The sequence below is a fragment of the Staurois parvus genome, unplaced genomic scaffold (genome assembly GCF_062004578.1).
Source record: "Staurois parvus isolate SC_StPar_1 unplaced genomic scaffold, SC_StPar_1.0 ptg000133l, whole genome shotgun sequence".
Lineage (NCBI taxonomy): Eukaryota > Metazoa > Chordata > Amphibia > Anura > Ranidae > Staurois > Staurois parvus.
The window spans coordinates 12,568,767-13,722,199 of NW_028317929.1; the positions used below are offsets into that span (position 1 = coordinate 12,568,767).

Sequence of the window (1,153,433 nt, forward strand, 5' to 3'; positions counted from 1 at the left end):
CACTTAGATTTAATGTTTAGAATTCTCAACCCACTTAAGCCTAGAATCATCCAGATTCTTACTAGCAAATGTAAGTCATTAGGAAGGAGGCATTTTAGAAACCCTAAAGCTCATTGGCTAGTACTTTTGACTTTTTAACTCTTCTTGGTTTTTCAACATTTAGTCTGCCACTCCTGTTTTTACCCCTTATCAGCTTTGTCTAGTGCTGTGGTTGTCCATCACTATCCCTTAACATCACTGCCAGGGTGTGACATATGAAAACAGGTGGATATTTCTCTACCCCAATTGTTGCCTGCAACAGGACTGCAGTTGTGCCAAGGCCCTAACATCTTCTATTCCAACAATTTCCAAAAGGCATTATGGGTATAGTAAATTATATACTTAATTAAAACATGATGCAATAACATGTGATTTGTGATAGAAATAATACAAAAGACAAACAAGAAAGAAGGCAGTGCATAACAAATTTCAAAGAATTAGACACGCATTGTAGCTTGTATATATATTTATTTTGAGATGTATTGTAAAATCACAGAATGTTTGTGAACCCAGGATCTTCAAAGTGATTGCTTCCTTAAGGAAATTTACTTAAAAACTATAAGCTTGAGAATCATTTAGAATATATCTGAACACAGTTTTTTCAACTTGGTATCTTTGACAACTGAGAGAACAGAGGCATCAGAAACAAAATAAAATACAGACAGATATTAGTGTGCCACAAACGTTGGCACTGGATTATAAAATGATATAGTGAACTGCAGAAAAGAGCTACACTGTGATCCCACAGCACTTCACTAATTGCACCATTATATGTGTTATGTGCCTACAGGACAGCTACAAGCTGATGTTTCTGTGATCACCTATTAAATTAAGCACTTTAGTGAACAATAAAGAGGCTTGTGGCTGGCAGTCAGGCTCAGCAAACAAACAAGACACTTTGCAGCAATGACTAGTGCCAGATAAAGTATTCTAGTGTGCCACAGCAGATAATGCAAATTGTCTATTAACTGGAAATATATTCAATAGATTTAGGTAAGGTCTTTCACATGACAAATGGTATGTGGTAAAATGGTAAAAGGTATTTGAGCTGCCCTTTTTCTGAAATATCGAACACCTAGTTCCATCAGCACTAATACAGAAGACAAGGAAGGATTGCTGCATGTTTAAATTCATTGTGTTACCTGTCTGAACTGAAAAAATGGCAGTTAAAAATGAGCTGTATCTCACCATTAGGCCAAAGAACTGTTGTTGAACAGTGTTAGAAATATCTCCAGTTCCTTCAGTCTACAATTTTCTAAAATTAAATAAGTTTAAAATTAAGGTTCACATTGAGTAAACTGATGGTACTGTTGCTGTGACACAGAAAAACTAAAACAAGTATGTAATGTTCAGACATTAAAGGCCTATCACAAGAGCACAGGTAAATGCAAATAGATGACAGACATGTCTATATTTTCAATAGTGTACAAAAAAAATAAATAAATAACAGAATGTTATCAGTAGGGCACTCAGCCAACATTACTTGTGCGCCTGCATCCCATTGATAGAGAACTTACTTACCACCCACCCCTTGGACTGTGGCTTCTCTAAGAAAAAACAACCAGATGGCACCAGAAATACAGAAAGCTTAATATGTGGGATAGCACGTTCCCCCATTGGGTGCTGCGGTTCCCTCCAGCTGGCTGCTATGTCACTACAAAACACACACTTAGAAACCACTCCATTAATCGGGAAACCCACTATTTGACACACCCAGAAGTGGCAGACAGCAGCTGATTCCAATGAAGACCGCATCCAGGGGAGAATCAAATATTCAGCTTCTTGTATCATAAGGAACCACAGGCTGTTTTTTCTTAGAGCAGCAACAGGGTCACTTTTACACTAGAAGACCTCTAATGGACATCCAGTAATTGTAGACAGACTATTTAAACGCCATCAGAATGTATCTAAATCTCTGACTGGTCAACTCCTTGAAGCCACTTGGAAGTATCTGCATCTGCACAGCACTGACAAAATCTGCAGACCTCTAAGTCACATCTCATAGCTGATAAACCATCACATGTACAAATCCTAGGCAGATGCAACTTCCTACATTCCTCCAGTTTTCATAATGTCCCATTAGAATGCTACAAAAGAGAAACAAATTGTCAAAAAGTTTAAAATATTGAGCTTTGGTTACCTCATTCCTTTCTAGTATATTCTTGTCAATTAATAAAATTAACTTACTGCACGCAACACCTATAATTACACCTTGAAACAATAAATCAAGTTAAACAAAATACTAAAAAGGAAGAGCAAACTAGAAAACAGTATTTTAATACATGTTTTCATTCATGAAAGCTATATTTCATATGAAAAAATTAAAACATCATGAAGATCCATTTTACCACAAACAAACCAAAACTATTTACCCCAAGCATGATTGGCAAAGCTACTTATTCTTGGGTGTGACTTGACTTGCCTGCCTGGCAAACATGAAATGAAGGCACTTACTTTGTAGTCTTAGGCCATGAGAAGACAGCCTCTACAGTCTTAACTTGCCAACTTTTCTGAATTTAAGGTGTTCTGAGCAGACAAAAGGTGAGCCTAAATTGGATAAGGGCTGTCATAAATAACAAAGAACAGGTATATAAGATTTTTTTTTATCAGTCTGATTGCTGTTCCTCAAATCTCTTGATAAGTTTTTTAATAGAACCTAATAAAAGATGCCTTTAATATACTGTATAGGCTGGTAAACAAAGGCGCAGCTACTTTAGGACACACAAAGCTGGACTAGGTCTGACACCATGTCTTGTGTGTTCAGTACAGAATGAGGGCCCCAGTGCTTAGGGAAACTTACAATATATTTGTTTATTGTATCCATATACACGCAAAATCTCTGGATGTGCAAAAAAACAGAAGGCATAGTGGACACAGTTTGATGTCATCATATCACTTCCATATACATGCAAAAGTGCTGGATGTGCAAAAAAAACAGAAGGCATAGTGGACACAGCTTGATGTCATCATTCCACTTCCATATACATGCAAAAGCACTGGATGTGCAAAAAGAAAAAAGCCAGAAGGCATAGTGGACACAGCTTGGTGTTATCATGCCACATCCATAAACATGCAAAAGTGATGTATGTGGAAAAAAACAGAAGGCATAGTGAACATAGCTTGATGTCATCATGCCACTTCAGCAATATTGTTATTTTCAGGGCCAGAGGAGACGGCTGTGCTATATATTGTTGAATTTCATAATGCAAACACAACTTCAGAAAGAACTGAAAATTAAGGAAATATAGAAATCTCTGGCTCTTATCAAAAAAGGAACACATTTACTACTGTCATTGTGAAGGTAGCAAAGCCACCATGTGCAACTTTTAACTGTTTTTTTTTCCTACATTATAGGGTTAGTTCACGTTAACCCTATAGTTATGTTTTTGATTGATGCAGGAGAAATTTCATTAGCTTCTTTTAATATCCCTTGCAACTCCTTTGGCCAGATTCAGACCCTTAAATTATCCTGTATATTTGTAGGGACAGTAGTTCATTTTACACAGCTATTGTATATAGTCTGCCAGAGCTCTTAAAAGGATCCTATTATTTTATGGTACCGCCACTTACAACTGTGTACAACTACAACTTTAAAACCTGCAAGTTCTTTGTATGTCATTCTTATCCTCCATTTTCACATCTTACCAAGTAGCAGAGCCAGAATAGGCATGCAACCAGTGAATTTAGAACTCCCATCATAGGAGATCAGCAATGGTATCTGCAATATTTGTCACAAAATGTTCCCTTTAAACTCTGTATTGACTGATTGAGATTGGATTGATTCAATGGGGTTGAGTTACTAAAACGGTAAAGTGCAAAATCTGGTGCAGCTAAGCATGATAGCCAATCAGCTTGTAACTCTTTAAGCTTTGGCAAAAAACCTGGAAGCAGATTGGTTTCTGTGCATAGCTGCACCAGATTTTGCACTCTCCAGTTTTATTAAATCAATCCCAATGTGTATTTTATGGTATACCAGTGAAATCAATGTAATATACAAAAAAGATCAGATGACTGTAAGGTACAGTATATGCACAATCTAGTTTTCTCAATTCAGCCCCACTGCTTGACTTCTGTAACCAGTCTGGCTTCTATATATTTCTTTAAGATCAACAATAACTATATGGCTATAAAACATTTAAAAAAATTGAATGTTTCCCCAGTGAGCGGAATTAGTGCACAATATATCAAATATAGAACTTTACCTCACAGTACTTCACATAAATCTCTATTTACAACATTATATTTGAAAAATAAAATATACAGCAATTTATAAACTCAAGTACTTAAAAAAAAAATTAAAAAATGTTAAAGACAAAGAAGAGATGGGGAAAAGCATTAACTGCAGAGCACATACAGTGCAACGTACAAGTTTTATTTGAGAGCAGAAACCAATGCCTCACACTTAAAATATAATGCAACTTAAACACATTTTAAATCTATTTCCAATTATGGTTAAATTTAATTGACATCTGTTAAGAGCTTCACAATCAAGAGACTTTTTAACAGTGATAGTCAGTGCTGTGTTCTGCAGTCATCAAGAGCATGGGTAAAAGCTTTGTTTTCTAACAGTAAAAAATGGACCTGGACATAGTCATTTATGAGTTGCATTTAATAAGTGCAGTAACCCATGATACCAATCAGAAATCATCTTTTACTGGTCTGGCTTCTACATATACTCAACTTCCTTCACTCTATCGCTGTTCCATATGCTTGAAGCAATGTGAAATACTGGTATTTCCAAGTATGGGGATACATGTATCTTATGGGGTGCATGTGTATCTCCCCTCCCCCTCCCATAATTCAGCAACAAATGTTTGATTGACTATCTGCAATGCCTGAACACTACCATACAGCAGCAAGGAGAGAGTCCTCAACTCTATGTGAGTTCTGACTGGATCAAGGTCAAACAGTTTAACGTTTGCAGGGTGCTATGTCACTAAACCGCTGAAAAAATTCACTAAACATAAAATGTAACCTGTGTACAGTTGTGTCCAAAATTATTCAACCCCCACTGAAATTGAGTGTTTTGGCCAGTTTGACATTGCTTTTGATCATTCAGTCATCTTGCTTACATTTACATTAAAGAGGCACTTGTAGGTCAGACAAATATAACATAACAGTTATAATGAAATAACCACAAATGTCTTTTCTGTGCTCACAGCATTATCAGTTTTATTCAACCCCCAAGTGACATTCAATCTTAGTACTTAGTACAGCATCCTTTTACAGTTATAACAGCTTTTAAACGTGAAGCATAGCTTGACACAAGTGTCTTGCAGCGATCTACGGGTATCTTCGCCCATTCTTCATGGGCAAAGGCCTCCAGTTCAGTCACATTCTTAGGCTTGCGCACTGCAACTGCTTTCTTTAAGTCCCACCAGAGGTTCTCAATCGGATTTAAGTCTGGTGACTGCGATGGCCACTCCAAAATGTTCCAGCCTTTCCTCTGCAACCATGCTCTAGTGGACTTGGAGGTATGCTTGGGATCATTGTCCTGTTGAAAGGTCCAACGTCTCCCAAGCCTCAGGTGTGTGACGGACTGCATCACGTTTCCATCCAATATCTCCTGGTACTGAAGAGAATTCATGGTACCTTGCACACGCTGAAGCTTCCCTGTACCTGCAGAAGCAAAACAGCCCCAAAGCATGATTGACCCTCCACCATGCTTCACAGTAGGCAAGGTGTTCTTTTCTTCATAGGCCTTGTTCTTCCTCCTCCAAACATAGCGTTGATCCATGGGCCCAAACAGTTCTAATTTTGTTTCATCAGTCCACAGAACACTATCCCACAACTTTTGTGGTTTGTCCACATGGCTTTTGGCATACTGCAGTCGACTCTTCTTATTCTTTGGAGACAGCAAGGGGGTACGCCTGGGAGTTCTGGCACGGAGGCCTTCATTACGCAGTGTGCGTCTTATTGTCTGGGCTGAAACTTCTGTACCCACATCTGACAAATCTTTTCTCAGTTCCTCAGCAGTCACACGGGGACTTCTCTCCACTCTACGCTTCAGGTAGCGCACAGCAGTCGAAGTCAGCATCTTCTTTCTGCCACGACCAGGTAGCGTTTCAACAGTGCCCTTTGCCTTGAATTTGCGAATGATGCTTCCTAAGGTGTCTCTTGGTATGTTTAACATCTTTGCAATCTTCTTATAGCCATTGCCCTTCCTGTGAAGAGAAATCACCTCTTCTCTTGTCTTCCTGGACCATTCTCTTGCCTTCACCATGTTTGTAACCACACCAGTAAATGTCTAGAAGGAGCTGAGTATCACAGTCATTTTAAAGCTGCCTAATTGGTGCTTATTATGCTTGATTGCTGCTCGGTGACATCCACAGGTGTTTTCAATACCTGATGGAAAGCACCTGTATGAACCTCTGTTCTTCAGAGTGGTAGTCTTTAAGGGGTTGAATAATTGTGGCAATGAAGAAACCACATAAGAACCATTTACTACTGTATTACATAAACAATTGATGTCATTTTAGTTGCATTTGGGTAGTTACAACGTCCTTGTAGGATTTGATTCTGAATACAATTCCAAATGTACACTATAGTCCCTAAACCCCTTTACAGCATTGGGGGTTGAATAATTTTGGACACAACTGTACATACTAAGCAATCAATCCATACACATGGATTTTTTAAGTTAAAACCCAAATATTTGCAGTTACTGTAATCTTTGAATTGGGAATGATTTAGAAGATCCTGCTGTCTCTCTGGGCAGTTATAGCTGAAGGCTCTATACATGGGCATTGTGAAGGAAAAAATGTTTCCTAATCAAAATTAAAACAAAGAAAACAGCAATAGCATGGATAAGCCTCATGTTCAGATAGTGAACATACTTAAAATCAGCTTTATAAACTAATGCCATTCCTCTATGAAGAGCATTTAAAAATACATTTTGTGTATAGGAAAACAGTGGGATATGTTTTCATATTCTCCTGTTTTTATCATTTTAATTCATTATTAAAATATGGTCACCATAAGATACAAGGAAACTAAAAATCATTTTATCAACCACAGTGCCTATACATGCTATACTACTCAGTGATTAGGGCTCTCAAGCTTAAAAGACAAAATTTGAGATTTTTTCATATATATGTCCACCGGGGTGTTGTAAAAAAAAATAAAAACAAAAAATAATGGCTAAACTGTAATACTCATCTTTAAACAACAGCTGTCCCCCAACTCTCTTCGGCAACAAGAAGTCCTCTATCCACTCAACCTGGAGACTGAAAAATAACTGCAAATGCAGGGCAACATGGCCCCACTCACTAAGAACTGTGCCCCATACCACCAGCATACTGATACAGAAAGCAGCACTGATGAGATCACATCACCTTTGTCTACATCATTCAAGACTGCTAGGAGAAGACCGATGAGGCAAGGATCCAGTGCATCATGTGATAGGTCAGAAGACATTAGAAGATGAGGAGCATAGAGAACCATAAGTACTATGGAATCAAGTGGAACCATCAAACATTCCATCAAACATTCTGGTAGTTCCCCAGAAACAGGGAAATACAAAGGGAGACATATGGAACAAAGAATGAGTGGTTTTCCATTGGGTGACTAGCCACTGATACACCGTTACCTTATCTTGCTATAGAAAGTTAACAAAACTATATTTAATTCTTTTGAAATTAAGATTAAAAACGTTGCAATTTTTAAAATGTCATAATAAATTTGTTTGCAAAATATAAGTAAATGTACATTTATTATAAGTGTGGAAGCATTAAGTCTGCTCTCAAGGCATGTCTGATTTCGCATACATAAAAAATACAGAGAAGTCTAGTATAATTACCTAAGCAGCCCATAAGATAATCTTTTTAGTCCAGTCTGGTACAGTATACGTATAGTCAAATTTAGTGGTTACAAAATACAGTGAATTATAGCAGTAAAACAACAGCAAAATAAAATGGTCCCTTACTAAAAAATAATAAAAATCTTTCATTTCTGTATACATCTCACCACCATAAAACATTTCAAACATGTACATTACTATAAAACACACATATTCACTGCAACAGGTAATGAGAGGTCTTTCACCCTGTAATTCATAGAGGTAAAGAGAGACAATCTTCAACACCGTCAGCAGTTGTCATGGATACCATGTAAAGCTTAGCGCTGATTGCAGGGTGTAAAGCTATAGGAATTCCACATAGTTTTCAGGGATAAGTCCAGTCTTTCCATTGAGCGTCCCTTCTAGCCAGCCTGGTTCCTGAGATGGGTGAACTGTGCAAAACAAACAAGCACAAAAAGGTTATATAGTCATTCTGCTACATTCTGGCAGATTCATATATACCTTGATGTAGCACACAAATACTGCAACTGACTTAATAAAAAGACACTTACCTTTTGATTATCAATCAGGTCTGCAAGCTCCCCCGTTTTATTTTGTTTAGGTGTCGTTGTTGGAGTGCTTTCCCAACTAGTGTAGACTGCACCTGTCACTTAGTTTCCATTAGTTATCATTTTTGGTGCCTACCAACACTTCAACCCCAACCCCTGCTATACTTCCCTTAGAGAGGCACTGACAATGTGCATCAGACTGTAATACCCCTTTGGTACAAATTATCAGTTATTTCACAGGACGTCAAATTCTACCTTGTGATGTGGGGACCCCTGCACTCCCACTCCACCTGCTCGACACTTCTTTAATTGAATATTACGAGTTCAAACTCCTCTACATATACTTATCCCACTTGAATGGAAGTCAATGGACTTCCTTATTATATGCTAATGAGTCAAAGTCTGATGTTGCAATTGTGCACTGTGCCTTTTCTATTCTATTTTCCCTTGGGTCACTTCCTCTGTGTTTGTTAAATAATAAAACCATTAATAAGGAATGCAAAAAAACAAAAAAAAAAAACTTCCAGCGCTGTCTTCACTTGATCTGGTTCTTTGCCAATCTTTAGGTCCCCAGCACAGGCATCTTAACTGTAGGAGGCTGGCTGTGACTTCCTGATGCTTTACAAGCTGGCTCGCTACTGTGCATGCACAAGCAGTGTTGCATGATCCTGCAGTCTCCTGGAAGATGTGATGTGTCCCAGGAGGTTGCGGGTGGGAAAAGGGAGGCAGCATACCACTTGGCTCGCCTAAGCGAGCTGAGCAGAAGTGCGAACAGGTACCTGAAAATAAAAGTTTGCAATACAGGCAGAAGAAGGGAGAGAAGGAGGATCTGTGAAACTTCCTTTTCTTAAGTGAAGTTCCAGTTTAAAGAAAGGAAACAGAAAAAGAAAGGGGCCAATAGACTGGGCCATGTATTGTAAAATCTTGGATGAGAACCTTCTGTCCTCAGCCAGAACACTGAAAATGGGTCGTGGATGGATCTTCCAGCATGACAATGGCCCAAAACATACCACCAAGGCAACAAAGGAGTGGCTCAAGAAGAAGCACATTAACCACTTCCGGTCCGGCCCATGTATAAAAACGGACGGACAGTGGCAGTGCAGGGTCAGGTGGCCGTTTATAAACGGCCTCCCCACACCATGCTTGTGCGCGCTCCCTGGGAGTGAGCAGCACCGCGATCCGGTTCTCGCTGTGTCTTCCGGACACAGAGGAATACCGATCGTCGGACGGGATTTAGAGAAGATCTGTAAAGAAGAGTGGACCAAAATCCTTCCTGTGATGTGTGCAAACCTGGTAGCCAACTACAAGAAACGTCTTACCTCTGTGCTTGCCAAAAAGGGTTTCTCCACCAAGTACTAAGTCATGTTTTGCTTGGAGATCAAATTCTTATTTTACTCACTGAATTGCAACTCAATTTATAACATTTATATCACGTTTTTTCTGGATTTATGGTTAATATTCTGCCTCTATCATTTAAAATACACCTATGATAAAAAATTATAGATCCTTCATTTCTCTGTAAGTGGGCAAACTTACAACATCTGCAGGAGATCAAATAATTATTTTCCCCAATGTAGCCCGGGTTCACAGGCACACAACCTCCATGCACACAGATGCCTAATGAGAAGGATAATGAACCTGGACACATAAACCTAGCAGAGCAAATGAAGATAGTAAATAATATGCCCAGGGTAAATTAATGATAGAGTCTCTCACTGCATTGATTTGACCTGGCTCATGTGGCCTTTTACCCACTGAGTGTAGAACATGCTAAATCACATGCTAATTGATTTACACACAGAGATCTCAAGTATATGAGTGTCTAAGTGATGTAGTTAGGATCCAACCATACACACAGGACATAAATTGACCAGACTGCTTTCAAAGAATTGCACAGAGAGCTCTCAAATTTAGCGGCCTAAACCTATGTTGGTAATCCCGTGGATACAGCTAACAGCAGGAGTTCGTAAATGCAGCGGTGAGAGCAAAGCAGAAACACAGGAATATAAATCAGCGATAAGAAGCAGGAGATAGCAGACATGCACATAGTCTCTAATGGGTGACCGCACTGCGGCAAGCTGTTCCAATGGGGAGCCTGCATACTCACATGACGGACTCAGTATGGGCTCCTATGTAAATCACCTCTCAAAGCAAACACATACGTGATGCTGTGGGTTATATCACAGAGAGTGTGCATTTACCACTCGCCACACTCCACTCGTATATGGGTGATGGTCCCACTTTTCCTGCATGTGCTGCCGTACTTCCCGATGGTGCTGTGCTGGTCTCACCACCGTTCAGGTAGTTTGATTCCCGTTCATGGGCAGTATCTGTCAGCATGGAGCGGCTACATGGTATGCCATGTGTGGCTGGGCATACTTCCTGAAGAAGTTCACGTGACCAGGTGAGCGAAATGTGTTGATATCAGTACATCATCACACCAAGCTACTGCCTGTGAACGGGAATTCCAACTACCTGAATGGCGGTGACACTGGCACAGCCCCATCTGGAAGTACGGTAGCACACGCAGGACCAGTACCCATACGAGTGGAGTGCGGTGAGTAGGAAATGCACCTTCTCTGAGATATAACCCACTGCATCACGTGTGTGTTTGCTTTGAGGGGTGATTTACATAGAATCCCATACTGAATCCATCATGTGAATATACAGTCGCCCCCACTGGAACAGCTTACCACACTACGGTCATCCAGTGGAGACTATGTGCATGTCTGCTATCTCCTGCTTCCTATTGCTGATTTAGCCTTTGTGTTTCTGCTTTGCTGTTGCTGTTACATTGCTCTACTAACTCCTGCTGTTAGTTGTATCCACGGGATTACCAGCATAGCTTTAAGCCACTCAAATTGAGAACTCTCTGTGCAATACTTTGAAAGCAGTCTGACCAATCTATGCCCTGTGTGTATGGATGGATCCCAACTACATCCCTTAGACACTCATATACTTGAGATCTCTGTATATAAATCAATTAGCATGTGAAGATCCTGATTGTACACTCAGTGAGTAAAAGACAGAGTGAGCCGAATTAAATCAATGCAGTGAGAGACCGTAAATAATATGCCCAGGGTAAATTATTGATAATCTTCATTTGCTACTGCTGGTTCTCCATTAGGTTTTTGTGTCCCATTTTTTATATCCTTCTTATTAGGCATCTATGTGCATGGAGTTGTGTACCTGTGAGCCAGGCTTTCATTACATCTGATAACATTGTCATTTGTGGTTTATATGGTGTTTGGTGGAAGTGTTTCTTTTGATATTTATCATGATTTTACAACTATATTTGTAATCAAAGATAAGTATGTTTATATATACACTGCAGTTCTCTTTGGAACCTTCTCTGGTGGAGAACCCCCTTTGAGTTCCCGCACTTATTTTTTTTACAATGTCCAACAAAATATAGTATGTCAGTAATGGGGAAAAAAAAAATCAGCTGCACGGGACCACAGGCAATATTGCTGATTAGTTCTTTTGCCATTTGCTCATTTTGTTTGGGGGAACAGTTTCCACAATACAGGTCCCCTTTAAGCACCCAGACCTTGTTATGCTGTAAGATTTAAACATCAGTCATGTTAAAGTTATTTTGGGTCAATGTTACAACAGGTGTGAATTTGGATGCTAGCAAAAAAAAACTGTTCGCTGTAAAGCATTACCATAAATCAACACCAAAGAATGGTACGGAGCAAAACACCAAGTGATCATTCATCTACAGGACACAATAAAATTTTAATATAGCAGGTGCAATGGCGTATTTAGGGATCTATAACAGTGGTGTAGCTATAACATGTGTAAGTGTGTGCAGTACACACAGGCTCCAAGGGCATAGGGCCCACTGTGCACTCTCTCCTTGCCCACACTGGGAAATGGAATTCATTTTGAGGCTGAAGCTACACCTGTTTCTAGCAGGTACAAGGAGATCCATGACACATATGCTGGCACTGCCCTCTATAGGGACCATTGCAGTGCTGACTATACACTGATCTCACGTGTCCGACTGAAATGGCTAAACTCCCCGGAAACCTAAGTGTGAGAATGGAAGCCAGAGACAGAAGGTGTACATGGGGTGTTGTGTGGGAGGCAGCCAGTCTACTCATTTGTACCAGTCTTCCCCAGACCATCTACAGATGTCCCCATTCTCCTTCCCTGCTCACTATACACACAGGAGGTGGAGAAGGAGCTGAACCTATACAGCCTCTCTTTTCCTGTTTAGTTTGAAACAAAAGGTACTGCTTTACTAGCTGGCCTGCCAAGTTCCTCCCACTACTGCTTATTTCTTCCTAGCAGATTGTTGTTAAAAGTTTACAGAGAACATTGTGACTTTTCTGCTTCCCTGTATGGAGCTTCTACAGCTACATCCCTATGAATAAAGGGAATATCTCCATGGATTACAGTAGGCTTATGAACAGCACTGATCTTGGCTAATTCTTTACATTGTATATTTTAGAATAACAAGACCCCTGCACGGTGTACATTACACACTTCTGACCCCCTGCACTCTGTCTGTTAGATACTCCTGACACATACATGCTTAAATACTTTGGCCCCCTGCATAAAGGCTCACGTTTTCAGCTTCTCCCACTGTTGGTATTTTGCCACAGCCCAGCCTCATTCTTCTCCTCTGGGTTTCTTTTCTTGAGGAATTGAGCTGAACCTGTGATTTTGCACACAGCACAACTGCATTCAGAAAACACTCTGATCTAGAAAAATGAGTGTTAGTCCCTGGTCACACTGGTGCAAATTGTCATGCAATTTGCGAATTTCAAATCGCATGACAAGTCACACCCCATTGTCCGCAATGGAAGAAATCAAATCAAATTTTGAAAGTAATTCATGCATTACTTTTTGCAAGTTCAGCTGCAACTTCCATAGACATCTTAGATTGTAAGGTCTAACAAGCTTGGCCCTCTGATCCCGCCTGTAATCATTTGTATTGTAATTATACTGTCTGTCCTTATGTTGTAAAGTGCTGGGTTAACTGTTGGCGCTATATAAATCCTGTATAATATTAATAATAATCATCTGTGCATGAAGTCGCACAGATGTCTTTCAAGACGCACCTGCAGTTGCACTGATATCAGACTGTGAAATCGTGCGAATTCAAGTGAAGTTGCACAATTTCAAAGTCGGATGCAGTGTGATCAAAGCCTGAGAGATAATCCCCCTCTCCTTGTTTCTACATATTAATGAGAAACCTTAGGATAGTTAAAGCAAAAACTGCAGACAATTATGGCTACTTGATGAGTGCTCTTTGCTGTTGTCTTGGGAGCAATCTGTTATAGTGGTGCATAGCACAGCAGCACCTTATATTCCCAACAACAGGGTTCTTATCTTCCAACACAAAGTCACAGCTAAAACACCATACTGACATGTGATCGTATTTTCAACAATGAATAAGATTCTGAAGGAGATTCATCAATTCTGAAATATGGCAAGGTAGTTCAAACCAGAAAAAGTGAGACAATTTCTCTTTTAGATCTTACTGCAAATCCTTTGCTAAATAAGACAGACTGATTTGCACTAGATCTGCCTCGGATTCTTTTAGTAACTTGCTTGATAAATCTACAGCACTGTGTAACACAGTGCACACTCAGTTGTAGGAATTGCTTTCTGCCCCTCGCTGGCTTTTCTATAAAGAGTTTAATGTAGCAAGGTAGGAGGTTCCACTTAAATCGGAATTCAACCCAAAACCAAAAAGGTAAGATAATGCAGATAACCAAACATTAGATGTAGTGGCTGCATTATTCTTTGTCGGTTATTTCCCTCAGTTTTCATCTGGCCAGTTAACACACCTCCTGAATTAGGCTGGCTACACTCTGAATGAAGGAGCACAGGGGCTCCATTGGACCAAAGCATTGACAGCCTGGGGGGAGGGTAGTTTTGCATGTACTAGCAGATTTAAATGCACTAACAAAGAGAAGCCAAACTCCAGCTAACACTTTCTAAGCAGTTACAGCAAACTGTTTTGTTTTCCTTTTGGGATAAAGGTGTTTTTTTTTTTTTTTACTACGCAGGATTGCTTTATTGAAGGAGTAAATTAACACATGACATGGCAGAAAAACAACAGCCTGACGTGGTTAGATATAACAATCAGAATACCATAACACACCTAGATATAGAGTCCATCAATACAAGCAACATAAACAAAGTAAATACTCGTAGGTCATATCAAAGAATAATTAGTGAGACCAAGTCTAACGAACATCCAGTCAAGCCCAGTGAGACCCAAGCTGTTGGAAAAAAGATGGAAGAGGGTAAGGGAGGGGGAGGGAAGGGAAAAAAGAAGAAATGGCAGAAAAACCAGGACTCACTGAGCAGGTGAGGGGGACAACAGCAGGGCAGATCGTCTGCAGATCATGGAGGATATATCTGGGTCAGCACAGTCCTAGCAGCTACTGGGAGGGTCATGGGAGCTGGACTCTACGAAATGTACTGTCCAAGGGCAGCCATGGTTGATATAAGTTTCTATAATGGTAATGCTGCTTTCATCATTGGCTTCCAGTTGGATGAAGGTTTTATGTAAATAAAAGCCTATCATCGTAAGCACCTCTGTCTGTTTTAAATGGTTTGTCTCAACCCTCTAACTGCTACATCTAAAGGATAGCTTGTTCTGTGGAAAAGCAAATTACTTACTGGTTGGGTAACCAGATGAAAAGAAAGAAAGACTAAAAAAAGAAAACTAATGCAGCCATTACAGAATCATTTATTAGCTGCACTATAATACATGTTTGCCTTTGGGATGTTTTTACTGCTTTCAAGCTAAAATCTGGGTAATACAAGTATTGTATGCTTACTATTTTTTATTTATTTTAGATTTCTGCAGTAATCCAGCATGAAACAAGTGCACTTTGCTGGAGTTTCCAGCAACAAAGAGCTTTCACTGCTGTCCTTTGTTTCTATACAGGGTGACTGGTCTTGTAGCTTTCTGCAGGCAGTGTGCAGTGGGTGGACCCACTGGGTCTTTGCACAGGCTATGTGCAGCACAGGAATAATGCCACTTCTACTTTTACAGGCTAATATGGGTATGCAAAGGCATTTGGCGCTTGCAATGTGGATTTATATCCTTTGTGCATTTGAGGTTTATATTTCAAGGAAATTTTTTACGCAGGAAGTTCAGCTTTTACCTCTTTATTTTGTCACTTTGTAATCATGTAGATGAGAATAAATAAGAAAAACTGAGAAAATTCTAAAATCGCTCTGAAAATAATGCATTATTTGTATGCCACAAATATTATATGTCATAACTAAACTCTGGCAAATAAAAAAAAAAAAGAATAACACATTAAAAATAAATAGAACTCTTGTAATCTTTTGTAGGAGAGTGAAGATGAATTACGAAAGAGTAGAAAATGCTCCACTTATATGAACTCTTACAGAAATACATTAAGGGCTCTGGTTAGTCTGGTTTTGGCTCATTTATATGTCTGGGGATCACAGACACTTGGTACATAATTCTATTCAGCCATTATAGAATATTGATTTTGTTTACTAAAAAAAATTTTTTTTCAGTCAAATAAAAACTGAGGTTGAAACTTAATTTGGATTGACCCACTCTCTGCTTTGCCACTGTTGATCATCTCTCTGTTGCAACACAGCATCTGGGTAACTGCCTGGCCTTATTTTATTAACCTAGAAGGACCTCTAGCCATATTTTACCCTGATGCTTTTTTTTTCCACAAGTCTGAGGACTAAGCACTAACAGTAATTGAACTGCATTAATCTTTATCCATAGGAAAACATTATAAATCAAACACTATATACTATTCTGCAGCATTCTGGACACGCATTTATAACCGCAGTCAAGAGAGGAAGAAGGATGTGGCTAAATCATTCATTACTAATTACAACCACAGCAGTCTGTGAATAACTGCTAAGGGGAGACAGCCGTGAAGGACCCAAGAGCAAGAGGAAAGTGTGATCCTATAAGAGACCCCTCTGGCTGCCTACAGATCTATTTGGCTGGTAATTTTGTCAGCTTCTGAGGTTAAAATGAATCTTTATTTAGTAGTCTTGACAGTAATTACATCACCACATATTACATGTCGAATTTACTATAGACAGGCTGTCCCTCCAAAGCACATTATGCTGCCATTTTCACATTTTTGTTTATAAAAGGTAGAGCAAAATGTTTCTAAAACTGTATCCATGCTAAATGGTTTACACACACACACACATATATACATATATATATATATATATATACATATATATATATATATATATATATATATATATATATATATAGATACAGACCATACAGCCTCCATCAAAGGATGTATGCCGGTTTATTTAACCTCTTCAAGGCCTGTGGTAAGTTAAAACTTTGTGATTTTGCAGTTTTGGTGTGTGCACATGCACAAGGATTTCAGGATAATCTGGGAGCAGATCAGGGCAGTTTGAAAACATGAGGAAGGCAGGTATAGCCTGTCTATTGTTCCTCCTAGAAAGCAAACCTGAAACACTGGTTTGTACTTAAAAAAGCCTGTAGAAAGTGACTATTCATTTGCTGTTCAGAACACTTGGATTTAGAGAGGTTTGTGGGGTTTTATTTATAGGCTCCCTTTAGTTCTGCTGAGAATGTACATGTAAGGGTGTTAAGTGGTTTGAACAGGTAAAAAGTACATTTTGATAATCAAAGCCTGACCAGGCACATAGCCCCAGTTGGTCATTCACACTGACTGATTTAGAGGTCAATCATTTATGAATGGAGGGGGTGCAACTATCAATCATCCGCCCATCCTACACTCTTAAATCCTGTTCCATTCATAGAAGCTGTAGAATGGTGTCTATTGATAGAAGAGCAGGGCAGAAAGGTTGGGCATAGTCAGGCTCTCTTAATGAGAGTCTATGACAGGCCTTTAGTTCAATGTATTAACTCTCACCGCAGCTGAGGAAGTTGCATTCAGATGACAAGCGCATAGGAAAGGGCTTCCGATGATGTCACTTCTGCTTTATTTGAACACGCTGGAGAGCACAGCAGCAGTTTCAGTTTCTGTTTTGGGCTCTTGCTTTTAACATACATGTAAGTAGAATTACATTTTTTTATGCAAGTTCAACCCCCATGAGAGGCTTTCCCATTTTCTTTTGATGGTCCTTTGAGGGTCTTAAAGGGACAGCAGAATACTGAACGTATTAATGGGGGACCTAGCGTATGGAGCATTGGTTGTAAAAAGCTTAGTTCGACGTCTTTGCTTATACAACGAGTCAACATTATCCAGTGCGTGCGATGTGTGAAACATGGGCAAATCAGAGTGACACACATGTTTTTTCCTAGAACACATGTATTTTGTATCTACTTCTCACACAGTGCACCTTTTTCACGTGGACTTAGTAATTAAATGTCAGAGGAAAAGACGAGGAAGCCCAGGCAAATGCGCCAATGAGCAATATGGCCACGCCAATTCGTGCAAAGAAGTGCGCATGTGCATAGGCGTGTGACACGTAATCATGCATTCCTGTGCACGAAAACACACCGGCACACGCAGGGTACACTAATTGCTGATACTCAGTGGCCTTTATAAGGACTGCAGCTCTGCTCAATGATTGCTGGATTATTGTCAACCCCTCCCATTCCTGAGTTTACTGCTGATTACCCATTACTGACCTGGCTTGATCCTGACCTTGTTCCTGTCTACTGCTCTGTGTATGACCCTGGCTTGCTCATGAACTTGCTCCTGTCTGCTGCTACTCTGTGTATGACCCTGGCTTGCTCCTGTCTGCTGCTACTCTGTGTATGACCCCGGCTTGATCCTGACATTGCTCTTGTCTGCTGTTCCATATTGATCCTGGCTCTGGCTACTGACTACTCTACCCATCCTCCGGGATCCACGTGTTCTCTGGAGAAACTCATCCTGCAACTGGAGTACCCACGGGTTCCATCTCATCAGGCATTTCCAAGCAGCAACACCACTGGCAACCCGTGCTTCTTTGGGCACTGCACCTCCTGTTTTTACCTCCAGGGGTGCTCTGCACTTAGCCGTAAGGGGAGCCCCCTCTCTATTGCAGCCTCTGGTCAGGTATGTGACATTAAATTTGCATATTAATTCAGGCTTTTGGGCATATCGTTTATTATTGAATATGTAATTAGCACTTAGTGGCTATTAAGCGCTGTCTTCCTTAGGTCTTTATTTGTTCAAAAGGGAGGATGTGTGATGTTGAAGGGAGATATTACAGGTAAACTAAAAGCCATACATTGTAAGGCTATAAAAGCAGTCATCATCACTATAGTGAATGTTTGTCAGTAGACACCAGTTTAAATTGAAATTCAATGTACAGAACTAGCTGTAAGTATGCTTTTTGTACTTTCACATACATATATGCGTGCACAGCCTTGGAATTATGAAAGAAATGAAGCACTGGTAAATAGAAAGACATGTTACCTTGAAAGAAGACAGGTGTGCCTAGAGAATTTGATTAAATTATATGATGAAATGTAATAGTGACTCACCGTTTTCAAACAATGTTCCAGCTGTGAATGAGAGTTCAGAGTCATGCTCAGCTTTACATGCGTACAAGGCTTTTGCTTTCCTTGGCAAACTAAAAAAAAGAGAAGTGCAAAGGTCAACTGTCTTTAAAGTGTTAGTAGATGTATATTTAGAAAAGCTTAAAATTTAAAAACATGGGCAGTAATGCATGAGACCATATTAAGGGTGGTACAGTGGTGAAGCGGTTACTCTTACTTTAAAGCAATGGGTTTCTAAACTCAGTGTACACCATGAAAACTATCACAAAAAGGCGCTGTTTCCCTGTTTTGTTAGGGTTTCCATCCACAACCTAAAAACATGCGGATGATATACCTGGATCCTGATCAAACAGGTCCTAGAGTGTGCATGTACTTGGCAAAGCATATTGTAATTTCCAATAATTATGTATAGATCACACAATTACATTTCTGAGGTGCATAAAGCCATGGTATTTGGTGCAATACTCAGAACTTCAGTTACTTACAGATATCTGCCAAAATGGATGTTTTCTCACATTGTACTGGAAGTACTAACATAAATAGGGAGTTTTGACAGACTACTGGTATTAGAGGCAGGGTTTTTATTTGCACTGAACTTTGCACTTTGGTGAGTGCAGTAAGACCTGTAAGCAGCGACACCTTATCAACTATAGAAAACAAGTAAGGTAAACACTTTCAAAGAATATGCACTGAAATGCCCAGCTCAGAATTTCTCAGACAGACCTTGGCATAGAATCAGACGTCCATCAGAACATGCCCTAACTTGCTCCCAAAAAAGAAAATAATCAAGATGCTGATTCAGGAAACTGTGGAGAATAAAATCGGTTCAGTTTAGCAGAGATGCAAAAGAAAAAAAAAATTCTCGTGCATTCATTTCCCAGACAGACAATCAGAAATCCTTACTGACACCTTCATTTAAATAAAAAAAAAATTTTTTTGACTTTCAGTTGTTCAGTGTTAGTCTGTGCTTGTTAAGTCTTGGAACTTTTACAACAATATTTGTGAATTGAGCATTTTGTTGACAAAATTAGGGTGAAATTTAAAAAAACAAAAACTGCTGTTGCTTAATGAATCGACTTGTTACTCAAAACAGATTAAGGCCCCATCCCCATGCACACTGGCTTAAAAAAACACCAGTGCTCTTGGCAGAAAAAACAAAAAATAAAAACACGCTAATTCTGAGAATTTTTTGCACTAGAGTTTAGGAGCGTGTTGTGTTTTTTTTCTGCCAGAAAATGGCAAAACAGAAGGGTTTTTTTTTCTACCTCTAAATGCTGAGCTTAAAAAACACCTCTACACTACCTAATGTGCATGGACACAAAAAAAAAACACACTAGTTGCTTCTACAGTCAAAACGCTAAACTCCTCTATGAGCAGTGTTTTTTTTCAAGCCAGTGTGCATGGAGCCGAATAGGAAATCTTTATGGCAGTGAGTCAGTTATAACCAGATTTGTACATATTGTAATAATATTTTCTACTTTGACAAAGCAAAGTTGTTGTTTTTTTTTTTTGTTTTTCGAACCCATGTGAAGTGGCAACTTGGTAATATACTAGCATTACATTTTTAGCTTCTTACGCACAGATGCCTAAATATGCCACATTTCAGGTATTCAAGGTGTGTGTTTTTTAAACTAATCTAAATGCAGCCCACTGTTTTTATTGAGCCTGTACACACAGGTGTGTAAACTTGTGCTGTGGATACATCAGTAGGAAAGGGAATAAAAAAAAAGCACAAAAATCTGCATTGCTGGTCAGTATTTTTAAGCCCATAAGTGCAATCATGCTTCCTTGATTAACCACTTCAGCTCCGGAAGGTTTTCCCCCTTCCTGACCAAGCCATTTTTTGCTAAATAGCACTGCGCTAGTTCAACTGGTAATTGCGTGGGTCATGTAATGTTGTACCCAAATGAAATTTAATGTCCTCTTTTTCACACAAATAGTGCTTTCTTTTGGTGGTATTTTATCACCATTGGGTTTTTTTTTTTTTAAACAAATTTTGAAAAAACCCTATATTTTCTACTTTTGGTTATAAAAAAAATCCAATAAACTCAAACTTGGTCAAAAATGTAGGCCAAAATGTATTCTGCTATATGTCTTTGGTAAAAATCCCAATACTTGTATATTAATTGGTTTGTGTGAAAGTTATAGCGTACACAAACTACAGTATTATATTGGAATTTACGTGGCTTTTACTTTCTGACTGCCTATCACATTTCTTGAGGGGCTAAAATGCCAGGGCAGTACGAAAACCCCCAAATGACCCCTTTGTGGAAAGTAAACACCCAAAGGAACTTGCTGAGAGGCATGTTAAGTCCATGGAAGATTTTATTTTTTGGCATAAATTTTTGGAAAATGACAAGGTTTGTGTTTTTTTTTTTTTAAACACAAAGTTCTCACTTAAAATTATATATTGCTCACACAAGCCATGGGAATATGTGGAATAATACCCCAAAACACATTCTGCTATTTCTCCCAAGTCTAGGGATACCACATACTCACACATGAGAGACTTTTTAGCAGCCTAGCCAGTTACAGGCCCCCAAATCCAATGACAACCTTCAGGCTTTCAAAGGGCATATTTCCACATGTCAATTTCTCACTACCTATCACAGTTTCAGAGGCCCTAAAATACCAGGATAATACAAACACCCTCCAAATGACCCCCCCTTTTTAGAAAGTAGACACCCCCAGGAATTTGATAAGAGGCACGGTAAGTATTTTTGAGATATTTTTGTCACAGAGTGTTGAAAACAGAAAAAAAATACACTTTCCTCTCTTCTTATCCAAAAACTTGTGGCAACAAATGGGATTTGCAAAATACTCATCACGCCCCTTAGCAAATACATTGGAGTGTCTACTTTCTAAAAAGGGGTCATTTGGGGAGGGGGGTGCTTCTACTATCCTGGCAATTCATGGCCAACAGTAGAAGCTTATGCGACGCATCACCCACTCTTCTAACCACTTGAAGAAACACTTTTTGTCTACATGAAAAATCTTTTTTTTTCCTAGAAAAACCCCCAAACTTTGAACCCCCAAACAGTATATATATATTTTTTTAAAGCATAGGCCCTAGAGAATAAAATGGTGGGTGTTGCAATTTTTTTATGGGACACAGTATTTGCACAGTGGTGTCACAATTTTTTTTTGTTATATAAAAGCACATTTTTCATTTTAATGCACAAAAACACAATATATTGCTCAATTGTTTGATCAAATATAAAAGATGATGTTATGAGTAAATAGATACCAAACATGACATGCTTTGACCACTTTACATCCACCCTATAGCAGTTTTACTGCTACAGGGCAGTATTCCTGTGCAAAATCACGTGTGTCCATGTGATTTTGCACTTCCGCCACACGGGGGCGCACACACGCTGCCAGAGGATCACTTCTGCTGTGAAATGTCACAGCAAAAACCGATCTACAAGTCCCGGCAAACACCTGCAGATCATTGGGTCAGGGAGGAAGAACAGAGCTGTGTCTATGTTTACACAGTTCTGTTGTGATGGGGGGAGTCATGAATTCTGTCTCTCTGCAGAGCTGAGAACATGATCTATCACTTCCCATAGTAAAAGCACCACCTAGTGTAAACCAAGCACATAGCAAGGCACACACTTAACCACTTAGCACCGATCACTGTATTAGTGTCACTGGTTCCCACAAAGTGTCAGTGTAAAAATGTACGCCGCAATATCGCAGTCTCACAATAAGTCGTTGATTGCCGCCATTACTAGTTATATATTAAAATATAAAAATAAAAAAGAACCAGTATATGTACCATAGTTTGTAGACAGTATAACTTTTTGTGCAAAATAATCAATATACAATTATTTGGATTTTTACCAAAATATGTAGCAGAATACATTTTGGCCTTAATTTATGAAAAAATTTGATTTTTAAATTTTGTTATCGGTTTTATGTTTATATATATATATACATACATACAGTCAGGTCCATAAATATTGGGACATCGACACAATTCTAACATTTTTGGCTCTATAACACCACCACAATAGATTTGAAATAAAACGAACAAGATGTGCTTTAACTGCAGACTGTCAGCTTTAATTTGAGGGTATTTACATCCAAATCAGGTGAACGGTGTAGGAATTACAACAGTTTGCATATGTGCCTCCCACTTGTTAAGGGGCCAAAAGTAATGGGACAGAATAATAATCATAAATCAAACTTTCACTTTTTAATACTTGGTTGCAAATCCTTTGCAGTCAATTACAGCCTGAAGTCTGGAACGCATAGACATCACCTGACGCTGGGTTTTATCCCTGGTGATGCTCTGCCAGGCCTCTACTGCAACTGTCTTCAGTTCCTGCTTGTTCTTGGGGTATTTTCCCTTCGGTTTTGTCTTCAGCAAGTGAAATGCATGCTCAATCGGATTCAGGTCAGGTGATTGACTTGGCCATTGCATAACATTCCACTTCTTTCCCTTAAAAAACTCTTTGGTTGCTTTTGCAGTATGCTTTGGGTCATTGTCCATCTGCACTGTGAAGCGGCGTCCAATGAGTTCTGAAGCATTTGGCTGAATATGAGCAGATAATATTGCCCGAAACACTTCAGAATTCATCCTGCTGCTTTTGTCAGCAGTCACATCATCAATAAATACAAGAGAACCAGTTCCATTGGCAGCCATACATGCCAACGCCATGACACTACCACCACCATGCTTCACTGATGAGGTGGTATGCTTAGGATCATGAGCAGTTGCTTTCCTTCTCCATATTCTTCTCTTCCCATCATTCTGGTACAAGTTGATCTTGGTCTCATCTGTCCATAGGATGTTGTTCCAGAACTGTGAAGGCTTTTTTAGATGTCGTTTGGCAAACTCTAATCTGGGCTTCCTGTTTTTGAGGCTCACCAATGGTTTACATCTTGTGGTGAACCCTCTGTATTCACTCTGGTGAAGTCTTCTCTTGATTGTTGACTTTGACACACACACACCTACCTCCTGGAGAGTGTTCGTGATCTGGCCAACTGTTGTGAAGGGTGTTTTCTTCACCAGGGAAAGAATTCTTCGGTCATCCACCACAGTTGTTTTCCGTGGTCTTCCAGGTCTTTTGGTGTTGCTGAGCTCACCGGTGCGTTCCTTCTTTTTAAGAAGGTTCCAAACAGTTGTTTTGGCCACGCCTAATGTTTTTGCTATCTCTCTGATGGGTTTGTTTTGTTTTTTCAGCCTAATGATGGCTTGCTTCACTGATAGTGACAGCTCTTTGGATCTCATCTTGAGAGTTGACAGCAACAGATTCCAAATGCAAATAGCACACTTGAAATTAACTCTGGACCTTTTATCCGCTCATTGTAATTGGGATTATGAGGGAAAAACACACACCTGGCCATGGAACAGCTGAGAAGCTAATTGTCCCATTACTTTTGGTCCCTTAACAAGTGGGAGGCACATATGAAAACTGTTGTAATTCCTACACCGTTCACCTGATTTGGATGTAAATACCCTCAAATTAAAGCTGATAGTCTGCAGTTAAAGCACATCTTGTTCGTTTAATTTCAAATCCATTGTGGTGGTGTATAGAGCCAAAAATGTTAGAATTGTGTCGATGTCCCAATATTTATGGACCTGACTGTATATATATATATATATATATATATATATATATATATATATATATATATTTATTTCATGGCAGAAAATAACAAATATTGTTTTTTTTTTCTCAAATAGCATAAAGAGTAAAAACCGCAGAGATAATCAAATGCCACCAAAGAAAGCTCTATTTGTGGGAAAATACATAAAGGATATACATTTCATTTGGGTACAGCATTGCATGACTGCACAATTGTCAGTTAAAGTAACAGTGTCGTATCAAAAAAAATGGCCTCGTCAGGAAGGGGGGTAACTCTTCTGGAGGGCAAGTGGTTAAATTACGCACGCCCATGCAACGGCGACAAACTGAATACATATATAATATCCTTCCTAGAGTGTAAGCTCCAAAGAGCAGGGCCCTCCTATCCCTCTTGTATTGAACTGTATTGTTGCTGTATTGTCTCCCGTTATATTGTAAAGCGCTGAGCAAACTGTTGGTGCTATATAAATCCTGTATAATAATAATAATATCCATAGGCGACACTTTAAAGGCCTTTACAGGTTACCGCTTTAGATTTACACAGGAGGTCTAGTGAAAGAATTACTGCCCTCGATCTGACATTTGCAGTGATACCTCACATGCATGGTGCAATCTCTGTTTACACACTGACATCGGATTGATGCTTGCATTTGCCTTTGCATGAGAGCACAGGAATGATTGGAGGCATTCGGGTCTCCGATCAGCTTTATGGTTAGCCAGCGGAAATCCATGGAATGGAAGGGATGTCCCTTCTCACTGCTAGTTAGCCACTAGAATTGCTTTTTACTTGAAAGCCGACTGCCAGCTGAAAAAAATGATACCATGATTAAGCCTGTAGTTGCAGGCATCATCTCGGTATAACCTCTAAAAGTCCAACTGTCATGCCAATGGTAGTGAGCTCTATAGGTCCACAGCTTGGTGTTCCCCAGGGTGCGGAGTCTAAGCCACAGCCTGCTTGTTCACCAGGGCCCCTGATGGTGGGGATGGACTTGTAGCAGGCTAGGACTAGGTCGCGGCCCCCAGGTACACCCAGCTGAGGTGGAGGAGACTGCTAGTGGGAGCAGGGTACAATGGGAGAAGACACAGGGAATCCAATGGGCAAGCTGAGGTCAGGACATGCTGAAAACAAGCAGGATCAGGAACGAAGCCAGGGTCGGTACACAGACTTCACAGAGGAACCACACGGGAGCTCCAACAACATGAAGTTGCTCAGGTAAAGTGGGACAGACTGAGCATGTCTTAAATAGACAAGCCAGCTTGGAGGCGGGTCAGGAAGTGATGAAAGGGAAGGACATAAAACCCAGGGAATAGCAGACGACGCCCACAGGTGAGCACAGACAAAAACATATGTGAAGGAATCAAGAGCAGCAAGGAGGTAAGAGTAAACATACAAGAGGCTGCAGGCTAACTTGTGACAGTACCCCCCTCTTACGAAATCTCCCCACTTTTTTAGGGCCAGGCTTAAGGGGAAACTTCTGATGAAAAAATTCCACCAGACGGGGTGCAGAAACATCAGTAGAAGGAATCCAACACCTCTCCTCAGTACCATATCCCTTCCAGTCAATTAGATACAAGAGCTTCCCTCTGATGAATTTAGAATCCAAGATTTGCTAGACTTCCTACTGATCCGAAGTATTCACTATTGGGGAAGAATGATGATGAGGACAGGAAAATCTGTTCATGATATAAGGTCTCAGAAGAGAAACATGGAAAACATTAGGGATTCTCAGATGTGAAGGGAGGCGGAGTTTGAAAGCAACAGGATGGACCTGGCGAAGGATGGTAAGGAGAACAATGAACCGAGGAGCAAATTTCTTAAAGGGTACTCGTAAACAGATACTCTTGGTAGAGAGCCAAACCTGATCACCCGGGAAATATTTGGGACTCACCCGGAGATGACAATCTGCAGCTACTTGTACAGATGTAAGCTCTTGGAAACATTTGCCTCAAAAGGAGTAAGAATAGGAGAACATACGACAGGAAGCTGGGCTGGAGCAGACACCAATAACCAGGATGAAGGGTCTGGTGAGGAGGCTGCCAGGGAGGGCACAGGGGCAGGCGTGAAGGCTTTGATTTGTACAGTGGGCAAAACAGGCTGTGCAGAACAGGAAGCTGGGGTAATACAAGGAACAGAGGGCACGGTAGGATATAGGGGGGCAGGACAGGGGAGAGAGGGTACAGTAGCTACTAATGTGGAAACCACAGCTGGATCCAAAGCAGCTGAAGGGAGTATTGGGGTCTCAGCATGCAGAGCACATGAATCTGGGAACTCAGATGGTACAGAGGTCACAGATGTTGGGACCTCCACCCATCCAGAAGGTTGCGATATAGGAGCTCTGAGCTGCAACATATGTATAGGGACTGAAGATTTGGGCAGCAAAGAGGGTAAAGAACTAGGAGGTGGACAACACTGGAAGGGGGCCTGCAATAGGAGTAGGCAGGGGAGCACAAGAAACATCTTGTAAGGTCTGGTAATGTTGAGGGCGCATCAGAGCAGTGGTGGCCTTAGCCACAGGCACACTGCGAGGTGGGCGGACAGAACGTGCCTTAAATAGACAAGCCAGCTAGGAGGCGGGTCAGGAAGTGATGAAAGGGAAGGACATAAAACCCAGGGAATAGTAGACGATGCCCACAGGTGAGCACAGACAGACACACATGTGAAGGAATCAAGAGGCTGCAGGCTAACTTGTGACACCAGCAATGTACAAGCATGCTGTATGTAACTGCAGAGAACATGTGAAGGGGCTAAACGCTAGTGCAGGCAGAGAACGGGGCTAATCCTGCTAACACTATGTTTTTAGGGACACTATACTAAGGAGGCAAAAGTACAGTCAATATATTGATCTGTACAAACACTATACAAGTAATGGGGTGATCAGCGACCTAAAGCATAAGTGCAATAGTCTGCAGGCAATCCAACGCTACCTGACCCTGGCTGGGTGGAGTGCTAACTTACCTGATGCTATCTGATGTCGCTAGTGTGACAGTAATAGAGATCAGTGACAAATTCTACATACTGACACTGTACTAATGGCACTGGCTGGGTGATGGGGGGATCAAATGGTTAAAAGGGGAGATCAAAGGGTTAGATGTGCTAAAATAACGTGTGTGTGTGTGTACAATGTAGTGCTTTTACTCAGTGTTGTGTTCTCTCTTGGACCGACAGGTGGGGTGCATGCATGCGTGCTCACACTTGGAAACAAAGCGACATAAGGGTACGTTGCTTTGCCCAGAGCCGTCGCTCGTCCACACATTGGGGGTGTGTGGTCAGCAAGTAGTTAAAAAAAAATAAAAAATGTTCTCAATATTTTATTTATTTTTTTAACATTATTTTTTTTTAATGCTTTCTTCAGTGTAGTTCAATGTTACTATAGTATGGCCGATGGCTACTGCTGCTCTCTCAGCCAAATGAGGAGGGAGAGAACCTGGAGGCTCTCATGCACGTTGCTGGATTAAGAGGGGGCTAAGATAGGTTTTATGGGGGCTGGTGCACACAGGTTTTTTTACCTTCATGCACAGAATGTATGAAGGTAAAAAACCTTGAACCTTTATAAACCTTTCATAGTGGCAGAAGACTGCCATTCAAAGCTGCCACCAGCAGGTAATGGGATACACACCATTGCACATACTGCCTAATGCGTTAATCCTGTACACCAAAATAAATATGTACTAACTTCAGCTTTAAATATCACAATAGGAAAACCTCCAATGTGTCATATCTAAATACATTACAATAGAGTGCTAGATTCTCAATAGGCACAGTAAGACGTACTGCTGCCAGTGGCGTTCTGAGGCAGGTGCGGAGAGTCAGCATGCAACCTATACGGGGTAACATCGGACCCGCTCCAAGAAAAGGTAAGTTGTAAAGAGAGCCGACGATCCCCGCAGGATGGATCGGATCTGCGGATTGGGCATAATGGATCGGAGTCTGATCCATTATGCTCAATCCACAGATCTGATCCATTCTGCGGGGATCGTCGGAGGGGGTGTCACCAAGTGTTACCGCACCAAGTGACACAAACCTTAGGGACGCCTCTAACTGCTGCTACAAGTTTGTCCAGAAAAGCTCAACCCTTTCCCCACTTCTTTCTGGGTGTTAATCACATTAGAGGCACCATACTAACTCTCCTAGCGGGTTTCTAAGGATATAGCACCTATCTGCCATATGCATTATGATCACTTTACTTAAGTGCAGGGCCAATCACACAACTCACATTCATGCAGTCAGCTAAGTGAAGCAGCGCTTGTTAAAAGTGCAGGCTTAAAGTCAGTGAATAAAAGTCTCTACCTGACAACTGCACCGATCACACTCCCTGATGCATCTTTAATATAATTTTCAAAATGAGCAATGAGGGATATGTATAATGTGTGTAACATACAACAGGCCTGCAACACACACAAACTCAATGATGGGAGTGAAGCTTTATACTGTGCATCTGTAAATCCTTTGTTTAAATAGTGTTTTCATGCCAGTAGTACATAAATCAAAGACAATCTTCTTCTTTATTTAACTATTATACAATTCCAAACCTGGGCATCATAATTATAATTTAACTCCTAAATAATCCAAAAGTCCCTGCTTCTAATCTAGATTGTGATAAATGTGTGATATTGTTTCAGCTCTTTATTGAGATAAATGAGATGCGACTATAGGGTACAATTAAATGAGAAAGGGAGAGTGTTTGGGGCCTTAGTGCCTAAATTTGGCCCTGGCTCCTATAATTAAGGTAATCAAATTGTTTATAAGACAAATTGTGAACTTTTTCTATTGGGTGAAATATATTCCCAGACAAACAAATCCAGCACTGACCTGCTTTATCTTCAGTACTGAAAAAAATAGGCGCTGTGGAAAATGCTCTCAGAAAAGCTTAATGAAGGTGCATCTTTATTGGGTGAGACAAAGTAGCAAATATAATAAAATTTGACCAGCCTTAAGTGGACAGTGTGACTCCAACAAACGGCCCGTCCGCTTTGAAGGGAGCTGAGATCGGAGAACGCTCCTGTTGACTTCAAATCACGTGGTGTCAGCGTCCCGGGTGGTGTCACCATGGCAAGCGGAGGCAGTGTCCGGCATTGGCTTCAGCTGGGAGCATGTGTAGGGTTACCAAGACGACATGTTTCGCACAGTTGCGCTTTGTCAAGCCTCTGGTAACCCGGGCCGGCGGCCATTATATAGAAGACCATTAAAGGGAAGGCTGGCTGAGTGTAATTAGCAGGGGATAGGGTGTCAATCAGAGCGCACGGCTCATCCTGAAGCAATGCTGAATACAAATTTAAAAGTACAAATTGCAAATTATAGAAAGTGGTGCCAATTAATGAAGTGATATGTATAAGAACACTATTGTAAAGCATGATATACTTTTATCTTTAGCAGAATAAATGTAATAATAAAACAAAATAATTAAAAGAAAAAAAACTTTTCTTGTGGGAGAACCCTAAGTTAAAAATGACATCGCTGGTTCATGGAAGCTATGTCAAAAAATGGGTTTATAGTGAGGTAATTATGAGTATATGGACAAACAATGGGGTGGGGAGAGGTGAAAGCTTAGCATACGAAAATAAAAATAATTGTATAAAAAGTACTGCTAAAAGGAATATAGTAAAATCACATTTTTTACATTCCTTGACCAATATTACTTGCAAACAAAAGGGACTGCGATGGGAGCGAATTTCGCCCCTTGTTACACCAATCTCACAATGGGATTTTGGGAGAAACTATACATACAAGTAAACAACCACTTTGCTAAATATATCGTTTTTTTTGGGCGCTATATTGACAACATTTTATTAATCTGGGATGGTGATTTGAAGGAATTTTTATCTTTTGTCGCATATTGCAATTCAAACTACCTTGGACGTTCTTTTACTCATGTTTTTAACTCCCAAGATATAATCTTTTTAGACTTGGTTTTATCAGCCACAGATAATGAAATTTGTAGTACAAATTACACCAAACCCACTAGTGGGAACCTATATCTACACTATTCCAGTTGTCACCATCCAGCCTGGAAAAATAATATTCCCAGTGGCCAATTCCAAAGACTAAGGAAGAACTGTTCAAAATTATGTGACTACCAAGAACAAGGGTCTCTCCTTTCAAAAAAGTTTTCTGAGAAAGGCTATCCCTCTTCCCTTATTAAAAACGCATACACCAAACACAGCGTATTGAAAGACCAAATACACACTCAGGCCCGTGACCAGTCCAACTCAGTGAGGTTCAGCACTGGTTTCAACACATCACATCATGACATTACAAACATCATTTGCAAACACTGGCACATTTTACAATTAGATCCTAGACTAGTACCTATTCTCCCACGCGCCCCACAAGTAACTTTCAAGAGAGCCCATACTTTGAAAAACATCCCATGGCAAATCACAGGTTTTGGACTACCACATTCGTCAGTTTACTACGTGTGCAACTGACCACGTCATATACGTCCTCACATGCCCGTGTAAGCTCCTATATGTAGGCCGAACCACATGCCCTCTTTGCAAACGCATAGGGGAGCATAGAAGACTTATAAGAGATGGTTGCGATAAGCATAGTGTCCCCAGGCACTTTTTGCAATCCCATCAAAATAATTTCACTCTTCTTGAGGTCTTAGCATTAGTACATATTCCAAAGGGTACATTTACTGACAATGAAAGACTAGCCCGTGTATGTAAGAGAGAGACATTCTGGATCTACAAGTTAGGTTCTATGACACCCAATGGTCTCAATGAGGATCTTGAAATCCATAGCATTATCTAACAAGTATGACTTATAGTCCCCGGAACTAGGATCCTCCTGATATTTCTTATATATACATTATTGTCTTCTTTTAACACTTGTTTTTTTAATTCTCACTGTTTCCATGTATATATTGTGCTTACTCAATTATGAATACATGTTACTACGCATCTATTGCGTTTATTTGATTACGAACATATGAGCTACCTAATTTGATACCCGTATTGATTTTACTATATTCCTTTTAGCAGTACTTTTTATACAGTTATTTTTATTTTCATATGCCAAGCTTTCACCTCTCCATACCCCCGTATTTGTCCATATACCCATAATTACCTCACTATAAACCCATTTTTTGACATAGCTTCCATGAACCAGCGATGTCATTTTTAACTTAGAGTTCTCCCACAAGAAAAGTTTTTTTTCTTTTAATTATTTTGTTTTATTATTACATTTATTCTGCTAAAGATAAAAGTATATCATGCTTTACAATAGTGTTCTTATACATATCACTTCATTAATTGGCACCACTTTCTATAATTTGCACTTTTAAATTTGTATTCAGCATTGCTTCACGACGAGCCGTCTGCTCTGATTGACACCCTATCCCCTGCTAATTACACTCAGCCAGCCTTCCCTTTAATGGTCTTCTATATAATGGCCGCCGGTCCGGGTTACCAGGGAATTGACAAAGCGCAACTGCGCGAAACATGTCATCTTGGTAACCCTACACATGCTCCCGGCTGAAGCCAACGCCGGACACTGCCTTCGCTTGCCATGGTGACACCACGTGATTTGAAGTCGACAGGAGCGATTCCGATCTCAGCTCCCTTCAGAGCGGACGGGCCGTCCGTTAAAGTCACACTTAGGTTGGTCAAATTTTATTATATTTGCTACTTTGTCTCGCCCAATAAAGATGCACCTTCATTAAGGTGATTGTCTGAGAGCATTTTCCACAGCGTCTATTTTTTTTGGTTCTCTTCATCATGCAAATGATTAGCAAGGCAGCAGTGGTGAGCTCATGATTAACTGTTCACATGTTTCCACCTGGAGTGGCCTCTCTGCGCTCATTTGTATGAGTTTCCCTTTATCTTCAGTACCTCTTTCATACCAACTTTATAAATGTAATATAGTTCCACAGAGGAAGATAACAGGCAGTAAAAACACCTGTGCTGTTGGCAGGTTTTATAGCAAACTACCCAACAAGGAAACCAGGCCAGGTAGTAACATTTCTCACAAGACGGATACCCATATGCACATAATCTTAGCAGTCTTGGTCTGCATGTCAAGGACACCCCTCCTACTGGGTCTTGTCAAAACAGTTAAAGTGGTATTAACCCCAAAAGCAAAATGTAATATACAGTTAGGTCCATATATATTTGGACACAGGCACAATTTTTTTTTTTTTTCAAGTATTTACTAAAACATATTCAAGCTATAGTTCTATAATAGATATGGGTTGAAAGTGCACACTCGCAGTTTTAATTTGAGGGTATGTACATCCAAATTGGAGGAAGGGTTTAAGAATTACAGCCCTTAAGAGTAGCCATCCCCCTTTTTGAAGGGACCAAAAGTAATTGAACAATTGAATCTTCATCAATTAAGCAGGTAAAAGGTCTGGAGTTGATTCTAAGTGTGGTATTTACATTTGGAATCTATTGCTGTGAACCTACATCATGCATTCAGGAGTTGTCCATGCAAGTAAAACAGGCCATTGTAGGGCTTCAAAAACAAAACAAATCCATCAGAAAGATAGCAGCAACATTAGGAGTGGCCAAATCAACAGTTTGATACATTCTGAGGAAAGAAGAACGCACCGATGAGCTCAGCAACATAAAAAGGCATTGACATCCACGGAAGACAACAGTAGTGTATAAGCGCAGGATCCTCTCTATGTTAAAGAAAAAACAATTCTTAACGTTCAGAAAAGTGAAGGACACTCTCCAGGAGGTGGGCGTATCATTGTCAAAGTCTACAATCAAGAGAAGACTTCACGAGCGCAAATACAGAGGGCTCACCACAATGTGCAAACCATTCATAAGCCTGAAGAATAGAAAAACCAGATTAGACTGTCGAAAAACCTCTAAAAAAGCCAGACCAGTTCTGGAAAAGCATTCTTTGGGTGGATGAAACTAAGATTAATCTGTACCAGAATGACGGGAAGAAAAAAGTGTGGAGAAGGCTTGGAACAGCTCATAATCCAAAGCACACACCGTCATCTGTAAAACATGGTGGATGCAGTGTGATGACATGGGCATGCATGGCTTCCAGTGGCACTGGGTCATTGGTGTTTATTGATGATGTGACAGAAGACAGAAGCAGCCGGATGAATTCTGCAGTGTTTAGAGATATACTGTCATCCCAGATTCAGCCAAATGCAGCAAAGTTGATTGGATGGCGCTTCACAGTACAGATGGACAATGATCCAAAAACACATTGCAAAAGCAACCCAGGAGCTTTTGAAGGAAAAGAAATGGAATATTCTGCAATGGCTGAGTCAATCACCTGATCTCAAAAGGCAAAACTAAAGGCAGAAAGACCCACAAACAAAGAACAACTGAAGACAGCAAAAGTTAGCACCTGGCAAAGCATCAGAAAGGAGGAAACCCAGTCTTTGGTAATGTCCAGACTTCAGGCAATCATTGCCAGTAAAGGATTCTCAACAAAATATTAAAAATTTACATTTTATTTATGATTATATTCATTTGTCCAATTACATTTGAGCCCTTGAAAAAGGAGGGACTGTGTATAAAAATGGTTGCAGCTCCTAAAATTTGTACTTGATATTTATATTCAACCCCTTGAATTAAAGCTGAAAGTCTGCACTTCAAATTAATTTGCATTGTTTAATTTTCATTTATTCTGGTGGCATACAGAGCCAAAAGTATGAAAATTGTGCCTGTGTTCAAATATATATGGACCTAACTGTATTGCGGCTTACCTGTGTCTTAGATGTCGTGGCTGCATTAGTTTTCTTTTTAGGCTTCCTTTCTCTTATTTTTACATGATGATCCTGGCAGTAAGTGTTATTTTTCAAAAGAACAAGTTCTCTTGCAGATATAACAGTTACAGGAATGAGACAAACCATTTACTACACTACACTGATCAGCTTTTATTTATTTCTGTAAAACCTTTATCCCAAAAGGAAAAACGGTTTGTTGTAACTACTTATAAAGTATGAACTGGAGTTTGGCTTCAATTTGTTAGTGTATCTAAATCTCCTAGTACATATAAAGTTGTCCATAAATTTTTATTTTTTTTTCATTCAACCCACTGGTTGAATGAAAAAAATGACTAAGACCCAATTCCCAACAACACATTCAAGGTGGATGGGGGAATACTTCCAGCTGAGTAATTGTATTCTGATGGCAGAGAGACTTCCCTACTGCTGGAATACAGTGGTAAGCACTGCCAGATATACCCTGTGGCGCTGATCAAATGTAAAAACACCAATAGGCTGGTTGTACACAAGTCGATCAGTAGACCAGCCTGCCCATACATGGATCAAAATTCGTCCGGTCCCTACTAAACTGGCAGAATTTTTATCCGTGTATGCCCGGCTTCATCCGGTGCCCCTTCATCCAGAGTGGGGGCACTGTAATACAGGAGGTGTGTTACTGGTCAGATGAAAATAAAGGGAAAAAAAGCCTAAAAAAAAAAAAGAAAACTAACGCAGCCACCACATTTAAGGATTGGTAAGCTGCAATATATTACATTTTGGATTTGGGTTTAATACTGCTTTAATTAGAGGTTTCCTTACTTGAGACCGACTCACTAGCATTGTATACCTCTTCGACAACTCAAAAACACATTGGGGTTTATTTACTAAAGGCAATTATACTGTGCACTGCAAGTGCACTTGCTCCAGAGCTTACTAAATGAGGTAAAGCTTTGCAAAAAATTCCCACTCACATCCCAAAAACAAAAACAGCATTTTTGCATGCACATGATTGGATAAAAGAAATCAGCACAACTTCCCTTCATTTCAGTGCTTCCCCTCTGATCTAGAGCAACTGTTTTTGCAGTGCACAGTATATTTGTAAACTGAAGAACGAGGGCCTCTGCATAACATACTGTATTTGAACCAAAAACAGTACATACCAGCTACCTCTGTACCCACAGCAGCCTTAGGCACCTTTTACCACAACTCAGGTGGAAAGAATTCTGTGGAATCCATTGCGACTTATGTAGCCTTACAAGCAAAAAAAAAGTTATACCTCTTCACTTACAAATATATATCTCTTACTAAGCAAGCTTCTCAATTTTTAAACCACCATGGCTATTTTCCCTATTTAATACAAAAGGAGAAGATAAATTACTTGATTAAGGAAATTATCTTTCAACAGGCATCTATCTGATAACAAAAATATAAACACTGTGAATGCCATCTCCAGTACAAAACACAAACAGTAGACTATGTGTAAATAGGGAAGTGACCAAGTTGGAGAATAAGGAACAATACCAAAAAAAGGAAATGAAAAACGTGTCATGATGAGCATTTTGGGAGATGGAGAGCCTGAAGAACTGATAAGCAACTTGTTGAGTCACATAAGCAAACACTAAAACCCTGTATTAACCACTGACCGCAAATGGCTACCCGTTACCCAAGCAAGGTTATGTAACAGCAGTAAAATATAGATTCTTCTTGTTCTGCTTTTTGGAAACTACCAATCTTCAACTGAAGATATTGTGACTTTCTACCAGAAGTCGTATTTTTAAATAATGAGAAGTGATATTGTTTTGCTTGTTATGCTGGGTTAAAAAGTGGAGCCAATTAAAGGTGGTAGAGCAATCAAATGCTGGAAGGAAGATGGGGGCCGATATGCCACGTTTCTTTTTGGCTGACTACTACTAGAACTTAGCCTTAGAACAATAGCACTATATTAATTTTGTGTTATGTATTTTTAGCTAGTGTAAATCTTTTCTGAAATACTATCTATCTATGGTCTTATAACAGCATTGAAGTGCAATAAAGGATGAAAAACCCCCCCATAAAAACAAGTCTTTTGTTAAGAATTATGTTAATACACAGCGGTTAACCTCTTGCTCCCCTTACAACGCATACAGAAAAAGTGACCCACTTAAACACGTGCATTATCTAGTTATTCATTTTCCAAGGGCTTGTGATACTGCCATTGGCTTTGGTAATATTGAGAGGGAGGACACAAAAAATAACTAGACAGAGGATATATTTCTCTCTATCCAAGACAAAAACAATATGGGTGATGCCTGACATACGTTTAAGTTAGAATACTGACCTTAGTCTGGGTTAGGCTATTTTGAATATTTATTTGCAGTATCTATGCATAGCTTCTGCCTCCCTGAAGGTTTAATATCACAACCACCTGAGCTCCTGAAGAGAGTATTAGATGAAGAGTCGACAACTCATTCTCCCGATAAAGGATACAGTGTTCACGTTCCAGCAATTTTGGCAAAAAAAAATATTCATAAACACGCAAGCTGCTGAAACGTGCACTGTACCTTTTATTAATAAATTCCTTTTATCGGGAGAACGAGTCGCCGGCTTTTCACCTTATACTCTCATGTTGTTTCAAGGTCCAGGAAGACACTGTGAGCTTTGGAGCACTGTTGGTCTACCTCAGGGAAAATCAACCTAGGCGTACACTTTCATTTATGAGCTCCGGTAGGTTTTACCCCCTTTATGACCAGGCCAGGTTTTTGCTATTCAGCACTGTGCTACTTTAACTGGAAATTACGTGGTCATGCAACACTGTACCCAAAAAAGATTTATATATTTTCTTAACACAAATAGAGCTTTCTTTTGGTGATATTTGATCACCACTAGATGTTTTTTTTTTATTATATAAATGAAAAAAAATTAAGTGAAAGTGTCTACAAACTATGGTATAAATATTTGAATCAATTGATCAATTTGAATTGGTCAATCCTGATGTACAGACAGCCGATCTAATGTCTTGAAGCCCTAAAATGCCAGGACAGTACAAATGCCCCCCGAATTACCCTTTTTTGGAAAATAGACAGTCTAAGGTATTTAGTAAGAGGTATTTAGTCAGTTTTTTGAAGTTGTAATTAAATTTTGTCACAATTGTTTTTGAAAATAAAGGAATTAAATACCCTTTTTTCCCTCCATACTCACCATCATATGACTGGTATGGTGGTGATCAGACATACTGACTGATGACAATACGTACAAAAAAATATATATATTTTAGTCAATATTTAAAATATATATATTTTTTTTTACGATTTTTTTTTTTACAACCTGTCATCAGAGCAGCTCAGTGTCACCATAGTGACACTGTACTACTCAATAAGGGGATAGGGGCGGGGATGATCAGGGATTTTTTTTCTTTATACACAATTATACATATTGCTTATTCAGTGACGTGGGTTTCCCATTCATGAACAGCTTTGGTTTTCAATGTGATCTGTGATTGGCTAAGCTAATCACATGGAACAGGTAACCAGGTACCATGGAAAGCCATTCATAGCAGGTTATTTACATTGTTATGTGATACGGATGACCAATCATAGTGATCACATGATACCAGGTTACAGGTAACAGTGATCCACTCTGTCTGGTGGACACAGAGTTACACGTGCCGCCAGAGCGGCAATCTACTGCGCCAGAGAGGCAAGTGGTTAAACATGTATAGCTTGGTCACTGTGCAGTGAACGTGCTTTTAGCATGTTGAACTCTGCTGCCCATGGACACGTGCTGCAGCAAAGAGAGTAGGCTTTAAATCTATCACCAGTCCTTAGAAAATTCAATATCTGGATAATGCATCTTGTTAATTGTGACAGCCAGGATCTGCCAGCGACAGCAGCAGGTGAAACAACAATAAAAAGAAGACAGAGGCAGGACATAGTGGGAGAGATTTACTAAAACTGGAGGGTATAAAATATGGTGCAAGCTCTGCAATAAACCGATCAGCTTCCAATTTTTTTGTTGTTAAGGCCTCGTAAAAAGCATGGGAAAACCGCGCAATTGCACTTGCAGCAACACGAGTTTACATCAGTTTTTATGCACGTTTCAGTGAGTTTTAGGCCTGGTTCACACCTATGCATTTTTTGTGCATTTTGCAAAAACACACTACATGTAACATGGTTTCCTATGGGACACGTTACAGAATTCTGCACAAAAAAAATCTGCATGTGATACTAGTGTTGTGGTGTGATTGTTTTCTTTGTGCCCTGGCAGAATGCATGCAGGAAAACTCATGTCTCTGCACCATGGTGTGAACAAGACCTAAGAGCACCACTACTGACCTCAATACCCCATTTAACCAATTGGTGGACCAGCAAGTTACAGTCAAGATCGGGATACCCTGAGGTCCAGTAATCTTTCTAAATTGTAGAAATCAACGCAAAAATACCAGAACATTTTCAGGTGTGAAGAACCAGTGATCATTAATTCAGATGCAGAAGTGATCTAACATCCTTCTATTCTATTTACTGCTCTACACTGGAGTTTCTCAAATGACAAGACATCAATTTGCAATATATCTGATGAAACATCAAGGGTACACTAAAACTGTAAATCTTTATTCTATCATAGTAAAAATATAGCCGATGGTTGAATGTCGCACACATTTTATTACAGTCTGTGTTCCCATTGGAGCGATGCTGTTCACTTTCTTGCTTGTTGACCACACATGATGTGAGGGGAAATCTCAATTGCAGCACAGCGATATAAACCAAAAAACGGAGGTTCTAACCTTGCTATTTTCTGTATCAAACAAACACTTTTTGGCTACAGTTAAACTTTAACTGTATCAAAATCCAGACCACGCAGCCCATTAGTGAAATAATATATATATAAAGCCTGAGTTTTCACTCCAGCTACTGTACTTGCTGTTGCTTTGTAGAAAACACCATTTGATATTGTATGTATTTTTGTTACTGTTACCGTGCGTCTGGCACCTTGGACAGCCTTGTCAGATGATGTAAGAGCTGTGATATTCTGGCCGCTGTAACACTTCTCCAATCCTGCTGAGATTTTAAGGGCACGAACTAGCTCTAATACTCTTCTTATTTGTTTTGGCCTGAAAGTATGGCACGGGGCCAAGAATGGATTACTCAACTTTCTTTCTGCCCCTCTGGTGCATAAAATTATATTCTACCACATATGGCAGTTTACCAAGATAGGGATAGATGCAGATTTCTTACTGTATGTGCCTTTTTTATGTTTAAATTCCCTACTGTAAATGCATGAATGTATACAGGAAAACTGGCGTCGCTAAAGTAAAAAGAATAAAATTTGCAAATGTAAAGTGTCAATCAAATATGTAGGGTGCCCTCTCCTGCTGAGAATGCTAACTGTCATGCTGATCCAAGGGCTCCAATACTTTGACTCACTGATCCACAGGAAGAATAGAGAGAAGAATTTCTGACTTTTGTCCAACTTTCATTTGCTGCATGCTTCTTCTGGGTCTATAATTCAGAAGTACTGAAGCAAGACACAGCCCACCATCTAGCAATTTACATAGAAGGTAGTATAAGCAGTCCCCAATATTTAAAGAACTTCAGTCTAATTAATGGGATACTGCTTTAAAATAATGGGGGAGGTTTACTAAAAATTGTGCACTCAGAATCTGGTGCAGCTGTGCATGGCAGCCAAACAGTATCGAACTTCAATTTGTTCAATTAAGCTTTGGCAATAAATTCTGGAAACTGATGAACAATAAATTAACATATTTTCTTAAATAGGAGTGTAAAAGTATGCAACTTCACTACAAATATATTATAATAAAATAATAATTAAAAAAAATCACTGCACCCACACACACCTGTCGCCACTGCATTAACTTGCCCACTGTCAATGCACTAGCATCATTTTCTGCACCTGCCACCACTTGCACAGACACACACGTTGCACTTCTTACTGTTGCACACGTTTACATTCACTGTAACTACACCAATACATGTTTCTTCACTACCTCTCACTAGTTCTCTAATCACCACTGCACCAGCTTGCACTTCCATATTTATCCCATTTTGCAAATGTGACTGATAGCTCCCTGCTTGCCACAAAGCTATACTAAAAAAAAAAAAAAAAAAAGGACACAGCTGTAAATCAGGACTTCAGTCACACCTCAGACAAGTCCCAACACCACTTGGTTTGTAATGATAAATAATGGAGGTGAAAAGAAAGCCGAATAATCTACTACGTGTAACATTTTAAGGGTGACGTGCAATGCCTTAATACAAAACTGTGTAAACTAAATCAAAATTGCGCCATAGAACTTTTGTGAGTGAGTTAGCCTATACATATTTAAATTGTGCAGCTGCTATCCTATTGATCCAATAACAAAAAAATTTGATACATTTTAGACAGTGCTATCACAAAACGTGCATCAATATAACTTGCAATTAAAAGTGCATATGTGCAATGTAACATAAAAAGAAGATATATAGAATAAAGTGCAAAGTCTCTTATGAAAAGTGTCCAGTGCTGTAAACATGAAAATACACTCGCCAGCCACTTTATTAGGTACACCGTGCTAGTACTGAGTTGGACCCCCTTTTGCCTTCACAACTGCCCTAATTCTTCATGGGATACATTCAGCAAGGTGTTGGAAACATTCCTCAGAGATTTTGGTCCATATTGACATAATAGCATAATGCAGTAGCTGCAGATTTGTCGCCTAAACCGTTGATACAAGTCAGGATGGATCCATGCTTTCATGTTGTTTATGCCAGATTCTGACCCTACCATCCAAATGTTGCAGCCAAAATCGAGACTGATCAGACCAGGCAACGTTTTTACAATCTTCTATTGTCCAATTTTGGCAAGCCTGTGTGAACTGTAGCTTACGTTTTCTGTTCTTAGCTGACAGGAGTGGCACCTGGTGTGGTCTTCTGCAGCTGTAGCCCATCTGCTTCAAGGTTCAACGTGTTGTGCGTTCAAAGATGGTGTCCTGCATACCTTGGTTGTAATGAGTGGTTATTTGAGTTACTGTTGCCTTTTTTTCATCTCAAACCAGTCTGCCCATTCTCCTCCGATGTCAACAAGGCATTTTCATCCACACAACTGCCACTTACTGGATATTTTCTCTTTGAACGGGTGTACTTGATAAAGTGGCCGGTGAGTGTATATTCGTTCAGAAACAAAAATATATCAGTTTCTTCAATTAAGTGTTCCATGCATATAATGGAAGCAATCCTTATTCCTCTGATGTGAACATCCACTATTTTTCATACTTCAACCCCATGTGTGTACTTAACATAATTGGTGGTGGAGTACATGTACTGAAAATCTGCTGGTTCCAGATGAATCCGTCTACTTTACAGCTGTTGTCAGAGAGGAAGGCAGGATGGACCTCATAACTAGACTTTGGAAGCAGCTAGCATCATGGCACAAAGTACTACATGTAATTTGTCCCAAAAGGGACGTAACCGTGTAAAAAATTGTAATGACAGTTCTTCTTTAACTAAGTGGAAAAAATTGCAGAAGCATAGGCATTTATGATATTAATGAAGTCTCATGCGCACATGTGGGAGTTATGTAATTCCAGCCAAGCCAATAATATGGCTCAAGATCCTGAATCTGGAAAAAGGCTGGGTGAAGATTTTAAAGCTGGCAAGGTGAATTTAGTTCTGCTTAAATACAAAGCACGTTAACAGAAATGTGATACTGCACTCATGTGAATATGTACCTAAAAAAAATCTGTTGAGCTCAATAAAACATATTAGGCTCAATTCACAAGTCTTAAAAGGAAAATAAATAATCTATTTGTGCTATGTGACTGCAATTTGTAAATCTCCATGGTTTTGGTCCGGTGACACTGGGACTAGTGTGGCAGTGGTAAGGGACACTGTTGCTGGCTGCATTGACCATGTTGACATGTGCACTGGTATTGCTAGTGATCAGAACATTGTTGCTGGCTTACACTGGTCTACTGACACTGGGACTGGTGTTGTGGAGATCAGGAACACTTTTGCTGGCTGCACTAGTTTTGAGTCATTGGCACTGGTGTGGCGGTGATCAGGAACACTGTTGTTGGCTTACACTGATCTAGTGGGACTCGGGGGGTGGTGATCAGGAACAATTTTTAAAGGCTGCACTGGGCATTATCTTAAACACCCAGCAACCTGGCCATTTAAGTATGGATGGACAGTAAGTGGTTAAGGCCTGTTCTAAGCAGCAGCACCTTGACTCTACCATTGACTGCTGTTTGCATCTACCTGAGAAGTGACACTGCTATATGATCTGTACTTTGTTAGTAAGCTGTAACCCCTGGTCACACAAGGGGGCCAAAGTCCGTCACAGTCTGTTTGCAATATCAGAGGCACAACAAGAGAATACAAGCGCAATTACATCAGAATCGAACATTTTCATTAACTGACCTTGTCGGGGAAGAATCATTCGATGTTGAAGATGTTGGCATAGGGCTTGATGGGGCAGAAAACATTGGGCAAGTCAGTGGCGATGTTGGACTTGGATTTAATGAGCTGATCAAAGGAAAAAAAAAATCCATGTAAAAAAAAAATAAGCGCAACACATTAAAACTACACAAATATTTTTATATGTACAATTTTTCTGGCAAATTTAGAGCTTTTTGGAAAAAAATGCTATTTTTTTTTATTTACATGCTTAGCACAATACATTGCACCACTCTTTCATCCCCTTCACACCTTAGTCTGTTTAAACCAAATTTCAGCTGGAGTTAGATGTGCTGTTGACAGTTAAACCACAAAAAATGAATGTGCACCATTGTTAAGGCAATGCTCAAGTAGAAAATAACAGCTGGGTAGCTGAGAAAACCCATATTATGGAATGCACATTTCCAGCCTTTGATACTGAGCCAAAACTGGGTTTCTCCAGACATAAGCTGGTCTTATAATTAACTAGACCTTCATTACTCATTTGTGGTACAGTGCACAGTTTCGAGAAGGGAATTATATGTGGAGGATGCAGACAATAAAAGAAAAAAAAGAAAAAACTAACACTGGTAATATGACTGTTACAGCTGTAACTGCAAATTAAATAAAAGGAAATGTTTTGCTGCATGCACTTCTGTGGTGTCTGAAGACTGTTTCCCTGTTAGAGAGGGTTTTCCCTCACTGCCAGTGGCAATGTTGATATTTTATCATCAACCTAAAATTCAAAACTAAAGTTGGCTTGTAAAGCTTTGTTCCAAGCAAAAATGTGTGTATTTTTTTCTTTTTAGTTTTGAGTAGAGCGTGGAGGGCTAGAACCTCTCTCAGGTTCTTGGGTTCTACTTGCAGTCTAAAGGATTCTTCTTGCTTCCTCTTTCAGGAAAAAGTGTCCCCAGTTGAGAAAGTATTTTTCAAATAGGATAGAGACATACTGTACATTAAACATTGTTCTAAGTAAAACTGAAAAGGGTGGGAATCTCTGCTAGGTGTTTATTGCAATCTGTGTCTCCACTAGAATATTCCTTTCTCAGTTCCTGCACAGGTGATGGGTAAAGCTGGGTATACATATTCAGTTCTTTCTTAATCAGAGGGTTGACCTGAAAAAGAAAAAAACTGAAAGATCCCTGCATCAACACAACAAAGCGTGATGCGGGGATCTCTCCCGCTTTGCTACTGTATTCTGACAGGCGACTCTTCCCCCACCAGAATGCACTAGTCAGTACTTGCAGCCATTGGGTGAGAGCGCTGACTCTGGCCTCCCAGAAAGACTGTTGGACAGAAGCCCATCCACTAACTGGCTTCTGTTGAACAGACAGTGTTACACATGTAACAAAAGTCAGCCGGTTTTTGCTGAATCTCTTTTACAGCTGTTGTCAGAGAGGAAGGTTGGTTGGACCTCATAACTAGACTTTGGAAGTACCTAGCATCATGGCACAAATTACTACATGTACTTTGTCCCATGAGGGACATAACAATGTAAAAAATTGTAATAATAGTTCTTTAACTAAGCAGCTGACCAAATGCTGCTTTTCCAGCAATACTGTTGAACAGAAGCCGATCTAATGACCAGCTTTTGTTAAACAGACAATGCTACACATGTACCGAAAGTCTGCCAGTTACTACTCAACTAGCTGACTTTCGGGACATGTGCACCAGGCTTTACATTAGGAAAGAATGCAAGCAGAACCCCATTCTATGCAAAAAAAATCTAGCAAGAGTTGGGCTTTCATTTTTAAAAAAAATTAACAAAAATAGTTTCTAACATAGAAGACCAGATCATCCACACTAAACACCATATGAGCTTAGCCAAGCTTTGTTTAAAAGCATTAACCTTTGGACGTCTGCTACGTGCTGTTTAATGCAGTATTCTAAAACACGTACACCATTGATCCTATTGACTAAACAAGGTGAAAAAAGCAATAAAGCACAGTAAATCGGATCAGCTTTCATCAGTCAATCTGTTCTGAAGTTGCCAATAAAAAGGTCCATTATCATTCAAGCTGAAATAATTTAGAATAGTATTACCAGAAATTGTTTTTTCAAGGGTCACTTGCTTAGATACTGTTTGAGGTAAATGAAAATCTGGTTGTAAAAATGAAGATCTAAGTCATCTCTTTTGACTGCATAATTGTGAAGTTTATTTACCACACTACCAAATCACAAGCTATAAGTGTATGTGAAGGATTGAGTTGAGCTCAATGATTATTCTAATTTGTATATGGTCTGGCTCTCATCGCTTACTGCATATTATTGTTGTTTGCATTTTGCTAAAAAATTATATCTAAATCATATGTCAAATCACTCAGAACAACCCCTTTCAAATAAATAAATAAAAATATCAGTGGAAAGTTTGCCACAAAAACTACTGAAAAGCAGTGCCATTTTTTCAATAGTCTTAAGTCGAACCTTCATTAAGGAATAAAAAATGCTTTTAATATTGTTTTTTAGGTTCCTGTGCATTCCCCTGTAGATGCAAGCAATGCCAGTATCTTGAAGGTTAATGCTTAAAGGCTTATGAATGACGGCATCAATCTAAGTCCTTCCTATGTCCTCAGCTGCCCTCCATGAAAAGACAAGAGTTGCGTTATATGAACTGTTTGAGGATCAGATCACAAAGACCAAACGGATTTTAATGTATTGCACTTTCTGAAAACATTGAAAGGATATTGAAGAAAGCATCAATGCAAAACCATGATGGGACTGCTGCCAATGTGGAGAGAGGACCAATTACTCATGCTCTGTAGCTAAGCACAATTGGTCTATATCTGTCAAACATAACTGATCACTGAGTAATAGTAGCCCCAGTTGGGACATTGGATGCTAACAAATCTTAGTTTGCAACAGTTCCGTGTATATGAGATAAAGTGTCTGACATTCAATCTACACAAACCTGCTCATTAACTGTGCAAGTCCCTTACACAACATTTTCTAATCCTTTAGAAAATATATATTTTTTTTTATTATAAAGTTGTGAAGAAAGTGAAGGGATGCTAGAACCTTAGACTTCACCACTTGCTGTACTGCTGTGTTACAAATCTCACTGTGGTTTACGCTTAGGGGTCCCTTAGGGTTTCCTCCAAGATTCACACTGCTTTCATCTCAGATTCAAACATTTTTGTAACTGTACAGCTGCTGTACAGCAGGGGTCAGAGAGAGGGAGAGAGAAGCAGCATAAGAGTAGAGTTGGGTACGCTGCAGTGCAAGTGCAGATAGAAGACAGCAGATGAATGAGAGAGTGAGATGAGCTCATCAGTGTGCGGATTCTCCTTTCATTATTGGGTAGTAAGAAGATCTGTAAGTGAAATTGCAACTGCAGCAGTCATATCCCTTTCCCTACCTTATGTGTTAGTATTGCAATTTTCTACATGTTCTTCTACTTTTATCCCCTGCATGGGAATCTTTTGTTGTGTATACCTTTTTTAGTTTGTTTCCAAAAAATGTTGTAACAGAAAAAAGAAACAAGTCCATCCAGTTCAACCCACAGAAAAAAACAAACAAACAAACACACAAATAGAAAACCTCCATATACCCAATTCTATACCCACAGTTGATCCAGAGAAAGGTGAAAACCCCCCAATAAAGCATGATTCAATTTGCTCAAGCGGGGAAAAAACATTCCTACCTGATCCCCGGGAGACTTTTAGATTCCTTTAGTCTACACACCTATGGGTATACTTTTCTATCAGTGCCATTAAAAATACTGGAAATAAATAATTACAGACTGTATTACATTATACCAAGAGCACTTTTTACAATACTATGGGGGTTATTTACTAAAACTGGTGCACTCAGAATCTGGTCCAGCTGTGCATGATAGCCAATCAGCTTGTTCAGTTAAGCTTTGGCAATAAAACCTGGAAGCTGATTGGTTTCTCTGCAGAGTTGCACCAGATTTTGCACTCTCCAGCCTTAAAGTGGAACTTCACTCAAAATGGGAAATTTTACTTATTTACATACTCTTCCCTCCACTGCTACATTTAGTACTTTTTTTGGGGGGGAACAGGTACGTGGTTTTGACAGATACCCACTCCCAGTCAGTTGCACTGTGGTGATCTGAACTGGAAGTTTGGCTCCCCATCCTTCACCTACAGCCTTTTAGGACACTTCACAGATTCCAGAAGAGTGAGGGACCATTCACAATATGAATTGCCGGTTTCCCTTATTGAAGATGTTGACACCTGCACCCGAAGCTGACTGAGGAATTGGCTCAGGTGAGGACATCACTGGTTCCCTGGACAGGTAAGTATCCTTATACTAAAAGTCAGCAGCTACAGTATTTGTATTTAATTGGGGGAAGCCTGGAGCTCCACTTTAATAAATTACCCCAATCCTTTTCCATCAGACCTATGTTCTTTTTAATATAAATACAGCCACATTCAGTATAGTTAAACCAAGAGATAAATTGTAAATACAGCCTTCTACTGTATAGAGTATGGCATGATATATTTCTCATATAATAATCTATGTGGAGCATAAGCTGACATCCCAACAGTGATTTATGTAAACGGCTTAGCCGTGAAGCCAGCAATATAAATCATCTCTCGGCCCCGGTAATGCAATCCCCTTCAGAATTTAATGTATGAAAAACCTCATCAGCTTGCCATTTCCACCCCCAGAATTGCTGTGTCGTACAGTACTGTACCTCAAGTATGTAGTACTTGCTGGGCAAACCGATAACTTGTTGTTACAGAGATCTCATGCACAACGACCACATAAAAGACATGTTTGTCTCAGAAAGAATGTGAGCTTGGAGACACTTGAAAGGCCAAACTTGCTATTTTAGCAAAAATGTCTGGAAGTACTTAGTAATTTCTGTGTATTGCAAATGATTACGAAACAATACTAAGGGGGTTACCATAACATCAACATACTGGCAAACCAGAGTAGATATGCAGTTACCTGTAATAGCCACTATATTTATGACTTAAGTTTTAAAATACTCAACAATCTAATTCCAGAGGATAGGCAAGCTTAAGTTCATGCTATTGTGGGCTGTGCAGCCCATGTTTACTCAGGCATAGCAGCCCATTCATTTGAATGAGCTGCTGTGACCATGTTTCCTACAGGAAAAAGGTGCACCTTTTTAAAAATGCAGCTACAGGTTTCAAAAACAGTTATACTTCTGGCATGCCAGAAATACTAACTGTCACATTTTCTTGTGCTCTCAATCAAACTGTTAAACCATCAAACGGCTGGTGTCATAACTGATCACATGTGCAGTACCATGGCAGTTGCAGATCAACAGAGGCAAAGATGGCAGTTTCCTTTGTTTAAAGGATATGATTGTTTCTTTCCACTTTAAGCATCAGCAGTTGATTGTTATTGCCCTTTTCTCACTTAGAAATGGTCCAACTATCAAAGTGAAGCTCAGAATTATGGCCACACTCATTCCAAGGAAGTTCTGCTCATGTCAGCTGGTGGTCTCATGCACATGGATGCTTACCAGCTTCTGGATGCTGAAGCATAAAAATACAGGCCCTTGGGGAGTTACATGTGCTGCATACTAGTGGTGCACGGAAATGAAAACTCTGGTGCCGAAAACGAAAATTCAAAATCCACTTGGCTGAAAACCGAAACAGAAATGTGCAGTTTTTAAAAATGAGAATTATTGCTTTTGCTCTGACGTTCGTGGCGATACCTCACGTGTGTGGTTTGAACACCATTTACATATATGGGCATGGCCTACGTATGCGTTCACCACTGTGTGCGAGCACAGGGCACTTTAAAAATTAAAAAAAAAAAAATTATTTTGCGCTGTTCTATTAAAAAAAATTGTAATCACTTTTATTCTTATCACAAGAAATGCATGCATCCCTTGTGATGGAAATAATTAGTGACAGGTCCTCTTTATGGCGAGATATGGGGTCAATAAGACCCCATATCTCTCCTCTGCAATGTAAATAATTGGATTAAAAAAAAGCATTGATCTAGTGCTTTAAAAAAAAAAAAAAAATGGCCAGATTGGGAAGTAACATCACTCTGGTCCTCCAAGGGCATAGAGATGTGTGGCGGCCATCTTTCTTTCACTCATCTCTATGCCCAGCGCTGGGATCGATGGTTTCTCAGATATGTCTGAACTACCGAGCGGCTGCTGGTGGCGGCGAAGGGCGGGGTTTTTTCAGCACCTGTATCTGTGCTTTTTTTTTTTTTCATTTCGGCCGACAGCCGAAAGGGGTGTTTTCGGCCGAAACGTTTCGGCCACCAAAATTTTGGTGCATCCCTACTGCATACGGTCATCAATGCAAGCAAACAGATGTACTTGGGTAAGTGCCAATGTTTTCTGCATCAGCGTTTACCTGAGCATGCGCATAACAGCAATTCTCCGCAGATACGCCAGTTTCAGCATGCAGAAACCTAGCCATAACTGCTTTTTCTTCAAATGTCTTTCCTGAAATTATTTTCCTACAGTTCACCCAATGCCAGAATTTTTGTCAGGCTGGGATAACATGTTTTTGATGTACTTACAAGTAGTGGGCAACTTCATAATATCTTGTTCTTCATTTAGTTATGGTATGCATATTTGTCCCTGCATGTGTGTGTGGTATGCCTGAGCTGTTTTTTTTTTTACAACGTTGTCATCTTTTTTTAACGGTGTTGGGTGAAGGGGGAATCGTTTTTTGCCTGATTTCATTTTTCTAATAAAATTGTTACATTTGACTGGTTCAAGCCGCAGTTTTGTTTTTTTGGGACCTCATTTTTTTGTGAATCTGTTTTTACATATCGTACTTTTGGGATAACATGTGGGCTGCCTATAAGGTATAAATGTTCAATGCCGAATAAAATTTTAGGCAGATAAAAAGGCACAAACTAATGCAAATCTGTATTTTTTTATTACATTATTCAATGCATTATTTTTAAATGCAAGCTGTATCCTGAATTTAGCCTAGTATCAGCTTATTGCAATCCCCTATATAGCAGAGATCAGATTGGGAGATAAACAAGCATCCCAAGGAGCCAGTTAACTGTACTACAGTGCTCACGTGCTAATAAGGAACTTGCTGATAGACAATAGCAGACAAAAAGAGAGATGAGTTCATCAGCCTGTTACTTCTATTTTCATTGTCCAGCCAAAGGCCTGGGAGTCTTTCTAAATTGAAGCAAAGAAAAAGCAGGCCTTGTGCATTGCCATATTGAGCTGTACAGTGTTGGCAGAGCTGTGTTAATCTTTGGATGGACAGAAATTAAAATGTTTAGCCAAGTAAACAGCTCTCATACAGTGCCTTGAAAAACAGTTCATACCCCTTGGAATTTAACACATTTTGTCATGTTACAGCTAAAAACGTAAATGTATTTTATTGGGATTTTATGTGATAAACCAACACAAAGTGGCACAAAATTGTGAAGTGGAAGGAAAATAATAAATGGTTTTCAAAATTTTTTACAAATAAATATGTGAAAGTGTGGCGTGCATTTGTATTCAGCCCCCCGGAGTCAATACTTTGTAGAACCACCTTTCGCTGCAATTACAGCTGCAAGTCTTTTTGTGTATGTCTCTACCAGCTTTGCACATCTAGAGTGACATTTTTGTCCATCCTTCATTGCGAAATAGCTCAAGCTCTAATAGACTGAATGGAAATCATCTGTGAACAGCAATTTTCAAGTCTTGCCACAGATTTTCAATTGGATTTAAGTCTGGACTTTGACTGAGCCATTCTAACACATGAATATGCTTTGATCTAAACCATTCCATTGTAGTTCTGGCTGTATGTTTAGGGTTTTTCTCCTGCTGGAAGGTGAACTGCCGCCCCAGTCTCAAGTCTTTTGCAGACTCTAACAGGTTTTATTCTAAGATTGCTTTGTATTTGGCTCCATCCATCTTCCCATCAACCTCAACCAGCTTCCCTGTCCCTGCTGAAGGAAAGCTTCCCCACAAAATGATGCTGCCACCACCATGTTTCCCGGTGGGGACGGTGTGTTCAGGGTGATGTGCAATGTTAGTTTTCCGCCACACATAGCTTTTTGCTTTTATGCCAAACAGTTCAATTTTGGTCTCATCTGACCAGAGCACCTTCTTCCATATTTTTGCTGTGTCCCCCACATGGCTTCTGGCAAACTGCAAATGGGACTTCTTATAGCTTTCTTTCAACAATGGCGCTCTTCCATAAAGGTCAGATTTGTGGAGTGCACGACTAATAGTTGTCCTGTGGACAGATTCTCCCACCTGAGCTGTGGATCTCTGCAGCTCATCCAGAGTTACCATGGGCCTCTTGGCTGCTTGTCTGATTAATGCTCTTCTTGCCTGGCCTGTCCGTTTAGGTGGACAGTCATTTCTTGGTAGGTTTGCAGCTGTATCCTACTCTTTCCATTTGATGGATTGAACAGTGCTCCATTAGATAACCTAATCCTTCTTTAACTTTCTCCACAATTTTATCCCTGACCTGTCTGGTGTATTAGTCCTTGGCCTTCATGACACTGTTTGTTCACTAATGTTCTGTAACAAACCTCTGAGGACTTCACAGAACAGCTGTATTTATACTGAGATTACATTACACACAGGTAGATTATATTTACTAATTAGGCGACTTCTGAAGGCATTTGGTTCCACTAGATTTTAAAATCCCAATAGAATACATTTACATTTTGGTTATAACATGACAAAATGTGAAAAAATTTTAAGGGGTATGAATACTTTTTCAAGGCACTGTATGTATTTCATCTTTGTATTCAGCGCTTTTCTTTTGAGTTCAGCTCATTTGATGACTGATGAACAACATTTCTACAAACCTATGTTCATCCTATTTTCTAATTCCTGACTGTTTACGTTTGCATATGTTTACAATTTATCAGTTCTGACTATCCCTTTACTTCCCCTTTTCTTTTAATATTGATATTAGAAGGGTTACCATGAGCAACAATATAGCCATTTTCTTTTCATTTTCATAAGGCCAGCTGTCTTTACCAGAACTCAGTAAGCTAAGAAATTCAAAGTGCATAAGTCCTTGTTCTGTGTTTTTTTTTAATAATTTTTTTTAAGCATTTTGCATTTAGTTTTATAACATTTCAGTTTTCTTCTAAACAAATCCAGAGATATTACCTGAATTCATAGAGAGAATTTAACAAACAATGAAATATTTTTCTACTATACAGTCACAACTTCCTCTATCACACGAAAATAGCAGCAGCGGATGTGGCCAAATTGCATAATGACTAAAAATCACACTATACAGCGTATCATTGCAAAAAACAAAAAAAAACATTGTCCTGCTATTTTCTCTGATAAGGTGAAAAAGCCTCTTCTGCTCACCTTCATAACTCCTTCATAAACCTGGCAAAACACCATGATATGGTTGTACAATCTACTTTAGATCTACCAACAACCATGACAATGCCTGCCTAACTAGATACAAACTGCATGGATTTTTAGATTTCATATTACATTATTTTGGTAAATCTAAAGGAGATTGTACAGATACTGTACAATCAGATAGTATAGTTAATGGCCAGTTTAAGGTTAGAGCTTGGCAAACCTGACACTGCAACTAAACTCCACCAATCCAACTCTTTGTCCAGTAGCAGCACATTTATCATCATCCTTAAAGGTGCCATGCTCAATGTTTTTCTAGAGCGCCCTGGATGCCTTAAGTCTGAGGTGTTCTATTATACAATTATGGAGCGTAGCCTCCATGGTTTCCCCCTGGCCAATCCCTTAGCACCCTGCATTATCTACTGAATTGACCTCAAATGTGATGATTTTGATAAGGTTCTCATTGTCCAATATCAAGACAGAGACAGGGCATGAGCCATAATGACTCCATGCAGGGCTTTTTTGTCTGTAATGGTGTGGGGTAATGAGGTAAGCTGGACGATCTATTGTTTCTGGGAGGGTCAGTTGTTGCTGGGAGGCGCCTACTGTTGGCTGCTGGAAGATCAAATGTTGCGTGGGGACTTTTGATGCTGGAAGGATCTATTGTTGAAAGGGGGTGTATTGTTGCAGGCTGCATAGAATCTATTATCATTAACAAATTCTATAAAATACAAAATGATTCTCTAAAAGATGTAGTACCGGAAGGTGGGTATGGGGTAGAACCAAGGGACAGTGCTCAGAGACAAGCGGTGACTCAAAATGGGGAGTTCCTGCACCTTTCTTAAAAAAGCCCTGACTCCATGGATGCTATGGTATAATAATAAAAAAATTATCCCCTGGCTTTTACAGGTCACAGATTTATTTTAAATATAAGTGATCCATATGCTCCTCACACACTTAAAGTAACTATCAAGGCGTTAAAAAAAAAAAATCACATTAAGTCCTCATGCACACTGGACATTTTTACAGCTGCTGTTTTTGGCTTTATTTTCTACTGCCAATAAACTCCCCAGCATATTATCCTATGTGTACACTCACATATAAGCTTCAATCAGATTTTTTGGCAGGGGTGTTTTTTAGCTGGAAAACCCCCCAGAACTAGTGGGTTTCTAGAGGAGTTTTTTTAGCTGTAAAAACGTTCCAACGCTGGTAAACGTGGTAAAACTGGGTTTTTTCTTTTAGCCAAAATGTTATTTTTTTGTGTGTAAAAAATGCTAAAAACTGCAAACACGGAAAAACACAGCTAAATGCTAATGCAAAAACGCTAAAAAAAATGCGGAAAAATGTGCGTTTTTAATGTGACTTTACACAGCTAATGCTACTGGCGCTTTTAAAACGCCCAGTGCGCATGAGGACTAAAACTAACCTGAAGCTAAACGGCTTTATATGACCTGTCTATGGGGCTGCTTGCTAAAAATTCAGACTGTAGTGAAGCTCCTGGCACTGATCCGCTTTCACACTTCTGGTTGTGTGGAATAGCATTTCCCCCTCTGGGTGCTGTGGTTCCTCCCATCAACCCTTAAAGTGGTATTAATCTCAAAACCAAACATTTAATATATTGCAGCTCATCAATCATTAGATGTAGTGGCTGTATTCATTTTCTTTTTGTTAGGCTTTTTCCTGACCTCTGTTGTACTCTGGTAATCTGGACAAAACATACTGCCTGTATTATACAGACACCACTCTGGATGAATGAGTACAGTGGGCACATTTGGACAGCAGCATTGTCAGTCTGGGTGGAGGAGAAGGTTAGTTGTATTAGCAGATTTAGATACACTAACAAATTTAAGATGAACTCCAGCTAATATTTTATAAATCACTTACAGCAGTTTTTCTTCCTTTTGGGGTTAAAGTTTTACATAAATAACAGCTGATCATTTTAAGCTCCCCTGTCAGTGTTCAATGGTTTCTCTCAACCCTGTAACCGCAAGAGAGCTTGTTGAAAAAACAACACAGTTACTGGCTGGATCACCGGATGAAAATAGAAAAAAAAGACTGAAATGAATGCAGCCATTACATCCAACAATGGGTAAGCTGCAATAAAATAAATGTTTGCTTTTGCTTTTACTGCTTTTTTACTATTGTATCTAGCAGTGACTAGGCGTCAGCAGGAGAGCGTTTCTTTCAGTGTATGAACACCCTTAGCTTTGGTTATGTACTAATATTTCAACTGCATGTAACTTGACTTTTGTTGAGAAAAAAAAAACATTCCCCTCTAGGTCATCAATGTACAGTTGTGTTCAAAATAATAGCAGTGTGTTGAAAAAAGTGAATAAAGCTCAAAATCCTTCTAAAAGCTTTTATTTCCATACACACAAATGCATTGGGAACGCTACACATTCTATTCCAAATCAAAACATGAAGAAAAATATATCAAATTTGTGTTGTTCCTCTAAAAAAAATTGAAGAAAAGTGATTAGACTGTTCAAAAAAAATAGCAGTGTTTGTATTCTGCTTTACAAACTCCAACATTCACTATATAAACTGAAAAATGTTTGACGATTTTGCTTTCCTTTGAATCACTTAATTAATATTTAGTTGTATAAGCACTGTTTCTGAGAATTGCTGTACATCTGTGTTGCATGCAGTCAACCAACTTCTGGCACCTGTGAACAGGTATTCCAGCCCAGGATGATTGGACTACATTCCACAGTTCTCTATTTCTTGGTTTTGCCTCAGAAACTGCATTTTTAATGTCACCCCACAAGTTTTCTATTGGATTAAGATCCGGGGATTGGGCTGGCCACTCCATAACGTCAATCTTGTTGGTCTGGAACCAAGATGTTGCACGTTTACTGGTGTGTTTGGAGTCGTTGTCTTGTTGGAACACCCATTTCAAGGGCATTTCCTCTTCAGCATAAGGCAGCATGACCTCTTCAAGTATTCTGATGTATTCAAACTGATCCATGATCCCTGGTATGCAATAAATAGGCCCAACACCGTAGTATGAGAAACATCCCTATATCATGATGCTTGCGCAACCATGCTTCACTGTCTTCACAGTGTACTGTGGCTTGAATTCAGTGTTCGGGGGTCATCTGACAAACTGTCTCCGGCCACTAGACCCAAAAAGAACAATCTTACTTTCATCAGTCCACAAAATGTTGCGCCATTTCTCTTTAGGCCAGTCAATGTGCTCTTTGGCAAATTGTAACCTCTTCAGCACGTCTTTTTTTCAACAGTGGGACTTTGCGGGGGCTTCTTGCAGATAGCTTTGCTTCACATAGGCGTCTTCTAATTGTAACAGTACTCACAGGGAACTTTAGACCTTCTTTGATCTTCCTGGAGCTGATTGCTGGCTGAGTCCTTGCCATTTTGGCTATTCTTCTATTTATTTGAATGGTAGTTTTTCGCTTTCTTCCACGTCTTTCAGGTTTTGGTTGCCATTTTAAAGCATTTGTGATCATTTTAGCTGAGCAGCCTATCATTTTCTGCACTTCTTTATATGTTTTCCTCCTCTACAATCAACTTTTTAATCAAGGTATGCTGTTCTTCTGAACAATGTCTGGAACGACCCATTTTCCTCAGAATTTCAGAGAGAAATGCTCTGTAACCAGCATGTACAACATTTGCTGCCTTCCTTCTTTAAATAAGGGCAATAATTGCCACCTGTTTTTCAAAGAATGAATGACCTCACTAATAGAACTCCACACTGCTATTATTTTGAACATGCCCTTTCAATTAGTGATTCAATTACACAGAATCAGCAGTATGCATGTCATGACTGTTGGATTTCTATTACTCTACTACACCTGCTAGTAAATTATTTGCCATGTAGAAATATAATTTCTACCAAAAACAGTGATTGCGCAAAAAGCACTGCAGAAACTGATCAAACGCAAACTGCATAGGTGTGAACCTAGCCTAAAATGAAGCCCTTCATTGCCAGCACTTCCATCTTCACCCGGTCTTCCTTCCAGGTTTGCGGGCTCTGGCAGTTTGAATGGCCAGGCCACGATTATGTCAATCCTGCGTGCGGAGGAGTCATACTTGTGGCACGAAGCTCTCAAAGGATGGCATTATCCAGTATGCTGTCCATCACTGGCCTCTACAAATGTGAATATCTTCTAAACGGTACATGTTTAGGAATTATTCACTGTACCTACAGATAAACCTTATTATGGGTTTATCTGTAGGTACAAATCATAAAGCGGACTTTACTACTTCTTTAAATTTTCAGTCTTACACAGTTGTACAGACTCCTCTCCTGTACTGAAATGGTTTTCTCTGATTTCACTGCACATACGCTTCCCAGAGTGACACTTTGCAGTATTCTCTGCTTTCCCCCCTCATCCCAAGCAGCTACATAAAAAGTTATATAGAGAGGTGGGGGAAGGGAAAGTGGACCTTGGCCAGTTAGACATTCCCAGCAGAAGAGGTCTGTGACATGCAAGGAGGGAAGAGGATGTGCTAGGGAAATCACTAGTCACATTTTCAAAAAGGTAAAGTGAATGAAAAACTATTTATGGAAAGATAAATGCTACAAGTAAGTAAAATACTTGGGATTCTTTTGCGATTTACCTGGATTTTCCAAAATTAGTGACAAGGTCTATTTCATATTGTTATAGTTTCACCTTTAAACCCGTAATCACAGTGCTGGCAATCAAAAACATAAAAAATAACTGAATAATCATACAGACACTCTAATCTGAAACAAACACATTATGGCATGACTTTAACGGAAATGAATATCAGGAATAAAGAGACATCGGCAAACAGCTCCAGGTGTAGATTGCATAGCAGCCAAACAAATGTTTGTTTTGCAGTTAGATAAATCTCAAAGTTCAGTTTTCAGTCATGGCTACAGGACTGGCCATCTATATACCTAACGAAGGAGTAGCCCACACCTGGCCATGAAACCACTTTTGATTCAATTGTTCAATTACTTTTGGTCCCTTGAAAAAGGAGGATGGTTACTATTAAAAGCTGTAATTCCTGAACCCTTCCAATTTGGATGTACATACCCTCAAATTAAACCTGAGACTGTGCACTTTCAGCCCATATCCATTATATAACTATAGCTTGAATATGTTTTGGTAAATACCTGAAAAAACAAAAATTGTGCCGGTGTCCAAATATATATGGACCTAACTGTAATTTCCAAGGGTTCTCAAAACAATAAAACTGCAATATATCTCCTTTTAAAGGTGGTTGCACCTTTAAATAATAAAACATTAGACAACAAATGCCATGAAGAGAAGGGAGACAAAGAAAAAAGCAGTAACTATTGAGATACTTTATAGGATCTGGTATACACATCCTTTAATTCAGGGGTCCTCAAACTTATTAAACAGGGGGCCAGTTCACTGTCCCTCAGACCGTTGGAGGACCGGACTATAGTTTAAAAAAAAAAACTATGAACAAATGCGGACACAGTACAGGAGATGACCAGAGACTGCGGACATAGTACACAAGATGACCAGAGACTGCGGACACAGTACAGGAGATGACCAGAGACTGCGGACATACTACAGGAGATGACCAGAGACTGCGGACACAGTACAGGAGATGACCAGTGACTGCGGACACAGTACAGGAGATGACCAGAGACTGCGGACACAGTACAGGGGATGACCAGAGACTGCGGACACAGTACAGGGGATGACCAGAGACTGCGGACATAGTACAGGAGATGACCAGAGACTGCGGACACAGTACAGGGGATGACCAGAGACTGCGGACACAGTACAGGGGATGACCAGAGACTGCGGACATAGTACAGGAGATGACCAGAGACTGCAGACACAGTACATGAGATGACCAGAGCCTGCGGACATACAACAGCGGCGGGAATACTGGGCCGGCTGCTCCATAAGACGCACAGATATTTCCCCCCAAGTGTGTTTTATGGAGCGAAATATACTGTAAATGCAGGACACCTTGTTGGGTGAGGAGGGGGTGAGGAGGAGGGGAGGGGGGGGAGAGGAGGAGGGGAGGGGGGGGAGAGGAGGAGGGGAGGAGGGGGAGAGGAGGAGGGGAGGGGGGGAGAGAAGGAGGGGAGGGGGGGAGAGAGGGAAGGAGGGGAGGAGGGGAGAGGGGAGGAGGGGAGAGGGAAGGAGGGAAGGAGGGGAGGGGGGGAGAGGGAAGGAGGGGAGGGGGAGAGTGGAGGGGGGGAGAGAGAGGAGGAGGGGGACGAGAGAAGGAGGGGGGAGAGAGGAGGAGGAGGGAGAGAGAAAGAGGAGGAGGGAGAGAGAGGGGGGAGAGAAAGAGGAGGGAGAAAGAGGGGGGAGAGAGAGGAGGGGGGTAGAGAGGAGGGGGGTGAGAGGAGGGGGGAAGAGAGAGAGGAGGGGGGAAGAGAGAGAGAGAGAGAGGGAGGGGGGAGGGGGGAGAGAGAGGGAGGGGGGGAGAGAGGGGGAGAGAGAGGGGGAGAGGAGGGGGGGTGGGGGGAGATGGGGGGGATGGAAGAGAAGGGGGAAAGAGAGAGGAAGATCGATCATCTATCAAAGGGGGAGAGGAGGAAAGGGGGAGAGGAGGAAAGGGGGAGAGAGAGGAGGGGGGAAGAGAGAGAGGAGGGGGGAAGAGAGAGAGGGGGAGAGAGAGAGGAGGGGGGATAGGAAGGGGGGGAGAGAGGGAGGAAGGGGGGGAGAGAGGAGGGGGGGGAAAAGAGGAGGGGGGATAGGAAGGGGGAGAGAGAGGGAGGAAGGGGGGAGAGAGAGAGGAAGGGGGGGAGAGGAAGGGGGGGAGAGAGAGGAAGGGGGAGAGAGAGAGGAAGGGGGAGAGAGGAAGGGGGGGAGAGAGGAAGGGGGGAGGGGGGGAGAGGAAGGGGGGGGAGGGGGGAGAGGAAGGGGGGGAGGGGGGAGAGGAAGGGGGGGAGAGGGAAGGGGGGAGAGGGAGGGGGGGAGGGAGGGGGGGAGGGGGGGGAGAGGGAGGGGGGGAGGGGGGGAGAGGGAGGGGGGGAGGGGGGGGAGGGAAGGGGGGAGGAAGGGGGGGGGAGGAAGGGGGGGAGAGAGAGGAGGGGGAAGGGGGGGGGAAGGGGGGGAGAGAGAGGAGGGGGGAGGGAGAGAGGGGGGGAAAGAGATCGATCATCTATTGCACTTATCTAGGGTCCGTGGCCGTGATATCCGACATGCAGCGATGGAGTCTCCTCTCTTGCTCCCCCCCCCTCTTCATGGTCAGCTCTAGGCTCCGCCTGTGACGGTTGCATGCACTGATCAGAATAGATGGACTGCTGGCTGCAGAGAGGCTATGTGAGTGGTGCGGGTTCATAAGCTGAGCCCACCTTCCCGTTCCAGAATTGCTGATCCCGCCCGAGCCCTGCCAAGCTCTCCCGACCTGCCAAACCCTAGTCCCTTGCCTCGCGGCAGATAAGCCCCTGCCCGGCGGGCCAGATAAATGTCCTCGGCGGGCCGCATTTGACCTGCGGGCCGTAGATTGAGTAACCCGGCTTTAATTCATTAGCAAATATAGGGAAAAGGCAGCCAGAAAAAATAAGACCCTTACATGTTTCCTATCCACCTATCCATCCTTGGATTTATACTTAAAGTAGAACTTCACTCTCTCAAAGAACATGGACTATGTTTAATCCTTATGCTGCTAGCATTAGTAATGGTTTCCAGGCCTAGGCAAATGATGTCATACATCCCAGGAGTCTTCAGGAGGGGAGGGAGGGTTCTCAGCTCAGCCTATTGCTAAGCTAAGGGCAGTTGGATTCCAGGAAGAAAATGCAAAATTTATCATCTGCCCTTACTTAAGATGGCCACTGCCAGAAATGCAAGGGAGTGTTTCTCAAAATGATTTCTTAGCAAAATAAAACATGTAGACATGGATGAGTTTGCTTTGAATAATAAAAATTATTAAATAGCATTTTTGGCTTGTGATGCAAAGATGCAGTGCAGTTCCAATTTAAGATGATTAGAAAAAAATATGAAGTTGTGTACTCAGAATATCACAAGAATAATTACTGCACATCCAAGATATTATCTCATCTAATAAATACTGTACATAATGTATTCAATCATCACTGTTGCTTATAAAACAGATTATTACAAATTTCAATACAGCCTTTCTAAAAGAACATGATTTAAGGAGGTGTTTTTCCTAAAAACAGCTCTTACCAAAATTATTGTGAAGATGGCTACACTGCGAAAGCTGCTATATGAACAACACCCTTCAAACTGTTAAAACAGGTATATTACTATAAAGATCAGAAGTAATGTAAATATGAGCTTACCGAATCACAGTCAGCATACAGTATTTCAATTAAAATAATACAGGTTCTATCTAGAGATTTGTGTATGTCTCTATAACGGCATAATGCTCAGCTTTAAGAGCATAAAACCATTCCAGGCTGGGTGACAAAAGTGAAAAAATCTAATAGATGGAAAGTGATGAAATTCCACATCAACTCAGCTTTGGAAAAAGATATTTACCAAAGAAATGAGAAAGAAAAAAGTTTGGAAAATTCCACATTTCTCTTAGAGGATATTTAAATGTAAAATTATGAAATAGTGCATGCAGCTTTTAAAATTGAATGAGCTCTTTTTTTCAAAGAGCACCAGTCTCAGAAACAATAAAATGATTACTCTTCTTATTATTCTCAGCTACAAAACAAAGCTGTTAATTTTAATTATTTCATTGATGTACCTAGACATGTTTTAATACATGTAGTCTATCAGTGTTTGGAAATAGTGTGCTTAAAGTAAAACTGCACTGCATCTGAGCACCACAAAGCAAAAATGCTATTTAATTCATTTTTAATGTTCAATACAAATGTACCCATCCATCTATGTCTCCATGCTTTATTTTGCTTAACCACTTCAATATCGGGCACTTTTACCCCCTTCCTGTCCAGGCAAATTTTCAGCTTTCAGTGTTGTTGCACTTTGAATGAAAATTGCGAGGTCATGCAACACTGTACCCATTAAAAAAAAGTTTCTTTTTTTCACACAAAAAGAGCTTTCTTTTGGTGGTATTTAACCACCACTGAGTTTCTTTTTTTTTTTTTTTGCTAAAATAAACAAAAAAAATCTGAAACTTTTGAAAAAAAACTAACTTTTCTTCGTTCTTGTTATAAAATTTAGCAAATAAATAACATTTCTTTATAAAATTATGTCAAAATTTATTCTGCTACATTTCTTTGTTGAAAATACTCCAAATTACTGTATATTATTTTGTCTGTAAGAAAAGTTATAGAGTCCACAAACCAAGGTATATATATCTGACAATCGGTCAATCAATGCACTGATCTCATTTCTTGAGACCTGAAAATGCCAGCATAGTACCAATACCCCAAAAATTACCCATTTTTGGAAAATAGACAGTGCAAGGCATTTAACCACTTGCCCTCCAGAGGATTTACCCCCCTTAATGACCAGGCCCCTTTTTGCTACTAATTGTGCGGTCATGCAATGCTGCACCCAAACAAAATTTACTTCCTTTTTTTCACACAAATAGAGCTTTCTTTCGATGGTATTTGATCACCCGTGCGCTTTTTATTTTTCGTGCTATAAACAAAAAAAGACCGTAAATTTTGAAGAAAAACAATATTTTTTACTTTCGGCTATAAAAAATATATAGTAAACTCAAAGTTAATTAGAAATTTAGGCCAAAATGTATTCTGCTACATGTTTTTTGTAAAAAAAATCCTAATAAGTGCATATTGATTGCTTTGTGTGAACTTTATAGCATCTACAAACTATGGTATAGATACCGCAATTTTTTTGAAAAAACAAAAAAAATATATTTTCTCATTTCGGTCATAAAATATATCCAAAAAAACTAAAATTTTGTCATAAATTTAGGCCAGAATGTATTCTGCTACATGTTTTTGGTTAAATAAATCCCAATAAGCGTATATTGATTGCTTTGTTTGAAAGTTATAGCATCTACAAACTATCATATAGATAATGGAATTTACAGTTTTTACTTTCTGACTGCTTATCACATTTCTTGAGGTGCTAAAATACCAGGATAGTACAAACACCCCCAAATGACCCCTTTTCGGAAAGTAGACACCCTAAGCTATCTGCTGAGAGGCATATTGAGTCCATGGAAGATTTTTTTTTTTTTCCACAAGTTTCCAGAAAATGACAGACATTTTTTTTACACAAAGTTGTCATTTAAAATATTTATTTCTCGCACAAGCCATGGGTATATGTGGAATTACACCCCAAAATACATTCTGCTACTTCTACCGAGTATGGGGATACCACGTGTGAGAATTTGTGGGAGCCTAGCCACATACAGGAGCCTGAAATCCAATAAGCACTTTGAAAGCCTGAAGGTGCGTAACTTCCTCACTACGTATCACAGTTTCGGAGGCCCTGAAATGCCAGCATAGTACCAAAATTACCCCTTTTTGGAAAGTAGACACCCCAAGGAATTTAAAAAGAGGCATGATGAGTAACTTCCTCGCTTCACTTCCTCACTACCTATCACAGTTTCAGAGGCCCTGAAATGCCAGGATAGCACCAAACCCCCCTACAGTAAATTACCCTTTTTTGGAAAGTAGACACCACAAGGAATTTAAAAAGAGGCATGCTGAATATTTTGCAGATCTAATTTTTTCTCACAAGGTTTTAAAATATAAAAACAGAAAAGAAAAAATGTTTATGTTTTTCTTAATTTTCCAAAAACTTGTGGCAACAATCGAGATCTGCAAAATACTCACCATGCTTCTTATCAAATTCCTTGGGGTGTCTACTTTCCAAAAAGGGGTAATTTGGGGGGGGGGGTTGGTGCTATCCTGGCATTTCAGGGCCTCCGAAACTGTGATAGGTAGTCAGGAAGTGTAATGAGGAAATAAAGCCCTTTAAAAGCCTGACGGTGCTTATTGGATTTTGGGGTCCTGTACTTTGCTAGACTGCCAAAAAGTCTCTCACATGTGGTACCTCCATACTCGGGAGAAGTAGCAGAATGTATTTTGGGGAGTAATTCCACATATAACCATGGCATGTATGAGCAGTAAACCATATAAGTGACAATTTTGTGTAAAAAAAAATAAATTTTTTTTGTCATTTTACAAAAACTTATGGTAAAAAATAAAATTCTTCTATTGATTCAACATGCCTCTCAGCAAATAGTTTGGAGTGTCTACTTTCTAAAAAGGTCATTTTGGGGGGTGGGGGCATTTTATGCCCAGCATTAAAAGTTTATGCCATACATCACTCACTCTTCTAACCACCTGAAGATCAAGCCTTTTCTGACACTTTTTGTTCACATGAAAAAAAACCTGTATTTTTTGGTAGGAAATTAATTTAAACCCCCAAACATTATATATTTTTTTAAAGCAGACACCCTAGTGAATAAAATGGTGGGTGCTACAATTTTTTGTGTCACACAGTACTCTCGCAGCGATTTTTCAAAAGCAAATTTAAAAGAAACAAAAATAAAAAAACACTTTTTTTTTCTTATAATGCACAAAAAACAATATATTGCCCAATTATTTGGTAAAATATAAAAGATGATGGTATGCCGAGTAAATGGATACCAAACATGACATGATTTAAAACTGCGCATGCCCTGTGCAATGGCGACAAACTGCATACAATTTTAATATCCATAGGCAACGCTTTAAAAGCCTTTACAAGCTACCATTTTAGATTTACAGAGATCAAGTGTTGGAATTGTTGCCTTTGATCCGACGTTTGTGGCGATACCTCACATGCATGGTGCAACCGCTGTTTACATACCAGCACAGCGTCAACGCTTGCGCACACAGGTGTGCGCGCATGAAGGGGGTGAGGTTTTTTTTGTTTTTTTTTTAAGTTATTTTGATTCTTTTAATTATTTTTACACTGTCCTTCATTTTTTTTTTATCACTTTTAATGCTATCACAGGGAATGCAAATATCCCCTATAACTTCAATGGGCATTGTCAAATATTCTTTTTTGAGAAATCTGGGGTCTATTAGACTCTAGATATCTCCTCTGCACTTAAAACCAAACCAAGATCGGTGTGATCAGATGCTTTCCCAATTTACAAATCGCGCTGTTTATATCCTGCGAAACTGAAGTGATGCTTCCGAATTCTTAGATTATAGCGATGATTGGCACCATTCTGGTCTCCAATCAGCTCTATGGTCAGCTGGCAAAAACACCGGCTGTATTCTCAGGTTACTCGATGGCACGGGACTGCCCGAGAAGGCCGTGGAAGGCAGAGGGGGAGGGGGGGCATCATCTCCTGTTGCTTTTAAAAGCAATCCTGCAGCTAATTAGCCACTAGGATTGCTTTTACATGAAAGCTGATCGCCGGCTGAAAAAAATGATAACAGAATGATGCCTGCAGCTGTAGGCATCATCCTGGTATAACCATTCAAAGTCCAGTGATGTATCAGTACATCCCTTATCCTTGTTGGGTATATATGCTATGTTCTTTTTTTTTTTTTGTCTTCAGCCAGAAAAAGTGTGTGGTATGCCCACCATTCGAATATACCGCCCTGCATCCACCGCCTTCTAATGATGGGTACACATTAGGTCACACGGTGCCACATGCTCCAGTTCCAAGATTGTACAAATGTCTAAATAGTGGCACACTTGAATAAAAATTGTCCATGTAAATAAATGGTACCCCATATGGAAAAAGGATGACACCAAGTCCCAAACTATCTTGCCACTGCTCCCCATGTAGTCTGCGCATCCAGGGGGCTCCACATGACTATCTTTTCCCTCATAAATCCAAAACTTATAAGTATAGCCTGTTGCCCTCTCAGAGGTCTTCTACATCTTGACCCCATATCTGGCACGCTTGCTGGGGAGAAATTCTTTGAATGTAATGCGGCCAGAAAAATTTCTGAAATTAAACATCAACGCAGATGTTTTGCTGGGGAGTATAAACATCTGCAAATTTTTGGTTAAGGTGATTTGCGAGGGGCTGAATTTTGTGGAGCAGGTTAAATTCAAGGTCACCTCGAGGATGACAGAGTGTATTGTCATTGAAATGCATAAAAAACATTATACTCTCATATCTATGCCTGGCCATGGCAGCAAAGAACACGGGCATATGAAGAATTGTGTCTGTGGACCAATACAACCACAATTCATTTTTTTTTTAGTAATGCCCATGTTGAGGGTTAGGTCCAAAAAAAAAATTTAAATTCGGAAACCGTAATGAGTTTCCATGCGAATGGTCTGGCAAGGTTTGAATTTTGGTTGGCGGCAAAAATTGTTGTGCATATAAATTGCTTTGATCCAAAATGGATGCATACAGATCTTCCGTGAAAAACAGCTCCAAAAAATCAAGGGGAGTAGTTAAATTTACTGTTTCCACCTGAATTCCAGGTTGGACAGTGAATGGGTGAAGTATGGGTGCTGCAGAATTTGTGGGCTGCCAATCGGGATTTGCAAGCACATCCGTAAGGATAATAGGGGCTCTACAGGCCTATGTGTGAAATCTTCGTGGCTGCGGGAAAATACTTGTGCTCGTCACTGCACCAGCTTGTACTGCACTTATGGGACTCGCCACATCACCAAGTCAAACTGCAGTGTTGGTATTATTATTATACAGGATTTATATAGCGCCAACAGTTTGCTCAGCGTTTTACAATACAATGGGAGACAATACAGCAACAATACAGTTCAATACAAGAGGGTTAGGAGGGCCCTGCTCCTTGGAGCTTACAATCTAAGAGGTATGTGAAAGACCAGGATGTACTAGGCCACTAGTGCTCACCAGTTCACCAAAAGGTAGCTGGCACTAGTACTGGCACTCTTCTGCATATGAGAGTCATCAAAATTTACCGACAAGTGCTAACAGAGATCAGGCCTGATTCTGCCACCACTGCGGTTTTGTGTGAAATGTATCAAGTGACAGTGACCTACTGACACTGCACTTGCCGGGGGAGAAGAAGGGGGGGTAAGCGTAGGGGCTAAACGCAGGTGCTGGGGCTGATCCCGTTAATGCTGAATTTTTGGGGACGATATACTAATGTGAACGCTGGTGTAGTGCTGATCTGATCAGAGATATTGATCCGTTCAGACACTATACTAGCAATGGAGGTTTATAGTGTATGAGCGTCTTGCTGGCAATCAAGGGGTTAAATATGATCATATATATATATATATATATATATATATATATATATATAAGACTGACAATTTTGAGAAAAAAAAACATGTCCAGTAAAAAAAAATGTAAAAATCTAATTTTGTCATAAATTGCGGCCAAAATGTATTCTGCAACATGTCTTTGCTAAAAAAAAAAATCCCAATATGTGTAAATTAATCGGTTTACGTGAAAGTTATAACGTTTACAAATGACGGTATATATACTGGAATTTTAATTTTTTTTATACTAATAATGGCGACGAGCAGCGACTTATGTCAGTGATCAGCGACTTATGGCGGGACTGCAGTGGACTGACACTGGGGGGGACTGACTTGGGGTCATTGACATCCACAGTGACACCAATACAGTGATCAGTGCAAAAAAAAAAAAACACTGACGCTGTACTAATGGCACTGGGGAAGAAGGGGTTAACATTTTAGGCAATCAAAGGGTTAACTGTGTGATGGGAGTGTTTTACAAGTGGGCGAGGGGTGTGTGCTTCACAGGAACACACTGTCCTGGAAAGCTGAACTCCGCTCTCTGGAACAGTGTGCTGGAAACCAACAGGGAGGAGAGCTGCAGCGTAAACACTACAGCCTTCCCCTCTGTCACTGTTTGCCGGTAATCGCCAGGCTCTGGCGGGTAATCACCGGTCGGGACCCGGTGACTGACACCTGCAGCCACAACCGCGGTTGTGCGCCCCCTACCCGATATGCAAAATCACATGTATATATACACGTGATTTTGCGCAGCGGTGCCGCCTTGCCGCAGTATATGTACTGTGGCTGGTCGGCAACTGGTTAATGAGAGGCATGGTGAGTTTTTTGGAGGTGGTAATCTTTTGTTACAATTTTTTTGATAATTTAGAAATTAAAAAAATATATATATATCACAATTTGACTGGTGACAGTATGTAAAAAAATAAAAATAATAATTTGTTTTGTTTGTTTTTTTCAAATTTTTCAATTTTTTTTTATTACATTATTTTTTCATTGAACTACTCTGGGCAAGTGATCATGATTTTTTTTTTTTACAAATTATGATTGCTAATACCAATGTATTCCATTGATATTTGCAATCATTGTTACTGAATGAAACTGATTCATTCAGTCTTTTGTTGTGATTAGCTGTGATTGGGCAAAGCTCATCACATGATACAGATGGGCTGTGAATGGCCCTGTCTGTACTATGTGATGAATCACAGAGAACAACACAATTGTATACAATGAATGGCATGACAGGAAGCCATCCATTGTATACAAATCGACATGTGATCTGCTGTGATTGGTCACAGTGGTCACATGACACTGGCAATGGGTCGGTGTAGTGATATGTCATTGGCTGTGTCCCGTGGACACAGCCGGTGACAGATTGCGCTGCTGCGCGGCCCCGCAGCCACGTGCATGGCTGCTTTTGACAGGACATCATATGGTGCCGTGTTACAAGGTGAATGTCCCACCCGGCCATCAATCTGCTATAGGCTTGGGCGGGAAGGTGTTAAAAATCACTTTGAAAAACATCCCATAGCATTTCTGGCAATGGCCATCTTGAGTAAGGGCAGAATATTCATTTAGCAGTTACTTCCTGGAATCCATCTGCCCTTAGCTCTGGCATGCAGGCAGGAGGGTATGCTTAATGTGAGAAAACCTCCCCCCCCCCCCCCCCCCCCCGAAGATTCCTGGGATGTATGACATTATTTGCCTAGGCAATAAACCAGGAAGTAACTAAAGAAACAAATAGTTTAACACAAGTAAATATTATATGTTTTCCCATCTATTTACTAGCTAGCAACACAAGGATTAACAATAGACATAGATAGTGCCCCTTTTAATTTCAGGATTCATTCTAGGTTTGTTGCAAGTATACCTTTTTTGGATATTTACTGAAAATGGAAGATAAAGTGAAGACTGTGACAATAGGGATAAAAATAGAAAAACAGGACCCAAATGGTGTTCAGAGAAGTTTCCCAATTCTCATTGTAGGTACGGACACGACTCCTTCAGGCATCAAGAGGCTGATTTACCAAAGCTGGAGAGTGCAAAATCTGGTGCAGCTCTGCATAGAAACCAATCAGCTTCAAGGTGTTTTCTTTTTTGTCAAAGCTTAACTGCTTGCCCTCCACCCTATAGCAGAAGTACTGCTACAGGGCGGCAGGGCTGCGCAAAATAATGCATATATATATATATATATCATTTATATATATATATATATATATATATATATATATATATATATATATAATTTCTGGGTAAGAGATGCGTGCACTGCCCTACCTGCGCCGCTATTGGCAGCTAGAGATGTCAATCACCGGGTTCTGGCCGGTACTCTGCGATTGTTGGGGAAAGCTGGCAGGGGAAAGACCAGTGTGTAAACACAGGTCTCTCTCCTGTCAGCATGGACATGCTGTTTTGCATCTCTCTGCACAGCAGAGAGATACAAAACAGCCTGTCTCCTTAGTAAAACACAGCACACAGATAACCCTTTGATCGTCCCAGATGTTAACCCCTTCCTGCCCAGTGTCATTAGTACAGTGTCAGTGCTTTTTATTAGCACTGATCACTGTATTCATGTTACTAGAGATGTCAGTGGCAGTTAGTCAGTTCCCACCCGGTGTCAGAGTGCCCACCGCAGTCATTGATAGCTGCCATTACTAGTATAAAAAAAATTTTAAATTCCAGTTTATATACCGCCATTTGTAGACGCTATAGCTTTCATGTAAACCAATTAATTTACATGTATTGAGATTTTTTTTTAGCACAGACATGTAGTAGAAGCCATTATGAAGAAATTTGATATTTAACATTTTTTTTTATTGTATATGTTTTTATAGCAAAAAGTTATTTTTTTCAAAATTGTTGGTCTTTTTTTGTTTATAGCGCAAAAAATAAAAAACACAGAGGTGACCAAATTCCACCGATAGAAAGCTCTATTTGTGGGGAAAAAAGGACATATATTTAATTTATGTACAGCATTGCATGGCCGCGCAATTGTCAGTTAAAGTAACGCAGCGCCGTATCGCAAAAAATGGCCTGGTCAGGATGGGGGGTAAATCCTCTGGAGAGGAAGTGGTTAACTGATCAAGCTGAAGTTAGAAGCTGATTGGCCACCATGCAAAGCTGCACTAGATTTTGCACACTCCAGCTTTGGTAAATCAACCCCCAACTGTCCATAAGTGCATCTTCACTTGTGAAGTGCCTGTGAGGTGCAAAGGTTTTACCAATTGTACTATCCCTCTGGTTTATTGCAAAATGGGGACCCTAAACATCTACTTGGTCCTGGGATCCTGGCTAGTTTGCTTTGTAAATGAACATACCAAACAAATGGAAAGCTCTGTGCAAATATATATCAAAAATCGTTTATATTATGTTGCAGCTCCTCACTGTTGTGCATTCAAATAATAGAAATCAATATAAAAGTGTTTCGCTACACTTTTTCCATATTGCTTTGTGAATGATTTGCTTCTGCTCATTTTTATAAGATGGTTCTATATATTAAGAAGTTCATCCTCAGCTTGTGGTGAAGCCATTCAGCACTATGGTAATGGGTGAGACATTATAATTATCAAAGAATAATGATATTAAATACAAGTTAATACACTTACAATCATACAATTTAAAGCTCTCATTAAAAACACACCTTTAATCTTACGAATAAAAACGTAATCTTGGCCAGAAACTCTTTCTGGATTAAAAAAAAAAGGTAATGGATAGTTTTACATCAATAATTTGCTTGAACTGATAAACATTTCCGTTAAATAGTTCCAATAATAAGAAGGGAACATTTCCAGAGTTCGAACTCTGTGGCAGACATCTAAAATTGCTCACAAAAACAGGTATCAATCTGCAGGGTACTATTAAACCAATTACAATATTATCCTCAGTGAAGAAAATGATATTTGTCGCTCAGTGTTTCTGACCCACTGATAATAGCACATCAGCGCTATCATCCAGGAATCAACAAAATAGAAAAGTTCTACACAGAGAAACTTTTGTGTCTGTTGTGTGAACATTAAATGTAACAGAAGATTGAGGTTAAAGTGCTGGTAAAGGTTCAAAGTCTTTACCTTCATGCATCTATGCATGAAGGTAAAAAAACAAAAAGGAAAAACCTACTGTAAGCTGCAGCCCCCCCAATACTTACCTGAGTCCAATCTTGATTCAGTTATATGAACGAGAGCTTTGGCTGTCCCGGTTCTCTCTCTCCTTATTGGCTGAGACAACAGCAGGAATAATTGGCTGTCAATCACAGCCAGTAAGCCAATGAGGAGAGAGTGAGGGGCTTGAATGAATACGCAGAGCAATAGCAGAAGCAAGCCTGCCCCCATAGAAAGCTGCTTGCTGTGGGGAACATGGCTGGAGGGAGGGGCCAGGAGCAGCAGTGGGGGACTTACAAAAAGGAGGATCGCGGCTGCTCTGTGCAAAACTACTGCACAAAGCAGGTAGGTACAACATGTTTGGTATAAAAAAAAAAAAAATAAAAAAAATCGGCTTTTACAAATCACTTTAACCACTTGCCTACCTGGCACCTTTACCATGCCCAGGCCAATTCTCAGCTTTCAGTTCGGTCACATCTTGAATGACAACTGTACGGTCATGCAACACTGTACTTTTCTTAGTTTCTATTCTAAAATTTGGAAAACAGGTAATTTTTCTCTTTCGTTGATGAGGCATTGATAAGTACTGATGAGGCGGCACTGATAGGCAGCACTGATGGGCATTGATAGGCTGCACTGACAAGAACGGCACTGGTGGGCATTGATGAGGTGGGCATTGATGGGCAATGATAGGCAGCACTAAAGGGCACTGACAGGCAGCACTGATGGGCACAGATTGGAAGCACTGCTGGGCACTGATTGGGCTGTGATTGGCCCTTTACTGTGACATGTGATCAGCTGTGTCCGACATGTGCAGGCTCCACAAATGTAGGACACTCAACATTAGTGGTAGTTTATGTTGGGTGTCTGATTGGTATTCCAGCATTTCTTCTTCCTCATTTTCTCTCCCCTTCACAGCTAACATGACCCCAGTGATGACAAGGGTGGGAGTTCAAACAAAGATGCTTTGCAGGTGCCCAATGCCCTCCATATCAACCAATAATGTCACTGGGCATTTTTTAGGTATTTTGCCAAGGCACTCCTGAAGAACTCAGATGGCATCACAGGGTGACTGGGCACCCTGGTTGAAAAAGGCTGGTCTAGTTATGTATTCACTTTACAAAATAACTCAGTTAAGGGCCACTTTTCAACTGTGTGGTGAGTTTTTGGTGCATTGCATCTTAGGCGTATTACAATTGAATGCTATAGAACATGCGATTTGATCAAAGCACATAAAAGATGCAGCATGCAGGAATTTTTTTTTTAATGAAATGCACCTAAACTGCACATAAAACACAGACTCCTGGAACCTGTCTTATTTAAAAGATAGGCATGGAAAAACTTTTTTCTTAAATCAAACTTACCTAGGTGGATGCAGAATTGGTCCGCTGCATTGAGACACAGACACGCACACACACACGGAAGCAGCTGGGCTTAGGCCCTCACGGCTTGCTGAGATGCTAAGCCAGGTGCCGCTTCCCTAGTGTGGACCAGATATGTGACTTCAGTCTGCTTTCCTCTGAAAACAAGTCACAGTGCAGAACGAAATGCACTCCTGTGATCCATAGGAGAAGTACAATCAAAATCTCTAATGTCTATGGTCTATTGACACGTGTGCTGCAAATATGCCAAGATCAAAAAAGCTTTAGAAGGCTCTCAAAAAAGTTGTGGACATTTATGAACCTGGCAAAAGATTTAAAAAGTCACCACATTATTTGAACTCAACCACTGCAATGTAAGGAAAATGCTACAAGTAGCATAGGTTTCAGACTGTTAATTTGTCCAGAACCAGCTGGCCCAGGGACTGACCGTTTGATGCTAAAGGAATTCTCCAGGAACCCCAAAATTTAATCACAAGATATGCAGGTAACTCTTGCAACAGTTGTGTCAAAGTGCATGAATCTACAACCACAAAGAGTGTTCAGGGACTGCTGTTTCACACCAGGAGCGTGTTCCTGTGCAATTAAGTCAATTCACATGGAGTTCAGTGGATCGCACCAAAAGTAGTGCATGCACTACTTTTGAAAACACACTGTAAGCAGATCACATGGTATTGTTGTACCATGTGAACCTGTGCAGGCAAATGCACTGTGTTTGCAACCTGCATTTGGGGTGTCATTAGGAATCTACTGCCACCTGCAGCAGATTTCACACCCAGCTCATTTGGAATGTGGTTGGGAAATGTGGGCTTCCTGTGCCGTTACATGTGTACTCAAAATGTTTTACGGTTTAGGGGGTTTTGCCCCTTATATTCCCAGGAGTTTAGTATGGGTGTATTCCAGCAATAGACCACCAGCATTTTGCTGTCTCTTGTAAATGAAGGCAATACATATAACAGAAATAAAAGACCTATTGGGAAGAGACCATTCATAAATAATTGTGTTTTTATTTGTAAAAATACCTTTTTAGTGTATCTGTATGTCCATAAATACAATGATGTACAAGTGTAATAGAATTTTTTTCTATAAATAAAAACACAATTATTTATGAATAGCTCATCACCAGTAGGGTTCCACTGGTTTCATAACTGGAGCTTACAAGCTTTTAATTGGTGGAATGCATGCATGGAGCTTAATAAAGTTTGCATAATATATGCATTGCCTCCTGTCCCCGACAATGGCTTTGTGGAGTTCTTTCGAAAACATAGTCACCCAAAGAAAAAAAATAAGCTATATCCACTGAATTGGTCTTAAAGTAGAACTAAAGCCAACATAAGGGAGGATTATAACCCATGACATTCCCCCCCCCCTCCATCTGTGCCCCATGTCCCACTGGGAAGTCCCATTTCTCTTTACATCCTGTCCCATAGCCAAAACAGGAAGTGGGAGGAAATCCCTCCAAAGTAAGGGAAGCCCAAGGAGTCACCAGAACTATTGTCTAGTATCTAAAATATAAAAAAAAGTATCTAATAAAAAAGTTGTCTTTAGCCTTAGGTCCCTTTCACATGGTTTGACCGTCTGCCCATTATTCATCCATCTGTTGATGGATGAAAAATGGACAGCAATGTACACTCACCAGCCACTTTATTAGGTACACCTTGCTGGTGCCAAGAAAATCTCCCCCATAGCACCACCACCAGCCTGAACCGTTGACACAATGTAGGATAGATCCATGCTTTAATGTTGTTTACAAATTCTGACCCTACCATCTGAATATTGCAGCAACCAGTCTGCCCATTCTCCTCTGACATCAGCAAGGCATTTTCGTCTACACGACTGCCGCTAACCAGATAATTTCTCTTTTTCGGACCATTCTCTGTAAACCCTACAAATGGTTGTGCGTGAAAATCCCAGTAGATCAGCAGTTTTTGAAATACTCAGACCAGCCTGTCTGGCACCAACAACCATGCCACATTCAAAGTCACTTAAATCCCCTTTCTTCCCCATTCTGATGCTCAGTTTGAACTTCAGCAAGTCGTCTTCAACACATCTAGATGCCTAAATGCATTGAGTTGCTGCCATGTGGACAGCACCTCAATGTACCTGATAAAGCAGCCAGTGAGTGTATTTCTATGGACCAACAGATGTGAACAGATGATCATCCATTTACATCCGTGTCCGTTCCTGTCCATTTTTTTTAAATGTTGAAATGGATGTAAACAGATACCATCCATTTATATTAATTCCTCTGATGTTTGTTTTTAGGCAAGAAAACATTTTGTTTATACTTTTATCACCTCTGATTGGTCTATGCAACAACTAAGTAAAAAGATATGCCAGAACAGATGTAGACTGATGTAAACTGAACTGAAATAAATGGAAGTGAAAACTGAAGTAAACTGCCATAAACTGAATGGAAAACTGATGTAAAAACTGATCAAAACTGATATAAAATGTTTAAGTTTTTTATTTGAAAAAACATGACTGAATGGAATATTCCCATGTGAAAGGGGCCATGCTTTAAAGTTGTTACTGTAAAGTATTCAGATCATTTATACCAAATCTTCTCAGATAGAAGATATTAGAAATGCTGTACCTTGAACATATTTCAGCTATATGTACATACTTAAAGTGGTTCTAAAGGTAAAACACGCATCATGAATAAATGCATTTTCCTGCATTATGGTAAGAAACATTTTGCCACTTGCTGCCCCCCCCCTCCCAAATACTCACCCAAGTCTTGTATCGATTCTCTCTCCGTGCTCTCACAAGCTTGGATGAGAGCATCGGGAGCCATTTGCTTGCTATGGGGGCAGACATAGAAGAGGAAGAGCCAAGATCTTCGGTGGGGGACCCCATTTAGTTTGGAGCAAACAATTTATTATTGTAGTAAACAAACAAAATTGCCTTTAAAGCCGCATTGAAAAAGCAGCAACGACACAGCCTTATTTACGTTGTAGCAATGAATCTAATAGTGAAATTACAAAAAAAGAAGGTTTAAATGAGAGCAGTGCTTCTGCATTTGTGTGTTGGGTCCAAAGTTCCTCAGAAATGATTAGGCTCTATGCACAAAGCTTTGCATTGGTTGGAAATAATAGCAGTCTAATAGAGTCTTTAAAGACAGACATAAAGAGCTACAGTTTGATGCTGTCATTTAAACAGAGGTTATTCTTCTAAGGATTTTGTTCTTATTTTCTTTGTTGGCAAAGAAGACATAATTGCTTCAAATGGACATTTTACTTCCTGTTTTTGTTTAAAGGCCAGAAATGTATTTCTCAATTTTTCTCCAACAATTATGTAATACTCACTCAATGCACACACTTCATACATCTGCTGAGCATGATGTAAAATGCATAAACAGACACAATTACCAAATGCTTTATGACTTTAACCAGAGGATTTACCCCCCTTCTTGACCAGGCCATTTTTTGCGATACGGTGCTGCATTACTTTAACTGACAATTGCGTGGTCATGCAATGCTGTACCCAAATTAAATTTATGTTCATTTTTCCCCACAAATAGAGCTTTCTTTCGGTGGTATTCGATCACCTGTGCATTTTAAATTTTTTGTGCTATAAACAATTTTGAAAAAAAACAATATTTTTGACTTTTTTGCTATAAAACTTACACAGTAAAAAAAATTTTAAAAAATGAAATTTCATCATAAATTTAGACCAAAATGTATTCTGCTACATGTCTCTGCTAAAAAAAAATCCAATACATGTAAATTAATTGGTTTACATGAAAGTTATAGCGTCTTCAAATGGAGGTACAGTATATACTGGAATTTTTTTTTTAAATTTTTATACTAGTAATGGTGGCAAACAGCGACTTATAGCTTCGGAGGGCATTCTGACACTGGGGGGGAACTATCTGCCACTGACATCCCAATGACACTAATACAGTGATCAGTGCTAATAAAAAGCACTGACACTATACTAATGACATTGGGCAGGAAGGGGTTATCATCTGGGACCTGTGTTGTTTACACACAGATCTCTCCCCTGTCACTGTTCCTTTGCATTCACCAGGTGCTGCAGGAAAACCCTGGCTGGTGAAAGACATCTGTAGCCACCAATGGCGGCACAGGTAGGGTTGGGCATGCGCACCCCTACCCGGAAATGCAAAATCACATATATATATATATATATATATATATATATATATATATATATATGTGATTTTGCACAGCTCTGCCGCCCTGTAGCAGTGGTTCTGCTATAGGGCGGTAGGGAAGTAGTTAAAAAGGGTTCCAATCAAAACAATCCAAACTGTTATAATTGTACTTGGCAACCTAAAAGATATCCTCTTTTTCTGTGTAATTCATCAAAAATTAAACTTTTGTTTTTCTTACCATGCAAGTATTTTTCCATATGATCTTTGAAGCAGCCTAAACACATTTTGCAATCATTCATAGTACTGACAAATGTTTCAAGCAGAGCTCAACAGTATCTGAGTACCACAAACTAAAATCGCTATTCTAAACCTTTAATTTTTTTTTCTTAAAAATAAGAAACAGGTTATACTTACCTGCTCTGTGCAATGGTTTTGCACCGAGTGTCCCAGATCAACCTCTTCGAGGGCTCCCCACTGGCAACCTTGGCTATTCCTGCCTTCCGAGTACCCTTCCAGTAAGAAGCTTGCTGAGGGGTTACTTGTGTGAGCCCACTCTTGAGCCCCGCTGCTTGCGTCAATAGACATAAACAGGGCTTTGCCCCGCCCCTTCTCCCTTGTCATAGGATCTGATTGACAGCAATCTGCCCTGTGAAGAGGGAGAAAGCTGCTGCTCTCGTGCACAGTGCTGGATCGAGATCGGGCTCAGATAAGTATAGGTGGAGCTGAATGGGGGGGGAGACCTGGACACAAAGTTTTTTTCAAATCACAAGTTGCACCCTATTATCCGCAATGAAAGCAGTCAGATTCACACAGATTCAGAAATCACTTCATGCACTACTTTTTGCAAGTTCATTTGTGACTTGCATAGACATCTGTGCATGAAGTTGCACAGATATCTTCCAAGTCGCACCTGAAGTCAGCCTGACATCCAAGTTTGAAATTGTGCAAATTCAAGTGATGTCGCATGATTTTAAAGACGGATTCACTGTGACAGAAGTCTTATGCAGAGAATGCATCAAGGCATAAAAAAATGTTTAAGGCTTTAGAAAAACTTTAATTCAGTTTAATAATCAAAGCAGACGTGCCCATCCATCCATGTCTCCATGCATTATTTTGTTGAGAAATCACTTTGAAAAACACCAAAGTTGAGTAAGGGCAGATGATTTATTTAGCATTTACTTCCTGGAATCCATCCACCCTTAGCTTAGGCATGCAGACAGGAGGATGTCCTTAGCCTAGAAAGCCCCTCCTCTAGAAAAAAAGAAAAATACTGTAAATGCCCATGAAAACTCCTGGGATGTATGATTTGGCCTAGGCCAAAAACCAGCCAGAAATTTAAAAAAAATTATTATGAATAGCATCGGCTCTTAAGGCAAAGACAAACCTAGCACAAGCAGTTTTTATTTGAACATTTCAGGTTAATGTGTATTAGGTGCTCGAGGTGCACTCTTTTTACTTCAGTTGTCACTATTTGTTGTAATAACTGTTTTCTCATCTGCTATGCATAGTATAATAGGCATGGGCTGGAGAAGTACAAAAGCTTCTTTATACTTCCACAAGAGATTGAAATGCTTTGTCTTAAGCTTCAATGATGCAACTGAGTGTATGCAGGAAAACACAGGGTTGCAACTATTAAAAGCATCTGTAAGCTATATAAAGACCTTATTGATACAGTTGTTTGCAAAAAGCGGTTTTCTAAAATCATAAATTACTGCTGCCAAACAATACAATACATAACCAAGGCAGTCCTTGTTTCCTATTATTGACCCGTTATTCTGTGATGCAGCTATTATTTCTTTAAAGGCCCAAAATGTATGAATCATTATTTACCAAAATTCACTCTCTGTAGCAAACCTTAAGGGCCGGTTCACACTGTAGAAACACAGTTCAGATGTATTCCGGATGCGTTTCTGCATGTGCGTTTTTGACGCGTTTCGGTGCGGTTTTTTATGTGTTCCAGTTAATTTTTTCCCCTCGTTTTTTTTTCAATTTAAATAGGGACATGTGTATTCCAGGGCATTTTTTGTGTGTTACAGTACATTTTTGATGCATTTTACTGCGTTCCAATACAGTTATATGTAGGAAAAATGCTGCCTGTTCTACTTTTTTTTTTCTGCATCAAGCGCACTGGAACTGCAAGCACTGATGTGAACTATGACATTGACAACAATATAATCTACTTTCTGTGCGTTTTGGATGCAGGAAAAAAAGCAACTGAAACGCATGTAGTGTGAGCTGGCCCTCAGAATCATAGTGACTTTAAGGGTCCATGAACACTGGCTTAATAAAACTTTAAGCGTTTAAAATTTTTTTATGCCAGAATTTTTTTTAAACAACTATAATATACATTCCACACTGTGTGCACAATTATTAGGTAAGTTGTATTTTTGAGGATTATTTTCATTATTCAATAAGTAGTGCTATTCAGTCAACCCAAAATGTTAATAAACCTCAAACCTGAATATTTAAGAAAGTAAAAGGTTTGGGATTTCTTAGCAGAATATCTATGTGTGCACAATTATTAACTGTTAAGTGTGCAGAATTATAATTCCTGACCAGGCCAATTTTTGTGTTTATTTTAACTGACAATTGCGCAGTCATGCAACGTTGCACCCAAATTAAATTTACATCCTTTTTTACCCACAAATTGAGCTTTATTTTGGTGGTTTTTGATCGTCTATGTGTTTTTTAATTTTTTGCTCTATAAAAAAAAAGCAACAATTTTGAGGAGAAAAACTATATTTTTGACTTTTTGCTATTAAACATGTCCAGTAAAAATTAAAAAAAAAAAAAAGTAAAATTTCTTCACAAATTAAAGGCCAAAATACATTCTGCTATGTCTTTAAAAATAAAAAAAAATCCCAGCATATATACCGCGATTTGTAAACGCTATAACTTTCACGTAAACCAATTAATTTCCACGCATTGGGATTTTTATCTTAGCATTTTTTATTTTTACTAGTAATGGCGATGATCAGCGACTTATAGCAGGACTGCGGCGGGCATCCTTACACTGGAGGGAACTGACTTCCAAGGTGTGTGACACCAATAAAGTGATCAGTGCTAAAAAAAAAAAAAAAAAAAAAAAGCACTGACACTGTACTAATGGCACTGGGCAGGAAGGGGTTAACATGAAGGGATATCAAAGGGTTAACTGCTGTGTACTGTTTTACTAAGTGCTGTGTCCCTGTGCTTCACTGTAAGCAAGCTGACAGGAAGGAGAACTGTTTTGTTTACAAATAGTTCTCCTCCCCATCAGAGATGCTTGGCAATCACTGGGCGCCGGTGAGTAATCACCGGCCGGGTCCCAGTAATTGACAGCAACAGCCGCGAATGGTGGTACGGGTAGGACATGCACATATATATATATATATATATATATATATATATATATATATATATATATACATACACACACACACATATATATATACACACACGTGTGATTTTGTGCACACGTGCCGCCCTGTAGCAGTATTTCTGCTATAGGGTGGTCGTGAAGCGGTTAAACAACTCAAAACTCACAAATAAACACTTCTGACATTTCAAAAAAAAAAAAAAGATCAGTGACCGATATAGCCACCTTTCTTTTCAATGAAAGTCATAAGCCTTCCATTCATGGAGTCTGTCAGTGTCTTGAGCTGTTGATGATCAACTTCTAGTGCAGCAGCAACCACATCCTCCCAGATACAGTTCAAAGAGGTGTTCTGTTTTCCTTCACCAAAAATCTCCCATTTAAGGAGGACCCACAAGTTCTCAATAGGATTTAGGTCAGGTGAGGAAGGGGGCCATGTCATTCTTCTTTCATTCTTTCATCTTTAAGGACTTTACTGGCTAGCTACACAGTGGAGTACTTCGATGCATGCGATGGAGCATTGTTCTGCATAAATATCACTTCCTGTGACCACTGCTTGAAGAAAGTATCTTCTAAAAACTGGCAGTAGGTTTGGGAGTTGATTTTGAGTCCATCTTCAACCTGAAAAGGTCCAACCAGCTCATCTTTAATAATACCAGCACCCCACCTCCTTGCTGGATTCTGAGTCAAACTGGAGCTCTGTGCCTGTTACTGATCTAGCCACGGGCCCATAGAAAGTCACTCATCTCATCAGTCCATAAAACCTTTGAAAAATCTGTCTTCAGATATTTCTTGGTCCAGTCTTGATGTTTCAACTTACTGTATGTGTCTTGTTCAGTGACGGTCAGGTTTTAGCCTTCCTTCCCATATGGAAGAAAAATATATTTGAAATATATTTTTTCAATATTCTTCCCAAATATACTGCCATATATTTGAAATGCTACAATTTATAAATATATATATATATATATATATACACATACACACACACACTCGAAAAATTAGAATATCGTGCAAAAGTTCATTTATTTCAGTAATGCAACTTAAAAGGTGAAACTAATATATGAGATAGACTCATTACATGCAAAGCAAGATAGTTCAAGCCGTGATTTGTCATAATTGTGATGATTATGGCTAACAGCTCATGAAAACCCCAAATCCACAATCTCAGAAAATTAGAATATTACATGCAATCAATTTCCCCTTTTGCAGCAATTACTGCCTCAAAGCGGCATGGCATGGAAGCTATCAGCCTGTGGTGAGGTGTTATGGAAGACCAGGATGCTTCAATAGCGGCCTTCAGCTCTTCTGCATTGTTCGGTCTCATGTCTCTCATCTTTCTCTTGGCAATGCCCCATAAATTCTCTATGGGGTTCAGGTCAGGCGAGTTTGCTGGCCAATCAAGCACAGTAATCCCATGGTCATTGAACCGGGTGCTTTTGGCAATGTGCGCAGGTGCCAAGTCCTGCTGGAAAAATAAATCAGCATTCCCATAAAGCTAGTCTGCGGAAGGAAGCATGAAGTGCTCCAAAACCTCCTGGTAGATGGCTGCGTTGACCCTGGACTTAATGAAGCACAATGGACCAACACCAGCAGATGACATGGCTCCCCAAATCAACACAGACTGTGGAAACTTCACACTGGACTTCAAGCATCTTGCAGTGTGTGCCTCTCCATTCTTCCTCCAAACTCTGGGTCCTTGGTTTCCAAATGAGATGCAAAAGTTGCGCTCATCAGAAAAGAGGACTTTGGACCACTGAGCAACAGACCAGGTCTGTTTTTCTTTAGCCCAGGTAAGACGGCTTGACAAGAGGAATACGACATTTGAAGCCCATGTCCAGAATCCGTCTGTGTTTGGTGGCTCTTGATGCACTGACTCCAGCCTCAGTCCAACGCTTTTGAATGGCCTTCTCCAGGCTGCGGTCATCCCTGCTGCTTGTGCACCTTTTTCTTCCACACTTTTCCCTTCCACATAACTTTGTATTAATGTGCTTTGATACAGCACTTTGGGAACATCCAACTTCTTTTGCAATTACCTTTTGAGGCTTTCCCTCCTTATGGAGGGTGTCAATGATGGTTTTCTGCACAACTGTCAGGTCAGCAGTCTTTCCCATGATTGTGATTCCTACTGAACCAGACTGAGAGACCATTTAAAGGCTCAGGAAACCTTTGCAGGTGTTATGGCTTAATTAGCTGATTAGAGTGGGACACTATGAGCCTAGAATATTTCACCTTTTCACAATATTCTAATTTTCTGAGATTGTGGATTTGGGGTTTTCATGAGCTGTAAGCCATAATCATCACAATTATGACAAATCACGGCTTGAACTATCTTGCTTTGCATGTAATGAGTCTGTCTCATATATTAAGTTTCACCTTTTAAGTTGTATTACTGAAATAAATGAACTTTTGCACGATATTCACATTTTTTGAGTTTCACCTGTATACACACACACACACATACATATATGTATATATATATATATATATATATATATACACATATATAAACACACACATACACATGTTGAAATGCAATTTTATTACAAAATATATGAAAAATATTTTTAAAAATATATAAATATATTCTTCAAATTTTTTTTACATATAAAAAAGTCATAACATATATTTTTATATACATTTATAAATGCATTCCAAATATATATATATATATATATATATATACAGTCATGGCCGAAATTGTTGGCACCCTTGATATTTCTCCAGGAAATCATGTATTTCTCACGAAACGTATTGCATTAACACATGTTTTGCTATACACATGTTTATTCCCTTTGTGTGTATTGGGACAAAACAAAAAAAGGGAGGAAAGAAAGCAAATTCGACATAATGTCACACAAACCTCCAAAAATGGGCTGGACAAAAGTATTGGCACCCTTTCACAACTGCGGATAAATAAGAATGTTACAAGCATGTGATGCTCCTGTAAACTCACCTGGGGCAAGTAACAGGTGTGGGCAATATAGAAATCACACCTGAAAGCAGATAAAAAGGAGAGACGTTCACTTAACCTTTGCATTGTGTGTCTGTCTGTGCCACACTAAGCATGGACAACAGAAAGAGGAGACGAGAACTGTCTGAGGACCTGAGAACCAAAATTGTGGCAAAATATCAACAATCTCAAGGTTACAAGTCCATCTCCAGAGAACTAGATTTGCCTTTGTCCACAGTGCGCAACATTATCAAGAAGTTTGCAACCCATGGCACTGTAGCTAATCTCCCTGGTCGTGGACGGATGAGGAAAATTGATGAAAGATTGCAACGCAGAATAGTCCGGATGGTGGATAAGCAGCCCCAAACATGTTCCAAAGACATTCAAGCTGTCCTGCAGGCTCAGGGAGCATCAGTGTCAGCGCGAACTATCCGTCGACATTTAAATGAAATGAAACGCTATGGCAGGAGACCCAGGAGGACCCCACTGCTGACACAGAGACATAAAAAAGCAAGACTACAGTTTGCCAAAATGTACTTGAGTAAGCCAAAAGCCTTCTGGGAAAACGTCTTGTGGACAGATGAGACCAAGATAGAGCTTTTCGGTAAAGCACATCATTCTACTGTTTACCGAAAACGGAATGAGGCCTACAAAGAACAAAACACAGTACCTACGGTAAAATATGGTGGAGGTTCAATGATGTTTTGGGGTTGTTTTGCTGCCTCTGGCACTGGGTGCCTTGACTGTGTGCAAGGCATCATGAAATCTGAGGATTACCAAAGGATTTTGGGTCGCACTGTAGGGCCCAGTGTCAGAAAGCTGGGTTTGCGTCCAAGATCCTGGGTCTTCCAGCAGGACAATGACCCCAAACATACGTCAAAAAGCACTCAGAAATGGATGGCAAAGAAGCGCTGGAGAGTTCTGAAGTGGCCAGCAATGAGCCCAGATCTAAATCCCATTGAACACCTGTGGAGAGATCTTAAAATTGCTGTTGGGAAAAGGTGTCCTTCCAATAAGAGAGACCTGGAGCTGTTTGCAAAGGAAGAGTGGTCCAAAATTCCGGGTGAGAGGTGTCAGAAGCTTATTGATGGTTATAGGAAGCGACTGATTTCAGTTATGTTTTCCAAAGGGTGTGCAACCAAATATTAAGTTAAGGGTGCCAATACTTTTGTCCAGCCCATTTTTGGGGTTTTGTGTGACATTATGTCATATTTGCTTTTCTGCCTCTGTTTTATATTTGTTCCAATACATACAAAGGGAATAAACATGTGTATAGCAAAACATGTGTTAATGCAATACCTTTTTTGTGTGAAATACTTGATTTTCAGGAAAAATATCAAGGGTGCCAACAATTTCGGCCATGACTGTATATATATAAAAATAATATGGCCAAAATTGTAGCATTTCAAATATATGGCAATACATTTGGGAAGAATATTTTAAAATATATTTTTCTTCCATATGGGTTACCTTGGCCATGTCTCTGAGCACTGAACACCTTGTACTTTTGGACTCTCCAGGTAGGTTGCAGTTCTGGACTATGACAGCACTGGAGGATAATGGGTTCCTGGTAGCTTCATGTTTGACTCTTCTCTTTGGTTGTTAATTTGCATCTTTCACCCCCCCTCAACCAACACATTTCTTGCGACCCTGTTGACTGCAACAAAATATTTGATGGTTCTGTGATCACGCCCCAATATCTTAGCAATTTCAAAAGTGCTGCATCCCTCTGAAAAACTTTTTACAATTTTTGACTTTTTAGAGTCAGTTAAATCTCATTTTTGGCCCATTTTGCCTGAGAAAAAGAAGCTACCTAAAAATTATGCACACTTTGATATAGAGTGTTTAGCTCCGAAGGCCACACCCTCCCTCATCACGCAAATACACATCACCTGATACGCTTAAATCCAATAAGCGTTCAAGTTTACATAGCTTGGAGTTGGACAATATGCATAAAAATGACAATTTGGTCAAAATACTCACTTGCCTAATAATTGTGAACATAGTGTATTTACTAATGCTAGCACCATAAGGATTAAAAATAATTAATGTTGACAGAGTGTTAAATTTGGCTTTCAGTTGACATTTTTTCCCTCAAATTCGCAAGAGCTTATAACATGTTTTATAAAATATGTTGATCTGTAGGTGCTGCTGTCAGTGTAGTCATTTCTGAAGCTGTACTGGGAACTCACCCTGCTCTCCTCCAATGATCAGACTTGTCCTGACCACTCCCTCCCCCCCCCCGCACAGTCTTTCACTGTGAAATTCAATGTGCTGCAGTTTCTCCTCTTCCATCTCCTATGCAGCTGAGAACAAAGGGAATGTGATCACTTATTAAAAAAAGGGGGGGGGGGGAGTGTTTATAAGTACTTTTTTATATCTATGCACAAATGTTTTGCCTTTCATTTCTATTTTAAACTGAATGGGTTTGTTTTACAAGGCGAGGATTTGCATATACTTTCATGCAGAGAAAGTTTTAAGGTAAAAAACCTCCTGCCTTTGGAACCACTTAAAAAAATAAATTTTCCTTTTTTGTCAAAATTTCTACAATGCATGCTCCAAAACTATCACTTTTTCTTTGTCTGGCGCTAATTGTTCTTCATGCAAAGAAAGATCCACTAGGGTTATCAGAGAAACAGAAGACCCCTGCCAAACCCTGTACTAGCGAAATGACTTCATGCACAAAATTGTACTGTAGTAATCAACAGCCTTTCTGGACAACTCCTTTTGAATTTAACAAATGTTGAACTTTGGCAAAAGACTTTGGAAGTGCCAATCATGCAAGCAGGGTTTGTCTGGATGGCTGCAAGTAATCAGAGGGTAAACTCATGGGCAACGAGGATCCCAACAGGAAATGGCATAAAAAATATGTAAAACCCCAATATGTTTGCTGTGCTTTGTCCTTTGGCAGGCACATTTTCTATTTAATTTTGATCTCCTCCATTGGATAAACAGAGGCATTGTGCCAGGATACTGTTACTTAACAGTTAGTCAGTCTGATGCTGCATAAACAAGCTTAAACATTCAACTGTGGAATGAAAATATGAGTATACTCTCTAGGTTAAAGTGCACGCTAAGCATAACTTGTAATTAAATACATACATGGCAGCTGATATGTTTTTGATCAATACATATAAAACTTGTGTTTCCTGCTATTTTTTGTGAAATAGTCTTGACCTTTGCAATAGATGCACATTTCTTTATGCTTTGTCCCTTAACCCTAGGTTCACACTTACCCGCCGTTTGCAGGGTGGTTGCGGGTGCAGGAATTGCATCTGTTGCAGTACCCACCTGCAGCCAAATCTCAGCCTGCAACGCATTTTCAAATGCAGGAAGTGTAGGGAAATCGCATGGTCAAATAGACTTTGTGGGTTTCCCTGAGGCCAAATTTTAAAAAGGTGCATGCACCTCTTTTCTGTGGGAAAAGTGGGCACAGTAGCCCATTTGAAAGAATGGGATGCTGTGCCCTAGCAAATGCAGGCTGCACAGCCCGCAATAGAGTGACCAAGCCTAAATACCGGTTGATCTGCTAGAAAACCAATGAGCTTCTTACAGCGGAGCTCCACTTGTTTGCACCCCCCCCCACACACACACACACACACATTGCCACATTTGGTTACTTTTTTTTGGGAGGGGGAGCAGATACCTGGTTTTGACAGGTACCAAGTCCCACTTTGGGCTCAGTTTGCCATGGCTGAACCGGAGGTTCGGCCTCCTCCTTCCCCCCAACAGTCTTCTGGGACACCTCCCAGAAGACTATGGGACCAATCAGAAAGAGCAGCACGACTCGCACATGAGCAGTAGAAAATTGGCTGTTTCCCTTACTTGCAATGCCGGCGCTGGGAACTTGGAGGCTAGTGAAGACCTAGCCCTGGTGATGAAAGCACTAGACCCTGGATAGGTAAGTGTCCTTATATTAAAAGTCAACCACTACAGTATTTGTAGGTGCTGACTTTTAATTCTTTGGGGGGAGCCTGGAACGCCTCTAATTCCTGCTTGAACTGACATCCCTGCTTCAGCTGCACTGAAATCCCAAGCAGTGTTAATAGTCCTACTTGAATTCTCCTCTGCTGAAACGCAGAGAACCCTCCACCATCCCTAACATTATGAAGATGAGTAAAAGGGGTGAGGAGTTCTGTCAGCTCTTATTTGCTGTCTGTTATCCGATTACAGATTTATCAGTCAGGTGTTTTTACAGATAGCAGTAAAAACTCAACAGCGTTTGTAATAGTTCTATCCAGAGCTATTTAGCATGCCTAGAGTTCAAAATCCATAGTTCCAACAAACGTGAGTGGGGAGGCAATTTTACAGCTAATATTTTTAATTTTTTTTAAAGCCAAGGCCCTAGAGAATAAATTGGTAGGTGTTGCAATTTTTTATGTCACACAATATTTGAGTGGCAGTTTTTCAAATGCAATTTTATTTTAGAGAAAATACACTTTTTTGAATTTGTAGTGCAAAAACAATAGTGCATAACAAATGTTTGGTAAAATAAAAAAGATAATGTTACGCTGAATAAATAGATACCAAACATGTCACACTTTAAAACTGCGCACAGCCCCGTGCAACAGTGACAAATGATGAAAATTTTACTATCCATAGGTGACATTTTAAAAGCCTTTACAGGTTACCACTTTAGATTTACAGAGGCCTAGTGCTAGAATTACTGTCCATGCCCTGACGTTCACAGTGATACCTCACATGTGTGGGATGATTGCCACTTGCGTTCGTTGGGGACGGTCATGCGCGTTTGCCTTTGCATGCGAGCACAGGGGGGGGTGAGGACACTTTAAAATTGTAGTTATTTATTTTTTTAAACTGTCGCTTTAAATTATTTTTTTTTCATAATTTTTATTCCTGTCACAAGGAATGTAAACATCCCTTGTGAGAGCAATAGGCATGTGACAGGTACTCTTTATGGATAGATCTGGGGTCATTGAGACCCCACATCCCTCCTCTGCCCTTAAAAGCATTTGATCACACCTAGATCTGTGTGATCAAATGCGGTTCATTTTTAAAAATGGTGTTGTTTACAGCCGGATAAACAAGAAGTGATGTAAGGTCATCGCTTCCAGTTCCCTATATTATAGAGCTGAACGGAGCAGTTCTGCTCTTTGTTCAGCTCTATGATCACCCGCCAGAAGTGCCATCTGGTTCATTGCGTGTCCTGGTGGTGACGTCTCCTCCTATTTCTTGTAATAGCAATCCAGAGACTTGTAAGGATATTTTTTGGGGGGATACAGTGTACCTGCTTTCTTTTTTTTTTTATATTGAAGTTTTTTTGTTTCTGTAATTTATTTTTTCCCACTTTTTCCCGCTAACGAGAACCACCTTTTTCTAGAGACCATTATCTCCATTATATTTTACAGCTCCCCGCCAGAGCAAGGGGTGAGGAGAAATCTTAGACACAAGAGTTGTTGACAACGGGCTAAATCCAGCTATAGATGGATCAAAATTTCTGTTGAACTGGCCCGAATTCCGATCCATCTGGGCAGATGGGCAGGCTGGTTATCCTGTAGTGGATCCATCACCTCAACTTCAGTACTATCAGCCTGTTGGGTTTATTTGCCGCTACAGCGACCAGTGATCATTGTATTTTGCAGGTGGGGAAGGCTCCTTGCAGGCAGAATACAACAGCGATGTGGTAGGCATTGAACCAGTGGTTAAAGGGAAGAAAACAGTATACTGTAGAGAGGATTTATATTACTTTATAAAAAAATTCCTCTTTCCTCTTTCTTACTGTTGCATTTCTGATACAAGAAGAAAAGTGAAATCTCACACACTAAAACAGGGCAAAATATAATCTGGCAGGAGTTTTCATCCTTTCTTACTCTATCCAAAAGTTAAAAAAAAGTCTGGCTATAAGTATACTTTTAGCTGTCTAGGTTGTAATAATAATTGGAAGCTATAATAGTTTGGAGAAATTTTTTTTTTAATTTACAGGTTTTTAAACTGACCTATTCTATGTACTTTACTATTTATATAAAAATTTATTTTTTTTAAAGAAATACCCATTCCACTAGCAAACCTTGAGCAAAGAACAGCTGTAACTCTGTTGAGATTGTGTCTCTCTCTCTACTTGAAAATGAGCATAAAAGCATGGAGGCAGGCAGGGAGAAAATTCATTTCTCTGACTCATTCAGATGGGTATTTAATTTGAACTTAAACTATTCAGCTCTGTAAACAAAAGGTTTTTTTTTTTTGTTTTTTTTTTAGCAAAGCAGTTACAGTTTGCCTAGTAGACATATGAAAAGAAGGCTAGAGTTCCACCTGCTGGCAAGAAATAATTTTCTATGCAATATTTCCTGAGTAAAATTAAACACATTTTTATTTTAAAATTCCTTTTAATGCAAGATTTTTCACTTTACGGTAGACTATAGAGAAGTGGCAGTAAAAGCAATGAAAACGTCTGGAAACATGCCTCTGGGTTAATGCTTGCTGACCAGGCAGTGCACTGGTGTCACCTTATGATTTTGCTTAGCAGAGATTCACCATGTGTATAATATGTAATTTTATCTCGAGAAATCAAAAACAGCTGTAATCCTGGCTGCCTGGGAAATGGAAAGCTGGAATGACTCAACTGTTCAAGTTCTCATGGTAAAGACAGAAAAGAAATACAATTCTGTTCTGTCCGCCAAAAGAAACTTACACACAGAATTATGGCTAATAAATTACTAAACATCATTTCTAAACATAGGAATTAAAGCTATTTAACACAGAAAAATACTTTTTTATAAAGAAAAAGCAAACTGGCAATCTGACAAACTTTTTTTTTTTGTATGCAAATAGTAGCTGATCATAGAGCCATAATCCCAGCTGTGCAGATACAATTTACAGCTCTCCAAGAAGATTCCAACCCTGATACTGTACAAATAGGAGTAATAAAATAGTGCTGGCACATTTACCCATAGGACAAAGAGTGACTTCTAAACGACTACAATATAATGAGCTGTGTGACATCTGTGGTTTTGTCTCAGGGACTAGATTACTAAGTGTTTGCTTTGTTATGTTCATTTTGGCTTACACAACAGTAAACTCAGACTCCTTGGCCAGAAGATATCTTGGCATTACATCTAATTTTGGCTTTAAAATTTAACAAGTATTATTGTTTGTAATTTTTCTGCATCACCAAACAACGAAGTCCTGCACACCACAGAATATAAAGAAGGCATCTGCCAAGTGTTCACTTGTTTCACTTGCGGTTTAAAGGGCATTCAGAACATTATCAGACTACTTTGTCAGTAACCAAAAAACTGTTTTGTTTCCCAACAGCCGTCAAATCACTTCAATCTGAACTTCAGGCAGATATTTAAAAATGGCATTTAAAGTGTTACTAAACCCGCAACAGTAAAATCAGTCTGTATATTTCAGTGATGGTGAACATTTTCGAGACTTGAGTGCCCAAACTGCAACCCAAAACCCACTTATTTATAGCAAAGTGCCAACACTGCAATTAAACATGAATACTGAGGTGTTAATTTAGAAAAAAACAACCCACTGACCACCAGCACAAGCGGGCAAAGTTTCACTGACCAGCAGCACAAGGGGGCAAAGTTCAAGTGACAACCAGCACAAGGGGGCAAAAATCCACTGACCACCAGCACAAGGAGGCAAAGTTCCACTGAGCACCAGCACAAGCTAAAATCTTGTGTTAATAAAAATTAATTATTAAAACTCACAGCCAGTCATATATATATATATATATATATATATATATATATATATATGTATATATATATATCCTTGGCAGTGCACTGACCGGCCATGAGAATGCTCGGATGAGTTGCAGCTAATGAGTCATGGCTCGTGATGTCATTGCACTGCGGCACGCGTGCCATAGGCTCGCCATCGTTGGTATATGCAGTAAAGCATGCTTGTTGTACTCACTGTGGAACCTAAGGGGTTAATCCTCTGCATTGTGTAAAAAGGATGTTTAACTGTTACTTATCTGATCCTCCCCTTTTTCCAGTGTCTACCTCTTATCTCCTGATAGGACATATGGTGTGGAGACACTGCATGTGCTCAAGTTTTTTTTTTCCTTGGAGAGTGCATGTGATCAGCACAGGGCCAACCAGCACTGCCCAGACAGAGGTCAGGGGTTCTACATCCTCCTAGAGAAAACTCCTCCTATAAGCTTTAACCAGTGCTTGGCTGGACACTGATCGAAGTCACAAGACTGCGCTAACTGCTGATGAGAAAAGGTATTTAGCCGTTTATATTTACTAAAATAATTGCATGTCCATGTGTACTGTTGGAGACAAGATATAGTAAATGAAGGGTCCTGGGTTTAGTAACACTTAATGCAGCTATATATTCCTTTAAAATAATTCAATTTATTTTTATCTACAGCTAGCATAATTACTTGCATCTGTCTTGATACCAGACTCCAATCACTTCTTGCACAGCAACAACCAGACCTGAAGTAATGACAGCACTAGCAGCTGCTAATCAGATTCTGCTACATGTGCTGAAAAGGAACATGCCGACAGAAGAACAGAGCAGAGTGAGCAAAGCTGGGTGGAATGTCTGGCAGAGGTATACGAGTCACAAAAGTGTCTGGACTACATATGTGTATTTCAACTCTATATATCATCCTGCATGTAATACAGTTTACAGCTATGCTACATGAGCGTTTAATACTCTTTGCTACCGAGAGATTTAACCACTTGTTAGTCATCTCATCTCCACAATAAATAAGATTTAACAAAGATAACTGTCAACAAGCAGTTAAATCAGTAGTTAAAGCAGAACTAAACTGTATTTAAGCACCACAAACTGAACATGTTTAATATTCACAGCAAACTCAGCCATCCATCCATGTCTCCATGCTTTATTTCATAGAAAAATCACTTTAAAAAAACACCCTTCTAGCATTTCTAGCAGAGGAAATCTTGAGTAAAGCTGGTCATACATGGATTGCATTTTTATCCATGCATGGTCCTTCTACATTGTGTGCTTGACTCTATCCAAAGCATTGAGTGTAATTTCTCTCTGCTGTCTAGTTCCTCTGCTACCTGTAGTGACTTCTGACAGCTTTTCCCTGGCACCAAGAGGAGAAAAAAGGTGGTGGGAATGGAGAGCTCTAGCACACAACCTGTGATTGACATCCACAGCTGTGCTTGTTCGTCGTGTAGTGTGATGAGAGGCAATCAGGCTCAGAGTTCTTCTCCCTGAGCTGCGCAGTGTGTGAGACCCCTGCTTTGTGCTTCTGAAGGACGCTGACAAATTTGTGTAAATTCTGTGTTTTGTAGGAGGCTGTAGAGGAGAGAGTGCTACAGATAAACAGGTACAACATATGAAGCAGGATTTGTTTCATCTCTGTGTATATCACCTGAGGCTTGTTACTTCACTAGCTATATGTAAGGGTTTTCAACCACTTTAAGTGCAGATGATTCATGTAGCATGTACGTCCTTTCATACAAGCAGTAGGGTGTGTATAGCTGAGAAAGTCCCTCCTCAAGATGAAAGAAAAAGAAAATGTCCATGAAGACTCCTGGGACGTATGACAACATTTGGGCCTAGACCAGAAACCAGGATGCAACTGAAGAGATGTAAGGAAACAAAAAGAGGCTAAGAGAAAAAGCATATGAAAAATAGCTACTTTTTGTTGAGAGAGTTTGGGTCCACTTTATCTGTGCAGCAAAAGTCTTAAAGCAGAACTCCACCCAAAAGGGGAAAATTCTGCTTGTTTCCCCTGCAGCCTTCTGGAACATTTCACATGTCCTAGAAGACTGCAGCCTGCGCAGTAGGAATCTGGCTGTGAAGCTGCAAAGTTTCCCTTATTCAAGATAGTGGCACCAGCACCTGATAGGCGATTGAAGAATCGGCTCGGGTAAGGACACCGCTGGATGCCTGGACAGGTAAGTGCCTTAATATTAAAAATCAACAGTTACAGTATTTGTAGCTGATGACTTGTAATTTTTTTCATGGACGAGGGGGGGTGGGGGGGACTCCTCTTTAAACTACATGAGCAATTTTGATCTTTGCTTGCTGCCCATCACCTCACTGGGCTATACTATACAGGATATTTTTAGTATCTGTCTAAATCATGCTACTAAAATGGATCGCTAAACAGATGGCACACAAGTAGCATACATTATTAAGAATTCTTACAGTATGCACAATGGTCCAATCATATGACTGATCGCTACATGATTCTACTACATGTTACTTTTGTAATTTACACCATAGGGAGCTATCTGTTCTCCTTGTTTAGAGATTAATTGCGGACTTCTACTGATTAACTGCTTGCAGTCTTAGTGGTGTGATTGCGCTACTGAAAATCTCCAGCGTAACTCTAGCTTAATGAGGTGTTTACCAGCAAGTTGTTAAATGTATCAATAGCAAGCAAATAAAATCAAACATGTGGCTTAGCTTCTGCATAGGAAAATTATAGCTAGAAAAGAGAAGCTTGCTGTTTAAAACTGAATGTGTTTAATCTTTTGATTTAGTATTCTTCACTTATCCCTGCAGCATGGCCTTATCAAAGCAATTCTAAAGGTTTGGTTTTTTTTGTGAGAAATAAAAAACACGTCTATACTTACCTACTGTGTGCAGTGGTTTTGCACAGAGCAGCCTGGATCCTCAGCTTCTCGGGTCCACCACAGGTTCTCCCGGCTCCTCCTGTCTGTCGGGTGCCCCCACAGCAAGCAGCTTGCAGAGGCTGTCATTCACATCGCTGGATTGCAACGAGGCTCAGGTAAGTATTGAGAGGGTTTGGGGCACAGCGGCATACAGGTTTTTTTACCTTCATGCATAGAATGCAAGAAGGTAAAAAACCTTCAGCCTTTACAACCGCTTTAATTCTCTTTGTTTTGATAAGCGTATAGTCCAACTCTGTATTGATAAAAAAAAATATCCCTAGCAGTGGGGCTGTGCCAGCACTGCAAGCGTTAATTGCTCGTTTTTTCTAGGGGAGAAGAGAAACGGTTTCACTTACTAGATCCTGCGGTCCCTTGGCAGGCGCTCCCCCAGTGGACTGTTCCTTAGGCATCCTCACAAACAGAGCAGGGCTATGGACCCTGCACTGGTCTAAATGAGGTCTGCACACTAGACCATGTTGGTGCACAAGCTGTGGGGACTGTTCCAGCTTCAGGGAGGAGTGGAGGATTGGGTAAGTAAATGTCCTTTACTGTTCTCCTAGACAAGAAAGAGCAACTAACCCACGCAGTGTGGACCAGGTCGCACTGCAAGGGATGTTTTATGCTTATCAGAGAAACTAACAAAGTCATGCTGCATGACTTAAAAATATCTAATCAAAAAACATTAATGTTCTAGATACAGTGGGGAAAATAAAATATTTGATCCCCTGCAGATTTTGTAAGTTTGCCTGCCCACTTACTTAGAAATTAAGGGTCTATAATTATTATCATAGGTGTATTTTAAATGGTAGAGACAGAATATCAACCAAAAATCCACAAAAACACAATACAAATGTTATAAATTGAGTTCCATTTCATTAATTAAAAATTAGATTTTTTTTTTCGTACTCACTGTAAAATCCCTTTCTCTGAGTTTGTTGACGTACACAGCATCTCTTTATCCATAACAAAGTAGGGTTTTATAGCCCCACTTACAGGAGTAGGACACTAAGCAGAAAAAAATGACTGGGCACCTCCTATGGGCAGTCCTTTCTGGGTATAAAACCCCCTCTCTGTTATAGGCCTCCAGTCAGTCACAAGCAGTGTCAAAGGAGAAATCTCCCTAGAGGGGTGAGTGCTGTGTCCGTTAATGAACTCAGAGAAAAAAATTTTATGGCGAGTACAAAAAAGTCCCATTTTCTCTTATGTTCATTGACAGAGACAACATCTCCTTCATATCCATAACAAAGTAGGAATGTCCTCAAGCAGTGCCATGAGGGGTAGGCAAACCAATCAAAGGAGAAAGAAAAAACCCAGGGCAAGAAGCCAAAACTCTGAAAGACCCCAAAGAGGGTGCCCAGGAAACCTAAACAGCCACTTGAAAAACTTTGCAGCCAAAACCAGCATCAGAAGATGCCAACACATCAACCCTACAGAACTTAGTAAACGTGTGCACAGACAACCAGGTCAGCGCTTTGCAAACTTGAGAAACAGACGACGGATGTCGAAGTGCCCAGGAGGCGCTGACCGCGCTAGTGGAGAGCACCATAACTGGGAAGGGAGGTTGCTGCCCCTTAATGGCATACAATCGTCTGTCAAATCCAACAGGAAATAGTGGCAGAGGAGGCTGCAAGGCCCTTCTTCAGAACATCCGTGATAACGAAGAAAGAATTGGAGCTCCGAAACGCAACTGTTACCACAAGGTACACGCGAATTGCGCGAATTACATCCAGGAAGTGCAGTGTCACCTCTTCAGGATGCGTTGGTCCAGGACACAGGGAAGGAAGGACAATATCCTCAAATGAAAATCTAATACCACCTTTGGCAGAAAAGAAGGGGGAGGTCGAAGTACTACCTTGTGCAAAACCATATAAGGCAGCTTACAGGATAAAGACACCAACTCTGACACCTGCCATGCAGAAGTGATAGCGACAAAGAAGGCAACTTCTTGCCTGAAAGCAGGGGTATATTCTGAATGCTCTCAAAGAGATGCTTCTGAAGAACTGACAGCACCAAATTAAAATCCCACAGTGGCAAAGGGGAGGTCACGGAAGGGCTCACATGACAAACCCCCTGAATGAATGTGCAAATCAAAGAATGTGTGGCCAAGGGTCGCTGAAAGAAAACAGCCAGAGCAGAAACTTGACACTTGATCGTACTCAACGCAAGCTTCTGATCCACACCATGGTGAAGGAAGGCCAACACCCGAGCCACAATGAAGGAATGAGGATGGAACCCCAAGACTTCACATCAACCCCATGCAGATTCCACCTCTGCAACATCTCCAAAATATGCACATTCCTAACTCCAGAAACTACAAAGCAACTCATTCACTCCCTTATCATACCACGACTTGACTACTGCAACTCCCTCCTCGCCGGCCTACCCCAACACAGGCTATCCCCGCTTCAGTCTATCCTGAATTCTGTGGCCAGACTCATCCACCTTACCAACCACTCCGTATCCACCTTACCAACCACTCCGTATCCGCCACCTCCCTCTGCCAATCCCTCCACTGGCTTCCGATTGCCCAACACATAAAATTCAAAATATTAACAGTGACGTACAAAGCTATTCATAACACTGCCCCAAACTACATCACCGACCTGATATCCATCTACCACCCAAAATGCACTCTCCGCTCCTCACAAGACCTCCTACACTCCAGTTCCCTGGTCTCCTCCTCCCATGCCCATCTCCAGGACTTCTCCAGGGCTTCCCCCATCCTCTGGAACTCACTACCCCAATCCATCAGACTGTCACCTACCCTCCTCACCTTTAGGCGCACCCTGAAAACCCACCTCTTCAGAGAAGCCTACCCCACCCTCACCTAATTGCTGATCTCTTCCGCTCTTCCCACCACTCCATCCCTCATAGTTATTTCCTCCTATACCACTCTCCCCTCCCTCCTAGATTGTAAGCTCCAAGGAGCAGGGCCCTCGAACCCCTCGTGTATTGTATTGTTACTGTACTGTCTTGTGTACTGTCTCCCATTATAATGTACAGTGCTGAGCAAACTGTTGGCACTACTTAAATACTGTATAATAATAATAATCAATCAATACAGGCTCTCCAGGTGCGAAGATAAATCTTTCAGGAAGTAGAGTTACAGGCCTTTATCATAGTTGGGATCACTGAGCCAGATAACCCCCTGTCCTTCAGAACCTGTCTCTCAATAGCTATGCCATCAAAGTCAGCAATGGTAAAGCAGGGTGGAAGACCGCCCTCAAGACAGAAGGTCTTCCCAAAGAGGCAGCCTCCAGGGAGCGTCCGCTACCAATCGCACCATGTCGGCATACCACAGATGACAAGGTCAGTCCAGAGCCCAGGGATGACCGGGATCCCTTCAACCTCTATCCTGGGTAGTAAATGAGAAATCAGAAGAGCAGTGGGAAGGTGTAGATGAGAGTTAACTGATCCCAAGGCGCCACTAGCGCATCCGTCGCGACTGCCAAGGGATCCAACACAAACTTGCCAAGGGATCTTGTCACAAACCGTGGAACCTTTTGATTGAGGTGGAAAGCTGGCAGATCCAGTGAATGCAGAGCTGATGAAATACCTACAGTTGTAGGGATCACTCACCCTGATCCAGCATCTGATGGCGGAGATAATCTGCTTGCCAATTTTTAATGCCTGGAATGTGTATGGTGGACAGAACCTGAACAACCCTCTCTGCCCATTGCAGAATGTGAGATGCCTCCAGCACCGCTGCTGCGCTTCTCATGCCCCCCCCCCCGGAAGCTCAGTCCATAGAGCCGGAGACCTCCTCTACCAAAGAAGGGATGCCCTTGTCGACCGCTCCAGGTGAATCTGAATGTCCAAGGAGACAGAAGCCTTGTTCCATTTTGATAGGATTTCCCTCTGCAGAGTTCTCGTGCGAAATTGGGCATACGGAACTGCTTCAAAAAGGTAGCCACCAGCAAGCAACAACACAGGGATGGCCGACTGTAGGCCAAGAGCTGCTGGACTGCTGACTGGAGCTTAAAAAGTTTTTCTGACTGAAGGAACATCTTGGCTTGTTCCGAATCGAGAATGATCCTCAGATACTTCAGGCGCTTGGCCAGGGTCAACACTGACTTCCTGAGGTTCAGGTTCCACCCAGAGTCCCGTTAAGAACGCATGGTGATCTCCACACTATCTAGTAAGGACCTGCGAGTCTCTGTATGCAGGAGCAAATCATCCAGGTAGCGATCACCGCGTTCCCCCGTTGTCTCAGTAAGGCCAAGACCGGGGCTAGGACCTTGGTAAACACCCGGGATGTGAAAGCTAGACCAAAGGGGAGTGCCACAATTGGTAATGCACATCCCCGATGGCAAAATGTAGGAACGGCAAATGCCCCTCGGAAATGGGGATATGAAAGTAAGCGTCCTTGATATCCAAGGGGGCCAGGAAACTCCTCAACGGAGGGAGGCTACCACTGAGCGCACAGATTCCATCTTGAATCCACACAAATATAATTAGGGCCTTGAGAAACAGGATTGGGCAAACTCCATCCACCTTGGAAACTGTGAACAGATAGGAGTAAAAGCCTCGACAACGCTACAAGGCAGGCACCGGGATGGTCACTCCACGAAGGAACAGTTTCTGCACAGCCCCATACAGGGCCTATATGTGGCACAACGAGAGCCGCCGCCAAAAAGACATTCGCCCTGAAAGGGCAGGTCTACCAGGGCTTTTTTGGAGGTCTGGTCCACCAACCAACACTTGAGCCAATGGACCTGCCAGAGCACCATGGCTGAGACGAACAGTTTAGAGAGAAGTGGAGCTGCATCAAGGGAGGCATCACAAGTGTACTTCAATCCCTGGACCAACTGATCCATCAGTTCCACATATGCTTGGGACAACTGACTAGCAGTTAAGGCTAGTTGCAGAGTCTAGGCCCATTCAGTCAGTGACAGGGATTCCAAGGCCGTAGTCAACATCGGCCTCAGTGCCAATAGGGAACATCGCCTCCACCCTGCGGTCTGCAGGATCCTTAAAAGAGGTAGATTCCTCCACCGGGATCAACGTGGCCTTGGTAAGCCTGAAGATGGGAAGAACCACCACCGGCAGGGAGGTCCACTTCTTCAGCAGGGCATCCTATAAGGGCAACACACTGAAGCATTTGGGGAGTACAAATGGATGCTTCAGCCAACTCCAATCAATATAGACAAATTTGTCAAAATACTGAGGGTAAGGAAAAAACCTTGGCTGCCCGAGCCAGCGTGTGTGTACCAAAGGGACAGGCACCACATCAGCCAAGTCTTCAATCTTTAGCAATTCATGCACTGAAGCAGTAAGTGCCGCTACCAATGAATTCTCCTGTGCCGCTACAGAGGCCCCGTCGTCCTCATCCGGGGAATCAGGGGATGCGTCATCCGGATACGCGGCGGCTGGATCTGGTCTCAGAATTGTCCGAGGGCGATGACAGGAGGTGCTTCTTGTTTACCTTGTGGCCGCCCGCTGCCTCCACACGGGACACGAACGACTCCAAGACGGCTGACCACCTGTAAAGGGGAACCAAGGGATCCAGGACCTCCGGGGGGGGGGTCCTATGACCAGCCCCTCCAATAGGCACAACTGCAAAACAATGACCCCAACATGGGCAAAATCCAGAAGACCACCCCTAGGGATCACCAGAAGGTAAACAGGAGAGAGAGAGACCCCCAGAGAGGACTCAACACTAGCAGAAACTGCCAAGGTGCCCATGTGTCACCGCCTTCTGGCCTGCACAAAAGATCCAAGCACTGCTCCCACAAGCCCGAGGTGCAATGAGATGTCCCTGCCGTGGGCTATGAGAAAATGGCCACCAAGGACCTCCCCCAGCCAGCCTCTGTCGCCTGAGCTTCTCAGACACCAACAAAAAGGCTGCTGTGCCAGATACTAGAAGCTGCCGGCCACAGCTACAGTATCATGGCCGCCTTCTGTTTGAGCCACATGGCGGCACGGCCCGTGCCCCTCAACTTTAGGTAGGCCAGTCAAACAGCACAGGCAACCCACCACAGCAGGGCAAAGCCCCCCCCCCCAGGTTTCCCCAGACTGCACCGCAGGAGGGGAGGCAGGCTCAGTGGGTGAACAGACACTACCAGGGCCTGGTTAACACAGGCACCCAGGCCCAAGCCATCACTGTGACTGGCATCGACCTCCCCCCCACCAGGTAATCTAGGGTGTTGTTGTGTGGGGAAAAGGGGGGATGGGTAGGGTGAGAAGGGATCCCGTAGGACTGACCACCCCAGGGGAGCACCCGCGCTCCACACCACGTCCTGGGAAAGAGGGGAGGTGGCACTACTTACCAATCCAGTAGAGATTGCAGGTGAAGCTCCAGTGACAGATCTTCCACTCCACCGAAGTGGGGGGGGGGGGGGTGTCGGCCAGGGGAAGCTGTGTCCTTGTGAGACATTTAACTCACTGGTCTCCCAGGTCTGTGGGGTATAGTTGCAGCCGACTGACCAAGGAGCTAGCGGTCTGTGTGCGTTTGCTGGACAGACTGGGGTGACCAATGGATCTAGACTATCCAACCCGACTGTTGACAGAAGATCTCTGCAGGAACACAAAATTCCAGGAAAAATAAAAAGGAAAAAAAAGAAAGAAAGGTCGTGGGACCACAAGTTCCAGCAAACCTTCACGTCAATACTAATCAGAAAAGATTGAAGGCCTATAGCAGAGGACTGCTCACAGGAGGTGCCAAGTCATCTTTTTCTGCCTAGTGTCCTAGTCCTTTAGCTACGGCTATAAAACCCTACTTTGTTATGGATAAGAAGGAGATGCTGTGTCTGTCAATGAACATAAGAGAAAAAAGGTATTTGATCACCTACCAACCAACAATAATTCTGGCTCCCACAAAATGGCTATGTGCTCATGTGGTACACAGATTAGTACAGTCAATTTAAGAAGATGCTCCTAACATGTTATGTGTATAAAAGACACCTGTCCACAGAATCTCTTTCTTGAGCACCACCATGGGCAATACCAAAGAGCTGTCAAAGGACAGGATTGTAGACCTGCACAAGGCTGGAATGGGCTACAAGACCATCAGCAAGAAGCTTGGTGAGAAGGAGACAACTGTTAGAGCGATTATCCGCAAATGGAAGAAAATAACCATCAAACACCCTCGTTCTGGAGCTCCATGCAAGATTTCACCTACTGGGATAAGGATAATCGTGAGAAAAGTGAGAGATCATTCCAGAACCACATGGGAGGAGCTTGTGATCTCAAGGCAGTTAGGACCACATTGTAATCACTTAGATACTACTACTAAATGATAAAACTGTATTAGACAATACAAAAACCACAGTCACAAAAACCATTAGTAACACTACTCCGCCATCGACAGCAATCCTGCAGCTCCCACAAGGTTCCCCTCTTCAAGAAGGCACATGTATAGGTCCATCTGAAGTTTGCCAATGAACATCTAAATGATTTACAGAAGGAATGGGAGAAAGTGCTGTGCTCAGATGAGACCAAAATTGAGCACTTTGGTATTAACTTGACTCACCATAGTTGGAGGAAGAAAAATGCTGACTATGATCCTAGGAACACCATCCCTACAGTCAAGGACAGAGGTGGAAATATTATGCTTTGAGGCTGTTTCTCTGCTAAAAGGTACAGGCTGACTTTACCACACTGATGGGCCAATAGATGGGGCCATGTATTGTAAAATCTTGGATAAGAACCTTCTTCCCTCCGCCAGAAAACTGGACATGGGTCGTGAATGGGTCTTCCAGCATGACAATGACCCAAAACATACCACCACCAATACAGCAATGGAGTGGCTCACTAAGTACTAAGTCATGTTTTGCTTGGGGATCAAATACTTATTTTACTCACTGAACTGCAACTCAATTTATAACATTTGTATAATGTGTTTTTATGGACTTTTGGTTGATATTCTGTCTCTATTATTTGAAATACACCTATGATAAAAAAAATTATAGACCCTTCATTTCTTTGTAAGTGGGAAATTTGCAAAATCTGCAGGGGATCAAATAATTATTTTCCCCACTGTATATAATGGGAAAGATTTAAAAACTTCTGGTATTTTCGTCTTTGGCCCACTGGGGAGATTTCTCCTCACTTCCTGTTAAGATCATTGGTACCACAACAGGAAAAGTGTGACAATCTCCAAGGGGGGAACAGACAGCAATAAAAACTGATATATAGTGTAGCCTACTCCCTTTTTAGTAGAAAAGTGCTTTTATATCAGTGTTCCCCTCCCTTCCTGTCTCAGTGACAACTTGGTTCAGAAGGGGTGAAAGCTGAGTGTTGCTAGCATGCTAGAATGCCCTAGTTGCAGGTGTCCCAGACTGCTCTACAATAGACCAAGACTGGCAAGAAGGAGCAATAAAAAAAATAGACACTGGCTGAAATTGTATGACGCATTTCAAGCTGCTTACTCTATTTTGATTTCCAATTAAATATTGAATATGTTGCCCTTTGTTTATGCACATCAAGGTGGAGAGAAGGAAACAGGAGGTATTTCAAGCTATCTTCTACAATTTCACTTTAAATAATAACTATTACAGAAATATTGTACAAAAAGTATATACAAGAGTCTCATTCACAACAATTAAAATACAAAAATGTAACAAATTAAGTTTATTAGCACAAATTCTGTTTTGAACACCTCTTTGATACATTTTGTTACTTGGGATCTGACTTCACTGACTCCCTGGACTATACTTTGCTTAATTTGTCATCACCCTGTACCATGGAAGCCCTTCAGTAGACATTGAAAGTTTGTTTATTAGACAAGTGTAGGTCCAGGGTTTTGCACAGATATCAGGGACTTTGACCACTAACAACAAAGTGGAACCCAAAACAGAAAGGTCACATAGAGAATCATTTTTTTTTCCTGCAGACTGTCAGTGTAAGGCAGTTACAGAATGTCAGGAAGAATCAATGGACTAGTAGAGCACTCACCAGCGTCCTCACAGTCCATTGAGAACTACAAGCCGTCAGCTGTAAAGGCTGTTGGTACTTGTAGTTCATTTATTTTATTTATAGATCTCTGTGAATGAATGGCGCAGCCACGTGCTCCATTGAAGGGTCTTTAGAGCATGAAATTCCTGCAAGTAATTAAAGGATAAGTACACCTTTGGTAACATGTTACATGTTTCACCCCTTTTTGGGGTAGAACATGTAAAATATTCCTGCTCCTGCAGCTGCTCCCCAATCCCCACACTCACTGTGGCAGCAAGTCGGGGATCTTCTCCCTGTACCAGCTGTCACTATTTGAAAATAGTCTGAAGGAGCCTGACACTGCACCCACGACTTGATGATCGTGGATGCAATGCTCTGCAGATTCCTAAGAAAGAAAAAAATAAATGTGCATTTTTTAACCTTTTTTTTTTTTACAAAAGTGAACTTATCCTTTACATCTTACATTGACCAGAAAATGACATGTTTATACAGAAATGTAATGCATTCATCTTCTGACTTTTTGGCAAATGAATTATTCATTTAAGAAAGTACAAAAAAAAAAAAAAGAAAGAAAAGTGTAAACCTGCAAGAGGAAATGAGATGGCTGTAGTTTTGATCTAGTAGGTTTTCATTAACTCAAGTGAATCTGTCAAAATAATGCATTTGCTGATTAAAGCCTACAAATTTATGTACAGTAAGATCCTGAAAATCTGCACTGCTAATGAGGATCACCAGGTCGTAAACTGCAATGTTGGCAGGCAAAAACAAGGAGGTCTTAAAATGTCAGAGTGAGTGTCTACAGCTGTCAAGTGCCAGGCACGAGACATAATTCTAGTTCAAGGTGACTTCTCAGAATAGTTTAGTCACTTCATATATAACACAGCTTAAGCATTTGTTTTTATGGAGTGGTTTTTATTACCATCGAATTCTATCATCCATTTGGCTTGAACTCAGGAGAAGGAAAGTAAAAATACAAATTCAAAGGAAAGTGGAATATGACCTCTACTAAGTTGTCCACTGCTAACAAACCATTTGTTTCTTATTAATTCAAAGCCCTGGCTGGACAGACATATCAAATATGTTGTTACGAGTCTCGTCTGCCTCCACCCAAGTTAAACCGAATGCATGACTCAGCAAAGGAAAACTGTCCAGTCCTAGAAAAGAATGATTCAGTGGTACAGAAAGCAAACAAATTATGGTCAGATGTGACCTCATTGCATTTGGAAAAATCCACAACGGGATGCAGTTTTCCACTAAAAGATTCATACCTTTTTCAAGCATTCAAAGGAATTTACTGTAAAATCAATATCTGTTGTTGGCTAACTGAATATATGTTGTACTGCAAGCTTAAGAGAATATTCACTGCTTGTCTTCATCACCAGACATGACGTCATATGAACAGAATACATTTGAATGCTTACACTACAATTATTTTCACCTAATCAATAAAAGGTATCACATATACAGTGGATATAAAAAGTTTACACACCCCTGTTAAATTGTCAGGTTTCTGTGATGTAAAAAAATTACAAAGATAAATCATTGCAGAACTTTTTCCACCTTTAATGTCGACCTATAAACTGTACAAATCAATTGAAAAACAAACTGAAATATTTTAGGGGGGGTGGGGGGTAAACATAAAAGACTAAAATAATGTGTTGCATAAGTGTGCAAACCCTCTTATACCTGGGGATGTAGCTGTGTTCAGAATTAAGCAATCACATTCAAAATCATGTTAAATAGGATTCAGTACACACCTGTCATCATTTAAAGTGCCTCTGATTAACCCCAAATAAAGTTCAGCTGTTCCAGTAGGTCTTTCCTGACATTTTCTTAGTCGCATCGTACAGCAAAAGCCATGGTCTGCAGAGAGCTTCCAAAGCACCAGAGGGATCTCGCTGTTAAAAGGAATCAGTCAGGAGAAGGGTACAAAAGAATTTCCTGCTAATTCATTTAAAATAAAAATATTTTCTGAACTTTATATCCCTGACCAAAATATCTGTGTGGACGAATCTCTTGTCCACTTTACTGGCTGGCTGGGAATAAAGCAACACATTCCCAGTAAAAGGGCCAGATATAGACTTAAGCTCAACAAGCCACAGGATTTGTGTATGCCTTCCATGTGTATGAAGGCAAAGACTTCCAGCTCCAGCCCCCTGGGTGCCCAACCTATATTGGCAAAAGTTGAAAGATTGTCTGGGACCTGGTCTTTCCACTTTTCCAAAAGGGTTATCACATCTACCTAGACAACTATTACACAAGCCTGCCCCTTTTCCGCCACCTGTACCTTGAGAAAACGATTGCCTGCGGTACAACCCGAACAAACAGGAAGGGCTTCCTACAAAATTTAGTGAACACAAGGCTACAAAGGGGGGAATTTGCAAGTCTGAGGAACGAGGAAGTGTTGGCCATGAAGTGGAGGGATAGGAGAGATGTTTATGCCCTTTCCACCAACCATAATGACACTATGGTGGAAATTCATGGAAGACTAGGTCCCATCTGAAAGCCAGAGTGTATCCACAATTACAATCGATTCATGGGTCGGGGGTGGATTTAAACTATCAGATGCTGCAACCCCATTTATCAACAAGAAAGTCCCTCTTCTGGTACAAAAAAGTTGCAATATACTTTGTCCACATGGCCATAGATACATCACCTATCAAAAGTCAGTAGAAAGGCCTACCACCTTTCTCAAATGTTGTCACTGCCCCAATCTATCAGCAAGGATCTCCACCACAAAACATTTGCTCCGTTTGTGTCAGCAGACTTCATGAACGCCATTTCCCTGAGAACATTCCACCATCAGAAACAGGAAGAAGACGCCCCATAAAATGTAGGGTATGCAACAGAGGGGGAATTGGGAAAGACACCAGTTTTCATTGTCCCCAATGTCCCTCCCAACCAGGCCTATGCATCGGAGACTGCTTCAGATGTTATCACACGTTCATAAAATATTAGTTCCCCATATATTTAACAGCCTGCAATTTCCCCATTTTTATTATCTGTGCTGATCTTTTGCCTGCTGCCTTGACTGACCATGCCTCTGCCTTCCACCTTAACTGACCCTGGCTTGTTTACAGACAATGCCCTGCCTGCCATCTGAGTTGTTTCTAAACCACATTTCTGCCTTCCACTGGAACTGACCCTGGCCTGATTATTGACTATGCTTCTGCCTGCCATCTGGATTATCAACAACGTTTATGCCTTCTTCCTGGACTGACCTCGGCCTGTTAAAACAATGTTTTTTGCCTGCTGCTTTGATTGATCTTTTGCCCTGCTACTGCAGTAGTGGTATTCAAGAAAACACAGGGGTCTCACATATGTGAGGGGCTTCAGAGTAGATAAAACAGTTTTTGGTTTTCTCCAGGTTTTATAATTTCCGGAACAGGGTCTGTTTGTCTGGAGGCTTCAAAGAGACCGGGTGGGACAAAGCCTATACCCCTGTGCCCTGGTCCTACCTGACCAAGGCCCTAAGCCTGATGTTCCTGCCTGTTGCCTGGACCAATACTTTGGCTGTGCTGACCATATCTCCTCTTGCTACCTGTACTGATCCAAGACTTTTTTGGACCATGTTCCTGCCTGCTGCCTGGACCAATACTTTGACTGTGCTGAACATATCTCTGCCGGCTGCTTGTGCTGACCCAGGACTTTTTATGGACCATGTTCCTGCCTGTTGCCTGGACCAATACTTTGACTGTGCTGATCATATCTCCTTTTGCTACGTGTACTGACCCAAGACTTTATCGGACCATGTTTCTGCTTGCTGCCTGGACCAATACTGACCCAGTACTTTTATGGACCATGTTTCTGCCTGAATCTCAGCCTGCTGTCTGTTCTGACCCTGGCTTGTTTATACACCATATTCCTGTGGTTGTTTCCGGCTTTCTGGTCCAATGCTCTCCTAAAACTACAGGTAATCTTTTGCTTATCCTTTCTTCAGCTAGGCTGTGAAAAAGTCTCACATGTGGTATTGTCATGTTCAGGAGGAGTAGCAAAATGTATTTTTGAGTATAGAAGAAATATTCTATAAATTGACAACTTTGTGTAAAAAAATGCTTTTTCATTTTCTTTCCACATTTTCCAAAAACTTATAGAAAAAAATGATGTTCAAAAGACTCATTATGCCTCATAGAATATATGTTGGAGTGTTTACTTCCCAAAATGGGGTAATTTTGTGGGTGTTTCCACCGTCCTGGTGCTCCAGGGCCTTCAAAACTGTGATAGCTAGTCAGGAAATTAGATGTGTAATTTATGCCCCTTTTATGCTCCTAGAACGCGTTAATGTTCTACTTGGATGTTGGGCCTCTGTATGTGGCCAGGTTGTAAAAAAGTGTCACACGTGGTATCACCATACTCAGAAGGAGTAGCAGAATGTATTTTGGAGCATAATTTTTGGTATGTACATGCTGTGTGTTAGAAATATGTTATAAATTGACAACATTGTGTGAAAAAAGTGTCTCACACATGTGGTATCACAATACTCAAGAGGAGTAGCAGAATGTGTTTTGGGGTGCAATTGCAGGTATGTCTATGCCAGGTGTGAGAAATAAACTTGTTATTTGACAATTACAGTGAGGAACAGAAGTATTTTAACACCCTGCGATTTAGCAAGTTCTCCCACTTAGAAATCATGGAGGGGTCTGAAATTGTAGGTGCATTCCCACTCAGAGACAGAATTTAAAAAAAAATTCAGGAAATCACATTGTATGATTTTTAAAGAATGTATTTGTCTTGCACTGCTGAACATAAGTATTTGAACACCTGAGAAAATCAGTGTTAATATTTGGTACAGAAGCCTTTGTTTGCAATTACAGAGGTCAAACGTTTCCTGTAGTTCTTGACCAGGTTTCCACACACCGCAACAGGGATTTTGGCCCACTCCTCCACACAGATCTCCTCTAGATCTGTCAGGTTTCGGGGCTGTCGCTGAGCAACACGGAGTTTCAGCTCCCTCCAAAGATGTTCTATTGGATTTAGGTCTGGAGACTGGCTCCAGAACCTTGATATGCTTCTTACGGAGCCACTCCTTGGTTATCCTGGCTGTGTGCTTCGGGTCGTTGTCATGTTGGAAGACACAGCCACGACCCATCTTCAATGCTCTGACTGAGGGAAGGAGGTTGTTGCTCAAAATCTCACAATAAATGGCCCCATTCATCCTCTCCTTAATACAGTGCAGTCATCCTGTCCCCTTCGCAGAAAAGCACCCCCAAGGCATGATGTTACCACCCCCATGCTTCACAGTAGGGATGGTGTTCTTGGCATGCAACTCATCCTTTTTCCTCCAAATATGACGAGTGAAGTTTAGACCAAAAAGTTCTACTTTGGTCTCATCTGACCACATGACTTTCTCCCATGCCTCCTCTGGATCATCCAGATGGTCATTGGAAAACTTCAGACGGGCCTGGACATGTGATGAGTTGAGCAGGGGAACCTTCCGTGCAATGCATGATTTGAAACCATGACGGCGTAGTGTTCTACCGACAGTGACCTTTGAAACTGTGGTCCCAGCTCTCTTCATGTCATTGACCAGCTCCTCCCTTGTAGTTCTGGGCAGATTCCTCACTTTTCTTATTATCAGTGATACCCCACGAGGTAAAATCTTGAATGGAGCCCCAGTCCGAGGGAGACTGAAAGTCTTTAGCCTTTTCCATTTTCTAACAATTGCTCCAACAGTTGATCTATTTTCACCAAGCTGCTTGGCAATTGCCCCGTAGCCCTTTCCAGCCTTGTGGAGGTCCACAATTTTGTCTCTGGTGTCTCTTGACAGCTCTTTGGTCTTGCCCATGGTAGTAGTTGGTGTCTGACTGACTGTGGGGTGGACAGGTGTCTTTTTAAAGAGCTCAGACAGGTGCTACTAAGTTAGATTAATGAGTGGAGTAGAGGTGGACTTTTTATAGGCACAGTAACAGGTCTTTGAGAGCCAGAATTCTTGCGGTTTCTTAGGTGTTCAAATACTTATGTTCAGCAGTGCAAGACAAATAAATTCTTTAAAAATCATACAATGTGATTTCCTGAATTTTTTTTTAATTCTGTCTCTCAGAGTGGGAATGCACCTACAATGTGAATTTCAGACCCCTCCATGATTTCTAAGTAGGAGAACTTGCAAAATCACAGGGTGTTCAAATACTTCTGTACTCACTGTATGTGTGAAAAAGAATAATAATACATTCTTCATTTTCCAAAGAATTGTGGGAAAAACTTACAACTTCAAAAAACTCACCATGTCTTTTACTAAATACCTTGGACTGTCTATTTTCCAAAAAGGGGTCTTTTGGGGGCTATTTGTACTTTCCTTAGCATGTTAGGGCCTCAAGAAATGAAATAGGCCCTCGGTGCTTCAGGTGTGATCAATTGTCAATGATTACAGATAAAATGGTATAAAGTGAGCGCTCCTAGTGCAGCGCTAAAATATATAAAGTGCAAAAGAAAATGGTCCGTGATTAATATATTGATTCATATGTGCAAGTCCCAAAAGATAGCTGATGAAACCAGGAAACAATGGAAAAAATGCACACTCACCGGACGTGCATGGAAAATGCGCATATAATTAATATCCACTGGAATCTTTATAGTAGATGAAGAGGGTAAACTTCAATCTGTAGGTCAATCAGCCTGGGAAAATATATAGGAAGTCTACACTATGGGCACCTGTCTCTTTGGCTCCTATTGGGAGCTAAATCAACTTGCAGGATTCCTGTAGTTTGACCTACCACCACCAGAGGGACGGAGCTTTGGATTCTGGCTGAGCACCATACCATCCTTAAAGGGACCTCCAGACTTCCTATATATTTTCCCAGGCTGATTGACCTACAGATTGAAGTTTACCCTCTTCATCTACTATACAGATTCCAGTGGATATTAATTATATGCACATGTTCCATGCGCGTCCGGTGAGTGCGCATTTTTTCCATTGTTTCCTGGTTTCATCAGCTATCTTTTGGGACTTGCTCATATGAATCAATATATTAATCACGGACCATTTTCTTTTGCACTTTATATATTTTAGCGCTGCACTCGGTTTTAATTGTCAATGATTGGTGCAATAGGTTGTAGACTCTAACTTTCACACAGACTAAATAATATACACTGATTTGGGTTATTTTTACCAAAGTTATGTAGCAGTATAAATGTGTGTAAATTTATGAAGAAAATTTACTTATTTGCAAAATGTTATAATAGAAACAAAGAAAACTTTTTTTTTTAATTTTCGTTTTGCTTATAGTGCACGAAATCAAAAACCCAATGGTGATTAATTACCACCAAAGAAAAGCTCTATTTGTGTGAAAAAAATGATAAAAAAGTCATATGGGTACAATGTTGCATGACCGCGCAATTGTCATTCAAGGTGCGACAGCACTAAAAGCTGAAAATTCGCATGGGCAGGAAGGGGGTAAAAGTGCTCTGTATGGAAGTGGTTAAAGGTGGAAAAAGTTCTGAAATAATTTATCTTTGTCTCTTTTTTTACATCACAGAAACCTGACATTTTAACAGGGGTGTGTAGACTTTTTATATCCACTGTACCTGTACTTTCTTGTTACTATACAGTATATGGCTTAGACCCCTTGCACACTGCAGCTTGAAAAAGCTCAGTACAGGGTTTTTTTTTTTTTTTTTTTTTTACTGATCTGAAATGCAGCCCATTGTTTACAAGCATGTACACACAAGCATGTAAACAAGCGTTGTGTATTCTTACGTTAAAAAAAAAACAAATAGAAAAATGTGCGTTCCTGGTCAGTATTTTGCGCCAGTACTTGCAAATATGCACATGACATAAATATAGTATTATTGGATTTTGCCTAGGAATGTATTGTACGCATGCAAAACAAACATTTGAAATTACATTAAGAAATGCTGGTGCTCAATCATCAGTACCATGAGCAAGAGGCCTAATACAGTGCCTCAATTTGCTAAAAGGATTATTATTTGCACCACTCACTATGACCAGATACCTCTTGGCACCACAGCTTTCACTTACCTTGGTAAAAGGCTTGTTATATTCTTGGGGTTCAGTCTGTAAAAGATATTAAAGGGGAGCATGAAACGGTAGTGGCTTTTCTGAAAACATGTCAAACAACTTTGTTCAGACATGGAAAAGTACACATGACAACAACCCATTACCACAATGACTACCAAGATAGCCTTGCATTCATTCCAGGTTAAGGTATGTTTGCTGCTTAAAAAAAAACCAAAAAAAAAAAAACAGCCATTTACACAAAAGGTTGCCATCAGCCTATTATGAAAGTTGTAAAACTAAAAGTTAAGGGTTACTTCTGTTTCAGCTATAAATGCCACATGCAGCTAAGATAATGCACATCCTACAGCCATGCTAGGCTCACAACAATATACACAAAAGAGTAGCAAGTGCAACCTTTGTATTTTGGTGATACTGTACACCTACAGTACCTAAAAAAAAAAAAATATATAAAAAAAAAAACAAAAAAAAAACACATGCACCAGCTCCACAGTCTCTGCTGTCATTGTCACCCTCCCTGCCTGCTGAATATTTTTGTCATCCTCTCTTTTCTTTGGTGCCATATCACACCAAGGGGTACCAAGCATAATTTCTGAAAAAAAAAGCAAAGCAAAAATTATTTTAAAATTCGACATCCTTCTGTGATTAGGATATCTGAGCCCTCAGTGGGTGCAGCAAGAATGGTTCCATATACATATAAAGGAGCTATGCCTAAATAAAGTCAAATGTCAGTATTTTAAAATCCACCTCAAGCTTATATGGCCAAGCATGGTTCAGCATGTAAAAACAAAATATGGCAAACACTGGCCCTATATCATAAAGTTCAACCAGATCCACTGCTACATGGGTACAGCCTCTGAAACAGTCTTTATTGATGAAACATGGCATTGGGTGTTAACCAGAGGACATGATCTGGCATATTTAAAACTCTGTGCTTCCTCCTTTTCTGGTGAGTATGAGACCTTTTTTTTTTTCTTTCAGGAATGAATAATAATCACACCTTTACTGGATTACATTCAGTGTTCATGCTCCTCTATATAATTAAACTGTGAAGATCGTTTACCCAAAAAAGCCTGATGATGGCCCTAGGTAACTAAGTGCTTTTTGGCAATTTGGTGAATATTGCAGGATTGTTTCCTTCATCAATCTGTTGGTGATATTAGACACCTTTCTATTACTAGCACACTTGACTGCTGTGTTTGTTTTGCTACTAGAAAATGTTCATACAAACCTTAAAGTGTTACTAAACCCACAATGGTAAATCAGTCCGTATATGCCATAAAGCATGCTTGTTATACTCGCTGTGGAACCTAAGGGGTTAATCCTCTGCATTGTGTAAAAAGGCTGTTTGATCCTGTCTTCTCTGATCCTCCCTTCTACCGTCCCCAATACATTTGCTGATAGAACAGAGCCTTGGGAGCAAGCTTCACGTGCTCAGTTTGATGTATATTGCTAGAGAGTTTTTTTTTTTAATTAGCAGAGTGCATGTGATCAGCACAGGGACAATCAGCGCTGTCCGGACAGAGGGTCAGGGGTCTTGCAGCTTCATAGGACAATCAGGGAAGAATGAAAACTCCTCCTACAAGCTTTAACCGGGGCTCTGTTGGACACTGATAGAAGTCAAATGACTGCTAACTGCTGATGAGAAAAGGTATTTAGCAGTTTATATTTACTAAAATAATTGCATTCCCATTTTCTGTGTACTGTGGCAGACCAGATATAGAGAATGCAGGCTCCTAGGTTTAGTAAAACTTATCTCCAGTTGACAATGTACTTAAACAAGGCAACGCAGCACAAAACAAGCATGTTAAAGATGTCTTTTCACCAAATACATTTATTAGTTCTAAACACCCTACAGAGGGGAAATAGTGGCTTTGTAAACCTTAAAACAGAAGTTTAGAAAAAAAACCAAATCTCTATAGCTTAAGTGAGTTAATTTAACAGTAATGAGGTATGTTGTATGCAGTGTAGACAGCTGAATCCTGTAGAAATCTTCAAAGCAGGACGTCCTGTTCTCTTCCCGTCTCTGAACTTTTAGTGCTGAGGGGGTTAATATTTCTGTTTGCTACAATGTGAGTGATGCTTTTATTTATGCGAGTACATTTTTAATAAATTATTGCTGTTTTTTAAATACTACACTATGGTGGTCTTTCTGTGGATCTGAGTTACATATAGAGTGGTGCAGAGGTGCCGTAACACAGCAGGGGTCAGAGGAGACAGACCTCTGATCCACATAGGGAGAAGGAGGGAGCCTGAGATTGATGAGATACCTGCCCTGAGAGGAAGGGATGATTTCTGCACACATTGACCTATTATAATTTGTAAGTCAATGTCCTGAATCCACCTATACAGCACGTGTGGTGGTGCACAGTGATGCATTAACAGCACCGGAATTGCAGGAGCACTGTACCAGCAGGAATCCACATTCTTCACACTAAGAGTTTTTTCATTTGAATTGTTTTTGACACTGGAGACTTTATTACACATATGAAATCGTTATATTTGTTTTTTTGGATGTGTGCACACATTGATTAAGGATTTTGGTTACATGTCACTCTATTTCAGCAGCACTACACTTATTCTTATATTTTATGCAGAGATCAGATTTGTGATTTTGGAGTTCCGACTCTAATTTAGCAGTGCAACACTCATATTTTTTTTATTTGTTTCAGGATTATGTGAGGAACACACGTTTTTGGTGTTTGCAGCAGCTTAACTTGATTTTATTTAGCACTGTATTTTCTTTGTTGGCAGCACAAAATTACTTCATTTCTATTTACTTTTATTGCTTTCACAGCCTGAAACACAATGTGTGAATGGGGGAGAGTGATGTGTCATAGGATTTTCTTCCCATTCATAGATTGTGTTAGAGGCAGTGAAAGCAATGAAATGAGAGAGAAGATGGCAGTTCTTCATTGAAATGTTTTAGCAGAAGCTTCACAGAAGACACAAAGCTATTATCTCCCTGCAGCGCCAGAAGTTCAGAGACTGGAAGAAGACAGGGCATCCTGCACTGAAGATTTCTTCAGGATCCAGTGCCAAAACAGATAGTAAAATAAACACGGTACAGTGAAACACAGGTTTATTGTACAGTATTAAGAAGCTAAAAGGTCAGTCTTAGAAAACATTTATGGAGAGTATTCATCTCTGCATTAAATTTCGTAAGCTCTGTTTTTTTAATAAAATCTTGCGATGCTTACACATTCATATGATCATATAAGTGTAAAATCTACTTGCTTATGAGATCATGTACGCTCCATGCATGGCTGTGTAAAAAAAAGTACATAAAAGTCTCACTTAGATCCTGGCAATCTCTTACCTAACATTTCCAAATATGTGCTATGTTATTTAATCCATCGCAGCAAAGAGGATTACAACATTTTCTGTTTGGAAAGCATTTCCCACAAGCAACCCAGCAGTTCTCTGATAAAATGTATGTCTGCTCCCAACATATATATTTCTTTGTCACCTCACAGCTGTCTCGTAAAGATATTACAGGATGAATAGGTCCGTACAGATGGGAACATATTTCAGAATGAAAGCCTTCATTTATTGAAGGCCTGGCATGCAAGTTGCCTTAATACTTGGTGATTTCATTGTGAATACTAGTGCTAGGAATGCTGAGCTCCAGGGTTGCAGTAAAAAAAAAAAAAAAGTTTAGGTTGCTGGCCTAAACTATACTATCTTCAAACTCCGAACACACCACCTCAAATGGCCATATTGTTTTAGCAGTGTGTCATTAGACCTGATTAAAGAGCGCTAGGAAGATGGCACATTAGACTGAGTAATCCGGCAGAAGATAACCCTCCTGGTGGGAAAAGGGAAAACTATGTACTTATTATTTATTTATTACAGGTACTTATATAACGCTGTCAATTTAGGCAGCACTTTACATATACATTGTACATTCACATCAGTGCCTAACCCTCAAGGGGTGTACTATCTAAGATCCCTAACTTAATGTCAAACATACACATACTAGAGCCAATTTAGACAGGATCCAATTAACCTACCAGCAATTCTTTGGAGTGTGGGAGGAAACCCACGCAGGCACAGGGAGAACATGCAAACTCCAGGCAGGTGGTGCCGTGGTTGGGATTCAAACCAACGACCCTAGTACTGCCAGGCGGAAGTGCTAACCATTTAGCCACTGTGCTGCCAGATTAGTCTCAAACCACACCAAGTACTCATGAATGCAATGGGGGAGATGTACTAAAACTGGAGCACTCAGAATCTGGTGCAGCTGTGTATGGTAGCCAATTAGTTTCTAATGTTGGCCATACATGGTTAGAAAATCATTCAAAAAAAAAAAAAAGGTTGAATTCATAACGATCTGTCCAACATGCATGTGAAAAACCCCATCATTGTATCAAAAATTTTTCCCAAATTGTCAACATATTAACAAAACAAATGGTGCACATTTGGTCGATTCGTAGGAAATAATGTAAAGATTTTTTTGACCTTTGTGAACCCTCCTACTTGCCAACTGTATTTAAAAGAAAGATCTTTCTTTTCATTGCTTGTTCATCTAATGTTACATTTTAAGACGCACATGCACTATAAATTTTTTCTGTTTTTGACTGATTCCACTACTAATGTTTAGATAATTGATCATTTTGGCTCAAAAAAATCAGACATGACAGTTCATTCATTTGCCATAAAACTCTGCATTTTGATAATCAAAATTAGCCCCGTAATGTTTCAAAAGTTGAACGATCGAGCATATCGTGTGCTTTTTCTAATGAATTTCTAACTGTGTATGGCCAGAATAACTTCAGCTTATTCAATGAAGCTTTGACAATAAAACCTGGAAGCTGACTTATTTCTATGCAGAGCTGCACCATATTTTGTACGCTCCAGTTTTAGTAAATCCACCCAATAGGTGAACCACATCCGACAAAGTATCTAATTTTTGGGCTATCTTACTCGTTCCAGCATTTGCTATGGCAGACACCACTAATGTCTATGATGAACTGAGCTGCTTTTCAAACGCATAGGAAAAAAATCACAGTACAAGTGTTTGATGTGGTTTTCCATGCAGATTATATTGATATTATATAAGTATATATCAGATTATGCTGACAACCACTAAAATTCTTGCCTATGAAAAGCAATTTAAATAAATGTGTATTCTGTGTAAATCTATGTTGCGCTATCCCTGATTGCTCATAGAAACAGTTTTTCCCTTTCACTTTCCAGCGTGAGCTAAATAGGGAGAATGGTTATTATGGGCACAATAAACAGTTATTTCAAATACTTGTAGCTCTGACAGAATCCATTACAATTGTATACAATATGGTGTGTTTGAACCCAACAAAACATGCTCAGTAGGAGAAGAAATTGAACCTGGAATGAAGGCAAACATAATAAAACAAAAGCGAACACCAGATGTCAGAATAAAGTAGAAGATACTGTGCAACAACTACAGCCTACACTCTCAACCAACTGCCAAAATGTGTCTAAAACATCAGTACATCCAACTTATCAAAATCACTCCATTACAAGGTGCTTCAGATTATTTAGAAAATAATTTATCATGCAGCAAAGCAAGTCAAGAGATGGAAACAAATTAAAATGAACACTAAAGAATGACCATTTAACAGAATGCTGATGATCTACTTTGGTTAACAGATATAGTTTTGTTGCCAGTAATGACAAACAATAGGTGTCCCTAATGACAAAAAAAATGTTTAACAAATAAAATTAGTTTATACATACTAATTAAGATGTGTGGTGCTCCGCCGTGGTCCTCAAGGCCCCAAGAGTACGTGCTTGTCACTTCTCTTTAAAAACTCAGGTAATTAGTGCTGTTCAGTGATATGGGTTGCTAATTAATGCTGATGTGCTGCTGTGTAGTTGTGGGGAAAACATGCACTGTTAAAGGGTCTTAATGACCACATGTGAGAACTACTGATTTTTACATTAGAGTGATATGCTAAACAAAAACTCCATTTGCCAAAAAAAAAAAAAAAATCGGCACAAATACAATGTTAATATAAAGGCACATGCATATAATGGGAATCTTCCTCAGCAAAAAAAAGGAGTTGAAATCAGTGGCAAAGAGGTCCCTGTATGGACTTTTTATTTTTCCAGAGCACCCTTGGAGTTCTAAACATGAAGTACTCCATGTTTGTGAAGTGTGACAACTTTACAGCAGCTTCTACTTCAAAAAATGGCACTTTGGCAGACAACTTTTTCTTACCCCAATGTAATGTCTTGTGCCTTTATGAACAACAGGCATGTACTACTGGGGCGAGCCAGAGATCTGACTACAGAGCTGGAATTCAATTTACATACTGAGTGGTGCAGTAATGTCAGATTTTACCTCCTGCAAAAGAAAACTAGTGCCACAAATTGTATGGGTATCAATATGTCCAGATGGAAGGTCCTAAAAAAATGAACTGCAGGTACTACACTGTACATTATGAGAAACAAACTCCTAATGCAAGTTGTGCATCTAGGCAAGTCTGCATGGAAAATAAAGGCACCTTAACCAAAGATCAAGGGGAGGAGACACTAAACCGAGAATTAAGAGGCGATATGTCAAAGTGAAGTTAAGAAATACATCAGCCATGATATTTGTATTTTTTTACATTTCAAAGCAGCCATTTCCTCTCCTTTATGCTCCCTAAACTTTTTCACCTAATTTAGAACATTTTGAAGATGTACCTGTAGCCAACGAAAAGTACACTCTGAATTACAATTTCAGTGTATCAACTACACCTAGCAAAGACTGTGATGGCAGTACAAAATAAAATGTGGCTATTGTAATGCAGATGGCACTGTGTGACAACCAGGGCTACATTTACTACAGTAGGCTTGAACTTATGGGCAGCAGAGGCAAATACGTGGCCTTTACTTATATAATTATAGAGCACACATTTGTCCATTATTTGGAATAGTCATCTCATTATTATTATTATATTATTATACAGTATTTATAAAGCGCCGATAGTTCACTCAGCGCTGTACATTATAAAGGGGGACAGAACATGTGACAGAACAATAACAATACAATGCAAAACATGAGGGGATTATTATGATAAGGTTATTTATTGTGATCCTTTAAGCCAGGTTAGGACCAGGAAAACAAGTAAATGTTTTGAGTAAAAGTGGAAATCTTAGAACAGGGTGCATCAAATATAGCGTGCCTACAGGCTTCAGTGAAAATCTGGCCCTGGTGAAACTGTGTTGTATGCAATCACCCAGGATGAAAGAAGCAACAATCACTAGTTTAAGAAATGGATTCAAACACTGATTTTGACAATAAGTTGGAAGTACATCAGTTAATTTAACATACCACCATATTCACCATTATCACCTTTTCATCAGTTTTGAAGGGAGTGTTGTATTATCAAGGAACAGACCTCTAAAAGGGAATGAAGCATAGATTGAGTTTACAGCATTTGAACTGATATGAAGATACTTTTTGAATTAAACCAGCATTAGACAGTATTTCATATTCTCTCTCTCTCATTTTTTCTTTTTTTTTTTACAGAATTACGCCCTCACACCCTAAGGGTTTGTGATCCAACTATCTCTGTGCTCTTTTCAACACTGATGCACTAATAATCCCTTGATTTCTTTTGCAGTGTTAAAACACCATAGTAGGGAGACCATGGCATCTCACCAAAAAAAAAAAAAATGTTGGATTCTGAAGATTGTAGCAGCAGCTCTAGCTCTAAAAAGCAAAGATCAGAGTTAACAGATGTACTTATGGTTAGTATTATACATTTCTTTTCTAATAGAGAGGGAATGGAAAGTGAGGGAATGTGAAGGCAAAGGAAGGGAGGGATAGGGTGGAGTAGGAAGTGAGGGATAGGGTGGAGTAGGAAGGGAGGGATAGGGTGGAGTAGGAAGGGAGGGATAGGGTGGAGTAGGAAGGGAGGGATAAGGTGGAGTAGGAAGGGAGGGATAGGGTGGGGTATGAAGGGAGGGATAGGGTGGGGTATGAAGGGAGGGATAGGGTGGGGTAGGAAGGAAGGGATGGGGTGGGAAGGGAAAGGAAGGGAGGGATAGGGTGGGGTAGGGAGGGATAGGGTGGGGTGGGAAGGGAGGGAGAGGGTGGGGAGGGAAGGGAGGAATAGGGTGGGGAGGGAAGGGAGGGGAGGGATAGGGTGGGGTGGGAAGTGAGGGATGGGGTGGGAAAGGAGGGATAGGGTGGGGTGGGAAGGGAAAGGAAGGGAGGGATGGGGTGGGAAGGAAGGGATAGGGTGGGGTTGGAGGGAGGGATGAAGTGGGGAGGGATGGGGTGGGAAGGGAGGGATGGGGTGGGAAAGGAGGGATAGGGTGGGGTGAGAAAGGAGGGATAGGGTGGGGTGGGAAGGGAAAGGAAGGGTGGGAAGGGAAAGGAAGGGAGGGATAGGGTGGGGTGGGAAGGGGAAGGGAGGGATAGGGTGGGGTGGGAAGGGGAAGGGAGGGATAGGGTGGGGTGGGAAGGGAGGGATAGGGTAGGGAGGGATAGGGTGGGGTGGGAAGGGAGGGATAGGGTGGGATGGGAAGGGAGGGATGGGGTTGGGAGGGATGGGAAGGAAAGGGAGGGATAGGGTAGGGTGGGAAAGGAGGGATAGGGTGGGGTGAGGAGGGATAGGGTGGGGTGGGAAGGGAGGGATAGGGTGGGAAGGATAGGGTGGGATGGGAAGGGAAGGGAGGGATGGGGAAGGGAGGGATGGGGAAGGGAAGGGAGGGATGGGGAAGGGAGGGATGGGGAAGGGAAGGGAGGGATGGGGAAGGGAAGGGAGGGATGGGGCTGGGAGGGATGGGAAGGAAAGGGAGGGATAGGAAGGAAAGGGAGGGATAGGAAGGAAAGGGAGGGATAGGGTGGGGTGGGATGGAAAGGGAGGGATAGGGTGGGATGGGATGGAAAGGGAGGGAAAGGGAGGAAGGAAGAGAGGGAGGGAGGAAGGAAGAGGAGGGAAGAAGGGAGGAAGGAAGAGAGGGAGGGAGGGAGGAAGGAAGAGAGGGAAGGAGGGAGGGAGGGAGGAAGGAAGGGAGGGAGGAATTGAGGAAGGAAGGGAGGAATTGAGGAAGGAGGGAGGGAAGGAAGGAGGGAGGGAAGGAAGGAGGGAAGGAAGGAAGGAGGGAGGGAGGAAGGAGGGAGGGAGGGAAGGAAGGAAGGAGGGAGGGAGGGAGGGAAGGAAGGAGGGAGGGAGGGAGGGAAGGAAGGAGGGAGGGAGGGAGGGAAGGAAGGAAGGAGGGAGGGAGGGAGGGAGGGAAGGAAGGAGGGAGGGAGGGAGGGAGGGAAGGAAGGAGGGAGGGAGGGAGGGAGGGAAGGAAGGAGGGAGGGAGGGAGGGAAGGAAGGCGGGAGGGAGGGAGGGAAGGAGGAGGGAGGGAGGGAAGGAAGGAGGGAGGGAGGGAAGGAAGGAGGGAGGGAGGGAGGGAGGGAGGAGGGAGGGAAGGAGGGAGGGAGGGAGGGAAGGAGGGAAGGAAGGAGGGAGGGAGGGAGGGAAGGAAGGAGGAAGGAGGGAGGGAGGGAGGGAGGGAGGGAGGGAGGGAGGGAGGGAGGGAAGGAAGGAGGGAGGGAAGGGAGGGAGGGAGGGAGGGAAGGGAGGGAGGGAAGGGAGGGAGGGAGGGAGGGAAGGGAGGGAGGGAGGGAGGGAGGGAGGGAGGGAGGGAGGGAAGGAAGGAGGGAGGGAAGGAGGGAGGGAAGGAAGGAGGGAGGGAGGGAAGGAGGGAGGGAGGGAAGGAAGGAAGGAGGGAGGAAGGGAAGGAGGGAGGAAGGGAGGGAGGGAGGGAGGGAGGGAAGGAAGGAAGGAAGGAGGGAGGGAGGGAGGGAGGGAGGGAGGGAGGGAAGGAAGGAAGGAGGGAGGGAGGGAGGGAAGGAAGGGAGTTAGGGAGCGATGGGAAGGGAGGGGGGAGGGGAAGGGAGTGGGGGGTGGGAAGGGAGTGGGGGATGGGAAGGGAATGGGGGATGGGAAGGGAGTGGGGGATGGGATAGAGGGGCTAGGAAGGGATGGAGGATGGATGGGAAGGGAGGGAGGGAGAGGGATGGGGAAGGAGGGAGAGGGATGGGAAGGGAGGGAGAGAGAGGGAGGGAAAGGGATGGGAAGAGAGGGATGGGAAGCGATGGAGGGATGGGAAGCGATGGAGGGATGGGAAGCGATGGAGGGATGGGAAGCGATGGAGGGATGGGAAGAGATGGAGGGATGGGAAGAGATGGAGGGATGGGAAGAGATGGAGGGATGGGAAGAGATGGAGGGATGGGAAGAGATGGAGGGATGGGAAGAGATGGGGGGATGGGAAGGAAAGGGAGAGATGGGAAAGAATGGGGTGGGGTGGGGGTAATGGTAGTGGCAGATTATAGCACAAAAGGCAGCTGGGCAGACAACAAAAGCAGATGGGCAAGGAGGAAAAAAACAAACATTTTCGGGGCATGGTCGAACAATGGCGGAATAAAGATGTGTATTCACTGAGCCAGCAAAGTTTAAAAACAGAAGAGCTCCATTCAGGCCTCACGCAGACCGACTTCAGGGTGGATACGGATACACTGGCACAGGACAGGGACGCCATCCATAGGCTGATCAGGGAACTCTCCAACGTAAGCTAGAATGCCACTTCTTCCAGCTAAAATTACACCTTGATGACATAAAAACACAGAAGCAAGCGTAATAATGACAAAGTCAGGGTTATCCCTGAGACATGCATTGGCAGGGACCTCAAAATTGAGTAAAAGTCATCCTTAACACCTAACTTAGTCAGTTGTATTAGACTGATTGCATAGAAACCCATTGTCCATGGTGCATCTAGACCTAAAGATGTTCTGCTATACTCATGAGCATGCATGACTTGCACAGACTGCGCATGGTTAAAGCCAAAAGGTGTTACCATCTTATTAAACACCTTGGATCAGACCTTCAACACCACCATTTGCAAAGGGCCATCCAGTTCCTGCAGTTAGACCCTCTATCAATACCTTAGTGGACTGAACCCTCGATTTTTAGCCTCACTTCCTCAGCTGCTATATCCCTGGCTAACAATGACCAGTAAGTCTAAACCAACACAACTCCTGGCTTGATGAGTCTGTACAGTCCATCTTTCAATTAACCCTTGCAAAGAGGTATAACAAGCTACCCGTTTTACAGCTTCCTGGCCTATGCATAACTAGCAGGATGCTTTATTATGGGGACAACGATTTTGACCACTGCAAGCTTGGAACTACTACTCCAGGTTGAAGGCTAATGGAAGTGCTAAACCATCTATACCCAAATGATCCCCCCCACCCCTGTAGCATCCTTGTATGAAGGAGTCACAACCAAGGGGTCTCCCTTGACTGGACATCTCACACCAGAAGTAACCCCTTCATTAGGATTTTGTAGCATATGGAGTTACCCACTAGGTATGATATTCATACAATCTCTACATCAACGCAAATCCCCTGTTGAGACTGACAAGAGAAACACTCTCTGCAGAACACATCCATCACCACGCTGGTTTGGCCATTCGACTGGTACATCACTTCAGTGGGCACTCTTGGGCTCTACTACTCAGGACATGACTGAAACTTAAAGACCTCAGATTCCTTTGGCTGCCAGTCTTGGCCTACCCTTGGCAAGTACTAGCTATCTGCCATGGTATACAGTTGTGACCAAAATTATTCAACCCCCACTGAAATTGAGTGTTTTGGCCAGTTTGACATTGCTTTTGATCATTCAGTCATCTTGCTTACATTTACATTAAAGAGGCACTTGTAGGTCAGACAAATATAACATAACAGTTATAATGAAATAACCACAAATGTCTTTTCTGTGCTCACAGCATTATCAGTTTTATTCAACCCCCAAGTGACATTCAATCTTAGTACTTAGTACAGCATCCTTTTACAGTTATAACAGCTTTTAAACGTGAAGCATAGCTTGACACAAGTGTCTTGCAGCGATCTACGGGTATCTTCGCCCATTCTTCATGGGCAAAGGCCTCCAGTTCAGTCACATTCTTAGGCTTGCGCACTGCAACTGCTTTCTTTAAGTCCCACCAGAGGTTCTCAATCGGATTTAAGTCTGGTGACTGCGATGGCCACTCCAAAATGTTCCAGCCTTTCCTCTGCAACCATGCTCTAGTGGACTTGGAGGTATGCTTGGGATCATTGTCCTGTTGAAAGGTCCAACGTCTCCCAAGCCTCAGGTGTGTGACGGACTGCATCACGTTTCCATCCAATATCTCCTGGTACTGAAGAGAATTCATGGTACCTTGCACACGCTGAAGCTTCCCTGTACCTGCAGAAGCAAAACAGCCCCAAAGCATGATTGACCCTCCACCATGCTTCACAGTAGGCAAGGTGTTCTTTTCATCAAAGGCCTTGTTCTTCCTCCTCCAAACATAGCGTTGATCCATGGGCCCAAACAGTTCTAATTTTGTTTCATCAGTCCACAGAACACTATCCCACAACTTTTGTGGTTTGTCCACATGGCTTTTGGCATACTCTTCTTATTCTTTGGAGACAGCAAGGGGGTACGCCTGGGAGTTCTGGCACGGAGGCCTTCATTACGCAGTGTGCGTCTTATTGTCTGGGCTGAAACTTCTGTACCCACATCTGACAAATCTTTTCTCAGTTCCTCAGCAGTCACACGGGGACTTCTCTCCACTCTACGCTTCAGGTAGCGCACAGCAGTCGAAGTCAGCATCTTCTTTCTGCCACGACCAGGTAGCGTTTCAACAGTGCCCTTTGCCTTGAATTTGCGAATGATGCTTCCTAAGGTGTCTCTTGGTATGTTTAACATCTTTGCAATCTTCTTATAGCCATTGCCCTTCCTGTGAAGAGAAATCACCTCTTCTCTTGTCTTCCTGGACCATTCTCTTGCCTTCACCATGTTTGTAACCACACCAGTAAATGTCTAGAAGGAGCTGAGTATCACAGTCATTTTAAAGCTGCCTAATTGGTGCTTATTATGCTTGATTGCTGCTCGGTGACATCCACAGGTGTTTTCAATACCTGATGGAAAGCACCTGTATGAACCTCTGTTCTTCAGAGTGGTAGTCTTTAAGGGGTTGAATAATTGTGGCAATGAAGAAACCACATAAGAACCATTTACTACTGTATTACATAAACAATTGATGTCATTTTAGTTGCATTTGGGTAGTTACAACGTCCTTGTAGGATTTGATTCTGAATACAATTCCAAATGTACACTATAGTCCCTAAACCCCTTTACAGCATTGGGGGTTGAATAATTTTGGTCACAACTGTAGATCCTTCTGTATGACCCAGTGACTATGCCGCACAGATTTCATGTGGTCCTACTGAGAATGTAATTGGCCGTTCAGCAGCCACCTACTTATGCTTTCAAGTGGGTCCACTATCCAAGAAGACCATCGTACTGGTTGGCTGGCTCTATATATATATATAGTGGACAGTTGAAAGTTACCATAATGTCTATGTCAAAGGTCTAATGTCTACGAATTTAGATCCAGACTGCTGAATGACCTCACTATGAAGAAAACCAAAAGGGGTCAGTATCCTACCCATTTACCCTTACTCACACCAGATGCTAGTGATCATCCCTATTTGTGGCATTGAACTAGAATTGGCTTTGAAATAAGCAAAACCAAGCAAATCATCTGGCTGTAATGGTATCACCAGGGTATACTACAAAACCTTCTTGCACACCGTCTCCTCCAAATTCACCAAAGCTTTTAATGCCTTGTCAGATGACACCCCTATTTCATAAGATGAGGTGGCAGTAAACTAACTGGATGCAGCCGCTGTTTGGTCACCAATTTTCTACCTGGTACCTTTGATCTTTCAGATGAATGATCACGGGAGGAAGGGTGCCAAGAGGGAAACCCCAGAAGTGTATTTCGGTTGGTTCTCTGGCCAAAACTTACTCTGTTTTGCTCTCAGAGCCAACATCACAGTGATCCCTAAAGAAGGAAAATAATGAACACCCTCTGTGCCAGCTATTAACCCATCTAACTACTCAATACAGACTTTATAACTGTTCATCTAAAGTCTAGCCAATAGACTCATGCCCTACATTTCCTATCATAGACCAAACTTGGCTTTATACCTTAAGGGTACAGAATTTAATCCAAGAATTCCCTTCCCACATAAACTTGGGTACACACATGAGCTTCAGATTACAAGCCATATATTCTCATCCATCGGCTGCAGTCAGGATAAGCAAGGGTCAGGGTACACAAAACCCTCTCTGGGTATCTCAACATCATAAACAGAACTCAACAGGGTTACCAGGCTTCCCATTAATATTCATGGTAACAATGCAACCTCTTCAGGAGGGGAGCAAAGCCAAAAAGCCATGGCTTTATGACGCCCCCAGGTTTTCACAAAGCTGCTTCATTTGTTGACAATCTCCTGGTTTTTGTTTTTAATCTCGTTTCTAAATGTCACAATTCCAGTCTTACTTACTGATCTAAATAGGTTTACCTCCCTTTTCGATGAATATAAATCTTAGCAAATCCAAGACCCTCAGTATCCAACTCTTGAAAGATACCTGAATAGAATTTAGAGAAATTTCTCCTTCAAATGGACATCATCTTACATAAAATGCCTAGTACAGTCAATGTGATTGATCTCCAGAAACTCTTTCACCTAGACTTTAAACCTCTATTGCGAACAATCCAACAACACCTTGCAAACTGACATAACAAAGCCATAGCAACATTATTAATATGATTGTTCTGCCTCAACTGCTCTACTTCAGCCTTACCTATTGTCCTTCCATTTCAATTTCTCGATCTGTGTTTGGGCTTCATCTGTGCAAAGCAGAACACCAGACTTAAAAGAACAATTCTCAAAATGCCCAAGAGTGAGGGAGGTATAAGCTCCCCAGTTCTGCTTTGCTGCAACACAGCAGTCCACCTGACCAGAGCAGACTGGTGCAATCATGGCAACAAGAAACAATGGATCCAACTGGAGCAAGACTCCTGCCCTTTTAATTTAGCAGGCTTCCCCCCGATCCCTGCTCGATACACCCTGGAGGTCATAACCCACTGCCCAATCTCAATCTCCACTTCGTTGTCTCTAACTTTAGGCACACCTTGCTCTACTGACCCTGACTTTCGCAAACTAACCTGTAGAGGCATCTTCCGCACACTTAATTTCACAAAATCGATTTAAAAAACTTAGCCTGACCTGATCTCTGACCATAGTCCAGCTGTTACATTACCTATGTACCACTCCACCACCTTTGAAAACTATGGCTGCAATTCAATAAAGCATTTGCAACACTTGGTAGTACTCTGGCACTTAATTAATGGAAACTATGTGACAGGTCCATTGACAGTTCTGACACGTGCAACAGATTCAGGTAAATATCATTTGTGCCACTTTCACAATCTACCCCATGACTGTGACAAATTAAAAAAAAGAATTACTGCCAGTTCATAGATAAGGAAACTGAAGATAAAACAAAAGACCCAACTATAACTAGCCATACAGAGTCAGATGATGAACTGATGAAGCTATGCATCATAGCCAGGTTACTCAGCCCTGGGGATGAACATGCACTAAGTGAGTGTCCAGTATGGAGGTGCTGCCCCTAACATGCCTCCATGCAATTTGTGTATTTGTACATTGTGGTTATGAGCATATTTATGTGTTGAGGTGCTATTTAATGGGCTCCCAACATGCCTGAATGCACGTAGAAATACACCTGTGGTATAGATGAACAGAGCATTTACATCTGTGTGTTGAGATGAGATATAGCTGGCTAAGGCCACCTCAGTGCGTTTGTGGAACTACAAGTTTCATGAGGTATTGCAAGACTCTGAAAGGCAGTGGCATGACTCTTAGAGGCCCTTAAAGCATATTTCCTATTGAGTAATGGAGAAATTTAAGTGCATGTGGCCAGAAAATGTCACAGCAATTGACTGTCAGGACAAAGTTTCAACCCAAAGTTGAAAACACAACACATTTTTCTTCTAAGTACAATGTTTAACTCAAGCCATATACAACTTCTAAAAACATTGGGTTCTTCAAGCATTCTTCCATCACACAGAGATAACAATCCTCCCTTGTAGACCCATCTGGACGGTCTAACTATGCCAGACTTCTATAATGCATGTCTTTTTTACAGTGCTTTAAGAACACTGACTGATGACAAAGAACAACGCATGGCAATTAAGAAATATACTGTAAGGAAACTCAAAAGAGATTGCACACAAGTTCTCCACAGTATCTCTACAGAGGTCAGTTGGCAAATAATCGTGTTTTTGTGATGCTCTTACCTCTGAAATAGCGTGTACCATGAACTTAAAAAATAATCATCGCTGATCAAAAGCACTGGTGAGAATAACAACATAGCAATTTTGTAAATATTAAACTCTTTACAAGTACAGTCAAGGGTCCATTTCAAAAAGACATTACAAATTCAATAACAAGCAAAACACAAGCTAATTGCCAAAAAGGCTAGGCTTATCAGTATATGGGTTGAGGTACAAAAACTTCTCTTTTCCAAAAAGTAATAAACATACATTTCTGGAAAAATATTGGACATCACCTTTAAAATAGAACTACTTTTGAAAAAGAAACACTAAAACAAATAGAATTGCTGCAAAAGCCTGTTTTTGTAATTCAATATTTATAAAAATTACTTTTTTAGTTTATATGAATATTTAAAATGTATGCCTAAAATTCCAATATGGCCTCTTTGTATAGGGAAAATCTGCACATTCTATTATATCCTACTCATATGATTGGTTCACTCCATGTTATCCCAAGTAGCTTCTCTCATAACTTAATACTAGTACAGAGCAATTGGCTAAAGCTGGAATGCCCTACCACTTAGGATGCAGGTACTGGCTGCAAGAAAAAAGGAGTTGATTAGACTCTGGATGAGCTTCAATACAAAAAGGTTGGCAGTAGGTTGGACTCCCCACTTAAATTTGTTAAAAACTCTACAATTCATGAAAATGGTTCCTAAATAGGTGAATATTAGATGCACAGGGGGTGAGGCTTTACACAGATCATGCCATTTTGCTCTAAATAGAGAAGGTGACCATGTAACTCACTAGTAAATGTCACATTTTGATGTTGAGTATTTCAAATAAACCTGTCAGGACAGAAATATGGAAGATGCCATTGTAGCCTAGTTTTTGATGGTATGTGTTTCAGGCTTGTACTTTGATTACCATTTTGTGGGTCAATGACCTGGAATAGGCCTGTGCACATTAAATGTCTTTCTACCTTATAAGCACACTATTGTTTCATGTCAGTGACTTACTAAGTAGTGGAACAAGGATAAGGATAATTGTCCCAAAGCATGTACGTTCAATAACAAGTCAACAATAGCTGCTTCCTATATTCTTATCCTGACAGATTTCCTTTTAATATAAAAGTTTTGGATGGACTAACCCTTTAAAGTCACATGGGGATTATGTTCTACAAGTTAGATTTTCAAGGAAAAATCAAGAGAGACTGTAATAAATGAATAGTTGTCATATTTGTCTTAACACATGTCAAAATTCTGATCCTGCCAGAAGAAAAATCAGTAAAATAACTGAATCTAAGAAATCCAAAAGATGTACTCAATGGTAAGGAATCTAAAAACGCAAAGTGCTTAAAAAAAACAATAAAACAACATATGATGCGACAATCATTCTGTATTTTAAAGCACCAGTGAAAATACTCACAAATAGCATAAATGTACTTTATATTAAACAAAGCCTCTATTACGTTGCTGGAGATTAGATATAATAACAGTCACAAGGAAGAAACTACACTTTAAGATACACACAAGACCGAACCACTATTATAAAGACATGTTAAGCATGGGGATTAAAAATATGCACCAAAGCTACAACAAAGCAAAAATTATATATATTTATTTATAATAGCCCTTAATGGTTCAACTTTCAAAATAAATAAATGCACATATTTTTGCAGGTAAAAAAAACTTGAATTTATTATTATTATTTTTTTACTGGAGCCTGACGAGCACTGTATCAGCAGAATGTCAGGCTCCTGCACAGTCTTCCTATAGCTTTGTGCCCGTATCCCTGGACTTTCAGTTACAAAGCTAGAGGAAGACTGAATTAACTACGAGCGTGCTGAGCAGCTCACTCGCAGCCTATTCAAACTACAAGTACTTCTACCACGTTGACAGACGATACTTGTTTTTTTCATTCACAGGAATTTGTGATGAATGGTGCAAATGTGTGGGAGGAGCCCCGCACACCCACCCTGTTTTCAAAATACTATATTAGCCGCTTGCTACTGGGCACCTTTACCACCTTCCTGCCCAGGCCAATTTTTAGGTTTCAGCGCTGTTGCACTTTGAATGACAATTGCATTATATCCATATGACATTTTGATAATTTTTTTTCACACAAATAGAGCTTTATTTTGGTGGTATTTAATCACCACTGTTTTTTTTGCTAAATAAATAAAATTTGGAAAAAAAAAAAAGTTTTCTTTGTTTCTATTAGAAAATTTTGCAAACAGGTAACTTTGTTCTTGTAAAATGTATGTTGGTGCAGCGCCAAGAAAGTAAGTAGAAACAACCAATCTCAATGACAAACGCATATAGGTAATAAATGCATTTTGCTCACAACATATACTAAAATAATAATTGTGGTCTAAAAATAGTTATATAGAGGTGCAAGTGTCCATATAAGACGCATAATCACAACATGTGTGAGGATCATAAAAAGTCCATAAATTCTTAAAATCAGATGTAATCTCCAAGTGATTCTATTAAAATCCCAGTGTGCTATTTTCTTCTTAGGTGGGTGTGCCAATAAATATATAAAATGCGCACTCACCAGATGCGTTAATAAAAAGCGCATTGTATCATATAATCATTCACGGGTCCCTTAGGGGTAGTTCGGGATGTAGCCTGGGGGTAGATGGTCTCCCTTGGGTGCCAGGATATGATGGTCAATGTAAATGGCTCAGCCTCTTCGGGACGCTGGGACATTCACTGGAGATAGTACTGGGGGATTTAAGATGCTCAATTCTGAGCAAAAATAAGGGATAATCCCATAGTGTAGTATTCCATGTTACTTTATTCTTGGTAATGTTAAAAAAAATAGGTCAAAAGAACGTACAGTACTGCAGTAATGAAAAGAAATATCACAATGGTAATCACATAAAAAAACTGACCAGCTGGTATAATGAAGTGGCCGTCAGATCCCCGTGATCCGACAGCTTGACGTCAACGGCTTGCAAGGGCTCCTCAACGCGTTTCAAACTCAGCGGTCATCCTCAAAAGGGGTATGCCTGTGTCTGTGCCTCTGTGTCTGTGTGATCAAATGCTTTCCTTTTTTAAAAATGGCGCCATTTACATCCAGAGAAACCGTAAATGATGTATGCTCATCGCTTCCTGTTTCCTATAACAGAGCGGAAGCACCAGATGGTCGATTGGGTGTCCTGGTGCGACAGGACAGCCCATGGAAAGGGTGGGGATGTCCTTTCCCGCTGCTTTTAAAAGCAATCCAGTGACTAGTTAGCTGCTTGGATCCATTTTACAAGAGAGCTGACCATTGGCTCTAATTCTGCAGTAGGGCTAAATAAGGAAAAACCTCTTGCCTGGCACCCGGAACTGCATGTCCCGGGTATCAGACTATAGGAATTGCCCATCCCTGCAGCAAGAGAAAATACCATATTACACAGTTGTCACCAAAACACCTCCTGTTTCGGTAAAAGCTTAAAAGTTTTAGATTATTACCTTTTGTACTGGAGACAATAGTCCCAATAGAATATCATGAGTAGGGAGATAGACAGCTACAAAACCTGACAGGGGTTTAAAGCGATATTAGATTTTTTTTTGTAAAATAACAAACATGTCTATATTTACCTGCTGTGTACAGTGGTTTTGCTCAGAGCAGTTTTGATCCTCCTCTTCTCAGGTCCCCCACAGGCTCTCCTGGCTTCTCCTTTCTGGTGGGTGCCCCCACAGCAAGTAGCTTGCTATTTGGGCACCCGCTGTTCTGTGTGTCCATTCACACACAGAGCCGTGCTTGGCTCTGCCCCCCCTCTCTTATTGGCTGACTGGCTGTGACTGACAGCAGTGGGAGCCTATGGCTCCTACTTGCTCTTTCAGCCAATAAAGGAGGCAGAGACCTGGGACAGCCGAGGCTGTTCTGCACATGGATACATTGCGTTGGGGCTCAGGTAAGTATTGAAGGGGCTGGGGGCACTGCTGCACACAGAAGGTTTTTTACCTTCATGCATAGAAACCTTGAGCCTTTACAACCGCTTTAACACTTTACCTTCACCACTCTATTCTAAATAAAATAAATAAATCAATTTCAACCATCTTTAAATCACAACACATGCTATACAGATCAAGGCACCCTAAAGCAGGAAGTAAACGTTTCTGGTGCTTGTGAAACCAACCACCTTCTCAAGTAATGTCCTGGTGCGGGATTAGACTTGGCATTCCCTTAGCAAATAAATGATCCACAAATTGCACATCAGGAAAATGCTTTTTGGGATGATTATTTATAGAAAGCAATTTCAGATTTTTAATTCAAGGCACCCTACTACTAAACATTTATATAGATTTAAAGCAGGAATGCTAGTAGATTGTCTTAATTTATTTTCTTGTTTTTGAGTTTGAAATTGCAATATAATTGCCTTTGTGTATGACCAACATAACAGGGCAAAAGCATTTTTAGCACTTACCCTCTGTTTTGTCTTGCATCCACATCTGTGCAAAACCACTAATATGATCAGTCTTAGGCACCATAATTTGTGGCCCCAAATTTTTTCAGGACAAGGTAAGATTTCCATATATATCTTCAGCTGTCTACATTTTTAGATCAGATGATCATTTCGATGTAGTTATATCTCTTGCACTCACTTCAAAACTATTACTTATAGAAAATTTACCCATTTTAAATATACCTCTGGGAATTTAATCTCATGGCACTAATCCATCAACAACTGCCCAAAAATGTTTTTCAGTGGAATTCAAGAACATTGGTAATTTACACAGACAAAAATTACAGCACTTCCGCTGTCTACATCTCTGGATCTAAAGATAATTTTGACCTGTTTTTATTTACTGTAATGTCTGCCTGTATATTTTTCATCATATGCTCAGTTTGAATTGCCCAGGTTTGTAACAGTTTTAACCTAATGATTAACATGTAACTTAGTGATTCAGCCTAATGATTCACGACTTAACTGTATTTAATTATTCCTAATTGTGTCAGTTGTCACAGAAGGTGGAAAGTATTGTAATTCTGCTTGTGAAAAAAACTTTCACCAGCAGTCAAACACTGGTCTACAGATCAGTCCTTAGACCAATTGACACCAGTTGTATTACCCAGGCAAATGCAGGTTAAAATAATTTATAAGAATAACTTATAACCTTTAATTGATCATTAAAACCTATTTTACCAAGTTATTCTTTCACAAATATAAAGCAGGGCAGCTTTACAGAAATAATGTCATAATTGGGTGGTTTAGGCTGCAGGCACTGCAGTCTTCTAGACTTTATTGGTTTAGTCAGTGAACCAACAAAGAGAATGTATAGTGGTTCTGTTATCCAGGAAGACTAGAACTGTGCAAACATCAAAAAGTCCACTCGATTGACCTTTCAGTGATTTAAGTGCAGACAAAATGTTTTCTTTTCTTTAGTTTTAGATTTTGTTGGAAAGGATTAGAACCCAGTCACAGATCACAGATGTGAACTAGCACTGTGTAAAATAGTGGCTAGCCTGTGCACGTGTTGATATATGTTAAAAGTGTGAATGGGCCCTCAGAATGCATTAAGGTCTCATGCACACAGGACACACAAAAAAAACTCTCCTGGAAACTTTCCTCCTGGCAGCAGCATTTTTTTTTTTTTTTTTAAAAAAATGCCTGGTGCTTGTAAAAGGATCTAACTTTTACATGTGTTTAGGCACGTTTATAAGCGTCAAGAACTTGAGTGTTAATTCATTTAATTGGCCAGAATAATAATTTAGGCCTCATGTACACTGGTGCTCCTAAACATGAGTTTAGGAGCTTGTGGCTTTTTTTTTGCCAAAGCACCTGAACTCAACTCAATAAAAGCCCATGTGTCCATGTACACATAGGCTTTTACCGGAGTTTAGGAGCAGCAGAATTTAGGGGCAATTAAACGTTCCTCTCCTGAACACAGAAGAATCACATTCAGGGGAGGACTGTTTTGGCCAAAAAACGCTAAAGGCCGCAAAAACGTGTGTAAACGCTAGCTGTGTTTAGAGCCTGGACATGTATTCATGTCAATGTAAAATATTCTGGCCAATCAAATGAATAAACGTCCAAGCGCTAAACATGGGTAAAAGCAGTACTGTGTGTGGTACGTTTAGTATTTTTCCACTGCCAGGAAAGCTAAACGTCTAGGAAAGTTCATGTGTACATGAGGCTTTATTCTGGGCATTGAAATGAATTAACGTTCAAGCGATAAACACACCTAGCATTAACATGCATTTATATGTGTCAAGTGTTCTTTCTGCCAAAATGCTGCTGCTCCTGGATGCTCTGGTCCTGGGCTTTTCTTCCTGACTGTAAATGCTCCTCCCACTAAAAGCTCCTAAAAGTGTATGTGCGCATGCAGGTCTGGTGCTAGATTATTTAGCACCCTAGGCAAGACCAGCTAATTGCGCCCCCCCCCCCCAAAAAAAAAAAAGTACAAAATGATAAATCAACAAAACATGAAACTGCTGAATTTCTTTTAATTTGCAAAAATAAGTGCCATAAGATACCACCAGCACCAATATTACAGAAAAAAAAAAAGAGAGAGTTACAAAACTTCACAGTGATCAGCAGCCGCCGACAGGATTGCAGTAAGGGACTGAGTCTGAGAGAAACACTGGACGGAGCAGCAGCTCAGCTGCTACACTGGCCCCAGAAGCTAAATGGTCATTTGTGTGAACAGGCTGTGAGACAATTGTGCAGAGTAAAGATACCATCATTCCCTCATAATTCACTGTGTATGAGGAGAGGGGGGCTCTGTAGAGAAATAAAGAATTCATACAAGAGGTCCACAGGCCACACAGAGAAAATGCTGGCCTGTGCTGCACCCAGGTGCCCCTAGGTGGTAGTGTGCTCTAGGCAGCTGCCTAGTTTGCCTAGTGGAAGCATCGGCCATAAATGCATGGACACAGGATAACATGGAGGGTCATTTACAAGCAGATGAAAAAAAAAAAAAAAACATGACAGACAAAACTGACACACAGTTAAATACGACAGGATAAATTGCAACAAGGACACAAATGGGTTTTAAAACTTTACCCACACTACCAAAAAAGCATTTTTATGTGTTGTGTTGCATTGAATGAAAAAAAAAACCTCAAAAAAAACAAAAAGGTGTTGATGCCCAGCTTAAGTGCAGGTAAATCTTTCTAATGTAGCACTTAAATAGCAATAAAAGCCCAGCGATTTTTCAAAATTTTCCCCATTCCATAAAAAAAAAAAAATCTTGGCATCCAATTTAATCTTTTTTTAAATATATTTTTCGAGCAAAAGTCATTTTTTAACTGACATTTATTTAGGTCAATACTATCAACTGCAAGTGATGAGGAGACCCTTGTATAACCATACACCTGGCTCCAATCTAATTTGTCACATAAATGCACACATGAAATACAATAAAGGCAATGAAAGCAAATCTAAAAATGATGCACTTTTGGCAGGTAATACAAAACATAACACTCCCCCAATTTCTTAAGCAATTTGTACCAATAAATACATTTACACTGGTGTATAAAATGAGTGAATGTGAATAGTAAAAAAATGGGAAGGCTCACTGGGGCGATTGTTCAAACTATAACTACAAAATAAAAGTAAAAATATTTACCATGCAATGATGGTGCATATGCTCAAGTCCATACATTTATCAATGCAATGGCATTAGTGCTAGAGACAAAATGGGTTTGAACAGACATACTTGAATTGGGAGCTTTATTGGGTCTAATGCATTTAACTACCACAAAATAAACTTTTGCAAATATATTTTGTGAGAACATACACTGAGTTAGCTTGTTAAATATATAAATACTGCATTTCCAAAGAATTTGAATACAATTCAAGATGACTTTAACCATGACCAGTCTTAATCATACTTTTTGCAGTAACATTTTACTAAAACTCCACTGGGGTAGAGTGAGATGTGCGCATAGTAACTGGCAAATTCGCAACTAAAAAAAAAAAAAAAAAAAAAAGAAGAACTTTGGAAATACTGATGTGTTCATAGCATTTTTCAACTCTGGCCTCATGGTGCCCTGTGAACTAAGCAACTATCTGAAAAACAAGTTGTGTACGACCAGCCTGTCGGGTTTTTCCTGAACAATCAGTGCCACCAGCAACCCTGATCATTGTATTCTGCCAGCGGGGAAGGCTCCCCCTGGCAGAATAGCACAGAGGAAGTGATTCCCCCATCCACATCGAATGTGTGCATAGGGGAATTGGATCTTTTTTTTTTCTTTTTCGACCCACTGGCTGAACAAAAAATAATGAATTATGTATGGACTGCCTTAGTTACCTGTGTGGCTTCAAATGCTGGGGTGTGTTCCTGACACTCATGAGAACTAAAGAAGTGGCTCTGACAAGTTGCAAAACACCTTCAACATTATCGAACAAGACCAGCTCGTGACTAACTACTACTAGCTGCCCCTACAAAGATAACTTTTATTTCAAACATCTTGTAAGTTTCTGAAATGTATTCTTGACTTCCAAATGTACCAGTCGTTTCAAACCAAAAATGCCACTGATTTGGGCCTAAAACAATATGTTATATGCCAAAGAAAAACAGCAGATGACAGGAAATGGTATTTGTGACTTGATGCCTTTGACTAGCCAGTAATCATTTTAAAGAAAATAAAGGAAACGATCTCCCTTCCCTGCTTCACACTTCAAAGAATTTACATAATATAACCCAACAGATTTTCCAAATTAATTTCAGCTTAAACCTAAATAGAAAAGAAAAAAATATTTACATCGTAAGTTTCCAATGTAGTGGGTAGCCACTGGCAAAATACTCTGTTTTATATATATATATATATATATATATATATATATAAATTAATACAATTCTGTGCTATGGTATATGCAGTTAATAATGTAAGTGGATGATAAAACCCACATAAGCAGCCACAACAATATTGCAGGCAACAATATAAAGTGAATATAGTATATGGAGTGTGCTGCACTCCATATACTATACTCTTTTATATATGACTAGGAATACTACACAGTGTCAGATTGATATTGTACAAATCCACATCTGTGAACAATCAGTGTCTGAAAATGCTGATTGAATTGAATTCACAATTAGTTGATTTGCATGTTTATGTCAAGTCTCATGTGTGTTAGAGATTGTACAACCATCATCTCAAAAGGATTCTGTCAGGTGAGGTGTCCAAGTTGTCAGTTTTAATTTTCAATCATCTATCTGTCTTTTATCAATGTCCAGCTTCTGAAAGCCATATAGAGTAATGAATAGGTAATACTCTGTGTGTTTTACAGTAATGCTTATGTCCACTAGGTGGCAATGAGAAAACTCAATCAACTTTCTACTAACCTTAGATTCGTTCTACTATGCACAGCTATTGTCTATGTACTGTATTTTACTCATTTAATGAAGTGCCACCATAATGCGGTGTTTAGATGGTTTTGCAATTGCTTGTATTCATTTGTGACAGTTTTGCTATAGATTTCATTTCAGATTTAGGACTCTGAAATCCCATGTTTGAGCACAACTGAAATAACTATTATATCTGTGCAACAAAGCCCAAAAAAGAAGAGACTCATGGGATGTAACAGCACTTAAAATATAAATGGGTTATGGCAAACAAATACGATAGATTGATGCAATGGATATAGCCAAGCAATTCAAATATAAAAGGGACAAAATCTACTAAAAACATGATAAATTAACATTTTCAATATTAATATTACAGTTTTCCCATTATAATACAATGTTAAATCTTTTTAATGGTTTTAAGAATTTTTTTTTCAAAAGTGGTATTTTTAAACTAGTTGTTCTGTGTGTCAGGAGGTTGCACCACCATCATCAGCAGGCATGTTCCAGGATCACAGATTACAGACAAAGGGTTTTGGGGTGGACTGGGGAATGAAGTACAAGGTCTGCATTAAAAATTGAACTACTCAGCAAACAGACTGTGCCTATTGTGTGCATCTCAAGGTTTAAATCTTATTATTTCATATTCTCTATTTAAAGAAATTACACCCAGACAGGCAACAAAATCTCTCTTCCTTGCCCTTTAGGGCTGCTGTCATGCATTGCATTGAGTGAATCTCTGCCACCTTACCCAACCACATCGATAGTGTGGGGGGCGGGGGGGGGTGTCTCCTGATTTCACAGCATAGGTATACAGGCCTTAGCTGCATTAAAACAAGTGAATCAACATGGAGTGCTTGTATTTTTCATTTTCAATTTTGACTGTAGTGTACTATTATTCCAAACACCATGAAATTAAGTTGAAGCTTTAAAAGGATAAGATCACCCTTGGGAACATATTATAGTTCCATCCATTTTTAGGGTGGAACATGCAACATGTTCTCAGTGCCCTTAATCTCCCCCCCCCCCCCATGACAGCAGTACAGGGAGAAGATCCCTGTACTAGATGTCCCTTTTTAAAAACAGCTCCGCCCACACGACTGCATCATTCATTCAAAGAGTTCTGTGAATTACAAAAATAAAAGTCCGACAGCCTTAGCGGCTGTCAGCTTGTGGTTCTCAATGAACTACAATGGCTCTGTGGAGCGCCGTGGTTGTTCATTGATTCTTCTTGTCAGTATATCTGCTTGTCAGTACATCCGTAAGAACAAGCAGATATACTGACAGTATTAATACAAAAAAACCTGTGCCAAAAAATATTTAACTCCTAAACCAATGCTGCTGCTCTTTGCTGACAAACCATAAAACAAAATTAATGAAAATATAAAAACACAGCACAAAAAAATATAAATAAATAATATAAAACGTATTAAACAGGCAAATAAAAAAAGTAAATAATATATGAAATAATGTCCAAATAAAAGTGCAAAATAAAAGTCCCAACCCAAAGAATGAAAAAATCTTAAATCCAATGTGCTCCAAAAAATAAATGAAAAATGAACTCGGAAATCTTCATTGGCAGAAAGGGATTTGACGGTCATATGTAATTGACCCAAGACGTTTCTTGTTGTTTAAACATGTGAGTGTAATTGATGCATCTGTTCTTAGTAATTAAATTCTTTTGACAATATTACACTATCAGTTTTTTTTCTTTATAACACTGATCGAATTGTGTGGGAAATCCTTCTATTGGAGCATTCTTCTGAGCAGTGTGAACCCCTATTGGGAGGATATATAATATCCACAAAGCGTATTTGACTCTTAATCACTGAGAGTCAACTATATTTGCTGAGTGCAGTATATGTTGGTTATCACGGATGGTGTCAATACACTGCAGTTTCTGCATATGGCACTTTTTCATTTATTTTTTGGAGCACGTTGGATTTAAGATTTTTTCATTCTTTGGATTGGTACTTTTATTTTGAACTTTTATTTGGACATTATTTCATATGTTATTTACTTTTTTATTTGTATGTTTAATAAGTTTTTTATTTTAATTATTTGTATTTTTTGCGCTGTGCTTTTATTTTCAGATATACGGACAGGTCTGCAGGAGACCTGCATGGCACCAGTGATCCGCTGATTGCTGGTGCAATGCTTTACAGGCTCCTGCAACAAAAAATGAATAAGTGCACATTTTTTACCTGCAAAAAAATGTGCAATAAAAAAACAACCATCCTCCCAAATGAGTTTATGAAGATGGTGAGGTTCCACAAATTAAAATGTTAAAAATCCTTCAAACTTTATGAGCATGTATGAGGAGAAGTAAGACAAGTAAAGCAGAACATCTAATGGGTGACACTAAACTACAGTTTTAAAAAAAATATATTTTCCAGCTATGTATTCTTAACTCAAGGAGGTACCTTCTATTGCTCTCGGCCTTGTCCAGATCTCCAAATTTAATTTGTTTTTTGTTTTTTTGCTGCTGTTGCTGTGAACTGAATTTCTCTTAGAAGGTGGCTACGTTCATTCTCCATGATACTACTGTATATAGTAAAGTAGACACCCTCCTATCTTGCTCACTTCTAAGACTGAGTAGGGACTATGGGATTTGTGGCATGCACACAGCAGTGCACATAACCGCAACTAATGTGCACTACTTGTTCCAAACAAATGGAAGTGAAGATGGAAAAAGAAAGGTTCTGGAGCTCACAGAGGCTAAAACAAAGAGGCAGAAAAATAAATAATTTTATGAAAAACAGATTAAAGGGTCATTAAGTAGTGGATAAGTATGGATTATTTTTGGAGAATAAGGATATCCCATTCTCTTTAATGTTTCTTTCCATATGTCTCTTACCTTTAAAACTCCTTTATACAAGAAAAACATACTCAATAGCCCAGTGAACCTTGCATTATCCTTTTCTCACCCTTTCTTCTTCTACCATAGGTTTCGTCCCACTCCACCACCTTGAATCGGGAGTTGGCCATCTTTTCCTCACTTGCACAGACAACCCCCTGATTGATCAAATGCATGCCCAGATACACTGTGGTCTTGAATATGATTCAGGTTTAAAATAATAGGATACTTTGGATGCACAGCTTCCTGGTATATGTGATGTATAATCCAGGATGCAGCAGGTGGCCAATATACACTATATTGCCAAAAGTATTGGGACACCCCTTCAAATCATTGGATTAAGGCATTCCAATCACCTTAATGGCCACAGGTGTATAAAATCAAGTACCTAGGCATGCAGACTGCTTCTACAAACATTTGTGAAAGAATGGGTCACTTTCAGGAGCTCAGTGAATTCAAGCATGGTACTGTGATAGATTGCCACCTGTCTATCCGTGAAATTTCCTTGCTACTAAATATTCTACGGTCAGCTGTTAGTGGTATTATAACAAAGTGCAAGCAACTGAGAACAAAAGCAACTCAGCCATGAAGCAGTAGGCCAGGTAAAATGACAGAGTGGGGTCAGCACATGAGAAAGCACACAGTGTGCAGAAGTCGCCAACTGTCTACAGAGTCAATCGCTAAAGACCTCCAAACTTTGTGTGGCCTTCAGATTAGCATAATAGTGCATAGAAATCTTCATGAAATGGGTTTCCATGGCTGAGCAGCTGCATCCAAGCCTTTCATCACCAAGTGCAATGCAAAGTGTCGGATGCAGTGGCGTAAAGCACATTGCCACTGCACTTTAGAGCAGTGGAGATGTGTCCTCTGGAGTGACTAATCACACTTCTCTGTCTGACAATCTGATAGGCGTGTCTGGGTTTGGTGGTTGCCAGGAGAATGGTACTTGCCTGACTGTATTGTGCCAAGTGTAAAGTTTGGTGGAGGGGGAATTATGGTGTGGGGTTGTTTTCCAAGGGTTGAGCTTGGCCCCTTAGTTCCAGTCAAGGGAACTCTTAAGGTGTCAGCATACCAAGGCATTTTGGACAATTTCATGCCCCCAACTTTGTGGGAAGAGTTTGGGGATGGTCTCTTCCTGTTCCAAGATGTCTGCGCACCAGTCCACAAAGCAAGGTCCATAAAGATATGGATGAGTGAGTGTGGGTTGGAGTAACTTGACTGGCCTGCACACAGTCCTGACCTCAACCCGATAGAACACCTTTGGGATGAATTAGAGCAGAGACTGCAATCCAGGCCTTCTCATCCGACATCGGTGCCCGACCTCTCAAATGCGCTTCTGGAAGAATGGTCAAACATTCCCATAGGCACACTCCTAAACCTTGTGGACAGCCTTCCCAGAAGAGTTGAAGCTATTATAGCTTGGCAATATAGAGTGTGTGTGTGTATACACACACATATACACACACATACAGTGAAGGAAATAAGTATTTGATCCCCTGCTGATTTTGAATGCTTGCCCACTCACAAAGAAATGATCGGTCTAAAAATCGAATGGTAGGTGTATTGTAACACAGAGACAAAATAGCAAGAAAACATTCAAAAGAAATGCATGTCTAGCAAATTATGCACTGATTTGCATGTTCATAAGGGAAATAAGTATTTGATCCCCTATTATTCAGCAGGATTTCTTACTACCAGATGTCTTTTATACAGGGAACAAGCTGAGATTAGAAGCAGTCTCTTAAAGGGAGTGCTGCTAATCTCATTTTGTTACCTGTATAAAAGACACCTGTCCACAGGAGCATTCAAACAATCAGATTCCAAACTCTCCACCATGGCAAAGACCAAAGAGCTGTCCAAGGATGTCAGGGACAAGATTGTAGACCTACACAAGGCTGGACTGGGCTAACAAATGATTGCCAAGCAGCTTGGTGAGAAGGTGATAACAGTTGGTGCAATCATTTGCAAATGGTAGAAACACAAAACAACTGTCAGTCTCCCTAGGTCTGGTGCACCAAACAAGATCTCACCTCGTGGGGTGTCAATGATCATGAGAACAGTGAGGAATCATCCCAGAACTACACGAGGATCTTGTCAAGAAGAAGCACATTAAGGTCCTGGAGTGGCCTAGCCAGTCTTCAGACCTTAATCAGATTGAAAATCTGTGGATGAAGCTGAAAGTTCGAGTTGCCAAACATCAGCCACCAAACCTTAATGACTTGGAGAGGATCTGCCAAGAGGAGTGGGCCAAAATTCCTCCTGAGATGTGTGCAAACCTGGTAGCCAACTACAGGAAATGTCTGACCTCTGTGATTGACAACAAGGGACTTGCCACCAAGTACTAAATCATGTTTTGTGAAGGGGATCAAATACTTATTTCCCTCATGAACATGCAAATCCGTGCATAATTTGTTAGACATTCATTTCTTTTGATTTTTTTGTTGCTATTCTGTCTCTCAGTGTTACAATACACCTACCATTCAATTTTATACTGATCATTTCTTTGTGAGTGGGCAAACATTCAAAATCAGCAGGGGATCAAATACTTATTTCCTTCACTAATATAAAAGTTAGGCTTATTTACTTTTGTATACAGGTCTCGGGATTGCTTTTCCTTTTCAGAGCATCGCGGACCGGAGACGCACATCATTTTGCCGGTGAACATCAGTGTTTCCACAGGAAGTAAATGCAAGCCAATACTTGGCAGCATAACGTCACCTCCCTCTTCCCATTGCCCCCCGCCCATCCTTCAAGAGAGGAGAGATGTGCAGGGGGTTACAAACTGACCACAGACGATACAGGCACTCTGTGTGCCAGGATGAGAAGGGAAGCAAACTGACCACAATAGCATGGACTGGTTTCCGTGCTTTGCATGATCAGCTTACAACTAGGAAATGGGGAACTGATATGATCAACCAGGTATTACAATAGAATTAAAGCAGAATTCCACTCAACCTATCAAAAAATAAAAAGTCAGCAACTACAAAAACTGTAGCTGCTGACTTTTAAAAAACAGCCACTTACCTGTCCCTTGGTCCTGTGGTGTGTCCCCCGCAGCCCATTTCACCGGCCGCCCTTGTTGCTTCACAGCCGGGTACCCACTGCACATGTGTTACTAGTGCTGCGCTTCGTGAATGGTCCTGTAGTCTTCTGGGACCTGTCATGTGTCCCAAAAGACTACAGGGAGGGAGGACACCTTCCGCTTCCGATCGCACCGGAAGTAGGAGTGGGTACCTGTCAAATTCGGGTACCCGCTCCCCCCACCCCACAAAGGTGCCAACCCTTAATGGGGAGCAGTCCTTAAAGCAGAACTTCCCCTTTTGGGTGGAGCTTTAAATAACATTAAAAACCTTAAAGAGACAAATTTATTAAATGTAATTTTTAAGGATAGAAACACTTAAGTTAAGGTTTGAGTTAAAAACATTAAACATTATTAGGCACAACATAGATTCCAAAATTACGAATTGCCATCACTGATTCTCAGACTGGTCCAGAATTTACACATCATGTTATTTCCCCTGTAGCCCAAATTATCTTGTAAACACATATCCATTGCAATAATAATCCACAGAAGCAAACAAGAGTTAAAAAATAAATAAATAAAACTGAGCAAAGCAGAGAAGTCAATAAAAGATATGTGATTTCTAGGATAAGCTATAGACACATGAATGTATAAACATCCTGGCCAGGTTTCAACAGCTTAGTAATAAGCATGTTGTAAAGTGCTAATTCACTGTCATTATTAGCATTAAACCAGAGACTCTTTATGAAGCCCTATAGTCAGATAGCTGTAAAACATTCCTTGGCCTGGTGTTTTCCTATATGGCTAATTGGATGCTATTAAACCCATTAGTAGGATATCTCTTAAGAATACCTGCTAATAGCCATTGTAATGCTCCTAATGGATGCTGTAATTATTTTAGCATAGCCATTAAAGGAATATACAATTGAATCTTGCTCTACATGACCTGAAGCTGCCCATTTTGTACAACCCAGCTCTCAAAATCTATTCATATTCCATAAATCCTGCCAAGATAAAATAACAGTTATAACAAGCGTCCACCCTGAGGTGTAGGAGCTCAATATCATGTTTGATATCCAAGAAATCACGATTTTATGCTATTCATTAATTTGTTGGTTTCTCAGATTGTAAAACAGTCATCTGGAAATATTACTAGAAAAACTTGCATAAAGGGAGGGCGTGCAAAAATATTATAAATCTTTTAGCATGCATATCCTATACCCCTCAGCCTTTTGATTGACATCAGCCTCTAGAAGTCGGGAGAGCATAAGGGAATTTACTCCAGACACAAAAAATGCCTGTAAAAGTCCATGTGCAAATCTAAAAAATGTTGTTAAAACACATGATGGCAGATCCTGTTGAAGTGCATGAAGAATCAGCTGTGGAGTTAACGGACACCTGTAGCGATCAATCTCAGTTTGCTGATGAGAGTGCCATCATACCAGGTAGCAGGATTCTTGGATAAAGGCAAATTACACAGATCTTTGAATTTTAAGAACTGAGACTTTTATCTGGGAACCTTATCCAAAGGGTCATTTAAATCACAATGGTCAGTTTAACAGGATTCCACAAAGAATTTCCAAATAGACAATGGACAATAAGCTTGCCACATTATCATACATAATCTACATAAAGAAGGAAAATTCCTAAGGTAGCCCATACATTCATCATTTTTTTTTCCTTCAACCAGCGGGTTGAACAAAAAACAAAAAACAAAAAAAAAGATCCGATTCCCCCATCCACATCGAGTATGAAATATCAAATCCTCCCATTGTGCTATTGAGTTCTGACAGCAGGGAGCCTTCCCTGCCATCAGAATACAATGATCACTGTTGCTGGTTATAGCAGGCAGCATTGATCGAATGAGAAAAGCGTAACAGGCTGGTTGTACAGAAGCCAACCTTCAGATCGACTTCTGTACAACCACGGTGCCCATACATGGATAGAAATTCGGCTGGTACCTGCTAAACCGTTTGAATTTTGATCAATTTAAGTCTGGGCCAATTCTGACATTCCTCTCCTGCATGTAAGAGGCTCTAGGGAATAAAATAGTGGGCGTTGCATATTTTTATGTCACATGATATTTACACTCACTGGACACTGTATTAGGTACATCTTGCTAGTGCCAAAAAAATATCCCCCACGTCATTACACAGCCACCACCAGCCTAAACTGTTGATACAAAGCAGGAAGGATCCATGCTTTCATGTTATTTATGCCAAATTCTGACCCTACCATCTGAATGTTGCAGCAACCAGTCTGCCCATTCTCCTCTAACATCCACAAGGCATTTTCGTCCACACAACTACTGCTCACTGGATATTTTCTCTTTTCGGGACCATTCTTTGTAAACCCTAGAGATGGTTGTGCGTAAAAATCCGAGTAGATCAGAAGTTTTTGAAATACTCAGACCAGCCCGTCTGGCACCAACAACCATGCCACATTCAAAGTCACTTAAATCTTCTTTTTTCCCCATTTTGATGCTCCATTTGAACTTCAGCAAGACATCTTCACCACGTCTAGATGCCTAAATGCATTGAGTTGCTGCCATGTGATTGGCTGCTTAGCAATTTGTGTTGCCAAGCAGTTGAACAGGTGTACCTAATAAAGTGGCCGTTGAGTGTATATCGCTTTAATGAATTTTAATGCACAAAAACACAATAGAATACCCAATAGTTTGGTAAAATATAAAAGATGATGTTATGCCGAGTAAACAGACACCAAACATGTCACACTTTAAAATTGCATCTGCCCATGAAATGGTGCTAAACTACGGTACCTAAAACTCTCCATAGGTGATGCTTTAGGTTATCAGTTTAGAGTTACAGAGGAAGCCTGGTGCTAAAATTATATAAAATTACATGTGGATCGATCGCTGTTTACATATTTATATACGTTCACTTTTCCTCCTGAGCATGGGGGGGAACAAGTTTGCTTTAATTTTTTTTTTTCTATTATTTTACACTGTATCTTAATTTTTTTTTCTGCTATCAGAAGGGCCCTTACGATAGCATGGGCCAGGACAGGTCCTCTTTATGGAGAGATCTGGGGTCTATTAGATTCCAGATCTCTCCTATGGCCTCCAAAGCATCTGATCAAACCAAGATCAGCTTGTTCAGATGCTTGTTCAAGCTGGTAACGACTTGTTTACATGAGACCGCAACTGGAAATGACAAAAACCTTGTCGCTTCTGGTTTCTGATGTCACAAAGTGGGAGGAACAACATCAGTTCATCTCACTGTGTACCAAGAACAGGATGGCGCCGGTCGTTTATTTACCGGGTTCCCCAATTGCACGGGAGAGCCCAGTAAAGGCGGTGGTTCATCAGGAACCGGACAAAATTTGCACTTTGTATGGTCAGCTTTATCGGGAGCTGTATAAATATCTACAATTAAAGTGGTTGTAAATCCAAAAACATATACATGGTAAAGCAACTAGTCTTAGGTGATACACAGAGATGAAACAGATCCTTCTACACCTATTTATCTGCAGCCTTCTATTTAAAGTCCCAAATTTACACAGCTTTTCTGAGCTACCTGAGGCTGAGGAGGGGTTCTAATGTCTCACACTGCATATATCTCAGAGAGGAGAGACCTGAGTGAAGGGAAGGGACACACCCACTCTACACAATCTCATAGGAAAACATGCACATCTGAGACTGTCAATCACAAACTGTGTGCAGAAGGTTTAAAACCACTTTAAGTATAAACATATTATTTGGCATATTGAGGCCCACAGAGGAAGGAGGCTTCAAACACAAGCACATAATGTACAAAACAACATAACGCTCACATAAATCAGAATGAGGCATGGGGTTACATTGATTGAGGCTTCATTTCACTATTGACACCAAACATATTCTCTAGTAGGCTCATTCTATATCTAGCTCTATAACTATAATTTGCTACAAATTCTTTGAATCCCCTCACCTATAGGAAAAAATCAGGTATTTGTTGGAGAAACTAAAGAGTCTACTTGCAATAAATAATTCAAGAAGCACAAATGATCTCTTTTAAAAAACAATCATCTATGCCACTGATTGCAAAAAAAAAAGTCTCCAAATAAAACGGCATTTTAAATTTACATGCATCCATATGGAAAAAACAAAAGTATTTGTGGCACCACATGCAGTTTATCAATATCAACATAACAAAAATAAAATCTGTACTGAGTGATGAAATACTGCCATGCAAGGCATATAACCTCCACACAGGTCACAGTACTTACAGTGAATTTGGTCTGCTCATTTTGATTACTTCCAGATCAGGGTCGCTGGAGTTGAGATTATTCATGTTGGACCGCTGAACACAGCTGGAGCCCACGGAGCTGTTTGCATTGGATGAATTGACTGATTCTGCACTGGAATTTACACTGTTTCTTTTCTCATCTGGAAGAAAAAAAAATGTAACCTGACCTTCAATGTGAAAAGGTTTGGCAGCATCACTTCTTATGCTTTTCTTTTCATACTATGTGCAAGTCAGTATTTGTTATACAGTTGTGACCAAAATTATTCAACCCCCAATGCTGTAAAGGGGTTTAGGGACTATAGTGTACATTTGGAATTGTATTCAGAATCAAATCCTACAAGGACGTTGTAACTACCCAAATGCAACTAAAATGACATCAATTGTTTATGTAATACAGTAGTAAATGGTTCTTATGTGGTTTCTTCATTGCCACAATTATTCAACCCCTTAAAGACTACCACTCTGAAGAACAGAGGTTCATACAGGTGCTTTCCATCAGGTATTGAAAACACCTGTGGATGTCACCGAGCAGCAATCAAGCATAATAAGCACCAATTAGGCAGCTTTAAAATGACTGTGATACTCAGCTCCTTCTAGACATTTACTGGTGTGGTTACAAACATGGTGAAGGCAAGAGAATGGTCCAGGAAGACAAGAGAAGAGGTGATTTCTCTTCACAGGAAGGGCAATGGCTATAAGAAGATTGCAAAGATGTTAAACATACCAAGAGACACCTTAGGAAGCATCATTCGCAAATTCAAGGCAAAGGGCACTGTTGAAACGCTACCTGGTCGTGGCAGAAAGAAGATGCTGACTTCGACTGCTGTGCGCTACCTGAAGCGTAGAGTGGAGAGAAGTCCCCGTGTGACTGCTGAGGAACTGAGAAAAGATTTGTCAGATGTGGGTACAGAAGTTTCAGCCCAGACAATAAGACGCACACTGCGTAATGAAGGCCTCCGTGCCAGAACTCCCAGGCGTACCCCCTTGCTGTCTCCAAAGAATAAGAAGAGTCGACTGCAGTATGCCAAAAGCCATGTGGACAAACCACAAAAGTTGTGGGATAGTGTTCTGTGGACTGATGAAACAAAATTAGAACTGTTTGGGCCCATGGATCAACGCTATGTTTGGAGGAGGAAGAACAAGGCCTATGATGAAAAGAACACCTTGCCTACTGTGAAGCATGGTGGAGGGTCAATCATGCTTTGGGGCTGTTTTGCTTCTGCAGGTACAGGGAAGCTTCAGCGTGTGCAAGGTACCATGAATTCTCTTCAGTACCAGGAGATATTGGATGGAAACGTGATGCAGTCCGTCACACACCTGAGGCTTGGGAGACGTTGGACCTTTCAACAGGACAATGATCCCAAGCATACCTCCAAGTCCACTAGAGCATGGTTGCAGAGGAAAGGCTGGAACATTTTGGAGTGGCCATCGCAGTCACCAGACTTAAATCCGATTGAGAACCTCTGGTGGGACTTAAAGAAAGCAGTTGCAGTGCGCAAGCCTAAGAATGTGACTGAACTGGAGGCCTTTGCCCATGAAGAATGGGCGAAGATACCCGTAGATCGCTGCAAGACACTTGTGTCAAGCTATGCTTCACGTTTAAAAGCTGTTATAACTGTAAAAGGATGCTGTACTAAGTACTAAGATTGAATGTCACTTGGGGGTTGAATAAAACTGATAATGCTGTGAGCACAGAAAAGACATTTGTGGTTATTTCATTATAACTGTTATGTTATATTTGTCTGACCTACAAGTGCCTCTTTAATGTAAATGTAAGCAAGATGACTGAATGATCAAAAGCAATGTCAAACTGGCCAAAACACTCAATTTCAGTGGGGGTTGAATAATTTTGGTCACAACTGTATGATGTGTTCAAGTTGCTGGATTTTCTAACAGTTAAGCAAATGCTGGCATTAATGTTGTTGTGTTCAAACAACACAAATATTATCTATCAATTTGTAATAGAAGTACTTTCAACTAAACGAGCTGTAACAAGATATTCATTGAACTACACACAAGGGAACAGTTAGATCTTCCCATTCCCATTGTAACTTTTTCTCTCACTTCACCTTGATTGTTCTCCATAGACTAAACCTATAAAAGGCAGTGACTGTGTTACATGAATGGCTTCAGGAGTTACAGAGTCCATAGATTCCTTAGAGGGGAAAAAAGGTGGTAGCTGGCATAAAGTGCAGGTACCTGTTAAAATTCTGTTCCCCCTCCCCCTCTCCAAAAGTGCCATTTCTTTACCAGGAATTGGGGAGGAGGCCTTAAAGCAGAATTTCTCCTTTTGGGTGGAGCTCCGCTTTAAGTTTTGCGAATATTAAAGTATAAAAGAACAGTGTCCATGAAAGAACTGGGTGAATTTCTATCTTCCTATGGCCAGCTTAAGCACTTGCCTACTGGGCACTTACACCCACTTCCTGCCAGGCCAATTTTTAGCTGTCAGTGCTCTCACACTTGGTGGTATTTAATCACCACTTTTTTTTATTTTTTGCACTATAAACAAAAAAGAAAAACCAAAAAGAAAATTTAGAAAAAAGATGTTACGGTTATAAAATTTTGCAAATAAGTAATTTTTCTTCATAAAATTCTGACCATAATGTATACTGCTACAGTGTATATTATTTGGTCTGTTTGAAAGCTATAGAGTCTATAAGCTATAGTACCAATCACTGAAGATTGATCACACCTGATGTACTGATGGCCTATCTCATTTCTTGAGGCCTTAACATGCCAGGACAGTACAAATACCCCCAAAATTACCCATTTTTGGAAAGTAGACATTCCAAAATGTTTAGTAAGAGGCATGGTGAGTTTTTTGAAGATGTAATTTTTTCCCACAATTCTTTGGAAAATTAAGATTTTTTTTTTTCCACAAAAAATTGTCATATTATCAAGTTATTTCTCACACACAGCACAGGCAAACTTGCAACTACACACAAAAACACATTTTGCTACTCCTCCTGAATATGGCGATGCCACATGTGTGAGACTTTTCCACAGCTTGGCTACATAGAGAGGCCCAACATGCAAGGAGCACCATCAGGTCTTCTATGGACATAAATTACACATCTAATATCTTGACTACCTATTACACTTTTGAAGGCCCTGAAGCACCAGGACAATGGAATTACCCACAAAATAACCCCTTTTTAAGAGGCAAACACCCACATGTATATTCTAGGAGGCATAATGAGTCTTTTGAACATGTCATTTGTTTCCACAAGTTTTAGGAATATGTGGAAAGAAATACATTCTGCTACTTGTTCTAAGTATGGCAATACCACATGTGAGAGACTTTTTTACAGCCTGGCCACATACAGAGGCCCAACATCAAAGTAGCACCATCAGGTGTTCTAGAGACATAAATTACAGAGTGTCCTGACAACCTATCATTTTTAAAGGCCCTTTATATTTCTAACACACAGCATGTACATACCAAGAAATACACCCCTAAAATGCATTCTGTTGAGCAAAAGGGTAAACAAAAGTTTACCTAGGGTTTTAGCAGTGCAGCAGTTGTCCACAGAGGAGAGCATTGGTCCAGGCAGCAGGCAGGGATGTTGTCAGCGACATCCAGAGAACTGTCCAGGCAGCAGGCAGGAATGCTGTCCAAAATCAGTACAGGTAGCAGGCAAAGATATTGTCAGCACAACCAAAGCATTGTTCCAGGCAGCAGGCAGAGATGGGGTCAGCAGCAGCCAAAGGAATCGTCCAGGCAGAGACATGGTCAGTACAGCCAAAATAATCAGTCTTGGTAGTAGGCAGGAACATGGTCCATAGTACAGGTAGCAGGTACAGGTGTGGTCAGTTCATGCAGCAGACAGAGGCTTGACGGCAGTAAGTCGGCAGTAGGCAGAAATATCAGGCTTAGGGCCTCGGTCAGGTAAGACCTGGGCACAGGAATAGAGGCTTTGTCCCACCCAATCTCTTTGAAGACTCCGGACTAACAGACCCTTTTCATAACCCATAGAAAACCAAAAACTTAGTTTCCTCCACTCCAAAAAACTATTCAGAAGCCCCTCACCTATGTGAGACCCCTGTGTTATTTTGAATCCTACTACTACAGTAGCAGGGCAAAAGATCAGTCCAAGCGGCAAGCAAAAAACAGTCAATTAACAAGCCGAGGTCAGTTCAGATGGAAGGCAGAAAGGGGGTTGATAGTTTAGATGGCAAGCAGAGGCATCATCAATAAACAGGCGAAGGTCAGTTCTAGAGCAGGCAGAGGTATGGTCAGTTTTGGGGGCAGGTAGTGGCATGGTCAAATAACAGTCTAGGGTCAGTTCAGGAGCAGGCAGAGGCATGAGTGTGATGGCAAATGGCAGGAATTCACAATTACGTTTACCATACTTCACTAGTATTGTACAGAAGTATGATAATGGCAGAAACAGTCACCTATGCAGAGGCCTGGTTGGGAAGGACACTGAGGACAATAAAACTAGTGTCTTGTCTAACTCCTCTTCTGGAGCACACCCAATGTTTTTTTTTTACATCTTTGCCCTCTTTCTCTGGGATGGACTTTTTTGGAAAAATGGTGTTCGTGGAGTCTTCACATTGCATCTGAATTAATGCTTTCTGGTGGGCCTCCAGGGTACAAAAGGGCAGTGACAATTTCCTCTTGATAGCAAAGAAAGGACATACAGTTGCAAGAAAAAGTATGTGAACCCCTTGGGATTACGTGGAGTTTTGCATGAATTGGGCATAAAATGTGCTCTGAACATCATCTAAGTCACAACAGTAGAAGAACACAGTCTGCTGAACATAATACTACACAAACATTAGATGTTGCCATGGTTTAATTGCACATAACATGTAAACATTCACAGTGCAGGGAGGAAAAAGTATGTGAACCTTTGGACTTAATAACTGGTTGACCCTCCTTTGGCAGCAATAACCTCAACCAAACGTTTCCTGTAGTTGCAGATTAGACCTGCACAACGATCTGGAGTAATTTTGGACCACTCCTCTTCACAAAACTGTTTCAGTGTAGCAATATTCTTGGGATGTCTGGTGTGAATCGCTCTCTTAAGGTCATGCCACAGCATTTCAATCGGGTTGAGGTCAGGACTCTGACTGGGCCACTCCAGAAGGCGTATTCTGTGCTGTTGCAGCCATTGTTTTGTTGAATTACTTGTATGCTTTGGGTCATTGTTCTGTTGCATCATCCATCCTCTGTGGAGCTTCAGTTGGCAGACAGATGGTCGTACGTTTTCCTGCAAAATGTCTCGATAAACTCTGGAATTCATTTTCCCATCAATGACAACAATCCGTCCAGGCCCTGAAGTGGCAAAGTAGCCCCAAACCATGATGCTCCCTCTGCCATGTTTTACAGTGGGGATGAGGTTTTGATGTTGGTGTGCTGTGCCTTTTTTTCTCCACACATAGTGTTGTGTGTTCTTCCCAAACAACTCAATCTTGGTTTCATCTGTCCACAGTATATTTTGCCAGTAGTGCTGTGGAACATCCAGGTGCTCTTTTGCAAACTTCAAACGTGCTGCAATATTCTTTTTGGACAGCAATGGTTTCCTCCGTGGTGTCCTTCCATGTACTCCATTCTTGTTTAATGTTTTCCTTATTGTAGATGTGTCAACAGAAATGTTAGCATGTGCCAGAGATTTCTGTAGGTCTTTAGCTGACACTCTGGGATTCTTCTTTACCTCATGCAGCATTCTGCGTTGTGCTCTTGCAGTCATTTATACAGGAAAACCACGCCTAGGGAGAGTAGCAACAGTGCTAAACTTTCTCCATTTGTAGACAGTCTGTCTTACCGTGGACACATGAACATCAAGGCTTTTGGAGATACTTTTGTAACCCTTTCCAGCTTCATGCAAGTCAACAATTCTGTATCGTAGGTCTTCTAAGAGCTCCCTTCTGCGAGGCATGGTTCACATCAGACAGTGCTTCTTGAAACCAGTAAACCCAAAACAGGTGTGTGTTTTTTAAGGGCAGGACAGCTGTCAGCAACACATCCAATATCATCACACTGATTGGAGTCAAGGTTGGCTCACTCCTGGCTCCAATTAGCTCTGGGAGAAGTCATTAAACTAGGGTCTCACATACTTTTTCCTCCCTGCACTGTGAATGTTTACATGTTATGTGCAATCAAACCATGGCAACATCTAATGTTTGTGTAGTATTATGTTCAGCAGACTGTGTTCTTCTATTGTTGTGACTTAGATGACGTTCAGAGCACATTTTATGCCCAATTCATGCAAAACTCCACGTAATCCCAAGGGGTTCACATACTTTTTCTTGCAACTGTAGGTGTCTTGGTGAATTTGCGGTAGATCACATATGTATTATAAATGGCCAAATTGAAAAAATAAATGGAAACTTTTTTGTACCAATAGTGGGTTCTTTTTACAACAAGGTAGGACTGGATCACCTGATCATTGAAGTCGACTCCCCCCCCCCCCATGAGCAAATTGTAATCATGGACACATTCTGGTTTTTGGATTGTGCCATTCCTTCTGGTGATGTACACATGGTTGTCATTGTGAATTGAGGAGAGCATGTAGATGTCCTGTTTGTCCCTCCATTTCATAGCCAAAATCTCTTTTTTCTGCAAACTCACCGACTCTCCTCGTAGTCTTGTGTTCTCCATGTTTTGTGGGAAGACCTTCCTACTAGCTCTCACAAAACCACATGCTAGTGTTTTCCTTCGGTGAAGGTTGCAGAAAAGGGGCAAGCTGGTGTAGAAATTATCAACATAGACATGATAACCCTTTTCAAGGAGTGGAAATACAAGCTCCCAAACGACTCTTCCACTTGATCCAATGTAATCTGAGCATTCAGGGGGATGCAGCTGGGTGTCCTTTCCTTCATACATGAGGAAGGCATACATATGTACCCCAATGGCTTTGTTGTATAATTTGTAGAGTTTAGCCCCATATCTGGCCCGTTTTCTGAGGATAAACTGCTTGAAGCTTAGCCTGCCAGTGAAGGGGACAAGCAACTCATCCATGCAAATGTTTTTGTCAGGGATAAATAGTTGGGCAAATTTCTCTGAGAAAAAAAATTAAGAAGTGGCTGAATTTTATACAATTTATTATATGCTGGGTAATTTCAGGGAAGGCACTAGGTGTTATTGTTGTAATGGAGGAACCGCATGGTCATTAAAAATCTTGTTCTGGGCATGACTGATGAGTAAATGGACATATGATGGATGGGGAGTGTATACCGGTAGAAGTGTAATTAATTTTTTTATTTTTTGTGAGTCCCATATTAAAAGTGAGGCCCAATAAGGTTCTAAATTCCTCCACTGTTGAGGGGGAGGAGCCTGAGCATGGCACTGACCGGGAGCTCAGTGTGAGAGCTCCCTGATAGCTGGCACTCCCTGTGACTCATGAGATAGGAGTACTCAGGAAGTTCTAACTTACCTGGGGTTCGGGGCCACTGCCGCTTGGGGACCTGGTTTGCAAGTAGGCCCCCTGTATGGAGGACCGTTGGAGACAGAGGTAGGGAGGCAGAGGACGGAGAGAGAGAGAGGAGGTGGCTGCCTGGAGGGAAGACGGACCCTGCCAGAGGCTGGAGTGTTGGACGTCTGGTGGCCACCACGGAGGAGCATTGAGCAGTGGAGACACCGGCCGGCTCCGTATGGAGGAGTGCCTTACCCCACTGATCTTTATGTTACAAGCCTGCTCCGAATGTCTAGGAGCCCCAGGACCAGAGAAATTGCATTGAGGGTGACCCCCTCAAAACAGCTTGCCATTGCTGCATGGGAGATCTGCTGTCTGGCAGTGTGAGAGGTCCCTGTGACAAAAGTAAGCCCATTCATAGCTGAAGTAACCTTAATGGGAGGAAAGTGGCAAGAAGGAGACTTAGAGGGGCTACAAGGGATGGTGAGCTTCCAAAATTTTAAAAGGATCTGCACTGTTTGAAGCGTAATTGGGGGGGGGGATCACCCGGGAGGCCAGAAGGAGCAGGCATAAAGACATAAGAAAAGGGAAGATATCGGAGATCCCTAGGGAAAGGAAAATTTAAGAGACTATTTTTGGAGAGAAATATCCCTAATTTGCCCAACAGAGGTAAACCCCTAGCGGGGGGGGGGGGGGTCAAAGACTTCCCAAACCCCAAACAAGATCAATTAAACAATATATACACCCACAAGAAAAAAGAAAAAAAACTTGGAGGAACAGACCCCAGAGAGACGACAAGAAGTATCAGTCGGGAGATGGAGACCACCAATGGGGATCGTTCCAGAATATCTATGGGAATGTCCAACATTAGCGAAAATGCTAATGAAGACGATATGGAAAACTTTGAAGAGCAAGGGAGGACCCCACACATGCTTACTAAAGCGGATATAGCTTGTCACGAGTAGAAGAGACTGAGGGGACATTGGATAAGCAAGCCCAAGTAATAATAAAATTAGAAAAACAGATGAAAGATGTGAGAAAGGAGCAAAAGGAGTCTGCTATATAAACTGGAAGACCAGGAGAACAGAGACAGAAGGTGTAATTTGAGGATACAGAGCTTACCTGTGACCACAGAAGGAGAAGATCTGATGGAGACTATGGTGAAAATGTTTAACATAGCAACGGATAGATCAGGAACACAGCACCTGAAGACTGATAGAGTGCACAGAGTAGGAACATATTGTATGATTCCATCATTATAAAGACAAAGCGGAGTTATGGAAGAAGATAAAGGGAAAACCAGTAATAAAACTCGGAGAAGTAAATATACAGATTTTTGCATATATATCTCATCAGAAACACTGGCTAGAAGGAGAATGTTGAAACCATTACTGGAACAAATGAAAAAACAAAATGTGCAAAACAGTTGGGGGTTTCCTACATGCCTAATTGGCTGGAAAGACGGTCGCTCTATAACATTAAAATTTCCGGAAGACCTGAGAGACTTTTGTGAGAGACTTGATTTACAGAATGTGGACATTCCAGGATGGGAGAAGGGGGTGGAAGAGAATAGGGGAAGAGAAAGCGATAGCTGGCATATAGTTCCCAAAATGAGAATGCACCATAGATAAAATAGGGGAGGGACGAAGGAATTTTGTGGAAGTATGTAATTTGTTTTTTTTTTGCCTCTCTGTCATTATGCCCCTCCCTCGGTATTGCTTCCTAAATAAAGGGTAAATAAAGGGAAAATTTAAGAAGAAAGGTAGGAAACGGAGCTGCAGATACATCCAGACATGCGCCCTAGGGTCTGGGAACGTGGTCTGGATGAGCGGTGGGATAAGGACCACAAAACATTCAAAGACAATACATGAGCATAGGGGGGTAGGTGTGGGATATGGAAGGTAGAACTATATAAGATATTGCTCCGAGCTCCCTCGAAGAGGCTGATGGAACCCTGGGTGGGAAGAAGGTAAATGGAGAGAAAGGGGAAAGGGAGAAGAGGAGGAAAGGAGAGGGAAAGAGAAGAAAAAAATATATATACACAAGAGATGGAGGTCAATTTTATGACTTATAATGTAAAGGGATTGAATATACTGGGGAAAAGGCATAAGATCCTTAGAGAATTACAACGATCTACTGGAAAACCATTTCTACAAGAGACACATTCATTGCAGGAAACAATCATAAAACTATATTCTAGATCAGGGATTGAAATTTCCACTCGCCTGCTTGCCAATGGCGAGTGGAATTTATGGTGGGGGCGATTGTGTCCCCCAGGGCAGGGGCATATCTACTGCAAGGCAAACAAGGCGTTTGCCTAGGGCGGCAATTTTTAGGGGGGTCGGCACCGTCACCCGGAAGAAAGGACATTTTGGGCAGCAGCGGACAGAGCCATACAGTGCCGCCAGCAGAGGGGTTGCACCGATACCCTTGCAGTGGCCCGAACAGCAAGAGAATCGATGCGGGGGAGGGCAGTTGCAGAGCGATGCTCCTGTACCTCTCCCTCCAGCAGCTGACAAGCCAGGACCAGAGGACAGCCTGGAGCAGGTAGAGAAGTGTCGGAGATGAATAAGCCCGCAGCAGGTGAGCTGTGCTGTGTTCTGTGGGATCTCCCTGCCTCCCTCCCTACACTGATGGATCGTATGGGGCTGCAACCCCCCCCTGCTGCCTGGAGATCAGCAGCCCTTGGAGAAGGTGTTTGTGTGCAGCCCCATATGATGTGAGAAAGAAAGAGAGAGAGAACGGGAAGAGAGGGAGAGAAGGAGAGCGGAAGAGAGAGAGAGAGGGAAGAGAGAGGGAAGAGAGAGAAAGGGGAGAGAGAGAAAGGGGAGAGAGAGAAAGGGGAGAGAGAGAAAGGGGAGAGAGAGAAAGGGGAGAGAGAGAAAGGGGAGAGAGAGAAAGGGGAGAGAGAGAAAGGGGAGAGAGAGAAAGGGGAGAGAGAGGGGGAAGAGAGAGGGGGGAGCGAGAGAGAGAGAAGGGAGAGGGGGGAGCGAGAGAGAGGGGGGGAAGAGAAGACAGAGAGAAGAGAGAAAGAGGGGGATAGAGGGAGAGAGGGGGGAGAGAGAAGATGTGTATTTGTGTGTATGCGTGTCTGTATTTGCCTGTTTGTGTGTACATGTGTCTGTATGTGTGTGTGTGTGTGTGTGTGTACAGGTGTCTCTGTTTGTGTGTGTTTGTTGGTGGCGAGTAACTCTAAGGCCTGGTTAGTAGCTCAGGACTTGAAATTTTAAGCCCTGTTCTAGATATTACCCAACCTGGTATTATGCGGATTCACCTACTAAGTGGGCTAAAGGAGTGGCAATTGGGATAGCTAAGAATTTAAGATTAAAGCTGGAGGATAGGATGGAGGACCCTGAAGGGCAGTTCTTATTCTTGAAGGGGAAATTACAGGAAATTGAGTGTACATTGGCAAATATTTTTTATCCTAACAGAAATCCAGTGGCCTATCTTAAGAATATACTGGGATGACTCCTGGATTTCAAAATGGGCAAACTGATTGTGGCATGGAATTTACATTTTTGTATAGATCCTCAGATTGTTACAATGTCGCATGTACAGAGAGAAGGAAGTAGAAGTTGGAAAGCAATGCGAAAAATGTTACATCAGTGCCAACTAGTGGATGTATGGAGAATTAAACATCCCAGAGATAGAGACTATACATTCTATTCTCCAGCTCATGCGACGTTCTCAAGATTAGATTATATACTGATTGAACATAGACTATTGGAGTCATTTGTTAACACCTTCGCACCGGCGCCTCCCGGCCCTTTAAGGGTTTCAGAAGCCGGGGCGGGGTTTAGGGTCATGTGACCACCGTGACATGCCGTCACATGATCGTGAAAGGTCCTGATCGAAAGAGGAGATCGGGACCTTTCCGTGAGTACCGGACATGTGTGCTGGGAGCGCGCTGGGAGAGCGCTCACAGCACATATGTTCTTTTTTAATAGAACTTAACTTTAATAAATGTGCGACCGCGGCGTCTAGGCCCAGACGTCGGGAGGCTGCACATTTGCGTTTGGCCAGCGTGAAGAGGTTAAAGAAAATATAAAAGTTACAACCATATCGGACCAATCAACAGTTACAGTAAAGCTACTATGGGGGGGGAGAGCAGAGTAAGATAAATACGTGGAAGTTAAATGAGACACTCCTTCAGGACCAGGAAACGGAAGTGAGAATAAAAAAAGAAATAGAACAGTATTTTGAAAGAAATGAGACTGAAGGAGTTTCAATAGCCACAGTTTGGGAAGCCCATAAGGCATGGCAAAAGAAAATTAGCACGCTATTAAGGGAATTATATTAACTTGAACAATCACATAAAAAAAAAAAAAAAGAAAAAAAAAAAAAAAAAAAAGAATAGTAACAGACACACAGCAGCAAATAAAAAAAAAAGAGAGAGGAATTAAGTATTTGAATGGAGGAAGAAACAAGAGCAACTTTTAACAAGATGGCAAGAGAGAGATATCAGTGGGAATAAACCTGGTAAATATCTAATGAGAGCACAGAGAAAGAAGAAATCTAGGAATTATATTGAGATAATTAAGGATAATGGAGAACTGGTGTATTTGACCACTGATATCGCTAAGGTATTTAAAAAAATATTATAGTAAACTATATGACAAACAGTTAAAAGGGGGGGGGGGGATTTAAAGAACAATTAGTCCCTAAATTGAGTGTATATATGAATGAATTAGGGGATGGGATGAAAATGAGAGAGGAATCATTGCTAGCATAATATATTATGCTTATACAAAAAAAAGGGAAAAGATGTACTAGTTACCAGCCTCACTGTTAAATACGGATACTAAATTATTTGCAAAGGTCCTGGCAACAAGTTTGAAAGACCAAATACCAGAGTGGATTCATCTGAATCAAGTGGGATATGTCCCCAAGAGGGAGGGAAGAGATAATGGGTTAAGATCATTACTCCTTTTACAGAAAAGCAAAAGAGAAACCCCCCCTGTACTGATTCTGTCAATCGATGTAGAGAAGGCTTTGATAGAGTAGATTGGAGCTTTACGTTAGACACACTGGAGATTTTGGGAATTGGTCCCAAGATGAGAGAGTGGATAGGAAACCTCTATAGCCAACCCTCAGCTGCAATAAAGGTCAATGATTCGTTATCAGTTTTTCAGGATGTATAAAAACGGGACAAGACATTGGGGTCCGCTTTCACCTCTGTTGTTTGTTCTATCCTTAGAACCCCTCTTGGCAACAGTAAGAAACAGTGTAGATATAAAAGGGGTCTGAAAAGGTGAGATAGAACACAAAGTGGCAGCATGTGCGGATGATAAGCTGTTTTATGTGGCTAACCATAGGTTGACATTACCTAATTTAATGCAAATAAATAAATACTATGGATGGCTGTAAAATTTAAAAATTAACCTGGTAAAAAATCAAAGATTTTAAATGTTAGCATCCCAATAATGGAGAAAAAAAAATTCTGCAAAGAGAATTTCCTTTCCTACAGAGAGAAAGAGAATTAAAATATATGGGATAAAATTGACCTTGTCCTTAAAGAACTTATATAACAAACTACCGTATATCTCACTAATAAACGAGATAAAGGAGGAACTGAGAAGATTATCGGTAGGGCCACTTTCCTGGATAGGATGAATAGATTTGATAAAAATAATAATCGTCCCGAAAATTATTTAAATTCCAAATGCTGCCTATAAAGCTCCCGGCAGCCCATTTTAAAATAATTTATAAAATTATACAGAGGTATATTTGGGGAAATGCACTATAATATGCACTAAGGAAAAGTTGGGTGAATATAGAAAGCACATTAAGTGGGACACAATTGGATAAGATAGTATGGATTCCACATCAATACCGTATGTTAGAAGATGGTATAAGCACTTATACACGAAATGCAATTAGGGTTTGGGATATGATTCACAAACAAATGGGATGGGAGTTTAATTCTACGTTAATGCAGTTGGTATATATAGATTTCTTCCCTCCAGGAAGGGAAAATATTTCAGGCAAATGGATAATAAAAGGGAATGCACAGTTAAAGGATATAATGGATGGGGTAAAAATTCGCTCCTTTCAGGAGTTTAAAAAAAGAAAAGGAGAAGTTGTTTTTACGTTAAATAAGTGGAGATATCTTCAGTTAAAACATTTTGTGGTAACGCTCCGTAAGTCATTAAGACCAATGACAGATTTAAATTCATTAGAACAACTATTTAATATACAGTATCTCACAGACGTGAGTACACCCCTCACATTTTTGTAAATATTTTATTATATCTTTTCATGTGACAACACTGAAGAAATGACACTTTGCTACAATGTAAAGCAGTGACTGTACAGCTTGTATAACAGTGTAAATTTGCTGTCCCCTCAAAATAACTCAATACACAGCCATTAATGTCTAAATCGCTGGCAACAAAAGTGAGTACACCCCTAAGTGAAAATGTCCAAATTGGGCCCAAAGTGTCAATATTTTGTGTGGCCACCATTATTTTCCAGCACTGCCTTAACCCTATTGGGCATGGAGTTCACCAGAGCTTCACATGTTGCCACTGGAGTCCTCTTCCACTCCTCCATGACGACATCACAAAGCTGGTGGATGTTAGAGACTTTGCGCTCCTCCACCTTCTGTTTGAGGATGCCCCACAGATGCTCAATTGGGTTTAGGTCTGGAGACATGCTTGGCCAGTCCATCACCTTTACTCTCAGCTTCTTTAGCAAGCCAGTGGTCATCTTGTAAGTGTGTTTAGGGTCATTATGTTGGAATACTGCCCTGCGGCCTAGTCTCCGAAGGGAGGGGATCATGCGCTGCTTTAGTATGTCACAGTACATGTTGACATTCATGGTTCCCCAGTGCCAGCAGCATTCATGCAGCCCCAGACCATGACACTCCCACCACCATGCTTGACTGAAGGCAAGACACACTTGTCTTTGTACTCCTCACCTGGTTGCCGCCACACACGCTTGACACCATCTGAACCAACCAAGTTTATCTTGGTCTCATCAGATCACAGGACATGGTTCCAGTAATCCATGTCCTTAGTCTGCTTGTCTTTAGCAAACTGCAGGCTTTCTTGTGCATCATCTTTAGAAGAGGCTTCCTTCAGGGACTACAGCCATGCAGACCAATTTGATGCAGTGTGCGGTGTATGGTCTGAGCACTGACAGGCTGACCCCCCACCCTTCAATCTCTGCAGCAATGCTGACAGCACTCATACGTCTATTTCCCAAAGACAACCTCTGGATATGACGCTGAGCACGTGCACTCAACTTCTTTGGTCGACCATGGCGAGGCCTGTTCTGAGTGGAACCGGTCCTGTTAAACTGCTGTATGGCCTTGGCCACCGTGTTGCAGCTCAGTTTCAGGATCTTGGCAATCTTCTTATAGCCTAGGCCATCTTTATGTAGAGCTACAATTCTGTTTTTCAGATCCTCAGAGAGTTCTTTGCCATGAGGTGCTATGTTGAACTTCCTGTGACCAGTATGAGAGAGTGAGAGCGATAACATTAAATTTAACACGCCTGCTCCCCATTCACACCTGAGACCTTGTAGCATTAACGAGTCACATGATACCGGGGAGGGAAAATGGCTAACAGGGCACAATTTGGACATTTTCACTTAGGGGTGTACTCACTTTTGTTGCCAGTGGTTTAGACATTAATGGCTGTGTGTTGAGTTGTTTCGAGGAGAAACCAAATTTACACTGTTATACAAACTGTACACTCACTACTTTACATTGTAGCAAAGTGTCATTTCTTCAAAGTTGTAACATGAAAAGATAGAATAAAATATTTACAAAAATGTGAGAGGTGTACTCACTTCTGTAAGATACTGTAAATTAAACAAGGAAATATGGTACCTCTCGGATTTATAAAAATCTTACCAAAATAATAGAAGTTACCCCTCTTTTGTACATGGAGAAGTGGGAAAGGAAACTTGGATTATCGTTTTATGAGTAACAGAAAGAACATTTTTTGATTAGCACATGAGGTAGTAGATATGAGGGTGGTGGAAATAAACTACAAATGTTTGGCTAGGTGGTATATTACACCAAGTGTGCCACATAAGCGGCAAATAGATAAATCACTTTTATGTTGGAGAGGATGTGGGACGAAGGGCACAATGGCACATATATGGTGGAAGTGTCCCAAAATTCAGGAGTATTGGGGATAAATAATTTATCAAATTCGGAAGATAACGGGAGTTGATGTCCCAAAAGAGCCAGGCACATGCTTATTCCATAAAACTGAGACTACAGTAGAAAAATGTATGAACTCGATGGTATTTCATTTGATAAATGTGACAAAGGGATTGATACCTAAATTTTAGTAGGAATAGGAAGCACCAAAAATAAAAGATTGGATAAGTATAGTTGACTATGTGTACAAGATGGAGGAACTCTACCACTTGGAAGATAGAATGGAGAGATTCAGAGAAAGGTAGGAAAATGGGATTTAAAGAGCAATTCAAAGAATAAACAAAATAGCTGAAACAGGAAAAACAGAGAATAGACAAAGGAAGAAGGAGAAGGGTGCTGTGAGAGAGAAGGAAAAGATGAGGAGCGGGGAGGTAAAGGAGACAAAGAGAAAAACTTGCAGTGGACTGGGGAAGAGGGGGAGGGAATGGGAGGGTTGCGCTTTTTTAGAATGAACATATATAAGTAAATTGTTTATTTGTAAATATTTTTGATACTTAATGGGTGTAAAGTGATATATTTAAAATGAATAAAATATATATATAAAAATATAAATACATCCCTCCACTGTTAACTGCTTCCATTCATAGGGATGGGCATAATTTGAATCTGGCTTGTTGACTATGGATTGTTGGGCATAGAGTTTGCACTGGTCCACAATTGAATTTAGTAAGTAATTGGTAAAAAGTAAAAAAAAAAAAAAAAACTTAATGGGGGCAAAAGTTTCCATGTCCACCTGGACTTCAGGATGGGCAGTAAAGGGGAATCCATAGAAGTTTTGAAGACTATATGGAAGACCAGCATGGGTCCTAACCCTTTGGGGCTGAGGTGACACGCCACTAGTACCTGGCCTTTGAGGTTCTCCATTTCTGGTAGATGCCATTACACTACTGGAGGATACCTGCTCCTCACCAGAATGCCTTTGTTTGGTGGGCACATTTTCCTTCTCATCTGATTCTGTAGCAGCCCCACTTGCTCAAAATGGGCTCGTAATCCAAATCAGAATCGCACTCAGAGAGCTCCCCACTTCTCAGTAATACTTAGGATCAGGTATGCCTCCTCACAGGAAAATAATTTTTTTTAGACATACTGGGACAGATGTGGCTGCACTGCTGGGGGGTTAAGAGGCTGCACTGCTGGGTGCTGATGAGGGTGCACTGATGGGGGTGCACAGATGGGTGCTAATGTGAATTGATGAGGCTGCACTAATGGGCACTGACGTGAAAGAATGAACTGCACTGATAAGCGGATGAGGCGGCACTGACAGGTGCTAATGAGGATCCACTGATAGGGCAGCACTGATGTGCATTGATAAGCGGCACTGATGTACAATGATAAGCTGCAGTAATGAGGCAGCACTGTTGTAAACTGGTGAGCACTGATAAGCTTCAGTGATCAGGTAGCACTGATGGGCTCTGATAAGCTGCAGTGATGAGGCAGCACTGATAAGTTGCAGTCATAAGGCAGCACTGATGGGCACTAATGAGCCTTCACTGATGGACACTGACAAGCTGCAGTGATGAGGCAACACCAATGTGAACTGATGGGCACTGACTGCTTGGCACTATAGGGGACTGATAGGGAACTTATGTAAAGAAAACTCACTCTGCTGTAACTGATTCTCCCACGCATGAACTCTGTATGTTTTCATTTGTGATCGCTCGTCACTAGACAGAGCGATCACTTGGTAAAGGGCCGCTGTGATTGGCCCTTTACCACTATTCGTGATGCGCTGTGTCCAAAGGAGACAGCCAACACTGACAGTTCCTGATGCGTGCTGTCAGGCGTGCGTGGGAAGAGCGATCACGGGAGGACGTCATATGATGCCCTCCCAGAACTGGCTGGCTGCAGTGTAGCCGTCAAACGCTTACTACCCAGTCAGTAAAAAATGTTTGCAGTAACTGTTTAAAAAGGTATTAGCTGGAGTTCAGCTTCCATGTGTTAGTGTATCTAAATCTGCTAATACTTCTAAAACTCCCCTCCCTCTAGCCTGACAATGCTGCTGTCCAAAAGAAGTGTTACTGGCCAGATTACCAGGGGAAAACAGAGGGGGGAAAAATGGCCTAAAAAATTAAAACAAATACAGCCACTACATCCAATGAATGATAAGCTGTAATATATTACATTTTGGTTTGGGGTTTAAAACCTCTAACAGTACTGAGTGACCACAACTGATTTAAAAGAAACTTTACAGCTCAAAAGATGCACTTGTATTAGTAAGTACACAATGGGGTCTTATTGATCAATGTTTTCATGCAGATTTCACACAATTGCTTTCACCCAAGATTCCATTACGAAAATGCGTGAATCTTGGGTGATAGTTATGTAGTTCTGGGTGAAAAATAGATCCCAATAGGTTTTCAGGATAATCCTTGTAATAAAGTAAAAAAACTTGCAGAAATTATTATTCTCTAAACATGTACACTAAGCAAATGTGAGCCAATAGGGTGCTTTTTTGTCTTTACCTTATTACACTGCAGTAGATGTGGTGCACACACAGACTCTGGCAATTGGATTTGCACCCAAATTATGCAGAAGATGGTGAGCATCCTTCATTGCTACTGGGAAGAATAGGATCTTTGAAATACCAGGCATTGGGATTTTATTTCAACACATTTTAAAGCACATACAGTACTTACAGTGAGCAAGGATAAAACACAACAGAAATGCATTTTTATTATGTATTCTTTTTCTTATAAAAAAGAAAAACAGATTTAGGACAGCTTGGCTTTTTGAGAGAGTGTTATTTAGAGTCAGTGTCAGAGATGCTTTTAAAATATCACGGGCCACAGTGCTATTAGGGCTCTTCTACTCAAATATCACTTCTAGCAATCATACTGACATAACTTGCTGGTTTTGAGGTCGAGGCTGTTGGCCGACATTTCTTTTATTACACATCACATTATACAGTATATTTATGTTGCAAAAGTGGCAGATATTTTCCCTGTTTCTGTCAAAACCAACAAATCTAAAGCACATCTACTTTCTCCCTCAGAGACTGATATTAATCATGTTTTTTTTCTATTGCATTCCTTGTATGTGAAGTAAGATTCCCAAATGAGACCTAAGTATAGGCTACATACTGTCTTTTCGAAGCATTAAGCTTAGCATCCATCCATCTAAGACAGTAAAGGGGCAGAACGGTCAACCTTGCCTTGGCCAACAAAGAAAATTGTACATTACTTTTTTTTTTTTAATAAACAAGTTCCCCCATCCATCATTACTCTATAATTTGTATTATATATGTCTGATAGAGAGATATAAAAACAAAAGTATTATTTAACCATAAAATGTACATTATACTTCAGACATTTTTCCGGTGTTTAAATTATTGCATGTTTTCAGCTAAATCCACATCATGAAAAAATTATCAATAAATGCTGTTCATACTCTCTTTCACTGTGCGATTCAATTTCTGTATTCTGCAAAAAACTTGGCTGATCCTGCTGTCCTCCATCTCCCCCTTCTGTCCATGTTCCCAATGCAGTTGGGGATTTTGTAGAGCCATGTTGGCAACTCTGCACATGTTCAGTTTTCAGTGACTTTCTATGCTGAGCACTTCCTCCCTATTACATCTGAGCAGCCCATGTGACTGCAGAGTCACAAGTGTGGGTGTATACACCGTGGTAAATGACAGCCAACTCCCCCCCTCCTCCTCTATGCCCACTAACTACCTAACACAATGGGGGCAGGATATTACATGTAGATTGATGGCGGCTTCACCTCCCTTTTATTGCAACACACAGGCTGGAGGGGCAACAGTCTGTGACTGGCAGAAATTTGCACACACCATGTTATTGCCAAAAAAGAATAAAGATTTGATTTCACATATATTTGTATGACAGTTGATTGAGATTATTTATATTTACTCTGTATCCCAAAGATTTTTTTTTGAACATGTGACCAGCAGTAGAGGACTAGAAGCTCCTCCTGCTTATATTTCCCTGCAGAAATGCTGGGAAAGAGCTGGGTTATGTGACAACTGTATATAGATTAGGAAAAAGGTACTTAGATTTTTTTTTGTTTTTTTTTTATTAAAATAATTAGAGTGCCATCATCCACATACAAAAATATAAGGGATAAAGTAAATTAAACAGTATGTTTAGTATCACTGTAAGGATAATTATTTGTTAAAAAGTTCAATGGTGTTTAGGTGACTTGCATTTCTTTTTACATGTTGGCCATAAAGGCATTTCTAACTATACTAGAAGGACAACTGCCCTTTGTTTTAAAAATCAGTATTAAAATGAGTCTAGCACACTGCTAAAAGCTAAAGTTTTTTATGCTGCAGATACTTGCTTACCCTGCCATACACTGTGGTTCCTCCCACAAGCTTGTATATCTTGCAGTGATAGAGAAGCTGGCAGGAAGAAATACAGAGGTATTACAAGAGTTTAAAGGCACATTCTTGAAGTGAGCTGAAAAAAAACAAAACAAAAACAAAACACAAATACGCCTAGACATGTAGAGCGTATGCATGCGAATGCATTCCACGGGTCAGAAAAAATTAATATACACTCACTGGCCTCTTTATTAGGTACACCTGTTCAATTGCATGGTAACACAAATTGCTAACCAGTCAAACACATGGCAGCAACTCAATGAATTTAGGCATCTAGACGTGGTCAAGATTACTTGCTGAAGTTCAAACCAAGCATCAGAATGGGGAAGAAAGGGGATTTAAGTGAACTTGGCATGGCTGTTGATGCCAGATGGGCTGGTCTGAGTATTTCAAAAACTGCTGATCTACTGGGATTTTTACACATCACCATCTCTAGGGTTTACAGAGAATGGTCTGAAAAAAGAGAAAATATCCAGTGTACAGCAGTTGTGTGGACAAAAATGCTCTGTCGATGTCAGAGGTCAGAGGAGAATGGGCAGACTGGTTTGAGATGATAAAATGGTAACAGTAACTCAAATAACCACTTGTTACGTCCAAGGTATGCAGAATACCATCTCTGAACGCACAACACAACAAACCTTGAAGAAGATGGGCTACAGCAACAGAAGACCACACTGGGTGTCACTCCTGTCAGCTAAAAACAGGAAACGGAGGCTACAATCTGCACAGGCTCACCAAAATTGGACAAAAGAAGATTGGAAACACGTTGTCTGGTCTGATGAGTCTCGATTTCAGCTGCAACTTTCAGATAGTAGGGTCAGAATTTGGCATAAACATGAAAGCATGGATCCATCCTGCCTTGTATGAACAGTTCAGGCTGGTGGTAGTTCATTTGGTGGTTCTTAATTACCACTTTTTTTTAGCTATATAAATAAGAAAAAATATTGCTAAATTTTGGGAGAAATGTTTTAGTTTCTGTTATACAATTTTGCAAATAAACAATCTTTCTTCATAAATTTAGGCCAAAATGTATGCTGCTACATTTCTTTGGTAAATATAACACAAATATATTATTTAGTCTGTGTGAAAATTATAGAGTCTACAAACTGCGGTAAATAAATTTGAAAAATGATCAATCCTGATGTACTGATCTCACTTCTTGGGGCCCTTTTCTATTCCACAATTTTTTTTCCATGCTCTTACCAGTGAAGTGCAGCATCATCACATGACTGGTGTGGCAGTGATCAGGGATACTGACTGGTGACTGTGTGTGTATATATATATATATATATATATATATATATATATATATATATAAAATGTATTAAATTTTTAATCATTTAAACACCAAAGTGACACTGTACTACTCTGGGGGGGGGGGGGGGGTTATTTTTACACGGTGATTGATGTTACAGTGATCATCACTGTGACAGCAATCGTTTGAATGGTCATGAATGGATTCCATTCATAACCGGTATGCCTATTGTTGACATGCTGTGATTGACCACAGCCAATCACATGGTGCAGGGTGATGTATTTGGCCCAGGTACCATGCGATAGCTGTGGGCCAATCACAACATCACTATAAGAAGCACAGCTGTTATGAAATAAATTAATTCATAACAGCTTTGTTGACATAGTGCTCTTGTGATAGCATAGCTCTTACTGACTTGTACAGTACTACAAGATGTACAAGATGGCAAGACAAACAACAGAGTGTGGAAAGGTAAGCAAGTATAAGTGCTTTTACAAGTGAGAATTCACAAATGATCCTGTATATCCCTACTGGCCAACATGAAGCCCTTTGGGTTTTGCAGTGCGTCCCCCAGTCCCAGCAGTAGGAGTTTTGAGTTGTAAGTGGTCTGTAATAGCTGTAATCGCTGGCAGTTTCATGTAACATCCCCAGTTTCTGACAGCTTGATTCCAGTCTCCAACAACTCCTTTAGCACAGTCTATGACCATCTCCTCTTGAAAGTCTTCAATCTTTGACAAACTTTTGTAGCAATACCTATAATAAATACTGTATGCGGCCCTCAAGTGATAACAGGGGCAGCATTTGAGGCCCAATATACCTTGCAAGTTGTATATACTGTAAAGCAGGGGGTGGGGATCTGAATTTACACACTGTACAAGAACTATGAGAGCTGACTGGAGTGAAGGGACACCCCTCTCCTCCCAGCACACAGATATGATGCAGAGCTGAAGATATGAATCACAAGCTGTGTGCTGGAGCTCTCCTCCCTCGTTATCTTTTTGGCCTCATGTATTTTGGGTGTTTGCCCAGCTCTTCTAAATGCCTTTCTCCTGGCAGGAGTAAAGCAGCTTTAAAAATGTGCCAAAAGCTGCAGTTTTGCAAACACATTTACTGTAGGTGAATTACTGGGCAATTAATATTCCTGGCTATGTTCTCTTTTGGAGAGACAGGGTAAATAGGAAAGGTGGTGGTGTCTGTCTCTATGTGAGAAGTGATCTCAGAGCAAGTGTGAAAGAGGACCTAATTGATGGAGAGTGTGATGGAGGCTGTAGTATTATAGGTTTACTGCACATGGGGGTCTGTACTACAAAGGTAATCATTGGAGTTTGTTATAGACCTCCCAGTGTTAATGAGGAGGTGGAGACTCAGCTGCTTGCACAAATAGAAAGGGCTGCAAGGACTGGGACAGTGATAATAACGGGGGATTTTAACTACCCGGAAATTGACTGGAGTAATGGTACTGCAGGAACAGTTAAAAGACAGAATGTTTAAAACCTACTACAGGACAATTTTATGGTACAGTTCATAGAGGCCCCTACTAGGAATGATGCTGTGCTGGACCTGGTAATCTCAAACCATGCAGAGCTTATTACGAATGTCCCTACAAAAGAACATCTGGGTAGCAGTGAACATGATTTCATTGTTAGCTGTAAACAGCGAGCACATACGGGAAAAATAAAACCGCTCAATTTTAAGAGAGCTAATTTTCCAAGGCTGAGAGCTGCATGTGAACACACTGCAAAATATATTCCCATGGGCAACAAGTTTAAAAGGTTAAAAATCAAACCTATGTGGCTTACGGACAAAGTTAAAAAAGCTATAGATAATAAGAAAAGAGCTTTTATTAAATATAAAAATCAAGGAACGCTATCATTGTTTAAACATTACAAAGAATATAACAGAATATGCAAAAAGGAAATAAAGGCAGCAAAGATTGAAAACGAACAACAGATTGCAAAAGATAGAAGGACCAAGACCCAAAAATTCTTCAAATATATTAGTAGTAAAAAGCATGCAGGCCCTTTACAAAATAATCTAGAGTGGGTGACTGGGGACAAAGAGAAGGCAAATGTATTAAATAACTTCTTCAGCTCTGTGTATACAAAGGAGCATGGGGGAGCACTTGTCCATAAAAAGCATGGTATTGACACAGCTCCAGATGATCCAAATTGGCTCACAACTGATATGATCCAAAAATATTTAGATATTTAAAGGCATTGTTTCTAATTTTTGACTTGCATAGAACCAGTGGATTAGTGTAAGGCCAATGTGGTGCCACTATTTAAGATGGGGTGAAAATCTTTACCAAGTAATTATAGACCTGTTAGTTTAACTTCTATAGTTGGGGAGATACTGGAGAGTTTAATAACAGATCACATAGATGAGTTCTTCCTGGAAAAAAAAATTTTAAGCAATAGACAGCATGGATTCAAGAAAGAGAGAAGTTGTCAAACAAATCTGATTTCTTTTTATGAGGAGGTGAGCAAAACCTTGGACAGAGGGGTGGCGGTGGACGTGGTATACTTGGATTTTGCAAAAACGTTTGACAAAGTTTCCCACACATGGCTAATGTGTAAGGTAAAGTCTACAGGCTTGGAAAAATCTGTATGTAAATGGATAGAAAACTGGCTAAAAGATCGTATTCAAAGAGTAGTGGTTAATGATTCATACTCTGAATGGTCTAGGGTTGCCAGTGGTGTACCCCAAGGCTCCGTGTTGGGACCCTTGCTTTTTAATATATTTATAAACAATATAGGGTCTGGGATCAAAAATACAATTTCAGTCTTTGCAGACGATACCAAGATGTGCAGTGGAATAAAATCCTTACAGGATGTCTTCAACTTACAAGCTGACCTCAACGCACTGTTTAATTGGCATTGACAACTATGTGGCAAATGAGGTTTAATGTTGATAAATGTAAGGTTATGCACTTGGGGGCTAAGAATATCATAAATAATAGCATAAATCATACATACTGGGGAAAGGGGGGGGGGGGGGGGAGTACAACTGAGGGAATGAATAGTGGAGAAGGATCTGGGGAGTTCTGATAGATCACAATCTTAATGATGGCATGCAATGCCAAGCTGCGGTTTCTAAAGCGAGCAAAATCCTCTCTTGTATTAAAAGAGGTATAGACTCCAGAGAGAGAGATATCATATTACCCCTGTACAAATCATTAGTAATTCCTAATCTGGAATATGCAGTTCAGTTTTGGGCACCAATTCACAAAAAGAACATTAGGGAACTGGAGAAAGTACAGAGAAGGGCAACCAAACTGATAAGAGGCATAGAGGAGCTCAGCTATGAGGAAAGATTAGAGCAACTGAATTTATTCTCTCTTGAGAAGGAGATTAAGGGGGGATATGATCAACATGTATAAATAAATCAGTGGTTCATATAGTGAACTCAGTGTAGAGCTGTTCACAATGAGGTCATCACAGGGGGCACTCTTTACGTCTGGAGGAAGAGTTGATTCTGACCAGCTCAGTGGATTGCTTTAAAAAGGCCTGGATTGTTTCTTAGATACACAGAATATAACTGGTTACTAACATTTATAGGTAAAGTTGATCCAGGGAATATCTGATTGCCTCTCAGTGGATCAGGAAGGAATTTTTTTCCCCTGCAGGTGCAAATTGGATCATGCTTTGCTGGGGGGGGGGGTTTCTTCCTCTGGATCAACTGTGGGTATAGTACTATAACTTTTTTTTTTTTTTTTATTAATGGTTGAACTGGATAGACTTTTTTCAGCCAGACTAACTATGACCTCTGTGATTGTCAACAAGGGATTTGCCACCAAGTACTAAGTCATGGTTTGTGAAGGGGATCAAATACTTATTTCCCTCATGAACATGCAAATCAGTGCATAATTTGTTAGACATGCATTTCTTTTGAATTTTGTGTTGCTATTCTGTCTCTCAGTGTTACAATACACCTACCATTCGATTTTTAGACTGATCATTTCTTTGTGAGTGGGAAAACATTCAAAATCAGCAGGGGATCAAATACTTATTTTCTTCAGTGCATGTAACTATGTAGGTGTATTAAAGCAAGTCAAGCACTTGGGTGTTTATTCATTTCAATGGCCATAATAAATTCATATTCTGCCCAATGAATAAACACCCTAGCACATAAGCATGTTTACACGTGTTTATGTGCGTAAACATTTTTTCCTGCCAAACTGCTGCTCCTTCTTAATGCACTGGTAGTGGGGGGGGGGGGGGGGGGGGTTTCTGCTTCTAGACACCTGTAAACGCCTATGTGTGCATGGACACATAGGCCAACACTGAGGTGTGTTTAGAGGCTGAAAAAAAAGTGCAAGACGTCTCTAGAAGCAGAGTTTAAAACTCCCAGTGTGCATGAGGCCTTTATCTCTTGGTGATGGGAAAACCTGTCAGAAGTGACTCTTGCTGATAGAGGAACTAGACAGCAGAGGGAAATCACACTCAGTGCATTGGAACAAGTACAGATATAGCAGGATGTGCTTTGTTCATATTTCATGCCTGAGGTTTACAACCTCTAACATTACATTATACAGTATATTCACGTGGGTATTATATTTTGTAACATCTGAATTTCTTCCTACACCAGAAGGTACCTTGTTGTAGGATTGCGGAGGTGTGGCAATTGGCTCCAGCAAGTAAAAACCTCAGTGTGTATTTTTCAAAGAAGCGTAATTACATCTTACATATCAGAATAGAAAAAAATATACATTTTTGTGCTGAAGAGCTGTGTCTTTTAGGGGGCTTAGACAGATGATTTATGGACAGAGCCCCCAATGATGTCATTTCAGCATTGGGTATTAAGGAAACTCACCCTCACTAGGAAACAATTACTACACTGCCAAGGTAACAGGATCAGAGGGGTCAGAAACAAGCCACAAATTGTATATATTGAATTAACTGTTTCTATTATTCCTTCTGTTTGCATCTAGAAATCTGTGAATATATTCAGAAACAGGACAATTGAGATCACGCTATTCAGAGGCTAATGACGGGATGTATTATACGGTACATTAAAAAAAAAATCAATAGTAAAAAAAAAAAATATCGGGGGGCCTTATGACATATGTGATGAAATGCGTAAGGAAGAGCTGGGACTCCTAGATTGTAAGCTCCAAGGTGCAGGGCCCTCCTTTCCCTCTTGTATTGAACTGTATTGTTGCTGTATTGTCTCCCGCTATATTGTAAAGCGCTGAGCAAACTGTTGGCGCTATATAATCCTGTATAATAATAACAATAATAATAATACATGTTAGCAAGCATGCACGCCAATTTGTGGCCATCTTTGTTACTGGCATTGAGTTTTGTAACACTATATATGCAGCATGCTCTACACGATTTTGTGAGTGTACTTTAATAAATTCATTTTTATGTGCATTTACACTATGGAGGTGTGTTCTTTTATACTATATTGTGACATACATTGCTGGTCCTAATAAGAAATGGGGGCGGAGTGTTGGTTTAGAGATCCGGAGGCAGGCTGAGGGAGCCATACACCATACCATCCCGGGGATCCAGGGAGGTGCTATTAAGGAGCAAGAGGCCTTTGTGGATACATTAAGCCATATATGACCACTCTATTAGTCATACAAGTCTGGTAAGCCTTGATAGTATAATGTGGGTGGTGTGAGACACATGGAGCTCGAAGGTGGACTACTTCTCATTGAGATTCACATACTTAAAAAGGGGCTATCCCTATTTTTCATCCATTGCATTGAAACGGTTATCAACATATGCAGAGTTTTAAATGTAGACTCTGACACATTTGATTATAAGTTTAGCATTTTTGCACATTGGTCACTTTTTGCACTTTGCTTATTTGTGCACTAATTTTTGTAATTTTTCAGTGACTAATTATTGACATAGATATCTGCATAATTGCACCATTGGATCACTGTATATGGTACACTGACATTTGTATAATTGCACTATTTCTTTGTTTTTGGGAGTTTTTTTGCATTTAGCATATTCATTTGCAGGATAATAGTTGCTGCTGCTATTGGTACAGATATTTGCATACTTGCACTTATGTTGCGTTGATATTTGCATAAATGCACAAGTTTTTTAGGGTTGTCGTTATATTCTGATAACTACAAATTTTTTTACTATTGATTCAAACTTCTTTTTTTTATAGAGCCCTGCACTTTAGTATTTTGTATAAGTTTTGTAGTTTGTATCATTGCTAGCTGTTGTTTCTTTTGACACATTTTTTGCCCTAGCATAGATTTTCATTTGCTTCAAATATAATAGACAGTAAGTCCCCTACTTACGAATGACTTCTGTTCTGGGAGTTCGTTCGTAAGCCCAATTTGTTTGCAAGTCCAACAAAGTAAGGTTTATAGTACTTTTCACACAAATAATGCATAAAAAACAAACAAAAGAACTACTGTAAAGAAAGAATGTTTAATCTTACAGTACTTTGAAAGGTAAAGTAGTACAGTACAACAGCTGACATACAGGGGCTGGCATTGAGTGACTAGACAAGACCACTGCTTTTATGCTTGCTTCTAGACATCCTTGGCTTGAAATCAACACTGTACTACTGTACATTATTGTACTATAGAGTAAAGTACATAGCAGAATAACCGCTTGTTGCAGAGGGTGCACACAGCTGACAATGTCCAGCAGACACGTGAGCTACTTTCATGATTTGGCATGTGAATGCATCTTCACATCTTTGAAAGTTTGCAACTTGGAGGTTGTCCGTATCTTTGAAAGTTCGCAACTCGAATGTTCATAAGTAGAGGACTTACTGTACTGTATATAAGGCAGCATTAACCCATTTTCACTTTCTCTTGACCGGTGGTTTGTACAGCTGAAGAGGAACTCTGAGTAAAAAGCAGTGTGCTACCTCTAATAGCACATTCAGACTTTATTTTTTAAAAGCTAATCAGCATGTACTGTAATCCTCAAAAGAAAGAATTTGTCTGCATTCAAGATAGAAAGAAGAGCCACACGCTGCTTTGGAGTGTTTCACTTAGTCACACAATGCAATAAAAATGGCCAAGACCCATGAAGTGCTTTGTTTTATTACTCAGCAATTACCCAGCGCAATACACGATCACAGGTCACAGATAGCCAACAACATCTTGTGCTGTACATGTCTCACTATCCTAAATCACACCTCCTCCAGCCAATTCAGGTTTATTTTTCTTTCGATATGTATGAGCGATGAGCCTGTCACGCTCGCTCCCTGATAAATAGGAACTAGAAATGATGAAATTGCTGTAAGTAAACAATCTTCATAGCCCCTGATCATATGCTGCTCTAGACTGGAAACCACTCTGTCTTTTTGCAACCAGAGCAAACAGCTCAATAAGCTAGATATATGGCTAAGACTTGCCAGTGTAACTCTATTAATGTGTCTCTTCTCCATGTCTCCGTTTAACTGAGGGAAATTGGTCTCCAACTGCACTTGTCCTCTACACATACTGTATCTTCTAAAAATAAAGACGTGCAACAAGCAAATGAGCTCGCACTTTACTGCAGTGAGAACAAAGTTGAGGCTTTTCTTTATATGATTATACAACTCTGTATTTCTGGAGTTCTATAAAGGTCTAGCAAATGCTTTTGGAAATAAAATAACTCCAGTTAACATCAACCATGCAGGGTGAAACAACAAGTTTGCTTTAATCTCCCCTTTAATGCCTTCTCAGTAGCACCTTTAATTAGTACCTCTGCCACCTGCAGAAAAGAAAATATTCAATACTTTCAGGAATGGAGGAACAATATGACTCAATTCCATTGCTCTCATATGAAAAGACAGTTTTTTAGGGCGGATTCACACATGCGTGGTGCGGTTAGGTTTCACAGCTAATTGATACAGTAGTTGTTCACAGGTTCACGTCAGGTTCAGGAGAGGTTTAGATCAGGTCCAGGTTAGGATTTTACACCAAGGGAGACAACCACTTTTCTGCCCAATACCAAGAGGGGGAGAGTCTGTTAAAGGTGGCCCAGCTCATCCATCCCATGAGGGGGACCTCTGGTTATTGATTATATGAGTATTGAAAGATACGCATCTGGTGAGTGCGTATTTTTAACTATTTTATCACCTCGCTACTGGAACGTGAAGTCACCAACATCTTCTGTTGCCTACCACAGACGGTCACCATTTTAATAAATATATTTTAATATATTGTGATCTTATCAATTCATGATTTTACGTTTAGCTTGATTATGGACTTGGATTTGAATAAGTTTTATTAATACGGATCTGCATTTGTTTTAGCGCTGCACTTTAATTATCAGGATTTTATCCTGTTCACAACTGATGACATGTGCAGTTTAGAAACGGTTCCCATAGAAGTCAACAGCCTGTAATCTGCACCTGAACAGGACCACAATGCTCAGAAATCGGACATGGCTTTTTCAATCCACACCACCAGTGCACCAGACATATGTGAACAGGCACCACAGGAAGCAATGTTATTTCACATGTCATGCAGATTGAATGCGGTTCAAACCACATCCAATCCGCATATATGTGAACCGCCACTTAGTCTGCTACAAGGAAGAAATAATAAAGATATGAGGCATCATGTGGTACCTGGTCCCAGGCAAGACTTTGCATTTTAGGCCCCTTGCACATAGGCATCATAATTTACTGATTTTACTCAGGAACTTGTGCCGTCTGTGTGCAAGGGGTCACAAACTGTGAGTAAAGACCTGAGTAATGTTGAGTATAGGTGAGTAAAGGTGTGTAAGCCTACAGATGAGTATAGAGGAGTAAAATTCTTCTTCAATGCCAGTATTGTGGCCCTTGCACATGGGCAGCACAAGTTCCTGAGTAAAAATCAGTAAAATTATGACTCTCGTGTGCAAGGGGCCTAATCGAGTAAACATGCGAGTAAATTACTGCACTCAAATGAAAAATGTTCTATTTTTGTTTTACTGCTCTGTCCTCAATGATGTATTACTGATCTTTACTCAGCTGTGTGCACTGTCCCATCAACAACAATGCGTCTCATTTCAGATTAGTGAAAAACTCAGCATTTTTACTTTTTTGCAACAGGTCTTAAAAGTTTAAAATGGTTGACAGGTCTGCAGTATAACTCAAGGAAAACCATGTTCTGTTTTCAGGTCTGTTTTAAAAAGCAAGGATTTCTCAGGAATGACTTGATATTTAAATAAAATGTTACTGAAGAATAAGAAACCTGCCAGCCTTTCCTTTTCTGCAGGAAAACACATTTACATGACACTCTGCTAAGCTGCCGATTATTCTGTCAATTTACAATGTGTGAAAAATATCCTTCCTTAGACCTGACTGGGAAAAGCAAAACATGCCTGAGTGGGTTTCTAAATGTGTTTCTTCCCCCCCCCCTCCCCTCCCAACCAAACAAAATAATAATTATCCTCATAAAGCAACAGAATGAGTGCTTTTCAGAGAAATCAGTTTAACACGTGAAGCATCTGGAGTGTGGTGTGTGCCTTCTGGCCAGGGAATCATGGGAGTGTGAATAAGGTACTCAACACTGCTCCCCACCTGTCAGTAACAGTCTAAAAACCTGTCAGCAGCCAAGTCATAGCTCCAGCTTCACATCTGAGAGCTGAATATAGGTTATTTCAATGAATAAGTAAAAGCCCTTCTGTGCACTAAGCTTGAGCTCTGAGAACCGCTGGGGCACCGCCAGAGCACAGAGGCTTTTCATACCGCGCACACAGGTGCTGCTGACTATTAATAAGTTGGGAACAGATATCACAGAATAGCTGCCTTGTCCCTAATGTTATTTATTTTCCTTGCATTTACCCACAGCCTTTACAGCAATCTTTATCTCCTAACAGTTGGTCTTGGGATAAATTCAACAATTCAATCCTTGCGCATTTTAGTTATTAGTTTAATCCACAAATTTTTTTAGCTGTTACTTAGGCAACTAATTGCTAAGCATACGTGTGAGTGATCAGAATTAGCAGTTATTTCTGAACACTATTAGTCCACTTCATACTCTTCTGCTGCACAGAATCTGGATTTACAATTAATTTCAAATGAGCTGAGGGAAGCCCATGTGTCAACAAAGCATTGGTCAGCAATTCCAATTGCTAATCCAAAACATGGATTTCCTGCTAGGCTTCATGGAACAACCAAACTACAACCTTGAGGAGGACAAGTGGAGATAAAATGGTACAAGCATGGGTAAGAGAAAGGTGAAATGCAAAGGTGAGAGCAGAACAATCCCATTGGTTAAAGCTAAAATTATACTCGTTTTAGTGTTCTTAATATAGGCATCCAGACTTACATTTGACATGCCCCCTCCCATCTCCCATGTTTGACTATTGTTCAGTAAGAATAGCCACATCATTTTAACAACACAATGCAACGTAGTAAAGCCATATAACACTATATACTACCTACTCCTGCCTACATGTACATCAGGATGAGTTAATATTGTTGAGATATATTTTGCAATACGTTTAATTAACAAACACTGCTTAGTATCCAATCTGCTATACCAACTGCAGCCCTCCAGCTGTTGCGAAACTGCAACTACCTTTGGGAGTCATGCTTGTAACTGTCAGCCTTGCAATGCCTCATGGGAACTGTAGGGCCGCAGTTTGACACCCCCGTGCTATGCTATCCTTAGAACATCTAGTATCTTATAAAAGATTGGATAGATTACCCCACATGGATAATATAATACCCACTGAAAATCATTTAGTGGAAATTTCAGTGACATATGCTGAATGTTGTGGCTTATAACTGGACTTGTACCCCAAAGTCTGAACAGAGGAAAAGTTTTGATACACAAGATTTGCAATATGTTTTGTTATTTGGAAGACATCAAGTCTTTCTATCAAGGTTGGAATGTTGGCAATATGTCTTAGTTTACTGCATACTATGGTATTATATAAGCTATATATGGGTGCCTGAAAGTCGTTAGTGTGTGTTTTTTTTCTTTTTTTATTGAAAAAAATTGCACACACAAAATACACTTGTCAAGCCAATACAGAGGTGAAGTATTGTTCAACAAACAGTGTATACAAAAGGGAATTGTCACAGTACTGGAGTATCAAAGCCTGTAAATTCTGTATACACCAAAGCAGCAAATCGGTACAATCAGAAAAAAAAAAAAAAAAACCCAGGAAGAAAAAAAAACGTACATTAAACATGTAACAAAGACCAGAGTAAGCCATGGGACATAAGAATCCTGCACTCAGGTATGTTATTAGACTGAGTGGGGTTTATTTACTAAAGCTAGAGAGTCCAAAATCAGACTCCCTTCTGCATAGAAACCAATCAGCTTCTAACCTCAGCTTGTTCAATGAAGCTTTGGCAATGAAACCTGGAAGCTGATTGGTTTCTATGCAGAAGGGAGTCTGATTTTGGACTCTCCAGCTTTAGTAAATAAACCCCAGTGTGTCCACCCAGGTGCCCATCACCACAAAAAGTTACTTAAAAAACCCCCAAAAAACTAAGAGAAGGGTACAATGCTAGTCATTGTCCTAAAAGTCATAACGACACTCTGATTTCCAGTCAAAAAGGGGGTAGTAGCAAGAGCAGAGGGGAGAGTTTGACTTAAAAACAGAAGTTAACAAAGTTATATGGTCGGAGACTAAATGTAGAAGAAAGTCACTGGTGTTTTGTGTGTCAAGCCAAGGTTCCCAGAGTCTAGTAAACTTCCCTGGACACTCTCTTGCCTCATAAGTTAGCTTAAAAAATGGGAGGTTCTGATTAAATGTTTCCATTAACCAATGTGTAGGGGATCAGAACATATCCAATATAATGCAATGGTCTTCCTGGCGTAATAGACCAGTATTCAAAAGGAAGTGTGTGGTTTTAGGTATAGTTTTATGTTGAAGATTTTAAGGATTTCAATATACCATTGATATTTTAGGTTAAAGAGCATGCCTAGTTTTTACAAATATTATATCTAATCATTATAGGAGCATCATTTATCAGACATTCTGTACTTTTCTACAACTTTTTGGAGATCTTTTTTGTCTTTATACAATAGTGTGAAAATCCTTAATGCTGCAGGGTTAACATATACTGATTCATCAACTCAGGCTTGAGCAGTAAAAAAAAAAAAAAAAAAAAAAAAAAATGTATATCACACTTTCCTGTTTCATAGCTGAATGTTTATCCACTTTTTATTGCTCAGTAAGCACCACTACCTCTTTTTATTGACAAAGAGCACGGTATTGAAGATGGGAGTTACTGGTAGAAGGTATAAAATGGAGAAAATATCAGGAGTCAGGAGAGAAGAGAAAAAATGGTAAGTTAAACTTCTATATTCGGGAAGATACTTGAAAGTTCGCTAAAATAAACAAAAAAAAAAAAAAAACAGTTGACCACTTGCCCTCCTGAGGATTTACCCCCCTTCCTGATCAGGCCATTTTTTGCATTACGGCACTGTGTTACTTTAACTGACAATTGTGCAGTCATGCAACGCTGTACCCAATGAAAATTTGGTCCTTTTTTTCTCACAAATTGAGCTTTTTTTGGTGGTATTTTATTACCTGTGCGTTTTTTTTATTTTTTGCGCTATGAATAAAAAATGAAAATTTTGAGAGAAAAAAATATTTTGACTATTTGCTATTAAAAACACGTCTAGTAAAAAAAATTTAAAAATCAAATTTCGTCATAAATTTAAACCAAAATGTATTCTGCTACATGTCTTTGCTCAAAAAAAAAATCCCAATAAGTGTAAATTAATTGGTTTACGTAAAAGTTATAGCGTTTACAAATGGCAGTATATATAATGGAATTTTTAATTTTTTTTTATGGTTTACTAGTAATGGCGGCAATCAGTGATTTATAGCGGGGCTGTGGCGGGCATTCTGATACTGGGGGGAACGGACTTGGTGACACCAATACAGTGATAAGTGCTATAAGAAAGAAAAAAAAAAAAAAGCACAGCCATGCAAAGCAGTGTGCACAAGCTGACAGGGAGGAGAACAGTTTTGTTTACAAACGGTTCTCTTCCCTGTTGGAAATCCTCGGCAATCACCGGGCGCTGGCATCTATACGTGATTTTGTGTACCTGTGCTGTCCTGTAGCAGTATTTATGCTATAGGGTGGACGGGAAGTAAGCAAAAACAAAGGAGTGACTGTAGATATAGTATACGTGGACTTTTCAAAAGCATTTGACACAGTTCCCCAGAGGGGTAAATTACCAAATTCTTGAGAAAAATCTGCTGCCCTTTGCCAGAAAGTTGTCTTTGGGAAAAAGGTTTACCTTCCAACATGACAATGACCCAAAGCACACAGCAAAAAATGGCCACACAGTGGTTTAAGGAGAAAAAGGTGAATGTCCTTGCATTGCCTAGTCAAAGCCCAGACTTCAGTGGAATGACTGCAGTCCACAAACTGTCACCATCAAATTTAACTGTACTTCAGCAGTTCTGCAAAGAAGAGTGGGCAAATATTGCAAAGTCTAGATGTGCAAAGTTAGTAGAGAACATATCCCAACAGACTAAAGGCTGTAATTAAAGCAAAAGCTGGTTCAACCAAACACAAGGGGACACAAAGGGTGATCCTTTTTCCAACTCGGTTATTCTGTTTTTTAATTTAAATTTTTTTCTGATGTGTGTGTGTGTTTTATCTTTCAATTGGATGTTATACGTTGCACTACGTAAATACAGCTGGATAAAACAAAAAATGTGTGTCTTCATTTTAGGCTTCAAGGCAACAACATGTGATTATTTTAAAGGGGGGGTTGATTCTTTACTTTACCCATTGTATGTGAACCAAGTCTTGCGGATTACATTGTACCAGGATTAGGTGTCACATCGTACGGCATCTTGAGGACCAATGGGTATTAGAAGAAGGGATGATGTTCATTTACATGGGAGACATTTACAAAAATTGGTGTGCACAGAATCTGGTGCAGCTATGCATAGTAACCAATCAGCGTCTAACTTCAACTTGTTCAAATAAGCTTTGACAATAAAACTTGGAAGCTGATTGGTTACTATGCACAGCTGAACCAGATTCTCTGTGCACCAGTTTTAATAAATCTCCCTCACTTTGCACTTTTAGAAGCACCTTTTGGGTCTCAATCTCACGCAGTGCAACAAAGCAAAGGTTTAGATTTATTTCTAAAGGAAATCAGCATTAACGTCTTAGATTCATGTAAAACTGGAATTTCCCAGAAATAAACAAATGGAAGATTACTTCAATCCTTACGTTTATTATTTAGCTTTTATCAGGTGGCCATGTAAGTGGGTTTACAGTTCAATAACTGAGGACTTTACAGTGTCAATTTAGGATACAGATCCAGCCAGCCACTGCAAGATGTGCAGAAACCATTCTGAAGCCATGAAATGAAAGCTTTATAAAAATCCAGGCTGCTGAATGCTCGGTGAAAGCAGTTCTGATTGATTCCAGCTTTTGTCGAGAACCCAAGAAACTACCAAAGTAGGCATGCAACAAAACATTTTGATAAATCTTTCCACCTCCTCCCTGCAAAAAATCATGTGGAACAATCATGCCACATATTCAAAAAAGGCCTGCTTTTCATACCATCTCTGTGAAACTATAAAGCCGCAACAGAATACAAATTTGCAATTATGAACACTTAAGATGAAAGTAAACATTATGCCAAAAAAGAACACAGTTATACATTGTTCCTCAGTTATCTTCACAAAAAATTGAGAATTATACTAAAAGTGGTATTAAACCCAAAAGCAAATATTTATTATATTACAGCTTACCATTTCTTTGATGTGATGGTTGTATTGGTTTCCTTTTTTAGGCTTCATTTCCTTTTTTCACCTGGTGATCCAGGCAGTACGTCTGTTGTTTTTCAATAGAATAAGCTGTCCTACAGATGTATCAGTTAAGAGGGCTGAAAAAATCCATGTACTACTGACAGGGTTGCTTGCAATGATCAGGTTTCATTCATTCTACACTATATTGCCAAAAGTATTGGGACACCTGCCTTTACCCGCACATGAACTTCAATGGCATCCCAGTCTTAGTCCGTAGGGTTTAGTATAGTGTTGGCCCACCCTTTGCAGCTATAACAGCTTCAACTCTTCTGGAAAGGCTGTCCACAAGGTTTAGGAGTGTGTCTATGGGAATGTTTGACCATTCTTCCAGAAGCGCATTTGTGAGGTCAGACACTGATGTTGGACAAGAAGGCCTGGCTCGCAGTCTCCACTCTAATTCTTCCCAAAGTTGTTCTATGTCTGGTTGACGTTAGGACTCTGTGCAGGCCAGTCAAGTTCCTCCATCCCAAACTTGCTGATCCATATCTTTATGGATCTTGCTTTGTGCACTGGTGTGCAGTCATGCTGGAACAGGAAGGGGCCATCCCTAAACTGTTCAAAGTTGGGAGCATGAAATTGTCCAAAATGTGTTGGTATGTTGACGGCTTAAGAGTTCCCTTTACTAGAATTAAGGGGCCAAGCCCAATCCCTGAAAAACAACCCCATACCATAATCCTCCCTCCACCAAACTTCACTTGGCACAATGCAGTCAGGCAAGTACCATTCTCCTGGCAACCATCAAACCCAGACACAGCCATCGGATTGCCAAAGAGAGAAGTATGATTCATCACTCTACAGAACATGTCTCCACTGCTCTAGAGCATCCGACGCATTGCATTTAAACTACTTTAACATATATTATATGCATATACTAAATAGAGGTGGTAGGAAATTGCAGAAATGTAGGATTTTAAATAAGTTTGTACATTCTCACCAATTTTGTTTGACGTTTCCCTATGTGTTCTAGCTTCACCCATAGTCCAAGGAAAACCAGACATAAATGAACAAAAACTGATCATTTTAAGCACCCCTGACAGTGTTAAATGGTTTGTCTCAGCCCTAACTAACTGATACATCTGCAGGACAGTTTCTTCTGTTGAAAAAACATTTATTGGCCAGATCACCTGGTGAATATAAAAGAATGTCTAAAAACGAAAACTTACACAGCCACCACATCTAAGAACTGGACAACTGCAATATAAGGGCACATGCACACTAAACATTTTCCTGACATCTTTCCTCCTTGCAATGGATTTTGGCAGAAAAAAATGATTGACGATTTGAGGTAAAAGTGTGTAATGCGTTTAGGAGCATTTAGCCACATCAAGCTGTTGGGCTTTAATTAAATTCATTGGGCAGAAAAAAAATGAATACTAAAGCACTGAACACACCTAGCATAAATGCACGTTCAACTGCATCAAGCATTTATTCTTCTAAAACACTGCTGCTCCTGGTTGCACTGGCAATAGGTATTTTCTGCCTCTAAAAGTTTAGAGGCAAAAAAAAATTGACAGATGCCGCTAGGCAGCTGAAAATACATCCCACGTGCACGAGGCCTAATAAGTGTTTTCTTTTGGGTTCAATACCACTTTAACTCAGATCAGATGTATACTGGTTCTGGAGGGGCATGGTTGTAGTGAAAGCTGAATTTAAGATAAATGCAGTTGCAGAAGGAAGAATTGTAACAAATGAATACTATTGACAGCTTGGATTACTTTTGTGAGGTAAACAGAAACAATTTAGTACTGTCCGTGATACCTTTTTTTATTTGCACGAACATACAATTTTGAGGACAAGCTTTCGGGGAGTGTCCACTTCAAGGACCAAGCAGCACTTTTGTGAGGTAAGAAATTTCCCACTTTAAACATTCAACACCAATTAAATTAGCCCTCTAAATGAATTCATCAAGAGAACACAACCTTACCTTGAACATCCTTTTTCTTGTTAACTACTTCTTGAGCACCCCAGACGCCTCAAACAAAGGCACACTCGTTATAATAATCACAGATTTATTCCAACCAATAAGATGCTTCAGCACCCCCCACCCACACCCTTCCTCATGTATGTACCTCTCTCACTTGCATACACAACAGGGTGAGATATAGAGAGATGGGTGCCAAAGTTTTGCCAGCACTCAAACTTTGGAGCCAAAAATTGCAATCCGTAAAACTACACCTGGGAACAATGGCTCCTGCATATCTCCTGCTTGAAAGAAATAAAAAAAAAAAAGAAAAAAAAAAAAAGAGGAATTTTGACTTGCCTCTAAATTCTGTATCTTGGAGTACAGGACACAGGATGAGTATTCATAGATGCTGGGTTATCTGCTGGTACCTTCAGATGGTTAGACATTGGCAAAGCTTTGTTGGACCCCCCCCCCCTTTCCCAGGTGTACCCCTATAACCTTGCAGAGTAACACAGCAACAAAGGGAAGGATGGACTGTGTTCCTATTCTCTACTCTAAGTTATAGAATTTACATGTAAGTCAACATTTCTCTGTCTCTAAAGTAGACAATACAGTGCACAGGATGGGTATTCATAGACCCCGGGACTTCCCCAAACAATGAATAAGAAGGCTGGGCAACAACAAGGCAAACAGAAATGTGTCAACAGGCCCAACTAAGGCTTCTATAGGAGCTTTGTGTTTTGCCTGTAGAAGCGGCTCAGTGTTATCCTATGTGTCCATGCACATTAGAAGGGGTAGAGGCATATTTTAAGCTCAAAAACCCTTTTGTATTGCGTTTTTGATTTGAGCTTTCTGGCAGAAAAAATGCTAAACTCTCCTAAACTGTGTACAAAAAAGCTCTATATCAGATGTTTTTTTTTCTGCCAATGGAACTGTTTTTTTTTTAAGCCTGGTGTGCATGGAGCCTTAGAGTGCTGCTGCAAAAACTGTGAGATTGAAAGCTGTATCCATTGAAGTCTAAATGTCCACCCGGTAGAACTCAAGGAACGTATGAACAGAAGACCAGGTGGTAACCTTGCCAGACTGGACAACTGAGGTTTGATGCTGAAATGCCCAGGAACACCCACCAATTAGTGGAGTGAGCACAAATGTGTGCTGGAGAGGTCTTATCCTTGTGGGTGCAAGCTCTTGAGATGAGCTGTCATATCCACTTGGCCATAGTAGTTTTTGATGCAGGATGTCTTTTGCATGGTCCTGACAACAAGACAAAGAAATTTAGTCTTTCATAGAGAAGCTGTGGCTTTTAGATACGGTACCTAGGAGTGCTTAGGAGTAGGGCAAAGAGGAAAGGGCTATGATGTCACTAAGGTGGAAGTTAGATACCACCTGAGGCAGAAAGTTAGGTCTTGGGTGCAAGACTATTTTTCCTTTGTAAAGGATTGGGCATTACTCCTTACAAGAGAGCTGCTAGTTCAAAGACATGTCTGACAGATGTGATAACCACTAAGAAGGCCAGTTTACAAAAAAGATTATCCAAAGAGAGTAGTGTGGGAGGACCTTGTTCTGTTTCTAGGCTTCTACCTCTCTGATTGCAACAAAAATAGCACTCAATTATAAAATGCGAAGTCAGAGCTTAGTGGACAAAAGAAGCAGCTAGCACCAGAGAATTATATGCCCAACTCAGTGTATGTAAAAATATATTGGTGCAGCTCTAAACAAAGTCAAACTCAAAAATTATATGTCATTAATCAGTGAAAAAAACCCCAGTGCAAGTAAAAAAATTATTATATAAAACTAAATTCACAAGAAAAAAATGTAATGTGAAAAAAATGATGAATATGAGACCAATCAATAGTCCATTTATCAGTGTGTATAATAAGTTCATCAGTTCCTAAACATAAGGGGCATAAATTCCTTCTTTACTTCATTCAAGATGTGTGAATTCCACTGAAATTCCACTGGGCCAAAACCATATATACATATACAAAATATATATATATATATATATATATATATATATATATATATATATACAGTTGCAAGAAAAAGTATGTGAACCCCTTGGGATTACGTGGAGTTTTGCATGAATTGGGCATAAAATGTGCTCTGAACGTCATCTAAGTCACAACAATAGAAGAACACAGTCTGCTGAACATAATACTACACAAACATTAGATGTTGCCATGGTTTAATTGCACATAACATGTAAACATTCACAGTGCAGGGAGGAAAAAGTATGTGAGGCCCTAGCTTAATGACTTCTCCCAGAGCCAATTGGAGCCAGGAGTGAGCCAACCTTGCCTCCAATCAGTGTGATGATATTGGATGTGTTGCTGACAGCTGTCCTGCCCTTAATAAACACACACCTGTTTTGGGTTTACTGGTTTCAAGAAGCACTGTCTGATGTGAACCATGCCTAGCAGAAAAGAGCTCTCAGAAGACCTACGATCAAGAATTGTTGACTTGCATGAAGCTGGAAAGGGTTACAAAAGTATCTCCAAAAGCCTTGGTGTTCATGTGTCCACGGTAAGACAGACTGTCTACCAATGGAGAAAGTTTAGCACTGTTGCTACTCTCCCTAGGCGCGGTCGTCCTGTAAAAATGACTGCAAGAGCACAGCGCAGAATGCTGCATGAGGTAAAGAAGAATCCCAGAGTGTCAGCTAAAGACCTACAGAAATCTCTGGCACATGCTAACATTTTTGTTGACACATCTACAATAAGGAAAACATTAAACAAGAATGGAGTACATGGGAGGACACCACGGAGGAAGCCATTGCTGTCCAAAAAGAATATTGCAGCACGTTTGAAGTTTGCAAAAGAGCACCTGGATGTTCCACAGCACTACTGGCAAAATATACTGTGGACAGATGAAACCAAGATTGAGTTGTTTGGGAAGAACACACAACACTATGTGTGGGGAAAAAAAGGCACAGCACACCAATATCAAAACCTCATCCCCACTGTAAAACATGGCGGAGGGAGCATCATGGTTTGGGGCTGCTTTGCTGCCTCAGGGCCTGGACGGATTGTTGTCATTGATGGGAAAATGAATTCCAGAGTTTATCAAGACATTTTGCAGGAAAACGTACAACCATCTGTCCACCAACTGAAGCTCCGCAGAGGATGGGTGAGGCAACAGGACAATGACCCAAAGCATACAAGTAATTCAACAAAACAATGGCTGCAACAGCACAGAATACGCCTTCTGGAGTGGCCCAGTCAGAGTCCTGACCTCAACCCGATTGAAATGCTGTGGCATGACCTTAAGAGAGCGATTCACACCAGACATCCCAAGAATATTGCTACACTGAAACAGTTTTGTGAAGAGGAGTGGTCCAAAATGACTCCAGATCGTTGTGCAGGTCTGATCTGCAACTACAGGAAATGTTTGGATGAGGTTATTGCTGCCAAAGGAGGGTCAACCAGTTATTAAGTCCAAAGGTTCACATACTTTTTCCTCCCTGCACTGTGAATGTTTACATGTTATGTGCAATTAAACCACGGCAACATCTAATGTTTGTGTAGTATTATGTTCAGCAGACTGTGTTCTTCTATTGTTGTGACTTAGATGACGTTCAGAGCACATTTTATGCCCAATTCATGCAAAACTCCACGTAATCCCAAGGGGTTCACATACTTTTTCTTGCAACTGTATATATAGATAGCAACAGCATTCTATGTAATCACCAAGATGACAAAAGCTCTCTCATGGAAGCCGTCCCTTTAAATGGATCCACTGACCAGATCTTTATGGTCCAGGGTGCATGAATATAGAGTGTGGTTGTATGGAATGTAACTTCCATAGTGTAGTATTTATTTAAAAATTATTATTATGGGGGCATGGCTAGGCGCATGACGAGCTAGGCAACAACACTGCACAGCTCCCGGCCCGGACCTCCGTAACAGGCATCCCTCTCCCTCCCAGGCTATCCGCAGCCCTCATGGGCAAGAAGCAACACCGGACCCCCCGGGGAGCAACGGGGGACCGGTCTGGCGGCACATTAAGCCGGTTCCAGGCCTGATCCACGGCCGAAGCATCGGGAACCCCGGCATCCAAGATGGCGCCGACGGCTTCCCCCTCCTCATCCCACATGGACACAGAGCTGCCGGAGCTGCCAGACGATGGGCAGGTAAGCGCGTGGGGCTCTATATCTCCCTTTCTCCCTGGGGAACCTACAAAACCACCTACCCCTGTACCGAGGACACAGGACATGCAGGAGTCCCGCAGCCCTTATCCCATGCTGAGATCACGGGACACACAGGAGTCCCGCAGCCCCTCATCCACTATGCATCTACAAGAAACACAGGGGTCCCACAGCTCCTCTAATACACCGAGACCACAAGCCACCCAGGGGTCCTGCAATCCCTACCCACCACGGAGCACTCAAGGCTCCCCACAGGGGTCCCGCAGCCCCTCTCCCACACTGAGACCACAAGACACACGAGTCCCGCAGCCCTTCCTCGGCATCTCTTTGTTCTGAAGATGGCTGGGACCTGCAGTCCCACAAGATCCTTACACAAATACATTAAATCTCTCCCTACAAAGACGGATTTTGAGCACTGTGTGAAACATATTGAGCGTACAGACAAACAGGAAGTTTCTGCTCTTAAACAAGACGTCTGTACACGTTTAGAAGACATTGAAAACACTGCTGACGGTCTTAGTAACGCCCTACAAACCCACGAAGAGACCCTTAACTTGCATACAGTGCTTATACAACAGCTCATGTACCAACAAGATGATATTGAGAATAAAAACCGTCATAACAATATTTGGATTAGGGGCATCCCAGAATCTGTTGAATCTAAAGATCTAGCTGTGGCGGTTTCCACTATCTTCAATCAACTCCTACAGCAACCTAAAGATACTCCTATAGAGCTGGATCGCGTACATCACACGATGGGCCCCAGAAATCCTGATCCATCTTTTGTTCGCGATACCTTGTGCAGGGTTCACTACTTCAACATTAAAGACGCCATTATGTGTGCAGCCAGCTTGCAGGATACCATTCTATTTAACGGAGTGCTGGTGATACTACTTCATGACCTCTCCCGCCAAAGTCTGGCCATGTGCAGGGCTTTGCGCCCCCTCACCCAGATGTTGCAGGAAAGGAACATCCGCTATCACTGGCGATTTCCGTTTCAACTTCAAGCTTCGCAACATGGTAAATCCGCTCACTTTCGCACACTCGGAGACTTGCCCACATTTCTAGGTGTGTTCAGGCTACCTCAAGTGTCCCTCCCGGACTGGCCCTTTCAGCTCCCAACCCCAGGCCCCCCACCTCCCTCTACCTGGCAGCGGTCCACCCTAAAGAAGAAGAAGAAGCGTTCTGGGCCCTCTTCCCAGAAAATCCCAGAAGGATGACCTACTGTCCGAGTAATCTGAGACGTTCTCACCATCTTGCCTATCCTTCCCGGATTGATTACCTCTTTTTGTTACTTCTATTGGTTCAGTGACTTTTATATTTGCGCCTGTTGCCTTTCGGGCCCTGGGACTGTGGCTCGAGGATTATCCTCAGGTGACACTGTCGCTGCTTGCTGTGGCAGACTGGGATACCTCCGGCCATGGTCAGGGGCCTTAGACCCTCCCTCTATTTACCTCATCTGCGCCTGGTTAGTACCGGGTTATGTTTTTTATGCTTATGTTTATTTGTTGAGGGTAGAGTTTAATTGTTTTATGCCTGTTTGAGGGTTCTTTGAATATGTTTTATAAGAGGGGGTCACTCTCGTCTGAGGGGGACCCTCCCTGAAGTTGCCAATTGGCAGTGGGAGGCCTGGATCGGGATTGGATTCGTGCGCCTTTGACATTCCCCACCTAGGCCTTCATTGTATTGTGTTGTACCACACTGTATGTTTTTTCAGACAGCTTGTCTGTCTGGTAGTTTTTTCTTCTGCTTTTCATTCTTTTTCTGCCCCTCTCTTCCCCCTCTGGTTTTTTTTTTCTCCTTTCTTCAGAGTTCAGGAGAGGTATTACGCAGCGTTGTTGGTGACGCATTCTATTCCTATCTGCTTCACTGCCATTGACTATTACTCCGATCAAATTTTCTTCTATTAATTGTAGGGGCTTCAACACTCCGGAGAAGCGGGGCCAGATGCTCTATCATTTCCACAAACATGGCTCACAGATACTGCTCCTTCAAGAGACTCATTTTCGCTCTGATGGTATCCCAGTCCTCCGTAATCATCATTATACTCAATGGCATCATAGTACTAACCCACTGGCTAGGTCTCGGGGGGTGTCGATTGCTTTCATCATACCTTTGGCCCAAAGGTCTTGGACTCACTCATAGACCCAACGGGACGATACTTCTTCCTCAAAATAAAGTTCCAAGATTTTGTTTTCACGGTGGCGAATGTATACGCTCCCAACCAAGATCAAGTCTCATTTCTTGCAAAAGTCCTCTCTAAGTTGTCAGATTTTGGTGGTCCCTATTACATAGTTGGAGGGGATTTTAACGTAGCTCTCTCTCTAGACCTGGACACCTCCATGGGTAAATCCTCCCTCCCTTCTTCGACCTTATCCCTTATTAAGTCGCGCCTGCATGACTTACACCTAGTGGACATTTGGCGAACCCAATACCCTTCGGAGCGAGATTACAGCTATTATTCTCCGGCTCACACGTCATACAGTCGTATTGACTTCTTCTTTATGTCACAGTATTTTCTCGATTGCCCGACTTCCTCCTCCATCGGCCACTTCTTGTGGTCTGACCCTACCCCAATACATCTTACGATCCAAGACCGACCACCATCTTGGCGCCACTTTTCTTGGCGCTTGAATGATACCCTGCTCAAGGATTCTTTGTGTATCGCAGAGGTTTCGCAGACTATAAAACATTTTGCTCTTGATCACTCCTCGGACACAACCAGCTCGCTTAATCAATGGGAGACTCTTAAATGTGTTATTAGAGGGGTTCTTATTAAGCATGGCTCCCGTTTAAAAAAGGCTCCAACGGCGGAGACGCGTCGCTTGTTCTCACTTATCGCGCACCTGGAATCTTCTCACAAGATCACGTTAGATCCGAGGGTTACGGTGGACTTAACTAATGCTCGCAGAGATTTACTCCAACTGTTGTTTTCTTCCTCTCTTGTTGCACTAGCTAAAGCACGCAACACCCACTACTCCTTAGCAAATAAATGTGGTCAACACTTGTCTCGTGTACTCCACCCCTGCCCATACCGTCGTCCGATCCAACACATCAAGGCGCCCGATAATACTAAACTCTACCATAACTGGGGAATTTCATCCGCGTTCGAGTGCTACTACTCTCGACTTTATAACCTACTCCCAGTGCATCCCGATACTCCTCCCGCCTCCTCCCTTACAGCTATGTCCCAATACATTGAGGAGACGGCACTGCCTGTCTTAGACAGCATGCATTGGCTTAGATGCATTGGCTCTGGAAGAGCCCTTCTCGACTATGGAAGTCCTTGGGGCGATCAAGGCCCTGAAGGTTGGTAAATGCATGGACCCGGATGGGTTCACCTCTCGCTTTTACAAAACGTTTGCCGCCCCTCTAGCCCCGCTTTTAGCCCAAGCTTTTAATGTCATCGACGATCGGAATGTGCCTTCCCAGCCATTTTGTCAGCCAACATTTAGGTTATCCCGAAACCGGATAAAGACCCATCTCTTTGCGGTAGCTACCGCCCAATCTCTCTACTTAACCTGGATGCTCAGCTTTTTGCAAGGCTCCTAGCGAATCGCCTATCACCTTTTTTTATCCACTTTGGTCCATTGTGATCAGGTTGGCTTTGTCCCGGGTCTTGAGGCTAGAGATAACACTTCTAAAACTATCCATCTTATCTCTTACATCAAGCGACATGGCTTAAAGGCATGCCTCCTATTATTTGACGCTGAGAAGGCGTTTGATCGCGTTGATTGGCATTTCCTACGTCTTACTTTAGAACAGATAGGGGTGGGCTCACGGTTTTTAGCTTGGATTATGTCCCTCTACTCTCGCCCCTCGGCATCAGTGCTGGTGAATGGTACAGCCTCTTCATCCTTCCCTATTTCGAATGGGACTAGAGAGGGTTGCCCACTCTCGCCCCTTCTCTTCGTCTTGGTAATGGAACACCTTGCGAGAACCATACGAGCAAATGACTCGGGCATCCGCACTCCCTCCGCGCATCACAAACTGTCTTTATACACAGACGACCTCTTAGTATATGTCCAACAACCAATTATATCACTCCCCTGTCTTTTTCATGAATTCCGCAGATTCGGTTTCTTCAGTAACTTCAAACTTAATATTTCTAAAACAGAGGCCCTGAATGTATCACTACCTGCCCATATGTTGATGAACTTACGCTCCAGTTTCTCTTTTCAATGGTGCCCAACGGCTAATAAATACCTGGGGATTATGATTCCTGCTGATCTTACTGCTTTGTATTCCCTTATTTACCCTTACTCTCTAGTATCCTTTATAGCTATGGTTGGATTCGTATTCCTCCATCCCCATAGATCACTCTAATTCCTATATTGTTTTTTATTCTCGCCCATTCCACTGTAGATATTCTTATCATTTTCCAGCTATGTACTGTTTGATTTGATGCAAAATCTAATAAAGACAAATTTGCCTTTAAATAGTTAAAACAAAAAAAAAAATATTATTCTCTGTATGCAGTGCAAAACAAAAAGTTGGAAACAAAAAACCCACCAGCATTTACAAATGTGCCATGTGGCGGCTTGATGTCAGCACTCCACCCAACATGTTTTACACTCGAGTGTTAAACCGCATTGGGTAGAGTGTAGAGATTTGACCCCTAAAAATGTGCTAGAGTGTGAAATGCTTTGGGTAAAGTTTAGAGTACTGACATCAAGCTGCAACAAACTGTTTTGTACTGCATGCAGATATTTTGAACTAAAATATACACTATGGAAGTTATACTTGGCTATGTTTGGTAGGCATCTACCCACCAATCAGCCACACTCTATATTCATCTACCCTGGACCGTAAAGATCTAGTCAGTGGATTAATTTAAAGGGACCGCTTCCATGCTGCTTATAACTTTTGGCATCCACATGTTCCAGTGAGTGTGGAGTGCTAGTGGTGGTTTTGGCACAGTGGATTTTTACAGTGTAATTTACACATCTTGAGTGAAGTAGAGGAGGAATTTATGCACCATATGTTCAGGAATTGGTGGACCTATTATACACACACAGATATATGGAATATAAATTGGTCTCATATTTGTTCATCTTTTTTCACACATCTTTTCTTGTAAATTTAGTTTTGTATAATATTTTTTTACTTGCACTGAAGTTTTTTCCCTGATTAATGGTATATAATTTTCTTTATTTTCAAATTTAACGGTGCACACATATAGAGTGCTGTGAAAACGTTTTTCGTCCCCTTCCTGATGTATAAATGATTCAGATCATTAAAAAAAAAAAATCAATATTACACAAAGATAACCCAAGTAAATATAAAATGCAGTTATTAAATGATGATTTTATTTAATACAGGAAAAAATCTGTCCAAACTTGCCTTGCCCTATGTGAAAAAGTAGTTGCCCCCTAAACTCCCTGCTGCATAACCCAAGTGCATTTGGGCTTGAGCTCACAAACTGATGGCTGGACATTCTCTTTCAGGATTTTCTGGTAGAGCACAGAATTAATGGTTCCATCAATTATGGCAAGTTGTCCAGGTCCTGAAGCTGCAAAGCAGCCCCAGACTATTACACTACCACCACCATGTTTGACTGTTGGTATGATGTACTTTATATGAAAATTACTTTTTCACAGGTTTGAACAGCTTTTTTCGCTTAATAAATGAAATCTTCATTTAAAAAGTGCATTTCATATTTACTCGAGTATCTTTGTGTAATACTAAATTTGTTTGATGTTCTGAAACATTTAAGAATGACAAGTGCACAAAAAATTAAAAACAGCAAGAAGAGGGCAAATACTTTTTCATAGCACTGTATCTCTACACAAATAGAACACTCAGCAGATGATAAATTCTGGGGTGGGTATTAAGGAGCACCTAGTATAAAAGTTACATTATAACACAGTTCATAGGGCCATTAAGGTTTAAGAGTTTTTATCAAACTCCAACATAAATCTTCTATTGCATGTCATTGTGATCATCATAACATCCAGAGCTCAAGCCCTAAGGAAGGGGTCTTTACCCCAAAATGCATCACATGTATTTGATGCTCTTAGCCAATAAACGGTTCAAAAAGACCTCTTAACAATATGAACTTTTGTATGAGGCGCTCCTCAATATCCATCCCAGGGATCATCTCCTAGAAGTTTGAGTATGACTGTGTACCAGGTGATGAGAATCACCGGTTTCTTCTCTTGCTCTATTTTGTAGAGAAGTCAAGGCAGAATACACACTGGGGACGTCTCTTTCACCTTACCATCTAAGCATGAGATCTTAAGAGAGAATTTTGTTTTCTGGAAGAAAGACCTTAGCCTGGGCTGTGTCCAGAATGAGGTCTAAGTATTCTCGGTACAAAAAAAGGATGGAGAGCAGATGTTTGAAAGTTGAATACCCAACAGAAAGCCTGAAGCATCTGAATAGTTCTTTGGACATTTGTAGATAGTTGAAGAGGAGAGGAGTATCTCAGAAGAAGGTTTTCTATGTATCATGTTATCTGAATTCCCAGAGTTCTTAAGAGGGCAAGAAGAGGTGCAAATACCTGTGTGAATACTCTGTGTGCAGAAGATAGGCCAAATGGCATTGCAACAAATCGGAATTGTATGTCTCTTATTGTAAAGTGCAGGAAGCTTTGATGAGGTAGGTAATTAGGAATATGTAGATAAGCAATTTGGATGTCTACTGATGCTAAGTATACCCCTTGACTCAGAGAGGCAATACCTGACCTTACAGACTCCATAAGAAACTTTGAGATGTGAAAGTACTCATTTAGGGATTTTAAATTTGGATTAGGACGAATAACCCCTTTGGGTATTGACACCATGATCAGGTTTGAATAGAATCCTTTGAACCTGTCCCCTGGAGGGGTACTAGAATGACCATTACCTGGGCAAAAGATAGTTCAGCGTGACCTGCAGATCTGACAGTCCTTGAGAAGATTTAGGTTGGTATGAGAGAAGAAAACGATGAGGTGGTTTTACCTATATTTTATACCCCTTTGAATCCACCAATTGAACCCACAAGTCTGGAACGTCTGTGACCCAGAGAAAGGCAAATATAACACGCTTTCCCCCGCTCTTAAGAGTGAAAACACCCCTTCATTGTGAAGACAGTTTTGGGTTGAACTTGGCAAGTTTTTTGAGTCAACTCTTGCGTCAAAACAAAAAACTGAGTGGTTTTAAAGACATAGCCTGAGGAAAGTGATAAGGCACTTTTCTTCTTGAGGAGGTAGATGTCCCCAAGGAAGGGTGTTTAGAAACTTTCTGTTGTGGAAGAAGTACTACTTCTGTGATATGTCTGATGAATTTGGCAAGTGCCTCATCAAACATCCTCCTTCATAGAGCACACATGTGAGATGCTTGTAAGCAGCTTCAGCAGTCCAGACTTTTAGCCATAAGATTCTGTACATATGGGAAGAAATGAGAGCCATTTTGGAGATCTGTGTCATGACTTGTTATAAGGAATCAACACAAAAAGGGTAGCAGTGTCTCTAAATGTTAGCAGAATCTTTAAATGAAGGAACATCATCTACAGACACAGTAAGATATTTGTTCAAGACTGAGACAGCAGGGTATACTTATAGTACGTACGTACTTTTTTTTATTGAACTCTTTTTTTCACTGGATAGAGTTTGGCAATGAGGGATGAAAATCTTTTCAGGGTTAACCCAATCGTCGCAAATTGTACATTCTACCTGAAAATGAATGAGGAATGTCTTTTTTGATTAACCTGGTTCTGTTAGGCCCCAAGGAGGCATAACAAGTGGAGAATCAACTTTGGCAATGCCGAGGAGTTTGCGCACAGCAGAAGTGAGCATATCTACATTGGCAAGCATCTTGCATGAAGCCATTACAACAGCTGTATGAGAGGCAGGGGGTGAGAATTCTTCTGTGACCTCTTCAAACACTGCCTCTCAATCCTGTTCATTCTCCTCAATGTCAGTATCCTCTAAAAGGAGTCATTTCACTTTCCGATTCAAGGAAAATAGCAGAAGTAGAGAAGGAGCTTGGCACTTTTGTGCTCTGGACAGTGATGGCTGTATTATAGCAGTTAGTAGGTCCGAGAAAGCCTGACATAGTTGCAGAAACATCTGCCTTGGTCAGGTTGGTCACATGTTGTGTGCCTGAGGAGTTAGAATTGATTGCAGAGATTAGTGCAAGGGAAGCTTTGTTACTCTAAGCAGTTTGAGCGTTATGCAGACCCTCGGCAGAGCGAATGTTCTTCTGAACGTTTGCTGTGGTTTCCTTGTGCGTGGTTTCCACCATTGCTATGGGTGAGGGTGTTTCCTTATGGGTACTCATGGCGGAGGATGATGAAAAGGGGTATGTCCGAGAAGGATTACACAGTGAGCCAGGTGTAAATGGCCCAATAGCAAAGTCCTCATGGAAAAGTGTGGTAGGAAGCGAGTACCTTATAAAGGGCTCCAGACAGAAGTGGTGGTAATGGTTTAACCTGTGGTTTGATGTAACAGGTGGATGTCATCCACCTGAGACTACACTCTGAATAGTAGAATTTATTGTCAACTTTGAAAAGCTTAACACTGCTTAAGTGAATAAATTTCAAATACAAGTCCCAGTTCCCTTAAAGTTTTATTGTAGAACAGATGCTAATTTGGAAAAATGTAAATAGTGAGGCTACAGTATCAGTCTAGTGCAGGGTAAACCTGTCTTATCTGTTCATATCGCTGGTCTCTAATCAGGGTCCAGGCTTCAACCATCACAGTAGCCATACCCCCTGGAGGGTTCTTCAGGGTCTGGGTTCCATAGAGATGGACCAAGGCCCTGGACCTGTATAGAACACTGTGACAACTGAAAAGGTCCATAGCCTTAGGACACTAGCAAAAAATTGAGCTCTCATGGAGTGAAGTAGGGTTATAGGAGTACAACAAGGGGGGCATGACCAGAAAAGCTTTGCCAGTGTCCAACTGTCTGAAGGTACCAGCCTAATCCAGACTCTAAAAATATCCCGCCTTTGTCTTGTACTGTGCGATTAACATAAGTGTATATAGGCCCATTACAGTTTGTTTATTAATTATCTTAATCCAGTTTAAAGGTTTAGCTCCCCAAACTCTGCAGCTCTGAATAAAGTTGATTAATGCCATTGCTATAAGTGCAGGTAATTTACATACCTCTCAAAGCCCGATTTGAATACTCCCAGGATATTGCTAAGATACTGCTAAGTGATGCCTAGTCGTTACTGCTCACCCCAACCATCACAGGAGTGAGCTCTCAAATACTGAGCTCAGAGCTATTGCGTCAGGAGAGAGAAAGATAATGTTAGGGGTTTGAATCAGAGAAAAAACTCACTCTTGCGATTGTGGAGGTGAGCAGTGCTGACTAAACCTCACTTAGCAGCACCCCAGCAACATCCGGGGAGTATTCCAGTAATTGTTTGTTAGGTATATAAATGGCCTACACCTATTCAACTTTATTCAGTGCTGCACAGTTTGTGTAGTTTATCTACAGACTTCCCTTACATGCTTAGCCAATTTTTTGTAAAAGGTGAACTAACCCTTTAATAAAAAGCTTATTGTACTTTCCTTTTTTGGTTCCTAATTTCACTTTGGCAGAAGGCAGCTTAATATCACGTTTCTTTCATATGCCAAAGTACTTGGAGGAAATTCATGCATTTGGGAGAGAGAACTACAAATACAAAGTACCAAAATGCAAAGCAGCAATACAACTAAAACACCATGACAAGATATTTTTGAGAGTGGCTGAAAAGGCAATATAGGCTTATGTGTTTGCATGGAAACAATTGAGTACTGTCCGTGATACTTTTTTTATTTGCACTAACATACAATTTTGAGGACAAGCTTTCAGGGAGTGTCCCCTTCTTCAAGGTCCAAGCAGTACTGCTTGGACCTTGAAGGAGGGGACACTCCCTGAAAGCTTGTCCTCAAAATTGTATGTTAGTGCAAATAAAAAAAGTATCACGGACAGTACTCAATTGTTTGTCGCAAATGCACTAATACGGCTAAAATCACCTCAAGCAAAATGTGTTTGCATGAAAATTGAAATAAAAATGAAAATTACAATAATAGAAAGTTTATAGTAAAAATGTAATAAAGCATTGCTTAAAGGTGAAGAACCTACTAAATAGCTGCTGCTGTGCAGTTTGCAAGATGCAGAATGGCTTTATTTAGGAAAAAGAATGGCATTAAAAAGACACAAATTGTGGAGGGTTGAGGAGAGATGACACACCCACCTTTCTCTGTGGAATGCGTTGTGTGGAAAAGCGTTAAAGGCCTCTCACTGCAGGAAGGCGGCTTTGAGTCAGTGCTCCTTTTACGAGACAAATGCAGCTGGGAGTTTGTCTGTGGCATCTCCGGCACTGTGGAAAACATCTATAAATAAAATGAGATTCAAAAGGTCAGCTGTTTATAAAACACATAGGGGAAATGGAAGAAAACTAGTTGAAACACATTTCTAATAAAGTATATTGCTATTAACTCTGTCATGGCAGCCAGGTCAATAGTCCTGATCCAGGTAGCACAAAGAAAACTATGTTAAAAGCAACACTGAACCTAAAATACATGTTACTTTAATGCAGTGTTTCTCAACTCCAGTCCTCATGGACCTCCAACAGGTCATGTTTTCAGGATTTCCCTCAGATGAAACAGCTGTGGTAATTACTAAGGCAGTGAAACTGATCAAATCACCTGTGCAAAATAATGGAAATCCTGAAAACATGACCTGTTGGGGGTCCATGAGGACTGGAGTTGAGAAACACTGCTTTAATGGAAGAGATGCCACAGTTGTCCATACCTGTGCAGAATACGTCTAAAGTAAATTTGTTTGAGATCTCTGCAAAGATTGTCCTGTTTTTGTCCACCAACATTTTAGATTGATGTCCACACTGATATGAATCAAAATAAAGATGAAACATGTATGTTTCTTTCCAGTGATCACCAACAATCTCTCTCGAAAGATAGGGTTCCTCAGAACCTGCCAATACTTCCTAGATCACTGTAGATTAACCAAACCAGTAGCAGATCAGCCCACCCAACTACTAAGAAAAAGAAACTTTGTACAGCATCCTCTTCAGGTGTTTTTACACTAAAAATATTCACAAATACTTAAACTGCAAGAGCTATCATATCTTTTTGACCCATGAGATTATCTGCAGAAGCTATACTATCTGTATGACACAGGACACATCTGGCTAGACAAAGAGACATGATTAATATCGGCCATATATGCATCAGTTTTTCATCAAACTCATGCCTCCCTACTTTCTGAAATGACATAAGGAAACATCCTTTTGTACAAAGTATCTAGGCAAAGGCCACACCCCTGCCAAGCCCCAATCACCAATTATGAAGACTCCAAAGAATATGCAGAAAATGATTGTTTATACCCACAGGTGATTTTTTCTCTCCAATATTTATCATTTTATGTTTTTTTAAAATACGAAATTAAATGATTTAGAAGTTGGATATCATTTTTTGTGCAGTAAAAGACTTTAGGCAATTAATTAGTAAATAGTTATAGAGTTCAATACATCAGACCAAAATGAGGGACAACTGAGAATAAAAGAGGGCCAGAGGGGTTTCAATGCAAAAGAGTGACAGTTGGAAGCTATGCAAACCTTTGATCCTACTATGTAATCAAACATGTTGAAAGCTCTCACTTGATTCAATGCTAACAGAAATCTTTTTTGTCAGATGTTGCCCTGTGAAAATTATTAATTTTGTTTCAATTGATTGGTTTGTTAGATCTTCAAGGACACAAATCATGATTCATCTCTACCTAAATTAAGTAAAATTATATTAGGATAATCTCTTATGTGTTCTTTAAACAAGCAAATTCAAAATTTCTAACCCATTGTTTTTATCTTCAATTTGGTGTTGTAAAGTCAAATAAAAGAATATAAATAATGACTAAAATAATTGATATTAGCCAGATTTTAACAGTTCATTAAAGAGTAAATATGTGAGTGACCAACAGTATAGACACAGAATATTAATGTCTAGTTATTGACCTTTACCCTCAAGCTAACAGTATCCCTAAACTTTAGGCAAAATTTAAACTTACGAGCATTTAATCATTTCAGTTTTGCAAGATATAAACAGAACCATTTGTAAATTGGGAAAGCATCTGATCACACCGATCTTGGTGAGATTAGATAATGTAAGGGCAGAGGCGAGATTTAGAGTCTCATAGACCCCAGATTTCTTAAAAAAGAATATATGATAATGCCCATTGAAGTTATAGGGGATATTTGCATTCCCTGTGATAGCATTAAAAGTCATTAAAAAAAAAAAAGAAAAAATAAAAAAAGAAGAAAATGAAAAGGGACAGTGTAAAAATAATAAGAAAATAAAATCAAAACAACTTAAAAAAAAAATAAAATAAAAACAATTCACCCTCGTCGCCCCCCCCCCCTGCGTGCACGAGCATTGACCATGTGGCGGTATGTAAAAAGCGGTTGCACCATGCATGTGAGGTATCGCCGCGAACGTCAATTCAAGGGCAGTAATTCCAACACTTGATCTCTGTAAACCTAAAACGGTAGCTTGTAAAGGCCTTTAAAGCGTTGGCTATGAATATTAAAAATGTATGCAGTTTGTCACCATTGCACGGGGTATGCGCAGTTTTAAAGCATGTCATGTTTGGTATCTATTTACTCGGCATAGCATCATCATATTCATATACAATCAGTTAATGTTCATGGAAGTATTTTTACCCGGCATGAATCCAGTTTGGTCAGGCTGTATAAGAGATAGGATAACCTGACTGATGTTTAAGGCCAGAATTTTAGCCAAGATCTTATTACCTACCTGTAATAGGGAGATAGGGCAATAGGATTCTGGGAGGGAAGGGTCCTTGCCAGGTTTAGGAATCACTGTAATCAGGGCTTCTCTCATAGAATCCAGCAGGACTCCCTCTTTGAAAATGCATTCATAGAGGGATTGCAGTTCCGGAATCAGGACTGCCGAGTATGTGGAATAGAAATCCAGGGGGGAGACCGTTCTGGCCGGGAGCCAGGGTAGAAATAGCCATGGCGATTTCCTCTGCGGAGATGGGGACCTATAGGCATCATCCTGGTATAACCATTCAAAGAACAGTGATGTACCAGTACATCACTGATCCTTGTTGGCTAAATATGCAATTTTTTTTTTTAATGCAGCCTGTGGGCCAGAAAAGAAGTGTGTGGTATGCCCACCATTAGAATATACCGCCCTGTATCCATCCATTTCTAATGGTGGGCACACAGTAGGTCGCACGTTGCCACATGCGCCAATTCCAAGATTTTACAAATGTCTAAATGCTGGCATGCTTGAATAAAAATTGTCCACGTATAAGTGGTAACCCATATGGAAAAAGGATGACATCAAGTCCCAAACTATCTTGCCACTGCTCCCCATGTAGTCTGGGCATCTGGGGGGCTCCACGTGACTATCTTTTCCCTCGTAAATCCAACATTTATATATATAGCCTGTTGCCCTCTCACAGATCTTATACATCTTGACCCCATATCTGGTACGCTTGCTGGGGATAAATTGTTTGAATGCAAGGCTGCCAGAAAAATCAATGAGGGACTCATCAATGCAGATGTTTTACTGGGGAGTATAGACATCTGGAAATTTTTGGTTAAGGTGATTTACGAGGGATCGAATTTTGTGCATCCGGTCAAATTCAGGGTCTCCCCGAGGACGACAGAGTGTGCTGTCATTGAAATGCATAAAACACATTATGCTCTCATCTATGCCTGGCCATGGCAGCAGAGAACACGGGCATATAATGAATCGGGTCTGTGAACCAATACAACTGTAATTCATTTTTTTTAGTAATGCCCATGTTGAGGATTAGGCCAAAAAAAAATTTAAATTCGGAAACCGTAATGAATTTTCATGCGAATGGTCTGGCAAGGCTTGGATTTGGGTTGGCGGCGATAAATTGTTGTGCATATAAATTGCTTTGATCCACAATCAATGCATACAGATCTTCTGTGAAAAACAGCTCCAAAAAATCAAGGGGAGTAGTCAAATTTGCTGTTTCCATCTGAATTCCAGGTTGGGCAGTGAATGGGGGAAGTATGGGAGCTGCAGAATTTGTGGGCTATCAATCGGGATTTCCAAGCACATCCGGAAGGATACTAGGGGATCTTCGGGCCTGTGTGCGAAATTCTTGCTGTTTGCGGGACAATACTTGTGCTCGCCACCGCACCACTTTGTACTGCACTTATGGGACTCACAACGTCACCAAGTGATACACCAGTGCTGGTATGTGAAAGACCAGGATGTACTAGGCCACTGGTGCCCGCCAGTTCACCAAAAGGTAGCGTGGCACTAGTACTGGCACTCTGCTGCATATGAGAGTCATCAACATTTACCGGCAAGTGCGAACAGATATCAGGCCTGATCCTGTGAACACTGTGGTTTTGTGTGCAATGAATCAAGTGACAGTGACCTGCTGACACTGCACTTGCTGAGGGAGAAGGGGGGGGGGGGAATAAGCATAGGGGCTAAACTCAGGTGCTGGCAGGTGCCAGGGCTGATCCGGCTAACACTTTGTTTTTGGGGACACTATACTAATGTGAACGCTGGTGTAGTGCTGATTTGATCAAAGATATTGATCCGTTCAGACACTATACTAGAAATGGAGGTTTATTGTTTTATGAGCGTGTTCCTGGCAATCAAGGGGTTAAATGTGATTACTGGTGTACTGACGGGCAATCTGGGAGGGATGGGAAAACCACAGGAGCGCGAATCTCGTATATATACGTGATTTTGCGCACCCGTGCTGCCCTGTAGCAGTATTTCTGCTATAGGGCGGTCAGGAAGCTGTTAAAGAAGTGGCTTGCGTTACGGCACTGTGTTACTTTAACTGACAATTACACGGGCATGCAACGCTGCACCCAAATTAAATTTACGTCCTTTTTTTCCCCATGAATTAAGCTTTCTTTCGGTGGTATTTGATCCCCTGTGCGATTTTTATTTTTTGCGCCAAAAAAAAGCGACAATTTTGAGAAAAAAAACCTATATTTTGGACTTTGTTATTAAGCATGTCCAGTAAAAAATTTTAAAAATCAAATTTCATCATAAATTTAGGCCAACATGTATTCTGCTCCATGTATTTGCTAAAAAAAAATCCCAATACGTGCAAATTAATTGGTTTATGTGAAACTTATAGCGTTTACAAATGGCAGTATAGATACTGGAATTTTTTTATTTTTCATACTAATAATGGCGGTGATCAGCGACTTATAGTGGGTCAGCAGCGGACATTCTGACACTGGGGGCAATGGACTTGGTGTCACTGACTTCTCCAATGTCACCAATACAGTGATCAGTGCTAAAAAAAAAAAAAAAAAAGCACTGACACTGCACTAATGGCACTGGGCAGGAATGGATTAACATGAGGGGCAATCAAAGGGTTAACTGTGTGCTGGATTGTTTTACTAGGGGGCTGGGGGGTGTTCTTCACTGTAAGCACACTGCTCTGGATGGCGGTGCTCAGCCATCCAGAGCAGTGTGCCCAAACCGACAGGGAGGACTGTTGGTAAACAAAGCAGCCCTCTTCCCTGTCAGTGATCGCCGGCAATCACTGGGGCGCCGGCAGGTTATCACCGGCCGGGACCCGATAATTGACACCCGTGGCCATGAATGGCTCACACGCCCTCTAATCGGAGATGCAAAATGACATATATATATATATATATATATATATATACACACGATTTTGCACACAGGGGGCTCTCTGTAGCAGTATATCTACTATAGGGCGGTCCTTAAGCGGTTAAAGGATGGCCTAATTTGAGATATGGATATATAGTTAGGCATACCACTGGATACTATGCAACTTATGATATTCAACACACTGCAACAGGGTGAAACGTTACTTGTGTTTCCATTTTAGAGACTTTTCCAATTATTTAACAGTTGTGTATTCTTCAAAAAACACTATTTTTAAAATGTGTGAATAACTAAAATTATTATTTACAGGACTGAATTTGAAGTGATTTTGGCTAGTATTATATTTTTCGGATTGTGGTGATCATACCTTACCAATACCTGTGATGTGTACACACACACAAACACACACGCAGTTTTGATAATTACATACATTCAATAGAAGCACAGGGTTTAGGTACTTTTTATTAGAGGTCTTATTTTATGTGCCTTGACAAAATAGGTTTTAGTATCTAATATATTTTACGTTAACAGTAATTTCTATAGGTTTTGTTAAAAAATGTATTGTAAATTTATTAATTGGAGGATCTTATGTGCTACTAAGTATTTTCGAAGGTTAACTGCCACATTGCTAGAACCACCACAACCATTCTCTGAATGACTTTATTAGATAGTATTCAATTTTGTGTGAAAAGAAACATGCAACAAAGTTGAAGTTCTGCAAGTTACGAACCAAAAAATAAAACTTACCCGGACCCTACACCCAAAACTAAACAAATCAAAATTTCTTAGTAAACAGCTCGATACAAATGGCAGATGTTAATCTAATCTGAGAGCTATGATAATCAATTTAATTACAGCAAGATATGCAGATCTCTGCAGCTGAGCTACTTCACAATAATGAACTCTGGCTTGCCAGCTCTTCTTTTTAATCGTGAGTGATATAGGTCAGCTGATATTGGATAGCATAGTCATTGTGTCTGCCACTGACAATCTGTGGATTCAATCAGCACTGAACCAGTGTGCTTTGTGCATGATAATCCTCAAGGCTGCTGCCTGCAGATGTCTTCTAAATTTAAGAAGTAATAGGCTTAGGTCTTGATTATCACACCTTAGCACCAAGGAAATCAGATACATTTTATCCAAGCAGTGAAAATAGATAGAGAAATTCAATTCTATACTTTAAAGTGCTTGTAAACCTAATGTCCAACAATTATCAAACACACATCTCCCTACAGTTTGTGGAACAAACATGAAAAGCACATTATGTGTCCCTCAGTATTTTTATGTGTTTAAGCTCTGGTTCATACTGATGCGGTGCGAAATTTGCAGCATTTTCTGTGCTAATTCTACGCCGCATCAGAATTGCACCGTTCATGCGATCCACTGTGGGTGTGTATGTTAAGTTAAAAACACCCCGAAAGCGGTCCGCAAAATGCAGAATCGGATTGCATAGTTGTGAATACCCATGCGATCCAATTCTAGTACGGACCCAAAAAAAGGGTCCTGTATGTGATTGGTGCAGGTGCGGTGTGATTAGAGCCATACAGAATGTATGGCTCCAATCGCACTGCACACAAATCGCAAGTGATCTGCACAGGAATGTGGTGCGGTTCCTTTACGAATCACATGCGATATACCGCACCACATATATATCCCCAGGCTTAGTGTTACAGCCCGCTGAATATTTCTGAATCTGTGGGCGTGTCCATGAGGTCAGTGGACTTCCCTCCCAGCTGTACACACGCCATAAATCTCCATAGCGTGGCTTAATAGCACGCATGGTAGGGGGAGGCATGGCGACAATTTTTTTTTTTTTTGCAAGTGTCGGATTTTTTCACTGTAGCAAAATGGGGAGGATTACAGATGACAGGCTGCTCTTTTCCCGGCCAGACTATGGACAGGTGAGTTCTGCTACTTTACGGAGTTAGATGGCATGTTCAGTTCACTTTTGTTTTTTGGGGCTTACATCCGCTTTAAAGTATAGTAGTGTGTAAAATATCCTGTTTTCACAAATTTCATTATGTAGTACATAGACCATAATTTGCTTCTGTTCATTTTTAAAAGATATGAAGGACTTATATACTGGTCCACGCAAAAGAGGTTACCTAGTTGCAGGCAGAGCTTGGTAGGCCAAGTCAGGCCTTTTCTTCTTCTATGTCTCCTCTATACTCCAACATTAAATTTTCCCCGACTTTATTCCCATTCCTTCCCCCCCCAGGTTTTTTTGGCTGTTTAGGGCAAAATCTAATAAGGAGTGTGAGAATCCTTTGCAGGGCTATTGTATTGCTATAATATCTAATCATCATATTAAGCCATTAGTTTGGATTGTATTTAAGCCAGGAATAGAATTCACAGGGCAACAATCATGGTTAATACAGAGCAACCAAATTAACAGTAGCTGTTCGGACAAAATCAGAATGATAAATACCTAAATACCTTTTTCCCCGTTTTATAAATGACAGCATACCCTCCAAGCTCCTGATGAAGCTGAGAACAGGGAACTAGGGGAGGAGAAACAACAGAACCCTGAACTTCCCAGCCAATGGCTGTGCAGGGAGGGGGGGGCAGCCTGATCACTGGAGGAGAGCAAACACTGACCACACTGTGCTCTCCCATCTAGTGTGGTCAGTTTTTACAAGGAAAGCAGAGGGACTAACAGGAACACCGAGGATTTCACACAAAGGAAGCAATACAGAGAACAGGATACTTTGTACCATGTACTTGTACAGCTGACACAAATCAGGAATATGAAAAGTTGGGTTTACTTACTCTTTAAGCATCTAGACTGCCTCCCACATTTAAAGGTCTGAGAGTAAACTGATGAGTTGCTTTTAACACTATAAGACCAAGAATCAAAAGTGATGGGAAAAATGCCATCATAACTATTAAAACTAAGTAAATTTCTGGGCAAGATTGCAGGTCAGGGCTCCTACTGAGAAAAGAACAAAGCCAGAGATAGCTTTTTTTCTAACCTATTTTCTGTTATCAGTTAAGAAAACATGTTTTCATTCATTTAACCACTTTCTGTCTGCCCTATGGTAGATTTAGTACTACAGGGCAGATGTTCACAAACGCACCGCCAGAGCGCCGCTTCTGCTGTTACTGGACACAGCAGAAACTGATCAACATGTGCCACCCAATGGATGAGCACTGGCACCCACTGATCATTGAGGAGAGTGGCAGGACACAGCTTTGCCTATGTAAACAAGGCAGAGCTGTGTCCTGTCAGCAGCGATCTGCTAGATTTTGTTTCCCTGCAAAGCAGGTAATAAAATCTAGTAGATTGCATAGTAAAAACAGCACATTGTGTACACAAAACTCATAGCTAGGCACACATTTGATTGCCCTAGATGTTTAAACCCTTCCCAGCCAGTGGCCTTAATACAGTGACAGTGTATACAGTCATGGCCAAAAATATTGGCACCCCTACATTTCTGTCAGATAATGCAACACTTCACTCAGAAAATAGTTGCAATTACAAATGTTTCAGCATTCTCATGTTTATTTATTTTGTTTGTATTGGTAGGACACAAAAAAGTGGATAAACAAAAAGCCAAATAAAAATAACTGAAATCAATTGCTTCCTGTAGCCACCAATGAGTTTCTTACACCTCTCTACTGGCATTTTGGACCACTGTTCTTTTGCCAATTACTCCATGTCTCCCAGATTGGATGGATACTTTTCCCACCCCAGAATTCTTTGGTAGTCTTCAGATTTCATAATGCCATGTACACAGTCAAGACATCCAGTGCCTGAAGCAACAAAGCAACCCCAAAACATCAGTGAACCTTCACCATGTTTGACTGCAGGGACTGTATTCTTTTTTTTAAAGACCTCATTTCTTTTTCTGAAAACAGCAGAATGATGGGCTTTACAAAAAAGCTGAAATTTCTTCTGTCCACAGCAGATTCTCCCAAAAAGATTTTGGCTTCCTCAGGCAAGTAGTTTTGGCAAACTCCAATCTGGCTTTTTTATGTTTCTGTGTCAGCAGTAGGGTCCTCCTGGGTCTCCTACCATAGCATCCCTTTTCATTCAGATGGCGAGATATAGTGTGAGCTGACACAGTTGTACCCTGTGCCTGACAGTCAGCTTGCATTTGTCTGGAAGTTGATTGAGGTTCTTTATCCACCATTCGAACAATCCTTCGTTGCAATCTTTGATCAATTTTTCTCTTTCGTCCACGTCCAGGGAGATTAGCTACAGTATCATGGGCTGTAAACTTCTTCACAACGTTGCACACAGTGGACAAAGGAACATTAAAATCTTTGGAGATGGACTTGGAACTTTGAGATTTTCCAAGCTTTTCCACAATTTTTGTTCTCAAATCCTCAGACAATTCTTTGCTACTCTTGCTCTTCTTTATGTGCCTCACAGAGACAAACAGAAAGGTTGAGTCAGTTTTTCACCATTTTACCTGGTTGCCGATGTCATTCTACATTGTCAGCACCTGAAATAATCATGAAAAGGCCTAAACATTTGTAATTACAATTTTCTGGGTGACGGAATTCCAATATTTTTGGCCATGACTATTTTTTTTAGCACTGATCACTGTATAAGTGTCACTGGTTCCAACAAAGTGCCAGTTATTGTCAGACAAGTCGTTGATCGCTGCCATTACTAGTATTAAAAAAAAAAAAAAAATTCCAGTACATACACACCATTGTTTGTAGACGCTATAACTTTTGAGCAAACCAATCAATATTCGCTTACTGGGATTTTTTTTTACCAAAAATATATAGCACAATACATTTTGGCCTCAATTTATGAAGAAGTTTGATTTAACTTTTTTATTGGATAGGTTTTATAGCAGAAAGTAAAAAAACATTGTTTTTAAATATTTCTGTCTTTTTTTATAGCGCAAAAAAAAACCCCAAAAAAAAACATGATCAAATACCACCAAAAGAAAGCTCTATTTGTGGGGGGAAAATTATACAAAATGTAATTTATTTACAGTGTTGCATGACCTCACAATTGTTAGTTAAGATAATGTAGCACCATATAACAAAAAATGGTCTGGTCATGAAGGGGGGGGTTCAATCTTCCAGAGCTGAAATGGTTTAAGTGTGTGTGTGTGCGCGATTTTACCAGTACTATGTCAAGAGATTTAAAGCGGTTGTAAAGGCTCATGGCTTTTTACCTTCATGCATTCTATGCATGAAGGTAGAAAACCTTCTGTGCACAGAAGTGCCCCCAGCCCTCTCGCAATCTAGTGATGTGCACGACAGCCTTGGCTGTCCCGGGTCTCTGCCTCCTCATTGGCTGAGACAGCAAGCAAGAGCCATTGGCTCCCACTACTGTCAATCAGAGCTATTCAGCCAATGAGGAGAGAGAGGGGGCAGGGCCATGCCGCAGCTCCCTGTGTGAATAGACACATGGAGCAGTGGGTACCCCCATAGCAAGCTGCTTGCTGTTGGGGCACCCGAGAAAAAGGAGGAGCCAGGAGAGCCTGCAGGGGACCCGAGAAGAGGAGGATCTGGACTGCTCTGTGCAACCTTTAGTATCACTTTAAAATATACATGTATAAATATTATTTTTCTTGGGTTAACTGCAAATAAATTTAAGGTGAACAGTGCCAGGTAACTGAAGATCACTTCAGGATCTCTTTATTGAAATAAAAGTCTTAGTACCAAGCACTACAATGGCAGCAGGTTTCCTTTATTTCAGGTCATGAGATTAAGAGCTGTAGCACTACAATGGTGGCAGTAGTGGGATTGGGAGGATTGAGGATAAAAATACAGTGAAGAGTATACCAGCATGAAAACAATTTGCTATAATTTGAAGACAAAGTTACCAGGCTAAGATTGGAGAATCTGAGAAAAACCCCAGGATGCTCCGCTCCTTCTAGAGGTAAATAGACAAAGTCAATTATTTGCTTCAGAGATGTGTTTGATCTATGGTGAAATACAAATTCCAGTTTGTCAAGCCTGTAGATGAGCAGAATGAGAGCCAGATCAGAGAAATGACAAGAGTTGGCCCCTAGTATAAGTCGTATAATAACGGATCAGCACTGGCAAAAATACTCTGAAAATAATTATGAATGCAAGGAGAACAGAGGCTAGTGGAATGCTAGCAGAAAAAGCACCAGAGCAGGTAGAGTGGGGTGTCATAATTTCTTACAATGAACATACTAATATGATCAGCTAGAGATATTGATGTAACTAATGTGAATGAAAACAAAGACAAGGAAAACAGGATAAAAATTAAAATGTAAGAAGGAGAGCATGGAGGGATGACATACAGGGGAAACATCATAGTTGTATTTTTAAAGCTGATCTCAGGGCAATCCATCCCCCACCAATAAAAAATCCCCCATTTACATTTGTAAAAACTCAAATGCAAAATCCCCATTTATTTACCTGAATCCACGGTTACATGAAACTACACCATGAGTTATTCTTCCTCCAAACTATAGAAATAAAAGGGTGCCCACTGCTGGTGAAGTGGACACTTCCTATTTACTGTCCATTGCTGAGTTCTCACACTGTCCCTCACTTCCACAAAAGGGCACTACAGTGGATTACAAGATGGCAGTGAAAACCTGTTGAGTGAAAATCTGCTGTGGGGGTCTTTGAAAAAAATAAATAAAAAGGGAAAATGGTGATGAATGATGAAAACAGGTCAGGGGGTGATCTTTGCCTGAAGATAGACTTTAAATGTATAGTCATAGAAAAGTTGAGGATACTCAGTGGATAGTAAGGGAAAGCAAAGGGTCTGGCATGCCGTCTCTAAAAGTGAAAAAAAAACAACTTTATAATGGGGTAAAAGGGTTAGTGATACTTGATAGAAGCAGGCCGAAGAAGGCAGCTGTAGTCTTTAACCCCTTCATGCCTAAGGGTAAAACAAATCTTAATGCCTAAGCACAGTTGTCCAATGTTGACATGTGCTAGTAAAACTACATATCATCACAACCACTTTGTACATCCAACTGAATTATACCTTCTTTTTTTTTCCAGGACAAATTGGGCTTTCATTTGGTGGTAAATGGTAATAGTTATCTCCTGATTTTGTTTATTATCAAAAGGAAAACTGGCCCAAAATAGTAAATAAAAAAATTTATTTTTTTTTATTTAGCGGTTTGTTTCTTGTTACTACCATAACCTACCACCAACGGACAACCCAAAAATACATTTTCCAGCTCTTGACGATTGCAGCGATACCATATATGTGTATGTTGACCCAAACACTTACCCTGGCACTGAACTAGATCAAACCTTGACCTAGGAATTTTTTTTTTTAATTTTTCTTTTCTTTTATTATTTATTTAATTTATCTTTATTTTTTTTTCTCTATGGCAGGAGTTAAAGATACAATGTATCTCTCTCCTCCATTCATAAAGAAAAAAAAACAAGGTGGGTGGGCTATACAGTGACTGATCACTGAGTTGGCCAATTAGAGGCTATCACAGTGATCATGTGACTTGGAATCGGGAGTCATGGGTCCCGATCGTTAGAACAAGACCCGGGGCTCTCAGTGACACCCCAGTCTTTGTGCTGTGCGGCGCATTCCCAGCAGAAAGACTGGTATGCAAATATGCTTCCTCACAGGAAAAAGCCCAGTTCTGTGAGGCCACATATTTGTGTGACGTTGGTGTCAAGGGATTAAAGTGCACCTGCCAGACAGAAACAACATATTCTTAACATGCAGTAAAATATCTATGTGGCCATATTAGGTCAATGATGTCCCAAGCATCCCCGCCCCTTTGTATATGTTCAGCTGCAAGGGGGAAATCTTTCAACTACAGCTCATTGACCCAGCAATTGCAGAGAGATCTTGGGTTCGGACCAAATCCTAAGCACAACAAAGACTCTAAAGTCGGGTTTCAGCTGTAGTTTTTGTTATCAGTATAGAAACACCTGCTGTAAGTTTGCTTTAGAGGACTGACAGGGTACAAGATCTGCTCTCATGAAAAAAAAGCTCATTTTTCACTGCTTGCTTTGTACTCTTTGTAAAATTAATGTATCCCCAATCCTTATAGATACAGAGATAAATGAGGACTGTTGTAGGTTAACTTTAAAGCTTAACTTTAGTCAAGACTTTTTATTTTGTTTTGGATAAAGCAGAAAAGGTTTAGAGCTTCTGTCAACTGGTGTGCTTCCACATACAGTACAAGCACATAAAACAACCAGAGACGTGGTTTACGGATATCCAGTTTAACAGTTTCCCGAAAAACTGCTCTTTTTCCTAATCTCACAAGGCAGGGAAAAAAAAGGCACATCTTGACCAAAAAACGTGTTCTTGCAAGTCTGTCTATTTAGCTCATGCTCCCAGGGAATGCAACACATCTTCGAATTGAATGATAAATAGAAGCAGAGAGGAAAGCATATTTTACATGATCCTGCTTTTGTTAGGGTATTCTGGGAATGCAGGAAGGCGATAAATCAGTTTAACGTGTAATTTTCTGAAAAGATAGAGAATTTTGGCATCATATTCACTCACGGATATCAGTTACATCAATACAGATAACCTTGTGATGTAACCTTCATGAAAAGCACTTATTCACTCCACTGACAAGTCACCTTGTCATTTAAACTGTTAAATTAAGTATCACTGCTCAGTTCAAAATGGTAAAAATGAATCTTGTGCAATTCATCAGGCTGAAGGTTTATATAGAACAATGACTGCTTTTATTATCAGCTCTTCCTAAGATCCTCTCTTTCCCCAACAAGTCACCATAAACAATAGCGAGTTTATGCTCCACACTACATACAATAAGTTATAGCTTTGAGACAACCCAGATTAACCCTCCAGATGGGTTCACACATCTGCAGTACTTTCATGCAAATTTGTTAATGCTTGTTGCCCTAAGACAGCCTATTCATTTCAATAGGCTTCCTAGACCACCCAAAAAAGTTTTGGAACACATTGCATCTCCGGAAATGCCCACTATGCATTGTACTGCGCATCTTTTGGCAAAGTGTGTCAGATGCCATTAGGAATGAAGAACTCCACAGCAAACCAATGTACAAAATATGCATTGCGGTAACTCATGCAGCAATATGTGTGTCACCAAGAACAAAAGCTTTATCAATAAATAGTAAAAGGCGCTTGCTACACTTGCAGTTTACTACACTTAATGCTGCTGGCTTCTGTTCTCTCAATGTTTCTACCCTGAAATTCTGGTCTTCACAGGAAACAGTGAAGAACAGTGAACAGTGCAGTCTCCAGTCAGCCTGTTTGTTGGAAAAGGATGAATAGGAAGGAGCAGGGGAGTGTATTGCCATCTTAGACTATGGGACTGTGTGTTTCTATTGATGAGACACAATTCTAGTTCTTGCATGTAAGGGTGGCTTCAAAAGTTGCAGCAAAATAAAGGAGCCACCCTGAAACATGAATCCGGGGGCAGCGATAACTGCATCAGCCTAAATTGTAATATATGCAAGGATTAAGAAAAAAAAAGGCTGCACGTTCAGCTGCTGAAAGTGCTTAAAAACTGAGGGTTTAGTATCACTTTAACAACTTTTCCATTTGGTAAAAGCTATGAAAATAATAATAGCTATTTTCAAACCTACATGTTTTTAACCACTTCCCGTCCGGCCCATGTAGATAAACGCCCCCTCACACCCATTGCCTGTGCACGCACCCTGGGAGCGCGCGGCACCACTCCGGACACAGCGGAACAAAGATCGCTGTACGAGACCTCTGTGTGAGGTCCTGATTCATGTGATCACTGATTGGCCAGTCAGTGATCACATAATTAGTAGTAAACAAGACGTCACTTTCTGACATCATTGCTCACTACTTGTGAAATCTGTGAATGAACACAGAGGTCACACATGGTACAAGTCTATTCACAACAGCCTTGTACCATGTGAAAAGCTGTGACCAATCACAGCTCTCACAGTATTTCTCAATGGCTGCAGGAATGCAGCCAGAGAGAAGGAAAAATTATTGCTTTTACAGCCTTTACGGGTGTAAAAGCAGTGTAAAAAAAGAAAAAAAATATTCATCACCCCCCACAAGTAGTACAGTGGGCCAGCTTATGATATATAATTCCTTGAATGTGATGCTTATATAAAAAGAAAAGTCACAATGCAGTGAGAAGTTCTTATCTGTGTATTTGTTCTACATCAGTGACTCATAGTACTGAAGCAAAAGGATCAACACAACAGCCATTTTCAGTTTCTATCATGACAGATTTCCTATAAAAACTTTTAAGCTGAACAAAACTCAGAAAACAAAAAAATTACATGGGGGTATTTTAAGAGAAATGTAAAGTTTCATTTGCCAAAAAATTCTTCCTTCTTCACCGACTACAGACTATAGCGAGGTACAGAAACACAAGTGAAAGAAAAAAGCTCAGGGAGAGATACACAATGGAGCTCATTAAAATGCACAAAGAGGAAACACGTTTAATTCACAGCACTGGCTAAAAGGAGAAAAATAGTGGAATAACAATAATATTATATAATGTTCTAAAACTGAACAATGGAGGCAGAATCTAAATAGAACTTATAGAAAATTGTAATTCTGCAGAAATGATAATGTTGGCAAAAAAGCTTATTAGAAAGTACGATAACTAGTTGTTTGCCATAAAGTTAGAAAATGTCAGGGCTCAGATTCAAAATTAGACCTAACAGAGGGGGGTCCAGAAGTGATGTTCCTGGATTATTAATGTCATATAAGACATCTTGTGGTATCTCCTCTTGGGGAAGTGCTTCTGAAATTAAACATGGGGCAAGAGTTCACTCTAAAACAGTTAATTGCCACTTATGCCTTGCTAATGATTTTCTTCACAGTGGCAGGAAATACAAGTTGAACAACACCTTATTATATAGAATAGGGGGTTTACAACTGAACACACACACACACACACACAAGACTTGAATAATGTGTTGAAGATACATAGTACATAAACACAAACAATTTTTGCTCAGTTTTAGTTAACCCTATGACACTTGAAAGTAGAACAAAAGGGGAAAAAAATGTTTTCATTTTGGACAGAGTGGTGGAGGTTTAACCCCATCATATTTTTTTTTTTTTTTTTGCTATCTTTTTCTCCCATTGCAGAGATTTCCCTTTACTTCCTGTCCCATAGCCAAACAGGAAGTGAGAGAAAATCTCTGCAAATTAGGAGAATTCTTTGGGGAGCCCAAGGTCACCAGAAGCAGTGTCCCCGTTGAAAAATGTCCCCTCTGTTACTTTTCTGGGGACAACCCAAAATTTGGGATTTTCTTTTACTTTCATTTTCAATGATAATGGTAAACAGGGCAAATAGAGAGGGTGAATCTCCCTACCGAGGGCACAGACTGCTAGAAAAACTGACAAGTGTTCTAATCCCTCTGCACTCCATGTATTTTAATACATGTATCCCAACAAAAGGCAAGACAAGTATCCCAATGCCATCTTATGGCTGCTGACAGACTGCTACAGACAGAGAAGAACACAGTTTTCAACTGGGCACAATGGTCAACAGTCCGTACCAAAAGCAACAAACTAAAAATATAACAAGAAAGCTAAAATATTTTGTTGCTCTCAAAAGGTGTGGAAAATAAAAAATACACTTTTTCTAGATGCTAATGATATTGTCATCATTGCGCAACAGTTTTTATAGTGCATGCTCAAGATTTTTATAATACATGTTCAAGGGGCTATAACAGATGAACACTGAAAATTTACTATAAAAAATTATTTAGCCTAGTAGGAAATTTTGAGGAGCATGCAAGGAAAACCTGATCTAATGTTCAAATACTTCAGCATTTTTGAAATTATACAGAATAGTGAGAAAATTAGTTTGGTAAAATATGTTAGCTTTTAATAGTAAGATAGTTTTGTGAAAAGAATAAACAAAATCCAAATAAACTGACTTTACCGTGATCTCTCGCTACTGTTCAGCTATGCCAAGGCACAGTGCTATGATGGCTTTATGATGTCTTTGAGTTACCTTTGGATTCCGGGTACTCAAATCTTCTATAAAAGACCTGAAATGCTACTGTGGAAATACCAGGATCTATCCAAAACCTACAAATAGGCTCAGGCTACATTATACTCCCCCCAGTTCTTCTGAAAGATTAGGAAAAGAGCCAAACCATGTTGCCAAGACAATCTAGATAATGAAGGCTATACAAAGACTACAGTGAACCGAGACACTGAAGCCTTCAAGGAGAATGAGTCCTCAGAGACTCTCAATTAAATACACAGTTTTAGTGTTATTGATAATGCTATCAAAATTTTGGAAGGTATAGTTGAAATTTCATTAATAGCCAACAGTGATTTAACTTTGCTGATTGCACTGTATGCTGTTGCTTATTGCCTCTCAGCTGATGTATGCAAAGGCTACACATTGATCTGCTTATGGCCCAAAATGAACTCTGAGCCATGCCTGCATTGATTAATAGAAGATTATCAGTCTTAAAATGCAAGTTCATGATTCACTTAATCAATAATGAACTTTTAGGCTGATGTCACTGCATTCTCCAATACTTCCGACTACAAACCCTTGAAAACATCTATAAGCCTCTTGGCAGTCTGCATGCATAAACACCCCATCCTAAGGAATACTCTTGGCCTAATTACATGTTTGATGTCTCTTTCTTGGATTTTATTCTGTCAAATCACTTTGTCCTTGTGGTTTCCACTAATCTAGTCAATGTAATCTGGTCATTTATGGTTTGGCCTTATGCCCAGTCCATTCAGTTTGTAGGAGGTACATTGCCAGAACTTCAGATTTCACAGTATTCAATTCATACCACTTATCAATTTACTGTATATATTACTCCTGGGCGATTATGTACCCCTACAGTCTTAAAGAGCACCTGTCATACTGTCATGGAAATTTTGTATTGTTGGTCGAACTTTAAATGTGTCATATATTCGTGTTATTCATATGTCTCTCGTGTGGCTTAATTAAAGCTCTGAAGGCTGCAATTGGGCCATGCGCATGTACAATGTATGTATTACAGTACTCAGCTTGGTAATGGATGAGATGGCAGATCTGCGCTTATAGACCGGCGTGTATACCACCACGGAATTCGATGCGAATGCTGCTGTCAGTAGACCGTGGGCCTGTATCCACATATCAGCAGCATAGTACCACGTGGGCTTCATAACGCAAGGCGCCAAGCGGTGTGAACTCCACGTGTAGGCTTATGCATATCTTACAACCCATTACTAATCTGAACTGTATCTTGGATGGATGTGTTTTAATAAAGATCGTATCGGGCCCATCCAGGTACAGACTGATATTTTTAGGAGATGCTTGTGCAGAGAATTTACATACCAATAGAAGCTAGTAGGACAGGAAATATGACCTCAGATGGCTCATAGGGGGGAAGGGGAGGAAGTCTGCTGACCTCAGAAGACTCATGGGGGAGGACCAGTGATAGATAATAGGAAAGGCTATGCTCCAATTGGAATGTACATCCTGTGTATAGGCAATCCCCATTGCATTGTTCGGTGGGAGGGGATTGACTTTATTCATGTGGGGGGCATGTGTGTATTTTTAATAAAACAGAGAGCTGGGTCTAAAATCAGCCCTTATGTGGATTGCAACCAGCCTTAGAGTGTCGTGTGATCATTCTAGGGTAACGGAGCTCCAATCACCCACATTTCAACAGAACCAAAGTATTTGGATGGGCAGGAATCGTGTAGTTTAGCTGCAGTCGTGGTAAGCGAGATTCGCACAGCTTTATGGGGGATTTCTGCGCATCCAACTGCGAGTACTCACGGTAAGGAGAAATTCGTTAAAGCGAATTTCCAAGACAGTTTGGCGAGCCTGGTGGATACTAACGCGTATTCTTGCGTAGCTAACCAAGAACGAGGGGGGAATGAACTATCATGAACTAGCAAAAAGTATGCCGGCACATTTCAGGTCTCTCTGCCATTAAGAGGATCGCTTTTTGCGTGTTCGTGTGGCTGATTTCGCTCTCTGTTAGCTAACAAGAAATACCGCTTAACAAGGACCTCGTTTTTTGTCCTAAACTCTTGATTTGTGGGTGAAAGACAAGGGTTTGTCTCTGCGGAGAGCAGCAGAGGGGTGGGTTTGGTTGGCTGGATTTGGTCAAGTTTAAAAATCTTCCAACCAAAAATTAAACGGGTATATGTTTTAGTGGGTAAAAGTTGTTGCATAGTGTTAGGTAAGTATTTGTGGGCTGTAGGTACTGTGGTAATTGCTTTACCCCCTCCACGTGAGGTAATTATTACAGTGCTGAAAGGCTTAGGTTAATTAACTGTTGTAAGATCTCTGTGTGTATGTAGTCTGTACAATGTTTTGTGGTACTACTGCTCCCAGCAAGCATGCAGCAGGGGGTCCTTTCTGTTACATGTGCATGTTAGTGTGATATGTTGGTGTTTTATGTCCGTTCTGTGATTGTGCCCAAATTGTGTTGTATGTGTGCTTCATATTGTTGTGTAATTGTCCAGTGTATGTTCTGTCTAAAAGTCTGTTTTATGTAAGGGGTTAGAGGCAATTTTGAGGCTAGAGTCTGCCGTGTGCTTCCCTGTGGGGGGCCATTCTAGTGTTACCATGTGCTTCCCTGTGGGGGGTCATTCTAGTAATGACCATGTGCTTTCCCTGTTGGTGGCCATTTTGTTGACTACCATATGTGCAGTAATCTCTATGCAATGTGTATGCAGCTTCCTATATGCATTTGACCCATATTGTGTTTTTAATCCAAATTTTTTTACAGTTTCATTTGTTTGCTTTTAGCTTTAAATTTGCGTATTGCCAGCCAATTTAAAGTGTGTTAAGCGAGTTTTCCCTTTACGTGTTCCACATTTAGTGAGCGCAGTGAAGTCTGGGTTTTTGCACATAGATTTCTTGTATAGTGATTATGTTTTTCTTGTGTTTTTCCTGTTAAAAGTAGTTCCTTATTGTAAAGCGGGTTTGTTTTAAGCTGCTGTGTCGCGTGTTTCACGTCCAGCAGACTTTTTGTGTAAACGGTTCTAGGTGGTTGCAGTGAAGATTGCGTGTGTAGCGCAGATCGTTTAGCGGTGCTGATAGGAGTGATTTTTGCGTCAGCAACAAGGTTACTTTTGGCGCAGTTTTTCGGTTTACCTCTGTGTAATTGTTTTACTGTGAAACGTCCCGTGTTTTTCATAAGGATCCACTTTGTCCTTTTTAACAGTTTTTCAGGTTGAAAAAGGGTTTTTCTGTGTGTATTAGGAAAGTTTTTTTCTTTACACAAATTTCCTAAAGGTCAGTTAGCAGGTTTCTGCCCAACCAGTGACCCCTAAGTAACATCCAAGAACCCCTCTTTTTGTTTTGACTTGTGTTAGCTACTGTGTGCAGGGAGAGAAAAGCCACTTTCATCATTGTGCGGTGTGGCCTGCCAAACACAGTGGGTGATGAGAACCACATAAATTACGCTGTGGGAGTGGGCGGTCCAGGGAAGTAACACTTAGCCTGGTCACCACAAACACTTCGGGTGGTCAGGATCGCATAAATTGCGCTGTGGGAGTGGGAGGTGTGCTCTCAGTCTGACCGCCACTTGATGCGCTTCGGGTGATCGATAAGTATCACATAAATTATGCTGTGCTGGGAAAGTGGTGGAATCAGGCCTCTCGGTAGGATCCCACCGAGTGTTCCAGGGGGTAAACAGGTACCCGGACGCGGGATATATACCAGTGACTAGTCACGATGGGCAGTAGTCAGTCCATGAAGAGAGAGGGGGAAACAGCCCTCTTCAGGGTAAGGACAGCTGCACAACTGATGAAGGTGAGTTTGGGGGGGGAAGTCTACAGAACCCCTCAAAAGGTGGAATAAATGGTCGAAGGGTACCAGATGGGAAATTCCCCGGGAAGGTACATTTGACGCATGGAGGTGGGAAAAATTCATCTCTGAATTTGAACCACGGATGCAGGCGTCAGAACTAGAGATCGCACAGCTATGGCTTCACAGGTCAATCCGATTAGGGAAGCAGGGCATACATAAACTGGTGTCTGTCCGGAAGAACCAGGTGATGTATACCTGGCCTCCAGAGGGAATAAAACAGGAAGATCCGGTGTCAGAGGTGGAGGAAGCTCTTTCAGGGCTGACTCTACTAAGGCAGGCAGGATCAGGGTCTGCTGGGGTTCCCCAACAACCAACAGTGGCTGAGATAAGTATAACTGCACCTGTCTCTTCTGTTAGTGACGTCACTCTTGACATACCATCTGTGTCTTCTGTATCTATGCCTCAGCCTCTGCCTCTACCTCTCCCTTCTTCCTGCTTCACCCCAGCTCCTTCTGTTTCCAACTATGAAGCCTTCTCAACAACCGATTTGCAGACTATCTGTGAATCAAGGGGAATAGACACCCCGTTAAGAAACAGGGCGGATTGCATCAAAGCGCTACGAACCACTGATCAGACCCCTGCCCCCCAGCTATACCCTGATCTGAGGGACCTCAAACCTGAAGGTGCAGTAAGCGAGGTGGTTAATCTAAGCCCACCGATGATGCTGGGTCAGCCCTTGCACTCTTCCCGGACCGAGGCCTATCCAGTCAGGGTGCAGCAATTTGAAGGTCCTCCCAATGCACGGGGGGAACGGACTTTAGGGGAACGGGTAGTTTGGCATGTCCCCTTCACCCCGGCAGAGATCCGCACTATTCTGGCTGAGCTCCCGGACTATCGAGTCAATCCGAGAGGATTTGCTCGAATGTTTGGACAAAACCAGTTCAGCTATGGTATGAGCGGGTCAGATTGTGCGCAGATCCTGCGGGCTAAGGTGGGCATGGAAGTGGCCAGTACAGTGATTGCAGGGTGCTCTATAACCACTCATGAGGAGATGACTTCAGGGGGCAAAGAGTTCTGTACACAGCTAAAGGCAAAGCTTCCAGAAATGTATGGTGCTACCTCTACTACGGACATGATGAAGCTCACCCAGGGTCCTAATGAGGAAAGCGCCTGCTTCTGGCGCTGTCTCAAGCAGACGGCACTGGATGCAGATCTGGAAGTTGGACCTGATGCTCCAACTGAAGGGGTAAAGGTGACCGCGACGCACATTCTGTTGCGGGCCAAATTTTTGGAAGGCATCAATATTAAAATTCGGGAAAGGCTGGTTCTGGCCCGACCCGAATATAATGAGATGTCTATCCCTGCTATCCTTTCCACTCTTGCGGCAATAGAGAGGGAAATGGATAGAAGAAAGCAAGACAAGGCCAAAGTTCTTATGTCCCAGACCCCACACGAAAAACCAAGGGATCTGGGTCACAGGAAGGATAGGCCCCCACCCAGGTGCTTCCAGTGCCACCAAACGGGGCACATGAGGAGGAGCTGTCCCCAATTACCTAAAGGTCGGTGGCAGTTCATTCCTGATGAGTCCTCCGCCCCTATGACCACCATGGTAAGTAACTCCTATGAATTCTCATAGGAAGTTGACAAATCGGTGTTGGCCCAGATCCATCTTTTTCTAGAGGAATTAAAATATCCCCTCCCTTGCCTCACTGACACCGGTGCAGCAAGAACGGTCCTGCGAAAACAGGACATCCAAGGCAAGGTACCCCTCTCAGGGGAAAGCCCTCCTAACCCCTACTAACCTCACTATCAAACGATGCACTATTCTTAACCCAGCTTCTCTTCTTCCTGTGTCGGAAGATGAGAAGGGGGGGAGGACAGCAATGACAGTGCTGAGTTTTGCAACACGACTAACAATACTAACACCTCTTCTGCTAACATGTCTTCTTTGTCCACTATTAACCTCTCTTCCAAAGGACACGACTGCATTTCTTTGGTGGAACTGGAGTCAGCGGCGACACACCCCATATCACCCCGAGAATAGCGGTAAGGTTGAACGTCTTCCGATACCCAAAAACCTTGGCCTGAGTGTCTCCCCATTGCCCCCTATTCCATCCGGAATGCCCCTCGGCAACCACATGGGCTGTCACCCTACGAGGTGTTGTTTGGGGGACCTCCCAAAACAGGGTTGTACTTTCCTCAACAGTTGTCGTCTTTGCATTCACAGCTTACAGGTTATGTGCAATCTCTGCAACGGGAGCTGCAGAAGATACACCATCGGGTTCGCGAATCGCTCCCCGATCCAAATACAATAACAGGTGTTCTTTCTATTGAGCCAGGTGATTGGGTCGTCCTAAAGAAACATCAAAGAACCGGACTCGAGCCACGGTTCACCGGACCATACCAAGTCCAGCTGACGACACCTACCTCACTCAAACTCGAGGGACGAGACAACTGGGTGCACGCAAGCCACTGCAAGAAGCTTTTCAGCTACACCAGAGAATGAGGGGTGTCATTTTCCTTTTTCTTTTTGTTTGTATGTCTTACATGTGTGTGAACGGAGGAAAAGACGGCAGATACCCCAACCTTTTATTTAAAATGCACCTGCGTTTAGCCAGAACCGCCAACAAAACCAACTGTTGGGTATGCTCTAAGCCCCCACCCAGTCATCACATGTCCGCAATGGCCGCTGTTCATGCCCTATATGACATCCGCGTCGGCATGAAAAAGCAAGGGACCCCTGGTCAGCCCCCACGTAGACATTTGTCGGTAGAACTTAATGACACATTTTTAGCAGGTAACATCAGTTTTAGCACCAATATTAGCTCTAGCTCCTGTAGGACCCTCGCCAGTCCATTATGGGTAACTGGACAGCTAGGCAGCCCTCAGGTGTGCTTTAACATCAGCTTTGGCACAGGTAACAAGTTTGTTGGGATTACCACCTGCGAGGGAGGTATAACTGTCAATCTGACTAACCAGACTTCCCTTCTGAGTAACCACACTGACCGACCAGACCACGTGTGTTGGAAGGACGGATGTGATGTGCAGACTGAGGGAGCAATCCCCCAGTCTGTGCAACTGTTGCTCAGTGCCAGAGGCCGAACGAGGAACTCCTCCTGTTCTGCTCTGACAGGTCCATACTATTTTCTGTGTGGTTCGGCAGCCTATAGAACATTTCCCCAGAACGCGAAAGGTTCGTGTGCCCTCATAAAGCTAGTCCCCGCATCCTATGTAGTGATGGATCATGAAGAGTTGATGGTCCACAAGATGGTAAGGATGGCAGGGAGAGTTCGCAGGGAACTGTTCTCTGAGGGCGACCAGGCATGGGCTTGGTTCCCCTCATGGACAGGATGGGGAATAGAACTTATGAAGCGCCTGAACAATTTTTCTGTCATCGTGGATAGTATGTTTAACGAGACCGTAGAGGCTGTCAGAGAAATTGCCCAAGAACAACGGCAGATGGGAATTTTAGTGCTTCAGGAGAAGATGGCCCTTGATTATCTTTTAGCCACCAAAGGGGGGTTCTGTGAGTTCATCGGAGAGGATTGTTGTACTTGGATAGAAGACACCGATGACAAGGTCCAGGCCCATATGGACAAAGTTAGTGAACTACAGGGAAAAGCTAGAGCTATAGCTAGTGAGGGTTGGAATCCGTTCAAGGGTTTGGGAGGATTGGGAGATTTCCTGTTCTCCATCGGATCTTGGTTGAAGGAAGTGGGAGTGTATATCCTGATGCTTCTCTTTTTCATCTGCCTTTTATATGCCGTGGTGAGATGTTCCTGTTGCCTCATCGACCGTGTAAGCCAAGCTCGGGCAGACGACCACATCTCCATGCCCGCTCCTGGGATCCCACTCCAACCACTGATCGGAGGAAGACCTCACCAACCATCCACCTTCTCTACAGATTACGTCCTGGCTTCCCTCTAATTTATCTCTCTGAAGACCACATTCTCCAAGACCTTCAAGCAAGCTTCAAGCCTCATCATGGTTTGTGTCTGCGATTTGGAAAACTGTCTGGGTCGAGACCAGCCTTGTGTGGCCCCGTCTGCAGGGGCAATTTGAGAATCTATTGCTGGATCTCCCCAGACCACCGTGGGATCACAAGCTTTATTCATACCACAAGTCTGTTTGTGGTTTTTGCAAGAGCCTTCCTGTAGTGAAGGTTCCAACGCTCTTGAGGATCATCGCTTCAATCAAGCCTGTTTGCGTCGAGTCTGCGTCGGGTCTTGTTGTTTCAGGTACCCCGTGGAGCTTTATTCTCAGGGACAACTACAGGAACTCTTTGAAGTTTGAGACTACACCCATCGAGCTGAAGAAGATCAAGAAGGGACACGAGGAGAATATGATAAAACAGGAGGGAATGTCATGGAAATTTTGTATTGTTGGTCGAACTTTAAATGTGTCATATATTCGTGTTATTCATATGTCTCTCGTGTGGCTTAATTAAAGCTCTGAAGGCTGCAATTGGGCCATGCGCATGTACAATGTATGTATTACAGTACTTAGCTTGGTAATGGATGAGATGGCAGATCTGCGCTTATAGACCGGCGTGTATACCACCACGGCATTCGATGCGAATGCTGCTGTCAGTAGACCGTGGGCCTGTATCCACATATCAGCAGCATAGTACCACGTGGGCTTCATAACGCAAGGCGCCAAGCAGTGTGAACTCCACGTGTAGGCTTATGCATATCTTACAACCCATTACTAATCTGAACTGTATCTTGGATGGATGTGTTTTAATAAAGATCGTATCGGGCCCATCCAGGTACAGACTGATATTTTTAGGAGATGCTTGTGCAGAGAATTTACATACCAATAGAAGCTAGTAGGACAGGAAATATGACCTCAGATGGCTCATAGGGGGGAAGGGGAGGAAGTCTGCTGACCTCAGAAGACTCATGGGGGAGGACCAGTGATAGATAATAGGAAAGGCTATGCTCCAATTGGAATGTACATCCTGTGTATAGGCAATCCCCATTGCATTGTTCGGTGGGAGGGGATTGACTTTATTCATGTGGGGGGCATGTGTGTATTTTTAATAAAACAGAGAGCTGGGTCTAAAATCAGCCCTTATGTGGATTGCAACCAGCCTTAGAGTGTCGTGTGATCATTCTAGGGTAACGGAGCTCCAATCACCCACATTTCAACAGAACCAAAGTATTTGGATGGGCAGGAATCGTGTAGTTTAGCTGCAGTCGTGGTAAGGGAGATTCGCACAGCTTTATGGGGGATTTCTGCGCATCCAACTGCGAGTACTCACGGTAAGGAGAAATTCGTTAAAGCGAATTTCCAAGACAATACCAGTACAATTTATGAGCAGAACAAGATCCTGTTGGGGTAATAGATCTATACTCCAGTATATACTATAGGGTTGATTTACTAAAGCTGAAAAGTGCTAAATATGGTGCAGCTCTGCATAAAAACCAATCAGCTTCCAGGTTTTTTGTCAAAGCTTAGTTGAACAAGCTGACGTTAGAAGCGGATTGGTTACCATGCACAGCTGTTCTAGATTTAGTACTTTCCAGTTTTAATAAATCAACCCCTATGTTTCTCCACATTGAACATCCACTGTATGTAAATAGCAATAGGATGTCTTTAACCACCACTTCCCGCCTGCCCTGTAGCAGATATACTGCTACAGGGCGGCACTGGTGCGGAAAATCACATACACACGTGTGTACGTGTGTGTGTGTGTGTGTAATTTTGCATTTCTGGGTCCCAGCAGGTGATTGCCAAGGATCTCCAATCAGGAGGTTGTGGGGGGGGGGGGGGGGGGGAGAACTGTTAGTAAACAAAAGAGTTCTCCTCCTCAGCTCGTTTACACTGCTTTGAATGGCTGTGCACAGCGTGCTTGAATTTGATTTGGTGTCAGGATAAAGCAGTACAAGGAATCAATGGGGTTTATTTACTAAAGACAAACAGACTTTGCATTTTTGCAAGTGCTTCACTTTGCACAGAATACCCAATCACACACAAGGAAAAAAGCGCATTTTTGCTTGCACATGATTGGATGATGGAAGTCAGCAGAGCTTTATTAAATCATACCCTATACCTCGGGACTGAGCTTGCACCTAGTGTGAATGGCCCTTAGTAATACAACCCCAATCAGTTCATGTGCTGGCAAGAAGCATGATGGCAGGGAAAGAAAGAGTGAAATACAGATGAGCTAATTACTGTGTTGCTTCTACTTTCACTATTTTCACAATTACTGGCTGGGGTGGGTCCAGGATGACCTGGGCTCAGAGGAATGGGTAGAAGAAAAAAAAAAAAGGAAGAGTACAGCAGGGGAGACCTGTGGATTGAAGGTATATGATGCAGAAAAAGAAGGTTTTGTCATTTTCTTTTACTGGAATATTTGTACTTTTTTTTGTAATTAATTTTTATTAACCACTTGCCATCCAGAAGATTTACCCCACTTCCTGACCAGCCCATTTTTGTTATACGGGGCTGCATTACTTTAACTGACAATTGCGCGGTCATGCAACATTGTAGCAAAATAGAATGTATGCCCTTTTTTCCCCACAAATAGAGCTCTCTTTTGGTGGTATTTATCACCTCTGCGGTTTTTATTTTTTGCATTATAAACAAAAAAAAATACTATTTTGAAAAACACCATTTTTTATTTTCTACTATAAAACCTATCAAATAAAAAAAAAATTAAAAATCAAATGTCTTCAGAAATGTAGGCCAAAATGTATGATGCTACATATTTTTGGTAAACAAAAATCCCAATAAGCGTATTTTGATTAGTATGCATAAAAGTTATAGCGTCTACAAACTATGGGACAAATACTGGAATTTTCTTTTTTTTTTACTAGTAATGGCGGCGATCAGCGACTTATAGCAGGACTGTGATATTGCAGCAGACATTTTTACACTGATACTGACACTTTGTGGGAACCAGTGACACTAATACAGTGATCAGTGCTAAAAATATACACGTATCACTGTACTAATGACACTGGTTGGCAAGGGGTTAACATCTAGGGTGATCAAAGCGTTAACTGTGTGCTTAGCTATGTGCTTCGTGTACTCTAGGTGGCGCTGTTACTAGGGGAAGTGGAGGATTGTGTTCCCAGCCTTGCAGGGACACATGATCTTTTATCTCCCTCCCTGTCAGAACAGAGCTCTGTTCTTTGTCCTGCCTGACGATCAGTGGGTGCTGGTGAACATCCGTTCACTGGGACTCCGTTCACAGCGGAAGGGAGCCGCCAGTGGTGTGAACTCGCCCCACATAGCGGAACTGCTAAAGTACGTATATATGTGATTTTGCACAGGAGGGCCACCCCTGTGTAAACTGTTATAGGGCAATCTTCAAGTGTTTAAAGACAATAAAAATAAATGCAAGACAAAATAGAATTTAGAACAACGGATATTACAGCAACACGATCACAACCAATTAAAGCAGCAACAACACACTGATAATGTCTCATAAATTTACAATTATGAGTACATGCAGTACATCACACATATATTACAATACACCTCAAATAAAAAAAACCTGTAAAAAAAAAACAAATGAAAACCACAGATTTGAATAATCTCAAACCACTATGCAAATTGAAACTATACTGTGGCTTTGAATCAAGTGGGGAGTAATGGAGAAGGACTAGAGGAACAATCTGCTAAAGTAGGCAATAACCAAGGAAACCATACTTATTTACATTTTTGTGGGGCAGCCCCTGTGCTGGTATGTCAATCTCATGCTCTCTAAGAGAGCATTAAAAGACTTTTGCCATTGTGCAAATGTAGGAGGACAAGAGACAACCACCTTTGAGCTATAAGTTTACAGGCAAGAAAAAAAAGTTGCATCTCAATATTAACCTAAATATCGGTGGTATAAAATACCAAGAATCACCATCTTAGGGCCTGGTAATAATGTTATACTGCAAAGATTTTAAGCTGCATCAAAATCAGTGGTCCAGTATCTATTGAGCTTCAGGCAATGCCAGGGCATAAGTATTAAAGAGCTCTCAGTGTCACAGCATCTCAGGTGACAAGGCGAGTCAGTTCTGCCCCATGAATGTATTTTCTGGGGGTATAATAGACCCTATATAATATAAAAAGTTGATTCATTTTCTGGGATGAGGATATGGATACAATGGGTTCTACCTCTCGTGACATTGTCCATAGATCATTATCAAATTCTCTTATATCTTGCCTCCATTTCTCTGCACAGCACAGATGTGCCTTAGAAGAAGCAGCCACAAAAAGAACAGAATAAAGATCTCCAATTAGACCTGTTTTAGTAACATTTGGATGGAGAAAGGGTTATACACTAGTGGGGATTGGCAAGACTACATTTGTACAGCATGGCGCAGATATTAGTTGAAAAACGTATGCGAAAGTTGAACTTGATCGATGAATGCCTGATAAGGAAGTAGTGTATTATTGTCAAGTAACTGACAGATACTTAACACCTGCCTGCTTCCAATGGCTACAGCCTTCTAATTTTTACAAATCCAGATATCCAGGGTTGTCCCATATGGGGATATATTGAGAGTAACCTAAGTAGCCCACTACTGTTTGCATAGCTTTCTAAGTCTTATTGATCAGCAAAAAGGTGGTGAATTGCTGCAGAGTATAAAAACGTCCAGCCTACAAAAGAGAGACCAATGGATCTTGTGGTCATTGGGATAGCAACAATCTTTGTATGGGGTCTTGCAATAAAAATTCCCCCCCATCCAGCAAAATGCTAAGCCTAAGTGGACAAAAAATACAATTTGGGGGGGAAAAAAAGCCAACCCCCTACCATCCTTTGGGAGTTGCAGCTCCTCCAATTTGATCCTAGGCTGTCCACCTTTCCAGATGAGATTTCTATAATATTTGTATCTTATAATTTTGGCTAGGGTTCTGCTCTAAAGAAACCCTTTCTAATAAAATCATGACAAACACAATGCCAAATACCAGATAATATAAAATGAATCGATAGGATTAGAATATGAGAACTCCTGTTGTGCATTTGTTTTTCATAGTACATTCTAAACAGTTGTTTTCCCAATCCTTCCTTCAATACTAGATTAATCATTGACCTGCCACAAGCATGTGCATCTCTCATTAGGACACCTAATAGGCACATGAATCTCAGCTCTTTCTGCATGAGTCGACTGTCAGAGCACTCTGTGAAGACGCGGGGGCTACAGTGAAAAGGTTATCAGCTAGGTAGCAAGAGGAAATTTTTTCCTAAACATTTTCCTATAACTGAAAATCAAAATAAAGTGCCGTGCAATATGATGCTAACAAACCAATATCACCATGTACCAAATAAAATATAGATAATATAATAACGTTGTGTGATCTATAATTGGAGTCCAACATTAAAAACCATCAGTCCTTAATAATGCAGCATATTCCTTCTTTCATTTCGTATATGGTGATCCTCCACTTCAATACTATGTGCTCATAAACACCCTCATGTGTACTTCCTCCAATGACATACATACATACATACAGATAGGTCCATATATATTTGGACACAGGCATAATTTTAGATTTTTTAAGCTAACAACATATTCAAGTTATAGTTATATAATGGATATGGGCTGAAAGTGCACACTCTCGGGTTTAATTTGAGGATATGTACATCCAAATTGGAGGAAGGGTTTAGGAATTACAGCTCTTAAGAGTAGCCATCACCCCTTTTTCAAGGGACCAAAAATAATTGGACAATTGAATCAAAAGCTGTTTCATGGCCAGGTATGGGCTGCTCCTTTGTTATTTCATTATCAATTAAGCAGGTAAAAGGGCTGGAGTTGATTCCATAGAAGACAACAGTGGTGGATGATCGCATGATCCTCTCTATGGTAAGGAAAAACCCATTCAAAACATCCAGACAAGTGAAGGACACTCTCCAGGAGGTGGGCGTTTCATTGTCAGTCTACAATCAAGAGAAGACTTCACAAGAGCAAATACAGAGGGTTCACCACAAGGTGCAAACCATTCATAAGCCTGAAGAATAGAAAAGTCAGATTAGACTTTGCCAAAAAGCATCTAATAAAGCCAAACCAGTTCTAGAAAAGAATTCTTTGGACAGATGAAACGAAGATGAATCTGTGCCAGAATGACGGGAAGAAAAAAAAGTGTGGAGAACGCTTGGAACAGCTCATGATCCAAAGCACACGTCATCTGTAAAACATGGTGGAGGCAGTGTGATGGCATGGGCATGCATGGCTTCCAGTGGCACTGGGTAATTGGTGTTTATTGATGATGTGACAGAAAATAGAAGCAGCCGGATGAAGTCTGCAGTGTTTAGAGATATACGGTCATCCCAGATTCAGCCAAATGCAGCAAAATTGATTGGATGGTGCTTCACAGTACAGATGGACAATGATCCAAAACACACTGCAAAAGCAACCCACTAGCTTTTGAAGGAAAAGAAGTGGAATATTCTGCAATGGCCGAGTCCATCACCTGATCTCAACCCAATTGAGCATGCATTTCACTTGCTGAAGGCAAAACTAAACGGCAGAAAGACCCACAAACAAAGAACAACTGAAGACAGCTGCAGTTAGAGCCTGGCAAAGCATCAGAAAAGAGGAAACCCATTCTTTGGTAATGTCCATGGGTTCCAGACTTCATGCAGTCATTGCCAGTGAAGTAATATCAACAAAATATTACAAATAAACATTTTATTTATGATTATATTCAATTGTCCAATTACTTTTGGTCCCTTGAAAAAGGGGTGGGGGGGGGGCTACTCTTAAGAGCTGTAATTCCTAAACCCTTCCTCCAGTTTGGATGTACATAACCTCAAATTAAACCTGAGAGTGTGCACTTTCAGCCCCTATCCATTATATAACTATAGCTTGAATATGTTTTGTTAAATAGCTGAAAAAAACTAAAATTGTTGCCTGTGTCCAAATATATATGGACCTAACTGTATATATTCTTACTTCCTGTATATGACCTGTTACTTTAGGTCAAATAGCGCTTTTTCCCTTTAACCTGGGTAGGTGTAGCCTCCTGCACTCTCCAGCATCCAATCTCCGGTATACTTTAATCCATATCCATCCTCTTGAACCATACACGATCTATACATGTGCTAGCACACCTCGGCTGAGACCTGGTCCGTCAGTTTAATCAGCTCGGTGAAAGCAAAGAAGAAGCCCAGGAGAACTCTTATTGCAGTGAACACAACAGCCATTGTGATTTTCTCTTTGTTAAAATAATAAACAGGTCTATATTTACCAGCTCTGTGCAATGGTATTGCACAGAGCGGCACCGAACCTCCTCTTCTGGGGTCCACCTCCTTAACTTTTGGCTCCTTTTTTTCCTGTGTCTGCCCCATAGCATAGCTTGCTATGGAGGCAGACATGCAGGCTTGATCCTGATCTAGGCTCTGTGTGTCCATAGACACACACAGTGCAGGCTACGCCCCAACCCCTGGTCACTGGGTTTGACTGATAGCGGCAGAAGCCAAATGGCTCCCACTGTTCTCAGCAAGCCTTTGAGACTAGGAAGAGAAGACCTGAAGTCGGCAACAGCACTGGATCGATATAGGACTCAGGTAAGTGCTAGGAAGGGAACGCACAATGCAAGTTTTTTTTTTTACCTTAATGCAGAAAATGCATTACAGTAAAATAGACTTTAGATTTTAGAACCACTTTAAACAAAAGCTACTGTAAAAGTACATATTTAAAGTCCAATTAAACTCCGCCAAATATATTCTGGGTGCATCAAAACAAAATATGCTTCATGTCTTAGTTTGTTTTCTTTCCAAAGCAGCAACAGCCTGAGTATAAAAGCCTATCCCCCACCAGCAGCTACAAAGTGGGACCCATGCTCTCTGTGTGGACACACTGGCCATGCTGCAGAGGTTAGTTATGCCCCCTTCTGTGTCAGACTTTAGCTCTGAATTTGGCAAATCTCACTGATTGGTGAGCACTGGCTCTGACTCGGAGGGGGGCATATCAACCTCTGCAAAGAAATTACTGCCACTGTCCCCCAGAGAGAGTGTTCCATTCTGCATCATGCTGAAAGGAACAAGCTTTTTTACCACGGTTCAGTCTTCTTTTGTGACGGAATGAACCGAATAGTCTTGGAACCTCTTTTGTATTCATGCACCAGGAATATATTAGCGGATTTAAACTGAAAGCTTAGTCGGGCTTTACACACAGCAAACACTATATAGACATACCATAGTTTTTCCATATTACCTGATAGGAGCAACTTACTTTTAGAAGTGATTATACAGTGCTAAAACATTTGTCAAATTGACATTAGGCCTTCCTCAATGTGAAGATGAGTAGCTAGAATAACTGCTTGACCATCAAAATTAAGTCATACCAACTTAAAAAGGAACTGAACACGGCCTTCCAATATTTGAGCACAATTTCCAAAGGGTAACTAACTAGTCACTAGCATTGTCTGTGGTCTCACTGTAGAGACACAGATGCAATATATACAGTCTTGTGACCATATAGCATAAGCTATGCACTGTGCAAAATACATTTTTTTAAGTACATGCTTGAAGGCAAATAAAATCGACTATAATAATATATAATATGTAAGTGCAATTGCTGTATACATAGAAAGGCAATACAATCTGAAAGTTCTGGACAAAAAACACATGGAAGCATTCATATCTTGTTTTGGCTGTTATCTGTGTATTATCTTTTATAAAACAAGAACCATTATTGGGAAAGAAAATACAGTTTTTATGCAAAACTAAAACTTTTCTCTTTTCATGCGGTCTCTTTTGCATAATATGATAAAAAAAATAGCCTGAAAATACTGTGCTCATTTGACTTTTCTAGCAGTTGTCAACATGCGGGAACTGCAGGAGGACTAATTAAAGCAGTATTAAACCCCAAACCAAAAACATTTCAGCTTATTAATCATTAGATGAGGTGCCTGTAATTAGTTTTCTTTTTTTTCTTTTAGTTTTTTTGGCCAGTAATACAGCTCTTTTTAGCGCCCCCACTTTGGGTGAATGATCACAGGGAGCAACTTTGGACAACAGCATTGCCTGCCTGGAGGAAGTGGAGTGTCAGGTATACTAGCAGACACTAAACAAACTGAAGCCAAACCCAAACTACCTCTTTATAATCATTTACAGCTACAGTTTTTTTTCCTTTTGGGATATAGGTTTTACAGAATAAAAGCTGATCACTGTAAGCACCCTTGCCAGTGTTGAATCGTTTTTCTCATCTCTGTAACTGATACAGTACATCTGCAAGACAGTTTGTTCTTTTTGAAAAACAACAAACATACTGACTGGATCACCAGATGAAAATAAAAGAAAGGAAGCTTACAAAAGAAAATTAATGTATCAATTACAACGAACAATTTGTAAGCTGCAATAAAATAAATGTTTGTTTTGGGGTTGATACCGCTTTAATTTCCATGGCCTAGGTTGAGCTTCGCTGATAGGAAATTCCCAGAGGTCATATACTTTTCCCTACCTCTTCATGATCATGGCAGTCCCTTTTTAGCTGCACCCACTCGCCTTTGTAGCCTGGTTTTGCAATGTGTCTGCACTTTTTCACTATCTCCTACATTGTGTAGGCGGCATCTGATGCATAGTATCTCTGGTGAAGTTAAAAAACAAAACACTGAATAAGTAGCTAAAGCATTAACTCAACAGCTATTCAAACGTTTTCAATAAGGCTGCATAAAAAGGGAAAGAACTGTATGTCAGCAGAGCCACCCTAAAACACACTCATTTGCTGTCAAACAAGTAATTGCTGCAGATTACTTCCTGTAAAGGAAAAATTACTTTGCTTCCCTTTCACATAATGACCTCCTTCACAAGCTTAGAGAAATGACTGAAGTTTCTTGAATATGGTCATTTTTTTAAATACAGCCTCAAGAAAAAAGTTTTTCAAGTATGCATGGCTTATTTTTATCCATTTTACAGGCTTTCGATGAAAAGAAATACATTTAGCTCTGCTTTAAACATTACTGCACCTTTAAATGTCAAAATCACAGTTCCCAGCAATCTCAAAGCTGTCAGTGTATTTAGATCGTGACCAGAATAAGCACGGTCTGTGCAAGCATGATAAACTGCAGCAGAGTGTGGGAGGGTTGGGGATGTATCCCTGTTTTATCATTGGAAATGGTTGAAAGTATGGCAAGTTCGTATATCAAAGTCAATGATGGATTAAATAAAGAGTATGGATAATCCGTGTCTATGCGTTAATGGAGTGTAAATACACTCTATTAACCCTACAGCTATTTAAATATCAACCCAATTAAAAATATTTTCACACAACATACCTGAAGAGTATTTCTGTGCAGCTACATCCCTATCCAAAAACTACTTTAGTCTGAAGATCATGACTTCATTTTCTGTGCCTGAACCCTCTTGCTATAAGTCACAGCCTTAACTAATGGAACATCCCTAGGGCCTCTTTGAACACAATATACTGTGCATGTGAAAGTTTTGTTTGTTTTTTTCACAGAAAACATTTTTCCAGCAGCAGCACAGAACATCAGAGTGGTCTTTAGAAAAAAGGGGGTAAAGCAGAAATTCTCTTAACTAGTTGAGAATAGTGTACGTGCTACACACTCCCCAAAACAGTCATCATAATAACAGGATGTGTGTAGCATGTCCACTGCTGCCACAACCCATCCTCCCACACCCTGCCATTTTTTGGCCAGAAATACTGCTACAGCATATATACGTGATTTTGCAGTTCCTGGGAGGGGTAGGGGGCGCGCGCATTCACGGCCTCGGCTGTCAATCACTGGGTCCCGGTCGGTGATCACTCACCGACGCTCGGTGATCAACGAGTATTACCGAGGGAGATAACTGTATGTAAACAGTACAGCTCTCTCTCCTGTCAGCTCCTACACACTACTTTGAATGGCTCTGCAGTGGAAAGCACACACACAGCATACTGTGAAACAGCACACAGTTAACCCTTTGATCGCCCCAGATGTTAACCTCTTCCTGCGCAGTGCCATAAGTACAGTATCAGTGCTTTTTATTAGCACGGATTACTGTATTGGTGTCACTGGGGATGTCAGTGACACCAAGTCAGTTCCCCCCAGTGTCAGTTCCCCGCAGTGTCAGTATACATACAGCCATTTGTAGACACTATAACATTCACTTAAACCAATTAATTTGCACGTATTAGGATTTATTTTAAGCAAAGACATGTAGCAGAATACATTTTGGCCTAAATTTATGACGAAATTTGATTTTTAAATTTTTTTATTGGGCATATTTAATAGCAAAAAGTCAAAAGTATTGTTTTTTTCTCAAAATTGTAGGTTTATAGTGGAAAAAATTAAAAACAGGCGATCAATTACCACCGAAAGAAAGCTCTATTTGTGGGAATAAAGGACAAATTTCATTTGGGTGCAGCGTTGCATGACCACGTAATTGTCAGTTAAAGTAATGCAGCACTGTAATGCAAAAAATGGCCTGGTCAGGAAAGGGGGTAAATCCTCTGGAGGGCAAGTGGTTAATCGAGGCCGGGTGCTGCTGTGCACATAGAACAGCTATAGCAGCTACTGCTGTCAAAAAATGACTGTGTGATTCGGTGTTTATCAAAACTGTTCAGAAACCAAACAGAGAGATACAAACGAATGTTTTTAAATTTGTATCTACTCAGTTTCATTCACCTGCAGATCAATGGGACCTGACAAGTAAAAAAAAAAAAAAAAAAGTTTAAATAAAATTGTTTACTTCCTTATAAACCCGTAGTTTAGTCTAGTCATACCTGCCCTTAGTCTATCCATTGTTAGTATATACAGCTGTGCTCAAAAGTTTGCATACCTTGACAGAAATGGTGAAAATATTCTCCTAAGTCTTTTATTGAAGGATAGGGATCATATGAAGCCATTTATTATCACATAGTTGTTTGGCTCCTTTTTAACCACCTCAATACCAGACACTTTCCTTTCCTGCCCAGACCAATTTTCAGTGCTGTCACATTTTCAAAAACAAGTGCGCGGTCATGCAACACAGATTAAATTCTTATTTTTTTTTAGACAAACCATTTTCTTTTGGTGGCATTTAACCACTTGAGCCCCAGAGGATTTACCCCCCTTAATGACCAGGCCTTTTTTTGCTGTTTGGCGCTGCACTAATTCAAATGATATTTGCGTGGTCATGCAATGCTGTACCCAAACAAAATTTACGTCCTTTTTTTCACACAAATAGAGCTTTCTTTTGGTGGTATTTTATCACCAGTGCGCTTTTTATTTTTTGCGCTATAAACAAAAAAACCACGAAAATTTTGAAAAAAAACAATATTTTCTACTTTCAGCTATAAAAAATATATCGTAAACTCAAAGTTAGTCATAAATTTAAGCCAAAATGTATTCTGCTACATGTTTTTGGTAAAAAAAATCCCAATAAGTGTATATTGATTGCTTTGTGTGAACGTTATAGCGTCTACACGCTATGGTATAGATACTGTAATGTATGCCTTTTTTTGCTATACAGCGCTGCACTAATTCAAATGATAATTGCGCGGTCATGCAATGCTGTACCCAAACAAAATTTATGTCCTTTTTTTCACACAAATAGCGCTTTCTTTTGGTGGTATTTGATCACCTGTGCGCTTTTTATTTTTTGCGCTATAAACAAAAAAAACACGAAAATTTTGAAAAAAAACAATATTTTCTACTTTAAGCTATAAAAAAATATATCGTAAACTCAAAGTTAGTCATAAATTTAAGCCAAAATGTACTCTGCTACATGTTTTTGGTAAAAAAAATCCCGTGCATTAGCGGGCAAACTGGCGCTATCTAGGAGGGGCGCTAACACTATCGGAAGTCACCAGTGACACTAATACAGTGATCAGTAAAAATCTGTTCATTGTAATCAATGACACTGGTGACAGGGCAGTGAAGGGGTTAACTGGGGGGGGGGAGGGGGGCGATCAAGGGGTCAAATGGGATTTCTGGTGCACTAGCGGGCAAACTGGCACTATCTGGGAGGGGCGCTAACACTATCGGAAGTCGCCAGCGACACTGATACAGTGATCAGTAAAAATTTGTTCACTGATCAATGACACTGGTGACAGGGCAGTGAAGGGGTTAACTGGGGGGGGGATTAAGGGGTTAAATGGGATTACTGGTGTACTAGCGGGCAATCTGGCGCTATCTGGGAGGGGCGCTAACACTATCGGAAGTCGCCAGCGACACTGATACAGTGATCGGTAAAAATTGGTTCACTGATCAGTGACACTGGTGACAGGGCAGTGAAGGGGTCAACTCAGGGGGGGCGATCAAGGGGTTAGACAGGATTATTGGTGTATTTGCGGGCAATCTGGCGCTATCTGGGAGGGGCGCTAACTCTATCGGAAGTCGCCAGCGACACTGATACAGTGATCAGTAAAAATCGCTTCACTGATCAGTGACACTGGTGACAGGGCAGTGAAGGGGTTAACTGGGGGGGGGGCGCGATCAGGGGGTTAAATGTGTCCTAGGTGTGTTCTAACTGTAGTGTAGTGCTTGTGTACTCACTTTTACTGTGTCTTCTTCTCTGTCTGGAACGGAATGTGTCCAGGCAGAGAAGAATGACATCATATCCTGCCCTGTGTATATGTCAACACAGGACAGGATAGGACAGGGACCGATCATGTGATTTCAGCCAGAAATCACTGGCTGAAATCTAATGATTGATCCCTCCAGGATCAAATCGTGTCACCCGCGGGTCGGCGGGAGCGCGCGCCCCCTGCCGGCGAAAGTGTCGGGAGCGCGGAACCCGTTTTAAAACGTGGTTTTGCGCTCCACTGCCGCCCTGCACACGTATATACACAGTGGCAGGGCGGAAAGCGGTTAATCAACACGGGGCTTTCTTATTTTTTGTGATATAAGCATAAATATACTGAAGATTTTGAAAGAAAAAAAAAAAAAAAAACACACTTTTTTTTCAGGTTTCTGTTATAAAATGTTGCAAATAGTCTTTTTTGCACAAATTTAGGCCAAAATTTATTCTGCTACATTTCTTTGGTAAAATAACCCAAATCAGTGTATATTGTTTCGTCTGTGTGAAGTTATAAAGTCTACAAAGTATGGTGTGTATATATTTATATATTTTTTTTGTAAATTGATTAACCTCTTCAATACTGGGCACTTTTACCCCCTTCCTGCCCAGGCCAATTTTCAGTTTTCAGCGCTCTCACACTTTGAATGACAATTGCGCGGTCATACAACACTGTGCCCAAACTAAATTTTTATAATTTTAGTCACACAACTAGAGCTTTCTTTTGGTGGTTTTTAATCACCACTGGGGTTTTTATTTATAGCAAAATTAACAAAAAAAAAAGACCAAAAATTTTGAAGAAAAAAAAACAAAACATGTTTTCTTGGTTTCTGTTATAAAAGTTTGCAAATAAATAATTGTGCTTCATAAATTTAGGCCAAGCTGTATTCTGCTACATTTATTTGGTGAAAATAACCCAAATCAGTATTTATTATTTAGACTGTAGGAAAGTTAAAGAGCTCACAAACTATGGGATATATCTGAAAATTGATCAATCCTGAAGTACTGACAGAAATCAATTTCTTGAGACCAAAAAATGTTAGAACTGTCCATATATCACCCAAATGACCCCTTTTTGCAAAGTAGACAGTCCGACGTATTTCATAAGAGGCATGGCGAGTTTTTTGAAGTTGTAATTTTTTTTTTCATATTTTTTGGAAAATTAAATTTAAAAAATGTTCACAAATTTGTTTATTACATACTGTCACCAATGCAGTATAGCGTGACAGGTGACAGTACGAAAAAAAATTTTATTACTTTTTTTCTCTTTTTTAAAGATTTGTTTTCACATTACACTATCACCAAAAGTAGTATATTCTTACCATAATAACTTTGTACTACTTTGGGGAAGTGATCTCAGTTTTTTTTTTCTTGCACAATTTTACTGCATATAGCAAAACATTTCTTTGCTATAAGCAAGCATTTAACTTAATGAAATCAATTAAATTCAGGTTTTTTTTGTTGTGATTAGCTGTGATTGGCCACGGCTAATTACATGACACAGATGGGCTGTGATTAGCCCAGTCTGTGCGTGTGATCACTGTGACCATTCACAACTAGACACACTTGTATACAATGGATGGTATGAAAGGAAGCCATCCATTGTTTACAACTGTCATGTGACCTGCTGTGATTGGTCACAGCAGGTAACATGGTACTGGCAACGGGGCCGGTATACAGATCTGACAGATGTCACCACAGCGTGGCCTTGCGGGCATGCGCAAGGAGCATTCCAGGAAGGACGTCATTTGACGCCCTCCTGGATCGACTAGAGTCCCGCCCAGCCGTCATTTTACTATAGGACGGGGGGGGGGGGGGGGGGAAGTGGTTATTCCTGATGTACTGATGGCCTATCTCATTTCCTTAGGCCTTAAAATGCCAGGACAGTACAAATATCCCGCTTTTTGGAAAGTAGACAGTCCAACTTATTTAGTAAGAGGCATGGCAAGTTTTTGGAAGTTATTTTTTGGGTGCAATTTTTTGGAAGATTCAGAAATTAAATAAAATGTATTTTGTTTTTTATTCAAAGTTGTCATTTTACCATGTTTTTTTCTCTCACACAGTATAGGCATACTTATAATTACACCCTACAACACAATCTACTACTCCAAATCCAAGGAGCACCTTCAGGTGTTCTAGGGGGATCAATTACACATCTAAATTTCTTGGGGGCACTGGAGCACCAGGACAGCAGAAACACCCACATTTTGGAAAGCAAACACCCCAAGGAATTTTTTAGGAGGCATGGTGAGTGTTTTGAAGACTTCATTTTTTGACACACGTCTTTGGAAAATGCAACAGAAAAAAAAAATGCATTTTTTTTTTTTTTATATACAAAGTTGTCAATGCAATAGGATATGTCTCACACGTCGCATAGGCATACTTAAAAGGGCACCCCAAAACACATTTTGGTACTTGAGTGAGTATGGCGATACCACATGTGAGACTATTTCACTATCTGGGCTGATTATATACCCACCGTTGTATCTTGTGTATCTCACAAATCAACCAATTATATAAAAACCAATATATTGTAATGGTCGCATCTATATGAGTAGTCAGGGAATATAACTTTGTGAATTTTCACCTATAGCAGTACCAAGGGATGGCTGGGACTGGTGTTTTAAAGGAACACAGTCAGTTGGACAATGCAGATGGGTCAGTTCAGGTCGCAGGCAGAAACTTGGCCAGCAAACCGGCAAAGATTCGGTCCAGGAAAAAGACAGAAATGTGGTCAACAAACAGGCCAGGGTCGTAACAGGTTGCAGGCAGAGGCAACACTGCACTGGTGTGATGGTGATCAGGAACATTGTTGCTGACTGCACTGGTCTGGTGACACTGGGACTAGCGTAGTAACAATCAGGAACACCATTGCTGGCTTACACTGGTGTACTGACACTGCAACTGGTATGACGATGACCAGGAACATTGTAATTGCTGTGGCAATGATCAGGGACAATATGACTATTGTGGCATTGAACAGGGACAATGAGTGGTGCGGCGGTGATTGTGGACAAATGATTGGTGTGGCATGATGTCACCATAGTGTAAGGCCCCTTTCACATGGGGCAGACTATCTGGGACATCTGGGATCCACTTGCTTAGTGGGGGACCTGTTCACTGATGTGTCCAGTGGACACAGTGGTCACACAATCGGGGAAGCACAGGAGGAACAGTTTTGAGGGATGTACGGGTAGGTCCAATCAGTATGGCACTTGTCCCACCTGGACATTTATGTGCATTGGCCGGGTGGGAAGAAGTTAAATCATAATAAAAAAAATCACACAAACGGCCCTGATCAAAAGTTGAAATACCCTGAAATGTTTGCCAGGATAGATACTAAAGCCATGGGGAGTAGAAAAGAACTGTCAAAATACCTGTGTAGCAAGGTAATGGAACTTTAAAAAGAAGGAAAGGCCTGTAGAAAAAAAATCCAAAGTCTTGAAAATGCCAGTCAGTACTGCTTAATCACTGAAGAAGTGGAAAATTTGGGAATCTCTGAATAACAAGACAAGGTCAGGTAGAACAAGAAAGATTGCAGCCACAACTGCCAGAAGAATTGTTCAAGATACAAAGAAAACCCAGAGGTAACCTCAGGAGAACTATAGGCTGCACTGGAAAAAGACAGCATGGCAGGAGGACAATATGACAATACTTGGAACAAAAATGAGGTGCATGGTCACGTTGCCATAAAGAAGCCTTTACTGTACGAATGCCGCAAAAAAAGTCAATCCAAAGCATGGACAAAGCATATTCAAGGCTTTGGATATTTTTATATCCTTTTTCATCTTTATAATTTTTCATTGCCTTGCTACGCTGGTCTTTTGACAGCTCTTTTCTAATCCCCATGGCTTAGTATCTAGCCTGCTCAGTGCATCCACACAAGAGCTAATAAAGCCATTGATTATTTATACACAGATAGTAATTGAAATTGAAGCACCACAGAGGCGGGAAAATAATCTATATTTGCCATTTTAACCTGAGTGTGTCACCTTGTGTGTCTACACCAAGGCTAAACATTCCAGGGTATGTAAACTTTTGATAAGGGCTATTTGGGTGATTTCTGTTATCATTATGATTTAAAAAGGAGCAACTATGTGTTAATAAATGTCTTCATATGATCACTGTCCTTAAAATAAGATAGCTTTTTGGCATGATGAGTCATATTTTCAATATCAATGCCAAAATTTCACAATTTTTGCCAGGGTATGAAAAGTTTTGAGCACAACTGTATGTGCTCCAACTTTGGAGCATATTTATAGCGTTAGGACTGCAATACACTGGGGTGCTGTGACGTGGCCTCTGCAGCCTACGTGTATATTTGCAAATGTATGCAAATTTAACCCCTGGTTTTAACGTGACATGTTAAGACATGACAGTTCAGTTTGTTGGAGGCTGGCTGGTATGTCAGCTGGGAGTTTTTCTTTGTTGTTTTTTGACATGCGTCACCCTTCCATATGCTCCTTGCTGCAGAGGCCATTTAGAGGTTGGGGTGGTTGCCATTTGTCCTAATTAACTATATCTGCTCCTTTTCCCCTCCGCTCTTACTTTCCTATCCTATCCTTTACAGCCACGGAAGCTGCCATCTTAGCCTCTGTTTGATCTGCAGCTGCCATGGTGCTGCACATGTGATCAGTTATGACAATGGACATTTGATGGCTTGACATTGTCAATGAAAGCACCAGCAACTGTGACAGCTATCATTCAGGGCATTCCTTGAATATAACCATTTTGGGAAATGGTTAAATCTACGGGCTTAGCTCAACTTTAATTTCTGTTTTTTACTATTATGTATTTTTTAACTAGCACTGGCCAAAAAAAAGAAAATGTGCTTTGTTTTGTTTTTTTTTAGTTTAGTTTTTTTTTTTGTCTAAAAATTGAGGAAGAAAAATAATTTTTTGCAATTCAATATCACAAAAAGAAAGCCTGGTTTGTCCTTGAAAATCAATATACATTACTTTGTTACCTTAAACAATGACAATATTATTTTCGAATACACAGGTCCATAGCAGAAATTTAAAAATTAGTTCATAGAGGATGTACAGGTGTGAGGCATGAAGTGGCTCATAGCAGCCAGTTTTAACATGTAATAGAAATGCACAATGGTCGTTAATTAAAATTGCCTTTACAGAGTTTTCCTCGCAACTGCATGTATGCATAAATGCATCCACACATGGACACGTACTAAATGGTAATTTATACCTCGCTCAATTTACAACATCCCACAACTACAAATAATAACAGTTAGGTTTAAAGCCTTTATTTATGGCTGTGAATATGGAATACATGCAAAGCTGTGTGAGGTTACAAGGATTACCAGCCTGGAGCATGTCTTTTTATTGACAGCTTAAAGATTAGCAGTTGTTAATTACATTGGAAAGAATCAATAGTTGCTAATAATACATGACACTGGCAATGAAAACACAATAGGCGTAAGGCTGAAGATTGAGACCTTTTTCCAGTGAAGACATATGTTTTGAATAATGCAGCAGTTCTTTTTAAGCAGCGCTGGCAGCATGCACACACATGATGAGCGCAGACACTTGAGTGCTTGCACAAAACACCAGTTTCAAAATACCACAGAAAATAAATCATCAAACCAGACTGCAGTTTAGTCACCTGTGCTTAAGCTGAGGTGTGGATTGAGTAAATGTTTGTTTAGCTGGGACTTATTTCCTCTTGGCTTTTTCACATTCTACAATACCCTAACGTAGACATGAACTCAAAAAGTGAGAATCTGCTATGTGATGGGGAGCATCTAGAAAATGTTTATGCCAAAGAGGTACTCTTTAACACATTCCCTTTGTCTTGAATTTCTCCTGAAAAACAGCACTAAACTCACTGGTATGTGAGGTTGCTTAGGCAGGGGTGGGGCTCTGGTGACCAGAGTCCACCTTACCTCAGTGTTCCCCTTTTTACTAAGGGGCCACAGAGTTCCCCTTTACAACAGTACAACTAAACTAACCTACAATCTGATCTACCTGGGCAACTAGATTAAAAGGTTTTGGAGCTTGTAACATAACAGAAAGCAGTTAGGGCTGTTTCTTGAGCTCCATTTATTTCCATTAGAAATGGTCCTTAAATCATTTTTCTCCCCAGTTAGCTTCACAGTCAGCTAATAATCACGTTGTTTGAACATTTGTTTCCAAAGTTATAATGGGAGATGCACACTAAGAAAATTGGACAGATATTTCTGCATTTGGAACGATTGCTTGATTTTGCTTATAGTGTGTAAGCTTCTTTCCATAACTGATTCGGACCTTCCAAAACGAAAACTTCCAAAAGGGGCAAACTACAAAATTTTTCTCGTTAGTGAACATAACTTACGATTATGAATCCTGTGTACTGTCTCTGCTTAAAAAATGTTAATTGGAATGGGGCTTTACTTACAGTCACTTACTTACAGTGCCTGGAAAAAGTATTCATGCCCCTTGAAATTTTCCACATTTTGTCATGTTACAACCAAAAACATAAATGTATTTTATTGGGATTTTATGTAATAGACCAACATAAAGTGGCAAATAATTGTGAAGTGGAATGAAAATGATAAATGGTTTTCAACATTTTTTACAAATAAATATCTGAAAAGTGTGGCATGCATTTGTATTCAGCCCCCGAGTCAATACTTTGTAGAACCACCTTTTGCTGCAATTACAGCTGCAAGTCTCTTTGGGTATATCTCTACCAGCTTTGCACATCTAGAGAGTGAAATTTTTGCCCAGTCTCAAGTCTTCTGCAGACTAACTCTTTCTTGTAAGATTGCCCTGTATTTGGCTACATCCATCTTCCCATAAACTCTGACTAGCTTTTCTGTCCCTGCTCAAGAAAAGCATCCCCACAACATGATGCTGCCACCACCATGTTTCACAGTGAGGATAGTGTGTTCAGGGTGATGTGCAGTGTTAGTTTTCTGCCACCCAAAGCGTTTTGCTTTTAGGCCAAAAAGTTAAATTTTGGTCTCATCTGACCAGAGCACCTTCTTCCACATGTATGCTGTCGTCCCCCCCCCCCCCCCCCCCATGGCTTCTCAAGAACTGCAAACGGGACTTCTTATGGCTTTCTTTCAACAATGGCTTTCTTCTTGCCACTCTTCCATAAAGGCCAGATTTGTGGAGTGCACAACTATTAGTGGACAGATTCTCTTACCTGAGCTGTGGATCTCTGCAACTCCTCCAGAGTTACCATGGGCCTCTTGGCTGCTTCTCTGATTAATGCTCTCCTTGCCTGGCCTGTCAGTTTAGGTGGATGGCCATGTCTTGGTAGGTTTGTAGTTGTGCCATGCTATTTTCATTTTTGGATGATGGATTGAACAGTGCTCTGTGAGATGTTCAAAGCTTGAGATATTTTTTATAACCTAACCCTGCTTTAAACTTCTCAAAAACATTATCCCTGACCTGTCTGCTGTGATCCTTGGAATTCATGATACTGTTTGTTCACTAATGTTCTCTAACAAACCTTTGAGGGCTTCACAGAACAGCTGTATTCATACTGAGAGTTACCGTAGTTTTCGCTCCATAAGATGCACCTAGGTTTTAGAGGAGGAAAACAAGAAAAAAAATATTTGTAACCAAGACTGCAGACATGGTACAGGAGATGACCAGAGACTGCAGACATCGTACAGGAGATGACCAGAGACTGCAGACATCGTACAGGAGATGACCAGAGACTGCAGACACAGTACAGGAGATGACTGCAGACACAGTACAGGAGATGACTGCAGACACAGTACAGGAGATGACTGCAGACACAGTACAGGAGATGACTGCAGACACAGTACAGGAGATGACTGCAGACACAGTACAGGAGATGACTGCAGACACAGTACAGGAGATGACCAGAGACTGCAGACATATTACCGGGGATGAAGAAAGTTCTTTCAGCAATGTACATATGTACAGTTTGTAAAAAACAGCTCAGGGTTTGATATAAAAGTCCACATGCAGTCTAGGGGGGGGAGGGCATACCTGGCCAGCAGTCCGGGGGTGGACCTCACACTCACATCAAAACCTCTACTACAGCAGCTCCCTCTCGAGCATACAGGCTGCATTGGGCGGGGTCAGTGGAGCTTCCAGACCTGGCCCTGCCCCCTCCCTGCTGGCTGGCCTGGTATTCTAACACGACGGCGGCCGGGGGGGGGGGGGGGAAGATCGGGTTGGGGTTTGGGTTGGCCTGGTCAATATTCGCTCCATAAGATGCACAGACATTTTCTCCCATTTTTTGGGGTAAAAAAAGTGCGTCTTATGGAGCGTGAAAAATACGGTACTTACACACAGGTGGACTCTATGTACTAATTAGGTGACTGAAGGCAATTGTTCTACTAGAATTTAGTTAGGGGTATCAGAGTAAAGGGGGCTGAATGTAAATGCATGTAAATCCACACTTTTCAGATATTTAATTGTAAAAAATTTTGAAAATCATTTAACATTTTCGTTCCACTTCACAATTACAGTATGTACCACTTTGTGTTACTCTATCACAAAAAATCCCAATAAAATACATTTACGTTTTTGGTTGTAACATGACAAAATGTGGAAAATCTCAAAGGGTATGAATACTTTTTCACTGTACGTCCACCTAAAATGTCCAAAAGGCGACAATGCATCAGTGAATTCATACCAGAACAAACAGAATTGTCGCCCTGCTAAAGTAAGCCAAAAATCAATGTCTCTATTGACAGGAGACAGGATGAGAACCTGGTAAAACGATGTAAAAGGGGAAACTCAGATAAACAATAAATTCCAGTTTATCGCTACTAACAGACATCATACACTCACTGGCCTCTTTATTAGATTCACATCATGGATGTGCAGCTGACAAATCTTCAGCAACTGCGTGATGCTATCATGTCAATATGGACCAAAATCTCTGAGGAATGCTTCCAACACCTTGTTGAATCCATGCCACAAAGAAATAAGACAGTTCTGAAGGAAAAAGGGGGTCCAACTTGGTACTAACAAGGTGTACCTAATAAAGTGGCCAGTGAATGTATGTTCCATTTTCTTCTTTGACCATAGTTCTAATTAAGTGCTCTTGTTTTTTGCTGTCCCAACTTGATAAACTCTGGAATTCATTTTCCCATCAATGACAACAATCCGTCCAGGCCCTGAGGCAGCAAAGCAGCCCCAAACCATGATGCTCCCTCCGCCATGTTTTACAGTGGGGATGAGGTTTTGATGTTGGTGTGCTGTGCCTTTTTTTCTACACACATAGTGTTGTGTGTTCTTCCCAAACAACTCAATCTTGGTTTCATCTGTCCACAGTATATTTTGCCAGTAGTGCTGTGGAACATCCAGGTGCTCTTTTGCAAATGTCAAACGCGCTACAATATTCTTTTTGGACAGCAATGGCTTCCTCCGTGGTGTCCTCCCATGTACTCCATTCTTGTTTAAGGTTTTCCTTATTGTAGATGTGTCAACAAAAATGCTAGCATGTGCCAGAGATTTCTGTAGGTCTTTAGCTGACACTCTGGGATTCTTCTTTACCTCATGCAGCATTCTGCGCTGTGCTCTTGCAGTCATTTTTACAGGACGACAACGCCTAGGGAGAGTAGCAACAGTGCTAAACTTTCTCCATTTGTAGACAGTCTGTCTTACCGTGGACACATGAACATCAAGGCTTTTGGAGATACTTTTGTAACCCTTTCCAGCTTCATGCAAGTCAACAATTCTTGATCGTATGTCTTCTGAGAGCTCTTTTCTGCGAGGCATGGTTCACATCAGACAGTGCTTCTTGAAACCAGTAAACCCAAAACAGGTGTGTGTTTTTTAAGGGCAGGACAGCTATCAGCAACACATCCAATATCATCACACTGATTGGAGTCAAGGTTGGCTCACTCCTGGCTCCAATTAGCTCTGGGAGAAGTCATTAAGCTAGGGCCTCACATACTTTTTCCTCCCTGCACTGTGAATGTTTACATGTTATGTGCAATTAAACCATGGCAACATCGAATGTTTGTGCAGTATTATGCTCAACAGACTGTGTTCTTCTATTGCTGTGACTTAGATGACGTTCAGAGCACATTTTATGCCCAATTCATGCAAAACTCCACGTAATCCCAAGGGGTTCACATACTTTTTCTTGCAACTGTATCCACACCTCAGTGCAAAAAGCAAACAAATGAATCATTCACCAGACCTATATGACCCCTATTACAGTGGTCATATATCGCATTGTGTGTTATAAATCTCTGGAGGTTCCTCCCCGTATGATCACCAACACCTGCACTTCCAGGTTGGCTATCCAACCTGGAAGTGCAGGTGTTGGTGATCATACGTTTGCTTTTTGCAATGAGGTGTGGATACATGGATTTCTATGTCACCAAATTTTGAAGTCAAAGAAGGACTGTCACAATTTGAATTCATGCAGCACTTGGTGGAAGCATAAGGACGTTTTATAAAATTGGGAATATTCAGTCACTTTATATGTTTAATTAATTTATGTTTGGTATATGTATTGTCTGATAATTATTTGTTGGTATTGATCCACAAAACTCATTACTTCGCTATTATATGGGGAGTATAGGGTGCATACCTACACTTTATGCTACTTACCCTATTTGAGCACAGCGCCTATCTATTCATCACATATTTTAGTTGCTATAGACAGGAGAATTGCCATGGCGAGGTGTTGCAGGGAGCCCCATCAAAATTCTGCTAGGGAGAACCATAAACTGTAGTTCCGCCTCTGGTGGGCAACAGCTTTGCATATGTTCTCCAAATGTTGACACTTTTGAAACACTTGTCATTGACTACACAACTAAATATCACAACTCATGTTTTCATTTATAACATTACTTGTTCATAGTCTAGGGCATGATAGGCAATGGTAGGGAGGACTACCTTGACAGCAGGTGGAAATAGATACTGCTGGCATAAATGCTTGAGAAAATGCAGCCTGTTGGCATTGCCACCTGCTTTTAGGGACACAAAATGAACAGACAGTATAGGATTCATCAACGCTTAGACTAAGGCAAATATATTCATACATATTGTAGAAGCAGCCAAACATAGACTGCCAAAATGTTTGTCAAGATGGAAGTATCATCTGACATTTCACAATCATATAAACAGGTAAGCACATTACTTACAAAGAAAATAGTCATATTTTCAAGACGTATGCTATTGCATTATTAAATGTCTGAAGATTTGAACAAGGAACAGATTGGCAAACAAAGGCTCAGCCATGATAAACCACCATTACATGTAAAACATGTGTTGATCATGTAATACATTTTGAAGGCACACAAACATTTAAAACTGAAATGTATAGGATTATACAGAACAGATGAAATAATTGGGGCAATGAAAGGGTCAATTGTCAATTGCAGACCCAAAGAAAAATATAGAATATTACAGAAGTAATCTGGGGGCAACCATAATAAAAGATGAATATAGACATACCATCTGTGTCTCAGAAATATGGGTGCATTACACAAGTATTCAAGCCACAGACTCATGTGTCACCTTGCAGTCTGCTTTGTTCCTGGTCTCTGCTTTGTTTACAGTTGTTGCGCACATAGCATCCGGGAACAGTTTGTCGATTGGACAGCAATTAATGCATTTAACTGGCTGTAATCCATGTAAAATCTAAGTGAACTAATATAAACAGACATTTTTTTTTTTACCTTTTCATGATTTTCAATAATTATTTCAACAACAATATTCTGGAATTTGATATCCATGATGGCTGCTACAGTTTCCTCTTGGGGACGCAAAAGTGTTGGCCCAAAAACCACTCCCAGGTTGGCTACAGTCATCAAGTTTTGCTTATGATTAGCAGCAACGCTGAAAGCAAACAAAAATAAAATAAAATGTCATTCGAAGCTAAATTTTTTTTAAATGAACAACAAACACATCAGGTGCAGAAGGCACTTTTATGAACATAAATAAAAGCTAAAGAATATACATGGGCCTGCTCACCTGTCTATGCAAGCCTATCAATACAGGACAATCATCTGTCTCCATACAGTTGCTGCATCCACACAGAGAAATATAGGCTGCCTGAACGCAGCTCCAGCTGTATAAACAAGGGGTTCATTCACACTGTGTGAATGAGGCCTAAAATGTGATGGTCCAAAGATTGATGACATTTACATCTTAAGTGTTTTAATACGAACAACCTTCTTTCCACACACTTAAATTAAACTGTATGTCAGAGCAAAATAAGAAATGCATATGCAGTACATCTCTGCAATTCATGCAGTACATGCATATTTGCCTATGTTTCATTTCTTTATAGGCCCTGCAAGTACAGAAAAATTAAAAAAAATCATGTGTCAAAAAGACGCCACCTAAATTTATGTACAATGAAAAAGAAAAGCGGCCCCTTCGGTGAAAGCAAACACTATATATGAAAATCAATAATTAAAGATAGACGCTACTCCTAGAATAAGTGGTACTAACCTCATAAATTAAGTGGAAAATATCATCAGAATCTGTGAAAAATAATCAATACATCTAATCCAAAAATAGTCACAAAGTGTCCATACAACAATTCCGCAGAAAACCCAAGCACTGTGTTCACAGGGATCGATGGTAAGTGTTCATTCTGTAGTCCAAACCCAGTAATACACCATGTGTGGTAAGATTAACATTTTACCAGACCTCTATATCCAATTATTATTATCCAATAAGCCTGTCACACCTCTCAATTGAGACCATCAGCAAGAAGAGGAAACGGAACAGGGAACACCACAGTCTTCTAATAGATAGCTTCTCTAGGTGAAGGTGACACACACATACTCAGAGAGATAAAACTTTCATGATGTAGTATATTTATTTAATTAAAAGAAGAAACCAATAAAGAAATTGCACTCACATTTTGTTGTGCCTAGACGGCACTAACACACAGAGTAGGGTAGAATCAAACACCACGCACCGCCGCTTGCAATCCCTGATGTGCATTTCACAGCTCGGAACTAGTTCACCATAAGTGACGTAGATGAAAACCAGAAATGATGGAAATGGCCAAGCTTCAATGCATTTTGCGGGATGCAAAGTTCACGGGAAGTCTGATTCAAGTACTTACATTTTTTACAGAAAAAAAAAACCATACATAGCTGCACTTATTTGTATGTTTTATATCTGCCTGGAATTCAGCTTTAAGGTTACCAGACCTTAGGTCCACAGTCATTAAGCAGCTAAAGCAGGTAATCATGATATATAAATAATCACAACAGTGAGCATTTACAGCTCTGTATATTCAGTATAACAATTACCAAAAATTTACTTTCTGAATATCACAAAACTAACTCAAAATGTGTATTTACCAAGAATACCCTATAGTTTCCCTTTAATGGAAAAGTACAGTAACATAATTCTGCTGTAAAACACAAAGCTAGGAATAAAAATTCTTACTTTAGTGCGTAATGGGTTTAAAAAAAACTGTTCAGATGAATGCGGACAACTTAACATTTTTTATTCATTAACAATCAAAGCTATTTAAAAATGTTACAGCACTTGGCAATCATGCTGCCTGGCTTACTGCCACTATTGGCAGGTCAGTGCAACAGAAAATTTCAGAGAAAGGAGAATTGGTTCAGACGTATAACTCCCAGATAGTGAGGTGATGATCGTCTCAGAATGCTTGGTGATAAAACAAGACAAAATAAGGGTTTTGACCTCACTTCCTGACCTAGACCAGGATCTTCTACAGAATCTTCCCTTACAGGAAGTGGAGAATTTGACACCCCCTCCTGTCATCTGAATGATAATTAGTACTCAAGAACTGCATGAGAAAAAAGAAAAGCCCTTGGGTTTTGGAAAAGTGAGTAGTACAATCTTCAAAAGTAGGTCCTTCCTCAAACAGTAAGAATACAACATCCTTGCCTTGGTATACAAGGTGCTTCAAGGAAAGCTATTGATGTACTGTATTTCTCAGCATAAATATGGGGTACCTACATTTAGTAGTTTGGTAACTCTATGCCACTAAGATCCTACACTAGTTATAGATAAAAACATATGGAGAAGAACTCTGCCTCACCTACTACTGACCTCTGAACTCTCCATTACTTATTACTGACCCCTAAACTCTGCCTCACTTACTACTGACCTCTGAACTCTCCATTACTTACTATTGGCATTTGAACTCTCCATAACCCTGCCTCACCTTAATAATGACCCCAGAGTCACTACTGACCCCCACACTCTGCCTCACCTACTACTGACCTCTGAACTCTCCATTACTTACTACTGACTTATGAGCCCTCTGTTACTTACTACTAGTATTTGTACTCTAAATTACTTGCTGACCCCTGAACTCTCAGGTAATTACTACTGACCTCTGAGTCACTTACCACTGATGCCTGAACTCTGCCTCACCTACTACTGTCCCTTGAACTCAGCCTTAACTACTACTGACCTCTGCCTCACCTACTACTAACCTCCGAACTATGCCTCACCTACTACTGACCTCTGAAAGTTGCATCACATATTACTGACCAATGCACTCTGCCTCACCTACTAGTGACCTCTGAACATTGCATCACCTATTTACTGACCATTGAACTCTGCCTCACCTACTACTTACCTCTGAACTTTGCATCACCTATTACTAACCAATGAACTCTACTTCGGCTACTACTGACCCCTGAACGTTGCATCACCTATTACTGACCATTGAACTCTGCCTCACCTACTACTGACCTCTGAACGTTGCATCACCTATTACTGACCAATGAACTCTGCCTCGCCTACTACTGACCTCTGAACGTTGCATTACCTATTACTGACCAATGAACTCTGCCTCACCTACTAGTGACCTCTGAACATTGCATCACCTATTACTGACCAATGAACTCTGCCTCACCTACTACTGACCTCTGAACGTTGCATCACCTATTACTGACCAATGAACTCTGCATCATTTACCACTGTCCCCTGAACTCAGTCTTACTTACTACTGACCTCTGAACCTTCCATTAGTTACGATTGACCTGAGCCGCTTACTACAGGGTTCAGCGGTGAGTCAGAGTTCAGGGGTCAGTAGTGACACAAAGTACAGAGTGCAGTAGTAAGTGACCCTCCAACTCACCTCTGCTTTGCTTACTTCTCCTTCTCCCGGAGACACTTCACAGTACTAAGTGTACTGCAGCTCTGGCTCCTCTGTCCTTTCTACTCCTTGGTCCAGTAGGTGGGGCTAAATTACAGCTAATCGTAGCCTCGCCTACTTGTCCAGGGAATAGGGGAAGAGTTGGAGGTAAGTGCTGTGAAGAGTCCCAGGGAGAAGTACAGAACAGAAGTCTACCCTCCTTATGTGTCTCAGCTGCGCTTGTCACAGGCAGCTACAGAGGCAACACTGTTCATTTATGTCGGGGAGGGGGTGGGTGCCACAAGCCAGCATAGGGAGTACTGGGCAGGGATTTGCTTATAGCCCTGCCCCCTACTCCTGTGTTGGCCTTTAGCACCTACACCCTCCCATGCATAAACAGTGTTTCTTCTGTAGTTGCCTGTGACATGTGCAGCTGCAGGGGAAACAGAGGAGGGGGAATGGAACAGAATGTTGCCATTGCCTAGCTGATTAGTAGAGCTGAGAGCTGGAACTTGTTCTGGTACTGGGCCTCAGGATTCAGCCTGGAGTCAGAAGATGCTGTAATTTAGTTCAAAACTTGGGACAGTCCCGCTGATTCTAGGATGGTATGTCAACAGCATTTAAAAAGAACACCAGACTATTCATTTCAGTCCCTGCCAAGAGGAATGTTTGCACTAAAATATCCCTACTAAAGTCGATAAATACATTTTAGAATCAATTTAGTCTATGCTTAAAGTAGAACTAAAGGCACTTTTTTCATTGTGGATAGAGTAAGGGAGACTTATAACCCCTGTCAGTTTTTTTTTTTTTGCAATCTGTGTCTCATTGGGGAGATTTACCTTCACTTTTTATCCCATAGCCAAAACAGGAAATCCCTGCAAATTAGGGGATCCCTTGGGGCCCCCCAGGTCCCCAGAACTACTGTCCCCATTGTAAAATTCCCCCTCTATTACTTCATTGTTGACAACCCAAAATTTGGGATTTTCTTTTGCTTTTAATTCAAACCCAAAAACAGAAATGTAATATTGCAGCTTATTAGTCCTTAGATGTGGTGGCTGAATTACTTCTCTAGTAATACAGAAAAGCACGGTTCTATGTTGGTCACCTTTTTCAGTTCTCAATCCACAGAAGGGTGCAGGTTCAGCTCGTGACGGACGGTATACACATTAAGATCAATGAAGACGGATAAGTGTACATCAGTTGCTATATAGAACTTCAATTCCTTTACTCTAGCTGTGAATTTGCAGAACATTTTTGTGCAGCAATGATAGATATACATTTACAATGTACAAGTGAAACTCGAAAAATTTGAATATTGTGCCAAAGTTAATTTATTTCAGTAATGTAGCTTAAAAGGTGAAACTAATATATGAGATAGACTCATTACATGCAAAGCAAGATAGTTCAAGCTGTGATTTGTCATAATTGTGATGATTATGGCTTACAGCTCATGAAAACCCCAAATTTTTTCGAGTTTCACCTGTATATGTATTATGGTTGTTATGATATTCTCATTTTTAGGGGGTTGATTCATTGATTTTATGTTGTTTTAAACTTTATTTTGTGTAGAACCAACACCATGTTGCTGATTATTATTAATGGTTAATTGGTTGCTTTTTTTAATAGGTATGATCTATGTGATTGCATTGTGTTATGAGTAAACCCCTCAAGGTGTGAAGCGCATTAACAGGCCTCTCTGAGAGTTTGTGATGCTGTCCCTAAATATACTTTTAATTTTAACACGTTTGAACAGTGTGTTGGTATCCGTCTTCATTGATCTTCATTTGTTAGTTTTCTGTTTTAGGCTTTTTTCCTTTTATTTACACCTGCTAATCCGCTCAGTAAAACACTTCCTGTTTTAGGTTGTCTCCTTTACCTATAAAGGGGCAAAGGAGACACCTTTGGACAGCAACATTGTCTAGAGATGGTAGTAGATGGACTAGCCGATTTACATGGACTTGACTAACATTAGCTGAACTCCAGCTAGCAGTTACAAAAACAGTTTTTTTAATAGCTCATCTGTCAACTGTCAGTGTTAAATGGTTTGTCTAAATCCTCTAACTGCCATATTTGCTGGACAGCTTGGTCTGTTATAAGACGATGAAAATGACAGATTTACTGGCAGGATCACCAGGTGAAAATAAAGCCCAAACAAAGAAAACTAATGCAGCCCCCAAGAACTGATAAGAAGCCATATATTAAAGTTTTGCTTTTTTCTGAATTCAGATATACTTCAATCTACAAAGGAAAGAACATACAAATCCACAAGGTTTTGTGTTGTTTTACATGAGTGAGAACCATGCGGTTAAAACCACATTATATTTTTAATTGTAATCTTTCTAGGGAAAGCATCCAATCCCCTCCCCCATATTTCTTTGGAATGGGAAATTCATCTAATGTGTGCCAGCCCTTAAAAGTCATAATTCGTTCGGTTTTGGCAGTCATTTCATTGTAAAATAAAAATACAACCACATATAAAACAAACAGATGGCAGAAACAATGCAAGGTACTAGATGGCGTGTGGATAAACAAGCCTGAGACACATTGCATTAAGCAATATTCAGTTGACCTTCCTGTTACTGGAAATCTAAATGAAAACTCTACTGTACCCCTCAGCATAGAAATGAAAGAGAAAGGCCACATAAATTCATAACTTTACAGTGTTATTAAAGCAGGCCATACATGGGTCAAATTCTGAATGATTTTTCGACTGAAAATCGAAAACATTGTTCGTTCTGTAATCTGCTGGTGCCACCAATGATTTCGAAAATTGGTTGTTTTTCATGAATTTTCCAGCATGCCCGATAAACTAAATAGGGAGGAACCACGAAAATTGGCCGGTGCCATTGCCCCACTAACAGAGTGAAAATCGGCCAATTATTCTTGGGTTAAATTTTTGAACGAAAAATTGTTCGAAAATCGACCCATGTATGGCCGGCCTAAGACTAATGTTTATTGAAATACACTGTAGATGTAGCAATGCACTGCAGGTCTTTTTATTAATCCATTCACTGAGTTCATTTAGCTGGAGTCAGACAAGATAATGGATAAATATTCTTCTCTACAATTCTTGAGCCTGCATGTCGACTATATTTACATCTCATTATATTCTTCTCCAGCTAAGGCTAGGTTCACATATGTGCGGGTAGTGCCGCTGTGGATCCACACAAAACTCTGTGAACTCGCACCACCCGCACAAAAGAATGCAGACCTGCGGGCCGGTGCCATTAGTAGTAATGACACGCCGCCCGCACTGGAAACCGCAACCATACTGGGAACCGAGGTTCATGTGCGGGCTGCGTTTTCAGAAGTGCAGGGACTTCCTCCCTGCGTGTCCCGAGGCACGGGAGTCCATTCAAATGAATGGGCTCTCGTGCCCACACAGAATGTGGACCGCAGGAACGTAGATACGTGAACCAGGGGTAAAAGTGTGAAATCATCCTTCAGACTAATCCAACGTTGGCCAAACTGTATAATAAATTTGTGCAAAGCGTCTGTTCATAACATTTTTGTTTTTGTAGTTTATGCATTGCTTTGAAAACACAGGTTCTTGCTTCTCTAAATGCTTGTGATTTACAAAACGTCTGAACTTTTTTTTCAGTTCTGTGTGAAGACAGCATTTTCTGCCTCATGCTGGAGAGAGGTAGGGAGGGGAAGCACTGGTGTTAGTCCTGCTGCCCACCTAGTTATTCTAAATAAAATACTGCCACATCAGGTAAAAGATGCATTTAAGGGGGGCGTGGTCTGCCGCGGCTGGAAGATGGCCTAATAGAGAGGGAGCTCCCGCCGGCCGGATCCCTCTATATCGCCGCACGACGGAGCGGGGTGAGAGGGAGCTGTCACGTCATGGGGAAGACTGACCGGACCTCATCCGGTGCCCGATCGCGCTCCCCACGGGGCCAGGGTGTGCAGGGGAGACACATAAAGGAGCTTTTCCGCTCCCAGCAGCAAAGGGAAGGGCCGCAGCCATCTCCTTCTCCTGCTGGATCTTCCTCCCCCCCCCCTCCCTACGGCTGCTGACACAATTAACCCTCACTGCTCTGACATGCAGGCAGCTCCAGACACAGTGCCTCAGCATGATGTCCCCTCTGCCTCACAATCTCTGTCCCTGAGGGATCTTCAGGCTGTAGCTGCTGACATTAAGGCCACCCTGACAGCCACACTCACTGCAGCATTAGGGGATCTGCATAATGATTTAAGGGCCATGGGTTCACGATTGGACCACGTGGAATCCGCATCCAGGCAAAATGGTTCCGCAATTCTTGATTTACAACATCAGTCAACGATACACGCGTCAACTATCAGAGAGCTCCACAGGCATATTGAGGATTTAGATAACCGTGGCCGCAGGCGTAACATCAGAATCCGCGGTCTCCCAGAATCAGTAGAAAATACTGATATTCCCAAGGCAGCAATGGCCATATTCAATAACCTCCTTGGTCGCCCGCAAGCAACCCCGACTGACATCGAACGTGTGCACAGAGCGATCCGCCCCAGGAGGGGAGATGCAGACCCACCCAGGGATATCGTTTGCTGCCTAGTCAGTTTCCCGCTCAAAGAAGATGTCCTCCGATTTGCTAGAGACAGAGGGCGCCTTTTATATGAGGGGACAGAAATACAACTGTTTCAGGACTTATCTAGCACCACCCTGCGCCAACGGCGCGCCTTACGCCCTCTTCTGGATACGCTCCGATCGCGTAACATTCCGTACAGATGGAGGTTTCCCTTCTGTCTCTCTGTACAAGTTAGTGGCCGTTCTTACAACCTGCGAACCCCTGAAGAACTGCCCTCTTTCTGTGCCTCCATAGACGTCCCGCTGATTGACCTGCCTGATTGGTTCAGCTCCATGAGATTGCCGCTATCCCAGGATTTGGTAGCCGAGGATAGTGCTATGGATTGGCGCGGTCAGTCTTCTCGTAGAGGGCGGATGGCCCCATTGACCCCTCCGAGACCCCTCATGGGGGACGCCACGACTACCGTCAGTCCGACGGCCTCGCCAGCACACAGGAGGCCAAGACGCGAAACCTAATGGTCCCTGTTCTTCCCTCAACATTGCTACTTTGATGCATACCCTGCTGAGTATTTACGTTCTACTGTTACTGCACACCTTTTTTCGTCCACCTGCCTCATATGTTCCAGTTGCGCACTTGCGCTCTCTGATCAATGATCGTCGGACTCCTACTTTACTACCTTTACTACTTATCCGTCAAGATTGCAGCCTGTGATTCATGGAACTCTGTCACTGCCCTATGCGCAAATAGTGGGCCTCCACAGTTCCTTCATGCCTTACAAGGGGTTGGGAGTTGGCCCCATTCTAGCTGTCTCGTCCTCATACAAGGGGGATCAGTTTTTGGGCTCTGCCTTACTAATCGTCACCTGGTTCTCCGCACTCCACAGCGAGTCCTCCGCCTCCAGTTGGTTATCGATTGGTGCCTTCTCCTAGCCTTCTATTTCATATTACCATCTGGAGGCATCCTGGGCGATGAACATCCTCCGACATCATCTTACTGGCAAGCTCTGAACTTCGCCCTCACATCTTTGCGGACGTCCTGCTGCTCGCTTGGGGCTGATCGGTGATGAATTGTTCACCCCCCCCATCCTCTCCGTGGACATTGGAACGCTTGGCCTTCCCGATCCTCTGGAAGTGATCCCTGCTCAATTTGTAATGTATAATTTCTGCGTGAATATGTTATTGTCTCTAAATTTCCACCGGGGGGTGGTTTGAGGGGAGGTGGGTATTATATGCGGGGACGGATAACTGCTTTTTTCGGGGAGTGTAAATGTTCGTATAGTCAGTGGAATCTGATTGTGTGGACGAGCATCACCTCTCCCCGCTACTGGCTAGACATTTCAGAATGGAACCATGTCATTCTCTTAAACCCGGCTTTTACTTGGCCGAAATGGCATACCTGAGGGCCTGCGTGCCTTTGATCACTCCCATGCTCACTTCCCTCCTCCTCCTCCCCACTCCTACGCCATTCCGAGAGAGGTGATGCTTGTACCCTTTGTTTCCCTGGGGACGCTAGCTACTATCTTTGTGTGAGGGGGTAGGGGGAGGAGGGTTTTCTATGTCTTATTTAGTCCCCTTGATACTCATATATTTGTGGGATGATGACGGGCCTTGATCTTAGGGGGCTTCATTAGTAACAGCTGAACAGGGGCTTATTGACGTTTTATCTGTTTTTGTCATGCTCCTTCATGTTTTGATATTGTTGACTTGTTATGTTTGTGCCTTGTGATGTGGTTTGCCTGTAATATGTGCAGGGGTCTTCCGATATTCTCCGTTCAGTGCGGTGCCCCTTTACTATCTCGCGCCCACCTTGGCATAGGCTGCTCTTCCCAATGTGGTCACTCTGTAAGTGCCTTACACTTATTTAATACTAAGCGTAGCTAGACCCCTCGTTCGGCAACATTTCACGTGTGATACACCTACTAAATTTGCCCAGGTCTTCTTCCTCTGCATGTCACATACCACTTCATCTCCCACGGAAGACCGGTACCCAAACCTTTATATGCCCCACCCCTGCGGACTTCTGACACCACTTACCTCTCTTGAACCCCGCCCCCTTGTTCTTGCCTTTTGTTTTTTAATTTCTCATAGGGGGCTACCGGCCGGCGGATGCGCACTTCCTGGTTTCACGCCGACCTCGTTCCCCACACAGTGAGCTCGGTGAGCTTCCACTGACCCTTCTCTTTCGGCTTCTATCCGTATCCTTTTTTCTGAGCTTCTCTTCTTTCTTTTTGCTCCTCTTCTTTTTCTCCGACCCTTTCCCCTCTTCCTGTTTTCTTTCTCTCACGTGGAACAGCGTATACTATCTAGCCGTATACTATCTATATTCTTTTTTTATTTCTCCTTCATCATCATCCCATCTCCATGACGCTACGGTTCCCCATCTTGCACCCGCGCTCCAAATACTGGCGTTTGGATGCTTCCCTTCTTACGGATGCCGCTATTGTTCAAGAGCTCCGCTCTAATATGGCTGAATATTTTTCCTTGAATAGCTCATCAGACACCTCACCCATCACACAATGGGAGGCCCACAACTGTGTCATACGGGGTAGCCTCATAGCCCTTGCGACGAGACGTAAGAAAGCCAAACAGGAGCATCTGAAGCTGCTCTCAGATAGGATCCGCTCTTTGGAGAGAGTACACAAATGGACTCTGGCTGCGTCGACCCTTTCGGAACTCACGCATGCACGCACACAGCTTCTCACGGAACTGGGTAAAGTGGTTAGAAAAAGATACATTCTTACACATAAGCTCTATTACGAGTTCGCAAATAAGAGCGGGAAATTTCTAGCAAGAGCTCTTCGGGAGAAACGGGCTAGTATGACGGTTCATAAAATCAGAGGCTCTAATGGCATTGAGGCTACATCCAACCCCGATATTGCCGCCCATTTTGAACGCTACTATAAATCTTTGTACAACCTCCCTCCAAAACGTCCCCCCATACATTCGGACAAATCTAGAACTACCTTGATCTCTGAATCTCTCCATCTCTACGGTTCACCCGCCTTCTCCGAGAATCTGGTGCATGCTATGGAAAATGATCTCACCCTACTTGAACTGCAATCCGCAGTAAAACAGATGAAACCGGGGAAGAGCCCAGGCCCTGATGGTTTTTCAGTAGCCTATTACAAATCCTTTTTAGATATACTGGGTACTCCATTTCTTGCTGCTTTTAACACTCTCGCTCAACCTTCAGGGCCGCCTAACCACCTGTTGGAAGCTCACATTACAGTTATCCCCAAAGACGGGAAGGACAACACCCAGGTCTCCAATTATAGACCCATTTCCTTGCTGAACGTGGACGTCAAACTATTCGCGAAGATCATTGCTAATCGTCTTCTTCCCTCGCTTCCCTCCCTGGTCGATTTGGACCAAGCAGGATTTATCCCTGGTAGAGAAGCAAGGGACAACACTATCAAGGCCCTTAATCTCCATCACTGGCTTCGCAGGTCTAACACGCTGGGTTTTTTCCTCTCCTTGGATGCAGAAAAGGCCTTTGACAGGATTGCCTGGGATTACTTGAACGCGTCTTTGGTGGCACTGGGTTTGGGTGAGAAGATGCTCAACTTTATCATGGCCCTCTATTCTGCCCCTACTGCCCGGGTCCGGGTGAACGGCCATCTGTCAAACTCCTTTCCTTTACGGAACGGCACACATCAGGGATGCCCCCTCTCCCCACTTTTGTTTGTCCTATCCCTTGAGCCCCTGTTGCGGAAAATTCATTTCAACCCTGATGTTAAAGGAATCACGGTGGCAGACAAGGAATATAAGCTTGCAGCTTATGCGGATGATATTCTTTTGTTCCTGGCGGACCCTCACATCACTCTTCCGAACCTACTGAAAGACTTTGCCCTTTTCAGATATTTGTCGAATTTTAAAATACATTTTTCCAAATCTGCCGCCCTTAACATTACCTTGTCTGCTGAGCTAGTCTCTGCTTGTGAGGCCCAATTCCCATTTCACTGGGAAAGGGATTCCCTAACTTATCTTGGTATCCAGCTCACCAGCAACCTTGATGACCTTTACGTGAAAAACTTTCTTCCCGCTCTTCGCTCTATGCAAGAAGACCTCAATAAATGGCACCGTCCTTGTTTCTCGTGGTTTGGAAGGGCAGCGATCATTAAAATGAATGTACTTCCCCGTCTCCTGTATCTCTTCCAAACATTACCAATTCACTTACCTCTTGCTTTCTTTGCTTCTTGCAAAAGACTGTGTTCACTGTTCCTTTGGAGCCACAAACGTCCGCGTATTGCCTACTCCCAATTAACCCTCTCTAAACTTAAAGGGGGTATAGGATTCCCTGATCTTTATCGCTACTATTGGGCGTGTCATCTTTCCCGGATAGTTGATTCGTTCACACTGCCTCTAAAGACTGGATATCTATAGAGAATGCTTGCTCGCCCTTCCCCCTGGCATCGATTCCTTGGCTTTCGCCGAAACACACGCCACAAGTTCTTCTCACCCATCCTTTGGTGGGACCTACGTTAAAAATTTTCCGTTCGGCTTGTAGATCTGCAGCCATTTCTGGCACACCCAACCCCCTGACCCCCATACGCCTCAACCCTGACTTTCCCCCTGGAATGCATAAAGACTTTTTAATGAAACACTGGCCACACAAACAGATCTTAGTGAAACATTTTCTCCACAAGGGCAAGGTGAAAACACTCCGAGAATTGCAAGAAAGCCTGGGTATTCTCGAATTCCCTTTCTGGGTATATTTCCAGATCAGACATTATCTGCTCTCTCATAAACCCCCTCATAACTGGCATCGCTCTCTTACCCCATTTGAATCTGCATGCGCGAAGGCTGAACCGCGGAAACATCTGATCTCGGAGATCTACCCACTTCTAGTGGAGAGCCGGTCTTACGACTCCCTCCCCGCATGTCGGGCTTGGAAGAGAGATCTTAATGCTGAGCTGTCGGACTCAGACTGGGACCTGGTCTTCCAATACTCTCATAAATGTTCCCTCAATGTCTCGACACAAGAAAACAGCTACAAAATAGCCTCTAGATGGTACCGAACTCCCTCAAGAATTCATAATTTTAACCCCGCCTTCCCCAACAGCTGCTGGAGATGCGGGACCCTGGATGGGTCCTTTCTTCACATTTGGTGGTCTTGCCCGATTCTTCAACCATTTTGGCAGGAGATCCATAGGTTAGTAGTGTCTATAAGTACCTTACCCTTAGCTCTCTCTCCTGCTCAATTCCTCCTCCATCATTCTTCCCTTCCCAGGGCTCAGTACTTTAAATCATTAGCCATGCACATGATCAACGCAGCCAGACTCTGTATTCCGGTTCTGTGGGGCTCCACTCGCTCTCCCTCTATACGTGAATGGCTCACCCGAGTGGGTAAAACGGCGGACATGGAAGAAATGGTTGCGACTGCCCTCGACACTCCTACGAAATTCTCTCACGTATGGGGCTGTTGGACCCATTTTCTGACTACCCCGGAGTATCGATCCCTCATGGACCAGCCCGTCTGAACCTGATTTGGACTTCTCGATAGTGTTATTTAGTAGTATTTGACCTGAGGGTGCTATCATACTCCCCCCTGTGTTACACGCGCATTCTTTCGACGCCGATGAAAGCGTAGGTTCCACCCACTCCCGCTACTGTTTGTATTGAGGATAAGATATTTTTGACGGTTGTCCCCTCTCTTATTATACCCTCCATATTTTCTTCCCTTCCTCCCCCCCCTCCTCCCCCCCCCTTTTTTTTTTTTTCTCTCTTTCTTTCTTTCCCTTCCTCTTTCTTTCCCTTTTTTCTCGCCTTCTCTTTTCTTTTCTTTTCATATGCTTACACACGTTTCGGACAATTTTTCCAATAGAACATTGAGTAGGTGGTCAGCATCACCTCCCGCAATTCGTCAGCGGTTCCCACGACAATTACTCCTACATTCGCACAATTCCATCATCGTATTCTGTAGTATTGACTTCTACTTAGGCATCGTATTTGCTCGTCTCCCCCCTACAGATTTTTACCGCAAGACAATATGGTAGGAGGCCAAACGTCTCTTTCTTTTTAGCACTTGACAAGCATACCTAAATATTACAGGCACAACCCTGTCGTGGCCTAGTTCATCCACACTATTTGGTTTTGCGTTGGACCTCATTTGCCTTTGTATGATACATGCTTTGCTGTATGTCCTATGTACACTTCATCTGTACATTTTCGTGTGATAATTTGTATTTTGTTTTCAATAAACTTTGTTTTTTTTGGCAAAAAAAAAGATGCATTTAAAACTATAATCAACCCTCCAACAAACCCAATAACAAGAGAGCGTTATTGATGAAAGGTAATTAAAAATACTGACTGCTGTAAAAGGGAAAAAATTAGCCTCAAAACAGTTTTGTTGAATATTTATCCCCAAAGTGCCTAACAGTCACATAGACAGTTGAAGTGCAGACTTCATTACTGACATCAGGATATTCCCACCACACACTATTCCACATTAGAACCTGAAAGTTTCAGTGTGCTGTATCAACTTCCAACTGGTATTAGTACAGACTGCTGATAAAATATATCGCTAGGGCCAAATTTCTGATAATTGGGTTCTGCATGGCCCTGAAACATTCAGGTTGATTTACTAAAACTGGAGAGTGCAAAATCTGGTGCAGCTCTGCATGGTAGCCAATCATCTTTTAAGCTTGTTCAATTAAACTTTGACAAAAATAAATGGAAATTGATTGGTTTCTATGCAGAACTGCACCAAATGTTTCCCTCTCCAGTTTTAGTAAATCAACGCCATTGCATTTCATTGTGATCTTTTAGTCAGAAAAAGTTGGCCTCTGCAACAAACTCTTGGGTATGCTCTTGACATTTTATATTCACTACTGACATATGATTCATATATAAACAGTGCTTCAATGTAAATGACGTTTTTGCAAATAGGGAATAAATAGAATTTCTAAACTGTGTTAATAGCACCTGTTTCAGTATCACAGTGATTGAGATGCATTGCGCACATTAACCACTTGTCTACTGGGCACTTATACGCCCTTGTGCCCAGGCCAATTTTCAGCTTTCAGCGCTCTCATACTTTGAATGACAATCGCACGATCATGCAACATTGTACCCATATGAAGATTTTATCATTTTTTTTCACACAAATACAGCTTTCATTTGGAGGTACTTAATCGCCAGTGTTTTATTTTTTGCACTATAAACAAAAAACAAAAGATTTGAAAAAAAAAGGTTTTTCTTTGCTTCTATTTTAAAATTTTGCAAACAGGTAATTTCTCTCCTTCACTTATGTGTGTTGATGAGGCTGCACTGATATGCAGCACTGACAGGAACGGATGGGCACTGATGAGGTAGCATGGATAGGCAGCACTGATGAGGTGGCACTGGTGGGCATTGATGAGACACTGATGCTGCTGCACTGATATGCAGCAATGATCAGCACTGATAGGCGGCACTGATGGGCGAAGCTGACTGGCAGCATTGCTGGGCACTGATCATTAGTGCCCTGGTGATCATTGCTGACCTGCTCTGTGACAGATGTCGGTTATTGGCAGTACTTTCCTCACGTTGTGACAGTGTGATGAAAGTGCAGCCGATCACGTGGTAAAAGGCCACTGTGAATGGCCCTTTACCTCATCACTTGATCAGCTGTGTCCGATCAGTGATTAGCAGTCGTGATCACTGAGCTCTCACACTTTACACCGGCGGGGGACAAATGCAGCATCAGACCGATGCTGCATCCACCTAGGTAAGTATAAATGGGGGTGGGGGTCCACACATCTCTTTTAACCACGTCGCCTCTCACACCTGTTCACTCCCTGTGGACCAGAGCAATTTTTACGATTCTGCTACTGACCTGTTTCTTCGGCCTTTGCCATCACTACATATAACAAGGTAATACATATATAGTTTTTTTTGTGTTTTTTTTAAGGACAAACAAGGCTTTCTTTTCATGATATTTTCTTGCACAATTATATTTTTCCACAATCTTTAGAGAATAAAATGCAACAAAACTAAACAAAAGCACTTTTTCTGTAGTGTTAGTTTAAAGATAAATAGTGGTGCTGCACATAAAATGCAGATTTTATTCTTTCATTTTTCCTGTTTAAAATGACACTAAAATTATGATTCTGGTACAAAGCATTGCAAAGTTATTTACAAATGAAATAAAGTGGGGGGTTTTTTTTCATTGTCGTGCTTTTTTTAAAAAATAGGAAATGTGTAAATATATGTTAAACATGTAAAAATATTAAAGAACAAAAGCAAAAAAACTTTACCAATTCAATATTGGGCACTTTTACCCCCTTCCTGCCCAGGCCAATTTTCAGCTTTCAGTGTTGTCGCACTTTGAATGACAATTGTGCAATCATGCAATACTGTACCCATAAAAAAAATTTTCATCATTTTATTCACACAAATAGAGCTTTTTTTGGTGGTATTTAATCACCACTGAGTTTTTTTTATCTTTTTGCTAAATAAAACAAAAAAAAACCCCTGAAACTTGAAATAAAAATGCATTTTTTTTCATTTCTGTTATAAAATTTTACAAATAAATAAAATTTCTACATAAATTTAGGTCAAAATGCATTCTTCTATATTTCTTTGATGAAAAAACCCCATATTAGTGTATATTATTTAGTCTGTAATAAAGCTATAGAGTCCACAAATCATGGTATATATATCTGACAATCGATCAATCCTGGTGTACTGACAGTCCATCTCATTTCTTGAGGCTCGAACATGCCAGGACAGTACAAATACCCCGAAAATTACCCTTTTTTGGAAAATTGACAGTTCTATGTATTTAGTAAGAGGCATGGTGATTTTTTTGGAGGTTGCAATTTTTTGTTTAAATATTCTGGAAAATGTAGAAATTAAAAAAAAAAAAAACTACAAAAACACAGTATGTAAAAAAAAAAAGTTTTTTTTAAATTTTTCTATTATTCAATAATAATTTTTAAAATAATTTTTTTATTACATTATATTTTCTTTTTTTTACTATTTTTATTTTCAATACACTGTGACCAAAACAATACAATGTTAGCATAGTAACATTGAAATACTCTGGGCAAGTGATCAGGTTTTTTGTTTTTTTTTTTTGTTAATTTAACACATTATGCTATGTATTTCATTAATCTTTGCACTGAAATACATTGAAACAGATTAATTCAGTCTTTTGTTGTGATTACCTGTGATTGAGCAAAGCTCATCACATGATACAGATGGGCTGTGATTGGCCCTGTCTGTACCATGTGACTGCTTTGACCAATCACAGCTAATAACACAATTGTATACAATGGATGGCATGACAGGAAGCAGGACACTGGCAACAGGTAGGTGTAGTGATGTGTCATCGGCTGTGTCCACGGGACACACACGGTGACAGATCGCACGGCCACGTGAGCGGCTACTTTTGACAGGACGTCATATGATGTCCAATCACAAGGAGGAGTGTTCCGCTCGGCCGTCAATCTGCTATAGACCGGGTAGGAATAATCGGATTACACTATTTTGGCTGCCTCTCTCCATTCCTTACATGCATATACCTTACCGGCTCCATATCTGAATCACTGGGTATGACAAGCAATCCTTAACCAGGAGGATTACAAGCCCCAGATTGACTTCCTATGTCCCACCAAAAGCGTGAATGACTCTTATTTCACTATAGGAGTCCATTGATGTTGGGGAGTTAGGGGCACACAGGAAGGGAGCACAGAGCACTTATCACCTTCTGGATGTGAAAGGAATTTTTTTTACACTTGCTGATTTTACATTGAGGACTTTATTTCACAATCAACTATTATGTGTTTTATTATTTAAATTTATAATTTAAAATTATTTAAATTAGTTGTTTTTTGTTATACAACATATATTGCGGCGGTGCTCCTGTCACTTTGTGTATTATGTTGATAAGGTTGTACCTTTATAGGAGCAGCAGCCTTTTTTGTTCCAATATTGAGTGTGCACTATTGGTTGGTGTGTCCTAAGCGCAGGTGATCATTATCGAACATTAAATATTAATAGTTAATAAAATAGAAAAACAAAAAAAATAAGCACGAAAATAATAATTGAACAGAGGAGGTTAATTAGGGATGATTAAAGTAAACCAAGGGTTAATAAAGGGTTATACAGAGGAACACTTTTTTCACTTGTTAGGTTGCTTTAACTGACATTTGCAGATCTAAGTTCATTCCTCTGATTTGCAGATAAATGAACAGAAACATACAAATGTTTCTTTATACAATGGAGGTCTGGAGCAGTTCTGGAACACAGAACCAGACTGTTTTTTTGACTACAGCTGCCGAGTATAGGGTATAGAGCAGCCTTTCTCAACACAGAGGAACCCTGAAATAACTTTCTGGTCTCAGGGAACCCCTGCTAAAAATTACTATGTCTAAAAATCATGATACATTGATACATAGTGTGATGGTAAGTGGGAAGAATGCTCCTTACACTTGTGTCATTAGGAAGAATTACCCCCCCCCCCTTACAGGTAGCTAAAAAGATTATTATTATTATTATACAGGATTTATATAGTGCCGACAGTTTGCTCAGCGCTTTACATTATGGTGGGAGACAGTACACGAGACAGTACAGTAACAATACAATTCAATACAAGAAGGGTTCGAGGGCCCTGCTCCTTGGAGCTTACAATCTAGGAGGGAGGGGATAGTGGTACAGGAGGAAATAGCTGTGGGGGATGGAGTGGTTGGAAGAGTAGAGGAGTTCAGTTTAGCTGAGGGCGGGGTAGGCTTCCCTGAAGAGAGAGGTTTTCAGAGTGCGTCTAAAGGTGAGCAGAGTAGATGATAGTCTGATGGATTTGGGGTAGGGAGTTCCAGAGGATGGGGGAAGCCCTGGAGAAGCCCTGAAGACGAGCATGGGAGGAGGAGACAAGGGAGATAGAGAGTAGGGGGTCTTGTGAGGAGCAGAGAATACGGTTTGGGTGATATTTGGAGACAAGGTCGGTGATGTAGTTTGGGGCAGTATTATGAACTGCTTTATACGTCAGTATTAGCATTTTGAATTTTATCCGTTGGGCAATTGGAAGCCAGTGGAGGGATTGGCAGAGAGGGGTGGCAGATACGGAACGGTTAGTAAGGTGGATGAGTCTGGCCACAGGATTTATGATAGACTAAAGCGGGGATAGCCTGCGATGAGGTAGGCCAATGAGGAGGGAGTTATGGTAGTCGAGGCGTGATATAACAAGGGAGTGAATGAGTTGCTTAGTGGTTTCCGAGGTCAGGAACAGTCGTATCTTGGAGATGTTGCGGAGGTGGAGTCTACATGAGTTTGGCAGTGATTGGACCAGGGGCTGACAGGACAGATTGGAGTCTAGGATGACACCTAGTAGTCTGGCGTGAGGGGAGGGACTGATGATAGTGTTGTTGGTCTTGATGGAGAAGTCGGGGGGGGGGGGCGGGCTGGGGGGAATACTAGGAGCTCAGTTTTGGAAAGATTTAGTCTGAGGAAGTGGAGTGAAATCCAATCCGATATGTCGCTTAGTAGGCTTGCAATACGAGCGGAGACTGAGGGGGTGAGGTGAGGGGTAGAGAGATAGATCTGTGTGTCGTCAGCATAGAGATGGTAAATGAAGCTGTGGGAATTTATCAATTGGCCAAGGGAGGAGGTGTAGATGGAGAAGAGAAGGGGTCCGAGGACAGAACCTTGAGGGACCTCAACAGAGAGAGGGAGTGAAGAGGAGGTAGAAGCGTTATAGGCAACAATCATTATAGGAAAAAGATCATTGGTATCAGTAGAAATGTATCTGAGAGTCGGAAATTTCTCATTGCTCAAGGAACCCCTAGCAACCTCTGGAGGAAAGCCAGTTGAGAAACCCTGGTATAGAGTAATGCGGCTTTGATTAAACACAGCTAACAATTACTGTATGCTGGAGGGGGGTTCCAGAAGCAGGACGGTAAGACTGAACATGTTACACATGCCCTATGTACAACGATGACGTTTTTTCAGGCATGTGTTGCCCAAAATCTGCAACTAGTTAAACAATTTTTTTTTTAAAACATAAAATACTATGGTATTGTGTCCAAAACGGACAATCTGCACTAACACGAATGTGAATAGCATAGCACATGTTTTTACTTGGCCTCTCTAGAGGGAGTTTTATCAAGCAATTAGGATCAGGAACATTTCTAGTGCAAATCCAGCTGTCTTCACGGTGACTTTTTCTGATGCTCAAATTGGTCTAGTATCAGAAATCTGAATGTACTGAAGGCATAAACAAGCAGGCAAACTGCATTTACCTTCAGAATGTCTTTTTTGTGAGTCGACATATTATTTCTAATACAGGATTCCTTAAATGAAGTGGTCAGAATGGTTAAAAAGAAACTTCAAACAATGCCTGAATAAAATAAAAGTTACAGACTGTGGTATACAAAAATTGTTTTTATAAAGCATGTCATTGCCCAAGCACATCACTCATGGATGTGCCTATGAAGACACTTCCCTTAGGTGAAAATAACTAACTCATCAAGTTGTGGGAAGACTTTCATAAAAAAATATATATTTAAAATAATCACCCTTTAAGAGAGCGAATACTTACCTGTTCTGCTACCCGTACTCCCAATCTTAACCTCCATGTAGAGCTGAACTGGCTGAAGAATTTTTAGCATATAATAAATACACTTCCAGGAGTGTCGATACTTGGTCCCTCACTGTACTGTAAATCCAGTGGTCTGCACTATATCTTTACTGTGTCCTTAAATGGTGCTGTGACCAGTGCGTAGAACTACAGGACTCAGCAGGGGATCAGACATTAAACATTGTGGGCTAAACTAATAAACTGTTTCACTCTAATGCTGCAGAAGGTTGAGTCCTGTGGCTGGTGACATTGTATGCTGATGCTGGTCAGGATGTAAGGCGTGTCTGTAAGGCTTGTAAACCTGAGTTTAAACTGCTTAAATTGTGTTAGATTATTTTTATTATACCGGATTTATATAGCGCCAACAGTTTGCTCAGCGCTTTACAATACAGTAATGATACAGTTCAATACAAGAGGGTTAGGAGGGCCCTGCTCCTTGAAGCTTACAATCTAAGAGGCTAAAGATGTTTCGGCTAACGTAGCTCCGCAAAACACTGGGACATTAAATCTATTACATTAAAACTATTAAAAAAAAAAAAAAAAAAAAAAACAACATTTAATTCAGTTATGCATTTACTTGTAAAGCTGACAAAACATGACTTATTTATTTCTGGTACTTTTATAGCGCCATCAATTTACGCAGCGCTTTACATATATATTGTACATTCATATCAGTCCCTAACCCTCAAGGGGTGTACAATCTAAGGTCCTTAACTCACATTCATGCAGACACATACTAGGGCCACTTTAGAAAGGATCCAATTAAACTACCATCATGTCTTTGGAGTGTGGGTGGAAACCAGAGTACCTGGAGGAAACCCACGCAGGCACAGGGAGAACATGCAAACTTCAGGCAGATGGGGCCATGGTTGGGATTCGAACCAACGACCCTAGTACTGCCAGGTGGAAGTGCTAACCATTTAGCCACTGTGCTGCCCTACTTGGGTTTTTCGTTTAGGCAAAAAAAACTAAGCCGATTCCTCCATCCACATGTTCGAGGAGGATGCAGGAATCCTCCCCACTGTCATCTCATTCTGACAGTGTGCACCTCCACTGTCAAAAGATGGCGACAACCAGCATGCAACAGACAACTGAAGAGTCTGCACGGGGTGAAGACACAGCTGAATCGATGGACAGGTAAGTGCCCTAATATTAAAAGTCAGCAGCTACAGCATTTGTAGCTGCTAACTTTTCATATTTTTGGGGGCTTATGGGGGCTGGAATGCCATTTTAAAAGTGTACTAAAGTGGCTTTTCACACAATATAATACAAAATGGCTTGAGATTTTATTGTAGCATGCCTTAAAAAGTTACAAGCATGCTTGTTATACACGCTGTAAAAACTAAGGGGTTAATCCTCTGCATTGTGTAAAAAGAATGTTTGGTCCTGACTTCTCTGATCCTCCCCTTTTTCCAGTATCTACCTCAAATCTCCTGATAAGACCTATTGTGTGGAGACACTGCACTTGCTCAATTTGGTGTGTATTGCTATAGAGGTTTGTATTTTATTTTTTACTTGGGAGAGTGCATGTGATCAGCACAGGGCCAATCAGCACTGCGCAGACAGAAGTCAGGGGTTCTACATCCTCCTAGAGAAAATTCCTCCTACAAGCTTTAACTAATGCATGGCTGGACACTGATAAAAGTCACAAGACTGCTCTAACTGCTGATGGGATAAGGTATTTAACAGTTTAGATTTACTAAAATAATTGCACTTCCATGTTCTGTGTACTGTGGGAGACCAGATCTAGTGAATGCAGGGTCCTGGGTTTAGTAACAAGTATGGTGTGAACAGAGAACATAGAACAAGTCCTGAGTCTGCAGGGGCTGCTGACATTGCATCCAAGATGCCCCGCAGCAGAATATGAGCTTTCAGAGAGGCTTTTACAGGTAAAAAAAACATGTCTAAACTATGTTAAATGCACATATAATCTTATGGAAAAACTTTAGTTGAATGGTCTGGAAACAGGGTTTCTCTACGTGGTTATTTGCATAGTTTATCTGGCTGAAAAAAAGACAAGTTCATTTAGTTCAATCATAAAAAGGGAAGAAAAAAAAATTATAATCCTATACCCACAGTTGATCTTTGCTGTTGATGTTACGAGCTGTATCATCCAATATTAGACTGGATTAACACGTTATCCTAAAGTGGATGCTAGATGCTTGTTAATGCACATTTTGACACATGGATGTGTGATATGGGCTTAGCCAAATTCCCAGCCAGGTATGCACATATTGTTCTGTATGTTTTATATACCACACCTCTCTACTCTGTGTATTTTTTTTACACCACACTGCTTTATTTTCCACACTATGTTCTTGACACCTTACACTATTTCATTCTGTGTACTGTAATATAGATTCCATACTTCACACAATCTATTCCATACATTCTTCTGTAGTTACATAATCCAATCCCCTCCACTGTATACACTCTTCTCTATGGCATATGCCTTGCCACAATCTGTGGTCTTAGACTCATCAGACAGCAGATTGCACTCATTGAATGGAATATATCAAAATTGAAGCTGCTAAAATCTAGAGCAACTGTGCATGGCAACCAATCAACTTCTATCATTTTAAAGCTTAACTGAACAGGCTGATGATAGATGTTTATTGGGTACTATGCACAGCTGCTCAAGATTCTGTTTGCTCCAGTTTTGATAAATATCCGACACCATCACAGACCATTCTGTGTTCACACTTTTGTTTGTCAGCTAAAAAACATAACAGTGAATGAAGCCTGTATCAATTATTTCCAGTCTTGGACATTCCCATACACAAGTAGACTGACATGGAAGATCTAAAGCCATATATATCTACAAATTATCTGCACTTTACTTCAAGCTAGAGTCAGACAGATGAGTCTTTTCTGATAGCAAGGGAAAACTGACAATTTTTTTTAGTATTTTACTGGTAGTAAAAAGTTGAAACCATGTCTTGCTCATAAAATGATCATATTAGATACATCACAATCTCTTGCATATATTATTCATAATGCATAAAGGAATATTTGGATGTTTATACTTGCTATAAAATCCTTTTCTTGGAGTTCATCGAGGTACACAGGATTCAGAGAAAATTGGGTTTTACGGACTACAGGAGGATGTGGACCAAAAAAAAGTGACCATTCCCAGCTTACGTCTGTTTTGTAGCTAGCAGTGCCCAGAGCAAGACCATAAACACTGAGGGGTGGGACCTGCGTCCCTCAATACATCAAAGAAAAAGTACAAAAATCATATTTCCTTTCCCATTTATTGAGGGGCACAGAGACAATTGGGATGTCCAAAAGCAGTCCAAATGTTGGGTAGACAATGCAGCAAACAAAACATCAACAGGCCCAGCTATAAATAAGTTAGGAATGGGAGTGAAAGTTGGTAGACTGTGGAAACCCCCTCCTACAACCAAGCATCTTAGATGCCCAGGTGTGCACAAAGGCTAACAAACTCTTGCCGGCTACTTTATTAGGTACACCTTGCTAGTGCCAAAAAAATATCCTGTACACCATTTCACCACCACCAGCCTGAACCGTTGATACAAAGAAGGATGGATCCATGCTTTCATGTTGTGTACGCCAAAATATGACCCTACCATCTGAATATCACAGGTGAACCTCTGTCATCAGCAAGGCATTTTTGTCTACACAACTGTCGTTTATTGTATTTTTTACTCTTTTACAGACCATTCTCTGTAAACCCTAGAGATGGTTATGTGTGAAAATCCCAATAGATCAGCAGTCTTTGAAATACTCAGACCAGCCCATCTGGCACCAACAACCATGCCAAGTTAAAGTCACTTAAATCCCCTTTCTTCCCCATTCTGATACTCGGTTTGAACTTTAGCAAGTCGTCTTCACCACGTCTACATGCTTAAATACATTGAGTTGCTGCCATGTGATTGGCTGATTAGCAATTTCTGTTACCAAGCAATTGAACAGGTGAACCTAATAAAGTGGCCAGTGAGTGTACGTCACCCTACTTTGGAAAGGGGGAAGGGGGGGCTCCCCTTTATGCCCTAAAGGACTTGTCAACAGATTGGGGAATTTAGTAGAGTTTGCAGTAAAACTGGACTTCCTGGTTTGGGTTTTGCTTTGAAGGTTGAAGCCTAGGAGCTATGAAAGGAACTTTTCTTGGCTTTGAGGGGAAGAGGTGGGGGATGGTTCTGCCCAACTTCAGGCTTACTTCTGCCTGGATAGAGTAGTACGCTTACCCCCGTGACATGCTTGATCTAAGTGTCCAAGGCAGCTCCAAAGAGACAACGCTCAAAAAGCATGTGTAAAAAAAAAACAAACAGGATTTTTGACTGACTGGTTAAGTCCAATCCCATTCAAATCCCAACGAAGCTTAAACCTGATCCAACCCCATTCTATTTACTATTCTATTTACACTGTAAAAAGGAAAGATGTGTATGCTTACCTATTCTAAAGTCGCACTGGTCCAGGCACACGATCTCTCCAGCAGCGGTTTCAGTGTAGTGGAGAAAGCAGCAAATACAGCTGCAGAGCCTGGGGCGATGATATCACCTCTAGACTATCACCCCCTCCTGTACACTGAAGTCGGCGCAGGGAGATGATCATGTGACCAGACCAGAGAGAATTCAGAATAGGCAAGTATAGACTTCTTTCCTTCCACAGGGTGGAACAGCCCAATATTTTGTTCCCATGTTAACTGATAGCAGACTCATTTTGAAAATAAGACAGGAGACATTCACTATTCCATCTACACTGAAGTGAAGGGATGTTGGCATGAACTCTAATTGCTCAACAAATAGAGGATTAGTGTTGAATAAAGCTGGAACTTTTCACATGAGTTTATTCCATTCCTTTAATGCTTGACAGACTAACATCATGACCATGGCAGGATGCAATGCAGAGCATGCGAGAGAAGACAAGGTTTTGGTGGGAATCTCCAAACGTTTATCTATGGGATCCTTTAATACTGACACATTCTCTACAGTAATCGTAAGTGCTTTACTAAGACAGGACATTGACGAATCAACTGTGGGGCCAGCCCACACAGGAAGGTGCTGAATGGCAGGAACAGGAGCACAAAGTGTGCACACAGGGCACTCCATCCAGACCTTGGCCCACATGGCCTACTCATAAAATGAGTGTTTAAAGACTGAGTCACACCAGAGGCTATGTCATGGCTCTGGGCCTGGAAAATGCTCTGTGGCTATTTAGCACAGTACACAGAGGTCTGAAAAGGAAACCACAATGTAGAGTTCCAGAGAGGCATCATTGCTGTCAGTCCAGTGGGGTTTGTGTGCCGCCTCCAAAGCTATGGTTGGGGATACACTGATTCAGATAGCTGCAAAAGAGGGGCTCAAGTAGCCTGCATATGAAGTCTTGTTTGAAGAAAAAATATTGTGGGAATAAAAATGGTTAACAAAAGACATCCAGTCTCCTAGGACACTAGCAAAAACTGAGGCATGACACTGGAATCGGGGTTTTTTTTTTTTTTATAGTGTTCCAACATCATAAAAGGGAGCAGTATAACCCAATTGTCTAAGATAATTTAGACTTCCTGTGTCCCTCAATGGAGGATAAAAAAAAGAAATACACTGCTCAAAAAAAAAAGTTAAGGAACACTTTGAAAACACATCAGATCTCAATGGGGAAAATATCATGCTGGATATCTATACTGATATGGATTGGGTAATGTGTTAGGAACGTAAGGATACCCCATCATTTGATGAAAAATGATCAACCTACAGAGGACTGAATTCAAATACACCCTGAAAATCAAAGTGAAAAAAATTATGCAGCAGGCTAGTCCATTTTGCTGAAATTTCATTGCAGCAATGCAAAATGGTACTCAGTAGTTTGTATGGCCCCCACGTGCTTGTATGCATGTCTGACAATGTTGGGGCATGCTCCTAATGAGACGACGGATGGTGTCCTGGGGTATTTCCTCCCAGATCTGGACCAGGGCATCACTGAGCTCCTGGACAGTCAAGGGTGCAACGTGGCAGCGTTGGATGGACCGAAACATGATATCCCAGAGGTGTTCTATCAGATTTAGGTCAGGCAAGCGTGGGGGCCATCAATTCCTTCATCCGCAAGGAACAGCCTGCATACTCTTGCCACATGAAGCAAGGCATTGTCGTGCTCCAGGAGGAACCCAGGACCCACTGCACAAGTGTAGGGTCTAAGTATTTCATCCCGATACCCAATGGCAGTCAGGGTGCCATTGTCTAGCGGCTCTAGTCTGAGGTCTAAGCGTCCCTCCATGGATATGCCTCCTCAGACCATCACTGACCCACCACCAAAACGGTCATGCTGAACGATGTTACAGGCAGCATAATGTTCTCCATGGCTTCTCCAGACCCTTTCACGTCTGTCACATGTGCGCAGGGTGAACTTGCTCTCATCTGTGAAAAGCACAGGCCACCATTGATGGACTTGCCAATTCTGGTGTTCAATGGCAAATGCCAATCGAACTCTATGGTGCCGGGCAGTGAGCACAGGGCCCACTAGAGGATATCAGGCCCTCAGGCCACTCTCATGAAGTCGGTTTTCGATTGTTTGGTCAGAGACATTCATACCAGTGGCTTGCTGGAGGTCATTTTGTAGGCCTCTGGCAATGTTCATCCTGTTCCTCCTTGCACAAAAGGAGCAGATACCGGTCTTGCTGGGTTAAGGACCTTCTACGGCCCTGTCCAGCTCTCCTACAGTAACTGCATGTCTTCTGGAATCTCCTCCATGCTCTTGAGACCCTTCTGGCAATGGCACGTATCGATGTGCCATCCTGGAGGAGTTGGACTGCCTGTGCAACCTCTGTAAGGTATAGGTATCGCCTCATGCTACCAGTAGTGACACTGACCCTAGCCAAATGCAAAACTAGTGAAAAACCGAAAAGGTGAGTAGAGAAAAAATGTCAGTGGCCTCCACTTGTAAAACCATTCCGGTTTTGGGAGTCGTCTCATTGGTGCCCATCTAGTGCACCTGTTGTTAATTTAATTAACACCAAAGCAGCTGAAAATGATTAACAAACCCTTCTGTTACTTAACTGACCATATCAATATCCCAGGATTAAAAAGTGTTCCTTTAATTTTTTGAGCAGTGTATTTTGCTTGTAGTGACTTTTAGTATCATTGATCAATACAAAAAGTTTAACTGTGGTTTCTAGTCATTGGTTTTAATGCAAAAGAAAAACAGAACCCGTTACAACAGAAATCTTTTGGAAAGAGGGTACCACAACTACCAGCGTCAGAAGTTATTTTTGGACTTCAAAGCCAGAGAGAATTTCTTACAATGCCTTACAGATGAGGACTGTGTTTAGCCACCTACACAGCACTGCAGTGGCATGCGTTACCATGGCAAAAACTTTCAAATAGAGGATTATGGAGGTTACAAGTTCAATACACGTCTAGAGTGGGGATTTCAAAAGGCATTATTAGAGCAAATTAAAAAAAAAATGTGCAAAGTGTGAATGTTTTCTGTGCTTTTCTAAAGTCAGTTATTGCAAAGGAACCATTGCACCAATGTCTGTCCGAAGTGTAATTTCATGTATTTTTCACATATTATGCCAAAATAAACTTTGATGTTTCCCGTAGCACAGGAGAGAGAAAAGCAGACAGCAATTCAAAACATCCTTTGTTATCATATCTTAATGCCTAGCTCTGTGCTCACCCTCCTTCTCCTTTGCATCACCCCTGCGCCCTTGGGAAAAAAAAAAAAAAAAACACAATATACTTACCTTTTCTCCAGGTGTTACAGGTTCTCTTCACCACTTCTTCCTCTGGTTATGGATAGATCCTAGTTGCTGAAGAGCCCAGTGTCATGTAAAGACATCATGTTGCTCTCTACAGCATTCTCCTATGAGCCCTGGGCAGGGCATGGAGACCCAGAATATGGGCATCATTAAACTCAAAAGAGGAGTGGCATTGGATACCTGAGCATGTAAGTATGCTAAGTACATTGTCGAAAACAAAGTGAGTATAGTAGCTGAAGATTGTTTTTTATTTTTCTAACCTGCAAACTGATGTGATTATAGCCAATCACAATGGGGAATGCTTGGGGTGTGACGCATTGCTCCCAAGTGAGTTTAAGCATTTATTCTTTAGTGCTGCATGAAGCACTAGTGCATTGCAAGTGTATTTTAAATCCGTTTCTTAATTTTAATAAAAATACATTATGAAAGCCTCTCTATTCTGCTTTGTGTAATTAAATCAGAGCTGACCTGAGGAGTACATTTTGACCTACTTATTGATTTAAGTGGTAACTTCTCATTGGTGAGTCAACTTGGCGTAGAGGCACAAGGTGGAAAAGTGGACACCCAAACCACTGACTGGAGAAGGATACAATTTTCCTGAATCTAAGAAACTATTATTTGCACTTCCTTTAGCACGTTGAGATTGGTTTAGAAGTGGATTTTTCTACATCAAGTTGATGTACACTATATTTTAATGTTTAATATTTAATAATTACTGACATCCATTAAATATTTGTGTTGTCTGGTGGTTTAATTCTGCACAGCCGATTTATTGGTTTTATATTGCACATTGTTTTTATATTCTTGTATAGTAGATTTACTGCACTGTTTTTATACTGTACTTATTTGTTATTGTTTAGTTTTTATTGCTGTATTTGTACACATACAATATAATCACATTATTCATACATATACAGACAACAAAACATTCCCAGAGTATAGCCCATTTTCTTTCATCTTCTCAGTACTCCTACATAGCAGAATCCTGGGATAGGCACAGATAGTGGACATGCACCACCCAGTAACATTTGGTTTGAAATGTTCCTCAGATGTCATCCACTGGTTGCTTCCGTTATGGGCATATCATTAACCATTAGTGGGATTCCTACAGAGGAGGTCACAGGGAAGAGTCTAACTATAGGCATAGCAGACCATGCAACTGCTATGGGCCAACGAGAACAAGGGAGTTACAGTAGGTTATGCATGGAGAGGTTGAATCAAAGACATTTAGATAACATAAATGTACACAGTGTTAAAACAAAGAAATTAGCATTTGCTATCCTTACAGAAATTACGTTTGAGATGGAATGACTCTATAAAAAACAAATGAAGAAAAGCAGCCTGTAAAAATACCATCTTGCAATGCTTGTTCTTTTGCAAACATGCACCCACTGCTGCAATGTTCAGTATTTGACATTAAACAATCTGGTTGTCAGATGGTCTCCCTCAACCAAAATGCTCTCTTTGGATTCGCCTTAGCACTGGTTCCCTGTGCCAGAATCCACCGAGTTAAAAAGATCAAAATTGACTGCTCTATGGGCATTTAACATTTTTTTAGCCGATTAGCAATGTTCCCATCCTGCTTAATATCAAGGAGCCACGTCTACAACTGTCCACAGGTTTACTATTGAAAATCCTCATACATGCAGCATAAACTTGTTTACATGTTACCAAACAACATTTGAAACTGTATTTGTTCATTGAAAGATTCAATATATATATCAAATATTTGCCTATTGACCTGTAAACAAATTTATGCTGCATGTATGAGGGTATTCTATAGCTAAATTGTGGACGCTCTAGACTTGGTTCCATGACATCAAGCAAGATGGGAACATTTCCAATAGGGTAAATAAATATGTCAAAAACCTGTAAGGACTTACATAAATACATAAGCTAATAAAAACTATTTACAAACTGTTTTACTGCAGTATCTTGTTTTGAAATAACATATTTGTCCCAGAGGTGAAGTTACATTATAAAAGCATTTGAAGCATCTGTTTTGCAAATGAATATGTGCATGCCAACATTCTCATCCTATTTTCCAAATATGAGGAACTCAGATTTCAAGGTATACTGTAATAGCAGAATGCAGAACTATGATATTTATCAACAAAAACAGAAAACAAGTGTTAACCAAATTTAAAGCCACACAAAGAAAAAAAAAAATTGTTAAAAAAAAAGTTCGGGATTAAAAAAAAAAAAAAAAAAAAATTCATACTTACCAAGGTCGATGCAGCATTGATCCAATGCTGCATCTGTTCCCCGCTGGCTGTGTGCTGAGAACTGAGCGATCAAACACTGCTGATCGCTCAGTTCTCAGCATTCTGTGAGTAGACAGCTGGGCATTGTCAGTCCCTGGATCTCTGCTCTGCCCCTCTAGCGCTCACTGGAGCAGTGAGCTGTGGAGGGGGTTGGAGTGGCTTGCTCAGGCTCCCTCCTTTATGGGAGAGGTATAGGGTATATAATATAACAAACACACATACTCACCTCTACTGACGCTACAGCTGTCCCACATGAATTCTAAGCCCAAAAACTGAGTGATCACATGACCACTGATTGCTCAATTATTGGTCCACTCAGTGTGGAGAGAAGTGAGTGTCAGTCACCACTCTCCACACTGCTTCTCCAGCGCTCACTGGAGCACCAAGCTGGGGAGAGGGTGCATACAGCTGACTGACAGCCAGCTATCATTCAGGCATCTGGTTGGATCCTGACAACTTTGTCAGGATAATTTTAGAGCCTGGAGCAGCTCTGCCGCATTAGCCGAGAGCAGGATTTAACCCACTGTCAGCCAACTCTGGGTCACAGAAGTGCAAAATGCATGCCTGTGACCTATAAGAGTAATAGGCCAAAAAAGGTTTACGCTTCTCTGTTAAAGCTTATGGGCCTCATTTATCACAGTTCTTAACACAAAAAGCCTTGCTCATGGCAACCAATCCAATTTCAATCAACAGGCTTCTAGTGCAGACTTATAATTAAGAGAAAAGTTGATTGTTTTGGTCACCTTAGAATTCTTTCAGATATTTTGACATACAAGGCTTACTTTCTCTTTTCACCATGCAAAAAGTCTGTCACTGATGATAGGTGCTTTCAATATTGTCTCCATGAGAGTATATGTATATATGCATATGGATGGTTGTTATACACTACATTACTCCAGGCATGGCTTTAAATATATTTGAATTTGCAATAGTAGAAAAAGCCTAGCAAGAGAGATTTAAAGATTGCATGTCTTGCTTGTATAGCACAGTCTACTGCTTCACTAATTCTGTGAAAGTTGAATCCTTTCCAAGCTTTGAAGGAAAGTTGAGATATTAGACACAATTAGGGAAACCCACACTTATATAATACCATGAGCTCATCCTCACTAAACCAAGTAAGCCAACCAAGTCCGAGCCAAAGAATGTTCTGAGGAACAAAAATGAATTTGACTAATTTGGATGTCTCATAACTTTTCAATCAAATTGCTCTTTAATGAAATGTCAACAAATAGCACTTTTATTTCACAAAAAATTTATTGGCATATCAGACGTATGACAGTAAAGAGATGCAATGTCCTGTAGTCTAGCTATCAATAAGAGTGGTAATACAAGAACATAGAGCGTATCCAGAAAAGCACGATGTTTCATTCATAAAAGGCATGAGCAAAAACATCACTTTTAACAGCATGTGACATTTCGTTCTTGCCTCTAAACACCACTCTACACCCTGTTCCAAATTCTGCAAATTCTATTTAAGTGTCACAAAGATTAAATATTTTGTTTTTCAGTGTAACTCATGGATGGCATTGTGTGTCAGGGCTCTTTTGATCACTGAAAACAATCTCGGACACCTGTGATAATTAGATTGGCAGGTGAGCCCAATTTAAGGAAAAACTACTAAAGGAGGGTGTTCCACATTATTAAGCAGAGCACCTATTTCAAGCAATATGGGGAAGAAAAAGGATCTCTCTGCTGCCGAAAAGAGTGAAATAGTTCAATGCCTTGGACTAGGTATGAAAACATTAGATATTTCACGAAAACGTAAGCGTGATCATCGCACTATTAAGAGATTTGTGGCTGATTCAGAGCACAGACGGGTTCGTGCGGATAAAGGCACATTGAGGAAGATTTCTGCCAGATCCATGCAACGGATCAAGAGAGAAGCTGCTAAAATACCATTACATAGCAGCAAACAGATATTTGAAGCTGGTGGTGCCTCTGGAGTCTCACGGACATCAAGGTGTAGAGTTCTCCAGAGTCTTGCAACTGTGCATAAACCTTCTATTCGGCCACCACTAACCAATGCTCACAAGCAGAAACGGCTGCATTGGGCAGAAAAATACATGAAGACTAATTTTCAAACAGTCCTGTTCACTGATGAGTGCCGTGCAACTCTGGATGGTCCAGATGGATGCAGTAGTGGATGGTTGGTGGAAGGCCACCCTGTTCCAACAAGGCTGTGACGTCAGCCAGGCGGTGGTGGAGTCATGTTTTGGGCCGGAATCATGGGAACAGAGCTGGTCGGCCCCTTTAGGGTCCCCGAAGGTGTAAAGATGACCTCTGCAAAGTATGTGGAGTTTATGACTGACCACTTTCTTCCTTGGTACAGAAGGAAGAACTATGCTTTCTGTAATAAAATCATCTTCATGCATGAGAATGCGCCATCTCATGCTGCAAAGAATACCTCTGCATCAATGGCTGCTATGGGGATAAAAGGAGAGACAGTTCCCCTGACCTCAATCCTATTGAGAACCTTTGGAGCATCCTCAAGCAAAAGATCTAGGAGGGTGGGAGGCAGTTTACATCCAAACAGCAGCTCTGGGAGGCTATTCTGACATCTTGCAAACAAATTCAAGCAGAAACTGTCCAAAAACTCACAAGTTCAATGGATGCAAGACTTGTGAAGCTGCTATCAAATAAGGGGTCCTATGTTACAATGTAACGTGACCTGTTAAAATGTTTAAAAAAGTTAAAATGTTGTTAAAAGTTTCATTGAAATAGCTTTTGATTTCAGTAAATATGCTCCAAACACAACAAATGAAAATTTTCAGTTCTTTACAACCTATAATTTTGAAACTTACTGTGCGTAATAATTTGGAACAGTGCATTGTAAGTTTTTTATGTTTAAAAAAAAATCCTGTTATCATTAGGAGGTTTGTGCAATAAAATTTGAATTGTACTCTTAATATTTGATAACATGAGAATTATGCTGACTGTTATTTACATCAATTACTTAGGTAAATGAGAAAAATATCATTTGCATAATAATTTGGAACAGGGTGTATATTAGCCTACATATGTGCCCTGGCACACATAGGCATGTACAGGCATTTAGAGGCAGAAATAAAAGCAGTGTTGGCACATTCAGGAGATGAGCATTTTGCCGCGCAAAATTAAAAAAAAAATTTTGACGCGCCTAAACACATGTAAAACACACTTACATGCTAGGTGCATTTAGCACTTGAGCATTCATTTATTACAACAGCCATAATAAATGAGTATTCTGGCCAATGGAATGAATGAATGTCCAGGTGCTTGACGCACCTAAATGTGTGTGCAAAATGCAGTTTTTTATTTTCTTATTTTTTTAAGCTGCTTTTTCCTACCCTGGGGCGAAAGCAATCAGGGAAGGAAAAAAAATGTCTGGTGCATGAGGCCTTCCATTGTATAATAAACTGGCCGTGTTGGGATCTATATCTTGACATCCTACATCTGTATTTAAATCCTATTGGCACTTCCCCAATTGATAAACTATTATACTCACTTCTTAGGCCACCCGTATCTTCTACCTGCCCTTTTTTCCAATGCCGCAGCCTTCGGCAGTGGGGGGTATCTAAGAGTTGATCGAGAAGGTCAGAGAACCTTTCCTGATCTAACTTGTTTCTTATCTGATAAGCCTGTGTGAGCTCCCAATGCCAATTTTGCCTATTCCCATCACGAGAAAGGATCCTTGTAAGACTGTCTGAGCCAGAATTGTGCTTGCATGATCAATCCCACCATGAAGTCTATAAGCACTTTATTTTATGTTTGTGGCTCAAGTATTGTAATCCACACAAGCATCTTAGAATAGAAAAAAAAAAGAGTAATGGTAATATGCAAACTTCTGAAATCAGCAGTTCTATGGTATACATTGGTATACCATTATTGCCATTGCAGTTTAAGCTTCAAATCATGTTCTTACCACACATGGCTGGTTTTTGGGCAGTTTTTATGGTATTTGTGATCAGTAATAATTAACAGTTTGCATGCACACGAAAACCACAAATGTGTCACTGGATGGCAACATGCAACAACAGTAAAGAGAAGAAGAAGATGTATTCAAACAGAAAGATGCAGTTATAAAACAAAGCCGCACGTAGGTCACTAAATCTAGAACATGACCTGAAATGACACATAATTGTTACCATTGTCTATACAACATGATGGAAACAAATTAGAACATACAACAGAGCTGGTAGTTCCTGAAATTATGCTTTCAGTGCTTATAATTTGGATTACAAAAAAAAAACATAACAAGAAAAAGTGAATGAATATTTGTAAATGAAGGTAACTGGTGGCTGCAAAATGTTCAAAATGCAAAAGTTTGTGGGGCATAGAAGGGTCTCTTAGCATTATACAGTAAAATGAGATTAATGTAACCTATTCCCCCAAACAGGATGACACCTTTCCAATTCCCAGCTAAAAAAGGGTTCCGTGTGATGGTCTACTGTGTAACTACACTTGTTTCAATAGAAATATCTCCCAGTTTATGAAAAATACACTGTATTGACTGAATTGACAGACACAGACAACAGCAGTTTTAGCTTTGAACTTAACTGAACAAAGCATAAACCTGATTACTCAATGGTTTCATCAAATGGGAAGCGCACAAAGCACAGGTGAATGTGGACACTAATAACATCAGTGTTGGGTTTGCCACATGCATTATGTTAGGTCCCTTTCACACTGACAGTCCAATCGGGTCCACCTGTCAGTTTTTCAGGCGGACCCAATCGGACTATGTCCGCTGACACCCACCTCGCATATGATCCGATCCTGTACGCTAAAAACAGACCAATGGGGATCCGTTCCCCATCCGTCTGGCAAATTGGATGACAGCCAGGTGGAAACGGACAGGTAATCCATTTCCATCCGACCGCCCCATAGAAAACAGCGGGCTGTGTCCGCTCTGCAGCAGTGGAATGGACACAGACCTGCCATCCACTTGCATGGGGGGGAGATCAGCTGAGAGATCCCATGCTCAGCAAGCCAATCCTGCTGATGGGTCTGCCTCGTCTGAAAGATTTACCTTTCACATTGTATTGTCTCAAACATTCTCATTCCTTCAGTGAAAAAAAATCTCTCTCACATTCTGCTTCTTTATCACCTATATTTACAATTTATCAAAGCTATTTAGAAAGCTTTAAAGAGTTTGTAAAGGATCAAGGTTTTTTCTATGCATAAAGGCAACAAAACGTCTGTGTGCAGAAGCCCACCCAAATACTTACCTGAGCCCTATCGTGATCCAGAGATGTGCACAAGAGCCTCAGCTCTCCGGGGGCTCTCCCTCCTTATTGGCTGAGACGCTGGCTCCCATTGCTGTCAATTACAACCAGTAAACCAATGAGGAGAGAGGCGGCAGGGCTGACCCGCAGGGGTGTGTGTGAATGGACACGCAGAGCAGTGGCTCGGGAGTGCGCCTGCATGGGTGCCCCCATAGGAATTTGCATGTTGGGCGGAGAGGCCAAGAGCGCCAGAGCGGGACCCGAGAAGAGGAGCATAGTGACTGCTGGGTGCAACACTGCAGCACAGAGCAGGTAAGGATGACATGTTTGTTATTTTTCTTTTTTTTTTTTAATTACCTTTAATATCACTAAGTATATGTAAACCCAAACTTTAAGTGCACCTAAACTCAGGAACAAAAATTTAATATTGCAGCTCAGCAGCCCTCAGATGTGATAGCTGCATTATTTTTACTTTTTAACCACTTACGTTCTGGAAGGTTTTACCCCCTTTATGACCAGAGCATTTTGTGCTATTCGGCACTGTGCTACTTGAACACGGTCATGCAACACTGCACTAATTTTTTTTTCACAAATAAGAGCTTCCTTTTGGTGGTATTTGATCACCACAGATTTTTAAATTTTTTTTATTTAAAAATCTTGCAAAAATTTTTTTCTACTCTGTCATAAAACATACCCAATCAAAAAATAAAATTTCTTCATAAATTTAGGCCAAAGTATATAACTGCTACATGTCAAATTCAAAAGCGTATATTAATTGGTTTTTGTGAAAGTTATAGCATCTACAAACTGTGGTACATACTATAGCTATAGACATTATACTGTAATGGCGGCAATCAGCGACTTATAGGAGGCCTGCGCTAGTGTGGTGGGCAATCTGGCACTAGCTGACACTGGCTGGGAGGGACACAAACTGACTAACACACTGACATCAATAGTGACACTAATACAGTGATCAGTGCTAATACTGTACACTGTCACTGTACTAATGACACTGGTTGGGAAGGGGTTAACATCTAAGCGCAATCAAAGGGTTAACTGTGTGCCTAACAATGTTTAGTGTTTGCTGAATTTACTAACAGATCTGTTTTTTCTCTCTGCTCTGTTCTGTGATTAGCTAAGCCGATCAGCAGGTCCCAGCCATAAATCATTGGCCAGAACCTGCTGACCAACTTGTGCTGTAACGAAGCATAGATTGGGTGGGGGATGAGGGATGCCCTATACCCAGAAATGCTGGATTACATACATGTACTTGATCCAGTGCAGTGGAGCCACCCACCCGCTGAATTTATATAGTGTGGGTGGTCCTTAAGAAGTTCAAGCTGTTTTATTGTTACCTTGATATCCTGTCAGCAACACATTTCCCATCCTAGTTGACAGCAGTCACTCTGCACTGTATCTATAGGGTAGAATCATTGTCACCCTAGGACAGAGTTAATAGGGGGTCGAGGGAGCAGCTATTCTCGTCCGATTTCATGTAATCGCTCATGCAGTCTGTGTCCAGGTCCAATAATTCAAAAGGAAACTGCTGCATGAGCAGTTACAGTGGATATAAAAAGTCTACACACCCCTGTTAAAATGTTAGGTTTCTGTGATGTAACAAATGAGACAAAGAAATAATTTCAAAACCTTTTCCACCTTTAATGTGACCTATAAATTGTACAACACAAATGAAAAACAAAACGGAAATCTTTTGGGGGGGAAGTAAACATAAAAAACTAAAATAATGTGGTTGCATAAGTGTGCACACCCTCTTATAACTGGGGATGTAGCTGTGTTCAGAATTAAGCAATCACATTCAAAATCATGTTAAATAAGAGTCAGTACACACCTGCCATCATTTAAAGTGCCTCTGATTAACCCCAAATAAAGTTCAGGTGTTCTAGTAGGTCTTTCCTGACATTTTCTTAGTCGCATCCTACAGCAAAAGCCATGGTCCGCAGACAGCTTCCAAAGCATCAGAGGGATTTCACTGTTAAAAGGTATCAGTCAGAAGAATGGTACAAAAGAATTTCCAAGGCATTAGATATACCATGGAACACAGTCATCATCAAGTGGAGAAAATATGGCGCAACAGTGACATTGCCAAGAACTGGACATCCCTCCAAAATTGATAAGACGAGAAGAAAGGTCCCAGAGGGTCTGGGAGGCTGCCAAAAGGTCAACAGCAAACATTAAAGGAGCTGCAAGATTATCTTGCAAGTACTGTGTGGTACATGTAACAACAATCTCCCGGATTCTTCAAATGTCTGGGCTATGGGGTAGAGTGGCAAGACGGAAGCCTTTTCTTACAAAGAAAAACATCCAAGCCCGACCAAATTTTGAAAAAAAAAAACACATCTGAAGTCTCCCAAAAGCATGTGGGAAAATGTGTTCTGGTCTGATGAAACCAAGGTTGAACATTTTGGCCATAACTCCAAAAGATATGTTTGGCACAAAAACAACACTGCATATCAATAAGAGAACATCATACATGTGAAGCATGGTGGTGGCAGCATTATGCTTTGGGGCTGTTTTTCTTCAGCTGGAACTGGAGCCTTAGTCAAGGTAGAGGGAATTATGAGCCGTTCCAAATATTAGTCAATATTGGCACAAAACCTTCAGGCTTCTGCTAGAAAGCGGAACATGAAGAGGAACTTCATCTTTCAGCATGTCAACGACCCAAAGCATACATCCAAATCAACAAAGGAATGGTTTCACCAGAAGAAGATGAAAGTTTTGGAATGGCCTAGCCACAGCATAGACCTGAATCTGATCGAACATCTGTGGGGTGATCTGAAGAGGGCTGTGCACAGGAGATGCCTTCGCAACCTGACAGATTTGGAGTTATTTTGCAAGGAAGAGTGGGCGAATATTGCTAAGTCAAAATGTGCCATGCTGATAGACTCATACCCGAAAAGACTGAGTGCTGGAATCAAATCAAAAGGTGCTTCAACAAAGTATTAGTTTAAGGGTGTGCATACTTATGCAACCATATTATTTTAGGTTTTTATTTTTACTTCCCTCCACCTAAAAATTTTCAGTTTGTTGTTCAACTGAGTTGTACAGTTTATAGGTTACATTAAAAGGTGGAAAAAGTTCTGAAATTATTTAGCTTTGTCTCATTTTTTTACATCACAGAAACCTGACATTTTAACAGGGGTGTGTGGACTTTTTTATATCCAGTGTACATGTGATTGGCTGCGAATGGCTGTCAGCTTCTCTTTGCTTTCAATGGAGCTTCCTGCCCATAGATAACCACAGAGGACCCTGCTGAGTAGCCCACAACAACCAGTCCCATTAGCAAGTGTGAATGGAGCCATAAGATTATACTACACCTTCCAGGCATGGTTGATAACAGTGCATGAGATAACATTGCAGAATGCAAGAGGACAGGAGAACAGCACTGGATTTTTTTAGGCCTGAAAGAGAAACTGAAAATATTCTGGGTGTAAAAATCCAGATGTCTTCCTGTACACAGGGAGTCACAGGTGCCCCGTACAGCCTGCCACACAAGTGAATCACTGTACAAGACCACACTCATATAATGCCAATGCTTTCCTGCATTGATGTTTACACGTGCATATGACGTGTTTTGCTTTTAGGAAACGTGTCATATTTATACTTCTAAAAATAAAGAAAAATATTCCCCACTAACTATCCCCAGGTCATAACAATGATGACAGAGGTACTGGATATCGCTTGCTTTTACTGTGTAAGCATCAGCTGCTCATGTAATTGAACACAATGTCATTCGAATAATTAGCAATAACAATCCTGTGAAATGGGTCCTTGTGTTCTCATCTGTGCTCTTGTTAACCCAACTTAATCTAATCTTAATGGTATGCTAACAGATTACACAATCCACTTCTTCCCTTTGTATGTATCACAATGTAACACCCATAAGGGAATAAATCTCTGTTAAAATAAAACACATACATTCACTTGTGCCTTTACTATCCTGCTATGTTACATAAATGACACACTAATGTGATATAATTATAACATGCAAACACTGCAGATTACATTTTGAAGTACATACTTTCCAATAATAACCAAGGAAATACAACGATAAGTATCGACATTTGCTACCAAATTAAAGCCTCATCTGTCTCAAAAAGAGAGTATAATACCTTAAGGTACAATACAAATGCTAAAAGGCATAATGTCCTGAACCGAGACATCACTAAAACAGAAAAAAAAAAAAAAAAAAAAGGTATGTGTGTGGTGGTGAAGAGGGATTGGGGTACAAAGGCTTGGGCACTCAAATGGTTAAATGGACAAAAACAATTTTGTAGACACTTTCCTTTTTGACACAGCAGAGTGATGAGCTCATCAGTGTGGTATTTTTTTTTGTGGTCTGGTACTTTTTACTTTTGGCTCACTTCCAGACAAGTGGTGACACATATGTGGACATACTGTATGTATCAGATCTAAGGGATGGGAATGAATGCTAGATGCCTACAACATAAAACCGACATATATGAAATTAACAGATATTTATGCTTACATTTCAAAAATGATTTATTGCACCCCATCTGATGCCTAAAATTCAGATGACCATTTATTGCTACAGTCTGATTTATTTTCCAGCTGGCAGCATTGTAGGCAATTGACTAGTTTGCCTTAGCCAAGTCAGGGTCCTGCTGTCCACTGACAATGAACTTTATGGTAAGCTCTAGATAGTGATAAGGAGTACAACAAAGTGGGAGAGAAACTTAAAAGGATAAAGTAATAACTCACACACGAAAAAAAAAAAAACAGTTTCTACTCTCCAAAGAATTAGCTGGTACAGGAAACACACAAGAACTTACTTTGCCAAGTGTTTTATTAATAAGTGCAACATCTGTCGATTCTTCTCCGGCAAGCGGTGAACCAGACAATGGATTTCCTTTATGCGGGATTCCTGGTTTTCAAGTTCTTTAATGAGAATGAAAATGTTACTTCAAAAGGTGCATGCATGAAAAATAAATCTAAAGAAATTAAACATATACACTTAAAACTAAACCCTAGATATAAAAGTAGCAAATGAATGCAGTTCTGTATTATTAATATATAATTACCAGGGGCGGACTGACCATTCATGCACTCGGGCACTGCCCGAGGGTCCAGGCTCAGTAGGGGGACCCATGAGATTCCCCTGGTACCTTTCATTGGCTTTTTCATAGGCTTTTTTTGGGTATGGGCGAGGAAACAGGGGCCCCATGATCCCCTATTGCGCAGGGGCCCCATGAGTTGTCAGTCCACCCCGGATCATTACATGTATTTTTTTTTTTTTTAATCAAGCTTTTGCAAGTAACTGAATCTGACCTGGTATCAGCCCCTTGCATTGCCTTGTACAGCAGAAGAAACAGGAGGAGAAACACAAGGAGCATGGAGACAAGAGGGAGAAGCAATGTGACAAGAGGAACGAGCTTTACTACTTTGCTGCTTCTGATTCCCTAGCAGTCCTAGGCTGAGTGCAAACCTTTGACAGCCTTTGCTCAAGGGAATTGGTTTGAAAGATGCTGGCTGGCTGTCATTTAACTTGTAAAACTGAGGACATTTAGGGATGGAAAAGAATAACTGTGGGGGGCAGTTCCAGATTGAAGGTGAGTACTGAAGCAAGAGCTGTCATTTTATTTAAGCTTTTGATGGGCTATTTTGCTTTCTTAAATTTTGGCTGGATCTATGCTTTAGGCTCCATGTACACTGGGCATTTTAATAATGCTGGTAGCATTAGCTATGTAAAGTTATGTTAAAAACGTTTTTAACATAAAACAAGTTTTGTAGCGTTTTTGTACTAGCGTTTAGCTGCGTTAGCGTTTTTACACACAAAAAAAAAATGTCCAAAAACGCAGGTTTGGCGCATTTTACTGCGTTTTTCAGCGTTAGAACCTTTTTTTCCAGCCAAAAAATGCTGATTAAAGCCTGTGTGCGCATGGACACATAGGATAACATGCTGGGGAGTTTATTGGCTGTAGAAAAAAAATGTCAAAAGCCAAAAACAGCAGCTGTAAAGACATCCAGTGTGCATGAGGACTTAAAAGCCGCAGACTTCTCAGGACCAACAACAATAAACAGATATACAGTGCCTTGGAAAAGTATTCATACCCCTTGAAATTTTCCACGTTTTGTCATGTTGCAACCAAAAACATAAATGTATTTTATTGGGATTTTCTGTGATAGACCAACACAAAGTGGCACATAATTGTGAAGTAGAAGGAAAATTATAAATGGTTTTCAAAATTTTTTACAAATATTTGAAAAGTGTGGCGTGCATTTGTATTCAGCCCGCTTGTGTCAATATTTTGTAGAACCACCTTTTGCTGCAATTGCAGCTGGAAGTCTTTTTGGTGATGTCTCCACCAGCTTTGCACATCTAGAGAGTAAAATGTTTGCCCATTCTTTGCAAAATAGCTCAAGCTCTCTCAAATTGGATGGACGGCGTCTGTGAACAGCACTTTTCAAGTCTTCCCACAGATTCTCAATTGGATTTAGGTCTGGACTTTGACTGGGGTATTCTAACACATGAATATGCTTTGATCTAAACCATTTCATTGTAGCTCTGGCTGTATGTTTAGGGTCGTTGTCCTGCTGGAATGTGAACCTCCTCTCCAAGTCTTTTGAGGACTATCAGGTTTTCTTCTAAGATTGTCTTGTATTTGGCTCCATCCATCTTTCCATCATCAACTCTGATCAGCTTCCCTGTCCCTGCTGAAGAAAAGCATCCCCACAACACGATGCTTCCACCACCATGTTTCTTGGTGGGGATGGTGTGTTCAGGGTGATGTGCAGAGTTAATTTTCCGCCACACATACAGTGAAGGAAATAAGTATTTGATCCCCTGCTGATTTTGAATGTTTGCCCACTCACAAAGAAATGATCAGTCTAAAAATCGAATGGTAGGTGTATTGTAACAATGAGAGACAGAATTGCAACAAAAATTGAAAATAAATGCATGTCTAGCAAATTATGCACGGATTTGCATGTTCATGAGGGAAATAAGTATTTGAACCCCTACCATTCAGCAGGATTTCTGGCTAGCAGGTGTCTTTCATACAGGTAACAAGCTGAGATTAGAAGCAGTCTCTTAAAGGGAGTGCTGCTAATCTCATTTTGTTACCTGTATAAAAGACACCTGTCCACAGGAGAAATCAAACAATCAGATTCCAAACTCTCCACCATGGCAAACATCAAACAGCTGTCCAAGATGTCAGGGACAAGATTGTAGATCTACACAAGGCTGATGTATTTGTGTACATCCTCTACATGGTGGTGTTTACAATGTGCTTGTGCTGCATATACATTAGACCTTGTGCCATAGTCTTTACAGCACAATCATATTCATGGCCGGTCATGATGTCTTTCTTTTATAATTTTTTGTTTTAGGTCTATTCCTTTGGTATTGTCTCATCTTGTGGTGATGGCTGTGGTATTTACCTAAATGTCTAAATATGTGCAAAATTTGCAATAAAGCATAATTTTTTGATACAATTTTTGGGTATCGCTTTCTGTCCATTTTGTAACCACTTTTTCTTGTGAATTTCTTTTCACATCCCCCCTTTTTTGTGGGCTGGGCTACCAAACTATCACCAAGCTTGGTGAGAAGGTGACAACAGTTGGTGCAATCATTTGCAAATGGAAGAAACACAAAACAACTGTCAGTCTCTCTAGGTCTGGTGCACCATGCAAGATCTCACCTCGTGGAGTGTTAATGATCATGAGAACATTAAGGAATCATCCCAGAACTACACGTGAGGATCTTGTCAATGATCTCCAGGCAGCTGGGACCACAGTCACCAAGAAAACAATTGGTAACACACTATGCCGACAAGGATTGAAATCCTGCAGTTCCCGCAAGGTCCCTCTGCTCAAGAAAGCACATGTCCAGGCCTGTCTGAAGTTTGCCACTGAACATCTGAATGATGCAGAGGAGGACTGGATGAAAGTGTTGTGGTCAGATGAGACCAAAATCGAGCTATTTGGCATCAACTCAACTTGCCCTGTTTGGAGGAGGAGGAATGCTGCCTATGACTCCAAGAACACCATACTGTCAAACATGGTGTTGGAAAAATTCCGCTTTGGGGGTGTTTTTCTGCTAAGGGGACAGGACAACTACACCACATCAAAAGGGACGATGAACGGGGCAATGTACCGTCAAATCTTGGGTGAGAACCTTCTTCCCTCGGCCAGGGCATTGAAAATGGGTCATGGATGGGCGTTCCAGCATGACAATGACCCAAAACACATGGCCAAGGCAACAAAGCAGTGGCTCAAGAAGAAGCACATTAAGGTCCTGGAGTGGCCTAGCCAGTCTCCAGACCTTAATTTGATGAAAAATCTGTGAAGGGAGCTGAAAGTTCGAGTTGCCAAACGTCAACCACCAAACCTTAAAGACTTGGAGAGGATCTGCCAAGAGGAGTGGGCCAAAATCCCTCCTGAGATGTGTGAAAACCTGGTGGCCAACTACAGGAAACGTCTGACCTCGGTTATTGCCAACAAGGGATTTGCCACCAAGTACTAAGTCATGTTTTGTGAAGGGGATCAAATACTTATTTTCCCTCATGAACATGCACATCAGTGCATAATTTGTTAAACATGCATTTCTTTTAAATCTTGTGTTGCTATTCTGTCTCTCAGTGTTACAATACACCTACCATTTGATTTTTAGACTGATCATTTCTTTGTGAGTGGGAAAACATTCAAAATCAGCAGGGAATCAAACACTTATTTCCTTCACTGCAGTGTTTTGCTTTTAGGCCAAAAAGGTCAATTTTGGTCTCATCTGACCAGAGCACCTTCTTCCACATGTTTGCTGTGTTCCCCACATGGCTTCTCACAAACTGCTAACAGGACTTCTTATGGCTTTCTTTCAACAATGGCTTTCTTCTTGCCACTCTTCCATAAAAGCCAGATTTGTGGAGTGCATGACTAATAGTTGTCCTGTGGACAGACTCTCCCACCTTAGCTATGGATCTCTGCAGCTCCCCCAGAGTCACCATGGGCCTCTTAGCTGCTTCTCTGAATGATGCTCTCTTTGCTCGGCCTGTCAGTTTAGGTGGACGGCCATGTCTTGGTAGGTTTGCAGTTGTGCCATACTCTTTCCATTTTCGGATGATGCATTGAACAGTACTCTGTGAGATGTTAAAAGCTTAGGATATTTTTTTTATAACCTAACTCTACTTTAAACCTCTCCACAGCTTTTTCCTGGACCTGTCTAGTGTGTTCCTTGAGCTTCATGATGCGGTTTGTTCACTAGTCTTTCCTAACAAACCTCTGAGGGCTTCACAGAACAATTGTATTTATACGGAGATTAAATTACACAGAGGTGGACTCTATTTACTTATTAGGTGACTTCTGAAGGCAATTGGTTCCACTAGATTTTAGTTAGGGGTATCAGAATAAAGGGGGTTGAATACAAACGCAAGCCACACTTTTCACATATTTATTTGTAAAACATTTTGAAAACCATTTATCATTTTCCTTCCACTTCACAATTATGTGCCACTTTGTGTTGGTCTATGACATAAAATCCCAATAAAATACATTTACATTTTTGGTTGTAACATGACAAAATGTGGAAAATTTTAAAATGGGTATGAATACTTTTTTCAAGGCACTGTAGAAAATACAGATCTAAGGTTGTGGGAAAGATATGATTGTGTATAAAAAAAACTTACAGTGAAAGCTAAAATCACCAGATCCTCCATTTTATTGGATATATTACCTCATCAATATTTTATTTGACCTCTTCAGGCAAGCTAACCCCATTACACAGCCCAATTTCTCATATGTGTCCCTGGATCCAAATGTTCCACAGACAGCAATAAGATGAAAACGAAAAATCACTTCTGTTGGCTAGGTGTTTGACAGACATTGCTTCATAAAAGATTCTTTTACAAAGAACTCTCCTAATGGAGAACTTACTAGCAGCCTTGATGAAACTTCTCTGAAACTGGTAAGTCATGAGGGGCCCTGGAAGCATCCTGCAATATAAAAATGTATTATGCGATGCGAACAGCACAATCTTCACGGTTCAAATTACATACACAAAAGCTCATTGTTTTCAATACGGTAGCACAGGAAGAGAAAAAAAATCTGAATTTAAAAAATACAAATTCTGAAACATGATTATTTGTAATAATTTCATATACAATCAAATAGCAGACTTGGAAAACTATAATGGTTATGAGTTCACTGGATTAAAATGTTCACATTTATGTGTTTTAACCACTTGCCCTCCAGAGGATTTACCCCCCATCCTGACCAGACCATTTTTTGCGATACGGTGCTGCGTTACTTTAACTGACAATTGCGTAGTCATGCAATGCTGCACCCAAATTAAATTTAAGTCTTTTTTTTCTACAAATAGTGCTTTCTTTCGGTGGTATTTGATTGCCTGTGTGGTTTTTATTTTTTGCGCTATAAAAAAAAAAAAAAGACCGTCAATTTTGAGAAAAAAATATAAGATATTTTTGATTTTTTGCTATTAAACATGTCCAGTAAAAATATTAAAAAATCAAATATCATAAATTTAGGCCCAAATGTATTCTGCTACATGTCTTTGCTACAAAAAAATGCCAATACATGTAAATAATCAGTTTACATGAAGGTTATAGGTTTTTCTTGGAATTGGGGCAATCAGCGACTTATAGCGGGACTGCGGCTGGCATTCTGACACTGGGGGGAACTGACTTGGTGTCACTGACATCCCCAGTGACATCAATACAGTGAACAGTGCTAATAAAAAGCACGGACACTGTACTAATGGCACTGGGCAGGAAGGGGTTAACATCTGGGGCAATCAAACTGTGTGCCTTTTTACTGTAAGCTCTGTGTGTTTTCAACTGTAACACTGCTTTGTATGGCTCTGCTATGCACAACCATACAAAGCATTGTACAGGATCTGACAGGGGAGAGAACTGTATTGTTTACATACAGTTCTCTAATGCTTGGCAATCACCAGCCAGGACCCCAGTATATAGGTTTTATTTAAATAAGTTATTTTACTAATAAACATTTAATACACCAGTGGGTTTACAGAGCACTCTGAAAGCACAGAAGAAACGGTTTGCTTTCAGACTTTATTTCTAAAGGAAAATCAACAAGACCCCTATGAACAGAACAGGCAGAAAGGTGGAGTGACTCACTCCTCAGAGCTATTGATTTCTGCAGTATGAACTATTGAGCTCTATAAACTACATGCCTTTTTTATCACATGCATCGCATTGCAAAAATTGATATATGAAAAATGTACTAACTTGAGCGGATGACCACTCACAGATGCTGACATTCAAAGTTTAAAGCCAACTCCCTGACATACTAATTTATAGCAACAGTTCCGATGCAGTGAAAAGTTCTTACAGTGCTTTCTTCTGCATTAAGTTGTGTTGTGCTACTGCCATGCTTGGGTGGAGTGAGGCAGGTCAGGTTTTTTTTTTTTTTTTTTTTTTTTAACCACTGCAACAATTTTACCATCCATCAACCAGTTTTGTGTTTTCGCTAATATTTAATATAGAAGCTTTCACCATTAATTCACTGACCAAATGCAAGCAAACAGAACAAACAGAACACATAATAAAGATGCCAGCCAACTACAGTTTTGGAGTATAGAGAAACATACAAGTCACTGGAATGAAGATAACAAAATCAGGGAACTTAGCAAAAAGGAATTAAAAGGGGAATGTTTGGCACCACTGGGTCTTAATAAGGAATTTGATTTGACATGCTTCAATAGTAATACTTCATATTCATACAAAAGAAGGCAGGACATCATTTAACAAAAATTAATGGTGTTTAACACCATAAAATAATTTAAACATTATGATTAGTCTTTTAAAAATATTTCGCATAAAAATATACAAAAATAGTAGGTTTGCAGTTGTGCCATACTTGTGCCAAATTAATGTATTTAGATACATGATTCATGTATCTAAATACATTAATTTTCCTTGAACATATACTCACTTTACTATTTTTTATTAATTTTAATAAATTAAATTTGTAATTTACATTTATTTTTTATTTGTGGATTGTATTAAAAAAATTTTTAACTACCAATTGCACTCAGTAGGTGTGTAGGTTTACACTAGCATGTATAACCCACCGTACGCTAAAATATCACACAATGTTCCATACATATTGCCGTTGGTCCTTTGGCAGTAGTGATTAATGTTGTTGACATCCCAGAGTAGGTGGTATGGTAACAGTCGGCATTCCAGATCACTTTGTGGATGTAAGCACCGATACAAAACCCAAATTGGACCATGGGGCTAGCCATAAAAGGTACATATCGATTTTGCACAATTAACAAGATAGTAATAGCAGAGATGTTAGTTTATTGTTTAATGTCCAGCAGACCATAGGAACATGGCTATTGCCATGTAGGCTTCTACAATATGGAGCTGAGGCGGTGTGCTAACAGTAGGCATTCCAGATCACTTTGTGGATGTAAACGCCGATACAAAACCCAAATTGAACTATGGGGTTAGCCATAAAAGATTCAATAGATTTTTCACAATGAATTAATAATATAACATTACTGGTCAGTTTATTGTTTAATGTTCAGCATACCATAGGAACATGGCTATCGCCATGCAGGCTTCTAGAAAATGGTGCTGAGGCATCCCCTATATAAGGATGAACGAGCGGAGTGTCGTCCAACCATTCCCCCTGATGAGGCCATGTGACCCAGTGGCGTAATGTGTAGGGGAGGGGCTTTGACGTCACGATGCTCGAAGGTTCCATAGTGACACCAGCTGGCTACACACAGGATATCACCACTGCTAATAATTCAGGAAGCAATCGATTTCACAAAGTGCTTCTGTATATTGATCATGTGAGTGTAATACTTTATACTAATAAAAGAGTGTATAAGGATAAAGCACTATGATCTGGTTATTCTCTTAACATACCCACCGATGGAGGAGAGCCACTAGATGAACGAAGGGGATCTTATTCAGCTGGATACCATCCCATCCACACTTAGCCCAATTACAGGGACAAAGGCTTTATATGACCTCACTTAACGGTTTGGTCATATATTTGAGGTGAGAGCACAACCGGCGAGGGTGTACAAGTTTTGAAGTGAATTTAGACACTGAAGGTGGATTAGGAAGCACTGAATATATAATATTAAAGTGAATACAAGAATTTGAAGAATCATATATGGACAATTTTCTGTTATTTATATGGCGGATTTATGCATATATTGCACTTATATTTTTATTTTGAGTGAAACTACACATATATATAATTTTTATAGCATATTGGAAAAAGTAGAGTGCGGCACATTTTGGTAATGTATGTAACAGGCATACTTGTATGAGTATGTATAAGGTGCAGGCGATCTGCTAATTTGTACTGTGGTTTGGCACAGAGAATTTGACATAGCAGCTCACAAGTTTTGATTATAATTAAGCAAACAGAAATGATTTCTGAAAATTATCAGGGGCCATATAAGCTCAAAACTAAAGCTTACTGTCCATTAGCACTGACTGTATTCCAATTGAAAAACATTCTATAACAACTTGCAAATAATGTGCTTCATACATTAATTATTTTAAAAGGCATGCATCTATGTTTGACTTTTATCTTTATCATTCTGCTACATAGTGTGGCTTTAACTTACCTCAAATAGGTCTTCAAAGCACTTGTAATTGTCTTTATTTCCCATTCTGTAGAGATCTCAGTTTCAGCTTCAGCAATTTTAGGATCTGAAAACAAAAAATACATCAATACAAAGAAATAATCCCTAACACAATTTAAAGTAAACCTATAAAAACTCTGCAAATTCAAGCTTAAGGAGTAACAAAAAAAATGACATAACCAAAAGTTTTGTTCTGAAAAGCACATGGTCAATAGGCAGTTACAGTCAAGTTGTAAATAAAGCTTTCCTATTGCTCACTAAGTTCACCAATCACATTAAAAGTGTCTATGCATGACCTACTGCTCCATTAAGTCTACAGAAATAGCTACGATCCAGGCTGGATGCACACCTTTCTGTGCACATTTCCATAACTTTTTATGTGCATTATCAACAGTCATGCAATAACTGTCATTAATAGGTTCAATAATAGTCATTATTGCATAAATGATCAAGCCATTGCATAGAAGTGAAGCACTATTTAAGACCATGGCGAACTGTATATTTGTATGACATGCATTAAAATGCACTGAATGAGGCTAAGGATTATTGCTTTCAGTAATCAGATGTATTTTTCACATCAACGGCTCTCAGCATAAAACAATGGTCATATGGTAAAACAAGGATCCTTATCCTGGTATGTTAACTTTGTACATTGAGCCTGATAGATTATATACAGTACTGTGCAAACGTTTTAGAAAAGTGTGAATAAATGCTGTAAAGTAAGTACGTTTCAAAAATATATATTTAAATTGTTAATTTTTATCAATTTACAAAATATAAAGCTGGCGAACAGAAGAAAAACCTAAATTTAATCAATATATGGTGTGACCATATATTAAACTAGTAATAATTCTTAAACTTGCAGAAAGTCCGAAATTTTGTAGGATTAGAGTCAGGTGTATAATTAACCAAATAACCCAAGCAAGTGCTAATTGCTAACGATTATCAATTTCATATTTAGACTGAAACACTACCTGAAAGAGAAACAACTGTGTAAGAGGCTTAAACCTGGGTGGAGAACAGCCAAACTCTGCTACTAGGGTGAGATTGTGGAAGACAGTTCCATGTCATACGCCATACACCATGGCAAGACTGCACATCAAGACACAAGGTAGTTATGCTGCATCAGCAAAGTCTCTCCCGGGCAAAGATTTCAAAGCAGACAGGGTTTCAAGCTCTTTTAAAGAAGCACAAAGAAATGGGCAACGCTGAAGACTGTAGAAGCAATGGTCAGCCAAGCAAACAATGCAACAGATGAAAGACACATCATGCTTACTTCCCTTTGACATCAGACGATATCCAGCAGTACCATCAACACAACTGGCGCAAACCACAGGGACTCAGATGTATCCATCTACTAGAAGTTTTGCTAGAATTGTGGCCAAAAAGCTATGCCTCTGACGTGGAAACAAGCGTAAGCAACTCAACTATGCAGGAAAACATAGGAACTGGGGTGCAGGAAAAGTCGCAGCAGGTGCTCTGGACTGATGAGTCAAAATTTTAAAATATCAGGCTTTAACAGGAGGCAGTTTGTTCACTGAAGGGCTGGAGAGGGGTACAATAAAGAGTGTCTGCAGGCAACAGTGAAGCATGGTGGAGGTTCCTTGCAAGTTTAGTCTGCATTTCTGCAAATGGAGTTTGTGTACTCAATGCTGAGATATACAGGCAGATACATATCTATCATCACATGAAGGCATGTGATTGGCTCCAAATTTATTCTGCAGCAGGAAAAACGACCGCATACATACTATCCTAGCAAGAAGTCTTGGAAGTGATGGTTTGGCCACCACAGAGTCCTGATCTCAACATCATCAAGTCTCTTTGGGATTACATGAAAAGACAGAAGGAGCTGAGGCAGCCAACATCCAAACAAGATCTGTGGTTAGTTCTCCAAGATATTTGGAACAGCCCACCCGCTGAGTTACTTCAAAAACGGTGTGCAAGTGTACCTAAAAGAATTGATGCTGTTTTGAAGGCAAAAGGTGGTCACACCAAATATTAATTTGGATTTCTCTTCTTTTAATCTACTTTCCATTTTGTTAATTGATAAAAATAAACTATTGCAGCATTTTTTCACACCTGCCCAAACCGTTGCACAGTAGTGTATGTTTACTTGAAAGCAGAATTACTTCCATCTATTTATTAAAAAGATTTAATTGCCTCTTAAGGTTTGAATCTACAACTTGATTAAAAAGCAAAGTTTAGATTAAAGTACATCCAAAGGCTCTAGTATACCAGTCTAAACAGGTCCCGAATCAACATACTATTTGATGCACAAGCTTTATAAAGAAAACAAAAGTTCCTTTACCTTCCCTGACTTATCACTTGCTTCACATGCTTCAATTCCCAGACACAGCTGGTGTGGTGCCTCACTGAAAGTAGGAGGGTTTCAGCAACAGACGCAGTGTTGTCAACCCAAAAAGCAGTAAACAGGATTAACACCCCAGTCAAACTTGTACGACTTGTCATGCGACTTTGGGCATCGGAGTTGCAGGACAAGTTGTACCCCAAGTTTTCCAATGATAACCATGATAATATGTGATAACCATGATAATATGTGCGACTTAAAGTTGCAGCGACCTCAAAGTACTTCATGCGCTACTTTGGTCTGACTTTCAGACTTTGGTCTGAAAGTTGTACCAGAATGTTTTACATGCAACAGTGGTGAAACAGCGGGTCTGGCTTTGCAGGGGGCAACAAGTCACATCCAAGTCTCACCCGTCCAAAGGTGGGTCAAAATTGGACTTTGGAGTCGCACAAGTGTGAATGGAGCCTAAGTGTGGCCAGCTACTAATTGACAGCAAAGCTAAGAGCTTATGAATGAGCAGTGACAATGGTGATAGTGAACCCCCACAACTTTTACTGTACTGAAAGCTAGCACAGCTTACAAGAGAGTAGAAACTATGCTCTCAATTCAGGAGCAGTGCAGCATCAATGCCACACTATCATTGGAAAGTGCTTTGGTGGACTTCACTGGCAGGCCCAACAGATATTTGTGAGATTTTACAGAGGAACTGAGGGAAAACAGTATATACAGATGTATCCATAATTACAGTATGTGTTGAATTACTAATTTATTAAATTAGAGGCCATAGTATTACTTTAGCCCTGGCTGACAAATGCTCCAATTGAAAAAGTAAATTGCAAATGAGGCAACTTTCTGCAAGGGTTAAAGCTGAACTCCCGGATAAGCAAATATCATCTAAATACAAAGTATGTATATTTGTGCTTGAATCTTGGTATGCTTTGTGTATTTCTTCCAGATCTGCCCATGAACCTAACATGAAACTGTCTCTGTGAAGAACTTCCTGTATTAGGACTAGTCACTGATGTTATTTTGCTATATTGGGACCTGTCACATCACTAGGAAAAAATGAGACCATGTATCGCCAGCCTGAAAAAGGGAAATTATGCTGCACTCGCTGGGAAACCTGGCTACACTTCTAAACACCAAAAATATATTTTCATTCAGCAATTATTTGAAACACAGCAAGAAAAACACTGCGGCTAATTATGACACTAAAAACTTAGTGCTGAACTGCATACAGATAAAAACACATAAATGAATGTTGCTATGTTTTCATGATTAAATCATAAAATGTAATAAATTTAATTCAATACATATTTATTGGTTTTTGGTTCCAAAAAAATAAGCACATACCAAGTATAATCAGAGCGTGAGGAATTTGACTTTGTACAAAATAAGTCGTCAAATTAAAATAGTTAAACTATGCTATAAAAACTACAGTAATACAATAGTTTCACCCCCTGGAAGAGGGCAGGAATAAAGAGACCCCCAAGAAAGGGAATGGTCTAGGCTTTCCATGCATGGACAATTACTCTTATTGCTGCTGTAAAAATGTGTGTGAAGAGTTTGAAAGACCTGCCTTGAGAAGAACATTTGATAGACCCAGACCATTTTCACTTTTGGACAGTTTGACCAAATATCTCTAAAAAAGCCCTCTACTTGGCAACACCAGAAGCCCCATGAGTTGGGGTAAAGTGCATTTTTTTTACTGCAATTAATTTAGGTGTCTGGATTGTACTTTGCATCCAGCTGTTATAATCTACTGTACAGCAGCACTCTGTGACTGGGAGAAGAAAAGGCAGTCTCCTAGCCTAGTGGGTTCACACAAATATACCGACAAAGATCAAGTTGCCGGGATGAAAGTGCAGATTGACGATTTCATGCATTTACCACTGCTCTTTCACAATTCAGTAAACTGCTATGGGTGGAGAGAGTATTTCTTTAAAGTGTACACTACACCTCACCTATTTAATCACATTTTTAATATTTAAAGCAATTTCCCCCATTCATCCATGTCCCCATGATTTACGTTGCTGAGAAATCACTTTGAAAAAAAAAAACCCCAGCATTTCTGGTTGTGGCCATCTTGAGTAAGGGCAGGTGATTCATGTAGTATTTATTTCCTGGAATCCATTTGTCCTTAGCTCAGGCATGCAGGCTGGAGGGTGTGCTTAGCTGAGAAAACCCACCCCCCCTCCTGAAGACTCCTGGGACGTCTGACATAATTTGCCTAGGCTTGGAAACCAGGAAGTAACTGAAGAAATGAACAAAAAAAAAAAAAAAGTTTGAAACAAGTAAATACTATATACTTTCCTATCTATTTACTAATGCTAGCAGCATAATGATTTTTAAATGGCCAATGTTGATTGAGAGAGTGGAGTTCCACTTTAACTGTAAGTGATGTCATCCACCTGGCTGTGCTGTGTTGGGGGTTATGTAATGCTCTGGACTGAATGAAGAGCATTCTTTTGACAAGTAAACCTTCTCTATTATATGTATTTTGTTTATTTAGTGGTTTGTCTGGTATTCAGCTGTCATGAAACATTGTCCACACCGCAAAAACAAACAAAATGACCAAACTAACATTGCCAAGCCAAAAACTGTTGCAATTTTCAGCAGTATGAAAGCAGAATCACTTAGCAGTCCAGTTTATCTTGACTAATTGTTTCCCTTCATATAAGATCCTCTTAAGTAACATTACCATGCATGTCTCTGGCCAGAGGGTTTTTTATAGCACATACGAGTCTGATCTGTAAAAGCTGAAGCTCATTCATTTAGATTATTCCTTTCCCAGTGTTGGCAGGGATTTCACATATTCCCTAACAATCTTTGCAGGCTTCTGCTAGCTCAAACAAGTGGCAATTTAGGTCTAATTTCCCCCCCTCAAAGTAACTAAAATGCAAACTAACAGGAAAAACAAAGCCGGTGTAGAACTAGCTCCTGGTATGTGCCGATGTCCTATTAATCATTAGTTATGATGACAAGTGAATCTGAATTATGAATGTGTAGGTGAAATATGACCGTACAGTCTAAGATGGATATCTGCATTGGTTGAAATGGAAGGAAAGGATATGGAAAAAAAAAAATAAAAATACATAAAAAAAATGTCAATTACTGAGGCCAGAATTGTACAGACTCAATATAGCAGAGAAAAAGGGGAACCTGATAATGTGACTGTGCTGGGCATAGCAACGTGCTTTGGGAGATCTCCCCTTTTGTCTATGTATTCTTTCACCACTTGCCCTCTGGAAGATTTATTCCCCTTCATGACCAGGCCATTTTTTGCTATACGGCGTTCATGCAACACTGCACAAAAAGGAAAATTATATTTATATGTTTTTCACACAAATAGAGCTTTCTATTGGTGGTATTTAATGCAACACAGGGTTTTTTATTTTTTGCGCCATAAACGAAAAAATACCTACAGTTAAATATATATATATATATATATATATATATATATATATATATATTTTTTTTTTTTTTTTACTTTTTGTTATAAAACATATCCAATAAAAAAAACTACAAAAATAAAATTTCTACATAAATTTAGGCCAAAATGTATTCTGCTGGCAGAAGAAAAATCCTAATAAGAGTATATTAAATAGTTTGCATGAAAATTATAGTGTCTACAAACAATGGTATATACACTAGAATTTGTATTTATTTTTTATACTAGTAATGGTGGTGATCAGTGACTTATAGTGGGATTGTAATAATATGGTGGGCATTTTAACACTTACACTGGGTGGGAACTGATATCTCCAGTAACGCTAATAAAAAAAGTGCAAATAAAAAGTACTCTCACTGTACTAATGACACTGGGCAGGAAGGGGTTAACATCTGGGCTGATCAAAGGGTTAAGGAGTGCTTTTACAGTTTACTGTGTTGTGTTTTACTAGGGAATATGCTGCTTTTTACTTTACTGCTTTGCAGGGAGATAAAAACTAGCACATACCGGCTGACATTTGTGTTTACATTCACAGACCTCTGTTCTGTCAGCTCCTCCACCGATTGCCAGATCCCGAATATGTATCGCTGCCTGGTACCCAGTGATTGACATCTGCAGGAGCCAATGACAGCACAGGTAGGCAGGCACGCACCCTACCTGGAAGTGCGGAATCACGTACTGTATATATTTCTGATTGTGCAGCGGCTGTCCTGTAATGTAAGCACCTGAATTTCATTTCATCTGGTATCAACCAGTTGAAATGCCATGTACAGCAAAGCTCAGACTGTGAGAAGGAGAAGCAGCATAAAGCGCTATTTTTTTTCTATGATTAAAGTTTGAGTTTTCAAACAACACAAAAGAGAAAAGGGAAGTACAAAGCATCAATTACAATGAACAGGTATTTTACAACATACCACTAAAGTACTGGGGTATACAACATCCACTTGTGTATAGACAGCCCAGGGACAGGCCGGCCTTAGCATCTGCATGGCCGCATATGTCCATCAAAGCACTGCAAAACTGCAGTAAGGCAAAATAAACAATGTGGAGATCCAGTGTGCAAGCACTGTGCAGGATAAAGCAATATAGATTATACCCTATATTGCCAAAAGTATTTGACCTGCCTTTACCCACACAAACTTTAATGGCATCCCAGACTTAGTCCGTAGGGTTCAATATTGAGTTGGCACACCCTTTGCAGCTATAACAGCTTTAGCTCTTCTGGGAAAGCTGTCCACAAGGCTTAGGAGTGTCTCTATGGCAATGTTTGACCATTCTTCCAGAAGCGCATTTGTGAGGTCAGGCACTGATGTCAGAAGAGAAGGCCTGGCCTGCAGCCTCCTCTCTACTTCATCCCAAAGGTTTTCTATCATGTTGAGGTCCAGGCCAGTCAAGTTCCTCCACCCCAAACTCTGTCATCCATGTCTCTATGGACTTTGCTTTGTGCACTGGTGCGCAGTCATGTTGGAACAGGAAGGGGCCATCCCCAAACTGTTCCCACAAAGTTGGGACCATGAAATTGTCCAAAATATCTTGGTGCATTGACGCCTTAAAAGTTCGCTTCACTGGAACTAAGGGGCCAAGCCCAACCCCTGAAAAACAACCCCACACCATAATCCTCCCTACACCAAACTTTACATTTGGCACAATGCAGTCAGACAAGTACTGTTCTCCTGGCAACCATAAAACCCAGATATGTCCATCAGATTGCTGGACAGAGAAGGGTGATTTGTCACTCCAGAGAACATGTCTCCACTGCTCTAGAGTCCAGTGTCGGCGTGCTTTAACCCACTGCATCAGACGCTTTACATTGCACTTGATGATGTAAGGCTTGGATGCAGCTGGATGGCCATGGAAACCCATTTCATGAAGCTCTCTATGCACTGTTGTTGTGCTAATCTGAAGGCCACATGAAGTTTAGAGATCTTTAGCTATTGACTCTGCAGACAGTTGGCGACTTCTGCGAACTGTCCACTTCAGCATGCACTGACCCCGCTCTGTCATTTGACATGGCCGAGTTGCTGTTCTCAGTTGCTTCTACTTTGTTATAATAGCACTAACAGTTGACCGTGGAATATTTAGTAGTAAGTAAATTTCACCGATAGACTTATTGCATAGGTGGCAACCTATCATGGTACCACGCTTGAATTCACTGAGCTCCTGAGAACGACCCATTCTATCACAAATGTTTGTAAAAGCAGTTTGCATGCCCAGGTGCTTGATTTTATACACCTGTGACCATGGAGGTGATTGGAACACCTGAATACAATGATTTGCAGGGGTGTCCCAATACTTGTGGCAATATAGTGTATATAGTTATATACAGTTACAAGTCGGATCTTATGAACTGTGTTTTCCTTGTGCATTTATTTGTTCAGTTTTTGTAAAAGAAATGGTGCACATTAGTGCTGATATGTTATAATAATACATTTTATGATAATAAATGTGTCCATTTTTGTAGCATTCAATATTGGAATACAGACAAGGAAAAAACATTGTAAAAAGAAGCAAAAACTAGGGAGGAAAAAGACACAGTCCAACTTCACAATTATCAGCCTTAGAGTCTACACTACTAGATATTGCCTTTCTAGTCAGTATCTTCACCTATTGAACGAGGAAATAACCTGTGTTGCCACGGTGATCAGCGTAGCACTGACAATGTGCTGACGCATGGACATCATAAGGCCAAGCAGGAAATATATTTAACTATTTGTGAAATATATGGGTAGAAAAAAAACAAAACACACGCACGCTTTTACTGAAAATGATAATGATGTATAAAACTGCTACATATTCAGACAATACCAATGACCTGTCTCTCTTCAGAAGCTAGAGGCACATTAGAGCGGGTCTCTTACTTTAGATCAGCATCAAACCTGCCTGTATCCTGTAAATTGACAATACTAGCAACCAATTTTGTTTTGCTTCTGTAATCTAATGACTTTCATTCTGCAATTTTACTTAAGTCCTGTGATGACTGCCACAGGAAGTGGCATGTTACTACAGAGTTGTCATGTTATAGTAGAATGCTATAACAGATAGATGCCACAGTTCAAGAGTCTTATGTTAGAGATGCATATTATATATATATATATATATATATATATATATATATATCAAAAGATGATTCTAAATGACAGGTAACTGCAAGAGACTGTTGAAAGGATACACCAGGTCCACATTATGATTATCAACCCACTGCAGGGACTTTCACATACTTGTATATCATACAGGTTTATCATATTTTAAAGAATTACAATTTATAAATTAAATATTCTGATAACTGTATTTTCTTTGGGAAAAGTTCACTAGTAAGTTGGCAGAATAAAAAAGATTTAATCAGTTGTAACTTTAGGTATATACACTTTTGCAGCCAGCGGACTGTGGCAGACCAATGTTAGATCTATGGGTTACCAGATGTAAACAGACTTGTGTCCGTTTACATCAGGCTACCTCTGACTGTAACCTTTAGGTCCAGAAAAATGGAAAATGATGTAGTTCTTTTTTCCCCAGAAAGTAACGGTGTTAGAATTACATGGATGTAAACAGACTATTTACTTCTGCTTGCCCAAAGGCCTGCATAGAGCTTCTGATCAGGTTGCCCTGAAAAACGGACAAGCAGACCTGATCAAAAAAGCCCATTTGAAAGGGGCCTTAAAAGGATCAACAGGGAAAAATACTAAGTTACAGCGGGGACTAGTGCAAGTGATAAACTGCATCACATATAATTTTTTACTTTAGCACTAGTACCACTTTCAAAAGGGGGCTGGGGAGTGATGTTCACCATAATTAAACCTGTCTGTATTGTGCTGGCAGATCTTCATTATCAGTTACCAGTAAATTAGATGTGCAAACTGCCTGTCCTTACAAAGGATTAATGATCTCAAAGCTTGGGTGATGCATTGTATGTTGAGGCACTTTGTCCATAATTGCACACTTCAACCTATTCTAAACAATAAAAGCTGGCTATAGAATCCTGCATACAACCTGCTAGAAAGGAAAAACATTTTTTTATTATTTATAGGTGTACTGTGTAAAAGGAAACACAAACATACAGAGGGGATTTCTAAAATGTGACTGTAAAAATGGAAATAACTTTTAAGAAAGATAATTTGCAATATTTGGCATCATTTACTATAGTTTTAAAAGTTACTACACCTGTTAAAAAAATCTCCTAAAGAATATGTGAACCCTCATTTTATAAAACAATCAATTTAGTTTAACCACTTTCCAACCACCTGTAGTACTTGTGGACAGACGGCAACTACAGGCAGAGCGACGTACTGGTACATCGCTCTGGCTGTACTAACATAGGGGGGCGCTGCACCAGTAATCAGGATCTGTTGATCACATGATCACAATGTTAGCAAAGCTGTTTTTCTCTTCCTGGTGAACTGTCATTGGTCCATAGCTCTTACATGGTTCATGGTCCAATCACAGCACCCTGTACCATATGATTAGCTGTAGCCAAACACAGATCACTAGTATTTTGAACGGTCATGAATTTAACCCATTCATGACAGTTCAATGTAAGCACTGCTTTGCAGAAGCAATTATCTTTCTTGCTCCCACAATGCAAAGCGTAAAAAAAAAAAAAAAACCTGATCACCCCCCCCAAAGTAGTACAATGTTACTATGTTAACACTTAACTACTCTGATGAAAGTATTTTTTTTAATAGTTAAAAAAAAAAAAAAGTTAAAAAAATATTGAGAAAAACATTTTTTTAAAGTTTTTTTTTTTAAACTACTTGCCGACCGCTCGCCTTGTGCAGGCGAGCAAAAGCTCTGGGCAAAGCAACGTACCCTTGTGTCACTTTCTATTTACGTGTATGCGTCCGCCCCCTGCTGCCCCTCCAGGGAGAGAAGAGAACACCACACTGAGTAAATGCACTACATTTTACACACACGTTAGATTACCACATTTAACCCTTTGATCGCCCCTATTAACCCAGTCCCCCAGTCAGTGCCATTAGTACAGTGTCAGTATATAGAATTTTTCAGTGATCACTTTATTACTGTACCAGCAGCATCAGATAGCGTCAGGGTTAGTTAGCGCCCCTCCCAACCAGGGTCAGCTAGAGTTGGATTGCCTGAACACTATAGGTCACTGATCATTACTACCATTACTAGTATAGTGTTTGTACGGATCATTATATTGATCACAAACAGGATCATTATATTGATCACAAACAGAACTATACTAGTGCCTCCTTAGAATAGTGTACCCAAAAATGTGTCAGCAGGATTTATTTATTTATTTATTTATCGAGTTTATATAGCGCCAAAGGGTTTGCTCAGCGCTGTACAATAGAGGGGGGACAATACATGAAACAGAACAGTAACATCAAACAGTACACAAGGGGTAAGAGGGCCCTACTCTTTCGAGCTTACAATCTAGGAGGGAGGGGGTAGAGGCACGGCACAGGAGGAAACGGCTGTGGGGGATGGAGGGGTAGGAGGAGGGAAGGGCAGCGGCTGTTAGGTGAGGGTGGGGTAGGATCAGCCCCGTTCGCTGCCAGCACTAGCATTTAGCCCCCTTGCTTTTAACATATTCTTTAAGAAAATCATAGTTGTTAAATGAAAAAGGATGTGCCTTTAAGCAAATTTCATCTTAATCCCAACATGCTTGTAATGCCTGGTACACATGGGCCACATTTCTATTGAACCGGTCAACATTCGGGCCCATGTGTACAGCAGCCTCTCCGACAGAAGCTGGCCGAACATCTGGCTTCTCTAGAGCAGGCATGCTGGAAAAACAATTGCCGATTGGCATCTGATCAACAAGCGATGACCAGTGTGTTCTGGTAGGGGTGCAGTCCTCCGTGAGTACAGCAATCTCCCCGCTGAGATATTGTGTTATAACATCGCATAGTTAGTACAGAGACCTCCTCGTGAGCTCCAGGTTTCTTTCCACTGAGCCCGCTGGGTAGAATGAACAAAAAAAAAAAAAAAAAAATCATAGTGTGTACCAGGCTTTAGTTTAGATTACCAGCCACAGCAATTCATTGCTGTGCCTAAATGCTTGTTGGATGAAAGATGACCCTAAATTGTAATCCAATTGCTGAAGGTAATCACTGCTATGGAAGATAGAAACCGCCTATTGTTGAAATAATCTTGATCAGATAATCCTGCCCTTGGCTTTATTAAAGCGCTGCAGTTCTCTCTGTCGTGATGGTTTAAGACATTTACAGAAGATACTCAACCACACTGAAATACGATAAAAACACAGCTAGTAAATCAGAATGGAAAAACTTACCCAATGTCTCATTTTAAGAATAGTGACAAAAGAAAGAGTTTGCTTTAAAAGAAGCTATGTAACCAAATTAACATTCAAGATTGGTACTTGTGGAGTTCACTGCCTAACATAGTCGCTGTTATTTATCTTTATTTGCCCATTAATCCTTAAACAATGAAAACGGCATGTTAGACAGAGGCCATAGAAGGAAATCCTTCTTTATTCACCAAGGCTTCAACGGAGCAGTGATCTGAGTCTTTAGATGCAAGTCGCTGCTCTGACACTTTATCACATGGGATTCTAATTAGTGAAAGCCTCTTATTCATTTTTATGGATGAACAGAACTGCCTTGCAGAAAATTTAGGGTTAACGCATGTTTGGACATCAGCATGCACAGAACACAATCCAGTGCATTTTTGAGTGCTAATGTCCAGGCTTGCATGAACTTCCAATGCGTCTAAATGTTAGCTCAGCTAAACCATAAAAATTAAAGGAACCAGTCACATCTGCTTTAAATCTCATTTAAAGTAAATGTAAATCCTAACTGGAAAACATTTTTTTTCGCCAAAGTACTGCATTTCCATGTTTTTTATTCCATGCAATGCTGTTTTTATCTATTTTGCATGTTTATCTCAGTGCTGCTAATCTCCTCCAGCCTCTTTTAGCCACTTTCTGTCTACATATACTTGGTCCTGTGTTGGCTGCAGATCAAGGCTCTGGAATATCTTCTGATGGTGACAATGGTAGACCATATCTGAACAATGTGCATCAGCACAGCTGCTCATGTTCCTAGCCAAGGGACTGGTTACTGCAATCAGAGGGGCAACATACCATTTACACCAGCTCTGTTCGCAATGTGATTTGTCTGCACGGTTTGTTGCACTTACCTATAATGATGGATTAGTTTGCTCAGTTTGTGTGGATAAGAGAAATGGTGATCCATGAACTGTGACTTGCAAAACAGCTTGCGAGGACATCAACTATGGTTGCATACTTCACTGATATTATTGTAAACACTGGGGATTCAAATGTATACTATGATTTATAGAATTCTAGAAAAATGAATTATATCAGCTCAGATGGACATATGTTTTACTTTTCAGCAAATTAGCGTATAGATATCTTTTGGATATAGAAAAATAGTGCACTTTAGTTGAGAAAGAATTTATTGATGTCTTAAAGAAAGCATAGGCTTGAGAAAAGCACCAGTCCCCTAAAAAAGGTGTTGCCTTGCCCACATATGCTACAGAAGCACTTTTTAATCAGTTGGTATCAGTATCTTTGCCATTGTGTCTGATGTGCACTACAGTGTCTGGTGCTTTTTTGGAAAGTTATATGGTTTTTACTGCATTCCCAAAAGGACAGAGGAAAAGGAGTGGAACCAGAGCCTGAAGTTAAAGAACTCCCTGATTTAAGTACATTATCTTCTAAAGATGCCTTCACATTAAAAAACTTAGAGGAATTATTAAATGAAGACGGTAACAGTAGTTCGGATAAGGGTGAGCAGGACCTAAACCCAGTCAAGTTATCTTAAATTTAAAAATACGGTACATATAAAAAATATGCAGTTTTATATGCTGACAAGTATATGTAAGCCCTCACCTTGTAAAACAACCCATCCAGTTTAAAACAGAAATGAATGGCAAAACATTTATGTATACATACAAAAAAAACATTATAAATTCCCTTTTACCCCTTTTTAGAAGTGATCCTATACCCCTGTTTTCAGCTGCATAAGGAACTGGGGGAGGAGAATCAGCAGCACACCGATCTTCACAGCGATAGGCTGTGCAGGGGGGACGTACAAATCTAATTATTGGAGGAGAGTAGGCTAGAGAAGCTAGAGAAATGACCACGATGTGCTCTCATGTCTAGTGTGGTCAGTTTTTAATAGGAAAGCTGAGGGATGGCAGAAACACCAGGGATTTCACACAAAGTAAGAAATACAAAGAGCGCAAGATACTTTTTCACACATGTGCATGGTATAGTGGTCATATCAGGAATATGAAATGTTGGGTTTACAAATTCTTTAAGGACATTGTTTAATTTTTTTTTTCTCTAACAGTACACATGCTTTTCGTTCAGGAATGCCCATTCATAACAAAATGGATTGGTAAAAGCAAAATTCTGAAGTATATTTTAAACGACATTCATTAAGTCTTCAATTATATGGAGACATTTTGTACAAATGTTTGTTCAAAAATCTACTAGTGTATGGCTAGGTTTAGGTACAAATACCACGTCCAATTATTTATGGAACCAATAGCAAAATATATTAAACAAGTTAACTGCTCTGGATTTATGGGATAACCTCATGGTTGGGGACAGAAGAATCCTTGAAAAACTAAAATCCCTTAAAGGGGTAGTAAGCAAAGCCAGCAACAAATGAGGTGCTGTGGTCCTCATGACAACTGAGTATTTTGAAGCAGAAGCTGGGAGACAGCTCAATGACAAATTAAATTATGAACAGATCAGTGGAAACTCATTCCCCTTCCTTTTTGAAGAGGTTAATGGATTGTTGTCAATATTTTACCTTTTCCCCAAAGGTCCAAAAAACCCTGCTGCACCACCTGGTATACCAATTGTCTTTGTAACTGGAAGTCCTACAGCGAGCTGTGGTTGTTACTCTGAAACCACTGCTATGTAGGTTCCCCTGGTTTGTGGATTTATGGTGGATGAGGGTTGGTTTTAAAATGGAATCTTTGTATGTGTCGATCCTACACCAGGTTAGTCTACAGGTCATGGCATACATGTAAATTTCAAAAGCTCTAAAAGTGAAGAATGCGCATGTGTACTGTTGATATTTGTGGGGGTGTTTTTGTTTTTTTATTTAATTTTCTTAACGTTTTCCTGGCTTTTGAAAAAATGTGAAAAACTCCAAAACAGATTACAAATAAAAGTACTGAATGCCATTTTTCTGGAAATTTTACAAGTGATCTTATGTCAAAACTTTTTTGTATTTGTTCACTAATATTATCATCAGGTATGTGGTACCTCAGTGGGAGCAACATGTACCCTTTCCTATACCTGCCTTTACTTTGGCTGGTGGGAGAAACAGGTGGTGTATGGCAAGTAGTTTTTCAGATTACGTCACCCTATGGTTGTTTTTTGATGTGTTCGTTGTGTGGAGGGGTACCCAGGAGTCCTTGGATGATTTTATGTAAATACAATTCCAACTCTAATAACATTTACCTCACTTACTATGCTGGCCATTATAGAATTACTGTAGACAGCTTAGAGCCTGTAGGTCTAAAGCTCTCAAAGGGAACGCAGGATAATTTGTACAAAGGAGAGGATTATGACTAAGTCTAATGATATAATGCCTTTCATTCAGACAACTACACCTTATGGTTCACACTGAGACAGCTACACAGATTGCTTATTCTAAGTTGGCATATTGAATTGGCCAATCCTCAGGTAGCAGACACCAAGGCCTTTATGACAGTCCAATGGACAAATAATTTAAAGGTTCATTCAATAATATCAGAATATAGTTTAAGAAATTAGATGTGGTTAAGCAAATATTTTTCTCGATACATATTGATGCAGAGGTTGTTCTGTCTGTCCATATGCTGACAAGTCAAAAAATGTCTCCAGTTGTGAAGGATCACATATGCTCATAATCAAATTCTGTCTTGCAGAACTAAAAACATATATACATTTATCAAACATACTGTCTGTGTGGCAAATTATGTATATGTAAGAAAACAAAGTGTAAATTGAGCATCTTAATCAGGGAACAAGGTTGTGATATAATGACCTAAGAAACCATAAGTTCATTTGTGCAACATTTTAAGGCGTTTCACTATCCAAGTCTATGAACTTTGAAGGTAAGGGGGATCGATTATCTGTGCCTGCCACCAAGGAAAGGGTATTTTGATAAGGAACTCCTTATCAAAGAGACAGTGTGGACCTTCTTTTAGGGATCTTTATGCCCACTGGCATGAATATTGGGATGAGTTTTCATGCCTTTCTGTAGTATCTAATTTCCACTCTCCATAATAAGGGTTTCTTCCTCTGTTCAAATATTGAAAATATTCAGTACATTCCACGGCTTGACAAATGTTGTTTAAAAGTAGTTCAAAACTGAGTTTGCCTTTAACATTCAGTTTTGGAGTATAAGAACTTTATCAAATGAATATCATATGCACAGTTAGAAATTTGTTTGAGAAAATCCTGCTCCTTCAAATTTGTTTGTCTCTGTGGCCAAAAATGAATGACATTTTACCCAGTAAGGATTAGAAAATTAAACAAATGTTCTTAAAATGAACATTTTTTAATCAAAATCTACTAGTGTATACCCACAGTGTATATTTTAACGTATTATACAGTTCCCTATATCTGTGTGTTTTTTTTCTACCATTTGGAGTATTGAATTATAGCAAACATTGTTTATTGTATTAACCCACTAGAAATCTACTGATATACATTGGGTAAAATAAGTATTGAACATGTCACCATTTTTTTAGGTAAATATATTTCTAAAGGTGCTATTGACATGAAATTTTCACCACGTCGGTAACAACCCATGCAATCCATACATACAAAGAAACCAAAACAAATAAGTTCAGAAATTAAGGTATGTGTAAAAAAAAATGGAATAACACAGGGGAAAAAGTATTGAACACATGAAGAAAGGGAGGAGCAAAAAGGCATGGATAGTCAAGACACCAGCTGAAATCTATCAGTAATTAGAAAGCAATCCTGCCCCTTGTCAGTGCAAATTAATATCAGCTGGTTCAGTCTCAACTAATGGCCTATAAAAAGGTTTCTCATTACCAAAGTGTCACACAAGATCATCTCATGATGGGTAAAAGCAAAGAGCTCTCTCAAGACCTTCACAACCTTATTGTTGAAAAACATACTGATGGCATTGGTCACAGAAGGATTTCTAAACTTCTGAATGTTCCAATGAGAACTGTTGTGGCCATAATCCTGAAGTGGAAAGAACATCATTTCACCATAAAACGGCAACAGCCAGGTGCTCCTCGTGAGACTTCTGACAGAGAAGTGAAAAGAATTATCAGAAGAGTTGTCTAAGAGCCAAGGAGCATTTGTGGAGAGCTTCAGAAAGACCTAGAATTAGCAGGTACAATTGTTTCAAAGAAAACAATCAGTTATGCACTCAACCGCCATGGCATGTATGCACGCTCACTCCGCAAGACTCCATTGCTGAAGAAAAAGTATGCTGAAGCTTGCTTAAAATTTGCTGCCGAAAATTTAGACAAGCCTGTGAAATACTGGGAGAATATAGTCTGGTCAGATGAGACCAAAATTGAACTCATTGGATGCCATAATACACACCATGTTTGGAGGTCAAATGGCACTGCACATCACCCTAAAAACACCATACCAACAGTGAAGTTGGGAGGTGAAAACATCATGATGTGGGGCTGTTGCTCAGCATACGGTACTGGCAAACTTCATGTCATTGACGGAAGGATGAATGGAAACATTCTTGATAAAAATCTACTGTCTTCTACCAGGATAGTGAAGATGAACCAAGGGTGAACATTTCAGCAAGACAATGATCCCAAACACAAAGCCAAGGAAACTGTCAACTGGTTTCAAAGAAAGAAAAAGCTGCTTGAATGGCCCAGCCAATCACCTGACTTGAATCCAACAGAAAATCTATGGAAAGAACTAAAGATCAGAGTTCACAGATGAGGAAACAGGTCACCTGTAGTCTGTTTAGTATTTGAAGTTGTCTGCTGTAGTTTCTCTCTTTGTGCTTTCGCTTTGTGTAGAGCTGAAGTGCAATGCTTAATCCAAGATCAATACTTTATCCAATATGATAGTTGCCAATGCTACCCCTGGCTGTGGTGAAGTGCAGTGTTAGTTTTCCGCCACACATAGCATTTTGCTTCTTCAAAAAGTTCAATTTTGGTCTCATCTGACCAAAGCACCTTCTTCCACATGTTTGCTGTCCCCCCCCCACATGGCTTCTCGCAAACTGCAAAAGGGACTTCTTACGGCTTTCTTTCAACAATGGCTATCTTCTTGCCACTCTTCCATAAAGGCCAGATTTCTGGAGTGCATGACTAATAGTTGTCCTGTTGACAGATTCTCCCACCTGAGCTATATATCTCTGCAGCTCCTCCAGAGGTACCATGGGAATCTTGGCTGCTTCTCTGATTAATGTTCTCCTTGCCCCGCCTGTCAGTTTAGGTGGATGATCATGTCTTGGTAGGTTTGCAGTTGTGAAAATACGCTTTCCATTTGCGGATGATAGATTGAACAGTGCTCATGAGATGTTCAAAGCTTGGGATATATTTTTATAACCTAACATTGCTTCAAACTTCTCCACAACTTTATCACAGACCTGTCTGGTGTGTTCCTTGGCCTTCATGATGCGGTTTGCTCACTAATGTTCTCTAGCAAACCTCTGAGGGCTGTATTTATACTGAGATTAGGTGACTTTTAAAGGCAATTTGTTCAACTAGATTTTAGTTGGGGGTATCAAAGTAAAGGGAGCCTAATACAAATGCATGCTACGCTTTTCAGATATTTGTAAAAAAAAATTTTGAAAACCATTTATCATTTTCCTTTAACTTCACAATTATGTGCCACTTTGTGTTGGTCTATCACATAAAATCCCAATAAAATACATTTACGTTTTTTGTTGTACCATGACAAAATGTGGAAAATTTCAAGGGGTATGAATACTTTTTCAAGGCACTGTACCTATGAAAAAAGTATAGGATATCAAATGGGCAAACAGAAAACATTTCATGAACCTTGGGATCTGCGGCTACTGTTTATACTAGTGACTGCAGATAATACAGTTTGTTTGCCATTTTTTGTATGTTTAAATCAAAAAATAGCTGCCCTGTACACTCAATGAGAACATTGGACAAATGTCTGAGGTTTTTTTTGCATGCTTTTCTCATATCGAAAGTGAAGAGGTTACGAAACTTCTTAATTCAGAAGTGATGTAATGTATTTGTATTGTATTTTTGGTTGAAAATTGTACTTAGCAAACGAAATTCGCACATCTGGTATTGTACGAGGACAATTTTCATACTTGTCCCTTTGATCAGTTTCGGACGAAAGCTGTGTACCAATGATCAGACTATCGTACGATCACTTTGAAAGTAGTATTTTTCATACAATTTTCTGATCGAGTGTACTAGGCTTTAGAATAAATTAATAATCCTCAGCAGCTGCTTGTAGATATTATCCTTGATATCAAACCAGCATAATAAATTAAAACAGCAGCGTTATACCCACATTCACATACTGATACTTATTAAAGCTGTATTAATCCCAAAATCAAATATTTATTATTGCAGCTTACTAACTCTTAGATGTGATGGCTGCAATAGTTTTCTTTTTCAGGCTTGCCTTCACCTGACCCATGGGGCACTATTCCAACTACTGATACCAATGATGAGTCATCATCTCTTCTAATGATAACAATACTATAGTATAATTCCTACCACTGATACCAGTGATGGGCACTATACCTAGGACACCATTGATGAGGCACCATTCCATTCAATGACCCCAAGAGTATGGCATAATTCATCTCACTGACAAAAACAACAGGGCACTATTAGTCTGATTGGCATCAAGGATGGGCAGTATTCCTCCCAGTGACCCCAATGAATTATTCCTCTCACTCACCTGAAGGATTTGGTACTATTTCTCCTACTGTCCAGAAGCGTAATTTTTTTTTTTTTACCAACGCTAGGGTATTTTCTATTCCCAGTGGCCACAGTCTGGCCCTTCCTAAAGGCTGAAAGCCAGAAAACTGGGCTTTGTTTAGAAAGTTTGGAGACCCCTGCTTTAGACAATTACCCTTTCTTTGTTATTATATGACAAAACCGAGAAACAGCTGAGAATCAGTTGTCACCCCATATCAGGAACTGCCTGAACAAGAAATAATACATAAAGTATTCATTTTAATAAAAGCTGCAGATTTAAAATTATTGGAATGAATGTCTTAACTTACAATAACACATTCAAGCATTTATGAGATTTTAATGACTGGACTAAAGCTAGCCATAAATGACTGAGCAGCAGACTGATCAGAAAAAAAAAAAAAAAAAAAGACTAGATTCCCCATTCACACAAGTGAGGAGGATGGAGGAACCTTTCCACTGTCAGAATACCCTGATCTGCACTGCAGCCAATCAGATGATCAAATGAGGTCCCATTCAGGAGGAATCAATCATTAGATCAATTTCCCTCTAACAAAAATGGCCATAGATGGATAAAATTTGGCCAGTCTCTGCTGAACTATTACTTCAATTGCAGAAATGGGTCAGAGAAGAGACGCATGTTTACACATGCAGATGACTGCATCTATGGAAGTCTCATGTCTACAAGGAGGCCCCAAGCAGTCACCATTACAAGAAACATTAATCAAGCAATTTAGAAATCTTGTCCAGGTATCTTCTGTTTCAATCTTCTGTTGGTAGTGCCTGACAGTCTCACTCATATCTTCCCCTCCCATCCCCATAGATATTAACAGCTACATTCCACTAAAAAGAACATTACTAGTCATGAGACAGCCAGGCAATCAATATGCCCGAGGGTGTTTGGATTGTGCATGCAAATCAGACAATCCACTATAGTCTATGGGATGCTTCAGAGTGCCCTTACGTGACCTGAGACAGAAATCACCTCTTAAACTGTAAAACAAAATGGGTGATATAAATAGGGTCAATAAAGGGAAACCAATGGGCATATATCCTGCATGGTCTCTTTTTCACAGAAGTTACCCAATGATTTATCCTTCATAGATATAATGCATTTCAAACCTGCTTTACACTCTGGGCTTTAGCCATAAATTGTGATGTGCTAGATGTGGCCAACTCAGAAAATCTCATCTACTTGTGTGTAATAAAATATTGCAGGAATGTTGTGGTTACTGTGATCAAATTAATTCGAAATGTCTGATTACATAAAGAAAAATGCTCACAAACAAATCTTAAAAGCCTTAACTGGCTTTAATAGCGGGCTCAAGAAGAGATAATCTGGTAGTCCTTTAGCCTAGGTTCACACTAAATGTCGCATGTGAATCACACAGGAACCGCACTGCATTGCAATTCATTCATATGCGATTCTGTGCAGTGCGATTTGTACCCATTCATTTTAATGGCTCAAATCGCACCGCATCCACACCAAAAAAGTACAGGCACCTTTTTTTTTTTTTTTTTTTTTAAAGCTGCATCAGAACCGGATGGCACACTGTTTATACCAATGTGATCCAGTTCAGGCAAACCTACTTTTGGGGTGCCGTTAACTTTCAACTGATACCTGCAGCAGATCGTAGGACACAGTGCAATTGCAATGTGGTGCGGGAAACACACAGGGATCATTTAGTTTCCCACAATGCATATGTGTGAACCGGGGCTTACTGTATCAGGCATGATTTTCATCTCCTAATCCTGAAAGGGACTAATTAGAGTAGGGTCCCTTTAAAGTGTATGTAAATCATAACAATAAACTTCCCTTGTTGGCTCCCTTTTGGTCTGTTCAGCTACCTCAATATTAGCATGTGATACTCCCTTCCTTTCCAGACCATCTCTTAGCCCTTTGAGGACCGTAAGGTTTTGGAACGCCAAAAGAATAAATTTTTTTGTTTTTAAAGTTCGTACACTTCAGTTGAAATAATTGGCAAAAAGCTAGATCCATTTGTTGTTTGTTGATAAGAACTAATATTTTGACTCAAACCAAAAAAAAAAAAAAAGTTTAAAGTTCTTAATCAGATGATACACGCAATTAAAAACATGGGACAAATACGTCCCTTGGTCCTCAAAGGGTTCAATAGAGTTTTCTTTTAGCAGTATTTAATAACCACTGTTTTTTTTTATTTTTATATCAACTAAATTTTTTTTTTTTTTTGGTAATGCAGAAACATGTCAGTTTTGAGATGATTAAGGTGTGCTTATTTAAAGGTGGCCCCTTGAACCCAAGAGCAAATCTTCCTTTAAATGTGGAAGAAAGTTTCCTGGAGGATGAAACTGCATTGAAGTAAAACTGCACTGTGTGAGACAGCTAGATGTCACTCTATTCCCATGTCCCCACCCCCCACAGACAGGAATAGGTGTCCCCTTATCCACTAACATCTTTGTAGAGGAAGGAGGCTTTTCTTCCATTTGTTAGAGCTGCCCCTGCTGATCACTGGCAGTCTGATGACTAGAGGGGGGAACAATTCCGGAGCAGGAGAGGAGGAAAAAGTACAAATCCACAGAATGAATGAAGCAAGAGCAGGGGGATGCTTGCCTTCACGTCCTCAGCAAGGAGAACATTAAGTATCACAGACACTAAATCTCAATCCAAATCTATTAAGACTAGTAGTCAGAGGCACAGTTTCTCTTGATGTGTCTTGATAATCTCATTCTGAAAACACAGCTATAGGCAGGGGAATGTCTAGGCGTGAGAAGGGCACTGCTAATTTTCATTTACATTAAAAAGACTCATTTTTCAGGGTACCAATTAGGCACAATTACCATTTTTAGATGTTCCTATAAGATAGCATATCTTCACTTTTTGAGTTCATGTCCATGTCAACCTAAAAGCATAGGGATACCAATCTTATGGTTTTGGGGGATCTGCTTCAGGTGGCTAGAATACCTTGGATTGGCTTACTTTGACTTAAAGCTGAACTTTGGGCAGATATAAAATAAACACATTACTGCAGCTTTTCATCCAATAATACATACTATAATTAATTTTTTAACTGCAAACTGTGTAAGTACTTAAATATTGTCTTGGAATACACTTATAGCATTCCCTGTACAGCAGAGCTCAGACTGGGAGAGGGGTAAGCAGCACAAGGAATCAATGAGCTGTGCTGCATAAAGTAGCATGCCAGTAGGAGGAGATAACATAGTGAGAGAGTTAAACTCATAATTCTGCTGCTTTTCTTTCCTCCTGCCTAGTCACCACCTGGGGGAGGGACAAGACCTGTAAGTACTACTTCAATGAAAAAAGAAAAATCAGGTCTTTTTCCCTTCCAGACAGGGTTGTGCTATGAGGTGTAGCTGTGTAAATGTCTGAACTGGAAAGACAGAAATACAAATCTTTGGGCAGGAAGACCAGCTCTCGAATATAGAATACAAGTTCCACACAAAGATGGTAACAAAATATACCCTTACAAATTTTGATTGCAAAGGTTAGTACCCATGCAGAACTGGTATAAGTAAATGAGTGATGCTAAATATTTTTACACATTATGATATAGATCTATTTATCTAGTGATTTTTTCATATATATTACACGTGCAATTTGTTAAGCTTTCTTGCTGCTTCAAAGTCATGCAATTGTGTTTTATACTGAAATGGTGGGAGGAGGTGTTAGACTAAGACACCAGGAAATTGGGGATGGGGTGGGATAGGGTTGGTTTGTATTTTTTGGTAAAAAGAAAAAAAAATGTTTCAGAACCGATTACAAAATAGACCACAGCTACAATTACCCATTAAGATGCTCAGAAGTTTTTGAACTCTGGAGTTGACACCAACAATTCGGTAAAGTCCCTGTTCGCCGATTCCTGCAAAAAGCAAACATGTTATTATTGACACAGTTACATAAAAAGGCAGTTTTTTTTGTTTTTGATTTACCACACTTAAAGTGAAACTACAGTATCTGATTTTTTTTTTTTTATATGGAAATGTCAAAAATCAGCTCAACAAATAATTTTATTAGTGTGTAAATCTTTTAAAAAAGTTATTTCTATACATAGTTTGTAAGTATACACAGTATGTGCAATTTTGCAGTGATTAAGCTAAAATAAGGTTATTCTAGCACCTCAGCATTGCATGCCTTAAGGCTTGTTATGTAGGGGTTTCAAATGCAGGACATCGTGATAATGCAGCAGAGCAGGAGACAGTGTTAGGATATAATTTAGGATTAGGGTAAACGCCCTTTCGGGATTAGGGTAGGGGGAAATAAATGTTAGGAGACTGCTTTGTGGTTAAAGTGAAATTTACAATATGGTACATTTTCCTCTGGGTGTGTTCTCCTCCATCAATGGGAGTTCAAGCTCCCGCCTCAATTCTGTTGCTGCCATCTTCTTCCAGGTGAAGTGCATTCTTGCTTTGATCATTGTATGGCCACTGATAACGTAAATTCACATGCAGTGGTCCCTGGATTTTAGGGGGGACTGCATTTGACTGCATGTGAGCCTCAGTCAGTGTACAAATAACATACATTTGCTGGCAAACCAGAGATTTTTTTTCTTTATAGACTCAAAGTCTCTTCTATCAAAAAAACTTGGTTTTGTCATTTTGTGGTAAGGTCAATTCTAAGGTTTAGATTTGGGGGGAAGGGGGGGGGAATTAAGTGTTAAGGGCTCTTTTTTTTTTTTTTTTAGGCAATAGATTAAGTGTTAGGGTTGAGGTGGCTACCTTTAAGAGTTAAGTGATGGCGGGAGGAAAGGTAAAAAGTGACTTTACTCCTCCTGTGTTTTTATTTTTCCTATCCCTTCTTACCTTTTCCTTCAATAAAATATAATCATACATCACTGAATCCAGCATTAGTCTGCTGTGATCTGTTATTTCGCTCTGCACACTGGGTCCCACACTGCCATCTTAGTTTTGGGACATCGGGAGCTGGCTGTCTCTTCCTAAATCAGGCAGCCAACCCCTCGATGATACATCTCCAGGTCCACATTACTCAGCCTGTTGTATTGAAGCTGATACCTTCTGGAATATGTGATGTGTATATCACAGGAAGCTTCAAAAGTAGAGAAGACGTTGGGCTAGGCTGGAACATGAAAAAAGGTGTGTAAAAGGAAAAAAACAAAAAACTCAGCATTGTTCATTGTGGGGGAAGTGGGGGGGGGGAGTGGAGATATTCCACTAAAGTCAAATTTATTACTGAATTATTGGAGTGAAGGTCAACTTTAAGTATTAAGGGTTTGTTTTAGGGAATTAACCACTCGCCCTCCAGAGGATATGGAGCTGCATTACTTTAACGGACAATTGTCATGCAATGATGTACATAAATTAAATTCATGTCCTTTATTTCCCCACAAACAGAGCTTTCTTATTTGATCACCTCTGCGGGGTTTTTTTTGCGCTATAAACAAAGAAAGACTGCCAATTCTGAATAAAAAATTTTTTTTGACTTTTTGCTATAAAACATATCCAGTAAAAAAAATTTAAAAAAATATAATTTCTTAATAAATGTATGCCAAAATCTATTCTGTTACATGTCTTTGCTAAAAAAAAAATCCCAATACATGGAAATTAATTGGTTTAAAAAAAGTGAAAGTAATAGCGTCTACAAATGACAGTATATATACTAGAATTTATTTTTTATTATTTTTTTATACTATTAATGGCAGTGGTCAGCGACTTATAGCGGAACTGCAGCGGGCATACAGTGATGTATGATTATATTTTATTGAAGGAAAAGGTAAGAAGGGATAGGAAAAATAAAAAGCACTGACACTGTACTGACACTGAACAGGTAGGAGATAACATCTGGGTCGATCAAAGTTTTAAGTGTGTGCTGTTTTACTAAGTGTGCTATGTGTGTTCTACTAGAGAAACATATTGCTGTGTTTTTCTCTGCTGTGCAGAGAAATACACAGCAGTATGTTACTGGTGGCAGGAGAGAGACCTGTATCGTTTACACAAAGGTCTCTACCCTATCAGTGATACTCGGCGGTTGCTGGGACCCGGTGATCGACATCTGTAGCAACCAATGGCGGCAGAGGTAGGGCGACGCGCGTGTCCACTACCCAGAAATTCTAAATCACACACACATACATATATATATATATATATATATATATATATATATATATATATACACACACATATATATATATATATGTGATTTTGTGCAGTCCTGCCGCCCTGTAGCAGTAGTTCTGCTATAGGGTGGTAGGGAAGATGTTAATCACACCAATCTTTGTGCATCTGCATCTACTTTAACACTTTAGTGAAATAAACTGCATGCTAACACTTGTATTACAACTTCAGCATTTTTTTTTTCTGTCATACTGTATGTCTTGTTTCAATGTCAGCTTGTAAAAACCAGTCTGAAAGAGAAACTATAATGGTTTTGGTCAGTTTATACTTTAGTTAAGTTTATAAACTGTTTTATCTAGGTTTCTTTATTATACAGCTCATAAATGTTTTTTAAATTTTGTTATGTTGCAGCCAGATATTACTGTTATTTAAATAAATTTTTTTCTCAATCTACAATCAGTTCCCCATAATGACAAAGTAAAAACAGAATTTTAGAAATACTAGCATAAAAAACCTGCGCTTGGGAATTTCCAAATAAAATTAGCAGCTGACACAATATATAGGCGAAAATAAACACTTAGTGTAGCTCTTGTGATTAACAAATAAAGAGTAATAATGTCCAAATCATCACAAGAAAAGGATGATGGTGAAACAATATTGTAACAGCGTATACCCAGAGATGGACGCGGTTCAACCATTTTGGCTTCAACCTCCATCTTGGCAAAGGGATTAACCATCCTGACAAATATATTTCTCCCTCATTCTTCCCCCCTCCCTCCTTAGAGAGGCCCAGCGACATTTTGCCAGTATGTGTGTGAGTTGGGAATGTCACAGGAGGGTCATAGGAGCTATAAAGCCACCCAAGGGAGCTGGGGCCTCCCTGTCCAAAGAACCTGCAAATATTAACACCTCATAAAAGATAAGGCAAGCTTTTCCAGGAGTTGAAAGATTCCAACCTAATAAACCTAACTCAGTGTAGGTGACAGAATCAGATCAACACTTTTCAAAATCCATTTCTCCCCTATGTCTCATATCTTGGAATATGAGAGACTTACATAAAAACCGGACCTATTGTCAGATTGGCCACGAGAAGGCGAACAGTTTGATAGGTCACTCTCATTGTCTCGAATACATAGGAAAACAGAAAATAGATCTCGTTAACCGTATACTGTATAATTTCATAAATCATATCTAATCAATCCTCAGACGTGTCTGCATAATAATCTACCCGCGGGTGGAATGTCACTTGTGCAGCTGGAAATTTATGGGCCAAAATATGAGTTATGGGAGATTTTGGCTCTAGTTGAGGTATCCACCCATACCTCCATGCCCTAAGCGGGGTATTGGTCCTTGACTTCAGAGACACCCACTGCTGTGGACTACAAAATAGGCTCTCAGGCCTAAGACTCGAAGTTGAAGACGTCTCCCATTTTAACATCAATACCACCTGGGGAGACCCGTGCCCTTTTGCTCTGAAACTTGGATCTGCTAATCCAGGACTTTGGCAAGTACCTGTTAGGAATGGACTGGCCAGCAATGGTGGGACTCACCTGCCTTTTGATCTGCAGTACCAGGGCTGGCCAGCGGGTGCTCCCAGCAATCAGAGACTCAACCTTTCAGCCAGCTAACGCCTGGAACTGATGATGCTGGGGTATTTAAGGGATGGCCAGACTTGCAGACTCTGCCTTGGTGTTGTGTTTGTCCTGGGCCCTGTATCTGTCCTGCATCCTGTTTCTGTTCCTTTGCTGACTTCTCCTGCTCTGATCCTGGCTTGTGACCCTGACCATTCCTCTGTCTGACCCTCTGTACTACGCTGCTTGCTACCTGTTCTGATCCCTGGCTTGTGACCCGGACCATCCCTCTGTCTGACCCTCTGTACTATGCTGCTTGCTACCTGCTGAACCTGGCCTGTGACCCCGACTATTCTCCGCTTGCTCCCCCTTTACCTACCTGCCCAATTGATATTGACCCGGCCTGCCTGACGACGCTTGCTTGTATATACTGTTATCTGTGGGTGGTTTGGTTTGGTTTGTTTGCACTGTATTATGTTTAGTATTGCCCTGCGTTTATGTTTGTACTGTTAGTGTTAATAAATTATATTGTTTATAACATATCTGAGGTCTGCGTTTCCCTGCTTCAGTCACACACCTCTGGTCATACCTGGGAGCCCTGACATTACACCAAGGCCAATCCTGACCAGAAGTGGCTGCACAGGGAAGCCATCTTGGCTTGTTGATGGGAAGGATGGATCTAGATGAGGTTGAGTATTTATCTCTGCTAGTGCTTGATGACAGAGAGTATGCTTATCAGACTCTGAAGGAGTATACCCGGGATGAACTGCTAGAATGTATACGGCTCGCTCATGTTCTAGTAGATCAGGGCACAGTTTTCTCTATGGTGCAGCCATTGATTCAGGTTTGTGTTAAGTTGGTTTCATCTGGTTTCCCCGAATGCAGGGATGAATTTTTGCCACCATTTAGTGCAGACCAGGTAGAGTCCCTGGTGTGGTTATTAGAGGATGATGTGGGTTACTTTCTGGAGCGTTATTCCACATGTTCACCACAGACACTGAGAGATTGTATAAACGCAGTGCAGTCATTGACCAGACAGGCTTTGTGTAAACTCAGCTTTGTTCAACCCCTACTGCAGACATGGACAGATTTGTTGCACCCAGCCTCAGTCAGCTTACAAAGACCTAGTCCTGCTTCTAACTCTACTCCTGTATTCCCACCAGCTCCTCCAGTTACAGCCCAGTATACTTTGCTATCTACCGCATGTCAGTACCCTGTTCCCACTCGCTGCACCTACCCTGCCTTTAACCCTGTAAAAAAGCCCTCTGTAGCAACTGCTCCCTCTCCTGTTCCATCCTCCAGTTCTTCTCTGTCTCCAGCTGCTCCATTCGTTTGCAGACCTGCGTTTACTTGCAGTGCTCCAGTAGTTAAAACCAGAAAAAAGCGAAAATTCTTTCCAACCAATACCATCCTGCCAGTATCCAAACCGGTGAGCCTGCCTTCCGTGGTTCAGACTGATGCCTGTACGCGGCCTGAAGCCTCTACTCGGCCTGAAGCCTCTACTCGGCCTGAAGCCTCTACTCGGCCTGAAGCCTCTACGCGGCCTGAAGCCTCTACGCGGCCTGAAGCCTCTACGCGGCCTGAAGCCTCTACGCGGCCTGAAGCCTCTACGCGGCCTGAAGCCTCTCCTCAGCCTGAAGCCTCTACGCGGCCTGATGCCTGTACTCGGCCTGATGCCTGTACTCGGCCTGATGCCTCTACTCGGCCTGATGCCTCTACTCGGCCTGATGCCTGCATTCAGCCTGATGCCGCTACTCAGCAGGATGAACTGATCCAGCCCGACGATCCTATTAGGCCAGTTGACTCGATGCCCGCTGTTGATCCAGATGATCCGGTACCTGATCCAGTGCCCGCTGTCGTGCCAATTGACTCAGAGCCCGCTGTCATACCTGGTGACCCGGTGCCCACTGCCTTGCCAGATGACGCGGTGCCCGCTGGCAAGCCAAATGACCTGATGCCTGGTGACCCAGTGCCCGCTGTCATACCTGGTGACCCGATGCCCGCTGTCGAGCCAGACGATCCAATGCCTGGTGACGCGGTGCCCACTGCCTTGCCAGATGACCTGATGCCTGGCGACCCAGTGCCCGCTGTCATACCTGGTGACCCGATGCCCGCTGTCGAGCCAGACAATCCGGTACCTGATGCCCCGGTGCTCACTGTCGTGCCTGTTGACTCGGAGCCCACTGCCTTGCCAGATGACGCGGTGCCCGCTGTCGAGCCAAATGACCTGATGCCTGGTGACCCAGTGCCCGCTGTCCAGTCAGACGATCCAATGTCTGACCCAGTGCCCGCGGTCATACCAGTTGACTCGGAGCCCACTGCCTTGCCAGATGACGCGGTGCCCGCTGACAAGCCAAATGACCTGATGCCTGGTGACCCAGTGCCCGCTGTCATACCTGGTGACCCGATGCCCGCTGTCGAGCCAGACAATCCGGTACCTGATGCCCCGGTGCTCACTGTCGTGCCTGTTGACTCGGAGCCCACTGCCTTGCCAGATGACGCGGTGCCCGCTGTCGAGCCAAATGACCTGATGCCTGGTGACCCAGTGCCCGCTGTCCAGTCAGACGATCCAATGTCTGACCCAGTGCCCGCGGTCATACCAGTTGACTCGGAGCCCACTGCCTTGCCAGATGACGCGGTGCCCGCTGTCGAGCCAAATGACCTGATGCCTGGTGACCCGATGCCCGCTGTCCAGCCAGACGATCCAATGTCTGACCCAGTGCCAGCGGTCATCCCAGTTGACTCGGAGCCCACTGTTGTGCCTGGTGACTCGGTGCCCGCCGCCCCGCCTGGGGGCCCGAGACCTGTCGTTCCGCCTAAGGGCCCGAGACCTGTCGCTCCGCCTGGGGGTCCGGCACCTGCCACTCCGCTTGAGGGCCCGAAACCTGTCGCTCCATCTGGGGGTCCGGCGCCCGCCGCTCCGCCTGAGGGCCCGAGACCTGTCGCTCCACCTGGGGGTCCGGCGCCCGCCGCTCCGCCTGAGGGCCCGAGACCTGTCGCTCCTCCTGGGGGTCCGGCGCCCGCCGCTCCGCCTGAGGGCCCGAGACCTGTCGCTCCACCTGGGGGTCCGGCGCCCGCCGCTCCGCCTGAGGGCCCGAGACCTGTCGCTCCAGCTGGGGGTCCGGCGCCCGCCGCTCCGCCTGAGGGCCCGAGACCTATCGCTCCATCTAGGGGTCCGGCGCCCGCCGCTCCGCCTGAGGGCCTGAGGCCTATCGCTCCAGCTGGGGGTCCGGCGCCCGCCGCTCCGCCTGAGGGCCCGAGACCTATCGCTCCGCCTGGGGGTCCGGCGCCCGCCGCTCTGCCTGGGGGCCCGATGCCCGTCGCCCCGCCTGGGGGCCCGAGGCCCGTCGCCCCGCCTGGGGGCCCGGTGCCCGTCGCCCCGCCCGGGGGCCCGGTGCCTGCTGCTCCGCCCGGGGGCCCGGTGCCTGCTGCTCCGCCCGGGGGCCCGGTGCCTGCTGCCCCGCCCGGGGGCCCGGTGCCTGCTGCCCCGCCCGGGGGCCCGGTGCCTGCTGCTCCGCCCGGGGGCCCGGTGCCTGCTGCTCCGCCCGGGGGCCCGGTGCCTGCTGCTCCGCCCGGGGGCCCGGTGCCTGCTGCCCCGCCCGGGGGCCCGGTGCCTGCTGCCCCGCCCGGGGGCCCGGTGCCTGCTGCTCCGTCTGGGGGCCCGGTGCCTGCTGCTCCGCCCGGGGGCCCGGTGCCTGCTGCTCCGTCCGGGGGCCCGGTGCCTGCTGCTCCGCCCGGGGGCCCGGTGCCTGTCGCCCCGCCCGGGGGCCCGGTGCCTGCCGCCCCGCCCGGGGGCCCGGTGCCGGCCGCTCCGCCTGGGGGCCCGGTGCCTGCTGCTTCACCTGGTAATCCGATGTGCCTCTGCCCGGAGTCCTGCCCGATGTACCTCTGCCCGGAATCCTGCCCGATGTGCCTCTGCCCGGAGTCCTGCCCGATGTGCCTCTGCCTGGAGTCCTGCCCGATGTGCCTCTGCCCGGTGTGCCTCTGCCCGGAGTCCTGCCCGATGTGCCTCTGCCCGGAGTCCTGCCCGATGTGCCTCTGCTCGATGTGCCTCTGCTCGATGTGCCTCTGCTCGATGTGCCTCTGCCCGGAGTCCTGCCCGGTGTGCCAGTCTTTGATATCCCGCCAGTTGCCAGACCCGGGCGGTGGAACATTTTGCCCAGCTAGGACTGTTTGGAGCGTCCTGAGGCCGCTCCTTGAGGGGGGGGTACTGTTAGGAATGGACTGGCCAGCAATGGTGGGACTCACCTGCCTTTTGATCTGCAGTACCAGGGCTGGCCAGCGGGTGCTCCCAGCAATCAGAGACTCAACCTTTCAGCCAGCTAACACCTGGAACTGATGATACTGGTGTATTTAAGGGATGGCCAGACTTGCAGACTCTGCCTTGGTGTTGTGTTTGTCCTGGGCCCTGTATCTGTCCTGCATCCTGTTTCTGTTCCTTTGCTGACTTCTCCTGCTCTGATCCTGGCTTGTGACCCTGACCATTCCTCTGTCTGACCCTCTGTACTACGCTGCTTGCTACCTGTTCTGATCCCTGGCTTGTGACCCGGACCATCCCTCTGTCTGACCCTCTGTACTATGCTGCTTGCTACCTGCTGAACCTGGCCTGTGACCCCGACTATTCTCCGCTTGCTCCCCCTTTACCTACCTGCCCAATTGATATTGACCCGGCCTGCCTGACGACGCTTGCTTGTATATACTGTTATCTGTGGGTGGTTTGGTTTGGTTTGTTTGCACTGTATTATGTTTAGTATTGCCCTGCGTTTATGTTTGTACTGTTAGTGTTAATAAATTATATTGTTTATAACATATCTGAGGTCTGCGTTTCCCTGCTTCAGTCACACACCTCTGGTCATACCTGGGAGCCCTGACAGTACCTTAACCCTTTCACCGCTCTCGGATATCTCTTTGCTGTGCTGTTAGCCACTGTATATTTATATATATATATATATATATATATATATATATATATCTTAGTTACAGTATTTTCTGGCGTAGAAGACTACTTTTTATACTTAAAAATATACCCCAAAAATTGGGGGTCGTCTTATACGCGGGGTATAAAATGTGAACCTTGAGTTTGTTTGGATCAAGCTGGCTGGATGTGTGGTAATACTGTACATACAGTATACTGCGCTGAGCCAAGCTGGCTCAAAACAAATGTCCCTATGACAGATTCATCTGGCAGCCCGCTGGATGTGCGATATATACAGTATACTGCGCTGAGCCAAGCGGTTTCAAAACGTACCAGTACGTCCCTACTGTAATCAGTCCGCTGGATGCGTGTATGTACGGTAGCTGCGGCTACATACAGTATACACTGGGCCAATCACGGCGAGTGATGTATTCTACTAATGAATAAAAAGCCTGCTCGGAGTCAGAAAGGTGGGCTAATGATGTCACAGGTTTTGAAACAGCTTGGCTCAGTATACTGTATATACCACACATCCAGCGGGCTGACAGATTAAAATGTCATAGGGACATTTGTTTTGAGCCAGCTTGGCTCAGCGCGGTATACTGTATGTACATTACTGCACATCCAGCGGGCTGTATATATACTGTATGTAGCCGAAGCTATCGTATTACCGCACATCCATATGATGACTGTCTTACAAATGTATCACAAGATGTCATTCATGAACTTATGATGTCAGAGGATGAACATGAGGATTTTGAAGGATTTTAAGTACCGGTAAGTCATAACCATTTCAATTAAAAAATCCGATGTTTTTAAATGGTGTTGCCTTGGAAGGGGGGTAGTCTTATACGGCGAGTATAGCCCAAAACCTATGTTTTAACTGGAAAATTAGGGGGTCGTCTGATAAACCCAGTTGCCTTATACGCCGGAAAATACGGTACATCTTTTTCTGTAAATATTGTTATTGCACCCGTTTGACCTTTTAGTAATAAATCTTTCCTTCTGAAAGTGTTGAACTGTTTCTATAGCGCTTTATTACAATTTACGAATTCCTGCCTCTAAAGAGAACGCTACTGTGTTTGTTTAACCTTCTGTATAACCGTGTTTTACAGACGATTACCTCAACCGTTTCCTCTTTCTCTGTACAAAAAGGAGGTGGTGGCAATGTGAAGGGTTAATTGCGTAATTACCTGACCCAGCAACAATTGCTCAGGCTGCCGGTACATCGATTGTGGTCCAATTAGCTTGAAAATCATTGTGCAGGGTGCAGCTGGGTGTGGCATTGTTACGCCGTGACATCGCGGTTTTAGATCGTCTAGTCCTTCGGTCACGAGTTTGGTTTGAAGGGCTGCGGTCTGACGCCGTGATCATGACAAATATAATACATAAAAAGTCTCTACAAAATTCTTCTGTTCCAGTAATAATGGTGCCAAGTGAAACCAAAACCAGAAAAAGAATCCTTCACCTTTCACCCAATCATTTGGCCTCTTACCGGAAAGTTTGACCACCCGAAGGACTGGTCAAACAAAGCAGATATCAAGCCTGCCGATTTCTACTCATGCTGTTGTAAGTGCATTACTTAAATAAATGACATCTTTTATTCAATTACTACACTATGAGCGGTTATACTTTTTCCCTATGTGGTGCTCACTATGTGGAGAGGTATTTACCATCCTAGACCGCATTGTTCAGTGAGAAGTTTGTAATTCATCCTGGTATCTAGGGATATCCTTCTGGGAATCCTAGACTCATCTGTTGGGCTTGATATGTGCTTTGTTTGACCAGTCCTTAGGGGGGTCAAACTTTCAGGCAAGAGGCCAAATGATTGGGTGAAAGGTGCAAAATTTTATAATAGAAACAAAGAAAAACTTTTTTTTTCCACATTTTTGACTTTTTTTTTGTTTATAGCGGAAAAAATAAAACCCAAGTGACAATTAAATACCACCAAAAGAAAGCTCTATTTGTGTGAAAAAAATTAAGAAAATTTTATACGGGTGCAATGTTGCATGACCACACAATTGTCAAAGTGCGATAGTGCTGACAGCTGAAAATTGGTATGGGCAGGAAAGGGGTATAAGTGCCCAGTAGGCAAGTGGTTAATCCAAGGTCATATGTTGCTGCAATCCCAAGTCTTCCTGCATGGGCCCTTCTGCAGGTGTCCACATCAGTACCTGCATGATGTGGAAATTTTCTATTCAATGTCCAGCAGTGGGGTCCTCTCTGGATTCGAAATAGGATTGACATCATCACAAAGGGATGATAGGGAACTGGCGATCTTGGGCTCCAAGGCACCTTTGGATCTGTAGTACTCCACACCCGGAGCCAGTGGTGGTGAGGGACCTTCAAGGGGAGGGCCTTAGGTGAGTATATCCAGCTTAGGGGGAAAAAAAAGCCTATTAGGATGGGTTAGAGGTGGGTGGAAGAGAGGGCTAGGAAACATATTTCCAATAGGAAATGTGAGACTAAGGGTCCATTCACACCTATGCATTGCATTAACAAACATGTTACCAAAACACATGGGAGCGCAATTTAATTAATTTGCAGATGAAACACTTGAATTTGCTCTGCATATGAGGTTAGTTAAAGCAACCTTTCAAGTAAAAAACAAAAATGTTTAACAAACCGTAATCCCTTTAGTGAAACCTAATCATGCCCAATTAACTCCCTCACCCTTTTCCCCTTAAATTCATTTTCTCTGCTGATTTTTGCAAACATTCTTTGTTTCATTTTTGTTTTATTCATTTTTTGTTGCATTTGATCTTTTTTTAGTGTATGTCACCTAACAAAAAAATAAATAGCAACGTTGGAAAACCATATTGGGTCCCCACAAAAAATTTTAATATTTCCTATAGCAAATCTCCTGTGAGGAAATATTCACTTCCCTCAAACAGTAGTAACACCTTTATCACCTCCCGTTAATACTTTGGAACAGCCTCTACAGCAGTGTTTCTCAACCTTTTTTGTCAAGGCACTCTTTAAAATTATGGACAATGTCAAGTCAGCTTGTAAAAATATGGACAGTCCCAAGGCAATGTAAAAAACTATTCTAATAGTTTTATATAATGCAGCAACATCCATACATGTAGGACACCCATCATTAGAGGTGATTTATTCTTCCAAAGAAAAAACACTTTTGCACACAGGTACTAACTAGTTTTTCTCTTCTCCCCCAGTGTTTCTCCATCACGGACCTGATGTGACCCCAGCACTGATGGAAAGGGCAGGGGAGGGTCAAACAAGGATGCTATGCAGGCAACCGACATCCTCCTTATCAACCGATGATATTATTGGTTGTCAGGATACTGGCATCTGGAAGGTCATATTGGTGCACAATGAAAACCTGTGGCTTTGTGTAACTAAAATGCAGGCATGTTCCACTTGCTGGCTTGTATACAAGATTTGGCCAATTATTAGACAATTGCCAAGGCACCCTGGTTGAAAAAGGCTGCTCTACAGTATGGCATATAGATAATATGAAATTTGAGCTATAACTTACTGTTGCGTTTAAAGAAAATTACTCCAATGGTACACAGAAAGCAAGAAAAAAAACAAAAAAAAAACCCAAAAGAAACACAAAATAACCCGGCAGGGGTTTTAACTACCACAAACTCTATCCAAAAAAAAGACTTTTAAATTGTATAGATACAATTTAAAGTGGTTATAAAGGCAGAAGATTTTTTACCTTAATGCATTCTATAAAATTCTGAATGCAGCTCCCCCCCCCCCCCAGGCTTTGGCTCCTGCTGCTGTCAATCACAGCCAGTAAGAGAGAGAGAGGGGACAGGGGCTGAGCCAGCTCTGCGTTTCAACGGACACACAAAGTCATCTCAGGATGGCTTGCTATGGGAACACTCGGCAGGGGGGGATGGGTCAGGAGTGCAGGTGGGGGACCTGAGAAGGGAAGGATCAGGGCTGCTCTGTGCAAATCTATTGCACAGAGCAGGTAAGTATAATATGTTTGTTATTTTTAAAAAAAATCTAATTTTTGCCTTTACAAATCATTTTAAGTAACAAAATAAACATTGAACAGGGCCATAGCAAAATTCTAAAAAAAAAATCTCTGGTCCACAAAATGTATACAGATACGAGAGATAAAGAGGTTAAACATACCTACAGTACATACAGTAAGAAGCTCATGACATGAGCCAACAATGAACAAATAAACACCTAAAACACTGCCAAACATATAGTAGACTAATTCTAACACCATACAAGATATTACAACAGAATCATCATCTAATCATATCAAACAGGCAATTTCATCTAATATCGATGGACATTGTTAAAGTGGAACTATGGTCAAAGCTCTTTTTCATTGTGGATAGAGTAAGGAAGGGTTATAAACTCCTGTAAGGTTTTTTTTTTGCCATCTGTGTCCCATTAGGTGAATTTCCATTCACTTTCTGTCCCACAGCCAAAACAGGACGTGAGAGGAAGTCCCTGCAAATTAAAGAATTCCCTTGGAGCACCCCCAAGTCAACAGAACTAGTATCCCCATTGGAAGATTTCCTCTCTATTACTTTTCAGGGGACAACCCAAAATGTGGGATTTTCTTTTACTTTCAATAATAACGGTAAACAGGACAAATAGGGTGAATCTCCCTAATGGGACACTAAGAGCAATAATAACTGACAGAGGTTCTAATCCCTCTTCCCTCTATCCAAAACTTAAAGGTTTTGCAATTATATATACATTAGTTGCTACTGGGTTCTCCTGACTGATGGCAGAATTTGACCAAGAAACACATATATTGAATCTAACTGCAGTCAAATCAAGGTCCAGTTAACTTAAGGGACAAGTTCTTCAAGTAAAAGCCTGATCACAGCAGAATCCTTCTGAAGCAGTAGATGTAAATTACAATAGCAACTACCCATTTCAATATTCACAAAAGACTTTTTAAACAGTCAAGCGGTTTTAAAACCTGCAATTGTTCATTTATGTCCTGATTATGGCTGTCAATTGTAGCAGAATAATGACACATATTCACCGTCATTATTTATGCACATCATTGTTACAGTGTCAAGTCAAATTAATTCTCCAGATTTTTTCCTTTGACATTTTGTAGTATAGACTGATTATAATGGTTGTATCTCCTTAGCAGTCTTCTGTCATTCATGGGATTGAAAACCAGAAATGAAAAATACCTTGGGGTGAAAATGATGGCAAGGCACATGGGGCAGCAGTTATATGTGGTGTAGAATAATTTTCTGTATATGAGCACATTGGCATACACTCCCTCCCCAAGCATTGTGTAAGCCTGTCAAGATGGCATGAATTTGAAAATGGCCATTATGGCAGGTACTGTAATGGATTGTAAGCTCCAAAGAGCAGGGCCCTCGAACCCCTTGTGTATTGTATCTGTATTTTCTCATGTACTGTCCCCCACTACAATGTACAGCGCTGAGCAAACTTTTCAGCGCCATATAAATACTGTATAATAATAATAATAATGGTATAACATGGCATCGCTGTATCTGTTGACTAATACTTGCTTTGATACAGAAGAATATGGTGTCTAGAGTAACTAATGAAAATAGGGTTTTTACTTCCTGATGTGAACAAGAAGAATCTAGTCTTTAAAATAAAACTGATCATTTGCGCAGTTTGATTGTCATACAGGTTATCAGGTATGTAATGGTAAATGCTATCCATTGCATGCAGTCACTGATCAATGCTTGAATGAATAGTAACACACACACACACACACACACTATATCTTCCTCCATGACGATGTATCAGCTCCACAGTAGTGGAGTCACTATAAACCTCGTCAAGCAATATTCTTTGCATATCAACACAAGAAGCTGCATATCTATCCCTCTAGCAATATATCTATCACAGGGCTTGAAAAAGCCGCTCGCCTAATGCGAGGAGAAATTCCTCTGTGGCAAGCACAGATAAAGCATGGAGCGACTGCACCTGCACTACAAGCCTCATTGTGAAGCTGAGTTCCGGTTTACAACTTCCGGTTTCCGGCTTCTTCGGCTCCGCTGAGAGGAGACACCCTCTCCACCGCCGCGGGGGACTCGGAGGGACTAGGAGTAAGTACTGTGTACAACATGTCATATCACTATAATGGAATACAGGGGAGCTGGGATATACATTACTCAGTAATGTATATCCCAGCTCCCCTGTACTCCATTATAGTGATATGACATGTATACAGTAATGTATATCCCAGCTCCCCTGTACTCCATTATAGTGATGACATGTATACAGTAATTATTACTGTATACATGTCATATCACTATAATGGAGTACAGGGAAGCTGGGATATACATTACTGTGTACAGTTTTATATTTTGGACTCTTTATTCTAAAGAAAAATGTAATTTCCTAAGCTTTAAGGGGGCATGGTTGGGGGCGGACATGGGCAAGGTTGGGTGGGAGAACTCGTGGAGATTAAGTTTTGTGACCGGCTAGTAGGTCTGGACTCGAAACTTTAACCCCTGATCTATCACCTCTAGATATATTGAATAGTAGTCTGTCACTTTCAACTGGATTTGTTTTGTACTATTGAAGCTTATCCAAAACACTTGTTCAGTTCTAATGAGTGTCAGGAAAACTCTAGGATTCCTATCATACCTCCAACAGCAACATATCTAGCTCCCCAGCACTATAGCTTCCAGAGTACTGATCAGCACTGTAGGTCCCATCCTCTGAAGGATGAATGAGCCAGTCAGAATATAATCTATTATACCTTTACCATCACTAAAGGGAATGTACAAATCATCATTCCTGGAGAAAACACAGACAGAAGCTTGGCATCCCACAGCACATTTCGTGCGCTCTATCCTAATGCAATAAGTTGAGTTTTTTTTTAGAATTCTGTGACTTGCCAGAGGAAGTGCTGCATTGGGTATGCACTGCCTGGAACGGATAGTGTCCATGAGTCATGATACATGGTCTAGTGTTGTTCGATCACCACCTTATGCCGCTAGTGCTGAAGGATTCATCTAGGATTGCAATGCATGTGATAGTGCTTGAACTGACATATTCACATGCCATAGTAGAACAAAATGGATAAAGTATTTATCCACCACTCTGAGCATTATTTTATGGGGACTGATATTGTTGCGATATTCCCTCAGGCTGAAGGAGGCCAATTTTGTTCTCAGATTAGGGGCCGGGTGCCTAAGTCTCTCATATGAGCAAAGTGGAGATTTGCCTAACTATCTACAGTGCAAGTGCACAACATTTTACATGGCTGCAAGTATTTGAATATAGCTAAAATCTATGATTTGATTTCATTGGTGCATATCTATAATGGCAACTACAATCAATTGTGATTTTGCATCAATTAATAAACACATGGTTTTGGAGAACTTACTGATACCCTTTTATACTTTGATGTAATTACACTGTTGATTTGGGATGTGGCCTTTCCAATGTTTATATTATTCTGCCAATGCTTTTGAATACATGCCTTTTATGCTGGAGTTTTTGTGGCTTTTCAAAATTTTGTATTGGGGAAGAAGCACAGAAAACAGTTTGAGTGTCCCCGGAGCCCTGTAGCAGCTGCTTTGGCTATAGTTTTGATCTTGCTGAACCAGTCGTGGAGTGATCAAATAAGATTAATTTTAGGTTGTATTCAACAAAAAATTTTATACTAATAACTGGCTTGGTTTATGTTTGTTTTCCAAAATGTTCAGACTGCTACCCTAATACAAAGGTGAGCAATGCTAAACTGCCAACTGTTATGTGTATATATTAGCTATCATCATAGAATATCCCTGATACTAGTGCTTTACAACACGTGGTTCATCTTGGGGGTTCCTTCCAGAAAATCAGGGGACTGTCAAATAATTATTCAATATCCTGGATAGAAGGTTAAGTGCATACTAAATAGTATTCAGAATATACAAGATTGGTTCATTTCAGCATTTTCAATGGCGTAAAGCAGTGGTCTCCAAACTGTGACCTGGGAACTGTCTGTGGCCCTTTGCTTGCCTCTTATCTGGCCCTTGGGGCACTATTTCTCCTACGGATATGAACAATGAGGGGATAATTCTTATCATTGATACCACCATGGGGGCACTACTCCTTCCACTGATACCAATGACAGACACTACTCCCCCCCACTGACACCAACAATGGGGCACTATTGCTCTCACTGACACAATGAGCCACTATTTCTCCCACTGACACCAATGATGGGGCACTATTCCTCCCAATAACACCAGGACTTTTTCTACTTCCACTGGCCAAAGTCTGGCCCTCCTAAAGGTCAGTAAACTGGCCCATTGTTTAGCAAGTTGGGAGACCCCAGGCATAAAGGATTACATAGAAATGATATTTAGCAGTACTTGTCAAAAATTAACACAGTTAAGGGCATAATTAGGATAAACTAACACTTGGTAAATACTCTATGTGCTGTAATTAACGCCCCACTCCTGGCTAAATCTCTCTTCACTAGTTTGGCAGAGATATGTAAACATATTATTCATCCTTTCTCTATTTACCTTACTTAAGCATCATTCTCCTTCAATCATTTATTAGTGTCATGGTTCAAAGTCTTTAATTCTCTGTCCAGGAGACTGGACCCTAGTGGCTCCTCTATCTTCATTAGGATAATTGGTTACCAGAACAGTTCCTGTTTATTTCCAGCAGCTATGTTGCTAATATAATCACATCAGCATGGAATAAACTGTAGGCAATGCTACTAAAATTCTGCAGAAACTTACTGTTTACTTATAGTAATCTCTGCCCTGCTCCATCCACTGTTTAATCGGCTAACTTATGGTTCCCTTACACTAGACATAAAAATATTTCGAAAATCTGTCATTTGGACCATTTGTTCGTTTTTCTTCCAGTTAATGGGCACAAATAGAAAATAATTTTTGACTTTTCAGAGCCAAAAAAAATTGAAGGAATGGGTTGGAAAACTTCTGCCGTACAAACGATAAATTGAAAGATTAATGTGTTTCTCGCCTGTTAAAACGGCTTCTACTGTGCATATGTGACAGAACAAACGAAAAGCTGATTAATATATGCCCATTGAACAATTTATCGTTCGAAATTCAGTCATTACATGATGGCACTATAGTTTGCTCTCACGACCGAGTGTTTGATATTCAAAGCAAGTTTGAATTTTTTTTTTTGGCTAGTGTAAAGTTAGCAGTACCCTCAGTGCAATTAAATTACTATCCTGTAGGAGATTCAAAACAGATGTGTAGTGAGGTAGTGATTACTAGTGCTGCTGATCTGGGGTTTGAATTTATGTACCTGTACCTATTTACTTTTCATTTTCAAGTGCTGCTCATTTGGGATAATTGCTTCTTCACCAATCTTTCCATGCAAAACGTATTGAGCTGCTGATCTCTGCTCTCATGCATTTCATTATTGCATATAAAAGCTGCAAAGCTGGGGTGTGATGCGTTTCTATCAATATTTTTAAATGTGCACCTAGAAAAACATGATCTATACATCTAAATTAAAACTGGCATAACAGGTGGTGCTGTAGTGTAATGGTTAGAGCTCCTATTTGGTATACAGAAGTGTCATGTTTCACATGACTGTCATATGCCTTTAAGTGTTTTCTATATTTTGTCTCTGCTTCTCCCTTTCCTTTGGTTTAGTTAATGCTGTATAGATAGCCCACCCCCTTCCCAGTAATGCATTGCAGCAAGCCTCATGTCTCATGAAGCAGAGCACATTATGATCTTTTGACCTATCAGATGTTCATTGTTGTAAGATTCTCTCAGTTTATGGAATAAACTTCACAAGATCTACAAGATATCATCTCAATTGAGTCACCTACTGTGGTATCCAACTGAGATTGGAGTTATTGCTATCATCACAACTGTAAGTTACAGAGATCACACTTTCAATGCTTAGATTGGAGAGACAGGCTGTGAGTTTAGTGCTGTCCATTTTTATTAATAATGCTGAGCTTTACCGAAAAGCTCTATTTTTTAAATAGTAATATCAAAGATTTGTATTTCTAAATTAAATACTATATTTTTCAATTTCTTGGAAAAAACATCTTTTACTCACAGACATTTGTATGTCAAGTAGGAGCTCTGACCATTACACTACAACACAATTTATTAAGCCAATATTAATTTTGATGTATATAACATGTTTTACTAGGAGCTAATTTAGGGGGAAAAATATTGAAAGGAATGCATCACACCCCAGATATGCAGCTCTCACAAACAATAATGAAGTGCACAAGAGCACCAATCAGCAACATTTGTAAAAAATAAGACCCCAAAACAGCAGCACCCAAAAATGGTAAATAAATATAGGTACATAAATCTAGTCCCAAATCAGCAGCACAGAAAAGGAAAACTTGCTAAAGAAAGATTTGTGCTGGAACAGACCCCCAGATCTACAATAGTAGAAATTACTACACAAAAAGTCTATACTCAGCTGCTTGCAGCCAAACTGGTCAAGGGGTATTGGGGACAATGACAAATTACAAGATCGCTCTCCCATACACCACCCATGGGCCTGCAACACCAGTAACAACCACTTAGGAAATGAACATCCCATTGCATAATGGAATGTGTAGTTCTATGTGTGTCATGGAGAGATGGGGGAAAGTTACTATTTTTCCTCCCATACCAGACTAGGGAGAGAAGATATAAAAATTGTCAGTTGTAGGTAGCTGTATAATGTTTTTTTATTTTTAATTTTTTTTTGCATCTCGGTTTTTAAACTACTTTACAAAATCCAGCACAATTTGTATAAATGGAATACCAGAATATTGTGTGATTTGTTGATTGTATCCCAGAGTGGGGCTTTACGGGATACATAATATTTAAACTAGATAAATGTTGCCTTAGTAGAAATGTTTGTATAAAAAAAATACAGTACTGAAAATGCAAGAAGTTAACCTGAAATATTTTTGTTAAAGACATATAAAACTAAGGCAGTAGATAACGCTTATGAAAAGGTTAAGAAGTATATCCACTGCTTATCTCTCTGGATGAAAGGATGAAATAAAGAATTTTCACTTTAATTCATTATAATTTATACTACAGTAGTATGAAAAATAACAGTTATTAGGCATAAATATTGGACTGCTGAAAGATGCATTATCTCAGCAACCCAAAATTGTTATTGAAAGAACAAAGATATTACATACTTTCCTAGCAATTAACTTTTTTTTTTTTAGGAGGTTGAACTAGATTTGATCATTTTAGCAGATGTATTGTGTGTAACCCCCTGAACCCTAAGAAGCAGAATATAAAGGAATTTAAGTCACGAGATGAAAAGAAGGAATATAGTTTAAACTATTTTATTTCCTGAAATATACAAAATTGAGTCAACTCACTGGATCGCACAAATGGCCTCAAGTATAGAGGTGAAAAAAATCACGAAGATCAATTTGCAGAGTGCTGACTTTATATTTTTCATCAAAACAAGGTCATGACTATAAGGCTAAGTTCACACTTGTTCATTATCTGAGAAGCGATCCAGGGTAGATTGCTTTTTAAAGTGCGAGTAATCACTATCAGGTGTTCAGGGGGCGATCCTACCATCTCATTAATACTTTTTTTTTTTTCCTGAATAGCTACTTTCCATGCTGCTCAACTGCCTGGTTTTACCATCCCCTGTAAAGTAATGTACCTGTGGTCATAAAAACATGCAATCAACACAAATTCTAGAAGTACAACTGGAAGAATCAATGAGAGAGAGAGAGAGAGAGAGAGAGAGAGAGAGAGAGAGAGAGAGGATGAAAGAGAGAGAGAGAGAGAGAGAGAGAGAGAGGATGAGAGAGAGAGAGAGAGGATGAGAGAGAGAGAGAGAGAGAGAGAGAGAGATGAAGATGAGAGAAGAGAGAGATAGAGAGATGAGGGAGGGGTGAGAGAGGGGGTGTGTGAGAGAGAGAGAGAGAGATAGGGGGTGCGAGAGAGGGGGGGGGAGATATGAGAGAGGGGGGAAGAGAGAGATATGAGAGAGAGAGAGGGGGGGTGATGATGAGGATGAGAGAGAGAGAGAGGGATGAGAGAGAGGGATGAGAGAGGGGGGGGGTGAGAGAGATGGGGGAGATGAGAGAGGGGGGGTGAGAGAGATGGGGGAGATGAGAGAGAGGGGGAATGAGAGAGCGAGAGAGGTGAGGATGAGAGAGGTGGGTGAGAGAGGGAGGATGAGAGAGGTGGGTGAGAGAGGGAGGATGAGAGAGGGAGAGAGGGGGGGAGGATGAGAGAGCGAGAGAGAGAGATGGGTGAGAGATAGGATGAGAGAGGGGAGATGAGAGGGGGGTGAGAGAGCGAGAGAGAGAGGGGGGTGAGAGAGCGAGAGAGAGAGGGGGGTGAGAGAGGGAGAGGGGGTGAGAGAGGGAGAGAGAGAGAGGGAGGGAGGGAGGGTGAGAGAGAGGGAGGGAGGGAGGGTGAGAGAGAGGGAGGGAGGGAGGGTGAGAGAGAGGGAGGGAGGGAGGGTGAGAGAGAGAGGGGGGAGAGGGAGATAGAGAGATGGAGGGAGGGGGAGGGAGGGGGGGAGGGAGGGAGGGAGGGAGGGGGGAGGGAGGGGGGGAGGGAGGGAGGGAGGGGGGGAGGGGGGAGGGAGGGGGGGAGGGAGGGAGGGAGGGAGGGAGGGGGAGGGGGGGTGATAGAGAGAGATAAGAGAGACAGAGAGAGAGACGAGAGAGAGAGAGAGAGAGAGAGAGAGAGAGAGATGAGAGAGAGAACAAATTTTGCCCTTGTATACAAAATTAGTAAGACATCATTTGGAATATTCAGTAGTGTTTTGGGCTCCAGTTCCCAAAAAAGGTTATTGGGTACTGGAGAAAGAGCCGTGAAGGGCAACCAAACTAGTAAGATGCATGGAGGACCTAAAAATATGAAAAAGATTAGCTAAACTGAATTTATTCTCTCTTCAGAAAAGGCAATTAAGGGGGATATGATCAACATGTGTAACTACACAAGTGGCCCATATAATGAACTTGGTGTAGAGTTATTCATTTTAAAGCGAAACTTCCCCCTAAAGGTGAAGTTCCACTTTATGCCTGCCTCTTTTACTTTTGGAATTTTTTTTGAGGAGGGGAGGGGGAACCTGGTTTTCACAGGTACCAGCTTCCCACGTATGGTCACATTGCCATGGCGATTCCAGCGGATGCTCTTTGCTCCCCGCAACTTCCTGGGAAACATTATGGGTCCCAGAAGGCTGCTATTCACAAAACACAGTGCGGCTCACACAAGTGCAGTGGGAAGCTGGTTATTAAGCTGCAAGGCATCACAGCCGACTTCCAACAGTAAACATATCTGCGCCAGGGACCTGAAGACATGTGAAGAACTAGCCCGGATGAGGAAGGACGCTGGATCTCTGGATAGGTAAGTGTCCTTTTAGTAAAAGTCAGCAGCTAATTTTTCTCGAAAAGACTGCAGCTCCTCTTTAAGGGGGCATTGCTTACATCTGGAATAAAAAGAGATTTACCCTGCACATATGGAAAGGCTTTTTCACAGTAAGAGGTGTAAAAATGTGGAATAGACTCCATTCAGAACTAGTTCTTGAGGAAGTTGAGAACTAAATCGGTAGATTGTTTAAAAAAGGGATGACTGAACTAGATAGGCTTGTGGTTTTTTTTCAACTTGACTATGTAACTATGTAAACAGAAAACTCAGGGCAGTGGTCATGGCACCAGCTAAATTTGCAACATAGGTAAGGATTAAATGATACATAAAATGCATAGCCATAACTGATTAAATCAGCTGAAGAGTACTTAAAAACTAAGGGTTTAATATCACTTTAATACATAATGCCATTTGAACTTAAGATGTGGTGGTAGCCATCTGTACGAGTCCCCAACAATAGTCTTGAGAGTCTTAAGCATCTGACTGTGAAACATTGAATAGAACTATTGTGTGATGTAAAAGTAAGCTAAGAGCTGTCTGCATCCTTACTTTGGATATTAACCGTAACCATCTCTGAGAATGCTCCATATGCACCATGCAAATTATATTCTTAGTTCCATGTTCTTTACAGAGCTCAAACAAAATAACCAGGAGGGTGTTTCAATTGCTTCACATTTGTATTCTGCAGGCTGTTATTTAATTGTTGGCATCACAACATGCGCTATTTCTGGATAATCAAACTCAATGAAGAAAATGAATATAAATGTCTATGACTCACTCATGCATGACCCTATAGAGCATATAGCCCATTAATATCTTTGTTTATATAGTTTGCTTGTAACCAAATTATGTCCTAACTGCCCTAATCTATCTAACAACAGCCAATGTAAGTATTAAAAAACAAAACAAAAAAAAGTACAGCTAGGAACTCACAATATAATGGAACTGTTTAAAAAATATATATAAAAGTAAATGTAGGACGCATTAAATGAAAGCACAATTGAGTGTAGTCAAAATAATAAAAATCTAATTTGGTCAGAACTTGAAAACGTTTGCAGACATCATCTATTGATGATTTATCATAACCATTTCCTAAGCACATGAGAAGCACCATGTTATACACAGCTGTACAGCCTTGATTGTGATAATGAAATTGACCTAAGCTTTATGCCATCTGTTGCAATCACTCTTCCTTACCTCTTGTTTCCACTGCTTGGATACACTTCCGGATAATGCTGAAGCCAATGTTGTCCAGCTGAGCAGCTAGTGAAGAAAATATACATAGGTCAACATGTGTAACTTGTAAATGGCTGAATACTATTATACATATTTCATTTATGAAAATTATTATTTTTGAACAGAACCTGTGACTAAATAATTGTGTTGTCCATCCCAAACACATTGTACAAATGCGAACTGCAAGGTAAGCTGCTTGGTAAGTTACTGATCTCAAACACGTAAATCAGTCAAGAATTTCTCAATTTTCATGTTTTCTTAAACACATTTTAAAACATGGGGGTAAGAAAGGGGAAAAAACCCAAATGTATAAAAGCTGTATATAAGAACAAACAATTTACATACACTGAAAACACAGAAAACTATTAGACAAAAAAAATGCTTTAAGGCAAGATAGCTCTCCCAGTCTGCGGTATATCACATTTATAGGGGATGTCCAAACAATCAAATCCGTATGCACTGCTATAAATAATTCCAAACCCTATTGTGCTATACACACAATAAATTGACAAAAATGATATTAAATATAATCCAAATAGTATACAAAAGTAGTGTCTAGCCCAGCAATGGGCAAACTACGGCCCGCGGGCCGTATACGGCCCGGCGGACCTTTTAATCCGGCCCGCAGAGCTAGGCTCCCGCTAGGCTCCTCTCACAGTCCGCCCTGAAGACCGGTGTAGCATGAAAATCTGTCTCCTATGAGGATCTGTCCCCCTCGACGTATCTGCGCATGTGCCGGAGATCGATCGGTTGCTAATGCCTGAAACTGGCACATGCGCAGATACGTCGTGGGGGACAGATCCTCATAGGAGACAGATTTTCATGCTACACCGGAACGGCGCGGGAACACGGCGAGAGGAACGCGCGGAGCAAAGGTAAGTGAATTGACACAGGGGGGACTTGGGGACTTAATATGGGGGATGAATTAATATGTGGAATGAATTACTATAGGGGGGATGAATTACTATATGGGGGATGAATTACTATATGGGGGATGAATTAATATGGGGGATGAATTACTATGGGGGATGAATTACTATATGGGGGATGAATTACTATATGGGGGATGAATTACTATATGGGGGATTAATTACTATGCTTACTATGGGGGAATATTACTATACTTACTATGGATGACACATACACATCATTCATCTACTCTTGGTCCGGCCCCCGGGTCCAATATATGAACCCATTGCGGCCCTCAAGTCAAAAAGTTTGCCCACCCCTGGTCTAGCCGCAATGCACTCAGAGACCTCTCATACTAGTCATGAAGAACTATAACATATCAAAAATAGTGCTGCGCTAGTCCCACAATGGTATGTGTGAAATTAAACCCCACAAAATATGCTTCACATAATACATCTACTGTAATAATATACTCCTGTGCATATAAATCAATACATATATAAATGAATAACAATGAAGTGAAGAAATGTTCCAATCTCAAACCACAATGTGCAAATAAAAGTCCAATTATAAGCTGAAAAAGCAGCCTTGCTTCAAAATGAAGCCTCACCTCCATGTAGTAAAATTCACTACAAATTCCACAGCTCAATCATCACCAGGTGAACTCTCACCTTAAAAATGTGACCTCCCACCAAGTGTTCAGTAGCACATTGCAATGCAGGCTACTGTGATGCTGCATGTTGTGCTGCAACTCATATCCATTAATAGGTGTGTTGGGGTGTTACTCGGAACAAATAGCACTGCATTGCACCAACACATTTAATATGCATTGCCTCAAGGCCTAAACGTCTACTTTAATAGAGCTAATACAGCTAGAGGCTTGCAGGTTTTCATTGAAACAATCTATAGTTATAGGTATACGCAGTTTTAAACGTATTGCCAAAATAACGCATCTGCTCAAAATGTACTTTGAGGACTTACTTACAGTACACTTCCACATTGCAGTAATGCATTATACATGCATTGTGGTGCTATTTATTTTAAACATTTTGAATGGCACTTCACTGCACTAAGGCAAAGAACCTACATCGCAATGTACTGCAATGCATGGTAGCTCACAGTAGTGTATTTCAGTGCCAAAAAAACCAGTGCATGTCTGATTTTGGGCACATTAGCGTGTGTTGGCACACACAACATAACTCAAAAATGTAAATGGACCCTTAACTATGAACACTAAAATTTTTTATTACAAAACTTGCCAAATGCCATTTCTAAATTGCCCATAATGACAATCTGGTCGAAGGCTAGGTTCACACCTATGCAGTTTGCATTTGTTGCATTTGGTCTGTTTCTGCAGTGTGTTTTTGCCACATTTTGCATTTTTGTTTTTAAAAATGTTCTTGTTGCTAGCAGATTCAAAATGCAAAACACATCAAAAATGCACTACGTGCTTTTCTGTAGCATTTCCATTAAGTCTATAGAACCAAAAACGCAACTTTTTGCATTAAAAAAAAAAAATCCCTGACCCTTTCGAAAAATGCACCGGATAAAACCATGGAGATGTGGACGTATCCCATAGGAAATCATGCTAAATGGACTGTAATGTGTTTCTGGAAACCGCTTAGGTGTGAACCTAGGGTGACAGTGATGCTGTATTAGTAACATTTAATAATGGTAGTCTGTGTTAACACGTGCCTATTCTGCATGGCAACAGCAATAATCCCTCAAAATTGCATCACACTTTGAAGAAATGTGTGGCATATCGAGCGATCTCCCCAACATTATAAACCCTGTAATACATTTTCTTATGATAAAAGCACCTCAAGCAGCTAATACTCCAAAGCAGTAATATATAAATATATATTTTAATGGAGGTTCAGGGGGCAAACGTAAACAGTATGCTCTTATTTTCTCTTTTACATACTTTCCATACATTTTTTGCAGTTGTTCTCCCTGCCTATTAATACTAATATTTATTTATTATTAGCATACAAAACAGTCAGATTTAGGAAATTTTAGAGTATAGTCTCAGCTATTGTGGGTACCACACCAAATTAATTGTCAGGTAGCAATGAACCCTTTGTGCTTTTTTCAGTGATTTCAGTGACAAAAAAGTATCTTCTTGTAGTCATTTTCATTAAAAAAAGAAAAAAAAAAAAAAAGGGAGTATGAGACTATGATAACTACATATAGCAAAATGTATTCATCCCAGTGGAATATCAATAGGATCTTATTACTTTCCATAACCGACCTCTATTATACTGAAAAGCTGCAAAGTGAAAGTCACGTCTGGGAATTTATTAGAGGGAGATAAAATATTTATTTTGTGCAAAATTATGATACCCTAAAGGCATTCAGCTTACATCCTGAAAGTGAGATCTGAAACAGTCAAGCTAATAAATTATAAGACTCTGTTAAGCAGTTCTGCGATAGGGACTTTGTTTCCTCTCTCTCTTTAATTCTGATTTATTTTAAATGATGGAATAGAATACAAAACGGACACCTGCCAGTCTTAAAAAGACTTCTTATTTCATCTCTTTGCCATTTGTGCACATTCAACTATATAGTAGTGCTGAAGCTTACAAAAGGTTTATAAAGAACAATTTATATTACTTTTAAAAATTTTGAATTTAAAGCACCAGTACAATACCAAAATATTGTACAAGTTAGTCATTGTAGACCTGCCAGTAAATCACACCCAAGGTGATGCTTTGCAGATTATCCACTTGAGTACTAAATGGTTGCAGCACAAGGTATACGGGTATGTCTTCATATGTCCGTTACTACTGTCTCATGTACAGTACAAGTTCTGCATAGTGTCATGAACAAATAGCACAGTGGCCAAATGGTTAGCACTTCCACCTGGCAGTACTAGGGTCGTTGGTTTGAATCCCAACCACGGCACCACCTGCCTGGAGTTTGCATGTTCTCCCTGTGTCTGCATGGGTTTCCTTCAGGTACTCCCATTTCCTCCCACATTCCAAAGACATGCTTGTAGCTTAATTGGATCCTGTCTAAATTGGCCCTAGTATGTGTATATATGAATGCAAGTGAGGGATTGATGTGAATGTACAATATACAGTTGTGTTCAAAATAATAACAGTCAGACATCACTAACCTGATCAATCACTGTTTTTGGTAGAAATGATATTTCTACATGGCAAATAATTTATTATAAGGTGTAGTAGAGTAATAGAAATCCAACAGACCCAACAGTCATGACAATCATGCTGCTGATTCTGTGTAATTGAATCACTAATTGAAAGGGGCATATTCAAAATAATAGCAGTGTGGAGTTCTATTAGTGAGGTCATTCATTTTTTGAAAAACAGGTGGCAATTATTGCCCTTATTTAAGGAAGGAAGGCAGCAAATGTTGCACATGCTGGTTACAGGGCATTTCTCTCTGAAATTCTGAGGAAAATGGGTCGTTCCAGACATTGTTCAGAAGAACAGCGTACCTTGATTAAAAAGTTGATTGGAGAGGGGAAAACATAAAGAAGTGCAGAAAACGATAGGCTGCTCAGCTAAAATGATCGCAAATGCTTTAAAATGGCAACCAAAACCTGAAAGACGTGGAAGAAAGCGAAAAACTACCATTCGAATGGATAGAATAGCCAAAATGGCAAAGACTCAGCCAACAATCAGCTCCAGGAAGATCAGAGAAGGTCTAAAGTTACCTGTGAGTACTGTTACAATTAGAAGACGCCTACGTGAAGCCAAGCTATCTGCAAGAAGCCCCCGCAAAGTCCCACTGTTGAAAAAAAGACGTGCTGAAGAGGTTACAATTTGCCAAAGAGCATACTGACTGGCCTAAAGAGAAATGGCGCAACATTTTGTGGACTGATGAAAGTAAGATTGTTCTTTTTGGGTCTAGTGGCCGGAGACAGTTTGTCAGATGACCCCCAAACACTGAATTCAAGCCACAGTACACTGTGAAGGCAGTGAAGCATGGTTGCGCAAGCATCATGATATGGGGATGTTTCTCATACTACGGTGTTGGGCCTATTTATCGCATACCAGGGATCATGGATCAGTTTGAATACATCAGAATACTTGAAGAGGTCATGCTGCCTTATGCTGAGGAGGAAATGCCCTTGAAATGGGTGTTCCAACAAGACAACGACCCCAAACACACCAGTAAATGTGCAACATCTTGGTTCCAGACCAACAAGATTGACGTTATGGAGTGGCCAGACCAATCCCCAGATCTTAATCCAATAGAAAACTTGTGGGGTGACATCAAAAATGCAGTTTCTGAGGCAAAACCAAGAAATAGAGAAGAACTGTGGAATGTAATCCAATCATCCTGGGCTGGAATACCTGTTCACAGGTGCCAGAAGTTGGTTGACTCCATGCAACACAGATGTACAGCAGTTCTCAGAAACAGTGCTTATACAACTAAATATTAATTAAGTGATTCAAAAGGAAAGCAAAATCTTCAAACATTTTTCAGTTTATATAGTGAATGTTTGAGTTTTTAAAGAAAAATACAAACACTGCTATTTTTTTTTTTTTTTGAACAGTCTAATATTCACTTTTCTTCACTTTTTTTTTTTTTAGAGTAACACCACCTATTTGATATATTTTTCTTCATGTTTTGATTTGGAATAGAATGTGTAGTGTTCCCAATGCATTTGTGGGTATGTAAATAAAAGCTATTAGAAGGATTTTGAGCTTTATTCACTTTTTTCAACACACTATTATTTTGAACTGTATATGTAAAGTGCTGCGTAAATTGATGGCGCTACACAAGTACCTGTAATAAATAAATAAAATGTTATATCTCAGGGTTCAATCTGTGTATGTACACCTAGATAATATTTGCAGGTTTTAGGGTTCTACGTTGATTCAAGATTTTTTCCTTAGGAAAAATACTTTTTTTAAGTCTGATTTTCAAGGAAAATATGGTCTAAATTCTATATTGTAAACCATGACAACGGAGTCCCTTTTTGTTGGTAATCTGATTATACGGGAACCCTTGTTTGTGATACAGGAGAGGTGTTCTCAAAGTCTCATACTGTAGGCTCCTTGCTGACTCTTACATGCAGATAGAATTCTGAAAAAAATTATACAAAAGTACACAATAACAGTAAAAGTTTCTTAAAGCTGTCAATCAGATTCAACACTGTCCTGCAAAACTAAATATGACTGATGGGAACACAAAAGGAAGCATAGAGAGGGAGGGAAAGGCAAGAGAAGGAATGACAGAAAAAGACAAGATTCGGAAGGGGGAAAAAATAGGGGAAGGAAAACTAAGTTATGCACAGGCTTCAGGAAGTACACTCCTAGGGAACCTGTAGAAGGACGGAAGTAAATCAAGTGAAGTTTCTAACTGAAGGGCACTTGCAGTGTTTGCCTGATCATTGATTGCTTTAATTTGATGCCTGGAATTGTTCTTTGTGGTTGTGTCAAACTCAATTTCATCGCGGGCCACATCAGTATTATGGTTGCCCTCAAAGGGCCGGTAAGACCGGAGAAGGACCAGAGAAGGAATGGAGTCAGCTGCCAGAATATGCTGAATGTTAAGACCAAGGGAGGTGGAGACGGGGTGGGGGTGCTGTAGCTGCACAAAGAGTTACAAGATCTGTAGGAGTTATGTCTTCCTCTCTGCTGCCAATTGCTGAAACAAGGTGGGGCCTTGTGTTTGACACATGCAATTTACAGTGTTACAAATAAAAAAAAAACAAAAAAAACTAAAAATAATTGTAACTGCACTTACAGTTCTAAAATACAACTTTATATTTTGGTTTGTGCCCAGTAAATCTTAATGTGTCTGCGTTGTGCTGATATGGTAAAGTATCACATATTGAATCACAAGGAAGGAATCCTTGGAAAAATAATGGCTACAGACCCTAAATCACTGCCAGGTATTTTACAACCATAAAATATAACTGGCAGATAGATGTCGATAGTAAATTAATCTGCAACTTCACGGGAAAAAAACAGCAATGTTGATATATGTACTTTGATCTCTATTTAAAACATTTTATGTAGCTTTTTAAATAGGAAGGGTTTGAATCCTCCATTAAGCAATTAATGCTCTGTGTGACGCTGATGGAAAGGATTCCCCCAATATCTGAATTTTCTATTTCCCCCTTTTAGAATGCCTTGTGCATATATCCCTGAGAAGAAACCAGCAACTGACTCTTTACAGAAATATACTGTATGGAGAAAGTAACTACTTCAAATCGAGAAGATCAGCTCATAGCAGAACCCTGATTCACAGGTGGGGCCTGGGAGAAGACCCTTTCACCAAACAGCAACAAAGTGGAATTTGTTTTAAAAACACTTCTTACTTGCATAGTTTGAACACAGAAAAACCATAATACAGCAAACTCCATGGCAAATAAAGAGATAAAAAGTAACACAAAATAATTTGAAAAAATACACACAGTAAACTAAATAAAAACACAAATAAAAAAAAATAAAGAAAATAAGCACTCATGTATTAGTCAACATGTGACTGAACTACTTAATGCTGAAACAAATGAGCATTTTGTTATATTAGTACATAGGATCAGAGCTGAAATAAGAAAGCAAATCAGTGGATACTTCCAGTATATCATATTCATAGATATAAATTGGCCTAGTCATTATGTTCTAAAATATCATAGAGGTACAAGATACAAGCATAGATGTCTTGAAACTTCAGAGACTTTATACATTTCATGGCTGTCATCTACTGACCAGTGTTTATGAGTACCATTATACCTCAAATGCACACTGGATAAAGTGCATTATGCAAGAACAACTGAGTGATGAAAATGGTGCTAGGTCTTCATTTATCATGGTAACAATTTACAATATTCAACCTCAAGGCTATATTGAATATCTAATTATATATATACATACACATATACACATATATATATATATATATATATATATATATATATATATATATACACACACACACACACATATACATACATACACACACTCTTTATTCTCCTAGACCAGTAGTCTCCAAAGTGCGGCCCTTTGCCTGCCTGTATCCAGCTTTTGGGACACTCTTTCTCCCACGAACACCGGCATTGAGGCACTATTCCTCCCACTGACACCAACGATGGGGAATTGTGTACTCCCATTGACACCAAGGCATTTTCTACTCGCACTGACAGACTGGCCTCCCAAAGTCAGAAAACAGCAAACTGGCCTTTTATTTAGAAAGTTTGAAGGCCCTGTACTAGAGATTCACCATGATCATTCCTTTTGCATAAACCACAGTCATGTGAAAAAAGTATGTAGACCTATGGAGTATGTTGAATCTGCAACATACTTGAAAAGGTAAACATTATACAGAAATAAAATATATAGGTCACTTCTTGAGTGTTTTAACAATGTTTCATTTTTTACCTACTTTGGATTTTCAAGGCACCATAATTTTTATTCAATTTATTTGAATACAATTTTTTTTTATTATTGAGGGATGTGGAACCTTTTAATTTTGCTGTCAAACAGGACCCACTTATTTCTATAGAATTGAAATGCTTATTCAAATGATGTCTACAGTTAAAGGTGAGAGGCTTGAATAAAGGAAAAAGGTGCCTTTTTGATAAATTATTCAACAACATCAGTGCATGTAATGGTGTACTGTGGAAAAGGTAACACCATCTAGGCATCTAAGGTGGTACTGCCTCCTTTTGCAGAAATGACTTCTTATAGGCATTTTGCATAACTGCACACAAATATATTTATCTTTTTAATTATAATTATATATTTTATTAATTTTTTTCATTACAAGAACACAGCCATATACCATTTACAACAAAAAACAATTCTTCTAAAATTTCCCATCCCAATCTCCCCTCTCCCTCCCCCCCTCCCTGCCCTCACCCTCCGCACAACCCACCCCAGCCCATATCTCTCCAACAATCCAATGCATGTCTATACCCTCTTTTTCTTATTATTCTTTCTTTCCCTCCAACCTTTCTTTTCCCTTTTCCTGTGTCGCTACGGTCATGATACAAGGGATCCCCGTTAAATCTCCTACCGCAGGTCAGGTCACTAGGCCTTCCACTACTTCCAGATATTTTCCGGATGTCTTAAAATCAAACCATCTTCCCCATTCCTTTCTAAATTTTTCTATTTTACCTTCATCTATATGGTACAACTCCTCAATCTTGTTTATATAGTCAACCCTGTCTAACCAGTTCCTCATAGTTGGAGGTTCCTGTAACTGCCAAAATTTGGGAATAAGCCCTTTGGTCGTGCTAATTAGATGGTATAATGCACTATGTTTATACTGCTTCACCGGTACCATCTGACCTATAAAATAAACACACCCACGGATCCTTCTGTATGGTTATCCCCAATATCTCTTGTATAACTTGGATTATATCTTGCCAAAAACCCTGTATTTTTGGACAATCCCACCATATATGAGCCATTGTTCCCTTAGCTCCACATCCCGTCCAACAGAGCGGTGAGGCTTCTGCTCATTGCCTATGTGCAACACTTGGTATGAAATACCATCTCACTAAACATTTGTAATTCATTTCAACTGTGTTCATATTTGCCACCCCATGTGTTAATTTAAACATTTTATTCTTCTGTGCTTCATTAATTTTTGTTCCCAGTTCCCTTTCCCATTTCTCTAAGAACAGAGGAGGACCCACCCCCTCAATTCAGTAGGAATCTTATAAATCCCAGAAGTGACTTGTTTTGGAGCCAAACCACAGCCCAATATCTTTTTGAACAGGAGCATATCCTCCGCCATCCTCAGGGGGTAGAGCAACTTCAAAACAAAATGTCTTAATTGATAATCTCTCAATTCACCGAATACTACAAATATCTCTTCTTTTGTCTTTAAATCTTGAAAAGTGCACAACTCCCCCTTAACTACTATACCCCCCAACGGTGCATCTATATCCTTAAACAAATTCCCCGAGATATTATCCTTTCCTGGTGGAAAATAATCCTGTACTACTAGTCTCATCCATAACTGAACACCAATCTCTAACATCAACTTGGTGACATTCATTTTTATTCACTCCTCCATGAAAATTCCTTCAATTGAAAGAATTTTGTGGTTTTCATATGGTTTTTTCCCATGACTCTAGGTACTGAGACAGTTTTGAGAGCAACCAAACATATTTTTCTGTTAGTACAGCTACTCTCAACTGGTGGATTTATCTTCTGTTTTGCTGCTGGGTAGATGCTGCTTAAGTCCATATGAATTGTGGAAATATGATTTTTTTTTGGAAGAAGGAGAAAAAAAATCCCTCAGGATAGTCACAGACAAACATGATCTTTTTGTTCATTTCATATTATCAAAGGTCAGAGAGTCTTATGCAGTTCTGTACCCTTTTAATTGCAGAAATATTATCTAATTAAATATCCAAGCTACTTTTATCAGCTTCTAATTTCACTTTTAATGAGGCACTACAGGGATGAGGATTTATATGTGAGAGCTTGTTTTGTTAGCCTTTGTACAAAAGAATTGACTTTATCTGTCTCCATGGAGCCAGAGTCTAATTCATTTGAAGCTCTATACTGTGGAGGACAACAGGCCTGCTGATGAGTACTGACACTCTACAATCCCATCACTCAGAAGTCCACTTCTCATGCTAAATAGTTACTATATTTACCATGCTTCTACCAAGATGAACATTCACACGGAATTCAAGGTGAAAACTCCTCTAATGTGGTGTACCCAACCTATTTGACACTCAAGGCAGATAATCTTGTTGTATACAGAAGTGGAGCGGGGAAGAGGTGTTAAAAAATTAGCTTTAGTAATAGACATAAGACTGCCAAGAAAATTAAAACTGTAGTGCCCACTTACATTGGTAATCAGTATAATGCCCTTCTCTCTATTGCAGATTGAAGGAACACAGTTTTTCACAGATGGCATTAAAGTTTTACTAAACCCAGGTCCCTGCATTCACTATATCTGGTCTCCCACAGTACGCACTACATGGAAATGCAGTTATTTTAGTAAATATAAACTGTTAAATAACTTCTCTCATCAGCAGTTATAGCAGTCTTGTGACTTCTATCAGTGTTCAGCAGAACACTGGTTAAGGCTTGTAAAAGGAGTTTTCTTTCTGCTGCAGGAGGATGCAGGATCCCTGACCTTTGTCTAGACAGTGCTGACTGGCCCTGGTCTGATCACATGCACTCTCCCAAGAAAAAAAAAAAAAACCTCTCAAGCAATACACACCAAACTGAGCATGTGCAGAGTGACTCCACATGATATGTCTCATCAGGAGGTAAGAGGGGGGACACTGGAAGAAGGGGAGGATCAGAGAAATCAGGATCAAATAGCATTTTTAGACAATGCAAAGGATTAACCCCTTAGGTCCCACAGTGAGTATATCAAGCATGCTTTACTGTGTATACAGACTGATTTTACTGTTGTGGATTTAGTAATACTTTAAAATGTAACTACCAAGATTCAGCTTCAAGGCAAATTCCATACATGCATTGCGACTGAGTAGTAGAACGCATTTCAGAAAGCAAAATCTACTGTGTTGGGTGACTGTCTTTGTTGAGATGCAATGATATTCTGAGCTATTCAAATGTTTGCCTTATACCCTGTGTTCATCACAGAGATGAATGTTGGCTGCTATGCCTGTTCAGACATATGCATGTGCCTTCCCAGTGACTGAGACAGAAGCAGAAAGGTGCAGAGAGCAAGAAAAAAAAAATGCTTTAAACTCATCTCATCTGTGCAGGTGCTGCCACTGCGGGACCTGCACAAATGCCTGCAGCTGCACCACCCACACAGAGGAATGCGGGTGGGTGCCATTAGTTGTAATGGCATGCCGCCCGCACTGCAAATCGCAACTGTACTCGGAACCTCAGTTCTCATGCGGCCTGCGATTTGCAAAGTAGTGCAGGGATTTCTTCCCTGCGTGTCCCAGGGCACTTGAGTCCATTCAAATGAATGGGCTCTTGTGCCCACGCAAATCACAGCCCACACGACTGTACAGATGTGAACTAGGGTTAAGAGTGTGTGCAAGCTGGGCAGCAAGCAAGCTTGCTTGCCATCTATAATATTGGTCCTGAGACGTCACTCTTCTACACATTTAAGTACAAAACAAAGCCAAACAACAAAACAAGATTCCTAACCTAGTATGCACCGTGGCCACAGGCAACAAAAATTATTTCTACAGTTCAAGAGGGAATGCTTTGGATTCAGATCTGTTACAAGTGATAAATCATGTATTGTGAAATAGGTTGACAAATAAACATTTGTAGTAGCACAGCTGTTTTCATAGGTCATTGTTTCAGTCTGCAATTTACTGCAAACACAATATTTTACATGTTCCTGATGTGCTTTATTGAAACAATAAGAAACTAAAAATGGTTAATTATGAAATAGCAGCTGGTACGAGCAAACAAGTCCCGCTTCATCAGTTTGACTATGGTTTTGTAGTCTTTCAAAGGGAATCTTTCAAGATAGGAAAATTGGAGCTGCCACGACACCTAATATGTATATCAGCTTTTCTCAACCTTTTCAACACAGAGGAACCCTTGAAATAACTTTCTGGTCTCAGGGAACCCCTGCTAAAAAATCCTATATCTACAGCTCATGATACATTAGTGTGATGTCTAGTGGGAAGAATGCTCCTTACATTGGAAGTCATTGGTAAGAATGACCCCCTTACAGATAGCTAAAAATATCAATGGTGTAAGTGGGATCTTATCTGAGTGGCAGAAATTGCTCAAGGAAGCCCTAGCAACCTTTGGAGGAATCCTGGTTGAGAATCCTTGATGTACATGCTTGTTCTGCATCAGTGTCCAACCAGTAAAGAAGGTAGTGAAGAAAGAAAGGTACCATTAAAGTGGTTGTAAACCTCTGAAATTAAATATATCCCTCTACAGTGTGTACTTGTCTCAATCCAGGGCACTGAGTGTGGTTCCTATTTGCGCTATCTGTATGAATCACTTCTGGCAAGTTTTCCTGACACCAAGTGAAAAAAGGGAAGAGGAGGAAGCCCCAGCACACAGCCTATGATTGACAACCTCAGCTATGTTCCTGTGTGCTGCATGAAGAGGGGTGTGTTCCTTCCCTCCAATCAGCTCTCACTGAGCTTTACTGAGATTACCTTCAGATCCATGCCCCCTGCTTTATGAAATATCAAACAAGCTGTATAAATTATGGTTTTTGAATGGATGTAGAGAAGAAAAGACCTAGGCTAAAGAGGTACAACTTATCTAGGAGCATTTGTTTCATCTTTGTTTATCACCTGACGCCAGTCACTTCATTGGGTACATATTTAAGCTTACACTTCTAAACACAAAAGTTAGCAATTTTAGCTCCAATATTTCTGATCCGACAGTTTCTCCTTAAAATGAAACCAGCAAACATTACCAGTTTCCCTTGAACACAAGAACACTATCAACAACCCACATAATGTGCCGTGTCGTGATTTTTGGAAATTCTTAAGAGGGTGTTGGTGTTTTAAGGAAGGCAGGGTGTTGGTGTTTTAAGAAAGATATATACAACAACACTCCAAGCCAGTCTTCCCACCAGCCATGATCTGCCAGTGTTGCCTAGAGAGACACAAAGACACAGTGGTTATGTCACTGGGTCTAAAATGAAGCAATAAAACTGAAAAGGTTTTATTTAAACCATTTGTTAGCATGTTAATAGGGAGAAGTGGATTAAGCAGTCAAAGCAGATTACAATTGTGCATAAAAATGAAACACAAAAAAACAGTCAAAGTTGTGGCAACATACTGTACATGCATAGTACATCCATAAGTCCAATGTAACATGAAAGAAGTTGAAAACTCCAATCATGTGCATATAGTATAAAGACCTCTGGCAAATTATAGGTTAACATTCATCCTGCAGCACCTTCAGATCAGGATCAAGGAGGATCTGCACTGATGAAGGCAAAATGAAAAAAAAGGAGCACAGGGATGTAGGCAACTAGTAACTCTAATAAAAAAAAAATAATAATCACAGTAAGCATGTACATTGTAACAAATGATGATTTACAATCATCAAGCAATACAGAAACTCACACAGCGCTGTATGCACTCAAAAGACAGAATGCAAGCTGCCAGTCAGAGCGATGAAACACTCCAATGAGCACGGAGTCTGTAAAGAGACTTGGCACACCAACCAACCGACAGGGGTGGGTGAGGACACAGGAAGCAACGCATTTCTGGGTATAAGCACCATTGTCAAGCCTCTCTAGATACAATGAGCTATGTTATTTTAAACCACCATTGTTCATTACACATAAAAAATTAACCACTTGTCAACTGCTCTATAGCCGAATGACAGCTACAGTGCGGTTGTCCAGATCTGAGAGGGCGTCATGCGATGTCCTCCCGGAACACACCCTCCCTCGCGCCCCCAGCAGCGCACACCCAGCGTTCTCAGTGATCGCTGTGTCCTATGGACGCAGCTTATCACATGAGGTAAAAGGTTAATCACAGTGGCCTTTTACCATGTGATCAGCTATGTCCAATGACAGCAAATTACAATGTAAATGAAGTCACTGCATGAGGAAAGTACTGCCAATAAATGGCAAATGACACAGAGGACATCTGCACCGATCATCAGGGAACGGATGGTCAGTGTCCAGCAGTGCTGCCCAGCAATGCCACCCATCAGTGCTGCCAGGCAGTGCCGCCAGTCAGCAGCACCCATTGGTGATGCCCATCAGTGACCATCATTGCTGCATATCAGTGCCTCTTCATCAATGCCCACCAGTGCCGCCTCATCAGTGCAGTATGTCAGTGCCCATCAGTGCTGCCTATCCATTCCACCTCATCAGTGTCCATCAGTGCTACCTATCAGTGCAGCCTCATCAATGCACATCAGTGAAGGAGATAAATTACCTGTTTGCAAAATTGTATTAACCTCCTTGGCGGTATGATTCCTTCCGATTTTTTGTGCTGAAAGCGGTACCATTTTTTCGCATGGAAATAGTTTTTTTATTGTAGGCTGTAATTTTTAGGAAAATTTCCCCACAAATCAATATCACTCAATTCTGTAAGTGGTTCTGATTTACTATCACTGTTCTCTAGCCGGTCTAAAACCGCTTTTGACGTAAAGGGACGCTTTTTGGACGCCATGGACTTTTCTAAGTTTCCAGGCAGAAAGAACAGACAAAATGCAGGCAGGGCACAGGACAAAGCACTAGGGACAATATGTATGTGAAATGGGATGAAACAGCAATGTTTTACGGTTTAAAATTGAAAAAAAAAAAATGACATTTTTAACATTTTTTACATTTCCCGCCGCCGGCGGCGCCCGTACGTCCCGACGTCACGGGGACCGGAACACAGAAGCCGGATGCCGGCATCGGCCGGAGGAGATGGCCGGGGACGCTGCAGGGGACACATCCTGGGAACGAAGGACAAGGTAAGTGCTGCAGGGACCCCCAGAGCAGCGCCGCATGGTAAGCCCGAGTGTAGCTCGGGGTTACCGCTTGTGGTATAGAAATTCTACCCCGAGCTACACTCGGGAAAACCGCCAGGGAGGTTAAAGAAACAAAGAAAAACTTTTTATTTTCAAATTATTTGTTCTTTTTTGTTTATAGTGAAAAAAATAAAATACCCAGTGGTTATTAACCATTTGACGCTCGGCCAATAGCCGTATGGCGTCCAGAAAAATGCACTAGCTTTCCGGAAGGCCGCCATATGGCGTACTCCCGCACATGCGCAGTTCGCATGCTTGCAGAGCCGCACAGCGGCGCGATCTGTCACCGGCCGTGTACCTCGGACACGGCCGATGACAGAACTGAGTATCGGCCCCGTTGCCGGTACCATGTGACCTGCTGTGACCAATCACAGCAGGTCACATGACAGTTGTATACAATGGATGGCTTCATTCATGCCATCCATTGTATACTAGTGTCTAGCTGTGAATGGTCACAGCTAATCACATGTCATGTGATTAGCTGTGGCCAAATCACAGCTAAGCACAAAAAAAAAAACCCTGAATGAATCAATGTCATTCAGGTAAATGCTTGCTTATAGCAAAGTAATTCTTTGCTATAAGCAAATTGTGTAAAAAAAAAAATAAATACTGATCACTTCCCCAAAGTAGTACAATGTTACTATGGTAACATTGTACTACTTTGGACATAGTGAAATATGAAAAAAAATCTTAAAAAAAAAGAAAAAAATGTAATAAAAAAAATTTAAAATAAAAAATAAATATAATTTTTTTTTCCACACTGTCACCAGTCAGTGTCCCTGATCACTGCCATGCCAGTTATATGATGACAGTATGTAAAAAAAAAGTGAAAATTATTTAATTTTTTTATTTTCCAAAAAATTATGACAAAACAAATACAACTTCAAAAAACTCGCCATGCCTCTTAGGAAGTATGTCGGACTGTCTACTTTGCAAAAAGGGGTCATTTGGGGGATATCTGTACTATTCTGACATTCTTGGACCTCAAGAAATTAGATTGGCTGTCAGTACTTCAGGATTGATCAATATTCAGAACTATCCCATAGTTTGTGAACTCTATAACTTTCCTACAAACTAAAAAATATATCCTAATTTGGGTTATTTTCACCAAATACATGTAGCAGAATACATCTTGGCCTAAATTTATGAAGAACAATTATTTATTTGTAAACTATTATAACAAAAACAAAGAAAAATTAGGTTTTTTTTCAAAATTTTTGTTTTTTTTTGTTAATTTAGCAAAAAATAAAACCCCCGGCAGTGATTAAATACCACCAAAAGAAAGCTCTAGTTGTGTGAAGAAAATGATAAAATTTTAGTTTGGGTACAATGTTGTATGACCGCACAATTGTCAAAGTGTGAGAGCGCTGAAACCTGAAAAATGGCCTGGGCAGGAAGGTGTAAAATTGCCCGATATTGAATTGGTTAAATACCACCAAAAGAAAGCTCTATGTGTGTGAAAAAAATTATAAAACTGTCATATGTTGCATGACCGCGCAACTGTCAGTGTGAAAGCACTGAAAGCTGAAAACTGTCCTGAGCACGAAGGGGTAAAAGTGCCTAGTAGGCTAGTGGTTAAAAAAATTAATTTACATACTGAAAATATAAGTAACAAAAACAAGTGTCAATGCCTTGAAATGTCAAAAATGTTAACAAGAGCATATACAACTTTTTTATATTAGATAGATCATTCTGTACGATGGTATATGTATAAAATTATGATTAAAAAGTATATTATAAATAAAAGTTGAATAACACTAATAAAAATGTGTATGTATTCTACAAAAAAATAAATACTCATAAAAAAAAAAAAAAATTATTTTAATGTGCAGAGATCCAATGTCTTTTTCATGTGACTTGAGTATGGATCCTCTCTGATCCTGGTCTGAAAGTGTTGCGGGATAAATGTTAATCCATAATCTGGCAAAGGTCTTTCAGCTTGGACTATACGCGCTTCATTGGAGTTTTCAAGTTCTTCCATGTTACATTGGAATTATCAAAGGACTATGCACATACGTTGCTGCAACTTTGAATGTGTGGTTGCTTGCGAGTGCCACATCTTTTGTATTTTTTTAATGCATATTGATGTTGGGACTCTACATGTTGCTGCAGCCAGTTATACTGTACTTCTAATGCAGCCTTTCTCAACGTTTTCAACGCAGAGGAACCCTTGACATACCTTTCCGGTCTCAGGGAACCCCTGCTAAAAATTACTTTATCTACAATTCATGATACATTAGTGTGATAGTCAGAGGTAAGAATGCTCCTTATACTTGTGGTAATTGGGAAAAATTATCCCCTTACAGATAGCTAAAAAGATCAATGGTGTCAGTGGGAACTTACCTGAGAGGCAAAAATTTCTCAAGAACCACTGGCAACATCTGGAGGAACTGTAGTTGAGAAACCCTGTTGTAATGTATCCCAGCTTTTTGATAGAATACAATTAGGGATATATTACAACTTTAGATTCCAATTGTTTAGACAAAGAGAAAGAACTTTTGTCTATTTATTTACCACTTGAGGTAGATACCAACCCCTGTACATCTTGTACCTATATAGCACATACATGTGTACAAGATGTTAGAAAGCTGTTTGTTACATTGGAAGATCATACGAATGCTGTTAACACTCAGTGGTGGTATGTTTTCATTTTTAGAAGGTATTTGGAACTTAACATCACCCCTAAGGGGTTGAGAATTATCAAACATTGTGATTTTTTTTTTAGACGGAGATTTGAGAAGTTGGCAACAACTTCCAAAGTTCTGCACTACGAAATAGATAACGGTCATTATTCAGCAAAGAGAGAAGAAACTAGAATTCCATCATAAAATGATCCTTTTCCTAATAAGAGAGTCAGAAGACCATTTTACTTTTAGCCTGATCCAACAATGGCTGTCCACGTAGAAGATCAAGAAATATGAGGACTTGCTTTTAACAAAAAGGCGAGAGAACTTAATAGAGATTTAAATGATTACTAAATGAGAAACCTTCTCTCTTGGAAATGTCTTAAAAGCAGTAGTACGAATTCTAACACTTCCACAATTAAGTAGATCGACTTGTGAGCCTCAGATCCACTCCTAATTTTATTCCCCTCTCCGGCCTGCCAAAACCAAAAAGAAAACTAAAGCAAGGAGAAAGATGTGTGGAAACACAAACAAAAAAGAACAAATACAGGTGAATTAAGCACTTTGATTTAGCTTTACTTGGATATTGCTCCAACATGCAAGCCCAACCCATTCACAATGTTTAAAGATCTTAATATTTTGTTAGGGATCTAATGGTACAGAGTTTCTATAGCTCGAGTATGTCTAAACGTAAAGATTGATAAATATAATGATCTACAGGGACTAGCTATAATTTGGGACTATAATTGCAATAAGACCCTTGTCAAAAAGAATAACCTGATGGGGGGCACAGTCTCTGATGGGGGTGCTGCATTGCGTGAGTGCTGCATTGATGGAGTGCTAAGAAGAAGCAGTTAAACACAGCAGTCTAATTATGCCTTCTCTGCTTTCACAGGTAAATGCACCATCTCCTATCTCCACTCTTAACTAGGAAACGCATTGACTCCTGCTGCTTTTCTCTGGGTAAATGCACCATCTCCTATCTCCACTCTTAACTAGGAAACGCATTGACTCCTGCTAAATTCAGAACAAACAGTGTATTTATATTTGTGTATATGTTGACCAGTTCTCACCTCTTGCTGCACCCGTTTTATGACTGTAGTCTGTTTCATGAGAAACATCCCCCACTATTCATGTGATCCTTATCAGCTTCTAATTGGGGTGGAGTTGAATGTTCATTTGAGCATCTCCCTATACATTTAGATCAGCTCATGGGGGGAATCGTCATCATTGATGGGGGGGCTGCATTAGGTGAGTGCTGCGTTGGACTGCTAAGAAGAAGCAGTTAAACACAGCAGTTGAAATCAAGCAGCAGGAAGATACAACAGCAAGAAACTCTACTGCATGCTGGACAGACTGCAAGCAAACACCCTGGGAAACATCTCTTACAAGTCCGAGTGCCACTCCGAGTACCTTTTTAATATGTCCCCTCTACTCCTCCTTTTCATATCACTTTCTTGTGTTCCCAAAATCTCATTTCTTTACCCCTCTGCTCCACCCCAAAACTTGTACATCTCACCCTCACTGCTACCATCTCCCTACTACTGCTCTCATCACCTACTGCTGATACTTCACTCTCCTCCTGACCCAAACACCAGGCCTGGAAGGCATGTGCGCTCATGTACATCCCACTCCCATGTTACTTTCCTCACCCTTCTTCTCCTAACCTCTGGGGATATTTCCCCAAACCCTGGTCCTTCTCCACCTCACTTACCCACTAGGCACCCTACTACCCCCACGAACCGCCTCAACCTTATACCTCCCTGGACCCCACCGACCTGAACAACCTTAGACCTATCTCCCTGCTGCCATTTACTTCCAAGCTCCTTGAGCGCTTAGTCTACAATCGCCTAAGCGCCCACCTCACTGACAACAACCTCCTCGATCCACTACAGTCTGGCTTCCGTCCCCTACACTACACCGAAACCGACCCTACTCAAAATCACTAATGACCTGCTAACCGCCAAAGCTAATGGCCACTGCTCAGTCCTCTTACTCCTCAACCTTTCTGCGGCCTTCAACACAGTCGACCACCCCCTCCTCAACAAACTACACTTCCTCAGCATCAGGAGACTCTGCTCTCTCCTGGCTCTCCTCCTATCTATCCCAATGCTCCTTCAGCATTAACTATAATGCTACCACCTCCCCCTCTCTGTTGGGGTCCCCCAAGGCTTGGTCCTCGGGCCCCTTCTCTTCTCCACCTACACCCTCCCTCAGCAAACTGATACACTCCCACGGCTTCAACTATCACCTCTACGCCAATGACATGCAAATTTACCTCTCCACCCCTCGCCTCACCCCTTCAGTCTCTGCCCGTATCACCCACCTACTGAACGACATATCAGACTGGATGTCGCTCCATTTCCTCAAATTGAACCTTTCCAAAACCGAGCTCCTAATTTTCCTCCCAGCTCGCCCCCCCCCCCCCCTCTCCATCACGACCAACAACGCCACCATCAGTCCCCACCCCGCAAGCCAAAGTCCTAGGTGTCACTCTAGACTCGAACCTGTCCTTCCAACCCCATGTCCAATCGTTGGCAAATTCATGCAGGCTCCACCTCCGCAACATCTCCAAAATACGTTCGTTCCTAACCCCAGACACTACTAAACAACTCATTCACTCCCTTATCTCACGTCTAGACTACTGCAACTCCCTTCTCACTGGCCTAACTTATCGCAGACTATCCCCGCTTCAGTCTATCCTGAACTCAGCGGCCAGACTCATCCACCTTACAAACCACTCCGCTTCTGCCACCCCCCTCTGTCATTCCCTCCACTGGCTCCCGATTGCCCAATGCATTAACTTCAAATTACTAACACAGACATACATAGCCATTCATAATGCTGCTCCAAACTACCTCACCGACCTGATACCCAAATACCACCCTACCCGTAATCTTCGCTCCTCACAAGACCACCTACTTTTAAGCTCCCTGGTCTCCACCTCCCACGCCCGACTGCAGGACTTCTCCAGGACTTCCCCCATCCTCTGGAACTCACTACCCCAATCCATCAGACTGTCACCTACCCTCCTCATCTTTAGGCGCACCCTGAAAACCCATCTCTTCAGGGAAGCCTACCACTCCCTCACCTAACAGCCGATCTCCTCCACTCCTCCTACCACTCCATCCCCCACAGCCACTTCCTCCTGTACCACTATCCCCTCCCTCCTAGATTGTAAGCTCGAAAGAGCAGGGCCCTTGAATCCCTCATGTTTTGTTACTGTATTGTCTCATGTTCTGTCCCCCACTATAATGTAAAGCGCTGAGCAAACCTTTTAGCGCTTTATAAATACTGTATAATAATAATAATAACTTTAGCAAACCACAATGGCAAGGTCTTAAAACATTAACTGCTAATACATAAATGATCATAAAACAGGCTGACAAAGATGGTGTTACAAGACAGAATGTATTATCTGAAAGAAGCCCGTCAACTACAGGTGAAACTCAAAAAATTACAGTATCGTGCAAAAGTTCATTTATTTCAGTAATGCAACTTAAAATGTGAAACTAATATATGAGATAGACTCATTACATGCAAAGCAAGATAGTTCAAGCCGTGATTTTTCATAATTGTGATGATTATGGCTTACAGCTCATGAAAACCCCAAATCCACAATTTCAGAAAATTAGAATATTACATGCAATCAATGAAACAAGGATTGTACATAAAACAATATCGGACCTCTGAAAAGTATAAGCATGCATATGTACTCAGTACTTGGTTTGGGCCCCTTTTGCAGCAATTACTGCCTCAATGTGGCGTGGCATGGAAGCTATCAGCCTGCTGAGGTGTTATGGAAGACCAGGATGCTTCAATAGCGGCCTTCAGCTCTTCTGCATTGTTCGGTCTCATGTCTCTCATCTTTCTCTTGGCAATGCCCCATAGATTCTCTATGGGGTTCAGATCAGGCGAGTTTGCTGGCCAATCAAGCACAGTAATCCCACGGTCATTGAACCAGGTTTTGGTGTTTTTGGCAGTGTGGGCAGGTGCCAAGTCCTGCTGGAAAATGAAGTCAGCATCCCCATAAAGCTCATCTGTGGAAGGAAGCATGAAGTGCTCCAAAATCTCCTGGTAGACAGCTGCGTTGACCCTGGACTTAATGAAGCACAGTGGACCAAAACCAGCAGATGACATGGCTCCCCAAATCAACACAGACGGCAGAAACTTCACTCTGGACTTCAAGCATCTTGCAGTGTGTGTCTCTCCATTCTTCCTCCATACTCTGGGTCCTTGGTTTCCAAAATGAGATGCAAAAGTTGCTCTCATCAGAAAAGAGGACTTTGGACCACTGAGCAACAGACCAGGTCTGTTTTTCTTTAGCCCAGGTAAGACGCTTCTGACGTTTGTTGTTCAGGAGCTGCTTGACAAGAGGAATATGACATTTGAAGCCCATGTCCAGGATCCATCTGTGTGTGGTGGCTCTTGATGCACTGACTCCAGCCTCAGTCCACTCCTTGTGAAAGTCCCCAACACTTTTGAATGGCCTTTTCCTGACAATCCTCTCCAGGCTGCGGTCATCCCTGCTGCTTGTTCACCTTTTTCTTCCACATTTTTCCCTTCCACATAACTTTCTATTAATGTGCTTTGATAAAGCACTTTGGGAATATCAAACATCTTTTGCAATTACCTTTTGAGGCTTTCCCTCCTTATGGAGGGTGTCAATATTCTAATTTTCTGAGATTGTGCATTTGGGGTTTTCATGAGCTTTAAGCCATAATCATCACAATTATGACAAATCACGGCTTGAACTATCTTGCTTTGCATGTAATGAGTCTATCTCATATATTAGTTTCACCTTTTAAATTGCATTACTGAAATAAATGAACTTTTGCATGATATTCAAATTTTTTGAGTTTCATCTGTACCTGCTGATGGAATTTAATAAAAGACCACATAGATGAGTTTTTGCTAAAAAAAATAAAAATAAAAATATTTTAACCACTTCCGTACTGGACACTTTTGCCCCCTTTCTGCCCAGGCAGATTCCAGCACAGTCACACTTTGAATGATAATTACACGGTCATGCAAACTTGTACCTAGATTAACTTTTTTTTATATATATTTTTTTAGGCAGATTGTGCTTTCTTTTGGTGGTATGTAATCCACACTTTTTTTTGCTAAATAAATGAAAGATCGAAACTTTAAAAAAAATAAAAATGTTTTTCTTACTTTCTGTTAAATAATTTTGCAAATAAGTAATGTTTCTTCTTCACAGATGTGTGCTAATGAGGTGACACTGATGGGCGCTGGTGAGGCGGCATTGATGAGTTGCACCAATGGGGCTGCACTGATCATCAGGGCACTGATAAGATTGCATTGATGATCACAGCACTGTATCAGTGTAAATTCAGTACTCACTGTGCCCCTCAGAGATCTTCTCTCCTCCCCTCACATGTGGTTTCAGTGTGAAGAAATGAGAGCAGATTACCAGAAAAAGGAATGAAGTCTGATTACAATGTGATTACGGTGATTGGACACAACTTATCACATAGTAAGGGGCTACCATGATTGGCCCTTTATCCCGATCTGTGATCTGCTGTGTCCAAGGCACACAGTGGTCACAGAGTGTTCCCAATGCGCACCCCAAGGAACACGCAGGAGGTGAGCAAGTAGAACGTCCAGGGAAATCCTCCCAGAACTGAAAAGCCATGCTGTAGCCGTGTATGGTTAAGCGACAGACAGCATGGATCATGAAATATAGATGTTATTTTTATGAGGTGGTAAGCAAAAATGTAGACAAAAGGAGTGGCTGTGGATATTGCATGCTTGGACTTTGACACAGTTCCCTATATACAGCTAAGGTATAAGGTATAGTAAGTGTGGGGGGGCATCCCTGCCAGGAGAACTTAGTTATAATTGCTAGAGGCTATAGCTGCTAGCAATAATTGCATTAAAAATCTGACAGACTGGTTGTACCCAAGTCGTACAATCGAATTGGGTACAATTAGTCTGCCCACAGATGGTTTGAATCTCGGCCTGTCCCTGCTGAACTGGTCGAAATTTGAACCATCTAATAACTGGCTTAAATAGATAGAAAGCTGGCTAAAAGACCATATTCAGAGAGTAGTAGTTAATGATTCATACTCTGAATGATTAAGGTTATTAGTGGTGTACCCCAAGGATCAGTGTTGGGACCCTTTTTAATATATTTATAAATGATATAGAGTCTGGGATTAAAAGTACTATATCAGTCTTTGTAGATGACACCAATCTATGCAGTGGAATAACGTCCTTACAGGATGTCTCCAATTTACAAACCGACCTCAATGCACTGTTTAATTGAGCAACTGTGTGGCAAATGAGGTTTAATGTTTATAAATGTAAAGTTATGCACTTCAGGCAAAAATATGCATGTAGCACACATACTACGAGTACACCTGGGGGAATCAATGGTGGAGAAGGATCTGGGTGTTCTGGTAGATTATAGGCTTAATAATAGAAGCCAAGCTGTGGTTTCCAAAGTGAGCAAAAACCTTTGTATTAATAGAGGTATGGCCTACAGAGAAGGAGAGACATCATTTTGCCCCTGTACAAACCATTAGCAAGACCACATCTAGAATGTGCAGTTCAGTTTTGGGCACCAGTTCACAAAAAGGATACTGGGGAACTGAAGAAAGTGCAGAGAAGGGCAACCAAACTAATAAGTGGTATAGAGTGGTTCAGCTATGAAGAAACATCAGCAGAACTGAATGTAATCTCTCTTGAGAAGAGGAGACTAAAGTGATTGTAAACCCTTACCTTAAAGATAACCCATTCAGTTTAAAATAGAAACGAGAGGCAAAACTATTGTGTACAGATACATATTCCATACATGTAATCAAAACATTATAAATACTCCCCCCCCCCCCTTTTTTTTTTTTATAAGTGATCACATTCACTCTGTTCACAGCTCCAGAGATTTTGGGGGGGGGGGGGGGGAGCGTCTGGGCAAGTCTTATCATTGTAGGACAGCACACTGGAGAACTGACCGCGCTGTCCTCTCCAACCTAGTGTGGTCCGTTTTTAAGTAGAAAAGCAGAGGGACAGGCAGAAGCACCAGTGATTTAACACAAAGGAAGCAATCGTTTTTCATACATGTACATGCACATATCAGAAATGTGAAATGTTTGGTTTACATACTTTTTAAGGGGGGGGGGGGGGGGAGAATTATTAACATGTATAAATACATGGTACATAGAATGTATACTAAGTGGTCCATATAGTGAACTTGGCCTGAATTCTTTTCTAAATTAACAAAATATAACTGGATACGTTTAGGTTTTAGGTAAAGGTGATTCAGGGAATATCTATTGCCTCTTGGGGGATTAAGTAGGATTTTGATTCATACTTTATTTGGGTTTTTTTCGCCTTCCTCTGGATCAACTGTGGGTATAGGATTGTGTAAATGGAGGTTTTCTGTGTGTGTTTTATCTCTGAGGGTTGAACCAGTGTTATTTTTCAACCAAAAATTATCCATGACCAAGGCCCACTGGATCACCATAAGGTGGAACTGAAATATGTGGTTGACAGTGCTCTTATGGATAGAATGATCAGCAAAAAGTTCTAGTCGATGCACCATTCTAGTTTCTGAGGAAGATTTGAAATTGAAATTCGTTGGGCTATTCCACATCGATGTATTTACTCTAAAGCAAGATTTGATATTGATCTTGCTTTAGTGCAAATACATCCATGTGGTTATAGCGTCTGTTCCATGTGGATTTAATGGGTGATCTAATTGCATTAGTTTGTAAATGAGGGCTGTAGTACTATATGTCAACCATACAGTTTCTATGTGCAAGCTTTTAACCACCTCCCGTCCGGCCGTTGTATATAAACGGCCGGACGGTGGCAGTACAGGGTCGGGTGTCCGTTTATAAACGGCCTCTCCGCCCCCTGCTTGTGCATGCTCCAGTGCGCATTGTGTCCTCTGGACACACTGGAACACTGATCGTCGTACGGGACCTCTGTGCGAGGTCCTGATCATGTGATCACTGATTGGCCAATCAGTGATCACATGCAGAGTAGTAAGCAAGATGTCACTTCTGAGGTCATTGCTTACTACGTGTGAAATCTGTTAATGATCAGAGAGGTCACATGGTGCAAGGCTATTCACAACAGCCTTGTACCATGTTACAAGCTGTGACCAATCACAGCTCACACAGTAGTTCTCAATGGCTGCAAGAATGCAGCCAGAGAGAAGGAGAAATGATTGCTTTTACAGCCTGTGTGTGTGTAAAAGCAATCAGTGTAAAAAAAAAAAAAATCTTCATCAACCCCACAAGTAGTACAGTGTCACCATGGTGACACTGTACTGCTAGGGTGACAGTATGTAAAAAGAAAAAAAAAACAAATATAAAAAAATAAAAATGTTAAAAAAGTTTAAAAGTTATAATGTTTGGTTAAACTAATTTTGGTTATTTTTTTTTTTACTAAAAAGATAATGGAATTTTGGCCAAGATTTATGATGAAATATTATTTATTTGCAAAATTATATAAGAAAAAACACTTTTTTTACATTTTTGGACTTTATTTACATAGCAAAATAAAATAAAAATCCCAGTGGTGAATAAATGCCACCAAAATAAAGCTTTATCTGTCTCAAAAAATGCTAAAAAGTTCATATGGGTACAGTGTTGCATGACCGCGCAATTGTCATTCAAAGTGTGATAGCACTGAAAGCTGAAAATTGGTCTGGACAGGAAGGCGGTAAAAGTGTCCGGACTTGAAGTGGTTAAAGTTTGTCAAAAACTAATAAAATTAATTTTATTTATAGATTTATAAAAAAAAAAAAAGTTATCTTCTATTGAAAGCTTATCCTGCCCGCACCTAACAACTGTACATGTATTTTCTCCATCAGCCCATCCCCCCCAGTCATTACCTTTTATATCTCTTTATCTTCCCTCTTAGATTGTAAACTCTAATCTAACGAGCAAGGCCCTCTGCCTGATCCTGTATCAAACTGTATTGTAAATGTACTGTCTGACCTTACAGTGGGGAAAATTATTATTTAATCCCCTGCAGATTTTGAAAATTAGCCCACTTACAAAGAAATGAAGGGTCTATAATTTTTATCATAAGTATATTTTAAATGAGAGAGACAGAATATCAACCAAAAATCCAGAAAACAAATACATGATACAAAAGTTATAAATTGAGTTGCAGTTCAGTGAGTAAAATAAGTATTTGATCCCCAAGCAAAACATGACTTAGTACTTGGTGGAGAAACCCTTTTTGGCAAGCACAGAGGTAAGACTCTTCTTGTAGTTGGTTACCAGGTTTGCACACATCTCAGGAGGGATTTTGGTCCACTCTTCTTTACAGATCTAAATACTCAAGGTTTCTTGGCTGCCACTTGGCAACTCGAAGTTTCAGCTCTCTCCATAAATGTTCTATAGAATTAAGATCTGGAGACTGGCTCGGCCATTCAATGATCTTAAGGTGCTTCTTCTTGAACCAGTCCTTTGTTGCCTTATTTTACTTACTGAACTGCAACTCAATTTATAACATTTGTATCGTGCTTTTTCTGGCTTTTTGGTTGACTGTTGATTATTTTCATCTAATTTCCATGTATTTTGGTGTGCTGAAAACAAATAAAATATTGAAAAAACTCCTAGACGTCATGATTTGCCACAAAATGCAACATTGTCCTCAAATTTATCAAATTTTTGTTATTTTTTTTATATTATGGGTTTTTAACCTCCCTAGTGGTATGATTATTTCAGATTTTTGGTGCTGAAAGCGGTACCATTATTTTGCATGGAAATATGTAGTTTTTTTATTGTAGGCTGTAATTTTTAGGAATAACTCACTGAAATCTGTCCGAACAAGAGTCTATTAAACATCCCGGGTATGATAAAATTTGAAACATGAAATCATAAATTATAATTTAATAAATAATCATAAAATAATATAATAATAATACATTTAATTCAATAATATAATCAAACCGAAAACACTGAAATTTGAAATAGAGCGCCAAGTTCGTACATTGCTGAGCAAAGTAGTTTTCAGTGTCTGATGACGAATTTCCCCACGAATCATTATCACTCAATTCTGCAAGTGGTTCTGATTTATTTTCGCTGTTCTCTAGCTGATTTAAACCCGCTTTTGACCTAAAGGGACAATTTTTGGACGCCATGGCCGTTTCTCAGTATCCAGGCAGAAAGAACAGACAAAATGCAGGCAGGGCACACGACAAAGCACTAGGGACAATATGTATGTGAAATGGGTTGAAACAGCAATGTTTTACTATGAAAAATTTGTTTTGAAAAAAAATGACATTTTTTAAAATTTTCAAATTTCCCGCCGCCGCCCGTACGTCCCGACGTCACAGGGACCGGAACACAGAAGCCGGATGCCGGCATCGGCCGGAGGAGATGGCCGGGGACGCTGCAGGGGACACATTGCGGGAGCGAAGGACAAGGTAAGCTCTGCAGGGACTCACTATGCAGCGCCGCATGTTAAGCCCGAGTGTAGCTCGGGGTTACCGCTTTTGGTACTGACATTTTACCCCGAGCTACACTCGGGAATACCGCTAGGGAGGTTAAAGCCCAAATTACTATTAATTAATTCACACAAGTGCATTTAAGATATAAAATGGCAAAAAAAACCTTAAAGGGGTTGTCCGAATTATGTAAAAAAAAATATAGCACTGTAAATCTGATGGTCAGCAATATATATATAAGCTAAGCAAGTTTTAGGGCAAAAAAAATTCTATTTCCTCATCTCCCTAGTTCTCTTCTGGCCCTTTGTTGTTATTTGCAGGTAAACAATCTCTGCCCCTCCCCCCCTGCAAAGGGGGTGAATACAAGTGCTGCTCTGAGTGACATGTCTGACTACTGGGATACTCAGCAGCATGCTGTATGTGTAAGCCTCAGCCCTGAGACCGTGCTTCTAATGGTAGAAGGGGTTAATCTTTCCTGAAGAATCCAGTGGGAGGGAGACACAGGGCAGATAGCAGCAGCTCCGGTCAGTGCAGGGGGGCGTGTCCAGCACTGTGACATCTCGTGTACAGACACAGAGCTGCGCTCTCCTGCAGTCCACACTTGTGCACGAATCATCATCAGGTTTTTGGTTCTAGGCTGTTCACACTTTTTCATCGCAGTTCGTGTTAGCTCATCATTCTTCAACCGTTATGTTAGGGCTCCGCGAAAGTGTATTAATTCGCCAGTTTCTGTTTCATCTGTGGTGAATATACAGTGTTGAAGCAACAGCAGAATATTACAGACTTTGTGAAAAAAAGTATACCTTGCATACTTTGGACTAAAAATTGGAGATCAAGATAAAGTTTGGGCGCTTTATAAAGTGTGCAAACGGTGTGTTGAGGACCTCTGAAACTGGTTCAAGGGTAAGAAAAAATCTTTCCGTTATGGGATTCCTATGGTATGGTGATAGCAAAAGAACCATAGTGACGACTGTTACTTTTGTTCATGTGATGTGAAAAGATTTTATTCCAAATGGAAGCATTCCATTTCATACCCCAATCTTCACTCAGCAATTTGTCCCATCCCCCATGGCACAGATATACCAGTACCCAAGCCCCCTGCTACCTTGGAAGAGATACCTAGCTCCGATGAAGATGAAGTCATACCTAAACCAGATGACGAATCAAGTTCTGACTTTGAAGATGACACAAGACCAAAATTGTTTTCTCAGGAGGACATGAATGATTTGGTAAGAGACTTGAATCTTCCCGAAGGTGCCACTGAGTTACTTGGATCAAGGCTGAAAAGCAAGAATTTATTGTTGCCAGGAGTGTCATCTTCATGGTTCAGACAACGTGAAAAGGAGTTCGTTCCTTACTTCGCCCAGGAAGACAAGTTGGTTTATTGCATCGATGTTGAAGGTCTGATGGGTCAATTTAAAATTCAATATGATTCAGAGCAATGGCGTCTTTTTATAGATTCTTCAAAATGAAGTCTCAAAGCAGTTTTACTCCACAACGGTGGTTTTTACGCTTCCATACCTGTAGGTCATTCCGTACACTTGAAGAAAACCAACAAGAACTTGGAATTGGTTCTTCGTAAACGTAATGGTTGGCAAGTGTGTGGGGACTTGAAGTTCTTGTGCATGCTGCTCGGGCAACAACCTGGGTATACCAAATACCCTTGTTTTCTGTGTCTATGGGACAGTCGAGACCGACAAAATCACTGGACCAAGAAGAGTTGGTAGCCGAAGGTGCTAACAGTCGGTGAAAAAAATGTCCTCCGAGAAACTTTGGTACCTTCCCATAAAGTTCTTCTACCACCTCTCCACATAAAATTGGGATTGATGAAGCAATTCGTAAAATCACTTCCAAGAGATGGAGAATGCTTAAAATACTTGGTCACCAAGTTTCCAGGCCTGTCGGAGGCAAAATTGAAGGAAGGTGTGTTCATCGGACCAGACATTAGAAGGCTTATAGTTGATCAAGAGTTTGTCAATACCATGACGGATCCTCAAAAAGAAGGGTGGATTGCATATAAAGAAGTCGTACAGAAATTTTTAGGCAATAACAAAGATCCTCACTACAAAAAAGATCGTCGGACGACTGCTGAAAGCATTTCAAGCTTTAGGTTGCCTGATGAGTTTGAAAGTGCATTTCATCCAGTCCCACCTTGACTACTTTCCTGAAAATTTTGGAGCTGTGAGTGAGGAACAAGGTGAACGATTCCACCAAGACATTAAAGAGATGGAAAGGAGATACCAGGGAAAATGGAGCATTACAATGATGGCAAACTACTGTTGGATGCTTCAGAGAGACATTCCAGATGCTACTCACAAGCGTAAATGCACCAAGAGGAGCCTCACAGGGAAGAGGAATCGAGTTTAGTGTGTGTAGGTGAGCTCATTTCAGTTCAAAAAAGGATTTTCATGAAAAAATTGTAATAAAACTTTAATTTTATAAGTCTATTTCCATTTATTTTGAGGTATTGCCTTATTTAACATCGTTACCTAAATTGTCAGGAAACGTGATGTGCTATGACAAAATGGAGGTCATTTTCGGATTCAGCGCACCAAAAAACAAAGATTATGTGGAATAACCAAACCAGCTCTAGAAAAAAAATTTTTTTGCAGACCTGTGTAATAGAAAGAAGTTCAATGACTGGAACATGGTCTATGACCACAGTGAATTTAAAGTGTTACTAAAACCACAAAAGTAAAATCAGTCTGTATAAGCAGTAAAGCATTCTTGCTATAGTCACTGTGGAACCTAAGAGGTTAATCCTCTCCAGCCTAATAGGACAATCAAGGGAGAATGAAAACTATAACAAGTCATAGCATGTGCTTTTTGCCCATAGAGGTGCAAATGAGTAAGTCAAGGTGAAGCCACTGCCTCTCACGTGGAAAATGCAGGGAAAGCACGAAGGTAAAAAAATGTCTTGCCTTTAGAACTACTTTAACACTTTTGGATTTAGAGCTGTTAAAATTCATGCAGCAGCTCCCATTGTGCAACACATCTAAGGCAGAATCATGCACGCAGAAGTAGAAGAAAAAGTATAAGAACATAATTGAACTATAAGTTAAACTCTAATGTCATAAGTCATCTGTAAAGTTTTATAAATCGTTGTCTACTTACAATTTTGTGTATCGTAGTTTTGTGGCCTTTTCCAAGCGCACACAATTTTGACCCTATTAAATTACAGTTTCCCCTTTTATATATAAAAGTCCTTATTAAAACTACTTATTACTACCATTATTAAAATGACACAGTTTCATCTTTTATTTATAAAATTAAAATTTAGACCTTACACTACAGTTATGGAAAAAGCATATATGTTTCTAAAAATATAGATTTCATTAGGATTTGTTCAAGGATTCCACTTCTCATGATTTTACAAAGAAATTCCTGGACCACCTGGCCATATTTTCATCACATCCAGCTGTAATTCCTTTTGGAGGGCAAACACTGGAAATCCGGAGTTTTAGGGAGTCTGCTCTTTGAGAAAAAAATGAGCATTGCATAGCACTGCAAAGCAGAAATCAGATCCTGAGAATGTATTGAGCAATAATGGCTGCCCACGTCTGCCACAAGTGGCACCTATACAGGGAATACAGTGATATTAAAACATCACCACACTGATAAGATTTGCACCAAGCTGACCTTTTTTACTTACATAACTTAAAAATAATGGGAAAAATTGTACATTCGTATTAAAGCATTGCTAAACCCACAACAGTAAAATCACTATGTATATGCAGTAAAGCATGCTTGTTATGCTCACTGTGGAACCCAAGGGGTTAATCGTCCGCATTGTGTAAAAAGGCTGTTTGATCTCATTATTTCTGATCCGCCCCTTCTGCTGTCTCCAATCCATCTGCTGATAGTACAGAGGTCTAAGAGTCACTCTGCACATGGTGTATATTGCTAGAGAGAGGGTTTTTTTTTTTTCCCCTTCAAGAGGGTGCATGTAATCAGCACAGGGCCAATCAGCACTGTCCAGACAGGGGATCAGGGGTCATGCAGCCTCATAGGACAGTCAGAGCAGAATTAAAAACACTCCTAAAAGCTTTAACTAGTGCTCAGCTGGACACTAATAGAAGTCACAAGTCTGCTATATAATGCTGATGAGAAAATGTATTTATTTATATTTACAAAAATGATTACATTTCCATGTTCTGTGTACTGTGGGAGACCAGATATAGTGAATACAGGGTGCTGGGTTTAACAGAATTAGAAAAAAAACCCAAAACAATAAAATAATAAAAACACAAACACCAGGGATAAGGCTGGATGGGATGATGCTGGATAGAAAAAGCAAAAAAAAATATGTTTGATTATTCCATTTAAGGAATTTTGTGGCAAGTCATATGGATTTTACCATAGTTCTTCACAGCCAATAATATGTTTGTAAATCTTGTCCTGTATCAGGTCATTTTCCGCATCTACATATAAATTTACTTATGTCCAAGTAGAATACACTGAGCAGGGCACAGAGTAAAGAGCTCAGTTTGCTTTGTCCGCCTTCTGAATACATGTTACACAACAAACTGGCAATTGATACACTGCTTCCCAGCAGCCTAGTTAAACACTGAACTATAAAACATTACCACCCTTCTAGTAAAACATTGGGCAAATTTAAAAGAATGTTAGTTGTCAAATGTAAGCAATAGGCAAGCTTATATTTGGAAATAAATGACTGCTGACATAGCTGAGAACCCAACTATTTAATGTTATACAAGAAAAGGAATTCCGTGCTCATGCAGGAAAAAGGAGCAAGTTCACTTTAAAGCCAACCCCTGCAGCTTTGCCTACTTACCTGTATTTTCTCATCACTCCTTGCAGCTGCTGCCAGGAACAAGTAAAGGCTGCCCTGTGCAAGCTCAGAGTAATTCCAAATCAGTCTACAAAGAACTGAAAATATCCCCCTCACCCCAACTTAAAGTGTTACTAAACCCTGGACCCTGCATTCACTATATCTGGTCTACCACAGTACACAGAACATGGAAATGCAATTATTTTAGTAAATATAAACTGCTACATACCTTTTCTCATCAGCAATCAGAGCAGTCTTGTGACTTCTATCAGTGTCCAGCAGAGCACTGGTTAAAGCTTGTAATATGAGTTTTCATTCTCCTCTAGGAGGATGCAGGACCCCTGACCTCTGTCTGGACAGTGCTGATTGGCCCTGTTCTGATCACATACACCCTCAAAAAGAAAACCAAAAAAAAAAAAAACAACACTCTAGCAATACACTCCAAACTGAGCATGCGCATAGCGACTCCAAACCTATATTCTAGCAGGAAATATTTAGGGGACAATGAAAGAAGGGGAGGATCAGAGAAGAAAGGACCAAACAGACTTTTTATACAATGTGTAGAATTAACCCCTTAGGTTCCACAATGAGTATAACAAGAACGCTTTACTGCATACAGTATACAGACTGATTTTATGGTTGTGGGTTTAGGAACACTTTAACAGCGCTGGTGGCAGAGCAGTGAACTGCAAAAAAAAAAAAAACAGCACTGGTAAGTGATAGCAAGGAAAGTCCTTGCAGGAACAGGGGTCAGCATTAACGTGATCCTGCTGATTTTCCCTGCATGGTAAATACATATTTACTTTAAAGGGTCAGTTCACCTTTACCAAAAAACTGCCTACTCAGATAAGGGGCATTTGTAGATAAAAACAAACTGTACACATTTGACCACAATTGAATAATGCCTTTGCTATAGGTACAGGCAGTTGCATACCTCATGAAGCCTGGCGGACAAACTCCCAGGATATTGCTAAGAGATGCCTAGCCATCACAGTAGTGAGCTCTCAAATGCTGAGATACTGCATCAAGGGAGAGAAATTGCATATGGGATGGGGTGGGGGTGGGGGGATAAAAAAAAAGAGCTGACTGCCAGGAGATTTTCAGCCAGGCTTCATGTAAATAGCTTACACCTATAAGGAAGAGCATTATTCAACTTTGGTCAAAGCAGCACAGCTTGTTTTTATCTACAAACATTCCCTGTGTGCATAAGCAATTTAGTAAAGGTAAACTATGACTTTAAATCCAACAGTAGGATATGATAAAAAATAAAAAGAGAAGAGATACAATAGAGAGAAGTCAAAAGACTGACATTTAAAGCTGAATTCTAGGCAGAAATAAAAATGATTTAATCAAATTCTGTATTTCATTTAAAAAGTGTATGTTTGCATACAGTTGTGGCCAAAATTATTCAACCCCCAATGCTGTAAAGGGGTTTAGGGACTATAGTGTACATTTGGAATTGTATTCAGAATCAAATCCTACAAGGACGTTGTAACTACCCAAATGCAACTAAAATGACATCAATTGTTTATGTAATACAGTAGTAAATGGTTCTTATGTGGTTTCTTCATTGCCACAATTATTCAACCCCTTAAAGACTACCACTCTGAAGAACAGAGGTTCATACAGGTGCTTTCCATCAGGTATTGAAAACACCTGTGGATGTCACCGAGCAGCAATCAAGCATAATAAGCACCAATTAGGCAGCTTTAAAATGACTGTGATACTCAGCTCCTTCTAGACATTTACTGGTGTGGTTACAAACATGGTGAAGGCAAGAGAATGGTCCAGGAAGACAAGAGAAGAGGTGATTTCTCTTCACAGGAAGGGCAATGGCTATAAGAAGATTGCAAAGATGTTAAACATACCAAGAGACACCTTAGGAAGCATCATTCGCAAATTCAAGGCAAAGGGCACTGTTGAAACGCTACCTGGTCGTGGCAGAAAGAAGATGCTGACTTCGACTGCTGTGCGCTACCTGAAGCGTAGAGTGGAGAGAAGTCCCCGTGTGACTGCTGAGGAACTGAGAAAAGATTTGTCAGATGTGGGTACAGAAGTTTCAGCCCAGACAATAAGACGCACACTGCGTAATGAAGGCCTCCGTGCCAGAACTCCCAGGCGTACCCCCTTGCTGTCTCCAAAGAATAAGAAGAGTCGACTGCAGTATGCCAAAAGCCATGTGGACAAACCACAAAAGTTGTGGGATAGTGTTCTGTGGACTGATGAAACAAAATTAGAACTGTTTGGGCCCATGGATCAACGCTATGTTTGGAGGAGGAAGAACAAGGCCTATGATGAAAAGAACACCTTGCCTACTGTGAAGCATGGTGGAGGGTCAATCATGCTTTGGGGCTGTTTTGCTTCTGCAGGTACAGGGAAGCTTCAGCGTGTGCAAGGTACCATGAATTCTCTTCAGTACCAGGAGATATTGGATGGAAACGTGATGCAGTCCGTCACACACCTGAGGCTTGGGAGACGTTGGACCTTTCAACAGGACAATGATCCCAAGCATACCTCCAAGTCCACTAGAGCATGGTTGCAGAGGAAAGGCTGGAACATTTTGGAGTGGCCATCGCAGTCACCAGACTTAAATCCGATTGAGAACCTCTGGTGGGACTTAAAGAAAGCAGTTGCAGTGCGCAAGCCTAAGAATGTGACTGAACTGGAGGCCTTTGCCCATGAAGAATGGGCGAAGATACCCGTAGATCGCTGCAAGACACTTGTGTCAAGCTATGCTTCACGTTTAAAAGCTGTTATAACTGTAAAAGGATGCTGTACTAAGTACTAAGATTGAATGTCACTTGGGGGTTGAATAAAACTGATAATGCTGTGAGCACAGAAAAGACATTTGTGGTTATTTCATTATAACTGTTATGTTATATTTGTCTGACCTACAAGTGCCTCTTTAATGTAAATGTAAGCAAGATGACTGAATGATCAAAAGCAATGTCAAACTGGCCAAAACACTCAATTTCAGTGGGGGTTGAATAATTTTGGCCACAACTGTATAACTAGTGTACATATGTGATTCCCACCTCTGTGATTCTCTTGATAACAGAACTCGGAAGGGACCGAGAGACAAAGAATGGGCAGTACTAGGAGCAAATCATGCTCTACTGCACTGCCCATGTGGTGAGCGGACACAGCCAGACAGGACGAGAGAGCAGAGCTGATGACTTATCACCTTTATCAATGTCCATTTGGGAGATGGATAGAGGGAGAGGCACCAAATGGAATTCCTTCACCCTTATAGAGAATGTGTGTAACATGTAGGAGTTCTTAAAGCAGGATTAAACTGCATCTGAGTAACACAATGCCGAAAATGCTGTTTAATTAATTTTTTATATGCAAAGAAAACTCACCCATCCATTCATGCCTACATGGTTTATAATGAGAAATCATTTTGAAAAACACCTCCCTAGCATTTCTAGCTGTGGCCATCTTGAGTTAAGGTAGATTAGCATTTACTAACTGGAATCAAGCTGACCTTAGCTCACGCATGCAGGCAGGAGGGTAAGCTTATCTGAGAAAACCCCTCCTCACCTCCTCCAGATGAAAGAAAAACAAAAATGCCCATGAAGACTCCTGGGATGTATTTTGGCCTAGCCCAGAAACCAGGAAGCAACTGAAAAAATTAAAAAAAAAGTTTAAAACAGGTAAATGAATCTGTATCGGTATCTGTTTATGAATGCTAGCAGAATAAGGAATAAAAATAGTATCATGGATAGTAAAACTACTGATATAAAATCGGTAGTATACAAAAAGAAAATCCAGTATCACTGGCTTCAAAGAGCAGTTAGGGTTTATGAAGGGAAAGTACATTTCCTTTGAGACTGTCATTCTATGGTGCCATACACAGCAAAAAGGAGAGAACGGGAGCAAGAATGAGTCACTCAGCTGTATGTGTAATCTGAGCTTCAGCTACTGAGTTCTGTAAAACAACCAGCTTTTATCAGCAAAGCAGTTAAAGATGGACTACTGAAAAACTAAAAGTGTCCCAGCACTACAAGGGTTAACTGCTCTGTTCATTTCATCTAGGGGACAGTAAGCGCACTTTTATTTACCTAATCCTCTGCTAATATGGCAAACAATGCTCCTCTCAGCGTCCTTACATCCAGCGCAGGGCTATGGTCCATGCATCGGCCTTGGTGATGTCAGAGAATCTTAGAACGCAAGATTGCAGGGGAGAATAGGCTGTGGGGATCAGCAGTGCAGAGGAGCCTGCAGGAGGTCAGGATCAGGTACGTAAAACTGCTGTACCCGGTCTCTTAGGTAAAAATGAGTCATTAACCACTGCAGTGCAAGTACAGCCCCAATGCAAGGGAAAAACCATTAGTTTTCCTGAAGTTCAGCTTTATATATTACCATTGTAATGCTGAAGCATACCTGCAAGTTATGACACTGAACAATTGATGCAACATGTCATATTTACTTGACAAAATAGAATGTTTGAAAGATTTAGATTTTGGCCCTGAACATAAGAAAATAAACCGTATGTTAACTTTATCTATGTCTGAAAAAAGTCTGAGATGGTTAGATCACTTTTTTTTTTTTAATTGCTTTTAATTCATCTGGAGAGTTAATATAGCTTATTTTTCAACATTTACAAAACAGTCAAATATAACATCACAAAAAAACATATAGTTCAAATACAGATACAAGTATGCAGACAAACAGCCAACTTCCTATGATGACATCCATGGACATCTACAGCTCAATATATTGAAGGAATTGCTGCCATCTAACAAGAAGTTTCTTTTGTTTTGGTAATAGACCCTACCTAGATTGATGACCCAGGAGTTTGGCAGGATAATACATGCTGTAAGGCAGTGTTTCTCAACTCCAGTCCTCATGGACCCCCAACAGGTCATGTTTTCAGGATTTCCATTATTTTGCACAGGTGATTTGATCAGTTTCACTGCCTTAGTAATTACCACAGCTGTTTCATCTGAGGGAAATCCTGAAAACATGACCTGTTGGGGGTCCATGAGGACTGGAGTTGAGAAACACTGCTGTAAGGTAAGTTGTATAATGAGCCATTTTTTTTGAAAGGGTGCGCTCTCTCTCTTTGTGACTACTCATAAGTTGTGATAGATCAAAACCATATTGTATGTGAGGTCCCTGATAAACCTGGCAATCTGGAGAATGGTGTCTCTGGTTTAGAAATGTGAGTGTTTTAGCCTTAGGAGGAGGTGGTCAGTCCTCCAGAAAATGTTCTGTTACATGACCCTCAAGTTCCTCCAGGAATTTTGGTTTTCTGCTCTGACGACTTTAATATTAGAAGATATAAGGGCAATAGTATCCTCATCTTCCCTAATGTGCTGCTCTGTAGCAGTAGCTCTTCATTTTCAAATCTTTTTAAAAAGGGAGATCTATACTTGCAGATTAAACCTTTGACACCAACGTAACACAAATATGCAGCCTCACAGAATTGGGCCTTTTTCCATGGACCCGCATATTTGCGTACCTGTCTTTGTGATGGGTGCACGCCACACACCACGCTCCCAGCACAAAAACTAGGGCGTCACAGAGCCCCGAGTCTCGTTCTAACGATCGGTGTGATAGCTTCTGATTGGCTATCACAGTGATCAGTCACTGTTCAGCCCTCAACCCTTTTTTTTCTCTCTGAATGGAGGAGAGAGAAAAAAAAAAAAAAAAAAAGATAAATATTCAAAAATAAAAGAAAAAATAAAGAAAACATTTTTGGGCTATTTTGGGCCAGTTTTCCTTTGATAATAAAAAAAAAATCAGGAGATATCCATTACCATTTACCACCAAATGAAATCCCAATTTGTCCTGAAATAAACAAGATATAATTCACCTGGATGTACAAAGTAGTTGTGATGATATGTACAGTTTTACGAACACATGTCAAAGTTGGAAAATTGTGCTTCGATGTTAAAATTTGGTTTACCCTTAGGCGTGAAGGGGTTCAATCTCCAAGGTCAGTGGGGTTTGACAGTATTAAAATGCCACCATTATTTGTGAAAGTGATGGTTCCACAGAGTACTCGTCAGTTGAGGCAGTGGTTTTAATAATGTCCAGCAAGCATCAGGACCGTCTCCTAAAGTTGATACAGATGGGGGATTGGGGCAGCACTAGTGCAGAGTTCAGGAATGGCAGCACGCAGGTGCGAATACATCTGCACGCACAGTGAGGTAAAGACTTTTGGAGGATGGCCTGGTGTTAAGAAGGGAAGCAAAAAAGCCACTTCTCCCCAGTAAAAACATCAGGGACAGACAGATATTTTGCAAAAGATACAGGGATTGGATTGCTGAGGACTAGGGTAAAGTCATTTTCTCTGATGAACTTCCTTTTCGACGGTTTGGGGCATCCGGTAAAAACCTTGTCCAGAAAAAGATAAGGTGAGCTCTACCATCAGTGTCATGCCAACAGTAAAGCATCCCGAGACCATTCATGTGTTTCTTCTCAGCCAAGGGAGTGGGCTCACTCACAATTTTGCCTAAGAACACAACCATAAATAAAGAATGCTACAAAAACATTTTTCGAAAGCAACTTCTTCTAACCATCCAAGAACAGTTTGGTGACAAACAATGCCTTTTCCAGCATGATGGAGCACCTTGCAATAAGGCAGAAGTGATAATTAAGTGGCTTGGTGAACAAAACATCAAAATATTGGGTCCATGGCCAGGAAACTCCCCAGACCTTCATCCCATTGAGAACTTGCAGTCAAATCTCAAGAGGCAAGTGAACAAAAAAAAAAACCCCACAGATTCTGACAAACTCCAAACATCGAAAATGCAAGAATGGGCTGCCATCATTTAGGATGTGGCACAAAAGTTGATACAACATGACAGCATGCCAGAGTTAATTACAGAGGTCTTGAAAAAGAAGGGTCAACACTGCAAATATTGACTCTTTCCATAAACTTAATGCAATTGTCATAAAATGCCTTTGACACTTATGAAATGCTTGTAATTATACTTCAGTATACCATAGTAGCATCTGACAAAAAGATCTAAACACACTGAAGCAGTAGACTTTGTGAAAATTAATATTTGTGTCTGTCTCAAAACTTTTGCCCACAGCTGTACATACCAGGCAAACAAAGAAACATTCTGCTTGTGTACTATTCAAACATTTGTAGAAAGCACTTCTACATGTAACAGGCATTTAGACTAATGTGCGAGGAATCTGCAAGCAATCTCATAATCATGTCACAAAGGGAAAAGCAAGCAACATTTTATAGAGGGAATAAAAGCAAATGAATGGAGAAAATGTAATTTTCTACTGATCTCACTCTTGCTTCAGGCAAAGGGACTGTCTTTTTACATTCATGAAAATGGGGGAATAAATAGCTTATTTGTACCATCAGCAGGCTGCATTTCCACAGTAAACACAGGAAAAGTTACACAATACATAAAGCCTGAAAATTCAAAAATCAATGTATAACGTGGTCACTTACTGTGGAAACTATATATCAAAGAAGGAGTGATGCATTGAATCACCACGCATCTAAACCACAATGACCTAAAATGTAATTAAACTGCATTAAAACCCTATTAAGAAAAAGAGTGATGGTAATGGGGCTAAATAAGGAACAGGGAAACTCTGTACTCATAATAGGGAAAATGTATCTTCTTTGGTACAGAAATCCACATGGCCATTTGCCACGTTGCATTATCGATGTTTGTTATTTTATTTGCACTTCAAACCTTTGTATTAAAATCTAAACATGTCGGGTTTCAAGGTCAGTGTTGGGGAAGTTTTTACCACTTATATGGTATTTATCATGGGAACTTTCCTGTTCTGAGAAATTTTGAGATACGATACTCCCAAATATAACTGAGAAAGATTTAGCTCAGGAAAAAGTGACATTGATTTCTGTACGAAATAGAGATTTTCCTTATGAGAACATAGCTCCACTGTTCGATATTTAGTCACATTACCATCACACTTTTTTCTTAATAACATTATAATGCAGTTAAAAGTTAAAGTTTTAGGTCACAGTGGTTTAGATGTGCAGTGATTTAGCGCATCTTCCCTGCTTTGAGACCAGAAAATATTACCAACAATGGGAAAAAAAGGGTTCACTTAGCTGCCTGGATAGACAATCCTAGCATGCATATTAATATAGTTTATTGTGCAATCATTTAATTTTATGTGGAACCTTAAAGGTGCCCAACCAGCGTTAGCTGGCTGGCTCAGTGCAACAAATCTTAAAAGTGTAAAAGAGCATTCCAAAAACTTACAATGTTGGCTCTGAAGATATCTGGGGTATACATACTTGTTCTAGGTAACTAACTGATAAGTGCATGCACAAAAAAGATCATGCCCTGGAGTGTGCACACTTAAAAAACGAGTCCACAGCTGCTCCAATAATTCCAGTATTCCTAATTTTAAACTGGTCAAAGAAACAACATACTTGTAATTGTACTCTTTTGCCCATCCCGTAAGCACAAAGATAATTACAGATTGCAAACGTAAAACCTGAGATAGTGTCCAAAGCATCCAATCACTGAGACAATAACGACACATCTCTTCGTAAACATGTACAATCATTTCAGACAAAAATGCACATATATAGTAAGACGGTCAAAATCAATTATTTCCAGTCTGTGGTATAAAAGTCACAGGTCTCAGCTACAATTACTGCTCCTTGTAGCAGCCTGCAAGCATATCCTCAGCTTTTTTTTTTTTTTATATCTTTATTCATTCTTATAATACAAATCCACGTTATACCAACATCATGCAGTACAAAAAAAATCCATACTTCATTACATCCCCCATCCCTGTATTTACCCCCCCCCCTCCCCGTCCCACACATACCACCCTCCCCTCATCTTCTAGGTCTTTCCATTTACTTCTTGTTCTTCATTTGTTGTTCTGTCTTACCATTTCCCTAACTTAGCGTTTTCCTCTTCCTTTCCTATCATTCCCAAACGCTTATTTATTTTCTTTTTTCACTACACTCCAACCGCTTCTAAAAATCTTTTTGATTTTTTGAAATTATACCATCCTTCCCAGGCTCTTACATTTTTCCACTTTATCCTCATCTATGTGCTATAATTCTTCCATCTTGTATATATACTCAACTCTATCCATCCAATCTTTTATTTTTGGGGACTCGGTTTGCCAATATTTAGGAATAAGGCTTTTGGCCGCATTTAAAGATGGAACAGAATCATGTTTTTATATTGATTCACCAAATGCTATGATTTATAAAATAGGCAAACCCACGGGTCTGTCAGTACACTAATCTTCTGAATCTCTTATATTGCATACAGTGAGAAACAGAAGTATTTGAACTCCCTGTGATTTTGCAAGTTCTCCCACTTCATGGAGAAATCATGGAGGGGTCTGAAATTCACACTGTAGGTGCATTCCCACTCAGAGACAGAATTAAAAAAAAAATTCAGGAAATCACATTGTATGATTTTTAAAGAAATTATTTGTCTTGCACTGCTAAACATAAGTATTTGAACACCTGAGAACACCTGAGAAAATCAGTGTTATTATTTGGTACAGAAGCCTTTGTTTGCAATTACAGTGGTCAAACGTTTCCTGTAGTTCTTGACCAGGTTTGCACACACTGCAACAAGGATTTTGGCTCACTCCTCCACACAGATCTCCTCTAGATCTGTCAGGCTTCAGGGCTGTCGCTGAGCAACATGGCGTTTCAGCTCCCTCCAAAGATGTTCTATTGGATTTAGGTCTGGAGACTGGCTACGCCACTCCAGAACCTTGATATGCTTCTTACGGAGCCACTCCTTGGTTATCCTGGCTGTGTGCTTCGGGTCGTTGTCATGTTGGAAGACCCAGCCACGACCCATCTTCAATGCTCTGACTGAGGGAAGGAGGTTGTTGCTCAAAATCTCACAATAAATGGCCCCATTCATCCTCTCCTAAATACAGTGCAGTCGTCCTGTCCCCTTCGCAGAAAAGCACCCCCAAAGCATGATGTTACCACCCCCATGCTTCACAGTAGGGATGCAACTCATCCTTTTTCCTTCAAACACGACGAGTGAAGTTTAGACCAAAAAGTTCTACTTTGGTCTCATCGGACCACATGACTTTCTCCCATGCCTCCTCTGGATCATCCAGATGGTCACTGGCAGACTTCAGACAGGCCTGGACATGTGATGACTTGAGCAGGGGAACCTTCCGTGCAATGCATGATTTGAAACCATGACGGAGTAGTGTTCTATCGACAGTGACCTTTGAAACTGTGGTCCCAGCTCTCTTCATGTCATTGACCAGTTCCTCCCTTGTAGTTCTGGGCTGATTCCTCACCTTTCTTATCATCAGTGATACCCCACGAGAAGAGATCTTGCATGGAGCCCCAGTCCGTGGGAGACTGACAGTCATCTTTAGCCTCTTCCATTTTCTAACAATTTCTCCAACAGTTGATCTATTTTCACCAAGCTGCTTGGCAATTGCCCCGTAGCCCTTTCCAGCCTTGTGGAGGTCCACAATTTTGTCTCTGGTGTCTTTTGACAGCTCTTTGGTCTTGCCCATAGTAGCAGTTGGCGTCTGACTGACTGTGGGGTGGACAGGTGTCTTTAAAGAGCTCAGACAGGTGCTACTAAGTTAGATTAATGAGTGGAGTAGAGGTGGACTTTTTAAAAAGGCACAGTAACAGGTCTTTGAGAGCCAGAATTCTTGCTGTTTCTTAGGTGTTCAAATACTTATGTTCAGCAGTGCAAGACAAATAAATTCTTTAAAAAGCATACAATGTGATTTCCTGAATTTTTTTAAAAAAATTCTGTCTCTCAGAGTGGGAATGCACCTACAATGTGAATTTCAGACCCCTCCATGATTTCTAAGTGGGAGAACTTGCAAAATCACAGGGTGTTCAAATACGTTTGTTCCTCACTGTATTTATATTGCATTATCTCCCTCCAAAACTCCTGTATTTTAGGATAATCCCACCAGCTATGTGCCATTGCGCACTTACTCCCGCATCCCCTCCAACACTGGGGTGAGACCTCTGGCCTTAGTTTATGCATCAGATTAGGTGTAATATACCATCTTACTAGACATTTATAATTCATTTCAACTATATTCATATTCACTGCACCGTGTATTAACCAAAATTTTTATTTTATTGTTGCTCGTTCAATTTTGTTCCAAGCTCCATTTCCCACTTCTCCAAAAATGTTTGGGATAATGGTCCCTCTATATCAGTAAAGATTTCATAAATACTAGAGGTAATGTGTTTTTGTATTTTATTTGTACTACACAATTGCTCTAAAGTATACATTTCTTCCTCGGTCCTTAGTGGTTGTGGGAGCTTTGCAACAAAATGTCTTATTTGACAATACCGCTAGTCATTCAATGTGGAAAATATTTCTCTCTTATTTTTCAAACCATGTAAAGACCATAAAAGCCCTTTATCCATAATATCTTTTAAACATGCATTTCTAGCAATTATCCATTTCCCTGAAATATTATCATTCCCGGGTGGGAAAAACTTCCCAAACTTCGTTCTCACGAACGGGATTGACAAAGTGTTAAACTTCCAATCCTTCTGCTAGTGCATTTCATCCCAAATCCTAACTACATTCCATGTCAAAGTGCTTGTGTCCTCATCCCAAGTGCGGAATTCCTGTGGTATCCAAATAGACTTATCCAATGGTGCCTTACTAAATGAACTCTCCATTTTTACACAACTTCCCTCCTGTGCATTATATATCCAGTCTACAATTCGAGATAGTGACACCGAATTATATCTCTTAAAATCTGGCATATTTAAACCCCCTTTTTCTTGTTTCTGCATAAAACCTCATATTTAACTCTTGGTTTTTTGTTATCCCACACATATTCGAGTATAATTTTTTTGAGAAACCTAAAAAAAGACCCTGGTAGAGATATCGGAAGCATATTAAATTTGTATAAAATTTTTGGTACTATAATCATCTTAATAATATTTATCCGTCCTATCCAAGACAGCCTTCCCATGGAGGCTTTCCTCAATTCATCGTTTATCTGATATAGATTTTTTTTTATAGGCAATGTTAATTTTATTCCCAAGTACTTTAGTTCTTTTTCTCTCCATGTAAAGGGGAATTCTTTTTGTAAAATTTGTTTCTCAGCCTTTGGGATGTTTAGATTTAAAATCTCACTTTTCAGGGAATTAATTTTTAGGTTGAATAGCTCTCCATATTTTTTCAATTTTCTCATTACGATTGGTAATGTCAGTCTGGGGTTTGCGCTATAAAACAGCAGATCGTCTGCATATGCTGCCACTTTATGTTTAACCTCCCCTATCCACATTCCTTTTACGTCTGCACTATTTCTAACAGTTGCTAATAGCGGTTCCAAAGAAATCACAAACAGCAACAGGGATAGAGGACATCCCTGTCTGGTTCCATTATACATCCTAAAAAATTTTGATAGTGATCCATTTACCTTCACTGCGGCTGAGTGATCCCTATATAACCGTTTTATCCACTGCATCATTCTAGGCCCAATTCATAATGTTCTCAGCGTGTCAGTCATAAATCCCGAATCTACTCTATCGTAGGCCTTTTTAGCGTCAACTGATAAAATGATTCACGATACCCCTCCTCTTTCATTCTTTTGCATGCTGAGTAATGTTCTTAGGCCATTGTCCTTTCCCTCTCTATCTGGGATAAATCCCACTTGGTCTAAGTGTATCCAGTTAGACATCAACTCTTTCATCTTTGTTGCTAGTACCTTCGCGTACAGCTTTGTATCAGCATTCAACAAAGATATAGGTCTTTAGCTGGCACTCTGAGAACAATCTTTCCCCTCCTTGGGTAGCACTGTGATATATTCCTGCAGCAATTCCTCCCTCATCTGTCTCCTCTCCCAGTGCATTCATATAAATACAGTTTGGGGACTAGATGTTCTTTAAACTTCTTATAATATTCCACGGTGAATCCATCAGGTCCGGGGCTCGTTCCTACAGCTGTACTCTTTAGTGCCAAGTTGACTTCTTCTATTGACAATAAGCCATCTAAAGCTGTTAATCTAGCTTTATCCAATCTAGGTAAACCGGCCTCCTGCAAATAAATCTGCCTCTTCACCCTCCTCTCTTCTTCTGATTCCTTCTGTTTCTTCTCTTCTACTCCATATAGACCACTATAGTATCTCTGGAATGTATTGGCAAAGTCGGTGGTTGAATACACCATTTCACCTTTTTCATTTTATCTATAAAGTTCCTTGATTTCTTTTCCTTCAACTTCATTAGGTATTTCCCTGGTTTATTCCACCACCGATATCTTTCTTTCGAAACCCCATTAAACATCTTCCTTGTTTCTTTTTCCATATAATCCTTTAACTCTTTTTAATATTATCTGTTTGTAACTCTATATTTATTTTTTTTTTATATATACATTTTTCCAGCTGATGTAGTTCTTCCATTAATACCCTGATTCTTTTTCCCCGTTCTCCCTTTATCTCTTACCCCTAATATAGGCTTTATGTGCTTCCCATACCGTGCTGATAGAAACCTCCTTGGATTAATTTAACTTAAAATACTGATCTATGTCCTTCTTTACACTTGTTTCCTCTTCCGGATCTTGTAAAATGGTCTAATTTAGTCTCCACATATTTATTTTATTCTGTTCCCTTCCAAACTGTAGTCTCATTGTGACAGGGGCATGGTCTGATATAGATACTACATCTATATTAGTTTTCAACAGAGACTCCAGAAGTCTATGCTAAATCAAAATATAATCCAGTCTTGAATACATCCTATGCGCCGCAGAGAAGGTTTAGTCTTTTTCTTGGGTATTCAACCCTCCAGGTGTCCATTAGCTGACATTGATGTAGTTTTTATTTTTTAAATATTCATTAGACTATCTCCCTCTCTCCGGGCGCACGATGCGGCATTTATTCTCTGGGTCCATGCAAAAAAAGTAAATTCCCTGCCACAATCCTACTACCCCTTTAAAGTGGATACGTTTTGCCAATTTTCCTTCCAAATATACCATCGGGTTATTAGGGCAATAAATATTTGCTAATGTACACTCTCAGGTTCCTCTTAGAAATAAATAGCGGACTGCTGGATATACCAGCTTTTCATCCAAAGAAAATTTAATAATTTTTCCAAAACCTATCGCCACTCCCTTTGCCCATCTTATTGGTGAGTCAGCATAATACCAGGTTGGTAGATATTTAGAATATAGCTAATATTTGAATCCTGGGGTATATGTGTCTCCTGGAGAAACATCACTTCAATAGATCGTTGGTATATTTCCCTTAACCATTAGCCGCCCGGCCTATAGCCGTTTGGCGGCCGCAAAAATGCTGCAGATTTTCGGGGTATACGCCATTTGGCGTCCTCCCGCACATGCGCCGTTCACGCGGTTGCAGAGCCGCGCAGCGGCGCGATCGGACACGGCCGATGACAGATCTGAGTACCGGCCCCCGTTGCCGGTACCATGTGACCTGCTGTGACCAATCACAGCAGGTCACATGACAGTTGTATACAATGGATGGCTTCATTCATGCCATCCATTGTATAATAGTGCCTAGCTGTGAATGGTCACAGCAGGTCACATGCACATGTCATGTGATTAGCTGTGGCCAAATCACAGCTAAGTACAAAAAAAAAAAAAAAAAACCTGAATGAATGTCATTCAGGTAAATGCTTGCTTATAGCAAAGTAATTCTTTGCTATAAGCAAATTGTGTAAAAAAAAAATGAAAAAAATACTGATCACTTCCCCAAAGTAGTACAAGGTTTTGGTCATAGTAAAATATGAAAAAAAATCTTAAAAAAAATTAAAAATAAAAAAAATATATATATATATTTTTTTTTTTTTCATACTGTCACCAGTCAGTGTCCCTGTTCACCGCTATGCCAGTTATATGATGACGCTGTACTGCACTGGTGACAGTATGTAAAAAAAAGTGAAAATAATTTTTTTAATTTTTTCATTTTCCAAAAAATTATGACAAAAAAAATACAACTTCAAAAAACTCGCCATTCCTCTTATGAAGTACGTCGGACTGCCTACTCTGCAAAAAGGGGTCATTTGGGGATATCTGTACTATTTTGACTTTCTTGGACCTCAAGAAATTAGATTGGCTGTCAGTACTTCAGGACTGATCAATTTTCAGATCTATACCATAGTTTGTGAACTCTATAACTTTCCTACAAACTAAATAATACATCCTAATTTGGGTTATTTTCACCAAAGACATGTAGCAGAATACATCTTGGCCTAAATTTATGAACAATTATTTATTTGTAAACATTTATAACAGAAACAAAGAAAACCGTGTTTTTTTTTCAAAATTTTTGGTGTTTTTTGTTAATTTAGCAAAAAAAAACCCCAGCGGTGATTAAATACCACCAAAAGAAAGCTCTATTGGTGTGAAGAAAATTATAAAATTTTAGTTTGGGTACAATGTTGTATGACCACGCAATTGTCATTCAAAGTGTGAGAGCGCTGAAACGTGAAAACTGGCCTGGGCAGGAAGGTGTAAAATTGCCCGGTATTGAAATGGTTAAAACCTTACATCTTGTTGGAGTATTTAATCCTTTTACATTATATGTCAAAGTTAAGTATATTCCTTCCTCCCATTTTTTGTTTTCCTCCATGTATCTTTTGTGGGGGTAGAAGAAAACAAAGTTTTGGAACAAGAAGACCTTCCCTTTTTTCTCTTCCCCCCTCCCCCTCCTTCCCTCCCCATCCCTTCCTCTTCCCCTTCTCCTCCCCTTGAAGGCCCCAATGACCTATTTTTGGTTCTTGAATCAATTGTGACCTGTAGTCACAGTTGATTCCTTCTTCTGGGTAAGACTCTAAGCACAAAGTATATAAAGTGCTGATTACTATAAATAGCAATATATAACAGATAAATTCTTAATACTAATAATGTCCAAAAAAAAAAAAAAATAGATATATATATATATATATCTCTCTATCTCCTCTCTTTTCCGCAAGTGATCTCTCTGATGACCTCACTTGTGGAAAAGAGAGGAGTGTGGATTTCCTGCAGAGAGAGAGCTCAGACTTATCTAGGTCTGCCATTATAACTTGGCCAGTGGCATTAAGTGAACGGATATATGGATGGAGGATTTATGTTCCATTTGCCGAATGTACAAAGTGGTCTCTTGATTGGGATTTACATGCTGGTTTATATTTACATTCTGGTAATGGTATATAATCCATATACTTAGACGTGGACACTTTCACGGTTTGAACACTGCATGCAAGTGTTACTAGTGTTTTCACACACTTGTTCACATTTACTCACCTTATTTGATCACGTGTGGCTTAGTGTGATTCACATGCGTTTGCAGTGTTGTTCGCTTGACTCCATGTTTTTATGGTATTACACTATGTGAGTTCTCTTTTCTTTGAGGTCTGATCTCCAGGAACAATTGGGACTATCACTTTGCTGGATATTACTCTGTGGACTGTTCTTTGGAGGACTTCATATACAGTTGCAAGAAAAAGTATGTGAACCTCTTGGGATTACGTGGAGTTTTGCATGAATTGGGCATAAAATGTGCTCTGAACGTCATCTAAGTCACAACAATAGCAGAACACAGTCTGCTGAACATAATACTACACAAACATTAGATGTTGCCATGGTTTAATTGCACATAACATGTAAACATTCACAGTGCAGGGAAGAAAAAGTATGTGAGGCCCTAGCTTAATGACTTCTCCCAGAGCTAATTGGAGCCAGGAGTGAGCCAACCTTGACTCCAATCAGTGTGATGATATTGGATGTGTTGCTGACAGCTGTCCCGCCCTTAAAAAACACACATCTGTTTTGGGTTTACTGGTTTCAAGAAGCACTGTCTGATGTGAACCATGCCTCGCAGAAAAGAGCTCTCAGAAGACCTATGATCAAGAATTGTTGACTTGCATGAAGCTGGAAAGGGTTACAAAAGTATCTCCAAAAGCCTCGATGTTCATGTGTCCACGGTAAGACAGACTGTCTACAAATGGAGAAAGTTTAGCACTGTTGCTACTCTCCCTAGGCGTGGTCGTCCTGTAAAAATGACTGCAAGAGCACAGCGGAGAATGCTGCATGAGGTAAAGAAGAATCCCAGAGTGTCAGCTAAAGACCTACAGAAATCTCTGGCACATGCTAACATTTTTGTTGACACATCTACAATAAGGAAAACATTAAACAAGAATGGAGTACATGGGAGGACACCACGGAGGAAGCCATTGCTGTCCAAAAAGAATATTTCAGCACGTTTGAAGTTTGCAAAAGAGCACCTGGATGTTCCACAGCACTACTGGCAAAATATACTGTGGACAGATGAAACCAAGATTGAGTTGTTTGGGAAGAACACACAACACTATGTGTGGAGAAAAAAAAAGGCACAGCACACCAATATCAAAACCTCATCCCCACTGTAAAACATGGCAGAGGGAGCATCATGGTTTGGGGCTGCTTTGCTGCCTCAGGGCCTGGACGGATTGTTATCATTGATGGGAAAATGAATTCCAGAGTTTATCAAGACATTTTGCAGGAAAACGTACGACCATCTGTCCGCCAACTGAAGCTCCGCAGAGGATGGGTGAGGCAACAGGACAATGACCCAAAGCATACAAGTAATTCAACAAAACAATGGCTGCAACAGCACAGAATACGCCTTCTGGAGTGGCCCAGTCAGAATCCTGACCTCAACCCGATTGAAATGCTGTGGCATGACCTTAAGAGAGCGATTCACACCAGACATCCCAAGAATATTGCTACACTGAAACAGTTTTGTGAAGAGGAGTGGTCCAAAATTACTCCAGATCGTTGTGCAGGTCGGATCTGCAACTACAGGAAACGTTTGGTTGAGGTTATTGCTGCCAAAGGAGGGTCAACCAGTTATTAAGTCCAAAGGTTCACATACTTTTTCCTCCCTGCACTGTGAATGTTTACATGTTATGTGCAATTAAACCATGGCAACATTTAATGTTTGTGTAGTATTATGTTCAGCAGACTGCGTTCTTCTATTAGTGTGACTTAGATGACGTTCAGAGCACATTTTATGCCCAATTCATGCAAAACTCCACGTAATCCCAAGGGGTTCACATACTTTTTCTTGCAACTGTATATTTTGGATAATATATATATATAAAATATATATTTTTTTTTTTTGGACATTATTAGTATTAAGAATTTATTGGTTATATATTGCTATTTATAGTAATCAGCACTTTATATACTTTGATTCATACACTTTTTGGGGTGAAAGTGTTCATGTGCATTTAGGGTATTATATATAGGAGGAACACCGTATATTTCTGTTATTTAGGACTCTAAACACGCACGCTCATTCAGACCCGATCTCTCACATTTAGGTCCGAAGTTTGGTGGCATGTTTGGCCTCTCTACTACCCGCCATGGTACTCCATCTTCTTCGCCCACCTGCCCAATCTTCTTTATTACAGTTCTATAGCTTGTCTAATACATATTTTCCCCTAACCTAAGGGCCCCATTTAATCTGTCCTCCAAGGAGGGGTATTTTTCCCTGAGGTGTTTCCCAACAGATGGGAGGAATAGGGCTGTGGAGGGAGGCGAGAGGGGAAAAAAAAGGGGGGGGGGAAAGAAGGAGGGGTATATTAAGGGGAGTAGAGAACACCATACTTGGGTCCACCACCTTCCAGATCTCCCTCACCTCCCTTCCATGCCATCGCCCCCCAATTTGCCTCTTTTTAGAGACTCTTTGTCATTTCTCCTGGTCTATTCATATATTTTCTTTCCCCCCTGCAGACCACCCAGTAATGTTTAAAGTTTGTAATTCTAATTTTTCACAAAAGTCATTTAAATCTTCTGGGAATCTCAGTTTCGCCAATTTGCTGTCCTTCCCCCCCCCGATCAAGGATGCCAGGAATCCCCAATTATAGCAGATATTTTTATTCCTAATCTGATCTAACAATGGTTTCAAAGATCTTCTTCTAGCAAGTGTCTCCTGTGCTAAGTCTGCAAAAATTTGCACCTTTGTCTCTCCGTACTCTATATCTGGCATCCCACGTAACTTCTTCCAGATGTTTTCTCTATCTTCAAAGTGGTGGAACCTTACAATAACATCCCCAGGGGTATCTGATGTAACTTTTTGGGATCTTTTTATCCTATGCACTCTATTTTTAATTGCTCTCTCTCTCTCCTTCCCGTTATTGGATTAAACAATCTTCTCATAGTGTCCCTTAGATATTCTCCTTGAGACATTTCTGGTAAACCTCTGATCCTTAAATTATTCCTTCTGTCTCTGTTTTCCTGATAGTCTAATTTATAGGAAAACAATTTCTGTTCTCTTTTCATTTCCTCCATTTGCTCTTCTAATTTATTAATTACTTGTGCTTGTTTCTCCAATTTCCCTTCCATTTCTTCTACTCGTGACAGGACTTTTGCGGTGTAAAACCGCCATTTGACAATTTATGGAATTTTCTAATTTTGCAAACATATCTGCGATTTCCGCTTTTGTGGACATTTGTAACTTTGCTTCTTGCTCCTCCATATTTCTTTATCCCCTATCACTCTCCGCCTTTGAGATTTCTTTGAAGTGATTTTTATCCGATACCTCAAAAGATAATCTCACTTGACCTCCGATACAATTTTCCTCTCCATGATTCCACAGTAGCATACAGGGATTCAACTTTGGGGATTTACCGCCTCCCGCAGCCACTCATCCACTCCTTTGTGATGTTTACTCTGGCCTGCCATCGGTTGTTCTTTGTTTTCTTCCTGGGTCTCACAGCCTCTCCTTTGGTGTTTGGAGGCTCCCAGGCATGGTGGTGTCTGCTTCTTGTCTCGTGACCAGTTCTGCAATGCAATCCTCTTGTGCCATATACTGCCGCTGAAACCTCTCCTCACTCTGCATCTTCACATGGAATCCGCCACACTGTAGAGGGTGACAAGCCAGGGGCCCGTTAGAGAAGGCGCGGCAAGACTCCGTCCTCCTATCACTGGCCCTTGGCTCCCAGGCTTCCCTGCCCGGTCACCTGGGTCATCCCAATCCTCCGCTGGATCCTTCTCATCCTAGTGACAGGTGGCCGCCTCCCGTTCTTCCACTGCCGCATGTGTCTCTGTCCCCCAAATCAACCAGCCGCACAAGACTCCAAGGCTTCTCTGCGGCAGGACAGGCAGACGGAAGAATCAGGTAAGCACCATTACTCGGCGGGCATGGGAGCTCCTAGCACATAGCCATAGAGCGCCATTCTCATGCCCCTCCTCCAAGGGATTACCAATATTTCATCCTGCATGTCTCCCTGGTCCGTGGTTGAGATTGTGACTCAAAAATTGTAAAAGGTCACCTAACAACTTTTTACTGCTAGAAAATAACATTTTATACATTAGAATTATTGTACCGTCCTTTGTATGGATTGGGTACTGGTGAGATCATTTCCAAGCTGGATTTCCTATCTTATTGGGTCACCAAATAATAATAGCTTACTAAGATTCGCAGTTTTGCCAAGTTCCCTTACTACAACCCTAAATGCGGTTGTCACACTAGTACATTGATCAATAATTAGATCCCCAGGCAGTTACCCAATAGTGAACATAAGTTTTACATAGATTTAGCCCTTGCTTGTTATTTCAGACATTTGCTTAATTTCTGAATATACTATTTACATGACCTTTATATATCCTACAGGATTCAATATTGCCGGCTGAAATGCATGTTTAAAGATCTATCTGCAGAGATGAGGATTTGCGCACTTGGGATGACGAAGAACGCCACTATACCACGTGAAGGATGCGCACCTGAGATGATGCAAGATGCCACAATACCATGTGAAGGATGCGCACCTGAGATGAAGCACGATGCCACAATACCATGTGAAGGATGCGCACCTGAGATGACACAAGACACCACTATGCCACATGAAGGATGTGCACCTAGGATAGCGCACGACGCCACTATACCACATGAAGGATGCACACCTGTGATGGAGCAAGACGCCACTATGCCACATGAAGGATGCGAACCAGGGATGGCGAAAGACGCCACTATACCACATGAAGGATGCGCACCTGGGATGAAGCTAGACGCCACTATGCCACATGAAGGATCCGCAATTGGGATGGCGCAAGACGCCATTATACCACATGAAGGATGCGCCCCTGGGACAGTGAAGAACGTCACTATGCAACAAGAAGGATGCACACCTGGAATGATGGAGGATGTAATTTTACCACATGAAGAAAACGCACCTGGAATGATGGAGGTTATCACTATACCACATGAAAGATGAGCACCTGGGATAGCGCAGGATGCCACTACACAACATGAAGGATGCACACCTGGAATGATGGAGGATGTCACTATACTGCATGATGGATGCGCACCTGGAATGACAGAGAATGTCACTCTATCGCATTAAAGATGCACACCTGGAATGACAGAGGATGTAACTATACCACAGGAGGAAGACAGGTTCTCCCCCCTTCATCGCCCATCCACCCATTCTCCCTCTTAACCCCTTAGTAGCTGCCTTCTTCCCGTCTGCCCATCCCCCCACCCGTTCTTCCTTCCCTCCACTTTCTCCCACCCCCTATAATTTACCCCTTCTTCCTCGCTCATTCTTCCCCCCCCTACTTCCCCCCCCTTTTATCTTCAACCCCTATGCCCCCTCCACCCTGTCCCCCACTCAATCTTCCCTCCCCTCCCACTTCACCCCCCTCTATGCCCTTCCCCTACTCCACCCCTTTTTTCTCCCCTCCAACCCCCTCCACTCCTCCCTCTACCCCTTCACCTCTTTCTCCCTCCCCTCCTCCTCCCTCCACCCCTTCTTCCTCCTCTCCACCCCCCACACCTTCTCCCCCTGTCACTCTCCCCCCATCATCCACCCTCTCGTCCTTCTTCCCTCATCTGCCCTTCTCCTTGCATCATCCGCCTTGTCCCTCTTCTCTCCTCATTCACTTCTGTTTGCTTCCCACTCTTCTTCCTGACTCCCTTTCACCAACATTCTCCTCTCCAAAATGCCTTCGTTCTTCCCCACCTTCTCCCCCCAACCCCCACTTCTCTCCCCCCCCCATCTTTTTTGCACTCCTTTCCATCCCCCTCTTCTCCCCATCATACATCTCCCCCCTTCTATCTCCTTAGCTCTCCTTTTCATCCCCCCTTCTTCCCTTCCAACCTCCTCCTTTCCTAGCCCCCATAGGCCCACCTCCTCTTTCACTTCCTTCCTTCCCTCTCCCTCATTATCCAGCCTCTCCTTCTTCCTGTTCTTCTATTCCCTCTATTTCCATCCCATCCTCTATCATCTTCTCCTCCCCCAAAAATCTCCCCTCCTCCCCTTGCAATTCAAGTCCAGCCTCTCCTATCGCTTTTATTCCCTCTGTCGCTATCCCATCCTCTATTTTCTCCCTCCACGCCACTATACAACATGAAGGATGAGCACCTGGAATGACTGACAATGTCACTCTACCACATGAAGGATGCACACTTGGAATAACGGAGAATGTCACTAAACCACAGGAGGAAGACACAAGTTCTCTCTCTCTTAACTCCTTAGCAGCCGCCTTCTTCCCGTCCACCCATCTCCCCACCCATTCTTCCTTCCCTCCACTTTCTCCCACCCTCATTCTTACCTCCCCCCTATATTTTCACCCTATTCCCCATTCATTCTTCCCTCCCCCCCACTTCACCCCCTTCTCCTCCCTCCACTCAACTCCCCTCCCCCCTCACATCTTCTTTCATCCCATCATCCACCCTCTTGTCCTACTTCCCTCACCTGCCCTACCTTGCATCATCTGCCCTGTCCCTTCTCCCCTCATTCATTTGTCTTTGCCTCCCACTCTTCTTCCCCGACTCCCTTTCACCAACCCCTTCACCACCTTTCTGCCCTCCGACATACCTTCATTCCTCCCCACCTTCTCCCTGCTCACCCTTCTCCTCCTTCGCTCTCCTTTCCATCCCCCACTTTTCCCCTACGCACCCCTTCTACCTCCTTCACTCTCCTTTCCATCCCCCTTTCTCTTCTATTCCCTCTGTTTCCATCCCACCTTCTATCTCATCTTCCCCCCTAAAGTCTCCTCTGCTCCCCTTTCACAGCATGTCCACCCTCTCCTTCTTCCTACCACTCAGCCTCTCCCCCCTAGTCTCTGCATCCGATCTTCAGCCTTACTTTATTCTTCCCGCAACCCCTTTGCCTCCTCCTTCTTACCCTCTACCTCCCTTCACCCTCCTTCCTTCCTTTCCCCCTTCTTACCCTCTACCTCCCTCCACTCTCCTTCCTTTCACACCATAGCCCCACCTCCTCCCCTTCCCCTTCTCACCTCCCACCCTACTTCCCTCTTCCCAATCATCCACCATCTCCTTCTCCCTCTTTTTCCCTCTCAAACTCGCCCCTCTCTCTCCCTCTATAATCTCCACTCATCTCCTCCCCCCACCTTCCTTCTTCCCCTTCCACCATCTCCTTCCCTAACCCCCATGGTCCCCTTTCCTCCCTATCTACCCTACCTCTTCCCTCTCCATCATTCACCCTCTCTTTCTACCAATTCTCAAATGCGGCCAACATATTGGTGGAGTAACAAAACATAAGTGTCACGTGTGCCGCCTGCTCACTCCCTTCCTCCCCCCTTGCCGCACACAGCCTTGAAGCAGGCTGTGCGGGATGAGGGGAGGGGACCCCTGTGGCAAGGGTCACAGCTCCCTCGGCAATTCAGCCGAAGAGCTGTGACCCCCCCCCCCCCAGGCCAGGAAATACCGGGGGGGGCCGCTAGGAGGTATCTGCGCGCCCCCGGTGGACACAGGGCTTCCCACGCTTGGTGCCCCGCCGGAGACAAAGGCTGCGCTCTCTGCGCATGGCCGGAGTGAGGGGGGCGTGCAACCCGGAAGCATCCCGCACGGCTTTTAAAAGACCAGCGCGAGACCAGGCTCGCTCTCTCTTTCCTTCCTCCTGCGCTGTCCGGCCGCTCTCCCTTGGCCCGCCGCCACTGCTGTCGTGGGAGGTCCAGGTGGGGACCCGACCTCCGCAGCCATCCCTGCTGAGCGCTCTGCATTAACCCCCATCCTCAAAGGTCAGACCCCACAGCCATGACTCCCGCTGCTGTGCCTAGCAAGCTGGCCGCTGTGAGGGCCCCTGCTTGCTGATCGCTGGGCCCCTGGAGAAGCTGGCCGCTTTGAGGGCCCTTGCCTGCTGATCGCTGGGCCCCTGGAGAAGCTGGCCGCTGTGAGGGCCCCTGCCTGCTGATCGCTGCTGTCCCCTGAAACGCTGGCCGCTGTCCGTTGCTAAGGGGCCCTGGGAAGCCGCCCTGTCTGCTGATTGCTGGGTCCCTGGAAGCTGCCTGCAGCTGAGCGTCCGCAAGTCGCCTACCTCCCTGGAAGCCACCTGCTGCTGAGCGTCCGCAAGTCGCCTACCCCCGTCCCTGGAAGCCGCCTGCTGCTGAGCATCTGTAAGACGCCTATCGTGAGTGTCCCTAGAAGCCATGATCTGCCCCTAGTGGGCGCACAGACCACCCGTGTCCTGAACTGCCCCTGTTGTGCGCAGAGACCCGTGTCATGAACTATCCCTATTGTGCACACAGACCACCCGTGTCATGAACTGTCCCTATTGTGCGCACAGACCACCCTTGCCCTGAACTGTCCCTTTTGCACGCACAGACCACCCGTGTCACGAACTGTCCCTATTGTGCGCACAGACCACCCGTGTCCTGAGCTGCCCCTATTGCACACCCAGACTACCCTTACTTGAACCACCCCATGGCGTGCCCTGAGTATAGCTACCTGGGATGCCCCTGAGTGCTTGAGCCATCGCTACCTGCTGAGTCCCCGAGAGCCTGATGTCCCTAGAAAGCTGGGTGTGAGCTGTGCTGAGGTCAGTCCCCCTAGTCAAAGTCCCTTTGAGTCCCCGTGAGCCTGATGTTGTCCCTAGTACGCTGTGTGGGAGCTGTGTGGAGGCCAGACTCCACAGCCAAAGTCCCATTGAGTCCCCGTGAGCCTGATGTTGTCCCTAGTATGCTGTGTGGGAGCTGTGTTGAGGCCAGACTCCACAGCCAGAGTCCCATTGAGTCCCCGTGAGCCGGATGTTGTCCCTAGTACGCTGGGTTGAGGCCAGACTCCACAGCCAAAGTCCGTTGAGTCCCCGTGAGCCAATGTTGTCCCTAGAAAGCTGTGTGGGGGTTGTGCTGAGGTCAGACCCCATCGCCAAGGCCCCGTGGAGTCCCTGTGAGCCAATGTTGTCCCTAGAAAGCTGTGTGGGGGTTGTGCTGAGGTCAGACCCCATCGCCAAGGCCCCGTGGAGTCCCCGTGAGCCCGCTTACCGTGGGTGTCCCTACAAGCCGCATTTTGCGGAGTGCCATGAATGGTCCTAATTGAGTGTCTTTCATAGTTCAATAAAGCTTTGTGTGTTCCCCATCTTCTTTGTGTGTTCTGTCCTGCCTACGCTTCCGTCACACTAACACAAGTAAAACAGAAAACAGTGCGGCATTTATCCTCAACAGTATGCTCTCAAAGACGGTACTAAAGTACAATACTATTAGTAATAGAGGCATCTCAATCCTTCTATAGAGAAGGCCAATCAATGTCACCTCAACAACAACCGCTGAAGATGAGGATGTAGAGTTCTTTTACAAACAACTTCAAAATGCAATAAATGAAGCAGTGAAGCAAGATCTATTGCTCATCATGGGGGACTTCAACGCAATGTAGACTGCAATCTGAAGATGAAATGAAGCCAGTGATAACTTCATACAGTTTTAGAAAACTAACCAACCGCCCTTCACGTATACATGATTCCAGCACCACAAGTGTCAGCTATACGCATGGACCTCTCCAAATGGCATGCATTGTAATCAAATTGACTACTTCTCTTAGGACAGAGGTGGAAATCTGACAATAAAGACTAAACCAGAAGCTTATTGTGGCAGCGACCAGGAGCTTTTTACGTGCACAATCAAGGTAAAGCTTTGGAAGAAGAAGATCATTAGAGGCCCTCCAAGATATGATAAATGAGAATATTCCGCAAGATTACTGGAATCAACTAAACAACAGATTTGCAGTTCTGGGTACAGGAGGCCGAAAGCCCGAAGAGTTATGGAATGACATCAAACCCATAATTACTGAAGAAGCTGAAAGAATATTACAGAAGAGGGAAAAAGCCAAGAAGTCAATTTGGATTTCAGAAGAAACTAGAAAAATGGCAGAACAAAGAAGACAAGCCAACATTTCTGTTGATAGTAAAAGTATCTCAAATGAATCAAATGCATGCTGGTAGGTTAATTGGTTCCTGTCTAAATTGGCCTTAGTATATGCATCAATGACCTGAGATAGTAAGCTGCTTGAGTTCAGGGGCTGATGTGAATGTACAACATATATGTAAAGCACTGCATAACTGATGGTGCTATATAAGCAACTGTAATAAATACATTGAGCGAGAGCTACCTGAAGCGAAGCTCAAGCTGGGTTCCGAGAACATTGAGGAACAAGAGACATTATTGTGAATGTCAGATGAACACCTAAACTTACAGGTGGCTCCCTGCTTCTAAAATAGAACAAAATACTTATGAAATGCCCAAATACAAAGCAGATCTACTTCTAGGCATAGATATGGCCTACATATTGTCAGAATACCTCAGGCACTCACAGCACATGTGAGCATACGTTATTTGCATTTTGTAGAGTAGAGTAGGGACTGGCCAGAAAGGGATTACTTTGACGTAAACTTTAAAAAGCATGAGAACCAAAAATCCCTGTTTTCATTCAACATTTTTAGAGTCAACTGCAATTTGAGACGCTTTGGAGATTCATTGAAGAATTAAAAAAAAAAAATTGTAAATTTTAATATTGTTGCCTAAAGCCAGGGGATCAGTTCTAGTAAACGCCTCCCCTGCTAACTTGGTATTTCTTTTCTTTGTTCCTCCTTTTTTTCTGCTGCCTGGCCCTTCCCCGAAGTGCTCCCCTTTCAACAGGGCTCCTAAAGAAATTGTGAAAAAATATTAAAAAATAAAAAAAAAAAAAAATGTAAAAAACAAAAATTACTGCCACCATCCACTACCCTACTGAAACCAACCTCTGCCCTACTGAAACCATCCACTACTCTACTGACTGACAACAACCTCTGCCCTACTGACTGACACTGTCCATTTTTAACGTAGGCAAAGTTTGTATTTTTACAGTGACATTGGTTTTATTATATTTTCTAAACTAAGCCTTGCTAGTTTTTTTTTTGTTTTTGTTTAATGGTGCTGAACCCCGGTGATCTCTTTCATGTTGTTGACATAGAGCTCCAACTCTCAAAGGTTGCCTACCCTTGACCTACACTGTTCTGATATAACATAGCACACCAGCTGCTTCATTTTAATGAAGAGTCTGGTGTGAACAGACCCTCAGCTGACAAGACAGAAGTGGGTGGTGTACACATGCTGCAGCCACTTTGCTTTGCAGCTGCAGAAAGGATTATACCCTTTGTTGCATTTGGCAGACACTACTGAACAATGAACATGACCCATTCAAATAAAAAAGGTAAGTGTTGCAACCTCCCTATAACTGTGTGCAATGCACGTGGTTGTGGTGGTAACAGCATTTAGGGTGTTAAACCAGGTGGAGAGGAGGCAATTTATCGCCTCCTCACCACCTGTGAAATGCATCTGAAAAGTAGTCTGTGTGTGAATTACTTTTCAGAGGAGCAGCATTCCTTTTCAGCCAGAACAGCAGAGTGAGGGACATCCATGGGGGGTGGGGGGGAAGGGGCGGTGTTCATCAGTATGCCAGGACTGATCAATTACTTCCTCAGCCTCAATATCTACAGCTACTGCCTGCACTCTGTATGCAATCCAACTTTGAGCCGCATATATACAGCACGCTCTCTCACTGCTGTGTGTGCACATCAGGGGAGTGGAGTGTGGCCGGGGTAGACTGGCTGCTCCGTTCTATTCATTCACTCCACAGTGCTGTGCTCTGACCATCCTCTCTCTCTGATAGGATTCATGAGAGTGAGAGATTGAGCAACAGGATCAGTACAGCACACTGCACCTGCAGCCAGCTTTCAGCCTGAAATTCTGACAATTGCAGGGGATTAAAGATGCTGCTGCACTGCTGAATAAGGCTAGGTTCAAACCTATGCAGTTTGTGTTTGATACGTTTCTCCAGTGCTTTTTGTAGTGTGTTTTGTGGTTTTTGACCATGCGTTTTTGCCATTTTTTTAATGTGTTTTTTTTTTTTAAACGCATTAAAAAACGCATCAAAAACGCACTACATGCTTTTCTGCAGCATCTCCATTGAAGTCTATAGAACCAAAAATGAAATATTTTGCATTTAGAAAAGTCCCTAACCCTTTCCAAAAAACACACCGGGTGAAAAACATGGAGATGTGAACGTGTCCCATAGGAAATCATGTTAAATGGACTGCTGTGCTTTTCTGCAAAACGCAACGGAAAACGCATAGGTGTGAACCTAGACTAAATTTCTAATATTTGGTGAGTGATCCAATCGTCACAGATTGCACATTCGTATTTATACATGAACAGGGAACATCTTTGAGGGTTTTACAGGTCTATTTGTACCCAAATGGGCATGCAAGACAAAAGGAAAATCAAGCTGCACAATGCAAAGGACTTGGCGGGCAACAGCAGTCAGCTTTTTCACATTAGCAAGCAGCATGTTTGAAGTTCCCTCTTCAATAATACGGCAACCTGAAGTAAGAAAAATATTTCACAGCTTCCTGCAATACTACCTCAGCATCCTCTTCATTCTTTTCTGTATCTTCCTCGTCAAGGTCAAGGATATTAGGATCCACTAAAGTAGAAGAGGCCGTGACTTGGGGTAAGAGGGAATAAAGGGGACTTCTTTGATGTACTTTCACAGCCCGCACTACCTCTTGGCCACCACCAGAGTGAGACTCCACTCCAATCCAGATGGCTGACCACATACTGGCAGATACAAATCTTATATACAATCTGGTGCACCGTTTAGAGTTGAGGGGCAGCTTATCAATCACACACCCTTCTAGGATCCCTCCAGCTATCCTACAGCTAGAACCCCGGTGTTAATCACTCTTCCACTGTCCAAACCCCTCCACACCAGACACACCACAAACGGTAGCTGGCCACCACCCAACAGTTTATCCGCAGAACGGTCTGTTGGGACACCACACACACACAGATCTCCATCTGGCAGATCTGCTACCTTAATCTGCACGCAATCTGCCTACACGCAGTGCAATTGCATACAGATTGGCAATGAGCTTGACCGAGCAAATAAAGTGTGGCAGTGCGGTATCCTGCCACGGTGGAAAGCACGATGGAGACCCAGGATTCTCAACCTTACAGGTTGAGGGGCTCCAGGCAGATCTCCTAATGCAGAGGAAACTGGTTTATCAGTTTCCTCTTTGGTTGGTAAAGCCTGTTTTGGGACCTGTAGCCTGGAGATTTCTTAGAGATTTGGGAGGACTCCACCCCGGCAGGACTCCACCCCGGCAGTTAGGAGGACTCCACCCAGGCAGACGGGAGGTCTCTGCCGTGGAGTCAGGTGGGCTACACCTAGGAGAGGTGGAAGCCGGACTAGCTGTGTGCTAGTGCCATACTTTGGGAAGAGTCTGCAGGAGGCAGACTTAAAACTGCGTACAAGCCAGGAGGCTGAATACTGTTCATTTGAATTCGTGTGATGGTGGATACCCCTGCATGGGAAACCTTTATGTTATTGAACTGACATTTAAATAAAAGTGGGCAAACAGGCCCTTAAAAAATAAGCGAGTTGCCGTGTGCTTTGAAGAAGCTTTACCACTTGAAGCGAGGTCCCACAAAAGGTACTAAAATACAACACAATCTAATCACTCCGATGTAATCTCTCCGGAGATATGAGCCTGCTTAAATACACAGAAGTCACTTATTAATTTTAAGATTTAATATCCCAAAAGTGGGCAGTGCATAAAATATGTACAAAATATAAAAAGTTACAGAAAATACAAAAACTACAAGAAGACACACGTAGACTATTCACTATAAAATAAGAGGGAATAAGAAAACGGAGATAAAAACTTTTACCAAGGTCTATCCTGCCATTGGAGCAAGTCAGGGAGAGTCAGCAATCCGACAGTCAAGTCGACCTGGCTCCATACGAATCACACTACCCAAATGTCCGTGTCCTCAATTTGTGGGGATATGGACGTAAACTGGACAGGAGTTCTTAGCCAACTGACTCTAGGGGGTGTTCCTGTACCCGCCCACAGGCTGTTCTGGGTGCCGAACTGCCCAAAGTCAATTGGACCAAGACCGGCTTGAATCATCAAGTCGGGGATTGAATTTCCGACACCAGCGCATCAGTGCGATCGGGACAGTACTAATCACTGTTCCACTATCGCACTCCAGCGCCACATAACCATTTCCTGCATTTTCCTGGCATTCTGCATAGGCCACAAATATAGTTTTGATATGCTGATGTAGCCTACAGAGTGCCCCATCAGAAGGAAGTATTTTCATCTCTCTGCAACTAATATTTTAGCTTTTATGAGGGATGAAACATACTCCTTTGATGTATGTATATACTTTTAGAGCTCCGTAGACAGCTCGGAGACCCCCTGGTGTCATGAAGCCAAAACGTCTGCGTTTCTCTTTTCAGCTTCAGGAAAATGGCAGAGTCTGATTATGTATAGGTGACAAAATCTTATTAGCACCCAGGTGCCACTTCCAGAGGAAGCTAGTCCCGTCTGATGCTAATTGATGACCATCTGTCTCTGAATACCTATGACTGAATACATCTTTAATGACAAGGACTGAATCTACATTTAGGATTACATATTGCTACAGGTCACCTCTAAGCTACTCACATCTGCACATTTATGTTTCATTCCTTTCTGTATCTTCCTCGTCAAGGTCAAGGGTATTAGGATCCACTAAAGTAGAAGAGCTGTGGCACTTTTGAACCTTTGCTTTTGTCGGGTAGACTGCTTGCTGTGTGCCTAAAATAAAGCTATAATCGGATTCAGAGACCGTTGTTAAGATTTTGCTCCTGCTTTGGTACGGGGGGGGAATCAACACTTTGATATTGAGTGTTCTGCAAGGCCTTCAGCAAATGTACTCCTGCAGTATTGGAATGGTCACCTTTCACAAGGTCTGTGTCATAGCTACATGTGAGGGTATTACTTTGAGGGAAGGGAGAAAAAGGAGAACACAGAAGCCTGGGCATAGACCATCCTGTAGCAAATCTTTATTGTAAAAGGGCGGGAGGGAGTAAGCACTTGAGTACCATATAAGGGCATAGGCAGAAGTGGTGGTAAAATATGCAACCTGTAGTGTGGTGTCACACTTGGTCATCCATCTGAGACTAAGCTCTGAGTTTTAGCACCAAAATTTGAAAAGTTTACACTGTAAAAGATCAGGGTTATATATGAATAGTATTGAATACAATAACAGTACAATAATGTGGACTGTATACAAAAGTCCAAGCTTTGCACCTCTAGTTGGGCATACTCTCAAAGGAGTCCTCAGGGACTGGGTTCCATAGGAAAGGACCACATCCCAGAACCTGTATAGTACCCTGCAGTTCTCTACATGCATTGCACTGTGCCAAGGTAAGAGCCCATGTGGGAGTAAGAGCCCAGAGCAACATTACAGGCCTTCCCCACAGAGTGGGGTTTGTGTACAGCTCCCAAGGTTTACCAGGGTTGCGCTAATCCACATGCACAGCTTCAATTTGTAGCATTAAAAGACAGTGAGAAGTGAATTGAAGAATCCAAAGATAAAATAATAAAGTTAAAAAAAAAAAATCTGTTAAGCCTAAGAGTGATTTCTCTGATTTCACTATGAAGAGGTCCATTGCCTTAGAACACTGGCACAAAACTCAGGGTTCTACATGAATACTTTTTGCCAGTATACTATACAATTAAAAGATACAAATTACATCTTAAAATGAAACTCTGTGCTTCTCTTTAATGCTTGGGTTTAATGATAAAGATTAGGATCTCCCACTAAGCTATTGTTTGAGCCCTATTGTGATAGCCAAAGCTCAACTCAAACATAATTTCTTGGGACCTCTATCTGAAGTGGACTAAGCCTCCCTTGTTTTCTCCATAGGAAGATAGGGACCAGCAAGTTTTTCTTACAGCAGTTTCCTGGCTATACCACTAGGATCTGAGGTAGTAGGGGATTTCTGCCTATTTTACCAGATCATTTTTTTTAATCAGCTACAAGGGGTGAGGTTGTACTTACTTCCTTCACTTTGGCTGTCTTTGTTGGAATTGTAAACCTACAAAATAAAACACAAGATAATTAAAAATATTATCAGAGTGTCATCTAAATTTCAACTCATCCAACACATAAAAGTCTGTAAAATACAATAGATTACATTTTTAAAACACGCCATAAATTTTTCATGTGTTCTTTTTCACTGTGTGATTATAATATGTACTTAAAGCGTTATTAAACCCAAAAGCAAACATTATATTGCAGCTTACCAATTCATAGATGTGAAGGACATATTAGTTTCCTTTTTTAGGCTCTCTTTTTTTTCTATTTCCATCTGGTGATCCAGCCAGCAAGTCTGATATTTTTCAAAAGCACAGACTTTACAGCTGAATGTAGCAGTATACATAAACAAATGAAAAATCAGAAGGCACAACCATCTAAGTGTATAAATTTATACAAAGCATTAACACAAAAGGATTAAAAAGCACTCACAATAGAGAAAGAAAGCAGGCTTATCAGTCCTTTAGTCAGGGGCTCAATATAAGGATGTGACAGGCAGATGAGCGCCTGCGGACAGCTGTGTAGTGAAGTCGAGATCCAACTGAGGAGAGGTGCAGGGATTGGGTAATGTCTGCCGGTAAGGGCTCGTGCACACTTGACTGTTTTACCAACTCTTGCCAAACGCCCCTATAGCGTTTGGCAAGCGTTGGTCCGGCGTTTGCGGAGCGTTTTTAACTCTCGGCAAATGCTCCGCAAACGCCGCATGCGCGATTCAGCGGCGGTTGCCGAGAGTTAAAAACACCCCACAAACGCCTATAATGAAGTTTGAATGTTGTTACCGCTCCGCAAACGCCCGCAACCACACACGCCGGCCCTTTGCGGAGCGGCACCATAGACTAGAATAGGAGGCTTCAACGCCTCCTGACTCGACCAGAGGCGTCCGTTTTGCCGCACCGCGACACTACCGCTCCCGTTAGAACAGCGCCATGTGCTGCAATGGGCAGAATTGTCCGAGGCGTTTGGGAAGCGGTAAAAACGCTTCCCAAACGCCTTTCTGCTACTTGCAAACAAGACTAGTGTGAACGTAGCCTTAGAGCAGTAACCATGCTGGAACGCAAGTCAGCATTGGAAACAGAACAGGAAATTATGTCAATAGTATGTGGGTGGTAACATGTTTCAGAGCTACAGAACACTCCTTTGTCAAACCATAAGTAGAAATAGAAAAAAAAAAAAAGAAACAGAGGCTAAATTACATCTATACAAAAAACGAGGGAGGGGCAAAGAACGAGAGAGGGCTGGATACTATGTGATAGTAATCTACTATCTATAAAGATTTGATCAGCTGAGGGGAGCGTCATAAATCTAAAGACTAAGAGGGATATAAAAGGGAATAAAGGGGAACTCTAGACCAATGACAAAATTACATATAATCCTACAATCATCCAAAAATAAATTATTGGACAGTACTAACGTATTAAAATAATGTGATATTAGGTGGATTCTATTAGTAACTTTCTGAAGGCTATTAATCATGATGTTATGCTGTAAACAAAAATTAACAAAACATTTTTGAAAAAGAGGGGCAGAAATTTTATAATAAAACGACATGAATTATATGATAGCGTTAATTTCAAATTCTTTGTTGACCCCTGCTGGAGTCAGGGTATTCAGAGAAAAGATCCAGTAAGTCTGCTGTTCACACAATTTTTTTTAATCTTTCAGCTTTGGAAAGATTATTGGGAACCTGGTCTATAATCCAAATTTCTAATCCTACTGTGGATTTGGCATGCACTTCTTTAAAGTGTCTGGGTACACTGTATTTATGGTTTGTTCCACTTTGCTTAATGGCTCTTCTATGTTCTCGAATCTAGTGTGTAGAACCATGATGGTCCTACCAATATAAAGTAGTTCACAAGGGCACCTAAGGGCATAAATGACAAAATCAGCAGAACGTGTAAAAATTTGAAAATTAGGTCATTTTTTCCCATTGGCCTCAAATGACTTAAGACCATTTGGAATGAAAGAACAAGTAAGGAATTTTTTTTTCTTGTGACATCTAAACATTCCTCTGAAGTTGAAAAAGGACCACCCAGCACTGGACGAGCAGCCCTCAGATCTGGAAGCTATCTGGCTCATATTGCGTGCCCTAAAATAGGTGAACTTGGGTTGGGGTGGTAATGTGTCTCAGTATAGGGTTTTGTAACAGGATTCCCCATTGTTTCCTGAAGATCCTTTCCATCCATTATATTGGAAGTGAAACTGTGATAAATCTAGTGAGATTATCGTCTTTAGGGGGACTTTGAGGTCTCTGGGGGATTTCGATATGTGGCAAGTGTTATTAATATGGTTGGCACAATAACCTTGTTTTGCTAGATTTTTGTTGTAGAACTTGTCCCTGATCCAGGCAATCTGCATCCAAGGTACAATTTTTCCAGGGCCAATGGAATTGGCTTTTGGGAATGTTATATTTCCATCTAGGACAGGGGTATTTAAAAAATTCAAGGAGGCTCAGTCACTAAAATTTTCTTCTGGCCGAGGTCCGAATAGGATGTGCCCATCAGTGTGCCCCCTTATATTAGGTGTCGCCATCAAAGTGCAACTTTACATCATGTACTCCCATCACATCAGGTGTGCCCATCAGAGCGCCCATTTACATCAGGTATCCCCATCACATTGCCACCTTACATCAGGTATTCCTGTTAGAGTGCCCCCTTACAATCAAAGTACCCTTTTCTATCATAATTCCCCATCAGAGCGCCCATTTCCATCACATGTGCCCATCGGTGTTCCTGTCCACAGTATGTGCCCATTTGTGCCCCCTTAACATAAAATGGATCTGTCAGAGTGCCCCTTAATATAAAATGTGCCCATCAGAGTGCCCCTTAACATAACATAAGGGGCATGCTAATGGGCAAGTTTTATGTTAAGGAACACTCTGATGGGCACATTTATATTAAGGGGCACTCTGATGGATACATTTTATGTTAAGGGGCACTCTGATGGGCACATCTTATGTTGTGGCCATCAGAGTGCCCCGTAACACTAAATGTGCCCATCAGGGTGCTCCTTAACATAAAATGTGCTCATCAGGGTGCTCCTTAACATAAAATAAGGGGAATGCTGATGGGCACATTTATATTAAGGGGCATTCTGATGGGCACATTCTATGGTGTGCCCATCAGAGTACCCCTTAACATTCAATGTGCCCATCAGAGTGCCCCTGTAAGACTACACTCTACCTTGAGGGCAGACAGGAGCTGTGCCAGGATCCTTGCTGGACGCTTGTATACAGGCAAGGAGCGGGAGCCAGTGAGACAGTGAGCTGAAGGGGGAGGGGGCGCACACATGATGTTATGTTGCCATGATTGCCACCCTGCTCAGCAGCAGATCCGTCATTGTGGGCTGGCGGTCCGGGTGGCAGCGCTTCTGGGGACGTTCGCAGACTGCGGTCCGCCATTCAGTGACCGCTGATCTAGGGTGATGGCAACTGCTGGCATGAACGTAAGCATTCCCAGAGGTCTCTGAAAAAATTCTTAGTAATAATCTAGGTGTCGATGGAGCCGAATAACAGATCCAGTAAGATGAGAGATTGAGTGTCAATTACATGAGTGAAGGATAGCTCAAATGGGTTTTGATTACAATACTGTACAAAATCTAAAACCGTGGCGGGTGGGTCACCCCAGATGATGACAATGTCGTCAATATACCTTCCATAGAAAATGGTATGTCATGCAAAGGGTTTGTGGTTGCAAATATGATGTTCCCACATCCCCATTGTTAGATTAGCAAAACTAACAGTTTTTAATTCTACCGTAAAATTATCTGTAGAATCCCTGTGTAATTTATGATATGTGCAGCACAGTGGCTAAATGGTTAGCACTTCCGCCTGGAAGTAATAGGGTCGTTGGTTCGAATCCCAGCCACGGCACTACCTGCCTGGAGTTTGCATGTTCTCCCTGTGCCTGCGTGGGTTTCCTCCGGGTACTCCGGTTTCCTCCCACGCTCCAAAGAAATGCTGGTAGGTGACTTGGATCCTGTCTAAATTGGCCCTAGTATGTGTGTGTATGAATGTGAGTTAGGGACCTTAGATTGTACACCCCTTGAGGGTTAGGGACTGAGGTGAATGTACAATATATATATATATATATGTATATGTATATGTAAAGCACTGCGCAAATTGACAGCGCTATATAAATACCTGAAATAAATATGTATGGGAGTCAGGCAATAATCTCTGGGCTTCTGTGGTGTATTCTGCCTTCTTAAATATAACTATACCTCCTTTGTCTGAGGGTTTATTCACAATCTCCCAATTTTCTTTTAGGGATTGGGGAGGCCCAATTTCAGAAGTTAAGTTGGGATGGCCTCTTGGTCTATTTGAACACATTTTGGTGGTCTGTATATACCATAGTGAAGAAAATATCAATAAAGGCCCCTTTGATATGTGTGAGGTTAGATACTGATTTAGGTTTAAAAATCATGTTGTATTGGTAGTGTCTATGATCATGTAAAAGGAGGGTCTCTGAAAAACTGGGTGGATTCCACAGGAGCACAAATTGGTGGATTTATTTGAACAATTACCTGAAGAAAAGTATTGATTAGGAATTACCAGGCAAGAGATTTATGGAATAGAATGGCAAATGCAGAAACCTGTGGTGTAAGGGTGCTCAGGGCTAAATGCTGGCCAAGGCCAGGCAGAAGAAAAGCCAAAATCCGGGTAGAGTATTCCCTGGGAATCCACTTCTCATCCCTGCACCAAGTCTTTCATGTGCGATAGTAAATCTTGGGGATGTTGGATCTTTTTTCTCTGAGCTAGGTGAATATAAATTAAAAATTAACCCTATCCCTTAGGACTTGGGTTTCAACAGCCATGCCATTAAAGCCAGCCACTGAGAAGTAGGATGGAACAGGGCGGCTTGGATTAGTAAGTCTGAACTGTTTGGAAGAAGCCAAGGCTCATCCGCCAAAATTCTGTATGTCTGTATATCAAGTCTTTTTGGGCCATTTTGTTACAGTGATACCAACCGCAACCCTTTCCTCCTCTAACTTGCATAACAGTCAAGGAAAGATCTTTATTAGAGTGAAGCCATAAACTAGCTTTAATTATGTCCCTGTTCAGCTAGTTGTTAATCCTGGAGGCCAGGATGTCCACATCTGGTTTTTCTCATCCTTGAAAGCGATTTTGAAAGATCTGAAGGTGCGAAACCCATCCCCTCCAGGTCTAGGTATTGAAGTCCATTTACAAACTGTCCACTCCAGGGATGTGGACAACCAAGAAAATTGGAATATTAGTTCTGGTGCCCCCTTGATGATTTATGTAGGCCCCTGCTGTCTGTCTGTACTCTGACTGGGTGATCTTGTAGAATGAAGGTCCAGTGTTGCAGAGGTAATCTGATAGATCTTAGAACCAGACAATTGATGGAAAGGTTTGATTTCTTCTTGTTTCTTATACTACAAATCCCCCTTATTACTTTGGTGTAAAACCTAAAAGAAGACCCTGACAGGGAAACTGTCAATCATAGTAAAGACCCAGGATGAACAAACCATTTCCTAAGCTTGAGTACTGCTCTAATGTTAAATTTTGTGTTTTCTAATGATCGTATCTTACTTTCGACTGTTCTTTCTTGTTCCATGACATGGTTTTATACCTCCTGTACTGAAATGGCTGCCCTGTCATTGGTTAAACTAAACTAATTAAAAAAACAAACAGCTTTGACTCCTGTAGGGATCATATCCCCTGGACAGTAAGGCAATTGTAAACTCTGTTTCAGGCTGTAAGGCTGGCATCCAGCATAACACCCTTCCAGAGCATATGAAGGAAGGACTTTCCCAATTCCAGGGCAAGATTGGAGAGCCATCATGCCGGAGAGAGCTTTGGCTGGCTGGTCAGAAGCATTAGGGGATCTATGGATAGGATCCGCTTCATCCAGGTCATATGTATATTGGATTCAAGAGATCTTGAGTGACACTTGAGGGAGCTTCCTCAAAAGGAGGCTACCATAAAAGCCAAGAACCCACATACAGAGGGGATGACATTTTCTTTAAAAATATTATGTCCATGTAAGAAAAATTAAAAAAGTCCAATAAAGCATTTAATAAACTAACAATGTCCGTGTCCTGTTGCGCACATGATGTATAAATATCACACAGAGAAACTGGTTTACATAAATTCAAAATAAGGTACAGTGACAAACTGTGGGCTACAGAGAACCCAGCCAGGGTAGGCAGTAAGGAGAAACCGGGTCTATGGACCCAATATTTTTATCAAAGCATTACAGCAGGAGTGCTCAACCTGTGGCCCTCAGAGCCCTTTGATGTGGTCCTCCACCTCAAAATGAAGGCATGAGTTTTGGTGCACTTTCAGAAGTGCACAACACCCGCAAGATATATTAGAAGTCTATGACAAAGAGGAGCTAACTCACAGGAAAGCCATAGGTGCACTGTCCGAGGGTGCATGTAAACCACAGAACATCAATGTGAAAGACAGCTTTATAAGGGGCTCAGGACAGTGAGGGTTTGTTTACATTTGCGGTTTGGGGGCAGTAAAACCCCACAGTTGAGACTATCAGCCCTCCCCCAATGATCGCTGATAGCTGGCTTCTCCTCCACTCGCTCTTGCTGGCATACAGCAGTTGTAGGAGGAAAATGTTCATTATGCTATTCAAAATTAAAAAGTGGCCCTCGCTCTTCCAGAGGTTGAGCACCCCTGCATTATAGGGTACATCTAACAGTATATGTAAGTTGGTATAATGGTAGAGCTGCATTTATCAGTTGTTTCTATTCTGAGAGGGTTGGAGAGAAGGGTTGCTTCCAAATGATTAAGATAATGGTTTTGCATTTTTTGCATAGAAATGCTCAATAGTATTTTGTATGAGAACTAACTTGGTCTTCCACCAATCCCAGCAAGCACACCTTAGGTCAGTTAACATTTGGTGGACCAATGGCAGATTTAAGAAATCCACGTGTCCAAAAGGTTTGAATCTGGGGGCATGACCACAGGGTGTGATAAAAATCTGAGAGGGGTGCAATTTTTATTTGCGGATTCTCATGTGGGACCTTATGGAAGCTTTTTCCTGAGAGGGGAAGGTTCTGACCAAGATTAGACCCAGGTAATCCAGAGAGAAGACTTTAGAAAGTTCATTATCCAGCCAAAGGTTTAAAGGAGCTGAATCATTGTCTGGACATTGGGAGACAAGGTTGTTGCAACAGAGTTCTTCAGTAGGAGGTCCTCCACGTAACCTGTGACATGAATACCCTAGGTTTTCAGAGCCAGAAGCAAGGCAAGCACTTTTGTAAATACTCTGGATGCAGGGAAGATGCTTGAATGGTAGTGATACAAACTGGAAGTGGTGGTAGCAACATGTTTTGGGGACCATTCATCATCTTGATCAGGGCTGAGAAGCTCTGTGGATCTTGATCACTTGTGTGGTAAGGAAGTGTTGTTTCTGAGCTCTCAGAGCATATTTCTCTGCAATGTTCTCTGTGGGTTTTTTTTACCAAATGCTGTGGCAGTTCAGAGTCTTTGAACTCATCAACACACAAGTGTTCGAGATGCACTGAACTACTCAACCCTGATGAATGGGCTGCTGTTTGGTCCCCAAAATGCATTGGCTGTTGCAACAATTTTATATTTTGGGAATAAAACCTTCTTTTGGACTTTTGGAATAAAATGGTGTGGCATTTCAATACCTAAATTTATATATTACCTTTTCCACAACACTAGGTCTACTAAGGTTACAGGTTTCACCTGTCACAATGGGAATCTCAAGGTGTGGAAACCATAGCATTGGGACCACGGCCCTAGACCTATATAGTAAGGTGAGTGCCTAACGCAAGATCCAGCACTATAAGCAAACCTCACAGGCCAGCAACATATAGTGGGGTATGGGTACAGCTCCAAGGTACACACTAAGGGTAACTGATCTGGAAACTGCTAGAAAGCCAAAGGCAGTAGGCAGCCGGATCTTGAAAGAAGCCAAAAGGGAAAAAAATTTAAGTAAAAAAAGAACAATACTTCTTTATAGGAGGACATTTCCATGACCTAAACATCATATATCCCATTATCTATGAATGGAAGTCCTGTCTCCTGTACTGTATGTTTAGGATAATGGATTTTTACATACAATTAGAGTGTGTACTTTATTCTATTTTGATGTCAGCTGCCTATAATCTCCTGCATAGTAGCACTGATTGTGAAAGAGGGAAGGGTAGAACTCTGAAACAATCAGACTGTGTTACATCTTCCCATGCTGTCTGGCAAGGGTGCCTGAATCACAAAACTGTCTGTGTAAAATTATAAATTTGTTGTTAGATAAAATAGGGTCATGCAATCACCATATCTAATAACCAGTAATATGCCCACTGGTAGGAGAGTTACATGAGTGTCTGCACTTTGTGGTCTTTGAGAAGACCAGGGAGGCCACTGCAAAAGTCCCTAAGTGAGCTATGTATAGGTCGTCCAGTCCAAGTCCTCTAAAGGATAAGTTCACCTTTTGGAACATATTGCTTGTTCCACCCATATTTAGGGTGAAACAGGTCACATGTTCCAGTAGCTGCAGCCTCTCCCCCTCGCCTCCCTCCCTTAGTGACAGGAAGCACGGGATCTTCTCTCGGCACCCGCTGTAACTCCATGCACATGGCCACATTTATTCATAGTTTCTGGTGAATGACTTGAACTACAAGTACAGTCAACTGGCTTGTAGTTCTGAATGAACTGTGGGAGTTGCTGATGAGCTGCCTTGGAGTTCATTTACAAGTTCTGCAGCTTGTCAGCACGTGTGAAGGTAGGGCATTGCTGCAGGGCATTGCACCACTCATCCACTGATCATGGGTGCAATGCTTTCCAGGCTCCTTAGGGAACAAAAATAAATGTACTTTTTTTTTTTTTTTTTAGTGCACAAATATGTGCATTCTTTATTTTTTCCCCAAGAGGTTAACTTATCCTTTAAATGGCCTGGTGTTACAATTGAACCCATAAGGAAAGTTAAGAATCATCAGGTGTGATGAGTGGCAGTCAAGCAACTACAGTTGAGCAATTACTTAAAATGTCCTATCTAACACATGGCCGAGCTAGAAAGGGGTGGTCTAGCGTGCAGGACTGGGGTCCCTGCTTGGCTGGTGTCAGTATTAAAAATAAAATGATGCAACTTTCAATTACAAAAAATACAAACTGCCAAGATAAAGCTGCTAAAGCACTTCAAAAAACTGCATCCCTCTTTTATCAGAAAGCATCTATAGTATAACGGGCACATTTTTGCAATGAAAATAGCGCTCATTAGAGACCTGGAAAGCCTTGTATGGTAGGGAAACCTTCTGGCAGGGAAGATATTCAAAGAAGCTGGGGATCGAGAGATGACCCAGCAAGCTTGATGTCAGCTGCCACAACCATTGACCAGTGACTTAGTAATCAGAGTGCTGGGCCCCAGAGCCGTCCCTGGGACAGAGATGTTTGCTAAAATCACTAGACTGAGAGGAAGCTGTACACACTATAGTGCAAAATGAGAGCTGAGTGCTTGGCAAATTATATGATGAAATATACCCATTGTAGTACTTCTGATAGTGGTAGGATATGGTATCAGGTGCTCATGGGTTGGAATTGGGTTTCCAGAAATGTGGCAAGTTGCAGGTAGGGCTTGGGTGGAGAAGGAAAAAGGTCAAGACATATTTTAGGGTGAGATCTGCCCAAGTTGACCGATTAAAGAGGGTAAATAACTGGCTTAGCACCAAGCTTGTAAGGCAGAATTGTCCCTATCCAGCTTCAGGAGTCTGGAAGCTCCAGGTTCATCACGTCTCCTCTGTAATTGTGGAGTAATGCAAGCTGGAAAGTAAGAATGGTGTTTCTGGCACTGAGGGAGCCCAGTGGACAAGATTGATTTCGAGGGTGGGATTAAAGATAGCTCTCAATAGTTGCTCTCAGTTCGGGGCCTGTGGTTGACTCTGGTATTCCTGGTCTGGTATAATTCCACTGGCTTTTGTTCTAACCTTCAGTCCTTAGTTGGAGATGGATGAGCAGCTGCTTCTGAATCATTCAGGTTGGGTTTAAGGGCTGTTATGGGGTCTCATTTGAGAAAGATGTGGTTTTCGGGGCTGTAACCCTGGATTTCTTTCAGGTAGTTTACTCAACTTCCCATTTCAAAAGAAATTTCAATATACTATGCTCACAGTTATAAATCTGCTCTGATGGCCAGCGAAAGGAGCAAAGTGCTGATGTCATTCAGCATGGGAGTAATGCCGGCCAAAAGAATGGCTCAGGTTCCGGGGGAATTCCTGAATTGTCCATATCCACCAGGGAACCAGGTGCTCTCAGGTCTAGGGTAATGATCGTAAGTCTGGTCTTTTCTACAGCTGAGGCTGATGTTGCTGTGAGAGGTCTCTGATTCATCTCTGGGCTGTCTAGAAAAAGATTGTGCTACCTTAGGTCCTGTAGTCTTCATGGTATCATGAATGTTTCTGGGGTATGAAAAAAGTAGTGCATGTCCAGTGTCTGAGAGATACAGTTTTCTGGGTTTTACAGCACTTTTGCACGTCCCAACTCTTCTATGGTCTGCCATGCCCCCAGTGTGCTAGTGTTTATAAGACTATAAATATTCAAAGTACCCTGCACTCTGCTGCAGAACATGTGTGAATATATCAAGAAAAAAATTACATCTACTAGAGCACTTATGTTTAATGGGTTTTTTTTTTAAAAGGTTGCTGCAGAATAAACTTTTCTGGTAGGACCTACATGAAACAATGATGTTTCTGTCTCCTTAGTTTAGTTTGTCTTGGCATGTACAGCACTAGGAAGTTTCCCTTTTTCCCCTCTGGTATTATTTCCTTCTACAGCGAATTCAAATATAATAGAGAATTTGGCAAATGTAAGAACCATCCATCACATGTGAGATAAGATACTTCACAAGGTGTTGAGAAGTGCAGATATGGCAATACAGTTCACAAAGAGGACAATCATGCAGAAATCAAACTAATTTAAATCCTACAGTATCTGGACATATTTGGGTTGCTTTATTGAATGAGTGTAAAGAAAAATAAATGAAGACTGAGTCACCATGATTTCCTGTGCTTTGCACATCACTGCAGGCCTCTGTACTAATTTATTTAATAAGCCCAAATGTTGTTTTAATGTGTCTAATTTGATTCAAGAAATTGCTTTTTTTCACTGGTCAGCAAATGGTGGATATGTATTTTCTATTACAAAAAAAAAAAAAAAAAGACAACGAAAAAGGGGAAGCTGCAAACACTCAAATAATCATCAAAAATAATAAAGTAGATTATCTTTGATTCTTAAATAGAATAAAATAAATATGGTATTGCTGCAGCATATTTATCTAAAAGATATTTGGCAGAAATTTCTGCTGCTTGCAGTCTCATTGGGGAAGAATTATGCAAACCCCTCCTGCTCCAATTGGCTAACACACTCCTCACACCTCGTCAGTATACTCACTGGATACATGCTGTTCTCCTTCCTTCTACTGTCACTCTGCCGGCTCAGGGCTACAAGTAACAGTCAAAAAATTATTTAATGTCACTTAATATAAATAACCAGAATTGTGGGAAGAGGTGGTCAGAGCAGTGCTGGATTACCAAACAGGCAGAGTAGGCACTGGCCTATAGGCCTTATGCTATTTAATGGCCCCATAATAATGGGTCAAAATAATAACCGATTTGATTTTGAAAGAAATTTTCAATGAAGTTTTCAAAAGATAGAAAAGAAAATGAAGCAACTCAAAGAAACGAAAACTTTACATTAAAGACTCAATAGAGAAAATACTTTATTCAAGTAGTGTACCCAATAACTTAAAGTACATATATCATAGACATCAGCTTCAGATTACAGTTTCTCTTAAAAGCTCATCTTCTTTCAGCTTTCAGAAAAATTTAGGTGCAACCTAGGTACGTGTAATGTACATTAGTGATGGTCATCTCCATCTAGCAGCTGACATGCACACTACTTAGTTCAATGTTATTCCAATAGAGTGAGAAACTCCAGAAACCTGCAGGGGGGGGGGGGGCACAAGGGTTCGACTGCCAGGGGCCTCCACGGGTTTTAATCCGGCACTAGGTCAGGGGCAGGTTTCATTCAATTGCAAGTGCGACTTTAGAGCAGCCAGAGGATACATTTATAATTCAGGCTGTAACTTTGTAATACATCTTTTTCATCATGCATCTCCCTGCTCCTGTTTAGAAAGGTTTTGCCTTGATACAGGATTGTTAAATGTCCCAAGTACAGATTATTTTCTGTGAGTATCATTCACATTTTTACCCTGTGGAAATGTCTGGATTTCTGCAGGAAATGCTCCTAAAGTTAAATTTTATACCATATAATATAGAAAAATAAGCACTTACAATATTCATGCACACAGCACACTTTGAATCATACAACAAACACAGAAACACCACAAAAACCGAAGGTGCAAGCTAAAAAATTGTACATTGAACACAACCGATTTTCGCTCAGTGTGTACAGTAATCGTATGGAAATAATCAAATAGAAAAAAACAGCAAGATCAGAAGCAAACAACCACCCTTCAATTCCTCTTCTACTACTCTAGTATGTAGCTAGGTTTAGACAAGAATTTTTGTACACGTTAATACAATTCTCGACTACACACTTTTGTAGAAAATCAGATGATCATTCACCTGATTTTCTCATAATGTGTACTATGCTTAAGACAGAGTGCAAACAATCACAATCTGTCTATCGACACCCACGCACATATTGTCAGAGCACTCAAATAATTTTCAATACCACCTATTATTTTCCAAGTAACTCTGTCCTGATGTAGTATGGATGTTGAAGGTATTATGAGCTTTAAAAAAAAAAAAAAAAGATATATATATCTATATATATACATATATATACATACACACACACACACACACACACACACACACACACACACACACACACACACATATATTAAAGTGGAACTTTAACCAAAAAAATGTAATCAGTAACAAACCCAAAAGCATACAGTTGTTATATTGCAGCTTACCTTTTTTTTTTTTTTTGATATGATGGCTGCATTAGTCTCCTTTTTTAAGCTAGCTTTCTTCTATTTTCATCTGGTGGTCCAGCTAACAAGTCTGTTTTTCCACAGAAAAACTCTTGCAGTTAGGGATTAGACAAGCCATTTAACACAGAGGAGTGCTTTAAATGATCAGTTTTTATTTAGTTATGTTAAACCTTTACACCAAAAAGAAAAAAGAAATGTTTGCAGTGACTGATTAAAAAGTATTAGCTGGAGTTTGGCTTCAATGTTTAACTGTATTTAGATCTGCTAGTACATCTAACAACCCCCTTCCGTACTGATAATGCTGCTGTTCAAATCTGCCCCCTGTGCTTACCCATCGAGGGTTGGACAGTCTAATATAGGAGGTGCGTTACTGAACAGATCACCATTAAAAAAACCCTAAAAAAGAAACCTAACAGAGCCACTACATCGAATGATAGGTAAGTTGCAATATATTATATTTTTGGTTTTGGGTTTAATATCCAAGTCCTTATAGATCACTTCATGCTGGGCTCTTCTGCAGGTATAGCTATGTAAAACATTAAAATAAGTACCTATTGTGGTTCTTGGATCGGTCAAAGGATGCAGCAGCAAACTGCATCTAATTTCATTGAAACCATCTGTGCGTCCCCCAATTCGCTCATGCACAAACCTAGTGACTTTTTTTCAGTATATTCTGTTCAGCGCTTTATAACATTAGGGGAAATGTGCTGGTCTCCCTCAGGATCAACCTCAGGCTCACATCAAAGTGTATATCTTGGAGCAACAGCTCTTCCTACCCTATCCCAAGACATAGTTGAAGAATTAGAGTCTCCATTCTCTGAAGTAGAACTCTCCTCTGTAGTCTTCTCCTTACCACTCAATAAGAGCCCAAAACCAGACGGCTACTCTGTCAGATTTTACAAGATATTCTGCGACCAACTGTCTCCAATATTACTCAAAGCCTTTAATTCAATCTTGCCAAACTATGTATTCCTCCCACAAATGTTGGAGGCTCATATTAATCTAATACATAAATCTGGCAAGGCCCGACGAGCTACAAACCAATCTCGCTTACCAACATCGATGCAAAACAGTTTGCCAAAATAATTGCAAATCGCATCCAGCTTCATCTCCCATCTTTGATACATGGCGATCAGGTCAGCTTCATAAACGTCCAGAAGGCAAGAGATAATACCTCTAGAGTTTAAGATCTAATAGACTATGCTTGCTCCCACCACTTCCCTCTGTCTTCTTTCTGTAGAAGCAGAGAAGGCCTATGGTAGAGTTAGTTGGCCCTTTCTAGAAGCCTCCCTGATCCATCTTGGTCTCGGAAAGAACCTAATTTATAGAATCATGGTCCTCTATCATAACCCTCCTGCCAGAATAAAAACTAATGGGTACTGTCAGATTCTCTCTGTAATGGGACTTGGCAAGGATGTCCCTTTTCCCCCTTGCTCTATGTCCTGGTAGTGGAGGACTTGGCAGTAGCTTTGAGAACCAATGACCCCATTAAAGGCATCCAAGTAGGTTCTAACTCACATAAGTTGGTCCTATTTGCTAAAGACCCTCTACTATTCATTACCCAACCCTCCATTAGTCTACTGAGCATGCTAAGGAAATTCATACATTTCAAACAGTACCCCCTCTCATCCCATGGCACAGAGCCATAGTCCCACAAGGCCTGACTCACAGACCATGACCCATTAACCCCCATCTTTGACAACCCCCTCTTTGGCCCAGGGGATCATTCAACTACAGTTGCAGCCCAAGTATGCAGTGTTTATCCAGGCCTCCTTATGCACCAAGATGCGTCACTCCCCCAACCTGCCTGCCAGCAAAGCGGCCACTGGCTTGCCAGAACACAGCTGATGTTTTTGCACAAACGCTGGATAGACCCCCAGGCTTCCTTTACTTGTACACTACTGGGGAAGCTTCTATTGCAGGATACTGTCCCTGACCATACAGTTTCTACATTATATAGCCTGTTGAGAGAGGGGACTTCCATCGTGGATCCTACCTTTGTTGCTAAGTGGGAGACCTACCTAGGTGTTTTGTTTTTAGAAGACACCTGGAAAAACTGCTTCCTTTTTACTCAATCTTTCTATGTCTTCCTTGTTTCAAGAAAAAAAGCTATAAGATAATGTCTTTATGGGACAGGACCCCATATGTCTTGCATCACATATATCCCACCCACCACCTCAAATGTCTATTGGCAATGTTTGGAGGAAGTGGGAACCTACCCTTTACATATGGTGGAGTTGCTGCTTGCTTACACCGTTCTGGGAGAAATGTTTTACTGCTTACAAATCTATGTGCATTTTGAATGTTCAAGCTGTCCATGAAATCATCTGTACTGTCTATGTATTTTCAGTATGTCACTTGATATTAAATAACAAACAGTTGTAACCTATATTTTGAAAATATTACATAAAAACTTAAATTGACAAAAAAAAAAAAAAAAAGTGCCCATGTTTAAAATCCAGTAAGGCACTGTCTGTACTTTGCACAGGCTCAGTTATGCCTAAAATCATAGCCTCTAGAGGCCGATTAGCTGACAGCCTAAAGATTTACTGTTGCTGAGGAGAGGGGAGGAAACAACTGGAATGACACATACTGTGCCAAGGGAACACCGATTAGGGAGGGAGAAAAGAAAAGCAGGTGACAGGACAAACTTTGCTGCCAGGGAGACACAAGGACAATGTCTTATCTTAACAATGTCAATCAGCCTTCCTATCTAGTTGAGCCAAGACAAACAATCGAGGCTGGAAATGCACATATTTTAATTACAGAAAGTGACAGTTCATTAATGTTCTCTAACAAACCTCTGAGAGCCTCACAGAACAGCTCTATTTATACTGAGATTAAACGTCTTGACTTCTGAAAGCAATTAGTTCGACTAGATTTTAGTTAGGGGTATCAGAGTAAACGGGGCTGAATACAAAAACACACCCTACTTTTCAGATGTTTGTAAAAAATTTTGAAAACCATTTATCATTTTCCTTCCACTTCACAATTATGTGCAACTTTGTTTTGGTCTATCACATAAAATCCCAATAAAATATATTTACGTTTTTGGTTGTAACATGACAAAATGTGGAAAATTTCAAGGGGTATGAATACTTTCTCGAGGCACTATAACTAACAAAACATAAGAAATCACTTATAGTGTTCTTTAGAAGAATCTGCAGGTTAGGTTATTAAGACCATGAAACAAGCAGTCCCTTACATACAAGCGCACCATTATTATATCACATGACACAAATGTTCCTACTTCAGTCTAGTTGGGATTTTTCCCTTATTAAACCTTTTAATGCAGAGAATCTAGATGTAAACCATCACCTTAAAAAAACTGTTAAAGTGTCACTAAATCCAGGACCCTGCATTCACTATATCTGGTCTCCCACAGTACACAGAACATGTAAACACAATTATTTTAGCAAATCTTAACTGCTAAATACCTTTTCTCATCAGCAGTATAAATCACTCTTGTGACTTCTATCAGTGTTCAGCCAAACACTGGCTAAACCTGTAGGAGGAGTTTTCGTTCTCCTCTGACTGTCCTATGAGGCTGCATGACTCCTGACCCTCTGTCAGGACAGTGCTGATTGGACCTGTGTTGATCACATGCACCCTCCCGCCCCAAAAAGAAACTCTCCAGCAACGCACACCAAACTGGACATGTGCAGAGTGACTCCTTGGGCTCTGTACTAATCAGATGTTTTGGGGACTGTGGAAGAAGGGGAGGATCAAAGATGGCATTATCCATCAGCCTTTTTAAACAATGCAAAGGCTTAACCCCTTAGGTTCCACAGTGATATAAGAAGCATACTTTACTGCATATACAGACTGATTTTACTGTTGAGGGTTTAGTAACAATTTAATGTCTCTAACAGAGGGAAGTGGGAATTTATTTGTATGGAAAGTAGGTTGGTTGTGTTTTTTTGGTGGATTTATGGCTGCTCACTGGGTCATCTTGCAATCCCTCACTGACATTTGTCCCGTCATCCAGAGTAGCTAATATATTTCAGCATTTAGCAGAGACCAAGTAGTGGGACAAGCTTTACACCTCAACATCAGTGTGCTGCTCTAGATGCGAGAAACCCCCATCGTTATCCCTGACCCCTTACCTGTTTCCTTATACTAGTACCTGGATCCTAACCTCCTTATAATTCCTGACCCCTACCCCACCTCTGTCCTTGTACTCTATCCCTCACCCATATGTATCCACTCCCTCATATCTGGCCAATAATATGCTGCTTAGAATGTGAGTGAGAGACCCATCATCCATTATCTATCATTGTCCTCCACCCCCAATCTTCAACTTTTCTTTCTCCTATATTATCCAGCTTACCTGTACATCAGCTGAAGATCGGTAACACTATTTCCATGCCACCCTTTCTCTCCACTAATCATATCACTTGTAACCCTGCTCTTTTACGGTCATGGTACTTCTTACTTGCTTCTTTATATCTCCCAATTTACAAACAGTTTCTCTGACAGATTTTAGCCAGGTGGTTGTGCTATAGGTGACCTATTGATCTGTCACTATCACAGGCTGCTGGCTCCCACTGTTTAATTTTCTTGGTATAGTTCTTAAGTTCACAGACTGATTTTGTATTTTGAACTTTGTCTAAATACTTTATGTTGCACATAAACCTTTATTTCAGGAAGTATCCTTAGCTTGGATAGCATGTTGGACTATCTTTTAATAGGTCTGGCATTTCCTCCATGCTTGCTGCCAGCCTGTTACAAATTTAAAATTAAAGGTAATAAGTCAAGAGATAAATATTGGGGTTCCCATTGTTGACCTCTTCATAAAAATGCTAGGTGACTGCTTATGATTAGAATCAACTGCCTTTAGTACTCCCTTTAGTACTCCCTGGGTCACTAACCCAAAATAATTAAGCAAATTAGGAAAGTCCGGGTAAACTCATAAATCTTTATCCACATATTTGTCCCAGGTCAGTAACAAAGTTACTGAAGCAAGAGGGTCAGCATGACAGGTCGGGCAACTAGTATTGTCAATATCATAGTAATAGAAATAGTAGTTTGTGTGTTTCTCTCAAGACAGCTTTCCATTAGAATGGTCCCGCCTCTCATATGAGAAAGGGAGGCTTAATGTCCCTCCTCTGAGTCATTTGGTATATTTTTACAGAACAGTTGTAGACAGTGCCTCCAGGGAACTCTGGTCCTCGCATAGAGCTCACTACTTGCTAGCTTCAAAAGCTGCTAGCTTCAAAAGTTTAATATACAACACATACTTTAAAGCAGAAACAGAAAGGTGGTGGTGACAGCCAGCAGTTTCAATAAGGTGCAAGTATGCTCAGCAAACATGCACATTATGATACATTTACGTCTGGGTCTGCTTTTCTCCAGCGATGTGAGGCTCTAGCTGCCTGCATGTACTCTCTCTTTGCTATTGCCATGCCCTTATCTTCTTACACATCCACCGGGTTTTTTTTATGCAGGCATTGATGATGCAACTCCTGCACATGTATGCTGAAGTTAAATTATCTTGGCACCCAAAACATGCAACACTGTGTACTGATTAAAAAAGTAAAGTAAGTTAAAGTTTCTTTTGGAAGAAGAGAATTTACTAGATAGTCTATCTGCTGGCTATAGTTTGCTTTCTGGCTTTATTCCTGATTTAATATTAGTAGCATTATTATCTTTAAAAAGAATTAAGGAAAGCAAAAACACTTTTTTTGGGGAAATAAACTAAAAGAAACTTCTCTCTCTTTTAGCTGGAGGGGGAAAGTGACAGATGAATTTCTGAACTACTGTATAGTGAAGGTAAAAAAAAACACAAAAAAAACCAAAAAAAAACCCAACGGTAATTACATTTAAAAACTGGCACCTGACAGCTGAGTGTTAAATAATTTTTTTAATTGCCAGCAATTCTTTTACATTCAGCTGTCAGTGGGGAACCCCGCTGACAGCTGAAACATTAACACATGGTTGTCACTACTAAAATACTGCATGAGTTAATAAAATAACTCATGCAGTATTTTAGTGGCGTCTACTGTTTTTCTGACCTTCGGAACGGATTAATTGGTTTTCAATGCATTCCTATGGGAAACAGGGTTTCAGTTTCCGAATTCTATGCTATTCAAAATGTCCTGCAGGACCAATTAAATTCGTAATCCGAGGTATTAATGTATACTAAAATGCTGCTAAGAGCTTTTTTTTCTCTCTACATATACTGTAAAAACGCTAATAAAACCCTAATGCTGTTAAACACTACTAAAACGCTACTACCAGGTGAAGACAAGGAAGTGCTCCTGAGTTTAGTACCCACCATGCATGCCAGTTTTTTTGTTCTACTTAGTTATTAACTGAATTCTTCACAGTTAGGCTGAGCGCTCACTAATGGTTTGGCAGTGCATGTCTCAGCAACTGCAGTGTATAAGTTTGCAAGTGAAACTAAAAGGACAGTATACAGTGGTAGCACAGTGAATCATTTTTAGGTGATCACTATGGCCTGTTCCAAGCAGGCTCCAGCTTATATAAGAGCAGTGTAAACAGCAAGCTTTGAAAAAGTAAAAGTTGCAACGCTTTCAGCAAGCTATGTTGAAGCTTTTAAAGTACCATTCAGATCCAAATGTGACTGCCAATTGCTTCTTTAAGCAAGCTGCTAACAGGCTTTCAACAAGTGTCAAGAAAAGCCTGCTAGCAGCTTGCTTAAAGTGGCAATAAGCACTCCCATTAGGATCTGTGTTCAACATTTACAAACTGGAGCTGAATGGTATTTTAAAAGGATTCAAAGCTTGCGGACAGCTCTGAAATGCTTGGTCAAAGCTTGCTGTTCACACTGCTCTTATACAAGCTGAAGCCAGTGTGAAACAGACCTAAATCAATCTTTGAACCCTTCTGTAGTCATCAACTGCTCATATGACTCATGCTCATTCCAGCCAACCACTTTCAAAATAATCCAAAAGAGGGGACAACTACAAGCATGTGGGTAAATAGGTAAACAACCCGTGTATGAGTTCTCAGCCCAAGAACTGTCACACTAGCAATCATGATAACAACATACCAACAGCAAGATGGAGAAAAACGAGCACTCACTTGCTTCTATGGTATCACTCCGTGGCTGACCGTAACAAAACCTGGGTTTTAGCCAGTGAAGGAGTGCCAATGAAGAAGCAACAATGCAGAAGAGGTGACTTTTCTCTCTGCTCTCTTGACAAACTTGTCACTGGCTTGTTGATGCCTGTAACAATATATATAAAATTCCGCTCTGTGAAAAAAACAATACTAATAGCTGCCTGCACACAGATTAATAACCTAAAAAGGTGGCAATCAATAATGAAAACTAGATTGGTGTGGCACTCAATATTAAACAATCTTTAAAAGGATCATGTTATGTATACTATTTTTCCAGAAAGTGAAAATTACTCCATAAAAACCAATATTCTTCAATAACCATTTCTAAGCTACTCAATACGTAATTCTTCCACAAGATTAAGTGTTTTTGTGCATATGTACATCAATATAACAGTGCTCTTAATAAATGTGCAATCCTATACAAATCTGCAGATTAGCAAACCAATTAAAGTGCTCACAAAATCAATTCATATAAAAAATGTCCATTAAACAATAAAAAATGTCTAATATAAAAATAGAAATTTCCAATATCACAATTACCCACTTGTGAAATAGTGACTTTTGAGCAAAAAATATATAATCTTCAGTGCGCTGTGCTGAATCCACTCTGTGTTCCCTTCCTACTGTACTGGACTCACTGAGATCTATAGCGCTTCAAACATGGGTACTCTCAGCTCCGTTAGTCCCAATGGTCTGTATTGCAGGTATACTTCCCGTTCATGCTCTCCGGGGATGCATGCATGTGAAGGTGATACAAAACCACAGGCAGCCTCCAATAGCATAATACTGTATTTATTCAAGAGTTAAATAAAATCCACTTACAAAATATGGATGTTTGCATCTATACAAGTTACATGCACATTGCTATCTCTTATCACCATCTGCATTCCATACAAAGGAAGTTTGGAATCAGAAATGACGCAACACGTCCCGCCCAGTGACTGGATCAAATCTGGAGTTCACGCAGCATATTTTAGAATACTGAGTAATTAAACACATCTCATTTAAATCTGGACAAATTATTTATCTTCAAAATGGCCATTACAATTTTTAAAGGAGTATGTTTTCATAGAATGAAATGGGAGAGCAATAGATCCCCTATTAAGAGTTATCCTGAGGATTTAACTCCTCCTATCACTGTATTACAAGCAGCAACAAAACCTCTGTCAGAAGGCAAGTCTTCCACTGAAGGATCTAAGAAGCATTTAAATTAAATCTATAGCACAACACTGAGCTGCCGGCCAAGGTCCCTATTTTTCTGAAGCTTAAAAAAATAATAATAATAAATAAGACTGCCCTAATTAGATTCAAGCCCACATTTCATGAAGAGGGCAGGAAACCCATCGCACATCCAAAGCAGAAGTTGTCTGGGACACTTGCCAGCCATCTGGCTATTGCTCTCAGATCAGTTATATAACAAAGTCTCTTTACAAACCAAAAAAAGAAAAGCAGTGAATTAAATCATATGTATAAACGCAGCAAGAGAGTTCTACATCTTCATCGAATATCCACATTTCACAGAGGAGAAAAATAAATCTGCCCTGCAAAGCAATCCAAAGCAGACAGAGCCTCGCCAATAATTTACAGTATCTAAAGGTCAACCAGGCTGGAAAATATGATTTTTCTGTACAGTGGGCAGCACATTTAATATTTTACAGATCACTGTTCTAGCTTTAACAGATGGCAGCAGAGCATGTCTGCGAAAATGACGGAAATGGAGGTTTTGATGGCCACTAAAAATAACAAGTGTGTGTGTGTGTGTGTGTGTGTGTGTGTGTGTGTGTGTGTACAGCAAGTTGCAATAGGGCCCCTCCACTCTGTAAGCATCCCACACAAGCTTACTGTAGTCAGACAGCCAGACACCGGAACTACAGAAAGCAGCAACTGTAACTTAATTTTAGAAAATGTGCAGCCCTCATGCCTAAAAATAATCTAATCTAATCACAGTAACCTCTAGCAACTATGTCTATATTTCTCCTAAATCCAATCATGGCTCCTTCACAGAAAAAAAATTACATTAAAAAGAATTGGAGGTGGGAAATATAAAGAGAAGCCTTTGAGGCATTTTAGGACAGAGAACTATTTCTACTGTGATAAAGACGCTTTGTTTACTGGTGCAGAAAACCACAAAACCAAGTAATGGTTACAACTGTAAAATCCAGAGTCTAGAATTCAGTCATATAAGGCTGCAAGCAAGCAATACTTCCTTTGGTAAGATCCACAGACCCCAATATCAGTCACGCATATAAACAGGAGGCTTACCTAGATGTATCACCGTGACCTGAGTTGCTTTTCTGACTCCTACAGTATCTCACAGAAGTGAGTACACCCCTCACATTTTTGCAAATATTTTATTCTATCTTTTCATGTGACAACACTGGAGAAATAACACTTTGCTACAATGTAGTAGTGAGTGTACAGTTTGTATAACAGTGTAAATTTGCTGTCCCCTCAAAATAACTCAATACACAGCCATTAATGTCTAAACTGCTGGCAACAAAAGTGAGTACACCCCTAGAGTGAAAATGTCCAAATTGGGCCCAAAGTGTCAATATTTTGTGTGTCCTCCATTATTTTCCAGTACTGCCTTAACCCGCTTGGGCATGGAGTTCACCAGAGCTTCACAGGTTGTCACTGGAGTCCTCTTCCACTCCTCCATGACGACATCACGGAGCTGGTGTATGTTAGAGACCTTGCACTCCTCCACCTTCCATTTGAGGATGCCCCACAGATGCTCAATACGGTTTAGGTCTGTAATCCATGTCCTTAGTCTGCTTGTCTTCAGCAAATGGTTTGCTGGCTTTCTTGTGCATTATCTTTAGAAGAGGCTTCCTTTTTGGATGACAGCCATGCAAACCAATTTTGATGCAGCGTATGGTGTGAGTACTGACAGGCTGAGCCCCACCCCTTCAACCTCTGCAGCAATGCTGGCAGCACTTATACATCTATTTCCCAAAGACAACCTCTGGTGGATATGACACGGAGCACGTGAGCTTCTTTGGTCGACCATGGCGAGGCCTGTTCTGAGTGGAACCTGTCTTGTTAAACCGCTGTATGGTCTTGGCCACCGTGCTGCAGCTCAGTTTCAAGATCTTGGCAATCTTCTTATAAAACTTAGGCCATCTTTATGTAGAGCAACAATTCTTTTTTTCAGATCCTCAGAGACTTCTTTGCCATGAGGTGCCATGTGGAACTTCCTGTGACCAGTATGAGAGAGTGAGAGCGATAACATCAACACAGCTAAGACCTTGTAACACTAACGAGTCACGTGGCACCGGGGAGGGAAAATGGCTAATTGGGCCCAATTTGGACATTTTCACGTAGGGGTGTACTCACATTTGTTGCCAGCAGTTTAGACATTAATGGCTGTGTGTTGAGTTATTTTGAGGGGACAGAAAATATACACGGTTATACAAGCTGTACACTCACTACTTTACATTGCAGCAAAGTGTCATTTATTCAGTGTTGTCACATGAAAAGATAGAATAAAATATTTACAAAAATGTGAGCGGTGTACTCACTTCTGTGAGATATTGTATGTTTTAATACAAAAGATTCAAATTTAACCAGCTGAGGACACTGTACGTACTACACACGTCACAAAAAACATGTAGCAAATCTAGTCCTTACCCTGCTCACATCCCCACTTCCCAAAAATGAAGCTAGGAGTTGCTGTGTTCACACAGAAGCTCTAGGAGCTGCTGCCGTAAAAAAAAAAAATGATCTAACTCAGTCTTTAACCAGGGAGCCTAGGCATCATGCAGTGCCTTCTGGGTTCTTCGGGGATGCCTTGGCAAATGACAAAAAAAATTGTTCCAAATGGATAGATTAAGCTTGCTATTTGTTACACAACGCCACAGGTTTTCATTGTGCAAAATTACAAACTTGGGCACTGGACAGGCCAGCCACCAGTGTCCTAACAACCGTTGACATCATTGGTTAATAAGGAGAACATCGGACACCTGCACAGCATCCTTGTTTGACTCCTGTGTCCCTCTGTGTCAGCATTGGAATTATGATAGCTGAATGGGGGACAGAGAATGAAAGGGAAGCAATGCTGGAATATTAATCATTACCACTGTACAAAAGTGTATTTGCTTTGAAAGAATGGATCACTTCTAATGTTGAGTATCTTACATGTATGGATGCTGCTAAAAATGTGTCAAACTATTAATTTCATTTTTTACATTTTAGAATGGGGTGCCTCAAAATCATCCATAATTTTAAAGGGTGCCTTGACTGGAAAATGTTTGAGAAACACTGACTGTTTCTCAATAAAGTTTACACTCAAAATATAGGAGATACAAAGTAATATTACTTTGTATCTACTCTGCTTCATTCTTCTTCAGATCAAAGGGATGCTTTGAGCTAATGTGCAGATGAGGTCAGTTAGGCTCCGTTCACACTAATGCAATGCAATTTTAGCACAATTTTCAGTACGGTTATGTGGTGCAACTTGGTTGTGTTTTGCATATTCTATAGGGCCAAGTAGCACAGAAGTCGCACCAAAGTAGCATATGAATCTTTTCTAAAATTGCACTACATTGAGTCGCACTAATGTGAACGGGCACCACTGACAATGTGACTTCCCTTGTAATGTGATTCTGTGCATCTCAAGTCACATTAGTGTGAACACTTAAAAGTGGCTTTAAACCAATAACCAAGCATTTATTATATTATAGCTTACCAATTCTTAGATGTGATGCTTGCAATAGTTTTTTTGTAGGCTTTTTCTTTTCTTTTCATCTGATGTTCCTGCCAGTAAGCCTGTTATTTTTTCAACTTACTTTAACAGACCAAACTGTCGAGACAAAGTAGTAGAGAGTTGAGACAACCCATTTACCACCAACAGGGCTGATCGCAATAGTCAGCTTTTATTCATTTATGTAAAACGTTATTGCCCCCCCATCCTTGTTACTCAAGCCCATCTAAATCTTTTAAGCCAGCCATAGATGGTTAGAATCTCAAACAGTTCTAATCTCGGCCAGTTCAGCAGGGACCGGCCAAGATTCGAACCATGTATGGGCAGACTGAATGTACCAAAGTTGACTGATCGATCAATTTGGGTGCAAACAACCTCCCAGATTTTACATGTGATTATAGCTAGCGGCTATTATAGCCCCTAGGAATAAACACGGTCATCTCCCGGTGGGAAAACCAAACGAATTTCTTCCCCACAACCCGTGATTGCAGGAAAGAAATTCACACTGTCTATGGCCTGCCTTAAGTCTAATACTACCCTCTCCCCAGACTGACAATGCAGTTATCCAAAGGCACCTACATTACTACTTCTTCCAGAATGAAGACTCTCTAAGACAGGAAGTGTGTTCCTTGCTGGAATCCCAAGGGAAATAAATGGGAACAGAAGAAAAAAAAAAAAAAAAAACTAAAAATGAAAAAGAAAACTTATGCAGTCACCACATCTAGGTATTGGTAAGCTGCAATATATTAAATTTTATGTTTTTGGGTTTAATACTGCTTTCATTTGTAAATAACAATGCAATGCTTTGTAACACAATCATAATTTAGTGTAATTTTAAAACAGGACAAAATTATACTTTTGTTCTAAAGTAACACAATTTCTTTTTTAACACTGTTCAAAATAAAAGTGCATTTTTGTAGGTTTGTTACTTTTATTTTTTGAAAGACAATATCATGAAAAAAAACCAAAAAAAACAAAACTTGTCCTTATAAAAAAAAATAACTTGTCCAACATATGTATTACTTATCTTAGGTATTGCCAAATAGCAAAAATGTAAAAAATGCTCTGGTCCTCAAGGGGTGTAAAGGTGTGAGAGGGGAAATGCTATTGAAATACTAAAAAAAAAAAGAATTAACAAAATGTAAATGTAAGAAAAACAAACCAAAGAAGTAACGGTAAAAAAAAAACAAACATATGCAAGCAAAATCTGAGCTGGCCCTCCCCATAGGTGATGTAATGGATATCTCACAAAGACAGTTTACAGATTCACGATTACTGTTCTGTTTGCTGAGCACGTGACATTAGCCTTTATCCTGATTACCTTTAAGAGATAATTACCTTGGGCAAAACTGCTTCACAATACAGAAGCTCTACTTTCCAATGCACACATTGTTCAGTATATTAAGCAGTATTCTATCAGGATTTCTATCCAATAAGTTGCTGTTAGATCAAAATATTATGGCACACACCCTGGAAAATTCCCTGCTTTTGTTTCAGTGAATTTGGGAAGACTAAGAACTAAAAATCTAATAAAGACTTAGTCATCCATAAAATGTTACAACAGACCTACTCATCTCTCTTCCTTCTGCCATACACCTAACAAACCATGAAGTAATGTCAATTAAAGTGTTATTGAATTGATCTCTAATTTGTACAATTCTGATACAATCTGCTCTATCCCAAATACACTGCTGTGTGTAATAGTGCAACACTAGTGTATCTCAAATGTAACAGACTGCGTGTTTTGCAGATTTTTGCAGGATTAGTTACCATATAAAATCCTTGCTATTGCACAGGTTTTTGTTTAGTTTTTTTATTTAATTTGAGAAGGGAACTGGATAAATTATTTTAAATCAAGGTGGAACTTAAAATTACTGCTGAGCAACATGCTTTTCTGGGCAGCCAAGGTGACATTCATAAATCTCTTCTACCAAGGTAGCTGGTATTCAGTGAAGACTGACAAGCATATACGGTATATAGAAATATAGACAACAAAAGGGGTTGTGTTACTAAAACTGGACAGTGCAAAATCTGGTGTAGCTCTACATAGAAACCAGTCAGCTTCCAGTTTTTCTTGTCATAGCTTAAATGAACAAGCTGAAGTTAAAAGCGGATTGGCTGCAATGGACAGCTGCACCAGATTTTGCAGTCTCCAGTTTTAATAAATCTCCCCAGCCCCACCCAAGAGATTTTCCTGTGTGAGGTTCCTGACAATTACAGTCCAAGAAGATGAAGGATGATGGCCACGTGATCGAGCAATCCAGTCAAGAGATGCAGAAAAATGAACACTTATCAGGATAGATATTTATTTCCATCACACCAAAAACTGATATGCAGCTCAAAGATTAGAAAGTAAAATTAAATGGGTAATTACAATGCCATTACCTGAAAAAATGACATATGCTGCAAAAAGAGGAAACAAAAAAAAAAATCACTATATTACAAAATTGCCATTCCAGTTTTAGTAAAAATTGTTTTGACTACAAAATGGTATTATAGTTGCCTTTAAAAACTAAGCTGTTTGCACATAAAAGCAGGCACTGCCCCTTATGAATCACCTACTCAAATACTGACTTTCCCAGAATCAATTTTTGTATAAGGATAGGCATCCCTTCCCCCTCCAGGTGCCAATGCTTGGGCCTGGTGATAGGCTGCCCTGGCAGAGAGAGGAACCATGGGATGTAGAGTGAAGGTAGGCTTATGTCTTACAATCGAAAAGTGGAGCATTGCTCTGGAGATTTGCAGGACTCCACAGGCACAGCAGAAAGACTGAAACGAAATGTAATGGTATGCGGCCTGATTTTATGTATAGATCTAGATTTATGTTCTGGGCAGTAGCTGGATGAAGTGAATAGGGCCAACTGATAGGAACAGTGGAGATTTTTATACATACTCAGCTGCCTGTATCTCTGGATCCACTGTCTATTTGGATATGCAGACACCCATTATTTTCATTATATACTCATCTTGAATTAAGCGTTGGTTAGTGGCAGGGTTCTTTAAAATCGCTTTTTTTGGTTTAGCTTGATAATAGCTATAGATAAGCTAATAGATAAAGATACAATTTTCATATTCACCTGAATGGCAGATTTGGGATATTGGATATAGAAAAAAACCTGTTCCAATAAAACTAAAATAAACACCTCATAATTCTGCGAATAGATGAAGGGCAGCACAGTAGCTAAATGGTTAGCACTTCCATCTGGCAGTACTAGGGTTGTTGGTTTGAATCCCAACCACAGTACCACCTGCCTGGAGTTTGCATGTTCTCTCTGTGCCTTCGTGAGTTTCCTCTAGGTAAATGTTACCTAAATACAGGTAAGCACAAAGTGTGAATAGGACCACTGAAAAAAAAAACAAATCATTGTATGCATTTAAATGTTTAGAAATGCACTCTAAACATTGTGATATGAGTAGATTAAGCTCAGTGTGGTAGTTGTGTTTGTAGTACTGCATGTCACTCTCAGTCCAAACTGTGGTTAAGGGCTTTCTGGTTCAGTTTTACTAGGCAAAATGGAAACAAAAATTCATATAAAAGATTCCCACACTGGGGTTTCAACTTCACAAAAGGAGAAAAAAAAATGAAAAACACCAAGCTACCTGGCTCCCGTCAGCAGAACTGCTGCTATTGGCACTTGTCCCTCAAACCTGATCGTTGGCATTTTGGGGCTCATTCAGCATAGTGCCCCAGCTGTACAGAACCACTCTCGGCCTTTTGGTAGGGTTCTCTCGGCATCCCAGGCGCTTTCACTCTTCCAGAGAGACTTACTGGCTCCCTCCAGCACCCTGTATTTACTAGCCGCCTCAGCTTTCTCAGTAGCCAAAGACATAACTGTCCCAACTTCCTGTTGCAAGGAATCCGCCCCCCAACATGAGGCGCAGTCTTTTGGCAGGAACACACAGCTGTACACACAGCTCTCTCTACAGACAGAGCTCTGTCTACAAAATGGGAGGTCTGAGCTATCCTCAGGCTTGGCATATAACAAGCTTGCAAACCTGCATGCTATCACAACCTGCAGGCTACTAATAAGATCTGGACACAGGATGGGAGACTTCTCACCCAAATCTCTTTTGAGATTTCCATGCTCCAGACCCCAAACTGAGATTACAAAACTCAGAGAAGGCTTTCTCCACTCACAATAAACATGCTGGAGGCTCTCAAAGTATAACTTTGCAACTCCTGTGTCATCTCTATATCTATTTCCATAGTGGTAGGGCCTACCACTGTCACAATGTATACAATCCCAGGTTTGACCATGCCAGCATGAATGAGGCCACAGGCCCTTTGCACATTGGGCAGTCTAGAAGCAGTGCACCTGGAAGGCACAGGTGCGGCATTCAGCTTCACTGCAGGCAACCTGACAAGATATAACCTTCCCTTAAGCCGCCCACACACGGGTCAAATTCCGAAAGAATTTGCTTCCGAAAATCTTTTCTAAGAATTTTCATTCGAATTTCTCACCATTAGTGGGCCACAGAAATGTCTGATTTTCATGTAAACATCGAATTTGAGTGATCAGGTATGTTGGAAATTTTTTAAAAAAACAAACGAATTTCAAACCAATGATGGGAGAATCGTGCAAGAAATATAAAATGAAAAAGAAATAAGCCTGAGCTGTGACCTGGAACGAAAAGAAAATTATTTTCTGTAGCAACATGAGGTGAAATTAAAGGCTTGGTTGGTTGAATTTCGAAAGCAATGGTGGCACCATCAGATTACAAAATGCAAGAAAATTCAGATTTTCTAAAGAAAATTTGTTTGCAATTCGACCCATGTAGGCCTGCATTACTCTATCCAAAATTAAAACAGATTTTGCCTTTAGTCCTATCTCAAAGCATAGGCACAGTTACATACTGCCTGTAAAACATGGCAACCTAGCTCAAGAAAGCACTAAAATATATCAGTCAGTCTCTGGATATACTGGTTGTGCTTGTAGTGTTTTAAATGTAAACGGTGCTAAAAGTTAAACATAAAACACTCCACCTAGTCCTGACATGTTCACAGTAAACAACAAATACAACATACATGTAGCCTCAGTTTTGGAGACCGCTACCAGTTGCTTGCCCTTTGACTTACAAATATGGTGCATATTCACAGCCAAAACTGTGAATGGTGGTCTATAGCAGACAGTGGTCCACAGCAGACAAGAATTTAGAACACAGCCCTTTTATTTTTAAAACGCTTTATAGTATAAAAAGAAATGCACTAAACACTATGAGGGTGATTCAATAAATCACTTTTGACACTTGTTTTGATGGTATAGGCACTTAAAAAAGTCCTAAATTCCTAAAAACCTTATGACAGTTTCTTTAAAGTATAAGTTCACCTTTTCAGGCAGAATTTCACTTTTCATAATAAATAGAAGCTTTTTCCAATGCCATTTCTGGCCCAACCATCCCAATGTGCTTTTCTCTCACTTAACCTATCCAAAAGGAGGTTTAAAATCTTGTCAGTTTCTTTTAATTTTTTTAATGATTTTCATATTCCATCATTCCTGTAGATGGTCTCTCAGCATTCACTTCCTGTAGGCCATCTACCAGAAGCCTTCACTTCCTTGTTGCATCACAGACGTGGGTGTGATAGGGTGTGTTCACCATTCTGGACCACACATCCCTCAATACTATACTACCTTCAACCCACTTTCCATACAATCTGATTGTACAATATCCTTAAAATTAAATAGATTGTTCAGATGTGCTCTTTCCTACTCCATAGTTCTGGTAAATCTAAAGTAAATTCTACAGAGATAGTACAATCAGACTGCATAGTGTATGGCCATCTAAATATAAGTACATAGGAGGGAGTGGACGGAGACACTCAGTTGTCAGGCCCCGTTCACATCTCCACGTAGAGAAAACTCAAATTCCCCCATGTTTGTTCTGGGTATTTTGGAGCATTTTCACTCATCATGCACAGGGCAGCCCATTTATTTGAATGGGCTGCCCACACGCAACAATTGCCCCAGAGAAGATCCAGAACTTATTTTGGACCAGAGCTTGATGAGTTACTGTAGTTTTCAGTGCATTTGTTGCACTTGGGGTGCCTTTAACATGCAATGACAACACAAATGTAACGCACATTTGCAGCTTATTTCTGAAACGTATGGCAAAGCTTGCAGTTTCTGTGCAGTTTGCCATGCGTTCAAAAACACATTTGTGAATGGAGCCTCATTGTTCTTGAACAATGTGTTCATTGTTCTTACGGCTGTATCAAATTCAGAAAGAATTATGGCCAGTTTGCAAATAAACTGGTGGAAATTAAAACCAACTCTAAGCTGGCATACTCTACTCTGAGCACGTTTGAGTTGGGAAGCAGTTATGAATATGACCGCTTCCTGCGCAGGTTTTATTGTTTCCAGATTTCACACTAATCCACACAGGCAGTGGCCTAGAGTGCCAATGCCACCAGAGTCTTAACCTATCTGCCCAGTCTTTAAATATCTGACTACAAATTTCCATATGCTGCACGCCCCCCTCTCCCCTTCGTTTACAATAGTTTTTTTTTTTTTTAATACTGGCCAATAAAAGAACAGAGTGTTACAATGGCACTAGTAGCAATACAATGTGAAACTACTTGCAGAAAGGGCTAATAAAAGCATATTACGTATCTTTCTGAGCTGAGATTTAAGAGGAGTAGGTAAGGAGTGTTATCGTGAAAATAATAGTCAAACATGATAAAAACAACTCAGTGAATTCAGCCTAGCCTGTGAAGCTGTGCTTTGCCAAAGTAGGTTTTGTCATTGAAGACCCTAACGCAAGTGCAAGAAAATATCTTCTGAACATCAAATTTATCATCAAAACAATAGTAGGCATAATAAACCATAGAACATCTTGAATGAGCGGCCAATGCACCATAACAGAAATTGGAATATTAATGCATTCAAATAAAACATGCTGAAATGGACATTCACTGTGGTGGACTTGCAAAGTGTATTGGGGTGCCACCTAAAATGAATGGTACTGCAACACACTGCAGTTCAAATATTAGGATACACCACTGTAATGTGTGTTACCATACACATTTTTACTACAACTACTACCTCAACTCATAGGTTAAATGTTTAGGCTCCCATTTAACATCTGACGATGGCTTCCGGTAGTTGGGAATAAGAATGCTGCATGGTGTTACAAAACACCATTTTAATAGGTCTGATTAAGACAGGGATGCTCAACCTTTTGAAGAGCAGAGCCACTTAAGTGATTTGGTAACCAGTTTTGGGCCACAGTGAAATTAAATGGTTCAGAATTTTAAATGTTTTATTTTGAATAACATAATGAACATTTTCCTCATACAGTCGCTGAATGCCGGTGGGAATGTCGGCGGTTGCAGGATGAAAATAAATAAGATTGGTTCCTCTATATGCCTCCCTTCCTGTCCATGTATAAAACTGAATGTGACAAGGAGGCCACACAGGCCCCCTTGAGCATGGGGCGGGGTCACCATTGTTATCCCTGATGCCACACCAGTGTTTGGGAAAGGGGGGGGGGGAGGGTTTACCACCCCCAAACCACAAATGTAAACGAGCCCTGTCCTGAGCCCCATATAAGCTGCTTTCACAATGATGCTCTGCAGTTTATCAGCACTGCAGGTGCAGCGCAGTGCACCTGCAGCTTTCCAGTGGGTTAGCTGCGCTTTGCCATAGATTTCTATTATATTTTGCGGGTGTGCTGCACTTTCAGGCTCGATGCAATATGATGCTTTGGGATGGCGGGTCGGCAAGCCCAGATCGCAAACAACAAATTGCCGACCCTGAGCATGTGCTTCCCTGGTTTGAGGTCAAGGATCACATCAGAGGGCTCTGAAGACGACAGGTTGAGCACCACTGGACTAAGAACTCATTCACATGGGGGGGTTGGGGAGGGGGGCAAGATTGAGCTGCAGTTTTACCCTTTCAAGAAAGGAGAAGAGAGCGTGCAAAGGAAAAAAAAATTAGACATTTTATCTGTCAGATTTATATGTTCAGAACAAGGCCGTTATGTGTTTCACCCCATCACACTGAGCTTTTGTTTAGTCTGGAAAGCCATTTTTTTTTCATTTAATTCTGACAAATAGAGCATTTTACAGCAAATGCAGAACTCAAACTCTGTTCTGTAGACACACAGCTAAATCTTTATAGGAGGTCAGATTTAGCAATGCGACCATAGTAATCTCTATAGCAACATGAGGGCTTGGCAGTGTCACACTGCACTTTGCAAAGCCATTTGATTTACCTTTGAACAGATGGAGCATGCTCGGTGAAGCATGTCTGAAATTCATTTTATTATGTTGTGTAAACTTGACACTAATCCAAGGGACATGCCATATTACCCAGGTATCCTTTCCCTGTCACCATGGCAAAATAATCTATTCTACTTTAAAAAACCTGTAGCCTAATGCACTTTGATGCAGAGGGACTGAGTCCGTTCATGTGGTTGTTTTTTGTTTTTTTTACTTTATCCCTTGCCATGTGCTTGGATTTTTAAATGTAACATTTTCATAAACACCAAGCAGCAACAGACAGGCAGGAAAAAAACAGAAAGATGCTTTTCCAAGTGGGTAGACCTCAACTTGGTAAAAAAAAAAAAAAAATGAAGTGATGGCGCCCATAAGGATCTAACAGGGCAAAACTGAAAAGGAAACAAAAACTGAATTTTTCTCCTCTATAGCCTATGAATACTAAGCATCTCAGTTTATTTAGTGTAGCCTGCCACCTAGTGGAAACAGGACCGTGGTGCAGAGAAGAAAGCAGGTATTCATGGAAAACCAAAGCTCACTTTATGAAGATCTGGCATGACCTCTAATGACTGTTTTACCTCATGCACATGTTTGTTCTATCAACTTAACAGTGTCTACTTTGCAATGAAAAATATATAAAGTAAATATACTTCATGTTGCTTCACTTCCTGAAAAAAAGCTGAATGGCCTTTCCGGTAGGAGTTAACATGCTTCTACTTGCAAGTCATGCTCTTTGGGCTGGTTCTGCATGCAACAGTACAGGTTTTACAGCGCACATCTTTGAATGGGTTTTCATATGAAAATGCAAATTGTACGTTTTAAACTGATAAAATGTAAAAACCTCTCTCAAAAGAAAGTAAAAAACCTCCCTTGCAGTGGCGCTGCCCCTGTATTGCAAGGGTTAAAATGGTTGATTTGGTCAAATGGACCAGGAAAAGCATTTTTACTTTTTGATCTCTGCTCCACTGGCACTCTTTGCTCCAGCTGTGGACTGTGCCTTAGCATCCTTGAATCTAATGCCATGCATTGTGCTTGATGATGTCAGGAGGAAGAAGAGGTGGTGGTGACCAGTCCAGCAACCTGGAGGGAGGAGGAGAGGAACTGTCCGGTAAGTAAAATGCTTTTCTCAGTTCCCTGGACAAAAAAAAAAGTGTGTTTAACCCTTGCAGTGTAAAGATTTGTACTTTGCCTGGCATCCAACACATTCCGGAAATGTCACATGAAGAGTCTTTGGACTGCAGAATGTCTTTACAGAACAAAGATCATCAATGCAGTGCAGCAGGATAGGTATTAACTATGATCTTTTACAGGGACTTTTTAAATTTTTTTTTTTTTTTTTTTTAACCACTTCCAGACCGGACACTTTTACCCCCTTCCTGACCAGGGCAATTTTCAGCTTTTAGCGCTATCACACTTTGAATGACAATTGCGCGGTCATGCAACACTGTACCCAAATGAATTTTTTACCATTTTTTTTAGATAAAGCTTTATTTTGGTGGTATTTATTCACCACTGGGATTTGTATTTTTTTGCTATGTAAATGAAATGTCCAAAAAAAATTTAAAAAAGTGTTTTTTTTATAAAATTTTGCAAATAAATAATATTTCATCATAAATCTTATCCAAAATTTATTCCGTTATTTTTTTAGTAAAAAAAAAAAAATCCAAATTAGTTTATAAGCAAAAATTATAAATTTTTAAACATTTTTTTTTTCATTTTTATTTTATTTTTTTATATTATTATTTTATTTTTATTTTTTTTTTACATACTGTCACCCTAGCAGTACAGTGTCACCATGGTGACACTGTACTACTTGTGGGGGGTGATAAAGATTTTTTTTTTTTTTTACACTGATTGCTTTTACACCCATATAGGATGTAAAAGCAATCATTTCTCTTTCTCTCTGTGTGCATTCCTGCACTCATTGAGAAATACAGAGTGAGCTGTGATTGGTCACAGCTTGTCACATGGTACAAGGCTTTTGTGAATAGCCTTGTACCATGTGACCTCTGTGATCATTCACAGATTTCACACATAGTAAGCAATGATGTCAGAAGTGACATCTTGCTTACTACTTTGCATGTGATCACTGATTCGCCAATCAGTGATCACATGATCGGGACCTCGTACAGAGGTCCCGTCCGACGATCGGTGTTTCACTGTGTCCGGAGGACACAGCGGGCACCGGATCGCGGTGCTGCGCGCTCCCAGGGAGCGCGCACAAGCAGGGTGCGGGGAGGCCGTTTATAGACGGCCACCCGACCCTGCAGTGCCACCGTCCGGCCGTTTATATACAACGGCCGGTCGGGAAGTGGTTAAGAAGTGATAGTGTCACTGAACTTTTTTCTTAAAGAAGGCCCCCTGCAGGTTTATGCCATAAAACAGCTGTGCTGTCACTGCTCCTGGTGCTTCCATCTTTACCCAATCTTCTTCCAGGTTTGCTCTCTGGTCCTCTGAATGGTCAAGTCGCAATGATGTCACTCCTGTACATGTACAAAAGAGTTACCGATTCTGCCTGGAATACAGAACATATTTGTACATGTGTAGTAAGGTCATCGCCTGCAGACGATGTGAATATCTGCTAAATAGCGTAGGTTTACCAGATATTCATGGTAGCTACAGGTAAGACTTGTTATACAACATAAGCTTACCTGTAGGTACAAGTAATCCAAGCAGTTATACAGCAGCAGGCTGTTCCTCTCTTCCCCCCACTGTTTCAGCCTTTACTGGAATCTCCTGTCTCACCTGGGAGTCTGGGACTTATTCGAACCACATCGCTGTGATGTTTGGAAAGAACCGAAGTTCCTTCCTTTCATCTGTGAGTCAGAACCCAAAAAGTGACGAGGATTTCTTCACTTCCAGTTTTGGTTTCTCTGGTTTGTCATTGTGGTGATTGTGGAAGCTATAGTGTTGGCAAAACTAAACTTGAATTTTGGAAAAGTGCAAACAGGCATACACTATATTGCCAAAAGTATTGGAACGCCTGCCTTTACACGCACATGAACTTTAATGGCATCCCAGTCTTAGTCTGTAGGGTTCAATATTGAGTTGGTCCACCCTTTGCAGCTATAACAACTTTAACATTTCTGGGAAGGTTGTACACAATGTTTAGGAGTGTGTCTATGGAAAATGTTTGACCATTTTTCCAGAAGTGCAAGTTTGAGGTCAGGCACTGATGTCGGACGATAAAGCCCAGCTTGCAGTCTCCACTCTAATTCATCCCAATGGTGTTCTGTCGGGTTGAGGTCAGGACTCTGTGCAGGTCAGTCAAGTTCCTCCACCCCAAACTCGCTCATCCATGTCTTTATGGTCCTTGCTTTGTGCACTAGTGCGCAGTCATGTTGGCACAGGAAGAGGTCATCCCCAAACTGTTCCCACAAAGTTGTGAGCATGAAATTGTCCAAAATGTCTTGGTATGCTGATGCCTTAGGAGTTCCCTTCACTGGAACTAAGGGGCCAAGCCCAACCTCTGAAAAACAACCCCACAGCATAATCCCCCCTCCACCAAACTTTACATTTGGCACAATGCAGCCAGGTAAGTATCGTTCTCCTGGTACCCGGCAAACCCAGACGCATCCATCAGATTGCCAAACAGAGAAACATGATTCATCACTCCAGAGAACACGTCTCCACTGCTCTAGAGTCCAGTGGCGGCGTGCTTTATACCACTGCATCTGACGCTTTACATTGCACTTAGTGGTTTAAGGCTTGGATGCAGCTGTTCAGCCATGGAAACCAATTTGATGAAGCTCTCTGCGCACTGTTGTGTTAATCTGAAGGCCACATGAAGTTTGGAGGTCTTTAGCTATTGACTCTGCAGACAGTTGGCTACTTCTGCGCACTGTGCGCTTCAGCATACGCTGACCCCGCTCTGTCATTTAACATGGCCTACCACTTCGTGACTGGGTTGCAAATGGACTTATTGTACAGGTGGCAACCTATGACGTACCACGCTTGAATTCACTGAGCTCCTGAGAGCAATCCATTCTTTCACAAATGTTTGTTGAAGCAGTCTGCATGCCTAAGTGGTTGATTTTATACACCTGTGGCCATAAAGGTGATTGGAATCCCTGAATCCAATGATTTGGAGGGATGTCCCAAAATGTTTGGCAATACAGAGCATCTCCAGTATGAGGTCCTCCAATCCTGATCATTTGTTAAGCAAACTTGTGGGAATCCGACATGAGGTGGTTTTTCCCAAAATACAATTTGTAACCCTAGGTCTTGTGCATCCAGGCCCCAGAGGAGGCGATTGGAATAAAATTCTCCTAGAATGAGCAGAGATGGATTTTCAGTGCCACTATCCAACATGGTTTAAATGAAACTAGCTCCTTTAGACCAATCCTAGAGGGCTTCTCAAAAGGGGGTTGGGAGGAACATAAGGCTTTCCTCCGCCTGGGTTTCCACCATTCCCTCGTCGTCATGGACTCTTTTCCCTCTTCCTCTCTAATCTTACTTTTACTGCTCATGTATATCTATATATCTATATCTATATATATCTATATCTATATATATCTATATCTATATACAGTATATCTATATATCTATATATATCTATATATATATATATATATATATATATATATATATATATATATCTCTATCTATCTCACATGGCAGAAACCCAATGTATTTAGGCATCTATACGTTGTAAAGACGGCTTGCTGAAGTTCAAACCGAGCATCAGAATAGGGAAGAAAGGGGATTTAAGTGACTTTGAACATGGCATGGTTTTTGGTGCCAGATTACCTGGTCTGAGTATTTCAAAAACTGCTGATCTACTTGGATTTTCTCACACAACCATCTCTAGGGTTTACAGAGAATGGTCTGAAAAAGGGAAACTATCCAGTGAGTGGCAGTTGTGTGGATGAAAATACCTTGTTGATGTCAGAGAGGTCAGAGGAGAAAGGACCGATTGGCTTGAGATGACAGAAAGGCAACAGTAACTCAAATAACCATTAGTTACAACCAAGGTATGCAGAATACTATCTCTGAACATAGAACACGTCGAATTTTGAAGCAGATGGGCTACAGCAGCAGAAGACCAGGTGCCACTTCTGTCAGCTAAGAATAGGAAACGAGGCTACAATCGCACAGGCTCATCAGAATTGGACAATAGAAGATTGGAAAAACATTGCCTGGTTTGATGAGTCTCGATTTCAGCTGCAAAGTTCAGATGGTAGGGTCAGAATTTGGTACAAACAACATAAAAGCATGGATCAGTCCTGCCTTGTATCAACGGTTCAGGCTGGTGGTATAAACAACCATGCCACGTTCAGAGTCACTTTAATTCCCTTTTTTTTCCCCATTTTGATGCTCGGTTTGAATTTCAGCAAGTTGTGTTCAGCACGTCTAGAGGCTTAAATGCATTGAGTTGCTGCCACATGATTGGCTGATTAGCAATTTGTGTTACCAAGCAATTGAACAGGTGTACCTAAAAAAAGAGGCCAGTGAGTGTATATACATATATTGGTTTTTGTGTTATTATATCTTTTGTATTATTTTTTGCATTTGTATTCATTGTGCTTAATGTATACGTTTGCTTTTCTTGATAATTTTGGTGTAATGTTTATTGTTGCCGTTAGGTAGTGTGCACTGAGCTTTGATGCACCTGGTCTTGGATTGCATCTACACCCACCCGGTGCACTGGGGGCCCCTTTGGTTTACCTAAAGGGGCCTTCTAATTGGCTCTTTTATTGGGCATTTCCATCCGGAGAGAAGGCTTGGTTCTCACCAAGCCTAGTTTCCACTATGCACTCAGACCAAACTGATCCAGTGTGTTGTGTGATGTCATCACGCTGCAGCTGGTGCTCTCGTGCTGTGCATCCTGCGGGCGGGGGTGCCTCCTATAAGAGGAGACCCTGCTTGGAGCGGTTATCCACTCCTGGTGCCCAATTGGTTGGCTTTCAAGCAGACCGTTCATACTTTACGCCCCTTACTTTGTCTATCAGACGCCATGCTTGCCAACATGAGCGATGGAGGTACTTCTACTCAGTATGTTTCAAATTTAAGCTGATCCTTCTTTGCCTCTGGCTGCATTGGCTGTATGGGCTGACCATCCCACTATCTGTTGCACTATTTCTCTTTCTGCTTTTTACATATTTATAGGTTACTATTAACATCTTTTTCCCATTTTTGGGAAATGGTGGCTACAACTGATCTAAGTTCTGACATCTGATGGCAAGTCTCTGTTACCATCTCACTCTCATGGACACTATGTACCATGTAAGCTGTGCTTTCTAGGGAATAGCAATTGAGACGTACATCCACCCCTTTTTTTTTTTCCTATAGCGTTACTGACATCTTCAGGCCCCCATTCTTTCTCTTGGTGATCCCAATGGTTATAGATGTTTGGGATTCTGGCGCATCTCCTTTGGTGTGACCACATGTAGCGACAACATACTTTTTCTATCATGTGATTTTATTTTGGCGATCTCATGTAATTCTGTGAATACAGGCTAGTGCATACTGCTCCCACCTATGCTATACCAATACTTTCTATGTATAATGACTTCCTGAACCAGCAAGCATACACCGCTGAAGAAGAAATAATCTGGAAACACGTCGGGTGTCATTTCATGCTTCTCATGTTTGGGTTCGGTTTACGTGTAATATTTATGTATTCCACCTCATTTGGTCGCCTCTTCAATATATTGTACTATGCATTTGATCTGATGTTTTTAGATTATTTGTAATACAATTCAATATATATTATTATATATCACCAGGTGTTTTTTGGACATTTTGCTGCATTAAAAGTCTCCACCTCTAGAGGACACCACTCTATCCATATGTAATATTGGGATGATTATAGCCTCAGATTCCCATACTCCACTGCATAATACATAGTACCTAAACCAAACTTCTAAATCATACAGGGACCAAAAAAAAAAATAGGGAAAAAAACTTATGTTCCATTCATTTAGGCAATATAGCATTAAATTTATACATAGAGTTTCACAAGGGATATATTTATTTAGATCCATTATCCACTCGGAGAGAGTTGGTAGGCGAGGCAAGGTCCATTTAATTGCAATCAACCTGAGAGCTATAAAGAAAGCTCTAGAGATAGTAAGCACCAGATCATGATCCGCAGAAGAGGGGTCAATATATCCTACCAGGCATGTCAGCAACTCAGCTAACATATTCCTCCCCAGTAGTCCATTAAAAGTACCTACAACCTCAGTCCAATATTTCTTCAACTTGGGACATTGCCACATAAGATGGAAATGGGGTCCTGAAAGATGACTGCACCAACTACAACACAAGTTATCTCTCAAGCAAACAGTATACAAAAATCCAGGCGTTCTGTATACCCTGTGTAGAATATATATCTGAGTCAATCTACGATGTACAGGTAGGCAGTTTCACACTGACAGGAAGAATCAATAAGCTACCACAGCCCTCAACAGCACCATGGTAGGCTGTTGGTATTTGTAATGTTCCCATTCACAGAACCCTGAATAAATGGCGTGACCAGGCAGACGGAGCTTTAAATTGATTTTGGAATCTAGCTAGTAAAGGTATAATAATAATAATATCTGAGATATAATCTCCTGGAAAGTTAGTTACAGTAATACCCAGATATTTTAGGGCAGAGACCACTGCAAACAAGGAAGGCCAAGGAGCAGGAGATAGATCCAAAGGCAACAACATAGATTTCTCCCAATTTGATGTGTATTCCAGAGAATTTCCCTAACTTCCCTGTGGTACATAACTAATGGTAAAGAAGACTGGATATTTGAAAGAAATAATAATATATCATCCGCATACAGTGCGATTTTTTTTCTTACAGTAAACCCAGCACACAAGCCAAAGTTTAAATCACAAAAGCAAAAAGAAAGAGAAAGTGCGGCAGCATATAGCAGTTTCACCCAGTTACAAAAATTAAATCCCACTTGTAACTTATCTAGAACAGTCCAAAGATAGCACCACTCAACGCTATCAAATGCCTTTTTTGCATCTAATGCAAAAATGGCTCTATCGGTTTTAACAATTGTCAGAATTTGCACAATCAAATAGGCATGCCTAACTGTTTGGAAGTTCTAAGAAATTTTCTAGCAAAAAAAATTAAGATTTTTCCATGTATCCTAGAAATGTCAGAATTGGTCTGGTTTTGAAGTGGTAAAAATCAATATTTACAACCACTTTAAGGACATTTGGTGCAGGGCGTGTTTCGTATGCACAGTCCCGCCTCCCTCGCAGCGCTCTAGCAGCATTTAATGGCATTCATGGCAAATGCAAGGGGTGACCTTTGATTGCAGGAAAAACGAGAGTACAGGCTGCCCCTGGGGGGTGAAGGATAAGGAAAAGTGAAGCTGCTTCTCAATGGTAAACTAGATATCAATAAGCATTTAACACTTGTAGCATTGGGGGGGGGGGGGCACTGCAAGGGTACTTTAAAGCTTAGCTCCATGCAAAGCTTTGTCCAGTGCAAAGAGAATGTCACAGTTCATGTAACAGGGCTCTTCTCCAGTCAGGGACTCTTTGTGGTGGCTCTCCACACACATATAATATGTAAAATACTAATGCAGTGAAGATTACTGGAAGTGTTATGCCATTGTGCGGAGAATGGATACTGCTCTTCTTTATAAATAGGCTTGCTGACAGTTTGCCACACACAAGATCAAGGATGTCGGGCATATGCATGTGGGTCTCGAGTCACAGTTTGTTGAGCAAAGCCTATTGAACCAGACCACCCTATTTCATTATTCTATTTAAATGTTTCAACATGAGGATACTTACTGGTTCCCGTCCATCCATGGCTTCCATCCACAGCCTTCTGTCTTCTTCTGAAAGAGCCTGCATAGTTATTACAGTTGGCCTAAACAAACAAAAATAGTCAAAGTTACTTCTTCAATTATTTGCCATATGTTATAGCTGTGGCAGATAATGATCTAGTGACTGTTTAATTGATAGTAGCAAATTACAATATGACATTCAGTTCTTAAATTCGATTTACTCATTGCCATCTAACAAATTGACTTGATGTGCACTTCCCATGCATTCACATGCATAACTGCTGCAATGCACTAATATCACATGAACAATCCTTGATCAAATATTATTGCCAATAAACCATAAGAAAAACCAACTTGTTAGAGATTCATATCCAGATTAACTGCATTTTTCTACACCTATATTAAAGATAATAATTTACAGGATTCAACGGTTTTAAAGGAAGAAGGGATAAATAGTGGGGCTGTATTTTTAATAAGTTGCTTAAATAAAAGAAATAAAGAATACATTTGGAAGCTGGACTTCTAGAAAAACCTGCTGCTTTGGAAAGGTTCCTGGTAATGGAGGTGGGTAACTCAATGTTTGCCTTCCCTCCTCCTTCCCATGTCCTTGCAAAGGTGACAAGGAGGAGCAGGGACTTAAACTTCCATACTTAATAAATCTCAGCTGCTAGATCATATGTTTGACATCCTAGCAAATATAAAACCGTTTAATATGCTGGACGCTATGATTGTTAAAAGTCTGGTAAATGATTTATCCAGCAATCTTCAGCTCCCGGTACATGAAGTCTCCCGTCGCTAATCACTTTTTGTTGCAGTTTAGAAGAGATCAGCAGTAAGATCTCCAAATCCACTCTGGGGTACTATAGTGTCTTTGGGATAAGCCAAAATGTCACCAATAATGCAGTAGCAGCAGGAAGATAAGAATATTGTGTCAGTACTACACAAGTGTGGTCGAATTACAGCAGACAGCACCTCGCAGAGGTACTACCCACCACCATGCCTGCCACCAGCCCCCTCATCACCACTTGCCAGCCCCCCTCCTTCACCATTGTGCCTGCACTCCCCTTCTCCCATCCATGCCTGAAACCTCCCCACCACTGCACCTTACACCAGACAGCTCACTCTCTCATGACAACGTACCCCCATTCCACACCATACCTGCACACCAACCCCTACTCTCACTACTGCATCTGATCTCTGTCCTGTCACCACCTCTACTATGCACCCACAACTTAACTTGCCATTGCACCAATGCCTACCTCTACGCTTGCTACTAGTGAACTGATACATGCCTCAAAACTTGCCGCCATTGTAACATTGAGTAGTTCTGTGTTTTCCACCACTACAGTGATGCCCTCTTCTATATGCAGCCCCTACAATGAACAAGTACACTTTTGCTAGTCTATATTAAAAGACAAGCTTTTCATCTTTAAAATTGATGGGGAAAGGGCATCTATTGTGGACCAACTGAAAATATTGCAATCCAATTTCTGTCATACCTTTTGTCATTGCTTATTTCACATGCATGCAATTATATTACATTTACTGCTTTGGGCATGTTATTGTTTTTTAAAAATAAATAAGGGCATGTATACGAGGAAACTAGGCATTGTCTATAGGAGAAATATATTACAAAAGAAAATGAAGGTTCTGTCAAGAGATTTCAGCTGCTATTGCTTAATATTGAAAAATAAAAAAAAGGAACATCTTTCTCTCTGCTATGAGCAAACCCAATAATTTTCCTTTGTGACAGAACCTAGAAATGAACACTCCATTTTCAAGACCCTATTAAGAGTGTTACATATCTGACAAGTCAAACAATCTCATATTTGAAGTCTAGATATGCTAGCACAGATTACTGTATATATGTATATGAATGATCTGCATATACCTACACTTATTTTTATACACATACATTCATACTGCAAACAAATAAATCATTTATAAAAAGTCATAATGAAGGGATTCACATATCAGAATTAAAGTGTATCAAGGCAATTTTTTTCTACTTTCGGAAAGCTTTAGGAAGGATTAGAACTCCTGTCTACTTTTATTGCTATCTGGGGCTCTTTTTTATGTGACAGTTTACCCTTTCTACCTGTACTGCTGACAACTAAATTTCACTAAACAGTGAGTGACAGAAAATCTACAACAGTAACAAATAAAAATTCTATCCTTCACCTACCTTAGTAAAGAAAAGCATTTTTATCCATTTGTGTTGCTGCAGGTAAAACATTGTAAACAGGAGGGCTTATCTAGACTTGCCTTATGCTGCAAAGGCAGTTAATGGGGATGTTCACATGCTACATAAAAAAATTATCCAAATATTCCAGCAAATGGAGCAAGCCAACATCCCTGTGCAATGCACACGGTTGCAGCTCAGCTGTGCGGCATTCACGGGACTTAGATGGTGAGCAGGAGACATATCACCTCACAGCCTTTAAAATGCTGCTGTAAAGCAATCTTGCCACATCTAAAAACTTAGCCTTACTGAACCTTGGATAACAGTAATAAACACAACGGTTATAACCCTTCGTCACTCTATCCTGACCTAAGAAAGTTTTAAATAGGCATATACTTTAAATTTTACATTAGAGAAATGTAATGATTTAATGAACAGTGTCTTTATGGTTGACAGGAATACAATTTTTTGTCTAGTCTGGTTATTGTTGCAGATTAACATTTTGTATATTTTTTTTTATTCCAGCAGGTAGAACTTAAGTGTTCATTTCACAAGTATTCCAGAGACTTAGCAGTAGATGTAAAAATCCAGCACTTTACAGAGCTCCGTAGCTCAAGCTACATTAAAAGCTCCACACTATAGACTCATTCCAGTAATCAACGTATTTTTAAGACTGCTCATTTCAAAGATATAAATCACACAAAACCTTTAACAAGGCAGGTTGCTACTGCTATATTTTTGTTTTGATTTTCAAAAAGATAAGGATTTACTTTGACTCACTTTGAGATCACAAAGCTCTAAACCAGGCATGTCCAAAGTCCGGCCCGCGGGCCATTTACGGCCCGAGGGTCGGTTTAATACAGCCCTCCATGTCAGTGTGTCAGTGTGTCTTATGGAGCGAATATGGAGCGGCCGGTCCGGTATTTCCACCGCGGCCGTGTCAGAATACCGGGCCGGCCGCTCAGCTCTGCAGCGGGACCTTACCTGTTCCTCTATCCAGCGGCGCGCTGTCTTCCCGGCTTCTGTAGTGTGGGCGCTGGGCATGACAGCCGGGTGCCAAGTGCGCATGCGCAAGAAGCGGTGCTTTTTGTGAATGGTAAGGCGGTACCTGGGACACATGACAGATCCCAGAAGCCGCCGGACCAATCACAAAGCGCAAGTGCTTCTCGCTCATGCGCACTGGGCACCCGGCTGTCATGCCGAGCGCCATTACAGAAGCCGGGAAGACAGCCCGCAGCTGGATCGAGGAACAGGTAAGATCAAAGAACAACTGTGGAAGTAAGAGCGGGCACCTGTCAAATTCAGGTACCCGCTCCCCACCTCCCCAAAGGTCAGCAGTCATCTGTACTGTCCGCAGTCTCTGGTCATCCCCTGTGCTGTCCGCAGTCTCTGGTCATCCCCTGTGCTGTCCGCAGTCTCTGGTCATCCCCTGTGCTGTCCGCAGTCTCTGGTCATCCCCTGTGCTGTCCGCAGTCTCTGGTCATCCCCTGTGCTGTCCGCAGTCTCTGGTCATCCCCTGCGCTGTCCGCAGTCTCTGGTCATCCCCTGCGCTGTCCGCAGTCTCTGGTCATCCCCTGCGCTGTCCGCAGTCTCTGGTCATCCCCTGCGCTGTCCGCAGTCTCTGGTCATCCCCTGCGCTGTCCGCAGTCTCTGGTCATCCCCTGCGCTGTCCGCAGTCTCTGGTCATCCCCTGCGCTGTCCGCAGTCTCTGGTCATCCCCTGCGCTGTCCGCAGTCTCTGGTCATCCCCTGCGCTGTCCGCAGTCTCTGGTCATCCCCTGCGCTGTCCGCAGTCTCTGGTCATCCCCTGCGCTGTCCGCAGTCTCTGGTCATCCCTGCGCTGTCCGCAGTCTCTGGTCATCCCTGCGCTGTCCGCAGTCTCTGGTCATCCCTGCGCTGTCCGCAGTCTCTGGTCATCCCTGCGCTGTCCGCAGTCTCTGGTCATCCCTGCGCTGTCCGCAGTCTCTGGTCATCCCTGCGCTGTCCGCAGTCTCTGGTCATCCCTGCGCTGTCCGCAGTCTCTGGTCATCCCTGTGCTGTCCGCAGTCTCTGGTCATCCCTGTGCTGTCCGCAGTCTCTGGTCATCTCCTGTACTGTGTCTGCAGTCCATTAGTTCAGAATTTTTTTTTTCCTGTTTTCTGCCTCTAAAACCTAGGTGCGTCTTATGGTCAGGTGCGTCTTATACGGCGAAAATTACGGTAACTTGGCATAAAATAATTTATTTGCATTTAATTGTAATGGTTCAAAGAATGTTTGGAAAAATGTTCGGCCCTCCACCATGTTCACTTCATCCAATCTGACCCTCTTTGAAAAAAGTTTGGACACCCCTGCTCTAAACTAAAACCTAATCGGCTGTAACATCCTATTGCCCTTTTTTAATCATCATTACTCTTTGCACTCCTTTTGTTTACAAAAACACCATTGCCCAGACAACCAAATGAAACCCAGGCACTCATAGCCATTTAGAAATTGTGCACAGTGTTTGACTTAATAAACTCCTGATAGGAGATATCAAGAAGGACTTCCAATTTTTCTAGATATACAATGATAATAGAAACACACCAAATCACAATAAGATTAGTCTTATGGGACTGAATGCAATAAAATAAAGTTTGAGGCCACTCTAGTCCAGTCAAGTGATCCAGCTCCCCTGGGTCAGTCAGTGGCCACAGTAGAGGAAACGAGGGAGTGCAGACTATGGATGGGTGGGTCATAGTATGCCTATGGGCAACGTTCCCAGATATAACTAACCATTGTTGAGAGCTCTCTCCTCCCCCTGCAGCTAGCACTGCTTGACATAGAGGAGATACACAGGTATTGGGGTGGAGGCATTTTTAAGACTAGTTAGGTAAAAACACAGAATTCCACTCTAACAAAGTACACAAAACGTTTATTATTTAAAAACAAGGGCATTGCTTCTCTAGATTCCTCCTAAGCAGCATAGATGCTGTTATGGTAAAGTATACCTTTTGAAAAGGGAGTTTGTAAGGTCCAGGGAGATGCAAGACCGAGTTGCATCTTTGTAGAGGAAGCAATGATCTATAACTAATGCAAACAGCCTTCAATTACTGCTGTCTATAAAGGTACATTTTCTGAATAAAGCTGCACAGAATGACATTGATTTATGGGTGCATGACTATCCAATTTGTCAGCTCTTCTTTTCTCCGTTTTGTCACCTCTTAATCTCATCTTTTAAATGAACTGACTGTTGTATGATCAGAAATAAGTATCTGGTAAGTGTGCCCTGCAGCTAAAAGCAGCAAGTCAGAGAGAAAAAATGAAGGCAGGATTGCACACAATGGTTCACATCTCTTACATCTTTAGTTTTCCAGTGATATGGCTGCCGACAATAGCACTTACCAGGAAGACATCAGAAAACGTAACTTCTTTTGTAACAGACTGCTACCCATCAGACATTCTGCAAATTGCTGGGAAGGTACTAACTGAAAAAGGACACTACCTTCATAAAAGAAATTATTGTGGTTCTAGGTTAGTCTTGTATTTACTGTTTCTGAAAAAATGTTACACATTTCATGTGTTAATGTCTGTTACACAACAGCTCGAAGCAGCAACAAGAACAAAAATCCAAGAATGTCACCTTGTCACCTCAACCAAACAAGTGAAAAATAAAAAAAAATAAAAACATAAATAAAAAAAAAAACACACATCAACATCTTGATCCTTTGATCTCCTTTTAAATTAATTATGCAGTTATTATGAACCACATGGTAACCATGCCATGGCAATCTCATAGAATTGCAAAGACTATAATTTGAACTCGACTTTTTTCTGCACAAAAATAATAATCAACACTACTGAGATTTTCTAAATAGGCCACCCTCTGTCTCAGTAGTTTTGCTTGTTATTTTTGTTTTGTTATCTATTATTTTTTATTTTCATTTTGGTTATAAAGTAATTAAGTGATTATACTGGAGACTCCTTTAGTTGCAAAGATTATAGAAGTAATGCCTATACAGTACAGTAGTCCACCAGGTTTCCATATACGGAGTATAAAGGTGGATAACAAAAAATGTTGTGACTAATAAGAACTTGGGGAAATTACACTGGCTAGTCTGACCTGTCCAACATACATTAGTTCAGGTCTGGCTGCCAAGGTGAGTGCACTTCCAACAGCGGGGGGAAACACAGTTGGTAATGAGAAGTGTTGCTACTAGCCAGGCCTTAGAGTTACTCGCCACCAACAAACACACACAAACAAACAGACACCTTTACATACACACATACACACACAGAAACATGTACACACACGCACAAAGACATGTACACACACACACGTATACACACACAGGCACGTACAGACACAGATACATGTACATACACAGAAAAAAACACGCACAAACACATGTACATACATACACAGACACATGTACATACAAAAGACACATGTACATGTGCACACACATACATGTACATACACGCACTGTCAGGCTCCGCCCAACGGGATCTCTAGTGGTCCACAGAACGGGATTCCCCAGGACGCGGAGTCTAAGTCCCAGTCTGCCTTTTCACCAGAGCCCCTGATGGTGGGGATGGACTTGGTGCAAGACTGGAACCAGGTCGCGACCCCTGGGTGCACCCAACTATGGTAGAGGGGTCCCGCTGAGGGTATGTGCCCGGGATGAGCCTGCTGTGAAGGGGCTGACAGGTCCAGGTCTGAGCGGGATGGATGGATGACTGCCAGGAGTGAGCGTAGTCAGACTAGCCGGGTCGGTAACAGTGGGGACAGGTGCGGTACCAAGCAGCAGACAAAGAGTAGTCAGGTCACACGCCGGGTTCAGTAACAGAGGGTCCAAATAATAGGAACGTCAGGCAGAGGAATGGTCAGGGACGAGCCGGGGGTCAGAGCAGGAGAAGGTCAGCATAGATCAGAATAGGCAGGGTTGGCAACAAGGAACGCACTTACAGGAACAAGACCTTGCGGCAATGAGGACATTGCCTGGCCAGTTTAAATAGCGCGCAATGCACCGTCATTGGTGCCAGGAGCGCGCCCGCGAGTGCGCATGCACGGCCGAAATTGCCGCTGCGGACGCCCAGGTCCCAATGCCCGCACGCTGATGTGCCTGGGCAATCCGCACATACGCAGACTCGCTCACCACGGCGAAGACCGGGATCCCTGACACGCACACACATGTACATGTACACAGACACGTACAATTGTACATGCATACACACACACATGTACGTGTATACACACAGACCCCCCCCCCCCCCATAAAAAGTTGCAGTACTTCATTGTTCACTCACAGAGCCAGGTACTGCACTCTAGGGGGGAGGCAGATAGCACAGCACACACTCCTTGATTTGCTTTCACTGCGCTCAGCTATTGAGCGGTCTGAGGGCTCCCAGTGCCAATGACAGATCCGGCCTGAGCTCCAAGCCTGCTCAGCAAGACGGCCCTGGGGGCACACTCGCCCCCACCATAATTTTCACTCACCATTGGTGAGCAGGCAAGTGGAAATTTCAAGCCCTGGTATAGAGGGGATCAGAAGTGCAGAAGGGCACAGTCACATGAAAGAGTATATTTTGTTCATGGTAAGAGTAGTATATGGTTTCATAACGTATGTGCAATATTTACATTATATATTTTTCTGATATAGCAGGTTAATGGAGGCTTGAAGTGCCTCCCCACATCTATTCATATTATTCATGTTATCTTTTAATGGGCATCGGCAGCTGAGATATTTACAGATTTGTGTTTACGGTAGCGCACAATGGTCCATTAGAGCCATCAGGGCTACAGGTGGTAAAGCCACTTAGAACTTTCAACCCAACCCTGAGTTTGTTTGCCTTTACCTTCGATCACATGACACCGCAGCCCCGAGTCTTCTCTTCTGTTTGATTCATGCTTAGGTCTCTCCTTGTTGGTGCCTCTGTGACATGAACACTTCCTATTGGAAGTCCCATGGCAGGGCCCTCTCAGGATGCAGAAGAGGACAATATCACGGGGGGGGGGGGGGGGGGGAGAATGGGGACTAGTGATCTCCAGCACCATCCACACAGCTGAATTTACTGCTCACAGCAGGGATTAGATTTTGGTGGTGAGCATATCTAACTTCAGAAGGTAAAGGGGAACATGCCTTGTGAATTAGAGGGGGGTGGGAGGGAACGGTGGGGGGAAAAAAAAGGTCTTAGCTCAGAAAGGGGCTTTAACAAATGTGTGAACCAAAGACTGGGTTGCAGCCATGCAAATCTGGGAAACAGAAGACAGATGCTAAAAACTAGATGAAATACAAACAGATCTAGTTGGGTTTGCTCTAAGGGGGAACCTTGTCCCATATACAAGGCCTAAGTTATGAGTTTTCTAATCCACTAGGCATTTGGAGGCATGGTGACCCATATAGGAATTCTTAAGAACGACAAAAATCCAATTGTCTAGGGATGTCGTAGCAGAGAGGTAGACTCTCACACAGTATGCAATATCCAGACAGTGAAGAGAAAAATCTCTGGAGGGCGACAGGTAGCAGTTTTTGACAGGTACCTGCTCCCATTTCAGATCAGATCGCTGCAGCAATCTGAATTGAATTACCTCCCTCTTCCCCAGCTGCCTTCTGGGAGCCATCACAGATCCCAGAAAGCTGTGGGATCATTCACAAACACCACACACTCGCGCAAGTGCAGAGGGACGCCGGCTATGAAGCCACAAGCAATCACAGCTAGCTTCCCAAAGTAAACATACCAAAGCCGGGGACCCAAACAGCCATCTTGGGTAAGGACTGTGTTGGATCCCTGGAGAGGTAAGTGTTCTATTATAAAAAGTCAGCAGCTTCAGTATTTGTAGCTCCTGACTTAATTTTTTTTGTTTCTAGGGTGAATTGCTTTAATTCTAAGCTAATGACCTTGTAAAGACCTGATAAGCTGTAAAGCATGCCCTGTGGAAAATTTTGAGTAACAAGGTCTGTTGCTATTTCACATCTAAGGTTTGACATACTGGATACCTATACATTAAGTGCAACCTCCTCTTTTATAGTTTACCAGGTGGGCAAAATTGTGTTTGCAAACTTGAGTGTATTTTGTATGAACAATGTCCATTTGATAAACAGTTGTGCTAGTATTGTTTAGCATAAAAAAAACTTTTACTTGGTCTCTGCTTTCAGAAAATATATAATATCTGGAAAGGTTTTAACTAATCTTCAGGACTAATATGAGCAATTTAACATACACTATATTGCCAAACGTATTGGGACGCCTGCCTTTACAAGCAAATGTCCTTTAATTGCATCCCAGTCTTAGTCCAAAGGGTCTGTAGGGATATTTATTCTAGACTTACTATATCTACTTACCGATCAACACCTTCAACATCAAAGCAAAACCTCTTCTCTATGGAATCCGTTTTTCTTCGTATACAGGACTTCAAGTGAACTACTTCTTCTTCCCCCTGCAAATACCACAGTCACTTTACTGGTGGAAGATGTGTCACATATAAGGAATTTATAATTATTAACATTTGTTAGCCCTCTAGCCAGACAGAAAAGCCAAGTCGTTGACATCCAAAAACACACACTCACCAGCCACTATATTAGGTACACCTGTTCAATTGCTTGGTAACACAAATTACTAATCAGCCAATCACATGGTAGCATCTCAATGCATTTAGGCATCTAGACGTGGTGAATACGACTTGCTTAAATTTAAACCAAGCATCACAATGGGGAAGAAACAGGATTTAAAGGGACTTTGAATTTGGCATGGTTGTTGGTGCCAGATGGGCTAATCTGAGTATTTCAGTATCTGCTGATCTACTGGGATTTTCACACACAACCATCCCTAAGGTTTACATAGAATGGTCCAAATAAGAGAAAATATCCAGTGAGCGGCAGCTGTATGGACAAAAATGCCTGGTTGATGTCAGAGGAGAATGGGCAGAATGGTTCGAGATGACAGAGAGGCAACAGTAATTCAAATTATTATGATTATTATTATACAGGATTTATATAGCGCCAACAGTTTGCTCAGCGCTTTACAATATAACGTGAGACAATACAGCAACAGTACAGTTCAATACAAGAGGGATAGGAGGGCCCTGCTCCTCGGAGCTTACAATCTAGGAGCAAGTAACCACTCATTACAACCAAGGTATGCAGAATACCATCTCTGAACCCACAACACATTGAACCTTGAAGCAGATGGGCTACAGCAACAGAAGACCACACTGGGTGCCACTCCTGTCAGCTAAGAACAGGAAGCAGGCTTGAACATTGGACAATAGAAGACTGTAAAAATGTTGCCTGATCTGATGAGTCTCAATTTCTCTAGAAATGGTTGTGCATGAAAATCCAAGTATATCAGCAGTTTTTCAAAATACTCAGAGCAGCCCATCTGGCATCAACAACCATGCCACATTCAAAGTCACTTAAATCCCCTTTCTTCCCCGTTCTAATACCTGGTTTGAACTTCAGCAAATCGCCTTTACCACATCTAGATGCCTAAATGCACTGAGTTTCTGCCATGTGATTGACTGATTAGCAATTTGTTTTGCCAAACAATTTAACAGGTGTACCTAATAAAGTGGTCGGTGAGTGTATGAATGGACAGAGAAGGAGTAGCAGCACATTGATAAGGTAATCCTTCCGCTCAATCTGTTCTCACATCCTGGAAATATGTTCCCTGTAAACGAATGCGTAAGGAGCAGAATCTGATTACCATGGTTTCTAATTTACGCCATGTTTCTCATTTAGGTTTTTTTATAAATAAAACTGAACCAACATTTCGAGCAGCAAAATTCAGAATCTAATAAGTAAAAGAACAAATTTAATTGAGAAAATTATCAGGAACATAAATAACAGGTGGCTTGTTTAACTGAGAAACATTTTTTTATTTTGGTGTAAAACATCTGGGCTTATTTATTATAACCAAGCAAACATCAATAATGCTGTGAAAAATGAAATAACACAATTAACCATAACATCTTTTGTCAATTGAAAGCAGTGAGAAAAATGGCAGATAATTACAGACTGGCTGCTACAGTTTACTGCACATGGCAGATTAAGCTCCGTAATGTAATGTATTGTATTTTCGGAAGAAAACTGTGCTGATTAAAAGAAAATCATAGGATCGGGTATCGTATGAGGAACATTTTCATACTTGTTCCTTCGAATAATTTCAGACGAACAATCAGCTTATCGTACGATTGCTTCGAAATCTGTTTTTTGGGGTTTTTTTGTGCGATTTTCTGACTGCATGTATTAGGCTTAAGTCCTCTGTTTAAGGGAGAACAACAGATTTACTGGGGTTTTCCACGGTCAACAAGAAAGTGATCTACTACTGAGTTCCAATGTGGACCAGCTGGAGACTGCCCCATCAATCACCTACTTGCTGGGAGCCTATTGACATTCAAAGATATGGACAGATGTCTGACAAACAATACAAAAGGTTAGTTGCAAGTACTGGAGAAGACTCAGAAATGGTTGCGTAAAGTCAGTAAAACAGCAGATAGCAACTAGAAGGAGGGCTCTCGGAGAGTATATGCAATAAAGAAGCGAGGACATGTGTGCAGAGGAGCCAGGTGAAGGTGTCAGTGTGCAGAGGAGCCAGGAGGAGCCATCAATATGCAAGGGACCCGGGTTACAGCGTCAATGTCCAGGGGAGTTGGGTGATGGGGTCACTGTGTAGAGGATCCAGAAGAGATCAGTATGTATGGAAGCAAAGAACAGAGGTCAGTGTGAAGTTAAGATGGAAGCAGGGGTCAGTACGATGAGGAGCTTTCTTTCTACTGAGAAAGGGTCAGTGTTCATGGGATGCAGGAGCAGGGGTCAGTGCACTGGAGAGCTAAAGACAGTGGACATTGTGCAGGAGAGCCGAAATAAGGGATCAGTGTGTAGGGAAACTGGGAGCAGGAATCGTTCTGAACGGAAGCTGAAGTCAGAAACACAGCAGCTTGGCCTGTTTCAGTTAGTTGTTTCTTGACACGTTCCTTCAGATTGTTTTTAATACTATATGATAGATTTATAAAATAAGGTGATCAGCCACCATTTTGTTTTCCTAATTTTCTCTTTGTGCTTGTATAGTCACTTTATCCAATATCATCACAACAATGTCTAAATGTTTACAGTGAAGACAAACAAACACGGAATAGTAAATCGAGGCTGAAGAGGTAAAGGCTCACTTCACTCTCCAAGGCATGTGTAACAAAGCACAGTAATCAATTCATTTTGAAAGGTGTATTCTTTGGAGTTTATGATAAGGATAATTTACTTCCGGAGCTTACACTGGATTCCCTTGTGCAACTTCCTAGGAAGGCCAGTTTATAAACAAGGGGCGGAATCAGCTCTGTGTTTGGAAGGCAGGAACACTTCACTGGTTTCAGATCTGCATTGATGGTATAGGTTCTGATCCTCCGAGGCCTGATAACTATATGTACTATGAGTATTGTCCCTAGTTGAAAATATTACTGTCTGCCCATAGGAGTGACCTTCTAATGGTTCTGGTTCAAATGAAGTAACACATAAAATATCACTCTCCTTTTCTGAAGAAGAATAAAGAATAAAACTGTCTGCAAAACACGTTAAAAATGGGATGCATCGGGGGGGGCGCTCGTGAGCAGCCTGAAGAATGGCTGCTATTTAAATTTGGCCGCTTGACCACTGGCACATCGGCCGATTTTAAGCCCTCGGGGGGGGGGGTTTCTCGCCTCTCCTCCAACCTCTCCTGGCCCCTCGTCCCCTGGTGCCCCAATGGGGAAAAAAACAGCCTCCTCCCGCGCTTCCAGCGCCCGGCAGCCCGTTTTTAAAGTTGCGGCCTACCCGCCGGAGATCGCGGGTGAAGCCGCGGCCTCGATTTTTGGCCTGCCGCCGGAGAGTTCCAGAGCCCCGGGATCGAGTCTTCCCCCGGAGACCACGGTTGAAGCCCGGTCTTGATTTCGGGTCCCCCGCTGCCCATACCCCCAGGTGGGCTGAATCCCAGGGGTGAAGATGACCTGGCATCAGTGGCATCCCTGCGGTCTTCCCCTCCAAGTCTGAGAGATGCTGAGCTTCTGCACCGTTTCAAGACAATGCTACAGTTGTAACTGTCCTCCGCTACCTCCAAGCTTGCTAACCGACTTTCACGTGAAATCCGAGAATTGGGCAATCGGACGAATGATCTTGAGGATAAAGCGGCCACGGTCATTGAGGGTCATGAGCACGACTTGTGTGACCTCAAGAAAGAATTAGCGGATGTGCTGCTCCGACTTGAGGATTTCGAGAACCGTTCCCGTCGCGGCAATTTGCGGTTAAGGGGTATACCTGAAACGATCACAGATCTCACCTCCACCGCTACTGCTCTGTTTCAGGAGCTGACGCCTGCAATTCCCATCGACCGGCTCGAATTTGACCGCATCCATCGTGCATTGGGCCCCAGACGACCGGATGGGCCCCTGAGGGACATCATCATCAGGTTCACTTTCTACCGCACTAAGGAAACCATTCTCTTGGCGGCCAGAAACAAACCAGATCTCAGATTCCAGGGACATCGCTATCAGCTCTTCGCGGACCTCTCCCAGACCACTCTGCAGAAACGACGTCAGTTCAAGCCCTTCACTTCGGTCCTGGTGAACCACGGAATTAAATACGCCTGGGGCTTTCCGTTCCGCCTCACCTTTAACTACCAGGGCCGCGGTCATTCTGTTGTTACGCCGGAGGAGGCCCATTTGCTCCTGAAATATTTGCACCTTCTTCCGCCGGGGGTCGCTGCTCGGAGCCCGGCTCACTCCACTGGATCCCCAGCAAGGCTGCTTCCACCAGGCCACCTCTGGGAGCAGTCATCCAACAGAAAGAGGGCCCTCTCTCAGACCCCTCAACGATCAAGTCCATCCTGCTCTTCTCCGGGCTGAAGATGCATCTCTGATTTCCCGCGTTGTGTTTCACTGTTGGACTCTCCTGGTGGGACTGTGAGTTTGGCCCCTAGGGCTCTTCCAGTTGTTAGCGTTCCAGGCTAGGCCTGATCCAGCCTACTCCCTTGGGTTCCGCCACTAAATAGGGGGGGGGGGTCTCCTTTTGGACTCGTAGATTATGACTTTTCGCTGTCCTGGCCTATCTCGGGTCCGGGTGCCGTTGTTCGGATTCCCGTTTGGGTATGGGGTGATGGCTCCTTCGGGCTCCGGTGGGAGGTTGGCCTGGTGGGCCTGCTCGAATGTTGGCCTTTTTGGGAGGTGGGTGGGGGACCACCTGGGCTGTGTAGAGGTTCTATGGCGGCCTGTGGCCGTCCTCCTGGAGGGGGTTAGCCCCTAGTTTATCTGGGTTTTCTGACGGGAGGTTGATGCGGAAGTGCTCACTTCTGGGACTCTTAGTTATTACTTTAGTGTTCTGTTCTACTGTGTCAATTGCCTTTTTGCCCCCTGGGGGCTTATGTTTTTGTTGTTTTCATTTGCAGCCATGTGTCCGGTGGTAGAGCCACCCCCAACCGGTATCCTTTAGGTATAGGTGGATGCATGTCACCATTGACGTGACACGTTTGTACTGTTATATATATTTCTTGTTTCTTTTTTTTCTCCCTTCTTTTCCTTTCTGTTTTTTTTTGTTTTCTCCTCATGCAGGGTTTTGGGATGTCATAGTCCGTGCGCCATTGGGAGTGGTAACTGGTGGCCAAGCTATGCTTTTTCTGCTGAGCGTGCTGTGCTGATACCGCCATGGCCTCACCCCTTCTGAAAGTATACTCACAGAACGTTCAAGGTTTCAATTCGCCTCAGAAGCGGGCTAAAGTTTTTCATCACCTCAAATCGCAACAAATTGATGTGGTATGTTTACAGGAGACCAGGTTTTCCCAGTCCTATGCTCCACGGTATCTTTCGCCTCACTTTCCCACCTTTTACACTGCCTCGGCCCCTGAGAAACGCCGGGGTGTACTAATAGCTTTCAAGCGCAATCTTCCTTTTGTCTGTGCTCGGAATATAGCGGACCACACGGGTAGGTACTTACTTCTGCAGGGCACCCTCTGGGATCAGGAGGTTACCTTTGTCTCATATTATGCACCCAATCGCTTTCAACATAAATTCTTCTCATCTTTGCACCATTGTCTCCCGACACTCCAAGGGTCTTCTTTTTCTTCTGGGAGATTCTAATGTTACCTTGGATTCTACATTGGATAGGCGCTATGCCCAGGGGACGGCCCCTTCTCACGACTTAGTGCTAGAGGAACGTATGCGCTCTCTGAGGACGGCGGGGCTGGCGGACGTTTGGAGAGAATTTCACCCAACTGAGCGCGACTTTACATTCTACTCTAACCCTCATGACAGTTTTTGTAGAATTGACCATATATTCATGCGTGTTCAGCAGCTTCCTTTGGTCAGGTGGATAACTATTCCCTCCTCGCCCTGGTTGGACCATGATCCCTTGGTACTCCTCCTGGCCCTTTCTGGGTCGGTGCGGCGCCCTTTTTTACTGGCGCATTAATGATTCCTTATTGACCACTCAGGTCACTTGCCAACAAATAGAATGTTTTGTACGCACATATTTTGCGGAAAACTCGGGATCTGTTTCTTCGGCAGTTCCCCTGTGGGAGGCGCATAAAGCCACGATGCGGGGTCAGGTTATACAGCTGGCGGCGGTTCGGAAGCGGGAACGGGAGCGGCGACTTTTGAAGCTTCATTCTCTGTTGGCCTCTGCGGACGCTCGTTGGAAGTGATTCCCATCCATGGCCCGTAAACGTGCCCGGGACACCCTGGCAGCAGAGTTGGATCTACTCGCCTCTTCAGAGGCGGAGCGGGCCCTGCGTTGGACCAAACACAAATTTTATTCCTGTGCGAATAAGCCTGGTCCGATGCTGGCCAGGAAACTCAATTCTGTGTGGAAACCCCACAAACCGATCCGATTGCGACTTCCCGTGCGTGGCTGTACTTCTAATCCCCAGCAGACTGTCTCCAGTTTTGCAGACTTTCTCTCGCGTCTTTATGCTAAACCAGATCCCTTCCCTGTGGCTCAGGCAGAGGCATTTTTTCAAGACCTCCAACTCCCTGGACTATCTGAGGCAGCACAGAAGGCTCTCAATGCCGGTGTTACCGTACTGGAAGTGCTACAAGCTATTAAATCTCTACGGTCCACCGCGGCCCCAGGTCCAGATGGCTTTTCCGGCCTCTACTATAAGAAATTTGTAACTCTGTTGGCACCCTTGTTGACTGATTATTTTAATGAGTTACAACAGGGCTCCTTGCCCTCTCCAGACGCGCTTAGAGCTCATATCTCTATGATTCCTAAGACGACCGATGATGTGCAGGAACCGCAAGCCTTTCGGCCCATTTCTCTTCTTAATGAAGACCTGAAGATATTAGGCAAGATTCTCAGCTGTCGTTTCAATAAATATTTGCGTAGCCTGATTCACAGGGATCAAGTGGGTTTCATCCCTGGGAGACAGGCGGGTGATAACGTTCGTAAGGTGGTTCATCTTATACATTTTCTACAACAACGGAAAATACCGGGATTCTTACTGTCCTTAGACATATATAAAGCCTTTGATTCTCTATCCTGGGACTATCTGCGGTTTGTGCTGGGGTTTTGGGGATTCTATTCTTTCTTGGATTCAGGCCTCTTACTCTTCCCCGTCGGCTTCCGTTAAATACGCTGGGTATTTCTCAGATTACTTTCCTATTTGGCGAGGCACGAGACAGGGATGCCCCCTGTCCCCAGCACTCTTTGTCCTGGCGCTTGAGCCGTTGGCTATGGCGCTCCGGACTGATTGCAATAGATCGGGGGTTCCATACGCTGGACAGGAGTTCAAGTTGAACCTTTTTGCAGACGATGCCCTCTTGACTCTCACTAACCCCTTGACGACGCTTCCAAATTTGCAACAGGTTCTTGAGCGCTTCTCCTTGATTTCGGGTCTCTGTATCAATTTGGATAAGACTGTCGCGCTTAATATTACTTTGGCCTCAGATTTGGTTTTGCGCCTACAGTCCCACTTCCCTTATAAATGGGCTTCTTCTTCTCTTGAATATCTAGGCATCCGCTTGACCCCCACCTATGACTCACTGTTTGCTGCAAACTACTATCCACTGCTTCGCTCTGTGTCCTCTCTTATGCATTCTTGGCAATTTCCGCACCTGTCATGGATTGGACGGATTAATTCAGTAAAAATGACCATCTTGCCGAAACTGCTATACTATTTTCGCACCCTCCCAGTGCGGGTTCCTCCTCATTTCCTTCGGTTACTTCAGGCAAATATTATGCGTTTCATCTGGGCCAATAAACGCCCCAGAGTTTCCAGAACTACGCTTTTTGTCCAAAAGACTTCAGGGTGGCCTTGGGGTTCCCAATGTTACTAAATATTATCAGGCGAGCCAGATCGCCCCGCTATCTATGTTGCATGCTTCCTCAGACATACCTCTCTGGGTCCTCCTGGAACTACCTAATTGTGCCCCTATTGCGATATCAACACTTCTATGGCTTCCCTCTGCCCTGCGTCCCACGGCACTGAGTCCGATTTTGCTCCATGGCTTGCAAGTGTGGGACTCGGTACGTTACTCCAGTGGCCTAATGTCACCTTTTTTGCCTTTACTCCCAATCACTAACAACCCCCTCTTCCCACCAGGTTTAGATCAACCAAGGGCGTTTTCTTGGTGGGTGACCAATGGTTTTTCCCAGGTACGACACTTTTTGACCTCTCGGTCCTTCCCTACCTGGAATTCTCTTCAGGAGTCACGGGATGTCCCTTCGGCGGAGTTTTTTCGTTACCTTCAATTGCGGCATTGGCTGATCTCATTGCGGGGCACGTCTGTCTTCCCGTACCAGAAATCTGCCTTTGAACTGCTTTGCCAACAACGGCCAGGCGCCCCAGGCCTTACTTCCCTTCTTTATGCAGCTTTGAATAGACGCTCGCCGCATACTTCTCTTTCATATGTCGTTCAGTGGGAGCGCGACCTGGGAGTGGCCGTGGATCCGGAGGACTGGAATAAGGCCTGGTCACTCATAGCTAAATGCTCATTTAATACGACCACGCTGGAGGCAGCCTATAAGGTATTGTTTTGCTGGTACTGGGTTCCGGCTCGGTTGGCCCGGGCTAACCCTGCCTGTAGTGATCAGTGTTTTCGGGGTTGTGGCCATCGTGGAGATGTATTGCATATCTGGTGGTCATGCCACCGAGACTGTTTAGTTTTTGGTCTCGTGTGTTTGGCCTCCTTTTCACCTTGTTCCATCTCTCCATTCGCCGGGATGCTCGGTATGCTTTGCTTCATTGCCCCATACCGGGCCTCTTGGCTCATCAGCAGAAGTTGGCTTCCTATCTGTTTTTATCGGCCACTAGAACAATTGCTCAGGCCTGGAAGAGTCTGGTTGTCCCTCTTCAGGGGGTGCAGGATCGTATGACCACTATGATGCTCAACGAACAGATGTCGAGTATCCAAAACGACTCCCAACATAAATTTTTGAAAATATGGGAGCCGTGGTTGCAATATGCCTTTCCCACACTCTCCCCGGCTAGTCTGGGGATGTAATGGCGTTCGGTATTGGCGCTCTTGGACCCCTGCCCCTTTCCCCTCTCTTTTTTTTTTCTTTCTCGCTTTCTTTTTCTTCCCCTCTTTCTTCTTTTTTCATTCTCTCTGTTTTGGTGTGACTGGCCTGCTGCATTTAGTTGTTATAGTCAGTTACAGTAATGTTTTGTAACTTATGTGCCATTGATAGCCTCTGTGTGGGCGTACCTTTTGCCCTGTTGGCATTAGAGCACTGTTTTTCCTTTTTTTTTTATTTTGCATTTTATTTATCTGTGCAATTGATAGCCCCTGCGTGGGCGTGTTTTATTGCCTCTCTTTTATACGGTTTAAAAATTAATAAAAACCATTGAAATAGAAAAATGGGATGCATCTCACCATTTAGGAGTATGCTGTGTATTGAGATTTGTGGTTACATACATTGTAATAATTAGGTATTGAACAGGAACAGTAGGTGGATCCAAATATTCTTTTGGGATAATAGTACAAAGGTGTAAGTATAACATTAAGAGCAGTGTCTACATATTTGTCTTACAGTGACCGACCAACCACAAAGAACCTTATAAAATTAAAATGCTATGTTGTTAATTACTACATGCGGCTGATTAAAAAAACTACTGTTTTTATGGAGATATATTATTTTGAGTGGTACTTATAAAGTCTGACTATATTTTGTTGAAAAACTGGTAAATGTAGAAAACATAAAACATACCACTTTCCCCCCTGACTTCTGATCAAATGGAATCATAGTGAGCAGTCTTGTCTCCCGTTGATAAGTGCAGTAATGTTTAACCCAGGATGTCCCAAAGTGTCCTGCAAAAAAAAAAAACAACAAAATATTAGTGTCTGCTTTTATGAATGCATGCCCATTCTCCAAGTCTGTGTTACTATCTACTTAGTTTTCTTCAGACAACAATGAATATCTAACATTAGGAAAGTCACAAGGGCAGCCATATACAACCAAGTTCATTATGTAAGAACCCGCTTTCTAAGGTGTAGTAGGTCTGTACTGACAGTTCAAGAAGTATATGAGAAAGGTGGAGGAGACACCAAGACATGTAGGGGGCAGTCCATAGGGACTCTGCTGTGGAGATTTCTGGGGAAGTTTTGGTAAATCTCATGCGTCATGTCTCATGGAGATGTGCACAAAACTGTACATGCTTGAATAGAACCACAAAAATAATTACTCTAAGAAGCATTTCACAGGCGATTTGCATTCAACTTCATGGAATTCAAAATCAGAACGCACTGATCTAAAAATACACACAACCATTTTTCAAAACACATTGTGTCTGGACTGCAGGAGATGTGAATGACCTCCATAGGAATTAATTTTATTTTCCATGTCATACGAATCACTGCGGTCTAAAATGCATCCAAAAGTGTATCAGTGTGAACCAGGTCTTCAGGACTTCAAAGTATGTGTTCCTTAAAAAACTGAGTAAAACAATACTTTTTTTTATTTTATTTTTTTTTGCATGGTTAAGTGATGTGAACTGTAGGCTGTTCGAAAATTACTTGTGATGCAAGTTTACTGATGTTTAGAAAAGTACACAATGTTGTTGTTATATAGGTATTTTTAAAACACTATTAACTAAAATGCACTGTATTGTAATAACATATGTTTCAAAATTGTGTAACGTTAGAAATTTAAAATTTCAAGTAAAATTAAAGTTCAATTCCAACCAAAACTTTCAGTCTGTCAGGGATTTTTTTGTCATCTATAGCATGTTCTTATTGGAAACTATTTTCCTCACTTCCTTTCAGGACAGGTAGTGATGGGAAATCTCTACAACAGGAACAACAAAAACTTAGACATAGAGGAGGGCAGTCTATGGGTGGGACTGTTGTATTTCCTGCGTCTGTGCTTAACTTTCAATAAAGAAGTTATCAACGTGTAACCTTTATTTCAATGAACAGAAATAGACACATTTTAGAAGAGCTAAAACATCTAACAATGTTTTCCTACTGCATGTGCCTTCCTGTCCAGGTCCCTTTATTTCTTGTATGAGCATCACAGGGATAAAACAAATTAAGGTAAATCCCCCAAATAGGGTCACAGGCAGAAATAAAACTCTGACAGCAAGTGTAATTCCTCCCCACTCTATCCAAAGCAAAACAAAGACCTCTGCTACATCCGGTAGTTGCTCTCCTTGCTGAGCCACCTCAGATGCTGGACAGCATCCTGTCTGAACCCTTGGATAATCTTGCCTTGTACCTCATTTCTGATTAACCTTGAACACCTTGCCCCTCCCAAGAATTTCCTGTTTAAACCATGTCTTTGCACTTCCAGCCAATAGCTTGCTCCTTTGCAATTCTGCAGTTGTACCTACCTCCACTACCACTCATTACCGCCAGGGGTGTATTTACCACAAGGCAAACAAGGCATTTGCCTAGGGCGGCATTTTTCAGGGGGGCAGCACTGCCCCTTGGAAGAAGGGTCGGAAGTACGGACACACACGGCATGGGGACCTGGTGGGTTCCGAGACATGCTGTGGGTTTCATGACGCTATATGCACAGCCCGATTCTTGTTACTGGGGATGTCCGAAGCTGTGAAGGTGAGTGTCTCTCTCTCACCATGGGGGATGGTGGCTGGTGTATGGGGGGGCAGTGGTAGTGGAAGGCTCAGGTGGAGGGCAGGGGTGTTCTTGGTCAATGTCAGGCTCTTTCTGCGGGAAGGGGGGGGCAATTTTTGTGTTGCCTAGGGCAGCACAAAACCTAAATACACCACTGATTACCGCCGTTTGAATTGCTGCTCGACTGGGTTTCTGCTTGATCCCAACCTGCAACCACTTGTTACCAACCTTTGGTTTATTTTCTGACTACGCTTCTGCTTGATCCGTACCTGTTATATCTGCTCCTGGACCCCAGCTTTCTCACCTCCTGGTGAGGCAATCCTGAGGGCTGCAACCTGGTACAGGTTGCAGCAAAACCCGTTTCCACCATCAGGAGCTCTGCTGACTACAGATTAGTGCTTAACCACTTTACAACTGAGCTAAGGCCGGAATACGGCTACAGTGCAGTTGTCCAGTTCTGAGAGGGTGTCCTTCCAGAATGCGCTGCCAATGGCGCACACCCAGCGTGGTCAATGATCACTGGGTCCTACATACACAGCTGATCACGACTAGGTAAAAGGCCAATCACAGCGGCCTTTTACCATGTGATCAGCTGTGTCCAATGACACAGCAGATCACAAAGTAAATACAGTTGCCGATTATCGGCAGCACTTTCCTCACACTGTCACAGCATGAGAAAAGTACTGCCGATAACCCGTTATTGTCACAGAGCAGATTTGCACTGATAATCAGGGCATGGATTATCAGTGCCCTGATCATCAGTGCCCAGCAATGCCACCCATCAGTGCCTAGAAGTGCCAACCATCAGTGCCCAGAAGTGCCACCCACCAGTCCCACCCAGCAGTTGCTCCCATCAGTGCCCGTCATTGTTGCATATCAGTGCCCGTCATTGTTGCATATCAGTGCAGCATCATCAGTGTCTCATCAATGCCCAGCAGTGCCACCTATCAGTGCCCATCAGTGCTGCCTATCCGTGCCACCCCATCAGTGCCCATCAGTGCTGCCTATCAGTGTAGCCTCACCAACACACATCAGAGAAAGAGAAAAATTACCTTTTTGCAAAATTTTATAATAGGAACAAAGAAAAACTTTTTATTTATTTTTTTTCAAATTTTTTGCTCTTTTTTTGTTTATAGTGCAAAAAATAAAAACCCCATTGGTAATTAAATACTACCAAAAGAAAGCTCTATTTGTGTGAAAAAAAAATGATAAAAATTTCATATGGCTACAATGTTGCATAACCACGTTTAAAATGCAATAGCTCTGAAAGCTGAAAATTGTCCTGGGCAGGAAGGGGGTAAAAGTGCCCGGCTTTAAAGGAATTTCCAACTTAAGATAGACCTGAATTTCATGCAGGTTCACCTAACCAACTTAAAAATGCACATTTATACCATACTCCCAAACTAGGACAATTCACTACATAAAACGTCTCATTTTACGAAAAAAATTATTTTCTGAAAGGAGTAAGTATGTCTCTGAATGCCCAATAAGAAAATATTTCAAACTGAAAATTGGTTGTTCAACATCAGGCATTTAATGTGTCCAATGCTAGAAGTATCAGATTTTTCTTTTGGTATTAGTGGCAGATTAGGGAGACGGGGGGAGCAATGTTTAAAGGTAAAAGGGTGTAACTTGCACTTACCACAGGTTATACTAAAAATCGGAATCCCCTATAAGCTTCCCTGTGAACTTCTCCTAGTAAATCAGAGGTCCCCCCTTCCATGCCCTTGCAAGCAACAGCAGTCTCTTTATCGTACTACTGGTGAAATATGTAATTGCAGCTTACAGTGCAGCAGGAAGAGGCAGATTGCCCACAAGAACGATTAACAAAAGGTATACCCACGTTTTTCCTGGACATAGAGATAACCTTCCATTGTGTAGGGACTCATCATTTGCTGCTCATGAGGGTTTTCTTTCATCTTCTGCATTAGAGCTTCTACTTCAGAGCGTGTGCCTTCAAACCGATCCCGTGTCTTAAAATAATATATACAGAACAAGTAAAACCACTTATCAAAAATATTTGCCTGTTATATAAATAAACTGGCCATAAAAATTCAGAGTGATGTAGATGTAGCGTGATGTAGGCCCAGGAGGAGCAATAGATTCTACTTACATTTTGGATGCTAATCGTTAGTTGCGTTTTGAAGTCACCAAAGTCTTTTGCCAGTTCATAGCCATGATGGTAAAATGTAAACAGACCTTGCAAAAAAGCCAGCAGCTGAAAACAGAAAATATGAAGTACAGCAAAATAAAATGAGTTTACTTATTTAAAACCACATAAGCAAATTGTCAAAATTAGTCACCTATCATATGGGAACACATCACTCTCAGAAGATTTAATAGGGCTGCTGGTCCACATTAATATAATGGACAGGATTGTGTTATAGCAGGTCATCAGCTCAAAGCATTGAGAGACTGGGGTGAAGGGTGCAAACTGCTGCAGGCATTAACTGAAGGTACCTATTTGTGCACATACCTACTGTAGCCTTCTGAACGTTCCTGTAATGGCAAACACCAGGCTGTTTTGGCAGGTAAAGTTCAGGCACTACCAGAGTGTGTGAGCTTTCTGCTAACCTCATGCCACACGTGTTTTGGGCCACTAGTAAAATAGATAGTTTCACAGGTATGCACAGGAGGCAAGAAGGGGTGCGCAAGCTTTGACGCTATTAGGAACGACTTGAATGTAGCCAATGTAGTTTGGCAGGCTGCTGCAGGTGTGTGCTTGCAATTCATACCTGCAGCATTTTCCCCCCTTCCTCCAGTGATAAAGTCTCTTTAAAGAAAAACTAAAGAATCTTCCAGGAAACAAAAGCCTGAAAGGAATTCTTCAAAGAGTCCATAGCTGATGTTTTTTTCATTTTTGGAGGGGTTGCAATCTGGGACAAATAATTGAATGTGAAAACATGATTTTGCTGAAAAAATAATATAACAATGCTAATAATCAGTCAGTTGGCAACCCGAGTGTCAAAACTGGAGAGCATCTGATCTCTTCCGAAATGAGGGTTCAGCCAAGGTTTGTGACAGTGAAAAGTGTCTGTCCTCTGGGGGTCAATGTCTTTATTCTTTCCCTTCAGGATAAGGCAACCCCAGTTCTATGCATAGAAGCCAATGTGCATAGTGTGGGTCATTTTAAGTATCAATGAGACAGGTCAATCTGTAGGAGTATGATGCAAGTCAATAGTTGTAAGCTGGTCCTTGCCATCCTGAGCTGCTCACTAGTTCTCACCAGGAAGAGGTGTGGGTCATACGTTGCCAGGGTTGAGAGGTAAAAGCAGCTCTAATTTTATAAGGGACTCAAAGGTCATTAGTGAAAAGGAGGTAGATCTCATTTGCAGCCATCAGCGAGATGCGGTCAGTTCAGAAAGGCAGGGTATAGGCAGAAGTTTATTAGTTATGTTGAATGGTCTGATGCTGGACTCTAATATAGGGGATCTGCAGTCCTTTAAATTGTAAAAGGTGGTGGCAGTAATGGCTTCTCTTTTGTAATGATGAAATCATGGGTGGTTAGTTCAGGTGGGGGCTAGCAAGGGTCATCAGGTCATCCTCATCAGTGGAGGATATTGCAGGTCACACCTCATGAGTTACAGGTGTAAGGGAAAGTGTTTTGTTATTGCTGGGTAATCCTAGCTGGGGAAGGGGGTCCTAGATCATTAGTCAAGCAGGATGAGAGTCAAAGGTCTTCATTCCATCTGGAGAACAGAATTGCATATTTAGTGGCAGACACATCCATGTGAAAGCATCTGTAGTATTATGAAATATATACAGTACATGTAACATTCAGGGTGTGACGGACAGCAGAAATATGGTTGTATTTTTGTGTTGTTTTATTAAGACGTGTGGCCAACAGTCAGCTTGTCTGCTTTGTTTATAATTTGAAGTTCCTATGCCCCGCAGGGGGTGGGAGGTGAGAGTTATCCCAGCAGGAAGCGCAGACAGCATGGTTTCCTGTGGCTGTGAAAAGCCAGATGTGTCCACACTGGGGGCTTGAGGCTTGGGGAAATGGAAAAGACATATGTGGGGAGAAGGACTCTTAGAATGGGCAGAGCTTGAGTCAGGATGGACAGAGCTGCTCATGGCTGCAGGCCTAACTAGGAGATGCATTGAACTGAGCTTTGCGCATGGTTGGGACTTGTGGTTCTACATTGCCTGTGTAGTCTTGAAACTGAGGCCAAGACACACAGCCCTCTGAAGACCCGTGAAGAGTTGGTGCCTATCTGCCTAGACTTCCTCTGCTGAGGCCACTGCTGGCTGTTGAGTCCCTGAATTGCTACACTTTGAACTGCCCTCTGCTGTGTGTCCAGACCTTACCCATTGCCTGCCTGAACTGTCTTCTGCTGTGTGCCCGGACTTTACCCATTGCCTGCCAGCCTGCCCTCTGCTGTGTGACTGGCCTAATATGCAATATTTAAAGTGAGAGACAGAAGCAAAAGACATAGCAGTATGGGATATGGATGAAAAACCATTGGGGTCTCCAAGAAAAGTAGCAATAGTAGTAGCAGGTATAGTATGGGATGTGTGCTGTAGAAGTGTTGGTGTCTTATTGTCCTACATAATAATTGCAATATTTTTACTTCAGTGTGGTTGCAACATTTAGCAGACAGCCATTCCCTGTTCTCATCTATAGATTCCTCTGGAGAGCTCTAAGCAGTCAGCATCTCACACACTACTATAGATGATATACTTCATACCCAAACAACTCCCACTTTGACAAACAGGAGGGTTCCATCTCTTATCCAAAACCAGAAGCTGCAGTAAAAGTAAACCGAGTTCTGACGAAAGAGGTGGCCAAAAGATGGCATTATGCATATCTTAGCTGTTTGAACTTGCACATTCATCCTAAAGATCCCCAAAAATTCTTAAATTGCAAAATGAACTGTGGATAATGATTGTCGTTGCTGCAAAGTAAGGGAAAGGAGAGTACAGCGGTCTTTCTCTTATTACCCTGTGCAGTAGTCCAGTGAGACAGGTAGCCAGAAATCTACTATCCAAACGCATAATGGATTTTATATAACTTAATGTTACAAAGAAAATATCAAGGACATCCCCTTCTTTCTTTGGAATGCAAAGATTAAACTTAAAATTGTTTTTTTCTGTTATTGCTCAACTTCCTCCATCCATCGAAACATGCTTTTTGTTTTTTAAAGGTTATTTGAATTTCCAAAGTGCCCCATCAGCACGAGAGATATGTGATAAAAATAAAGTTGCTAACTAGGAATGACAGCAAGTGAATTTAAACAAAAATGTTCAATGGCTTTTGTTCGCTTCAGACCGCTTCCCATACAAGTCTACGGAAATGCGAAAAAGCTTGAAGCAGATCAAATACACCTGTAATGAATTTTGAATAATCAGAAGCGCCAAAAACAGGTAGGGACCTTAGGTTGTACACCGCTTGAGGGTTAGGGACTGATGTGAATGTACAATATATATGTAAAGCGCTGTGTAAATTGACAGCTCTATACAAGTACCTGTAATAAATCAATATATAAAAACATGTCTAAATCATGCTGCATTTGCAGCCCAAGGCCTATGCACACAAGCCCTTAGCCTTTTTTTCTCCAGTAATAGTGATGCTGGACCTACTTTATATGTTCCACATACTGCAGAGTTTTCAAATAATAATGCTCAAGTTGCTCTTATTACGCAATGCTCTCTTTACTCGCTTGACCAAGGTTAGCTAAGAGCTCATTTCTCAGCAGAGTGCCTCTACACATGAAAGCCTAAGTACGTTTTGCGTGCACATGGAGACTGAAATGCTTGTTTACTCATGTCAGCACAAACAGGAAACATATAAACAGAGCATTAAAGGCCTTGGTCAGTGTGGTAGTTATTTATATCCAAGGCTGTGTACTAGTTTATGCAAGAACTTCTGTTCTCTTGTGTGAACAGGAAATGGGAAGATGCAGACTTCATTCCAAATCCATGTGAAAATCAAATAAGCACCACATGGAAAAGAAATAGAGCTTGTTTCAATGATTTTACATTTTTCATTTAAACCCACAGGATAGCCTACCAGCCAAGAAGCATACATTTCTTTATCCTATTCATCTTGAGCAACTGGTAATTCTACTAATTAAATGGCTATAACTACAATCCTCCTTCCTAATGGTCCTAAACCTGAACCATGGTTCTGTACATTTACTTCTATGATCACCAAAGAGAGAAGCAGCACAGCATATATTTGTGGAAATACAGGGCAGCAGCCCATCCAGAGCCACTTGAAAAAGTTTATTTCTTAGTTGTGTTATTCTTTAAAGATATGTTCTGTGATATGGGGGTTGGGTAGCTCAATGTGGTAGATGTGTTTTAATGAGACATGTCAATCCGAACTTCAGTTTAAGGGCATGGCAGCCCACTTTTATTAAAATTGAATTTGAAATCTCTGTGTGCGCAACGTTGGATGAAACTTTAGAGCAAACAAATGGAGAGATGCCAAGCCACCTGGCTCCTTTGTCAGCAGCACCACTACTCTCTTAGGTCTCCCAGACCATTGGTTCTTCAGACTCACTCAGCCTATTATCACAGCACCTTGTTATACAGGCCCACTCCTGGCCTCCAGGTAGGGTTCTCCCAGCACTCTGGGCGCTCTCACATTTCTCAGGAACACAGAACTCCCTCCAGCTGACTTGCTAGTCACCTCAGCTTTCTCAAATCTCTCCAAACCTGCATAGCTGTCCTGACTCACCCAGTCCTGCGGGCAAGTAGTTCCCACAAAATAGGGTCTTATCTGCTGAGAATGTCGCTCCTCCTGGCTAGAGCACACTGCTATCTTCACACGAAGACTGTGTCTCTGAATGGCAGCAACTGCCTTGAGTTCTCATTAGGTCTTCATTATAAGGGCTGTGTGTACCTGGAAACACACCCTGCTGCTCTTCAACAAACCCTGGAAAGTGGCTTTGAGATTCCCTCTCTCCCAAGACACTATGAAATCGCCAAACTACAGAGCTCAATCCGGGAACACAAAATCCAGAGAAAGCTGTAAAAACAGTTTTCTCTGCTCAAAGTTGGTACTCCGGAGTCCCGCACTCTGCACACATGCAAACAATGTGTCCGTTTTCCAACCAATTTCACAGTGGCAGGGCCGACCTTGCACTGTCACAGTCCACAAGAATTGGAAGCCAATAATTGACTATTTCACAGAATATGCCTATGGCTGTGGTGGAGAGCTGTAAACAGTAGGGAAGTAGCAAGCCATTCTCACCAAGAGCCAACAGCCACTGACTTTAAAGCGTACTTCATGACTGGAATTGTAGTTCCATAATGCAGCATCGGTTAGGGAAAATGATGATGCTTCCACAATCCCTCCTCACAGTGCCCAGGCATTGCAGGTTTTAGGCTGGTACCCACCAACACGTTTATGGGGCTTTTTGTAGAAAGGCACTACTGTCCATTTCCTAGGAGATATGTTCACATCTATGTTTTTTCAGCCGCTGTGTTTTTGGAAAGGGTTAGGGACATTTATAAAATGCAAAACTGGGTGCTTTTGGTTCAATAGACTTCAAAGGAGATGCTGCAGAAAATAAATGTAGTGTGTTTTTGATGCATTTTTTATGCCTTTTGTGTTTTTCAATCTGTCCAACAATAAACTGGTCAAAAAAAAAAAAAAAGCATAAAAAAACACATGAAATAATACTTGAAAATCATGTAAAAAATGCATGTACAAAAAAACAAAATACACCGCAGAAAGCACTGCAGAAATGGCTCAAAAGCAAACTGCATAGATGTTAACCAGGCCATAGATGGATCTAGTGATGATGTCATATAGATTAAAAAGGCATATTCTGAAAAGAAAAAAAAAAAGAAAAAAAAACAAAAAACAAAATGCAGATATAATAAAATGCTTGTTTTTCGCTGCAGCAAAAGGGCACAAAGGCACAATGAGACTGTCTAAGGATCCTGGAGCTCAGGTCTAAAGTATGTTTACTGCTTGTTCAAAATATGTAAATATTGTGCATGACCTGGACACAGGTCCCCGTTAATGACAATCAAATCTTCACAGTTTACCTCTGGTTTCTAATGAAGAAAACACAGCCCCTTTTACACACAGGATATTTGAAAAAATACATTTATAATTTTTTGCCATTTATTTTCCTGTTCAGTGAACTCGTTATTCCAAACTCTTTGCATGAAATCATGTACAACAATTAAAAGTGAGGTTTAATGATTTACCACGAATTAAGAGTGCCTCATGTGCTCTTGGTTGCTCTGTTAATTCCTCTGCCTCCAGATACCCCCACAGCGGTGATCTTTTGGTACTGTGGAGGTTACAATGAACAGCTGCAGCTGTGACAGGTACTCGTCAAGTGCCAACTATACTTACCCTTTCTGCCCCTGCATCATTCATGGAAAGCTCTATTAGCTCCCAATATGAACATCACTACATGAACGCAGGAGGCTGATAATGCAGTTTCTATGACTGGAGCACAGGGGCAGAAAGAAGGCATAATTGGCACTTAACAAGTGACTCATAGCTACAGCTGCTCATAATAAACCCGCAGTACCAGAAGATCACCGCACAGGGGTATATGGGGCAAAGGACTTCAGAAACTAATTAACATAACAGTCACCCATACACAGGACACTCTTCATTCATGGTAAGTACCATCCCTGGTGCTGTTTTTTTAAATAAAAATATTTTTCACTAAACTTCATAAGATACCAACTCAAAAATACTCCATGAACAAACTTACCGGCTCCACAAATTCAAACATTTTCCTCTCCTGGACTTCATGCACTTTCAAAACATATTCCAGTGACACCTCATAGAAATGCTGCCTCATCTGATCCACTTGACTATCCGCCTATCAGGAAAAAAAAAAACAAAACGCATAATTAAAATAAAAAATTTGTGTTAAGAAATAATAGCCAATATGTTATTGAATAATAATATGATAACTTTAGATCTCCCCTGTTACAGACATGGGAACAGTTTCTGTAAAAGTACTTTGTTGATGTTAACATAACCAACTGACTGTGCAGGCCACTATATTTTATATTCCAGCAATCTGAACAACAATATGCTACTGAAACATTAACATTTTTTCATACAAATACTTTGAAAACAAATGTACAAGTAGATAGGAACATGATTGATGATGTAAACCATAACTATGATTATTCTTTGCTTCCTTTCGGTCTGCTAAATATACCACTAAAAGTGTTCTATTATATCTGCTTGATAAGTGCAAAAATTAAAAACAAAAAAAGTTGATCCTGCCAGAAATTAAGTGAGGTCTGTAGTAAGAGTACAATGCTGCACTGAAATCTAAAACATCGTTATCAGACCTGTTAAGTTCACTTCTGTAAACTACAGAACACTCCCTCCATGTTATGAAAGTAGGAAATGGGAAGAGGTTTTATCAATGGAAAAGCAGCGTTGTCACCATAATGCAAAACTATGGTGAGTGAGTGTTATCACCTTAGGGCAGAGAGTATGTTACTGACAGAGTAAAAACAAATTAAAATAAAAAAAATAAAAAAAAAAGACTGAGAAAACATGATGCAACTGTCAAATCTACATCGGTAAGGTGCAATAGATCACATTTTGTTCCTGGGTTTAGATACACTAAAAGCAGAAGAAAAATGCATCCATCTCAATGGAACTATTCACACGTGAACAAAAGTGCATCAAAAACTGATCCGTATGAAAGGGCCATTTAAACATGCAAGTGAAACGCAACTAACTGGTGTGAAGAGTTCCATAGCATTTAAAGGGATGCATTTTTCTTCAGTTTTTCAGTTAAAAATGTGGAAGAAAAGCGAATCAGTGTCAAAGGGTCCTTAATCAATGGCAAGGCATCAAAAATTGATCAGTGTGAAAGGGACCTTAAAGTGGAAGTAAACCCACTATTGTATCTTTTATCTACAGGTAAGCTTATAATATAAGGTAAAATGAATATCTCCTAAACTTGCACCGTTTAGGAGATATTCACCATTTATGACAGATGGAAAATGCTCTCTGAAGGAACGGCATGCCTGCGCTGTTCCCTCAGAGAACTGTGCCGTGGCCCGAGACCCCAGCGTGCATGCACAGGAATGACATCATCGTGGCTCGGTCAGTCATACGGCCGGAGCTTGTGAACTCAGAAGGAAGACCGGGTGAAGATGGAAGTCCTGTTAGTGGTGACAGCGAGCTGCTGGAGGGCTTCATTTTAAGGAAAGTCTTTCATAATGTGCTAGTTATGTGATGCATACTAGAACATTAAGACATCACATTGCAGGGAATTTTTTTTCTTAAGTTGTGCTTTACTACCGCTTTAAGCCGAAACAAAAGTGCATCAAAAACTGATCAGTGTGAAAACAGCCTAAGTCTAACAGAAGAGAACACAATATCCACTAGGATATGTAGGAAGTTGCAAATGTTTTATGGAAAGGCACCATTTCACTATATGCAGAATCACTTACTTGATCACACTAATCTGTGAATCCAATAAATATGGGCAAGGTGACAAAAAAAATGCATATCTGGACCAAGAAGAAGATTGTTCATGGGCAATTATTGTCTATATGTTAAATGCAATTTATTTTTAAAAACTTCCAGTTTAGTGCCTTTCACTTTCAAGGACTAGAATTGTTTTATCCACTAGATGTCAGCGTCAGTTCATGTATTTCAGAAAGGACATGCCTTGTTCAAAAACCCGAGTCAATTTTTGCTAATAAATGAAAATGGCCAATTAGCTTACAAGTGCTAAATAATAATGACAATGATGAATGATTATAACTATGATAACAGCCTATTCGGTAAATGTTTGCTGAGAAACAGTAGCTAAGTAACCCTGCTTTCTTCATTATTTTCTTTGATGTGTTATTCCAGCACACTAAAACAAATATTAGAAGAGGCCTATTCCACCATCATGATATGTTTTATGGACAGTGTTTGCTCCTGTACACAGCACTAGGTTTTGTTTTTTGTTTTGTTTTAACACAGGGTTGGCAAAAAATGTGCACTAATGAAGTTTTTCCTAATTTGCTAAACAGTTACTTTTTTTTTTTTTTAGAGTAACACAAACTATGTGTGTGAGCATGTATATACTGTATTTTATGCTATGGACTTGCTGTACAAAACCCTCCTACACTGAAACCGTGTTGGTTTGCGGTCTTGATAAATAAAATTGCAGTACAAACATACGTGGGACTGTTCCTGATTCCTGTATGGTTTACTGTTCCAAACAGCCTGCCCCCTTTATACTGGGATACTCCTCCAAACCATTGGATTCAGGTGTTCCAATCACCTCCAGAGGTGTATAAAATCAAGCAACTAGGCATGCAGACTGCTTCTACAAACATTTGTGTAAGAATGGGTCACTCTAAGGAGCTCAGTGAATTCAAGTGTGGTATCATGATAGGTTGCCACCTGTGTAATAAGTCCATCCATTAAATTTCCTTGCTACTAAATATTCCACGGTCAACTGTTAGTGGTATTATAATAAAGTGGAAGCAACTGGGAAAACAGCAACTTATCTACCAAGTGGTAGGCCACGTAAAATGACAGAGCGGGGTCAGCGCATGTTGAAATTGTGCCAAGTGTAAAGTTTGGTGGAGGGGGGATTATGGGATGGGGTTGTTTTTCAGAGGTTGGGCTTAGCCCCTTAGTTCCAGTAAAGGGAACTCTTAAGGTGTCAACATACCAACACATTTTGGATAATTTCATGCTCCCAACATTGTGGGAACAGTTTGGGGATGGCCCCTTCCTGTTCCAACATGACTGTGCACCAGTGCACAAAGCAAGGTCCATAAAGACATGAATGAGCGAGTTTGGGGTGAAGGAACTTGACTGGCCTGCACAAAGCCCTGACCTCAACCAGATAGAACACCTTTGGGATGAATTAGAGCGAAGACTGCGAGCCAGGCCTTCTCGTATGACATCAGTGCCTGACCTCACAAATGTTATAGCTGCAAAGGGTGGGCCAACTCAGCACTGAACCCTACGGACAAAGGCTGGGATGCCGAATTTCATGTGCATGTAAAGGCAGTGCATATGTGTTGTTTAATACACTGACTTCTTCTGTTGGCATCACTCTCCAGGCTGCTAGAAAGTCCCCAGGCGAAGTGCAGTTGGTATCATCCCACCTAGGACAGAAGCCGGCGCTACAGAGGAAGTATCAGTTTATGTGGCTCCTGCTCCCTCCGCTACCGCCTGCTTCCCCCGCTGCCGGCCTGGCTTGATACACTCTGATGCTCCAGGATGGCAGGTTTGCAAGCCAAAACACAAATAACGGATTGCACGCCCCAGGAATGCGTTTCCCTGGTTTGAGGCTACGGGCCACATGAGAGGGCTCTGTGGGCCACATGCCACAGGTTGAGCATCCTTGTGTAGAATCTGCTGGTAAGCTGAACATATGGGGAGTAGGGGTGCCCTTTGCTAAGACACTATCACTTTCCCCTGCATGAGCAAGGTGAAAGTGTCTTTTTAAGTAATTCTCCAGGAAAGATTCAAGGTGTGGACTAATTCCATGAACACACATTGCATACAGAATACAACAATTTACATTGGAGCTCAGCTACAAAAGAATGCAAGTGGGAATTAATCAATCTGGCATCAAATTCTTTAGCACTTGGAACAAAGAAACTGTACAAGAGACATAGGATTTTGTAACGTTTCACTAAAAAATGCAAGCAGAAAGAGCCTTAACAGAGCAAAAATAATTGCAGGCTTAAAAGGATTAAAAAACAGCCTAGTTTAACCCCAAATATGTCATTTGCAATAATGTTTAAAGAATGATAGCAAAATTCCCCTCTACTGTGAACGTAGAACAGACCTGAGGAATGCCAACTCTATGCCAACAACTTAAAGGATTATATCTACTGCACTGTAAGTGTTCAGTGCTGATACTTTCCCAGGAGAGATGAACAGGTGGCACTTACTCAGCCTAAAAGAGTCTTCCTGCCAAGAGCATTGTACATTCCTTCCTGCTGTCTATATAGACACATATCCACATCTCTGCTTCCTGGGAAAGTATATGACCAGTGCTACTAAAGAAATTTGTTATGGGTGTATTCTATGCTGCATCAAATTATCCATAGAATATTGGATTTTACATTTAAAGTTGCATAAATAGAGCCTAGAAATCATCAACTATAGCAACAAGCTAAGTCAGCTCATGATAACTCTAACACAACTACACGCCTTATGCACCAATGTGTTCTTATTCAGAACTGGACAGGCCACTCTCAGGACCTGCTTTGAAAATATAATCTTACTGGCTGCTGTGGGCAAATAATAAGGCCCCAAATCAGGAGGTTTTGATTGGGGCTATGCAACATCAATATGTCTGTTAGGGCTAGCAAAAATGCTGTCCCCAAATGTCGTTCATCTTTCGGATGCAGAGCATTGAGTTCTCATTTTATTAAAGCGGAGTTTCGGCTAAAAAAAAAAAAAAGAAAACTACAGCTGCTGACTTTTAAAATACGGCCACTTACCTGTCCATTAGTCCAGCGGTGTCCACACCACCACTGGTTTCACCGGCCGTCTTCTTTCCCCGGCACTGGCATCTTTAGTGTGGGCACCAGGCTGTGACAGCTTGCGGCTTTACAGCCAGGTGCCCACTGCACTTGCGCGAGAAGCGCTGTGCTTTGTGAATGGCCCCATAGTCTTCTGGAACCTGGTCACATGTCCCTGAAAACTACAGGGAGGGAGGACAAGTTCCGCTTCCGATTGCCTAGGCGAACGCAGCAGAAGTGGGAGCGGGCACCCGTCAAATTCGGGTACCCGCTCCTCATAGGTGCCAATACTGCATGGGGAGCGGGGGACAAAGCATTAAAGCGGAGCTTCCCCTTTCGGGTGGAGCTCCACTTTAACCAGGGCAGAACAAAGAGAGGCAACACAATAGAGAATAGGATTCATCCATGCAAAGATAGTAGCAAAGAGGATTATTAGCCATTCCCCCGCTTCCATAGCATGGATGTGTAATGTACCCATAGGACAGTGTTTTGCTTTCATTAAATTGATAAGGGTACAAGAACTATCTGTGGCAAACAGGGGAAAAGATAAAAAGGTGTTAATATTTACAGCATACGTTTTCATTATAACAATACCAACAATAGTTACTTTTGACAATCCAATATAAGATTACTTGAAAATCGCCTTTCATGTAGCGAGTGCTGCCTGTCTGCTGGCCATCTCTTTCCACAACTTCCTGGATTCCCTGCATGCTTTGCAGCTTCTCCTCTGCTGTTTACTTTCAATGTCTAAAGACTACATATCCCATGGTACCCTGCTGCCTGCAATCAGTGATTCCTGTACTCCTCTCTGCACCCCTTTAGTTCAGAAGGCAGGCTCTGTGACACAGCAGAACCTACCTACAGGGCATAATGAATACATGCCACAAAGTTCCAAGGGCATAAATGTGTGGGGATCTTCATACAGTAAATTTACAAACTTCAAGATCGTTCAGATTAAAATGAGTAAGCTAGAAATAACTGGAATACAATATGAAAATGAATATAATTATTTTACATCTTGACCCTACATACACTTTAAAAAGCAGGTAGGACTAGGTATGGCCAGATGCTGATTGACAAGCTACAGCATCGTGTGTCAGCAGTGACAAGGCTGCCCCCCTCTTCTCATAGTTCAATAAGGACAAGCCTACATAAAGGTTACAACACTGCTCTGAATTAAGGAGCAATGCAGCAAGTTTGTCACCCCATTTTATTCATGGATAAATCAAAATACAAAATGTTTGTGATATTTAGAATCTTCAGTCTCTCTAGTAAGTTCCTCCCCACATTGCTGTGCATGTCAATGTCTCAGAAAGGGTCACCACACAATGCTAATTGGTAGCATCAGAGTATTTACAAGAGGAGGAGATCGCTTTTGAATTTTCTGAATGAACGATTGCTGAGTGAAGAATCACTTTCCACCTCAGCACACCCCATCACACTCTTTTTTTGGTTTGAAATACCTGCTGTTTCAGACAATGAACATGTAGATCTCATGTTCAGTAAAAACTGATCACATGCTGCAGTGGTTTAGGCAGGTGAGGTAATGCTTGGTCTTGAAGAAGGAGCTTTGCTCATGCTTTGAAACGTCACCACTCCATGCTCACGTCACTTCCGATCTATGGGCAGCGTGTGTTCCAGCGGTCCGAACAGAGCGGCGGACATCTTTAACACCTCTCCTCAAGCTCCCCCTGCAGCTGCTGGCTGGCACAGCGGCTCCATCGCTCAGAGGACAGAGAGCCTATTTGTACTACTACATTTTAACCGCTTTTTATTAATGTTAACCTGGAATACTGCACTTAGAAGCGCCTTCCTGTTTCACCTTAATGTGGAAAGTTGAACCTTTTCTGTGAAAGTCATGCTTGGCCCCTACACCTCCTACCTACTGAACAATGAGAGGAATGGGGCACAGGGACTATTTTTTATAGAAAACAGGATAAAACACTTGCATACAACTTCAGCTATCCTTTAGCTGGATCTATTGATTATTTATGACTATATTCAAAGTGGGTACCTGCTGCTTATGCAGTATTTCCATTATACACTCAGTTTGGGTTTGTTAAAAGTTTTGTAAAGCTTAGTTGTCTCCAAAGGTTTAAACATAAACTTACAATAACTTCACAGCTAACGTGACTTGGGGAATGGGGACTTGTAAACGGGAAGTTATGTTAGAGATAGACTTCCTGTTTTCTGGTTACTTGGGCTCCCTAGTTGATGCACATATGGAGTGAAGATCAGATAAATGATGAACTCTGGAAAAGGTAGTAATACGAAATCTGTATGATAGCAGAATAAATACATAGCCATTGAAGACAGGCTCGATCACTACTTGACCATAGTATCTCATTATCTCACTTCTTTTCAGTATTTAAAGAGCAAAGTGCAATAGTATGTAGAGCATACTGCTCTACATATTATTCTCCCTTTATTGGCAGCATAATCACAGCAGAAAGAGGATACAGAGAAACAAGCATTTGGCATTTTCTTAGCAAAAATGTATGTTTAACCTATTTAGCATAGTGTTTTTAGTAAGCATACATTTCATTAAATGTTTGCAGTGTTTACTTTGATTAAACCTTTTCTAATGGAAATTAGGAGTCTGCCATTGATGGCCCGCTTCTGAAAATGATCATTGAAATTACGGTGAGTAGATTTTTTCTATGGGTTGGCTGAGACAGACTTCTACTGGGAGAAGGAGAAGTAGAGCCAATCAGTGTGGAGCACTGCAAACTAGAAAGCAGTGACCACATATGTAATGAGAAAATATGGTTACCCCCAAACAGACATAATTATATATTATACTCAGACTCAAGGTTTTGATTCATTGACAACAAAATGTTCATGTTTTATATGTGTTAGAGATTCTGTATATAGTCCTACAGAACAGACAGTGTACAGTCCAAATGTGCTTTTCTACTTCACTGCAACAAGGAAACAGGAAACTTTATTTTGATAAAAAACAGAGTTGATCAGAGATGCAGCTACAAACTTATAAACACTGCCATCTACAGGTTAAAGGATTTATCGCTACTGAATACTGATGTGATTTTTGCACAAAATACATGAACACTGGGTAGAACAGTGGCTAAATGGTTAGCACTTCTGCCTGGCAGTACTAATGTCATTGGTTCGAATCCCAACCACGGCACCACCTGCCTGGAGTTTGCATGTTCTCCCTGTGCCTGCGTGGGTTTCCTCTGACACTGCAAAGACATGCTAATTGGATCCTGTCTAAATTGGCCTTAGTATGTGTATGTATGTATGTAAGTTAGGGACCTTAGACTGTGTGCCCCTTGAGGGTTAGGGACTGATGTAAATGTACAATATATATATATATATATATATATAAATAAAAATAAACACTGTATTCCAATAACATGTATAACTGAAAGCGGTTGTAAAGAGGTTATTCTTACCTGTTCTGTGCAAGGATATAGCACAGATCAGCCCTGAACCTCCTCTTCTGGGGTCCCCTGCAACCACTCTCCTCTCCGCCTCTTCTCCATATGCCACCATAGGAAGTCACTTCCTATGGTGGCATACATGTGGGCACACTCCCGATCCAGGCTGTGTGCTGGCACACAAAGTGTAGCTCAGACCTATGCCCCACCACCTCCTCTTAGGATTGGACTGACAGCAACAGAAGCCAATGGCTCTCACTGCTCTCAGCCAAGTTTATGAGAGCAGAGAGAGGGGAGAGATGATGAACTGCAGACAGGCACAGCATTGGATTGATGTAGATAGGTATTTAGGGAGGGGAGGAACAGCAACAGAAAGGATTTTTTTTACCTTACTACATAGAATACATTAAAGTGTTACTAAACCCACAACCGTAAAATAATTCCTTATATTGAGTTGATATTGATTATTTATATATGCTTGGTATACTCACCATGGAACCTCAGGGATTAAAGCATAAGTTCACCTTTGGGATCATGCTACGCCCAGTTTTAGGATGGAACATGTAACATGGTCCCATAGGAGCAGCCCGCAGTCCCCCTCCCTCTGACAGATAGTAGGGGGAGACTTCTCCCCCTACTATCTGTCAAATTTGAAAACAGCGCGGCCGTGCAGGGCTCCACCCACAAGGCTGCATCATTCATTCACAGACTTCCATGAATGAATGAACTGCAAGTCCCGACAGCCTTAGCGGATGCCGGCTTGTAGGTTTCAATGAACTACCATGGCGCTGTGGAGCGCCGTGGTAGTTCACTGCAGCTGCCTGTCAGAATATCTGCTTGCTCGTACATCCCGTACGGCAAGCAGATATTCTGATAGATCTGCAGGAGGCCTGTATGGCATCAGCTATCTACTGATCACTGGTGCAATTCTTTCCAGGCTTCTGCAGACAAAAATAATGCATGCACATTTTTTTGCCTGCAAAAAAATGTGCATTTATTATTTTTGTCTAAAAGGTGAACGTATCCTTCCCATTGTGATCCAGTCTTCCAAGATCCTCCCCTTCTACTGTCCCCAAGCCATCTGCTAATAGAACAGAGCCTTGGGAGCAAGCTGTACATGCTTAGTTTGGTGTGTCTTACAAGACTTTTTTTTTTCCTTGGGAGAGTGCATGTGATCAGCACAGGGCCAATCAGCGCGGTCCAGACAGAGGATCAGGGGTTATGCAGACTCACAGGACAATCAGGGGAGAATGAAAACTCCTCCTACAAGCTTTAGCCAGTTCTCTGCTGGATAATGATAGAAAGTCACAAGGCTGCTCTAACTGCTGATAAGAAAAGGTATTTAACAGTTTATTATTTATTTCGGGTACTTATATAGCGCCGTCAATTTACGCAGCGCATAGAATGCATGAAGGTAAAAACCCATGACCCTTTACAACCACTTTAATTCTAGCATCCTGAGATTGTACACTGAGCTGCACTTGAATGGCTCAGTGAGGAAATTACTAGCGGATAGGACAGACATTTTTAAGGCAGAAGAGCAACAAAAGCAGTAAAATTTTACTTTAAGAGCAGTCTGGGCACACCAAAAACTATTTGATCATTGAAAAAGTATATGCAGGCAGCTTCTGTGCCTCCTTCCCATTCAAATTATTAGTTTTGTAGATAATAGTGTATTTTTTTTTTTTATATTCTTAACCGACAAAAGACAGGAAAATATTTTGAAAAGGATTATGCAAGATTTCTCCAGTAACATTAAGGGCACAAGGTCAAAAATTGTTTATGGTTAGTTCATTAAAAATAATAGATGGTTTTAGTGTACTGCACTTCATATCTGAAATGGCCACTAGATGGTGGCAATGCTTAATATAATATGCTACACAGAATTGACACTTGGAAATAGTAATCTAAATTAAAGCAGACATGACATTTAACTCGATTTTAAGAATTAGGGATAATTTTACCATTTCTCTTCTTTAGACAGCGAACTGCTGTTCCACATACTTGCTGCACAATATTCTTACATTTAATTTGATAAGGAGAAAATAGTAATAAATCCAAAAAAAAAAAAAATAATTAATTAAACTTAAACCATGCAATTTGGATGCTCCAAACATTGGTATGGACTGTATCTAAGGCAGTCATTAAGGTAGATGGTGTCATATCAAAAAACTCAATATATTATGGGGTCATTTAACACCCAATACAAATAGCATGCATGTGCAATAACCTATAACAACCAGTCGAAAGTTAGGTTTCATTAGTTGAAATGTAAATTGTGATTTCTTGTGTAATGTACACCAAGAATGTTTACACTATGTTATGAAATAGTTTTGGCTCTGAAATAAAGATTTGATTCAGAATTCAGGAATCTGTCAGTATCTTGCTGACAGCAGGGTGCAAAGTTTTACTATGCAGGGCAAACAACCCCGTATCTACTTAGACATGTCTATGTCCATAAGATTTTCTTCAGCTATAAAAAAGGTGGAAGAAAAGGCACCAAAGGGGACAAGAATGATCACTTCCCATCTTGACGCTGGCTGATTTAGCAAGAACAAAGTTAGTTGTATCATAATGTATCAATGACAAAAAGGCACAATGTTAGGTAATGGAGTTAAAGTATTCTATATAGTAAAGGTGAGATAAGTAACAGAATCTTGAACACCACCCTGTTTGTGCATATGGGTGTTTCCTGCCACCATTATCAGAACAGCAAAGAGAAACAAGTCATTACCCATTATATTACACAACTCTTATCTTCAAAACAGAAGTGTCCTCCATGTATGTGCATGAATGTTAAAAAAAAAAAAAAAGTTGTAGCACAGACAAGTAATGTTTATCACTGAATAGAGTTCAAAACAGAAATACAGCAAACTTTTCAGGCTTAATAAAGGGCAAAAGATATTTGCTGTATTGCTTTTTTGAACCCTATTGTGCATTAAATAAATATATTAGTGTTGGTAGTCTTCAGGGATTTTCCAGGTTTGCTTGCATAGTTAAAAGGATTGACTTGTGCTGGTGCTGATCACACACACTGTTTGAGAGCAACTTATAAAATTCAATTTTTATTTTTTCAACTGAGCAGGTCTAGCCCCTTTTATCCGACGCCCAGGCTGTATATGTGGCCTACATTTCTCGAAGAACTAAAAAGGTGCAGTGTGTGAAGATAACACAGATTCTAAGAGTTTGCACTTCAACACTGTGGTTACCTTTCTATCAGTTTTTAGGCCAAGCCAGGCTCACTTTAAAGCAGGGGTCCTCAAACTACGGCCCGCCAAAGAAGTTTATCCGGCCCTCCGGGACAGCCAGGAAGAAAGAAAAGAAAAAAAAAAAAACACCCTTGAGCTGGCCGAAGACCCAGCGAGAGGCAGCCTGGAAGCCCAGGATTTCATCTTTTGCAGCCAGAGGAGCAACAGGAGAGGAGGAGCGCGCACCAGGTACAGTGCATTGCGGTGTCCAGTGTGTCAGTGTCCAGTGCATTGTGATTGCAGTTTCCAGTGTGTAAGTGTCCAGTGCATTGCGGTCTCAGTGTCCAGTGTAGAGTGCATTAAGAGTACAGTGCATGTTGTTGTCCAGTGTGTTACAGTGTACAGTGCATTTCGATATCCAGTGCATGGCAGTGCTTAGTGCGTTACAGTGTCCAGTGTATCAGAGTACAGTGCATTAGTGACCAGTGCATGGTGGTGCTAAGTGCGTTACAGTGTGCAGTGCATTGCCGTGTCCAGTGCGTTACAGTTTATAGTGCATTGTGGTGTCCAGTGCGTTACAGAGTACAGAGCATTGCCGTGTCCAGTGCGTTAGAATACAGTGCATTTTAAATATTGTATTATTTTTTCCTTATTTTTTTTTGCACTACAAATAAGATATGTGCAGTGTGCATAGGAATTTGTTCATATTTTTTTCAAACTATAGTCCAGTCCCCCAACAGTGTGAAGGTTCGTGAATCGGCCCCGTTTAAAAAGTTTAAGGACCCCTGCTTTAAAGTGTCATTTAACCCACATAATCAAATATCAATAAATACTGTACTACATGCGGTTTCATACGCACGCATTAACTATGGGATTCTTCTCCTGTATTCTGCAAAAAAAACCCTGGTTTATTCTGCTGTTCTCTGTCTCCCCTTCTGTCCATGTCCCCAATACAGTTGGGAATTTTGTACTGCAGTGATGGCAGCTATTGCACATGCTCAGTTTTCAGTCAGTTTCTGCAACTGAAGGCTCTGTTTTTAATAACCAGCAGTCAGCTCTCTTTAACTAGCCACTCGATCACTATTAAAGCATCACCTATGGATAGTCCACTCCTCACCTCATGTAGGTGCACCTCTTTCTTTTTGGATGACAGGTTCATGTGCTTTTCCAGAACACTGCAATATTTTTCTGTCTCTTTGTCATACTTCTTCTTCACCTCCTGCATGAAAGAAAACAAATGTTTTATGCCAGTAAAATTTGACTGTTTGAATATTAATTTAAGCTTTCTCTCATTTTCTCCAAAGTCTGAAATTTTATGGGGAGCAAATTGAAATGTTTAATTTTGAAACCCTAATGTAAATGTACTGTAACATGAGAACGCACACATTTTGTTTAGAGCCATACTGAACATATGTTTAGTTTAAAAGTCTGTACAACCTTGAATTAACAGCAAAAAAAAAACCATAACGCCATTTTACTGCAGCCCTAAAGTAATGAGATGATTAAGTGGAACATACAGTATGTCCTAATCAAATATCATACCTCTCTTATATTAACATGTAAAGCAGTAGAGGTCATCAAGTGTAGCCCCTGACATAATCAAAGGCCACATGTAATATATGTAAATATTACATGTTACAGAAGACTGTCAAAAGATATGCACATGCTACAGGAGATAAATTGCAAACATGCAACAGAAGACTTTCAGAGCCTTTGAGCAAGTTATTTAAGATGGTCAGACTTTAAAAAAACATACACAACATGAGATATCAATGTATAAATATACAAGAGGTCAGAGACTAGAAAGATGTTGCACAAAAACACCATGCACATGCTTCAGGAGTAGTTGGTGACTGGGAACATACTGCTAAAGATAGTCAGAGACTAGTTCAAAATAACGGAGACAGCTAAAGATCACGGATTTTACAGCCCCTTTACAATAAAATGCTCCTAAATTTGTGAATGAAGCTGAAAACATATTTGATATTTCCTACATCCTTCTATTGTGAAGGACCAGAGGAAAAAAGTTAAATTTTTTACCTGCATAAAATCCAATTCTTGGAATCCATTATGGGGCACAAGAAAATCAAAAGCCAGTTGCCAGTATAACCCCCTACTGAACCCCCAAGCAGGCATCAGTTTCATGTTTCCTGTATTACGCAATACAAGAAAACACTGAGGGGCAGGACCTGCATCTCTCAATGGACTCGAAGAAATACATTTTATGGTACATATAAAAAAAATATATAAAATTTTCTTTCTCAGCCATTGAGGGACACAAGAATTCAGATACAGTCAGGATGCCCAAAAGTCGTAATGAGGGTATGCAATGCAGCAACAACTACTAACAGGCTTCATTCACTAGAGGATGCCCTAGAGAGGATGCTTTCTTATTCCCAACAGACTACAGTTTGTTGGTGTCCCAGGAGGATGGAAGTCTTCCTAGCTCAGCTCAGAAATGTCTAAACAATTTTTTTTTCTAGCCTTTTTTCCTTAACCTCCCTAGCGGTATGATTATGTCAGTATTTCTGTGCTCAAAGCAGTACTTTTTTTGCATGGAAATATGTTGTTTTTTTATTGTAGGCCTGTAATTCTTAGGAATAACTCAGTAAAATCTGTCCGAACAATAGTCTACTAAACATCCCAGGTATGTTATAATTTGAAACATGAAATCATCCACACAAATCATTATCACTCAATTCTGCAAGTGGTTCTAATTTACTATCACTTTTCTAAAACCGCTTTTGACCTAAAGGGACGCTTTTTGGACGCCATGGACTTTTCTCAGTTTCCAGGCAGAAAGAACAGTATGCAGGCAGGGCACAGGACAAAGCAGTAGGGACAAAATGTATGTGAAATGTTTTGATACAGTAATGTTTTACTATGTGATTTTAGTGTATTGAGTGAATGTCACTTTTTAACATTTTTAAATTTCCCGCCGGTTACATCCCCATACATCTCGACGTCGCAGGGAACGGAACCCGGAAGATGGATGCTGGCATTGGTCGGAGGAGATGGCCGAAGACACTGCAGGGGGGACATCGCGGGAGCGAAGAACAAGGTAGGTGCAGAAGGGATCCCGGAGCAACGCTGCAGGGTATTCCCAAGTGTAGCTCGGGGTTACCACTTGTGGTGCTGAAACTTTACCCCGAGCTACACTCGGGAATACCTCCAGGGAGGTTAAATATTGTTTGTGAATGCGCTTAGATTTTGGTCTAAAGTTCCTGTTCCTTGCTCCATGGATGTCGATGCTTTGATGGACCTAGGGGAGGGGGGCTGTAGCCAAGTGTCTCAGTCTCTCATCAACTCTGACCAGCTTCCCTGTCCCTGCTAAAGAAAAGCATCACGATGGGGATGGTGTGTTCAGGGTGATATGCAGTGTTAGTTTTCTGCCACACATAGTGTTTTTACTTTTAGGCCAAAAAGTTCCATTTTGGTCTCATGTGACCAGAGCACCTTCTTCAACTTGTTTGCGGTGTCCCCCATTTGGCTTCTTGCAAACTGCAAATGGGACTTCTTATGGTTTTCTTTCAACAATGTTTTTCTTCTTTCCACTCTTCCATAAAGGCCAGATTTGTGAAGTACACAACTAATAGTTGTCCTGTGGACAGATTCTCTCACCTGAGCTGTGGATCTCTGCAGCTCCTCCAGAGTTACCATGGGCCTCTTGGCTGCTTCTCTGAATAATGCTCTCCTTGCCTGGCCTGTTCGTTAAGGTGGATGTTCACGTCTTCGTAGGTTTGCAGTTGTGGCATACTCTTTCCATTTTCGAATGATGGATTGACCAGTGCTCCGTGAGAGGATCAAAGCTTGGATATTTTTTTTATAACCTAACCCTGCTTTAAACTTCTCCACAACTTTATCCCTGACCTATTGGGTGCGTTCTTTGGCCTTCATGATGCTGTTTGTTCACTAATGTTCTCTAACAAACCTCTGAGGGCTTCACAGAACAGCTGTATTTATATTGAGATTAAATGACACACAGGTGGACTTTATTTACTATATAGGTGACTTCTGAAGGCAATTGGTTCCACTAGATTTTAGTTAGGGGTATCAGAGTAAAGGGGACTGAATACAAATGCATGCTACACTTTTCAGATATTTAGTTGTAAAAACTTTTGAAAACCATTTATCATTTTCCTTCCAATTCACAATTATGTGCCACTTTGTGTTGGTCTATCACATAAAATCCCAATAAAATACATTTACGTTTTTGGTTGTAACATGACAAAAACATGGAAAATTTTAAGGGGTATGAATACTTTTTCAAGGCACTGTGAGCAGTCAGTACACATCCAGCTATCTATGTTTGTTACCTTGGCTGTACCAATTTGCTCCTTTCTGAATTTTTCAAGAGGTGTAATGAGAACTTCTCCAGCATTTTCAATCTATAAAAATTAATGCAAACATTAGTAAAAAAAAAACATTGAAATTGTTACATCAGCAGTAAGTAGAGATCAGATTGCAACACTGTACATATTTCACCCCAGCCCAACCATTATAAAAAAAAATGAAAACAGGATGTATTATAGGAGACAGTAAGCTACCTACTTTTAGGCAGAGCTGCTACTAAACTGTTCTTTGCTAGTAAGAATACATTCTCCATGTGGTTAATTTACTAAAACTGGAGAGTGCAAAAACTGGTACAACTGTGCATGGTAGCCAATCAGCTTCTAACTTCAGCTCATTCAATTAAGCTTTGAAAAAAATTGGAAGCGGATTGGTTTCAATGCAGAGCAGCACCAGATTTTGCACTTTCCAGTTTTAGTAAATCACCTCCCATGAGTTCAATGCTCGAAATAGGTCTCAGGCCAGACAACTTACAACAAAAACCTGTAAAAGCTCAATTAATGCACGGTCTTCTGAACAAGTGCATTATGGTAAATACTGTATGCATATAAGGTACTGGTTACTTCTGTGCTTTGCCACATTTTGGGGCCTTGATCTAAACCTTCAAATGTGCACAAGGCATTACAAGTGGGGAAATGAAGGGAAGCAATCCTCCTAGAGCTCTCCTCTTGCTCACATATCTTGACTCTCTACAAACACAATCCACAGCCAGAGAAACCACCAGAAGGAATGGGCAACAAATAGTGATATAGGAGAAGATATAGTGATTGTGACAACTATGTACAAGGCAAGCTAAACTAAGATATGTACTCACAGAGTTTACCCGCACAAGGAATTTGTACTAAAAGATAATGGTGTACAATCAGTGAGCAGTTCCAAAATGAAAAAAAAAAATTCATCATCATCATCAGATGTCATAGAACAAACTAGACTAAATGAACAGGGCTGCAGTGCCGTTTACAGAAAAAAAAAAAAAAAAAAAAAAAAAAAAAAACATCCCTCCAATAAGCTATACTATAATGTCCCATTTCAAAGCAGTACATCTTATCCTTCGTCTCTGTTCCTTGCGCAATTATTCTGATATGACCCACTGATAAAAGAACTAAAAGCTACCATTTCATTCTTCTGTTACTGCAAACCATTAGTGGAAACTCTTTATCCCAAATCATTAGATACTAGTAAGGCATTTTCCTTTTTTATGGCTTCTAATATCATTCCAACCTTTTATGATGTTTAATATAATTATGGGCATCTGCTAAACTTCTCCCACTGACAAAATATCCCATCAATCCAATGAGAGATCAGTCGAGATGTCAATTACTGCCCTGATCAATTACAGATACTGATCTATTGTTTCCTGGAATGCAGGGCATGACTACAACATATCTGACATAGCAAAGTACAAAAAAATGTGAGTTAAAGGGTTACTGAACCCAGGACCCTGCATTCATTATATCCAGTCTCCCACAGTACACACAACACGGATATGCGATTATTTTAGTAAATAAAAAAACTAACTATCTTTTCTCATCAGCAGTAGACAGCAGTCATGTGACTTTATCAGTGTCCGGCTGAATACTGGTTAAAGCTTGTAGGAGGAGTTTTTATTCTCATCTGACTGTCCTATGGAGGCTGCATAACCCCTGACCCTGTCTGGACAGTGCTGACTGGCCCTGTGCTGACCACATGCACTCCCTCAAGGGACAAAAAAACCTCTTGTATTACACACCAAACTGTGCATGTGCAACTTTTCTCCAAGGCTCTGTTCTCCCCTCCCACCCCCAAAAAAAAAAAAAAAAAAAATTTGGGAAAACACACCAAACTGAGCATGTGCAGAGTGTCTCTTAGGGCTATCAGCAGATGGATTGGGGACAGTAAAAGGGAGGATCAGAAAAGACAGGATCAAACAGCCTTTTTACACAGTGCAGAGGATTAACCCCTTAGGTTCCACATTGAGTATAACAAACATGCTTTACTGCATATACAGACTGATTTTACTGTTGTGGGTTTAATAACACTTTAAATACCAAACTACCTTGACAAAGCCTGCCACCACTAAACAATGCAAATGTATTAAAAGGAAAAAAGTTGAGCATAACCTCAATTCCCACTTCTCAAACCTTTCTAGTCCCTTTCCAAAAATTAATATAATGTGTTCAAAACCAAATTAAGTCTGCCAGGAAGCTTTAGACCTGGTTCACACGAACGTTTCCCGCACTGCATTGCAATGTATTGTGTCCATGCAATCTGCTGCAGGTATCAATGTTAAATTAAAGACACCCCGAAACAGATTTCAAAATGCAGTGTGATTGTCAGATATCAGATCGCATGGGTGTTTACATCAGGTGCAGAAAAAAAAAAAAGGGTCCTGCACCATTTTGGTGTGGATGAGATGAGATTTGCGCCATACAAAATGTATGGTTTAAACCGCACAGACATTGCATGTGATGTATCAAATAATAATAAAATAAGCGAGCGCTAAAACAATCACAAGCAGCCAAAGCACCAAAAAGGCAAACCAAAAAATCTCCAAAATAATCAAAGACAGAAAGGTGTGGCGCTGAAGCAATAAATATCAAAGTTCCAATATATATGCATACATGAATTGCTCTAAATCACATATGTGGAGAGAAAGTGACAAAAGTGCAAATGCGTAAACCTAAAAAGTGATAATGGTGAGAAAGAAATAGTGCTGGGTGTCAATTCACATACACAGTCCTAAAAACAGTTCATAAAGGTGCTTAAAAGTGATGATCCATCTGAAAGGATCTCAGGTAGGTGCTCTTTATGTCATCCAGGTGATGTGCCGTGAATATGTTAGGAATACGCACTCACCAGATGCACAACTGTTATGTGCATATATGTATATGTATATCTCAAGAGGTCTGCCAGAGATCACCTTCAGGACAGGATCAGCCTGGTCTGGTCACAAACCAATATGTATCCCCTTCCCTTGGGCAGTTTGCAGCACCTTAAGCCTTACTCCGGAATGGGCTCTGAATTGAAGCGGATCGTCACCTGCGGCACTCTCCCTGTCACATGCTAAATGGGGAGCACATGTTCAGATGCTTGGAAGCTCACAGAAGAGTATCCGATGCACTGGTCTCACTAAAGCACATGTCAATCAAATGAAGAGGAAAGCAGATGTATACACGTGTGTTAGTGAGACCAGTGCATCGGATACGCTTCTGTGTGCTTCCAAGCATCTGAACAAGTGCTCCCCATTTAGCATGTGACAGTTAGAGTGCCGCAGGTGACGATCCGCAACAATTCAGAGCCCATTCCAGAGTAAGGCCTAAGGTGCTGCAAACTGCCCAGGGGAAGGGGATACATATCGATTTGTGACCAGACCAGGCTGATCCTGTCCTGAAGGAGATCTCCGGCAGACAAATTGAGATATACATATATGCACATAACTGTTGCGCATCTGGTGAGTGCGTATTCCTAACATATTCACGGCACGTCACCTGGATGATGCAAAGAGCACCTACCTGAGATCCTTTCAGATGGATCATCACTTTTAAGCACCTTTATTAACTGTTTTTAGGACTGTGTATGTGAATTGACACCCAGCACTATTTAGTGCTCACCATTATCACTTTTTAGGTTTACGCATTTGCACTTTTGTCACTTTCTCTCCACATATGTGATTTAGTGTAATTCATGTATGCATATATATTGGAACTTTGATATTTGTTGCTTCGGCGCCGCACCGGTCTTTGATTATCGCATGTGATGTGCACAGGAATGCGGTGCGATTCCTGTGCAAATCACATGCAATGTCCCGCACCACACAAGTGTGAACGTAGGACTTAGGGCGATACTAAAGGTTAATTCTTATTTTTTTTTTTTTAATAACAAACATGTCTATACTTACCTGCTGCGTGCAGTGGTTTTACACAAAGCAGCACAGAGCCTCCTCTTCTCGGGTTCACAGCAGGCTCTCCTGGCTCCTCCTTTCTGTAGGGTGCCCCCATAGCAAGCAGCTTGCAATGGGTGCACCCACTGCTCCATGTGTCCATTCACACACGGAGCCATGGCTTAGCGCACTTGCTGTCTCAGCCAATGAGGAGGCAGAGACCTGAGACAGCCGAGACTGTCATGCACATCGCTGGATCTCGATGGGGCTCAGGTAAGCATTGAGAGGACTGGGGGACTAGCTGCATAGAATGCATGAAGGTAAAAAATCTCTTTAGCCTTTACAACCACTTTAAAAAGGAAAGGAATATAACAAATATTTTTTTGCTCTGAGCCCAGTATCTGCTTACAGTAACTGCCCTGGGCTCATAATAAGCAGGTATATCACTGAGTATTGCTTTGGAAGGATATTGTAATTATATTAGACATTTCTATGCTCAGAGGAAAGAAGCCAATAACATTTTGGATGTTTTAGGAAATGCACTTACGGTACATTTCTAGAAGTTTTTTCCATTCAAAAGGATTTTTTTTAATATATATTTAATACAGGTTTATAATTGTTCATTTTCCTGGCTAGTGCTGTAGGAAAACTGATCACACGATAAACTACGTGGACTGTGTACTGTTAAAAAGGGGTTCTAACATTCCAAACTGGCCAATCCATTATCTCCTGTGAATAGACAAATGGAACATAACCTGGTCAGGCAACTGTCTTCTAATAATTACTGGTACCTTTACTTCTCTATGGATCTTAGACAGGCTATGGAGATTTGCCAAGCAGGGCTTTCTTCTGCATGACTTAGAACTGGCCTTCCTGCAACTGATCATGGTCTTTAAAACACATGATAGCGGATCGGACTGTTTACATACGCTGTAAACAAAAAAAAACAAAAAAAACCTGTAGTTTGCGGCTTAAAAAGAAACCTACAAACCCTGCAATAAAACGCAAGCATACCTGTTCTCTTTAACATGGTTAATTTACAATAAAGTAGCATAAAATAAAAATAAGGTTCAACATTATTAAAGCAGTTTAGCCTGGTTTTAGGCCAGCTTGTATTTTATGGTTTTAATGTACAGTAGGAAGACAATAAAGAAAACATACAAACACCCATTGTAATGACCCATGATGCTGGAGTCTAACAACATGACACAAACCCAATGGCTCTGAAATTGAAATGATTTACTGGCCATAGTGCAAGCTCTGAGACATGACACACCTGCTAGGCTGCATTGTGTTTGGCCATTTGTCAACATCCTGTGTCAGTGGGACCACTTACCATCCGCATCCGCTCATCTTCAAGATTGCCCAGTACAGCAGCGAATTCCTGCAGAGACCTGGCTGGAGAGGCAATGGAAGGAAATTAGAACAATACTGTGCCGCCACAAGGGATGTCAGCATACAGCAGCAGTACAGATAGCTTCCTGTATGAATGTCAGCAGACTTGCTACTGGGATTGTTTCCATGTGTACGTCTTCTGGAGAGAAAGTGAAGTGGGCTTCCAATATTACCAAAATCTTATTGTCATTTCTAATATTTTCTATGTTTAGTAAACTGCAATGAGAAGGTTCCCAGTGCACTATGGCTTTTCCTTGTTTCAGACCTAACCAGTTATGGCATACTGAGAAGGCAGGTCAGAAACTAAAAATAATGTTTTTGTTAACAATTAGGTACGGGGACACTTTAAATAGACTAGATCTTAATTGTATATTTCTCTCATGCTTTTGCAGAGTATGACAAAAGACACCATATCACATGACTGACCAGCAATATTTGCTATACTTCATCTAGGAAAGCAATATAGAAAAGGGAATGCTGTCAATTTGTGTGGTCTCCTGCAGCAAAGCAACATCTGAATAATCAACACCAACAATATCATAGTTATCATAATTAAAACAACCTATCCTGTACAGAAAAAAATGTGCTATCTGCCCTTGCAGACTTCTTTCTGACAATGCTAGTTACAAGGCTTTCTCTAGCTTCAGTACATTATGAATGATATTCAATTAGTATAATTTATCAATATCAGAGACAAAGTATTGAGCAACTGACAGGCAAGTAGCATTTTGGAAGGTCAGGAATGGTAGTATACCTAGTTTTCTCACCACAGAGTTCCTTTAAAGCAGAGATGCTTAACCTGTGGCCCTCAGAGCCGTCTGATGTGGCCCTTGACCCCAAACCAGGGAAGTGCACTTTTATTATATCATGCGAGTTTGGTGTGCTTTCTGAAAGTGCATCACACCTGCAAGATATAAAGCACAGTTAATCCGCAGGAAAGTCGCAGGTGCACTACTGCGCAAGAAGCCTTAAAGGGGGCTCAGAAAACGAAGGGTTCGTTGAGATTTGCAATTTGGGGGAGCAGTAAAACCCCATAGTTGAGATGTGTTTTTACCACACACTCCCAACCAGTGGTGTAGTATGAGGGGTTGCAATGGCAACCCCAACCTATGCAACCTCCCTGTCACATTCTGTTTTACACTTGAATGGGGTGGTGGTGGGGGCATATTATACAGGGACCAATCTCCTCCATTTTCCTTCTGCCACTGCGGAAATACACCTTCTCCTCCTCTCCCGCTGGCATTCAGCAGCTGCAAGAGGAAAATGTTCATTTTGCTAATCAAAATAAAAAATCAAAATTCCATTAAATTTCATTGCGGCTGGTTATTTATTATTTATTTCAGGTACGCCATCAATTTACGCAGCACTTTACATATATATTGTACATTCACATCAGTCCCTAACCCTCAAGGGGCGTACAATCTAAGGTCCCTAACTTACATTCATACATATACATACTAGGGCCAGTTTAGACAGGAGCCAGTTAACCTACCAGCATGTCTTTGGAGTACCAAATCACTTAAGTGGCCCTCGCTCTCCAAAGCACCCCCCGCTTTAAAGAAAGACTCCACTTTTGCAGAAATATCACTTGTACAGGCTGCACTAGAGAGGAGGTAATGCCACCAAAAGGGATGAGGAAGAGGGCAGAGCCAACTGCAGAAGGGGAAGAGAGCCCAGGAACCCCATGCGCAGCCTTTTCCTCCTCTTTGCATGTTCCTGCAAAGGTGACATGATAGCAAGAGGGAGCAGTGGTAGAGTTTGTGATGGCAGACTTGCCTGCTGCCAGAAGGGGTTCTGGGCTTTGGAGTTCAGTGTCAGAATGTCAGGGGTGCTGTGAGGCAGTAAGGTTCAGAATCAAGGGTGTAGATGTATGGAGATATTATGTCTGAGTGAAATGTCAAGGTACAGTGTTCTTCATAGGTCGGAATGCAGCACACTACAACACACATGCCACTGGTTTTACCTCCACCTCCCTGCATTCCAGAACTGGCTGCCTTACTGGAACTCACATTAAAAAAAGAACTACAGCCAATCATTGATCAGTGGTCATGTGATAGCTGAGTTTTCACACTTCGAGTCGGCAGAGTAAAGATGCAGCATCTGACCGATGCTGCATCCACCTAAGTATACTTATACTTCTCTTTTAACTTGTATGCAGTAACACTTTACAATGGAACAACATAGTAGGAAGGGGCCTTAAAAAACATTTATCTGTACTGCTGTTCATGTAAAGTGTGGACTATGAGAACTCAGTACCTGGGTCCTGCTGCATGTGCATGCACAGTAGTCCTGATACAGTGGACCCTAGCATTATGTGACAGTGCTGTTGGTCTCCTCTGACCTGCAGAAATCCCTTTACATACCAGCAAACAGCTCCTGGAATAGGAAGTCTCCCAACAAGGAACTGGACCTGAATCTTTTTTTGGGAATGCACTGCACAGCAAAACAGTAGTATACATTTCAAATCGGTTGCTCTGGCACACTAAGATGCCATTAAAAATGAATGCATGTGCAGTGTATTATCTACAGTAACACCGTAAAGCTGGCCTAATTACATGAATTCTCTGCAATAGGACCTCTTTACTTTCTAAGACTATTGTAAACCTAAAGGGTTACCAGAAGTGCAGATGTCCATGTAATGTCACCAAGAATGATCAGGTGGTGGTGATAGTGAAAGCAAATCCTCCCAAGTAGCAGCCTGCCTAATATAAGTGCATAGAAGTCAAATGTCAATCAATATCTTTGGAATAGGTAAAGATAGCAATCTGCAATAAAGTCAGCTAAAATCCATTCCTTAATGATGTTGAAAGCCAGAGGATGTGCATGGCTTCAAGGCACATAGCCATTTCAGGAAGCTATATGTGTCATGCTACCTATTTCTTTGTAAAATTCCATACATTATATTAGTGGTGCGAACCTACCAGATTGAAATTCACTGACCGACATGACACCAAAATCTTAATGGCACAGCCATTTTTTTACTGGCATTTCCAAAAGTTAAAACATTACAGTTTTCAGTTCCAATATTTAGGTTACAAACAAGCACAATATGCAATTAGCAATGTGATTTAAAGTATAACTAAAAGCAAAACCTTTTTTTTATAGTTTTGGATAGAGTGGAGGGGGATTTGAACACCTGACCGTTTGTATTGCTGTCTGTGCCCCCCATTAAGGAGATACATCCTATTTGTCCTGTTTACCATTATCATTGAAAGTGAAAGTAAAAGAAAATCCCAAATTTTTGGTTGTCCCCAGAAAAGTAGAAATCTTCCAATTTAAATCTTCCAATGGGGACACTAGGTCTGGTGACCTGGTCCCTAAGGAATTCCCTTCATTTCTTGTTTGGCTATGGGACAGGAAGTGAAGGGAAATATCTGCAATGGGACAAAAGAAAAAAAAAAAAAAAAAAGTTCTGCCTATAGCCAAAAGACGGCTACAGCACGGTTGTCCAGTTCTGGGAGGGCGTCATATGACGTCCTCCCAGAACACGCCCTCCCGCGCACCCCCAGCACTCTGTTAACGCTGTGTCCTACAGATAACATGATTAGGTAAAAGGCCAATCACAGCGTCCTTTTACCACGTGATCAGCTGTGTCCAATGACACAGCAGATCACAACAGTTGCTGGTTATCAGCTGCAATTTCCTCAAGCTGTCACAGCGTGAGAAAAGTACTGCCCATAACCAGCAAATGACACAGAGGACATCTGCATGAATCATCAGGGCACGGATGATCAGTGCCCAGCAGTGCCTCCCAACAGTGCCCAGCAGTGCCTCCCAACAGTGCTACCCAACAGTGCCCATCATCGTTGCATATCAGTGCAGCAGCATCAGTGGCTCCTCATCAATGCCCACTAGTGTCGCCTTATCAGTGCCGCCTCATCAGTGTCCATCAGTTCTGCCTATCAGTGCTGCCCATCAGTGCAGCCTCATCAATGCACATTAGTGAAGGAGAAAAATTACCTGTTATCAAACTTTTATAACAGAAACAAAGAAAAACACTTTTTTTTCCACATTTTTTCCTCTTTTGTTGTTAATAGTGCAAAAAATAAAAAACACCCAGTGGCGATTAAATACCACCAAAAAAAAGCTCTATTTGTGTGTGAAAAAAAATGAATAAAAATGTCATATGGGTACAATGTTGCATGACACTGCGATTTCCATTCAAAGTGCAACAACACTGAAAGCTGAAAATTGGCCTGGGCACGAAAGGGGTAAAAGTGCCCAGTAGGCAAGTGTTAAGGTAGATATTAAGGCAAAAGCATATTTCTTATTTTTTATAGTAAGTAGCTCGAGGACAGCACAAGAAATTAGAATGGGCAGGCGCGCACACAAAACTGACTCTCACAGTGGCAATGACAGCAGTGTGCAGCAGCACAGATGATGATGATGCCTCACAGACATGACACAACCCCTCCTGTGTCACAGTGACAGTCTCCACGCTATGTGGTTCCTTCAGTCCACTCCAGTCCAAACAGTACTGACAGTCCTGCTCCCGGCTTGCCTTGCTCCCACACACGAGACTACAGTCACTACGCTTGGCTCCCTTGTGCCATGACATCACACAACACACTCAGGCACTGCCTCCACCAGATCCACCCCCTGCTGGCACAGCCCAAACACACTGAAGCAGGTGCGTGAATGGTCTTGGCAGGGATTGGACCGGAACTGCGCATGCACAGTTCCGAGCAGAGTGTCACATTCATATTTTTAATTGGCAAGCTTTTCCTGTCACGGGCATTTACTGGCAGGAGAAAAGTGCTGTTTTTTACTGGTTACCAGTAAAAATACTGATGGATGGCAATACTGCACTGTATGCAGCTGTCGGTGGCAAGGTGTAGCTGGATTGTGTCCTTGTGCCTCTTTAACTGTGGTAGTCAACCTTCTTGATGCAGGGGGCCACAAGTACAGCCCCTGAAGTCAAAGTGCCACACATAACAAGCAGTGAATGTAATTCTACATAAAGCTCTCAGAAATGCAACAAGAGACTACAGGCATGTTACAAGATGGTCAAAGTCTGCTAACATGCTATAGGAGTTTTTGGAGACTGGAGAGTCTAGAGACACACTACATGAGACTGCTAAAGACCACAGAACTTTACAAATTAATGCTTCCACCTTTGTGTTCCCTACAGCCCCCCCCCCCCCCAAATTATTTGTGCTACATTTAATATTTCTCTCAGCAAAGTCCATTATAAAATATCAAAGGGAAATATGGGCAGCACAGTGGCTAAATGGTTAGCACTTCCGCCTGGCAGTACTAGGGTCATTGGTTCAAATCCAAACCACGGCACCACCTGCCACCTGCCTCGAGTTTGCATGTTCTCCCTGTGCCCGCATGGGTTTCCTCCGGGTACTCCGGTTTCCTCCCACACCCCAAAAACATGCTGGCAGGTTCATTGGATCCTGTCTAAATTGGCTCTAGTAAGTGTATGTATGAATGTAAGTTAGGGACCTTAGACTGGACGCCCCTTGAGGGTTAGGGACTGATGTGAATGTACAATATATATGTAAAGTGCTACGAAAATTGATGGCGCTATATAAGTACCTGTAATAAATAAAAACATAAAAAGTGAAAAAGAATGGGTTGCACAGAAAAAGTAAGATAATGGGAGGGACATAAAACAAGCCATTTAGCTACTAGAACCTTTACTGGCCTGAGCAAGCAAGCACTCAGGCAAGGTAAAACAGACTACTGTCTGCTGGGGCTTCAAGGGCCACACAATAAGTGGTAAAGTCTGTATGTGGCCTCCAGGCCACAGGTTGGGCACCAGGCCTCTAGAATAACAAGGCTTGCAACATATTAATTAGATATTTGCCTGAGTCATATGCATACAGTAACTGGCACACTACAGAGCAGATACATGAATCAATAGGACAGATGTAATGAATGACAGTTATCATGTGGGTAGTGTGCCTGTAAGGTTGTTTGGTTTTCTTAACACAGTGGAAGCAACTAATTCTTAATGAGAATATGTTGGAATACTTTCAGTACCTATGAACAGTAACAGGTAAGTCCCAAAACACAGCACAGTCTTCACTTACCAATGCAGATTTCATCATCAGTTTCTGCATCGCCGATGCACCGGAATTTGAATTCATTCAGTGAACCAGCAAATTTCCTCTTTGCGGATGACAGAGCTGTAGAGAAAGAGAAATGATTCAGACACGTGCAGAGTGGAACATAATAAACCTGTTTACACACGGCCTGCAAGCACAGTATGATTAATAGGTTTGTAAAGAAATCATGCTGATATGATCAATGTATTTCTTTACATTTAAATCAAATATCCTACGTTCACACCAGAGGCATCTTGCTAATAGTAGAAACAGGAAATATTTGAAGTATATCATTAAACTCTAATTAATTTCTGACACGATTGCCACACTCTAATACTTGTTCATTCAAATGATTGCACCAAATGTACAGTACAAAATTTGTAGATAAGCCACGCATAAATGCTGGTTCACACCACAAGCTTTGTTAGAAAGCAGTCACTGGTGTGCGTGGTGTCGAAAGCGATGGATATGCACCAAACACAGAGCCTCGCACTGTAGCTTTTTTCTTTCTTCAAACTTTATTGAAATGTCACAAGGTGACATTTTATCCAGTCCTATTGATCGCAGCAGCGTAATGATGCAGTGAACTGCGTCACAACATGCTGCAGTGAGAAAAGAAAAAATACAGCACGCTGTACTTTTTTTCAGCACACATCAACGCAGTGTGGTGGTGTGAACTAGCTTGAATGTAAAGTGCGCTGCGCTTGCATATTATACTTACCTGAGCCCGATCTTGATCCAGCGCTGTGCCGTGAGAGCAGCAACAGCCACTGGCTCCTGCTCCTGTCAACCAAATCCAGTTATGAGGGAGCAGGAGGCAGCACCAAGATGCACGGTGTGTGTCAGTAGACACGCACAGTGCAGTTCAGGATTGAGCCCGCTCGAGTGCACCCATAGCAAGTGTCTTGCCATGAGGACTCACATGAGGCGGGGGAGGGGGAGAGAATGCCAGTGGGGACCCCAGGAGAGGAAGGCTGGGGCTGCTCCGTGCAAAACTGTTTATTTTCAAGGCAAAACAAAAACCCTTATAATCACCTAAAGAGGAGATACAAAAAAATGCACAAGCTGTGAAGTTCCTCTTTAAGGTGACTGTAGCCTTATTAGTGCACTTGCAACAACACAGTTGAGTACCGCCTGTGATACGATTTTCAATTTGGACGTTAAAGCGGTAGTAAACCTTAAAAAAAAAAACACATTCCTTTTGCGCAGGACGTGCATGGGAGTCATGGCCGCGGTACACAGCTCTGAAAGGACGGCATATAGATTGCGCTTACAGGGCTACATATGACACCATATTACATGATCAATACACAAATCAGTACAAAAAGGAGTGTCTGCAGGTAACAGTGAAGCATGGAGGAGGATTCTTGCAAGTTTGGGGCTGCATTTCTGCAAATAGATTTGGAAAGTCGGTCAGGATAAATGGTGTCCTCAATGCTGAGAAATACAAGCAGATACTTATCCATCATGCCATACCATCAGGAAGGCATGTGATTGACCCCAGATTTATTCTTCAGCAGTACAATGACCCCAAACATACACCCAACGTCACCGAGAACTATCTTCAGTGTAAAGAAGAGCAAGGAGTCCTGGAAGTGATGGTTTGTCCCCCACAGAGACCTGATCTCAACATAGAGTCTATCAGGGATTAAAGGAAGGGACAGAAGGATTTGAGACAGCCTACATCCACAGAAGATCTGTGGTTCGTTCTCCAAGATGTTTGGAACAACCAACCAGTTGTGTTCAAAATAATGTCAGTGTGTTGAAACAAGTGAATAAAGCTCAAAATCCTTCTAATAGCTTTTATTTTCATACACACAAATGCATTGGGAACACTACACATTCTATTCTAAATCAAAACATGAAGAAAATATATAAAATTTGTGTTGTTCCTCTAAAAAAATTTAAGAAAAGTGAATATTACACGGTTCAAAAAAATAGCAGTGTTTGTATTCTTCTTTACAAACTCAAACATTCACTATATAAACTGAAAAATGTTTGAAGATTTTGCTTTCCTTTGAATCACTTAATTAATATTTAGTTGTATAAGCACTGTTTCTGAGAACTGCTGTACATCTGTGTTGCATGGAGTCAACCAACTTCTGGCACCTGTGAACAGGTATTCCAGCCCAGGATGATTGGACTACATTCCACAGTTCTTCTCTATTTCTTGGTTTTGCCTCAGAAACTGCATTTTTGATGTCACTCCACAAGTTTTCTATTGGATTAAGATCCGGGGATTGGGCTGGCCACTCCAAAACGTCAATCTTGTTGGTCTGGAACCAAGATGTTGCACGTTTACTGCTGTGTTTGGGGTCGTTGTCTTGTTGGAACACCCATTTCAAGGGCATTTTCTCTTCAGCATAAGGCAGCATGACCTCTTCAAGTATTCTGATGTATTCAAACTGATCCATGATCCCTGGTATGCGATAAATAGGCCCAACACCGTAGTATGAGAAACATCCCCATATCATGATGCTTGCACAACCATGCTTCACTGTCTTCACAGTGTACTGTGGCTTGAATTCAGTGTTTGGGGGTCGTCTGACAAACTGTCTCCAAGCACTAGACCCAAAAAGAACAATCTTACTTTCATCAGTCCACAAAATGTTGCGCCATTTCTCTTTAGGCCAGTCAATGTGCTCTTTGGCAAATTGTAACCTCTTCAGCACGTCTTTTTTTCAACAGTGGGACTTTGAGGGGGCTTCTTGCAGATAGCTTGGCTTCACATAGGCGTCTTCTAATTGTAACAGTACTCACAGGTAACTTTAGACCTTCTTTGATCTTCCTGGAGCTGATTGTTGGCTGAGTCCTTGCCATTTTGGTTATTCTTCTATCCATTTGAATGGTAGTTTTTTGCTTTCTTCCACGTCTTTCAGGTTTTGGTTGCCATTTTAAAGCATTTGCGAACATTTTAGCTGAGCAGCCTATCATTTTCTGCACTTCTTTATATGTTTTCCCCTCTCCAATCAACTTTTTAATCAACGTACGCTGTTCTTCTGAACAATGTCTGGAACGACCCATTTTCCTCAGAATTTCAGAGAGAAATGCACTGTAACCAGCATGTACAACATTTACTGCCTTCCTTCCTTAAATAAGGGCAATAATTGCCACCTGTTTTACAAAAAATGAATGACCTGACTAATAGAACTCCACACTGCTATTGTTTTGAACATGCCCCTTTCAATTAGTGATTCAATTACACAGAATCAGCAGCATGCATGTCATGACTGTTGGGTCTGTTGGATTTCTATGACTCTACTACACCTGCTAGTAAATTATTTGTTATGTAGAAATATAATTTCTACCAAAAACAGTGATTGATCAGGTTAGTGATGTCTGACTGCTATTATTTTGAACACAACTGTATATATATCACACATACATACATATATATATACACACACACACACACACACACACACATACAGTCAGGTCCATAAATATTGGGACATCGACACAATTCTAACATTTTTGGCTCTATACACCACCACAATGGATTTGAAATGAAACGAACAATATGTGCTTTAACTGCAGACTGTCAGCTTTAATTTGAGGGTATTTACATCCAAATCAGGTGAACGGTGTAGGAATTACAACAGTTTGCATATGTGCCTCCCACTTGTTAAGCGACCAAAAGTAATGGGACAGAATAATAATCATAAATCAAACTTTCACTTTTTAATACTTGGTTGCAAATCCTTTGCAGTCAATTACAGCCTGAAGTCTGGAACACATAGACATCACCAGATGCTGGGTTTCATCCCTGGTGATGCTCTGCCAGGCCTCTACTGCAACTGTCTTCAGTTCTTGCTTGCTCTTCACACATACATAAAATATCCAGTGAGCGGCAGTTGTGTGGATGAAAATGCCTTGTTGATGTCAGAGGAGAATGGGCAGACTGGTTTGAGATGATAAAAAGGCAACAGTAACCTTGAAGCAGATGGGCTACAGCAGCAGAAGACCACACCAGGTGCCACTCCTGTCAGCTAACAACAGGAAACAGAGGCTACAACTCGCACATGCTCATTAAAATTGGACAATAGAAGACTGAAAACCGTTGCCTGGTCTGATGAGTCCCGATTTCAGCTGCAACATTCAGATGGTAGGGTTCGAATCTGGTGTAAACAAAATGAAAGCATAGATCCATCCTACCTTGTATCAATGGTTCATGAATGTGCAGCCGACTAATCTGCAGCATCTGCGTGATGCTATCATGTCAAAATGGACCAAACTTTCTGAGCAATGTTTCCAACACCTTGTTGAATCTTGGCCACAAAGGATTAAGACAGTTCTGAAGGCAAAAGGGGGGTTCAACCCGGTACTAGCAAGGTGTACCTAATAAAGAGGCCAGTGAGTGTATATCTATCCAGTGCTGGAGAAGATTTCAGGATGGTAAACATTGAAGAAGGCCACAGCTCTCAGACACAGTCAAGCAAACTCCTAAGTGTCTGGGTTAGATTAGGTTAGGGAAGGTGGACTGATGGGAATTTATAGGTAAGTATACTTGTCATGAGTGGGCAGTCAGTCAAGCACACAATTTCTTGTACCTTCATTGAAAAGGTGAAATAGGACAAAGCTCTCTTGGCCCTACCTCTCCTGGGGATCACAGAAGTGCACTTAATTCTGCACTCCTGTGTCCAAGATTCAGCTGTCAACTACGTCATTGAACCGGTCCAGAATCTGCTGGGATACCAAAATTGATCACCGAGAGCTTCAACCAGCCACTCCCTTCTTGCGCACAGCCCAATGCTCCAGTGAGTGCTGAAAGGACGGAACACAGAACCGGTGACTGACAGTCACTGGCTTTCTGCTCAGTGAAGACCAAGAACTCAGCGATCACTGGTCTCGGATTTCTCAGTTCTCGCTGTAGATCGATGCTGCAGCCATCTAGGTGAGTATGTACATTTGTTTTTTTGTGAACCCATACTTCTCATTTAAGAAGCAGAAACAACAACAACCTCACTTAATAATGTAACTACTGAACTGAAAGCAGAAAAAAGGAGGGTGCGGCTGCTTTGGTGAGTGTTAGTACTACAAAAAGAGGTAATAGAACTGTCTGGAGTCAATGTATGACTACTGGAACAAAGAAGGTCCCTAGTATATATTTCCAGTATTTCCCTGCAGCTTCTGTTTTTTTAGCACAAACTTTACAAAGTGGTATGTTTGGCAGCTTTAATATTTGACAAGTCACGGTATAAGGCTCAAGATCCCCTTTGCTCATTCTTGTGGTTTCACAGAAATCCAAAGTAAAGTTAGAAAATGGTTTTACCAATACTCTCCGGGTCCACTGTACTAGATACATGCCAGGATAAAATTACTATGAAAATATCTTGGCTGTAAATGTTACTTAGCTGTATATGCTCAAATATTTAAAGGCATTAGAAACCCTCCTACCTGTACCTTTTCATCTGCACAAGATGGACATTGTTCTGGTAGTTTCATGGTGTCATTTGTAAATATTCACATTCCGATGTAAGAAGTTTGTGTAGAAACATGAGCCATGGAACTACATAGGTTAATGAATTACCTCTGTAGTCTAAGAATTGACATTTCCTTTTAGGAAAATACATATCTCTCAGTCTAGTACTCTTAAGGTGAGAGTGAAGCAGCATTTAGATCTGACAGACACAAACAGGCAGAGCAATTAGCACAGAGATCACTATCCTGGAAGAGGTGTTTTCATCACATTAGCACTTCTACATCTGTGATGTAGAGGAAATGGTGAGCCATGAATTGAAAGTTGTGTGATGCAGAATAAAATGTTGCTTCTCCCCTTGGTGAATATGGACAGGCTGGCTGTAGCAATACATGGACATAGGAGAATCGATCAGCCAAGACATCAGCCAAAAACTGCAGCCACAACATGTGAGCCCATCATTACAAGTTAAAGTGGAGCTCCACCCAAAAGTGGAAGGTCCACTTTAAGACTTTGTCCCCAGCTCCCCGTTAAGGATTGGCACCTTTGGGGAGCGGGTATCCGAATTTGACAGGTACCCACTCCCAAATCTGCTTCCGATCGCCTTAGGTGATTGCACCGAAGTTGTCTGCCCCCCTCCCTCCCCGTAGTCTGCTGGATCACATGACAGGTCCCAGAAGACTATGGGACCATTCACAAAGTACAGCACTCTCGCGCATGCGCAGTGCGCACCCGGCTGTGAAGCCGCAAGTTGTCATAGCCGGGTGCCCACACTGAAGATGCCGGGGAGAGAAGACGGACAGTGAAAACAGCTGTGGTGAGGATACCACTGAACCAAGGGACAGGTAAGTGTCTGTATTTTAAAAGTCAGCCGCTACAGTTTTTGTAGCGGCTGACTTTTTTTTTTTTTTTTTTTAATTCAACTGGAACTCTGCTTTAAGGCGAACAACAAATGACAAAGGGGATATAAATTACACCAATACCCTGCTTAAAAAAACAAAAAAAAAAAAGGGTACAGTGACTTTAAAGTGAATCTGTCAAGTGCAAGTATTGTGGAGTAGACAGACAGTTCAAGGATCTATTTTACTATAAATGCATTCTGCCATTATCTAGTAACTACCATTGGAAAACCAGAGGTTTAGGAGGTTTATCAGCAGAAAAGAGAAAAAGGGACTTTTAGAATGCAGAAAAGCTCAGAAAGGAACACAGAGCATTATGATCATGTAATCTCAACTCTAAAGGTGTTACGCACTATTGTAATATTTCACCTTTAGAGATGAGATTACATGATCATACATCGTAGAGGGAGGTGTATTGTGGCACCACATACCACTCTGTTATTGATTTTCGATCACATACAATATATCTTCAACAAGTGTCTCACAGTTTAGGAGTGGCAGCACAGTTTAGGAGTGGCAGCACAGCATCTCAGATTTTTGTGCCAATTGCTAGCAGCAGCCTATATATCTTCTTTATCTGCTGCACAGGACACTTAGACCCACAGCATTATGGCACGGTTAAAAAATGTCATGTATTGTCATCGCCATGTCAAACCTTTCCAAATAAAAACATTCCTTATAAATAAATATTGTATATCCCACATGAAGAGAACAGTCATGTGAAAGAAAAAACACCTTGTAACCCCCCTCTTCCCCCCCAAATAATATCATCCAGCATAGAATAAATTCAGTGTAAGAAAATAATGTATAAGAAAAGAGTCCTGGGGAGTCCCCTAAGCTGCATATCCTTTGAGCCTGCCACAATGCACTCCTCATTGTCCTTTTTCCACTGTCTTCTGGCATGACCCTTGGTTCTCTGTTCCTCCCTTGATTTTGTATTGTGTTGCATCGCTCCTACCTACAGTAATTATTGAATAGTCTTGGAATTTTATCACCACGGTACCTCCTGAAGAAGCCTTTCAGCGAAACGCATGGAGACACAAACCAATCCATCCCTTTAACGCTTCTCAAACGCCTACGAAAATTCTGCATGTGGCAGTACACAGTGCTGTTCACACTGAAGCATTAGCGTCGCAGCAAAACTGACGGCTTGTGTGGAGTCAGGAGGAGTTGAAACCTCCCATTCAAGTCTATGGTGTCGCTCCTCAAACACCTGGCAGGCGTTTGCAACACGGTTGTGAGGCTTTGCGGAGCGTTAATACCATTTAACTTCATTATAGGAGTTTGTGGTGCGGTTTTAAACGCTTGGTAAAGGGCTATCAAAAGCCTCACAACCGTGCATAGGGAGTTTGGGGAGTGTTTGAGGAGCGTTAAAAACGCTTCCCAAAAACCTGTCTAACGCCTGTCAAACGCTATAGGGACGTTTGGCAAGAGTTAGAAATAAAGTCAAGTGTGAACAAGCCCCAAGTCTAGTTTCTTTTTTCTACTGGTACATATGCTTTACACTGGGATGTGGTGCTATGTATACTTACATAGTACCTCTGTTACACAATTACCACAGAATTTAGGACGTGTTTATTTAGATCAGATGAACAAACGCAGAAGCTGAATCAGCCCTAATGACATTTCTTTGCGCTATACCACTTAACCTCTCTGGCGGTATTCCCGAGTGTAGCTCCGGGTAAAGTTTCAGTACCAAAAGCAGTAACCCCAAGCTGCACTCGAGAATACCCTGCGGCGTTGCACTTCTGCACTTACCTTGTCCTGCGCTCCCACGATGTCCCCCCTGCAGCGTCCCCGGCCATCTCCTCTGGCCCATGCCGGCATCCGTCTTCTGCCGTTCCCTGCGAGCGTCGGGACATACAGGACGCATGGGGAATGGAACCGGCGGGAAATGTAAAAAATTTTTAAAAAGTGACATTCACTCAATACACGAAAATCACAGTTTAACATTACTGTATCAAAGCATTTCCCATACATTTTGTACCTAGTGCTTTGTCCTGTGCCCTGCCTGCATTTTTACTGTTCTTTCTGCCTGGAAACTGAGAAACGTACATGGCGTCCAAAAAGCGTCCCTTTAGGTCAAAAGCGCTTTTAGACCAGCTAGAGAACAGCGATAGTAAATTAGAACTACTTGCAGAATTGAGTGATAATGATTTGTGGGAAAATTCGTCAGACACTGAAAACGATTTTGCAACTTTGCTCAGTGATGTGCGAACTTGGCGCTATATTTCAAATTTCAGTGTTTTTGGTTTGATTAGATTAAATTAAATGTATTATATTATTTTTTATGATTATATTATAATTTATGATTTTGTGTTTCAAGTTTTATCATACCTGGGATGTTTACTAGACTCTTGTTCGGACAGATTTCAGTGAGTTATTCCTAAGAATTACAGGCCTACAATAAAAAAACAACATATTTCCATGCAAAAAAATGTACCGCTTTGAGCACAGAAATACTGGACATAATCAGACCGCTAGGGTGGTTAATGAACACAGCAATCACCTAATTGCATTCATACACTGTACACAGACTCTCTAAGGCTAGGTTCACATCATCTGGTTTCCTGCATGCCATGTTCCCACAGGTTCAGCAGACCATTTATTTGAATGAGATGCTGCACCTGTAGGAAACGCAGGGAATAGGTCCCTAAACCTTTTTGCAAAATGCACCTGCAGGGCAGCCCATGAAACCACAAGGTGCTGCGGTGGTGCTATGAAAAATTAATATAAAAGAATATTTTAAGGGACAGCTAATCAAAATTGCAACACTCTTTTGTTTTCTAACTTAGATTTGGTACAGAGGGTTGTACCTTTAACTAGATCACTTAACCTCCCTGGCGGTATTCCCGAGTGTAGCTCGATGTTAACTTTCAGTACCAGAAGCAGTAACCCCAAGCTACACTCGGGAATACACTGCAGCGTTGCTCTGGGTTCCCCATTTCACTTTCCTTGTCCTTCTTTCCCGCGATGTCCCCCATGCAGCGTCCCCCGCCATCTCCTCCGGCCGATGCCAGCATCCGTCTTCCGTTCCCTGCAAGCGTCAGGACGTACGGGGGGAAGTAACCAGTGGGAAATTAAAAATTTTTAAAAATTGACATTCACTCAATACACTAAAATCTGATAGTATTCCATTACTGTATCAAACCATTTCACATACATTTTGTCCCTAGTGCTTTGTCCTGTGCCCTGCCTGCATTTTTGCTGTTCTTTCTGCCTGGAAACTGAGAAAAGTCCATGGCATCCAAAAAGCGTCCCTTTAGGTCAAAAGCGGTTTTATACCAGTTAGAGAACAGTGATAGTAAATTAGAACCACTTGCAGAATTGAGTGAATGATTTGTGGGGAAATTCATCATCAGACACTGAAAACGATTTTGCGACTTTGCTCGGTGATGTGCGAACTTGGCGCTTTATTTCAAATTTCAGTGTTTTTGGATTGATTACATTATTGAATTAAAGCCTACAATAAAAAAACAAACATATTTCCATTGAAAACAATGTACCGCTTTGAGCACAGAAATACTGACAATCAAACCGCTAGGGAGGTTAAAAAAAAAAAAAAAAAATTGTGATCCTACTGAGGAAATTACCCTTTAGCATCTCACAGTGTGGCCACTGTGGCAGGATGGAGACACTTCCCTAATGGGCAACATTCCAAGTAAACCCTTTGCACAATACAGCCTTACATACCTCTAGAAACATTTTGGATAAAAACAAGGATTCCTAATTTGCATATATTTCAATACACATTCAAGCTAAGTGTTACCTCTGGCCACTCCCTACACTATGTGAAAAATGGGAAATAGGTGTGCATGCATAGTGTACCTAAAGCAAAGCTAAAGTTGCGCTGTCACAAACCGTGAGCAGGCAAGCTCTTTATTGTATAAGAGAGATTCAATGTTTCTTCTACAATAAGATGCACCTTCCTGCCTGCTCTCTGTCCTCTCAGTCACATAAACGGAGCGGCGCCTACTTACACGGCCGGCCCAGACTGTGTGCCGGGATGACTTTACCCTGCAATGGTCAATGAATATGGCCAAAGACCAGCACACAGAAGAAGATGCTGGTGAGAACAAAAGATCGAACCTTTGGGACTAAGGTAAGGTAAGGTAAGTTTAGTTCCACTTTAAAGTTACATACAGAGCCAATTTCTGGCAGTCACAACTGGATTATTGCAGTACCAAATACTGTCACTGACCATCACGTTTTTTTAGAACTGAAAAAAGTGCTCAAAACCAAATAAAATTTATGAGGTTCTAACTGGTCTGACCACAACTCATTTTCCCAATTCACCTGTTGCCCACTGCTATACTCCCTTATTTACCCCTAGAAACCTTTGTAAATAAGGATGTACAGCAATGTATAGCGTTAAAGGAGTATATTAGGTGTCAACACATGGTCCTCTAAAGCCTAGTATATTAAAGACGTGTATGTTGTGTAAGACCAATTTAACCTCTCTAATGGGGTGCGAGCTAAAAAAAACAAAAAAAAAAAAAACAAAACACAAAAAACCTCAGGAGGCTCTATTCCCTACCCCAAAATAAAAAAAGAATTCTTGGACTTTGTATGAAAGTTCATTTGGCAGCTGGATCATGTCTGTAGACTATTTAAAACAAAGAACCATTCTACAAATTGGACAAATGTCCACATTTGTGCCTATGGAGGAGAAGCATTCTCTGGCCATCACCCACGGCGGCTTATTTTGGGAAAACCATTAGTGATCAGCTGGCAAAATTTAACCCAGCCTATTGACTCTCCTCCCAAAAATATTCACCAGGGATGTCTGCCATTATCAGGATGGTCTACGTACAAAGAACTCTAAATAATTGGATCAGACAAACATTTTCTTACCTTTGTAGGATAGATTGTGTCCCTAAAATATAAAATGTGCTCCCTGCAAAAAAAGATATTTAACACTCACCTTTCATTCTGGTTCCTCCTGCTGGCTCCCACGGTACTACTGTGTCTTGTAGTGACATAGGGGCTTCCCATCAGTTTTTCATAAAGAACAACAAAAACCAGCAAAACTAACCCCGCCGATTTAACCGTTTCCCTAAACTTTCTAAAAGGGCCATTTGTTTGTCCTTCAGGGTTTGGGGAGCAGGACTGTGGACATTGGCAGTGAAAATTTTCTTGGCACCAGGAAGCATTAGCATTGCCACATCTGGAATTAGGGGTAGGAACAATGCCCCATTGTTGGTATCATTGGGAGGAATAGTGCCCCATTATAGGTGTAAGTGGGGGAAATGGTGCCCCATTAATGGTGTCAGTGGGGGAAATGGTCCCCCATTATTGGTGTCAGTTGGCAGAATAGTCTCTCATATCAGTGAGAAGAATAGTGCCCCAAGGGCCAGATAAAGGCTGCTATCTGGCCCCAGGGCCACAGTTTGGAGACCACTGCCCTAGAGGACATTCAAGTTAGAAATGTTCAGTAAATTTTATTAAATCCTTTAATATACCAAAGTTGTTTTCATTTACATTTGGTCTACTAGCGTAAGTGCGGTCTGCGCTACATCATAGGTAGGTTCACACCACAGTGTAAGCATTACATGTGCTGATGAGGTGTCTGTGGTGCAATTTTACATTGGGATTTATGTGCATTCTGCTGTTTTTGTTTTTATTGACACACTGATTTTTCTTTTTTTAACCTGAAGCATGCAAGTTATGCACTGTGCGATAAAATGTTGCCTGCTCCACTTAATTTGTAGAACATTGCCAACCCCATTGATGTGAACTGTCACAATAGAAAACAAAAGGTTTTTCCTTTACCATTGCCTTGGGTTTTTGTTAACCAACACAGTCCAATGAATGTGATGTTAAAAAGATCACAGTGCATGCCTCAGGTGATAACCGTCACAGTTGCCATTGTGCTTCTGTAAGCTCACATTCAAGTCCTCAAATAACTGCTGACGTAGCTGGTACTGTGTAGCACTATGGCAACTGCAGTTCTAAATGGAGGACAAGATGGCACTGTCCTTGGTGGTCAGGAAAGAGAAGGGTTTAGTTCCACTTTAACCCTTCCTGGCTCTATCCAAAATAGTGAAAACATTTTGTCTGGTGTTTTACTTTCACTCATATGTGTCAAGCATCAGTCTAGAATGTTTGTGGAAATCTACAGCCATTTCTGCAGAAATGAGTCTTCAGTATATCCATGAGCACTGAAAATATCTTTCTGCAGTGACAACCAGCTGAGTGCAATTACCCATTCCAAAAATTACAGGATACTACTACCTTAACTAATGAAAGAGTGTGAGTCAGACACATTAATGTACACAGCATTGTTAACGTCTATGGTGACACTTTGAGGTCTGATTTCTTACTTGCACCTGTGAAGTGAGGATTATTAAATTCTACACATGTCTGTGTTGAAACACTGGCTTGGATGCACTTGCCAACTTTCTGCTGATGAAATACAGGCAACATCTACAAACATTTATATATCACAGCAGGAAAAAAAATATGTAAGTATCCTAATTATGCTTTAAGTATTTATTGAAAAACATTGCTTGATGGGAATTTATCACTATATGCTGCATATACTCTGTCTTCACATGGCACCCCCAAGGTTACTTAAAAAAAAAAAAAAAAAAAAAAAAAAGAAGATCTCTCTTCTGAGTCTGCCAGAGCTTTTTTTTTTTTTTTTTTTTTTTAAACACTAGTTAAAAAAATGTTAATCAAGTATAAACCGATCAGCCATAACTTTATGACCCTCCACTTAATATGGAATAGGTTTCAGCTTGCAGCCAAAACAGTTTTGACCCCTTGAGGCATGGACACAACTAAACAATTGAAGGTATGCAGTGGTTTCTGGCACCAAGCCATCAACAGGAGATCCTTTAAAGCAGAGCTTCACCCACAAGGGGAAGTTCTGCTTTAAGGACTGCTCCCCCACTCCCCATTAAGGATTGGCACCTTTGGCGGGCGGGGGGAGCGGGTATCCCAATTTGACAGGTACCCGCTCCCACTTCCAGTCCGATCGCCTAGGCGATCAGAAGCGGAAGGTGTCCTCCCTCCCTGTAGTCTTTTGGAACATGTGACAGGTCCCAGAAGACTACAGGACCATTCACGAAGCGCATGCGCAGTGGACACCTGGCTGTGAAGCCGCAAGATGTCACAGCCGGTTGCCCACACTGAAGATGCCGGCCTCCTGGCATACAGGACGGCCAGTGAAACAGGCTGCGGGGGACACACCGCGGGACCAAGGGACAGGTAAGTGGCTGTTTTTTTAAAAGTCAGCAGCTACAGTTTTTGTAGCTGCTGACTTTCATTTTTTGACAGAGTGAGTGGAACTCCGCTTTTAGTCCTGAAAGTTGGGATGGTTTGGATGAGACTTATTTTTACAGCACATCCGAGAGATGCTTGATAGGATGGAGATATAGAGAATTTGAGAAACACAAGGTTCAAGGCCTTGGCTTGGACTCCAAACTATTCTTGGCTTCACTTCCACCCATACTGTATCTTGGTGCTCTCTCTTCCCCAGGTGACTGTAAACACACTGACACTGTAAAAGAAAACCTGATTCTTCACACCAGGCATCCTTCTTCCATTGCTCCGTGGTCCAGCTCTGATGCTCACGTGCCCATCGTAGGCACTTTTGGCAGGATCAGCATAGGTACCCTGATTGGTCTGCAGATACACAGCTCCATACACAACAAACTGTAAATGCCCATTTTTTCTGCTTTCAAAACATCAACTTGAGGGAGAGTGGGATTACTTGCTGCCGAATACATCCCGACTTTTAGATGTCATTATAAGGAGATAATCACTGTCACTTAACCTGTCAGTGGACATAAAGTTATGGCTGATCAGTGTATATTATCTCAAAAAAAAAGGTACCTCCTATTGTTCTCTGCCTCTTCCTCATCTCCAAATAACTTTTTCCTTTTGCTACTGTGATCCAACGTCCCGTTGGAAGGTGGCTAGGCTTGTTCTCTATGGTTTCACTGTATGTAGGAACATAGGCAGCCTCTCTTGGTGTATCCAATATGGTCTAGGAACTAAGTACTATGGGATGTGTTCAGGAGAGGCTCAGAAGTACACAGAGTATGTTACAAGGAAGTAGAAAAACACAGTAAAAAAAAGTACTGAAAAATAGATTTCAGGGCCATTCAGTAGTGAATGTGTATTGATTACTTATGGAGAATAAGGATATCATTTAGTGTCACTTTAAGTAATCGGCCCATGCCTATCTTTTTTTCTATGATGAGCTGTTGTCCTGTGTGACAGACAAAAGTGGAGGCTTAGTCACCAAATTAAAGTTTTTGTAAACCCTCAGCTTGTAAAACAACCCATTCAGTTTAAAATGAATGAAGGGAAAAACATTTGTGTATAAATATAAAAAACATTATATACACACACACACACACACACACACACACACACACACACACCTTAAATTCACTTCGATCTCAGCTGCCCACAGAGATGGGGAAAGAGAAACCGCAGAACACTAACCTCCCCAGTGAAAGGCTATGCAAGGTGGTGTGTCAGCAGAAGTCTGACCATTGAAGGCGAGCAGGCCGAGTTCCCAGCATAGCTACAGAACTGACCATGCTGGGCTCTCCTGCCTAGTGTGCTCAGCTTTTAATAGGAAAGCAGAGGGACTGGCAGGAACACCAGGGATTCCACACAAAAGAAGCAATACAAAGAGAACAGGATATTTTTGTTCATGGTACAGTAGACACATCAGGAATAAGAAATGTTGGGTTTACATATTCGTTACAGAGGGATAATTTGTGGGGGGGAGTAATAAATCAGTTATATACATAACACAGCATATTTATGGCATGCATCTTCCCTTGCATTCTCATTTATTTACGCATGTCATGCAACCTGAAATTGGGGCTCGGGTATGAAAACTATTTCCCCATACCAGATAAAGAATAAGATTTCCTGCTTTGCTGGGGGTTTTTTTGCCTTCCTCTGGATCAACTGTGAGTACAGGATTGTAACTTTTTTTTTTTAAAGGTCGAACTGGGTAAACTTTTGTCTTTTTTCAGCCAGACTAACTATGTAACTGTGTAAGTTCCATCCAGATCGGTTGATATACACTGTTTTTGTATTGTTCTATTTTTTATATGTCAACCATGTAGGTATACTAGACAAAATGGGCTGGCTAGTATACTCTCAATATAGTCCTGTCAAAAAAAAAAACCAAAAAAAAAAAACCAAACAATCCCACTACATTTTCCGGTGTTTTCTTTTACAAAGGGTTTTATTGTAGATGAAGCAAAAAATAAACAAACATATGGGTCACAGAAATAATGACCATCAAATATAAATTGTACTGAAGAAATGGAAGTCAGTTCAAGTCATGCATTGGTAGAGGCATAAATCAAAAGATTTACATAAATGTTTCATATTTCTAGATAGTGATGCAAATGTAGCACATGAAACAGTAAATTCAATCCGTAAAGTATGATTAAGGATAGTTTGGACAATAGATTAGAAAGAGACAAACAGTAGAGAGACACAGACGAGAAGAGGAAAAAACAAACAAAAAAAAAAAACACAAACCCGAGAAGGGCTCCGAGGCAATCACGGCAATATCCATCCTCATATCGAAAGAAGAGACTGGTCAAATCTCGAAGGCTGAGCTATATCCAGCCAGGGACACCATACCTGCAGAAATTTTGTATGGGTATCCAACAATATGGCCGTCAGTTTTTCATTAACCATTATGAAGTTCATCTGGTTTTTGACAGCTTCAAAACTAAGGAGAGGAGTTTTCCAAGCTCTCGCAATTGTCAACTTCATTGCCACAAATAAGTGTGATGCCAGCTGCCGTTCAGAACGGAGGAGACCCTCCAATGGTTTAAATAAGAGCGCTTCATACGGATTACGCTTATGGTCTGTGTGAAGCATAGTGCGAAGGAGGGCATACACCCTAATCCATAGTCTGTTCACTTTAGGGCAAGTCCACCAGATGTGGGCCATGGTACCCAATTGTTGGCATCCCCGAAAACAAACCGGGGAATATGTAGGGATAAAACTAGCTAGACGGGCAGGCATATAGTACCATCGGTACAGAATTTTGTAGGCATTCTCAAGGATAATGACATTCCTGGAACACTTAGTTAGCGCTTGGGTCATGGTCTGCCAATCCTGTTGATCCAAGGACATTTTCTGGTGTTTTCAGTGGGAAACCCACATTAATGCTGAATTTAGAGTTTAATAGAGATGCCTCAACCTTAAACCATAAGACATTGTTCTCATGCTCTTTCCTGTGAGTTTAGGCAGAGTAGATGAACCTTGCCTGTCCTCAGTCTATATTATCTGTCAACTGTTAAGATTTTCATATTTGTTAGGTCAACCCTCACAAATTTATTCAGTGTCAAATTCACTGGAAACCTGGCAGGGATCCCATTAAATTAACCCCTGATGATAGAATGTGGCAGTGGATCCAGGCAAAGAAAACGTGAATTGTTATTGTGAGGGGATCAAAGACAAGGCTTTTTATTTTGTATATTATTAGGCCTCTAATGATTAGAGAGATTGTATTAAAAAAAAAAAAAAAGTCTGCAGTTTCCAGAATCCGGAACTGTGCTTGGTATAAGGAAATGAGCACTTATGTCATTAAACATGTTTATTTTGTAAGGACAAAGAAAATGACTGGAGTAGGAAACAGAGAAGATGACCAAGATGCAGTATACCAAAAAGCAAAAGATAATTCAAAAAATAAAATAAAGGGAAAGTGTTCTTCACAGGGCAGACTGAGTAATGAATAGGAGAACCTTACAACATGGAAACCAAAACCCATATCAACTGTAACCACTTAGGATGCTTAGAAACAGTGGAAAAGGTATATGAATATTTGTGTAACACTTTTAAATGTTGTACTGATCAAAGATATTCCCATACATGGACAACATATGAATACAAAGATAAGCAGCACAGTGCATCCACAAGGCATAACAACATATGACCCTAAGGTCCATTCAAACCACTGGGTTGCAGTAACATGTGCTAAAACTTTGCAGTAAGCAGCTAGCAAGAAGCAGGTGCAAATGTTATTGTTGCTTATGTTGTTTTAACTTTCCAAATATTTATGTAGCCCTAACTACTTTCTGCCCAGCATACGCATATATGCGGCTTCAATGAAATGGGCCCCCTACCATTGGGCTGAACATGTGCGTACTTGTGTTTATGCTGGGAGTATGCTGCACAGCATACTCCCAGCACAGAGAGAGAGTGAGCGGTCACTACAGCTATGGTCTCATACTAAATCTGGGATGACTGGCTCTTGATCATTTGATCGCTGTACAGCCTACCCTGTACTCTCTCCTCGTCAATGGAGAAAAAAAGTTATATTTCATTGTTTCCCCTTGCTAGAAGAAATAAAAAACCTTAAACCATCTGAATTAAAAAAAAAAAAAAAATTGTTGGATCAGGTTTTGATCTAGGATCAGGGTTAGTGTCAGGGTTGGGGTCAAGGTCAAAAGTCACAGTCAATGTGTTCTTTTATTTAGTGTCAGTGGCAGTCTATTTTAGGTAGGATAAAAAAAAAAAAAAAAAAGCAAAATGCACACTATTGTTTCTGGGCCCTACTACAGGTACAAACAATATACACACACACTAAACTGCCAAAAGTTTTGGGACACCCCTCCAAGTCATTGGATTCCGGTATTCCAATGACCTCCATGGCCACAAGTGTATAAAATCAAGCAGCTAGGCATGCAGACTGCTTCTATAAACGTTTGTGAAAGAATGGGTCGCTCTCAGGAGCTCAGTGAATTCAAGTGTGGTACCTGTGCAATATGTCCATCCGTGAAATCTCCTTGCTACTAAATATTCCATGGTCAACTGGTAGTGGTATTATGATAAAGCGGAAGCAACTGGGAACAGCAGCAACTCAGCCTACACCCTCCCTACCCCCCATTCCTTACTTCAGTTATCTCTATGCAGTTTCACCATCCATGCAGCCTGCTGCAGGAGTCCTTTGGTTTGAGAACCTGCGCTGTACTTCCTCTTCTTTCCCTAGGAATGCCGGGACAGATCAGAGCTATTCCGATTGATCAGCACTGGTATGTGGCTGCACTTCTCATTCAGAACAAGAAAACAATGGCACACATATGGTGGGAATGTCCTAAAATACAGAAGTATTGGCAAGAAATAATCCAATATATAGAGGAGATACTAGGGATTACCATTCAGAAGGAACCGTGGGTTTGTGTATTTCATCATTCTGAGATTTCAGTGAAACTATATAAAAATAGTGTATTATATCATCTAATTAGTGCAGCCAAGGGTCTTATTCCCAAATTCTGGCAGGTCCAAGAGCCCCCAAAAATAAAAGAATTGGATAAATAGAGTTCAATATATAAAATAGGATGGATGAGTTATATCATATAGAGGAAAATGGAAAAATTCAGAAAAACATGGAGTAGATGGTAGGACTTCAAAACATCCAAAAGATATTTGGAAGCGGTAGGAGTATAAGGTGGTAAGAGTAGGGAGAGTCTGATTGAGTAGTGGATGGGGTTTACATGAAGGAACGAGAGAGAGGAGGGTATGATAAAAGGGACAGAAATATAGACAGAAAAATATAGGAGGATCTAGAAGTAAAGAATATGAAATATGAACAGGGGAAATTTAATGGGGGGGAGAGTGGAATTTTGGTGGGAGAGGAAGCGAATAGGTTAATTTGTGTGGAATTTTGTGTATTTGTGAATTGTTTGACATAATGTTGATTTTTATAGTGAAAAAAATGTAATAAGATATAATAAAAAAAATAAAGCGGAAACAACTGGGAACAACAGCAACTCAGCCACGAAGTGGTAGGCCACGTAAAATGACATAGCGGGGTCAGCGCATGCTGAAGAGCACAGTGCGTAGAAGTCATCAACTGTCTGCAGAGTCAATAGCTAAAGACCTCCAAACTTCATGTGGCCTTCAGATTAGCACAACAGTGTGTATAGAGAGCTTCATGGAATGGGTTTCCATGGCAGAGCAGCTGCATCCAAGTCTTACACCACCAAGTGCAATGCAGTGGTGTAAAGGATTCACAGCACTGTCCTTAGACTCTCCGGTTCTGCACATTGGATGATCTTTACGTTACCATTTGGATGTTTGGACTTTTATATAGAACTTTTACTGTGGAACACTTATAAACACGTGTTAATGTTCACGTTATTTATTTTTTTTTATTTGTAAAAGATGGTAGGCCATCAGCATTTCTAATTCCTTACACAGTGGATGATAATTATTTTCAGTATGTCACTATGGATTAGCATTACTGGCCCTGACACTTACTGGAGGATACTGCTAGCTCTGGCACTTGCTGAACGTTAGGCTTTATGTACACGAGCCTACCCTAACCGCCAATCACGAGAAAATGCAAATCGCGGCACCGCAATTTTGCGAGTTCCCGCGATCAAAACGTTCCTGTCCTGAACGTGATTCTTCCACGTTCAGGAGAGGGAGGTTTAACCTCACCTAAATGCGGCAGCTCCTAAACTCTGCTAAAAGTCTATGTGTACATAGACAGGTTTTATGGAGTTGAGTTTAGGAGCTTTGACAAAAAAAAAAAAAAAAGCTTCTAAACTCCAGTTTAGGAGCTGCTCATGTACTTGAAGCCTTAATTCTGGCTATGACCTATGATAGGGTGTATCATTGCTGGCATTGACAAAATATTTTGTTTTGTTGTTATGGTTGCTGCCACTAAAGCCAACAATGGGTCTTATTTTCTTCCCAGACTCTCTTCAGTGTACCCCAAGGTCCTATTTTGTCAATTCCACAGAGAAACAAATGGGAAAGGTAGCACACTACTAGCCATACACTTTGAAGCAATACACATTACTATAACTGGCAATTCAGAGTCCAGGACTGGGCTCCCTCACTTGTACTCTCAGCAGCAGCACAGTACCCCCCAAAAAATTGTTTGGAGCTGCCAGATGGCAAAAACAAATCATCAAATGATAAAAGAATAGCTTTAGAGAATACTTTAACCTGCATGTTGCATTTAAATCTTCATCATCTGTTTTTAAACATTTGCAAAAGTTGTGTGAAACAATCTTTGTATTTAAGAGGGGGTGGAATCAACCATGTGATAAAAAAAAACTTAAAAAAAAATGATGACAGAAGGCTACGATTGGCAAGCCTTGAGTGACACGTTGCACTTGAACAATGAATGTGAAATAATTAGAGGGTTGCAGCAATTATATTCAGTTTTCTATTACTAGAATGCAGAACATATCCCTGGCAGAGAGCACCATTGCTATCCACGTATATATCTCACACATACGCCAAGCGCTTTGTCAAAATACTGTTAGGGTCTTACAATGCAATGTGCTCTCCAACTCCACAAAACTCATCCAAATTAATCTTTTATTATTCATTCTTCCCACGAGGCCCTTACTCATTTGTCTTTCTGCCACTATATCCTGGGCTATGACTATGGTAAGATTTCATCATGACTGGCACATAAATTCAGATTGCTTCATGGAAAATGCTGAACCAAAACTGGAGTCCAAAGTCTCACAGCTTGGTGGACTTGATCCAATAAGAATAAAATTTAAAAGAAGAACTCGCCTGTCCCTATGAAACATGCTGACACGTAGTGATTGGCAATGGATAGAGCTAGGGTGAGATTCTGTAGATATGACAAGGACTCCCGGCACACATCCAGCCATAAGGGTCCCTGTATGAGGCAGGTTGATAAAAAGCAGATCCTGTTACAGTCTATTCAAGTTGCCATGGTTACCAGTCAATTAGGACTTACTGACTCATATTATATGACAGCATTACAGGATGAAATCATAGGACACAGTGCTATAATGCTCTTTTTTTTTGTACAGGACACTGGCAACTTCTGAGCACGCAGAAAGAAATGTAAAAATTGTGGTCATTAATGATTATATGTGACACAGCAAAAGAAAAAAATAAACTAGAAAGTCATGGGGTAGAAATTAGGAGAAGTATGGTATTGTACACCAAGGTTTAAATTACATTTAAACGTGCAACACATTAAAGGTGCAGCACATGCAGCATAAATAAAAGCAAACATTTGATTAAAAAACAACTAATGGTTTGGAAACAGTGATTTTGTAAATGGTAAAAGAATATAGTCATCATATCTGAAAGTCTAAAGAAGACTTGTGCAATGGACATTCAAAGATTCTCATCAAGCAGCAATAATCTTTAAAGAAGAATTCCAGGAAAAATAAAATGTTCCCCTGTAGTGGGGCAGTGCCCGCACTGCACTGCTCATTTTTGTCTAGGGGTGAAGGAAGTGGAGAGCTAATTATTTGATTTGCCAGTCCTCTGGGTGCAAGACTGGTCCCTGCCACAACCCCCTGACAGACTAGTGATCTTGTGCATGGACTGTTCCTGACGTCATCACACCCATAGACTGGCTCTGGACATAAGGACAGCGGGCACAGTCCACCACTGCACATGGGGGAGCGCGGTTCTCCAGAGGATCAAAGGATCAGGAAAGTATAGTCTTTTGGTGCGCCCCTGGACAAGATAAGCAGTTCGACCATGCAGTGCAGGTACCCCTCCGCATGGGGGGGGGAGGGGGGATTTCGTGGCATTATGATTTAAGCAAGCCCTCACTAATCTCTGTAGCTGCTGACACTGGAGTACTGCAGTAGAAGCATTTAAAAAAGCATTTAGTTTTAAACAACATTTCATACTTCTCTGTGTAATGGTTTTGCACATAGTAGACCCAATCCTCTTTCAGGATCCCCCGGTGGCATTCTCAGTTCCTGCCCGTCAATACCTCCATAGCAAGCCGCTTGCTCTCTGAGCACTCATGCAGGCTCGCTTCTGAGCCAGCTCTGTGTCTATCCCATCACTGCCTGCCACCGCTCCCTCCTCCCCGTCTATGAATGACAACAGCAGGAGCCACGGCTCCCACTGCTGTGTCTGAGCCTATTAGGAAGGAGACAGCCTCTGCTCTTCTGCACATTGCTGGATCGAGATTGGGCTCAGGTAAGTAGCACTTTATAGATCATCGTGCACGTACATTATTCAGTACAATGTAACATGGAAGTGAAGAGATCAACAGAATAAGAAATAAAGACCAGCTTACTGAGTGCAGCAGTTAAAGAGCATGCAACATGGTGCCACCTAAATGCTGGTCAGTAGGGTTAAGTATGCCATGGTAAAATAATAAAAAAAATTTCAGTGGACAATAGCAAAAATAACCAGAAGTGGTAGCAGCAGGATAAACAAGCCTCCATATGTGTGTCAGTTACTTTTTTTGTCAATGGAAATTCAACCCAAGGACATATTGCTGGTCAGTGACCAATACGTCAGCTGGCCATAAATGGATTGAAATTCAGCTGGTTCAGCAGGGACCGGACGAATTTCAATCAGGGCACATCTGCTCTTTGTATAAAATAAACTGGAAAAGCTGATGATGGACACAGCACTGGTAAAAGCAACGGGATGACCCTCTAGCTTCACGGTGGTACATACTGCACCAATAGGAGCTAAATCAGTCTCCTTTAACTTGGGAGTAACTGCCACAAGTATTCACAAAAACGTCAATAATTGATAGTAGGTGAGGGTCTGTAACAGGAAGGATGGATGGCCGGAGGGGATCACTATAGGCAGGCAGCAAGAACGGATTAAACAATTAGGTACCTTGTGGATCTTTACAACAGGAGCAGAGGGGAGATGCCTCCTTAACACTGAGGGGTGGGAAACTGAATGAGGTGTGTGGATACGCAACACTCTGTCCAGCAAATGACGTCAGCATCCTGTCCCATATCATTAAACTCATCCACAGCAAAGCCAGCAGAACACAGGAAATACTGGCACACAGCAACCAATGAAAATGGTTCCGGTGTTCAGCCTGACCAGCCTACTCACTGGGTCTTCAGAGATAAGGCAATGCCAGTGGCTGTAGACTTGGAAAGTGTTCTGCAGCTAACTTAATTAGAACCAAGTCCAGAAAGTACCCCACATGAAACTTAGTCCCTGAAGGTAATTTCCAGGCTAGCCCAGCAGCGTCCATTTTAGTGTGGTTCAGATGCAATATGGTCCAGAAGCCAGGCTGAGGACAACTGCACCAGATACTTAAGAACTGACAAAAAGACAGCTATTCCACTAGGACAATAGTGAAAAACTAAGCATGCTGTTAGTAATCGGGGTTAATACCCTGGGCTGGCCTACAGTTTTTTTGGGTTTTTTTTGGCTGTGACTAATCCTTCTCTAAGTGGTAGCGGGTTTAATGCCCCACTGGAGTATACTGCCACCAATGGGTCCTAAGACTTCCTGAGTCCCTCAAAAAAACAAAAAATACTATACAATTTAAACATGATGCTCACACAGTAGCTTTTCTGTACTGAAAGAATATATACAAAAGCTGACTCCTGCTTGTGAAAATAAAATGGTTGCCTGGTTTTAACACATATCCATCCAGATTTAATACCCACCAAGGTACAGATCAAGGACAATTATGCATATAAGGAGTCCTGATTTCACTCCGACTTCTTAAATGCAATTCTTACTCCAGGTCTGCTATTGGCAGTAGTCGTATTTTCCTTAGTATGGTATTTGGTGTCTTGCCTGAGAAGGCCTCTGTAAATGTCAATATTCTTTTGTCCAACTTGGTTAAAGATCTCCTTTCAGTAAGAATCCCTATTGTCGGTCTTGCGCGGTCATATTTGTTTATTTTTAGATGTGAAACATGCACATAAACACATTTTAACAAAGTATTTTTAGCTTTGGATAAGCACGTCTGCAGGTGTCCACATTGATGTGTGACTCAGCCTCTCGCTCTTGCTCAATACATCTATTTGTCTCATCTTGTGCCCCCTAGCCCACAGCCAAGTATGGAAAGCAATGCATTACTTTCCCACATTCATCCTCATCCCCTTCATCATCTTATGTTGTAAAGTGAACAATCTGTTACAATGTCACTTGAGTAAACTTATTCCATAACTATTTGCCCTCCAGAAAATGTATCCCTTCCTGACCAGGACATTTTTTGCGATACGGAGCTTTGTTACTTTAACAGACAATTGCGCGGTCATGCAGCGCTGCACCCAAATGACATTTACGTCCTTTTTTATCCCACAAATAGAGCTGTCTTTTAGTGGCATTTGATCGCCTGTGCAGTTTTAATTTTTTTTGTGCTATAAATAAAAAAAGACCGACAATTTTGAGAAGAAAACAATATTTTTGACTTTTTGCCATTAAACATGTCCAATAAAAAAAATTTTAAGTCAATTTTTGTCATAAATTTAGGCCAAAATGTATTCTGCTACATGTCTTTACTTAAAAAAAAATCCCAATACGTGCAAATTAATTATTTTACGCTAAAGTTATAGCGTTTAAAAATGGCGGTATATATATACACACACTGGAATTTTTTATATATATATATATATATATATATATATATATATATATATATATATATATATAGTAATGGCGGCAATCAGCGACTTATAGTGGGACTTTGGGACTGCAGCGGGCATTCTGACACTGGGGGGAACTGACTGACATTGACATCAATATAGTGATCAGTGCTAATAAAAAGCACTGACACTGTACTAATGGCACTAGGCATGAAAGGGTTAACATCTGGGGCGATCAAAGGGTTAACCGTGTGCCGTTTTACTATGGGCGCTGTGTGCACTTCACTGTAAGCGCACTGCTTTGTATGGTTCTGCTATTCAGTGCCATACAAAACAGTGTGCAGGAGCTGACAGAGGAGAGATCTGTATTGTTTTAATACAAGTCTCTCTCCCGTCGGAGATACTCATCGATCACCGGGTGGAAAAAAAGCTATGGAAAAAGGTGGCCAGGTCTGGTGATTCATGTTTTCTTTTACATTATGTGGATGGCCAGGTGTGTGTTTGTTGCTTATATAGCTAATAAAGATTTATTGTAATGGGTGACACCGAGTAGTCCTTTCCATTCTATTGTTTGTGTGTGACGCCTACTTGGGGGAAGAGGTGGCACCAGGGTGCAGTATGGGAAGAAAACAAGCCTGCAGAGGCAGTGTGATGCTTTGGGCAATCTTCTGCTTGGAAAGATTGGGTCTTGATATTCACATGGCTGTTACTTAACATGTACCACCTACCTAAACATTGCTGCTGACAAAGTACACCCGTCATGGAAACCATACTCCCTGATGGCAGTGGTCTCTTTCAGCAGGATAATGCGCCCTGCCACACTGTAAAAATGGTCCAAGAATGGTTTGAGGAACAAGACAAGGAGTTTGAGGTGTTTACTTGGCCTCAAAATCTCCAGATATGTGTCCAAATTGTTGGATGTTCTAGAAAGACAAGTGCTATCCATAGAGGCCTCACCTCACATCTTAACAGGACATAACTCACAACAGTAAAATCAGTCTGTATATGCAGTATAGCATGCTTATTATGCGCACTGTGGAACCTAAGGTGTTATCCTCTGAATTTTGTAAAAAGGATGTTTGATCCTGTCTTCTCTGATCCTCCCCTACTTCCACAGTCCCCAATCCATCTGCCATAGTTAGAGCAGCAGTGGCAAGTCTGCACGGTTTGGTGTGTATTGTTGTTTTTTTTTTTTTTTTTGGAAGGTCCAGGTGATTGGCACAGGGCCAATCAGCGCTGTCCAGAAAAAGGGTCAGGGTTTATGCAGCCTCATAGGACAGTCAGAGGAGAGTGAAAACTCCTCCAAGATTGACCAGTGCTCAGCTGGACACTGATAGAAGTCACAGGACTGCTAAATACGGCTGATGAGAAAAGGTATTTAGCAGTTTATATTTACTAAAATAATTGCACTTCCATGTTCTGTGTACTGTGGGAGACCAGATATAGTGAATGCAGAGTCTTGGGTTATGGAACACTTTAAAAGGATCAGCTACTGATGGCTTGTGCCAGATACCACAGCATACCTGCCTCAGTGGGTCAGGGCTGTTTTGGTGGCAAAAAGGGACCTACTCAATATTAGGTGGGTGGTCAAAGTTATTGCTGATCAGTGTATGTGCATATACACAGTTTAAAAGGTGAAATATAACTTCTTTTGTCCATAAAAGGTATCAAAATACCAGTTACCAGGATGCTTCCCAAATGCTTCAATTTCAACTTGGAGTGAATGCAGGGTCCTGGGTTTAGTAACAGTTTAACATTTACTATCTGGTCTCCCATGCTACACACAACATGAAAGTGCAATTATTTTTAGTAAATGGAAGAAGTGAGAAACTCTACTAATACTCACCTGAAGGCCTTGGATGACTATTGTGCCACCTCATGCTGACGTTTTACCTCGCCTGGAAGATGCTGAAAATCGTAGCCGGAGAAATAATATACACTTGACAGGAATTCCAGAAAATCTGCATCCGGTGCTGATCTTAGAACCACGGTTCGGGCCATTTGTAACACTATCCTGGGTAAGGCCCCTGATACAGATCTGGAATTAGATATTGTGCACCGAATTCCTAGGCCCAGATCAAGAGGCCAGACTCTCCTAGGGACGTTCTCTGCCGAGTCCACTTTTACACCATAAAAGAAGATATTGTTCATAAGAATGGTCCACTGGACTTTGACGAAGCGCACATTCAGATCTATCTGGACCTCTCTTTACATACTAGGTAAATGCAAGGAATGGTACAACCTTTGTTGGAGGTGATACAAGCCACAGGGGCTCCTACCGATGGGGTTACCCCTTTCATATCCTTATCAGCAAAGTCGTGCCTATGTTTTACATAACCCTTCTAGCTGCCTGCTCTTTTTCAATTCCTGGAAGCTACACCAGTGGAAGTTCCAGACTGGCTGGAGTGGCCAAATAACATCCGAGCTCCACCTGCCATGGCTCCTCGACCACAGAGCGTGCACAGAGCCCCATCCAGAAACAAATCCATCTCCCGTCGATCCCCGAGGCCTGCGGAACCGGAGCTCTGAGTGTATGGTCCGAACAGGAAGTTGGTGATTAATGTGGACTTTTATGTACCAAAAGAGAACTTCATGGTCGGTAACAATAGTACCTTATTGACTGGGCAGATTTCGTTGAATGAGAGGTGGGCCAAGTTGTGTTAAATGGCCATATGTTTCCCCAGCAGTCTGCTAAGTCAGTGGGTGGGTGGCCGATCTGGGGGGACTTTGCAATTCTGCTAAGGTTGATGCCTTTGTCTGTGTTGGTCGTAATGAATGTTGACTTAAACACTTTTGATCTCACTGTAAATCCCCCTCCCCTTTTTTTTTTTTTGGGGGGGGGGGGGGGGGGAGAGATAGATGGAGGGGGAAAACAGCGGTGATGTCCTGTCCAGTTTACCTCATACAACATTCGAGGCCTGAGCATTCCCGAGAAAAGAACGCGGTTACTACAAGATTTGACTTCGATACAGAGCCAGGTGGTCTTCCTACAAGAGACACATTTTCATGGTGAGAAAGTGCCCAAGCTTTTTAACTATAAGTATCCTACAGTATATCACAGCACAGCAGATCCTGTACCTTATAAAAGGCATTACCCATTTATATCCCCCAGTCCTTTTTTGCACCGCTACAGACTATGCAATTGGATTTTATCTGGGGGGGGGGTAAAGTGGCTCAGACGAAATTCTCTCTGCTAGCTCTCCCCAAGTTGAGGGGGGTTGGGCTGCCAGATTTATCACTTTATTATGAAGCCTTGCATCTCTCCAGGGTGGTGACGTGGTGCATGTCTTCTAGACATAAGATGTGGGCCCAAATTGAACAACAGTCAGCACAGGTATCTCTTGCGGCCCTCCCCTGGATACAAGTGAAATATTATCGTTCTCTTAAAGGTCTTCTGACAGTAGGAGCCACAATTAAGGTTATTTACCGACTGTTCAACTGAAGGAATTGTCCCCTTCTCCCTCCCCCCTTACCCATGTAATCTTCAATCCCGCTTTTCCCCCCAGAGTTGAAAGTAAGCAATTGCATCGCTTGGGAGAGGCGTGCTTTACTCAATGTAGGTATTTCACGACTCAGTGGAATTGGATGTCCCTCCAGACACTTAGCGCTTTGGTACAACCCCCGCTGGGGGACTGGTCAGCTTACCAGTTGCGCAACTTCTTACAATCAATTCCAGACTCACACAAATATACCAGACCACTTACCCCCTTTGAACAGAGGGGTATACTCCTCATCTTCTGTCAGTACTGTATAAAATGTTGATCACACTGGGGGGAGACTTTTGTCCCTTCCTACGTGCGCAAGTGAGAGGCTGACCTGCAGATATCCTTTTAGGAAGAGCAAGTGAACCGGATCATTCAATGAGTTCAAAAATCGTCTATAGCTAATCGAGCAGGGATACAAACTTCTGTCTAGGCGGTATAGGGTCCCAGTACTATTGAACAAGTTTTACCCCTCAGTCTCCAGTTTGTGTTGGCAGTGTCAGAAGGAGGAAGGTACTTTGCTGCATATCTTCTGAAAATGTTCTCTGCTGACTCAGTTCTGGATGGGGTGTGGAACTTAGTCTTACATCTGACCTCGGCTGACTTGGGAACAGACCAACTGGCCTACCTTTTTTCAGCTCAGCTGGGTACCGCTACGTCGCTATAGATGCTCCCTGACAGTTCATCTTCCGAATGCGGCACGGGCATGCATTCTGGACCTGTAGAAGCAAACCTCCCCCCCCCCCCCCCCAACCATGGGCCACTGGTTTGTGAAGTTGAATGAAATCAATTCAACGGAAAGCCTTACTGCCTCCTTTAACAATAGGAAAGACGTTTTTTGGAAGACGGGGCGGCCTTGGAGAATGTATACTTGCTTGATGCAGAATCTGGATGAAGTACCCACCTCCTCCGGGAGGGATTGCGTTCTCTTCGAAATAACTTTCGGCGGATCTGTGGCCAAACCATATGGTTGGTGCGGGGGGTTGGGTAGCAGGAGCAGAGGGGCCTTGTGCTGCTCTGCCCCTCCACCCCCCAGTGCTTCCTCACGTACTCTCCATTGGCCCCCACTCTGTCCTCTCTGTCTCCCCTTTTCCCCCATGATGGACCGATTCTGGGTTTTCAAATATGAAAGATTGTGTTAGACTGTGTATTGCAGGCCCATCATTCAACATACCCTATATGAGTGGCCTTACAATAGTTGTTATGGATGGGTTGTATATGCCCTATTATGCTGCTCTCAGAACTGTAAATGCCTAAAGCACTGATTGCGTTCAACACTCATAAATAGTTGTACCTGCTTAGGATATGGTCAGCTTTGGACAACCAATATTAAGCAGCACTAATGACAGATTAGCAAACCATTAGTGACAAATTGTGACACCTATAAACTGCTTAAAACACTAAGAATTACTGTATGTAATGCTGCCTGTAAAAACTAAACATAAAAAGGTAAAGAGTAATGCATATTAAATTAACACATTAAAACCATTTTTGACAACTGATGCAATGGCTATGACAGTGCTAGTAGAAAGTTATCCCATATTAAAGCCCATTTATGGTTGGGATAGGTGAATAATTTGGAGGTGAATAAGAGAAATTCTTGTAGCAGACTGTAAAGCTCTAGTTTGGCTTTCTGGAACGGAAAATACACTCAGCATCCAAAACACATTCCCCACTTCACAGTGCTCTGTGAAGGATTTAAGTTGTGATTTGCCCCCACTCACGCGGTTGTCTGCAGTTTTGATTTAAAATGCACAACGATCACAATGAAAGATATTGATCTAAAATATATTTTTGGAATGTGCTCATCCTTGTTTTTGAGGAATTATTGTATCTATGTCTACTTTGAGAAGAAGGGTTTGTTGTTTTTTTTCCCCAAATCTCTGTGGAATTACAAGTCCCACTATTAGATAGAATGGATTTAGTAACAAAAACAAGAAAAAACAAGAAAAATTTGAAGAACTATATTGGTGTACACACCACCAGATACCAGAAAGTATGAGCCATTGCAGCCACTTCCAGAAGGAGGTTCTCTTCTCCAGCAGTGGAGGCTAAATAGATATGCATTTTTATTTTGGGGTTTGGATACATTTTACACTGATTTACAATGTTAGGATTCAACTGTCAAAGTGTCAGACCCTTTACTACCCAATAAGGTTCTGGCATTTGACAAGGACAGAGTTTAGCAAAAGGAAGGGGAAGGCTTAAAGTAGAACTAAACCCTCATGTACTTTAAAGCCAAGGAAGTTGTCATCTTAAGCCGAGTACACGCTATAAGAAAATTGGATCAACGATCGTCAGGTTTTCCTTGATGTTTCACAGCAGGTCAAAACTGAGGTTGGTACTAAATCGTACAAAAACTCTCATATTACAAAGGCTTTTTTGTTGTTTATGGTTTCTGATCGTGCGCAGTCTTTCATATCTGACTTTTCTCGTGTGAAAATAGTGCACATTGTTCGTTCTGTTCACGTACAAAAAATTTCGGAATCTGTCCCTTCAGAAATTTTAGTTTGGAAAGTCTGAATGTCAAAGGTTGTGTACACACTATATGAAAAACGAACAATCGTGCCTTGTATGGAATTTTTCTTCCAAATTTCTCATAGTGTGTACTCCATTTTAGTCTCAGTTTGATCTCCAGTTGACATGGTGCGGCATGTGTCATCAGCAATTTGATGGCTTGACAGTTCAGTTGAAAGCACAAGCAACTATGACAGTTCTCATTCACTGCATGCCTTGAATGTAACTGTTCAAATTTAAAGCAGAACTAAACCGATCGTTTTAATGATTTCAAAAGACAGTTAGGCCTCATTCACACCATACATACAGAAAAACTGATGGAAACTGACGTGCAGATTTCACTTGCAGAGACATCAGTTTTCATGTGCGCTGCAATGAGTTTTAAATTACACGTTGCAAATTCCTGCACAGAAAAAAATCTACACGTGATACCAGTGTTGTGGTGTGAACAATTGGGGGGTTTTGTGCCCTTGTAGAAAAACTAACATGTCGGCACATGTTGTGGATGAGGCCTTAAATTCCCAGGATGCAAGGAGTGCTGTCACATTTGCTTGTGATTTCAACCAAACTGTCAAACCATCAAATCGCTGGTGTCATAACTGATCAATGTGCAGCACCATGGCAGTTGCAGGTGAGGCTAAGATAACAGCTTCCTTAGCTGAAAAGTATAGGAGTGTTTAGTTCTTCTTTAGTGCTCATTCACACCATACGTGCATGAAAAATGAAGGGAAAACCGTGCAAATATCACTTGCAGAGACATGCAATACAGGTACCTAAAAAGGTACCTGTACTGCTGTTGCTTAGAATGTTTTGAGGGAGATCAGGGTCAGTTAAAAATACATGTTTATGAGCTCTTTTTCCTGTCAAAGGACTTTATAACTTAACCACTTCCCATCCAGCCCATGTATATAAATGGCAGGACAGGAGCAGTGCAGGGGCGGGTTGCAGTTCATAAACGGCGCCCGCCATTGTAGCCTGTGCGCACTCCCTGGGAGCACACGGCACCGCGATCCGGTGCCCGATCGCTGTAGGGGACCTCTGTGCGAGGTCCCGATCATGTGATCACTGATTGGCCAATCAGTGCTCATATGAATAGTAATAAGCAAGATGTCACTTCTGACATCATTGCTTACTACGTGTGAAATTTGTGAATGATCACAGAGATCACATGGTACAAGGCTATTCACAACAGCCTTGTACCATGTGACAAGCTGTGAACAATCACAGCTCACACAGTATTTCTCAATGGCTGCAAGAATGCAGCCAGAGAGAAAGAGAAATTATTGCTTTTACAGCCTTTATGGGTAAAAAAAAAAAAAAAAATCATCACTCCCCACAAGTAGTACAGTGTCGCTTTGGTGACAGTACTGCTAGGATGACAGTATGTTTAAAAAAAATTTTTTTTTTTTACATTTTTATATTTTTTTAAATTATAATTTTTGATTATAAACTAATTTGGGTTTTTTTTTACTAAAAATATAGCTGAATACATTTTGGCCAAGATATATGAAGATTATTTACAAAATTTTATAAGAAACATTTTTTTTTTAAATAATTGGACTTTTTCATTTATATAGCAAAAAAATAAATACCAGCAAAATAAAGTTTATATCTGTCTCAAAAAAATGCTAAAAACTTCACATGGGTAGTGTTGCATGACCGCGCAACTGTCAAAGTGTCCAGACTGGAAGTGGTTAAAAATAAGTTCACCTTTTGTAACATGTTATATGTTATCCATATTCAGGGTGTACCATTTTACGATTGGACTGTTCCCATCCCTGACGTGACAGCCAGCAGGGTACCTTCTCCTTCCTGCTAGCTGTCACAATTTTAAAAAAACAGCTGCAGTGCGGGGCTCTGCTCACCCAGCCGTGGCGTTCATTCACAGAGTTCTGTGAATGAGAACACAAGTTGTAGTTGTCATTGAACTACCATGACACTGTGGAGTGCCGTCATTGAGTCTTCCTGTCAGTATCTGCTTGCCTGTACGGAATGTTCAAGCACACAGATACAGATGACAGGTCTACAGAAGACCTGCAATCTGCTGATCGCTGGTGCAATGCTTTAGAGGCTCCAGAAACAAAAAAAAAAAAAAATGCACTTTTTTACCTGCAAAACAATGTGCATTTATTATTTTTTTGTTAAAAGGTGAACTTATCCTTTAAAGGATACCCGCACCATCACATGTGTAGCCAAGCATCAATTATTCCAAATTGTAGAACAACAAAAAGATACAACACACAGCTGCATCACTCTATATCACATGTCATTTCATTAAAATACATAGAATAAAACCATTACAAATATTTAAAATCAACCCAAACATCCATAACAGTGACTCATCAAACTCATGAATTTGCAACATAGCATATTGACGACTAAAGCAACTAAAGCAATGCTTGTCATCCAGTGCACAACCAAGACGTCAAATACCTGACTTACTTGTAGACTTAGGTGTTTCAAATCGCCGCAATTCTGCCCACGATTTGAAAATGCACATTTCGCATGTTCAGGTGCCATTCGTTTCAATGGCACCCGAGAACGTGGGGCGTTTTTGCCGTGAACGCATGCTGCAATCGTGCAAACAAAATCAGGGGAAGCGCAATGCCCAAAAACTGTTCTGGGACCTTTTTTTAGGCTTCATGCATCCCGCGGTATTGTTTGCATGGTCACGGCGCATTTTTTGCATGGAAAAACGTGCCGCAATCACAGCAAAAATGCCCTGTGTTTTCAGATGCCATTGATTTGAATGGCACCTGAACATGCGAATGCACGTTTTCAAAACATGGAAAAAATTGCGGCAATCCCACCCACAATTTGAAACACCTAAGTGTGAATAGAGCCTTGTACAACTACTCAAAAAATATATCATAGATAGCAACTATTGATATATAGAAAGCTTAGGCCAACAGAAATCTAGTCAGGATAATGCCAACCCGGAAAGTGACTGGATAATGAAAGATTATCTGATGTGTTCTTCCCACTTGTCAGCACATTCACACTGCAACAAACAATAGAGCCATCATTGCCTCCAAGGGCTCCTCTTCCCTCTCCGCATGTAAGTGATGCCCTTCAGGAGATTATAGGAAACCAAGATCAAGACTCCTGCTAGGTCCATGCTAAGCAAAAATTCACAAATTAAAATATACAAAAGCTGGATTCAGTGGTGGGCTGTATATAATTTGATAAACTTTAATGGTTTAGTTCACCTTATTACAAAATATGAAGGTGAACTTACAACCCACTGCCCACCCCTCCAGTCCCAACTGCATGTACCTTATATGATCCTCATGTTCTGTGGCCCTCTTTCCTGTGTAATATCATAATGAGAGCAAGTGTGAGTGTTCATTGATCAGCACTGACCACATGCCTGCACAGACCGATCAGAATCCTGTTAGGGCTCCTTTTTAAAGCTATACCAGCTGGAGAGAGCAGTAAACGATGGGAATCATTTAACTATTTTGCTGCCAGAGCCGTTTTTGTTTTTTAATTTTCTGCACCCATTTAAAAAAATAATTTTAGGGCTGCAAACTATAAAAAAACATTAAATATTTTCTAAAAACAGAGACCCAAGAGAATAAATTAGTGGTAGTTCCAATTTTTTATGTCACACGATATCACAGCAAAAGGTCTAGGAAACACAAAATTTCAGTAAAAAAAACACTAAAGTGAAATTTAGGGCAAACACCACAATAGATTATCCATATTTTTGGTAAAATATACTGTAAGAGCCGAAGTTGAGCTGAGTAAATATATACCAAAACATGTCAAACCTTAAATTTTCGCCCGTGAAATGGCAACAAACTTCAGTACCCTATAATTTTCTATAGATCATCAGTTTAGGGTTACATAGGAGGTCTTGTGCTAGAAATTTTGCTCTCACTCCAGCATGTGCAGTGATATGCAACGTGTATCGCAATCGACATCATGCGTGCATTTCCGTTTATACATATGTATATGTGGGTGTGCAAGCTCTCAATTTTTTTTTTTGGGGGGGGGGGAGCAGATGTTATGTGCTTGACTATTTTTTTGCTTAACTTTTTTTTTTTCCAAATCGCACGGGAACAGAAAGTCCCCCACGTGATGATTTTTTGGTTACAGGTTTTGTTTCTAAAAGATCCTGCATGTCTCCTCTGGGCTCCACTGAATGCACTGCAATGCAGATCACATTGCATACATTCCTTCTGGACTATGCTAGCTGGGGAAAGTGACACGTTTTCCGGGTCACAGCAAGGAAAGGCCCCTTCCCTCAACCCGCCGGCACCTGCCATGTCGCTCCTGGGCCTGAATACATGGCGGGAGTGTGCGTGAGGTGGGGGGCACTGCTAACAGGGGTGTGTGAAAGCAATCAGGTGGCAGCAATGCCACCCCAATGCTTACACCTGACAGACAGGAGTCTGCATATCAGTTTTAGACACAATCCTGGTGGCTGCAGCCATACAACATACAGACCTGGCAGTGAAAGGGTTAAAGGGTTCACTTTACTAATAAACTGAATATAACAGGTGTAGATAAAAAACAACCTGTGCAGCTCTGAAGAAAGTTGAATAATGCCCTTGCTCTAGGTGTAGGCCATTTATGTACCTCATGAAGCCTGACTGGAATTACTCCCCAGACATTGCTAGGTGAGGCCTAGTCATTACTGCTCACCTCCACCATCACAGGAGTGAGCTCTCAAAAGCTGAGCTCAGAGCTACTGGATCATGGGAGAGAAAGAGCATGTTATGGGTTTGAATCAGAGGAAAAGCTCACTCCTGTGATGGTGAACAGTAGCAACAACAGTAACAACTACGCCTCACTTAGCAATGTCCTAGCAACATCCTGGGGGTATTCCTGTCAGGATTCAGGAGGTATTTAACTGGCCTATACTATAGCAAAGGCATTATTCAACTCAGCTGTAGTTTGTTTTTATCTGAATACACCCTTTATCTGTATAGGCAGTTTTGTTTTGTAAAGGTGAACTAACCCTTTAGGTTACTGTACATGCAGCAGGGGCTAGAGGGATGGTGGTGAGTCTGTTCATCTTTTATTTTTAGTGAACCATTAAAGTGAACATGGCTTTGCCCATGTTGACTTTAAAGGCTCATGCACAAGGGTGCAGAGGGCCTAAGAGTCGCAGATATTTGTGGAAAGCCGTAGCCAGCAGTCTGAACAAATCAATGGCAGTACAAGTAGCTGCATGCATGCAGGGACAGATGAGAAGCACTGGATTCATACAGTTTGCATAAAGGGTTGCTCTTCCACTCATGAAAGCATGCAACCGCTGAGATGTGTGGTTACATTATTATAATACAGGACTTATATAGCGATAACAGTTTACGCAGCACATTCCTGCAGTCACGCTTTCTGTTAGCCTGTCGTTGCCTTGTGCACAGACTCCCAGGCGCAGAAATACATTCCTTCTTGATGGTGTATGCCCCTCTGCACCCAAAGTCCTCACCAGCAGTACATTCTTACCTTACTTCACTCTTCCACCATTCCATTAAGACCCTGGGAGCCAAAGAAAGTTCAGTGTAAACTACAAATCACTGGAGTCTTAACTCACACAGGACTATGGAATCATGTGACAGCACTGATTGACCCAGTGCTAGGAATGTGTCACATGATCACCCATAAGCAGAAATATTGGGTAATTCCTTTGGTTGCCTGTGCTGAACAGAGCAGCAGGGGAGCAAAGGAAGGTTAACTATATGTAGGGAAAAAGTGGAAGAGAAAACATTGCTAATAGGAAAGAAAAACAATGTAAATCTCGCTAATAGATATCAATAAAGCCTAAAAAGGGATTGCAAACCTTCCCCCACTCTACTCAAAACCAGAGAAAATATTTTTGACTTGACATATATACACGTCAAGATTTATAAATGAAGCAGCAAAACAATTACTACCGCTGTTTCTCAAGATATGTTCTGGGTATATTTAAATATGATGTGCTAGATTAATGGGAACGAAGTATAAGCCTTATGCATCAGTTGGCCTTACAAAACTCTGTAGATGAGAAAAAGGAGAGAGGCGCCTCTAAGTGCAATAAGTCTTTTAATTCAAGTCTAAATGTAGAAACACTCACATGTGTGAAGAAATCATAAGCATAAAAACCGTGGTTAACAATAGTTAACGGTGGGGTGGTAACCCGGGTGAAGAGCCGTCATCTCTCTGCGATGTGGGGAGGTCAGCTCTCGGCTGGAACAGCGTGGTGGCTGGAGGGGGAACAGCGGTGAGGCCAGCCTTGGCCGTGGAAGGCGGAAGTGCACTCCTTTTTCATGCTGCTTGAAAAAGGAGTGCACTTCCGCCTTCCACGGCCAGTGCATGCTCCGAAACGCGTCGCAGTGCACCCTGGGATCTGACGCCATCACGGCCACGCCGCCGCTACGTTCCAGCGTGCGTTCCATCCGGCTTTGAGGGAGGACGTGCATGAAGGCTGGCCTCACCGCTGTTCCCCCTCCAGCCACCACGCTGTTCCAGCCGAGAGCTGACCTCCCCACATCGCAGAGAGATGACGGCTCTTCACCCGGGTTACCACCCCACCGTTAACTATTGTTAACCACGGTTTTTATGCTTATGATTACTTCACACATGTGAGTTTTTCTACATTTAGACTTGAATTAAAAGACTTATTGCACTTAGAGGCGCTTCTCTCCTTTTTCTCATCTACAGAAGTTGCTACAGCTTATTTGGAAGCCTTGCCCTCAGTGCCACACGGAATCCTACGCTCTTCATACAGTAGCCACTAATACCACCATCACCCCATACTACCATTTCCCAGGACTTTGCAGTGTTTGCGCTGTTACAACCCTTCCTCATTTTTTCGGCCTTACAAAACTCACTTATGCTGTATGTTGCCATTTCTGTAGTTTACAAGTGTAACTGAAAATGTCCATTTATACCAACAGACCTACTTCACTCGGGCTTGGCAGCCAACTGCTAAATTAGCAGACTTGGCGTTCCAGCATGTCTATCTTTGTTTTCTTGTCTGTACTCGGAAATGCCAAAAACTATACTTAGAGAAAAAGTTGAAAAAAAATGCACTCCATCGTCTTATTAGAGTATAGAATAATGAGTTACTATCCCTAGGTAATGCCCTTCACAATAGCTGGCACCAGAGAGAGCACAAATTCATGGGAGGTAACCATTGGCTTAGACTGAACATAACAAACACACATGTGTTCTTTCTGGTTGGAATGTAAACAAAGACAATAACAGAAAAGCAGAGTGTTTTCCGGGGCCTGGACAATGTCAAAACTCACATTTCTCATGATATATGAGAATACATGCTGGGAACGATGGAACAGGATGTTTGAGCCTTAAAAGGGTAGGCAAAAAAAAAAAAAAAAACACAAACAGCATTCCAGTGGAATTATGTATTCTCACAAAAAGTGCCAGTGGGTAGGTGCTCAAAGGAACAATTGCCCAATCAATGAAGAAAAAGGTCAAGAAGAACAGAACTCCAATTAATGAAAAAAACACTAAACTTAATTATTTGTACAATCTAGAGGACGCCACAAGATTTTATTCTAATCCTCAGGGCCAAGAAGACTGTACTTGGTGTACTCAAATTAAAAATGCTTTTCTGTATTACATATTTTTTGCTATTGTGCGCGCTATAAGAAAAAATAAAAAAACCTTACCCTGGCAGCAGGTTCTCCTTTTACTGCCAGGTTAAGATTTCCACTGCAAGGCACACAAGGTCATGATCCATATAATGGCAAACTAGGCTCCAGTATCCTTGTTACCTACTATCTTGCAAGTTGCTAAGGTCAGAGCTACAAAAAAGTAAAAGGTATTTCTGGCATTCAGTTATGTCACACACAGACATTTATCAGGTCACAAAATTATGTTGCTCAATGCCACAGAAATTACTTGATTAAAGCAAGAAACAAAAAGGGCTATTTTTACTCACCTGACAATCATAACTGGGCTATTCCCAAAGATAAGACATTTGTATAAAGGAGACTGTATCAGACCTACAATCAGGGCTGGAATTCCATCACTGGAGTTTAATTACACAATCGTTTGCACCCAAAACACCCTTGTGTTAGGACTATTGTGTTAGGACAATAAAAACTGTTGTTTTGCACAGAACATTCTCATTTTACTGGTCCTATTCAGGTTTTTAATGTTGTGCCTGTTTGCAACCAAGGTTTGTTTTTAAATGTCTCCACACAATTTTCACTCAGGATTCCCACATTTTTCCAATCAAATCCAATGGTGAAAGTCGTGTAAATCTTGTGTGAAATGTATGAAAAAACAGACCCCTGAGCTTACATCAGTCTATTTGTACTAATTATTAGAAAAATGTTTGGAAAATATCCCTTTAACTCTGTGTTTCGTAGACGCAGGACTACTATGATCATACAGTCAAGACTGGGTTTCGCTAGGCAGTTATAGCTTTGTCGAGTAAAGTGAACGTGTGGTTTAATCACACAAGGCAAAGCAACAGGTTTGCTTTAATGCAAACTACCACAGACGAATAAACTTGCCTACCTCTACCACACTGGCACTAAACTGAGCACCAGGAGTGAAAGAAATGAAAGCCCCTCAAACACCTTAGGGAAATGGAGCCTTAAATGATGGAAGCATGGCTATAAAGCGAGCATCAACCTAACACAGGGAGGTTAAGTGGCTGTATAAGGATTGGCTACAAGGACTGGAAATGAAGGGGTGAAGCCTGAGAGAGAGAGAGACTTCACTGAGGCATCTCAGTGACCTGAGTTAATTCAACCTTCAGAAGAGTTGTCCGCCCACTCCGTTTGGCGGTTGGACCTTGCCAGCAATTACCATTGCTTTAATGGGTTGTGCCCTCAAGTTGAATATTGGGTCAGTCTAATGCCCATTTGGCACGGATGGTAAGGGCAGGCCTCTTCGACTATATATCAGGTTTTTGTATCTGTGTGCTCACAGTATAACTGACTGGTTATTTGGTATACTTGAAAATTTAAATAAAGCTGTGACCTTGCCCTTTTCCAACTTAATCAGACTGTCATTTTTGAGCAAGGCATGGTTTCTACTCGGTCATGAATGAGCCTATGCTTCTGTATTTTTGTATTCTTTCTATGGTGCTTTGTATCTACTGCACAAGATAAATGTTACAGTCCACTTGGGTTTAGAAAATATCTAATGGTATTGGAGCCATTTACTAAACACCAACTGATTCTTTGAAGTCTCAAATACTAGTGGGAAAAAATACTAATGAAGGAATTAAGACAAGGAATTAATATATTAAACTACTTGGGTATTTCATATTTATTTACATGGACAGGTTTAACTTTTTCATTATTATTACTTGAAAAGGAACAGCGTGTACCTAAATCCTGTATAATAATAATATCATACAGACAAAAGGATTCATCTACAAAATATAGCGGTCATTTGATATTCAAACAATTTGAATCACTGTGTAATGGTGTAATATGATCACTACTGTCATTTATGTTTTTACTTATTTATTGTGGAAGACAAAAAAATGTTGCTTTTCTTTAGCAAGGCAATTTCAACAATGCAGGTTAATGTAAACATTTTTTCATAAACGAATCAGTTAATAAAAAAAAAAGTAAAAGTAAAAGAAACAACCAATCCTTCCTAACCATTACAGCCAGCTACCTTGGCACGGCATGTTCGCTTCCTGGAAAGCATACGCTGGCTGCAAGTCATACTTCACAGCTCAGAGCTTAGCATATTGATGAAAAATAACGCAGATTACTTAGCAAAGCCTTTTATTACTGCTTGTGTAGCACTATAGCAGAGAGAAAGTTTAACTCATGCTAAACAGGGGCCTAAATATTGCTATTCAAAAAATGATTTTCAAATATACTGTTATACTAGACCTTTGGAAAGGTGGGCTGTGCCCCACCAAAACGTTAACATTTAATAGACTATGAAAAAAAAATTCCTCCTGTTGAAGATTCCACCAAGTGTATTTGCTGCAGATTCATATTTTACATACTTGTTTTCATGAATTGCACCCTTGCCAATATCACTAAAAGTGTGTGCGGTGGCCGTCCTCTACACTACTTATTATACTAGACTAATTTTAAAACAAGGAGATGTGTAATTGCTGACCAATTACTTCAACTACTGACTTTCGTCTTAAGCCGGCCATAGCCATAGAAATTTTCTTTCCTGCAACCATGGTTTGGGTGGGTGGGGGGTTCAATCCCTTTTGGGAGAACACAGTTAACACTGCTAGCCTCTAGAATAGCTGCTAGCAATAATCGCACGTAAAATCCTGCAGGCTGGTTGTACTGAAGTTGATCGATCGATCAACTTGGGTATATTCAGCCTGCCCATACATGGTTCAAATCTTGGCCGGTTTCTGCTGAAGGTCTATGGCAGGAGATTACAGTTCCCTAATGGATATCCCCTAATGGATGTCCCCATACGTCCTTTGTCAGACTGTCAAGTTCAGATGACCTGGAGTCCTAGGTACCAGTAGGACTTCAAAAAGGAGGTTAATAGCTTGATTCATATAAACAGGTAAGCAAACTGAACAGATGAAAGAAAACAAGGATTTTATCATTTATTTTTATAAAAACAGCAAATCACCAATATACAAATCACCAATATACAAACTAACTACAACTAGTACTTTATGTTTTTGTGCAAGCAAAATGCGTCATAAAGCTGACAATGATACTCGCATGTTATCAATCAGATTCAATATGCAGAGGTGCAAATATAAATATATATAGGTTGCCACCCATACAATAAATTAATCTGTGAAATTTCCTTGCTACTAAATATTCCACAGTCAGCTGTTAGTGGTATAACAAAGTGGAAGCAACTGGGAACAACAGCAACTCAGCCATGAAGTGGTAGGCCACGTAAAATGAGAGAGTGTGGTCAGCGCATGCTGAAGTGCACAGAAGTCGTCAACTGTCTGCAGAGTCAATAGCTAAAGACCTCCAAACTTCATGTGGCCTTCAGATTAGCACAACAGTGCATAGAGAACTTCATGGAATGGGTTTCCATAGCCAAGCAGCTGCATCCAAGCCTTATATCACCAAGTGCAATGTAAAACTTCGGATGCAGTGGTGTAAAGCAAGCTGCCACTGGACTCTACAGCAGTGGAGACGTGTTCTCTGGAGTGATGAATCATGCTTCTCTGTCTGGCAATCTGATGGACATGTGTGGGTTTGGTGGTTGCCAGGAGAACGGTACTTGGCTGACTGCATTGTTCCAAGTCTAAAGTTTGGTGGAGGGAGGATTATGGTGTGGGGTTATTTTTCAGGGGTTGGGCTTGGCCCCTTAGTTCCAGTGAAGGGAACTCCTAAGGCATCGGCATACCAAGACATTTTGGGCAATTTCATGCTACCAACTTTATGGGAACAGTTTGGGGAATGTCCCTTCCTGTTCCAACATGACTGCACACCAGTGCACAAAGCAAGGTCCATAAAAGACATGGATGAGCAAGTTTGGGGTGGAGGAACTTGACTGGCCTGCAGAGTCCTGACCTCAATCCTTTGGGCTGAATAAGAGCGGAGACTGCAAGCCAGGCCTTCTCGTCCAACATCAGTGCCTGACCTCACAAATGCGCTTCTGGAAGAATGGTTAAACATTCCCATAGACACACTTGTAAACCTTGTGGACAGCCTTCCCAGAAGAGTTGAAGCTGTTATAGCTGCAAAGGGTGGGCCAACTCAATATTGCACCCTACAGACTAAGACTGGGATGCCATTTAAGTCCATGTGCATTTAAAGATAAGTGTCCCAATACTTTTGGCAATATAGTGTATATACAGTGCTCAGCATATACAAGCACACTCCTTTTGAAAAGTAAGATTGTAATCAATATCTCAATGAACACAAGAACAATTTCCAAAATTTTGAGTTTTATAGAACATTTGTTTAGCTCATTACATGAAAGTAAGGTTAATAATACAGCTTAAATTACACAATCTTCAATTTTACTCAAATTAGTTGATGCAAAAATGAATACACCTCACAACAAAAACTACTCCATCTAGTATTTTGTATGACCTCCATTATTTGTAAGGACAGCATCAAGTCTTCTAGGCATGGAATGAAAAGTTGGCAATATATTGCAACATCGATCTTTTTCCATTCTTCAAGAATGACCTCTTTTAGAGCCTGAATGCTGGATGGAGCATGATGCTCAACTTGTCTCTTCAGAATTCTCCATAGGTGTTCGATTGCATTCAGATCAGGAGGCATACTTGACCACTGAATTACTTTCACCCTGCTCCTCTTCAGAAATGCAACAGTGGCCTAGATGTGTGTTTTGGATCATTCTCATGTTGGAAAAATGCATGATGACCAAGGGCACTGAGTGCGGGTAGCATCTTCTCTTTCAATATAGAGCAGTACATCTGTGAATTCATGATGCCATCAATGAAATGCAGCTCCCAAACACCAGCAGCATTCATGGAGCCCCACAGAAGGACACTGCCACCACCATGTCTCACTGTAGATGCCATGTATTTTTCTTTGTACTCCTCACCTTTGCAATGCCATACAGTTTTGAAGCCATTAGTTCCAAAAACATTTATCTTGGTCTCATCCCTCCAGTGTACAGAGTTCCAGTAATATCCGTTTTCAGCATGGGCCCTGGAAAATTCTAGGTGGGCTTTAGGAGAAGCTTCCTTAGTGGACAACACCCATGCATGCCATTCCTCTGCAGTGTACACCGTATTGTGTCACAGGAAACAATCACCCCAGTTTGGCTTTTTACTTCTTCAGCCAACTGCAGTGACCTTGCATGGAGATTTTCTTCAATCCTTCTAATCAGAAGACATTCCTGTCGAGGTGTTAACTTCTGTGGACGGCCTGGATGTCTCTGTGAGATGGTTGCAGTTTCATCTGTTAAATTTTTGCTATAGTATTCTGACTGATAAGTAAAGCTGTTCTGATCTTGTAGCCTTCACCTTTCTTGTGAAAAGAAATTATTTTCTCTTTCTCAGGCCTTGTGAAATTTCTCTTCCATGTGGTGCCATTGCTGACAGCATAAAACGGGAGACGTTTTCTTTGTTAAATAACACCCTTTTATAATCAGCTGTCTGCTGGACACCTGTTTAACAAGAATTCAACTACAGGTGAGTAATTATTCATTAAAAAGGATTTTGTAATCAAAAATTTAAGATTTTCGTTGGGGTGTATTCATTTTTGCAACATGGTCTTAATTGAATTTGTTAGGAAAAATACTTTGTGTGTGCAAATTAACAAATCTTGTATGCAATCAATGGTCCGCATTTGTGGGAGTATTTTGTAGTATAGTGTCCCATAGAAAATGTTGATTCTGAAAGGAAAGTGAAAGGTTTTCTGACAAATCTGTTGGGGTATACTCATTTATGTGGATAGATATATATATATATATATACACATATATACACACACATACATATACACATATACACACACACACACACACACACACACACACACACACTCTGTATGTATGAAAAATTGGTGCTTACTAACGCACAATTTGGAATGTTTGTCTGAGCAACAAGTTCTTCCAGTTGTGAAATGAGCCTGCTCTTAGCTCCCGCTAGGGAAGTACATCACATTGTGAGCTTCAAATGATGGTTGTGAACAATGCTTCAGGTGGATCGGTTGAAAGACTCTGTATGCCACCCTTCGGAAGCTAGAAAAGGGCAGGGCAAAGTGCTTTGTGCTAATAAAAGTGCAGTCTGCTTTCAAATATAATCTAAAGTTTCCCAGAAAGCCCTTTGCTTTATTTAATTTCACCTAATGGGTCAACGGTAAAATGTTCATTATTGTAGGCAGGCACCAAAGCACACATCAGCAGCACACATACTGTACTTCTTTATAAAACAGCAGTATAACGGAGCTACAGACAAAAATCTGTGAGGGAAGCCTAAGCAACAAATACATACATTGTACATCTTACTTGAGTAAGTGCTTGACACAGCATGTCACACATCATATTATGCATTTATCAATGTCACATGTCAAGCTAATATCCAGCAGAAATAACAATTAACATTTTAACCATTTCTTTTAAAACTGTACAGTAGTATAAATTATATTTATCCTGGCTAGATTAAAATAAACGTAAATGTTCTTAACATGTAGCTGCATGATCCGTGCAAAAATATATTTGGAACTCCAACTGAATAAAATCATTAAAATATTACAAGTACTCAAACATTCGTTTTTTTAAGTAAACGTTTCTACATACTGAATTATAGCTTTACGGCTAGATTCACATCTTTGTGGGCGATTGCCGCTGCAGGACCGCAACTGTTCCCACAGCCGTAACCACCTGCTGTTAAAGGTTCTATAAAAAGGCCCAAGTCTAGGTTGGGAAGGCAACCTCCTGGGATCACCCCATGCATGCATTTTGTTAACCTTTATTATATGTTTCTTTTTTGCACCTGTCTTCAATCTGGACACAAGACTTGTCCTAGTCCTCGTCTTCCTGCTCTGGATCATCTACGACTCAGAGAATGGTGTCATGTAAAGACGCAGGCACTGATCTCGGCACGTTTCCTGTGAGTCCAGGACAACTTGACATGCCCTCAGGGTTATGCCCTGGGTTTATAGAAAGTGGGCTGAACGACACTAAAACCCAGAGGACTAGTGGCAAAGACTGCAGGAGAATGTAGTACTGGAGTATAAAGTGAGATTCGGGCAAAGAATCCTTTGAGCTGGGCATAGAGCAAAACAAAACTGTAAAACTTACTAAAAGACATGTTTTTCTCTTCTTCCGGGTGGTAAACAGATTATTTACAGCTGAAGAAAATAGACATATGGTTGATTTTCTGCTTTTTCCTTCAACTCTACGTTGTCCTCCTTTCTATTCATAATCTCTCATTCTGAACACTTTCATCACTTTATAGCCTGTTAGTAATAGCTCCAGTACATAGGCAGTCAGGATTATGAATTTCTTTTTTTTTTTTCTCCTTCATGCTAGAAAAGAAATTCATAAGCTGCGATGGCAGACATCCTCCTCAAAATACTAGCTTCCTGGCTATCATGCTAATGCTAATCTTGTGGCTTTGATACTTTGAGTCACTGGTACTTAATCTAAATATAAAGCAATAAGGGTTAACAGGATGAAAATGTACAAGGATCATGGTATATGTAAATCATATGGTAGAACTAAAATCATTGAAGTATGCACTTTAACCACTTCAATACCAGCACTTATACCTCCTTCCTGCCCAGGCCAATTTTCAGCTTTCAGCGCTGTCGTACTTTGGATGACAATTGCGTGGTCATGCAACACTGTACCCATATTAAATTTTTATAATTTTTTTCAAACAAATAGAGCTTTTTTTGTGTTATTTAAATAAAACAAAAAAACCCTGAAACGTTTTGAAAGAAAAAAAAAAAACACACTTTTCTTTCTGTTATAAAATATTGCACATAAATAACATTTCTTCATAAATTTAGGTCAAAATGTATTCTGCTACATTTCTTAGGTGAAAATAATAATTGAATTTGTATTTTTCTATTTTTCTACCATGGTAACATTGTACTACTCTGGGCAAGTGATTAGGATTTTTTTTTTTTTTTTATAACACATTATGATTGAAAATACCAATGTATTTCATTGACATTTGCAATCATTGTTACTGAATGAAACTGATTCATTCAGTCTTTTGTTGTGATTAGCTGTGATTGAGCAAAGCTGATCACATGATACAGATGGGCGGTGATTGGCCCTGTCTGTATCATGTGACTGCCTTGACCAGTCACAGCTAACAACATAATTGTATACAATTGACATGTGATCTGCTGTGATTGGTCACGGCTATCACATGACACTGGCAACGGGCCGGTGTAGTGATATGTCATTGGCTGTGTCCCGGGGACACAGCCAGTGACAGATCGCACCGCTGTGCGGCCACGTAAGCAGCTCATTTTGACAGACCACATATGACGCCCAGTCACAATGAAGAGTGTCCTGCCAGGCCATCAATCTGCTATAGGCTGGGCAGGAAGGTGTTAAAGCAAAAGTATACCCCAGTTCTATGAGAATTTGAACCCATATCACTTTGTATTAAAGTGGTTCTAAAGGCAGAAGGTTTTTTTACCTTAATGCATTCTCTGCATTAAGATAAAAAAACCTTCAGCATCCAGCAACATCCCCCCCATTGGCTCCTGCTGCTGTCAATTACTGCCAGTTAGCAGAGAGCAGGACCGAGCCATGCTCTGAGTCTGTGGGCACACAGAGCGTGGCTTGGGATCAAGTCCACATAAAGTGCCTCCATTGCAACCAGCTTGTTATTGGAGTCCTCGGTGAGGGATCCAAGAATAGGAGGGTCGGGGATGCTCTGTGCAGAACCACTGAACAGAGCAGTAAGTATAACATGTTTGCTTTTTTTTTTTTTAATTAGGTTTACAATCACTAATAAGTAAAATGGTGGATTAACTGCTCTTATTGGTTAATCTATGTATATTTCCTTCCAGGTCACTAAACCTGATCTTTAAGCCTAGAAGGTGTTGAAAAAAAAAGTGTGTTTTAACCCTGTTAAAAATCCTAATACAAAGCCGTGCATCTTTTTTGATTGGCCTGTTGTGGGTTGACACAACCTCATATCTGGTAGTCTGTATACTTTTAGTAGGACAAAGTATTAAAGTAAAGGTTGCAGTCTGTTTGGCTGTCCCATAGGAAATAATGGACAACCTAACAAGATCCAGGTCACCATGCAGCATTACTGCTGCATAATTTTGGATAAAGAAAGAAGAAAAGAAAATTACAAAAGAAAAATAAAAAAGGAGAAAAAAAACTGCAACAATACATAAAATATTAGGTAAAAGAAAAAAAAATTAATGCAATCTTTTTGTGCATCAAACTCAAGGTGTCATTAAATCTGCTGCTACAATCTACCAACTGACTGAACAAAAAACATGTTTTCAAGTATCTTAATAGTGAAACTAAAAGGTCATAGCAAAAAAGATATTGTTCATCAATGACTTGAAAACACGCTTTTGTGGTTGGCAACCAAATAACTTGAAGATCTGCCTCAAAACATAAATGAAAATGCTATTTATAGATGAATGAGAACACTTAAGGTTGTGTTCTAAGCCTTCCTCCCTTCCTTCCTGTTTAAGGCTTAAATCTATTTATATTATGATGGATGTAATTATTAAATGCTGCATCTGTCAAAGATAAAATCTGCCAAAAGCAAAAAGAAGAAAATTTTTTTTTATAAAAACAACATTATGGCTCCATGCACACTGGGTGTTTTAAGAACAGTGGTGTGTAAAGTCACATTAAAAACGTGAGTTTTTCAGCGTTTTTGCATTAGCGTTGTTTTGACACTTTTTTCAAGTTGCGGTTTTTAGCGTTTTTTTTTTCTACCATAAAAAAATATTTTTGCTCAAAAAAAGAAGTCTAAAAACATCAGTTTGCCACAATTTACTGGGGTTTTTCAGCGTTCGAGCAATTTTACAGCTAAAACACTCCTCTAGAAACACACTAGTTCTGGGGGTTTTTTCCATCCAAAAAACTCCCCTGACAAAAAACGCGGATTACAGTCTATGTGTGCATGGACACAGGATAACATGCTAGGGAGTTTATTTGCTGCAGAAAAAAAATGTCAAAAGCCAAAAAACAGCAGCTGTAAAAATGTCCAGTGTGCATGAGGACTATATATAAAACAGCTTCAAGGTTAATCCATACTTAAATCAGGAAATCTGTAGCTTAAAAGAAATATTTTATGCGATAGTCTCTTAAAACTTGCTCGTTAAAGAGGCAGAAGTGACAGGTAATTTGTACCTGGATTGATTCCTACAAACTGTTGGGTTTAAAGGATAAGTTCACTTTTTACAAAATATTACATGCACGTCTTTTTTGCAGGCTTTTCTGCAGGGCTGGGCTGCAGGAGCTGGAATTTGTTACAGTTATCCTTTCAATACAACTAGTACATTAACATTTCCTTTAAATACAACCTTGTTTTGAAGAAACAGACATAAACCCTTTCTAAAAAAAACATGGCCATGAAATAAAGTATTCAAAAAGGAAAGAAAGTATTATGAGGCATTGTGTCAATTTTTTCCAGTCGCATACCTGGAGATCCTGCCAGTAACATTTTTCCTTTTTCAAGCTGACAACACCAAGCTGCTGTCTTGCAATTGGGAGCAGAATTGCCAGCCTGCCATGTGTACACCTTTAGTTGGCTGTTTGGCCATCAGGTCTAACAAAATGAAAGCCTAACAACCAACTGAAGGAGTGCATGCAGCAGCCTGCTACTAATTGTGAGGACGTGGCTTAGCACTGGTAATCATCTTTACAACAGACTCACAAAAATACATTTATATATATATTTTTTTTTTTTTTTTTTTAAAGAAAACTGTATACAGCCAAGCATAATGCTGTAGATGTCAGAATTGCAAAGATAACCCTTTCACTGCCAGGAACAGGGTTTTACACAAACTCCCAGCTGCTGTAAATCTGACAACCACTGCTCCACCATGCCCTATTTCCTGGACTCAACAATTCCATCGGCGGAACTGGAACTTGGATTGGCATGGTGGGTGGTGCCTGGTCTCAGCTCCATTCGCTTCAATAGAGGGCAGATGAGACATCATTAAATAGAGGACATTTTGTCCACTATGTGATAAAACAAAGTTTAGTTAGAAAAAAAAAAAACACATAAAACCCCCTACAAAAATATTGCAGTCCCCCCACCCCTGCATATATATGAATTTAAACACACACATCAGAAGTGCCTATGCCTGAAAACATTGATTGCACTACGTTACATATCATTCATTGGTTAGGCTTACGCTGGCAATAGATTTCAAACCAAAATTCTTAGGAAATGTATTAGGGAAAAATTTGTATAAAATTTCCAGAACATTAGTATGTCAAAGATTTTGTTTGCTTTTAACATTTGATTTTTACTGAACAAAAACTTCACACACACACTTTTGCAAATTAATTAAATCGAGAAACATTTTACCAACCTGCTGGTTCAAATTTTCTCATCACTGCAGTTGAAAAAAATGTCAGTTTGACCCACTTATGATCAGAAAAACAAACTCTTAGAAGGTTTCCAAATATAACCAAAACACATTTTTAATTAAATTGTTTATTACGGTTTTATGCCTCCTTGTAACATCCTCTGAGTTTGCGAACCTCTCCTTTCCCCATCACTTTCATTTGTTTGTTGCAGTCATGTGTACTGCTCTATGCACATTACACTAAAAATCCTATAGTCATCACAGGAGCAAGCGAGAGAGGGTGGCTACATTCCTACATACAGTGGAGAATTACCGTAGCCACCATCTGACAGGACGTCTGATCATAGCAGCAAGTATAAAGGAATCTGGAGATTTGGAGTTAAAAACGCATACTTGAATAGTTTTTTTTTTTTTTTTTTAAACCAGGAGTTTAGTGTCACTTTAAACCTCACTAAACAACGAATCTTCTGCATTAATGATTATAAATGAGCAATGCATGGTAAAGGAGATCTAGGTTATTAAACTTGATCCCAGAGATAGTCTGTATGCAGACTTCAGCTAAAGCTGTGTACATCCTCATTAAAGTAGATGTAGCCCAAAATCAACATTTCCGATAAAAGATTTAATATGTTAAAGTAATTTTAAAAATAAATTTCATTATTTTAAAATCTGCAGCTTTGCTTAAAATAATATTATTATACAGTATTTGTATAGCGCCAAAAAGGTTTGCTCAGCGCTGTACATTATAGTGGGGGACAGTACATGAGACAATACAGTAACAAAACAGAACACGAGGGATTAGAGGGCCCTGCTCTTTCGAGTTTACAATCTAGGAGGGAGGGGATAGTGGTACAGGAGGAAGTGGCTGTGGGGGATGGAGTGGTGGGAGGAGTGGAGGAGATCAGCAGTTAGGTGAGAGTGGGGTAGGCTTCCCTGAAGAGATGGGTTTTCAGGGTGATATCTGGTGATCATGCCATTAAACAACGTATCCAGGCACTTCTTATTATAGTTGACACTACTCTTGCTTCCAAATTGTGCTCCTGCATTGTTACCCTTCTTCTGATGAAGACTACAACTGGCTGTTTCAAAAACATCAAACAAGCTTGGCTCACTGTTGTCACCACCAGGAAACAGGCCTAAGAAATGGTATGCAGTCATCACTCAAGTGCATGCATGTACACGAGAGATCTTTGCAAAGAGGCTGAAGGAGATCAGTATCACTATAATTCAACAAACGATGAAAAACAAAAATGTAAAAACAAGTATTTAAAAAAAAACCAGAAATTTCTTAAGATATACAGCGATTCAGGCTTCGTTCACATCACTGATACCTACGTTCCCCATGCAGGGATTTGTTTAACTGGGCCAGGGTTGAGCAGGTATTGCACACATCCCCCCGTCAATACTCCCATAGATGTCTACAGGGACACGCAGCTCAACAGACACAGTGTCCCAATATGACATCTGTGTGGAACATGCTTCAACACCTACATGAATGTCATATTGGGACACAGCAGCTGTGATCATGTAACTACATGTCTCCATAGACATCCATGGGACAGTCAGCACGAGGATCCATGCAACATCTGTGCATCCCCATGCTGGCAAAAGATGCCTCTGCACAAGGCATGCAAGAATTAGCCCATGTGAATGAGGTCTTAGGGAAAAAAAAAATAATATTTAAGTCTGTTAACATTCTCCTTAATATTACCATTATTTAACATAGTGTCAAACTTGATCTTAAACAAAAAAGGAGGAAAGTTTCAGTTGCTGTCTTGACCAAAGGACATGGATGGTAGGTTCTCCTGGGTCACCTCAATAAACTTTATTAGTGTTAGAATAAGTAAACGTACACTTAATTCGAAACTTCATGTGAAAATTCACCACTCTTTTATTTATTTATTTATTAAGTGGTTGCACCGTCTGATCTCCCATTAAGTCTATACTACTACCTGTGATCCCAGTGGACACAGTTCCCCCATGGGTTCTGCACCATATATTCCTACAGAGAAACTACTACATGAGGCTGGCCATACATTATGCAATTTCTTTCCTTCAACCATGGGATGAAGGAAAGAAAATCACTCAATTCACCAAATCAACACAGTCAGTGTGGATGGGGGAATCCCTACCTCTACGCTATTGTCTTCTGACATCAGGAAGTTTCCCTGCCATGAGAATACAATAATCACTGCTGCTGGCTATAGCAGCAGTGATCGTAAGGGAAAAAAACCTGACAGGCCGATTGTACTGAACTCAAATCGATAAGACTTCAGTACAACCAACCTGCCCATAGATGGGATGAAAATTTTGATCCCTCTATGGTCTGCTTGACAGGCAATACAGTATGTTGAAACAGTAGCAAATTATTGGCAAAGGTCTGAAAGTCCTAAATCACCTAAAATTAGATGGGGTTCTGCTTGAATTCAAACACATGAATGACAATTCCTTGTCAAAACAAAAAACTATCTTGTGGTGCCTTCAAAGAGTCCCTCCTCTGATTCAGATGAACCTTGTAAATACAGATCCAAGCAGAAGTATCTCAGATCATACAACACAAGCTCACTTTCTGAAACCCTGAGGCTCTAAAGTTTTGGTCTTGGATGCAAGGGGTAAATATATGATGAGGATTGGTATAGCTGGCACTAGTTTTCCCAAGTAATAAACTTCATTGAGCGAGTAAAATGTGCCTTTAAATTGGGTTACGCATTTCGGCAATAAGTCTTAGTCATAGCCCATGTCCAAGGTGCCGGCTATACCAATTCTCATCATTTAGTTGCATCTGTGCTGGGAAGACACACAGAAGCAGAGCATCGACATTCCACCTCCGTGGGGATCATCTCTGGGCATAGCACCTACTTGTTCACATAAATATAAAACAACTATATGTCATATTTTACAAACGACCTGACTGAATTATTACCCTTTAGCCCTAAACAAAATACACAGATATTTAAAAATATATGGGAAAATATCACACTATATATGCCCTTTAAAGAATTATCAAAATGTCCTTGCAGGCACAACTCTGGCTGTATTCTTAGTTTGCAAACATTGATGTATTTGATAGGTTCACTTTACGCTAGAAGGAAGGCCATACTTCATTTTTACATCTCAGTACTCATATGTCATGCTGCAATGTTAAGTGTATTTTACACCAACATTTCAGATTTCTGATATGTGTCTGTCTTACCATGTACTTGAATCAAAAAATATCCTGTTCTCTTTGCATTGCTTCCTTTGTGAGAAATACCTGATGACCCTGCCATTACCCCTGCTTTCCCATTTCAAATTGATTGTGCCCATCATGGAAGTACATTCCCCCCTAAAGTGGTCTGTTTTCTGCTTTACATTCTACTTGGGAAGCACAGCCTGCCTCTATGCTAGTGGCCAGACGTCTGCTGACATGCCCCCCTGCACAGCAAATCATTGGAAAGATCAGTGTACTGCCCTTACTCTGCCTCCTGCTGACACACCCCCTGCACAGCAATTAACTGGGAAGATCAGTGTACACCTGTGTCTCTGCCTTCTGCTGACACATTCCCCTGCAAGGCTTTTCACAGTGCATTTCCTTCTTTGCATTTTACCCTGTACTAAATCTGTTCTCGCTGTTCAAGCTGCTGCTGACTACCACCCCCCTACACACACACACACACACACACACACACACACACACACACACACACACACACTTTTTATGTCACAGTAAAGTATTTTTTTAATAAGTATGAGATGGGCTCCATTGTCAACCCTAAGTCTTCTTGGCAGAGAAGAGGAGTCCCAATCGACTGCTAATGATATTACCAAGGGATGTCATACAGTCGTTAGCTGTGCTCACTCTGCCACTAGTAAAATGCTGAAGTCACTGTTACTTACGCCTGATTCACAATTAAGCCAGCCTCTAAAATAATCATCTCACTTTAAAAAGCCATTGTAATCCAGACAGTTTTCCTGCCTCCATCTGGTATTAAGTTATTGCTTTTAAATCCAACAGTCTGTCAATGCTGAGACAAAGCAGAGGAAAAACATCATACCTGCTGTAACAGTATGCCATTATACATGCTGGGAAATATTTATAAAACTACACAGACTGAAAACCAGACTATTTTTGGTCCATCATTGATTTTCTTTAAAAGCATTATTTGCAACAACACTCATCTGTATACAGTATGTTTTAAAGGACAATTATAGAACCCATGCAAGAATGTCGTTTTTGGCTAATGTGTTGTAAGTATACCCCACAGAGCTTTCTGTAGATGACCTCCTTGCAACACAACACACGGCAACTCTACTAGCCACCTTTCACCATAAGTAGGTTTATAGGACTTGTATGTGGACTGAATCAAAAATACCTGACAAGGAGTATTCAACTATTTACACAAGGATTTAAAACTAACAGTCTACCTATGTATGAATATAATGAATAGCACTTCAGTGGACTTAAAAATAAATACTTGCTTTCCCATACTTGCGTAACAGTGATATTGGGTTTCTGACTCTGCAGCTGATGTACATCGCCAAGATTTTCCCAGTTTTTATGTCCGTATCAAAAGAATTACGTTAAAGTGAATTTAAAAGGATTTTTTTTTTTTAAATAACCTGCTCTGTGCAATGGTTTTGCACATAGCAATCCTGATCGCTCTCTTCTTGGGTCCCCCCACTGGCACTCCTGGTTCCTCCCCTGTACCGAGTTCCCCATAGCAAGCCGGTTGCTATGGGGGGCACTCAGACATGCTTGATCCTGAGCCACACTCTGTGTGTCCATTGACACACACAAAGTGGCTCAGCCCCATCCTCCGCGCTCTACACACAGGCTGCGATTGACAGCAGCAGGAGCCAACCAATAGCTCCCCCTACTGTCTTCATGTCCTGAGTGAAGAGAGTCATTGCTCTCAAGCACAGCACTGGATTGAGATAAGGCTCAGATAAGTATGTAGGGAGGGCTGGAGGGGGAGCTGAACACAGAAGGCATTTTACCTTAATGCATAGAATGAATAACAGAAAAAACTTTCTGCCTTTAGAGCTACTTGAATTTACAGCCCAACTCCAGGAAACCTAAAAAAATATTCTTTTCAGTGGGGCTGTGCCCGCACTGCAAGAGTTAATTTTGCACTTAGATCTAGGGAACGGGTTACAATAGATTTACTTACTCGTTTCTCTGTGCTGCCAGACCAGTACTCACAACATCTTCTCCCCTAACGTGCCAGTGATCTATTTATTACAGGTACTTACAGGTGAAACTCGAAAAATTAGAATATCGTGCAAAAGTTCATTTATTTCAGTAATGCAACTTAAAAGGTGAAACTAATATACGAGATAGACTCATTACATGCAAAGCAAGATAGTTCAAACTGTGATTTGTCAGAATTGTGATGATTATGGCTTACAGCTCATGAAAACCCCAAATCCACAATCTCAGAAAATTAGAATATTACATGCAATCAATAAAACAAGGATTGTACATAGAACAATATCGAACCTCTGAAAAGTATAGGCATGCATATGTACTCAGTACTTGGTTTGGGCCCCTTTTGCAGCAATTACTGCCTCAATGCGGCGTGGCATGGAAGCTATCAGCCTGTGGCACTGCTGAGGTGTTATGGAAGACCAGGATGCTTCAATAGCGGCCTTCAGCTCTTCTGCATTGTTCGGTCTCATGGCTCTCATTCTTTCTCTTGGCAATGCCCCATAGATTCTCTATAGGGTTCAGGTCAGGCGAGTTTGCTGGCCAATCAAGCACAGTAATCCCACGGTCAATGAACCAGGTTTTGGTGCATTTGGCAGTGTGGGCAGGTGCCAAGTCCTGCTGGAAAATGAAGTCAGCATCCCCATAAAGCACGTCTGAGGAAGGAAGCATGAAGTGCTCCAAAATCTCCTGGTAGACGGCTGCGTTGACCCTGGACTTAATGAAGCACAGTGGACCAACACCAGCAGATGACATGGCTCCCCAAATCAACACAGACTGTGGAAACTTCACACTGGACTTCAAGCATCTTGCAGTGTGTGCCTCTCCATTCTTCCTCCATACTCTGGGTCCTTGGTTTCCAAATGAGATGCAAAAGTTGCTCTCATCAGAAAAGAGGACTTTGGACAACTGAGCAATAGATCAGGTCTGTTTTTCTTTAGCCCAGGTAAGACGCTTCTGACATTGTTTGTTGTTCAGGAGCAGCTTGACAAGAGGAATATGACATTTGAAGCCCATGTCCAGGATCCGTCTATGTGTGGTGGCTCTTGATGCACTGACTCCAGCCTCAGTCCACTCCTTGTGAAAGTCCCCAACACTTTTGATTGGCCTTTTCCTGACAATCCTCTCCAGGCTGCGGTCATCCTTGCTGCTTGTGCACCTTTTTCTTCCACACTTTTCCCTTCCACATGACTTTCTATTAATGTGCTTTGATACAGCACTTTGGGAACATCCAACTTCTTTTGCAATTACTTTTTGAGGCTTTCCCTCCTTATGGAGGGCGTCAATGATGATTTTCTGCACAATTGTCAGGTCAGCAGTCTTTCCCATGATTGTGATTCCTACTGAACCAGACTGAGAGACCATTTAAAGGCTCAGGAACCCTTTGCAGGTGTTCTGGCTTAATTAGCTGATTAGAGTAGGACACTTTGAGCCGAGAATATTGCACCTTTTCACAATATTCTAATTTTCTGAGATTGTGGACTTGGGGTTTTCATGCGCTGTAAGCCATAATCATCACAATTATGACAAATCACGGCTTGAACTATCTTGCTTTGCATGTAATGAGTCTCATATATTAGTTTCACCTTTTAAGTTGCTGCACTGAAATAAATGAACTTTTGCACGATATTCTAATTTTTCGAGTTTCACCTGTATATAGCGCCGTCAATTTACGCAACGCTTTACATATATCTTGTACATTCACATCAGTCCCTAACCCTCAAGGGGTGTACAACCTAAGGTCACTAACTCACATTCATACATACATACATATATTAGGGCCAATTTAGACAAGATCCAATTAACCTACCAGCACATCTTTGGAGTGTGGGAGGAAACCCACGCAGGCACAGGGAGAACATGAAAACTCCAGGCAGGTGGTGTCGTTGTTGTGATTCGAACCAACGACCCTAATACTGCTGGGCAGAAGTGATAACCATTTAGCCACTGTACTGCCCTTCATCTATGGTCCTGACAGGATCAAGACCAATGCAGGGTCCATAGCCCTGACCTGGACGCAATGATGCTAAGGAATAGTAGGCCACTGGAGCGTGGGGGAGTGCCATTTGCCAGGGAAACTGAGGATTAGGTAAGTTAAAGTGCTTCTCTTTTCCCCAAGACTAAACAAGCAAGCAACGCTTGCAATGCAGATGCAGTCAAGCTGCAAGGGCCACTTTTTTCAAATTTCCTCAAGTTGGACTTTAAAATCAAAATTTCAAGCAGGTATACAGTATGAGCCATGAATATAGCTGGGATTGCAGAGCACAAGTGGGTCGAACCAGGATGATTTTTGACAAACAGCCAGGTGAATATAAGACTGGTAGGAGGAATGTGGGCAGGGTGGCTCTGATATACAGGTTACTGTACCAAAGGTGCAGATCCTTTAGAAAACGAATATATTTTACATACAAGTAGCATAAGTACTTGAATCCATCTGGATATTAACCATCACCATCCCTTGTACAGCAGTACTCAGACTTGAAGATGGAGTGGAATCAGTTGCAACTAATCAGGCACTGCAGCATGTTTTGACATGAGCAGAGCGATGACTTATTATGCTGCTGCGCCATTTTTTTTCCCCAGCCATGGCTGTGCTGTATGGCATGGTGCATATGAATCCCTAAAGTGGCTGGACAGAATTAAATTATCCTTAGGTAAAATAGCTCACACATGCCCTTGACCCTTGGTGGATTGGCTCTTCCAATTTATTATTTTTTTTGGCTGGTTAGCTTGTACATGTCCACAACTGGATCATTTATGATAATAAAGACAATGCCTCAGTAGTAAAGGAGACAGCCATTTTAGGTTCGTAGGCATTACTACAGTCCCTCCTTTACAGGGGCTATTGGGCCCCATATCCTCTCACTTGTACCATGAAAGCAACTATTAAAGTTTGGAATAGGTGTAAAGTACCATCTCTGGCCAGTGGCCGACGTCGAGGGGCAAGGTTTTGGGCGGTTTGTTAACATCAAACGTTTGTCATTTACAGTGTTACAATCTAAATATTCTCTCTCCAGCTGGTATTTTTTCGTTACCTCAACTGATTCATGCCTGTGCTTCTCAATTTAAAATTTGACCAATATCACCCTATCCATTTCCAGTTTGGAAAGTGGAGCTCTTGCCTAAGGCCTACTGGACTTTATATAAGGCCCTGCAACATCCCATCTCGCAGGGATTACTTAAAGGCAAAGAGAAGTGGTCATTAGATATCCCTAGTCTGGTCTCCGCTAGGGGCAGACTTGTACAATTTAAAATCATCCATCGCTACTACCCCGGACAGACTGGCTACATTTTCATCTGACCGCTCTGCCATGTTTTGGAGATGCAGTGGTCTAAATGCCGACTTCCTTCACTTCTTCTGGACTTATCTGGAAATATGGATGAATTGATCTGGGGTTTTGCAAGTAATTTTGGCTATAATTAGACATCCAGGTCCAGAGGTATCTGGATATTTATTAATTGGGTCTTCTGGACCCTTTGGCCAACAGAAGGGTTACCAGAGCATTACTTAGTCTGCTGATCTATTATGCCAGGAAGGCGATCGTGATTCAATGGTGGAAGTCATTGATAAATTCTGCTCTCCTGTTGTACAAAGCCACCTACAAAAGCAGAGGTTGCCCCACTAAAATTTGACAAAGTCTGGTCTTTCTACGAGGATAATTCTGATACACAAAAATCCATGTCTGATTACACTGCACACTGATACTTTCCCATGGAATTAGTTGTGTGATCCAATAGTTTATTAGGCTAATATGCAAAGGATTATTCCATCACTTTACTGTAAATTTTGAGTCACATCCTCTGCTATTTATTATGTATGGCCTGCCTAAGTGTGTAGGAACCATGTGCTCAACCTGTGGCCTTTTGGCACTTCTTGTGTGGCCCATGGGTCCCCTGTAGACATTATTCTGTTTTTCCCTATTACCCTGTTATAGCAGTGATTTCTAATAATCTCATGTAATTGTCTCCAGTTTCTGACCATCTCTTGCATCATGTCTGCACTCTCTGACCATCTCTTGCATCATGTCTACAGTCCCTAACCATCTCTTGTATAACAATTGCAGTCTCTGACCATCTCTTGTATTAAATCCACAGTCTCTTGTGATCCTCATATTCTGTCCACAGTACCTGACCATCTCCTTTATTATGTCCACAGACTCTGAATATAGCCTGTATCATGCAATTAATCTTTTGCAATATCCTGCTGTCTCCGAGAATGAATATTCACTGGATTTTATGTGCAGGCCTTTGGTGATGTTGAGGGCTGCATTTGTGAAAGTTGACTACCACTGGTGTAGGGGATAGGGATTACATTTGTATTCCTAATGAAGTGTCCAGGACAGGTCCACCTTTAGTGGAAAATGGAAAACCCGCCTGTGTTACCCATACAAGTCAAATATTTTTAAAAAAAATTCTGACACCTTTACAAATGCAACAACCAGCCCCAGGGTGGGCCTAAAGTTTTCAGTTTTCCCCGCTGAGTGATTCCAAATAAAAGCTAGGACCACTATTCACAGGCCAGTCAAATCATACAAGGAACATTTTTTTCTTTTTTTTTTTTTTTTTTTTTAATTTCTCAGGCAACAAAAAAAAAAAAAAGTATTTATATTGTACCTGTATTCCCATTACTGGAAAAACAAAATAATGAAAAACTATATATGGGGAAGGGAGAGTCTGTAGAAAAGAAGTGAAACAATAGAAAACCAGGAAGAATATCATAAGTATTGGCCACATATTTTCCCATATCCCTTTTAAATGTACTCATGAATCTCAAAACAAAAAATGTTGGTAATTAATGTGTTTGTAAAGTCTTTTTTTTCTTTTAAAATAACAAACATGGTATACTTACCTGCTCTGTGCAATGATATTGAACAAAGCGGCCCCGACTCCCCCCTTTTCGGGTCTCCTGCCAGTGCTCCTGGCTTGTCCTCTTCTAAGTGTGCCCCCCCCCCCCCAGCCGACTCCCACTGATAGGACACAACACAATTTTGTCAACATGTTTCAGCCAATGACTCATAGCGGAGATCTGCTGATCAGCTGTGTTCAAATCAAAGCCCAGAGCCCTGTGTTGACACAGAGCTCTGTACAGAGGAAAGATCCGGTTTGTTTCTTCAGTCAAGGAACAGCAGCACACATGAAATATTGTTTAGGCACAGAGTTAACCCTTTGATCGCCCCTAGATGTTAACCCCTTCCCAGCATGTTATTAATACAGCGACAGTGTATAGTGTTATCACTGATCACTGTATTAGTGATCAGTGTACCTCCCAGGCAGCGTCAGAATCCGATTGCCCGCCGCACACTCACAGTCCCACTATGAGTCGCTGATCACTACCACGGCACTGCATGACCAAGCAATTACCAGTTAAAGTAGCGCAGTGCTAAATATGAAAAAAATGGCCTGTTCATGAAGGGGGTAAAATCTTCCAGAGTGTAAGTGGCTATACAACAACAATTCTAAGAAAATAATTCTAAAATTTATTGCATAAGATGCATAGACTTTACAACAGGCAAAACAGACAAAATTAAACATGTACTATTTACAAAATCATATCAAAGCTAGTACAAATATTGAAATCTGTGTTATTATCTTCCACTAATTCTGTACAATAGCATTTGAACAGAGATGACAGGTGAGCATTTTTGAGCCAAATGGGACAATTTTGCTTTGTGTAGTGCTGCCAGAGTGACACTATTACTACACTGATGGCTCCATCAGTATCCTACTGTTCATTAACTCGCCAATCAGATACTGGAGGGGAACATTTGCCTCCATTTCCTTGTATATTCTGGCATCAGATCAGCAAGTACCATTACCACGTAATCAAAAAAAAAAAAAAAAAAGTAGGTGGGGGTGTTGAACTGAGCACAGAGAATATTTGCAAGAATAAGGGGAAAAAAAAGATCCCTACGGGGCATGTACAGTCAGGTCCATAAATATTGGGACATCGACACAATTCTAACATTTTTGGCTCTATACACCACCACAATGGATTTGAAATGAAACTAACAAGATGTGCTTTAACTGCAGACTGTCAGCTTTAATTTTTGGGTATTTACATCCAAATCAGGTGCACGGTGTAGGAATTACAACAGTTTGCAAATGTGCCACCCACTTGTTAAGGGACCAAAAGTAATGGAATAGAATAATAATCATAAATCAAACTTTCACTTTTTAATACTTGGTTGCAAATCCTTTGCAGTCAATTACAGCCTGAAGTCTGGAACGCATAGACATCACCAGACGCTGGGTTTCATCCCTGGTGATGCTCTGCCAGGCCTCTACTGCAACTGTCTTCAGTTCCTGCTTGTTCTTGGGGCATTTTCCCTTCAGTTTTGTCTTCAGCAAGTGAAATGCATGCTCAATCAGATTCAGGTCAGGTGATTGACTTGGCCATTGCATAACATTCCACTTCTTTCCCTTAAACTCTTTGGTTGCTTTTGCAGTATGCTTTGGGTCATTGTCCATCTGCACTGTGAAGCGGCGTCCAATGAGTTCTGAAGCATTTGGCTGAATATGAGCAGATAATATTGCCCGAAACACTTCAGAATTCATCCTGCTGCTTTTGTCAGCAGTCACATCATCAATAAATACAAGAGAACCAGTTCCATTGGCAGCCATACATGCCCACGCCATGACACTACCACCACCATGCTTCACTGATGAGGTGGTATGCTTAGGATCATGAACAGTTCCTTACCTTCTCCATACTCTTCTCTTCCCATCACTCTGGTACAAGTTGATCTTGGTCTCATCTGCCCATAGGATGTTGTTCCAGAACTGTGAAGGCTTTTTTAGATGTCGTTTGGCAAACTGTAATCTGGCCTTCCTGTTTTTGAGGCTCACCAATAGTTTACTTCTTGTGGTGAACCCTCTGTATTCACTCTGGTGAAGTCTTCTCTTGATTGGTGACTTTGACACACATACACCTACCTCCTGGAGAGTGTTCTTGATCTGGCCAACTGTTGTGAAGGGTGTTTTCTTCACCAGGGAAAGAATTCTTCGGTCATCCACCACAGTTGTTTTCCGTGGTCTTCCGGGTCTTTTGGTGTTACTGAGCTCACCGGTGCGTTCCTTTTTTTTAAGAATGTTCCAAACAGTTGTTTTGGCCACGCCAAATGTTTTTGCGATCTCTCTGATGGGTTTGGTTTGTTTTTTCAGCCTAAATGATGGCTTGCTTCACTGATAGTGACAGCTCTTTGGATCTCATCTTGAGAGTTGACAGCAACAGATTCCAAATGCAAATCGCACGCTTGAAATGAACTCTGGACCTTTTATCTGCTCATTGTAATTGGGATAATGAGGGAATAACACACACCTGGCCATGGAACAGCTGAGAAGCCAATTGTCCCATTACTTTTGGTCCCTTAACAAGTGGGAGGCACATATGCAAACTGTTGTAATTCCTACACCGTTCACCTGATTTGGATGTAAATACCCTCAAATTAAAGCTGACAGTCTGCAGTTAAAGCACATTTTGTTCGCTTCATTTCAAATCCATTGTGGTGGTGTATAGAGCCAAAAATGTTAGAATTGTGTAGATGTCCCAATATTTATGGACCTGACTGTAGCTGAAATGCTGATAAGATTTTTGCCTGGGCAACGGCTTTATATGGATAGAACTTTATACACAAAAGCTAAAATTTGGAGAGGCAGCACTGTCCATCTCAGCTAATCAGATGCTATTTTTAATTGCCCAACAGCTGACATTGCAATGGTTACTCAAAAATGCAACTGCTTTCCTTTCAGTTTCCATACATGACAAAATCCATTGTTTACTGCATTACAAACAAAAGTGTGTCAGCCTCAGCATTTTGCTTAAGGAAAAAATAAAAGATGAGGTCACATGCAATAAATCTGTGAGAACGCAGACGTATTTAAAACAATTACAGGTAAAAAAAAAAAAATGCATTGAGCTGCGAACAACAGCAAATATTTACTATAAACATTATCCAAAATCAAACTGAAATACACTAGATTGCCAAAATTATTGGGATACCCATCCAAATAATTGGGTTCAGGTGTTCCAAACACTTCCATGGCTACAGGTGTATACAATCAAGCACCTAGGCATGCAGGCTGCTTTTACAAACATTTATGAAAGAATGGGTCACTCTCAGGAGCTCGGTGAATTCAAGTGTGGTACCGCGATAGGTTGCCATATGTGCAGTAAGTCCATCTGTGAAATTTCCTTGCTACTAAATATTCCACGGTCAACTGTTAGTGGTATTATAACAAAGTGGAAGCAACTGGGAACAACAGCAACTCAGCCACAAAGTTGTAGGCCACATAAAATGACAGAGCTTGGTCAGCCCATGCTGAAGTGCACAGAAGTCGCCAATTGTCTGCAGAAAATATCTAAAGACATCCAAACTTCATGTGGCCTTCAGATTAGCACAAGAACAGTGCGTAGAGAGCTTTATGGAATGGGTTTCCATGGCTTAGCAGCTGAAGCTAAGCTTTACATCACCACATTCAATGCAAAGTGTCAGATGCAGTGGAATCTAGAACAGTGTAGATGTGTTCTCTGGAGTGATGAATCACGCTATTTTGTCTGGCAATCTGATGGACGTGTCTGGGTTTGGCGGTTGTTAAGAGAATGGTACTTGTTTGACTGCATTGTGCCAAGTGTAAAGTTTGGTGCGTCAGCATACCAAGACATTTTGGACAAATTTCATGCTGCCAACTTTGTGGGAACAGTTTGGGGAGGACCTCTTCCTGTTCCAACATGACTGCACATCAGTGCACAAAGCAAGGTGTATAAAGACCTGGATGAGAGAGTTTGGGGTGGAGAAACTTGACTGGCCTGCATAAAGTTCTGACCTCAACCCAATAGAACACCTTTGAGATGAATTAGAGCAGTGACTGTGAGCCAGGCCTTCTGGTCTGACATCAGTGTCTGACCTCACAAATGCACTTCTGGAAGAATGGTCAAACACAGACACACTTCTAAACCTTGTGGTTAGCCTCCCCTGAAGAATTGAAGCTGTTATAGGGTGGGTCAACTCAATATTGAACCCTACGTACTAAGACTGGGATGCCATTAAAGTTTATGTGCGTGTAAAGGCAGGTGCTCCAATACTTTTGGCAATATAGTGTATATACTAATATATGTAGCAAACTTAGCCATGTTCTTTGACTGACACAGCTTTATCTATTTATTATTTATTTCAGGTACTTCTATAGCACCGTCAATTTACGCAGAGCTTTACATATATTCTACATTCACATAAGTCCCTAACCCTCAAGGGGTGTACAATCTAAGGTCCCTAACTTACATTCATACATACACATACTAAGCCCAATACACGCCTTCAACATGGTGGGAAGCACAGAGGCTGACAACACTGTCTCTCAGTACCTGGCTTCAATAGCCAAGCCGTCAAGGCCAGCAATGGTAAAGCAGGCTGGAAGATCGGTCTTTGGACAGAAGATCTTCCTGTAGAGGCAACCAGCTGTACCACATCGGCATACCAGAGTCATGGAGGCCAGTCAAGAGTTACCGGAATGACTGGGATCCCTTCATCCTCTATCCTGTACAGCATGCGAGGGAGAAGCCACCAGAGTGTCTGTCACATTCACCAGGGGATGCCTCGCTCTCGCGACTCATCTTGACAACTGTTGAGAAAGGAGTCCAGCAGATCCACGTTCAGTGTGCCCCACCGTAGGCAGATTTGATTAAAACACATCCAGCTACCGAGACTACTCTTCTTGATCCAGCGCCTAAAGCCAGTTTTCTACGCCCAGAAATGTAAACAGCGGAGAGTGCTGGCACGTGAAGTCTCACCCACCTAAGAAAGTATGAAGCCTCTAGAACTGCTGTCAAATTCCTTGTCCCACACTGGTGATTGACACAGGCCACTGTTGTGGCATTATCCAATTGGATACTGACCAGGTGCCCCTGAAGAAGCTCTCTCCAATACGTTAGACAAAGTCTGATTGCCTGCAGCTCCAGGACATTGATAGGTAGCAGACTCCTTTAGCATCCAATGGCCTTGAGTCATTCTTTGGCCCATGAGGGACCCTAGTGCCTCCAAAGCATCCTAGATGGGGAGCAGCGCGAGAAAACCTACAGGGAGCCAAAACTGGTGCTCACAAACTGGGGGCCATAGCAATCATCACAACTCCTTAGTACCAACATTAGCCAAAAAGGCGCTGAAAGACCCATCCACAGGTAGTCTAAGCAGCCAGCAGAGGCACCAGAATGACCATCAGTCAATTGTCACAAAGGAAAGCAAAAGCATTGCCGCCCACGTAGAAAAAAATTAACTTTGGGAAAAAACACATTAGGCAGGACTGACCTGAAGTACAGTTAAATCTAAAGTGGGTACTCAGCAGAATATTCACAGTGGGACAGAGCCCAGGACCTGCATTCAGAATGTCTGCTGTGCCAAACACTATGTCAAACTGCCCTGAACTACATAAAAAGAGCAGCAGATGTCAGAGTCTATGCTGACGTCACCTTTGCTTGCTAGGGCCGGCACCAACGGCGTTCTGTCTGAATAGGATTTTTGACCAACTATTTTGTGAGTAGAATTGTTTTGGTTTGGTTTTAACAGTGGAACAGTATAAAAAATACGATGATTTTTCATGCAGCAAAGGGATTTACCCAAAGTTTTGGTGGGCCGAGGAGATACCAAGAGTAAAGGATTGGATACTCAGAGTAGAATATATTTATAGGATAGAGGAATTATACCATAGCGAAGAGGATAAAATTGAAACATTTCTAAGAACCTGGAGGGGATACAGTGAATTTAAAACCTCAGAAAAGATATGTAGAGCAGATGGGAGAGTAAAATAAAGAGAAAAATAAACTAAGTCGTAAAGGGAAGAGGGAAAGAAGAATAAGAAGAGAATATATGTAGCTTAGGAGAACTGAAGGAGAAAAAGAAGGTAAGAGGATAATGTGAAAGGAGGTGGGGAGGGGGACAGGAGGAGAAGGGACTGTGGGGATATTGCAAGGGAAAAATGGGGGGAAAAAGGGAATTGTTGAACGTTAAGTAAGGATTTTTTAAATATTTGCATTGCGGAACTTCACTATAGAGAACTTTTCTTACACTTGGATTGCCTTCTATAACGATGAAAGATATCTGAGCATCGGAATACTGCATGAGTGAGCTATAGGCCTGCATAGACCTCCTATAATTTGGGGTCTATTTTTTTGGTAACAGACAGTTTTTGGTGGTGGTGGAGCACTTTATCATGGATCATGCATTTTTATGGACACTTCTTGATTACGGATTTAAGTTGATCTATGGACACTTTCTTCGTGGGAGATTTATTTGACACATGAATATGTTGTATATGGCAGATAATGTATATTAATTAAATTCACTATTGAGCGACTTATCATTTATGCTCAGCTCAACATTTATTGAATTTAAGTTATATACATGGTGGGATGTTTGTGAATGCAGCTGAGAAATTATTTATTGTAGTGTGTCACTAAGCTCAGTAAAATTGAGTTTTTTTTGGTTGGCATCATATTTACTTGTTTTAAACTTTTTTTTTTTCACTTCTTCAGTTACTTCCTGGTCTCCAGGCTTAGGCAAATTATGTCATACATCCCAGGAGACTTTAGGAGGGGAGAAGGGGTTTTCTCAGCTAAGCAAACCCTCCTCTCTGTATGCTTGGGCTAAGGGCAGATGGATTATTATTATACAGTATTTATAAAGCGCCAACAGTTCACTCAGCGCTGTACATTACAAAAGGGGGACAGAACATGCGACAGTACAGTAACAATACAATGCGATACACGAGGGGTTCGAGGGCCCTGCTCTTTCGAGCTCACAATCTAGGAGGGAATAAATGCTACATGAATCATCTGCTCTTACTCAAGATGGCCACAACCAGAATGCTAGGGGGTGTTTTTCAAAGTGATCTCTCAGCAAAATAAAGCATAGAGACATGGATAGATGGGTGATGGATGGGCGAGTTTGCTTTGAATATCAAAAAATAATTGAACAGTGGTTTTGGTTTGTGGTGCTCAGACACCGTGTAGTTCCTACTTTCATTACCACAATGAAGTTAGCAAAAAAAAAAAAAAGTATTTGGCAAAGAACATAAAGTGCCCTATTTTTAGACTATGCTAGTTTTTAAATTGATTCCCTGATGTAATCAGTTTGGAGTGCAAAATAGGTAATCATTACATAATTGATCTAGTTGCTCAGCATATTAAGCTGCCAGCGTCTGTGTAAAGGCCCACTTTTGCTCACCTCAACAGCTTTCTTCCACCACTATGCTGCCCGAGCTGGAACAAAATACTATATGCTCTTGCAACTAATTAGGTTAATTAGCAATAGGTCAGAAACATGGCTGGGTATAGAAACAGCATCTTAGAGAGTCAAAAGTAAAGGTGGGCAGATGATCGCCAATCTGTGAAAAGCTGCATTTGAAAATTGTCAATTTCAGAAAAATGTTCTGCAACGTAAAATTGCAAAAGACTTAATATATCATCGTCTACAGTACATAATATCAAAGTATTCCAAAAATTTGAAGAAATCTCTGTGTGCAAGAGACAAGGCTGAAATGCAATATTGGATGACCATGATCTTCAGGCGCTCAGACAGCACTGCATTAAAACCAGGCATGATTTTGTGAAGGACATCACTTCATGGGATCAGGAACACTTCCAAAAATCACTTTTAAGGAACATTTCCAAAAATCACTGTCAATGAACACAGTTAGCCATGCCATCCAAAACTGAAAGGTAAAGTTCTGTCATGCAAAGAAGCAGACACATCTGTACATGATCCAGAAACACTGCCATCTAATCTGGGCCAAAGCTTATTTAAAATGGTCTGTTGCAAATTAGAAAACTGTTCTGTGGTCAAACAAAACTTGAAATTTTTGTCAACTATGGATGCCGCGTCCTCCGAACTGAAGAGGAGAGGGACCTTCCAGCCTGTTATCAGCGCTCAGTTGAAAAGCCTGCATCTCTGATGGTATGGGAGTACATTCGTACATAGGGGATGGGCAGCCTATACATCTGGAAAGACACCATCAATGTTAAAAGATACAGTATATCTAGTTTTTAGAGCAGCATATGCTCCTATCCAGATTATGTTTTTTCAGAGTAGGCCTTGCATATTTCAGCAGAACAATGCTAAACTGCATACTGCATCTATGACAACAGCATAGTTTCGTGGTAGAAGAGTTTAGGCGCTTACTTGGCCTTGCTGCAGTCCAGACCTTTCACCAATTGAAAATATCTGGTGCATCTTGAAATGAAAAATAAGAAAGATGACCCAGGACTGTTGAGCAGTTAGAATCCTATATCAGACAAGAATGGGACTCTATTAGTCTCCCAAAAATCCAGCAACTGGTCTCCTCAGTTCCCAAATATTTACAGAGTATTGTTAGAAAAGGGAATGCTACATTGTGGTAAACATGGCCCTGTCCCAACATTTTTGAGACATGTTGCTGTTATCAAATTCAAAATTACCTTATTTTTTAAAATGGTAATTTTTCTCAGTTTACACTTTAGATAGGTTTATTTTCTAATGTGACTAAAACATGGATTTATGAGATTTGAAAATCATTGCATTCTATTTTTATGTAGATTTTACACAGCATCCCAACCTTTTTTGGAATTAGGGTTGAACAAAACTTGTGTATTTCTGTAATAACTTTACACAGCTTTAACAACATTATACTGTATAGAGTAATACAAATGATAATAAATTCCAGTAGGTTTGTAATATGCAGATCAATGTCATATATTGCATAATATAGACATAGCACACAAGTCACAACCAATAAGGAATGCCTCCTGGTTAAGAACAGAAGTGTTTGCACACAGCCAACCTTTTCTTTCTGACAATGCTGTCCATGCTGTGGAATGAAGCCCTGGAGTTGTCATGGAGATCAGATAAAAGCTTGCTGGGAAAACAGGATGACAAATAGCAAAACCGGTTTTGATTCAATCTATTCCTACTACAAGTTAAGAACTCAGGGACAGTTGAGTTGTCAAGCCTCCTGGACATTTAAAGAAAAAAAAAAAAAAACACATTAGCCCCCTTCAAAAGCAGATTTTTGAACACCTAAACTACAATTACTCTTTTGACTTTGTAAAGTAACCGAAATTTGTGAAAAACCAAAATCTCCAAAACAGAATTCTCTGCGCACCTTAGTTACTGTAAAGTGTACCTAAAGCACAGGAGTAGGATTTGCTCTTACTAGTACATTGTTAACTCACTACTAAAATGTCTGTCAAGTTCAAGTGCTTGTACACTAAAATCTTCTGACCAGGTTTTCAACAGCTTCTTTAGGCCTCATGTACACAGGACATTAAGCACTTGACCTCCAGAGGATTTACCAGGCCTCTTTTTGCTACTCGGCGCTGCACTAATTCAACTGATAATTGCGCGGTCATGCAACACTGCACCCAAAACGAAAATTACGTCCTTTTTTTCACACAAATAGAGCTTTCTTTCGGTGGTATTTGATCACCTGTGCGCTTTTATATTTTTCACGCTATAAACAAAAAAAGGCCAAAAATTTTGAAGAAAAACAATATTTTTTACTTTCAGCTATAAAAAATATATAGTAAACTCAAAGTTGGTTATAAATTTAGGCCAAAATGTATTCTGCTACATGTTTTTGGTAAAAAAAAAATGCCAATAAGTGTATATTGATTGCTTTGTGTGAAAGGTATAGCGTCTACAAACTATGGTATAAATACTGCAATTTACGCCATTTGTTTGCTATACAGCGCTGCGCTAGTTTAACGGACAATTGCACGGTCATGCAATACGGTACATAAATGAAATTTAGATCCTTTTTTTCCCCACAAATTAAGCTTTCTTTCGGTGGTATTTGATCGCCTGTGCGGTTTTTATTTTTTGCGCTATAAAAAAAAGGCTGACAATTTTGAGGAAAAAAAACAATATTTTGGACTTTTTGCTATAAAACATATCCCGTAAAAAAAAAATGTAAAAATCTAATTTAGTCATAAATTTCTGCCAAAATGCATTCTGCGACATGTCTTTGCTAAAAAAAAAAAAAAAAAAAATCCAATACGTGTAAATTAATTGGTTTACGTGAAAGTTATAGCGTTTACAAATGGCGGGAAAGATACTGGGATTTTTAGTTTTTTTTTTATACTAATAATGGCGGCGATCAGGGACTTATGGCGGCGATCAGCGACTTATGGCGGGACTGCGGCGGACATTCTGACATTGGGGGGGTACTGACTTGGGGTCACTGACATCCCCAGTGACACCAATACAGTGATCAGTGCAAAAAAAAAAAAAACACTGACACTGTACTAATGGCACTGGGGAGGAAGGGGTTAAGTTTATTTTTCAGGAAGGGTTATCTGTGTGAGGGGGAGTGTTTTACTAGGGGGCGGGGGTGTGTACTGCAGGGGACACTGCTGATCGGGAGAGAGAAACTCTTCTGTCCCGTTGAGCTTGTCCTGGAGCTGTCAGGGAACTGACAGAAAGCACAGCTACTGCAGCTGTGCTCTCTGTCAGCTATTGCCGCCAATCGCCGGGACATAGCCGGTAACGATCGGCTGTGACCCGGCGGCTGACATCCGCGGCTGTGATCGGCGGAACAGGTAGGGCAGCGGCGCACCTCGCGCACGTCCCCTACCTGTTTACAAAACACACGTTTTAAAACGTGGTTTTGCCTGCCTGTGCCGCCCTGCCGCCGTATTTCTACAGTGGCTGGACGGCATGTGGTTAAAGAAACGCTCCTAGAAACTGACCTCCTGGCAGCAGCGTTTTTGCAGAAAAAAATGCCTGATGCTTGTAAAGTAGCTAACAGATTTAAGTACGTTTACAAGCATCAAGCGCTTAGGCGTTAATTCCTTTCCCTCATTGCCTGAGGCAGCCAATGTCAATCACAGCCAGTGAGCCAATAACAAGAGAGAGAGGGGGTGAGGCCGAGCCACGGCTCTGTGTGTAACTGGACACGCAGAGAGGAGCTTGGGATCAAGGCTGCTTGGGTGCCTCCATAGCAAGCGGCTTGTTCTGGGGGGCATTCTGCAAGAAGGAGGGGCAAGGAGCGCCAGTGGGGGACCCAAGAAGTGGAGGATTGAGGCTGCTCTGAGCAAGTCCACTACACAGAGAAAGTAAATATTACATGTTTGGTATTTAAAAAAAAAAAACTGCCTTTAAGACCACTTTAATTCCTAAGAAAAAGATTTCCAGGGACACTGCAGCTCACCCAGAGTATCTAAACTTGCAACATTATAACATATATAAATCCAAGAACAAAAATTGATAGCAGCTTACTGGTCCTTAGATGTGATGGCTACATTCATTTTTTTCACACTTTTTTCTTTAAGATTTTTGGGGCATTTTTTTTTTTAAATCATACTTACCTGCTCCCCCCACCCCCATCAGCTCTAACAGCAAGAACTCAGCGATCAGATACCACTGATCCCCCAGATCACCCCGTCGCTCTGAGCAGAGAGCAGTGACTGTCAGCCACCGGTGTCTGCTCTGCCCCCTCAGCACTCACTGGAACGCTGGACTGTGGAGGGGACAAGAGCTGCTGGTTCAGGCTCTCAGTGGATCGCTGAGAGGCTGAGCCAGATGCCAGTCCAGGCTTCTGGGTGGATCTCGACAATATGGTCACAACCTTTCACCAGCTCTGTGACATCAGCCAACAGTGGCTAAAAATGGGTCACAGGAGTGCAGAAGGAACTGCACTCCTGTGATCCACAGGAGAAGTCCAGCCAAGCAATCTTTGACTATACTTCTCCTTTAAACTAGTTATAAAGGCTAGGTGGTTTTCACCTTAAGTGAAACAACAAGAAGCGCACCAACCTTGTGCATTACCTCAGTAACCAAAATTTATTTAATGAAGGAATGGTACTCACAAACAGCGAATAAAAACAGGCATGTAAGTCCACCAAGGGACTTCAAAGGCAAGAGGCCAGCGCGAATCCCATCATGGGTGTAGGTACTCAGTCCATCTGACGCATTTCGAAGGTCATGCCTTCTTCCTCAGAGCTGACTGGACTGAGAGTGTATGCTCCCATTTATGCCCACATCCATGTGTACCCAGCTTTAGTCTTCCCTCTCCATGTTCTTACTCAGCTTTCCAGGAAAGCAACAACAATATGGAGCTATGCGAGACATCATGGGGTACATTTACCAAAACTGGAGAGTCCAAAATCTGGTGCATCTCTGCACAGATACCAATTAGCTTCCAAGTTTGGTTTTGCTTGTCAAAGCTAAACTGAGCAAGCTGAAGTTAGAAGCAGAAGTTAGAAGCCAACTGGCTACCATGCAAACCCACACTAGATTCTGGAGTGCTCCAGTTTTAGTAAATTTCCTCCATTGTGTTTTCAGTATCCAGAACATAAAGGCTACTACACTAGGATTTCCAGGACTGCTCATCTTTAGGGCAGTACAGTGGCTAAATGGTTAGCACTTCCGTCTGGTAGTACTAGGCTCGTTGGTTTGAATCCCAACCACGCAGTTGTTCTAGATGTTCCCCAAAGGATAGCAAATCTTTACTTGGTTCGAATCCAAACCACCTGCCTGGAGTTTGCATGTTCTCCCTGTGCCTGAGTGGGTTTCCTCCGGGTACTCCGGTTTCCTCCCACACTCCAAAGACATGCTGGTAGGTTAATTGGCTCCTGTTTAAATTGTCCATAGTATGTGTATGTATGAATGTGAGTTAGGGACCTTAGATTGTACGCCCCTTGAGGGTTAGGGACTGATGTGAATGTACAATATATATGTAAAGCGCTGCGTAAATTGACAGCACTATAGAAGTACCTGAAATAATAATAATCTTTACAGCAGCCTCTCATTCCAGAACTAGATAATGGTGATGCTTGAACAAACATGGAGCAGGATTTCTTAGCTGTAAGTATTACACTTACACAATACTTGACATCCACGTACCTAGCATACCAAATATATGGCTAGGTCCTCTCTAAAGGCAAACATAAAACATTAGCTGAAATATGTGGTTACATTAATTAAAAAGAAAATAATATTTACATAGTGTGTGTCTGAGAACAATATCCTCTTTAACAATGAAGACAATCTATGTGTCAGGTTTACTTAACTGCTTAAAGTCACACTAAATTCTGGTTTAAAAAATTCTATTCCAGTCTGTATTAACTAAAAAAAAAAAAAAAATTAAGTATGTTCTATTGCTCCCAGCCTCCTCCAAAACTTTTTTTTTTCCACTGCTTTGATCCAGCTTTCTGTTAGTGGCAACAGTGGTTTCTCCATGGTCTCCCCATATAATAGGTAGCCATCCTCTTCCGCCCACTCCTGGGATGGACTATGGAATTTGCAGTGTGCATAGTGCAATGCACATGATTTCAACTAATGTAGAGGAGAGATGAAAAAACAGTTTTACTTACCTGATCTTCCCCTCCCCCATGCTGCAGCAGTGGACTGTCCCTCATCATCATCATCACGTCCAGTGCAAGGCTATGGACCCTGCTTGATGATGTCAAGACCCTAGACCACTGAAGCATGGAGGGAGAACAAGGGAACTGGTTTAGCTGCATGGAGCAGCAAAGCAGAAGATTAGGCAAGTAAATCTTTTTTTGTTCCCCTGGACCAAAATGAGCGATTAACCCCTTCAGTGCAGGTACAGTCCCACTGCAAGGAATCACTTTTTTAGCTGTCTGGAGTTGGGATTTAAAAGTGTAAACTATATAGAAGAATTTTTGATGCATTATAAAAAAAAAAATAATAATTTCACGTAGAAAAATAACTACCCTTGCCTCAATCATGTGGAAATAGCATCAACTACTGAACAATACTTGACACACCCATACAATCACAGGCCCACTGCAAGAAAACAATACTGCGTGGACATTACATCAAAGATTCCACTTGGATACACAGGAGCTGCCAAAACACATGGATATGTGTTCCCATACAGACGCAGAGCTAGCTTTATTTTAGAGAGTATCAAATAAAGCATATTTCATAAATACGAATGGAAAGCCCATCGGCTTCATGTGTACTAAGAAGAAGCAGATTGTAAACACTGATAAACAGGAGATGGAATTTTTTTAGAATGCCTTCAAATGGGATGGCTTTACTTTATGAAACAAAGCAGCATGTGAAAATCATAATGGCAAAGCCATCAAGCTATATTTGTATTTGGGTCACACTGCACACGTGCATAAATCAACACAATTACCACAACACGTTCAAAATGCATTAGGTGTACAAATTACATTTGTCAGATTATAGTTTTTTTCCTGTGTCAATGATCCACCTGCACTCTCAAACCACAGCTACCCAAAATGACTTTTCATTATTTGGCAGACATCAGCATGTTCAGTAATAATCTTGCTGCATAGATCTCTCCAGGACTCCAGAAGGAAGATCTACACACAGGAAATACTACTAATAAAGCCTTAACTATGTTGCTTGGCTTTAAAGTGAATCTGTAATTAGGACATAGTTTGTGAAAGCAACTTATGATGCTTAGGATTGCTAAAATTTGCTCCCCAAGTGCCTTCCAGATGTTGCAGGAGTTATCCTTCAAAAGAAATGATGATGTATATTTGCTGGTGGACTTGTCCAAAAATCAGGAGATTCTTGAGAGAGATATAGATATATATATATATATATATATATATATATATATATATATATATATATATATATATATACACACACATATACATACACACACACATACATACATACATACATACACACACACATATATATATATACATACACACACACACACACACACACACACACACACGTACACGAACGCAGATCAAGAGAAAACAAAAAATAACACACCTCTTGATTCATTGTTGAGTACTTTGTTTCCAGATATCCCAAAGGAAACCAGTAGACTGATCACATATAATTTCCTAGCAGCTAGAAAAGCTATAGCTCGATGCTCACAGAAGAAGTGTAAGGTCTCCCTGGACTTAGTAAAACACAAACTCAACTGGATCATGATGAATTATTGGATCAAGCACATTACACAAAGTACAAAAAATGTGTACTGGGCCTACAATGGTATTTTTTTCCAGCGTGAATCGCAAGTACAGGCCTAATCAGCAGCTTGTTTGGCAGTCAAATAAGCTGCTGATGTAGGTCCAGTTCACTTCTGGCTTGTCAGTCAAGCCCTGATAAAGGGGGCGCCTAGTCCCCTGATACACATTTGCTACTTTTTGATTGTACCCCTGCCTTTTAATGGAATAAAGCAATATCTGGACCTCTTATTAGTGGTGTGGCGCTTCAAATTCAATTCTTGTTACACTACACTACAAGCCAAGGAGACTGTGGAGATCCTCTGGGGGTGTAGGAGCTGCCTGCCCGGGAACCAGATAATTTACACCAACATCAATATCTTAAGAGAACAATACCAGCAAGATAACCCCCAATTATATTTTTCCACTTTCCTCAGTTAAGTATCAGTCACTCTCAGGAGTCACTTGTCATGATCGAGTGCCAATCTATCACAAAAAAAATTCAGTTAGTGTTGCTGTTTATCTCGCATTACATGACTCTTTAAAGTGGTAAAAAACTCGAAAACAATAATACAATACAAAATATTGCAGTTTAGCAATCCTGAGATGTAGTGGCTGCATTTGTTTTACCTTTGTAGACTTTTTTCCCCGTTTATTTCACCTGGTGACCAAGCCAGTAACACACCTCCTATCTTATTTCACCTGGTGATCCAGCCAGTAACACACTTCCTGGCTTAGGTCACCTGGTGATCCAGCCAGTAACACACTTCCTATATCACCTGGTGATCCAGCCAATAACGCCGCTTCCTATCTTATTTGCCCTAGTGATCCAGCCAGTAACACACCTCCCATCTTGTTTTACCTGGTGATCCAGCCAGTAACACACTTCCCATCTTATATCACCTGGTGATCCAGCCAGTAACACACTTCCCATCTTATTTCACCTGGTGATCCAGCCAGTAACACACTTCCCATCTTATATCACCTGGTGATCCAGCCAGTAACACACTTCCCATCTTATTTCACCTGGTGATCCAGCCAGTAACACACTTCCTATATCACCTGGTGACCCAGCCAATAACACCACTTCCTATCTTATTTGCCCTAGTGATCCAGCCAGTAACACAATTGATATCTTATTTCACCTGGTGATCCAGCCAGTAACACACTTCCTATCTTATTTTACCTGGTGATCCAGCCAGTAACACACTTGCTATCTTATTTCACCTGATGATCCAGCCAGTTACACACTTCCCATCTTTTTTCACCTGGTATTCACAAGCTAGGAAGTATGTTACTGGCTGGATCACCAGGTGACATAAGATAGGAAGTGGTGTTATTGGCTGGATCACCAGGTGATATAGCAAGTGTGTTATAGGTTGGATCACCAGGCGACATAATATAGCAATTGCGTTACTGGCTGGATCACCAGGCGACATAAAGATAGCAAGTGTGTTACTGGCTGGATCACCAGGTGAAATAAGATAGGAAGTGGTGTTATTGGCTGGATCACCAGGTGACATAGGATGGCAACTGTGTTACTGGCTGGATCGCCAGGTGACATAAGATAGGAAGTGTGTTATTGGCTGGATCGCCAGGTCACATACTTGCTATATCACCTGGTGATTCAGCCAATAACACCACTTCCTATCTTATTTCACCTGGTGATCCAGCCAGTAACACAATTGCTATATCTTAAGCTGTCTTAAGGTAGTAAAGCAGACACTTTGGACAGCAGCATTGTTACTCTGGGGAGAGGGTATAGTTAAATTAGCAGATTTGGATGGACTTAACTAACAAACTGAAGATAAATTCCAGCTAACACTTTATAAGAAGTTACAACAAACAGCTTTTTACCTTTTGGGATAAAGGTGTTACATAAATGAAAAAAAACAAAACAAAAAAAAAACTGATCATTGTAAGCATCTGTCAGTTGTAAAATTGATTGTCTCAAAACTCTAACAGCTACTTTTGCTGGACAGTTTTGTCTGTTAAAGGAAGTATACAAATAAAAAAGACTCTGGATTACCAGGTGGAAATGAGCATAAAAAAAAAAATGCATGCAGTCATCAAAGAACGGTTAAGCCGCAATATAATAAATGTTTGTTTTTTTAGTTTAATACTACTTTAACTTAATAGATGAGCTTCTACATCGTGAAAAAACTGTCAGACTGACGCGGGACTTCATGAACATATACACACAATTAAAATATAATAACAACAATTACATCTTGTAATGTACTGTTAAAGCATGTGCTAAATACTGTATTAACCCAGAGTGCTACAGAATGCAAAAAAGGTATACTAGAACAGGTTTATTTTTTGTGAAGGCTTACAAAGAAGTTTTGTGTTGTCACTTTATTTACCTTCTGTATTTAATGACTGATGTAAATACATAGCTATTAAAAGGCACACAAGGAATTGTCTGGAAGTAACTGGGATACCTTCCAGTAAAAATCTCATCCTACAGCCTAAACAATGAACCCCTGTTGATTGGAATTTCTAAGTTAAAAGAACCATTTCTCTGATTTAGTGAAGACTTTTTTCATGCAGCAACTTACACAAAGAGTTGTAACGAAATAAACCTCGACTTCAATGAGCAGGGGGAGGTAAATAGTGGCTCAAGAACAATGATTGCGCTTTTCAGCTATACAGAGTTATAGTGAGCTACTACAATATAGGCCTCCAAAGGCTTGATCCCACCTTCTGGTCTGGTGAGAAATTATTTCTAAAATTTCCATGCTGAAGCAAGTCCAACATTCATCATCACCTGCTGGACTAGAGGTCCACAACCTCTTAGCTTGTAAACATCATTCATACAGCAGGCAAGCCATGCCAATGGGAAAAATACAAAACAAGCTTATAAATTCAAAAAAGTTAATATAGTAGAGTATCCAACAGATTTCTAATTGACAAGCCTTTAAAATGTAACTAAACCCTCCCAACTACCACATTAAAGATGTACTACAAAAACGATGTGCCCCCAAATGCTACACAAATGCCAATTACGTCAGTATGACATTTTTTCATATACAGTCATGGCCGAAATTGTTGGCACCCTTGATATTTTTCCTGAAAATCAAGTATTTCACACAAAAAAGGTATTGCATTAACACATGTTTTGCTATACACATGTTTATTCCCTTTGTATGTATTGGAACAAATATAAAACAGAGGCAGAAAAGCAAATATGACATAATGTCACACAAAACCCCAAAAATGGGCTGGACAAAAGTATTGGCACCCTTAACTTAATATTTGGTTGCACACCCTTTGGAAAACATAACTGAAATCAGTCGCTTCCTATAACCATCAATAAGCTTCTGACACCTCTCACCCGGAATTTTGGACCACTCTTCCTTTGCAAACAGCTCCAGGTCTCTCTTATTGGAAGGACACCTTTTCCCAACAGCAATTTTAAGATCTCTCCACAGGTGTTCAATGGGATTTAGATCTGGGCTCATTGCTGGCCACTTCAGAACTCTCCAGCGCTTCTTTGCCATCCATTTCTGAGTGCTTTTTGACGTATGTTTGGGGTCATTGTCCTGCTGGAAGACCCAGGATCTTGGACGCAAACCCAGCTTTCTGACACTGGGCCCTACAGTGCGACCCAAAATCCTTTGGTAATCCTCAGATTTCATGATGCCTTGCACACAGTCAAGGCACCCAGTGCCAGAGGCAGCAAAACAACCCCAAAACATCATTGAACCTCCACCATATTTTACCGTAGGTACTGTGTTTTGTTCTTTGTAGGCCTCATTCCGTTTTCGGTAAACAGTAGAATGATGTGCTTTACCGAAAAGCTCTATCTTGGTCTCATCTGTCCACAAGACGTTTTCCCAGAAGGCTTTTGGCTTACTCAAGTACATTTTGGCAAACTGTAGTCTTGCTTTTTTATGTCTCTGTGTCAGCAGTGGGGTCCTCCTGGGTCTCCTGCCATAGCGTTTCATTTCATTTAAATGTCGACGGATAGTTCGCGCTGACACTGATGCTCCCTGAGCCTGCAGGACAGCTTGAATGTCTTTGGAACATGTTTGGGGCTGCTTATCCACCATCCGGACTATTCTGCGTTGCAATCTTTCATCAATTTTCCTCATCCGTCCACGACCAGGGAGATTAGCTACAGTGCCATGGGTTGCAAACTTCTTGATAATGTTGCGCACTGTGGACAAAGGCAAATCTAGTTCTCTGGAGATGGACTTGTAACCTTGAGATTGTTGATATTTTGCCACAATTTTGGTTCTCAGGTCCTCAGACAGTTCTCGTCTCCTCTTTCTGTTGTCCATGCTTAGTGTGGCACAGACAGACACACAATGCAAAGGTTAAGTGAACGTCTCTCCTTTTTATCTGCTTTCAGGTGTGATTTCTATATTGCCCACACCTGTTACTTGCCCCAGGTGAGTTTACAGGAGCATCACATGCTTGTAACATTCTTATTTATCCGCAGTTGTGAAAGGGTGCCAATACTTTTGTCCAGCCCATTTTTGGAGGTTTGTGTGACATTATGTCGAATTTGCTTTCTTTCCTCCCTTTTTTTGTTTTGTCCCAATACACACAAAGGGAATAAACATGTGTATAGCAAAACATGTGTTAATGCAATACGTTTCGTGAGAAATACATGATTTCCTGGAGAAATATCAAGGGTGCCAACAATTTCGGCCATGACTGTACTATTTTGATAGTTCCGGTAACCCCTCAAATAGTTCCGGTAACCCCTCAAGCTGCTGAAGCCAGTGCCGTGTTAGCTAAATTCCAGTTCTCTTCCTACAGCCATGTCTGCTGATGTCATCAGTGAATTCTGTGCTAACACCAATGACAATGCTTGGATTTCGACAGCTTGTACTGGTGATGGTGAGCGGGGCCTGGTCTGACATAACCCGCGAAATGTCGGCTGATGTAAGCGGCTGTTCCCTGGATCAACACGGCAGTACCTATGAAGGATATTTCTATTTTCTACTACCCATGGCACAGGTGGTGAGTGGACTGTTACAGGAATAACGAAGAAGGCTCCTTGTTACTTATACTATATATACACATCAGAGTGAGAGTACCCAGAGTGACTATTCCTATATTATTTGTCTTATTTCAGGATGGGGACATTATGATGCATTACCTAGATGCAAGGCATACAACATATATTGCAACAGGCGGAAGACCCATTGGGCCTCATTCTATTTCAAATATTAAAGTGGTTTGCAGTCCATATGTTGTGGTGAAGAAACCATATAAAGCAGGCCTCTGCTATTTGCATTCATCTCTCCATCAAGACATCAACAGGGACTCTTTCATCTATAAGAATCTTTTCAATTATTTGCGTCTACCACAGATAGAAGGGCCCCAACCACATGTGCCTTCACAGGGTTGTACTGCATGAATCCATCATTATATTACTGGGGTCTATTTCCCCTTTTTTTCATTCAATTTTTTACCCATATTGCCTTGTATAGGCTTAGGGTTATGCTTCTCTCCACGTGGTAACTGTATTTGCTTATATGCATAGCATGTGATATTATATATCTATGGTACAATTTTTTGAAAACACCTCCTACAGGGAGTGTAACCAATGTGCGGTGCTGCAAATGCTTTAGACTATGGTAGTCATAGCCTTTGCAGCACATATATATCCAGACCGGTCTTGGTGTGATTTTAATGGTTTTAGGTCTGTGTGTATTATCTCATACTGAGGTGATGGTAAACCAGGGCGACTGCCGGATTGTCAATCATTAGTGTAAAAAAGCATAATTTTTGGAAATTTTTCTGGTATCGCATTCTGTCCATAATGTAGCCGCTTTCTTGTGAATCTCTTTTCACAAATCTCTTTTTTGGTCTGCATATTTTTTGGCTACTGGATGGAAGCCATATATTGGGTGATACAGTAATTTATATTTGAACCTCTAAACCTATTTTTTTACTAACCTGGTCTGACATAAGCCTGCACAGTGCACAGACAACCCTGACACCAGAGGTATGTCAAGTATGGTTCAGACACTGAGTATGTACTGCCTGAGGACAAAATGAAAACTAAAGCAAGTATCGTATGTTTTATGAAAAAAACTTATTGGTGGCTATTTAACCTTTGCAATATGAGCTTTCAAAGCTAAACTTTTTCTTTTTTTTTTTTTTTAAAGAGTTGCATAGAGAAGTGAATGGATAGAACCACGGTCAGGCTTTTATTGCTGTAACCTCATTATGTAAATTCAGTTTCCTTAATTGATTTACCAGTGTTACCAGGAATGAAAGTGAGGGTAAATCCACAAATTTTAGTTGCCACTAGAACAGGGAATAGAAACGAAATCTTTCAACAGGGACACTTGCTCCTGTGTTAACTTCTAAGTAAGGATTTCTCTTACATTTCAAATATATCTTCTCACTTCCTGTTGAGCCTACAAAGCAGAAGTGAGCAGAAGTGAAGTGTCTCCCAAAATTAGATACACAAAAAATAAAAAGCAGTTTTACCCTTATCTACTCCATAAGGGGGAAAAAAAAAAAAAAAAAGTTTAAAAAAAGTGAAATATATTTTAATAAAAATTTATATTGAATGGGCTATCCTAATGCATGACATATTAACACAAGAGATGTAAATGGGCCCTGTAAGTTCTTGCCTGCGTTGGAGTGTGCTGGCAGCCCTTTCAAAATGAATGGGTGTTTGCGACACAGTATGCCTGAGAGCAGAAATAAATCCATTGGTTCACGGTTTCCCAAAACGGTTGTATTGAAGGTTGTGCTCACAACTGAGCAGCACCACGGCAATTGCAGATCAAACAGAAGCTAAGACAGCATCTTCCTTGACTGTAAAGGATAGGAGAGTTTAGATCTGCTTTAACCCCTTGACGCGGAGCGCACACAAATATGCGGCCTCTCAGCGTCTGGGCCTTGGCGCCGATCGACCGCATATTCGCAAGCAATTAGAAAATACATATGTGCTGAGAGACCACTCCCAGCACATGTGTCCGTGACTCACGGAAAGGTCCCGATCTCGCCTTTCGATCAGGACCTTTACCAACCATGTGACCGCTGTGACGGCAAATCATGGCAGTCACATGACCCTAAAACCTCGTCCGCCTCCTGAAACTCTTAAAGGGCCGGGAGGTTTAAGTGGAATTAACTCTTCTATCCTTTTTCATCCTAAAGGAAGCTGTGAGCTATGACTGCATGCTGGCCATCTCATTCCACAACTCCTTGGATTCCCTTGCCATGCAGTTTCTCTTCCGCAGTTTACTTTCCAAGGACTACATATCCCATGGTACCTTGCTGCCTGCAAACAGTGATCCCTTTACTGACTGAAACCTGAAACTCCTCCTCTCAGCACCTCTGTAGTTCAGAAGGCAGGCCCTGTGAAATGTTTGACGCAGCAGTGCTTACTCACAGGACATAGCGTCAACGTATCACTGAATTCAAAGGAAGTAAATGTGTGGGGATCTTAAAACTTTATAAAACTTCAAGATCATTAGGATTAACAGAAACAGGCTAGAATCAATTGAAATACAATTTCAAAATGAATACATGATTTTAAACTCTGACTATAGATACACTTGAACGCACTGCACATTAATGCATGAGAATTAACACACCAGAACATAAAAGGTGTAAGGTGGCCCTTCGAAAGAGAAGTTTCCAAAATAAAATGTAAATAGCCAATACAAATCTGTTAACTGGCTTGAAAACCTACACTAAGCCAGCAGAATTCCAAAAGATGAAAAAATAAAAAGGACAGGTGACAAAGAATGGAACTGATCTAGAGTTATGCGTACGTAAAATAACCTTGTCTTCTTAGACGAGACTGGCAATGTAGCTAGCTATAAGAGATGTATTTAGGTCACTTTTGGGCATCACTGTCAGCTGCATTCGCTCCCACTTCACTGATCAGCTCTTCTAGAGAGTGAAGGTCTGGTGCTGAATATTTACGAATATTGAAAAACATGCAGGTCAGCACTATTCACAGTTTAGGTTAAAACGCCAAGGCACATACAGAAAAAAACATTTATGTACACAAATCTTATACTATTCATCCTATAGTTTTTATATTCAACTGCTTTTTTTTTTTAAATTTTAATCTGAACTCCAGGCAAACTGCTAATAACACAGATAAAAACATATACAGCGAATAAAAAGTATTGAACATGTCACCATTTTTCTAGGTAAATATATTTCTATTGACATGAAAAATGTTGCCGGTAACAACCCATGCAATCCATACTTACAAACAATCCAAAACAAATCCGTTCAGAAATTAAGTTATGTGTAATATAATGGAATGACACAGGGAAAAAGTATTGAACACATGAAGAAAGAAAGAGTTGCAAAAAGGCATAGAAAGCCAAGATGCCAACTGAAATCTATCATGCCCTTGTCAGTGCAAATTAAGATCAGTTGGTTCAGTCTCAACTGATGGCCTATAGAAAAGTGTCTCATTACCAAGGTGTCACACAAGAAACATCTCATGACAGCAAAGGAGCTCTCTCTCAAGACCTTCGCACGTTATCGTTACAAAACATACTGATGGCATTGGTTACAGATGGATTCCTAAACTTCTGAATGTTCCAGTGATCACTTGGAACTTATTTGTTTTGCTTTCTTTGTATGTATGGATCACATGGGTTGTTACCGGCATGTGGTGAAAACGCCAATAGCACCTTCAGAAATATATTTACAAAAGAAAAATGGTGATGCACGCAGTACTTATTTTGCCCGCTGTATACAAAGGGTTTACCTAACAAAACCTAACATTTTGCTAGTCTTGTGTATTTATTTTTACCTGAAAATCCTGCCAGTAACACACTTTCTGTCCCAGGGTCACAATGCTCACTCACTGTGTGCATTAGGAGTACAGAACACCCTCCTCTCCATACCCCTATAACGTAGGGTTAGGTGTTCTGTACCCTACAAAATAAACTGGACGGGTCTGGTAGCAATGCTTGAGACAATACTGCAGAGAACATGGCAACACTAGATTTCTGGCAGGATCGTTTTTTGTTGTTTTTTTTTCAAAAGATACATTTTCAAATGTTTACTATACCAGAAAATAATAAAGAAAAAATTGTTATGGTGGTTTACATAAACTTTTAGTAATAGAGCTTGGTCCCCTACTTGGTTCCTGCCTGTAAGCAGACAATGAAAGAGAAGCAACACCATGATGGAAGTTATGTCTTAACCTCCCTAGCGGTCTGATTATGTCAGGATTTCTGTGCTCAAAGCGGTAAATTTTTTTGCATGGAAATATGTATTTTTTTTATTGTAGGCCTGTAATTTTTAGGAATAACTCACTGAAATATGTCCGAACAAGAGTCTAGTACAGATCCCGGGTATGTTACAATTTGAAACATGAAATTATAATTTAATAAATAAATCATAAAAAATAATATAATAAATTTAATTCAATAATATAATCAAACCAAAAACACTGAAATTTGAAATATAGCACCAAGTTCGCACATCACTGAGCAAAGTCGCAAAATCGTTTTCAGTGTCTGATGACGAATTTCCCCACAAATCATTATCACTCAATTCTGCAAGTGGTTCTGATTTACTATCGCTGTTCTCTAGCTGGTCTAAAACCACTTTTGATCTAAAGGGACGCTTTTTGGACGCCATGGACATTTCTCAGTTTGCAGGCAGAAAGAACAGTAAAAATGCAGGCAGGGCACAGGACAAAGCACTCGGGACAAAATGTATGTGAAATGGTTTGATACAGTAATGTTATACCATGTGAATTTAGTGTATTTAGTGAATGTCACTTTGTCATTTTCAAATTTCCCGCCGTTCTGTCCCCCGTACATCCCGACGCTCGCAGGGGACGGAACCCAGAAGACAGATGCCAGCATCCGCCGGAGGACATTACAGGGGACACTGCAGGGGGGACATCGCGGGAGCGCAGGACAAGGTAAGTGCAGAAGAGATCCCATAGCTGCGCTGCAAGGTATTCACGAGTGTAGCTCGGGGTTACCGCTTGTGGTGCTGAAACTTTACCCCGAGCTACACTCGGGAATACCGCCAGGAAGGTTAAAAGCTGAACTTGGGGCAGATTTGTTTTTATCTTTACTGAATATTTTCATGTAACTTACTGCAGTCATCCTGCCACGGATTAATCCATACTTGATTTCAACAAGTGGTCAATTTTGCATGATGGGAATTGTAGTTTTTCTAAGTGGAATTGCTAGATACCTTCTCTGGGTGCTTAGCCTTCGTTATGTAATACAAGTACTTATGTAAAGTGCTGCTTAAATTGTCAGCACTATATAGATTGTACATTCACATCATTCCTTGCCCTCAAGGAGCGTACAATCTAAGGTCCCTAACTCACATTCATACATACACATACTAGGGCCAATTTAGAAAGCATCCAATTAACCTACCAGCATATCTTTGAAGTGTGGGAGATAACCTGTACCTGGAGGAAACCTACGCAGGCACAGGGAGAACATGTCAAGGGTTGGATTTGGACCAATGACCATAGTGCTGCCAGGCGGAAGTGCCAATCACCTTGCTACTGTGCTGCCTAATTGCACTTTACCAAACCATGACACCACCGAGAAAATATATATATATATATATATATATATATATATATATATATATATATATATATATATATATATATATATATATATATATATATATATATATTATGTGGGAACTCGCTTCAAGTGGTAGAGCTCTTCTTCAAAACACACAGCAACTCGCATCGGTTTAAGGGCCTTTTTGCCCACTTTTATTTACAAGAAAGTTCAAATAAACAAGAATGCTTCCCACGCAGGGGTATCCATCATCAAGCAAATTAATAGTACTCAGCCTCCTGGCTTGCACGCAGTTTTAAGTCTGCCTCCTGCAGACTCTTCCCAAAATATGGCACCAGCACACAGCTAGTCTGGCTTCCACCTGACTCCAAGGCAGAGACCTCCCGTCTGCCGGGGTGGAGCCCTCCTGACTCCGTTTGCCGGGGTGGAGCCCAGAACTATGGTTAGGACCCTATAAAAAGGCCTGTACACACCTGTGCACTCAGTGTCCTGGGGGTTCTCAAAACACGGACCCCGGATTGGAGATTTCATCCCTCCCAGATCTCTTTGAAATCTCCAGGCTCCAGATCCCAAAACAAACTTAATGAATAAATGAGGAAACCGAAAAGTCAGTTTCCTCTGCAATACATAAACTCTCTGGAGCCCCTCAACCTGCCTGGTTGAGAATCCAGGGTTTTCAACTGGAGTTTGACCGTGGCAGGACACCGCACTGCCACAATATATATATATATATACACACATATACATACACATACATATATACATATACACACACACACACAAAAAGAAAGAAGAAGTAGTGTACTCAAACTGTAGATTTTTAGAATGTTTGTAATGCACACATAGTAGAAACTATGAAGCAAGTTCACTAATTTATTGAAGTACAGCTCAAACAGCTGACTGGCATTACTGGCAAAGCAAGAGCTTTGATTGGCTACGAGTGCTGACAAAACCTCTGTGATTAATAATATAAACACATATCTATATATCTATACACACACACACACACACACACACACACACACACAACTTGCAAGAAAAAGTATGTGAACCCCTTGGGATTACGTGGAGTTTTGCATGAATTGGGCAAAAAATATGCTCTGAACGTCATCTAAGTCACAACAATAGAAGAACGCAGAGTTCTGAACATAATACTACACAAACACTAAGATGTTGCCATGGTTTAACTGCACATAACATGTAAACATTCACAGTGCAGGGAGGAAAAAGTATGTGAACCTTTGGACTTAATAACTGGTTTACCCTCCTTTGGCAGCAATAACCTCAACCAAACGTTTCCTGTAGTTGCAGATCAGACCTGCACAACGATCTGGAGTAATTTTGGACCACTCCTCTTCACAAAACTGTTTCAGTGTAGCAATATTCTTGGGATGTCTGGTGTGAATCGCTCTCTTAAGGTCATGCCACAGCATTGCAATAGGTTGAGGTCAGGACTCTGACTGGGCCACTCCAGAAGGCGTATTCTGTGCTGTTGCAGCCATTGTTTTGTTGAATTATTTGTATGCTTTGGGTCATTGTCCTGTTGCACCACCCATCCTCTGTGGAGCTTCAGTTGGCGGACAGATGGTCGTATGTTTTCCTGCAAAATGTCTTGATAAACTCTGGAATTCATTTTCCCATCAATGACAACAATCCGTCCAGGCCCTGAGGCAGCAAAGCAGCCCCAAACCATGATGCTCCCTCTGCCATGTTTTACAGTGGGGATGAGGTTTTGATGTTGGTGTGCTGTGCCTTTTTTTCTCCACACATAGTGTGTGTTCTTCCCAAACAACTCAATCTTGGTTTCATCTGTCCACAGTATATTTTGCCAGTAGTGCTGTGGAACATCCAGGTGCTCTTTTGCAAACTTCAAACGTGCTGCAATATTCTTTTTGGACAGCAATGGCTTCCTCCGTGGTGTCCTCCCATGTACTTCATTCTTGTTTAATGTTTTCCTTATTGTAGATGTGTCAACAAAAATGTTAGCATGTGCCAGAGATTTCTGTAGGTCTTTAGCGGACACTCTTGGATTCTTCTTTACCTCATGCAGCATTCTGCGCTGTGCTCTTGCAGTCATTTTTACAGGACGACCGCGCCTAGGGAGAGTAGCAACAGTGCTAAACTTTCTCCATTTGTAGACAGTCTGTCTTACCGTGGACACATGAACATCAAGGCTTTTGGAGATACTTTTGTAACCCTTTCCAGCTTCATGCAAGTCAACAATTCTTGATCGTAGGTCTTCTGAGAGCTCTTTTCTGCGAGGCATGGTTCACATCAGACAGTGCTTCTAGAAACCAGTAAACCCAAAACAGGTGTGTGTTTTTAAGGGCAGGACAGCTGTCAGCAACACATCCAATATCATCACACTGATTGGAGTCAAGGTTGGCTCACTCCTGGCTCCAATTAGCTCTGGGAGAAGTCATTAAGCTAGGGCCTCACATACTTTTTCCTCCCTGCACTGTGAATGTTTACATGTTATGTGCAATTAAACCATGGCAACATCTAAATGTTTGTGTAGTATTATGTTCAGCAGACTGTGTTCTTCTATTGTTGTGACTTAGATGACGTTCAGAGCACATTTTATGCCCAATTCATACAAAACTCCACGTAATCCCAAGGGGTTCACATACTTTTTCTTACAACTGTACATACATACACACACAGTATCTCACAGAATTTAGTACACCCCTCACATTTTTGTAAATATTTTATTCTATCTTTTCATGTGACAACACTGACACTTTGCTACAATGTAAAGTAGTGAGTGTACAGCTTGTATAACAGTGTAAATTTGATGTCCCCTCAAAATAACTCAACACACAGCCATTAATGTCTAAACCGCTGGCAACAAAAGTGAATAAACCCCTAAGCGAAAATGTCCAAAGTGGGCTCAAAGTGTCAATATATTGTGTGGCCACCATTATTTTCCAGCACTGCCTTAACCCTCTTGGGCATGGAGTTCACCAGAGGTTCACAGGTTGCTACTGGATTCCTCCATGATGACATCACGGAGCTGGTGGATGTTAGAGACCTTGCACTGCTCCACCTTCCAATTGAGGATGCCCCACAGATCCTCAATAGGGTTTAGGTCTGGAGACATGCTTGGCCAGTCCATCACCTTTACCCTCACCTTTAGCAAGGCAGTGGTCATCTTGGAGGTGTGTTTGGGGTCGTTATCATGTGCATTAAACTTGCATGGCGATGGTCTTCAACCCTTCTCATCCGAAGACGCTCCTGTCGAGGTGTTAACTTCCGTGGACAGCTTGGACATCTCTGTGAGATGGTTGCAGTTTCATCTTTGTTAAATTTTTTATCACTTTTGCTACAGTATTCTAACTGATAAGTAAAGCTTTGCTGATCTTCTTGTACCCTTCACCTTTCTTGTGTAAAGAAATTACCGTATTTTTCGCTCCATAAGACGCACCTGACCATAAGACGCACCTAGATTTTAGAGGTGAAAAACAAGAAAAAAAAAATATTCTGAACCAATGGACTGCAGACACAGTACAGGGGATGACCAGAGACTCCGGACACAGTACAGGAGATGACCAGAGACTGCGGACACAGTATAGGAGATGACCAGAGACTGCGGACACAGTACAGGAGATGACCAGAGACTGCGGACACAGTGCAGGGGATGACCAGAGACTGCGGACACAGTGCAGGGGATGACCAGAGACTGCGGACACAGTGCAGGGGATGACCAGAGACTGCGGACACAGTGCAGGGGATGACCAGAGACTGCGGACACAGTGCAGGGGATGACCAGAGACTGCGGACACAGTGCAGGAGATGACCAGAGACTGCGGACACAGTGCAGGAGATGACCAGAGACTGCGGACAGTGCAGGGGATGACCAGAGACTGCGGACACAGTGCAGGGGATGACCAGAGGCTGCGGACAGTGCAGGGGATGACCAGAGACTGCGGACAGTGCAGGAAATGACCAGAGACTGCGGACAGTGCAGGGAATGACCAAAGACTGCGGACAGTGCAGGGAATGACCAGAGACTGCGGACAGTGCAGGGAATGACCAGAGACTGCGGACAGTGCAGGGAATGACCAGAGACTGCAGACAGTGCAGGGAATGACCAAAGACTGCGGACAGTGCAGGGAATGACCAGAGACTGCGGACAGTGCAGGGAATGACCAGAGACTGCGGACAGTGCAGGGAATGACCAAAGACTGCAGACAGTGAAGGGAATGACCAGAGACTGCTGACCTTTGGGGAGGGAGGGGGAGCGGGTACCTGAATTTGACAGGTACCTGCTCCCACTTCCGCGGAGTTGTCCTTCCCTCTTCTTTCCGGGCCGGCTTCTGCGACAGCCGGGTGCCCACTGCGCATGTGCGAGAAGCGCTGCTCTTTGTGAATGGCCCGGCGCCTTCTGGGACCTTTCATGTCTCCCAGAAGACACCGGATCATTCACAAAGCGCAGCACATGCGCAGTGGGCACCCAGCTGTCACAGAAGCCAGCGCGGGAAGACTGTGCAGCGCTGGAGCGAGGAACAGGTAAGGCCCTGCAGGAGACAACAGCTGAGCGGCCGGCCCGGTATTCTGACATGGTGGCCGCAAAAATACCGGACCGGCCGCTTTATATTCGCTCCATAAGACGCACTGACATTTTCCCCCCTTTTTTGGGGGAAAAAAAGTGCGTCTTATGGAGCGAAAAATACGGTATTTTCTCAGGCCTTGTGACATTTCTCTTCTATGTGATGCCATTGCTGACACCATGAAATGTGAAGGGGTTTTCTTTGTTAGCCTAAGTTCACACCTAAGCGGTTTCCAAAGCGTTTTGCGGAAACACACACTAGTCTATTTAACATGATTTTCTATGGGACACGTTCACATCTCCGCGTTTTCACCCCGTGCGTTTTTTGGAAAGGGTCAGGGACTTTTTTTGAACGCAAAAAGTTTTTTTCTATAGACTTCAATGGAAACACTGAAGAAAAACATGTAGTGCGTTTTGCATTTTAAAACTGCCTAGCAACAAGAAAGAAAAAAAAAAAAAAAATTTTAAAAACCCGCAAAACACGACAAAAACGCAATGCAAAATGCAATGCAGAAACGGGTCAAAACGCAAACTGCATAGGTGTCAACCTAGCCTTAAGTAATATGCCCTTTTATAATCAACTGCCTTCTGGACACCTGTTTAATGAATAGACTCACCTGTAGTTGACTTCTTGTTAATTAGGATTCTGTTGTCCAAAATTTAGCTTTGCTCCTAATGCCCCGTACACACTAGAAGAAAATCGTACGAAAATTTTTGTACGAGGGCCGATCGTCCGATAATCGGATCGTTAGTACACCGCTTTTAAAAGACGAACACGACAATTCGTACGACAATATCCGAAGGGACAAGCGCAAAAGATTTTCTCATACGTTACCAGATCGTACGATTTTCGTTTAATCAGTACAGTAGTCGCCTGAAAATACAATACAAATACAACGCAATACATGACATCACTTTCTAAATTCTTTTCTTTCATAGGAGAATTTTCGTATCTTTAGTAACCTTTTCACTTTCGATGTGAGACTAGCAGGCGAAAAAAAAACGGCCGATTGTTCGTCTGATATTCTCATTGTGTGTACGGGGCATTAGACTTTCTTTAGGGTGTATTCATTTTTTCAACATGGCCTTGAATGAATTTGTTTGCAATCAATGGCCCGCATTTGATTAATTTTGTAGTATAGTGTCCCATAGAAAATGTTGATTCTGAAAGGAAAGTGAAGGTTTTCTGACAAGTCTGTTGGAGTGTACATACACTTTTTTTTTTTTGCACTAGAGGAAACGGTTTTTGTCAAACGTGGTGAAAGAAAGTGTGATGATTCAATGATATTACACAACCCCTAGTGTGAAAGTGCAACTGTGATAGGACACATAGGAAGTGGATTAAAGAGAAACTTCAACAGATCTGCAAAAAACTAAAAGTCAGCAACTACACAGTAGCTGCTCAACAGGTACAGATACTTACCAGCCCATGGAGCCTAGCACTGTTCTTCTCACAGCCAGTTCTTCAATGGATGTCGGCTTTCCAGCACTGCCATCTTAGATCTGGGAGCCAGCTGTCACTTGCTGATGTCCCAATGCTGTCTTTCCACTGCACACGAGCAAGGAGCAGTGCAGTAAGGGCCCAATCACACTAGAAAGCAGTGCGAGAAACCCGTTGTCTGTGCCTGTTTCTAGCAAAAGTTAATACCCCAAACACAGGTCATAAATGCAGTAAGTTTACCAGTATCAGACTGCATGGTACAAAAAGTACCATGCAGGCCGATTGCCGTGCATTTCCAAAGTAGTACATGCATTGTTTTTGGTGCAATACAAAATGAGTGGGCTGAAATCCCACTGCACAGAACTGCATGTGAAACGTAATGGAGTTCCTGTGTGATTCACACGCCGTTCCTAGTGTGAATGGGCCCCAAGACTGATCCTGCAGACTCTTGGACAGAAATAGGCTGGTACCTATCCAAAAAGGAGACCCTCACCATGAAAAAAAATAAATAAATAATAAACTTCACATGTGTAAGAACCTGGAGGGAGGAAGTGTAAGAGCTGTCCTTCCTTTCCTGGGTGAATGTCTGCTGTAAGTATACTCACAAAGCAAAGAATTATTAAAAAAAAAAAAGAAGCTTGAAATCTGCACATAATATTGGCTTCCTAATCACACTGATAACTATGAATGGGGAAAGCTTAGTAAGCACAAGCATTTATTATCCGCTCATGATAGTAGCTCAGACACAAATGATAAACAAGCTGCTGTTCAACCACAGGCAGGTATGCCCATAAACTACATCCCGGAGTTCCACTTTAATAGCACAAGGAAATGCTTCTCCAGACTGACAGATTATTTATTTATGGCTATGCAGAAAGAGGATGTGATTGCAATATGCATGAGTTGAAAAGCAGACATTTTATTTTTATTCAACCTTCATAAATCATTTAACCTCTAGACTACAGGCGGATAAACAAGCAGTACAGTCACTTAGCTAAATATGGAAGAAGGAGAGAGTGATAAATATGGAAGACTTGGTTTTTGGCAAAGAGTATTAAACTCATTGCTTGCTTTGCACGTAGAGTCTGTTCCCCTATCGAGCATCCCTGATCCCTACATAGTGAGGTGCGTCTCTCTGAAAACTTGACCAGTTTCTGATATCATTGCCTGTTGCACAGATGTTGGACAGCAAGACTACCCATGACAGCGATAGACCAACATTGAGGCATGGAGGGGGCAGGCCAATAGTAACGCAAAGGAGGTAAGCAGGGGAGAGTAGAGCCATCAGCCAAGTAATCTGGTCATGTTTTGTATAAAAGAGCAACCTGCTTTTCAGGGAAATCTGCAACTACTACTTAAAATGACTCCTCAATTAAAAAAAAAAACAAAAAACACCATACCTCAGAAGAGTTTTTAGGCCTCATTCACACTGGCACATAAACGCAACCCTCTGTATATTAAAAAAGTAATTACACCAGAAATTGTTGATCTAGTGAATATTCAACTGTCTTCTGAGGGATCAGGAAGGAATCCCATCCACCCTTGCAGCCCTCCCTGAGAAAAATGGACCATGCTTTAAAAAGGGTTTTTTTTTCTTCTGAACCAATTTGGGGTATAGGGTTTATGTACGTATGTGGAGGTTTTCTATTGGTTGAACTAAATGAACTTGACTTTTTTCAACCTATGTAAACATATATTTGCCAATGAAAAAGCACAAATATTCTTCCTAAGCTTTGTTGTTTCATATGTTTTCTATTCTACTGGCATATTATAAAAGGACAAAAAAAAAAAAAAAAAGTAACAAGTGTTTTTCAAGATGAAAACCCACAAACAAACAATCTCAAAGCAACCAAATGCCTCTAAAGCCCCGATGCCCAACCTGCAGCCAATTGGCTCTTTTTGTGCTTCCCTTGGGGTCCATGTAGACACTAATCTGTGTTTCCCTATTGCCCTGTTATAAAAGTGATCTCTAGCAGGCTCGTGTAATGTGTCTCCAGGATACGACTCTTTTGAAGCATGTTCCCAATCTCCAACAACTCCTGTATCACCTTTACAATCTCTGACAATATCCTACAGCATATCCACAGTCTAACCATTTTATGTATCATGCCAGCAGTTTCTTACCAACTCTTGTATCATGCTCATAGTCTCTAACCATCTCTTGTATAATGTCTGTAAGTCTCCAACCATATCCTGCGTGATGGCCACAGTCTCTGACCATCTCTGGTATCATGTCCATAGTCTCAAACCATCTCTTTTAGAATGTCCACAAGTCTTCAACCATCTCTTGTATGATGGCCAGTGTGTGACCATCTCGTGTATCAAGCCCACAGTCTCCAACCATCTCTTGTAGAATGTCCATACGTCTCCAACCATCTCTTGTATCATGCCCAGTCTCAGACCATCCTTTGCACTGTACCCATAGTCTCTGAATATATCCTGTAGTGTGTCTTCTGTCTTTGAGACTGAATATTCATGTAATTTTATAAGCAGCCCTTTGGTGATGTATGGGGCCATAATTGAAGAGCCCCATATCAAGAAAGCGGACTGCCATTTTTCTAAAAGGTATATATTCACACCACATGCAGTGGGACTGTCCCACCACATGGATAAGTCACAATGCCTTGTCTCCTATGTGCCCGGTTCATACCATTGCATTGTAGTGGCGTTTGGGCACAGTGTACTGAGAAAGTACTAAACACAGTACTTTTTATCAGCGTAGCACGGTGAGAGTCAGTCCACTCCCTCACACCACTCAGCCAGCAATTGAACTTTATGAGATATCTTTGTGACATCTCAAAGTTTGTTTAAAAAACAAGGAAACTGTGCAATCTGCCAAGCTCAGCACATCACTAAATTGAGCTCAGCCGGGTCGCATTGTGCTACAATGCAGGTGTGACTGAACCAGCCTCAAAAAGGAACCAAAGTCAAATTTTCAACTTTGATTTAAATTAAAGTGATACTAATGGCATTAATAAAAAAAAAAAAAAATTAGATATATAAACAAGCATATTTTACTTACCAGCTCCGTGCAGTTGTCCATTTACATACAGAGCCACGTCTCGGCCCCACCCCCTCTCTCCTCTCATTGGCTCACTGCCTGTGAATGGCTCCCCACTGCGGTCTCACAATGAGGAGGGAGAAACCCTGGAGAGTCAAGGCTGTCATGCACATTGTTGGATCATGATAGGACAGGGTTAGTATTATAGGGACTGGAGGCTAGAATGCATCAAGGTTAAAAAAAACAAAAAAAACAAAAAACACTTCAACCCTTACAACTACTTTAACAAATTAAATGTTGAAGGACTACACCAGCTTATCAAAAAGGTTAAATCTACACAAACCTGAAATAGTATAAAACCTGCAGATAGTTCTACAATTATATAAACCTGGTAATTATAAACACATTGAAGATAAAAATTAACATGAGTTGTGGAGGTGGAAAACTAGATATGGGGAGGGGAATAATACTGTGTACTGCAATCCTCTACATTTCAGAACAAACCAGCGGATGACAGCAGATGACTGCCAAAATTTGCACTCTCTGCACACCCACCACCCTGAGAAATTAGGATGAAGTGTGCTGCATAACAGGCAGACAGGAAAATACCAGAAATACTTAACACATATACTACACCCCATCCCCCAGGAGAAAAGATAGCATAATAATGTCAGCCTTCTGATAAGAGCTTATCTCATCCCTAGAAAACAGCCCATCAAACCCAATGCTTGATAATGGCTAAGTGATCAAAGAGCCACAAGACTATTTCTAAGTGCTTCAATCACAAATGCTATAAACCAGTTATCTGACAAAGAAAAAGGCAATGTGAAAAGCACACAAACCCACAGCAATTAATTTCAAATCAAAACTATATACGCTAAAAGGTCATATCTGACTGGCTGCAATGGGTAATATAGTCTGTACAAATATGGCAAATATGGAAAGAAGAATTGAAGAGCCTCAATCTGCCGTGTTTATACAGGGAGCAATATTAAAGTGTTACTAAAAACGCAGGCAACTGCGTTCACTATATCTGGTCTCCCACAGTACACAAAAAATGGAAATGCAATTATTTTAGTAAATGTAAACGTCTAAATATATTTTCTCATTAGCAATTAGAGCAGCCTTGTCACTTCTATCAGTGTCCAGCAGAGCACTGATTACAAGTTGTAGAAGGAGTTTTCATTCTCCTGTTGGAGGATACAGGACCCTTGACCTCTGTCTAGACCAGTGGTTCTCAACCTTTCTAGCGCCGCGACCCCTTAATACAGTTCCTCATGTTGTGGTGACCCCCAACCATAAAATTATTTTCGTTGCTACTTCATAACTGTAATTTTGCAGTAGGAGGAATAGTGCCACATCATTGGTGTCATTGGGAGGAATAGTGCCCCATCATTGGTATCAGTAGGAGGAATAGTGCCCCGTCATTGGTGTCAGTGGGAGGAATAGTGCCCCATCATTGGTATCAGTAGGAGGAATAGTGCCCCGTCATTGGTGTCATTGGGAGGAATAGTGCCCCATCATTGGTATCAGTAGGAGGAATAGTGCCCCGTCATTGGTGTCAGTGGGAGGAATAGTGCCCCCTTCATTGGTGTCAGTGGGAGGAATAGTGCCCCCGTCATTGGTATCAGTGGGAGGAATAGTGCCCCATCATTGGTGTCAGTGGGAGGAATAGTGCCCCATCATTGGTGTCAGTGGGAGGAATAGTGTCCCATCATTGGTGTCAGTGGGAGGAATAGTGTCCCATCATTGGTGTCAGTGGGAGGAATAGTGTCCCATCATTGGTGTCAGTGGGAGGAATAGTGCCCCATCATTGGTATCAGTGGGAGGAATAGTGCCTCATCATTGGTATCAGTGGGAGGAATAGTGCCCCGTCATTGGTGTCAGTGGGGGGGAATAGTGCCCCGTCATCGGTGTCAGTGGGAGGAATAGTGCCCCGTCATCGGTATCAGTGGGAGGAATAGTGCCCCGTCATCGGTATCAGTGGGAGGAATAGTGCCCCGTCATTGGTGTCATTGGGAGGAATAGTGCCCCATCATTGGTATCAGTAGGAGGAATAGTGCCCCGTCATTGGTGTCAGTGGGAGGAATAGTGCCCCCTTCATTGGTGTCAGTGGGAGGAATAGTGCCCCCGTCATTGGTATCAGTGGGAGGAATAGTGCCCCATCATTGGTGTCAGTGGGAGGAATAGTGCCCCATCATTGGTGTCAGTGGGAGGAATAGTGTCCCATCATTGGTGTCAGTGGGAGGAATAGTGTCCCATCATTGGTGTCAGTGGGAGGAATAGTGTCCCATCATTGGTGTCAGTGGGAGGAATAGTGCCCCATCATTGGTATCAGTGGGAGGAATAGTGCCTCATCATTGGTATCAGTGGGAGGAATAGTGCCCCGTCATTGGTGTCAGTGGGGGGGAATAGTGCCCCGTCATCGGTGTCAGTGGGAGGAATAGTGCCCCGTCATCGGTATCAGTGGGAGGAATAGTGCCCCGTCATCGGTATCAGTGGGAGGAATAGTGCCCCGTCATCGGTGTCAGTGGGAGGAATAGTGCCCCGTCATCGGTGTCAGTGGGAGGAATAGTGCCCCGTCATCGGTATCAGTGGGAGGAATAGTGCCCCATCATCGGTGTCAGTGGGAGGAATAGTGCCCCATCATCGGTGTCAGTGGGGGGAGGAATAGTGCCCCATCATCGGTGTCAGTGGGGGGAGGAATAGTGCCCCATCATAGGTGTCAGTGGGGGGAGGAATAGTGCCCCATCATAGGTGTCAGTGGGGGGAGGAATAGTGCCCCATCATAGGTGTCAGTGGGGGGAGGAATCGTGCCCCATCCTTGGTGTCAGTGGGGGGAGGAATCGTGCCCCATCCTTGGTGTCAGTGGGGGGAGGAATCGTGCCCCATCCTTGGTGTCAGTGGGGGGAGGAATCGTGCCCCATCCTTGGTGTCAGTGGGGGGAGGAATCGTGCCCCATCCTTGGTGTCAGTGGGGGGAGGAATCGTGCCCCATCCTTGGTGTCAGTGGGGGGAGGAATCGTGCCCCATCCTTGGTGTCAGTGGGGGGAGGAATCGTGCCCCATCCTTGGTGTCAGTGGGGGGAGGAATCGTGCCCCATCCTTGGTGTCAGTGGGGGGAGGAATCGTGCCCCATCCTTGGTGTCAGTGGGGGGAGGAATCGTGCCCCATCCTTGGTGTCAGTGGGGGAGGAATAGTGCCCCATCGTTGGTGTCATTTGGGGGAGGAATAGTGCCCCATCATTGGTGTCAGTGGGAGGAATAGTGCCCCATCGTTGGTGTCAGTGGGAGGAATAGTGTCCCATCGTTGGTGTCAGTGGGAGGAATAGTGCCCCATCATTGGTATTAGTGACACCAATGATGGGGCACTATTCCCACTGACACCAATGATACTTACCTTGCAGACCCCTGCTCCAGCCTGGGCTCGCTCGCTCCCTCCCTCTCCCATGGTACCGACACTTACCTGTCAGATGTCTTCCTTCTCCGGCCGCTCTCCTCCTCTTCACTCGCTCGATCTTCGCGGTGCCGCTCGGCTCCTCCTCTCCAAGCTCCACCTCCTTGCCGGTGATTGGCCGCCTGTGTGCCTCTCCTGAGCTACAGTGCCGGCGGCCAATCACAGGCGAGGATTGATCTCGAGGTGTGTCCAGATGACAGGGGCGGCATGTCATCCCGCCCACACCTGGAGACGGCGGTGGCGGCGGCGAGGAGCAGTGTCTCGGTTCCTAAGACCATCGGAAATATGTGTTTTCCGATGGTCTTAGGCGACCCCTGTGGAAGCGTCGTTCGACCCCCAAAGGGGTCGCGACCCCCAGGTTGAGAACCGCTGGTCTAGACAGTGCCAATTGGCCCTATGCTGATAACACGCACTCTCAAGAAAAAAAAAAAATTTAGAGTGATACACACCAAACTGAGTATGTGCAGCTTCCCCCATGATACTCTGTTCTATCAGGAGATATTTATGAGACACCAAAAGAAAGGGAGGATCAGAGAAGACAGGATCAGACATTCTTTTTTCACAATGTGGAGGATTAACCCCTTAGGTTCCACAGTAAGTATAACAAGCATGCTTTACTGCATATACAGACTGATTTTACGGTTGTGGGTTTAGTAACACTTTAACCATACAAAAATGTGTAAGGGAGCAACTTCTTTATTTTCCTATAGGGAGAGATATGGAAATGGAAATGCAGCACATATCAGCGATTGGTCCCTGCTGTTGTATCTGATTGGTGTATGATACTTCCATAACCAGACTGCACATAAACATTTACACTGCTGGAGTCAGCGCTGTGTAAGGGTAAAACACAATGCTCAAAGGCTCAGAATAGCATTTGAAGGCAATACCAGGTTGCTGGTAGGCAGTTTTCGTGAACAATATGGAAAGAACCTTCTAGAGTTAAAGGGTAATTCCACTTTCACAGAAAAAAAATACAGACCCCACCCGATATGTCATTTCCTGCTTGTGTGATTGGCTTACAGATTTTCACAAAAGTCTGCGCTAAGATACAAATCAGATTTTGGGCATCGGCTGCAGCAAAAAAAGAAAAATGTCATTTTTGGTGGGATACTCTCAAAGGGAAATCATGCAGACCTTGCCACTTCTTCATTAGAGTCCTGAAGGTGCAGAGGCTGATTGAATCTGTATAGGAGTGACATTAAAATGATCACTCTAAACATGGATACAGACAAACAGCCATTTCCTGAGAATAACAAAAGCTAGGAATCTGTAACAAACCTTGTTAAAATCCCTGCAATGTACATAGATCACCCAGAGGGGAATGCGGTTTTCTCAACAAAAGCGGAGTTACTCTTATTAGATTCAAAACCAAGAATGTATTATATTGTAGCTTACCAGTCGTTAGATGTGGTGACCGCAAAAGTTTTTTTTCTGGCCTTTTCCCCTCTGTTTTCACCTGGTGAAGTGGCCCTCCTGTATTGGAGTGCCTCAACTCTAGATGAATGAGCACAGGAGGCACAACAGACAGCAGCACTCTCAGTCTAGGGGAGGGGGAGTATTAAATGTATTAGATTTAAATAAACTCACAAATTGAGGTCAAACTCCAGCTAACACTTTAATCACCCCTGCCAGTGTTGAATGATCCCATCCATGTAAACTGATACATTCTGCTGAAGAGCTTGTGCTTTTGAAAAACAACAGACTTGTTGGCTGGATCACCACATGAAAATATAAGAAAGCAAGCCTAAAACCAGGAAAAAGGAAAATGCCCTTGTATAATGTAGCTAAACTAATGACATGTACTCAGAGATACACATATAGGCAGGAAAAACAAAAACACCTAAACTGAGCAGAGGCACTATGTCACTCAAACCTGTCAAATGATTTGGTGATGCTAACAAGTTCCTTTTTACCACAAAGTGTGAATTTTATGATAGGTCCACTTTAAGTCAGGCAGTTTGTGGAATGCATGAAGGGTGAGGCAGGGATGATTTCGCTGCTGCAATTATCATAGCAGTTAAAGGATGACCTCGGGGAATCGGGGAGGTCTTGTAACAAAACAGAATATTCAATTCTCCAAAACATGCCTCATGTATGCATGCTGGGCAGCTGGCAGATAAGAGTTAAAGGAAATATAAATCTGTAGTGGAGGAAATGGCCTATAGTACGTGGTTTCCTCCAGGGATGATCAGACGTGTGGATGCACTTCTGGAATGTTATGCTCTGTAAAGGCTGGGAAGAGAGAGGACTGTAGATTAAAGCAGCATCAATGAGCACTACTTGCTGCTAGTGCATGCTTTCCAGCTAAATATCCTGCAAGGGCACTTACATCATTTACATTCCCCATAACAGCAGCATTACGATTTCACTACTGCCATACCTATTAACATTCAGAGATCAGAAAGAAGGAAACACTTAAAGCAGGAGTGCTCAACCTTTTGAAGAGCGAGGGCCACTTAAGTGATATGGTAACTGGTCACAGACCACAATGAAATTAAATGGTTCAGAATTCACTTTTTTTTTGTCAGTGGGAGGGAGAGGAGCAGGAGCCGGCTTTCAGCAGTGCAGGAGGAGAAAAAAAAAAAATGGAGGAGGACCGGTTCCTGTATATGCCACCCCTATCACTCCTGTTAAAGTGTAAAACAGATAGGGAGGCCATTGCATCCCCTGATGCTACACTAGTGGTTGGGGTGGTAAACACATCTCAATGATGGGGTATTACTATTCCCCAAACTGAAAATGTAAACAAGACCTTACTGTTCGAGACCCCTAAAAGGCTGCTTTCACACTGATGCTCTGCAGATTACCCACACTGCAGGTGCAGCGCAGTACACCTGTGGGTTAGCTGAGCTTTGCCATAGACTTCTGTTACATCTTACAGGCGTGGTGCACCTTCAGAAAGTGCATCAAAACCAAAGCATATAAAAAAAGTGCACTTACCTGGTTTAAGGTAAACAGGTTGAGCACCCCTGACTTAAAAGCATATCAAAAACCCAAAATATAATATAATATATAGTAGCTTACCAGTCCTTAAAAGAGGTGGTTGCATTAGTTTTCTTTTTACCAGGATTTTCCCCCTTTATTTTTATCAGGTAGTCCTAATTATGTTAGGTACACACAGGGAGCTTGTCTTTCGTTCAACCCAGCAGGCCAAAAAAAAAAAAAAAACCCTGACCAAGCAATATTAGATACCCAGCGCTGCACAATTTCTTTAACAGTCTAATTATTCTTATTAAGTGTTCTTGCATGGCAAGACCACTTACTGTTATCTCACATATATATCCTTATTATTATAGCCAAATTTACCACCCTAACTCCTCCCACAGTTTTTACACTACATAGACAGTAATATACCGAAACATGCAGATTGTTCCCAATTGGTGTGCTATTACTTTGTGGAACGTTTCGCCAAATGGTTCATGAAATATCGGCGTTTTTGTGGTGAAATTGGTCCCCTAGGAATGAATGGCGGAATGTTCAAAACTAGAGTGGGAGCTGACAACAGATAGCGTGTGAGCTGAAAAATCAGGACATGATTTCTAAACTGCCATCACTCCCTCATTTTCAATCCCACCTACACAAATCTTATATCAAAACATTCAACTATCCCTGCTGCCACTAAAAATATCCACGGCTAAGCCATAGTCCTGATAGCTTTCACAATATGACCATTTGTTTGCAACTCACGCCGCCCATTGACATTCATTGAAACTCCACTCTAGCCACCTCAAATTTGAAGGGCAATTTCTAAACTGTGACTATGCCTTCATTTTTAATATTTCAGAGACATACTATGCATCAAAATGTAGGTCTGGGTCTTGTGATTCTCACAATATAAAGCTCTTCGGTGTAGGATTTCTAATCTACAACCGTTTGAAGATAGCAACCGCCAGTGAAGTGAGCAAGTTGGAGCAGTTTGTTTTTAACCGCTCTTCTCTGCCCTTGCTGTAGAGTGAGTTGCCATAGGAACCCAGGTGTGCGAGCAGGCAGCAGAGTGACAAAAGCTAGAGTGTGAGTTGTAGACTACTGGTGGAGAAAAGAACACTTCACACAATTTCCCCAGAAATTGTAGCTTTTCTACTTATTATTATTATACAGGATTTATATAGCGCCGACTGTTTGCTCAGCACTTTACAATATAATTGACCATTACCATTGGTAACGCATTGCAATCCGGATTGCTTGTTTTTATTACATGTTATGTGGTTGTATGTGTATGGATTTCATTCTGTTTCCCTGATATGGGATTAATAAAATGATGTGATTTTACACGTGAGCTAAGTGGCATTGGTGGTCATTACCTACTTTTGTAGTTTGTTTTATTGCTACTACTATACTTTGTTTTCTAGATCTCAAAGATGTTTTCTTTTGTTCAACTCTATTACATTAGATGTGATGAGATTACAGAAGAAAGAGAAGATGGTTTTTGTTTCTAGTTTGTTTAACAGGATGCACAAAAGGACACTGCTTTTCAGACAAGATTAACATGATTTTCTGTACTTTTTAAACATGTTCTTAGCCTAAAAAATGAAATCTAATGCAACCAGCATATTTCAAAGGCATTTTTGTTCTTGGGTTTAGTTATGCTTTAGGCACTAAATACATACAATTGTGTTTTGAGTTTATATATACTTTAATATATTAAAAAAAAAAAAAGGATCAAGTATACCCTATTATGTTACAAGAAGTGGGTTTCTTGGATAAAACAATGAAATAACAGAGCTGTCTTCAGAATTTTCACTAATTAGGATTCTGGAATTATGGCCATTCTAAGCCATGAATTAGCAGTGTCGTCAGATTAAATTCTAGAACCAGAGTCCCAGACATCTTTAGAACTCCTTACTAGAGCTGAAACTGCTGTAATGACAGCCATATTAAATGTCAGAATGCAAACACAAAGGAATGTAAATACTCTCCCCTGCCATAAAAAGTGACATTCTCCTTGAAATACCTCCATCTTCATTCATTTCGCCTCACATAATCAGATGCTAAAACTGATGCACTTTTGGCACAACTGTGGTCCTTCATTCCAAAACACATGGCACAGATAACACCTATACGTAAAGTGCTAAGCAGCTGTGGCACATTCCTACATCACAGATGCTCTGGTTATGGATCTGGTAATAGATTTGTTTTATATGGCAGCTCCAAAATTCTACCTGATCACCTTTGTATTGAAGGCATGTGAAATAAGCTTGAGTACCTTGAGTGAGTTCCTAAAAAAAATGGGTTGCGCAACTATCACCATCTCCATAAGCAGCAAGTTCAGAAAAGTCAACATTGAGATCCAATAGTGCTTTTAGGTGTTCAGTGATCTAAAATCTAAAAGAAAAAAGACATACAGGATGACGCTAACAAAATACCACCACTAATTGAAGGTTCTGTTTATCACACAAGAAAACTTCCCAACATGTTGATAAAATTGCTTTTGAGCAACTTCTCACGTCTTCCGTTTCAGTTTCCATGCAGAAGAGAATAGGTGCAGGAATGGTTAGTGTGCATCAACTGAACACTATAGGAAGAACTTCCAGGGAAACTTCCAAGGAGGAGGCAAGTATCGAATAATCCTTGTACAGTAGTGGGTGGAGTGTAGGCAGGATCTATAATACCTGAATCTCCAAAACCATCTTCCTAGAATACGCTCAAACTCATATTAAAAATATGGCATGAAGCCCATGGTGTTGGGCATTTTGGTGTAGAATATTGCAATGAGGTAGGCACAATGTTAATGAAGAGTGCCATCTACAAACTATCTAGGAAACTATGGTATGATAACAAACGAGGAATTGTTTTCTAACAGACTTCTCTGGAAGCACTTCTGAGACACATAGCTTTTCAGATCTCTGGCCAATGGATCAAGGTTTTTTTTTTTTTTTTTCTTTTTAATAATAGCATTATTTTACATTCAATGTTTACAAGTTTCAGAACTTCTGAAGATTAGGCTCTTTGAAAAGCACAGATTGGCATAAAAGTCATATACAGGCGTACCTTGGTTTACAAATTTAATGCCTTCTCCAGGATGTTTCAGATTGCGAAACATTTGTAAACCGAATCGTGGTTTCTCATAGGAATGCATTGAAAACCAATTAATCCGTTCCGGAGGTCAGAAAAAAGTTAAAAAAAAAAAAAAAAAGTCTTATCTGTTCAAAACTCTTTATAAAGTGCACTTTAACGGCATAAATACTGTACAGGGACGGGATTAAAAATTAATTTGTAAATGCATTGAAAACCAATTAATCCGTTGCGGAGGTCAGAAAAAAAAAGTAAAAAAAAAAAAAAAAAAAAAAAAAAGTCTTATCTGTTTATGCACTTTAAAAGGCACGGGGCCGGCGCTATAAACCTCCCAGGCGCAATGCATTCTGCGGAAACTTGCTTCGTATTGCGAAACAAATTCAGAAACCGAAGCATTATTTTCAATGGATTTTCATTCGTAAACTGAAAATTACATTAACCGAGGTGTTCGTAAACCGACGTACGCCTGTCTGCCTAAAAGATAAGCACACAAAACACGGTGTAGTGTTTCAGTGAGGTCCTGAGTATTCAAATCATTTTCTTCATTAATAAAGTTCCTGAGCTACTTAAAGAAAATATATTTTTGTATATTGCTTGTAATTTTCTGTGTACAAGGAGCTGCCATATTTGTTCATCACACACTTAACAGCTGCTTCCTGATCTTTCCCACAATGCAAGTTTGGCCGACATTAAAAAATGCACGCTATGAGACTTAAAATTGCATCCTGGCGCCTGGGCTTTTGTCAGTTCCCGCTCGCGAAGGGGACAGTTGCTAGGCAGATGCGAGAGCGTGCCACCACAGAAGGAGAGGGGTGGAGTCAGAGGAGGCGGGGTGCGGTGGAATTGACGTCATCTTCTCGTGGTGCTTCTCTCGGTGTGTGAGGCGGAGGCAGCAGGAGAGACACCGGAGGAGCTGAGGGGGACAGACACCAGACATCGAAGCCTCCCCTGGGCACTGAAAAGATAAATCACGTATCTGTGCTGGATATTGGGGGGGGGGGTTTGGAAAAACACATGGATGAGGGAGAATGGGGGAAGCTTGAGGCACAAGTGTGTTGGATATGGGAGGGGGTTGAAGGTACAGATGTGCTAGATGGGGGGGGGGTTTGGAGGCATAGATTTGCTATTCACTTGCTCACCAGAGGATTTACTCCCCTTCCTGACCAGGCCATTTTTTGCGCTACGGCACTGCATTACTTTAACTGACAATTGCGCGGTCATGCAACGTTGCACCCATAGTAAATTTACGTCCTTTTCTCCCCACAAATGGAGCTTTCTTTGGGTGGTATTCGATCACCTCGGCATTTTATTTTTTGTGCTATAAACAAAAAAAACACGACAATTGAGGGGGGAAAAAAAAAACAAAAAAACACAAACAATATTTTTTACTTTTTGCTATTAAACACGACCAATAAAAAAAAATTTTAAAAATCAAATTTAGTCATAAATTTAGGCCAAATTTAGTCTGCTACATGTCTTTGCTTACAAAAAAAATATATTTTTTAATTTGTGTAAATTAACCGGTTTACGTGAATGTTATAGCGTTCACAAATGGCGGTATAGATACTGGAAATTTTAATTTTTTTTATTAGTAATGGCTAATGGTAATTTTACTAGTAATGGCCGCAATCAGCAACTTATAGCAGGACTGCAGTGGGCATTCGGACACTGGGGGGAACGGACATGGTGTCACGAACATCCACAGTGACACCACTACAGTGATCAGCGCTAATAAAAAAGCACGGACACTGTACTAATGGCACTGGGCAGGAAGGGGTTAACATCTTGGGTGATCAAAGGGTAAAATGTGTGCATTTTACTATGAGGCGGTGTCTGTACTTTCCACTGTAAGCAGAATGATTTGTATGGCTCTGCTAAACAGAGCCATACAAAGCAGTGTGCTGGAGTGGACAGGGGAGTGAACTGTATTGTAATACTCAGCGATCACCGAGTGCTGACCAGTAATCACCGGGACCCGGTGATTGAGAGCAGAGGCCACGAATGGTGGCACAGGTAGGGCGCTCGCGCACGCCCCCTTACCCAGATATGCAAAATCTTGTATACACACACACACACACGTGATTTTGTGCACCCCTGTCAACCTGTAGCAGTAGTTCTGCTATAGGGTGGTGGGAAAGCCGTTAAATCAGTGTAGTAGAATAACAAAAATATGGGAACAATAACAGGTAACCTCAGGGCACCGCCTAATGGAAAAAAAAAAAAAATCTGATTGGGCTGGAGTCCATTGTTTTTCAGCATCAGTAGAATGCTTAACCAGTTCAGCTCTACAGCAATTTTTTTTTTCATTTTTTGCAAACATATAAAAATCTGCATTTTTGGCATTAAAATGATCTAAAACCCATAGAACATTTTTTTTTTTTTTTTTTTTAAGCAGAGGCCCTGCAGAATAAAAAGATAGTAGCTGCAATTTTCAGGTCATCCACTTGCCCTCAAGAAGATTTACCCCCCTTCATGACCAGGCCATTATTTTGCTATGCGGCACTGCGCTACTTTAACTGACAATTGCACATCCAACAATCATCTACCACTTACCCAAAGAAAATGAAAATCTTTTTTTCACACAAACGTTTGCACAACTGTTTATCAAATTCATATTTTCAGGAAAAATAATAAAAATTAATTTTAGTGCAAATATACACAATACTCAATTTTTGTAAAATATAAAAAATGGAGTTGTGTTGAGTAAATAGGTGCCAAACATATCAAGCTTTAAAACTGCGTGCGCCTGTGATAACATGAAAAATTATCATACCCAAAATCTCCATAGGCAGCGCTTTAAAAAGTCTTTACTGCTAATCAGTTTAGAGTCAACCGTGAAGCTATGATATTAGAATTACTGTTGTCCACACGCTGAGTGATACCTCACATGTGTGGTGCAATTGAGGTTTACATACATGTGTGCACCCTGTGCCACATTTGCACTAGTGGGTGTGAAAGGGGCAAACAGGGTCAAGTTTTTTTTTTTTTGTATAAAAAAGTTATTCTACTTTTTTTTTCCAACTTTATTACCATCACAAGGGTGTTAAAGTGATACTAAACCAACAGTAAAATCAGTCTGTATATGCAGTAAAGCATACTTGATACTGTGGAACCTAGGGAATAATCCTCTGCATTGTGTAAAACTACAGTTTGATCCTGACGTCTCTGATCCTCCCCTTCTTCCACTGCCCCCCTCTTATCTCCTGAAAAGACAGTGGAGTCATTCTGCACATGCTCAGCTTGGTGTGCATTGCTAGAAAGTTTTTTTTTTTCTTGGGAGAGTGCATGTGATCAGGCCAGGGCCAATCAACACTGTCCAGACAGAGGTCAGGGTTCTGCATCCTCCTAGAGCAAAAAGAAAAAAACTCTTCCTACAAGCTTTATCCAGTGCTCTGCTGAACACTGATGGACGTCACAAGACTGCTCCAACTACTGATGAGAAAAGGTATTTAGCAGTTTATATTTACTAAAATAATTGCATTTCCATTTAGTGTGTACTGTGGGAGACCAGATATAGTGAATGCAGGGTCCTGGGTTTGGTAACACTAACAGCCCCCATGTAATAGCATTGGGCAGGTGACAGGAACTCTTAATGGAGCTCTATTACACCGCAATGTCTTCCCTGCCATCCAAAGCAGCTAACCAAATACAGATCATGCTTGGTTAGTTGCTTCCCTAGCTGCAACTAAATAACCATCACTTCTGGCTTCATCACTGCAGAGGAGATTGTGGAACGCATGTTCCTCAGTCTCCTCCCGCCTGCCATCCTGAAGCCATCCAATAGGCTCCCAGGAAGAGCAGGAAAGTTCCATAACCATGGAGGGGGACCACATCACAGGCACTGTAAAAGTGATATGGCAGCCTTTCAGCCAGGATCCAGATGAAGAAACACAAGCTTATGACTTCTATAGCAGCCATGAGTTATGCAGTCAAGGGGCCCCAGTGGATATTGGGCAGTGGGAAAAAAAATAAAAATAAATCTGTGCAGCTTTGTAAAATGCTCATTATTGCCATACCTGTAGCCCATTTTGGTCCCCTGACCTGAAAATTCCTAGTTAGCAGCCCCCATGTCCTGACTTGTTAGGCCTCATGTACACATGAACTCCCCTAGACATTTAGCTCTCCCAGTAGAAGAAACACTAAACGCGGCAAAGATGCGTGTAAACGCAGTACCACGTTTAGCCACACTTACCCGTATATAGCGCTTGGACATTTATTTGACTGGCCAGAGTATTTTAAAAATGACAAACGCCCAAGCGTTAAAACGGGGCTAGTGTTTAGACATGTTTACATGCATTTCAATTTTTTTTTTTACAAAACCTCTCTCTCCCGAACGCAATTCTTCTGTGTTCAGGAGAGGAACGTCATACTGCCCCTAAACTCTGGCAAAAGCCTATGTGTACATGGACATAGGCTTTTATTGAGATGAGTTCAGGGACTTTAGTGAAAAAAATGCCAAAACCCCTAAACTCACTCATGTTTAGGAGCAGCATTGTACAGGAGGCCTTAGGCTAGGTTCACACCTACGCAATTTGCATTTGATCCGTTTCCGCAGCTTTTTGTGGTGCGTTTTGTATTTGGGCATATGCATTTGACGCGTTTTTAATGGGGTTTTTTTCTAACATGTTGTTGGGCAGATTAAAAACGCATCAAAAACGCATTATATGCATTTCTGTGTCTCCATTGAAGTCTATTGAACCAAAAACGCAAGGTTTTGCATTTAAAAAAAGTTGCTGACTCTTTCCAAAAAACGCACCGGGTGAAAACGCAGAGATGTGAACGTGTTCCATAGGAAATCATGTTAAATGGACTGTAGTGTGTTTTAGCAAAATGCAAAAACGCTTAGGTGTAAACCTGGACTCTTTTTCACACTGTAATCAAAAATTTAGAAGTCAGCAGCTAAAAATACTGTGCCTGCTGACTTAAAAAAAATAAATAAATAACACACACGCTGAATTTTCCAGCTTTTTGTTGGTCTTCGTGTCCCCGACGCTGGCATCTTAACCGTCAACAGTCAGCTGTGACTCCTTGTAGCTTCACAGCTAGCTTCCCCCGACGCTGATCCCCATGAACGGTCCAGCAGTCTCCTGGGACCTGTGACATGTCCCAAGAGGCTGCAGGGAGAAGTGGGGGTCAAACTTCCGCTCCAATCACCTAGCAGGAAGAAAAGCAGAAATTCTCCCAAAAGGTACGCAGGCTAATTCATGTACACAGGGACGTCAAAATGCAGTCCAAATGAAATGGACAACACAGCTAACAATGTGCTAACAAGCCCACAAAAAACAACAACTATTAAGGCTACGTTCACACTAGCTTTATCAGCAGGAGTCAGTCAAGCGTTTGGGAAGCGTTTTTAATGCTTCTCAAACGCCTATGAAAATTCTGCACATAGCAGCACACAGTGCTGTTCACACAGAAGCGTTAGTGTCGTGTCGCAGCAAAACTGATGCCTCGGGTCGAGTCAGGAGGAGTTGAAGCCTCCCATTCAAGTATATGGTGCCTCTCCTGGCAGGCTTTTGCGGTGCGGTTGCGGAGCGTTAATAACATTTAACTTAATTATAGGAGTTTGTGGTGCGGTTTAACACTTGGCAAACGCCTATCAACTGCCTCAAAACCGCGCATAGGGTGTTTGGGAAGAGTTAAAAACACTTCCTAAACATTTGTCCAATATAGGGGCGTTTGGCAAGAGTTAGAAATAAAGTCAAGTGTGAACGAGCCCTAACACTGAGAGCTACAGTAAATGGAGATGAACAGTCAGCAGCTGCAGTATATGTAGCTGCTGACTTAAATTATTTTTTTTGGGGGGAGTCCAAAACTGACACCAGAAGAGGCCCGATCATCCACCTGGTAAAACTTACAGAACCTGTGAACAAATGACTAAGTAAGCAGCCTTGCAATCTGAAAAGAGATACCAGATACTGAGCCAAAGAGGCACGAACAGATCTAGTGGGGTACACCTACACAGGAAATGTGGAACCTGATGAGGACTCTGATATAAGTGGGGACTATGATGGGCTCATGTTTATTTAGACTTTCTTTGCCTTGTTTTACTGATGTTCTTTCTCCGCTGTCTTGAACCATTTTATGTTAAAATACAAAAAAAACTCCCAATTAAAATCTATTCATGAATTTAAAATTATATTCATTCATTTATAAAGCAGATTTTTTTTTTGGCCCATAAAAATTTGTAAAAAAAATATGATGCAGCCCTTGTACTGGAAAAAGAAAACAAAAAAGAAAAAAAAAAACCCAACACAAGGGACTATACTTCCTTTTAATGCGATGTGTCCATTGTGCTGCTGGCTCGTGCTATAGTTGAAAGCTTCCTCTACTGATTCCCACCCCAAGCAATACTAAAAGGTTCATTTTTTTTTTTTTTGTAAAATAAACAAACATGTTATACTCACCTGCTCCATGTAGTGGTTTTGCACAGAGCAGCCGCGCTCCTCCTCTTCTTGGGTTCCCCACAGGCTCTCCTGCCTCCTCCTTTCTGTCGGGTGCCCCCATAGCCAGCAGCTTGTTGTGGGGAACTCACTGCTCCAGGTGTCCATTCACACACGGAGTCGCGGCTTGCCCCCTCCTCTCTCCTCATTGGCTGACTGGCTTTGATTGACAGCAGCGGAAGCCAATGGCTCCCGCTTGCTGTCTCAGCCAGTGAGGAGGCAGAGACCCAGGACAGCAGAAGCTATCATGCACATTGCTGGATTGTGATGGGGCTCAGGTAAGTATTGAGGGGGCTGGGGGGCACTGCTGCACACAGAATATTTTTAGAATGCATGAAGGCAAAAAACCTTTAGCCTTTACAACCGCTTTAATAGGACCAAGGGACCAGGGGTGTATTTACCACAAGACAAACAAGGCATTTGCCTAGGGCAATATTTTTCAGGCAGACAGCGGTGTCTCCTGAAAGAAGAAAAGGAAGAAGGGACACACGCAGCACGGGGAACAGGTGGGATCTGAGAGAGGCTGCAGACTTCTTGATGGTGTATGTAGAGCCTGATTCTTGTTCCCGAGGATGTCCAGAGCTGTGAAGGTGAGTGTCTTATCTCTTGTGGGGGGCAGTGGTAGTGGAAGGCTTTCTTGGGTAGGGGCTGCCAGTGCATGGGGAGCGGTGGTAGTGGTAGGCTCTCTTGGGGGGGCTGGGGTATTGTTGATTAATGAGGGAGCCAAGTTTTGTGTTGCCTAGGGCAGCACCAAACCTAAATAAATACACCACTGCAGGGGACAGGTCATAAGCACTCAAGAGAGGCAATGTTGCTTGCCCTTTTCTGCCTACCTTCTCCATTCATAGAAGCTGTACTATAGTTTCTATTAAAAAAAATATATATATATATATATATATATATATATATATATATATATATAAATAAATATATATTCGCCATCTATCCATCTATGAATGGAGGACATGGACCTTTCATTCATCTGCCCTTCCCTTATTCAAAGATCACCTTTTATTCATGGAAGCTATAGAACAACGTCTAGAACTACAGGCAGAAAGTGTGGACACTATTAATGAGCACAACAGACACATCACTAAGTAATGTCCCTTATGCTAATTTATCTAACTAAACTTGGGCTTCATTTTACATTTTGAAGAGTGTGGTATTGTACACAGTTCAAAACATTTGATATACATTTTATAGTAATATGTTCGGTCATATACTTTAATAATAACATTGGACACTTCAAAAAGAAGAAGTCTAAGCGGTCTCATTACCTGTGCAGCTTATCCTGTCTCAGTTGTGCATCCAAAGCATTTGGTCTTGTTAGACAAGTCCTCACTTGTGACTGGATGCCAGCGTTCCTTACTCTAAGTAACTTTCACACTCTAGCCCCTCATTACTTATTCCTTACTCTAAATAGAATTTAGCATCCATGATGAAGATAAAACACTGACATCAGGTTGTACATAGTAGATCAACATATTTTTCCAAACAGCAGACAAGTACCAGCTCTGATATAATGAGGTGCTGATGGCACACAAATGCTGCCAATGCAGAGAATATACTAGTACATCACTGGGTAAGCAGAATCATTATGACAGCTAAAGAAATCTAAATATAGCAAACAAAAACTCTCATTATCTTTTGTTTTTATTGCCTCAGAAACAAAACAACAAGTTTATTGACCAAACAATTATAAAAACAATTTACAGTTAAAGCATATCTAAACTCAAATGTAATATATTGCAGCTTACCAGCTGTGTTTACACTTGAGCATTTAGGCTCAGTTCACACTGCCGCGACTTGGGATCCAACTTGTAAGATCCCAAGTCGCATGACATGTGAAATCCCATGTTAGTCAATGAGAGCTGTCTTAGTTAGCACTACTGAAGTTGTTCCGACTTTAGAAATGGTTCCTGAAGTACTTCAGGTGACTTCTATCCAACTTGTGTCCATAGACTTTAACAGAAGTCACCTCCAAGTCGGATCCTCATCTATATTGATGTGATCTGGATCAGACAATACAGGAAGTTTACCCAGGCAGTCCCTGAAAGTTGCTTCAGAGTCGCTTCAAAGTAGTACTCAAGTTGCCTGGCAAAGTCGCACTGCAAGTCGCGCGACTTTGAGGTAGCAGTAGTGTGAACCAAGACTTAGACAATTTAACCACTTAAGCTCCGGAAGATTTTACCCCCTTCATGACTGGGCCATTTTATACTATTCGGCACTGGACTACTTTAACTGGCAATTGCACAGACATGTACCCAAATGAAAATTATATTTTTATCACACAAATAGTGTTTTGTTTTGGTGGTATATGATCACCACTGGTTTTTATTTTATACATGAAAAAAAAGACAAAAATAAAGAAAATTTCAAAAAATATTTTTTTTTTACTCTGCTACAAAAAACACTCAAAAAAAGTTTTTTTTTGGTTCATGAAAGCTATAGCACCTACAAACAATGGTAAATATACTGGAATTTTTTATTTTTATTTTATACTCTTAATGACTGTGATCAGCGACTTAGTGGGACTGCGATAGTGTGGTGGGCAATAACACGAATACATGGATTAGTAATAATATACACGGTCACTGTACTAATGACACTGGCTGGGAAGGGGTTAATATTCATTGACAATCAGGTTGATTGTGTGCCTAACAATGTGCAATGTGTGCTGCTTTTTACTAGATTGCTTTGTTTCTTTTCCCTGCTTTGCAACCCGATGACATCCTGCACCGTTCAGTCAAGGTAGCCAAAGACCGGAAGCTGGGGAGAAGATGCCAGAGGTGGTGAAGGACCTCACGGGCATCAGACTGTTGGAGAATACTGTGGTGAAGTATCCTTGACTTTAGTTCCACTTTAAAGTTGAATTCCAGCTAAGACGTCTTAGTCATTTACAGTTTTGTTCCTTTTTGGAAGAAGGTTTTACAAAAATGATTAAAAGCTGACCAACATAAACAATTAAAGGCTGACCACTGTAAACATCCGTCAGTGTAAAATTTCTTGTATCAAACCTCATAACTGCTCATTTTCCTGGACACCTTGGTCTGTTAAAGGAAGCTGAAACATAACAGAATTAATGGGCAGATAAACAGGTAGAAAAAAAAAAAAAAAAAAAAAAGCATAAAAAAGAAAACTAAATGCATCCACCACATCTCAGAATTGGTAAGCTGCAAAATATTTAGTTTTTGGGTTTAGATACGCTTTAGTGCTCATGCACACTGGACATTTTTACAGCTGCTGCTTTTGGTGTTTTTTTCTACAGCCAGTAAACTCCCCAGAATGTTATCCTATGTGCCCATGCACACATAGGCTTTAATCAGTGTTTTTTAGCTGTAAACGTATCAAAAACACGGAACACTGGCATTTTTGGGCCAAAATGTTGTCTTTTCTGACAAAAAATGTGGCTAAACGCTAATGCAAAAAAAAAAAAAAAAGGCAGAAAAACACGCTTTGTAAACACGACTTTATACAGCTAAAATGCCCAGTGTGCATGAGGACTTTAGTCGTATAAAAACTGTAACAATCTGTCACACTTGTAGGCACATAACTCTCCAAACAGCATGTAAAAGATGAAAGGTCATGCACAGTCACAAACTTTTCATGTAGAGATGTCAGCCATAATTTTTCCCCTCATTCTTGGTGCCATAAAATACCTTCAAATTTAAAGTCAAACTCTGTACCAAATGTGTTTTTTTGTTCTGGATTGTGTGAGGAAGATTTAGACTGCGGTCCACGTTCCTGACTCCCTGCACTCAGTGATTCCCGTACTGTCTGAACTACCTGAAACTTCTCCTCTCAGCACCTCTGTAGTTCAGAAGGCAAGTTTTATGAAATGTGTGACAGTAGTAAGTTTACAAACTTCAAGATCATTCCGTTTAAATTGGCGTAGTCTAGAAATAATTGAAATACAGTGTGGAAATGAATACATGACTCTAAAGTCTTACACTTTAACCAGCTCCTACTTTTTTTTGTGCATAGGGCATGAAAACAAAACTAAGCGACTCAACTAAGCCTGAAAACATAGGGCCTGGCGTGCAGAAAAATAGCTGCAGGTGCTCTGGACTGGTGAGTCAAAATTTAAAATATTTGGCTGTAGCAAAAGGCAGTTTGTTTGTGACGGGCTGGAGAGGGGTACAATAATGAGTGTCTGCAGGCAACAGTGAAGCACGGTGGAGGTTCTTTGCACGTTTGGGGCTGCATTTCTGCAAAATGGAGTTGGAGATTTGGTCAGGATTAACAGTGTCCTCAATGCTGAGAAATACAGGCCAATACTTATCCATTATGCCATACCATCAGGGAGGCGTGTGATTGGCCCAAAATTGATTCTGCAGCAGGACAATGACCCCAAGCATACAACCAATGGCATTAGGAACCATTTTCAGTGTAAAGAAGAACAAGGAGTCCTGGAAATGATGGTTTGACTTCCACAGAGTCCTGATCTCAACATCATGGAGTCTGTCTGGGATTACATAGAGACAAAAAGGATTTGAGGCAGCCTACATCCACAAAAAAATCCGTGGCTACTTCTCAAAGATGTTTGGAACAACCTACCTGCCGAGTTTCTTCAAAAACAGCGTGCCTAGAAGAATTGATGCCATTTTGAAGGCAAAGGGTAGTCACACCATATATTGATTTGGATTTTTCTTCTGTTCATTTACATTCTATTTTGTCATTTGATAAAAATAAAATTAAACTCTTCTATTTCTGAAAGCATTCTTAGTTTATGGCATTTCTTCACACCTACTTACAACTTTTACACAGTACTGTAGGTCTGTCTAAGTTTAACAACAACCACCTAGCCTCTTAGCACTGCCATGAATTTTGAGTAATACAGGTCTACCCTATATCCAAAATCCAAAGGGGTTGGGAGAGAATTGGCGGTCACTGCCTCACTGGTACCATAAGATTCTTGCTTTTATCTCAGTCTCACTCTTCCACATCATAGTTCTCACACGACATGGGACAATACTATAAATATGGGCTTGTCTGCCCTTACAATGTCATGCTTGACACCTTAGCAGCCAAATATGAGACTTGTGGCGAGTGTGCTTAGCACTGTGGAAGTTTTGACTTGCATCACCATTCCTAAGTTGTTTCGGTAGCTCGAGTGAAGGAGAGCCAGAAAGGCTTCATCAACAGGGGGGCAAACAAAGAAACTTTACTCTTACATTACAGCAGCTGCTTTGCTACAACTTGCACATAGGTACTCATTGGAGTTTGTTGCTTCCTATGGCCCTGCTGGGGGGATTCCCCATGTTTGTATCAAGTACTATTTTCAGTGGCACTGAAAGTGAGAAAATCCAAAATTTTGCGTTGTCACTGGAACAGGAATAGAGGAAAATATTACAATGGGCACACTGTGTGAGGGAATGTTGCTACGCATTAGAGATATTTTCTCTCACTTCCTTTGAATGGAAAAATCCCCAATGTGACATAAATGGCCCAAAAATGGACAAGGATTTTAAACATTCCTACCCAATTAAATCTATTTTGGATTTAGGTATATTTTAATTATAACCTCATGGGAAACCCCATAGTCTATTTGGCCGGCATAACCAGTATTTATTGCAAATTAAAAGATACATCACAATAACAAAACAGTAATTATATGAAGCAGATTGCAAGGCCAGTGTGGTATGTGTTTTGTTGAACTTATTTGGTGTATTTACTATGTCTGCATGAACAATTCCAAAAGTACACTATACTGCCAAAAGTAGTGGAACAACTTTCTTAATCATTGGATTGGATGTTCCAATCACCTCCATGGCCACAGGTGTATAAAAATCAAGCACCTAGGCATGCAGACTGCTTCTACAAACATTTGTGAAAGAACGGGTCACTCTCAGGAGCTCAGTGAATTCAAGCGCGGTACCGTGATAGGTTGCCACCTATGCAAGAAGTCCATCCATGAAATTTCCTTGCTACTAAATATTCCTCAGTCAACTGGTAGTGGTATAACAAAGTGGAAGCAACTGGGAACAGCAGCAACTCAGCCACAAAGCGGTAGGCCAGGTAAAAAATGACAGAGCGGGGTCAGCTCATGCTGAAGCTCACAGTGCACAGAATTCACCAACTGTTGAGTCAAGACTCAATAGCTGAAGACCTCCAAACTTCGTGTGGCCTTCATTAGCACAACAACAGTGAGTAGAGAGCATCATGGAATGGGTTTCTATGGCCGAGCAGCTGCATCCAAGCCTTATATTACTAAGTGCAAAGCAGTGTGTTGGATGCAGTGGTGTAAAGAACGCCGCCACTGGACTCTAGAGCAGTGGAGATGTGTTCTCTGGAGTGATGAATCACGCTTCACTGTCTGGCAATCCGATGGACATCTCTGGGTTTGGCGGTTGCCAGGAGAGTGGTACTTGGCTGACTGCATCGTGCCAAATGTAAAGTTTGGTGGAGAGGGGATTAAGGTGTGGGGTTGTTTTTTTAGGGGTTGGGTTTGGCCCCTTAGTTCCAGTGAAAGGAACTCTTAAGGCGTCAGCATACCAAGACACTTTGGACAATTTCATGCTCTCAACTTTGTGGGAACAGTTTGAGGATGGCCCCTTCCTGTTCTAACATGACTGCGCACCAGTACGCAAGGCAAGGTCCATAAAAGACATGGATAAGGGAGTTCGTTTAGGGCTGAGAAACTTGATTGGCCTGCACAGAGTCCTGACTTCAACACAATAGAACACCTTTGGGATGAATTAGAGCGGAGACTGCGAGCCAGTCCTTCTCTTCCGACATCAGTGTCTGACCTAACAAATACGCTTCTGTAAGAATGGTCAAACATTCCCATAGACACACTCCTAAACCTTGTGCACAGCCTTCCCAGAAGAGTTGAAGCTGTTATAGCTGCAAAGGGTGGGCCAACTCAATATTGAACCCTACGGACTAAGACTGGGATGCCATTAAAGTTCATGTGCGTGTAACGGCAGGCATCCTAATACTTTAGGCAACATAATGAATCAGGGGTGTCTGTCTGATGGAATACCATCAGAAGAATAGACAGAAGGGATTCTTCATTTAGGACTGGATAAGAGCAATATTTCAAAGTTGGAAAACAGATTTTTAAGGGAAAAAAAGGAAAGAATTACACAGGAAATCAGTATTGTGTATGTCTAAATGCCATATTTCTGGCACATTTGCAAAATTAAAACCAACTTTTCATATACGATTAATCACCTATTTAATAAAGGAATTCTCAATTATAGATTGACCCATAATATTTACATTCTGATGGTTTACATTGAGGAACAAAAGCTTGGTTACAATGCTGTATGGGCAAAGGGTTAGTTCACCTTTTCAGAAAAAACAAACAGGTGAACCAACATCCCTACACCCCAGTCCTTATTTCAGTTACCTCTGTTGGTGATGCAGTTTCACCATCCATGCAGCCTGCTGCAGGATTCCTTTGGTTTGAAAACCCACGCTATACTTTTTCTTCTTTCCCTAGGAATGCCGGGACAGATCAGAGCAGTTCTGATTGATCAGCACTGGTATGTGGCTGCACTTATCAATCAGAACCACTCTGATTCTTGTGGGATTTTAGGGGTGGTGAAGAGGCAACAGAACATCTCTTAAAGTCCTATCAAACGCCCTCTGAAAAATAATCCACCGCAGATCACATTTCAGTAGGCACCAGTAGTGTAAACGAGCCCTAAAAGATGAGATTTAAAACAGAGTAAGTCAATAAAAAAATGGGAAATGCTACTTGGAAACTGCCTGGCCTTTACCTGAAAACAATTAGGTATGCAACGTCAACCAACCTTCCAGTTAAAAAGGAGAAGTATGAGTTTATTAAAAAAAATAAACATACATACCCTCCTCTATGCTGCTACATTGGTGTACTGCAGCTGTCCCACATGTAAGACGAAATGATCGCTAGGCATTCAAGATTTGATCTGCTCGGAGTGAAGAGAAGTGACTGTCAATGACCTGTCTCCGTCCTGCTCCAGCAGTGATCAGTGGAGCGCGGGGTTTGGGAGGGGGCGGGAGCAGCCTGCTCTTGCTCCTGGCCACATGCTCAGAGGCAGAGCCAGCTGTCAATCAGAGCCTGGAGTGGCTCTGCCCCATCAGCCGACAGTGAAAAACAAAAGTAAGTGCACTCTTGTGACCCATGAGAGAAGTAGGGCTAAAAAAAGCTTTAGCCCTACTTCTCTTTTCAATAAAATAACAAAGAATCAGTCTACATAAACCAGTAAGGATCTGTATAGCTATATTTAACTAGAGATGTGAAAATAAAGGAAGGAATTGTTGCAATCACCATGCATGATTATTTACAAGATAATCAGCCAATCTGACAAAACCTAAATGCCAAGTTTACCTTTTGAATAAAAATGACTATGCAGTCATGTCTAGTTTAGTTTTAGGCACCGTTCACACCAGAATGTAGAGCGGGAAACCCGCGTTCCATGCACGTCTCCTGAACCTGGAGTTGGATTTTAAAATTGTGAACATGAAGGTGAGAGCCTTGAGGAAGCCAGATAAATGAACAGCAGGGCAGTCTTGATCAAGAAGAGGGGTGTAATCTGTAATGTTTCCAAGTTATTAAAAGTGACATTTCTGCCATTAGACCTTGTTAGGACACACATTTTTTGAGCTCCGATAATAATGGTAGCTAGAAGTTTGCATCTCATAAAAGCTCTTGGAACCCAGCAGTCAGCAATGAGAGCTTTCATTTGTAATAGGGCTGTGATCACTAGCGCTTTCATGTGACATGTCTCCAGTCTCCAGCCATCTCCTACAGCATGGCTCTAATCTCCAACCATTCGTGTAGCAAAGTCTATGAGCATCTCCTCTAGCAAGTCTTCAGTCTTTGACAGTATTTTGCATCATTACATATAATATATATGTGGCCCTTTGGTGACATTAGACCCCATACACCTAAGTTGACAACCACTGATTTACATATTGCTAACAAATCCCACAACACTTTACATTACACAGGTCATTCACATTAATCTCTGCTCCTGGAGGTGTACCCAATCTAGTTTATACAACCGAAATCTGACAACCATACAGAAGTAACAATTTGATTGGAAGCGGACTAATCTAAGTTTTGAATTGTTAGAGAAAACCAATGGAAACCCAGACATGGGAAGACACAAACCCCATGCTGAAAATGTCCCTGAAGAAAAATAGAGCCCAAGACCCCAGCGCTCCAGGGAAATAAATACAATTATAAATCAGACACTGAAAGATCGCGCACGCACCCCCCTCCCTCCCCCATTACTGACTGGTGCAGCTTTATGTTGGAAAGCGATGGGTTAATTTGTTGGCTGATAAACCATGATAGGCCTGTGGTAATTCTTCGGCCTCCAGCTTACAATGCCCTACTGAATGTATAAAATGTCTTCAGTGACCTGCTTTATGGAACATGGTTGTTTTTTTAATCTCTTCCTCTTGATAGGATTCTGAGCCATTAAGATCTACCAGAAAAATATTCGACTACAGCAACGTTCTGGGCTAATGTACTGAGGCTGTAGCACAGGGCAAGGCTGATTTCCTCAGACAATGGCAAAGCAAGTACCACGCAGACAAGCAACTAGGAAGATTTATCTGGCAACATCTTCAGAGGGATTAACGCTTGAAAACAGCTCTTCATTTCCTTTGACATCATAAAAGGTCTCATCTGCAGAAAAATAGATTAGTCAACTAAGTATGGCCCTGCATTAAAAAAAGAAAAAAAAAAAAAAAAAAAAGGGAAGAAGACATCCAGATAAAAATACTTAAATCTAAAACATGCTTGCCCACTGTCAATACTGGAATAAAATACACTATGGGTGCAGCTTGCTGAACAGAAAATGGGTGTCACCACCTTCAGACTTCCCTGCAGATACTGACTTTCAGGTGCTTTTCCCCATGAGGGAGGTTACAAAGGTCAGCAATAACCATGACTGCATTGAAAGTTACTTAAAGTGATAGTAAAGTCACTTTGTATATTTTTTACCTACAGTAAAGCTTATAATAAAGCTTACAATAAAGCTTACCTGTAGGTAAAATGACTATCTCCTAAATGTTCACCATTTAGGAGATATTCTATGGAGCAGCAGCCAGTGACATTACCGACGCATGCGCTCTGAAGGAACAGCAGACATGTGCCATTATTTAAGAGCTGTGGGCCATGGCAAAACGCCTGCGAGTATGCGCGGTTGTGACATCATCAGCAACCACAAACCCAAAAGGAGGATCGGAAGAAGGTGAAAGCTTTCTGCAGCGGTGACAGCACACTGCTGGAGGGGTTTGTACTAAGGTAAGTCTTCCATAATGTGCTAGCATTCACTGCATACTAGCGTATTATTATATTACCGTGCAGAAGGAAACTCTTTTTTTTTTCCTTTAAAGTGTTTATTACCACTTTAAAGTGATTACATAGTGTTTTGATGAATGTGTTGTGCTATTATGTAAAGTGTTACTAAACCCAGGACCCTGCATTCACTATATCTGGTCTCCCACAGTACACAGAACATGGAAATGCAATTAAAGTAGATCTAAAAAGTCTACACACACGTTAAAATGTCAGGTTTCTGTGATGTAAAAAAAAAATGAGACAAAAGATAAATCATTTCAGAACTTTTTCCACCTTTAATGTGACCTATAAACTCAGTTGAACAACAAACTGAAATTGTTTAGGTGGAGGGAAGTAAAAATAAACTAATACTGTGTTGAAGCACCTTTTGATTTGATTCCAGCACTCAGTCTTTTCGAGTATGAGTCTATCAGCATGGCACATCTTGACTTGGCAATATTTGCCCACTCTTCCTTGCAAAAACACTCCAAATCTGTCAGGATTGTGAGGGCATCTCCTGTGCACAGCCCTCTTCAAATCACCCCACAGATTTTCGATCAGATTCAGGTCTGGGCCATTCCAAAACTTTAAGCTTCTTGTAGTGAAGCCATTCCTTTGTTGATTTGGATGTATGCTTTGGGTCGATGTCATGCTGAAAGATGTTTATGTTCAGCTTTCTAGCAGAAGCCTGAAGGTTTTGTGCCAATATTGACTGGTATTTGTAAATGTTCATAATTCCCTCTACCTTGACCAAGGCCCCAGTTCCAGCTGAAGAAAAACAGCCCAAAAGCATGATGCTGCCACCACTATGCTTCACTGTGGGTATGGTGTTCTTTTGGTGATGTGCAAGGTTGTTTATGCACCAAACATATCTTTTGGAATTATGGGCAAAATGTTCAACCTTGGTTTCATCAGACCATAACACATTTTCCCACATGCTTTTAGGAGACTTCAGATGTCTTTTTGCAAAATTTAGTCAGGCTTGGATGTTTTTCTTCATAAAGAAAAGGCATCCATCTTGCCACTCTACCCCATAGCCAGACATATGAAGAATACGGGAGATTGTTGTCACATGTACCACACAACCAGTACTTGCCAGATATTCCCGGCAGCTCCTTTAATGTTGCTGTAGGCCTCTTGGCAGCCTCCCAGACCAGTTTTCATCTCGTCTTTTCAACAATTTTACCAGTTCTTGGTAATATCAGTGTTGCACCATATTTTCTCCACTTGATAACCGTCTTCACTGTGTTCCATGGTATATCTAATGCATTGGAAATTCTTTTGTACCCTTCTCCTGACTGATACCCTTTAACAATGAGATCCCCCTGATGCTTTGGCTCTCTACAGACCATGGCTTTTGCTGTAGGATGAGACTAAGAAAATGTCAGGAAAGCCCTACTAGAACAGCTGAACTTTATTTGAGGTTAAATCAGAGGCGCTTTAAAATGATGGCAGGTGTGTACTGACTCCTATGTAACATGATTTTAAATGTGATTGCTTAATTCGGAACACAGCTACATCCCCAGTTATAAAAGAGGGTGTGCACACTTATGCAACAGCATTATTTTAGTGTTTTACCTTTACTTCCCCCACTAAAAGATTTCAGTTTGTTTTTCAATTGAGTTGTACAGTTTATAGATCACATTAAAAAGGTGGAAAAAGATCTGAAATGATTTATCTTGGTCTCATTTTTTTTACATCACACAAACCTGACATTTTAACAGGGGTGTGTAGACTTTTTATATCCACTGCATTTTAGTAAATATAAACTGCTAAATACCTTTTCACATCAGCACTTAGAGCAGTCTTGTGACTTCTATTAGTGTCCAGCAGAGCACTGGTTAAAGCTTGTAGGAGGAGTTTTCATTCTCCCATATGAGACTGCAGGACCCCTGACGTCTGTCTGGACAGTGCTGACAGTCTCCCAAGGAAAAAAAACAAAAAAAAACCCAAAAAAAAACCTCTCTAGCAATACACACCAAACTGAGCATGTGCAGCCCCCCCACATGCTCGGTTCTATCCGAAGATTGGGGACAGTAGAAGCGGAGGATCAGCGAACACAGGATCAAACACCCTTTTTAGACAATGTGGAGGATTGAGCCCTTAGGTTCCACAGTGAGTATAACAAGCATGCCTTACTGCATAAATAGACTGATTTTACTGCTGTGGGTTTAGTAACACTATCATTTTATTTTTATACTTTTTTCATGTTTACCCTTAAAAAAGAGAAGTATGGTTAAAGCCATTTCCACTTCATTCCAGCCTCACATACAGATTGCATCTCCAAAATAATCCTGCACATACTGTAAATACTGTAACAGTCAAATGCTTTGGAAAGACTTAAAGAAGAACTCCATGAAAAAAATATGTTTTCTCCCACGCAGTGGGGCTGTGCCTGCGCTGCATGAGTTAACTGATCATTCAGTCCAGGGGTGTACCGTAAGGCAAAAAAATGGAAAAAAAAAAAAAAAACCATGCTCCCCACATCCAGCGGTAGACTGTTCCTGGCCATCCTCACATCCAGAGCCAGTCTATCGGCATGATGACATCAGGAACAGTCCAGTCACAAGGCCACTTGCATGTGGAGTTGGGGGGGGGGGGGCAGTCTTGGACTCAGAGGATCAGGTAATTATAGGTCTGCTCTGAGGCATAGGTTCTGAAAATCCATCAGGGCCTCAGGTCACAGAGGATTTGAACACTTTTATTGGAGCACATTGTTGCACTGTATTTATATAGTATTTTAGTATATTATTTATATGTTATGAGGTTTATTTAGTGCTGCCCTATGTTATTAATTAATTAGCGTGCTTAGCAATGTTTTCAATAAGGGCCGGTTCACAGCAGTAATGGAGGCAAAGGCCAGCACAGCACAGAATAGTAGTGCACCAGCAGGGTAATAAAAGCATACCAAGCTAAAACAGGCATGATTAGCTCCAACCTCTCCATCACCCCCACCAATGTTGTGCAGGAATCGGGCTCTCCCGGGGTCATCTTAATATGGGGGGTGTGCAGTCTCTTCTCCACAACAGCCAATAGGAGCCAGTCATGTGAGCTCTAATACAATGATCATGCTCACAGGTGAGAGCAGAGGGACAACTCATCGCTGTGCTGCTGTTCTCTCACTATCCAATCACAGGCTGAGGGCAGGGAGGTGACCAGGCTGTATTACTTAAAGTGATTGTAAACCCTCACCTAGTAAAACCCATTCAGTTTAAAACAAAAATGAAAAGGCAAAAACATGCGTTTATAGATATAACAAGAAAAAAAAATTATAAATACCATTCTTCCTTTTTTATAGGTGATCCCATACCCACTGTTCTCAGCTGCATAAGAGCTAAGGGAGGAGAAACAGCAGAGCTTCCCAGTGTGAATCAGGACATATGATAATTGGAGGAGAGTAGGCTGTATTTCCAGCACAACTAGAGAACTGACCACACTGTACTCTCCTGCCTAGTTGTGGTCAGTTTTTAATAGGAAAAGCAGAGGGGCTGGCAGGAGCAACAGAGATTTCACAAAAAGAAAGCAAAAAACAAAGAACAGGATACTTTTTCATACGAGCATATGGTACAGCAGGCATGTATCAGGAATATGAAATGTTGGGTTTACATATTCTTTAACTGAAGTAGAGAAAAGACAGGTCACAAACTTGGCTCTGCTGCCTGGTAAGGCTGTGCATATCATAGATGGACAGAAATAAACATCCTTTCGCAGGTAAAACAGCTCCCATATATGTATCTCTAAAGTATATTTAGTCATTTGCCTGGAGCATAGCTTTAAAAACACCACTGTGTCTGTGGTTAAAAATAATAAAGAATTAAAACAAAAATCTGGACACCTATAACCGGAATTCCTGTCTTGTAAGGAAGACTTGAAACAGCAAACATTTGCAAAACATGCGGAAAGCTGCATAGTAGCTGCACCCAGCACTTTGTGCGGCCCACATACAAAAGATAGTCCTTTCCGATGTACAGTGGGAACTAAGGAGATACTTGGCAGACAATGGATGTGGGATGGGGAGAACAGCTGTTCCTACACGGCATTCATTCAAGGGTTACAAAAGATATGAATTATTTTTAAGTCAGGCCTCTCTTATCACACGTCCTTCAGATGTGGTGATGAGGATAAAATCTGTGAAGAGTAACAGGCTTATTAAAACATTTTTGATGCCAACAATTTGACAAAAACCTAAGCTAATTGCATTTCAATTAAAGTGATATTAAAAAAGGAAATTATAAAAAAAAAAAAAAAAAAGAGAAGAGGTCATACTTATCTGCTCTGTGCAGTGGCTTTGCACAGAGCAGCCCCAACCCTCCTTTTCTCAGGTCCACCTACCGGTGCTACAGGCCCCTCACTCCTGCCGAATGTCCCTGTAACAAGCAGCTTGCATGTGTACACACACACACACACACACACACACACACACACACACACACACACACACACACACACACACACACACACACACACACACACACACACACACACGTTTCCCCAGCCCCCCCGCTCTTTTCTCATTGGCTCACTGGCTGTGATGGCTCCCAGTGAGGTCTCAGCTACTGAGGAGGGAGAGTCCCGAGAGAGCCACTGCTCTCATGCACATCACTGGATTGAGATGGGGCTCAGGTAGGGGCACACAGTTTTTTTAACCTTCATTCTTAAAATGCATGCAGGTTAGGTGGATTTCAATTCATAGGTAACCTCTTCCTGCACAGCCCCAGAATTCCTTCGATGGGCTGTCACAATGGTCACATGATCACGAGTCAGTTCCACCAGCTCAGGACATTGCTAGAGACCAGGAGCTTTGACTTCTTTGTCTCTGATGGCCATGGATGTATATGTTCAGCACGTAGGTGTTAAAGTGTTGCTAAACCCACAACAGTAAAATCAGTCTGTATATGCAGTAAAGCATGCTTGCTATACTCACTGTGGAACCTAAGGGGTTAATCCTCTGCATTGTGTAAAAAGGCTATTTGATCCTGACTTCTCTGATCCTCCCCTTCTTCCAGTGTCCCCGTCTTATCTGATAAGACATTGTGTGGAGACACTCTGCACATGCTCAGGTTGGTGTGTTGATAGAGAGTTTATTTTTTTTGGAAGAGTGCAGATGATCAGCACAGGGCCAATTAGCACTCTCCAGACAGAGGTCAGGGGTCCTGCATCCACCTACAGGAGAATGAAAACTGCTCCTACAAGATTTAACCAGTGCTCTGCTGAACACTGATAGAAGTCACTAGACTGCTATATACTGCTGATGAGAAAAGGTATTTAGCACTTTATATTTACTAAAGTAATTGCATTTCCATGTTCTGTGGGAGACCAGATAGAGTGAATGCAGGGTCCTTGGTTTAGTAATATGTTAAAGCCTACCCTTTTTGCCAGCGCACGTATGCGTTACATGGCCGGCAAGAGGTTAAGATATGATTTTAACTTATGTTTGTAATTTATCAATTGCATTTCTGTTTTCACCACGTAATCTTATAATATGGTTGATCAAATTCATGAATTAAATCAGTGCTGCTAATCAATGCAAACAAATTGAGAATATTCTGCCCTGACTGATCAACTCTGTTTAAATCAGTTCTGATCACAATTTAAGTGGTTGTAAAGGCTGAAGGTTTTTTACCTTCCCACATTAAGGTAAAAAAAAAAAAAAAAAAAAAAACCTTCTGTGTGCTGCTCCTCTCACAGCCCCCATATATTTAGCTGAGCCCCCTCTCAATCCAGCCATGTGCACGGAAGCCTCGGCTGTCCTGGGTCTCTCTCTCTCTCTATTGGCTGAGACATGGCAGAGGGAGCCATTGGCCCCACTGTTGTCAAACAGTAAGTAAGCCAATGAGAGAGCAGGGGTGGGACCAAGACGCGGCTCTATGTGTCTTATGGATGCATAGAGTGAGCATGCATCAGTGCCCCCATAGCAAGTGACTTGATATGAGGCACTGGTCAAGGGGAGAAGCCAGGAGCGCCAGCAGGGGACCCAAGAAGAGGAGGATCAAGGCTGCTCTGTGCAAAATAATTGCAGAGCAGGCAAGTATGATGTTTTTGTTATTAAAAAAAAAAAATAAAAAACGACGAACCATTAGATACACTTTGAGTCTAAATCCAACAAAAGGGAAATTCTGGTTATTCGATTGATGTGCGATTTGACCAAAACAATCAGATAAATAAAAAATCCTATTGAAGTGGCCTTTATAATAGATTTCTTCCAGGCCAGGAATCTCATTTCTCATGCCGTAGTGAGGAGACTTACTTTTCCTACTGCAGTCTCCATAGCAAAATGGTAGAAATGCTCTGGCTGTTTTATGAAGTCTCCTTAGCTGATGTCTCATAAGACTTGAGAACTGAGGAAAGGGAATGAGGAAGTCATTTCTCTCTATCCAGTATGAGGCCCCTCAATCATGTCCAGTTTGTTGTCTTTAAAATGAGATCATAAAGTTCCTAAAATAAAAGAACACTGGAGAGGAAGTCAGCAAGATGTCAGAGAACGCTCTCCTCCACAATCACAATTTATTTCACATACTGTCAGATTTTAGAAGCTCCTGGTGCCATCACATACAGTATATGCGATCCATTATAGTTCATTAACAGGTGATTAGCAGGAATAAAAAGTTTACCAGCCATGAACTGTTATATAGGTTACAAAATGACTGAACACATGCCTTTCAACACACTTTATTTCCGTTTTTGTTTCTTCAACTTAACTAACCTGACACTTCCTCCTATACTGTAATACAGCATTGTACCTCTATCTCACATACAGATCTTGCAGCAGGCAAATGTAGCTCATTGTTGACAAAAGAATAAAAGAAAATAAAAAAACGCACTATGGATTCAATAAAGTGACACTGTGGCTGTATTAGAAAGTTCTCAGCCAAATTCATGAATGCCATGCAACAGATTTCTTGCCATTTCCAAGATGAGTGACAAATTCAGGCATTTCTTATGTGGGACACTTCAACATTCTGGTGCTATGGGTTCACCAATGCAGATTGCGTTTTGTCCGTTTTGCATTTTTACATGTGTGTTTTTGATTTTTTTTTTTTTTTGCCAACTTGTTGCTGGGCAGATTAAATATGCAAAAGAAACAAAAACAAACGCAAACTGCATTGGTGTGAACCATGCCTAAAATGCATTGAAAACATATTTAAAAAAAAAAAAAACAAAAAAAAAACCACACACGTGTTTCACACATGTTCCCCACTGACACAGCTGAATGTAAAAAAACAAAAAAAAAACAACACACCACAACCACACAACAGCAATAGCAAATTTAGCAAAAAAAGAAAAGAAAAAAAGAAAGAAAAAAGAAAATAAAAAGACGGCATCAAGCTCTTCGGGTCTGGTATGGATATTTAGGGGGGACCGCCACTTTTTTTTATTTTGGCATGGGGGCTCCCCTCAAAATACTAGACCCGAAGGGCTTGGTATGGATTGGGGGCGGACCCTACGAGGTTTTGTTTGCTAAATTTTTAATTGCCGACAATTCTTTTCTTTTTTTTTTTTTCCCAATTCAGCTGTTCCCTGATGAAAGGTAGTGACTCATAGGTTGTTAAGGACGCGGCGACCACCCACTTCTTAGCAACCCATGACAATTACTGACAAATACCAGTACATACTGCATGCCTGAACCACTACTTAATTGCAACGTGCATTTAATTATCTATATCCTTTTGTGAATTGACTTGAATGTCTTTCTATGTGGTATTTACCGAGTGTTTTTGCCATTTTCGGTAAATATCACACACTGCAATAATGAATTGACATTTTCAGTATCCCATGCAATATGTGGTCATGTGACCGACATAACACATGTGATAACTTTTAGTTGCATTGTGCCCAAAGTCGCAGCTCACTGATTGCAATGGAACCCTTTCAAATCTAAGTGACTTAAAGTCGCAGTGACTTTGAAAAGATTCCTGCACTACTCTGATGCGGCTTTGTGCTAGAAAGCGTAAAGTTGCATTAAAGCACATCAAAGTCGCACTCAATTCTTTCCAATTGGCCAACAAAATACACAAAACACATAAAAAATGCATCAAAAACACATGTTCAAACACGCACCACAAAACGAGCCAGAAAAATGTATCAATCACAAAACACATAGGCTTATTAACACAGTCACTAGAACTGCGTGCAGGCAGCCCACATAAGTGAATGAAGACACATAGGCTGTATGGACTCATCCACAGTCAAAACCGTTTATTGTTGTACACAGAATAGGAAAGGGTTAAACTCCATAACAGGATTGTTTTTTGTTACCTGCATTTCGCTGGGGAAATCTACTTCCCGTCCTGGAGATGCAACAGGATACCCCTCCAAAGTGAAAAGAATTCCTATCTCAGAGAGCTGCCATTGGAACAGGTGTCTCCTTTGCAGGACTGTCCCTAACTTCTTGCTTTGGGGACTGTACAATATTGGATTTCAGATCATTCATTGCCTCACTGGTCACAGGACAAACAGAGGGGTGAATCTCCCCTGGGGAAACAGACAGCATCAGAAAACAGGCGTTGGGGAGGAGGGGGGGGGTCTAAGCCCTCACCGTTCTATTGTGTCCATTATTATTATACAGGATTTATATAGCGCCAACAGTTTGCTCAGCGCTTTACAATATAACGGGAGACAATACAGCAACAATACAGGAGGGTTAGGAGGGTCCTGCTCCTTGGAGTTTACAATCTAGGACATCATTTTTGTTTTGGATAAAGTCAAAAAAAAAAAAAAGTTTTTTTTATCAAAGTAATTAATCAGTATCACAACCCAGGCAGTGAGCATAGTAAGGGCTCCTGCACACAGCTGTATATTAGGGGAATGGCTGTACAGATTAATCTGCTGCGGTGCCTGAGAGCCAAAGCTTCAGTGTATTCACCTGGAATACAAAAGAGAACGCTGTGTATGGATAAGCGCAAGTAAACCCTGGCACTCAGGTTTATAAGCACAGGCAGATTTAAAACAAAAAAAAAAAAAAAAAATTTAAAGAATTTTACATTTTTAAAAATATGCCCACATATGTGCATTTGTAAACACCAGTGTCAGAATGTACATAGATGTACATTAGATGTACATAGCCACATTCTGTGTCTCTTGTAATAACTGGGGGGGGAAATGTATATGCTGCAATTGTGACTCCTGGGTGTCACAGCAAGTTTATTTTAGAGTGCACTGGACAGGTTGAACTGAACTGTGCTTGAGTTTGATTGTACCCGCTGGACTAGAAGGAAGTGTTCCCGGGCACACTTACATTATCACCTATGCCAACCAGACCGCAGTCCACAGTCATCTTTAGAAAGTTGTTCTCTGGCACAGTCTGAATTCACACTGAAGCAAAACTGTAGTGGATCACAAGTGAACCATGCCAAGGACTACCTCTAAGTGGTCCTGGACATGGTACTCATAACAAGTATATAAAAGTCAATTTTTTTCTGTTTTATCTAGAGGCAAGCTTTTAATAAGGCCTACCTGTAGGTACCGTAAATAGCTCTTAAACATGCACCGTTTAGGAGATATTTACCTTTGCAGTGCCAGTGATTTCACCGGCTCACTGCTCTCTCAATGGACGGCGTGCCATCCATTGAGAGAGCCATGCCACTGCCAAAACTCCCGCACACATACATGGGAGTGCCGTCATCACGGCCTTAGGCCATCAACCTGAAAGGAAGACTGGGTGAAGATGGAAGCCTCGGGGGAGCCGTGACCATGCTCAGCTGGAGGGCTTTGTTTTCAGGTAAGTCTTTCATAGGGTACTAGCATGTGATGCTTACTAACACATTATGCTCTTCACTTGCAGGAAGAAGATTTTTATCATTTGTTTTTTTCACAGTTTACTACTGCTTTAACCAATCTCAGATTCGTGGTTCTGAACACCCACACTACACAAATGAACCGGACCAAAAGGCGAATTGTGCCCGGGACCAGTTAAAAATACCATTGTTCATGCACCCTTAGGGCTCGTTCACACTTGACTAATTTCTAACGCTTGCCAAATGCCCCTATAGCATTTGACAGGCATTAGACAGGTGTTTGGGAAGCATTTTTTTAACACTCCCCAAATGCCCTATGCGCATTTATGAGGCGTTTGCCAAGTGTTAGAACTGCACCACAAACACCTATAATGAAGTTTAATTGTATTAACGCTCCGCGAACACCCTGCAAACGCCTGCCAGGAGTGTCACCATAGACTTGAATGGGAGGCTTCAACTCCTGACTGGACATGAGGCATCAATTTTGCCACAACGCTAACGCTTCAGTGTGAACAGCACTGTGTGCTGCCATGTGTAGAATTTTCATAGGCATTTGGGAAGCGTTTTTAAATGCTCCTCAAAAGCCTGTCTAACGCCTGCTAATAAAGCTAGTGTGAAGGTAGCCTTAGGGTGTACTTACACTTGGGCCAGTTAAACTGAATTGCGTCTGAATTTGATTATCCCTCCTCTCCACTCCTCCCCTGGTTTGCAGACTGGATCGTTAGGACGTATTCCCAGGAACACTCTCCTACTAACCAGACCAGCATCCATGCTTAACAACGCAGTTCTATATGGAAAGAACTGTGCTCTGGCAGGGTTTGCACTCACACTGCAGCAATTGGAAAAACAAACTGGTCCAAGGGGCTGACCTGCACCCAGAGTCCGTTAACAATGCCAGTGTGAGTGCACCCTGACTCTGTATGGATGTACACTTAAAACACGGCCATGTACAAGAGCCCTTGCTGTTCAGAACATTATCATCTGGATACGGTTTAGCAAATCCACTTGACAACCATCACAGCTAAGCAGGCAAATATAAAACACATAATACACCCCAATAAAGCACGGTGCAGTATAGAATACATACTAATTTGGGTGCTGGGTCAGGGGCGGACTGACAACTCATGGGGCCCCCAGGCAATAGGGATCATGGGGCCCCTGTGTCCTCATCCACACTCAAACTCCCCAAAAAAAAAAAGCCTATAAAAAAGGTACTAGGGGCATCTCGTGGGGCCCCCGGGCAGTGCCCGAGTACCCGAATGGTCAGTCCGCCCCTGTGCTGGGTTAATATGCTCAGAGAAGAGCATAGAACTAAAAGGGGAGGAATCGTCACAGAATATATTCGGCTTTTAATACATTTACACTGTAACTCCAGGCACTTGGGGCTGTGCTGTGTAGCTGATTCACCAATCTAGGAGTTATTTTTAAACATTCAGATGCATCAAGCCTACAGAATAACCATTTAATACCAGGATTCTGCTGCAGATAAGACAGCCTGATCATAGCTCATATCCACCAGCATTTTCAGGCTATGGCATTCCTGCCTGTAAACATGACAAGGCATCACTGATGGCTCAACCCCTCTATGGGCTCAAGCCACTCAAATGTAGGAGCTACATATATTGCATTGTGTATCCTATCTAATAAGGATTTCATCTGCATAATGTTCACATTTCAGATCTAACTATTGCCAAGACATGAGATCATTTTGTATTTTGCATCAACCTGCTATTCAGCTATTATTTCTCACAGATCCATATTTCATCTTTTGAATTATTTGTTCACGGTCTCTTTTCATGTTCTAATGTGACAGCACCACAGAACCTTAGAGCCTACACATGGCTTACTTTCTATATTGCTGACTGCTGAATGGCACAGCAGGGAAGGTCAGTGTGCTGGGGGGAGCAGACATTAAAGAGACTTTGCTGCTTTGGCATTCAGAGCAAAGTAACAGTCTCTTTAAAGCCAGTCTCGCTTATCTTCCATTCCCACACACCTTTGTTGTTCTATCAGATGTAAAATTGACCGATTCCAAATGTGCGGGTCCATATGTTAACATATCATCTCCTCACTGCCCATCAAATTCCTCTGAAAAACAATCCAACCATGGATCACTTTGCAGAGACCCGGCAGACCTTGTCGCATGTGTAAATGAGTCCTTACTTTGACCATTCACCATGGGAAAAACATAGGTGCACTGTAAAAGAAACCCATACTAAAAGAAATGTGAGCGGACATTACTGAGCTTCTAAAAATGCAAGTCGCCTGGCTGTTTCTGCCATTAAAGTAGAATTCCAGAAAATACCAAACTAATCTTAAAAATGCTCCCTCTCCCATCCTAACACCTATTCTGATTACCCTGTAAGAAAGGTCTAAATACTTACCTATTTTCAGGTCGTTCCGTTCTGGTCATGCGATATCCCCTGTGTCAGCCAGCACCGGCTGAAGGGGAGAAGAGAGAGCACTTGACAATGGTTGGTATAGCCTGGAGCAGTGAAATCATCCATAGCATTAATGGCCCATCTGTTGTTGATGCTCCCTCCTCTCCCTTGCAGCATCTGCTGGCTGACACAAGGGGAGCCAGGTCACATGAATGGACAGGAGTGAGCTGAAATGGGCAGCACAGTGGCTAAACTTCCAACTGGCAGTACTAGGGTCGTTGGTTTGAATCCCAACCACGGCACCACCTGCCTGGAGTTTGCATGCTCTCCCTGTATCAATGTGGGTTTCCCTCTGGGTACTCCGGTTTACTCCCACACTCCAAAGACACGCTGGTAGGTTAACTGGCTCCTGTTTAAATTGGCCCTAGTATGTGTATGTATGAATGTGAGTTAGGGACCTTAGATTGTACGCCCCTTGAGGGTTAGGGACTGATGTGAATGTACAATATATATGTAAAGTGCTGCGTAAATTGACAGTGCTATATAAGTACCTGTAATAAAATATACAGATTATTCTTACACAGATTAGTCAATATAGGTAATAGGAGTGGGAAGGGAGCATTTTAAGATTAGTTAGGTATGTCCTGCAATTCTACTCTAAAGCTGTAAAAAGAAAAAAAAAAAAAAAAAAAAAAATCAATGCAAACAAGCACTCTCCTTATTATATACATGCTATGTTTCTTCTCCAATAAAACAAACTTACCTGCCTGTTCACAACAGTCGATTGTGCACTTAGCTGCGCATGTGCACCTTAAAGTGGTCATGAAGGCTGAAGGTATTTTAACTTTATGCATTCTGTCTGTGTTCTGCTCCCCCCATGGCCCCCTAATACTAACCTGAGCCACCTCTCAATCCAGCAATGTGCACGGGAACCTCAACTGTCCCAGGTCTCCCTCACATCACTGGCTGAGACACAGCAGCCATTGGCTCCCACTGCTGTCCATCACAGCCAGTGAGCCAATGAGGAGAGAGCGAGGGGTGGGACAAGCTACAGCTCTATGTATCTTATGGACGCATAGAGCGGTGTTCGGGAGCGAGAACGCACCAGTGCCCCCACAGCAAGCGGTTTGCTATCGGGGGGGCATTGGTCAAGGGGGAGGAGCCAGGAGTGCCAGTGGGGGACTTGAGGAGAGAACTGGTGCTGCTGTGTACAAAATCACTGCACAGAACAGGTAAGTATAACATTTTTAAAAAAAAAAAAAAAAGGTTTAGAAAAACTGAACCTTTAGAATCACTTTAATGTAGCTTGACAGATTCACTGTAAGAAAGAATAAACTCCCATGCACCTGCACAGCAGTTACTTCATTCCAGCCAGGCCAAGTAAGATGACAGAAGATCCTGAACCTGGAAGAAGACCAACATGAAGATGTTAGACCCAGCAAGGGAGCGAGAGGGGAGGAGTTCAGTTCCACTTTAATACACAGAGTCAAAAACATGGAACAAGCTTGCAGATATATGAAGGTCAGTGGCTCAAGACCTCCAAATCAGACCAAGACTCAGAATGTGCTAAAGCCATTAATATAAGAGCAAGGGAGCTAGTATTTTTAGAAGACGAAGACAGAAATCAGTCTTCTTTAAAGGGCGACACCAGTGTGAACCTTGATGAACTGACTGCTACATTAAAAAAAAAAAAAAAAAAAAAAAAAAAAGGGAAAAGAAACCCACAAAAATACATAAAATAGAAACATGGTAAATCCAGCATGTCCAACCAGAAAGAGTAAGACCACATGTACACATGAACTTACCTAGTGGTTAAGCTCTCCTGGCAGCAGAAAAAAAAACCGCTAAAACGTGGCAAGACGTGCTACGTTTAGCGCTTTAGTCATTTGATTGGCCAGAGTATTTTCCACTGACATGGATAAACACCCAAAACACAGCTAGCGTTTAGCCACGTTTCCACGTGTTTTTTTGCCCAAAACATTCCTCTCCTGAACCTGATTATTCTGCATTCAGAAGAGGAACGTTTAACTGCCCCTAAACTCTGATAAAAGCCTAGGTGTACATGGACACCTAGGCTTATTGAGTTGAGTTCAGGGGCTTTGGCAAAAAAAAAAAAAAACGCGCCAAAATGCTCCTAAACTCACGATTAGGAACAGCAGTATACATGAGACCTAAGTTATTAAATTTCACAAACAGCACAGTAATGAAAATATCCCATACATTACACTCTAGATATCGGACCAATACTTCTTCCACAAGTAGTGAACATAAAGTGTAGCTCAGGCATCCCATTATACTCAATATTTAGATGGAAATAAATGATCTGTAGATACAAGCACAATACTGTAAATCTCTAAAAAGAAAAACCCAGCCAAAATAATACATGAACACACCAGGGCAGGGGCGGACTGACCATTTGGAAACTCAGGCACTGCCTGAGGGCCAGGGGACACTAGGGGGCCCCATGAGATGCCCCTGGTACCTTTTTCATAGGCTTTTTTTGCGTTTTGGCAGGGACACAGGGGCCCCATGATCCCCTATTGCTCAGGGGCCCCATGAGTTGTCAGTCCGCCCCTGCACCAGGGATACCTGCCATCACAAGTGGCTTTATATTATTGCAGGTACTTGTATAGCTCCATACTTATATACATTCAGATCAGTTCCTAACCCTCAAGGGGCTTACAAATCTAAGGTCCCTAACTTAGATCCATACATATACATACTAGGGCCAATTTAGACAGGAGCCAATTAACCTACCAGCATGGCTTTTTGAGTGTAGGAGGAAACTGGAGTACCTGGAGGAAACCCACACAGGCACAGGGAGAACATGCAAACTCCAGGCAGGTGGTTGGGATTCAAACCAACGACCCTAGTACTGCCAGAAGGAAGTGCTATCCATTTAGCCACTGTGCTGCCCAATATCATTCAACACTGCTTCCATCCTTCACGTGTCATACAGTAGTTACTATGTCAATTGAAAGACAAAATGTATATACCATCAGTTTGACAGACACTGTACAGCACAATGTAACCCTGCATAGGGTAAGGCTACAGTTTACAGCAATCAGTGATATGACTACAGCACATTGTAACCCTGTATAGGACAGTAGTACACAGTGATCAGTTATATGACATCATTATATTGTAATCCTGCACGAAAGGACTACAGTGACTGCAATCAGTTTTATGAGTACAACACACAGTAATCCTGCACAGGAATAAATTACACTGACAGCAATCAGTTAATGGAGTACATCACTTTATAACCTTGCACAGGGAGAGACAATAGCACACAATAATCACTAGAATCTAGTCATTAGATGATTACAGCACACCGTAATCCCGAACAGGACAGAAAAACCGTGCCCAGCAATTCAGTTATATGACAACAGTACACCATGAAGTCTAGTACACACGATCAGAAAATCATACGAAAAATACCACTTTCTAAGAGATCATACAATATTCTGATCATTAGTACGCAGCTTTCATCCAAAATTGCTCAAAGGGCCAAGCACAAAAATTTCTCGTATGATACAAGATTGTACAATTTTCATTTAATCACTACAGTTTTCATCTGAAAATAAAATACAAATACAATACATCACTTCCAAATTTTTATAACTTTATTAACCTCTTCAATTTTTAATATGAGACTAGCATGCAAAAAAATAAAAACAATGGATGATTACTCGTCCAATAGTCTCATCGTGGGGCATAATCCTGCAAAGGAAAGGACTACAGAGCACAGCAATTATATGACTACAGCCCACTAACTCTACGCAGCAAAGTACTACAATGTGAGGCAATCCATTATATGACTGCAGCAGATTATAAACTTGCAAATGACATGACTACAGTACATGGCAATCAGTTTTATGACTGCAGCGCTCTGTAACTCGCAAAGGAAAGAGCACAGTGACAGCAATCAGTTATAGGACTACAGCACACACTAACCCTGGACAGGAAGGCAGTACAGTGACAGCAATCAGTTATAGAACTACAGGACACTGTAACCCTGGACAGGAAGGCAGTACAGTGACAGCATTCAGTTATAGAACTACAGCACACACTAACCCTGGACAGGAAGGCAGTACAGTGACAGCAATCAGTTATAGAACTACAGGACACTGTAACCCTGGACAGGAAGGCAGTACAGTGACAGCATTCAGTTATAGGACTACAGGACACTGTAACCCTGGACAGAAAGGCAGTACAGTGACAGCATTCAGTTATAGGACTACAGCACACACTAACCCTGGACAGGAAGGCAGTACAGTGACAGCATTCAGTTATAGAACTACAGCACACACTAACCCTGGACAGGAAGGCAGTACAGCGACAGCATCCAATTATAGGACCACAGCACACTGTAACCCTGGACAGGAAGGCAGTACAGTGACAGCAATCAGTTATAGGACTACAGCACACACTAACCCTGGACAGGAAGGCAGTATAGTGACAGCATCCAATTATAGGACCACAGCACACTGTAACCCTGGACAGGAAGGCAGTACAGCGACAGCATTCAGTTATAGAACTACAGGACACTGTAAACCTGGACAGGAAGGCAATACAGTGACAGCAATCAGTTATAGGACTACAGGATACTGTAACCCTGGACAGAAAGGCAGTACAGTGACAGCATTCAGTTATAGAACTACAGCACACAGTAACCCTGGACAGGAAGGCAATACAGTGACAGCAATCAGTTATAGAACTACAGCACACACTAACCCTGGACAGGAAGGCAATACAGTGACAGCATCCAATTATAGGACCACAGCACACTGTAACCCTGGACAGGAAGGCAGTACAGTGACAGCATTTAGTTATAGGACTACAGGACACTGTATCCCCGGACAGAAAGGCAGTACAGTGACAGCATTCAGTTATAGGACTACAGGACACTGTAACCCTGGACAGGAAGGCAGTACAGTGACAGCATTCAGTTATAGGACTACAGGACACTGTAACCCTGGACAGGAAGGCAGTACAGTGACAGCATCCAATTATAGGACCACAGCACACTGTAACTCTGGACAGGAAGGCAGTACAGTGACAGCAATCAGTTATAGAACTACAGGACACTGTAACCCTGGACAGGAAGGCAGTACAGTGACAGCATTCAGTTATAGGACTACAGGACACTGTAACCCTGGACAGGAAGGCAGTACAGTGACAGCAATCAGTTATAGGACCACAGCACACTGTAACCCTGGACAGGAAGGCAGTACAGTGACAGCATTCAATTATAGGACCACAGCACACTGTAACCCTGGACAGGAAGGCAGTACAGTGACAGCAATCAGTTATAGAACCACAGGACACTGTAACCCTGGACAGGAAGGCAGTACAGTGACAGCATTCAGTTATAGGACTACAGGACACTGTAACCCTGGACAGGAAGGCAGTACAGTGACAGCAATCAGTTATAGGACCACAGCACACTGTAACCCTGGACAGGAAGGCAGTACAGTGACAGCAATCAGTTATAGAACCACAGGACACTGTAACCCTGGACAGGAAGGCAGTACAGTGACAGCATTCAGTTATAGGACTACAGGACACTGTAACCCTGCATAAGAAATGACTACAGTGCACAGCCATCAGTTAAATCACTACAAACACACCCTGCACAGGACAGAACTAAGGTATACATCAAATCAGTTATATGACTATAGCACATTGTAATCCTGCACATGAATGGAGTACAATACATAGCAATCAGCTATGTGACTACAGCACACTAATCTGGAAAGGAAAGGATAACAGTAACAGCAATCAGTTATCTGACTACAGCACCCTGGAACCCTGCACAGGACAGAACTACAGTATACATCAGTTATATGACTATGGCACACTGTACTACTGCACAGGAAATGAGTACAATACACAGCAATCAGCTATGTGACTACAGCACACTGTAATCTGCAAAGGAAAGCTCTACAGTAAATGGTAATCACTATATGAATACAACACACTGTAACCTTTCAGAGGGCAGGACAACAGTGCACAGAAATCTGTTATGTCACTACAGCACACTGTAATCCTGAACAGAAAAGGACCTCCGTTATCTGACTACAGCACCCGAGAATCCCGCACAGGACAGATCTACAGTACACAGCAATCAGTTATCTAACTTCAGCACACTGTAAGCTTGCATAGGACAGCAATCAGTTATCTGACTACAGCACATTATATTAACCCTGCACAGGCAGGACTATGGTATATAGCAATCAGATATCGGACTACAGCACATTGTAACCCTGCACAGGCAGGACTATGGTATATAGCAATCAGATATCTGACTACAGCACATTGTAACCCTGCACAGGCAGGACTATGATACAATTCAGCAATCAGATATCTTACTACAGTACATTCTAACCCTGCACAGGCAGGACTATGGTACAATTCAGCAATCAGATATCTGACTACAGCACATTAACACCTTGAGCAGGACAGGGCTACAGTATACAGCAATCTGGAATGTGACTACAGCACATTGTAACCCTGCATAGGTCAGGACTAGAATGCACAACAATCAGTTATCTGACTACTGCATACCTGCAGAGATAAAAGTGCAGTTTATAGAAATCATGCATTTAGCACACTGTAATCCTGCACAGGAAATTACAACATTATACAGCAATCAGTTGAATGACTAGATTACTTAGCAACACTGCATAGGACAGGGCTACAGTGAACAGCAATCACGTATCTAACTACAGCACACTGTAAGCTTGCATAGACAGGACTACAGCAGAAAACATCAGTTATCTGATCACAGCACACTATGCCTTGCAAAGGACAGAACTATAGTGCACAGCAAACTGTTTTCTGACTACAGCACACTGTAATCCTGCACGGGAAAGGCATACAATGCACAGCAATCAGCTGACTACAGCACACTGTAATCTGCAAAGGAAAGGAGTACTGTACACAACACAATGTAAACCTACTCATGTCAGGACGATACAGCAATCAGTTATACGACTACAGCACACTGTTTCCCCACATAAGACAGGACTACAGTGCACATCCATCATTTATTGGACTACAGCACTAAATAAATCCTGCACAAGAAAGGAATACAGTATAAGCAATCAGTATGTAGGACTACAACACATTGGGGTTAATTTACTAAAGCTGGATCACTCAGAATCTGGTGCAGCTGTGCATGGTAACCAATCAGCTTCTAACCTGTTTGTTCAATTAAGCATTCGCAATAAAACCTGGAAGCTGATTGGCTTCCATGCAGAAGTGCACGATTCTGAGTGAACCATCTTTAGTAAATAAACCCCAGTGTAAGCTTGCACAGGATGGGGCTAAAGTGGACAGCAGTTATTTGGCTACACCACATTGTAATTCTGCACAGGACTACGATACACAGCAATTAGTTATATGGCTACAACACACTGTTATCCTGCAAAGAACAGGAGTACAGTGCACAGCAATCATTATCTGACTGCAGCACATTGGAATCCTGCATTACAGTGAACAGCAATCAGTTATGTGGATACAGCTCTGCACAGGAAAGGAGTACAGTACAGGCAATCAGTTATATGACTACAGAACATTGTAATCCTGCACAGGAAAGGAGTACAGTACAGGCAATCAGCTGACTACCGCACATTTTACTCCTACACAGCACGGGACCAGAGTACACAGCAATCAATGATATGACTACAGCACACTGTTGACAAACAGCGCACAACAATCTTTTGTATGACTACAGCACTCTAATCCTGCATGGAACAGAGCAACAGTACTCATCTGACTACAGCACACTGTAAGCCTCCATAGGACAGTTGTACGACTACTGCACATTGTAATCCTGCACAGCACAGGAATACAGTATGCAATCAATTATATGACTACAGCACTCTGTAATCCTGCATGGAACAAGGCAACATAACACAGCAGTTATCGGACTACAGCACACTGTAAGCTTGCAAAGGACCATTATATGACTACAGGACACTGCAAGCTTGTAAAAATGACAGCACTACAGTGGGCAGCATTAGTTATAGGACTACAACACACTATACCCCTGTGTAGGGCAGCAGTACAGTGTGCCGTAATCAGCTGACTAAAACACATTGTAATTTGCAAAAGATAAAGAAAAGCCAACAGTGACAGCAATCAGTTATATGACTACAGCACACTTTAATCCTACATAGTACATGACAACAGTGCACAGCAATTAGTTATATGACTACAGTACATAGTAACTCTGCAAAAGAAGGAACTACAGTGCACAGCAATCAGTTATGTCACTACAACACACTGTAACAATGAACAGAAAAGGATCTCAATGAGCAGCAAGTAGTGCTCTAACTACAGCACCCCAGAACGCTGCACATGACAGGACTACAGTACACAGCAATCAGTGATCTGTCTACTGCACACTGTAAGATTGCATTGGACAGGACTAGAGAACACATCAATCAGTTATCTGACTGCAGCACCTGAGAACTCAGCACAGCACAGGACTACAGCAATCAGTGATCTGTCTACAGCACACTGTAAGCTTACATTGGACAGTTATATAACTACATCACATTGTAATCCTGCAAAGTAAATGACTACAGCACACAATCAGTTATCTGATGTTACCCTGCATAGGACAAGACTACAGTGGACAGAAATCAGTGATCTGTCTACAGCCCACTGTAAACTTACATTGGACAGTTATATGACTACATCACACTGTAATCCTACAAAGTAAATGACTACAGCACACAATCAGTTATCTGACTACAGCACAGTGTTACCCTGTACAAGACAGGACTACAGTGGTCAGCACTCTGAAGAGATCTGACTGTAAGCCTTCATAGGAGAGGACTACAGTGGACAGCAATCAGTGATCTGACTACAGCACAGTGTTACCTTGTATAGGACAAAACTATAGTGGCTAGTGATATCACTACAGCACACTGTAATTCTGCACAGGAAGGGTGTACAGCACAGGCAATCAGCTGATTACATCACACTGTAACCCTGGACACGACTACAGTGCACAGCAATCAGTTACCTATATGACTACAGCACACTGTAAGCCTACACATGACAAACCTGGAGGACTCAGCAATCAGTTATAAAACTACAACACAGCGTTTCCCTGCATAGGACAGTACTACAGTAATAGCACCCAGCATAGCACAGGAGTACAGTGGCCAGCGCTCAGTCATCTGACTACAGCACAGCGTCCCCCCGCATAGGACAGGTGAACAGTGGCCAGCGCTCAGTCATCTGACTACAGCACAGCGTCGTCCCCCACACACACGACAGGGGTACAGTGGTCTGCGCTCAGTCATCTGACTACAGCACAGCGCCTCCCCCGCACAGGACAACAGTGGTCTGTGCTCAGTCATCTGACTACAGCACAGCGTCCCCCCGCACAGGACAGGGGTGCAGTGGCCAGCGCTCAGTCATCTGACTACAGCACAGTGTCCCCCCACACAGGGGTACAGTGGTCTGCGCTCAGTCATCCGACCACAGCACAGCGTCCCCCCGCACTGGACAGGGGTACAGTGGTCTGCGCTCAGTCATCCGACTACAGCACAGCGTCCCCCCTGCACAGGACAGGGGTACAGTGGTCTGCGCTCAGTCATCCGACTACAGCACAGCGTCCCCCCGCACTGGACAGGGGTACAGTGGTCTGCGCTCAGTCATCCGACTACAGCACAGCGTCCCCCCTGCACAGGACAGGGGTACAGTGGTCTGCGCTCAGTCATCCGACTACAGCACAGCGTCCCCCCTGCACAGGACAGGGGTACAGTGGTCTGCACTCAGTCATCTATAAGACAGGTGGCTGAGGCTGTGTTGTGGAGCTCTTCCAGTGTCTCAGCGCTCGGTTCTCTCAGTTGCAGTGATATATAGGAAATGCTGTGTAATGTTGGTTTTGGCTCTCCCTGGCACTGACACCCTGCACTGATCTGACTGACTGGCTGGCTGTCACGGTTTAGTTCCCACACCTGGCCAGCCTTGTGATAAGACACTGCTAGGACTGTGCTAGCCTTTCCTGTCATTATTCCATGACTGATGACTGGCAATCCATCGCCGGTTCCCAGAGGCACTCTGCCCCACCCCCGTACCCACACTTACTCTTGTGTGCTGCCACCAGTGATTTGCCATCCTTGATAAGCTCTTTAATGAACTTGTTGGTCTTCTCCAGCTCGGTTTCATGGGATTTCAGCCTCTCCCTGAACTGCGGGCTATCCAGATAGCAGTCACTGAACTCCAGCGGAGGCAATCCCATGGTCTGCTGTTACTGCAGAGCAATGGAAGGACGCGATCAGAAAATGTTGTCAGTGCGCTCAGATCCCAGCCTGGAGGAAGGCGCGGAGCTCAGGACATGACGGCAACACAGCGGACGAGAGGCGCTCATTGAAAGTTTCCACGCACAGGCAGCAGCTGGAGTGTGATGATGATGTCACTCGGGCTGTGATGGCATCCGGCTCCGAGTTCTCTCATTGGAGGCTCGGGGAAATGAGGAGCAGAGCGGGCCTCTCACATAAGGCCCTGTGATCTCATACTGGCTGGCCGCCGCCTCCCACCGTGCTCCAACCAGACACCGCCCACCCCGAGCTCTGCCCAATCACTTCCCTCCGAGCTCTATCCAAACACCGCCCACCACGAGCTCTGCCCAATCAGCCCCCGCTGAGCTCTGCCCCAACACCTCCCACCTTGAGCTCTGACCAGCCTTCTCTGGACGCTGAGAAACACACATCACCGGCATCCCTCCGGCTATGGACGTTAACCACTGCATGACTGGATGGCTGTGCTATGAATCCTACAATCTGTCCATGGGCAGTCTGCTCACCAGAGGGCCCAGCTACCTATCACAAACCAGTTTTCATAACCACTGACCTCCGGAAAGCTTTACCTCCTTCACGACCCTGCGATGTTTTACTCTTCCAACCAGTCCATCCCCCACAGTTACTACCTTTTGTACCACTAGCCCCTCCCTCCTAGATTGTAAGCTCCAAGGATCAGGGCCCTCCTAACCCTCCTGTATTGTTGCTGTATTGTCTCCCTTTACATTGTAAAGCGCTGAGCAAACTGTTGGCGCTATATAAATCCTGTATAATAATAATAATAATGTTTGCTGTTAAGCAGTGCGCTACTTTAACTGGCAATTGCGCGGTCATGCAATGCTGTCACCAAATGAAATTTAGATTTTTTTTCACGCAGAGCTTTCTTTTGGTGGCACTGAACCACTACTGTTATATAAACAAAAAAAAACCCACATTTTTGAAAAAAAAAAAATTTTTCTTCATTTCTGTTATAACATTTTGCAAACATATAACGTTTTTTTCATAAATTTAGGCCAAAATGTATTCTGCTACATTTGTTTGGTAGAAAATAACCCAAACTGGTGCATAATATATAGTTTGCATGAAAGCTATGGGGTCCACAAACTATGGAATATATGTCAGTATGTAAAAATAAATACATTTTTAAACTTTGTTTCCTTTTTTAATTCGTTACTATTTTTTACATACTGTCAACAGAGTAGTTCAGTGTCACCATAATGACACAAATTCTCTGGGGAGGGGGGTGATCAGGGATTTTTTTGACACTATTATTGCTTACAACAGTGATGATCAATCACTATTATAAGCAATAGTTTTAGCTGTCATGAACAGCTTACATTCTTGACAGCTTGCTTACTATTGTGATGCTGTGGTTGCCTACAGCTGATCACATGGCACAAGGTGCCAGGTACCATGTGATAGTAGTGGACCAATCACAGCCTTCCATTCATGGCACTTTTGCTTATATTGTAATCAATGTGATCTCACCAAGAGACATGATCCGCTTTGTCCACCAGACACACTGGTCACGGGATTGGGGTGCACCAGTACACATGTGCACTGTGACAGATATGTCGCGGTGTCTGCATCTACCGCCCACTTGCAGTAAATGTACTGGGGGCGGGCAGCAAGTGGTTAATAAATAGACTTGCAGCTGTAGAGAATGATAAGCAATTGCAGGTTTCATCACTATTCCTTTATCCACTTGACTACCAGCCTGTAATACTCCTTAATTACCAGGTACATTTTTAGAGCTGTGATAGTTTGACAGTTACTCCAATGAATTTTATATTAATCTTTTGAGCAGGGTTGTCAACTTCCTGAAGTGAAATGTACTGATATGACACAAAAATGTACTCACAGACAGTTTTGCTGACTGTTCAAAAATTAAGCCAAAATGATTTTCACTGCAAATATCAATATTTAAGCTACACACATGTAGCTAGCATGATTAGCAATGTGTCTAAAGGTATAAGAAAAGGCAAAAAACATATATATTCTTTTACAGGAACGAGACAAGAGTCCACAGAGCTCCCCTTTATATCACAGTCCACAGAGTTCTCCCTTACATCAGACTCCAGAGTTCTCCTTTACATCACAGTCCACAAAGTTCTCTCTTACATCAGAATCCACAGAGTTCCCCCTTACATCAGAGTCTGCAGGACTCCCCCTTAAATAAGAGTTCCCCTTTACATCAGGGTCTGCAGAGGTCCCCCTTGCACTGTAAGCTGGAATCCTGCAGATTTTGATGTAAAAGGGAACTTTGAGAACTCTGATTTAAGGTTGAATGCCGGGATGTGGGGGGAGGGGATGACTCTGGTGATCACAGACCACCTTCCACAGAATGAATACACTAAGGTTAATGGGGAATACTGATAAAAGGGGGTTACCTTTATATCAGTGTACCCTCTTACCTTAGTGTATTAATCACTCCCTCCTTACATTAGTGACCCCCCAAGACTTTGTGTGGCCTGGCTGGCTGGGAGCTGTCACTGACCTGACCTTCATTGCTCACTTGGGTGCAGCAGGGCAGTCAGACCAGTCTGGGCAGAGTTCAGCACAAGCAGCTCTCCATCACTACTTCTCTCTGTCCTCTTCTCTTCCTAATTCCTTTAGTGGCAGTCCCAGCAGTGGGCAGCTCTCCCACCTACGACTCCGGAGTCCCAGTTCCCCCTCCAGTCCTGCTGTGATTCATAAAAGGCGCCAAGCAGTGCCATGACGTCACTGTGCACCTGCCCTTCATCCAGCCCACAGCCATATTTTTTTTTACGCACAGCCACTGTCCATAATGGACATTTACGGACAGTTTGTAATTCAACCAATTTTTATAAACTATCCATAAATTTACGGGCAAGTTTTGAGGCAGAAAACTCTTTTGGTGGCATTTATTTGCCAAAAGACCAACACATTTGAAGAAAAAATGGTTTCCTTTACTTTCTGCTAAATAAAATTCCAGAAGAGTATGAAAACACCCAGAGTGATCTTTTTTGGAAAGCAGACACCTCAAGGTGATCTTATTTTTTGTAAACAAAATTTTTTGGAAATTAAGAAACAAACCAGTACTGGGAGGGTTAAACTCAGAGCTTGAGAGTGGTGCAATAAATGTGCACAGAGGGATCAGGAGGTGAAGAGGTTATGTACAAGCAGGGCTTTCTTTCTGCCGGAACGCGGCGGTACTGCGTTCCGCCACCTTTTTCTTCTTGTCCCCGCTCACCGACTGCCTCTGCAGAGCTGACAAGCTATGCAGAGCAGCGAAAGTGACAGGTGCCGGACGCGGCTTGTTTATGTCATGCTTGCGCGTGCCCGGTACCTGTCACTGCCGCTGCTCACAGCCGGTGAGCGGGGACATGCACGCTTCACCCCCCCCCCTCTACCGCCAGCGTGTAAACATCGGGGGCGCGCGGCCACCCCCATAGGAAAGGTGTATCTTAGTACACCCGGCGGTGCGCGCTGACGTCATCACGCCCTCTGCTCGTCGATCCTACCATAGCGCGGATCGTCAGCATCAGGTAAGGAGCGGCGATACAATTTTTCTCGCTTTTCTTGCTAATGTGGGGGGGGGCAGTGTTACTCGCTATTCTTACTAATGTGGGGGGGGGGGCGGTGTTAATTCCATACATTTACTTTTATAGCCCCTCCCAAATTTTACTTGCATTCCTGTTCTCTAAAGGGGTGGTCCTAGGGTTTGATGGGGGCGTGGCCAGGTTTGGGTGGGGGAGTTCCACCACCTTTCCTCTGAGAAAAAAAGCCCTGTGTACAAGTCACATACAGGGGGAGGATGGAAATGAAGAGGTTAATGTTCAGTTATACAGGACAAGGAAGGTGAAAGGGATAATATACAGGTCACATAGAGACAACATTGGAGATGTGTAGGAAAGGAGGGGTATGAAGGGGATTAACCATATGAAGACCAAGTATTTTCTCAGATGTTTTGTTTACAAGTTTACATCCGCATTTTTTGCTAGAAAATTACTTATAACCCCCAAACATTTTATATATTTATTTTTTTTAGCAAAGACCCTAGAGAATGAAATGGCAATAGTTGCAATTTTTTATGTCACATAGTATTTGCACAGCGGTTTTCCAACACAATTTTTTGGGAAAAAATACACTTTAGTGAATGAAAAAAAAAACACAATATATACTCCATTTTTTTAAATATGAAAGAGGATGTAACTGCGAGTAAATAGATACCTAACATGTCATGGTTTAAAATTGCACACACTTGTGGAATGGCGACAAATTATGGTACTTACAAATCTCTATAGGTGACAATTTAACATTTTTTACAAGTTATCTGTTTAGAGTTAAGGCTCATGTACACTGCAGCTGATAAACTCACTTTTAGAAGCTGTTCAGCGTTTTTTTCAGCAGCCCCTGAACTCACCCTAATGTTTTCCTATGTGTCCATGTACACATCTTTGTTTACAGTCATTTACAGGCAGTTGAGTTTACAGTCCTTTTTTTGAATGCAACAAACTTGCGTTCAGACGTCGATGTTATCCGCGTTTCAAACAAAAACGCTTGTAAAACGTGCCTAAATGCGGAAAATCACATTTAAAATCGTTTGCGTTTGAAAAATTTGTTTTAACTCTTCCATTTCCCAATGCTGTCTGGAGCATTTATTCTGCACAAAAAATGCATGCAAAGAGGTTAGGAGGGTAGGAGAGGTCTGAGGTGTGAATTACACCTCAGACCTCTCCTACCCTTGGAAACAAAAGATATGTTAATGACCATTCACACCTAATTCCTCATGAAGACCCCCTGCCAGGTGACCTTAATGACTCCCTCCAGCAGACACCTTTTCACCCTTGAAAACAAAAGAAATGTTAATGAGCAACTCACACCTAATTATCTCCACACATACTGCTATCTCTGCTTCTACTGTGTGTATTTCTCTGAAGCAGCCTGAAATAGTTAATAATTTACAACTTTTCAGTGCATTCTGGGCATTTGGGAGGTTCTCCTGTGCTTATCTTTATAAAACGATTCTAAACGCAAACGAGCATAAATGCGCATAAACGCATTATGCAAATGCTGCTAAACAGACATTTTTTAACCTATGTTTTCCAGCAGTTTCCATAGTTCAGAAACATCCCATGTACATGGGGCCTTACAGAGGAGGTCAAGTGCTAGAATAATTGCCCTTGCTCTGACGTTCGCGGCAATACCTCACATGTGTGCTGCAATTTACGTATGTGCTCACGAGCACAGAGAGATGGGGGTGCTTTAAAAATGTTTGTTTTTTTACACTGTCCCTTCATTTATTTTATTTATTTATTATCACTTTTGTATTTCAATGTTTTTATAAATTTTTAAACAGTATAAAACAGAGGCAACAGAACACGCCTACACAGGGGCTATCAATTGCACAGATTTATTATCACTTTTATTCCAATTACAAGGAATGTAAATATCCCTTGTAATAGAAATATACTTTTGCTTTAAAAAAGAAAAATTGTTTACTTATGCAGATGACCAGATGTGACGTTATGACGTCACTCCGGTCCTCCATCATGACAGATGCAATCAAAGATCATAGAGTCTTTCAGTGCCTCCATCTTCAGCCAGCCAGACCGTCAGATCGTTTCTTGGGCCCCCTGGTTTTAATGGTAAGCCCAAGAAACACTGACGAGTGGCGGGAGGGACATAGAAAGCTGGCTGTCAGCTGAAAAAAAAAATATCGGGGTTATGGCTGATTCTTCAGCTATAACCCCGGAAAAAACACTTGAAAACACAACGTTTATATATGTATTAAGGTCTTCCCTGTCTCGTTGCAACATAATGAATGGTAGCTGCTGATCCATTCATTCTGCCCCATTCATAAGTACTGTCTCCTTTCCTTGTTATAAAGGGAAGGGAAGAAATCAGCACTGTAAAAAATACCATATGATCGCTGTGATGACCAATCATCTAACTACTTGGCACAGAAATTTTGTAAATGTTTATCTGCAGTATTTTCCTTTTTATAAATTTTATTCACTTGCTATGCACCTTTAAACTTGCTAAAAAGTTGTCTATTCCAAGTCTATTCCAGGAAAACATCGGCTGAAATGAAAAAAAGCACCGATACAGGTGCCGAAAAAACCCCGCCCCTCGCCAACGCCGCTCGGTAGTTCACAGCCTTACCTGAGAAACCATCGAGCGATTCCAGCGCTGGGCATAGAGATGAGTGAAGGAAAGATGGCATTCACTCATCTCTATGCCATTGGAGGACCAGAGGATGTCACTTCCGGTTCCTGCCACTTTTTTTTTTTTAAAGCACTGGATCAATGCTTTTTTTGATCCAATGCTTTACATTTCAGAGGAGAGATGTGGGGTCTTATTGACCCCATATCTCTCCATAAAGAAGACCTGTCACTAATTAATTCTATCACAAGGGATGTATGCATTTCTTAGAATAAAATTGATTACATTTTTTTTAAAGGGACAGTGCAAAAAAAGAAAAACAAAAAACATTAAATAAATAAATAAAGTTTAAAGTGCCCCCCTTCCCCCGTGCTCGCACGCAGTGGTGAACGCATATGTAGGCCATGCCCACATATGTAAATTGTGTTCAAACCACACACGTGAGGTCTCGCCACAAACATCAGAGCAAGAGCAATAATTCTCACACTGGACCTCCTCTGTAACTGTACACTGCTAATCTGTAGACATTTTTAAAGCATCACCCATGGAGATTTTTAAGTACCGCAGTTTCACGTCATTCCACGAGCGTGTGCAATTTTAAAGCATGACATGTTGGGTATCTATTTACTTGCTGTAACATCCTCTTTCATATTTTACAAAAACAATTGGGGTATATATTGTTTTTTTGTGTTTTTTAATCAAAGTGTATTTTTTTCCAAAAAGTGCATTTTTAATTTTTTCGGTTTCAGTTTCTGCACCAGAATTTTCATTTCAGCGCACCACTAATTTTTCCCATTGACCACCAATGTAGGCAGCATTCCTCCCACTGACAACCAATATAAAGAGTATTCCTCCCACTGGCCACCAATGTAAGAAGCATTCCTCCTACTAACCAGCCACTGACGTAAGGAGTAATCTTCCCATTGGTGACTGATGTAGGGGGCATTCTTACCACAGTGTAAGGAACATTGTTCCTACTGGCCACTAGAATAACTGGGCTCTTTTTCAACTGACCACCAATGTAAAGAGCTTTTTTTCCACTGACCCCAAAGTAAAGGGGTCCTACTCCTACTGACTTCCAATCTAAGGGAGCCTGTATCCACTGACCATCTATGCATGGGAACCTTTCACCAATATCGGGAGCATGTCTCAACCAACCATCAGCAGTAGCTGACCGCCAGTGCAAGGGAACACTACAATTTTTACAGTCTGTATTTATTTTCTGTATTCTTTAATATTTATGCCATATAAAATAGTTCTTGGTGTCAAATATGCTAAGTACACCACTTTTCAAAATGTTGTATTTATATCTCAATTTACTGTTTACACTAATCTGCCATGAGCTGTAGATACAGTCAGGGCCAGTGCTACCACAAGGTGAACTAGGCAGCCGCCTAGGATGCATCCATGGCCATCACTCATGAACAACTCTGACATGCCGGTTAAAATGAAAATGGTTGCGGTACCCCGGTGTTTCAAAACAGACCACACACTCAGAGATTTCCCAACCTCCTCCACCTCCAAGAAGTCAGGTGCCACCTGCCTGTTTGCTGATTAGTCAGTGCTGTGTGAGGTGGTGTGGCTACCTGAGGGACATTAGCCCACCTTGACCCAATCAGTTGGGGGAGCATGTGGAGGAGAGGTGCAGCTTTGCTGTCTGAACAGCGGACTCCTCACAAGGACGACACAGCCTGGGGCATGAAGAGCGACTGCTGCAAACCCAACAACAGCAAGGAGGAGCAGGGAAGGGATGGACTGTCACTGAGACACAGAGAAGAGTGAAGAAAGAGCCCAGCTGTAGCAGAGATATCCATGGTGTGTTTGGTGGAGTCCAGAGCCAGCTTGAGTCTAAGCAGTCACCCAGAACAGACTGTGGAGACCAGAGCCAGCCACTGGCCACTGAGCGGGCAAACTGACCCAGCCAGAACCAGAGCAGTCAGGTAATTAATTTGGTGACCTGACACAGTCATCTATGATGTCATCTCCATCCTACACACAGTCATCTATCATGTTATCTCCATCCTGCACACAGTCATCTCCATCCTGCACACATGGTCATCTCCATTTTGAACACCACATTCTGCACTATGTAAGTCATCTCAGACTCTATTTAACCATACACCCCATAAGCCACACCCAAAATTCAGCTTCATTTAAACCACGCAGCCATTTTGCAAGTTTTATTTTACTTGCTTCTTGTGGAACATCACTTCCTCCCAGCTCCCCAATCAGTTATTATTTTGGGGGGAGGCGTGAGGGGTGCAAGTAGCCCAAGGCATAAAATGATCTAGCACTGACCCTGGATACAGTAATTATTGGCAGGGGTTCCCTGACACCTAAAAGCGTTCCTCCATGTTAAAGAAGTTGAGAATAGTTAGGTTTGATATGGAGTGTCTCTGAGTCTGCTGACATCACATGTAAGATGTCAGCACCCAGCAGTAGTCTCATGGCTTTTACATGGATACAAGGGATAAGTTCAACGGTCAGAATACTAGCTATGAGATTTATATATTTCTCATACCTAAAGTTGAATTCTGTATAATTTAACTTGCATTGCCCTCCTTCACAAAGGGTAAAATACTCATTTAGTCAAAGCTGCTCCTCTTTGCTGCTTGATTGGCTGCAGCTCCCTGACATCATTACGTACAATGCAGGACCAGCAAGGAACCAAGGGCCTACCCACATCTCGGGAGCATCAGTGTGCAAGCTGCCAGAGGAGTAAGGAACAAGGTGAGCGTTTCATCCCTTAGACAGAACATTCAGTTAACACTTGCAGTGCATGGATGGGGGGGGGGGGGGTCCTTCATTTTGTTTGTTTTTGGGGTGACATATTAGGGGAAAAAAACCAAAATCTTTTGTAACTTTTTTGCTTTGTAGAAGATACATAATTTTATGGTCATTATAAATGCTACAAATTAAAGGTTATTGAGTGAAATTAGAGCTTTTTTCTTTACAGCAGGACTAGTTGCTTTAAAAGCTAATACCATATGTCAGACCATGTTTCAGGTTCAGGGGCGGACTGACAACTCATGGGGCCCCCGGCAATATGGGAACATGGGGCCCCTGTGTCCTTGCCCACACTCAAAAAAGCCTATAAAAAAGGTACCAGGGGCATTTCATGGGGCCCCTTACTGACCCCAGGCCCTCAGGCAGTGCCCGAGTGCTCGAATAGTCAGTCCGCCCCTGTTCAGGTTACATCTATGTTTAGGGTGTAAAACGAAGGATGGTCAGCATTCACAGCCCCACACCCAAACCACCCCTCCCCCCCACTACAGGATTGCGGGCTTTTTCTCTGCAGCGGCTCCTGTCATTTTTCAAAATCGTAATTTAAAAAATGTCACCCCACTTGGTAGTCTATTGAGTCCTCCTCCTGCTCTGTAGCCGAAGGTCCATACATCTGTACAGACCAGGAGCTACAGTTGTAGTCTGCAGGAGCCAGAGCATGGCACCTACGATCCACTGATCACAGTTGCAATGCTTTGCAGGCTCAAATTATAAAAACACAATTTTGCTGTTTGAAAAATGGGTGTATTTGTTTTGGTTTGCATAAGGCCAACTTCTCCTTCTGGAGGATTTACCCCCCTTCGTGAGCAGTCCATATTTTGCGCTGTGTTACTTTAACTGACATTTGGGTGGTCATGCAACTCTGCACCCAAGCGAAATCTATGTCCTTTTTTTTCCCACAAATGGAGCTTTCTTTCAGTGGTATTTGATTGCCTTTGCATTTTTTATTTTTTGAGATATAAACAAAAAAAAGACCAATAAGACAAACTTTTTGCTATAAAACATATCCAGTAAAAATGTAAAAAATAACATTTTGTCATAAATTTAGCCCAAAATGTATTCTGCTACATGTCTTTGCTAAAAAAAATCTCAATATGTGTAAATTAATTGGTTTACATGAAAGTTACAGCGTCTACAAATGGCGGTATATATACACTGGATTTTTTTTTTATACTAGTAATGGCGGTGATCAGCGACTTATAGCGGGATTGCGTCAGGCATTCTGGCACTGGGGGTAACTGACTGTCACTGACATCCCCAGTGACATTAATACAGTGATCAGTACTAATAAAAAGCACTGACAGTGCACTAATGACACTGGGCAGGAAGGGGTTGACATCTGGGGCGATGAAAGGGTTAACTGTACACTGTGTGTTTCACATTATGTGCCGTTTTACTATGTAAGCATGCTGTTTTGTATTGCGCTGCTATGCAGAGCAATACAAAGCAGCATGCTAGTGCTGACAGAGAAGAGATCTGTATTATCTACATACAGACCTTTTCCGTGTCAGTGTTTCTCGGCGATCACCGGATGCCGGCGGGCAATCTTCAGTCGGGACACGGTGATCGACAGCTGGAGCCGCCAATGGCAGCTACAGGTAGGGCGGTACGTGCCCTGTACTCAGAAATACAAAGTCACGTGTGTGTGTGTATACATATATTATTATTATTATGCAGGATTGATATAGCGCCAACGGTTTGCTCAGTGCTTTACATTATAGTGAGAGACAATACAGTAACAATACAGTTCAATATAAGAGGGATTTGAGGGCCCTGCTCCTTGGAGCTTACAATCTAGGAGAGATATATATATATATATATATATATATATATATATATAAATATGATTTTGCGCAGCCCTACCGCCTTGTAGCAGTAGTTCTGCTATAGGGCAGTCAGGAAGCGGTTAAAACTATCACTAGTCAAAATAGAAAAAAGGGTTTTTTTTAATGTATTTTTGCCTGTATTGTGCATAGAAGGTAAGACAAGACAAATCTGTTAAATGAAAGTCTTGCCTGTTCCAAAAAATTGCGTGTATTACTTTGGTAATGACAGTTATTGCTATAGCAATAGGCCCATAGTAGAAATGTAAATCTTGCTCTGGACAATAAAGGGTATACAGGTTTTACAGCTGAAATATTTTCTTATTGTCATGTTCTGACCAAGCAAGTATAGCAGTAATCCGGCACTTTTGGGAGTATTGGATTCCAGTTTGTGCCTGGTGCTCCTGCATGAGTGCTCTCGCTGTCAGATAGCAGAAACTTGCACGGTTAAAGGAATTCCAAGGAGGCCATTATTTCTTACAGTTCTTTCATTTGAATGGGCTGTTTAAAGCACCACAAGGCATGTCTAGTCTGTTTAAAGCACTGCAACGCACAACTATGCTGGCATTGCAGTGCACAGCATTGTGGTCTAAATGGGTCCCCTAGGGCCTTAAACCTCAACTGATTTTTTAGTTTAATAAACTAATAAATTAAATAAATTGCAGGTACATTCAAATGAAAATGAAAATCAAGTCAATTTTACAGTTAATTGTTTTTAGGAAATCCACGTGTAGAAGCAGTAGTCTTGTGGCAGAGGTCTGATATGACCCCAGCTGAGTCAAAGCTAGAGCTCTCAAATGAACAGGGAGCATGAACTTCACAGACTGCAGACCCATGGACTCATGTGGGAGTGTTAGACCTCCAGAGAGAGACCAATGCTTCCACTGAGATCGAGGGTCCTTCTCTGCAGCATATTGCCAGAGAAGTGGATTTTTTACTTAAGCTGTGACTATTTTTTTTTTAAAGAAAACAAACGGGAAGACTTTGATTAGTGTTTGTTTTGATGCACATGGAATTAGCTGATTTTAATTGAAAGTTTAATCAGACTTTAAACTTAAATGTGTTTTGTCTATGTAGGGAGCAAGGAAACAGATTCACTGTACCTTAACCCACTTCTGCAGAATATACACTGCTCAAAAAAATTAAAGGAACACTTTGAAAACATGTCAGATCTCAATGGGGAAAAATATCATGCTGGATATCTATATTGATATGGACTGGGTAATGTGTTAGGAACGTAAGGATGCCCCATCGTTTGATGGAAATGAAAATTATTTACCTATAGGGGACTGAATTCAAAGGCTCCCCGAAAATCAAAGTGAAAAAATGATGCAGCAGGCTATTCCATTTTGCTGAAATGGAATTTCAGCAACTTAGAATGGTACTCATTAGTTTGTATGGCCCCCCACGTGCCTGTATGCATGTCTGACAACGTCGGGGCATGCTCCTAATGAGACAATGGATGGTGTCCTGGGGTATTTCCTCCCACATCTGGACCAGGGCATCACTGAGCTCCTGGACAGTCTGAGGTGCAACCTGGAGGCATCGGAAGGACCGAAACATGATATCCTAGAGGTATTCTATTGGATTTAGGTCAGGCGAGTGTGGGGACCATTCAATGGTATCAATTCTTTCATCCTCCAGGGACTGCCTGCATACTCTTGCCACATGAGGCCAGGCATTGGCGTGCACCAGGAGGAACTCAGGACTCACTGCACTAGCATAGGGTCTGACAATGGGTCCAAGGATTTCATCCCTATACCTAATGGCAGTCAGGATACCATTCTCTAGCCTGTAGAGGTCTGTGCATTCCTCCATGGATATTCCTTCCCAGACCATTACTGAGCCACCACCAAAATGATCATGTTGAGCGATGTTACAGGCAGCATAATGTTCTCCACGGTTTCTGCACACAATTCATGTCTGTCACATGTGCTCAGGGCGAACCTACTCTCATCTGTGAAAAGCACAGGTAGCCAGTGGTGAACCTGCCAATTCTAGTGTTCAATGGCAAATGCCAATGGAGCTCTATGGTGCCAGGCAGTGAGCACAGGGCCCACTAGAGGATGTCAGGCCCCCAGGCCACCCTCATGAAGTCTGTTTCTGATTGTTTGGTCAGAGACATTCACACCAGTGGCCTGCTGGAGGTCATTTTGTAGGGCTCTGGCAGTGCTCATCCTGCTCCTCCTTGCACAAAGGAGCAGATACCGGTCCTGCTGGTGGGTTAAGGACATTCTACAACCCTGTCCAGCTCTCCTAGAGTAACTGCCTGGCTTCTGGAATCTCCTCCATGCTTCTGAGACTGTGCTGGGAGACACAGCAAACCTTCTGGCAATGGTATTGATGTGCCATCCTGGAGGAGTTGGACTGCCTGTGCAACCACTGTAGAGTCCAGGTATCGCCTCATACTACCAGTAGTGACACTGACCCTAGCCAAGTGCAAAATTAGTGAAACACAGTCAGAAAAGAGAAGTAGAGAAAGAAATGTCAGTGGCCTCCACCTCTAAAATCATCCCTGTGTTGGGGGGCATTTCATTGTTGCCCATCTAGTGCACCTGTTTTTAATTTAATTAACACAAAGCAGCTGAAACTGATTAACAACCCCCTCTGCTACCTAACTGACCAAATCAATATCCCAGGAGTTTAATTGATTTAATGCTATACTCTGATTAATAAAGTGTTCCTTTATTTTTACTTACCATATTTTGGTGTCACTGCCATTCTCCTCATCCAATGAGAATGTTAGAAAGCCCTGTGTTAGCTTTACATGCAGCATAGCATGTTAAATACATAACTTCCTTTCTGTTCCAGCAATCTTCACAGAGTGACCTCCCAAGCCAAACAACTTTTCCAGCTAACACATCCCCACAGGCTCCTTTTCTTAGTGTGCACATATCCAGCAGCATATGACTCACTAATAGAAATGAATGGGGCCTCACTGCATGTATGCCTCAGTAGGAGGACATTTATTTGGACAGGGCCACACAGTAAAGATTGCTGGAACTGTAAAGGACAGTTTTTAACCTCTTGCCATCCACATAACACACATGTGCAGCGGTAAAGAGGGTGGGATTTAATGCCCACACAGCCATACATGTGCCAATGGGGCAGCCAAGGTTTCTGTGCTGAGAGCATGCTCCCAGCACAGTGATGAATGGGAGTCAGAGGGACTGGTTTCTGATCATGTGACCACTGTGACAACTAATCATATTAGTCATATGGTTACGCAATCCTTCCCACCCCCTCGACGTAAAGACCCTATTAAAGGGATGCCATGGTTGGATGGGAAGGGGTTAATACAGCAAGCTGCATTCAAAGGAGTTAGGGAATGAAAATGGTTGTAAAGGCTGTAGGTCTTTTACCTTCAGGCATTCTATGCAGTTCCCCCTGCAACTCCCCCCTAATACTTACCTGAGCCTAATCCCATTCCAGCACTGTGCATGAGAGCCGAGGCTCTCCCAGTTCTCTGTCTCTTAATTGGCTGAGACGCAGCAGCAGAAGCCATTGACTCCCACTGCTGTCAATCACAGACAGTGAGAAGGTAGCTTGCTCTGAGGGCACTCAATAGGGGGGAGGGGGGAGAAGCACCAGCAGGGTGCCCGAGAAGAGGAGAATCAGAGCTGCGATGTGAAAAACTATTAAACAGAGCAGGTAAGTATGATATGTTTTCTATTTTAAAGTAAAAAAGGAACCTTTATGTAGCACTACCCCCTTAGGAGTCGCTGAGTATTTGGTTCCCCTATAGTCCTGCACAGCCAGGCAACACACACTTCCAAGTAAGCTTGCATCCAGAGTCAGAAATCAGTCCTTGAGCTTTGGTTTTGTTGTTTTATTTAGGGGTTTTTCACTGGGATAGGGTTGGGGGTGTACATGATGCTCTAGGGAACTGATGAACTGAAGACAACTTCCTGGAACTATTTACAGCCTCCACTGCAACATAGTCTCTGTTGAAGAGCTAGCCAGCATCTCTTTAATGTACCAACCCAGATTCTAGATGAACTTCTCTTCCTTCACCTAGCAATCTGGAGGTATCCCTGAACAGGGGATCCAGTGCCTGTTACTTTAAAAGTGTACAGTCGCAAATAGGTAGCGAATCTAGTTTCCCACCAGAGTGCTCCTTATCCCATTCCACCCAGGGGGAGCAGGGGTACTCACTCAGATCCTCTACTGTACCGCTGATGGGTTAGTGCTTACTACCAGGCCTTTAAGCTGTACAGGTGGTCCTCACTCTTGGGGCCAGTGAAGTCCTAAGCTTTCCTCCTTTCCAGCTCTACCACCTGTAGGTGAGCCCCTCTCTCCATCTCCATCTTGCTCTCTCCCAGGCTCCTGCCTTCAGCCTCACTTCTTCCTCACTGTCTTCCAACCGAACTCTCCTGCAGCTGAGCAGGCTCTCTTACTTTTAGGGGTTGTCCTAGCTCTTTGCCAAGCCTCCTGTTGAGGATTGGCTAGGATCCCTCAAGAGTACAGACCAACATCTCCTCAGATCCACCAACTACTTCTAGGCCTTCCTCCAAAGCTCTAGAGCAGGGGGAAATTCCAGAGAGGCCGGCCTGCAGAGCCTCTCGGCTCCTGGCCAAAATTTGAGCTCCTATTACACCCAGGCTGCTACTCAGCCCTCCTCTATAGCACCCCCTAGCTAACTAGGAGGGCACAACATTTATAACTACTTTAGATAAAGAACAAGTTCACTAAAGCCAATATATAGGATAGGATATTGGATTCATTAGAGATAAGTGCACATTGTGCTGATGTTATGACACTAGCTTCCAGTTGTTGAGAGAGTGAGGGAGAGTTGAGCTTTACAGGCACGCGTTAATGCTAAAAACTGAAGCTATTCCCTGTCCATGAGCAATACCACTACCTAATTCAGCACATTCAAATGAATGGGGCTGCGCAACATCTGCAAAACAAATGCTAGGCTTGTAGTTGTGGTGCAGTATTCCCATTCAAGAAGCTTTTTGGCTGTCAAAAAAAAGCACACACATTCAAGAGGCAGCAATATCACCTTCTAAATGCCTCTCATCCTTTTCTGAACCACTATCTGAAATGTAATCCACTTTTGTTCACTCTTCAAAGAGCAATGCAGGTGTAAAGGTGCCTAAATCATTCAGAACCCATTTTAGTTACAATTATACTCTGTTAACTTGCCATGACATGATCAGCAACATTGCTTGTTGCTGATCATACAACCTCATTACCAACCTCATACACACCTAGACTGCTATTATCATAATACTTTCACATGACTTGCAGATGGGGCTGCATTGTGATTAAAGTGTTCCTAAACCCAGGACCCTGCATTCACTCTATCTGGTCTCCCACAGCACAGAGAACATGGAAATGCAATTATTCTAGTAAATATAAACTGCTGAATAACTTTTCTCATCAGCAGTTAGAGCAGTCTTGTGACTTCTATCAGTGTCCAGCAGAGCACTTGTTAAAGCTTGTAGGAGGAGTTTTCATTCTGAAGGAGGATGCAGGACCCCTGACCTCTGTCTGGAGAGTGCTGGTTGGCCCTGTGCTGATCACATGCACTCTCCTAAGAAAAACAAAAAATTCTAGCAATACATACCAAACTGAGCATGTGTAGCTTACCCCTGAGCCTCTGATCTATCAGGAGATATTTAGGAGGCACTTGAATAAGGGGAGGATCAGAGAAGAGAGGATCAAACATCCTTTGCAGACAATGTGGAGGATTAATCCCTTAGGTTCCACAGTGAGTATAACCAGCATGCTTTACTGCATATACAGAATGATTTTACTATTGTGGGTTTAGTAACATTTTAAATGTCATGATGTTGCCAGCTTTCTGGTAGCTGTGTATAATTTTTATTATTACTTTTTTTTTTCAGAAGCTGCTTGTTCGAACCAGCAGCATTGGGTTATGTTGCCCAGTGCAGTCCAAATGCAAAAACATGGAAATTTGCCTTTTGTCTTATGGGCTCACATCACCCAACAGGCTGCATTGGTGTGCACTGAAAGAAATATGACATTGCATTTTCCTGCAGCGCATTCCAACATTGTATAATGTGTGCTAACTTACTATAATTTTAATAGCATACACTGAAAATAATTTTTAAAAATGGGATTTAAAAACACAATGTAACACATTCTAAAATTGGCTTTCAGTGCAAAGCAGGGCAAGTTAACACATGCTCTAGGGTGTAAATGAGCCACAGGCTACTACTACTGACCTACTTCTGAAAATGCTAGTTGCCTAGCTGTACGTTGTTTCAGTACTTCAGTCACTGACCTGGAACAAGTATGCAAATATTGAATTCTGATATCATTCTGGCAACACTTGCTGCTTACTACTTATAGGTCATTGATTCAATAAAATATTAAGGCCAGAATGGCCAGGTCAGCATGAAAATCTGGCAAATTTAAAAGAAAATCAGCAATGGCAGCCTTGTTATTTCTCCAACAACAGGTTTCTTTTCGTTCTGCTTCACCCCTAAGCATTGCAGTGATGAGCATGTTTCATTTTGAATGGCACCGCAACACACTAAACCAACGTACCAGCAATCCAGCTCTTCTGCAGTGCACTACAAAGGATGATAATGCAGCACTGGTGTTGCGGTGCACTGAGTTGAAAAAGACAGTTAAGGTCCAAACTCCGTGACATACCATGATGTGCATGTGTTGAATGGGCTGCAGAAAGTACAGGGTAAAGCAGACTCAGCTAGTAAATTCACCCTCACCAAGTGATGGGATATCCAGCATTTTAGAGTTGTCACCAGAACAAAAGATGAGGGTTAATTTTTTGAAGATAAAATTGTCTAAGATGGAAATTGTCCACATTGCAAAGATTTCTTCTCAGGTCCTGTTGTATTTTAAGGACAGAAAGTGAAGGAAATCTTGCTAACTCTAGGTTCACACCTATGCAGGTTACATTTGAGCCATTTCTGCATTGCGTTTTGCACCTGCGTTTCTGATGTGTTTTCGCATTTTACAGGGTTTTTTTTTCATTCTTTTTCTTGTTAGGCAGATTTAAACCGCAGCAAAAACACAGCAAAAATGCATAAAAAAATGCTCTACATCCTTTTCTGCAGCATTTCCATTTGAAGTCTATAGAACCAAAAACACAGCTTTTTGCATTCAAAACCGTCCCTGACCCTTTCCAAAATACTCACCGGGTGAAAACGCGGAGATATGAACATGTTTCATAGGAAATCATGTTAAATGGACTGCACTGCATTTCTGCAAAATGCAAAACACTGCGGAAAACACTGCGGAAATCACTTAGGCAGGGGCGGACTGACAACTCATGGGGCCCCCGGGCAATAGGGGATCATGGGGCCCCTGTGTCCTTGCCCAAACTCAAAAAAGCCTATGAAAAAGGTACCAGGGACATCTCATGGGGCCCCCTACTGACCCCGGGCCCTCGGGCAGTGCCCGAGTTTCCAAATGGTCAGTCCGCCCCTGCACTTAGGTGTAAACCTAGGGTTACAGGACACAGACAGCAAAAGAAAGTATTAACCCTTCCCTGCCCCCACAGTGAAAGAAAAAACAGTTTCCGCTATACATACAGTGTGTGTGTGTGTGTGTGTGTGTATATATATATATATATATATATATATATATATATATATATATATGTATGTATATGTGACGGAGGGTAAGCGGGACAGAACACACAAGGCAGATGGCAAACACTTAAAGTTTTATTATACCAGACAACAGTCACTCAATGAGGAGTAGTGCAGAGAGAGAGACCAAAATACTTTGTAATTCAGCCCCGGTGGGCAAAGTTAAAGTCTCTACAGCAGTTTGTAATCCAACAGGGAGGTAAGAGGCAGTTCATAAACAGGTCAGATAACACAGGAGAACTTTGTAATCCAGCCTCGGTGGGCAAAGTTAAAGTCTCTACAGCACTTTGTAATCCAACAGGGAGGTAAGAGGCAGTTCATAAACAGGTCAGATAACACAGGAGAAGCATACACTCATGCAGAGCTGATGTGATAGTCCCAGATAGAGCTGGCAGCATCTCAGGCAGAGCTGGTGTGGCTTCTGGGGTCCCCCTTACTCCAATGGGGCTCAGGCAGAGTCTGGCCATTAGCATCCAGCCGCAGCTGGGATCCCTCAGTGGCTGCACAACAGAATGGATCCCTGGGAGAGACCAGCACTGACCTCTTAAACCCCGGGGCAGGACGAAAGGTGGAGGGGGGTCATTAGCAGGATGACAATGGAGGGAAGGCCTTAATTGAGTTTCGGGACATTTTGGATGACAATGGAGGGAATGGACAGGAAATACAGTAATTGAATTTGTAGCTGTAAACAGGAGGGCAGTGGGGAGGATATTTGGGCAGAAAAATGTTTAGACAGGATGGTCAAGGAAACACAGTAATTAGATTTGTAGCTGTAAAAGGGATAACAGTGGGGGAGAATATACATTTGGACACAAACCAGAATGGGCAAGATAGACAGGGAAGGAAACACAATAATTGAATTTGTAGCTCTAAACAAGATAACAGTGGGGAGAATACACTAATTGAATTTGGGGACCTTTTGTGGAGGGGGCGCTTTAATTACAGCTAGGGGCATTTGGCACACAGGAGTAGAATACTAATTGGAGGATGCACTTCCTCTAGACACAAGGGATTAATGAGGGAATTAATAATTGGAGACATTAATGAAAGGATTAAGCAGGAATTAATAATTGGCCGGGCCCCTATACCGTGACAATATATATATATATATATATGTAATTGTGCACATATATCTGGGTATACAGTATATATTTATTAATAAATATACCACTAGATGAAAGTTGCATCAAAGTCCAGTTGCAGGGCCCCCCTGAGGATTATTGCAATGCAGTGTTCCTCTTGGTGTCAGAGACCTGAAGACCTATGGTGTATGGCACTGGAACCTACTACCTGCTCTACACTTTAGCCCATCTACTCTGCGCTTTAGTCCATAGTAGCTTCTAATATAACATGCAACCAGGCCTCTAACTACCAGAAGTGGCCCATGGCCGTTGGATGCCTAATCTGGCTCTAGCCTAGACTGGTTATTGATCCATGACCTAAAACTAGCTTTAGAATCTCAGACCAGAAGGGACAGGGTTAACTAAAATACCAGAAGATGCAAATAAACTGTATTGCAATAAACATGTTCACCTACTAATATACAGTTGTGTTCAAAATAATAACAGTCAGACATCACTAACCTGATCAATCACTGTTTTTGGTAGAAATGATATTTTTACATGGCAAATAGTTTACTAGCAGGTGTAGTAGAGTAATAGAAATCCAACAGACCCAACAGTCATGACACTCATGCTGCTGATTCTGTGTAATTGAATCACTAATTGAAAGGGGCATGTTCAAAATAGTAGCAGTGTGGAGTTCTATTAGTGAGGTCATTCATTCTTTGAAAAACAGGTGGCAATTACTGCCCTTATTTAGGGAAGGAAGGCAGTAAATGTTGTACATGCTGGTTACAGTGCATTTCTCTCTGAAATTCTGAGGAAAATGGGTCATTCCAGACATTGTTCAGAAGAACAGCGTACCTTGATTAAAAAGTTGATTGGAGAGGGGAAAACATATAAAGAATTGCAGAAAATGATAGGATGCTCGGCTAAAATGATTGCAAATGCTTTACAATGGCAACCAAAACCTGAAAGACGTGGAAGAAAGCAAAAAACTACCATTCGAATGGATAGAAGAATAGCCAAAATGGCAATGACTCAGCCAGCAATCAGCTCCAGGAAGATCAAAGAAGGTCTAAAGTTACCTGTGAGTACTGTTACAATTAGAAGACGCCTATGTGAAGCCAAGCTATCTGCAAGAAGCCCCCGCAAAGTCCCACTGTTGAAAAAAAGACGTGCTGAAGAGGTTACAATTTGCCAAAGAGCACATTGACTGGCCTAAAGAGAAATGGCGCAACATTTTGTGGACTGATGAAAGTAAGATTGTTCTTTTTGGGTCTAGTGGCCGGAGACAGTTTGTCAGACGACCCCAAAACACTGAATTCAAGCCACAGTACACTGTGAAGACAGTGAAGCATGGTTGCGCAAGCATCATGATATGGGGATGTTTCTCATACTACGGTGTTGGGCCTATTTATCGCATACCAGGGATCATGGATCAGTTTGAATACATCAGAATACTTGAAGAGGTCATGCTGTCTTATGCTGAAGAGGAAATGCCCTTGAAATGGGTGTTCCAACAAGACGACGACCCCAAACACAGCAGTAAACGTGCAACATCTTGGTTCCAGACCAACAAGATTGACGTTATGGAGTGGCCAGCCCAATCCCCGGATCTTAATCCAATAGAAAACTTGTGGGGTGACATCAAAAATGCAGTTTCTGAGGCAAAACCAAGAAATAGAGAAGAACTGTGGAATGTAGTCCAATCATCCTGGGCTGGAATACCTGTTCACAGGTGCCAGAAGTTGGTTGACTCCATGCAACACAGATGTACAGCAGTTCTCAGAAACAGTGCTTATACAACGAAATATTAATTAAGTGATTCAAAGGAAAACAAAATCTTCAACCATTTTTCAGTTTATATAGTGAATGTTTGAGTTTGTAAAGAAGAATACAAACACTGCTATTTTTTTGAATAGTGTAATATTCACTTTTCTTGTTTTTTTTTATAGAGGAACAACACAAATTTGATATATTTTTCTTCATGTTTTGATTTGGAATAGAATGTGTAGTGTTCCCAATGCATTTGTGTGTATGGAAATAAAAGCTATTAGAAGGATTTTGAGCTTTATTCACTTTTTTCAACACACTGCTATTATTTTGAACACAACTGTACTAGAGGGTGACCACAACACACACACACACACACTAGCACAGACCTAGCTATCTGGCACCGTGCATGTGAGATAAAAAATAACAGAACAGAGATATGTCTGTCACCAGGATTTGGATACACACTCAGGAAGCTATGGGCAGCTGCAGTTAAACTATTAGAACATAGGAATGCATGCATAATAGTCTCTGCTTCTGGTATGGGTAAAAATATAGTAGCAGTAATAGCCCCTGTGTGCATAAGGTCATGTGGCTCAGTTCCCGGTCTCTCTCTCCAATCCTCTTTCTAGCGTTTCTGACCCAGACACGCAGAGACAGGAAGTGATGTGCATAAATAATCTCTGTGAACATTAAGCAGCAGAGACACTTACAGACAGTAGAGGGCAATGGATTTTTAGACTTATATTTAAACAGCTGAATGACAATTTTACACTGCCAGCACTTACCTTAACTGGCAAAGTTGACAAGCATTACCACCTGCCAAACTATGCAACCCAAGGTAAAATTGCTGTGGCTGTGAAGTAAAGCATCATAGCCATGACATGTGTACAACCCATAGTGACTAAGCGCGTGTTCATGTGAAACGTGTTTACTGTTTCTCTGTCCAGTCTTGGAGCTGTGATCTTCTTATTAAACTGTTTGTGAAGATTCCAAAAGGATTCTATTTTGCTACAGCGTTGCTAGTGCGCCCTACACCTGTTTTTGCGGCATTGATCCTACTATCACGGATCGGGCCGGCACCAACATGTATGTGGGGGGACTATAAATATATCCAGCACGGCACTCACCTGGAGCAGTGTTTGTTCTCCATGTGTACAGCCCTGTCAAGATGTAAAGTTAGAATTTCATTGGGCAGCCTGGGAAGGGGGGGTGGTTATAAATCTGCAGCTCAGCCACCTGTTTTTACTGCCTCCCCAAGCATCCATTGTGAAAGGACCCTGAAAACTATGTACAGTAGCAGGGGCGGACTGACCATTTGGGCACTTGGCACTGCCCGAGGGCCCGGGGTCAGTAGGGGGCCCCATGAGATGCCCCTTTTACCTTTTCATAGGCTTTTTTGGGTGTGGTTTGAGTGTGAGCGAGGACACAGGGGCCCCATGATCTCTTATTGCCCGGGGCCCCATGAGTTGTCAGTTCGCCCCTGTACAGTAGTACTCTGTTACATAATTCTGACTGCTGCAATCTGTATGCAGTTTCATACACTGCATACTTCTGACCACTACCCCTGCACACTGCACTATACATGATATAATCCTAACCTCTTTACAGTAGGCTGTATGATACAGACTCCTGACCAGTGCACTCTATAAGCTGTGCCTTACATTACATACTCCTGTCTGCTGAACTCTGTATGCTGTGGTGTACTTTGCACACACTTGATTGCTGCACTCCCAGCATACAGAGTCATGTAATTTAGAGCTTTCAAGGGAAGTGCTCTTAAATACTTCCTCAGCTTTGGAACAGGTCCATCAGGCTGTGGGGAGGCTGACAAGCAGGAACTAAATCTGGCAGCTGCCTAACTCCCATACAGACCTGGGGTACCCTGGCATATGGGTATGAGTGGCAACCTTTTGGTACTTTTATGTAATTATTGCTTATTCTGATACAGCAGATACATAAACATGGCAGCCTAATGCTCATTGTTTTCTGAAAGATCAGTCTTCTTATCCATCATAATAAATTTCATCAAATTTTGGTTCTTAAATCTTAATAAACTAAAAAAATTCCATTGATATGCATTTGCAAATGAATAGGAAAGTCTCCTCAGCATCAAAGCACCTCTGTACAGCATGTCACTCAAAGTAGCACATATGAATTTCTTTCTAAGGGTCTGTCTTGATGGACTTATGTGCTCTTCCAGTGGGATTTGCATTCCTACACAAGTCTATGGTAATGCAAAACCTACTTGAAGCAGGTCAAATACAAGTCAACTGCAGGTCACATGCACGTGTCATTGGATGCTGAATGATCCCAAAAACCTCTCAAACTGATGTCAACCTGATGCCATTGACACAAGCCCAGAGCTGCCAACACAGGCCTTAACACCTTCCCGCCCGGCCTATAGCAGAATGACGACCGGGCGGGATACTCGTTATTGTGACTGGACGTCATATGACATCCTGTCAAAACGAGCCCCGTAGCAGTGACGGGACACAGCCGATGACATATCACTACACAGCGGTCATGTGACTGCTGTGACCAATCACAGCAGATCACATGTCAATTGTATGCAATGGATGGCTTTCTGCCATGCAATCCATTGTATACAATTACGTTGTTAGCTGTGATTGGTCAAAGCAGTCACATGATACAGACAGGGCCATTCACAGCCCATCTGTATCATGTGATTAGCTTTTTCCCAATCACAGCTAATCACAACAAAAGACTGAATTAATCAGTTTAATTAAGTAACAATTATTGCAAATATCAATTAAATACGTACATTGGCATTAGCAATCATAATCTGTTAGAAAAAAAAGAAAAATCCTGATCACTTGCCCAGAGTAGTTCAATGTTACTATGGTAACATTGTATTGCTTTGGTCACAGTATGTTGAAAAAAACGTATTAAAAAAAAAGAAAAAATAATGTAAAAATAGACAAATTTGAAAAAAATACAAATTAAATTATTATTATTATTTTTATTATTTTCACCAAAGAAATGTAGCAGAATACATTTTGACCTAAATTAATGAAGAAATGTTATTTATTTGCAAAATTTAATAACAGAAATGAAGAAAAGTGTATATTTTTTTAAAATTTTCAGGTGTTTTTTGTTTTAAATAAATACTCAGTGGTGATTAAATACTACCAAAAGAAAGCTCTATTTGTGTGAAAAAAATTATAAAAATTTCATATGGGTACAGTTTTGCATGACAGGGCAATTGTCATTCAAAGTGCGGCAGCACTGAAAGCTGAAAATTGGTCTGGGCAGGAAGGGGATATAAGTGCCCGGTATTAAAGTGGTTAAAGCTGGCAAAAGAGGTACAGTGAATGACAACATCACAGCTCTATGCTTTCTAGTTCAGGGATTTTGGCATTAATGGTTCATATACAGGTCCAAACCACCAATAAAGCTATTGTAGTACACACCACTGCTTATTCTGACATATCATTTTTGCTGTTGTGTCCTCGTTTCCCTCTATGTTATCTCAGAAAGGCATTTTTAAAATGTATAGTGGTCAGTTTGCTGACACTCCAGGCTTCTCACGCAGAAACAGGCAAACAAATGTCTCACTATTTCCTTCAGTATGACATACTGACCCTCTTTAAAGTGACTAACATGGACCCCTTGTTGTGGATAAGACACTGGATAGACATTCTTGGGAGGTTTAGGGAATGAAGTAAGCTGTAACATGACAGTAATAAATTTCAATTTTCCTGCACTATCAGGCACTTAAGATGGAGAAGCACTTATAAAAAAAACAAACTGGTAGAAGCTCCAGCAAACTGTGACATTACAAAGAAAATAATTAAAATACGGACAAAATAATATAACTAACAATCAGTTTAAAAAATGTGATATGCAATAGTAATAATAATAATAATAGTAAAACAATAATAGTAATAGCAGCAGCAGTGTGGTCGTTGTGATGTATAGCAGCAAGGAATAGCACACTGCACTAGGAGTATATTAAAATTATTGTATTTTAATTATTACTGTACGTAAAAGTTCTTTGTACTCCTATAATTTAAACATTATTGCCTTGGTGGATGGTTGTATCATGCAATTCATATATTTCTGCTGATGGTCTGCTGGGCACAAGTCAATTGTTAAATTTAAACTTTAAAGGACACCTAGCATGAAATATGGGGGCTACTATTACTGGCTTCCCTCTGAAATGCTGGTTAGCATGCTGTCAGGGCTGGATCTTTTCACATATAAAATAGGTGGAGGCCTAGGGCAGCAAGACTCCCAGGGTCAGCACACAGCCACTTACACAGTTGCTGGCTGTGTAATAAAATATATCAGATTTCTGCCCTGCCTGCCAGTGCAGTCCAGCACTTGACACTTTAACCCAAGCACTGTCAGGCAGGGTGATTTCCTGCCTAGAAGTGACATCACTATGAGCAGTGACACAGGGCATGGAGCCTACAAGGTAAGTGCCACTGAACACCAAGGATGAGCTACATTTCTGCCATTGATCACCAATTATTAGGCTACATCTTGCCCACTAACCATAGAAAAATAGAAAACATAGAAAAGTGATGGAAAAAAAGACAGAGTGGTCCATTAAGTTTTTTTTTTTTTAAATACATGTTTGGCTTTTTTTTGTTTGTTTTTTTTCATTAACTTTTTTTGAGTATAGATCTATAATATCACCCAAACCGTACTCTCTGCTCCTCGCAAGACCTCCTACTCTCTAGTTCCCTTGTCTCCTCCTCCCATGCTCGTCTCCAGGACTTCTCCAGAGCTTCCCCCATCCTCTGGAACTCTCTACCCCAATTTATCAGACTATCGCCTACTCTGCTCACTTTTAGGCGATCTCTGAAAACCTATATCTTCAGGGAAGCCTATCCTGCCCTCAACTAATAATGGAATCTTCTACTCTTCCAACTAATCTATCCCCCACAGCTACTACCTTTTGTACCACTAGCCCCTCTCTCCTAGATTGTAAGCTCCAAGGAGCAGGGCCCTCCTATCCCTCTTGTATTGAACTGTATTGTTTCTGTATTGTCTCCCATTATATTGTAAAGCACTGATCAAACTGTTGGCGCTATATACAGTTGTGACCAAAATTATTCAACCCCCAATGCTGTAAAGGGGTTTAGGGACTATAGTGTACATTTGGAATTGTATTCAGAATCAAATCCTACAAGGACGTTGTAACTACCCAAATGCAACTAAAATGACATCAATTGTTTATGTAATACAGTAGTAAATGGTTCTTATGTGGTTTCTTCATTGCCACAATTATTCAACCCCTTAAAGACTACCACTCTGAAGAACAGAGGTTCATACAGGTGCTTTCCATCAGGTATTGAAAACACCTGTGGATGTCACCGAGCAGCAATCAAGCATAATAAGCACCAATTAGGCAGCTTTAAAATGACTGTGATACTCAGCTCCTTCTAGACATTTACTGGTGTGGTTACAAACATGGTGAAGGCAAGAGAATGGTCCAGGAAGACAAGAGAAGAGGTGATTTCTCTTCACAGGAAGGGCAATGGCTATAAGAAGATTGCAAAGATGTTAAACATACCAAGAGACACCTTAGGAAGCATCATTCGCAAATTCAAGGCAAAGGGCACTGTTGAAACGCTACCTGGTCGTGGCAGAAAGAAGATGCTGACTTCGACTGCTGTGCGCTACCTGAAGCGTAGAGTGGAGAGAAGTCCCCGTGTGACTGCTGAGGAACTGAGAAAAGATTTGTCAGATGTGGGTACAGAAGTTTCAGCCCAGACAATAAGACGCACACTGCGTAATGAAGGCCTCCGTGCCAGAACTCCCAGGCGTACCCCCTTGCTGTCTCCAAAGAATAAGAAGAGTCGACTGCAGTATGCCAAAAGCCATGTGGACAAACCACAAAAGTTGTGGGATAGTGTTCTGTGGACTGATGAAACAAAATTAGAACTGTTTGGGCCCATGGATCAACGCTATGTTTGGAGGAGGAAGAACAAGGCCTATGATGAAAAGAACACCTTGCCTACTGTGAAGCATGGTGGAGGGTCAATCATGCTTTGGGGCTGTTTTGCTTCTGCAGGTACAGGGAAGCTTCAGCGTGTGCAAGGTACCATGAATTCTCTTCAGTACCAGGAGATATTGGATGGAAACGTGATGCAGTCCGTCACACACCTGAGGCTTGGGAGACGTTGGACCTTTCAACAGGACAATGATCCCAAGCATACCTCCAAGTCCACTAGAGCATGGTTGCAGAGGAAAGGCTGGAACATTTTGGAGTGGCCATCGCAGTCACCAGACTTAAATCCGATTGAGAACCTCTGGTGGGACTTAAAGAAAGCAGTTGCAGTGCGCAAGCCTAAGAATGTGACTGAACTGGAGGCCTTTGCCCATGAAGAATGGGCGAAGATACCCGTAGATCGCTGCAAGACACTTGTGTCAAGCTATGCTTCACGTTTAAAAGCTGTTATAACTGTAAAAGGATGCTGTACTAAGTACTAAGATTGAATGTCACTTGGGGGTTGAATAAAACTGATAATGCTGTGAGCACAGAAAAGACATTTGTGGTTATTTCATTATAACTGTTATGTTATATTTGTCTGACCTACAAGTGCCTCTTTAATGTAAATGTAAGCAAGATGACTGAATGATCAAAAGCAATGTCAAACTGGCCAAAACACTCAATTTCAGTGGGGGTTGAATAATTTTGGTCACAACTGTAAATCCTGTATAATAATAATAATTGTCCTGAGCATGTTTGAAGCTCCAGTGATGGAGCTACATTCCAGCCACTGACAACTAATGATAAAGCATTATATTCTGATCTCTGAATACCAATATCTCGGCACCATTCCTCCCACTAATCATTGATGCCAAGGTGTTTTGTTCTCCAATTGATCGCATACTATTTATTATTACCACTGAGGCATTTATTATTCCTACTGATGCTTGGGCATATTTTACTCCTACTTGTAGGTGGGTTGCCTACTGTTAGCCTAGCTGGATTGCTGCCCCGGTTGGGAAAGAGTTAAAGTATTGTACACTGTTTCCCAGGTGTTTCTTGGCGGGCTTTTTGAGTTCAACCCCACTGGTCCTGTAGCCTATAAAAGGGACTTGGGTCTGGGTCCCTAACTAGTGGTCTTAGTCCTGCTACTGCCTCGCTTGGCCCTGTTCCTGTGGTGGCCTGTGCCTTGGAGCCTTCAATATGTAGGGGGAGGACCACCTAAATCAGGCATCATTAAATGGCAGACCGTGGTCCAGATTCAGACCAAGCCAGTGTCCAGTCCAGACCGCTGTGGTCATGCCACTTAAAGAGTGGTCATGCTTTCTTCTTCCAGCCTCTGCCCACTGTCATTCTCCTAGAGCGGAGAGTGGGAGACAGCAAAGCACTGGACAGGGCAGGAATGGGGGCAGGGCGAGGGGTTTGGCAGGAGCCACTTTCTCCTCCCAGCCTCCGCCCACTGTCATTCTCCTTGAGAGCAGGAGGCAACAAAGCACTGGATGGGACAAGGAGAGGGGTTGGTTGGGAGCTGCCAAAGTTAACTTTTACTGTTAACAAGCTGGTGATTGGTTGCTCGGACCACCTAGCAACCAACCAAACCTGCTGGTTAACTTGAAAATGTAACTCCAGCAGCTCCCTGTCCAGTGCTGTGCTTCCTCCCACCTGCTGTCCAGAATGGTGTGTAAGTCTCTGCATCTTTTAACTATTTGCTCTCTTCCTGAGGGGTGTGAAGGGGGGTAGAGGACATGGCTGTGGGGGGTAGGGGTGTAAAGGGGTGTAGAGCAGGCCTTGAAATTTCCACTCGCCTACTCACATTTGGCGGAAACAATGTGTGGGGGCGAGTGTGTGCTGACACTCTGCACAAGACAGGAGACAGGCAGAGTCTAGAACGTTTCACCCTGAGGAGAGCTTGGTGCGTGTCTTCAGGTGCACAGCTCCCCTTCTCCCACTATCTCCCACCACCACCACCACCTCCCCTGCAAGAGTCACGTGTACTGGGTGGGCAGGGCCTCCTCTCCGAGGTTCATTCATAAATCCTGAGGCCGGTGACTGAGCCGCAGCTCATAATGGTCCAATATGACCTGGAGATTGGGAGTACCCAACTGTGCTCCGCTTTTCTTAACTACATATGACCTGGAGATTGGGGAGAGTGATGAGAGGATTGGTTAAAACCAAAAGGGCATCATTCGCATAAAAGTTGGCCTTGTATTGAGTGCCGGCATAGGGACCCCAGAAATATTTGGTGATTTCGAATGGCTACAGCTAAAGGTTTAAGAGCGAGAACAAAAAAAGCAGGTGATAATGGGCATCCCTGTCTCATGCCCCTGAAAATACGGAAGAATGAGGAAAAAAAACCCTGCATATTTAACGGAGGTCGAGGGAGACGAATATAAAGCCGAGATCCAAGCCAGAAATGCATCACCAAACACCCATCTAGATAGCGTATATGTCAAATATTCCCAAGAAAGGGAATTGAACACTTTAAAAATGTCTAGGAATAAAAGGAACCCTGGTATCCTGCGGTGATGTAAAATATGAATGAGATGGATGACTTTACGGATGTTATCAGCAGCTTGTTGCCCTGGAACGAAGCCAATCTGATCTCGATGAATAAGTGAGAGTAGATATTTATTAATTCGGGTGCTCAGAACCTTTCCCAGAATCTTCAAGTCCACATTTAGCAGCGAGATAGGTCTGAAAGCTTGCAGATCATCTTCAGTTTTCTTAGGGATCATAGTAATATGCGCTTGAAGAGACTCCAAAGAAAGCTGGGAACCCTGCTTCAAAGAATTGAAAAAGGCCGTCAAATGAGGAACCAGAACGGTGGCAAATTTTTTATAGTAGAGCCCAGAGAACCCATCTGGGCCTGGAGTCTTGGAGGCCTTCAAAGATTTGATGGCTTGGTAAAGTTAAGATTCAAAGATATCCGCATTCAGGGCATCTCGGGCTGCATTGGATAAAGAGGGTAGGCGTAGCTCAGCAAAAAAACTATCAGCATGTTCAGCGACAAAGATGTTTGGTTTTTGGTAAAGAGAGGACAAAAAATCCGCAAATCTATGAGTAATCTTCACAGGGTCTGAGGTAAGGCCACCGCTCCTCATTTGGAGTTGAACAGGTTTATGTGTGCGACCAAGCAAATTAAGTTTCTTGGCCAACATTGGCCCCAGTTGTTTGGCCAGTGTGGTTGTTTTGAAGGAGCACAATATGATGACACTTGAACAAAAATGACCTTCATGGTCGAGGTGCCAGAAAGAAGCCTTTTCTGCATCAATGACACAAAAAGGCTTAGTTAGGCATGTCAAGGTGTTGTCAGGCATATTGTAACTGGGCTTTTTTGTACTATTGGTGCAGTAAAAGCTTCTTTCTGGCACCTCGACCAAACAGCTCATTTTTGTTCAAGTATCACTGTATTGTACTCCTTAAAAACAACCACACCATCTTTTTCCAGAGCAGCCTGTATTTCTTTTGAGGTTGCCTGTGGGTTTTTCTTTGAATCCCAGACAATTCTTCTGTCAGTTATGGCTGCAATCTTTCTTGGTCTAGCTGACCTTAGCTTGGTATCAAGAGATTCCTGAACATTCTGCTTCTTAATAGGTGATTTAACAGTACTGATTGAAATATTCAAGGCTTTGGACATCTTTATATGTTCTTTTCCATCTTTACAAAGTTCCATTACCTTGTTAAGCAGGACGTTTGTCAGTTCTTTTCTGATCCCCATGGCTCAGTATCTAGCCTAGTCAGTGCTTCCACGTAAGAGCTAACAAACTCATTGACTATTTATACACTGACACTAATTGCAATTTAAAAAGCCACAGATGTGGGACATTAACCTCTACTTGGCATTTTAACCCGTGTGTGTCACCTTGTGTGTCTGTACCAAGGCCAAACATTCCAGGGTATGTAAACGTTCATGGCCATTTGGGTGATTTCTGTTATCATTATGATTTAAAAAGGAGCCAAACAACTCTTTGATAATAAATGGCTTCATATGATCATCATCCTTCAATAAAAGAGCATTTTTTGGCATGATCAGTCATATTTTCAATATCAATGTCAAAATTTCACAATTTCTGCAAGGGTATGCAAACTTTTGAGCACAACTGTATTGCTGCATCTGGCAGTATGCTCCTCACTTCCCAGTTGACAGCTGTCATGTATCCAGTGTGTGATCTCTTAAATACAAAGTTACAAAAAAAGTAACCTGTAAACACTGTATTGGTTGCTCTCCCCTCTGATGATGGATGTATTGCTGTTTCTGGCAATATGCTGCTCACTTTTCAATATATATCTATCATGAATCCAGTCAGTGCGTGATCTCTTAAATACATATTTACAAAAAAGTAACCTGTGACCACTTCAATAATCTGATCTCCCCTCTAATTATGGATTTATTGCTGTATACTCTCATGTATTTGGGCAGCACAGTGGCTAAATGGTTAGCACTTCCGCCTGGCAGTACTAGGGTTGTTGGTCCAAATCCCAAACATGGCACAACCTGCCTGGAGTTTGCATGTTCTCCCTGTGCCTGCGTGGGTTTCCTCCGGGTACTCCAGTTTCCTCCTACACTCCAAAGACATGTTGGTAGGTTAATTGGATCGTGTCTAAATTGTCCCTAGTATGTGTATGTATGAATGTAAGTTAGGGACCTTAGATTGTACACCCCTTGAGGGTTAGGGACTGATGTGAATGTACAATATATATGTAAAGCGCTGCGTAAATTGACAGCGCTATATAAGTACTTGAAATAAATAAATAGATAATGTATTTGGGAATCTGCTCCTCAGTTTCCAATATGCATCTGTCATGTATCCAGTGTCTTATCTCTTAAATACATAGTTACAAAAAAGTAACCTGTGAACACTTTATTGATTGATCTCCCCTCTAATGATGGATGCATTGCAGTATGCTGATATGCATCTGGAATATTGTCTTCACTTTCCAATTGACATCTGAAATACATCCAGCATATCTAGTAAATGGTCTTTTAAATACATAAAGCTATGTTATAATTGCAGTTTTTTATATTTTGGACTCTTTATTCTAAAGAAAAATGTAATTTCATAAGCTTTAAGGGGGTGTGGTTGGGGACAGGGCTGCTTGGGGCGGGGTTGGGGGACAGGTCAACGTGTGGGTTGGAGGTGGACCTTGGCAAGGTTGGGTGGGGCAACTGGTGGAGACTAAGGTTTGTGTCTGGCTAGTAGATCTAGACTCGAAATTTTAAGCCCTGGTGTAGAGGACATGGCTGTGGGGGTGTGTAAAGGGGGGTAGAGGACATGTCTGTAGGGGGAGGGGGGTGTGAAGCAGGCTAGAGGATATGGCCGTGGGGGGGGTGTGAAGGGGGGTAGAGGACATGGCTGGGGGGGTGTGAAGGGGGGTAGAGGATATGGCTGTGAATGAAGGGGGGCTCAGAACACTATTGTGCGAGGGGGCTGAGGACACTCCTATGAAGGGGAAACTGTGATGTTACGTGGAGAACTGTGATGTAAACGGGGGATTGTGATATGCAGGGGGGGATGGAGGACATGGATGTAAGAACGCTATTGTGATATAAGGGGGGGTGGGGGGTGCGATGTTAAAGATCATGCGATTTGGACCTCTGCTGGAAAAAACTTTTACTGATCGGACCTCCATCAATTTTAATTCAATAACCATGACCAAGATGGACTTGCTTGTTTATGGACTTCACCTGTGACCCTGTGCAGACTCAGCCAAGCATGAGTTAGGGTTTTGGTTAGGGAAAGACTGTAGCTTGTTATGCTGACGTTTCTTAAGTAAAGTATTGAAACCTTGCCTGGTCTGAAGTTATTAAATGGGTGTATGAAAGTAACTGGTACATCATACATAGGGGTCGATTCACTAAGAGATAAGTACCGCATGAATTTCTGAGTTGAAATAACTTGTTTGCATGTATTTATCTCAAAAGTGGTCAATTCACTAAAAAACACGAGTTATTTGCATGAAATATTTATGTTTTGCAATATTTATCACTTATATTTAGTGTTATTTTTTGTGTTGTCTTTTCACATTTTTTTTACATGCTAGCACTGCACCAGAGGAAGAAATAAATGCACACAAAAATATTATGAAACTGTGAAAACATTCCAGTGTGCTTTTATTCACAGAAAAACAAAGAAAAGAATGCAGTGCCTCTAAATATAGAATATTACAAGCTTAAAGCATGTGCTAAACACAACATTCATAATGTGCAAAAAGCATCCACAATACTCCAAAATGAGAAATAAATCTGTGTAAATAAAGTCCAATGCAAAAAAGTTCAAAATATATGAAAATAAATATCACTGCAGAGGAAATGTCTTCCACCAACTAATGGAAATCCTCTCCACCACCTGTGACCAACAGAGCTAAAATGCACTCACCGACATTAAAGCTGCCAGAGGAAAGCAGCAACATGCCCTTTTGTGTCAACAGGATCCATCACACGTGGTCTATCAGCTCCATTCTTACAATGGGGACACCCTGCAGTACTGCTTCTCACCATTGGGGACAGACGGAAGGTTTGCTTGATTCTGTCTAGGAAAAAAGGCTCACCACATGGAGCCACAAGAAGTGGACTACATATAGTGTAGTATGTTTATTAAAGTAGAAAATTCATATAAAAAAGTAAAACGCTTCATCCCAATGCCAGTAAAACGATTATGACAAATAAAACAGTGCACTTACAAAGAAAGCCACCAGTTCCAGACATGGTAGTGGCGGCGAGATTTCAGAGTGTAGCTCCTGCCCCAATCGGTTTCATGAGATTGCACATCTTCAGGGGACACTAGTACTAGCTCTTTGGGTCCTGTATATTTACCTATTGCAAGCTGCCCATTTCTTTTTTTTCTTTAGCTCTGACCTTTTTTGTTTCTATTCACAGAGCAATCTGCCTCTGGTGAAATGTTACAATTTATTTTCATTCCTGAGCTCAGGAGAGAACATTTCCACACTGATACATTGTATACTTTTCATTTACTGGTCAGTGCAAAGTTCCCCTCATTTTTATTTTGCACATTGCTAAAATAGAGACTGCCTACTGGCAGGTGATGATTAACAAACGTGTGTGTTCTTTAGTAAATTGATTTTAATTATTTATCTCCTTATTTTGTGGTATTTACCTCACATTTTTAAGAAATGTGTGGTAATTACCTTGCACTCGATATTTTACATTTATATTTGATGAATAGACTGTTTTTATTATCTCATGCAATATTTCTGAAAAATGGGTCATGTGACCTTCATATTGCATGCAAAATCCTTTAGTGAATTTACGCCAATGTCATCCATAGCCTGGGGTCAGTTAAGCACATTGGGGTATGAAGACAGCATTACAAAAGGTAACACATTATGGAGTACCAGCAAGTGGTTACCAGGAATAATGGAAGTCTACAGCCAGTACAAGCAGCCTGTTGTGACGTGTGTACCAGTGTGGCAGGTGGGATGTCCTCTGGCAATGAGGGAGTTGTTTTGACAACTGATAGTGAAGGTGTGCATTGACAAGGGTAAAAGAGAGAGTTAACTGGTTTCCAGTTTGTTCAGTGTGCACAGTGTATGGCTATCTCTGAGTTGGAGGTCCGCCTTAAGGTTGAGTTATCCATGAAAGTGGCCTCCACCCTGTCTCCGGGCATTGGTGAGCACGGCACAAGTAAAGGTAGCCTATGTGCAAGGCGAGTGACCTATCCAAGATGTCTAGCATAGCCTAGAAGAACCCAAAGGGGGGTAGACACCTCAGCATCAGTCCACAACACGGTGTCCCAATTTCAGCCTATGGAGATGCCCCTAGACAATGTACTAGACCCTGTTCCCCCCGCCTTACATACTGACCATGGATGCATGGACATGTATTATTCTTACCAACCAGGGTACTGCTACTGGTATTTATTACTCCAACTGAATACAGGGCATTTTTTACATGCATTGATCTCTGACTAAAGGGATATTTTTTTACTCCTACCCCAAACAGTCTGGCCCCCAAACAGTCTGACAGACAGTGAACTTTTTTCTTTGTTAAAAAGTTGGTGGGCCCTTGTTCCAATTGATCTTGTAGCAAGCTATGGTAGAAAATAATTTTGCCTTAAAGCCAACCTGAATAACCTAATCTAGTGCTGCACTGGCCAACACATAGCAGGCAACATTGGGTTTTGGGTCAAGTCTATTTTCAATGGAAGGACACTATGGGGGTTATTTACTAAAACTGGAGAGTGTAATATCTAGTGCAACTCTGTATAGAAACCATTCAGTTTCCAGGATTTATTGTCAAAGCTTAATTGAACAAGCTGAAGTTGGAAGCTGATTGGCTACAATGCACAGCTGCATCGGATTCTACGTGCACATTCTAATTTTAGTCAATCTATTCCTGTGTGCCCTGATGTACCCTGATGTATAGATGAGTTGAGTTCTTGACCTTGTTTTTTCCCAAGCTTCAAAGCCTCATTACTGGCCCTTGAGGCTGACCATTACAGTAATTGGCCAGTAGTGAGGCTTAGAAGCAGCACTGAATCCATCTGATTCCAAGAGTATTTGCATATCAGAGGGTTGTGGGCACATGGTGTGCTTACAATGACATAGAATCTGATGTGCATGAAACATGAAGATGCTGCCTATTTGCTGCCAGAAAGTGGAATAAGTATTGTTTTACTTCAAATTTTCTTTAGCAAACTTGTACAAGTCCATAGTGACTCACACATGGGAACAGAGAATAAATCATTTACTGTAACTATGTATTGATAAACCAGGAGAATAGTAGTTTAAGAGCTCTCTTGAGTCTCAGCACACAGCAATTTTCTAGTGACTAATGCTCTTTCTAATGCTATATACATGACTCACCCACAGAATATTCAAGATTTCTTACAATATTTACAGTATCTATAGAATATAGATTTAAAGGAATCATGATTGTAAAAACATTCATTTGTATCAAACAACATTGTAAAATGCATAATAAGCCAAAATACTAGATAATGAAATGGTATCTCAATGGTTAGCATTGTATAGCACCACTTACCTCCTAGAGGCTTTCAGGGACCCCTCAGAGGTCAGGTGGGCTGGCATTTCATCTCAGGTTTTGGTCCTTGATTTATGGTTAGCTTGTAAACAGATGGGTGCCAGTCACTTTAAAGCAATCGAACAGTTTAACCCCTTTTAAACCTAATACAAATCTAAGTGCCTAAGCACAATTTTGCAACTTTGACATGTTTTAGTAAAACCGTACATATCATCACAGCTACTTTGTGCATCCAGGTGGATTATACCTTGTTTTTTTTAGAACAAATTGGGCTTTGGTGAATAGTAATGGACATCTCCTGATTTTTTTTTTATTATCAAAGGAAAACTGGCCCAAAAAAGTAAAAAAAAAAAAGCATTTTTTTTTTAAATGGTAGCTGTATATTTCTTGCTACTACCATAATCTACCACCACAGAACAACTAAACATAAATTCTCCTGCTCCTGACGATCACAGCAATATCACATATGTGAATGTTGTTGTCTGTACCCATAGTATGGCTCAGAAACAATAGTAAGCATTTTTCTTTTTTTTTTATCCTGCCTAACATACATAGACACTGATACCAATTTAAAAATAAGAAATCCTGGCAAAAAAACAATACTGACCCTGACCTTTGATCCTGACCTTGACCCAAACACTAACCATGACACTGACCTAGATCAAACCTTTTTCTAGGTTTTTTTAAATGATTAATATTGTTTTTTTTTTTTCTCTGAATGGACACAGTAATGCAATGTATCTCTCTCCTCCATTCAGAGAGAGAAAACACGAGAGGTGGGGCAGGCTTCACAGTGACTGATCACTGTGATAGCCAATCAGAGGCTATCACAGCAATCGAGGTGGCCATAAATCAGGAGTTCCAGTTCCCGATCATTACCACAGGACCCTGGGCTCTCAGTGAGACCCCTGGTCTCTGGGCTGGGAGTGCACCATGCGGCGCACTTCCAGCACAAAGACAGGTATGCAAATTAACAGCCCCAAGGAAAAAAGCCCAGTTCAGTGGGGCAGCATATTTGTGTATGGTTGACATGAAAGGGTTAATAAAGCCAAATCAAGAAGGGAGTGTTAGAGGACAACATACCCAGATTCCTTAAAAAAACTGTTACAGTACTCATGCTCCATGGATGATCCACCAGACTTGTTCCACTTTCCCTGTATATACCCTTCAGCAGGATAGCAAGAAGCTTCAGGCCTCAGACTCGGACCTCTATGTAACTCAGTACACCCTCCCCAGGCAGTAGGCCTAGGCAAGAACCTCAGCCAGGGGCGGACTGACCATTTGGAAACTCGGGCACTGCCCGAGGGCCCGGGGTCAGTAGGGGGCCCCATGAGTTGCCCCTGGTACCTTTTTCATAGGCTTTTTTGAGTTTGGGCAAGGACACAGGGGCCCCATGATCCCATATTGCCCGGGGGCCCCATGAGTTGTCAGTCTGCCCCTGACCTCAGCAGTAACATATCCTCACCAGGCAGAGCCTGAGAGGCAAGAAAACTTCCACAAGGCTTCCCCGGATATTTATATCCTGCCCCAGCATGTGCCAGTGGCAGTAAACCTCCTGGATATTGCCCAGGGAGTTATAAATAATTATAAATCTGGGTATTGCAGCTTCTCACACAATTGTCAGGGACAGTCCCCTGCAAAAGGCAGAAGAAAACAATAACCAAAGCTTAGGAAAACCTGCAGAAAGCTGGAGTATAAATCCAGCTCCAGGAGTGAGCTTTTTCTCCAATTCAGACCCCCTCACATGCTCTCTCTCCCCTGATGTAGTAGCTCTGAGCTCAGGGTCTCACTCCTGTGATGGTGGAGGTAAGCAGTAATGACTAGCTCTCACTTAGCAACATCCTGGGAGTATTCCATTCAGGCTTCATGAGGTACATAAATGGCCTACACCTATAGCAAGGGATTTATTCAACTTTAGCAGCTTCCCATCAGCTCTATAAGCAGAAGTACAGCTACAGGGTGGCACGGGTGCGCAAAGTCACATATATATATACGTGACTTTGCATTTCTGGGTAGGGGGCGCGCAAATCGCTGGGTCCCAGCCGTTGATTACTCGCCAGCGCCCGGTGATTGCCAAGCATCTCCGACAGGGGGGAGAACTGTTTGTAAACAAAACAGTTCTCTCCCCTGTCAGCTCCTGCACACTGCTTTGCATGGCTGTGCATAGCACAGCCATGCAAAGCAGTGTGCTTACAGTGAAGCACAAACATAGCCACACAGTGTAAAACAGCACACAGCTAATCCTTTAATCACCCCTCATGTTAACCCCTTCCTGCCCAATGTCATTAGTACAGTGTCAGTGCTTTGTATTAGCACTGGTCACTGTATTGGTGTCACTGGGGATGTCAGTGATACCAAGTCAGTTCCCCCCCAGTGTCAGAATGCCCGCCGCAATCCCGCTATAAGTCGCTGATCACTGCCATTACTAGTAAAAATAAAAAATAAAAAAAATCCCAGTATATATACCGCCATTTGTAAACGCTATAACTTTCACGTAAACCAGTTAATTTACACATATTGGGATTTTTTTTAGCAAAGACATGCAGCAGAATACAGTCTGGCCTAAAATTTATAACGAATTTTGATTTAAATTTTTTTACTGGACATGCTTAATAGCAAAAAGTCAAAAATATTGCTTTTGTTTCCTCAATGTTGTCGGTCTTTTTATTTTTATAGCTCAAATAAGAAAAAAACACAGGGGATCAATACCACCAAAAGAAAGCTCTGTTCATGAGAAAAAAGGATGTAAATTTAATTTGGGTGCAGCATTGCTAACCACGCAATTGTCAGTTAAAGTAATGCAGCATGAAAAAAATGGCCTGGTCAGGAAGGGGAGTAAATCCTCAGGAGGGCAAATGGTTACTTAGCTGCAGTTTGTTTTTATCTACAAACACCCCTTATCTGCATAGGCAGTTTTTTGGTAAAGATGAACTATTCCTTTAAGCGGGACTAAACCCTCCTATCCCATTTAGCCAAGGAAGCTGCCATGTTAGCCTCTATTTGATCGGCAGCTACAGTGGTGATCAATTATGACACCAGCCGTTTGATGGTTTGACAGTTCGGATGAGCGCACAAGCAAATGTGACAGTTTGTTTTCCAGACATGCTAGGAACTTAACTGTTTTTTTAAACCATTAAATCAATGTGTTTATTTTGGCTTTAAAGGCCTAGTTTACCTTTCCAGAAAATAACCTATGCAAAATAATCATTAATTTTATTGTGTTACCTCTAGGCCATTTTGATCCTCTCAGAAGCTTGGCTAATCAAGTCCTAGTTAGCAACCCCCAAGTCCTGACTTGCTAGGATGTGGAAACCTTTCGATGCTCGCTCCCAGCATTACAGAACATAAAACCAATGGTGTTGGCATCCTAGCAATGAGACAGGTCGTAGTGGTTGTTAACTAAGAACATATTAGCCAGGGTGCTGAGGGGCCCAAATGACTTGCAGGTAAAACAATAAAATTAAAATGTAACTAAAAGGCAAATTAGTTTTATTTTTCAGTCCAGCAAAAGTGGCAGTTAGATGGTTGAAGTGAATAATTTAACACGGATAGAAGTGCCCACAAAAGTCAGCTCTTATTCATTTATGTAAAAACTTTATTATTATTATACAGGATTTATATAGCGCCAACAGTTTGAACAGTGCTTTACAAAATGAAGGTAGACATGACAGTTACAATACAATTTGGTACAAGAGGAAACAGAGGGCCCTGCTCGTTAGAGCTTACAATTATCCCAAAAGAAAACAAACTATTGCTGTAACTGCTTAAAATGTATTAGTTGGAGCTGGGCTTTATATTGTTAGAGATTAATGTAAAGTCCATCTAAATCAACTAATCCATCCAATACTAGCCTTTCCATTTATTGACAATGCTGCTGTCCAAGAGTGCCTACATTACTTCTTCATAGTAGAGGAGTGAATATAGCCACCCTAGACGTGAGGTGTGCTACTGGCCAGATTGCCAGGTGAAAATAAAAGGAAAAATTCCTAACAGAAAGAAACTAATACAGCCACCACACCCTATGATTGATAAGCTACAATGTATTACATTTATATTTTTGGGTTTAGTTATGCTTTAAATTCTACTCTGCAAGCAGTTCCACCAGTGATCTGAAGAACATGATTCAGTGCCTTAGATTCACTCTTTTGCATTTTTTGCGCACATGTCAAATCATTTTAGGCCTGAAGATTACATAAACCTGCAAACATTACATCTTTTCTGAAAGCAGACACCCTAGAGAATACATTTGTAGTAGTTCCAATTTTTTATGTCACTTGATATTAGCATAATGGTTTATGAACCAAAATTTCAGTAAAAAATACACAAATGCAATAAAATTACCTAACTACTTGCAAAATATAAATGATGAGTTGGCACAGAGGAAATAGATACCCAACATGTCAAACCTTAACCACTTCCCGCCTGGCCATAAGCATATATGCAGCCTCTTGGCGGGTGGTCCTTGACATCGAGAAAATGTAAACAATGCTGTGCCAAGAGCGTGCACCCAGTTACCGGAGTGTAATGGAAAGCTCCCAATCACTACTAGTTAGTTTAGAGTTAACCATGTATAATGGGCCTAATATTATTGATCTCACTCATGTGACAGCATGTACAGGAATAGGTAACACATATAGTGCAATTGATGATTTCAGACATAGGCGCCCCTGGAGCATGCATTTACATTTGTACATTCATGTATGTGGGGGTGAGGGGGGTCACAAATATATTTTTGGGGGAGGATTTCAAGTGCTTGGGTGTGACTTTATATAACACTATACATTGCTACTGAGAATGAAGAATTTTATTTATCCACAAGATAGCGGCATTCAGCATTTTTACTTGTTTTAGCAACCACTTTGAGACCAGACCTTTTCTGACACTTTTTGTTTACATGTAAAAGTTTTTATTTTTTTGCTAGAAAATTGCTTAGAACTCCCAAACATTATCCATTTTTAAAGCAGAGGTCCTAGAGAATAAAATGGTGGGTGTTGTAATTTCTTTTATGTCACACATGTTTTGTGCAGTGGTTTTTCAAATGCAATGTTTTTTTTTTAAAATACACATTTTTTAATTTTAATGCAGAAAAACACAATAAAATACCCAGTTGTTTAGTAAAATATAAAAGATGATGTTATGCAGAGTAGACCAATACCAAACATGTGCTTTAAATTTTATTATCCATAGGCAATGTTTTAAAAGCTTTTGGAGGTTACCAGTTTAGATTTACACATGAGGTCTGGTGCTAGAATTACTGCCCTTAATCAGACATTCATGGTGATACCTCACACATGTAGTGCAATTTCTGATTACATATGCGTGCAGGGCACTCACCTTTGTGCAAGAGGACAGAGGGGACACTGTTTTTTTTTTTTTTTAATCACTTTTATTGTCATCACAGGGAATATAAATATCCCCTGTGATATCATTAGGCAGTGACAGGTACTCTTTACTATTAGACCTCAGATCTCTCCTCTGCCCTTATAAGCTTCAGACTATACTAAAATTGGTATGATCCAATGCTTTTTTCAAACCCCTAAGGGTTTGTTTTAAACCTTGAAACCAGAAGTGATAAAATGCTCATCGCTTCAAGTTTCTTATAGCAATGTTTCTCAACCTTTTTCAGTCAAGGCACCCGTTAAAATTCTGCACAATCTCAAGGCACCCATCTTTAAAATGTAAAAAACTAAACATAATTCAGCAATATCCACCTACTTCAAGTGAGGAGGAGTCCCCTTGATCTTTTGTATGGTAATATTCTTTAGATTTTTACCCTTATTAGTCTCATTCAGGTTTGATGGTAGCTTCATATTTATGTCTCATATCTATACACTTTTAGAATCACTACTGTGGATACATTTCCATTTGGGGTTGCTATCCAGGAAGGCCATATATCCATCCTTTCATGATGGTCAAGCTTATGAGAAGGTAACGGAATAACATATATACCTGTCATGGGGTTGTTTTGTTATTGCACTCTACACGTCCATCCCCCACAGAGTAGGTTTGTCTGCCCTTCAACACTTTTTATCATCAGATGCCCACATGAACTCCGTTCAGGCTAATTTTATTATTGATTGCACGGAATTCTGTTTACAACATAATTATTTTACCTTTTTAAATCAGTTTTACTTGCAAATAAACGGCACAGCTATAGGGGCAAATTTTGCTCCATGTTACGCTAATCTAACTATGGGCCTCTGGGAGAAAGAATTTATATGGTCAAACAACCCCTTTGCCCAACATATTGTCTTCTTTGGAAGATATATTGATGATATTATTTTAATCTGGGATGGTGCTCTTGACACGTTTTTACCTTTCGTACTGCATTGTAATTCCAACAAGTTTGGTTTATCATTCACTCACGTGTTTGATCCTATTAGTATAATTTTTTTAGACTTAGTTTTATCATTTGAGGGTGACACTATTCATACCACAAATCACACCAAACCCACCAGTGGTAACTCATATCTTCACTATTCAAGCTGTCTTGGACTAGGTCACTTACAGACCATTTACCGTGATCTACCAGTGAGCCAAATTAATATGAGAATACGTGCACGTGGAAGTAAGACACTGACACCTCGCAGTAATGCCAACTTCCTAAAATTCTGTTTTATTGAGGAACTAACAGTATCATTTATAGGGCATATGATGCAGGCAAAGCATATACATTGATTGGGTGAAAAGTCCACTGGGTTTCTGCGTGTTCGTCCATCCGTGTTGATATCTTCCAATCATTGTCCCCAAAGAGACTCATTCCCTTTTATGGGGGTTGTTTACATTAAAAGATACTTTTCTCCTAATGAGTCACCAAGGGCGAGACTCCGGATGAAGGCGCCATCTTAATTATCATCATTGTTCTGTCAACCTATATCTGATTGTTTACTTAAGAGAGTAAGGAATTTAAAGAGCAAGATACAGACAGTAGCAAGACTATAAAATTGTCATTTTACTGATCATCTAATAAAATGTGGACTGTCAATCACAATCCACTACAATCCCCCCTTAAAATGGCTATTTTATTCCTGACTGTCCCTATGTCTTCTGATGTCCTAACTGCCTGGTGGCCCTCCCTCTGGAACTCTTTTAAGACGCATATAGAGCCCCTGAGTGGCTAATCCATCCCTAGAGTCTCGATACGTCCTGAGAAGGCCACAGTCAGGCACTATCTTTCCCTGTTTATAGTTTTCTGTTAGGGGGGGAAATTTGTAGCATTCCCTTTTGTTTTTATAAGTCTGAAATATGATGATCAGGGGCTATAGTCTGTAAGGGAGTATAGGATTCCCTTTCTTCACGGGGGAGTTCAACATTGTTATAGTTCAGGAATGTAGGGGAGATCTCGTTCACAGCGTTTCCTATTAGCCTCTTAATGCAAGGGATCACACAGCAGGCGACTATTGCCATTAGAATGATAATACCCAGGATAGCCACCCCTGCTTGGGCGAGGGCTTTCTGCCGGCCACTCAGCCATCCAAACCACTGATCCCAGGGATGTGTAATACCTGAGTTTTCCTTAAGCTCATTTGACAGGTCCTCCAACCTCTTGATGGCCAGTGTCACCTTCCCATTTGGGCCTGTGTTATCTGGGATATACGTACAGCAGGTCATGGTCTTTGGTATCATTTTACAGACCCCCCCTTTTTCAGCTAATAACATATCGAGTGTCATACGATTTTGAAAGACCATGTTAGAAGTAGCCTCCAACTGCTCTGCTATCCCCTTTAGGGCATCTCGTGTGTAGTTTACAAACCGTTGTTGATTATAGTAGATGTAGTTTATCCAATCTACATTCTTGTTCTCAGTGATGAAGAGGAATAGGGATTCAAATCCCGCGGCCACCTGGTCTCTGGCCTTGAATTCATCGGGTACCCCCCTTGGGACTCCTATCGCATCTATATAGACATGGGGGTCAAAACTCCCTTGTGGGGCACTTCGTTTGTGCTTGGTTGCATGGAGGGGGTTAGGCGGCCCCTTAAGTAATGGATCTGAGAGGATGTGCAATGGCATTATGGCATTGGCAAGGGTACATTCCCCTCTCCATTTCCCTATCAGTCGGGTCCTAATCTTTTGATCACCACAGATCCAGAATATATCCCCCAATGACATGACCTGGTTCTGGGTGAGATCTGACCGGGCTGTACTATAAGCAGCACAGAATCCCTTTGTGAAGTTCCCCAGAAACCTTCCTCCTCCCTCATAGTTGGCATAGCAGGTATAATTACCGGGATATATGGTTAAACCATTTGGGGCCTTTTCATCTCCTTGGATTAAGGGGTAACGCTTCTTCCAGTCCTCACATAAAGACTGGTTCGTAGAGATGTTAGTATACAGGCTTAAGACACACTCCTCTATGGAATCTGGTAGGGTTAGTGGCACCGTCCCCAGATGTGGTCTGGCATGCCCACACACATAGCAGTTGGACTTATTATGCGAGTTTGCATTGTATCTCATCCATTCTAACCACAGATTAGTGTCTGAGAGGCCGGTTTCTACTGCTATAGTATCTTCGTATGTAGGGTTTGCTATGGCCACCATCTCTGCCAACGTTTTGATCTTTGGCATAAGTGGGTTATAGGTGGGAGCAGTATCTCTGGAAGATTTCCATCGGTTTGATCTATACATATCCCTTATCCAGAATTGTCCCATCACTCCCCCATGTCCCCAGTATCCCAACCAGTAAAGCCCCTCATCTCCTGGGCTGGGGTTCTCTATGGTGAGGGTGAGTGGCATAGTTCTCCCTGTTGGGTTTTCATATGAACATGTGCCTTTTTTAAATATAGTCAATCTATCAATTAGGCTCTTCCCATTTTTATCTTTGCGGTTTAAGGCACTTAGCGGTTTATACCCCCAGTCAGGCCCCGTATTCCATCCTACTGAGCCCCAGTATCTGCATTTGTCTCCCCAATAGTCATGCGTCACACATATATATATACTACTGGAGTGATCCTGATACGTAGTACACTGCCAAGGTTGTTTTGGACAAGGCGCTATGAAGCAGAAGTCAAAGGCAAAAGTGGCCACACGGGTGTTGGAAGAATTGTACCAAAATGTTATCAGGCCACTCTGTTCGGGTGTCCCACCTTCCCTTGTGATTGCCACTCTTAATCCCCTACCCATTGCCGACAGCACATACAAAAGGATATATGTGTATAGTCTCATGTTCTAGTTGTCTTCTGGGGGTGCAACTTTCTTGCAGTGAGAGGCGTGGATCCAGGTACTCTTTCCTTCTAGCTTCACTGAGGTGGCCGTCACCAGAAGCACCTGGAAGGGACCGTCATATCTGGGTTCCAATGTATGTTTCCGCAGAAACTTCTTGACCAAGACCCAGTCTCCAGGTTGCAAAGTATGCGTTCCAGTGTCCGCCTCAGGATCTGGAATGGAGGAGAAAACTTGCGCATGGATATTAGTCAACACACGTGCCAAAGATATCACATACTTTGTCAATGAGTCAGACTGCAACTGTAATTGTTGAGGATAGTAGGTACCCAGTCTAGGGGCGGACCCAAACAAAATCTCATAGGGAGACAACCCATGACTTCCCCTTGGTGTGTATCTAACGCTGAAAAGAGCAATAGGCAAGCTGTCCGGCCATCCCATGCCTACCTCTTGGGCCATTTTTAACATTCTTGACTTCAGGACCCCATTTAGGCGCTCTACCTTCCCACTACTCTGGGGATGATAGGGTGTGTGAAACGCAAGTGTGACCCCCAGAGCCCCCCAGATCTCTTTCATGACATTGGCAGTAAAAGCCGGTCCCTGATCGCTTTCAACCACCTCGGGCACTCCATATCTGCAGACTATCTCCGTGAGCAGCTTCTTGGCAGTGGTTCTTGCCGTCTGGTTGGTTACTGCGAATGCCTCTGGCCATCCTGAGAACATATCCACCACCACTAGGGCATATTCAAATCGTCCACTTTTTGGCATCTGGATATGATCTATCTGGATCCTCTGAAATGGATATAGTGCTCTGGCCAGATGCTTGCTTGGAGGTTTCTCAGGTCTTCCAGGATTGCACTTGGCACATACAACACAAGACTTACAGAATCTGTCTGTGTAAGCCGTAATTCCGGGTGCCACATAGTATTTACTGATCAAAGAGTTCATTAGCATCTTGGACAGGTGTGATGCTCCATGTGCCCACTGCACTGTTGCCGGATATAAGGATCTGGGAAGCAAAACCTTCTTCCCCACCACCCACAATCCTTTGTCCTCAACTGCTCCTTTCTGCATCCATTCCTTCCTTTCTTCTTCTGAAGCATTATCCTGGGCTTCCTGGAGTTGGTTGTCCTTGGGCTGATGAATTAGCACAGGCATCACCTCACTGCACATCTCTTCATCCTCTTCCTGCTCCCTGACCGCAGCTTGCTTAGCAGCCATGTCTGCCAGATGATTTCCTTTTGCTTCCATAGTGGTCAATTTACCGTGGGCCTTCACCTTCAGTATGGCCACTTGGGCTGGTAGTAAAAGTGCTTCCATAAGGTGGTTGATCGCCTTTCCATGCTTTACAGGAGTCCCAGCTGCCGTGAGAAAGCCCCTCATTTTCCAGATTAGGCCAAAATCAAGTGCAACCCCCAGTGCATATCTGGAGTCCGTGTAAATGTTAGCTGTCTTTCCTTTTGTTAATTCACAGGCTTTGGTGAGGGCCCTTAGTTCAGCCTCTTGTGCAGACATAAAAGGTGGAAGAGGTCTAGCTTGCAGTACCATTGTGTCGGTAGTCACAGCATATCCAGTGTGGTAGGTGCCAGCATTATCTGCAAAGGCGGGATCCATCCACAAAAAGTATTAGGTCAGGATTTGATAGGGGCGTATCATGGACTGTTGGTAGGTGTGTAGTTTCTGCCTGCATAAGTTCCAAACAGTCATGTACCACATCCTCTGGTGCCACGTCTTTGGTGTCTTCTTCTGCTTCGTCTACCCCCCCCCTGGAAGAGGGAGAAGAGTTGCAGGGTTTATCTGGGTGCATCTGACCAGGGTGACATGATCAGGTAAAAGAAGGGAGCCTTGCAGTCGCAGATGCCTGGCGGCAGATAGATGTTTTGGTTGGGTTTGGTTCAGTATTGCGGTAATGTCATGGGGGGCCAGAAGTGTGAGTGGATGTCCTAAGATCAAATCTGCCGTTTTATCCAGAAGAAGATGAGCAGCAAAAACAGCCCTCAGACAGGAGGGACCACCTCGTGCAACCGGGTCTAGCCTGCAGGAGTAATAACCCAGAGGCCGGAGGCGACCCCCATGGCGTTGTGCCAGAACTCCTGTTGCATGACCCTGTCTCTCAGCCACAAAAAGCTTGAAGGGCTCATCATAATCTGGTAGACCTAATGCAGGTGCAGTGGAGATGGCTTTTTTCAGGCGATGGAAATCAAGTACAGCTTCTTCTGTCAGGGAAAAGGGTTCAGATTTCAGGGCATCATAAAGGGACTGCATCAAGACGGAAGCTTCTGGGATCCAGGAACGACAATAGGAAACCAACCCTAGAAAAGCATGCAGGGTTTTTGGTCCCTGAGGTATTGGGACATTCTGGATAGCCCGTACTCTATTCGGCGTGAGGTGACGAGTGGCTTGGGAAACGCAATGTCCCAAGAAAATGACAGAAGTTTGGCACCACTGTAACTTGTCCTTAGAAACCTTGCAGCCCTGTTCAGCCAGGTGGTGGAGGAGGCTCAGAGAGGCGATTTTTCCTTCAGAATGGTTGGTGGCACATAGGAGCAAGTCATCCACATATTGGAGCACTATGACTTCCGGGTGTGACTGTTGCCAGGTGCTGAGGATAGTTGTCATGGCCTTTGTAAATTGGCTTGGCGAATTTTGGGCCCCTTGGGGCATAACTCTCCAGGTATACTGTCGGCCAGCATGGGTAAAGGCGAAGAGATACATGCAAGAGGGGTCCAGCGGAACACTGAAGAAGGCATTGGCCAAGTCAATAACTGTGAACACTTGGGCTGTGGGAGGTACCCCTGCAAGCAGGGTGTGGGGGTTTGGTACAATGGGGGTTTCCAGAATAGTTGCCTCATTGACTGCTCTCAGATCTTGAACCATGCGATATTTGGTGGGCTCACCTTTTGGAGTTCTTTTCTTCACTGGGAAAAGGGGTGTATTGCATGGGGACACACAGGGAATTAATGCCCCATTTTCCAGAAGTATATTGACTTGTTTGGAGATGGCGTCCATCTGGGCCTGCTTCAGAGGGTATTGAGGCTTCCGTGGCAATGGTGCTCCAGGCTTAAGCTGGACTAACACTGGAGCAACTTTCAGATGGCCAATATCCTCAGGGCCGGTGGACCAAAGAGTGAGTGGCAGCTCCTGTAAGGCCTGTTCTACATGGTCTGGCAAGGGGTGGCCTGAAACTTCCTGTAGAGACATCATCAGTGGTAATGAACATAGAGCCGAGGTGTCCTCCTCTCCCAAGGGGGTGGAGAGCTGAATGGTGCCATCTGGTTGGTAGGATATAGTTGCTTGCAACCTGGATAAGACATCAGCTCCCAGCAGATTCAACGGGCAAGTATTTGACACCACAAAACGAGACAGAAGATTGGGTAAGGTGCCGATATGTAGAGGTTTTGTAAGCCAACTGCGTTGTGGGCAGCCGTCTACTCCAACGCAGGAAACATCAATGTTTGAGAGGTATGTTTCATTGGGTAAATCTTCTCTCCGCAAAACGCTTCTGGCTGCACCTGTATCCACTAAGAATTGTGTAGGATGTCCCTCGATGGGGACAGTGACCTTTGCTAGGGGCCCACTAGCACAATATCCATGAGAAGAAACTGTCATAAGGGGAGTGGACACAGGTTTGCCCCTGTCCTATTGGAGAAGGTTTAGATGTTCTTGGGTAGGACCTGTGCGTGGGGGTCCTGGAAGCGGTGGAGGTGGTGGCATTGCAGACTCTTCCCACCCTGAGTTGTAGTCATTGGGTCGTTGTGAACGTCTGGGAGCTCTGCATTCCCTTCTGAAATGTCCTGGTTTTCCACAGTTGAAGCAGATAAGTGGGTTTCTTCTGGAGACCTGCTCTCCAGCCGACAACATAAGTGGTGTCGGCTTCCGGGCCACCTGGGCGGTCTCTAGACCTTTTGCCACCAATAGCAGTATATCCAGGTGGAGGGTACGGTACTCTGGACGGGCAGTGATCAAACCCTTGCGAACAGACTCCTTTAGTCCTGATACAAATGCAGAGGCCAGCATTTGAGTATGTACCTTGTTATGGACACTGAATCCCAGGTCTGTAAACACCTGTGTTAGTCTGGTATGGAACTTTTCCACCGACTCAGTCTTGTCTTGGGTAATGTCCTGCAATGTGGTTGCCTGGTCCGCCAGTCTCTCTCTGGCCCACTGCTGCAACTGGTCACAGAAAGAAATTCCCGAGGCATAAGTGGTGTCCTCATTTGGCTTTACTCTGGTGAGATCCTTTTCCATTATAGGCCAATATGCATCCCCAGCCTTGATCTCACACAGACTGACCAAATCCCTCCAGGCTGTGGAATAGGTCTTGTGGATCTGGGCTATGCGCCGGTAAAAAGGCATTGGGTGTTTCTCCGGGTCCGGGAGAGTTGTGACTAGTGCGGAGGCTTGGGATGGAGTGAAGGCCACATACATGATAGGAGCATCAGGTAGGTTGGGCACCGGGCGGGGATGGTCTTCTTCAGATCCTTGGGGGCGATAGACAGGATTGTGGTAAGTGGAAGAAAAGGGATGAGGTGCTGAGTCTGCTCCCATTCCAGACTCATACATAGATAATTTTTGACGTTGGGGTTGTGTGGTTGGGGGAAGTTGAACGAGTGGTTTGCTTTCTGGACCATGGCCTTCTGAGAACGGATCATTCTGTTGGGAACGAATGGAAACAGCATCATCCTCTCGGGTACCCTGGCGGACTGCTGCAGCCACTGTCTTTTCTTGAGCCCATCCTCTTCTGTCTGGCAGAGAGGTAGGGGTTACCACATCTGTAAAATTCCAGCCCTGCCATTCTGTGGGTGTCTTCAGTTCAACTTGGTCTGAAGCCTCTGTTTGTTTTGGTGGTGGTGGTACTACAGGCATTAGGGGTGTGTGGAGGGCCGAAGGTGGTTGGGAGCCAGAGACAGTAAGCACTGGGCACAAGGTGGTAGCTGGTATGGGGTGTGTATGGTGTATCGGTGTACTAAGCCCAGAGTCAACATGGCTTCCGGTGGCCTCACTGGGCGCCGCCATCTTTGAAGAGGGCGGAAGCGGAAGGGGCGGAGGCGGAAATGGAGGTGACTGAGTTGGAAGCATCGGATGTTGCATAGTCAGCTTCCGGTCACATCCCTTGCAAATCTCCTCCCACCCCAGATTCTTAACTGAACACCCCTTACATATCCGGAGGTTCTGACTACACGGTATGCAAAAATCTGGACTCTCGGGGTGGGGCCTTCCTGTATTTCCACATGCCTCGCACCTCCAGGACGGGCCATCATCATAGGGGGGCGGCGCCTTGCCGGGCGCATCTCCTTTCCTGTAATATACATATACAACTCCCCTGTCCTGATCCAGTTTTTGCTCCACCCACCCCTCCTGATGTAGGGTGCGGGCCACATTAAACCAAGTTTCTGCTGTCTTTAGATGTTATATTTCAGTAGAAGCCCTTTCTTCTCTTTACACAGCTTTCTCCAGTCCTCCGCCTGCAACCTCCCACCGTTCTTACATGTTCCACCCAGCTTGTTTAACTGTTTTAACTTTTTTACATACTCTGGTCCCTCTCTCTCCTCCACCAGTTCACAAGCAAACAGAAACTTATAAAGCCAGTTCTCTGGCTTTATAAGTTTCTGTCCCATTTTGTTTTACTTCCCTCCCGGGGACCCTAAGGTGGTCCCTAAAGCCGTCACTCTGTTCTGAAAGTGCTGTGCCGTGAGACAGTGGAACCCGCGCAGCACTTTGCCCCCCCCCCCTGCTTCTCCTCCAGTAACTTCCCTATTTTTCAGCTACACTGAGAATAATGTGCATTAACGCTGTAAACCAATATATCAGGAGCTACGATTGTCACTGTACCACTACTTGTAGTACTTTCACGAATCCCCACTCTTTCGTGGTGTACACCAAACATTAATCCACATACACAGTGTGATCATGACATAGTATTTCAGACACGCCTGTCGGGAGTAAAATGTTTTTTTTTGTTTTTTTTTTTCTTTTTCCCCCACAAGCCAATCCCTGGCTGTGGTTATTTTTTCCCTCGAGTCACCATTACTGCGACTACGAGTTTCCCCTCGACAGTCACCATCACCACGACTGCGAGTGCCCGGCACCCTCTCTCAAATCAGAGTGTATCCTGTCCACTCCTGACGAGGAATATTTTGCCGTAATTCTCCCCTCCCTCACAGGCGCATCAACAACAACCCAACCAATCACACTGGTACACACAGACAACACAAAAGACAAGACATATCACACTGGTAGATGACGTTACACTGACAGGTGGGTTCAAAGGAGCCCCGGGCAAGTATACCTGTCACTTTGCTGATCAACGGACAGCCAGACGGGTGAGTAGTCCCGCTGAGCAATTCCAGACTACGCAGGTAAGGAATTATTAGACATAAAAATTCACTTACCGCTTTTGGAGGTGATCAGTCTCCGCGTCTGGAATGCTCCACGGTCCCCCTCATCCACTCTGGGTCAGGCTGATCCCGTGTTCAGAACTCGAGCCCCACGTTGGGCGCCAAATGTCTTGGACTAGGTCACTTACAGACCATTTACCGTGATCTACCAGTGAGCCAAATTAATATGAGAATACGTGCACGTGGAAGTAAGACACTGACACCTCGCAGTAATGCCAACTTCCTAAAATTCTGTTTTATTGAGGAACTAACAGTATCATTTATAGGGCTTATGATGTAGGCAAAGCATATACATTGATTGGGTGAAAAGTCCACTGGGTTTCTGCGTGTTCGTCCATCCGTGTTGATATCTTCCAATCATTGTCCCCAAAGAGACTCATTCCCTTTTATGGGGGTTGTTTACATTAAAAGATACTTTTCTCCTAATGAGTCACCAAGGGCGAGACTCCGGATGAAGGCGCCATCTTAATTATCATCATTGTTCTGTCAACCTATATCTGATTGTTTACTTAAGAGAGTAAGGAATTTAAAGAGCAAGATACAGACAGTAGCAAGACTATAAAATTGTCATTTTACTGATCATCTAATAAAACGTGGACTGTCAATCACAATCCACTACAAAGCTGTCACCACCCGGCATGGAAAAACAACATTCCGAGTGGCCAATTCCAGCGACTTAAAAGAAATTGTTCTAAACTCAATGATTATAAGGAATTGGGCACCGAATTGTCTGCCAAATTCTGTGAAAAAGGTTACCCCCCTACACTCATTAATGAGGCTTTCACCAAACATGGCAAAAACTCAGCCACTACAAAAACACGTGCCCATGACCAGTCAAACTCCGTTAGGTTTGTAACTGGTTATAATACGGCATATCGTAAGATTACCAAGATTATACGAAAACATTGGCACATTTTGCGACTTGATCCCCGTCTGGCACCCAGTCTTCCATCTGCTCCCCAGGTCACATTCAGAAAAGCCCGTACGCTCAAAAATATTCTAGCTCCCAGTAAACTGTCCATGTCCTCTCAAAACAAACAGGACATTTGTTCCTTTTTCGATAACAGAGTTGGTATTTACAAATGTAAAAAGAAAGGTTGCTTGACATGCCAATTTATCACCCATGGTAAATCAGAAATTACTGATCCGAAAGGGATCTCTTATGACATTCGACATTTTATTACTTGTGCCACAGATCATGTGGTTTATGTGATCACATGTCCCTGTAAATTGATATATGTGGGCCACACAATACGTCCTCTACGTAAACGCATTGGAGAACATAGAAGGCTCATAAAAGATGGATGTGACAAATACAGTGTCCCTAGGCATTTTCTTTGCCATCACAACAAGAATTTTAGTGTCCTAGAAGTGATGGCCATAGAACACATTCCCAAAGGAACCCTTACTGACAATGAGAGGTTAGCCCTCCTATGTAAAAGGGAAACCTTTTGGATCTATAAATTTGGATCTATGGTACCGAATGGCCTTAATGAGGACCTTGAAGTACATAGTATCATCTAAGTGGTAACTTAGGGTTCTCAATATATTCTATAATAAAACACACATCACTATTATTACATGATTATTATTTTTGATATTTTATACATTATTTTTCATATTTTATATATCTAATACCACTCTGTTTATTCGGTCCATAAGAGTAATTACTGAAATGCATTTATAATTTTTTTTTTTCCTGTTTATTACCACATATGTATGTATGTATGTATGTATGTATGTGTGTATATATATATATATATATATATATATATATATGTATGTATATTTTTTTTTTAATGTGTGTGTGTGTATGTATATATATATATATATATATAATGTGTGTATATTTTATTTTTTCATTATATTGTTTTATTATATATACCTATGCAAGTTTGTTTTATAAAATATGTATGTAGTTTTATTATATTTATGAATATTCTTAGCACCAATATAATGATAATTTTCCTATTCACTATTATAGATATGAATAGGATTATTGACAATCTTTCCCACCATTCCTGTGTTTTATTGCTGTCAGCAATGTTTTTGAGATGTGAACTCATCCAGCTGGCTAATGAAGCTTCATTAAGCAGCCTTCCCCCCCCCCTCCCCATTTTATTTTATTTATTTATATTATTTTATATATTTTTTTTTTTTCCCCTTGATAATCTTGCACATGCCATTTTGACACAATTAAGCCCAAAAGGTTTTTAATATGGTCATATTTAGGTTTTAATCACACTTTGTTCCTGTCCTTATAATGTGTTTTCATATTTCAATTGCAATCTGATCCTGTTGTGAGACGAGCCGTCTGCTCTTGATTATCCCTTTGATTATCCCCTTGGTTGTTAAGCCGGCCCCTTCTGCCGTGCAGGTCTCCTATAAAATGGCCGATTGCTGGACTTTTCACAGACTTGACAAAGCGCATGCGCGCGAAACATGTTGTCCCAGCAACCGGCCTCTTCCTTCTAAAGCTGCGGCTCCAGCAAGAGTTCCCCCCCTCCGTCTCTCCACATCGTGGTGACGTCATCCAGGACGCTGGGACGTCGGGTAAACGTGGTCCCTGCACTGACAGGCATTCTACTCCACTGCTTCCCTCTGAGCGGACGGGCCGTCCATCTTGGAACCTGGCTTCCTAAAGCCACAGGCTGGTTATTTATTATTGTTTTACCATATGACTTATTAAAGGCACACCTCCATACAAGGTGTATTATTTCTATCACAAAACTACACAGCGCCTGGCTCCTGTTCATACCTTGTTATTGCATATGGTTAGTGCATATATCCTATTTTTTGTTCTCTCTACTATGATCTTTTTTTCTGGTTTTCCATTTTTAGGAGGTCATTCTATTCACTGTGGTGGTCACCAAAACACTTTTTGAAGAATGTTCCCCTCATGCAGATAATATATGGAAAATATGGAAATCCTTTGATCTAGTAGTTAGGAACTTCATTGCCTTACAGATGCAAGAAAAAGTATGTGAACCCCTTGGGATTACGTGGAGTTTTGCATGAATTGGGCATAAAATGTGCTCTGAACGTCATCTAAGTCACAACAATAGAAGAACACAGTCTGCTGAACATAATACTACACAAACATTAGATGTTGCCATGGTTTATTTGCACATAACATGTAAACATTCACAGTGCAGGGAGGAAAAAATATGTGAGTCCCTAGCTTAATGACTTCTCCCAGAGCTAACTGGAGCTAGGAGTGAGCCGACCTTGACTCCAATCAGTGTGACTCCAATCAGTGTATTGCTGACAGCTGTCCTGCCCTTAAAAAACACACACCTGTTTTGGGTTTACTGGTTTCAAGAAGCACTGTCTGATGTGAACCATGCCTCGCAGAAAAAAGCTCTCAGAAGACCTACGATCAAGAATTGTTGACTTGCGTGAAGCTGGAAAGGGTTACAAAAGTATCTCCAAAAGCCTTGATGTTCATGTGTCCACGGTAAGACAGACTGTCTACAAATGGAGAAAGTTTAGCACTGTTGCTACTCTCCCTAGGCATGGTCGTCCTGTACAAATGACTGCAAGAGCACAGCGCAGAATGCTGCATGAGGTAAAGAAGAATCCCAGAGTGTCAGCTAAAGACCTACAGAAATCTCTGGCACATGCTAACATTTTTGTTGACACATCTACAATAAGGAAAACATTAAACAAGAATGGAGTACATGGGAGGAAACCACGGAGGAAACCATTGCTGTCCAAAAAGAATATTGCAGCACGTTTGACGTTTGCAAAAGAGCACCTGGATGTTCCACAGCACTACTGGCAAAATATACTGTGGACAGATGAAACCAAGATTGAGTTGTTTGGGAAGAACATACAACACTATGTGTGGAGAAAGAAAGGCACAGCACACCAACATCAAAACCTCATCCCCACTGTAAAACATGGCGGAGGGAGCATCATGGTTTGGGGCTGCTTTGCTGCCTCAGGGCCTGGACGGATTGTTGCCATTGATGGGAAAATGAATTCCAGAGTTTATCAAGACATTTTCCAGGAAAACGTACGACCATCAGTCCGCCAACTGAAGCTCCGCAGAGGATGGGTGATGCAACAGGACAATGACCCAAAGCATACAAGTAATTCAACAAAACAATGGCTGCAACAGCACAGAATACGCCTTCTGGAGTGGCCCAGTCAGAGCCCTGACCTCAACCCGATTGAAATGCTGTGGCATGACCTTAAGAGAGCGATTCACACCAGACATCCCAAGAATATTGCTACACTGAAACAGTTTTGTGAAGAGGAGTGGTCCAAAATTACTCCAGATCGTTGTGCAGGTCTGATCTGCAACTATAGGAAACGTTTGGTTGAGGTTATTGCTACCAAAGGAGGGTCAACCAGTTATTAAGTCCAAAGGTTCACATACTTTTTCCTCCCTGCACTGTGAATGTTTACATGTTATGTGCAATTAAACCATGGCAACATCTAATGTTTGTGTAGTATTATGTTCAGCAGACTGTGTTCTTCTATTGTTGTGACTTAGATGACGTTCAGAGCACGTTTTATGCCCAATTCATGCAAAACTCCACGTAATCCCAAGGGGTTCACATACTTTTTCTTGCAACTGTATGTGGATTCCTGATTGCCGAATATTATTAGATCTGGAGACGCCGAATGTTTTTACTTCAGTGATTTTATTAAGACTTGTTTACCATGTCTCTGTCTAACCTCAGTAGGATCCATGTGATCGAATAAAACTTGTTTGTTAATACTTATTATATTACTCCACTTGGATTTTCTAATAATCACTCTGTGTGAGCAGTATTGCACTCGTCATACTGCTATGTTTTATGCTAAGTATTTGGGTTTATAAATCCGCACTAATCATTAGTGAGACGGAGATATTTATATGACACATATTTACGTGTCAAGTTAGGTGGCTACCCCTCCCCCCTTTTTTCCGAATCATGTAATAAACCTGCAGTTTAAAGTCTATGTTTACCAAAAAAACCCAAACAAACCATGTAGCGCCCTCTAGTGTACATAGTTTGTAGTGTAGTTAGAGGCTTGTTAGAAGCCTGGGTGTGAGTCAGTGAATTTACTTTAGGGCTGGCTGGAGGGCTCTACAGTTCAGGCCTCTCGTACCTTCCCCTGCTTCTAGAAACTTGGAGAAGTTTCTAGAAGCTAGTGGGAAGAGACCAGAAGGTGCTGATCTGCATATTATTGGGAATCTGGGCAATCCCCAGGCAGGAGGCCTGGCAAGGTGGCCTAATCAGCCCATAAATATGAATGGCCATCAGGGGAGTTGGGTGGAAGATGGGAATGCTGAGGTGCACTGCTGTGTAGCCTGGGAGGGTATCCCAAAGAAGTGGGGTTCTGCTTCCAGGATGGAGGTCGGAAGGATGGGAGAAGGAAGTTGACAGAGGGAGCTCCACGGAAGCACAGACTGTTAGCCTGGAAGGAAACCAGCCAAGGAAACCAAGCCAAAAAATCCTGAAAGGAGTTTATCCAAAGCTACAGGACACAAGAACAGTGTGAGTACCTCTTCACCCTCGGGGTCTATAAGAGAGAGGACTGATAGGAGCTATACTCAAGTCTATTCTAGAATCTCTTGCTCCGGGATACTCTTCAAAGGTAGTCAAGTGGATGGGCAGTTTCTAGCTGAGGTCTGAAGAGATTCACTTAGAGGGGACCCAAGTGCTCCTTACAGAGACTGTGCTACTGGTCTGCCAAGAGACTGATACCACTCTGGAGGGAGTAAAAAGTCTAGGATCCATTTTTTTTGTACAGAATTTAAGAAGGTGTCCTCAGAGTTATTGTTTCAAGTCAAGTTGGGCATCCCATATACCCCTAAACCCTATTCAAGTTATTTACCCCTAAATTAAACAACAAAAACAAGCTTATTGACTGGCTACTGACTCTGAATGGAAATTGCAAAATACATGGCTGTGCAGGAAATAAGGGTGACCCAAAAACAATGGCTCTCAGGGGGGTAGCGCAACATACAAACTAAGCACTTTTCTTCAGTATAATGTGTCCTTTGTGCTTCTGTCTTCTAGTTCATAGAAATCTTCAGTCCTCCTATGCCCCACTCGCCCCTGCCACTGTAATCTTTTGGTGTGGCATGAGTTAATAGATCTGAGGAGCTGTTACTAGCTCTCAACAAGAGTGCCTGACTGCGTTTATCCTTTTTGCCCAGCTACTCCACTAATAGATACCTGTCAGGGATCTCCTCGATCCCTGCCGCGATGGTCCCGGCGCAGGCGCAGTGCACCGCCCTGTGCAGGGACACGGGCACTAGGTCCGGGCCGGCCGCGGCGTTCGAGTTCGCGCATGCGCAGTAGAAGCCGCGGCCGCCCGCTGGGCACCAATGGCAGCGCAGGGCGGGATATTTAGATGGCCCTGAGCTGTCATTCAGTGCCTTCTGGTCTTCCCTGCATCCTGTGAACCTGTGATCCTGTACCTCTTGTAAGTTTTGACCCGGATTGAACCTGACCTTGCTGCTTTCTCCTGCTCTGACCCTTGCTTGCCTGACCTCTCTCCTGGATGCCCCCTATTGGATTTGACCTGCTGTTGCTGACCTGGCGTGTGACCCGACCATTCTATGCCCGCTGCCTTGTACCTTGCCGTCCTCTCTGTTACCGACCCGGCCCGTCTGACCTTGCTCATCCATCCATCCCTTGCGGTGGGGTCTTCCAACCTCCTCACATCAGACTCTTCCCCGTGGGAGCCCCTTGCGCATACTACTACCACTGACGGGCGCACCCAGTAGTCACGACCTGGTCTCAGGGAGCTCCAAGTCCATCCCCACCATCAGGGGCCCTGGTGAACAAGCACCCTGGGACTTAGATTCCGTGCGCTGGGGACGCCTATTCAGTGGAGTGCTAGTAGTACCGCCGGGCGGTCCCTTACAATACCATTACTACAGCTTTTACAAAAGAAGATCTATGAATGAAGGACAGGCAGATGCCTGAAGAGTCCAACCCACTCCACTCATAGATTGTGTTTCACTTATTGAATCTGTAGTAATGTCTTCTATGAAGGGAGAAAATGAATGGAAAGGGCAGGCATAGTCAGACACTCTTGATGAGACAATAAGTGAAACTGTAACAATAACAGTATGAATTATAAGAATCACAAACTCCAAAATATCTCAAATATGATTGATATTCAATACTAATGCCAATCAGTACACTGTGCAGTAACATGAATATGTATGCATAAACATATATACAATATATTATTAAACTGCTGTTCAAAACTAACTCTTATAGGTACCCCCGAATCCACAGTAAACCGAGTAGTTCCCTGTCACCCTATTGGTACTCAAATGTCATTATATGAAGATATATGCCATAGGTAAAAGGAGAAAAGAGCCTCCATAGTACAACATTGTTTATTAATTAAATAAAACGAAGTAGGAAGCACTCACTTGTAAAAACATCAAATAGAGCCAGTAGAAAGCATGCAAATGTAATCCAGGAAGTGTCTGGATGGGGTGGAAGTGGTGGGACATCCAACTGACGTCACTTCTGCTCAACTGCAGCTCTCGCAGACACCTAGTTTGAAATGCTTGTTGCCAGGCTGTCATACAGATGCGTTGCCTCCAGTACAGTGAACTTAAATAAGTGCAGTGAGGGAAATAAGTATTTGATCCCCTGCTGATTTTGAATGTTTGCCCACTCACAAAAAAATGATCAGTCTAAAAATCGAATGGTAGGTGTATTGTAACACTGAGAGACAGAATAGCAACAAAAAATTCAAAAGAATTGCATGTCTAACAAATTATGCACCGATTTTCATGTTCATGGGGGAAATAAGTATTTGATCTCCTATCATTCAGCAGTCTCTTAACCACTTCCAGACCGGACACTTTTACCCCCTTCCTGACCAGGGCAATTTTCAGCTTTTAGCGCTATCACACTTTGAATGACAATTGCGCGGTCATGCAACACTGTAACCAAATGAATTTTTTACCATTTTTTTTAGATAGATAAAGCTTTATTTTGGTGGTATTTATTCACCACTGGGATTTGTATTTTTTTTGCTATGTAAATGAAATGTCCAAAAATTTTGAAAAAAAAAGTGTTTTTTTTATAAAATTTTGCAAATAAATAATATTTCATCATACATCTTAGCCAAAATTTATTCCGTTATCTTTTTAGTAAAAAGAAAAAATCCAAATTAGTTTATAAGCAAAAATTATAATTTTTAAACATTTTTTTTTACATTTTTATTTTATTTTTTTATATTATTTTTTATTTTTATTTTTTTTTTTTACATACTGTCACCCTAGCAGTACAGTGTCACCATGGTGACACTGTACTACTTGTGAGGGGTGATGAAGATTTTTTTTTTTTTTTTTTACACTGATTGCTTTTACACCCATATAGGATGTAAAAGCAATCATTTCTCTTTCTCTCTGTGTGCATTCTTGCACTCATTGAGAAGAACTGAGTGAGCTGTGATTGGTCACAGCTTGTCACATGGTACAAGGCTTTTGTGAATAGCCTTGTACCATGTGACCTCTGTGATCATTCACAGATTTCACACATAGTAAGCAATGATGTCAGAAGTGACATCTTGCTTACTACTTTGCATGTGATCACTGATTGGCCAATCAGTGATCACATGATCGGGACCTCGTACAGAGGTCCCATCCGACGATCGGTGTTTCACTGTGTCCGGAGGACACAGCGGGCACCGGATCGCGGTGCTGCGCGCTCCCAGGGAGCGCGCACAAGCAGGGTGCGGGGAGGCCATTTATAGACGGCCACCCGACCCTGCAGTGCCACTGTCCGGCCGTTTATATACAACGGCCGGTCGGGAAGTGGTTAAAGGGAGTGCTGCTAATCTCATTTTGTTACCTGTATAAAAGACCCCTCTCCACAGGAACAATCAAATAATCATATTCCAAATTCTCTACGACGGCAAAGACCAAAGAGCTGCCAAGGATGTCAGGGACAAGATTGTAGACCTGCACAAGGCTGGACTGGGCTACCAAACTATCGCCAAGGAGCTTGGTGAGAAGGTGACAACACTTGGTGCAATCATTCACAAATGGAAGAAACACAAAACAACTGTCAGTCTCCCTAGGCCTGGTGCACCATGCAAGATCTCACCTTGTGGAGTGTCAATGATCATGAGAACAGTGAGGAATCTTCCCAGAACTACACGTGAGGATCTTCTCAATGAGCCCCAGGCAGCTGGGACCACAGTCACCAAGAAAACAATTGGTAACACACTACGCCAACAAGGATTGAAATCCTGCAGTGCCTCTGCTCATGAAAGCACATGTCAAGGCCCGTCTGAAGTTTGCCACTGAACATCTGAATGATGCAGAGGAGGACTGGTTGAAAGTGTTGTGGTCAGATGAGACCAAAATCGAGCTCTTTGGCATCAACTGTTTGGAGGAGGATGAATGCGGCCTATGACCCCAAGAACATCATCCCAACTGTCAAACATGGTGGTGAAACATTCTGCTTTGGGGATGTTTTTCTGCTAAGGGGACAACTGAACCGCATCAAAAGAACGATGGATGGGGCAATATACATTCAAATCTTGTGTGAGAACCTTCTTCCCTCAGCCAGGGCATTGAAAAAGGGTCGTGGTTGGATGTTCCAGCATGACAATGACCCAAAACACACAGCCAAGGCAACAAAGGCATGGCTCAAGAAGAAACACATTAAGGTCCTGGAGTGGCCTAGCCAGTCTCCAGACCTTAATTCGATTGAAAGTCTGTGGAGGGAGCTGAAAGTTCGAGTTGCCAAACCTCAGCCACCAAACCAGGGGTGGACTGACCATTTGGAAACTAGGGCACTGCCCGAGGGCCCGGGATCAGTACGGGGCCCCATGAGATGCCCCTGGTACCTTTTTCATAGGCTTTTTTGAGTTTGGGCAAGGACACAGGGGCCCCATGAGTTGTCAGTCCGCCCCTGCACCAAACCTTAATGACTTGGAGAGGATCTGCCAAGAGGAGTGGGCCAAAATCCCTCCTGAGATGTGTGCAAACCTGGTGGCCAACTACAGGAAACACCTGACCTCTGTGATTGCCAACAAGGGATTTGCCACCAAGTACTAAGTCATGTTTTGTGAAGGGGATTAAATACTTATATCCCTCATGAACATGCAAATCAGTGCATAATTTGTTAGACATGCATTCCTTTTGAATTTTTTGTTGCTATTCTGTCTCTCAGTGTTACAGTACACCTACCTTTCAATTTTTAGACTGGTCATTTCTTTGTGAGTGGGCAAACATTCAAAATCAGCAAGGGATCAAATACCTATTTCCTTCACTGTATATAGATATGGAATTTTGACTTTTCCCTGACTTTCTACTTGATCGTTGCAGCACACAGCCACCAATAGTAATAAATGGCTGTATGCTAGATGTACATGAGTACAGAGGCGGACTGACCATTCGAGCACTAGGGCACTGCCTGAGGGCCTAGGGTCAATAGGGGGCCCCATGAAATGTCCCTGGTACCTTTTTTTTTTTTATAGGCTTTTTTTGGGTGTACTTTGAGTGTGGGCAAGGGCACAGGGGCCCCATGATCCCCTATTACCCAGGGGCCCCATGAGTTGTCAGTCCACCCCTGAATGAGTATATGCAGTTATTGCATAAATTCCCTCACTGCAAAGGCATAAATCCTAGAATGTGCAAAGCTGGTATTTTGGGATTTACACACACGCACACACAAGCACGGTGTATACCCACAAACAGCCATTCATTACTACGGTCTCTTCCAAGCGTGAAAATATATCCATAGTTTACGTTAGACGCCTCAAACTGTCCATGTGCAAGTGTATAATAACAGTGCTAATTGTACATCTACTCCCTATATATCAGCTTTATATTTATAACGCTAACACTTGGTTTTCATGATAGTAATACGTTTTTCCAGTACTGGCTACAAAAGTTAATGTGAGTATATGCAAATCAAGATTTCAGGATAATATCCTTATTTGCAGCTGGGAAGCACTATTGTGGATCGATATGATGGTGGTGTTGGTACTGCACCCAGCAGTAGCCCTTAGTTTAGTTTGGTATGAGTGTTAGTATACCATAGATGTATGTACTATTTAAACCCTGCTTTATGTATGCAGAGTGCTCCCCCAGGTGGTGAGTTTGTGTATTAATTTATTTAAAGCCCAACTCAAGTCAAAACCTGTTACTAGGAGAAAAATGTCCTTTTATGGTGAAATAAAAAACAAAGAAATATAAACTGACGATATATATATGTTCTCAGAAATGATTTTGTAGTGCTGATCACCTCTTATACATGAAAAGCTCCTAACATACAAAACTCATGGGGTTGTCCAACTTACCAACATCTCACAAAGTAAATCTAAAAAAAGAAAGACCGGAAAATATATATCCTATATGTAGAAAAAAACTAAAATTGTTTATCACAAAAACAATGACGCATTAAAAAAGGGGAGATACCCTCCCGCCCTATTTTATAAAAACACATGGTTGTGGACCTGGATACATATAGAATATGCAATGCATGCAAAAAAAGTCTATATAGAGTTCTTCCAATAAATTATGTGCAATAATCTCTGCTTTTTCACGCAATCTCAATAAAATACAATATATTTTAAAGGATAAGTTCACCTTTAAAAAAAAAAGTGAATAAAGGGACATCTTTCTGCAGGTTAAAAACGTGCATTTATTATTTTTTTATTAGGAACCTGTAAAGCATTGCACCCATATTTTTTTGTTTTAAATGCTGGCTGCGTGATCTGTGGGAAATATTTTGATGGATAGACTCCTGTATATCTTCGTCAACATAAACAGCAAGTAGCAATGTAGCGGTACTCCAGTAGGAGCCACAAGAATACTGTCCAGGTCCTCAAAATTACTCTGCCCTGCAGCGAGGCACAAAAACTCATTCCCACATTTCTCCAATTACCAGTCTAGGGGTGTTGGGTTTTTGTTTGGTTGTTTTTTTTTTTTTTGGAGAACTTGGCTAGGGATCAAGGAGATGAGTGGGATACTCCAAAAATAGAAAATATGTACACTTGAGAACTTTATCTAATCTTCAGGGCAAGCTATGTCAGAGTCCATGCTTGAATCAAATCATGGACTTCAGCTTTAATGTTAATTTTATCTTTACAAGAAACTTGCCTATGCAGGTAAGGGGTGTCTGTGGATAAAAACAAACAAACTGTGTCTCTGACTAAAGTTGAATAATACCCTTGCTCTAGGTGTAGGCCATTTATGTACCTCATGAAGCCATTACTGCCCACCTCCACCATCACAGGAGTGAGCTTTTTTTTTAATTTAACCACTTGCCCTCTAGAGGATTTACCTCCCTTAATAACCAGGTCTCTTTTTGCTACTCGGCGCTGCACTATTTCAACTGATAATTGCGCGGTCACAAAATGCTGTACCCAAACAAAATTTACATTCTTTTTTTCACACAAATAGAGCTTTCTTTTGGTGGTATTTGATCACCTGTGCGCTTTTTACTTTTGCACTATAAACAAAAAAAGACTGAAATTTTTGAAGAAAAATGATATTTTTTACTTTCAGCTATGAAAAATATATAGTAAACTCAAAGTTAGTTATAAATTTAGGCCAACATGTATTCTGCTAAATGTTTTTTGGTAAAAAATCCAAATAAGTGTATATTGATTGCTTTGTATAAAAGTTATAGCGTCTGCAATCTATGGTATAGATATCGCAATTTACGCCATTTTTTTGCTATACAGCGCTGCACTAGTTTAACTGATAATTGTGCGGTCATGCAATATGGTACATAATTGAAATTTATTTCCTTTTTTTCACACAAATAGAGATTTATTTTGGTGGTATTTGATCACCTGTGCACTTTTTATTTTTGGCGCTATAAATAGAGATGAGCGAAGTATTCAAAAATTCGATTCGGCTGATTCGGCGAATTCGAGGAATAAATTCGATTCGATGCGAATATATTCGCTGCGAATTTAACTTATAAAAGGGTGTTTCTAGGCTTCAGAGAGCCTTCATATTAGTGCAGAACACTGTACCTTTAATTTAAATGCCCTTGGAGTCTGCTGGGGAAGAGAAATAATACTGTCAGTCAGTATGACATGCAGATGAGTGCCGTCGATCTTAGAATCACCGCACACTTCACTCATTTGGGCAGTCACGGGGCCAAAACCAGAGTGTGGAGCCACAGTGTGGCGGTGGAGGCAGCAGCAATGGGAGGCCATACAGCACCCTATGACAAAAATGGAACCCACCAGCAGTGTGAGGAGACCTGAAAGTGGCACATGGCAGAGTGTGGCGATGGAGACAGCAGCAATGGGAGGCCGTACAGGGACCCATGACACACTCTGGACCTGGCAGCAGCATGAGGAGGCGGTACAGGGGCCCATGGCAGATTACGGGCCTGGCAGCAGCAATGGGAGGCCCGTAATCTGCCAGCACCCTATGACAAAATGGAACCCACCAGCAGTGTGAGGAGACCTGAAAGTGGCACATGGCAGAGTGTGGCGATGGAGACAGCAGCAATGGGAGGCCGTACAGGGACCCATGACACACTCTGGACCTGGCAGCAGCATGAGGAGGCGGTACGGGGGCCCATGGCAGATTACGGGCCTGGCAGCAGCAATGGGAGGCCCGTAATCTGCCAGCACCCTATGACAAAAAATGGAACACACCAGCAGTGTGAGGAGACCTGAAAGTGGCACATGTTTGGTGCATGATTCATGGCGGATTTAGTCAGTTGTGTCAGGAACTGGTGGTTTGAAATCCAGACTAATCCACGCCTGATTCATTTTCACAAACGTGAGTCTCTCCACACTTTGGGTGGACAGTCGTGTCCTCCGCGGAGTTACAATACCTCCTGCCGCACTAAACACGCGCTCCGATGCCACGCTACTGGCCGGGCATGACAGCCTTTCAAGGGCAAATTCAGCTAGTTGGGGCCAAAGGTCAAGTTTCGTTGCCCAGTAGTCAAGGGGATTGTCTACCTCGGTTGGCAGGGTGCTGTCCAAGTAGGCCCAAGCCTGTTGTTTGAGGTCCTGCTCCAGGTCCACCTGATGCTGCTGCTGCTGCGGCTGGTTAGTAGTTTCCTCACTGCGCTGGTGAAGAAAGCTACTCATCATCGACTGCAGACTGAGGCAGCCGCTGCTGGTGGAGCTGCCACTGCTCCTACCACCCCACCCCTCCCCTGCTGCCATGGCAGCGGAACGCGAGCGCACAGGGCCCACAGTGTCTGAGGATGGACGTTGGCGCAGAAAGGCAGAGACCACCTGACTACATAGGTGGTTTTTATAGTACGTTATTTTGGCCTCCCTCTCAGCAGCTGTGAAAAAGGCCACCATTTTTGAACGGTAGCGAGGGTCCAACAAGGTGGACAGCCAAAAGTCATCCCTCTGTCTGATGGTTATTATTCGGCTGTCGCTACGCAAGCAACCGAGCATGCTATGGGCCATTTGTGCCAAGGAATGCGAGGGACTCCCTGCCTCCATCTCCACAGCATACTGCCATGGTGCGTCTGGGTCCTCTGTCTCCTCCTCCTCTACCAGATGCTCCTGCTCCTCCACTCCTGTCCGCTGAGTGGAAAAACCACCCATTTCACTCAATAATTCCTGAGCACCAATGTCCTCCTCTACCTCCTCCTCTTCTTCCTGTCCTGCCCCCACAGGGGTCATGTGGCGTTGAGATCTGTGCGCCACGTCTACCGCACCCTGACCAGCCATTGTTAACAGCATTTGTTCCAGGACGTGCAACAGAGGAATGACGTCTTTCATCCCATAGTCCTGCCGACTCACGAATAGCGTGGCCTCCTTAAAGGGCCTGAGCAAGCGGCAGGTGTCACGCATGAGCTGCCAATGGCTGACATCTAAGTTACACAGGGGAGTACCTTTATCCGCTTGTAACATCAGGAAATCGGTGATGGCCTTTCGCTGTTCGTAAAGGCGGTCTAACATGTGTAGGGTTGAATTCCACCTTGTTGCAACGTCGCAGATCAGGCGATGCTGTGGAATTCCGTTCTGCCGCTGCAGCTCAAGGAGGGTGTGCTTTGCGGTGTAGGAATGGCTGAAATGCATGCAAAGTTTACGTGACATTTTAAGGATGCCTTGCAGTGGGATGGTGGATTTTAGGAACCGCTTGACAACCAGATTGAACACGTGTGCCATGCATGGCACATGGCACAACCTTCCTTGACGCAGAGCAGACACCATGTTCTTTCCGTTGTCGGTCAACATGGTTCCGATTTTCAGTTTGCGCGGAGACAGCCATCTGTCGATTTCTCTGTTCATTACACTCAGAAGTTCCTCCCCTGTGTGACTACGTTCGCCAAGGCATACCAGGTGCAGCACAGCGTGACACCGTTGCGCCCTGCACATGTGATATGCCGGTCGGGTAATGGGACTTGGCACGGGGGTGGCGGCTGAGGACACGGCGGAAGAAGAGGTGGTAGAGGCGGACATCTTTTGTGGACCAAGGACGTGCAAACGTGGAGGCAAAAGCGGCGTGACCTGTCCAAGTTGCTGGTGCGGCTGTGCCGGCACCACGTTCACCCAGTGGGCCGTAAATGACATGTACTGTCCCTGACCGTAGTTACAGCTCCACACGTCGGCGCTGCCGTGCACTTTGGCAGAGACCGACATGCTCAAAGACTGGCCCACCATCTCTTCTACATGTGAATGCAGGGCTGGCACTGCCTTTTTGGCGAAGAAATGCCGGCTTGGCACTCTCCACCGCGGCGCGGCACAAGCCATCATTTCTCGGAAAGGTGCTGAGTCCACCACTTGGAAAGGGAGGGACTGCAGCACCAGCAACTTGGACAGGAGGACGTTCAGCTTTTGCACCGTCGGGTGCGTGCTCGCAAACTGTTGTCTCTTGGAAACGGATTCCAAGAAAGACTGCTGACGGAATCCGTGAAGAGGAGTAGCAGGAGAAGGAGCATCTGAACGAGCGGAAGATGCCAACGAGCGACAACTCCCCTCAGCAGAGGTATTGGAGCCTTGACTGGCTGATAGAGGGCGATTGACGTCGGGTGACGGAGCAAGTAACGGAGCGGGTGATGGAGCGGGGGCTGGGGCAGGCAGAACCGCCGTATCTTTATCACGGTTTTCCCAGGCCACCAAATGGCGACGCTGCATATGCTGACGCAACGCTGTAGTCCCAACATGGGCCCCCTGGCCACGCTTGACTTTCTGGCCACATAGTCGACATACGGCTACGTTTACTTCCTCGGGCGGCTTGACGAAAAATTGCCACACCGCTGAGTAGGAAACTTTGCCCCCGATACTCCTCACTGGCTGACTGCTACTTCCTCCGTGCACACCGGCACCACTACTGGCCGTGGTGGTAGGCTGCAGTGGAGCTGGTGCTCTACTCCGTGGCCGTTTGCCTCCACTGACACTGCTGCGACCCTGCTGCCTCCTGGGGAACCCACCGACTGTTTTGCTCGCTGCCAAGCTGCCACCCTCTTCTCCTGATGATGCGGAAGCAATAGCCTGATGACGACGAGGCTGCCAAGTGCGATCAGACTCATCATCATCAATTAGGGTCTCCGCCTCACTACTAGCCCCTTCGGCTGCGTGTGGGTCAGGAGACAGACCTGTCTCTAGACCGGCTACCGAGCCACTCTCCTCGCCAGTACTTCTTCGCCTGGCTGCTGAAGAGGCGGATGTCTCCCCTCGTTCCTGACCGCCCTCTGTTAGCTCTTCCTCACTGTACAGTGGGGCTGAGCCCACAGCATGCGATACTTCGCTTGGTGAGGGAACACCAAAGGACAGGGGCAGGTCGAGGACACGTGATTTCAGTGGGCTTGCTCCCGGGCCATGCCAACTAACGGTTGTGTCTGACGTACCCACCGACCGTTGGCTGTAGGTGTCAGAGGTGACCTGGGAAGAGGAAGACGACCGAGCCAACCAATCGATGACGGCAGGGTTGTTGGTGGAGACACGACCGCTGGATGACACCGGGAGCACTGGCCTCTGGCTGCAACTAGTGCTGCCTCGACCCCTTCCTCTGCTGCCACGTCTGCTCACTCCTAAAACATTGCCTCCTCTGCCACTCCTCTGCATGTTGTCTGACATACTCTTTAATTCAACGATTCTGTGTCCCTGAGTAACAATTCTGTGTCCCTCAGTAACAATTCTGTGTCCCTCAGTAACAATTCTGTGTCCCTCAGTAACAATTCTGTGTCTGTCCCTGAGTAACAATTCTGTGTCCCTCAGTAACGATTCTGTGTCCCTCAGTAACAATTCTGTGTCTGTCCCTCAGTAACAATTCTGTGTCTGTCTCTCAGTAACAATTCTGTGTCCCTGAGTAACAATTCTGTGTCCCTGAGTAACAATTCTGTGTCCCTCAGTAACAATTGTGTCCCTCAGTAACAATTCTGTGTCCATCAGTAACAATTCTGTGTCTGTCCCTGAATAACAATTCTGTGTCCCTGAGTAACAATTCTGTGTCCCTGAGTAACAATTCTGTGTCCCTCAGTAACAATTCTGTGTCCCTCAGTAACAATTCTGTGTCCCTCAGTAACAATTCTGTGTCTGTCCCTCAGTAACAATTCTGTGTCTGTCCCTGAGTAACAATTCTGTGTCCCTGAGTAACAATTCTGTGTCCCTCAGTAACAATTCTGTGTCCCTCAGTAACAATTCTGTGTCCTCAGTAACAATTCTGTGTCTGTCCCTGAGTAACAATTCTGTGTCCCTCAGTAACCATTCTGTGTCCCTCAGTAACAATTCTGTGTCTGTCCCTGAGTAACAATTCTGTGTCCCTCAGTAACAATTCTGTGTCCCTCAGTAACAATTCTGTGTCCCTGAGTAACAATTCTGTGTCCCTGAGTAACAATTCTGTGTCCCTGAGTAACAATTCTGTGTCCCTCAGTAACAATTCTGTGTCCCTCAGTAACAATTCTGTGTCTGTCCCTGAGTAACAATTCTGTGTCTGTCCCTGAGTAACAATTCTGTGTCCCTGAGTAACAATTCTGTGTCCCTCAGTAACAATTCTGTGTCCCTGAGTAACAATTCTGTGTCCCTCAGTAACAATTCTGTGTCCCTCAGTAACAATTCTGTGTCCCTCAGTAACAATTCTGTGTCTGTCCCTCAGTAACAATTGTGTGTCTGTCCCTCAGTAACAATTGTGTGTCTGTCCCTCAGTAACAATTGTGTGTCTGTCCCTCAGTAACAATTGTGTGTCTGTCCCTCAGTAACGATTCTGTGGCCCTGAGTAACGATTCTGTGGCCCTAAGTAACGTTTCTGTGGCCCTGAGTAACGATTCTGTGGCCCTAAGTAACGATTCTGTGGCCCTAAGTAACGTTTCTGTGGCCCTAACTCTCTCCCTCAATACAGCCAGGTCTGCCTCTCTTGAATGACTGGAGGCAAATGGAGAATTCTAAAATGGCCGCAATTTATAGCTCGACCATTACACAGTGCTGGCTGGCTGGCTGCTGATTGGCTAATGCGATCACATGTCATGAATGAATGCATTATGGGTCAGCGCGCCTTGTCTGCGCGCCTTCCCAGAGATCCCCGCTCCGTCGCCGCACATTACGCCGCCATTTTTGGAAAAATTTCGATTCGCGCATCCGAAGTCGGCTAATTTTCGGATTCGTCGCGAATCGAAATTTTCCTAATATTCGAAACGAATTTCACTTCGCCAAGTTCGATTCGCTCATCTCTAGCTATAAACAAAACAAGTTTTGAGAAAAATTTTTTTTTTGGAAATAAACAATATTTTCTAATTTCTGTCATACAAAATATCCAAAAAATATTTTTTCATAAATTTAGGCCAAAATATATTCTGCTACATGTTTTTAGTTAAAAAAATCCCAATAAGTGTATATTGCTTGGTTTGTGTGAAAGTTAATGCATCTACAAACTATGGTATAGATAATGAAATTTACACAGCTTTTACTTTCTGATTGCCCATCACATTTCTTGAGGTGCTAAAATACCAGAATAGTACAAACACCCCCAAATTACCCCTTTTCAGAAAGTAAATGTACAATCCAAACTCAAACATTCCTGCATTAAAAATGGCTGTGTCAGGGCTCCCAGGTGTGACCAGAGGTGTGTGACTGACGCAGGGAAACGCAGACTTCAGATATGTGATAAACAATATAATTTATTAACACTAACCATACAAACATAAACGCAGTGCAATACTAAAACATAATACAGTGCAAACAAACCAAACCAACCACCCACAGATAACAGTACATACAAGCAAGCGTCGTCAGGCAGGCCGGGTCAATATCAATAGGGCAGGTAGGTACAGGGGGAGCAAGCGGAGATGGGTCGGGGTCACAGGCCAGGTTCAGCAGGTAGCTAGCAGCGTAGTACAGAGGGTCAGGCAGAGGGATGGTCAGGGTCACAAGCCAGGGATCAGAACAGGTAGCAAGCAGCGTGGTACAGAGGGTCAGGCAGAGGGATGGTCAGGGTCACAAGCCAGGGATCAGAACAGGTAGCAAGCAGCGTGGTACAGAGGGTCAGGCAGAGGGATGGTCAGGAGCGAGCCGGGATCAGAGCAGGAGAAGTCAGCAGCGGTTCAGATCAGGCAGGGTCAGCAAAGGAACAGAAACAGGATGCAGGACAGATACAGGGCCCAGGACAAACACAACACCAAGGCAGAGTCTGCAAGTCTGGCCATCCCTTAAATACACCAGTATCATCAGTTCCAGGTGTTAGCTGGCTGAAAGGTTGAGTCTCTGATTGCTGGGAGCACCCGCTGGCCAGCCCAGATACTGCAGATCAAAAGGCAGGTGAGTCCCACCATTGCTGGCCAGTCCATTCCTGACAGTACCCCCCCTCAAGGAGCGGCCTCAGGACGCTCCAAACAGTCCTAGCTGGGCAAAATGTTCCACCGCCCGGGTCTGGTAACTGGCGGGATATCAAAGACTGGCACACCGGGCTGGACTCCGGGCAGCGGCACAAACCGGGCTGGACTCCGGGCAGAGGTACATCGGGCTGGACTCCGGGCAGAGGCGCACCGGGCAGAGGCACACCGGGCTGGACTCCGGGCAGAGGCACATCGGGCTGGACTCCGGGCAGAGGCACATCGGGCTGGACTCTGGGCAGAGGCACATCGGGCAGGACTCTGGGCAGAGGCACATCGGGCAGGACTCCGGGCAGAGGCACATCGGAGTACCAGGCGGAGCAGCGGGCCCCCTGGCGGAGCAGCAGACACCGGGCCCCCGGGCGGAGCAGCAGGCAGCGGGGCGACAGGCACCGGGCCCCCGGGCGGGGCGCCGGGCCCCCGGGTGGGGCGCCGGGTCCCCGGGCGGAGCGGCGGGCGCCGGGCCCCCAGGCGGGGCGACGGGCATCGGGCCCCCAGGCGGGGCGACGGGCATCGGGCCCCCAGGCGGGGCGACGGGCATCGGGCCCCCAGGCGGAGCGGCGCTCGCCGGACCCCCAGATGGAGCGACAGGTCTCGGGCCCTCAGGCGGAGCGGCGGGCGCCGGACCCCCAGGTGGAGCGACAGGTCTCGGGCCCTCAGGCGGAGCGGCGGGCGCCGGACCCCCAGGTGGAGCGACGGGTCTCGGGCCCTCAGGCGGAGAGGCGGGCGCCGGACCCCCAGGTGGAGCGACGGGTCTCGGGCCCTCAGGCGGAGCGGCGGGCGCCGGACCCCCAGGTGGAGCGACGGGTCTCGGGCCCTCTGGCGGAGCGGCGGGCGCCGGACCCCCAGGTGGAGCGACGGGTCTCGGGCCCTCAGGCGGAGCGGCGGGCGCCGGACCCCCAGGCAAAGCGGCGGGCACAGAGTCACCAGGCACGACAGTGGGCTCCGAGTCAACTGGCATGACCGCTGGCACTGGGTCAGACATTGGATCGTCTGGCTGGACAGCGGGCATCGGGTCACCAGGCATCAAGTCATTTGGCTTGACAGCGAGCACCGCGTCATCTGGCAAGGCAGTGGGCTCCGAGTCAACAGGCACGACAGTGGGCACCGGGTCATCAGGTACCGGATTGTCTGGCTCGACAGCGGGCATCGGGTCACCAGGTATGACAGCGGGCACTGGGTCACCAGGCATCAGGTCATTTGGCTCGACAGCGGGCACCGCGTCATCTGGCAAGGCAGTGGGCTCCGAGTCAACTGGTATGACCGCGGGCACTGGGTCAGACATTGGATCGTCTGACAGGACAGCGGGCATCGGGTCACCAGGCATCAGGTCATTTGGCTCGACAGCGGGCACCGCGTCATCTGGCAAGGCAGTGGGCTCCGAGTCAACAGGCACGACAGTGGGCACCGGGTCACCAGGCATTGGATCGTCTGGCTCGACAGCGGGCATCGGGTCACCAGGTACGACAGCGGGCTCTGAGTCAATTGGCACGATAGCGGGCACCGGATCAGGTACCGGATCATCTGGATCAACAGCGGGCATCGAGTCAACTGGCCTAATAGGATCGTCAGGCTGGATCAGTTCATCATGCTGGGTAGAGGCATCAGGCTGAATGCCGGCGTCCGGCTGAGTAGAGGCTTCGGGCCGAGTAGAGGCTTCGGGCCGAGTAGAGGCTTCGGGCCGAGTAGAGGCATCGGGCCGAGTAGAGGCTTCGGGCCGAGTAGAGGCTTCGGGCCGAGTAGAGGCTTCGGGCCGAGTAGAGGCTTCGGGCCGAGTAGAGGCATCGGGCCGAGTAGAGGCTTCAGGCAGAAGAGAGGCATCAGGCTGCGTACAGGCATCAGGCTGAGTAGAGGATTCAGGCTGAACCACGGAAGGCAGGTTCACCGGTTTGGATACTGGCAGGATGGTATTGGTTGGAAAGAATTTTCGCTTTTTTCTGGTTTTAACTACTGGAGCACTGCAAGTAAACGCAGGTCTGCAAACGAATGGAGCAGCTGGAGACAGAGAAGAACTGGAGGATGGAACAGGAGAGGGAGCAGTTGCTACAGAGGGCTTTTTTACAGGGTTAAAGGCAGGATAGGTGCAGCGAGTGGGAACAGGGTACTGACATGCGGTAGATAGCCAAGTATACTGGGCTGTAACTGGGGGAGTTGTTGGGAATACAGGAGTAGAGCTTTGAGGAAATAGATTAGAAGCAGGACTGGGTCTTTGTAAGCTGACTGAGGCTGGGTGCAACAAGTCTGTCCATGTCTGCAGTATGGGTTGAACAAAGCTGAGCTTACACAAAGCCTGTCTGACCAAAGACTGCACTGCGTTTATACAATCTCTTAGTATCTGTGGTGAACATGTGGAATAACGTTCCAGAAAGTAACCCACATCATCCTCTAATAACCACACCAGGGACTCTACCTGGTCTGCACTAAATGGTGGCAAAAATTCATCCCTGCATTCGGGGAAACCAGATGAAACCAACTCAACACAAACCTTAATCAATGGCTGCACCATAGAGAAATCTGTGCCCTGATCTACTAGAACATGAGCGAGCCGTATACATTCTAGCAGTTCATCCCGGGGATACTCCTTCAGAGTCTGATAAGCATATTTTCTGTCATCAAGCACTAGCAGAGATAAATACTCAACCTCATCCAGATCCATCCTTCCCAGCAACAAGCCAAGATGGCTTCCCTGTGCAGCCACTTCTGGTCAGGATTGGCCTTGGTGTAATGTCAGGGCTCCCAGGTGTGACCAGAGGTGTGTGACTGACGCAGGGAAACGCAGACTTCAGATATGTGATAAACAATATAATTTATTAACACTAACCATACAAACATAAACGCAGTGCAATACTAAAACATAATACAGTGCAAACAAACCAAACCAACCACCCACAGATAACAGTACATACAAGCAAGCGTCGTCAGGCAGGCCGGGTCAATATCAATAGGGCAGGTAGGTACAGGGGGAGCAAGCGGAGATGGGTCGGGGTCACAGGCCAGGTTCAGCAGGTAGCTAGCAGCGTAGTACAGAGGGTCAGGCAGAGGGATGGTCAGGGTCACAAGCCAGGGATCAGAACAGGTAGCAAGCAGCGTGGTACAGAGGGTCAGGCAGAGGGATGGTCAGGGTCACAAGCCAGGGATCAGAACAGGTAGCAAGCAGCGTGGTACAGAGGGTCAGGCAGAGGGATGGTCAGGAGCAAGCCGGGATCAGAGCAGGAGAAGTCAGCAGCGGTTCAGATCAGGCAGGGTCAGCAAAGGAACAGAAACAGGATGCAGGACAGATACAGGGCCCAGGACAAACACAACACCAAGGCAGAGTCTGCAAGTCTGGCCATCCCTTAAATACACCAGTATCATCAGTTCCAGGTGTTAGCTGGCTGAAAGGTTGAGTCTCTGATTGCTGGGAGCACCCGCTGGCCAGCCCAGGTACTGCAGATCAAAAGGCAGGTGAGTCCCACCATTGCTGGCCAGTCCATTCCTGACAGGCTGTGTGTATAAGTGGGTGCTGCAGTGACCGTCGGCTGGAACTGTACAAAGTCAGCAAGGGAAAATGTCACCAGCACACTGAGGATCACCAATATGGGTCCAAAAGTTTTAATAAACGATCATATAGTTACAGCAAGGCAACGTTTCAGAGTCTCGCAGGACCCCTTCATCAGGCATGTGGCAGGTCAGTGCCTGATGAAGTTGTCCTGTGAGACTCCGAAACATTGCTTTGCTTTAACTATGTGATCGTTTATTAAAACTTTTGAACCCATATTGGTGATCCTCGGTGTGCTGATGAAATTTTCCTTTTGAGAAAGTAGACACCCTAAGCTATCTGCTGAGAGGCATATTGAGTCCATGGAAGATTTATTTTTTTAGCACAAGTTTTTGGAATATGACAAAAACTTTTTTTTTTTACACAAAGTTGTCATTTAAATTATATGTTACTCACACAAGTCATGGGTATTTGTGGAATTATACCCCAAAACACATTCTGCTACTTCTACTGAGTATGGGAATACCACATGTGTGAGACTTTTTTGGGAGCCTAGCCACATACAGGAGCCTGAAATTCAATGACCATTTTGAAAGCCTGAAGGTGCATAACTTCCTAATTTCACTTCCTCACTAACTATCACAGTTTTGGAGGCCCTAAAATGCCAGGATAGCACTAAACCCCCCAAATGACACTCCAAGGAATTTATAAAGAGGCATGGTGAGTATTTTGCAGATCTCATTTTTTCTCACAAGGTTTTGAAATATAAAAAAAAGAAAAGAAAATATGTTTTTGTTTTCTTTTTCATTTTCCAAAAACTTGTGGCAATAAACGAAATCTGCAAAATATTCACCATGCTTCTTATCAGATTCCTTGGGGTGTCTACTTTCCAAAAAGGGGTAATTTGGAGGGGGGGGGGTTGGTGCTATCCTGGCATTTCAGAACCTCTGAAACTGTGATAGGTAGTCAGGAAGTGTAATGAGGAAATAAAGCCCTTTAAAAGCCTGAAGGTGCTTATTGGATTGGGGTCCTGTACTTGGCTAGACTGCCAAAAAGTCTCTCACATGTGGTACCCCCATACTCAGGAGAAGTAGCAGAATGTATTTTGTGGAGTAATTCCACATATGGCATGTGTGAGCAATAAATCATTTACCGGTAAGTGACAATTTTGTGTAAAAAAAAAATAAAAAAATAAAATTAGTTTTTGTCATTTTCCAAAAACTTGTCATAAAAAATAAATTCTTCTATTGACTCAACATGCCTCTCAACAAATAGTTTGGGGTGACTAATTTCCAAAAAGGGGTCATTTTGAGGGGTGGGGGCATTTTATGCCAAACATTAGAAGTTTATGCCACACATCACTCACTCTTCTAACCACCTGAAGACCAAGCCTTTTCTGACACTTTTTGTTCACATGAAAAAAATCTGTACTTTTTGCTAGGAAATTACTTTGAACCCCCAAACATTATATCTTTTTTAAAGCAGACATCCTAGTGAATAAAATGGTGGGTGCTGAAATTTTTCATCACATAGTACTTGCACAGCGATTTTTCAAACGCAACTTTTTTTAAAAAAATACACTTTTTTTACTTTTAATGCACTAAAACACAATATATTGGCCAATTATGTGGTAAGATATAAAAGATGATGCTATGCTGAGTAGATAGATACCAAACATGACATGCTTTAAAACTGCGCACGCCATATGCAACGGTGACAAACTGCATACATTTTTAATATCCATAGGCAATGCTTTAAAAGCCTTTACAAGCTTCTATTTTTACATTTTTTACAGAGGAGGTCTAGTTCTATAATTACTGTAGTTGATTTGACGTTCGTAATGATACCTCACATGCAAGGTGCAACCACTATTTATATCTCGGCACAGGGTCAATGCTCGGTCACACAGGTACGCGGGTGGGGGGGATGCCAGGGTGCATTTTTTTTTTCAAGTTATTTTGATTTTTTAAATATTTTTTACTCTGTCCCTTTCATTTTTTTTTATCACTTTTAATGCTATCACAGGGAATGCAAATATCCCCTATAACTTCAATGGGCATTGTCATACATTCTTTTTTGAGAAATCAGGGTTTTATCTGATTTCTAGATATCTCCTCTGTCCTTACATTTTCTAATCTCATCAAGATCGGTGTGATCAGATGCTTTCCCAATTTGCAAATGGCGCTGTTTATATCCTGCGAAACTGAAGTGATGAAATGCTCGTAGCTTCCGATTTCTTAGACTATAGAGATGATTGGCACCATTCCGGTCTCCAATCAGCTCTATGGTCAGCTGGCAGAAATACTGGCTGCATTCTCAGGTTCCCCCGATGGTACGGGACTGCCTGAGAAGGCAGTGGAAGGAAGCAGGGGAGGGGGGGCATAGTCTCCCGCTGCTTGTAAAAGCAATCCTGCAGCTAATTAGCATCTAAGATTGCTTTTACATGACAGCCGATCGCCGGCTGAAAAAAGCGATACCAGGATGATGCCTGCAGCTGTAGACATCATCCTGGTATAACCATTCAAATTCCAGTGATGTACCAGTACTTCGCTGATCCTTGTTGGGTATATATGCTATGTTCTTTTTTTTTTTGTATGCAGCCTGTTGGCTGAATGATAAAAAGAGAAGAAATCTCTGCCAGAAAAAGTGTGTGGTATGCCCACCATTAGAATATACAGCCCTGTCTCCACCCATGTCTAATGGTGGGCACACATTATGTCGCATGGTGCCACATGCACCAGTTCCAAGATTGCACAAATGTCTAAATAGTGGCACACTTGAATAAAAATGGTCCACCTCTAAGTGGTACCCCATATGGAAAAAGGATGACACTAAGTCCCAAACTATCTTGCCACTACTCCCCATGCAGTCTGGGCATACATGTGACTATCTTTTCCCTCATAAATCCAAAACTTGTATGTATAGCCTGTTGTCCTCTCACAGGTCTTATACATCTTGAGCCCATATCTGGCACGCTTGCTGGGGAGAAATTGTTTGAATGCAAGGCGGCCAGAAAAATTAATGAGGGACTCATCAACTCAGATTTTTTGCTGCGAAGTATAGACATCTGCAAAGTTTTGGTTAAGGTGATTTATGAGGGGCCGAATTTTGTGGAGCCAGTCAAATTCAGGGTCACCCAAAGGACGACAGAGTGTGTTGTCATTGAAATGCATAAAACACATTATATTGTCATATCTATGCCTGGCCATGGCAGCAGAGAACACGGGCATAAGATGAATCAGGTCTGTGGACCAACACAACCGCAATTAATTTTTTTTTTAGCAATGCCAATGTTGAGGGTTAGGCTCCCAAAAAATTTAAATTTGGAAACCATAATGGATTTCCATGTGAATGGTCTGGCAAGGTTTGAATTTGGGTTAGCGGTGATAAATTGTTGTGCATATAAATTGCTTTGATCCACAATAAATGCATACAGATCTTCTGTGGCAAACAGCTCCAAAAAATCAAGGGGAGTAGTTACATTTGCTGTTTCCACCTGAATTCCAGGTTGGGCAGTGAATGGGGGAAGGATGGGTGTTGCAGAATTTGTGGGCTGCCTATCGGGATTTGCAAGCACATCCATAAGGATACTAGGGGCCAGGGGCGGACTGACCATTGGGAAGTCGGGCACTGTCCAAGGGCCCAGGGTCAGTAGGGGGCCCCATGAGATGCCCCTGTTACATTTCATTGGCTTTTTTGGGTGTGGTTTGAGTGTGGGTTAGGACATAGGGTCCCATGATCCCCTATTGCCCGGGGGCCCCATAAGTTGTCAGTCTACCCCTGCTAGGGGCTCTACGGGCCTGTGTGCGAATTCTTGGTGGTTGTGGGACAATAGTTGTGCTCACCACTGCACCAGCTTGTACTGCACTTATGGGACTCGCCAGATCAATAAGTGATACTGCAGTGCTGGTATGTGAAAGACCCGGATGTACTAGACCGCTGGTGCTCGCCAGTTCACCAAAAGGTAGAGCGGCACTAACAATGGCACTCTGCTGCATATGAGAGTCATCAAAATTTACCGGCAAGGGGGAGAAAGGGGGGGGGGGCAAGCGTAGGGGTTAAACGCAGGTGCTGGCAGGTGCCAGGGCTGATCCCACTAATGCTGTGTTTTTGGGGACACTATACTAATATTAACGCTGGTATAGTGCTGATCTGATCAAAGATATTGATCCGTTCAGACACTATACTAACAATGGAGGTTTATTGTGTATGAGCGTATTCCTGGCAATCAAGGGGTAAAATGCAATTACTGGTGTACTGACAGGCAATCTGACGCTATCTGGGAGGGGCGTGAAAACCACAGGAGTGCGAATCAGGTATATATACTTGATTTTGCGCACCCGTGCCGCCCTATAGCAGTATTTCTGCTATAGGGTGGTCAGGAAGCAGTTAAAGAAGCTGTTTGCGCTACGGCACTGCGTTACTTTAACTGACAATTGCACAGTCATGCAACGCTGCACCCAAATTAAATGCATGTCTTTTTTTTCCCACGAATTGAGCTTTCTTTCAATGGCATTTAATCGCCTGTGCAATTTTTATTTTTTGCGCTATATAAAAAAAAAGACCAACAATTTTGAGAAAAAAAAAAATTTTGGACTTTTTGCTATTAAACATGTCCAGTAAAAAAAAATTAAAAATCAAATTTTGTCATAAATTTAGTCCAAAATGTATTCTGTGACATGTCTTTGCTAAACAAAATCCCAATACGTGTAAATTAATTGGTTTACATGAAAGTTATAGCGTTCATAAATGGCGGTATAGATACTGGAATTTTTTTTTTATACTAATAATGGTGATGATCAGCGACTTATAGCTGGCATTCTGACACCGGGGGGGAACTGACTTGGTGTCACTGACATCCCCAGTGACACCAATACAGTGATCACTCCTAAAAAAAAGCACTGACACACACTATACTAATGGCACTGGGCAGGAATGGGTTAACATGAGGGGCAATCAAAGGGTGAACTGTGTGATGGGAGTGTTTTACTAGGAGGCGGGGGGGGTGCTTCAATGTAAGCACACTGCTCTGGATGGCTCTGCTCAGCCATCCAGAGCAGTGTGCCCAAACTGACAGGGAGGAGGGCTGTTGGTAAACAATGCAGCCCTCCTCCCTGTCGGTGATCGCCAGTAATCTCTGGGCGCTGGTGGGTAATCACCGGCCGGGACCCGGTGATTGACACCCAGGGCTGCGATCGGCGGCGTGGGTAGGGCGCGTTACCCGACCCCAGTCTCCTAGACAGAAAGTGAGAACACATCTCCCAAAAGGGTTTAAAGTGACACTAAATGCAGGTTTAAAAAGCAAAAAATTATATTCAAGTTTTGTATTCCTAACTCAAAAAGTTCCTTTTATTGCTCTCAGCCTCCTCTAATCTCCAAATTCCTTTTTTCTTTGCAGCTGCAATTCAACTTCCTGTTAGAGGGTGGCTATGCTGGTTCTCCATTGTCATAGTCATGGACAGTAGGTATGGATTATTTTTGGAGAATAGGATATTATTAATGTCTCATTCACACTACTATGTGTTATCTTCTGCACTGATGCAGCCGATTCAGAGCACAACAAAATGGCAGCCCATTACCTAACATAACAAAACACACCAGGTGCATTTATGGCAGCATACCATACTGCAATGCATGCAAGTGCCTTGCTGCCAGGGGCGGACAGACCATTTGGAAAGTCGGGCACTGCCCAAGGGCCCGGGGTCAGTAGGGGGCCCCATGATATGCCCCTGGTACCTTTTTCATAGGATTTTTTGAGTTTGGGCAAGGACACAGTGGCCCCATGATCCCCTATTGCCCAGGGGCCCCATGAGTTGTCAGTCCGCCCCTGCTTGCTGCATGCAGCTCTGCAAAGCATGTCCATTGGCAAAGTGCACTGGGATCTGTTCCAAGGTTTTTGGCTCACCCTTCTTAGCTAAAGACACCACAAACTACAGATTCACTCCCTGTATATCTCCTGGCTTGACTATTGAAACTCCATTCTCGTTGGCATACTTTTATGAATGCGGCTGCTAGATTCATCCACTATGCTAAGAGATCTAAGTAGACAGTCCAAGGTATTTAGTAAGAGGCATTGCAAGTTTTTTGAAATGTTACCCCAGTGATGACGTTCCATAGGATAAAACGCGTCGGTTGGAGCTATAGTCACGCCCACCTAGGAGTTGATTGTGGAATACCAGTGATGCTGTTTAGATGTCTAATTTTATTAAAGCGTGATTTTAATACTGTACCATGAGAGTTCTTCTTCCGCTTGCATATATGTAATAATTATTGGTTGGCATGGTCTGTGGAGGATTGATGTTGCTGGAGAGATGAGCTGTGTGTATAGGTGGAAGGAGTAAAAGCACACATACCATCTATTAAATCAGAGTCAGGCTGTAGGGCTGACATTTATCCATCCATCCATTTTGGGCTTTTTCCCTAAAACGTTGCTAGACTTGCTATATTTTAACAGTCTGGTAAGCAGTTTATACTCAATGGTGTTCACAAGTGGTGAAGAATCTTCCTGCTGATGGGATCATTTGTGCTAATTCACACAATAAGCTTTTTTGTTGCAGACTTTTTTAGTATTTTTATGAATTTTGATATTTATTTAGTCTACTAACAAGTTTATTTGTAGCGCACATGATTTATGAAGTTTCTTGTTTAAATATGAATTTAATTAACCGTTTCTTTCTTTAATGCACATTCACTTTGGTATGCACGCAACGCAACGCACTTTTGCTTTCTAGACATATTCACTACATTTTTTTTTATACACTAGCGCATAATTTCTCTGTTATATTATCCAATAAAGAGTTCTTGTACCTTTCCTTTTGTTGAGTCTATCCAATACAGAGTCGTGTTACCTTTCCTTTTGTTTAGTCTATCCAATACAGATTCCTGGTACCTTTCCCTTTGCTTAGTCTATCCAATACAGATTCCTGTTACCTTTCCTTTTGTTTAGTCTATCAATTACAAAGCCCCGATACCTTTCCTTTTTGTTTAGTCTATCCAATAGAGTAATCCCCAGTAATTTTACTTTCCTACTCTGCTGTGTTTCTGTACTCACTCTGTCCTCCTTGCTCCCACTGGTCCCAGGCATTGATACTGTTCAAACCATGATACTGAATGAATCCTCCTGGGCCAGCCCAAGCCCAGCCTGGAGGCCAGTCCCCCTCCCCAGACCTAGGGGACCCCTTCCAGTTCACAGATAGCCTCCTCAGCACTCCATTTTCCATCCAACTCCTCTGCCAGCATGGCTCTCTCATATTTATGGGTTAGCCTTACCACACTATCAGTGCCTCCAAACCTGGGATTGGTCAGACTCCCATAAACATGCAGATTTAGGTCTCTACCCCTCCCACCCACTGGCTTCTAGCAGCATCTATGGTCCTTCAGTACGAGGTGGGGGAGATAGAGCCCCAACCTGCTGATTCACACAGTTACTATGAGTCATAACATAATAAATGTACCTACACTAACACTAGTAGCACACTAAAGGGTGCTACACTACAGAGTCCCTGTACCTTTCCTTTCCTACTGTATATATAATACAGAGCCCTGGTAACTTTCATTAACCGCTTCCCGCCTGCCCGCCGGCAATACAATGTAACATAAGGCCCCCCCCCCCCCCCTGCTATGCAATCACATGATCACAATGTAAGCAAAGCTGTTATGAATCAATCTCATTCATAACAGCTCTGCTTCTCCTCCTAGTGAGCTGTGATTGTCCCACAGCTGTCACATGATACAAGGGGCCAATCACAGAAGCCTTTACCATGTGACCAGCTCCAGCCAATCAGAGATCACTATCTTGGGCTGTCAAAAACCTAACTCATTCATGACAGTTCTTTAGGTTTTGAGACTAGCTCTGTCTACAAGTAAGTACTTTATTTATCTACGTTTACACACTATCACCTTCAAATCAGTCCCCTTGCACAGCAATACATCGCTTCCAGCGTTTCTGTCATTTCTGTCCTCTTCGAAGTATGTCAAGCACATTTTGCTATTCACCCTGGATCTCCGCATCTTCGGGAAGAGGACGAAGTCCGCAGGAGCCAAATCTGGCGAGTAGGGTGAGTGCAGAAGTAAGATTATTGCAGCCTGGGTACGAACTTGTTCCGTATGACACCCTGACAATGGTAGCAATGTTGTGGACTGTTCTCTGATTATCATCCTGCACAAGTTGCAGAAGGGTATCAACATTTTTACATTTTCTGGGGTTGAGCTCCTTGAAGGTCATCTTCCAGTGATGTTCTTCTGCTCTTGAAGCACGCATACCACTCAAAACACCTTGAACGGCTCATTACAGCATTGCCGTAAACTTGCTGAATCATGTATAATGTCTCTGTGGCAGATTTGCCCAGTTTCACACAGAATTTCACATTTGCTGTTTGTTCTAACTTGCTGTCCATGATGAAATATCAGACATGTTAACACACATGGTCAGAATAACACCAGTTGCACAGCTTCCAATGTACACAGGATGATGTCTTTCAGCACACTGACCTATGAAGGTTGTGCTCCCTGTGACTGTACATGCACCCTTGTGCTACCATCTGTTGGCGTGTTACAAAACTAGTCTTGAAACTGTTTGATACCACCATGTATACAATACAGAGTCCCGGTACCTATCCTTTCCTACTGCATATACAATATCAAGTCCCAGTACCTATACTTTCCTACTGCATATACAACACAGAGTCCCAGTACCTTTCTTTTCTTACTGCATATACAATACAGAGTCCCAGTACCTTTGCTTTTGTTTAGTCTATCCATTATAGAGTCATAGTATGTTTCCTTTTGCTTAATCTTTCCAATACAAAGTCACAAATGCTTTTCCTTCCTAGAGGCTTTCCAGTACGGATTCTAAGTACCTTTCCTTTTTTATAATCTGTACAAAACAGAGCCCCAGTGTTTATTCCTTCCTTTCCTACAGTCAGTAAAATACAGAGCACCCATATTTTTTTATTTTTTCAATATATCTAATACAGAGCCCCAATACCTTCCTTTTCCTAAAGTCTTTACCTTACAAAGCCCTGGTGCCTGTCCTGTTCTAGATTTGACACTTCTATCATATCCATGATGGAACATGTTCATGTTTTGTACATGTTCACATTATGCATGTAAGGTGGGGAATAAAGAAGCTTAGCTGTTACACAGGTTGTCATGGTAAAGTTGTGAGAAATTATGTAAAATCTATGCATGCTCCAATTGCTTGCTATCAGGACCTGCTGTGGTCTTTCTTCCTGATGAATCTTCCTTTTGGATGTGCATAGTACCAAGACAATGTTCCATGAATAATAACAACTAGGGAGTAATCACAGACATGTTCTGACATTATGGAAAATACTTTTGAGCCATAATGTGCACTTACAAGTCCTTGTTATCTTAATGTAGTTTACCATTGCAGAGCCTAATTATCATAAGAGTGGCTCTAAACGTTTTCACTGCTTGCAAGTTTTAGGCTTTGGGTGTCCATGATCATGATGGACCACTGGGACCTAAGAGTATCATAGTTTATCAGCAATTAAAAAGCTCCTTCATTGGAAAATGATTCATCTCAATGGTCATGTTGCTTGAAAAAGGTCAGGCCTCTATATTTCTTTCTACTTCTAGTGTAACGTTTTCCAGGCTCTTAGAAAACTGGACAATATTAGAAATCAGTCCTGCCTTGAGGAATATGCACTAGCGCCTGTGTGACTCACAAATGAGAATGAATCATTTAACTTATTGATACAACAGGAGAATAGCAGATCCTTGCATCCTAGCACACTGCAGATTTTTAGTGACTAATGTTCTTATAAATGCTATGTACATGACTCACACACACAAAACAAGCAGGCTTCTTGCAAGGATCTATTTTAATTAGTTACATGATATTTAGACTATACATCCCAGCAACAATACATAGTTTGCATTCTGGTATGATCACATAGTCGTGATCTGTAAGAATAATGGTACATAACCTTAGAAGCATTGTCATTGTTTTCAATCTGTCAGGCATCACTGTATTTTTTTAATATTCTGTATAAATGAATAAACTGCACCTGTGTTATATTTATATCTATTGTGACAGTGCGACGCCCTGCCAGGGTGTGAATTTGGGAAATGGATATGGAAATGACGCAGGATTCTCAAAGTTGCAGTTTGTGAAGCTCCGATGTGTTTATCGTGAGCAGAGAAAGTTCTGTGTTCTTTAAGCTTGTAATCCCGGCTCATGGCCAGGAGTTTTAAGGTTCCAAAGTTTCTTGGGTGGGATGGAACCTTCAATCCTGTGTCCAGATTTTGCTGCAGGCTTGCAGCTTGTGTGAGTATGAGGTGTGCATGCTCATTATAAACCAAGCCTGAGGATAGCTTAGAACTCCCAATTTGGAGACAGAGAATAGATTACAATAAAATAGAAAAGAATAGAGTAAAATAGAATAGAATAGAAAATACAGGTATAGAATAGAAAACAATGGAAGTTAATAAAACATAAAAGAATAGAAAAAAAAAATAGAATAGATTAGAATAGAACAGAAAAGAGAGAAAAAGAGAGAATATAGCTGTCTTCTGAAATTTGAATTTTGCAATTGGAATAGAATAGAATCAGCAATTCTTCACAATGAATTTGGATCAATTTATCATTTTCGATTCAAAATTGATACAAATAATTTGAATCCACTGAAAAAATTCTAATTCGGTCGAAAATGAATAAATGAAACTAAACAAAACTAAACTAAATAAATGTTGTTACAAATGCAAACAAAATGAGTAACTTAAAGTGGCAGTAAACTCTTCATTAATAATTTTACCTACAGGTAAGCTTATAATAAAGCTTACCTGTAGGTAAAATTAGTATCTCCTAAATGTGAACCGTTTAGGACATATTAGCCCATTTTGATATTCGGCGTATACCCGCATATTCTTCCTCCTCCAGTCCAATCTCCTCCATCCTATGCACTTCTCTTCCAGTACCATCTCCTCCATCCCTTGTCCTCCCCAGTACCATCTCCTCCATCCCATGCCCTCCCCAAGTCCCATCTCCTCAATCCCATATCCTCCTCCTTCTCCAGTCCCATCTCCTCCATCCCATGTCCTCCACCTTCTCCAGACCCATCTCCTCCATCCCATGTCCTCCTCCTTCTCCAGTTCCATCTCCTCCTCCTCCTCCAGTCCCATTTTCTTCATCAAATGTCCTCTTACAGTCCCACCCCCCATTCCCATGTCCTCCTCTTCCAGTTTCATCTCCCCCATCCCATGTCCTCCTTCTCCATCCCATATCCTCCTCTTCCAGTCCCATACTCCCATCCATGTCCTCCTCTTCCAGTCTCATCTACATCCTCCAGATTGCCCCCTTCTATCCTCCAGAGTGCCCCCTTAAATTTTCCAATGTGCCCCTTGGTACCTCCAGTGTACCCCCTTGCATCCTCCAGAGTGCCCCTTATTACTTCCAGATTGCCTCTTTACATTCTGCTTGAGAGCACCCCCATCCTCCTCCACAGTGCTCCCTTACATCCTCCTCCAGAGTGCTCCTTTTGTGCATCCAGAAGACCCCTTTGCACTACTAAACTAAGAAAGCACTCTGGGGGCACTCTTGCCAATATGCAGGTCTGGGAACTAGGCTAATTTACACTTTTTCTATTTCCTGTAGTTTTATGTATGACCTTATGGCAGGTATTCTAATCATACTGTATTTTGATTTAAGGCCAATAGGAATTAGGAGGCATCATAAAAACGCACACTGTTATTAAAAGTGTAACTCCCAGACAAATAATTTTTTGCGCAAACATTGACACATCTTATATTACTCATTTTTCTCCCGTCCCCTAGTGCTTTCACCTGTTGATTCTGCATATCACTTAAAGGAGTGCTGCCAATGCAAAAAGATTACTATTGCACATACTAAAAACATCCACATCATCCGAGCTGCCCGACCCCTAAGACCAGTCACCACATCCTCCTCTGCTCAAGTCAGCTTGTCAGCCTCTGCCGCTATTTTCAGAGCTGGTGATCGGGGGTTACATGCACTGCCACCGCTGGACCCACCCCCACTACCCGAGCAGTAACAGTGCACTTTGTTTGAGTGGACAGCTCCGAAACTGCACATACGCAGTTCCGAGCCGACAGCAAAGCCATATTTTTCTGGGCACTATTCTCCTGTCATGGACATAAGAAAAGTGTCCAGTGTTTTATAAACCATCTAAAATTCTACAGACGGTTGACAACACTGCTTTTTCTCCACATTAAAGATGGCTCTGGTTGAGGCCCAGGCGTCCCTAGTGATGCCTGGACCCCCTACATGTATATGGGCTGTCCTTCCCCTGAGCATAGACTATATTGCTGCTGCTAGGGACAACTGTACATGTATCACTGCTTAAGGCAGTCAACCAGCCAGGAGACCAGTAACTTGACATAGGGTAATGATTACTAGTAAAGGGATGTTTTTCCTGGCCCCTTCACTTGCAGCCAGTTCCCCACATGCTGGGACTGGGCCCACGATACAGCATACCTAGAGATCTAGTCTGGGAGTCAAGGGAAAGAGAGTTATATAGAGGGGCCCCTGAGAAGGGAACAAGCATGTAGTTGTGGTGGAGCTTGGTTCCTTTATCCAGTAGCAACGGTTGGATATCTCACTGGGCATGAGCTGACAGGAATTGCTGGGTTGGTGGATGCTGGTGCAGGCTTTGCAGCACCGGTTCCTAAAAGCTATGCACCTGGCAGTTGGTGTTCTCTAACTGTGGTGGTGTCTAGACTGCTTAGTGTTAACAGTACAGCCAGTTAGCCTTGGGTTGCTAGAGGGTTAACTGTGTTCCTTTCGGCTCGCTTCTAAGGCTGGAGTTGTGCCTTAATGCTGATTTTGCATGACCACAGACTTCTTCTTAGAACCAAAGCAATTAGTGAATATAGTTCCTAATGTCTCCACTAGGGCACCTAAGCCCCACCCACATAGGCACAATAAAATGCTTGGTGCCGGAGCATCCTATATAAAGTAATGGGCATTGTGCATAGAAAGCTAGGGCAAGTCTATATTTAGACTATGTCAAAGTCGGTATTGGAATAGCCCAAAGGGTTCACTGGTGGGGCTGTGCTGTGTGCTGCTGTATAAAACTAAAAGTATTTCCAACATTATGGCACATATATTTATATGCTATGCTTTATTTACAAGGGGACTCTGAATATTCCCTCTTTTTTTCTGATGTTTCTCTGCTGGTGGTAGGTAAACATGATAATTAGAGGAAAGCTATGTGCAGTAACAAGGATCTTGTCTGCGGTTAATAGTTTGTCATAATTAGGGATGAACCATATGTATCGATGTTCAGGTTTGGAGAAATACAACAAACATTATTGAAGTTTGGCTGTCGAATCTGAGCCACACTGAAGTTAATAGGAGTTGAATGTTTACAGTAATGGCCATTTTCTAAGCTAATAGGCAGGGGATTGTGAAACAAATGGAATGGGGAGCGGGGCACTGCCCTGGGAAATATATACCAAAAAATTTTTTTAAAATTCCACTTGGCAGGAAACAGCAATTTTATTAATGTGTAAAGGGCAGCATCAAAATGCAAAATTCCTTAAAACATGTCTGGGAGATACCCTTAACCTGCCTGTAACATGGTACATCTTTATGATATATACAACCAGAGGCGGACTAACCATTCAGGCATTCGAGCATTGCCCGAGGGCTCGGGGTCAGTAGGGGGCCCAGTGAGAGGCTCACTGGGCACAATTCACTAAGCGGTATCTTACCGCATCCGAGTATGTGGTAGGATACTGCATAACATTTTTAACAAAAAAGTTTGAATTCACCACAAAAATACTGCATGAGTTATTTTATCAAGTCATGCGGTATTTTAGTACTGAAAACCATGCAGTAATGTTTCAGCAGTCAGGGGGTTCCCCACTGACAGCTGAATGGAAAAGAGAGAATTAAAAAAATTATTTAAAAAACGGCATGGGGTCCCTCCTCCATCCATACCAAGCTTTTTGGGTCTGGTATGGATTTTGAGGGAAACCCACATGCAAAATGTAAAAAAAAAAATGGAGCGGGGGTCCCTCCCCAAAATCCATACCAGACCCTTATCCGAGCATGCAGCCCGGCAGGTCAGGAAAGGGGGGGGGGGAGCGAGCACCCCCCCCTCCTGAACCAAAGCAGGCCACATGCCCTCACCATGGGGGGGGGGTGCTTTGGGGAGGAGGGGGCGTGCCCCCAAAGCACCTGGTCCCCATGTTGATGGGGGCAAGGGCCTCTTCCTCACAACCCTGGCCGGTGGTTGTGGGGGTCTGCTGGTTGGAATCTGGAAGTCCCCTTTAGCAAGGGGGCCCCCAGATCCCGCCCCCCTCTATGTGAATGAGTATGGGGTACATGGTACCGCTACCCATTCACAAAAAAAAAGTTTACAGTTGCAAGAAAAAGTATGTGAACCCCTTGGGATTACGTGGAGTTTTGCATGAATTGGGCATAAAATGTGCTCTGAACGTCACCTAAGTCACAATTAGAGATGAGCGAAGTATTAAAAAATTCGATTCGGCTGATTCGGCGAATTCGAGGAATAAATTCGATTCGATGCGAATATATTCGCTGCGAATTTAACTTATAAAAAGGGTTTCTAGGCTTCAGAGAGCCTTTATATTAGTGCAGAACACTGTACCTTTAATTTAAATGCCCTTGGAGTCTGCTGGGGAAGAGAAATAATACTGTCAGTCAGTATGACATGCAGATGAGTGCCGTCGATCTTAGAATCACCGCACACTTCACTCATTTGGGCAGTCACAGGGCCAAAACCAGAGTGTGGAGCCACAGTGTGGCGGTGGAGGCAGCAGCAATGGGAGGCCATACAGCACCCTATGACAAAAATGGAACCCACCAGCAGTGTGAGGAGACCTGAAAGTGGCACATGGCAGAGTGTGGCGATGGAGACAGCAGCAATGGGAGGCCGTACAGGGACCCATGAGACACTCTGGACCTGGCAGCAGCATGAGGAGGCGGTACGGGGGCCCATGGCAGATTACGAGCCTGGCAGCAGCAATGGGAGGCCCGTAATCTGCCAGCACCCTATGACAAAATGGAACACACCAGCAGCGTGAGGAGACCTGAAAGTGGCACATGGCAGAGTGTGGCGATGGAGACAGCAGCAATGGGAGGCCGTACAGGGACCCATGAGAGACTCTGGACCTGGCAGCAGCATGAGGAGGCGGTACGGGGGCCCATGGCAGATTACGGGCCTGGCAGCAGCAATGGGAGGCCCGTAATCTGCCAGCACCCTATGACAAAATGGAACACACCAGCAGTGTGAGGAGACCTGAAAGTGGCACATGGCAGAGTGTGGCGATGGAGACAGCAGCAATGGGAGGCCGTACAGGGACCCATGAGACACTGTGGACCTGGCAGCAGCATGAGGAGGCGGTACAGGGGCCCATGGCAGATTACAGGCCTGGCAGCAGCAATGGGAGGCCCGTAATCTGCCAGCACCCTATGACAAAATGGAACACACCAGCAGTGTGAGGAGACCTGAAAGTGGCACATGGCAGAGTGTGGCGATGGAGACAGCAGCAATGGGAGGCCGTACAGGGACCCATGAGACACTCTGGACCTGGCAGCAGCATGAGGAGGCGGTACGGGGGCCCATGGCAGATTACGGGCCTGGCAGCAGCAATGGGAGGCCCGTAATCTGCCAGCACCCTATGACAAAATGGAACACACCAGCAGTGTGAGGAGACCTGAAAGTGGCACATGGCAGAGTGTGGCGATGGAGACAGCAGCAATGGGAGGCCGTACAGGGACCCATGAGACACTCTGGACCTGGCAGCAGCATGAGGAGGCGGTACAGGGGCCCATGGCAGATTACGGGCCTGGCAGCAGCAATGGGAGGCCAGTAATCTGCCAGCACCCTATGACAAAATGGAACACACCAGCAGTGTGAGGAGACCTGAAAGTGGCACATGTTTGGGGCATGATTCATGGCGGATTTAGTCAGTTGTGTCAGGAACTGGTGGTTTGAAATCCAGACTAATCCATGCCTGATTCATTTTCACAAACGTGAGTCTCTCCACACTTTGGGTGGACAGTCGTGTCCTCCGCGGAGTTACAATACCTCCTGCCGCACTAAACACGCGCTCCGATGCCACGCTACTGGCCGGGCATGACACCCTTTCAAGGGCAAATTCAGCTAGTTGGGGCCAAAGGTCAAGTTTCGTTGCCCAGTAGTCAAGGGGATTGTCTACCTCGGTTGGCAGGGTGCTGTCCAAGTAGGCCCAAGCCTGTTGTTTGAGGTCCTGCTCCAGGTCCACCTGATGCTGCTGCTGCTGCGGCTGGTTAGTAGTTTCCTCACTGCGCTGGTGAAGAAAGCTACTCATCATCGACTGCAGACTGTGGCAGCCGCTGCTGGTGGAGCTGCCACTGCTCCTACCACCCCACCCCTCCCCTGCTGCCATGGCAGCGGAACGCGAGCGCACAGGGCCCACAGTGTCTGAGGATGGACGTTGGCGCAGAAAGGCAGAGACCAGCTGACTACATAGGTGGTTTTTATAGTACGTTATTTTGGCCTCCCTCTCAGCAGGTGTGAAAAAGGTCACCATTTTTGAACGGTAGCGAGGGTCCAACAAGGTGGACAGCCAAAAGTCATCCCTCTGTCTGATGGTTATTATTCGGCTGTCGCTACGCAAGCAACCGAGCATGCTATGGGCCATTTGTGCCAAGGAATGCGAGGGACTCCCTGCCTCCATCTCCACAGCATACTGCCACGGTGCGTCTGGGTCCTCTGTCTCCTCCTCCTCCTCCTCCTCTACCAGATGCTCCTGCTCCTCCACTCCTGTCCGCTGAGTGGAAAAACCACCCATTTCACTCAATAATTCCTGAGCACCAATGTCCTCCTCTACCTCCTCCTCTTCTTCCTGTCCTACCCCCACAGGGGTCATGTGGCGTTGAGATCTGTGCGCCACGTCTACCGCACCCTGACCAGCCATTGTTAACAGCATTTGTTCCAGGACGTGCAACAGAGGAATGACGTCGTTCATCCCATAGTCCTGCCGACTCGCGAATAGCGTGGCCTCCTCAAAGGGCCTGAGCAAGCGGCAGGTGTCACGCATGAGCTGCCAATGGCTGACATCGAAGTTACACAGGGGAGTACCTTTATCCGCTTGTAACATCAGGAAATCGGTGATGGCCTTTCGCTGTTCGTAAAGGCGGTCTAACATGTGTAGGGTTGAATTCCACCTTGTTGCAACGTCGCAGATCAGGCGATGCTGTGGAATTCCGTTCTGCCGCTGCAGCTCAAGGAGGGTGTGCTTTGCGGTGTAGGAATGGCTGAAATGCATGCAAAGTTTACGTGACATTTTAAGGATGTCTTGCAGTGGGATGGTGGATTTTAGGAACCGCTTGACAACCAGATTGAACACGTGAGCCATGCATGGCGCATGGCACAACATTCCTTGACGCAGAGCAGACACCATGTTCTTTCCGTTGTCGGTCAACATGGTTCCGATTTTCAGTTTGCGCGGAGACAGCCATCTGTCGATTTCTCTGTTCATTACACTCAGAAGTTCCTCCCCTGTGTGACTACGTTCACCAAGGCATACCAGGTGCAGCACAGCGTGACACCGTTGCGCCCTGCATATGTGATATGCCGGTCGGGTAATGGGACTTGGCACGGGGGTGGCGGCTGAGGACACGGCGGAAGAAGAGGTGGTAGAGGCGGCCATCTTTGCCGGACCAAGAACGTGCAAACGTGGAGGCAAAAGCGGCGTGACCTGTCCAAGTTGCTGGTGCGGCTGTGCCGGCACCACGTTCACCCAGTTCACCAGCAACTTGGACAGGAGGACGTTCAGCTTTTGCACCGTCGGGTGCGTGCTCGCAAACTGTTGTCTCTTGGAAACGGATTCCAAGAAAGACTGCTGACGGAATCCGTGAAGAGGAGTAGCAGGAGAAGGAGCATCTGAACGAGCGGAAGATGCCAACGAGCGACAACTCCCCTCAGCAGAGGTGTTGGAGCCTTGACTGGCTGATAGAGGGCGATTGACGTCGGGTGACGGAGCAAGTAACGGAGCGGGTGATGGAGCGGGGGCTGGGGCAGGCAGAACCGCCGTATCTTTATCACGGTTTTCCCAGGCCACCAAATGGCGACGCTGCATATGCTGACACAACGCTGTAGTCCCAACATGGGCCCCCTGGCCACGCTTGACTTTCTGGCCACATAGTCGACATACGGCTACGTTTACTTCCTCGGGCGGCTTGACGAAAAATTGCCACACCGCCGAGTAGGAAACTTTGCCCCCGATACTCCTCACTGGCTGACTGCTACTTCCTCCGTGCACACCGGCACCACTACTGGCTGTGGTGGTAGGCTGCAGTGGAGCTGGTGCTCTACTCCGTGGCCGTTTGCCTCCACTGACACTGCTGCGACCCTGCTGCCTCCTGGGCAACCCACCGACTGTTTTGCTCGCTGCCAAGCTGGCACCCTCTTCTCCTGATGATGCGGAAGCAATAGCCTGATGACGACGAGGCTGCCAAGTGCGATCAGCCTCATCATCATCAATTAGGGTCTCCGCCTCACTACTAGCCCCCTCGGCTGCGTGTGGGTCAGGAGACAGACCTGTCTCTGGACCGGCTACCGAGCCACTCTCCTCGCCAGTACTTCTTCGCCTGGCTGCTGAAGAGGCGGATGTCTCCCCCCGTTCCTGACCGCCCTCTGTTAGCTCTTCCTCACTGTACAGTGGGGCTGAGCCCACAGCATGCGATACTTCGCTTGGTGAGGGAAAACAAAAGGACAGGGGCAGGTAGAGGACACGTGATTTCAGTGGGCTTGCTCCCGGGCCATGCCAACTAACGGTTGTGTCTGACGTACCCACCGACCGTTGGCTGTAGGTGTCAGAGGTGACCTGGGAAGAGGAAGACGACCGAGCCAACCAATCGATGACGGCAGGGTTGTCGGTGGAGACACGACCGCTGGATGACACCGGGAGCACTGGCCTCTAGCTGCGACTAGTGCTGCCTCGACCCCTTCCTCTGCTGCCACGTCTGCTCGCTCCTAAAACATTGCCTCCTCTGCCACTCCTCTGCATGTTGTCTGACATACTCTTTAATTCAACGATTCTGTGTCCCTGAGTAACAATTCTGTGTCTGTCCCTGAGTAACAATTGTGTGTCCCTGAGTAACAATTGTGTGTCCCTGAGTAACAATTGTGTGTCCCTGAGTAACAATTGTGTGTCCCTCAGTAACAATTCTGTGTCTGTCCCTGAGTAACAATTCTGTGTCTGTCCCTCAGTAACAATTGTGTCCCTCAGTAACAATTCTGTGTCCCTCAGTAACAATTCTGTGTCCCTCAGTAACAATTCTGTGTCCCTCAGTAACAATTCTGTGTCTGTCCCTGAGTAACAATTCTGTGTCCCTCAGTAACAATTCTGTGTCTGTCCCTGAGTAACAATTCTGTGTCCTTGAGTAACAATTCTGTGTCCCTCAGTAACAATTCTGTGTCCCTCAGTAAAAATTCTGTGTCTGTCCCTGAGTAACAATTTTGTGTCCCTGCGTAACAATTTTGTGTCCCTGAGTAACAATTCTGTGTCCCTCAGTAACAATTCTGTGTCCCTCAGTAACAATTCTGTGTCTGTCCCTGAGTAACAATTCTGTGTCCCTCAGTAACAATTCTGTGTCTGTTCCTGAGTAACAATTCTGTGTCCCTCAGTAACAATTCTGTGTCCCACAGTAACAATTCTGTGTCTGTCCCTGAGTAACAATTCTGTGTCTGTCCCTGAGTAACAATTCTGTGTCTGTCCCTGAGTAACAATTCTGTGTCTGTCCCTCAGTAACAATTCTGTGTCTGTCCCTCAGTAACAATTCTGTGTCCCTCAGTAACAATTCTGTGTCTGTCCCTGAGTAACAATTCTGTGTCTGTCCCTGAGTAACAATTCTGTGTCCCTCAGTAACAATTCTGTGTCCCTCAGTAACAATTCTGTGTCTGTCCCTCAGTAACAATTCTGTGTCTGTCCCTGAGTAACAATTCTGTGTCTGTCCCTGAGTAACAATTCTGTGTCCCTGAGTAACAATTCTGTGTCCCTGAGTAACAATTCTGTGTCCCTGAGTAACAATTCTGTGTCCCTCAGTAACAATTCTGTGTCCCTCAGTAACAATTCTGTGTCCCTCAGTAACAATTCTGTGTCTGTCCCTGAGTAACAATTCTGTGTCTGTCCCTGAGTAACAATTCTGTGTCCCCCAGTAACAATTCTGTGTCTGTCCCTCAGTAACAATTCTGCGTCTGTCCCTGAGTAACAATTCTGCGTCTGTCCCTGAGTAACAATTCTGTGTCTGTCCCTGAGTAATGATTCTGTGTCCCTAAGTAACGATTCTGTGTCCCTAAGTAACGGTTCTGTGTCCCTAAGTAATGATTCTGTGTCCCTAATACAGAGAGATCTGTCTCTCTTGAATGACCAGAGGCAAATGGAGAATTGTAAGATGGCCGAAATTTATAGCTCCACCATTACACAGTGCTGGCTGGCTGGCTGCTGATTGGCTAATGCGATCACATGTCATGAATGAATGCATTATGGGTCAGCGCGCCTTGTCTGCGCGCCTTCCCAGAGATCCCTGCTCCGTCGCCGCACATGTCGCCGCCATTTTTGGAAAAATTTCGATTCGCGCATCCGAAGTCTGCTAATTTTCGGATTCGGCGCGAAATTTTTCTAATATTCAAAACGAATTCCACTTCGCCGAGTTCGATTCGCTCATCTCTAGTCACAATAGAAGAACACAGTCTGCTGAACATAATACTGCACAAACATTAGATGCTGCCATGGTTTAATTGCACATAACATGTAAACATTCAGAGTGCAGGGAGGAAAAAGTATGTGAACCTTTGGACTTAATAACTGGGTGACCCTCCTTTGGCAGCAATAACCTCAACCAAACGTTTCCTGTAGTTGCAGATCAGACCTGCACAACGATCTGGAGCAATTTTGGACCACTCCTCTTCACAAAACTGTTTCAGTGTAGCAATATTCTTGGGATGTCTGGTGTGAATCACTGTCTTAAGGTCATGTCACAGCATTTCAATCGGGTTGAGGTCAGGACTCTGACTGGGCCACTCCAGAAGGCATATTCTGTGCTGTTGCAGCCATTGTTTTGTTGAAATACTTGTATGCTTTGGGTCATTGTCCTGTTGCATAACCCATCCTCTGCGGAGCTTCAGTTGGCGGACAGATGGTCGTACGTTTTCCTGCAAAAATATCTTGATATCTTGATAAACTCTGGAATTCATTTTCCCATCAATGACAACAATCCGTCCAGGCCCTGAGGCAGCAAAGCAGCCCCAAACCATGATGCTCCCTCCGCCAAGATTTACAGTGGGGATGAGGTTTTGATGTTGGTGTGCTGTGCTTTTTTTTTCTCCACACATAGTGTTGTGTGTTCTTCCCAAACAACTCAATCTTGGTTTCATCTGTCCACAGTATATTTTGCCAGTAGTGCTGTGGAACATCCAGGTGCTCTTTTGCAAACTTCAAACGTGCTGCAATATTCTTTTTGGACAGCAATGGCTTCCTCCGTGGTGTCCTCCCATGTACTCCATTCTTGTTTAATGTTTTCCTTATTGTAAATGTGTCAACAAAAATGTTAGCATGTGCCAGAGATTTCTGTAGGTCTTTAGCTGACACTCTTGAATTCTTCTTTACCTCATGCAGCATTCTGCGCTGTGCTCTTGCAGTCATTTTTACAGGATGACCACGCCTAGGGAGAGTAGCAACAGTGCTAAACTTTCTCCATTTGTAGACAGACTGTCTTACCGTGGACACATGAACATCAAAGCTTTTGGAGATACTTTTGTAACCCTTTCCAGCTTCATGCAAGTCAACAATTCTTGATCGTAGGTCTTCTGAGAGCTCTTTTCTGCGAGGCATGGTTCACATCAGACAGTGCTCCTTGAAACCAGTAAACCCAAAACAGGTGTGTGTTTTTTAAGGGCAGGACAGCTGTCAGCAACACATCCAATTATTGGATTCAAGGTTGGCTCACTGCTGGCTCCAATTAGCTCTGGGAGAAGTCATTAAGCTAGGGCCTCACATACGTTTTCCTCCCTGCATTGTGAATGTTTACATGTTATGTGCAATTAAACCATGGCAACATCTAATGTTTGTGTAGTATTATGTTCAGCAGACTGTGTTCTTCTATTGTTGTGACTTAGATGACGTTCAGAGCACATTTTATGCCCAATTCATGCAAAACTCCACGTAATCCCAAGGGGTTCACATACTTTTTCTTGCAACTGTAGTGTGAAAAAAGACAGGAGACAGGCTTTGACAAGTCCTTTATTAAAAGAAGAAAAATAAAAGAATGTCCCTCGAAATAGATCCAACATCAAGCATGATGCCTGCCACCACTGCTACCCGAAAAAAGAAAAAAAAAAAGGCTCCGCTCCTGATATTGGCTCCCAGCCATCTGACTGCTCCGCTGACTTGACAGTTCTTAAATATGTAAGAGGCGGGGCCACAGACAGTCAAAGACTGTCTCCTGTCTTTTATCACACTACACTTTTTTTTTTTGTGAATGGGTAGTGGTACCATGTACCCCATACTCATTTACATGGGGGGGGCAGGATCTGGGGGCCCCCTTATTAAAGGGGGCTTCCTGATTCTGATAAGCCCCCACCCGCAGACCCCCACAACCACAGGCCAGGGTTGTAAGAAAGAGGTCCTTACTTATCTCCATCAACATGGAAACAAAGCACCCCCCACTGTTGAGGGCATGTAGCCTGGTATGGTTCAGGAAGGGGGGGGCTCACTCGTCCACCCCCTTTCCTGACCTGACGGGCTGCATTCTCGGATTAAAGGTCTGGTATGAATCTTGGGGGGGACCCCACGCCATTTTCTTTTTAATTTTGGCGTGGTGGTTCTCCTCAAAATCCATACCAGACCTGAAGTGCTTGGTATGAATGTAGGGGGGACCCCACGATGTAGTTTTATTATTTTTTAAATAGTTTTTAATGCCATTTCTATACAGCTTAGCTGCAATATGTAGGTGGGGTGTTGTGTGGGTGTGGCTTTGGCTTGAGCACAGGGAGCCCCATTATCTCCTATTGCCCGGGGGCCAAAATGAGTTGTCAGTCCGCCCCTGTATACAACCTACTACAGCAAAACTGGCATTTACTGTTATACAAATGCTGTTTAGATTGCTTGTAAATGACAGTTCCCAGACACTTGCTTTTGTTCAAAGTGGCTGGACATTCCTTTATTCTAAACCAAACTCTCATTCTAAATATGAGTCTGGTATAGATAATAGTGGGGAAACCCAGAAAACAAACAAAGCAATGTGAGGTTACCCCTAAAAATACAAGCCAGACCCTTATCCTTGATGAGGATTTGGTAAGCATTTCAAGGGGGACCTATTGGGTCTGGTATAACTTTTAAGGGGGAATATTTGCAGAAAACAGGGGAAAAAAGGCCATACCCAAAATTCATAGCAGTCCCTTGTCTGGGCCTTTCTTCTGGGCCTGTAGGGGAGGGAATGAGTGTGTGACTTTCCCTTAACCATAACCAGGCGACATGCCCTCCATGTGAGAGGTACCTTTCCAGGGGTGACTCCCCTGAGAAAGCACCTTGTCCCAATATTAATGAGAGCAAGGACCTCTTCCCCACAACCCTGACCTGATGGATGTGAGGGTGTGCGTGCATGGATGTTATTGAAATCTGGAAGTCTCGGTGTGAATAAGTATGGAGTAGACGTGTGCAGAATAAAAGATTTGTTTAGTTTCAGAGAGATTTGTTAAGATACTAATTTTGTTTAGTTGCATTTGTAACAAAATTTATTTAGCTTAGTTTATTCCTTTTTGACCGGGTTCTGATTTTTCCAATAGATTAGCAGTATTCGAATAAATGTCATATCGATCCAAATTCAGTGTGAAGAATCGCTGGTTCTATTGTATTCGAGCATCAAATTTTGGAAGATAGCTATATTTTTTCTACTTTATTTATTGTAATTTGGAAGTTAGGATAAATCCAAATCGCCAAATAACAAAAATTTAATCCAGATTTCGATTCAGAAAGAAACAAACCACAAATGTCTAGTAAGGAGTATGTAGATGTAAATAATAATTAAAGACACCACACTCTTTGACAAGTCTTTTATTAAAAATAACAAAAAATCCACAATATAAATCCTTTGCCAATTGCATCATCCAGCGAAGCAGTTCCTTGTCTATCAAGATGAACAATGCTTGCTAACTGGGAAGCAGCCAGCCCCCCCTACTGCTTTAACAGTGAAAGAAGGAAGCTGTCATATATAGCAGCGGTAAAAAAACTACCTACATTTGTGCTTAGGAACTAGAGACAGGACACAAAGGTAACTATAAATCATATTATTATAAACATCATTATCATTATTATTATCAGCATCCAATCCAAAGACCATGGCAATCTTAATCTAAAGAAATACATAAAACTACTGAAGCCATATTGTGTTGTATATTTTAGTAAAAATTTTGTATTAATTGCTTTGTACAATAAAAAATCCCTTATAAACTGTGCTTAGTGAACATAAACATGACAAATTCTTCACAGCAGCACTCACACAATAGAAATAGAAATTATGTTCCTAATGTATATACACCAAAAAATTGTTGAGCTGTGTACCTCAATATTATCACTTTTGTTTCTTAAAGTGACAGTGAATAAATAAACAAATTCAATGAAGTATCCATAAATTCACTATTAAATCCATGAAGTGACTCATAAAACCTCTATCATACGTGAATTCAAGTGTCCATGATATCTTAGATAAAACCCAGTGAAGTGTGAATACATCACCAACCTGTATGAATCTAGATCCAGATCATCCGATACAGATATATAAACGTTCCTACAATCTCCTTTTTCTGATCTGAATAGGACTTGGTGTAAAAGAGATACTGATCCCCTTGCCAAGGTCTGTTGAGACGAAACATATGTCGGTGTGGGACATAGTTTGCGCCTATGTCACCCGCGCTAGCTGGAAAATTTCCCTCATATCCTGTTCTGGGGGCAACTCCAAATGTTTGGATCTTTAGGGTCACCAGTACAAATAAAAGGGTGAATCTCTCCAGCTGAACACATACAGTTATAAAATTAAAACAGAGGGTCTATCCCTTCCCAACTCTATAAGGTTTTTGTTGCTTTCTTTGGCCGTTTTGGGGAGATTTGCTCTCATTTCCTAACTCAGTCACTGGGACAGGATATCAGGGGAAGTTGTGGGACAATACACCTTGGATACTGCACCATAAGTGACAGCCTCATTGTCACGGATCCAACCACACGCCACGCCCACTGCGACTAGCTAACCGAGGCACGCACTTGCGGCCATGACAGGGGAGTAAAGAGGGAATAAAGGGGGCTTAACTTTGAATATATATAAAACCATATATAAGATCAGCCGTGACACACTTTCACAGCCCGCACTACCTTTGGCCACCACCAGATGGAGATTCCACTCCAATCCAGCTGGTAGACCACACACTGGCAGATACAAATCTTACATACAATCTGATGCACTGATTAGAGTTGAGGACCAGCTTAGTAATTACACACCCTTCTAAGGTCCCTCCAGCTACCTACAGCTTGAACCCCGGTGTTGATCACCCTTCCACTGTCCACACCCCCCCTCCCCCACACCAGACACACCACAAAAAGTATCCTGCCACCACCCAACAGTTTATCCGCAGAACGGTCTGCTGGGACACCCCACACACAGAGATCTCTGTCTGGCCGATCTGTTACCTTTTACAATCTGCACGCAATCTGCCCACACACAGTGCAATTGCATACAGATTGGCAATGTGCTTGACCGAGCGTTTAAAGGCACTAACATACAATACAATTTAATCTAATCCAATCTAATCTCTCCAATCCAATCTCTCCGAAGATATGAGCACGTGCTTAAATACACAGAAGTCACTAATTAGTTTTAAGATTTAATTTCCTGAAGTGGGCAGTGCATAAAATATGTACAAAATATAAAAAGTTACAGAAATACAAAAAATATAAGAAGACACACAAATGACTATTCACTATAAAAGGGAATAAAAGACAGAATAAAACGTTACCCTGCAACTGGAGCAAGTCAGAAAAGTTAGCAATCCGTTAGTCGACCGACCAGCTCCATACGAATCACCCATGTCCCAGCGTCCGGGTACTCCTTTTATGGGGATATGGATGTAGGCGGCACACGAATCCTCGGCCAATCGACCATGGGGGGCTGCTCCTGCACCCGCCCACAGGATTCTCTGGATGCTGACCTGCCCAAGTTTAATCGGGCCAAGACTGGCTTGAGACACCAAGTCGGGGATTGTATTTCCAACACCAGCGCATCAGCCCGATCGCGACAGTACCAAACACCATTCGACTGTCGCCATCCAGCGCCACCTAACCATTCCCTGCATTTTCCTGGCATTCTCCCTAATCCACCAATATGATTTTTATATGCAGATGTAAACCATATAAATGCTGCGCTACATTCAAAAATAAAAGTGAATGTGGAATCCAATGACATAAATCAATATAGTGACAATAAAAAACCATATAAATGCTGCGCTATATTCAAACTAATTAAAGTGAATGTGGAATTAAATAACTTAAATAAAATAATAGCAATAATAATAAATATAATAAAAAATGTGCTTAGTGATAACACAAAAAATAATGGCAAAACACAAACTAAAATCAATACGCATGTGCATAAAAATGCACATACATATATTACACGTGCAAAATGTGAAATGAGGTCAATCTAAATAATACACACAAAACTCAAAGTCCAATAATGGAATATTAAGGTGAAAAAAGTCCAATAATGGAATATTAAAGGTGAAAAAATTTTGGTTTTGGTAAACTGTGTTTCCAATATGCTGTAAGGTGACCACAGGTGAAACAAAACGTGCAGGTATCTGGGTGTAGATAACTTGTGAATCCAACCACCTTCTGGATTAGCCTCTCACCTCATCACTTCGACCCTTGCGGGTCACAGAGCAGTATGGATCTCTCTCACAGATCCTCCAGGCACCACAGCACTCCAAAACCACTTCTCAGGATACAATATTCCCACTCAGCTCTTCTCCAAGTGTAGATGAAATATCACTTTCCCAGAATAAAACAAATGGATCCTCCCATAGTGTAGTAAGTTTATTATACCATAGGAACATCACATGTATAATAAAAAAGCACTCACGTAGCAGCCAGTCCACATTAAACCCTCATGCTCTCAAATGAGGATATGTGTATGTAAGTTGGGTGTACAGCTGAGTCCACAGGTGTACCAAGATGGCCGCCACGCCGGAAATACGTCACCGCGCTACGCCGACGCGTTACGTCACAATGTCACGTGACTTCATCATTGCCCTGATGAAGTCACGTGACATTGTGACGTAACGCGTCGGCGTAGCGCGGTGACGTATTTCCGGCGTGGCGGCCATCTTGGTACACCTGTGGACTCAGCTGTACACCCAACTTACATACACATATCCTCATTTGAGAGCATGAGGGTTTAATGTGGACTGGCTGCTACGTGAGTGCTTTTTTATTATACATGTGATGTTCCTATGGTATAATAAACTTACTACACTATGGGAGGATCCATTTGTTTTATTCTGGGAAAGTGATATTTCATCTACACTTGGAGAAGAGCTGAGTGGGAATATTGTATCCTGAGAAGTGGTTTTGGAGTGCTGTGGTGCCTGGAGGATCTGTGAGAGAGATCCATACTGCTCTGTGACCCGCAAGGGTCGAAGTGATGAGGTGAGAGGCTAATCCAGAAGGTGGTTGGATTCACAAGTTATCTACACCCAGATACCTGCACGTTTTGTTTCACCTGTGGTCACCTTACAGCATATTGGAAACACAGTTTACCAAAACCAAAATTTTTTCACCTTTAATATTCCATTATTGGACTTTTTTCACCTTAATATTCCATTATTGGACTTTGAGTTTTGTGTGTATTATTTAGATTGACCTCACTTCACATTTTGCACGTGTAATATATGTATGTGCATTTTTATGCACATGCGTATTGATTTTAGTTTGTGTTTTGCCATTATTTTTTGTGTTATCACTAAGCACATTTTTTATTATATTTATTATTATTGCTATTATTTTATTTAAGTTATTTAATTCCACATTCACTTTAATTAGTTTGAATATAGCGCAGCATTTATATGGTTTTTTATTGTCACTATATTGATTTATGTCATTGGATTCCACATTCACTTTTATTTTTGAATGTAGCGCAGCATTTATATGGTTTATATTCACTTGATCACTGGTATATGATTTAATGCTAGCAGCTGTTTGGGGTTCATTTATTTTATTTGTTAATTGTTTAAACACAGTATTTGGAGCGCAGGAGGGTCACACCACTATATGCAGATGTAGCTCACAGAATGCCCTACAAGAAGGGAGCATGTTCATCTCTCTGTAACTAATATTTTAGCTTTTATGAGAGATTAAACATACCCCTTTTGATGGATGGATACCTTTAGAGTTTTCAATGTCAGGCAGACACCCTGTCTGCTGTCATTTCCTCCAAACCAGTTTTCCCAGAAGGTGCCACCTTATTAACACACAAAAGGTGTCACATCCAGGAAGCCAAGCTTTCAGAAGGCAAATGCTAATTGATGACCACTGTCCAAGTACTTCTGACTGAATATACATCTGTAATGACAAGGACTGAATCTACACCTGATCTACTCAAATCTGTACAATTATGTCACATGTGAATGCACTATGGTTATGATTACATATTGCTACTGATCACATCTTATCTACTCAAATCTTACACGTACATTCTACTCATATATACGCATTGACTTCAGCACATAGGATCATTTGTTTAAATTAAGACTCTTCCATTAGATATGCTTTTTTTCTACCAAGAATATCAACATACAGATAAATCTTTGTCTTAGCCTGCCTTAAAGGAGAACTTCTTTAAAAAGTAACTACTTACTTAACAACTAATCACGACAATAAATATTTGTCTGAATTATGTAGCATACAAGATAGCGTACAGAGTGATATGGTTGGAGTACATAACATACAATATTTAATTGCAATTATATTGTTAATCACAGGCAGTAAAATACCCCTGCTTTACACCATAAGAATACAATAATCAGTGCTGCTGTAGCCAGCAGCACTGATCAATCAGGAAAAACTAGACAGGCTGGTTGTACACAATTTGATCGGTAGCCATAATGATATCAGATTTTATGCAGTTGTTCAGCAGTGGTCATTTTATTGGATGGGTGTTTGTAGGAAAGTCATGTCAGAATATTTCCTATATATTGAATCTATTCTCAATATGTTCATTAGTGCACGGTCATACCTGTTTGATTTCAGGTGCGATTTGTGAATTGAAATCACACCTGACATCGCATCTGATGAATGTGAATGTCAGTGTCTTAATATCTTCCATTTACTGCAGGGTGATTTCTAAAGTAGTTCTTGTATTACTTTTTCTGCTGTTTATTGCGATTTCACATACATAAAATATAATGGAAATCGCACTGCAAATCACAAGTAATCATTGAAAATCTTCAAGTCCCAATAAAGGCTTCAGAAATCACACCTAAAATCACGCTGAAATCACACACAAATTGCGCTATTTTAAATTGCAGCGGCGTGACCAGTGACTTAATGAGACATCTCCTATGCCTGTATTGATCTATTTTCAGGTACACTAATGTGGAGAGTATAACAAAAATATTTTCTTCCACTTAAACTCAAAACCCATACACCAAGAATAAAATTAATAATCAAAAATTACAAAATTTATAAAAGTTCACAATTTGTCCAAAATAGGTGTCCAAAAAAAATGTAATTTCCAAAATAAATTAATTAATAGTCCACCACAATATCTCAGTCCAGTGTCTCCAACTGTATTCGTGTATTGCCTTCAAAAACTTTCAACACATAAGTAAATACTATATCTGTGCAAAATATATATGTGCAAAATATCAATAGATTCAGCTGTGAGTAACACGTGAATCATGTTACTCACAGCTGAATCTATTGATATTTTGCACATTTATATATTTTGCACAGATAAAGTATTTACTTATGTGTTGAAAGTTTTTGCAGGTAATACACTATTTTAGTTATATTTTTTTGAGGTATCACGTAATCCAGAATGGAGAATTAAACGTTGGAGACACTGGACTGAGATATTGTGGTGGACTATTAATTTATTTATTTTGGACATTAACATTTTTTGGACACCTATTTTGGACAAATTTTGAACTTTTATTTATTTATTTTGTAATTTGTGATTATTATTAATTTTATTCTTGGTGTTTGGGTTTTGAGTTTAAGTGGAAGAAAAATTTTTTTTATATTATTTTGCTTTCAAGGGTGAAAGCGTGACTTTTCTGGGAGTTATATAATTTGAGGGTTAGGTTGCCGAGTGATTAAGTATATAATGTGGAGAGTATGATGTTTCTATAAAGTAAATCAGAGGTATAGCGCTCTGTTTCTGCAAGTGAAGAGTCATATTAACAAATTGGATTCATTATATTGGAGGTTATTGGATTTATAATTGCATTATTAATCAGCAGCTTTTCAAATTACAGCTTTCCATCAGTGAAAACCAATCAGCAGAAAACCCTTCTTTGAGATAAACTATCCTTTCTCAATCTTAATGTATTTTTTGATAGTTGACCCTTGAATTGGAATGTTTAAAGATCATGTTTGTCAGAATGTTAAATCTTGCATATCGTATAAATACTTTATAAAGAAGAGACAGTAATTCAGTTGAAATCCATGCGCCTTTGGCTTTTTGTTTAATACAAATTTTGTGGATTGGTATTGTATTTTGAGGAAAATGTATCTCTAACAATAATATTTTATATGGAAATTAAGACCGTATTTTGTACTATTACTTATGACTGCACAGGTTAACCTTATTATGGTTAAAATTTTTTATGCCTGGGGATTGTTAAAAATTGTGTTTTTGCATTCTTTTCATAGTTATTAATTTCTGCTTTTCAATCTTTGTCTTTGGTTGATTGTGCAGAAGGTTATGCTGAATTCTGCTGTATGTATAAAATCCAGGCAGAGAGCTCCCTCGGGTGGTAAGTTTGTATTTAGCTATAAGAAAAGACTCAAGTTAGTAGGTAAATGGATGTCACATTACCTGTGTACTAAACATAGAGCATGATATACATCACAAACAAATGCATATTATCTATTTTTTTTTAGATTATCCTAACCTGAAGGATAGTAAGCAACATTAGCCAGTATTATGCACAGTAAAATCACTTAAAATGCATATCTTGTGTTATGAGTTTTGTTTGTTGACAAGTGGATGTACAGTACAACTGCCAAAGGCTGGAATTCCCATAGTTTCCAGGAACAGTCAGTGCTGGACAGGTTTTCCTCTGCTCTTATCATTCATATCCTTCAAATGGTTGGAAGGTCCATATACTAAGCTCAGCAAGCATCAGTGGAAAATGGTCTGACAAGAGCAGCCTGTGCATGCATGGCAATTCATTTCCATGGATGCTTAGGCAGTCCCAGCTGCAGATCTTAGGATTGACACTTGTGCATTGTGATTTCAGTTGGAGCCGGCACAATGGTTACTATATGATGTGCTGCTCTTGGGGATGAATCTGCAGATGACTGGGATGGAAAAGTAGGAGGGCGAAGAAGTCTGACACTGGATGTGGGGGACACCAGCCGCCATTTGTGAGATACTTGCTCCTTTTGTGGTTGTAACATGGGAAAAATTAGACCAGCTGACTTTTTGCAATAGGTCTTGTCTATTGATGATGCAAAGGCTTTTCTAAGTACCCTTTGAGAGGATTACTGTGCGGGAAGCATTGCAGCTGTAGCACCCTCATAGATTAGTGCAGGTTGTTATGGAAATGTAGTTAGCTGCTGTGTAATCAGTAGAGCAGGGGTTGATTGTTCAGGTCTGCTCAATGTCTCACAGGCTGCTGCTCTGATTGCTTCCCCCAGTATTCTTGATGATTTTAGAGTTTTAGTGGGAGAAAGAACAGAGTGAGCTGAATGAATATTTATGAGGAGTCTATCTAATCTCTGGGGAGGTGTGTCGGGTAGGTGGCTGGAGAGCCCATAAATAGGCTGAGACCTGAGGCAAAAGGAGAAAATTATTGGGTCCAGTCCTGCTGGAGGAGACCCCTGAGCAGGGCATTGTGCAGCTTTTAGTCTTTTGGGAAAAGTCCTAGTCACCTGACAGCATTAGAGGATCTGTGGGATTTTTTTGCAGCTCAGCAAGACGGAGAAATAGTCTGTAAAGTTTTCAGTTCTCCAGTTATTTTGGGGGGGGGGGGGGTTGGGTGGGGGGAGGGCATTCCATGCTTTTGTGCTTCCTTCACCCCATCCATGTTCAACGTTATAATAAACCCTAAAAAAGACACCCCTAGACTGTTCTATTTGTGTCAGTGGAAGAGTGAAAAAGATGCAGTTCACCAGAGGCTCCTTAGGAGGTATGCTGCACAGGTCAGATTTACAGTACTATAGCTCATTCTAGTTGTAACGTATCAGGCGGCCTACTGGGTTCTGGGCCGGGTTTGCAGCGACTATGACAACACGCAAGTCTCAGCTAAGGAAAGGCAATCTCATCTAGGCGGGTATGTGTTTAAGGGAGACAAAAGCCCCAGTGGAGGCTTGAATGTCCAAGAAAGATGTGAGTGTGCCTCAGCAGACAGGGAAAAGTCGCAGAAAAAGCCCTGACAGGCCATGGAAACAAGTGTGTTGCTTGGGGTGCAATGAGTGAGGACATGCTGTTCCCAAGTGTCCCCTGTCCTCTGATCAAGTGCAAGGTAACTTAGTCAAGCAGAGGTCTGTGGTTGCCAGCCAGGTTTGTGTCTGCAGTCAGCCCTAAAAACCATGGAATAGTCCAAGTCCTGACAAGGTGCATGTTGCACCTGCTGCTGTTTTGCCCTGTTATAGGTGGAATGGCAGGTTCAAAAGTGAACTATTGACTCAAAGGAGTCAATAGTCATCGCAACTCTAGCACTCTCAAAGGAAGAAGATGAGACTTCAAAGGTAAGACTTTGGATGAATGTATCAGGCTACTTCCAGCTTTGAGGCAGTCTTTTAAGAAATGAGAACTTCATCAAATGAGTCTATTTACACGCTTAACCACATGAGGGTCTCTAAGAGGATCCTGCTCATGAATTTGAGTTTCCCCCTTTGACAGACATGTTGAAAGATATTTGCAAAATCCTAAGTGTCTAGACACTGCATACCTCTGTATCTTCTCCTCTGTCAGATGAACTGGCACCACAAAGTACCAGTTGGAGTAATGTGTTACAGACTGAAAAAATGTGGAACAAATGTGGTTGAGATTGGGACCAGTTGATATAGAGATTATTAATGATGTTGACAGAGGTCTCACAGTCCACTGCTGGGTTGCTTGCTGGTAATATGGGTAGCTTACCAAAGGATTCTTACACAGGACCAAGGTATCTGAGATGTCAGAGGCCTCCAAGGTGCAGCTTACAAGCTTATAGTTAAGTGCACACGTGGTGCAGTAGCAGGCAAGCCTTGCAAGATGGAAAGGATGAGATTTGAAGAAAATGTAGAAATGGCAGAAATCCTTTCTGTAATCCAAGAAGGTGTTTTCTGTGGGAAAAATAAAGTGTTGGTAAAATTGCAGCAAAAGAGTGCAAATGTACAGAAAATATACTGATTGGGGTAAACCTGATGAATCCCCTGAAAGGAGAAATTCTAAATTATGAAACGCAAGTTGTGCCAGAAAGGTTCTCACCTGGTAGAGGTCTGAACAGAGACTTTGGTTAATATGTTAAATGTCAAAATGACAGGACATTTGTTGGCAGAGCATCAGATAAAAGTTGGTATTTTGTAAAGTTGTGTACCACCCTCCTATTTAGCTAGGGGGAGCTAGTTTATTAATTTTTTAGTTAGAGGCTGAGTAGCAGCCTGGTGCAATAGTCAGAGGATCAGATTTGGGTGAGGGCTGACAGGCTCTGCAGATCAGCTCTCTGAAACCTCCCCCTGATCTAAAGACTTGGAGAAGTCTCTAGAACTCAGTAGGTGGGGGGTGAAAAGTGGCTGGTCAGTATGCCTAAAGGATCTCAACCAATCTCCAAATAAGAGGCTTGGCAAGGTGTTGGTACTAGGGGAGAGTTTGGATGGAAGATGTGAGAGCAGGAGCTGGATTGTGGAGCCTGGGAGGAGGCCTAGTGGGAAGAGTCCTGCCTCCAGGAAGGATTGGGACAGAAGAAAATCTGGACCCCCCCACCGTCCCCCGAGAGAGGACCATCTGTGGAGCCACGGAAGGAACGCACCAACCTTGTGCATTACCTCAGTAACCAAAATTTATTTAATGAAGGAAAGGTACTCACAAACAGCGAATAAAAACAGGCATGTAAGTCCACCAAGGGACTTCAAAGGTAAGAGGCCAGCGCGAATCCCATCATGGGTGTAGGTACTCAGTCCAGCTGACGCGTTTCGAAGGTCATGCCTTCTTCCTCAGAGCTCAGGCATGACCTTCGAAACGCGTCAGCTCGACTGAGTACCTACACCCATGATGGGATTCGCGCTGGCCTCTTACCTTTGAAGTCCCTTGGTGGACTTACATGCCTGTTTTTATTCGCTGTTTGTGAGTACCTTTCCTTCATTAAATAAATTTTGGTTACTGAGGTAATGCACAAGGTTGGTGTGCTTCTTGTTGTTTCACTTCGCAGTTTGTTCGGGCTTCCCCAGCCTTGGTTTGGAGCTGCACGACCTTGGATACTCCGGTGGTTGCTTCGGTGGTTGCTTCTCTGGAGGTTTTAATTCCATCTACTCACCACCGGCCTGGGTCCCGGAGCGCAGGAGAAATCGCTTTTGAGCCACGGAAGGAATCAGCCCAGCAGAAGGCCTGAAGGCAGCTACTACAGGAGAGGGACAGTGAGTACTTCTACACCTCCTGGACTAGAGTAGGGGAGAGGGCATTTGGGTGGGAAACCTAATTGGCAGTCTCACTGGTGCCAAAGTGTCTCAAGGAGGGGCGTGGCCCTGCCCTCAAGTTCACCCAGTACACCCAGCATGCTGTGAGAGAGTGTAAGAGGAGGAAGACGGCGGCTGTACTACCGATTGGTCTGAGAAGTTTTCTGCCTGAGATTACTCTAGTGGATACCAGGGTACACCTGGTGCATAGTAGCAGCTTTGCTCTTGGGCTTGTGGAAGGACTGGAGAAAATGTGTCTGCTGTGTCCTGATTGCAGGAGACCGACCACCCTACTTCTACAACCCCTAGGTTAGAATAGGGGAGAGGGTATTTGGGTGGGAAACCTAAGTAGCCCCCACCTATATTGTGCTTCAAAGTGGCAGGTTTTAAATCCCTTGTCCAGGGTTTGGGGTGGTGCACCAGGAAAGATGGCATAGCTCTCAAAGAAAACAAAACCCTTCTGAGCACTTTTACAGTGTTCCATGAAGTTGCCCTCCATTTAACAGTTCCTTGGGCATCCCATGTATCCCTCATCCCCATCCAAGTTCAATTCCCTTAATAAAATTAAAAAAACAAGTTCAAGGACTGTTTACTGTCTCTGGAGCACAAGACTGGAAGAAAATGTGTGTTGTCTGGCTGTGCAAGACTATAGGGCAGTGATGGCGAACCTTTTTGAGCCCGAGTGCCCAAACTGCAACCCAAAACCAACTTATTTCTTTCAAAGTGCCAACACTGCAATGAAACCTGAATATCGAGCTTTTGGTTTAGAAAAAACAACTCGTACAGTAGTGCAAACTAATTAACAGTACAGGGATGACCAGAGACTGCGGACACAGTACAGGGATGACCAGAGACTGCGGACACAGTACAGGGATGACCAGAGACTGCGGACACAGTACAGGGATGACCAGTGACTGCGGACAGTACAGGGATGACCAGAGACTGCGGACACAGTACAGGGATGACCAGAGACTGCGGACACAGTACAGGGATGACCAGAGACTGCGGACACAGTACAGGGATGACCAGAGACTGCGGACACAGTACAGGGATGACCAGAGACTGCGGACAGTACAGGGATGACCAGAGACTGCGGACACAGTACAGGGATGACCAGAGACTGCGGACACAGTACAGGGATGACCAGAGACTGCGGACACAGTACAGGGATGACCAGAGACTGCGGACAGTACAGGGATGACCAGAGACTGCGGACAGTACAGGGATGACCAGAGACTGCGGACACAGTACAGGAGATGACCAGAGACTGCGGACACAGTACAGGAGATGACCAGAGACTGCGGACACAGTACAGGGATGACCAGAGACTGCGGACACAGTACAGGGATGACCAGAGACTGCGGACAGTACAGGGATGACCAGAGACTGCGGACAGTACAGGGATGACCAGAGACTGCGGACAGAGTACAGGGATGACCAGAGACTGCGGACACAGTACAGGAGATGACCAGAGACTGCGGACACAGTACAGGGATGACCAGAGACTGCGGACAGCACAGGGATGACCAGAGACTGCGGACAGTACAGGGATGACCAGAGACTGCGGACAGCACAGGGATGACCAGAGACTGCGGACAGCACAGGGATGACCAGAGACTGCGGACAGCACAGGGATGACCAGAGACTGCGGACAGCACAGGGATGACCAGAGACTGCGGACAGTACAGAGATGACTGCTGACCTTTGGGGAGGGAGGGGGAGCGGGTACCTGAATTTGACAGGTACCCGCTCTTACTTCCGCAGAGTTTTTTTTTTATCTTACCTGTTCCTTTATCCAGCCGCGCGCTGTCTTCCCGGCTTCTGTAGTGTGGGCGCTCGTCGGACAGCCGGATGCCCAGTGCGCATGCGCGAGAAGCGCTGCGCTTTGTGATTGGTCCGGCGGCTTCTGGGATCTGTCCCAGGTACCGCCTTACCATTCACAAAGAGCACTGCTTCTTGTGCATGCGCACTTGGGACCCAGCTGTCACGCACACTACAGCCGGGAAGACAGCGCGCCGCTGGATTCTCTTGGCGTGCCCACAGATAAGGCTCGGCGTGCCGGCTGTGGCACGCGTGCCACGGGTTCGCCATCACTGCTATAGGGGAACCCAAATCTTCAGCAGCTCTTAAGGGTGTAGAGCTACAGTTGCCTTGAGAGAGAATATTTTTTTTTGTGTGTATTCCCGCTGAAAACGCTGCTCTGCCAGAGACCAAGTCTGGGAAAACAAACAGTTTTTGATGTTAATTGTGAAAACAGAAATGCATTGCTGACCTCAGATGCTGCACATGTACAGGATGTTAGCTGGATGAAGGAATTCCAATTTTTTAAGAAACTCCAGGGGGATAAGATTGAATTTTATGGTTCGAAGGTTGAGGATACTAGGCCAGAGCTATGTGTAGAAATTCAGGCAGTCCCCCTGAAAATGTTGTTTTGGGAGCTGTACAAGCTGAGGTATATGTGATCTGAAAAATAACAGACAGGAGAGGACCCATGATGGGGTAGATGGCAAAAATATCCTGACAAAGGTGTCAAAGCTTACATTTCTGTTGGCAGTGCATTAAACGTCAGGGAAGATGATCATTGGTCTGGGAGTTCATGTGCTCTAACCCCCTGGGTTGAAATAGGGGTTAGATATGTGACAGACAGATGTTTTGTCACTGTGTTAAAGATGCACATAGTCACATGGACAGAACGTAGTTTAGCAGGTGTGGGATTGGTTGTCAGGCAAGTGTTTTCCCCACAAATGAGCAATCAATCTTGCAGTCAGTCCCCCTCCTCCTCTGGAGAGTCAGTTGCAGGAAGCAGCAGTGTGTGAACGGACACATTGGGAGTATGTGTGTGCTGATCTTTCCGGCCTCAAGGACAGGTATTTCATCTAGACCGCCATCTGATCAGAGTGTAGGGCACAGTCTGGTATAAAAAAACAGTGCTAGAAGAGCCTATGCAGCCCAAGTTGGACAATTCAATAGCAAGAAAGCTGAGTCACATTTTGTCTTTGACAGAGAGATTGAATCTCGAGTTGGCCAAGGTTAGCCAGGAGGCAGAACAATTTCTATTGTATCAATGGAGTGCTGAAACCTCACATGGGAAGCCAGATGTAAAGGACTTTCTGTTGAAGAGAAGCTGGCAGAAAATCCCTTAAAAGCAAGTTGGCATGTGGACTGAGTCCTTGTAAGCTCTACCCTGACACAAAACCTCCCAAAAAAAAAAGTTTGTGGGGAGGCACAGCATGGTGTGGCGGCAGTAGGTTCTCACTTCACAACAAACTAGACAGGAAGGCACCAGGAACACTCACAAGATGTAAGAGCAATGTGTAGCAGAGCAGGGTGCGAATGTGCCAACAGCGTCTGTGTTGAGGGGCGGAATGCGGCCTTGCCAGTCCATACCCAAATGGGGAGGCTTCCAAGAAGGATAGCGTGTCCCTACCCTTTCCCTATTGGTCTGGGACATCTCCCTACTGCTATACACTGTCCCTGACAGACAGGTGACCTGTCCCTACACTACCCAAATGAGGAATGACCACCAAGCCCAGGAGCCAGGGTCTTAAAATAAAACTATGCCTGACCCTAGATGACCGCCAGAGTCTCATGGGGTGGCAGCATTCAACCAGATAGCTTCTAAGGTGACCCAGAAAACCATAGAAGAACCAACCATGTTCCTCTTGATTTCCTACCAGTCTGCCGCTGTGGTTGATCGCCACCTGCAGTGGAGAATGCAGACTGCACCTACCTGCAATTTCTTTAGAACCTAGACCAATACATGATTGTTGCTGCTGAATCTTTCATTGCTGCCTTATCCATATCACAGATCATTGCAGTTCTAGGCAGGCAGAGAAGAATCCTTGCCTGGCTTGCCACCCTTTGAGTCTGTGGACTAGATGGGTCAGCGGCATAGTGGCAGCATTCCTGTACTGGTCATCACAGATCTGTGGCCTAGCTCTGTACATTTACTGACCTTTAATATGCTTGTCCTGAAATGTATTGTAACTGTACTGTCTTACTTAATTTTGTAAACTGTGCAAAGTGTTGGCACTATATAAATCCTGTATAATAATAATATAATATTTACAGATAGCCAGATTATGTTTCTATAGTTCCCTTTTTTTGTGTTTCTAAGCAGAATACATTAGACACCAATATTGGAGATATTGGCTATATGAGAAACATGTTCCCTTCTTGGTCTTGGTGGTACAGCAAATTGGCTTGGTGGTCATCTACTTTGATCATTCTGGCTGCAGCAGAGCATATTTCTGGTGATTTTAAAGTTTTTGGGGTTTTTTTGGGGGGAGGGGGGGGAGACAGAGGGAGTGTTGAAACGTGTTACAAGCTTTGTACCAAGCTTCCAGTGTTTGTGTCCTGGGCTGTGAAAGGAGAGAAAATCAATTCTAGAGAAAGAGACAACTTTTTTATGTGCGCACAAAGGTGTACATTTAAAGGCGCACCTGGTGAAGGCTATTTGGTCAAAATGAATGCTTTCGTGCTGTGATATTTTTCATTTTTTTTCAGTCTTCCATGCTTTCATTTCTGCTGCTGCTATCATGTGAGGAATTTCTGATTATCAGTAGGAGATATAAAATGGTGGCTTTCCGCTCTATTCTGTGCAATTTGCACTTTTCAGAAGAAAAGCAGCAGCAAGGAAGAAGTTGGTACTTTTTTTAGGCTGTAATAGCTTGAGAACAGTGCCAAGGGTCAGGCAATGTGGGCCAGGCAATGTGCTCAGTTTGTCCACTTTATAAATATAAGGTTTAGCGATGCTGCTCCTAATGAGTACTATGATCACAGAATCCTGTTTTTTTTTTTTGGTACTTAAACAAAAATGAGACATACAGGGTGTATTCATCAACGTCGGTTTTAAATCATTTGTTCCAGGAAAGTTTACTTAGACTGGTAGCCACAAGAAAAATGTTTGATTACATGTTTTCAAGCCTTTTGCAGATGATTTTTCATCAAGTTTTCCTGTTAGATAAAAGATCCAACAACAGCAACTAATCTTTTTCCTAAAATAACTGATTGATATAGAGAATCTGTATAGTCATGGTTAGAGTGTGTGGGCATCTGTCATAAGTGAGTAAGTCTGTGTGTAAGGATCACAGCACTAGAGGAAGAGTGTGGTAGCAGCAAATTATCTACAGAGAAGGAGCAGCTTTGAAACTACAAGGGATCCTTTGACTCACAAAAATTACACTGATGGGGTTTCACTTAGATTACACATGTTAAACCTTTCTGTGTATGAATAATGTACAGTTACTAAACTTTAGAGCTGTCCAGGGTCCAACGGTCAATCACAAATCAAGCATGCGGAAATGTCAGTCAACATAAAATAAGAAGCTCCAGAACTCAGACTAAAGCTTAACTTCAGCTTTTGCAACATGTTATATGTCAAACCCTAAATATGTGTGTAACATGTAACATAATTTTGTCCCTTCCCCCGGTTCATACTATTGCGCGCTGTGCCTGCATTTTATGCACCTTTTCCAAAATGCATCTGCACGGAAACTGCATTGTATTTTTTACCATGTAGTTTCCATGCAGTTCCTGCCCCCACAATCATGCCACGATCGCGCTGTGGGATAAGATACAGTCAGGTCCATAAATATTGGGACATCTACACAATTCTAACATTTTTGGCTCTATACACCACCACAATGGATTTTAAATGAAACGAACAAGATGTGCTTTAACTGCAGACTGTCAGCTTTAATTTGAGGGTATTTACATCCAAATCAGGTGAACGGTGTAGGAATTAGTTTGCATATGTGCCTCCCACTTGTTAAGGGACCAAAAGTAATGGGACAATTGGCTTCTTAGCTGTTCCATGGCCAGGTGTGTGTTATTCCCTCATTATCCCAATTACAATAAGCAGATAAAAGGTCCAGAGTTCATTTCAAGTGTGCTATTTGCATTTGGAATCTGTTGCTGTCAACTCTCAAGATGAGATCCAAAGAGCTGTCACTATCAGTGAAGCAAGCCATCATTAGGCTGAAAAAACAAAACAAACCCATCAGAGAGATAGCAAAAACATTAGGCGTGGCCAAAACAACTGTTTGGAACATTCTTAAAAAGAAGGAACGCACCGGTGAGCTCAGCAACACCAAAAGACCCGGAAGACCACGGAAAACAACTGTGGTGGATGACCGAAGAATTCTTTCCCTGGTGAAGAAAACACCCTTCACAACAGTTGGCCAGATCAAGAATACTCGCCAGGAGGTAGGTGTATGTGTGTCAAAGTCAACAATCAAGAGAAGACTTCACCAGAGTGAATACAGAGGGTTCACCACAAGATGTAAACCATTGGTGAGCCTCAAAAACAGGAAGGCCAGATTAGAGTTTGCCAAACGACATCTAAAAAAGCCTTCACAGTTCTGGAACAACATCCTATGGACAGATGAGACCAACATCAACTTGTACCAGAGTGATGGGAAGAGAAGAGTCTGGAGAAGGAAAGGAACTGCTCATGATCCTAAGCATACCACCTCATCAGTGAAGCATGGTGGTGGTAGTGTCATGGCGTGGGCATGTGTCAGGGATCCCCTCGATCCCCGCCGCGATGGTCCCGGCGCAGGCGCAGTATGCCGCCCTGTGCAGGGACGCGGGCTCTAGGTCCGGGCCGGCCGCGGCGCGTGAGTTCGCGCATGCGCAATAGGAGCCGCGGCCGCCCGCTGGGCACCAATGGCAGCGCAGGGCGCGATATTTAAACGGCCCTGAGCTGTCATTCAGTGCCTTCTGGTCTTGTCCTTGCCCTGTATCCTGTATCCTGTATCTGAACCTGAACCTGTAAGTTGCTGACCCGGATTGTACCTGACCACTGCTGAATTCTCCTGCCCAGACCCTTGCTTTGCCTGACCTCTCTTCCGTATGTCCCCTATTGGATCTGACCTACTGTTGATGACCTGGCGTGTGACCCGACTATTCTCTGCCCGCTGCCTTGTACCGTGCTGTCCTCCCCGTTACCGACCCGGCTTGCCTGACTCTGCACTTGCTCCGCCATCCATCCATCCATCCATCCATTCCTCTCAGCGGGGTTCCCAGACCTCCTCATATCAGGCTCTCTCCCGTGGGAGCCCCTGGCGACCACCCCTACCACTGACGGGTGTCCTCAGTAAGCACGACCTGGTCCCGAGGTACTCCAAGTCCATCCCCACCATCAGGGGCTCTGGTGAACAAGTACTCTGGGACTTAGACTCCGTGCGCTGGGGACGCCTGATTAGTGGAGTGCTAGTGGTGTCGCCAGGCGGTCCCTTACAGTACCAGAAGGCCATGACTGAGCCTAGAGGAGGGCCCTCCCCGCTGGAAGAAATTTGCAGGCATCTATCTAACCTGACGCAGGCCGTAGCAGCCCTGCAGGATAAATGCATGCAGCTGGAGAACCGCTTCCAGACCTGCTCCCTATCTGACCCAGCCCCACAGGCCCCAGTTTCTGCACCCCCGGCTGCTCTTGAGCCAGCATCAGGGGCCTCCGCCCCGCTACCTATGGCGGAACCCCGGGTACCCCTACCGGAGCGTTTTCACGGGGACCGCACACGCTTCAGGTCATTCCGTGAGTCCTGCCTCCTATTTTTTGAACTTCAACCCCGTACCTTTTTGACCGAATCAGTGAAGGTAGGATTTATAATCTCACTGTTGCAGGGCGAACCCCAAGATTGGGCCCATCGGTTAAGGGGAAACAATGACCCACACCTAGGAACAGTCAAGGACTTCTTTGAGGCGATGGCCATCCTATATGATGACCCGCAGCGGGCTGCTTCTGCCGAAGCAATCTTATACACACTCCGACAGGGCCGTCGGGCGGCCGAGGAATACGCCTCAGATTTTAGGCGCTGGATGGGGGACACTCGCTGGAACGAGTTTGCTTTGTTGCACCAGTTCTGCATGGGGCTATCAGAACCCCTAAAGGATGAGCTGGCCCGGGTAGAGGTTCCTGAGTCATTAGAGGACCTAATTGCCCTGACGATAAAGATTGACCGACGACTGCGGGAACGCACGTTTGAGAGGTCCGGCCAGGGTCGTGGAAACAACTGGGGTCCATTCCTAGGCCCCAGCCAACCACCCAGACCAAGTATCCAGAATCCACTCCCAGGAGATGTTCCAGAACCCATGCAACTAGGCCTGGCTCGGCCCAAATTATCGCCAGAAGAACACCAGCGGAGACGCTCGCAGAACGTCTGCCTCTACTGCGGGGAAGCCGGTCATATGGTACGATCCTGCCCTCAGAAAATGAGTAAGTGTACCTCTTTTTCTTCCTTGTCTATTGGCAATGTCAGTCCTTCCCAATACTTAGTTGTACCCCTCTCCTTTCAGCTCCCCGAAAGGACCGTGGAAGTGACAGCCATAATTGATTCGGGGGCATGCAGTTGTTTTCTGGATTTAGACTTTGCTCGTCAGCAGAAAATTCCCCTCCAACCCAGAAAGAGGGGTTTTAACATATTTTTGGCTGATGGTTCCCAGATAGAATCAGGAGTGGTTAATCAGGAAACTCCCGCCATTGCCACTACCATTGCCAACCAACACCGGGAATTCCTCCGCCTGGATGCCATTGCGTCACCTCTGTTCCCAGTCATTTTGGGGCTCCCTTGGTTACGGGCCCATAACCCCCAAATTGACTGGGAAACCGGGTCAATCTTGTTCCCTTCCCCATACTGTCAGGAACACTGCCGCACTTCAGGCCCGGCAGGCCCCCAGGTCCTCCTATGCTCCGAGGGGGATTCTGATCTGAAACAGGTTATTCCCACAGAATATCATGAATTCCTGGACGTGTTCAGTAAACGGGGAGCAGATGCCCTGCCCCCCCACCGCCCGTATGACTGTCCCATTGACCTGTTACCCGGCTCTGAGATTCCTTTTGGGCGAATTTTTCCCCTATCGGAACTCGAATTGGGGGCCCTGAAGGAATACATAGAGGACAGTCTCCAGAAGGGGTTCATCCGTCCCTCCACTTCGCCAGCAGGGGCAGGGATCTTCTTCGTGGAAAAAAAAGACAAATCTCTGAGACCATGTATAGACTACCGGGAGCTGAACAGGGTCACGATTAAAAATCGTTACCCATTACCGTTAGTGCCAGAGTTATTTCAGAGCCTGAAGACTGCGGTCATATTTACTAAACTTGATCTAAGGGGGGCGTACAACCTAGTTCGCATAAGGGAGGGGGACGAGTGGAAAACCGCGTTCCGTACACGGTTTGGGCACTTTGAATACCTGGTCATGCCATTTGGTCTGTGCAATGCACCAGCCACATTTCAGCATTTCGTAAACGATATTTTTAGGGATTACCTGGACATTTTCGGTATCGTTTACCTGGACGATATACTGATTTTCTCATCCTCCCTGAAGGATCACAGGATACATGTGGCAAGGGTTTTGGGGCGGTTACGTCAGCATGGGTTATACGCCAAGGCAGATAAGTGTTGCTTTGAGCAACCTAGCATTACGTTCCTGGGGTTGATTATCTCCACCGCGGGGGTCGCAATGGACCCTCAGAAAGTCTCGGCGATTTTGGAGTGGCCGGTACCCGCGGACAAGAAAGGCGTCCAGCGGTTTATCGGTTTTGCGAATTTCTACCGGAAGTTCATTAAGAACTTCTCGGGTCTGGTCTCCCCCATAACTCAGTTGACCAAGCTTGGAACCCGGTTCAGATAAACGCCGGAGGCTCAGGAAGCCTTTGAGGCCTTGAAGAAACTCTTTACCTCGGCACCCATTCTGGGCCACCCGGACACTGCCCTGCCATACATCTTGGAAGTAGACGCTTCAGAGAATGCGGTGGGGTCCATCCTGTCCCAGCGAAAGGGCACCAAAGAGTTGCTCCATCCTGTAGCGTTCTTCTCAAGGAAACTTACCCCAGCAGAAAAGAACTACGATATCGGCGATCGAGAGTTGTTGGCCATCAAAACAGCTCTCGAAGAATGGAGGTACCTGCTAGAAGGTGCCTCGCACCCCATCTTGATCTTCACTGATCACAAGAATCTCGAGTACCTGAGGACCGCCAAACGCTTACGCCCACGGCAATCAAGATGGGCATTGTTCTTCTCCAGGTTCATTTTTCACATCACGTATAGGCCCGGATCTAAAAATATGAAACCTGATGCACTATCTCGCATGTTTGAAGACTCCAAAGAAGATCCGGTACCTGATACGATTCTGTCTGCAGGAAATTTCTTGGCGCTCCAGACGGACCTTCGGTCCAAACTATTGGAGGCATCCACGGCCGCGTCAGTCCCAGTTGGTGTGTCCCTCCAGAACAAGGGGGGACTCCTATGGAAGGATGGGTTGGTCATGGTCCCTGAAGAGGTCCGGACCCTTGTCCTGGGACATTGCCATGACCACCCGATGGCGGGACACTTTGGCCCAGCCAAGACCCTGGAGCTTCTCCAACGCTCTTTTTGGTGGCCAAGTATGGCCAAGGATTGTAAACTCTATGTAAGATCCTGTACCGTCTGCCAGAAAAACAAGCCATCGAGGAACAAGGCTTGGGGACTGCTGCGTCCCTTGCCGATTCCTGAACGACCGTGGCAAGGGATCGCAATGGACTTTATAGTCGAGCTCCCACCGTCCCAAGAACACACCGCGATCTTCGTGGTCATCGATCGATTATCGAAAATGGCTCACTTTGTACCATTGAGGAAGACTCCGTCTGCGTCCGAGACTGCGCGAATATTCATCCAGGAAATCATAAGGTTACATGGAATCCCGGAGGACATCGTCTCGGATCGTGGGGTCCAATTTACATCTAGATTTTGGAGGGCCCTGTGCAAGGCCCTGGATATCAAGTTGTCCCTCTCCTCTGCTTTCCACCCTCAGACCAACGGACAGACCGAGAGGACCAACCAGACCCTAGAACAATACTTGCGTTGCTACACATCCTTCCTTCAAGATAATTGGTTACCACTGTTACCTTTAGCGGAATTTGCATATAACAACGCAAGCCATTCAGCGACAGGGCAATCTCCGTTCTTCTCTAATTACGGATTTCACCCTGTCTTTCTTCCTGATTTGGTCTCTGAATGCCCAGTTCCGGCAACGCAAGACGCATTAAACTTCTTCTCCTCGAACAACAAAGTACTACAGGAAGCCATCGCTCGGGCCCAGGAGGATAACAAGAATGCATATAACAAGAAACGAAGAGGGAATCTGGTGCTGAAGCCTGGGGATAAGGTCTGGTTGGCAACAACCAACTTGAGAATGCTTTGTCCCTCAAAGAAATTGGGACCTAAATTCGTGGGGCCTTTTTGTGTGAAGCGAATGGTCAACGAGGTGACATATGAACTTACCCTCCCTGAAACATTCAGAATTCATCCTGTTTTCCACGTGTCCTTACTTAAACCTGTGATCCCGGATGCCTTCCCAGAACGTGAATCCAGACCTCCGGAGGCCATAATGGTGGAGATACAAGAAGAATATGAGGTGGAAACGATCCTGAAGTGCCGAAGAAGGGGGGGCCAGACCCAATTTCTTACAAAATGGAAGGGCTATGGCCCCGAGGACAATTCTTGGGAACCAGCCCATAATGTCCATGCACCCAGACTTGTCCGGCGGTTTCTTCGTGACCACCCGTGGTGGAGAGATCGGGTGGGCATCCGGAGGTTGCCCGTAGGGGGGGGGCAATGTCAGGGATCCCCTCGATCCCCGCCGCGATGGTCCCGACGCAGGCGCAGTATGCCGCCCTGTGCAGGAACGCGGGCTCTAGGTCCGGGCCGGCCGCGGCGCGTGAGTTCGCGCATGCGCAATAGGAGCCGCGGCCGCCCGCTGGGCACCAATGGCAGCGCAGGGCGCGATATTTAAACGGCCCTGAGCTGTCATTCAGTGCCTTCTGGTCTTGTCCTTGCCCTGTATCCTGTATCCTGTATCTGAACCTGAACCTGTAAGTTGCTGACCCGGATTGTACCTGACCACTGCTGAATTCTCCTGCCCAGACCCTTGCTTTGCCTGACCTCTCTTCCGTATGTCCCCTATTGGATCTGACCTACTGTTGATGACCTGGCGTGTGACCCGACTATTCTCTGCCCGCTGCCTTGTACCGTGCTGTCCTCCCCGTTACCGACCCGGCTTGCCTGACTCTGCACTTGCTCCGCCATCCATCCATCCATCCATCCATTCCTCTCAGCGGGGTTCCCAGACCTCCTCATATCAGGCTCTCTCCCGTGGGAGCCCCTGGCGACCACCCCTACCACTGACGGGTGTCCTCAGTAAGCACGACCTGGTCCCGGGGTACTCCAAGTCCATCCCCACCATCAGGGGCTCTGGTGAACAAGTACTCTGGGACTTAGACTCCGTGCGCTGGGGACGCCTGATTAGTGGAGTGCTAGTGGTGTCACCAGGCGGTCCCTTACAGCATGTATAGCTGCCAATGGAACTGGTTCTCTTGTATTTATTGATGATGTGACTGCTGACAAAAGCAGCAGGATGAATTCTGAAGTGTTTCGGGCAATATTATCTGCTCATATTCAGCCAAATGCTTCAGAACTCATTGGACGCCGATTCACAGTGCAGATGGACAATGACCCAAAGCATATTGCAAAAGCAACCAAAGAGTTTTTTAAGGGAAAGAAGTGGAATGTTATGCAATGGCCAAGTCAATCACCTGACCTGAATCCGATTAAGCATGCATTTCACTTGCTGAAGACAAAACTGAAGGGAAAATGCCCCAAGAACAAGCAGGAACTGAAGACAGTTGCAGTAGAGGCCTGGCAGAGCATCACCAGGGATGAAACCCAGCGTCTGGTGATGTCTATGCCTTCCAGACTTCAGGCTGTAATTGACTGCAAAGGATTTGCAACCAAGTATTAAAAAGTGAAAGTTTGATTTATGATTATTATTCTATTCCATTACTTTTGGTCCCTTAACAAGTGGGAGGCACATATGAAAACTGTTGTAATTCCTACACCGTTCACCTAATTTGGATGTAAATACCCTCAAATTAAAGCTGACAGTCTGCAGTTAAAGCACATCTTGTTCGTTTAATTTAAAATCCATTGTGGTGGTGTATACAGAAAAAATGTTAGAATTGTGTCGATGTCCCAATATTTATGGACCTGACTGTATGTGCGGTTGACATTCAGAATGATATGGGTGCGAAAATCGCACTGATTTCCCCATCCGCAACCAGCCCATAGCATGCGGGCTAGTGGGAACCTAGTCTTCCGAACTCTGTATAACTAGGCCCACCCTCTTTGCAGTGTATCTTTAGTTTCTATTCCGAGCTAGACATGCTATGATTTTGTTTTACCTATATGATGTTCATCTGTGAAGATCTACTCAAGTTTTTGATTAAAGCATTCTGCGATCAGCAAGATATCATTTAGATTGAGTCACTGTCTGCCACACTGCTAATATTGTAAGTTATAGCTATCTCACCACAACTAGAACAGTGATAGAGATCACACTTGCTCTGCTTAGCTTGAGGACGCAAAACAGGACCTGCATTGGATTGCTTTTAAAATGGTGGTTAAGCAATGGGTTCCAGGCACTCAGGAAGCAAACCTACCACCTCCTGAATGCCTTTTTTTTTTGTTTTGCTTTTTTTCTTTGCCGAATGGGGATTTTGAACGCAACGGATGTGCCACAACCACGAGTCAAGCGTCCATTTTGCAGTTGTGACAGGGCCCCAACTTGAATGTGTGAGTTTGACAGTTGGTGCTTCCTGTAAACTTGACAAGCCCTATAAATTTGCAGCAACACAAAGTTAGGTTTTAGGTGGGCAGTAAAACCGCAGCTCTTCCACTTGTTATCACTACTGTGTGAAAGAGGTCTAAGGTACACCACCTTAAAATGACTTATAAAATCATATTTGATTAATCAAAGCTAGCATTACTGCATGCTCAGGGATGGTGTCAACAGCTGTAGCTGTCAAAAAAGCACTCTTAGCCCTGGTTCACATATATGCAGTTTCCCTGCTGCTGTGCTGCTTGTTCATTTGAATGGGCTGCTGTTTAAACTGACAATGCGGGGAAAAGGTCCCTGCACATTTATAGAAACGTGGCAAACCGCATAATGCAGTGTGGTTTTCAGTGCGTGGGGGTTACATTAGGATTAAAGATAGCCCATGCATCTCCTGAGCAGCTGCACATTTTTCTGTGCAGGTGGTTGCGGCTGCGTGAACAGGTGTAGTCCCAAAGTGAGAACCACTCACACAAGTGTGAACCTAGACAAATCAGTGTTTATAAATAACACTTGTTCAAAAGCGAATATACAAAGTAACATGTTGTTATTTTTGTATAATTCTGTTCATTAACCACTTGCCCTCCTGAGGATTTACCCCCCTTCCTGACCAGGCCATCTTTTGTGTTACGCCGCTGCGTTACTTTAACTGACAATTATGCAGTCATGCAACGTTGAACCCAAATTAAATTTACGTCCTTTTTTTCCCACTAATTGAGCTCTCTTTCAGTGGTATTTGATCGCCTGTGCATTTTTCTTTTTTGCGCTATAAAAAAAATTTTGAGAAAAAAATTGTCTTTTTGCTACTAAACATGTCCAGTAATAAAAATGTTAAAATTTAATTTCGTCATAATTTTAGGCCAAAATGTATTCTGCTGCATGTCTTTGTTACATTAATTTACACGTACCACAAATGGCGGCATAGATATTGGAATTAAATTTTTTTTTTTACTAATAATGGCGGTGATCAGCGACTTATAGCGGGACTGCGGTGGGCATTCTGACAACGGGGGGAACTGATTTGATGTCACTGACATCCCCAGTGCACCAATACAGTGATCAGTGCTAAAAAAAGCACTGACACTGTACTAATGGCACTGGGCAGGAAGGGGTTAATATGAGGGGCGATCAAAGGGTTAACTGTGCGCAGAGAGTGTTTTACTAGGGAGCGATGTCTGTGTGCTTCACTGTAAGCACACTGCTTTGGATGGCTGAGCAGCGTGCTCGATCCGACAGTAAACAAAGCAGTCCTCCTTACCATCGGAGATGCTCGGTAATCACTGGGCGCCAGCAGGTAATCACTAGCCGGGGTTGGGGGGGATTGATAGCCACGAATGGTGGCACAGGTAGGGAGCAAAATATATACGTGATTTTGCACACCCCTGCCGCCCTGTAGCAGTATATCTGCTATAGGGTGGTGGGGAAGCGGTTAATATGCAGATCAAAGGGATGAATTCAGATCTGCAGATCAGCCAGGTAAAGCAATCTGACTAGTAGAAAAAAAAAAAAGTGTTTTTCTTTTCTAAATAAAATATTTTCCTGCTGATTTTTTTCTATTTTATTAACCATTAGCATTTTAAACTTTTATTGTTTTTTTTGTTAATATGTTTACACATTTAACATATATTTACACATTTTCCATTAAAAAATGCAACATTGAAAAAAAACACTTTATTTAATTTTCACACATTTTGTATGCAGTAAAATTATTTATTTTTAAACTAATTTTGCTAAAAAAACAAAGTATGTTTTGCTTAGTTTTGTTGAATTTTATTATCTAAGGATTAAAAAAAAAACATTCTTGTAAGACAATATCAAGAAAAAGCCTTGTTTGTCCTTAGAAAAACAATATATGTATTACCTTGATATCTTAAGTAATGACAAAGGTATTGCCGAATAACCAGGTCCATAGCAGAAGTGTAAAAATTGCTCTGTTCCTTAGGGGGTGAACGGGTGTATGAGGCAAAGTGATTAAAGAAGAACTCCATCAAAAAAAAATGCTCAGTGTCGCAAACGCGCGCATCCGAGATTTTGGTTTCAGACTCCATCTTGCTAAGGGTATCCATTTCTCCCTCATCCTTCTCCTTCCCCCTCCCTTCCTGAGAGGCACAGTGACAGATGTGTGTGTGTTAAGTGTCACAGGCCAGATCCCAGCAGGGAGCCACGTGGTGCCACACTGCCTGGAGAACCTGTGTAGTTTCACACATCGTAAAACAGATAAAGAGCCTTCCCAGAAGTTGAAAGAGATGCTGACCTGATGAACCTAGCACAGCATAGGTGACAGAATTAGATGAACACTTCTCAAATCAATTTTTCCCCTATGTCTCATATCTTGGAATATAAGAGACCTACATAAAAACCGGACCACTCATCAGATGGCCAATGAGCAGACAAACAGTTTGATGGGTCACTCATTTATCTCGGGCCATCAGGGAAGCCGGAACATAGAACTCGCGAACCGTGCCATATATAATTTCATAATTCATATCTAAATAATCCTCAGGCTTATCTGCATAATAAAATACTTGCGGGTAGACTGTCGCTTGTGCAGCTGGAACGTTATGGAACAGTATATGAATTATGAAAGATGTTGGCCCCAGTTTAGGGTCCCGCCTGCCGAGCCCTCCCTGCACAAGGGATTGGTTTGTTACTGCAGAACCACCCCCTGCTGGGAAACTGTAAAACAGGCTGTCAAGCCTAAGGAAAGTAGAATTGAAGACATCTCCCATTTTTCCATCGTAACAGCAGGAGATCAAAGCACCATTCTGCTCTAAAAAAACTTGGATCTGCTTACATCAAAGGCTTACTGGCAAGTAACTTAACCCGCTACATCTTCTCTGTAAATATTTTTATTGCACCTGTTTGACCCTTTTAGTAATAAATCTCTCTTTCTGAAAGTGTTGAACTGTTTCTGTAACTCTTAATTGCAATTTACGAATCCCTGCCTTTAAGGAGATGCTACTGTTTGTTTAACTCTCTGTATAACCGGCCTGTGTCAATGACTGGGTTATGCGGGTGATTATTTCAATTATTATAGTGTTATAGCGATATTGAGAGTTTCCTCTTTCTCTGATCAAAAAGGAGATGGTGGAAGTGTGAAGGGGTTAATTGCGTAACCTGACCCAGTAACAATCGCTCAGGTTGCAGGTACATAGATTGTGGTCCATTTGCTGGAAAATCCTTGTGCAGGGTGCGGCTGGGTGTGGTATTGTTACGCACGTCACATCGCGGTTTGGATCGGCCAGTCCTTTGGTCACGAGTTCGGTGAGAAGGTCTGGGGTCTGACGCCGTGATTGTGACATATTGGATGTCGCGATAGTGAAATTGTCGCATGTTGGTGGCGGCGATCTTGCGATCCATGACACTCAGGAATAGTAAAAACTAAAAAAAAAATGTGTTGGTTGCAGTGCTCAGCTGCCCCTCCAGTGATTCCTTTGCACTACTAAATTTCATCAGTATTTCAGTTTAAATGGTGGCCAGCATTTAACCCACTTCCTGTAAACCAGGGCTGTCATGGGCCAGCACGCCGGGGAGATGTCATCACGTAGCCTGGACAGTACTCCTGGACTGAGTGGCGCTCACATATCAATACTGTTTAGTCCATAAAAAGCTGTCCGGTGTAATTTAGGGTGTGGTTGCCATCATCCCCATTTTTCTAATAGAGAGAATTGAACCTTACATTTGGTGGGATTTTAAAGGCAACCTTAGAGTATATACGAACCAAACAATAATTGTCCAGGCAGAAGAACCTTACATTTGGTGGGATTTTAAAGGCAACCTTAGAGTATATACGAACCAAACAATAATTGTCCAGGCAGAAGAACCTTACATTTGGTGGGATTTTAAAGGCAACCTTCGAGTATATACAAACCAAACAACAATTGTCCAGGCAGAAGAACTGCTCACTTATAAGGGGGACACAGCTTGTTTTCCCAGTAGAGGATTTTTGATTTTGCACATTTATATTTATTCACGGATACATATACAAAAAAATTTTATTTTGTTTTAATCTTGTCTTCACATGACATTACATGCAACAGGGCTCTGCCTGTACAATCAGGGCGTTCAGCCCAAACCACATGCTGCACGTGCACAGATGTTGATCCTAAACCTTTTCTTTCCATTCTCTGGGTCACTTCACCATTAATCCTTTCCCATCTGGAGTACTCACACACATAGACCTATGTTTGACTTGTGGTTCAGACAGAGGCCCCAGAAATACAGCCATATGCATTATCAGAGCATTGTGGTACTCGAATAGCTGATGCACCCCACTATTGCCTACTGTGCATGCTCATAGAAAAACCTAGACTTATTGTAACGTGTCTAAAGAAAATATTTGAACTGTACATACATAATACACACATACACAAAATAAAAACCTATGCACTCAAAGGAGGCCTGTCTAATATTTTTGCATACAACCAGGCAGTGTAATGTATATTATTATAAATCCTGTGCTGTTAGAAGTGTACCCTGGAAAACTCCTACAACAAATCATCAAGTCTCCTCTTTTTTTTTCCCCCACAGCATTTTTATGTAGAGGTGTGTACATTTAAATGATAAGTAGGCCACCGGCAAGATACCAACTATCCTGTAAGACGATAAATGTAAAGAGGATTTATTATATAAAAGCAACCACTTTTTCTGGTAATCATTTTTCAGTTTAAATGCATCTTATTGGTTCAGTTTTACTTATTTAATGTGCAGCAAGCAGGATAAAGTGTCTTGAAGTGACACATCTGATAATAACCTTGAACCACTTTTAAGGCACTCATCCAATCCTGAAAATAGCAGCAGTAGCAACAACACCACACAGAAAAAAACAGATGCAGAGATCATTGTCCATATTTTGCTTGTTCTTCTGTCATGATGCCAAAGTCCCAGATCATCAGAGACTTCACCACAGTCTGCACTGACTGGGAATGTCCAGTGGGAGAATGCTCTGGGCATGCACAAACCAATGCCAAGTGATCTGGAAATATACTATAGCTGTAGTTAGTCTCAATTATTGCGCATTTTATCAGGAAAGATATTTCCTTCTCACAAACCTCGGTTTATGTCAGATTAGTGGATTCGTAGGAAAGAAAAAAGTTTTATGACAAATTACTGCTAAGGGAATAGACCACACATAACATTGACCTAGCCTACGCCCAAAGTTATATACTTCTTTCTATTGGAGATTGGATTATATTCTGTTTTAAAAGCATCCTGTATTTAAAAAAAGCAGTATCAGCACCTCTCCAGACGACCAGAGACGCACAAGCCTGAAACATGCAACTTTGAGGTAAGAGGTAATATATCCTTCTCATACTGTCTTATTTTATAATAATATGGTATCAATGATACATGATATGATATCACTGCCTGTGTGGTTATGGGTATACCAGGATGACTTCTGATTGCTTTTTCTGTAGAGCAGATGGGGCAGCAATAAAAGCAGATTGCAGTCTTCTCAGTCAAACTCTTGTATAAACCTATCTGCTCTCTTTTATATTTGAGCTGCACAGACTGTTTGAAAGGATAAAATGATTGAGAGAGCACAAGAAGCTCTTCTTTCAGATACCTTCCTACATGGGCCATTGGAGAATTGCAGTCTGTTGATGGAGCAGAGGAAGAGGGAGGGTGAAAGGGCTGTGGGGTTGTATCTAGAAACCAATTGCACCAATGACCTTAAACATTCTCTATCATATCTGTATTAAATATGAAAGGCAGATTCTACGCTTAGTATGTTGACATGGTTGTTCTCTCATGTATTTATGGTTGTATGCTGCACCATTCAGTTTATTGTTCTACAACTTGTAGACACACATGGTTGTGCACCATACCACCTTACTGATGGCAACACAGTATAACAAAGATTTAAAAAGTGAAAATACAGGAGAACTGTGGCTATGTACAAGAAACAGAAGGAAGCGTCAAATATCTGATGCCAGGTAAAACCTATTTATAATTTTTGATATACTGTATAGGGAAGGAACAAGTACCTTTTGGTCTTTGCGCTCTTTGTGCTGCTGGGTAGATTTCACACTTTTTCCTGGTTCAATGATACATCAGTAAGTTAGGAAACCTCCACAACATGCAGAGTGAGTATCTAATTCTTCCCACACATAGGGGTGAGTTTCTGAAAGGTAAATAGACTGCTCCAGAGCTCAGTAAACGAGGAGAAGCTTTGTTGACTTCCATCATCCAGTCATGTGCAATCAAAAAATACTTTTTGTTATGTTCCTTGAATGTGATTGGGTATTTTTTGCAAAGTGAAACTTCACCTCATTTACTAAGCTCTGGAGCAATGTGCACCTGCAAAGTGCACAATGCAAATAGCCTTTAGTAAATCCCCTCCATAGTGTTTTTATTGTTTTTTGTCCCTGTTAGTGAGATTCTGCACACAAAGGCAGGCCATAGAAAATGCAATTTTGTTTTCTGCAACCACAGGTGACGGTGGAATCTCTTCCACAGAGATATTGTTTTTTGGAGGGGGGCGCAGGGAGCCATTCCTGCTGGGAGAACACAGGGATTATTGCTAGCAGCTATAGCCACTAGTAATAAATGCCATAGATGGTTAAAATCTTGGCCAGTCCCTGCTAAACCAGACAAGATTCAAACCATCTATGGCCGGCTTTACTGTTCTAGTGACACAATAATAACTCATGGGAATTGCAAACAGTTTGCACCCCCCTCCCTAAACAGACTTCAAAGTACCAACATCCTTGTATACAAATTCTTGAAAACACATTAAGGAGGACTTTAGGGTATTACATCAATTATTATTACTCTTAAACCAATCCTTAATATTCATAACCTTTAATTTTGCATCATAAAATTATAATTACAGAAAAACTGTACATGTCTTTGCTGAACATTCCATTCATGAGGGTGCACGGAATGTTCAGCAAAAATAAGTAAAATTTTTATTCTGTAAACAATCATTTTATGGTGTAAAATTAAAAGTTCTGAATTTTAAGGATTGGTGTAAATTGATAATTTATGTGGTACCCTAAAGTTCTACTTAAAGCTCTCTACGCACTGTTGTGCTAATCTGAAGGCCACATGAAGTTTAGAGGTCTTTATTGACTCTGCAAGTGGCGACTTCTGCGCACTGTGCACTTCAGCATTTGCTGACCCCACTCTGTCATTTTATGTAGCCTACCACTTCATGGCTGAGTTCCTGTTGTTCCCAGTTGCTTCTACTTTGTTATACCACTAACAGTTGACATGGAATACTTTGTAGCAAGTAAATTTCACAGATGCACAGGTGGCAACATATCATGATACTATGCTTGAATTCACTGAGCTCCCCATTCTTTGACAATTGTTTACAAATGTTTGTAGAAGCAGTCTGCATGCCTAGGTGCTTAGTTTTATACACCTGTGGCCATGCACATAATTGGAACACCTGAATCCTATGATTTTGAGGGGTGTCCCAATACTTTTGCCAATATAGTGTATGTTACATTAGGGCAACAGGTTCACTCTGAATGAGCCTTAATTGAGAATGTTTCAGTAGTTTTTATTGCTTTTTCCAAGATATAAACTAGGCACAATTGAGGTACATTATAGCATATTTGTAAACATGTTATTATCCCACATAGGCAATGAAAATTGAATCCTATATTAACAGAACACAAAGTATACACAGCAAGGGACAAGTGTCAAGGTAAATCCCATGATTATTAGATGTATGAACCAATAAGGATAATGTTTCATACAGAACCAATAAGGATTTTAAAAATGGGAAATGGAAACTGTGCGTGCAGTTTATTTGTTGGTGACCTGTACTATATGTTGACAAGGTCTCTGGACCTTCCAGAGTGTAGCACAAATATTTTTGTTTACTGCCCGGCGTATCCTTTAAGAAAAGACTTAAAGCTGGAGAAACAACAGATGCCAGTCATTTTTAGTACTAATCATAGTTGTATGATATTATACAGTATATGATTACTTGGGGGGGGGAGAAGGGAAAGTATAATACCACATCACCAGGTACTGTTTTCTGTCCCTCTTTGGCCCCATTCCCAAATAACTTTCGTCCATGGAAAAAAAGTGACTTTCTCATGTTACATTTGTAGATAATTAATCCAGGAGTCTCACGTTCTTCCAAAGAACTCTGTTTTGTCAATAGGTATACTAGCAATTTTTATATGCAACATTATCCAGGTTATTTTGTTCTTGGGAAGATGTGGGCATACAGTTGTAGATTTCCAAGATCTAGTAAAAGACATTTTGGCTGCAAACAGGAAAAGATGGTTGAGTCTCTTAGATGGTCTCAGACTTCTCAGTATTACTTTTTTCAGAAGAGCAACATTTACATTGTTAGGGACATTAATATTTGTAATGAAATGAATAGGCGTGAAAATTCTCAGCTAGAAATGACTGTGAATTTTGGGCACTGCCACCATTTGATAATCATTAGTTCACAGATGTCTGCCCTGTCCAAAGCAAATAGGAGATGCATCAGGTACATCTTTGTAAGTTTGGTTGGCACCATGTACCACTTTTTTTGCTTTTATCAGGCACACATTTAGGATTCTCTTAGAGATACTTATTATTCTTCTTGTTCAATTCCCTCTCTGTATCTCTCGGTTCATTTCCGTTTTTCATGCTTTCATGTGTGGAAGTAGATCAGTGAAACTAATCAAATTTGAATATAAGGAAGAAATGCCCCCCCTAGAGATCAATGGGTGAATACATCTATGTCCATATAGGTTCATGGTTGCTAAGTCTACAGACGTGTTAATTTAATTATGAAGAAAGTGTGGGGTTTGACATCAGACAAAGGTTTCCAAGGGAGGCATTTCAAATCTACTGTATGGGTGATCAATGCCCATTATTCCTTTTGCAATTGGAGAGTGATAAATCGTATATAAACCTGCAAACCATCCCTGCATGCACCCATGTTCTGCACAATACAGCGTGGGGGCGTGTACATAGTAGAATAATAGGCGTGAAGTGGGCAGGATTGTTGGAGGAATAGGCGGGGCATGAGGTAAGCAGCTCAGGGGGTGGAGCAGTGCCATGAGCTGCATGCAATTTGGAAGGGGAGCGGGGTGCTGAGAGTGGAGAGCCCGTCAGCCTGGTAAGCTGAGCATGGGGCACTTATGTCCAGGGAGGGGGGAAAGGGCAGCCATCATCATATCTAGTCTGTGGACAGGTCACAGCAGGGAGCAGAAATACTGTCTGTGTTCAGCCAGACAAGGTATTCTTCTAGTTCTCTCCACTCACCCCATTGGTATATGAGTGGAGTTATATGGAGCTTTGATACCAGGGCTAGCCTATCCTGTCTGATGTGGGGGCGCAGTAAAAAATGGCAGAGGATGGGAGGTCAACAGAGCAATGTATAGGGGCTCAGAAGGGCAGAGGATAGGGTCAGTAGTTTGCAGAGCAGTGTACAGAGGCTATTCGTTCATAAGGCAGTTGTCACGTACCTGATGGGAGACTGAAATGACGAGGTCGGCCTCACTTGTGTCACTAACCCTTACCCCGCTGGAGTTGAAACAAAGGGAGTCTAGGACCCAAGGGAACAAGAGCGCCAGTAGTTGTTTGCAGCTCTTGCAGATGATGACCTTGGAAGGCTGATGATCCTCTGATTTTGGCACAGTAGTAGTAGGCAGAGCAGGTTTTGTAGATTTCCAGGCGTGCAACAGAGCAAGGCAGATAGTGAGGACAAGAGACAGGAGCAGTGTCATGGGATAGCCAGGGTCATCAACAGTCGGGCAGCACGGTACAGAATCAGAAGGAAAAGCCAAGGTCAGGAGCAGAGCAGAAGTCAGGAACCAGTATCAATCAGGAGAGCAATCAGAGTCAAGTGAGGAACAAGCCGGGTCAGCAACAAAGGAATCACACAGGAACAAGCAGGACACGGGGGAGCTGAAGACCAGTCAGCACTGAACATGAGCAGAGGCACTCCTTAAATAGGCCGTCTGGCGCCAAACTTCGCCGTGCGTGTGCGCACAACCGGCAATTCTTCTGTGGGAATTCCTATGCGTATGCGCATTTCCGATCGCGATTCTTCTTGCCGGAAATCCCTTACAGCAGTGGACAGGGTCAGCAGGACAGAGGACAGCAGGGTGGAGGACAGGGGTTAGCCAGATGGTTGAAAGAGGTCACTTCTGGCAGGGCACTCCTTAAAGCTCCTACTCCCCTCCCTGCACACATTGTGCAAATCATGGTTGTGTGTAAAAGAATCTGAACTCCGCTATGTGCTGTGTGGGGGAAGGAGCTCTGCTGCCTGTGCCCAGGCTGTGTGCAGTGCAGGGATAGGAGAAGGAACTCCACAGTGGGGCTGCACAATATTTCACTCACAAATATGTTTGTATGCGCACAACCCAATATGTTTGTAGGGCACAACCCAAGAAAAGCAGCATTTTTATGCTTGAACACATGCATTTATTTTATAGCCCATCCTCGTGTTTTTATGCAGGAATTTTCTGCCAGGAATCTGTTCATACATCAGTACTGTGTGTAAATAACCTTGGGCTACATTCACATGGCCATAACATGGCTGTAAAAACTGTACTGAACATTTGGCAAGGAACAAAAGTTTCTGCATAAATGATTCAGAAATAATTCAATTTTTTTAATGCATAAAAATTGTCATGTTCATTTTCACAATTGTATATGTGCATATGTATGTCCTCAGATGCAGATTTCCAGTTACGGATGTGAACGCAGTGCATGTTTACACACCTTTGTGAACATCTCTATTTAAAACAATGCAGCTGCAAGTAGATCCATTAAAAAAAGGCTCCCAATGCATTTGTGGGTATGGAAATAAAAGCTATTAGAAGAATTTTGAGCTTCATTCACTTTTTTCAACACCCTGCTATTATTTTGAACACAACTGTATACGTGATTTGCATTTCCGGGTAGGGGGCTCTCTCCTGTCAGCATGGACATGCTGCTTTGTATATCTCTGCACAGCAGAAAGATACAAAGCAGCATGTCTCCCTAGTAAAACACAGCACACAATGTAAAACACACACAGCACACAGTTAACCCTTTGATCGCCCCAGGTGTTAACCCCTTCCTGCCCAGTGTCATTAATACAGTGATCAGTGCTAATAAGGAGCACTAATACAGTGATCAGTGCTAATAAAGAGCACTGACACTGTACTAGTGTCACTGGGGATGTCAGTGGCCGTTAGTTCCCATCCAGTGTCAGAATGCCCGCCGCAGTCCCAGTATAAGTTACTGATTACTAGTAGAGATGAGCGAATTATTCAAAAATTCGATTCGGCTGATTCGGCGAATTCGCGGAATAAATTCGATTCGAGTCAAATATATTCGCTGCGAATTTAACTTATAAAAAGGGTGTTTCTAGGCTTCAGAGAGCCTTTATATTAGTGCAGAACACTGTACCTTTAATTTAAATGCCCTTGGAGTCTGCTGGGGAAGAGAAATAATACTGCCAGTCAGTATGACATGCAGATGAGTGCCGTCGATCTTAGAATCACCGCACACTTCACTCATTTGGGCAGTCACGGGGCCAAAACCAGAGTGTGGAGCCACAGTGTGGCGGTGGAAGCAGCAGCAATGGGAGGGCATACAGCACCCTATGAAAAAATGGAACCCACCAGCAGTGTGAGAAGACCTGAAAGTGGCACATGGCAGAGTGTGGCGATGGAGACAGCAGCAATGGGAGGCCGTACAGGGACCCATGACACACTCTGGACCTGGCAGCAGCATGAGGAGGCGGTACAGGGGCCCATGACAGATTACGGGCCTGGCAGCAGCATGAGGAGTCGGTACAGGGGCCCATGGCAGATTACGGGCCTGGCAGCAGCAATGGGAGGCCGTACAGGGACCCATGACACACTCTGGACCTGGCAGCAGCATGAGGAGGCGGTACAGGGGCCCATGACAGATTACGGGCCTGGCAGCAGCATGAGGAGTCGGTACGGGGGCCCATGGCAGATTACGGGCCTAGCAGCAGCAATGGGACACCCGTAATCTGCCAGCACCCTATAACAAAATGGAACCCACCAGCAGTGTGAGGAGACCTGAAAGTGGCACATGGCAGAGTGTGGCGATGGAGACAGCAGCAATGGGAGGCCGTACAGGGACCCATGACACACTCTGGACCTGGCAGCAGCATGAGGAGGCGGTACAGGGGCCCATGACAGATTACGGGCCTGGCAGCAGCATGAGGAGTCGGTACGGGGGCCCATGGCAGATTACGGGCCTGGCAGCAGCAATGGGAGGCCGTACAGGGACCCATGACACACTCTGGACCTGGCAGCAGCATGAGGAGGCGGTACAGGGGCCCATGACAGATTACGGACCTGGCAGCAGCATGAGGAGTTGGTACGGGGGCCCATGGCAGATTACGGGCCTGGCAGCAGCAATGGGAGGCCATACAGCACCCTATGACAAAATGGAACCCACCAGCAGTGTGAGGAGACCTGAAAGTGGCACATGGCAGAGTGTGGCGATGGAGACAGCAGCAATGGGAGGCCGTACAGGGACCCATGACACACTCTGGACCTGGCAGCAGCATGAGGAGGCGGTACAGGGGCCCATGACAGATTACGGGCCTGGCAGCAGCATGAGGAGTCGGTACGGGGGCCCATGGCAGATTACGGGCCTGGCAGCAGCAATGGGAGGCCGTACAGGGACCCATGACACACTCTGGACCTGGCAGCAGCATGAGGAGGCGGTACAGGGGCCCATGACAGATTACGGGCCTGGCAGCAGCATGAGGAGTCGGTACGGGGGCCCATGGCAGATTACGGGCCTGGCAGCAGCAATGGGAGGCCGTACAGGGACCCATGACACACTCTGGACCTGGCAGCAGCATGAGGAGGCGGTACAGGGGCCCATGACCGATTACGGGCCTGGCAGCAGCATGAGGAGTCGGTACGGGGGCCCATGGCAGATTACGGGCCTGGCGGCAGCAATGGGAGGCCCGTAATCTGCCAGCACCCTATGACAAAATGGAACCCACCAGCAGTGTGAGGAGACCTGAAAGTGGCACATGGCAGAGTGTGGCGATGGAGACAGCAGCAATGGGAGGCCGTACAGGGACCCATGACACACTCTGGACCTGGCAGCAGCAAGAGGAGGCGGTACAGGGGCCCATGGCAGAGTGGCGAAGCGTAAGCAGCTTAAATTGAAGGCCATACAGAGGCCTATGTTAAAAATAATAACATGTTTGGGGCATGATTCATGGCGGATTTAGTCAGTTGTGTCAGGAACTAGTGGTTTGAAATCCAGACTAATCCACGCCTGATTCATTTTCACAAACGTGAGTCTCTCCACACTTTGGGTGGACAGTCGTGTCCTCCGCGGAGTTACAATACCTCCTGCCGCACTAAACACGCGCTCTGATGCCACGCTACTGGCCGGGCATGACAGCCTTTCAAGGGCAAATTCAGCTAGTTGGGGCCAAAGGTCAAGTTTCGTTGCCCAGTAGTCAAGGGGATTGTCTACCTCGGTTGGCAGGGTGCTGTCCAAGTAGGCCCAAGCCTGTTGTTTGAGGTCCTGCTCCAGGTCCACCTGATGCTGCTGCTGCTGCGGCTGGTTAGTAGTTTCCTCACTGCGCTGGTGAAGAAAGCTACTCATCATCGACTGCAGACTGAGGCAGCCGCTGCTGGTTGAGCTGCCACTGCTCCTACCACCCCACCCCTCCCCTGCTGCCATGGCAGCGGAACGCGAGCGCACAGGGCCAACAGTGTCTGAGGATGGACGTTGGCGCAGAAAGGCAGAGACCAACTGACTACATAGGTGGTTTTTATAGTACGTTATTTTGGCCTCCCTCTCAGCAGGTGTGAAAAAGGCCACCTTTTTTGAACGGTAGCGAGGGTCCAACAAGGTGGACAGCCAAAAGTTATCCCTCTGTCTGATGGTTATTATTCGGCTGTCGCTACGCAAGCAACCGAGCATGCTATGGGCCATTTGTGCCAAGGAATGCGAGGGACTCCCTGCCTCCATCTCCACAGCATACTGCCACGGTGCGTCTGGGTCCTCTGTCTCCTCCTCCACGGTTGTGTCTGACGTACCCACCGACCGTTGGCTGTAGGTGTCAGAGGTGACCTGGGAAGAGGAAGACGACCGAGCCAACCAATCGATGACGGCAGGGTTGTCGGTGGAGACACGACCGCTGGATGACACCGGGAGCACTGGCCTCTGGCTGCGACTAGTGCTGCCTCGACCCCTTCCTCTGCTGCAACGTCTGCTCGCTCCTGAAACATTGCCTCCTCTGCCACTCCTCTGCGTGTTGTCTGACATACTATTTAATTCAACGATTCTGTGTCCCTGAGTAACGATTCTGTGTCCCTGAGTAACAATTCTGTGTCCCTGAGTAACGATTCTGTGTCCCTGAGTAACAATTCTGTGTCCCTGAGTAACGATTCTGTGTCCCTGAGTAACGATTCTGTGTCCCTCAGTAACGATTCTGTGTCCCTCAGTAACGATTCTGTGTCCCTGAGTAACGATTCTGTGTCCCTGAGTAACGATTCTGTGTCCCTGAGTAACGATTCTGTGTCCCTGAGTAACAATTCTGTGTCTGTCCCTGAGTAACAATTCTGTGTCTGTCCCTGAGTAACGATTCTGTGTCCCTGAGTAACGATTCTGTGTCCCTGAGTAACGACTCTGTGTCCCTGAGTAACGACTCTGTGTCCCTGAGTAACGACTCTGTGTCCCTGAGTAACGACTCTGTGTCCCTGAGTAACGATTCTGTGTCCCTCAGTAACAATTCTGTGTCCCTGAGTAACAATTCTGTGTCCCTGAGTAACGATTCTGTGTCCCTAAGTAACGATTCTGTGGCCCTAAAGTCTCTGTGGCCCTAACTCTGTCCCTAATACACAGAGGTCTGTCTCTCTTGAATGACCGGAGGCTAATGGAGAATTCTAAGATGGCCGCGATTTATAGCTCCACCATTACACAGTGCTGGCTGGCTGGCTGCTGATTGGCTAATGCGATCACATGTCATGAATGAATGCATTATGGGTCAGCGCGCCTTGTCTGCGCGCCTTCCCAGAGATCCCCGCTCCGTCGCCACGCATGTCGCCACCATTTTTGGGAAAATTCGATTCGTGCATCCGAAGTTTGCTAATTTTCGGATTCGGCGCGAATCGAATATTTCCTACTCTTCTAAACGAATTCCACTTCATCATGTTCGATTCGCTCATCTCTAATTACTAGTATTAAAAAAATTTAAAAGTATATATATACCGCCATTTGTAGACGCTATACAACTTTACCCAAACCAACTAATATACAGTACAGTATAAGTACATGAAGAAATTGTATTAAATTTTTTTTTATTGGATGTCTTTTATAGCAAAAAGTCAAAAATATTGTTTTTTTTTCATAATTGTTGTTTTTTTGCTTGTTTATAGCGCAACAAATAAAACCCACAGAGGTGATCAAATACCACCGAAAGAAAGCTCTATTTGTGGGGGGAAAAATTACATAAACTTAACTTATTTACAGCGTTGCATGACCGCCCAATTGTAAAGTAATGCAATGCCGTATCGCAAAAAATGGCCTGGCCAGGAAGGGGGGTAAATCCTCTGGAGGGCAAGTGGTTAGACAATATATGCTCATCCCAGAGTTCAAATTATAAAGTCTCATTAGAAAAAATCCTCATTGTGACCTGTATGAAAATAAAACTTTAATGCATTTTACCTTTGCATATCAGCTGTAATTGGTATAAAGAGTCATAACCTTTCATTCATGAGGAGATAAAGCCCACACAGGATTCAGTAGAAACATGTTTTATCAAATTCCAGCAGCTGCCTAGTCACTTCCTTGTGCGTACAAGATTCTCATTGCATCTGCAGATCTCTTCATCGGAATGCAAGGCAGTCATAACCAGGATCTACAGTACTTAAAATAACACAGCAACGATACCAAAATGGGAGCCCTGATGTAACAGCAAGTTGTGAAGATGGCATGTGGTCCAGTTGCAGGTACTTCTTGTTAGTTCCTAATGAAAACCTTTTTCAAGTTACCTTTTTAAAATAAGTGATAGCAACTCTTTTTTTTTTATTTTCCTCCCCTGTGCTCGTCGCTCATACTGTTCCTCAGTTTCCTGACTTTAGATATGTGGGTGCCCCACCTTTGCTTGCCGGGACCTATGGAGTCTCACCAGAGTCTCCACTTTTTACAAGTTCCCATTTTGAACTAACTACAAGCTTACCTGTGGCACACACAGGTAGTCCGAGAAAAACAGAATCAAAGCCAAATCCTGGGAGCCACTGTTAATTATTACTCTGGAGTGTGAAGGCGGTGGTGGTATGAGGAGAGAGCACAGTAGAGGAAAATAAAAAACCCAGCAAGAACATGTAAAGCTGACCATAGAAGGATTGAAGATGGATTGATCCATCCATGGCCGTTCCTTTTTGAGAGAAATCCAGTTAATTATCGACTTCTCTTGTACAGGACTCATTCGCTTTCACTTGATCGGCACCTGCAGCCAATATAAAAAATACGCTGTTCTGCTTATAGATATACCAGAAACTCTCATTTCCAACTGCAGCAGTCCTATATTGTGAACCTAAACGCACAAAAAATAAATAACCATATGAACCGTGCATAATATGTACACACAACAATAAAGCATAATATAAATCAGTCCCAAAACAGTGAAAAAAAGTGCAGAATGCTGCTGTTCAACTCTTAACTTCATATCTTGATTGATAACTGTTCCCACAATGCAACAAGTGATCTATGGTATAAATACCATCTCCAAAATGGTGGATTTTGCACTTCCTGAAGACTATGATTGAAACGCATCGAGGTTTGATGACGTAACTTCCATTGACGTCACATCCGCCCTGTGGAACGCACGCCACTCAGAGAAGCAACCACTACAGCAGCTTCTATTTTTTAATTACAACAGCAATAAGGTTGAGTACACCAAGTGCCAGGCAACAGGCACGTTTTTTGTGAGTGTAATTTTTTTGTCATTTCCCCATAATAAAGGTATTAAACAGTTTTACACTACGGGATGTCCCCTTCTCTTTCTTTATATATGGTGATGTATTACATACCCTGCCTGTGGAGGTGAGGAGAAAATTGGAACTTGTCTATTATCAGTCACGGATCACTCCAAGGATAGGTGGTCACAAATTGCAACAACCGGTTTACTGGGATAGTCCCACGAGCATGAATGACCATTCTAGAGATAGGTGGTCATTGGATGATGGTGAGTGTCAGTCCATGTGGGGCACTATTTTGAGCACAGTGGAGCAGTTGTGTTGTGGGAAGAGTTCACAATCAAGATATGAAATTAAGATTTGAACACCAGCACTTTGCACTTATGTCACTGTTTTGGGACTGAATTATATTATACTTTATTGTTGTATGCACATATTATGCGTGGTCCATATGGTTATTTATTTTTATTTTTTGTACCTGCAGACAACAGGCTGCAGCACAGATTTGTGTATTCTGACAGTGGAGCAGTCCCAGCTGTCCCTTGCTTGGGTGGATGGGGGAATCCGTTTGTATTCCCTTGATCTGCCCACTGATTGACTTAAGCAAGTATGGCCATGTGACGGAGGGTAGGCAGGACAGAACACACAAAGCGGATGGCAAACACACAAAGCTTTATTGAGACAAAAGGACAGTCACGCAATGGAGGGATTGCAGGGAGGGTGACCTCGCCAGTAGGGGGAATAGTAAGATGAGGGCCAAAACACTTGTAGTCCAGCCCCAAGGGCAAGTTAAAGTCTCTGTAGCAGTTTGTAATCCAACAGTGAGGCAGAGAAACAGTTCAGGCATAACAGGGGAAGCATGTACTCACGGATCCAACAGGGTGCCCGGACTCCCAGGGGACAATATAGTATTACACAGGTACCTGCTGGAGTCCGGAGTATGCGTGTGGTCTCTCCCTTAGCTGGGGTCTCAGGCAGGGCTGGCGTGCGGTTCCCCCCCCCCCGGCTGGGGTCTCAGGCAGGGCTGGCATGCGGTCTCCCCCTTGGCTGGGGTCTCGGGCAGGGCTGGCGTTCGGTCTTCCCCCTGGCTGGGGTCTCAGGCAGGGCTGGCGTGTGGTCTCCCCCTTGCCTGGGGTCTCAGGCAGGGCTAGCGTGTGGTCTCCCACTTGGCTGGGGTCTCAGGCAGGACTAGTGTGCAGTCTCCCCCTTATCCTTGGGGTCTTGGCAGAGTTTAGCCACGAGGGTCCTGCCACAGCTGGGCTCCCTCGATGGCTGCGCAGCAGAAGAGGATGATCGGGAAGAGCCCAGCACCGGTCTCTTAAACCGGTGTAGGATGCTTCCCGGTTGCCCTGGCAACCAGGGGCGTGCCATGGGCAGCGTGCCTCGTTGCTCAGCAATGAGGCTCGACTTCAAAGAGCCGAGGCAGGACGAGAGATAGCAGGGGGTCGGTCATCCTGAAAGGGGGGAAGTGGTTAACGAAGTTTGGGCTAGAATACACAAATGACAGAGAAGAAATTGTTAACAAAGTTTGGGCTAGAATACACAAACGACAGAGAGGAAACTGTCTAAGGAAGTTTGGGCTAGAATACACAAACAACAGAGAGGAAATTGTCTAAAGAAGTTTGGGTTGGAAGGCATTATTGCAGGGGAGGAAAGGCATTAATTAAATTTGGGAACATTTGGCAGGATGACAGGGGGGAAATACATTGATTGAAGTTGGGAACATTTGGCACAAGAACGTAAGGAATTAATTAAGGATGTACTTCATTTGGGCGCAAGGAATTAAGTATGGGATTAAGGAAGAAATGAATAATTGGGGCTGGCAGAGCACCTATATTGTGACAGGCCAGCTTAAAATATGACTGAAGGCAAACTTCTTTTTAGTTTTGGATAGAGAGAGGAGGGATTAGACCCCCTGTCAGGTTTTTATAGCTGTCTGTGCCCCTGTTAGAGAGATTCACCCTCTCTATTTGTCATGTTTACCATTATCACTGAAAGTGAAGGTAAATGAAAATCCCACATTTTGGGTTGTCGTCACTAATAGAAAAAAAAAAGTAATAGAAGGGAAATACTCTGATGGGGACACTAGTTCTGGTGACCTGGGGGTTCCCAAGAGACTCCTTTAATTTGCTGGGATTTCCTCTCACTTTCTATTTGGCTATAGAACAGGAAGTGAAGAGAAATCTCCACAATAGGACACAAAAAAAAATCTGACAGGGGTTAAAACCCTCCTTTTCTCTATCCAAAATGTTTACAAAAATGTTAAAAAGTTTTGCCTATAGTTCTACTTTTATTCCTGCCATCAGCACCCCATTTTTCAAAAAAGACTGGCTTTAACTACTTGCCGACCGCAGATAGCCGAATGACGGCTACACTGCGGCCGGCCAGTTCTGGGTGGGCGTCATATGACGTCCTCCCAGATTGCGCTCTCCTGCGCGCCCCTGGGGGTGCGCCCCCGGCGATCTCCGTGATCGCTGTGTCCTACACACACAGCTGATCACGTAATGTAGTAAAAGGCCAATCACAGCGGCCTTTTACCACGTGATCAGCCGTGTCCAATGACACGCTGATCACCGGGAAATGCAATTGCCGGTTCTCGGCTGCACTTTCCTCATCTGACAGCGTGAGGAAAGTACTGCCGAGAACCGGCAGTTATTAGAGCAGGGATCGGCACCGATCATCAGGGCACTGATGATCAGTGCCCTGCTGATCGGTGCCCAGCAGTGCCACCCACAAGTTCCGCCCACCTGTGTCCAGAAGTGCGCCCACTAACTCCTCCCACCTGTGCCCAGCAGTGCACCCACCTGTGCCCAGCAGTGCGCCCATTAGCTCCGCCCACCTGTGCCCAGCAGTGCATCCACCTGTGCACAGCAGTGCACCCACCTGTGCCACCCAGCAGTGTCACACAAGTGTGCCCAGAAGTGCCACCTACCTGTGCCCAGCAGTGCCACCCACCTGTGCCCACCCACCTGTGCCCACCAGTGCCCATCAGTGCAGCCCAGCAGTGCTGCCAGTCAATAGCACTAGTCTGTGCCCAGCAGTTGTGCCAGTCAGTGCCCAGCAGTGCCGCCAGTCAGTGCCCAGCAGTGCCACCAGTCAGTGCCACCTATCAGTGCTGTCTATCAGTACCCATCATCAGTGTCGCCTATCAGTGCCGCCTATCTGTGACACCTCATTAGTGCTGCCTATCAGTGCTGCCTATCAGTGCCCTTCAGTGCTGCCTATCAGTGCCCATCAGTGCTGCCTCATCAACGCACATCAGTGAAGGAGAAAAATTACCTGTTTGAAAAATTTTATAATAGAAACAAAGCAACTTTTTTTTTTTTCAAATTTTTTGCAATTTTTTTGTTTATAGCGCAAAAAGTAAAGCGGCCAGCGGCGATTAAATACCACCAAAAAAAAGCTCTATTTGTGAGAAAAAGATGATAAAAATTTCATATGGGTAAAATCTTGCATGACTGCGCAATTGTCAATCAAAGTGTGACAGCGCTGAAAGCTGAAAATTGGCCTGGTAAAGAAGGGGGTATAAGTAGGCAAGTGGTTAATATTATGTTGACGGGGTTTACACTAGCAGCAGAACTTGTCACTTCTCAGAAATTACCACTTTAATCAGCCACAGAACCTGTGTAATTATTATGTTTTTTAAAGGGATGAGGTGGCAACCCTAGTTGCATTTGGTGTTGGAACTACCTCAATGAATGCAACAGAGGGGATAATATTTGCTGCAGCATAGGTACCCATCTGACTGCCTTTGCAGCTTAACCACTTCTTGACTGAGCTATAGAGGAATGACGGCTACAGTGCGGTTGTCCAGTTTTTGGAGGGCGTCATATGACGTCCTCTCAGAACGTGCCCCCAGCAGCATGTACCTAGTGCTCTCTGTGATCACTGTTTCCTTTGGACACAGCTGATCACATGAAACGGTAAAGGGCCAATAACAGCAGCCTTTTACCACGTGATCAGCTGTGTCCAATCACAGCTGATCCCCATGTAAATACACTTTCCGGTTAACAGCAGTACTTTCCTCATGCTGTCACAGCGTGAGAAAAATACTGCCGAAAACCGGCAACTGTGAATCAGTGCCCCGATTATCAGTGCAGTCCCGAAAGTGCCCATCAGTGCCGCCCACCAGTGCCTTACAGCTGCTCATAAGTGCCCAGCAGTGCTGCCAATCTGTGCCCATCCGTTCTGCCATTATGTGCCAGTCAGTGCCCTTCAGTGCTGCCTATTAGTGCCCATCAGTGCCGCCTATCAGTGCCCATCATTGCTGCCTATCAGTGCCACATATCAGTGCAGCCTCATCAGTGCCTCCTCATCAATGCCCACCAGTGCCGCATCATCAGTGCAGCCTATCACTGCTGCCTATCAGTGCCCATCAGTGCAGCCTCATCAACGCATATCAGTAAGGAGAAAAATTACCTGTTTCCAAAATTTTATAATAGAAACAAAAACTTTTTTTTTCTTCAAAATTGTCGGTCTTTTTCCGTTTATAGTACAAAAAAATTAAAATCCTAGTGGTGATTAGATACCACCAAAAGAAAGCATGTGAAAAAAAACTCTAAAAATTTCATATGGGTACAGTGTTGCATGACCGCACAATTGTCAAAGTGCAGCAGCACTGAAAGCTGAAAAATTGGCCTGAGCAGAAAGAGGGTAAAAGTGCCCGGTAGGCAAGTGGTTAAGAGGAGGCCAGCTGGGGGTGCTAAAAATGAGGCTCAACTGTGTGTTTTTACTGCCACCCACCAAAAGTTGATATAGGGGAGATAATTTTTGCAGCCACCACAGCATGTGTACACAAACATCTAATTGCCTTTGCAACCTAAGGGGGCAGCCTGGGAATGGTAAAGACGCTGCTCAACTGCGTGGTTTTACTGCCCCCCCCTCCAACCACAAGTGTAAATGAGCACTTTAACTATCAGCTTTGGAAATACATTTTGTCAAATATGACAGACTATTATTCTTTTTTGTCTGCAGCACTTTTGTGGCTGAGCGGTGAGCATGAAATGATTGCATGCCCATTCTCAGCCTGCAGCTCTTTTTACACAGCTGTGATGCTGAAACTAAAAGGCTAGACCTTCCATAGAAGTGCCAGACTCTGGTTCTGCAGCGTGACATGCCAGCAAGCACAGAACATAGGTTAGATTTGCTGACAGCACTGCCCCACCCCCTTCTTTCATCCTGTCTGCCTTGCGTCAAGATAGGACCCCTCCCCGAATCTTTGTATCTTCAGCACTAAGAGCATCTCAGCTGTGGTGCCACAGGTAGGTCCTCTGTACTGCTATGGTTAATAATACATAAGCTATGCAGTTAAGGAAATTGTTTCTATAGGGCGTGGCTGTTTTTTAAACGGAAGTAAGTGCTGTGACGATGTATACCTTCCACGCTGTCTGTGTTGAAAACCATTTACACGTAAAGGTAGATGTTTACTTTTAGGTTCGGTTTATAGGATGTGTTGAACATGATTCTTGAAACTCATTTTATGCTGCTTGATGATTTTCTTTGGTCCATCATTAAGACTATTCTGCCTTGCTGGTAATCTACATTTAATTATATTTCTCAGTAGAATCTAAAATATTAGCGCATTAAAAAGGTGTAAACATTAGCAATTATTGTACAAAAAGGATTTATTATTATTGATGTGGCCCAGCACTTCTACCGTTTTTTCTTTTCCTCATTTTCCCCATTAATCTATATAGTCATTAAAGCTGAACTCTAGGGCAAACAAAAAACCTCCCTTTCAGTCTACCTGTGCCTGCACTGCAGGGGTTAAATGCTCATTTAGGTCTAGGGGACAGGAAAAGTGCTTTTACTTACCCGGTACTCTAGCAATGTGGTCGGAGCCTACAGGAACAAACCAGTCCCCACAGCCTCTGTTCTGCTGCACACAGGGCTTCTGACATCACCACGGACAATGCAGAGTCCATAGCCTTACATTGGACCTGATTTACACAGAAGAACAGTCCACTGCCAGAGAGTAGTGGTGCTGACTGACAAGGGATCAGGTAAGTAAAAGTGCTTTCTCTGGTTCCCTAGATGTAAACAACCATTTAACCCTTTGCAGTGTGTGTGAGAGTTGGGGGGGATGAGCAGTTCTGCAAGATAGCAATTTTTATTCCCATGGAGATAGGCTTTAAACACTTAGCCCGGGTTCACACATGTGGCATATTGCATGTGAACCACACTGCATTCCTGTGCAAATCATATGCGAATTCTGTGCGGTGCGATTTGAGCCTTTCATTTTGTATGGCTCAAATCGCACCACATCTGCAGCAAAAAGATGCAGGACCCTTTGTTTGGTCCGCACTAGAATCGTATTGCATGGGTATTCACACTTATGTGATCCGATTCTGCACATCGCACCGTGTTTTGTGGACCAATTTTGGGGTGTTGTTAACTTAACATACACACCCGCAGCGGTTTGTATGAACGGGGTGCGATTGTGATGCGGTGCGGAATTCGGACAAAACCGCTGTGAATTCCGTACCGCATCAATGTGAACCCATGCTTAGAAGGAAGACCGTATTGGAACATAGAACAATCTTGTATGGCAAACTGCTCCAACCTGGATGGATGTTGTTGTCTTAGCTAGCAATGAAGATGCTCATAAATCCATTTTTTCACAAGGTTACTTTGGATGTGTATGAAGATTTGTGGACTCCATGCCTGCAAACATCCCCTGACTTTGAAAGTTGTCATTTTTTATGTCAATCATACAAGTCTGTACTGACATCATGCCATCTTCCATTTATTATATAGATCTGCTTATTGCCAGTTACATTTCTAAAAAAGCAGACAGGATATTTAGGAGCGCCAAGAGCTTGTAGAGGCAACCCATTAGTGATATTTAAAGTATTAGATCATCATAAATTGGAACTTTTATCTCAAAAATTGTGATCAGCACCCTCATGAGCTCACTGACATTTCCTGCAGTTGAATAACTATTTGCCTGTAAGTAGATATGGGAAAAGAGCTCTCAGCAGTGTCTGCAAGAGAATGACATTGTACCCACATTCCACTGATCACGGGTGAAATACTCTGCAGGCTCAAGTGTGAAAAAAAAGAATAAATGCACATATTTGTACCTGGAAAATTATGTGCATTTATTATTTTTGGTACAAATGGTGAACTTAGCCTTTAATACAAAAGATTTGTACTATGTCTCTTCTGGATGCAAGGTTCTTGACTGCCTGTCTACAGGTGCAGCTCAATGTACAACTTCAGCATTTGCTGAGACAAACTTCCATGCATGCGTGGGAGTGACATCATCTTAGCTGGCTGATCAAAATGGCCAAGCCAGAACACAGAAGAAGCCCAGGGAGAAGATGTCAGCGGCCAGTAAGGATCGCATCCCTGCTATGAGAGTGAGTATAGATCCACTTTAAAGCACTACTAAACCCAAAAGCAAACATTTTATAGTGCAGATTACCAATTCTTAGATGTGATGCAAATAATTAACAGAAATATCCTTACGCGCACCTGTGTGATCGCAAACAAAAAATACTATGTATATGTGTATGTATATCTATATATATATATAGATATATATATATATATATATATTATATATGCTGCTGCCAAAATCTTTAAGTTCCACACACTCGTTAATTGTTAATAAACCCAGTATGATTCAGTGTTGCACTATTGCAAACAGTGTAATATAAGCAGTAAAAAAAGTCTTAAGTGTTGTCTCCTAATATATTATCCTCAACTTCTTAATCCTTATTTCTTCCATGAAAACGACGCACCATGTGCTGCAAACACCACCACCATTAGCAATTGACCTCTGTTGCTGACCTATAATCAATAGGTCACATGCGCCTGTCCTTTTAAGGGATACAATCAGATGTAGCAAATGGTTGGGATCCTCTCTCAATCCAATCAGACTGTGTATGCATTCCCCAAAGATTCAGAAATAAAACATAAGATATAGTGCTTTCCTTATAAAAACTATATATTTATTAAGAAGCAAAGATAAAAATGTGCAGCGAAGCTAGTGCACTACAGATCACTCACATACATTATCATTCAGACCACCACAGAGGGAATCAGACACAGGCTGAAGCTTGTGGGTAAATGCCACTTAATATATGCATCTCCTCATTACTGTCCTCTTTTTGGACATTGGATTCAGCTAAGTACTGCTCACTGTTCCTCAGCATTCCTTTCCACCCTACTGACCAAAGCAAGAAGTCTTTCGTCACTGGCTCTGCCCCTTACACATTAAGCCATCAAGCATGGTTTCATCCCTCTGTTAACAGAGGTGCTAACAATGATCAGCTTTTATATATGTAAAACCTGTATCCCGAAAGCAACAATATTTGCTGTAACTGCTTATAAAGTGTTAGCCTGAGTTTGGCTGCAGTTTGATAGTGTATCTAAATCTGCTGGTGTATCTTAAACTCCCCTCTTCCCAGATTAACAATGCTGCTGTCCAAAGGTGCGTCCTGTGCTCCTTCATCTAGAGTGTAGACACATCTAATACAGGTATGTTACTGGCCAGATCACCAGGTGAAAACAGAGGAAAAATGCCACCCCCCCCCCCAAAAAAAGGAAAACTAATGCAGCCACCACATCTAAGAATTGGTAAGCTGCGATGTATTACATTTTTTTGTGTTGTGTTTAATACTGCTTTAAAAGGAGAAGTATGGGATAGCACAAACAAATATAATTAACTATCCTCACCACAGAGCAGCTTGTCTTTCTTCCCCCTGTTCTGTTTTTGCTGTGTCCCCATTCCAAGACCTGGCTAGGGCTAAGAAACAGTCCACTTAAGGTTTGAAAGTTTAGAGGGGGCAGTTACATCTGGAGTGATCCGCCCCCTCATTCTTTCCTTCTTCAGCTTTCAGCTATGGCCACGCTTTCCTCACAGAGCCACACGCTGGAACCTGCATGCTTGTCATGTGCCTCTCTTTCCATGGCAATGTGACATCACCCTGTCAACAAGAAACGGAGGCACATACACATATGCTAAGCAATATATAACCATTTGCCCTCCGGAAAGTTTTACCTCCTTCATGACCAGAACATTTGCTATTCAGCACTGTGCTACTTTAACTGGCAATTGTGCAGTCATGCAACAATAAATTAAATTTATATCATTTTTGTTCACACAAAGAGCTTCATTTTGGTGGGATTTAATCACCACCTTTTTTTTCTTTATTCCTTGCTATATAAATGAAAAGTTTGAAAAACCCCTGTTTTCTTCATTTCTGTTTTAACCCTTTGCAAGCAAATAATCTTCCTTCATAAATTTAGGCCAAAATGTATTCTGCTACATTTCTTAGGTAAAAATAACCATAATCTGTGTGAAAGTTTTAGAGTCTACAAACTATGGTATATATACACTATATTGCCAAAACTATTGGGACGCCTGCCTTTACACACACATGAACTTTAATGGCATCCCAGTCTTAGTCTGTAGGGTTCCATATAGAGTTGGCCCACCCTTTACAGCTATAACAACTTCAACGCTTAAACTTTAGAGAGAGAAGCAGAGTTCCATGGTAGTTGAGTTATTGCAAACTTGTAAAGGCATGTAAAGTAGACCCAAGCTTTGAAACTTACAGCCTTTCATTGGGCACAGGTAATAGACAAGTGTTAGGTGGAGTAACTAAACGTATCGAACAAGAAACACATCACAGATCTCACCAAGGCAACAAGAAAATAAAGGCTTGTAATAGACAAATAAGGAAGAACACTGAAAACACTCCTTTCAATGAAATAGTGTCTAGTTATTTTAACAACTTTTTGTTGCTAATTTGTAGCCAAATTAAGATTGGAAGATATAGCTGGAGAGAGAAATCACCACTCTCAATTAGTTCTAAAAATTGTTTAATACATATACATTATATTGCCAAAAGTATTGGGACGCCTGCCTTACACGAACTTTAATGGCATCCCAGTCTTAGTCTGTAGTGTTCAATATTGAGTTGGCCCACCCTTTGCAGCTATAACAGCTTCAACTCTTCTGGGAAGGCTGTCCACAAGGTTTAGGAGGGTGTCTATGGGAATGTTTGACCATTCTTCCAGAAGCACCTTTGTGAGGTCAGGCACTGATGTCAGACGAGAAGGCCTGGCTCTCAGTCTCTGCTCTAATTCATCCCAAAGGTGTTCTATCGGGTTGAGGTCAGGACTCTGTGCAGGTCAGTCAAGTTCCTTCACCCCAAACTCGCTCATCCATGTCTTTATGGTCCTTGCTTTGTGCACTGGTGCGCAGTCATGTTGGAACAGGAAGGGGCTATCCCCAAACTGTTCCCACAAAGTTGGGAGCATGAAATTGTCCAAAGTGTCTTGGTATGCTGACGCCTTAAGAGTTCCCTTCACTGGAACTAAGGGACAAAGCCCAACCACTGAAAAACAACCCCACACCATAATCCCCCCTCCACCAAACTTTACACTTGGCACAATGCAGTCAGGCAAGTACTGTTCTCCTGGCAACGGCCAAACCAAGGCATGCCCGTGGGATTGCCATACAGCAGTGGTTCTCAACCTTTCTAACGCCGCGACCCCTTAATACAGTTCCTCATGTTGTGGTGACCCCCAACCATAAAATTATTTTCGTTACTACTTCATAACTGTAATTTTGCAGTGGGAGGAGTAGTGCCATATCATTGGTGTCAGTGAGAGGAGTAGTGCCACATCACTGATGTCAGTGGGAGGAATAGTGTCCCATCACTGATGTCAATGGGAGGAGTAGTGCCACATCATTGGTGTCAGTGGGAGGAATAGTGTCCCATCACTGATGTCAATGGGAGGAATAGTGTCCCATCACTGATGTCAATGGGAGGAATAGTGCCCCATCATTGGTGTCAGTGGTAGGAATAGTGCCCCATCATTGGTGTCAGTGGGAGGAATAGTGCCCCATCATTGGTGTCAGTGGGAGGAATAGTGCCCCATCATAGGTGTCAGTGGGAGGAATAGTGCCCCATCATTGGTGTCAGTGGGAGGAATAGTGCCCCATCACTGATGTCAATGGGAGGAATAGTGTCCCATCACTGATGTCAATGGGAGGAATAGTGCCCCATCATTGGTATCAGTGGTAGGAATAGTGCCCTATCATTGGTGTCAGTGGTAGGAATAGTGCCCCATCATTAGTGTCAGTGGTAGGAATAGTGCCCCATCATTAGTGTCAGTGGGAGGAATAGTGCCCAATCATAGGTGTCAGTGGGGGGAATAGTGCCCCATCGTTGGTATCAGGGGGAGCAATAGTGCCCCAACGTTGGTGTCAGTGGGAGGAATAGTGCCCCATCGTTGGTGTCAGTGGGAAGTATAGTGCCCCATCGTTGGTGTCAGTGGGAGGAATAGTGCTCCATCGTTGGTGTCAGTGGGAGGAATAGTGCCCCATCGTTGGTGTCAGTGGGAGGAATAGTGCCCCATCGTTGGTGTCAGGGGGAGGAATAGTGTCCCATCGTTGGTGTCAGTGGGAGGAATAGTGCCCCATCGTTGGTATCAGTGGGAGGAATAGTGCCCCATCGTTGGTATCAGTGGGAGGAATAGTGCCCCATCGTTGGTATCAGGGGGAGCAATAGTGCCCCATCGTTGGTGTCAGTGGTAGGAATAGTGCCCTATCATTGGTATCAGGGGGAGCAATAGTGCCCCAACATTGGTGTCAGTGGGAGGAATAGTGCCCCATCATTGGTATCAGGGGGAGCAATAGTGCCCCAACATTGGTGTCAGTGGGAGGAATAGTGCCCCATCGTTGGTGTCAGTGGGAAGTATAGTGCCCCATCGTTGGTGTCAGTGGGAGGAATAGTGCCCCATCGTTGGTGTCAGTGGGAGGAATAGTGCCCCATCGTTGGTGTCAGTGGGAGGAATAGTGTCCCATCGTTGGTGTCAGTGGGAGGAATAGTGCCCCATCGTTGGTATCAGTGGGAGGAATAGTGCCCCATCGTTGGTATCAGGGGGAGCAATAGTGCCCCATCGTTGGTGTCAGTGGGGGGAGGAATAGTGCCCCAACATTGGTGTCAGTGGGAGGAATAGTGCCCCATCGTTGGTATCAGTGGGAAGTATAGTGCCCCATCGTTGGTGTCAGTGGGAGGAATAGTGCCCCATCGTTGGTGTCAGTGGGAGGAATAGTGCCCCATCGTTGGTATCAGGGGGAGCAATAGTGCCCCAACATTGGTGTCAGTGGGAGGAATAGTGCCCCATCGTTGGTGTCAGTGGGAGGAATAGTGCCCCATTGTTGGTGTCAGTGGGGGGAGGAATAGTGCCCATCGTTGGTGTCAGTGGGGGGAGGAATAGTGCCCCATCGTTGGTGTCAGTGGGGGGGAATCGTGCCCCATCGTTGGTGTCATTTGGGGGAGGAATCGTGCCCCATCACTGATGTCAATGGGAGGAATAGTGCCCCATCATTGGTGTCAGTGGTAGGAATAGTGCCCCATCATTGGTGTCAGTGAGAGGAATAGTGCCCCATCATAGGTGTCAGTGGGGGGAATAGTGTCCCATCATTGGTGTCAGTGGGAGGAATAGTGCCCCATCATTGGTGTCAGTGGGAGGAATAGTGTCCCATCACTGATGTCAATGGGAGGAATAGTGTCCCATCACTGATGTCAATGGGAGGAATAGTGCCCCATCATTGGTATCAGTGGTAGGAATAGTGCCCCATCATTAGTGTCAGTGGTAGGAATAGTGCCCCATCATTAGTGTCAGTGGGAGGAATAGTGCCCAATCATAGGTGTCAGTGGGGGGAATAGTGCCCCATCGTTGGTATCAGGGGGAGCAATAGTGCCCCAACATTGGTGTCAGTGGGAGGAATAGTGCCCCATCATTGGTATCAGGGGGAGCAATAGTGCCCCAACATTGGTGTCACTGGGAGGAATAGTGCCCCATCGTTGGTGTCAGTTGGAAGTATAGTGCCCCATCGTTGGTGTCAGTGGGAGGAATAGTGCCCCATCGTTGGTGTCAGTGGGAGGAATAGTGCCCCATCGTTGGTGTCAGGGGGAGGAATAGTGTCCCATCGTTGGTGTCAGTGGGAGGAATAGTGCCCCATCGTTGGTATCAGTGGGAGGAATAGTGCCCCATCGTTGGTATCAGGGGGAGCAATAGTGCCCCATCGTTGGTGTCAGTGGGGGGAGGAATAGTGCCCCAACATTGGTGTCAGTGGGAGGAATAGTGCCCCATCGTTGGTATCAGTGGGAAGTATAGTGCCCCATCGTTGGTGTCAGTGGGAGGAATAGTGCCCCATCATTGGTGTCAGTGGGAGGAATAGTGCCCCATCGTTGGTATCAGGGGGAGCAATAGTGCCCCAACATTGGTGTCAGTGGGAGGAATAGTGCCCCATCGTTGGTGTCAGTGGGAGGAATAGTGCCCCATTGTTGGTGTCAGTGGGGGGAGGAATAGTGCCCATCGTTGGTGTCAGTGGGGGGAGGAATAGTGCCCCATCGTTGGTGTCAGTGGGGGGGAATCGTGCCCCATCGTTGGTGTCATTTGGGGGAGGAATCGTGCCTCATCGTTGGTGTCAGTGGGAGGAATAGTGCCCCATCATTGGTATTAGTGACACCAATGATTGGGCACTATTCCTCCCACTGACACCAATGATACTTACCTTGCTGACCCCTGCTCCAGCCTGGGCTCGCTCGCTCCCTCCCTCTCCCATGGTACAGACACTTACCGGTCAGATGTCTTCCTTCTCCGGCCGCTCTCCTCCTCTTCACTCGCTCGATCTTCGCGGTTCCGCTCGGCTCCTCCTTTCCAAGCTCCACCTCCTCGCCGGTGATTGGCCGCCTGTGTGCATCTCCTGAGCTACAGTTCCAGCGGCCAATCACCGACGAGGATTGATCCCGGGGGTGTGTCCAGATGACAGGGACGGCATGTCATCCCGCCCACACCTGGAGTCGGATCAAGGAGCGGTGTCTCGGTTCCTAAGGCCATCGGAAATATGTGTTTTCCGATGGTCTTAGGCGACCCCTGGGAAAGTGTCGTTCGACCCCCAAAGGGGTCGCGACCCCCAGGTTGAGAACCGCTGCCATACAGAGAAGCATGATTCGTTACTCCAGAGAACACATCTCCCCTGCTCTAGAGGCCAGTGGCGGTATGCTTTACACCACTGCATCCATTGCTTTGCATTGTACTTGGTGATGTAAGGCTTGGATGCAGCTGCCCGGCCATGTAAACCCATTCCATGAAGCTCTCTACTCACTGTGGTGCTAATCGGAAGGCCATATGAAGTTTGGAGGTCTTTAGCTATTGATTCTACAGACAGTTGGCGACTTCTGCGCACTGTGTGCTTCACGCTCTGTCATTTTACGTGGCCTACCACTCCATGGCCGAGTTGCTGTTGTTCCCAGTTGCTTCCACTTTGTTATAATACTACTACCAGTTGACCGTAGAATATTTAGTAGCAAGGAAATTTCATGGATGGACTTATTGCACAGGTGGCAACCTATCACGGTACCACGCTTTAATTCACTGAGCTCCTGAGAGCAACTCATTCTTTCACAAATATTTGTAGAAGCAGTCGGCTGTCTGGGTGCTTGGCTTTATACACCTGTGACCATGGAAGTGATTGGAACACCTGAATCCAATGGTTTTGGGTGTCCCAATGCTTTTGGCAATATAGTGTAATATCTAAAAATCCTGTAGTACTGATGGCCTATCTCATTTCCTGAGGAACTTCAAATGCCAGGACAGTACAAATACCCCTAAATGATACCTTTTTTGGAAATAGACAGTCTGAGGTATTTAGAAAGAGGTGTGGTGAGTTTCTAGAAGTTGTAATTTTTCAGAATTTTTTGGAAAATTGAAGAATTTAAATAAAATTTGTTTTTTTATTTCACTTTTTTTCCCACATACTGTCACCAGTGCAACACGGTGTCATCATATGACTGGTGTGGTGGTGATCAGCATACTGACTGGTCACAGACCAGAAAAAAAAAGTTAAAATAACTTTTTTTTTTTTTATTTTCAATGTTCAGACATTTTTTTTTCTGTTTTGAAAAAAAAAAATAACCCAAAACATTTTAAAACCTTTAACCATTTTTTACATGTCATCAGAGTAGTTCAGTGTCACCATAGTGACACTGAACTACTCTTGGGGGGATCTGAGAATTTTTTTTATTTTTTTCACACTACTATTTTCTTAGAACAGTGATGATCACTGTTATATGCAATAGTTTTACCTGTCAAGAATGGATTTCATTCATGACATTTAGCTTACTGTTGTGATCTGTGATTGGCCGAAAGTGATCACATAGTACGGGGTGCTGTGACTGTCCCAGGTACCATGCGATCACTTGTGACCAATTACAGAGCACTAGAAATACTGGATGAACACTCTGCACACTGCTATATACCCTTTTTAGGAAACTTTGCAATGAAAAAACTGATTTTTGTTCACACATATTGCAATACACGTTTAAGCTGGCCAACTGTGTCAAAGTAATCCTTCCTGGCCAGTCCTACTCTGCTCTGCCAATGCAAATGCTACTGTGGACACAATGCCAATATAGGGACAAACAGACACAAAGTGGGGGAGAGATACTGATCACTGGTGCAATGTTTTCCAGGCTCCTGAAGACAAAAATAATAAATGCACATTTTTTAACCTGGAAAAAACTGTGCATTTATTATTTTTTGTCAAAAAGGTGAACTTATCCTTTAAAACTGTAGTCCACTGTTTGTTACAAGCACAGACTTTGGATACTCTTTAGGACAAGCTATGTTAAAGTCCTCAAGAGTACATAGTTCTTGTTTTGGAGTACTCCCTCTACCCTATGTTCCAAAAATAAAAGCAACACCCCTAGAATGGTCATTGAAGAAACATGTGAATGAGCATATGTGCCTGGCTGTGGGGCAAAGCTTTTGGGTAAGACCTGGAAAGTATCCCTGTGGCTCCTATGGGAGTAGTCTTACAAATAGATGACCAAGGGATGTCCAAAGAAGTTAGAGAATACATAGAAATTGGGTGAGGATCATCTTATGTCAGCCCACGTAAAGTAGAACTTAAGCAAAAAAACAAAACAAAACAAACACACCCCCCCCCTACAAAAAAAAGAAAAATTAATAGCTCGTTAAAAGTAAAGATACTTTTGCTGCAGTACTCATTATTTCCACTTAACCTGCAAGAGCAAGATTTTCTATTTTTGTCATCTTGAAACCGGAATATTTCTTTAACTCTATTATATCGGAGATTAAGGCACACAAGATATTTTTTCTTAGTTGTGGTTTGTGTTGAAAAGGTATATTTTTGTGGCTGAAAAGTTAAAACCACAATAACAAAAATCCCATTATAACTGTGAAGCCATAATGTTTGTTTTCTTTTCCATTTAGGCCAAAAATAAATCCCAGCTATAAGGATGTGTATTAATATATCAAGCCTTGAAAGAAAACAAGGTATTACAGCAGGTGTATTTTGGGATTTATCACAAAAGTTACCCAAGAAGCTCCTCAAATGTATTTTTCTCTTTATATAAAGAGTTCTTTTGACTGACTGGGGCGCCACTCTTTTTGAATGCACCCCAGTGCATCTTGCCAGACGACTACAACCCACTTGCATTTCAGGGCACCACATGCTTGGATGTGAACTATCTGAACATTGTGGTGCGTTGCTTTGTACAAAATGCTGCAACTGCATTGAAACCTGTGGTGTGTATCATTGGCAGCCTATTCACAATGCAGAGGTTGCTTACCTTAATGCATTTACTTGGAAAATTTCTGCGCCCTCAGGGTATGTGCACCAGGGCTGGATTTAAATTTCTAAATATTACGGCAGTTTGTCTTTGGCAACTGATGTATTCTGTCACTTGCTAACTATGCACTTTGATAGCAATGGACTGTAGAATATGTACAGGCTAGCAAATATAGTTGCATTTTATTACAGCAGAGGGTTTTAGTAACCTAGGGATTACTTAAATACACACCTGCATTTCTATCACATTTGCATGTCAATGCATGTTTCTAGGCGGACTCATCAATCCTTTTTTGTAGTACCCATTAAAAACAAATTATATGCAGTCGAAGGGGTTTTCAAGCTTAATACCACAAATCGCCAGTGCTAGGTTTTGACTCACAAATAAAAGTAGCTGTATACCAATACCAAAATGAGCATTAAAGAGTGTGTGTATATATGTATATATATACATATACATATACACACACACAGCATAGCCTATTATACAGTGCTACTTTGTGTTAATGTGTCGCATAAAAGCCAACAAAACTATAAAAAAAATGTAAAAAAAACAAAGTGTCTGTGCTAATAAGAAATATGTATTCAAATAATCTTCCACTATCCAGGAAAGTGCATTAATGCTATGCAAAATGCCTCCAAATGCTTAAGAATTCATCTGTGCATCAGTGATCCTCCATCGTCACATCTCCAACTTTCCATGACCACCCAAAAAAGGTAAGTCATTTAGCACTTGTGTTTCTACAGGAGTTTCCACAATCCATATCTTATGCTATGTCATGCACAATGGTGTAAACTGCTTTATATGTCTATAGGACACCAGCTCCACATACAGCCCCCGTGCAAGCGTCTCCCCTATTGTCTGATGACAGGGAAGCCGCTCACACAGGGTGTATGTGGAACAGGTCTCCTATGCAAATATAAAGTGATGTACACCTTTGCACAAGGCATTGTACCCTGTGAGTAGGTATTGTCTTAATAGATTTTAGCATTTTAAAATAAATATTAAAGGTTTTACACTATAGCGGCTTTCCTTGTTTCCCTATGGTAATTCCAAAACATGTATACTGACATACCGATATGAGGACAGGAAAGGTGCCAGGTCCAAGTGGATATGGATGGTGGAATATCCTGTATAAGCACGAGTACTAAATGACTTATCAATTTTGGGTGGCCATGGAAAGTTGGTGAGTTCTCTGGTGTGATGGTGGAAGATCACTGATGTAGATTATTAGGCATTTTGCACAGCACGATTGCCCTTTTCTGGATAGTGGAAAATTGTCTGCATGGACATTTTGTATTAGCACGGACACCTAATAGATTTTTTTTATGCTTTGTTTTGTTGTTTTTGGGTTAGTGTAGACTTTTACATTTTCAATTAGCCTTTTGATGCATTACTCATGCAATCACTTTAAACAGCCAATCTTCCTTGTAACATTTAGATGTTTTGAGTAGGCAACCAAGCAGAGGTGTTGTTAGGATTGTGGTGAACAGTGGTTATGGAGACATGGCCTTGGCAATACGAAGGGCTAAAAGGGGCAGAATCTGAGCCTTCTTAGTGTATACGCAGTAAACCTATGCCAGAGTGTTGGTACTCACATAGTATGCTTTAGAGAGACCCTGTCACCAGGTCAGGCTTTTATTTTCATGATTCTATAATATAAAGTTTGTGGGAAGATGATTCTTTGTCTGGAGCTGGAGAGGAAGCAATGATAGAGCTGGTTAGAATGTGCAGACAAAGGGTGCACCTTCACCCAGCATGCAGTTCCCCCTGTTTCCCCTACACTCAAACAGTGCAACCCCCCTGACTTCCTCCTTATATACAGTGTGGCCCCCTCTCCTCACAACCAATTCAGCCCCTTCCTCACACAACGAAGCCCCTTTGTCCCCTCATACACAAGGTAGATCCCTGGCCTTCCACACAAAAGGCAGACCTCTGTTCCCTCTCCTCACACACAATACAGCCCCTCTGCCCCTTCCTCATGCAATACAGCTCCACTGGCCCTTTTGTTACACAAAGTGGAGCCCCCTGTCCCCTCTCCTCATGCACAATACTGTCTCTCTGGCTTCCTCCTTACAAATAATGTAGGCCCCCTACTCCCCCCTCACAGGAAATCAGTCTGTTTTGGCTTTGGGTCAGCTTGGCCACATTTTGGAGCAGGAACAGGAATTGTTCTTGCAGAGGATTTCTGACTCTGCTAGTGGGGAATGCTTGACTGTAGGCAGGACTGTAAAGCAACATGCCACTAATTTAGCTACTCGTGTTTTTCGCCAGCCAAGAAACTGATATCCTAGGTTTACATTTCTGTACAGAGCGTATGTTGGAATTACATACTTTTCTATTTACATGAATTCTCCTTGTCAGAGTAAAAGTGTAATCACCACCCCCAGTGTCACCATCACCACCCCAAGTCATTCAGTCACCAAATGCTAGAACCTAGGCTCTGAAATTTGAATGATGGAGCTGGGCAAAACTGGAGGTTTTATGGCAAGACTGGGCCTGTGATCCAAAGAACTCCATAGGGAGCAATGGCATTTGCAGGAAGTGCATAGTGTCTTCACTTCAGCACTGTTGTTACCTTTAAATATATTAGGTCAGGTTAAAGCCCAATTCCAGCCAAAGCATTCATTTTTGTGTAGAAGCCTCCTAATATAGGATGCTAGGCAAACTTAATTTTTGGCTTTTTCTGCAATCAGTGAAGTAGTGATCATTTGCCTTGGTCTGCTCAGGGTTTCACAGGCTAGGAGTTTGATTGTTTCCCCCTGCCTCTGTTAGAAGCTTCCAGAGCTTAGAGTTGGAAATTGAAATGACTAGCCTGAATGTGTACTATGACCTGGCCAATCCATGGGGAAGTATGCCCAGAATGTGGTCTGGAAGTTGGTAAATAGCCTGAAGCCCCGAACAGACTGCCTTTTTCCCCACCAGGGATGGATCTGTGAGCGTCAGGGGGTTGTCTATCCCTGAAGCACCTCTGGACTAAATGCTGGACTTCTCTGCCAAGGGATCAAGTCTGAGGAGGTTGCTGTTCCAGGACATGTGAGTAGAGACCCTGACTAGCTCCCTGGAAAAGTGTAGCCAGAGAGACATTCCTCATGCACCTATTAGACTTTACATTTTCTGGAAGCTACATCATGGTCCCCAGCTATGAGACTTTAACTATTCTGGAGCTACCTCATGGCCCCTAGCTGTGAGATATTTACTATCCTGGAGCTACTGAAGGGCTTGTTTACACTTGACTGACTACATTTCTAACTCTTAACAAATGCTCCTATACTGTTAGTATGGGTGTTGGGCAGGTGCTAATGAGCTTTAGCATGGGCGTTAGAATGGCTTTTACACGCATTGAAAATGCTCCCCAAATGCCCTATGCACTGTTTTGACACATTTGTAGGCATTTTACAAGTGTTAAAACTGCACCACAAATACCTACAATAAAATGCTATTAACATGTTGCAGCCGCACTGCAAACTCCTGCCAGTGTGTTTGCGAGGGGTCGCCATAGACTTGAATGGGAGGAGTTGAAAGGATTGCCACTCCTCCAGACTCGACATGAGGCTTCATTTTAGAAACAATGCGATGCTAACGCTTCATGTTTTGATACTGTGAACAGCACTGTGTGCTGTCCATAGTACCGCATTAAAAACGCCCCTTAAATGCTTGCTTTCAATGCCAGTGTGAACTAGGTCAAATGCTCCCCAGCTATGAAACTTTACCTATTCTAAAGTACCTCACAGTTCCTAGCTGTGAGAGTTAGACTGTGTTATCTTTTACAAAGAGAAGAATGTTCTCAGTTAACTGACATTAGGTATTTATGGGTATCCCATACCTTCCATTCCTTCTCTTGTTGAAAACTTCTTAGCAATAACACTTAGACATCCCCTAGACCAGGGGTGTCAAACTGGCGGCCCTCTAGCTGTTGTGAAACTCCCATCATGCCTCTGCCTTTGAAAGTTATGCTTGTAACTGTCAATCTTGCAATGCCTCATGGGACTTGTAGTTCGGCAACAGCTGGAGGGCCACTAGTTTGACACCCGTGCCCTAGACTGTTTATTGTAGTCGGAGTGCTTGGACTGTTGCATGTGTGACTGGCAGCCACTGTACTACATAGGGAGAACTTGCTGAATTCTCAGCCACTCCTTCGGGGGTCGCGCTACATTTGTATTAGAATAGCGTAAGACTGGTTTAGCGCTTGTTAAGTTTTTATTGCCATCTGTCCTCCTCTGTTTAGAGGATGTCTCCTGCTATTTTAGTGTAATGGGGAAAAGTTAAAACATGAAGTTTTTTTATTGCTGCCGTTGCTCCCACTGTGGGGATTTATCACCCTTCCTGACTGGTGACGTGTGTTTAGCCACAACAGGAAATAATAATGAATCCTCCCGGAGGGAACCCAGACAACAATAAAAAGTCGACAGATTCTGTTGTCGTCTATATCTTTAACTAAAATAGTTTGGGTTGGGAGACTGGACCACCCAAGTTTGACTATGAATTTTCCTCAGTTTAAAAAAAAAACCAAGCTGCTTAACTAACAATAACCTTATGACCCATGTTTCAACTATAATTTAAAATAGCAAAAAAATGGAGCAGGACTGGAACAGTCCATTGACCCTTAACATGACACTTAGCAAAAATAATCTATACACATCCACTACTTAATGGCCCTATAATCTGTTTTCTAATAAAATTAAATTTTGTGATTTCTGCCTACTTATAATATCCTTCATGAGCTATTGAACCTCTCCTTTTGGCCCCTCAAATACTGTTTGTAACAAGCAGTGCATGAAAGTTGTGCTCATATACACTGTTCTATGCACACTACAAATCCTATAGTCAATAGTCCACCTTAGCAGTGAGCAACAGAGGTTGACTACATTCCTATATACAGTGGGACCCTGCACAACAAATATCTATCTATCTAGTCGTACCCGACCCTTGGCGATTGCATGGACTGTCACTCGTAAGCAACTTTTTTCCATGAATTCTCTTAGCAATTATTTTTACAGGGTAGGTTGCCAGGTCTTTCCCCAACCCCTACCATGCAGGAGATCCCACATGGCCAGGGATGAAACTAGGACAATTTAGACAGGAGCCAATTAACCTACCAGCTGTGTCTTTGGAGTGTGTGAGGAAACCGGAGTACCTGGAGGAAACCCACGCAAGCACAGGGAGAACATACAAACTCCATGCAGGAGGCGCCATGGTCGGGAATTGAACCCATGACCCATTTACTGCACGGCAGATGTGCTAACCACTAAGCCACTGTGCCACCCACAACAAATATAGCCATCTTCAACAGAAAGTCAGAACACATTCTTTAGTTAAGAATACATGATAAATAGATTTTAGAGTTTAGTGTCACTTTAACTTCCAAGGTAATATATGCAGCTGAAATGTTGGTAGAGATGTGAAAGATCTGATTTTGTTGGTGCAGCAAATATCAGCATTTATAATATATGTGTGTGAGTGTGTGTGTATTTTTTTCTTTCCATTAGCTGCTTCTGCATGTCTGACTCATTCTTTTAATAGATCACACCACAACTGTGGGAGACTAAAGCTGCTGCTTCTGCATCTTGGATTATGTCATATAGCGCATTGTTTTGTAAAAACCCTAAGGACATTCACATGTAGATTCTTTTTATCTGTTTATTGCAACATAAAAGCTGGATGAGAAGTATCACACAGTAATAGCAGTATTAAAACAGTCCATATTGAAAACATGTTACGGTTTTCTAGAAAACCTATAGCTTAGAAAACCTATAGCTTAGAAAACCTATAGCTTGCAAGAAACATTCATGTGATAGCAAGGCACCATCCTAATCAGCTGTGGTCATAAAAACTGCCCACTCCATAGCAGTAAGTAACAAAGGGGCGATGATCCAGGTGGCATTATTGACTCAATATGGCCATATTTGGTCAACGACATTATCGGTATATATGCAAATATATATTCAGGCTAGCTGATATACCAATCCAGTAGAGGGTATCTTTGAAATATTTGATTTTAATTATCTATGTGTACTACCTGTTTTTTTTATATTAGGAGATTGTATTCACAATATACTTATCTTGTTTTATAAGTTATGTCTTGTGGTGTGTGCCTATAAAGTATGATTTTAGGAGCTGGTGGAGATCTTTACTCTCCTCCAGTCTATTTTCCTTTTTTTTGCTGATCAGGCTAGTCATAGAAGTCCTTTATTTGCATTCTTGTTCACAGTCATGTACTCAGTATTTTATTTCACAAGTAAGCATGGCAATATAAACTTCAATTTTAGTAAAATATTAACGTTATGTAATTACTATGACATTCTTACTGAGGAAGACATGGTGCCATTGCCACGTAATGTGTATTTAAAAGTTTTCCAAATTAAGGAAAAATTAATAAATCAAAAACAAAAAGTGTACTGTAGATAGCATGCCAGTGGGAAGTTTTATATAAAGACATCTTGTTTAAAGGCACTTTTGTTAAAAAAACAAAAACATAAATAGAACAGCTTTTTCAAGTTGTGTGGGGTAAGTGTGATTTTATAAGAGCTTTGTTTTATATTTCATTGTACAAGATGCTGGACACAACAGCTGGTAATAATAATAAGAACATGTGTACACAGCTGCCAAAAAAGTGTATCTCATTGAAAAGTGAAAATGTAGCCAAGTGTTATGCAGTCATGTGTTGGAAATAACCCTCGCTGAGGGACAGCTAAGTGTTTGGCTGAACTGGCAGGTATGAGCAGTTCATAAGTCCCAAACTACTGAACTCCAGCCAGCATATTGTGAGCACCCAACTCAACTCTAAAGTGATATTAAATCCAAAACCAAAGATGTAATATATTGCAGCTTACCAATCATTAGATGTGGTGGCTGCATCCATTTTCTTAGACTTTATTTCCTCTGTTTTCACCTGTTGATCTGGTCAGTAACACACCTCCTGTATTAGAGTGCCCCCTCTATGTTCGAAGGAGCACAGGGGCCACCTTTGGACAGCAGCATTGTCAGTCTGGGGGAGGGCGAGTGTTAGATGTACTAGCAGATCTAAATACACTAACAAATTGAAGCCAAACTCCAGATAACACTTTTATAATCAGTTAGGGCTCGTTCACACTTGGCTGTTTTACCAACACTTGCCAAACGCCCCTATAGCGTTTGGCAAGCGTTGGTCCGGCGTTTGCAGAGCGTTTTTTAATGCTCGGCAAACGCTCCGCAAACGCCGCATGCGCAGTTTAGCGGCGGTTGCTAGGCATTTGCTGAGCGTTAAAAAACGCCCCACAAATGCCTATAATGCAGTTTGAATGGTGTTACCGCTCCGCAAACGCCCCGCAACCGCGTCACAACCGCACCGCAAATGCTGGCCGGGCTTTTGCAGAGCAGCACCATAGACTAGAATAGGAGGCTTGAACGCTTCCTGACTCGACCAGAGGCGTCCCTTTTGCGGTGACGCGACGCAAATGCTCTCGTTAGAACAGCACCATGTGCTGTAATGTGAAGAATTGGCAGAGGCGTTTGGGAAGCGGTAAAAATGCTTCCCAAACGCCTCTCTGCCGCCTGCACACAACGCTAGTGTGAACGTAGCCTTACTGCAAACAGTTTTTTTTTTTTTGAGATAAAGGTATTACAAAAATAAAAGCTGATCATTCTAAGCACCTCTGCTAGTGTTAAATGGTTTTCCTCATCTCTGTAACTTATGCATACTGCTGGAGAGCTTGTTCTTTTGAAAAACAACATACTTACTGTTAGATCACCAGATGAAAAAAGAAGGAAGAAAGAAAGCCTAAACAAGAAAATAAATGCAGCCATCATATCTAAGAATTGGTAAGCTGCAATATAATAAATGTTTGTTTGGGGGTTTAATACCACTATTACTAGAGCAACAAGGAGAGTGTTGTCATTTTATTTGTTTTTAGTTTGTGCATGTGCAACCTGACTGCCAATCAAGCACTAGAGGGTGCCTTCTATACAGCTGAGTTGAAGTAAATTTGGGATTCTATTTGTAATGCAGGTTCACTTTAAATATTATAAATTTGAGGTCAGTATCATGGCACTGTTCTACTAAAGTCAGCAACTCAATTTATTTTAAAAACGACTACCGAAAAAAGGCAAGTGTCGTCTGGCATTTGTTCACTTCAGAACTGTTTGAATGGTCTGAATGATATTATTCTCCATTACTAAAGAATCTTTGTGTATGCAATTTGTGCCTAGTTTTCAGCAAATGCAGGTGTTATTTGGAGATGGACTGCACAGCTTTCCTGTCTCTTAATAGCTGGTCATATCACACACCTAGCTCACTCTTTTAGCATGTCTACAATGTACCTGGGAAGTACCAGTGCATTGTGGTGGCCAGGGAACCCACCCAATCTTTCCCTAAACAGACTTCAGAGGCCTCTAAAGACAGGCATCCAGACACCAAACAAAGGCAATCTTCCTGTAGAGTCATCTACTACATCAGTGGTCTCTAAACTGCGGCCCTTTGCTTGCCTTTATTTGGCCCTTGGGACACTTTTTCTCTCATTGATGCAGGACGCTAATCCTCTACCTGCCACCAACAATGGGGCATAATTCCCGTTACTGACATCAACAGCAGGGCAATAGTTCTCCTATTGACACCAATGATGGGGCACTATTCCTTGCACTGACGCCCACTGACACCAACAATGGGACACCATTTCTCCCACAGACACCAGCGATGGGGAACTATTCCACCAGCTGACACTAACGATGGTACAATTTTCCTGACCCTAATGCCAGAGATGTTTACTCCCACTGACGTCACCTCAATTTCTTCTCCCAATGGCCACAGTCCAGCCCCCCTAAAGTCTGAAAGACCGTAAAATGCCCCTTTGTTTACAAAGTTTGGAGACCCCTGTGTAATGTAATGCAGGGCTCTCACAAAGTTGTGTGTGTGTGTGTGTGTGTCAGCCATGTTGTTCGGAATTCTCCCATGACAGTTTGTAACACAGCAGATAGCTTCCTCAGGAAGCCATCTGGCACAATACACAACTGTTAACTGATGCCAGGACTTTCTTATCATTCCATTGGTCAGACACACACGAATGTCTCCATTACCCAATCCTCAACTTCAGCCTGGAAACCCTAATAAAACTGTCACCCTCCAAGCTTATGTAATCCAGAGAACTAACAGATATCCAGTCAGAAATGGCCTAGCTGCAGGGAATAGCGAATCCACATTTCTGCTAGAATGGTTAGCAGCCAAGATTCTAAGGGCTCATGTACACGGGGCGTTTGGAAAACTCTTCTGACCACTGGAAACTGACTGCTAGAAAATGTAGGTTAAAAAATGTCAGTTTAGCCACGCTTGCATACCGAGTTTATGCGCGTTTGTGTTTAGAAGCGTTTTTAAAAGATAACCTCAGGAGACCCTCCCAAATGCCCAGAATGCACTAAAAATAGTAATTAACTATTTCGAACATTTTGAGAGAAATAGAAAGAGCAGAAGCAGAAAGAGCAGTATGTGTTGAAATTACCTATCTTTTCTGGTTGTATTCACTATGGGTCCCATCATGAGCATAATGCAGCATGTTCTACCATTTTTTTCTTCACGCGAAACCTGGAACTGACTGCGCTGGTGTACTAGCCCATTTGAATACATGGAAAATGCTTTGCATGCATTTTTGATGAAGAAAAAAAGGCTCCTGACAGCATCTGGATATAGACCTGTCAAAAAACGTGTCTAAATGCAAATGCTTGTAAATGTGGTTAACTGCATTTACAACCGTTTGGTGTTTGAAATGCCGGTAAAATATATTCGACCGCAATTTTGGTGCGTTCAAAAAAATGACTGTAAAGTCATCTTCCTGTAAACGACTGTAAATGATTGTGTACATGGACACATAGGAAATCATAAAGGAGAGTTCAGCGGCTGCTGAAAAAAATGCTCAACAGCTCCTGAACGTCAGTTTAGCAGCTGCAGTGTTCATGAGCCCTAAAACTTCAGTATATTTCATAACTATTGAAATACAGTACAAAGGGCACAGCCATAGTACGGACATATTTCCCTCAGTTAATTTGTAGTGTTTTGAACACAAACACCCCTATGCTAGGAGGTACCAGAGTGGATTAGACCTCCACACCCCTTCTATGAGAAATGGATATCTGAGACCTGTCCTATCTATATCCATTCTGAAGCTAATTTCATGCTGGACAATAATCTGCATGGTAGCAGACTGTAAACGGTAGGTATTCAGAAATATGAATACTTATAAGAAACTGTATTTGGGACTTGGTCATAAATGTGGTAAACAGTGTGTGTGTGTGTGTGTGTGTGTGTGTGTGTATACAGACATTTATTTTTCATATTTGTTCTTAAGAATGTGAGTTTCCTCGTTTTCAGTCAAAAGGTGGTGATGGTATCTTTACCTCTTCACGCCGGCCGAATGCAAATGTGCGGCCTCCCGGTGTCTGGGCCTAGACAACGAGCGGCCGCACATTTGCGTTCTATTAAAAAAGGACATATTGCTCTGTGGCTGCTGACACCTAGATTGTGGTCCCACAAGCTGGAAAATCTTTGTGCAGGGAGCAGCTGAGAGTGGCATTGTTACGTGGCAGCTCAGTGTGAAATTGGCCAGTCCTTTGTTACGAGTTGGTGAGAAGGGCAGGGGTCACCGCGTTCGTCACACCCTGTACTACATGAACCATCCCATCCTAGTCTACAGGCAGGTTCGGACTGACAACTCATGGGGCCCCCGGGCAATAGGGGATCATGGGGCCCCTGTGTCCTCGCCCACAATCAAACCACACCCAAAAAAGCCTATGAAAGGTACCAGGGGCATCTCATGGGGCCCCCTACTGACCCCGGGCACTCGGGCAGTGCCCGAATGGTCAGTCCACCCGTCTACAGGTACATGCTATCCAAGCCTATACCCTGGGTGCGCTGGAGTTATTCACAACATACAAAATCAAACAAATCTCTTTCTTGCATTTCTTGAAATATGTTACAAATGTATCACTCAGTTGCCTTCATACAGGCAATCAATGATATTAAAGTGTTACTAAACCCACAACAGTAAAATCAGTCTGTATATGCAGTAAAAGCATGCATGTTATACTCACTATGGCACCTAAGGGGTTAATCCTCTTCATTGTGTAAAAATGCTGTTTGATCCTGAGTTCTCTGATCCTCCCCTTTTTCCAGTGTCTACCTCTTATCTCCTGATAAGACATATCGTGTGAAGACACTCTGCACATGCTCAATTTGGTGTGTATTGCTAGAGAGGGGTTTTTTTTTTGGGAGAGTGTATGTGATCAGCACAGAGCCAATCAGAACTGCCAGACAGATGTCAGGGGTTCTACATCCTCCTAAAGAAAACTCCTCCTACACGCTTTAAGCAGTGCTCTGCTGAACACTGATAGAAGTCACAAGACTGCTCTAAATGCTGATGAGAAAAGGTATTTAGCAGTTTATATTTACTAAAATAATTGCACTTCCATGTTGTGTGTACTGTGGGAGACCACTTAGAGTGAATGCAGGGTCCTGGGTTTAGTAACACTTTAATTGTGTTAATAGTTTATTTTGTTTTGTGAGTGTCCTGAGCCCCTAATTGTGTGAGCAATAAACCTATTTATTTTCCTGTTCTTAAGTGACTGGCACCCATCTGTTCACATCCCACCGTGCCTAACAATCTACACCCTGAGGTGAAATGTAAGCCCACCCTGTCTCTGGGGGTCGCCATCATGACTCCAAGGGTCGGGGGGGGGGGGGGTACTGGAATGCTCAGAAATGAGCAGCAAATGGTGAAGGCTCATTGCTGATCTTTAAGCACAAAATTCCTGTTGCAGCTTACAAGTCAGTATTCTCTGTGATACTTTTTATTTGAACTGTCCATTAATTATTCATGACTAACATTAAGGGGTCTTACAAAGTCCCAAAAAGTCTCACGGACAGTAGTCAGCGTGTTGCAAGTAATTGATAAGGCTACAAATACCTTATGCTGGTAGCGGAGAATGAGTTATTATATAACTTGGTATTACTGCTGGCATACTTGGCACAAATTTTCCTGATGGTTTATAGGCATCCTGTGCTAGTAAAGGTATCCAGAGCTGGTGATTTTTAGTTTTACTATAATATAGTCCCAAATGACAGCACATTATTATAATAAAGCTGAGAATTTTCCCTACATCTTATATCAATGCATAAAATTATAATTAGGCAGTGTGGCCATTTAAAGGAATCTGTGGAAGAAATCTTTTTTTTTTTTTTTTTTTTTTTATGGGAAGGAGGTTTAGTGGTATTCAGTTTTATGTGGAGGTAAAGGAGTAGCATAATTTAAAAAAAACATAGGCCCTATTGTGCTGTATCTACCAAGAGAAATATAAAACTGGAAAGCCCTGTACTTGGATTTTATTTCAGTGGTAGTCAATAATATAATGTCTAAGTCAGAGTTTCACAGCACACTTTTGTTGTGAACACTTTTATTAAATTATTAATAAAGTATTACTGTTATTATGGAAACGGGATGCTCAAATGAAGAACATGAAGAAGGGTTCAGGCAACCTTGGTTCTTTCTTTTACAAAGTGTGTAATGTTTACTGGATCCCAGCAACAGCTGACAAGTTCAGAAAGGATACTGTATACAAAATAATATATGCTGTATATGTCATGAAACTTTCACTTTCTGAGTGAGGATAATGCCTAAGTCAGAGTTTTGCTTTGCCATTGGGGAATTCAGCCTTCACATGGTCTTTCCCCAGTGACATCCCATCTCCAGCACACAGTTTGCTCTTTGCCCAGTGAAATCCCACACACACACACACACACACATTTTTTTTCCAGCACACACTATCCAGTATCTCCTCCAAATACTCCACAGTCCAACACTCTGACCATACAAATTGTCTATTAAACACAGTCTATATTCTCCCCATTGACATTGCACACTGAGCCCAGATATAGTCTGGAAGTTCAGCACTTGGTGTTTTATTAGGACACAGTGGCCTTTCACCCTGTAATTTGTTCCCAGCACACACACATCAGTCCCCATATCCATACCAGCATGAAGATGCCCCTCTAGTACACAGAGCTCTCTATAACACTAGAAAGGTATGTGCATTAAGTTATTAGTGACTAGTCTGCAGTGTATTGTCATTCAAAGTGTGAGAAAATTGGCCTGGGCAGGAAGGGGGTAAAAGTGCCCGGTATTGAAGTGGTTAAAGGGTGCCTCGGGACTAGCTATAATTTCAAAGGGTGCCTTGACTGAAAAAAAGGTTCAGAAACACTGGTCTAAGGAACAGGTGTTGAGGGGTTGTCAAATATGCTGGGGACAGGACACTGAGGGGGTTATGCACGTGAGCTAAGGGCTGGGTGTTAAGGGGTTAATGCTTATATGCTGGGGACAGAATGCTGAGGGGTTAATGCACACAGACCAGTGTTTCTCAACCTTTTTTTCAGTCAAGGCACCCTTTGAAATTATGGATAGTCCCAAGGCACCCTTTAACCACTTCAATACCATGCTTTTTTACCCCCTTCCTGCCCAGGCCAATTTTCAGCTTTCAGCGCTCTCACACTTTGAATGACAATTGCGCAGTCATGTATTTAACATTGTACCCAAACTAAATTTTTATCATTTTGTTCACACAACTAGAGCTTTCTTTTGGTGGTATTTAATCACCGCTGGGGTTTTTTATTTTTTGCTAAATAAACAAAAAAAGACTGAATATTTCAAAAAACAAAACATGTTTTTCTTTGTTTCTGTTATAAAAGCTTGCAAATAAAAAATTGTTCTTAATTTAGGCCAAGATGTATTCTGCTACATGTCTTTGGTGAAAATAACCCAAATCAATATTTATTATTTAGTCTGTAGGAAAGTTATAGAGTTCACAAACTATGGAATATATCTGAAAATTGATCAATCATGAATTACTAACAGCCAATCTAATTTCTTGAGGCCCAAGAATGTCAGAACAGTACAGATATCCCCCAAATGACCCCTTTTTGCAAAGTAGACAGTCTAACATATTTCATAAAAGGCATGGCAAGTTTTTTGAAGTTGTAATTTTTTTTGCCATAATTGTTTGGAAAATGAAGAAATTAAAACTTTTCACTTTTGTTTTTACATACTGTCACCAGTACAGTGTCATCATATAACTGGTGTGGTGGTGATCAGGGACATTGATTGGTGACCATAGGAAAAAAATAAATTGATATTTTCTTTTTAAATTTTATTATTTTTTTAATTAATTTTTTCTCTTTTTTTTTAAGATTTTCTTTTCATATTACACTATGACTAAAGTAGTATAATGTTACCATAGTAACATTGTACTACTTTAAGGATTTGATCAGTATTTTATTTTTTTTTAACACAATTTGCTATAAGCAAGCATTTTTTTTTGTGATTAGCTGTGATTGGCCACAGCTAATCACATGACACAGATGGACTGTGAATAGCCCAGCCTGTCCATGTGATCACTGTGACCATTCACAGCTAGACACACTTGTACAAATTATGGACAGTCTTGAGGCACCCCATTCTAAAATGTGCAAAACGATTCTAATAGTTTTATATAACGCAGGAACATCCACACACGTAGGACTCCCAACATTAGAGGCGATTTATTCTTCTAAAGCAAATACACTTTTTCATACTGGTACTGACCAATATTCCAATGTTTCTCTTCTCCCACAGTTTTTCTCCATCACTGAGCTAATGTGACCCCAGCACTGATGGAGAGGGGCAGGGGAGTGTCAAACTAGGATGCTGTGCAGGCAACCAGGATGTGTCAGGACGCTGGCGGTTAGAAGGTAGTATAGGTGCACAATGAAAACCTGTGGCTTTCTGTCACTAAAAGACAGGCTTTTAGTGGGCATCCTGGTTGAGAAAGGCTGCCTCAGACCATATACACTGTATCTGCAGCACTCAGTCCAAAGGCAGGTATATTATCCCTTTAGCTTCCAGTACCCATCCTATGTAGGTTAACCCTCCAGCACTCAGTACCCAGTGTATGTGCTTTAAGCTCTCAACACCTATTCTACTTATGTGCATTAATTGCTCAGCTGTCTGTGGGCGGAGCCGCCTCTTCCATGTATGGTAGCTTTCATGTGTGCATGCTTTCATGTGTGGGACCAGGTGGGGCCATGTTCATGTGCAATATTATGGCAGTGCCCTGAGTTAGAGATGAGCCGTGTGCAGTGTTAGATGTACAGAATCTCTCTGTGAAACATGCTGTCCTGTGTTACTACATACTCTGTCTGTGAGTTGTTTCATTTAGGAGGATCACCCCTAAGTCCGTGCCCTCTCCAACTGTCTAGTGTACCTCTGTCACCTCAGTCCTAGTGACTGAATGGGGTCCTGCTGTAGACCTAGTGCCGACCACATGTGTGCACTTAGTTAACTGCTTCTGCTCTCCCGCTCCATGCATGCGGCCTAGCCATGGGTCTCTGTAACATGGTCCTGTTACTTTTGGGAAACCGGCTGCTGGGGAGGGAGTCAGAACATTGAGCCCCTCACTACAGGAGGATCCATCGCCTGGCCAGGTACCACTCTGACAGGCTGCTGTTCACATCCTACCAGACCTTGGTTACTGTGGCAACTTCTGACCACCTTAACCCTTCACAATGGCCTTGCTACTGTTCCCTGTGTGCTTTACAGACCCTGTTCTTTCATACGCCAGGAATAATCATGTACCCAGGGAGGGTGCTAGACTATTTTGCACCCAAGGCAAGACCAGCTACTTGTACCCCCCCCTCCAAAAAAAAAAAGAAAAAAAAGCTGAGTGGGCTGACTGGGGAGCTGGGATTCATTGATATTCTACAAGAAGCTGCAGTGACTTGTGGGCGTGGTTTAAATTACGCTAAATATTGGGTGTGGGTTAAAGGGATTGTGGTTAGAGTTACTTACATAGTGCAGGATGGAGATGACTGCGGCGTGCAGGATGGAGATGACATGGTAGATGACTGTGTACAGGATGGAGATGACATGGTAGAGGACTGTGGTGCAGGATGGAGATGACATGGTAGAGGACTGTAGTGCAGGATGGAGATGACATGGTAGAGGACTGTAGTGCAGGATGGAGATGACATGGTAGAGGACTGTGTGCAAGATGGAGATGACATGGTAGGTGATTGTGTCAGGGAAGCAAATGAATTACCTGAGTCCTCTGGCTTGGTTGGTTTGCCTGCTCGGGCTGGCTCTGCTGGCCTCCACTGACCGGTTAGACTCAGGCTTGCTCTGGATTCCACCACACTCGCTCCAGATCTCTCTCCTCTGGCAGGGCTCTCTCCACACGTATCTGTGTCACCGTCTTGTGACAGTACATCCCTGCTCCTCCTTGCTCTGGCCAGGTCCACAGCAGCCGCTCTTCACACTCCAGGCTGTGTGGACCTTATGATGGGTCCACTGTTCGGACATCATAGCTGCACCCTCCTGTACCTCTCCACATGCTCCCCCAACTGATCTGCTTAAGGTGGGCTGGCATCCCATGGGTAGCTATGCACCCTCACTCAGCACCAACCAAAGGGCAAATAAGCTGGCAGCACCTGACTTACTGGAGGAAGTAGGGGGAGGGATCTCTCTGACTGTCTGTGTGTTTCTGTTTTGATTCACCCAGGCGCCACAATCCTCGTTTTAACTGGCATGTCAGAGTTGTCCAGTCTGCCTAATATACCTAGTGCTAGCACTGGCCTTGCATGCACCCCTTTAGAGTAACTTTAGACCAGGCTTGGGATTGGTTTACTGTAAACCTCTCATGGCATTACAATCACAGACACAACATAGTCTAAATAGGTGTCAAAGTGGCGGCCCTCCAGCTATTGCCAAACTACAAGTCCCATAAGGCATAAACAGGTGCAAGTCCATAACTGGTGTTCTCAAATAGCTGGTAGTGTCCTCCAAAACTCCAATATTTTATGGGATTACATGGCTCCATGTCCCGTGCTGACTTACCTTATAGCTCCCTCCAACTCAGTACTTCTGAACTCCACTCCAGGCTTTCTGCACTCCCTGGACTGAGCCTTTCCCCTATTTAAGAGTACCACAGGGTGGAGGTCAGGCATAGAAAAAGCAAACCAAGATCCCAACAGTTAATCCCAGCCTGGGCAGACCAACTAACTGCACTAAATACAACACTGTAGGCACCTACCTATATGTCAGTACTCAGCACATGTGCACTTACCCCTCAGCAGCCAGTCATCAGCACTAGTGTTAACCCTCTGCAGAGTCAGTACAGAGCACATATGTGATAACCCTTCGGTGCCCATTGCATGTACGTTAACCATCAAACACTCAATCTCCAGTGTTTATTATGATAATCCTTCACATTTACTTAGTGCACCATGCCAAATATCAATCTCCTGCCCACTGACTCTAGTTCAGATTATCTCAGCTCCACTGTTTCATTTACTGAACAAACATTCCCTGCCAACAATGCCCTGTTGCACCTCCCAATCCCCAGCAATACCTCCACTGACACAGTCTCTAATGACCTGCTTACATTTTGGTATCTCCATTTCAACCTCCATTGCCCCAAATTCCACTCACACACTCCTCCTGTTTAATCTGGTACCACCATTACAGTCTGTGGAGCACATCAGTGGAGGTAGATGGGAGTGTCAGTAGTTATGCAGATGACCATATTACTAACACACTCCTCATCACCCCCACTGTTTCAGAATACCCTGCTTTAACTTTAGCTGCCCATTTCTTTCTCTTTTTTATTTTTTTCCCCTCTCTGTAAACCCACTTTGTAAAGATCTTAGCTGTCATGCTGATACTTTAAAATTATTAGGCTTCGTGGCTGGGTGCTTAAATTATGGGGAGTACTCCTATCATCTCACTCCTCTCCTGCACATTTTTCTCACACTGTACACTCCACATTCATTTCCTACACAAACATGTCCTACCCTTTACTCTCTTCTTCTGTACATACTGCCTATTGTCATATACTCTACACTCCTCTCCTGTAAATGGCACCCCCATGTCATACTCGCCACGCTTGCACATAGTGCCACTGTCAAACCCTACACACTCCTGTTCTGCACATACTTCCAACTGTCATACCCCCCTTACACATACTGCCCACTATTATACCCTTCACACTCATCTCCTGACCATATCTCCACCTGCCATACCTTGTGCATTCACCTCATGCACATATGCCCCCTCCTTTCATATCCTCCTCTCTTTTTGCCTGCATATACCTTCCCCTGTCATACCCTCTGCAAATCCTGCCCAGTGTCATACCCCCCTCTCTCCTTCAGTGCACGTAATGCCTGCTATTATAGCCTGCACTCCTCTTCTGCATGTACTGCCCATTCTCATACTGTCTGTACTTTTCTCCTGCACAAACTGTCTGCTATCATACCCTCTGCACCCCTCCCTGGAGATACTGACAGGTATCATACCCTCTGCACTCCTCCCTGCACATACTGACAGGCATCATACCCGCTGCACTCCTCCCTGCACAGGACAGCTATCATACCCTCTGCACTTCTCCCTGCACACACTGACAGTCATCATACCCTCTGCATTCCTCCCTGCACACACTGACAGCCATCATACCCTCTGCACTTCTCCCTGCACACACTGACAGTCATCATACCCTCTGCATTCCTCCCTGCACACACTGACAGCCATCATACCCTCTGCACTCCTCCCTGCACACGCTGACAGCCATCATACCCTCTGCACTCCTCCCTGCACACACTGACAGCCATCATACCCTCTGCACTCCTCCCTGCACACACTGACAGCCATAATACCCTCTGCGCTCCTCCCTGCACACACTGACAGCCATCATACCCTCTGCGCTCCTCCCTGCACACACTGACAGCTATCATACCCTCTGCGCTCCTCCCTGCACACACTGACCGCTATCATACCCTCTGCGCTCCTCCCTGCACACACTGGCAGCTATCATACCCTCTGCGCTTCTCCCTGCACACACTGACAGCCATCATACCCTCTGCGCTCCTCCCTGCACACACTGACAGCTATCATACCCTCTGCTCTCTCCTTTGCACATTCTGCCCTGTCACGTCATTCACATTATAGTCCCCTTTATTTGGCCCCCAAGAAATTTTAGCATTGTTTTGTTATATCCCCAACCTTTCCCATTATGAAATGGACACACTTTTGCTAGTGTCTTTTTATAGCTCAGGAGTTTTTTATTATGCATCATTATGGTAACTAATGAACAAATTTTTCTGTTAGCAAACAAAGATTTGTGTTTCTTTTAAATTTTGCCAGTATCATCTTATTTACTGGTGGTCAGTCTACAACTTCCACCAACCAAAAAGGTGAACTGCTGTGACCTATCCCATAAAGTATTTTGTAAGGCTATTTGAACAGTAGATGTTGAGCCTGTGTACACCCAATCCCAGGCATTTTAGTGCACCCTAAAAACACAAGTGCAGTGTCCAACCCTGCTGCCTACAGCTTGTCAAAGTCTATGGCAGGTTGAAATAAGTTGACAGCTCCTGGTGTCAGAGTAAGGTTGCATTCACAACTGAGAGTGAACATTTACAAATGAAACAATTCAGGCTCAAGAGCTTTTGTTCTAGCCATTGAAAAGCTAGCTTTACCTGGAGGAGGTGATGGAGGTTTAGGCTTCAAAAATGCTTTTTTAACTTGCGTACCTTTTTTGAGCTTCAGGCATTGATCACTTGATGAAAACTACAACTATAGAGGTGCGCTCCCTTTTATATATAAATATATATATATATATATATATATATATATATATATATATATATATATATATATATATATATATATACTGTGCTTATATAAAAAAATCTATTACTGATTTCATTAAAAAAAAAAATGCAATAAATTCTGTGTAACATGTGTAGTGAAGGCCATAAAGTGAAAAGCAAAGTCCATCTAACATGTCCTTTACAAGACTTTTATAACCGAAATAAGTTGTCTCTATTGATCCATTGCTGGCTTCTCAAAAAAAACTTTCAGTACTTCAACCAATTTTGCATGGTGAACTACAGTGCACCTTCTCCCCAAAACAAATCATATGCTCCTTTTGTGCTCACACCCAAGCTGTGCACTCCCATGACACAGTTAACCTAATAAGTCCACAATACCTAAGGTTTTATGCTGTCCTTCCAGGTAGCCTTCAAGCATTCCAGGTCACCTCAATGAAATCTTATATCTCTGCACCTTTTAACCCACCAGGTACATTTTGGCCATCATGAGTAAACAATAGAATAAAATGCCATAGTGCAGTATATTTTAATAAAAAAAAATTAAAATAAAATGAAAAACACTTCCAAGTGCATACTCACATTAAAAACAAAAATGGCAGTATTAGACATGGTTACTGTACAACACTGATCCAAGATGCCCGCTGATGACATGACTTTCTGCCAGCTTTCAGCGTGCATTCTATGGACCAGAAGTGACGCAAGCAGATGTGATGTCATGACGAATAGCCCCACCAACGCATTTTGTCCAATTGACATCCTCAGGGACGGATGTTTATTGTACGCCCTCCATGTCATGCTATATATACAGCACCTCTGCCATTTAATTGGTGTTTACTGTTGGTGTTTACTATTTCCACTTGATCACTGTGATAACCAATCCACTAGTGTTAGAACCCGCAACTCGCTAGAGAAGTCTGTGTACATAGAAAGGACTGTTAAAAAAAGATAAAATAGATCAGAGCCTAATATAGATAAGTGCCAATGGTAATGTTAGGGACAATATCAGTGTTAGTGTCAGTGTGTTTTACGTAGAAAAAAAAAGTTTTTATATTTTGTGTCAGTGTATTTAGGTAGGATTAAAAAAGAAGCATAATGAGCACTGTGGGAGAGATCTCATAACACGTACCAGCAAATGAAGGCCAAATGTATCCTGAACAAAACAAGGTATAATTCACCTGGGGTGCCTCTAATGTGTACATACTTTTAAAGGGTGCCATGATTTAAAATATGTTGAGAAACACTGATCTGCATTATATATTCTATACCACTTATAATACTGACATATTAATAGACCAACTTTGTCTCACAGGGATCACAGAATTCCACCTGATTTTATGAACAGACACATTTTAATAGTTAGAACATAAATTAAAAATCCTGCAGGGACCCTTCATGATAAATACAGTATGTGTACAAAAATCTTACTTGTGTCCAGGGGAGATGTCATATGCAGGTTATTAACTTTTTAGCAGCTGTTTAATCCTGAAAAAAATATTAGTTTTTGATCTGAACTAATTGTAAGAAGCAATGACTCAATATACCCAAGTGTAATCATCTGTGCAGTATGACATTGCCACCTAGTGGATAAAAATGATTACAGCATACAAGCATACTGGGATCTGTTCATTTAGGTTTTGTGTTTCCTGAAGATGTGTATTAATTTATTTTTGTTTATTTTTGTCATGACCTTGTTAAATTGAATAGTAAAATATTATGTATAATTCATATTTTTTTTCTTGTAACCAGGTGGCATTGTTCTAAACCAAAGCTGCGGTGTGGTGAAACAAAAATATTGCTGTTCTGAAGTTAAGGAGCAGAAAAATCTGTGAAAGGTGGGTTCCTCCAGTAGGATATGTGTCCATGATTACTGCGCATTGTATGCAATTTTTTTCATTTATGGGACCACTCCACACCAAACCAATATTTTAGTTATGAGTGGAAGGCAATGGGTTAAGCCCCTCGCTAGAATTGGAGGATACTAGCTATCTAATATCTGCAAGTGAGTTCTAAGGCTACCTAAATATTGAATTATTAAAGTTACTTACTGTTATATCTTTTCTGCTGTAAGTATGGAAGGCATGTGCTTACAAGAGAAATGGTCACCATACACTTTGCAATCTGACCATACAATCTTTGTACAAGCAAGATTAGATTTAACAAACTATGGGGGTTATTTACTAAAACTGAAACATGACAAATCTGATACAGATTTGCATTGTAACCAATCAGCTTCCAGGTTTATTGTCAAAGCTTAATTGAACAAGCTGAAATTAGATGCTGATTGGCTACCATGCACAGCTGCACCAAATTCTAAGTGCTTCAGTTTTAGTAATTCCCTTCCTATGTACTATGGGGACCTAACCAAAATATCCAATATATTTGTATCCAATCAGACAAGCCCTTACACAACTTAATTGTTGGTAGATTTAAAGGAGATTGTACAATCAGATTGTAACATTTGTGGTGAGCTGAAGGCTAGAGTTTGAGATAAGAATCTATCATCTGTTTTTAGTGAAGCAATGTAGAACTTTCCAGCAAACATTTTATGATTGTGGATTTCCCACATATTCTTTATTTTGAAGATATTGTACAGCTGTTGTTTTATACCGTAGCTACTTTTGCTTTGGAATTTCCACTTGTACCTTTCAAAATTCCAGGCAGCAGTAGACCCACAGAAAGGTGATTAATAGGGGTACCTTGTGGGGAATCTATATTTTCAGATTATATATGTAACAGGATCAGCTTAAAATGGACCTTTCAGGAAGTTTACAAGTCTACAGTAAAACATTCCTGATGTTCTAGACATATCACAATATACAGCAACCATACATTTTTAAAAAAGTTCCACCTTGGGTCCATGAGCTCCAGACCAGTGACTGTGTCTAGGTGAAGAAGAGGCTATCAGTCTGCTGCAGGCAGGAGGGATCATTTTCTCAGTCTCCTTTTTGCCAGTGATCGGACTGCAACATTGTAGCTTTGTAACATGCCACGAGGTGAAAGGCTGCAGCAGGGGTCTAGTATGTGTATGTGGTACACTCACATATCAATTAGCATTCATGCACTTAACATAAAAAAATATATTGGATGATTAGGTCATTTTTAGAGCTGAGATCTAGACAGACTCCTAAATATATGAATGAAATACATACAGTGTATTTTATGATCTTGTGACAAATAAAAATTGAGAAATAGAAGTTTGAAAGTGGGAAAGTGTGTTGGGGTCATTAATTGTATAAGGCATCCTAATGCACCTTAACCAATTTAGCAATGTTTACATTGCTGCTTTGGGCTTGTTTATTCAGCGATAACTTTGTCATTACTTAGTGGAATTAAACTGTGGTGGGTGCAGCCAGCATTTGCCATAATGTGCAATTATACACATTATAACACACTTACCTCTGGGTCTGCTTTCCTTTGGACACTGTGAGGTTTATGCTTCCTGCATCCACTCTACCATGGTGCCAGGTCCCCATTTTCTCTGATCTCCTCAGTCTTCTTGCTTTATTGATTAAAACAGTAGAAAATATTAAATCGACAAAAAATTTAACTGCTAAATTTCTTTTAATTTGCAAAAATAAGTGCCATAAGATGCCACCAGCACCAATATATTAACCACTTGCCTACAGGGCACTTATACCCCCTTCCTGCCCAGGCCAGTCTTCAGCTGTACCCATATGAAATTGTTATTATTTTTTTGAGACAGATAGAGCTTTCGTTTGATGGTATTTAATCACCTCTGGGTTTTTTATTTTTTGCTAAACAAAACAAAAACAACTGAAAATTTTGAGAAAAAAAAATTTTTTTCTTAGTTTTTGTTATAAAGTTTTGTAAATAAGTGATTTTTCTCCTTCACTGATGTGCGCTAATGTGCAGTGATGGGCACTGATAGGCTGCACTGATGGGCACTGATAGGTGGCACTGATGGACACTGATGAGGAGGCACTGGTAGGTGGCATTGATAGACATTGACAAGCATCATTGATGGGCACTGAAAAGCAGCACTCATATATGGCACTGATAGGTGGCACTGATAGGCGGCACTGACTGGCAATGATAGGCGGCACTGACGTACACTGATAGGTGGCACTGATTGGCATTGATAGGTGGCACTGATAGGTGACACTGAAAGGCAGCTCAGATGGGCAGTGATATGTGGCATTGATGTGCACTGGTAGGCACTGATATGTGGCATTGATGAGGCACTGATGGGCACTGGCAGGTGGCATTGATGGGCGATGACAGCTGGCATTGATGGGCACTGACAGGTGGCACTGCTGGGGCTACACTGATCATCAGGGCACACTGACCATCAGTGCCCTGACAATCAGTTTAGATGTCCCCTCCGAGCAATGCCGATTACCAGCTCTCCTCTCCTCACGAGCTGACAGTGTGACAGCTCGTGAGGAGAGAAATGCCGATAATCTGCATTTCCTTTTTTACATGTGATCAGCTGTGATTGGACAGGGGGGATCAGCAGAGGTGGAAAAGGGTATACATATGCCTTGTGTACTTTGATTATGTTTTTTGACGTATGTAGCATGCCCATGACAGCTCAGCTACTGTGCTGTGTGATGAGTGTACTCTCAGCACAGTAAAGCCATTCCCCACAGACACACAAACACACACATATATTGCTCAAAAAAATTACAGGAACACTTTGAAAACACATCGAATCTCCATAGGGAAAATATTGTGCATGATATCTATATTGATATGGACTGGGTAATGTTTTAGGAACGTAAGGATGCCCCATTGTTGGATGGAAATGAAAATTATCAACCTACAGTGGACTGAATGCAAAGACAACCCAAAGCGGCGTCGGATGGACCAAAACATGATATCCCAGAGGTGTTCAATTGGCTTTTGGTCAGGCGAGTATGGGGGCCATTCAGTGGTAATTCATCCTCCAGAAACTGCCTGCATACTCTCGCCACATTAGGCCGGGCATTGTCATTCACCAGGAAGAACCCAGGACCCACTGCACCAGCATAGGGTCCGACCAGCATAGGGTCCAAGGATTTCATCCTGATACCTAATGGCAGTCAGGGTGCCATTCTCTAGCCTTTAGAGGTCTGTGTGTCCCTCCATGGATATGTCTCCCCAGACCATCACTGACCCACCACCAAAACGGTCATGCTGAACGATATTACAGGCAGCATAACTTTCTCCATGGCTTCTCCAGACCCTTTCAAGTCTGACACGTGCTCAGGGTGAACTTGCTCTCATCTGTGAAAAGCACAGGGCGCCAGTTGCAGACCTGCCAATTCTGGAGTTCAATGGCAAATGCCAATCAAGCTCTACGGTACCAGACAGTGAGCACAGGGTCCACTAGAGTATGTCAGGCCCTCAGGCCACCCTCATGAAGTCTGTTTCTGTTATTTGGTCAAAGACATTCACAACAGTGGCCTGCTGGAGCTCACTTTGTAGGGCTCTGGCAGTGCTCATCATGTTACTCCTTGCACAAAGGAGCAGATACTGGTCCTGCTGATGGGTTAAGGCCATTCTAAGGCCCTTTCTAGCTCTCTTAGAGTAACTGCCTGTCTCCTGGAATCTCCTCCATGCTCTTGGCAATGGCACATATTGATGTGCCATCCTGGAGGACTTGGACTGCCTGTGCAACCTCTGTAGGGTCCAGGTATCGCCTCATGCTACCAGTAGTGACACTGACACTAGACAAATGCAAAACTAGTGAAAAACAGTCAGAAAAGATGAGTAGGGAAAAAAATGTCACTGGCCTCCACCTTATTGTTGTCCATCTAGCGCACCTGTTGTTAATTTCATTAACACCAAAGCAACTGAAGCTGATTAACAACCCCCTCTGCTACTTAAATGACCAGATCAATATCCCAGGAGTTTAATTGACTTGATGCTATACTCTGATTAACCTCCCTGGCGGTATTCCCGAGTGTAGCTCGGGGTAAAGTTTCAGCACCACAAGCGGTAACCCCGAGCTACACTCGGGAATACCTTGCAGCGTTGCTCCTCGATCTCTTCTACACTTACCTTGTCCTTCGCTCCCATGATGTCCCTCCTGCAGCGTCCCCTGCAATGTCCTCCGGCCGATGCCGGCATCTGTCTTCTGGGTTCCGTTCCGTGCGACGTCAGGATGTACGGGGGACGGAATTGGTGGGAAATTTGAAAGTTGTAAAAGTAACATTCACTAAAATCACATAGTAAAACATTACTATACCAAACCATTTCACATACATTTTGTCCCTAGTGCTTTGTCCTGTGCCCTGCCTGCATTTTTACTGTTCTTTCTGCCTGGAAACTGAAAAATGTCCATGGCATCCAAAAAGCATCCCTTTTGGTCAAAAGCGGTTTTAGACCAGCTAGAGAACAGCGATAGTAAATTAGAACCACTTGCAGAATTGAGTGATAATGATTCGTGGGGAAATTCGTCATCAGACACTGAAAACGATTTTGCGACTAAGTTCAGTGATGTGCGAACTTGGCGCTATATTTCAAATTTCTGTGTTTTTGGTTTGATTATATTATTTAATTAAATTTATTATTATATTATTATTTTTTATGATTATTTATAAAATTATAATTTATGATTTCCTGTTTCAAATTTTAACATACCCGGGATGTTTACTAGACTCTTGTTCGGACGGATTTCAGTGAGTTATTCCTAAAAATTACAGGCCTACAATTAAAAAAATACATATTTCCATGCAAAAAAATGTACCGCTTTGAGCACAGAAATATGGACATAATCAGACCGCTAGGGAGGCTACAAAGTGTTCCTTTAATTTTTTTGAGCAGTTGATACGTGTGTGTGTGTATATGTATGTATGCATATGTATGTGTGTATATGTATGTATGTATATATATATATATATATATATATATATATATATATATATATATACCTTAAAAATGGACTGGACAAAATTATTGGCACCCTCAATTTAATATTTGGTAGCACACCCCTGAAATAACTGAAATCAATCGCTTCTTGTAACCATCAATTTCTTACACTTCTCCACTGGACCACTCTTTCGCCAACTGCTCCAGGTCTCTCAGATTGGAAGGCTTCCTTTTCCCAACTGCTATTTTGAGATCTCTCCACAGGTGCCCATGGGATTGAGATCTGGACTCATTGCTGGCCAGTTCCGTACTGTCCAGCGCTTTATCTTAAACCATTTCTGGGTGCTTTTTGACATGTACTTTGGGTCATTATCCTGCTGTAAGATCCATGACCTCTGACAGAGACCTAAATTTCTGACACTGGGCCCCTAGGGCCCCTACATTACACCCCAGAGTTCTTTTGGTAGTCCTCACATTTCATAATGCCATGCACACGGTCAAGACATCAAGTGCCTGAAGCAGCAAAGCAACCCCAAAACATCAGTGAACCTCCACCATGTTTGACTGTAGGGACTGTATTCTTTTCTTTAAAGGCCTCATTTCTTTTTCTGAAAACAGTAGAATGATGGGCTTTGCCAAAAAGCTGTCATTTTGTTTCACATGCAGACAGCACATTGTCCCAAAAGGATTTTGGCTTCCTTGGGTAAGTTTTGGCAAACTCCATTCTGGCTTTTGTATATTTCTGTCAGCTCTGGGGTCCTCCTGGGTCTCCTACCATAACATCCCTTTTTATTCAGATTGCAATGTATAAAGCGAGCTGACACAGTTGTAGCCTGTGCCTGAAGGTCAGCTTGAATTTGTCGAGAAGTTGATCGAAGTTCTTTATCCGCCATTCAAACAATCCTTCATTGCAATCTTTGATCAAGTTTTTCTCTTTCGTCCACGTTCAGGGAGATTAGCTACAGTGGCATGGGCTGTAAACTTCTTGACAATGTTGCGCACAGTGAACACAGGAACACCTAAGATCTGTTAATTGATACAGGTGAGTTTAATTACAAATTACAGGAGCATCACAAACCTGGAATGCAGTTATTTCTTACAATTTTGAGCAGGTGCTAATAATTTTGTCCAGTCCATTTTTGGGGTTTTGCAAAATGGTGCTTTATCTGACAGAAATGCAGGGGAACCAATATTTTTAGCCGCAAGCATATATTTATAATGTGCACACTACCACATGCATTTTATGGTGTGAACAAGCCCTTAAGCTGGCCATAAATAGGTTGAAATTCAGCTGGTTCAGCAGGCACCTGCTGAATTTCAATCCATCTGTGACTGGTCTTGTTTGAGAACAGTCGATTAGAGATGGGCATAATGGAAAAATTACATTTGTTTTGTTAAAAGTTAATAATTCAGTTTCGTCATATGTTTATGTTAGAATGATTCGTTTTTGGAATTAATTTAATATATTTTTTGATATATTCCTTATTTTCAAATCAATCTGTAATTTGTAATTTAAATTTCAGAAGATGGCGATATTCATTCTAATTTATTCTATTCTATTTTTTTTCATTCTATTCTAATTTTCTGTTCTGTTATTTTATTCTCTGTTCTTATCAGTCTATTTTTTCTTTTCTAGTCTATTCTACTCTCTTATATTCTATTCTATTCTATTTTATTCTATTCTTTGATTTTCTATTCTGTTTTATTCTATTTTATTCTATTCTAATCTTTTTATTTTCTATTCTATAAAGTAGCCCAAGTAGGAATCATCATCTTATTTTTCTTTTATACTTTACTGTATTTATTTCGATAGGTTTCCATTTTCGAAATCAAGTTCATATATCAATTTGAATTAGAATTCATTTTCAAATTCAGATAATTCATTTCATATAATCTATTTGGGATTTGTTGAAATCTGTTATTATTGGGATTCATAAATTCTGAAACGAATTGCACATGTCTACAGTCGATCTCTGATAATCTGCTCATGAACAGGTTTGCTGGAAGATTTTAGTTCGATCAATACTACAGCCAAAAGCCTACAGCACTGATCAGTGTATTCTGATATTGGAGGAGTCAAGCTGACTCCTCCAGTGTCAGACTACAGTGATACAGCGGGGAAGATTCCCCTATCCACACAATTTAATTCAGTTTTTATTTTTTTTCGCTCAGCCCACTTTTAAAAGGGGAATAGGGAGATGGAAACCTCTGCATGTTACTGCAAGGAAAGAGTCAGTCAAATAGGTAAGTTTTAAAATGTAGAAATCCTTTCTAAACTGTCATGACAATTTTGTATAATCTTGCATTTCAATAGCAATTTATGCAAAATAATATATACTGTATACATATAAATATATAGTATATATACAGTTGTTTGGGCAATAGGGATAGAAATGTAGGACTGTAAGATTTTTCAAAGTCCAGTGTCCCCAAATGTTCTATGACCCTCTTCCTCTGCCACTACTAATTTAAGTGTGACCTGTGGTAGATGAATTTGGAGCAGAATTGACATGCCAGAGAAGTATTTACCAGCTGTATGGACGGCATAGCTAATGAGTAGCATATACTTTCCTATTTTACTTTACTATATTTTCATATTTCGTATTTTACTATACATATACTTTCACCTTCTTTAGTTAAGAGACACTATAAAAGTGATTTTCCTTTACAGAAATAACTATTTTTTAAACTATTTATTTGGCTATATTCTTTACACACAGTTCTTAGCAAAATGTTCTTCTTAAAGAATTGTTGTTCCAGGTTCTGTAGCCAGCAGTTTTTCACCTGTTGGAAAGAATTCAGAAAGAATTATGGGAACTGCTTGTAAGAGGATAATGCACCTTCCTGTGACCAGTACTTACATACAATTCCTGCCACACTGCTGGTGACTTATTATAGCTATTTATCAACAACCATTACAGGAAAACTCCTAGTAGGACCAAAGCCACAACATTTTTATTGTTTAATAATATAAAATTTTATGAGATTGAAGTGGTGTATTTTGGTTTTGTGCTGCCTTGGGCAACACAAAAAGAATCTGCCAACTCTCACCCCCCTGACTCCTGCCTCCGCTACCCACCAACCCCCCCACCTGCAACCTCCCCGCTTCACACCACGGCCCCCCCCCCCCCCAGAGAAGGAGACACTCATCATCACAGCTCTCCAGAATCCTGACTCCCTTCCTGGAGTTCACGGTCAATCCCCCCCCCACCCCCGGTTCTCCTCACATCATTCATCCACCTGTCGCCCATCCCCAGGGCCCCTCAGAGCCTCTTCAGCGTGACACAGGGCAACCGGTATCCCTTCTTCCGGGGGGCAGTGCCAACCCCCTGAAAGATGACGCCCAAGAAAAATGCCTTGTTTGCCTTGCGGCAAATACGCCCCTGCCTGTACTGAATACGAAGTTTGTTATCAGTGGACTCGCACAGTTCTGAAATCCACAGCATGTTGATATGTGGGAATAGGAAACCCGCAGGTGTTGACAGATGCTTGGACCTGTTGTAAGCCTGTGATGGAAAAGTATACCAAAAGCTCAACTACAGAAAAACTACTGATAAGGGCAGGAATAAAAGCCCTAGGAAAAGTTCCAATCCTCCCTGAAATGACGCTTTAATGGTAAACAGGGTATTTAGGATATTGGCTACCTGTAACATATGAACCTATAGCAACCGAACATAAACCATCTTTACTTACTGTAAATTGAAATGTGATTGGCTGCCATTGTTGCTGCTCTTTGCCCCACTGCTCTGTGCATTGCATTTATAGAATAAACCAGTGTATCCCGCACTTTACAGCACCAGCTCATATGAGGAAACCTAGGCAGGAGCCCAGAGTCTGGTGCATCTTCAGCGGATCCATCTCCAACCTTCATGCTCTTGCAGTAAACAAGGGGAAAGCACAAATATTCAAAGCTATGCACCTGCCTATAAGTTACAAGGGAGGATGCCATTGTACAGAGAGTGCAAGTAAAGTGACCTCTCTGTTCTATTGCAGTCCTTATCAATTTCATCAGAAAAGATTGGAATGGGGGATCAAAGCCTTGTTAGAGTCCCAAAAACCTTGCTTAGGGCCCCATACTTCCTTAAAGCCATCACTGCCTAGTAAGCCTAACACTTGCTGTCTGTTATAGGGTTCTTTATATCCAATTTAAGAAGGCATCTTAAAATGCCATCTTAAAACTTTGTAAATCGCACTGTGCACAGATTAAGCCCTGCTTAAGTAAGCCTGTAATCACTTTGTCATTTTCAACAAAATAATGTCTCAAGAGTGAAAAAAGTCAAGCAGTTTGCCGCCAGCAATTGTGTTGCAGTACATTGCATGCCTGTCTGGCCTCCGATGGGTTATCCGGGGATTAAAATAGTTCCTCAGTAAAACCTCTACTGGCTGTTCAGTGCGTCCCCGGGGAAGATGAAATGGAATGACTCCAGAGGCAGGAAGCAGAATATAATATTGTTCTGTCCAACTGTTGACACTGAGCCCCAAACACAACAAGTGCCAGAGCAGGATAATGGTGACTTGAATGACATATTATTCTACTCTCTACTTCCTTTTTTATTCGGTTTTGTTCTCGGTGGAAAGGAAAAACCACAGCACAGATTCCAAAAGAAAGGAATCTACTGCTTTCACTGAATCTGAACTTTTCACAGAGAAAAGAGCCAATGTTAGCCTTAACAAAGACATTCTTTCTCAAGGTTTTTCAGGAGCTAAAACCTTCAGATATCATGTCCTAGCATAATTGCTGTCTGTTCTAGCCATTCTTTTCTGGTTTGGAGCAGGAAAGGTTAAATGTTTGGGCTGTTTTCTAATATAGAGGTTAGTCTGAAATTGTAAAGAAATGCACTTGTTGAATTCGCAGAATTAAACCAGACCTAGACCCGGCAACCTTATACTTCATACAGCATGAGGCTAGCCAGTTTTGAATGGTATAACACGTACAGTAGGCATTCTGCAACTGCTTCTTTGCCCAGATCCACTTTGCCATCCATTCCAGGTGTCAGGTAGCCCTAATACTAGTGAAGGTGCATTTCAGAACTGTCTATTTCTAGACCCTACTCTCTACTAACACTATCAATTTAATCCAGTGAGGCAGGGGTGGACGGCTTAGACCTCTGATAATATCCAAATTTTGATGGGTTCCTAGGAGACTAGAACATATGTGGAAGTGCTTTACTGCTGCCTGCAATCAGGAATTATATGCTAAATTGCAATTGCTTTGGCATGTTAAGCCATGCTATGAAATTGCCATTAGAAATCCAGACTTTAGATTTTAAAGTCAATTTAGTGACTAAAATGTAATATAAGTTTTAAAAGGTAATGTGATTTCAAAAGTCATTTTCAACATTATCTGGTGATTTAGGCATTAAGATCCATGTTCAAGCTTTTCTGGTATAGATTGACAACACTCAGTCTATGTCTCACAGTGGTACTCCTGTATTGTCATCCCAGCATTCAGGCTTACAGTGGAGACCTCAAGTAATTTCAACACGCATTACACATTTACATAAGCCAAAACAAGTACATTATTTAAAACAAAGTAACATGGTGATTGTTTTGTACACCTGACTTTAACAAACTAAATGTTATTAAGTTAGGGTTTTTCATGTACTGTGTATATATAGGTCATCTTTAAAGTGATTATAAACCTAAACCACCAGCCTGTCCTGCTGGGAAAGGCAATTACAGGAAGAGCTGCTGTCAATCACTCTGACCCAGTGTTTAGCAACCTTTTTTTCAGGCAAGGCACCCTTTAAAATTATGTACAACCTCAAGACACCCTTTAAAATTATGGACCGCCTTGAGGCACCCCATTATAAAATGTAAAAAAATGATTCTAATAGTTTTACATAATGCATCAACATCTACACACATAGGACATCCAACGTTTAGAGGGGATTTACTCTTCCAAATCAAATACACTTTTGCACACTGGAATTATCTAATATTCCAGTGTTTCACTTCTCCAGATTTTCTCCATCACTCAGCTAAAGTGACCCCAGCGCTGATGGAGAGAGGCAGGGGAGGGACAAACAAGGATGTGGTGCAGGTGCCCACTGTCCTCCTTATCAACTGAGGATGTCATTGGTTTTTGGGATGCCGGCGGCTATAAGGTTGTAATGGTACAAAATAAAAACCTGTGTCTTTTTGTGTAACTAAAAGGCAGTCTTGATTCACCTCTGGCTTATATACAATTTTTGGGTAATTTTTAGGCATTTTGATAAAGCACCCCTGAAGAGACCTCAAGGCACCCCAGGGTGTCAGGGCACCCTGGTTCAAAAAGGATGCTCTTACCTGCCCCATAAAGCTCCCAGATGCCTAAATCTCGAGCAGCACCACCTACTGGGGTGGGTAAGAGTGCTTGATTGATAGAGGCTCTTTCTGCCATTCACAGCCCCACTGTCCAGGCTGTTCAAGTGCACATGAGGTGGCAAAACTACAGGGGTTTATGACCATGCAGATTGTTGCAACCAGCCATGACAGGTCACTGACAGGAACAGCAGCTATTTTTTCCAAAATTAATTTAATAAAACAATATTTAGAAATATATTACTGACACTATAATGGCTTTATTTAGGTTTAAAGTGGTTGTAAAGGCTGAAGGTTTTTTACCTTCACGCATTCTATCCATGAAGGTAAAAAACCTTCTCTGTGCAGCATCCCCCCCTCCAATATTCACCTAAGCCCCCTCTCAATCCATCGATGTGCACTGGAGTTTCAGCTATCCTGAGACTCTCTCTCTCTCCTCATTGGCTGAGACAGCAGCAGTAGCCATTGGCTCCCACTGCTGTCAATCACAGCCAGTGAGCCAATGAGAAGAGGGAGGGGGCGGGGTCAAGCTGCGGGTCCATGTGTGAATGGACATACAATGGAGTGGCTAGGGAGTGCGTATGCTCGGGTGCCCCCATAGCCAGCTATTTGCTGTGGAGGCTCCCGAAAGGAGGGAGGGACCAGGAGCATCGGGGATCCAAGAAGAAGATGCGGGCTGCCTTGTGCAAACCCATTGCACAAAGCAGGTAAGTATGACATATTTGTTGTTTTTTTTTTTTAATATTTAAGCATTTAGAATCACTTTAATGACATTTTAGGTGAAATCTATTTCAGATTGTTTTTAGATCTGTATTTTCAATACAAATTAATGTGTTAACTATATTACCATGATTGCTGTACACAAAGGTAATGGGAGAGACCCAATAAATTGTCAAGTGGTTCAATGCTCCAGTATCTACCACAACTGAAATATTAGAAACCATCTTCAGAATGCTATCCTATTGGATAGAGACTATCTGGGATAGTCACATGAAGTCATGATAGCCACACAAAGAACACATCTACAAGTAGTTCCTCTGGATCTTTAAAAAGCCCTACTAGGATTATTGATTACCAGAAATAAAAAAATTAAAAAATGTCAATATTTACTCTCAAGGCTGATATTTGCTATCTAAAAAGTGTCAAAAATATGTAGTGAGCGCAAAGAAAAAGAACTAGTGAATGAGCAGCCTCTTAATTCTGGTGAGTGCATAGTGCTGGAGGATTGTCACAGATGCACTCTTCACAGATGTCACTGGTCATGGTTGATCTCTACACCATTGGACACTGCACTTTTTGGACTTTATTTGTGAATTAAGTTAATCTTATATACAGTTGTGTTCAAAATAATAGCAGTGTGTTGAAAAAAGTGAATAAAGCTCAAAATCCTTCTAGTAGCTTTTATTTCCATACACACAAATGCATTGGGAACACTACACATTCTATTCCAAATCAAAACATGAAGAAAAATATATCAAATTTGTGTTGTTCCTCTAAAAAAATTGAAGAAAAGAAAGTGAATATTACACTGTTCAAAAAAATAGCAGTGTTTGTATTCTTCTTTACAAACTTAAACATTCACAATATAAACTGAAAAATGTTTGAAGATTTTGCTTTCCTTTGAATCACTTAATTAATATTTAGTTGTATAAGCACTGTTTCTGAGAACTGCTGTACATCTGTGTTGCATGGAGTCAACCAACTTCTGGCACCTGTGAACAGGTATTCCAGCCCAGGATGATTGGACTACATTCCACAGTTCTTCTCTATTTCTTGGTTTTGCCTCAGAAACTGCATTTTTGATGTCACCCCACAAGTTTTCTATTGGATTAAGATCCAGGGATTGGGCTGGCCTCTCCATAACGTCAATCTTGTTGGTCTGGAACCAAGATGTTGCACATTTGCTGGTGTGTTTGAGGTCCTTGTCTTGTTGGAACACCCATTTCAAGGGCATTTCCTCTTCAGCATAAGGCAGCATGACCTCTTCAAGTATTCTGATGTATTCAAACTGATCCATGATCCCTGGTATGCGATAAATAGACCCAACACCGTAGTATGAGAAACATCCCCATATCATGATGCTTGCGCAACCATGCTTCACTGTCTTCACAGTGTACTGTGGCTTGAATTCAGTGTTTGGGGGTCGTCTGACAAACTGTCTCTGGCTACTAGACCCAAAAAGAACAATCTTACTTTCATGAGTCCACAAAATGTTGCGCCATTTCTCTTTAGGCCAGTCAATGTGCTCTTTGGCAAATTGTAACCTCTTCGGCACATGTCTTTTTTTCAACAGTGGGACTTTGCGGGGGCTTCTTGCAGATAGGTTGGCTTCACATAGGCGTCTTCTAATTGTAACAGTACTCACAGGTAACTTTAGACCTTCTTTGATCTTCCTGGAGCTGATTGTTGGCTGAGTCCTTGCCATTTTGGCTATTTTTCTATCTATTCGAATGGTAGTTTTTCGCTTTCTTCCACGTCTTTCAGGTTTTGGTTGCCATTTTTAAACAATGTCTGAAACGACCCGTTTTCCTCAGAATTTCGGAGAGAAATGCACTGTAACCAGCATGTACAACATTTGCTGCCTTCCTTTAATAAGGGCAATAATTGACACCTGTTTTTCAAAAAATGAATGACCTCACTAATAGAACTCCACACTGCTATTATTTTGAACATGCCCCTTTCAATGAGTGATTCAATTACACAGAATCAGCAGCATGCATGTCATGACTGTTGGGTCTGTTGGATTTCTATTACTCTACTACACCTGCTAGTAAGTATTTGCCATGTAGAAATATCATTTCTACCAAAAACAGTGATTGATCTGGTTAGTGATGTCTGACTGCTATTATTTTGAACACAACTGTATATTTTTGTATAATTAGTTCCTATATAAGTTCACACAGGAATAATTTTGTGTTTTTCATATGCTTTGGACATAAGTGTTGCACTTTCTGTTTGTTTTTGATATTTGATACCTGCTTGGAACACCGTAAACTAGTAAAGTAGGGGGCTCTACCAGAAACCTCTGGCCTGGTGTGCAAACACCAACCATTTAGCTGTTTCATTGTGAGCTTAAAAAAAGTGTGATGTGTCATTGATTAGTGCTGTTCTGAAAGGACCCAGTTTACACATCCTATGCTGTCCTACTAACGGTTAGCCAACAGCTAACAAAACTGACAGAAGCAGTGTTATGTTTCATTCCAAAACTGAATTTACTTCTGTGAGACGTTCTGTAAAACTGCAATACAATCACATAAACTGAAGTTACAATATGTTTCAATGACACATCACTCACAAATGTATACAATGAATACATTTCTTGCAAACAGCTACCTGCAAATCACATTGAATACATTTAAATGAGATCTAGCTAGGGAGAAAGGAGGAGACCTTCACTGGTGTTCTTCTAGAAAATGAAATGGCTGCACTGGTTTATGGAAAATCTTTATTCTTGACAAACATGAAAATCTTCCTGTTCTTATTGAAAGGGAATAATGAATAAGCTTTATTACATTGTCCGATCCAGGGTTTATTTTCCTAACAGCAAAATCTTGCTACATACCTGTTTATTGCCGCCATGCGCGCTATAGCCAAGGCTGAGAGGAAACCATTGGTACCATTTTCAAGCGGTGAAGAACAATCTGACCACATCGATGTTAAACAAAAAATTTCCAGTAATTTACATGATTTGCATACTAAATTTTGGAAAGTTTGGAATCCTTGGTGGTTGTATGCCCTTCCCACCTTGCCCCCAACCAGCCTGGGCAACTCATAATTTTTGATTTTTACCCAGGCCTGCAAGGAACTTATATTGATCCCTCTCTTATGCCTAACCCTCCCCCTCCATTTTTTTATCTCTTTTTTTTTTTTCTTCTCTCTTTTCCACTACTGGATATCCACTTTCTGTTCTCTCCTATGCCTCCTTAATTTAAGCCCCCAGGCCTTAGGGCTTGGGTCATTTAAGCGGACTTACAGATATCATCATATGCCCATGCTGTGGATATTTTATATCTCATATTATTTAGTTGCAGTTGGCATCGCTCATGGTTTGTTCTCTGTTCTGTACCCCCTGCATGTGTGAGCAGTTGTATTATTATTCCGCATGCAACAATAAAAATTATTCTATCAGAAAGGGAATAATAAAAACAGGTGCAATTGCAGTGAACACCCAATAGATGACTCACTACTGAACACAATGACAATATACCTTATACAGAATACTCCCAGCCTGGTATAAATATATACCTACCACTACTATATATCTTTGAATTACTGTAGCATTTAAATGGGTAACTATTTATTATGGAAAAGGACTAATAAATCTGACAGGTCGGAGGTATACTTTAGTAGTCCCCTGATTTATGATTTTGACCTGTCTTTGCAAAATTTACCATCACCACTGGGAATGGTTTTCATAATGAGACCCATTGGCCATACATTGCACTTTGATTGAGGGTCTTTCAACCTACTTGAACATTTGGTTTCTCCTTTTCCACTTTCTTCTTGTTTAGAGGGATGACAAATATTCTTGCGTCTGTCATTTCCAAAAGGTGTCAGCAAGGTTCTGAACCTGCTTACACTGGCACTTTTAAAGATCTTTTAAAGTGAACTCACTAGGTGGTACTAATACTGCACAAGCTTCCAAGTCAAGAGCATTGCTGGTGTAAGAATTTCAGGTCTCTCGGGGTCTGTTGAAATGGAAACCAATGGCCTAGCATTTATTATGGCTGCAACTTCTGCCAACAGTGTAGTAAGGACTTCATGCGACAATCGAGTGTTTTTGTTTTGCATCAACATTGAGTCTAGAATACGTCTAGCTATACTAATCATTCTCTCCCACACTTTTCCCATATGGGCTGAGTGGGGGGCATTGAAGATCCAAGTGCATCTCTGACCAAGAAGGTAATTCTGGATCTCAGGATCTTCAGAGTCAATTTGGAGTTCCTTGCAGGCTCCTATGAAGTTTGTTCCTTTGTTGGATCAGAATTGTTTGACTAGTCCATGGAGGGACAGGATGTTTCTCAAGGCATTAATAAAGCTTGAAGATGACATTGATTCAAATACTTCCAAATTAATTGCTCTAGTACTTAAACAAGTGAAAATCACAGCCCATCTTTTACTCGCAGTGTGCCCTAGAATGACAGAATGTTACATTCCAAGGCCGGAATACATCAATAACTGAGATATGAGAATGGAGGGGCTACAGTACGTTCATCTGGTGGGAGATCTGACATATGTTCCTGTACCCTTCCTCTAAACTCCTGCAAATAATACACTTATGGACAACACTAGAAATTCGTTTTTTAGCTCCAATGATCCATAAGCCTGCTGAACGTAGTGCATCTTCTGTAAATTAATGGCCTTGATGTGATACCTCCTCATGGTAGTATCTGACTAAAAGAGTAGCTGTGTGATGGTTGGCTGGAATTACAGGAGGGTGTTTCTCATTCTCGGCCATGTCTGTATTATACAAATTCCCTCCTACTCTGATTAGTCCATCTTTATCGATTATTGGATTCAAACATTTGATTGGGCTTTGATCTGTGATTTTTTTTCCTTCCTTCAAAAAAGACTTTATCTCTTCCAAATACATCTCTTGTTGGACACATTTGATAATGACAGTTTCTGCTTGCAAGAATTCTGATGGATGGCATCATTTTTGCAACAATGCCTGTGACGATCCCATGATCGCTGCCACCAATATGTGATGAACGCGGCGTCAGACCCTAGCCCTTCTCACCAAACTCGTGACCGAAGGAGTAGCCAATCTAAAACCGCGATGTCACGTGCGTAACAATGCCACACCCAGCTGCACCCTGCACAACGATTTTCCAGCTAATTGGACCACAATCCATGTACTGGCAGCCTGAATGCGATTGTTACTGGGTCAGGTTAATTACGCAATCAACCCTTCACACTGCCACCACCTCCTTTTTGTACAGAGAAAGAGGAAACTCTGCGATATCAGCTATAACACTATAATGGTTGAGATAATCGTCTGTATAACAAGGAAAGATTTATTACTAAAAGGTCAAAAGGGTGCAATAAAAATATTTACAGAAAAAAAATGTAACCAATATATATAAAAAATATACAGAGAGCAACAGCACAGCAAAGAGATAACAGAAAGAAGTTAGAGGGTTAAAGTACTTGCCAAAGTCCTGGGTTAGCAGATCAAGTTTCAGAGCGAAAGGGCGGTCTCCCAAGTTGGTTCTGATATTAAACGGGAGAATTCTTCAACTTAACTCTCTTAGGCCTTACAGCCTATTTTGTAGTTCCCTAGCAGGGGGTGTCTCTGAAGTCAAGGACCAATGCCCCGTTTAGGGAGGGGTCATCTGGGCGTAGCCCTAAACTAGAGCCAAAATCTCTTATAGTTCTTATTTTGGCTCATAACTTTCCCTGTGCACAAGTGAGTCTGCCCGCGGGTAGATTATTATGCAGACACATATGAGGAATGATTAGATATGCAATATGAAATTATACACTGAATGGTTCACGAGATCTACTTTTCTGCTCTCCTATGTATTCCAGCCAAGGAGAGTGACCTATCAAACTGTTTGTCTCCTCGTGGCCAATTTGAAGATATGCCTTTTTTTATGTAAGTCTCTCATATTCCAAGATATGAGACATAGGGGAAAAATGGATTTTAAAAGTGTTACCTGGTTCTGTCACATACACTGAGTTAGGTTTATTAGCGCAGTTATGTGTGCTTCCTTGGAATGTCTTTGAACTCCTGGGAAGGCTTGCGTTATCTTTTATGAGGTGTTATATTGCCCAGCTCTCATAGACAACCAGGCACTTCGCTCAGAGAGGTGTATAACTCTGGGCTCCCTGCTGGGCTCTGGCCTGTGACACTTTTTAACACACAAGCCATATGTCAATGTGTATGAACAGAGAGGAAGGGGGGAGAATGAGGGGACAAAATGGAGATTTCTTAATAAAATGGAGGTCTGCGTCTTTCACTGTGTGTACGCTTGTTACAATGCCAATCTTTACATAAAACTTTTTTGTGATTGCTGCTGAAAAAGGATATTTTGATGTGAATAAGTGTTGCTATACCTCCCACTAAAGACTTGAAAATCTGAAAAATCTATGTGAGCCTAACTTGTGTTCATGTACTTTGGTTGCCAAAACTGTCACTGAAGGTCTGATCTCACTGTCAAAATTTGGTTCAATAAGGTCAAATACTGTGGCTTTCTGTGGCTTGGTCGTATCTGCATGATGCAAGAAATCTGGGCCTGAGAACCAGTTGGTATGTTTTAGGTGAGCTGCTTGAATGAGTCTGGTACCGTGATCTGCTGAGTTCTGACTAGTGGAAATGTAATGCCACTGATCTGGATTAGTGAAAATTTTTAATGCGTATTATCCTGTTTGAGACATACACATAAAATCTTCTGGAGATATTGTGACTATAACTGAACACAATTTTGATGTCGGTGTAGTATTTAACTGCATCTGTCTCAAAGTCAATTTCTTCAAGAATCAGTTCTGCTATCTCAACTGACAAAATGGCTGCACATAACTCTAAACATGGCACTTTGTGGGCTGGTCTTGGAACTAGTTTAGATAATAAAGCCTACATGACATTGACTATTACTGTCTATGACCTTGAGATACGATACAACTGCTATCGCCACAGTAGAAGCATCAGAAAAGACACATACTTCTCTTTGCACTGTAGATGTTAGCAACACTGGCACATAGGGTCTGGGAATACTGAGATCTTCAAGATGAATCAAGTCTTCTGCCCATGTTCTCCATTGAGTTTCTCTTGGGGAGTCCCAGTCACATTGATCTATTGAGAGCTCTCTAACTAAGGCTTTGCCTTGTCTAGTGATTGGGACTGCAAACCAAAGTGGGTCGTAAAGACTATTTACTGTGGCTAGGATACCTCTCCGTGTGTATGGCATCACCTCTCTGGACACTTGAAAAGTAAAACTGTCGGTTTGGAGGTTCCAACCTTCTCCTAAACTCCAGTGAAGGGACTCCTTGACCCCTTGACCCCTTGAACAAGGTCTTTTAACTATTTCGCTCTGTCATCTGCAGGAAACGCTTTTATTGGACGCCGTCTTGTGTAGCTTAAGATTAGATCCTGCAAGCGTCTCCCTAGCTCTCTGTAGGAGACTGACCGCTCTGTCATCTACGCAGAAATTTCTTAAGTTCTTCTCCATACTCGCTCGCTCCCTGCTATTTCTTACACCATAATTGGATATGGTAGGCAAAGGACTATTTCCAAAGATATGTACTTTCATGCTGAACTCTGTAATTTTTTTGTTGAGGTAATTATCTATAAACCAAAGAAACCTAAAGCAGTTACAGTGATCTTCTCTAACGAGGAAACAGTAAAACATTTGCTGCACATCAGTGGTAACTGCAACTTGCTTTTTGCTGAAATGTATAAGGACACTTAGTAGCGTATTATTCAAATCAGGGCCGCTAAGAAGTACATCATTCAATGAAATGCTGTCATACTGAGTGCTAGAATCAAAAACTACTCTGATGTACCCTGATTTTTGAGGGTGATAGACGCCAAGATTGGTAGTTACCAACCCTCTTCACCCGGTTTCAGTGGTGGGGCAGGTTCTGCTTAGTCGGGATTTTTAGCATAAAGTTAACAAAGTATAGAACAAAGAGTCTCTTCTGTGTTTGCTTCCTGTTGTTTGGCAGTCTAGGGCATGGTGAGCAAAATGGTAGGGGTGCTACCCAGTGAGTTGCTTTGTCCACAAACATTTTTTTTTCAACTGCATCAAGGAACACATGATCTTCAATGGACATAGCAGGTCTCTCATCATTTGGAGTTCTAGTGAACACATTGTCACACAAACTATTCACGCTGCGAGCTGTGGTCTCTATTTGGCGCAATGAGGGAGTGCATGGCTGTAATTCGCGAGTATTAAAGGCCTGTTTTACTCGCATATAGCTGGTGCATGGGCTGAATAGAGAAAGACTCCCATTAGGCAGCACGTTTGTCCCAAATGACTTTACATCTGCTGGTTTGTGAGCCCCACTTAATAGGATGATGAAGAACGGCATCACTGCAGTTCTGGCATGGGAATGCCGACCGGAAGTGAAGGAACCAGTGTGGAATGCATCTGCGGGCGGAAGTGATGTCACTGGACCAGGACCAGTGTTGTGCAGGCAGGCTACGAGCTCTCTGGCTCCTTCTCCAGTAATGTCACTTCCACCCACAGATGCATTCCACGCTGGTTCCTTCACTTCCGATCGGTGTTCCCATGCCGGGACTGTGGTGACACCATTCCTCACCATCCATGGAAGCGAGACTCCATCCCTGGACTTTTGGGCTGCACTGTACCTGTGCAGTATTGATGACAAGCGATCACTTTTCTACTGTCTTGTGAGTGTTGCTTACCTTTGCTGAATAAAGCATACACTAATACTACACTCGGTGGCGCCTCCCTTGTTCTCCTCTTTGTCTTTCCACACAGAGCCTGCATACTCTGAGGAACGGCTGCCACAGTGGATGAGGATATCCTCCTCCACACATATGGATTTATGAACTGCACCCTGAGCAAATGCCTTCCATTTTAGTGTCCATTAGTTTATGTCCCATCACTTGTAGTTCCACTTGTTGCGCCTCTGCCCACCCTGTTTATGAGGCCCACTTAAGAATACTTCTCCAGCTATGACCCAACCTAAATCTAAACATTGTGTATAATGTGTGTATAAGGGACTAGGGGCTAGCCTTCTACCCACTGATTATTTCCCATGGAGAGTGCAGATCATTCTCTAATGATAGATAACAACATGATGAAGGCTGAGAGCGAGGTTTGGATTAATTCTCTGAGTAAAGACAATACAGGGCCCATGTGGAGTGGATGGAAAGGTGTAATATTAATCTTATACAGGTTAATGGTCAGAGGAAATATGGTGCCTTCCTGCAGACTGGGTTGGAGAAGCTCCTCCACTTGGGACAGACATATATATCAACAATCTCCCTCAAGAAATCTATGAAGATAGAAGAATTCCACTTTTCACACTGTTGGAATATTGTACGAGTCTTGTCTTATGATGGACAGATTATACAAGTGAAAGCAAACACCTGAAAGACCGCATTTGTAAGGTACATTGTGTATTCAGGGTGGAGGTGCCGGGCTGTCTGGGGTGGGCTTGTATGGGTGCCTGGCTGTTGATTAGCTCACTGTTACATGTTAGTTGCTAGCTGTTGTTTAGCTTACTGTTAATTATATCACTGTTAGCTGTTGGCTGTACTGTTTACCGTTTGCACTGTTTAGAATAATGTGATCAAGCTCTTACCTAGTCAGTGTGGGATATTTATCCCAATGTGTGATATTTATTTTATTGTTCATGTGGGGACTGCCCCTATTTCTGAAGTGTATAAAAACCTGTATTTCTGTTCAATAAACAGTTCCAGTTTTGCACCTAAGCTAGTGTTGCCTAGTCTTGGGTGCGATGCCCAGCTATAATACCTTGGTCCTGAGTTCCAGTGGCGAGGAAGCAGTTCTCTGACGGAATCACCCAATCGTGGTGACAGGTGGTCCGTCACAAACATGAACTGTCTGGGTCCATGGACCTCCTTTCAGAGCTTTTAAGATGTGAAGCTGCAACAGTGGATGACACGTCTGTCTTTCCGACTGACACTGATGGTCTGTTGCCATGCTTTGCTTCTATCTTCTCTGTGTTTGCTGGCATCTGGTTACTGCATGTTGGGAATATGAAGCTTGGGTCATTTCTAGTCTTTTCTTATTTGATGATAAACTTTGTGAAGAAACTGAATGGTGGGAAGGAGACCTGATAATATTCCTTGTACTTTGAGCCTTGAGAAACTCGCTTATCTTGCATACTGTATGGGAGCTTTTCAACTATTGGTTTAATCCCACGTGCTGTGTTTAGGTATCCCTGTCCTGATAAGTGGCCTTCAGTGTTGGCTGCATTGACCTCCAACAAGATGTCACCAAGTTCTCTTAACTCTAGGTTGTTTTTGTTAGAGATTTTAGGGAAGTCTTCCATTTTCTTCAATACAGCCTTTTAAACAGCTTCAGGGCTACCACAACAGTCCTCTAATCTCTGCCATACCATTTTAATCCCAGCAGCTGGATCATGAATTTGTACAGACCTGATTCTCTTGGCCTGTTGAGATTACTCTGGTCCGAGCCACTTTGTTAGCAGATCTAGCTCCTCTCTAGGTGTAAGTTTCAGATCTCTGATGATGCTTTGGAAATATGTCTTCCATGCCCAATAGTTCTCGAGGCGATCAGCAAATGTTAGTAGCCAGGTGCTCACTAAGTCTTGCCGAATTATGTGCTTTCCTGGATCAGCTGTCCCTGGGGATCCTAATGGGCCATTTCTTAAGGAGGATACATGACAAACCACATTGCATGATGGATGCTGAGGGTTAATATCATCTTTGCTTTCTTGAACGTGTACCCTTGGTGCTGGGAAAGCTTCAGAGTTAATGTGGAAAGCGGGGGACAGTAAGGCATATCTGGAGAGGGCTGTCGGTATGTCAAGTCAGGAAACTGTGGAAATATGTTGGAGATAGACTCGACAGAAGCATACTCTGTCGTAACTTGATCTGGAGCATGGTTCTGTACATTTTCTGCAGTCCTTTGCACTGCAACATGAGTTGCTATTTCCTCAAGATCTTGGAGCAGATCCCCTTCCATACCAACAACAGTTTTGTATACCATGGCTCCTGCTTGAGCTGCTGCCCTTTTGAGTCTGAAACACGTGCATACCAGCTTCTAGCTCTGCTTTCTGCCTCAACGAGTTGGCTTCTAACTTTGCTTTCTGCCTCATCAAGTCAGCCTCTTTTTGAGCGTAAACGACCTCTGCTGAACCACGTGCTGCTTCTGCCTTTGCTCAGCAGAACTGACTGATGATCTGCTGGAATGCACTGAATATCTGGAGTCAGACATGTGAAACTTGGTCTCTGAAGTTTTTTTTTTTTTTAATTTAAATTTTTATTTGGTTATTATACAAAAAGAGGACAAAAACAAACAAACATAAACAACATTGTCACTTATACCATTATTCCTATGTAATCCATTACCCCCTATACCTCCCCATCCCCATCCTCCCCCGCCCCCTGCCCCTCACCCCCTCTCACCCCCTCCCTTCACAGACTAATTATTTTCTCTATCTGTATCAAGATCTCTTTATCTTATGAACTAAAGTAAGTCCCTTCTAGCTTCTAAACTTCCCCCCTTACTCTAATTAATTCTGTATATGTCTCCGAGCTTTTAAATTTCGTCACACTACACCATATTTTCCTGAATTTTTCCATTTTATCCTCTTCCATATAACACAGTTCCTCCATTCTCATAATACTCTCCATTCTATCTATCCAATTCCCGATTTTTGGTGCCTCAATCACCTGCCAAAACTTAGGAATCAAACCCTTTGCCGCACTGATTTAGTGGTACAATACTTTTTTAAATGTTTCCAATGCAGGCTCAAAATAATAAAATAAACATTTCCACGGGTCTCTCTGAAAATTTACCTCACATATTTCCAGTAATTCTGTATGTTCGGACAACTCCACCATACATGCGCTATTGTACCTCTTTCTCCACATCCTCTCCAGCACCACGGGGGGATTTCTACTTGCTGCTTATGGGCTACACTTGGTGTTATATATTCTTCTTTAAATTTTGAAAAGTGCATATTTTCTAACCCTTCAAACGTGCATTCTTATCTTTTATCCAACTCCCACCAATTTTAACATTCCCGTGTGGAAAAAACTCTGTTCCTGCGAGTGGGATCATCAGTGAATTAAATTTCCATTCTTTCTTACTGTGTATTCTATCTTATGTGCCCAATACTATCCTAGTCAGTGCACTAATATCTTCATCCAATGTGCGAAACCTGTGAGGAATCCATATCATCTTCTCTAACTGAGATTTACTTAACACCCCTTCCATTTTTAGCCAACTTTTCCCCTATGAATTAAATGACCAATCTACTACTTGTGATAAAATTACAGCTGTGTAATAATTCTTCATGTTTGGTAATCCCAATCCTCCATTTCCCTTTGCTCTACACAACACCTCATAGCTTACCATCTTAACCAGGTTTATTCGTCTGATCCAAGAGGCACCTCTTTTTGCTAATCTTCTCAACTCATCCTTTATTACATTTATCAGGGGAATGTAATTTACCTGATATAAACTTTTTAATGAGGGAGTTAATTTTACTCCAAGATATCCTATTTCATTTTTCGTCCAGGAAAAAGGAAACACTTTTTGTAAGTTGTTCTTTTGTTACTGAGAGAATAATATTTAAAATTTCTGATTTTACAGGATTTGTCTTCAAGTTTGATATCCCCCCATACTGTTTTAATACTTTCATTAAATTGGGCAATGTTATTCTAGGATTATCGACATAGAACAACATATTGTCTGCATAAGCAGCAACTTTATGTTCTGTTTCTTCTAATTTTATTCCCATAATGTCAATGCATTTCCTAACCCTCTCCAAGAGTGAGTGGTTCCAATGGCAAAACAAACAATAGAGGAGATTGGGGACATCCCTGCCTAGTACCATTATACATTTTAAAAACCTGAGAGAAGGATCCATTAATCTTTACCACCACTGATGGGTTTTTATATAGTCCAGTTCATCATTTTAGGTCCTATTCCCAACTTTTCTAAGGTGTCGAACATAAATCCCCAATTAACCCTATCAAAGGCCTTTTCCGCATCAATCGGTAATAATAGTACCAGTGTTTTTTCTTTGTTAGCTCTTTGTACCAAGATCAAGGATCTCAAGTCATTATCCCTCCCCTCTCTTCCCCGGCAAAACCCACCTGGTCCAGATGTACCCATTCTGGCATTAGGTCCTTCAATCTTGTTGCCAGAACCTTTGCATATATTTTAATGTCAGTATTTATTAATGATATAGCTGGCACATTGTGAGCTATCCTTCCCTTCCTTTAAAATGAGTGTAATGTATGCTTGCAGAGATTCTTCCCTCATTTCTAATCCCTTTCCTATCGCATTCATATATCTACATACTTTGGGAACCAGGAGATCCTTAAACTTTTTCAAATACCTCACTGTGTACCCATCTGGTCCTGGACTTTTACATACTGTCGTACTTTTTAAGGCTAAGTTAATTTCCTCTGGGGTGATAGGGCTCTCGAGGATCTCTAATTTTTCCTGTGTTAATTGTGGCAAATCTACCTCATTTAAATATTTCTGCCTACCTATTTTCCTCTCCTCCTCTTTTTCCCTTTGATTCCCCCCCCCCCACATCATACAATTCACTATAGTACTTATAAAACCTCCTGGCAATATCTGATGTCTTATGCACAATATCTCCCTTTCCATCTTTTAATTTTTTCTATGAAGTTCCTGGATTTCTTATTCCCGAGTTTTCTCATTAAGTGTTTTCCTGGTCTGTTCCCCTATTGATATCTTTCCTTTGAAACTCTATTGAATACCCTCCTGGACTCCTTGTTACATCAGATCGTTCAACTTATCTCTTTTCAGTGTTATCTTCTGATATACTGTATATCTATTCCATTCTTTTGTTTATGTATTTATTCCAGTTTATATAGTTCTTCTATAACCTGCTTTATATGTTCTGTTATGGTAGACTGTTGCCGCAGATATATCATCGGTCTCATTTATCTCAAAAAATTGTTCAATCTCCCGTTTTAACCTCTTCTCTACTTCAGGATCCTGTAGAAGCATTTAATTCAGTTTCCATGAGAATATTTTATCTTTGCCTCCACCTATTAGTAACCTCATTGTGACGGGAGAGTGGTCCGATACTGACATAACCTCTATGTTTGATCATTTCAATATCTCCAAATGTCTATGCTCAATCATTTATATATAATCCAATCTAGAGTATGAACCATGAACATGAGAGAAGAAGGTATAGACAGTATATGTTAGCCAGTGTGTATTCTCTTCCTTGTAACTTTCCCCTGATGAATAGGTACGGACCCTCCTGGTCTTCCATTCTATCATCCAAAGAAAAGTTAACTTTTGTTGAAAACCCAATTACTACTCCGTTTTCCCCTTTTACAGGTGAATCAGCATAAAACCAAGTTTGATGATACTTTGAGTATAGTTTCATGTTTGTATTTCTGGTTAAACGGGTTTCTTGAAGAAATATTATATCTATTGAATGTTGCTGGACTTCCCTGAGTATCATGTCTTTTTTTGGGGGGAGTTTAGCCCTTTCAAATTATACAGTAGGTCATAAACTTAATCCAATTAATTTATACTATATTTTTTTTGACCTATTAACTTCCGTTCATACATTAAAAAATACAGATAGTTTTTACAGAACACCTTCTTCACCATTCCCTCCCACCCATCCCCCTCCCCGCCTGCCACCTCCCCCCCGCATATATTAAGCCTTGGAATCTAACTAGGGAAATCCCTACTAGCAATTCCTGATTTAGGCTAAAACTTGAAACATGGCTACCTTTCTTTTACCTGGACAAATGACATTCCTGATTTAAAAACAGCTATGTGCCAGGCCTCCCGTGACACCAACCTGCCCTGTCAACATTATCGCCCCCTATCACACCCCTATTTTCCCCTTTGGGTTAAGGATCATTGGGGGGGTATTGAGACCCTAGCGCAGCCTTAGTATATCCTACGTGGAGAGGGAGCAGAGAGAGACAAAGAGGAAAAAAAAAAAAAGGGACAGGAAAAACCACTCCCCCCTCTTCTCCTCTCTCCCCCCTTCCCCCCTGCACCCCTTCCTCCTAATTCCTCTTCCCAGATACCTGTTGCCACCCTCCTGGGCTCTGCCCTTCCTTATCCCTAGCTTCTTCTGACCATCCCACAATATGTACTTTCTGCAAGTCTAATTTATCACAGAAGTCATTATATTCTTCTGGGTATCTCTGCCTTGCCGATCTTCCATCTTTCCAACTGATTAAAGAGACTGGAAAACCCCAATTATATCTGACTTTTTTCTCTCTCATGTGGATTAATAGTAGTTTTAAGGATCTCCTCATTGTCAGTGTCTCTGGAGCCACATCACGAAAATTTGTATGACTGTTTCTTCATATTTTATTTCAGCGAGATCCCGCATCCCTTTCCAAATCCGTTCTTTATTTCCTAGTTCCTGGAACCTTACGATCACATCTCTGGGGCTTTCTATTGGGATTACCTTTGGGTGTCTAGCTCTGTATACTCTGTCCATTTTCAAAATGCCAGACTCCACTCTACCCATTATTGGGTTACAGATTTTTTTTATTTTCCCCAATAGATCCTCTTCTTGTCCTATTTCTTCTGGTAACTCTCTGATCCTTAAGTTGTTCCTTCTATTGCGGTTCTCTTGTTCGTCCAATTTGAGTAATAATTCTCTCTGTTCTATCCACCTCTCTTCTAATTGCTCCTCTAAGTTCTTAATTTATGTTTCATATTCCTCTGATTTTCTCTGAATTTCTTCCAATCCGACTAATATATGACCCAGATCACTGTGGAGATTCCCAATCTCCTTTTTCAGAACAGACTCTATTTTTGCAAACATTTCAACCAGATCAGTTTTTGAGAGTGGGTGAACCAAAGCCCCTTCTTGTTCCACTCCTCTTTGTTCTCCTATACTTTCTCTACTTAAGATTTCTTTTTCTTGATCTTCTTCCATCATACCAAATGATAATCTAGATTGATCTCCTCCTGAATTAGTGGGCCTTTCATGACAATTCTCTTGATTTTGCGGCTCTGGGCTTTTTTTTTCCTGTATGAGCAAATTTTTTTTATAGTGGCGGCATTCACAGATGGTTGGGGGGTTTGAGCACCTCCCCCTTTCGTCAATCTAGTTCTCATTTTTGTTTTCCTTTCCTCTTTCTCTTCTTCTCTCTCCTTCCCCCACTTAAAGCTTTATCTTTCGTTTACTTATAGTTTGCAATAAACTACCGCCCATATAATCCTCTTCACCTTTCTCACATGACAGATCGTTAGACTCTTTTATTCCTCTAAAACAATTCTACGGTGACTTTAATGACTTTAATACATATTAGCAAAGAGATGTGTAGTATAGTCCCGCTATGTCACAAGACCACAAGACCTCTCTGTCCTATTGTCTTTTCCTCTTCAAACAGTAAGGACATTTTTATATTGTTGTGGTGCAGAAACATAGCAGTTCATGGAAATATTTTACATAATCCTACTGCAACTCACCTTCCTCTTCAAACTTCTCGTGTTACTGTTCCTCCAATTTTAAGATCAGGCTCTGTCAGGGTCCTCTTCAGATCTTGTGTCTTGTGACCTCCGTTAATCTCTCCATCATAGGGCTATTAAAGTGCTTATTGTAGGTGCACCTTAATATCTGGGAAGTTCACTAATTCAATGGGGGGGTGTTGTTGCTCAGTGGGGTTTCATCCCAGGGACTACATGCACTGGTCCCGCTGCAGCCTGCATCCTGAGTTTCCAGGGCCAGTGCACTCATTAATCAGGCAGTCCCCGGACACCTACGGGTCCTTGTGGATCTCCGAGGTCCCCGTCTCTCTCCGTCTCTCCGCACACCAACACCTCCAGTCCCCTGCTGGACACAGGACCCCACCGGACCGTTCTCAGACCTGCTCCCGCTCCTCCGCACTAGCTAAGGCACAGCTCAGTCATCCGCTCGGTCCCCTCATGCACCACACTCTGGATCCAGGCAAGGTAGGCTCCTTCATCTGGGACCCCTCATTCCAGCTGGCAGGTTGACAGGCTGGTGTCCGGAGCTCCACGGCCACGCTGCTTACGGCGCCATATTGCGGCTCCTCCCCCTACCATCCACCGATCACCACCACAGTTCCTGGTCTCTGAAGTTTGATTTGGAATGTCCATATGTATCTGGATCCATGATGCATGAATTAAAGTGGAGTATAGTCCCAAGTACAGTTTTCATGTGGATTCTTTCACTTTCAAATGATGCTTCTTTATCCTTGCCTGTATAAGTATGCTTTTTTATTTTGAAGCTCCTTTATGTTAGCCTGTATACAGATGCTTTTTGAATGTGAAGCTCCTTTTATCTTTTGCCTGTATACAGATGCCTTTCTACTTTGCTGTCTTACTATTGTTTAATCGACAGCTAGCTAATGAAACTGACAGAAGAAGCGTTTGTGTTTCATTCCAAAACTGAATTTACTTCTGTGAATAGTTCTGTAAAACTGCAATACAATTGCATAAACTGAAATTACAATGTGTTTTTATACATGTCTCTCACAAACGCCTACAATGAATATGTTTCTTGCAAACCGCTACCTGCAAATCACACTGAATACATTAAATGTGATCTTGCTATGTATGTGACTTTGACAAAACACAATAAAAGAACTTACAGGCATATATGTATCAAAGGGAGAATGAAGGAGACCTTCACTGATGTTCTTCTAGAATCTGAAATGGCTGCAGTGGTTTATGGGAAATCTTTATTCTTAACAAATATGAAACACTTCTGATTCTTGTTGAAGGAGTAATAAAAACAGGTGCAGCTGCAGTGAACACCCATTAGATGGCTCCCTACTCAACACAATGACGATACATCCTCGATTGTCAGCTTAGTTTGTGGCTCCCTGCATTTTGTTACATGCTATCTCAGAACCAGAGGTTTATAATAGAAGACTTCCTCCTGCCATGCCCTGTAAATGCAGGTCACAACAATATACAACTCTCAACAACTGTCACTAACATTAGGTTTCAGTCTGACTTTTGAACAATCAAGTGTCTACACTCAGGGGGCCACCAGTGCAGTGCATCTTATTAGTACAGGCCTAGGTAAATACTCCTCTGACCCGTAGCCCAGATCTTCCCTGCTTCCCTTAAACACATGTACTTTATCCATCCAAACAGCATGTCAGTTGCCCAGAACAGCATATTGTTTTTCAGTGGGAAACATTTTCCCACTGTTGATTGTCCTGATTCACGGCTGATTTGTCCATACATAATTAGGATTAAAGCGTGCATTGCTGTGCTAGCAAAGTGTATATAAGTATTTCTATAGATAACTGACAGAACACTAGTGGCATTTTTCAATAAACAGTACAAAGAAAGTAAATACTAAATGTCTATTACATCATCCAGGAGCAAACATTTAAAACTTCCTTTACTAAAGGCAATTGGTTTCTATGGGCACTGTGGTTCACTCTTAACCTCCCTGGAGGTATTCCCAAGTGTAGCTCGGGGTAAAGTTTCAGCACCACAAGCGGTAACCCCGAGCTACACTCGGGAATACCTTGCAGCGTTGCTCCAGGATCCCTTCTGCACTTACCTTGTCCTGCGCTCCTGCGATATCCTCCCTGCAGCGTTCCTGGCAATGTCCTCCGGCCGATGCCGGGATCTATCTTCCGGGGTCCGTTCACTGCGATGTCAGGACGTACAGGGACAGAACTGGCGGGAAATTTAAAAATGTCAAAAAGTGACATTCACTAAATACACTAAAATCACATAGTAAAACATTACGGTATCAAACCATGTCCCATACATTTTGTCTCTACTGCTTTGTCCTGTGCCCTGCCTGCATTTTTACTGTTCTTTCTGCCTTGAAACTGAAAAATGTCCATGGCGTCCAAAAAGCGTCCCTTTAGGTGAAAAGCGGTTTTAGACCAGCTAGAGAACAACGATAGTAAATTAGAACTACTTGCAGAATTGAGTGATAATGATTCGTGGGGAAATTCGTCATCAGACACTGAAAACGATTTTGCTCAGTGATGTGCAAACTTGGCGCTATATTTCAAATTTCAGTGTTTTTGGTTTGATTACAATATTGAATTTAATTTATTATTATATTATTATTTTTTAGGATTATTTATTAAACTATAATGGGATGTTTACTAGACTCTTGTTCAGACAGATTTCAGTGAGTTATTCCTAAAAATGCCCTCATAAATTATCTCATGAAATTACACTGTGAAATGTTTTATGCTGAATAAATATTAACAACATATTTAATAATATTAATAAAGTAATGGAAACACCTCCTCCATCCCATGTCTTTCTCCTTCTCCAGTCCCCTCTCCCCCATCCCATGTCCTCCTCTACCAGTCCCCCTTTACCATCCGAGTCCCCCTGTACCATCAGAGTTCCCTTTTACCATCAGAGCCCCCCCCCCTCCGTACCATCACAGTTCCCCTTCACCATCAGAGTCTCCCTGTGCCATCAGAGTCCCCCTGTGCCATCAGAGTTTCCTTTTACCATCAGAGCTCCACCTGAACCATCACAGTTCCCTTCACCATTGAAGCCCCCCAGTACCATCAGAGTCCCACTGTACCATCAGAGTCCCCACTTACAGAAAGAGCCCTCCAGTTGTGCTGGAACTATGCATGGCAGGGAAGGAGAAGAGGAAGAGAACAGGTGTGGCCTGACCGAGAAGGCAGAGAGGCGTAAAAAAGGAGACTGAAGAAGAACAGAGCATCTACACTGGAGAGGAGGGGAGAGATTGTCGGGGAAGAAAGTGCAGCTGCAGACAGAGCAAAGAGATCTATCCTGTCAGATGAGAACCAGCTTGTCAGGGAGTTGAGGTTTTTGTGGCATTACCCTGTACACGGTGGCGGCCCGCACATGTTCCCCTTAGTGAGAGACCCGGAAGCACTTGAAACCGAGGCTGAGGGAGGAGAGCAAAACACCACGGGTAAGTGGGGAGAGGAATGGGGGAATGGTGAGGGTGATTGGTGCACAGGTCTGGGACATGGAGCACCGGGGTCTGTCCACCCAGCTGCCTTTGCTGCCTTATAGAGGCTCCGGCTTTGCCAGTGACTCGCCCCCACATTATTTTCACTCGCCAAATGCGAGCAGGCGAGTGGAAATTTTAAGCCCTGTATGTATGTATGTATGTATGTATGTATGTGTGTGCGTGTGTGTGTGTATATATATATATACATATATATATATAATGGACCAGACCAGGCCATGGAAAAAGAGCAAGAGAAGAGGCAAGGAAAGTCTGCTGATCACTGACCTTGCCACATCATGGAAAAAACTAATCTGCTAGAAAGTGACCAGACAGAACACTGCAGGCATGTGGAGGCCTTTTCGAAGGAAGGAAAGCGATCACCAGAATTTGCCAGACACCATCCCTCGGGTGAGAGAGTCCCAAGCATTATCAAGGACAGGGAACACTGACACCTGCACCACCTTTGCTATTTTCCTGCACACAGTTGCGGACTTTGCACATAGTTATTAGAAGTTGTGGTCTAGTTCCTTTAGCCACTATTGTCTGACTACATTTGGCACAGCTTATCAGAACTAATAACAGGACAGTCGGTCCACAGGCCAAACCACTGCTGTCACCATCATCATCAATTCATTCTGATAAGGAGGCCTTTTCCCTATTGTGCCAAAAGTCTTGTAGACCAAGAAGAGTTGCCCTGTGCCAACAATCACTTTTACCAGATTGGCCACTTGTTGCTTTAGATTCGTTAGTGACTACTGCCTTAAAGGAACATTACATCTGTAGAACTGTTGCTTGCAGGGGGATCTATAAAAGTAGTGATCTACTGGTGCAAGGAGAGGCTGGACTCTGCCTGAGCTTCTGTACTAGGAGGAAGTGCTGTGATGTCACGTGACATCACATCTTTTGCAATGTAAATACAATGCAGAAGCATTGTGTTTACAGTGATCTGCTACAGGTGCTTAGCCTGGGTCCTGGCTATCAGTGACAATTGGCCATTCCAGTGCTAGTGAGGATCTGTGGAAGCTGCTGAGTCCAGATGCCATTTTAACATGGCACTGGACAAATAGCTGCTGTCTCTGTGCATTTTTAAAATGGCACCTGGGACTCAAGTGGTTAAAGCACTATTACTTTACCAATAGGAAAAACATGTTGGTTGTTCTGTATGGAACAGCAGCAGAAGCTCTCTTTACTATATAGAAATATAGCAACAATCCCTGATCTGTAAAATGGAGATGAATCCCTGCCATTTAGTTCTTGTAAAAATGGCGACTGCCCATCTTATGTATCAATCATGATGATGATATACGTGATTGGTTTGCCTGAGTCAACAGGCATCAGCAGCCACAAACCACTTCTAAAAACAAAGGTGAAGAAGCAGAGTATGATTCAGCAATTATTACAGGGGTTTTCTGTACTGAGAATGTGAGGTTATGTACTGTAAATACCTGCCTTGAAATAGATTTGGGCTATGTTAAGGGAGAGGTTTTAGAACTACTCTGCCTAGAAACAGGGACAAGAAGGTGGTTTACAGTCTAACACTTGGATATCTGAGACTCTTCTTCCAGATGTCATTGTTCTAAGAAATTCTGCTGTCAATGTGATTGTTCAAAATGAGGACATCTGGTCAAGATAAAATGGAGGATGAGACATCATGTCCAGCACTATTGTAAATCCCAAGAAAGAATGAACGACCTTCCTGGAGGATGAATTTTAGGCCTTTAAGAATTGTCCCACCAGATGATGAGATGCCCACCATGTCCCAGAGAGAAAGAGAGAGAACAGGGACGAGACTTGAATTCTGAAGATGCAAACACCTAAACCCATACTAAGGCCTGTATCAATCATGCACACAGAGATGGACGCGGTCATCCATTTTGTTCCAAACCCCTCCATTTTGTATCTCTCTCCCAATACCCCCTCCCTCTCTGTTGAGTGACATGTGGTCTGTTTGATGCAGATCACAGGCAGCAAACTCATTGGGAGGGTGTCATGGTTATAAATCTCACAACTAGCTGGTGCCCCTCTGTCTACGAGACTCTTGCTAGAGAGGGCTCGTAAAGCCATAAACCAAGTCCTTCACTGAGCTCAAAGGCATTCCAGGGAGTCGTAAAAACAGACTTACATTTAAAAACTCACTTTTCAATATAAGTTTATATCTTCAAATAGGACATAATTACATAAACATGGAGCACATATTCGGACGGCTGACTTTAAGACAAGACTCCTGGTATATCACTCCCCCTATCTGACATATACAGGAGAGCAGAAAATTATATTTCCTGAACCATTCAAGCAGATATGTCATATTTCATATCTAACCATTCAGCAGATGCGTCTGCATGTTAATCTACTAGTGGCAAGGCTGCTAAATGCACCGAGAATAAGTTATGAACCATAATATAAGCTATGAGAGTTTTTGGTCATAGCTTGGGTCTCCACTTACAACTCCCTCCCCAAATGAGGCGATTGGTTTACTGCTCCAGTGAGACACCCTGTGGAGTTGCTAGAAAAAGCTGAGCTGAGTTAAGGGAAGTTGAAGAATCTCTCTTTTTAACATCGGAACTAACAGTGGGAGATAAAAGCATCCTTTTGGCTCTGAAACTTGGAAGCTGCTTAAACCAAAGCTGACTAGCAAGTACTTTATCTATCTAAATTCCTTTCTGTTATCTCTTTGCTGTGCTATTGTTTTCTGTATATTTACAGTATATATTGGCTACATCTTTTTCTGTAAATATTTTTATTGCACCCTTTTGACCTTTTAGTAATAAATCCTACTTTCTGAAAGTGTTGCACTGTTTCTAAAGCTCTTTAATGCAAACTAAAGCACCCCTGCCTCTGAAGAGCGCTACTGTGTGTGTTTAAACCTCTGTATAACCTGCCTGCGGTGACAGTGGTATACAGACGATTATTCAAACATCATAGTGTTATTGCTGATATTGCCGAGTTTCCTCTTTCTCTGTACAAAAAGGAGGTGGTGGCAGTGTGAAGGGTTAATTGCGTAATTAACCTGACCCAGTAACAATCACGCTCAGGCTGCAGGTACTTTGATTGTGGTCCATTAGCTGGAAAATCATTGTGCTGGGTGCAGCTGGGCGTGGCATTGTTACGCACGTGACAGCGCAGTTTTAGATTGGCTAGTCTTTCGGTCACATGTTTGGTGAGAAGGGCTAGGGGTCTGACGCTACGATTGTCACAAAGCCTACTTGTAGGAAACTTAGAATATCCATTACAACAGAGAGGAGCAAATCCTTTAGAAGTTGCAAATTCTGTGAATTTTTCCACACTCTATTATACATAAGTTTTGTACTAGGTGCTCTTGGTTTTAGTAGGGCATCAGTCACTGAAGATGAGTCAGTCTTTGTCACTTAGCCACTAAGCTGCTAGACTCAATTTGGCTGGTTTTAATTAAGCATTTGGCTCTACTGTAGATGGTCTGGAATCTCAAAAATTATAATAGGTGGTTCCAGCAGCCAGAGACTTCAAGGGAGGGGAATAGTTGCTATTACTACACCTAGATCACTGTGTATCCTGTCGAAGAGCCTGATGACCATTGGAACTGGTGGAAATACGTAGACTAAATGGCAGACCCCACTGGATGTCAGTATATCCACTGCTTCAGCTGCTGGGAAGCTCATTCCCAACAGGAAGCATTGCCCATTTGTGTTTTGTAGAGTTTGCCATCAGGCTGAGATAACCATTTGCTGTAGAGTCATTGAAAGACATGGTGGTTCAGAGACCTTTTTTTTCTTTTTATGTCCAGGACTTTGCGGCTTTAAGTATCCAGAGACATGAGTGTAAGAGTTGGAATGTAGGAAGTGGTAAAGTTAGACATGTTCTGCTGGGACCAAACCATAATTGGAAATACCTACGATAGCAGTGAACAACTGTCGGCTTCAGCCATCACCAAAGAGACTATCTCGTATGTGGGGTAAACGTGATCCTCTGGTGCAGAGAGTGATTCTTTTGCTTTAAAAATCCTGTTTGGAGAGCCCTACAGCTCCAATGAGCCCATTTGACCATAGGAATTAGCCTTCAATCTCTAATTTGACTATAGGAATTGCAGCGCTAAAACATAAGTAACAATAATGATAAATGATAGGAAGTGAGCGCTTATGTAGCGCATATGAAGTGATATCGTGATAAATCGTCTCTAAATGACATATCAAAAAAAGGGATACATAAAGTCAATATATATAGTGACTGTGGTGCATCATAAACAGGAAATGCAAATCAAGTCCAGATGAAATGGTGATCAGTGCTTCCATGTTGATGATCTCTATGACGAGGGCCAGTAAAATGAATGCACTCACCAGAAATGTAAAAGGTATGCACATGTATGTATAAATCTGCCAATGGTCGTCTGGGCAGGGGCTGCGGGGTCATCAGGCACACCATAGGCACACAGGGTATCACCACTCCCTCACAGGACACACTCTGCTCACAGGGACAGCTCCAAGTTAACACCAGATCAGAATCATCAGAATTTGGGGGAAAACTCCACCTTAGGGGCTCGCATGTCACAAGCCAGAGACAAATGGGTACTGTGACAGGATGAACGGCGAGGTGATAGAGGGACGCTATGTGTCACCTCGCATATGCTCATACCTGACAGTTTAGGTGGAGTCCACTCCGGGTTTTCGGGGCCACAGTTAAGCAGGTGGGTCCGGACCAGAGTTTGGGCTCCACTGATGACCACCAACAGGTGATATAAAAAGGGCAGGGCTGGAGCAAGGAGTTGCTCGTGGCCTGGGACTCAGAGAGGTATTCTGAGAGAGCTGTGTGTGTACTATACCTACAAGAAAACGTTTGCTTTTGTTTTGTTTTGGTGACAGGGAGAAGCCCTTCACCTCTGAGAGAGGAAACGTCTTCTGTTTAGTTAGTGCCTGGATGGCAAGGGTTTATTTTGATGTTTTGTTTATTTTGATATTTCTTGCAAACCTTTTAAATAAAACTGACAACCAGTCAGATTTTGACGAAAGCCTGCTGTGCGGTCTACCTTTTTCCCAGGGAAGGAGATCCCCCACCTGATCTAACCCCACAGTACTTATAGTGCAGTATTTGTATTAAATTTGGACTCCAATAGAAAGTGAAACTGAAAAGCACTCACAAAGAATAAGCAAAATGGCCACCAGCCTTCCTCGTGGCCATGTGCGGCAAGACGCCACTCTGGTAGGCTCCTCTATGATGCATTTCGTGCACCAGCACATTATCAAAGGGATGAGACTGGAGAGGCAGATGACTGATGTCACAATTTTCACCTCTCCACCATTGCTTTTTGAACTGCAGTGCTGGCATTAATGGCTGAGAAAATGTACAATCTCTTAGGCCCATAGTGCACACTCATTTTAAGACAATATTTACCTACTTGATGACTCTCACCTTCATTAGCCTGGTTAGTCTCTAGTGGAGCTCATAGCTGCTGGCTCACAGTACCAGCCAGGGCATTAGCAGTAGTGCAGTGTAAGTCACAAACTCGCCTGTGGGACACTGCAGGCACTGAAGTCACAAAAGGCAGAAGCACTGAAAAGTTAATACACAATAGGAAGAACCACTGAAATGGTAAACAACAATAGTAGCCTGAGCTCTGCAAGGGTTCTTTCAGACAAACCATGTGCTTCGCCCCCATCTGGCTTGTTAATGTTACATTGTAAAGCACAGAACCAAGCAGAAGTTGCAGCAAATAGACTTTATTGATGACCAAATATTAGGAATAGTCCAAATATAGGTATGTAAGCAGGTGCTTCTTTAAAGGTTTTTTTTTTTGTTACTTTTTTTTTTGTTATATTCTGGCTGTTTTGGCTAATACGCTGTTTGGTTAAACTAATGTCTCTTGAGAGTCAAGGATTAAAACTGCTGGTCGGGTTTTCCTGGGCCTTTTGGGTAGTACCACCCTCTGTTGGTGCAAATGTATAAGAGGGAACTGCCTGTAGTTGGGGAGAGGTCTCTCCATGTATCAGAAGGGAATCAGAGTATTTGTTTGGAGCATCCTAGGGATGCAGCCTATACAGAAGATGGAGTGAGGCTTCAAGGGAGACTAAGCACAAGTTATGTATAAGGAGTCAAGCTTCCTGGGATTCAAGTTTAATTACAAGTAGAGCAAGAGTTAAATGTACTCATTGTCACTGCAATGAGGTGACAAGTACCTGGGCTGGTGAAGTCCATGGCACCAGCTCAGAAATGCTTCACTAAAGGAGGGAAGTGTATTAAGGAACTGTAATCCATAGTGTACCGGGTATAAAAGTTACAGAACTTTGTGGTGAAATCCAAAGAATTAAACTAATGTCTGTCAGAAGACATGCAGCTCATTTATGGAGAGTGCCACCTTAATGCGATCTCCATGTTTCTGCATATGCCTCCATCAGCCTCTAGGGACATGAGTGCGCACTGCTCCTTGTCCCCACATTGGGTGCTGTCCACAGGTAAAGGAAAAGTAAAAGACTCAAACTGATTCACAATATCAGTGGATGCTGCAGTGCAATTACCATCCTAATCTCCCAAGAGTGGGACACCCCAATTTAAGTCAATTGTCCAGAACAGTCCACATTATGGAAATTAACCCCTATTATGAAGAACAAAGTCCCATAACTCACATCTTGTTCCAGCAGGCTCCCAGTGGTTTCCAGAAAAACAATAGTGGGGGCAGTTGCTGGTGGGCACAGGCAGTAACGGGAGGGGGCAGTTGATAAGGCTAGTCTGAACAGAAGGAGCAGTTGATTTTGTGAGCAGGCAATATGGGGAGGGGCAGTTGATGGTGTAGGCAGGCAGTACGGGGAGAGGCAGTTGATGGTGTGGGCAGGCAGTACGGGGAGGGGGCAGTTGATGGTTTGGACAGGAGAAACAGAGGGGGCAGTCGATAGTGGGTAGAGGTAGTGCAGAGTGGGTAGTGCAGAGTGGGCAGTTGATCATGGGGACAGATGGTAGAGGGGGGCAGTTAATAGTGGGGACAGGCAGTACAGAGGGGGCAGTTAAGGGTGGAGAATAGTACAGAGACAGGGGACGGCATTCCAGAGGGGGAAGTTGATGTTGGAGACAGGCAGTACAGAGGGGATTTGGTGATGGTGACGACAGGCAGTGCTAAGGGGGGCAGTTGATGGTGGGGGCAGTTGATAATGGAGACAGGCAGTACCGAGTGAGACAGTTGATGGTGGGGACAGGCAGTACAGTGGGGGAGATGACATTGGGGTCAGGCAGTACTGAAGAAGACAGGTGATGATAGGGACAGGCAGTACAGTGAGGGCAGTTGATAATGAGGACAGTCAGTACTGAGGGAGACAGTTGGTATGGACAGGCAGTACAGTGGAGGCAGGTGATAATGGGGACAGTCAGTACTGAGGAAAGGAGTTGTTATTGTGGCAGTACAGTGGGGAAGTTGATACTGGGGACAGGCAGTACCAAAGGAGACAGGTGATGGTAGGTAGTACAGTGGGGGCAGTTGATTATTGGGACAGGCAGTACCTAGGGAGGCAGTTGATGGTGGGGACAGGCAGTACAGTGGGGGCAGTTGATAATGGGGACAGGCAGCACTGATGGAGGCAGTTGATGGTGGAGACAGGCAGTACAGGGGTAAAGTTGATATTGGGGATAGGCAGTACTGAAGCAGACAGGTGATGGTGCAGACAGGCAGTACAGTGGGGGCAGTTGATTATTGGGACAGGCATTACTTAGGGAGGCAGTTCATGGAGAAAGGCAGTACAGTGGGGAAGTTGATTTTGGGGCAAGCAGTACTGCGGGGGGCAGTTGATTATTGGGACAGGCAGTACTTAGGGAGGCAGTTGATGGTGGGGACATGCAGTACAGAGGGTGCAGTTAATAATGGAGAGCAGACTGTAGAGACAAAGGGGTACACACAGGTGCTATTGTCCCCCCTTCAAGTCTCGAGTTGTCCCATATCATTGCCCTCCCCATTGTGGTACCTGCACTGACCTCAGGACAGTCAGTAGTGGTTCCAGAGTCTCATGGCCAGTCACATTTCAGCTTCCCTCCCTCTCCACTCCCAGGCTGTGCTGTCCAATCAAACAATGGGGAGGAGAGGAAAGGAGGGAAAGAGATTTCCAGCATTTTAGCAACTATACCCATGCTAAGCTGACTCCCAAACCTTAAAGGGGCCACCAACAGGTGAAATAGGGATATGGAAATACATCCAGGGACACATCCAGGGGTGCTTTAGCTGGGACAGACATCTGAAAGCAGGAACTGTCCCCAGAAAATGAAGATATTTTCTTACTCTATAATATTGTAAAATACCCTCTTGTCTGGTGCAGGAAAATGTGTTAAAAGATTTAAAAATACACATACTTGAAAAAAGCCTAAACATTAATTTTCAAAAGGATAGGCTACATTGGCCTGCAGGCATTATATTGAATGCTTAATAATCGCTTGTCAATCAAGCGTACAAGCTCACACCGGTGTAACTATAGTAGTGTCTTTGCTTTTATTAAAGTGTTCTCTGTTTACTTACAACTGAAGTTTATTAGGGTCAGTAACTCAAACTGTCTAGGCAGAATTAAAAAACTACGCCACAAAGTTCAAGTTAATAAGCGACAAGATATTACTGAACGGAAGGAGACAAAAGTAATTAAAAACATAGATCAATCCTCCCTATTCCTTTCCTGGAACTGTCAAACAATTCAAAGGGCTTTCTATTGTGTTCCTCACAGTCAGCGATGGGCAGTTTCATGGAATCGCGGTAGGAAGCATGTACCTGCTGCCAAGGGAGCGTTCTCTTGTCAAGGTTACATTGCAGCACACAAGCACTGACCCCTAATAAAGACAAATGTAAATGATGTGGCTGGCTCAGCACATTAGACAGACTGACTCTAGAGAAAGTCTGAACACTCTGCACATTGTAATGCAAGTGGAATTTATGTTTAATAGAGCAGAGTTGTCACAAGCATGCACTATTGTCAAGGTCAGTCCAACCAACAATAGTGCCTCTGTGAAGTACTAATATATGGCAGGCGCAAAGAAAGCAATTACATTTGTTAGGCATTGAGCCAAGCATGCTAGTCACTGTCCTGCAGGGCGCAGCAAAAGAATAGCGGCTAAGCCTGAACACAACAACCCGGGCAACAGACAAGAAATATAAGGCCCGAAAAATGTCATCCAGTATTTCACTGAAATGTTGGATTGCTGCTTTTATTTGGGTTTAATCCAGCAGGTGAGAAAAGTAAAAAGAAATCTCACTGAAAGTGGATTTACCATTCGAATAGATCAAGCTAATTTTTAGTTTTGCTTGGATAGGGAGTGGATAAAACCCCTTTCTGTTTGCTGTCTGTGTCCTTTTGCGGAGATTAGTTGCTTCTTTTGTTCAAGAGACACAGCAGGAAGTGAGAAATTTTTTTTCAAAGTAGAGTGGAAAAACCCGGTTTGACATTTGATGCTGAAACAAGTGTTCCTATTAGAAGTTTTCTCCTCTATTTCAGTTGGGGGCAGCTGAAACATTTTTTGGATAATAATCAGAGCAAACAATGTTTTTCCAGGCTGAACATATAGATTCTTGTACGAGTCTAGTAATGATTAATTCTTTTTAGGACCCTTTTACACTGGTGCGCTTTTTCCAGGGCCCCATTAAATCCTATGTAACTTCACACTGCAGGTCCTGCATTCTGCATCTTTGGTGCAGTTTTTCCAAAAAGGCATCTTCCAACACATTGAAAGAGTGCATTAATGTGAAAGGGCCCTAAAGCAGCACAAAAGCGCATACGTGTGAAAAGGCCTCTGAAGCCAAAATCACAAACAGAAAAATCAGCACAAAGGAGTTAACTTACAGTTAGTAGAATGTGTCCCTTGTGCTGATTCCTCTTCTGTTAAAGCTTTCCTGTCTCATCCCCCCTACACGTCTGCCACTGTAGTCTTCCTGTGTGGCAGGGGGTTCACACCATTAACAGGCAGGGGTAAGGGTGTTAGTTGGCAGATCAGAGGAAGGTTTTCACTAACAGAAGAGGAATCAGTACAAGGGACACATCCTATGGACTGTAAGTTATGTCCCCTGTGCTGTTTTTCTGTTTGATTTTGGCTGCACTTATGCTTTAGGCTTCATGCACACTAGAAAAGCTAAAAACTGCTTTAGAAACGGGGGAGAAAAAACGCTAATGTTTTAGCATTTTCTGCCAGTTTTTAGCAGTGTTTAGCCAAGTGTGTAAGCTCCATGTAGTAGTTTCAGTGTTAAGAAGCCAGCTGGCGTGTCTTTAACAATGGATGAGTCATTAGTTGTCAGCGGAGTTTCCCACTGACAGCTGAAGGTAAAAAAAATATTGCTGGGAATAAAAAAATGTAACCCCCCCATATTTATACCAGACCCTTATCTGAGCATGCAGCCCGGGAGGTCAGGAAAGGGGTTGGGGGGAGTGTGTGCCCCCCCTCCTGAGCCATACCAGGCCACATGCCCTCACCTGGGGGGGGGGTGCTTTGGGGCGGGTGGGAGTTTGCCCCTCCAAAGCATCTTGTCCCTATGTTGATCGGGACAAGGACCTCTGACCCACAACCTTGGTCGGTGGTTGGAGGGTCTGCAGGTGGAGGGGATTACCGGAAACCACCACCCACCAATGTTAATGAGTATGAGGTACATAATATCCCTACTCCTTCAGTTTTTGACAAGTCCTTTATTAAAAAATCAAAAAAATGTCCCCCCTGGCAGAGATCCATTGTCAATCATGATGCCTGCCGCCACCGCCAACCCGAGAAAGAAAACCTTCCAGTCCTGATGAAGGCTTCCGTGTCTGACAGCTCCTAAACAACTAAGGGACACCACCGAGTGACCCCGCCCCTTTTCATTCGGGGCATGCTGGCTCGGTGATGTCACAAGGGTGCAGAGTCACTCGATGACATAACCAGGTGGCCCTACCCCTTAGTTATTTAAGAGCTGTCAGATGGTGGAGCTGCCAGGTGGTGGGATTGGGACCCAAGGTCTTCTTTTTTTATTTATTTATTTTTTTCAGGTTGGCGGTGGTGGCAGGTGTCATGATTGACGATGGATCTACATTGGGTACATTTTTTTTTATTTTTTAATAAAGGACTTGTCAAAAAACTGCCTACGGTCTTTTTTTAAACAATTTTTTTTTTGGTGAATGACTAGAGATACAATGTACCCCATAGTCATTCACATGGGGTGGACTGGGTTCTAGGGTTCTTGTTAAAGGGGCTTTCCAGATTCCGTTAAGCCTCTGCTGGCAGACCCTCACAACCACACCCCTTGTCCATGTTGAGGGCATGTGGCCTGGTATGGTTCAGGAGGGAGGGGGGGCTCTTTCTCATCCCCCCACCTTTCCTGGCATGCCAGGCTGCATGCTTAAATAAGGGTCTGGTATGGATTTTGGAGGAGACCCCATGCCTTTTTGAAAAATTAAAATTCATACCAGACCCAAAGGGATTCACAATTTTTTATTGCCGGCAAAAGTTTTTTTTTAACATTCAGTTGTCAGAAGAGAACCCCAATGACAGTTGATGACTCACCCATTGTTAAGGACACGGTGGGCGACTTCCCGGCCCATTCCTTAACAAGCAGCCATTCACTAGTTGTTCAGGAAGCCTGGCGGCCTCTGCTTCAAAAAAAAAAAGTTTTTCTGCCAAAATGCTGCTGCTCCAGAACACGCTGGCGGAGGGTTTTTTTTCTGCCCCTAAACTCTCCTGCCAGAAAACACTGCTAAAAGACTATGCATAAACACATAGGATAATATGCAGGGGAGTTTAGAGTCAGTTTATAAAAAAAAACCTCTGACGCCCAAAGCAGCAGCTGTAATAATGCCCAGTGTGCATGAGGCCTTAGGATATATGTATAATAATAATATATATATATATATATATATATATATATATATATACAGAGAGAGAGAAAGAGAGAGAGAGATATTATTGCATGGTACAGAATGTTACGTGTATTGGTAGACCTGCAGCTGGTGTATCAGCAGTATTGGGGAGGCCCTCCCTGACATGCACTGGATATTGAATGTGCATGATGATTGAGAGGAAGCTCAGGAAGCACATAGAGAAGCACATAGAGAACCTGAAGAAAGGAATGTGTGTAATTCTGTATAAAAAATCTGTAAAGTAGTGCTGCATATATGCATGTGTCCTTGGCTAACAAATTTCAAAGTGTACAGTATGTAAATCCTAATACACTTCTCTTATTTGCTCCCTTTTGGTTTGTTAAACATAACTATTTATATGTCTACTTAAAAAATACCCATTGATCCTGCCAGAAATCTAGTGCATATCTGTGTCCCGTGAACTCTGCAGTGTTATCGTTCTGCCCAGACTACCTCGGTGAACTGCAGGACCCCCCCCCCTTCCCATATGTTATGGAGGTGTCCTGTAGTCCAGGGCTTAAAATTTCAAGTCCTGAGCTACTAGCCAGGCCTTCAGAGGTACTCGCCACCAACAAACACACACAAACAGAGACACCTGTATACACACACAGACATGTACATACATACATACACACACACACACAGAAACATGTACACACACGCACAGAGACACATGTACACACACATATAGACACATGTATACACACACAGGCACGTACAGACACACATACACACAGATACATGTACATACACAGAAATATACACACACAGACACATGTACACACAGACACATGTACGTACAAGCGCACACACACGCAGACACATGTACACACACACATACATGTACATACATGCAGACACATGTACAGGTACATACACACAGACACATGTACATGCATACACAAACAAACACACATGTACACACACACACACACACCCCTATAAAAAGTTGCAATACTTTGTTGTTCACTCACAGAGCCAGGTACTGCACTCTAGGGGGAGGCAGAGAGCACAGCACGCACTCCTTCCTTTGCTTTCACTGCGCTCAGCTATTGAGCAGTCTGAAGGCTCCCAGTGCCAATGACAGATCTGGCTTGAGCTCCGAGCCTGCTCAGCAAGACAGCCCTGGGGGACACACTTGCCCCCACCATAATTTCCACTCGCCAGCTTTCAAGGCCTGCTGTAGTCCCATTACACTTCTTGTCTTATGGTGATAACATTCCTTCATTACAGATAGGAGTACAATGATTGAGCATTGTCACCCTAAGTCAGGAAGTATTTTACTTGAATTATCACTGGTTGAAAATATTGAAAAGAAAAAACCTGAAAAAAGAAAAGTAATGCAACCACCACATCTAAGGACTGCTTAGCTGAAATATACTCAAGTTTTTTTGTAGTTTTGGATAGAGGAGTAAGGGTCTAAAACCACATGCAGCTTTTTTTGCCATCCGTGTCTCATTAGAGATATTTCCCTTCAATTCCTGACACAACAGGAAATGAGAGAAAATCCTCTTAGACAACTATCACCACAACAGTTGCCCCCTTCAGAGACTTCTGTTTCTGTTCCAGCAATTAACTTGCTTGTGTGATAAATCCCTAGGTCATCTGTTTGTGCTGGCATGCTGTTTACAAAGACTTCAGTTAATCAACTTCTCTCATATATTATACTACAATTGCTAGTTATGCCACTGGGTGGTACTGTTTAATTGATTCTTGACTTAAAGTGTTACTATACCCAGGACCCTGCATTCACTATATCTGGTCTCCCACAGTACACACAACATGGAAATGCAATTATTTTAGTAAATATAAACTGCCAAATACCTTTTCTCATAAGCGGTTAGAGCAGTCTTGTGACTTCTATCAGTGTCAAGCCCAGCACTTGTTAAAGCTTGTAGGAGGAGTTTTCATTCTGTTGTAGGAGGATGTAGGACCCCTAAACTCTGTCTGGACAGTGCTGGTTGGCTCTGTGCTGATCACATGCACTCTCCCAAGAAAAGGAAAAAAAAAACGCTCTAGCAATACACACCAAACTGAGCATGTACAGAGTGCGCCACACAATATGTCTTATCAGGAGATAAGAGGGGGGGCACTGGAAGAAGGGGAGGATCAGAGAAGACAGGATAAAACAGCATTTTTACATAATGCAGAGGTTTAACACCTTAGATTCCATAGTGAGTATAACAAGCATGCTTTACTGCATATACAGACAGATTTTACCGTTGTGGGTTTAGTAACACTTTTTAATGTAATGTTCTTCCCATTAGAATTATGTGGTTATGATGTAATTTCCTGTTCTGTGTTCTTGTTTTCCATTAAAGCAAGCCAGTTGTCCATCAATATCTTGAGTGTTAAGAGCCATATCTGCAGCAGCTTTCCAACAGTTTGTACTCCTTAAAAAAAAAAAAAAAAAGGTCCAGCCAGAGAAAAAAACATTGTCATGTAAATGAACATATATCAGGCTCTGTGTTCACCTGAGCCTGGGTTCACATATATGTGGTGCGGTATATCGCATGTGATTCGCACAGGAACCGAACTGTAGACTTCACAAAAATGTGGATCAGAAAAGTAGCACTGTCTCTTTAAGGAGCACTGAAGTCCCCTTGATGGACCTCCTTAGACTCCAGATGAATCCTTCTTCCTTCACCCGGCTGCACTGAGGGTATCCCTGGGCAAGGGATTCCAAGATCTGCCAATTAGGTAGTCCCGGATGAGGACTAATTGGGTCTTGCATCTGACCACCCTCTCCCTTTATCTGACCCAGGGGGTGTGGAAGTACTCACACTGTCCTGCCCTGTCAGCTTGGTGGGTGATAGCTGTGTTCAAGCCTTATGCTGAGCTGGCTTCTTCCTGGCCAACAGGTTGTCCTCCCTAGGAGACTTGCACAGTGGAGATCCTCCTGTCCAGCAACCAGCCTATAGGTAGGCCCCCTCTCTAGGGCCCCCTTCCCAGGCTCCACTCTCCAGCTCCTTCCTTTAGTCCATCTTCCACCCGACTCCCCTGCTGCACAGGCTCTGTCATATTTAAGGATTGCCCTTGGCCTCCATGCCCGGCCTCCTGCCTGGAGATTGGCCAAGTTTCCCTAAACATGCAAATCTGGGCCTTCTCTCCTCTTCCAGAGGGGGGGAGGGGGCACCAGAAGCCCCCCTGACCTGTAGAGCCTCCCAGCCTGTCCTGAGGTGAACTCACTACCTCACGCCCAGGCTGACTCATCTCAGCTTCCAACAAGCCTCTGACTACAAAACAACAAATCCTATTTATCTAGAGGGCGCTACACTAACTTTTTTTTCTTCTAACAATGCATTAGGAAACACAAACCAGGTGCGGGTAAATTATCAAATGACTATACTATGCTATATTAGCTTTTGCTGCAGATACACTACTGTTTAGGCCTCCTTCACGCTGGGCTTTTACCTCCTGTGCTAGAGGCTCCTGTGTTTAGGTGTAGGTGGAAGACACCATTGCAACACCCAGCCCCACTGCTGGCAGACTGCTTGTGTTGTTATTGGTATTATTCTTATAATTATAATACTAGATTTATATAACGCCAACAGTTTACACAGCACTTTACAATATAAAAGGAGACAGTATGATTACAAGAGAGTTCAATATAAAAGGAATAGGAAGGCCATGCTAAAAGAGCTTACAATTTAAATGGAGTGGGAGGTGGTACAAAAGGTAATAGCTGCAGGGGATGATCTGATGGAAGTGGCCAAATAACAGTTTGTAGGTGGAGGTGGGGTAGGCTTCACTGAATAAATGAGTTTTTTTTTTTCAAGGATTGCCTAAAGGCACACAGGGTAGGAACTAATTGGGCATACTGGGATAGGGTAGGAACTAATTGGGCATAGGGAATCCCAAAAGATGGGAGAGGTTCTGGAGACAAGCATGGGAGGTGATAACAAGGGAGCTAGAGAACAGCAAGTCATGGGAGGAGCGAAGAGGACGATTTGTTGATATGAGGTTGGTGATGTAGCTGATGTCACACTGTCACAATTCTTTTACTAGGAACACTGCATAAGTGACAGGATAACTCTGCTTTACCTGATGGCCATGGCTCCTTCGCTTGCTGCAGTGCTGCAAAATCTCAATCTCTAGCAAGGGTTCAGTGATGGACCGCCATTTTCCTAGTCTAGTCTGTGTTGGAGGGTGACTGGACAGTTAGCAATTTTTTTGACGGATGCAAATTATTAGTGTCACCAGAATCACTAGTGTGGCATGGTCTTAAGACACGTTGTGTGACAATTATGAACATTTATTTATGATACCCAAGTAGTGGTGGAATAGTACACGGATGTGGTCCCAAAGGAGGGACAACAGAACATGTAGCATATTTTCTTAACAGTGATTGTAAAGGTTTTTTTGTAAAATAAAAAAAACATGTTTTACTTTCCTGTGCAGTGCAATATTGCACAGAGCAGTCCGAACCTCCTCTTCTGTGGTCCCCCTGCAGCACTCTTGGCTCGTCCTCTTCTCTCTGCACCACCATAGAAACCAGTTTCCTATGGGGGTGCACATGCGGGCTCAATCCAGAGCCAGGCTGTGTATATCTATTGAAACACACAGTGTAACTCCGCCCCACCCCCTGTTCTCTGATCACAGGACTTGATTGACAGCAGCAGGAGCCATTGGCTGCTGGCACTGTGAGCAGAGAGAAGGGATAGAGCTGCTGCAGACATGTAAGCGGGCTTCAGATCAGCTGGGTATTGGATGTAGGCTTCTTCTAGGATAGAACAAGCCCCAACCTGCTTGTAGCCCTCTACCGCTGCCATATTGTAAAAAAGTTAATACACTCCTGCGCCACAGAATAATCTCCACCCCAGGTATGAAATGCTGCTGTGCACCAGTGTGAAACACCAAATCAAAGACAAAAATATAAAACAGCGCAAAACAATACCTAAACCAAATAAATACAAAGTAAATATATATTATAGTGTCCAAAAAAATATATTATTATATATATATAATTGTGTCCACGACAACTCAAAAATATAAAATTCAAAATCCTTCCTCCCAGACTCCACAGTGCTTTGACAAAGAAATATTCTTCTGTGATATATGCTTCCACCATCCACCAGTGCAATATCAATATCAAAAGTTCATCTCAATACTTTGTTATATATCCTTTGTTGGCAATGACAGAGGTCATATGTTTCCTGTAAGTCTTCACAAGGTTGGCACACACTGTTGCTGGTATGTTGGCCTATTCCTCCATGCAGATCTCCTCTAGAGCAGTGATGTTTTGGGGCTGTCGCTGGGCAACACAGACTTTCAACTCCCTCCAAAGGTTTTCTATGGCGTTGAGATCTGGAGACTGGCTAGGCCACTCCAGGACCTTGAAATGCTTCTTACGAAGCCACTCCTTCGTTGCCCGGGCGGTATGTTTGGGATTATTGTCATGTTGGAAGACCCAGCCATGTTTCATCTTCAATGCCCTTGCTGATAGAAGGAGGTTTGCACTCAAAATCTCACGATACATGGCCCCATTCATTCTGTCCTGTACATGGATCAGTCGTCCTGGTCCCTTTGTGGAGAAACAGCCCCAAAGCATGATGTTGCCACCCCCATGCTTCACAGTAGGTATGGTGTTCTTTGGATGCAACTCAGCATTCTTTCTCCTCCAAACACGACGAGTTGTGTTTATACCAAACAGTTCTATTTTGGTTTCATCTGACCATATGACATTCTCCCAATCCTCTTCTGGATCATCCAAATGCTCTCTAGCAAACTTCAGACGGGCCCGGACATGTACTGGCTTAAGCAGGGGGATACGTCTGGCACTGCAGGATCTGAGTCCCTGGCGGCGTAGGCTACTGATGGTAGCCTTTGTTACATTGGTCCCAGCTCTCTGCAGGTCATTCACTAGGTCCCCCCGTGTGGTCCTGGGATTTTTGCTCACTGTTCTTGTGATCATTTTGACCCCACGGGGTGAGATCTTGCGTGGAGCGTAAATTCTTTCCAAATCAGCCAATGTGATTGTCTGGATTTTTTTTCTCAGTTTGTCTCATAGTTGAGGTCTACCTATGATGCCAATTACAGGCCTCTCTCATCTTTTTAAGTGGGAGAACTTGCACAATTGGTGGCTGACTAAATACTTTTTTGCCCCACTGTATGTGAAGGAATCTCACGGCATTAAGCACAGGATGACAGAGGGGGGGGGGTTTCACCTGTAAAGAAAGATCGACCTATGGAAGAGGAGGGGTGGGTCTTTGTATTGCTATTTAAGAAGCTGGAGACTGGAGGTGTGTGTCTTGAGAATGCCCAGTGGGAGGGGCGAAACGCGTTGACGCACTTCCGGCCTGCTGTCCCTACGTCTTGCAAAACTTCCGGTGAGTGGAACGCACGCTGAGCGGTGCGTTCCAAGTGGCCATTTTGGGATCTGTCTGTCCTACATACTGTCATCCTCTGTTAAATTGGAGCTGTGAGTTTTCTGGAGCTGTCTCTGGATGGTGTGTGATCTTACCTGGCCGGTGGAGGCTAATAAACATGCTTTTATGAATCTTGGAAAATGTGAGTGGCCTGGTATTTGTTTTTACATGCTTTATGGTCATTAGCAATATTACACTATATGCAATATTTTTCCTTTGGCACAACGGTGGAGCTGGTTTGGAGGTCCCGACCAAGGAGGGAGTAGAAGAATCATCATAGCTCTGTATGGTGGAATGGAGGTCTGGAGGCTATAGAGGGGGTGTAGGATTCCTGAAAGTCCTAAAATGCCTGCTATTCACCATTATCTGGTGAGTGCGGTTTATGTCGGTTTGCACTGGTGGATGGTGGAAGCATATATCACAGAAGAATATTTCTTTGTCAAAGCACTGTGGAGTCTGGGAGGAAGGATTTTGATATTTTTATATTTTTGAGTTGTTGTGGACACAATTATATATATATAATAATATATTTTTTTTGGACACTATAATATATATTTACTTTATATTTATTTGGTTTAGGTATTGTTTTGCGCTGTTTTATATTTTTGTCTCTGCCATATTGTGTCCATCTCCTTGCCAGAAACCTTCCCACGACATTCCCAGCCATTAGCCTTTATATTCAAAGAATGGAATATCCATACAAAAGATATAATTTCCACACTTTACTGGTGTTCTTCAGAAGATGGCATTGACACCTCACATCACATATTATCCGGGGTCTCTTGGCATTACTTTGCCAATCGCACATATGTACCAGCACATTACACAGCACTCTTAAAACAGAGTTCCAGCTGAAAAAATAAAAGTCAGCAGCTACAAAAATTGTAGCTACTGCCTTTTAAAATATAGACACTTACCTGTCCCTCGGTCCAGTAGTGTCCTCACCACAGCTGGTTTCACTGGCTGTCTTCTCTCCCTGGCGCCGCCATCTTCAGTGTGGGCACCCAGCTTTGACAGCTTGCGGCTTCACAGCCGGGTGTCCACTGCACATGCGTGAGAAGCTCTGCACTTTGTGAAAGGCCCCGTAGTCTTCTGGGACCTGTCACATGGGAGGGAGGGAGGAGGAGGACAACTTCCACTTCCGATTGCTTAGGCGATCGCAGCGGAACTGGGAGCGGGTACCTGTCAAATTTGGGTACCAGCTCCCCAAAGTTGCCCCTTTTGGGTGGAGCTCTGCTGTAAGCTATCTTCTCTTTTGCATAGTCTCTCTCTCTCTCTCTCAACACCCAATTACATTATTCACTGTTACCACATGCTATTTATGGGACAGAGCTACCTAGTGGCAGACTGGCTAACTACACCTGCTTACAGATGAGCACAGTGCTGGATCGAGAAAGAATTCAGGTAAGTATATAGGAGGATGAGGGGGTGATACTGGGACATTTTTTACCTTAATGCAGGGAGTGCAGTAAGGTAAAATGTCTAGCCTTTAGAACCACTTTAATTAATTGGATAAGCAGTTAAGATAAAGAGGGGTTAAGTTGGAGTTTGCCTTCAGCTTTAGAATGACCTCGAAGTACGTAGTAATTGCAAGAAAGAAAAGCATGTCAGATGTCCTCAGACTATGCTTAATGCATTTACCAGCAAAGAACAACCTACATGACCTTCTTTTATCTTAGACATTGGCCAGGATGAGTTTGACTGGTCTACAGGGCTTCCTTTCACAGTGGTGGGCTGCTTGGAGGATGTGGTTTTTCCCTCCCACCCAGCCTGCTTTGAAGAATTTAACCCTTTGTTAGTTTGTGGTCCTGGACACTTCCGAAGTCCAGCTGAGATGTATTTTTGCAAACAAACTTTATAGCTAGACTTCACATCTTACTGAATATAGAGTAAAACTTTTCTCAAATTAATCTCAAAGCAATACATATAACAAACAATATGATCCTGTAATTGTATGCCACCTAAAATATATTCTTTTAGAAGCTTGTAAATTTATTACACGGAGTTAACTGTGTAAATTTGTAAAGTACAGGCTGATAAATTAATCGAAATCCTGCTTCCGAATACAGAATGGGATTATTCTTTAAAGAGGTCATCTGCTCTAAATTTAAAGGACAACTGTAGTTTTATGAAGACAGCAACTTCCCAATAGACAACCAGTGTGCTGCCAAATTACAGATTTAAACTATTAATGAGCAATAACCATTGTTCATGTTCCCAGCTTGGTTTCTTGCAGATTCACAAGGGAGGGTATCGGGAAGGAGGACAAGGGGTGAGGTTTAGAGAAGTGTTAAAATGCTGTGTGATGCGGTGCACTGTGATAACAAAAAAATTGGAGGTCCAGTTTTCTTCCCATTAAGTCAATTCTAAATGAATGAGCTGCCTTAATGTTAATGCACAAAATACTACCTCACTAGCTTACTGACAAAAGAGAGTAAAGCCATGATCACAATGAGAAATCCTTTTTAAAAGTCAGCAATGGCTGCTCACATATTTCTACCATTGTAGGTTTGTGAACTAAACTGAGTCTACAGGACTCAGGTTTTCAAGGCATGTGATTGTAAAGCCCCGTACACACAATGAGAAAGTCAGACGAATGATTGTCCATTTTTTTTTTTTGCATGCTAGGCTTATATCGAAAATAAAATGCTTACTAAAGTTATGAAAATTCTGGTACGACAGAATACAATTTCGAAATTAATGATTTATATTGTATTGTAATGTATTCTTTCCTTTCTGAGCATGTGTGGTCTTGGTATTCTTTCCTTTCTGAGCATGTGTGGTCTTGGTAACTCGATTTTTTTTTTTGGACGAATATTGTACTGATTAAATGAAAATTGTTAGTTCTGGTATCGTACAAGAAAAAGTTTTGTGCTTGTCCATTCAGATAATTTTGCATGAACTGTTTTGATTGGCTCTCGAAAGCTGTGTACTAATGATCAAACTATCAGACAATCGCACCAAAAGCTTTATTTTTTTTGGTCAATATTCTCATCATGTTTACAAGGCTTAACTCTAGGCTCACACCTTTTTTCAGAAATGCACTACAGTCCATTTAACATGATTTCCTATGGGACATGTTCTCATCTCCGCATTTTCACCCAGGGCATATTTTGGAAAGGGTCAGGGACCTTTTTAAATGCAAAAAGTTGAGATTATTTGGGTTCTATAGACTTCAATCGAAACGCTGCAGAAAAGCATGTAGTGAATTTTTGCTGTGTTTTTAATCCATTTTTGATGTGTTTTGCATTTTAATCTGCCTAGCAACAAGAAAAAAAAACACGGCAAAAACGCATGTGCAAAAATGCAAAAAAGACCACTAAAAGCACTGCAGAAACAGATCTAATGCAAACTGCATAGGTGAGAACCTAGCCTGAGCTAGATAAAACAGGATTTATGTGTGTGTGTATATATGTATGTGTATATATGTATGTATGTGTGTATATATATATATATATATATATATATATATAATTTGTAGCCTTGCAAAATTTTGATTGGCTGGGAAGAGATTCTGAGAGGCTTAAAAATGCAGTTGGTATTCTCTGACCTCATACAAGCCCTATACTAGTTTCAGAGCACTGATGCCAGTTACAGTGAAACTGAATAACATAATAGATATGCTTACGGAGGGGCCTACAGCAAACGTGTATCCCCCCAGTGGCTGCAATATGTCTGAATTGCATCCTGTGCCAGTAAGTTCATCTAAGCCTCAGCAACCTGCAAAGGCTTTTTAGAAAGTTCACATATATGAGGGTTGGTAACCCAGGCTATAGCTACAGATAACTATTACACAGTTCAAGGGGGAACGCCTTGACATGAGAGACCTTGAGCTTCAGGCACTCTGCAAGGTGCCGATGCTCTACTTTGGCAGTGGAACATTGCATCCCTGTTGGCCCACACCAACTGACAAGAGACTCAGGAGCTTTACTTAATCAGATTGCCCTCCTTTTGTACAGGTCAACTATTCTTTTCTCATGGAACCCATTAGCGGTTTCTCTCTTTCTTTGTCCCAGTATGCTAAACACAGAATGTCCAATTGGGTTCGAGTTGGTGGGTGCAGCGTGGTGCATGGGAAGTAAACTGAATCCATTTAAAAATAATAGAACCTTTATTGGAGTCACAGCCCAAGGATACAAACAGCCCAGTGGGAGGACACCCGACTGGGAACACTCATAGTTAAAGTAGTAAAGCAGAGAGGGGCAGGGCCTGATGTGCTAACAGCGTCTGTCTCTGAGGGTAGAGTGTGGCCTGGCTGGTCTGTGCCCAGTTGGGAGGATTCCTAGGAGGATAACGTGTCTCTATCCTGTCCCTACTGCTATTCATTTTCCCTCACAGATGGGTAACCTGTCTCTACACTGGCCATACCCGGATTGCCACCAGAGTCAAATGAGGAGGCAGCATCCAACCGGATCCCTTCCTCAATGACCCAGGAAACCATACAGGAACTGACTTCCTCTCCTTCTGCAATGCTGCTTTGGTTGAGCGCCACATGCAGTGGAGAAAAGAGACTGCACCTGCCTACATTCAGATTGCATTTTAACAGTTTTATTTCAACATAACATGTCAGCAAACTATTGTGTTATCATAAGGAGGTATTTCCAACCTGGTGATTTAAGGCAAGTCTCAACAGAATAAACATCTTCCAGAGCTTTTAGTTTTCAGGTGCTCACAGTGACATGGGTGTTCAGTTAGTCTCTTAAAATATGGAATTGTTGTCCTGTCTGTCCCTAAAGGTCTTGATATTAAGGGTAAAAACCTTTCAGGCATGGGTACTCACATTGCTTTTCAAGCTCTATAATTTTTCACTTAGGGATCCTTCTGCTTCCTCCCAAAGGTCCAAAAGAAAATTTCTCGCATAGAATATGCCTACAGCTCACATCTCCCCTTAGCTATGAAAGACCATTGTTGGGCAGCAGACCAGCTCCCTAGAAAATGCAGTCAAGTGGACTTCTTTCTGTTTACAGGATTGTGGATGCTCTCTCTGCTTTTCTTGCCAGGCTCTGCTCCTGTGACACAATGCATGGTAATTACATACCATATTTTCACTACAACTGATGCTAAATCTTGCTGGAATCCTGTGTCTTAATAGGCAAAGGGTTCCCCAAGATGGCTGACTGGAGCCCACTATGGAGGACAAGTCAGCCTTCAGCAGTTTTTCCACTATTGTTTCGAGCACAGTAGTGGTCATATGACTACTCTATTCTCTGAATACTGAGTGATCACCAGGACACATTACCACCCAACATAACTGAGGAGGTGCCCTTTGTGGAGGTGAACTGTGTCAGAATGCACCACACCTTACCCACCACCTTCTCACATCCTGCTACATTATTATTATTATACAGGATTTATATAGCGCCAACAGTTTGCTCAGTGCTTTACAATATAACATGCTTGTATATAGTGTATTATCTCCTACCTCACTATACCTATACTAGAACATAAACAACACCATCTCCAGATTTTGCTGTAATGAGGGCTGACAAGCTCTAAACACCTGAACCTAGCTGAAATAAATGGATTTATACCTGTATTTTGACTATATCTTTGCTTTTACCCAGCAATTCTAAATGTGAAACCACTTACTGGCATACATGATTTCGTGCCTATGTCCATTACGAATATTAGGAGTATAAATTATGAGTTTGTCATGTAAATAACCATGTAAGAATCGCTGCTGTGTTTTAATGTACTATATATGTATTTACCACTAGATGTCACTTTACAAGCAACATCAAAGTTGGAATTACAACAGCATAATGTAGAATCCATGATAAAAACGCACAAACTAAAATATTCCTTTTATAGCAGAAATCATTTTTACAAACATGGAGTATTTATAGCATTAAAATGAATATTCCCAGTGCCTTTAGTGACTTACCCACAGACATATAAATGTAAATCTGTTTAATTTAATAGATTTAATAAAAAATATTGAAAAAAAAAAAGTTGTGTCTTACCCTTAAATTTCTCTACCCTGAACTTTTTCTTCCGGTCTTACTCTTTTTATGTGTTAGGACAGTCCAGTGCATAATATGTCTGCACTGAAAATGCATTTTCCATGTATTCCAACGGCCCTAGTTCCCACCACTGCAGTCAGTTTCTGCTGCAGAAAAAAAGTAGAACATGCTGCATTTTTTCTGCACAGAACTGTACTGGAACACAGCAAAACACATAAACGCATTGGAACGGAGTGTGGTGTGAACTGCAAGCAAAAACACATCTGGAATGCATCCGGAATGCGTTTTTTGTGGTGTGAACTGGCCCTAAAGAATATTGTACTTGAATTCTTTAAATGGAATATGATGCCACTTTGTTGCTTTATTATTAGAACACTAATATTCTACAATAATTGAATTACTACAAGCATTTATTTTCTACCCTAAAATGTTTAGAAATTTTCTAATAAAACACAGTTTCCAAAAAAAAAAACAAAACCACATACGAATCGAATATGTTTGGATTTGTAAAGTTATCTGGTACACACAAAGTGGATTTATATCCTTATCCTTTGTGGCTTTTGAGGAATATGTTTAAATATAAGTTTTTGTGCCTTGAGTTTAGCTTTACTAATTTCTATGCTTGTCATGCCATAGTTCAAAATTTAACGGTCAGTTTGGGATGCAATTAAGTGATGTAATTTTTTTTTGCCTGTGACCCTGCCATGTACCATATATACCATATATGAAATGAATACATGTTCTTGACAGACAACAAACTTTCTACCTCTGGGTCAAGCCTTATCTAGCGCATGCACATTACAATAGGTATGATTTTCCTGAACAGAAACCATATTCACAGTTATAATTTTATTTTGTCTTGATCCTTCACTTTTTTTTTTGTCACCACAGTCAAAAATGACCATCGAATAGTCCCCTTTAAATATTGGAAAATTGAATGAACATTTTGAAAACTACTGTTTTGCACTAAATTCTTCAAAGTATTAAAGCCAAAAACAAAATAATGCAGCTTGCCAATCCTTATATGTGGTGGCTGCATTAGTTTTTCCTTTTTTTTGTTTTTTTCCCCCTTAATTTCACCTGGTGATCTGGCTAGTAACACATTTTCTGTCTTAGTGTGACTCCACTCTGGATGGAGGAGCAACTGAGACACCTGTTTAAGCAATGATGTCACTACACGTTATGTCATAGGTCATTTATAAAATATTTTGCGATGTCATACTTTTTTGTATATAATACATTTATATATATATATATATATATATATATATATATATATACCGTATATATATATATTTATTTGATGAATGGTTTTGAATGTATAATATATTTCATATTATTGCACCTAAGCTTTTAAGTGATGGTGGTTGGTGGGTTTATGGTGGATTAGATATTATACTTGTTTTCCAACATGAAGGTTGATTTTTGTTTTTTTTAAACTGAATTTTTTTGGCACTAGGGAATTACAACATGTATATTATGTGAAGGACAGGTGGTTTTATGAAGTGGGGTATGTAAATGAGTAGTGTGGCACTGATTTATAATATTTATCAGAATACTTTCTGATACTTCTACCGATAAGTGTGGGAACACATGAAAGTGTCAGTAGGCTGCTGTACAAATGCGTAGATACGGTATATAAATCAAGGTAGCGCAGGAATATACTCCTATAAATAAAACAAAAAACAAAAAAAAACAGCTGCTGTGTTGTTTCTCGTGGCAGACTGCATCAGACGTGATTTTTTTTATTTTTTGCCTATAGTTACACTTTTTATAAAATGAAATATAAACATTTAAAGCCCCATTTCCAAATGTATGTTTTCTGTGTGTTACAAATTAACTTAACTATAAAACATGCATGCTTTTTAAACATTTCATATCCTTTCCTTCCATGTTGTTTTACAAATGTTTGTAATTGATTCCACATCTGGTGCAAAGTCTTAAAAAACATTTGGTTTAATGCAGGGCAGAAGATGCTTTATTGCTAATTGTACCCCTGAAGTAGACTCTCCTTTCTTTCATTCCCAGTGTTTGTTGCTTCAAGTTGCTCTCAGGACTGACTAATACACCAAAATATAGAACAGTGACATATAATTAAAGACATTATATGTTATTTTTGGGTAGGCTGCTGTCTTTCCTCTGCAAACCATTATGTCCCTGCCAAGTGCGTAATACCACCCTATATACAGCCCCCATGTGTAAAATTGCAAGGACATAGTCTAAAAAGTCTCAGGAAAACCAAATTTTGGCCTAGGAGATACAAGGAAAGTGGAAAAGAGGCCTCACTACTCATTGCTTGTGGTATCATAGTAAGCTGGAAATGAAGCATGTGATATAAAAATACTATGTTAGAGGTAAAAACATATTATTTCACGCCTTGAGATCTATTTAAAGACCTAAGGACACTGTCCAAGCAAGACAGGGTCAGCTTATGAATAAGGCAAATCTAACCATTTCTTCCATGTTACTTAGAATAGAACTACACAAAGGATAAGAAGAAAACTTGTTGATCTTTAAAGGATTAGTTCACCTTTTTCAGATAAAATTAAAAGATGAATGAACACCGAACACTCCCCCCCCCCCCCCCCCCCAGTTCAGCTCTGCACTTACCTCTGTGGTTTTTACTGTGGGTTGAAAACTGTGCTTTCTTTCAGTTTCTTTCCTTACCCTAGGTTTACACCTAAGTGTTTTCTGCAGCGTTTTGCAGAAACGCAGTACAGTCCATTTAACATGATTAACATGTTCACACCTGTGCGTTTTCACCCCGTGCATTTTTTGGAAAGGGCCAGGGACTTTTTTGAACGCAAAAAGTTACGTTCTTTGTTTTATAGACTTCAATGGAGACGCTGCCAAAAAGCATGTATTACATTTTTGATGCATTTTGTGTTTTAAATTTGCCTAGCAACAAGAAAAATGAAAAAAAAACAAAAAAACAATGCAAAATGCTTCAAAAATGCAAGTGCAAAACGCAACGCAAAATGCAATGTAGAAATTGCTCAAACGCAACCTGCATAGGCGTGAACCTAGCCTTAGAGATGCCGAGACCGATGAGAGTGCTGCTCAATCAGAAGTACCTGGAGTAGGGTGTTGGTTCACCTTTTTTTTCTAAAAAGGTGAACTAACCCTTTAGTCCTGGTCCAACTGATGCAGTGTGGAATTCGCAGCAATTCCTGTGCGTTTCCCATAACAGTTGAACTCTGTTCAAGTAAACTACTTGGGGTGTCAATCTTACCAACACCCAAAAAATGAATCACAAAACACAGTGCGATTGTCTGATTTTGATTGCATGGCTGTGAACACCCATGCAATCCAATTCTAGTGCAGCAAAAAAAAAAAAGTGCAAAAAGGTGGGCTCAAATTGCACTGCAAAGGATCAAATGGGATTTGAATAGGAATGTGGTGCGTGAACCAGGACTCAAATCTCAACTCTATCCAGACAGGGGCGGACTGACCATTGCAGCACTCGGGCACTGCCCATGAGATGCCCCTAGTACCTTTCATAGGCTTTTTTGGGTGTGGTTTGAGTGTGGGCAAGGACACAGGGGCCCCATGATCCCCTATTGCCCGGGGGCCCCATGAGTTCTCAGTCTGCCCCTGATGCAGAACATTTTGTTTTGAATAGAGTGGAGAAGGAACTTCAGGAGTATATTGATGCCTGTATCCCCATTGAGCAGATGTTCCCCTCACTTTTTATACCTTTCACAGAGGGAAAGAAAAAAAGGGGAATAGGGTCAACAGAGCAAGAAAACCCAGACAGCTAAAAAATAAAAATTAAAAAATAACTCACATGAATTGCTCTACCCAATGTAATAAAAATGATTTATGTTGCGGCCTCTGTCTCCGTTGGAAATATTCCCATCCCTTTTTGTCCTTCTGATCAACCTGGGACAGAAAGTGACAGGAAATATTCCCTTTTAGTTACCCGAATACCTAACAAAGGTTCTAATCTCCCTTTTCTCTAAAACAAAAAAATGGCTTGGTCTGCAGCTGGCCTTTAATTAGTTGAAGACCTAGGATCAGCCGTGTATTTAGGTTTCCTGCTGCCCTAGGCAATACAAAAATCGGCTCCCCACCACCACCACCACAGAGAGACCCTGACACCAACCAACACCCCCCTACCCCATGAAGAGAGCCTGACATTGACCAACAATACCCCAGCTCTCCCTCCACCCAAGACAACCTTCCACTACCACCGCCCTCCATACACTGGCAACCCCCCCCACCACCACCAACAAGAGTCAGGCTCTGCATACACCATCAAGAAGCCCGCAGCCTCTCTCAGATCCCACTTGGTCCCCATGCTGCGTGTTTCCCTTCTGCCATCCCTTCTTTGGCCAATCAGTGATCACATGATCGGGACCTCGCACAGAGGTCCTGTACGACAATCGGTGTTCCACCGTGTCTGGAGGACACAGCGGGCACCAGATCGTGGTTCTGCGCACTCCTAGGTAGCGCGCACAGTCCACAATGGCGGGCGCCGTTTATGAACGGCAACCCGACACTGGACTGCCACTGTCCTGCCGTTTATATATAACAGCCGGACGGCAAATGGTTAAAACTGCTTGCTTAACTGCAGTGAGTTAGAGTTTGGCTTTAATTTGTTAGTGTATCTAAATCTACTAGTAATTCTAACTAGGGTTGACACCTCATCCTTTTAAAACTGAACACAAATTGATTACGGTGGTCATTAAACTCACTTGGTGCCTGCAATAAATTTGCCTCAGAAGCTGTGTAATTAAGATGTGTTTGGTTTTAAAGGGATGAGGTGGCAACCCTATTTCTAACACTCCCATACCCACAGATTAACAATTTTGCTGTCCAAAGGTGCCCCTGTGCTCATTCATCCCAAGTGGGGGAGCTCTAATACAGGAGGTGTGTTACTGGCCAAATCACCAGGGGAAAACAGAGGAAAAAAAGTCAACTAATACAGCCATCACATCTAATGATTGGTAAGCTGCAACATATTACATAATTGGTTTTGGGTTTAATACTTCTTTAAAAAGTCATTTTCAGGTAATTGCACCTGTTTAACCAGTTCCGCGCCACCCTATAGCAGATATACTACTACAGGGTGGCACAGGTGTGCAAAATCACGTATATACAGTTGTGTTCAAAATAATAGCAGTGTGTTTAAAAAAGTGAATAAAGCTCAAAATCCTTCTAATAGCTTTTATTTCCATACACACAAATGCATTGGGAACACTACACATTCTATTCCAAGTCAAAACATGAAGAAAAATATATCAAATTTGTGTTGTTCCTCTAAAAAAATTGAAGGAAAGTGAATATTAGACTGTTCAAAAAAATAGCAGTGTTTGTATTCTTCTTTACAAACTCCAACATTCACTATATAAACTGAAAAATGTTTGAAGATTTTGCTTTCCTTTGAATCACTTAATTAATATTTAGTTGTATAAGCACTGTTTCTGAGAATTGCTGTACATCTGTGTTGCATGGAGTCAACCAACTTCTGGCACCTGTGAACAGGTATTCCAGCCCAGGATGATTGGACTGCATTCCACAGTTCTTCTCTATTTCTTGGTTTTGCCTCAGAAACTGCATTTTTGATGTCACCCCACAAGTTTTCTATTGGATTAAGATCCGGGGATTGGGCTGGCCACTCCATAACGTCAATCTTGTTGGTCTGGAACCAAGATGTTGCACGTTTACTGGTGTGTTTGGGGTCGTTGTCTTGTTGGAACACCCATTTCAAGGGCATTTCCTCTTCAGCATAAGGCAGCATGACCTCTTCAAGTATTCTGATGTATTCAAACTGATCCATGATCCCTGGTATGCGATAAATAGGCCCAACACCGTAGTATGAGAAACATCCCCATATCATGATGCTTGCGCAACCATGCTTCACTGTCTTCACAGTGTACTGTGGCTTGAATTCAGTGTTTGGGGGTCATCTGACAAACTGTCTCCGGCCACTAGACCCAAAAAGAACAATCTTACTTTCATCAGTCCACAAAATGTTGCACCATTTCTCTTTAGGCCAGTCAATGTGCTCTTTGGCAAATTGTAACCTCTTCAGCACGTCTTTTTTTCAACAGTGGGACTTTGCGGGGGCTTCTTGCAGATAGCTTGGCTTCACATAGGCGTCTTCTAATTGTAACAGTACTCACAGGTACCTTCTTTGATCTTCCTGGAGCTGATTGTTGGCTGAGTCCATGCCATTTTGGCTGTTCTTCTATCCTTTCGAATGGTAGTTTTTTGCTTTCTTCCATGTCTTTCAGGTTTTGGTTGCCATTTTAAAGCATTTGCGATCGTTTTAGCTGAGCAGCCTATCATTTTCTGCACTTCTTTATATGTTTTCCCCTCTCCAATCAACTTTTTAATCAAGGTATGCTGTTCTTCTGAACAATGTCTGGAACAACCCATTTTCCTCAGAATTTCAGAGAGAAATGCACTGTAACCAGTATGTACAACATTTGCTGCCTTCCTTCCCTAAATAAGGGCAATAATTGCCACCTGTTTTTCAAAAAATGAATGACCTCACTAATAGCACTCCACACTGCTATTATTTTGAACATGCCCCTTTCAATTAGTGATTCAATTACACAGAATCAGCAGCATGTATGTCATGACTGTTGGGTCTGTTGGATTTCTATTACTCTACTACACCTGCTAGTAAAAATATAATTTCTACCAAAAACAGTGATTGATCAGGCTAGTGATGTCTGACTGCTATTATTTTGAACTCAACTGTATATGTGATTTTGCAGTTCCAGGTAGGGGGTGTGTGCGCTCCGCCATTCACGGCCTTGGCTGTCAATTACCAGTTCTCGGTCGCTGATTACTTGCCAGCACCCAATGATTGCTGAGTATCTCCGATGGGGGAGAGACCTGTGTATAAACAACACAGATCTCTCCCCTGTCAGCTCCTGCACACTGCAGAGCCATACAAACCAGTGTGCTTATAGTGGAAAGCACTCACACAGCATACTGTGAAACAGCACACAGTTAACCCTTTGATCGACCCAGATGTTAACCCCTTCCTATCCAGTGCCATTAGTACAGTGTCAGTGCTTATTATTAACACTGATCACTGTGTTGGTGTCAGTGGGGATGTCACCCCCAGTGTCAGAATACTATAAGACTGATCGCTGATTGCCGCCATTACTAGTTAAAAAAAAAAAATTCCAGTATATATATACCACCATTTGTAAGCGGTACAACTTTCATGTAAACCACTGAATTTACACTTATTGGGATCTTTTTTACATGTGGACATGTAGCAAAATACATTTTGGCCTAAATTTATGACGAAATTTAAATTTTTAAATTGTTTTATGGACATGTTTAATAGCAAAAAGTCAAAAATACTGTTTTTTGTTTCTCAAAATTGTCGGTCATTTTGTTTATAGCGCAAAAAATAAAAAATTGAAAAGGAGATCAAATACCACCAAAAGAAAGCTCAATTTATAGGGAAAAAAGGACATACATTTAATTTGGGTGCAGCATTTCATGACCGTGCAATTGTCAGTTAAAGTAACGCAGCACCGTATCACAAAAAATGGCCTGGTCAGGAAGGGGGGTAAATCCTCAGGAGGGCAAGTGGTTACAAAGCAGTCCACATCACTTCTTAATTCAGTGATATATTAATATATCCATACTTCTGCAATCTATTTGCTAACATTTGTGACAAATGTGCAAAAACAGGCAAACCTTTGCATATTGGTTGCAAAACATGAAATGGCAATTACCTTCCTGAATGTCCCCCAATTACCTTCCCTGCTGAACTAGCACCCAGCTGCAGAGTATAGTTATGGGGACCTGCTGTCAGTCTGAGGCTGAAATCCACACTTCACAATTTTGAATTGTGGGCAGAATCACCACACTGCAATTGTGGCAAAATGTGACGTGTTTTTTATGTGCCATTCATTTTTAATGCCATCTCAAACATGGTGTAGTTTTGCTGCGATTGTCATGCAAAGAAGCTCCTGCTCCCTTTTGTGCAATGTGGTTTGCCACGATAGCTGCACAATAATTGTGGAAAAACCACCACGTGTTGCATTATATCTCATCATAATTGCAGTCAGGGGCGTACTGACCATTTGGGAAGTCAGGCACTGCCCGAGGGCCTGGGGTCAGTAGGGGGCCCCATGAGAAGCCCCTGGTACCTTTCATAGTCTTTTTTGGGTGTGGTTTGAGTGTAGGTGAGGACACAGGGGCTCCATGATCCCTTATTGCCCGGGGGCCTCATGTGTTGTCAGTCCGCCCCTGATTGCAGTGCAATTTGGAATCGCGGGCAGAATTGTGGCACTTCTTCAAAATCATGAAGTGGAATGCAGCCTGACATCTGATCTCCTGACATGTCAGATCTGCGATTAGTAACTGTTTGAACCTGAACAGCAGAAAGACATGTAAACAAGCACTGATACGTTGTAGCTAAGTGTGGGTCTCTGGATATTGTAACATTGTATCTGTGTGTTGTGTTTTTGGTTTTTTTTTGTTTACATTTAGTATTGTCAGGTAAAATCCTGAAAGTAAAATTAAACTTGTTTATTTTATTAATCAATACCGTTACCCCAACTAGACTTCATTACTTCTTCCTCTCCCTGCTCTCCATTTTTTTTTATACTTTTCATGTGGATTTTTTTCATTTATTTAGTGCACTGTTTTGTAGCATAAGCATGAAAAAGCATTCATTTATTAGATTCACCTTTTTTTTCTTTATTTAAGTGTCAAGATAAGGAAAAATAACATTAGAATTTGGTATCTATTGTAATGTTTATTGGTTTCAAATGACAACTGGTCAAAATGTAAAAAAGTTTATTCAAAATAAAAAACATACATATAAAAATGGGCTTGCTGAGATACATAGGTTAAAAGTATGATATACTGTGTTGTTATTTGGACAATGTGAAACACATTAATCATCTTGGTTTTGCATCATACATATACTACAGCATTATATACAGCATTTTGAATACGTGTTTTTTGATGAGTAGATAGTAGTACTGATAATAGCAACCCTAATGTGCAAATATAGAACTGTATATAGATATACTGCATAGGTAAATACATACGGTATATAGAGAGTAGATTGTGGGAACCATGCATGTTAATTCAATTATGTATGCTTTAGCAAAACTAGTTAAATTAGTAGTATGTAAAAAACCCTTTACAATTCTTGTAAAGGTAATGTATTTTGGGCTAATTTTTCAAATGTACAAATCACTGTGTATGGCACATCCACTTTAAGAGCAAATAAAAATTAAATTCATTCCTACCACATCTGACAAATTAGAGATATGAGATATTTCCTATTCCTGGATTAATATTTAACAACAGAAATGGAGCTATTTATGAGTAAGCAAACTAAACCGAGCTAGGTGAGGGTCATACATCCAGTTCTTATCTACAGCACACAGGAGCTCAGCAGATAAACTAAAGAACTTAGCTTTCTATGCAGTTCAGTTCATAATTTAGTCAACATACAAAGGAGAGATTAGTTATCAAAGTTGTACTACACGTGTTGAGGTTTTTTGTGTTCTAATTTTCAAACACAATAAAGATATTTGCTAACAGAAAAAAATAGCTGGTTCTCTAAAGACTAATTACATTTCAGAATAGTAAAATGTTTGAAAATGCACCAGGCTTTTAATTGCTCTCTAGTTGGAAATATTCATAGCTGAATTATTCAATCATTAGACATTGTAAAAAATGTAAGGTGGAAAACACAGCTCAAGTTAGATTGTTAAAGCAAACGTATGCCAAGACTATGCACACTAAAGTATATACCTATTACAAACAAGCAGTAAATACACTCTAAAACAAATATTTATTCATCTTTTTAGTTTCAGGAATTGTGAATAAATTCATGTTCAAAGTTCACAACACAGCACAGAAATTTGAGCGCAAGAATTTGGCAGTCTTCTGGTTTACTAAGATAAACACAAACTGCTGTTTCTTAGCAGTTTGACACAGACCTAAACCTGACTTGTGGTCTCTGAGGATCTTTGAGAATGAAGTACATTGTAGTACAAGCACCAAGGAGGGTGAGTGAGGGCTTGATTTTAAGTACTTTTAATGCTTGTTCGATACATGTAAATAGTTTAAGGTTCATATTCCGGGCACAATTGCACTTAAGGTTGTATGTTCATTACGGTCCTTTAAACAAAGGAAGGACAACTGTCCTTCACAATAAAATAAAAAAATTATACCATACCAAATCTTTCAAGTGCCATTGGTATAGCTAAAACAGGCAAGTACAATATTCTATACCGCAGCCTGCCTTATAAAATGTCTTATGCCAAGTGTTTTTCAGAACCATTCTCATTTGCTAAAAATGTTCCCATGACTTCTATTGGTTTCACAATTTCTTATGAAAAGAAAGATGAAGACCAAAAGGGCCCCAACCAGGGGCGAACTAACAACTCATGGGGCCCCCGGGCAATAGGGGATCAAGGGGCCCCTGTGTCCTTGCCCAAACTCAAAAAAGCCTATGAAAAAGGCATCACATGGGGCCCCCTACAGACCCCGGGCAGTGCCCGAGTTTCCAATGGTCAGTCCACCCATGGCCCCAACTTTACTTAAACCAGACCTTTCTGTTGGCAAACTGGAGAAACAGAACTAATCTACACAGCACCACTTATTTTAGCTTGCCATGAAGACCTCTACAGACACATATACTTACGTTCTTTCACTACCACCCCCTAGCACCACCACTATGGTTTCAGCTAACTATTATGATTATACAGGATTTATATAGCGCCAACAGTTTGCACAGCACTTTACAAAATGAAGGTAGACATTACAGTTACAATACAATTTGGTACAAGAGGAAACAGAGGGCCCTGCTCATTAGAGCTTACAATCTAGGAGAATAATTGAAAGTGAAGTCCTGTGTGTTGTACAAGATGTTAGAGCTGTGTTATACAGTATATAGGTAATATGGGCGCTTTCAAAATTTGAGAACAGTGCAAGCCATTGCCGATTCAATGTTTTAGGAAGGCACAGCCTACACTGTCACACCAAAAATTGGATTGTACCTCACCAAAATATTGCAACTTTAAAAAAAACAGCTAGGATTCTAAATCTCCTGTCAAATTCCATGAGTGCCTATATTACCTCTACCTAGTTATGAACTGTTAAGTGTACATAAACATGGGTGCAATCCAGGATATAGAAAAATATTTATATATACACTACATTCGATAACAGCCATTTTCACTTGTCAAATATGGGCCTATGAATTCAGCAGTGACTTTATTTTGAATAAACTTTTTTACATTTTGACCAGTTGTCATTTGAAACCAATAAACATTACAATAGATACCAAATTCTAATGTTATTTTTCCTTATCTTGACACTTAAATAAAGAAAAAAAAGGGTGAATCTAATAAATTAATGGTTTTTCATGCTTATGCTACAAAACAGTGCACTAAATAAATGAAAAAAATCTACATGAAAAGTATAAAAAAATGGAGAGCAGGGAGAGGAAGAAGTAATGAAGTCTAGTTGGGGTAACAGGGTATTGATTAATAAGATAAACAAGTTTAATTTTTACTTTCAGGATTTTACCTGACAATACTAAATGTAAACAAAAAACAAAACAAAAACACAACAACACACAGATACAATGTTACGATATCCAGAGACCCACACTTATCTACAACGTATCAGTGCTTGTTTACATCTCTTTCTGCTGTTCAGGTTCAAATAGTTACTAATCGCAGATTGGTCAGTCAACCCCTGACTGCAATTATGATGAGATATAATGCAACACGTGGTGGTTTTTCCACAATTATTGTGCAGCTATCGTGGCAAACCACATTGCACAAAAGGGAGCAAGAGCTTCTTTGCATGACAATCGCAGCAAAACTACACCATGTTTGAGATGGCATTAAAAATGAATGGCACATAAAAAACACGTTGCATTTTGCCACAATTGCAGTGTGGTGATTCTGCTCACAATTCAAAATTGTGAAGTGTGGATGTCAGCCTCAGACTGACAGCAGGTCCCCATAACTATACTCTGCAGCTGGGTGCTAGTTCAGCAGGGAAGGTCTCTAGGACATACACTGGGGGACATTCAGGAAGGTAATTGCCATTTCATGTTTTGCAACCAATATGCAAAGGTTTGCCTGTTTTTGCACATTTGTCACAAATGTTAGCAAATAGATTGCAGAAGTATGGATATATTAATATATCACTGAATTAAGAAGTGATGTGGACTGCTTTGTAACCACTTGCCCTCCTGAGGATTTACCCCCCTTCCTGACCAGGCCATTTTTTGTGATACGGTGCTGCGTTACTTTAACTGACAATTGCGCGGTCATGAAATGCTGCACCCAAATTAAATGTATGTCCTTTTTTCCTCATAAATTGAGCTTTCTTTTGGTGGTATTTGATCTCCTGTGCATTTTTTATTGTTTGCACTATATACAAAATGACCGACAATTTTGAGAAACAAAAAACAGTATTTTTGACTTTTTGCTATTAAACATGTCCATAAAACTATTTAAAAAATTAAATTTCGTCATAAATTTAGGCCAAAATGTATTCTGCTACAGGTCCACATGTAAAAAAAATCCCAATACGTGTAAATTCAGTGGTTTACATGAAAGTTGTAGCGCTTACAAATGGTGGTATATATACTGGAATTTATTTATTTTTTTACTAGTAATGGCGGCAATCAGCGATCAGTCTTATAGCATTCTGACACTGGGGGTGACATCCGCAATGACACCAACACAGTGATCAGTGTTAATAATAAGCACTGACACTGTACTAATGGCACTGGATAGGAAGGGGTTAACATCTGGGGCGATCAAAGGGTTAACTGTGTGCTGTTTCACAGTATGCTGTGTGAGTGCTTTCCACTATAAGCACACTGGTTTGTATGGCTCTGCAGTGTGCAGGAGCTGACAGGGGAGAGATCTGTGTTGTTTATACACAGGTCTCTCCCCCATCAGAGATACTCAGCGATCACTGGGTGTTGGCAAGTAATCAGTCACTGAGAACTGGTAATTGACAGCCAAGGCCGTGAATGGCAGCGCGCACACACCCCCTACCTGGAACTGCAAAAGCACATATACAGTATATACACACACACAGTCATGATCAGTCAGGGACACAATCATGGTCAAAAATATTGGCACCCCTGCATTTCCGTAAGATAATTATACATGTAATTTTGCGCATCTGTGCCGCCGTGTAGAAGTATAGCTGCTATAGGGCAGTCGGGAAGGCGCTAATCTATCTATCCTAGCTATCTAATCAATCAATCTTATCTATCTATCCTTGCACCTACCTAGGAGGGTGCTACACATGTATCCAAATTTGCTAGCAAAGTAAAGCTCTGTCTGTTCTCAAAAACCCCCAACAAATATGTGCAGAACAAAGACTGCTGAAATGAAAAAAAAAATGCTCTGGTTCTTAAGTGATTATTAAATCCCCCTCACTTGCAAACCTAGAAATGGCATACAGCTGCACAATTCAGCAGGTATCTTATGTACAAGGTATTTGGCTAATGGAAATAGAGTGAATTATAATTTGTGCCTCTCTCAGTTTAGTATACTCTGCACAGGACCTTTTTGCTGTATATTATGATTTGGTTCATATAAGCTGAACTTCCGCCCACCACTAGAAAGGAAAATTAAGCATTAATTTGTGATTTACTCCCTAAACTGACCTTTTTCTGGACTGCAATATTTATTAAATTATACCTGAAATGGAGTGACTGGTTTTGAGTTTGTGCTCGTGTAGGCAAGCTAGAGATTCAGCAAATACCACCTTACCCATACAATGTGAAAAACAAAGAAAAGGAAGTGCTTATAAATCTGCCAACCTTTGGACCTCACTAGCCCTGCAGATTGTGACAGCAAATAGAATTAGTATCTTAAAAATAGGACATTATCTCCTCTCGGAGAGGAAGGCAGTTACACAGACTGACACATCAGGATGTGAGGTGGGTGGTAGTCTCCTACCTTTAGTGGTCACCAATGCCAACAAAGCTTTTAGACAAGTATGTTATATTTTGCATTATATTCTATAAATATTTGAACAGTTTGTGATTAACCACTTGTCTATCAATATACGTTTATAAACATCATGGTAGACAAGTGGTTAATCAAGTTCACAGCTGTTACCTCCGCTGTGAGCTTCATACCAGCTTTAAGCGAGCTGCCCAATCACATTTATGGGGCTTTCAAAAGGGGTCCTTGAGAAACGGCTTCCCCAGAGTAAGCAGGAAGAACTTTGGAAACCTCCTTTCCCCATTCCCTCCTGCGACTAGAGACCCTGAAAGCGATGTGTTATTACATCACTCCTGGGGTCACAGCTGTCATTCCCCAGCTAGTGTAGCCAAGCATGCAGCTTTTCCAGAGCAATCTGTGATTGAATAACTGCATTCGAGGGCAGGGGAGACATAGTGGGTCATAGTGGTTCCCCAATGTCTCCATAAAGCGGACCCATCACCTGTCCATGCTAACACATAGGGGGTTTTGTAGCCCCCTTATGATGGCAATAAAGAAAAAAAAGTGTAAAAAGAGAATTGTATAAAATAAATAAAAATAATTAAAAAAAATCAAAGCATCCTCTGTCACCCCTGCACACAACCCATATATAAAAAGTGCAGCATATATTGAGCACCTATATGTAAAGGTTAGTCATGTCACACCCCCTCCCCAAGCTCATGCGCAAAGACAAACATGAACATAGGTCCCGCATGCATATGTAAATTGTGATGATACCACACATGTGAGGTATCACCGCAAATGCCAAATTGAAACCAATAATTCTAGGACCATAGCTCATGGTTAACTCTAAACTGATGATCTGTAAAGGGGTGTAGGCATCATCTTTGCCCTCATCCGTGGAAAAACTATGGTACCCAAAATTCTCCAATTTTAAAACTGGACATATCTGGTCAGTTTACTCGATGCAACCCTACCTTTTATATTTTTCAAAGAAAAAAATAGCACAATATTGTCTTTTTTTGCACCAAAATTAATTTTAGTGCATTTTTTCCTGAAATATACATTTGATAAATAACAGTGCAATTATCATGAAAAATAGAAAATTTGCAAATACCACCATTTAATTCTCCAGAGTCTCTGCTTTCAGAAAATATATAATTTTGTGGGGATTTACAGTAATTTGTAGCAAACAATACAGATTTTAACGTGTACAAAAAAATGAAAAAATTGCTGCGGTAGACAAATGGTTAAAGCGCAAGATGCCATTTACGTTCCCCATTTATTTACAGTGTTTTAAAGGGGAAATGGATCATTTAATTTGTATGTGATCACTCTAAACCCCAATTCCAGCATTATGGTAGCTTAATGTGACAGATGAACATTTGGTACCTGTGTCATTTTAAAAATGTATAAAGGTCTATTTATTTGATGTGCAAATCTGGCAAATGAATACAAATAGCTGTTTTATTAGAAAACCTTGTAAAATCATATGACATTTTGAAAGTCAAAAAATATATATATATATCTAAAAGAAAAACTGTTTTGTCAGTTGCAACCATATGCTATCTAAGCTCATTATGACAACAACATTACAGTATTTTGGAGATTTGTCCTTAGAAATGCACCTGTTCTTGCAGTATAGCTTTTTGAAGAGAATTAGTGTGAAGGAAAGAAATCTGGTTTAACTTGATAAATATGTTGGGATTAAAATGTTGAGCAAAATGAGTGTCTGGGCAATAAAACTTGCTATGATGAACACAAAAATTATATTTCACGTATATGATTGAAAATCCACTAGAGGGCAGTTGATACAACTTTTCGTAAACGCCACTAATAGCCACAGGACAGAGAAATGTTACAGCACTTGCCCTTTAGTAGAAATGTATTGAGAATTCATTTTATATGAGCTTGGAAGCTTGGCTATAATAGCCAGGCTCTGCATGTTATAGCTGTGCCAAGTGTGTGGGAGATTTTCCTGCTAGTGTCCCAAACTACTGCGGAGGATCCAGTTGAGGTTGCAACACCAACCTATGTAGTGACATTGAGAGCTTGGCTGTGCAGAGTTGTACCATTGGTAGGGGTGATGTTCCCCAACAGGGCCTACATTTTTGCAAATTTACAGGTGAGGGTGTAACACTAACTTTTTTTTTTTTTACAATGGACAGAAGGGGACTGTTGACTTAAAGTGGAACTTTAGGTAAAAAATTAAAAATGGGATTACAGGCAAGATTTTTAATGCAGATGAGACATGCTTTGTTTCTTTTGCATTAAAGTTACCAACCTGCCTGTCTGCCCATGTATAGTGAGCTGTGCAGTGCATCTTAATGTTCAGATCTGGCAATGCCTAATTTGATGGAACTCTCATGCATGTGTGTCACGAGTGTTGTCATCCCCACCCGGCCAATGACAGTGGCGTGGCCTCATTTGGGACCTGAAGATGTCAACAGCTGGATGGGGAGCTCAGGGACAGTGCGTCGCTGGATCGGAGCTGAGTATAGTTCCGCTTTAACATTTCTAAATTGTCCAGAAGACTTGTTCCTTGCTGAAAATGCCATAGAGTAATCCAAACTAAAAAGCCGTATTTGACATATCATGATTAAAGTATAACTAAAGGCAAAACTTTTCTTTAAGTTTGGATAGAATGGAGATGGATTAGAACACCTGTTAGGTTTGTTGTGTTTACCATTATCATTGAAAGTGAAAACAAATCCCGAATTTTGGGCTGTCACTAGAAATCTACCAATGGGGACACTATTTCTGGTAACCTGGAGGGTCCCAATGGATTCCCTTTATTTTCAGGGATTTCCTCTCACTTCCTGTTTTGACTATACAACAGGAAGTGAAAGTAAATCTCCCCAATGGGACACAGATGGCAAAAAAAAATACTGTTATAACCCTCTTACACTATCCAAAATGAGAAAAAAAAGTTTTGCCTATAGTTCTACTGTAAGAAACATTGAAATAAAGTCTGCCATTGCTTGTTGCTGTCTTACAGTGCTGAAAGCCCAGCATTGCTGGGAGAGTACGAAGGATGGCAGAAGGGGATATCACCACTTTCAGTGCTGTGACTGAGAAGTTTAACCTCCCAATGGGAAACTACAAGCAACCAAAGCTTCTATACTGCAGAAATGGAGGATACTTCTTGCGCATACTTCCAGATGGAGTGGTGGATGGAACAAGAGACCGAGATGACCTCAACAGTAAGGTTATAGGCAAAAGTAGAAAATAAGCTGTTTCTTAACTGGTATCAAGTCAAAATTATATTTTTCATTTTGGACAGAGTGAGAATGTGATTACAACCCCTGTTAGTTTTTTTACTGTTGTTTGCAACGCCAATGGGGGTGGGGGGATTCACTCCTCTATTTGTCCTGGGGTATTTTTCAATGGAGAGATGCTCACTTTGGGATTTCTTGGGTTCACGAAGACAAATTGGCATACAGAATACTAGATGGCTACGCAATTTTGACTGGTAACATTAAAATGTATGAATGGTCATGTGTGTAAGTAGTAGGTGATAGAAGGGGGAGAACACTGTAAACCAATTCTGCAAGATATATATGTACAGTGGCAAACCTGTAATTCGGAGAAGTAATACCCATTTATTCTATGCAAGTTCTACAAAAAGTGGTTATGCTTGAAAGTTGGAAGAAGGGTTTTCAACATTCTGAAAATATTTATTATTTTTTTCTAATCTGCATGGAGCAACTAGGGTTTCTTGTCCTTGTGACCTGAAGGTTGAACTTCACTGCTTTTTTCTTTATGTAACACTACCCCCACAGGAGCTGCTAACAAGTGGGATTCTTTTTTCTTACTCAGACATAGTTTAAGGCCTCAACCCCTCTGACACCTCAGGTTACCCCTCCTTACACAAAGTGGGGAGGTATTTTCACTGTACCGATCACCCTGAAATCTCCTATTTTGCAGTAGATATCTGTATATATTATCTCTCGAAAGGAAAATAGAAAGGGTATTACAGCACAGTATATAATAACACAAGAAACAAACTGGCAATATGCCCAGAGATTCAATGAATGGAACTTCTGACCTAAGCAACATAAACCCAGTGGTAGTCTTTTGCCGGCTATGGTGCAGCCCTTGGTGTCATTGGCGCACTTAGTGAAGGTTAGCAATCCTGCACACAGTGAGTTGGAAGTTATGCACTGGTATATTATTGTGCAGGGCAGCAAAATTGAGTCAAGTGTAGGTTAAAGTTGGAATGGGGCAACCAGGCAGGCCAATCGTTAAATGGAAATTTCCAACAGAGTTTTGGAAAATGTGAATATGACTTAAAGTGTTACTAAACCCACAACAGTAAATCAGTCTGTATATGCAGTAAAGCATGCTTGTTATACTCACTGTGGAACCTAAGGGGTTAATCCTCTGCATTGTGTAAAAAGGCTGTTTGATCTTTTCTTCTCTGTTCCTCCCCTTTTTCAAGCGGCCACCACTTATCTCCCGACTAAACCGTAGGCATGCACATGCTCAGTTTGGTGTATATTGGTAGAGAGGTTTTTTTTTTCTTGGGAGAATGCATGTGATCAGCACAGGGCCAATCAGCACTGTCGAGACAGAGGTCAGGGGATTTTCATCCTCCTTGAGCAGAAAAAAAACTCCTCCTACAAGCTTTAGCTAGTGCTGGGCTGGACACTGACAGAAGTCACAAGAGTGCTCTAACTGCTGATGAGAAAATGGATTTAGCAGTTTATATTTACTAAAATAATTGCACTTCCATGTTCTGTGTACTGTGGGAGATCAGATATAGTGAATGCAGGGTCCGGGGGTTTAGTAACACTTTAACTCTCTTAATGGTGTGTATAGTGTCAGCAATAGAACAGTGGTGGGTCTATCACCTGCACACCAACTCCCTGGGATCAGGTGGACAGACTGTGGTGATGGAGGAGGGGCCCCTGTGATGAATAGTGGGCATAGATCTCACTGATGCCGTTTGGCGGTAGTGCAGCAGGACTGTCACAGTAGACTGATGATACAGAATCACTTGTGACAACCTGGCTGTAGCAGAACGAGACTGGTACAATAGGTCAACGGCACTGTGTTTCCCATGGTAACCTGAAGCGAGCGGTACAGATGGCTGCACTCAATCTAACACCTGAGACCCCCATCTGGAACCCCCATCTTTTCTTTTTGAAAATCCACCTGTGCTCCAGGGCTTCTGGGAGATACAGTTTAACTTCAGCAAATACAATGTCCCGATGCTGCTCACAAGACTACACTTCCCAGAGTTCTTTGTGTTTCAAGATGGCTCAGGAAAGACAGGTCAGCATCTCTATATCTCCATCTTGTGGCCAAAAAAGGAATTGCATTACTAATACTTTACATTCTAGTCTATGGATAGCCTGGATAGCTCAGTGACAGCATGCCTGTTACATTTATTTTTAGCTTTATTCAATGTAATGATTTTTGTTTATATTTTTAATTTACTTTACTAGGACGCTCCAAAGTCAGTCATGTCCGACTCAGTCGTTATCAACTAAGATCCAGACAGACCTGTCATGCCCTGGCTTCCTACTGTGCTTGTCCTTATATCAGTTCTTGAGAACTCTATCTTTACTAAAGCAGGGAGTGCAAAATTAGCATTTTCTGTCTACTGTTACCCTGTACTGCAATTTGTTTCTTCTACAAAACGTACTGTAATTTCTCTATGGAATGCCTGCGTTGTACCAGCAACAAAAGATGGACTATCTGCCGCTGGTACTAGATATGCATATTGTATTTATGGGTTTTTAGCAGTTATGTTTAGCAACATATACATGGCTGCCTCTTATGTCTGTTAAAATGACAGGCCAGCAGGTGCCTGGTTGCCATCTCTTGTTCCTGACCCTATAGGGCACAACCACTGTGATCTACCCTCAAATCCCCCTTTTCGAGATAGCAGAAATTTCAATATTACAGGATTATAAGTTAGCTTCTTTAGGGTGTAAAGAGGATAATAACATCAAGTATAATGGGTAAAGCTTTTTTTTTCTATACTCTTTACCATATTAATATAGGTTCATGAATAGTCCAATTCATCCCCATATGCACCATAAAAGCAGACATAAAAAAGAAAGGAGGGAAAGGCCCCCCAATAGAGGAAGTTGATTAAAATATATTAAACCATTAAGAATAAGAAATGGAAGACAAACAAAAACAACAAAACAAAAATAAACAAAAAAGGGTGTGGGGGAACCTTTCCATACAGGCAGAAGCCAATCAGCAGGTGCTGGCTAATGGAGGACTGCTGGCACACACTGATCGGCGGGGAGAGAGACAGAACACAGCCCTGCCTATGTAAACAAGGCAGGGCTGTGTCCTGTTAGCAGCGATGTGCTGGATTTGGTTTCCCTGCAAAGCAGGGAATAAAATCCAGCACATAAAAACACCATATAGTACACATTTAAACACTGATTAGGCATACAGTTAACTGTTTGATCACCCTAGATATTTAAACCCTTCCCAGCCAATGTCATTAGTACAATCACAGTGTTTATTTTTATCACTGATCACTGTATTAGTGTCACTGATTCCCACAAAGTTAGTGTCAGATTGTCCACTGTAATATCGCAGTCCCACTATAAGTTGCTGATCACCGCCATTACTAGTATAAAAAAAAATTCCAGTATATATATACCATAGTTTGTAGCCACTATAACGTTTGCTCAAACCAATCAATATACTATATGCTTATTGGGATTTTTTTTTCCAAAAATATGTGTCAGAATACATATTGGCCTAAATTTATGAAGAAAATTGATTTTTTTTATTTTTTATTCGATATGTTTTATAGCAGAAAGTAAAATATATATTGTTTTTTTTTTCAAATTGTCGGTCTTTTTTTGTTCATAGCACAAAAAAAACCCAGTGGCGATCAAAAAAAAAATCTCTATTTGTGGGAAAAAAATTACATAAATTAAATTTATGTAAAGTGTTGCATGATCGCACAGTTGTTGGTTAAAGTAACGCAGTGTTGTATAGCAAGAAATGGCCTGGTCATGAATCTTCAAGTGGTTAAAGAAGAACAAGGTTGTTACCATTTGTAATGTCTAAGATACTAAACAACCAGTCGAGGTTTGGTACATGGGTGAGGTGTCCTCTGGTACTAGGAGGGTGCTATTTGTGCTCCCTCCCTAGCAGTACATCTCCCACAGCAACTGGGGAGCAAACTAATGTTACGGAGGTCCTCAGCCTAACTGTATGGTATTGAAGAGTTAATATGGGACACACATGAGATCGGTGCCAGGTATGCGGCGGGAGCCCATTCTGTTACTGGGAGTGAGGTAACAGAGGTACACTGGCTGGTGGAGGTGGTGGCACTCCAGCCACCACCCTGAATGCAACACATAATAGTTAATGGATGTAGAGCTATAGGGCAACACTTTCTCAGGAACTCACCTTCATTCTGCATGCAGCACCCACTCATCTTTAAGTTGGGAGACACCTAAGCATTTTCTGCAGCGTTTTCCAGAAACGCAGTACAGTCCATTTTACATAATTTCCTATGGGACATGTTCACACCTGTGCGTTTTCACCCAGTGCGTTTTTTGGAAAGGGTTAGTGACTTTTTTTAAATTCAAGAAGTTTTGTTTTTGTTTCTTTATACTTCAATGGAAATGCTGCAGAAAAGCATGTATTGCCTAGCAACAAGAAAAAAAAGGAAACAAAAAAGGCAAAACGCATCAAAAACACAAGTGCAAAAAATGCAAAACGCAATGCAGAAACATCTCAAACGCAACCTGCATAGGTGTGAACCTAGACTTAATGTTAGACTGTGCACATGACCGCAGTTCCTGCCTGTTTCTGGGCATCGGTGAGCATGCCTCTGGCAAAGGTACCCCTAGTGCATGGGTGCGGTAGACCCCTCCCACAAAATGTGTAGTCTGTAAAACACAACCACCCTGCAGATGGTCTACATAGGCAAAGCACAGACAATGTCACACACTGAGCTTTAATCTTTAAAATGGTGGGAGATGGACTTTTATATATTGTACATAGATATATATTTTCCTTGTTCTCCATGCAGCAAACTATAGGAGTTTAGTGCATATTTTATTATTGTTTAGAGTTTAGTGCATATTTTATTTTCAAAAGATTTCTTACTTTTCCTAACTAGTTTAGAAAACAACTAGAAGACGTGGGGCTGTTGCTGACAACACTCTACCTCTGCCTAGATTTTTTACAAAATCTATTATTATTTTACTGAAATACTTCTAACAAATATGTTTCTCTTCTGTACTTTGGTATCATTAGAATAACATTTTCTCTTTTAGTTCAGTTGCAGCTAAGCACAGAAAGCATTGGTGTGGTTTATATCAAGAATGCTGATACTGAGAATTACTTGGCTATGAATGAAAATGGCCTTTTATATGGATCAGTAAGTATCAAGTAACACCCTTTAGAAATATATTGCAATGACCTTTTTAGAAACATATACAGGCAGCTGCTATGGGGCCTGGTGGTGGGAGGGGGACAAGTTGGGAGGCTGTTGGGGCAAATAAAACTTAAAAAAAATGTGTGCATCTGAAAGCCACACATATCCAGTACTGTATTGTTGGGCAGCCCATTTACAGTATGGCTTGTGTTAAAATAAATGTATTAAAGCAATAAGTTTTTATGCACTGAAGCAGCCTGTTAACTTTGAATAGAATGGCAATGCACTTTAATGTGCAAAAAAAAAAACCTTTAGTATTTTTGGCAATGCAGCGCACCACATCAAATGAAATAGGGTTGATTTACTAAAACTGAAGAGTGCAAAATCTGGTGTGGGTTTTGCATGGTATCCAATCAGCTTTTAACTTCAGCTTGTTCAATAAAACTTTGACAAAAGAAAAAAAACTGGAAGCTGATTGGTTTCGATCTGGTTTCTACCAGATTTTGCACTCTCCAGTTTTAGTAAATCAACAAGTTTTCTAAAGTGCTTTGTACTACAGGTGCAGATACTGTACAGAAACTGATTTATTGTACACTAATGTCCACTGATATAATGGATATGTCATACCTCCCAACTTTTGAACTTCAGAATGAGGGACACTTGAGGAAGGAAGTGGCCTGTGGCATGCGTAGTGTGGTTAAAATGGGTGTGGCCAAATGCTTAACAGTGGAAGGTGCCTAAAGGGAGAGGTTAAACAAAATCCGTGCTTTCTTACTTCTAAAATATGCTTTGATTGCTGTGCCACAGGGGTCTCATGAACACAAACCCCAGCACAATCATTTAAAAAAAAAAGAAAACCAAGCATTCATTACAAATGGTTTTGCACAAACTGAGGAAGAGTGTGTTACACAAAGTGTGGAAGGATTCAGGAATGCATTACCACAGAGAGCAGGATTCAGGAGTGCGTTTCATACAGAGTGCAGGATTCAGGAGTGCGTTTCATACAGAGTGCAGGATTCAGGAGTGCGTTTCGTACAGAGTGCAGGATTCAGGAGTGCGTTTCATACAGAGTGCAGGGTTCAGGAGTGTGTTTCATACAGAGTGCAGGGTTCAGGAGTGCGTTTCGTACAGAGTGCAGGGTTCAGGAGTGCGTTTCGTACAGAGTGCAGGGTTCAGGAGTGAGTTTCATACAGAGTGCAGAATTCAGGAGTGCGTTTCGTACAGAGTGCAGGGTTCAGGAGTGCGTTTCGTACAGAGTGCAGGGTTCAGGAGTACGTTTCATACAGAGTGCAGAATTCAGGAGTGCGTTTCGTACAGAGTGCAGAATTCAGGAGTGCGTTTCGTACAGAGTGCAGAATTCAGGAGTGCGTTTCGTACAGAGTGCAGGGTTCAGGAGTGCGTTTCATACAGAGTGCAGGGTTCAGGAGTACGTTTCATACAGAGTGCAGGATTCAGGAATGCATTTCATGCAGAGTGCAGGATTCAGAAGTTAGTTAAACCACAAAGACACCGATAAAACATACACTTACTTTCTAAAATCTTGATTACCAGAATACAGGAGCCGAGACAAGAATGTAAGCATCAGATGGATAAGAAATGAGTGCAGCTGAGCAGGACCTGCAGCAATGTGAACATCTAGCATAGCCAAGGATTGGTGAACAAGCCGGCAGGGTACGGCTGCAATGAGAGAGTGCAACTGTCAAGTCCAACCTGTGATGTTGGGGATGGGTGGGGCTGATATGAGTTTCAGGGGCTCCACCACAGAACTACAAACTTTAGTGTTGGGCAGTAAGTGTTAGGCATACAGGATGAATTTCAGCATGCTGGCCTGTGCTGTATAAGAAACTTGGAAAGCAATAAAAAAAATTCATTTCTGCTGACATCTTTTTCTGGGTTCAGTGCCTTTGGCCATCTTGGTTAGCTAGTGTGAAATGCTGACAATGTACATTAAAGTGTTACTAAACCCAGGACCCTGCATCCACTATATCTGGTCTTCCACAGTACACACAACATGGAAATACAATTATTTTAGTAAATATAAACTGCTAAATACCTTTTCTCATCAGAGGTTAGAGCAGTCTTGTGACTTCTATCAGTGTCGGGCCCGGCACTAGCTAAAGCTTGTAAGAGGAGTATTCTTTCTGCTCTAGGAGGATGTAAAACCCCTGACCTCTGTCTGACCAGTGCTGATTGGCCCTGTGTTGATCACATGCACTCTACCAAGAAAAGAAAAAACCTTTCAAGCAATACACACCAAACTGATCATGTGCAAATGCCTACAGTTCAGTCTGTCTCATCAGGAGATAAGAGGTGGTTCCTTGAAAAAGGGGAGAAACAGAGAAGAAAGGATGAAATGGCCTTTTTACACAATGCAGAGCATTAACCCCTTAGGTTCCACAGTGAGTATAACAAGCATGCTTTACTGCATATACAGACTGATTTTACTGTTGTGGGTTTAGTAACACTTTAAGATGCACATGCAAAGCTCAGTGTACATTATGAGGAAGCAATGCTGGTAGTCAGAAAAAGTGCTTTTACTGTGGAAGAGACTGCCTTCTACAGTAAAAGCCTACTTGCAAACAATTTTTAGGCTTTTAAGCCAAATTTCCACTTTAATAATTCCTTTATTGCTGATATTATTGCTACTAAAAATCTTGTTTTTTGGTTTACAATTTACATTAGCTATCAGACTTCCAGGACATGCTTGCTGTGGAGGTGAAAGGGGTGAAATTTTTTGAGTTGATGCCAAGGCCAAGGCCTTTAAAAAGTTGATGCCTGGGACGTCTAGTGGATTACTGGGGAAAATTGCAGGTTAAAAATTAATTTCCTGCTTTGCTACCCTCTCTTCCCTGGCAACTTGTATTCACAGCATTGTCCCCTAATAGAATGTTAAGTATACTGATATCTTTTATCTGCTATCTGTCCTTAATTTAGGCATACTTTACGATCAAGTATGCGCAAATCAAAATTTTGCTATGAGGCCCAATAGTCTGTAATCACGCTTCTGGCTGGGGGAGAATGGACTATTCTCTTAAATGCTATTTGTAACTTTACTAGAAGTAATTCTAAATGCAGACAAAAAAATATATAATGAAAAAACCCTATGCCGAACGTAATAATTCACATGTATTATGTGTATCAGTTGTGAGAAGACCGTTACAATGATCAAAAGTGGTTTCATTAATAACAAAGCACCTCCTATGGTGACAGAAATCTGCAGCCGAAGCATATTTTAAAGACATTCCAGACAGAGCCACAGTAGTGAGGCCAGGGAAGCATCGGTTTCAAGTGCAGACCAAAAGCATCATTTGCTTAGCCAGAATCTTTCCTTCAGAATTGCCATCCAATTCCTCTATATATAACATTAAAGTTTAGTTTCCCACAAGAAATAAACTCCGTTCTTTTTTTTCTCTTTCTTTTCCAAGATGACAGTGAATGAGGAATGCCTGTTTTTGGAGACTATAGAGGAGAATAACTACAATACATACAAGTCAAAGAAATACTCTGATTTGAACTGGTTTGTTGGCATTAAGAAGAATGGGACGTGCAAGCGTGGTTCACGGACTCACTACGGCCAAAACGCCATCCTGTTCCTTCCATTATCAGTGTCAAGTGACTAGAGATTTTCAGCCAGTACTGGCGACTGATCTGCTTTCAAATTCATACTGTTACATGTTATTTGTGGTATTGCCGTAAACTATTATATTGTACTTTAGGCCAAATCAGTGTATTAACAGGAAACACTTACAAAACCCCAATCTTAGAGTGTGGCATTTTCATCCCAACTGGAGTATTTATGGCCATGCTGACTTTAGTCCAGGGAAAATCACTTTATAAATGTATTAAAAGCATGGGGCAACAGGATGCTAAGCATTAAAGTATCCCTTTTGCTTTTGTGTTATTGATGGTAAAATAGCTGTGGAAAATAAGAAATGATGGGGCTATGCAAATGTCTACTGAGCCAGTGGCCTTAATTCATTAGGCTGTAATGTCACTTAAGATGTGCTAAAAAGTACCCATTTGGTAGCTTGACAGTAGAGAGCACAAGCCAATGTGGAAGTTACATTTCATGGCATGCCTTGAAGGCAACTGCTTTGGAAAACTGGTAAATTGATGGGTTTAGTTCTGCTTTAATTACTGGTTTGACCTCAGTTCAAATACCTGCTCAGCGAATCTAGCAATGTCTTACTGCAATATGCTTCACACTGCCACTGCCTGGGTCCCACACTGCCATCTTCTTTTGTGATGTCATCAGGAACTGGCTGCCTTTACTGGGATCAGCAGCCAGCTCCCAACGACACACTACCAAGCCCACCCTCTTCCCCCTATCTGCTGAATGGAAGCCTATTCTTCAGGGAGATGTGATGTATATATACCAGGAGGCACCAGGAGTGCAGCATGACATTCTCTCCCATGGATAGACGGCAAGGGTGGGCTGGAATGGAATAACTAAAAAAAAAAAAATAATTTTAAGCACCATTTAGCCCTTCTTAAAGTGAACCTTCACTTAAAAATGAAAGTTCCTGTCCTCCCTCACTCCTTTAACAAATGTGGCGTGTTTTTATTTTTTCCCTGGAAGAAGAATTTCCAATTCCAAAATTCTCATATAGGTAGTTTGCACCCCACCACCTGTAACCTCCTGGAACACGTCACATGGAGGCTGCAGCACGTGTCCCACAGCACTGCTGTAACTCTCGCATGCGCACTGGGAAGCTGGCTCTGAAACTTTGGGAAATCAAAACTGGCTTCCATATCCAAGAAAGCTCCGAGGAAGACAGTGCTGAATATCACAGGCTGGTTATTGGGTATTGGTAACTGCTGACCTCTACTTGTTTGTTTTAACAAATTAAAGTGCCTCTTTAAGTGATGTTGCAGCTTGCAGAATCAGGGCTGGTGGGTTGATTCACTAAGGCCCTGTTCACATCTGAAGATTTAGTATTGTGGTCAGAATCGCTGCGATTCTAAATCATACTGCAATAGTGGCAAAACTTTAATTTTTAATGTCACTTCAACACGGTGTGGTTTTGCTGCATGATAAATGATGGCAATCCACATTGTGCGAAGGTTGTTGCCCAAGGAGAAGCAGGAGTGATGCAATTTATCGCTCAAAGATTGTGGCAAAACTGCACTGTTTTAGGTGCCATTAAAAATCAATGGCACTGAAACACGCACAGTGTGTTTTGACACTATTGCAGTGCAACTTGGAATCATTGGCAGAATCACTGCAATCCTGTCTGCAATCCCAAATCACCAGATGTGAACAGAGCCTTAGGGAGTAGAGACTGTTCACTTAGTAAAGTGAATGTTTACCGAGCACAGTGAAGCTACGTTCAGATTAAAGCAGAACTCCACCCAAAAGGGGAAGTTCCACAGGTCTGCCTCCTCTCCCCCTCTACTGCCACATTTGGAACTTTTTGGGGGGTAGCAGGTACCTGGTTTTGAGCTGATCTGAGCCAGAAGTTTGGCCCCACTTCTAACCCCGCAGCCTTCTTGGATACTTCCCAGGTCCCTGCATGCGCAGTAGGAAACCGGCTGTGAATCCAGAAGGCCGGACATCACCGGACCCCTGGGACAGCTAAGTGCCCTTATATTAAAAGTCAGTAGCTACAGTATTTGTAGCTGCTGACTTTTAATTTTTTGGGGAGAGCCCACTTTAATACAATGTACCTTTTTTATAGGGAAAAAAACTTGTTTTCCTTGAATATGATTGGGTTGAAAATGAACAGTTTCATCTTATTTATGAAGCTCAATGACCATTCACTTTGCTAAGTGAACAGTTTATACTCCTTTAGTACATTAACCCTGATGTTCACTTTGCTCAGTGCAAGGTGACGTTGTATCCACTTTGAATACCTAATTCAGTGCAAGGGAAATTAAAAAAACATTTATTTGTTAGAATACAATTGGATGATTGATGTGAACATAGCTTCATCTTTTTCACTAAGCTCATAGCCATTTACTTTGCAATTGCTAATTCTCTACAGCTTTAATAAATCAAACGCAGTGAAAATATTTTTTATACTAAATAAAAACTTTTCAGTTGGACTGATTATGTAACAATGACAGTGAGGGAGATGAGTAAAACTGCAGCACTTAGAATCTGGTGCAGCTGTGCATGGTAGCCAAACAGCTTGTTCAATTAAGCTTTGACAATAAGCCCCCGTTCACATCAAGCCCGACTTTGAAATCGTGCGACTTACAGTGAATTCGCACGATTTCAAAGTAGGGGGACATATCGATTTCAAGTGAATGTACTACTTTAGAAATTGATGTGGCTCCGGCCAAGTCGGAACCACACCGATTTGACTGCTGTAATTGTGGACAATAGGGTGCGACTTGGCATACGATTTGCAAGTCACCTGGAATTGCATGCCAAAACACACTCAATGTGACCGGGGGGCTAACACCTGGAAGCTGGTTGGTTTCTCTGCAGAGTTGCACCAGATTTTGCACTCTCCAGTTTTAGTACATAGCCCCAAATGTCTTTCAAATTCCTGTGAATGATGTAGTGGCAATTATGTAACACTGAGCAACATGTTACAAGTTATAGTCAGTCCGGTTTCCGTGGTGTAAACTGGGATTATCTTGTATTGTACAAATATTTTCAGAAGCAGAGTAGCATGATCTGTACTAGCTAGCAGAATGTTAATTAACCTGAGATACTGTAGGTAGGCTGCCATTGCTGGACTCCTTTTAAAAATGATAATTGCCTGGCTGTCTCTGGCTCCAATATGTGAGTCACTGTCTGAGAACCAGCATGTGGTAAGTAAAGTCAGAACTAATGATCTGCAGATTTGTTTCTGAACAGTGAATCAAAACGTATTGAAGCTGATGGCAACCAGGAAACAACAGTGGCAGCCTACATATTCTCTCCGGATAACCACGGGTTGTAGGAAAGAAAATCGCTGGATTCCCCCATCAACACATTCAGTGTTGATGGGGGAATCCCTCCAGCAAAGATATTGTGTTCTCCCGGAAAGGGGGAACTGTCCCTCCTGGAAGAGCACAGTCATTATTGCTAGTGGCCAGGGGCGGACTGACAACTCATGGGGCCCCTGTGTCCTTGCCCAAACTCAAAAAAGCCTATGAAAAAGGTATTAGGGGCATCTCATGGGGCCCCCTACTGACCCCGAGCCCTCGGGCAGTGCCCGAGTTTCCAAATGGTCAGTCTGACCCTGCTAGCGGCTATAGCTGCTAGCAATAATCGCATTAAAAATCTGAGAGGCTGGTTGTACCCAAGTCGTACAACAATCGAATTGGATACAATTGGGCTACACAACTGCTGAACCGACAGGGATTCAAACCATCTTCGGCTGGGTTTAGACTCTCTGCATTTGTATCTGCCTCAATGATGGCTACTTCCTGTACATACAGGTATAGTGATTACAACATGCTTTATCTAATTGCTGCTTCTATTCAGACATTGTTTTATTTTCTTTTGTGTATAGGTGAAAAGACAACACTAAAGGAAGCAGTTAAGGGTAATAGTTTAAAACGGCTACCTTTGGTTACATGAATGAAGAATGATATTGAATTAATGATGTAGATCTTCCTGTAAAAACTGTTAAACGGGGAAAAAAGAACCTGAAAAAAAAACACTGTTAAAGCAGTATTGAACCCAAAATAAAGAAATGTAATATATTGTAGCTTACCAATCTGTAGATGTAATGGCTACATTAATTTAAATTTTTAGGCTTTATTCCCTTCTGTTTTTACCTTTTAGGCTTTATTCCCTCTGTTTGATCTGGCACACCCCCTGTGTTAGAGTGCCTACACTCTGGATCAAGTTGCACAGGAGGCACAGCAGACCGCAGCATTGTCAGTCTGGGAAAGGGTGTTGCTGATGTACTAGCAGACTGAGATGCACAAACTGAAGCCAAACTCCAGCTAGTACTTTATAATCAATTACAGCAACGTTTTTTTTTCTTTTTGGATAAATGTTTTACATAAATAAAATCTGACCATTGTAAACACCCGTCAGTGTTAAATGGTTTGTCTCATCATTTTAACTAATATAGCTGCTGGAGAACTTAATCTTTTGAAACAGGCGTACTGGCTGGATCACCAGGTGAAAAGAAAGAAAGCCTAAAAATAAGGCAGCCATCGCATCTAAGAACTGGTAAGTTGTGATATAATAAATGTTTGCTTTGGGTTTAATATTGCTTTAATACTTACCTGTATGGTCACCAGTCAAACAGCTCTAAGCAAGCAGTGAAGAGGAACTGGTCTGTGGGCCAATTACAAAGCTACAAACAGAACCAATGATGGACCTACAAGCATGGTTAGTAGCTAGAGAGTTAGAAACACACACATAGCAGACAAAGCTCCAACACTTTTAGGTGGCACTAGAGCTTGCAATGTCCCTACACGTTCCGCGTTGATATAATGGCCTGTCTCACTGGTCAATAGGAATGTACAGGAGGCGGGAAGAGGAGGGCAGATTTCAGCACCATCAAGAGGTGCAGTAGCTTTGCCTGTTAGTACGGGCAAGCATTTGGACAAAGCAGGAAAAGCAAAATCTGCTGACCACTATAAAGTTCTGGAACCTTTGAGTAGCTGCACTTTATACTATCTGCAGCTTTTTGTTTTCTCATTTAACTACATTTACTGTATCGGAATAATAATAATTTATATTTCTAACTTATGTGAATTGATAGAAAACATATATTGTAAGCTTAACTGAAATCTGTATGGCTAAATAAAACTATATATCAAGTAAAATGCATCCTTTTGTTATTACTGTGAATGAGTGTAGTATGGGTTTGTAATAGTTAATGATTTACAAGAAACGTAGTAATAGTTTAATATGTAATACCCTGCTGTAATATCAGCTGCAGGATGTTAAAACCAACACAAGATGGCAGTGTCCTGCAAATTCAGTGGCACCCACAGAATGCAGAGCAGCCCCATGGACCATGTATGCTGAACCGCAGGACTTTGCTAGGGAGCAGTGTATGAGATGACTACTTTTCCCAGAAGAGCTGGCATGTGGGTAGATATATACAGAAGCCGAGGAGACTGGATAGGAAGTGAGAGGGGAGAGCGCAGGAGAGCAGAAGCAGAGAGAGAGTTGTGCTGATTGCCGGAGAACTGGATCAGGCCGCAGAACTAGAGGGAGGAGAGGAAAGGCGGAGTTGCTGACTGCTGGCCTTACCACCCAGGTGATTCAGAACACAGTGATCGGACGGAACACTGCAAGAGAAGCAAGAGAATCTATGAGGACCCCCATCCACTGACAAACAGACAGCCAGGACCTGCTGGAAGTCACCAATTGGGTGAGAGAGTTCCATACATCAGTTAAACAAGAGAACACTGACATTCTCTTCATATCTGCTACTTTCCTGCACACAGTTGCGAACATTGCATGCAGTTAGCACGTATTGTGGCCTAGTTCCCACAGCCACTACTGTTAAACACATTTGCAGCACAGTCCAATCATCAGAGCTGTCCGTAGTTTACACTTTCTGCAGGCCATATCACATCAATGCTCCCTTGACCATTGGCTTACCCTCTTAAAGGAGCATCTACTACTGTTGCCATTGGTTACTGCAGCCTAGAGGGGAGTTGCCCTTTTCCCAACAAGCCCTACTGCCAGTTTGACACTTTGTTCGCCAAAAGCTGCCTTTCTTTCCTGAGTGCATAAAAAGGGACAACACTCAAATCAAGTACCACTTAAAGGGAGAGTTCTTGTCCTTTTTTCTTCCTCTCCTTGTGTTAATCCTTTAAGGAACTTTTCTGTCTCTCCAATCTAAGCATTGAAAGTGTGATCTCTGTAACTTACAGTTGTGATGAGATAGCGATAACTCCAATCTTAGTTGAATAACACAGGCAGTGACTCCATCAGATGACACCTTGTAGATCTTGTGAAGTTTATTCCATAAACTGAGAGAATCTTACAACAATGAACATCAGATAGGTCAAAAGATCATAATGTGATCTGCTTCATGACATGAGGCTAGAAGATGAAATGCATTACTGGGAAAAGAGGTGGGCTATCTATACAGCATGAACTAAACCAAAGGAAAGGGAGGGGCAGAGACAAAATACAAAGAACACTTAAAGGCATATGACAGTCATGTGAAACATGACAGGAACTGTCACCTACATCACTTTCTACATCTGCACCAACTGGACCCCAGTGAGTGCACAGAAGAATCCTCACTGCATTGACTACCTTGGTCAAAGAGCTCTTTCTATCTCAGATGTAAGCCTTGCCACCAGATTCTGAGGGCCCAAAGTGAGCTAGTTCTACTGTTTGCTAGTTTTCATTGCTCACTGGAGTTGACAACCTGCCAGGTTGAAGGTATTGGGCTAACTTCTGGAAAGCCGGCCTGCTAACATGTGTTCTTTCTTTGCTTAGAGTTGCTAAGAGTGATAATTGCCATTCCACGTATCAGCACCATGTTGTACTGTCTAACCAAACTTACATTGAGGTTCAATATAAACATCATATCAGTTTGCTCTAATTTGTGTGTAAGTATACTTTCTGGTGGTAATTTACTCTGGTCAAAAGAGTCCTGTGGTGTCAGCAGAAGTTAGGCTTTCAGAAAGGGGTCAAGAACGACAGGGAGCCCAAAAATAACTCAGCGACTCCTAAGGGATTAGTGTTATCAATGATGTTAGTGTACAAGTAATCGCTTCTATCTATCTATATATAATATGTTTAATGTTTCTATATATAATATGTTTTATGGTCTCATTATTATGTGGAAAGTTGGGAACATCTGACCTTACTTTTCTATGGTGTGGTTCAAATCAGTTTTAACTAGTTTTTTGGGCTGCTTTAAATATGACTAGAAGACAAAGGGCTATTTGAGCTGGATTTGGAGGAGTATGAATCAAGGACTATTGCTTCCAGGAACTTCAAACGAAGAAGTTGTGAACTCCCCTGGATTGAGCATGCTGTATTTATCTACAGTATTTTATCATCTGTAATACATCTATAAACCAAGCTAAGTAAACTCCTTTTATTATTATACTCTTGAATTGACTGAATTTATTTTACTACATCCATATATCTGAAAGGTTAAACATAACCTGGAAGTAAGAAAGATTAACCCTTTATTACAATGGGCAGTGGATGGCTAATTTCTGATGACATTTTCTACACAGAATTCTGGTTACTGCATAGTAAGGGTTAGATTTACTAAAGGGTAAAGGGAGGAGGACCGGCTGTATTGCCTTGTGACTCTTGTGGATCCCCCTGCAGTGCTGCCAGCTTTCTCCTTCTGGTTGCTGGGGGATCAATTCTAGTATCAGCTCCCTTTTCCACCTGCTGTCGGGCCCCCCCTGTGCCCCCTCCCCCTCAGCACTGACGGCTTCCCTTCTCTCCTCTCCTGCCAGCAGCTGCTGAAGGCACACAGGGGAATTGTTTCAGGAGGGAGAGCAGGGGCTGGTAAATATGTCCTGAATGAACACAGTGAGCAATCACTCCTTTGTCCATTCATCACTGAATCATAGTAAACTGTGCCTACTATGCTTCATGCTTCAGTTTGTGAATACACAGGAAGCTCAGCACAGAGCACTTCCCATTCGTTCACTGTCCAGTGCAGATGATGCTGCAGAGTAAGGGACTAATGAATCTATGTCCTCTGTCCCTATCACTGTGATATGAGACATCAGAGGTCTGTTTAGATCCTTGATATTTCACCAAAGCCCTCCCCCCCCCAACAGGGCAGTTAAAAAAAAGTAATAAAAGAAAAAATACAATTATAAAAAAAAAATTAAACAACATTAAGGGCTTGGTATCATGTGATTTACTCTCTGAAGAGCAGTCAGCATTTAGATCGCTCTTCAGGAAGCATTTGAGGAGAGGGGAGGCATATTGCTCACTAATCACCTGCTTTTCAAAAGTTGTGGGGCGCTAGCAGAGCAGGAGCTGCTCTGTTCATTTGAGTCTTGTTCGACAAGGGTATAATTTCTGCCATAGGTGCAAAGCATAGCATCGTAGTCATGGTATTTTAGCAAAGATAGTATTTGATATTTTCGGGGATCCTGTCAGGTAGGCTGTATGAAACCCCATGATTTCTTTTCTATAATCTGTCTTTATTAAGGATTTTCATAACAAAAGATAAAGCAGTTACAAATACAAAAAACATATAAGAACACAGAGAAGAGATAGCAGATTTAAGCAAGTCCGGCCCACAACAGGCCCTGCATACAGTGATATGATACAAATGTAAATGAAGCATATGGTACAACACAAATGTCATGACATGCACCGTCAGGGCAGCGAGAACCAGCACCAAGGGACCCGGCTGCCATGCAGGAGCTACGTCTCTGCACGAGGTCAGCCAGTCTCAGGGCAATAGATCAAATGTGCCCCCCCCCCCCCGTATCATTGCACATTTTAAACTTAAGACAATAGAAGTGACAATAAATAACACGTAGGGCACTTGCATAAAAACTCAGCACTCATATGCGAGACGGCAAAAGCACAGAAATACAAGACAAGGAAGGAAAAGAAAGAGGAAAAAAAAAGGAAAATAGAGTAACAGAGGCCTCGCAGGGCCAGTTGAAGAAAGAATAGCATCACATGGTTGAGGGATCAACGCTTGGGGCAAAACAGGAGTGGGAACATCAGGGGACAGAACCAGGAAGAAACCCACCACACGATAGTCCAACGGCAGAATCACCGGACCAAGACCTACAAAGTAATCCCAGCTGGGGGGACGACCTAGGGGTCTAAGCGAGGGGGGGGATCAAAAATCATAGGGAAGCCATACCTGAAGGAGACCCCATGATTTCTAACAGCAGTTCTGTTCACTCTAAATAAGAGGTACGTAAGAGGGTGTGACAGACCCAACCGGGACAGGATCTTTTGGAGGGAACTAGGGGCTAGCCTTCTAACCACTGATTATGGCCCATGGAGGAGACCTGGAATTTTGTCTGCTTCTCCTGGTCAGAGCATGGAAAAAAACTCAGTTCAGCCTCTAATCCTATGGAGAGAGCATATCGTTCAACGGCAGAATCGTTCTCTAATGATGGACAACAACATGATGAATGCTGAATGGGAGGCTTGGATTAATTCTCTGAATAAGGACAATAAAGCTTTCCTTCTGGAGTGGATGGAAAGGTGTAATATTAATCGTATACAGGTTAATGGTCAGAGGAAATGTGGTGGCCCTCTTGCAGACTGGGTTGGAGAAGCTTCTCCACTTGTGACAGAAAAATTTATCAACAATCTCCCTCGAGAAATCTACCAATATAAATTAATTCCACTTTTTCAGACTACTGGAACATTGTATGAGTTTTGACTTACGATTACTTTTCTAGTGGACAGATTATACAAATGAAAGGCAAACACCTGAAAAACAGCATGTGTAATGTACTTTGTATATCCAAGGGTGTGAGCTTGTTGCTGGGCTGTCTGGGGTGGGCTCCTTGCTGGTCTGGGTGCCTGGCTGTTGATTAGTTTACTGTTAATTAGACCACTGTTAGCTGTTAGTTGCTAGCTGTTAACTAGATTACTGTTTGATTAGATCACTGTTAGATATTAGCTCTTCATTAGATGTACTGATGATATACTGTTTTAAAGGTTGCATTGCTTAGGATGATGTGATCAAGCTGTTATCTGATTCTGCGTGGTATAAATTCTGGGTGAGTTTTCAATAAAGTGAATTCCCGTTGCACCTAAGCTAGTGTCGTCTAGTTCTAGGGTGCAATGCCTAGCTATAATATCTTGGTCCTGTGTCCCAGCAGCGAGGAAGCAGTTCTCTGATGAAAGCACCCAGGCTGGGTGCCAGGCGGTCCATCACAGGAGGGATATGATTACAGTGCCCAAGGTTGCCAAAAAAGTGGCTTTTTTTTCCTGTCCATAATTGTCCGTATCAGAGCAAGTGCCATTATAACCGTCCCCATTGCCCATGTGCAGCCTCCGAGCCAGCCGATTCTAGATTGGCTGAACTCGGGCACCTGTGATGTCAGCGTGCGTGGAGTTTACACAGTGCGGGCAGCTTATTCAAAGTCTCCCCTACCCAGCTGTGAATCATTAACCGATACACTGCTGCTGATTATGTAGCCTGTCATCATGGAGGTGCTGCTTCAGCTTAATTGCTTCTTCAGAGACTGGGAGACATGTGGGGAAGACTGTGCCACACAGGTACATCCTATTTTTTAGCCAGGCACAGCACTGTTTTTGGTGGATGGGGACACTGAAAGTATAGTTTTTGCACATTCATTTTCTTATATATACTGTATGTTATATAAGAATGATGTGCAAATACTTACGAACACTTTTAGGGCTCGTTCACACTTGACTGTTTTACCAACGCTTGCCAAACGCCCGTATAGCGCGTGGCAAGCGTTGGTCCGGCGTTTTCAGAGCGTTTTTTAACGCTCGGCAAACATTCCGCAAACGCCGCATGCGCGGTTTAGCGGCGGTTGCTAGGCATTTGCAGAGCATTAAAAACGCCCAACAAATGCCTATAATGAAGTTTAAATGGTGTTACCGCTCGCAAACCCCCCCGCAACCGGGTTGCAACCGCGTCACAACCGCGCCGCAAACGCCGGCCGGGCATTTGCGGAGCAGCACCATAGACAAGAATAGGAGGCTTCAACTTCAATCCAGAGGCGTCCGTTTTGCCGCACCGCTCCTGTTAGAACAGCACCATGTGTTGCAATGTGCAGAATTGCCAGAGGCGTTTGGGAAGCGGTAAAAACGCTTCCCAAATGCCTCTCTGCCGCCTGCACACAAAGCTAGTGTGAACATAGCCTTAGACTTGTGCATTGTGGTTATGCACAGTAACAGAGGGTGCAATTTATTTTAAATAGCACCGCAACACACTAAAACACAGTACTGTGTTGTGGCTTATTGTATTAAAGCCTAACTTCAGCTGTCAATTAGTCAGTTTAAATTTAGTTTATTTTGACCAAGCTGGTCCAAATGAGCTATGCCCTTCAATAACAGACGTGTCTGCTGTTAGGTCTGTGTAAACCTTATGTGCATACAGTATACAGCACTGTGTTCTGATAGTTGGATGGGAATTTGCCATCATGGAACAATATGAAGTTAGACTGAGAGCTGCTCAACCATTTATAGGAAGCTTTGTATTTTATAAATGAATACAAAGCTTTCTCTGATTGGCTGAGGCGGAGATCGGGACGTCATTCATAAAATACAAAGCTTCCTATGAATGGTTGTGCAGAATGTGGCGGTCTAATCAGAAAAGGGAGTGGGTACCTGTCAAAACAAGGTACTCACTCTCCCCACCCCCCAAAAAGTGCTAATAAGTAAACATTGAGGGGGAGGATGCAAAGAAGCAGAACTTCCCCTTTTATATGAAGTTCTGCTTTAACCTCCCTGGCAGTATGATTATTTCAGATTTTTGGTGCTGAAAGCTGTACCATTTTTTTGCATGGAAATATGTATTTTTTTTATTGTAGGCTGTAATTTTTAGGAAAAACTCACTGAAATCTGTCCGAACAAGAGTCTAGTAAACATCCCGGGTATGATAAAATTTGAAACACAAAATCATAAATTATAATTTAATAAATAATCATAAAAATAATATAAAAATAATAAAAAATTTAATTCAATAATATAATCAAACCAAAAACACTGAAATGTGAAATAGAGCGCCAAGTTCGCACATTGCTGAGCTCAGTCGCAAAATCGTTTTCAGTTTCTGATGACGAATTTCCCCCACGAATCATTATCACTCAATTCTGTAAGTGGTTCTGATTTACTATCGCTGTTCTCTAGCTGATCTAAACCGCTTTTGACCTAAAGGGACACTTTTTGGACGCCATGGACATTTCTCAGTTTCCAGGCAGAAAGAACAGACAAAATGCAGGCAGGGCACAGGACAAAGCACTAGGGACAATATGTATGTGAAATAGGTTGAGACAGCAATGTTTTACTGTGTAAAATGAAAAAAAAAAAAATTACATTTTTTTAAATTTTTAAATTTCCCGCCGCCGGCGGCGCCCGTACGTCCCGACGTCACAGGGACAGGACACAGAAGCCGAATGCCGGCATCGGCCGGAGGAGATGGCCGGGGACGCTGCAGGGGACACATCGTGGGAGCGCAGGGTAAGGTAAGTGAAGAACACATGCCGGAGCAGCGCCGCATGGTATTCCCGGGTGTAGCTCGGGGTTACCGCTTTTGGTACTGAAATGTTACCCCGAGCTACACTCGGGAATACCGCCAAGGAGGTTAAGTCCCACTTACCTCACTCTAATTTTGGCCACTGGATCAGATCAGCAAGTTTGGGGCAACATCTTGTCTCGCTTTTGCAATTTGAGAGAGCTGAACCCCCTCAGGAAGAAATAATCTACAGCCATATGTACAAATATATCAAAGGTGACTTCAGTAACTGTAATAAACTGTTTACCCTAAGGTCTCTCTAAGAATCAAGGTTTAACTTTGGATTGCAGAAAGGGTTCTTTTGTGTCAGAGCATTAAAATGTGGAACTGTCTCCTTTGGGAAGCAGTACTAGCAGAGAGTGTTGACTATTTCAAAATACATTTAGTTGTCTTCCGTAGCTTCCCTAGCGGTCCGATTATGTCAGTATTTCTGTGCTCAAAGCAGTACATTTTTTTGCAAGGAAATATGTAGTTTTTTTATTGTAGGCCTGTAATTTTTAGGAATAACTCACTGAAATCTGTCCGAACAAGAGTCTAGTAAACATCCCGGGTATGTTAAAATTTGAAACACAAAATCATAAATTATAATTTAATAAATAATCATAAAAAATAATAATATAATAAATTTAATTCAATAATGTAATCAAACCAAAAACACTGAAATTTTAAATATAGCGCCAAGTTCGCACATCACTGAGCAAAGTCGCAAAATTGTTTTCAGTGTCTGATGATGAATTTCCCCACGAATCATCACTCTGCAATTCTGCAAGTACTTCTAATTTACTATCGCTGTTCTCTAGCTGGTCTAAAACCACTTTTGACCTAAAGGGACCCTTTTTGGACGCCATGGAAATGGTTTGATACAGTAATGTTTTACTATGTGATTTTAGTGAATGTAACTTTTTCACATTTTTAAATTTCCCGCCAGTTCCGTCCCCCGTACGTCCTGACGTCACAAGGAACGGAACCCAGATGAAAGATGCCAGCATCGGCCGGAGGAGATGGCCGGGAACGCTGCAGGAGGGACATCGCGGGAGCGCAGTACAAGGTAAGTGAAGAAGAGATCCCGGAGCAGCACTGCAAGGTATTCCTGAGTGTAGCTCGGGGTTACCGCTTGTGGTGCTGAAACTTTACCCCGAGCTACACTCGGGAATACCACCAGGGAGGATACCCATACACACACACAGATCGAATATTGACTGGTATTGGCCACTTCACTAGAAACTGGCCGACATTCGGCCCATGTGGACATCCGCCTGTCCACCAGAAGCCGGCTGTTTGACAGACTTGTGTCAAACAAGCATGCTTGAAAACCAGCATCCGATCATCATCTGACTGATGTGTTCTGGCGGGGAGCAGGTCCCCTGCCAGAACACAAAAGCTCAGCTGGGAGATCACTGTACAAACATCAGTTTTTTTTTGTTCAGCCGCTGGGTTGAATGGAAAAAAAAAACTGATGGTGTGTACCCAGCATTAGGAAGTAGAATGTACAGGGCTATGGCAATTGTTAGAGAATGGTTCAGATATCTCTGAGTGTCACATAGGCTTCTGAGAAGAACAGCTGTGTTTGTCACAAATCTCTTTCTACTTGTTATGTTCTCTTAGGATGTACATCAAGTGAATGTAATTCCATAGTTTTTGTTTTTTTTCTAAATATATATTATAAAAATGCACTAAACTACTTAATAGGTCTCTTGGACAGACATCATGTAAGTATGTCGGTGACACATGAGGAGTGTTGTCTACAGTCCTGTATATATTCTGTATCCTGACACAAAAAAGTTCTCTAATATGATTTGCCCAGCATACCCTCCAACTTGGTCTTAGCCCATCAATGAGGTTTCTAACATGGTGAATATTGAACAGGTTGAGCACAGACGGTAAATTGCCTCTTTTCCAAACAGCATTACACCTAGACCAACAACATATTAATGGCCCTAAACATGTTATTATTATCAGGAACTTCATCCCAGTTATGAAAAAGAGATTACCATATTATTGGTTATTTATATGGAATGAGCTTGGAAAAAAGGTTTGGAAAAAAAATTGGACTTGGGTTCTTTCTTTTTTTTTTTTTGTAAAGATTTAGTATTTTAACTGCTGTTAGAAAGAAGTAATATAAGAAGTGGTTCCTGGCATTTATATGCCAACAAGCACCCTGACAAAATTTTCTCTTCACGTAGGGAGGTTGGAAATAGCATTACACTTGCCAACCTAAGCATCGTAACTTAGTGATTTCAATCAAAGTGGAACTCAAGTACTCTCTTTTAGCATAGCTAGGGGCCCACAAACTACTTTAAAGTAAGAGGTGAGGATATTGTTCCTGAATTATAGGGTATCCTATAACTGACACAGCAGCCTTGGCACACATCACTTACTAGCATTTAAAAACTCAATACTGCAATATATAAATGTCTTACTTCTGTTTATTCTACATGGCCACTGTTACTGATACTTGAATATACCATTTCTAGGAAATTATTGCTTCTGGGCATGTGCAACTGTTTATCTTCTTCTAATCACATAAAGAGGTGAATGTGTCATATAGATTGCCTATATGACATGCCCATCAGGGAAACTTTCACTAATATCAGTTTAGGACAGTCAGAACAATAAAAGATGATTGCTGATTGTTTGCTATTGGATGCTCTACTTGGCAAATAGCCTTAAATATTTAAAGGAATTGGCTGCATGCATTGATGGGTATCATAAGAGCTTTGCATGCCATGAGCTCCTGTAAAGGAAGTAAAGAAAACGTAATGCAGAATTTTGGACTAGATAAACATTTTAGCTGCATGCATATTCAGATTTCTTGTAAATGCTGGGAAATGATGTTAGTTATAGGATATATAATAATTTAGACACAGTGGGCTCAATTTATGAAAGGCTATCGCATGGGGTATTTGGGTCCCATGACAAATATCGCATGTCATACTGAAAATGTGAATTCACTATTCCTGTATGTGGCATTTTCTTCAAAAAGCAAAAATGCTTGGCAAATACCGTATAAAACAGCTTTAGTCAATTCAATAAAATAAATAAATACATGCATGTGTTATTTAAAGGATGTATGAAATCTTAGTTCGTTGTTAAAGAGCTGGCAGCCCTGCTGGCATCCTTAACAACCACATGACACTGCCAGTGGAATTCCCTACTGACAGCAGAATGTAAACAAAAGAAAAGCCAGCATTAACCAGATCGCCCTATAGCAGAAATACTGCTACAGGACGGCATGGGTCCACAAAAGCACATTTATATATATGTGATTTTGCATTCCTGGGTAGGGGGCGCGCTCGCCCTACCCACGCCGCAATTCACGGCTATCAATCACCGGGTCCTGGCTGGAGATTACTCGCTGGCACTTGGTGATTGCGAACATCTCCAATGGGGGGGACACCTGTTTGTAAACAAAACAGTTCTCCTCCCTGTCAGCTTGTGCACACTGCTTTGGATGGCTGTTCAGAGCACAGCCATCCAAAGCAGTGTGCTTACAGTGAAGCACAGGGACACAGCACTATGTAAAACATCACACAGTTAACTCTTTGATCACCCCTCATGTTAACCCCTTCCTGCCCAGTGCCATTAGTACAGTGTCAGTGCTTTTTTTTTTAGCACTGATCACTGTATTGGTGACACTGGGGATGTCAGTGACACCAAGTCAGTTCCCCCCCAGTGTCAGAATTCCTGCCGCAGTCCTGCTATAAGTCGCTGATCGCCGCCATTACTAGTAAACATCATTTTAAAAAAAATTTGTAAACACTATAACTTTCATGTAAAACAAATAATTTACACGGATTCTGATTTTTTTTTTAGCAAAGACATGTAGCAGAATAAATTTTGGCCTAAATTTATGATGAAATTTGATTTTTTTACTGGGCATGTTTAATAATAAAAAGTCAAAAATATTTTTTTTTTCAAAATTAGCAGTTTTTTTTATAGCGCAAAAAAAAGCAAAAAATAAAAAACACACAGGTGATCAAATACCACCGAAAGAAAGCTCAATTTATGGGAAAAAAGGACGTAAATTTAATTTGGGTGCAGCGTTGCATGACCACGCAATTGTCAGGTACAATAATGCAGTGCCTGGTCAGTAAATCCTCAGAAGTGCAAGTGGTACAAAACCAAAAAACATAGCATGGCCCCCCCAAGTCCATAACAGGCCCACCAATAGTGAGCTGCAGCCATGGGATCTCTGCTGAAGCTATGTTTGTACGTATTAATATTTGGGTGCTATGTGCATAGAGATATCCTTCACATGCTTTTTCTGAGCACTGGTGGTATACAATATAAAATATCTGTTTACTACTTTGTGTTGGATTTGGGTCCTTATTCTGACTCCAACTGTTGTATTTAGAGATGAGCGAATCGAACCAGGCGAAGTGGAATTCGATACGAATTTCAGGAAAAATTCGATTCGCGTCGAATCCGAATATTAGCCTACTTCGGGTGCGCGAATCGGATTTTTCCCGATCAGCCGGCAAAAGTGTCCCTGCAGAGAGCTCCGCTATTTCTGACAGTTCTCTGACAGTTCCTTCACATGTACAGCGGTTGAAACATTGTATCTATTTGTTTCCATTTAGGATACAGATGTTTTTATTCGGAAACAGATACAATGTTTCAACCGCTGTACATGTGAAGGAGCTGTCAGAGAACTGTCAGAAAAAGAGGAACTCTGCAGATACACTTTTTGCCGGTTTGGAATTCTTATTTTCATCCTACTTCTTCTTCTTCTTCATCCTCATCCTCAGAAGAAGAAGAAGAGGATGAGGATGAAGAAGAAGACGAAGAAGAAGAAGAAGTAGGATGAAAATAAGAATAATTCCAAGCCGGCAAAAAGTGTATCTGCAGAGTTCCTCTAAGTGTATCTGCAGAATAGAGGAGCTCTGCAGATACACTTTTTGCCGGCTTGGAATTATTCTTATTTTCATCCTACTTCTTCTTCTTCTTCCTCTTCCTCTTCATCCTCATCCTCATCCTCTTCTTCTTCTTCTGAGGATGAGGATGAAGAAGAAGAAGAAGTAGGATGAAAATAAGAAGAATTCCAAGCCGGCAAAAAGTGTATCTGCAGAGCTCCTCTAAGTGTATCTGCAGAATAGAGGAGCTCTGCAGATACACTTTTTGCCGGCTTGGAATTATTCTTATTTTCATCCTACTTCTTCTTCTTCTTCCTCTTCATCCTCATCCTCATCCTCTTCTTCTTCTTCTGAGGATGAGGATGAAGAAGAAGAAGAAGAAGTAGGATGAAAATAAGAATAATTCCAAGCCGGCAAAAAGTGTATCTGCAGAGCTCCTCTAAGTGTATCTGCAGAATAGAGGAGCTCTGCAGATACACTTTTTGCCGGCTTGGAATTATTCTTATTTTCATCCTACTTCTTCTTCTTCTTCTTCTTCTTCATCCTCATCCTCAGAAGAAGAAGAAGAGGATGAGGATGAAGAGGAAGAAGAAGAAGAAGTAGGATGAAAATAAGAATAATTCCAAGCCGGCAAAAAGTGTATCTGCAGAGCTCCTCTAAGTGTATGCAGAATAGAGGAGCTCTGCAGATACACTTTTTGCCGGCTTGGAATTCTTCTTATTTTCATCCTACTTCTTCTTCTTCTTCTTCTTCATCCTCATCCTCATCCTCTTCTTCTTCTTCTGAGGATGAGGATGAAGAAGAAGTAGGATGAAAATAAGAAGAATTCCTAGCCGGCAAAAAGTGTATCTGCAGAGCTCCTCTAAGTGTATCTGCAGAATAGAGGAGCTCTGCAGATACACTTTTTGCCGGCTTGGAATTATTCTTATTTTCATCCTACTTCTTCTTCTTCTTCATCCTCATCCTCAGAAGAAGAAGAAGAAGAGGATGAGGATGAGGATGAAGAGGAAGAAGAAGAAGAAGAAGAAGAAGTAGGATGAAAATAAGAATAATTCCAAGCCGGCAAAAAGTGTATCTGCAGAGCTCCTCTATTCTGCAGATACACTTAGAGGAGCTCTGCAGATACACTTTTTCCCGGCTTGGAATTATTCTTATTTTCATCCTACTTCTTCTTCTTCATCCTCATCCTCAGAAGAAGAAGAAGAGGATGAGGATGAAGAAGAAGAAGAAGAAGAACAAGAAGAAGTAGGATGAAAATAAGAAGAATTCCAAGCCGGCAAAAAGTGTATCTGCAGAGCTCCGCTAAGTGTATCTGCAGAGCTCCGCTATTTCTGACAGTTCTGTGACATTCACTCCATACAGCGGTTGAAACATTGTATCTATTTGTTTCCATAAATGGAAACAAATAGATACAATGTTTCAACCGCTGTATGGAGGGAATGTCACAGAACTGTCAGAAATAGCCTATTTCTGACAGTTCTGTGACATTCCCTCCATACAGCGGTTGAAACATTGTATCTATTTGTTTCCATTTATGGCCCAACTGCTCATCCTTCTCCTTCTCCTTCTTCTCATCCTTCTCCTTCTTCTCATCCTTCTCCTTCTCCTTCTTCTCATCCTTCTCCTTCTCCATCTTCTCATCCTTCTCCTTCTCCTTCTTCTCATCCTTCTCTTTCTCCTTCTCCTTCTCCTTCTTCTCATCCTTCTCCTTCTTCTCATCCTTCTCCTTCTCCTTCTTCTCATCCTTCTCCTTCTCCTTCTTCTCATCCTTCTCCTTCTCCTTCTTCTCATCCTTCTCCTTCTCCTTCCTCATCTCCAAGGGCATTTAAATTAAAGGTACAGTGTTCTGCACTAATTTAAAGGCTCTCTGAAGCCTAGAAACCCTTTTTATAAGTTAACTTCGTAGCGAATAAATTCGCATCGAATCGAATTTCTTCCTGAAATTCGGCGAATCAGCCGAATCGAATTTTTGAATAATTCGCTCATCTCTAGTTGTATTAGTCACTTATCACTTGCTGAGACCTCTATGCGTGGCCTGTATAAGCAGATACAATCACTGCAGACAGTCTTTATCAAATGGCTTAACTCGCCAAATACCTTTTTCTCATCCATGAAGGGCTTTTATTGAATGCAACTTGATTACAGCAGACAAGAGGATATAACCAGTGAATGAAAGGACGTATTTGTTGGTCAAAACATGGTGATGCGTTCCCCCCATGAGACCAGTTTAACATGTGGCTGTGAGACTAACAGCCATCTCTATCCCATAAAGAATTGTAAGGGGAAAAAGAAAGTACATCATAAAGATGGGAGGGAACGCAAGGAAAAAAGATGGTGCCATAACCAAAATAACCACAAGATGGCAATGCAATAACCAACTAAGGCCAAAAACAAAAACTGGGGCAGCACAGTGGCTAAATGGTTAGTGCTTCTACCTGGCAGTACTAGGGTTGTTGGTTCAAATCCCACCAATGGAACCACCAAAATGACCACAGTATGGCAATATAATAACCAACTAAGGCCAAAAAAATGGGGGCAGCACAGTGGCTAAATGGTTAGTGCTTCTACCTGGCAGCACCAGGGTCATTGGCTCAAATCCCAACCACAGCACCACCTGCCTGGAGCCTTCATGTTCTCCCTGTGCTTGTGTGGGTTTCCTCCAGGTACTCCGGTTTCCTCGCACACTCCAAAGACATTCTGGTAGGTTAATTGGATCCTGTCTAAATTGGCCCTAGTATGTGTATGTATGAATGTAAGTTGAGGACCTTACATTGTATGCTCCTTGAGGGTTAGCGACTGATGTGAATGTACAATATATAGGTAAAGCACTCTGTAAATTGACAGCTCTATATAAGTAATAAATAAGAAAAATAAAATAAACAATGGCTTAAGGAAAATTAACTATATAAATTCACATGAACATTAACCATGACTGCATTGTATTATTTTTTTACACAACAAGTGTAACAACACAGTCCTTGTCCAGCTGTCTAATCTATCTGAATGCCAGGTTAGATCAATTTATAACATATTTTTGTATTTTTAATTAGATATTGGTGTATGTTGCCTATGTCATGATTATACTGGAGAGATATGGTGCAGCATTACTGTGGAATGCACCTTTATGGATAGTAGAGAATTAAGGTTTTAAGTGTTATATAGATTAGTGTTGTTTCTGAGCCTGTATCCAAAAATATTTGTATACAATAAAGATTGTACATCGAAAGCAGTGCAGCCATTCTCATGGTGGAATTTGGGTAAAGATAGTTTGCATTTAGTTCCCAGCCAGCATGCAGTGGTGATGCTGTTCAGTCTGATGTATAGTAGGATGTCTGCTTAGATAACACTTTATTTTCACTTTTATGCCTTTATTTTAGCTCAAAAAACTGATGATTCTAAAATACCACAACTCTACACCATGATTGCTGGTCCTGTAGCTAAACATTGCTTTCCATTATTTTATATTTTGCTGCCAATCAAACGAGACTGCGCAGTACATTTTGGGAACCTTTCCATATAATAGCATGATCAAACATTGCATATGCAGCTCAGACCTAAAATGTTACTGTAAAGCATACCACAGGATGATATTTCTGTGTTTTTTTATACCAAATTGAAATGGTATTCCTGTCTAAAAATGTTAGGAATTCACTGAAAAAGGATTTTTAGCCCAGAGCAGCAGTTTTCTATTTTCAGTAAATACTGGAATGATATGTGAACTGGTTTGTAAATGAAACAAAATTTCATGGCGTTCAGCCATTACTTACACATGCAGCTGTCCATATTCTCATTTATAAGGAGAGGACTGTCCATCCCTGTAGGAAAATAAGACAGATTATGAAATTTCCTAATTACCTTTACATTGTACTTGGCCATTTCTTTCTTGGCCTTTGAGAAACAAAGGTAGTCTGAAACCTTACAGTTATAATACCACCTACAGGTGGATTGGACAAATTGTAGGATAGCCCAGGATATAACCCCTCCTATTGTCAGTATGCTTCAGTTTTATGCTAGTTTCCTAGGCTTTTCACCCCAGGAATTTCTCCAAGGAATAGATACTACCTTTCTAAAATTGGGTCTGGACCAAATTTTAGCTTGTAGCACCACCAAGGACCAAGTCCTTGCACTCTCCTACCTGTTCCAGAGACCGTTGTACTCTTTATTTTTGACTAAGACCTTTGTGCAGAGGCTCCATGGGATTTTAATTTAGTACTTCCTACACTTCAGAAGTCCCTCTATGAGTGTATCAGAGATATTCAACTCACTAGTCTGACCCATAAAACTGTGTTACTTTTGTCTATAAACTTGGCTAAATGAGTGCTTGAGCTGGTGGTTTTAGCCAGCAAGGAACCCTTTTTGGTCTTGCATAGGGGCAAGGTGGTGCTGAGGCCCAGGACTTTCTTTCATCCCAAAGTAGACTCTGCCTTTCATCTTAAGCAGGACAGTTTTTCCGCCCCTCTGTGTGGCTCTAATTCACTAAAAGGAAATTTTTCTCTATGTCTGCATGTGGTTCAGGCTGTGCAAATTTATATTCCAGATGCTCCTTCTTTTAGGAAAACAGTTTCCATTTTTGTCATCCTGGATGGGCTTGGAAAGGATATCCTGGCTTCCCATTTAACTATTTCTAGGTGGCTCAGACAAACTATTGTCAGGCTTATGGTTTAAAGGATCTAGTTTCACCTTTTTATATCAAGTTTGTGTAGAAAAACTTTTTTGGGCTTTTGAGCATCCAGCCTCTGCTTCCCAGAGCTGCAATGCTACCACCTTGGTCTTCTGTTCACATGTTCTCTAAGTTTTACCATGGTGATGATTCTGCCTCTGATGCCAACTTCGGGCATATGCTTCTTCATTTGACTCTGAGCTGCAGGCACCTCTGTTTTTGGTTTTCCATTAGGCCTGTTATCAGCTGTTTGCTATGTTGCCCACCTCTTAGTTCAACTGCTTTTGGACATCCCAAAGATTTAAGACTTCCTGTGTCCCTAATTGAATTTGTCTACTTGCAGTAAAATCCTTTTTTGGAATTCAAATGGGGGGACACAGGCCCAACTGCTTTGTGTTTATAATCATGCCTTTGGTACTGCTACACAATCTGAGGCATGCTGGTAGTAGGAGTAGGTTTACCCTGGGCTTGTCTACAGTTTGTTTGCCGGTGCCCAAACCTCCCATAGGTGCCAGTATAACCCAAATGTTAAAAACTTCATGTGTCTCTCAATGGACTCCAAGAGAAGAATTTTACTGGGAGTACAAATATCCTGTTATTTGAAGCATGACAGCCTCTCTATTTGTGACAAATGGAACCAGGACAGAAAGTGTTGGTAAATACAAAATTTGACCGTTATCACTAGCAGAGGAATAGAGGGGAACAAGCTCAACTTGACCAAATGACATTGACTAATAACAGCTCTCTTAGTCGAGACTTCCCTAAACTTTAGAAAGATTTTTTTTTTTTTGTGTCTCTGAGGAAGGAAGTGTGGGAAAACCTTTCTAATGGGACACAGAGTGCAAAAAAACAACTGACGGTGAAAAAAAGGATATGATGAGAAAATGGATAAGCATTAAAAATTTAATGCCATGGCTATCAGATGCAGAGCTACAGTATAGCTAGCTGAAGTCTCTGTGAGTATCCATTTTTATACAAGCACCCAGAATTTTGATGAAATCGAAGAAGAACATGAAAGCATGTCATTCCCACGAGTAAGCCCCAAAACATGTCAGGGGCATGCCAAATGTTGAGAAGCTATGAAGAGTTTATTTTATCATAAGACAAGAACAATCCAGGTGTTCTAATAATCCATCTTCATCAGGGCTAAAGGAACATGAATAAATATAATAAATATTAATTCAGTAATTCAAAACCATACACTTCAAAAAAACATGCTATAGGAAATTATTCCATGTGAAAAATCGTGTGGACCAAGGTTCAAAATGACCAATATTAATACAAAAGGGTGAACAAATGATTTAAATTAACCATATAACCATATAATTTGAGAGTATGGATTAAAAAGATTAAATTTATAGCGTAAAAACAATCAGTTACACAAACTCCAGTTATAGCTCGACATGTTATGACAATACAATCTTGTCAGGCTTTCCTGGACTCAGAGAAAACAACCTTCAAGATCTTTATATTAGTAAAACAATCTGTCATCACATGGTAGTAGAGAACCTGATTACTATAAGGGGTTAACAGAGTAGAAAAATTGGCAAGTATCTTGCTAATGAAATAAGTTGGCAGATGCAAATTTAAACACAAAAAACCCAAGATAATAATGACATCATACCATACAGTTTATCAGCACATCATATCTTAAAGCAAAATTGGCAAACATGGAATACAAACATGAAGTATCCTTTTATTTGAAGTGTGTGTCCTACATGTGGTCATCTTGCTTGTGGTTATATGCAAGTGAAAATCGCATCTGAAAATGATCAGTAGATCTAAAGAAACAGACAGCTGAAATGAAATGCATATCTGGACTTTTCCTGTAAAGTTGTTCTTAAACCCAACCATCCAGTCTCTCAAACCCTTCTATGGATTGCCCTAGTGATGAGCAGTTGATCAGGAAATGGTCTCAAAAGTGGGTTAGGTGGGGTGAAATTAATCTTTTACAGGAAAAGTGTATATAATTTCTGATATATAAAGCTCTGGATCTACAAATCATTTTGACATTCTCTAGGGTTCCAGAGAACAATCTGGTAGATGCTTTAATCAGTCTTGAGTGGATCATCCTTTAAACTGGTCAAAGCCTGAATATGGTTGCACATTCAACTCTTTGTATGGCTCTGATAATCTCAGAAATGTTATTGTTGAATGTATATCTGTTATGTTACCATGATCTAAAATATTACTTCTGTTCTAAAATTATGAATGAGTTACTAGACAGAGACACCGTTCACTCAGCTAGGTGTTAAGTAATGTAAATTTTACTTTTATAGCTCGAGGTATCTATGGTAACATCTACTACATGAGATATGAAGATATGGATTTATTTTGAATCGGTGCAGTGATTCTCCACTCTGTTAGAGGATCCATCCCCAGCAGCTGAGCAGTCTGTATATACCAGGTGCCTTACATCATAAGGAACAGAAAAATGTCAAGACAAAGTCTGTTGTGTTTTCTAATGAGATAGTGAACTGTTTCCTTCTACAATCCCACTTCTGTATTAAAATAGCCAAAAGGGATAAGTCTTCCTTCCAGAAATGAGGCGTTTCCTTTCACCGATGGAGTTCCTGTCATTACTTTCATGCCTTGAAAGGCGTGCTTTGTTCCTGGATAAACATGAATATGGGACATTCTGTAACCCAGGGACCATCTGTTCCAAAATCAGCAGTGCGGGTTTCGGAATCCTACTAGGCTGATTTTCTGGTAACGTGAAACAATGTAGAAGACTTGAATCTGCTTCCAGCATCATACTATGCGCTTAAGTAGAATTTCATAAAAATCCTGGGCCCGCGGCATTATCGGTGGTATTCAAAAATCCACCAACAATAACTAAATCTGTATTTCATCTTTTTCCAAAAAAAAAATTGTTTAAATAAAACTTTTTTTTTTCCCAAGCAAAATCGCATGTTTTTTTCAGTTTGTGTTGGTATTTACTGGCAAGTGAAAATGTCTGAATGTTTGACATATCCACTTCATTTATTTAACAGTAATTTTTTTCAAGCTTTTGCAGGGCTGGAGAATCCCTTTTTATTCCAGCACTCTTAAGTTAAAACGTATATATTTAAAAACAGTGACTGTGACATTCACCAAACCTTCAGTGCAGATGTACATTTCTGTATTTTACGACAGTGATTGATTCACCTCCAGTGAATGTTTGGATGGCACATTCACTGCTTTATAAATATGGCCTTAGTGTTTTAAAGTGTTTTGTATTATACTTTTTTATATTTTAAAAGGTTTAAAGGAGATCAAGTAGAGTTGAAGTCTGGTGAATTCACTTCCCTGAACCTTAAATAGCTCTGACACAGCTCCAGTGCATATTTAGGGCTGTACTAGAAAATGCATCCTCCTGCACATTAATATCAGAGTGGATGGTGATGACTGTGTTGAATTCACATGAATGTGTGAAAAGATACCTTGTTTAGTCAGTATGTAGTATCCTTGCCATTGTTGATTGTTGCTTTTAAGCACTGTTACTTTACAGTGAACCTATAATTTGCCTATACTTGGCAAGGCAACAGGATCATTTTGTTCAGTGGAGCTTTAGCAGCACCTACGTACCTTTCACTCACTACCTCCCTACTTCATTCTTCCACTGACCACCAGACAAATCCCCAGTCCTTCTGAGTGTGGTGGCACATGTGACACTTACCTTCTTGCATTGGAGATTGAGTAGCCAATAACTTGGCCTGAGCAATGTTGTGCTGATTCTGTGCACAATCTATGTTGAAGGTTTAACTTGCTCAACAAATTGGAACCTACATGGGTAGGTGGTGGAGGGGGCAACATGAAGGTATGTTCAGTATTATTTGGTAAAAGACAATTCCAGGCCCATAGGAAATCATTTTTGAAATGGACTGTAGTGTGTTTCTGCAAACTGACAAACGCACTGGAAACCACATAAGTGTGAACCTAGCCTTAGGGTTAAAAATCAGTGCAGTTCTTTTGTAAATAATGTATTCATTTTAAAATAAGTATCAATTGAGTAAACAAAGTTACTTATAAATTATGAAAAACACAATTCATGAGTGTTCATTTCATGTCAGTGACATAGAAGCTAATTAGGCCATAGGTGGCTAGACAGCCTCCATATGGAACTCATTCTTACACTGACATGCATTAACTAAAATCTGTAGTTTAGTTCACCTGCTACTGTAATAATTGACATTTTATTAATATTACTACTAATATTACTGTTATTACCAACACCATAATTGTTTTATAGTCTTTGCTGTGTGTTCACAATTTACGCTCACGGTTACTACAGAGTCACTATAGAGCACAATATATCCCAGGTTTCCATGTGCTGCAATCTTGGTACAATGTCATCTATTAACTCCAACAGGAAGGAAGGCATAATCCAGGGGAACATATTGTATATCAATGACTGTTTTCAGTTACGACTTGGCAGAATGGATTCATGACTGCTGAACAGGCAAAATAAAACTGCCAGCAATCTCCTTCCTACTGTCTTTTGTTTAACCCATCATGAAACCAAGCAAAGCATGCTACTGGCAGGTACTGGAGATGCACCTTGTTATTTATTGCTCCTTATCTAGCTTGGTTGGTTAGACAGTGTAAAGACAAATGGTAGTGACCAATGTGCAGTAATCTCTTGGGAACCAATAGGAACACATTCCTAAGCTACTGTATACTGAAAGTTGATTGGACCATTATAACTGTTCTATGCAGTGTTTTTTTGGATAAGTGTGTGTCAGGACAAATTTTGTCTATCATCTTTCAGGACAGCTACCTAAGAGAGCGTTGGTTCCTACAGGAAACATAAGGGAAAGTCCCCCTCATCCCTCAGTCATTGTGTTTTCCACAATCCAGGAAAAAGCACTGAAACACTTGTTTTCACCTAACAGATGGCTAGTTTTTCAGTACCCCTTTCTTGGATGGTGGTGTTCCAGTGATCAGATGCCCCAGTGTTCAGAGGAAATTTCCTGCTGTTAACAGTCAGATCACTCCCACCATAGGGAGGTTTTGGGGCCAGTTCTTTAGATATCTCCTAAGTAAATGCATAAATCTAAAAAGTTGTAGAATTGCAAATTCCAGCAATATATTTATAGCTCAATTTCAAAGCTATTACCCCATTTACCTGCTGGTCTGAATTTTGAGTGAGACATCTTGCATTAGGTTAGTTAGTTGTTCCTTCTGACCAATTCAACCCAATACCATATATTTAGATTTCTGTTTTTACTTGGTGTTTTTAAAGGGATAGAAAATTGCAAATTTTCCATTACTGCCTGTCTCGTAGGGGTTCTAATCCTTACCTTTTTTTGGCTTGACATGCACTTTAATTATTCAAGTATAGGTTTGCTTTAACAACTTCCCTATCCCGTAACTTTTACATAAGTGACAGCACTGGCATAGAATCACACTCTTGGCTACTATAAACAGCTGGAAGTTTCATTACATTTTCAATCCTGGCTACCATCTATATAGTAGAAGTGATTCAGGTGGCTGTGTACATGAAGGTGCTTGACCCCCTCCACTATGTGTCTTACCTTTATATTACCTTTCCCCCCTGGGCACGTGGAACCCCCATGGCAGGTGTCAGGGTGGAGATTAGTGGTGGATCAGTGAACATTCTTTTGCTGATCTCTCTTGTGTAGTACAAACCTGAAAGTGCTCATCTCTGAGCACTTCTGGGTTCAGAGCTGTCAATCTCTGGTGTCTGGACAGAGCAGAAGCCTATTGAGCAAGGTCTGTGCTCAATCAGCTTCAACAGTATGCAGAGATGGACCTGTGAACTGCATTATGCTATCACATCAGCCCTACTGTGATAGCAATAAAAGAAGAAAATTTAGAAAATTTGTTTTAACAAATTCAAAAAGCTCCATAAAATGTTTAAAAGCCACCCCACCCCCTTGTACATGCACATATGAGAGCAAACATGTGCTTTGAGTGCACATGTGTATAAAAACAATGGTTGTGCCACACATATTCAGTATTGCACACTAGAATGAGAGCAATGATTCCTGGGCCATCATTCATTGTTATCTCCAAACTGATGAACTTGTAAGCAGCTGTTGTGCTGCAGTTTGTTGGCCTGAATTCTGTGTTGCTTCTTCAGACTGCTAAGCACTCACTGGGGACTAAGTTGTCTTCTGTTATAGGCTCCAGGCAGCCATTTTGAGAAAGTCAGTACCTGTGATTGGCAATGAAATTTTTCGAGATTTTAGCAACCATTTTGGCATGGCCTTGATATATATATATATATATATATATATATATATATATATATATCATGTATTTACCATTTTACAGGGCATCCTTACATGAAGGGAGAGCAGAAAGACAGTATCACCATGTAGCAGCATAGAGAAATGCTCATAGCTGCCCTTTCTAGGTAGTGGGGACTCTGTCCAATCTATCCAGGAAGTCTTTTCTGCATGGGACTTGAGAGAAAGATCTATCCAGGAAACCTTTTCTGCATGGGACTTGAGAGAAAGATCTATCCAGGAAACCTTTTCTGCATGGGACTTGAGAGAAAGAAGGAGAGACAGGATGCAACGATTTTGGGTACCGTAGCTTTCATGTGCAAGTTTGAGGCTTGACAAACCTATTTTCTCGATACATCTTTTGTATCTTACAAAAAAAGTGGGTAATATATTGTGTTTGTGTGCACGAAAATGAATTTGAGTGTATTTTGTATTGAAAATATAGATTTGATAAACTGTAAGTGCAATTATCATGTGACATAAAACAATTGCAACTACCACCATTTTATTCTGCAGGGTATCTTTTCTGAAAGCAGATACATATACATAGAAGCACCCTTTTTATGATGGGATTTTTATGGCACAATCAAAGCAAAAAATGTTAAATACATCAAAAATTATAAAGCGATCCTTTATTAAGCACAAAACGTTGTTAAATTTCCAAAAATGTAGGAATGCGGCAGTATATGTTACAATTCAAGTACGGGCAAGAAAGATGGAAAACGGATCATGAAATAGTACTTGATGTGTTTCGAGATGATAAACAATCTCTTCCTCAGAAGTGCTTAAATAGGACATGATACATAGCCCAACATGGGACAAGAAATATAGGACCGCCACTTATAAAAACAAGAACCATATGTGTAGCCACTGTGTCTCAAATCTTCCCAGATGGATGTGGAGAAAGGGGAGACGCGCCGCCCTTGCTGCCATCAAGAGTGCCCCCCACCCATGTGCATGTGCACATGCAGTCATTGGATAGCTCACCTCACTTTTCTGCATAGCTGTAACATCAAATGAAGTCATCTTCATGCCAGTTTGCAGCAACAATTCGTGACTCCTTATATGGGGATTGACCCTTTTAGGACTTGCTTAAGATTAACTTGAATGCTGAAACATTTGCCTATCCCTCTGGTGGTGCCCTTGGGGGGCACTCTTGCAGGCAGCAAGTGCGGCGCGTCTCCCCTTTCTCCACACCCATCTGGGAAGATTTGAGACACAGTGGCTACACATATGGTTCTTGTTTTAATAAGTGGTGGTCCCTTATTTCTTGTCCCATGTTGGACTATGTATCATGACCTATTTAAGCACTTCTTAGGAAGAGATTGTGTATCATCTCGGAACGTGTCAAGTGCTATTTCATGATACGTTTTCCATCTTTCTTGCCCGTACTTGAATTGTAACGTATACCGCCACATTCCTATGTTCGTGGAGATTTTAAAAACGTTATGTGCTGCATAAAGTATGGTTTTATAAATTTTGATGTATTTAACCTTTTTTGCTTTGTTTGTGCCATAAAAATCCCAATATAAGAGGGTTTTGCTATGTATATTGTTCTGTAAGGGATGATGGCACTACTTGTTACCACACCCACCAATTCTCCTTTCTGAAAGCAGATGATGTTTTGAGAGCTTTAAGCAGGGGCGGACTGACAACTCATGGGGCCCCTGGGCAATAGGGGATCATGGGGCCCCTGTGTCCTTGCCCAAACTCAAAAAAGCCTATGAAAAAGGGCCCAGGGGCATCTCATGGGGCCCCCTACTGACCCCGGGCCCTCGGGCAGTGCCCGAATGGTCAGTCCGCCCCTGGCTTTAAGTAATCAACAGGCCTAAAATGTGCACATGTACAAAAGGAAAATTAAAAAATGGCCTCAGCAGGAAAAGAATTATTTGCTCTGTTGAACTATGCAATGACAAGCATTTTTCCACACTTGATAAACGCATGGCCATGCTCTCTGCCAGAGCTGGCACTACACTTGCCTAAACTAGACTTGTGGGCCAGTGTGAATGGAATATTGTATGTGCGCAGATATTTAGGAAGCAAAGAAAAGATTGTGTGTTTAATATTTCACAAAACATATAGCTGCTTAAAGTTCTAATTACAGCCCTGCTTGCACTACGACTGCAAAAATAGATTCAGCTTTTAAACATTCCAATGTACAAAAGAAGATTGTTGCGCAGTCATTGTAACTAGTCTCCAGAGTGTACAGCAACTTCACATTTCCTCACACTGAGTGTTCAACATGTGCAGCTGTGCAATGTCTATCCTCCCATCATCCCCAACTGCACATGCAACAATTCATAACATAACCCAGTGCAGAGCTGTATGATATGCTGTGCTATAACCTTGACAAGAATTCCAGCCAACTATCGCTGACAAACTAAATGGAATTTCCATACCTACAATATCTAAATGCACTATCATACAGTATATGGCTGGATTACCTTGACATAAGAGCAGCATGCATACTTGCTTCAAAAGCTAACATTTACATGCATCATGCTGTGATAGATGCCTGAGTGCCATGCCGTGCTCTGTGCTTCTTCCCACTGGCCTCTATTTCACGACTGTACCCTGTAGTGATATGGGGGCATACATGAGGAAAAACAGAATGCGATGGGGGTTTACTATTCTGCCTCCAACAGGGGAATTTATTAAGCATGTTCTGTCTGCAATATCAAATTTGACCACTACATGGAGCCAATAATAAATGTACTGTTTTACAGAAACTAGAGACTGTTTAGATAAGAGTTAAAGTGCCACTAAACCCACAACAGTAAAATCAGTCTGTATATACAGTAAAGCATGTTTGTTATACTCACTGTGGAATCTAAGGGGTTAATCCTCTGCATTGTGTAAAAAAGTCTGTTTGATCCTTTATTCTCTGTTTTTCCCATTTTTCAAGCGACCACCACTTATCTCCAGACTGAAGCATAGGCATACACAAGCTCAGTTTGGTGTATATTGCTAGAGAGGTTTTTTTTTTCTTGGGAGAATGCATGTGATCAGCACAGGGCCAATCAACACTATCGAGACAGAGGTCAGGGGATTTCCATCCTCCTTGAGCAGAAAGAAAACTCCTCCTACAAGCTTTAGCTAGTGCTGGGCTGGACACTGATAGAAGTCACGAGACCCAAAACACACGGCCAAGGAGTGGCTCAAGAAGAAGCAAATTGAAGTCCTGGAGTGGCCTAGCCAGTCTCCAGTCCTTTATCCGATTGAAAATCTGTGGAGGGAGCTGAAAGTTCAAGTTACCAAACATCAGCCACCAAACCTTAATAACTTGGAGAGGATCTGCCAAGAGGAGTGGGCCAAAATCCCTCCTGAGATGTGTGCAAACCTGGTGGCCAGCTACAGGAAACATCTGACCTCTGTGATTGCCAACAAGGGATTTGCCACCAAGTACTAAGTCATGTTTTGTGAAGGGGATCAAATACTTATTTCCCTCATGAACATGCAAATCAGTGCATAATTAGACATGCATTTCTTTTGAATTTTTTTGTTGCTATTCTGTCTCTCAGTGTTACAATACACCTACCATTTGATTTTTAGACTGATCATTTCTGTGTGAGTGGGCAAACATTCAAAATCAGCGGGGGATCAAATACTTCTTTCCTTCACTGTAACTGTCCTAAGACCCTCCCCATGGCTCTCCTTTATTTGCATCACACTTGCACCATGGAATAGACAGCACCGAATATCAAAGCATAAGAATATATACTTTACGCAAAGCAAGCAGTAAATAATTATTATCTCTGAACGGAGTGTATTTAGTGTCCAGAAAATGGCAGATGTTGAACATGTATATAAAAAGAAGAAATCCTCACATGCATAACATCTGGACAGCAGCGGAGATTGGAAGCATTGCAGGAATGAACAGGTCGTTAACAGTGTGCACCTGTGTTACAGCTGCTTGTGTACAAGGGTCACATGGGAGGAGGACAGGGGCGCAGAGGAGGAAACCCTTTTATCTGGGCTTCATCAGATCCTATCCAAAGGGAAAAGAGGAAGCATAATGGTTGTCAGAGTTTTCTTCTATAGATGGTGCTTTATTTCTTCATCATGCCTTACAAATGACCTAGAAACACTTCAGCAGGAAATGTAAAAACCTTGACGCAAGGCAAAATCTGAGCATATTTCCCCAGCTTAATTAGGCTTTGCATCTAATTCATAACAGTGTTTGCAATATGTACAACATGTACAATGTGAGTGGTTTGTGAAGTTACAGTATATCCAGGGCCGGTGCTAGACTACTTTGCGCCCTAGGCAAGACCAGCTACTTGCAACCCCCACCACACATACACACACACACAACAAAAATATTAAATCAACAAAACATGAAACTGCTATATTTCTTTAATTTGCAAAAATAAATGCCATAACATGTCACCAGCACCAATATTAAAGACAAAATCAGTGCCACGGAGGGACAGTGGCAGGGTGACAGTTGCAGTGAGTGGAGGATGATGGATCCACACTCTGAGAGATCCCAGGCTGGAATTCCCCAGGCAATGGGGGAGATAAAATGCTGTGACAGCAGGCAGCCCAGCCCACACACACAGAGAGAACACCTGAACTGAGCGATCCCACACAGTGACAGATCTGACACAGCACACCACCACCAACACTGACACAGATCAGCAGGCACTAGAAGAGCAGGCTGTGGGATCGTGATGATGTCATCACTCACTGACACATTGTACATGTGATGCATGGCCAGCCGGGTCACACTTAGAGACATCAGAATCAGACATTACCTTCCTTTGCAGGCACAGATCCACCTCTGCTGATGAATGGGAAGAGAAGGGCTGGAACTCCACAGTGATCAGCAGCCTCCAGCTGACTTGCAGTAAGGAACCGACTTGAGAGGAACACTGGAAGGAGGGGCAGCTCAGCTGCTACACTGGCCCTAGACACCCAGTATCTCCCTCTGTCCTTTCTTCCTCCCCTCTGGCACCCCTCCTCTCAGCTGAAGGATCATTCATGCTGTGGTGGCTTCCCACACAGAAAGAGTGCCGGCCTGTGCTGCACCCAGGCACCCCTAAATGGCAGTGCACCCTAGGCGGCTGCATAGTATGCCTAGCATCGGCCCTGAGCATGTGTTAATATTGTATAAAATATATTACATTGATAACTACTGTTCCATTAAAAGGTAAAACCTAGGCAGTTTCAACTAATAAAAGAGCTCTATTGTATCTGTTATTAAACTAAATCATGAATCACCCATGTTTTTAAAGAGTAAGTTTACCTTTCATAAGATGTTACACCAATATTCAGGGTGTAACATGAAACATGTTATGAATGCACCAACCTCCGTTTCCTCACTTTAAAAGTTAGCGATGGATCTTCTCCCCCCTCCTTAGCTGTTACTCCTTCACTGTGTTCTGTGAATGAGAAACTACAATCTTGTAGTCCTCAATAAACTACCACAGCGCTGTGGAGCGCCATGGTAGTTCATTCATTCTTCCTGTCAGTATATCTGCTTGCTCATACATCCCGTATGGGCAAGCAGATATACTGACAGATCTGCAGGAGACCTGCATGGCAACAGCGATCTACCGATTGCTGGTGCAATTGGTGTATGTTCTGTCTCTCCAATCTAAGCATTGAAAGTGTGATCTCTGTAACTTACAGTTGTGATGAGATAATGATAACTCCAATCTCAGTTGGATACCACAGTCAGTGACTCAATCAAGATGATATCTTGTTGATCTTGTGAAGTTTATTCCATAAACTGAGAGAATCTTACAACAATGAACATCTGATAGGTCAAAAGATCATAATGTGCTCTGCTTCATGACATGAGGCTTGCTGCAATGCCTTACTGGGAAAAGGGGTGGGCTATCTATACAGCATTAACTAAACCAAAGGAAAAGGAGAAGCAGAGACAAAATATAGAAAACACCTAAAGGCATATGACAGTCAATATGACAGTCATGTAAAACATGACACTCCCCGTTGAAATCTATGATTTCTATTATAACAAACTTTAGTCCAAGTCCAATATAAATAATGAAGATTCTTTCCACGAACATCTTCAAAAGAAGAGGGAGGGGAAGAAAATAGGAAAACAACGCAAACTGTTAGCGTAATACTTGCAGATGTTGATCTCGAAAGTCCAGGCTGAGACATGGAAATCCATATTCAGAGGGGAAGGCAGCAACATGCACTATTCCTTCTTACCTCCCTTTAAATCAGGTTGATGACTTGTCTTCCTCTTTGGGCAAAAGAAGTACTAGTTCCTTTATAGGCCTGGAGCAAAGGTGTGAAGAACCTTCTTTCATAGTGGATATTGGCAAGATGTGTCCCCAAATGCAGTAGTAGATATTGCACGACTGCCGCACTCAGCAGGATTGAGGCTAGTGGGAACATAGTGCCATTGTTCAGGCGTAGAGAACTTCTTATGCGTTCCACTCTGTTGCCGGCATACACATAGAACTGTCTTGTGCGATTGTGTATGTATCCTAGCACTATTTTGCTGTCTGTATAACAGCCAAAGGAATCTATTTTTAAACATCTGTTTCAAGTTCTATATGCTCAGCATTTTCCACAGCTTACACAGCTGCACAAAGTTCAAGCCTTGGAATAGTATGGGCAGGTTTTGGTGTGAGCTTGGTCTTGCCCATGATAAATCCTACATCCACTTCACTGCTCGAAGATAAGCCACCACAGCAATGGCTTCGTTGGATGCATCGGAGAAGACATGAATCTCTCTTCTGGTGGCATTCTTTAAGGATGTTTGGGTGTAAGAGCGTGGTATCTGGAGTTGTTCTAATGCTTTTAGAGACTGTTTCCAGGATTCCCACATTTGTTCTTTCTCCATGGGTATGGGGAATCCCAGTCTGAGCTTTCAGAAGTAAGTTGTCTCAGCAGTATCTTACCCTGAATGGTGAGAGGTACAATGAAACCTAAGGGATCATAAATGCTGTTCACTGTAGACAATACTCCTCACTTTGTGAAGGGCTTGTCATAGGCTGATGCTTGAAATGTGAATGTGTCTTGTTTAACATTCCAAAGTAATCCAAGACTGCGTTGTGTAACAGGTCAGATCCTAGTTGGAAATTCTTCACACTGACAGCATGGTCATCAGAAGGAAAGGCTTTCATGACCTTGTCACTGTTAGAGATGATTTTGTGAAGTCTGAGGTTTGCAATGGCAAGCATGTTCTGGGTTCTAGTAAGAAGATCAATAGCTTCTTCTTCATTGGGCAGAGATTTGAGTCCGTCGTCTACATAGAAATTCCTTTCGACGAACTGTCTTGCATCAGATCCAAAATTCTTTCTCACCCTCTTGAGCTGTTTTCCTCAGTCCATAAATTTCTACTGCAGAAGGACTGTTACCGAAAACATGTACCTTCATTCGGTAGTCTATGACTTCATCGCTGACATCATTATTGCAGTACCATCGGAACCTGAGAAAGTTTCTGTAGTCTTCACGGACGATGAAACAGTGGAACATCTGCTGAATGTCAGTCATAACAGCAATTGGCTCTTGTCTGAAGCGAAGTAATACTCCTATAGGTTGTTGTTCAGATTATACCCAGTGAGAAGATTGTCATTGAGGGAGACACCTTCATGACAAGCACTTGAGTCAAAGACCACCCTAATCTGATCAGGCTTGCGAGGATGGTAGACACCAAAGCATGGTAGGTACCAACATTCTTCTCCTTCCGTAAAAGGAGGTGCAGGCTTAGCATGATCTCTCTCAAACACCTTCTGCATACATTGCCTATGATGACCCATCCTAGCTCCAGACACTGAGCATATGGTGCATTGCGTGGACTGTTGATTTGATGACGAACTTTGTGCACCCTTAGAATGTCTCGACCGAGTAACAGCAGGATATCAGCACTTTCATCAAGGGTTGGTATTTGGGAGGCTATGTGCTTTAAGTGAGAATGATGAAAAGCAGCTTCAGGGGTAGGGATCTCCTCTTTGGTGCTTGGAATCTGGTTGCACTCAGTGATAGTGGGCAAAGATATTTCCACATTGTTATTCAGAGGAGCAACTAAAAGACCACTGGCTCTCCCACTTAAGACTTCAGTAGTGCCGGAACAGGTGCTTAGGGTATAAGGCAGAGCATCTCCAGTTATGTTCAACAGTTCAAAAACCTGTGCTCTTGCAAGAGATCTATAACTCTGATCATCCAGAATAGTATACAGTCTTATGGCCTTTTCATGTCGACCTTTGGGGTATACACGCACCAAGCATATCTTTGTGCAGGATTTGTCGCAGAATCCTTCTCCACAGACCTCTGTACATGTAGAGAATACTGGGGTGGTAGGTGCTGCTTGATCTGGGTGCTCCCCGCCTTGCTTTGCCTCAGGACGATTGTGAGTGTAGTAGAGTTGTGCGAATATTGATAAAGAGCTTGCACATGGTCATCACGGTCACACTCTATACATTTGATGATTGCTTTACAGTCCTTTGTGAAGTGTTCTGTGGAGGCACAGCATTTGTAGCAAATCCCAAATTTCTTCAAAAGTTCCTTACGTTCTTGGAGGGTTTTCTTTCTTTAGCTGATACATTTCTTAAGTGGATGTGGTTTGTTATGTATTGGACATTGGCGATTTGGGTCCTCAATTTTCTCGTTTTGATCAGTCTTTTCAAGAACTGTAGCAGGCGCAGGTAGAACATTAGTCCTTTTCACTAATGATGGACCTCTACGGTCTCTGTGCAACATACGTGTGTTTGTAGGTCTTGGAGAGAGTGTACTGAGAAAGTTACAGCTCCCATATGAGAATCTTGGGTCATTCTTAGTGTCTGCGATTCTTTTGATGAACTCGCAAAAGTAGGAAAAGGGAGGAAAGTCAACTCTATGTTCTTCCTTATACTTTGATCCAAGCACTGCCCATCTTTCTTGAATTCCATATGGTAACTTTAGAATAATAGGTTTGATGCCGTGAGAGGTGTCAAGGTAACTGAGACCAGGTAAGTTGATGTCAGCCTTAGCAAGTTGAAGCTCCAATAGAACATCACTGAGTTCTTGAAACTTTAGATTGTCGTTAGCAGAAATCCGTGGGAAGCTTTGCAACCTTTTGAATAAAGCATCTTCAATGGCCTCTGGGCTGCCAAAGGTAAGTACAAGTCTGCTCCTAGCAGCATTAAGGCCTTCAGCAGGGTTGTCAATATAAACTGCTTTGAGCCTCTTGATGCATTCAGTGGACTGGGGACCTAGCCATTTGATGAAATCTAATTTCTCTCTGGCATTGATGTCTAGGTCACTCATTGTGGCCTTAAAAGTGGATTTCCAGCCTGTGTAATTTTCAGGCTTGTCATCAAACTTGGTGAGGCCTGTCTTAACAAGCTCTCTGCGGAGCATGTATTTAGCAAACTGTGACATGTCCGTGTTTTCAGATTTTAGGTGCATGACTGCAGGTGGAACAGAGTTGGTTGTGACGGTTGGTGGACTTACGTGGAGTGACTTGGGAACATATGTTGCTGCTAAGGCATTCAGTGTCGAAGCTGGTTTAGTCCATTGGCATGTTGGTTTGTAGAGTAGTGCATTTGCTAGGAGGTACTCTGTTGGTGCCAAAGTATGATGGATGGTCTATTAAATACACACCAGTGTCTGCGGCTAGCTGAGATGCTGCAGTCTGATGTATTGGAGGATATAAGGGCAAATTGTCTTGAGGTACAGTAGGTGCAGAGAAGAGACTCTGATTGAGTACAGGGAGTTGACGTTCTGGAGAGGTGTGTGAAGAATCTGAGACATAAGATACAACTGAGCGTCTGGAACTGTGGTCTCTTTTGTTTTCACTAGCAGCTTGTTCTAAGACCCTTAACCTTGCCATGGCTGTGGCATGCTCACATTGTTTTTCCAAAACTTCAGTTTCTGCCTTTTGGCGTGTGGCTTTAGCTTCTTTCTCTGCTTTCTGATGTGCGGCCTGAGCCTCCATTTCTAGGGCCTCAGCCTCTATTTCTGTGGCCTGAGCCTTCATTTCTGCTTTCTGATGTGCGGCCTGAGCCTCCATTTCTGTTTTCTTATGTGCGACCTGAGCCTCCATTTCTGCGGCCTGAGCCTTCATTTCTGCTTTCCTTTGGGAGAAAGCTGCCTGAATTTTAGAAGCTTCAGCATCAGCACGGGCTTTTATTAGTTGTTGACTGAGTGTGGAAGACCTTGATTGTATGGATTTGGAAGATCTTGAGGGGCGTCTAGTAGATGCAGAGCGATAAGATCTGGATTCATGGAGCTGTGTTATTCTCACTTCTGCCTTTGTCTTTGTTCACACCACTAAATTGTCACTTTCAAGATTGAGCCTCTCAAAACTCATTAATTCTTCCAATGACCCCTGAGTGTTGTACCGCTTTAAGAGAACAATATATTTAACACACAGTCTTTGATAATTCTCCTAAGCAACATTCAATTGCTGGATAGCGTCCTCTAGTTGTATTGGCTCATGAGATTGTTGGGAGAGAGCAGACATGCATTTAATAGTATTAGACCATAAGTCATTGATATTAGACAGCAATTCTAACTTGTCAGCAATAAAATTCTCTTGCATTTTCCAGGATGGTTTTCTTAAACTTTTTTCTCTTTCGTATAATTCAGGGTTTAAGTCCTGCTCTGGATGAAGCTCTGATTGTGGTTGTGTATTAGTTTCCCCAGACTGTATATTGCTTTCTTGAAACATCATGTTAGCAAGGAGAGGGGTTGATAGAAAGTTTACAGAGAAATGCATCAGCTTTTCTGTGGGTGAGCTAAGGTTTCCTAGGCAATGATTGCAGAAAGGTTTTCTTTACTTTGTTAAAAGATTTACAGACAAGCCATGTGATAATGCATACAGATGCAGTGTATAAACTTGCAGTTGTAAGACATTCACATCAATAATTTGTCCTGACACTGATGAGTGTTATGCTGAGATATACTTGCAGACATGTACAGGCTTGTGTAGAGATGGCTGCACTCTCTGTAGCTGTCCATATAACATCTCACTGTGTATTCATATCTAGCAAGGATCATGTGAAGACATTTCACTGATCATTTGACTGATTTTTTAGCTGATCTTTTGGCTGATCCTATGAAGACATTTCACTGATCTTTTGACTGATCCTATGAAGACATTTCACTGATCTTTTGACTGTTCTGTCTCTCCAATCTAATCATTGAAAGTGTGATCTCTGTAACTTACAGTTGTGATGAGATAATGATAACTCAATCAAGATGATATCTTGTAGATCTTGTGAAGTTTATTCCATAAACTGAAAGAATCTTACAACAATGAACATCTGATCGATCAAAAGATCATAATGTGCTCTGCTTCATGACATAAAGCTTGCTGCAATGCCTTACTGGGAAAAGGGGTGGGCTATCTATACAGCATTAACTAAACTAAAGGAAAAGGAGGAGCAGAGACAAAATATAGAAAACACTTAAAGGCATATGACAGTCAATATGAGAGTCATGTGAAACATGACAGTGTACAACAAAAAATAATAAAAGCACATTTTTTTACCTGCATTTTGTATCCTTTTAGGAAAAAATAATAATAATTAAACAGTAAGGAAAAGATTTTATCCTTTGTTCAACCGCTTCCCATCCGACCCATGTACATAAACAGCTGGACAGGAGCAGTGCAGGAGCAGGTTACCGTTCATAAATGGTGCCCACATTTTCAGCCTGTGCGCGCTCCCTGTAACTGTTCTCAGAAAAATGTTAACTCCTTTACAGTCATGTAATAATTATACAGTTGCAAGAAAAAGTATGTGAACCCCTTGGGATTACGTGGAGTTTTGCATGAATTGGGCATAAAATGTGCTCTGAACGTCATCTAAGTCACAACAATAGAAGAACACAGTCTGCTGAACATAATACTACACAAACATTAGATGTTGCCATGGTTTAATTGCACATAACATGTAAACATTCACAGTGCAGGGAGGAAAAAGTATGTGAACCTTTGGACTTAATAACTAGTTGACCCTCCTTTGGCAGCAATAACCTCAACCAAACATTTCCTGTAGTTGCAGATCAGACCTGCACAACGATCTGGAGTAATTTTGGACCACTCCTCTTCACAAAACTGTTTCAGTGTAGCAATATTCTTGGGATGTCTGGTGTGAATCGCTCTCTTAAGGTCATGCCACAGCATTTCAATCGGGTTGAGGTCAGGACTCTGACTGGGCCACTCCAGAAGGCGTATTCTGTGCTGTTGCAGCCATTGTTTTGTTGAATTACTTGTATGCTTTGGGTCATTGTCCTGTTGCATCACCTATCCTCTGCGGAGCTTCAGTTGGCGGACAGATGGTCGTACGTTTTCCTGCAAAATGTCTTGATAAACTCTGGAATTAATTTTCCCATCAATGACAACAATCCGTCCAGGCCCTGAGGCAGCAAAGTAGCCCCAAACCATGATGCTCCCTCCACCATGTTTTACAGTGGGGATGAGATTTTGATGTTGGTGTGCTGTGCCTTTTTTTCTCCACACATAGTGTTGTGTGTTCTTCCCAAACAACTCAATCTTGGTTTCATCTGTCCACAGTATATTTTGCCAGTAGTGCTGTGGAACATCCAGGTGCTCTTTTGCAAACTTCAAACATGCTGCAATATTCTTTTTGGACAGCAATGGCTTCCTCCGTGGTGTCCTCCCATGTACTCCATTCTTGTTTAATGTTTTCCTTATTGTAGATATGTCAACAAAAATGTTAGCATGTGCCAGAGATTTCTGTAGGTCTTTAGCTGACACTCTGGGATTCTTCTTTACCTCATGCAGCATTCTGCGCTGTGCTCTTGCAGTCATTTTTACAGGACGACCACGCCTAGGGAGAGTAGCAACAGTGCTAAACTTTCTCCATTTGTAGACAGTCTGTCTTACCGTGGACACATGAACATCAAGGCTTTTGGAGATACTTTTGTAACCCTTTCCAGCTTCATGCAAGTCAACAATTCTTGATCGTAGGTCTTCCGAGAGCTCTTTTCTGCGAGGCATTTTTCACATCAGACAGTGCTTCTTGAAACCAGTAAACCCAAAACAGGTGTGTGTTTTTTAAGGGCAGGACAGCTGTCAGCAACACATCCAATATCATCACACTGATTGGAGTCAAGGTTGGCTCACTCCTGGCTCCAATTAGCTCTGGGAGAAGTCATTAAGCTAGGGCCTCACATACTTTTTACTCCCTGCACTGTGAATGTTTACATGTTATGTGTAATTAAACCATGGCAACATCTAATGTTTGTGTAGTATTATGTTCAGCAGACTGTGTTCTTCTATTGTTGTGACTTAGATGACGTTCAGAGCACATTTTATGCCCAATTCATGCAAAACTCCATGTAATCACAAGGGGTTCACATACTTTTTCTTGCAACTGTATGTTGCGTTAAGGGAGTGGGCTTTAATCCTGGCTGCAGTATATACTATAGGTGTTCTTGTGTTTGTGCTGGGCACATGCTCAATTGTGTGCTTCTAGCATTGAAAGGGTTTCTACCAACGATCAGGATCTGTGGGAACTGGATCGCGGTCACATGACCACTGTGATCACAATGATCACTCACTTTGTAGCCCTTCCCTGTAATTTCTCTCCAGAAGAGGACAAACAACAGACTTGAGGGAAAAGATGCATTGTATTTATTCCTCCTGGTTAAGGAGGTCTATACAAAAAAAAATGTTTGTTGAAGTAAAAAATAAAAATTACCTAGTGAATGTAGGTGGCAGTGTGTTAGTTAGAGGCAGTGTAAATATCAGCTAATGTCAGTTAGTGTCAGTGTTAGGGTCAGTGCAATTTAGGTAAGAAAATAAAATGTTTTATATTTAGTGTCAGTGTGTTTAGGTAGCACAAAAAAAAAACCATACGGTATATGTGCCATTGTTTCTTGGCCCTACTACGGGTAAGAACAAATCACACATACATATGTGGTATCACCATGATCATTGGGAGTAGGAGAATTTATTTTGCAGGGTTTTTTTGGGCAGAACACGGTAATGGCATAAAAATATACAGACTTTTTTTTACTATTTTGAGTCAGTTTCCACTTGATAATAAAAAAAAAACAGGAGATACCCATTAACATTTCAAAGCAAATGAAAGCCCAATCTGTCCTGAAAAAACAAGGTATAATCCACCTGGATACACTAAGTAGTTGTGATCATATGTACAGGTATACTAACACATGGCACTGTTGCAAAAGTGCTAAGGTTCATTATGACCCTGGTTTTGAAGGGGTTATAATGGCTTCTGTGCTGGGCTATGTTTATAATATATATATATATATATATATATATATATATATATATATAAACACACAAGTAAGTGCAGTGCTTGAAAATAGCCAAACAAATTTAAAAAAATCTAAATACATCAAAATAAATGTAAATAATAGCAAAAAGTCCAAAATATCATCAGTGAAAGCATTCAAGCTTCACAGCATCCACCATTGAATTCATAGCAAACCACAATGCAATAATGTGTTCTTCTCTCTTGGTTCATACAAGTATATGTACCACCATATGTCTGCCACCCACCACTCTCAAGCTTACCAGAGAGGGTATGACTCACATGAGAAGTCAAACAGCACTTGTTGCCATCATTACAGTAAACCAATACAGGACAGCAGCTCGCAGGATGGTTTTCTCCTCCATATCCATCAGGGTCAGGGCAAATTACATGAAAAAGAGCCAAAAATCACTCCCAATAATGTAAATCTTACAGGTACTTTTCATTAAAATTGGTTAGAAACACTTACATTGACACTGTGTATAGTAATCTGCATTAAAATTAAAATTCCCAGAATTCTTAGTAGTGAACGCACATGTGCAATGATATCACAGTTTCCAGCTTTGCGTTTCCTCATATATGATGTCATCAGGGGAAACCTACTTTTAAACTTCATTCTTATTAGATAAAGTCACTGTTATATTTTTTTTCTTGTTTTTCTTTAGGGATGCTGAGGTTCAAATTACAAGAGGAGTTTGTGGGAAAAAGTAAAACACAAAGTGAAAAGAAAAAAAAAAATAAAAAAATATATATATATATATATATTTTAGTATTGTACAGCAGTCCTCCTTTTTATGCAACTACGAGGGTGACACAAGAAAATACCAGTCCTTTAAACTACATACTTGGGACATGAGCTGTATGTTTTATGGAACAGTATAATTTTCACAGACAGTGACAGTGACATCATAGTTTGGCACCACAGATTTTGGATTTGTAATTGATTTTTTAAACTTTCGATTAAATACAGCAGCAGCACTCCAATCTGATTAACCACTTCCAGTTCATTCTAGCACTGACATTCCTCTCCATGTATAAAACAATCTTTTGCTAGAAAACTATAAAGAAACCCCAAACAATATATATTTTTAAGCAGAGGCCCTGGAAAATAAAATGTTGGCTTTTGCAATTTTTTATGTCATGCTGTATTTGCGCAGTGTTTTTTAAACACAATTTTTTTTGGAAAACATACACTTTCATGAATTTTAATGTACAAATGCACAATATAATACACATTTTTTCACTGTCTCTTTACATTTTTTTAAATCACTTTTATTGCTGTCACAGGGAATGTAAACAATTCTAGTAATAACAATATGCGTGGCAGGTCCTATTTACTTAGGCTTGGTTCACACTGGATGCGATTTAAAATCACGCATTTTGTTTGCCTCGTTTTCTGAAGATTTCCCAACGATTTATTGCGTTTTACAGTGCAATTTCTATTGTAGTCTATGTGAAATTGCAACAAACTACAGAAAAAGTAATACAAGAACTACTTTTGAAATTGCGCTGATTGAACCCCAGATATCTCTTCTGCCCTTGAAAGCATTGGATCAGACTCAGATCAATATGATCCAATGCTTTCACAAGCTAAAACTAGCTTGAAACAAAGACCCAAAACCAGAAGTGGCTAAATCCTTGCCATTTCTGGTTTCTGATGTTACGCAGTGGAAAGAAAGATGTGTTTCTCTTACTGTGTGTCCAGAGTCTGAAGCTGCTGGTTGCATCCATACTGGCATCCCTGATCGTATGGGAGAGCCCAGTAAAGGTGGCAGTGGGAGGGGGGATGCCCTTCTGCCACATGCAAAAGTAATCCAGCTGCTCTTTAGCTGCTCAGATTACTTTTACCAGCTTCAGAATTGCTGGCTGTAAAGAATATCTCAGTCATCGCTGCAGCTCCAGTGATGACCAAGATGTCATCCTTTCCATCCAAGAATGTTTGAGTATGTCCTATGGATGAGAATGGTTAATTACAGCTTGAACAAAAAACTTCTTTAAGGCAGTTTTGTCTGCAATCAAAACAAGAAGGGGCACAGAACATAGCGTAGTAATGTTTAATGATTAGGCACGCATAAAAACAAACATAGTAGATATTGCACTCACAAGCACTAGAGGAGAAACCGCTAATGGTGAGCAGAGTGTGCGTCATGAGTGAAACATAGAGTCCAGAGCCTGTGTCACCACTAAATGTCAAACCACTGCTATAGTACTTTAGTTTTTGTCAGGTTATCTCTAAGTCTGACCTACTGAGCCTGTGATATAAATGAGGGACAGTGGTTTGGAAGAGAACTGAGAGCCCAGGGCCTGGGTTTGAGAGAGAAAGAGTGAAGATTGGAAATCTGCACCCAGGACTTGTACAAGAATGCTGCTTGCTACTGCCATAAAGTAGAAGGTCCTGTGTCACCCTCAAAGAAACCAGCTGCTGGGAAATGCCACTGATGGACCTTTTAGCACATGGACTCTACCTTTTGCAGGTATGTCGGGGCAGCACATAGCCTGAGGAGAATTACGGATTTAGGAAAAGACTGTTTCATATTGAACTCTGTACTGTCTACACTTTATTCAGTAAAGCATTGAAACTTTGCGTTGCCTGGTCTGAAATTACTTAAAAGGAGTGTAATGCAAGTAACTGGCACAACTTTGCACTTAGTCCAGAGCTTGGGTCACTAGCACATGGGATATGAATAATCAGCACATTAAGAATCATTCAAATGCACACTATACATGTGGTTGCCATGAGCAATGAAGGTACAGTGAGCAAGCAGTATGTCATAAACACGTACTTGTTGTAGGTGGAACTGCCTCTAGCCGCAATGAAGATATTGTTGGCACTCCCTACGCCACATTCCGTCTCCCATAGCAACCAGAGCAGAACTGCCCTGCATAGGTTTCCATCTTGTACAGAAGTACGGAAGTTCAAGAGTTAAAGTCAAGTGCACGTTGGAGCCCCCCCGGTATGTGCACAGCAGGGTTCCATGCTGCTACCAGGTAGTGGGAAACACTATACAGGTGGCTGTGGTCAGTGTTTGTGGAGAAAGGATACACAAAAGAACAATTACAGCAATTATGATGGAAGGTAGAGGAAGACTATAGGACTTAGATTTTGCCATGTTGTTGATTTATAACAGTCAATATGAGGGGCTAAGGAATATTATAATTAAAACTGGCCCATTTTCCAAAATGATATGGTTTTGGGCACATTGATACAGAAAAGACTTCAAATTATCTACAGGAAAGCCCACAACATGAGGAACAGGCTGGTTCATAATGTTATCTTACCTCCTGGGATACAAAGCAGGAGGATGTTGGATCTAGTGTAGCACCCTCTTAAGCAGGGTGCTAGGATGTAGATAGTTTAGTTTAGTATAGTGTGATCTCTTGCTTAGCAGGAAACATAGCAGCTTTTCTGCTTAACAGGAAGCTACAATTATTAGGTGAGAGATCCTACGTGGCTCACAGTGCTGCTGCTGTACTTGGTTCCTCTGTATCCAGGAGACTTCGAAAGGTTTTGGGTGAATATGGATGCATTTCCAGCCAATACAGGGAGTGGTGCCCCTGAGAATACTGGGTACTAGTATTTATATTCAGTGAGCACATGTGATCTGGGTTCTTCTTCCTCTTCATCTGAGAAGGGAGTTCCAGCCAGGGTGCTTCTGAGAGCTGATGTAAGAGGACGTCTACAGATCCTGGCTGGTATCACAGAGGAAGGTGACCTGCAGCAAAGGCCTTGTGAATACAGACTGTTCTACGTAGATGCTGGAACTTGTGCTGTTGTGTAGGCCTTGGGACCTACATAGTCAGCTGCTGGTTGTAAGCTAGAGGGGACACTGGCTGGAGTCCAGAAGAACAACTATCCACTAAGTCAGCATATCTACAGAGGGACTTTGCTCCATGTTTTTACAGTTTGCTACACAGATCCAGATAAACTGTCCTCATTTGTGCATAGTTTGATTCAGAGTATCCTACTATATCCCTTCCACATCTCAGTTCCAAAAACAAACTAAAACAACAAAAAAACTACAACCCCTAGACTGATCATTGGAGTAACAAGCCAAAGTTGTGGGCACATGGCTATAGGAAATGCAGTGTGCTTGGCTGTGGGAGACGATCTAGGGGAAAACCTGTGCAAGATATAAGCGGCTCCTGCTGAGGTGTTTTTTTTCCATGCAAGTGATATAAAGCAGATCCGCAAAAATATAACTTGGACAAAAGTTGATAGCTTTAGATCTAACACTACTAATAGGAAGTATAAGATGAAAAAAAAAATGTTGTTTCATGTAATACCACACATGTGACATATTTGTTGAAATGCCCTTGAGGGTTACAGTATGTTGGAAGGACCAGGGGCGAACTCATGGGGCCCCCAGGCAACAGGGGATCATGGGGCCCCTGTGTCCTCGCCCACACTTAAACCACACCCAAAAAAGCCTATGAAAAGTACCAGGGGCATCTCATGGGGCCCCCTACTGACCCCGGGCCCTCGGGCAGTGCCTGAGTTCCCAAATGGTCAGTCCACCCATGGGAAGGACTATCTGGAAATTATGTACACAAATTGGTAAACAGGTGCAGCATATAAGAAAGAGATATAGGAATCATAATGTCTGTAAACACTTTCACATGTGCCACAGTCATGATCCAGGACAACTAAAAGTGTGTGGGATAGATCCAATTAAGGGTAAGTGGACAGGAAAAAAATAAAAAGAGAGCTATGTCCCAAAATGCGACAAAATGGATATATGAATTCGATTGTATTCAGCCTAAGGGTCTGAACATGGAAACCGATCTGAACTGCTTTTATCTAATTTTTGAGAAAGAAAGGTGGACTGGGGGGAGTGTACATCTGACAACTTAAGTATATTGAAAGAGTACGCAGGTCAATTTATTTTATCTTATACTGTATATCTTTCTGTACATGGTAAATAAGCTAGGATGTAATATTGAAGAGTGACCACTAGGGGAGTTTTCTGGATACAATGTTATGTTTTACATTATAATACTTAGCTTTATACAGTATTTATATTTATTTATTTATTTATTTCGTTTGTCTTATTCAATCTTATTGATTTATGTTGACTCAGGGGTAAATACCGCTATTTTCAGGTTGACATAAGGGCAGAAGTGAGGGAACACAATGTGGGCAAATTCTGCACGTAATGGACCCTGCAAGCACTGACTGAGGAAGTCAAATGATAAAACGTATTGAGTGGAAGTGAAGTCATCATGCATGAACACACAGAAGTGCTATAGCTGTCTTAAAGGGACTTTCCTATATGTTTTTATGCAAGTACAATTTTAATAAAATACTTTGAATTTAAAATGTGCTACACTTTTAGAGTATCTTTGTTTTTAATACTCGTTAGAGCTGAACTGCACATAGAGTGAATCCAGGCTTTAATCAGGGGACTGGAGGGATTGATCTAGATATGTGCTGGTCTCATTCTGCATGAAGAAGCCCTGGGAGTGTGGAGGGGTTTACCTGGATGTCCTGGTAAGTTATAACTCACCTACTATAATGGGGTCAAATAAGTCTGGTGATTCTCCTTTTCTTACAGCACCTGTGTTCATAGGTTTAAAGAGAAAATGTTCAAATCTGTGGGGAGTATTTTTGATGTGCTTATTTTTAAGAGGGTCATATATCTTTGGTGAGCCTTTTCAACTTAAAGTGCCTATATCCTTATGTGCAAAAGGGGGTAGATAAAAGTGATTGTTATGTGAGTATAATAAGAAAACGATAATTGATGTATTGGTTCAGCGCTACCCTAAATAAACTTAAATACCAATCATATAAACCCAATAACAAAATTGAAACTCACTTAAAACGTGACAAATCATACAAATATAAATAAGGTGAATAAATATGATCATAAAGTGAAATGATCCTTAAGCTGATCTAGAAGTGAAAAACGCATAAACACAATGATGTAAAATAGTGAAACTGAAACTAGTCCAAATGGACTAAAAATGATGTGAAAACAATATATGTATAAAATAAAAGTGAACCCCTACAGTATATTGGGATCAAGATCCTCACAAGAAAATGTAACCAACAGGCTTTAAATATGCCAGAATATTTGGTGAAGAGACAGTGACATCTGTGAATCCCAAAATGTGGGACAAATTTTCACAAGATAAAAAGTGCTGTGATATATCCCAGAATGCAGGACAAAATTACCACAAATTAACAAGTGCTATGATAATCCCAGAATGCGGGACAAAGATTTATAAGTGACAAGTGATGTGATAACATCTTAACATAATACCTAACACCTTATGGGGGGGGGGGGGGGTTGGGTTATTAATTACTAAAGTTATGTAAGCATAATACTGTGGGAGTCCTATGATCCAGCAGTGTGCTTACACCAGCCCTCTCTCCCTGGCGCTGGCATCTAAGTGTGGTCACCCGGCTGTGACAGCTTGCGGCTTCACAGACAGGTGCCCACTGTGCATGCCCGAGGAGCACTGCATCTTGGGAATGGTACCATAGTCTTCTGGGACCTGTCATATGTCCCACAAGACTGCAGGGAGGGAGGGGGGGGCAACTTCCGCTTCTGATTGCCTAGGTGGTCGTAACAGAAGTGGGAGCGGGTACTTGTGAAAATTGGGTACCCGCTCCCCAAAGGTGCCAATTCCTCATAGGAAGCAGGGAATCAGTCATTAAAGCTGAACATCCCCTTTTGGGTGGAGCTCCGCTTTAAGCTTTGACAATAAAACCTTGAAGCTGATTGGTTTCTATGCAGAGCTGCACCAGATTTTGCACTCTCTAGTTTTAGTAAATCTCCCCCAGAGTGTTTAACAGCCTCCCACCCACCATATTATAATTATTATACAGGATTTATATAGCGCCAACAGTTTGCTCAGCGCTTTACAATATAAGGTAATGATGGCTGGGCGGTGGTTCTCTCGTTCTGGGAGGACGTCATATGATGTCCTCGCACTATACCTGCGCATGCGTGTCCCTTAGGGCTGCACGGCGTGGTGTTTGGTGGTGCGCTGTGTCCATGGGACACAGTGGATCACCAATCACTGCGAAGAGCCGATGACGTCAGCACTGTCATGTGATCAGCTGTGTCCAATCACAACTGATCACATGTAAATAGGAAATGCGGTTATCGGCAGTCCTCTCCTCACGCTGACAGCTCGTGAGGAGAGGAAAACCGGTAATCGACATTCCTCAGAGGGGACATCTACACTGATGATCAGGGCACTGATGATCAGTGTAGCCCCATCAGTGCCACCTGTAAGTGCACATCAATGACACATAGCAGTGCCCATCAATGCCACATATCAGTGCCTATCAGTGCACATCAATGCCACATATCAGTGTCCATCAGAGCTGCATTTCAGTGCCACCTATCAGTGCCAGTCAGTGCCGCCTATCAGTGCCAGTCAGTGCTGCCTATCAGTGCCCATCAGTGCCACTTATCAGTGCCAATTAATGCCGCCTAAAAGTTCCAATCAGTGCTGCCTATCAGAGCCAGTCAGTGCCGCCGCCTACCAGTGCCACCTACCAGTGCCAAATATGAGTGCTGCCTTTCAGTGCCCATCAGTGATGCCTGTCAATGCCCATGAGTGATGCCTGTCAATGCCCATCAGTGCCACCTATGAGTGCCACCTATCAGTGCCCATCACTGCAGCCTCATTAGCGCACATCATTGAAGGAGAAAAATTACTTATTTACAAAATTTTATAACAGAAACTAAGAAAAAACTTTTGTTTTTCAAAATTTTCTGTCTTTTTTAGTTTGTTTAGCAAAAAAAAAAAACCCCAGTGGTGATTAAATACCACCAAAAGAAAGCTCTATCTGTCTCAAAAAAATGATAAAAAGTTTGTTTGGGTACAATGTTGCATGACCACGCCACTGTCATTTAAAGTGCGACAGCGCTGAAAGCTGAAAATTGGCCTGGGCAGGAAGGGGGTAAAAGTGCCTGGCAGGCAAGTGGTTAACGAACAATTCATTATTTTGTATTTATCATGGACTTCACTATTATCACTCTTTTTGTAGGCTCAGGATCTGTTACTATTGTTTACAGCTATTTAATATTATAGTTTGTTGTGAGCTTTTTTTTTTTTTTTTTTGCATTAACCTACTCCATTGTCTTACAAGTGTAAGGCTGTCCCTGCCATGGCATAGCAAAACCTTAGCATGGATTGCAATTCTGTAAATAAAGCATTTACAAGTATACCCTGGACTTTGGCTCATAACTGCTGTAGAACCTTTTCTTTTGTTACTGCTGTATTATCCTTCTGCAGTGTGAACAGGGTTAAACTGAATATTCATCAATGCAAAAATTCAGTAGACATCTTTAAGGAGACCACTTTGCAATGCTCATCTATGGGGTGTCTCCAGTGCAGGGGCCAGTTATCCTGACTAGGTCTGATTGGATCCTGGAGGTGATTGACTGACACAACAGAGCATGGGGAAGGGGTCTGCAAGCTGGTGAGGAAAGAGAAGAAGACTGGTTGGAAGCAAGCAACTGTCTGAATAAAAGACTGGGCTGCTGGCTGATCAGAACCCTGCCATAGCTGACAAAAAACGTGATAAGCGAAGAGACTATTCACTTTTCATCAGAAATTGGTAACTTCCTCCCTAGGAAATTGTGAGGTGTGATATGGGTGCATGGTGAGATTAGACTGTATTGGAGAGCACTCCTACTGCTTGTGAGAAAGGAAAGGAGGGATGTCTTAGGAGGACTGAAAGAGAGACATCACAGTAAATCTTATCCCTGTTTGAAGACTTGAACTGAACCAGAGCACATGTCCAGAGACCCAGAGAAGGGTGCTCTGAGTCTGGTAAGAGACTAAAGCTGGCTATATTTTATACAATTTTCTTGTACAATTTCATTTAGATTTACATTCAACTATGTAGTGCAAGGGTCTGTCTGATTCCATACAAATTGAGTGTTTAGGTTTGACCTCATATTTTATAGTTCTGGTAAATGTATAGGAAAATTGTACAAGAAAATTGTCAAATGTATGGTCAGTCTTACATTGTACAAGGATATCTGTTCTGCTTTATGGGCTCCAATTTTGTTTTCATTAACCGCTGGCCAGGGGGATAAATCTGGGACTGTTATAACAAGTTACGACTGACTTTATATACTGTTGCTAGGTAAATGTAGTTCATTTCTGTTAATTACTGTTAGCCCTGGTTCACACTGATGTGGTGCGGAATACGCAAAGTTTTCAGTGAGAATTCTGCAGTGCATCAGAATCGCATCCCCATTCATGCAAATCGCTGTGGGTGTGTATGTTAAGTTAACAACACCCCAAATCGGTCCGCAAAATCGTGGTGCGATGTGCAGAATCGGATCGCATAGGTGTGAATACTCATGCGATTCGATCATAGTGCGAACCCAAAAAAAGGTTGTGAACGTTCTTGGTGCGGTGCAATTAGAGCCATACAAAATGTATGGCTCCGATCGCACCACACAAAGATCGCATGTGATTTGCGCAGGAATGCAGTGCGGTTCCTGTGCGAATCACATGCGATATACCGCACTGCACATATGCGAACCCAGTGTCAGTTAGAATACTGCAGGTGTTTAACCATATCTTTCAGAATAATGTTATTGTCTTATTGATTGTATAAATACACTTGCTAATCCTCTTTTCTTTTAGGCTGTGTTTGGCCCAATACATTTTTTGAATAACCTCAAGGTATGTAAGTAAGTGCTGGGTGAGCGAGGTGAGTCATCTTCAGGTGTAAAGAGAAATCACAAAAAATGTCAGCACCTCTGCGGTGTCAAGAATGTACCACTGGCTGATATTGGCCCAATGTGCACCTAAAAAGGAATATAACCTAAAAAAAAATGCTGACAGTTAGGATTTTTATGATTTTTGTGACAGAAGGGATCTTTCAAGTAATCCAGTGCTGACTTTCATGGAAATAGTAGCTAGTGAAACTGATAAAGAGGTCCTTGTTTAGGCACTTAATGTTTTGAGATGACCCACATGTTTTCTCTATAAATCACCCTGTCACGCATCTGTTCAAAGGAAGCTAAATGCATTACCCATGCACAGTGGCTAAATGGTTAGCACTTCTGCCTGGGTTGTCAGTTTGAATCCCAACCAGGGGCAGACTGACCATTTGAAAACTCGGGCACTGCCCGAGGGCCCGGGGTCAGTAGGGGGCCCCATGAGATGCTCCTGGTACCTTTTTCATAGGCTTTTTTGAGTTTGGGCAAGGACACAGGGGCCCCATGATCCCCTATTGCCCAGGGGCCCCATGAGTTGTCAGTCCGCCCCTGATCCCAACCATGGCACCACCTGCCTGGAGTTTGCATGTTCTCCTTGTGCCTGCATGGGTGTACTCCAGTTTCCCCAAACACTCCAAAGACATGCTGGTAGGTTAATTGGCTCCCATCTAAATTGGCCCTAGTATGTGTGAATGTAAGTTAGGGACCTTAGATTGTATGCCCCTTGAGGGTTAGGGACTGATGTGGATGTACAGCATATATGTAAAGCGCTGTGTAAATTGATGGTGCTATATAAGTACTTGTAATAAATAAATATTCCCCTATTGTCACCATAATAAAAAAGGCCTCTGAAAAAAACAATTGCAGACAACAATTAAATTAAACAGGGAAATATGCCCTGTAAAAAAACACATGCAGCCTGTTATGTATGTGAACAGGGCAAGCTGTGATATCAGCAGTATTAGGATGTAAAAACCTTCCCCCCCCCCCCATCCTCAAATTCCCCAAGAGACAAAGCATTTTGCTACCTACAGGATATTCGCAAAAATCTGCATCATGTGCCCTACACTAATCTGTCCCTATGCACTTTATCAGCGGCACTTCCTATGCTTTCCCTATCACAGCTAAGCATATGTCAGAATGGCTGCTGTGATAACTTACCATTTATAGTATGGGGACCGGCTTTTCAAAGTACCCTCTTATTGGCCCTTCTAAGTCATCTGACCAAAGCTCAAAGACCGGGAACTGTATGATAGGTAGTTGTTACAATTGCAGCAAAATTTCACATTAGTTTGCTGAGTCAGTAAACCTAGAATGCACAAGGTTCGCCTAGAACTCATGTTAATCTCAGACACAGATCTCAGCCGTATTCTTCATTTTCTCATGTAATCACAGTGTATGCTGACTAAGGCTCCGTTCACACCAATGAGTTTTTTAGTGCTTTTTGCAGAAACGCACTACAGTTCATTTAACATGGTTTCCTATGGAACATGTTCACATCTATGCTTTTTTGAGCTGCTGCGTTTTTGGAAAGTGTCAGGGACTTTTTTAAAAGCAAAAAGCAGTGTTTTTGCTACAATAGAGTTCAATGGAGAATCTGCTGAAATGCATGGTAGTGCATTTTTGCCCCATTTTTCATTTTCATTCTGCCCAGCAGAAAAATACACTTTAAAAAAAAAGAGCTGAACAAAACATAAAGCGTCAAAAATGCATCAAAAATACGTGTAGAAAAATGCAAAATTAACTGCGAAAAGCACTGCAAAACAGACAAAAAGCAACCTGTATGGGTGTGAATGGAGCCTTACAGAATTAGGAGCTAGAAATGCAATTACTGGCTGTCACACTAATTAAATTAATTTGCAGTATGCGATAGATCACCAGTTAGATCCCTGGTCAACTGCAAATATAAACCTGATCAGCATACCACTACTGTATCTTTGATCAGTTCTATAGCCTGCTCTTCAATTGTTCTGCTACATGTGTGGCCACTAGAGGGCGTTGTGTGCACAAGCATAGACATTTCTTCATGCCAAATCCACAAATGTCTACAAACGGTACAAATGGCATCACAAGGGACAAGCTATCATCAGCACTGTCCACACAGGATTTTGGGTGACCACGATCATTCTAAAATTGGTAATATTCTCTTCTTCTTCTCCCACTCCCCTCCGATGTCCTACCACTAATAAATACTTTGGTGTACAACTAGAGAAAGAGTTGTGGGGAAAAAAGGAAAATGTCATTAAAGGAAGCAAATAGTAGGAAATACAAACAAGAAAACAGGCAGTGATGTATGTGTTTGAAGGAGATTGACTAAAAATGTAAAAATGTCATTTCAGTCGTTTAATCGGATGTATCCTAGGTCCGTGGTGTAGAGAAAATGATATACAATGATAAAAAGGTTCATAGATTGTAAAGTGCTGAGCAAACTGTTGGCGCTATATAAATCCTGTATAATAATAGATAATCTACAATAATAGTAATAATAGGCAATATACATACAATATATTCTACAGTAGTAATAGACTACACTATATTATCTATAATATTATATAATGTTATTGACTTCCTAGATTATAAACTCTAATGAGCAGGGCCCTCTGTTTCCTCTTGTACTAAATTGTATTGTAACTGTAATGTCTACCTTCATTTTGTAAAGCGCTGCACAAACTGTTGGCGCTGTATAAATCCTGTATAATAATAATAATAATAGTGCTCATCTATAAGCAAGCACACAAGCCAAATTTTACAGTATATACACAGTGTGCGTGTGTGTGTGTATATATACTGTATATATATATATATATATATATATAGTACAGGTGTACCTCAGTTTACGAACGCCTTGGTTAACGTAATTTTCAGTTTACCAATGAAAATCCACTGAAAATAATACCTTGGTTTACACATTTTTTACGAATTTTTTTCAAATATGAAGTGTATGTCAGTGCCGATTTTTAAATGCAATTGCCGGCTTTTTTTTTTCTTCACTATAGCTCATACAATTAGCTGTCACTTTCTCTGGAGCTAAAGGATACTTTGTTTCTTTTATCTCAGGAAACAAACTAAAAGGAAACATTGCTTCTTTTAACTGGGGAAATAAACTAAAAGGAAACTTTCTTTTAGCTGGGGTGAAAGTGACAGCTGATTCTCTGAGCTATGGTGAAGAAAAAAAAGCCGGTAATTAAATTTAAAAACCAGCACTGACCTATAGTAACAGCGACTTTTTTTATACTTTTTTCTGACCTCTGGAACCGATTAACTAGTTGCCGACCGCAGATAGCCGAATGACGGCTGCACTGCGGCCGGCCAGTTCTGGGTGGACGTCATATGACGTCCCCCCAGAACGCGCTCTCCTGCGCGCCCCAGGGGGCGCGCACCCGGCGATCTCCGTGATCGCTGTGTCCTACGGACACAGCTGATCACGAGATGTGGTAAAAGGCCAATCATACCGGCCTTTTACCACGTGATCAGCGGTGTCCAATGACACGCTGATCACAGGGAAATGCAAGTGCCGGTTCTCGGCTGCACTTTCCTCACGCTGTCAGATCGTGAGGAAAGTACTGCCGAGAACCGGCAGTTGTCAGAGCGAGGATCGGCACCGATCATCAGGGCACTGATGATCAGTGCCCTGATGATCGGTGGCCAGCAGTGCCACCCACAAGTTCCGCCCACCTGTGCCCAGCAGTGAGCCCACTAGCTCCGCCCACCTGTGCCCAGCAGATCACCCACCTGTGCCCAGCAGTGCACCCACCTGTGCCCAGCAGTGCACCCACCTGTGCCACTCTGCAGTGTCACACACCTGTGCCCAGAAGTGCCACCTACTTGTGCCCAGCAGTGCCACCCACCTGTGCCCACCCACCTGTGCCCACCAGTGCCACCCACCTGTGCCCACCCGCCAGTGCTGCCCACCAGTGCCACCCACCAGTGCAGCCCAGCAGTGCTGCCAGTCAGTGCCACCAGTCAGTGCCCAGCGGTTGTGCCAGTCAGTGCCGCCAGTCAGTGCCCAGCAGTGATGCCAGTCAGTGCCGTCTATCAGTACCCATCATCAGTGTCACCTATCAGTGCCACCTATCAGTGCTGCATATTAGTGCCGCCTATCCGTGACACCTCATTAGTGCTGCCTATCAGTGCCGCCTATCCGTGCCACCTCATTAGTACTGCCTATCAGTACCCTTTAGTGCTGCCTATCAGTGCCCATCAGTGCCGCCTATCAGTGCCCATCAGTGCTGCTTCATCAATGCACATCAATGAGGGAGAAAAATTACCTGTTTGAAAAATTTTATAATAGAAACAAAGAAACTTTTTTTTTTTTTTCAAATTTTTTGCACTTTTTTAATTTATAGCGCAAAAAGTAAAGTGCCCAGTGGCGATTAAATACCACCAAAAGAAAGCTCTATTTGTGAGAAAAAAATTATCAAAATTTCATATGGGTATAATGTTGCATGACCGCGCAATTGTCAATCAAAGTGCGGCAGCGCTGAAAGCTGAAAATTGGCCTGGTAAATAAGGGGGTATAAGTGCCTGGTAGGCAAGTGGTTAATTGGTTTTCGCAATGCGAAATGTCCCGGAAAACACATTAACTTCATAAACCGAGGTACACCTGTATATACATTGAAAATACAGTATATGAATACTCCATTGCACAGTCCTACAGTATGGAAATATACTCATAATATATTTACATCTTCACATTTTCTCCTTTGCAACAAATGGCATTTTCTTAAAATTGTACATATTGCATTTCCTAGATAGGGCTGTGAGCACATAAAATGCCTTTAGGGTAGATTCACACTACTGTGGTAACACATGACTACGGCATTTATTCTAAATGACACCACAACACATGTGCTCTGCGTTACATGAATGGACTGCCATGAAAAAATAAGTACACCTTTGGAACATGGTACGTGTTCTGACTGAATTTAGGGTGGAACAAATAACATGTTACAGCTCCTGCCTCCTCTCCCTCTATCCCTCCTCCCTATGACAGCGATCCTCTCCCCTCCCCTCCCCTGCTGTCACAATTTAAAGAAAGTACAGCCACCCACATGGGTGCATCATTCCTTCACAGAAATCTGTGAATGAATGAGCTACAAGTACCTGAGAATCTGTAGAATTCTAGCATTGCACTCGTGATCTGATGATCTGGGGTGCAAAACTTTATAGGCTGCAGTGTAAAAAACGAATAAAGCAAATATTTTTACCTACAAAAAGATTTTTTTTGCAAAAGGTGAACTTATCCTTTAAGACAGGGGTCTCCAAACTTTCCAGACAAAGGGCCAGTTTACTGTCCTTCAGACTTAGGGGGGCCGGATTGTGGCCAGCAGGGGTAGAAAAAGTCTCAGGGCCAACATCATTGAGAGTAAGTAAGGTCTCAGGTGTGGTGTTCAGTTGCATAGTACCTGTGGTCAGTAGGAGGAGGAGTAGTGCCCCATCATTGCTATCACTAGAAGAAATATTGGCCCATCATTGATGTTAGTGGATAGAATAGGGCCCTATCATTGATATTAGTGGGAAGAATAGTGTCCCATTGCTGGTGTCAGTTGGAGGAATTATGCCCCACATTTGGTGTCAGTGTTCGTAATCGTGCCCCAAGGGCCGGATAAAGGCTAGCATCCGGCCCTCATGCCGCAGTTTGGAGACCACTGCTTTAAGACAATGCAGGTTAAAATACGTGTTCTCACACATCACAGTGGTGTACAGTAAATGAGCTTTTAAGGCTCCTCCACACCACAACTTGCGGTTATAACACACACCCTAACACACGTTATAATAACAAAAGGAAACACACTATGTATGTGTTTTGTAGACATACTTCTAATGCAGTTAATGTGACAATCATTAAACACTCACTTCAGGGTAATCAATCACAGTAATTTAAAAACTCTTCTACAGCAAAGTCTTGGGAGAAGTGTACAATATTCAGTAAGTGTAGCTGAAGCAGTCCAGGATATGCAGGAATTTGTGAGCTGGATGCATAAAGCCAAATGGGCCAGGTCAGAGCCCTCTGAGTGGGTACTAATGACCCTGGGAGGATGAGAGTGACAACTGAGAGTATACCCGGCTGGGTAGAGCTATGAAGTTGGACATAGAAAGAAAGACTGGTAATCTACAGAAAGCACCTTGTTAATCTCGGCCGACCTAGCAGGATGCTTCACCTCTGTTTGAATAGAGCAAAATGCTACAGAATCTAGTAGACTGTGGTGCTCCCAAGGATAGAAGGTGCTAACGGCGAGATGGCTTGTAAGTGGCCTGAAATGTTCTGCTTTCACAAATGACTGGTATGGCTTGTACACTTTTGTGTATGGCGATGTATGCTGAAGACACCTGTCAGTATATCAATGTGATGTTAATGTCAATGCTATCTCTAAAGAAGAACAGTAAAGTGCAGAAACAATTTTTTTATTCATTTATTTTTTTCCTTTTTCATCATAAAAAAAAACGCCAGTGCAGAAATTATAACTTTTCTATGAACATTCCTTTCTTATAAGTATAAAGGCTAATGGCTGGAGATATTGCGGGTAGGCCTATGGCAAGTAGAGGGCACAAGATGGTGGAGGCTTTTAGCTAATAGCTGTGGGTTGTTGTCCTTTACAAGTAGAAGCGGGGCAGGAACTTGAGCAATTTGGCAATAACAGTTTGAGGATCAGAAGCCCCTAACAATTTGGGCTGTTAAAATACAAGTATTATGTAGCACCATTTGCTGCCTGCTATTTAATTGCATTCCCCCAACATTACCTACTCATCAAGGTACAACATTCTGTGTTCTTTAAAGATGTCTCACCAGAAAGATTTTTTGAGTTTTTGGAGTCAATCAAAATTCTTGTTTAAAGTGATTGTAAAGGCTATTTTTTTTAAAATAACAAACAGCTTTATACTTACCTGCTCTGTGTTTTGGTTCTGCACAGGGCAGCCTGAGTTCTCCTTTCCCACTGCTGGTGTTCTTGGCTCCTCCTCTTCTCGGTTTGCCACCACAGGAAGCTGCTTCCTATTGCCGCACACTTGCGAGCACATTACCTAGCTGCACTGCCTGTGTCTATAGGTGACGACAGCGAGTGTCAGCCATGCTTTCTCTACTCACAGGCTGTGATTGACAGCAGCAGGAGCCAATGACTTCCGCTGCTGTCTCTGAGCCAGTAAGAAGAGAGAGAGATACATCAGCTCTGCTGCTATCGGGCACAGTGCTGAATCAAGATCTGGCTCAGGTAAGTATTTAGGGGGGCTGGGGGGCGGGGGCAAAACATGACTTTTTTTTATTTTAATGCACAGGATGCATTACGGTAAAAAAAACCCTTCAGCCTTTACTACCACTTTAATTTATCCTTAAAATGAAACAAAAAACCTCATTGATTGATGGCAACAAATTTAACTTTTTGCTGATTTTCTTTTCTTCAGTTTTAATGCATCAGTCTCATGAGACTCCAGACAGTCTGTGCATTTGTCTGGTAATTGTAATCAGAAAGTTAAGGAGAAGGCCAAGACCAATGCAGCCTTGGCTTACATTACTTGAGGACAGTACATGTTTACATTAAGGGCCCATTCAGACTATTGCTCTGCATTACTGTACTTTGTGAATGCAACCCCAAAACACTTTACAGTTGTGAACAATGCACAAGACAATGCAATGTAACACAACATATAGCATGTGTTATGGCGTGCTACTGTGGAAATTTTCTTTTTTTTTTCTCCTAAATATTTTTATTGCAACATTACATATAAAGAACTTACAAACATTCACACTTAATATTTTCTTTCATATTTTAATTTATATCTTAACATTATAATGCAATACTTTCCTCCACAAAAGCAAAACGCCAAGGATTCCTTTTAACCTTCTATACAGGCCCTCTCCATCCCTGCCCTTCACCCCGGGGTTACCACCTAATCTCCTCTCAATCCCTCTCTGTTGTTCCTACTCTCTTTATCCATGGTTTTCACATTTTCTGAAATCTCTTTATACATCCTTGCTTAATATATATCACTGTTTATTTCCTTATTGTTTCATCCACTGTCCTCTCCCATTCCTTACGTGAGGGTGGCATCTCTGCAAGCCACCTCTGTGCAATCAATTTGCGCGCCTGAAATAAACGACGAGTGGTTACCTCCCATACCTCCTTCACTGCCTTGTCCTCATCAATATAACCTAATATGCATAGCATTGGATCTAACCCGCAGGTTACCCCATACGCCACTTTTATTGTATCTAAAACATCTATCCAATACCTTTGCAACTTTGGGCATCTCCATACCATGTGAATGAGGTCTCCTTTCTGATCTCCACATCTTGGGCATCTGGCATCCTGTCTCCACCCCAAACCAAAAAAGTTTCTGCGGTGTACGGTATGCCCTATGCAGTAAAAAGAGGTGGAACATTCTCTGTGAAGGGGAAGAGGATACCATCGGCCCTGTCTTTAATATATGTATCCACTGTTCATCTGTAATATTTCCTATGTCCTCCTCCCATTTACTCCTACATGAAAGTACTTTCTTCCCTTCTATTGCCACCTCACATATACCTACGTATAACTCTGTACCTGTGCAATTCTCAGTCCATTGCAGTCCATTCATAATAAATCAGCTACCTTAAAGTAATGTACGTTAATGTGCGATATAATGCAATGCAATGGACCAGATAACTCTGGAGAACCCTAAAGACCAACTGAAGGCAATATGTGAAAACAGTACAATCAGGGCATTTCCAATGCAATCCACTGTACGCTACAAATGTGCTGAACTCAGAAAGTTAGTGCCTGTCAGTTTGTAGGCTATGGAGCTATCAGTCCTCTTAATGTGCGACCCATTCATGTTTACTGAAGAGCACTGGGGGCATGACCACCCCAGCTGGGAACACTTTGCCAGCCAATAACTCCAACCAGAAAAGTTCTTCCTGACAGGAAGTAGTGCTAAGTAGATGGCCTAATTGGAGGGATTCAGATATCTCTTAAGTGTAAAAGCAAACGCAAGAAAGCATTTATCCAGCAAATGGAATTAGTCATGGACCTGTGACTTTGCAGAGCAGATACACAGCTCCATGTGAAAAGCTGGGCCTCAACATGAGGGATTATATGTCACCGCTGTGTCACAGGGGAAGTCATGGTTAATAAGAGCACACAGGAAAAAACACCCATTCCAGGCAGTGATTGCTTGTATTATCAACAGCTTGCTGAGATCCTTTAGTAATGAAGCAATATTTTATTAATTTATTTCAGGTACTTCTATAGCGCCATCAATTTACGCAGCACTTTACATACATATATTGTACATTCACATCAGTCCCTAACACTCAAGGAGCATACAATCTAAAGTCCCTAGCTTACATTCATACATACACATACTAGGGCCAATTTAGACAGGAGCCAATTAATATTGACAGCAGTCTGAACTGTACAGTCAGTTTGGGTAGTATGAGTAAAGCATACCTACCTCCCAAATGTCCCTCCTTTGGAGGGATAATACCTGTTCTGGAACCAGAACCCTCTGTCCACCTTCCTCAGTTGGCCATATTTGTGGCTTGATGTAAGGATTTTTATTTAAAAAAAAATGCATTAACTACCAAAAGTGTATTAGCACACTAAACATTTCATCTAATCCTTAATTTCTTTAATTGTTGTTTTGAAAATCCAAAATAAAGGAAAATAATGATAAACAACTGAGTTAAAGCAGTTCTTTTTTTTCTCAATAGGTCTAATGGTCTGGGCTACTGGAGTCATGGCAGGGGTGTTTTATTACCCTACATACTACATGCTTTAATGTCTCTTCCCATCTCACAAAGTTGGGAGATGAAAAAGCGTTCCCTAAATGTGACAGCGATGTCTAGTTGATCCACCATATTTATGTTTGGTATTCATGCATACATTTAAAAAGCCATGTATTATAAATGTGGTCTTCCAAGGACTAGGACATGTTTTGCTTATGCCATCCTCTTAACTGGTTAAGAGGTTCACTTCTGCATAGGGATGTTCTCTTTTACCATTCATCTTCATCTCTTGGCACCTTTTACCTTCCTGCCTTCTTTTAATTTAAACCAAAGGCTTACTGTCATTCCCTTCTATTAGATTCTTTACATTTAAGGTGTGTGCAAACCCTATTTTTTGTATCTTTGGGATTATGTCTTAATATATATAGTTTTCTTAAGCAAATCTTTGAACATTTTGCTGTTTCTTACCTGGAGATCCTGCCAGTAGCAGTACTTTTTTTGCAGACTGAAAACACAAAGCCACTGCTCTGCACAGGAGCAGCTTTGTTAGACTTCTGATAGACCTGATAGGCAGTTCCATGGCTAACTAAATGATAGCACAGGGGAAGTCTGATAAAGCTGCCTGTTGTTATTTGCAAAGCAGCGGCTTAGTGTTGTTACTGGCAAGATCTCTAGGTAAGAAACTTTGCAATAGATATAGAAGAAAGATGTTTGCTTGAAGTGTTACTAAACCCAGGACCCTGCATTCACTATATCTGGTCTCTTACAGTACACAGAACATGGAAATGCAATTATTTTAGTAAATATAAACTGCTAAATACCTTTTCTCCTCAGCAGTTAGAGCAGTCTTGTGACTTCTATCAGTGTCCAGCACAGCACTGGTTACAGCTTGTAGGAGGAGTTTTCATTCTCCTGTGGGAGGATGCAGGACCCCTGACCTCTGTCTGGAGAGTGCTGATTAGCCCTGTGCTGATTGCATGCACTCTTCCAAGAAAAGGAAAAAACTCTCTAGCTATATACATCAAACTGAGCATGTGCAGCGTGTCCCCAAGGCTCTGTTCTATCAGGGGATATTTAGAAGACACTTGAAGAAGGGGAGGATAAGACAAGAGAGGATCAAACTTCCTTTTTACACAATGTGGAGGATTAACCCCTTAAGGTTCCAAAGTGAGTATAACAAGCATGCTTTACTGCATATACAGACTGATTTTACTGTTGTTGGTTTAGTAACACTTTAAGAAAATTACAGCAAGGAATGATGCCATTAAGGCTAACATAGATTTAGGGTTTAAATACACTTTAATAATATATCTTATGTATGCTATATCTATTCAATATGCTTTAATAGCAGTGTAACAAAAATAGAAAATACTCTATTATGGCACATATAAAATACAAATATAGCATTGATTTTACTGATATCTTTTCCCTACATCCCTCTGCTGCTGTGAGGTGCCCTTTAAATCTAGATTTACAAACATTTATGGTGGAATCCCATATAATTTATCTCATTGTAAAGTTATTAATATAGTTACCTTCTACGCTGCAGTCTTCTAGTAATGTATATTTATTAGTTAGTTGATCATACCCAGACATTTCAAGATCAGTCCTACAGCAAGTCATCTGCATACAGATTCTGTAATGGACATGGCCAGAATTATACTTTCTACTACCCTAGGCCAGCTGTCTTATGCCTTATTTCTCCCCCAGTTCAAGTCAACTAGCTAACCTTGGTATCACAATGAAGAGATCAAACATTATTCCTACACAAGGCGTACTGGGACTAGGGACAGAATGGACAAAACAGACAGTTTGTCTACTTTAAATTAGTATTCCTGAAACCAATGACTAGAATATCTCTGATCTATCTTCATCTACCATTCCAATGGAACCCTTCTCAAATTTTGCCTTGAATATTCTTCTTTGAATACTCACTACAACCACCAAGATATACACTCATAAACTGTCACTCTATTTTACTTGAAGGTCAGTTTACAGTTCTGGAACCCTATAAACCAGCCTACCTTAACCAAGATTTTATAGAACCCTAAGATTCTTCCAGAGGTTTCTGGAGGTCCCTTGAGCAATAAACAATTTCTGCCTCTTATATAAGCTACTTTTGACATCAAAGATCCTTTCCAAGTACCTGTAAGCTGAGCATTCTTCCCAGCAATGTAAGGCGTTCTCTTCTCACTGACCACCTGTGTGCAAGGGTCCTTCAATGACCACCAGTGTAAGGGGGCACTTATCCTATGTCTTTCAATGTAAAGGGTCACTTTTCCCTTGACCATCAATGTTAGGGAGTGCAAGATTTTCAGTGTCTGCATTTCTTTTCTGGTTATTATTGTCTTTTATTTCATTATTACTGCTACTTTCCTTATTCTTTTTTTTCTTGTAGCCACATCTTACTGTTCACATTAATGTCTCATGTGTTGTATATGTAATAACTATTAGCAGGGACCTGAAAGTTTTTTCACAGGTTCATGTTTGTTCAAGAGGTTGGAAAAGGCTGCTCTGAACCATTCCACCAGTAAAAAACACATTCTGTGCAGCAGGGGCGGACTGACCATTTGGCAACTCGGGCACCGCCCGAGGGCCTGGGGTCAGTAGGGGGCCCCATAAGATGCCCCTGGTACTGTCAGGAATGGACTTGCCAATAGTGGTGGGACTCACCTGCCTTGTGGGCTGCAGTACCAGGGCTGGCCAGCGGGTGCTCTCAACAACCAGAGGTTCACTTCGGCAATTAGCCATCACCTGGGGCTGATTGCAGGTGGTGTATTTAAGGGATGGCCAGACCTGCAGTCTGTGCCTTGGTGTGTGTTTTTCCATGGGCCCTTGTATCTAGTAACCTGCATTCCTGTTCCTGTTTCTGCCTGACTTGTTGCCGACCCTGCCTGATCCTGACCTCTGCTGACTTCTCCTGTTTGATCCCTGGCTTGTGACCCTGACTACTCTCCGCCTGCTCCTTCTGTACCTACCTGCCTGATAGTTATCGACCCGGCCTGCCTGACTACGTTGTGCTCTATATGTGTATGTACCTGTGTATCTATATCAGTTTAGGTTTGGGTTTGTTTCACCTTGTTGTATGCATTTGTGTTAGCTTGGGGTTTGGTGCACTGCGTTTATATTTGTATTGTTAGTCTTAATAAATTGTCTGTCTTATTTATACCATATCTGAAGCCTGCGTTTCCGTGTCAGTACACACACCTCTGGTCACACCCGCATCCCTGACAGGTACCTTTTTCATAGGCTTTTTTGAGTTTGGGCAAGGACACACGGGGCCCATGATCCCCTATTGCCCGGGGGCCCCATGAGTTGTCAGTCCGCCCCTGCTGTGCAGGCAGGGCAGCAGTGTGGATCCTTTTTCTATACACAGGAATGTGACATCAACAGTCAGCAACATGATGTGCAGTGACTATGTGCTTTGCCACCCTAGCCAAGGCCAATATAGGCTTTGCAGGAATTTGGCTCTGGGTGGATATTGGCCACAGCAAATTAGATCACCTGGGCTGTGGTTTTAGTTTAGTTTTTGCCTATTTTGTATGCTGGACACAAGAGAAGCTTGCTTGGGGGCTCCCATAAACATGAAATTCAAGAAACTCCAAAAAAAATTTTTTTCAGTTTTTTTTACCAGAGTTTAAAATCATACTTCATTATGAAAATGATACTCGTACTTTGGGCTTCCCACCTGTAGCCCAGTGAATTGGGAGATATTCCTGCTGATACCTGGATGCGGAGTTCGCACATTTACCTTTGCACGTGACACAGCTATGAACAAGGGGTTGCTTCTCCTCTGCTCTCTAGAAATACCACAAGGCAAAGTGTGATTCTCAGTGAGAATTCCCTAAAGAGTGCAATTCTTGCTGCAGATGTGCCAACAGGTTTGCAATGGCCTTTACGGTGTGGTCACCAGAACAGTGAACAGTTGACCTGTTTCCCTGAACTCCAGGTGTTCTGGTGCGGTCAGAATGCACAATTGTTCTTTTATAGCACCCTGTATAAACCTAACTGAGCTATGTACTGCATAATGCCTCTTTAAATAAGTCTCCAATTATCACACATTTGACAATCATTTATAAAGGCACGGTAGGGGTATAAAGGTGTAAGGGTCTACCATTGCCCTGGACGTATCTAAAAGCTCAGGTGAAGCTGAACCCCATACAAAAATCCAAAATATTGCTGCTTACCAGTCCTTGTTCTTAGATGTAGTTCCTGCATAAGTTTTCTTTTTTCAAACTTTTTTCCTTTTATTTTCATCTGGTAATCCTGTGAATAGGGGTTAGTACCCCTTTTAGGGAAACCACGCCCCTAGGTGGATGCTTTGGGTAGGGCTAGTTTAGTCATTTATAATCCAGAGCTAGAAGAGCTTGAGGCAAGGGTTGCCTTTAGCATACTATTATGTGAACTTGTTGTAGCTTATAGAAGTGAACTCTTTGGGGTAGGCCCAGTATAGAGAAGGAACTCACCCAAGGGCACCTCCAGTGAGGGTACTTGGAAGGGCTGGTTAAGGTTGAATTAGAACTGTACAGTGTTACTCACACCATTAACCTTCCAGAACTGTGGTACCCATGGCACGGGGACATTCCATAATTAATGGAGGATAGTGTAAGCAGGGGTTAATACAGTACTCTTTTTAGGAAAAAATGTTTCTTAGGTGGATACTTTGGGTGGGACTAGCTACATCCCTTATAATCTAGAGCCAGAAGAGCTCAGGGCAGAGGTTGATGGGCCATATACTACCATGTAAGATTGTAGCTTTTCAGAACTGAACCCTTTGGGGTAGGCCTGGTGTAGGCTGTAAGAAAGAACCCACCTATGGGGACCTCCATTGATGGTACCGGATGTGCTGCTCAGCATCCCTGTGTTAAAGTTGATTTAGAACTGTGCATAGATACTGATGTTAAGTACAAAGAGTCAGAGGTGAATCTGTGTTTTGGAAGTGAACTGTGCATCCTCTTACTGCTACAGTAAAAAGGCTAAACATATTTCTGGAGGTGGGCCTCTGGCTGGGAGAATGTGAGTGATCAAGATGGCAGAATTCCCCCTCGTGGTGTGTGGTGCCCTATCTCAATCCTGTTGCAGGAAGATGGTGGTAGGGGCCCTTGGCCAGCAGGTGAACTTCTGGCAGTGAATCGGGGCCTTGATAACAATACTGATATATAAAACACTTCCTGTGCCTTTAGGTCTAATCATATTTCCATTTTATTTAATTTTACCTATTATCACACAGACTGGACTTCAAATATGGCTTTCTCACTTCATCCACATTACATGTTATATTGATGGATTTTTATGTTTATTTTCAGCTAACAAGAAGTGGTATTGGCACTGTATTTCTGGAAAGATCAACAGGGATTTTCTTTGCTTGTTAAAAATGTTCTTAAGCTAAAAAAAAGAAACTAATAAAGACACATCCAAGGACTGGTTAGCTGCAATATAATACATGTTTTAAAGAGCTCATACACATTAAGTGACTATCTTCTGATCCAGCTGTTTTTGGATGGATCAGAAGACTATCAAATCTTTTTCGGGCACCTGAACATGTTGGAAAACCTTGTCCACCCATTTATACTTTCTCCCTTTCTGCAGTGCAGTACCTTTTATCCTCTCCATATTCTAAATATGAGTGGTTGCACAATCAGACAAGTGACTGAGGACAGTTAAGTCTGTAGTGGAGTGCCAATTTATTCACCATGCTCAGATGCAGACACGTGTTCTTTTAATTTCTCCCACAACTTCAATCAGGAGAAATGTTCTGTGTCTTAGGCTAGTAGAATTTACACTAGTACAATTTAATTTTATCTTTTTGTTTTAGGAATGTTTGTTTAATTTTCTGGTTAAATTGCAATTTTTTTACAGCAGTCCCAAGAACATTAGATGGAGCAGGACAGAACATTTTTTAATGAATTTCTAACAGTGAATGTAGTGCAGCACTACCCTCTTGAAATCTGCGGGTTTTGGGTCCCCCTTTACTTCCTGCACAGCCTAGCAACATGCATTTTCCACTTGTATCCAGACACAAGAAACAGTCCACAGGCTTGTTTTATCGTTTTATTATGGGATTTAACATGGATAGGGTAGAGGGGTTACCGGATGCCCAACTATTGCAGAATAACAAATTGAGGACAATTTTCTACTCAAAAATACCACAAAAATGGCAGAGGACTGTTTTTCAGCTGGATCCCTGACAGTCTTTAGTGAAGTAAGCAATTTGCAGGAGCTCTGAATCCCCTTGGATGGATTTTTAGCAAAGACCCAACTTGTAGGAGCCCTTAGTCACCTAAGTGAATAAAATACCAGCCTACCTGGCTATGGTATCTGATCCTAGTAGAAGGGATTGGGTAAGCTATAAACTGCCCCCTGAAGACTTGCCAAGAACTTGCATCCAGCAGACTTCTCCTTATTAGGCCCTGGGAGTGTAGAGATACTCACACTGTTCTTTCTGCAGCTGTGGATAGAACTGCTTTCGGGCCTTAGTAGCTTGGCTGGTTTCTCTCCAAGCTTTACAGGCTGTCCATCCCTGGTGGACTGCAGGGCAGTGGAGCTTCCTCCTTCAGCTTTCAGCCTTCAGCTTGGAAGCAGAACACCCCCCTTGCTACACAGCAGCACCTCTCAGCACTCCATCTTCCATCTGATTCCCCTGCTGGCCAGGCTCTGTCATATTTATGGGCTGGTCTGCCACACTGCCAGGCCTCCTACCTGGGATTGGTCAGACTGCCATAAATATGCAGATCAGCCCCTCACCTCCGCCTACTGACTTCTAGCTTTTAGAGCAAGGGGAGGAACCAGAGGACTGATCTGTACAACCCTTGAGCCTGACCTGAAGTAATTCTCTGTCTAACCCCAGGAATCTAGCAAGCCTCTAACTACTCTTAAACAAATGTATGTATACCAGAGGGCACTGCAGTAGTTTCATTAGAGAATGTCCATTCATTCCAAAATCTTATTATCAAAAGCAAACATTATTTTGAGGTACTTTTGAAAGATGAATTTGTCAAGTCATCAAATGTACTAAAAAGAATTTTCTTATGAACATTCATTCAAATATCAGCTAGTGTATGGCCAGCTTTAATGCTAGGTGAGCAGTGAAGAAGATGCTTGGTGCCTGAGTCCACTTTGATATTGTAAATCAGCTGCATGGTTACGTAATCTTTAAAGTGGTTCTAAAGGCAGAAGGATTTTTACCTTAATGCATTCTAAACATTAAGGTAAAAAACCTTCTGGATGCAGCTCCCCATCAGCCCCCCTTATACTTACTTGAGCTCCATCTCGCTCCAAGCTCCAAGCCGCAGCTCTCCCGAGTCTCTCTCTCTTCATTGGCCAATGGCTCCCGCTGCTGTCAATCACAACCAGTTAGCCAATGAGGAGAGAGCAGGGAAGGGCCAAGTTGTGCTCTGTGTGTGAATGGATAATGTTCATTCAGAGGAGCGTGGCTTGGGCACGAGCCTGCTCTAGTGCCCCCATTACAAGAGGTTTACTTTTGGAGGCACTTGGTGGGGGATCCAAAAAGAAGAGGATCGGGGCTACTCTGTACAAAACCATTGCACACAGAAGGTAAGTATAACATTTTTTATTTTTTTTTTAAATTACAACCTTTAGAATCACTTTAACCTCTTCCCGTCTGACCCATGTCGATAAACGACTGGACGGGAGTGCTGCTGATGTGGGGGGACATTTCTAAACGTCCCACCACATCCCTTGCCTGTGCATGCTCCCTGGAAGCGTGCTGCACCACGACCGGTGTCCGCTGTGTCCGGAGGACACAGAGAAACACAGATCGCTGTGTGAGGTCCCAATTCATGTGATCACTGATTGGCCAATTAGTGATCACATGAATAGTAGTAAACAAGATGTCACTTCCTGACATCATTGCTTGCTACTTGTGAAATCTGTGAATGATCACAGAGGTCACATGGTACAAGGCCATTCACAGCAGCCTTGTACAATGTGACAAGCTGTGACCAATCACAGCTCACACAGTATTTCCCAATGGCTTCAGGAATGCAGCCAGAGAGACAGAGAAATTATTGCTTTTACAGCCTTTATGGGTGTAAAAGCAATCAGTGTAAAAAAAACTTCATCACCCCCCCAAAAGTAGTACAGTGTCACTATGGTGACACTGTACTGCTAGGGTGACAGAATGTAAAAAAACCCCCATAAATAATAATAATATAGAAAAATAAAAATGTAAATAAAATTTAGAAAATTATAATTTTTGGTTATAAACTAATATGGGTTATTTTTTTTTACTAAAAAGATAGATGAATACAGTTAGATCAAGATTTATTAAGAAATATTATTTATTTGCAAAATTGTATAAGAAAAACACTTTGTTTTCAAAATATTTTGACTTTTTCATTTATATAGCAAAAAGATAAAAATCCCAGTAGTGAATAAATACCACCAAAATAAAGTTTTTTCTGTCTCAAAAAATGCTAAAGAATCCATATGGGTACAGTGTTGCATGACCGCGCAATTGTCATTCAAAGTGTGATAGCACTGAAAGCTGAAAATTGGCCTGAACTGGAAGGGGGTGAAAGTGTCCGGACTTGAAGTGGTTAACAATACTTTCCATTTGTCACCTTCTCTAGGACAAATGCAAGGCACCTAAAAGCAGGAAAGTGTCCCAGTGCTTGCCAAACCCACAGTTAGTATTAATGACCACCTAAGTTTCACAGGACCCTTGTGCAGATACACAGGCTGTGCAAATGGTATGTCCACCCCCAGGTAAGGGTGTACAGGTTTTTGGGAAACATTCTCTAACATTTGCCTGCTCAGATAGTCAACTAGTGACATAAAGTGAAAGCAGTGTTAATAGCTTATTGTGATCTTATAAAATATTTTCTCTTGCATCTCTGCAAATTGGCATAAAAGAATAAATTTACTTTTAGGTTTATACCCTCTATTTGCTTTTCCTTTTAAATCCGTTCTTTTCAGTATTGCAAGCCTCCCAGAGGGGTCTAAAGCAAACTGAAACCACACTTTGCGTGTGTGTTTGTATGTACTGGCACATCCGTTTTGTTATGACAATATGAAACAATTTAAGGCTTGGGCTTTGTATCCTTTTACACCAAATGTTCTCCTTGGCCAGACATATATTAAATCTCTTTAGTAAACCAGACATGCTGGGATCCACGTGGCTGAAAGTTTGAAAAGAGTTTGTAGAAATCTTGAATTCCTATCAAGTGTAATTTTGTGTGCAGTGCCGGAGAGGAAAAATTCCTATTAGATTCTGGCCCTAACATCAAGCAGTTTACCATTACAAATGAAATGCGCTGTAATAGGATATATAAGGTGACTTCCTGTGGTACCTCTCTGAAAGGAAGTCCAGGCTGATATTCCATTTATTTATTGTGAGTTATGAGGAAAGCATACCTCATGACATATACAAGGAAAATGCTAAACTTGAAATCCTTACTGAGACAAGAAGTACGGTATATAAACTATATATATATTTGATGTAAAAAGTGTTTATTTTATAAAACAACAAAGCACGCAAATACAGTTGTTTTTGGATGGCTTGCTCAAATGTTACCCATAAAGTAAGGCTCACAATTAAAATGATTCTCCTTTTAATAAAAAGAGCTGAGAGGAACCCTGGAAGCATTTTTTTTTTAATTTCCAGCAAGCAAGAGGTATTTTTTACCTAAAATTATATTGTGATTTGTAAATGCTGACATGCCTGATTGACAGGTGTGACAGCTACATTTTAATAGTTGGTCAACTTAGTGTTTCTAGTCAACACTCTTATCCTAGTTAGCCAGTTTTCTGCAATTGTTCCTCAGTCATTTGCACTTTTGGTTTCTCCACTCTGCAATTTTTTTATAACCTTATTGTAAAAGTATTACAATATGTTTCAATATAACTGGTCCTCTTAAAGTGCAGTACCTATGTTTGACAATTGTCAGCTGCTCCAGCATACCTCCCAACCAGGGACGTAGATAAGGGGGGGTCTGAACTTCCCCTAGACTACCCTGCCCAAATGCCCAGTTAGTTCCTGGTGCCGCATCATGGAGCCGTAGCGCTCAGTCTCAGCAATCAGATGTCAGAGAATATAGGCTGAGTGGCAGCGGTGGTGTGGTCCCCAGAATTCCCCATCCTCCGTTCTTGCCCTCCTCCTTCTCTGAATGTTGGGGCTTGGGGGTGGGGCAAGCATGTGATTGGCTGCTAGGACATCCCTATCTCCATTCCTTCCTAATCAGTCCACCTCAGTGTCATCCACCTAACCCCCCCAGGTTGCAGCAACTCCCACTCACCTCCTTTTCATTCCACTTCTCTCCTATCCTCCTAAACCTTCCTCCACAGTCAAAGTGTCTTACACATGCCCTACTTGTCACACTGGAAATGCATTAGTCTGCTGAATCATGAAACAATGTACTCTCTATGTGGCTGGTATCTTCTCTCATTTGTTATTAAAGTGAAACTCCTTCCTAATCATAACTATTCTCAAAAATCCCCCCTCCCCCCCCAAGGAATGCTAAAATCTGCCTCACTTACTATGGACCCCTGAACTTTGCATCACTTACTATGGACCCCTGAACTTTGTATAATTTTTTATGGACCCCTGAATTCTGCTCACTTACTATGGACCTCCTGAGCTCTGCATCACTTACTATGGACCCCTGAGCTCTGCTCACTTACTATGGACCTTCTGAGCTCTGCATCACTTACTATGGACCCCTGAGCTCTGCTCACTTACTATGAACCTCCTGAGCTCTGCATCACTTACTATGGACCCCTGAGCTCTGCTCACTTACTTTGGACATCCTGAGCTCTGCATCACTTACTATGGACCCCTGAGCTCTGCATCACTTACGACTGACCCATGAACTCTGCATCACTTACTATGGACCCCTGAGCTCTGCATCACTTACGACTGACCTATGAACTCTGCATCACTTACTATGGACCCCTGAGCTCTGCATAACTTAAGACTGACCCATGAACTCTGCATCACTTACTATGGCCCCCTGAGCTCTGCATCACTTACGACTGACCCATGAACTCTGCATCACTTACTATGGACCCCTGAGCTCTGCATCACTTACGACTGACCCATGAACTCTGCATCACTTACTATGGACCCCTGAGCTCTGCATCACTTACTATGGACCCCTGAGCTCTGCATCACTTACGACTGGCCCATGAACTCTGTTTCCCTTTAAGCCACGGCCGCGGTCAAGATTCAACATAATAAGAACCACACCCAATATTTTTTTTTCACAGCCAGGAGACTTATAATTTTGCACACAGACCCACCGCTTTCTCAAAACATCCCCGGTAGCCAACCTCACTGAGCAATGCAAAAGGCAGCATCTTGTGTTGTTCTTCCAGTTTAAAGCTAACCCCCACAGGAAAAAAAATTATCTACGGCCCAAAATCCCAGCATCCTGCAAATCTGGGCTGGATCTGTGACAGAGTCCAGTGCCAGAACCTTGCAGGAGCAACAGTCCCTCATTCTCAGTTTTAAAGTTGGGTGGTATACTCATTTGTGGGCATCTATGTTATCCATAATTAACCCTGTCTGTACTGTGCAGGCAGATCCTCATTATCAGTTATAACTTAGATTTGAACACTGTCTGTTCTTGCATTGTATGATAATGAGAGGAATCTAATCCTGTTCTTATGCTGGGTACACATTATCAGTTTTTCTTTCATTCAACCCAGCCTGCTGAACGAAAAAAAAAAAACTGGTGAGCTCAACAGGAGCTTAATATACTATCTGATGTTAGTATAGCGATCTTCCCACTCAGGTATTCTGTTCTGACAGGGGGACTGCCCCCCACCAGAACACACTGGCCAGCGCTCTCAGCCATTGGCTGCCAGCACTGATGGGGTGCCGATTGGATGCAGGTTTTCCAGCCCATTCAACAGAAGCTCGCCTTTTGGCTGGATTCTGTTAAATAGGCAGGTGTACACATGGGCCAAATGTCGACCAGTTTCTATTGAGCCAGCCAATATCAGACGATATTCAGCCTGTGTGTATGGGGCTTTAGGACAGACTCACTCTGACATTGTTTAAAAATCCTTGAAGTCAGCCATGAGGCCTTCTCCTGAGAAGCATCTAAAGGGTAACTTTTTTTTTTTGTATGCTGAGGGAACACATAAACATATGGTGGGATAGTCCCAAATTTGTCTGCAAAAGTGGAAATACACTTTAAAGTAATATTAAAAGCATTTTTCAAATTAAAAATAAAAAAGATGTTATACTTACGTGCTCTGTGCAATGGTACTGTCCCTTACCTCCTCTTTGGCAGTCCTCCACTGGTGCTGTCCACTCCTTCATCCTCCAGGTGCCCGCTTAGCAAGCCATGTGCTATGGGGGCACTCGTGTGGGTGCACTCCCAATCCAGGCTGTGTGTGCCCATAGAGATACACAGCATTGGTAAGCCATGCCCCCACCCCCTCTTTACAGGGGTTTGACTGACAGCAGCTGGAGCATATGGCTCCCGCTGTTGTTGATGTCTCCTGTGAGACCAGGAACAGAGAAAAGTGGTGTTGCAGCCAAGACAGCCTTGGATTGGTGAGCCAAGTCAGGTAAGTGTGTAGAGACAGGGGGTAGAACAGTTAGTGTGAAGTTTTTTCACTTTAATGCAGGAAATGCATACGGGTACAAAAACAGGCATTAAAACCACTTTAAGCAATCACTAAGTGCTTAGTGAACATGCCACCTCATAGGAAAGGTATTTACCAAGGCAGGTTAGGTTTTGGAAAAGAACTGCAGACTGTATAAATTATTGTTAAGAGTTTTAAACTTTTAGGCAGTCCATAGATGAGTCATTTGTTTACATGCAACCAGGGGATTGAACAAACAAATGACTCGATTCCCCCATCCACACATTCGATGTGAATGTGGGAATTCTCCCCACTGAGCTATTGTATTTTTACAGTGGGAAGGCTTCTCTGCCATTAGAATACACAGATCAGCTCTCCCGGCTATAGCCTTTAGCGCTGATTGAGCAGGGAAAATCTGACAGGTCGGTTGTACAGAAGTTGATCGGTCGATCACTTCTGTACAACCACCCTGCCTGTACATGGATCAGAATTCAGCCAGCCCCTGCTGAACCTTCTGGATTTCAACCCATATATGACTGGCTTAAAACTCATACAATTAAATTATTTAAATATGTGTGCTGGCTGGCATGCACCCTTGAAATGTTAAAAGCACCAACAGACCAAGTAGGTATATACTAGATTGAGCCATGGGTTAATCTTGTACCGATACTGATATCATGGCTGGTCATTTGAAGAAGTCAGGCACACAAAGTGATTGTTGAGAATGGCTGGCAAAAAGATGTCTGCAGAGATTTTCAGCAGCAAATGTGCATAGAAGATGTGAAAAGTGCTGTCATCCATGGAAACCAATCAGAAATGATCTGTGACTGAAATTGTATTAGCTGCCATGGGCTGTTGCACCTTAAACAGTCTTATTGCTATTTGCACTACCTTGTTAAATACATCCAATAATGCCAAAAGGCATTGCTTTATTCCTGGTTGATAAAGGCAGTTCGCATCAAGGCCATGCATATATAAAACCAGTCTATAGTAAGGGGCAAATCCTATATTCTTCATTCTTAATTTGTTCCTTTTGGGTAACTTATTCTTATAGCCATGTTCCACCTATGTAATATAAGCTAGACTAGCTAAATTGATAAAATGTAATATTTCTGAATGATCATGTGATAAAATCAAATTATTTACCTTCATTTTTGTGCAATACACAAACCCTGTATATAGTAAGAACTGAAGACCTAGTTATTGATTCTCTGTATATTACATAGTTGCATAGTTAGTCTGCCTGAAAAAAGACAAAAGTCCATCCAGTTCAACCATATTATATTGAAGTGTTTACTTCTACAGCTAGTGCATTCGTTGATATAACAAGTGGTTGCTTACTTGATAAAACTCAGCAGCCATTAACAAAAACCCAGCTAGCAGTGAAATGGTTACTATGACTTATGAGCTGCACTAGCTTCCACCAATGCCTTACTCCTTTACAATGGCCTTTCAGTCTGGGACCTTGCGGAAGCGACTCGGATTATCATAACATTTGTAAATAACCTTCAGAACGTCCTCATCATTTCATGATAGTAGAATGTGTGTCATGCAGGGAGCATTAGTGGAGACCTTTGTGTGTAGCTCCATTTGAGTATTGATTATTCAGTGGTTTTACCAGCAGAACATCCTGCCATCTGCATCTACTACTTTACTAAACACTGACTTCCTGAGGCAGCAACCATAGCGTCAATGAACTAATCAAACTATAGCTGCTCTGAAAGAGATACTGCTTTCATCTATATTTGTAGCCGAACATGCATATACAACAAATGCATACTAATGTGCGTATAATCAGCAAGAAAAGAATGACCTCCCTAGTTCCGTGTTTGAAAGTCCATACCTTGGTACAGTCATAGAGCTGGAGGAAGAGTCTCCAGGAGCTTGGCCTTGCACCCAAACCACCGATCATAGTTGCAATACTATACGCAGGCTCATTTGCAAAAAAGTAACAAATGCAATTTTTTTACCTGCAAAATATATGTGCATTTATTATTTTATTTTATTATTAAAAGGTGGAATTAGCCTTTGTTTCTTTCTTCTGCTTTGGGAGATTTTTCATGATTTCATGTCTAATTGGTGTCAGTACAAGGAGTAAAAGATGAGACGATCTGTCTATTTGACCAATGTTAGACAGAACAGGAACTGAGAAAAAAGCTCCTTTCCTGCCTATTTGGCGAGTGACAGACAGGACAGAATATGAGAGGAGCCCCCTTCCCCTCCAGTTTGGACACAAGCAGAAATGTAAATATCTCTCAGATTGTAGAGATTTCTTGTCTGTTTCTCTCTAGATGATGGGTGTCTGATAGAACAGGAAGAGAAGAGGAATTTCCATAGAAAAGAAATCTCCTCAGTGTAAATACAGACAGCATTGAAAACCTGGCTAAGTTCTAAGCCTTCTGATCTAACGGACGGAAGGATGCTGGCACCATTTCCGGTGCAGACGGCAGCCGCCATCTTGTTACTCCCAGCCACATACACCCTGCAGTTTTGTTGCAGGGATTGCCTATATTGGTCTGCGGACCCCATTTTTACATGTGAGTAGGTTCTCTGTTCATTTTTTACAATAAAGTTAATTTTAACTTACTACTATGGGAAGTTCTCTTGCTTGATCTTTCATATGAGGATATTGAAGGAGAAAGACATCTATGGTCATACCCTTATTAAGGACATCTGAGTTACGCCTGGGTATGCTTGCCTTGGAGAGGAGTCCTTGCTTTGTTTACTACCGAGATTCATCTTGATTGAAATTATCAGTCTATGTATATGCCTTTTGACCCCTTGCGGGTCGCAGTTGGAAGGTAAGCGCACACGCTAGCTGGTGAAGGATTGCCTGTTTGCAGTGATCACGGATGTCTCACAGCTTGTGTTGAAGATTCACTGTTTTTGATGTTTTTTGGGACTATTTATTTACTTGCATCATCTATTTATACATATTTTTATTTATCTATTGACCACGTATTCACTTGGTGGTTCACATTTTCTTATTGTGTGTATTTACCAACTTTGGCCACATTTTTGCCCCTGTTGCTATCTGTTACACCCATCATTGTTTCCCCACTTGATATTAATCTACCTGGGGTATATTTTCACTCTGCATACTGTTCTTTGTTTATTTACCTATTTATTAAGTAGCGCAACACCAATTCACATTCATTTATTGGACTTTAGGTTCCCTTTAGGTAAGCAGTGGTAAGTTACCTATCCATTACAGCCAAGGAAGGTGTCATCTTAGCCTTTGATTGAATCAGTTCTGACACCAGCCATTTGATGGGTTGACAATTCGGGTGAGAACACAAGTAACTATGACAGTTATCATTCATGGCATGCCTCATATATAACTGTTTTAGGAAACAATTACAGTGGAACTAAAGGCAAAAATACTTTCCTTCCAAAGGTCTGACGTCCACTAGGTTCTTCCAGACTTTAGGATCCTTGATTGGCAAGCGTGGGATGATGTCACTCCTGGGAATGCACAGGAACTCATCCCAGTACATTCTACAGGAGATTGCGAACAGGCAGGGCAGTGTATTTTATTGCAGGAGAGACATTGCATATAATTGCATTAAAGAACCTGTATGTTTGCAATTTTTTATTTTTCAGTTTTAGTTTCACATTAAATTGATGGAATTAATTACACACTAAAAATGTTGAAGCTGCAGGGGAAACACCAGTGATGTAGAAGCAGGTAGATACAGCCAAAGTGCACAGTGCACAGCTTTTAACCTCCTTCCCTCTGACATTGCATTATATTTGAATAGGTCCAGTATCTGCAGTTATCCATTTTAAAGTGTGAACCAGGACCTCCAGGATATATGGTACCTGTAATTATATTCTATTCTAGAGAGAGAACACAAAGTCCAAGAACAACTATTATTAGTAGTATTCAATTGTCTACACTACAAATATCAGCACAATCACTGCTAGGATAAAACGTTCAATCTTTTTGTTTTTATATGAAGTTGGAGAACTGAGAACTGGGCTTGCACAAAAAGAATGGAGCTGAATTCCTTCCTTCAGGGTAAAGTAATAAACACAAGGTTATTTGCAGTAATGAAATCCTTACACACCTGCATCCCAATAAAACAACCAGGATTTGTAAATCAGAGATTTCTAGACAGCAAACTGTGAAGCCTTACAGGCCTCCTTAGAAGTCCTATTTCCTTCTCCTGTTTACTCAAAATCAGGAAGAAGGGCATAAAATGGAACACAAACACTTGCCCTGTAGGAGCCCAAATGAAGGATATGCACTTAGCACTGGTTAAACAAACTCTCTCTTGAATTAAGAATGTAAACGTGCCCTTAATGACACTCATATGTTATGGCTATCATCAGGGCAGAGCACAGGATGGTCCATGATCCTTGTAAAGGTGATAGATATTACCATAATAACAATGAAACCACATGTAAAATTGTATTTATTAAATGCACATTATTCAATAAAGTGCATTTATGAACAAATAAGTGCACTTTAAAAAGTGCCTTATACTACACTATCATTATAAATATACTGTATTTTACAGATCCTTGGTCAGTGGGATTATTTGTGAGGGTTGTACAAATGCTGAGGCATTTTGTATGTCAAACAAGTATTACCAATGGCAATTGCTAATAGCCTGCAGCAGCTGGTAATCTCAGGTGGTCTCCCATCTAAGTACTCACCAGGCCTGGCCCTGCTTGGCCTCTAATATCAGATGAGATTGTGTGCATTCAGGGTGATGTGGCCATAGGCAATAGCCTACAGCACCTGATAATCCCAGGTGGTCTCCCATGCAAGTACTAACCAGGCCCAACCCTGCTTAACCTCCAAGATCAGAGAAGATTGGGTGCATTCAGGGTGATGTGGCCATAGGCAATAGCCTACAGCACCTGGTAATCCCAGGTGGTCTTCCATCCAAGTACTAACCAGGCCTGACCCTGCTTAGCCTCTGAGATCAGACAAGATTGGGCACATTCAGGGTGATGTGGCCATAGGCAATAGCCTACAGCACCTGGTAATCCCAGGTGATCTCCCATCCAAGTACTAACCAGGCCCAACCCTACTTAGCCTCCAAGATCAGACAAGATCGGGTGCATTCAGGGTGATGTGGCCATAGTAATGCATGTTTGTTTATGCCCTTTTGGGGTTAGAGGGGGCAGCTGCGCAATAGTTTTTTGGTATTTATTTACCCATAGGCGCTAGTGACTTTTTATAATATTTTGTATCTCAACTCTTATTTCCACTTAAAGCAGAACTAAAGTCCAAAATTGACAAGTGGAAAGGGTAGCCTACTTGTGTCTCTTTCTGAAAAAGAACCCACCCATGGTCACAGGTAAGAAGTAAATGTGTCAGAGAAGCAGTTACAATGGGAGGGATCGCACTCTAGCAAAAGGGTAGACATTTACATTTTTGCCTCTTTCACATCCATATAATCAAATTTAAATAACTGCATGCCAGGATAGCCAATGCCACTGTCTGGTCCAGGTATTCCTTGCATTTTCTGTGTATTCTGGGCTATTACTTTTTATGTGGCCTTAGATTTAGGACCAGGAAGATTTTAGAATTATTTACTTGAGATACTGTGATAAATCACAACAACAAGCAATGGTGGGTCAATAGAAATTTAACCCTTCTCAAGGGACCCCACTCAAAGCACCCCTGCAAGGCTAGTTTTAGCTTAACACCAGGTCACTCATTATTGCTGCTTTCTGCACTACATTACTTTATGTATAGAAAAGTGTATACATTGTATCCTTATGTCCCTATTATGAAGAGTTCACCTTCTTTTTGTCATTCTTCCATGAAATGCAGACAGAGCATTTGTGTGTTGGTGGAACTCCTGATGATTTTTTCATACTCGTTCTGTAAAAACTATGTTACAAGGAAATGTGAAATATAAGAAGACAGAATCAATTTCAACACAGTTAAAAATCTGTTTTTTTTTCCCTAAGAAAAAAATGGCAATCAAATCTCATACCTTGGATATCTCATCAACTTTTAGAATGTCTTAAATCCCTTCACTTCCTTTCTGTGACTCCGTTTACCCAACTGTACCAGGCTAATAAATATACCTTCTTCCTTCTCCCCTTGGAATCTGTTGTAGAGATCATGAAGTGACAGATGATAGATGGTGTTTTTACCCTAGAGGTGGCTGCATGCCTGTTACTGAATATGATACATGTTGCAGGAGCAAAGGGAAAAGCCATCACCCGAGATGATGAATTGTACAGCACATCCCTATGCAGGTAAGGAATGGTCTATAAATCACCGGCTGCAATATTACTACTATACTTAATAAATTAATTGTAACACTGTTTGCTGAATGAAGAATATTGTAATTACATTGAATCATTGTATTTGTATTACTGTAGTATTACTGATATTAAAATAGGTTTTTATCACAGGTTTGACACTTTTGGTATTTTATGTCTATAAGCTATAGCTAAGTTTTTGCCAGTTTGGCCTTTCTATGATTGTTTTGAAATCTATTACCTACAGCAGTTCACAAATGGCAGCTCGGGGTATAGCCACATTTTCAGGGACTATAACTTAATAAGGCTGATTCTGCATCCCTATTGCTTACCACTTAGGAAAGTATTCATCTTTGAGCTGTTTTCACATTGTTAGTGTCCTTATTAGAGACTTACAACATTGACATTGGTAATGCGGATTCAGTGTTACCAATGGTTAATGAGGACTTCCCTGAGGTGGGACATCTATGGGCATTTGGTCTTCTCTAGCACTTCTACAAGCAGATATAGTGTTTATTCCCAGGCTGTAGCCCTCAGGTTTTCCCTAGTGGCAACTGCTGCCATGTAACCACAAAACACAAGCAAAGTACAAAAATCAACAGGCAAGAATGTAGTTTAAAAACTTTAGTGATATTCAGGTAGTCATGTCACAGGCACAAGCCAGGTAGCATGATAAATGAAGAACAGATGAAGAACTAAATGTAGGAAACATGCGCCATAGCATGGCAGTTAGCAAGACAGTCGACATTTGTGATGCTGTAGGCTTGAACCTAGGCACAATGTATTCTACAAAATAACCAAGTCAATGGGACTGCAGCTTGCAGCATGGTGAAAAACGCTGTGAGATATAAGTGAGATTTTCTTTTGCATAAATTTGTTCACATGCAGTGATGTCAACACAACCAACATAACTATTAGTAGTGGTGCACTGAAATAAAAATTTTCGTGCCAAAACCAAAAATTCAGGATGCACTTGGCCAAAAACCGAAACCAAAATGGGCAGTTTTTAAATTAAAAAAAAAATGTAATTAATGTGGCTGGCAATTTTGCATTGAAGTCACTAGGGAACATTTTTGCATTGAAGTCAATTGGGATGCAACTTTGCATGAAAGTTTTTGAGATGTGGTTTTGCACTGAAGTCACTAGGGGTTGTTTTTGCATTAGAGTCAATAGGGACGTGACTTTGCCTGAAAGTCTATGAAGCATGATTCTGCATTGAAGTAACTAGGAGACATTTTTGCATGAAAGTCTTATGAGACACAATTTTGCATTGAAGTCACCAAGGGGGGTTTTGCATTGAAGTGAATGGGGACGCGACTTTGCATGAGAGCCTATGAGATGTGCTTTTGTATTGAAGTCACTAAGGGGCGTTTTTGCACGAAAGTCTATGATTTTGCATGAATCGACACCATTATAGGCACCTTTTTTTCTATGGGCAAGATGCCAATAACACTATTTTTAGCTGATATGTTTTGACCGCCAATATATCTGTGCATCCCTAATTATTAGGGCCCCCAGTAGTAGCATCACGCATCACAAAAAAATACTGTATATATACTAGATTAATTTTATTTACATGGTCATCCCCTGGTGCCTTGGCCAGTGCTAAGGACTGTTCTAGGAGTAACCACAGGTGCAATCTACAGCAAAATGTAGTGTATATATGGAGTCACTATTTTAGGAACAGCACTATAGCCATCTGAATTCCTGTATTTTATTTATTACAGGTACCTATTTAGCACCATCAGTTTATGCAGGGCTTTATATTTTTATTATACATTCAGATTAGTCCCTGCCCTCAAGCAGCTTACAATCTAAGGCCCCTAACTCACATTCATATGTACACATACTCAGGGCAATACTTTGGAGCAGGAGAGGATACCCACACAGGTGCAGGGAGAGCATGCAAGCTCTGCACAGATAGCGCTATGGTTGGGAGTCAAACCAACAATGCTAGGGCTGCAGAAGTGCCAACCACTCAACCGCTGGATTGTCCAATTGGATTTCATAACTCAAAGTATATATGTGCGTATGGCCATATCTGAGGTACGCACTTTATATTTGAAAGTTTGGTTGTAGCAAAGCTGTACATATTCTGAATGTAGATTAATTTTTCCTCATATTTTGGACCTTCATTAATAGAAAATTAAATATATGGTTTGGATCAAACTTGGTTTGGTAGAGGTGCATGGGCACATGGTACTACCCAAGTTGATCACCTTGAATTGACTATATGTAGATGCCATCTGATCTAATGTTAAAATGATGATTTTTCTACTACAAATAGGTCTCTTAGGAGCCTCCATCTCAATATCCATATCACATGCAATAAATATGAGCACTTTTATATTCCACACTATTGGAAATATTCAAAAAAAGAATCACTATTCCAGCCAGATGCCATAGCCTCTTTATTTGACATCTTCTTTGTTGCACTCATGTACTGGTAATAAGGTCTCTTCCGGCATCTCAATATACAATCTGCAAGTAATAGCTATCAGCACAGCTGAGTGGGGAAACTGTGGGGGTCATCAGACGTGCTGACAACTGTTTAATGCAAACTATGTTCTTACAAACTTTTCCATGTCAAAAAGATGTCATTTGGCTTAGGATGAGGGAACAGAATATGGAAACAACAAATTTCTGCAACATTAGAAACACATGTATGGACAACCTTCCCAGTTTGTCATGCTTGATTTTCAATTACTATTGTGATTGACCACATCCAAACTGTGAAAACTCAACAATTTCTGTTCAGCTTGAAATCATGGTGGATGATGTTCTTCTTTTTTTTTACCGCTAATAACACAATACAGTGGAATTACTGCTTACACCAAATGTTTGCATCATGAATTGCACAAATTTGATAAAATTCTTATTTACGCAGGTAGCTCCAACTCACTCCACTGGTAATGTCAGCGATAGCAATTATAAGTGGAAAATGGGATTTTGAGTACAAAATCATCAGTATAATAATTAGGCATATACACATTTTTTATCAGTACTGTATTTTGACATTTGCACTATATCATACATTTTATGGTTCCTATTCATAAGGGAAGAAATAAAAATATTTGCAATCTTTTGCTGGCTTTTTCATTTGTAATGGTAAAACATTCTGAAGATATTTATGTCCTTAGGCATGCGCACGGGGTGTACCGGATGTGCTTGGACACACCCTAATTACCCCCGTGCACTGTGCTGGAAGTTGGAACTTGGGCCCAGCATCTCTGCCAAATATACACAAGCAGCTGTGCTGTGAGTGGGAAGTGTTTTTGTGTAAGATCCTGTACAAACTGCAGCCATGGAGTAAGCAGGCAATCAGGCAGTCAGCCATATTTTCCGATGCGGCCTCTAAAGTTCCAGCTGCAGGTCCCTTACAGTAGGTGACGGAGTGATACAGCTGTCCTGCACCAGCAACTGGATTCAAACCTGAGGTAAGCACTGAGCAGACAGATGAAAATTTTAATGAAAAAAAAAAAAGGCGACAAATCAATATGAACAGTCTTAAAGAGAGAAATTCTTGGCAGCCCTAATCTCCAACATTAGGCGGAAGAGTGCATTATCATGTGAGTTTGAGCTCCAAGAAGTGTTGGGCACTGGGGCTGAGGTTAGCCCATTGCTATACTGTAAAATATATATATATATATATATATTAGCTGGGGTTTTTTGCCCATACAAACTTTTACTATTTTTTTACATACTTTCACTAGAGTACTATAGTATCACCAGAGTGACACTGATCACTGTAACAGCAATGTTTTTTGAACTGTCATGAATTGGTTATATTCATAACAGCTGTGGTTTACTGTTGTGTGCTGTGATTGGCTCACAGCTATCACATGGTACAGGATTCTGTGATCAGCCCAGATACTATGTGATAGCTGTGGGTCAATCATAGCATCATTATAAGAATGACAGCTGCTATAATTGAAATTCATTCACAAAAGCTTTGTTGACATAAATGTCAATATATATGCGATCACATGATCCCCTGGCCGATCAAAGTGTTCGGGAGCTGCAATCTGCTTTTATTTAATTAAAGTTCAGAATTTAAAAAATGGCAACTGCCACTATTTTATTGTTTATTACACTACAACTACACCATTTTTGTATAATTGTTTGGTGGTTTAAAGAATTTACCAGCAATTGAAATTTGCCGCAGAAGGAAAGTGGTAAAAGATACATATTACACTCATATTTAGGGTGTGACATGTAGCATGCTCCAGTGCAGGCGGGGGATCTTCTCCCTGAACCTGCTGTAAGAATTTGAAAACAGCATAGCATGTGTGGCTCCATCTACACAGTCACGTCATTCATTCAGTTTCCGCTGAATGATTACACTACAAGTACCGTCAGCCATTGCAGATGACAGTTTGTAGTTCTAAATGAACTACGAGGGCTCTAGTGAACACTCTTGTAGTTCATTGTTTCTACCTGCCATTCTGAAACTGTCTGCCCATACAGGAGCTATGGAGAGACAGCTTAGTGAGAGTCTGCAGGATCCTTACATTGCACCTGCAATATGCTGATCTCAGTTGCAATGCTTTACAGGCAATGTAAAAAAAAAAAAGAATAAATGCACATTTTTTTTACCTGCAGAAAGATGTTCATTTTTACCATTCTTTTTTTTTTCTTTTTTCTTTTTTTATTACAAAAGGTGAACTTTGCTTTTAAAGTACAGTGCTGATGTCCCTTAATTGACCTTGCAATGTTACATGGGGCAGGGAAAGCATCGGTTGCCTTGCATATTTATATAATATATTTATGTATGTATATTTTCTGCAAATGTAAATATATTGCTACCAGCTTAAAGTGCTGCTAAACCCAGGTCCCTGCAGTCACTATATCTGGTTTCCCACAGTACACAGAATATGGAAATGCAATTATTTTAGTAAACATAAACTGCTAAATACCTTTTCCCATCAGTAATTAGAGCAGTCTTCTGGTGACTTCTATCAGTGTCCAGCAGAGCACTGGTTAAAGCTTGTAGGAGGAGTTTTCATTTTCCCCTGATTGTCCTATGACGTTGCATAACCTCTGACCTCTGTCTGGACAGTACTGATTGGTCCTGTGCTAATCACATGCACTCTCCCATTAAAAAAAAACTCTCTAGCAATAAACACCAAACTGTGTATGTGCAGCTTGCCCCCAGGGCTCTGTTCTATCAGCAGATGGATTAGGGGAAGTAAAATAAGGGAAGGATCAGAGAAGACAAGATCAAACATCCTTTTTTACACAATGCAGAGGATTAACCCCTTAGGTTCCACAGTGAGTATAACAAGCATGCTTTCCTGCATATACACTGATTTTACTGCTGTGGGTTTAGTAACACTTTAAAGATTCCAAAAATTAAAATGCCTTCTTTTCATTAAAAACATTTATGAGCTTGGTGCTCCAGGTTCTTTAGTATGGTGGGTTAAGGTGTTTACTTTGGTGATAACTTAATTAGTTCCTAAATTTGTGAAACTTCACACTAGGGTAGGTGTTAACATGAAATTACCATGCGTTAAAGGTATACTGAATCAAAAACTGAAAATTAAAAAGGTGCCTACACTTTCTAGATCAGATCTGGAATTTTAGGGTCAGATAGGGTACCTTTCTAATGTGTAGGCACGCCTATGCTTCTTGGCCTAGCCCAGGAACATTAGGAGGGATTTACAAACCAATATATTTTTTTCTTTGTAACAGGCTGTCTTTCTCAGGGTTCAAGTGAACCAGCATGTATGTAGAAAGATCTTTCACACAATGGCTTAGTGGTTAACACCTCTGCCTGGCAAGACTAATATCATTTGTTCAAATCCCTACCACAGCACTACCTGCATGGAGTTTGCATGTTCTCCAAGTGCCTGTGTTGATTTCCTCCCACACTCCAAAGACATGCTGGTAGGTAAATTTGCTCTGTTATGTCTATGTATGAATTTGAGTTAGGGACCTTAGATTTTAACCTCCATGAGGGCAGGGACTGATGTGAATGTACAATATACAGTATGTAAATGTAGCACTACCCCCTTAAGGGTTGCTTAGTAATTTTTGGGTTCCCTGTCAATCTGAACTTTATGAAAGTCTAACCTCTGCTGACATCTCTGCACTCTTGTGACCCAAATACGTCACCACTGTAAAATGGACTCATACACAAGTTAGTGTAAATCAATATGAAGTTTATATTGCGTTTAAAAGTAGCTTGATAAAAAAAACAAAAAAAAAAGAAATAACATTGGCATATGCTGCAAATATAATCATTCCTGTCAACTTTAAGTAAAAGTAACAGCATCCACTGCCTCCGATCTGAGGTGACTGTTGAATCCCCAGTGAGTGAGAACAACTATCAATAAACAGGTAACCTTACTGTGGGTCCTCAGAACCTGATGGCAAGGAATAGATTTGGAGAGAGCTCTCATTTATAATCAACCCTTAAGAATGATATAGAGTCTTCTGTGCGCTAGTTGGGGCCCAAATGGTGTGAAGTTGATATATAGATTAGAGTTAATAAATACTTCTCCTTCAAATGGTGGTGAACTGATGTAAGGTCCCCTTTAAGGCACTAAACAAAGACAGATCTGAAGTAGTGAAGTGTTGGCAACTTGTAAACAGCTAGCATAAATGAATTTTAGAAAGAACAACTCTCTCTCTGGGTGACAAGGGTCACCATCAACTGTAGTAGCAATCCCATTTAGTTGAGAGGGATAAATTGTTATTTCAGTTGGCACTGCTGTATTCTGGCCTGCATTTTTGTGACCTGCTGTCAGCTTGGACGATGAGATTGTAATTCAAATGTGTTCCGACGGTGGCAGCTCGGAGAACTAGGCAGCAAACTAGGGTAACTAGATGTAATGTCCACAACTATGTGCAGCTAGATAGCAGATATAATGAAATTGTCAATGTTCTCTCAGTTAGTGGGTGTATGGGACTTATTAATGGTGTCTGGCAGGTCTTAACAGTACATCTTTCCCTGCAGATGGGCCCCCCCCCACAGACTCTCCGGTCCTGATTCAGCATTTCAATGGGTTTCCTGCTTGCAGATTGGCTCACTGGGCAGTGTGGCAAGACTGATGATCATCAGATTCTTTCTGCTTCTCCTCCCACTCCGACTCTGGCTCTGTGGCCTGGTCAAACACTCCAGCATTTAGCACATTTCCTCCTCTCTCAATCACTCCCCTCTTATTTCCTGGTCAGTCTCCTGGGCTTTTAGCTATATATGCTCCCCGCCCACATGCAAACTCCTCTGGGAAATGTAGTTTCCTGATGCACTGTTCTTCAGTAAAGTCCTGCAATTTAGCATACAAGTTCCACATAGCTATTCTTCAACATGTGGCTGCTGCTGTTCTGCAGAATACTGCCATCTTGTGTTGGCTTCAACATCCTTCCTTTAACATTTATAGCAGAGTGTTACATAAAGCACTATATAAATTGTCCACGCTATATAAGGACCTCAAATGGATCAAATAGATTGTTTGGTGGCCAAGTAGGACAAGTCTAATATTGGTAGACAACGTTAACCTTGAAATGTCCTACTTAAAACAAGGTGTCTCCCAGATAATTGAGATGTGTACCCACTGGAGTATTACAATTCAAGCACTATTACTTGCAAGTAATTTGCTGGATTCCCTGTGCTGCCAGCCTGAAACTGTTCTGGTGTTTACAGTGAAATGTGCTATTAGTGCTACACCCTAAAAATATTTGCATGTTCAACCCTGTGCCAACAGTTTGGGGAAGACTTTTTTCTATTACAGCTTGACTAAAGCTCTGAGCACAAAGCTAGGTATATAAAGACACGGTTTGAAGAATGTGGTGTGCAGGAACTCAAGTGGCCTTTGACTATATATAGTATATGATAATTACACATATATGGTTGAGATAGTGGCATAAAATACATAACCCAAGAGTCACCACCCATCAGTGAAAGGCATGATCTTTATGCCTTTGTAGGCCAGATCACATCAGTGCTCCCCTAACCAAGTGTCACTTAAAGGGAAAGTCCTTGTTTTTTTTTCTACCTCCCCTTTGTATTAATCCTGTCAAGAACTATCGCCTACATCAATGTCTACTTGTGCACCAACTGGGCCCCAGCAAGCACGCAGGAGAATCCTCATAGCATTTAAAGAGACATTGACTACCTGGGTCAAAGAGCTCTTTTATTTCAGATTTAAGCCTTGACTTTAGATTCTGAGAGCCCAAAGTGAGCCAATCCCATTGTTGCTAGTTCTTATTGCCCTCTGGGGTTGATACCAACTCAGGTCAAAGGTATTGGGTTAAAGTCTGAAAAACAGGCCTACTAACACTGATTGAGATTCTGCTGTATGTGTTGTTTCTTTGATTAGAGTTGATAAGAGTAATCATTTCCATTCCAAGTATCAATACCAGTTTGTACTGTTCAACCAAGCTTACATTGAAGTTTAATATAAACCTCACATCGGTTTACTCTAATCTGTATGTGAGTCTACTTTCTGGTGGTAATTTACTCTGGTCAAAGGAATCCTGTGGTGTCAGCATGGGTTTGGCTTTCACAAAGGGGTCAAGAACAACAAGGAGCTTGAAAATAACTCAGCAACTCCTAAGGGGGTAGTGCTACACATATTATATGTACTTCATTGCACAGCTAAATGCTTGAGTAACCTACACAATATACATATCTAAAGCTAAATCAAAGTTGCAATAGAAATCAATGAAAGTACTACATATGACATCCAAATTATTATATACTTGCTAGCTACGTCAGTCTCCTGAGAAGTTTCATCTAAGATAGGTATCTGAATAAATTAGAATGAATAAGAATAGGCACATCTGTGCCTTTGAACTAGATACAAGGTTGAGAAGGGCACCTACAGGAAAGAGGATGGAACTGGGAATTTGCTTGTTTGACCCTGTGGTTTTAAAAAGCCTCATCAAGCAAAATAGCACAGTTTGATTTTAGGTTTACCACTGCTCTGTGCTAGAGGGCAGATGGGTAGGCAGGCCACCCTGAATGCTAGCAAGCGATTCAAAGGCATTGGGGAAGTGTCCTTTGCCCAAGGGTGCAGGAAGAGAGAGGCCTATTAACTGATTTGACAGTGTGGGATTCATTTCCTCTACTGTATGATTCTAAGAGAGTGGAGGGGAAAAAAATCAAAACAGGATGCTTCCATCATAAAACAATTTGACAGGAGTGTGTCATTCCTTTGGAGGGGACAGGAATTATGTGGAATGTGTTTAGATCCCCTTGACTAATGTCTTAAGGCTGTAGGGAGTAAAAGTAGGAAATGGCTGTTTTTAATTCTCCCCAGACTACTGAACACATGATAACAGATATGGCTAAGTATGGGAGCTCCCCATAAATTATTCACATGACAGATTGCAGCTGAACCTAAGCTGTGGAATGACTACACATATTTCACTGTGTGAGACTCAGACTCCATGGCTTATCCAGACATTGCCTGCTGCTGGATCATATACACTCGTGCTTAAATCTGTGTGCAAGGCAGTCAAAGGAAAATAAAGTCAATAGTCAGGGGGACATTTTTAAGTTAATGTTACTCAGACACATAAAAATCAATGTATTCATTTTCATTTTGGAAATTTAATGCACTGTTTGCAGTGCATGCATAACTTAAAATGAAGAAAAAGAAAATGTATACTTCTCAAAATGAACATATATATATACTGTATTAGTGAAGATCTACAGTTGCAAGAAAAAGTATGTGAACCCCTTGGGATTACATGGAGTTTTGCATGAATTTGGCATAAAATGTGCTCTGAACGTCATTTAAGTCACAACAATAGAAGAACACAGTCTGCTGAACATAATACTACACAAACATTAGATGTTGCCATGGTTTAATTGCACATAACATGTAAACATTCACAGTGCAGGGAGGAAAAAGTATGTGAGGCCCTAGCTTAATGACTTCTCCCAGAGCTAATTGGAGCCAGGAGTGAGCCAACCTTGACTTCAATCAGTGTGATGATATTGGATGTGTTGCTGACAGCTGTCCTGCCCTTAAAAAACACACACCTGTTTTGGGTTTACTGGTTTCAAGAAGCACTGTCTGATGTGAACCATGCCTCGCAGAAAAGAGCTCTCAGAAGACCTACGATCAAGAATTGTTGACTTGCATGAAGCTGGAAAGGGTTAAAAAAGTATCTCCAAAAGCCTTGATGTTCATGTGTCCACAGTAAGACAGACTGTCTACCAATGGAGAAAGTTTAGCACTGTTGCTACTCTCCCTAGGCGTGGTCGTCCTGTAAAAATGACTGCAAGAGCACAGCGCAGAATGCTGCATGAGGTAAAGAAGAATCCCAGAGTGTCAGCTAAAGACCTACAGAAATCTCTGGCACATGCTAACATTTTTGTTGACACATCTACAATAAGGAAAACATGAAACAAGAATGGAGTACATGGGAGGACACCACGGAGGAAGCCATTGCTGTCCAAAAAGAATATTGCAGCACGTTTGAAGTTTGCAAAAGAGCACCTGGATGTTCCACAGCACTACTGGCAAAATATACTGTGGACAGATGAAACCAAGATTGAGTTGTTTGGGAAGAACACACAACACTATGTGTGGAGAAAAAAAGGTACAGCACACCAACATCAAAACCTCATCCCCACTGTGAAACATGGCGGAGGGAGCATCATGGTTTGGGGCTGCTTTGCTGCCTCAGGGCCTGGACGGATTGTTGTCATTGATGGGAAAATGAATTCCAGAGTTTATCAAGACATTTAGCAGGAAAACGTACAACCATCTGTCCGCCAACTGAAGCTCCGCAGAGGATGGGTGATGCAACAGGACAATGACCCAAAGCATACAAGTAATTCAACAAAACAATGGCTGCAACAGCACAGAATACGCCTTCTGGAGTGGCCCAGTCAGAGTCCTGACCTCAACCTGATTGAAATGCTGTGGCATGACCATAAGAGAGCAATTCACACCAGATATCCCAAGAATATTGCTACACTGAAACAGTTTTGTGAAGAGGAGTGGTCCAAAATGACTCCAGATCGTTGTGCAGGTCTGATCTGCAACTACAGGAAACGTTTGGTTGAGGTTATTGCTGCCAAAGGAGGGTCAACCAGTTATTAAGTCCAAAGGTTCACATACTTTGTCCTCCCTGCTCTGTGAATGTTTACATGTTATGTGCAATTAAACCATGGCAACATCAAATGTTTGTGTAGTATTATGTTCAGCAGACTGTGTTCTTATATTGTTGTGATTTAGATGACGTTCAGAGCACATTTTATGCCCAATTCATGCAAAACTCCACGTAATCCCAAGGGGTTCACATACTTTTTCTTGCAACTGTATATATTCCACTTTTTGATTTCCCCAAGCATGAACACATAGTAGCACTATAATAATTTGCTCTGCCAGCTGTTTCATATGCAATCCTTCTTTATCCAAAATATGCAGCTTGAGAATGATATTTAGTGGTTTCATGGATATGCACATTTTAGTCAGTAGCTTATCCCTTCTGGCCATATGAGGAAGTTGATGACACATGACTGTCAAAAGAAAAGTAGAGGAGCCCTTGACATGTGGGCTCTGAGAGAGGTGGGGGAGGCAAATTAATGGCACACAATAACTGAACCTCAGTAGCAAGATGGAAGACAGAAGTGGTTTTGAATCACTGAATGTGCACCAGTTAGTTGTTGGCAAGTCAAAGAGCTTATGTATGGCAGTGCATCTGTAAACATTGGAGGAAAAGGAAGGGGTTGCTTTAAGAAGATTTGTTGGTCCAATGGTATTTGAGGTCCATTTTCATCTTTTATGTTCTATATCACAGGTGTCAAACTGGTGGCCCTCTAGCTGTTGCCAAACTACAAATCCCATGAGGCATTGCAAGATTGACAGTTACAAGCATGAATCCCAAAGGTAGAGGCATGATGGAACTTGTAGTTTCGCAACAGCTGGAGGGCTGCCAGTTTGACACCACTGTTCTATATCATGAACTGCCAATTGCTGGACTAGCCTGACCCATTGCCTGTACTACATGTAGGAGGCATGATGAGGCAACAATGCACTGCTTATAACTCTGTGTGCCTATTTTAAAATGCTTTTTCAGGGCACACAATGCTTTCAAAATCATTTTGACCATTGAAATGGTCTTTTAAAAGTCAAAGCCAAGATGGCAATGACATGCCTCCACAAAATATTGCATGCTATCTTAGGTTTTCATATATCATGGTACCATGACTTTTATTTCCCTGCTGAGTGCAATATAAAAACAAAGAAATCATCAGCATAGAAGTAAAATAGCATAGACGTGAAATACAAAGCTTAAAGCCCAATCCCAGCCTCAAAGCTGGAATCATAAGACAAGAGATTGCTTGCCCTAACCAGAAACATACTGTAGGTAGGAACTCGTTGAACTCTGGCTGCAATGAAATGCATAACATTCAGATTCTCAGACTTTGCACAATTGCAGAGATTGAGAAATAAGACTAGCAGTTCACTGATTGATTTATTTTCTGAATCTCTTCTTCATCTTTATTGGTGCATGGTACCAGTCACCTATCAGCTATTGTGTTGCATTGCTATATAGTTACATAGTTAGTCTGGCTTAAAGACAAAAGTCCATCCAGTTCAACCATAAAAAAAAAAAATTCAAAAAAACCCCAGCAAAAGCATGATCCAATTTGCTCCTACTGGGAAAAAAATTCCTTCCTGATCCCCCGAGAAGCAATCGGATATTCCCTGGATCAACTTTACCTAGAAATGTTAGTATCCAGTTATATTCTGTGTATCTAAGAAAGAATCCAGGCCTTTTTTAAAGCAATCCACTGAGCTGGCCAGAACCAAATCTTGAGGGAGTCTATTGCACATTTTCACAGTTCTCACTGTGAAGAAACCTTTCCGTGTTTGGAGAATACATTTCTTTTCCTCCAGACGTAAAGAGTGCCCCCTTGTCCTCTGTGATGACCTCAGGGTAAATAGCTCTACACCGAGTTCACTATATGAACCACTGATGTATTTATACATGTTGATCATATCCCCCCTTAATCTCCTCTTTTCAAGAGAGAATAAATTAATTTCCTCTAATCTTTCCTCATAGCTGAGCTCCTCCATGCCTCTTATCAGTTTGGTTGCCCTTCTCTGTACTTTCTTTTTCTTTGTTTCATGAAACCTAATTTGCTGTGCATGAATACTATATGACATACTGTCATTAGAATGAGCTAGCAACTGACTTGCCCAACTTAAAGCCCAACTCCAGTTTTTGAAACCCTGCCCATCCCTGCCCCCTTTTATTTAAACCTTAAATCCCATAGTCCTTTTACTTCTTGTCAAGCAGCAGTGGTGGGTGTTCCATAGTCCTGTTTAGAATGGTACTTAGGTATTGACATATGTGCTCCATTCTGTGCAACAATAAAGTACTGTGAGCCTAAGTAGGCATTATGTTGCACCCTAGGGGTTGTGTCCATGATGACCTTGGCTCACAGGAAGAAGACTGGATAACAATTTTAAACTGTCATTTTCTTCTCATAAATATTGTTTGCACTTTTTTGCATCTTCGTGCTGCTGATATTCTCCAGAAAGAAAAGTGTCACCAGTACACCAAGGAATCCTCAAAAGGGTCCGAAGCTTTATGTAGTGGTCACATAATATCAACAGCGGCAATGTCACTTGCCTGATGAAGAGGCCCCTTGGCCTTGCCGCTGTTGATATTATGTGACCACTAAATAAAGCTTTGGACCCTTTTGAGGATTCCTTGGTGTGCTGGTGACACTTTTCTTTCTGGACTGTTTGTGGTTCCCAGCCCGTGATCACTACAGCACCCAAACACCATTTACAGCCACTTGCAGGAATGTATGCACTGGGAAAACTACATTTTGAGCTGATATTCTCCAGACTATTTAAGCCACTTCCTGTCTTCGCATACTTGCCCTGTCATGGCTCATGGCCGTTTTCGTGATAGTGGAATGTGTTTGTGCAATGTTACACATTACAGAATGACAATGCAGGACTGCAGTTGGGCGACACCCCATAACAGAAATTGCTTGAACAAAGACCTTCATGGCAGGATCAGCAGTTTTTTTTTTGTGTGAGCATTACATATTTAAAAAAGGTTGAAACAAACTTTTGGAATTACATTAACAAAGCTTATATGTTATTTTAGTTTTTTAATTTATATCTAATTATATAGTGGATTTTGTTGTACATTTCTAAACAAAATATTAACTTTAAACAAATGGAATGAAAACATGTAGATGTTACCTATGGCAATCAGAGGATTTTTTTTTTTTGTAATTTTGTAACTTGCACTTTAAGTAAGGGAGTTTTGATCTGATTGGCTGCTGTTGTGAGAAGTCTCCTGTTTTTATAATTCAACCACTGTATTTTTTTGGATTACAGAAAAGTAGTTGAGTCACCCAAAAAGAACACAACCTTCCTCAACCTCATAGCGTTTCACGGACATTTATGTCATCATTTTTTTCCATGTTATTCCCTGTTGTTCACTGAGAAAATGTACAATGGTACAGTAGAGAGATCCTTATAGAGTATGGAGTACAAATATAGTTATCACACCACATGTATCATTATTCCACCTCCCAGCTCCAGGATATGAATCCTTCATCGTTCACATCCGTTTGTCTGCCTCTTCCTTCCATGTTCCCTAGTGCAGAACATCATTATGGTGGGAGCAAAGGGGATGTTTAGCCACTGATGTCACACTCCCTCAGTAGTCACAACTGAATCCCGGTACATTTGCTGATGAGTTCATCCGGAACAAGAGGAATGTAAAAAGTAGGGAAATGGCAGGAATGTGCTGAGAAATACAGGTGCACACACTCTGGCTATTTATGGTACCAAGCCAGAACATTTGTTTGATATAAGGAAGTCCTACATAAAGGAAATGGTAGGCCAAATACATTCAGAGCCAAGATACCAAAATAGTATAATTAGTCATAGAACAGAAGCTAGGGGTCTCTTTGTAAGCTGCTAGATCATTGTTAGCTGCCCAACTAGTGATGGATCTTAGGAAAAAATACAGGAAGTAAAAACATCTTGTAACAAATGTATAAGAACGGATAAAACAAATTTTTGTTTTACACTGCATAAGGATTTTGGCAAAATTCTACATTTGTGGCAACAGCAGTCATTTTGATTCAACCCTTAAAGCCTTTTTCCATGAGCTTTCCGATCAGGTATGCCTGTCAGTTTTTCAGGTGGACATGATTGGTCGATCAATGCATCTTTCTGGGCAGGTTGATGTAAATGGACTTCTGTTCATTGTTATAACCGCCTACCTACCGTCCAGATCTGGAAAAAAAAATGGAAGAGGGCTACTTCCTGTCAGAAATCCGGATATGACCAGAAATGTGTGGACTGACACATGGAATCACAGGCTTCAGGTGTGATGTAAAATATAATTTAATGTGAGCTACCACAGTGTATAACAACATACAGTGCAAACAAACCCAAACAATCAAAACCCTTCACCCAATATATGTATGTACAGCAATCCAGCATAGAGGAAGACAGGACACAGAACAGGTAGCAGGTAGCAGAGGCTCAAGGGAGCAATACACCAAGGTACTGATTGCAGGCCTGGTTACTGCTTAAATACACCTCCTGCAATCAGCCTCAGGTGATGGCTTGATTGCAGGAGGTGAAATCCTGGCTGCTGAAAAGCACCCGCTGGCAAGAACTGGTACTGCAGCCCATCAGCACCACCAGCGGTGAGTCCTTTCCTGACGCCGTGTGCCAGGAGATTGGCCACCTGGCCAGGGATTGCAATATCATACGCTGCAATCTTTGCAGTGTCCTTGGCCATTCCTACAACCAGTGCCCTGAGGCTCTCCGTAATTTGCCTGAAGGTGAGTTGGTGGCAGAGCTGGACAGGATTCAGGCTAAGGAGGCTGCAATAGCGGTGGAAAAGGCCAGTTTGGCCTCTGCGGCAGCTTCAGTGGAGGTAGGGGAAGTTTCTGTTGCCCCTTCCGTGTCTGTCCCCCCTGTTGAGTCTGCCCTGGTCCAGTCCCCTGTAGTCTCCCCTGCTGTGCCTGTTCCCCTTCCCAGGAGAGGGAAGAAGTTGGTGGAAGCTGCCAAAGGGGCGGGGGTGGTGGAGGTTATGCCTGGGCCTACTGTGCCTGTCCCTCGGTTCTCCTTCGTCTTCAGCGGGATAAGGTCCCTAAGGAAAGTCCCCAGGGTGCCTAGGGTCCCGCCCAGAGTTGGCAGGGCTGGGTCCAGGTGGGGAGGTGTAACAGGCCGGTCCTCTCTCCTGCAGGGTCTATCTCCTCTCTGGAGGTGGGAGAGGTGGCTCTTAGTAACATGTTTGGGGCTCTGTTGGGGGAGGAGGAGGAGGTATCTGTCGATCCTGTTTCCCCGATGGAGGATGAGGAGGCAGGAGGGTCTCTAAAGAGGTCAGGAGACCCTTCAAAAAAAGTCAAGAAGAGGATTAGGAAACGCCACTCTCAATTATCTTAATGGCAGTTCCCGCTCTGATAAAAGTGGCAACTATTAATGTTGCCAGCATAAAGTCTGTGAGTGCTAGAGAGACAGCCTTATTTTTGATCGGTGGTATGGATGCTGATATTTTCTTTTTGCAGGAGACCAGGTTGTCCAGCCTGGCGGATATACATTTGGTCAAGCGGGAGTGGAGGCGTGGGCCATCCTACTGGTCTCTTGCGGCTGAGGATTACAGCGGAGTTGCGGTGCTTTTTACTGGTATGGTAACGTTCTGGCAGGTTATTGAGGTGGAGATTGGAAGATGTTTGATCTAGAATGTCCTTGTGAGGGGGCAGGAACTGCGCCTAATCAAAATATATGGACCGCAGTCCAAGTAGGACAGGAAGTGCCTCTTCACAAGGATCAAGCCTTTCCTTTTTACGTCCCAGCTGGTGGTCTTTGGAGGTGACTTTAATACCATAACTAGGCCCAAGGACAGGAGGGGCTTCAATGACAGGCTGGGATATGACAGCGTTTTTCTAAATGCCATAGTCAGGGAAGCAGGTCTGGTGGATGCCTTGGTTAACAGCAGCCCAGACAGCACTGGTTTAGGAGAGGTAATAGTCAGAGTAGGATAGACAGGTTTTTTTTGAAGGAGGACTCTGCCTTCTCGGCACCCGAGTGTCAGGCAGTGGAGTTTTCTGACCACCTTATGCTTACTGTGACTTTGAATGTTTCAGACACGCCGCTGAGAGGGAAGGGCATCTGGAGGTTGAATTTGTCTCTGCTGGAGGACGAGGAGGTGAGACAATCCTTGGAGGAGTTCTTTCAGGCTCAGGAGACTGTGCTGGATCTCTGCGACAGTAAGTCGGAGTTGTGGGAACTTACCAAGGTGCGGATTGGCAGGTTTTTCAAGGCCATAGGTAAAAGGAGGCAGTTTGATAAGTACATTGCCTACCAACGGTTGCGGAGGAAGCTCGACCGCCTTGTTTCTAGTGGTGGAGATTCTGGGGCAATCTCGGAGGCCAAGCTTCTCCTCAGGAAGTACCAGTATGACCGGCGTACCTCTTTGGTTCTGGAGAGGGATTATGGGAAGTACCACTCGCCTGACCCTTTCCAGAATTGCAAACAGAGTGCAGAGATTAAGACGGTCTCTGCCCTAAGGGATAGTACGGGGTCCCTGACAAGATCCAGGTCAGGGATCCTGGAGGTCTCTAGGTCCTTTTATGAGGACTTGCTGGGTGAGAAGTGCCTCGACCGGACAAGGATGTTGAGCTTTTTGGAGTCTACACCGGGTCTGGATGGTAATGTTCCGCCTGCGAGTTTGACTGGGGAGATTTCTGCAGAAGAGGTGGTCAAAGCCATCGATAGTCTGGCCATTAAGAAGACTCCTGGGCCAGACGGCCTGACAGCCGAGTTTTTTAAAACCTTTAGGTCCAGCTTGGCGCCTCGCCTCGAGGTTTACAACTGCTGTCTGGATGAGGGGTCCCTCCCTCCATGAGGCAGTCTGCAGTGATTCTCTTGTCAAAAGGTAAGGAACCTTCGGCTATTGAGAATTGGCACCCCATTAGCCTTCTCAATGTCGATAGAAAGGTTCTGGCTAAGATTTTGTTCTGGCGCCTGTCATCAGTGGCGGATGGCCTGCTTTCACGTCAGCAGCATTGCTCGGTCCAGGGCAGGAGTACCTTCACAGCGGTGTTAGCTGTCCGGGAGGCCCTGAAATGGTGTAAGGCTGAAGGATGGGGAAATGTTTCTGCTGGCAGTGGACCAGGCTAAGGCCTTTGACCGAGTCAATCATGAGTACCTCTGGCATCTCCTGGACCGGTATGGTTTGGAGGGGAGGTTCATTGGCTGGCTGAAGATGTTGTATAGGGAGGCTGAGAGCTTCATGTTGGTGAATGGCTGGGTTGGGTGATCCTTTGGGGTTGGATCCGGGGTGCGCCAGGGGTGCCCGCTGAGCCCTTTGCTCTACGCCTTTGCCATCGACCCCTTCGTCAGGAGCCTAGATGATGGGGCGGTGAGTGGGGTGCCGGTGGGGTCCACTGGGGATCCACCCCTGAGGGTTGTGGCTTATGCTGATGACGTTTCTGTTTTCATCTCTGGGTCAGAGGAGGCACAGGAGGTGGTCTCAGTGATGGATCAGTATGCCGAGGGATCTGGCTCCAAGGTCAACAAGGACAAATGCGAAGTTCTCTGGATGGGGAGGGAGGGTGAGAACTTCTCACTCCCGGACACCTTCCCGGTGCCTCAGCAGAGTATAAAGGTTTTAGGCATCAATTTCAGCCCTGCTGATTATAGCAAATCAAATTGGGAGGGCAAACTGTCTGGTGCTGAGGTCAAGGTGAGATGCTGGAAGGGGTGGCGGCTCTCCTTGAGGGAAAGGGTTGATTTGATCAAGACTTTCCTGGTCCCCGTGCTTTTGTATGTCAGTTTCATTTGCCTCTTGCCAGAATCGCTCTATACGAGGATCTACAGCTGCTTCTTCCAGATGTTATGGGGGAACAGGCTGAACCTTGTCAAGCGGTATGTGACCTACTCATCCAGGCAGGAGGGTGGCCTAGGTATGGTCAACCCAGTGGTTTTTTTCTCTCTGATGTTCTTGAAACATAATTTTGGTAACATGCTGGCAGAGAGACCACCTGCATGGGTAGGACTGTTTCGGATCTGGTTTAGACCCTTTCTGAGCAGTTGGGAGATGGCGGGCAAGTGAAAAGCCTGCGGGTCAAGCATGGTAAGCTCCCGGCTTATGTGGCCTGAAGTTACTCCGGCGGTGGCATGTGACGGTGGAGGAGGTCAGATCCCTCCCTAGGAGACTCCTGGGTGAGAGGATTGTGGTGACCGCCTTCTGCGCTCCGTTGGCCTTGAAAGATTGCCCAGGCCATATAATGAGGGAGGGCTTATGTTTAATAAATCTGGAGCGGATTCCCTTGAAGTTTAGGGACCAGGCCTGGCTCGCTTTCCATGGCAGGCTTTACGTGAGGGGTAACTTGAAGTACCGTCTTAAGGATGACCGTGGTTGTCCGAGGTCGGAGTGTCAGGGTGAAGTGGAAACTATGGACCACTTCTTGCTTCAGTGTCCCTTTAACGTGGAAGTGTACAAAGAGGTGGGTGAGGCTCTAGGTGTTTCTTTCCTGTGTTTCTGACTTATGCAGAGTGGGTGTATGGAGCATTCGAAAGCTGCCACGGTTTTGATTTGAACACCTTGTTCTTAGTCAGTTTAGTGGTTCAATACTACACGTGGAACGCACGGTGCCAGGTATCCCTTTGGCAGAAAGTGCTCCCCGTCCAGGTGGTGGTGTGTGGCATTCTTGGTGAGGTTGGGAAGATTCGGGGCCTTGAGAAAGACAGGTGGCGGCAAAAGGCTTGGATGGAGGTGTGGAGGAACATCAAGCCTGTAGCTGCTGCCTGTTGATCTCGGGTGGTGGTATCTGTCCCTATTTTTCCACTTTTCACTCCCCTAGATTTTGTAGGTATGGAACCTTTTTGATGGAAGGCTGCTGATGCTGAAGGTCTAAGTTTCTTAGTCTTCTTCGTAGGTATGTATTGTTTGTTGGCAAGATGTACTAGGTTTAGGCCATAAAGGCCGTCTGAAGCAGTAAAGTGGAAATTGATTGTGTTTTCTTTTTGGTTTCTGGCCATAAAGGCCTCTTATATGAATACGTTTTTATTTTGTTGGGGAGGTCGTGTATGCCTGGAGTATCAGGTTTTGTTACTCTTTTTCTTCCAGGGAATGGACTTTCAGTTTCTGAGCCATAAAGGCTATAGGTGTTTTCATTTTTTTATGTTGTGTTTTTCCCCAGGTAATTCTGGCCTTTTTTTGTTTACGTAATGTTTATACCTATTTATTTATATATTTTGTATAAAAATTTGGATTAGTGGTTTGTATGACTTAAATACAAATACAAAATTTCCTTTCCTGACAGTACCCCCCCTTTAAGGAGCGGCCTCAGGACGCTCCAAACAGTCCTTAGTGGGCAAAATGTTCCACCGCTCGGGTCAGGTAACTGGCTGGATATCCCACTGCCGGAGTCAAGCGACTGGCTGGCTTTCCTGCTGGTAGACTTCTCTTTATGTAGGAGAACACAGGAAGGCAGGTTGCTGGACACAGTATCCCAGAACTAGGCTGGGAATCAGGTATCGGCCAGTTTAGCTGGACATCAGGGGCTGGCACATCAGGCTGGGCAGCGAGCGGAGGCACATCAGGCTGGGCAGTGAGCGGAGGCACATCAGGCTGGGCAGCAGGTGGAGGCACATCAGGCTGGGCAGCGAGCGGAGGCACATCAGGCACCGGGACATCAGGCTGGGCAGCGGGCACCTGGTCATCCAGCTGGATAGAGGGCACTGGGTCATCAGGCTGGATAGCGGGCACCGGGTCATCAGGCCGAATGGCAGTTATCGGTTCCTCAGGCTGCATAGCAGGCACCGGGTCATCAGGCTGGATAGCAGGGACCGGGACATTAGGCTGGGCAGCGGGCACCGGGACATCAGGCTGGGCAGCGGTCACCGTTACATCAGGCCAAATGGCAGTTATCGGTTCCTCAGGCTGCATAGCGGGCACCAGGACATCAGGCTGGGCAGTGGGCACGGGACATCAGGCTGGGCAGCGGGCATTGGACATCAGGCTGGGCAGCGGGCACGGGACATCAGGCTGGGCAGCAGGCACCGGGACATCAGGCCATATAGCGGACACCGGGTCATCAGGCCAGAAAGCGGGCACCGGGTCATCAGGCCAGATAGCGGGCACTGGGTCATCAGGGCAGATAGCGGGCACCGGGTCATGAGACCGAATGGCCGTTATTGGTTCCTCAGGCTGCATAGCGGGCACCATGTCCTCAGGCTGCATAGCGAGGACCGGGGCATCAGGCTGGGCAGCAGGCACCGGGTCATCAGGCTGGGCAGCAGGCACCGGGTCATCAGGCTGGGCAGCAGGCACCGGGTCATCAGGCTGGGCAGCAGGCATTGAAGCATCAGGCTGGACAGCAGGCATCGGAATATCAGGCTGGATAGCAGGCATCGGAACATCAGGCTGGATAGCAGGCATCGGGGCATCAGGCAGGTTAGCAGGCATCAGAGCATCAGGCTGGATAACAGAAGGCGGGTTCTCAGACCGCAGGTTGGCCGATTTGGATACTGGCAGGATGGTACTGGTTGGAAAGAATTTTCACTTCTTCTTGGGTTTAGTTACTGAAGCACTGCAAGTGAATGCAGGGCTGTAAATGGAGGGAGCAGCTGAAGACAGAGAAGAGCTGAAGGATGGAACAGAGAAGGAAGCAGATGCTACAGAGGACTTCTTTACAGGGTTAAAGGCAGGATAGGTGCAGCCAGTGGGAACAGGGTACTGACATGTGGTTGATAGCAGGGTATACTGGGCTGTAACTGGGGGTGCTGTGGGGAATGGAGGCAGAGAGCTCTGAGAAAATGTAATGATTAGAAGCAGGACTGGGTTCTTGCAAGCTGACTGAGGCTGGGTGTAACAAATCTAACCATGTCTGTAATACCGGTTGAACAAAGCTCAGCTGACACATAGCCTGTCTGACCAAAGACTGCACTGCGTTTATACAATCCACTAGCACATGTGGTGAACATGCTGAATAATGCTCAAATAATGCTCAAAGAAGCAATCCGGATCATCCTCCAACAACCATACCAGTGATTCTACTTGATCTGTACTGAATGGCAGAGAAAAGTCATCCCTGCTTTCAGGGGTACTGGACAGAGCCAATTCAGCACAAGCCTGGATCAATGGCTGCACCTCAGAAAACACCCTGCCCTGATCAACTAAAGAATGAGCAACCTGCATGCATTCTAGCAGCTGATCCCTGGCATACTCCTTCAGTATCTGATAGCAGTATTCTCTGTCTTCTATTGCTAGCAGAGACAAGTACACAACCTCCTCAGGATGCATCCTTCACAAACAACAAGCCAAGATGGCTTCCCTGTGCAGCCACTTCTGGTCAGGACTGGCCTTGGTGTTATGTCAGAAACCCGGATATGACCAGAAATGTCTGGACTGACACAGGGAATCGCAGGCTTCAGGTTTGATGTATAAATATAATTTAATGTGAGCTACCACAGTGTATAACAACATACAGTGCAAACAAACCCAAACAATCAAAACCCTTCACCCAATATATCTATGTACAGCAATCCAGCGTAGAGTAAGACAGGACACAGAACAGGTAGCGGGTAGCAGAGGCTCAAGGGAACAATACACCAAGGCACTGATTGCAGGCCTGGTTACTGCTTAAATACACCTCCTGCAATCAGCCTCAGGTGACGGCTTGATTGCAGGAGGTGAGATCCTGGCTGCTGAAAAGCACCCGCTGGCAAGAACTGGTACTGCAGCCCATCAGCACCACCAGCGGTGAGTCCTTTCCTGACACTTCCTTTACCGTTTTTCCAAACTTAAAGATGACTGATCGGAAGTAGCATTTACATAATGGACACAAGTCCATTTATATTTAGCTGCCCATAGAACTAACATGGCTCCACCTGTGTCTGCCAGACAAAAACTGAATGGGCACAGATGTAAAAAAAACCTGACATCTGTCCAATTCAGCTCTGAATCAGCAGGGGATCTGTTCACAGGTCCCCTGTTGAATGGAGTGAAGGGGCTCTGTACTGTCTATCAGATTATTGTGTTGAGTATTGAAGCTCTCCTGTTTTTCCCTTTGAAACACACATGCTTGTAAGTCTACACATTGTTTGTTAAAGTTACAATATATCTAGATTGCACTGTTATGTACTTGATTTGAATTTGAAGGTAGGCTGTCTGCAAAAGAAATGTGTTCATTGTATGCATTTGTAAGAGATGTTTAAAGGCATATTGTAACCTCAGTTTATTTGATTATATTGCAGTGCTACAGAACTATTCACAAAAGTAAATTCAGTTTTGGGATGAAACACAACGCTGTTAGTTTCGTTAGCTAGCTGTTGGCTAACCGTTGTAGGACAGCATAGGCGCCATGTGAAACAGTCCTAAAACTTCTCTTGAATTTGAGAAATTTGTGTTTACTTTTATTGAAGGGATTTGCAATACTGATTGCGCAGATATTACTATAGGTTGCAATCACAAAGAATAAACCAGACTTAGTCGAAACCTGAGGAAGTCACGTGTCCAGTGTGACGCAACGCATCGGTACGCGAGGAGGTATTTCCGGGTGCACGGTGACGTCACTTCCGGCGTGGGGGCCATATTTGAAATCCCTGTATCAATACCCATGCAATTCATCTTTAGCATGAGGTAGAAGAGCTGTGTTAAAGGAGAAGGAGCATGTGAGTGGGCAATTTTCTTTACTGTTTACATCCAAATAAAAAAAGGTTTTACACTATGGAGGTTCTTTGTTTGCATATGATCCAAAGGGGATGCTGCTGACAGGGCGGTGCATTAAAGGATCGGAGTACTTGGGAGTGGATTTGAACAGGATCCTGTTGCCATCCAGAGTGGTCTTAATTCTCAGAGCGAGCTGACCCTGTAGGGTCGATTTAAGGAGGTGAGGGGGCACTTCGGCCACTAAGGATTTGCACGGAGTGAACACATAGCAGCACTTGCATGAATATTGTGTTTTGAGCACTATCATGGACATTTTATTTGCTGTATTTATTATTGTGTAATTTTTGTATGTATCACGGCAGAGTGTTATTTGAGGTATTTTCTTGAGTGTCGGTCAGGACACTGGTCACTTTTACACATTCATCATTCCCGTTGGGAAACCACGTGTTGCACTTGATAATAGTTTAACCCCTTTGTGCACTGGGGGTATTATTTATTTATTTATATTCACATTTATTTTAGCGCTGCACTGTTTATATATATTGGTACTCATCATAGGCTCCCATGTGCCTTCTCTCACAGAAAATTGTAATGCAAAGTCTTGCACACAGCAATGAATTCCAAAAACGTTTAAATTCCAAAAACAGCTCATGTAAAACAGTCTGCTTATGCATTTCAGCCTGGTACAGCTTAAATTATAGGATTGGAGTATTCACTTAAATCATAGGATTGGAGTAATGGGATCAGAATACAGGCGTAACTATAATTTAATTAGTTCTGCGAGACTTTTCGTGTTGTGAAAAATTCGTAAACTGAAACGCAGTTTCCCTTAGGAATGCATTAAAAACCAATTAATCCGTTCCGGAGGTTAGAAAAAAGTCAAAAAGAAGTCTTTTATCTGTTCAAAACTCTTTATAAAGTGCACTTTAAAGGCATAAATATTGTACAGGAACATGATTAAAAATTAATTCATAAATGCATTGAAAACCAATTAAACCGTTCCGGAGGTCAGAAAAAAAGTCAAAAAAAGTTTTACCTGTTCAAAACTCTTTATAAAGTGCACTTTAAAGGCATAAAGGTACATGATTAAAAAAAATCATAACTGCATTGTGTTCTGTCTCTCCAATCTAAGCATTGATAGTGTGATCTCTGTAACTTACAGTTGTGATGAGATAGCGATAACTTCAACCTCAGTTGGAGTCCACAGTCAGTGACTCAATTGATAAGACACCTTGTAGATCTTGTGAAGTTTATTCCATAAACTGAGAGAATCTTACAACAATAAACATTCGATAGGTCAAAAGATCATAATGTTTCCTGCTCCATGACATGAGGCTAGAGCTGCAATGCATTTCTGGGAAAGGGGGAGGGCTATCTATGCAGCATTAACTAACGCAAAGGAAAGGGAGGAGCAGAAACAAAATACAGAAACACTTAAAGGCATATGACATCAATATGACAGTCATGTTAAACATGACACATTGCAAACCAATTAATCCGTTCCGGAGGTCAGAAAAAAGTCAAGAAAAGTCTTATCTGTTCAAAACTCTTTATAAAGAGCACTCTAAAAGCATAGTACTGTACAGGGACACGATTAAAAAAAAAATTGTAAATGCATTGAAAACCAATTAATCTGTTTGTACTGCGAAAACAATTCGTAAACTGAGCCATTATTTTCAATGGATTTTCATTCGTAAACCGAAAATTACGTTAACGGAGGTGTTCGTAAACTGAGGTACTCCTGTATTTACTTCTGAGTAAGAACCACAATGCAAAATGTGTGAAGGGTGGGATTCATGTTCAGGTGGTAGTGGTAGTGATCAGACAGCTATCACTTCCAGCTGACAGTTGGATTGATAAGAGTACGCATTGCGGCTGGGTATTTGTTTCAAAAATGCTTGACATCAGTGCTGGGACTCATGACGTTAAAGCTACATGCGCATGGATGGTTTGCCAAGGTGCAAATGCCAGCAGCAGGAGTCTACTGATTACTGCTGCTCTATTTGACACCTGTGAGCTGCTAGCTGCTAGCCCGTGCACTTCAAAAACAGGTTGTAACAGACTGCAGCTATTCGTGGCTGTTCACTCAGCCGGCGATTACCTGTGGTGATTGCTGCTGGATGCACTTTGTAACATCCTGTCATTGAAGTGTACTGGCTCAGTGGCTGCAGCTAGCTGCTCAACGCAACAGCAGGAATCAGTAGATTTCTGCCACTGGCAATCGCACTGTGGCAAACCGCATGTGGGAATGTAGCCTATAGTATAACTGAAAGCAAATCTTTCTCTTTGTTTTTTAGAAAGCGTGGAGAGGGATTAGAACACCTGTCAGGTTTTTAATGCTGTCTGTGTCAACGTAAAGGAGATCCGACCTATTTGTCCCGGTGTGCATTATCACCAAACGTGAAAGTAAAAGAAAACATCATGTCTTAAGTGGTCACCAGAAAAGGAATAGAGGGGACATTTTCCAATGAGGACAATAGCTCCAGTGACGCTGGTGACGACCAGGGATTTCCCTCACTTTGGAGGGAGTTCCTTTCACTACCTGTTTTGGCTCTGGGACAGGAAGTAAATGTGAATCTCCTCAATGGGATATAGAAGGCAAAAAAAAAAACCTGACAGGGGTTATAACCCTCTTCTATTCAAAATGAAAAAAGTGTCACATCTAGTTGTACTTTAATGTAACCTATGGAAAGTTATGCTCATAGTGACTCAGTGATCTGTGAGTGTGCCTCCATCCAGAACCTTTCCAGTTAAATTTACACAAACTCTAACAAAATATACACTCCCTAACTGTAATTGATTTTCTCACACTATATTTTCAGAAACTGCTGAAAATACTATCTTCATGTTACTGGATTGAAAGAGAAGTATGGCCAAAGCTCTTCAAAGCAAATGTAAGCAAATTGAAATTAACTATATAGGTGCTGCCCCAGACAGGAGGGTAGGGGTTAATGCATTTCACTGGTCCTTGGCATTTGGCAGGATCTTTGGTCTGACCCACTGCACCTGTGCATATAAAAGTGGACTGTGGGCCAAGTCTGAGAGTAGTTGCCTGGCCTTGCTTCTTCTCCTTTCCACAGTCTTGCCTGTTTTCCCAGTTGAGGACAGCTGCAGCCCAGAGGAGTACAAGGATGTCACAGTCTGCCAACAAGATGTGAAGTCATCAGAACTTGGGGTTCACCCCGAAGACACCAGTTGCTGGAGAATACCTCTGATGGAATCTGTGGTTATATGGAATCTACCTCTGCAGGTACACCAGGGCAGCACATACCCTGGTTAGGGGTAGGGATTAAGAAGTTAGAAAGAGACTGTGTCATTGGAACTGTTCTGTCCATGTTTTGGACTTTTTCTACTGCGCATACTTTTATACAGTAAAGAGTTGAAACATTGCCTTATTGCCTGGTCTGCAGTACATAAAAAGGGGTGCATTGCAAGTGAATGGCGCTTTCATACGCTTAGTCTACAGCTTGGGTCACTGGCACATAGGGTATGTAGCGTTAACATGCTAAGAGTCACCGTAACGCAAGTTATACATGTGGTTGCCACAAGCAACGGAGGGTACAGTAAACAAGCAGCCTGTCGTAACGTGTGCCTATTATAGGTGGATTTTCCTCTAGCCGCGAGGGAGATGTTGTTGGCACTCCTTACACTGTGTTCCGTCTCCCCTAGCAGCCAGAATGGAACTGCTTTGCAGAGGCCTTCATCCTGTACAGAGGTATGGAAGTTCAAGAGTTAGTCAAGTGCACAATGGAGCTTGTGCTATCTGCACTGCAAGGTTCCATGCCGCTATCAGGACCGGTAGTGAAATTGCGGGACAGGTAGCTGTAGTTAATGTTCGGCATGGCCCATCTAAATGCAAGCTACAGTGGGAGGATTTACATTTACACGCAGACCCAAGAGTAACTTATTATTATTATTACATCGAGTTTATATAGAGCCAAAGGGTTTACTCAGCGCTGTACAATAGAGGGGGGGGAGGACAATACAAGAAACAGAACAGCAACAGTAACTGGAGAACAGTTGTACAAGTGTACATGTTGTACCTTCATGTCTAAAAGTAGAGCCTTAAGGTTGAATATTCCCTGATGGCAGCCTCAGCCTTGTCCCAGGACATTGGTAAAAATGGCACAGAGTAAAGGTACCCCATGTGTGTGAAAGATAGTGATCCTGTACAAGGTGCTGAGCATAGTCTAGAAGAACCCACCCCAGGGTAGGCCTCTCATGTTTTCCAAACTTGGCGTCCAACAAGTTATTTGGAAAACATGTAGGACATGACCACCACCCTTATTCACCTACCCCACACACTTATGGTCAAAGCACTTACTTGTGCACTCCTGTGACCTAGAAGCGGCTGACAGTGGGCTAAAGCCAGTGTTGGCTAACATCAACGAGCCTCTCCAGTCTCTGGATGTATCCCAACAGTATTGTTAGAATCCACCCAGATGCCTGACCTTCAGCTGGCTCAGCCTTTCCACGTGACATGGATGCTGACCAGACACTGATCCCTAAAGGAGAAGTATGGCCAAAGCATTTTTGGCCATACTTCTCCTTTGGGTAACAGGAGTGTACTTAGTTCTGCAATCCTGTGACCCAGATTCAGCCGACAGTGGCCTACAAATACAGAGGCTCTGCAGGGATCCCGACAATAAAGTTGGGATCCTCCCAAATGCCTGACCGGCAACTGGCTCAGCCTCTCAGCATGTCATTCAGACCCTGAGCCAACTGCTTTGCCCCCTCCACAGCCTGGCACTCCATGGAGCTCTGGAGGGGCAGAGGACAGAGCTGGCAACAAACAGTTCTCTGCTTTCCAAGAACTGAGTCATCAGTGTTCATGTGATTGCTCATTACACCAATTCTGCAACCATATAGGTGTGTATAGGTGTGTATGTGTGTACTTATTTCCCCACAAACTGATTTTATTATAATCAGCAGCATTTATACTGAGTACTGTGCTGCAAGACATTAAAGAAGGTTATAAGAAAAAGCAAAACATAAAATACAAATGTGAACTATTAGAAAAAGAATAACAAGAAACTATGTATAATATTTTTCCAAGCTTTTTTCATTACCACAAAGTGAAGTTCAGAAATAACGAAAACATGTACACAGAGAAAAAATAATAATCTGTCCCAGATAAATATGTTTGTTGTCTCAATTCGGAGCAAATTAGCTCCTGTGTAGAAATAGAAGACGCTCTGCTAAAACGTTCTGTGGTCTGAAGAGACTTGCACCCCTCAGAAGTTGTCTTTTCTCTGGGCTGTCCTTCCTTTAGGTTATTTTGGAGGAAGCAACTCTCCCACCGCAGAGTTTTAGATTACACACTTCCACTCCTCTCCCTCCCTTCTCTTCGTCTTTTAGGAGGCTGAGTATTGGGTTATCCTCTTTTAAAGAGTAAATTAGAAAAATCCTTAACCCTCTCAGATCTTATTATGCTGCTGTCCACTTGAGGGACATCTAGAAGAATTAGAGGAGATGAGTCTCAGAGTCTGTTGAGGCTTATTGTAGTTGTCTTCTTCTCTACCTCTCGTGCCCCGCACGTGTGAACTTCAGGTTAGGATTTTGGGAAGAAAAATACAATCATGCAAATCTACTCACTCCCTTGGGGATTCAAGAAGCCAGACAGGCCATGCTGTACAAAGTAAAAATTCATACCTTTCTGCCTGAGTACAAATGCTGAGGAAGCATTATTCCTCAGAAACGCATTCCTGGAAAACCCAATAAAATCCTTTCAACTAGAGGTGGCAGATTGGTGTACTGCATTTTAAAGTTGAATTCTAGGAACAACAACTTTAATTTAAATATCATTTGAAATAGGCACAAAGGATATAAATCCATTTTGTGTGCACCAACTGCCTTTGCAAACTCAGATATTGCCTTGTAGAACTAGCAGTGTGCTTGGGAAAGTATCTGGTAGCTGTGATGAGGCAATCAGAAGCAGCACTCTAAAGTTAAGTCCTCATGCACACTGGGTGTTTTGATAACGCTGGTAACGTTAGCTGTGTAAAGTTACGTTAAAAACGTGAGTTTTTCAGCTTTTTTTTAGCGTTTTTGCATTAGTGTTTAACTGCGTTTAGCGGTACTTTCCCACGTTTTTCCACATCTACGTTTATAGCATTTTTTTCTCCAAAATAGACTTTTTTTTGGTAAAAAAAGTCCAAACGCCGGTTTGCGGCGGTTTTTAGCGTTAGAGTGTTTTTACAGCTAAAAAACTCCTCTAAAAACCCACTAGTCCTGGGGTTTTTTTCCAGCCAAAAAACATCCCAGCCAAAAGACATTGATTACAGTCTATGTGAGCATGGACATATAGGATAACATGCTGGGGGGTTTACTAGCTGTAGAAAAAAACGTCAAAAGCCAAAACAGCCACTACAAGTAACTGTGTATGATAATGTATCAAAAAAACTAACCTTCAGCTTTAAATGCTCAATAGGTCTATGGCAGGGTTTCAAAACCCAATTTCTTTGAGGGCCGCATCAGCATTACAGTTGCCCTCAAAGGGCTGGTTGAATCTGTAAGACCATATAAATGTATCTACTCTATATCATATTAAATAATTGGTTATTACTGTAGTTATAGTAATAACTTAAATGAGAAGTGTGAACTTTTAAAAAAACAAACTCACATACTCACCTAGGTGGATAAAGCATCAGTCCGAGGCTGGGCAAGCCAGGCATCTGGGTAAATCCTGACATTAAATGCGGGATCCCTCCAGAGTCTGGATCGGCTGAGTGACATCAGCCAATAGAAGACTTTAGCCTGCTGTCAGCTGAATATGAGTCGCATGAGTGGAGAACAAAGTGCAAGTGGTTAATCATCAGACAAATATTACCAAGCCAAGTTTATTGCATCAACCAGGGGAGGCAGAGATGAGGGAGTGCTGTGGTTGCACAAAAAAGGGGAGAATCTGTAGGAAGAGTTCTGTCCTCCTCACTGCAGCCGATTTTTAATACAAGGTGGAGGCGAGTGGGGTGCAGCAGCAGCAAGAGCGGTACGGGGACCAAATGAAATGGCCTGGTGGGCCGCATTAGGCCCGCAGGCCTTTTGTTTGACACATGTGGTCTAGGGGAAGAGAAAGAGCCATGTAGGTTATAATATTTAATTATGCTGCGTTCTTTTTGCCAGAACTTCTGCACTCCTGTGACCCAGATTCAGCTGACAGTGGGCCAAAGGCACAGAAGCTCTGCAGGGATCCCGACAATAGTGTTGGGATCCACCCAAATGCCTGAGCTTCCCATATCAGGCTATCGCTTTTATTTTCTAATCTGCATGTGAAAATTGAGGATTGGAACAACACCTTCACTTTATTTAGGTTTAGTTATATGGATGCTTTTACCGTAAATTGCAACGTTACCAGGATACAATATTTGCATAGAAAATGCTGTACTTCATTGCATTGTAGTATTCTAAAGCTGGCCGTAGATAAGTGAAAAATCAAAAGGAAATTAAGAAAAAAAAATATTGAAACATTCTTTTGTTCGAACATTCAGTGGCCCAATCATTGTATCAGAAATTTTCCAGTGAATTTCAAAATGTTTCTGATCATTTTCATCATTAACCACTTCAAGTCTGGACACTTTTATCCCCTTCCTGTCCAGGTCAGCTTTTTCAGCTTTCAGTGCTATCACACTTTGAATGACAATTGCACGGTCATGCAACACTGTACCCCTATGAATTTTTAAGCATTTTTTGAGACAGATAAAACTTTATTTTGGTGGTATTTATTCAGCGATGGAATTTTAATTTTTTTTGCTATATAAATGAATAAGTCCAAAAATTTTGAAAAGTGTTTTGCAAATAAATAATCTTTCTTCATAAATCTTGGGCCAAATTTATTCAGTTATCTTTTTAGCAAAAAATAACCCAAATTAGTTTATAACCAAAAATTATAATTTTTCAAAAATTTGTTTACATTTTTATTTTATTTTTTTATATTATTATTTATGTTTTTTTTTTTTTTTTAACATACTGTCACCCTAGCAGTACAGTGTCACCATATTGACACTGTACTACTTGTGGGGGTGATGAAGATTTTTTTTTTACACTGATTTCTTTTACACCCATAAAGGCTGTAAAAGCAATAATTTCTCCTTCTCTCCGGCTGCATTCTTGCAGCCATTGAGAAATACTGTGGGAGCTGTGATTGGTCACAGCTTATCACATGGTACAAAGCTGTTGTGAATAGCCTTGTACCATGTGATCTCTGTGATCTGTGTCACAGATTTCACTAGTAGTAAGCAATGATGTCAGAAGTGACATCTTGCTTACTACTATTCATATGATCACTGATTGGCCAATCAGTGATCACATGATCGGGACCTCACCCTGGGAGCGCGCACAAGCAGGGAAGTGGGGAGGACGTTTATAAACACCCACCCGACCCTGCACTGCTCCTCTCTAGCCGTTTATATAAATGGGCCGGATAGGAAGTGGTTAAACAACCTGTTTTTCTGATCGATGTTTCCTACTTTCTAATAGAAAAGTGTAGCGCCCTATGACATTTCAAAAGCAATCTGTGTATAAATATTTACAAACCAATCATCACAATATACTCATAATGGTTATCCAAAAGTATAAATATCAGTGTCTGAAACCAATAGACCAGTGGTCTCCAAACTGCGACTGGGGGTTGGATGTGGCCCTTTGCTTGCCTATAACTAGCCCTTGAGGCATTTTTCCTCCCACTGACATCAACAATGGGGCATAATTCCTGTCATTGATATCACCCATAGTGCACTATCATTCCTATTGACACCAACAATGGGACATAATTCCTTTCACTGACACCAACAATCAGGCGCTTTTCCTTCTGTTGACACCAATGAGGAGGCGCTATTCCTCCAACTGACACCAACAATGGGGAACAAATAGTACATTGTTCTGTCCCATTGGGCACAGTCTGGCCCCCCTAAAGTCTGAAGAACAGTAAACTGGCCTTTTGTTTATAAAGTTTGGAGACCCATGCAATAGACCATATACTACTTCATGTGTCCATAAATCATCCAAAAAATATTCTTAAAAATAGTGATAAAACAACATCCACTCATTAAGAAAGAAAAGTCCCACACTTTTGTTACCATGGTTTTCTTCAGAAAAGAACCCTGCAACCCTAATCCACCTCAGCGCACACACACGGGACTCCATAGTCACATGACTATTGTGGTATAAATGGCCATAAAGTGCATAACGGGTTAAACAGTTCCCAATCTCAGCCAGACTCAATGCACACAACCTAGAAGGCGGGCATAAATTCCCATACAGATGTAACATGAAAAGGAAATAACAAGTCACATAGGGGTTTATTTACTAAAGCTGAAGAGTCCAAAATCAGACTCCCTTCTGCATAGAAACCAATCAGCTTCTAACCTCAGCTTGTTCAATGAAGCTTTGGCAATGAAACCTGGAAGCTGATTGGTTTCTATGCAGAAGGGAGTCTGATTTTGGACTCTCCAGCTTTAGTAAATAAACCCCATAGTGTCAGGAATGGACTTGTGGGCTGCAGTACCAGGGCTGGCCAGCGGGTGCTCTCAGCAATCAGAGACTCAACCCTGCAGTCAGCCAAACACCTGAAAGCTGATTGCAGGTGTATTTAAGGGATGGCCAGACCTGCAGTTTGGGCCTTGGTGTGTGTTTTTCCATGGGCCCCTGTATCTTGTTACCTGCATTCCTGTTCCTGTTCCTGCCTGAAGTGTTGCTGACCCTGCCTGATCCTGACCTCTGCTGACTTCTCCTGTTTGATCCCTGGCTTGTGACCCTGACCATTCTCTCCGCCTGCTCCTCCTGTACCTACCTGCCCGATTGTTATTGACCCAGCCTGCCTGACTACGTTGTGCTCTATATGTGTATATACCTGTGTATCTTTATCAGTTTAGGTTTGGGTTTGTTTTACCTTGTTGTATGTATTTGTGTTAGCTTGGGGTTTGTTGTATGTATCTGTGTTAGCTTGGGGTTTGGTGCACTGCGTTTATGTTTGTATTGTTAGTCTTAATAAATCCCCTTATTTATACCCTATCTGAAACCCGCGTTTCCCTGTGTCAGTCCACACACCTCTGGTCATACCCGGAGCCCTGACACATAGAGTAGTAAAGTTAAAACACCAATGTATTATAAAACAAAGTGCGCACTCACATAGGATAAATTAATGGGGCGATACTGCGTTGCATGCATCTGATCCACAGTCTCGTCCCATCCAGCTTCCGACACACGTGAGCGTGATGGTGTCACATCCACAGGCCCCATCCGACGCGTTTCATCGTAGATGTCATTAAATGACTTTTGAATTGTTAAAGCTTATATAGGATTTAGGACTGATATACACTTAAGTGTTCCTTTGTCATAATGTATGTTAAAGCACCCATTAACGTGATCTGCATTAAGGCAGTCTATTCGTTATGAAACTGCTGCCAACACATCCTAAATGATGAAAAAATGCACATGATCTTTTTTTCTTTAGCAATGCAGCACCCCCAAATCCACGGTATATGTTTTGTGGTGTGCGGCAGTGCATTTTGTCTACTGTACAGTGTATTGGGATGACATTCATTACACAACGCACCACACAGAGCAGGCATGTCGCTGTGCATTGTGGTAACTAGCTATGACATGCACTCTTTAGCATGATCCTGCAACACACAAGTATGAAGGGGCCCTAAGTGACTGGGCTTACATCTACTGGTGCTATAAAGCCAAATCAACAAAAAACATTTGCATAAAAAGCACAAGACAAAGATTTTTTTGCACTTACAACTTACTGGAAAACCATTCAAGTGTTTATTATGTTTAATGAAAACAGTGAAAGGGAACTAAAAAAGAATCCTGTGTCATAGTTATGGCTTTATGTATGCAAACTGTGTGCAGTTCATACTCTCCAGAATACAATTTTACAGGTATCCATACACATTAGAATAAACCTGTCCAATAAGTACTTAGTACAATAAAACATCCAGCCAGTGTTCTGTTTTAAATGCTGCTTCATGCATTGACATACCTGCATAGCCTCAGTTTGTCTGGACAGTATGGTCACCTGCTGACTTGGCATCATCCATAGGCAGCTTAACTCTTCAATAAGACACAGAAGCTGCATCCAACACAATTTTCCGTGTGTAGTACAAAGGATGTTTTTCCAGTCTTTTGAAGTGTAAGAAGACAATGGGGCAGATTTACTAAAAAGGGTGCACTCAAGAACTGGTGCAGCAGTGCATGGTAGCCAATCAGCTTCTAACTTCAGCTTGTGCAGTTATGCTTTGACAATAAAACCTGGAAGCTGAGTGGTTTCTGTGTGTTGCACCAGATTGTACACCATGTAGTTTTAGTAAATAGCCCCCAATGACTCTCCTAAGCCTTATCCTTGTGAAGACCCAAAACTGACTGAGAAAACATGGAAGAGACAGGAAAGGTTTAGCTATGACTAAACTAACTAGCACTAATTAGGAGGGGAGGACAGAGGGAGATACCAAATCACAGATCTAAACTGGCTGGAGTGTCCCTAAACCACCACTAGACGTCTGCCTACTACAGAACAATTGTAATTTAACAATTAATTTTAAAAAAAGGTATTGTTAATTTTTTGACAATAGTAACCTGATACAGTTCAATACAATAATAACAAAAATACATATAGGTGGGCCAGAACACCGGCTTAAAAAGATCTTTTCCCCTGATATTCAACCATTATCTTGTGCCAGTCTATTTGTGCTACCTTGCAGTATAATTAAAGCCGCTTTAAAGGATTTAAAAGAAGGCTGTTTACCTTAATGCACTCTCTGCATTAGGATAAAAAAACCTTAAGCATGCAGCCACCCCCCCCCCACCCCTCTTATACTTACCTGATCCCAACCTCGATCCAGCGCTGTGCATGAAAGCAGTAGCTCTCTCCACTCTCTCTCGTCACTGGACAGAGAGGCAGCAGTGAGAGCCATTAGCTCCTGCTGCTGACAATCACAGCCAGTAATCAGAGTGTGGGGGTGGGGCCGAACCGCACTCTGTGTGTCCACTAGTGCCCCTATAGAGGGTTTGCTATGGGGGGCACTCAGCGGGGGGAGGAACCAGGAACGCTGGCGGGGGACCACAGAAGAGGAGGATCGGGGCTGCTCTGTGCAAAACCATTGCAGATTATGTCAGTAGAACATGTTTTTTTTTTCTTAATTTAGATTTACAATCACTGTAAGGCTCTGTTCACACTGCTGTGACTTAGGATCCTACCTGTGAGACCCCAGGTCGCAAGACATGTGAAATATCATGTTAGTCCATGAGAGCTGTCTTTATTAGCACCGACTTTAGAAAAGGTTCCTGTACTACTTCAAGGTGACTTCTATCCCACTTGTGCCCATAGACTTTAACCTCCCTAGCGGTCTGATTATGTCCCTATTTCTGTGCTGAATGCGGTACATTTTTTTTGCATGGAAATATGTATTTTTTTTATAGTAGGCCTGTAATATTTAGGAATAACTCACTGAAATCGATCCGAACAAGAGTCTAGTAAAAATCCCGGGTATAATAAAACTTGAAACACAAAATCATAAATTATAATTTAATAACTAATCATAAAAAATAATAATATAATAATAATAAATTTAATTCAATAATATAATCAAACCAAAAATTTGAAATATAGCGCCAAGTTCGCACATCGCTGAGCTCAGTTGCAGAATCGTTTTCAGTGTCTGATGACGAATTTCCTCACGTATCATTATCACTCAATTCTGCAAGTGGTTCTGATTTACTATCGCTGTTCTCTAGCTGGTCTAAAACCGCTTTTGACCTAAAGGGACGCTTTTTGGACGCCATGGACTTTTCTCAGTTTCCAGACAGAAAGAACAGTCAAAATGCATGCAGGGCACAGGACAAAGCACTAGGGACAAAATGTATGTGAAATGGTTGAAACAGTAATGTTTTACTATGTCATATTCGTTTATTAGAAAATGACAGTTTTTAACATTTTCAAATTTGCTGCTGGTTCCGGCCCCCGTACGTCCCGACGTTCGCAGGGACCGGAACATGGAAGCCGGATGCTGGCATCGGCCAGAGGAGATGGCTGGTGACGCTGCAGGGGACGCATCGCGGGAGCGAAGGACAAGGTAAGCGCTGCAGGGAATCCCTGAGCAACGCCGCATGGTAAGCTCGAGTGTAGCTCAGGGTTACCGCTTTTGGTACTGAAACTTTACCCCGAGCTACACTCGGGAATACCGCCAGGGAGGTTAATAGAAGTTGCCTTCAAGTTGGATGTCCATCTATATGGATGTGATTTGGATCCGACATTACAGGAAGATTACCCAGGCATTCCCTGTAAGTCACTTCAAAGTTGATTCAAAGTCGCATCAAAGTCACATCAAAGTAGTACTCAAGTTGCCAGAAAGTCGTCTGGCAAAGGTGCACTGTAAGAATTCATGTACAATGCAGCTGCTAAACTCATGTTCAGGAACTGTTGAGCATTTTTTTCAGCAGCCGCTGAACTCTCCCTAATGTTTTCCTATGTGTCCATGTACACATAGTTGTTTAGAGTAGTTTACAGGCAGTTGAGTTTACAGTCGTTTTCTTGAACACACCAAAATTGCGTTCAGGAGTAGATTTTACCAGCGTTTCAAATGTCAAACGCTTGTAAATGCGCTTAACTGCGTTTACAAGCGTTTGCGATTAGACTTTTTTTTGACAGGTCCATATCCAGATGCTGTCCAGAGCCTTCTTTCTTTATTAAAAATGCATGCAAAGCGTTTTCCATGTATTCAAATGGACCTAGTACACCAGCGCAGTCAGTTCCAGGTTTCGCGTGAAGAAAAAAAATGGTAGAACGTGCTGCATTATGCTCATGATGGGATCCATAGTAAATACAACCAGAAAAGACAGCTAATCTCAACACATACTGATCTCTCTGCTTCTGCTCTCTCTATTTACCTCAAAATGTCTGAAATAGTTATTTATTTTTCAGTGCATTCTGGGTATTTTGAAAGGTCTCCTGAGGTTATCTTTTAAAAAAGCTTCTAAACGCAAACGATCATAAACGTGCATAAACCCGGTATGCAAACGTAGCTAAACTGACGTTTTTTAACTTATGTTTTCTAGCAGTTAGTTTCCAGCGGTCAGTAGAGTTTTCCAAATGCCCCATGTACATGAACCCTAAGTTGCATAGCTTTCAGGTTGTAGTAGTGTGCAGGGGCGGACTGACCATTTGGAAACTCGGGCACTGCCCGAGGGCTCGGGGTCAGTAGGGGGCCCCATGAGATGTCCGTGGTACTTTTTTCATAGGCTTTTTTGAGTTTGGGCAACGACACAGGGGCCCCATGATCCCCTATTGCCCGGGGGCCCCTGAGTTGTCAGTCCGCCCCTGGTAGTGTGTACCAAGACTAAGGCTCCATGTATCATGATCCATGTAGCTGATAAACTCACGTTTAGGATTTTTTCTGCATTTTTTTTCAGCAGCCCCTGAACTCTCCTTAATGTTTTCCTATGTGTCCATGTACACTATGTCATTTACGGTCGTTTACAGGCAGTTGAGTTTACAGTTGTTTTTTAAACGCACCAAACTTGTGTTAAGGAGTAGATTTTATCAGCGTTTCAAATGCCAAGCGCTTGTAAACGCGGTTAACTGCGTTTATAAGCATTTGCGTTTGGAAATTTTTTTTAACTCTTCCATTTCCAGATGCTGTCCAGAGCCTTTTTTCATCATGAAAAATGCATGCAAAGCGTTTTCCCGGTACTCAAATGGACCTGGTACACCATACTTTGAGGTTTCACATGAAAGAAAATATGTTAGACACTGCTACAATAATTTCTGCACAGAAATGAGCTGGAACACATCCACACCACAAAAAAAAAAAGACAGCTAATCTCAACAAATACTGCTATCTCTGCTTCTGCTCTCTCTATTACTCTCAAAATGTCTGAAATAGTTAATATTTTTTACTGTTTTTCAGTGCATTCTGGGCATTTTGGAAGGTCTCCTGAGGTTATCTTTAAAAACCGCTTCTAAACACAAATGCTCATAAACGCGGTATGCAAACACTTCCAAACAGACATCTTTTAACCTACGTTTTCCAGCAGTCAGTTTCCATCGTTCAGAAGTGTCCCGTGTACATGGAGCCTAAAGGAAAAACATTTTTTTTTGGATAGCATGGAAAGGGATTAGAACAACTAGGGCCATGGGGTCACTGGGATATCTGTGCATTGACTAAATCAAAAGCACAAAGGGTGCAAATGATTTTCAGGAAAACTGTCCAAATTTTAAATGTTCATTTGAATTTTTTGAACACTGTTTTAGGTCAAGTTGTATTATCATTGGATTTGGCAAATGTTCTTTCTAGGCTTATTCATTTGACAATCGTGTCCCAATCTTTGCCATGGCAATGACCCCACAGTTAGATAATACACAATTAGTCTGCTAAATAGGTAAAGTGAGTGCGTTGTGTCATTAGCGCCCTCCTCTGGTTCCCCACCCACCTGGCCCTGTACTCTTCTAAAGAACAACATTTTTCTAGATCCTGTCTTACTTTTCTTCTGTGTTTGTCAACCAATAAATGGGAAATCTTGTTAAAGGTGCAATAGTTACATTGTAATTAGGAAATACTTCTGAGTACTTCTTCCTTCAGTAATGATTTCCTAAGCACTATACAGGCTGATGTCTGCTGATTGACTGGCAAATACTTTGTTTACAATATCCTCTTTAATGAGCAAAGCATAATTATAATGTCTACATAATAAACAAAGCCATTACAACAACAAATGTCTCTTTAAGGGCAGGAAATCCCCTCCTTGTTGCCATATAAATATACTGTGATCTACATTTACGCATGGCTGAGCCAAGGAGTTGTGTTGCCAAAACAGGTGTCCTTCCAGCTTGTGTATAGACCACAAGGTTAACAAGTAACATCTATGTTTTCATCTGTGCTCTTTGGGAGGTGGGCTGGCCTGTGTGTTGTCAACACCATGTAAACATCCATGGGAGCATTTCTCAGGAGATGAGAGGGCAGATAGGAGCCTGGGATGTGCACCTGTTAGGATGGATTACAAACACTCTTCTCTCCATAGGAAGCACGAAGGGGCAAATTTCGAAAGCAGGGAATCTGGAATTCAGCAAACATTCTCTTCCAGGTCTGTGTGTTATAAATGACAGCGACTGATTCTCCATCAGAGAATATTTGGGGAGAGTCACATTCACTGCTTTATAAATAGACCATAGTTAGGTTGGAAAAAGACATAAGTCCTGCTAGGGTTGCCACCTCATCCTTTTAAAACAAACACATATTAGTTACACAGGTTCTGGGGCTGATTACGGTGGTAATTAAACTCACTCATCTGCATTAAATTAGCGTCAGAACCTGTGTAACTAATATGTGTTTGGTTTCAAAGGGATGAGGCGGCAACCATAAGTCCATCTAGTTCAACCAATAGAAAACCCCCATATACACAATCCCATACCCAAAGTTGATCCAGAGGAAGCCAAAAAAACCCCCTCAGAAGCATGGTCCGATAAGGCCTCATGCACAGAGGGCATTAAAAACACCACTTTTAGAGTCATTTTGCATTTTTTCTGCCTATAAACACCCCCCTGTGTTAGACCATGTGTACATGCAAAAATAGTCACTTACAGGATTTAGAGGCAGCAGTGTTTAGAGGCATCAAAAACACTTGTGTGTAAATGTGTCTAAACAAGCTTTAGCACTAGGTGCGCTTACCCCTAGTTCACATATCCATGTTCCTGCGGGCTGCGTTTTGCGCAGTCACAAGAGTCCATTCATTTGAATGGACTCCCATGCCTCAGGACACGCAGGGAAGAAGTCCCTTCACTTTTTCTGAAGACGCAGCCCGCACAGGAACCTCGGTTCCCAGTACGGTTGCGATTTTCAGTGCGAGTGGCGTACCATTAGAATTAATGGCACCCGCCCGCGGGTCCGCATTTTTCTGTGTGGGTGGTGCGGCTGCACGGATTTTTGTGCGGATCCGCAGCAATATCACCCGCATATATGTGAACCTAATCTTAGCGCTTGGGTGTTCATTCATGCCAGCTGCATACCTCCCAATAGTCCTGGATTGGGCAGGACTTTCCTGCACCTTTGTCCTGCGGTCCCGGAGTACAGGGCTTTGTCCTACATTACTCTATTTTTTATATGATAACTTCCAGCCAAGCAGGACCTGCAACAGTGTGAACATCTAGCACAGTCAAGGATTGGCAGGCAAGCCAGCGGGGCTTGCAGCTGCAATGAGAGAAAGCATGCAGCTGTCAACTCCAACCTGTGATGTCAGGGATGGATATGCGTTTCAGGGGCCCCTTTGTCAAGCAAGCACTGCATAGACAAACATTGCTGGCCAGTAGGGTGGCCACCTAATCCCTTTAAAACCGAACACATATTAACTGCACAGCTTCTGTGGCTAATTAAACTCACTTACTGCCTTATCTGCATTACAGTAGCCCCAGAACCTGTGTAATTAATATGTGCTTGGTTTTAAAGGGATGAGGTGGCCACCCTATTGGCCAGGGAAGAAGGTGAGAAGGGGTAGCACCAATTGAAACTACAGCATGTTCCCCCTCAGCAATATATAATAAACCTGAATTATACACTGTTGTGGGTACACATGCAGTAGTTCCAATTGGTCCTGCCCCTTGCCACCTTTTTTCCTAGTTGGCACTGTATAAATTCCAGGTGTTTCCCTATGAATGGGGTGTTTTTAAAAGGGCAAAGCCAGGAGGGCCTGGAACCGCTGGGGGAGGAGGTAGGAGGAGGAGATTTGTCCTGATAATGTCCATCTCCTAGATTGTAAGCTCGAAAGAGCAGGGCCCTCGAACCCTTCATGTATCGCATTGTATTGTTATTGTACTATCGCATGTTCTGTCTCCTATTGTAATGTACAGCGCTGAGCGAACTGTTGGCGCTTTATAAATACTGTATAATAATAATATAATAATAAATGTCATCCACTGAAGAGGCAGCGGTCAGTGTTGTAGATATGCTTTGCTTTGCTATGGCAGGAATTATACGCCCCGGCACTTTTGGTGGGTGTAAGGCATACTGAATGGGATCCATTCAAGTGAATAAGGTCACTATGCAGGTACCCCACAACTTTGTGCAATGTATGCGGTTGAGGCGCACTAGTGTGGGGTTCAAGGGGTTAAAGCAGGTGGTGAGGAGTGGATATCACACCTCCTCACCGCCTGTCAGATGCACTTTGAAGAGCAATCTGAATGTGAATCATGCTTCATACCACAAAGCACATGTGAACGAGCCATTAGGGCTTGTTTACTCTGTGTATGCACTAAAAGCTGTGTCTCTTCTGTCATTAATATCTTGCCTGTCAGCAATTTTTTAAAAAAGAACATTTACTACCATCTTAGAGTTGCACGCTATGAGATATAAATAATAACTACTTTAAATAACATATAGGCTATTACACCCATCCACTTCACACATTCCTCTACTCAGTGAAGTATACAAAATTTCCCACAATGCAAAGCATACCTGAGTTAATCAGCACAGTCACATAATTAGGGAGGCTTGTTTGTACTAATTACAAAATCAGTACAGAAAATGAGGAAAAGTTCTGCAGCACTGTAATTAGTCTTGTGTCCCTGTGATAAGTCAAAATAGGAGACCACCCAAGCTTCCTAACCTACAATACCTTGTCAGCAGATGGACAAGGGTAGTAAACATGTCCCTATAGTCAATCTGTCATCATAATAGCTGTGGCATCATGGTGTGGCCAAAATGAAATCATTCCATTATCTTTACAAATGACTTCCAACAAGGTGACTGAGTCAACAGAGCGGTACAGGACCACCTCGTCTTGAAGAGTGACCATTTTTCTCATTCTGATCTAAGCATTAATGACAGAGAGAAGTCTACTCACTTTGCTGGGATTCCAAAGTGTGGCCTGAAGGTGAAGACACGTGTTTTATTAAAAAAAAAAGGCTTTTGTTTATGATTCACAGCTCTTCAGCAAAGTAAATGTCATTCAGTCAGAGATTACAGATCTACGAGGTAAAACTGGACTGTTAACCCTGGTTCACACTGATGCGAATTGTGAGAACTGGATTCAGAGTCGTACCGATTGGAAAACTAGTTCCAGCACTATTTTTGCCGATTTAGGGTGCAACTTGCATAGACATCTGTGAATGAAGTCACACAGATGTCTATCAAGTCGCACCCCAAGTCTCACTGCCACCGACTTCGAAATCGTGTGACTGCACGTGAAGCTGAGCGATTTCAAAGTCAGATCCAGTGTGAACCAGTAGTTAGTCACACAAACTCTAGCAGGTTGAAAAAGTAATTTACTTACATAGCTCTACATCAGGGTTTCTTGGCTTGGGTTCGATGGAGCCCTAGGGTTCCTCCTTGGTTGCCAGGGGTTCCTTGAGCAATGAGCAATTTCTACCTCTAAGATAAATTCCCACTGCTAACATTGATCTTTATAGTTACTGTATCTGTAAGGAGGTAATTCTTCCCAATGACCACAAGTGTAATGCCTAGTACACACGATGAGAAAATCAGATGAAAAAATACCACTTTCAAATCGATCATCCGATAATTGATTGTTATTACACAGCTTTTGAAAGGCAATCACGACAGTTCATGCAAAATTATCCAAAGGGACAAGAACAAAAGTTTTCTCGCACACACAGTGTTTCTCAACCTTTTTCCAGTTGGGGCGCCCTTGAAAAGTATTTTTAGTCATGAGGCACCCCTATCCAAGGCTTGGTTCACGTTACTGTGTGTCGTGAAACTGCGCTCATTCCTGACACGCAGACAAAAGTTCTGCTCTTTAGGGGTACCCCATACATTGGCAAACATTTTTGGTGTGGTGCAATTTTAAAACTAAGGTCAGGGATGACTTTCCCTGTATTTCTTAGGCTAATGCAGCCCATTGAAATGAATGGGCTGCCCTACACACAGCCACACAGATGTGAACCAAGGCCATTTACCTGTGAGGTTGGAGGGCGGTAAAACCATGCAATTGTGCTTCTTTTACCACCCACAACTGCTCCCCCTTTAGCTGCAGAAACAGCATCTGGGGGTATACACATGCTGTTGCCGCAGCTGGAAGTATACCTCCAGGTGAATGGAGTTGAACTACAACCACCCCGCAACTGTGTGCGCATTGCACGCAGTTGTGGAGTGGTGATTAATGCTGGGGTTAAATCAGGTGATGAGGAGGCAACATATTGCCTCTTTACCACCTGTCAAATGCCCCTGAAAAGCGATCTGAGCATGGATTGCTTTCAGAGGAACAGCAGTCCTTGCTGCTATTACAAACAAGTCCTAAAAAGCAGTTCTGATAGGACAGGAATAGGGGGTCGAGATTAAAAGTAAAATATATATACACAAATATAAAAACAAATACACACATACAAACACATGTACACACACACAGACACACACACACGTACGTATACACACACACGTACGTACACACACACACACACACACATGTACACATACACACACACTCGTACACAGGCACATGTGTACAGCATTATGAAACACACACACTTGTACACATACTGTACATGTACACACACACTCACACACATACACATGTACACACATACTTGTACACATACACACATGTACACACATACTTGTACACATACACACACTCGTACACAGGCACATGTATACAGTATTCTGAAAAGCTACAGTACCTCAGCTTCCATCACACAGCGGGGTTCTGCACTCTACGGGGAAGCAGAGAGCACAGAAAACTCCCTCCTTCCCTTTGCTTTCACTTTGCTCAGCGCTCTGATGGCTCCCAGTGCCGACGTACAGTGTGGCTGGGGATCGGGAGCTCGGGCTTAAGTGACAGCCATTCTCCTCACAGCACCCCTAAAGACCTCTGGCGGCACCCTGGGGTGCAGAGGCACCCCAGTTGAGAAAGCCTGCAATAACAGAACTAACGATTTTCGATTATTCAGTACTGTATTTGTTTGCAAAAAATCGAGTGACCAAGACCACGCATGCTCAGAAACGAAAGAATACATTACAATACAATACAACACATTACATCACTTCTGAAATTGTAACCTCTTCATTTTTGATATGAGACTATAATGCAAAAAAACCCCATCAATCATTTGTTCGATATTCTCATTCTTCCCACTGACCAGTACACTACTGTATCATGAGTTGTATATATAGTACTTTTTAGCAAGGGGTTCCTGGAGACAGTAAAGTTATTTCAAGGGTTCCTCCATGTTGAAAAGGTTGAGAAAGACTGTTATTCAGGTTTAAAAAAATATAGTCAAAAATAAACAAATATTCACAGGGGAGTATAGGGGGGATTTGGGTGGGGAGGGAATTCTGCTTGTTTGTATCCTTCCCCCTTCACATTTGGCACTTTTGGGGGCAGCGGGAACCTGGTTTTAACAGGTACCCGCTCCCACTTCCAGTCAGATGCTCAGATGGTCTGAGCTGGAAGTTCTCCCTTCCCCTGCAGCCTTCTGGACCACTTCATAGGTCCCAGAAGACTGCTGACCATTCAAAAAGTGCAGCGCACTTCGCACGTGCACAGTAGGAAACTGGCCATGAAGCTGCAAGGCATCTGCACCCGAAGCCAATTGAAGAATCAGATTGGGTGAGGACATTGCCGGATCCCTGGACAGGTAAGTGTCTTTATATTAAAAGTTAGCAACTACAGTATTTGTAGTTGCTAACCTTTAATTTTTTGGGGGGGAGCCTGGAGCTCCGCTTTAATCTCCCGAATGCGTTCAGTTCCTAATCTTTCCTCATAGCTGAGCTCCTCCATGCCTCTTATCAGTTTGGTTGCCCTTCTCTGTACTTTCTCCAGTTCCCCGATATCTTTTTTTTAAATTGGTGCCCAAAACTGAACTGCATATTCCAGATGAGGTGTGACTAGTGCTTTATTGATGATGATAAATGATGTCTCTCTTTCTCTGGAGTCTATACCTTCTTTATTACAAGAAAGAATTTAAAGACCGCAGCTTGGCATTGCACGCTATTATTAGGCCAATGATCTACCAGAACACCCAGATTCTTCTCTACCATTGACTGCCTCAGGTGTTCTCCTAGAATGTACTTTCCTCAATATTTGCATTTGATGTAACTATGACTCATTTGGTGTGTGAATGTCTCAAACATTTGCACAGCTGTCAAAAATAATCCCTGTAATTGACATGGACGTCCTCCCAGAACCAGCCCCCATGGGGTACGCATTGGACACGCTCTGTGACTGCTATGTCCTTTGGACACAGCTGATCATAGATCGCATTAAAAGGCCAATTACAGCGGCCTTTTACCATGTGATAAGCTGTGTCCAATCACAGCTGATCACATGTACACAGACTTGGCAGTTATCGGCAGTCTTTTCCTCACAAGGCAAGACTGTCAGTACTTTGTTTATGCTGATAATTAGGGCATTGATCATCAGTGCCGTGATGATCAGTGCAGCCCCATCAGTGATACCTATCAGTGTCCATCAGTGCAGCTTATCAGTGCCTATCAGTGTCCATTAGTGCTGCCCCATCAGTGCAGCCTTGTGAGTGCTTCCTCATCAGTGCCCACCAGTTCAGCTTATCAGTGCCCATCAGTGCTGCCTCATCAGTGCCCATCAATGCAGCCCATCATTGCCCATCAGTGCATGCTCATCAGTGCCTGTCAGTGCAGCCTCATCAGCACACATCAGTGAAGAAGAAAACTACTTATTTTTTAAATGTTTTAACAGACACTAAGAAAAACGTTTGTTTTTTTTCTACTTTTTTAGACTTTTTTCGTTTGTTTAGCAAAAGATAAAAAAAAACCTCAGAGATGATTAAATACCACTGAAAGAAAGCTATATCTGTCTCAAATAATGATAAAAATTTAATTTGGATACAATGTTACATGACCACGCAATTGTCATTCAAAGTGTGACAAGAGCTGAAAGCTGAAATTGGCCTGTGCAGGAAGGTGGTAAAAGTGCTCAGTATTAAAGTGGTTAAATAACTGAGATAACTAGAAATCTTCCTATGCAGGTTAAATAACTGAGATGACCAGCTGGCCATATACCAGTAGAATTTAGTTTTAAAAAAATTACTTTGTGTGAATGTTTGTTCAATTTTCTGACCCTTACTGGGGTCAAATTGATGATCATTTTGACCATAATGATGAGGAAAATCAAAGGAGAAGGATGGAAAATTTTTCTTGAACAAATTAAAATTTAAAGTGGTTGTAAAGGTTCAAGGTTCTATGCATGCAGGTAAAAAAACGTCTGTGTGTAGCGCTCCCCCCCCCAATCCTTACCTGAGCCTCTATGATCCAGTGATGTTCTCGACAGTCTCTACTGTCTGTGGACTCTTCCTCTTTGTTGGCTGAGACAACAGTGGGAGTCCATTGGCTCCCACTGCTGTCATTCACAGTCAGTGAGCCAATGAGGTGAGAGCATTGGGCGGGGCTGAGCTGCAGCTCTACAGGTGAAACTCGAAAAATTAAAATATCGTGCAAAAATTTATTTATTTCAGTAATGCAACTTAAAAGGTGAAACTAATATATGAGATAGACTCATTACATGCAAAGCAAGATAGTTCAAGCTGTGATTTGTCATAATTGTGATGATTATGGCTTACAGCTCATGAAAACCCCAAATCCACAATCTCAGAAAATTAGAATATTACATGCAATCAATAAAACAAGGATTGTACATAGAACAATATCGGACCTCTGAGAAGTATAAGCATGCATATGTACTCAGTACTTGGTTTGGGCCCCTTTTGCAGCAATTACTGCCTCAATGCGGCGTGGCATGGAAGCTATCAGCCTGTGGCACTGCTGAGGTGTTATGGAAGACCAGGATGCTTCAATAGCAGCCTTCAGCTCTTCTGCATTGTTCGGTCTCATGTCTCTCATCTTTCTCTTGGCAATGCCTCGTAGATTCTCTATGGGGTTCAGCTCAGGCGAGTTTGCTGGCCAATCAAGCACAGTAATCCCACGGTCATTGAACCAGGTTTTGGTGCTTTTAGCAGTGTGGGCAGGTTCCAAGTCCTGCTGGAAAATGAAGTCAGTATCCCCATAAAGCTCGTCTGCGGAAGGAAGCAGGAAGTGCTCCAAAATCTCCTGGTAGACGGCTGCATTTACCCTGGACTTAATGAAGCACAGTGGACCTACACCAGCAGATGACATGGCTCCCCAAATCAACACAGACTGTGGAAACTTCACACTGGACATTTTTTTTCAGCAGCCCCTGAACTCTCCCTAATGTTTTCCTATGTGTCCATGTACACTATGTCATTTACGGTCGTTTACAGGCAGTTGAGTTTACAGTCATTCTTTTGAACGCACCAAACATGCGTTCAGGAGTAGATTTTATCAGCGTTTCAAACGCCAAATGCTTGTAAATGCATGTAAAAGTGGCTTACTGTGTTTATAAGCGTTTGAGTTTGGAAAATTGTTTTAACTCTTCTATTTTCAGATGCTGTCCAGAGCCTTTTTTCATCATGAAAAATGCATGCAAAGTATTTTCCCGGTACTCATGTGGACCTGGTACACCATACTTTGAGGTTTCGCATGAAAGAAAATATGTTAGACACTGCTACAATAATATTTGCACAGAAATGAGTTGGAACACATCCAAACACCACAAAAAAAAAAAAGACAGCAAATCTCAACAAATACTGCTCAATCTGCTTCTGCTCTCTCTATTTCTCTCAAAATGTCTGAAATAGTTAATTTTTTACTGTTTTTCAGTGTATTCTGGGCATGTTGGAAGGTCTCCTGAGGTTATCTTTAAAAAACGCTTCTAAACACGGTATGCAAACGCGGCTAAACAGACGTTTTTAACCTACGTTTTCCAGCAGTTTCCATCGTTCAGAAGTGTCCTGTGTACATGGAGCCTAAGAGGTAAGGAAAAACACATTGAAATGGAATGGATGGACTTTTGTCTTTTTTCAGCCAGACTAACTATGTAACTATATGTAAATATACAACGTTATACAGCGGAGCTAGCTCTCCAATCCATGTTCTATATCTCTGTGTCTGTGCAACTGCAACTGGCCTACAGGAGCCGTCAACACCAGTAAAACTAATAGAAAAGAAGGTTAAACAAACCAATGGCTTTTGTGCTTATTTTTTCTTTCCAAGGTCTGATAACTATCTAAGGAAAAAGAGAAGAGGGATCTTTCAAGACATTACTGTGCTGTGTGCTTTTTTATTTCCATATCCCTCATGTTCACCTCCCTCCTCCTTCCCCTGCACAGCCAGTTCCCAGGGGATCACTATTATTCCCCTGAATAGGTCCAGGACTATCACTTTACAGGGAGGGAGGAAGTAGCGGAAAGGGAAAGCGGGCAGACAAATTACTTAAATGAGAAGGTAACTCTGGTCTCTGTGAATGGACTCCTAGCATCTTTTCCGTATAAACCTGCAGCCTCTCTGAGTGTAATCCCCTTGTACGTTGTTTTGTATACTATGTAATTGCTGTGCATTTCTTTTATATATATGTAGCAGTATGTAAACAAAGCAGACTTTCACATCAGAGCTTACAATCTAAAATGGACGCACAAGGAGCAGAGAGATAGGATGACTTGCCTCAGGTCAGAGATAGCTGACAGACGTAAGATTCTGTATGAGCTTCAAAGGCATGAGACCATTTATCTAGTAATGTCAAATTTCAAAACACTCTTTGTGACCAGTTCAAAGACCTGTTTAAAGCAATTGGCTTGTAATCTTCACTCAGGCTAAAAAAAAAAAAATGTATTTGGAGTTCAAGGATATCACACTGAGGTGCGGAGTCTTTGCATGCATGTGGGCCTACTTTGTTCATAATCTATGCCATTTATTAAAATCTTGTAAATCAAGCCTTGAGATTCCTTGAAGACTCCCTGTCATTTATTTTTGAAGTGTGGAATAGCAAAGTATGTGCAGGTGTATTTGCTATGTGTTGACAAATCGATCTTTTGTTAACGGCAGTATAAGGCCCCTGCTGATCCTTTGTGATCAGCAGGAGATCTGTGACGTGATCCCCTGCAGATCAGAGCAGATTGGGCAGATGACAGGTCTGTGTTCACTCAGTTTATGCAGAACTGACACTACAGAGCCCACTCTGCTCTATAGGCAGCCAGGTGGAAACAGACTCCGCTGTCCATTTACACCCAACTACCTCCGAATAAACAGAAGACAAAGTCTCCTCTCCCATTTTTTTTAGTGGGCCTGATTGAACCCAGAGGTAGGTGAGTATAAACTGACACAAGTCCATTTACACCTGCCTGTCTATAGGGACGAATATACCTTCCATTCAGGTCAGCCTGAACATCTGACATGCGGACCTGATCAGAAGGCCCATCTGAAATGAGTCTTAAAGAAGAAGTATAACCAAAGCTATTTTGTGTGCCTTCGTTCTGCACTATTGATAATAGGCTAAAGTCCACTGTGGGCTTATGTCACTCAGCCGATCGAGGCTCTGAAAAGATCCCGACCATATGGTCAGGATCCACCTAGAAGCCTGGATCAGCAGATGGCTCAGCTTCTCAGCAATCAGCCGAGAATCTGAGCCTGCCCATCCTGCCCCCTGTGCAATCCAGCGCTCCAGTGAGTGCTGGAGAGGCAGAGCAAAGAGGGTGACTGATAGTCATGACTCTCTGGTCAGAGTGGAGGGCACAACTGAGTGATCAGCGGTTTTTGATTGCTCAGTTCTCAGTGCAGAACCTGGGGGGGACAGATGCAGCATCAGATCGACATATTTCAATAGTATGAAATAATAATGCAAAGGGCATGATTCTTTAGTAACACCTCTGTATTAGGCTCATTCAAAAGAGTAGAACACAGAATGAAGGTTTAGGAGGTACATCCCCAGTTAATGCATAAAAGCAAAACACTTATAAAATTAAAATAACTAAATAGCCTACAGTTAACAGATTATACGGTCACAAATGCTACGTTGTAACCATGTAACCACAACACCAGCAGTAGGAGGGGGAAGAAAAGACTTATCAGCTCCCTCTGGACCACAGACGTCACAATAGGGAATGCAAAGAATTATGTAAATATATACACTATATACTCTGACATAAAAGGGTATGCACCCTAATTTGAATAACTTTGGCTTAGATGTGAAGAGGTCCCTTTAACTAGGAATAGCAACTTGAGTCCTGAGATGTTTAAAGTTCCTGATATGATAGTAGCCGGTGTCTTCTGCTAGCAATGGTGGGGCCTGTATACAGTAGTGAGTAATGGTAGTTCAATGAAGATAATAGATAGGCTGCGGTATATGCTCAAAGCAAGGGTCTCTTGGTACTGAGGTGAAAAGGGGTCTGCATGCAGTGTCTCTAGAGCAGGGGTGGGCAAACTTTTTGACTTGAGGGCCGCAATGGGTTCATATATTGGACCCGGGGGCCGGACCAAGAGTAGATGAATGATGTGTATGTGTGAATTAATATAAATTAAATTAAAATTTGTAACATTAAATGTTTAGATTAATTTAAGGTAGAAAAGCATAAAAAGAGTTATTTTACAAAACTTTTATGCCCCCCACTAGCTGCTGGCCGGCCCAGCCACTACCATGCCATCCATAGTAAGTATAGTAATATTCCCCCATAGTAAGCATAGTAATTAATCCCCCATATAGTAATTCATCCCCCATAGTAATTCATCCCCCATAGTAATTCATCCCCCATAGTAATTCATCCCCCATATAGTAATTCATCCCCCATATAGTAATTCATCCCCCATATAGTAATTCATCCCCCCTATAGTAATTCATCCCTCCTATAGTAATTCATCCCCCCTATAGTAATTCATTCCCCATATTAATTCATCCCCCATATTAATTCATCCCTCATATAGTATTTCATCCCCCATAGTACTATTCCCCCCCAAGTAGTAAGCCAAGTCCCCCCTGTGTCAATTTACTTACCTTTGCTCCGCACGTTCCTCTCGGCGTGTTCCCGCGCCGTTCCGGTCTTCAGGGCGGACTGTGAGAGGAGCCTAGCTCCCCTCACGTTCGTCACGCTGCCCCGCCTACACACATCCTGACAGCCAATGTTTGCCTGCCCTGGCTGTTTTTTTTTTTATCACGCTCCGGATTAAAAGGTCCGCCGGGCCGGATTAAAAGGTCCGCCCGCGGGCCGTAGTTTGCCCATTGCTGCTCTAGAGTGTTGTCAGAAAGAGGTTGGGCATCCGCCTGCTCACTAATTCCATAGATGGCATGGCCTTCTGAGAACAGGGTTCTTGCAAACGCTCTTGGCTGCTTGAAGAGAAGTGCAGAGTTACCGCTTGACAGCCTGTCAGCGCAGCAAGCAGAGATAACTGGCTGAAGACAGGATAGTGACAGTCCCAAAGCAGAGAAGCTGATGGGATTCTGGTATGGCGATCAGTGTTACCGCTGTGCTGAACTGGTATGAGTCCCGCAGTAGTAGCCAGCAATCTGTCTCTGGAGAAGAACAGCAGCCCCCCCCCCGTGTCCAGTTCTGAATCCTGCACCAAAAGAGCAAGCTGGTTCCTTACTGTAGAATATTTCTGCTCTCCAAGCATCCTTCTTGTTCCCCAGCTCTCTGGTAGTTGAACTTCAATCAGCACTCAGAAATACAGGATGTATTGGATGTAAGACTACAGATCCCAAGATTCTCTGCTGTTAGAAGAACTGGATCCACTCTGCCAACAGGAAGTGATATGCAGTCCAAGTACTGGGCACAAGGGGGAAAAAGGATTAACCACAGTGCCATCTGTAAATGTCCCTGAATGGCATAATGATATAGACAGCACCTGGCTACATCAGTATAAATGTTTATTTGTAGTATAAATGTTTTTTTTTAAGTCCATACTGCTCTTTTAAGCTGGCCATACATATATCAGGAACTGGCTGAAATTTGCCCCAAGGGTGGCTCTGTAGGCCACGTCCTGCTCAACATCCTCCAATTGAAAAATCAAAGGAGTTGGGTGGGAAATTGTCAGCCAAATCTAATCAGATGCAGCCGCTGTTTGGATATTCTGACATCGGCTGTCAAAGTGCCATTGCCTTGAAGGGGGGATTTGTCTATCTGTGCTATAAGCATAGAAGATAATACCTGTTAAGATTTGTTTTTTCATTTCGCCTGGCCAGTTTAGGAATAGATGTAAACCCTTGTTTACACTATCATCAATGACCTGAGATTCTCTGCACTGGATAAATGCAGCTAAACACTAGAACGCACACAAAACATTTGTTTTCTGTGTACCCCATTCATACCACAACCCTGGTGTAATGTGTGGGGCAGCAGTGAGCTTTGGTAAAATACAGCATGTCTGCATTTTTGCACAACGCACTGGATATTACTGGATTGCAGTGCAAAATAAAGAAAAAAAACTAGGAAGCAGTGAGACGCACTAAAACGCACATCACACAGCTCCCAGAACCAGTACTGTCAGTTGCCCGCACAGTAAAATGATGCATTTTACCGTGCGGGTAGTTTAAACCTAATTAAACAACGTTACGTTTTCTAAAGGACTGTGTATCATAAACAGTGGTCATTAAAAATAATAAAAACACTTGTTGTCATCTTTGTTGCATCTCAGTTCTGTGGATCTTTTGCAGTCTCATTTGCAGCTACTTCCTGTCTATATGCATGGACTCCAGTGATGGAGGCATGGCATTTCTCAAGGAGGATTTCTTAAAACTGTGTGGTGCGGATTGAAGCTCAGGTTTGACAACTAATTGACACAATAGTTGTTCAGTGGTTCGGGTCAGGTTTATATCAGGTTCAGGTCAGGATTTTATCCAGTTCACATATGTGTGGTTTAGAAATGGTTCCCATAGAAGTCAATAGCCTGTATTCCTGAACTGGACCGCACTGCTCAGAAATCGGACATGACTCTTTTTCAATCTGCACTGAATTCGCACTGCCAGTGCACCAGACATATGTGAACAGGCACTATAGGAAGCAATGTTATTTCATATGTCATGCAGATTGGATGAGGTTCAAACCTCATGCAATCCACATATATGTAAACCGGCACTAATGGTAACCACACAATGCTTTTCTGATATGGTTAAACAGCCCTTTGTAGACTTCATCAGAAGATCATGGGACCGGGCAACAATGCAGGAACACAACTGGGAGACAGCACATATCTCCATAACAAGAAGTCACTGAACAAGGACCTTCATGGCAGGATCATGATGTATTATTAATGACATCTGCAGGTTTACAAATATTTAAAATATTTTTTGAAATTACATTTACATGTTTAAGCTTACATGAGATAATAGTAAATGGAATTACATATATATCGGACATCATTGGCCACACAATGGTTGAAGAAGATGCCTGGCAAGCCAGAAATAACTGTTGGAGATGGCGGTGGCATGGGGGCAGAGCCTGCATCACATAGTGGTGAAGAGCTCACTTGCTGTATACTGCACAATATGGCAAATGTCCATCCAGCACACTTCCATTTATTAACACCTTAAGGCCAGCTCTGTGTTTACCATAATGGTACACAAGAGCCGATGCCTAGAACAGCACTAAGGTCCCTAAATCTCAACTTTTTCAAATTGCAATAACTTTTTCTCCTTTTGTTTCCCTCTTCTGTCCACCTTTTTCTTGCCTAAATTCAGCAATGGACCTGTGGGAGGAAATGGGTTCAAGGGATGTTTGAACGAATTAGAATTCATAGAAACATAGTGTGTCTCTTTCTTCTTGTTTATTGGTCTGCACCGTTGAAACATACAGTTAGGTCCATATATATTTGGACAAAGGCATAATTTTCATACTTTTGGCTCTGTATGCCACAAGAATAAATTGAAACAAAACAATCCAAATGAATTTGAAATGTAGACTTTCAGCTTTAATTCAAGGGGTTGAATATAAATATCAAGTACAAATTTTAGGAGCTGCAACCATTTTTATGCACAGTCCCTCCATTTTCACGGGCTCAAATGTAATTGGACAAATTAATATAATCATAAATAAAATATTCATTTTTTAAATTTTGTTGAGAATCCTTTACTGGCAATGACTGCCTGAAGTCTGGAACCCATGGACATTACCAAAGACTGGGTTTCCTCCTTTTTGATGCTTTGCCAGGCTCTAACTGCAGCTGTCTTCAGTTGTTCTTTGTTTGGTGGTCTTTCTGCCTTTAGTTTTGCCTTCAGCAAGTGAAATGCATGCTCAGTTGGGTTGAGATCAGGTGATTGACTCTGCCATTGCAGAATATTCCATTTCTTTTCCTTCAAAAGCTCCTGGGTTGCTTTTGCAATGTGTTTTGGATCATTGTCCATCTTTACTGTGAAGTACCGTCCAATCAACTTTGCTGCATTTGGCTGAATCTGGGCTGACAGTATATCTCTAAACACTGCAGAATTAATCCGGCTGCTTCTCTCTTCTGTCACATCATAAATAAACACCAATGACCCAGTGCCACTTGAAACCATGCATGCCCATGCCATCACACTGCCTCCACCATGTTTTACAGATGACGTTGTTTGCTTTGGATCATAAGCTGTTCCAAGCCTGCTCCACACTTTTCTCTTCCCGTCATTCTTGTACAGATTCATCTTAGTTTCATCCATCCAAAGAATGCTTTTCCAGAACTGGTCTGGCTTTTTTAGATGTTTTTTGGCAAAGTCTAATCTGGCTTTTCTATTTTTCAGGCTTATGAATGGTTTGCACCTTGTGAACCCGCTGTATTTGCTCTCGTGAAGTCTTCTCTTGATTGTAGACTTTGACAATGATACGCCCACCCCCTGGAGAGTGTCCTTCACTTGTCTGGATGTTGTGAATGGGTTTTTCTTTACCATAGAGAGGATCTTGCGATCATCCACCACTGTTTTCTTTCATGGATGTCCATGCTTTTTTATGTTGCTGAGCTCACCAGTGCATTCTTCTTTCCTTAGAATATACTAAACTGTTGATTTGGCCACTCCTAATGTTGCTGCTATCTCTCTGATGGATTTATTTGTTTTTTAAGCCTTACAATGGCCTGTTTCACTTGGACAGCTCCTTTGAACGCATGATGTAGGTTCACAGCAATAGATTTCAAAAGCAAATACCACACTTAGAATCAACTCCAGACCTTTTACCTGCTTAATTGATGAAGAAATAATGAAGGAGTAGCCCACACCTGGCCATGAAACAGCTTTTGATTCAATTGTCTAATTACTTTTGGTCCCTTGAAAAAGGGGGGTGGCTACTCTTAAGAGCTGTAATTCCTAAACCCTTCCTCCAATTTGGATGTACATACCCTCAAATTAAAATCTGAGTGTGCACTTTCAGCCATTATATAACTATAGCTTGAATATGTTTTGGTAAATACCTGTGTTGCCAGTCACAGTGTCCCTAATCACAGCCCCATCAGTCACACTATGCATTACCACCGCATAAGTCACAGTGTCCCTGGTCAGTGCCACACCACTCATATTGATGTGATCACCACCACACTGGTCCCAACACGGTTGTAAAGGTGAAAGGTCTTGTGCCTTAATGCATTCTCTGCATTCAAATAAGAAAAACATTTCAATGTCAGCAGCCCCCCCCCCCCCACCTGAATTAATTACCTGAACTCGATCTCAATCCAGAGCTGTGCACGTCTGCAGCAGCACTGCTCTTCTCTCCTCTCTTCTCACAGGAGGCTTGACAGCAGCGGCAGCCATTGGCTCCTGCTGCCGGCAATCAAATCCTGTAAAGTAGAGTGGTGGGGCTGAGCATTGTGTGTTACACAATGCGGCTTGGGATTAAGTCCACTCAAGTGCCCTCAAAGCAAGTGGCTTTTTATTCATTTCTATGCTCTTTAGACCTAAATGTGCAATTAACCCTTGCAGAATGGCCCATAGTCCCAGAACTGGGCTTTAATGTATAAGGCATAGATGTTTGTACTCTTTGGAGAAAAATACGCGGGCTGACATTGTAGACTATCTTTTGAAAACACTAATTGCCTGGCTGTCCTGCTGATCCTCATGCATCAACATTGTCTGGGTCACTGATCTGCAACAATATACAGCAGGTTTGTTCCAGTGCAATGACCCAGAAAGCACCAAATCCTAAGGATCGGAATAAAAAGCAGACAGCTAACATTTTCAGAAGAAAGTCACCAAATGCATTCCGTATATTTCTCTAATGACAACATTCCTTAAATATTTCAGCTCACACTATATTATGGCTTCTCTCTTTTTTTCAAGTGTTTATTCCCATTTTGTACCTTCATGTTTTAAGTAGAAAACAAATTTGACCACTCACCTTTCAGGAAAACTGCAGAGTGACAATGCATTCATTGAGGGTTTAGGTACACAGTAAAGCAGGCCATGATCATCATGTGGCTTCTGGGAAATGCTTAATATGAGAGATCACAAACCCAGATTAGCTTTGTTTCCTGCAGCATTCATAAAGGACCTTTTAAGGGCATGAACTCATTTGCAGAAATCTAAATAGCATTTCTTCTTTCACAAATAAGTAAATTTTACTGTCAATACATACATGCCCTTTCTGTGATATAAAATACCTATATTTATCCATGCATAAAGTACAAGATGGCTTATTTAAAGCCAAACTAGCATCAGATACATTTTTGATGATAAAGCAGAAGAAATCACAATAGAGTTTATACATATTTTCAAGACTTTTTTCTCAGAGAATAGGTGCAGGAACTCCCCCCTTCCGAATAACTTCTTGACTCCGCCTCCTACCCATCTCCAAGCACAGTACCTTGGTTTGATCCCCAACACACCTCCCAGTACACACCCTTATAGAGAATACAGAGCCAATTATCATTTTGTGATGCTAAGTAATTTGTATGGAAGTTGTTAATGATAACAAGAAAAGCAGCCAGCAGCAATATACCCCCCTCCAGCAACAATAGATTCCCCCAGCAACAATGGACCCTGTCAACAAAATACCCCCCCAGCAACAATAGACCCCCAAGAGCAACAACAAATCCCCAGCAGCCAGCATCAATAGACTGTCCAGCAGCTAAAAAAGGATAGACTACTCCCTCAACAGTAAATTTATTCCAGCAGCAATAGATCCCCCACCAGCAAAAACAGACCTCCCCAGCAACAGTAGACCATTATGCAAAAATAGATCCCCTCCAGTAACAATAGATTCCCCAGCAGCCAGCATCAATAGACCTTCCAGCATACCCCAGCACCCCTTGACATTGCATACCTTCAGTGCTGGAAGTGCCAGAACTGCACTCCCCAGCTGAAAAAAGGCCCTGCATATTTTCCTTAATAGATGGGCTCTGATGCCTTGTAGTTCACCATCAAGTCTGCTGTCTGTTACATGGCTGCACACATCCTGTGTAGTTCCTTGTGATTGGATGATGAAGAATGTCAATTGTGCTGATTGGCTATTTACTGATTTATAGCTTTTTAAATATATGTTGATTGTACGCTATGCTTGATAAAAAAAAGTCTATTTGTTGGCTCAAAACATTACATTTTTATATAGATGTTCTCTGTGCAAACAACTTGGGCACACTGAAATATTTAGCCACATAGACTTGTCAAGTTACTGAAAGATCCACTTTAACCGCTTCCCCTCCGTCCTATAGCAGAAGTACTGCTATAGGGCAGCACGGCTGCACAAATCACATATATATATGTGATTGGCATTTCCCACCCATGCTGCCATTGGCGGCTACAGATGTCAATCACAGAGTCTGGGCCGGAGATTCCCTGCCGGCACCTGACGATCACCGAGTAACACAGACAGGGGAGAGACCTGTGTGTAAACAACACAGGTCTCTCTCCTTCCAGCAATAACATGCTGCTGTGTATTTCTCTGCACCATGCGTTGGTAGCGCTGATCGCTAAACCGGGATCACATCAGTCTTCTGTGCATCAGGACTGTTGCTGTCGAGTCTTTACACAGAAAACTCTGCTCACTGCGCTGGCGGACCATCAGGCAGTGGCTCTGCACGTCCCTGTGGAACAGACAGAAGCCAGGGCAGGAGATGTTGTCTGTGGGATTGGTGGGTGGGCAGATGCTAGGCCTCTTTTTGTCATCACTCTGGAGACCCTACGTACAGACACATTATAGGGAGATCTTGGCTTTGAGCAGTGCTGTCGCTTGCCTGTTTGACTTCATTGAGTTGCCAGTGTTCGCTTATGCTTATGGGTTTCGCAGGACTCAAATTGCAATCTTTAGTTAACCACTTGCCCTCCCGAGGATTTATCCCCCTTCCTGACCAGGCCATTTTTTGCATTATGGCGCTGCATTACTTTAACTGATAATTGCCCGGTCATGCAACGCTGCACCCAAATTAAATGTATGTCCTTTTTTTTCCACGAATTGAGCTTTCTTTTGGTGGTATTTGATCGCCTGTGCGTTTTTTATTTTTTGCACTATAAAAAAAAAAGACCAACAATTTTGAGAAAAAAAACAATATTTTTGAATTCTTGCTATTAAACGTGCATTTCTAATAAAAAAATTTAAAAAATCAAATTTTGTCATAAATTTAGGCCAAAATGTATTCTGCTACATGTCTTTGCTCAAAATCATCCCAATACGTGTAAATTAATTGTATTACGTGAAAGTTATAACGTTCACAAATGGCGGTATAGATGCTGGAATTTTTTTTTTCCTTTTCTAATAACGGCGGCAATCAGCGACTTATAGTGGGACTGTGGGACTGCGGTGGGCATTCTGACACTGGAGGGAACTGACTTGGTGTCACTGACATCCCCAATGACACCAATACAGTGATCAGTGCAAAAAAAAAAGCACTGACTCTGTACTAATGGCACTGGGCAGGAATGGGTTAACATGAGGGGCGATCAAAGGGTTAACTGTGGCTGGGAGTGTTTTACTAGTGGGCGGTGTGTGGGCTTTATTGTAATCACACTGCTCTGGATGGCTGTGCTTTGCAGAACCATCCAGAGCAGTGTGCCTGAGCCGACAGGGAGGAGGACTGTTAGTAAACAAAGCAGCCCTCCTCCCCATTGAAGATCCTCAGTAATCACCGAGTGTCGGCAGGTAATCACTTATATATCTCCCCGGTCACCTTATAGCAGTATATCTACTATAGGGTGCCGGGGATGTGGTTAAAGGGACCTTTTCTCTTCTAAGGCCATTGTTATTCAAATTGGGGTACAGATATCTATTTATGCCATAGTATACATTTACATAATTCCCTGCATGCCCTGTTGCAGTGCCGGTGGGCCGGAGAGAGCTGATACGTCAACAAGACTTTTCTTCCCCTCTTGCTATTGCAATTAAATACTTAAAGCTTACTACTCCTGACTATGTAACCTGTTGAATGTTGCTAACTGATTATTCCTATTTTACCAGTGTTTTGCCTTTATGTGTTTATTGGGGTTGTGTATCCTAAACCCATTATTCATGTAGCCTTCTTTTGTGAACAAGTCTAATATAAAGGTGTTATTAAAGAACTGTGTCTCTTGCATTATCATTCTATATTGTTGCAATATGTCTGAACCCAGAGTGGTCAGAGGTACTGGCTTGCAAGGGAAAGATTTGAAGCAACCCCTAACCCTGTTGGTTTGGCCCTAAATAATGCGGCAACCTTTGGCTAGTGAGGGGGCTTGAAGCCAGGTGAGCTCCTGACAGTCATTTTGTTCTGTTAAATAATCCCACGACTCAGTTCATCACTAATATAGTAAAATAATTATTATTATTTTCTGTTTTAATATTTTTACTAGGAAAGTTTTGTTTTTAAGAATATAACAAGCTCAAAATACGCCCTCGCAGGGGCAGAGCAGAACAATAACATATAAACAGAGACATCCTGCTGACTTGTAGTAGTCAAATAATGAAATGTCCAATGACATCAAGAAGGGACGGCAAAAAACCGAGCCAAAGCAGTAATCTAACATAATATCGGAAAAAAAAAATAGAAGAAGAAAGGTTAGAAGAAAAGAAAAAGAAAATAAACCAAAAGGGAATCAGAAAGAAAACATGAAAGAAGGGAGACTAGAGGGATCACGGATCCAGGGCTATCACAGGCAGTGACTATAGGAGGCCATAACTAGTAGGAGGCAGGGATGGTAAGGAATAACGTATCCAAGGTTCCCAAACCTTAAGGAATCTCGGATGAGAATCATGAAGAATGCTAGACATCTGTTCATTGACCAACATAGCATTCATCCAGGTCTTCAGCCCCTGGAAGGCTACCGAATGGGTTCTCCAAGCTTGAGCTATAGCACGTTTGGCCGAAATGAATAGGTACGATGCCAATTTCTGTTGAGATCTGGACAGACCCAAAATTGGGCAATGCAGGAGGGCCACCTTTGCATCCCTACAGACCGTAATATGAAATAGCAATTGTAGCAAACCAAAACCCTAGACCAGAAGCCTATCAATCGCGGGCATGACCACCAAATGTGCAAGACGTCCCTCTGTAGACCACAGTACCGGAAACACCTATCTCCGCCAGTCGAATTAAAGTGAGCAGTCCGAGCCAGGACTCAGTACCACCATAGTAGAACTTTGTAGGCTGCCTCAAGAGTGACTGTATTGAATGAACACTTCGCCACCATCCCCCAGGCCCTACGCCAATCCTCCGCTGCAATCTAAACACCCAGATCTCGCTCCCATTGAGAGACATAAAATAGGGGTGGTGAGGACCTACTGTTAAGGGAGGTATAAATTACAGAAATGAGACCAGAGGACCCTGGGGAATGCTGACAAGCGTGCTCAAAGGGCATTTTGAGGTAAGGATATGTAGAGGTACGACGGAGGGATAGCACCCAGTGGCGCAATTGCAAATACCGATAATATTCCCGTGGCAGGACCCCCCTTGATTCTCGAAGAGACTCCCAAGATGGAAGCGTATGAGCGCTCAGAAAATCATGTACAATAACAAAGCCATGGGAGGTCCACCAAGAGAAAGAAGGGGGATGTTCTAGACCTGGCGGAAATAAAGGATTATGCGTAATCGGCAAAAGAGGTAGGAATGACGAAATCAAATTAATCAAATATTTTACAGAATCCCAGGTTCTTAAACTGTAAAGCATGATAGGGTGCAACTTAGGCGGGAGCCAAAGCAATGTAGTTAAGGAAAGCGGAGCACAGTTGGGTAATTCTAAGAGTATCCATCACGGGATATCTGTCGTGGCATGAAGCATAGACAACTGGGAAATCTGAGCCGCCAAATAGTATCTAGAAACGTGTGGCGCTGCCAAACCTCCCTGTAGTCTATGAGTATACAGATTGCCTCTAGGCACTCTGGGACGTTTACGAGCCCAAATAAAACTGAGAATCCGGCTCTGTAGTACACGAAGAAAAGACGCAGGGACATGAATAGGGAGAGTACGGAAAAAGTACAGGATCTTTGGCAGGATAGTCATCTTAACAGCATGTATCCGGCCAATCCATGATAAAGAAGGAAACTGCCAAGAATGAAGCAGGGAAGTACAGACCGCAATAAGGGATAATAATTAGCCGAAAATAAGGCAGAGTAGGAGGTGTAATGCCAAGATAAGCCAGAGAATGGGATGCACAACGGTAGGGAAATTGTGTCTGCAACCGTTCAACCAGGTCGGCAGGGAGCGTAATATTCAATGCCGTGGTTTTAGACAAATTGATGCGAAGGCCAGATATAGACAAAAAATGGTCCAATATGACCTGGAGATTGATGAGAGGATTGGTTAAAACCAAAAGGGCATCATACGCATAAACGTTGGCCTTGTACTGAGTGCCGGGTGATTTTGAATGGCTGCAGCTAAAGGTTCAAGAGCAAGAACAAAAAGAGCAGGTGATAATGAGCATCCCTGTCTCGTGCCCCTGAAAATAGGGAAGGATGAGGAAAAAAACCTGCATATTTTAACAGAGGCCGAGGGAGACGAATATAAAGCCGAGATCCAAGCCAGAAATGCATCAACAAACCCCCATCTAGATAGCGTATATGTCAAATATTCCCAAGAAAGTGAATCGAACGCTTTATAAATGTCTAGGGATAAAAGGAACCCTGGTGTCCTGTGGCGATGTAAAATATGAATGAGATGGATGACTTTACGGATGTTATCAGCAGCTTGTCGCCCCGGAATGAAGCCAACCTGATCTCGATGAATACGTGAGAGTAAATACTTATTAATTCGGGTGCTCAGAATCTTTCCCAGAATCTTCAAGTCCACATTTAGCAGCGAGATCGGTCTGAAAGCTTGCGGTTCAAAGGTATCTTCAGCTTTCTTAGGGATCATAGTAATATGCGCCTGAAGAGACTCCAAAGAAAGCCAGGAACCCTGCTTCAAAGAATCGAAAAAGGCCGTCAAATGAGGAACCAGAAGGGTGGCAAATTTTTTATAGTAGAGCCCAGAAAGCCTAACCTAGCCTGGAACCTTGGAGGCCTTCAAAGATATGATAGCTTGATAGAGTTCAGATTCAGAGATATCCGCATTCAGGGCATCTCGGGCTGCATCAAATAAAGAGGGTAGGTGTAGCTCAGCAAAAAAGCTATCAGCATGTTCAGCGACAAAGGTGTTCGGTTTTTGGTAAAGAGAGGACAAAAAATCTGCAAATCTATGAGTAATCTTCACAGGTTCCGAGGTAAGGCCACCGCCCCTCATGCGGAGTTGAACAGGTTTATGCGTGCGACCAAGCGAATTAAGTTTCTTGGACAACATTGGCCCCAGTAATAGGATTGTCCGTAAAATAGGATTGAATGTGCGAAAGAACCTGGGAGCAAGAAGCCTGAGTGGTGAGCAGGGATTCATTGAGTCTCCACAGAAAAGAGGGCCGAGCCATACCAGAAAGACACGACACCGTGAAAAGACCAATGGGTCATGATCAGACCAGTGTGAGGTCGAGATGACAATCTATTGAATTAATGATAAATGTTGGAAGGAAATGAAAATGTGATCTATTCTACAAAAGCTCAAGTGTGGGGCCGAATAAAAAGTGTATTCCCGCGACGTAAGATGCATTTCCCGCCAGACATCAACCAAGCCATAAGCTTGCAGCGTAGCACGTAATTTAGATTCCTGAGAAAGGTTGTGGCTATGGATCAACAGAGGAATTAAGAGCAGCATTCAAATCTCCCAACAATAAGAGGATACCACGTTGGTGGTATCTATTTGGCAAGTAATAACCCACCAGGGTCACCTCCTGATCCCAAAGGGTACCCCGAAGGAGCAAATACCTACCGGTGGGGTCAGCTGTTTCCTGGTTGCAGGTAAACAGCAGATTGCATCTAAAAGCGATCACCACGCCCCTATGCTTCTCAAGGGCCGAGGCAGAGAAAAAGGTCGGATAATGGTGGGAGAGGCAGCGCGGCGCGGAGGATTGAGAAAATCTTGTCTTCTGTAGGTAGATTACGTCCAAGTCTTGGGACTTTAGATGATGGAACGCTTGGTCGGAGAATTAAAACCATGGATATTTTGAGAAAAAATCTTCAAAGGTTTTAAAGCCATACTGAGTCAAGGGAATTCAGCTGCCAAAGTATGCTAGGAATAGCAGTCCAATCCTCAAATGCAACCTTACCCTGGGCTGCCCTGGATCCATGAGAAAAAAGAAAAAAAAAACAAACAAAAAACGAGAGACAGAAGAAGAAAATGTACACTCTAAGGTAGTGTAACGAAACCACACTCAGTGGAAAATGCGTCCCAACCATAAGGACACACATAAGGGGTGGCTCTACCACCGAGCACATGGGTGCACCATAAACAACATAATACAAACAAACCTTCATGGGGAGGGGAAGGAAGGGGGAAGGAGAAGAAAAAGGAAAGAGAAACGGAGAAATGAAGGGAGGAGGGAAAAATAAAAGGGGGGGGGGGGACAAACAGGCAAAAAGACAACGTCAAGTACATTACCTTAATAATGCATAATATGACACCATAATACATAAAGAAAATGCAAACAGGTACAGAGACATATCAGCAAAATAGAAATGAGGCATTCCCAGGTCACGGCCCCGTTAGATCGGAAGCCGGCACCAATCATATAAGGCATAGGACCATGAGCCAGGGAGGCCCCCGATATTTATAAAAAGGTATATTAACACCCCCGCCAAAAAAAAAAAAAACCCCAAGGAGCTGGCGGGAGCTGGGGATCCACATAACCAAAATTTAAGTATAACAAAAAAGATTAGCGGAAATAAAAAAAAAAGTAAAAAAAAGTCAAAAGAAAAATTCAACTTAAAATTGGACCGTGAGGAGCCAGCGGGGAATGAGGGTCACCACCAGTACAGACCAGTATTGCATAGAAGAATATTTCAAACTGTAAATCTAAAAATAAGCAACATCAAAAACATACGAAAAGTTCGCCCCACAATGGCCAGTCAAGGTCTCTGCCCCATCAGAAATGGGGGAGTCACGGCAGTGGATCAAGCCATCTGAAAAGTGAAAAGTCTTACCCATCCAACCGTACTCAACCTGGATTGGAGCGGGAGGATCCGGACAACGGATTGGTACTAGGGAGGGAGCATTTACGGCTGCCAACTTTCTCCCATATATATCCCAGCTGAGATGAAGGAGGATGGGAACCAGAGGGCCGCACCAGGCTATCGGAGGTATCCCGAAAGGGCAGAAGGTGTAGCGCCTCCAGGGTCGACTTGGCCTCTTCCGGATTGTGGACAACATGGCTCCGACCTTGGTACGTGAACGTAAGCTTAAATAGAAAGCCCCATTGGTACTTGATGTGACGGTTCAGGAGGACTGACGTGAAGGGTCGACGTTTCTGGATGGTGGATGGTGCCAGATCCGCGAACAGCTGGTACGGATGACCTTGAAAGCGAAGATGCTTGTCTCACGCAGAGCGAAGGAGCGATTCTTTCGTACGGTAATAGGTGAATTTAATTACGATGTCCCTGGGAGGACCCTCAGACCTCCTCGGACCCAGGGCCCGATGAATGCGATCGAACTCCAGACAATCTATCAGTATTGCCAGATCCAACTCTTGAAAAAGTGCGGGAGCAGTGGACATGAGGTCAACCGGGCAGGCCACGCAGGCGAAGAATACCCCGACGGGACCTATTCTCAAAATCTTCCAAGCGCAAGAGAGCCGCGTCAAGCTCTCTTCTCAGATCTGAAAGGTCCTGTTCATGATTTTCGATCACCGTAGCCACGGTGTCCATCTTATATTCAAATTCGCGAATTTCCTTGGTGAGATGATTTGCTAGTCTGGAGGTGGCGGTGTGAAGCTCCTGCTGCAGCATGGTCTTAAACCTGGCCAGGAGGTCTGCGTCCCGCAAGGGGGGCTGTGGGAGCTCTGCGGCCCGCAAGGAGGGTTGTGCGTGGTCTGCGGCCCGCGAGGAGGGCTGTGTGTGGTCTGCGGCTCGCGAGGAGGGCTGTGCGTGGTCTGCGGACCGCGAGGAGAGCTGTGGGGGGTCGGCGTCCTGCATAGGGGGCTGTGGGAGGTCTGCGGCCCGCAAGGAGGGTTGTGCGTGGTCTGCGGCCCGCGAGGAGGGCTGTGTGTGGTCTGCGGCCCGCGATGAGGGCTGTGCGTGGTCTGCGGACCACGAGGAGGGCTGTGGGGGGTCGGCGTCCTGCATAGGGGGCTGTGGGAGGTCTGCAGAGTTTTCTGGCAGGCACTCCCTGTCCGAGAAGGCGTCCAGGCAGCCCGATGGTAGTGGCGGGGATGCGGCCAAAATCGAGGCCAACGAGTAGGCGGGCCGGCTCTGAAATCGAGCGCTGGAGGCGCGGGAGGCTGCGGGTTTTTTTTTTCCCATGGCAGCGGGGGGAGGGGTCAGAGAAGGGTGAGGACAAGGGTGGGTGATGGAACCGGCTCCCCAGGAGGCCGATTAAAGAGAAAATGTGCCTGGCGGCGGAGGAGCGCGGAGGTCAGATGGCCATTCCCTGCACTGCTCATGAGCACCCCCCAAGAATTATTATTATTATTATATAGGATTTATATAGTGCCAACAGTTTGAGCAGCACTTTACAATATAAAGGGAGACAGTAAAGTTACAATACAATAAAAAAACAAGAGAATTAAGAGGGCCCTGCTCATAAGAGCTTACAATCTGATAGGATGGGACAAGTGGTACAAAAGGTTATAACTGTGGGGGATGAGCTCATGGAAGTGAATAATGTTTAACTGGAGGTGTGATAGGCTTCCCGGAAGAGATGCCAGAGCAGGGGTAGCCAGGGAGATAGAGGTAGAGAGTTCCACAGGATGGGAGAGGCTCTGGCAAAGTTCTGGAGATGAGCACGGAAGGGGGAGAAAAGGGAGCTTGAGAGCAGAAGATTATGAGAGGAGAAGAGAGGACAGTTCGGGTGATATTTGGAGACAAGATTGGTGATGTAGCTCGGGGCAGAGTTGTGGATGGCTTTGTATGTTGTTGTTAGCATTTTGAATTGAATTCGCTGGGCAATTGGAAGCCAGTGGAGGGATTTGCAGAGAGGGGCAGTGGACACTGAGTGGTTGGTAGGTAGCTAAGTCTAGCAGCAACATTCATGGTAGACCGAAGAGGGGCTAGCCTACGGAGAGGTAGGCCTATGAGAAGGAGTTGCAATAGTCAAGGTGAGAGTTAACAAGGGAGTGAATGAGTAGCTTGGTGGTTTAATTAGTTAAGTAAAAGAATGTGTTAATACAATGTATGACATTAATATGATAGTATACCAAAAACCTGTTCTTTGAAGGCTTCAATGTGTTTACTGTTACCAAACCAGCAATGCAAAGTGAATGGATGCATGGATAACATTCTACTTTTAATTATGGGGGGAAATCTAGTGACAGGCCTGTCTGGCTAATGTAAAGAGGGCATTGACTGGACAGATTCCATTTCTCCCAGGAACTGTCACTGCATACTGGATTCTTCCTTCTGTGCTTATAGCTAACAGTAACACTGACCTGGTCCCCTCCTTGTTATACTGTGACAGTTCAGTGACACCATAGTTTCTTTTATCTATAGCAAGATAAACCATACTCAATGTTCTCATCCATAAGAAATGCTTTAATATGTATTCCAGAACCCACTTCTTTTAAACACACTATGCTTTTAATAAAACAACTTACATTCCATAATGAAACGGGCTGTGCAACAGTTTTCTTTTTTCTTTATTAAGCAAACAGCTTTTGGCTTTCACATAGTAAAGCCTTAGGGATTTTTTCCTTGTATTAGATATGGTTTATTAATGAGCTTGCAGTACAGGAAGAAAGGGAAGTCAGACAGACAACTGAAATGGGAGGAAATGATGGGAAGATTTTTTTTTCTTTTTTTAAATATGAGTGGCTGATATGTAAATGCATCAGTTCACTGAAGCAGAGATCCGGAATAAAGTGCTTCCTCTGTGATTGCAAAGGCAAAAATAAAATATAAGGGAGGGACAGAGGCTTCAGGAAAGGCTCCTGGACTGATTATGTTAAGTTTTAAACCAGGCTGTGTTTGGATGCAGTCCCTATTTGGCATTCCACATGGTAGACATATGGCAATGTGAGTTTAGGAAGGACAGAAAAAATATCTCTTTTAGTAAAAAAGTAAGAATTGAAATATACCTAAATAGAATAAATGGTAAACAAATTAAACTCACCTCATTTATTATGAATTATTTGGCATTGCTTTTTGTCTTGTGTGGAAACAATTAAATTTCCTATAGAATAAGAGTTTAGTTTTGCAGATAGAGTTTAAAGTGACCCTGTGTTCATGTTATAAAATGTAAGCAAGAGGCTACCTGTAAATGAAGAAGATTTTTACTTACCATTTTCTGGTGGGTTGTGTGTTTGATCTTCACTCTCTTGAAGAGCTCCTGGCTCCAATACTATCTGACCGTTTCTGGTGTGTCGGACAAAGTTTTCTCCACTGAGCGTTGTGGTTCCGCTACAATACTAAGCCAGGACATGCATTATACATTTTTTTCATTCAACCAGCGGGTTGAACAATAAAATGTGCCGATTCCCCCATCAACACACTTGTGCTGATGGGGGAATCCCTCCTGCTGTGCTATTATGTTCTGCTGGTGGAGGGCCTTCCCCGCCGGCAGAATATAATGGTCAGTGTTCTCTGCTATAACCAGTGCCACTGCTCTTTTGGGAAAAACCCCACCAGATCAACTTGTGCACAACCAACTAGCCCCAACCAGATTGACTTGTGTATAACCTGCTAGCTCATACATGGATCAAAATTTGTCTGGTCCCTGCTGATTCGGCCCAATTTCAGTCCATGTATGGCTGGGTTTAAGGACACTCTTTTAAGAAGGGGTTATTACCCTGAAAATTTTTAGTTAGCATTTTTCTTTTCTACTCTTGCTTAATCAAGTACTTACTTCATAATTCCTGTGCACTCTGGAAAGATCTTTGTTATATAGCATTTTTAGTATAACACAGCTACCGTTGCAAGGCTAGTTTTTTTAAAGCCCATTCACAATCGGCATTTAGCATGAGGCTCAGGCATTTAAGTACAGGCTGAAGGCACAGTTGCACCATTCAGCCCTTCTTTCGGCAATCTGTTATACACTATGAGAAGCTGACAGCTGCTACGGTTGGACAGGGCTGGACAGCGCACTAAGTGCACTAGTTATACTAACATTTAGGGCAGTATGAGCCCATGGATGGATGGCCAGAATGCAAGAAGTCTGAATTCTGAGCATTCATTCCTAGGAACGCTCGAAGCACTGCCCAGCCCTGTCCAGCTACAGTAGCTGTCAGCCTCCCATAGTGATTAACAGACTGTTGGCAGTGGAATTGGATGGTGTGTCTTTGCCTTCCACTTGGAACTAAATGCTGGAACCTTATGCACTCTGGCTAAATACTCAGTCTACATCAGGCCAAAATTGTATGGATCATACAATGTGAAGTGCCTGTACACATTTGCTGATAATACTTCTCCTTTGTATAAGCAATTGCATTGCCTGATCTTTGTGGACTCCCTTTATAAGTACTTTATAAGTTATAAGGTGCGGGGAGTGCAGGTGACACCAACCGCACGGGGTGACACCAGACCCGCTCCAAGAAAAGGTAAGTTGTAAAGAAAGACGACAATCCCCGCAGGATGGATCGGATCTACGGATTGAGCATAATCGATCTGAGTCTGATCCATTATGCTCAATCCGCAGATTCGATCCATTCTGGGGGGATCGTCGGAGGGGGTGTCACCAAGTGTTACCGCACCGGGTGACACCAACCCTAGGGACGCCTCTGCTCTGCTTTGAGGGTTTGATATACTATTTGATATACTAAAGGCACATAGACTGTGCACTTTGCAAGTGCAGTTGCACTCAATTTCCCCAGATCTTAATGGATGCGGTGAAGTTTTGCAATCATCCATTCATGTGCAAGCAAAAATGCTGTTTTTTTCCCTTGCACTTGGTTGGGTATTCTTTACAAAGTGAAGCCTCGATGCATTCACTAAGCTGTAAAGCACACAAGTGATTCCGAAGTCACAAATGCTTTTACCTCAATGCATTAATTTAAAAAATCTTTCACAAATTTTGTTTCCCCCCCCAGTACTTACCTGTATCAATCCAGTGTTGTGCCCACAGGCCATTGGCTCCCACTGCTGTCAATTAAATCCAGTGAGGAGGAAGCAGGGAGGAGTGGAGCTGAGCCAAGCTGTGTATGTCTATGGACACACAGCCTGGCTTGGGCCCATACTTTGGGTGGCAGACACTGAACAGGAGGAGTAGAGAGAGCACTGGCGGGGGAACCCAGAAAAGGAGGTACAGGGCTCAATACCGGCACACAGAGCAGGTAGGTACAACATCTTTTTTTTATTTTAGGTTAAAAAAAAGAAACCTTTAGACTCACTTTAAGATATGATTGAATTCACCATGTTATGTTGTTCTATTGTGCCCATATACAGTAAAAGCTTTCATTATTCAACAAATAGGAGGTGTGTTTTGCCTCAGACAGCTGTTGGAGAAGGGAATTCCCCTCCCTTTGTAAAGATTTTCTTTCACTTCCTATTGCATCCCCTGGACAGGATGTTAAAGTGTTAGTAAACCCAGGACCCTGCATTCACTATATCTGGTCTCCCACAGTACACACAACATGGAAATGCAATTATTTTAGTAAATATAAACTGCTAAATACCTTTTCTCATCAGCAGATTATAACAGTCTTCTGACTTCTATCAGTGTCCATCTGAGCACTGGTTAAAGCTTGTAGGAGGAGTTTTCATTCTCCTCTCACTGTCCTATGAGAGTGCATGACCCCTGACCCTCTGTCTGGACAGTGCTGATTGGCCCTGTGCTGATCACATGCACCCTCCCAATGACAATCTCTAACAATACACACCAAACTGAGCATGTTCATAGTGACTCCTAGAGCTCTGTACTATCAACAGATGCATTGGGGACAGTAGAAGAAGGGGAGGATCAGAGAAACAGCCTTTTTGCACAATGCGGAGGATTAACCCTTTAGGTTCCACAGTAAGTATAATAAGCATGCTTTACTGCATATACAGACTGATTTTAGTGTTGTGGGTTTAGTAATACTTTAAAGGAAAATCTCCTCAACCAGACACATACAGCAGAAAATAACCTGACAGGGAATTTAATCCTGTCCAATACAAAAAGACCTTAACCATTTTATGCTAAATCATTTTTTTTAAATATATCTCAGATGTACATTACTAAACAAGATCAATCTATGAAACTGAAGTATATTATTCTTACCTGAAATATGTTTCAGTCTAAAATACTTTATTTTTCATAAATTCTATTATTTCTCATGGTGTAAGCTTGGGAACTGAACATATAGAGATCCATGCAATGTACTTTTCAGGGATTTTAACAAACTCTGTAGCAGATCCCTATCTTTTGTTGCTCTGAAGAAATAGCGATTTGCTTTTTTGCAGACTAATTCTGTTCAGGAGGGACTGATTTATTATAATCACCTGGTGCACTATTTGTGTTCTAAGGAGAAAAGCTGCAGGGTCTGCATCCTTTAAGAAGTTTTTAACCTCTGGGGAGTGTCCCACTAAAACTGAAATTCTTATTGGACGGAGTGACTAAAATTTGACTTGTATGTTAGTGCAGATCTCTGTGAAAATCAGTAAACCAATCACACAAGTAGGAAATTAAATTTATTGGGGCTTTCTGTACACCAACAGTATACAGAACACTTTCAGGCAGCCAAATTGCATTGGATTTTACAGACTTTTATTGAAGATCTCTTTCTGAAATTGGTGTTCTAGTCTTAAAGCAGATCTGCACCCAACCCACTTTAAGGGGGCATCTGCCGGTTTCAGATACTCACCCATTCAGCAGATCCAGCGGAGCGTTGTCCCACTGAGATCCTCTCATGCCTGGACACAGCTCTGTCCTGTGCCACCATGTTCTTTCTGACGTCATCGAGAGGCCCACCAGCTCTATAAACTGCTAAGTATGTTTTCCCATCAGAAGTTAGAGAAGTTTTGTGACTTCTATCAGTGTCCAGCAGAGCACTGGTTAAAACTTGTAGGAGGAGTTTTCTTTCTGCTCTAAGAGGATGCAAAACCCCTGACCTCTGTCTGGATAGTGCTGATTGGCCCTGTGCTGATCACATTCACTCTCCCAAGAAAAAAAAAACTCTTTAGCAATACACACTAAACTGAGCATGTGCAGAATGGCTACAGGTTCAGTCTGTCTTATCAGGAGATAAGACGTGGAAATTTGAACAAGAGGAGGAGCAGAGAAGACAGAATCAAATGGTCTTTTTACACAATGCAGAGGATTAGCCCCTTAAGTTCCACAGTGAGTATAAGAAGCATGCTTTACTGCATATACAGACATATTTTACTGCTGTGGGTTTAGTAACACTTTAATTGTGAAAATAAATAAAAATGCAAAAACAGAAAGATACCTATTGATCTGTCAGAAATCCAGTAAACTCCTTCTTTGAGCTAACAACCCAGCCTTTGCTGCACTGCAGTGCAATGCTGTGAATGGGCCCTGAATCCTTTCTGACCTGCAACAAGCAAGGAGATCTGAATAATGGGATGTTGGAGGCCCTTACCCACATAGTTAATCCAGGCCAGTGACACAAGGTACTACAAAAAAAGGGTCAAAATGACACCCAGGCAACTAGCATTTTCCAAAGAGGAGTTTCACCCTCCCCTCAATATATTTTTTAAATTCTCCCCCCTTTACCTGATCCTGAGATGGCTGCAGTTGAGATACTTACCTTCACAGAGGATCCAGCATTGTCCTACTGGAAACCTGTTCTCTTCAGCCACCGCCAGGTCTTGCTTTTCCATGTTCCTTTGTGATGTCATTGGGAGGTTGATTCTTCTGGGTTCTGGGGCAGCCTACTGATGATGCGCCACTAGGCCCACCCACCTCCTCTATTAGTGAATTGGATGACTTCAGGGCTCCTAGTGATATGAACGGAACATATCCCAGGAGGAGCTGGGGCACTAATGTAATTTGCCTAGGCAAATGATGGCCAAAAAAAATTATGCAGAGGAACCAAGTCACACAAAGCAGATTTTTTTAATTATAATATACAGTTTACATTTTGAATGAAATCTTCCTGGGGGATACAATAGACTGACAAGAGTTTTAACCTAAAAAAAATCCTTGTTTTATATTCATAAGGGATTTTGGACAAGCAAAGAAAATTAGCCATCATTATAACGTGACACACTTCTTGTGGACTGCACATCACTAAAACGTTCCTTTCACAGATGGTTAAAATATATCAACATTTATGTTGGCACAAAACTGAAATAAGTTGCCAGTGGTAAAAACTGAAATTTTCTTGGAATCTCTTCACAATGTGAAAATATAGGGCCTCTTGAAATCTAGTTATACACTAATGACATTTCCAATTTGTGTAGGAAGGAAGGGTTTAAAGTGGAGGTCCCAAATGAATTGAGAGCCTATTAATCAATGTGCCTTTCCTGCAAATGCTGAGGGTTGGTTATAATTCTAGATTTGTACAATATGTTTAAAATAAAATTTCATTTAAATCCTGTGGCTTAGAAAATGTGATTCAGCCACACTTGGTTTCTGTTGAAATCTTTTTGTTTTAAATGGTAAGCTCAAGATTTGTTTTGCATATATTTTAGGTTGTTATTTTTTCATCCATGCCAATATTGTACTCAGAGTATAAATATCCATGTAACTGTTGTACTTAAAGTATTAATAATATTGCAGTTGGAGTTTTAACTGCTTGTATAGTTCTTAAAGCTTTTTTCAATTTGAGAATAGGAGATTCATCGTTCAGCCTAAATAGCTGCATATAATTTTATTTGGTCTAGCAAAAGTGTGGCATTTTCCAGTACTGGCAAACAATGTTAAAGAAGTGTTTAACGTGGTAGTAAAGTCATAGAGTAAAATAGAAATAAATGTGGACCTCCGGGCAGTTAAGCCATAGTATGCTAGCTTGTGCCACATACTAGCACATTGTGACATACTTACCTTAAAATGAAGCTCTCCAGAGGCATGCTGTCCCCGCTTTCAGGGCTTCCATCAGAAGGTGTTCCTTTTGGGTTTACATGGTACACGTTTAGGAGATATTTACTGTACCTACAGGTAAACCTTATTATAGGCTTACCTGTAGGTACAAGTCATAAAGCAGACTTTACATAACAATAAAGAGATACAAAAGATGAGTGTGGAGGGTATGGCATCAGAAAGTATGTGTCGGAAAGAGTGTGGAGCATAGGAAAGCAGGCAGTATATGGAATGGAGAATTGTGGAGGCTATGACAGCAGTCTACATGTGTAGGAAAGGAGAATGGAGGGTATGACATGGGGCAGTTTGTGCAGAGGAGTACTGAAGGGTATGATTGGGGGGCTCTATGTGCAGAAGAGGCGACTGGCTGATTGACTTCAGGGACTGCTGTCTCAGTAACACCCTCCATCATCAAATTGGGGATTACCCTCTTTCTTCTTCAATCCACTATTAGCTTTTCTTAAGGGGTTCTTTGTGTTAGGGTACTGTGTGAAAGAAACAATGGAAGATGAACTAATGACAGTATATAAAGGAGTTCCTGTTCTACCCGTCAAATAAGGAAAAGATTCCAGACCAAAGCCCCCTTGATGTAGCATGTTCTGGTATGCAAATATTGACCAGTTTTCCAGATGGATTGCCTGGCCTCACCCTTTTATGTCTCCTCCTCAGCTTTAATTGCCTATTACTGTGGTTGTAATCTCATTTGCCAACAGTACAGCTGTGAATGAAAAACATGCAGGACAGAAGGTTTTTGGTGTAAAGCATGTAATCCTGTTCAAGGGCGCACCAATGTCCCTAATATACAGTGTGTATATATATATATATATATATAGCATTCAAAAAGTATTTAGACCTCCTTCACTTTTTACATTTTTTTTTATGTTACAGACTGATCCTACAGTTGTTTAAATTAATTTTTTTCTCATTAATCGACACTCCGTACCTCATAATGACAATGTGAAATCAGAATTTTAAAAATGTCTGTGAATTATGAAATATCCTACTGGGATAAGTATTCAGACCCTTTGGCTGGTCGTACATTGTACAATTTTCCTTTAGATGTAGCAAAACCATATAATATGCGGTCAAACCTAAACACTTTTGATTTGTATGCAGTCAGGCAGGCCTTTGCACTACATAGTTGAAGGTAAATCTAAAAGAAATTGAACAAGAAAATTGTATAATCCATGGCCCAACAACACTTGAAATTTAGCTCAGGTACCTCCCATTTATCTTGATTTTTGCTGAGATTTTTCTAAACCTTGATTGGAGCCCACCGTTGGTAAAATAAATTGACTGGACATGGTTTGGAAAGGCACACACCTCTCTATAAAAGACTTCACAGCCGACATTGCATACTGTATCAGAGCAAAAGGAACTGCCTGCAGAGCTTAGAGACAGGATTATTGCAAAGCACAGATCTGGGGAAGGCTACAAACAAGGTCTGCTGCACTAAAGATTCCCAAGAGCACAGTGGCCTCCATAATTCACAAATGGAGGAAGTTTGGTACAACCAGCACTCTTCCAAGAGCTGGTCTCCTGTCCAAACTGAGCAATCGGGGGAGAAAGGCCTCAGTAAGAGAGGTGACCAAGAATCCAATAGTCACTCTGACAGAATTCCAGAATTCCTGTTTGGAGACAGGACAAAATTCCAGAAGGACAACCATCACTGCAGTCCTCCACCAATCTGGGCTTTATGGCAGAGCGACTAGATGGAAGCTTCTTCTCAATGCAAAAGACATGAAAGCCTGCTAAAAGTCCTTCAGGTGCAAACTTCAAGTGGGCTTTCAGGTTGTCTGTAAAAATGTCAGTAAACTATTTTCCATGTTTTGTCAGTAAAAAATGTTTGCAACCCTGTATAAAATGCTTGTTTTCACCTTTTTTTTAATCCTTTATTGGATCTCAGTGCTACTGATCTCCTGCAGACTCTTTTCAGCCACTTCTGTAAAGAGTCTCAACCTATTCAATCTTTGCAAGACTAGAGCCCAGTAAATTCTTGCAAAAAGCTTCAATGCCCCAACAGTAAAAAAAAAAAGATAAGATAGGATTATGTGAAATGAGCCGCGGCTCATCAGAGGGAAAGCAGTCAGCATACAAAAAATCCCGGCTAGCTTCAGATATACACTGTAACTATTGTCAAGTCATGGCCCAGCAGGAGAAAGGCTTCAGCCCAGAATTGGGCTATAGCCTAGTGGTTAACACTGATATAGAAGCGCCCCAGTGATGTCTGCTTTCCTGATGTTGATAACAGTAGCCTATGTGTGCATAGTTCATGTTGAAATATCTACTTGTAGTCTCCTTGAGAGGCTCATGTGACGGAGTGACAAAGGAGGAGCACAATGGGAGACAAAGACAAAGTGTCCTTAAACCAGCACCTTTACAGCAGGATAACCAGATATTATTATAGTGTGTACAGATTTAAAAGTAATGAATATAAGTTCCATGGTAGTTGAGTTATTGCAAACTTGTAAAGGCATGCAAAGTAGACCCCAGCTTTGAAACTTACAGCCTTTCATTGGGCACAGGTAATAGCCAAGTGTTAGGTGGAGCAATTAAACATATCGAACAAGAAACACATCACAGCAAGAAAATGAAGGCTTGCAATAGACACATAAAGAAGAAAAAGGAAGAATACTGAAAACACTCCTTTCAATGTAGCAGTGTCTAGTTATTTTAACAATTTTTGTTGCTAATTTTTAGCTAAATTAAGATGGGAGGAAATGGCTGGAGATAGAAATCACCACTCTCAATTAATTCTAAAATTTTTTAATACATATACATTATATTGCCAAAAGTATTGGGACGCCTGTCTTTACACGAGCATGAGCTTTAATGGCATCCCACTCTTAGTCCGTAAGGTTCAATATTGAGTTGGCCCACCAGCTATAACAGCTTCAACTCTTCTGGGAAGGCTGCCCACAAGGTTTAGCAGTGTGTCTATGGGAATGTTTGACCATTCTTTCAGAAGCACATTTGTGAGGTCAGGCACTGATGTCAGACGAGAAGGCCTGGATCACAGTCACTACTCTAATTCATCCAAAAGGTGTTCTATTGGGTTGAGGTCAGAAGTTGGGAGCATGAAATTGTCCAAAATGTCTTGGTATGCTGACACCTTAAGAGTTCCTTTCATTGGAACTAAGGGGCCAAGCCCAACCCCTGAAAAACAACCACACACCATAATCCCCCCTCCACCAAACTTTACACTTGGCACAATGCAGTCAGGCAAGTGCCGTTCTCCTGGCAACCGCTAAACCAGGACATGTCCATCGGATTGCCAGACAAAGAAGCATGATTCGCCACTCCAGAGAACACATCTCCTCTGCTCTAGAGTCCAGTGGTGGCGTGCTTTACACCACCGCATCCGACGCTTTGCATTGCACTTGGTGATGTAAGACTTGGATGCAGCTGCTCAGCCATGGAAACTCATTCTATAAAGCTCTCTACATACTGTTGTTGTGCTGATCTGAAGACCATATGAAGTTTGGAGGTCTTTAGCTTTTAACTCTGCAGACAGTTGGCGACTTCTGCGGACTGTGTGCTTCAGCATGCACTGACCCCACTCTGTCATTTTATGTGGCCTACCACTTTGTGGCTGAGTTGCTGTTGTTTACAGTTGCTTTCACTGTGTTATAATACCACTAACAGTTGACTGTGGAGTATTTATTAGCAAGGAAATTTCACAGATTGACTTATTGCATAGGTGGCAACCTATCATGCTACCATGCTTGAATTCATTGAGCTCCTGAGAGCTACCTTTTCTTTTACAAATGTTTGTAGAAGCAGTCTGCATGCCTAGGTGCTTGATTTTATACACCTGAATCCAATGATTTGGAGGGCTGGCCCAATACTTTTGGCAATATAGTGTATTAAAATGAAAAGAAAACCAAAAACCCTCAATTAAAGTATATGTGAGCCTTTACACTGTAAAATTACCCCATTCCGCATTCAGTTTAAAATAGAAATGAAAGGCCAAACATTTATACATATCTATTTTTCTTTTCTGCATAAAGGGCTTAGAGAGGTGGGGGTGGAGAAACAGCAGTACTCCAATCTTCTCAGTGGGGAGAGGGGGGGGGGGGTTCCAGCACAAGTCTGACCATTCGAGGAAAGGCAGGCTGTTCTCCCAGCACAACCAGAAAACTGACCACACTGAGATACTGTATATGTGCTCTTACGCCTAGTATGGTCAGTTTGAAATATGAAAGCAGGGGGACTGGCAGGAAGACCAGGTATTTCACACAAAGGAAGAAATACATAGAAAACAGGATTTTTGTTTAGTACAAGTACATGGTACAAGGGACTCATAGCAGGAATATGACATTTTGGGGGTAACAATCTCTTTAAGCTTTTTTTGACCAGAAAAACAGAGCCAAACTCCCGTTCAATAATCAAGAAATTATATTAAATTAATTTCTAATTGGACAATCCACCTGGGCTCTAACTGATGTGTTTCACTCCATATGAGCTTACTCATAGGGTCTCTGTGATTAAGCTGTACGATTAGGCTCATACCATGTGAAATGTGTCAGAGAGAGCCCAGGTAGATTGTCTATGTACTAGGATTTCATTTAATATATATGATTGTTGACCAGGAGTGTGGCTCTTTTCTTTTCTGTACAATTTTGATGTGTTGCTAAGACAAGCTGGAAGCCAGAACCCATGACTGAACAGCAGTGGGGATAACTATCTGAAGCAGAGCATTACCGTTGTAAAAGAATAACCAATATGTATTGATCAAAATTAATATTTTATTCACTCGTTGTGTACTGTCACTGGCTAAATTACAATAAAATCTCATTGGCTAAATGATTAATCAATGTTTAAAAGGTCAGAAGACAATACTGCTTAAATCCTTGTCCATAGCAATGGTGATGTTTCATAGCCCAGATGCCTTCTTATACCCTTGCTCTTCCTGCTAAGCTCAGTGGATGCCCTGGAAACCTGCAAACAGGAGATCCATTATATATGTTGATGGTGCTCAATATCTTTCTAAGGCTTTTAATTACTTTCTTCCCACTGCTGCGCTCCTGCTGTTAGCAAGCCGTGACAACCACTTTTCCTGGTTTCAGGATTCCACATTAAAGCGGTAGTAAACCTGGTTCTTAAAAAGAAAAAAAAAACTTTTCGCATGCATCGCATACTATCACATTATGTGAAGCCTACCTTAAAATGAAGTCACCACTGACAGGGCTTTCATCGTCATCTGGCCTTTCTTTCGGGTTCACCGGCTACAGCGACTTGAATGGTGTCATTCCTACACAAACAAAAAGGGAGTATTGGAGTGTACTTGGGTGTCGGGTCACTCCCAATTATATATAATATAGTAAACCTGGTTCTTAAAAAGAAAAAAAAAAACTTTTTCGCATGCATCGCATACTATCACATTATGTGAAACCTACCTTAAAATGAAGTCACCACTGACAGGGCTTTCTTCATCACCTGGCCTTTCTTTCGGGTTCACCGGCTACAGCGACTTGAACAGCGTCATACCCACACAAACAAAAAGGGAGTATTGGAGTGTACTCGGGTGTAGGGTCACTCCCAATTATATAATACACTAGTGCCACGTCCTACAGTAGTTAAGCAGACAAAAAAAGGGGAAAAAAGAGCAAGGTTGAAGGAGTGCAATAATATAAATCAAATGATGCAGCGCTGGACAAGAGGTACTATAGGTAAATGAATAAATGAATATAAACAAGCAGTTCATATGGTGATATCAAGGTGACTTCAGGTGCTCTCATCTATTCCTATCCTCCAGGTGACTAGATGCTGTGCGATATAGTGCAGAAGAAATGCACACTCACCAGAACGCACAGTTAAGTGAGCGTTTGTATATATATATACTGATCCCTTGAGGTCATCAGCTGGTCGAGGTGGGGTCTGGAATCCAGTGGTCTCCCTCCAGTACTACTGGGTATTGTTGTTAGGACATCAGGATAATCCCTCGGATATGAGCCTGTGGATTCCTCCTCAAATGATAAGAACGCTCCTTCACCAGCAGTGAAACGGATGGCTGTGAATTAATACTCCCCAAGGGAGTCAAAGCAGAGACATCTCCATAGTGTAGTAAATTGGTATTTTATTATAATAAAACGAGGATGAAGATCGATGTATAAATCAGTAAAATTGCAAGAGAAATCATGGACTGACCGTCCAATGTTAAAGATGGCCGCCGGAGCTCCACGATGCTCCGGCGGCGTGACGTCACGGCGTTCCTGGCTCCTCCTACGCGTTTCGTGATCTTCATCCTCGTTTTATTATAATAAAATACCAATTTACTACACTATGGAGATGTCTCTGCTTTGACTCCCTTGGGGAGTATTAATTCACAGCCATCCGTTTCACTGCTGGTGAAGGAGCGTTCTTATCATTTGAGGAGGAATCCACAGGCTCATATCCGAGGGATTATCCTGATGTCCTAACAACAATACCCAGTAGTACTGGAGGGAGACCACTGGATTCCAGACCCCACCTCGACCAGCTGATGACCTCAAGGGATCAGTATATATATATACAAACGCTCACTTAACTGTGCGTTCTGGTGAGTGTGCATTTCTTCTGCACTATATCGCACAGCATCTAGTCACCTGGAGGATAGGAATAGATGAGAGCACCTGAAGTCACCTTGATATCACCATATGAACTGCTTGTTTATATTCATTTATTCATTTACCTATAGTACCTCTTGTCCAGCGCTGCATCATTTGATTTATATTATTGTCTTATTAGGTTTATGGTTACCTGGTGTACAGCTGCTATTACATTTGTAGGTGCGCTCGTATACATTATTTCCATTATCAATTGAAGGAGTGCAGATGGACTTTAGAGACACGGAGACCATAAATACATATTAGTAAAATCACTTGTACTTTATTTTGACAAAATGACAAAAACATCTTTTAGTTTAAAAATTCATTGTACAATGTCACCGCAGACAATGTCCCACAGCCCACCATATTGTATGGAACAAAACTAGTGATAAGACATACTATAACCACCAGGAAGGTCCTATGGAGGGGTGAGAGACATTAAGCCACTAGAGGAATGGCCCAACATGTTTTGCGACAATAATTGCTTCTTCAGGGATAAGTAGTAAAATCTAAAAGAGATATATACATACATTAAATATAGCAAATTACATCATATAAATATGAAAAGACTCATACAGATATATCATAAGACTTACATATAACATTAATGTGCACCATGCAGCGGTAGACCTCCCAATCCTAGAGGGCAGACCTCCTCAAATGCTCCCACAAGGCGAAGGGCCATCCAGGGGAACGATATAGGGGCACAATAATGGCCAACAGTCAAAAGCCTCATAGGTCTAAACCAACCCATAAAGAAGGGGAGAAAAATAATATATACAAGTGATTTTACTAATCTGTGTTTATGGTTTCTGTGCCTCTAAAGTTTATCTGCACTCCTTCCCCTTGCTCTTTTCTCCCCTTTTTTGTCATTCCCACACATGCGCGGGAGTCACAATTTTTTACGGCACACAGATCTTAAGCAACAGCATACCATTCCTTCAGAGCGTATGTGCCATTGCTGCTTTACAAGTAAATATCACCTAAATGGTGCACGTTTAGGAAATTTTTACAGTACCTACAGGTAAGTCTTATTATAGGCTTACCAGTAGGTACAGGTTAAAAAAACAGACTTTACTACCACTTTAAGGCCAGGCTTTACGATCTACCTTCTAGCTATATATGTCCTCTGAGGGTCTACACCTTTTTCCCACACAGGCAATTCTATTTGTATCACTATCCCCGCAGGGGCCACTTGATAATGCTTGTCCTCAGTGGTTGCCCTGACCTTGCATGGCATGTAGAGGAACCGATCCCCTCAATTTTCCTCCTGCAGCCACTGAAAGGGTGCAGTAGAAAAATGCCCCTCCTATCCAGGTGTAAAGGGGGCCACATGACCCCTAGAGCATAAGCCCGGGTTGCAGTTGCCACCCCTGTATGTATGCCCCTGATGCTAACTGTATCGGTTTTGGTGGTATCTTCCCAAGATTTTAACAAAATTCTGGTGTTCTGTGAACAAGTTCTGGCATATGGCTCCAGTAACTTGCCTGACAGGGGCGTGCCAGAATGAGCACCCGGGGCACTTGCCCTGCATCTCCAATGGGTGCCAGGGGTCCCAGACACTGCAACTCCCTCTGTGGCAAGCGGTATCTTTTCAATATGGGGGAGGGAGGGTGGTGAGAGGATATGTGCTGGGGGTGATTTGGGAGGGGAGAAGACTTATGCTAGAAGGTGGTGTGAGGGATTTCAAAACAGACCCCTTCAGCACAAGTCCTCTCCCCTCCCAAAGCACCCACCAGCATACATCCTCTTACCCCGCCATCACTCCTCCAGGTGGATATGATTATTACCTGCCCCCCATTCCCCGGTTATTCTATCCCCCTTACATATGTACATCCATAAACATAGACCTCAGATCATCAGCACGGCTCTTGCAATGTAATTTACCTCCTCCACAGCTCCTCTGTCTGTGTACAGGAGAACATCGGAGCTGAGGAGGAGGAGCCGATTTCAATGAGGTCTGTGTGCAGACAGTGGGCAGTGAGATATGCCAGCAATCATGGAGGTGGGGCGATTACCAGTGTGGGGATCCAGGCAACCTGCAAAATATGGGGGACAGGGGAACTGGGTGTTCACGCTAGCGCACACAGTAAGGCCAGTAATGGAGCTCAGTGCCGTAACTTGTTCAGCAGTGGGCTCCAGGATTCAGGACAGAATGCCCTTTGCTGGCTTCAGCTCCAGGCCCCCAAGAGTGGCAGAACTCCAGGGCCCAGTCACAAGTGCAACCTTTGTGACCCTGGTAGTTTCACCACTGGCATAATGATATATCCGGCACCTGACTACATATTTATTGCTACTTCTTCATGCTGCCTAGGCCAAGTGTGCCAAGCACATTACCTGGGTTCAGGATTCTGCCTTAAGGCCAAGCTTCACCTTCCCTAGTCCCTGTGCTCTGAGGCTCTACAACTTTACCTCTGAAAATAAGAATAGAATAAGTTTACACTAATGAATATTATTTTGACAAAATTTCCTTTTTTCGCCATGCATGCACTTCTGTTTATTACCTCTTCTCCATGCTGTCCTGGACCTCTGCTTGATGTTTTGCCGGGCCCATTAAAGACCTATCTACATCCACAAAAAATGTTAGAGCTGCCAGCCTGATAAGAAGCCACTGCTGTCATGATAGATGCATATTTCATATAATGCCATTTTTATTGGGATGACTGCTATATTTTCCAGCATTTTTATCTTCAATTACTGTGTAATAGATAAGAATCCAGAGACTGGATTTATCTTATGCAAGAAACTAATCCTGTTATAATAACTATAATAATAAATAATAATTGTAATTAGCCAGGAGATATACCTTGTCTATGGCATCTAAAATCCTTACGTTTTACAGAAAAAACATGGTTCGTCTTTATAACACCATTTCCAGAAACTGAATAGGTACTGAAAATTACTGTGTAATGCATTACAGATTTCATATTTGCTCTCCTCATTATCTTTTCTTGTGTAAACTTACTTTTGCATTAGGTATTTAAATTACCTTGCTGCTAAGTCAGGAACTCTACCAGAGGTCCATGTGGTCTTATACCTTTAAAGCATGGTAATTTAGAGGTGACAATTCAATTAACAAAGTGCAGTTTTAGAGTAGGAAATTGCACTACACAGATAACATTAACATGTAAACCCTTACATTGAACTTCTCTTTTTTCCTCCTTTTGGCCTGTTCAGCACCCTCTAGTGTGCTACTACAAATGTGTAGGCAAATCTATTGTGTATGACTCATGGTAACTGTGTAAGTCTGTGATTAAGATCGGGTTACTGCAGGCCAAGCTGGATGGATTAAAAGTGTGGGGATCTATTGCCTCCGCATGGCTCTGGCGGACCATGGGAACCTTCCAGAAGCCAGTAGGTAGAAGAGGTGGAGACCTAATTTGCATGTTTATGGGAGTCTAACCAATCCCAGGTTTGGAGTCCCTGGTAGGGTGGTTGACCATTCCATAAATATGGGATAGTCAGACCAGCTATGGTGGAAGATGGAGCATTGAGGAGACTGTCAGTGGCCTGGGAGGGGTCCCCTAGATCTGGAAGGGCTGGCTCAGGAGGACCCGTTCAGCAGTGATCAGAGTGAGTACATCAGCACACCCAGGGATTCGCGAGGGGAGAGACTGCCACATGTAGCAAGCTTTCAAAGGTCAGCACTGTGCTTAATCCTTTATTCTTGTCCTGGGAGATCTTCAGAGCAGGGCAGGAGGGCTGGTAGTGTCTGCAGGCTGTGGAACTGGGAGCTGTTCTAACAGGGAGAGGAGACATCTCTGCATGTAGTTTACAAGAAGCTAAGTTGATTTCAGATGGTCTGTGAGTCCTATGACCATAATGGGCTGTCATGCCCAGTGATGTTTGTAACATAGTGTTAGGACCCTATTGTATGCATCTGGTCCAAGGGCTGGGATGAGTGAGGAACCTGAATAATAAAGTAACCCAGAAGGATGGTTTCAGGGGTCTTAGACCCACCATCACTGAAAATGTAACTGTAGGCCTCCTCACAGGAACCAGCTTAACAACCAGTGGCAAAAGGACACTTACTTTCTTTACAGGTACATTTTGCACCTACTAACCTTGAGTGGTTTTTAAAGGGGGAGAGGGCCCCTTACAGTGTATGGGGACATTATGTTAAAAGGAGAAGTATGGACAAAGCTCTTCTGGCCATAATTCTCCTGTGGGTTGCAGGATGCACTCCTGTGGCCCAGATTCAGCCATCAGCTGGCTAGAACCCGCTGGCGGCTGATGTCACAGAGCTGGTTCAGGCTCTGAAGGGATCCTGTCAAACAACAAAAGGGAAAAGTTCTCAGCTCAACTTGCCAGCCAGCTTTCAAACAAACTGAATTAACTTGCCTAACAGTATGCGTTAAAAACAGGGATTTAGTTTGCACACATTTGCAAATACATTTGTAAGCTACAGAGCCTCGTCACGGCACCCCGATATTCTGTAGTTCTAACTCTACAAATTTTGAAAGTCCCCATAGTAGAGGCACATGTATTTAATGGATAGACACATGTCCATTAAATACATGTACATGTAGAGGCACATGTATTTAATTGGTAGGTGAACCTGAGGGAGCCCACCCCTCCTTAAAGGTACAGGAGCACACTGGACACCCAGCATGTAGCACAATGGCAGCCAAGGTGTCCAGTGAGCCCCCTCACCAACAATTCAACAGTACAAAAAATGGCCACTGCTCCAGTCTATAACTGGCCTTTACAGCAAGGAACACATGGATGGGCGACGCATGTCAAAAAACAAAAGAGAAAAATTCCCAGCTCAACTTACCAGCCAGCTTGCAAACAAACCGAATGAACCAGTCTAACAGTATGCGTTAAAAACAGGGATTTAGTTAGCACACATTTGTAAATGCATACATAAGCTACAGAGCCACTTCACTGTACCCCGATAGTCTGTAGTCCTAACTCTAGTAGAGGCACATGTATTTAATGGATAGATCAAGGGCAAGTGAGCTTGAGGGAGCCCACCCCTCCTTAAAGGTACAGGAGCATATTTTACACCCAGCATGTAGCACAATAGCAGCTAAGGTGTCCAGTGAGCCCCCTCACCAACAATACAAAAGTATTCTCTTTTGTTTTCTTGGACATGCATCGGCCATCCATGTGTTCCTTGCTGTAAAGGCCAGTTATAGACTGGGGCAGTGGCCATTTTTGTACTCTGAAGGGATTCTGACAATAATGTCAGGATCTGCCCAGATAGCTGAGCGTGCTGCTGAGAGCTTGAGTCAGTCGGTCCTGCTGCCCCCAACAGTCCTGCTCTCCAGTAAGCAATAGAAGGGCAGAGCAGAGAGCCGGTGACTGAGTGGACTCAATAATTGAGCAATTAGAAGTCTTTGATCACTCAGTTCTACAGGATCAGACGGATGCTGCTTCTACATGGGTATGAATGTTTATTTTTCTTAATTCCTTCATTTCTCTTTTAATTATACCAATGGATGTGTTTTATTACATGTGATTGAAAAGTGCAGCAAATAACTATTGACACTGCCAGAAATTCAGTGATGTCCCTTGTCATGTGCACTCTGCAGTGTTATTTCAAGCTCTGCCCTGGTTACCATTGTGAACTAGAGAACACCTCCTTCTTACATTATTCTGTCAGGATCACCTGGTGAAAATGAAGAAAAAATCCTGAAAAGACTAATTCAGCCACCACATCTATGGACTGCTCAACTGCAAAATAATACATTTTTTGTTCTCAGGTACCTTTTCATAGGGTACCTTCTTGATCTGTAGAATAATATACAGTGTTTGTAAATAATATAATTTTCTAGCAATATTATGTAAAATGGGTTCTCAAAAGGGTTAATAGAGTTAGAGCTGCAAAATGGATCACTTCAGCTAGGTTGGCCCCTCTGCTTGTACAGAGACATTTAACAGTCAGACGATATCACATTACTCAGATTGTATAAATAGTATGAATGATTTCCGCTTGCAGATATATAATGCAGGTATCTCTTTACAAAGTCCTTACTTCAGGCCAGCTGAATGCCTTAACAGTGCCTAGAAATCCTGCAGCCTTAATCCCTTAAGCAACAAAGATCTGTTTCTTTGCTTAACATGCAGTAGGCCTCGGAGGCCTGTGTGTGCCTTGGCTTGAAGGCCAAAAGCCTCCTGTTTACAATTTCCCCATTCCTGTTTTTAATGTTGTTCTGAGACCAAGCACAAAGGACTAGTTTTGTCCTGGAGTAACAGGGGAGCTATTAGACGAGGACAGGAGGAAGGAAGGGGAATCCGATGGGAGAAGCCCAGGAGGGATTAACATGCACAGCTGTTCCCTCAGGGACGGCAGCTTTATGCTTTTATAATTTCCTCCTCACTTCAAAATTTTAATGTCTTATTTCCTCTTGTTCTACTGTTTTCTCATTTTCCACTTTTACCTGTAAATTTAATGGAGGTGGTGAACAAGTAAGCCTTGCCTTTTATGAAGCAATTTTTAAACAGCATTTCATTAACCACTTAAGCATGGCATATGTGAGAATAAATGCATTGCCATACATATTCAATGTTCTGTTTTCAGTTTCCATTTTTATTGATAAGCACATGGAAATATATTTAATTTGGGAACAGTTTGAACAAATATAAAAGCAGAGACCTGACCTAAAATGATCACATTTAGACAAAAATAGTGTTTGATAACAAAAAAACCCACAAATGAAATCTGGGAATTCTGAAGGTTGAAGTCCACAGGTGAATTTTTTTCATACATGTAAGGTCCAGGGGCGGACTGACCATTTGGAAACTTGGGCACTACCCGAGGGCCCGGGGTCAGTAGGGGGCCCCATGAGATGCCCCTGGTACCTTTTTCATAGGCTTTTTGAGTTTGGGCAAGGACATAGGGGCCCCATGATCCCCTATTGCCCGGGGGCCCCATGAGTTGTCAGTCCGCCCCTGGTAAGGCCCATTTCAAACTGGCTGGATCTGGTTTTGCTCAGCAGGGTTTCCATCCACCGATCCCTTGCTGAGGTGACAGGAGCTGCCAGAGGACAGGTCCATGTCTGCTCTGCTTATGCAGAGTGGACAAGGACACAGCCTGCTCTCCTCTATAGGCAGTTGGATGCAAATAGACAAGCTGTCCATTTACACCAGACTGCCATCCAATCTGAGCTGGCCAGACAGAAGGGAGCAGATCCCCCTTCAGTTTGTTTTTGCCAGATTGGAGGTAAATGGGTGTAAACGGACACAAGTTTGTTTAGATCCGTCTACCAATAGAGGAGAATGGATGGTCCAGTGGGGTCCACCTGTTCATTTTTCAGGACCATCTGTATGAAAGGGGCCTAAGGGTTCATGTTGACAGGCATTCTACTCAAACGCAGCATTTTTCATTCAAGTTCATGAAAAGAGAAGGCTACATTTAACCTGCTTGCAGTTCAAATGCACTCTTAAAGAACATGTTGTGTCTGAAGAAACAGTGCTGCACAAAGCAGACCAAATGCATCTTTGAGCTGCCATGTGTATTGCTTAATTAAAGTCAATGAGATATTGCTGACCTGTACTTGAGGTGATTTCCAAATGCACATCAAACACAGGAAAACAGCACTTGTCAACCATACCTTGGGGTGAGGTTAGATTCCAAAGAATGGTTCTATGACTATGGTATGCTAAGCTTTATTTTCAAAGGCGGCCATAGACATTGGAGAACAGTTAGACATGCAGATGCAATCCAAGTGTCCTGACGCACCTACTCTTGTATTTCAGTGCCCCGTTCCTACCAGAAATGACAGTGCTTTAGGCAGTGAAGGAGAAGAGGGAGGCATGCTGCAGACACCTCCAATGCCAAAGGAAACAATATTGATCAGACAAGGTTTTCAAACCTGTCTGATTCTTTCTTCTTCCTGTAAGCCTTGACTGGCTTCATCTTATTCTGACCCATAGACATTAAATTGTCTCCTTATTTTACGAGCTGTCACTGAATGTCTATGGGCGCGTTGATTTGCCATATAAAAGAATATACTTATACCCTCTAAAGACTTACCTGTCCTCTAGAGTGGGGACTGTTCAGCATATCACCAGCCACTGCTTCATAGCACCTTTTCCCTTTAGCATAAAGGGTGGAATCGTTGTGAGCCAGAGCAGAGCTAGAATGATAGCAGAATGGCTTTGTAAAAAGTGTGGGTATTTAGAGAATTTTGGTATGGGCTAGTGTCAGATCTTTCATGCAGTCTTTAGTAGATTTGAGAATATTCCAGTTAACTAGTCTGACCAAGATAAAGTCAACATGACACCTTTAATTACCAGGTGAGCCTTTACCACCCCTGGTTTTGGCTGTGGTTAGAGTCATAGTCTAAAAGGATTGTAAGCTCTCAGGAGCAGGGCTCTCCTAACCCTCTTGTATTGAATTGTATTGTAACTGTACTATCTCACTTTATAATGTGAACACTGTGCAAACTGTTGGGTCTTCAAGCATAGGGCTTATTGAAATTGGAAAGCCCCTTAAAAAAGTAAATATTTAATAAAGAACCATGCTTTTTAACAAGTCTCTTATTAAACGATTTTAAACTGTTTTGCACATTGTAAATCCATCATCAATAATGTCATCCAACAATGAAGATGCATGTCAGTCAAGATGAACAATGCCCTCCAACCAATCAAAACAAAAAATACACTAACTTGTCCTCACCCACTAACTACCATACACTAACTAATAAACAAAAGGTGCTTATGCGCTTAATGGATGTGAAACTTTTTTGAAAGATATGTATAAGTAATATCCAAATAAACCTATTGCTGCAGTCCTCCACTTGTGTAAATTAACACAATAAAATGATAGTATAGAAAACAATGAGACCGCACATATCTAAAAATAATAGTAAATAAATAAACATAGACACATTAAAGTCCCAAAAAATATATAAACCCAGTGCTGGTGCTCAAAGTATTATCTTCAAAAAAGTGTTTCACTGTGCTTGACAAAAGTGCCCCACATGGACTGACATTCACCACTATTCAATGACCATCTATCTCTAGCACTTTTTTGAAGATAATACATTGAGCACCAGCACCAGCATTGGGTTTATATATTTTTGGGGACTTTAATGCGTATATGGTTATTTTGTTTACTATTATTTTTAATTATGCGTGGTCTCATTGTTTTCTATATTACTGTACACTAATGACTTTATCTCACGAATAAAGTATATTAGAGATATAAAAAAAAATGGTTGGTAGTTTGTGCATGTAGCATCTACCAAAAATTGAAAAATGGATGGACTAATTGTTAATTTAAAAATCTGCATGAATGATACATAATACTAAACCAATAAAATTCTATAGAACACACATGCAATCATTCATTTTTCTCTCTAGAAGCTGTCGTGAATATGTTGGTATGATATAAGAAATTGTAATTCCAAACACCCAAAGTATCACCATATGAGAATTTCCAAAGCCGGGAAATACATTCTTAGTCTTGTATGACAGATGAGAAGCATGGTACAATGCTTATTGATGATTCATAGGACAACAAGGAATTTAGGAATCTTGTCCTTCTTATGTTCATGTAACACAGATGAGCAAAACATCTGTACTGGGTATGTGCACATCCTGCATGGAGAGGACACACTACAGAATTAGTAAGGAGCTGTATATTAGTCATAGGAGAAAATGCATGTGACAGTGAAGTGAGCTTACAAAATGTCTAATTTTATATTTGTTAACTATATTCCATAAGCTGTCATCATACCACAGTATTGACTATGTTAAAAGAAATGATATTACATTTGAACATACTATGTACTAATTAACCTCTTCCCGAATGACAGCTGCAGCCGAAAGACATCATATGATGTCTTCCCAGAACACGCCCCCTGTGTGCCGCCCCCCCCCCCCCCCCCCCATGATCGCTGTTTCATGTGGAATCTGGTTGATCACATGACACGGTAAAGGGCCACGTGATCAGCTGTATCCAATCACAGCTGATCACCATGTAAATACACTTGCTGGTTATTGGCAGCATGCTGTCAAACTGATTCTAAAGGTTGTCATTTAAAAAAAAGACCCAAAACAACATATTATACATACATGCTCTGTGGTTTTGCACAGAGCATCACAGATTCTCTTCTTTTTGGATCCTCTAGCTAGGTGCCTTGCCCTCCCCTGCTGAGTGCCCCTAATAGCAAGTCTCATGCTATGGGGGCATTCAAGCAGACTCGTTCCTGAGCTGTGATCTTGTGAATGGACATTGTCCATTCACACCCAGAGTGTGGCTCCGCCCTACCCCCCACTCTGTCCTCATTGGCTCACTGGCTGTGATTGACTGCAGCAGTGTTGAGCCAACACTGCTGTTGTGTGAGCCAATGAGGATAGAAAGACCTGGGAGAGCACATCCCTGGAGTGTGATGGGGATCAGGTAAGCATGGGGGGGGGGGCTGAGGGGGGAGCAGTACCAATAAGGTTTTTTATCTTAATGCATACAATGCCAAACCAACATATTATACAACAAAAACAAAACAAATCCATCAGAGAGACAGCGGCAACATTAGGAGTGGCCAAATCAACAGTTTGGTACATTCTGAGGAAAGAAGAATGCACTGGTGAGCTCAGCAACATAAAAAGGAATGGACGTCCACAGAAGACAACAGTGGTCGATGATCGCAGGATCCTCTCTATGGTAAAGAAAAACCCATTCACAACATCCAGACAAGTGAAGGACACTCTCCAGGAGGTGGGTGTATCATTGTCAAAGTCTACAATCAAGAGAAGACTTCATGAGAGCAAATACAGAGGGTTCACCACAAGGTGCAAGCCATTCTTAAGCCTGAAGAATAGAAAAAACATCTAAAAAAGCCAGACCAGTTCTAGAAAAGCATTCTTTGGATGGATGAAACTAAGATTAATCTGTACCAGAATGATGGGAAGAAAAAAGTGTGGAGAAGGCTTGGAACAGCTAATAATCCAAAGCACACAACCTCATCTGTAAAACATGGTGGAGGCAGTGTGATGCCATGGGCTTGCATGGCTTCCAGTGGCACTGGGTCATTGGTGTTTATTGATGATATGACAGAAGCAGCCGGATGAATTCTGCAGTGTTTAGAGATATACTGTCAGCCAGGCCCAGACTGGGACAATAAATAAGCCTGGACATTTTAGACTGGGCAGTCAATTTTTTCAGGGACCAGAGGGGGGGCGGTGATCATTTGTGGGGGTGGTTGGGATATTCATGCAGTTGGTCCTCCGCATTGTAATCTAAAGGGGCACTGTGATATGAAGGGGACTGCACTGTAAAGAGGCACTGTATTGATTACAGTGCCCCTTTACAGTGCAGTCCCCTTTATGTCAAAGCACCCCTTTATATTATGGTGCAAACACAGTCCCTCATCACAGTGTTCCTTGCAGTCATGCCCCCCCCCACCCTCCCTTTTCTCTCTAATTTCAGCATCCGCTCTTAGGTCGACCATACATGGGTGGAAATTCAACCAATTTTTGAGACCTAAGAATAATCGGCTGATTTTCGCACTGTTTGTGGGTCAATGGTTCCTCCCCTTTTTGGTGATCGGGCATATTGGAAATTTTTTGAAAAACTACCGATTTTCGACTCAATGATGGTCAAATCGTACGATCATTTTTCCAAAAAGAATATGCGCATGAACCATGACCTGGAAGGAACAGATGTTTTTCCTGTTATATGGGGTGAACTTTATGACTTGGTTGTCCGATTTTAGAAATCATTGATGGCACCATCGGATTACCGAGCGAACGAGGTTTTCGATTTTCGGACGAAAAATTGTTCGGAATTCGAACCATGTATGGCCTGCATTACTCTCTGCCTTCCCTCCACAGTACTACCTTTAGCAGAGACAGGACAGAGACAGGATTCAGCCTGTGTATCCTCTCCAGGGTCTCCCGCCCCATCAAAGATGTCATCCTATCAGCAGGGCAGGGGGTGAGAGGAGTTGCAGATCTGGATCATATTATCTAGTGGGTGATTACCCACTTGTTAATATGAAAAGACTGTGCAGCTCTCCTAGCACTGCACTCAGATCTGTAAAAAAAAAAATCCTGGTCACTATTTTCTATGCACATTCCTGAATATTCATGCACATTTGTACACACATAACTCAACCCCTTAAAAAAATGCAATAAAAGTCACCAAAAGTATCAATTAGAACATTAATTTAATATTTTCATGCAAAAGAGCCTCCTGGGAGGTGGAGGAATTGGACACATTTACATGGATGGTCTACACATCAATAAGTAAACGCAAGCACTATACAGGTCATACTCAGTTTTTTTTGTTCCAGGATGATTTGCTGTAAAAACATCAGTCCTGTGTGCAGGGAGCCTTAGGCCTTGCTCACAGGGGCATAAAGTTTATGTACATGGAGGGCCGTGGTTAACTGCACAGGGGACAAACAAGTGTGCCATGCATCCATGTACATTCAGTCCCATTTATGTCAACAGAATGTCAAGACTGAACCTTCCACCCCTATCCACTCAAGACTGACCCACCCTCTCCCATCTACCCCAGACTGACCCTCTCCATCTCCATCTGAGACTGACCCTCCCCACCCCCATCTATCCCAGACTGACCCCCTCACCCTCCATTCATTCTAGACTGATCTCCCCCATTCCCATCTACCCCTGACTGACCCCCCTCTCCCATCCAGTCGAGACTGACTTCCCCCACCCCCATCTACCCCAGGCAGACCTCCCCCACCCACCCCCATCTTCTCCAAACTGACCCTCCCCACACCCCTATCTACCCCAGACTGACCCCCTCACCCTCATCTACCCAGACTGACTTCCCTCACCACAAACTACTGACATGCCCACCTCACCAGACTGACAGATCCACACTCCCCAAGACACTAACACCCAACCTCTGACACCCCCCCCCCAGAATGACTCAGAGTAATTAGTTTGTGCCACACCCATGAAATAACATATCCTGTGCCTCTAATGTCACATTGGGATCCAGATCGGCGCTCTGCCCTTCCAACAAATCACTGTTTGTAAGACGCGGAAGAGCCGCCAGTGATTAGACACAGGGGGTGGGGCTTATGATTGCTCTAATGATACACAGGGGTGGGGCTTATGATTGCTCCAATGATACATGGGGTGGGGCGTGTGGCTCTCCAGGCATCTGCTACTCCTCATTGTTTTGTTAGCGGTGGCCGGGCTAACGAAACAGAAGAAAATTTCACAAAGCCAGCGAGGAGATTGGATGATTATGTGTGTCCCCTCCGCCCCTCTGGACACTGACATTCCACTGGTCCTCCCTCCTCCATCTCTTTCATCCTCGTTGACTGAGGATGACAGGGCGGGAGAGGAGACAGGAATGGCCACATAGTGGGAGGTAAGTGGCAACCGCCGTCAGTCCGGACTGCGGCCGCCGCTTACCTCCCGCTGTGCGGCCTGGTCATCAAAAGACCCTATTGTTAGGACATGTGGCCCTGGCCCACTGGGCAAATACCTGGTGTGCCCTATGGCCAGTCTGGGCTGTCAGCCCAGATTCAGCCAAATGCAGCATTGTTGATTGGACAGCACTTCACAGTACAGACGGACAATGATCCAAAACACCAGGAGCTTTTGAAGGAAAAGAAATGGAAGATTCTGCAATTGCTGAGTCAATCACCTGATCTCAACCCCATTAAGCATGCATTTCACTTGCTGAAGGCAAAACTAAAGGCAAAAATATCCAAAAACAAAGAACAAATGAAGACAGCTGCAGTTAGAGCCTGGAAAAGGAGGAAACCCAAGCTTTGCCTAAAGTCTGGAACCCATAGACATTACCAGTCATTGCCAGTAAAGTATTATCAACAACATATTAAAAATGAACATTTTATTTATGATTATATTCAATTGTCCAATTACTTTTGGTGCCTTGAAAAAGTGGGGGTGGCTACTCTTAAGAGCTGTAATTCCTAAACCCTTCCTCCAGTTTGGATGTACATAACCTCAAATTAAACCTGAGAGTGTGCACTTTCAGCTCATATCCATTATATAACTATAGCTTGAATATGTTTTGGTAAAATACCTGAAAAAACTAAAATTGTGCCTGTGTCCAAATATATATGGACCTAACTGTGTGTATATATATATATATATATATATATATATACACACACACACATACGTACCAGTTACAGTTTGTTTCTTCGGCACTGGGAAGATAAAATTATTTTATGTTGCAAATGAACCCCCAAAAAGGTATGCAGACAAAAAATTATTATGATGATGGCAATATATGCGCATATGATGTCCATGTAAAGATTCCAGCAATATTGCCTTCTTTTTGCTCAGCATATTTAGGGGTCAGACCAAGGAGTCAGTTGAAGGCCAGGAAGTTAAGAATTTTATTCAATGACATCTCCCTGTTATATGGTGCCTGGGACACATTTAGGAAGACTTTGGCAGTGATGTTGTTTCTGCTCTGGCTACCATAGAAATATCTGACAAAGTTTGTGTGAAACTGAGAAGCAGGTGAGAAATATTTGACGTTCAATGAACAAAAAAAGTTAAGAGAAAGCAAGTGTTCTGTTAAATATTGACTCTTCTCTGCGTTCTGATCTCATCATGGAACTCAAAGTGCAGAAAAGTTTAAGATGTGTTGCCTTAGCATCAGGATAGATACTGTCACTTAATAACAAAACCACCTTGCAACAAAAAATTTCTGATACTGTCACTGAAATACAAAAATACATTGCAGCAGGAAAATCAATAGAAACACCTACACTATATATTAGTTACGAGTACAGATATTTATTTAAAGGCTTTATGGATGCACGGTCACACCACCATGGCTTCCTATATGGGCTGTATACCATCCATAAAGACTTTATGGCCCTGGATTGGACAGCAATATTGCAGCCTCTCTACAAATGATCTCCCCACAGTGAGCCTTTCCATTTTTAACCAATACAGCCAGTATAGTATTACCTTCTACCCACTAACTGGACTTCATTAGATCCATATATACCTTATCAAAACAATCATAGAAAATGATAGGTCTTCAACCTTGGATGCGGACTGTGTTCCTGGCTATATAAGGTGACCCCAGTGGCATTGGTGGATGATAGAGTGGCCAGACAACATCAGCTTTCAGCATTTTTACCTTGTTTGATTTTAAAGTACCTAGTTAGTCATATCATTCTGTTCGATTTTGCAGAACATATTTATAGTCATCAGCTGTATCCTTGAAGAAGAGAAGCTGCAAAATCGAAACGCGTCGGAGCTTGACTATTAACTAATTTTATAAAGCACTACCAATGAAATCTCATGTAACTATGACCGCTAACATGTTTGCAGAACTGTTTTTAAGATTTACGTAAAAATAAACTATTTGCATTTTTTTAAAAATGTTTTGTCTCTGATATCTTGGCTCATTGGCTAGTGCTGCCCCATAGACCCATTTTTCGGGGGAACATAATCTTTTATTTAAAAAAAAATAAAATAAATGCACTTATTTTTGCAGGTTAAAAAATGTTAATATATTATTATGTGCATTTATTATCTTTTTTCGTGAGTCAGCAGAGCATTGCATCCATGATCAGCAGGTCACGGGTTCAATGTAGGCTCCTGCAGAATCTCAAAATAGCTGTCTGCCTGTGCCTACCATACAGGAAAGACATCAAGATGTTTATGTACCCCATAATAAAGATAAAATGATTTTAAAATTTTAGCTACAATGGGACATTTACTGTGGTTTACTTGTGCACTTGCAAGTAAGTAAGTGCAGTTGCTCTACATTTGAAGGGAACATGCAAGGAAAATAAAAACACAGCATTTTTGCTTGCACATGATTGGATGATAGAAATCAGCAGAGCTGTGCCTCATTTTAGATCTTCCCCTCAGATCCAGCCCAACTGCACTTGCACCATACTTACAGTGCAGTGCACAGGCTATTTGCTTTTAGTAAATTAACCTAAATGACTCATGAACACTGCCCCAAATTCATTTTATTTCATTTTTAAATAGATATAGCTTTCTTTTTTGGCAGTTAAAGGGTATTTCCACTTTTATGGGAAAAACTTAGCAAATAAAAAACAAACAAACAATAGCATATACAATTGCATCGCATGTCATTGAATGTTATTAAAAATGACCTTTCCTTTTCAATCTGCAGCACTGTAATTTTCTGTAAAATGCAATGCAATATGGCTATGTGGAAGCATTACAGAACGCCCCCCTGCTTGTGTTTCCGGCTGATTTTCCCAGAAGTCTGCGCTAAGATACAAGTTGGATTTCAGAAATCCCCGCAACAAAAATGTAATTCTCAATAGGAAATCACATTTAAAGGGATGCAGACCATGCCACTTTTCTGATTTGCGCCTTATAGGTGCAGCAGCTGATTGATAATTATGAAATTACTCCCATGAGATTCACTTTCCACATGGATACAGACAAACAAACAGCTATTACTTCAGAATAACAAAAGGTAGAACTCTGCAACAAAGAACACCCATAGTGGAAGGGTTTTATTTGCAACAAAAGTGGAGTTACTCTTTAATCACCATTGTTTTTTTTAATTTTTACTATACAAAGGAAAAAAGACCAACAATTTTGAAAAATAGTGTTTCTTAGTTTTCATTTTTCTTCGTGAAAACCCCCCCAAAACAAATCAGTAGAAATCATTTAGTCTGTGTTATAGAGTCTAAAACTATGGTATATATATATATATATATATATATATATATATATTTATAAATTGATCAATCCTGATGTACTGACTGCCTCATATGTTGAGGTCCTAAAATGCCAATATATAAATATCCCCCAAATGACCCCTGAGGAAATGTAAAAAAAATTTTTTTTCACAAAAGTTGTCATTTTAACAAGTTATTTCTCACTCACAGCATAGGCATACTTGCAATAACATCCCAAAACACATTCTGCTACTCCTTTCCAGTATGCGGATACCACACATGTGAGACTTTTTCACATCCTAGATGAATAGAAAGGCCCAAAATCCAGGGAGCACCTTTGAACTTTCTAGTGGCATAAATTGCACAACTAATTTCTTGACTGCCTATCACATTTCTTGAGCGTCTGAAGTGCCAGGACAGGAGAAACATCCACAAAATCACCCCATTTTTCAAAGCAAAACCCCAAGGTGTTTTTTGAAAGGCATAGTGAGTCTTTTGAAAACATAATTTTTAGCACAAGTTTTTGGAAAATGTAGGAAAGAAAACAAAACTTGTCAATTTATAGGATATTTTTAACACACAGCATAGGAGTACTTAGAATCATACTCAAAATACATTCTGCAACTCCTCACAAGTATGAAGAAACCACATCTGTGAGACTTTTTCACAGATTTAATATTCTCCAAATACGGAAGGTTTCTTCAGAATAAGAGCTGTAAAAATGTGCAATAGTGTCCCGGGGAGTCCTGAGCCACAGCACAGTGCTCTGCAGGAATGGCACAGTCACTTCTTCAGTGACTCTCAAAAAGAGCGAATATCTCCTAAACGGTGTATGTTTAGGAGATATTCATTTTACCTACAGGTAAGCTTTATTATGTGCTTACCTGTAGGTAAAAGTATAAAAAAAGTTTACTAACCTTTAAGAAGGACAAAAAAAAGATATTATACTATACAAGGTGATGTTGCTCAAAGATCTGTGTTGGTTCAGTAATGTATTTTGAAAAAAGAATTTCCTATGCAGAAACCTTACATTTACTGACAGACTGTATCCAATAAAACACTGTTTCAGGGAATGTAGATAGCAAGGCATTTTTCTCCAATTCCAGAACAAGCAATTACAGGATTTTGTGCTGTTACTTTTTGCACAAATAAAATGCTCTAATTATTCTGAATTCAATTGATTAATTAAGTATTACCTGTGGATGCTAAGCAGTTAATGAACCCAACACTGATATTTTAGTTTTTCATGCTGGAGAATTAAACCATCTGACCTTTTTTTACTTGTCTATGGAATTCTATTGGTGAGATCTCTGCACTTGGGTTCCCAGGTGTGCACACCTGCTTTGGCTATAATCACAGGTCCCATTCTACTAGCAGGAGTTTTAATTTATTTTATATTATGAAAAATGTATGAGGAGCTGCTGAAACAAGCTAAAGTTGGTGGAAATGCTGAAATACTCACAGGTGGAAATGAACAGGGTCAGTAGTTATAACAGGGAGAATTCACTGTCATAATTTGATGTGGAATTTCCATATATATATATATATATATATATATATATATACACGTATGTATATAATATGCCCTGGGCAGTTCCCAACAATTCTAAACTGCAGCATAATGGAACAGTGTACAAAAACAAAAAGTAAATCCAATGCTAAGGCATGTAAAGCCCCATTTGCTTACGAGGTGTCACACTAGTTAAAGAGGAACTACAGTCATAATTAAAACAAACAAAGTCAGCAGCCTGTACCTTATCAACATCATGGGCCCCTGGGCAAAGTAATATGCTAGGTCAAATGGTGACCTGTGGCGCATGTAGACCACTGCGGCACACAGTGGGTGTGACTAAATTATGCTATATATTGGCCATGGCTTTTTTTTTTTGTCTGATTAGAAACTTTAGCCTGTTTTTTACAATTTTAAATAATTTTTAAAGTAATTTTTTTCACACCACTTTTTGGCTTTGGCATGATATCAGGGATCTAAATAGACCCCTGAAGTCTCACTTTTGAGCCAGAGAGAGAAACTGAGGAAACACATTCCCCAGTTCCTTCCTGTAGCCTCAGCTGCCCTGCAGATGAATGAACAGGAGACAGAGGCTCTTTTAGATGAAGCTCAACTTTGATAAAGTTTCCTCTGCAAGTAAGAGCAATAAAGCAGCTTCCTCTTCAAGGCTCACCTTTGGTAACCGTTATGGTATTGATTATAATCATTTATAAGTAATAGTTATTGTCCAGTAGATATTACTTCCATTTTAATGCAACCTCCACATTACATGGAGTCTACATTCATTTTTCTTTTACAAATGTAATAAATACAGAGACCTCTGAGGCAATTATAATCACAAAAAGAAAAGGCTGAAAAGCATCTGGAATACCACGGATATCAGTGTTTTAAATTCAAACCTCCAAAGTTGAATTTTGTTAGGGAAAGGACTTTTTAACCATTTCCATACCAGGCACTTTTACCCCCTTCCTGCCCAGGCCATTTTTCAGGTTTCAGCGCTCTCACACTTTGAATGACAATTGCGCGGTCATACAACATTGTACCCAAACTAAAATTTTATCATTTTCTTTACACAACTAGAGCTTTCTTTTGGAGGTATTTAATCACTGCCGGGGTTTTTATTATTTGCTAAATTAACAAAAAAATACAGAAAATTGTGAAAAAAAAACACGATTTTCTTTGTTTCTGTTATAAAAGTTTGCAAATAAATAATTGTTCTTCATGAATTTAGGCCGAGATGTATTCTACTACATGTCTTTGGTGAAAATAACCCAAATTAGGATGTATTTTTTAGTTTGTAGGAAAGTTATAGAGTCACAAACTATGGTATAGATCTGAATATTGATCAATTCTGAAGTACTGACAGCCAATCTAATTTCTTGAGGTCCAAGAATGTCAGAACAGTACAGATATCCCCCAAATGACCCCTTTTTGCAAAGTAGACAGTCCGACGTACTTCATAAGAGGAATGGCGAGTTTTTTGAAGTTGTATTTTTTTTGTCAGAATTTTTCGGAAAATTTAAAAATTTAAAAAATTATTTTCACTATTTTTTTTTTTACATATTGTCACCAGTGCAGTACAGCGTCATCATATAACTGGCATGGCGGTGATCAGGGACACTGACTGGTGACAGTATGAAAAAAAAAAAAAATATATATATATATATAATTTTTTTTTAATTATTTTAAATTTTTGATAAAAATTTTTTCTTTTTTTAAGATTTTTTTTTCATATTTCACTATGTCCAAAGTAGTACAGTGTTACCATAGTAACAATGTACTACTTTGGGGAAGTGATCAGTATTTTTTTTTTTTACACAATTTGCTTATAGCAAAAAATTACTTTGCTATAAGCAAGCATTTACCTGAATGACATCGATTCATTCAGGGTTTTTTTTTTTGTGCTTAGTTGTGCATGTGCATGTGATCGCTGTGACCATTTACAGCTAGACACTAGTATACAATGGATGGCATGAATGAAGCCATCCATTTTATACAACTGGCATGTGACCTGCTGTGATTGGTCACAGCAGGTCACATAGTACCGGCAATGAGGACTGGTACTCAGATCTCTCATCGGCCGTTTCCGAGTTACACGGCCAGTGACAGATCGCAGCTCTGCAAGCACGAAGGCTGCGCATGCCCGGGAGGACGCCATATGGCGTCCACCCAGAAATCTACAGCATTTTGCCGGCTGCCATTGGTTAAAAAATACAACAAACAGATAAGTTTGCCATGAGTGGCGAATTATGTATACAGCAGTTATGAGCAATCTTAGTGCTATTCAAAAAATTTCCAGGAACACCATGCTTGTAAAAAAAGAGGATAAATGCTTTTCCTACTGGCACACTGCCAAACTCTACTGATGCTGTGAAATGGTCCCTCAAAGTCTGCAGGGAAGCTAACACTTCAAGGAGGTTCACTCTCCTGGGTCCCCTGCTGTTCTCCGTGGTTCCTCCTGCTGACCTCCATGTCACTACTGTTTCCTGTAATATGTGAAGGTCAGAGGGAGGAACCACTTGAGCTGCAGGTGATCCAGGAGATTGCTACTTCCAGGAATGAGAGACTATTTCTTAGTATTGGAGTGGAGAGTGGCAGCTTGGGCAGTGGGGAAGGGGGGGGGGGAGTTGTAAGTATTTACTATATACATTTACAGGTATGGCTTTCTTTGAAATTGTTTGCAGTTTTAATTGATATGCTCTTATATTTATACATTATCTGATAGCATTTTACAGTCAAACTACACATTTTTGTAAACACTTTTTCTTATTTTTACAATCTTAATAGTATTTATTTAGATCCTGGGTAACATATGGTCTTATAATATATCCCATTTACTATATGTATATGAAGTGCTACCCCTGCAGTGGCTGCTCGATAATGATTGTCCCGTGTTTGCTACAACCTTACAACCCTCCTGACACCTCTGACACTCTTGGTTCAGACATATTTCTACAGTATAAAATAATAATGCACGAGACACAATTCTTTAGTAACACAGAATTAAGGTTTCGGAGGTACATCCCCAGCTGACACATAAAAGCAAAACACTGCTAAAATGGAAATAACCAAATGGCAACAGTTAACAGATTATATGGTCACAAATGATACATTGTAACTATATAACTTCAACACCAGCAGCAGGAGAGGGGAGCAAAGGCTTGTTGACTTTTCGGCTCCCTCTGGGTCACCAGCGTCACAATAGGGAATGCAAAGAATTATGTAAATATATAGACTGTATATATATATATATATATATATATATTTATATATACACTATATTGCCAAATGTATTGGGACGCCTGCCTCTACACGCACATGAACTTTAATGGCATCCCAGTCTTCGTCCGTATGGTTCAATGTTGGCCCACTTTTTGCAGCTAACAGTTGACCATGGAATATTTAGTAGCAAGAAAATTTCACAGATGGACTTATTGCACAGGTGGCAACCTATCACGGTACCACGCTTGAATTTACTGAGCTCCTGAGAGTGGCCCATGATTTCAAAAATGTTTGTAGAAGCAGTCTGCATGCCTAGGTGCTTATGTTTATACACCTGTGGCCATGGAGGTGATTGGAACACCTGAATCCAATGATTTGGAGGGGTGTCCTAATACTTCTGGCAATATAGTGTGTGTGTGTGTGTATATATATATATATATATATATATATATATATATTATTATTATACAGTATTTATAGAGCGCCAATAGTTCGCTTAGCGCTGTACATTACAAAGGGGGACAGAACACGTGACAGAACAATACCAATACAATGCAAAACATGAGGGGATTGAGGGCCCTGCTCTTTCGAGCTTACAATCTAGGAGGGAGGGGATAGTTGTACAGGAGGAGATAGCTGTGGGGGATGGAGTGGTAGGAAGAGTGGAGGAGGTCGGCAAGTTAGCAGGGGGTGGGGTAGGCTTCCCTGAAGAGATGGGTTTTCAGGGTGCGCCTAAAAGAGAGGAGAGTAGGTGATAATCTGATGGGTTGGGGCAGGGAGTTCCAGAGGATGGGTGACACCCTGGAGAAGTCCTGGAGGCGGGCATGGGAGGAGGAGACCAGGGAACTAGAGAGAAGGAGGTCTTGTGAGGATCGGAGTGTGCGTGCTGGGCGGTACTTGGATATTAGGTCAGTGATGTAGTTCGGGGCAGTATGGTGGACATATATATATGCTTGGCATGAATGGATAAAAACACCCTAATTTGAATAACAATGCAAAGAGGTCCCTTTAACTAGCAACTTGAGTTACAGATGTTTAAAGTTCCCGATGTGATAGTAGCTGCTAGCAATGGTGGGGCCCATATACAGTAGTGAGCAATGGTAACTCAATGAAGATAACAGATAGGCTTTGGTAAGTGCTTAAAGCAAAGACCTCTTGGTACTGAGGTGTACAGCTGTCTGCATGCAGTGTCTCTAGAGTGTTGTCAGAAAGAGTTTGGGAATCCGCCTGCTCACCAATCATATGGATAGCACGGCCTCCTAGGAACAAGGTTCTTGCACAAATATTATTGGTGGTAGGGATCTACTGTTGAGGGAGTGGTCTATTTTCAATTGTTGCTGGCTGCTGGAGAGTCTATTGATGTTGGCTTCTGGGAGATCTGTTGTAGCTGTTGGGGGTCTATTGTTGCTTGGGTAATATTTTTTTTTGCGAGTCCATTGTTGCTGGAGGAATCTATTGTTGCTGGGGGGGGGGGTTATTGTTGCTGGCTGCGGGGGATCTATTTTTCTGACTTTTTGTTATCATTAACAAATTCCATACAAATTATTTAGTGGCACAAAATGATACAAAATTCTCTAAAAGTGGTACTGGGAGGTAAGTAGGGGGCGGAGACAAGAAGTGACTCAGAAAGGGGGAGTTCCTGCACCTATTATTTTTTTTTTTTAAAAGCCCTGGTACTCAGAAATACAATATGTATTGGCTATAGGACTGCAGGTCCCAGGATCCTCTCCTGTCAGAAAAACTGGATCCACAAACAGGAAGGGATGTAGCAGTCCCAGTACTGGGCACTAGGGGGGAAAAAGGATTAACCATAGTCTCATCTGTAATTGTCCCTAAATGGCATAATGATATAGCGAGCACCTGGCCATATATATATATATATATATATATATATATATATATATATATATATACTGTATCACCCTATGTTTTTGTAACTGCGTGAACATCTTTTTAAACATTTTTTAGCTTTCAGAGATTAAAAAAATTAAACATAAATGTAATTATTACATTTCATAGTTTGGTGTATTTAGATATCAGACAGTATTATGTGCTGTATGTCAGGCAGTGTCAATGACACCTCTATAGTATGTATCTTGTGTAACTAGCTGTTAGTGTACATTCTCTTTGAAAGACAAATTTATCCAAATGTATCCAACTAAAACTTTATCATCTGATATATTATACTCCTTTACAATTATACAAGTTGAAACTCAGACACTCAGCACTTTGTTTTCGTGCCTGTGGTCAGGAAGCCGATTTTTCATGCCCTATGCATATGCGCACAAGTGCATTCATTCTGGTCACAGGTAAATGAGTTTCTTGAATTGGCCTTGGACCTGCTGAATATACAATGATCTAAAGTATACTTTTTTTGGTTGGTGGAGGATCTCCAGCTTACTTTACATTCTATGAAGTTTTTGAGGCTACTATATGTCTAAACAAAAAAAAAAAAATGCTACTGACCTGGAACCAATCTCCTTCTCCATCTCCTTCTGAATGGAAAAATGTAATTAATTCTGCTCTTCTCTGTACCAACTTACATTGGTTGTGTTAGAAGAACATTTAATTGTCTAGATATGCTGCTATGTATTTTGTTCTGCTGTACTATTTTCATCATGGCTATTAATCTTGTCGTCACTTCTTTGAAGGGGAAAAGTTTGTGAAGTGGTGTACACTGTAATTTTTTTATGTTATCGGTTTGTATAAATAAAACTTAACAAAGAGCATCTTTGAACCAAAAAAAAACCTATTTGTTAGCTGCCTTTAGTTTGCCTTATCTTAAATTTTGGTGTGAATGCCTTATTTTCTTATATCTATTAATGGTATACTATTACCTTGCTTAACCATATTTTTGTGGAAGTGCCTTGACTGATGAAAGCATGGCTCAGTAAGTCGGCATTAACATATGTAACAAAGGTTCAAGTACAGTAGCTCCAGGGTGATTGGCTTTCTAGGCATTGGGTGATAGGGCAGGGCCTGAAATCCATTAAAGATCTACACTGAAGCACACACTGATGACCTGAAGAACTTCATCACTCAGAAAAGTTGACAGCTCACTTGCCAATTTTAAGGATGTTGCTTTAGGCACAGTTCACACAGCCGCGACTTGGGATCCAACTTGTGGGACCCCAATTCGCATGACATGTGAAATCCCATGTTAGTCCATGAGAGCTATCTTTATTAGCACTACTGAAGTCACTCCGACTTTAGAAAATGTTCCTGTACTACTTCAAGGCGACTTCTATCCGACTTGTGCCCATAGAATTTAATAGAAGTCACCTCCAAGTCAGATCCTCATCTATATTCATGTGATTTGGATCCGATATTACAGGAAGATTACTCAGGCATTCCCTGAAAGTTGTTTCAAAGTAGTTTCAGAGTTGTTTCAAAGTAGTACTCAAGTCACCTGGCAAAGTGGCACTGCAAGCCACTTTCAGGTAGCAGTAGAGTGAACTGAAACTTAAAGCGGAGTTCCACCCGAAAAGGGAAGTTCCGCTATAAGCCTTTTTCCCGCTCCCCATTAAGGATTGGCACCTTTGGGGAGTGGAGGGGGAGCAGGTACCTGAATTTGACAGGTACTCTTTCCCACTTCCTCTGTGATTGCCTAGGCGATTGGAAGCGGAAGTTGTCCTCCCTCCCTCCCCATAGATGTCTGAGACATGTGACAGGTCCCAGAAGACTACGGGGCCATTCACAAAGTGCAGCACTTCTCGCGCATGCGCATTGGGCACCCGGCTGTGAAGCCACAAGCTGTCACAGATGGGTGCCCACACTGAAGATGCCGACGCCAGGGAGAGAAGACGGCCGGTGAAACCAGCAGTGGTGAAGACACCGCTGGACCAAGGGACAGGTAAGTGGCTGTATTTGAAAAGTCAGCAGCCACATTTTTTTTAGCTGCTGACTTTTATTTATTTATTTTTTTTAAGTGGAACTCTGCTTTAATGTTGATTTATTGGGCTATGCCCTTGAGTGTAAGTTTGAGCCTGTCTAATGCCTGCCTGCCTGGTAAGGACAGGCCTTTTTGACTATGTCAAGTTACTGCGATTAGTTAAGTTGCTATTTGAAAATTTCCAATTCTAATTGAAAGTAGAACTATAAGAAAAACTTTTTTTCCATTTCAGATAGAGTAAGGAGGGTTATAACCCCTGTCAGATTTTTTTTTTCACCATCTGTGTCCCGTTGCAGAGATTTCCCTTCACTTCCTGTCCGAAAGCCAAGCAGGAAGTGAGAAGAAATCTTTGCGAATTAAGGAAATTTCTTGGGGACCCCCAGGTCACCAGAACTAGTGTTCCCATTGGAAGATTTCCCCTGTATTACGTTTCTGGGGACAACCTAAAATTTGGGATTCTCTTTTATTTTTGCTTTCAATGATAATGGCAAACAGGACAATAAAAGAGGGTGAATCTCCTAAACGAGGGCACAGACAGCAATGAAAACTGTCAGAGGTTCTAATCCCTCTCCACTCTATCCAACACAAAAAAAGTTTTGCTCTTAGTTATACTTTAATTAGTGTCCATGTCCTCTTTGGGCAAGATTACTTATTTATTACAGTTATGGCTTTAGGCCAGGTGTCTCCAAACTTTCTAAACAAAGAGCCAGTTTACTGTCCTTCAGTCTTTAGGGGGGCGGGACTATGGCCAACAGGAATACAAAATGTTCCAGCAGTGGGAGGAATTGTGCTTCATCATCAGTGCCATTGGGAGGTATTGTGCCCCTTCATTGGTGTCATTAGTCCCCATTGTTGGTGTCATTGGGGGGAACTATTCCCCATCATTTATCTCATTGGTTGCCCATCATTGGTGTCATTAGAAGGAATTATGCCTTTTATTGACGTCAGTGAATTAAATAGTGTTCCAAGGGCCAGATAAAAGCAAGCAAAGGGCCGAACCCGACCCCCAGGCAGTATTTTGGAGACCACTGCTTCACGCCTATGCATCTCAGCAGTCATGAGACAGAATCATTTTAAAGATTTTTAAAAGTCAGATATATGTGGAAAAAAGAAAGTTAAAATAGATAATTTGTTCCACACCAATCCTAGATAAATGTATGATGTTTGATTTAAATGCTCTATGGTAGTGTTTGAATTTGACTTCCTAGTATCCATTCAGTTAAGGTAGGTATAAATTACATAAATAAATAAATACACAATAATACATATGCAGTAGCCACTCATGTTAAGCAAAAGTGTTTGAAAGTGTTTCAAAACAGGAAGTTTAGCATGTGTCTATATCATAAACAGTTTTTATAACATATCACTGATATGAGCAGTATATTTACATTGAAGCAGGAACCTGCATGAAGATTTAAACAGGATGTTTAACTTGTCAATGTACATCTGTAAGCAAATTTGAGTAAAAAAGTATAAACAGCACTCAGCTGAAGTATTAGCATCTGCCAAAACCATATAAATACAAATTTATCAACCACTTCAGCTCTGGAAGATTTTACCCCCTTCATGACCAAGCCATTTTGTGCTATACTGCACTGCGCTGCTTTAACTGGTAATTGCGCAGTCATGCAATGCTGTACCCAAATTAATTTTATATCATTCTTTCACAGAAATAGAGCTTTCTTTTGGTGGTATTTCATCACCACTGCATTTTTTATTTTTTGTGATAATAATGAAAAAATAAAGAAAATGTTGAAAAAAAAAATATTTCTCACTTTCTGCTATAAAACCTATCCAAAAAAAACAACTAATTTTGTCAGAAATGTACTCTGCTACATGTCTTTGATAACAAAAAATCCCAGTAAGTATATATTGGTTTGTGTGAAAGTTATAGCACCTACAAACTATGGTATATATACTGGACTTTTTTTATACTACTAATGGTGGTGATCAGAAACTTATAATGGGACTGCGGGAGTACAGGGGCAATCTGATACTGACATCACCAGTGACATTAATACAGTGATCAGTGATAACACTATACACTATCACTGCAGAAGTGACACTGGCTGGGAAGGGGTTAGCAACTAGGGCGATCAAGGGGTTAACAGGGGCGGACTGACCATTTGGAAACTTGGGCACTGCCCGAGGGCCCGGGGTCAGTAGTGGGCCCCATGAGATGCCCCTGGTACCTTTTTCATAGGCTTTTTTGAGTTTGGGCAAGGACACAGGGGCCCCATGATCCCCTATTGCCCAGGGGCCCCATGAGTTTTCAGTCCGCCCCTGGGGGTTAAATGTGTGCCTTACTATGCATAATGTGTGTAAAGCATGCTGCTTTTACTAAATGATCTCTAAGGTTCTCATCCCTGCTTTGCAGGGATGAGAAACTGACAGATCACTCCCTCTGTACAGAGCTCTGTGTTATTTACCAACACAGAGCTCTGGGCTGTGTATGTACACAGCCAATCAGCAGGTCCCCGGCTGGGAATCATTGGCCAAGAATTGCTGACAGGCTTCTGCTGTGTACAATCACAGTGGGTGCTGGCGGGGAGGGGGGGTGCACGCTTGTGCCCGAAACCCAGAAGTAGGCAGCGACAAACCAGTACGTTGATTTGCCTACAGTGGCCACCCGTCCACAGTCCATTGCAGGCAGGCGGTTGTAAAGTAGTTAAAGGAACACAGCTGAATTACTGCGGTTAAAAACCGAAAAGCAACAGGTTTTCTTGTCTGCATACCTTCTTTTATAATATCTAGAACATTAATAGTACACTTCTCAATAGGAACAGCTATTGGGTTAAAAAAGTTATTTAATTAAACCTCTGTCAAAATTTTGACTCAAATATTAATTGTCAATATGCCAGATGCAAAAAAAGAAGTGTGGGCTGGAGGGTAGTCTTTAGACCCCATTCAGGATAAACTTCCTTTGGAAGAGGCTAATTCAAGCCCTGAAGGAAAGGATGCGGCTTTCAATGAAAATAACACAGCAATTGTCACTTTGCTCAAAGGGGAACCAAAGTCAGGGACATTCCTGTGACTAAGACACTTCCTGCCTCTTCATGAGGCTTGCTCTGGCGTGGAGGAATGAAAACAAAAATCACTAGTACATGAGAACTATGCAAAAAAATAGATAGAGAGAAACAATGAAAAGTTAGTGAGGTTTGGGATGTATATTGAAAAGGCGGGGGTGGAAGGCTGAAAATGGTGCTGTTTTCTCAGGTGTATCTCCTTTACTGGAAAATAAAATACGTCCACAGTGCCTTTATTCTGTAGCAACACTGAAAATGACCAACATGAACTTTGCTATTAATTTTTTTTAAACTATATTTTATGTATGTTTATGAACAAAACTAGTCTAAGTACCCTACACTTCAAATTTACATGTAACATTATTAAATCTACATAGAGGGAGCATATAGTGTGTTTTCATGGAGCACATATTTTAAGGTATTGTTGAGGTGTTTAAATGAAAGTAATTTGGATGTGACTTTCATATATTTGTTGTAACCATATGGACCGCGCATAACATGTGCATACGACAATAAAGTATAATATAACTCAGTCCCAAAACAGTGACATAAGTGCAAAGCGCTGGTGCTCAATTGTTAATTTCATATAATGACTTTTTATACTTCATTGTTTTATGCACATATTATGCGCGGTCCATATGGTTACATATTTATTTTTGTGCGTTTAGGTTCACAATTTAGGACTGCTGCAGTTGATAATTAGAGATTCTGATATATCTATAAGCGCAATAACACATTTTTTACATATATTTGTTATTGTATTAAATGTTCAAAATAATTGGCACTAGACAACTAACAACTGTAAATCTAAACTGAATCAAACTTCTAACAGTATCAGACAAGTCAGTTTTCAGCAGTTGTACAAAGTCTCTGAGTAGATCTTTCTGTTCCTAGACCAGTCTTTTTCAACAGCACCCCGGGGTGTCTTCTAAGTTCTTCAGTGGTGCCTTGGAAAAAAGCCTAACAATTGTCCGAAATTGGCAAAACATTGTGTACAAGCCAGGGGGTGGATCAAGCCTATTTTACGCAAAGCCGCAGATTGTCATTATGCAACATTACAATCTTGGGCACCATCCCTGCCACCAACCCAATAATAGCTAAAATCAACATTTGTTAAGGAGGACTTTGGGGCACCTGCACAGCATCCTTGTTATAAATCCCTCCCCCCTCCCCTTCCCCATCATGGCCCCTCTCTCTCAGCACTGGAGTCAAATTAGCTGCATGAGGAGAGAAAAAGAGGGAGAAGAAATGCTGGAATACTAGTCTGTACCAGTGTGCAAGATTGTATTTGGTTTGTAAAACTAAATCAATTTTAATGTTGGGTGTCCTATTTGTGTAGATCAGCGGTTCTCAACCTGGGGGTCGCGACCCCTTTGGGGGTCGAACGACCATTTCCCAGGAGTCGCCTAAGACCATCGGAAAACACATATTTCCGATGGTCTTAGGAACCGAGACACCGCTCCTGTCTCAGGCGATGTGTGGGCGGGATGATATGCTGCCCCTGTAACCTGGCCACACCACCGGGATCACTCAACAGCTCCGCCTCCTCGCCGCTGATTGGCCACCGGAACTGTAGCTCAGGAGAGGCACACAGGCGGCCAATCACCGGCGAGGAGGTGGAGCTTGGAGAGGAGGAGCCGAGCGGCAGCGCGCGGAGATCAAAGAAGATCGAAGGAGCGGCAGGAGCGAGTGAAGAGAGAGGCCAGAGAAGGAAAACAGCTGACAGGCAAGTGCAAATTTTGCTGCTGCAGCCAGGTATGCAGGCTGTAGATGGGAGAGGGAAAGAGCAAGCCCAGGCTGGAGCAGGAGTCAGCAAGGTAAGTATCATTGGTGTCAGTGGAAGGGATAGTGCCCCATCATTGCTGTCACTAATACCAACGATGGGGCACTATTCCTCCCCCCACTGACACCAATGATGGGGCACTATTCCTCCCCCCACTGACACCAGTGATGGGGCACTATTCCTCCCCCCACTGACACCAACGATGGGGCACTATTCCTCCCCCCACTGACACCAAGAATGGGGCACTATTCCTCCCCCCACTGACACCAAGAATGGGGCACTATTCTTCCCCCCACCGACACCAACGATGGGACACTATTTTCCCCCCCCCACTGACACCAATGATGGGTCACTATTCCCCCCCCCCACTGACACCAATGATGGGTCCCTATTCCCCCCCCTGACCCCAATGATGGGGCACTATTCCCCCCTCCACCACACTGACACCAATGATGGGGCACTATTCCTCCCCCTGACCCCAATGATGGGGCACTATTCCCCCCTCCACCACACTGACACCAATGATGGGGCACTATTCCTCCCACTGACACCAATGATGGGGCACTATTCCTCCCACTGACACCAATGATGGGGCACTATTCCTCCCACTGACACCAATGATGGGGCACTATTCCTCCCACTGACACCAATGATGGGGCACTATTCTTCCCACTGACACCAATGATGGGGCACTATTCCTCCCACTGACACCAATGATGGGTCACTATTCCCCCCCCTGACCCCAATGATGGGGCACTATTCCCCCCTCCACCACACTGACACCAATGATTGGGCACTATTCCTCCCCCTGACCCCAATGATGGGGCACTATTCCCCCCTCCACCACACTGACACCAATGATGGGGCACTATTCCTCCCACTGACACCAATGATGGGGCACTATTCCTCCCACTGACACCAATGATGGGGCACTATTCCTCCCACTGACACCAATGATGGGGCACTATTCTTCCCATTGACACCAATGATGGGGCACTATTCCTCCCACTGATACCAATGATGGGGCACTATTCCTCCCACTGACACCAATGATGGGGCACTATTCCTCCCACTGACACCAATGATGGGGCACTATTCCTCCCACTGACACCAATGATGGGGCACTATTCCTCCCAATGACACCCACAATGGGGCACTATTCCTCCCACTGACACCCACAATGGGGCACTATTCCTCCCACTGACACCCACAATGGGGCACTATTCCTCCCACTGATACCAATGATGAGGCACTATTCCTCCCACTGACACCCACAATGGGGCACTATTCCTCCCACTGACACCCACAATGGGGCACTATTCCTCCCACTGACACCCACAATGGGGCACTATTCCTCCCACTGACACCCACAATGGGGCACTATTCCTCCCACTGACACCCACGATGGGGCACTATTCCTCCCACTGACACCCACGGTGGGGCACTATTCCTCCCACTGACACCAATGATTGGGCACTATTCCTCCCACTGACGCCAATGATTGGGCACTATTCCTCTCACTGACGCCAATGATTGGGCACTATTCCTCCCACTGACGCCAATGATTGTACACTATTCCTCCCACTGACGCCAATGATTGGGCACTATTCCTCCCACTGACACCAATGATGGGGCACTATTCCTCCCACTGATGCCAATGATTGTGCACTATTCCTCCCACTGATGCCAATGATGGGGCACTATTCCCCCCACTGACACCAATGATGGGGCACTATTCCCCCCACTGACACCAATGATGGGGCACTATTCCTCCCACTGACACCAATGATGGGGCACTATTCCTCCCACTGACACCAATGATGGGGCACTATTCCCCCCACTGACACCAATGATGGGGCACTATTCCCCCCACTGACACTAATGATGGAGCACTATTCCTCCCACTGACACCAATGATGGGGCACTATTCCTCCCACTGACACCAATGATGGGGCACTATTCCTTCCACTGACACCAATGATGGGGCACTATTCCTTCCACTGACACCAATGATGGGGCACTATTCCTCCCACTGACACCAATGATGGGGCACTATTCCTCCCACTTATACCAATGATGGGGCACTATTCCTCCCACTGATACCAATGATGGGGCACTATTCCTCCCACTGATACCAATGATGGGGCACTATTTCTCCCACTGATGCCAATGATGGGACACTATTCCTCCCACTGATGCCAATGATGGGACACTATTCCTCCCACTGATGCCAATGATGGGACACTATTCCTCCCACTAATGCCAATGATGGGACACTATTCATCCCACTGACATCAGTGATGGGGCGCTAGTCCTCCCACTGCAAAATTACAGTTATGAAGTAGCAACGAAAATAATTTTATGGTTGGGGGTCACCACAACATGAGGAACTGTATTAAGGGGTCGTGGCATTAGAAAGGTTGAGAACCACTGGTGTAGATGCTATTGCAATTTACATTTTGAAATGTGGTGCCTCAAGATTGTGTATAATTTTAAAGGGTGCTGCAACTGTCTCCTAGACCATGCCCTCTGATTACATCATTAATTGTAAATAAGCAATCAGGAGAAGGATTTGGATGGATATGCTGCTAATGATGCTAAAGTTCTGATAGGCTCCCATGAGGTTAGAAGAAGGGTGGGTGTCTAGACACAGTCACAAAAGTTTTGATGTTCTTAACCACCTCCCACCGAGCCACTATATACAGTATACAATAAATAAATAAATATATATATATACTGTATACATACAGTGAGGAAAATGATTAGTTGATCCCCTGCAGATTTTGTAAGTTTGCCCACTTACAAAGAAATGAAGGGTCTATAATTTTGTATCATAGGTGTATGATAGAGACAGAATATCCACCAAAAATCCAGCAAAAACACATGATACAAATGTTATAAATTGAGTTGCAGTTCAGTGAGTAAAATAAGTATTTGATCCCCAAGAAAAACATGACTTAGTACTTGGTGGAGAAACCCTTGTTGGCAAGCACAGAGGTAAGACATTTCCTGTATTTGGTTACCAGATTTGCACACTTCTCAGGAGGGATTTTGGTCCACTCTTCTTTGCGGATCTTCTCTAAATAATTAAGTTTCTTTGCTGTCGCTTGGCAACTCGAAATTTCAGCTCCCTCCATACATTTTCTATACTATTACAGTCTGGAAACTGGCTAGGCAACTCCATGACCTTAATGTTCTTCTTCTTGAGCCATGTTTTGGGTCATTGTCATGCTGGAAGACCCATCTACGACCCATCTTTAGTATTCTGGCTGAGCAAAGAAGGTTCTCATCCAAGAGGGGCTATGGCCCTGTCCATTGGCCCCTCAATGCAGCAAAGTCGCCCTGTACCTTTAGCAAAGAACTGTAGGGATGGTGTTCTTCGGGTCATAGACAGCAGTTTTCTTCTTCTAAACATGGTGAGTCGAGTTAATGTGAAAGAGTTAAATTTTGGCCTCATCTGACCACAGCACTTTCTCCCAATCCTTCTCTGAATCATTTAGATGTTCATTTGCAAACTTCAGATGGGTCTGTACATGTGCCTTCTTGAGGAGGGGGACCTTGCGGGTGCTGCAGGATTTCAATCTATGTTGGTGTATTGTGTTACCAATGGTTTGTTTTGGTGACTGTAGTCCCAACTGCCTTGAGATCATTCATAAGCTCCTCCTGTGTAGTTCTGGGCTGATCTCTCACTTTTCTCATATTCATTCATACCCCATGAGGTGAAATCTTGCATGGAGCTCCAGACTGAGGGCAATTGATGGTTATTTTGTATTTCTTCTATTTGAGAATAATCGCTCCAACAGTTGTCTCCTTCTCACCAAGCTTCTTGCTGATGGTCTTGTAGCCCATTCCAGCCTTGTGCAGGTCTACAGTCTTGTCCCTGACATCCTTTGTCCATGATGGTGAGGTTTGAATGGAAGAAAGCTTCTGTGGACAGGTGTCTTTTATATACATAACAAGTTATCATTAGGAGCACCTTCTTAGATTGAGAGGATTAACCTGTGCACCACATTAGCACATAGCCAATCTGTGGGAGCCAGAATTATTCTTGGTTAGTAGGGGATCAAATACTTAGTTTACTCACTGAACTGCAACTCAATTTATAACATTTGTAACATGTTTGTTTTTGAATTTCTGGTTGATATTTTGTCTCTATCATTTAAAATACACTTACAATAAATATTATAGACCCTTCATTTTTTGTAAGAGAGCAAACCTAGAAAATTTGCAGGGGATCAAATAATTATATTATGATAGGAGCTTCCTTGTTTCAGGAGGCTGTACCGATAAGTCCTCTAGTTGTTGCCACTCGTGTGGTCCTATACCAAGTGATCATTGTGACCAATCACAGTGATCACAGTAGTAGTATTAGTAAACAAAGGCTTTGCAGCCTTTGAATGGTGTTGGGAAACTGATTGCCTAAATAGTCATCATGAATGTACTGTAGCAAGCAATCATAATGACATTGTACTGCTGTGGCAGTGATCATGTACACTGGCTGGCTGCTCTGATATCACTGTGTGCCAGTGTTGCCAGCCATTGTCTCCAAACACTACCACAGCATTACAATGTCAACAGACCAGTGTTGCCAGTCACAGTGTCCCTAATCACCGCTGCATCAGTCACACTATTCATTACCGCTGCATAAGTCACAGTGTCCCTGGTCAGTGCCACACTACTCATATTGTCTCTGATCACCACCACACTGGTCCCAGTGTCCCTCATCACCACCACACCAGTCATATTGTCACCATAACAACTTGTTCATATATGCAATGCTCTCTGAAGAGCAATCTGTGTTTGGATCACTCTTCAGAAAGGATTTGACAGGCAGTGCATGGCCTCCCCATTGCCTGCTTTAACTCCCTGTACAGCGCACAAGTGCCCTCATTCACATAAATGGGTCACAATCTGTGGGTGTACAGGGGGTATAATTTCTGCAGGGGCTGAAAAGCAAAGCATCACAGCATGTATACACCCCCAGTCGCTGACTTTGCAACTAAAAGGGGTAGTAGTTTAGCAGTGTTTTTACTGCCACCCAAGTGGCAGTAACAAGCCGTAATGGTACAGTCATAGTGTCTCTGATGACACCAGTGACACCAGCCACAATGTTGCCAAAGCAGTGTAGCTAGATTCTGAGTTCCTGATCACCACCACACTAGTCTTTGTGTCATCAGAGTAGTGTATGCCAGCAACAGTGTTCATTATCACTACCATACCAGTCCCAGTGTCACCAGACCAGTGTAAATCAGCAACAGTGTTCCTGATTGCTGCCACACTAATTCCCAGTGTCATTGTCACCAGACTAGTGTAAGCCAGCAACAGTTCCTAATGACTGCTAAACCAGTGAAGTGTTGCCTCTGCCTGCCATCTGTACTGACCCTGGCCTGTTTATTGACCATGTTTCTGCATGCTGCCTGGGCCAATCCTGTTCCCGTTTGCTGATCATGTCTCTGCCTGTAGCTGGAACTGGCTCAAATGCATGTTTGGCTACGTTCCTGGAAGACACTAGTCCCAGCCATCCCCTGTGGACAACTGCACTCCTGAAACTACAGGAACTCGTTTGTTTTTCCTTTCTTCAGCCTCCTGCACTTCATGTAATTTTTTTCAAAATTTTGGGACTTTTTTTCCTTTATATAGCAAAAAAATAGAAAAAAACAAAGGTGATTAAATACCTCCAAAAGACAGTTTCATCTATCTCAAAAACACCAATATAAAATTAATTTGGGTACAGGGTTGCATGAATATTGGCATTCAAAGTGTGACAGAATCGAAAACTGAATAATGGCCTGGGAAGGAAAGAAGTGAAACATTCTGGCCTTGAGGGGGTTAATTGGGAAAGATATGCTAATGGTAACTTTTTTTTACAAATTTACTTTGTACTACTGAATGCCTGTTTCTCAGAAAAACATATACAGTACTTATAGGTATATGTCAACCTTAAAATCTCAGCTGCATTCGTTTTAGTAAGTCAGTCAAATCAAATATTTGTATCATAAGAAGAAGTATGCAAAACTATTTTGAAGCACTATAAAGCAGAAAGCACAATCTGCACATTAGTCAGTAAAGCTATACTGTATATACACTAGCAGAATTTTGTTCTAAATTTTTTGTTTTAAGGATGTTTATTTGATTTTCTAGTGGGGTGAAATCGATGTTTATTTTCAACCACAGTAATGAGAAATTGGGAAGGAGCAGGTTGGAACATTTTTCTTGAGCAAACAAATTTACAAACAGTATATGTGCTTTTTGTTCTAAAGTTGAATGGTAAAAACAAACAAAAATGTTAACTACTTTCAAATGACATTCATCAAGCTGTTGAATGTGCTGAGAATTTTTGTACGAATTTTTGTTTACAAATCTACTAGTGTATAGTCAGCTTAAATATGGCTGTCCCATGTATATACAATATGTTTTGTTATTTCAAGATGCACATAGGGTCATATTTATAAAGTATTTATAAAGCAGTGTATGTTAAATTCACCAAGCATTTACAAATGGTTAATAATTCCCTCTGAGTTAAAACAAGTACACCAGAATGACTGACCTGCAATAAATTAGGTGAATGTTACATTTTTTGCCTATTAAATATGCCCCATAGAGGCAAACTTATTAAAACTTTAAGACACATTGACAAGGTCATTTACATAAAGGTGATCACTTTGAGTGTGTATCTTGAAAAAAAAATTGAAAACACTACATTTTCTCAGATGAGGCATGATCTCATGGTTGAGAGTGTCTGAAAAAAAGGGGGTGCTTGAAGAACTTGCCCATGATTTTCTCTCACAGGGCAGATAAGGAAATAAAAGCTTGTCCTTCATATACCATTGATAAATGACCAATTGGTAATTGTCACTTCATTGAAAATGGCCTCTACTGTTCCTGCTATAAGTTAGCATTTATTTATGTGTAGAACTACCCATGGCTGGATCTAGGGATGTGCTGGGGTGGGCAGATTTCTTTTGCGCCCTTCCAAAGCCTCCTGACCACAATCTCCCCTCCACCTTGGATGCTGTGCCCGGCCGCTGAACTCCATTTCCCATCCATGCACTGCACATAACCTGAGCACAGGCAGTAGAGCTCCTCCTCACACAGCACATAGCTTAAATCGAATTCCCTTACACACAGCCACGATCTGCACAGTGTGTAGCACTATGCTGATTGAGGCTGTCTGTAAGGGAATCCAATCTCAGCTATGTGCTGCTTGTGGAAAGGAGGAGCTCTGCTGCCTGGGCCCAGGCTGTGTGGAGTGCAGGGATGGGAGAAAGATGTCTGCCTCTGTCTTCTGTCCTACCAGTAGTGACTCCTTTCCTCTGCTCTCCCAACAATGACCTCTGCTCTGCCAGCTGTGACCCCTTGCATGTGTTCTGCCATAAATGATCCCTGGCCTCTACTCTGCCAGTGGTGACCTCTGGCCTCTGCCCTGCCAGTGGTGGCTCCTCTCCTCTGCTCTGCTAATGGTGACCATGTCCTCTGTCCTGCTGATCCTGGTTCACTGCCCTGCTGACCCCTGTCTTCTGCTCTGTTGACTTCCTGTACACTGCCTACCAATTCCTGTACATACTGCCTACCAACTCCTACACCTGTTTATCCACTGCACACTGCCCTGCTGACCCTTGAACATTGCTCTACAAAGTAATAGCCCCTGTGTACAGCCCTAAAAATTGATGACCTCTTATCCTCTGGCATTCTGACATTTTTTTACTGAACCCCCACATCAGACAGGTTATATCTGGTCCTGGCACTACCCCTGAAGGAACCATTGGTTGAAATTGACTCAGAAGTACTTAAAAAATTAATTTTCTTTCAACATCCGATTTTGGAATGAATGGACTTTTCTAAATGTAAACCACATACACTGTTAGAAATCTGTTTATTGGAGAAAAATATTCTTCTCTTTTTTTGTGGTTAAAAAATGAATGTCAATTTAAACCCAACAATGATTACAAAATCAAACATTCCTAAAATGAAAAATGTTGAATGAAATTCTATTAGTGTACTGTATGTCCAACTTTAGACTAGATACACTCCAGCTTAAGGCAAAGAACAACATGAATGAAATGTTTTTGTTTAAGTTTCTGTATATAGGAAAATACCATAATACTAGACTGTATTATGGTGCATTAACACTTGTGAACACACCAGCATTGTGACTAGATGCAAGAGGCAGCCCCCATGAAAACAATGGGAGGCTGCTGGATCTCGCTGCTGATTGCATCCACTTTTATGTAATCTCTCATGCAGCAATCACATGTGATCAGCCCTGGACGCAGACTGCCTGTTCCCAGGGCCAATCACTCGCATGTGATCATGCACAAGAGATTACATGCGAGTGGCCATGATTAGCTGCAATAGCTGGTAGCATCCCATTGTTTTCAATGGGGCTGCCTCTCACAGCAAATCACAGGAACCCCCTCTGGGGTTCCTACATTTGGTCTTTTCTTCAATGAGTGGTTACCTTTTTCTTCATGTACCAGATCCTGCTTCTGCCATTCTCACCAAGGTTACATAGTTAGTTTGGCTGAAAAAAGACAAAAGTCCATCCGGTTCAACCATTAAAAGAAAAAAAAAAGTTATATTCCTATACCCACAGTTGATCCAGAGGAAGGCAAAAAACCCAGCAAAGCATGATCCAATTTGCTCCAGCAGGGGGAAAAAAATCCTTCCTGATCCCCTGAGAAGCAATCGGATATTCCCTTGATCAACTCTACCTATAAATGTTAGTGTCCAGTTATATTCTGTGTATCTATTATTTCATCCAGGCCTTTTAGTGAGCTGAGAATTACTTTTTCTTTAATTAAGCATGGTGCAATGATTTTGGCCATTTTCTGTCCTTTTGTGTTAACCTTGTTGAGTAGATTGCTGGTAAGCGTTATTTGTGAAACTCTGACAAATGAATGCAGAAGCAACCTCTCTATGGCCCTAAAGCACTTGTTATTGCTGGAGTCATCTTTCAGCATCCTATTTAAGGCAGGAAGTGTCCCATGTCACAACCCATTTTGTTCTCTTGCAGGTTAATATCAAAGGAAGAGAGTCACAGGACTGTGATCAGGGTAGATGGGGGCTTGGTTCTCATCTTGTTCTAATCTCAATTGGAATCACCTGTAATAATTACAACCTTGCCTTGTTGCCAAATATGAAACAAAAAACAGCTTCATAAGACATTGCCACCACTGTAATGCCATCCGGTCATTACATCTCAGGGCTCACCTTTGATGTCTAAGCCAGACAGTGATGATGGGGAAAGGATAAGTGAACAGGGCTATCTCTAAAGAGTTTTCAGTATGGGTGTGATCCACACAGATGACATTTAAACAACCTCTAATGCTTCTTTAACATTGTAGACTAAGAGCATTATTTTGGAACAAACTATTGTTGCATTTGTGCATCTGTTCTGAATTGTTTTTGTCATTTTTTTAATGAGTTAATTTATATGAGTTTTAAAAACATTATTAAACAAGCATCCAACTGTCTGAAACATGGCTGAATATATTTGAGAATAAGATGGTATTGTGGGAAAAGGGAATTACACTACTAATTTCCTGTCTACTGTTTCCACAAAAGAATAAATGGCAAGTGTTGTCAGATGCTGTTGAATTTGATTACTGGTTACTTCCTCAAAGGACTCAAGTCAATGTTATACTGGGATTTTGCAGCCAAAATATATTGTTTCCTGAGATAGGTCCAGAGCTATGGTTATCTGAAGGGCACAAAGATAAAGCACTGTGAGATGCAATTGTTTTCGTATATCTCACTTTATCAAAAAATGAGTTAGATTAGTTTGGGGCATACAATGGGGACCACGCAATCAACTATCTGCAAAGCTGAGTTAAATACAATGTCACAAATGGAAAGGTCCGCAGCTGTATTGGTAATTCTGACAGTAATGATTGTTATAGGTGTTAGCAATTTAAACACAATCTCTAGGCAATATTTATTCCCCATCCCTCTAACTCAGCTGTTTAAAATTTTCGAAACATTTAAAACATTTTATACTCGGTTAAGTTTGCAGTTCAATTTTTGGGTAATCCAGAGATGCAGATGAGCATCTGTTGGCTGTCCCCTTGTGCTGACTTTACTACCTGCAGACTTTCTTCTGGATCTTGAGAGAACCCCAGCACTGGACAGTCAATAGGAAGTATCCACCTCACATAGACAGTGACATAAACACTCAAAGAAGGATCCCATCTCCTCTGAAGGCAAAAAGTTAAAAACTGTGAAAAGACAGGCTTTTAATTGCAGGCGAGACATGCATGGTCTCCTCTGCAATACAATAGATTTACCAATCCCCTCTAGAATGTACACTTACCTGCTTATGGGACAATCAATTAGAAGAAAACTTGGCCGCGGCCTTTACTATTGGTTTAAACAAGAATTCTTTATTCAGATGTACATGAATATTAAATAACAAAAATACTTAACTTAAAATTTTTCTCACTTAACAGAACAGCTTAGTCACTACGACTCAAGCTGTGCATCTTTTTTTTTGCAAGCTTAACAACAATCCCTTTGTATCTAGATATTAATTCAACAAGGATAGCTTAAATCATTAAAACTCAAGCCTATAAATACGAATAATATGTCCCCCTTTTTTTTTTTTAAAGAGGTGACCCTGTGTGAGGGACCGCCGAGCGGCACCACTAGCACTCCACTGGTCAGGCGTGCCCAGAGTGCGGAGTCTAAGCCCCAGGGTACTTGTTCACCAGAGCCCCTGATGGTGGGGATGGACTTGGAGTACCCCGGGACCAGGTCGCCACTACTGAGCACACCTGTCAGTGGTAGGGGTGTTCGCCAGGGGCTCCAACCAGGGAGAGCCAGATGTGAGGAGGTCGGGTGACCCCGATGGGATGGATGGATGGCTGAGCAAGTGCGAAGTCAGACGGGCCGAGTTGGTAACGTAGAGGACGGTATGGTACAAGGGAGTGGGCAGAGAATCGTCGGGTCACACGCCAGGTCAGCAACAGTAGGTCAGATCTAATGAGGGGCATTCAGAAAAAGAGGTCAGGCAAAGCAAGGGTCTGGGCAGGAGAAATCAGCAGGTCAAGAGCAATCCGGGTCAAATAACTTACTAGGCACAGGTTCAGATTAGCAGGATACAGGTAAGACCAGAAGGCACTGAATGACAGCTCAGGGACATTTAAATATCCCGCCCTGCGCTGCCATTGGTGCCCAGCTTCTACTGCGCATGCGCGAACTCGAACGCCGCGGCTGGCCCGGACCTAGTGCCCGTGTCCCTGCACAGGGCGGTGCACTGCGCCTGCGCCGGGACCATCGCGGCGGGGATCGAGGGGATCCCTGACATTGCCCCCCCCTTACGGGCAACCTCCGGATGCCCACCCGATCTCTCCACCACGGGTGGTCACAAAGAAACCTCCGGACAAGTCTGGGTGCATGGACATTATGGGCTGGTTCCCAAGAATTGTCCTCAGGGCCGTAGCCCTTCCACTTGATAAGAAATTGGGTCTGGCCACCCCTTCGTCGGCACTTCAGGATTGTTTCCACCTCAAATTCTTCTTCCTCTTCGACTGTTATGGCTTCCGGGGGCCTGGATTCTCGTTCGGGGAAGGCATCAGGGACTACCGGCTTCAGCAGGGACACGTGGAAGACTGGGTGGATCTTGAGTGTCTCAGGGAGAACAAGTTCATAGGCCACTTCATTGACCATCCGCTTAATGCAAAAAGGGCCTATAAATTTAGGTCCCAACTTTTTTGAAGGGCAGAGCATCTTCAAGTTAGATGTAGCCAGCCAAACCTTCTCTCCGGGCCGCAACACCAGATCTCCTCTTCGTTTCCTATTAAAAGCCCTTTTGTAATCTTCTTGGGCCTGACTGATGGCTTCCTGTAGTTTCTTATTGTTCGAAGAGAAAAAAGTTAGTGCATCCTGTGTTGCTGGAATTGGGCATTCCGGGACCAAATCCGGGAGGAAGACAGGGTGAAACCCATAGTTGGAGAAGAACGGGGACTGCCCTGTTGCTGAATGGCAAGTGTTGTTATACGCGAATTCCGCCAGAGGGAGAAATGGCACCCAATCGTCCTGAGTAAAAGATGTGTAGCATCGCAAGTATTGCTCCAGGGTCTGATTGGTCCTTTCGGTCTGTGCATTGGTCTGAGGGTGAAATGCCGAGGAAAGGGATAGTTTGATATCCAGGGCTTTGCACAATGCCCTCCAAAATCTCCAGGTAAATTGCACCCCTCGGTCCGAGACGATGTCTTCAGGGACCCCATGCAGTCTTACAACCTCTCGAATAAAAACTTGCGCCGTCTCGGCTGCCGATGGAGTCTTCCGTAATGGTATAAAATGGGCCATCTTGGATAAACGGTCCACGACCACGAGAATTGCTGTGTGGTCAAGTGAAGGTGGAAGCTCGACTATGAAGTCCATAGAGATCTTCTGCCACGGCCGTTCAGGGATGGGTAATGGACGTAGCAGACCCCACGCCTTATTCCTTGAAGGCTTGTTCCGCTGGCAGATGACACAGGAGCCCACGTAGCTCTTACAATCCTTGGCCATGTCTGGCCACCAGAAGGAACGTCGGAGAAGTTCCAGGGTCTTGACCGGGCCAAAATGTCCTGCCATCGGGTGGTCGTGGCAATGTCCCAAGACTAGGGTTCGGGCTTCCTCCGGCACCACAATCCGGTCCTCCCTCCATAGGAGTCCCCCCTTGTTCTGGAGGGGCGCCCCATCGGAGGTAGACATGGCTGTGGATGCCCTCATTATCTCGGAGCAAAGGTTCGTCTGGAGGGCCAAGAAGTTTCCTGCAGGCAGAATAGTGTCAGGTACTTGGATCTCCTTGGCGTCCTCGTACATGCGCGACAATGCGTCTGGCTTCGTGTTTTTTGATCCCGGCCTGTATGTGATGTGGAAATGGAACCTCGAGAAAAACAATGCCCATCTCGCTTGTCGTGGGCGCAAACGGTTGGCGGTCCTCAGATATTCCAGGTTCTTGTGGTCTGTGAATATCAGGATGGGGTGTGAGGCACCTTCCACCAGGTACCTCCATTCCTCTAATGCGGTCTTGATAGCCAGTAGTTTCCGATCGCCGATGTCGTAATTCTTCTCCGCAGGGGTAAGTTTCCGTGAGAAGAATGCTACTGGGTGAAGTAATTCCTTGGCGCCCTTTCGCTGGGAAAGAATGGAGCCAACCGCGTTCTCTGACGCATCTACTTCTAAGATGTAGGGCAGGGAGGCGTCAGGGTGACCCAGAATGGGTGCCGAGGTGAATAACTTCTTTAATGCTTCAAAAGCTTCCTGTGCCTCTGGCGTCCATCTGAATCGTGTCCCAAGCTTGGTTAACTGAGTGATGGGGGAGACCAGACCCGAGAAGTTCTTGATGAACTTCCAGTAGAAGTTTGCGAACCCGATAAATCGTTGGACGCTTTTCCTGTCCATGGGTTCAGGCCAATCTAGGATCGCAGAGACTTTCTGAGGGTCCATTGCGACCCCCGCGGTGGAGATAATCAGGCCCAGAAATGTAATGCTAGACTGTTCAAAGCAACATATTTCTGCTTTAGCGTATAACCCATGCTGCCGCAACCGCCCCAACACCTTTGTTACATGTACCCTGTGCTCCCCCAGGGAGGATGAGAAAATCAAAATGTCGTCTAAGTAGACGATGACAAAGATATCCAGGAAGTCCCTAAAGATGTCGTTTACAAAGTGCTGGAAGGTGGCCGGTGCATTGCACAACCCCAAAGGCATGACCAGGTATTTGAAATGGCCAAAACGGGTGCGGAAGGCCGTTTTCCACTCATTCCCCTCCCTTATGCGAACCAAGTTGTAGGCTCCCCTTAAGTCCAGCTTGGTAAACACTACTGCAGCCTTTAAGCTCTGGAATAATTCCGGTACCAGTGGTAATGGGTAACGATTCTTGATTGTGACCCTGTTCAGTTCCCGATAGTCAATACATGGCCTCAAAGTCTTGTCCTTTTTTTCTACAAAAAAGATCCCTGCACCTGCTGGAGAAGTGGAGGGACGGATGAATCCCTTCCGGAGGCTGTCCTCAATATAGTCCTTCAGGGCCCCTAATTCCAGCTCAGAAAGGGGAAAAATTCGCCCAAAGGGAATTTCTGAACCAGGTAACAGGTCAATAGGACAGTCATACGGGCGGGGGGGTAGAGTATCTGCTCCCCGTTCACTGAACACATCAAGAAACTCATGATAGGCTGCAGGAATCACTTGTTTTAGGCTGGCATCCCCTTCAGAGCACAGGAGGACCTGGGGGACCTCCGGGCCCGAAGTTCGGCACAGTTCCCGACAGTATGGGGAAGGGAACGAGACAACCCCAGTCTCCCAGTCAATTTGGGGGTTATGGGCCCGCAACCATGGGAGCCCCAGAATGACTGGGAAAAGGGGTGATGCAATAGCATCCAGGTGGAGGAGCTCCCGGTGTTGGCCGGCAATGGAAGTAACAATGGAAGGGGTCTCCTGGTTAACCACCCCTGACTTTATCCGGGAACCATCAGCCAAAAAGATGTGAAACCCTTTCTCCTTTGGATGGAGGGGGATACCCTGCCGGTGAGCAAAATTGATATCCATAAAACAGCTGCATGCCCCCGAATCAACTATGGCCGTCACTTCCACGGTCCTTTCTGAAAGCTGAAAGGAGAGGGGCACAACTAAGTATTGGGATGGGTTCATATTGGCAATAGATAAAGAAGATGAGGTGAACTTACTCAGTTTCTGCGGGCAGGAACGTACCATGTGACCAGCTTCACCGCAGTAGAGACACAGGTTCTGGGAGCATCTGGGAGGCAGTGCCAGGCCTAGCTGCATGGGTTCGGGAGCATCCTCAGACGGCAGGTTCTGGGTGTTTGGCCTAGTAGTTTGACTGGATCCTTGGAATGACCCCCAGGTATTTCCGCGACCCTGACCAGACCTCTCCAATCTGCACTCCCGTAGTCTACAGTCAATTTTAATGGTTAGTGCAATCAAGTCCTCTAATGTCTCGGGCACCTCCACCCGGGCGAGCTCGTCTTTCAGAGCCTCTGATAGGCCCATACGGAACTGGTGCAAAAGCGCAAACTCGTTCCAACGAGTGTCTCCCATCCAACGCCTAAAGTCAGAGGCGTATTCCTCAGCCGCTCGCCGACCTTGTCGGAGTGCGTATAATGTGGCCTCGGCCGAGGCTGCCCGTTGTGGATCATCGTATAAGATGGCCATAGCATTAAAAAAGTTGTCAACTGAAACCAGATGGGGATCATTATTTCCCCTTAGTCAGTGGGCCCAGTCTTGGGGTTCACCCTGCAACAGGGAGATAACAAACCCCACTTTCACCGATTCCGTCAGAAAAGTCCGTGGTTGCAGTTCAAAATAGAGCAGGCAGGAGTCACGGAATGACCGGAAGCGTGTGCGATCCCCGTGGAAGCGCTCGGGTAAGGGTACTCGGGGTTCCGCCATAGGGAGTGATGCGGAAGGCCCGGGAGCCGGCTCATGGGCTGCTGCGACCGGGGGTGCAGGAGCCGGGGCCTGTGAAACAGGAGCAGATATGGTGCAGGCCTGGAACCGATTCTCAATCTGCAAACATCTGTCCTGTAACACGTTTACTGCTTGCGTCAGGGTAGCCAGGTGCCTGCAAACCTCCTTCATCGGGGAGGGTCCTCCTCGAGGCTCAGTCATGGCCTTCTGGTACTGTGAGGGACCGCCGAGCGGCACCACTAGCACTCCACTGGTCAGGCGTGCCCAGAGCGCGGAGTCTAAGCCCCAGGGTACTTGTTCACCAGAGCCCCTGATGGTGGGGATGGACTTGGAGTACCCTGGGACCAGGTCGCCACTACTGAGCACACCTGTCAGTGGTAGGGGTGTTCGCCAGGGGCTCCAACCAGGGAGAGCCAGATGTGAGGAGGTCGGGTGACCCCGATGGGATGGATGGATGGCTGAGCAAGTGCGAAGTCAGACGGGCCGAGTTGGTAACGTAGAGTACGGTATGGTACAAGGGAGCGGGCAGAGAATCGTCGGGTCACGTGCCAGGTCAGCAACAGTAGGTCAGATCTAATGAGGGGCATTCAGAAAGAGAGGTCAGGCAAAGCAAGGGTCTGGGCAGGAGAAATCAGCAGGTCAAGAGCAATCCGGGTCAAATAACTTACTAGGCACAGGTTCAGATTTGCAGGATACAGGTAAGACCAGAAGGCACTGAATGACAGCTGAGGGACATTTAAACATCCCGCCCTGCGCTGCCATTGGTGCCCAGCGGGCGGCCGCGGCTTCTACTGCGCATGCGCGAACTCGAACGCTGCGGCCGGCCCGGACCTAGTGCCCGTGTCCCTGCACAGGGCGGTGCACTGCGCCTGTGCCGGGACCATCGCGGTGGGGATCGAGGGGATCCCTGACACCCTGCCACATAATATTGGCCATGACAAAAAAAAGGGACAGGAGGGAAGGAGCACCACAGAGATGTCTCCTGAGGCAAGTCAGCTTCTGTGGATTGGAACCCCCTTTATATAACCCCCCAATGACCTTCCAGAAATTTCCAAAAGGTCACATGACCTTCCAGAAATTCCCATGGTCAGCTTACCTTACTGAAGTTACCCACCACACGCGTCTCAACCTTTATCCCCCTCTCTCAATCAGGGGAGCCTAGAAACTCCCTGACTGCCGAAGTCCTATAGGGAAAGGGGGGCCTTAAGACAGGCATTCCCCTTTTTTCCTTATTCTCTCTTGAGAAGAGAAGATTAAGGGGGGATAAAATCAACATGTATAAATACATACAGTAAGTGGTTCATTATTTATTAGAGGAATTCTGTAATGTACGCAGCAAGCCATTGCTGACCCTTCATTAAATATATTGGTACCTGCGGGCGTGGCCTGATGCGCCATGTGAACGGACGCTCTCCGTAGCAGTTCTGGGCTATCCTCTGACAATCCTGCTCCATCCTGACCACCCACACTTGCAATATGGCTCATTTGCTCCTGGCTTGTTGCGGAACATCTCTTCATTCCTGACCAACGGTTTGGTGGACAGGAAGATATCGCAAACAGCCTTCAGCCAGGATGAGCCTTGGCACCTGCTCCTGCCAAGATGGCTGCTGCTCCACCATGCTATCTTCTTCCCCGCCATCCTCACCAGTCACTGGCTCCACCAATGCTGCTCTCTCAGGCTTCCCCCAGTGAAGATGGAGTGGAGGAGGCTGCAGAACTCACTCTGTCGGACGTCCTTACCACTGTCAAGGTAATTCACTCTAATCTGATGGGGAATGGAATTAACAATGGAAGGGGTCTCCTGGTTAACCACCCCTGACTTTATCCGGGAACCATCAGCCAAAAAGATGTGAAACCCTTTCTCCTTTGGATGGAGGGGGATACCCTGCCGGTGAGCAAAATTGATATCCATAAAACAGCTGCATGCCCCCGAATCAACTATGGCCGTCACTTCCACGGTCCTTTCTGAAAGCTGAAAGGAGAGGGGCACAACTAAGTATTGGGATGGGTTCATATTGGCAATAGATAAAGAAGATGAGGTGAACTTACTCAGTTTCTGCGGGCAGGAACGTACCATGTGACCAGCTTCACCGCAGTAGAGACACAGGTTCTGGGAGCATCTGCGCTGGCGTTCCTCTGGCGGTAGCTTAGGCAGTGCCAGGCCTAGCTGCATGGGTTCGGGAGCATCCTCAGACGGCAGGTTCTGGGTGTTTGGCCTAGTAGTTTGACTGGATCCTAGGAATGACCCCCAGGTATTTCCGCGACCCTGACCAGACCTCTCCAATCTGCACTCCCGTAGTCTACGGTCAATTTTAATGGTTAGTGCAATCAAGTCCTCTAATGTCTCGGGCACCTCCACCCGGGCGAGCTCGTCTTTCAGAGCCTCTGATAGGCCCATACGGAACTGGTGCAAAAGCGCAAACTCGTTCCAACGAGTGTCTCCCATCCAACGCCTAAAGTCAGAGGCGTATTCCTCAGCCGCTCGCCGACCTTGTCGGAGTGCGTATAATGTGGCCTCGGCCGAGGCTGCCCGTTGTGGATCATCGTATAAGATGGCCATAGCATTAAAAAAGTTGTCAACTGAAACCAGATGGGGATCATTATTTCCCCTTAGTCAGTGGGCCCAGTCTTGGGGTTCACCCTGCAACAGGGAGATAACAAACCCCACTTTCACCGATTCCGTCAGAAAAGTCCGTGGTTGCAGTTCAAAATAGAGCAGGCAGGAGTCACGGAATGACCGGAAGCGTGTGCGATCCCCGTGGAAGCGCTCGGGTAAGGGTACTCGGGGTTCCGCCATAGGGAGTGATGCGGAAGGCCCGGGAGCCGGCTCATGGGCTGCTGCGACCGGGGGTGCAGGAGCCGGGGCCTGTGAAACAGGAGCAGATATGGTGCAGGCCTGGAACCGATTCTCAATCTGCAAACATCTGTCCTGTAACACGTTTACTGCTTGCGTCAGGGTAGCCAGGTGCCTGCAAACCTCCTTCATCGGGGAGGGTCCTCCTCGAGGCTCAGTCATGGCCTTCTGGTACTGTGAGGGACCGCCGAGCGGCACCACTAGCACTCCACTGGTCAGGCGTGCCCAGAGCGCGGAGTCTAAGCCCCAGGGTACTTGTTCACCAGAGCCCCTGATGGTGGGGATGGACTTGGAGTACCCTGGGACCAGGTCGCCACTACTGAGCACACCTGTCAGTGGTAGGGGTGTTCGCCAGGGGCTCCAACCAGGGAGAGCCAGATGTGAGGAGGTCGGGTGACCCCGATGGGATGGATGGATGGCTGAGCAAGTGCGAAGTCAGACGGGCCGAGTTGGTAACGTAGAGTACGGTATGGTACAAGGGAGCGGGCAGAGAATCGTCGGGTCACGTGCCAGGTCAGCAACAGTAGGTCAGATCTAATGAGGGGCATTCAGAAAGAGAGGTCAGGCAAAGCAAGGGTCTGGGCAGGAGAAATCAGCAGGTCAAGAGCAATCCGGGTCAAATAACTTACTAGGCACAGGTTCAGATTTGCAGGATACAGGTAAGACCAGAAGGCACTGAATGACAGCTGAGGGACATTTAAACATCCCGCCCTGCGCTGCCATTGGTGCCCAGCGGGCGGCCGCGGCTTCTACTGCGCATGCGCGAACTCGAACGCTGCGGCCGGCCCGGACCTAGTGCCCGTGTCCCTGCACAGGGCGGTGCACTGCGCCTGTGCCGGGACCATCGCGGTGGGGATCGAGGGGATCCCTGACACCCTGCCACATAATATTGGCCATGACAAAAAAAAGGGACAGGAGGGAAGGAGCACCACAGAGATGTCTCCTGAGGCAAGTCAGCTTCTGTGGATTGGAACCCCCTTTATATAACCCCCCAATGACCTTCCAGAAATTTCCAAAAGGTCACATGACCTTCCAGAAATTCCCATGGTCAGCTTACCTTACTGAAGTTACCCACCACACGCGTCTCAACCTTTATCCCCCTCTCTCAATCAGGGGAGCCTAGAAACTCCCTGACTGCCGAAGTCCTATAGGGAAAGGGGGGCCTTAAGACAGGCATTCCCCTTTTTTCCTTATTCTCTCTTGAGAAGAGAAGATTAAGGGGGGATAAAATCAACATGTATAAATACATACAGTAAGTGGTTCATTATTTATTAGAGGAATTCTGTAATGTACGCAGCAAGCCATTGCTGACCCTTCATTAAATATATTGGTACCTGCGGGCGTGGCCTGATGCGCCATGTGAACGGACGCTCTCCGTAGCAGTTCTGGGCTATCCTCTGACAATCCTGCTCCATCCTGACCACCCACACTTGCAATATGGCTCATTTGCTCCTGGCTTGTTGCGGAACATCTCTTCATTCCTGACCAACGGTTTGGTGGACAGGAAGATATCGCAAACAGCCTTCAGCCAGGATGAGCCTTGGCACCTGCTCCTGCCAAGATGGCTGCTGCTCCACCATGCTATCTTCTTCCCCGCCATCCTCACCAGTCACTGGCTCCACCAATGCTGCTCTCTCAGGCTTCCCCCAGTGAAGATGGAGTGGAGGAGGCTGCAGAACTCACTCTGTCGGACGTCCTTACCACTGTCAAGGTAATTCACTCTAATCTGATGGGGAAGGTGGAGGAACTCAAACTTGATCTTACTATCATAAGCCAGACCATGCATAAGGTTCAGGAGTGGGTGCCAGCCCCTGAAAGGCGCATTAGTGATTTGGAAGATGTGCTCAACCCTTTCCTGCCTAAAGTTAATTCCTGTGGGGGTAAAGTTAAAGCTCTGGAAGATAAGGTGGATGACTTGCAAAATTGCCTCCGCAGAAACAACTTGCAGGTGGTGGGCCTGCCTGAAAGAGTGAAAAGGCCTTCCTGGAGAGCTGGCTAGAGCAAGAATTTGGCCACGACTGCTTTTCCACCTGCTTTGTGATTGAGCGAGCTCATAGAGTCTCGGGTAGGTCTCTCCCTGAGGGTAGTTCCCCTTGCACCATGGTGATTCGCCTTCTAATCTACAGGGACAGGGACTCGATTCTGCATGCTGCCCGCCTGAGAGGGTGTCTTCGCATCAACAATACTGTGGTGTCCCTCTTCCCTGTTTACGCCACTACAGTCCGCAACCTCAGGGCCAAATACTAACACGTTAAGCAGAAGCTCAGAAAGAAAGGGGTGCAATACTCTATGCTCTTCCCTGCTACTCTACATGTGGTACACCAGGGTCAAGTGCACTTCTTCCAGTCCCCTGATATGGTCCCGTCCTGATTTGAATCCCTGCCGCTCCTGCCAACCCCCTGGTGCCTTGATAGCTTTGCCGGTGATTCAGCGTGCCTACGAACAAGCTTTTTCCTATCTCTTAGATGGGCGTTCATCATCGTTTACCCTGTAAGGGGGATTTCTACCCTTCCGGTTGTAGTCCTAGTACAGGGTTCTAGATTTGTAATTCTTTTCTACTGTTTTTTGAACATTATTTTTCTTTTGGACTGCTTTGGGACTTCAGGTCATGTTTCCCATGAGTGACCTCAGTTTTGGGATAAAGCCCTCTCCTTTTCTTTGGAGCTGGGCAGGGGTTTTGTTTATTACACTGTTGCCTTTCTGCCTTGATTCTTTGTTGGTTTGTGTTGTTGTGTGGTTGTTTTGTGTGTTTGTTTTGTGTTGTTGCGCGCCATCTTCCCTCAGTAGTACTGCAGTCCTGATGGGGCCTGTAGATGGCTCCTTGGGCCTTGTTGCCCTCCACTTACTTAATTTTTCTCAGAGTTAGTCAATGTCCTCTGTAACATTCTTGTCCTGGAATGTCCATGTACTGAACTCCAAATTTAAAAGGACCTCTGTCTTTGAGCTCCTTAAATCACACAATCCCCACATACTATGCTTCCAGGAGACTCATTTAATGGGATCCAAGATCCTATCACTTAAGAAACATTGGGTTTTACAAGGTTACCACTGTACCTATTCTAATTATGCTCAAGGGGTATCCGTATTGATTCGTAAGGGTCTTCCATTTTCCTGTGATAAGGTAGTTCTCGACCCTAAAGGTCAATATGTCCGTATACTATGCACGATATATGGTATCCCACTAATTCTGGTAGCGGTCTACTCCCCCTCCGCCCAGTCACGGCTGCAGTACTTACCGAATTGAGTGTGCATTTATCTACATTGCCTTGTCTAACTACTATTGTTATGGGAGACTTCAATTCGGTTCTAGATCCAACATTGGACCGGTTGAGGCCTCTCTCCTCTGACTCCAGATTGTTTCGGCAGTGGTGTGACTCCTATTGATATGTAGATATTTGGCAATGGAAATTTCCCACGGCCTGTATATATTCTTGTCAATCTAAATCGTATCACGCTCTTTCCAGGCTGGATTACACTCTGGTGTCCACTGCGGTGCTACCCTTGGTGCTCTCTATTTCGTATGACCACTCTCTGCTATGGGTGGACATGCAATTGGGTCATAGGCCTGCCTTTCGGTCCTGGAGGCTCAGTCCTCTCTGCATCTCCGTGACTGAATTTCAGGAACCCATTCTCACTGACATGATTAACTATTGGGCTGCCAATGAGCACTCCTCTGAGATGGGATAACAGTGGGACACCTTTAAGGCAGTAATTCGTGGTCCCTATATTCTCTAATATTGTTCGATACCGTACAGGTTGCCAGGACTACCCAACAATGGCTAAAGTCCTTGTTGACATCTGCACGACCTCAATAAGCCTCTTCCCCTTCCTTAAAGTCATATGGTGCCTTGATTGAGGCTCATTGTACCCTGCAGCTCCACCTCTTTAACTTGACACGTAAACACCAGCTATATTTATCTGCTAAGCTACAGGAACATAGTGAGAAGAATGGCAGATGTTGGCCTATCTTTCTCGTACAGAATCCATGGACAACTCAATACCTGCAAACAAAATGCCCGATGCTACAATTCCCTCCAACCTTATAATTATTAACCAGACTTTTGCTCATTTTTATGAATCTTTATACTTGGATGCTGGAGCCCCTGCTGAGGACTCCTTTGCAGGATTTTTTGCTTCCCTTAAATTTCCCTCTGTTAGTGAATTGAACAGCTCTCTCCTTGACAAACCATTATCTGTGGAAGGAATATCAGCGGCTATTCACTCCCTACCCCCAAACAAGACACTAAGGCTTGATGGGTTACCCTCTGAATGGTATCAAACATATGGGGAGAATCTGGCCACAAGCTCACATAGTCTTTTCAACTCAGCATTCAAGAATAGATCACTTCATGATTCCATGAATGAGGTTCTAATAATATTAATACCCAAGTCTGACAAGGACTTGCTGCAGTGTGGGTCGTATCGTTCCATCTCACTACTTAATAGTGATGTTAAAATACTGGCCAAGCTTCTAACCACCCATTTGCAGAGAGTGATCCTAACCCTAGGGCTGTTGCTGAGAGGCAGAGTAGTTTGGTGCTGTCTTTGGATTTGCAAAAATCCTTCATTACAGTTTGATGGCCATTTTTATGGGAAATAATGTTTCAGATGGGTTTTGGTTCCAGGTTTGTTCGCTGGGTGAAACTACTATATGCTAATCCCAGAGCCTGTGTCTGTACAAATAGGGACCTACAAAAAGGGGCTGTCCCCTTTTGTCTCTTCTGTTTACCCTGTCCATTGAGCCCTTGGCTCTGGCGGGTTTCGAAAGATGGCGGTGATAAAGGGGCAACCGGGTTGATTTGCTAGAGGAGAAAATCTCCTTTTATGCACATGATGCACTGGTATATTTGGATGGCTTTGCGGAGTCATTTTCTGGTCTGATATGCATGGTGTAGAAGTTTGGGGAGGTGTCAGGCCTTGGTTGGGACAAGTCTTTAGCTTTTCCTGTAGGCCGAACGGTCCCGTATGATTTTTATCTACTTCTAAATTACACCTTTCAACCCCATTTTGTTATCTAGGTATTCAAATTCACTCTGATCTCACTGCCTTTGAATTCAAGATTATATATCACAGTTTGGGACTCTGACCCTCAAGCTTTCTGAATCGTCCCTTGAAATGTTATTGTCAGAGCTGGATATTGTCACTACCTTCTATTCCCATCTCCAGGCAGCCGGGACTAACCCTTTTCATATAGCTTATCATAAGTGGAAGGCGGTGCTTCCTGGACTGCTTGAGGAGGGTTGGGAGGAGGTGGCGGAGGTTTGTTTCCAAGATCTCATCAGCACTGCTGATAGGTTTACTCAATTCAAGTTCATCCACCATCTTCATTACACTCGTATGGGTGTATGGGTGGATCTGTGGCCTCTTGTCCTCCTTGGGCCTCGAGGGTGCGGATCTGTTGCACATGTTTTGGGCCTGTCCGGCTCTTGCAGAACCTCTTTAATTTTTTTGATAAAACTCTACATTTGCCGGTTACACATACACCAGAAGTTGGCCTTTTGGGTATTTTGAATGATTTTGCACCTGAAACTCAGCCTAGAATATTAATACGTATGCTTCTATTTTATGCTAGAAAACTTGTCTTGTTAAATTGGAAAAGTGCCAATCCACCCTCTATACAGAGATTCTACCGAATTGGTTAATCTTGACTTGCCTAAATACAAGCTGATCTATAAAGGTTGGGCCTGCCCTAAAAAGCTTACAAAAATATGGCAACCCTGGCTGGACATATCAGACTCTTTCTGGGGGCATATTCCACTATCACATTCTACAACCTGAGAAAGATTTTTTTTTGGCGCTACTGTCATGGCGGCTATGGGCTTTTTATCTCTCTTGTCGTACATGAGGAATAGGCGGCACATGTGTGGATGTGTGGATGTGTGGTTGTGCGTGTTTGGTTGTGTATAACTCTATTCGTTTGTTTTTTGGTTTCTCTTTTTATTACAGAATGTTTCTATATGTAACTGTCACCATTCTTTTAGGTGGGCTCAAGGTAACCCTGGCATTAACCTGTTTACTGTTTTTTCCCCCTTCTTTATGTAAACCTTATGCAGGCCATACATGGGTCAAATTCCAAACAAGAAAATTTAGAAAATTGAAATGTCGTGCGTTTTGTAATCCAATGGTGTCACCATTGATTTCAAAATTCGACCAACCAAGCCTTCAATTTACTGACAATTTGGAGAAAAAAACAATATTTTTGACTTTTTGCTATTAAACATGTCCAGTAAAAAAATTTTAAAAATCAAATTTCGCCATAAATTTAGGCCAAAATGTATTTTGCTACATGTCTTTACTAAAAAAAATCCCAATACGTGTAAATTCATTGCTTTACGTGAAAGTTATAGCGTCTACAAATGGCGGTATAGATACTGGATTTTTTTTTTTTATTAGTAATAGCAGAGATCAACGACTTATAGCAGGACTGCAGGACTGCGGCAGGCATTCTGACACTGGGGGGAACTGACTTGGTGTCACTGACATCCCCAGTGACACCAGTACAGTGACCAGGGCTAATAAAAAGCACTGACACTGTACTAATGGCACTGAGCAGGAAGGGGTTAACATCTCGGGCGATCAAAGGGTTAACTGTGTGTGTTTTACTAAGTGTGCTATGTGCTGTGTTTCACTTTAAGCACAATGTTTTGTATGGCTCTGCTTTGCAGAGCCATAAAAGCAATGTGCAGGAGTTGACAGGGGAGAGATCTGTGTTGTTTATACACAGGTCTCTCCCCCGTCGGAGATACTCAGCGATCACCGGGTGCTGGCGAGTAATCACCGGCTGGGACCCGTTGATTGACAGCCGAGGCCATGAATGGCGGCACGCGTGCCCCCTACCCACAAATGCAAAATCACGTATATACATGTGATTTTGCGCACCCTTGCCACCCTGTAGCAGTATTTCTGCTATAGGGTGGTGCGGAAGCAGTTAGTTTGCTCATGTTGTTTGTTTTCTTTCTTTGTTATTATAACTGTTTTATGAACACAAACTAAATAAACACCTTTAAAAATATATATACTGGTACTCTTGTTATGCTGATCCAATGTCTTCAATACTTTCTAAGTTATTGACATTAGAATTTCTGACCTCACCCCAACATTCCTGATCTGAATGCTTGTTCCAGGTCAGTGTTGAAAAAACTGAAGCCAGAGTCAGCCAGGCAACTAGCATCTAAAGGAGCAGCCAGCAATGGCAGCCACTTTATTTCTCTCACTACAGGCTTTCTTTTAAGTTAGCCTTTAAGAGTAAAATATGTACAAAAAGAAAACGTTGTCAGCTGCTAAATTAGCACCATTAGTAATGTGTATTCAGCAGTGGAGTGTAAATGAAACCTGAACATGCTATGTTTGAAAACAGTAGAGATTGTTTGCTGATGGATGGGAGGCACAAGGTGGTGTTATGTGAGATATGTGCTTAGGAAAGAGCAGATGAATGGATGGGAACAACATTGGTCTGATGTAGTCTGACTTGATAAGCCTCATATAAACCAAAACCAGCAATTGCATTATTGTAAAAGTTTTAATTAATATATACAAAAAGTTTACTGTTTACAAAATCTAAAAAGGCCTGTAGCAAACTGTCACTTGTCAGTTTTCTGTCGCTTACCTTTACTTCATGGAACCCGGCTCCTATGGGTAGCAGGTCCATATTCCCGCAATTTGCTTTCAGCTTACCTCCCATATCTGTGTAGAAAAGATTCATCCTCCCTCCATTTCTAAAAGGTTGTATGTTTAAGTATATCTAAGATGAACCTGTGACAGCTCCATGGACGGGCTGATGTAAACAGATTCTGCTGTCCATTTACATCAGGCTACCTCTGATCCACCATGTTTAGGTCTGGAAAAATGGAAAAGGACAAAGTCGTTTTTCTTTTTTTTCCGCATCTAGACAGACCTACTAAAGTTACATAGATACCTAAATAGGTAGATGAGTGTAAAATGTCACAAGTCCGCTTATGCCCACCTGTCCATAGAACTGCATGGAGCTTCCAATCAGGTCCACAGGAAAAACTGACAGGCAGACCTTATTGGAATGCCCATGTGAAAGGTTTGTATGAAAAACTGATGAATACAGATTCAGGTTACATCCTTTTGCACTTCAGTTAATGTCAGTTCAGCCTACATCAGTTTACATCTGGTTTTGTATCCTATTTTTATTTTAGTTGTTGCAAAAACAGACAGAAACAGAACAGATGTAAACTATCTGCATCAGTTTACATCCGTTCAGGTCTGTCTAAACCAGGGGTTCTTAACCTGGGGTCCATAGACCCCTAAGTGATTCATGGATAGGTTTCAGGGGGTCTGTGATGGTCAGATAAAAATAACCATCACTATACAACCCTTTCCCTTGTCCGAATTAATAGCTTCCCTTTGAAAGAAATGAAAGAAAATGCACCCTGCCACTGCTTATAGCACTGACTGCCAAGCCTCTCTTGACTTGGCCCATGTTTACCATCTAAATTTGTATCATCACTCTCTGCACAACCACCATCCGTGCCGCTACATAACCACTTGCTCTCCTGAGGATTTGCCCCCCTTCCTGGCCAGGCCATTTTTTGCGTTATGGTGCTATGCCATTTTAACTGACAATTGCGTGGTCATGCAACGCAGCACCCAAATGAAAAGTACGTCCTTTTTTTCACATATTTGATCGCCTGTGCAGTTTTTAGTTTTTGCACTATATAAATAAAAGAAGACCGACAATTTTGAGAAGAAAACTATATTTTTTACTTTTTGCTATTAAACATGTCCAGTAAAAAAATTTAAAAAATCAAATTTCGTCATAAATTTACAAACATGTATTCTGCTACAAAAAAAATCCCAATATGTGTAAATGAATTGGTTTGCATGAAAGTTATAGCATTAACAAATGGCGACATAGATACTGGAATCTGTTTTTTTTTTACCAATAATGGCAGTGATCAGTGACTTATAGCGGGACTGCAGGACTGCAGTAGGCATTCTGAAACTGGGGGGAACTGACTTGGTGTCACTGACATCCCAAGTGACACCAATACAGTGATCAGTGCTAAAAAAAAGCACTGACACTGTACTAATGGCACTGGGCAGGAAGGGGTTAACATGAGGGGCGATCAAAGGGTTAACTGTGTGCTGGCAGTGTTTTACTAGGGGGCGGTGTGCTGGTGCTTCACTCTAAGCACACTACTCTGGATGGCTGTGCTGTGTAGTGTGAAAGAGCCGACAGGGAGGAGGACTGTTAGTAAACAAAGCAGCCTTCCTCCTTGTTGGAGATCCTCGGTAATCTCTGGGCGCTGGCGGGTAATTACCGGCCAGGACCCAGTGATTGACAGCTGCAAATGGCGGTGCAGGTAGAGTGCATGCGCGGCTCGCAAAATCACGCATATATACATGATTTTACACACCCCTGCCGCCCTGAAGCAGTATATCTGCTATAGGGCGGTGGGGATGTGGATAATAGGAGATGCTAAATCTCATTTTCTAGTAGTAATAGTAATACTAGTAGTAGATTTCAGCAGAATTAAAATGGGTTTGATTAATTTTCACAAGATGATTGTATTTCATTTTTGTAATGAGTGGGGATTAGTTTTTGCATGGAAAGGAATAGAATGAAAAGGAATGTTAAGATCATTTACTTTATTCAAACTTTGTATGTCATATACAGCGCATTCACAAAGTATTCAGACCCCCTTCATATTTTTCAGTTTTGTTATGTTGTAGCTTGATACTACAATTGTTTAAATTCATTTTTTTCTCACAAATCTACACTCAGTAAGCCTTAATGACAAAGTAAAAACAGAATTTTAGAAATCTCTGCAAATGTATGAAAATGAAAAAAACTGAAATATCACATACGTATTCTGATCCTTTGCAACAACACTTACAATTTAGCTTGGGGCCTCCCATTTCTCTTGATCATTGCTGTTTCTTCACCTTGATTAGAGTCCACCTGTGGTAAATTAAATTGATTGGCCATGATTTGGAAAGGCACACAGCTCTCTTTGAAAGGCCTCACTGCTGAAAATACATACTGTATCAGAGCAAAAGCCATGAGGTCAAAGGAGCTCAGAAACAGGATTATTGCATGCCATTTAGGTCCTCTTCAGTTAGCTGCCAACATGACAGTTTGTTTTTTTGCCATTAAAACTTTGCATTTCGAGAATCAAAATGAGCCCACTAACATTATGAAAGTTGAACAAATGAGCATATCGAACACTTTCTGTTTCAATATATTTATTGCGTTTTCCAGGGCAAACATGACAAGCTCACGTTTGGACCATACAAGCGTGGAGCTAAACAGTCACATTTAAAAGCAAGTACAAGTAGGTAATGTATAATGTTAAATCACCAGAGTTTTAACCATAACCAAGGAGGACTAGTAAGAAGGTCAAAGCAAATATCGCTATAATTGAAAACCTGTCCTCTAAGAGGGGACAATGCCTGCTGACAAATATCACCCAGAAAAAAAAAGGAAAAGGGAAGAACGAAGAGTGAAAAAAGAAGAGAAAGAAATGCAGAGCAGAGAAAAAAGTAAAAAAAAGGAAGAAAGTAAGTATCACAGATTCAGTACCGATGCGGGAAACAACTATAAATGACCATAACTGGTTGGAGGTAAGAATGGGAAGGAATAGCTTATCCAGGGTTCCCAAACTTTAAGAAGCTTAGGGTGTCAGTCCTTAAAAATACTGGATATCTGCTCATTGACCAGCATGGCAGTCATCCGGGTTTTCACACCCTGGAAGGTAGCCGAAGGAGTCTTCCAGACTTGAGCTATAGTATGTTTGGCAGAGATAAAAAGATAAGAGGCCAATTTCTGTTGGCATGTGAAAAGACCCGGAATAGGGAAATGTAGGAGGGCCAACCTAGCATCCTTGCTTACTGTCACATGACTTAAAGTCTGCAGCAGGCCAAATACGATAGACCAATAGCTTATCAGTCGTGGGCACCAAACCACCAAGTGTGCAGGATGTCCCCGCGCTGACCACAATTCCTGAAGCATCTGTCGCTGCTACCAGGATAGGCATGAGAAATCTGAACAGGGACCCAGTACCACTGCAGGAGAACTTTATAGGTGGCCTCAAAGGTAGTGGTGTTAAAGGAGCATTTTGCCACCATTTTCCAGGCCTTGCTCCAGTTCTCTCCTTCAATAGATGAAGATATTGCTCCCATTGAACCACATAGGAAAGGGATGTTAAGGAAGTCTTGCTGTTAAGAGAGGCGTACAGTGTTGAGATGAGACCATGAAACCCTGGTGAGTGATGGCAAGTATGCTTAAAAAGAGTCTTGCGATATGGGTGTGTGGAAGTGTGACTAATAGAAGAAATCCAATGTTGCAGTTGTAGATAATGGTAGTGTTCTTGTTATGAGCCCAGATGAAGTAGAGGATCCTATTCTGTAAGAGATGAAGGAAGAATGGAGGAACATGTGTAGGTAAAGTGTGAAAATAGTAAAGGGCCTTGGGCAAGATCGTCATTTTGACAGCATGTATCCAGCCTATCCAGGGTAGAGAAGGAAACTGCCACGAATTAAGGAGGGGAGGTCAAGGAGAGCAACAAAGGATAATAATTGGTTGAAAACAAAGTGGAATAGGAGGTAGTGGGTTTAATTCCCAGGTAATCTATAGAATGGGATGCCCAATGGTATGGGAACTGTACCTGTAAGCGCTTGACCAAGTCAGCAAAAAGGGTAATATTCAGCGCAGTTGTTTTAGCATGGTTAGATTGGAGGCCAGAGGTGGCTGAGAATTGGTCCAATGTAACCTGTAGGTTGGAAAAAGCAATAAGGGGATTAGTTCAAACCAAGAGGGTGTCATCCACATAAAAGTTTGTCTTGTAGTGGTCGCCTGCGTAGGGGATGCCGAATACATCTGGGTTGTTTCGGAGGGCTGCAGTGAAGAGTTCAAGGGCTAGGATGAAAAGTGCGGGGGATATCCAACGCTTTTTCAAATAATTTTCTAACCATGTATGGCCACTGAGTACAGAGGGAGTTACTTGCTCGCCAAGGCTTGCTGGCTTGTGTCAATGCCTCTGCCTAGCTTTTCTTGGAGCCAAGGCCAGCAGTTGCAAAGACAACATAGACTACATGATGGCAGGCAGCCTCTGATGAGAGTGCTAGCAGAATTTTTGGGAGTACTGTAGCATACCCAAGCACTCCATAGTGTATACCATATGTATACTATAGCATGCCCATAGTGTATACCGTATGTATACAATAACATACCCAAGCAACCCACAGTTCTTACAACCCCAGAGTAGAGACTGTTCACATAGCAAAGTAAAGATTATTTGCTAACCTGTGTTCACCTTCATTACTAAATAATGTGCAGGCAAAAAATGTAATTTATGCTAGCACATGACTGGTTGATTGAAGCTTTTGAACCTAATTGAACCTTTACTGGTACGTTGCTCTGGCTGTACTAACACAGGGGGGCACAGCGCACCCCATGTGACCGACAGACACAGCGGAATGCGTATCCCAAATGTGGGACCCGGTGATCATGTGATAACTATGAGATCACAATGCTGGTAAAGCTGTTATGTATCAACTTGATTCATAACAGCTTTGCTCTCACATGGCACACAGGCCAATCATAGCACCCTGTACTATGTGTTTAGCTGTAGCCAATCACAGATCACTAGTATTTTGAACTGTCATGAACTTAACCCATTCATGACAGTTCAAAGCAAGCATTCCATTGCAGGAGCCATAATCTTTAGCAAAGTGCAAAGCAAAAAAAAAATCCCTGATCACCCCCCCCCCCCCGAGTAGTACAGTGTTACTATGGCAACATTGAACTGCTGATGAAAGCAGTTAAATATAATAATAATGTTAAAAAAAATAAAATATTAGGAAAATAGTTTTTTTTGTTTTTTTTTTTACATTTGTGTGAAGGTTTTTTTTACTACTTGCCAACCTTTGGCTCTGGGCAAAGGGACATAATCTTATGTCGCTTTCTATTTCTGTTTCTATTTCCGGGTGTGAGCACGCATGCGCACGCACCCCCAGGTGCTTCCCTCCTTGGGTCCAGGGAGAGAAGAGAGAACACCACACTGTGAGTAAAAGCATTACATTTTACACGCACACATATGTTAGATTAGCACATTTAACCCTTTTATCGCCCATATTAATCCTTTGATCACCCCGTCACCCAGCTAGTGCCATTCGTACAGTGTCAGTATATAGAATTTTTCACCGATCACTGTATTAATGCCACTAGCAACATCAGATAGCATCAGGGTCAGTTAGCGCCCCTCCCAGACAGTGTCAGCTAGCGTTAGATTGCCTGCACACTATCACATTCACGCTATAGGTAGCTGATCATGTCATTACTAGTATAGTGTTTGTACGGATCAAGATATATATCACAAACAGAACTATACCACTGCCCCCCTGAGTATAGCGTCCCAAAAAACGCAGTGTTAGCAGGATCAGCCCCATTCGCCGGCAGCACTAGCGTTTAGCCCCTCCACTGTTTTTCACAGAAAATTTATATCAATTGGTTTTGGGCTAAAGCAATTTATACGCACAATGCATCCCCACTCACCCAAATTCAGCTCTTGCTAGACAATTCCCATGGAAACCTATCACATTTTCCAGATTTAAAACTTTTTTGGGCCTAACCCTCAACATGGGCATTACAAAAAAGAATGAATTGTGGTCATATTGGTCCACAAACCTGATTGATCATATGCCCGAGTTCTCTGTTGTTACATATACTGTATGCCCAACAAGGACCAGAAATGTACTCGTATGTCACTGGACTTTGAGTGGTTATACCAGGATAATTCTTGCAGCTACAGGCATCATCCTGGTATCGTTTTTTTTAGCTGGTGGTCGGCTTTCATGTGAAAGCAATCCTAGTGGCTAATTAGCCACTGGATTGCTTTTACAAGCAGCGAAAAGGGATTACCCCCCCCCGCCTCCTTCCACGTCTTTCTCGGGCTTTCCCGTCCCATCGGGGAACCCGAGAGTGCAGCCAGTTGTCACTACCTATTGCTATCACGGGGGATATTAACATTAAAACTGATAAAAAAAATTAACAGTGTAAAGTGTAAACAGGGACAGTGTAAACATTAAAAAAGCAGAATAAATAACTTTTTAAAAAATTACAGCGCCCCCCCCCCCACCCCATGCTCGCGCGCAAAGGTGAGTGCAAGTGTTGATCCAAGTTGGTATGTAAACAGAGATTGCACCATGTGAGGTATTACCGTGAACTTCAGATCAAGGGCAGTAATTCTAGCACCAGACCTTCTGTGTAAATCTAAAGTGGTAACATGTAAGGGCTTTTAAAGCGTTGCCTATGGATATTAAAAATGTACATAGTTTGTCACCATTGTCACGTTTGGTATCTATTTACTCAGCGTAACACCATCTTTTATACTTTATCAAGCAATTGGGCAATATATTCTGTTGTTGTACATTAAAATTCAATTTTTTCCAAAACATTTGTGTTTGAAAAATCACTGCACAAATACTGTGTGACATCAAAAATTGCAACACCCACCATTTTATTCTCTAGGACCTCTGCTTTACAAAAAGTGTCAGAAAAGGCTTGGTCTTCAGGTGGTTAGAAGAGTGGGTGGTGTGTAGCAGAAGCTTCTAATATTTGCCCTCAAATGGATAGTAGAAGTACCCCCCAAATTACCCCTTTTTAGAAAGTAGACACTCCAAGGTCTAAGGGGCATATTGAGTATTTTGCAGATCTCATTTGTTGCCAAGTTTTTGGAAAATAAAGAAAACAAAAATGTATTTTTTCTTTTCATTTTTCTTTTTCAAAACCTTTTTTGGTTTTCTGATAAAAAGTTATATCTGTATAATTCTCACCATGCCTCTTATTAAATTGCTTGGGGTGTCTACTTTTCAAAAAGGGGTAATTTGGGGGAGTGTACTATCCTGCCTCCAGGTAGTCAGAAAATAACATGAATAAATATGCCCTTTGAAAGCCTGAAGGTGGTCATTGGATTTTGGGGGCCTGTATGTCACTAGGATGCCAAAAGTTCTCTCACATGTGGTATCTCCATACTCGGGAGAAGTAGCAGAATGTTTTGTAGTGTTATTCCACATATACCCATGGCATGTGTGAGCAATATGTCATTTAAGTGACAACTTTGTGTAAAAAAAAATCTGTCATTTTCCAAATATTTGTGGCAAAAAATAAAATTTTCCATGGACTAAACATGTCTCTCAGCAAACTCCTTGGGGTGTTTACTTTCCAAAAAGGGGTCATTGGGGGGGGGGGGGGGGAGAATTGTGCTGCTCTGGCATTTTAGCACCTCAAGAAACGTGATAGGCAATCAGAAAGTAAAGTTCAGTATTTAATTCCAATATATATATATATATAGTTTGTCGACACTATAACTTTCACACAAACCAATTGTTATACACGTATTGTGAATTTTTTTTACCAAAAACATGTGGCAGAATACATTTTGACCTAAATTTATGACTAAATTTGAGTTTATTGGATATCTTTTTTTTTTTTAATTTCGGTCTTTTTTTGTTTATTTCACAAAAAATAAGAAACCCACTGGTGATCAAATACCACCAAAAGAAAGCTCAATTTGTGTGAAAAAAGGACATAAATTGTGTTTGAGTACAAGTCTGCATGACCCCACAATTACCAGTTGAAATTGCACAGTGCCAGCTAGCAAAAAAAATGGCCTGGTCAGGAAGGGGGGAAAACCTTCCAGGATTCAAGTGGATAATAATAATGTGATTAAACAAATCATCCCAAAAACAGCTTGTTGCCTCTTGTAGTATTATTATTATCATTTATAAATGCTATGTACAAATTGATAGAGCAGGGTAGGCCTATAAATTAATATGTCTGCTTGTCGCCAGTTACAGCTTGTTTTAACTCATAATAGTGAAAAAAACCCTTTTGCAATCCTGAGTAAAACATTCTAATCTTTGTCCTACATTACAGATGAGGGTTTGATGCTGCGCTCATTACAGAATGTTAATGATGTTAGTGTACTATCAGATGCCATGTCGTATTTCCTCCTGTTTATCCCCCTGTGGACGTCCTGTTTTTGCCACTTTATCACAAAATGCTCGACTGTAGCAAAGCATTGCTTCATTTCCATTGAGAAGGAAGTGTTCCATATGGCGAATGCTCCAGGGGATTTTCTGTCTTCCTTTTTGGAGGCTAATCAGACTACATAATCAAACCTTTATTTAAGAGCCTCCTCCATGGCAGAATTTTCATGAGGGAGGATGTGGTAGCAGGATCCGCTGAAAATAAACACTGCAGCACTTTTTTATTCTTCATTTTCTCCCTGGAGAAATAAATTCATTGATACTTTAACCCCTGGACTGCTGTCTCATGCAGCATCTTATATTAATATTACTATCAAATGAATGCGTTCTGCGATCTAAGCCATACAACATAAATAGCTATTGCTATTATGTACTTTGTTGGCACTTAAAGGAATTCTGATCCATTTAAAGTAGATGTACACTCAAATTGCATGACATTTATCATAAGCAATTTACATTTTTTTTGCATCTCACTGCAAAGCTTCTTCTTTCTTTTTGTAGCCATTTTTTATTTAGGCGTATGTGCTCCAGCAATGGCTACATGTCACTGTACAGGGCAATATTCCTGATGGTGATAACAATGGAGCATGCCTCTGCAATGAGAATTGGCAAAGCTGCTTAAAATCTCCATTGGGAGCATATGTGACAGGCTGACAACACATAAAAATTGAGAGATATTGACAGTGAGTTTTGTCACCTCATAAATGAAAGTGCCTGAAGAAGAACCTACTTCAGATAAAATTTTAGGATAGCTAATAGGAAAAAATGGTGCCTGACAGCATTATAAACAAAGAGATAGTTTACCAAGAGAGTAATTTTCTAAAGCATAACTACTTCGGGTGTGCTGCATGCCCAAAAAAAGGTCATTGTTGTACACAGGACGTGTGTAGTTCATCGGGATCTTCTGCCCTGCTCTCCCCTCCCAGTACACAGCAAGTTAATCTAAGCCTGTATTGCTGTGTACGCAGAAAAGGTTGGCAGCTTCAGAGAAAAAAGCAATGTTACAGTGTTTATATATAAGACTTGCTCAGACACTACAGAAAGATACAATGTAACACACTGTTACTTTTGTATCATTCTGTTAAATTACCTGCAGATCAAAGAGATACATTTCGATCAGCAGATGATGTCATTTAAAGCAACCTGGCAAGTAAAAAAAGTTATGTTTTGTTTTTTGTTTTTTTTCTGTTTTCTTTAGCCACTCCAGAGGATTTACTCCCCTTCCTGACCAGGCCATTTTTTGCGTTACTTTAACTGACAATTGCTTTCTTCAAATTTAGGTAAAAATTTATGTCTTTGCTAAAAATAAATACCAATATGTGTAAATTAATTGGTTTACATGAAAATTACAGCATTTACAAATGGCGGTATATATACTGGGCTTTTAAAAATGTTTTTTACTAGTAATAGTGGCGATCAGTGACTTATAGCGGGACTGTGGCTGGCATTCTGACACTGGGGGGAACTGACTTGGTGTCACTGACATCCCCAGTGACACCAATACAGTGCTCAGTGCTAATAAAAAGCACTGACACTGTACTATGCCACTGGGCAGGAAGGGGTTAACATGTGGGGTGATCAAAGGGTTAACTGTCTGCTGTTTTACTATGGGGCTGTGTGTTTGTGCTTTGCTGTAAGCACACTGCTTTACATGGCTGTGCTGTACACAGCACAAGCTGACAGGGAGGAGAACTGTTTTGTTTACAAACAGTTTTCCCCCTCATTGGAGGTGCTCGGCAACCACCGGCCGGGACCCAGTGATTGACAGCTGCAGCCGCGAGTGGCGGCATGGGTAGGGCGTGCATGTGCCCCCTACCCAGAAATGCAAATATCACGTATATATACCTGATTTTGTGCACCCCTGCCGCCCTGTAGCAGTATATCTGCTATAAGACGGACAGGAAGCAGTTAATAAAATGTTTCTCTGTTTAACCCTTTATTAACCCTTAATTTACTCTAATCAGCCCTAATAGACTGCTTATTCTTCTTATCCATTCAATTATTATTATTTTTCAGTGTCATTGTAAACAGGAACAATTACAGAATAAAATACATACTTTTTATCTGCAGTAACACTATTTATTTTTTTTAACTAACAATGGTCAAAAAAAGTGGGTTTTGTTTAGTTTTTGTACATTTAATTGTCTCAGGATTGCAAAAAAAAATTGTTGCAAGACAATAATTATGTAAAAAAAAGCCTGGTTTGTCCCTAACTCCTTAATGCCGCGCTGTTTTAGATCATGTGATTGGCTGTCACAGCGGTCACATGATCAGAAAGCTCCTGATCGCAAGTAGTGATCAGGAGCTTTCCGTAAGCCATAGGTAACATGTTTGTTTACATTTTGGTGTGCTAATATGTGGCCTCTCAGGCTGCATATTTGTGTACTGTCAGCACAAATGGGTTAAAAAACAATATATGCATTACCTTGTTACCTTAGGTAATTAGTTATTGTATTATAAACAGGTCCATGGCAGAATGTTAAAAATGGCTGTGGTCCACAGGGGGTGAACAGGTATGAGAGGTGAAGTAGTTCAATTGACACTAAGCCCAGATTTAAAACATTTAAATTCTATTCAAGTTTGTATTCAAACTAAAAAAAAGTCCTTTCTTTTTTTGCAGCCTCCTCCATATCTCCCATTTTGTTCTTTTTTCTGCTCCAACCTTTTATTAAGAGCAGGGGTGGACTGACCATTTGGAAACTCGGGCACTGCCCGAGGGCCCGGGGTCAGTAGGGGGCCCCATGAGATGCCCCTGGTACCTTTTTCATAGGCTTTTTTGAGTTTGGGCAAGGACACAGGGGCCCCATGATCCCCCTATTGCCCAGGGGCCCCATGAGTTGTCAGTCCGCCCCTGGTTAAGAGTGGTTATGTTCGTTCTCCATGGTCCCCATGTATGCAAGAGCATAGCTACCCCCTACTGCTTACTCCCGAGATGGACTAGGGACTATGCAATTTGCAGTGCGCATAGAGCAGTGCACATGACTGCAACTAATGTGCACTGACCATTCCAAACAAACGGAAGTGAGGGAGAAAAGGAGATGCTCACCTTACAAAGAGGTAGACAAACACAGTAAGAAGTGATTCGTTAAAAATAGATTACAGGGCCATTAAGTAGTGGATGTGTAAGGATTATTTTTTAAAAATAAGGATCTTGTTTGTTTCACTTTACTTCAGACACCCAGTTCTGGAGTGAAATTCAAAAGTTAGATATGTGAAGTCACTAATTATAACCAAATTCTACTTTCCCCTAATTTACTTGCATAGAGCAGCCAATGTTTAAAGTTAGTGCTTTGTGCCCTTGCAAACTAATTTAATGGAATTATTTTAACCACTTCACAACTTAATGACAGCTATAGCGCGGTTGTCCAGCTCTGGGAGGGCGCCATATGATGTCCTCCCAGAACGTGCCCCTAACGGCACGCACCCGGCGCTGTCAGTGAATGCTGTGTCCTATGGACACAGCTGATCACATGATGAGGTTAAGTGGCCTTTTACCATGTGATCAGCTGTGTCCATTGACACAGCAGATCACCGAGTAAATACAGTTGCTGGTTATCAGCAACATTTTCCTCACGCTGTCACAGCATGAGGAAAGTACTGCCGATAACAGGCAAATATCAGAGAGGACATCTGCACTGATCATCAGGGCACTGATGATCAGTGCCCAGCAGTGCCACCCAATACTGCCACCCATCAGTGCCCAGCAGTGCCCAGCAGTGCCACCCAGCCAAACCGCCCAGCATTGCCGCCAGTCAGCACCGCCCATCAGTGTTGCCCATCAGTGCCACCTATCAGTGTTCATCATTGCTGCATATAAGTGCATCATCATCAGTGCCCACCAGTGTCGTCTCATCAGTGCCACCTCATCAGTGCAGCCTATCAGTGCTGCCTATTCGTGCCACCTAATCACTGCACATCAGGGCAGCCTATCAGTGCTGCCTATCAATCAACCTCATCAACGCACATCAGTGAAGGCGAAAAATCACCTGTTCGCAAAATTTTATAGTAGAAACAAAGAAACATTTTTTTTTCAAATTTTTTTCTCTTTTTTTTGTTTATAGTGCAAAAAATAAAACATCCAGTTGTGATTAAATACCACCAAAAGAAAGCTATGTTTGTGTGAAAAAATTGACAAAAATTTCATATGGGTACAGTGTTGCATGACCGCTCAATTGTCATTCAAAGTGTGAGAGCGCTGAAAGCTGAAAATTGGCCTGGGCATGAAGTGGTTAAAAGTGCCCGGTAGGCAAGTGGGTAATGAATCTAAGGAATATTCTTTATTTAATTAACTCAGTGAACCTGTGCTAATTTAAATAGTTTATAGTGTCCAGGCCCCCTACCCCTGTAAATATCACTTAGTATGTGCAAAAGGTAAAAAGTAAAAAGGCTTCTGCATCGCTGGGTGTGATGTCATCGTTCTTTGAGAAAGATTCCTAGGGAATGCAGAGTAGGCCAAATCTTACCAGAAGACACTTGTCAAGCCCAATTCAAGAGTGTATTCCCATGACATTTAGTCTGCTGTTAACCAAGGATCATGCCAGTAGGAGTATGATACAACTCTTGCCTAGGCGCTGCAAGTGTAAAACAAAGATATGGAAAATATTAAATCAAACTTTTTTTTCCTTTACAGCATGGCAGGTTGATACCATAAACTGCAAGCTTTTTACGCCATTAAAAAGTATTGATTTATGATGCAAATAGCGATTACGTGCCTAATAAAGCAAACAACACTTTCTGGAGTTTTAATTTAAAAGGTAAATACATTTTGCACTAAATCCCTTTTCCTTTTCATAAACCCCAAAAGTTTGGACTCAGCTTGCTGGACTGACTGCTGCACAGTGATGTATAGTATTTACAGTCTGAAGCATTCTACTTTTGATTTTACATGCATGCATTGGGCCAAACCACAGACTTTAGGAGCTCATTCACACCATGGTGCAGAGATGCCAGTGTTTCTGCATGCATTCTGCAAGGGCACAATAGAATCAATTGTTCTCTATGTGCTCTGTTCACACCACAATACTAGTATCCTATGCAGACTTTTTCTGCACAGGAATCTGCAACGTGTATAAAACTCATTGAAGCGTGCATGAAAACTGATGTAACTGATGTCTCTGCAAGTGAAATCTGCTCATCAGTTTCAATCAGTTTTTCAGCACGTATGGTGTGAACAAGGCCTTTAAGGGCTCATGCACACCATGGTGCAGAGATGTTAATTTTTCTGCACTTGTTCTGCAAGGGCAAAACTAAATCAATTGTTCTCTATGTGCCCTGTTCACACCACAACACTAGTATCCCATGCAGATTTATTCTGCACAGGAATCTGCAACATGTATAAAACACATTGGAGCGTGCATGAAAACTGATGTCTCTGCAAGTGAAATCTGCAGGTCAGTTTCCATCAGTTTTTCAGCACGTATGGTGTGAACAAGGCCTTTAAGGGCTCATGCACACCATGGTGCAGAGATGTTAATTTTTCTGCACTTGTTCTGCAAGGGCAAAACTAAATCAATTGTTCTCTATGTGCCCTGTTCACACCACAACACTAGTATCCCATGCAGATTTATTCTGCACAGGAATCTGCAACATGTATAAAACACATTGGAGCGTGCATGAAAACTGATGTCTCTGCAAGTGAAATCTGCAGGTCAGTTTCCATCAGTTTTTCAGCACGTATGGTGTGAACAAGGCCTTTAAGGGCTCATGCACACCATGGTGCAGAGATGTTAATTTTTCTGCACTTGTTCTGCAAGGGCAAAACTAAATCAATTGTTCTCTATGTGCCCTGTTCACACCACAACACTAGTATCCCATGCAGATTTATTCTGCACAGGAATCTGCAACATGCATAAAACACATTGGAGCATGCATGAAAACTGATGTCTCTGCAAGTGAAATCTGCACGTCAGTTTCCATCAGTTTTTCTGTGCGTATAGTGTAAACAAGGCATAAGAGTATCTAAACCCGAGAACAAGAATCTATGGTCATGCAGCTTATCCGTCCTTAGATCTGTTGGCTGCATTTGTTTTCTTTTTTTCCCCACACTTTTTTCCCTTTGTTTAAATCTTGTAATCCTGCCAATAAAGCTGAACTTCGCCTTGAAGGGGAAGTTCCACCTTAGTCCTCTTTCCCCTCTCCTCTTTTCTTTTTGGCTCTTTTTTTGGGGAGGGAGGGTACCTGGTTCTGCCCCCCCTCCCCCCACAACATGTGACCCAAAAGGCTGCAGGACCATTCACAAGGTGCATGGTGGTTTGTGCATGCACAGGGGGCAACTGGCTGTAAAGCTGCAATGCATCACAGCTAGATGCCCACAGTATATATACCAGCGTTGGGGACCCAAAGACTGGCGAAGAAGCGGTTCGGGTGAGCATGGCGCTGGACCCCTGGAAAGGTGAGTGTCCTTTTATTAAAAGTCAGCAGCTACAGTATTTTTTTTTTACACACTTTCTGTCCTAGAGTGACAACTGCAACTTTGTCACCCTAGAACAGGGAATGTATTAGGACTACATAACACCTCTCTCTCTCTTCTCCATAACAGGGAGGTGTTTTGTAATCACAAGTAACCATAATCCAAACAAGGTTACAGGTAAATCGAAACCTGTAACCCTGTGTGGATTATGGTTACTTATGCCTGTTATACCATCACTTTGTGAGTATATTTCCTTATTAATAAAACTAGTCACTATTTATTGAGGTAATGCGCAAGGTTTGTGCGCTCTTTCTTTCATCTTCCTCTACAGTTTTATTAAGCTTCCCCAGCTTCATGATAGAGCTGCACAACCTCTGATCACCAGCGGATGAATACACAACACGCTGCTTGTCACTAACGCCTGTTTGATCTGAGTCTTTGAGCGCAGGAGATAATGGATCTTTGGTGTTTTGTAATCAGCAGGGATAGAAGGGAACAAGGCTAACAGATAACAGTCCAGAGACAGAGAGTACAGGAAGTTATTGGCGTCCAAGATTTCCAGCTGGATGAGCAGCTATTTAGTTCAGATATAATAAAACTATTTCAATGGTATATTTAAAAGGTCAAAATGGATGAAATAAGAGAAACCAATTGTTTGAGTTTACACACACTTCAAACAAACCCTATCATGAAAGAATCATGGAGACTGTCTGCATAACGTTCAAATCCCTGATCAGCAGAATAATAAGAATTTAATTTATGCTGCATACTTCTAGTATAGTTGTTCCAGGTCAGTGAGGTATTGAAGCCAGATACAGCCAGAAATCAGCAATGGCAGCCCCTATTTCTCTCTCATGACAGGTGTACTTTAGGGGATTGGTTCACACCACAATTTCTGTGTTCCGGATACATTGTTGCATATACGTCTATTCACATTTGTTATGTGTTTTCAATGTGATCCAGCACATTTCTTTCTTTTTTTATTTTGAGCCCTGGTTCACACTGATACAGTGTGGAATTCGCAGCATTTTCTGTGCATCGGTTTTCTGTGAATCGTACCACATTCATGTGAACCAATGCGGGTGTGTGTGTTAAGTTAACAACCCCCTGAAAGCAGTCCGCAAAACGCGGTGCGATGTGCATAGGAGTGAATACCCATGTGATCCGATTCTAGTGCGGACCAAAAAAAAGGGTCCTGCATGTTTTTGGTAGGGGTGCGGTGCAATTAGAGCCATACAAAATGTATGGCTCAGGGGTGGACTGACCATTAGAGCACTCGGGCACTGTCCGAGGTCCCAGGGTCAGTAGGGGGCCCCATGAAATGTCCCTGGTACCTTTTTATAGGCTTGGGTGTGCTTTGAGTGTGGTCAAAAACACAGGGGACCCATGATCCCCTATTGCTCGGGGGCCCGATGAGTTGTCAGTCCTCCCCTGGTATGGCTCCAATCGCACTGCACACAATTATCATGTGATTTGCACAGGAATGTGGTGCAGTTCCTGTGCAAATCACATGCGATATACCGTACTGCATATATGTGAATCCAGCCTAAAAGTTGTTTTTCCAGAAGTTTTATTTATTTATTTACATTTGAATCAATCTGGACATGGTATGTAGACAACTCAAAAAACAAACCACATACGATATGCAACGCAGCATATATTGCAACCCAGGTTGACACTTGAAAATCTCAGGACAATGGGGTGGATTTACTAAAGGCAAATAGGCCGTGCAGCTGCGCTAGAACTGAGGGGAACATGCAAGGAAAATAAAAAAAACAGCATTTTTGCTTGCACAGGTTTGGATGAAAGAAATCAGCTAGGCTTCGCCTCATTTCAGAGCTTCCCCTCGGATCTAAAGCAACTGCACAGTATATTTACCTTTAGTAAATCAACCCCAATGTGTGTTCTAGTGCATTCATTTCCTTTTTTTATTTTGACACTTGAAAATCTCAGGAAAATGTGTGTTCTAGGGAATTTCTTTCTTTTTTTTTTTATCTTGACACTTGAAAATCTCAGGACAATCTGCGTTCCAGTGCATTTTGATGTGTGTGTGTATATATATATATATATATATATATATATATATATATATATTTATTTATTTTGCTGCATTCCATACATAAAAAATGCAGCAATGTTCTACTTTTATTTATTTTAGCTACTTATGTAGCACCATCAATTTACGCAGTGCTTTACATTGTGACGCGGCATGGAATTCACACAGAAAATTCTGCAAATTCTGCACCACAGCAGTGTGAACCCAGGCTTAGGCCAAAAATGTATTGGTTGGCTTTAACCAAGACAACGATTACTTCATACAGTATCTCATATAAGATTTTTCCCTAATTCGTCTCTTCTGATCGGAATCCTCTGTGTGAAAGTTTAGCAGAGTGCTTGTCTCCACTATGTGAGTGCTGTGCTTTTATTTACATAACCTTACACAGATGGCAAACAGGGGTTAGTGCTGCTTTTCCACCAGGCACCAGAAAAACATCCTCTACTGAATAATGTTGTGTACACAGTGATACTGAACACTTCTCCTGTGTCAACATGTGACATTAATAATCACTTATACAGATCTCCATGCAGCACTGTGCAATAAACATACACAAAGATGAAATGATACATTACTTGTGACAAAACCCTGACATATGGTAATCAGAGTTGGTGAATACAGGTGAAGAAGAATGTAAGTGTAAAGGGAAAAAAAAAATCCCAAAAAGTTTTAGGGCCAACCATAGAAATGCAGTCCGGATGCGTTTCTGTATGCACATTTTCTACCCGCTTTTGACATGTTCTGGTGCATTTTTTATGCATTTTTTCCTGCGTTGAGGTTCATTTTTTCCCTTTTCTTTTTCTTCAACTTAAATAAGGACATCTGCATTCTGTTATAGCGTTTACAAATGGCGATATATATATACTTGAATTTTTTTTTTCACTAGTAATGGCAGCGATCAGTGACTTATAGCGGGACTGCGGCATTCTGACACTGGGGGGAACTGACTTGGTGTCACTGACATCCCCAGTGACACCAATACAGTGATCAGTGCTGACACTGTACTAAAGGCACTGGGCAAGAAGGGGTTAAAATCTGGGGTGATCAAAGGGTTAACTGTGTGCATTTTATTATGGGGCTGTGTGTGTGCTTTCCACTGTAAGCACACTGCTTTGTATGGCTCTGCTATGCAGAGCCATACAATACAAAGCAGTGTGCTGAAGAACTGTATTGTTTACATACAGTTCTCCCCCCCCCCCCCATCCGTATTGCTCAGCAATCACTGGGTGCCAGCAAGTAACCTGGACCTGGTGATTGACAATGGTGGCGTGGGTAGGGCGTGCACACGCCCCCTTACCCAGGAAATGCAAAATTACGTATATATACGTGATTTTGGGCACCCCTTCCGCCCTGTAGCAGTATTTCTAAAGGGCGGCAGTAAAGTGGTTAATCATGGAGTCATGGACAATTGCTAGCAAATCATGGAACACTTGGTACAGTGGTGGTGGGAAGCTTAGAGTTGAGTGGTTCGGCATGTTTGCAGCAAGTGGTCATGTCATCACACAATATGCTGGGATAGTCCACTGTTGACATTATCAGGAGAATTGCCCTAAGGAATGTTCTGCAGTCATCAGTGTAGTGCATGTCTGTAGACAGTTTCTAGTTGCTGCAAAAAGTTTGCAAATGATCAGTAGCAGTATATGCAAAAAAGATGAAGAGTATTTTACTAAAAAAAAACACAATTTATGATACATATTGCCTTAGAAAACTAAATGTCATTCAATATTATTATGTATTTATTAGAGTTACTTATATAGCGCTGTCAATTTATGCAGTGCTTTACATATATATTGTACATTCACATTAATCCCTAACCCTCAAGAGGTTTAAAATTTAAAGTCCCTAACTCACATTCATACATACATATACAAGGGCCAATTTAGACAGGAGCTAATTAACCTATCAGCAAGTCTTTTGGAGTGTGGGAGGAAACCCATGCAGGCACAGAGAGAACATGCGAACTCCAGGCAGGTGGTGCCATGGTTGGGATTTGAACCAATGACCCTAGTACTGCCAGGTGGAAATGCTAACCATCTAGCCACTGTGCTGCACATTTACTATATCTAGACAGCAGGTGGGACCATGCTGCTTTTCACGTGTATGCCATCCTAACTACTTTTCCTCTTTACAGAGGTCAGTAGCTCAAGATTAAACACAGAAGCAGAATAAGTTAGGAAAATGACTTACCCCAGGGCTTCATTCACACATACGTTTGAGGCCAACTTTGATTTCCAGTGGGCCTCCTATAAAGTAATAAGCCATTCATGGCTGATTGCATGTAATCAGACATGCAGCTATTACCTGTGGATGATCATCCCTATTTATAGACTGCTTGCATCCAGGGCTCATCATCTAAAGGTAAGTATTGCATGTCCAATTACATACAAACAGTTGCAAGTAATGTAAGCCTCTCTTTTCTTTGTACTGGGCTTTCCATCAGCAGCTGCTCACAGTAGACCCCACTGAGTCTCCCAAAGAAAATCATAATCAGCCCTAAAAGCAAGAGTGAATGAGGCTTTCTGTACGGCTTCCTACAGACTTTCAATCAGAGGGAGACTGCCTGACAGATAATTAGCTTCTGTTGCGTTTTCTCTTAGAAGTCCCTAATGCTGTTTTATACTAGTGTCATGGGTGCACCCTTCATTAAATGCTTATTAGTTATAAGGTCTTATGTACTGTACATGAAGCTTAAAAAACACTGCCTATGCAAGGCATTCAGCGTTTTTCTTTTATGCCTGTAAAAGTACCTCTATATTAGCCTATGTAATCATGCACACATAGGCTTTAACAGGAGTATTTAATGAGCAGCATTTACTGACAGAAAAAAAAACACGCCAAAGACAAGTTCTGAAAGGAGCTTTTGAGTAAAAAAACATGCATAAATGTGTCTAAACTTGCATAAACACATTTGGTAATGTTGGATTATAGTTACATATAGTTACATAGTTAGTCTGGCTGAAAAAAGACAAAAGTCCATCCAGTTCAACCATATAAAAAAAAAAAAGTTATAATCCTATACCTACAGTTGATGCAGAGGAAGGCAAAAAAACCCAGCAAAGCACGATCCAATTTGCTCCTGCTGGGAAAAAAATTCCTTTCTGATCCTCCGAGAGGCAATCAGATATTCTCTGGATCAACTTTACCTATAAATGTTAGTATCCAGTTATATTCTGTGTATCTAAGAAAGAATCCAGGCCTTTTTTAAAGCAATCCATATGTGTCTATAGTTAGCACAATTCTGATTTATTTTAATTTCGTAAAATTTGGTAAAATGTTTGTTAGTTTCAGATACAATAGGAAGGGGTTAGAAGTATTGTGAATTCGTTACTATCTTTGTCCTGATTGGCAGATTTCTCCTCAAGTCTTTTCATCAAACAGAAGAGGAAGCAAATGGAAATCTGTCAAAGATTACGGGTGTCAGAAGAAAAAGTTATAGAAAATCTACACTGCAAGGGTCATTTTTAACTTTTTTTTTAAATTACAGACTACAATTGATTGCCCATTATGTCCCCAACCACCCTTTCCCATGCTGTCAGAATAATCATTACCAGTCTTGTTAGGTACCAGTATGACTGCAAAAGACATACTGTAGTAATAAGAAGTGCCAAATTAAGGACATTATGACATTATCAACACTTAAAAGTTATATGATAATTTAATGATTCATATACTTTAATGCAGTGTTTTTCAACCTATTTTCATTTGCAGCACCCTTTGAAATTTACACAGTCTTGGGGCACCCTATTTTGTAAATGTAAATTGCAACAGTACCCACACAAGTAGGACACCCAACAGTAGAAGTGATTTATTTCTGCAAAGCATATACACTCTTGCACTCTGATACAAACTAGTATTTCAGTATTTTTGCTCCCCCATTCTCTCTCCCCCATGCAGCTAATATGACCCCAGTGCTGACAGAGAGAAGACAGGGGAGGGGAGTGGCAAACAAGGATACTGTGTAGGTGCCCTGATGTCCTCCTTATCAAGTGATGATGTTAGCGGTTGTTGGGACAGTGGCGGGTATGGTGCCCAAGGTAATATTGCACAATGACAATCTGGGGGTTTATATAACAAAAAGCCAGGTTGGATTCACCCACTAGCTTGTACACAATTTTGAGGCAACTGTTAGGCATTTTTCCAAAGCACCCCTAAAGCACCTAGAAGGCACCCTGGTTGAAAAAGGCTACTTTAATGAATGCTGCCCTTTCCCAGCAAATCATAATTAGACACTTTAAGAGCTCAGGCACACAGGCGTATAGAACGTTTCATTCAGATCCATACTGGGTACAGTTCTGTACAGATATGTACACAGCAGTATTGTAAGCTATGAGCCCATTCAAACAGCTATGTTGGGCATCAGTATTCCCTTGTAGCTGCAGAAACCAAAACAAGAAAATCTGCATCCGCAATCACAGTGTGAATGTTTACATGTCCACCACATACTGTAAATGAGCATTGCTATATATGCTACTGCCAATGATTTAAACAATCACTTTCATACTACACCTGTGCCTCTGCTCTGAATAAATCATTCACTTGATGACAGCTCAGGTACAGAATAACCTAGGCCTTCAGTCATGCAGAATGACTGAAGGCTGAGGTTCCCTCCACCTCCACAGCTGCCTAGGGAAAGACTCATTCAGGGCCAGAGGGAGATGTACACCTATAAACCATAACATTATGACCACCCACCTAATATTGATTCCCACCAAAACAGCCCTGACCCATAGAGGCATGGACTCCAAAGTAATACCCACATGAATGGCAGGACCAGTTCCAGCAGAAAGCAAAGCATGACACTTGCCTTCTCCCAAGGTGCATCCTGATGCTATATCTTCCAAGCAAAAACCACACACACTTGGCCATTCACATGATGTAAAAAACACATGATTCCTCAGACCAGGCTACCTTCTTCAAGTTCTGATGCTCAGGTGCCTATTGTAGGCACTTTTGGCTGTGGACATAGGTCAGCATTTGCACCCTGACTTGTCTGCAGCTAGACAGCCCAATATGCAACAAACTGTGATGCACTGTGTGTTCTGACACCTATCTATATGAACCACCATTCATTTTCTTCAGCAATTTGAGCTACAGTAGCTCTTTCAGTTGATTGGACTACATGGGCCTGTCTTTGCTACCCATCAATAAACCTTGGCCACCCATAACTCTATTACTGGTTTGTCGGTTTACCTTCCTTGAACCACTTTTGAGCGGTCTTGACCACTGGAGCCTTGGAATATCCCACAAAAACTGCAGTTTTAGAGTTGCTCTGACCAAGTTTTCTAACCATTACTGAATTGATTAGACCTCAAGATAAGAGACTGAGTGTGGTGGTGGTGAAATTCACTGAAAGTATCCATCACAAGTGGAGGGAACACAGTTTACATCTGTGGAGTGGTGTTGAAACTCTTATGAATTCAACAGTTTTCTCTGTTTTGGACTTTATTTGATTTATGTTAGGAGTGGTGGTGGAACTAACTGATTTTTTAATGTATTTTTTTGACATTTTGTTTATTGTACTATTGAAATAGTTACCTACTAGTTTATACAAACTGTTTTAACCTTAGATTAGGTCTGTCACTTATACATAATTCACTCTTAAAGACTTTTTTCACTTATTTTAAGTGAAGCTTTTCATTTGGGTTTTATCGATTAATTGGTTCATAAGCACTAAGCTTTTTGTTTTCACATCTAGACATTACAATCTGGCTCTTGTCAAAGTTGTTCGGATCCTTACGCTTGTGCATTTTTTCTACTTTCAACACATCTTCTTTAGGGACAGCATGTTCACTTGCTGCCTCTTATATCCCACCGACTTTTAGGAGCCATTGTAATGAGGAAATCAATGTTAGTCTTTTTACCTGTCAGGGGTCATATTGCTGTGGCTGATTGGTGTAAACAGCAACAGTGTATAGGCTGCGGTGCAGGTGCAAAATAACCTTGGCACTACAGACCACTTTTTAAGAATGATCTTGCTGACAGCTTTTTGCCTAAAAGATCCTGCATAAAATTCTATGTCAAACACTGCTAAAAGATTTTGGTTTCATAAATAAATTAATTCAATAAACATCAATACAGAACTTACATAAAAATCAAAGTAAATTATAAGTTAGACAGGCATACATACCATCATGCATCAATCTGATCCTTACAAGCACCATATTTTGTGATGCACAGCCTCAGAAAGTCTTAAACCTATACTAATTATGAAACGTTAAATGAAAACTTTGAGTTAACAGAAATTTCAAACAAAATCCAGCTCACATTACTAAACATAAAAAAATCCGTGGGTATGGAGGTGCCTTATGGAACATGGCAAGCGTTATCTTTGGCTCACGAACAGGAAGGAGACAAACACTCAACCAAGCAATTGGTATAAATGGTACCAATGTCAACAGGGCCCTGAATATGATCCAGGATCTTATGGAAAGTTGTTGGAATAGGGGCACCAAAAAGCACAAAGATCCCCTATTACTGCTTTTCACACTTCGTTCTTACACTGGAGAGTGTTTATTGCAGGCTCATAAATATAATCTATTCTTGTTACAGCTTTACTCCATTAACTGAATCGAACAATGATTCTTTTACAAATGTCATTACGTTTGCTGAAACAGACTTCGCTTTAAAAGCATTTTAATGTTTGATGGGACACAGTGACCTGATTTATCAACTGTTGGTTCCAAGTCAGGTTGCTAGAACTTTTGTATTCCCAAAGAAGACAAGAACACTTGTCATTTATTTATTTACCAAGGAAAGACTTTTAGACAGATATTTAACTATTGGTATTAGGGCTCATTTACCTATAGTATGTGCAGTACATTCACATTTTCCTTTATAGAAGCACATGGAAACCAATGAGCTGCCAAGGCACTAAAAAGGGATCAAAATTAAAAAATGTCACAAAATGTGTAACACAACTCACCGTAATGCACTGTGGTGCATTACTATGTGTTGTGATGTACTACATTGGCGTGTGTTGGGTGCCATTTAAAATGAAAAATAATTTGAAGTTCACAGCATTCAAGTGGGCCCAACATATGGTACAATGGAGACAGCAGGGTGACCACAACTGTCGGCAGATGTCTCACATGAGAGGGCTTCACAGTTTCTCCATGCAGGGTTTTATATTATTTTTGAAGAGTAGTACTAAGCTCCACCTGTGTAGTGTTTTATTATTGCTCTAAGAGGACAAGTTGTGTAAGTACTTTTACAGACCAAATCCTACATGTCCCTTTTTTCTATAATTTTGAGGTGGATACTGAGGTGCACCTAGTACAACAGTTCTTATCACTTGATGGTCATTTCGAAACATGTATTGGTGAAGAATGCAACCTGGACTGTAGCTGATAATTGCTATGGAACTTTTGTCTTTGTTGCTGCTGTATTATCCTTCTGCGGTGTGGACAGTGTTAAACTGAATATTCATTAATGCAGAAGTGCAGCAGCCATCTTTAAGGAGACCACTTTGAATGTTCATCTATGACGTTTCTCCAGTACAAAGGGCAGTTATCTTGGCTGGGTATGATTTGATCCTGGTGGTGATTGCAGCAACATAGCATTGAGAAGGGGTCTGTAGTCTGGTGATGAAAAAGGAAAGGACTGTCTTGAAGCAAGCAGATGCATGGAGAAAAGACTGAGCTGCTGCTGCTGCTGCCTGTACAGATCCCTGCTATATCTGATCACAGAGAAAATAGACCAAGAACCTTCTCCCTGGGAGGGTGTGAGGTGTGATTTGGATGCCTGGTGAGAGATTAGACTGTACTGGAGAGTGCTATGAAAATGAGGGACTGTCTCAGCAGGATTGAAAGAGAGACATCACAGCAATTCCTATCACTGTCTGAGGACTTGAACTGAACCAGAGCACATGTCCAGAGACCCAGAGAGGGACACCCTGGGTGTGGAAAGAGACTAACATTGCACAAGTTTATTTGTTGTCTGCTGGAACTATTGTATCATCATCATGAGCCCCAACTTTGCCGGACAACATTTTCCTTTTTTTATCAATCACTGGCCAGTGGAATAAAACTGGGACTGTTATATCAAGTTAGGACTGTCTTTATATACTTTTGCTAGGTAAAAGCAGTTCAGTTCTTTTAATCACTGCTATTCAGAATACTGCGGTTGTTTAACCATATCTCTCCATATGTCATTGTCTTATTGATGGTTTGTATACATACATTTGCTAATCCTCTCTCCTTTTAGGCTATGCTTGGCATAATAAATTATTTAAAATACCTTATGGTGTGTCAGTAAGTGCTGGGTGAGCAAGGTGTGTCATCTTCTGGTGTGTAGAGAAAATCACAAAACAATTCAGCAGTTCCTCTGGGGGTAGCACTACAAGAATATCAAATATAGCCAATATATTTTGGGGGAAAAGTCTCACTCTTCCTCAGGCCTTGAACAGTGGATGTTATTAGAATCACAATGAGATGCAATTGATGACCTATGCTAGAGCTTGATCAAGACTGTCATATCCTGTGGCAATATAAACTGCTGGCTGGGTTTCTATAATGTCCCTAGCTTCAAGAAAATACATGGTTTGAATATCACTCCACAAGAAGTTAAGTTTAAAGGCATATAGATTTGCTTATGATAACCTCCCCCATGCTGTCAAAGTGGAGTTCCCACTTTTCAAAACCCCTACCCAACTGTTTTCATGGTTCTTGATGGGTTGGTGTCTAGTTGTTTGTATACAATTGTTTCCCTATGGAACCACTGTATCTATTAGTCTTGCCATCATCTCTATAGTCCTGTCCCAGTTCCTTATGTAGCCAGGTGCTGGCTAGTTTGCCCGTGTCATTGTGGTACATTCTTTAACAAAGACTGCCTTGAGTTTGTTCCCCTCTAGTGTTCAGCCCAGCCATTGTGACATCACAACTGAGAGTAGGGGATTGTGGGACATGTAGTCCAGAGAGCTGGGTTTTACAAATAGCAAGTGTTGTTGCAAACTACAAGTTCCAGCTGGCTGGAGAGAGAAGAATGCTGGAAGAGGAGATAAATAGCCTGGCCTGGGGAAAGGCTTGCTCTCTTGGGACCACAGCCTTCAGCTGAGAGGAGGGGCCCGGCCACTCTGGGGAATGTGAGTAGGAGCCATGGCCTGGACAGCATGGAAAATCTTCAGCAAATCTTCAGCAAGTGAACCATACACCTAGAGGCAGGTCCACCATCACTAGCTCCCTGTCGACCGAGTGACTGTCTGGAGCCACTCTCATTGTCACCATTACAGACCCAGCTGAATCCCAGCGTCGCCAGGTGACCACAGTCTTCCAGCAGCCCCTGCAGGGGTGGTGCTACATATATAAAACTCAAAGCTTTAGATAAAAGCTTTAGGTTTGCAGCATCACTCCAGTAAAATTCAAACCGATATGGTAGGTGAATTTAGCTACTTGACCATGGCTGCACATAAAACCTGGTCAAAAACAAAGATATAGTACACATCAATAGGTATAGACCTTTAGTATGTGCTCTGACGATGTGTGTTCATACACAGGTACTAGTGACCATTTGTATGCACATGTTAAACAGCTAAAAGTAACCGATGTATTTCCAGAGTGGGAATAAATAGCAATTTCAAAAATTACATATAGTTTCGCCGATTGCATTGATTGAAGGTGGAGAACCATGGCTTATTTTATTACCTGTAAAAATGTCTCAGTGGCAGCTCTTTATACTGTATTGGAATTTGTATTGCCAAATTTTGCATTCCCATCATCCTCCATTTAGTCCTTATCGGATCTCTGGCAGTGCACAGCTGGACTGTAGCCAGTAAAAGAAGCTTATAAAAGACCTC

At 42.0% G+C, this 1,153,433-nt stretch overlaps 2 protein-coding genes and 3 pseudogenes across 7 annotated transcripts; 1 reads left to right on the forward strand and 4 right to left on the reverse strand.

Moving 5' to 3' along the window:
- Window positions 1–6,642: 6,642 nt before the first annotated feature.
- Window positions 6,643–649,721, reverse strand: ARHGAP26 (Rho GTPase activating protein 26). Of its 3 annotated transcripts, XM_089673027.1 has the most exons (25): window positions 649,308–649,721; window positions 506,733–506,828; window positions 500,633–500,694; window positions 495,404–495,475; window positions 492,205–492,306; window positions 479,749–479,859; window positions 473,175–473,279; window positions 472,905–473,034; window positions 469,197–469,297; window positions 459,375–459,469; window positions 449,897–449,975; window positions 408,160–408,196; window positions 342,935–343,000; window positions 319,664–319,738; window positions 296,227–296,311; window positions 292,524–292,582; window positions 287,429–287,534; window positions 246,963–247,122; window positions 196,810–196,948; window positions 144,740–144,899; window positions 116,506–116,553; window positions 109,188–109,223; window positions 42,518–42,622; window positions 18,842–18,930; window positions 6,643–8,268 (listed from the first exon to the last, which is right to left on the reverse strand). In XM_089673027.1, exons 1-25 carry the CDS (start codon window positions 649,459–649,461, stop codon window positions 8,180–8,182), a joined length of 2,361 nt encoding a protein of 786 aa, XP_089529153.1. In that variant the 5' UTR covers window positions 649,462–649,721; the 3' UTR covers window positions 6,643–8,179. The 3 variants fall into 3 exon arrangements, with proteins under 3 accessions (XP_089529153.1, XP_089529154.1, XP_089529155.1); XM_089673028.1 differs by lacking the exon at window positions 116,506–116,553; XM_089673029.1 differs by lacking the exons at window positions 109,188–109,223; window positions 116,506–116,553.
- A 128,358-nt stretch (window positions 649,722–778,079) lies between these two features.
- Window positions 778,080–914,992, forward strand: FGF1 (fibroblast growth factor 1). Of its 4 annotated transcripts, none has more exons than XM_089673031.1 (5): window positions 778,080–778,251; window positions 827,867–827,952; window positions 900,902–901,106; window positions 906,171–906,274; window positions 909,697–914,992. In XM_089673031.1, the coding sequence occupies exons 3-5, from the start codon at window positions 900,938–900,940 to the stop codon at window positions 909,889–909,891; spliced, it is 468 nt and encodes a 155-aa protein (XP_089529157.1). In that variant the 5' UTR covers window positions 778,080–778,251; window positions 827,867–827,952; window positions 900,902–900,937; the 3' UTR covers window positions 909,892–914,992. The 4 variants fall into 4 exon arrangements, with proteins under 4 accessions (XP_089529157.1, XP_089529158.1, XP_089529156.1 ...); XM_089673032.1 differs by lacking the exon at window positions 778,080–778,251 and adding an exon at window positions 788,769–788,875; XM_089673030.1 differs by lacking the exon at window positions 778,080–778,251 and adding an exon at window positions 794,956–795,105.
- A 74,008-nt stretch (window positions 914,993–989,000) lies between these two features.
- On the reverse strand, window positions 989,001–989,119 carry LOC149466064 (5S ribosomal RNA; annotated as a pseudogene).
- Window positions 989,120–989,122: 3 nt separating this feature from the next.
- LOC149466065 (5S ribosomal RNA) lies at window positions 989,123–989,241 on the reverse strand (annotated as a pseudogene).
- Window positions 989,242–989,244: 3 nt separating this feature from the next.
- Window positions 989,245–989,363, reverse strand: LOC149466066 (5S ribosomal RNA; annotated as a pseudogene).
- Between the last annotated feature and the right edge of the window lie 164,070 nt (window positions 989,364–1,153,433).

Coding starts and splice junctions, on each gene's coding strand:
- ARHGAP26 (XM_089673027.1), bottom strand. CDS start 649,461: ATGGGATTGCCTCCGCTGGAGTTCAGTGACTGCTATCTGGATAGCCCG. Junction 449,976..459,374: donor GATGTTGAAGGTGTTGATCG/GTAAGTAGATAT, acceptor TTGTTTGTTTAG/GCCAACTGTAATAACTATGC. Junction 319,739..342,934: donor CCAAGCAGTGGAAACAAGAG/GTAAGGAAGAGT, acceptor TGCTTTTTGCAG/GAATCGGCGAACAGGGACTT.
- FGF1 (XM_089673031.1), top strand. CDS start 900,938: ATGGCAGAAGGGGATATCACCACTTTCAGTGCTGTGACTGAGAAGTTT. Junction 901,107..906,170: donor AGACCGAGATGACCTCAACA/GTAAGGTTATAG, acceptor TTTCTCTTTTAG/TTCAGTTGCAGCTAAGCACA. Junction 906,275..909,696: donor ATGGCCTTTTATATGGATCA/GTAAGTATCAAG, acceptor TTCTTTTCCAAG/ATGACAGTGAATGAGGAATG.